This window comes from Tamandua tetradactyla, chromosome 3 (genome assembly GCF_023851605.1).
Source record: "Tamandua tetradactyla isolate mTamTet1 chromosome 3, mTamTet1.pri, whole genome shotgun sequence".
Classification (NCBI taxonomy): Eukaryota; Metazoa; Chordata; class Mammalia; order Pilosa; family Myrmecophagidae; genus Tamandua; species Tamandua tetradactyla.
In genome coordinates, this window is record NC_135329.1 from 129,809,800 (window position 1) to 130,807,871 (window position 998,072).

General features: G+C 36.1%; 4 protein-coding genes, 1 long non-coding RNA gene, 4 other non-coding genes and 7 pseudogenes across 40 annotated transcripts; 5 read left to right on the forward strand and 11 right to left on the reverse strand.

Moving 5' to 3' along the window:
• Nucleotides 1-25,986: 25,986 nt before the first annotated feature.
• BAZ2B (bromodomain adjacent to zinc finger domain 2B) lies at nucleotides 25,987-522,796 on the reverse strand. Of its 24 annotated transcripts, XM_077153942.1 has the most exons (41): nucleotides 522,665-522,796; nucleotides 521,114-521,302; nucleotides 401,046-401,402; nucleotides 325,083-325,125; nucleotides 232,695-237,915; nucleotides 202,314-202,460; nucleotides 153,866-154,054; nucleotides 147,511-147,678; nucleotides 146,789-146,982; nucleotides 141,348-141,545; nucleotides 140,659-141,054; nucleotides 135,547-136,147; nucleotides 132,979-133,272; nucleotides 131,726-131,786; nucleotides 130,792-130,900; nucleotides 130,417-130,518; nucleotides 121,298-121,508; nucleotides 107,302-107,394; nucleotides 107,127-107,188; nucleotides 103,451-103,516; nucleotides 101,588-101,653; nucleotides 100,417-100,461; nucleotides 100,084-100,116; nucleotides 98,782-98,847; nucleotides 78,303-78,443; nucleotides 75,584-75,838; nucleotides 73,442-73,656; nucleotides 71,814-71,888; nucleotides 70,780-71,023; nucleotides 58,730-58,792; nucleotides 57,671-57,815; nucleotides 46,062-46,717; nucleotides 45,341-45,614; nucleotides 45,012-45,167; nucleotides 44,467-44,627; nucleotides 39,672-39,982; nucleotides 39,149-39,284; nucleotides 36,737-36,883; nucleotides 31,390-31,655; nucleotides 30,990-31,133; nucleotides 25,988-27,592 (listed from the first exon to the last, which is right to left on the reverse strand). In XM_077153942.1, exons 6-41 carry the CDS (start codon nucleotides 202,456-202,458, stop codon nucleotides 27,439-27,441), a joined length of 6,642 nt encoding a protein of 2,213 aa, XP_077010057.1. In that variant the 5' UTR covers nucleotides 202,459-202,460; nucleotides 232,695-237,915; nucleotides 325,083-325,125; nucleotides 401,046-401,402; nucleotides 521,114-521,302; nucleotides 522,665-522,796; the 3' UTR covers nucleotides 25,988-27,438. The 24 variants fall into 24 exon arrangements, with proteins under 24 accessions (XP_077010068.1, XP_077010064.1, XP_077010075.1 ...); XM_077153953.1 differs by lacking the exon at nucleotides 232,695-237,915 and having other exon boundaries at nucleotides 25,987-27,592; nucleotides 202,365-202,460; XM_077153949.1 differs by lacking the exon at nucleotides 232,695-237,915 and having other exon boundaries at nucleotides 25,987-27,592; nucleotides 147,511-147,672.
• On the reverse strand, nucleotides 111,530-119,052 carry LOC143677661 (RNA-binding motif protein, X-linked 2 pseudogene; annotated as a pseudogene).
• On the forward strand, nucleotides 123,582-123,688 carry LOC143678370 (U6 spliceosomal RNA). The gene has a single exon (XR_013173183.1). It is a non-coding gene; the product is annotated as a U6 spliceosomal RNA (small nuclear RNA).
• LOC143677667 (ret finger protein-like 4A pseudogene) lies at nucleotides 187,653-202,307 on the reverse strand (annotated as a pseudogene).
• A 33-nt stretch (nucleotides 522,797-522,829) lies between the features above and the next one.
• MARCHF7 (membrane associated ring-CH-type finger 7) lies at nucleotides 522,830-591,930 on the forward strand. Of its 6 annotated transcripts, none has more exons than XM_077153973.1 (10): nucleotides 522,830-523,014; nucleotides 549,551-549,715; nucleotides 567,419-567,599; nucleotides 569,232-569,399; nucleotides 570,621-571,728; nucleotides 572,910-573,079; nucleotides 583,028-583,137; nucleotides 586,138-586,251; nucleotides 587,853-587,901; nucleotides 590,511-591,930. In XM_077153973.1, exons 2-10 carry the CDS (start codon nucleotides 549,563-549,565, stop codon nucleotides 590,567-590,569), a joined length of 2,112 nt encoding a protein of 703 aa, XP_077010088.1. In that variant the 5' UTR covers nucleotides 522,830-523,014; nucleotides 549,551-549,562; the 3' UTR covers nucleotides 590,570-591,930. The 6 variants fall into 6 exon arrangements, 4 of the variants coding, with proteins under 4 accessions (XP_077010088.1, XP_077010086.1, XP_077010085.1 ...); XM_077153970.1 differs by lacking the exon at nucleotides 522,830-523,014 and adding an exon at nucleotides 523,091-523,168; XM_077153969.1 differs by lacking the exon at nucleotides 522,830-523,014 and adding an exon at nucleotides 523,204-523,714.
• Nucleotides 533,126-533,232, reverse strand: LOC143678380 (U6 spliceosomal RNA). Its single transcript, XR_013173192.1, has one exon. It is a non-coding gene; the product is annotated as a U6 spliceosomal RNA (small nuclear RNA).
• Nucleotides 590,240-802,802, reverse strand: LY75 (lymphocyte antigen 75). 3 transcript variants are annotated; one of them, XM_077153968.1, is made up of 39 exons: nucleotides 802,602-802,802; nucleotides 795,856-796,227; nucleotides 789,725-789,895; nucleotides 787,526-787,690; nucleotides 770,991-771,101; nucleotides 769,980-770,120; nucleotides 767,237-767,428; nucleotides 766,207-766,364; nucleotides 763,947-764,057; nucleotides 763,314-763,402; nucleotides 762,998-763,167; nucleotides 760,718-760,917; nucleotides 759,074-759,216; nucleotides 748,982-749,063; nucleotides 748,475-748,540; nucleotides 745,837-745,951; nucleotides 742,191-742,226; nucleotides 741,585-741,760; nucleotides 740,845-740,912; nucleotides 740,483-740,562; nucleotides 739,821-739,960; nucleotides 736,296-736,401; nucleotides 735,916-736,076; nucleotides 722,664-722,793; nucleotides 721,120-721,346; nucleotides 717,220-717,385; nucleotides 714,632-714,799; nucleotides 713,086-713,202; nucleotides 710,019-710,213; nucleotides 695,986-696,212; nucleotides 686,653-686,821; nucleotides 683,984-684,139; nucleotides 679,839-679,961; nucleotides 677,991-678,158; nucleotides 621,793-621,903; nucleotides 615,094-615,210; nucleotides 613,401-613,574; nucleotides 611,929-611,955; nucleotides 590,240-594,419 (listed from the first exon to the last, which is right to left on the reverse strand). In XM_077153968.1, exons 1-39 carry the CDS (start codon nucleotides 802,693-802,695, stop codon nucleotides 594,217-594,219), a joined length of 5,625 nt encoding a protein of 1,874 aa, XP_077010083.1. In that variant the 5' UTR covers nucleotides 802,696-802,802; the 3' UTR covers nucleotides 590,240-594,216. The 3 variants fall into 3 exon arrangements, with proteins under 3 accessions (XP_077010083.1, XP_077010082.1, XP_077010081.1); XM_077153966.1 differs by lacking the exons at nucleotides 590,240-594,419; nucleotides 611,929-611,955; nucleotides 613,401-613,574; nucleotides 615,094-615,210; nucleotides 621,793-621,903 and adding an exon at nucleotides 659,589-662,006; XM_077153967.1 differs by lacking the exons at nucleotides 590,240-594,419; nucleotides 611,929-611,955; nucleotides 613,401-613,574; ... (1 more) ...; nucleotides 621,793-621,903; nucleotides 789,725-789,895 and adding an exon at nucleotides 659,588-662,006.
• Nucleotides 684,574-686,624, reverse strand: LOC143677668 (centrosomal protein of 57 kDa pseudogene; annotated as a pseudogene).
• On the forward strand, nucleotides 701,932-702,037 carry LOC143678459 (U6 spliceosomal RNA). The gene has a single exon (XR_013173268.1). It is a non-coding gene; the product is annotated as a U6 spliceosomal RNA (small nuclear RNA).
• On the reverse strand, nucleotides 791,062-795,839 carry LOC143677669 (tricarboxylate transport protein, mitochondrial pseudogene; annotated as a pseudogene).
• Nucleotides 802,803-803,170: 368 nt separating the features above from the next.
• On the forward strand, nucleotides 803,171-806,434 carry LOC143675763 (transmembrane protein 268 pseudogene; annotated as a pseudogene).
• A 28,851-nt stretch (nucleotides 806,435-835,285) lies between these two features.
• LOC143677670 (uncharacterized) lies at nucleotides 835,286-858,832 on the reverse strand. Its single transcript, XR_013172787.1, has 4 exons — nucleotides 853,990-858,832; nucleotides 850,932-850,991; nucleotides 849,395-849,512; nucleotides 835,286-835,446 (listed from the first exon to the last, which is right to left on the reverse strand). It is a non-coding gene; the product is annotated as an uncharacterized LOC143677670 (long non-coding RNA).
• On the forward strand, nucleotides 836,041-841,946 carry LOC143676789 (storkhead-box protein 1-like; annotated as a pseudogene).
• LOC143678598 (U2 spliceosomal RNA) lies at nucleotides 851,452-851,642 on the reverse strand. The gene has a single exon (XR_013173378.1). It is a non-coding gene; the product is annotated as a U2 spliceosomal RNA (small nuclear RNA).
• Nucleotides 858,833-858,863: 31 nt separating the features above from the next.
• PLA2R1 (phospholipase A2 receptor 1) lies at nucleotides 858,864-987,108 on the reverse strand. Of its 2 annotated transcripts, none has more exons than XM_077153975.1 (30): nucleotides 986,964-987,108; nucleotides 970,241-970,624; nucleotides 968,003-968,176; nucleotides 951,270-951,443; nucleotides 947,612-947,725; nucleotides 946,964-947,107; nucleotides 944,725-944,919; nucleotides 942,783-942,940; nucleotides 939,670-939,768; nucleotides 933,362-933,474; nucleotides 916,951-917,120; nucleotides 904,037-904,239; nucleotides 901,924-902,069; nucleotides 895,951-896,035; nucleotides 893,773-893,905; nucleotides 893,164-893,199; nucleotides 892,523-892,680; nucleotides 882,830-882,894; nucleotides 882,072-882,175; nucleotides 879,779-879,918; nucleotides 873,848-873,965; nucleotides 873,062-873,192; nucleotides 872,551-872,698; nucleotides 869,208-869,446; nucleotides 867,436-867,604; nucleotides 865,304-865,444; nucleotides 864,686-864,802; nucleotides 863,391-863,567; nucleotides 861,033-861,065; nucleotides 858,864-860,906 (listed from the first exon to the last, which is right to left on the reverse strand). In XM_077153975.1, the coding sequence occupies exons 1-30, from the start codon at nucleotides 987,064-987,066 to the stop codon at nucleotides 860,695-860,697; spliced, it is 4,383 nt and encodes a 1,460-aa protein (XP_077010090.1). In that variant the 5' UTR covers nucleotides 987,067-987,108; the 3' UTR covers nucleotides 858,864-860,694. The 2 variants fall into 2 exon arrangements, with proteins under 2 accessions (XP_077010090.1, XP_077010089.1); XM_077153974.1 differs by having other exon boundaries at nucleotides 944,725-944,922.
• Nucleotides 917,598-920,811, reverse strand: LOC143676790 (uracil phosphoribosyltransferase homolog pseudogene; annotated as a pseudogene).
• Nucleotides 987,109-998,072: the final 10,964 nt, after the last annotated feature.

A 998,072-nucleotide genomic window follows, 5' to 3' on the forward strand; every position in this document is an offset into this window, starting at 1 on the left:
CTGGCACCCCTTCTAAGATAAAAAAAATTTTTTAAACAAGTGCAGTACATTTATAGCATTACGTCCAGATGAAAATCAAAGATACAGCTAGCTTTTGTTTTTGATCCCTACAACTTTGAAATTTTCTTTAATGAGGAAATAAAAAAAATTAGCCTGAGGAAAGCAAAGTCATATATTTGTGGAGTAATAACCTGGAATGCTCAAATGTAAAGATGAAATTGAGCTCTTTGGAAGTAATTTATAGTGAAAATGCCTAAGGTAAAAGTGGGAGATCAAAATTCATTATTTTGATCTAATAATGGAGGAGAAAAGGCCCAAAAGGACGTTTTAGGGACATGAAAAAAATTGTAATATAGACCGAAAACTTCATATCAATGTTGGAACTTGATCACTGTATTTAAGGTTACATAAGTAAATGTCCTTATACTTAGGAAAGTGTATGAAAACAGTATGTGTTCAAGGAGCATGAAAATTGAAACATAGATTAGATATAGATAGTTGGATAGAGAGAATGACAGCAAATGAGGCAAAATGTTAAAATTGGTGGATCTGGCATGTTGGAGTTTGCTGTATTGATTTTGTATAATTTTTACAACTGTCCTGTTTGAGATTATTTCAAAATAAAATGTTTAATAAAAAAAAAAAACTCCCTCTAAGTGTTTGGTTTTTTTTTAAATGTTATCAGGTTCAGCATATATGAGCACTTTTTTGCATGTATATTATACTTCAGTTAGGAGTTGTTTGGGGGTGCAAGGGTAGGTCAGTGGTAGAATTCTCACCTGCCATGTGGGAGACCTGGGTTTGATTCCTGGCCCATGCACTTCCCCCATGACAAACAAACAAATGCAAAAACAGAACAAAAATTCAACAAATGGTGCTGCAATAACGAGATACCCACATGGAAAAGAATGAAATGTGACCCCGCCACACAGCATACCAAAAAAAAAAAAAAAAAAAAGTTGTTTAAAATATCCATGTAATGGCTCAGGGATTTTCTCATCTGATGCAATCCTTTCTACACATTTGCTATTTTCCACAGAGCCACCTCCGCATGGAGAACTGAGGATCTGGGAAGCTGAAATTCTATCTGGGAGCATGATGGGGTATCTTCTAAATTATGGAGCAATCTGAATTCCTAGTAAATAAACTTTGCACCCCCTAACTGGGCATCTTCCATTAAACTACACATAGTCTTAGTGTGCCAGTCAAGTCAGGAGAGTTAAACAGAGTTCTTTAAAAAGAGTTGGTTTCTCATATGGATAAAGGAAAGATTCAAGGATGGCCAAACAAAGAAATACAGGGTCAGAGTGAGGATGGCATACTGTGGGCACAGTGAGAGAACTGCGTGGCTGGAGAAAACGTACATGTGACTGAAAGTAAGAACACAGCAAAGAAACATGACAACGTGTTTGGAAGAAAATTTGCAGTTCCAGCTGTGCCTTTTTTTTTCTGTATGGTACAAGAAACACTTTTTTTGTTTATGGATTTTTAAATTCAAAGTTCCTGGAATTTTTCTTCTTTTTCTTATTTCTTTTGTCTCATTTTCTCAAATTTTTATTTGCAGATATTTTATTGTTTATTATTATGCTTTTCTTCAAGAGAATTCAAAGTGTTATAAATGCATTTTTGGTTCCAGATTCTGTGTTTTTTATGACATAAGAAAATATTACATTGTCTAACCAAATTCACTTAAAAATAGACCAACTTACAAAATTAACAAATTACCCTTTCAATTCACTGCCTGTTGTAGTCTAGGCTGCAATTGTTTGATGATCTCCATGTTTGCCATCGTATAACATCCTGCCAATTAATGGACTGAACAAAATTAGATCTCTTTTTAACCTAATTATGTGATATTAATATTTCTCCCTCTTTTCATTAATTACTTTCAAATGAGTTGACTAATTTTGATACAATTTGTTGTGACCCTAAAGGAAATCAAGATGGTCCTTTATTCTAATTTCTGTTTTTTAACTTGAAGAGACAAGGGCTATTGCCATATTTTTAAAAATATAATAAAATGTGATTTCTAATGTGGGAGATTGTATTTTTTCAAAAATAACTACAATAATGTTTCCCATCCTGCATGGTTTTCCAGAACCTTGCCACTCTCCCATCAAGAAGTATGGTTCATGTCCCTTCCTCTTCACCCTGGATAGGCCACTGTGACTGCCTCACCTAATAGAGTATACCCTATGGCTTCCAAGTCAAGGTCACAAAAGGTGATACAGCTCTTGGGTCACTCATCCTTGGGCCCCAGCCCCTCCAAGCCGTGAGGAAGCTCGGGCCACATACCGGGGCTCACGAGGAGAGGAACCAAGGCCTTCATTTCTCAAACCAGGCTGAGTTGCCAGCCAGAAGCCAGTGTCTTGAGAGAGAACCTTCTGGGAAGCAGATCCTCCAACTCTTTTCCTATCTATTAATAATAGATTATTAATAATAACCAAATTGCAGATGGTTGTTGTTTTAAGCCACTAAATTTTGGGGTGCTGGGTTATGTAGCAATTTACCACCAAAACGATTGGATAACTGCGAGAGAAATTTAACTGTTGTGACAGAAGGCTTGAATTGACATAGTTTAGAATTTCCTCATCACTCCTGTCTATTAATAATAGAGAATGTCATCACACAGCACAATATCTTTTTGCTTAATATAGGATATTTTAAACTCAAACTCGCTATAGTTATTTTAGACCCAAAATTCAAAACCTACTCTAGGGGGCAGTTATAATACAACCTAATTTGATTATTTTCATTTCAAGATAATATCACTTTGACTTTGGGGCAATTTCTACTTCAGCTTCTCCTCTTGAACACCATATTAATTTATTGGCCTCACCATCTATATGCATTCATCCAGATCAGAAAGTTAGGAATCACCCCTTTTTCCCTTAGGTCCAGTGAGTAACCCAGTCTAAATTCTATATTACTCTCAAATCAGCCCCCCCCCCCCTTTTCATTTCCACTGCTACTGCCCAAGTTCAGCCCTCCATCACTACTTCTCTAAACTGCTACAATAGCCACTGAACTGATTTTTCTATTCTCTGTTGTCCCCCCCACCCCATCCCATGCCCCCCAGTGGATCTAGCATATCCCATATTGCTGATGGAGTGATGTTATGAAAAATAAAACTAATCATGGGGTTTGCATCCTTCAACCCTTCAATTGTTGCTTATAGCTGGAATGGGAGTGTGGTATAGGGACAAAAGCATGCATTTGGGGTCTATGACCTAGACTCTGTCCTATTTATGAGGTCAAGAATCTTAGGGGAATTTTTGGTTGTTGTGGTTTACTTCTTTGTTTTAATAAATTTGAGTCTTGGGTTGCGTATCTGTAAAATGAGAATGAAAATACCTTGCAGAGCTGTTATGATAATTAGAGAGGATTCAAAAGCACTTTCCAAAGAGTGTTTCAAATCAGTTTTGTGGTGTGTTATAGATGTTGGATGAAAAAGAATTGTGATCAAGTAAATTTGGATATGCCAAGGTAAATAAAGTTAAACAGGTTTCTTTACTGAAAAACCCCATAGATTCTGCTTTGATAATGTCCTTAACGATCCTGTTATAGGGGCAACACTATATACAGTTTTTTCCAAACTTAATTTGATCCTGAGATCTATTTTTTCGTGAGCATCTCATAGGGTTCCATGGGACCCACTTTTGAGAACTTGTGTCCTTAAAACAAGTTCTCAATAAACTTGCTTTGCACAAATAGGAACTCAATAAATAGTAGCTGATTAAATTATAATCTCTCTAGCATGGTATAAAACCATTGTAATGCACACCTGTTGTTTTTTTGTGTAGAACATTCCTTTCTCTTCAGGTAACGGCAGCCAATTCTTCCTTTGGAGAACTGCCCCTTTCACATTTCATGTGGTCCTAGTAGGACAGTCAAAAATGCCCTTCCCCATTACACAACTTCCCAGAGTTAAGAATAGTCCAGAAATTTCTTCCCAGAATTTAAGTCTTTAAGTGATTGCACAAGATTTGAAGGTGATAGAAGTTGAATTATTCCTAAGGCAGGGCCTTAAAGACACTCAGCTCAAGTTCCTGCTGCTGAGATCTGGAGAACTGTCCCACTTCCTGACTTTCCCAAACCCAGTTTCTCAGCTTTTGGTTAAATTTGATTGAATTGGGAGCGCTACATTACATTCTTCACATGCATTCCTTCCCCCCCACCCCCTTAAGTCAGCCAGAACTCCTTCTGAATCTGATAGAGCTACTGGTGTTCTATTCCCCAACTATCTATTCAGCTTTGCCTACAGCCTCTTTCTCTTCGTATGTGTCATTATCCTAGCTGCCACAATTCTCTGAGTCTTTTGAACTCACCGTGACCATGTGCACCTTTACCTGGAATGACTTTTCTGTTCTTTTTAATTATTACAGTCCCAATCATTTTTCAAGACTAGGATCAATGGCCACCTCCTTTGGAAAGGACTCTTCCCTGACTCCATAATAAGTAGAACTTCCTTCTTGGTATCTCTAATACATGGAACCCTTGACATTGCAATGATTTTGACTACCTCTCTGTTTTCCTCCATGCCCCTGCCTAACAACCCATGAGTTCCTTGAGAGGAGGTACTTTGTCTTGGTTATTTCTGACTGGTATGATGTTTATTGAATTGAATAAAAGAACAAAAGCTCAGCCCTGACCAAGATGCAGTGAAAAAAAGAATGTAAGTTCAGGAGTTGGGAGGCCAGAGTTTTTTGTTGCAGTCTTTCAGCAACCCCTGCGAAATAAAAGACACAGACGCGGACACCTCCTGCGGAATGAGTCACACAGACACACACAGAAGACAGACAAGATGACTGCAGCCCCGAAGAGCTCCAGCTGCTTTATTTTATATCATTTCTCATAGCTTTTTTGCTGATTATTTTCAATCTAGCCTCCTGGATATCTGGGTAGCAAAAAGGGAACATTCCAAACTTCGTGTGTGAAAGTAGGAACAAAGCAAGTCTGTTTGCATACCTGTTCCTCCCCTTCTCCCCAGATAAGGCTCACAGCTAGGAGCTTGCTGTTTGCAGCAGACCTCCTCAAGGCCAATTTGAAGCCAGTCACTCCCAATAAATTCTGCAGGTTTTCTGTTAACCCTTTGGCTCCTACAGTTTTTGTTCCATTTCATTTCCTCTTCGTGAGCCTTTAAAATCTCTGGGTTCCAGTTTAACACCAATGTGTGATCTCCAAGCGTTTTTCTTTTTTTATATATAGTTCTAAATTTCTAATTCATAGTAACTATTTCTCACATATTTCAGGTCCTTTTTTCCAATTTTTGTATTGAACCCCCAGACTTCTTAAAGATAAATCTTCATAGCATGAAAGTTCATACTGCTACCTTTATGAACTCCATGGATTTATCCTAATAATTTTTCCAAATAGTTAAAATTAATTAACAAGACTATACTGTAAAATGGAGTTCATTATACTGCTGTACGTATAATATATATGATTCCATTCTTATTGCTTTAAGGCAGGGTATTTGAAATAATACTATGGAAGATTAACATAATGAAACAGATGTTATGACCTTACAGACCATTTTAATCAAATGGAAAACCACTACTATTTTAATCAAATAGCAGACAATGAGACAGTAGACAACCTGTGACTCAGACAAAAAATTTATAAAAAGGACGCTTAATAGCAAATATTTAGCATAAATATACCAATATGTCATCAGTCAATTTATGTATACAATGGCTTATGATTACACGTTTTGGTATGGCACTATTTAAGAAACATAAATGTTATGTTTGCACTAGGAACCCAAATATAAATAAGTGAACTTTACAATAATCTTGAAAGATGCTGCTCATATTTATAAGTGAGTAAGATGAGTATCTAGACACAAAAGGACAGATATTTTATGATTTTTCTTTTATGAAATAACTAAAATATGCAAATTCATAGAGACAAAGTAGATTAAAGGCTACTAGAAACAGCAGGAGGAACAATGGGGAGTCAGTGCATAATGGGAACTGTTTATTTTTGGGGTGATGTAAAAGTTTTGGTCCTAATGGTGGTGATGGTGGCACAGCAGTATGAATGTAATTAATATCACTGAACTGTATATTTGAAAGTGGTTAAAATGGAAAATTTTATGTTTGTATATCTGTTATCATAATAAATTTTTAAAAAAGAGATTACTGTCTAAAGTCATACAGAATCCCTTGTTAAGTTGCTTCTGACCGTGGGAATGTTATCAAGTTGATATGTCCCAGCTACATATAGTATATCTAAGGAGGCCAATAAATTGCATCTTTTTTCCCGATCTGAGTTCTATACCAATTTAGAGAGCTAAAGGAGACAAAAAATGGAGATAAAAATACCCCCTTTAATACTGGAAAGCTCTAGGCTGAAGACATGGGTGAGAGAGACAGAACAATAGGCTTCCTGATTCTGAACCTCAGAATTAAACCCATCACAAGAAATTACTGAAAAATTGCAGGCTCCTATTTGCAGGGCAGAGCTTTCGCTGGCCGGCTTTACTGCAGAGACCAAGTTGACCAGAACACATGGTCCTGTAGCCTGTTCCTGTAGCAGGTCGAAGAGAGAGGAGGGGGAAGTGAGCCTTATTTTCCTATTCTATTGCCCATTCTAAACCATGTCCAGCTTTGTTGTCCAAATATGCTCATGTGTGGTTCGGCAGTAAGGTTGAATGACAACATTAAGGCATTCTAACAACAAAGTGACCCAAAAGTGTATATAGTGTTTCTCATTATGCAATCCATAGGCGAAATTAAGTGCCAAAGGTTAAATCTCTTTGAAAATTAAAGTTCAAAGATTTTAAAGTCCAAAAGGATTTAAGTTAAATTAAATTCTCTTATCAAAGAAAAATGCCTAGAAATTTGTTTTTCTGACACATCTAGATTTTGTCTGATGGAGTCTTCCAAAGTGGCAGATATAAATCAGTGTTACTAGAATAGCCAAAAGCATTTATTCATCCCCACCGTGCCAGGCCAGACTCAAGGCCCACGATGTCAGGGAAATTTTTACCCCTGAATGGCTTGTACCAGAGTTGGGCTTAGAGAAAGGCCACATCTGAGCCACAAAGAGGCTTCCTGGAAGCAACTCTTAAGCCTCATTATGAGTGTTTTTAACTTTTCCCTACAGAAATAGGTTTCGTAAGAGCAAGCCTCAAAATCCAGGGCTTGGCCTATATTCTTGGGAGTCCTCAAATGACTGGGAGAGTACTGGGGTTCCCCAGGTGGGAGAGTTTAATATTAAGTGATGAAGGCCTTATTTCCTTACTGGACTTCAAGAGTTTAGGCTGTCTAAATGAGCTACCCAGAGAGGCTGATTTATATGTCACAGAAGATTTAGGTTCCAGACATAACAAACCTCTCTGCCCTTAATCTCATACAACAGCTGAAGGTCTAGAGTACATAGTATCATCTTTTACCCTGCATTCCAATTTACCTTGGACCTAGCTAGATTAGCTTTTTTAAAAACTCTCATTGAGGCCTGATCTGTTTCGGTTACTCTGCTATTATATATAGCTATGCTAACTTTCACATCTGCAGCACTCCATTTCTAGGAGCAAGGTGGCACAGAGCTACTCAAAGTTCCAGGGAAATACCAGCTGAAACATATAGCTCAGTGGCTTAGAATCCATAAATACATCCATAACTTCAGACCAAATATGGCTGCTATAAGGGTCCACAGTCCAGGCTCTCATTTTTATATAAGTATTTTCTGAGAGAGACTGTAACATATTTGTTCTTTTGTTTCTGGTCCATTCTGCACAGCCCATTGTCCCCAGTATTAATTCAGTCCGTCGGGTGCCCCCTCAACATCCCTCCTTCTTGTAGCTAAACCACATCCCATCATATAAATGTATCATTGTTCACAATTGTACTTCTCAGACACTGTATCCTTTGGCTCCCTCCATCTATTGGGCATCATGGACAATGTCCAAAATAAGCAAACCATGTATTACAGTATCTTCATTTGGTTGTACAATCAGCAGCACTCTCAATTTTAGACAATTTTCATTTGTCCATAATGTAAAGAACCAGCAAACATAATGTCACCAACTATTTAATCAAATCTAGCCCTGTGACTTGTTTCTCCCCACCAAGTGAGTTGCTCCTGGTAGTGCTGTGGTATGTTGATGTCTTCCTGTTAACAAGTCATTATAGAATCAATTTCAAAGTATGGTATGGGTTACAGTTTCACAATTTCCTTATGGCTGCTGTAAGACACTGGAGACTAAAAAGAAATATCAATATGATTCAGTAGTCATAGTCAATTGTTAAATCCTATCTTCTCTGGCACAATTCCTCCTTCTCCCAATCTTTAGGGATATTTGGGCAATGACCGTTATAAGTTCTTTTTTTTTTTTATTAATTAACGGAAAAAAAGAAATTAACCCAACATTTAGAAATCATACCATTCTACATATGCAATCAGTAATTCTTAACATCATCACATAGATGCATGATCATCGTTTTTTAGTATATTTGCATCGGTTTAGAAGAACTAGCAACACAACAGAAAAAGATATAGAATGTTAATATAGAGAAAAAAATAAAAGTAATAATAATAGTAAAAAAAAAAAACAAAAAACCTATAGCTCAGATGCAGCTTCATTCAGTGTTTTAACATGATTATTTTACAATTAGGTATTATTGTGCTGTCCATTTTTGAGTTTTTGTATCTAGTCCTGTTGCACAGTCTGTATCCCTTCAGCTCCAATTACCCATTATCTTACCCTGTTTCTAACTCCTACTGGTTTCTGTTACCAATGACATATTCCAAGTTTATTCTTGAATGTCGGTTCACATACAGTATTTGTCCTTTAGTTTTTGGCTAGACTCACTCAGCATAATGTTCTCTAGGTCCATTCATGTTATGACATGCTTCATAAGTTTATCCTGTCTTAAAGCTGCATAGTATTCCATTGTATGTATATACCACAGTTTGTTTAGCCACTTGTCTGTTGATGGACATTTTGGCTGTTTCCATCTCTTTGCAATTGTAAATAACGCTGCTATAAACATTGGTGGGCAAATATCCGTTTGTGTCTTTGCCCTTAAGTCCTTTGAGGAGGTACCTAGCAATGGTATTGCTTGGTCATATGGCAATTCTATATTCAGCTTTTTGAGGAACCGCCAAACTGCCTTCCACAGTGGTTGCACCATTTGACATTCCCACCAACAGTGGATAAGTGTGCCTCTTTCTCCGCATCCTGTCCAGCACTTGTCATTTTCTGTTTTGTTGATAATCGCCATTCTGGTGGGTGTGAGATGATATCTCATTGTGGTTTTGATTTGCATTTCTCTAATGGCCAGGGACATTGAGCATCTCTTCATGTGCCTTTTGGCCATTTGAATTTCCTCTTCTGATAGGTGTCTGTTCAAGTCTTTTTCCCATTTTGTAATTGGGTTGGCTGTCTTTTTGTTGTTGAGTTGAACAATCTCTTTATAAATTCTGGATACTAGACCTTTATCTGATATGTCATTTCCAAATATTGTCTCCCATTGTGTAGGCTGTCTTTCTACTTTCTTGATGAAGTTCTTTGATGCACAAAAGTGTTTAATTTTGAGGAGCTCTCATTTATTTATTTCCTTCTTCAGTGCTCTTGCTTTAAGTTTAAGGTCCATAAAACCGCCTCCAATTGTAAGTTTCATAAGATATCTCCCTACATTTTCCTCCAACTGTTTTATGGTCTTAGACCTAATGTTTAGATCTTTGATCCATTTTGAGTTAACTTTTGTGTAGGGTGTGAGATATGGGTCTTCTTTCATTCTTTTGCATATGGATATCCAGTTCTCTAGGCACCATTTATTGAAGAGACTGTTCTGTCCCAGGTGAGTTGGCTTGACTGCCTTATCAAAGATCAAATGTCCATAGATGAGAGGGTCTATATCTGAGCACTCTATTCGATTCCATTGGTCGATATATCTATCTTTATGCCAATACCATGCTGTTTTGACCACTGTGGCTTCATAATATGCCTTAACGTCAGGCAGCGCGAGACCTCCAGCTTCGTTTTTTTTTCCTCAAGATGTTTTTAGCAATTCGGGGCACCCTGCCCTTCCAGACAAATTTGCTTATTGGTTATTCTATTTCTGAAAAATAAGTTGTTGGGATTTTGATTGGTATTGCATTGAATCTGTAAATCAATTTAGGTAGGATTGACATCTTAATTATGTTTAGTCTTCCAATCCATGAACACGGTATGCCCTTCCATCTATTTAGGTCTTCTGTGATTTCTTTGAACAGTTTTTTGTAGTTTTCTTTGTATAGGTTTTTTGTCTCTTTAGTTAAATTTATTCCTAGGTATTTTATTCTTTTAGTTGCAATTGTAAATGGGATTCGTTTCTTGATTTCCCCCTCAGCTTGTTCATTACTAGTGTATAGAAATGCTACAGATTTTTGAATGTTGATCTTGTAACCTGCCACTTTGCTGTACTCATTTATTAGCTCTAGTAGTTTTGTTGTGGATTTTTCCGGGTTTTCGACGTATAGTATCATATCGTCTGCAAACAGTGATAGTTTTACTTCTTCCTTTCCAATTTTGATGCCTTGTATTTCTTTTTCTTGTCTAATTGCTCTGGCTAGAACCTCCAACCAAATGTTGAATAATAGTGGTGATAATGGACATCCTTGTCTTGTTCCTGATCTTAGGGGGAAAGTTTTCAATTTTTCCCCATTGAGGATGATATTAGCTGTGGGTTTTTCATATATTCCCTCTATCATTTTAAGGAAGTTCCCTTGTATTCCTATCTTTTGAAGTATTTTCAACAGGAAAGGATGTTGAATCTTGTCAAATGCCTTCTCTGCATCAATTGAGATGATCATGTGATTTTTCTGCTTTGATTTGTTGATATGGTGCATTACATTAATTGATTTTCTTATGTTGAACCATCCTTGCATACCTGGGATGAATCCTACTTGGTCATGATGTATAATTCTTTTAATGTGTTGTTGGATTCGATTTGCTAGAATTTTATTGAGGATTTTTGCATCTATATTCATTAGAGAGATTGGTCTGTAGTTTTCTTTTTTTGTAATATCTTTGCCTGGTTTTGGTATGAGGGTGATGTTGGCTTCATAGAATGAAGTAGGTAGCTTTGCCTCCACTTCGATTTTTTTGAAGAGTTTGAGGAGAGTTGGTACTAATTCTTTCTGGAATGTTTGGTAGAATTCACATGTGAAGCCGTCTGGTCCTGGACTTTTCTTTTTAGGAAGCTTTTGAATGACTGATTCAATTTCTTTACTTGTGATTGGTTTGTTGAGGTCATCTATGTCTTCTTGAGTCAAAGTTGGTTGTTCATACCTTTCCAGGAACCCGTCCATTTCCTCTAAATTGTTGTATTTATTAGCATAAAGTTGCTCATAGTATCCTGTTATTACCTCCTTTATTTCTGTGAGGTCAGCGGTTATGTCTCCTCTTCCATTTCTGATCTTATTTATTTGCGTCCTCTCTCTTCTTCTTTTTGTCAATCTTGCTAAGGGCCCATCAATCTTATTGATTTTCTCATAGTACCAACTTCTGGTCTTATTGATTTTCTCTATTGTTTTCATGTTTTCAATTTCATTTATTTCTGCTCTAATCTTTGTTATTTCTTTCCTTTTGATTGCTTTGGGATTAGTTTTCTGTTCTTTCTCCAGTTCTTCCAAGTGGGCAGTTAATTCCTGCATTTTTGCCCTTTCTTCTTTTCTGATAAAGGCATTTAGGGCAATAAATTTCCCTCTTAGCACTGCCTTTGCTGCGTCCCATAAGTTTTGATATGTTGTATTTTCATTTTCATTTGCCTCGAGGTATTTACTAATTTCTCTTGCAATTTCTTCCTTGACCCACTGGTTGTTTAAGAGTGTGTCGTTGAGCCTCCATGTATTTGTGAATTTTCTGGCACTCCGCCTATTATTGATTTCCAACTTCATTCCTTTATGATCCGAGGAAGTGTTGTGTATGATTTCAATCTTTTTAAATTTTTAAGACTTGCTTTGTGACCCAGCATATGGTCTATCTTTGAGAATGATCCATGAGCACTTGAGAAAAAGGTGTATCCTGCTGTTGTGGGATGTAATGTCCTATAAATGTCTGTTAAGTCTAGCTCATTTATAGTAATATTCAGATTCTCTATTTCTTTATGGATCCTCTGTCTAGATGTTCTGTCCATTGATGAGAGTGGGGAATTGAAGTCTCCAACTATTATGGTATTTGTGTCTATTTCCCTTTTTCAGTCTTTGCAGAGTATTCCTCACGTATTTTGGGGCATTCTGGTTCGGTGCGTAAATATTTATGATTGTTATGTCTTCTCATTTAATTGTTCCTTTTATTAGTAGATAGTGTCCTTCTTTGTCTCTTTTAACTGTTTTACATTTGAAGTCTAATTTGCTGGATATTAGTGTAGCCACTCCTGCTATTTTCTGGTTGTTATTTGCATGAAATATCTTTTCCCAACCTTTCACTTTCAACCTATGTTTATCTTTGGGTCTAAGATGTGTTTCCTGTAGACAGCATATAGAAGGATCCTGTTTTTTAATCCATTCTGCCAGTCTATGTCTTTTAATTGGGGAATTCACTCCATTAACATTTAGTGTTATTACTGTTTGGATAATATTTTCCTCTGCCATTTTGCCTTTCGTATTATATATATCATATCTGACTTTCCTTCTTTCTACACTCTTCTCCATACCTCTCTCTTCTGTCTTTTCGGTTCTGACTCTAGTGCTCCCTTTAGTATTTTCTTGCAGAGCTGGTCTCTTGGTCACAAATTCTCTCCGTGACTTTTTGTCTGAGAATGTTTTAATTTCTCCCTCATTTTTGAAGGACAATTTTGCTGGATATAGGAGTCTTGGTTGGCAGTTTTTCTCTTTTAGTAATTTAAATATATCATCCCACTGTCTTCTAGCTTCCATGGTTTCTGCTGAGAAATCTACACATAGTCTTATTGGGTTTCCCTTGTATGTGATGGATTGTTTTTCTCTTGCTGCTTTCAAGATCCTCTCTTTCTCTTTGACCTCTGCCATTCTAACTAGTAAGTGTCTTGGAGAACGCCTATTTGGGTCTAATCTCTTTGGGGTGTGCTGCACTTCTTGGATCTGTAATTTTAGGTCTTTCATAAGAGTTGGGAAATTTTCAGTGATAATTTCTTCCATTAGTTTTTCTCCTCCTTTTCCCTTCTCTTCTCCTTCTGGGACACCCACAACACGTATATTTGTGCGGTTGTATTGTCCTTGAGTTCCCTGATACCCTGTTCAAATTTTTCCATTCTTTTCCTGATAGTTTCTGTTTCTTTTTGAAATTCAGATGTTCCATCCTCCAAATCACTAATTCTATCTTCTGTCTCTTTGAATCTATCATTGTAGGTATCCATTGTTTTTTCCATCTTTTCTACTTTATCCTTCACTTCCATAAGTTCTGCGATTTGTTTTTTCAGTTTTTCTATTTCTTCTTTTTGTTCAGCCCATGTCTTCTTCATGTCCTCCCTCAATTTATCGATTTCGTTTTTGAAGAGGTTTTCCATTTCTGTTCATATATTCAGCATTAGTTGTCTGAGCTCCTGTATCTCATTTGAACTATTGGTTTTTTCCTTTGATTGGGTCATATTTTCAATTTTCTGAGCGTGATCCGTTATCTTCTGCTGGCGTCTGGGCATTTCGTCAGATTTCCCTGGGTGTTGGACCAAACAGGTTGAAAGATTTTTCTGTGAAATCTCTGGGTTTTGTTTTTCTTATCCTGCCCAGTAGGTGGCGTTCATGGCACACGTTTGTCTGCACGTCCCACCAGTAAAAGGTGTTGTGGGACCTTTAACTTTGGAAAACTCTCGTCGTGGGGGAGGTTCGCCAGCCGAAGCAGCTTGGAAGAGTGGCAGCCGGCCCGGGGGTCCGAACACGGGGAGGGTCGCCGGCCGCCGCAGCCCGGGAGAGCGCCCATCCAAATTTCCTAGTCAGCCCGGGGCGCCAAGCGTAGCGGGAGGGCGCCAGCTGCCGCCGCCCGGGAGAGTGCATCGTTCCCAGCCGGACCGGGGAGTCACATGTTTGGAATGGACCCCCCCCCCCGGTCACCGTTCTCCACGGCCTGGGGATTTCCAATCCAATTCTCTCAGTTGGTCCAGGGGGCTGCACGTGGTGGGGGCGCCAGCCTCCGCGGCTTGAGGGGACCGCCTGCCCAATTCTGCCAGCTGGCCCAGGAAGGAGGAGGGGAGGGACTCCGGCTGCTTGCCGCCCCACCTGGGGAAGCCGCTCCCGTCTGCGATCTCACCGGAGCCGGTTCTCCCAGCCAGTCAGCCGTTCCAGGATGGGGTACGCTGTCTTTTTGATCTCTGTCGTGGCTCCGGGAGCTGTTCTGTATCGTTTCTACTCCCCTAGTAGCTGTTCCGGAGGAGAAAAGGTGAGGATGGCAAGGGTGTCGAGGACGGTGGTGGAGGAGCCGGTGAAGGCGGAAGAGGGCACGGTGGTGGTTGGAGAGCCACTGGAGTAGGAGGAGAAAGGGAAGGAGAAGATGGCGGATGGAGCACCGCTGGAGCAGAAGGGGAAAGAGAAGGGCAAGATACGGCGGGAGCGCCGCTGGCGGAGAAAGAGGAAGAGGAGGGCTATATGGCGGCGGGAGCGCTGCCGGCAGAGAAAGAGGAAGAGGAGGGGCTAGATGGCGGCGGAACGCCGCCGGTGGAGAAAGAGGAAGAGGAGGGCTAGATGACGGCGGGAGCGCCGGCGGAGAAGGGGGAAGAGGAGGGCTAGATGGCCGCGGGAGCGCCGCCGGTGGAGAAAGAGGAAGAGGAGGGCTAGATGGCGGCGGGAGCACCAGTGGAGCCGTTGTAAGTTCTTCATGTTGAAAAGGGTTGTCATAATTTTGGAGTATGGAAGTGCAGTTGCTTTGGGGAGACTGGTAATTGGGTTTCAGGGCTTATATGGCACAGGAATGACTGGAGGTATTAGGTATCTGAAGAATAAATATAGTGAGTGAAACTTTTTTATGGAGTTTCAGATAGAACCCCGGGTATTCTTTAGGGTTAGCAGGAATACTATTGGTTGGGGCTTGGCATATCATGGTAATTAGCAATATATAGCTGAAGCTGGCCTAAGAGTCACCTCCAGAATAGCCTCTCAACCCTATTTGAACTCTTTCAGCCAGTGATACCTTATTTTGTTACAATTCTTTTCCCCCTTTTGGTCAGGCAGGCATTGTTGATCCCTTGGTGCCAGGGCCAGACTCATCCCTGGGAGTCATGTCCCACGTAGGCTGGGAGATTTACACCCCTGGTGTCATGTCCCACATAGTGGGGAAGGTAATAATTTTACTTGCAGAGTTGGGCTTAGAGAGAGAGGATTTGTGGAGTCACATCTGGTAATAGCTTTTTTGTGTGTGATGAAAAATAAACATTTTGGGTACAAATCCTTTTTAACAGATGTGTATTTGCCCTTTTAAAATCTGGGTTGTCTTTTTATTGTTGAGTTGTAGGAGTTCTTTATATATGCTGGATATTAAATCCTTATCAGATATATGGTTCCACATATTTTATCCCATTCTCTTTGGTTGTCTTTTCATTTGCTAATTTCCTTTGGTGCACAAAAGCTTTTAATTTTGATGAAGTCCAATTTGTTTATTTTTTTTACTGTTGTTTATGCTTTTTTTTGTAAAGTCTCAGAATCCATTGCTTAATACAAGGTCCTTAAGATAGTTCCCTAGGTAGTGCTTGACTCTTAATTCAAGTTTATGAAGCTGGATGGCAATGAATAAATTTCTTAGGTAAAATGAAGGTAAAATTCTTCATTTCTTAGGTAAAAGTTTTTTTCCTCTTTAAAATTGTCTGTATCCGGCTCTTTATACATGGAGCCCTCTGGAGGTTTGCAGAGTGTAGCCTGAATAGCACAAAGCACAAAGATCATTCAGCTGACACAAAACTCAAATAAAAATGGCTTACACAACAAAATAAATTTATTATCTCACCTGGCAAAATGTCCAGAGGTAGGATGATACCAAGATTAATTAATTTCATGGCTCATGTCATTGAGAAATCAAGTTTGTTCCATCTTTCCTCCTTGCCATCCTCAGTGTTAGCTTTTTCTCTGCATAGCTGAATGATGACTGCTGTAGCTCCAAGTATCATGGCCCCCCACAACTATGTCCAAAGACCATAAGAGATGTCCCTCTTGAACAGAAGTTCCTCTTTGGACTTCTCCAGAAGTCCTCCAGCAGATTTCATCTCACTGCCCAGAACTGCATCATAGGCTCATACTTTCAAGTAATCACTGCCAAGAAGGGAATCACCTTAGTGGGCTTACTAGTTGCCTTGGGGCTGAAAAGAGACAAGTTTTCCCTGAAGTATGGCAAACAAACTCCTAAAAAGAGGAAAGAAGGAACGGAGAAAGGGAATCCCGTACCACTGTCAATAGCGTAAACTGGTACAGTCACCTTGAGAGTAGTATGACGATAGAAAGTAAGTGTGCACATTTCTAACAACTTGGGGATTCTCCTCTATGTAGGGATCCTAGACAAACTCTTACCACAGTGTCCTAATTATCTATTGTGTAAAAGTTAACTTAGTAGCTTAAACAACAATAAACATTTATTATCACAGTTTCTGTGGGTTAGGAATTCAGGAGTCGCTGAGCTGGGTAGTTCTGGATTAGGGTCTCTAATGAAATTGCAGTCATCTGAAAATTTAGCTTGGACTTCCAAGATACCTCAATTATGCTGCAAGCTGGTGCTGGCTATAAGCTGTTTCATAGGGCTGTGCGAGTGTCCTCACAACATAGTGGCTGGCTTTACCCAGAGCAAGTGATCCAAGAGAATAAGGTGGAAGCAGCAAGTCTCTACGACCTAGTCTCGAAAATCACACACCATCACTCTACCATGTTACGGTGCTCATACACTCTAACCCTGGTATAGTGTGGGAACGGGTTATGCAAGGGCAGACAAAAATCACTGGGACCATCTAGGAGGCTAGTTTTTATACACACAGGTCCCTAAGAAGGTAGCATTCACTGTAGTACTACTTGCAGGGGCAGCAAATTGCAACCTAGGATTTTATTCCTAGGGAAACTTTTAATTAAAATGTGGTACATGCCTGTGGTAGAACACCTTGCAGCAATAAAAATAATGAACTAGGTTTACACATGCTTTTTTTTTTTAATTAAAAAGAAACATTTGGGGGTGCCAGGGTAGTTCAGTGGTAGAATTTTTGCCTGCCATGCGGAAACCCGGGTTCGATCCCTGGCCCATGCAGTTCCCAAACAAAGAAACCAATAAAAACAAACAAATTCAACAAACTGTGCTGCAACAATGGGATACTCACATGGAAAAAGAATGAAATGTGACCCTGCCACACAGCACACAAAAAACAAAAAAGGAACATTTATAGCACACTGAAACTGATACAATTAAAAAAAAAATACACTGTATGTATATATATTCATATTATTTATCTTTAAAGAAATATATTGCTAAATAAATATATGGGAAGTGGGGATTAGAAATATTAGAAGTGGTTGTGTATGGGGATAGGGGATTGGGAGAGGAGATGAGGGATGAAGTGAAAAATCATTAGAAAACAAAAGAGGGGCTTTGTAAGAACAATGTGGAGAGTGCGTCATGAATTAAAGAGAAAAATCACCTCAATTCTGTATAGTTGAGATTAAAAAAAAATTTCTTTTAAGTCTTAGAGATCTTGTTAAACCAAGATTCCTGGTGTGAAAGATGAGGATATAGTTGTATCCTTATGCTGTACTTTTTGAGTACAAGCGAAATTTCAGTTCTCTTAAAATACATAGCTTAGGACTTCCGGAGAAGATGGCGGCTTAGTAAGACGCGCGGATCTTAGTTTCTTCCCCAGGACAGCTACTAGGGGAGTAGAAACGATACAGAAAGCGCCCAAAGCCACAACAGAGATAAAAAAGACAGCGTACCCCATCCTGGAACGGCTGGCTGGCTGAGAGAAGCAGCTCAGGTGAGATCACCGAGGCGCGCGGGCCTCAGCGGGCGGGGCGGCAAGCGGCCGGAGTCACTCCCTTCCCCCTTCCCGGGCCGGCTGGGAGAATTGGAGAGACGGTCCCCTGAAACCGCGGCAGCTGGCGCCCAAACCACGCGCGGCCCCCCGGACCAACTGAGAGAATTGGATCGGAAATCCCCAGGCCACGGAGAACGGTGATGGGTGGGGGAGGCCCCTTCCAAACCCGTGACTCCCCGGGAACGTGCACTCTCCCGGGCGGGCTGCTGCCGCTGGCGCCCTCCCTCCACGCTTGTCGCCCCGGGCCGACTAGGAAATTCGGACGGGCTCTTTCCCGGGCTGCGGCAGCCAACAACCCTCCCTGCGTTCGGACCCCGGGCCAGCTCAAGCCGCTTCGGCAAGCGAACCTCCCGGACAGCGAGAGTTTTCCAAAGTTAAAGGTCCCACAGCACCTTTTACTGGTGGGACCCGCAGACAAACGTGTGCCACGAGCGCCACCTACTGGGCAGGATAAGAAAAACAGAACCCAGAGATTTCACAGAAAAATCTTCCAAACTTTTGGATCCAATACCCAGGGAAATCTGTCTAAATGCGCAGACGCCAACAGAAGATAACGGATCACGCTCAAATAATTGAAAATATGGCCCAGTCAAAGGAACAAACCAATAGTTCAAATGAGATACAGGAGCTGAGACAACTAATGCTGAATATATGAACAGAAATGGACAACCTCTTCAAAAACGAAATCGATAAATTGAGGGAGGACATGAAGAAGACATGGGCTGAACATAAAGAAGAAATAGAAAAACTGAAAAAACAAATCACAGAACTTATGGAAGTGAAGGATAAAGTAGAAAAGATAGAAAAAACAATGGAGACCTACAATGATGGATTCAAAGAGACAGAAGATAGAATTAGTGATTTGGAGGATGGAACATCTGAATTCCAAAACAAACAGAAACTATCGGGAAAAGAATGGAAAAATTTGAACAGGGTATCAGGGAACTCAAGGACAATATGAAGCGCAAAAATATACGTGTTGTGGGTGTCCCAGAAGGAGAAGAGAAGGGAAAAGGAGGAGAAAAACTAATGGAAGAAATTTTCACTGAAAATTTCCCAACTCTTATGAAAGACCTAAAATTACAGACCCAAGAAGTGCAGCACACCCCAAAGAGATTAGACCCAAATAGGCGTTCTCCAAGACACTTACTAGTTAGAATGGCAGAGGTCAAAGAGAAAGAGAGGATCTTGAAAGCAGCAAGAGAAAAACAATCCATCACATACAAGGGAAACCCAATAAGACTATGTGTAGATTTCTCAGTAGAAACCATGGAGGCTAGAAGACAGTGGGATGATATATTTAAATTACTAAAAGAGAAAAACTGCCAACCAAGACTCCTATATCCAGCAAAATTGTCCTTCAAAAATGAGGGAGAAATTAAAACATTCTCAGACAAAAAGTCACGGAGAGAATTTGTGACCAAGAGACCAGCTCTGCAAGAAATACTAAAAGGAGCACTAGAGTCAGATACAAAAAGACAGAAGAGAGGGGTATGGAGAAGAGTGTAGAAAGAAGGAAAGTCAGATATGATATATATAATACAAAAGGCAAAATGGCAGAGGAAAATATTATCCAAACAGTAATAACACTAAATGTTAATGGACTGAATTCCCCAATCAAAACACATAGAATGGCAGAATGGATTAAAAAACAGGATCCTTCTATATGCTGTCTACAGGAAACACATCTTAGACCCAAAGATAAACATAGGTTGAAAGTGAAAGGTTGGGAAAAGATATTTCATGCAAATAACAACCAGAAAATAGCAGGAGTGGCTATACTAATATCCAACAAGTTAGACTTCAAATGTAAAACAGTTAAAAGAGACAAAGAAGGACACTATCTACTAATAAAAGGAACAATTAAATGAGAAGACATAACAATCATAAATATTTACGCACCGAACCAGAATGCCCCAAAATACGTGAGGAATACACTGCAAACACTGAAAAGGGAAATAGACACAAATACCATAATAGTTGGAGACTTCAATTCCCCATTCTCATCAATGGACAGAACATCTAGACAGAGGATCCATAAAGAAATAGAGAATCTGAATATTACTATAAATGAGCTAGACTTAACAGACATTTATAGGACATTACATCCCACAACAGCAGGATACACCTTTTTCTCAAGTGCTCACGGATCATTCTCAAAGATAGACCATATGCTGGGTCACAAAGCAAGTCTTAACAAATTTAAAAAGATTGAAATCATACACAACACTTCCTCGGATCATAAAGGAATGAAGTTGGAAATCAATAATAGGCGGAATGCCAGAAAATTCACAAATACATGGAGGCTCAACAACACACTCTTAAACAACGAGTGGGTCAAAGAAGAAATTGCAAGAGAAATTAGTAAATACCTCGTGGCAAATGAAAATGAAAACACAACATTTCAAAACTTATGGGATGCAGCAAAGGCAGTGCTAAGAGGGAAATTTATTGCCCTAAATGCCTATATCAGAAAAGAAGAAAAGGCAAAAATGCAGGCATTAACTGTTCACTTGGAAGAACTGGAGAAAGAACAGCAAACTAATCCCAAAGCAAGCAAAAGGAAAGAAATAACAAAGATCAGAGCAGAAATAAATGAAATTGAAAATATGAAAACAGTAGAGAAAATCAATAAGACCAGAAGTTGGTTCTATGAGAAAATCAATAAGATTGATGGGCCCTTAGCAAGATTGACAAAAAGAAGAAGAGAGAGGATGCAAATAAATAAGATCAGAAATGGAAGAGGAGACATAACTACTGACCTCACAGAAATAAAGGAGGTAATAACAGGATACTATGAACAAATTTATGCTAATAAATACAACAATTTAGATGAAATGGACGGGTTCCTGGAAAAGAATGAACAACCAACTTTGACTCAAGAAGACATAGATGACCTCAACAAACCAATCACAAGTAAAGAAATTGAATCAGTCATTCAAAAGCTTCCTAAAAATAAAAGTCTAGGACCAGATGGCTTCACATGTGAATTCTACCAAACGTTCCAGACAGAATTAGTACCAATTCTCCTCAAACTCTTCAAAAAAATCGAAGTGGAGGGAAAACCGCCTAATTCATTCTATGAAGCCAACATCACCCTCATACCAAAACCAGGCAAAGATATTACAAAAAAAGAAAACTACAGACCAATCTCTCTAATGAATATAGATGCAAAAATCCTCAATAAAATTCTAGCAAATCGTATCCAACAACACATTAAAAGAATTATACATCATGACCAAGTAGGATTCATCCCAGGTATGCAAGGATGGTTCAACATAAGAAAATCAATTAACGTAATACACCATATCAACAAATCAAAGCAGAAAAATCACATGATCATCTCAATTGATGCAGAGAAGGCATTTGACAAGATTCAACATCCTTTCCTGTTGAAAACACTTCAAAAGATAGGAATACAAGGGAACTTCCTTAAAATGATAGAGGGAATATATGAAAAACCCACAGCTAATATCATCCTCAATGGGGAAAAACTGAAAACTTTCCCCCTAAGATCAGGAACAAGACAAGGATGTCCACTATCACCACTATTATTCAACATTGTGTTGGAGGTTCTAGCCAGAGCAATTAGACAAGAAAAAGAAATACAAGGAATCAAAATTGGAAAGGAAGAAGTAAAACTATCACTGTTTGCAGACGATATGATACTATACGTCGAAAACCCGGAAAAATCCACAACAAAACTACTAGAGCTAATAAATGAGTACAGCAAAGTAGCAGGTTACAAGATCAACATTCAAAAATCTGTAGCATTTCTATACACTAGTAATGAACAAGCTGAGGGGGAAATCAAGAAACGAATCCCATTTACAATTGCAACTAAAAGAATAAAATACCTAGGAATAAATTTAACTAAAGAGACAAAAAACACATATAAAGAAAACTACAAAAAACTGTTAAAAGAAATCACAGAAGACCTAAATAGATGGAAGGTCATACCGTGCTCATGGATTGGAAGACTAAATATAGTTAAGATGTCAATCCTACCTAAATTGATTTACAGATTCAATGCAATACCAATCAAAATCCCAACAACTTATTTTTCAGAAATAGAAAAACCAATAAGCAAATTTATCTGGAAGGGCAGGGTGCCCCGAATTGCTAAAAACATCTTGAGGAAAAAAACGAAGCTGGAGGTCTCGCGCTGCCTGACTTTAAGGCATATTATGAAGCCACAGTGGTCAAAACAGCATGGTATTGGCATAAAGATAGATATATCGACCAATGGAATCGAATAGAGTGCTCAGATATAGACCCTCTCATCTATGGACATTTGATCTTTGATAAGGCAGTCAAGCCAACTCACCTGGGACAGAGCAGTCTCTTCCATAAATGGTGCCTAGAGAACTGGATATCCATATGCAAAAGAATGAAAGAAGACCCATATCTCACACCCTACACAAAAGTTAACTCAAAATGGATCAAAGATCTAAACATTAGGTCTAAGACCATAAAACAGTTGGAGGAAAATGTAGGGAGATATCTTATGAAACTTACAACTGGAGGAGGTTTTATGAACCTTAAACCTAAAGCAAGAACACTGAAGAAGGAAATAAATAAATGGGAGCTCCTCAAAATTAAACACTTTTGTGCATCAAAGAACTTCATCAAGAAAGTAGAAAGACAGCCTACACAATGGGAGACAATATTTGGAAATGATATATCAGATAAAGGTCTAGTATCCAGAATTTATAAAGAGATTGTTCATCTCAACAACAAAAAGACGGCCAACCCAATTACAAAATGGGAAAAAGACTTGAACAGACACCTATCAGAAGAGGAAATACAAATGGCCAAAAGGCACATGAAGAGATGCTCAATGTCCCTGGCCATTAGAGAAATGCAAATCAAAACCACAATGAGATATCATCTCACACCCACCAGAATGGCGATTATCAACAAAACAGAAAATGACAAGTGCTGGAGAGGATGTGGAGAAAGAGGCACACTTATCCACTGTTGGTGGGAATGTCAAATGGTGCAACCACTGTGGAAGGCAGTTTGGCGGTTCCTCAAAAAGCTGAATATAGAATTGCCATACGACCCAGCAATACCATTGCTGGGAATATACTCAAAGGACTTAAGGGCAAAGACACAAACGGACATTTGCACACCAATGTTTATAGCAGCGTTATTTACAATTGCAAAGAGATGGAAACAGCCGAAATCTACATCAACAGAAGAGTGGCTAAACAAACTGTGGTATATACATACGATGGAATACTATGCAGCTTTAAGACGGGATAAACTTATGAAGCATGTAATAACATGGATGGACCTAGAGAACATTATGCTGAGTGAGTCTAGCCAAAAACTAAAGGACAAACACTGTAAGGTCCCACTGATGTGAACAGACATTCGAGAATAAATTTGGAATATGTCCTTGATATCAGAGTCCAGCAGGAGGTAGAAACAGGGTAAGATAATGGCCAATTGGAGTTGAAGGGATACAGACTGTGTAACAGGACTAGATACAAAAACTCAAAAATGGACAGCATAATAATACCTAATTGTAAAGTAATCAGGTTAAAACACTGAATGAAGCTGCATCTGAGCTATAGGTTTTTTGTTTTGTTTTGTTTTGTTTTGAGTTTACTATTATTACTTTTATTTTTTTCTCTATATTAACATTCTATATCTTTTTCGGTTATGTTGCTAGTTCTTCTAAACCAATGCAAATGTACTAAGAAATGATGATCATGCATCTATGTGATGATGTTAAGAATTACTGATTGCATATGTAGAATGGTATGATTTCTAAATGTTGGGTTAATTTCTTTTTTTCCATTAATTAAAAAAAAAAAAAAAGAGAACGGGTAATTGGAGCTGAAGGGATACAGACTGTACAACGGGACTGGATATAAAAACTCAGAAGTGGACAGCACAATAGTACCCAATTGTAATGCAATTATGTTAAAACACTGAATGAAGCTGCATGTGAGGTATAAGTTTTTTGGTTTTTTTTTTGTTTTTTTGTTTTTTTTTCTTTTCTTTCTATTAATGTTTTAATTCTTATTCTGTTGTCTTTTTATTTCTTTTTCTAAATCGATGCAAATGTACTAAGAAATGATGAATATGCAACTATGTGATGTTATTAAGAATTACTGATTGTACATGTAGATTGGAATGATTTCTAATTGTTTTGTTAATTCTTTTTTTAATTAATAAAAAAAATACATAGCTTATCTACTTGGAATAAAATTATTTTTTAAAGAATACCAACCTTTTCCATTTCTCAGCTAGAGCTATTTCAAATGCAAATAATCTTGAGAGAGTTAGCCTGCAAATTAAATTTGCAAGGAGCAGTAACTGATTGATCTTAGGTTTTCTTGTTGAGGGTGTATTTGATAGGAGAAGGCTAAAAGAACAAGGTTTCTAACCTCCTAAAAGAGTATGGGTGTATAGAGGGGATGGAAAAGAGAAGGAGCACAAAGGGGTGCACCAAGATACCCAAAATAGACTAGATCCTCACAAATTTGATTACAATTAGTTTTTTTTTTTTTACAATTAGTTTTTACAACAAATTTTATATGTGGAATATAACTTTTGAGTTTCAAATATACACATAAATAAGTTTTTACCCTGTTTAGTTTTCATTGTTGCTAACAACCCAGTAAATATTAATTTACTGTCTATATATTGTTTCAAACTGGGTTTTAACAGTAGTAGATTCTATTTGAATGGTATCCTTGGTTGGTCATTACTTGAGTGACAATCTAAATATTAAGTTGAGGGAAAGCTATTTTTTTTTTAAACAATTTGTAGAGGGTGGTGTCACGGTGGCTCAGTGGCAGAATTCTCACCTGCCATGCTAGAGACCCGGGTTTAATTCCCGGAATCTGCCCATGCAAAAAAAAAAATACAAAAAGTAGAGCAATTAGGACTAAAGGGAGAAGGTTCAGGTTAAAGCCTAATTTCTCATATAAGGAAAATATATGTTATGCATACTTGTAATTATGTGATAACAGAGTGTTGGATGATTTTTCTTTATGTTTGATGAAAACAATGCCAGCAGTTTTATTGAGAATACACCCACTGAGGATGCACCAGTCATTTTTATAAGAAATGATCCACATATATACAGTAGCAGTTTTGCTTAGTCCAACTGCAGCCCTTTTGGGATCTTGAATTCATGCCCACTACTTCTTGAGTAGCTACCCCTGCTGAGTATCAGTAAATGAAGATACTAGTTCAAAGTAGACAATTTTACTAGGGATAATTTATTTATTTTTAAGAGAATTATTGCTCTTAAAAAATTATTTGATTTGTGTGTGTGTGTGTGTGTGTGTAGTTATTCAGATATTTTATTTTTCATCTATGGGTCCCTGAGATACTAGCATATTATCAAGTCCCTTATATACCATCTACTAGAAATTAACATAAGTATTTAACATTCCTAAGGCAAAAAAGCAAAATCACAGAAGAATTCCTATGGAGCATCTGGCAGTTCTATTAACATAAAAACCAGGTAGTTTATTCCTAGTGCCCTTTGGTCCCTGCTCTACCTAGTAGTTTTAATGGGGCACCAGCCTCAAGGCATCACTGCAATATTTGGTTGACAGAAACTGACATATTTATGTAATTGCAGCTGGTTTCATACTAGTCTTCACACAAACAATCTAGGGATTTTTTAAAATACCCAGTGGCTTCAGAGCTTTTAAAGTTAGAAATATTTTCTTCAAAACTTTTTTGTCCTCCCTTTGCTATTATAAGCAGTGGATTTTATCTAGGGGCCATTTCTACTCAGCTATAACCTCCATGAAGGGAGGACCTGGATTTTATTTGCCAATCCCAGAGCCCAGCAAGGTGCCCAGCAAAGTGTCAAATATACTTCTTGAATGCTTGATTTGTATCTGGTGACTTGTTAGACTAATATATATGATCTAATTTTTATTAGCAACTGGGTTATCTATCTACCAAAAGAAACATATCTCATATCAAAACAAAACTTTAAAATGTATTTTAATATTTGCATATTAAAAATGTAAAATAAAAACCAAACAAGGAGGTCCAGAGATTTAAACCCTCTCTTCTCACCCAGCCCACTGCTCTTTCAACCACACTCTGCTGCTCCTCTTTTATGATTTTGTAAAAATAAAATTTAAATTAATTGTCTTTTTGGCAAGAATATATTTTTATATCCATTAAGAAAAACTAAAAACTTGTTTGTAAAAGTTTTTTATTGTATCCGTGCCACACAGAGTGAAAAATAACACTTCTAAAAAAAAGAATGCTACCTTTTCCACAACATCTTATTTTTAAATAAAACTTCAAGTACTCTTACATAGGTACAAAAAAAATTCTGATCTATTTGCCTCCAACAGGCCACCACAACACACAGTAGTTAAAACACAGTGGTTACAAATGTCTTTTAAATTTATTTCTGAGACAAGGCAAATGGGAGAGAAATGTTTCTATGAAAAAATACTGTGTGCGTGTAGGAAACTGTCACAATTTTATTCCACGTAGATACAAATGATTATACTTTAATTTAGGCCCTGGTAGCTTAAAATCATATAACAAAATAGAAAAATGGAAAACTAATATCCCCTACACCCTGTTTCAAAGGCAGGCACTACCAAGATTAAGGAGACGCCACAGTGTTGGTAGAGGATAATCACTGTACAAGCTATATAACTATAATTACCTCCAAACTAAAATAAAATGCTACAATCCCTCTAAGGCATAAACAATAATATCTGCAAACAATATATACACATAATACATATTTAAAACAAGACTTAATATAAACAATAATGAACAGTATATACAGGTCAATTTTTCTTCACTGTCTTTTGAAATACAATTTAACTACACAAGTGATGCAGCAACATATATATAAATGTACTTGTAACTCTACAGTAAAGTTTATTTTTAGTGCTTTTATAGCACATCAGTGTAAACAGTTTAACTTGGCTTTGTTTTATATTTTAAAACATTCCTTGTTGTATTTTCAAGATTTAAAGCAATTTTCTAGTTCTTCCTTTTCACAGAAAACGAAGATTCTGGATGTGGTTTAATCATAAATAATTCATAAAATTAAATACATTCACTAAAAAATAAACTACAAAGTAAAAAAATGAAAAATAGATATTTATTGAGAGGGAAAGGAAAACCATTTCCCATGTTAGAGCTCTGGTGTTGAATATTCAGTGCGATTTGATATATTTTAATTGCTATTGCACTATAACACCCTTTCCTTTGAAAATTCTTTGGGTGTGCTTCCCTGTTCTACCTAAATTAGCTGACAAATCACACAAACCAATAACCAAGGGCCTTGGTTGTTGTAGGAGTGAAGCCTTTAAAAGTGGTATTATTCTTCTGATATTTTTCTGACACTTACTCTAAGGGGAAAAAAAAAGTCATTATGTATGTGCCTTGCACGTTTATGTAAATACAGTTCACATTGCTGGTCTCATTTCCTTATTTAAAAGGAAAAAAAAAGATTACTATAACTTCAGCTCACTTTGAAAATATCTGTCCATTTTTTTTCAAAAAATTTCCTCATACTGTGGCCAGCTCTGCCAATATCAGAATCATCTTCATTAAAGGTTTCACAGTTGTCAAAAACAAGCCTGACATCTAGGGCAAAGGTTTCAAGGTTTGGATACCTAAAAGAAAACACATGATTAAAGATTGCTTTGTGATTGTGGATTATTTTTATAAATAAATGAAGAGGTAATAAAATGTAAAATAAAAAAACTGAAAGGAAAAAGAAAATATTAGGATAACTGCATTTAAACTGATATAAAATTTATGATATCCTTTTATAAATGGAACATTAACAAAAATTCCTTATGTTCTGCCACCATTTAAAGACAGATCTCTCTGAAGATCAAGACACATTTCAACCAGCTGACATTTTCTCTATAACCCATTTCCTATTTGACCTATATCACAATTCTCTGTGACAGGACTCTTTCCACTTGACTAGTCTATTAACTCCTCTGACCAACTGTATTACTTGTAGTTTCGTATTATTGCTTTGATATTTCAAATATATTATCAGCATTCAAAAATGTTTAGTTGCTGTAGAAATAAGGCAAATGCAGCCTATATACTATAAATAATATACTTGCCCTGAACTTTTACAATGACAAGCCAGGATATGCCATTCTGTTAAGTCTCCCCCATTCCCAATTTCTCTTCTCTCTCCAAATAAGATATTTTGCTCCAGCTTTGGTGCAGGATGATACAAAACAAGAGGAAAAAAAAATAAAAAGGAAAAAAAAAGGCAGATGCTATCCCTTCACCACAAATAAACTTATGAGAAAATTCCTTTTAGTAAGACAGCTGCTTCAGTATTTTTCTGGTAGTATAAGCCCAATTCTTTCTCTCTGTAGAACACAGAGAAGAAAACAGAAAGAAATGAATCCACCTAAACTTATTGGTAAGAGGGGAGTGGTCCATTTAAATTCAACGCAAGACAATTCAATACAGTTGAAAGACAGCTCTTAGAAATTAAAATTTTAAATTAATTCTAACTTATGATAAGCTGAATACTAAAAATTTACCCATTACAAGTCCCTGTGAAGTACTGACGCTCTAAGATCTTGTAAAAGTGGAATTCTAGTTCTTTAATTAAAAACCTTGTAGAACCTTTCCCTCTCTCCTTCTAATGTGTAATAATAAAGAAATAAAAGTTCTCTATCTGTAACAGGCTCACAAACAGTTGACTCAGTCCTTAGGTAACCTCATCCATTTTTCTGGACTTTAAGGGATGATTTTTTTAAACTGGGGTGAAATTCACAAAACAAAATTAACTGTGTTAAAGGGAACAATTCAGAGGCATTTAGTACATTCACAATGTTGTGCAACTGTCACATCTGTCTAGTTCCAAACATTTCACCACTTCCAAAGGAAACCCTGTATCCATTAAATAGTTACTTCCCAATTGCCCCCCCACCTCCGCCCACCCCAGACTGTGGCAATCACCAATCTGTCTCTGGATTTACCTCTTCTGGATATTTCATATAAATGGAATCATACAATATGGGTGGGGACCTTTTTTTTTTGGCTGTACAGACAATTTATTTATTTATTATTATAACCATGGGCCCACTTGGCCTGGGGAAGGGGGGGGGATGGGTAGGCCAGGGGGTCTGGGCCTAGCATGTACCCCCATGGGTGGGGACCTTTTTAATAAAATATTTTAAAGTTACTTAAAGGGATATTTCCTCTTCCGACTGCTCTTTAGTATTAGAAAAGGTTAATGATGAATGCTAGGGAGAACAGAATCCAGGAGAGAATTACAGGTAAAATAAGTATAATACCTGCATATATATCCTTCCTTTAAAGGACTGGGATTACTGCTGGAGCTCAGAAAGATTCATTAAAGCATACACATCTTCCCCTCTGTTCTATAAATTTCTAGTTTACAAATTTGAAATAATGTCTGTGAGTTCTGATCCCAACTCATTAATTTGGGTTAATCAAACAACCTAAAAGTTAAAAGAGCCCGAGTTCACTGGATTTTGCTTCCCACACAGCTGGCAAGATAAATAAGAGCACACAAAGCTGCTTTCCTATGCCTGCCTTTGCTGTGCCCCTATCTCCCCCTCTCACCAGAACTCATTCTCAATAGGGAGTTCAGTTTTGTAGCTCTTTTGGCAATTTGGTGTTAATTTCTAAGTCTGTTAGTCCTGGAGATTTTGAAGTTTAGGTTTATTCTCTATCCAGAAACTGGAGGATCATAGCAGATAAAGTCAAGAATTAAACACTAACAAAGTCTTCATGTGAATGTCTTTATACTGGCCATGGACATTACAAAGTCCATCATGTTGTTCTTCTAAACATCTGATTATTTTGATAGGTAGAAAAAACAGAAGAACTAGTCCACACATGGACGGCGCTTTTGCAGTTTGGTTCACATTAGAACCACGAGTTTTAATGGTTTAATTTTTTTTTTAATTTGGGAAGTTCTCTGTAATTTTTTTAAATTACTTTTTGTTGTGAAATGGTATCTATAAAATATAAACAAGACAATATCTTTAATGCATGTGAAGCTATTAAGCATCATAAAACACATACTCATAAAAAGATATTTTAAAATGTGTATTTTTGAATAAATCCATTATCATTCTATATTAAATTTAATACTCTCTAGTTCTTGCTAAATGATGGCTATCTAAATTTTTTTTTCCTAAAAGATTTAATATGGATACTTCTATAATTTTTTGAAAATAAAACAAAGTAGATATAACTCTTTGAAAGACTGATATTTCAGCCTCCAAGAAGTGATGATGATACCATCACAGCTTCTGGCTATTCACATGTGGATTGGCTTTGTGTGGGCTTGTTCTATACTCATTCATGTGGTTTTAAAGTGGGCTACTTAGTAGAAACAACAAAATTCCACTAAAGGCTGCTGCAGGAGTTTGTGTTGGTCTAACAAAGATCATTAACTATAACCAGGGAGTCATTTTACTCTTGGGATAGGATCACAAAGAGAATATAGTAGAAAGGAGAAAATACGTTTTCTTCTACTGTTAATACATGTATTTTCAGTATTCTCCTACAACTCAGAATAAAGCTTTCCATATTTAACATTTCCAGTGATCTTCTACAACTAGATTATGATAATCTGAAAGTACCATAGAGTCACTTTTTGTTAAATCCACATGAGATGGTGTCAATATTCCACTGATTCACAACATAGGCTTTTTATTTGGGGGCTCTAGCTTGCATGTTACTTTCTTTGAGAGCCTTCTCTGACATTTTTCCTTAATCTCCAGTCTGGGTTTGGGGCTTCAGTTTGGGCTTCATGTTGAGCTTCAGTTTGGGCTTCACGCAGGTTTATATTATAACTTAGCTTTTTAATTGCTTAAATAATTTTATTTTGTATTGTTTTTCAGACTATACTACTCTAACCAAATACCTACATGCAATTTTCCAAAGTCAGGGCCTCTATCTTTGCTGTTCTTTAACGTATCCTTAGCTCCCTAGAAAAGTGTCCACCACATATCAGGCATGCAATAAACATTTAATAAATTGAAATGATTTACTTACTGTCCACTATTTAGTTTCTCTCTAATGGTGGAAAAATCCATAGGCTTCTTAATAACTTTCTTATAACCAGGAACAAGTTTCAAGTTTACAGGAAGTAAAAAAGGCCATGCATCCTCATGAGTTTCCATCTCAGTCAGGATCATACTGAAGAAAATAATGGTTGAAATCAATATTTATGCTCTAGACTTATTTATAAATTTAGCTTTCTACTATAATCTTTCAGTTTAAGGCAATGCAAATTACTTTATTAAAAAAGAAAGTAATGCATTTGCTTATATCATAGATTTTACATATTTTCAGTTATGTGAATTGCCCAAGCATAACACAATGTGGTAAAAGGATCCTAAACAGGTAAAATGGAATGTTACGAATATATAGTTCTTGAAAACTGAGATAATACCTGCAAAGAGCAAGGTCCTTGGAGTCATCTCTTTTAGGTTTCTTTACAGAAGTAAAGCTTTCTTGTTTTAACAAGTTAATAGAAGTATTTTCTTCCATTTTTCTTTTTTTGAGGTCTTTGCTTCCTCTTTTTAATGAACTACTTGTAGATGCAGAGTCTTCATCTTCAGTATCACCCATCAAGGGTACTTTTTTGCCTTTCTTGGACTCATTAGACTTTTTTCCTTTGACATGAAATTTTTTGATTTTCAGAGTTTGACCACTTGCCTTTTAATGTAAAAAAAGTAAATGAAGGCACAAGAAAACAAATGTCTACAGAGCTCCTATTATTTTAAATTATGAAAGTATGACAGAACAAATAAAAGACATTATCTCTGATCTAGAAAGTTGCTGATTCTATTATTTTCAAGAAAATTCTGAATATTTTTCTCTCATAGTGTAAGGATAGACTCAAAGCATGAAAAAAATCTATTCATCTTAAGGATTCTTAAAACCTGAAGATGTTGATCCATCTTTGGTACTACAGAACTTAACAGCAGTTTCAGTCTATTCCTTTAGTCTAGGTCTCTAACCGAATGAACTTAAAGATTACCAAAGGACTCTCTTTTAGAACACAATGTAATTTTAAAGAGGTAAGCACAAACAAAACTAAAGTTGAAGAGACTTTAATAAAAAGCTAAGCCAAAACATGAAAGAGAGCTAATGAAATGTTAAATAGAGAAAAGTCATTTTTTAAAATAATCAGCTCTACTGGAAATTTATTTATTTATTTATTTTTTAAGACATCTGTTTTTGAGGAAAACAACATGGAAAGAAATGGCATGAGGAATATTATGGACCTGTGGCTAACTAGTTATGGAACTCTGGACAAATATCTGTGGACCACATTTTTTGATCAGTAAAATGCGAAAGATAAGACACACAACTGCAAATTTGAGAGTTGCTAGCTCTGAAATTACATTTAAAAAATTCAGTATGGCCTTATGTAATCAAATCATGACATTGCAAGCAGCACATTGATGAAACAATGAGGTTTCCCTCCTGCCCTCTGAATTTAGAAATAGAGAAATAAGTCAGTCTTCTGAGAGTTAAATGTTATCAATATCATAGGTTATAGAGAGATCTGTAAAATCACTGGTAGTATATGTTTTTGTTTTGATTCCCCAGAATTGTGCTAACCTTCTTTTGGAAAACTATTTCCCCCTTACTCAGACTGTCAAGAAATCCTAGATTGCATAGTCATATAACCAGTTCAGCAATAATGAATGTATTCTTGAAATGAATTTGACTGAAAACATTTCTTTGGAATATTTTAGACCAATTTCCTTGATGATTTCATAACGCTTTCAAGCAATATTTTAAAAAACTGTTCTTTTATTTAAACAATTGTAATTATCTAGTTCTCTATTGGCAGGATAGAAATATAATTAAGGAGATACATTAATTGACTAAAACAATAAGGTAAACTATATATTCAACACTGTCTCACATACCATGTAAGAAAATCACTATCTTTTGTAACTGACTAAAATAATTAAAATGTTTTACTAAGTCTCTTATCCATTAACAGTTACTAAATCTGATTATTTGTTTTCATATTACACTGAGAATATTGGAAGAAGACCATTTAATGAAGATTAAATAAAATTAGATTGACTAGTTCTATTTCATAAAATAAAAATAAAACTTCATAAATAATGGCCAAAAACATCTAGTTCCTATTTGAACTATAATAATATTAGGGATCATTTCTTAACAAATGAACAATCACTATAAGAAAATACGAAATTTAAATCACAGTGTCAAAAGAATCTTGCAATGTTGCAAAAAAGACAATGAAGTCTTTCTATCACTTTAATAAATAACATTTATTAGCCCGTCTCACTAGATAGTATATATGCCTTTACTTTAAAAACAAGCTTTTATTTACTATTACCCGATTACTTTTTTCTTGGGCAGAGAGCCAGTTTCTCTCCATCTTTTGAGAGCTCAAGTTCAAAAAAGAATTTCAGGGGTGGGCCACGGTGGCTCAGCAGGCAAGAATGCTTGCCTGCTACGCCAGAGGACCCGGGTTCGATTCCCGGTGCCTGCCCATGTGAAAAAAGTTAAAAAAAAAAAAAAAAAAAAAAAGAATTTCAGAGGGTCTTAAGCAGATCCTATCAGAGTATACATTTAAGGTTGTACTGCTATTATACATCAGAAACTGTGAGCTGGAAGCTAATGGGCTATAGAGACAGGTCCAGAATGTGCTATTTGGATCATATGGTGCTTGTAAAAATTATGAATTTGTTGCCAACATTTAAAATTTGGAAATACATACATAAATGTCCATAATCCTGACTTCCCTTGAAATATTGGAAGATCCAGTTATTTGACCCCACATTTCTATACAACAATGACTGCCTGGAGTTAAGTGATGACTGCCGCATTTAGACGGGGACTTGACTCTTCCATTTGTCACAATCCCCACCAGAGGGCTAATAAACTTTTTAATGTTATTTGCTTGCCTTTTGTAGGCACTGGAGTCTGAAATGCGTGATATGTGTTTGTATGTGTGTGTCTATGAATGTGCATAAATATGTATATACATACAAGTCTTTCGATTCTGTGATACATATATATATATAAATATATACACACAGACACACGGAATAAAAATATTTAGTCACAATGATCTCTATAGAAACAGCCATCTGAGAGCAAAATGTGTAGTATAAATAGCTGTAAATAACTATGAATTAACAGGAAGGATATTTGATATTTTAAAACCTTAATTTTCCCTAAAATATTAAGTTCAAATGTTAGAATATCATTGTTTTTTACTTTTATAAGAAATAGAACATCTATTTCACTACATTTAAACAAACCATAAAAAGCAGAGGCTTAGAAACTGTACATTCACATAGAAAGGTTCAGAGGAGATAACAGATCTTGTCTCTTGATTTACTGAAAACAAGACCATTTACAGACCTAGCAGGTGATAGCACAGCCCTTAAAACACTTATGTATTCAGAATTAATAAAATATTAAAGGAACTTTTTATAACTTAAAGGTAATGAAGTTAAAAGAAAATTTATGTGAAACCAGTGAAGATCATTGCTGGACTACATTTAGCTATATAAGACAAAAATGATCAAATAATGAGAAATTAAAAAGTGATCATTAGTAATTATGATCCCATGAGGGACCACTTGCTATTTTATAAAATCTATTCTAAAATATAATGAAGTATTAATATAAACAGTTCATAGAACCTTATCCTTTATAGAAATCTTACACATACATAATTGGTTTTGGCCTCATAAATCCCTGCCAAGCAGATACTTTTCCCATTTTACTTTGAGGCTAAGAAAAGCAACGTACTCCAATGTTTACACATCAGGGAGATCAGATAAACCATCAAAGAAAACTAAGAAGAAGCAAATACAGGAGGAAAATCATGTAAATAGAGTATCCTAAAAGCCAAATGAAAACAGTGTTTTAAGGAGGGAGTGTATAACTCTATAAATGTAACTGATAGGTCAGATGGGGTCTAAGAATGGATCAGTGGATTTAGCAATGTGGAGGTCAGTCGCTAAAAAGCAATTTTGGAGAAACTGTGGGTGTGAAATCTGATTGGAGTAAGTTTAAAAGAAAATGGGAGAAGAGAGAACGGGAGAAGAGCGATTGGAGAGACTCAGAACAGAAAACTTTCAAGGAATTTTTTGGTAAAGGGAAGGAGAAAACTGGAGGAAGTGAATCAAGGGAGAAGTGAAGCCAGAAGAGGATTATTGCTTATTTTTCTTAAGATGGTAAGTAGTAGCACGTCAGTAGACTGATGAAAAAAATCAGTGGAGAGAAACTGATGATGTAGGAAAAGAAAGAGTTGCTGGAGTAATGTTCCGGGCTGAGTGGGAATGGATTTGAGGCATAAGAGGAGGAACTGGTTTAGGAGTACTAGCAGTTCATGGGAAGAAGCAGTTCATTCAGGAAGGATGTCAGATTGGCACGATCTTCTGATATTTTCTTCTGATGGCTTTCATTTTCGGTGAAATAGGAGTAATGTTATCAGCTCAGAATAAAAATGGCGGGGTGGTAGTGGGGATGGATGGGGCAGCCTGGAGGTTTAATAAGATAGAGAAGGAATGATCCCCAGGCAGCATTATAGGCCCTCTTAAGGTTACATATCTTGAATTTAAAGGGATTGGGTGTTTTCTACAGTCAGATTCAGATACTCAGGCATAGGTGCTGTAGAAGACAGACTGGATTACCCAGAATTATAGTTTTACCAAGTGAAAGAGGCAAAGGTGCTAATGATTATGATAATGAGATACTGACACAGAATAGGCAAGGTTAGAAGGGAAGAGAGGACACAGTGTGGGAGGAGGCCAATGAAAAGGTATGAAGATAAATGAATTGAAGGTCCTGGTGAGATCAAAAGATGGTTGGAGCTGAAGTTCTAGAGGGAGTGAGCTGTAAAGAAAGGGGGCAGTGGACAGAGCAGATATCTGTAACTGAGATTAAGAGACCACACTGTTACAACAAAACAAAACAAAACAAAGAGATCACACTGAGGGAGGGACTGCCTAACAAAGGATCTGGCTCTCAATCCATGCTCAACCATTTAATTTTTTTACTCCTTACCTTCTACTGCTGATACCCATTTCTTTTGATTTTATCATATTGCTTCGCTCGTAATTAATTGGTATGAGAGGGCACAGGGTTCTATTGTCAATAGAAAATGACTTAAAATACATATGCTTAGTACATGACCCAGCAATTTCATTCCTAGGTATATACCCAAGAGAATTAAAAACATATGTAAATACAAAAACTTGTCCATACATGTTCATAGCAGCACTATTCATAATAGTTAAAAGGGAGAAACAATCCAAATGCCCATCACCAGATGAATGATTAACAAAATGTGGCTATCTATATAATGGAATATTATTTGGTCATAAAAAGGAAGAACTGATACATACTAAAACATGAATTAATCTTAAAAACATTATACTAAGTGAAAAAAAAGCCAGATAGAAAAGTTTAGATAATCTGATTCATTTATATAAAATGTCCAGAAAAGGCAAAATCAGATACAGAAAGTAGATTAATGGTTGCCAAGGGCTGAGGAGATGAAAATGAGGAATAACTGCTAATGGACATGAGAGTTCTTTTTGGGATGATGAAAATCTTCTAGAATTAAATAGTGATGAGGGTTGCACAAATTTGTGAATATACTAATAACCACTGAATAGTACCTTTTTGAAAAGTAAATTTTATGGTATATGAATTGCACAACCTCACCTCCTATAAAATTCTGAATTTGTATCTGGCAATTAAAAAGTTTTGGTTTATATCAGCCTTACCTTAGCAATGCAAGTTGGACAAAACCAATCCCCATCTGGTATGGTAGTAATCTTGGGTCTATGGCAATATGTATGACAGCCTTTGTCACAGCCATCACAAAGGAGGAGCAGTTCTTCATTATCTCCCTTTCGACAAATTTGGCAGTACTACAATACATGAAAAATCATTTAAAATTAACTCTCTGCTTTGAGAAATAGTTATTGGGATATTAATCTATATTAGTAATGAACATTCCGCTTGCTAACAAATATATAGTAGCCATACACATCTATGTATCTCTCATTACACAGATATGGACCACATGACGGGGTAAGCAATTCTATTGGGGTAAATGCACATTTCAGGTACACTGCAAAGAACAAAGCTAGAGGTTGAATGCCTGCACACACTTCAGAAGCATGTACACATTAACATGAAATAATTAACATGACATTAGAGCACAAAAAGCAATGAAGAGCTTTAGTACATGGTGTTATTTTAAAAATGTATTTCATCTTTTGATTGTCTTAGCATCCTCATGACATCCTGAGAAAGAAATAAGGGTTAGAGTCATTTTTAAAGAGCAAAATGAGGAAACTTGTATTAGTGTCAGAATTTTATATAATAATAATAAAAGATATTCATAGATTTTTTTTATTGAATCATTCATCTATTATTTTTATTGGTTTAGAAATGGACCCATACCAGGAAATTTGAAAGTCACAACAACTCGATATTAAATATGCACCACAAGTACATAAAATGCATCTACAAAATGATTTCTAAGGGGAAAAATATACAGTAAATTAAATGAAAGAATTTAAGAGATCCATGATTTATTTTCTGTTATTATCAATTCTTCTCTATTGAAAAACTTCTAAGACCATCAAGCTGTAATACAGAACTTCAAATTCTGCAAAGAGAAAATTTTTTTCATGCATATATACTCTGTATAACAATGTTAAAGAGAAAGAAGAAAAGTGAAAGAGACAAGTAAAAACTTTCAAGATGGCTTTAAAAAAGGATAAAAACATTTTTTTGACTTTTAGTTCAGATTTTCAGTCACAGTAGAAAATGTACTGCAATCAATATTTATAACATTAAAAACATTTAAACTGGAAATCATTTATATTGACATTTATTTATTTATATAATCTTAAAAACAAAAGAGCTTACTTGTTTAAACTTAATTTGTTTACTTTCAATGCAACATTAGATACTAGAGTCCACCAAATATTATTTGTCCAAGAAGAATTTAAAACTGGTTTTGATTATTTTTAAAAGGATAGTTTCTTTTAACTTGGTAAAGATGATTCCAGATGCAGAGAATAATGCCTTAACACTTGTAATAAATGTTACTCTGGATTGGGAAAAAAAAAACTAAATTTGAGCATTGTGAAAACTGCAGGTTCATTATTGTGTGGAAATTGTAGGAAGAAGTGAAAAACCATAGAAGAAATCACTTTTGTTTGTATAGAATGAATAAGGCTTAGAGTAGTCTAAGCATAGAGGTAAAAATGAAGGATAATTTATTTAAGGATCATTATTTTCTTGATGGTACAACTACTTTAAATAAAGGGATTTCACCCCAAGTAATTCATGAAAACAAATTTCAAATGTCTGAATTTTATGGTTATTCTGCAATTCAAAAGTAAATGTATAGTAACTGATAAAATCTGTATATCATAGATGCCTCTGTATATAATCTGATATATTTAAAATACTTGTATATGATTTTTTAAAATGTCTCTCTGGAAAATACATGAAACATAGCTTTTATTTTAAACAGATACCATTTTGGTGACTAGTACAAATAGGAACTCATGATGTGATAATTAATTGGATTTGTACCAAAAAGGTGAAAAAACAGTTTAAATTATCAGAACAGAGACTAAAGATCTAGTCTTCACGTCAATCACCTCCAGTGCCAAATACATGATACAAGTGTACAAGCTGAGAGCTCTCTGCTTATTTTGTATTTATTACTTAAAAATTTCTTAGCATTAAAAGAAATGGAAATTGATAGAGATACAAAAAACATTTTAGGTATGCAGTGAAGGTAGCAGGTAATGTTAGCAACTGGAATGTTTACCAGAGCAAAAGGGCCTTCAAAGTATTTAGATCCAGTTTGATCTGAATAGGTTAACAACAATTATGCTGATAAAATATAGGAAACAACTTCAGTTAGAGTTATAAGCATAGTCAAAGGAGGTAGAAATAAGATTTAAAAAATAAAAGACACCACATTTGGCAGGTTTCTTCAGAACACTCAAAATAAGGAGGAAAATGTCAAAATTATTTAAGAATTAGGCAAATTCTCAAAGTGTACATTATTTTGGCAATAAATAATATATAATTAAGAAAGATCTGTAGGTTGGAAAAAGCAGGACAAAGTAAATTAGTTATAGTATTTCTTAAATAAAAACACTTACAACTTTCATAATTGATTTTTCCCATGCTATTGATTTCTGTAATTGCTGAATGCACAGAGCTACCTGTGCAGCACTGCGAGCTTCTGTTAATGCCCTTCTCCATACCCTGAGCCCTGGAGCAATATCCTCTTCAATTCTGCATTGAAATATAGAAAAATTAAGTAGGTCATGTCCACATTTATGGTTACTGAATGTGAAACAATCATCAACACTGAAAGCCAAGCAATGACAAAAACATGTAACAGCCAGTAAGTATAAGGTTTAAGCAACTAAATTTGATGTAGTGCAGAGACTGTGGCTACGTGCCTCAAAGCTTAGTCACAACCAGGTAAATGTAAGCTCACTTTGCAGGATTATCAGCGCACATAACAACAAAAAAATGTTTTTACAAAGCATCATGCAAATAGCATGATCCATATGGATCACAGACATACAAGAAGATACATAGATAACAGGCAATAGAAAATAGGCTCCAATTAGCAAAGAAGCACAATAATTTTTTAAGTTAATCTCAATAACCTACCCGTCACCATCACCACTAATGGATGGTGCAGGAGCAGGGACAGTAACTGTGCCCACATTATCCAGTTTGATCTGAATGGTGGTACTTAAGGGGCTCTTCAGATACCTTCTTTCAATGTTCCGTTCCAAATCAGCCAGTCTGGTTACAGCTATATCTAGGGGGTTGTCATTCTTCCGTTCTAGTGCATGTGCACTGCTTTCATCTTCGCCAGTAAATTCTCCATCAAGATCCTTGCACAATTTAGAAAATGACTTATGTTCAAAATATACCAAGTCCTCCCTTTCTGATGCAGGCTCTGGACACATCCAACCCTACATATCAAGAGAATAGTGTTATTACAGTTTCCTCTCAAAATGCCTGATGGGTGAATTAGCTTCATTTAAAACACAGAAATTGACACCAGCAGTTCTCAAGGATCTGTATAGTAAGTTTTTACCTCATCTTTCCTAATGCTAGGCAGATACATGAACAAAAAATTAAAAGAAATAGTTGTAAGAAAAGTCTGCAAAAGACCTTTGATACTATGAAGGGTATAATACAAATTCTTAAGGATTTTAGAATAAATTATTAATTTTAATTATTAATTCCATGGGATTATTGAAGTGGGAGCCCCCTGGTAGCCACTAAACCTTATTCTTACTTTCCATTTTTATTCTTTCTGCTGCTTTTCTGTATAGGCCCTGGTATACCATTTTACTCTGGCTACAGAACTTTTGCATAAACAGTTACTTTTGTCCATATGGCTTTTTTTCCCCCTTGGTCCTCTTTATCTAGTTAACACCACAGGGAATTGCTCTCTGATATTCAGGAAATAAATCCCTCTTTAGTAGACTCACATAGGACTGTATATAACGCTCCATAGTCTTGGCATGGATGCAATTTTAGTGTGATTATTTGGTTAACACCCTTGTACCTCTAGATTCCATGAGGGCAGGGAACATGTCTGCCTTTACTCATTTTCTCTCCAGCATAGTAAAGGCAAATAGTTGGCACCCTACATATATACTGATTGAATAAATGAATGCTCTTGTAACTTAGCTTGCTTATACTGATCTTCTAGCTCAAATTCCTTCACAGATTCCCTATTGTTTAATGAAGTCCAAGATTTTTACCATGACATTCAAATATCTCAATCTATCTCTCTCTCTCTCATAGATTCTGCATATACATGTACATATATCTTACCTCTCCTAACATATGTCAAGCTTTCTAAGGGCAGGAACCATAGTTTAGTCAATTTTGTGATGAATACTATCTGATGTAGAATATGTACTTAGTAAGTGCTTATTAAATGAAAAACAGAGTGAATATCATCCTTTTTATTAAATCTCTTTAGAGATAATTATTTTATACACTTATATATTAGGATCATTTTACTCCCTTGAACTTAATAGAGCATTTATGTTTAGAAAAGGAGGGTAGAATTATGAGTAGTATGAATAAATGCATCAGGTACAAGTCACATCAAATGAACTTCATGCTTATATTTTGAAATGGACACTAAATTGCAAAGCCAAGTGAACTCTGTAAACATAGTATATCTTTACTTCTGAAATGTTAATTGACAACTCAAAAAAAAAAATGAGTCGTAGATTAGAGTTGGAGAAATCTATACGGTTGAAAACCGTATCCAGGGAATGGTGATTAACAGAGATTGTCAACTTGGGAAAGGTCCTAAGTGCCATTGTCCAAGGACTCCATATTTAGCTTGTCCTGTTAATACATTTATGAATAACTTGGTTGACAACTAGTAAATCTAAGAGAACACTTAAAAAGAGACATAAGAGCTGTCTTTAGAGGAGTTGAGAGGATGATTAGATTTTTTGTAAACTCTCAGGAATAAAACTAGGACTAGGGATTCAGATTTTCCTACAATACAAAAAAAAACTTCCAAATTATTAACAGTATTAAAAAAAACAGAAACAAAGGTACATAAATAGTCCTAGGCGACCTGCTTAATGCGTCTTCAATGGCTAAGTTCTCAGGTTAAACATAACTATTATCTTTTTAAGGGAAAAAAAGTATTAAATTCTTTATAGATAGTTAAAATAATTACTATTTTATTTTTCATCACTTGTATTTATAGACTCTTCTTCAAGACTAATATGATTGCAATTCAGTTCTTTAAATAATATAGAACAATTAGTAGGAAAATAATCTAACTTAGTTACTGAGAAAATAGCCAAGAACACGTTAGCAGCTATCATGTGTTAAGGTTAATACACCAAACTCTGAGTATGTCACTAGGAAAATGTCTCAGGTTCACATTTTGACTTCATACATACTTTAAAAAAGCTTGACAATATGTTTCCTAGTCTACAACCAATTAGAATTTATAACCACAAGTTGGCGGAAAATATGACTAGTAGAACCAATAAAATGTAAACAAGCAAGTATAAACAATTGACCATAAGAGAGGGAAAAGACAGACTATAGAAAGCAGGTGGAATAGTTTAGAAAGCAAAACATTTTAGGATCCTTTAGTGTAGGGGTATAACTTTATCACATCTCCTGAGGGATTAATTGCCTAATAATTGGTCTTCATACTGATGTTCCCATGCCATGAAAATAATATAAATTACATTCTTTATTTTCAAATTAACAAGGCAGTAAAATATGTAATATAAGAGACCCAACAAACATGTTAACAATTATGGCACTTCTTGCTAATTGTCACGGTTTGCCAACCCCCAATCAACATCATTCCTGTTAATCCTTAAGAACACCTAGAGCTCTATCTGAGATTTTACAAAAGTTTCATGCACTAAGTTTATTTCTCAGAAACGTAAAACATTTAGATAGTTCCTAGGCCAGATAAGTTCTGAAACCCAGAGGTGCGAGTCTCTCCAAGACCAGTTCCAACTCCCTATCCCCTACTGTCAACACCCCTTTTCAACATGAAAAAAGTTAGGATGGACATATCCAAATATCCTTAAAGATTGGGAAAAAGATCAAAGGAGAAGGAGAAGTTATAACAGAGAAGATAGGATTTAACAAATTAGTATGACAACTGAATCATTATATTGCTATTTCTTTTTAGTTTCCAGTGTCTTGGAGCAGCTAGAAAGAAAAACCTGAAATTGTGGAACTGTAACCCACACCAAACTTTGAAATCTGTTCTATAACTACTTGTTAAAATGTACTTTGAAATTCATTGCTTTTTTGTATACATGCTATATTTCACAATAAAAAATGTTTAAAAAATTATGCCACTAAATGGAGTATTTTTCATTTCTCCAGAAAATTAACTTATGTAGAAGAGTTCATTTGTTGAAGATGCCAGATAAATGAGGCATTTTATATTGTATTACAGTACCAGGAGGAAGACACATATAGTTTGCTAGCACAATAGGTTCAGTAAATGATACATTTTTCCTTCCCAAAGTTGGTAATTTGGTTTTTGGCAAGAAAAGGATACTTAAACTGCATTTTCGGAGTTCCTCAAAAGTTTCTAAATGCCAATATTAAACTAAATGTGAAATGAAATTTCAGTTATTAGATAAGATGGTATTATGTCATAAATTTCTCTTTCTGAATAAAAAATGAAATATCAAATCACATTACACGGGGAATAAATTTGCTAAACCTTTAAAGTTGTCCTTCCCTTTCAAGCTTATTTGTCACCCAACCATTTATTCTTAGAGATACCACAAGTATCAGTTAAGAAAATTTTTATTCCCATCTCTCTTTCCTTTCGCCTGTCCTCTGGAGGTCAATTCTGATCATTACCTATGACAGGGTAATTCTTGGTAGAAAAATAATAAAAACTTTACACATATATTTGGTGTGTGTGTGTGAATTTGTGGGTGAATCCTAATATAAAAGTTATTTGGATATATCTATATTGTTCTCCAAATTTAAACTATATGGAGTAAGTTTGACATCTAATGTGGTGTAATAGTTAAGTTCATGTGTCAATTTGGCTAGGTGTCCAGTTGTTTAATCAAGTAAGCACTGGCCTGATTGTTATTTTGTGGATTTAAATCATTAGTCAGTTGACTGCATCTATGGCTGATTACATCTACAACTGACTATGGGACTGCATTCAATATTAAGAAAAGTTTTATCTGGTTGAAGGCCTTAAAAGGTAGTCAGAAAGAAGAATTTCTGTCTCTACTTCAGTCAGCCAGCTTCTCCTGGGGAATTCACTGAAACCTTTTTTGGGTTCCCAATTTGTAGTCTGCCTTATGAAATTCGGACTAGGCAATGCCCATATGAGCCAGTTCCTATAATAAGTCTTATAATATTTACACACACACACACACACACACACACACACACACACACAGACACATACGTATGTCCTGTTGGTTCTGCTTCATTCTGTTTCAATCGAAAATCTGGACTAATATACATGGCTTGCACATAAGAAGTTTATGAGATACTACAGCTAGAGTTTGATGGGATTTGTACTATATTATTACACTTATCATGGGAAAAAACTATAGATTCTGTTTGTGGTAAAGGACTTTGTACCAGGCATACTATTTCTGAATATCATTAAAGAAACAATAAAGAACATTAAAAAAGTAAAAAGAACATAGACCCTGAAGCCTGACAGACTTTGTTTGAATTCACAGTTAGCCATTTACTATATGACCATGGACAGGTTACTTACTCTGAGCCTGGTTCTTTACCTGTGAAATGAGGGAAATTAATTCAGGAATGTTTTGAGAATTAAAAGAGATAAAATTTGTAAACATTTAGCACAATTACTGGCAAATAGTAGGTATGCAATAAATATTAGTTCCTTTTCATTATCCTAAAAACATATTTTATTCCAAGTCAATTTTACCTTCACTTGTAAACTTGCAGATGCAACTCTCCTTTCCAGATCTTCTACCTGTTGAAGAACACTCAAGTCCATTTCCATTGCTTGCTCTTCTACTGACCAGTTCTCCACAACATCTCGCGTTACTTGGTTTTCTTCATTTTCATTTAATTCAATAATAGCAACTATATTTGAAAATAAATTAATTTTTAAAATCTGATTTATTGTCCCCTCATGCTGATTTCTTCCTTATAAATATAATTTCAGGGGTGACATATACATATATATAGAATTTAACTCACACAAATGCATTTGACACATGCAGATAACTTCTTATTAAAAGTATGAATATTCTTTTTAAGAAATAAAAAACAATATGTCTGTGAGTACAAAAAACTGAAAAGAAACTAATAGCAATTTAAGAAATACAAATAGTTACTGTTGAGCAAAATAGGAAAAATGTCTATTAGTAATAACTTAATAAAGACATACTAAACTAAGTGTTAAACTAAAGGAATTAATCACCTTATAACTAAGCAAGAGAGCAGACAGCTTTTTTAGGTACATACCATCCTTATTCCTGATGCAGGCTTGAGTAATATAATCCAAGTGTTTCTGGATTTGTTTTTGTAATGCCTTTTCTCTTATTCCTCTGAGATGGAGCACTTTGAGCAAAGCTTTTAGGTCTTCTGGGTCAATAATTCTCCACCAACCAAACTGCATTTCTAAATCAAGATACATATGTTGATTTTTTACAGATGTGTGAACATGAAGTAATGGCATGATGCAAATCAAAAGACTTATTAACTATATATAAAATAATCAAAGACTCAGTTATAATGTAGAATCTATAATAATGAAATAAAGTGAGGAGCTTTAACCCTCTAAATGCACCTACCTTCTGGAATAGGTATTGGACTAGGAAAATCTACTGGTTTTGCTACTTCAACAGCTGCAGATTGAGTTGAAGAGACCTTTTCATTCTGTGGCACTGGAGATTCACTCTTACTTGAGGTAATATTGGGAGTCAAGAATGAATTGCCATTTCCTTCTGATAATCCCATCCCAGATCCTAGACTAGGTAAAGGTGTTGTAAATGGAATATTGGAAGTAAGCACACCTGTGGGCCACCCACAAAACTGAAGTCCCATCATAGAAACGCCACTTTTCATCTGTCAAAAACAAAACAAAACAAAACACAATATAAAAGCAAAATAACTAAGAAGTCTGGGAAAATGTTTAGCATTTGAAAATTTTCAAATTCTGGAAATACATTCATTTATTTATCACATTTACAGGAAAGCTAAATACAATACCAACAACAATGTTACACTCCATGTTCTTATTTGTGCCCCAAAGTCATTTTCTTTTTAGACGTTCTGTAACAGTAATAAGTTGAAAAAATAATTAAAGAAGCAAATGCTTAAGGCTTAGGCATAGACCAGAAATCACTAGTTCTGATAAAGCTTGATGATAGCAATTCTGACTCTTCTCAGTTTTCCAACTGTGTCAGGATTATTATTATAACTATTCAACTGATTCCACCTTGAAGGAAAATCTTTGTGGAGTCAAAGTTTAGACAAAGCAACATAAAAATGAATCAAACCTTCAGTACAAACCTGAAGAGGTGATAAAGCAAATGGATTTAGGCCAATAGGATTTTGAGCAGAAGATGATCCAAGAAGTGGGGCTGGGGTAGGTGACGGTGACTTAGATGGTGGCTGAGATGGAGGAGCCACTAAAGAAGCAGTTGACATATCAGCATGGGTAACTGAAGTATCATCACAAGGTGTTCTTGGCAAAAGGCTAAACCACTGTCTGTTCTTTTCAGTCAGTGTTTTTAACAACTGGTCACTGGGGAGAGGACTGTAGAATTTCCCTGGACCGCTCAAACCAGTATTAAACAGATTATTAGAATCTGTTTTCTCTACATTGCTTTGTATTGCTGTTGATTGAAGGCTGCCTAGTGAATGTTTTCCACTGTTTTGATAAGACAACGTGCAACCATTTGCACTGCCATTTGGTTTGGAGATCATAACATCTGACTCAGGAGGCATCTTAGCTACTTCTAAAAGTTTGCTTAATTTGGAAAAAGAGCCAGGTTTCTGAAGAAATAGGTTCGTGTTATCTTTTTCTTTACTATCTTCCTTTTGCTGACAATGATCTTTATTTAAACAGTGTAAAGTGTCCCCAGCAGTCTCAAACATTTCTTCTTTGACCTGGATGCTTTCTGCCTTTTTAAATTTTTCTTTTTCTTTTGCAATTTCTTCTAGTCCTACAAAATTGAAAAGCATTATGAAGATTAGTTACTCCAGAAGAAACCACTACAGTTTAATTATAATTTATAACTATTTCTCAAATTACATGCATAAGAACTTTAACTCTTCTAGATTAGCTAATAACATTTTTTCCTTTTTTATTAATTAGATCTTCTCTCGTTGAAAAATTAATGTGTATCACTAAAAAATTAAAATATAAAAGACATAAGTATTCAAAGCCTTACTGTACCACAAAAATTACTATTCATTTTTGTATAAGTTCTTTTAGGAGTTCTCTATGCACACACACATTTAAACCTATAAAATTAAAAAAGGGAATCTTCTCATATATATATTATTCTAACCTACATGCTTTTCTGAATAATACTACATGAACATTTTTACATTTCAATAAACAACTACATCATAAATTTTAATGGCTACAAAACAGGCAATGAAATGTATCTTCTCCTGTTTAATGGATATTTGTAGGGTCCAATTATTCACTATTATAAGCAATGATATAAATGATGAATGTCTTTGTTATTTATATCTTTGGACTTTTTTTTTCTGATTCACTTCTTCAGTGAATTTCTAGAAATAAACTTACTGAGTCCTGATATGTATTTTTCAGGGTTTTGAATTACTCTGTATGCTTGTTTGAAAGGATGTTATGTACCCTAGAAAAGCCATGTTTTAATCTTAATCGCATTTTGTAAAGGCAGCTATTTCTTCTAATCTCTATTCAGTATTGTATGGCTGAAACTTTAATTAGATTATCTCCCTGGAGATGTGACTCAATCAAGAGTGGCTGTTAAATTGGATTAGGTGGAGATGTGTCTCCACCCATTCCAGGCAGGTTTTTATTAGTTTATTGGAATCCTATAAAAAAAGGAAACATTTTGAAGAAAGCAAGAGATTCAGAGAGAGCAGAGAATGCTGTAGAACCAAGAAGCAGAGAGTCTACCAGCCAGTAACCTTTGGAGATGAAGAAGGAAAACGCCTCCTGGGAAGTTTCATGAAACAGGAAGCCAGGAGAGGAAGCTGGCAGATGACAACCTGTTTACCAAGTGCCTTCCCAGATGAGAGAGAAATCCTGATCATGTTCACTGTGTGCCTTTCCACTTGAGAGAGAAACCCTGAACTTCATCGGCCTTCTTGAACCAAGGTATCTTTCCCTGGATGCCTTAGATTGGACACTTCTATAGACTTGTTTTAACTGAGACATTTTCTTGGCCTTAGAACTGTAAACTTATAACTAATTAAATTCCCCTTTTACAAAGCATTCTGTTTCTGGTATATTTGCATTCTGGCAACTAGCAAACCAGAACACCTGTAAACTACCTTCTAGAAAGTCGAACCAATCTATACTCACACCAGAAGTATATAAGAATACCTATTTGCCTGCACCCTCAGCAAAACTGGATACTGTTAATAGCTTATTATTATTATTAACTATTAACAATAGTTAAAAAAAATAGTTTTTGACAGTATCTGGGAGTTGAAAATCTAGATTTGCATTTTCAGCTCATTAGTATGTCTGCTGAAATGTCTTTTCCTAGATTTAGTGGTATTTCTTCTTTGTGAACTTCTAATTCCTATGAACTATTACATAAATAGAATATTACTATTTGCTTTTCTGCAACTTAGAATAAAATCCACACCCCTAACCAAGGCCAGTGACACACTGTATGATCTGGTCCCTGAAAGCCTCAACACGCTTTACACATCCTAGGGTGCACTCAGTATATAGACTTCAACCCTCAGTATGCATACACTCTATTGCTTTTCCTAGGCCTGATCCATTTTATCTTCACTATTAGAGAAATTAATGCTTTCTACCTTTTTTAGATTGACCCATAAATACAGAGCAAGATGTGGAGTATAGCATTTGTCTCTTGGAGGGTTCATATCCTATGAACAATTATGAGGGCTTGGGAGATCCTGTGCACTCTTGCTTCTCTGCTTCCAAACTACCCCTTACAATATCATTGTTGTTCATAGCATCATACGTATCATTAGTACTTTGAATTACCATGCTTCTTGTACAACAGTTGGTACCCAAAAAAGTCTTAATCATCATGGCTTTTTTGAAGGGAGAGGCACAGAGTGAAAAAAATCCTCCTTGGAGTCAGTGGTAATTCACGGTTAGTCTTAGTAGCTGTGCTTAGGATGACAGAGGCCCTAGAGTAGTGCACTTAAGAGGGTGTTTGGTTATGATGAAGTTGCTTGAAATTCTGTTCTGTCCTTTCTTTTTAGCACCTTAGAAATCTTCAAGTGTTGGGGGGTAGGTGAACCAGAAGAGATGGCAGCCCCTTTAGAAGGGAAAGTAGGGCAAACTTCCACTTGTTTCTGTAAAAACATATGAGACAACCTCTGAATGTAAAGCCAGTTACTGAGACTGAGCAGAAAACACTGGCAGGAGGAAATTCAAAAGCATACAGTGCAAGAGCTTAGGTTCCATACATATCTTAGATATGTATAACCACATCTTTGGTTAAATTTGGGAAAATTTAAGCCATAATTTATTTGAATATTCTCTCTTCCCCTTCTGGGACTCCCACAGTGAGTATATGTTGGTTTGCTTGATGGTATCCTACAGGTTCCTCAGGCTCTGTTCACTTTTTTTTTTTTTTTTCCCTATATGGGTAGGCACTGGGAATCAAACCCGGGACTCTGACATGGCAGGTGAGAACTCTGCCTGCTGAGCCACCATGGCTCGCCTTCTGTTCACTTTTTAAAAATTCTTTCTTCCATCCACTCCCCAATGGTTTCAATTGTATTACCTTCAAGTTCACTGATTCTTTCTTCTGCCAGCTCCCATCTGTTACTGAACCCCTCTAGGAAGTTTTTAATTTCTTTTACTGTGATCTTCAATTCTGTTTGCTTCCTTTACATAATTTCCATCTCTCTATTAAAAATCTCTTTGTGCTCATCTATCATTTTCCTGAGTTCTTTTAGTTCGTTGTCCATATTTCCCTTTAGGTGTTTTTTTTTTTTTTTTTTTTTAAAGAGGTTCTCTTCAGGGTGACTCTTAGGCCTAATTTTAAGTAGGCTTAACCTACCCTTTGCGGGTTGTTTCATATGAACAAACCCCAAGATTGGGGGCTCAGCCTATTGCTTTGGTAGTCCCCACTGCTTGTGAGAATATCAAGAATTCTCCACTTGGGGAAGCTGAATTTTCCCCCTTAAGCTCTTTCATCATAATTAGTAACTTTTTTAGCCTTTGCCTGGAAAGTTCCAGGTCTGGTTCCCCTCACTGATGGTTGCTAATGTTTTAATTTTCTCCTTTGTTTGTTTTATCAACTTTATATTCTCTCCTCTTGTAGGAATTTTATTCAACAGCAAATTCATGTGTAGAAATTTCATTGTACAAATATATACACACAATATAACTGAACAAGACTGTGCCAGTATTACAATGAAAAATATTTTATGCTATATCCCCAAGTACTTTTTGAATATTGTGGATATACACACATAAAAATTTTTAAAGTAGCAAAAACAGATTCTATATAGCTAGCTACACACAATGTTAAAATATTTAAGGATATTTTTTCTGAAATTGAACTATTAAACTTTACCACTGGGGAAACTTCTGATACTGTGTCAAACATTAGGGATGCCCTAATCAATATGCCAAGCCCTTGATCTTCAAGCTTGCTTTTGTGAATCTTATATATGTAGCAGAGAAGCTTAGCCTACCTATAGGTATGCCCAAGAGTCACTTCTAGAAGACCTCTTTTGTTGCTCAGATGTGGCCTCTCTCTCTCTCTCTAAGCTTCTGCAAGTGAAACCACTGCCCTCCTCCCTACATGGGACATGACATCCAGGGATGAAAGTTTCCCTGGCAGCATGGGAGATGAGCCCTGGGATGAGCCTGGCCCTGGCACTGTGGGATCAACAATACCATATTGACCAAAAGAAGTGTAACAAATACGGTACCAGTGGTTGAAAGAGTTCAAATAGAGTTGAGAGGTTACACTGGAAGTCACTCTTATGCATGTTTCAGTTAGACATTGCTACCTATCATAAGTTGCCAAACCCCAACCAAAACTATTCCTGCCAATCCTAAAGAATATCTAGGGAATTATATAAGATTCTACAAAGGTTCCAAACACTAGGGTAACTCTCCAAAATCTATAACCTCCAGATGGGTCCCTGGACCAGATAAGTCCTGAAATGCAGAAGGGCCAACCCTTCCAGAACATCATCTAGTTCCACCCCTTATCTCATATTATTGGCAGCCTATTCCAACATGAAAAAGTTAAAATGGGCATAGCCCAAATACTCCTAAAGAAATGAGTATGAGTGCTGAATCATTCTAATGACAATTCTTTTAGCCTCCATTTACCATAGAGCAGCTAGAAATAAAAATCTAAAATTGTGGAATTGTAACTTATACAAAACTCTGAAATCTGTTCTACAACTAAATGCTGCAATGTACTTTGAAATTCATTGCTTTTGTATATATATAAAAGAGAAGGAAGAATATAACAGCAATGATAGGATTTTAAAAATGAGAATGACTGCTGAGTCATTATATTGATATTTCTGTTGGTCTCCAGTGTCTTGGAGCAGCTAGAAGAAAAAAGGAAAAATCATGGAACTGTAACTCATATAAAACTTTAAAATCTGTTCTATAACTACTTGCTAAGATGTACTTGAAATTTATTGCTTTTTTGTATACATGGTACATTTCACAATAAAAAATAATTTCAAAAAATTGCACTTTTAGGGACATTTAAAAAGTGATAAATATGATGAATGGAATAATGCATAGTTAATAGTGTATTAACTTTAATCACCCATTAATTTCATGGTAGTTCATCAGTTGGTACTTATTCATCCTTATCACTTGTCAGCCTTGCCTCTCAGATATAGTATTTGCTTATATTATACAATCACTTATATGCTCTCATTCTTTGTATTCATATATTTTGACTTTCCAATTAGATTGTGAATTCCTTGTGGATAAAGACAGATTAATTCTTTGGTATCATCATAGTACTTAGTACAAGGCACAATATGGGTGCATGTTAAACACCTGATGATTAAATAACGAGGTTTTAAAAATTCATTTTAACTACATTGTAAGATAAAGAGAAGGAATCTATACGGTTATTTATTTTATAATTTCTATAACCTTACAATAATATGCCAGCAGCATATCCATTAATGAATTAATAAAAAATCTTTATGAAAAAAATTATCTTAAAGTGAAAAATTACTATTCAATGACCATAAATAATAGTACAGATTCTAATTAATATTTATATAGCACTTATTAACTCTTCTAGAGCCATTATTTAACATAGTCCTAATTACAACCAAAGAATTTATACAGAGCTTACTAAAATCATTCTTTCATAGAGAGGAAAACGGGGGCCCAGAGAGGTTAAGTGGTAGGGCCTGAATGAAACTGAGGTCTAAGAACTCCAAATTCAATCAAAATTATTTTACCTAAGAGGCCTAAAAGAAAAGAAATAAATAGCTGTCTCTGTAAGCTATTTTTATAAACCTTATATAGACATTTAATTATTTACTAATAGTCTTAATTAATTAAATTATTGTATGTAGTGTACTATGCTAAACACTGCAGAGAATAAAAAGTAAGTATATTATGAGGATTACAAGATATATGGCTAAGCCAGTAATCAGAATAATATGAAGAAATAGTATGTTTATGTATGTGCTTAAATAATGGTATAATGACTTGATTTTCTAGGAGTTCATAGATAGAAAAAATTAGTACAACTTAAATAAGATGGGGAAGAGTTTATGAAAGAGCAAGGATTTGACACGGATTGAGAAAGATAGATGATATTTAGAGTGTTGAAGAAAAGATTGGTTAGTGTTATAGTGAATATGATTTGGCAAAGTATAGTATGCAAAGAAATGCATAGAGGAAGGGATAGCCATGTGTTGAGCAACAGTGAGTACACTGGTCTAGCTAAATTCATATTAGGGAACAATATAAAAATAGTTTGAAGTGAGATTTAAATATAGACTAAATGCCAGGTTACACTTAGATTTATTACATAATTTTATAGGTAACAGGGAGTCATTTAAGGCTTTTGAGTAGAGACATGATATGACAGAATTCAATGGGAGGAGTGATTGAATACAGAGAAATCAAGGTCAGTGATATATTGATAAAGATTTCAGTACAAAAAGTTGAAGTCTTAGATAACATCAAAGTTACATGCCCAGGTGGCTAAGAATGATGTGGCTCTTAATTAAAGTGAAGGATATTTAATTCGTCTGAGGTAGGGCTCATTATATCTAAAGCTTTTACGGAATTCTAATTATAGTTAAGGTAAAGGGACATTAGTCTGAATGCTTCTGATTTTACCTGCTCTTAAGCTTTACCAAGGCTCTACACCCCAAGTGACTTGCAATTTTACTTGTCATTTTTAACTAGATTTCTATACTTTATTTCATTCCAAAAAAGTTCTTCCTCTTGATTCCACTGATTCAGTTTAAAGCATCACAATTTTTCTGTTAGGATTAACTCATCAAATATATCTCTGATTCCCCTTCTTCTACACCTTACGTAATAATTTCTTATACCAATTCTACTTTTAAGGTATCTCTCACTCTTCTCATTTCCCCTGTTCGGGAAAATGATTTGGCAAAGTATAGTATGCATACTTCACTGTTCGTATCTGAGTTTAGGGGCTCCCTACTTTAAAAAAATATATTTTTACAGACAAATCTTCACACACATAGTCCATACATGGGATACAATCAATGGCTCTTATATCATTGATCATATCATCACATAGTTGTGTATTCATCATCATGATCATTTTCACAACATTTGCATCACTTCAGAAAAAGAAATAAAAAGAAAAAACTCATACCTCCCATACCCCTTATCCCTCCCTCTCATTGACTACTAGTATTTCCATGTACCCAATTTATTTTACCTTTTGTTCCCCCTATTATTAATTTATTTTTAATCCACATTTTTTTATTCATCTGTCCATACCCTGGATAAAAGGAGCAACAGACAGAAGGTTTACACAATCACAGAGTTACATTGTACAAGCTGTATCTTTATACAATCATCTTCAAAATCAAGGCTATTGGAACACAGCTCTACAGTTTCCGGTACTTCACTCCAGCCACTCCAATACACCTTAGACTAAAAAGGATATCTATATAATGCATAAGAAGAACCTCCAGGATAACCTCTTGACTCTGAAATCTCTCAGCCGCTGAAACTTTATTTTGTTTCATTTCTCTCTTCCCCTTTTTTGTCAAGAAGACTCCTTCAATCCTAAGATACCAGGTCCCAGCGAATCCTGGGATTTCTGTCCCAGGTTGCCAGAGAGATTTACACCCCTAGGAGGCATGTCCCATGCAGTGCGGGAGGGCAGTGAGCTCACCTGCTGAGCTGGCTTAGAAAAAGAGGCCACATCTGAGAAACAAAAGAGGTTCTCTGGGGTGACTCTTAGGAATAATTTTAAGTAGGCATAGCCTACCCTTTGCAGGAATAAATTTCATAGGGGTAAACCCCAAAATCAAGGGCTCAGCCTATTCATTTGGTGGTTTCCACTGCTTGTGAGAATATCAGAAATTCTCCAAATGGGGAAGTTGAATATTTCCTCCTTTCTCCCCAATCCTCCAAGGGATCTTTGCGAATACTTCTTTATTCACTGCCCAAATTACTCTGGGATATATTGGGGCATCACACTAATCTGGACAAACCAACAAAATCTCATGCCCTATTCAAGATTCCACATGCTTATGGTATTCCACTAAACTGACCATACAAGTTAAATTAGGTAATATGCTACCCAAAATACAAACTTTGCACCAAATAAACATCTCTCCCTTTGGTCTTGCATGGAAGTTGAAATTTTAAAGTATGGATGACATCATCCTTTACCCTATATTTTGATCTACCCCAGTCCTACCCAGATCACCTTCATTAATATTTCTAGTTGAAGTCTGATCCATTTTTCAGCTTCTTAAACAAGTCCTGTATGGGGTACTGCCAACTTTCATAATTTCAGAGTATTAAATCTGAGTCTCAGGTGTCCCACAAATACCCGAAGTTTCTGGGAACGGCCAGGTTATATACAAACAGCTCAGTATCTCAGAATTTAGAAGTCAACAGTTACAACCTCTGAACATATGTGACTGCAGTAAGAGTTTACAATCCAGGATGCTTTACAATAGGCCCTAATCTGATAACCTATGCTCTTGACTTCAGTTCACTGAGTTTTTATATTTTAGTTAGTCCATATGAGTGAGGTATGACAATGGTGTTTAGTTTGTGACGTTTCATCCACCATACACTCTTTAAGCTTCATTCATCTACTTGCAGACCTCACACTCCCTACTTTTTTTTTGACATGGGCAAGTTCCAGGAATTGAACGCAGGTCTCCGACATAGCAGGGGAGAATTCTACCACTGAGCCACTGTTGCACTGCCTGCTCCCTACTTTTAAACTGGACTACTTGGGATAGTCTCACAACTGATTTTTCCCCCTCTTCTTATTCCAATCCAATGTATACTTCACTCCCAAATTAGTTATTTTAGTATAGTTCCCTGGCCTAAATTTGTCTCTGTCCTCAAAGAGCTCAATCTACTGGTAGAAATAACTACAGTGTGACAATATGATAAAATGTTAAGCAGGTTATATAAGTTTCCTTCCTTCTAGAATTTGAGGCACTTTGTTTTTCTGTATGCTATATGGCAGGGGTCACATTTCATTCTTTTTTTCATGTGAGAATCTTGTTATTGCAGCACATTTGTTGAATTTTTGTTTGTTTCCTTTTTTTTAGCTTTCAAAGTTTTTTTACTAATTAAAAAAAATTACAAGAAAGAAACGTAAACATCCTCAATATATGCTCATTCATTCTACATATATAATCAGTAATTCACAATATCATCACATAGTTGCGTATTCATCATCATGATCATTTCCCAGAACATTAGCATCAATTCAGAAAAAGAAATAAAGACAACAGAAAAATAAAACAAAAACAGAAAAAAAAATTTTACATACCATACCCCTTACCCCTCCCTTTCATTGATCACTAGCACTTCGAACTGAATTTATTTTAACATTTGTTCCCCCCATTATTCATTTTTATTCCATATGTTCTACTCATCTCTTGACAAGGTAGATAAAAGGAGCATCAGACACAAGGCCCTCACAATCACACAGTCACATTGTGAAAGCTATATCATTATACAATCATCATCAAGAAACATGGCTACTGGAACACAGCTCTATATTTTCAGGCAGTTCCCTCCAGCCTCTCCTTTACATCTTGAATAACAAGTTGATATCTACTCAATGCGTAAGAATAACCTCCAGGATAACCTCTCGACTCTGTTTGGAATCTCACAGCCATTGACACTTTGTCTCACTTCACTCTTACCCCTTTTGGTCGAGAAGGTTTTCTCAATCCCTTGATGCTGGGTCTCAGCTCATTCTAGAGTTTTCCTCAATCCCTTGATGCTGAGTCTCAGCTCATTCTAGGATTTCTGTCCCACGTTGCCAGGAAGGTCCACACCCCTGGGAGTCATGTTCCACGTAGACAGGGGGAGAGTGGTGAGTTTGCTTGTTGTATTGGCTGATGACAGAGGCCACATCTGAGCAACAAAAGAGGTTCTCTTGGGGGTGACTCTTAGGCCTAATTTTAAATAGACTTGACCTATCCTTTGTGGGGTTAAGTTTCATGTGAACAAACTCCAAGACTAGGGGCTCAGCCTATAGCTTTGGTTGTCTGCACTGCTTGTGAGAATATCAATAATTCAATTTGGGGAGGTTGAATTTTCTCCTGTTCTCACCATTCCCCGAAGGGGAATGTCTCTCTCTTCTTGTTTGTTGGCTTGTTCGTGTTTTGGAAAGTGCACGGAACATTGTTTTTTTTTTGTATGCTGTATGGTGGGGGTCACATTTCATTCTTTTTCCATGTGAGTATCCTGCTATTGTAGCACCTTTTGTTGCATTTTCATTTGTTTTTTTGCTTGTTTGTTTGCTTTGGGAAGTGCATGGGCTGGGAATTGAACCCAGGTCTCCCCCTCATTGCAGGAGAGCATTTTATCATGGAACCACCCTTGCACCCCCAGAAATTTTTTTTTTTTTAACATTTCTTTTTTATTGTGAAATATAACCTATATTCAAAAAAGCAATAACTTTCGAAGTATATTGTAACAAGTAGTTATAGAACAGATTTCAGAGTGTGGTAGGGGCTACTGTGCCACAATTTCAGACTTTTCCTTTTAGCTACTCCTGAAGACTAAAAGAAATATTAATATAATGATTCAGTAGCCATACTCATTTGTTAAATTCTATCTTCTCTGTTACAACTCTACCTTCTCCTTTGATCCTTCTCCCAATCATTAGGGATATTTGGGCTATGCCCATTCTAACTTTTTCATGTTGGAAAGGTGTCCATAATATGGGATAGGGTTATGGAACTAGTTGATGTTCTTTGAGTAGCTGGACCCTCTGGGTTTCAGGACTTAGCTGGCCTAGGAACTAACTGGAGGTTGTAGGTTTCTGAAATGTAATTTTAGTTTATTACCTTTTGTAGAATCTCAGATAGAGCTCTAGGTATTCTTTACCGTTAACAGGAATGATTTTGGCTGGGGTTTGGCAAACCCTGGTAATTAGCAATACCTAGCTGAAACTTGCATAAAAGTAGCCTCCAGAATAGACTCTCGACTCTGTTTGAACTCTGTTAGTCACTGATATCTTGTTTTATTACATTTATTTTCCCCTTTTGGTCAGGAAAGCATTTTGATCCCATGGTGACAGGGCCAGGCTCATCCCTGGGAGTCATATCCCACATTGCCAGTGAGACCTTCACCTCTGGAATCTAGGTTTTATAATGCTCAGTCATCAAGCAGACTTAATTTTGAAAGCACAAAATATAATGAAGCCACAGTTCTTAAAAATATTGTTTCTTATATTATTTTGAAATAGATTTAAAGTTCTTACCTTCTCCACTCTCCACGCCTTCTACAAAAATCCCTCCACACTGGGGAAGAATCCAGTAGCGGCGTCTATAACGATCCTGGCCAAACATCATTGAACGTAAAGAATGTGAAGCATCAAAGAGCTTCCTTCTGTACTGACTTTGTTGCTGTTAAAAAATGATACACATACTTAGATTTTGGGTATTAAGAGCTTTAAAAATTAATCTATAAACAACTTTACATTTATTATGCCCTTCGAGCAGAAAAATTTCACTACTGGGAAAAGATAATATTACATGCCCAACTTACTACCAGTAACAATTATTTTAAGGATAACTGGAATATTTTTGTTGCTATAGATTAAAAGGATAAGTTTTACTGGGTATCTTATAGTAAAGCATGTCTTATACTTGATAATAAATAATAAAATATGTAATTGACCAGACCTGCATTTGTTTATTTTTACAGTTGTACTGTAAATCTAGGCAATATATGACTAAAATTTGGGATAACTGTGTAGAACCTAACATTGATAAAATACACAGGCATCTTATAATATTAAACTCATGATATTTTTTAAAAGTCTTTTTTAAGACTTTTTTTAAAATGGTCATCTGAAATTTCACTAATGCTACCATACTATAATTTTTAGTAAGTACATACATATATAGTTTATAAATCCAATGCAAATACATTTCATAAACTACAAATGCCACATGAAACATAAAATCCTGAAGCTATCACAATGAAACCAACAAATTTTCTTTAACTAATTCCAAGAAATAAAATAATGTATTTATTGAATACATTATATTTACATGAAGAGTTGAAGAACATAGTCCCTTTTTTCCAGAGGCTCTGATTAAGTTCAGTATCATGTTTTAAGAGGTAGGCTCTTAACTTTGTCATTAAATGTTTAGGTTTAATTGTGAGAATGTTTCTAGAGCTCCTCATTTTAATTACAAGAAGGTTGTTTTTAGTTAAGAACCAGAAAAATGAATCCCACAGAATGTGGTTTTTTTTAAATAGTGCAAAGAAAAAACAAAACAAAAATAAAACCCTTAATCAGAAAAGTGCTTACTTTACTCAGTTTCTCAATCTGTTTTTCTAGCTCTTCAACACTTGCAGCTTGGTCACCTTCATCCTATGCATAACAAAATAACAGTATCATATATCTGTTTTTAAGAATTATTTATTGAATCAGTTAGCACATATTTAATGAAATCCTCCTACATGCAAAGTACTAGGATAGACATTGTGGAAATACGTAAGTCAATTCCTGCTCTCTATAAACTAGTAATCTCGTACGGAGACATAAAACAAATACCAAATGGTAGGAAACTAAAAGGACCTCAAGAGAGTAAAAGGGCCATGGAGTTTAGAGGAGGATTAGATAACATACAGTAGGAATTTATAATGAAAAGAGGCTATATGAAGAAGTCATGTAATAATTAACTTCTTAAGATTGGTTAAAATTTTATCAAACAGAGTAAAGAGGGCAGGGCATTCCAGAAAGAGTTTGACTCTTATACTGATATGAAAAATGCATGAAGATGTAAGGTAGGAGATGAAAAAAGATGAGTTTAGTGCTAGATTGTAAGAAGCTATAAATGTCTGGCAATGGACAATATGACCCTTTGAGGGAGTTTAAACACAGAAACTGTTTTATAAATATTAATCCAACAATAGTTATAAGATAGCCTGTTGCAGGGAAGTACTACAATTGTTAATCCTAGCTAGTAGATTCTTTCAGTGATCCAAGATGGAGAGAAAAATACCAGCTTTATTAGGGTAAGAGACATAGAAATGGAAAAAAGGCAGATGGATGTATAAGATATTATATAGTTAGAACTGATAAGTGCTGGCAATTCATGGATATGGGGCAAGGGTGAGGAAGATGAAAGAGTAAATTATGATGTTAAGGTTTTAAGCCTGAGAGATGAGAAAAATACAGGTAGCATTAAGTGATGGAATCATTTTTAGAGTGAAGAATGTAAATTGTAATTTGAATACATTGAGCTTTCAGAATAAAACAAATTTCTACTATATATGGTACGAATCTCATAAATGAAAAGTTTGTATGTAATTATAAAAAATTTTAATTCCAGACTATGAAAACAGCTAAACTACTCCCAAGTTACACATCTTTCAGAGGAAGAGCATGAAGTAATAGAAAGTATGTGGACTTTTTTTTTTCTCAGCTGCACTATTTAATTTGGGAAAATTACTTAACTTTTCTAAGACTGTTTCTTTATATGTAAATTGATGATACCGTTATAACAAGGGATTATTGTGGGGACTAAATAAGAATAGATCTGAAACAACTAACAGAGTTGATGGCACATAACAGGTTACCTAATAAGGTTACTCTCCTTCCTTCTAAAAGCTGTTATTTAATAAGATAAGGATATACTTTAAATTTAAAATATAAGAACTTTTTTGTTGTTGTTGTTAGATAAACAGTAAAGTTTATAGGTTTTGTGACAAAGAAACACCATTCTTGCACTTGAGTCATAAAATAGTTCTCCCATATCAATGCTTCCACTTTCCCACTTTATTTTCTTATCTGTAAAACAGGGATTCAAAACAGCCCTACTTCTCTCCAAGGTTATTATGCTGAACAACATGAAAGGGCTTTACAAAATATAAAGTAGTATATAACACAAGGCATATCTTATCATCACTATTGAGTTTATAAAGTTCTACCATAACTAGACAAGTTCTGCTGTTCCTTTCTTTTTTCTTTTTAACATTTTTATCGTATAGTATGACATATATACAAAGCAAAGAAAAAAAAAAGCAATAGCATTCAAAGCACTCTTCAATAAGTAGTTATAGGACAAATTCCAGAGTTTCTCATGGGCTACCATATGATTCTCTCAGATTTTTTTCCTTCTAGCTGCTCCAGAATATAGGAGGTTAGAAGGGTAAAATATTTTGTCATCACAATAGACTTTTTTCCCTTTTTCTTTTTTGTGAAAAACGACACATATACAAAAAAGCAATAAATTTCAAGAACAGCACTACAATTAGTTTTAGAACATATTTCAGAGTTTGACATGGGTTACAATTCCACAATTTTAGGTTTTTACTTCTAGCTGCTCTAAGACACTGGAAACTAAAAGCGATATCAACTTAATGATTCAGCATTCATATTTATTTGTTAAATCCTATCTTCACTGTATAACTCCACCATCACCTTTGATCTTTCCATCCCTCTCTTTAGGGGTGTTTGGGCTATGGCAATTCTAAATTTTTCATATTGGAAGGGTCTGTCACTAATATGGGGTAGGGAAATGAACTATCTGATGTTCTGGAGAGGCTGGGCCCTCTGCATTTCAGTTCTTATTTGGACCAGGGACCCATCTGGAGGTTGTAGGTTTCTGGAAAGTTACTCTAGTGCATGGAACCCTTGTGGAATCTTATATATTGCCCTAGGTATTCTTTAGGATTGGCTAGAATGGTCCTGGTTGGGGTTTGGCAGGTCATGATAAGTAGCAAGGTCTAACTGAAGATTCTGTAAGAGCAACCTCCAGAGTAGCCTCTTGGCTATTTGAACTCTCTCTGCCACTGATACTTTATTAGTTACACTTCTTTTCCCCCTTTTGGTCAGGATGGAATTGTTGATTCCATGATGTCAGGGCTGGATTCATTCCTGAGAGTCATGTCCCATGTCACCAGGGAGACTTTCACCCCTGGATGGATGTCATGTACCACGTAGGGAGGATGGCAATGATTTCACTTGCAGAGTTGGACTTAGAAAAAAGGCCACATCTGAGCAACAACAGAAGTCCTCCAGAAGTAACTCTTAGACATGCCTATAGGTAGTCTAGCTTCTCCACTATCTATATAAGCTTCATAGAAGGAAGTCTCAGGATCAAGGCATGGCCAATTGATTTGGGTGTCCCTAAAGTTTGACACAGAATCAGGGGATTCCCTGATGGTAAGGTTTAATAGTTCCATATTCTTTCTCCCATCCCTCAAAGGACTTTGCCAACACTTTTTGAATCTCTGCTTAATATACTGTAGATGTATTCAGGCGTTACAATAATCTATACGGATTAAAGGACCTCTTTCTTATTCTGGGCTCCCTGTGCTTCAATTGTTCAAATGAGCTGTACAAATAGGTTGAATTAGATTATATACTACAGAAAATTTCAGTTCCGGACTAAATCTTTCTTCCTTTGGTCTCAAAGAGTATGTGTAATTCTAAAATAATAGACACTGTCTTCCTTACCCCTGTGTTCTGATTTACTTTAACTCCAACCTGATTGGCTTCATTCTTATCCCTAAATATCATGCTATATATATATAAAACAGCCCCTCGAAATCCAGAAATAATAATCACCACTCCAGACTTACTGTGTCTGCCCTGAAAGCTTACAATCTAGGTCCTTGTTTTTTCTTTTTTAGCATGGGCAGGCACCGGGAATCGAACCTGGGTCTCTGGTATGGCAGGTGAGAACTCTCCTTGCTGAGCCATCATGGCCAGCCCAAGAACTTGTTTTTAATGTTCATTTTCTATAAAACTTTTTAAAATGCCACACTGCCACAAACCGTTCATGAATGGAGATTTCTAGACAAATATGATGATCTAGCCAACTAACCAAATTTAGTGAAAGAAGATTAAAATAGTTTTATCATTATCTATCATTTATCTAAAATTTACAGGACCAACTTATGATGACAGTTAGGCATGTTATTTGTGCTAATGATAATGGAAATTCTATTTGGGATTAAAAGAAAACTTAAAAGGGAACAGACTCAACAAAACTTAAGTCTTGATTGTCAAATAGATATTTATATATCTATGATTCCCCAGTGATCTTTAAAAAAGCAGGGCAAATGTTTGATAATTGGCATATAGAGAAATGTAACACAATCAATAAATATTTTAAATAAGGCATTCAAATAGCCATGTACCTGCCCAAATTAACTGCCATTAAGACTATTCCTATGACAAAAAAACCCACAAAATGTCCAAGTTTATTTAAAGGAGTTTTGTGTGTCATTCCTTATTACTTTCAGAAATATGAAGGAACTTGGAAGACCAGAGAAAGGCAACAGCAACAAAACGAAGAACAGAACATATCCTTGACATGGTTCCCATTGTTTCCCAACCAAAAGAGAAGGCCATTATATGTTCTTTTATGTCAGGGTTTAACTGACCACATAACCCCTTAAATGCCAAGTGGTAAGATTAAAGCTCATGTAAGTCTTTACTGAGGGTATGATGAGTAAAAGAGGGAATCATCTTTGAGACAAAGAACCATGATTCAGTGAAGGCAATATCTTTTAAATGAAAGGGATCACAAGGGTCTTCATGGATAAAAACCCTGCAATTAATCCTTTAAGGAGTATACCTACTGACAATCTACCTAAAACTTAGTCAAGAGGCCAAATCTATTTTTTTAACTTTGTTTTATTGTATAGTATAACAAAGCAAAGAAATAAAAAAGCAATAGTTTTCAAAGCACTGTTCAAAAAGTGGTTACAAGATAGATTCCAGAGTTTGTCATGGGCTACCATATGATCCTCTCATATTTTTCCTTCTAGCTGCTCCAGAATATAGAAGGCTAGAGGGCTTAAATACTTTTTTATCATCACAATCGACTTTTTTTTTCTTTCTTTTCTGGTAAACGATAACATATATATACAAAAAAGCTATAAATTTCCAAGCACAGCACCACAATTAGTTGTAGAACATATTTCAGAATTTGACATGGATTATAATTTCACAGTTTTAGGTTTTTACCTTTACCTGATCTAAAATACTGGAGACTAAAAGAGATATCAATTTAATGATTCAGCATTCATATTCATTTGTTAAGTCCTATCTTCTATGTATAATTCCACCAGTGAGCTTTGATCTTTCCATACCTCTCTTTGGGGTCGTTTGGGCTATGGCAATTCTAAATTTTTAATACTGGAAGGGTCTGTCACTAATATAGGGTAGGAAAATCGAACTATCTGATGTTCTTGAGAGGCTGGGCTAGGTTTCAGTCAAACCTATTTTCTGAGGAATAATGTGCCTAACTTTGTCAATCAGGTTCATTAAATAGTCACAATTTTATTTATGTAAGAAATGTATACCAGTTCTGCATTATAAAGAATAATTCTCAAATTATTTAAAGGATGCATTAATTTGGCTCCATAGGTCCCAAACTGTCCTTTTATAAAATAAGTTTTTAAATAGTTCTCACAAATGAACAACATGGTATATAAATTTGGCAGGATTTTGAGCAATGATTTTGATCATATAATCTATTCAACTTTGTAATTCAGTACTATGACACATCTGCTGTAAGAACCATTAATAATCATTTTCAAATATCTATTTGTAAAGAATAAAATGTATGGTTTGTTAATTTTCTATGTGAAAAAAGCCAGGTAAAATAAATAATTTCTTTTAATAAATTCTAAATTAGTGGGATAAGTACCCAGTGGAATACACTGAAATCTCAATATAGGGCTGCTTTAAAACAATTTATAATATTAAATGCTAAAAAGGGATACTAATTCTATGAAAAGGTGATTAATATTCCTTAGAAAAGTTTAATTCCTGCTGTGGAAATACTTTTACTTGCCAAATGAAGCAAACTGCTTATAAATAGTATCTTTTGTTTGGAAAATTAATTTCTGATACCCAAATTACATACCTTCACATTATTCGTCACAGGATGAAAATGGAATCAAAAGTATAACATTCTGAAATAATTTATTTCTGCAGGGAATCTCACTGTAGTCTCCTTATCAGATTGGTACCCTTACAAGAAGTATAGTTCACACTAGTGATTTTTATCAATCTAGTGTACAATAAATACATCATTTGAGGGAGCTATATGAAAATATTTTGCATTAATGCTATTTTAACTTAATTGTGTAGTACATGATCTTACAAGTTATTCCATACTATTATCCAGATTTAGTCATAAATCTGGCTCAGTAACTTATCACTGGTCCTGACTAAATATTCTTCTTATACATTCTATCAATAAATTCAACCCTTTAAGGGGAAAACCCCGATTCTGTGTCAAACATTAGGGACGCCCTAATCAACATGCCAAGCCCCTGATCTTCAAGCTTGCTCTTGTGAATCTTATGAATATAGCAGAGAAGCTTAGCCTACCTCTAGGTATGCCTAAGAGTCACCTCTGGAGGACCTCTTTTGTTGCTCAAATGTGGCGTCTCTCTCTCTCTCTCTCTCTAAGCCCAACTCTGCAAGTGAAACCACTGTACTTCCCACTACATGGGATATGACATCCAGGGATGAAAGTTTCCTTGGCAACATAGGAAATGGGCCCAGGGATGAATCTGGTCCAGGTACCGTGGGATCAACAATGCCATCCTGACCAAAAGGGGGAAAAGAAGTGCTAACAAATATGGTATTAGTGGCTGAAAGAGTTCAAATAGAGTTGAGAGGCCACTCTGGAGGTCACTCTTATGCAAGCTTCAGTTACTGCTTGCTACCTATCATAACTTGCCAAACCCCAACCAAAACCATTCCTGCCAATCCTAAAGAATACCTAGGGTATAATATATACCTAGGGTACATAAGATATACAAAGGTTCCATACACTAGGGTAACTTTCCAGAAACCTACAACCTCCAGATGGGTCCCTGGACCAGATAAGTCCTGAAATGCAGAGGGGTCAGCCTTTCCAGAACATCAACTAGTTTAATTCCCCAACCCATATTATCAACAGTTCCTTCCAACACAAAAAAGTTAGAATGGGCATAGCCCAAATACTCCTAAAGAGTGGGAGAAAGATCAAAGGTGTTGGTGGAGTTATACACAGAAGGTCAGGTTTAACAAATGAGTATGAGTGCTGAACTAGTATACTGATATTTCTTTTAGCATCCAGTACCTCAGAGCAGCTAGAAATAAAAACCTAAAATTGTGGAATTGCAACCCATACAAAACTCTGAAATCTGTTCTACAACTAATTGTTGCAATGCACTTTTAAATTTCTTGCTTTTTTACACATAATTAATTTTGCACAAAAAAGAAAAAAAAAGAGGAGGAATATAATAGAGAAGATAGGATTTAACAAATGAATGAGCACTGAATGAATATATTCTATTTCTTTTGGTCTCCAGTGTCTTGGAGCAGTTAGAAGAAAAAATGAAAAAATCGTGGAACTGTGGCCCATACCAAACCTTAAAATCTGTTGTATAACTATGTATTAAAATGTTTTTGGAAACTTATAACTTTTTTGTATATATGCTATTTTTTTTCACAATAAAAAAAGTTAGGGGTGCCCGGATGGTTCAGCGATAGAATACTCACCTTCCATGAGGGACACACTGGGATTCAATTCCTGGACCATACATCCCCTGCCCCCCAAAAAAAGTAAAAAAAAAAAAAAAAAAAATTCAGCCCTCTAATCCTTCTTTCTTTATTTCTCTTGCAGCACTGAATTGGTTTAAGAAAGGGAAAGAGTTCTTGCTAGGTTTCCTTTGCTGAATACACCTAGCATTAAAGGCAGAAGGAATGGTTTGCTGTATACTCCTATTTTGAGTGCCATTCTGCAGTATTTCTAGCATTGTTTTCTGGTAGGAAAGTGAACTTCAACCTTTATCTCCCTTTTATACATGTCCATTTCCACGGCTTGTGGTAGCTGTTCCCTAAACACACACACACACACAACATATACATATGCATTCTTCTATGAACTTGACTTCTTCCCTTTAGCTTACTCAAGGCAAGTTCCTTTGCCTTGGTTGATTCCCCTCCAGTATCTTTGGGACCTTATACCATTACTTATTCTCTTTAATCTTCAGCTTCCCTCTCTCATTTATTGGATCTGTTCCTTCAACCAAAAACCATCCCAAGTCTTTGGCATCGGAAAAATTCTTGATTCTTTGTTCTCCTCTATTCTCCTTTCTTCTGGGACATAATGTTTCAAATAGTCATCTCTTTCTTCTTGAAACAGAAGTGAGAATACTTCCTGCTGTTCTCAATCTATTATAACCTGGCTTCTGCACTCACCTTTTCAATAAAACTGCACTCACTGGTTTAGGTAACTAATGACCTATGTTGCCAAATCCAATGAATATTCTCAGTCCTCTTCGTTCTAGACCCCCTGGTACTTTAACATTGTTTATCACCCTCTTGTTTTTGAAATGTACTGTTTTCTTAATTTGTTAATACTACTTGTGTAGAAAAGCATTGTGCTGGTTTGAAAGGATGTATGTCCCCTAAAAAAGCCATGTTTTAATCCTAGTCCCATTTTGTAAAGGCAGCCGTTTCTTCTAATCCCTATTCAGCATTGTATGTTTGAAACTGTAATTAAATCATCGCCCTGGAGATGTGATGTAATCAAGAGTGGTTGTTAAACTGAATTAGGTGACGACATGTCTCCACCCATTTGGGTGGGTCTTGATAAGTTTCTGGAGTCCTATAAAACAGGAAACATTTTGAAGAATAAAAGAGATTCAGAGAGAGCAGAGAATGCTGCAACACCACAGAGTCCACCAGCCAGCGACCTCTGGAGATCAAGAAGAAAAACGCCTCCAGGGGAGCTTCATGAAACAGGAAGCCAGGAGAGAAAGCTAGCAGATGATGCCATGTTCACCCTGTGACCTTCCAGCTGAGAGAGAAGCCCTGACTGTGTTTGCCATGTGCCTTCTCACTTGAAAAAGAAACCCTGAACTTCTTCGGCCTTCTTGAACCAATGTATCTTCCCCTGGATGGATGCCTTAGATTGGACATTTCTGTAGACTTATTTTAATTGGGACATTTTCTTGGCCTTAGAACTGTAAACTAGCAACTCATTAAATTCCCCCTTTTGAAAGCCATTCCGTTTCTGGTATATTGCATTCCAGCAGCTAGCAAACTAGAACAAGTGTTAACGCAGATTTAACATAGCAGGTCTGACTGCTACCCTTTGGAAGGCCTGCTTTTAAGATTGGCCTTAGGAACCTGGATTTCAGGAGGGTTGCCACCTTGACAAGATTGGCTCACTGAGCCAAAACTGTTTGTGTAAGCCATGTGGTTTATGCTGAACATCAGCTTTTCTTTTGAGTGTCTAGACTTTTGGTACATGCTATGCAGAGGTTGCCCCAATAAAACGTTGGGTGCAGAGTCTTCAATGAGTTTCCCTGTGGACAACATTTCACATGGCGTGCCACAAGTAATTGCTGGGGGAATTAAGCCCATTCTGTGTGACTCCACTGGGAGAGGACTCTTGGAAGTATGTGCTTGCTTTTTTCTGGACTTTACCCTATATATCTTTTCCTTTTGTTGATTTTTGTTTTGTATCCCTTTGCTGTAATAAATTATAGCCTTAAGTATGATTATATGCTGAGTCTTGTGAGTCATATAGCCAATCACAGAACTTGGGGTGGTCTTGGGGATCCCTGACCCACGACAGAAATCTCCTACCTCTCTGATTGTTCCTTCTTGAACAAGAAAGACTTGGACACTCCTGTGCAAACTCATCCACCCTCATGATTTTAAACTATCATCTATGTGCTAATAATTTCCAGATCTATATTTATGGTTAAGACTAAACTCTTCTTTGGATTTCAGTCACTTAAATCCGATTGACTGCTAAACTTCTGCACAGGCACCTCAAAGTCAACATGTCCAAAATAAACCTATCATTATTTCCTGTCTTCAAATATTTGTTTCCTACTCCCCATCACCCATTTACTCTGCTCCTCCCTAATTCTCTATCTTAGTTAATGTAAAAAACAATAGCATGTAGTCTCCTAAGTCAGAGAGTTAGGAATCAATCCTACTTTTGCACCAACCCACACAGTAAATTTATAAGTCCTGTCTATTCCTTCTCCTAAATATTGAATTCTTTCCTCCTTCTTCATCCAAACCACTGTTATTGTTTGACTCCTTATGTAACAACCTTAAGTATTACAATATCTCTTGACTGATCTACCCACTGATGATCTGTCCCTACTCAAATCTATTTCTATCTTCCTCAGACCTGCCAGAGTGAGCCTCCTAAAAATCAAGTCTGATATACCATCCCCTTTCTTCTCTTCTTCAATGGCTTCCTATCAACTGATAAGCATAAAGTGTTAAACATCACTGTTGGGTATGAGGCCCCCTAGTAGGACTAAATCACTTGCAATTCCCTTAAAACATGAGAGTTCATACCTCTGTGCCTTTGTGTATTTTGTTTCCTCTGCCTCAAACATTATTCCCTAGATATTTCCCTAGGTTAACATCTACCCAACCTGAAGCCTCAGCGAATGGGTTCAGAAAGTCTTTATGGGAGTTTTTGCCTTAGAAAGTCTAAATACCTTTCTTCTGCACCTGCCTAGAATACTGCAAAAATTTCTATCAAAACTGCTAACCCATTAATAAATTATATTTTCTATTTTCAAATCTTTCTCAGTGAGACTGGAAACTAAAAGGAGACTTTCAGTGCCTTATTCATCTTCATCAAAAGTACCTAGAATTATAATGGCTAAGAGATTTCAAACAGAGTCAAGAGGTTATCCAGGAGATTATTCTTATGCATTATAGGGTTACCCCACTTTAGTTTATGGTGTATTAGAGTGGCTAAAGGGAAGTACCTGAAACTGTTGAACTGTGTTCCAGTAGCCTTGATTCTTGAAGAAGACTGTATAACTATATAGCTTTTACAATGTGACCGTGTGATTGTGAAAACCTTGGGTCTAATGTTCTTTTATCCAGGGTATGGACACATGAATAAAAAAAAATAAGGATAAAAATAAATAAATAAGAGGGGGAGATAAAGGGTAAAAATTGGGCAGATTGAAATACTGTGAGTCAAGGAGAAGGAGGGGTAAGGGGTATGGGATGTGAGAGAGCTTTTTTTTTCTTCCTTTTTCCTGAGTGATGCAAGTGTCCTAAAAATGATCATGGAGAAGAATGCACAACTATGTGATGAAACTGTGAGCCACTGAAGTTGGATTTTATGTATGTGCATATATCTCAATAAAGATATTGAAAAAAAAAACTACAAATAGAAAAAAACCATAATGTAAGCCACATTTGGAATTAAAATTTTCTGGCAGTCACATTATAAAAGTAGTAAAAACATTTGTAAAAATATTTCATAGAATTAAATAAACACACATACAAATAAGTGCTTATAAAATGTAAAATCTACACAAGGTCCATGGATGATATCAATGTTAATTTCCTGGTTGTGATATTATCTTATAGTTTTGTAAGATGTGATATTATAGTATAGTTTTTTAAGGTGGGAGCAACTGGGTATACAGGCTCTCTCTGTATTTCTTACAACTGTACCTCAATCTACAATTCTCAAAATAAAATGTTTCTTACGTTTAAAAAAATGTAAATGGATTAAACTCTGAAATCAAAAGGCAGGGATTTGCAGAATGGATAAAAAAGTAAGACCCAACTATATGCTATCTACAGCATATAGAGACTCATTTCAAATCCAAAGACATGAGTATACTGAAAGTGAAAGGATGAAAAATATAAACCTGTAAGCAGTAACCAAAGAGAGTAGGGGTAGCTATATTAATATCAGATAAAATAGACTTTATGTAAAAAAAAAAACAACAAAAAACAGGTGCCTAGAATTGGAGACTGATAAGTGCTGTACGAGAAATACATCAGTTTCATTAAAGCTGACCACTTTTAAAAGCAAGCAGTGTTGTACAAACATAAGATAGTATGTTAATACAATGAAAAGGAGAACACCTGAAATTAAAAATTTACATAGTTCTCTGAAGAATTCTCAAGAAATTATACAGAAAGAAAAGAATAACTGCCCTATTAAATGTAAGTGGCTTCTATGTTTATACATTCTATTCAACATTAACTATTACAAAAATCTTTATGGGGGGAGTGAAATGGTAGTTCAGTGGTAGAATTCTCACCTGCCACGTGGGAGATCTAGGTTTGATTCCCAGTCTGTGCACTAAACACCCCTCTTCCCTGCCCCCCGCCCCCCCCCCAAAAAAAAAATCAGCAGATGGTGCTGCAATAAGGGAATATTCACTTGGAAAAAGAATGAAATGTGATCTTACCACACAGCATACAAAAAATAAAACCTTTAAAAGTGGCTATTAAAATGTTCATTTTTCAGATGAAAGAACAGAGGCAAGTAGTTGCCAAAATGAAATTGATTCTAAATTCTGCATTATTTTTTAATACGGTTTGATTACCTCATCTTCACACATATCAGTCTTTCTTCCTTTTTTGTCTTCTTTATCTTCTTCATCCTCATCATCTTCATCAGCTTGGTCATCACTATCATCATCATCATCATCATCATAATCACTCTCTCCTCCCTTCCTTCTTCGCTTGCGCCCTGGAGTGGGTGTGCCCAATGGATGTTGTTCTTCTCCAAGATCAGTGCCACCTGAAGTGTCTCTTCTGCCTGTTTTCTTAGCATGAATGATTCTGAGCCTTTAAAGATGACAAAAAATCATCGTTATGAAAGAAAATGTTTCCTTTTATACTTTTTAAAAAGAATATTAGAATTTTAACTAAAAATGCTGTGTTGTATTTCTCTCAGGATAAGCAATAAATGAATTACAATAAAAACTAGAATTAAGGAAATTTAAGAAATATATTTCCATAAATTATGGAATAAAGTAACTTTCAAGAGTTATTCTAGATATTTCTTTGGACTAGAACACAGTAAAAAATGAACTCTAGTACAAAAGATTAATTCTTACAATGGCCAAGTGGTAATTCCTAATCCCATACTATCAGAACGAGTATATTTCAATTTAAATTTTTGCAAAGAAACTATTCTTTCAACACAAAGGTTGAGTAATTTCAGCATTACATTTCCTGGCAGGAAACTAATTAAGTTTTAATGTTGAATAAGTTTCGATGTATACTTTCTTTGAAAGCAAACATTAATTAGAAAGTAATTAAGAAAAAGATAATAATTCCAAACAGAGTATCTTCATGACCAAAGCCACCTGATAAAAACAAAAATCATAAAAAAATGCTTGCTTGACTTCTTCCAAAGAAAAAAGATAAACTGACTTTCTTCCAAGCTTGAAGTCATATATGTTCAATCAATCTCATTATATCTTATATTCATTGCAAATTCTGGCCCTTAGCCTTATTAATTTCATATCCCATCTGAATTAAGCATTACCTTTTCTAATTCTTATATCAAATAAAGTTTACTTTCTTGCACAAGAATGAAAAAGTATATTAATTTTAATAAAACATAACTTACTTGCGTAGTTTACCTTCTACCACCCATTTATCTCTTCTCAAGTTTGACATATAATCAATGTTTTTGTCAATTTCACTGCCAATGCAAAAATACATTGAAAGACAGAACTCAATTTCACTTCAGTAAATTTGGTAAGTAAAAATAATATAACTGACATTGTATATGTGTGCATACACATATACCCATATACTTAGACATACATGTACATATATATATGTTGAAAAATTATTTCTTCAGTGGATACAACATTAGTAGTATTAGGAAATTCATTGTGGTTTATAGCTTAAAGCAAGAAAAGATCTACCCAACTGCCTCAGAATTATAGCACTTCCAACTTCTTTTTGCATATAACTAATATGTGATAATATCCAAAACCATAGCAGTAAATCAGAACTCATGTGGATATTTTTATAAATGCATCTATATATATATATGCATGAAATATATATCCAAGATGTATATAAATGTCTGAACAGGATGTTTCCCTCCTTCTAGGGTAAAATTATAATGCAGTCTTTACATTGAATTTATGTGTTGCTTTTTTAAAAAAATAAGTACTACTCAGCATTACCATTTGTATTATACTTATGTTTAATAAAATTATTCTTTCATGACATTAAAAAATTTAAATATCACACTTTGGCATGATTTCCAATGAACTGCAAAAACAAATGAAGGATAAAAATTTGATAGTAGGATGAAAATTCTGTAGACTGAAATACTGTGGGTTAATGAGAGGGAGCGGTAAAGGGTATGGGATGTATGAGTTCTTTTTTCTTCTTTTTATTTTCTTTTTTTTTGGAGTGATGCAAATGTTCTAAAAATGATCATGGTGAAGAATACACAACTATGTGATGATATTGTGAGCCACTGACTATATAATATGGTTGGACTGTATGTGTGTGGATATTTCTCAATAAAAATATTAAAAACAAATGAAAAACCATATTAACACAGTATCATAGCTAAGATATGTACAGAAAACATAAAATGCCCAGCAGTGATAGAAATCCATGGCCCTAAATATTTGGATGCATCCTTTTCCTAGAAAGAATAATAATATCTGTAAAATAATGAATTTCAAGAACAAGGTGAACATGAATTTATTTACCAAATCTTGAAATAGTGGAGTAGAGGACCAATTCTGAATCTTAAGTAAGTACTTTTAAAAAAAGTGCCAATTAACACATTGATATACCAATAATCTAAGATTGTGATAGAACAGTGTAAAATAAAAAGTGTCTTGATAATTTTATGAATGGTTCTAGGGAAAATCAGGGATTAATCTGTTCTCAAAAGTGGTTAAGGAAAGAAAAATTCTGAATTCTTGTGATGGTGCTAAATTCTGGTACCATATCAGGAAAAATAATAAAAATTTCTAGTATATAAAAATTAACAAAATTATTAATTATAAGGACTATATATGGTATGATCCAAATCTATTCTTTAAAAAAACTACAAATAATACATTAAAATATTAATAGTGGTCATTTATGAATAGTGAGATTAAGCGTAATTTTAATTTTCTGTTTATGTTAGTTTGTACCACCCACATATTCTAAGCAATTTGTATTACCTTTATGATTAGACAAATACAAATAGAAAAAAAGTTACCAGGGAAGACTTACCTCACCACACTCTTGCTGCATGCCAGTTCATTGATCAGGAAAGCCAGGACTGAAGCTTTTTGTGCTGGAGTGTGAGCTTGAAAAGCTTTGGTTTTCAGGCTTTGAGTAAGCTCAGTTTGTCCACAGTGGGCTTCCATAAATATCTGCAAAATCTCAGAAACATTGTCTCGATTCACACCAACATTCAGCAAATGCTCTCCAAGGGCTGTTTTGGCCTAGAAAATTTAACATTTTTATCAGTTTTGATCACAACCATTAATAACATAAAAATAACAAGATTAAAAAATACTGGCATTACATGGTCCAGATATTACTGACAATGGTTTTATTAAGCTTTTATTTATGAAGTGGAGATCAAAATAGGCAACAGATAATAGACAAGTATTCAACTACTATTATATTTCTGTTCCCTTTTCAAATTCTTGGTTAAAGGTCAGGCAAAGATAGAAGTAAGTATATTCATATGTAGTACAAGTTACAAATTATCTATAAGATCATCTCTCACTACAGAAACTATCCCAAGATCTTTCCTGGCTTTATCTAAATATTCTATCTGTAGTGGCACGGAGCGGGAGGTTCAAAAGCTCTATTATTGCTGTGTTTTCTGGTTTTATACATTTTATTGTCTGATACACTGAATGAATGGGGAGATGAAGGAAAAACTGACAGGTACATTTGGAAGCTTCTCTCTCTACAATATTATCTAGAACAAGGATGACTGAATGTGAATCTTAATTGGAATTAAGATAAATTTGAACCTGAGTATCCACAGAATATAATGTGTTATTCTGTAAGTAGGCTTTGATTAGTCTCAGTTATTCACACTGATTTAGAGAGAACAAAGTATAATTTCAGAAAGCACCCACAAGTTCTTAAAGCTTTATGAATTAATAATTCTCTAGTTTTGCTGAATACTACTTGGCTACTTGAGTATTTCCTCAAACCAATTTGGTATATTCTAAAGTCAGAGAAAAAAAAGAATAACTTGGGAATGGTTCACATTACTTAGGCATTATACATCAGTTTTTTCTTTTAATACTAAAACTTTAATTCTATCCAGGACATTTTAAACACTTACATGGCTTTTTCTTTATTCTTTTAACTTTTAAAATGGTATAATATAACATATATACAAAGCAAAGAAAGAAAAAAGTAACAGTTTTTAAAGCACTCTTCAACAAGTAGTTATAGGACAGATCTCAGAGTTTGTCATGGGCTACCATACCATCATAACAGATTTTTCCTTCTAGCTGCTCCAGAACATAGGAGGCTAGAAAGAATAAATATTTTTTATTATCACATTTGACTTTTTTTGTGTGAAAAAATAACACATATACAAAAAAAAGCAATAAATTATAAAGTACAGCACAACAATAAGTGGTAGAATAGATTTCAATTCCACAAATTTAGGTTCTTACTTCTAGCGGCTCTGAGATGCTGGAGATGAAAAGAAGTATCAATTTAATGATTCAGCAATCATATTCGTTTTGTTAAAACCTTACCTTCTCTATGTAACTTCACCATTATCTTTGATCTTTCTATCCCACTTTTTAGGGGTATTTGGGCTATGGCCATTTTAACTCTTTCACGTTGGAAGGGGATAAATAAAATGGGGTAGGGAGATGGGACTAGCTGATGTTCTGGAGAGGCTGGGCCCTCTAGGTTTCAGGACTTATATGGTCCAGGGAGCTATCTGGAGGTTGTAGGTTTCTGGAAAGTTACCCGAATGCATGGAACCTTTGTAGAATCTTATATATTGCCCTAGAATGTATTCCTTAGGATTGGCTGGAATGGTTTTGGTTGGGGTTTGGCAAGTTATGATAGGTAGCAATGTCTAACTGAAGCTTGCATTAGGGCAACCTCCAGAGTAGCCTCTTGACTCTGTATACTCTCAGCCACTGATACCTTATTTGTTACACTTCTGTTTCCCCATTGGTCAGTGAATACACCAAATGTTTGAGGTTTATACCAAGTATAAGATGAAGCAAATCAACATTTAACTTTACAAGACATTATGTGGAAAAAATTGGATCAGATTATACAATCTTCTGTTAAGATAGCTATCAATGCACTGACAGTAAGAACTATGGGCTTTTTTTCTAAAAAAAAAATAAACAAAACCTTTTTTTTTTTTTTTTTTACCTTACATCCTGTTATTAGACCTGGATCACATACAGCAGCTGACAGGAGTCTCACAAGCAAGTCTTGAACTTCACCCATGCTGTCCCCTATATTTAGCAATCCTTCTTGAAGAACACTCAGGTTTGGAACATCAGTATTCACATCAAAGCCCAAAACTTTACCAAAGTTTCGTAAGAACTGCACCACCATGAGACAGTCTGAAAACGTACTTCCAGAAATAACAAGTCCTGGAATACGAGGCAACTCTGGCAAAGGCTGGACATCAAATAAAATAAACATATAAATAAAATAATCAATTAAAAAAGCTTCAAAAACAATGTTTTTTGCATCTTATGAAATAAAATAAGTGGCTTTCTTTCTTTTATATTGTACCAGTGGCTTTCCTTCTGGATGGTAAACAAATTGGGGCATTTCTGCAACCTTTGTGGTCTTGAACACAAGTAAACACTCTATAAATTTTGGATGTATTAAAAATGAACTTAGATTTCTGCAAAAGAGAACACTAATTTTAACTAATATATATTGATAAAACAAGGATATTATAACTGAAGCAAAAATAAACATATATTTTGAAATAGACATTTCAAAGGTAGTTTACATGGACATACTGAAAAGGGAATGTGCACTGCTTTCTCCTAATGGTGAACACTAATTCACTATTCACACTGTTTGCTAGCACAGAAACTAACAGCATGTATCTGAGGGCTGTAGAGTTGGAGAGAATGGCAGCATCCGTGGATAAATGACTAGGTCCATATAACCAGAACCCATGACTCTGCAAACGAACCCAGTTCCAATGAAACCCACAGTCTTGGCTTCCCTATATCTAGTAAAATATCAGTACTGATTTTTAATCTTAAGGATTAGAAAGCTGCCTATGTTGCTATTTCTCAAATAAGTTTACATATTAACATTTTAATGACTAAACTATAGTATTAGTTTGTTATGGACATTTAAAAAATTCAATAAATAGGTTATCTAAAATTAAAATATTTTATCCATGGATAGGACACAACAAAACTACTTTAAATTTTAAATGGAAAAAAAAGTGACTATAAATATTTCTGTTATTCTGAATAGGTCCTTCTTCAAAAATGTCCTCAACCCTGTACTTACTGAAATAACTAACTAAAGCTTTTTTCAACTAATACTATTGTGGAAACACAGAACTATGGATAATACCTAATACCATACAAATTTCTTGTTACATTTGAAAACCAGTTAATTTTAAGTTTTTTTGCCTTGAACTACATCAAACACATGAATTTCTACATAATTCTAAGATAATTTATACAACAAACTACAAAATGTCTTAAAATGGACTTAAATACTTGATATAATGCACATTGAGAAGAAAAGATGCCAGAAAATAAATCTCATTTAGGATTTTTAAAAAACTTGTTCATTATGTGCTTTTTAAATATATTAACTACATATCTAGTCGGTGTATAGGAAATTTTAAATTTATAAATGACTAAAACCAGTAAGTATATTTTCATTTTTCTTTAAATCTACTGATGTTAAGTAAATAAATAGTATGTTTATATAATTCAGTCCTATTAGGGCATTAAAAGTTTGCTTTAAGCACTTTAGAAAAGGGACAATCATTATACCATGGATGAACATGGCCCAGATGAATATGGAATATCAGTAAATATGGATGCCTATGTAATATATTATACCAAGCATACTAATAATACATAATTGGGGCAGTATTATAGACATGAAATGCACCAGTAATGTATTTTTCTATAATTAAAACTTTTTTTTTTTTTTTTTAGGTACATGGTTCAGGAATCAAACCTGAGTCTCCTGCATGGAAGGCAAGCATTCAACCACTGCATCGTAGAAAAGTAACATCTTTTTAACTATAGTCAAAACATAATTGATTCTTACTCAAAAGCATATTTATTCAAGATCATGCCATTTGACAAAATTATTCTCATTTTTATGAATTTCTACTTTTATGTGTTTTAGCAATATTTCATGTCTGTGAAGCACCATGGGAAAGAAAACACACAAGAGGTACTTAAGTTGGACACAATTTCTTGACTTTCAGGATGATAAACTTTATGGGCACTGAAATCTAACAACTAGAGCTTGACTCCAATGAGCCACTTATAAGTTGTGTAATTTAGAACAAGTTCCTTTACCTTTTGTGTCTCAGTTTCTCATCTGTAAATGGGAATACTAACTCCACAGAATTGTGGCTATGGTCAAAATTAAATGAGATAATCCATATGAGGTACTTAGCATAGTGCCTGGCAAGGAGTATGCATGCTCAATAAAGGGTAGAGACTTCAAATACTGAAAGAGGTTATAGATTATAAATCACAATTAATTAAATATGTTTAAAGCATGGGGTGGACTGGAGTTAGATCTTTCAGTGATCGAAGGCCTGCGAAGGACCAAATGAAACATGGAACTCCTATCTGCTTCTATAATTCTTCTTTGTAAATTTCTGTAGTATTTTTATTTACATAAAAAGGGTTTGTCAGTGCTCCATTTATATATTAAGAACTGCTATTGTCAGTACAGGTACTCTAGAGAGGTTGGCTGGTGGCTATCCAGAAGAGGCAAACTGACTTAGATTTGGAAATCTGCTGCTTTAGTTTAAAATGAAAGATTTTCATAATGTCAGCTCTGGCAAAGACATCGGGGGGAACTAAGGAAAAATAAAAATTTTTTAATGAATTGATTTACATCATATATAAATTACCTTTTGGTCTGCCAAGCACATGTCTTCATTAGGCTTCTTTAGTTCCTTTGCCATTTCTAATTCTAATCTTCGTTGCTCTAGTTTACGTTCTTTATTTAATCTTTTCTCATCACGTTTTTCTTGCTTCAAGCGTTCTTTTTCCTTAAAAAGAAAACCATGTCCACATATTCTCATTAATCATTATGTGTGGGTGAAAACCTGAAGTTAAAATTTAAAAAGTGATCAAAGTGTTACTATTTCCATGAACAGAAGTACAGACTTTTCTCCTAGGAGGTTAGGAACAAACCTGGTAAATTATGTAGAAGCAATTACTTATCTTATTTTTAAGTATTTTTACCCTTTGAATTTCAAACTGATCTTATGACTTTATAAATGTAATACCAATATTAGATTCAACTTAGATTATTTCATTATTTGAAATTTATCAGACCTTTCCCAGGTTAATTTTTATTTTTATCTTTAAAATATTTTTTGTTTTTTTTTTTCCCCAAGGTTTATAACATGAAAATAAAATATTTATTAATAAAAGGAGGCATATAAAATGCACATAAGCAACTACATATTTATAAAATACTAATATTTACAGAAATTTTTTGGTGGTATCATGACAGAAGGCAGTTATAAAGCAGGAAAGTGGAAGCAACATGTTTGAATTTTGCAAAAGCACTTCTTTCAAAGGGAATTAGACAGCCTAATAGCTAATAGCAGACAGCAGCTGGGATGAAATAAAAATATTATTTACTACCATAAGCAACACTTAAGAGAATTTAAAATGAGTTTTAAGGGCAATTCCTAAAGCATTCAAAAACAGTTTTGGATAATGGCAACAATATGGAAATAACCATATTGTTATTATAGGAGACAGCATTCTGTCAGAAAAGAAAATTAGGGAATTTCTGTTTAAAAATCAGCACTATTATGTTATGGTCATTCAAATGTAATTCTTACTTATCTAAAGAAAATAACCGTAGAATTATCAGGTCATTCAAAGCTACTACTATTTCACACATCCTATACATTGCTAATGAGTTTATTTTTGTAAGGCCTAGCTAGATCTGATCATGTCTCTTCCTTGATTATATACCTTTCAATTTTTGTATCAAAATAAGGTTTAAGTCTTTATTTTGAAGTCAGGACTCTATTCTTTACCAATCTAATTTTTTTTTTTTAATATTAGGTTCTATATAGAGTTGGTCAAAGTATTTGCTATTCTCGATAAACATCTCGTTTCTGTACCTCCTATACTGATTAACTTCAATCAGGAAGATCATTATATAACTAAGTCCTCATCAAACAATACCACCTACTCCTTCTTACCAATTTCTCTTAGTTCTTATACCCTTTACTTAGAATTTGAATATAGCTTATTGCTTTCTGTACTATATTTGTTAATTTGGCTCAAATCCTACACTCATTCTATCCTAATTATATTGTCAATTTTTCAGGACAGGAAGCATAATTTTATTCTATCTCTCACAGTCCCCATGGTACCTTAAATTTGTAAGATGAATTCAACAACTGGTTGCATGAATCTGTTTACTATTATATCCACGTTGTATGTCAATTCATCTCTGGTATGAGGTAGGAGGTAAAACTAGAAAAACTCAGGATATAAGGAATAGTTTTGCCCCTTTTTATAATAGTAGCAGCCAGTGGGGATCAGGTTTCTTCTTTTTTTTTTTTCTTTTTTCCTTAAGTCTTAGGTGTGGTTGTGATAAGCTGGGGAAGACATTTGCAGAAGGGGAAAGTAGTAATGGTGGTGAGGTAGAGAGTTAACTGACTTCCTATCTTGTCTTGGTGGTGGGAGAAAAGAAAAGAAATATGGGTGGGAAAATACTGTATCAGAACACCTTGGTGTCTTCCTCACCCACTTGTCTTCATCTCCATTAACACTGGTAAGGTAGGAGGTATCAAAACATGAAGGAAGAGGAGATGAAGGATGATTTCCTAAAATCCTCTTCCACTTCTTCCATTTTTATTTTTCAGTGCAAGAATAGCCTATAGTTGAATGGTCAAGAGAATGAAAAGGGAAAGGAAAAAGGAAGCAAATCTTATCTTGGTGCTCTTTTCCCCATGCTAGCCATCTCTTTCTTGTAGCCATTCAATGGGATGGTAAGGATATAGAGAAACAAACTCCCTATCTGCCAGGGTTTTTATTAATTATTTTTATTTTTTCTTCATATTCTTTTTTTTAGTCCCTCCTTTTAAAATATATTCTTTCTATACATTTTATTAGTGTATAATTTTTCACTATTTTTCATTTGTGTAGTTTATATTTTTGTTTTATTGTTTATATATTTTCTATATTATTTGTATTATTCTAAATCACTTATTTTTATTTTTTTATTTTAAATGTTCTCTCCCTTTGGTGGGCACCAGTCTGACTTCATTCCTACTAGATCTTAGGGTGTCTCCTTTTGATTCTGGACCTACTACTGTTCAGGTGTGTTTTGTTGTTGTTGTTCTTGTTGTTTTTTAATATTTTTATTATATTCTTATTTTATTTTATTATCTTTCTTTTTGAAGGGGTGCATGGGCTGAGAGTCAACACTGGGTCTCCCATGTGGTGGGCAGCCATTCTGCCATTGGCTGCACATTGTCCGGGATGCACATGAAGTACCTGTGCATCCTGGCCAGGATTCTAATAGACACTTAAGTTGAACTGTATCCCTTATATGAGATCTGGACCATGATTTGACAGAAAATAACCAACAAACCATAAGGAAATCTTTAGCAAAAACCAAGTAAATACAAAACTTTAGAAGAGTGTAGGAAATCAACTTGCCAATCAAACATTTCATATCTGGCATCACAGAAGGAGAAGAGAAAAGGGTTGGGAAATTTAGTTGAAGATATAATTGGGGAAAACATCCCAACCCTTATAAAAGATATAAATATACAAATCAAAGGGGGCTAACAAACTCCAAATAGAATAAATCCAAACAGGCCTACTCCAAGACACACAAGAATCAAACTGTCAGGTGTTGAAGAGAAACAGAAAGTCCTGAAAGCAGCACGAGAAAAGCAATCTACTACATACAAGGGAAAACACATAAGATTGACTTCAAATTACTCAACAGACACCATGGAAACAAGAAGGTAGTGGTAATATATATTTAAGATCCTAAATGGGAAAGGCTTTCAGTCAAGAATTCTTTAATCAGTCAAGTAAGTTATCCTTCAAAACCAAGGTTTTGCAGACAACGAAAGATGGAGAGAACTAGTCAATGAGAGACCTTTCTATAAGAAATACTAAAGGGAGTCCTGTCAGCTGAAAAAAAAAAAAGATAGGAAAAGGAGGTCTGGAGGAGGGCACAGAATTGAAGAATATGAGTAATAGTAATTTAAAGGAAAAAAGAGAGAGAAGGAAATAACATACAGATATGACAAATAAAAGCTAAAGGACAAGATGGTGGAGTCAGGAACCACTTTTATAGTAATTACTTTGAATGTTAATGGACTAAACTCACCAATTAAGAGATAAAGACTGGCAGAATGGATTAAAAAACAAAATCCATCTATACGCTGTTAACAAGAGATGTATCTTAGACTCAAGGGCACAGTTAGACTGAAAGTGAAAGGACAGAAAAAATTCCTCTATGCAAGAAGAAACCAAAAGAAAGCAGGGGCAGCTGTACTGATATTAGACAAAAGAGACTTTAAATGTAAAGACACTACAAGAGATGAAGATGGGCACTACATGTTAATAAAAGGGACAATTCACCAAGAAAAAAATTACAATCATAAATGTGTATGCTCTCAATCAAGGAGCTCCAAAGCACATGAGACACACATTGGAAAAACTGAAGGGAGCTGTAGACATATCAACAGTAAGAGACTTTAATACACTACTCTTCACTATAGATAGAACAACCAGATGGTATTAAAAAGGAAACAGAGAACCTAAACAATGGGATAAATGAACTAGATCTAATAGACATATATAGATTATTACACTCCAAAACACCAGGATATACATTCTTCTTTGACTGTGCATGGAATGTTCTCCAGGATAGATCATGAGCTGGAACTCAAACTGAGTCTATATAAATTTAATAAGATTGAAATTATCCAAAGCACTTTCTCTGATAATAATGGAATAGAGCTGGAAATTAATAATCATCAAAGACCCACAGCTTTCACAAATACATGGAGATAAAACAACATACTCTTAAATTATCAGTAGGTCAAGAAAGAAATTGCTAGAGAAATTGGCAAATATCTGGAGACAAATTATAATGGGAATACAACATATCAAAACTTATGGATGTGGCAAAGGCACAATATTGCCCTAAATGCCTATATTAAAAAAGAAGGAGCAAACTTGAGGATTTAATTGCTCACCTGAAGAATCTGGAGAAAAAACAGCACACTAACCCCAAAGCAAATAAAAGAGAAACAATAAAGATTAAAGCAGAAATAAACAAACCAGAGAACAATAAAACAATAGAAAGAATCAACAAAACCAGAAGTTGCTTCTTTGAGAAAATCAATAAAACTGATGGACCCCTAGCTAGACTAACAAAGAAAAAAGGAGAGAGGACACAAACATCAGAAATGAGAGAGGGGTCGTTACCACAGATCATGAAGAAATGTTAAAAACCATCAAAGAATTGTATGAACAACTATATGCTGAGAAACTAAACAACTTAGATGAAATAGACAAATTCCTAGAAACATATGAATTACCTCTACTGACTCCAAGATGAAATACAAGAGCTCAACATATCAGTTACAAGTAAAGAGATTCAATTAGTCATTAAAAATCTCCCAACAAAGAAAAGCCCAGGACCAGACAGCTTTATAGGGGAATTTTATCAAACATTTCACAAATAAATAACACCAATCCTGCTCAAACTCTTCCAAAAAAATTGAGGAAAAATTTTATGAGTTTTTAAAACTCATTTTATGAAGCTAACATCACCCTAATACCAAACTCTGATAAAGGCAATACAAGAAAAGAAAACTACAGACCAATCTTCCTAATGAACACAGATTTGAAAATTCTTAACAAAACACTAGCAAATTGAATCCAACGCCACATTAAAAGAATTATACATCAAGACCAAGTGGGATTCACACCAGGAATGCAAGGGTGGTTCAACATAAGAAACTCAATTAATGTAACACAACACATTAACAAATCGAAAGGGAAAAAAATCACATGATCCTATCAGTTGATGCTGAAAAAGCATTTGACAAAATCCAGCATCATCTCCTGATAAAAACACTTCAAAAGTTAGGAATTAAAGGAAACTTGCTCAATATCATAAAGGGCATATGTGAAAAACCCATAGCCAGCATCATCCTTAATAGTGAGAAACTGAAAGCATTCACCCATGGTCACCACTATTATTCAACACTTCTATTTAGAAGTCTTAGCTGGAGCGATTAGAAAGGAGAAAGAAATAAAAGCATCGAAACAGGAAAGGAGGAAGTAAACTTTCATTATTTGCAGATGACATAATCTTATACTTAGGGAGCCCTGGGAAATCTACGACAAAGCTACTTGAGCTAATAAATTCAGCAAAGTGGTGTGATGTAAGATTAATGTACAAAAATCAGTAATATTTCTATACACAAGCAATGACCTATCTGATGTGACAATTAGGGAAAAAATTCCATTCAAAATAGCAACTGGAAGAATCAGGTATCTAGGAATAAGCCTAACCAGGGATGTCAAGGACTTATACACAGAAAATTACAAAAAATTGCTAAAAGAAATAAAAATGACCTAAATAGATGGAAAGACATTCCATGCTTATGGATAGGAAGGTTGAATGTCATTAAGATGTCAATTCTACCCAAACTGATCTACAGATTCAGTGCAATACGAATCAAAAACCCAACAAGACTTTTTTTGAAGACTTGGAAAAGCTGGTTATCAAATTTATATGGGAAGGGAAAGAGACTCTGAATAGATAAAGTTTTCCTAAAAAAGAAGAACAAAGGCCGATGCAATGGTGGCTCAGTGGCAGAATTCTCGCCTGCCATGCCAGAGACCCAGGTTCAATTCCGGGTGCCTGCCCATGTAAAAAGAAAAAAAAAAAAAAAACAATAAAAACAAAAACGAAGAGCAAAGTGGGAGGACTATCACTTCCTGACTTTAAAGCTTACTATAATGTCACAGTAGTCAAAATAGCATAGTACTGGCACAAAGATAGAATTGACCAATGGGATGGAATTGAGAGTGCAGAGATTGACCATCCAGATTTATGGACCTCTGATCTTCAACAAGGCCCTCAAATCCACTGAACTGGGACAAAATACTCTTTTCAATAAATGGGTATGGGAGAGCTGGATTTCGATAGCCAAAAGAATAAAAGAGGACCCCTACCTTACACCCTATTAATTCAAAATGGATTAAAGGCCTAAGTGTAAGAGCCAGTACCATAAAACTTCTATAAGAAAATGTTTTTTGGGGAAACATCTTCAAGATCTAGTAATAGGAGGTTGCTTCTAAAACTTTATACCTAAAGCACAAGCAGAGAAAGAAAAAGTAGACAAATGGGAACTCCTTATGATCAAGAGCTTCTGTGTCTCAAGGGACATTGTTAAAAAGGTGAAGAGGCAGTCAATTCAAAGGGAGAAAATATTTGGAAACCACACATCAGATAAAGGCTTGATATCCTGTGAACATAAAGAAATTATTCAGCTCAACAACAACAGAACAAACAACCCAATTATAAAATGGTCAGGGAATATGAATAGAAACTTTTCTGAAGAGCAAACACAGATGGCTAAAAAGTATATGAAGAGTTGTTCATTGGCTATAGGGGAGATGTAAATTAAGAGGACAATGAGATATCTCCTCACACCTATAAGAATGGCTGCTATTAAACAAACAGGAAACCACAAATGTTGGAGAGGATGTGGAGAAATTGGCACACTTATTCACTGTTGGTGGGAATGTATAATGGTTCAGCCGCTGTGGAAGTCAGTTTGGTGAGTTCCTAGAAAACTAAATATTGAGTGCCCTCAGACCTGGCAATACCAATACTCGGTGTATATACAGAAGAGCTGAGGGCAGTGACATGAACAGACATTTGCATACTGATATCCACAGAGGCACTATTCACAATAGCCAAGAGATGGAAACAATTCAAATGCCCATCAACAGATGAAGGGATAATCAAAAAGTGGCATATATGTGCAATGGAATATTATGCAGCAGTTAGATGAAATGAGGTCCGAAAACATATGACAACGTGGATGAACCTTGAGGACATAATGCTGAGTGAAATGTCAGATACAAAAGGACAAATACTGTATGATTTCATTATTATGACTCTGATAAAACCTCTAGCATTTTGGAGCAGCTAAAAGAAAAATCTGATATGAGAGAGTAGTAGCCCATGACAATCTCTGGGATCTGTTTTGTAGCTTCTTGTTGAAGTGTGCCTTGAAAATTATTGCTTTTTCCCTTCTTTGCTTTGTACATATACGTTATATTTTACAATAACAACAACAACAAAAACAGTAAAAAATATATATATAGGCAGCTATAGTAAATTAGAATTTATCTAATTTATCTAGATAAATTTAAAAATTTCAAATGTTAAATAATATAGGTCACTACTATAGCAAAATTGATCTTTTGTAATAACTTTCTACTTGATATCTTGAGAACATACAGTTTTGACAGTTAATCAAATAGTATTTAAGATAGCATTTAATATTTAGAATTTAAGAAACTCATATCTGTAGATTTTTTTTCTTCCTTGCTTTTTTTTGGTATGCTGTATGGTGGGATCACATTTCATTATTTTTCCATGAGTATCCCATTATTGCAGCATCATTTTGCTGAATTTTTATTTGTTCATTTGTTTGCTCTGCTTGTTTGTTTGTTTTTTTGAAAGTACATGGACTGGGAATCAGACCCGTGTCTCCTGGATGGCAGGCAAGAATTCTACCATTGAACTACCTTGTACCCCACATTACTTTAATTTTAAATTGGTTTATGAAATGTTGTAAAAACAGACTTTACAATGATTATTTAGATATTTTATTTAAATATGCCTATAGATAAACTAACTAAAATATCCATTTTAGGTGGTTAAGATTTTCATATGTTAATTGGAAAAACATCTGTACCTTTATATTTTCCTGAAATCAGGAAAATGTTTAGTAGCATAGCTCATTACCATAGCAACACTGATATATGTAATAAGTTTCTACTTGATATTTTGAGAACACTCTCAGTTTTGACAACTGACCAGATGGTATTTTAGTGGTTAATATTAAGAATTTAAGAAACTATACCTGAATTTGTATATTATTTTCTTATTGCCTTAATTTTTAAATTGGTTTATGAAACTTACTGTGCAAACACAGGTTTTACAATGATTATTTCAATACTTTATTTAAATGTGCCTATGGATAAGCTAACCAAGATATCCATTTTTTTATTAATTGAAGAAAAAAAAGAAATTAACACAACATTTAGAAATCATTCCATTCTACATATGCAATCAGTAATTCTTAATATCATCACATAGATGCATGATCATCATTTCTTAGTACATTTGCATAAATTTAGGAAAAGAACTAGCAAAACAACAGAAAAAGATATAGAATGTTAATATAGAGAAAAAAATAAAAATAATAATAATAGTAAAAAAAAAGGAAAAGAAAAAAATGACACAAACAAACAAACAAACAAAACCTATACCTCAGATGCAGCTTCATTCAGTGTTTTAACATGATTAATTTACAATTAGGTATTATTGTGCTGCCCATTTTTGAGTTTTTGTATCTAGTCCTGTTGCACAGTCTGTATCCCTTCAGCTCCAATTACACATTACCTTACCCTGTTTCTAACTCCTCCTGGTCTCTGTTACCAATGACATATTCCAAGTTTATTCTCGAATGTCGGTTCACATCAGTGGGACCATACAGTATTTGTCCTTTAGTTTTTGGCTAGACTCACTCAGCATAATGTTTTCTAGGCCCATCCATGTTATTACATGCTTCATAAGTTTATCCTGTCTTAAAGTTGCATAATATTCCATCGTATGTATATACCACAGTTTGTTTAGCCACTTGTCTGTTGATGGACATTTTGGCTGTTTCCATCTCTTTGCGATTGTAAATAACACTGCTATAAACATTGGTGTGCAAATGTCCGTTTGTGTCTTTGCCCTTAAGTCCTTTGAGTAGATACCTAGCAATGGTATTGCTGGGTCGTATGGCAATTCTATATTCAGTTTTTTGAGGAACCGCCAAACTGCCTTCCACAGTGGTTGCACCATTTGACATTCCCTCCAACAGTGGATAAGTGTGCCTCTTTCTCTGCATCCTGTCTAGCACTTGTCATTTTCTGTTTTGTTGATAATGGCCATTCTGGTGGGGGTGAGATGATATCTCATTGTGATTTTGATTTGCATTTCTCTAATGGCCAGGAACATTGAGCATCTCTTCATGTGCCTTTTGGCCATTTGTATTTCCTCTTCTGAGAGGTGTCTGTTCAAGTTTTTTTCCCATTTTGTAATTGGGTTGGCTGTCTTTTTGTTGTTGAGTTAAACAATCTCTTTATAAAGTCTGGATACTAGACCTTTATCTGATATGTCGTTTCCAAATATTGTCTCCCATTGTGTAGGCTGTCTTTCTACTTTCTTGATGAAGTTCTTTGATGCACAAAAGTGTTTAAATTTGAGGAGCTCCCATTTATTTCTTTCTTTCTTCAGTGCTCTTGCTTTAGGTTTAAGGTCCATAAAACCGCCTCCAATTGTAAGTTTCATAAGATATCTCCCTACATTTTCCTCTAACTGTTTTATGGTCTTAGACCTAATGTTTAGATCTTTGATACCTTTTGAATTAACTTTTGTATAGGGTGTGAGATACGGGTCTTCTTTCATTCTTTTGCATATGGATATCCAGTTTTCTAGGCACCATTTATTGAAGAGACTGTTCTGTCCCAGGTGAGTTGGCTTGACTGCCTTATCAAAGATCAAATGTCCACAGATGAGAGGGTCTATATCTGAGCACTCTATTCAATTCCATTGGTCGATATATCTATCTTTATGCCAATACCATGCTGTTTTGACCACTGTGGCTTCATAATATGCCTTAAAGTTCAGCAGCGTGAGAACTCCAGCTTCGTTTTTTTTCCTCAAGATACTTTTAGCATTTGGGGCATCCTGCCCTTCCAGATAAATTTGCTTATTGGTTTTTCTATTTCTGAAAAATAAGTTGTTGGGATTTTGATTTGTATTGCATTGAATCTGTAAATCAATTTAGGTAGGATTGACATCTTAACTATATTTAGTCTTCCAATCCATGAACATGGTACGCCCTTCCATCTATTTAGGTCTTCTGTGATTTCTTTTAACAGTTTTTTGTAGTTTTCTTTGTATAGGTTTTTTGTCTCTTTAGTTAAATTTATTTCTAGGTATTTTATTCTTTTAGTTGCAATTGTAAATGGGATTTGTTTCTTGATTTCCCCCTCAGCTTGTTCATTGCTAGTGTATAGAAATGCTACAGATTTTTGAATGCTGATCTTGTAACCTGCTACTGTGCTGTACTCATTTAATAGCTCTAGTAGTTTTGTTGTGGATTTTTCCGAGTTTTCGACGTATAGTATCATATCGTCTGCAAACAGTGATAGTTTTACTTCTTCCTTTCCAATTTTGATGCCTTGTATTTCTTTTTCTTGTCTAATTGCTCTGGCTAGAACCTCCAACACTATTTTAAATAATAGTGGTGATAACGGACATCCTTGTCTTGTTCCTGATCTTAGGGGGAAAGTTTTCAATTTTTCCCCATTGAGGATGATATTAGCTGTGGGTTTTTCATATATTCCCTCTATCATTTTAAGGAAGTTCCCTTGTATTCCTATCTTTTGAAGTGTTTTCAACAGGAAAGGATGTTGAATGTTGTCAAATGCCTTCTCTGCATCAATTGAGATGATCATGTGATTTTTCTGCTTTGATTTGTTGATATGGTGTATTACGTTAATTGATTTTCTTATGTTGAACCATCCTTGCATACCTGGGATGAATCCTACTTGGTCATGATGTATAATTCTTTTAATGTATTGTTGGATTCGATTTGCTAGAATTTTGTTGAGGATTTTTGCATCTATATTCATTAGAGAGATTGGTCTGTAGTTTTCTTTTTTTGTAATATCTTTGCCTGGTTTTGGTATGAGGGTGATGTTGGCTTCATAGAATGAATTAGGTAGCTTTCCCTCCACTTCGATTTTTTTGAAGAGTTTGAGGAGAGTTGGTACTAATTCTTTCTGGAATGTTTGGTAGAATTCAGATGTGAAGCCGTCTGGTCCTGGACTTTTCTTTATAGGAAGCTTTTGAATGACTGATTCAATTTCTTTACTTGTGATTGGTTTGTTGAGGTCATCTGTTTCTTCTTGAGTCAAAGTTGGTTGTTCATGCCTTTCCAGGAACCCGTCCATTTCATCTAAATTGTTGTATTTATTAGCATAAAGTTGTTCATAGTATCCTGTTATAACCTCCTTTATTTCTGTGACGTCAGTGGTTATGTCTCCTCTTCCATTTCTGATCTTATTTATTTGCGTCCTCTCTCTTCTTCTTTTTGTCAATCTTGCTAAGGGCCCATCAATCTTATTGATTTTCCCATAGAACCAACTTCTGGTCTTATTGATTTTCTCTATTGTTTTCATGTTTTCAATTTCATTTATTTCTGCTCTAATCTTTGTTATTTCTTTCCTTTTGCTTGCTTTGGGGTTAGTTTGCTGTTCTTTCTCCAGTTCTTCCAAGTAGACAGTTAATTCCTGCATTTTTGCCTTTTCTTCTTTTCTGATATAGGCATTTAGGGCAATAAATTTCCCTCTTAGCACTGCCTTTGCTGCGTCCCATAGGTTTTGATATGTTGTGTTTTCGTTTTCATTCGCCTCGAGATATTTACTAATTTCTCTTGCATTTCTTCCTTGACCCACTGGTTGTTTAGGAGTGTGCTGTTGAGCCTCCACGTATTTGTGAATTTTCTGGCACTCCGCCTATTATTGATTTCCAACTTCATTCCTTTATGATCCGAGAAAGTGTTGTGTATGATTTCAATCTTTTTAAATTTGTTAAGACTTGCTTTGTGACCCAGCATATAGTCTATCTTTGAGAATGATCCATGAGCACTTGAGAAAAAGGTGTATCCTGCTGTTGTGGGATTTAATGTCCTATAAATGTCTGTTAAGTCTAGCTCATTTATTGTAATATTCAAATTCTCTATTTCTTTATTGATCCTCTGTATAGGTGTTCTGTCCATTGCTGAGAGTGGTGAATTGAAGTCTCCAACTATTATGGTATATGTGTGTATTTCCCTTTTCAGTGTTTGCAGGGTATTCCTCACGTTTTTTGGGGCATTCTGATTTGCTGCATAAATATTTATGATTGTTATGTCTTCTCATTTAATTGTTCCTTTTATTAGTAGATAGTGTCCTTCTTTGTCTCTTTTAACTGTTTTACATTTGAAGTCTAATTTGTTGGATATTAGTATAGCTACTCCTGCTCTTTTCTGGTTGTTATTTGCATGAAATATCTTTTCCTAACCTTTCACTTTCAACCTGTGTTTATCTTTGGGTCTAAGATGTGTTTCCTGTAGACAGCATATAGAAGGATCCCGTTTTTTAATCCATTCTGCCAGTCTATGTCTTTTGATTGGGGAATTCAGTCCATTAACATTTAGTGTTATTACTGTTTGGATAATATTTTCCTCTACCATTTTGCCTTTTGTATTATATATATCATATCTGATTTTCCTTCTTTCTACACTCTTCCCACACCTCTCTCTTCTGTCTTTTTGTATCTGACTCCAGTGCTCCCTATAGTATTTCTTGCAGAGCTGGTCTCTTGGTCACAAATTCTCTCAGTGAGTTTTTGTCTGAAAATATTTTAATTTCTCCCTCATTTTTGAAGGACAGTTTTGCTGGATATAGAAGTCTTGGTGGCAGTTTTTCTGTTTTAGTAATTTAAATATATCTTCCCACTGTCTTCTAGCCTCCATGGTTTCTGCTGAGAAATCTACACATAGTCTTATTGGGTTTCCCTTGTATGTGATGGATTGCTTCTCTCTCGCTGCTTTCAAGATCCTCTCTTTCTCTTTGATCTCTGACGTTCTAACTAGTAAGTGTCTTGGGGAACGCCTATATGGTTCTAATCTCTTTGGGGTGCGCTGCACTTCTTGGATCTGTAATTTTAGGTCTTTCATAAGAGTTGGGAAATTTTCAGTGATAATTTCTTCCATTAGTTTTTCTCCTCCTTTTCCCTTGTCTTCTCCTCTGGGACACCCACAACACGTATATTTGTGTGCTTCATATTGTCATTCAGTTCCCTGATCCCCTGCTCAAAATTTTCCATTCTTTTCCCTATAGTTTCTGTTTCTTTTTGGAATTCAGATGTTCCACCCTCCAGTTCACTAATTGTAGCTTCTGTCTCTTTAAATCTATCATCGTAGGTATCCATTGTTCTTTCCATCTTTTCTACTTTGTCCTTCACTCCCATAAGTTCTGTGATTTGTTTTTTCAGACTTTCCATTTCTTCTTTTTGTTTATCCCTTGCCTTCTTCATGTCCTCCCTCAATTTATTGATTTGGTTTTTGAAGAGGTTTTCCATTTCTGTTCGTATATTCAGCATTAGTTGTCTCAGCTCCTGTATCTCATTTGAACTATTGGTTTGTTCCTTTGACTCGGCCATATCTTCAATTTTCCGGGCGGAATCCCTTATTTTCTGCTGGCGTCTGGGCATTTAATCAGATTTCCCTGGGTGTGGGACCCAGCAGGTTGAAAGATTTTTCTGTGAAATCTCTGGGCTCTGTTTTTCTTATCCTGCCCAGTAGGTGGCGCTCGTGGTGTTCGTCTGTCTGCGGGTCCCACCAGTAAGAGATGCTGTGGCTCCTTTAACTTTGGAAAACTCTCGCTGTGGGGGAGGGTCGCCAGCCGAAGTGGCTTGGGGGAGTGCCGTTTCGGGTCTCCTAGCCGGCCCAGGAATCCGCGCATGGGGGGGCGCCGCCCGCCGCAGCTTGGGGGAGTGCCGATCCGAATCTCCCAGCCGACCCGGGAATCCACAGGTGGGGAGGGTCGCCGGCCTCCGCGGCTTGGGGGAGTGCCAGTCCAAATCTCCCAGCTGGCCCGGGACTCCAAGAGTGGCAAGGGGCGCCGGCCGCCGCGGCTTGGGGGAGTGCCTATCCAAAGTTCCTAGCTGAACCGGGAAGCCATGTGTGTGGAAGGGACCCCGGTCGCTGGTCTCTGCGGCTTGGGGGACCTCCGATCCAATTCTCCCAGCTGGTCCGGGGGGCCGTGCGTGGGGGGGGCTCCAGCCGCTGTGGCTTGAGGAGACCGCCTGTCCAATTCTCCCAGCCAGCCCGGGAAGGAGGGAGGGAAGGACTCCGGCCGCCAGCCGCCCCGGCCCGTGAAGCGTGTGCCCCTCGGTGATCTCACTGCTGCGGATTCTCCCTGCTGGTTCAGCCGTTCCAGAATGGGGTACGCTGTCTTTTTGGTCTCTGTCGTGGCTCCGGGAGCTGTTCTGTACCGTTTCTATTTGTTTAGTAGCTGTTCTGGAGGAGGAACTACGACCCGCGTGTCTTAATAAGCCACCATCTTCTCAGGAAGTCGAGACTATAATTTTTACATTTCAAATAATGTGAAGATTAAATTTAAAAATGATTAAATTGTGAACACCTGTCTGAAGAACCCAAAAGATGCTTCTTATATTCTTTAACTATAAAGTAATCATATTTAAAGAGAATGAAACTTTCCAATTATCACAATTGCTTAAAACTCACTTAAGTACTCCATAAAAACTTCTATATTTTATATTTATATTTATATTTATATATATATTTATATTTATATTTTTAAACATTGTGTAAAATAGCTATAGCTATATAAATGTCTCTTAAATTCAAATAAAAATTGTTACTAATTCTTGAATCAGATAACAGAGATTTTAATACCTCTAAATTAAAACATTTACTTTATTGCATGACATTTTATTGAATAGTCCCTATAAACCATTATACATTTGTTTTTTGTGAGACAACTTAATTTTAAAATTAAAGTAGAGTACATTTTTATTTTATATCTCTAATTGAAAAATGGGTTTGTTGAAATAAAATGTACAATTCCACATGATATTTTTCACACAATAATGATTGATAAAAATATAGGATTATGAATATTCTCATCATTTGAATCTGGGGCTATGAAATTTGTCCAGCTTTCAAACTGCTTATTAGATAACTTTTGAAATTTGAACTAGTAACTTCCATCTTATGATTTTCTCTCCTAAGTGCTGACATAGTTATTCTATGAGAGGTGCATGTTTATTAACCTTTTGTAGTTTATTGACCCTTAGGGAGACATACGAAAGACTCTGTTGCTGATTACTATGGTTGTTAATTCAGTTAATAAGTGATTACATATTTGTAACTGATATAGTATGAAGTATTTATAGTTGAAACAGGAGATTTTGAGCTAAGTGCTACTTCCTCATGCTCCTCAAACCAACCTTAAGTTTCCAGTGCCTTAGTACCAATGAAAGAAAATGTACTTCATATTACTTCAGTTATACCTAGAATAAGCCATTTTGTTCATGAGGCTAAAGACTGTTCTTTCTCACTTTCTGAAAATAACTATTATGATATATAATAACAATACAAAATTCATATGATAATAATAATAATTGGATAATTTACTAAGTCTGAATTTTCTTACTACTGTATATATGTATATATATAGGAAGAACTACAGAAATTAGATGTTTAAATTACAGAAGCAATAGAAATTTTGGGTCTTTTTAAAAGATATATTATGAAATAACACTAAATCGAAAAGTAAGATCAGTGTAGTATACATAAAGAATCAGAAGAAAGGTGTTTGTGCTACCTCCTTTGATAAATGTGGGGAAGGTATCACGGAATAATTTCAGATGTCAAGAGATTTTTAATAAACAAGGTGACAGCAATTTCTTTTTTTTTTTTAATCTCCTTTTTCTTCAAATACTACTCACAACAGCTTCATTTTCATTTATCTACTCTGCTTCTTTTTTCTTCTCAATTTAATACTTAAAGATCTAAAGATATTAAAGATTAGAATCAAGGGTTATACATAAGCCAATTCAGAATTTTGTACTGGCCATGTGTGAGTTTTAAAGTTGAAAAGTTTGAAACTTTACTAAAGTTTGTTCTCTCAATAGTCATTAGATATTAGTAATTAATATGTTAGAAACTAACATATTTGGGTAATTAGGAGGTAACAGGAAACAGAACATGAAGCCAAGATATAGTAATTATCAACACTGCTCTAGCTACCTCTTGTGTATGGGAAGTAATAATGAGGCAATGGACAACTACATTCAGGAAGATTTTGTTAACAACCCACAGTGGTACAAGTTTATATAAAAAAATCTAGGTGAAAGTTTGGGTCTTCTGTTCAAAAAATAAGTGCAATATTTAGTTTAATTCTTTATACTGTTTAAATGTTTATACTGTTTAACTATGTAAATAATCTGATAAGTTATAAGCATTTTGAATATACCTTTCGTTTTTAACGCAGTATGAAATATTATGCTGGGCACACAGTAGCAGTTTAAAATATTAAAACAAAGCGTAACAAAACAAAACTTAGTTGATCACAGATCTATAAATATCATGCAATAGAGAAACATAATTTAAAGTCAGAATGGCGAAGTCACCCAGTCTGTGAGCGGTCCTATTCACAGGCCTATAGTTACCAAAGAATAATATTTTGAGCACTCGGCTTTACCTACAGGGATTCTGTCAAACATTCTGATAAAGGATTATTTATGACCTATGTTATTATACGGCTATTTAAAGCAACAGTTACTTGAATGATTGGCTTTAACAACAACAACAAAATAGCTAGAGTAAAATAAATAGAGCTCTCTATATAAAAAAGATAATTATTTTAAATATTAAATATCAGCTAAGACACATATACACAGTTTTGCTCTCAGGCCTAGTTAGTTTTTATACCTGAAAGAAGAGAAAATGTTGAATTTATTGTTTCTTCACTAGAGAAAATCTTTTACTTATATTTGAAGGAAGAACACTTGAGAAATCTACTTTTCTTTTAATTCTCAGAAAAACTAGCTATAAGTCCCTATCCATTCCTTATCTTAGCAGAGGCAAAAAGACATTTTGCTGATACATTTTGAAATGCTTATAAATTTATTAGGTACATCAATAAACAAATGATATCTTATTATTAAGAAACTCTTAACATTTGTCCACCTAGATTTTGGAACTGCTGTGAACCAGTGACTCATATTTTTACCTTCTAGTTTCCTCCTTTCTGAGTCAGAATGTCAACCGTTGTCATCCTATGCCTGTATGTTGGGTATGTTGGAAGCACATGACTTGTCTATTTAGTTTCACAGTTCATAAATGGGGAGGAGCCTCATCTATACCTGGACCTAATTTGGATGCTGAGATTTTGGACTTTGAGATAGTGCTATAAAGTGTTGAGACTCTTGGAAATGTTGTGAAGAGGTCAGTGTATTTTGCATGTGGAAATGATGGAAATGGAAATCATTGGGGAGAAGAAGGCTGACTGTGGTGGACAGATTTTAAGGTGGCCCATATGATCTCTACCCCATGATATTCATGTCTTTGTATAATGTCCTGTATTTTTTAACAACCATGTTGAGATAACTGGAATTGCATGAATTGCATATACACCTGTCAAATTACTTGATGTTTTCTCACTTATGTTCAAATTATTCTCAGTCATTCAGCAATATCTTTTAATTTATAAAATAGTGTCTTAACAAATCTTTTCCAGGATCTTTTATGGGTTTTTTTTTTTGCCATTACTCCTTTTATGAGTGGCTACTACTGGATAATGAAAAGCTATTACCTTTTTTGCGTTCCTTTCACAGATTTACTAGTACTCTTAGCAGACAGTCTTATTAATTCTAATAACTTTTTTAGAAGGTGATTCTATCTTGGGTTTTTTATGAACTCAGTAATATACTCAAAAGAGAGCTTTTTGCCTTTTTTTTTTATCAATGCATATATATCACTTAGTGGGCATCCCTGTCAAGTTCCTGATATGAGATGAAATGGTTTCAGCACCTTACCATTTAGAATAATATTTATTTTTGGTGTTTGTTAAGTGATATGAATTACATATACTTTCCTTCAGAACTTTTAAAATTAGAAGTAGGTGTTAAATTTTATTAACTATTTTCTAGTGTCTATTAATAGTGTCTATTGATAGATATCCAGATATTGGCCTACTTCAGTATTGAAATATTTTCTGCTTGATTACAAAGCATTATTTTCTTTTTTATTAGATTTTATTTAGAAAAATTTCACCTAATATAATATGCTCATAAATGAGATTAATATATAGTTATTTGTTTTGTTTCATACTATCCTTATCAGGAATTAAAGTCATGCTGCATTTATATTTTCTAAGACATCCTAAATTTTCAGTAACATTCATATTATTTGTTCTTTTGGGGCCATGGTTTTTTTTATCAATGGTTAACTTTATATTCACTTTTCCCGTTTTTATGATTATAATTGTGCTATCTAAGTTTTCCCTTTCTTCTTGGGTCAAATTTGATCTTCATATTCTGAGATGATACCATCCATTTTCTTTAGGATTTAAAATTTTTTGTACTTGTGCTGTTACTCAATGACCATTTTAGAAAAATTATGTATTGACATGCAGAATATTTCTTTAATTAATTTTACTTTTATTGCTTTTAAAAAATATTAAATAAAAATGATACAAAAACTTAATAAAGAAAATTAACAGATATAAAATAAATGGAAAAATTCTCCCTGTCTGCACCTGTACTCCTAAAATGTATATGCAAAAGTATCCACCATGAAGTTCCTCCTGTATTTTCAAGGAAAACATATTTATGTATAGAGCAGCAAATATATGGATATTCTTTTAAAATTTATACAAACAGTGTATATTATATGCATTGTTTTATGTCATACATTTTTTAGTTCACAGTTTATCTCGGAAATCTTTGTTTAATGGCATCAACAGATCAGTCCCATTCTTTTTAATGGCTACAAATGATTCCCTGCTCCTTTAGGGATCAACATTAGATTCTTTTTTTTTAAATTTTATATGTAACATTGTAATAATGATCCCTGTGAACATATATAAATATATTTTGGTGTATTTTCTTCATTTTTTAAATTTCACTTTTCTGAAACATTGTGCTCAATATATTTATAAATATATGCTACATACAGAAACACATATGAAATACATATGTATAATTTAAAAACTAATTATGATATGATGTAAACACATCAACCAAAACTCAAGTTAAGAACTCAGCAGCACCTTTGAAGCCCTCTGTGTACACTTCTTCCCAATTACGATCTCTTCCCTTACTCCAGAGAAAATGACATTTTTATAGTTACACTATCTATATATGTGTTCCTAAAAATATTGGTTAATTTTACTTCTTTTTGAAATTTATAATAATGGAATGAAATTGCAATTTTTTGCATTTAATTATTTGGCTCAATATTTATTTATGTGGTTTATCTATGTTGGTGCATGCTATCATTTATTCTTTTTCATTGCTGTAGTTTATTTTGTTATGTGAAGAACAAAATTTATTTATTCATTTTATTATTAACAGACATTTACTGTTTTGGGTTATTATTAATATGTTGCTATAAGCATATTCAAATATTCTCCTAATTCACATGTCCAAGAAACTTTTAAAAGCATAAACCAGGATTTCTCCACCTCGGTACTACTGACATTTGGATCAGATAATTCTTTGTTGTGGAGACTGTCCTATGCATTGTGGGATGTTTAGCAGCATGCCTGTGTTTACTCACTAGATGACAGTCACATCCTCTTAGTTATGAGAACCACACGTCTTCAGATATTGCCCAATGTCTCCTAAGGGACAAAATCACCTCTCCTTGAGGACCACTCATGAAGAGTTACAAAGTGTTTCATTGTAGAATATATGCATCTTCAGTTAAATAGTGCTGATAGCTTGAGACCAAAATATTCATATATAGGCCTCTCAACTTCTAGACCAAAAAGTGTCATTTTCACTAATTAGATGCTTGTGTCATTTGACAATCATACAACCTAGAGGTATACTCTCAGTTTGAGGGCAACGCACTCTAAAGTCCCTGGTTGGAGTGATTAGTGTTTCAATCAGGATTCATAAGTCTTGTCCAGGCAGCTATAATAGTTTTGTAAAACTTTTTTTACAGTAACAATTAGCTACTTTTATCCAAATCAATGCATTTATTTCATTAAAAAAAAGTGATTAAAACCTCAGTCAGTAGAATTAACACACATTGGAGCCCTTCTTACATTGTGTTATGTTCCAAAAGCACTCAATTACTATCTTTAATCTTTGGTTTGCTTATGAAAGCCAGTAAACCACGACAAATCCATGCTTGAAAAATTTATATTTAGAACAGCCAGTGCTTTAGGAAAAAAATAATTTATGGCAAGGTAATTTTTTTTCTAGAAACATACACTTACTTCTGCTTTTTTACGAGCTTCCATAGCTTTCATAAGCATCATATGCTGTCGCCTTCTCTCTCGTTCCTATTAGGCCAGATAAAATTAGGAAAATAACTCAACCACAGTTAACAGTTTGATTTTAAAATGGAAAAAAAAACACAACAACTTGGAATAGCATGTTTAGCATTTATAGACAAGTCACAGTAAAAACTAAATATAAGACAAGAATGGCCAGTCTGTGCATGTTTTAGTTCAGGTTTAGAAAGCAAATACAAGAACAATAAAAAGCAAAAAGGTAAAGCAATGAACATGGAGACAGTGTAAACAGAAGCATACAAGATTTACTTATGGTCAGTTGTGATGCTCCTTCAAAAGCTGGCAGAACAAAAAGCATAATGGTTGGCTAGAACAGGTCAGTTACCTTACATCTGCTATTAGAAAAACCACAAATACTTACTATAGCCAATTAAACTAAAGGCTGTGTTATTCTTAAATTTTTTATATTAGGCAGAAATTGATTTACAACCACTTTCACATCATGGTTTTAGAATTGGTTAATTTTATTTCAAATACCCAAATTATTTTGTAAATCCAATAAGTCAACAAAAAATTAGAAAGTTCCTTTTTTTGAAAATTTTATACCAATTTACTTAAGCTAGTTTTGGCTCATATACACACAACAATGAAATGGGATATTACTATTTACTGATGTCTGCCACTTGATGTGCTATTTAAAGCCACAAAAAGCCACACTATGGGCTAATTATTAAGTGGAACCTAAAAAGCACAGTAAGGAAATAAGGTAAGCACTAATTTGAAAGTCTCATTTTATTTTAAAGGAAAGTATCATATATTTATAATATCTAATCTTTTGTTTAATTATATTTGGTCTTCCCAAAAGGGGTAATTCTAAAATTATTTATAAAATTTGTCTATAAAACCAGAATCTATTTCATATTCTCTCATCAACCTAACTCAAAATTCCCATTGTAACCAATGGCAGTTTTGTATCTGGAATGAGGGGAGAATATGTGTCATAATTATATCTGTTTGTATAGTGATCCAACTTTCACTGTGACATCAGTAATGTAAATTTTTAGCAGCCTTATATTAAGCTTGCACAATTCAGTGAAAAATCTTTGGACATGTATCATACTTTCTTTAGAGACAGACAAGCAGATGTATGCAATGCACTGTGCTGTAAAGCCATGCAGCAGTATGTAATATGACAGCAGCCAGTGCTACACTTTATGCATTGCTATGACAACCATATCACAACCAAATCACAATGCGGTGTTAGATGTACAAAAATAAACATACCCATACCATATCTAGTCTATGCCTCTCCAACTCCTGGTAGAAAGAGTTGGCACAACATTATGAAACAGAAATCACAGTCATAAAACCAATTTATAACCCCCCCAAAAGACACCAATACCAAAGCAAGGTAATAAACTGTAAGATGAAAGAAAAACTCAAGTAGGAATCATATTAGATAATTTTAAGAATATATTTTGAAGATTTCCCCCAAATAGCTTTAAACAAAATTATAATATGTACATTTTAATGTATTTTATATATATATATATATATACATATATATATATATATATATATATATACATATATATATATATATATATATATACAGACCTGATGCTTTAGAAGAACAGCTTGCTGTCTTCTCATTTCTTTTTCCTTAAAAATAAGAAAGTTTCAATATATGATTTTTAGGAAAGATTACCTATCTAATCTTTAGGGAAAATCAGCTAGTTTATCAGAGCATATCAGATGCAAATAACACGTGTATTTTTTATCATTTTGATATATTATGGCCCAATCCCACAAATATGGTTAGAACTTTCTCCACACTGAAGATCAACTCTCAAATACACTCTATAATTAACAGCATCTATAACATTTCTAAACAATGCATATGAATGAGCATGACAAAACACTCTTATAGTTTGAGATATTCTGCCCACCTATAATTCAAGGCACCATCCTAAAGGAGTGGGGCTTAAGGCAACAAACAATTCTATTAATGTCACCAATTTCAATATTTTTATTATGGCAAACTATGGATGAAATTAATATTAAGGGTGGCCACAAAAGCAGTTAGTAGTCTAAAGAACAAAAAGAGTAGAAAATGTAACGAACAGTTCTCTGGCTTTATAAACAGGTGGGGGCTGTTTCCAGCACCAGTAGGATCACTCAGTAATCAGTTATCAAAAATAGTGGAAGATGGGGAGTAGAATGGGTGGGAAAGGGATACCTCTTACTCTTCATGCTAGGAAAACAAAACGAAAACAATTGTAAACACTTGAAGTTATAATAATTAACAATAACTAATATTATTGAAAAAGAATAGTTGTTTCTGTATGCTCTTCATTTTGAATAGTTAAAAAATTTGTTGGACATTAACAAAGAGAAAGTTAAAATGTAAGGGGAGAATCAAATTTGGGACTCTGTCTGAAACATAAACATAAACACACACAAAATAGTTTGGAAGGAGTGGGATCATTTAATCCGGCAAAACGATATACAGGTATTATGCAATAATTTGCATTTCTGATTTGATGCCTGCCATGTAAAGAGCTCAAAAAAGGCATCACATAATACTTGTATAATGAAATAAAAAATATTTACATACAATATACATACAAACAAAACCACACATTATACACATATTGTATCTGTGCTAAACAAATATTTAGATAATCATTTTGAGGAAAGCTATTTCTTTCATATATTTTGCTACTGACATAACAATCATATAGTTTTATTTTTGAAAATAAAATCTCTGGTTCTTGTCTAAACTAACCTTTATTCGTTTCTCGGCCTCCAATAATTTGGCATTTGCCGCTTCTTCCTTCTTTTTCTTTTTAGCCTGTGCATGCAAAACAGGTCTCAAAATCATGCAACATCACCACTACAACTTAAAAATAATCTCAGACTTGAAATAAAGCTACATGCCTCACAAGGTACAAAACAATAACATATATGTAGACAATTAACAGTATTTAAATACTGATTTTGTTTTCATTCATAAATCAGCATTAAGATATTCAAAAAATTCTTAAAATTCATTAAGACTGGCAGCTTCTTTTTTGCCTTTCCAAACGCTGTTAAGTCTGAAATAATTGAATATGTTGTTTCATATTAAAAGCTAATCACAGGAAAGACAAATTTAAGTCATTTATTGTTTTTTTTTCTGGTTTTTAAAAGTAAAACATGGTCACTGCAAAAAAATTTAGAAAATAGGAAAGATTTTAACTGATAAACTGAAATTAATCCAAGAATGAATCAATAACACATTTTAAAATGCATGTCTACTTTATTTGAAATTATTATTCTGATACTTGCAATTTGAGATAAAGAAATCCATTAGCCAGATGATTTAAAAGAAATTTATACAGCTGATTTCCGAAATCTCTTTAAATAGTGGTTAAATTCAAGTTTTTTAAAAAATAGAATGGAAACTTTTAATCTTTCATGTAGCACACTTTGTATCTATCAAATTTGAGCTTCAAAAACAAACAAAAACTCAATAAAATGAAAACAAACAAAAAAAAATGTGAGCTTCATAGTCTTGAACTCATTAACTACCTAGTAGTTTCATATTGGTTACTATCAGTTTACTTTACAGTTTGCTTTAAGCTAGAAATATTTTCAATTCTGGGGAGTGAAAAAATTAATTAAATTTAAATTTAATTTATTAATTAAATTTAATTAATTAATTAATTAAAATTAATTTGAAATGGTTAAAGGAATATATGTAGATTTCTAGAAGGAAAAATCTATAACAAAGAAAATCTCAGCTATCTGAAGCCCTCAGGGAATATATTATTCTATAAAGCAACAGAGTTGACTGAATGGTTGAGAGGTTATAACAATTTTAGACTTGAAAAGTTTATTTTCAGTATTTTGGATGGAAATAACTTTGAGACATATGACTGCTTGGACACAGTACATTAAACATAATTTGGCTTTACTTGATGACTTAGGGCAATTACTCTAAACATCAGGTATTTTACCGCACAGTTTGATAGAGTAATGCCTTTGGGTTATTAAGTGTCATAAATTGCTTGATTGCTATTCAACTAAAAGATTGTAGACTATTGCTAGGCTTTTAAGTTCCTGTATATGCTTACTGGAGTTTTTCTGTAATTTTCCTTGTTACCTGTCTTTTGGCTATTACTTTTGCTGTTGCCAATATGTTCTCTAGCCTTATTCACCACATCCTCACATATGTTGAAAGGCAAAGATCAGGTAACTGAGGAGGTTAAATTGTTTCTAAATTTTAAATTTTTCTGTCACTTGCATAAATGTTTTTAAATTAAAAGTAAATAACTGACTATAAGCTCTAATGACTTTTCTAAAAGTAAAGATCAGTTTTAGTACATGAACTAAATAAATGTCAACTATATTGGCTTCTCAGAGGTTTTCTTTTTCTTTTTTCTCTTTAATCTTTATTTTTCTGGTTTTTTTGCTGTCAGAATTAGATGAGCTTGCTAAATAAGATTTAGTTTGGTAAGGTCTTACTCTATGCATTATGTTTAAAGAGAATTTTTGATGGGAAAATTAATTTGGTTGAGTGAGAGAACATGTAGGCAGAATTTTTATTTTTACAGACTTTAAAATATAGTACTATATTACATAAATTATATTAAATGTAGAGTTCTACCTCTAGAATTTGCTGGGCTCGAAGTTCTTTTTCCATTCTGATTTGTTGTATTCTCTTAATTTTTTCCTGTAGGGAAAATTATATCATTTAAGATAATAAAATAAACTAAATAAAATAAAACTTTTCTAGGTGAAAAGTAGAATCAAATGAAAATATAAGTACAAAATTACCAAAGGTAGCCAATGCTGGATATAAAATGTGATTATTTTGTTTAATATCACATTTATTTTTATGTTTTAAATTAATATAATTTTATAAAATTTTTCCAAATAATTTATGAAGTGCAAATGCTAAATAAATATATATGGAAGCAAGGTAAACCATCTGATTGAATTAATATAGCTTGATGATCTTTACAAATATTTAGGATTGCAAGTAAGTGCAGGACAGCATAGCAGGAAACGTATGGTCTCAAAGTCAGAAAACCTAAGTCTAATCTAGGCTACTGTCATTTATTGCATGATCTTGAACAAAAAATAATTACTCTTCCATGAAATAGGGAAAGGTGCTTGTGTTTTCTTACTCTGTAAAGATCAAATAAAATCGTAATAGATTATTATTAATAATTTCTATTCTACAATTTCCTATTTCACATGCTGAATAGCATGATAATATGACATTGTTTCTAATTGCTACAATAAGCTCATTTCAGAAGTAACCTGTAACAATATTTAAAAATGGATTAAATACAACTTAGAATTTCAAGGAATTATTTGCATGACACAATTGGTGTTCACATTAACTAAATTGAAAGTGCTCGATATTGGTTATGTTTTAGAATTTGGTGATCACCTAAGTTTTGATAAGAATTTCACATTTTGATTAAAATATCTTGTATGCTATGTATTGTTCCAATGCCTGTTCTCCTTTTGTTGCATATAATGCTTTTGTGAGCTTCCAGAAAACTGCCTTGTGGACTGTTTGGTAATATTTTTGGCCTACTGGGTGGGAAAAATTATCCAGAAGATGAGAAACTATACTACTATTTTATTTTAGATCTAATGCTGATTTGAAAGCTATACATTAATATGCTTTATAAATGCATCACTTTTTTTATATACCGAAGTCATCAATTCTTGACAGGGTCTACTGCAGGAAAATGAGATTTTGGAAATTATTGTTCTGATGCTAGAAGACCTATGATTTTGCTGTTGGTGCTCCTATCTTGCTACTGAATATTAATTATACCTTTCCATTCATTGTTTTGCAACACAAAGAGACAGGTAGGGGATCTTGGGTTTCTTGTAAATTATACTCAGTCTGGAGCTTTGTCTTAATTGTTCAAGTGATTTATTTTGATATACATATATTTGTTCGTACTGTCTTTAGCATGTAGCAGAGATAAACATTATTTATAAATTATTGTAATATATGTTTGCCTTATAATATTAAGAACCCAATCACTGAATTAGGCACTTTACATAAAATATCTGGTTGACCATCATGACAGTCATAGGAGTGGAAATTATTTTCCTCAGTAAGAAAAAACGGAGGTTCCCAGAAAGTAAATATTTTCCCTGAAGCCAAATAATAAATACAGGGCCCTGGTCAGATTCCAATGCCTGTGTTCCTTTTACTGAATAGAATGCTTTTGCCAGCTTCCAGAAAACTGCCTTGTGGACTATTTGGCAGTATTTCTGGCCTATTGGGTAGGAAAAATTATCCAGATGATAAGAAGCTATGTTACTAATTTATTCTAGAACTAATGCAGATTTTAAATTATTAAACTATGAAACAGACATGTCAGTAGACGTATTTGCTTTTTATTGTTATTCACTTCATTGGCAATAAGAAATGAATCATATGGTATCCTGATACTTGCCTCAAATAACTATCCTGATAAATACCTAATTAGGACCAATGCATCTGCATTACTATTGCTAGAATCTTGGGATGCCAATGTCTTTTCTTTTTAAACTTTTTTATTGTATAGTATAACATATATACAAAACAAAGAAATAAAAAAGCAATCGTTTTTAAAGCACTCTTCAAAAAATGGTTACAGGATAGATTCCAGAGTTTGTCATGGCCTACCATACGATCCTCTCCGCCAATTCTTTTTCTTTTTTAGTGTACTAATACTTTTTATTTTATTTTTTTAACCTTCTATTTTGAGCTAATTGTAGACTAACAGAAAAGCCACAAAAATAGTAAAAGAGAATTCCCATATCCTCTATCCAGCTTTCCTTAAAGTTTTAAAATAACTATAGTGAAGTATCAAAAGCAGGAAGTCAACACTGATACCAAATAAATCCCATATACAGTTTCAAACTTAGCCAGTTCTTCCATAGTTGTCTTTTTAAAAAATTTTATTGGAGTAATATATACAACATAAAATTTCCCATTTAAACTACTTCAAGTATATAACACCATGGTGTTAATTACATTCACAATGTTATGCTACCATCATCACAATTACTAAAACTTTTCTATCACCCCAAATAGAAATTCTGAACTCATCAAGCATTAACTCCCCTCTCTCCATACTCCATGCTTTTCTGATGAATAGCAAAGACCATATGGGCTAGGTTGTGGCTACTTTAAGATTTTAGAGTCACAAAAGTGAATTTAAAGTACTAATGGGATCCAGTGGGACTCTATTCATTAGGGAAATGGGGTAAGCTATAAAAAAAGTGTAACAGAATCAACAGTATTTCATGAAGAAAAAATATGAACTTATTTTGAACATGTATTTGTAAATATGGTAAATACTTATAGCATGCACATTTATTAGCCTACATATTTTTAGGTAAATCTTATGGTATCTTTAGTAGTGAAGGAATTCAAGTTACAATGACCTACTTTTTAAAGTAGTGTGCCACAGAGTTTGGTCTTGTATGTGCACCCTTAAAAACCTGAGTACTTGCTTTGTGCCAGGTACCATGGTAAGTACTTGCCATTCATTATCTCATTTAATCCTCACATACTGCAGTTACTCTCTTTTACAACAGAGGAAATAGAGTCTCAGAGGTTAAGTCATTCACCTAAGATCACAAAATTATCAAGTGGCAGAGTTCATAATTAACAGCAGGTTGCCTGGCTACAAACTCTAAATTCTGAATCCCACCTCTATATCAATTTCCTCTAGTCCTACTGCTTCTGTCAATAATGGAAAGAACCTTAGAGATAATCCCATCAAATATTGTAGATATAAGATTGAACTCTGGATGTGTTAAAATAATTATTTTCTTCATTTTTTTTTTTTGTAATGCTATGTTTAAGTAATTCTGAAAGCATTCGGAAGCAATGAGGGTAAACCTTATTCTAAACAACTTGAATTTAACTTTTTATTAATATTTTACATGTTTTAGATCAGCAAAATTTTATTAAATGTAAACATGTATGCAATATCTTTTATTTACTGAAACATTCAAAAGTTTGAAAGATGTTAAAAATGTGAACTTGTACTCAAAATTTACTGATACATTAAAGGTACTTATACATATTTACTGTCTAGTAATTATTTCTTAAAAAACTCGGAAGCAGAAGACTTGATTAAAAAATGAGGTGAAGTTTTAACTGATGGAAAATGACAATTTTCTAAATAAGACACATAACATTAATGTGAAATATATTTAAGACATCAAAATGAAAATAATGTACATATACACATACACAAACAGATTCCCCAAATAAGGCCCATGTTTTAAAAATTAGTTCTAATGCATAAACATACCTGTTGTTTCATAATCTTTATCTGTTCTTTTTGCTTTCGCTTCTCCTCAGCAGCCATTATTGCTATGAGGAAAAACCAAAGCACAGATATCATCAGAAAAGGACTGAAAGAAGAAGCCTTTAAGAATTCCCCAATACTCTCTGTCCAAGTTTATGTAATCTTTTCAATCACCCACCTTGCTGTTTTTTAGCTTCTTTGGCAACCCGAGCCTGTTCTTGTTTTTGCAATTTTCTCAAAAGCTTTATTTGTGCTGCTTGCCTGGCTATTTCTGAAAAATACAACATTTCAAAGAATTTTACTAACATCTTCATATAATTGCTAAAAACATTAACTGTGTGAATTATGTTCACAAAGAATATTTGAGAAACTTGCCTAAGGTTAGCAGACACCAAGTAGGAAAGTGGTATGGCAGAAAATACCATGTTCATTTCCTCTAGAAATTGCCAAACTATTTCATCAAGTATTATCCCATATATAGAACTACATAAAAATGATGCTTCTTTTAATCCGTATCACAGAAGCTCATTTTAGTACATTATCTTTCCATGTTTCAAATAATCTCCATTTACGATGAATAAAGCCACACATGTAAGAATAACAATTTACCTGCAATCTTAAAAATAACAAAATACATAAAAAAGAGACTGTAATACAAAATTTAACAAATATGAAGCTCCCCTAAACTCTGTATTTTAATCACTCAGATACACAAATGGTCAAGTTCCTGAATCTACTGACAGTTTCATTTACAAAGGAGAGGGATTAAATCTCCTAATTAAAAAGAATACATAATAAATGTCAAATGGGTTTTAATGACAACCTAATTTTCCTCATTTTCAAGGACAGATGTATGAGACAGGGATAGATTGATATAATAAATGCCCCAATTCTTCATTCCTCCCCATATCATTTGTAACGAGATTCTGCAGCTCCTCTTATAAGAGGTGGAATATATTTCTCTGTCCTATGAGTCCGAGTTCAGCCATGTGATCTTATTTGGCCAATAGGCCAAATCAATTGTGATATAAGTAGAAGCTTGAAAAAGTGTTTGTACTCTTTCTACTTTTGCTCTTATGCCTTGCTAATATGGGCTAGACTGCCGAACACTGAGACACATGAAGTCAATCAACCTCACACATGTTCAGCAAACCCAGCCATGGTCAGCAGAGCTGCCTACTCTACCCACAGTTGATTGCATCTGCACAAGCGATTAACAATTAGTATTGTATGCCACTGAGGTTTTGTGGTTGTTTGTTACCCAGCATTATTCCAACAACAGATTATTGATATAGAAACTATGTAATGTCATTATTTTCTTCTGCTGGCAAACTTGGTCAGAGTACTTCTATGTACAAAGGTGGAGCATCACAATAACACTCATAAGATCATTTTAGAAAAATCACTTTTCAGTAGACACTATGTTAAAGTTTCTAGTAGATGAAGAGTTTTCAGGAACCTGCACATTATATTCATCAATAACAAATATGATAATACCTGAATCACTTGAGCTACTAACAATTTCTACAGTTTACTGAATGCAGGTACTATTGTGTAAATTCACATGATTTTGTTTAATCCTCACAATAACCTTATGATAGGCAATATTATGCCCAGCTTACAAATGAAATAACTGAGACTTGAATTAAGGATGGGTTTCAAGGCCAACATACAAATCCAGGTCTTTCTGACTTCATAGTCTACATGCTACTATCTCTAAAAACCTTCAAGAAAAATTTGAATACCTTGAGATTTTAGTTAAGGACTTAATGTTACGTATAACAGCTTAGGTGGTACTGATTACTATAGCTGGTTTTCTAACATGAAGACTTAAAAAAGGGAAGGAGAGGATATGTAAAAGGGTCTAATTTTATCTAGCAAACTTGAAATATTAATGAAAGATGAAATGAATGCTGATGCTAAAATAGATCTTCAATCTTACAATAATCTTCAAATCAGGAGGTTATAGGCCTTAACAAAAATTTCTGAGCCACATAAAAAGGATCTGCTCTTCACTAACTACTCTGGGAAATAAAAACCTATCAACTACTCGGCAGAGTCAGCAACCTTTGAAAATAGTAAGAATGCCATACTTATATTCGTTACTACCAGATAAATATACTTTTTCTTTAACAGTTAGGAATTGAAAGTTTTCACTGAACCTTGCTATAAAAGCCAGACTCTGCCTTAACATGTAAAGATGTGCTAATTAATAAAAAATAAAAATTGATGGTTCCCAGAAAATGTTACATAACTATGATCTTTTGCTCCAAACTAAACTGATGCTCTCTAATTTAAGTTTGGCTTTTTATAAGAAACTTCCAGAATATGGAATATGTAATGTCATTATTTTTTTCTGCTGGCAAACTAGGTCAGAGTATTTCTATGTACAAAGATGAACTATTGATGAATACAATGTGCAGGTTCCTGAAAACTCTTCATCTCCTAGAAACTTTAACATAGTATCTACTGAAAAGTGATGTATTCTAAAATGATTTTATGAGCGATATTGTGATGCTCCACCTTTGTACATAGAAGTACTCTGACCAAGTTTGCCAGCAGAAGAAAATAATGACATTACGTATTCTATATGTATAATATATATACAGGTGTTCATATAGGTATGTGTTTATCGGTCCTTTTCAAGTCCCAGACAAGTACAAAGTAATTTTAATTTTTAAACCTTATAGTTCAACTCATATCTTTTTCCTTTAGCAAGAAATGTATAATTTTGATTAATCACTATAATTTATATAATTTAAATTTTATATTATAAATAGTTAGAGAAGAGGATGTGAAAATAAAGAAAAAAATTTAGAGACAGTATAGAGAAAGAAGAATGAGAGCTCTAGGAAAATAGATTCAGGCTCTAAGGAGCAAACTGTTCTCAATATAATCTCAGTTATTTGCTTTATGGTCACTGAATAACGTTATCTGGTATAATTAACTTTGTTTTTTTAAATTGTGAAATATAACATATACACAAAAGAGCAATACATTTCTGAGTATTTTTTTTTTTTTTAACATGGGCAGGCACCGGGAATCGAACCCGGGTCCTCTGGCATGGCAGGCAAGTGTCCTTACCTGCTGAGCCACCGTGGCCTGCCCCATTTCTGACTATATTTTAACAAGTCAGTAAAAGTTCGGTATGGGTTACAGTTCCACGGTTTTCTTTTTTTTTCTAGTTGCTCCAAAACACTGGAGACCAAAAGAAATATCAATATAATGATTCAGCAGTCATACTCATTTGTTAAATTCTTTCTTCTCTATTATACTCGTCCTTTTTTTGTGTGTGTGAAAAATAGCATACATGTTATAATTAACTTTTGAAAGATTAATTTGCAAATTATCATTTATGGTTTAAGAAATTCCTTATCTGTTTTCACTGTCAAAAAATAAAGTTTATCTTTAAAAGTAAATTTATTTTCACATAGAATTATGGATATTTTAGACAGACTGTATTTCTTCAATTCTAAGATGCATTTTAAAAAACATTTTAACTTTTTTTTTTTTTATACATGGGCAGGCACCAGGAAATGAGCCCGGGTCTCCAACACACACAGCAGGCAAGAACTCTGCCACTGCGCCACCATTGCCGGTCCCATTTTAAGATTTTACCATCTCTAAAATCAGATTGCGCCTGACAACTGGCAGCATTTTTTTTTCTCAGTGGTATATCCTAAAATAATGGTGCATTGTACAAGCTATGCCATCAAGATTTTATGATGTATGAAGTAGGTGCTACTTGATATTTTAGAAAATTTGAGATATTAATGATGTTGGTCAATTAAAAAGCAGGTTTATAAAACTTTGTCAGATTCTTATCTGCATTGTCTGAGAAATTAGAATGCTTTCATTTCACAATGCTTGGATATACAATCAAAGCTCCTTTTAACCGTACTCTTCTGAATCTTTCTTCAAATTAAGTCCAGTCTTTCAGTCTAGTTAAGTCCTAGTAGTATATGATTATATATAATAGAAATTTCTAGAATCCCCTTAGATAACCCACTAAATTGTGCATATAGAAATAGAAGTCTTTTAAGAAAAAAAAAGGGTGTTAAATTGAAGCATTCTCACTTTCTTTTCTTGCCTAGAAAAACATGCATATTACACCCCATAAACTTGTAAATAATGATTATTTACTATAAAATGTTTAATATTTAGAAATATGTTGAGAAAGATCATATGAACACAATAATGTCAAAGATAAAATTTGCAAATTGTGAAACATTACAATAGAGAACTATGTAAAGGACTACAAATGATCTGAAATTTAGAGGAAAAATAAAAAATTTGGTAAAAGTTGCATAATTCTATTTTGTTAGAATAAAATATAATTAATTTTACAAATATAAAGTTGTTATTTTGCATACCAAATATTAATTATAATTGTATTAGACCTGCAAAATATGCACAAAGAGCTCATGTTTTAAGTGTCAGTTAATATAAAGCTCCCTTTTTTTCACTTTAAAATGATTTAATTTTATATTATGTGAATATCAACTTCATAAAAAATAAATACATCACAAGAAAAAAGAAGGAAAAACATATCAACCCCCCCAAGATGAAAGAAAAATGACATTTAAAAATTCAAGAAAGAAGGGCAGGGGGAGCTCACTGATCTTAAGCCACATCCTTTACTCTACAGTCCTTCCTGCTGACTGGAAAGATCTACAATGCTGGATTCAAAACATCTAGCACAAAAAACAAAACTCACTGGCATTTCCCCTTCTCTGGGACTCTCATTATAAATTACTCTGTTAAGTACAAGTTGTATTGACAGGGACAATGAACCGTGCAAAAAAATTTTGGACATTTGGAATGACTAATATTCAAGGGATTAAAAAATTCAGCCCCAAAATGTTACATGTAGAAGAAATACTAAAAGGATGACAAAATTTGACTGCATTTAAAGCTGTGGTTTATCTCCAATCTACTGAGCAGCTGAGCAGGTGGCAGCCTCAGTAATGCCTTCGGTCACTAAGATTAGAGAGCTCCTGGTCCCTTGAGTGCCTGGCCCTTTTATACCTATGGGATTTCTCTCGACTCCTACTTCTACTTCTATGACTGCGCCTTCCTGAACGACCACTGTGCTAACTAGAATGTGGGTCTGAGCTTCGATCTCTTTCCCTATCCCTGTACTTTTCCTCTCTTTCCTCCCTTCTGCTTGAGGTCTTGTATTCATGCCTGGGTTTCTCCTTCTTCGGCTCCCTCTTTAGGTCCTCTGCTCTATCATGGGAAATAATCCTGACCCTGGAGGATGTGGAGCAGTGCTTCCGCCCCTCTATGGACTCTGACTTCTGACTCTTCTCTGAGTTCTTGCTGCTGTGCTTTTTAGAGCAAGGGTCATCCTTCTCCTTTAACATCTTGCTTCTGGGTAGTAAGGAGGAGGACGGCTGTTCTGCCTGTGCCTCCCTGTCAGACTTCTCTTTGTCTTTCTTTTTTTTCTTCCTTTTTATATTTTTTGTGCTTTTTCGTGGGTTTCTCATCTTCAGAGCCCTCAGATGAGCATGGTGAGGGGGTATGAACCCCACAGCCCTTGTTCTGGAGCTCTCTGGTCACATTATCCACATCTTCTGAGTCCTTAGGAGCCCAATAGTTATACACATGATCTACTCGGATAGTTCTTCCTTTGATCTTGATCCCATTAAAATTGTCAACGACCAGAATCATGCTCCTCTGATCTTCATAGCAGAGAAAACAGAATCCTTTGGATTTCCCAGTCTTCTTGACTCACACAAGATTAATGTTAACAATCTCCCCATATTGTGAGAACACACAGATGATGTTCCCTTCAGTCAGTTCATAAGGAAGGCCTCCTAGGAAGATCCAGGTGCTGTCCTTGTACTCAGAGTGCCAGGACATGTTATCCCCCAACCCAAGTGGGACCTCCTGCTCATTCAGTTCTCTGATTAACTTCACCTTGGTTAAGGGGTTCATCTCTGTGGCTCAGAGCTTAAAGCCTGAGCATTAGCATCCGGGTGAGGCTGTGGGCTCCCTAACTTTTTTTAAAATTTTTTTTTATTAATTAAAAAAATTAACTAACACAACATTTAGAAATCATTCCATTCTACATATGCAATCAGTAATTCTTAATATCATCACATAGATGTATGGTCATCATTTCTTAGTACATTTGCATCGATTTAGAAAAAGAAATAGCAAGACAACAGAAAAAGAAATAAAATGATAATATAGAGAAAAAATAAAAAAACAAAATACAAAAAATATACATAAAAAACCAAAAAAAACTATATCTCAGATGCAGCTTCATTCAGTGTTTTAACATAATTACATTACAATTAGGTAGTATTGTGCTGTCCATTTCTGAGTTTTTGTATCCAGTCCTGTTGCACAGTCTGTATCCCTTCAGCTCCAATTACCCATTATCTTACCCTATTTCTAACTCCTGATGGTCTCTGTTACCAATGACATATTCCAAGTTTATTCTCTAATGTCAGTTCACATCAGTGGGACCATACAGTATTTCTCCTTTAGTTTTTGGCTAGTCTCACTCAGCATAATGTTCTCTAGGTCCATTCATGTTATGACATGCTTTATAAGTTTACTCTGTCTTAAAGCTGCATAATATTCCATCGTATGTATATACCACAGTTTGTTTAGCCACTCGTCTGTTGATGGACATTTTGGCTGTTTCCATCTCTTTGCAATTGTAAATAATGCTGCTATAAACATTGGTGTGCAAATGTCCGTTTGTGTCTTTGCCCTTAAGTCCTTTGAGTAGATACCTAGCAATGGTATTGCTGGGTCGTATGGCAATTCTATATTCAGTTTTTTAAGGAACCGCCAAACTGCCTTCCACAGTGGTTGCACCATGTGACATTCCCACCAACAGTGGATAAGTATGCTTCTTTCTCCGCATCCTGTCCATCACTTGTCATTTTCTGTTTTGTTGATAATGGCCATTCTGGTGGGGGTGAGCTGATATCTCATTGTGGTTTTGATTTGCATTTCTCTAATGGCCAGGGACATTGAGCATCTCTTCATGTGCCTTTTGGCCATTTGTATTTCCTCTTCTGGTAGGTGTCTGTTCAAGTCTTTTTCCCATTTTGTAATTGGGTTGGCTGTCTTTTTGTTGTTGAGTTGAACAATCTCTTTATAAATTCTGGATACTAGACCTTTATCTGATATGTCATTTCCAAATATTGTCTCCCATTGTGTAGGCTGTCTTTCTACTTTCTTGATGAAGTTCTTTGATGCACAAAAGTGTTTAATTTTGAGGAGCTCCTGTTTATTTCTTTCTTTCTTCAGTGCTCTTGCTTTAGGTTTAAGGTCCATAAAACCGCCTCCAATTGGAAGTTTCATAAGATATCTCCCTATATTTTCCTCTAACTGTTTTATGGTCTTAGACCTAATGCTTAGATCTTTGATCCATTTTGAGTTAACTTTTGTATAGGGTGTGAGATACGGGTCCTCTTTCATTCTTTTGCATATGGATATCCAGTTCTCTAGGCACAACTTATTGAAGAGACTGTTCTGTCCCAGGTGAATTGGCTTGACTGCCTTATCAAAGATCAAATGTCCGTAGATAAGAGGGTCTATATCTGAGCACTCTATTCGATTCCATTGGTCGATACATCTATCTTTTTTTTTTTATTAATTAACGGAAAAAAAGAAATTAACCCAACATTTAGAAATCATACCATTCTACATATGCAATCACTAATTCTTAACATCATCACATAGATGCATGATCATCATTTCTTAGTATATTTGCATTGGTTTAGAAGAACTAGCAACACAACAGAAAAAGATATAGAATGTTAATATAGAGAAAAGAAATAAAAGTAATAATAATAGTAAAAAACAAAACAAAACAACAAAAATACCCTATAGCTCAGATGCAGCTTCATTCAGTGTTTTAACATGATTACTTTACAATTAGGTATTATTGTGCTGTCCATTTTTGAGTTTTTTTATCTAGTCCTGTTGCAAGTCTGTATCCCTTCAGCTGCAATTACCCATTATCTTACCCTCGATATATCTATCTTTATGCCAGTACCATGCTGTTTTGACCACAGTGGCTTCATAATATGCCTTAAAGTCCGGCAGCGTGAGACCTGCAGCTTCGTTTTTTTTCCTCAAGATACTTTTAGCAATTCGGGGCACCCTGCCCTTCCAGATAAATTTGCTTACTGGTTTTTCTATTTCTGAAAAATAAGTTGTTGGGATTTTGATTGGTATTGCGTTGAATCTGTAAATCAATTTAGGTAGGATTGACATCTTAACTATATTTAGTCTTCCAATCCATGAACACGGTATGCCCTTCCATCTATTTAGGTCTTCTGTGATTTCTTTTAACAGTTTTTTGTTGTTTTCTTTGTATAGGTCTTTTGTCTCTTTAGTTAAATTTATTCCTAAGTATTTTATTCTTTCAGTTGCAATCGTAAATGGGATTCGTTTCTTGATTTCCCCCTCTGCTTGTTCATTGCTAGTGTATAGAAACACTACAGATTTTTGAATGTTGATATTGTAACCTGCTACTTTGCTGTACTCGTTTATTAGCTCTAATAGTTTTGCTGTGGATTTTTCTGGGTTTTTGACGTATAGTATCATATCATCTGTAAACAATGCGAGTTTTACTTCTTTCTCTCCAATTTTGATGCCTTGTATTTCTTTTTCTTGTCTAATTGCTCTGGCTAGAACCTCCAACACGATGTTGAATAACAGTGGTGATAATGGACATCCTTGTCTTGTTCCTGATCTTAGGGGGAACGTTTACAATTTTTCCCCATTGAGGATGATATTAGCTGTGGGTTTTTCATATATTCCCTCTATCATTTTAAGGAAGTTCCCTTGTATTCCTATCTTTTGAAGTGTTTTCAACAGGAAAGGATATTGAATCTTGTCAAATGCCTTCTCTGCATCAATTGAAATGATCATGTGATTTTTCTGCTTTGATTTGTTGATATGGTGTATGGCATTAATTGATTTTCTTATGTTGATCTATCCTTGCATACCTGGGATAAATCCTACTTGATCATGGTGTATAATTCTTTTAATGTGTTGCTGGATTTGATTTGCTAGAATTTTGTTGAGGATTTTTGCATCTATATTCATTAGAGAGATTGGTTTGTAGTTTTCTTTTTTTTGTAATATCTTTGCCTTGTTTTGGTATGAGGGTGATGTTGGCTTCATAGAATGAATTAGGTAGCTTTCCCTCCACTTCGATTTTTTTTGAAGAGTTTGAGCAGGGTTGGTACTAATTTTTTCTGAAATGTTTGGTAGAATTCACATGAGAAGCCGTCTGGTCCTCGACTTTTCTTTTTGGGAAGCTTTTGAATGACTGATTCAATTTCTTTACTTGTGATTAGTTTGTTGAGGTCATCTATTTCTTCTTGAGTCAAAGTTGGTTGTTCATGCCTTTCTAGGAACTTGTCCATTTCATCTAAATTGTTGTATTTATTAGCATAAGGTGTTTATAGTATCCTGTTATTACTCCTTTATTTCTGTGAGGTCAGTGGTTTGTCTCCTCTTTCATTTCTGATCCTATTTATTTGCATCCTATCTCTTCTTCTTTTTGTCAGTCTTGCTAATGGCCCATCAATCTTGTTGATTTTCTCATAGAACCAACTTCTGGTCTTACTGATTTTCTCTATTGTTTTCATGTTCTCAATTTCATTTATTTCTGCTCTAATCTTTGTTACTTCTTTTTCTTTTGCTTGCTTTGGGGTTAGTTTTCTATTCTTTCTCCAGTTCTTCCAAGTGGACAGTTAATTCCTAAATTTTTGCCCTTTCTTCTTTTTTGATATAGGCATTTAGGGCAATAAATTTCCCTATTAGCACTGCCTTTGCTGCGTCCCATAGGTTTTGATATGTTGTGTTTTCATTTTCATTCGCCTCGAGATATATACTAATTTCTCTTGTAATTCCTTCCTTGACCCACTGGTTGTTTAAGAGAGTGCTGTTGAGCCTCCACGTGTTTGTGAATTTTCTGGCACACTGCCTATTATTGATTTCCAACTTCATTCCTTTATGATCTGAGAAAGTGTTGTGTATGATTTCAATCTTTTTAAATTTGTTGAGACTTACTTTGTGACCCAGCATATGGTCTATCTTTGAGAATGATCCATGAGCACTTGAGAAAAAGGTGTATCCTGCTGTTGTGGGGTTTAATGTCCTATAAATGTCTGTTAAGTCTAGCTCATTTATTGTAATATTCAAATTCTCTGTTTCTTTATTGATCCTCTGTCTAGATGTTCTGTCCATTGATGAGAGTGGGGAATTGAAGTCTCCAACTATTATGGTAGATGTGTCTATTTCCCTTTTCAGTATTTGTAGTGTATTCCTCACGTATCTTGGGGCATTCTGATTTGGTGCATAAATATTTATGATTGTTATGTTTTCTTGTTTAATTGTTCCTTTTATTAGTAGATAGTATCCTTCTTTGTCTCTTTTAACTGTTTTACATTTGAAGTCTAATTTGTTGGATATTAGTATAGCTACTCCTGCTCTTTTCTGGTTGTTATTTGCATGAAATATCTTTTCCCAACCTTTCACTTTCAACCTATGTTTATCTTTGGGTCTAAGATGTGTTTCCTGTAGACAGCATATAGAAGGATCCTGTTTTTTAATCCATTCTGCCAGTCTATGTCTTTTGATTGGGGAATTCAGTCTATTAACATTTAGTGTTATTACTGTTTGGGTAATACTTTCCTCTACCATTCTGCCTTTTGTATTATATATATCATATCTAATTTTCCTTCTTTCTACACTCTTCTCCACACCTCTCTCTTCTGTCTTTTCATATCTGTCTCTAGTGCTCCCTTTAGTATTTCTTGCAGAGCTGGTCTCTTGGTCACAAATTCTCTCCGTGACTTTTTGTCTGAAAATGTTTTAATTTCTCCCTCATTTTTGAAAGACAATTTTGCTGGATATAGAATTCTTGGTTGGCAGTTTTTCTCTTTTAGTAATTTAAATATATCATCCCACTGTCTTCTTGCCTCCATGGTTTCTGCTGAGAAATCTACACATAGTCTTATTGGGTTTCCCTTGTATGTGATGGATTGTTTTTCTCTTGCTGCTTTCAAGATCCTCTCTTTCTCTTTGACCTCTGACATTCTGAGTAGTTAATGTCTTGGAGAACGCCTATTTGGATCTATTCTCTTTGGGGTGCGCTGTACTTCTTGGATCTGTAATTTTAGGTCTTTCATAAGAGTTGGGAAATTTTCAGTGATAATTTCTTCCATTAGTTTTTCTCCTCCTTTTCCCCTCTCTTCTCCTTCTGGGACACTCACAACATGTATATTTGTGCGCTTCGTGTTATCATTCAATTCCCTGAGCCCCTGCTCAAATTTTTCCATTCTTTTCCCTATAGTTTCTTTTTCTTTTTGGAATTTAGATGTTCCATCCTCCAGTTCACTAATTCTAAGCTCTGTCTCTTGAAATCTACCATTGTAGGTTTCCATTGTTTTTTTCATCTCTTCTACTGTATCTTTCATTCCCATAAGTTCTGTGATTTGTTTTTTCAGACTTTCCATTTCTTCTTTTTGTTCATCCCTTGCCTTCTTCATGTCCTCCCTCAATTTATTGATTTGGTTTTTGAAGAGGTTTTCCATTTCTCTTCGTATATTCAGCATTAGTTGTCTCAGCTCCTGTATCTCATTTGAACTATTGGTTTGTTCCCTTGACTGGGCCATATCTTCAATTTTCCTGGTGTGATTTGTTATTTTTGCTGGAGTCTGGACATTTAATCAGATTTCCCTGAGTGTGAGACCCAGCAGGTTGAAAGATTTTCCTGTGAAATCTCTGGGCTCTGCTGTTTTTATCCTGCCCAGTAGGTGGCGCTTGTCTATCTTCGGGTCCCACCAGCAAAAGATGTTGTGGCTCCTTTATTAATGCCACTATTGGTGTTTGGTTGGACCCAGTCCCTGCTATGGTCGGAAACTCCCTCCTCTCCCTCCCGGCAGCCGCCTGTGGGGGAGGGGCGCTGGTCGCCGGCCGCTGCCGCCCGGGGAACTCGCCGATCCGAGACTCGCCGCCGGACCGGGAAGCCTCCTGTTGGGGAGCGGCACTGGTCGCCAGCCGCCGTGGCCTGGCGAACTCGCCAATCCGAGACCCGCCGCTGGTCCGGGAAGCCGCCCGTGAAAGAGGGGCGCCAGCCGCCGCGGCTTGGGAAACTTGCCTCCGAGACTCTTAGCCGGTCCGGGAAGGAGGGAGCGAGAGGCGCCGGTCGCCAACCGCCACGGCCCGGGGAAGTGCGCGCCGCTTGGGGAGCTCACCGCAGCAGAGTCTCGCAGACAGTCCAGCCAGTCCAGAGTGGGGTACGCTGTGTGTCTGGTCCCTGCAGTGGCCCCGGGAGCTGTTCTGTACTGTTTCTGGTCACCTAGTATTTGCTCTGGAGGAGGAACCTAGGGGTTGGCACGATGGCGGCAGCAGCGGCGGCGGCAACCCAGCGCAGTCTGAGACCAACTGTCCCTTCCCCCTTGCCTTCCCTTGCCCGCCCCCTCCCTTACTTTTTGAAAAGAATGCTGACCTTCTCCACTATCATACACTCTTCAATGGTACTGTTTTATTGATAATACAAACTTTAATAATCCATCATTCATTTTTCTGTTTAAGCTCTATTAGTAACCATTCAGGGAAGAGGAAAGTCTTAAAAGAACCCAAATATAATAATATAAAAAATATCTAATATACTAAGACAGAGAAAAACTAAGCATATGTTATTGATGGAAGCATGAATTGTTGCAACCTTTCTGGAGACAAAATTTGTCTGATATCTATCAAAAATGAAAATACACATAGCCTTTTATTCAGAGATTCAACTTTTAGGATTTTTTACTATAGGCAGCAATATCTTTAGAAGGATGTGAAGATATGTGTAATATTTATTTATTGCAGCATTGTTTGTGATAGCAAAGATCAGGAAATAGCTTAAACAATCATCAAAAGATCAATTCAATGTATGGCATATATAGCATCACTTACTATACAGCCATTATACAGAATAAGGTCGATTTATAAGTGCTAATACAGAAAGATGTTCAAGATCAATTAAGTGTAAAAAAAAAGGAAGCTGAAGAGTATGTAAATATGGCCATTTATTTTAGAAATCAAAAGATACATGCGTGTATATGTGTGACTGTGTAAGTGTTAAATTTTCTGGGAAGATTAACAAAAAATTGTTATTAATAATTATGCCGGTGAGTGTCCTTTAACGTATTCTGTTCTATGATTTTACCATGGATATTTGTTTTGTAATAGAAACAAGTTAAAAACAAATTAATCAATATCATGACAGTGTTTACAGTAAATAGAAATAAGTCTTTTAGGCATTTCCTCCAGATTTGGGGCTTTATTTATAGGAATAGTAAAAGCCCATGAAAAGAAATAAAATCCTGGTAATCTTTTAAAATAATTTTTGATATATATTAAACCTTTATTTTACATTTTACAAATATGTTTACATATATGATTGCAAATATGACACCTATAGATATTTGATATATATTTAAAGAACCTTAAGAGGTTTACATTTGTAACTAGTAACTCAGATTACATGGCAGAACTATTTTATTATAGGCAGCTTTCTGTGTCAGCACAGCATGTGAACTTTTATCTTTATAATTTTGAATCATAGATACACTTGAGGTTATAAGCATTTTGAGCTTGATAAGTTATACTTTCTGGTGATATTAAAATACTTTTTAATTTAAATTTATTAGTTGGGCGTTTTGAAAATATACATAAGATACCCACACTACAGAAGAACCCAAACTAAAAGACTGGGGTTACTTACCAGTAATTGGAGTTCTCTGACTGAAAATTTACTCCATAGATCCACATATTTTGGAGTTATTCCCATGTCCCATCTCAAGGAATCGGGAGCTGTTAAAATGAGAATTTCCAGAAAGTTGGCACAACCTTAAGGCATGTGCCAAGTGCTGGTTGATTCCCTCTCTGTGCAAGCTTTAAAAGCTTAACACTCACTTTTGTAATTCTAAACATACAGGGCAGGATGTGTTTATGAGCATGGCTCTTGAAAGGAGAGTACCTAATCAAAGAACTCCAGTTACCAGTGAGACTCCTTATTTTCTCATTTTTATCCTAACACAAATATCTACTTAGAAATTGAAAGCAGTCAAAAGTGTAAGAAATACTTGCCTTAAAAAGTATGATTATTGTAATGTCAGATATATATCATTCCTTACCTTGAGCTTGCAGTTTCCTTAGCAATTTGGCATCTGTGTTATCTAGGAATTCAGCATTGCCAACATTTGGAGGTCGACCCTTCCGACGTCTCATCCTGGATTCCTCTCTTGCTCGCTGTCTATCTGGATTTGGTGGTCTTCCTCTACGACCTTCCATTGCCCTGATACGGGGAATGACATCCTCTTCTTTCAAAAGACACCACTGCATTCCCTTTTAATTAACATTTTATAGAAATAATATATTAAAAATAAAAGAAACACAAGAGATCAATATGCCATAAAATAACAAGTAAATTCACAGATATTTTGAAATTTATAAAGCAGTTATAAACTTTAGGAATTTTATTTTTAAAATTAAATTTAGATTTATGATTATTCATAGCCTTTAGCATATGTTTGGTGTTCTTATTTTAATGATTTCAAATTTAACCAAACTATATATATTTTTGTTTACATTGATCTATATTGAAAAATAAACACACAAATGAAATGAAAATGAACAATGACAGAATTTGATGATATTAAGGAATGTTTTAAAAGTGTGATAAGGATATTCTGGAAAATAAGAGTGCTCATCTTTCAGAGATATAAATTGAAACATTTACAGATAAAATGATAAGATGTATAAGATTTACTTCAAAAAATTATGGAAGGGGAAAAAGTATATGTAAAACAATATTGGCCATAATGATAATTACCAAAGCTGGTGATGGGCATATTATTGTGTACTTCTGTATATATCTGAGATTTCCTATCATTAACTTCCTAATGGAGGCACACACACAAACACAATGCTAGGATATAATAGGAATAATCCTGTTCAGTGGATAGATAAACTCTTAATCTGGTTTTCATCTATCCTATATGTGTCAATTAAAACAAGTATATTGTTACATTACCTTATTTTTAGTCCTAAGTAATATGTTCAGATACAGGAGAGGCCTCATTCTAAAATAATTGTTTTATAATTTCTAACTTTTTATTTTTTTTACATGGGGAGGCACCGGGAATTGACCTGCGTCTCGAGCATGGCAGGAAAAAACTCTGTCTGCTGAGCAACCGTGGTCTGCCCTCTAACATTTTTTTAAAGAGTTAAGTTCTTTAGTAAAGTTAAAGAATTTCTTTTTTTTTTGCATGGGCAGGCTCCGGGAATTAAACCCGGGTCTTTGGCATGGCAGGTGAGAACTCTTCCTGATGAGCCACCATGGCCCGCCCAAATAAATTTTTTTAAAACATGCTAAGATTTGAGTTAGAACTACTGGGTGCAATTTTGCAACTACTAACAAGCAAAACCTCTTGAGTTATGCCATATTCCTAATTTTGGACAAAGAGACTGAATATCTCAGTCAATGAATGGGTCATAAAAATACAAACACAACTCCTGCTCAACTAATGTATAATAGCTACATTGCCATGTTCCAAGCACTTTGTACTTTTTTCAGGCACTGTGAATAGTTTCTATACTTCAATCTTCACAATAGCTCTATCTCATCCAATGAGTTTCCTACATCACAATTGAAGGAGTTTAGGCTCAGTGAAGTCAAATAATTTGTCTGAGGTACAGAGACAGGAAGGAACACAGCTGTAATTCAAACCCAGGACTGTCTCCTTCTCAAACCTGTGCTCTTAATCACTACATGTACTTAATTGATGTTACAAAGATATCCTGATACTTGATAAATGACTGATCACAATATTCAGCCATGAGAGTACAACCAACTTTATGTCAAGGAAGGATTCAATCACTAAAAATCTAGTACACAATTACATATCTATAGGTTAACAATAGCTATATTAATATATTTTAGTAATTCTCATGATAAAATAATTTAAAAATTAATTCTGAGAAAAATGAGAATCTTTTGCCTACTGAAATTTCAAATGAAGTCAACAGGAGCAATAGTTGTAGCAAATGCATTTTTAGGCCATAAACTATTAAAAAGAAAGTTATCAAAACAATTTTATGTTTACAGCTTGGGAAGCTTTTGTTTAGTTTAGGTTTTCATTTTTCTATTATGCTCTTACACATCAAGGCAGCGTGCATTATTTAAATTGAAAAATATAAAAGTGACATTTGTAACACTTGGAGAAGACAGAGACTAATAAAAGAGTCTATAAATGAATTTGTATTCAGTTTTTAAAGTATCTTATTACTAATAACATCAATTTTTTATCAAGATTTAAAGGGTTTTATAAACATATCATCTTTTATGCAAATAAAATTTTTACAGAGTTATGTTATTGCTCTGCTAGTAAAATACACCTGTATCAAAAACGAATACAAGTGCTTGCTTCGGCGGCACATATACTAAAATTGGAACGATACAGAGAAGATTAGCATGGCCCCTGCGCAAGGATGACACGCAAATTCATGAAGCGTTCCATATTTAAAAAAAAACAAAAAAACAAAAACAAATACAATATGTTGGTGCCCAAAACTTATAGGCAGATAGTGATATTATCATTTAAATTTTTGGCCTTGGCATTTAGAAAGTAAATACTTTCTAAGGGAATTGTTTAACTGGGATTACATATAACATCTTCTGGCTCCTGGATTTTAGAAAATGAGATAGGGATATTTTAGGAAATCTGAGACTTAAAAGTTAGCTTCAATCCAATTCAGTGAGTAGCCAAAACAATTGTGGCTTTGAGAGAACTATGGGAAATAAAGTAAATGAGATTAGTAAAATTATACTGTGCAACTATAATATATTATAAAAGTAAAGTTTCTATTACTTAAATATTGTTGAGGCACCTATTCTGAGCAAGGTACACTAGAGTACCAACATTTTTAACAAGACCTCTAACTCAGGCTATTCCAAAGGACGTGATTCAAGGGCCAAAGTCTTGAGTAGTAATGATTTTGAAAAAAGAGTTTTGAGGATGGGCCAGGAAATTATTTCAATTGTCCACGTAAAAAATAAAGAGGGTCTAGATTAGAGTATAGGAAGTGAGCTTGAAAGGAAGATGAATGCATTGGCCTTTTGGAGATAGAAATGACTGGATGTGAAGACCACTCGAATGTGAAGGAGAGAAGCCTAAATGGAGACAAGAAAGGTGCATAAGGTATGGAGTAATCTCTAAGCAATATGGAAAAGGGAAACGGTAGCGAGGCTTTTTTCCTGAACAGATCAAAGCTGAGATACCAGATGGAGAAATACTTGAGAACTTTGGCAAATAAATGTATGGATCAGTGAACTGGCTTTTGGTAGACTGGTTTACCTCATTTATTTATACACTGTTTTCCACTCCAAAATAAATCACTTAGAAGCATATAAAATCAAATAAAATGGGAGCAACAAAAGAAAAAGAAATACAAACTAGAAGTAAAATGGAAGCAGGAATGAGGCATTAAGACCAAAACATGTTGCCGGTGAACCACAAATTGACTCTCGCTTTTACTGAGAGGTGGGAAACCCAATTAATTAGACAATTTAATGTCCACAGATAAGATGAAAGCAGAACAACTGTTGATAAGATGTCCAACTATACTTTGGGTGCTATTTATTAATAATAATAGAAATGTTGAAATAGGAATGTCATTAAAATTAAATTGCATAATAAATTAAATTGCATAAAATCTCATTTCTTTTTTAAATTTCTAAGTAAAGAAAATACAACTTAAAATTCATTTAAAATAGATTTTTCTTTAAAAGTCTTAACTCAGTGAATTGATCATTGATCCAAGTGATTTTTAGCTATATAAATTTCGGAAATTTAACCACAGCTTAAGTAATCAAAGTTGATTTTATACTACTTTTCTTGTTGAAATGTGCTTTAAAAATCCTTTACTTCCTAATAGATTACATAAAACTTTTAGAATCAATATCTAAAAGGGAAGAGATCCTAGAAACTCCTAATGGATATATTTCATATTAAAGATGAAAGAATTAAGGCATAGATAAGTAGGCCTCAGTTTTTCAAAGTAAGATGCTGACTTACCCTGACAGGAAACTAAGAAATAGAGCATTAGCAAAGCAAGGACATCAAATATTTTTCAAAGTACTCGATATTTTATATTTAAAGGAAAGTATAAAAGTCAGTATCATGAGAAAAATGAGAATTTTGTTTACTTCCTTATACCTATTTCACAGTTTAGTATTATGCCTGCTTTTAGTTACTGTATGGCACCAGAAGCAGTTAGGTAGAGGCTGATATACCATAAACTTTTCAGAATTGAGGATTCTTGTGGTCATGTTGCTTATTAATATTATATACTGGAGAGCACTTTAAAGATGTCAAAAGCAAAATCAGCTATCTTTCTAAGGGGACGGGGAGAAGAGGTGTCATCTATTGAAGACAGTTGAAAAAGATGTGATTTGGTACAACTGTTTCTACAATGCTGGCTATGCTTTCCTGTTATGTACAGTAGGCCACCCTCTTAAGAACTATGGCTTTCAATACCTCCTTAGCTCCGTACATGGATTTATACAGTTGACTTCCTTGTATAAGTTTTGCCTAACCAACAAAAATCCTACCTGGTAGATTAGTGACATAAATTTCCAGACTTCTATATTTCTGAAATTGATTCTCAAGTTCTCAGTGTCCATATGTGCTCACAGCTATGTTGCATTAGGTGTGACAGTTAACGGCAGAGTTGAATTAGAACCCTGGTTGTTGACTACCAATCTTTTCTTCACTTATTTGAGATAAAATTGTGTCATAGACTGACTGTTGCCTGCCTTATTGCCATGTCTCTTCCCCTACTCCTTATTAATAAAACCCTGACTTTAGCTAGGCAGCACTATGCCTAGTTTTTATTTTCTCCAGATAATAACCTTCTTTAAGCCAGTTAAAATAACTTCTGTTTTTTGTATTTTTCATTTTCTTTACTAACACTATTTTTTCCTCAAAGTCAAGACTTCATCTTCATTTCTGTAGTGAAATGTTTCATAATTATGGAAAATGCCTTTAGGGAGAATATATTTGGAAAAAAATGTCTGGTACATTAAGCATTTGCCACAAATAGCTATTGGATTAAAAGTGAGTAAGAAAAAACGCTCTTCCCAATAGATACTGTACACATTTTACTTTTCTCATGGCCTTTAAAAGATACAAAATTTCAAACAGAGAAAAGCAACATTTTTGAAGTCACTTTTTTTTTCAGAGTCACTTTTAACTTGTTCCTTCTTTGCATCTCTCCTTCTGCACATCTTTGCTTTTGTAGCCTAAATACAGCAGACATTCAATACTGTAAATATGTGGACCTCCTGGTTAAAAATAAGCTTAATTGTAATATTTATGCTTAAGTTTTCTGTTCTCTACAGTTAACAAAAAAAAAAAAAGTTTTCAAAGTAGATTATTAAATATTTCAAAATAATCTTTGTCATTCATTAATGATTTGTTTTGAAGCCTTCACATATTCCTAAGAAAAATGTGAATACTTTTTAGCTAAATGTCATATTTAGATAAACAGAAACAACGCTATTTGATATTTACCAAAATCTATCTAGCTCAACCTTATTTCCTATTATTCTGACAATAAAAAATGAAACAAGATGAAAATAATGATAAACATTAAGTCCTTTATAATGTGATGGAGCAGATGTCTGTAAGAAATCCATTTACCTTACACTGTTTTTTTTCAAGTGGTTTCACTGGCTAAAATAGCTAACAGAAATGCATTAGAAGGCAGCCAGACAGTACAACATGGCCCTATAAAGAGCATTACAGTTGGTTTTGTTCCATGCATTCTATCACTCCTAGAATCATGGTCTTTAAAGAAGCTGGTAAGAAGTGTTTGATATCTAATACCACTTGATGCTGAAAAGCAGCTGATACTACAAATGATCTCTTACAACGTTATGAACTGAAATCAAGTATGAATAAAAAGATAATTAAGGGCATTTTGGCATTTCTTTTGTCAACCCCATCTATTTACCCCAAGTAAGGGCTTTTCTTTTTTCTTTTTCTAAAGGTAATCACTAGATTGTTGTTTTTCTGTTAATGACTAATTACTTAAATTTCTATAAATATGAGCTCTCACACTTCTCAACTAATTGTACTATGAAAATTTGGTCAATATTTTCAATAATGTTTCCTATTATAAATAAAGGTATAATCACTATCTAATACTCAGAAATATCTTGGGTCAAGAAAGGATTAACCTTATAACACATAACCATGGTTCTCCACTGGTTTATCTTCTAGCAGAAATTATCTCCTTAATTTATTCTATAAAACATATAGCTTTGGGGGCAGGCAGTGGAAGCTCAGTGGCAGAGTTCTCACTTGCCATGCTAGAGACCCAGGTTCAATACCTGGTGCCTGCCCATGTTAAAAAAACAAAACAAAAAGAAAACCATATAGCTTTTGAATAGCACTATTGCAATTTTTGAAATTCTTTAAGTAAAATGAGAACTGATAGAATATTGGTTATTATTTGATGAGTTTTAAGAGAAAAAAGAAATATGATGGAGAAAATGTATTTTCTAGGACAAATGATTTATTAGGAGAGAGAATAAGAATATTAATGAATCGCAAATAAATATTATTTCATTTGCTATCAAACACCAAAAATAGGCATATTTAGCTTGGAAAAATGTAGATGTAACATTTAAAATCTTTATATATAATCCCCATGCGTTTGGAAAACTGAATATTTAGCTTTATTGGGTTATATAGGGTAGAAGCACTTATTTTTAAAGCATAGGAAATTGTTTTTCACATTAGGTTAAATAATATAAGCACATTTTAGAAAATTTGAAAAATGCAATAGGAAGTGGAAAGAAAAAAGATCCATTGTACCGCCGACAACATTAATTATTAAAATGTTGACATGTTTCCATCCAGTCTTTAAATATGCATAATTTTGTTTTATAATATATATAATCCATAATATCATTTATACAATTGGTATAAAAGCAGACATATTGTAAACACACAGAGCACCACTGAATGGTAACAGTATATTTTACATCTTTTTTAAAATCTAGACCAAATACAATTACAATCATAGATAATCTAACAAAAACACATCTTTGTTCATTTTCATAGAAAATATATAATAATAAACATTTCTAATTTAACTAACTTTCTACTTATTAATCATACAATATAGAGAAATGTATATGGCTATACAACTATATGCATTTCTAATTAATTAACTAAAACACTTTCTTGGATTACTTACCTTTAACTGTTGTTTACTAAAAGTATTCTGTAATGAATGCAGCGTACTAATTTTTTTAAACTGAGAAAAGTGCTCTCAAAATTGCTATTATTTCTTCCCTACCATTCTGCTGAAATATTGGCAGCTTAACATATTCTGGATTTAATACTTTGTCATATTTTCTTGATATGCATTTGGAAAAAATTGATTATGTTTAAAAAAAAGTGAATGGATGTCAAAGAATATTCTGCTCTGCCTAATGAGGCATTAAAGATTAAGTCTAATTATTACTGATACAAAACTACAAATCCTTTATATATTGAACAGCAATTAGCTTTCTTCTCAAGAGGAAAATTTACTGGACCTACAAAAATAAAGATACCTTTGGCATAAATAAGAGAAGTAAGAATCTCATAACATGAACCATCGCCTTCTAATGATCATAAGTTGTGTAACTAAAACTGATCCAGCATATGAGGAATGTGTAAAATAACACGGCAGTTCACTAAAATTCTGAGAATCTGCTCGGGGACCACTGCTGTCTGAGTAAGAAAATGTTTAAGTTTAAAACATAAAAATAAAAATCCTAGGATATATTTTCATAAAGAACTTAAACTTTAGATAAACACATTTTGGCAAAAAAACTAGCAATAAAAAGACAAGTAGATCAGAACATAACTTATTCCTTAAAAAGTTATGGACAATAATGGAAAAGAAGATCTTTGACGTATATGAATATTGTCAAGAAGCCTAAGGTTCTAGTTATGTGTCTGCCTTGCTGAAACTGTGTGACCTTGGGAAATTCTCTTAATTTTCTTAGCTCTCAGAATAAAATTCTTGCACAATGGGAAAACCTTTTCAATTTTTTTAACTATGAATTTAGAGGGTGTGATAGGATAGAAAAGCTGCCTATTCAGAAAATAAAATGTTAAGTACCAGGAAAAATTTCTTTCTGTGCATTATAACAAGCCACGGGGGAGACAAGTTCAATCAAGGAAAAAAAATCAACTTGAGTTGGCTGAGGTTTTAACATTTTTGAAACATTTTCATGTATACCATCTCATTTTAAATTTACCATAATCCTATGAGATGAAAAGTGCAATTACTATTGCTTATTTTTGGCAGGTAAAAAAAATTGAGGGAAAAAGGGCATTATTTTGTTGTTATTCAGAATCACGAAATTATTTTATGGATTGACAAGAATCGAGGTCTCCTCCTTTCTTAACTAGGACCCCTTTCGATGGAGCTGATAAAGTCAAAGGGAAAAATTAAGCTCATACAGCTGAATACAAAGTAAGAAACAAAGGGAAAACATTAAAGGAAACATAGGAAATGAGATCTCACTGGTTGGTTCTTTGTGTTAACTGGTGAGATTTTGTACTTAAGCTGCAAAGTTGAGTCCAAGGGGATCTGTAGTGGTATGTTCAGAAATGTGTATAATTATAGTGAAAAACTCAAATTTCTGCAAAAAGTGGAAATTTCACTTACCCAATTTTAAGAAATCCCCCCAAAGATTACCAAACTTGTGAAAATGCATTATGTAGCATGGCATAATCAAATGACCAAGATCCTTCCAACAATCTAAGGCAGATTTATAGTCTTTTGAACTGATTTATCATAACATGGCCTTCCTACTCATTTAAAAATTTTAAAATTTTCACTTTTCAGGGAACTAAAGTTTCCCCATATTTCACATGAACATGCCGATACTTTCATACCTGCATAAATTATGCAATTAATGATAGAATTAACAGGAAAAAATTATTTTTAAAAAGAAAAGAAAAAGAAATCTATTAGGTCAAAGCTCCTTGTTACTGTATGTAGCACAGTAAATTGAAGACTTAGCGTTTATCACAAAGTTATGTTTAGCTACATGAATTAACTAATAAAAGCTAACTTACAATTAAGTAAGCATTAACTAACAATGCTCCAGTGTAGTGAAATTTACTTCATTTAGGTTATGGTACTACTTTTTGGTTCAAAGACTGTACTTTTAAGAAGTAGATACCTGCGGTCCATCTCTGGCTTCATAGAAGTCACCCACTCTTATTTTTGCACTGAAGCTGAAATTGTCCCTTGAGATATCCATTATTCCATTTCTGCTGAGATACTGAAAAAATCACATATTTTTCCACTTCAGGTTTTAATAATTACAACCCAGCTTTGATTGTATAACTATCTTCAGGACACTAATGTTTTTCATATTCTATCAAGGGGTTATGTATGGATTTATAGCAGATCAATTTAGGTTAAAAATATAAATCCCATACAAAAGGATACTTTGTACCAAGGAACTTTATCTGAGGAAGGAGTGCACATTTTCATTTTCCATTCACATGCTTAATAGGTACCAAATATATGTTATTTGGTGAAAAGTGTATACCTTTATAACTTCGGGGTACTGTCTAAGTTTCTTTCCACATGGGGCATAATATGCTACTTCTCCTTGAAGGCGACCTCCAAAGTTTCTTATTCTTGTCTCTCTTTGCCAGCTACACATAACAGAAATGAAGATTATGACATAGTTGATTTGAAGAAAGTTTTTAAAAATTAAAAAATATTTAAGTATACACACTTTTAGAAAACATGAAAAATGCAAAGAAAACAAAAATAAGCCTCTAATTATACAACACAGAAATATTCATTATTAAAATTATTTATCTTTTTAGCTAGGTAACTCACTAAAAATAAATCAAAGACTCAATTTACAAATATTAAGCTCTATTATATATTTTTAAAATCATAACTGGTGTTGCTTTGGGTATTCAAAAATATTCAGTAATTTATCAATATATAGTATCAATATAACGTATCAATATATAATTTTTTACATCTGAAAAATTTTAAGTGAGGAAAGTAAAGTAAACCTGGCTTCCTGTTCTTTGGGACTCATGTACTTTCAATTCTAAACCTGTCAATTACAATTAAACCATTTTAGCCAAATTCTACTGAAGTCCCCCAGTTTTACCCAAACTGGCTTTCACTGTTCTTTAATTGTATCTTCACCAAAACTTCTGCACTCTTAACCGTATTTCTGCCCTTTGCCAAATGATTTGCTCTTGATTCTTTTTAGTAATATCCCCATCTGGCTGCATGATCCTATATTGGCTCTACAATACTTCTGCACAACAGTTAGCTTTTAATTTCAGTTTCCTGATGTATCAACAGTTTCACCCTTTGTGCAAACTCTTCTACTCTACTAAATATTATGCAGTTTGTGCACTTCTTTAAAGAGCAGAGAATTTGAAATGAAGCAAACATCAAACATGCATAAATACACGAGGGAAAAGCAAAAAGAGAAACGTTATTTTGCATACCCATATTCCAAAGGAATATGCAGTTCGCGCTCATCTGTTACTCTTCTTCTTTTGGAAATTCCTTCAAGAAAATTCAACCAATTAATATAAAAGATGAGTTTATAAAGATGAAAATTATTTTTGATAACTTAGAAATTTTTCTTAAAAACATTTTAATGACGGATTATTTAGTGTGTTTCAACATCTTGCACAATACTTATCAGATGGCTTTCAACAAAAGACTTTATATAAGGCAGAGGTTTTCTTTCCTTTTTTGGTGTGAATACAAAATAACTAGTCTTTTTCTTTAAGGAAAACAATCTAAGAAAAAATATATAGTTTTCTTCTCCTCATTTAGTTATTAAGGAAATGGCTAGAGAAGAGGGAAATAGTAGAGAGAAGTTTCAGAAAATCTGCTTAAAGTTGTCTTCTTTGAAAACAGGAGTTTCTAGATTCTGAAAATTTTCAACAGCTTGTTCATATACTTAAAAACAATTTAATGTAAAAGTTCACATAAAGCCATAGTAAAAAACACTACTGGTCTTTTAATTAATCTAAAGTACAAAAGATTAGGACTAGGATTATTTGTAAAATTTTTCATAGACAATGATCAAGTTTCACAAATGCAAACACTTATCTAACATTAGTAGGATATCATACTGTTTTCCAGCAAATGAAAGCAAACTAGATATTACCAAGGAGAGGGTGAAATAATGAAACAACTAATATAGTATTTTACTACACACATCTAAATTTTATTAGCTATTGAATGAGAATAGACATTCTCTGTTTTTGCAATATCTTTTGCAATATTAAATGCAGAAATTTTTAATGAAGATGTCTAAAAGTTTATAAAAGGGAAAATAGAAAAAGATATGGCACATTAATGGAATAATTATGTTATTCACTAATACAAATGATTTTGGATATACATTGGGCAGATATATACAATTGTTCCTAAACTAACCATGGAAACTCATTTTTATAAAACGCAAAAAAGTTCAACTGTTGATCAAATTCTATATTCAAGAAGCACATATTGAGCACAAAAGCAGGAAAGTCTTCAAAATCAAGACCTGCCATCATTCAGTTCTTAAATTGGAAGCAGAGAATAAACATGGTAATAGGTCATATCCTTTGAAATTATATGCTGACCTTTCTAAAATCCAACTATAACACTGTAACACTTGACTCTAATGAGATCATCTCCAGAACACAATATAAATATAAATTCTTGTTATGGTTTGTCTTTAATAATAATAAAATAAAAGTACCAGAGTGTGGACTTGAAGTAAGTGCAGAAGAAGGTGTGCCAAGAAAAGCAGGTGACTGGGATTCAGAGCATAAGGCAGCAGGAGCAGACCCTGGGGCCTTTGCTATATGGGGGTTACGAGGTGTTGAATGAGCTGTGAGACTGATGGAAGGATTTTTGATAGAGGAAGCTGCTTTATTCAGTTTCATTGATGTTTTCTCTCCTTCAGTATCACTATCTGATTCATCTTGGTCTTTATCATCATCATCCTCTTCTTCTGATCCTTCTGTATCTGATTCTGAATTACTATCTGATTCTGGGAAGTAAAAAAGAAGTATTTGTAAATTATAACTAGATAATCACAAACAGCTGGGCAGTTTTCATCTAAATGGAATGGTTCAGGAACCAGCATTTGTGACTGAGCACTAAAATCAGCAATTTTCCTCAAAAGTAGTAGTAAAAATTACAATTTTAAAAGTATTTGAGTACAATATATGTAGACTAAAAATCTTCAAAACTCTTCACTGAAAATATCACTTTTTCTCAATACTTTAATTATAAAATAGTTCTTCTCACATGACATTAGTCACAGGATGGGTTTTGCTTAATGGTTACAAAGTCACATTTAACTTAATAGAGGAAATAGAACCGATCACTCAAATTAAAAGTCCGCAGTGGTTTAAGAAATACACTAAGTCCAGTATGAGGCAGAGACATCTGGAACCACCATCATCCTTTCATCTGGCCTTTGAGGTGAAATAAACAATGTTCTGGGGGGAGATGTTTGGCTTTTTTTTTGCTGCAGTTTTTCTATTTACATGCAAGATCTCAAGTGTCTTACAGTTCATAAAAGACTAGGCTTACTGAAATTATTTGAGTAGGATAATTTACTGATTCATTTATTTAAGCGTGCTCTAACTATGTAGTCCTCTCATCTCCAAACCTTCTCCAATTTCATGCCAGAAGCCAAGCTTTTACTTCCGCAATGGAAGGGGAGAGCAATGATCAGAGGTAAGTGCCAAGCGGTTTAATAAATTATGCCTCTGTGAAAGTCTTAACCCTCAGAAGAGATAATATAAGGGCATCTTGGAGGGGAAAGGAGAGGTAGTATACTTCTTACTGATAGAATGAAAAGGACACCTGACTCCCAAAGGTTGGTTCATAGCAGTCTTGGACATGGAGGATGTTAGTTACTGTTGTGATAAATTAAAGCCTTTCCCCCTTTTTTTGGGCACAATGCCACTGGGACTTTGGGAGGGAGAACTGAGATGAAATATTCTGTCACTATGATGAGATGCAGATGTTAGATGAAAATTAATTTAACAAAAATAAAGTCATATTTCTTGTACATTTAAGTACTTGAGCTAAGATTCATATCACCAAACACATGATATATTAGGGAAGATTAAAGAATGTACAATTCTTCTAGGTATGTAAATTTTATTCCTGGGTTAACCTTGATAAGCAGAGGGCTGATACTTGGACTGTTTCCTAATGGTTCTAAGGACAACAGCTCTTGTGAAATTGTGTTTATGTGGATTCCATGTGCCTACAATGAGGTTCATCAAAAAAAAAAGTTTTTGAAACTTACCAATGTTGATATTCATTATATCCTGTAAAGCTGTGTTTATGGGAACCCTAGGGGAAAAAGTCTTTTCATGAAAAGATATTCTTGTCATGAGTGATTAGTTTGTTTTTATCTATAGACACTTTAAGTTGTATAACTGACTATATTTTCTTATTCACATTGGATGCTAGAAAATTTATGGTTGGATTTGTGGGAGCTCAAAAACAAATTCACAAACTTTTAATTTAGGAATTTATTCTTTGTATTTAAAATTTAAACTATTTTATATTCTATGCTCTCAGTCTTCTGTGGAATAAGAAGGTGAGGGAAGGGAAGAAGGAAGGAAAATAGTAAACACACACTTTAATGACCTGGATTTTTTAGTGTATTTCAACAACTTGAACATTATTTTTAAATGCCTTTCAACAAGAGTTAAATCATTTCATTCAAAAAAATAAATCAAAGGGTGGGCCACGGTAGCTCAGCAGGAAAAGTTCTTGCCTGCCATGACAAAGACCTGGGTTCATTTCCCGGTGTCTGCCCATGTAAAAAAAAAGAGAAATGAATCAAAATAAAATTGGGGAGTACCGAGATGCTGTTTAATAAGTTCTGTGTTACTGATAGGCTTGTAGGCCCTTCCTAACTTACTGTGAGTGCAATTTTGCCCTTTGTTAGAAATTTGTATCCATAATTTAACAATCAGCAGAGACTTAAAAAAACAAATGAGTGATCCTGAGTGAAATGAAAATTACGCAAGTTAATGAAATTATTTCTTAATTTATGAACGCTTTATATTCATTTTAAAGTTCATTATTTGTTTAATGTCAAATGAATAACAAAACAGAATTTCACTTGAGATTTCCAACTTTAAATACTCCTCCATTTTATCAGCTTTTTATAGAAATGCATATAGCTGTGTAAAATACAGTGGATAACAATTATTGTAAGTCTGTGAAATAAGAAATTCTTTACAATGTTTAGATCATTTAGAGAAATACCTTAAATTTTAAAATAGAAAATAACCTGATTGGCTGTCATCAGATTCATCATCTTCCTCATCTTCCTCATCTTCTTCCTCATCATCTTCCTCTTCATCCTCATTTGAATCTTCAGAATCTTTACTGCTAGGAATATCTGAATCTGTCCCTCTAAACTGTTCCACTAAGGATTTTACAGGATGAGGGTGGCTCTGTGTTTTTACTGTGTTTACATTATTGCTAACTGCTTTTTCCTTCCCTTGACTATGCAGTATGGGAGAGGGAGAGGGTATTACAGGCGTCTGATTGCCAGGAGTTCTTCTCCCACTTGCACTCAAATTTACAGGTGATGCAAAAGGGGTGTTATTTGCTGTAGTAATGTTTTCGTTAATTTTATTTTGCATTTTGGTAGTAAGTGCTAAAGGAGCTTCTTGAATGACACTTTGAATAACCCCATTTGGTTGGTGATTACCTAAAAGTGCATTTGTCAAGAATGGGTTAGGATGGTTATTTTCTAATGTTTGTTTTGGATGTGCTGGTGAACTAGAGGTTGCTTTTGGATTTGACAAAGCTGCAATAACCTTCTTCAGGCTCTTAGATGACTCCTGTTTCTTTAACTGTGCTGGGAATGTCTGTTTATATTGTTCCTGTTGAAACATAAATAAAAAAACCATCAATGCACCATAGCAACAAACATTGCTTTTACTTTGCTTCAGTATCTAAAAACAGCTGCTCATATAAAAATTTAAATCATGATATACAAATTCTCTAAAGGGAATAACATTCGTGACTAGTTAGTTGTTGAAACTCAGCTAACCCTAATATATTTAAAACTCAATTCATCTTTCCCCCTGAAAACATATATATGCTGTCCCTCTCTCTTTACTGTTACTCCCCTTCTCCTAATAATTCAAACCTGAAACTCTAAAAAGCATCTTTTATTTCATCTTTCTAAATCAGCTATATCATCATGTATTTTGGAGTCTTCCATTGAAATGTTGCTCAAATTTAAGCAATATCATAAGTCCTTCCACCCAATTCCTAATATATGCTATATATCAATGCTAATTTCAATATAACCTTGTGTTATTTATTATATTAGCTCCTTGGTTAAAATCCTTTAGTGCCTCCCCCATCACTGCCAACTTTATAAAGCCTAAACATTTTACTTTTTGATATTCACATTACTTACAATTAGGCACAAACATATCTTTCCAGTCAAACGAACTACCTGCCATGCCCTGTGCATATTATACTTTCAATACCTCCACATTTGGCTGTAACGATTTTCTCTTAATGAAATATCCTTCTCTATATATTTTAACCCAATGAAAATTCATTCTCCAAAACTTAACCCCTCCATGTTTGTCCCAGCCAAAAGCACTCTGTCTCTATTCTGTGAGTTCCTTTACCTCTTTATATTCCACCTTACAAACAAACATATAGTATAAGTTTGCATTTTTAATAAATACCTTATAGAAAGAAAAATGCCTTTTATTCATCTTTATGGTATTCCCCAAACTGAGGTTAGAGCCTTGAACTTGGTATTCAAAAAAAGCAATCATAGATTGCTTGATAAAATGATTTCTAGAGCAAGAGGAACAACAACCCAAATATTTCAAAATATTAAACTGGTTCGAGTGGTGGCTCAATATTCTGTGGGACCTACTGCAGCATGTCTTTAACATATTAACTTGGAAAGAGTATAATAAAACAATTTAGAAAAACCTAAAGTTTCTAGAAAAAAATTTTAAATGCCATTAGGCCATAAATTTACATCTGTAAATAAGAAACAAAAAGTTTTTTATTTATTAGTATTTCCTTGAAAACAATCAAATCATGACTTTCATTAAATTAGTGCAAACGAAATAAAATATAAAATAAACCAAAGTAGAATTATTAAAATACTTTTAAGTTAACAGAAGTAGAGTCAAGTTTCATAAGGAAAACTTCTGCAGCAAAAATGATTGCCTTGAAATTAAAATCAATGTTGCTGTCAGTATCAGACCTGGGCTCCTAACATTCAAGACACCAAAGATTTGTGGTGGGGATTTCACTAGTATTAATGCAGACGGAATGCCAAATAAAATTTCTTATTAAATATTTTTATACTGTTCAGCACCTTTGCTGTATTAGTATGTTAAGTTATTAAGATGATTCTATGTAAACAAAGACTGCCACATAATGTTTGTACCTAAGGGAATGCATTACAAAGAGAAAGGGCTTCATTAGTATTTACTCAGTGAATAAAATATGGAACTTACACTAAATCAATTCATTAACTTTTTTTATTTACTTTTAAAAAGAATTTCATAATAAAATTTTTATATAAAATACTTTAATATATACAAAATTAAAATTTTCAGCAGAAAAATTTTAATGTATTTTCATTTCTTAGAACATAACTATGTTACATAATCATTTGCACTCCTTTTATTACAGGTTGTAAATTATTCTTCTAAATGCATAGGACCAAAAGGACAAAGATAACAAAAATTTACTCCTTAGTTTTATACTTTAATTTTCTGTAATTTTTCCTTACTTTACAATACTGAAGAATCACCTCCCATATACTGAAATCTGAAGGTTTTCAAGAGTAATAAATTTTTTCATTGCCTTTTTTGATATTAAGACTGGCTGGTACATAAAAAGGGAAGAGGGAAAGAAAACTGAGATCTGTGTAGTGTCAAAACTTCTTGCTGCTTTAAGATATCCACTTGGAGGACAGAAATGGGAAATCAGGTTTAAAGCTCTGTCCTACCTCCAAGCTCTTGCTTTTGAAGCCCCCACCTGAGTTGTTACAGACCACAAAATTTCCTCTTGGTAAACTTGATAAAAGAAAATGGACATATGCCCACCCAGGAACACCAAAAACAAACAAACAAACAAACAAACAAAAATACCTACCAAATTCCACTCCTGATCTACATATCCAATTAATGAATACTGATTGAATCAACTGTACAATATAAGGGCAGTGAAGGATCCAATGACTAAATAACACCCACGGAAATCACAGACTAGTGAGGGAGGCAGATACACACGAAACAGGTAGTATAAACAAATGAGATTACAATAAGAAATAAAGCAAAATTCTATATGCCAGACATAAAGCTTGATAGCAATTGTAAAAGTATTTATAAAATACTCTCTAACTCGATAGTAGTTGATATATTCACTTAGAGCTGAGTCTAAGGAGGATATCTACTCACCTAAAATAGCTCCTATTAACTACCATCCCCATTTCAGAGAACTGGTATTATAATTTCTGAATATTTCCAATTAGCAGGAATACCAAATTTTTCATCTTAATCCATGGCTTTGAAATCAGAATGACCTTGGTTTAAATCCCTTCTGTGAGTTGGCAAGTGACTTAAACTCTCTGAGCCTTAGTTTCTTTACCTCACAAAGTTATATAAAGGTTAAATAAGATCATATGTATAAAAAGTTGAGCTTGGCTACATGTATTAACCAAATGTCAACAAATGACATTTATTGGACTGGGTAGTCATATAAAATTCCTTTAGAATTTTGAAAATATTAAGGAAACTTCTGTAATGCATATAACTCTAGATGTGGTTCTTTGTATTAACTTATCTTAAAATGGGGTATTTTGAAAAATTAAAATAATTCACAGAACATATTTCTTAATTGCTTATTTTGGAGAATCAATAATGTGATGCCAATAATAATGTCTCCTTATGTTTGAGCAGTGCTTTACAAGTTTTCATATACATGATATCATCATACAATTGGTCATTCAATTTAAATTAGTGGTTCCCAATACTGGTTGTACGTTTGAACCACATAGGAAATATCCAATACTATATCCAATGCTAAAGTTCCATCACAAGAGATTCTGATTTGTTCTGAGTTTTTTTTTTTTTTTTAAAGGGTTCCCACATATTTCTAACATAGAGTCAGGCTTGAGAACCATTCATTTAGATTCTCTAAAAAAAAGGCTGATTTGCTCTAGACATTTTTCTTTGACCTTTTTCTAAAATTCTTTGTAATAAAATAGGAGTAATGTCAAGTACATTGTAACTTTTTTAAGAAAGAAAGGCAGCTTATCATAGTGGTTAAGAGCAAAGTCTCTAGAATCACATTGCCTGGACTTGAATTCTATTTTCATCATTAACCAGTGGTGTGATCTGGGGAGAGTTGTTCAAGTTCTCCAAATCTCAGTTTCCTCGTCTGTAAATAGGGATAGTAATATTTGTAACACCCAGATATTAGTATTCAAAAAGAAAGTGCATGTTCAGCACTTAAATCAATGGCTGGCAAACAGTAAGCACTATAAGGAATATCTAATAATGAGGAGGTCTAATGATGGTACCTATAACCAAGAGATAGGATATTGTGTTCAAACATATTTTCCCACTCAAGTTGGTTTTAAATAAAAGGCAATGACCATTTAATTACTGTACTTCTACTGGCTATATGAATGAAGACTGTAATAATATAAAATCAATAGCAAGGAAACAAGGAATAAAATAATTCTCTTGAGAGTGATTCTGGATGTATAAGTAAAAGTTATTCAAATTATTTTCTATTTCATATAATTTATTACGTATGGCAAAGAAAATTCTTTTTTTTAATATATTTTTTAACATGGGTAGGCACCGGGAATCAAACCCGGGTCCTCTGGCATGGCAGGCAAGCGTTCCTGCCTGCTGAGCCACTGTTGCCTGCCCCAAAGAAAATTTTTTACAAAGGAATTTTATATTTACAATTTATAAATTATATGATTACAGAGGTAAATTACTCAATAGTTCATTTCTTTAAAGAAGAACAGATTGAGATCAGAAAGAAAAAGGCATTAAGTTAAAATATTAGCAAAGTCTGTTTTAATCAGATGATTTAATTTTCCTACTGCTAAATCATTAGACCCGGAAAAAAAATGACATGACCCTGTTGCTACAAATGTATTATTAAACATGTATATTAAATACATATATATATATATGTATATATATATACAATATACATGTATAAAATCAGAGAAATTTAGTTTTCAGATGTGAATGTTCCATTTCTGGTTATAGGAAAGTACAAAAATAAGGGCAAAATTTAATTTAAACCTGCATATTGAAGGACTATATAAAAGTTATAATTTTTTCTAATAATAAAATCCTTCTATAAATAATGTTTAACTCACCCGTTTGGATCGCAATTCACTGGTCAAAGGGCTAGATTCTTCAGAGGTATTTTTATTCCCTGCTTTAAGTACATCAGGCGAAGGAACTATGAGTTTCATGTAAGTTTCCTTTTTGGCTTGATTTACCAAAGATAAAGGTTTCACATTGGATACCAATCCCGTAGACTGTATTACACTGGTGTGTTTGTTCACAGATTCCTCCTTTGCCTGAGAGCTTTGGAAAATAAATGGAAGCTGCTGTGACAAAACCTGAGGCTGTTTCTGCTGGGATTGGAATGATGAGTGAGTCTGGGATTCAGACACAAGAGGTAATGGCTGGTGTATTCTTTTTTCCTTGGCTTTTTCCGTTGCTTTCTGTCCATCTGCTTTTGGGTCTGCAATACCATGTAATAGCACCTGTAAATAAAAATCAAATGGCAACTTTTTAACATCTGTAAAACAAAGAACATCAAATGGTAAAACTTGGAGAAAAGGGGGATTTTAAAAAGTGTTCCTTAGATACATAAACTCACTAAGTATAGACCAAATGCTCCATTAAAAATATTCCTCCATCTCCTATGTTTCTGGTGCAAAAATAATAAGTAAAGGTAATTAACTTAAAAATATCTATAAACTTTAGGAGTCAGGATAAAACAGTTAATTTTTATATATGAAAAATGTTTGGATCCTATCAATGAAACTATTTATACCTGGTTGTTACTTTTATGTTGTGCTTCACTCTCTGAATCAGAATCATCTTCACTTTCTTCATTACTTTGATCTTCTTCTTCATCTTCCTCTAGATCCTCAGAATCGCTACTACTAATGCCTTCACTTGAGGTGTCTGATGATGTGCCTGAATCACTATCACTGTTGCTAGAACTTTCCATAGCTTTCTTCCTTGGTTTCTAGATAAAGGCAAGATTTTTAACAAGATTTTATTTTTAGAAAGAACTTGAGTTTCTGTAAGAGGCATGCTATTTTAATTTTCAAATGATGTTTTCAATATTAAAATGTCATTTTAGGAAAATGTAAAAATTTTTCTAAAGTCCCATTTTAGGAAAAGGGAAAAAGCTATAAAAGTAATTTATGAACAAATTGGTCAAATTTACTTATCTGATAAGAATTCCCCAACAAGAAATGCAAGTTGTATTATATACAGCTTATTAGAAGGATCAATATAACACATACACTGAACTACCCACATGAGGACCATCCTTCAAAATAAATGGCATGTTTAAAAAGAGCAGCTTATAAAACAATAACTCCAATTTTGACAAGGGTTACACACATTGAACTTATATAGTTTTAGTCTTCCTTCTTTATTCAGATAGCAAGTCAATAGCCAAATATTTACCTAAAATGTGTTGAATATTCTTCTAATTACTGAGCTACAGTCAGTGTTTCAGACAGAGTCCTTGCCTTCAAGAAACTAAAATTCTAATGGTTGCAGGAAGAGGGATAGACAGATGAATGTAAAAGCAATAATTACATACAGTAGTAAGTACTAAGAAGAGGATAAAACATGTACTGAAAGAGTTTAAGGCCTGCTTTAATTAGGGTCAAGGAATTAGTTTTTTTTATAGTCATATCAGAAAAAAGAAAAATATAATAAAAGAAAGATTAATTTTGGGGAATTAAGATGTATAAAAGAGAAAATCCAAAGCTGGACAAATGGACATTAGATCACATAAAGGGGAAATTCTATGTTTAAAGAACAGAAAATAGGAGTGGATAAAAAGAGGAAAAATCATGGGATGAGTTATAACGAAGTGACTACATAACAATGAAAAAGCTAAAATTCTATAATAGCACAACTAAAAAGGAGAAATGTTGAAATGATAGACCAACAAAGTTTAAGTACAACTCAGGAGTTGTACTCAGGAGTTACTCAGGAGCATTTCAATACGTGTGGTTAGATAAAACAAAGATAACAATATAGAGAAAGCACCAGTGAATCATAAAATGATTCTCCATGATGATCCTATCAGAAATATAGTCTTTCATGGGAATGAAAGACAAAAATACTTGTCTAAAACAGGAATTCAAATTTAAGCCATAGTTATAGATTGTAAATCTACATTTTTTCTTTTGTATCTTCTGATGTTTAACTTAAACACACATGAATGAGAAGATAGATCCTCACTTCTGCTGTTATATTCTGCTTACAATGACTTTGCTAACTGCTCCAATGTTAGCCACTGTAATGCTTCCTTCACACTGAGGGTGTTAACACATCGTTAACACTCTTCGATAACCAGACTAATAGGTATCATCATTCTCTAAGCTATCTCCTTCCCTCATAGCAAACTGGAGAGGGATGAAGAACTCAACTGGAATACTGTGGGAATAGTAGGGATTAAGGGAAATAGCATTAATATAGTAATATTAAATCTATCATATTTTTAGCAGAGAAACAGCTGCTTCTTTGCAACCAAAATCTGTTGCTGGTTTATAAGCCTGTTTGGTGAGGGTTTAAAAATCCTAAGGCATCTAAAGTGAAGTTAGAACTTTTGGTTTTAGTAGGGGCTTAGAAAGGAAAGGAGTGATGGAGCTATAGTGATTCAGCAGAGAAAAACTATTTCAATACCCAAGTAAGCCATCTGTAGTTGTTTTATGTAAAGATGGTGTGAGAAATAGGGAATCTAGAGGTGCTGGTTCTAAAGCTTTAGAGTGTGTAAGATTCACTTGCAGTTGTTGAGATCAGCAGACTTCTAGGGCCCACTTCCAAACAGAGCACAGGGATCTGCATTAATAAGCAACTTACTATGATTCTGATGCAGATGGCAGGCAGATGTATTTTTTTTAAATTTATTTATTAATTAAGAGAAATAAAGAAACAAAATAAAACATAAATAATCAGTAATTCACAATATCATCACTTAGTTGCATATTCATCATTTCTTAGAACATTTGCATTAATTCAGAAAAAGAAATAAAAAGACAATAGAAAAAGAAATAAAACGAACACAGGAAAGAAAAAAAAAAAGATTATACCTACCATACCCCTTACCCCTCGCTTTCATTGATCTCTAGCATTTCAAACTAAATTTATTTTGGCATTTGTTCCCCCTATTATTTACTTTTATTCTATATGTTCTACTCCTTTGTTGACAAGGTAGATAAAAGGAGCATCAGACACAAGGTTTTCACAATCACACAGTCAAACTGTGAAAGCTATATCATTATACAATCATCCTCAAGAAACATGGCTACTGGAACACAGCTCTACATTTTCAGGCAGTTCCCTCCAGCCTCTCCATTACATCTTGAATAACAAGATAATATCTACTTGATGCATAAGAATAACCTCCAGGGTAACCTCTCGACTCTGTTTGGAATCTCTCAGTCATTGACACTCTGTCTCATTTCCCTCTTCCCCCTTTTGGTCAAGAAGGCTTTCTCAATCCCTTGATGCTAAGTCTCAGCTCATTCTAGGGTTTTTCCCAATCCCTTGATGCTAAGTCTCCGTTCATTCCAAGATCTCTGTCCCACGTTGCCAGGAAGGTCCACACCCCTGGGAGTCATGTCCCACGTAGAGAGGGGTAGGGTGGTGAGACTGCTCATTGTGTTGGCTGGAGAGAGAGGCCACATCTGAGCAACAAAAGAGCCTCTCTTGGGGGTGACTCTTAGGCCTAAATTTTAAGTAGACTTGACCTATCCTTTCTTGGGTTAAGTTTCATATGAACAAACCCCAAGACTGGGGGCTCAGCCTATAGCTTTGGTTGTCCACACAGGCAGATGTATTTTGAAAGTGTGCAGAGGGTCTGTTCTTTCATAAGGTAACAAACTTAATCCCCATTTTTAAAAAGGTAGAAGTGAACAGACATTAAGTAAGAGTATTAGAGAAAAGGGGAAAAGAAAACATAGGTTTGGATGAATTATCAAAAAGATCACCAATTTTATCTCCTTAGTCCCTATTTGTGTGTGTTTATGTGTGTATGTATAGTTCTTTTGTATCACACATAATTAGGGAGCATGACTCTTGTCACTTATTTAAAATATATAATTATTATTTATTATTAGATTTATCAAAAAATGATCAAAGAGCTTATTAATTCCCTCTTGTGCCAGTTCGAATCTGTTGTGTACCCCAGAAAAGCCAAGTTCTTTAATCCTCACTCAGTATTGCTGGGTGGGAGCTTTTAAATAGTTTCCATGGAGATATGACCCGCCCAATTGTGGATGGTAACTTTTGATTAGATGGTTTCCATGGAGATGTGTCTCCATCTATTCAAGGTAGGCTTATTGGAGCCCTTTAAGAGGGAACCATTTTGAAAAGAGCCACCAGAGCCACCAGAACCAACAGACCCAACAGAATGGACAGAGCCCTGGGGAAGCCGTTGAAGATTCCTGGAGAGAAAGCTAGCCAACGTCGCTGTGTGCCCTCCCAGCTGAGAGAGAAATCCCAAACTTCATCAGCCTTTCTTAAGTGAAGATTAACCTCTCATTCATGCCTTAACTTGGACAGTTTCACAGCCTTATAAGTGTAAATTTGCAACTTAATAAATTCCCCATTTTAAAAGCTGTTCTGGGTGGTATAACAGTGGCTCAGTGACAGAATTCTCGCCTGCCATACCAGAGACTTGGGTTCGATTACCAGAGCCGGCCCATGCCAAAGGAAAAAGAAAAAAAGCCGTTCTATTTCCAGTATATTGCATTCTGGCAGCTTTCAAACTAGAACCATCCAATTTGGGCAAGCTTATCAGAACCTTCTCCTTGAACTTTCATTTTACTGTATACTTCTTTCTTTCAATAACCAAACAAATACATGTTCAAGGCTACTATTTACCAGACATGGTTACTCAAGGCTCTTGGGATATAAGAATGTGAAAGACAGACACCAACTCTGTTCAAGTGGGAACAGGGAACAGAGAAGCAATAAACAAGATACATAAATGTTTTTAGTGATAAATGTCATAGATAAACCAGAATACTTGGATAGACAGTGTATGCTAGGCAGGGGGAGGTGATAGAGATCTAGAAGCAGTTGTCAGGTAAGACCTTTCTGAGCTGAGACATAAATGGACAAGACTAGTTATATAAACATATAAGAGCCTTTCAAGGCAGGGGGAACATCAAAGGCAAAAGCTGTGAGCTGAGATGAGTTTGGCATCTTCTAGGAATAGAAAAGTTAGCTAGAACAGCTGGAGCACAGGAAGCAAGTGAGAGAATAGCAGGAGATAAGACTGGGAAGATTGTCAGGGGTCAGATAATATAGGGTCTACAGGCCATAAGGATTTTAATACAAGTTGGATAGGAAGGCACTGGAGGGGAGTGATAACATGTGATATTTGAAAACCATAAAAAAATCAACTATGGTTTTAAAACATTGTTTTGGCTGCTGTGGAAAAGATAACTTACACAGCAGAGGAGCAGTAGTATTTTAGTTCTATGACCTACTTGCTGAAGATAAGTAACCTGGTTTGACCAGAGGTGATATCAAAATTAGTGGAGGAATATTTTTTCAAACTAAATGTGGAAAGTGCTAATGAACCAAATTTAAAAAGAAGCCCCTTCCTTTTGCAGTGTTTCTCTAGGACTCTCTTTGACATTGTGCCTACTGGAAAAGGAGAGAAATGTGAATTTAGAGCTGAGAAGCAATAAACGGATAACTTGCAACTGGGGATAGAGATGAAATAAAATTGGCCATGAGGTGATAACTGTTGAAGCAAAATAATGGGTACAGTGTATACATATGTTTGTTACACTATTCTGACTTCTTTCACATATTAAAAATTTTCCATAATAAAAAGTGTTTTTGTTTTCCGTTTTTTAAGCATGGGCTCTATAGTCAACACATCTGGCTTTAAGTCCCTTGCTCAGATACTTACTCGTTAACCATACAAATAGCACCTACCTCAATAGGAATACAGGGAGTATTGAAATAGATATTATATGCAAAGCAATTAGAGCCAAGCCGGTATATACTAAGTTCTCAATAAACTTTAGCTATTATTATTTGTATCATTTATATTGGTGCTGACAGTTTTAATTTTTCAAGATAACACAATATTAATACCACACCATAAAAATATACATCTGCAAAACTAGAAGTCGGTAATTCATAAGAAATTCATCCACAGACTCTGGTGATTTGACCTTATATTACACAGAGATACATATATTTATTCTTCATAGATTAATTTACCTTATCTTTGATTTTGTCAGCTCTAGCATCCAAAGGCTGGTTTTTGCTTTGTTCCTGATTACATCTTCGATTTCCTCCACCTGAGCTTATAGTTTTAGTTTGTCCAATGGAACTTGATGCAGTAGTGGGTAGTACAGATGTGCTGATACCAGATACAGATGGTGTACTGTTTCCATTTATTGATCCATTTACCCCTTTAAAAGAAACCATGTTTAGAAAGATAATTAAATGAAAATACTCCCCCAAACATTTATTCAAGTGAATTGAAAGATACTAATAAATAATCTAAAAGAATATCATTTTCAAATGATATTTGAATATCTAACAATATTTATCAATTTTAGAGATATTAATGATTATTTAAAAGAAAAATAGAGTACCAAGATATTAGTCGTAACTAAATTAATGCTTAATTACATACAAATATATTATATTTGGTTGCATACAGGGAGGTAAAGAGAAATAGAAGGAAAAGAAAATGAACTAGAAAGCCTGGGTTTAAATCCTAATGTCACATCTACATGTAAGGAGTGTTTCCTTGAATAATTTATTTACCCTTGGCTGTAAAATGAGACTACTATCTATCTCAAAGAGTTATTATAATAAGGCAAAATGAAAATACCTAGAACAATGCCATATAACAGTTACTAAACCTGATTTCTAATGAAGATAGTTCTTAGAATGGAAGATATGTAGTACTTCACTCATGTTCTCGTGGATACCTTTTTCAGGAACATTTCGATTACTTTTTCCTGAAGTCCTGGAATGGAATGATGAAGAGTCATGATTCTGGGCTGGAGGAGCAAACAGTGGTGGAATTCCCAGTAATGGTGGAAAGAGGGTTGCCCCTGTACGAGTATGAACATCTGTTGTTCGCCACCATTCTGCACCTCAAAACCAAACAAACAAAACAAACATATTTGCATTAAATTTGGAGTAAATATAACAATGTTGCCTATATTTTGTTCCTGAAAAAAGTATTGTACGTTCAGTCTTGGAAAAGAATTGCTGAATGCACAGCTCTGATCATCTTTGTAACTGAAAACAGCTGATTAAAACTTATATGCTCATTCTTCTTTTTGTTAGCACAGTACCCAAGGATCTTTACTAAGCAGCTTTCTAGAGTTCAAACTTTAAAGAACAAAGGTAGACAATGGGTTTAAGAATAAAACTGAAAACTTATAATATAAAATAACACATTGATGACTTACACCATATTTTTTTGCCAAATCAGTAAGGCTATCCTCATTTATTTAAAATCAAACTGCTCGAAAACCTATGTTTAGAATTTCTACAAAATACATATAATTTAAACGTGGCTCTGATAATTCAGATGATCTAAATAATAGTACAAAGACTACTGTAATGAAGTATACATCAAATGCATTTTTGGAAGAATACATTCCTTCTATAGTCAATAAAAATCCCAGAGATAGCAAAATCTGTGAATCTTTTATTTTTGCATAAGAAATGAAGTGCTCAAAGGTTTTAAAAAGTCAACGTTAAAACACAAGATATTTGTAAACTTTCTCCTTTCGAAGTTAACAAAGAAAGCCTGAATTTTGCTTATACTTCCTCTCATAAGTTACAGATAACAACTATTGCTTTATCAGTGTAAAATGACTTAATGGTAGCAAATTATCAAATGCAATTTAGATACCAGTGGCTCTTAATTAAATCATTTTTCAAAAGGAAATGAGCCAAATTTTATAGAATGCATTTTTCTAGGAAGGGTGCAGATTAAGAAGAGATTTGACTATTGAGCAGATGGAAATATTAGTGGTCAATGAGAGGGAGGGGTAAGGGGTAAGGTATATATGAGTTTTTTCTTTTTATTTCTTTTTCTGGAGTGATGCAAATGTTCTAAAAAATGATCATGGTAATGCATATATTACTATGTGATGATATTGTGAGCCACTGATTGTACACCATACATGGAATGTTTATATGTTAAGGATGTCCATGTGTGCGATAAAGACTGAGAGGGTATAATCTAGGAATGTCTAGAGTGTATAATGATAGTGACTAAATGTACAAATTTACAAACTGTTTTTGCATGAGGAAGAACATAGGAATGTCATTACTGCAAGGTGTTGAAAATTGATAGTAATTAATATTTTAAAATTTAAACTTATGTGTGAGACTAAAGCAAAAAATGTTTATTTGGTACAAAATTTATATTTCTACTAGTGCATTTCATAATATAACTTACGTGGACAGCTTAATTGAACACCATAAGTACATGTTACCTTGAGTAGGGCATGAGATTTTGTTGGTTTGTCCAGAGTGATGCCCCGATAAATCCCAGAGTGATTTGAACAGTGAATAAAAAAATATTTGTAAAGTCCCCTTTGGGGAATGGTGGGAAAGGGAGAAAATTCAACTTCCCCAAGTTGAATTCTTGATATTCTCACAAGCAGTGCAGACAACAAAAGCAATAGACTGAGCCTCCAGTCTTGGAGTTTGTTCAATATGAGATTTAACCCCACAAAGGATAGGTCAAGTCTACTTAAAATTAGGCCTAAGAGTCACCCCCCAAGAGAACCTCTTTTGTTGCCCAGATGTGGCCTCTCTCTCCAGACAACACAACAAGCAAACTCACTGCCTTCTCCCTGTCTATGAGGGACATGACCCTCAGGGGTGTGGACCTTCCTGGCAATGTGGGACAGAATTCCTAGAATGAGCTGAGACTCAGCATCAACGGATTGAGAAAACCTTCTCGACCAAAAGGGGGAAGAGCGAAATGAGACAAAATAAAGTGTCAATGGCTGAGAGATTCCAAACAGAGTTGAGAGGTTATTCTGGAGGTTATTCTTATGCATTAAATAGATATCACCTTGTTAACAAGTCAAGATGTAATGAAGAGGCTGGAGGGAACTGTCTGAAAATGTAGAGCTGTGTTCCAGTAGCCATGTTTCTTGAAGATGATTGTATAATGATATAGCTTTCACAATGTGACTAGGTGATTTTGAAAACCTTGTCTCTGATACTCCTTTTATCTACCTTATCAACAGATGAGTAAAACATATAGAATAAAAATAAATAACAGGGGGAACAAATGTTAAAATAAATTTAGATTGAAATGCTAGTGATCAATGAAAGGGAAGGGTAAGGGGTATGGTATGTATGAATTTCGTTGTTTTTTTATTTCTTTTTCTGAATTGATGCAAATGTTCTAAGAAATTATCATGATGATGAATACGCAACTACGTGATGATATTGTGAATTACTGATTAAATATGTAGAACAGAATGATCATAAGTTAAGAATGTTTGCGTTTGTTTGATTTTTAAAAAAAAAATTAAAAATTAATTTAAAAAAAGAATGTCCATGTTTGTATGTTGTTTTGGTTTGATTAAAAAAAAAAGAAGAGATTTGAAAATAATCAAAAGGACAGTCTTTTATTACCGCATCTAAACTCACAAATACAAACTGTCTTCAACTGGCTAACCCACTAGATTACCAAGTCAGTTATAATCTTTTAGGCCAACCACAAAGAAATTAGAGAAAATATAAAACAATACATATGGGTGAAAAAATGTTGTCAGCATATTGTATTATGTGATCTTTAAAGCTTTTCTAGGAATATCCTTCACTAAAAATAGGATTCTGGAAAGCGATGTGTACCTTCATTATCTAATGGCAAAATCTGTTTTGTTTTTTACATCAAAATGTGATTTTCCTTGAAAGATAGTTGTTATTCAGAAAGGACTTAAAACACAGTATAAGCAGAAAACTAGGAAAGCTATTCTGCAATGCGGAAGGTTTTTCTGATGAAATGATGCCAAAGTATATTCAGCGATATCTGAATGATGGAAACTGAACCAAGAATAACTACACAAAAGCTTCAATCTTTATTCACTGTTTAAATGAAAGAAGTGCATTTAGTTAGAAAGAAACTGTGCATTTTGACCTTGTATGAACAGAGTTAGAAACAACTGCTATTTATAGGTTTGAAAACTAGGCACTAAAAGTAACTGAGGTTTCCCAAAGATATCTGTATTATTTAACTTAGTCTGTAATTAAAGCATTATAATTGAATGTGTAGACTTTGTAAACAAACAACAAATCAGTAAGGTAATCAAATTATAATGATATTCAAATATTTTAGACAAAACCATATAAAAAACATAAAAATGTACCTTAGAAATTTCAGTGGTCAGTAAGCAGACAGTAGGGATTAGAAAAAAAATGTGTGTTATAAATAAGCTGATAACATAGAGGAAAATAAAGTAAATAAGAGCAATCAAATTAAAAGCTGATGAAAATGGGAGAGCTCACTGCACTGAAATTTTATAAATAATGAAATAATATAAAATATATGAAATATATGAAATAATATAATTTTTATTTAGTGATAACCTTTATCTTCCAAATTTAGGAAATAAAAATCAAAATGTAGTTACTAATAGATTCAATAAAATCAAATAAAATATTTTAAATTTAAGTTCATCAAATTTAACCTGTTGATTTTTATTTCATAAATAAAATATATAAAGTAAAGATTACATAAATCAGTAATGATAAACTTCTAAGTGTATTAAAAGGTACAGCATAGTAACAACATTAACCACATTCAACTAAGTCTACTATTTCAGAGGACACACTGAATCTTAATTAGAATCTAGAATATATAGAAGAATTAAAAATTTTTCATATTTGGTAGAGCCACATACTTCACAAAACTTAAGGGTAATATAAAAATATAATGGCCTAACCTTGTAAATATTTTTTAAAATTACCATGAAATTCTTTTTCAATACAAAATAGAAATAATTTTATTACACTAATGATCTACTACATTACTCTGCATCTATTGATTTCATCGCTTGAAAAGTGGAATTCTTTAGAACTCCATAAAATTTGAAAATAAATGACCTATTCCTCATTCAAAATTCCTAAAAGTGTCTTCCTTGTGTGTCCTCATCAATTTATTGGGTGAAGTTTGGCATTTTGGTTATCTTTCTGAATACAGCAAATTACAGAGATGTTATATTTAAGAGTTATCATGTCAAATCTACAATTTTAAGAAAATGAGTCCCCTAAATTCATACACATCTGTTTAATTAGCAAAAAGTATGCTCCTATGGGTGTGCTTTTATCACTAAAGACTCTCTTACAATTGTCTATCTTTCTAAAAACTAAGCATATTGCTTCTTGGGTACAGTGTTTTTGTTTTAGGTGACAAAAGTTTTGATAATGAATAGTGGTGATGGTAGTTCAACATTGTAAATATAATTAATGCCACTGAATTATACACTTAAAAATGGTTAAAATGGTAAATTTTATGATATATGCCACCACAATTAAGAATGAATTAAAAAAACTATAAGCAACATACAGACATGTACTATTGTCAGGTAATTTTTCAGCGCCTGGCTTACTGCACAGAACATAACAGATGCTCAAGGAACTTTGTACAATAAATGACTACATGAATGAATAGTTTGTGTAGGCTGGAGAAATTATTAAATTTCTTTTCATACAGTGGAAATACCAACATTATTGAAGTCAAAATGAGTAGTTTTTTACTCAGCCATAATTCTAGTACATAAGGTATTTATTTGCTTTAATAATATAGTAATTACACTTTGGATTAGAAATGCCCAAAAGCAAAATTATAATAAAATATGATAACCAGTAAAAAAAATTTAAGATACCAATAACTGTATTTCTATTACCTTATTTTATTTTTTATTCAGCAAATACAGTTGAACTCTCACCTTGCTAGGTAGCCATCCTAGATACTGACTAAAATAAATTCTTATTAATATATTTTTAAAACAAATATAGTTAAAACAAACTATAAAATAAAAATAGGTAAAAAGACTTGGGTTAGGACTTTAACTGATTTTGTACCCCCATTAGTCCTACCTACCACCCCCACTCTCAGATAACTGAATCAAAGGAATAACATGACTCATGAAGAGCACTTTGTATATACATTTAACCATTTGTCCTTAACTACTTATAGTTTAAACAAGTATGTGCTTCCATTTAAAGAAGCACTGAACAATTTGTTAACCATAAAAGTGGGCAAGAGAAAATAATGATGAGTTACCAATTTTAGACAAATTATGTGTGTCAGACACTGTATTCAGCACTGAAAGTGGGTTATCTCCTTTAATCTTCAAAAAAACCCTTTAAGGCAGATACCATTATTATTATCCTCCTTTTTCAGATGAGAAAACTGAGGCTGAGAGGTTAAATAACTTGTCCAAGGTCATACAGCTAAGAAATAGCAAACTCACATTTAAACTCAAGTCTATTTGTCTCTAGAATTATGATTTTAAATTTAAACTATTTTATACATACAAAAACATTAAAAAAACATATGAATCACTTACTAAAATTGACTAAAGTAAGATTAATCACTTGAAAACACACATTCCAGTTTAGACTCTCAAGGTAAATTGTGCCATGTTTGTCTAAGTTAATCTTTAACTGGTTTAAAAATTAAGTCAAATTAAATTTGGTTCTTACTGAACATCAGAATCCTCATAATCTATAGAAGTTTAGATAAAACTGGTCCTCCTTCCATGTAAGCAGTGCAAAAATTATACTTGTTTTGATTAAATATAGGAAAATATAGAAACTTAAGAGTCAAGGTTATCTTCCTTACAAAGCACAAAGAAACAAGAGACCAACATAATAGTGTACAAATGTTCATCATAAGAACTGGACTTAGTTCCCCACTGCAAGCTAAATACTTTTCAAAAAAATTAAAAAACTGAGAAGAAAATCATCAAGCTGTACATTTACAATATGTGTACTTTTTGCATATTATATTATACCTCAATAAAAATGTGAAAAATTTAGCTTAATTATTCCTTTTTGTGGCAGATGTCTATTTCTCTACACATCTGAACACCTAATTAACAACACTGCCATCTAGTATACATAGTGTGTTTTAGTTTTTTGCACATGATAAGTAGGGTTGAGACAATTCTTGCACAAGAGTCTTAATAAATCAGGCATTAGACTATTCTTTTTTGTTTACTTTAATAAACAAATTATTGCTTGAACATTTTCAAATTTTCCTCCTTTCCTTGAACACTGCTTGCAACAGATGTTTACCTGGAAAAGATGCTAGTTGGGGATGTGCGGCTAAGGCTGTGGGTGTACCAAGTGTCCCCAAACCACCAAATTCTGAATGCCCTGAGCTGGCTGAATGTAGACCAAAGACTGGGTGGCTGACCATTGGGAAGGCACTCGACACTGTGGACACGTTAAACGGTTGATCCCCAGCTGCTCTGAATAAATGTCCTGGGAGGGAAAAAAACACACTTAAAATTGTACTGTTAAAAACAAATGAGATGTATCTGATTTCAGTTTTCTAGTTAGTTAAAATTTATAATGCCTTATCTACCAAATTTTTATTTTACATTTTTCTTTTACATTTTGTTCTTCAAACCCTACAGAATAGGATAGTTCTAGAAAAAGAAAAGTATTCTAAAAATAACTGAAATGATAATTACTTCGAATTTGAGATTTGGGAATTGATGTTTTAAGTAAATAATTCTCACTAATTAAAATAGTTTGACCTGAGGAAGTAAAGTCAATTTACTGTTGACACATGTACATATAATATACTTTCAAAACTTTGAACTCATAATAAGGAAATACAAACTTTCTATTAATCTAGGGATGAAACCAATGAGATAGGACCAGAATCTGTCACCAAGTCATTACCTAAATTATCATATGCTCTAGGCAAAGTACTCGCTCCAAGTTCTGGTATGATGGAATCTGAGCTCTGCTTCTATGCAATACCTCTTAGGTAAAAGCTGATACCAAAATGTGATTATATTCTAGCCTAATAAAACAATATACAAGACAACAAAGATTCAATGAATTAGCTTACTGAAATATTTCTAAATGAATTTATGGGTGGCTATCGATGTAAAAATCATTTTTTTTTACTTTGATAGTAAGAATAAATTCAATTCAAATGGCTTTTAAATTTAAACTTTTACCCAAAAGAGATCTAGTGCCAAGTATCACAGTCACAGGTTAGAGAGCTATAATAGCAAAAACACAACATTTTTCAAACTTTGCAGGGGTGTGGTATAAATTCTTTTAATTCCTGGAAATCTTTCACTTCCAGGAAATAATTAAAGTTCTCTGGCTTGTTTCCATGAAAACAGAATATCAGACCTTACATATCAGAGGCAGGCTATCAACCAGGGTTAGTAAAAGGCTTCTGAAGATGAAATAAAATTGTGCCCTATACTAAAATCTGAAGGCTTCCTTCCTTATCTCTTGTTTATATCAGCCTTGATTGTGACTTGTAATTTAGTTCTCACACAATATATTTTTGAAGTAAATTTTAAAATGTAAGTAAAAATATATACTTTCTGTTATCATTTAGTTAACCAAATCTCTCTTCTTTGCTTTTTGATCACTGAGAACCAAGAGGTAGTCCTCCAAGAGGTCAGAGCACTCCCTCAGAGACAGATATAATCCCAGATATTTTACTGAAATAACCCTATATTCTCTAATAAAGTACAGAGATTGAGAGCAGTGCTCCTACTATATAACAAGGCGTTAACTAGAACTCATAGGGAAGATAGTCTCTTTATAAGAAAGGCCCAAGAAGAAGCTGAGGGAGGAAAACAAGGAAAAGGCACATATTTGGGTGTTCTAAGTCAGTCAGTTTTGTTTTTGTTCATCACACACTAAACAGAAAATTGGTGAATTTGACAATTATGCTTTATCAGAGTACCCGATTGTATTAGCACTTAAGTTGAATAAAAACAAACAGGTTAACAGTGGCTCAGTGGCAGAATTTTTGCCTGCCACGCCAGAGACCCGGGTTCAATTTCCGGAGCCTGTCCATGACAAAAAAACCCAACAAAAACAGGTTATGCTACTGAAAAGAAGGTTACTAAAATCACTATCTTTAAGACGGTGCTGTTTTTTTTTTTTTAAGGGGGTGGGAAGATGGCATATTCTTAGAAATCCAGCTAGTTTATTCAAATATGTTTAATCAACTACCTTATTTATAAACATACTATAATCAGCTACATTTCTTGCTATATCAATTTTCCTGATAACCATTCTGAACTGAATCTTTTAATCTGGGGGATGTTAACAGACATCCATCAATGATAGTTTACAAAGCAGTAACTCTTAAATTCTATTTGTCAACTATATATATATATGGGATAATGATTTAGCACAAAAAATTTTCAGGGTAGACAACTATTAAAAGTATATTAAAATACACAAAAATATTCTAAAAAATCTAAACAGATTGAAATTATAAAGGATTGAAAATTGATAGAAATACTACTACAACAGGTAATGAATTGGTAGTAACTGTTCTTCGATACATGGTTAAAACATGAATTTTACTGTGAAGAAGTAAATGTATTAAATGTTAGAGTCTCATGAACAGAAAACATGAGCAATAACTAAAAGAAGTTATCAACTTTGCCGCAATAATTAAAAACCAATCACTGGTGACTTCCGGAAAAGATGGCGGCTTAGTAAGACGCGCGGGTCTTAGTTCCTCCTCCAGAACAGCTACTAAAAAAATAGAAATGGTACAGAACAGCTCCCGGAGCCATGACAGACACCAAAAAGACAGCGTACCCCATTCTGGAACGGCTGAACAGGCAGGGAGAATCCGCTGCGGTGAGATCACCGAGGGGCGCGCGCTTCCCCGGACCGGGACGGTTGGCGGCCGGAGTTCCACCCTCCCTCCTTCCCGGGCCGGCTGGGAGAATTGGGCAGGCGGTCTCCTCAAGCCGCAGAGGCTGGCGCTCCCCCCCACACGCAGCACCTGGGACCGGCTGGGAGAATTGGATCGGAGGCCCCCCAAGCCTCGGAGACCGGTGACCAGGGTCCCTTCCACACACATGCCTTCCTGGTCTGGCTGGGAATGTTGGATAGGCACTCCCCCAAGCCACGGTGGCCGGTGCCCCCCCCGCCACGCTTGGAGTCCCGGGCCGGCTGGGAGATTTGGACCGGCACTCCCCCAAGCCGCAGAGGCCGGCGACCCTCCCCACGCGCGGATTCCCGGGCCGGCTGGGAGATTCGGATCGGCACTTCCCCAAGCCACGGCGGCCGGCGCCCCCTCCAACACGCGGATTCCCAGGCCGGCTGGGAGATTCGGATCGGCACTCCCCCAAACTGCTTTGGCTGGCGACCCTCCCCCACAGTGAGAGTTTTCCATAGTTAAAGGACCCACAGCACCTTTTACTGGTGGGACCCGCAGACAGACGAGCGCCACAAGCACCACCTACTGGGTAGGATAAGAAAAACAGAGACCAGAGATTTCACAGAAAAATCTTTGAACCTGCTGGGTACCACACCCAGGGAAATCTGATTAAATGCCCAGACGACAGCAGAAAATAACGGATCACACTCGGAAAATTGAAGATATAGCCAAGTCAAAGGAACAAACCAATAGTTCAAATGAGATACAGGAGCTGAGACAACTAATGCTGAATATACGAACAGAAATGGAAAACCTCTTCAAAAACCAAATCAATAAATTGAGGGAGGACATGAAGAAGGCAAAGGATGAACAAAAAGAAGAAATGGAAAGTCTGAAAAAACAAATCACAGAACTTATGGGAATGAAGGACAAAATAGAAAAGATGGAAAAACAATGGATACCTACAATGGTATATTTAAAGAGACAGAAGCTAGAATTAGTGAACTGGAGGATGGAACACCTGAATTCCAAAAAGAAACAGAAACTATAGGGAAAAGAATGGAAAAACTTGAGCAGGGGATCAGGGAACTGAATGACAATATGAAGCACACAAATATACGTGTTGTGGGTGTCCCAGAAGGAGAAGAGAAGGGAAAAGGAGGAGAAAAACTAATGGAAGAAATTATCACTGAAAATTTGCCAACTCTTATGAAAGACCTAAAATTAAAGATCCAAGAAGTACAGCGCACCCCAAAGAGAATAGACCCAAATAGGCGTTCTCCAAGACACTTACTAGTTAGAATGTCAGAGGTCAAAAAGAGAGGATCTTGAAAGCAGCAAGAGAAAAACAATTCATCACATACAAGGGAAGCCCAATAAGACTATGCGTAGATTTCTCAACAGAAACCATGGAGGCTAGAAGACAGTGGGATGATATATTTAAATTACTAAAAGAGAAAAACTGCCAACCAAGACTCCTATATTCAGCAAAATTGTCCTTCAAAAATGAGGGAGAAATTAAAACATTTTCAGAAAAAAAGTCATGGAGAGAATTTGTGACCAAGAGACCAGCTCTGCAAGAAATACTAAAGGGAGCACTAGAGTCAGATACAAAAAGACAGAAGAGAGAGGTATGGAGAAGAGTGTAGAAAGAAGGGAAATTAGATATGATATATATAATACAAAAGGCAAAATGGTAGAGGAAAATATTATCCAAACAGTAATAACACTAAATGTTAATGGACTGAATTCCCCAATCAAAAGACATAGACTGGCAGAATGGATTAAAAAACAGGATCCTTCTATATACTGTCTACAGGAAACACATCTTAGACCCAAAGATAAACATAGGTTGAAAGTGAAAGGTTAGGAAAAGATATTTCATGCAAATAACAACCAGAAAAGAGCAGGAGTAGCTATACTAATATCAAACAAATTAGACTTCAAATGTAAAACAGTTAAAAGAGACAAAGAAGGACACTATATACTAATAAAAGGAACAATTAAATAAGAAGACATAACAATCATAAATATTTATGCACCGAACCAGAATGCCCGAAAATATGTGAGGAATACACTGCAAACACTGAAAAGGGAAATACACACATATACCATAATAGTTGGAGACTTCAATTCCCCACTCTCATCAATGGACAGAACATCTAGACAGAGGATCAATAAAGAAATAGAGAATTTGAATATTACAATAAATGAGTTAGACTTAACAAACATTTATAGGACATTTCATCCCACAACAGCAGGATACACCTTTTTCTCAAGTGCTCATGGATCATTCTCAAAGACAGACCATATGCTGGGTCACAAAGCAAGTCTTAACAAACTTAAAAAGATTGAAATCATACACAACACTTTCTCGGATCATAAAGGAATAAAGTTGGAAATCAATAATAGGCAGAGTGCCAGAAAATTCACAAATATGTGGAGGCTCAACAACACACTCTTAAACAACGAGTGGGTCAAGGAAGAAATTGCAAGAGAAATTAGTAAATATCTCGAGGTGAATGAAAACGAAAACACAACATATCAAAACCTATGGGGCGCAGCAAAGGCAGTGCTAAGAGGGAAATTTATTGCCCTAAATGCCTATATCAGAAAAGAAGAAAAGGCAAAAATTCAGGAATTAACTGTCCACTTGGAAGAACTGGAGAAAGAACAGCAAACTAACCCCAAAGCAAGCAAAAGGAAAGAAATAACAAAGATTAGAGCAGAAATAAATGAAATTGAAAACATGAAAACAATAGAGAAAATCAGTAAGACCAGAAGTTGGTTCTATGAGAAAATAAATAAGATTATGGGCCCTTAGCAAGACTGACAAAAAGAAGAGAGAGGACGCAAATAAATAAGATCAAAAATGGAAGAGGAGACAAACCACTGACCTCACAGAAATAAAGGAGGTAATAACAGGATACTATAAATAACTTTACGCTAATAAATACAACAATTTAGAGGAAATGGACGGGTTCCTGGAAAGGCATGAACAACCAACTTTGACTCAAGAAGAAACAGATGACCTCAACAAACCAATCACAAGTAAAGAAATTGAATCAGTCATTGAAAAGCTTCCTAAAAAGAAAAGTCCAGGCCCAGACGGCTTCACATCTGAATTCTACCAAACATTCCAGAAAGAATTAGTACCAACTCTCCTCAAACTCTTCAAAAAAATTGAAGTGGAGGGAAAGCTACCTAATTCATTCTATGAAGCCAACATCACCCTCATACCAAAACCAGGCAAAGATATTACAAAAAAGAAAACTGCAGACCAATCTCTCTAATGAATATAGATGCAAAAATCCTCAATAAAATTCTAGCAAATCGAATCCAACAATACATTAAAAGAATTATACATCATGACCAAGTAGGATTCATCCCCGGTATGCAAGGATGGTTCAACATAAGAAAATCAATTAACGTAATACACCATATCAACAAATCAAAGTAGAAAAATCACATGATCATCTCAATTGATGCAGAGAAGGCATTTGACAAGATTCAACATCCTTTCCTGTTGAAAACACTTCAAAAGATAGGAATACAAGGGAACATCCTTAAAATGATAGAGGGAATATATGAAAAACCCACAGCTAATATCAACCTCAATGGGGAAAAATTGAAAACTTTCCCCCTAAGATCAGGAACAAGACAAGGATGTCCACTATCACCACTATTATTCAACATTGTGTTGGAGGTTCTAGCCAGAGCAATTAGACAAGAAAAAGAAATACAAGGCATCAAAATTGGAAAGGAAGAAGTAAAACTATCACTGTTTGCAGACGATATGTTACTATACGTTGAAAACCCGGAAAAATCCACAACAAAACTACTAGAGCTAATAAATGAGTACAGCAAAGTAGCAGGTTACAAGATCAACATTCAAAAATCTGTAGCATTTTTATACACGAGCAATGAACAAACTGAGGGGGAAATCAAGAAATGAATCCCATTTACAATTGCAACTAAAAGAATAAAATACCTAGGAATAAATTTAAAGAGACAAAAAACCTATAGAAAGAAAACTACAAAAAACTGTTAAAAGAAATCAAAGAAGACCTAAATAGATGGAAGGGCATATTGTGTTCATGGATTGGAAGAGTAAATATAGTTAAGATGTCAATCCTACCTAAATTGATTTACAGATTCAATGCAATACCAATCAAAATCCCAACAACTTATTTTACAGAAATATAAAAACCAATAAGCAAATTTATCTGGAAGGGCAGGGTTCCCCGAATAGCTAAAAGTATCTTGAGGAAAAAAAACGAAACTGGAGGTCTCACGCTGCCGGACTTTAAGGCATATTATGAAGCCACAGTGGTCAAAACAGCATGGTATTGGCATAAAGATAGATATATCAACCAATGGAATCGAATAGAGTGCTCAGATATAGACCCTCTCATCTGTGGACATTTGATCTTTGATAAGGCAGTCAAGCCAACTCACCTGGGACAGAACAGTTTCTTTAATAAATGGTGCCTAGAGAACTGGATATCCATATGCAAAAGAATGAAAGAGGACCTGTATCTCACACCCTATACAAAAGTTAACTCAAAATGGATCAAAGATCTAAACATTAGGTCTAGGACCAAAAAACAGTTAGAGGAAAATGTAGGGAGATATCTTATGAAACTTACAATTGGAGGCAATTTTATGGACCTTAAGCCTCAAGCAAGAGCACTGAAGAAAGAAAGAAATAAACGGGAGCTCCTCAAAATTAAACACTTTTGTGCATCAAAGAACTTCATCAAGAAAGTAGAAAGACAGCCTACACAATGGGAGACAATATTTGGAAACGACATATCAGATAAAGGTCTAGTATCCAGAATTTATAAAGAGATTGTTCAACTCAACAACAAAAAGATAGCCAACCCAATTACAAAATGGGAAAAAGACTTGAACAGACACCTCTCAGAAGAGGAAATATAAATGGCCAAAAGGCACATGAAGAGATGCTCAATGTCTCTGGCCATTAGAGAAATGCAAATCAAAACCACAATGAGATATCATCTCACACCCACCAGAATGGCCATTATCAACAAAACAGAAAATGACAAGTGCTGGAGAGGATGCGGAGAAAGAGGCACACTTATCCACTGTTGGTGGGAATGTCAAATGGTGCAACCACTGTGGAAGGCAGTTTGGCGGTTCCTCAAAAAACTGAATATAGAATTGCCATATGACCCAGCAATACCATTGCTAGGTATCTACTCAAATGACTTAAGGGCAAAGACACAAATGGACATTTGCACACCAATGTTTATAGCAGCATTATTTACAATTGCAAAGAGATGGAAACAGCCAAAATGTCCATCAACAGATGAGTGGCTAAACAAACTGTGGCGTATACCTACGATGGAATATTATGCAGCTTTAAGACAGACTAAACTTATGAAGCATGTAATAACATGGATGGACCTAGAGAACATTATGCTGAGTGAGTCTAGCCAAAAACTAAAGGACAAATACTGTATGGTCCCACTGATGTGAACCGACATTTGAGAATAAACTTGGAATATGTCATTGGTAACAAAGACCAGCAGGAGTTAGAAACAGGGTAAGATAATGGGTAATTGGAGCTGAAGGGATACAGACTGTGCAACAGGACTAGATACAAAAACTCGAAAATGGACAGCACAATAATACCTAATTGTAATATAATTATGTTAAAACACTGAATGAAGCTGCATCTGAAAAAAAAAAACAAAACCAATCAGTGGGCAATGGTGGCACAGTAGCAGAGTTCTCGCCTGCCATGCCCGAGACCAGGGTTCAATTTCTGGTGCCTTCCCATGCCAAACAAGCAAACAAACAAACAATTACACACAGTTAGATACTAAAAGACATTCATTTCTTTTAACTCTAAAAAGAGTCACAGTGAAATGCAATGGAGTAAAAAATTCGAACAAAATGTGGGCTTCATTCATAATAGATTTCAATGGGTAAAAAATGTATGGACCTATACACAGAGATAGCTAAATCTATGTCTGGTAACACTGAAGAGGTAGTAGTTCAAATCAATGCCACTTTACTTCATTTTCTCATTTTTTTAACTAAGATGTTTAGTTTTTTAAATAATTAAATAATTATTAAAATAGAGCATAGAAAGTGCCCAAGTGGCAACTGAATCTATATATGGCCTATTTCTTTTTGGTGAGGAAAGATTCATTTTTATATTCATTTAGAGAAGACTAGAACCACATTACAATGTTACTGATAACATGTCTTATGAAAAATACCCTCATTAAAGATTTTCTGCTATATATTGAAAAAGTTATGCTACAGAAGATAAATAATTTAATAACAAATTTAATACTTTTTCTTATATTTTGCCTTTCTAGCATAAATCTACAACTTGGTGATGTAAAAAGAAATATATCTTTCTCATTAACAGGTTCAGTAACAAAACATAAAATTTTAGTATTGTTTTAGTACTTTTTTTAAATGCAGATACTTATTTCATATAAAAAATTCCAGAATTATGATGTTCTTTATTCAATAATTTGAGTAATTCAAACATTTCCTGAACATACCTATTAAGTATCAGACGCTATGCTTAGTAACTGACATATAAATAAGACATAATTCCTGACCTCAAGGAACTTGTATTTCAAATAGTAAAAGACTATTTCAAATCACAACATAAAACAAGTTAGCTAATATTTCTTATTATAAATTGGTACTGCCATATACAGAACTCAATAATATATCCCAAGTACCTAGAACAAACTCAGGTACATTATCTATATATACAATAAATAATTGCTGATTGAATCAATTCACTGCATATTAGGGGCAGAAAAGGCAAATAAATAGGGCTGATTCCAAAGGCCATCAAACAGAACAGGAAGCAGTCTGGAATCTTCATTTAAACTTGTAAGTAAGTATGCTTCCTAATATTTTTTTGCCATACATTTTCATCAATTGCTGGTCCTGAATTTTTTTTTTTAATTTTTACTTTTGTATTATCTTTGGCTCTTTATTGTTCCTAGATTCCATTTAAGTCACATGTTCTATTTGATCACACAAAATTCTACTAACTACTAGATCTTAAACTCTTAAGATTCACCTGTAGCCACAACTGCCACACATCCATTTCTTTCTCATCAAGATCTTTGGTCTTTCTATTCTTTCCAATCTTCTACCACCCCAGTAGCCCCATTGATTTCTTTTCCTCTAGATCCCCCATCACCAATTCTTCTGTTAGTCTTGAAACCAAAGTCTTATACCGACAATACGTTTAGTTCCTCTTTACACTCCCACTCCACAAAATATTAAATATTTGTACCTAGCTAGCCCGAAGACTCCCCTCTACTTGATTTGTAACATCATCAAAGTTTTCCTAATTACTAGATTGAGCTAATATTTTCTCTATCCTTCTTATCCTTAATCTCTCTCTACAGATGTGGTATTATGGATTTTCTCTTCTGTATTAAAATCTATTTCAACCCTAGTCGTTAAACTTCCTGGATCTGTCTTCTTACTTATATCTCTCAATAATACTACTATGATTTCTTTACCAGATTTTCTATCTTTTCTAGATGTAGGCATTCCTAAAGATTTTGTCCAGCTATCTCTTTTTTACCTCTCTATGCTTTCCTCCCTCCATTATTTCCTAGTTTCTACTGCTTTAAATATTGCCTCTAAGAAAATGTGTTCTAAGTCAGATTTTTAGGAATTTGAGAGCAAAAACTTCATCTTAGTCATCTAGGTGGCCTCAATACCTAGCATAATCTTAAATACAATAAGTACTTAAAAAAATGTTTGACACCATTGCGGTTTTCGTCACATTATTTCTTCCACCTCAGAATTCCCAAACTCATATAATATAGCCTTCAATTTCTGTCTTTTATAATTTCAGCTATTTTTTTCAGTTAAAAAACCCTCTTTACTTTGAAATAATTTCAAATCTACAGAACAGTTGCAAAAATAACACAAAACTCATACAAAACTCTAATAAACCTCCCACCCAGCTATCCAGACTTACCTACTTTTAACATTTTACCTTTCCTTCCCTTCCGTTCCTTTTACTCCCCCTATCTATTTTGTAAACATAAGAGACTAACTTGCATATATCATGCTCCTTGAACATATAATACTGCCATGCATATTTCCTAAGAACAAAGATATTTTCTAATGTAATCTCATTAAATAGTTATCAAGTTAAATAAATTCAACATTGATATAAAGCATACAGTCTATATTCCATTTGTTATAAATGCCCAGTAATGTCCTTTTGGGTATTTTATTCTCCATTATTAGATCCTGTCCTAGATTATGTATTGCATGTATTTGTCATTGTCTTTTTAGTGTCTGTGATTAATTATCTGTGTCAACTTGTCTAAGTTATGGTGCCCAGTTCTTTGGTCAAGCAAGCACTGGCCTGATTGTTACTGAGAGGATATTTTGCAGATTTAAATCATTAATCAGTTGAAAGCATCTATGGCTGTTTATATCTACAATCAATAAAGCAGTTTGCCTTGAGCAATGAAAGAAGTTCAATTCAATCAGCTGATGACCTTAAAGGGAGAACTGATGATTTCTGCAGCCAGAAAGAAGAATTTCTGTTTTATTTCAGCTGGCTACCTTTTCCTGTGAGCTTCATCAAAACATTCATCAGAAGGAAAACATACAAAAAAAAAAAAATTCATCAGTTTCCAGTAAGTTCAGAAGTTGCAGTCTGCCTTACAGAATTCGGCTTCCCAATCTCACAGTTACATGAGCCAAATGTTATAATAAATCTCAGAATATCTACATATAGTTAGCTTTCTCTAGAGGACCTTAATACACATTTTGGTACTGAAAGTGTGGTGTTGCTATTGCAAATACCTAAAAATGTGGAAATGCTTTGGAATTGGGTAAGGGTAGAGAGTAGAATTGTGAGGGCTCAAAAATGATTGAGAGCTGTAGAGAAAGACTGTACTGTCTTAGAGAATACATAAAATGTTATGAATAGAATATTGGTGGAAATATGAATGTGGCATTGGAAGGAAATGGTGACTCATTGGAAATTGGAAGAAAGTCAATCACTGTTATAAAGTAGCAGTGAACTAGGTGAAAATTGCTTCTGATGTTGGATGGAAGGCAGAACTTGACAACAATGAACACACATATTGAGCTAAGATTTCTAAGCTAAGTGAAGTAAGATGCAGTCTTATTTTCCCTTTAAGCTTATAGTGAAATGAGAGTTTAAGGATGATTAAACTATTTAAGCTCAAGGAAACAAGCAGTTTGGAAAATTCGTGGCCTAAACAGATAGTGTGTTCTGAGACTAGGGCCAGAAGTGGCCGTATCAGGAACTCCCTGAGCCCTCAGGAAGTGAGTCTCTAGAAGATAGAATTCCATGTGAATATTTAACTGAACAACCGTTTACAGGGTGTGGCTCAATAGGGATCCAGTCAGCCATTTCAGTGGAAGTCAGGATTGGAAATGCAGCTATTCAGGATGGATCTATATAAAGTTCTATTGTTAGATGGTTTGGGCCACATGAACTGCACAAAAAACTGACAAGGTTTTTGCAAACTTTACCAGTATAGAATGAAGGCGGCAGAGAGGAAATGAAGGAAGAATGATTTCAGCAGCTGAACCATGGAAGCAAAGGTCTGGACTGAAAAGATCTCATCAAGCTAAAAGAACCAGCACACCACTGTATGTGGAAAATACCAGATGGCCTCTGCCATGGAAGAAATTTGAACATCTGCCCTGGTGCTGGGAGTGGGAAGGCCTGGCATCCTGTTTTTCAGGGCGAATACTGAGACACCAAAGTATGAAGATGGTGGGGCCAGTTCTCCAGTGGAGAAAGCACTGCTGCTATGCAAATATTTGCAAGGAGTGGGACTCTATCAGGCCTGAAGGACAAAACACAGGCAAACATCAAACCATAGATACTCTTTGAACGTGAACTCTAATGGAGTTTGCCCTGCTTTGGGTTTCAGATTTCTTTGGGACCTGTGACCTGTTTTCCTTCTGATTTCTCCTTTCTGGATGTTTATCCAATACCTATAGTCACCTCAATAATTTTTACTCTATAAAAACCATTGTTCAAAGCAAACTGTTATCAGTTGGCAAGGGCAACACTTGATAATAACTGCTATGGACAATTCCAAAATCTCTTCAGTTCTTTTTCTCTCCTTTTAAAAGGCTAGAATAACCAAAAGTCCTTCTTTAAACGATTAAAAATATAACACCTCACTTTTTTCTATTCCAGATGTAAAAGTCATTCACAATATTACTAAAAGCTGTTTGAGCAGTTAGAAGTTGATTTAATGACATCTATGTTGTGGATTTAATCTTCTTATATAGTTAGGGGTGCTGTTTTGATTACACCCTTGGTTCTACAGCCAGGATGTTGCCCTTAGGCCTCTCCAATTGTCTTATAAATTCAAGATACTGCTCACAAAGGGATGTCTGATTACAGACTGCTGATGGCTCAATGAATATAATAGCTACATTTAAAACAAAGTGTACTTTGTATTAATAACAAAGTCTAAAGATTATTTTCTTAAATAAAACAAAATACACTATAAATCAAGCAGATTCTACTACCCTTATGACAATAAAACAGCTATTTAGATGTTACAATACTCCACCCTTGCAGAGGTAAATTTTTACTATATCAGTTTACCTAAAGTCAGCAGATGATCCCAAATAAAAATCTCTGGATTAAAACTCTTAAATTTTACTAACAGAAAACATTTGCAAACTGTTAAATTTATATCATTAAGTTATAATATTGCTAGAAGACCACAATTATTTAAAATACATTAATATTCAAATGTAGCTCAAATATTATGAATGTAACTTTTAAGTAAAAATATGCACATTTTTCACAATGCAAATTAATATATATCTGCAATGCCTATGATTCCCAACTTACATTATAACACATTGAATATTTTTTAGCAGAGCTTTTCAAATTCCACTAGCCAATAAATATATAAGTGATTAAGGGAAGGACACGAAAAAGTGTCTCAGTGACACGGCACAGTAACTGCAAAGCTTTTATTAATATTAATGAACCTCATGGCATGACACAATAAGTTTTTTTTTCACAAGAGCAAAATGGGATAAATGCTAAACTGATGACCTGAACCAAAACTATCACTGTACAAAATCTTCTATTAATCAGAAAAAGTTAAAATAGCAAATTAAACTAAAATAATTATAAGGGATAAACAGGTTAAATAATCCAATCTTTTAAAAATCAAAGACACTGCTTACTATGGTAGAATTCCAATACATTGCTTTTTGCGTATGCTAAAAATATCTTTCATCTTTAAATATTACACAAACTTGTTGCAATATATCAAATTTTGACTCTAGTCTTTTAAAAATGAAAGCATAATTTTATGGCATTGCAAAACTAGCCTCGAGGAGGCTACATATGGCTTTTACATTTACATTCCATATATGGCTAATCATTGAAAATGGTAGTGCACCAAATAAAGGTCATATGAGTACTTTAATTAATGCTAGTAATAATTGAATACAATAAACAAAGTGAGCATCATCAAAATTACTGTAAATTAAAGAAATGCTCACATTAGTGGCTCACATATTAAAATTGTTGGATAGATTAATCTTTAAATATTTCGAGACTCAAAATTTACAAATTCTATAAATCTGAACTTTGATTGAGGAAAAAAACAGAAACAATTCTGTAGTTCATAGTTACAAAAATATTCCCCCCAAATAATGCTCATTTCATTTCTAAATCTTCACAATTTTTTCCAGTCAGTTAATCTTTACTTCTTAACATTTAAAGAGATGCATGGAATGGAAACAAATAGTTTTCAATTTAGTGGATACACTTGGCAGCACACTATTCAATACTGATCTCTGCCTACTTCATCAGATTTATCTGGTAATGTTGTCACTCTGGCCCACTATGTTTCAGCCTCACTGACCTTTCACTTCCTCAAACAAAAAAAATTCTTTCCCAGCTCAAGATCCCAAACATGCTATCACTCTGCTTGGGAGATCTTCATAGGATGGTTCTTTCTCATGTTTTTCTCAGTTTTATATGCCCTGAGAGGCATTAATCAGAGAAGTCTCTGATCATTGTATCTAGTTAATTGCTCCATTAATATCTACCCCAGTACCTATTCATTTTCTCCATAGCACTTTTTACAGTTTATAATTATACATTTGGTGGTGTTTTACTTATTTGTCTTTTCTTCTATGCTTAAAGGGCAGAGAGGATGCTTATTTATCTTGTTTTACCAACATATATCCATTCCGTGCCTGGTAAAAAATACATGTTCAAATAGCAATCTAAGTTTCCACTTCCAGAAACTAAAAAAAAGAAGTTCAAATCACACCTATAATAAATGAGAAGAAATAAAGATAAAGGCAGAGATTAATGAAATAAAACAATAAAACTGATAAACCTCTAGCCACTAAGAAAACAGGGAAAAGACATAAATTACAAATATCAATAATGAAAGAGAAGACATTGTTACACGTCCTACAAATATTAAAAAGACAACATAAAATATGGAAAAACTTTATGCCCATAAATTCAACAAGTTAGATAATACGGAAAAAATTCTTGAAAGACACTAAATACTAAAGCTCACTCAAGAAGAGAAAAACAATCTGAATTGTTCTATATCTATTTAAAAAGTTGAATGCTTAGTTCAAAGCCTTCCAACAAAACAAAACAACAAACAAACAAACAACAAAAAAAACCCACCAACAAAAAATAACACTTCAAGCCCAGATGATTTTACTGTGAATTCTATTTAGGGTAGAAACACCAATTTATACAAATTCTTCCAGAAAATATGAGGGGGCATGGAATTCCCAACTCATTTCCAGGCAACGACATAAAAGAACAGTACAGACCAATACCCCTCATGAACACAGATGAAAAAAATCCTTAACAAAATTTCAATAAGTCAAATCCAGCAATAATTTAAAGGGAAACTACATCATGAGCAAGTGGTATTAATCTCTGAAATGCAAGCTTAGTTTAACATTAAAATAATTAATTGATGTAATTATTAGTAAACTAGAAATGAAAACTATATTAGAAAATCAATATCGAAAAACTGTATGATTCTCAAGAGATAAAGAAAAAGCATGGGATAAAAATCCAATACGAATTCATTATAAAAACTCTTAGCAGGGCAGTGCAACGGTGGCTCAAGGGGCAGAATTCTCGCCTGCCATGCCAGAGACCCGGGTTCAATTTCCAGAGCCTGACAAAAACAAAAAAAATGAAACTAACAAACAAAAGCTCTTAGCTGAGGATGACCAGAAAAGGGACTTCCTCAATCTATAAAAGGTGTCCATGAAAATATACAACATCATACTTACTGGTGAAAGAATGGATGATTTTCCCCTATGATCAGGAATAAGGCAAGGCTGTCTGCTGTCATCACCTCTATTCAACATTATAATAAAGGTCCTAGCAATTCCACTAAAGTGAGGAAAAGAAATAGTACACAGATTGGAAAGGAAGATAAATAATCCAATTTAAAAATTGACAAAATATTTGAAGATATATATTCAAAGAAGAAACATGAAAGGCAAAAAAGCACAAGAAAATTTGCTCAATACTATCAGTCTTTTAAAAAAATACAAATTAAAACTAAAATGGGAAAAGAGGCTACAACCAATAAAATGGTTAAAATTAAAAAGACTGAGAACACTAAGATTTAGAAAGGATGTGGATCAAGTGGAACTCTCAGACATGGCTGGCGGGGGATACCAAATGTTACAACTACTTTGAAAAAATATCTGTCAATTTTTATAAAACTAAACATATACTTCACATATTATTTAGCAATCTCACTCCTAGATTTTTACCTAAGAGAAAAAGAAACAAAAGCTTGTTGTTCAAGTGTTCATAACTGTCCCAAACTGAAACAATAAATGTCTATCAAAAAGTAAATGGATAAACAAATGTAACATAGTCATACAATGAAACACTGCTCGATAATATAAAAGAATGAGCTACCGATAAACACAATACAGATAAACCTCAAAAGCATTATGCTAAGTGAAAAAAGCTAAGCACAAAAGAGTACATACATAATTAATACGAAATTCTAGAAAAGGCCAAACAATAATAATAGCAGATAAGGGATCTCAATGGGTGAAGATAGAAGACAGAAACTGACTTCAAAGAAGCATAAGGAAACTTTTTTTGGATTGAAAATTTTCTGTACCCTGGAAGTTAAATCCATATAAACATTTGTCAAACCTCACTGATGTGTACACTTAAAATGAGAAAATTTTATTGTACATAAATTATACCTAAGTATAAAAATGAAAAGAGGGGATGTATAATCAGCTTTAAATACTATGAGAAGAACAGATGAAAGCAAGGCAAGTATGGAAGTGGAGAGGCCAGTTAGGAGTCTAATGTAATCATTCAGGAGAGAAATTTTAGGGTGGTGGAGGTAATAGAGACAGAACGATAGATTCAAGCTTTATTTTGAAGGCAGAATCAATAGGACTGGGAAGTGTGTGTGTGTGTGTGTGTGTGTGTGTGTGTGTGTGTGTGAGAGAGAGAGAGAGAGAGAGAGAAATCTGGCATGAGCTACTTGATGAATACTGCATCATTTAGTGAAATGAAGAATGTAAAAGGAATAGGTCTGGAAGGGAAAATAAGAATTGGATTTTGAATATATTCAATTTGTTAAGCTTGAGAGGTCCATGAAACACGTCTGTAAAATACATATGCTCAGGAGTTAAGAAAGGAAGTTTAGACAGAATCTTCATTTAGGTTATATTTAAATAAGGAGACAATAATTAGAAGCCTCAGGGCTCTAACCTGGAAAATGCAATATTTATAAATAAAGGAATCAGGGATTAGAGGGGAGAGGAACTTAAGATGGCATAGCTAGAGAAATAAGAGAAAAACTGAGAGTATGGTATCTCAGAAACTAAGACCAAAGATTTTCAAGAAAAAGTGGTCAACCGTGTCATATTTTGTTGAAAAGCTAAGTGAAATAATGATAGAAAAGTGAGCACTGGAGTAGGTTGAGTTATGCATGAACTATAAGCAAAGAAAAAAGCATATGTGGATTTCACCTTTGAAAAATTTGGTTGTGAAGATAGGTAGAAATAGGACAATAACCAGAAGGGGTCGAAAGAAAGATTTTAGGTTTGTATTGTGTTCTTCTTTTTTATTTCATTTTGAAATAATTTCAAACAATCAGGAGGGTCATAAAAATACACAGACAACTCCAGCATACACCTACCACTGCAGATACCCAGATTCACCAATTTTGACATTTTGCCACATTTATTTTATCATTTTATTTATCTGTCATCCTGACTCTGTCTGCTTCTCAATCCACTTTCTGAACACTTGAATTAGTGATCTTTAAACAATTAATACCACCAGGTACATTTCCTAAGGTCAAAGATATTCATTCACATGACTCCTTGATCACCTTGTAAGTGCTGTTACCACGTCAAAGAAATTTAACAGTGATAAAATTTACAGTTTTTATTCCAATAATGTCCTTTTGTGTCTTTTCTCTTCCCTTGCTAGATCCCATCCAGGATCACATATTGCATTTAGTTACCACTGTCTTTTTCCTTTTGTTTCTTCCTTTTTTTCTTTTTTTTTTTGCATGGGCAGTCACAGGGAATCGAACCCAGATCTCTAGCATGGGAGGTGAGAACTCTGCCTCCTGAGCCACCATGGCCTGCCCTTCTTTCTCTTTTTTGTTTTTCTTTTACCATTGTCTTTTATCATTAATTTTTTTTTAATTTTATTTTATTAATCAAAAAAAAGAAAAGAAATTAACACAACATTTAGAAATCATTCCATTCTACACATGCACTCAGTAATTCTTAGTATCATCACATAGATGTATGATCATCATTTCTTAGTACATTTGCATCGATTTAGGAAAAGAACTAGCAAAACAGCAGAAAAAGATACAGAATGTTAGTATAGAGAAGAGAATTAAAATAATAATACTAATAAAAAATATATATATATAAAGGAAAAAGAAAAAAACAAAAACAAAAGATACAAACAAACAAACAAACAAAAAACTATATTTCAGGTGCAGCTTCATTCAGTGTTCCAACATAGTTACATTACACTTAGGTATTATTGTGCTGTCCATTTTTGAGTTTTTGTATCTAGTCCTGTTGCACAGTCTGTATCCCTTCAGCTCCAATTACCCATTATCTTACCCTGTTTCTAACTCCTGCTGGTCTCTGTTACCAATGATATATTCCAAGCTGATTCTCGAATGTCGGTTCACATCAGTGGGACCATACAGTATTTGTACTTTAGTTTTTGGCTAGACTCACTCAGCATAATGTTCTCTAGGCCCATCCATGTTATTACATGCTTCATAAGTTTAGTCTGTCTTAAAGCTGCATAATATTCCATCGTAGGTATACGCCACAGTTTGTTTAGCCACTCATCTGTTGATGGACATTTTGGCTGTTTCCATCTCTTTGCAATTGTAGATAATGCTGCTATAAACACTGGTGTGCAAATGTCCGTCTGTGTCTTTGCTCTTAAGTCCTTTGAGTAGATACCTAGCAGTGGTATTGCTGGGTCGTAATCCATTCTGTCAGTCTATGTCTTTTGAATGGGAAATTCAGTCCATTAACTTTTAGTGTTATTACTGTTTGGATAATATTTTCCTCTACCATTTTGTCTTTTTATTATATATATCATATCTGATTTTCCTTCTTTCTACACTTTACTCCATACCTCTCTCTTCTGTCTTTTCGTATCTGACTCTAGTGCTCCCTTTAGTATTTCTTGCAGAGCTGGTCTCTTGGTCACAAATTCTCTCAGTGACTTTTTGTCTATAAATGTTTTAATTTCTCCTTCATTTTTGAAGGACAATTTTGCTGGATATAGAAGTCTTGGTTGGCAGTTTTTCTCTTTTAGTAATTTAAATATATCATCCCACTGTCTTCTAGCTTCCATGGTTTCTGCTGAGAAATCTACACATAGTCTTATTGGGTTTCCCTTGTATGTGACAGATTGTTTTTCTCTTGCTGCTTTCAAGATCCTCTCTTTCTCTTTGACCTCTGACATTCTAACTAGTAAGTGTCTTGGAGAACGCCTATTTGGGTCTAATCTCTTTGGGGTGCGCTGCACTTCTTGGATCTGTAATTTTAAGTCTTTCATAAGAGTTCGGAAATTTTCAGTGATAATTTCTTCCATTAGTTTTTCTCCTCCTTTTCCCTTCTCTTCTCCTTCTGGGACACCCACAACACGTATATTTGTGCGCTTCATATTGTCATTCAGTTCCCTGATCCCCTGCTCAAGTTTTTCCATTCTTTTCCCTATAGTTTCTGTTTCTTTTTGGAATTCAGATGTTCCATCCTCCAGGTCACTAATTGTAGCTTCTGTCTCTTTAGACCTACCGTTGTAGGTATCCATTGTTTTTTCCATTTTTTCTTCTTTGTCCTTCACTCCCATAAGTTCTGTGATTTGTTTTTTCAGATTTTCTATTTCTTCTTTTTGTTCAGCCCATGTCTTCTTCATGTCCTCCCTCAATTTACTGATTTGGTTTTTGAAGAGTTTTTCCATTTCTGTTCGTATATTCAGCATTAGTTGTCTCAGCTCCTGTATCTCATTTGAACTATTGGTTTGTTCCTTTGACTGGGCCATACCTTCAATTTTCCGAGCGTCATCCATTATTTTCTGCTGGTGTCTGGGCATTTGATCAGATTTCCCTGGGTGTGGGACCCGGCTGGTTGAAAGGTTTTTCTGTGAAATCTCTGGGCTCTGTTTTTCTTTTCCTGCCCAGTAGGTGGCGCTCGTGGCACTCATCTGTCTGCGGGTCCCACCAGTAAAAGATGCTGTGGCTCCTTTAACTTGCCAATCCGAATCTCGCAGTCCGCCCGGGAAACCGCGCGTGGAGGGGGGGTCGCCAGCCGCCGTGGCTTGTGGGAGTGCCGGTCCAAATTGCCCAGCTGGCCCGAGACGCCAAGCGTGGCGGGAGGGCCCCGCTATCCAACGTTCCCAGTCAGACCGGGGAGCCACGTGCGTGGAGGGGACCCCAGTCGCCAGCCGCCCCGGCCGGGAAAACGCGTGCCCCTCGGGTATCTCACCGCAGTGGATTCTCCCTGCCCGTTCAGCCATTCCAGAATGGGGTACACTGTCTTTTTGGTCTCTGTCGTGGCTCCGGGGGCTGTTTCGTATTGTTTCTGTTTCTTTAGTTGCTGTTCTGGAGGAGGAACTAAGACCCGCACGTCTTACTAAGCCGCTATTTTCTCCGGAAGTCCACGTGGCCTTCTTTCTTCCTCTCCTACCATTGTCTTTTTAGTTGCTCTTCCTTCCCACTCTCTCCCAACCTCCATTCTTTCTTTTCTTCCTTCCTTCTTTTCTTTCTCTTTCTTTTTCATTCTTCCTTCCCTTTCCCTCTTTCCATCCCTCCTTCCTTCCCTTCTTTATTTCTTTGGAATGCATATACAATATAAACTTTCACACCCCTACCAAGTATAGCATTCAATGGCTTCATTCATATTCACCATATTACAGCAACCTCATCACCTTCCATTACTAAAACTTTCCCATCTCCCTAAACAGAAACCCTATACCCACTATGTACTAACTCCTTATTTCTTCTGCCCCCTAAAACCTGCAACCTTTGCTCTTAATTTCTGCATCAGTGAGTTTACATATGCTCTGATATTTTCTATGTAGCTACCATAGGGCATAAATTAAAAATCCTAAACCTACAAAAATTTTATCTGCTTTGATTCAAACTTAATTTTATTTTGGCATGGGCAGGCACCAGGAATCGAATCCTGGTCTCTGGCATGGCAGGCAAGAAATCTGCCACTGAGCCACCATCACACTGCCCTCAAACTTAATTTTGATAGTACTCATCAACTATATTCCTATATCCCTCCACCAGCCCCACCTTTAAAAAGAACTTGTCACAAATCACATGTTTATATATTATGAGTTCTAAACCACTGATTTCTCAGTATGTTTTATGCATTTCCCTCTTAGATCCTGTAGGAAGTGAAATGTGGAGGCAAAAGGAAAAAACAAAAACAAACCAAACAAACAAAAACACGATAGTACTGGCATTTATATTTACCCATGTTGTTACCCTCACTTTGTTTCCTCATGCAACTTTGGTCTATTTGTTACCTATTATCCTTTCCTTTCTACCTATAGAACTCTCTTTAGCATCTATTGTAGAGCTGGTCTAGTAGTGACAAACTTTCTTAGCTTTGATTTTTTATCTAGTAATGTCTTAATCTCTCCCTAATTTTTGAAAGACAGCTCTTCTGATATAGAATTCTTGGTTAGCAATTTTTTGCTTTCAGCACTTTAAATATATGATATCACTGCCTTCTTGGCTTCCATAGTTTTGGTAACAGATAAGCATTTAAATCTTAGTGAGGCTCCCTTGTACTGACTGACACACTATTTCTCTCTTGTGGCTTTCAGAATTCTCTTTTAACTTTGACATCTCATGGTCTCATTATAATATGCTGTTACCTAAGTCTATTTAGGTCTATACTACTGGGGCATGCTTTTCAGATGTGTATATTCATGTGTTTCGTTAAATTGGGCAAGTTTTCATCCATTATTTCTTTTACTATTCTCTTTGCCCATTTCTCTCTTTCTTTTCATTCTAGGACTCCCACGATGTGTATTCTGGTATACTTAATGGTGTCCCACAGGTCCCTAAGGCTCTTTTCACATGAGGCAAACACTGGAAGAACTAAAGGGAGAAATAGACACCTCTACAGTAATTGTTGGAGACTTAAATACACCACTTTCTTCAACAGACAGAACATCTAGACAGAAGATCAATAAGGAAACAGAGAACTTGAAGAATATGAAAAATGAACTAGATCTAACAGACATATATGGAATATTATATCCCAAAACAGCAGGATATAAATTATTTTCAAATGCACATCAATTGTTCAGTAGGACAGACCTCATGGCAGGTAAAAAAACAAGTCTCAAGAGATTTAGAAAGCCTGAAATTACACAAACTCTCCTTGCTGACAATAACGGAAGGAAGCTGGAAAAAAATAATAGGTAGATACCAGGAAAATCCACAAATATACGGAAGTGAAATAACACAATCTTAAATGATCACAGGATCAAAGAAAAAATTACAAGGGAAATCAGTAAATATATTGGGATGAAATAAAATGAGAAAATAACATAAAACTTTTGGAATGACAAGTTCTGGCTCTATGAGTAGGCCTACAAACTGCGTCGAAAGATCCAGGCAAGCAACAACTTCCTAACTGTAACTGAGAAATTGGGATTTAACAGATGATTTTGATTACTGAATTGCTGCATAAATATTCCTTCTTGCCTTCTGATATACTGGAATACACAGAGGGAAATATCTGAAATATCTAAATTGTAATCCAGCTGCCTTAATCTCTGATAATGATTGTATAGCCTTTATCTTCTGTTGCTGTGACTGCAAAAGCCTTCTGACCAACCTTCATTTGTACCCATTTGCTCTAGTGTGCTAGCTGCCGGAATGCAATATACCAGAAATGGAAAGGCTTTTAAAGAGGGGAATTTAATAAGTTGCTAGTTTACAGTTCTAAGGCCAAGATAATGTCCCAATTAAAGCAAGTCTATAGAAATGTCCAATCAAAGGTATCCAGGAAGAGATACCTTGGTTTAAGAAGGCCGATACAGTTCAGGGTCAACCTCTCATCTGAGAAGGCACATGGTGAACACAGTCATGGTTTCCCACTCAGCTGGAAAGGCACATGGCAGGCACATGGCGAGCACAGCATCATCTGCAAACTTTCTCTTGTGACTTCCTGTTTCACGGAGCTCCCTGGGAGACGTCTTCCATCTTTATCTCCAAAGCACTGGCTGATAGACTCTCTGCTTCACGGTGCTGCAGCATTCTCTATTTTCTCTGAATCTCCCATTCCCTAAAATGTTTCCTCTTTTATAGGACTTCAGAAACTAATCAAGACCCACCCAAATGGGTGGAGACACATCGTCACCTAATCCAGCTTAACAACCACTCTTGATTGGGTTACATCTCCAGGGAGATGACCTAATTACTGTTTCAAACATACAGTATTGAATATACTTTTCTGGTATATGGGGGAAAATCTGTCTTTTTTAGGGTCCAGAGGGTGGAATGTGCTGGTTTGAAAGGATGTATGGACCCCAGAAAAGCCATGTTTTAATCAAAATCCCATTTCACAAAGGCAGAATAATCCCTATTCAATACAGTATGTTTGAAACTGTAATCAGATCATCTCCATGGAGATGTGATTTAATCTAGAGTGGTTGTTAAACTGGATTAGGTGACGATGTGTCTCCACCTATTTGGGTGGGTCTTGTTAAGTTTCTGGAGTCCTATAAAAGAGGAAACATTTTGGAGAATGAAGGAGATTCAGAGAGAGCAGAGCAGAGCAGAACGACACAGCCATGAGAAACAAAGTCTACCAGTCAGCAACCTTTGGAGATGAAGAAGGAAAATGCCTCCTGGGGAGGTTCATGAAACAGGAAGCTAGGAGAAGAAGCTAGGAGATGATACTGTGTTTGCCATGTGCCCTTCCAGATGAGAGAAGAAGCCTGACCATGTTCACCATGTGCCTTTCCAGATGAGAAACTCTGTGTCCACCATGTGCCCTTCCACTTCAGAGAGAAACCATGAACTTCATCAGCCTTCTTGAACCAAGGTATCTTTCCCTGGATGGATATCTTTGATTGGATATTTCTATAGACTTGTTTTAATTGGGATATTTTCTCAGCCTTAGAACTATAAACTGGGAACTTATTAAATTCTCCTTTTTAAAAGCCATTATGTTTCCGGTATATTGGATTCTGGCAGCTGTCAAACTAGAACAGACATGGACAGTCCTAAGGCAAAATTTTCTCCATTTGCTCTGAACCTTTGAAAACTCATAACAAGTTATTTGCTGCCAGCATAGATAGGAGGAACAGTCATGGGATACATATAAGCATTTCCACAGGGAAGAAAGGACACAGGGGTCACCGGACCCATGCTGTTTTGAAAATCTGCAGGGCAAAGTCTAGTAGATTTCAAAGTTTGAGAATAATTTGTCTTTGGAGCTTTTGACAGTGGCAGTCCCACTCTTTCCAAGGGCCTATGCAGAGGCCTGCCTCTCTCCAAATGCAACCAGAGGGGACATTCAGGAGACCACCTTTTTCTCAGCTCCACCCTCTCCATGCATTGGGGTTGCACCTGGGCTCTCTGTCTTCTCTGGAGCACATGCTTAACCTCTCCATGTGGTGGCAACCAGGCCCTCCCCAAACCCCAAGGAATGTGCTACACCCTTTCCAAGGCCTAAGGCAGCATGACTCTTCCACTGCAATGAGGTGGAATGCCCATCCTCTGCCTTAGGGTCAAACTTACCCTCTCCACAGGCTTGGGTGGGTCCGCTCTCCTGGCCCGAGGCTTCTTAACTTCAGACCTCGGCCTCCACGGTTTTGCTTCTGAAGTTATTTTTCCTCCATGGTGTCCCTTCTCTGCAACACCCCCCCCCATCCAGACTGGCAGCAGCTCTGTTTATACAGGTCCTATAGCACTCTCATTGGATTTCCAGGCAGTAGCACTGGATCATGCCCATCATACATAAAGAATTTCCACAAATCCTTCCTGGGTAACTCCATGCCCAATCCTGGCCTTCTCTGAAATGGGTGAGTGGTTCCACATTTGGCAAGTCCTCCCGTGGGGCACTGTTCTCTGGGGTCTCCCTCCCAGGGAGCCCAGAATTCTCCAGAACATCAACTTCTGGTGTCTTTGTACCCAAGAGTTCAGTTCTCAGCTTATCTATTTCCTTTTGCATTTCACTATAAGCTGTGAAGAGAAATCAGGCTGCACTTTCTACATTTAATTTAGAGATCTCTTCTGCTAAATATTCAAGTTCATGGCTTTTAAAATCAGCCTTCCAGCCAAAGCCACTAGTCAATTTTGCCAGATTATCTGCTATTTTAAAACAAGGATCTCCTTTCTTCTAGTCTACAATAGCACACACCTCATTTCTGTCTAGAGCCTGGTCAGAGGTATCTTTAGAGTCCATGTTTCTACCAACAGTCTCTTCAAAGAATTCTAGGCCTTCTCCATCAGCCTTCTCACAACTCCTCCAGATTTTTTCCCTTATTCATTTAAAAAGCTATTTCAACAAGTTTGGTACTTGCAATTAGCAGCAGCACCCCACTCCCGCTTACCAAAATCTGTTCTAGTTTGCTAGCAGCTGGAATGCAATATACCAGAAACAGAATGGCTTTTAAAAAGGGGAATTTAATAAGTTGCTAGTTTACAGTTCTAAGGTCAAGATAATGTCCCAATTAAAACAAGTCTATAGAAATGTCCAATCAAAGGTACCCAGGAAGAGATACCTCGGTTCAAGAAGGCTGATGAAGTTCAGGGTCTCTCTCTCATCTGAGAAGGCATATGGTGAAAACAGTCATGGTCTCTCCCTCAGTTGGAAGAGCACAGGGTGGGAATATGTCAAGCACAGCATCATCTGCCAGCTTTCTCTCGGGGCTTCCTGTTTCATGAAGCTCCCTGGGAGGCATCTTCCTTCTTCATCTCCAAAGCACTGGCTGATGGACTCTCTGCTTCACGGTGCTGCAGCATTCTCTGTTCTCTCTGAATCTCCCATTCCCCAAAATGTTTCCTCTTTTATAGGAAAAACTAATCAAGACCCACCCAAATGGGTGGAGACATGTCGTCACCTAATCCAGCTTAACATCCACTCTTGATTGGGTTACATCTCCAGGGAGATTATCTAATTACAGTTTCAAACGTACAGTATTGACTAGGGATTATTCTGCCACTATGAAATGGGATTTTGATTAAAATATGGCTTTTCTAGGGTCCATACATCCTTTCAAACCAGCACACCATTTATCCACTTTTTCAACTTTAGAGTCTTGTAATCACTAGACAGCCCTTACCGTTTATTAATGAAGGGTCTTGGGTCATCAGTCCAAGACTGACCCGTCCCAAGTCCGAGACTGGATCTAACCAAAGTGGGCCCATCTGACATGTGCAGTAGTTTAGACTTTAACCTACAAGTTATCTATACCTGATTATAATACTAAAACTCACGCCCGTCATCATACTTCGACTGCCATTTTCTTACATACACTCTGTGATTAAGTGTGTAATCAATCTCTGCATGGTCAATAATTAGATCACCTCTAATTACATCAACAGGGGGCACTGTGCTCATTGTCTTAAACCCTGTCTATCTACTCTAATAAAACTATCAGAATTACTGCAGTTTGGGGAGACAGATTTGGGGCCGAAAGTTCATCTGTTCTTCTGCTACATGCCTAGTAAAACTTTTTCTCTCTTTCAAAGCCTGGTGTCTAAGTGCATTGCTGAAAAGAAGCCACTGCCTTTCTGTGACAACATAATGAAGAAGGGCTGTGAAAAATCCTCACGATGAGCCAAAGACATGCAGGAAGTCATGTTGAAGGGGATAAAGCCCTGGAATTCACCATACCAGAGTCAAGCTGCAATGGTTCCAGGATGGACACATACCTCCTGTTACCTGGAAAGCCACAAACATAGTAAACCCTTTTGATAATCCAGAAAATAATTATACTCATGAACCACAGGATGGCCTCAAATATTTACTTAAAGAGAAATATACCTACGACTCTGACTGTGAGAACCTTGTGTTTGATGCTCCTTATATCCAGGGTATGGACAGATGAGTAAAAAATATGGATAAAAATAAATCAAAACATAAATAATAAGGGGGGAAAAGAGCAAAATAAATTGGGTAGATGGAAACACTAGCGTTCAATGAGAGGGAGGGGTAAGGTGTATGGTATGTATGAGTTTTTTCTTTTTTCTTTTCTGGAGTGGTGCAAATGTTCTAGAAAATGATCATGGTAATGAACACACATGTAATGACATTGTGAGCGACTGATTGTGCACCATGTATAGAAAGTATGTGCATGAAGATTTTTCTCAATAAAAAAACAAAGAAACAAAAAAGAAACCTCCCTAGTGAAATTAGTTAAGATGTTCCTTGTTCTATTTTTCCACCACCTTACTGTGCCCTTTAGTAGCAACTGGAGAAAGTAATATCTTCTTAAAATGGACCCATTTGATTAAGGGAATTCATAATAACAGGGGTAAGGAAGACACTGTCCATATTTTAGAACTTCATCTAGTCTTTGAGACCACAGGAAGAGAGGTTTATTTCGTCCAGAATCTAAATTTTCTGTAGCACATAATCTAACTCAATCTCTCTGGAACGATCATTTAAACAATCCAAACAGGGAGCCCAGAAGAAGAATGAAGGCCATTAAACCTGTATAGCTTAATATAATGCCTGGCTACATCCCAGAATATATTAAACAGAAAATCAAAAAATATTGGCAAAGTCCTTTGAGGGATGGGAGAAAAATTCTGAAACTATTAAACTTTAGTACTGGGGAAACCACTGATAATATGTCAGACATTATGGACACCCAAACCAACAACCAAGCCTTGATCTTGACGCTTGCTTTTATGAAGCTTATTGTATTAGTTAGGGTTCTCCAGAGAAACAGAATCAACAGGAAATATTTGCAAATATAAAATTTTTAAAACTGTCTCATGAAACTGTGGGAATTTAGAATCCAAAATCTGTAGGTCAGGCTATTAAGCTGATGATTCTGATGGAGGGTCTGGATGAACTCCACAGAAGAGGCTCACCGGCTGAAGCAGGAAGAGAGCCTGTCCCTTCTGAATCCTCCTTAAAGGCTTCCAGTGAATAGATCAAGCATCACTCATTAAAGAAGACACTCCCCCTGGCTGATTACAAATGGAATCAGCTGTGAATGTAGCTGATGTGATCATGATCCAATTCTATGAAATGTCCTCATAGCAAAAGACAGGCCAGCACTTGTCCAACCAAAGAAACAGGTACCGCCACCTGGTCAAGTTGACACATGAACCTGACCATCACAGTCCATACCCTGTCAACTAAACGCATCACCTTAAACCATACCTAATTTCTAAATAGAAACAATAAAAGACACATTTTCTTTTTTGTCACCTAACAATACTCAACTGTTCTGCATATAACCAGAAACACACAAAATCTCTCCAGAATATGGTACAAGTCCCTGGGCAATATTCATTCTTAAAACTTGGTATCTTACAACTTAAATAGTATTAAATGAACAAAACAGCATTACAGTTCTCATTTCTGAAACTGATCACGTGGCTGTAGTTCATATTTATCACTACTTTCTTCCACTACCCATTCCATGTTTCCTTTACCTTCAGCAAGCATTTCAGCTGCTGTGGTTCTTTGCCTGGTGGGGTAACTCAAACCTTCATTCCTGAAGTTTCAGAGCCATTGGTAGTTCTGCCTGGATTGTGTTGTTGCAGTTTTCCATTGATTTTAATCACAGGGCATGGTAGTACTAAAAGATGCCCTAGGGGATCTATTATATTCCAAGAAAACTCTTCTTTACCTCCATTATGTAGTTGCAGTCTTACATTCCCCTGATAGTCAGGGTTAATCATCCCAGCCAGTAATGTAATCCCCTTTTTGGCTTGCTGATCCAGGGCCACAGTAGCCCAAAGTGACCAGGTGGCAATCTTAGATTCTAGTTCAATGGAATCACTGTTGTTTCTCCTGGTGGACGCACTCCCCATTTCAGAACTAAAACCTGGAGACTAGCAGAGCTCAGGGTCACAGAGACAGGAAGTAAAAATTTTCCTACTGGATCAATAGGGGTAATAGTGAATGGTGCTACTCCCATTTCCACCCCTTGGTTCCCGGACCCATGGATCCTGACTATGGGAGAAAGAGCACCATACAGTGGACGCTAATTCAGGGCATATACAGCTTCCTGGAGAACATTACCCCAGCCTTTCAAGGTATTGCCACCTAGTTGGCACCGTAATTGAGTTTTCAAAAGGCCATTCCACCGTTCTATCAATCCAGCTGCTTCTAGATGATGGGGAACGTGGTAAGACCAGAGAATTCCATGAGCAAGTGCCCATTCGCTGTGAAGTGTGTTTCTTGATCCGAAACAATGCTATGTGGAATAACATGATGACAAATAAGGCATTCTGTAAGCCCACAGATGGCAGTTTTGGAAGAAGCACTGCATGCAGGGAAAGCAAACCCATATCCAGAATATGTGTCTATTCCAGTTAGAACAAGTCGCTGCCCCTTCCATGAAGGGAGTGGGCCAACGTAATCAACCTGCCACTATGTAGCCACTGGTCACCGTGGGGAATGATGCCTCTTTGCTGCTGGCAGATTGGGCACCCAGCAGAGACTGTAGTCAGGTCAGCCTGGGTGAGTAGAAGTCCATGTTGCTGAGCCTATGCATAACCTCCATCCCTACCACCATGGCCACTTTGTTCATGAGCTCATTGGGCAATGGCAGGAGTTGCTGGGGAAAGAAGCTGACTGGTATCCACAGAACGGGTCATCTTATCCACTTGATTATTAAAACCTTCCTCTGCTGAAGTCACCCTATGGTGTGCATTCACATGGGACACAAATATTTTCATGTTTTTAACCCACTTGGAAAGGTCTATACACATACCTCTTCCCCAGGGCCCTCTGTCACCAATTTTCCAATTATGGTCTTTCCAAGTCTCTGACCATCCAGCCAAACCATTAGCAACAGTCCATAAATGCACTTCTGGCCAGTTTTCTTCCAAGCAAAATGAACAATCAGGTGCACTGCTCAAAGTTCTGCTCACTAGGAGGATTTCCCCTCACCATTGTCCTTCAAGAACACTCCAGAAAGGGGCTGGAATGCTGCAGCTGTCTACTTTGAACCAACTTTGCATACCTGGGATGAATCCTACTTTGTCATGATGTATAATTCTTTTAATGTGTTGTTGGATACGATTTGCTAGAATTTTATTGAGGATTTTTGCGTGTATATTCATTAGAGAGATTGGTCTGTAGTTTTCTTTTTTTGTAATATCTTTGCCTGGTTTTGGTATGAGGGTGATGTTGGCTTCATAGAATGAATTAGGTAGTTTTCCCTCCGCTTCGATTTTTTTGAAGAGTTTGAGGAGAGTTGGTACTAATTCTTTCTGGAATGTTTGATAGAATTCAGATGTGAAGCCGTCTGGTCCTGGACTTTTCTTTTTAGGAAGCTTTTGAATGACTGATTCAATTTCTTTACTTGTGATTGGTTTGTTGAGGTCATCTATGTCTTCTTGAGTCAAAGTTGGTTGTTCATGTCTTTCCAGGAACCTGTCTATTTCCTCTAAATTGTTGTATTTATTAGCGTAAAGTTGTTCATAGTATCCTGTTATTACCTCCTTTATTTCTGTGAGGTCAGTAGTTATGTCTCCTCTTCCATTTCTGATCTTATTTATTTGCATCCTCTCTCTTCTTCTTTTTGTCAATCTTGCTAAGGGCCCATCAATCTTATTATTTTCTCATAGAACCAACTTCTGGTCTTATTGATTTTCTCTATTGTTTTCAGTTTCATTTATTTCTGCTCTAATCTTTGTTATTTCTTTCCTTTTGCTTGCTTTGGGATTAGTTTGCTGTTCTTTCTCCAGTTCTTCCAAGTGGACAGTTAATTCCTGAATTTTTGCCTTTTCTTCTTTTCTGATATAGGCATTTAGGGCAATAAATTTCCCTCTTAGCACTGCCTTTGCTGCGTCCCATAAGTTTTGAGATGTTGTGCCTCGAGGTATTTGCTAATTTCTCTAGCAATTTCTTCTTTGACCCAGTCGTTGTTTAAGAGTGTGTTGTTGAGCCTCCACGTATTTGTGAATTTTCTGGCACTCCACCTATTATTGATTTCCAACTTCATTCCTTTATGATCCGAGAAAGTGTTGTGTATGATTTCAATCTTTTAAAATTTGTTAAGACTTGCTTCGTGACCCAGCATATGGTCTATCTTTGAGAATGATCTATGAGCACTTGAGAAAAAGGTGTATCCTGCTGTTGTGGGATGTAATGTCCTATAAATGTCTGTTAAGTCTAGTTCATTTATAGTAATATTCAGATTCTCTATTTCTTTATTGATCCTCTGTCTAGATGTTCTGTCCATTGATGAGAGTGGTGAATTGAAGTCTCCAACTATTATGGTATATGAGTCTATTTCCCTTTTCAGTGTTTGCAGTGTATTCCTCACGTATTTTGGGGCATTCTGGTTCGCTGCGTAAATATTTATGATTGTTATGTCTTCTTGTTTAATTGTTCCTTTTATTAGTATATAGTGTCCTTCTTTGTCTCTTTTAACTGTTTTACATTTGAAGTCTAATTTGTGGGATATTAGTATAGCCACTCCTGCTCTTTTCTGGTTGTTATTTGCATGAAATATCTTTTCCCAACCTTTCACTTTCAACCTATGTTTATCTTTGGGTCTAAGATGTGTTTCCTGTAGACAGCATATAGAAGGATCCTGTTTTTTAATCCATTCTGCCAGTCTATGTCTTTTGATTGGGGAATTCAGTCCATTAACATTTAGTGTTATTACTGTTTGGATAATATTTCCCTCTAACATTTTGCCTTTTGTATTATATATATCATATCTGATTTTCCTTCTTTCTACACTCTTCTCCACACCTCTCTCTTCTGTCTTTTTGTATCTGACTCTAGTGCTCCCTTTAGTATTTCTTGCAGAGCTGGTCTCTTGGTCACAAATTCTCTCCGTGACTTTTTGTCTGAGAATGTTTTAATTTCTCCCTCATTTTTGAAGGATAATTTTGCTGGATATAGGAGTCTTGGTTGGCAATTTTTCTCTTTTATTAATTTAAATATGCCATCCCACTGTCTTCTAGCTTCCATGGTTTCTGCTGAGAAATCTACACATAGTCTTATTGGGTTTCCCTTGTATGTGATGGATTGTTTTTCTCTTGCTGCTTTCAAGATCCTCTCTTTCTCCTTGACCTCTGACATTCTAACTAGTAAGTGTCTTGGAGAACGCCTATTTGGGTCTAATCTCTTTGGGGTGCGCTGCACTTCTTGGATCTGTAATTTTAAGTCTTTCATAAGAGTTGGGAAATTTTCAGTGATAATTTCTTCCATTAGTTTTTCTCCTCCTTTTCCCTTCTCTTCTCCTTCTGGGACACCCACAACACGTATATTTGTGCGGTTCATATTGTCCTTGAGTTCCCTGATACCCTGTTCAAATTTTTCCATTCTTTTCCCGATAGTTTCTGTTTCTTTTTGGAATTCAGATGTTCCATCCTCCAAATCACTAATTCTATCTTCTGTCTCTTTAAATCTATCATTGTAGGTATCCATTGTTTTTTCCATCTTTCCTACTTTATCCTTCACTTCCATAAGTTCTGTGATTTGTTTTTTCAGTTTTTCTATTTCTTCTTTTTGTTCAGCCCATGTCTTCTTCATGTCCTCCCTCAATTTCTCGATTTCCTTTTTGAAGAGGTTTTCCATTTCTGTTCGTATATTCAGCATTAGTTGTCTCAGCTCTTGTATCTCATTTGAACTATTGGTTTGTTCCTTTGACTGGGCCATATTCTCAATCTTCTGAGCGTGGACCGTTATCTCCTGCTGCTGGCGTCTGGGCATTTAGTCAGATTTCCCTGGGTGTCGGACCCAACAAGGTTGTAAGATTTTTCTGTGAAATCTCTGGGTTCTGTTTTTCTTATCCTGCCCAGTAGGTGGCGCTCATGGCACACGTTTGTCTCACATGTTTGGAAGGGATCCCCCCGGTCACCGTTCTCCGCGGCCTGGGGATTTCCGATCCAATTCTCTCAGTTGGTTCGGGGGGGCGCGCGTGGTGGGGGCGTCAGCCGCCGCGGCTTGAGGGGACCCTGTGGCTCCTTTATTAATTTCCCTATTGGTGTTTGGTTGGACCCAGTCCCTGCCACTGTCAGAAATTCCCTCCTCTCCCTGGAGGGGTGTCGGTTGCCAGCCGCAGCGGGCCCGGGGAATTCGCTACCGGACCAGGAAGCCGCCTGTGGGGGAGGGGCGTCGGTTGCAGGCCGCCGCGGCCTGGGGAGTTCGCCACCGGACCAGAAAGCCGCCCGCAGGGGAGGGCCACCGCAGCTTGGGTAGCCCTCTGATCCGAGACTCGTAGCCAGACCAGGAAACTGCCTGCAAAAGAGGGGCGCCGGCCGCCGCGGCTTGGAAAACTTGCCTCTCCGAGACTCTCAGCCGGCCCGGGAAGGAGGGAGGGAGGAACTCCGGCTGCCACAGCTGCCGCTGGTCGGGGGGTCGCGCACCGCTCGGGGATCTCACCGCAGCCGAGTCTCGCAGTCAGACTAGCCAGTCCAGACTGGGGTACGCTGTGTGTCCATTCCCTGCCGTGGCCCCGGGAGCTGTTCTGCACTGTGTCTGTTCACCTAGTAGTTGCTCTGGAGGAGGAACTAAGACGCACGTACCTTACTAAGCTGCCATCTTGGCCCCCCTCCTTATAAAAGGTTTTTAATGATCTGAGTAATCTGCCTAGATGACAAAGGTTCTATGTCTTATCAGACCAATATACTTACTGATATGTATATTGCCTATCTCTTTCCTTACTGTTTTAGACAATGCCTCCTCACTTTAAAAGAATTTGTCTTAAAATCATGTTAACTTCTCTATTTACCTTCAAACTTTTATCTCACCTTGATTAAATAAAGAACCGAAAGAAAAAAAAAATTAGGCCCGTTCATGTGCTGCTTCTATGAACTAACCTAACTGCTGGATTTGTAGTCAACTGCCTATCTCTAGTTTCTTTAGGTTGCCATGGTGGATATCTTCCTTACATGGAACAGATCAAATAAATCTCAAGTTACTAATAACAGATACAAGAGAAATTCACTGTGTTAAGCACCAATAATATTACCAGAGATGATCTTGTCACTGGCTACTAAACTTAATCCTGGCAGAACATTATCTTGTTTCCTCTGCCAAATCACTAGTGAAACGGTGCCATGTTATTCCTATAACTTAGATAAAAAAGGAAGAAACTTATTGAAAGAATGAAATCAGGCATGTTTGACTCTAGAATAAAATCATTTAGCCTATCCCAGGATATGGGAGACTGAGCCAGAAACTTTGTTTGGAACAGAAATATCATTCTCTGCTATATATCCCTTTCTTCATATGCAAAATAAGAGAGTTACCCCATGAAAAAATATGAACAAAACAACATTTTATTAGCTGGTGATTGATATAGAACTGACTGGAATTTGAGAACTGAAACATATTAAGTCACTCCTAACGGAACCCAATAGATCTGATAATCATGTAGCTGTAATATTTATCCCATTTATAAAAGTTAAAAATGTAATTGCAAAGTAAATGTATTAAATAATAGCTATCAAAGTATGACTACAGTAAATGTAGACATGGCTTAACAAAGCAGTATTAAAAAAGAGAATGGCCTTAGATATCCTCACCACCTCCCAAGAGGGAAATATGTGCCACCATAGTCAAACAGAATTCTGTACCTATATTTCTGATGAATCTGGTAACATCTCTTCTCTCCTAGATCACCTAAATGATCAAGGTCAAGCTATGACTACTTCAGTTGATAATTCTAATTTCCCTGATCTATTCAACTGTTTACCATCAGGAATAGTCATGGTTACAGGCTCTTCTTCAAACCGTGCTTTTAATCTTCCTGATCGCTATATCTATTCCTGTTCTAGTCAAATGCTATTTGCCTCTATGTACTCGAATCACAACTCAAACATGTATGAAACCCTTTTCATCTTCCAGAACTCCTGCCAAGAGCAATCTATTCTGCCCCAAAGGAAATCGAGAATATTTACAAGTAGCGAGTCAAAAATTGCATCAGACCAACCCCTAACTATGTCACCCCAATTTTCAGCAGGAGGTAGTCAGAAAGAATGATGGCAAAATCCCCAAGACTAGAAATAGATATTACTCAAAGGAGGAAACCATAACACTGACTTTTTAAATATAATCTTACCAAGATGCCACATTCTTCATGGAGAAAGCAACTGTGGACACTTTGATTTTGATTTCTCCTAGACTAAAAATTATGGGCCAATAAATTTCTGTTGTTAGGGTAACCCACTTTATGGTATCTTAGTGGTGGAGAAACTAAAACAACAATTATGTCGCAATTGTGATCCATTTAAATGTAGAAATTCTACATTTAAATATTTGTTGACTATCAAAATGGGTCCTTATATTCTTTAGGCCAAGGATCAATCATTCTGACTTGAATGGCACATTATTTGAGCTCATAAGTCAGCTTCAAATTATGGATAATGGGTGCCTGTACCTGTGCTCATTAGTACTAAGAGGATGGGGAACTTAGTCAGGAATATGGGAAGGAAACTGCTCCTCAATACAAAGTTAACATAATAAAATATTAAAATGTGCACAACAAAAGAGGACAAGCCAAAGAAACAAGAAATGATGGCCCATCAAAATGTGCCTTTCCAGATGAGAGAGGAACTCTGACAGTGTTCGCCATGTGCCTTCTCAAATGAGAGAGAAACTCTGAACTTCATCAGCCTTCTTGAACCAAGGTATCTTTCCTTAGATGCCTTTGATTGGATATTTCTATTGACTTGTTGTAATTGGGACTTTTTTTGGCCTTAGAACTGTAAACTAGCAATTTATTAAATTCCCCCTTTTAAATGCCATTTTGTTTCTGGCATTTTGCCTTGCGGCAGGTAGCAAACTAGAACACAGATAAACAGAATCTGAGAGAGTCAAAAAAACAGAAAGTTATTATGTTAACTTTGTATTGAGGAGCAGTTTCCTTCCCATATTCCTGACTAAGTTCCCCATCCTCTTAGCACTAATGAGCACTACAAGAAATACTAAAGAAAGTTCTGCAGCCTGAGAGGAAAATGCAGGAGAGAGAAGTTTGGGAGCGTGTAGAAGTGAAGATTATTAGTAAGGGTAAAAAAAAAGGGTAAAAGAGAGATGAAAATAAAATATGACACATAAAAACCAAAGGTTGAAATTAAGTACTGCCCATACAATAAAATCACTGAATGTTAATGGAATAAATTCTCCAAAAGACACACATATTGGTGGAACAGATAAAAAAGCATGACTCATTTATATGCTGTTACAAGGACAATAGTAAGTTGAAAAGAGATAGTTCACACAAACAGTAATTAAAAAAAGCTTGGGAAGGTATATTACTATGTGACAAAACAGACTTTAAATGCAAGACTCTAAGAAGAGACAAAGAAGGATGCTATATATTAATTAAAAAAATCCCCAAGTAGAAAGGACAATCAGAAATATTTATGCACCTAATCACTTCTTCCATTTCTAGAAGACCTCAGCAGAACAATTATAAGGAAAGAGATTCAGTAAGTCACCAAAACCTCCCAATTTAGAAAGCCCGGGACGAGATGTTTTCACAGGTGAATTCGAACAATCATTCCAAGAATTATTAATACAAATCCTGCTCAAACTCTTCAAAAGATTGAAGAGGAGGGAATGCTACCTAACTCACTCTATAAGGTCATTATCACCCTAAAACCAAAACCAAATAAAGATACTACAAGAAAAGAAAATTACAAGCAATTTCTCTTATGAATGCATATACAAAAATCCTCATTACAATACTTGAAAATCAGAATCAAACATTACATCAAAAGTTCAAATGTGTTTTATCCTAAGTATGCAAGGTGGGGTTCAACACAAGAAAATCAATTAATGTATTAAACTAAATTAACAAATGGAAGGATAAAACCACATGATCATCTTGATTGATGGAGCAAAGACATTTGACAAAATCAGTGTTTTTTTTTAAAACACTGATTTGACAAAATCAGTGTTTTATCAAGAAAGGATGAAACACTTTCTTGATAAAACACTTCAAAAGACAGGAATAAAAGGGAATTTCTCAACATGATAAAAGGCATATATGAAAAACCCACAGATAAGATCATACTCAATGATGGGAGACAGAAAGCATCCTATTTAAGAACTGGATCAAGACAAGGATGTCCATGGTCACCAACGTTATTCAACATTGTGCAAAAAGTTCTAGCTAGAGCAGTTAGGCAAGAAAAAGTGATAAAAAGCATACAAATTGGAAAGGAAGAAGTAAAACTTTCATTGTTTACAGATGACATTATCCTAGATGCAGAAATTCCTGAAAAATCTACAGGAAAGCTACTTGATCTAATAAGTTCAGGAAAGTTGTGGGATACAAGACTGACATGCAAAAATCAGTAGTGTTTCTATAAACTAATAATGAACACTCTGAGAAGGAAGTGAAGAAAAAAAATTCCATTTACAATAGCAACAAAACAAAAAGAATCAAACATCTAGGAATAAATTTAACCAAGGATGTAAAGGACCTTATTCAGAAAACTACAAAACACTGCTAAAAGAAATCAAAGATGACATAAATAAACAGGAGGATATTCTGTGCTTATGGACTGGAAGACTAAATATCATTAAGTTGTTAACTCTACCCAAACTGAATTACAGACTCAATGCAATACCAATAAAAATTCCAACTTTGCAGAAATGGAAAAACCAATCATCAAATTTAATTGGAAGGGTGAAAAGGGTCTGAATACTCAAAAGCATCTTGAAAAACAACAAAGAAGTTGGAGGACTCACACTTCCTGACTTTAAAGCACATTACAAAGATATGGTGCTCAAAACAGCATAGTAATGTAAAAAAGAGAAACGCTTACTAATGAATTTAATTGAGGGTTCAGAAATAGACCCTTACACATCTACAGTCAGTTAACTTTTGTTGCTGTCTTGGATTTATTGGTCTATTGTGGGTTGTGCTGGAGGAATGGGAAACTTGGAATCATTGTAGAACAGATACTCAAGAAACATTCATCATTATTTCTTGCATTTGAAGGAGAAAAGAATGGCCATAGTGGCTCAGAAGGAGAAATTCTGGTAAATATAAAGATATGTGACATTGCTTATGTCACAAAAAGTAATATGTACAATATCTATATCCAGCAAAATCCCAATTTCATATAATTGGGGGTTTACCAATCTTTGGTTTAGTGTTGGCAGAGATATATTTTCCGTTTCCGAAATTCAGTGTCCAGAATCCAAATTCTGAAGAAAATAAGGTCTTTCTTTCTCATTGAAAAGATTCTTTGCAAACGCCTAGATTCCATTCATTGTTTGTTCCCATGTTTACCTTCCAATAATGGTGGCCACAAGTGAACTGAAGGTAGCCCAGGACAGATTCCATAGCTCAGTCTCTCCACACGCTCTTCCCAGTTCTGATTGCTGTGTTAACATCACATGCGCCTCCAGTTATCAGAAATGATGAGGTAGTTATGGGCTGTGTCAACATCCAAGATCATGTCCACTTGCAATTTCAGCATCCTTAAGTTCGTCTGCAGAGTAGCTCTCAGGTGGGGAGACAGTTTCTTGATTTTGGAAATCAACTTTCCCAACAGACAATTTGTCCTAACATCATCCTTCTGAGAAACCAAAGAGAAGAAGGGACACAGAAAACTCTCCCCATGGGAGTCCTTCTGCAGGGAATTGATACAGTGGTAGAAGCATATGTATCCACATTTTAAGTACATGGGTTTTTCAAAATAGGCTTGACACACAAGACATCTGCTTGCTTCTTGAAAATGTTGTGCTATGTCTCCTGCTCTTGTACATGGCATTCTCTTCTGGACTCCAGCAGCATTCCAAGGTTCTTTTTTTTCAAATGCAATTTTAATGAGATATATGATACAGTCACATAACATAACCATCCAAACTGTACAATCAGTGGTTCACAGTTTCATCATATAACTGTGCATTCGTCATCACAATAGATTTTTTAAACATTTTCATTAAGTTCTGCATAGGATCTTGGTCATTTCACCCATTTCAGACTGGTGTATAATGTGTGCCTGGTCATGGAAGTCTCCCAAAAAGATGTTCCAGACAGTTCCTGGCTATTTACTAGCTTCCCTGGAAGACTACTTAAATTCCACAGTTCACTACACTGCCATCTTGCCCCGCCCCTCTCAGTTGATCTTTGACAAGGCTGCAAAGTCAACTCAACTAGGAGAGAATAGTGTCTTCAACAAATGCTGCTGGGAGAACTGGATATCCATATCCAAAGGAATTAAAGAGGAACTGTATCTCACACCCCAAACAAAAATTAACTCAAAAGACCTAAGTTTAAGATCCAGGACCATAAAATTCCTAGAATAAAATGTAGGGAAGCATCTTCAAGATCCTTTGGTAGGCAATGATTTCTTAGACTTTACACCCAAAGCACAAGCAATGAAAAAAAAGTTAGATAAATGGACTCTCCTAAAAATTAAATACTTTTGTGCTTCAAAGGACTTTGTAAAGAAAGTGAAACAGGCAGCCTATTCAATGGGAGAAAATACTTGGAAACCACATATTTGATAAGGGTTTACTATAAGAATATATAAAGTAACACTACAACCCAATGTTGAAAAAAAACAATTAAAAAGTAGGCAAGAGACTTGACTAGACATTTTTCCAAAGAGGAAATATAAATGGCTGAAAAGCACATGAAAGATGATTAACATCACTAGCTATTAGGGAAATGTAAATCTAAACAACAAGGAGATATTATCTGACACTTATCAGGATGTCCAGTATTAAAAAACAGAAAACTACAAGTGTTGGAGAGGGTCTGGAGAAATAGAAATACACATTGACTGCATTTGTGAACGTAAAATGTTGCAGCTGTTGTGGAAGAGAGTTTGATGGTTCCTCAGGAAGCTATGTATAGAATGACCGTATGACCCAGCAATTCCATGACTAGATATGTACCCTGAACAACTGAAAGCAGTAACACAAACAGATATTTTCATACCAGTGTTCATAGTGACATCATTTACAATTGCTAAAAGATAGAAGAAACCCAAGTTGCATGTATATTCATAATCAACTGCTGAATGGATAGACAAAATGTGGTATAAACATATGATGGAATACTATTCAGCCATAAAAAGGAAAGAATTTCTGATACATGCTATAACATGGATGAACTTTGCAGACATTATGTTGAGTGAAATAAGCCAGAAAAAAAAGACAAATATTGATTGATCTCACTGTTATGAAATAGTTAGAATATGCAAACACATACAGTTAGAATCTAGAATACAGGTTACCAGTGCCTGGGTTCAGGGCATGGAATGGGGATTTAAAGCTTAATTTGTATAAAATTTGCATTTGAATTGACATGTAAACGTTTAGAAATGGATGGTGGTAATGGTACCAAAACACTGCAAATGTGTACTCAACAGCACTGGACTATATATGTGAATGTGTTTTAAAGGGAAAATGTTAGGGGATATACAGACTAAGAGAACAAAAATTAAAAGATAAAACAGGATTGTATAACAGTGAATCCGAATGCAAATGATGAACTATAGTTAAGAGTACAAATATAAAAGTGTTCTTACAGAAATTACAACAAATGTACTATTCTAATGCAAGGTGTTTATAATAGGCTGATATATTTAATAAAAAATACAACCTAATGTAAACTATGGGATGTAGTTAATAGTACAAGTATAAAATTGTTTTATGAACTGCAACAAAATTATCACACTAATGGAAAGTGTCAATAATGGGGATGGGGAAGTAAATGGGAGTGCTGTATTTTTTTGCGCGATTTTTCTATAAACCTACAACTTCTATATTTAAAAAAATAAAAGAAAAAGAAAAAGAAAAAGAAACTATTGCGATGAATAATGGCCTGGGGCAAAGGATTACCTGTTTTAAAGACCAGAAAAGGGAGAAAGTCTTGCTATTGGGAAAGAGAGGGCATTCAAACTCCTGTAAACAGGGAAACAACACAGCAATCAACAAGCACAAGCCCAGGACAAGACACAGATTCAGAAAAGAGAAGGAGGACCCTGCACTTCGCATTTGACTTCAGTGGACTTTACTAATACAATGACTGACACAAAAATCTCTGGCATATTACCAGCTGGGTGAAAAATCAAGAAGCAGACATCTCAGAGAATAAATTACAAAGTTAACGTAATAAAATATTAAAATGTACACAACAAAAGGGGACAAGACAAAGAAACAGGAAATGGTGGCCCATCAAAATGAAGATGATAAAAATCCAGAATATACCAATGAAGAAGACCACACGGTAGGCATCCTGAACAAAGACTTTAAACATATGATCCTCAGTATGCTAAAGGGAAGAGGGAAAATACAGAGAAAGAACTAACAGTTATCAGGAAAACAATGAATAAGCAATATGAGAGAATCTTAGTAAAAATTGTAAAAAGGAACTATACAGCATTAGTGGAGTTGAAGATCACATTAACTAAAATGAAAAATTCCCAGGAAGATTTCAACGAGTTTGGAGACAGCAGAAGAAAGAATCAGTAAACTTAAAGACAAAATAATTGAAATGAGTCAGGTTGAGTAGCAGAAATAAAAAAAGTTATAAAAAGTGGAAATTGTCTAAGAGACCTCTGGGACATCATCAGGCATATCAATATACATATTATGGAACTGACAGAAGAAGAATAAAGAGAGAAAGGGCAGAAGGAATATTCACAGAAATAATGACCAAGGACCTCCCAAATGAGCAAAAGATGTGAATATGCACATCCAAGAAGGCCAGAGAAAAAGAAACAGGATAAACATGAAGAAAAACATGCTGTCATATACTGGTCAAACTGTCAAATTTAAAGGACAACTGCAAGAGAAAAGCAATGTATTATGTACATTGGAGTTCCAATTAGTTTGAGTGTCAAATTCGCATCAGAATCCATAGAGACAACAAGGCAGTGGTTGAAATACCTTAGTGCTTAAAGAAAACTGCCAATTAAGAATTTTGTACCTGGTGAGAGAGGTAATTTAAAAAACATGGAGAGGATTTAGACTTCCCAGATAAACAAAAGCTGAGGGAGTTCACTACCACTAAACCTGCCTTACAAGTACTGCTAAAGAGAATTCTAAGAATGAAAGAAAAGGACACTAGAGAGTGGTTCAAAGCAGAATAAGGAAATACATACCTCTGGTAAAATTAATCATTCATGTAATTATAAATGTGAGTTCTATTGTATTTCATGGTATGTAATTCCACCTCTTACCTTCTACAGGTACTAAAATGCAAATGTATAAAAAGGAATGATAAATCTATAGTTCTGAGCATACAATGTATAAAGAAATAATTGGTAACAAGGAAGAAAAAGGTGGGGGGATGGTGGGTTATAGGAAAGGGTAAGTGTATGCAATTCAAGTTAAGTTGATATCAAACTAAATTTTATTGTTATACATTGAGGATGGTAAATTGTAACCCCATGGTAATCAAAAGAAAAAATGTGAAAAACATATCAAGAAAGAAATGAGAAGACACTCAATGGTACAACACAAAAAATCTAATAAATATAAAAGTAGGCATTAACAGAAGAATTGAGGAACAAGAAAAGGTGTAAGATTTACAAAGATTAAAGAACAAAATAGTGGAAGAAAGTTGTACATTAAGTAAACTGTTTTTACTTCCGAACTGTTTTCTTCCAAAATAGTGGAAGAAAGTTGTACATTAAGTAAACATAACAGTAAAACTGTTATGAGGGTCAAAGAAGGTCATATTATACTGATAAGTGTCTAATTCAATAAAAAAAGTAACAATTATAAATATAGATGCACCTAACAGCAGAGTCCCAAAATAAATGTACCAAATACTGACAGTTTTGAAAAGAGATGTTGACAGGTCTACATTAATAGTAGACCACTTTCAATAATGAATAAAACATCTAGACAGAAGATCAACAAGGAAATAGAAGACTTAATGAAACTCTAAAGCAACTAAACCTAACAAACATAGATAGAATATTTTACCTAATAACAGAATATACACTCTTCTCCAGTGCGCATGGATAATATTCTCCAAGAGAAACCATACCTTATGTCAAAAAACAAGTCTCAGCAAATTAAAAAGTACTGAAATCATACCATGAATCTTCCCTGATCACAAAAGAACAAATCTAGAAAAAACAGCGAGAAAAACAGAAACTTCACAAATATGTACAAACTAAACAACATACATTTGGACCTCACTCTATGTAACCAGCATGTTCCAAGACCCTTCATGTAAATTTAGAATTGTGCATAATAGCAAACCCCATTAATAAATATTTTTATATAAATACATATCACACATTTTTGAAATAAATAAGGCAAATAAACAGTTCAGTTACAATAAGCAAGTGAACTAAATCATAGAAATGATTTTTAAAACTTTTAAGTCCTGCTCTCAAATCATATGCCCTTCAGGAGCCAGCACCATCCCAAAGTCTCTAACTACCTACCCTGGAAGATAAATGGGGGGCCAGGAAGGTGCCCGACATTGTGGGAATTGCTGCTTGGAGACCCTCACTGGGTTAGCATTCTGCACCAACCCTGGCCCTGCCCAGGCACCAGGTGTGCTGTCCCGACATTGCCGTGCTCCCTGACTTTATACAGGGTGTGCATAACAACAAGCCCCATTATTTAAAAAGCATTTCTTATACAAACATACATTACACATTTTTAAATAGAGGGCAAAGAAACTGTCTAGTAACAAGAAGTAAACAAAATTAATCATAGATATAATTTTTTTTTAATTTTAATGATCTCGTTCTGCCTTCATTTTTTTCGAGTTTGTATAAAATGAGGCCCTACTGTACTCTTAAATAACCAGTGGGTTAAAGATGAAACCATGAGAGAAATTGGGAAATATCTCGAAGCCTTTGAAAACTAAAATACTAAAATAACATACTAAAACTCATGGGATGCAGCACAGGCTGTGTTGAGAGGGACATTTAGCTCTAAATGTTCACCTCATAAAAGAACATAGATTTCAAATTAGAGAAATGCAAGAGCTAAAAAAAAAAAGAGTAAACGAAACCCAAAGCAAGCATAAAGAAGGAAATAACAAGGTTCAAGCAGAAATAAATGAAATAGAGAACAACAATAAAAATAGCAAGAATTAACAAAACCAAAAGTTGGTTGTATGAAAAGGTCAATAATATTGGCAAACCTTTAATCTAGACTGACAAAAAAAGAAAGAGAGGACATAAATTTAAAAATCAGAAATGAGAAGGGGGACATAATAATCAATCCTGCGGAAATAAGAACGATTATAAGAGAATACTATGAACAACTGTATACCAATAAATTAGAAAACCTAAATAAAATGAACAAATACTAGAAATGTACCAACTAACCTATGTATAACCAAGAGGAAACAGAAGAGCTCAACAAACCAATTACTAGTAAAGAGATTTAATCAGTAATCAAAAACCTCCCAACAAAGAAAACACATGGCTTCCAATGGGAATTTTACCAAACATTCCAAGAAGACTTAATACCAATCTTGCTCAAACTCTTTCACAAAATTGAAGAGAAGAGAATGCTCCATATTTCATTCTATGAGGCCAACATTAATCTCCTACCAAAGCCAGATGAAGACACCACAAGAAAAAAAAGTACAGACCAGTGATCTCTTATAAATGTAGATGCAATAATCCTTAACTAATTACTAGCAAATAAAATCCAACAGCACATTAAAAGAATCATATACCATGATTAAGTGAGCTTCATCCCTGGTATGCAAGGGTAGTTTAATATAAGAAAATCAATTAATGTAACACAGCACATTAACATAATGAAGGGAAAAAAACCACATGATCATCTCAATTGATGTAAAAAAGTAATTGGACAAAATCCAGCATCCTTTCTTGAAAATAACACTTAGAAAACCAGGACTAGAAGAAAATTTCCACAATATGATAAAGGACATACATGAAAAACCTACAGCAAACATTCTATTTAACGGTGAAAGACTAAAAGCTTTCCCTCTAAAATCAGGAACAAGACCAGATCTTCTTTGCAGAAATGGAAAAGCCAATCATAAAATTTATAATAAGGATAAGGGGTTCCATAGAGCCACAGTAATCTTGAGCAAGAAAAATGAAGTAGGAGGAATCATACTTTTGGATCTTGGAGCTTATTACAAATCAGCAGTAATCAAACAGTATGGTTTTGGCTCAAGGACAGATATATACATCAATGGAATCAAATTGAGAGCGCAGATATAAACCTTCATATTTAAGACCAACTGACTGTTGACAAAGGTGCCAAGTACCCTCAATTAGGAAAGATTAGCCTCTTTAACAAATGTAACTAGGAGAACTATAAGCCCATATGCAAAAGAATATGAGGTAAAGTTTTGAGGAACTTTACCTCAAAACATATACAGATATCAAGTCAAAATGGATCAAAGACCTAAGTATAAGAATCAAAACTATAAAACTCCTAAAATAAAACATAGAGAAGCATCTTCAGGATCTTGTGTTAGGCAACAGTTCCTTCAACTTTATACCCAAAGCACAAACAAAAGAAAAAATAGATAAATAGGACCTCATCAAAATTTAGAACTTTTGTGCCACAAAGGACTTTATTATGAAAGTAAAATGACAACATGCATAATGGGCAAAAAATATTAGCAAATCACATATCCTATAAGGTTTTAATATCCTGAAAATATAAGGAAATCCTTCAACATAACAACAAAAAAGACAAAATAACCTAACTAAAAAATGGGCAAAAGTGTTGAACAGATATTTCTCCAAAGAAGGTATACAAATGGCCAAGTACCATATGAAAAGATGATCAACATTATTATCCATCAGAGAAATGCAAATCAAAACCACAATGAGATACCATTTTGCACCCACTAAAATTACAACTATTTTTTTTAAATATGAAATTACAAATGTTGGAGAAGATGAAGAGAAATAGGAACACTCATTCATTGCTGGTGGCAATATAAAATGGTCCAATTACTGTGGAAGACAGTTTAGCAGTTCCTGAGAAAGTTAAGTACAGTATTATTATATGACCCAGGAATCCTACCTTCAAGGTATTGAAAGCAGGGGCATAAAGAGATATCTGCACACTGATCTTCATAGAGTCATTATTCATAAGTATCAAAAGATAGAAATAACCTATGCATCCACCAACTGATGAATGGAGAAACAAATTGTAGTATATAGATACAGTGGAGTATTATTTAGCCATAAAAAGGAATGAATTTATGATACATCCAGCAACATGAATAGATCTTGAAGACAGGTGGAGTGAAATAAACAAAATCAGACAAAATCAGAAAAAATATTGTATGATCTCACCGATACAAAATAATTAAAATAAGGAAAGTCGCAGACTCAGAATAGAGGTTGCCTGCGGACAGGGTAGGGATAGGGAATAGGGAATTAAGGCTTAAAAGTGCAGAGTTCTGCACTGGTTTAAATCTGTAATGTCCCCCAGAAATGCCTATGTTCTTTTAATCCAATCTTGTAGGTACAGACCTATTATTCGGTGGTGCCTTTTGACCCACCAAATTCAGGGTAGGTCTTAATTAATCATCTTTACTAGAGTCCTTTATGAGAGAATAAGAGGCAGAAACATTATGGAGAGCACTCAGAGATAGAACTGCCCCAGGAGGGAAGGCCACCCAGAAGCTCAGAGACATTTTGGAGAGAAGGGCCAAAAGACGTTACCAAGTGCCTTCCCATGAGTAACACCAGATCCTATCAACCCATCTTCAAAGTCAAGGTATCTTTCTCTGAAAGCCTTAATTTGGAAATTTTCATGGCCTCAGAACTGTACATTTGTAACCAAATAAATCCCCCTTTGTAAAAGCTGATCCATTTCTGGTATTCTGGAAACTTTAGCAAACCGGAATTAGTTCCTATGGTGAATGATAGAAATGTTTTCGTGATGATGGCAGTGCAATATTTTGAATGTAATTAATAGCATGGAAATATATATCCGAATGTGGGTAAAAGGGGAAATGTTAGGAAATGGTAACAATAAATGTTTTTTTAAAAGTCCATGAAACTTCACTACACAAACAGTGAACCCTAAGTTAAATCATGAACTATGTATAATAGTATAATGATAAAAATGTGCTTTTATAAATTGTAACAAATATACTACACCAAAGAAAGGTGTTAAAAGAGTGATAGATAGGAATAATGTATTTTATGCATGATTGTTCTGTAAGCCCACAATTTATCTAATAAAAAAATTTAAAAAGATTGCATATTATCCCATAGTTATTTTATAATCACTAATACTAGTTTAGAAAATTGTTCTATTGTATCATATTGATGTTTTTACAAAACAAAATAATTGAAAATATATAAATCTGATAATTTGCTAGGGTTATTTTAAGCACATATTTCATACTCATGCAGTTTGGTTATACAAAATTACAAATCTAATTTTGAAAAAATGAAATACTTGAGTTTTACTATTTATAAACACATGAAACGATACATAACGTTAAAAAATTAAGGTTCAAAGCTTCCTAATGACAAAGGAAGTTTACGTTTAAAAAAGGATGTGTTTTAGTAAACATGTCTAAAAAGGGCAAAGAGTGATTTTGAGGGGTAATTAAAAATACTTTCTACAACATGAATCAAAATTGACGATATTTTCACTTAGGAAGCATAGCTCTCTTTTTAGTACTATAAACTTTGTTCATGTCATCCTACAAGCCAGAGAAACTTGTTTTGTTCTGACTTTTCTAAACACTTTTCATCAAATAAATGATCCAACTTAACAAACATCTGTGTACTATGGTACTTACAGCTTCGAGACCACAATTTCAAATATTAGATAGCAAATTCAGGGTAAAGGACAGGTTTCTTATCTAACAACCAAGACACTTTATTTCTTAACTCTTTCATGGTCCTACTGTTTAAAGAAGACCTGATATTTATTAATTTATTAATTAAAATAGTCACACAAAATTGAGACATAAAAGTAGAACTCTCAAAAATAACTTCTAATAAGCATGGAATAATCAGTGCTACCCCAGTGTGCTGATAAAATCCAGAAGAAGCAGAGAGACCATATGTTTAAACTCATCATTCTTTAACAAGTAAACAAAGCAATGAGAACATTTTGTTATCATTCACTTAACACTTTGAATGCAAATTATGAAGAGGATATCTTTTAAAAATTCAGGTAATAAAGGATATTCACCACATGGGTTGATTGTAGAGCTGATGGAAGCAGCTCCAGTGGAAAGGCTACCTTTTGAAACAGCTGAAGCCACAGAAGGTGTAGAAGATGAAGTTGGTGTAGTAGAAGAGGCTGTTGAGGATGGTAACCGTTCTCCAGACTCCATATCTATAACAGGGTAAAAGAATGTTAATTCTCATTTTAATGGACTTATTTGAAGGAATAAACTATTTAATAAACCAATTATTTAGATATACTATTTTTTTTTTGTCATGGGCAGACTCCGGGAATCAAACCCAGGTCTCTGACATGGCAGACGAGAATTCTGCCACTGAGCCACCGCTGCACTGCCCTATACTATTTCAAAATATGAAATACAATTAGAAATATGTGTTCTTCAGAAAGGTAAAATACAGAAAAAATAAAAACTATAATTAAAAAATACCAGTTTATGAAATAAATTTAATGCTAAATATACCAAAGCTTTCCTAATAGACTTGCAGTGTTTTCTTTGTAAAAAAAAAAAAGTTAGTAGTGGGAAGATGGTAGGATAGGAAGATCCAGGAATCACTCCATCCCTGAAAACAACTATTGAACTGGCAGGATCTGTTTGAATCACCTATTTTGAAACTCTGGCATCTAGTGGAAAACTGTGGTGAAGCATCTGGAGAGGAGGTGAAGGAAAAGATTGGTAAACTGCAGAAAATATAAGTGATTTCCACCCTCTGTGCAGCCACTACCACATACTATCCCACAATTCTGTGGCAGGCAGCAAAGCTGAACCTCAACTGAAAGCAGAGGTTGCTGGTTTTTGCCAAAGCACAGATGGGGCAGGGTTGATAGAAAAAGAAAAAAAGGAAAACAAAACAAAACAAAAAACAGGTTTTTTATTGGATTTGAAAAGGTCTGGGCCCTGAAGGAAAGGAGGGAGATTTTTCTTTCATTTTTGTGACTGTGCTTCTATGGTTTGACTATTTTTTGGATATAACTGCAAGGCCTCTCCAGCTATAGCTGCCCCAGTCATAGGCACAATTGAGAATAAATGTTTGTCTGGAGCCTGTGCCTTCCCCAGGAGATAGGTGGGGCCAGCTCAGGTGGCATCCCTCCCTCAAGGAATTCAGACTCCAGGGTCTGGAAAAGTGAAGCAATTAAAGCCAGCCTACAATCTCTCCTCTGTCTCAACCAAGCCCCCAGAGGGGCGAGTCTGTTGAAGTTAAAGGTACCACATCATCTTATGCTGGTTGGACCTTCAAGCAAAAAAATGCCAAATACTGGGCAGCATAGGAAAAAGGCAGAGTCCAGAGACTTCATAGGAAAGCCTTTCAACCTGCTGGGTCTCACCCTCAGGGAAATCTGACTCAGGTGGCTGTTCCCTCGCGAGAGGAGGCCATTTTGATCTGGGAAAATCTGGCTGGGGTCTATAATACCTAAAGAGACACTCCTAAGGGGAGAAAAGGGCATCATACAGGCAGGGCAAGGAACAAGAAAACAAGAACTGAAAAATTCTGATCTGTTAAACAAAACCTAAACTAGAGGTACAGAATAAGCTGAATGGAATGTCAGAGAAGAGGTAGACAACAAAGTCATCCAGCAAGACAATCCTAGATTAAAAAAAAGAAACATCTCCAGAATAAACTTAATTAAAGTAATTAAATGCCTAGATGCCAGTAAAAAATAACCAATCATACTACAAAAATTGAAGATACGGCCCAGTCAAAGGAGTAAACCAATAATTCAAATGAGATACAGGAGTTGAAATAATTAATTCAGAATGTTCAAACAGACATGGAAAACCTCATCAAAAACCAAATTAATGAATTGAAGGAAGATATAAAGAAGGCAAGGAATGAACAGAAGGAAGAAATTGAAAGCCTAAAAAAAAACAAATCACAGAACTTATGGGAATGAAAGGCTCAGTAGAAGAGATGAAAAAAACAATGGAAACCTACAATGTAAGATTTCAAGAGGCAGAAGATAGGATTAGTGAACTGGAGGATGGAACATCTGAAATCTGACAAGCAAAAGAAAATATAGGGAAAAGAATGGAAAAATATGAGCAGGGAAATCAGGGAGCTGAATGACAACATGAAGTGCATGAATGTACATGTTGTGGGTATCCCAGAAGGAGAAGAGAAGGGAAAAGTAGGAGAAAAACTAATGGAGGAAATTATCACTGAAAAGTTCCCAACTCCTATGAAAGACCTAAAATTACAGATCCAAGAAGTGCAGTGTACCTCAAACAGAACTGATCCAAATACACGTACTCCAAGATACTTACTAATCAGAATGTCAAATGTCAAAGAGAAAGACAGAATCTTGAAAGCAGCAAGAGAAAAGCAATCCATCACATATAAAGGAAGCCCAATAAGACTATGCATAGATTTCTCAGCAGAAACCATGGAGTCAAGTAGACAGTGGGATGATATATTTAAATTACTAAAAGAGAAAAACTGCTAACCAAGAATTCTACATTCAGCAAAATTGTCCTTCAAAAATGAGGGAGAAATTAAAACATTTTCAGATGAAAAAATCACGGAGAGAATTTGTGACCAAGAGACTAGCTCTGCAAGAAATACTAAAGGGAGCACTGGAGACAGATGCAAAAAGTCAGGAGAGAGAGGTCTGGAGAAGAATATAGAAATGAAGACTATCAGTAAAGGTAAAAAGAAGAAAAATTAGATATGACATATAAAATCTGAAAGGCAAAATGGTGGAAGAAAGTACTGCCTGCACAGAAATAACATTAAATGTTAATGGATTAAACTCCCCAATCAAAAGACAGAGACTGGCAGAATGGATTAAAAAACAGGACCCACCTATATGCTGTGTACAGGAAATGCATCTTAGACTCAAAGGTAAATATAGGTTGAAAGTGAAAGGTTGGGAAAAAGATATTTCATGCAAATAACAATCAGAAAAGAGCAGGAGCAGCTATATTAATATCCAACAAATTAGACTTCAAGTATAAAACAGTTAAAAGAGTCAAAGAAGTACATTATGCATTTATAAAAGGAACATTTCAAAAGTAGACATAAAAATCATAAATATTTATGCACTGAGCCAGAATGCTGCAAATTATATGAGGCAGACATTGAATAGAGAAAGAGACACATCTACCATAATAGTTGGAGACTTCAATTCCCCACTCTCATCAATAGACAGAACATCTAGACAGAAGATCAAAAAAGAAACAGAGAATTTGAATAATACAATACATGAAGCTAGACTTAACAGACATTTATAGAACGTTACACCCCACAACAGCAGGATATACCATTTTCTGATGGAATATTATGCAACTTAAAGACACAATGAAGTCATGAAGCATGTAAGAATGTAGATGAGTCCTGAGAACATTATGCAGCGTGAAACTAGCCAGAAGCAAAAGTACAAATAGTGTATGGTTTCATTAATATGAACTAGCATTAATGCATGAACTTTGAGAGTTAAAGCTAAGAATACAGGTTATCAGGAGATAGCAAGAGGGTAGAGACTGGGTATTTGATGATAAAGGAATATGGAATGTTAAACTGCAATGATTTTAAAGATCCAGAAATGTACAGCATAATACTATCTGATGGTAGCATAATGTAAGTACACTGAATGAAGCTGAGTGTGAATATGGTTGAGGGAGGATTGTAGGGGCATATATGACACCAGAAGGAAAAACAGAGGATAAGGACTGTGATGATATAACTTAGCAATGCCTAGAATGAAAAATGATGGTGATTAAATGGTCAAATATAAGAATGTTTTTGCATGAGGGAGAATGAATGAAAACATTTCAAGATGTTGAAAAATGGGATAGTATACAGGGAAAAATCAATCCAGACCAACTAGATTCTATAGTTAACAGTAACATTATAATATGCTTCCGTTGAAAGTAACAAAGGCAATATATCAAAATTATATGTAAATAAATAAAGGAAATTGGGGAGGGGTATGGGATTCTTTGTGGAAGAAATGGAAATGTCCTCATATAGATTGTGGTGGTGAAGCCATGGCTATATGATCATACTGGGAACCATTGATTTTTTTACTTAGGTTGGATTTATGATGTGTGAATAAAACTGTTTTAAAATGAAAAAATAAATAAATAAAGTGTCAATGGCGGAGGGATGCCAAACAGAGTCGAGAGTTTATCCTGGAAGTTATTCTTATGCATTAAACAGATATCATCTTTTTAGTTAAGGTGTAATGGAGAGGCTGGAGAGAATTGCCTGAAAATGTAGAGCAGTGTTCCAGTAGCCATGTTTCTTGAAGATGATTCTATAATGATATAGCTTTCGCAATGTGACTGTGTGACTGTGAAAACCATGTGTCTGATGCTTCTTTTATCTACCTTATGTACAGATAAGTAAAACATATGGATTGTTAATAAGTACATAATTGGGGATCAAATTTTAAAATAAATTTAGTAGATTGAAATGCTAGTGATCAATGAAAGGGAGGGGTATGGGGTATAGTATGTATGATTTTTTTTCTGTTTTCTTTTTATTTCTTTTTCTGAATTGATGCAAATGTTCTAAGAAATGATCAGGATGATGAACACACAACTATGTGATGATGTGAATTATTGATTATATATGTAGAATGGAATGATCATATGGTAAGAATGTTTGCGTTTATATGTTGGTATGTTTAATAAACAAAATAAATTAAAATAGGGAAACATTTTGAACACAGCCACAAAACCACGAGAGTCCAAGCAGCCAGAGACCATTGAAGATGAAGAAGGAATATGTCTCTGGGGGAACTTCATGAAACAAGAAGCCTGGAGAGAAGCTAGCAGATGTTGCCATATTCACTGTGTGCTTTCCAGATAAGAGAGAAACCCATAACTGCATTGGTCTTTCTTGAGTGAAGATAACCCCTTCTTGGTGCCTTAATTTGGACATTTTTATAGGATTGGTTTAATTGGGTAATTTTCATGGCCTTAGAACTGTAAATTGCAACTTAATAAAATTCCTCTTTGAAGCCATTCTGTTTTTAGTATATCACATTCCGGAAACTAGCCAGACAAAGATTTGATATCCTGTATACACAAAGAAATCATACAACTCAACAACAAAAGAACACACAACCCAATTATAAAATGGGCTAGAGATATAAATAGGTATTTTTCCAAAGAGTAAATACAGATGGCTCAAAAGCACATGAAGAGATGTTCATTTTCACTGTTTATAAGGGAAATGCAGATCAAAATTACAATGAGATACCACCTTGCATCTATAAGAATGACTGCTATTAGAAAAACAGGAAACTATACATGTTGGAGAGGATGTTGAGAAATTGCAACACTCGTGCATTGCTGGTGGGAATGTATAATGGCACAGTCACTATGGAAGACTGTTTGGCAGCTCATTAGGAAACTAAATATTGAGTTGCCCTATGACCCAGCAATACTTGGTATATACCCAGAAGAGCTGAACAAAAGAGGTATCAATGTAATGATTCAGCATTCATATTCATTTGTTAAGTCCTATCTTCTATGTATAATTCCACCATCACCTTTGATCTTTCCATACCTCTCACTGGAGTTGTTTGGGCTATGGCAATTCTAAATTTTTTTATATTGGAAGGGTCTGTTACTAATATGGGGTAGGGAGATGGAACTAGCTGATGTTCTGGAGAGGATGGGCTAGGTTTCAGGACTTATCTGGACCAGGGACCCATTTGGAGGTTGAAGGTTTTTGCCAAGTTACTCTAGTGCGTCAAATCCTTGTGAAATCTTATAAATCTCCATAGGTGTTCTTTAGGATTGGTTGGAATGGTCCTGGTTGGGGGTTGCCAGGTTATGACGGGTAGCAAGGTCTACCTGAAGCATGCATAAGAGCAACTTCCAGAGGAGCCTCTCAACTCTATTTGAATTGAGTTGCTCTGCCACTGATACTTTATTAATTACACTTCTTTCCCCTCATTTGTTCAGGATGTAATTGTTGATCCCATGGTGCCAGGTCTGGATTCATCCCTGGGAGTCCTCTCCCACGTCACCAGGGAGCCTTTCACCCCTGGATGTCATGTCTATGGACTCTGTTTAAAAGGAAAGCATCAGCATTACCACAGCAATAGCAGAGGTAAACAATGTGGGGAGGGACGAGAGTTAAGAGGAGGTTTAGATTTCCTATTTGATGAGGTTGTATTTATTGGTTTTCTTTCTCTTGGGAACAATGAAATTATCTAAAATTGAGAGAGTTGATGGACTGTGGACTTTGGGCACCATACATGATGCCTTATGAACGCAGGTGGTAAAAGGATACACTGACTGAGAAGTAAATTGGTGAATTATGGTGCATACTTATGAATGAATGTTGTGCTGCTACAAAAAGGAATGAAGTCAAGAGGCAAGCAACAATGTGAATGAGGTGTGGGACATTTGGTGAGGTAAAATAAGTCAGAAACAAAAAAACAAAAATGATATGGCCTCCTCTAGAAAATGATTACAAGGAAATAGGGGCCTAGATTGTAAGCTTTTATAGTAGAGACATTTAGTTTGGATTGGTAATTATTATTTCTGGATTTCAAGAACCTGTTTTATATATATATATATATATAAACACACACACACACACACATATAATCTGATATTTAGAAATAAGAATGAAGTCTATCAGATTGGGATTAAAGTAATTCAGAACACAGGGTAAGGAAGACAATGTTTATATTTTAGAAACACACATACTCTTTGAGACCAAATGAAGAAAGCTTTCTTTGTTTTTCTTTGTTTCTTCTGGAACTGAAATTTTCTGTAGCACATAATCTAGCTCATTTGAACAACTGAAACACAGGGAGCCCAGAATAAGAAAGAAGTCCTTTAATCCTGTATAGCCTAATGTAATGCCTGGATACATCCTGGAGTATATTAAACAGATAATCAAAAAGTATTGGCACAGTCCCTTGAGGGATGGGAGAAAAAATATGGAAGTATTAAACTTTACTGCTACTGTGTCAAACTTTAGGAACACCCAAATCAATAGGCCATGCCCTTGATGTTGAGGCTTACTCTTGTGATGTTTATGTAGGTAGTGGAGAAGCTTAGCCTACCTATAAGTATGCCTAAGAGTTACTTCTAGAGGGCCTCTTTTGTTGCTTAGATGTGGCCTCACTCTCTCTTAAACCCAACTCTGCAAGTGAAATCGTTGCCTTTTCCCCTACATGGGATATAACAAACAGGGTTGAAAGTCTCCTTGGCGAAGTGGGAGATGACTCCCAGGGATGAATCTGGCCCTGGCACCATGGGATCAACAATTACATCCTGACCAAAAGGGGGAAAAGATGTGTAACTAATAAAGTATCAGTGGGAGAGAGGGTTCAAATAGAGTCGAGAGGCTACATTGGAGGGTGTTCTTACACAGACTTCAGTTAGACATTGCTACCTATCATAACCTGCCAAACCCCAACCAGGACCATTCCATCCAATCCTAAACAACATCTAGGGCAATATATAAGATTCCACAAGGGTCTTTGCACTAGCGTAACTTTCCTAAAACCTACAACCTCCAGATGAGTCCCTGGCCCCAATAAGTCTTAAAACCAAGAGGGTCTAGCCTCTCCAGAACATCAGCTAGTTCCATCTTCCTACCCCATATTACTGACAGACTCTTCCAAAATAAAAAATTTAGAATGGCCATAGCCCAAATAACCCTAAAGAGAGAGACAGAAAAATGAAAGATGATGGTGCAGTTATACAGAGAAAATAGGATTTAACAAATGAATATGACTGCTGAATCATTAAATTGATATCTCTTTTAGTCTCCGGTATCTTAGAGCACCCAGAAGTAAAATCCTGAAATTGTGTAATTTTAACCCACGCAATCTCTGAAATACGTTCTACAAATAACTGTGGTGCTGTACTTTGAAATTTATTGCCATATATGTTATTTTTCAAAAGAAAGAAAAAGTCGATTGTGGTGATAAAAAAATATTTAAGCCTTCTAGTCTCCTACGTTCCAGTGCAGCTAGAAGGAAAAATCTGAGAGGGTTGTATGCCCATGACAAACTCTGGGATCTGTCTTGTAACTACTTGTTGAAGAGTGCTTTGAAAACTATTGCTTTCTTATTTCTTTGCTTTGTATATATGTTACTATACAATAAAAAACTTAAAGAAAAAAGAAGACATTTCAAAGTTAAACAAAATTCAAATTTCTAGGGTTGTGGAAAATGGAGCAATGGTCTTAACTTTATATCTTTATTTAAAAAATAAAAACAGCTTATTATCTGTTTGCGTGTTTTATGAGCATGGCCAGAGGCTTTCTCTTGCCCAATCAGTAGCTTCAGTGGTCCCATGTGTATAGATTGTAGGAAAAGAAAGAAAGAAACATGGTGAGAAAAAAAAATGAAGGAGATCAGGACATTTATAGATAAGCAAAAGCTGAAAAGGTTGATTTTCCGAAGATCTGCTCTATTAGAAATGCTAAAGGTTCCCTTTTGGGCTGAAATAAAAGAACTGTAGACAGTAACATGAAGGCATAAGAAAAATAAATTACACTGGTAAAAGTAATTATATAGATAAATATGAAGTCCTATATTATTGTACTTTTGATACATAAGTGCTCTTTTCTCCATTATATGATTTAACAGGAAAATGTGTAAAACAATATTTTAAATCTATACCAACAGATGTACAGTTTATAAAGTGGTCACCTGAGCCAGTAACAATATAAAGGGGGCGGGACAGAGATATACAGGAATAGAGAGTTTCCTTATTACTGAAACTGGGTTGGTACTAGTCAAAATAGGTTGCTTCTAGTTTAAGACCATATATTTGATAAGGTTTTAATATCAGCAATATTTAAAGAATTTCTACAACCAATTCAACAATAAGACAATAAACCAATTAAAATACAAGTTAAGTATTTCAATAGGCTTCTTCCCAAAGAACACATCAAAATGGTCAATAAGCATATGAAAACATGCTCAACATCATTAGCCATTAAAGAAATAAAAATTAACGCTACAGTGAGATATCATTTCACACTCAGGATGGCTACTAGTAAAAAAAAAAGTAAAAATAAGTGATGGTTAGGATATAGAGAAATAGCAGCATTCATATATTGTTGGTGGGGATGTAAAATATGCAGCCACTGTGGAAAACAATTTGGCGATTCCTTAGATAATTAAACAGAATTACCATATGACCTAGGAATTCTATGCCTAGGTATATACCCAAAAGACTTGAAATCAGGGAATTGGCTAGGTATTTTAAACAAATGTTCATTGCAGCATTATTCAGAATATTCCACAGATGGAAGCAACTCAAGTGTCCAACAACAGATGAACTGATATACAAAACATAGTATATACATACAATGGAATATTATTATTTGGTTGTAAAAAAAAGTGTAGTATATGCCATATAGCATGAATTTTTAAAACAATGTACAGTAAAATAAGTCAGCTGCAAAAGGTAAAATACTGAATGATTTCTCTTATATAGATATTTAGAATAAGCAAATTCAGAGACAGAAAGCAGAATACTCATTTCAGGGGTCGAAGTAGGGGGAATGTGGTGGTTTGGGATAATGAAAATAACCTGGAAATAGTGGAGGAAGTTATCTGGCATTGTCAATGTACTTAATGTCAAAGAATGTCCACTTAAAATGGTTAAAATGATTTTTGTTATGTACATTTTACCACAATGAAAAATAAATTACTTATTTAAAAAGTTAATAGTGTTTTGAATATAATTTCACACAAATAAATGTTGCCACAACCTTAGGAAAATAAACATTAACATCTTATTTTTCCTAGACCACCTCACTGTCTATCACTTGCAATACCCAAATTATCTTAATGAAAAAAGAAAAGTATCACCACATTTGAATAGATTGCATCCCTGCCTTCTAAACTCAGACAGCAAATCGACTGTAGTTCTTAAGTATCACTGGTACAGTGAATCCCCCAAAAGGCAAATACATTCAGAGTTTTTACTGAAGTCTACCTTGAACTATGATCTCAAAATGGCCGACTGCGACACATTTATAATGACAAAATCATTTATAAAAATATTAATTTGCACAGGTGTTCTGCACACAATGCTGCATTGCTTTTATTGCAACAGTTTTTGCTGATCTTAAAACTTCAGACTATAAACTTATGCATTCACTGATCCCACAATTAAGCAAGGAAATTGTGCAATATGTAGTTGCTTTAAGGAGTCCACAATCTACAGAAAGAAAAAAAAAATACTGATCACCTTTGAATGACCTTATGATAAGTCACAAGTAAACATTCACTATTTAAATAATCTAACTAAACAGAGTTTTCTGAACAGAATATCTATATGGAATCTTGAAATATCTCTAGAACTTATGTAATTACCATACACTTTCTAAGAAATGTAGTTTGATTTCATTTAAAAACATATGTTTAAATGTTGATTGACTCTATAACGTATGTAGATGACTTTTCTCATAAGATAGATAAATATGGCAAAGGCAACATCAGGTTGACACTTGGAAACAGTAAGACCATTTCAATGAGCTTTCCAATCATCCAAAATTCAAAAACCTCTCTTCATATTTTGGTATTGCTGCCAACCACCTTCACAGATTATGATACTGTTATGATATGAATGTCCATATTCCTACAGTATTCACCATGGGGAACACGGTAAATGATGGGTGCCTGGAACTAATTTTTAAAGGGGAGATTTTTGGTCAAACCATTGTTAATGAGCTCTCAAAATGTGGCTGGCTGACAGCAAGGCCCATGGCTGTTACCTTTGTCTACAAACTCTTTTCACCAATAAGTCATTTCATAAATATAAAAACAAGCTGAACCTTTACTATGATAGAATTGATAGAAAAAGGTTATTTTTCTTTATACCTGGTAACCTCATTGTCTCAGAAAAATTCTTAAATGTATTATTTAAACGTATTAACATTATTTCAAAGAAAACAATGGACTTCTAAAAAAAATTTGCTTTTGTATTCCATAGCAAAAATCATCTGGTGACATAAATAAGCACTTTAGCTTATATCTGGCATATGATAATATGTAACAGTCATTTTTTAATATGATAATAAGCTAGAAGTCTAGATTTCTTTCTGTTGATAATAATTCATTTGGTACTAAAATAAGGAAAGCCCAGAAAGAAAAACAAGTAGCCCCATATACACTTTGCTTGTAGCTAGTAATATAAAATACATATATTTTTATATGTAGATATACACACACAACACACACACGCGCTTAGATGTTATATAATTCTTCTTTGGTGAATTTATTCTTAGAGTATCAGTAGGTAAGGCAATATATACAAGGTTGTTTATCACAACATTGTCTAAAAATAAAATCAAATTTAAACCTGCTAACAAGAAGTGGAACTAGAGTGTAGTATGAAGTTGAGGCCTTTTAGAGTTTCAATAAGGTGCAATTTTCTCTTTTAGTTTTGGTTCTTTTTGTTCATGTTAGTGGGTATTGGGAATTGTGGCTTAACTTTTAAAAACTTATGTTTATGTAGCCATTTTACTTCAAGGTGCTGCTGTGCACATTATTCATATATTTTAAATTCCAACTATTTTCCTCTAAAATACATATTTTTAGCCAGTATGAACTCTTAGAGTTGCTAAGTATTCTCCTTACACGTAAAGTACTGTTTTCCTTCATTAACCGTGATTTTGTTAGTTTATTTTCCAGATTTTACTAGGTATGTATTAGTTCTAGTAACCCAAAATTTAGTCAACTACTTCATGCTCATCTTATGCATTCCTTTTTTTATTTTGTAGAACTTCAACAAAGTTACTTTAGCCTTTGTTTTTCTTGAATGATTATCTTATACTTGATTTAAAAATGGGTTGGCTTCTCAAAAAAAACTTTAAGTATTATTGATTTTAAATTGCATTTACTATTGTCCCCACGCTAAAATGCAAGCTTAGTTCTGGAATGAGTCTTGGCAATTAACTTGAAATTTAAAACTGGGGAGGCCTCTCTCTAAGCCAACTCTGCAGGTGAACTTATTGCCTACCCCCTTATAGGGGGCATGACTCCCAGGGGTGTAAATCTCCCTGGCAATGTGGGACCTGATTCCCGGGGATGAGCCAGGACCTGACATCATGGGATTAAGAAAGCCTTCTTGACCAAAAGGGGTAAGAGAGAAATGAGACAAAATAAAGTTTCAAACAGACTTGAGAGGTTATCCTGGAAGTTATTCTTCCACATTACACAGATATCCCTTTTTAGTTTATGGTGTATTGGAATGGCTAGAGGGAAGTACCTGAAACTGCTGAGCTGTGTTCTAGTTGCCTTGCTTTGTGAAGATGACCATATAGCTGTATAACTTTTACAATGTGACTGTGTGATTATTAAAACCTTCTGTCTGATGCTCCTTTTATCCAGGCTATAGACAGATGATTAAAAAATAAGGATTAAATAAATAAATAAATAATAAGAGGGGGACAAGGAGTAAAAAAATGAAATACAGGTGGTCAATGGGAGGGAGAAGTAAGGAGTAAGGAATGTATGAGTTCTTTCTTTTCTCATCTTATTTCTTTTTCTGGAGTGATGCAAATGTTCTAAAAATGATCACAATATACTCACAATACTGTGAAGCTATCTCAATAAAATATTTTTTAAAAAAGGGTGAGGAGGCAATGAGTATCTTTGTAATTGTGGATAATTTACAAAACAACCACTGGTTCACCATATTGTAAGAACTATTCAAAGAATAAAGTTTAAAATATGCTCATACCAAAGTATGCTAAAATCAGTTGGTGAAAGTTTAAGGAGAAACAAGATATTTGCATTTTTTAGATCTCCTCCAAATATTTATTAATTAAAAGGGGAAAAAAACTTTATATGTGGATAAACCATATCACCTGTAATAAGACATACTGACATCATGTACCCTCTGATGGGCATACTGCCTCTGTGGTATTCTTCCCAATAAAGCATAATAACATCAGTTGAGATAATATCAGAGAAACACAAATTAAGAAGAAGATATTCAAATAACTGATTTAGTATCCATCAAAACTGTCAAGGTCATGAAAAAAAGAAACAACTGAGGAACTGCCAGATATTAGAGGACATTAAGGAGATATACTAGCTAAATGGAGTGTGGGATCCTGGATTAGAACCTGGAACAGAAAAAGGATATTAATAGAAAAACTGGTCAAATACTTGTAAGATCTTTGTTTAGATAAAAGTAATGTACCAATGCTAATTGTTTTGTTTTTTATTAGTTGCCAAGCTTTGACTGATTTTTTAAATTAATTTTTAAATTTTTAAAAAAATACCAAAAAACACCAGACAAATGCAAACATTCTTAACTTTTGATCATTCCACTCTACATATATAATCAGTAATTCACAATATCATCACATAGTTGCATATTCATTATTATGATTCTTTCTTGGAGCATTTACATCTATTCAGAAAAAGAAAACAGAAAAAAATTCATACATACCATATTCCTTACCCCTCCCTTTCATGATCACCAGCATTTCAATCTAAATTTATTTTAGCATTTGTTCCCCCTATTATTTAGTTTCATTCCATATGTTTTACTTGTCTGTTGATAAGGTAGATAAAAGGAGCATCAGACACAAGGTTTTCATAATCACACAGTCACACTGTGAAAGCTGTATCATTATACATTCATCTTCAAGAAACATGGCTACTGGAACACAACTCTACATTTTTAGGCACTTCCTCCAGCCTCTCTGTTACATCTTGACTAACAAGGTGATATCTATTTAATGCGTAAGAATAACCTCCAGGATAACCTCTCGACTCTGTTTGGAATCTCTCAGCCATTGACACTTTATTTTGTTTCATTTCACTCTTTCTTCCCTCTTTTAGTCGAGAAAGTTTCTCAATCCCTTGATGCTGAGTCTCAGTTCATTCTAGGATTTCTGTCCCACGCTGCCAGGAAGGTCCACACCCCTGGGTGTCATGTCCCACGTAGTCAGGGGGAGGGTGGTGAGTTTGCTTGTTGTGCTGGCTGGAGAAAGAGGCACATCTGAGCAACAAAAGAGGTTCTCTTGGGGGTGACTCTAAGGCCTAATTTTAAGTAGGCTTGGCCTATTCTTTGTGGGGGTAAGTTTCATATGAACAAACCCCGAGATTGGGGGCTCCGCCTGTAGCTTTGGTTGTCCGCAATTCTTGTGAGAATATCAAGAATTCAACTTGGAAAAGCTGAATTTTCCTCCTTTCTCACCATTCCCCGAAGGGGACTTTGCAAATACTTTTTTATTCACTGCTCAAATCACTCTGGGATTTATCAGGGCATAACTTTGGACAAACCAACAAAATCTCATATCCTACTCAAGCTTCCATGTACTCATAGTGTTCAATTAAACTGTCTAAATTAGTTATATTGGGAAATGCACTAGTCAAAATAAAAATTTTGAACCAAATAAACATTTTTTTGCTTTAGTCTCACACATAAGTAAAATTTTAAAATATTAATTACCATCTATTTTCCGCACCCTGCAGTAATGACATTCCTTTGTTCTTTCTCACGCAAAAAACATTTTTAAAATTTGTACATTTAGTCACTATCATTATACAGCTGTTTTGTTTTTAAATTTTTAAAATTGTATATTAGTTTATAATTACTATATATTTGAGGAGTTGTTTGCATTATACTAATTATACTAATTATAATTACTAACATTTTTGTAACTGCTTTCAAAGTATAAAATTATTTAAAAATAAAAAGGTATAATAAAATCTGGCACATAATAAGCACTCAAGAAATACATTTTCACTGGGGTTGCAGATTATAAACCAAAACCTTAAAGGAATGGATAGGATTAGATTGTGCTGGTGAGACATTTTGATGATAGATGCTATCTGGGTTCAAAAACTAAATCTGGAGCTTATTAGTTATGACCTTGAGTAAATTATGTAACATCTTCGAACTCTCAATTTTCTCATGAGTAATATGAAGATAATATATAGTTGGGAGAATTAAATGAGGTAATGCATGTAAAAGGCTAAGTACTTAGCATTTGATAATTATTAGATATTATTTTTAATGAATGAATCTCTGCATGTATAATTACCCATATGTACGTGTGGCAGTAAAAGACAACCTAAAGTAGTTTTAGATTACTCCTGTCAACATGAATATTTAAGAGTTATGTATATTTATAGGTTATGTATATGTTTGGCATGGAGCAAATTTTTTATCCAGACAGACTTTGTTTTAAGAATTAAAGCTGATGATATGGTGTTTTCCCTTAAAGTTTTCAATTTATGCTGGAATACAAATATGATGAAAAATTAATATATTAATTTTCAGTTGACAAATTAAATTACTTTATCATGAGATACTATTCATTTTTCAAGCACACTATGTTAAAAACAAATAGAAACTGACTTATTCAGATCATTTAAGAAAAATATTTTTCATTAGCATAAAATGTTTGGGTTTTCAAGAACCATCACTCCCAGATTTCTGTTTTGACCAGAATATACATTCTTATAATTGCACTCCTACAGCAGCCTCACATTCTGACCAACCTTATCCTGCAATTCCAAACCACCACCAATCAAGTGATTCTTTGTGGACAAAAACATCCCCAATACCACAAGATCAAAATGAAGACTATAATAACATGACTCCTCCACCCAAAGCACACCGACCTTTAGAAGGATATCAATTAGTAGGTACATGTATTGGCTTACAGTCATTCATAAGGTTATAATTTATATACAACTTCAGAATTCTTCATTTCTAAAGTTAACCAGGTAGGGTAAAGATGACCACAATTGAAAATTAACAAACCACACACTAAAAAAAAAAAAAAAAAAAAAAAAATCTGTTCATGTAAACAATGGCAGAAAATGATAAAGGGATGATCATTTATGATCATCAAATCACTGATTTATGATCAATTATTTATGATTCATTATAAATCTTTCCCAAAATCTAAAGCAACAGTTCTCAACCAGAGAGATTTTTAACACCTTTCGCCACTCTTCATCTACCCAGGGAATATGTGGCAATAACTGCAGACATTTTTTATTGTCACAATGAGAGAGCGCTGCTATAATTGAATGAGTAGAGGCCAGGAATGCTGCAATAACACACAGGAGAGAACCCTACAAAAGAGAATTACCTGGTCTAAAATGTTGATAGTGCCAAAGCTGAGAAACTCTGATCGAAAGTATCAAAAACTGTCTGGAATTCAATTAATCACAACTCTCTTTTAAGTAATTTAACATAACTATAATAAAATGATGATTCAAGCTGATTTTTGATAATGCAAAGCCACTGTAATAATACAAAATATGCAAGCATATCCTTTGTGGCAGCATACATCTAGAGTCTATCTGATATTTTACATTTTGTCCTAATTATTTAAAAACTGATTAATGATAGGCAGTTAACACATATCATAAGGCTCACTCAATATTGAGTATTATAAACTATACTGTATTTTATTAAGATGATATTTACCTATAACAATTCTGAAAACAGACAAAAATCAGAATTTATGAAAATACAGACCACAAAGAACTTTCTTCATGGTGATTTTATATAAGTACAAAAAGATCCAATGATCAGTTGTTAATAATAGTACTGTTTAAATTCATGCATTTTAAATGTTCTTTTCTGTGTAGCATATTGTTTATGAACACTGATAGCTGGCAGGTGTAAACCTGATCAGGTACAAACATGGAAAGGTAAGACATGTTGGCTAGAAATGTATAAATCAGCTCCCTGTGTTTCAGTTGCAAAAATACTTTTAACAATGACAACATAACTAAAGAATAGACTGAAGATTCAGAAAGTACATGTAAAAATAGAATTAGATATTTCTCCTGCAAGTAACTTTCTTAAAGAATACCTTTACTTGTGCTAAACATACTAAAAGTTCTCTTTTCCTTTTCCTTTTCAATGTAACCTCTAGGAAAATATAGTGTCAGGAGAATATCAGGAGATAATCATACGTGCTCCTTTTGATTTTGAGGGAACACTTACAGTAGGCTTTAGAAGTCCATTATTTTATAAGACTCCGACTTTCATACACCCATTTCTAAATGTAACTTACAGGCATTGGAATATTTAAACAAATAAACATTAAGAGATATTTAACGCTTAAATTGTACATTTTCTATTAGAGGTAATGGAATAGTTTTGGTAATGGATAGCAGAGATGGTAGCCCACATCGTGAATGTAATTAACAGCACTGAATTATAAATATTAGAATGTGGTTAAAAGGAAATTTTAGGTTGTATAATATATATTAGAATAAAAATTTAAAAAGCAAAACCAAAAACAGGACTGTACCACACAATGAACCCTAATGTAAACCATGGATTACAATAGGACAATTATAAACATGCACTTTCATCAATTATAACAAATAATATGATTTTGTACCACAATAATGCAAGTTGTTAATAATAGGGTTGCATATGGGAATGCTGTATTTTTACGCATTTTTTTTTGTAAACTTATGATTTCTCTAATAAAAAAAGACATTAAATAGCAAAGCAAAAACAAAAACCAAGCAACAAGCAAAAAATGTTCTATGAAGGGATTTTGAGAAATAGAAGCTAAATCAGACATATCTTTCTAGGTAGCAGATAAAATTGTTCTTTCAATATGTCAGTAAGAACATGATTCTATTTACAAGATTTGCTTATCTAACATTTTTTGAAACACAGTTATTTCAAGGTATTACATATAGTAATGTATATTGTGGTTTAATTTACGAATATATATAATGGACCCATTCCCTTTATGTCACTTGACACATTTCAATTTACCGCTGTAAACAGTAAAACAATTAATCACACTCCTAAACTGAAGCAGGCTGGTAATCAGGTGCTTAGCATGCAAGCCAGTGATCTGGAGCAAATTTTTCACGTCTCTAAACACTAGTTTCTTCATCTGGAAAATGATGAGATTGAATTAAACTAACTTTCAAATCTCTATCAGAGTTTTATAATCTTCATGGTTAAAAAACAAAACCAAGCCAAAAAAAAAAACAACACTTCCCGTTGCATTAAAATATTCAACAATTCCTCTATTTCTTTATTTCCCCTTCCATTGCCTAGTCCCAATCCAAAAGTATATGAAGCTAAAGTACAGACTTCTATTAAATATTTTTCTAAAGATTAAAAAATAAATTTTTTAATTCACTCATCTTATTTATACCCCAGAGGCCTAATGATGAGAAAATAATCAAACAGTAGAACACTGGCTTTCGTACTACTCAGTAAATAACCTAGTCAGGGAGTATTCTTTTTCATCCAAAAGATTAAGTATTCCTTTACTATGAAATAACTGTGGAGAAGGTGCTATCCTAAGACGTATGAAAAATTAAGTAAAATAATATTATGGGAAGATTTAAGCAACATTTAACAGGGATAGATGAACTAAACCCACAGGTATAGTCTACGAGAATTTAAATATTGACTAGATTTAGAAATGTCCAAAGGAATAAAAAGGTTAGAAGGATAAAAAGAGAGATAATGCATGGTTAACCAATTCATTCATCACAAATGCCAGAGCCCCAAGAATAAGCAAATAGACCTAAACCTTTGCTTAACTAAGAATCACAATTAAAATTAACTGGAATATCTAAGACATGTCTGGATATCAACTGATGTCTAAGAGACTGAGAAAATAAAGTCGGATAACAATCATCTCTGCGAGATAACCACACTCTCAGAAGCCCAAGAAACAAAGAAATTATGTACTACATGTTATGAACTAGAATAAAAATTCCCCTTCAGTGGGGAAAAGCAGAACTAGCATAGGGAAAAGTACATTCTTCTCGAAGAACAAAATGAGGACAAGAAATTGTAAATATAAATTCAAAAATGTTTTTCACGGCGGGCCACGGTGGTTCAGCAGGCAGAGTTCTTGCCTGCCATGCTGGAGACCTGGGTTCGATTCCCGATGCCCACCCTTGGAAAATAAAAAAATTTATCATTTTCCTTCTCAAAAATCCTCAATGCAATTTTTCCTAGCAATATATTCTCACATATGGTTAAAGATATATGTAAAGGATATTTATTGCAACAGTATAATTGCAAAATATTCTTAAAAATATAAATTTCCAGCAATTAAGAATTGTTAAATTGTAGAACATCCCTGTAATATATTCTCATGCCTTCATGCTCATAGAATATTCTGGAAAACTATTCAAGAATCTGGTCAGTGTGATTACTTTTAGGCAGAGGAACTGGAGAGTTGGAATATGACATGGGAGAATTGTTTTTCACTGTACATCTTTCGGTACTACTTGGTTTACCATGTGCTTTTACACAAATCAGTAAGAAAGAAAGGTTTTTAAGGTTTGTTATTATTAGCAATAACCATGTAAAATGCTTTTTAGAGTTGAAAAGTGGCTTCGAGTGTCTTGGAGTAGGGCAAAGATAAGAAGGTAGAGCCTATGGCTCTGGCCTATATGCCACCAGCTTCCACCAAAGTTCCTCTTTTCTCTTTTCTTTATATTGGGATTCTATTTGAGATTTTGTTTGAATGAAGGGGTCAAATGTTGAAAAAAAGGTTTGCAAAACACCAGTCTACAGAATATCTATCTCATCCCAGTTTTAAATAATATGGCCATCTTTCCAATCTTATATAGTGCAATTTCAAAATCTGAGCCTTCAACTTTACTAAGTAGGAAATATTTGCACTGTTCCCTGGCCTTTAAGTCATAATTTCAAGCCATTGCACAATGTATCAAAAAATTGAATCCCATTTTTTTCATTTAGGACATCTTCTTAATTCTGTACCCCAAATACCCATATACATTGGCACCTGGCACATTGAGGATGTCATCGACTTCAGGAGGTTTTAAATGATACATTTATTATCTATCATCCCCTTTTCTTCAATCTCTCCCTCAATGCCTACTTCTTTTTTTTCTACCTTCATTTGTTTCAAAGAGAAGAGCAAAAAGAATAGGAACAAATGAAGCAGTTATAGAATAGAATGTTTGGTTCAACAATAATAATTATGACTTTATAACACAGTTGAAAAATAATATTCTTTTCCCTACAAATCAAAAACCTACTTACTAGTGTTGTCCCATCCTTTCCTTCCTTCCTATTAAAAAGGAGGAGGTAGACTTCCAGCATTCTCTCAAATTTCTTATTGCTTTTTAACAGTCTGTCAGGGACCTTGCTCTATTGGCCATTCTTTCCTTTACTGCATCTCCCTTCAAACTGATTCTTCTCAGTTATCTCATCTTTAAATACAACAAAGAACTTTTCTTCAGCCAATCACCCCTATTTAACTACCTCATTTTTTTACTATTCTCATTTTCAACAAAGGTTTTTAAAATAAACTTGTCTACATATTTGGTTTCCAGTTTTCAACTTCCATTGACAATTTCACTCACTATAATCTGGCTGTCTAAATTTATTTCTATATAAAATGTCATTAGCATGACTTTTACTGCTGGGTCTCAGAACCATAACAGAGCATAAAAGTTAAGCAAATGAGGTTGTGGCCCTACCAGTAAGGAAGACAATGAAAAGAATACATAATTCAACCAGAAGATAAAAAGAATTTTTGATAAAAGTTGGCAGTAATCTGGTTGAGGGAATGCAAACACAAATCAGATGAAGAAGTTAGGTAAATGGTATCTTCTTTCCTCTTTTTAAAAATTTATTTTGAAATTTAATTATAGAATCAGAGAAATTTGGAGAAAAAATAGGAGCGATATCTCATGTACCATTCACTCAGCGTCCCACAAAGGTTAATGTTTTGCATAATTATAGTGCTATTCAAAACTAGGAAACTGACAACGGTACAATCCACCAGTTTACAAGCAATCTTGTATGTACCAGTTTACAAGCAATCTCGTATGTATATTTGTGCATTATTTGCCGTTTCATGGAGTTATAGCACGTGTGGCTTTTTTTTTTAATATCACATGCCCCTTACACCCCCCCATCATTTATTTATTTTTTGTCCTTACTTTTATACTCATTTGTCCATACACTAGATTAAAGGGGGTGTTTTCTTCTAGAGCAGGAGTCAGCAAACCATGTCCTTATTTTTATAAATAAAATGTTATTTATGTATTGTTTATGGCTGCTATTGTGCTGTTGTGCTATTGTGCAACAAAGATCATAAGGCCTATGAAGACTAAAAATTTACTATTGGACCCTTTAGGAGGAGGTTTGCCTTCCCTACTCTACTCTATAGAGTAGGCTACTGATAAAATCCCTAACTGATCTTGTATACAAGATCTACTTTATATTCTCAACAAAGATTATGCAGTGAAGATTAATCTCTGTTAAAAATATAAAGTAGGTGATGTCATTTCCCTGATTAAAACCCTTTAGTAATATTATAGATATATTTAAAAATATATATAATGATTGCTGAATTGTTAAATTCATATCTCTTTTAGTCTCCACTATCCTAGAACAGCTAGAAGTAAAAACCTAAAATTGTGGAATTGTAACCCATGTCAAACTGTGAAATATGTTCTACAACTAATTGTGGTGCTGTGCTTTGAAACTTACTGCTTTTTTGTATATGCGTCATTTTTCACAAAAAAAAGAACAAAAAAAGTCGATGGTGGTGATAAAAAAATAATAAAGCCTTCTAGCGTCCTAGCCTATGACAAACTCTGGGATCTGTCCTAACTACTTGTTGAAGAGTGCTTTGAAAACCATTGCTTTTTTATTTCTATCTTTATATGTATACTGTACAATAAAAACTTAAAAACATATATATAATCATGACAGGCTCAACACTGCTCCCCCTTCTACTTCTTTAGCCTCCTAGATACTATATGTCTTTGAAGAGCTCAAAATTTTCAGATGAATTTAACACATAAGTGGGGTATGAGTCAATACTATGATTGTTTTTCTTGACATTCTTATCAATAAGCTCTAAAAGATATAATTATGTGAAAAACTAGTTTGAAGGTTAGAATAAAGGATACTTAAATGCTGATCCTATTATTCACCTTTTTGAATTTCCATACATATACATATTTTAAATAATTTTATAGGAATTAAAAATACGTTCACTAAATTTTCAGTGAAACAAACTTAGTGAAATTGTCTAATTCTATGGCAGGCAAAATGAAAATTGATAATGGCCTAGATAAACTGAAAACTGTGGCAGGATTCCAAGGAATTAGTTCAAATTTGTATACAGAAGGACCAAAAGCACCAAAAACGCAAGACTGGGAAAATTCAATTAAAAAGAAAGGGTGTTTAAAAAAACTGAGGACATTTACAGAATATATATATCAGAAGTGAGTTAAGAACTTAACATAATTGTGAAAAAAATTGAGACTGTGTAAAATATGATCTAGTATCACTGATAGCATTATTACTGCTTATAATACTTACTACAACCAACACCATCAATATACTATTTGTTGAAAGCCTAGTACTTTAAACAAATAAGGTAGGAAGGAGATTCACTAATGTGAACAATTTAAAATGTGATCAAAAAGTTTTAAAAGAGAAAATGAAAACAAGTTTTTCAGGATAAAAATAAGAATGATGACAACTGTGGTCTTAGGAACATCTGGTTTAAAAAAACATCTAAAAGGCAGTCTCTGATTCAACCTTTTTTCACTTTCCTCTCAAATGCTTTTAAAGACCCAGAAAAAGAAAACTTAACAATATAAAAAACTTCAGAGAGTTGACAACCCATCAAAATAAAGAATTTCTACAAAATTATAACAAATAGTGAGTTGGTTAAATAAATTGAAATATTTATTCAAATGAATACCACATAATCGTCTAAAATCTAATTTTAAATTATTTTCTAATTTTCCATTTTCTAATACAAGAAACACAAGAAAACATTCATGGAATATACTAACTGCAAAAGACATGGCATATAATAAACACAGTATAATCTACTTTTGTAAACAAAAATATATATGAATATATACAAAGAGAAAAAGAACTAATGAAAGAAAATATCCAAAAATGTTAAAGGCTATCTAGTAGTGGAATTATGAGTGAATTTTACTTTGATTTATATTTCTGTGTCTCTTCCAATTCTACATATTAAAAGGTACTACACAAAAATTAAACATACACACTTTTATTTATTTAAAGGGAAGAAATAATCTGAAAATCTAAATTTGGCACAAGAAGAAATATTGATTACAAGGTGATCAACAATATAACCAACTATTCTACAAATGTAAAATCTATCTTTGAGGATACTTCAGTAAGTTAACTCACAATCATTTGTCCTTGATGGTTCAAAACAGATGAATTAGTCAGACTATGGAGTTCAATTTCCAGTTCCCATTAACCAGAAGAGTCATAAAATCACAAAGAGTGCAAAAAGAAATATTTTTTCAGTAGAGAACCACATTGGGAACCAGTATTAGTTGAGGCCAATATTAGTGTTACTGACCTAGACTAAGTGTTCACTAACCAAAAGGCAAGATTCTAGATCAAATTAAGTCATAAAGCCAATTTTCTCTCAGCTATACTTTTACCCTAATAATGGATGAATAGCCTACTGTATCATAGATAGATTTTTGGTTTTTGATTCCCAATATACAGCATAAATGAGTTGCTTATTATTGAATAAATAATTATGAACAAACTTAAAACAAATGGAAAAATAGAAACAAGATATAAACAAGAACCAATGAAGTTTTAGAACTGAAAAATACAATGACTGAAATAAAAAATTCATTAGATAGACTCAAAGCAGAATGGAGATAACAGAGATAAGGGTTAGTAAACTTAAAGATAGGTCAATAGAAATTATACAGTCTGAACGACAGAACATCGAAAAAACTTAAAACATTGAAAAAAAAAGCCTTAGGAACCAATGGGACAATAATAAAAGGTCTAATATTTGTGTTATTGGAGTCCTGGAAGAAGAGAAGGAGTGTAGTACTAAAACATTATTTGAAAAATATAATTGCTGAATGCTTCCTATTTGTGGTGAAAGGCATAAATTTGCAAATTCAAAAAGCTGCATAAACCCAAACCTGGATAAACTCAAAGAAAATTTATGTTCTATTTAGAAATGGACAATTTCCAACTAAGAATACCACTTTCACCAAATGAATTCAAGTTTTAAGGATTATCTCCTGGTAAAAACTAGAGAAAAAACAATGTATTTCCTGAAAATAAGTTTGAACTGTATTGTTTTCTTTCTTATTATTTCTTTTCTTTAAGGCAAATTTACTGAGATATATACTCACACACAATGCAAGCCATCTGAAGTATACAATCAATGGCTCACTCTGTATCATCACATAGTTCTACATACATCACCATGATCAATTTTAAAATATTCATTACTCCATAAAAGTTATAAAAATAAAAAATAAAACCAAATCCTGCCATGCCCCACACCTGACGCCTATTATTGACCTATAGCACTGGGGTGGTATATTTGTTCTGTTGATGAAAAAATATCAATATATTACTGTTAATCACAGTCCATAGTTTGCAATAGGTACTTTCCCCACCAAATCCCCTCTATTATTAACTTATTTGTTCTAGTTCATGAAAGAACTTTTTTATATTTGTAAAGTTAATCACAGTCACTCCAGCACAAGAGCCAAAATGTTATACAATCCCATGTTTTAACCTCCAACTTTCCTTCTAGTGACATTCATGACTCTAAATTTCCCCTTACCACTACTTTCACATAAATCCAATACCGTTAGTCATTCTCATAATAACATGCTACCATCACCTCCATCCATTTCCAAACATTTAAGTTCAATTTAGTTAAACATTCTGCATATATTATGCAATGTCTGCCCCTTCTTTAGCCTCATTCTATATTTTGGTAAGCTATATTCTATATTTTATGTCTGTGATAATACATAGTATGGTTAGTTCATATTAGTGAGATCATATAATACTGCTCCTTTCGTGTCTGACTTGTTTCACTTAATGTAATGTCCTGAAGGTTTATCCATATTGTTGTATGCTTCAGGACTTCATTTCTTCTTACTGCTGAATAATATTCTGCCATATGTAAATACCAGATTTTATTTATCCACTCATCTGTTGATGGACACTTGGGTTGTTTCCATCTTCTGGCAACTGTGAATAATGCTGCTATAAACATTGGTGTGCAAATGTTCATTCATGTCTCTATTTTCAGAATGTTTGGATATATAGAGACATGGGATTGCCAGGTTGTAAGGCAACTATGTACCTCACTTACTGAGGAACTGACAAACCATCTTCCAAATGGCTGTACCATTTTACATTCCCAACATCAGTGAATAAAGGCTCATAGTTCTCCACATCCTCTCTACAGTAGTTAGGTACAGGTGTCAAATTGGCCAGGTGATGGTGCCCAGCTGGTCTGTTGCTGAGGACTGAAATCATCAGCAAGTGAGTTTCATGTATGCCTGATTACATCTGATGTTGGCTAACGGGAGTGAGGCTTAATGGGAGGTATCAGAAGAAAAACAGCTCAATATAGTTTGGCACAACTCACCTGAGAGCTAAGAGCCAACACACACACGCAGACATTTGGAGATAGAGAAAGGAAATGCCTTGGGTAAAGCCATTTGAACCCAGAAGCCAGGAGGGAAGGACATCAGACGTCTCCATGTGTCCTCCCATGTGACAGAGCAAGCCAGAGGAAAGCCAGCTGCTTTTCCTCCAAAGAACAATAAACTTCTAACTAAATAAATCCCCTTTATAAAAGCCAGTCCATCTCTGGTATATTGCATTCTGGCAGCATCAGCAAATTAAAACATGCTCCAACACTTGTAGTTTGCTGTTTGTTTAACAGTGGCCATTCCATTGTGAGATAATATCTCATTTTGGTTTTGATTTGCCTCTCCCTAATAACTAATGAAAATGAACATCTTTTCATATACTTTTTTAACCATCTATATTGTGTCTTGAGAAAAATGTTAATTCATTTCTTTTGCCCATTTTTTAATTGGGTTGTTTGTCTTTTTTTATTGTTGAGTTGTAGGATTCTTTTATATTTTCTGGATATCAACCCCTTATAAGATATCTGGTTTACAAATCTTTTCTCCCATTGAATAGGCTCTCTTTCACTTTCTTCACAAGTCCTTTGAAGCACCAAAGTATTTAATTTTGAGGAGGTCCCATTTATCTTTTTTTTTCATTGTATGGGCTTTGGGTATAAAGTCTAAGAAACCATTGTCTATCACAAGATCTAGAAGATACCTCTGCACATGTTTTTCTAGAAATTTTATGATCCTAGACCTTATATTTAGGTCTTTGATCCATTTTGAGCTACTTTTTGTATAAGGTGTAAGATAGGGTCCTCTCTCATTATTTTTGTTATGGATATCCAGTTCTCCAACCCCACTTGTTGAAAAGACTGTTCTGTACCAGTTGAGTGGACTTAGCCTTGTAAAAAAGCAACTGAATATAGAACCAAGGGTCTATCTAACTCTCAATTTGATTCCACTGATTGATATGTTTATCTCTATGAAAGTACCAGGCTGGTTCTTTTTTTAAATTTTTTTTTTTTCCCAAAGAGAGAAAGAGTTATTGCTAGGTGCAAAATAGGAGATCAGATGGCCTATCACCCCCAAAATCTGTCTCCCTAAACTGCAGACATTCTGATAGTTTTAAAGTATTAAAGCATGGGCAGGTTTAGGATAATGAGCATAATGGCTCAAGATGATGTAATTAGAGGCGATCTAATTATTGAGTATGATTACATGCTTATTCACAGAATGTAAGAAAACAGTGGCCTTAATATGAAGATGGGTGTGATTTTTAATATTATAATGAGGTATAAGTGACTTACAGGTTAAAGTCTAAGCTTTAGTGCATGTTAGAAGGGCCTATTTTAGCTAATCCAGTTTAGGTTATCAAGCTAACTTTTCAGTTTAGGGTGGATTAGTTCTGGACTGACTCCAGGCCCTTCACTAATAAACACTGGGGGCTGTCTTTAGTGACCATCAGACTCTAAAGTTGAAAAACCAGATAAAATGGGTACAAGTGAAGGTTAGTCACAAGGTTTTTACAATCACACTTGCAAAAAATAAAGGCTATATAACCATTAACAGAGATCAAGGTAGCTGGATTACAGTTCATAGATATCAGGTGTTTCACTCTGTCTACTTTATTATACCCAAAAGTAGATGGAATATCTATATAATGATTCAGTAATCATAATCATCCCTTAAACCCTAACTTCTCAGGTTACAACACCTCCCTCTAATTTGATAATTCCCTCAATCTTGAGGGATATCTGGGCAGTGATGACTCTTCTAATTATTTCATGCTGAAAAGGGGCATCAATATTATGGGACAGAGGGATGACACTAGTTGTTGTTTTTAGAGAGACCAGTACTTCTGGGTTTCAGGGTTTATCTGGCATAGGAACAATTCAGAGGCTTTAAGTTTCTGAAAAACAAAATTAATAGTAAAACTTGTATAGAGTTCAAAATATCATTTAGGGTTTCCAGGAATGCTGTTGGTTGGGCTTGCCATACTATCACAGTTTGCAATTTCTTAGCCTCTGAAACTCTATTTTCTACTTATCCTCTTTTTGCTCAGCCAATCCCACAAGATTAAGGCCAGGCTCATCACTGTGAGTCAAGCCTCACTTTGTGATAGAGACTTAGACCCTGGAAGTCATGTTCAACATAGGGGTTAAGGTAGTAAGTTTACTTGCAGAGTTTGGTATCATGCTGTTTCTACTACTGTGGCATTATAGGTCTTTAAGGACAGAAAGCATGTGCGTCCCACTTCATTATTCTTCAAGGTGTCTTTTGACTATTCGAGGCACTTCACTATTCCAAATAAATTTGATAATCAGCTTTTCCATTTCAGCAAACTAGGCTGTTGGAATTTTGATTGGTATTACATTAAATCTGTAGGTCAATTTATGTAGAACTGATACCTTAATGATATTTAGCCTTCTAATCCATGAACAGGCAATGTCTTCCCACCTATTTAGATCTTCTTTCATTTGCTTTAGCAATGTTTTTTTTATCTGAATACAGGTCCTTTACATTGTTGGTTAGATTATGCTGAGATACCTGATGCTTTCAGTTGCTAATATTTAATGGAGTTTTTCTTGATTACCTCCTTGGTGGCTCATTACTAATGTATAAACACCATTGATTTTTGCACATTTATTGTTTATCCCGCCACTGTGTTGAATGTTTTTATTAGTTCTAGTTGCTTTGTCATGTTTTTCTGAATTTTCTAAATATAGAAACAAGTCATCAGCAAATAGTGAAAGTTTTATTTCTCTTTCTTTCCAATTTTGATATCTTTTATTTCTTTTTCTTGCCTAACTGCTCTAGCTAAGACTTCTACCACAATGTTGAATAACAATGGTGACAGTTAGCATCCTTGTCTTGTTCTAGATCTTAGAGGGAAAGCTTTCAGTCTATCAACATTGAGTATGATGGGTTAGCTGTGGGTTTTGCATATGGGCCCTTAGCTGTGTTACTGAAAATTAAGGAATAATTTATAGAGAAAGCAATTACTCAATAGATTTTGAAGAGAGAAAGGGAGTTCACCATGTATCACGGAAAAGCATTCCATGAAGTAGACACAAAAAGTACAAAGCCATGAACACTGGAAATAGAATAAAGGTTTTTGAGGAACTTCAAAATTTGGTAGTGTAAGCGGAGAGATATCGTGCTTCAGTGGTAAGCAGATAGATAAATAAATAAATAAATAAATAATCTACATTATAGGCTGAGGAGATCAGATAACTAGCTTCTGAGTTATGCTGAACTGTCGAAAGATTTTATATAGGCAGAGAGAAAAATGATTTTTACATTTGAGAAAGATTTCTTTGGGGACACTAGAAAATGGATCAAAGAGGATGAGAGGAGGGGAAGGAATGTTTGATCATTAAAGCTTGAACTATTCCATGGTCTAATACTGTTCAAATTTCCCAACTAAGTCTGTTTATTTTTATTATTTTGTTTCTTTTACTGTTTGTCTGAATCAGGATCTAAATAAGATTCAAACATTGTCTCATTTAATCAAAAGATTTTCCATCTTTCTTTCTCCTTTATTATAAGAAATCAGCAGGAAGTACATAATGTCTAGCTGTTTCTCTTTCTTTGAAGCATTTGCTGTCACTAACAATCAACTCATGGATCTAATAATTCATTAGAGGTATAAAAAAAGAGAAGATATTCTAATACTCCTTCTTTGTTTATTATCTGGAATACTTCTGTAAAGGAAAACTTCTCTAAATTGTGATGCCCTATAAATATATAAATCATATAGGAAAGTCAGATTAAATGATTGAGCTTTACTCATAGTATTCAAAATAATGAGAGCGTTCTCAAGCATACTCTAAAATTGATCAATTATGGTTTCTTTAAATACCATTATGTACTCATAAGTATCAAAACATTTGATGTATTTCAATATGTTGCAATTTTGGCCCTATTATTAATGTTCAAATTCATCCATATTTCACCTATGGGAACTTATCCAGGTTGACTCCTGAGTACACTAGATCTCGTTTATTATCAGGTGAGACAAAGATTACAGGCTCATCTTTTTATTTACTGCCTCAGACCTTAGATCAATCATTTCATGAAAGAATGCTGGTATTTTGAGTGGAAATTGGTATTTAAAAACCACAATCTGGGCTCTAGGGGTGCTTACTGCTACTAAACTTGTCCTATTTCTAGGTCTTCTCAGTAGCAGAGTTAAATTTTATTTAAAATTTCAAATAAAGTCATACCAATTCTTTAAATGCAAACTCAGAATGAGATTTTTACTGTACCTTATCAAGCTTTACATCTCTATTTCCTTTCTTTTAATTTGCTGAAAATCTCAGTTTTCAACACCTACAGCCCTTCACACAGAATTACTCATTTATGACCCATTACACAAACAACCTCAGAATTATGATACCAACTAACACAACAATATGGCTACTGAAAGAACAGTTATTTTCATTCTGAAGAAATGGTCCACTAGGAATGTATAATTCCTAGTCAAGTTATACTATTTCCAAGTCACTAGAAATAGTTTTTCCCTGTGTGCTTATACTTTCAACTAGAAACAAAATCAGATATATTCATTACATTTATTCTAATTTTTGATGATAGCATTTAATATTATTTTACACTATTTTATATGTAATATAAAATATATTTATGTAATATATAAAATATTTACATATTATTCCCAAGACAAATTTATAAAATAAGGCTTATTTAGAGAAGTATAGCTTATACACCTGAATCGTCCATTCTATTCTGATGGCAACTCTTTACAAGGATACCTTGGAGATATTGTGGATTAATTTCAGACCAACGCAATAAAGTGAATATCACCATAAAGCAAATCACATGAACTTTTTTGTTTGCAGCCATATAAAAGTTATGTTTATATTATACTGTAGTCTATTAAGTATGTAATAGCCTTATGTCTAAAAACATTCATACTTTATTAAAAAATACTTTATGGCCAAAAATTGCTAACCATCATTTGAGCCTTTAGCATATCATAATCTTTTCATTGATGGAGGGTCTTACCTCTGTGTTTATGTTTGCTGACTGATCAGGGTGGTGGTGGCTCAACAATGGAGTGACAATGGCAATTTCTTACAATAAGATGACAATGAAGTTTTCCATATTGATTGATTCTTCCTTTCACTAAAGATTTCTCTGTAGCATGTGATACTGCTTGAGAGCATTTTATCCACAGTAGAACTTCTTTCAAAATTGGAGTCAACTGTCTCAAACTCTGCTGCTACTTTATCAACTTAAGTAATATTCTAAATGGTTTCTTCTCATTTCAACAATGTTCACAATATCTTCACAAGGAGTAGATTCCATCTCAAGAAACCACTTTCTTTGCACAACCATAAGAAACAACTCTTCACATGTTAAAATATTATCCTGAGATTGTGGCTATTCAGTCACATCTTCAGGCTCCACATCTATCTTTAGTTCTCTTCATATTAATTACTATTAGATCTGTGGTTACTTCCTCCACTGAAAACTTGAACTCCTCAAAGTCACCCATGAGGGACGGAATCAAATCCTTCTGAAGTCTTTTAATGTTGATATTTTGACCTCCTCCCATGAATTACAAATGTTCTTAGTGACATCTAGAATGATGAATTCTAGTCAGGTTTTAAATTTACTTTGCCCAATCCATAAGAGGATTTACTATCTATAGCAGCTTTAGCTTTATGAAATGTATTTCTTCAATAGTAATACTTGAAACTCAAATTGATGCCTTGATCATGGGCTGCAGAAAGGATTTTGTGTTAGGAGGCATAAAAACAACATTAATCTTGTATGTCTCCAACAGAGTTCTTGGGTGACTAGGTGCATTGGCAATGAGCAGGAGCATTCTGAAAGGAATTTTTTTTTTCTGAATAGTAGGCTTTAACAGCAGGTTTTAAAATATCCAGTAAACCATACTGTAAATAGATCAGCTGTCATACTGGCTTTGTTGTTTCATTTATAAAGCACAGGCAGAACAGTTTTAGCATAATTCTTAAAGGCCCTAGGATTTTCAGAATGGTAAATAAGCACTGGCTTCAACTTAAATTCACCAGCTGCACTAACCACTAACAAGAGAGTCAGTCTATTCTTTGAAGCTTTGAAGCCACGCAATAACTTCTGAATAACTAGGTTAAGTCTTAGATGGCATCTGTTCTAGTTTGCTAGCTGCCAAAATGCGATATACCAGAAACAAAATGGCTTCTAAAAAGGGGAATTTAATAAGTTACTAGTTTACAGTTCTAAGGCTGAGCAAATGTCCCAGTTAAAACAAGGCTATAAAAATGTCCAATTTAAGGCATCCAGGGAAAGATACCTTGGTTCAAGAAGGCCGATGGCATTCAATATTTCTTTCTCAGCTGGAAGGGCACATGACAAACATGGCGGCACCTGCTGGCTTTCTCATGGTGCTACAAAAAAGGGACTCTCCAAAATGTTTCCTTTTTTAAAGGATTTCAGTAAGCAATTCCACCTTCAATGGGTGGAGACACACCTCCATGAAAACAATCAAAATGCTCCCACCCAGCAATACTGAATGAGGATTAAAGGGCATGGGTTTTCTGGGGTTCACCACAGATTCAAACCAGCACAGCATCTTCTCCCAAGAGAAGGTGGTTTCATCTACACTGAAAATCTGTTGTTTAGTGTAGTCATCTTCTTCAATTTTCTTAGCCAGATCTTCTGGAAAACTTGCTGTAGCTTCTGTATCAGCACTTGCTGCTTCACCTGCATTTTTATGTCATGGAAATGGCTTCTTTCCTTAGGCCTCATGAACCAAACTGGATTAGCTTCAAACTTTTCTTCTGTAGCTTCCTCTCAGCCTTCAAAGAAATGAGTATTCAGGTGCTGCTCTGGATTAGGCTTTGACTTAAGGAATGCTGTGCCTGGTTTGACCTTCTGTCCAAGCCACCAAAACTTCTTCATGTCGGCAATAAGACTGTTTCACTTTCTTTATTTCCAACTTCATTCCTTTATGATCCAAGAAAGTGTTCTGTATGATTTCAATCTTTTTAAATTATTGAGAGTTGCTTTGTGACCCAGCATATGGTCTATCCTTGAGAACGATCTATGAGCACTTGAGAAAAAGGTGTATCCTGCTGTTGCGGGGTATAATGTTCGATAAATGTCTGCTAAATCTACTTCGTTTATTGTATTATTCAAATTCTCTGTTTCTTTGTTGGTCCTCTGTCTAGAAGCTCTGTCCATTGATGAGAGTGGGGAATTAAAGTCTCCAACTATTATGGTAGATGTGTCTATTTCAGTGTTTTCAGTGTTTGCCTCATGTATTTTGGAGCACTCTGGCTTGGTGCATAAATATTTATGATTGTTATGCCTTCTTGTTGAACTGTTTCTTTTATTAATACATAGTGTCCTTCTAAATGCTTTACATTTGAAGTCTAATTTCTTGGATATCAGCATATGCTCTTTTCTGATTGTTATTTGTATGAAATATCTTTTGCCAACCTTTCAGTTTCAACCTGTTTTTCCTTGGATCTAAAATGCATTCACTCCTGTAGACAGCATATAGATGAGTCCTGCTTTTTAATCCATTTGCCAGTCTATGTCGTTTGATTGGGGAGTTTCATCCATTAGCATTTAATGTTATTACTATAAGGGAAGTACTTTCTTCTAGCCATTTTGCCTTCTGGATTTTATATATCATATCTAATTTTTCCTATTTTTACCGTTACTGATAGTCTTCATTTCTACACTCTTCTCCACACCTCTCTCTCCTGTCTTTTCCTATCTGTCTTTAGTATTCCCTTTAGTATTTCTTGCAGAGCCAGTCTCTTAGTTACAAATTCTCTCAGTGACTTTTTGTCTGAAAATGTTTTAATTTCCCCCTCATGTTTGAAGGACAATTTTGCTGTATATAGAATTTTTGGTTGGCAGTTTTTCTTTCAGAATCTTAAATATATCATACCACTTTTTTCTCGCCTCCATGGTTTCTGCTGAGAAAGCTACACATAGTCTTATTGGGCTTCCTTTTTTATGTGATGGATTGCTTTTCTCTCATAGCTTTCAAAATTCTCTCTTTCTCTTTGTTATGTGACATTCTGATTAGTAAATGTATTGGAGTACAACTGGTTGTATCTACTCAGTTTGGGGTATGCTGCACTTCTTGGACCTGTCTTTCATAAGAGCTGGGAAATTTTCAGTGATAATTTCCTCTATTAGTCCTTCTCCTCCTTTTCCCTTCTCTTCTCCTTCTGGGATACCCACAACACATATATTTGTGTGTTTCATATTGCCATTCAATTCCCTGAGTCCCTGTTCATATTTTTCCTATTCTTCTCCCTATATTTTCTTTTGCTTGTTGGATTTCACATGTCCTGTCCTCCAGTTCACTAATCTTATCTTCTGCCTCATGGAATCTAACATTGTAGGTTTCCATAGTTTTTTTCATCTCTTCTACTGTGCCTTTCATTCCCAAAATTTCTGTGATTTGTTTCTTCAGACATTTGATTTCTTCTTTTTGTTCATCCCTTGCCTTTTCTATATCCTCCCTCAATTTGTTGATTTGATTTTTGATGAGATTTTCCATGTCTGTTCAAACATCCTGAATTAATTATTTAACTCCTGTATCTCATATGAATTGTTCGTCTGTTCCTTTGACTGGGCCATATCTTCAATTTTCCTAGTATGATTCATTATATTTTGCTGGCATCTAGGTATTTAATTTCCTTAATTAGTTTATTCTGGAGATTTTCACTCTTTTACCTAGGATTTTCTTGCTGGATTACTTCGTTGTCTATCTGTTCTTTGACATTCAGTTCAGCTTATTAGATAGCATAGGTTTTGTTTAACAGATCAGAATTTTTCAGTTCTTGTTTCTTACCCTACCTGTATGGTGACTTTTTTTTTCACCCCTTAGAAGGGTCTACTTAGGTATTATAGACCCCAGTCAGATTTTGCCAGACCAAACTGGCCTCTTCTCAGGAGAAAAGAGTCACCTGCATCAATTTTCCCTGAGGATGAGACCCAGAAGGTTGAAAGACTTTTCTATGAAGCCTCCAGACTCTGTCTTTTTCCTATCCTGCCCAGTATGTGGCACTTGTTTGCTTGAGGTTCCCACCAGCAGCAAGTGATGTGGTGCCTTTAACCTCAGCAGATTCTCACTACTGGAGGTGTGGTTGAAACAGAGGAGAGGCTGTAGACTGGCTTTAACTGCTTCAGTTTTCCAGTCCCTGGGGTCTGAATTCCTTGAGGGAGGGATTCCATCTGAGCTGGGTCCCACCCCTCTTCTGGGGAAGGCATAGCCTCCAGGGAATTATCTCCTTTCACCTAACCAGCCTCTTTGTCTCTTAGACAAGCTTAGTTCCACCCTTGCTTGGGGCAGTTGGAGCCTGAGAAGCCAGGCTGTTGTAAAAAAAAAAAAAAAAAATCCTTTTCAGAGCAGGACCCCTGTTCCTTGGGTTTGTTAATCAAGAGCTTAAGCTGGTATGTTGCTCTATGTATCTCCACGTCCTATGTGCCTCCTCCTTTTCTTTTTAGGGTCCAGACCTTTTCAAGTATTTTGTGGACTCTGATCCAAAAAAAAAACCCTGTTTGTTTGTTTTTTTTCCCCATCAGCCCTGCCTCCTCTCCACAGGGGGAAAAACTATTAACTTTAGCTTTTATTCAAGGTTTAGCTGAGATGGGGACCTATTTTTAGTAGTCAGAATTTGTTAATTAATTCCACAGTTGGAGCGTGGTTGAGCTCAGCCCCTTCCTGTCAGTAAAGATTCTTTCCTTTCCCCTCTCGGAACCAGCCTGTGGGGGAGGGGGACTGGCATCCGCAGCTTGGGGAACTCAAGGTTCTGGGTGGCACTGCAGCTGGTCCAGCTTGTCCAGACTGGTGTACGCTGTGTGTCCGGTCACTGATGTGGCCTCAGCAGTTGTTCTGTACTGTTCCTGGCTATTTACTAGCTGCTCTGGAGGACAAACTAAATTCCACATCTCACTAAACTGCCATCTTGGATTCCCTCCTTCTGTTTCACTTCCTTATCATTTGTGTGTTTACCGGAGTAGCACTTTTCATTTTCTTCAATAACTTTTCCTTCATATTCTCAGCTTGGCAAACAGTTTGACAGAAGTGGCTTAGCTTTTGATATGCCTTTCTCACTAAGCTTAATCATTTCTAGGTTTTGATTTAGAATGAGAGAAATGCTACTCTTCTTCTCTTTTGAACATTTAAGAGGCCACTGTAGGGTTTTTAATTAGCTTAATTTCAATATTGTTGCATCTGAGAGAATAAGGAGGCCTGGGGAAAGGGAAAGAGATGGAGAACAGCTGGTTGGTGGAGCAGTCAGAACACACACATTTATCAATTAAAATTGCTGTCTTATATGGGTGTGGGTCACATCACCCTAAAACTAGTAAATAGTAACGTTAGAGATCACAAATCCCCATAACAGATACAATAATGAAAAAGTTTGAAATATTGTGAAATTATCAAAAAGTGACAGGGAGAAAGGAAGTAGGCACATGGTATTGGAAAAATGGTGCTGATAGACTTGCTCAACTCAGGCTTGTCACAAACCTTCAATTTGTAAAAAACAGTATCTTTGAAGCATAAAGCACAATAAAATGAGGTGTGCCTGTGTGTAACAGGTATGTGTGCGTGTGTGTATTCTCCATTGTTAGATATTAGTGTAGTGATTTTTCCACATTAATTCACTAAATGTTCTTCACAGTACAATTATTTTATATACACAACATATGATATTTGAAATTTAAAAGGAAAGACAATATTTTAAAATGATAGCTACATTGTAATCCTTTTTGTTAGAAATTCTGTCCTTTTAGATCACTGAGATTAAAGGTCAGGACTCTGGCACTAAAGACAGCAAGCAATTTTGATGAATCAAAGACCAGTATTTCAAAGGGAAAGTCTAAATCTGTGCTGCACAATATGGTGGCTATTAAGTAAATGCAGCTAATTAAAATTAAATAAAATTTAATTTTATTAAAAATTCAATTATATCTATATTTCAAGTGCTCAATAGCCATTAAAAATCATCATTTTAGAAAGTTCTATTATACAGTGCTGGTCTACAGATACTCTCTCCTCAGATATTGGCCTTCTGGCTAAATGAGGAAGCCTGTTTCATACTGAGAAACTAGTGCTGTTAAAACTATTACAAGATGAGTTGGCAGCTTTAGGGCAAACACTACCTTGTTAAAACTTGTTTTAGAAAGGTTGATAAGTAAGGAGTTCTATGAGACAGCAGTTACTGCCATGAAGAAATTGAGACTGTTACCATGCTGTCATGATTTTTTTCAGTTTTTTTTAACATTGCCAAAATATTAGGAAATATGATTAAAATCATACGGAGATTATTTAAGAGAGAAGTTTATTTATATACTATGCCCTTAGAAGCTTGCATTAGTCAATTAGAAGATAAACTCAATTAACTGTTATATCTTATATTACTTCACAAAGTTTTCCAACAAAGTGCTACTAGCACAAATCACAAGAGTTTCGACCTGATTTCAGTATGATAGGTCCAGTTATTATTGGCAGAAGAAGCCATATACATGTAGGTTTTCAATGTATTTAGAGAGGCAGAATTTAACAGAACTAAAAAAAAACAGGTGGAGTAGAATATGAGCAGGTACAGGGTATCTTTTGGATGAGTTTTTCCTGCCCCTCCACTGATGCTACTGACATTATTTTTATAGGTAGTATCTTTCAAAAGTTGAAAAAGAAGTTAAACTCTTGATACTCTACTGTTCTTTCTATTTTAATTTATATTAGAATTCTAGAAGAACCTACTATTCCAGTTAAAAAGGCAAGAATAAATAATTCTCAGGAAATATTGGCTTCCAACCCTACAAGTGGAATCCAGATTTTTTGTACACCATCAAGTGATGTGGGAGGAGCCATACAAAATTCTTAGAATTCCTCCAAAGATCAGAGGCATAGACTCCAAACTCTCCAGCCATGACAAATAAAAATGGGACATTAAATTAGCTGGACACCTCAGATATCACCTGAACATTAGGGTCTTTTTATTCTGCATATTCAGTTACAGAGGTGTAGATCAAAGTTTTTTCATCCAGATGCAACAAAATGACACCAATTATATAAAACTTAACCATCTGTGGACACGTCAAATGTTCAACTCTCCGAAAACATTTATTAAACCATGAAGCATGAAAGGTGTTTGAGATATAATGAATAAGTCAGTTAGGTTCAGGATCCTGCATTACGAGTTTAGAGTCTAGTAAGTTGAAGCAATGGTGCAAACCTGATCAAAACTGGATTAAATAGGTTCTCGTAGGAAACTGACCTAAGTGAGAGGACAGTGGTACCAGGTATCAATTCAGGGAACTGGGTGGTCTTGTGGGGGGCTGACAGTATAAATGAGAATTCAGAAAAGTTGGAAAATAATTTAGATATATAGAGTGGGAAGGTATTAAATGTATTTTTTATTTTGTACATGATTAGGGTTATTATATAGAAAAGCATACATATTTTTCATATTCAGGAAAATACAAAAAGCATTTAATGTGAAAAACTGCTTCTGAAAATAAATTACCATCCTAGAACCCCATTCCAAATAAAGATTGATAATTGTTTTATAATATACAGACCATAACATAATTTGGGGGGGGAGGGGCATAGGCTGGGTATTGAATCTGGGCCTCCTGCATAGTGGGTGAGCATTCTACCACTGAACCACCCATGCACCTTAATAATTTTAATTATTCTCTAATGATTACACCTATTATGTATCCACAATTGTGAATTTTAATATCTATAGGTATCACATGATAGCCTCTCATATTGTAGTAAAGTAGGAAAAACAGAAATGGGTGACCAAAATTATACACAAATTTTAGTAAAGGAAGAAATGTTGTTCAAAATATAATGCTACTTAATAAAAGCCATCCAACTTGGAAAGGAAGAAATAAAATTATCCTATTTGTAGATGACATGATCTTATATTTAGAAAATCCTGAACAATGTACAAGAAAGTTATTAGCACTAATAAATGAAATCAGTAAAGCGGTGTGATACAAGATAATATGCAAATGACAGTACTGTTTCCACTCAACAGCAAGGAACAATCCAAAACGGAAATCAAGAAAATAATTCTGTTTACAATAGCAACTTAAATAATAAAATATCTAGGAATAAATTTAACCAAAGTTGTATAGGGCATGTATGCAGAAAACCACAAATTATTGCTGAAATAAAGACCATTCCATATTCATAGTTTGGAAGACTTAATATTGTTAAAATGGCAATAATTCCCAAAGTAATTTACAGATTTAACTCAATTGTAATAAAAATTCCAGTCACCTTCTTTACAGAAATAGAAAATCTAATCATTAACTCATATGGAAGGACAAGAGACTTCAAATATATAAAACCAATTTGACAAAGTACAAAGTTGGAGGAGTCATACTTTCCAATTTCAAAATGTATAACAGACCTACAGTAATCAAAAGAGTGTGGTTCTGGCCCAAGGACAGATATATAGAACAATGAAATAGAATTGATAGTGCAGAAATAAACTTAGACACCCATAATCAGCTGAATTTTTAAAATTTTTTTCTTTTCAATTACTTCCAAACATACAGGACAATTGGGAAAATAACAGAAATCCCATACAGAGAACTCCAACATAATCCATTCCCCGTAGATCCAAGATCCACCAGTTTTAACATTTTGCCAAATTTCCTATGATTCGAAGGATCAATCCATCAATCTACAATCCGTCTATCTATCAATCTGTGTATTTATTTAGCAATACATTTCTTCAACACTTAAATGTATGTATCATGATCCTTGAACACTTAATACTGTTGGGTACATTTCATAAGAACAAGGACAGTCACTTATGTAATCTACCTTTTTTTTGGTATGCTGTATGGCTGGGTTACATTTCATTATTTTTCCATGTGAGTATCCCATTATTGCAGCACCATTTGCTGAATTTTTGTTTGTTTGTTTTGCTTGTTTGATTGTTTTTTGGGGGGAAGTGCATAGGCCAGGAATCAAACCAGGTCTGCCTCATGGCAGGCGAGAATTCTACCACTAAACTACCCTTGCATCCCTACGTAACCCTCTTAATGTCAGTTATCAAGTTCAAGAACGTTAACCTTGATATAAAGCTTGCAGTCTATTTTTTCTACATGTTCCAAAAACATCTTTTTGGGCCTCTTTTCCTCCCTTATTAGGTCCTATCCAAGATCATGTGTCACATATAAAGGTCTTTATCTCTTTAGTTGCTCATTCTTCTTTTTTTTTAATTGTGGGAAAATATGTACAACATAAGCTTTCCCATCTCATTCATTCCCAAACATACCTTCCAGTGGGAATACTCATATTTACATTGCTATAATACCTTCACTACCTTTGATTACTAAAATTTCGCCATCTCCTCAAACAGAATCTCATTATACATGAACTCTTCATATCCCCTCTTCTAAACTCCTGGCTAACTATACTCTAATTTCTACCTCTCTGAACTTGCATATTCTCCAATATTTTCTTCGTATTAGAATGTTGTTTAACATCCTAAAGGCATAAACAATCTCTTTCACTTAGATGCCAACTCAACTTATATAGTATACACAAACTATGTTACTATACCACTCCGTACCCCCACCTATAAATAGTGCTTGTCACAAATTGCATATGTATACCTTAAGAGTCTAAAACCACTGATATATCATTACATTTTATGCATTTAACATTTAGATCCTACAGAAAGTAAATAGTGGAGTTACAAACCAAAAATACAATAATGTTAGCATTTATATTTAGCCAAGTCATCACAATTACCAAAATTTATTTCTTCATGCAGCTTTGATCGATTGTCCTTTTCTTTCAACTTCTTATGCATCTCTTGTAGGGCCAATCAACAGGTGAAAAACTCCCTCAGCTTTTGTTTTTCTAGGATTCACTTAAAATTTCCCTCAGCTTTTTTTTTTTTTTTTTTGGCATGGGCAGGCACCAAGAATCAAACCTGGGTCTCTGAGTCTCCAGCATAGCAGGTGAGAATTAGGCCACTGAGCCACTGTTGCACTGCCCTCTCCCTGATTTTTGAATGGCAGTTTTGCCAGATATAGAATTCTTGGTTGGCAATTTTCTGCTTTAAGCACTTCAAATATGTCATCCCACTGCATTCTTGTCTCCATGGTTTCCAGTGAGAAACTGGGACTTAATTTTATTGGAATTCCCTTGTATATGATACGTTGCTTCTCTCTTGCAGATTTCAGAACCTGTGGCATTTGAAAGTTTGATGAAAATACATGATGGTCTGGGTCTATTTGGGTTTATCCGGTTTGGAGTTTGTTCAGCCCCTTGGATGTGTATACTCATGCCTTTTGCTAAATTTGAGAAGTTTTCAGCCATTATTTCTTTAAATATTCTCTGACCCTTCTTCTCCTTCTGGGGCTCCCATAATATGTATGTTGGCATGCTTGATGATGTTCCACAGATTCTTCAGGCTCTATTTACTTTTCTTTCTTCATTTTTCTTTCAGCTCCTCAGACTAGATGATTTCAATTGTGTTATACTCAAGTTCACTGACTCCTTCTCCTGTCAGCTCCAATCTGCTATTGTATTGCTAGGGGATTTTAAATTTCTGTTCCTGTGGTCTTCAGCTCTGTTTGGTTCTTTTTTATAATTTCTGTCTCTATAATGATATTCTCTATGTGGTCACCTATCACTTTCCTGATTTCCTTTAGTTCTTTGTCGATGTTTCTTTCCTTTAGCTTCTGAGCATATTTAGAACCATTTTTAAAAAGTCTTTAATGTGTCCCACATCTCATTGTTCTTCCCACTGATGGTTTCAAATGCTTTAATATTCTTCTTTGCCTGGGCCATCATTTTTTTGTGACTTGTATGTTTTGTAATCTTTTGTTGAAACCTGACATTTTGCTATTTTAACGTATTATTGCTAGAATTTAGAGTCTGAGGCATCTCTTTCTTAAGCTTATATCCAGCTAGCATTATGACAGAACTTTCTTTGAACGCCAGGAGCTAACAAAAAAAAAAAAAAAAGAGGAAGGAGGAAACAGTAAAAACTTTTCTCAGTCTTTGCTGATTGACCTGTGCAAGTGCTGTCATTTACAGCTTATCCACACAATGAGTTTAGAGAATAGCTCCAGGCAAAGTGTACAGGCTCCCTGATTCTTTCTGCACATATGTCCTCAGGAAGAAACGTGTGACCCTAGGAATTTTCCCACTTCTACTGATATGAATGTCTCCTCTTTTCCAAGAAAAACTTTCCTCTTGGTCCTAGATACTATCCTCTGTGCCCTACAGCAAACAATCCATTGCTCCAGGCAGTTCAACTTGACTGCTCTCCCACAGTGTTCTGTAGGAGAACTCTGTGAACTGCTTTATACATGCATGACAAATTCTGGGATAGTGAGTCCCTCAAGTCACTACCAGACAAACTGGGCCAGGCATATTTTGCTACCAGCATGTGCACAAGGGTTACCCAGGGTTACAATGCTCCCTCTGAAACTGGGACTAGGGATCCACAATCTGGTTTGGCAACCAGCTCTCTCATAATTGAGATTTTATTGGTTGTTTTGAAGAGCAGCACACAGGTGTTATGAACAACTTGTATATGATTTTTAACATACATATTTAACAACTAAATATCCATGTAGTCATAATTCTTTTCTAAAGTTATTCTTGTGACTTTCCAGCTTAAAATTCAGGCCAATTTTCCTTAAGAGGACATCAAGTATCAGTTTCTCCAAATGTTGATAACTTGTTGTAAGTCCTACTAATTCACAATTCAGTATCATACACACAACATATTCAAATTTCCAGTTTTTCATAACATGTAACAAAGTTATTAGGGAAACTGGAATATCATGACCAAAGATGTTACAGAGAACACTCAGAGACAACACAGAAGAATGGATTTCTCTAGGAAACAATTCTATTTAAAAACATGGGAATAGATGTAGCTTAAAATGTTTAACACATATCAAATACATGACTGTGCCTCCAAATCACCATTCAGTATGCCATATATAATAGAACATAATGATGTTTCACTTTTTCATGAAAGTGAAAAGTCCACCAGCAGAATGGGAGCAATATTTGGAAACCTGATAAAGGTTTAAACTCCAGAATATATAAAGAACTGTCATAAATCAAAAACAAAAAGATAAGCAACCATATAAAAGGTGGGCAAAGAACCTGAATAGACATTTTTGCAAAGAAGCCAATAAGCACATTAAAAGTTGCTAAACATCACAAGCAATTAGGGGAATGCAAATCAAAACTACAATGAAAGGGCAGGGAACAATGGCTCAATGGCAGAATTCTCACCTGCCATGCTGGAGACCCAGATTCTATTCCTCCTGCCTGCTCATGCCAAAAAAAAAAAAAAAAAAGAAAATACAATGAGATACCATCTCACTCTCATTAAGATGACTAATATTTAAAAGAAAAGAAGTGCTAGTGAGGATGCAGAGAAATAGAAACCTCAGTATAGTATTGGTGGGATTGAAAATGGTGCAGCTGCTATGGAAAAGAGTTTTGTGGTTTCTCTAAGAGTTAAACATAGAATTGCCATATGACCCAGCAATCCTACTTCTAGACATATCCCCAAAAAATGGAAAGCAAAGACTTAAGGAGATATGTGTCCATCAATATACATAGCAGCATTATTCACAAAAGTCAAAAGGTTGAAGTAATCTGAGAATCCATCAACAGATGAATGAATGAATAAAATGTGGCATATACATAAAAGGAAATACTGTTCAGCCATAAAAAAGAATGAAATTCTGATACATGCGAGTACATCAGTGAACCCTGATGACATCATGTTGAGTGAAATAAATCATACACAAAGGGATATATATTGTACAATTTCATCTATATGACATAAGTAGAATATGAAAATTCAGAGATGGGAAGTATGGAGTAGAGGTTAGCAGGGGTGGATAGACGGGTCATCACATGGGGAGGAGGGTGGAGGAGTTCATTCATAGTGATTACAAAGTTTCTATTTGGGGTGAACGCAAAACTCTGACAATGGACAATTGTAAGGGTACCACAACATTGTAAATGTGATTAATCCCACTCAATTGTATGCCTGGGAGTAGTTCAGATGATATATTTTATATTTTATGTATGCTTCCACAATTTAAAAAAAGAGAGAAACTGAGGACACATGACAAATAAATACAGTATCTGGTCCAAAACTGTATCTAAAGATGGAGGGTAAAATGCCAAAAAGGTCATCATTAAGACATATGAAAAAAAGTGTAATACTGATTGTAAAAAAAATAAATAAAAGTAATGCTACTAAAGTTTAAAAAATTAGAAATGTGAAAATTTTGATATAATTTCAAGGAAAATTAAGAATTTATTCCTTCTCTGTCTTCTATATTCAAATGGCTGGTCTGTTATTTAGGCACGTAACAACTTTTATCGCACACCTATTACAAACTCATACCCTAATAGTTAGAATATAAAGACGATTAACTCAGAGTCTTTGCTTTATAAAAAGTTCACCTTGTAATTTTCTCTTGATTTTTTTTTTAATTTCATACTATTCTCACCATTACTTCAACCAAATCTGGATTACTACATAAATTTTTATTTTTCTGATGAGTACAGACATATCTGTTCACTCTACTAAATTCAGAAAATTCTTTTTTTAAATGCAGTTAAAAAACTTAAAACTCAACCTCCTCACACACTGTATATAACATCTATGTCCTGAACGTGTGTTATTTAGGCTCTAAGGTATGGTATTGCTGTTTTTTCTCACCCTGAGATAAATGAAAAGTATTACCCAATCTCTCTTCATCTTTAGAATCAGATGAGGGAAAGAGTGGTAAGAAAGGACAGCTGGAGGCAAAGAGAGACAATGGACAAAGGATTTTGGAGAAAGGCAGCATCACTGATAAACATTTGCCTCAATGATGACAGTTTTCAGGAAAGTAAAGTTCGACCCATTACTCCCAACCAGGAAGTAAGAAGGCCCATGCCCCATTGTGCTTTGCCTGTGCTGCATTTATGTTCCCCCTACAGACATTCTAACTCAGGAGACAGAAACTGTTGTTAAGGGAATCCTATCCATTGTTTCTGATAACTTAACATGACACTCTTGTTAAAGCTGTGTGAATCAGACATGACTCAAGGAGACAATGGCCAGAAATCTATGATTTGTGTGAGCTGCTTGAAAAAGACATGAGGATCTAATCTGATGCTCTGACAAGAATTTTAATTACTAGAAACAGGGGTTGTTGTCACTGAGTTGAGAGTTCATAAAATCTGTGGGACTAAGTATATGAAGCTAAAGCAAAAGAAAAGTGGATTAGGAAAAGTGATGGAAGAGCAGAGCACAGAGAGAAGCTAAATAGCCCCAAGATGGAGAAGATGAGAATACAGTCAATTCCACTTTATTTTCCTTAGGTCTATTTGTTTGCTTTTAATATTCTCCAAGACTTCTCTGTAGTCTTCCAGTTACCTCTCCTTTTACTTGAGATGTCATGAATTCCTGCTCTTTGCAATCTAAATAGACTAGAAGAAAACTTCATATCAAATGTTAAACTCATTCTTGTCTTCATCAGTTCATGCTATTTACAGCATTAAGACATATTCTGATTTCCCTTCCAACAATCCAAAACTAAACTCCTTCAAATATACACCCAAAAGCCACTTTATCCATAAAGTTTTATCTAACTAATCTCAGGTCACAATTTCCCATCTTTGAATTACAGAGCAATTTAGCCTCTATCCAGGAAGATGTTGATTACATTGATTTTACTGCTCTATATTTTTTTTATTGTTTTATGAACTCACTGTATTCTTCAGCATCCACCCTGTACGTCTGTTGACATTTAGTTTCTAAATCAGTAAAATGTTATTAATTACACCTACTCAAAGAGTTGCTGGGTTTGGCCAGAATAGAGGGGAAAAAAAAATCTCATTTCTTTCAATGGGGAAACAGCTCATTAAAAGACAATCCTTCATATAGTCTGTATTTTAAAACTTCAACTTCTGAGTGAGACCAAAGGGAGAAATGTTTATTTGGTTCAAAATTTATATTTCGGATAGCATTACCTAATTTACCTAGTATAGTCAGTTTAGTTGAAAACCATAAGTATAAGAAATCTTGAATAGGGTGTGAAATTTTGTTGGTTTGTTGTCCAGGTTAGTACGAGGCCACAATACATCTCAGAGTAATATGGGCAGTGAATAAAGAAGTATTTGCAAAGTATTTGGGATGGAGGAGAAAGGAGGAAATATTCAACCTCTCCATGTGGAAAATTTCATTCTCGCAAGCAGTAGGGACAACCAAATCAATAGGCCAAGCCCTCAATCTTGGGGTTCACCCTATGAAACTTATTCCTGCAAAGGATAGCCTAAGCCTACTTAAAATTCAGCCTAAGAGTCACCCCCAGAGAACCTCTTTTGTTGCTCAGATGTGGCCTTTCTCTCTAAGCCAATTCGACAGATAAACTCAGTGCCCTCCTCCATAAGTGGGACATGACTCCCAGGGGTGCAAATCTCCCTGCAATGTGGAAAAGAACTCCTGAGATGGGCTGGGACCTGGCATCAAGAGATTGAGAAAGCCTTCTTGACAAAGGGGGAAGGGGAAGAGACAAATGAGGCAAAATAAAGTTTCAGTGCCTGAGAGATTTCAAACAGAGTTGAGAGATTATCCTGGAGGTTATTCTTATGCATTATATAGATATTCCTTTCTAGTCAATGGTGATTGGAGTGACTGGAAGGAAGTACCTGAAACTGTTGAGCTGTGTTTCAGTAGCCTTGATTCTTGAAGATGATTATATAAAGACATAGTTTTTACAATGTGACTGTGTGATTGTGGAGACCTTGTGCCTGATGCTCCTCTTATCTAGGGTATGGTCAGATGAGTAAAAAAAATATGGATAAAAAATTAAATAATAAGGGGAAAAGAGGTAAAATAAATTGGGTAGATGGAAATACTAGTGATCAATGATAGAGAGGGGTGAGGGGCATGGTATGTATGACTTTTTTCTTTTTATTTCTTTTTCCGGAGTGATACAAATGTTATAAAAAATGAATATGGTGATGAATACACAACTGTGTGATGATATTTTGAGTCACTGATTGTATACCATGTATGGAAAGTATATGTGTGAAGATTTGTCAATTAAAATATTTTTTTGAAAAAAAACACAATCCTATTTCTTAAGTTATATGTGAGGATAAATAAGTTAAAAATTTCAGGACCATTTTCAACTCCAAGCAGATTCCTTTCACAGTTAAACCTATACAGAAGCTTAAGTAATATATTAGGGTATCCCCGTTTGCCCTTCAAAAGAGTGTTATCTTTAGTTTAGCTTTAGATAGTATAATTTTAAGATTTGTTCTCAGATAACAATGAAATTCTGGGTTTTGTTTTTAGATAACCAAAAAAGTAAAACTGCTTTTTCCTGAGAAGTTAATAAATGTTGTATCTTTCATTACTCAAAAGATTGTGTTCAGACTATAACATCACTTTTTCAGCAATTTAGGGGACATTTTTTCTTTTTGACATTGATAATCTCCCAAATTCCACTAATAGCTACTCTAACTCCCTCCACTATTTTCTTTACTATAAAATTTGGCCAAATGATGCATTAACTTATCCTTTAAATATGACGAACTGTACTGAAATATTCAAATATTTACATAATATATCTAGTCTTAATTTGTAAGACTGGAAGGCCTTCTGTAACACTGCTCAGAGAATTTAACTGCCTGCCATCACAATACAAAGCCCTAAACATACATTTCAAACGTGGCTTATCATGACCTGCATTAAACACTCAAAAACATAATTTGATCAATACAGTGAGTGATATAATGAACATAAGTATGAGCCAGAAGTTTTTAAAGCAGTTCTGCAAAGTAAAACAAACTGCCGAGTCAATAATAAAATCATTCCAAAAAAAGAGTATTGGAATGATTAAAATGTTTTAAAGTAGACTTCATAAATAGCTCACTGATTTAAAAAATAAATGTAGTCTGATGCTGGAACCATATATACCTATTGGAACTACAAAACTAAACCTTAAACACACATCCAAATAAATACTACACTTCAAATGTTCTCAAGTTAAGGATATTTGGGTTCCTCAAAAGACTAAAAATAGAGTTAGCCATATGACCCAGCAATTCAATACTTCTAGGTATTAAAAATATATGTCCATTCAAAACGTGTATATGAGTGTTCACAGTTGCATTATTCATAATAGCCCCAAAGTGGAAACAACCCAAATATCCATCAACTGATGACTGGATAATTAAAATGTGGTATATCCACATAATGAAATATTACTTGGCAATAAAAAGGAATGAAGTACACTACATGCAACACATGGATGAACCCTGAAAACAAATGTTAAGTGTAAAAAGCCAGCCACAAAAGACCACAAGGGATTAAAATAATTTAATTTTACTATAAAACATTCTATTATTTATATAATTATATAAATAGATATATAAATATCTGTTCAGAGTAGGCAAATCTATAGCAATAGAAAGATTACTGGTTGCATAGTGCTGGGGTAGCTTGAGGGAAATTAGGAGTCTCTGTTAATAGGTATTAAGTTTCTTTTTGGGGTGATGAAAATGTTCTAATGGATTATAGTGATGGTTGCAGAACTCTGTGAATACAATGAAAACAACTGAAATGTATCCTCTAAATGGGTGAAATGTATGGCATGTGAATTACATCTCATTTATAAGCTGCTATAAAAAAGAATATTTGGATCTTTTATTGACAGATACTAGCTGATCTTGTGTATTTGCTATTCAAATTTTCAAGTCAGTATTCCTTATTCTAGACTCTATATCCAAGACTAAATGTGGCATGTCCCTAATATGACTTTTCATGTATTATATAATGAGATATTAAGATGGAACATTAGAAATCAAGCCCCTTGCAAAATATTTTATATATCTATATAAATTTATATATATTTATATAAATATATATATATATATAAAATTTTGCTAAAACTATATTAATTCAGTTTAGGGATGAACGCAGGAGTATCCAACATTATAAACTATGTAGTACTTAAATTTGTGCTTCTGCTTATTCTGCTTCCTAAATATCTTCATCCCCACTAACATCTTACCGCAATCCTGAATCAGCTCTTATTAGAAATACTGTAACAGCCTTCTAACAGATCTTTCTGCTTCTCTTTCCTCCAATCTTCCTCTCTACATAGCCAACAGGAGTCCTGTTGTTTTTTTAAACAGTAATCTTATTAACATAAAAATCTGATCTTCCTCTCCCCTACTTAACATTTTTTAGTCTCTCAATATCACATACATAATAAAATCTTAGGTCCTCTGTTTGGTATGAAAAGTTCTTCCTCATGGGGCCTCTGACTTTCTCTTTGGCCTCTTCTCTCATTCTATTCTCCTCATACACTAAGTGACCAAACATTTTATTAATTCCCCAATATATGACAGTGTCCCTTATATCTGCCATGTGTTTGATACATGATGTTCACCTCTCCTTCAAATATTCTTCTCTTTCTCCTTGTCAAACTCTGACATTGTCTAGGTGTCTTCTCTAGTTATAACCTCCTCTAGAGTGAGGAGGTTATTCTGACTCACTGAGGAATCCTTAGGTACTCCTTTCTCATTGCTCTTGTAATATTCCCTAAGTAAGCACTTATGATATTAAACTGCATAGCAATTTTTCTGTTTTGATATCTGGTTTCCTACTATACTGTGATATCCTGGAGAAGCAGAGACTATTGCTTATCATCTTTATATCCTTACAGCCTAGACTATAAGGGCCTAATAAAAGACAATGAAAATGCATGATAATCATTAAAATTTATATGAAACTTTATCATCTGTAAAAGTATGCATATAATATTCTAATTTTACCCTTACAACAAATCTTGAAGTAAGTAGGTCCAGGTATTATTATTATTTCAATTTGAAGATGAGGAATCCTGAGTTAATACTTATCACCTGATTGCCAGCTAATTTTTAAAAATGATGAAGAAACTTAAGAGTGAGAAAATCTATACTTACTTTTTATAATTTTTTTTCACATAGGAGTAACTTTGAAGTTACATAAATATAAAGTTTTCATAAATATGAATGTCAATATCTAAAGAATCCTATCAAATTTGTAGTTTCTGAAGTAGAAAAAATGGCCAGCCAGTCCTATATTTTTCCTTTAATCTATCATTCCAAACTCAACAACAAATATCAAGGACCTGTAAGAGGGTTAGCCACATACTTGCTAGTCATGATCCTAATTTTAAACCTATCCTCCAGTTTCTGATACTACTCTTCTTCTGTCACACCTATCAACTTTTCATTCTTCTTTATATGTCCATTTTTCTGATTTGATGATTACATTTATAGTTTCTGTGAAATGTTAGCTTGTCTAAATAACTAAAAGGTACCCTGTGCTAACTCTTATGTTTATAGATGCTTTGTTAAACACCCCACACATCCCCCTTAAAATTATAAAGTAGTCCTTATCCTTCTGTGCATGACATTCATATCTTCTATCAGTTAATCTAATCCTACTATTGTAATAGAAAAAATTTACTTCTTATGTTGAAGTAGTACTCATTTTGTTATAAATATGAATATCAACTTATTCAATAGGATGTTTTTTGATCTTCTATAATTTTGTATTTAGTTAGAAGCAACAATTTTCATCATTGCTTATGATTTCTTATCAATCTAAAAACTGGTTTTAAGTGATTGTAGAGCTTGTATGCAAATAGAATAAAATCATAAAAATAACATATATAATAACCAACCCCATCTTACATTCATATCCCAAATAAAACAGGAAAAGAAAAAAATGAAGAAAAGAGTACTGGGAGTAAGACAACATGGATTCTTAATAATTGATAAGCAAGGGGAATAATTAATAGTATTTGACACTGGGCAAGTTATTCAACATTTCTGAACCTCAATTTTTTCAACATACGTGGGACAAAGCTTTGTAAAAGACCTTAGCAATGCCTTTTGTTTGTTTGTTTCTCCAGCAGTTGAGTGCAGAATGTTCAAATGTCTTGTCATATCACCTTCTCCTTGAGGCCTTTCCCTGGCCACTCTATTTAAACTTTCAGCACTACACCACCAACTCCTCTTCTTAGCACTTACTGCTATCTAGCATACTATATATCACACTTATGTCTTTTTGCTTATTGTCTGTCTCCTCTACAAGACTGTTGACTACCATATCTTTTTTTTTTCCCCACAACAATGTTGCAAGAAGTCTAGAATAGTCCTGGCACATAGAAGATCCTCCATGAATACTTGTTGAATGAATGAATCCAGAGAATTCAAGAGGACTGACAAACTATGGACCTCATCAATTCCAAAAAATCATTAACCTAAAAAAGCAACTTCAAATATCTTTTCAATAAGTCACTACAAATTAATCAAGTAAATTGAGTACAATATACCAAAATGGATAAAATAAGATAAAAGGCTGCTGAAATAAGATGGAAGGAAGGATTAAGATGATTACAAGAATGAGAAGGCACCATGACAGGAAGGGAAGAAAACAGAATTTAACAACATTCTAAGGTTCTTAGAGCCAGGTAGGGAAAAACAATGATGGAGAACATTTTGCCCAAGTAACTGGATATATGTATAAAGAAAGGCTATATAAACTAGTATTGACAACCAAAGGCTTGAGAAAATAATTGGATTTACTGATAGTGGAGGTTTGAATAAGTACACTTGTAAATTGAGTGGGTAGTATATTGTACTCTCTATTCTGAAGCAATCGGGGTGGGAGGTAACTAGAGCAGTTTTGAGAACTCCCAGCCATCTTCTTGTCACTACAAGGACAGAAAAATCTCAACCAAACATCTCTTCCTTTCCAAAAGTCTTCTGTCCCTCCCCAGAAAACTCTCGTAAGGGCTAGCTGATAGGTCTGCTAGAACCAGAATATTTAAACCAAAGTTTAATATTAGGCATATGAAAACGGCCTCCCACACCCCTCCAAAAGAGGTTCTATAAGGACATGTGACTACCTGGGTAAAGGTTTTCTACACACTCATGAATTCCTTACCAGGTAACTAATTGTGGATCTAGCACCTCTTGGGGCTGTACCTTGCTCACTCATAGAGGGAACAAGGATGATGGGAAGGGAACTGGATAAAGTAATGGGACCTATTGCCTCAGATATGAGATTTGAATTGCAACATGCCATATTACACTAGTATAAATGAGTACACATCAAATTCAGTTTCAATATCATGTCTAAAGAATGAATAATGAAATGTATTAGAATAAACATTCTTCTTAGGCAAAAAAGAAGAAAAACTTCCAGAGAGGGAGGATGTAGACTTGTATTAGCTGCTTAGATAGAGGAATATCTCCTGGTACTTGTATAATAACTCCACAAAGAACTAGAAAGACCTGGTCCAGAAAAAAAACAAACTCCAGGAAGGACAATATTAACACTTAGACTGCAACTCAGAAAAGCTTAGAAAAGACAGTATGTATTTCAGAAACTGTGTATCTGCTACAAAATAGGGCCAACAAAGGAAACATTATTACCACAATGTCTTGCTCTCCTCTCACCATTTTTTAACACCCTGAAAACTTACCTTTTCTGTCCTTAGTTACTTGTGCAGAGCAGGATAAAACAGGGAAAGAATGGATCAAGTGAAGTCAAGTGAGAGACTTTATGAACTCAGATAAAACGACCTAAGAGGTAAGGGTCCAAAAATTAGCACTGCTGACAGGACTGATAAATAATACTTCACTCACATAAGCTCCTTGTTGAATATCAGCTGCAAAACTTTGCAGGATAAGCCAACAGAGAAATAGTACCTATCTTTACTAAGGTATATCAACTACAAATGATGAAAATTACAGATTCATGGGGCCCTCAAATACTAAAATGGTGGCAAGAAAAGAGGGCCTTCTGGAAGATGTCAGATCCCCATCAAAAAGTGGTTGAGTGGTAGCAAAGCAATCTCAGTGTTTCTAAAGATAAAAAATTGAGGTTCTCTATCTAAAATATAGCCCGATATATTGAAGAGAAGTCCAAAACTCAGAAAAATCTCTAAAGAACCCTGGAAAAAAATTGATTAGGCAAACAGTCAATAGCTGGCTCAGTAATGAAACTTAAACTTCAAATCACAACAAGAGAGTTAAGAGGTAAAAAAGAATTCTAGACGATCTTGGAAAAAGGTAGAAAGATGAAAAGGGTGACTTGGGAAGAGTAACAGAGATACTTAGCCAGTATCCTTATTTCCCAGGTGTCTAGTTTATCCATATTTGCTGTTATACTAGAAAAGGCCAGTGCTTTTACAGTAAGCCTAACCCACAAATATGCCTTGAACACTACGACATCCAGTCTAATGGGGTTACTGGTAACAAGATCAGAGATAGCATCCTGAAATGAATGATAGATGTGACAGACTTGGAGAATATGTCAGAGACACACTCAGATCCTAACTCTGACCCTATCATCTTAGTGGAACTGGGAAAGCATTCAAAGTAGATGGAAACATTACACCAAAAAAAGTAAAGATGCTTGAATTGGAATATTAACCTTCAAGTTTATGTGGATAGTTGTTTTTCTTTTCTTTTGGTATGCAAAGTGTAGAAGCATCACGATCTGGAATAGAACCTCAAGAAATGGCAATGAAGAAATAACCAGAAAGATGATGAAATTACGTCTACAAAGCATATAAATTAACTCCCAAGTTTTAGTTTAAAACTAAGACACAAAAAGGTGTCCCTTCCTAGAAAGAGGTGGTCTTCTATAAAGAACATTTTGTTTGAATTTCACATATATAGTTCCAGAAAATTCTACGACATTAAGTTTATATGAATTAGAGATTTTTTAGAAGTAAAAGTAATATTCAGCTCCTTACTTTCTTGCTAGCTCAGCAATGCTATGACAAAAACTTTGAAAATATTTTATCGAATTATTTACTTTGTTAATCAGTAGGCCATACGAGCTATTTAGTCCACCAAAATGGACTACTGTCTTTCTGATTTTCATGAAGTGGAAACACTCCCCAAATGATTACTCTAAGTTAGACTTTTTTATGATTTAAACATGTCATAATTCCTTCTTAGAAGTGGAAAGATTCACTTGGTTTACACAAATATTAAGGCAATTCACCTCCAAGGTTTAAAAGAAAAAAACTAGATTTCCATGAGCTATTCTGTGTCCATTTTCTCAAAATTGCTAGCTCTTTCAAAATCCCTATGTATCAAATATTCTTATGCACATCTCCTGATGAACTAATAAAGGAAGCTTTCACTTAATCATCCTTTTATTTCTAGAAATTACTTCTCTGATGTTCCTAAAAAATATTCTTATTGGATGGCCCATTATATCTTTTTTTTTCTATTCCTTAATGAATTCATAATTCATTATTGCTTATGTGCTTATGATATTCTATATCCTTTCTAGAGATATTTGTAATTAGGTAAAAAAGTTTCTATATAGCTATATTGCTTCCCATTTCCTGGTTCATATCATCTTATCAAGCCAGTGAAATTAACTGTTGACTCATTGATACCTCACTGATCCATGAAATGATAGGTAAACACTTTTTTTTTTTCGCATGGGCAGGCACCAGAAATCGAACCCAGGTCTCCAGCATGGGAGGTGAGAACTCTGCCTGCTGAGTCACCATGGTCTGCCCCCTAACTCACATTTTAAATATATACATATATTTTTAAATATTTTATTGAGATATTTTCATGTATCATTCAGTCCATCCAAAGTGTACAACCAATGGCTCACAATATCATCAGTTTTGTATTCATGATCATTTTTAGAATATCTGCATCACTCCAGAAAAAGAGAAAAAAACCATATATCCCATACCTTTTAATCCTCCCTCTCACTGATCACTAGTACTACAATCTACCCAATTTTTTTTACCCCTTATTCCCTCCACCATTATTTATTTATTTATTTTGTCCTAATTGCTTTACTCAACTGTGCATACACTGGATAAACAGAGCATCAGACACAAGATTTTCACAATCACACAATCACATTGTAAAAGTTATACAGTTATACAGTCGTCTTTAAGTATCAAGTTTACTGGCATATAGTTCAACAGTTTCAGGTACTTCCCTCTAGCCACTCCAATACACCACAAACTAAAAAGAGATATCCATATAATGCGTAAGAATAACCTCTAGGACAATCTGTTGACTCTGTTTGATATCTCACAGACAATGAAACTTTATTTTGTCTCATTTGTCTCTTCCCCGTTTTGATCAAAAATGCTTTCTCAATCCCAAGATGCCAGGTCCCAGTTCATCCTGGGAGTTCTGTCCCACATTGCCAGGGAGATATAGACCCCTTGGAGTCACGTCCCATTTGGGCGGGGGGAGGTGGGCAGTGAGTTCACCTGCTGAGTTGGCATAAAGAGAGAGGCCACATCTGAGCAACAAAAGATGTTCTCTGAGGGTGACTCTTGGGCATAATTATAAGTAGGTTTAAGGTTCTCCTTTGTGAGTAATTTTCATAGGGGCAATTTTCAAATCGAGGGTTCAGCCTATTGTATTGGTTATCTCAACAGCTTATGAGAATATCAAATTCCCCAGGTGGAGAAGTTTAATATTTCCTCCTTTTCCCCCCATCTTCCAAGGAGACTTTGTAAATAATTTTTATTTCTATACCCAAACTACTCTAAGACGTACTGGGGCATCACACTAACCTGTAGAAGCCAACAAGATCTCACTCCCTATTAACGATTTCATGTAATTATGATGTTTGTATAAACTGATCATACAAATTAAATTAGATAGTACACTACCAAAAGTATAAATTTTGTACCAAATAAACATCTCTTCCTATGCTCTCACACAGAACTAACTTTTAGTTCCAATATTTACACTTTTAAGGTTCATCTCAAAAACGCTAATGGAAATGTCTATAATCTTGTCACTCAGACTTATAAAATATAAAATGTTAGCATATATTGGCAAAATAAATATAAAATCACTAAAAATACTATGTTGGAAAAATTTTCCAATTAAAAATAATTATTTTACTTTTAATGTAAAAAATGCAGCTAAAAATAAATATCTTAGAAATAAGCAGAAATACAATAAATTACATCCATTAGTTGTGGGAACATCTTCTCCTATCATTTTACAATGAGTCCCTAGAGCTGAGAAATCTAAATTCAAAGACCATATCCTATAAAATATTAGAGCAAAATTGGGTTTACATACAATCAAAACACTTAATTATTTTTCTTTATATTCACTTTAAGAGGTGGCTCTTTACACATATACATGTTCTCACATACATGGTTTTGTTTCTTTTTTTTTTCTTTTAAGAAAAATATCTGGTATGTGCCTAGTCACACACTAAGACTCTGCCTAATCTCTTAAATATTTCATAGTATAAGAGAATTTGAGTCCTTCTTCAATGATTGCTTCAATGCTTATAGACCTTGTTCACGTCCCTTTTCCTTAAACGAGACTTCCCTGGTTATTCTAGTAATACCTCTCTTATTATTAATTCATAATATTTCACTTGTTCATATCACTCATATAGCAATCAATCTTATACTCCGTTTCACACTTGTGGTGTTTCCAAATTACTGTTACACATTTAGTGTTTGATTATGCTTTGTTTACTAAACTAGATTAGTTGCCTAAATTGTTAAATCAAGACCCACATTTAACAGATGTACCTTGTTTACCAAACTAGATTAGTAGTAGCTCAAATTGTCAAATCAGCCCTCTACCATCTTCAAATCACCAAAAAATAATACAATTTTATGGTTTCGCTAATACATTAAGTAAAATTTTCAACAACAAAGGCTAAGAGAAAGTATTCTGAGTAAAATTAATCAGAATACTCATTCCCTGGGCACTACAATTAATCCAGAATGTAAAAGACTTAGTTTAGTATAAGTATTGGAAAATAGGCAAAAAAAAAAGATACTTTTCAAAGTTTTCTGACTAGCCATTTTTCTTTGCTTCAACTGAATCTAAGACAAGACACTGTCAATATAAAAGATTAAAAAAAAGTAGGCAAGGGTAGAGCAACGGTGGTTCAGTGGCAGAGTTCTTGCCTGCTGTGCCAGACCCGTATACAATTCCTGGTGCCTGCCCATGCACAAAAAAAAAAAAAAGAAGAAGAAGAAGAAAAAATAGGCAAGAAGCATACCAACACTTAATGTGCACACTAATATTTTTTATAACTAAGTAGAATTATTCTGAAATATATATCTAACCCTAAAGATTATTAAAATATGAAACTGCAAAAATAATTTTGTTATGATATAAAGGGCATTTGGGGAACCAACCAAAATATATGTTTACTTTAAAAGTTCATGTAATGACTACAGTCACATTAAAATATATATACTTAAGAGAAGTCTTTAGGGTATGATAGTGAAATAGAAGGAAGATATCAGAGAAAGGAAAACAGAGGAAGAATAATTGCTTTCTTCCCTTGAAAAAACAGCACGAAAATTTGAGAAGTATATCAAAACAAACTTGGAATAAAGTCATATATTTATAGAATGCATTCTCCAAATATATTGCCCTATGTTAAATGGACCTTTTAGACTCAACAGCTATTTTAATCCTTATAAAGGTTAGTTTCGTTTTGTTTTTTAATCAGTATTTTTTTATATAGATAATGTTTTTGCAAAATATTTCTTTCCTAGAAAATGTATGAATGATTTGCTCTTCAGTGTATCTTTAAAAAACATATAATATGGACCAGAAAAGTCCTAAAATGCAGAGAGGCCAGCCTCTCCACAACATCAACTAGTTCCATTCCCTTATCCCATATTATCAACAGCCCTCCCAACATGAAAAAGTTAGATTGGGCATAGCCCAAATACCCCTAAAGAGAGGGAGGAAGACCAATGATGCTGATGGAGTTATACAGGAAGATAGGGTTTAACAAATGAATATGAATACTGAATCATTATATTGATATTTCTTTTAGTCTTCAGTATCTTAGAGCAGCTAGACGTAAAACCAGAACTTGTGGAATTATAACCCATTCCGAACTCTGAAATCTGTTCCACAACTGTTGTGATGTACTTCAAAATTTATTGCTTTTATATATATATATATGTTATTTTTCACAAAAAAGGGAAAAAAGTCTATTGTGATGATAAAAAAAAGAATATATCATGGATTATTGAACCATTCTCCTATTAAAGACATTTGAATCCAAAAAAGAAAAAAGAAAAAAACATATCAGCAAGTCACTAGCTCATAGATTAAATAACCTTTTGATCCAGAGGCACAAGATTTAAGTTTCTAAAATGTGACATCCAAAGTACATCTGTTTGAAAAAAATAAAAAATAAAAAAAACAAAGTACATCTGTTTGAAAGAAGTTCTATATTCTTATTCCCTCTTGAAGTAGAACATCTTATGTTCGCTTTATAATGAAAATACACACAGTTGTCTGAGAAACTATTGCTTTTATTAGGCAGTAACACCAGACTTAAGCAAATTCACTTCCCCAGAAAACAGCCAAAAAAGGGAAAGAAACAAAAAGATCTACAAACATATACAACACATGAGTTAAAATTCCTATTTTTTTATTTATCAGAAAACTTAATCTCTGAGGTTTTATAATTTACAAGTGATTTTAATAAGCTTGATGTTGTGATTTCCAAAGACACAGTATATTAGAAAGAGGGATGAAGATGACGATGACAGCAGCTGTAACTTTTTGAGCACTTATTAATAAGTATTTTATATGGGAATGGGGACCAGGGATGGAAGGAGTGCTTATAATGAATACTCTCCTAAAAATTGGGTAGGAATTTTGTAAAAAAAAGACCAACAAACGGCTTGATTTTATGATTAAGATTTACAAACTTTATGTTCAAAGATTTCACTGTATTACAATATAGAATGGTAGCTAATGTTCAAAGAAAAAACTCTTTGAGACCGTACACAAAAGTTTAAAAGTTTACAAAGTTAAAAAATGCATACACTTTCAAAATAAAATTTTAAAAATTTTGATGCTAAAAGGCATACGATTTAATGTAAAAAGGAGTATGGGTACTGGTATCTAAAAACTTGGTTTTAATTCATCACCTAATATATCAATTTCTTTAGGAAATTTTAACCTCCCTAGATGTAGTTTCCCCAAATGTAAAATAGGAGTACTACTTACCTTACAATACTAAAATGAGAACCAAATAATGTAGAAGCACCCAGTTGAACTACCATACTTGCTGACTATGGTAGCCACAGAAAAATTCTGAAAACGACTACAAAGAATAATTTGTTCTTTCAGATAAGCAACTTATTACTTTTTAAAATGCTATCACTTTTCACAAGATTAGATGTTACCCTGTAGTTAGTATACACATAAAGTCAATAATGCCAAGATTCATTTGCATATACGGTGAATGATCTCCAATCTTACCACAAACCACCTCTTTGCCTGGCTAAATCCAACTTATTCTTCAGTCTCAGTTTAGATAGCATTTCCTCTACACAAACTTCCCTAATCTTTCCCACGCTGCCTTCTCTTATTACTGCTTCCCAGCCTATTACTACCCCATTTTTCTTCAGCTATAGCCTCATTTCTTTATTTAAACTGTCTACGAATTAACTCTAACAGTTGTCTCCAATTCCTCTTTTCCCATTCTCTCTTAAACCCACTGCAAACAGACTAACAGCCTCTCCCCTTCTCTCCAAGTGGCCTTTTCATGGTTGTCAGTTTTAAATACAATGTGAATTCTAGGTCCTCATCTCACTCATTAGCGGTTCCAAATTATCAGTTAATCTCTCCTCCTTGAAACATGTTCTTTGCTTGGCTCCCAAGACAGTACACACGCTTGATTTATTCACCTTAGTGGTCATTCCTTCTCAGTATCCTTTGCTCATTCCTCATTTTCATGTTGAGGTCTCATTCCCTGGCCTTCTTCCTTATCTTCTGTTCCTTTGGTTTCCATCTAGTTTCATGACATCATAATTCTATCTCTAAATGCACATCTCCCAAATCTGTATCTCTACTCCAGATCTTTCTCTCTGGCCTGCACACTACATACCCATATCTCTATTTACCTTTTTTCTAGACATCTCAAAACTAACATATCCAAAACCAAAATCCTGATTCCCCACTCCCATCCCAAATCTACTTCAACTAAAAACCTTCTCTAACTCAATTCATGGAAACACCCCATTCTTAAACAGCTGCTCAGCCAAAAACTTTGGCATCATCTTGTCTCTTTTTCTCATATCCCACATCCCGTCTATCAGGAAATCATTTTGGTTGTACCTTAAACATATCCAGAATTGACTGCTACCTCCCTTATCTAAATCAGTACTTTCTCTCATTTAGATTACCTAAAAGCCTCAAGTGGTGGTCCATGACTCCCTTTACTCTATTCTCAAATGACAAGTGAAGGAATCCTTTAAAAATGTAAGCCAGATCTATTTAAAGCACTGCAACAACTCCTCAAAGTCCCTACAGTGGTTAACAATATCCTACAGGATCTGATAACACTCTTCCCCATTACCTCTGACAATACCTCCTCAGACTTTCCCCCTCCCCTTATTCTACTCCAAACACACTGGTCCCTATTCATTTTCCTGGAAATGCATCTGCCTCACACTCTCTGCCTGAAAGGTTCTTCCCAAGGATACCCACATAGCCTACCTCTTCAGTGGTTGCCCAAATATTACTTTCTCCATGAATCTTTCCCAGCCCCCATATCCATCATTACCCTATTCTTGTTATCATGCTGTACCTTTTCTTTTCTCAATACTTACCGCCTTCTAAAGTGCTATCTACTTATTTATTAAGATTATTATTTATTTCCACCTCCACTATAATGTTCCACAGGGTAGGAATCTTTCAAACTTTTACTTATTGAATATCCCATGTACCTAGAATGGTGCACAAAAAAATGCAAAATAAATGTATAAATAAAGGAATACAGTAGAATCCTCTCTCTTTTATGCTGTCTTTAGCATCCTGTGCTTATCTCTGCTTTATCAGTTATCATATTGTACAATAGTGGCCTATTAATTTTCTGCCTCTTCTACTAGAGTGGTAAGCTTCTTGGGACAAGGATGTAATCTGCTTCCCATTGTTATCCCAGGTACTCCCTTATAGTACTGACACTTAGTATAGGTATTCCTTAATATTCGATAAATTAATAAAAATAAAATAGTCTAAATCAAAATCGTAAGCATGTTATTAGCTCAAAAATATAAACATAATGGTTAAGGGCATGGCACTAAAGGCCGAGTTCTGAATTCTGGATTCTATTAATGTCTTTAGTTCTGGGTCTGGCATTAATTGGCTAAAGGCCCTTGGATCATGTTATCTAAATTCTCTATTATTTCTTCGTCAATAAAAATAAGGATCACAATGGTACCTGTATCTCACATAATTATGATGAATAGGAAATGGGATGTGAAGTAAAGCAATTAGCCAAGTGGCCTGCACATATTAAACACTCAATAAATTACAACTATTATTTATTGCCATAAATTAAAAGCACACTATCATAAGTTTTGTTTAGATAACTCGACTAAGATAGAATGTCTACTAAACATAGCCCTCAGAATCAACTTAAAATGTACCAATAATTTATATTAAAAATTACTGTGAGTTACCTAATCTTGTTAAGCATTTTGTAAAAAAAGATACCTTACGTCTCTCAACAAGAGTAGGATTCTATTTACATTATCCCAGAATATTTAAAAATATTTCTCGATATTAGGTTGTATAATCTTCTTCAGTAATGGCTTTGAATGTTTAATAATTTCTTAATATTTATGTTTACTTTTATATAGCCAAAATACCTAATGCTAGAGTTTAAAAACAAAACAACTTACCTACATTTATAGGCTTATAATATGTACACACATTCTCTCATCTACTCTGAATAATCTCATTTTCAGGAATAACTTTTGGTAAAAAGTTAAAGTTTATAAGTGTTTTTGGGACTCTTTACTAAATCACCTCTAAGCTTCCACTTTTCATTTTAGTCATATATTCCATAACATGTATAATCCTTTAATAATGTTATATAAAAATTGACCAAAACTAAGAGTTCTGAGCATTATTAAAAGGCCAATGTAATGCTGTTTATTTTAAAGCTATAAGAGTTTCTATTATTTCCATGTTTACTGCGACTCCTAAATGATTACCTAGTCATCTATCTAGATTCAGTTCTCCATTTTATAAAATACTTGTGAAATTCATTTTACTTGTAGTTTGTACTACCATTAAGAAATAAATAAGCATACACATTTTACTTAACACTCTTGTAGATTGCAGACAAGAAAACCAAGGTAAGCAGTTTAAATGCTTGTCCCAAGATCAGAGATGGAGTGACTACAAGCTTTAGGATTTAAACTAAGAAGCACATTACTTCCCTCTTATATTCAGAATATTTAACATTGTTTTTACATCACAAGGATCTCTTAACTAATTTAAGAACAATAATTTAATGAAATAATTAAAATTATTACCAACATACGAAAATACATACAAATAGAATTATGAGATTTATGAAAGCCTCAAATAACATTTGTGTTTATCCAAATAGTCTCTGAAAACATTAGTCTGATTTACTACATAAGCTATTTTTTTATTTTACTTAGAGTGCCAAGAGAGTGGCAATTTTTTTATAATTTACAATTTCAAGGAATTTTTAGAATAGCTAATTTCTTCAGCAAAATCTACAAATAAGTATATGAAATTTAGGATATCAAACAGAAGTACTTTTGCTTGATTTAGGAAGAAATACTTTTTCATTAAAAAGAAATCTCCAAACTTAAATCAGTAGTTTCTACTCTAATTGTAAACTTTTAACTTCAGGATATATTTAGAGTAGATATGAAAAGACAATGATAGACAGCAAAGAAAACACAAAATAGACTTTCATTTACAGGAGAAAAAGACATACAGTATAACATTAAAAGCTTACTGCGGAGAGTGGGTTTAATCAGGAAGTAGCCATTATCCTTTCGATTCAGAGCAGTGACAGCACTCCAAAACAAGCCGTGATATTTTCCATTTAAAAGGAATGAAAGAATACCTACTATTGTGTCCTAGGTTTGCTGACCTCAAAGGTCACCATATGTCTTTTGTAAAAAGCAACCATGAAAACATAATCCAAGTAAGCATTTACAATGCTCTATTTGTTGAAACACCTAAAATCTACCTAACACAACCTCTCTCTCTCTGTTACTCACAAAACATGGCTGTCTTATTCAGAGATTAGCAATTATTGTAATGAGATACTGTCGGAGAGGGTCAAATAGTACTTCCTGCAGTTTACACATCTTGATTTCCTGGTAAACAAACTGAAAGGCAGGTGGAGCACTTAGATCACCCGTAAACGTGAATGCTCACGTGACAAAACTAAATCAGGTAAAGCTGATGTCTCAAGTAATTGTTCATTCTTAATTTTACTTACATCAAAACAGACAATAAAGAGATTAACTCTGTTTTTCTATCTTTCTTTTTTAAGGAGGGATTATTCCTGACATGCAAAATCTCACAAATTATAATAAGGAATGCTTGAAAACTATCACTATTTTATCAGATTTTCAAAATTGCTTAGAGAAAATAATTTATAAAAAGAAGGCAATGATAATGATTAACAAATTAATAAGATGATTGTTCAAAAACCTGCTAAATATAAGAAGTCTTTAATTAAAATTTTACATGCAAATTGTAACTGCTTTGAGAAAGTAGACAAAAGAAGTTTAAGTTATAGTTATAAGAACATAATCAACATGTTTAGGCAAAGCATAAGTCTATTTCTATCAGGACAAGCTCCTGCAAAAGAAGACTAATTTAGAATTTATTTGGCAGTCTTCGAAAAAACTTTCAAATAATCACACGAATCCAAAAGTTCACATAACTTGAAACTATTTCCTGCATCATTTTAATCTTATATTTAAAAAATAAAACAAAACTTAAAATAGCCACTTATGAGCATTTAAAACTACATGATGTTACTGGTTTAAAAAGTTGCTGTTTTTTTTAAATCTTTAAAATTTTTAATTTAGTAGAATATAGTTTGATTTAAATTACTGTTATATGTGTATGTAACAAAAACAAAATCCACTCTGTCCAAATGATAAAAAATCACTACTTTAAACATATTTAACTGATTTTTAAAAACTTGCCAAGATTTGCCTTTATCTTAATTCTATATTTAGTAAAGTCATGCATCTATATCCTACCAATGTGAACACAGCATGCTTTAACTTTATGCGAAGAGCTCTTATCGAACCTTTTACAATATAATCATGTCAAGGCATTAAAATCATATTACTTAAATTACATCAACTTGCAAACTAAAAATATAATGCTATGAAATAAAAAAACAAAACAAAATGATAACAAAATCAATAACAACCAAAAGGACACCCAAGCAGATAAGGACTGTGTGAAAGGGCCAGAATCTCAGGTCTCATTATAAACACTTGAAATGTGCCATTTAAAAGGGATGTGTGTGTGTTTAGTATTGAACCACATTAACACATGTTGCTAACATCATTAATTATCATCCTAACCAGAATAACACTATGATATGGAGAGCAAATTTTCAGAAAACTACAACTAAGGAGTTAACAGTTCCAGCTGAACTTTTTGGTCAAATTAAATATTTCAAAAATGCTATAGTTACCTGTAATACAAAACACAGACATTATTTCCTTTATAAAAAAAAAAAAATCTTAGATAGTTCCATGCACTAGGGTAACTTTTCAGAAATCTACAACCACCAAATGGGTCCCTGGACCAGAAAAGTCCTGAAACCTAGAGGGGCCACCTCTACAGAACATCAGCTAGTTCCAACCCCCTACCCCATATTACTGACAACCCGTTACAATAAGAAAAAGTTAGAATGAGCATAGCCCAAATACTCCTATAGAGTGGGAGAGAGAGTAAAGGTATGGTGGAGTTATACAGAGAAGGTAAAGTTTAACAAATGAGTATGATTCCTGAATCATAATATTGATATTTCTTTTAGTTTCCAGTTTTAGAGCTAGAAGTAAAAACCTAAAATTGTGGAATTGTAACCCATACCAAACTCTGAAATCTGTTCTACAATTAACTGTTGCACTGTGCTTTGAAATTTATCGCTTTTTTGTATATATGTTATTTTTCATAAAAAAGGGAAAAAAAGTCAATTGTGATGATAAAAAACAATATATTCCTTCTAGCCTCCACTGTCCTAGAGTAGTCAGAAGAAAAAATCTGAGATGATGGAATGGTAGCCCATGACAAACTCTGGGATCTGTCCTGTAACTACTTGTTAAAGAGTGCTTTAAAAATTATTGTGTTTTACTTTCTTTGCTTTGTATATATGTTATATTGTACAATTTTAAAAATTAAAAAAATCTTGCATATCATTCCTATGAAACAGATTTCTTTGAATATGTAATTCATATATCAAAACAAAACAAAATTAAAATTAGAAAAAATTATTTTAAGTAATTCATATCTGTATTTCTCATAATGGGTTAAATTTAGAGGATGATGAACTGAAAACACTAAAAGGTTTAGAAAAATTTATTTTCTTTCATTCAAGGTAGCTTGTATCAACCGTCAGCAAGTTTGGGTATTAAGAGTTTACAAGTTAGTCAAAAGGTCACAGACAAAAACCAGCATAATAGATATAGCACTCTGTGAGTTAGAAAACAACTCTCTTCCTCGGTTAACAAATGAGGAAAAGGCAACTTTCTGTCCTCTAGGGTATATTTCAGCAGTACTTGTCCACTTGATGAGGGGACATTCTGCACAACTGGTGGCTCTGCATAGGTAAAAAGCTTAATAGAATTCCCCTGACCCCGGGGGCAATTTCAATAACCATAGAGGAAAGTAATCCTCTGTGACTTCAAAAGAACATGTGCAAAATGAAGTGGGGAGCCAGAAGGGTATAAGAGAGGGAAGACAGGCTCCTGTCTATCTGTGCTTGCCTTTTGCTGACAAAAAATAAGCTTTACATGTTATTTATAACCCATCTTTTCTCAAAATAATTTAAGGTGGCTTACAGAAAAATAAGCAGCAAAAACAAATTATTTCACAAAATACAAATTAATATGAATGAAGTAAAAATAAGACAGAGTGATAAAGATGAAGAACAGGTAAAGATGGAACACAGAAAATCCTATAAATTCTATTTTTAAAAGTTCCTTTTAATATTTTCGCAATGTAAGTCATATCAAAAACTTATTGAGAAGTTACCCAAAAACAGTCATCTAGATAAGGAAGCCTTCTGCAATCTAGCTATGTGGGCATTTAAATATGTACCAACAATCCCCAGATTTTTTTTGTTTTCGTTAAACCATACTCCGTTTCCTAAATTCACGTTCTTCTGCACAATGAGTACAAAAAAATGGACATGCAAGCAATAACTGTTGCTGTCGATCAGATAAAGGAGAAAACACTAGTAGGTGGTCCAGATACCTAAAAGGGACCTACTTCTCTTTTTAACTTAAAAAGTTACTCTCTTCTTCCTTGGTGATTTTTTGTTATTCTGATCTAAGTAAAAGCCTGGGAGCCCATTTTATGATGATTTTTATTCCTTCTTCTTTTGGTATTTCTAATAATGGTACGGAAAATTGACAGTCTCCTAGATTTCTGTCTTCACATCCTGTCTGCACAAATTAAGAAATGTTTACATTTTTTTAGAGCATTTACTTTTTATGTTATTGTTATATTAAAAAAGAAAGTAAAATCAATATAAAAGGAATTCCTTATATCCCATTTCACTAAACACGAAAATGCAAGGCCCAGAATATATCATATCTGGATTGGACACTACTAAAATTAAAAAATATGACAGTCTGATTTTCCAAGTGAGATAAATAGTAAATCTCTTACCTTCCAGATAATGTTTATGTTGTTCCCCATTGCTTTATCTAAAGTTTAGGTCTCATCATTTACAAGATGCTCCTTCCTTTCCCTGACCATTTTGGCCCATAAAACCTTCTTTCTCTACATAATATGGCACTAAATGACTCTTCAATTATTTTGGGGATATCCCATACTATATCTTGAAGTTCCTTGTTTTATATTACCTACTATGAATAATAAAATGTTTGACACATAGCACTGCATTTAAAAATTAATATAATGAATTAATAAACTGCTGCCCATATATGTAATAGCGCATATTGTTCAATATAGTCAATATATTTTTTAGGATTGCAAGATGTGCTCTAGAAGGCCAAATTTCACCATATAGTTAATTAATTTCTGCATGGTATACAGTCAATCCATATTTAATTAAACTTTGTGATTTTCTTCTCTCAAGCTTGTCAGAAGATTATTTCAGAGGTTAGGTCAACTTGAGAACTCTACCAAAAATTGAATAGATTTTGCAAATTATCAACAGACCCCAAAATAACTCAAATTAATTGATGTTTGTGTCCAGTAAGTTTGATCATTTCTGAGCTCACATCAATAACCAAAAGAGTCTGCAGCTTATTCTTATAACTATTAACTTTTCCTATGTGTACTTTCTGAAATTTGTTATTTCTGAATTTACTATTTTGTGAAAACTTGAATCTTAGTATAATAATCTCAGCATACACTCTTAACTATATCTTTTCTAACTGCTATTGTCAAAGTTACTGGCATTCAGATTTGGCATGTTATTTACAACTTGATTAACATACTTTCTTGCTATGAGAGAAACCACTCCTTACATTTAAAAATGTTAAAAGCATATAATTAAGTAGCATATCTTGTTAGATTAAATCAACCATGATTGAATTCTATTCATTTAAAAAGTTGTAGGATAATTAAAAAATAAGGCAGATATTAACTGCCTTAAATTGCTTACTTCAGAGAACAAAAATAGGTATGATATCCTTAATATAAATTGAAAGAGCTTTTGCAGAAACATAACAAAAGAATATAATTCAGTTTTCTTTCTTTTCCTTAAAACAAAAAAAGCCAAAGCAAGCTAGAAATGTATATATTTTCATTTACTGCAATATAAACACATAGAGAGTCTGTGAGAATACAATATTCATTTTGCTGCAGAAGAACAGACATTGCATAACAATGAGACTCACTAATGAAATCAACCATCAACCTAGAATACATATGTATTAAACCAAGACCTCAGTGTCATTTTCTTTTCGCATCGTGTGTTCTTTCATTCACTTTTCCTTGACCTTTTCAATATTTTTGCCCTTTAAATTTTGTAATTTTGATAAAGCAAAATCAAGACTATATAATATAGCATACTGCTTTTTATTCATCACATTTATTTTTAATGTAAATTTCAATTGTTCTGCTTCTATCTGCACTATTAATGTACCTTTTGGGGAAAAAAAATCAATGGATGCTCCATAGTAACAAAAGGAGGTTTATATCTATGGAAAATGGTTGGATCTGATAGGAAAAAAAAACTTATCAACAGGACATTAATTCCACATGGAAACTTTTATAGCAGCTTAGTGCTTGCTTACTTAATAAGAAAGAAGAAAATAACAAATACATTTTAAAGTCACTTTTGAAATAATAGCATTCCTCCGGCAACTTCCATTACTGACAATTATCAGATAAAATGATTAGGACAGATTCAATAACTATCAATATCAAAATTATTCCAGTATTTTGAAAGTTATAATTCCCACCACCACTACTAAATGCTTTATTATTCTGATCTATAAATGTTAATTCCAAATTACCACTTGTCAAGAAAAAGTAATTTGAGAATTTTCTTAAATATTTGATTTACTTATTATCATTTTCTATAAAAACATATAAGGAATGAAAATATTTGATATTAACATTTAAAGGAAAGCATCAAAGTTCCACAGAATCAATTTATATCTTTTGAGACTAAGCTATTTAACTACATAGCTATCTGTCTTATTGGTTGTCTTTTTACACAAATTACATTTTTAAATTACCTGTGCTACAGACAAAATTAACAGACTAACCTGCTGAGGTGCTACAGACAAAATTAACAGACTAACCTGCTGAGGTCCATAATTGCTACAAATTCATGTTAATAAAAACCTCTTAAAAAAAAAACAGTAATTACAACTACAGAAGCCAAAATGAAGAAATGCTACCTTTTTCCCCCTAATATCTTAATGTCAAAACTCAAAAAATATTCTGCAAAATAACAAAAGGCATTATGAATTAGTTCTGGAAGAAAAATAAACTGAATAGTAGATATTCTTTACTAAACTCATCTGAAAGTAGCCACTGACAGTACAATGTTTATCAAGTCTGACTGATTCAAAAATCTGAAAGGATGACTGTGAGAAAACAACCATTTAATCACAGCTCATCGTTAATGTGTACACAAAGTATTTCCCTAAAATCCAAAAATTTCTATTAAAATGACAAAATTTCGATGAGCAGTTTAAACAAATATCTAGGCCAATTCCAAAAACCAACTTTCACTACAGGGGAGGATATAATCCTAAAATGTGGTGATAGAGTTTGTAAAGTCATTTAGGTACTTGCCACTCAAAATTGCTCCAGAGACCAGAAACACTGATATTATTTGTTACAAATGCAGAATCTCAGGTCCCAGCCCAAACCTAATGAATCAAAATTTCCTTTTTTTAAAAAATTTCCATATGATTTTTATGGACACAAAGGTTTAGAAGCCCTGATCTAGAAAATTCCTCAGGGTACTGAACCCCATGTATGTACACCGATTTCAGCAACTCCTGATATTCTAACAATCTCAAAAGTCCATATTTAAAAAGGGAGCACTTGAAGAACAAACATTTTATTTGCTACAACCTAAGTCCATTACCTACTTTTGCTTAATTATCTGACGCCTCCCTTAAAAACAAACAAACAAACAAACAAAAAAACACTACTGATCTGAAATCACTAGTAACATAAGGAAGAAGAGGGCAGGAATAACATTTTTTTGTAAGTACTTGGAAAATACTAAATAAATGGATAAAAAGTAAACTATTTACACTCTATTAGCAATGACTTTAAAGTATTTCAGTAGAAGAGTCCTTTCTTCAAATAAAAGCTAGGGAAAAAGCCCATATTTTACAAAATAAATGAAGAACTGCTTCTTGGGGTTGGGGAGGCACCCAGCAGCTGCCAAGGATTTCAACAGAACCAACTCCTACGGTTCCTCAGTTTAGTGTGAAAGCACTGACTTAAGAAAAGGGAACTATTTAAAGGTCTAAAAATAAACTGCACAACTGTTATAACTCATCACAAAATAAATTTACCATTCTTCAAAACAAGTTATAAAGAATCCCTATATACTACTAACTCATTTTTAAGTTTAGCTTAATTTATACTAGTATTTTGAAGTAAAAACACTAGATTAAAATTACATAAGTTTTTTTTCTAATTCAAATTTATCTTTCCCCAGATAGTTTCAGTTAGTGACGTTGAGTTTAAGTAATATAATTTTATCTTCAATTAATTATTTTAATTAATAGTAGGCATACCATATACAAAGGATTATATTAAGCACTACAAGTATAATATACATGAGTGAACAATGTACTCATCACTTTGAAAGGGTAATAAGACAAATATACAGAACATATTACATGCTATAAGAGTGGTATAGATAAGAGTTCTTGGGTTCAATTCCGGGTGCCTGCCCATGCCAAAAAAAAAAAAAAGAGTGGTATAGGTAAAGTACTACAGGAGAAAATTATCTGAGGAGGTGAGAAAAGGCTTCATGAGAAGGCAACATCTGAAGTTGGCCTTGAAAATGTGTAGGATTTTGAAAGGCAAATACGGCTAGGAGGAGGAACTAGGACAGAAAACATAAATGACGGACTAGAAGCTGAAAAGCAGTGGCTGTATTTAGAGAACAGCTTGGGGTAGTTTGCCTCAATGACAAGTGTTAATCTACCTGAATGGTACCTAAATAATTGGCAAGACACCCAGTTCATACATTGGAAGATTTAACATTGTTAAAATGTCAATATCAGCCAAAATTCTCTACAAATTCAAGACAATTCCTACCAAAATTCCAATAGCCTTTTTTTCTGCAGAAATAGAAAAGCTGATTCTTAAATTAATATGGAATAAATTCCAAAAGTCAAAATAATCTTGAAAAATAAGAACAAAGTTGGAGAACTTAACTTCCTGATTTCAAAACATAATATGAAGCTACAGTCATCAAACAATGGGGTACTCCCATAAGGACAGACATATAGACCAAAGGAATAAAGTTAAGAGTTCAGAAATAAGCCCTCTATGGTCAATTGAATTTGATAAAGCACACTACACATTAAATAAGGAAAGAATAGTGTCTTAAACAAATGGTCCTGGAAAGCTGTATCAACATGCAAAAGAATATCATTAGACCACTACCTCACACCATACATAAAAATTAATGCAAAATATTTCAAGGACCTAGATACAAAAGATGAAACCATAGAGAAAATGTAGGTGAAAATCTTCATGATCTTGGATTTGGCAATGAGTTCCTAGATATAACACCCAAAGTTCTAGCAACAAAAGAAAAAATAGATAAACTGGACTTCATAAAAATTAAAAACTTTTGTACATCAAAGGACATTATCAGGAACACAAAAAGACAGCATATTGAATGGGAGAGAATAGTTTCAAATCATATACCTGATAAAGGTTTAATATCCAGAATACATAAAGAACTCCTCTGGCTCAACAACAAAAACAAACTCAATTTAACAATAAGTAAAGGACTTTGAATAAATATTTCTCAAAATAAGATTATAAAGGCCAGTAACTACATGAAAAGATGCTCAACAGCATCACTCATTAGGGAAATATAAATCAAAACCACAATGAGGTATTATTTCACACCACAAGGATGGCTATTATTAAAAAAAAAAACTGAAAATAGGTGTTGCTAAAAATGTAAAGAAAAGTGAACCTTTGTAAAATTTGGTAGTATATATAAACTGGTACAACCAATATAGAAAATAGTTTGCCAGTTTCTCAATAAGTTAAACACAGAATTGCTATAGGATCTGGAAGTCTCACTTCTAGGTATATACATCAAAGAAATAAAACCAAAAACTTGAAAAAATAGAATATCAATGTTCATAGCAGTGTTTTTTACAAAAGCCCAAAGATGGAAACAACCCAAGTGTCCACTAACAGATAAATGATGTTTTAAACAAGGAAGCAGAACTGATAGGAGTTATATATATGTGTGCGTGTGTGTGTGTGTGTGTGTGTGTGCACATATATATATATGTAATTATTATGTATATATGCAAATATTATGAGAATCTTATAGAAATTGGCTCATGTGACTGGGAGATGGCCAAATCTGAATTCCATAAGTTAAGCTGCAAGGTGGGAATACTGATGAAGGTTTTTGATGAATTCCTCAGGAGGAGCTGGCTGGCTGAAGTATGGACAGGGATTCTTTCTTCTGACTGCTGAAATCATCAGTTCTCCCTTTAAAGCCATCAACTGATTGGATGAGACTGCTGAATGCAGTCTCCTTAGTTGATTGTAGGGATAATCTGCCATAGTTGCTGTTGTAGTTTGCTAGCTGCTGGAATGCACTATACCAGAAACAGAATGCCTTTTAAAAAGGAGAATTTAATAAGTTGATAGTTTACAGTTCTAAGGTTGAGAAAATGTCCCAATTAAAACAAGTCTACAGAAATGTCCAATCTAAGGCATCCAGGAAAAGAAGGTTCAAGAAGGCCAATGAAGTTCAGGGTTTCTCTCTCAAGTGGAAGAAAGGGCACATGGCGAACACAGTCAGAGTGTCTCTCTCATCTAGAAGGGCACATGGCAAACACGGCATCATCTACTAGCTTCTTCTCCTGGCTTCCTGTTTCATGAAGCTCCCCAGGAAGCATTTTCCTTCTTCATCTTCAAAGGTCGCTAGCTGGTGGACTCTGCTTCTCATGGCTATGTAATTCTGCTCTGCTCTCTCTGAATCTCTCCAGCTTTCTCCAAAATGTTTCCTCTTTTATAGAACTCCAGAAACTAATCAAGACCCACCAAAATGGGTGGAGACATACCTCCACCTAATCCAGTTTAACAACTACTCTTGATTAAATCACATCTCCGGGGAGATGATCTAATTACAGTTTCAGACATATAACGCTGAATAGGGATTAGAAGAAATTGCTGCCTTTACAAAATGGGATTACGATTAAAACACAGTTTTTCTAGGGTACATGCATCATTTCAAACCAGCACAGTTGTATTCAGCTGACTGATGATTTAAATCCATAAAATATTCTCACAGTAACAACCAGGCTAGTCCTTCCTTGACCAAAAAACAACTGGACATTGTAACCTAGCTAACGGGACATATAACTTAATCATCACAAATGGATAAATGCAATGTGGTATATACATAAAACGGAATATTATTCAGCCACAAAAAATTAATTGCATTCTAATACATACTATAACATGGATGAACATTGAAATCACTATGTTGAGTGAAATAAACCAGACACAAAAGGCCTAGTATGATTCCATTTATACAAAATATCTAGAATAAGAAAAGTTATAGACAGAAAGTAGATCAGAGGTTAACAGAAGCTGAAGAGGGAGAGGAAGATGTGGAGTTCTGCTTAATAATTACAGAGTTTCTGTTTGGGGTCATAAAAGTATCCTGGTAACGGAGGGTGGTGATGACAGCACATTATGAATATAATTAATACCACTAAAATGTGCACTTATAGTGGTTAAAGAAATATATATAGTCTAATAAGAGCTCATTAAATATATATTGTCTGAACAAATCAATCCATCAATTAATTAATCTAGTTTTGCTGGTATATAGGACATGCTTAGAAAATAATGGGAGATAAAGCTGAAAAGGTAGCATAAGACTTTCTTGAGATAACTTTGAATGCCACATTAAGGTGAATGAATTTAATACTGTAAACCAGGCAAATGCCTTACTTTAAGAATATTAATCAAGCAAGTCTAAGTAGGATGGATTAGAGCAGGGAGAGATTTCCAATAAGGATACTGTAATATTCAGTCTTTGTAATAGCTGATGGAAGAGGTTGGGATATGAGGTAAGTTTGTGAGAGCAGAGTCAGAAATCAGGAGATAAATATGACAGCTATGAAGGTAGGATGAATCAAAGACCTTTGTCCTCTTGGTTTGTTAAAATAGAGCAAAAAGAAGGAAAAACTCTATTGTAACAGTAAAATCTACTAGATTTTATATAGATTCTATATAAAGGGGGTGGAAAGATTAAAAATTAAGGAAATTTCAAAGGCTGGCAAAAATGTAGACCAAATCTCCTTTTCACTGATGACATAAATTGGTATAATAACTCTAGAGAGAAATTAGAGGATTTAAAGTTGAAGCTGCATGTAGCCTATAACACAGCAATTCCACATCTACATATGTAACTCAGAAAACTTCTCATACATGTGTGTAAGGAGTCATGTACAAGAGTAAATTATATCACTATTTATAATAGAGAAATACTGGAAACATCTCAAATAGTCACCAACAAAAGAATGAATAAAAAGATTATGGTATGTTTATATAATCAAATAGTATACAGCAGTTTAAACAGAATGAATTAGAGTTACATATATTAACATGGATATACATATATATCTTTACTATGAAACAAATCAATTGAGAAAAGGGAAGGTTTTGTTTGTACTTCTGCTTATCTTTTATTTAGGATAGGGCAATCAATTCTTTTAGTTAACAATGAAATAAACCAGTTGAGAGGGAAAAAATGAAAATATCTTATGAAAGACCACCAAGGCAAGTAGAGGAAGCAGAAGAGGATAAAAATAAAAAGAATCCATAAAATATTAGGTTTAGTAAGGAGGCGAAACTCTTTTTTCTCAAAGGTGGGTGGGGAGGTAGAAGAAAAAAACAGAGTTTTTTTTTTTTTTAGTGCTTTTTAGTTGAAATAGATATACAAAAAAAGGAAAAAGCAATAATTATCAAAGTATATTCCAACAATAAGCTACAGAACAGATTTCATAGTTTGGTATGGGTTGCCATTCCACAGTTTCAAGTTTTTCCTTCTAGCTGTTCCAAAATACTGGAGGCTAAGAGAAATATCAATATGGTGATTCAGCAGTCATACTCATTTGTTAAATCCTATCTTCTTTCTTATAAGTCCTCCATCCCCTTTGATCCTTCTCCCACTCTATAAGGATCTTTGGGCTTTGCCCTTTCTAACTTACACATGTTGAAAAGGGGTGTCAATAATATAGGAAAGGGGAGATGGAATTAGTTGATATTTTTGGAAAGGCCAGCCCCTCTGGGTTTCAGGGCTTATCTAGCCTAGGAACCCTTTGTAGGTAATGGGTTTCAGGAAAGCAGACTTAGTGCATGAAACTTTTATAGAGTCTCAGTTAGAGCCCTAGATGTTCTTTAAGGTTAATGGGATGATGTTGGTTGGGGTTGGCAAACCGTGGCAATTAGCAATATCTAGCTGAAGCTTTTATAAGATAAGCCTCCAAAACAACCTCACAATTTGATGTGAACCCTCTCAGCCACTGCTACCTTGTTTTGTTACCTTTCTTTTCCCCTTTTTGGTCCAGAAGACACTATCAATCCCATTGTGCTAAACCCAGATTCATCCCTGGGAATCATGAGGATGGAGGTTTTTTGTTTGCTTAGTTTGTTTTTCACTTTTTATTTTGAAATAACTACAGATTCACAGTGAAAAAATAGGACAGAGAGGTTCCCTGTACCTAATAGTTGTATCTTATATAATGATAGTATAATACCAAACCCTGGAAACTGACATTGATAAAATGAGTGTGTACAATTCTATGTCATTTTATCACATGTGTAGATCTGTTTATCTAATTCTGCAATAAAGATACATAACTATTCCATCACCCAGGATCTCTCTCATTTTACCCTTTTATAAACCACCCAAATCCCTTTTCCCCACCACCCCTAACCCTGTGTGCCAGGTTGAAAGGATTATGTACCTAGAAAAGCCATGTTCTAATCCTCTTGTGGAGGCAGCTATTTCTTTTAATCCCTATTCAATACTATAAGTTGGAAACTTGATTAGACTATCTCCCCAGAGATGTGACTGACCCAATTGTGGGTATTAACCTTGGACTAGAGGGAGATGTGGCTCCACCCAGTCCAGGTGGGTCTTGATTAGTTTGCCGAATCCTTTAAAAGAGAAAGCATTTTGGAGAGCGAGAGAGAGAGAGAGAGCTGTGAGAGAGCCATGAGAACCATGAGAGCCCACGCAACCAGAGACCTTTATAGATGAAGAGGGAAAATGCCCCTGGGGGAGCTTCATGAAACAAGAAGCCTGGAGAGAAAGCTAGCAGACATCACCATGTTGCCATATGCCTTTTAAGTTGAAAAAGGAATCCTGAGCTTCATTGGTCTTTCTTGAGTGAAGGTAACTTCTTGTTGGTGACTTAAGTTGGACATTTCCATGGCCTTAGAACTGTAAACTAGCAACTTAATAAATTCCCTTTCTTAAAAGTCAATTCTGTTTCTGGTATATCACAATCTAGCAGCTAGCAAACTAGAACACCCTCGCAAGCACTAATGTGTTCTCCATCTCTATAATTCTGTTATTTTGAAAATGCTATAAAAATGGAATCCTACAACATATGACCTTTGAAGATCGGCTTTTTTCACTCACATAATGCCCTTGAGATCTTTCCAAGTTGTGATGCGCTACAGTGGTTCAAATATTTTTACTGCATGGTATGGATGCTCTGTACTGTGTATAACCATTCACCTATTATAAGACATTTTGGTAATTTCCAATTTGGGGCTATTACAAATAAAGCTGCTATGAACAATCATGAACAGCATTTTATATAGACATGGGTCGTCATTTTTCTGTAACAAATGTCCAGGAGTATAAGTTGCTGGTTCATATGGTAAATGTATATTCATTTTTGTAAAGAGTTTGTCAAACTATTTTCCAGACTGGCTGTACCATTTTTTCTTCCTATAATCAATTTTTGAAAGATTCATTTTCTTCATATCCTTACCAGCATCTGCTATTGTTGCTATTTTTTTTATTTTAGTATTCTGCAACGTAATCAAGGTAATTGATATCATTTTTTTTTTTTTTTGACATGGGCAGGCACCGGGAATCAAAGTGTTGATCTCATTTTTGCATTTCTTTGATGGCTAGTGATGCTGAACATCTTTTCATGTGCTCATTTGACATTTATATTTCCTCTTTGGTGAAATAGTTCTTCATGCCTTTTACCCATTTTGAAATTTGATTGTATTTCTACTGTTGAGTTTTGAGAGTTTTTATATAACCTAGGTATTAGTCCTTTCTTAGATATGAGGTTGGCAAATATTTTCTCCCAGTATGTAGCCTATATCTTCATCATCTGAACAGGGTCTTTTGAAGAGCAAATGTTTCTAATTTTGATGAAGCCCAATTTACTGATTTCTTCTTTTACGGATCATGCCTTTGATATCATGTATAATACTTTCTCTTAAGATCCTGCGTATTTCCTCCCATGTATCTTCTAAAAGATTTATAGTTTTTTAGTTTACATTTGAATATATGATCTAAACATGTTAAAATGGGGGAAAAAAAGGAAACTGATAGATCTTTTTATCAGAAGGCCTTCAACTCTTTTGTAAAGTTAATTTCAACATCTATTGAGCATCCACTTAAACTGCCAAGCATTTAAGGCAGGTTCAAGGTATAGGCTATTGAGAATGGAAAAAAACAAATACATATACATAGTTTTATTTCATTGTTTTAAGTATTTTGATAGAATTATACACTGAGTGACAGGCAAGTTTAGGAGTGAGACAATTAAATTAGCCAGAAAGGGCTAAAGAATGTTCTTGGAGGAGATCTAATGTGCTCTAAATCTTTAAGAATGGAGAAGTAGGCAAATAACAGGGGGAAAGCTTAGTCAGGTAGAGGTAACATCACTGACTAAAGGCAATAGGACTGTTAACCCATAGCCTGCTTTGAGGAAGTATAAATGGTTAAATTTAGAGAGCACTAAGTATGGGAGATTGAAGCAAAATTCTAGATTGTAGGCAACGGACAGACAGTAGAAAATTTCATCTGTGGTGCAAATGAAATTAAAAGTCATTTAAATTTGTCCTGTAATGAAAGGAAACTAGTAAAGGAATTTAAGGAGGTAAAGGGCATGGTTACATTTGAGATGTCAAATAAATCATCACTAAGGGGATTATGAATTTAGGCAGAGCAAGGCTAGAGGCAGAAACCAGTTAAGAGGTTACTGTGACAGCCCATTTGAGGCATGATGCAAACCTACTTTAAGATTTAAGCATTATGAATTTAAAAACAAAAATGGGTTTTAGGAACATTTAGGAAAAAAAATGTAGTCTTTACTGAAAAAGAGGTTAGGGAGAGGTGTTTGCTTAAGGGTAGTGGAGAAGTTATAATACAGAAATTATGGAAAATCCTTTTATTAATCTCTAGTAAACCTAGGATTGTCTAATATAGCACTTACCAGAGCATGAAAAACACTTTCCCATAAGAAAGATGGCCTTTGATAAAAGGGTCAAATAACTTGGAGATCACAACACATTCGGCACATTAAAAGATACTCAAAACATTCTGTTATTAAACAAAACAATATCTATTAATTTTTGTCATGGTTAGGGACAGGTGTCAACTTGGCCAAGTTGTGGTACCTGTTCATCTGATTGGGCAAGCGCTGGCCTGTCTGTCATGGTTAGGGGCAGGTGTCAACTTGGCCAAGTTGTGGTACCTGTTCATCTGATTGGGCAAGCACTGGCCTGTCTGTTGCAATGAGGACATTTCATAGGATTAGGTCATGATCACGTCAGCTACATCCACAGCTGATTCCATTTGTAATCAGCCAAAGGGGAGTGTCTTCTGCAATTAGTGATGCTAAATGCAATCATGGGAAGCTTTTTAAGGAGGACTCAGAGGAGACAGGTTCCATTCCTGCTTTGGCTGGTGAGCCTCTCCTGTGGAGTTCATCCAGGCCATCCACTGGAGTCATCGGCTTCGCAGCCTGCCCTGTGGATTTTGGACTCTGCGTTCCTACGGTCATGTGAGACACTTTCATAAATTTTATATTTGCAAGTGTTCCCTGTTGATTCTGTTTCTCTAGAGAACCCTAACTAATACAATTTTGTTCAATGTTAACCAGTTTTCCAAACTTATTTCCCATGGAACTGTTTTCTCAGGCAATACCCATTCCATACAACCAATGCTCTACCAAAACTACTTTGAGGACTGCTGATTTAGCAACCATGTAAGTCTTGGCTTGGATTCGAGCACATAATTTTTTGCTCTTCTCTTTAAAAATAAAAAGTTGGTGAGAATGCAAAACACTGTGGCCACCATGGGAAGCAGTATGGTGGCTCCTCAAAAAGTTCTATATAGAATTAGCATTTGACTCAGCAATTCCACTCCTGGGTTTATAATCAAAGAAATTAAAAACAGGGACTCAAACAGATACTTTTACATCAATGTTCATTATTCACAACAGTCAAAATATGGAAACAGTCCAAGTGTCTGGTAACAGATTAATGGATGAACAAAATGTGGTGCATACACACCATGAAATATTATCAGCCATAAAAAGAAATGAAGTTCTGATACATGCTACAGCATGTATGAACCTTGTAAACATTATGTTTAGTGAAATAAACAGACCATATAAAGTCAAATACTTTATTTCACTTATATGAAATATCTGGAAATATGAAATTCACAGAAACAAAAAAATAGATTAGAGGTTACAAAGAGATGGGGGTAAGGAAGAAGGGGGAATTTGTTATGTGGTGAATACAGAGTGTCTGGAAATTTGAAAAAAAAAAAGAGGTCATCAAACAGTGTATCTAAAAGGGATGGATTTTATTGTATGTATATTATATTTCCATAAACCTGGCTTAAATTTTTTTTCTTCTAAGATTTTGCTTTCAAAAATAAAAATATCTTAAATGTAGGCTTGCATCAAACCTCTCTGGCTTCATATATGACTTAAATCACTTTAGTCATGCTGGTTTCTTTATTATCCAGTAAGGAAACTAGACAGTAAGTTATGGTATCCAGGTGTTTGGTCAAAGAAGCACTGGCCTGATTGTTCCTGTGAAGATATTTTGTGGAATTAAAACATCAGTTAGTTGATTGCATCTATGGCTGATTACATCTATAATCAACTAAGGAGATTGCTTTCCACAATGAGAAGAGTCTCATCTAAGCAGCTGACAGCATTAAAGGGAGAATTTGTAATTTCAGCAGTCGAAAGGAATAATCTTCATCCCTATTTCAGTCAACTAGCTCCTCATAGGGAATTCATAAAAAAATCTCCATTGGAGTTCCCAGCTTGTGGCCTGCCCTATGGAATTTGGACTTGCCCATCCCCACATTTGTATGATTACTATACTACACAGTTATTATACTTATAGCATATACTACACTATACAATTACTATAATAAATTTCATAATCTTTACATTATTATGTGTGTGTGTGTGTATACATATATATGTATCGTCTGTTGGTTCTATTTCCCTTGAAAACCCTGATTCATATACATGTCAAGCACAATATCCCTCAGTGTTTTTGCATTTACTGCTTTCTTTGTCTGAAAAGTCTATGACCAGATACTTGCATTATTTGCCCCCTCAGTTCCTTAAGATCTCTGTTAAATTGTCATCTGATTAGAGAGGCTTTCATCAACCATCCTACAACAAATATCAACTCTACACTCCCGGCATTCATGACCCTTAATTTGTTTTATCTTTCTTCACTGGGATGGTTGCCATTTAACTTACTCAATATTAACTTGTTTATTGTATCTTTTGCCCTTAGAATGTTAGACTCATGAATGCAGTTATAGTCTGTTTTGTTCACTGCCTTATCCTCAGCACCAGCGTGTACTATGCACTCAATAATTGGTTGTTGAATAATCTGATGGTTATCACTTTAACTCTGAGTATATTTATTTCATATTAGATTAGATAAAAGGTAAAATAATTATGCACAACACAGTCATTGTTAGGAACAGTATTCTCTTTCATGATATTTCAATTAATATTTCTCATACTCACATTCTATATAAAATATTTGACCAGTATTATTCTGAAGAAAAATATCAAGATTTTGAAAGTTTTCAGTCTTAATCTTTCAAATTCTTTTTCTTAATAAAAAAGGTTTAAAGTCATTTAGTTGTATAATTTTATCTTTAGAAAATGCACAGACAGTAGTTTGGTATAATTGCTAAATTTCTCTTTACCTGCACCTCTTTAGGCACTGGCTTGCAAGACTACAAACTGAAGAACTGGAAGAGAGTCTAATGCAGCAATCTTGACCCCTTAAAGCAAAGGGTCATCTTCTTCAGCTATGAACATGATAACTTTCTACAACTTTAGCAACTGTCAAGTGCTTTAGTAGGTTTAAGGTGTGTAATGCTACTACTTTTAATTTTAGCCATGACTTACTACTCTTCAATATAGGTCAGCTCTCCAATGGAACACATTCTACATGACAATATACCCTCATGGAGACATATATTCTTCTAAAGAAATTCTCACTGATAAATGTAACAGTTTTGCAAAATATCTCAGAATACAATCTAAAAAACCCTTAAATATTTTAACGTGAATGCCATATTTCTAAAAATTTATGAAATTGTCCAAATAAGCCAACACAAATTATATATTCAAATTGGTTCTGATTTAAATAAAATATTTAATAAAAAATAAGAACATAGCCTACGCATGTACAAATTTATTACCCAGTTATAATTTCTCCATTCAACAAAAATTTTTCTATACAGCAGTCTAGTGGTAAAAGACTAAAATGAAAAACCTGAATTCTTCCCAATAAAAATATCTGCAATTGAATAGTAAATAAAAGTCCCCAATTATGCACTCATAATTGTTAGTTGCCAAGAATAAGAAGGGGAACTATGTGGTATTCTAAGTTTAATTTAAAGAGAGTAGTTACTTTTACCATCATAAATAAAGGTACTTTATATGTATAACAAGTGATAATCCACGAAACCTAACATTTTTCATTACCTAGCAAAGTGACTTTAGTTAAATCAGTCTCTGAGCCTTCATCTATTCATTTGTAAAATGAGAGGACTAGTCTGGGATTTTTAGCGTACTTTCTACCCTTAACATTCCATGATACAAAAACAGCATTTTTTTTTTAAATTAAACACTTGGAGTTTTTCAAACATTTGCAAACCAACTGAAAAATATTTGTAACCCAGAAATGTACATTCTCCCTAAACCTTCCTTCTTTAAAAAGTAGGTAATAAAACATATTTATGTTTCTTTATAATGTAACACCTCAATTTGTACTGAAATACGATGACTACTATTTATCTACTTTAGGTGAATAAAAGCTGAGGACAATTTATTAGAACATAGGAAAAACTCTTGAATCTAGAAGGTCACAGCCTCTGCTAAACTGCTAGTGAAACATCTATGATGCTCCAGAGCTGCCATTTTTCTTCCTTGACAAAGACTCCATCTGCCACTGAGTCATTTACAGCTTCCAAGTCAGAATATCAATGATTTTCAACCATTCTGCAGGCCTGCTTTCACCTTGGTATCACCTCTCTAATACATCTAAAGCAGATGATAGATATATTCCCAACTATGAGTATGCTTTATTCACCGGATAGATATTTAAGCTGCCCTCTAATCTACCATCATTTTTATTCATGCTGAACTGCAAAAGAATTTTAATGCGTATATATTTCCTATGACTCCTGTTGCTTTACTTACATGCTTTAAACCAATTACATTCAAAAAACTTTAAAACCTGATAAGACAATATTAGGTAGTTTTTGATAGTGGCTAAATACCTAAGATAATAGAACTATCCAAATCATATTTCTAATTAATACAATGTGCTATAATTTTTTAATAAAATCTTTTGTTTCCTTAGACACTGAAAACATTAAAAAAATAAAGACAGGGTGGTAAAATTCCTACTCTGGTAGTCTAATCAGTATTTTTAACATTGTAGATAAGTGAAAACCATTTAAGCAGCAATAAATAGACCCAGCTGATTTTATATTTTGTTTTTCTCCTAATACTTTTCCTTAGTAAAGCCTAAGAGATAGAAGCCAGCTTCCAAACAAGAACAACTAAAATGTTTCTTCCATAACTTTTAAATAAAAGCAGTATAATCTCTGGTCATCAATATCTCTACAAATGGAAACAATTACTTTATCTTAAATATTGCTTTTATCTGTTTAGTCTGGAGCTGTAAACGTCTTTTCTAAATTTTGAGATGCTGTGCTATATATGTATAATCTGATATTTCCCTGGAACTTTGGCTACCTGTGTGATACCTAAGACTCAGAATAATTCTGTAGCTCTGAAAGTCAGTATTGCTACATGCAACAACTGTTATAGAAATCAAATAAGACAGCAGGCTTTAGTTAGAGATTAAAAACAAAGCCAATCTGGTCAGGAATAAGGTAAATCAGAATACAGGGGTAAGGATGACACTGTCTTTATTTTAGAACTTCTATGAGACCAAAGGAAGATTGGTTTGTTTTGTCCAAAACCCAAACGTTTGGTAGTAAACAATCTAACTCAACCTGTCTGAACTGCTCATTTAAACAACCAAACACATGGAGCCCAGAATGGGAATAAGGGCTTGTGATTTTGTATAGCTTAATGTAATACCTGGAAACATTCCAGAGAATATTGGACAGATAATTTAAAAGTATTGGCAAAGTCCATCAAGGGATGGGGAAAAAAAATGTGGAACGTTTAAACTTTACCACTGGGGAAAGTCTTGATAATGCCTGAAACATCAGGGACCCCCAAGTTAATAGAGCAAGCCTTGATCTTGAGACTTGCTCTTCTGAAGCTTATTTCTGTAGGGAAGCAGCTAAGCCTACCAGTAGTTATGCCTAAGAATTAATTCCAGAAAACATCTTTTGTTGCTCAGATGTGGTCTCTTCCTCTATAAGCCCAACTATGCAAGGAAAATCATTACCTTCCCTCCTATGTGAAGTATGACATCCAGGAGTGAAAGCTTCCCTGGCATGTGGGACATGACTCCCAGAGATGAGCCTGGCACTGTCACCATGAAATTGACTATGCTTTCCTGACCAGAAGGGGGGAAAGAAATGTAACAAAATGAGATGTCAGTGGCTAAGAGAGTTCAAATAGAGTCAAGAGGCTATTGTGGAGCCTACTCTTACACAATCTTCTGCTAGATATTGTTAATTGCCATGGTTTGTCAAACTCCAACCAAAACCATTCCTGTCAACCCTAAAGAACACCTAGGGCTTTATGTGAAATTCTATAAAAGTTTCATGCACTAAGATTACTTTTCAGAAACCTACAACCTCCAGATGGTTCTTAGGCCGAGAAGTCCTGAAATCCATAGGGGCCAGCCTCTCCAAGAACATCAATTAGTTCTATCCCCCATCCCCTATTATTGTCACCCCTTTCCAACATGAAACAGTTAGAATGGGCATAGCCCAAACACCCCTTAAGATTGAGAGAAGGATCAAATGAGAAGGAGTTGTAACAGAGAAGTTAGGATTTACCAAATAAGTATGATTGCTTAATCATTATACTGATATATGTTTTAATCTCTATTGTCTTAGAGCAGCTAGAAGATAAAATCTGAAATTGTGGAACTGTAACTCAAAAAAAGGTCTGATATCTGTTCTATAACTATTTGTTATAATGCATTTCGAATTTCTTTGCTTTTTTTGCATATATATCATAATAAAAAATTTTTTTAAACATTACTTTTATTTGAAAGCAATTATTCCATACAAAATAAATAATGAAGAACTAAAGCCTATTATTTACAAAACATGAAGATGATTACAATGAAATTTAAAACAATATTTTGGCCTCAAGTGGGTGAAATAATATATGCACTCAAAAAAAAAGGAAAAAAGGACAAGGCACTTTAAGTTAAAGGAAATATTTTATATGCAAAGAATTCTGAATTAGAGGTTAGGATACTTAATTGGAATTACATCTCTGCCCTGAACCCTGATGTAAGTCATTTAACTCAAGATAATACACTTATTCAACTGTAAAACAGATTAGAATAAGAGATCTCTAAAGACTTTCTCCTCTACTAATCTAGGTGAAACCAGATTTTGCAAGAGGAAATCTGTTTTAGTAAATGTGGCCCCTGCTGAGGACTAAATGAGATTTGAGTTGGATTTTGGAGGATGTGCAATATTTGAATATACAGAGAATGGTAAGAAAAGAATCTTTCAGAAAAAGGGAAATACCATAAAGTTGAAAAAGAAATCATGATTTCAGTTATGTTAATGTGGCAATGTTATTCACAATGAGTTAGGAGAGGAGACATGATAATGGGGTTAGAAAAAATAATAGTAAACTAATATAGGCAATTAAGCATTACATGCATAGGGTGGTGTTTGCAAAGAAAATAAAACAATAGATACAAAAGATATTGAAGACAGATCACAGGAAATTTTAACTTTTGATTATAGGGAGTCAGAGGAAGGAGAGTAATTCAAAATGATGCAGGGTTTCACATCTTGATGTGGGAAATGGAGATACTACTAACAGAAATAGCCTGAAAGACAATCTTCTTACTACAACAGTATGAGAAAAAGAGAGAACACATTAAAAAGAAATTTCTGTCACCTAATTTTCAGAAAAAGAACAATGGAATAAGAATTAGGACCTGGGCTGGTCCAAGACAGCGGGTAGCTTAGTGAGGTGTAGAATTTAGTTTGCCCTCCAGAGCAGCTAGTAAATATCCAGGAACAATACAGAACAATTGCTGGGGCCACATCAGTGACCAGACACATAGCGTACACCAGTCTGGACAAGCAGGACCAGCTCTGATCCCACCCAGAACTGTGAGGCCCCCAAGCCAAGGAGGCTGGTGCCCCTTCCCCACAGGCTGGTTCCCAGAGGGGAAAGGAAAGAGACTTTACTAACAGCAAGGGACCGAGCTCAACCAAATGCCAATTGTGGAATTAATTAACAAATTCTGACTGCTAAAGATAGAGCCCCAGCTCAGCTGAACCTTGAGTAAAAGCTGAGGTTGTAGGTTTTTGCCCTGGTGCACAGGGGGCAGGGTTGATTGAAAATGAAAGCAAAAAACAGAGTTTTTTTAGGATCAGACAGCACAAAATACTTTAAAGTCTCTGGGCCCTGAAGGAAAGGAGGGGGCACAAAGGACCTAGAGATACACAGAGCAACATAACAACTTGAGCTCAATGGGAGGTACTGGGATTTTTTTCTTTCCTTTTTTTTTTTTGGCTGTGTTTCTACGGCTTGACTACTCTTTGGATACAACTGCAAGACTTCTCAGGCTCCATCTGCCCCAGGCAAAGGGCAGAATAAATCTTGTCTGAGAGAAAAAGAGGCTGGTCAGATGAAAGGAAGTAATTCCCCAGAGACTGAGCCTTCCACAGAAGAGGGGTGGGGCCCTGCTCAGGTGGAACCAATCCCTCAAGAAATTCAGACCCCAGGGTCTGTAAAAGTGAAGCAATTAAAGCCAGACTACAACCTCTCTCTATCTAAACCATGCCCCCAGACTGGAGAGTTGGCTGAAGTTAAATGTAGCAACAAATCACTTTATGCTGGTGTGACCTGCAGACAGACAAGCGCCACATACTGGGTAGGACTGGACATAGGATAGAAGAGTCATAGGAAAGTCTTTTAACCTGCTGGATCTCAGGGAAAAATGATGCAGGTGACACTTTCCTCCTGAGAGATGGCCAGTTTGGTCTGGGAAAATCTGACTGGGGTCTATAATGCCTAAGCAGACTCTTAAGGGGGAAAAAAAAGGCACCATATAGGCAGGGCAGGAAACAAGAAAACATGAACTAAAAATTCTGATCTATTAAACAAATCCTATGCTAAAGGTCTAGAATAAGCTGAACTGAATGTCAAAGAACAGATAGACAACAAAGTCATCCAGCAAGAAAAAATCCTAAGTAAAAAAAGCGAAAATAATCTCCAGAATAAACTAATCAAGGTAATTAAATGCCTAGACACCAGCAAAAAATAACATATCATACTAGGAAAATTGAAGATACAGCCCATACTATGAAAATTGATGATATGTTCTCAAAGGAACAAACCAACAATTCAAATGAGATGCAGGAGTTGAAACAATTAATTCAGAATGTTCGAACAGACATGGAAAACCTCACAAAAAATCAAATCAACGAAGTGAGGGAGACTATAAAGAAGGCAAGGAATGAACAGAAGGAAGAAACTGAAAGTCTAAAAAAAAAAAAAAACCACAGAATTTATAGGAATGAAAGGCATAGTAGAAGAGATGAAAAAAATAATGGAAACCTACAATGTCAAATTTCAAGAGGCAGAAGATAGGATTAGTGAACTGGAGGATGGAACATTGTGTTCTAGTGTGCTAGATGCCAGAATGCAATATACCAGAATCAGAATAGCTTTTAAAAAGGGGAATTTAATAAGTTGGTAGTTTACAGTTCTAAGGCTGAGAAAATGTCCCAAATAAAGCAAGTCTATAGGAATGTCCAATCTAAGGCATCCAGGAAAAGATACCTTGGTTCAAGAAGGGAAATGAAGTTCAGGGTTTCTTTCTCAAGTGAGAAGGCACATGTTGAACACGGTCAGGGTTCCTCTCTCAGCTGGAAGGGCACATGACAAGCACGGCATCATCTGCTAGCTTCTTCTTCTGGCTTCCTATTTCATGAAACTCCCCAGGAGGCATCTTCTTCATCTCCAAAGGTCACTGGCTGGTGAACTCTGCTTCTCGTGGCCATGTCATTCTGTTCTGCTCTCTCTGAATCTCCTTCATTCTCCAAAATATTTTCTCTTTTATAGGACTTCAGAAACTAATCAAGACCCACTTGAATGGGTGGAGACATGTCGTCACCTAATCCAGTTTAACAACCACTCTTGATTACATCGTATCTCCAGGGAGATGATCTAATTACAGTTTCAAATATACAATCCTGAATATGGAGTAGAAGAAATGCTGCCTTCACAAATTGAGATTAGGATTAAAACATGGCTTTTCTAGGGACACACATCCTTTCAAACCAGCACAATCTGAAATCCAACAAGCAAAAGAAAAGATAGGGAAAAGAATGGAAAAATATGAGCAGGGACTCAGGGAATTGAATGACAATAGGAAGTGTGCAAATATATGTGTTGTGGGTGTCCCAGAAGGTGAAGAGAAGGGAAAAGGAGGAGAAAAACTAATGGAGGAAATTGTCACTGTAAATTTCACAACTCTTATGAAAGACTTAAAATTACAGATCCAAGAGTGCAGCGTACCCCAAACAGAATAGATACAACCAGATGTATTCCAAGACACTTACTGATCAGAATGTCAGATGTCAAAGAGAAAGAGTGAATCTGGAAAGCAGCAAGAAAAAAGCAACCCACACATACAAGGGAGCCCAGTAAGACTATATGTATACTTCTCAGCAGAAGCCATGGGGCGAGAGGACAGTGGAATGGTATATTTAAGATACTAAAAGAGAAAAACTGCCAACCAAGAATTCTATATCCAGAAAACTGTCCTTCAAAAATGAGGGGGTGGGTGGGCCATGGTGGCTCAGCACGCAGAGTTCTCGCCTGCCATGCTGGAGACCCAGGATCGTTTTCCGGTGCCTGCCCATGTTAAAAAATAAAATGAGGGGGAAATTAAAACATTTTCAGACAAAAAAATCACTGACAATGTGTGACCAAGAGACTGGCCCTGCAAGAAAGACTAAAGGGAACACTAGAGACAAATAGGAAAAGACGGGAGAGAGAGGTGTGGTGAAGGGTATAGAAATGAAGACTATCAGTAAAGGTAAAAAGAAGAAAAATTAGATATGACATGTAAAATCCAAAAGACAAAATGGTAGAAGAAAATATTGCCCTTACAGTAATAACACTAAATGTTAATGGATTAAACTCCCCAATTAAATGACATAGATGGGTAGAATGGATTTAAAAACGGGACCATCTATTTGCTGACAACAGGACATGCATTTTAGATCCAAGGTTAAACAAAGGTTGAAAGTGAAAGGTTGGGAAAACATATTTTATGCAAATAACAATCAGAAAAGAGCAGGAGTAGCTATACTAATATCCACCAAATTAGACTTCAAATGTATAACAATTAAAAGAGACAAAAAAGGACACTATGTATTAATAAAAGGAACAATTCAACTAGAAGACATAATAATCATAAATATTCATGCACTGAGCCAAAGTGCTGAAAACACACAAGACAAACATTGAAAAGAGAAAAAAATACCTATTATAATAGCTGGAGACTACAATTCCCGCAATCATCAATGGACAGAACATCTAGACAGAGGACCAATAAAGAAACAGAGAACTTGAACAATACAATAAACAAAGTAGACTGAGGAGACATTTATAGAATATTAAACCCACACAGCAGGATACATGTTTTTCTCAAGTGTTCATGGATCATTCTCAAGGATAGACTATACTCTGGGTCACAGAGGAACTCTAAATAAATTTAAAAAGATTGAAATCATACAACACTTTCTTGGATCACAAAGGAATGAAGTTGGAAATCAGTAACAGGCAGAGGGCCAGAAAATTCACAAATATATGGAGGATCAACAATACACTCTTAAACAATCAGTGGGTCAAGGAAGAAATTACAAGAGAAATCAGTAAATGTCTCAGGCAAATGAAAATAAAAGCACAACATATCAAAATTTATAAGATGCAGCAAAGGAAGAGCTAAGAGGGAAATTTATTGCCCTAAATGACTATATCAAAAAAGAAGAGTAAAAATCAAGGAATTAACTGTTTACTTGGAAGAACTAGAGAAAGAACAGCAAAATAACCCCAAAGCAAGTAAAAGGAAAGAAATAATGAAGATTAAAGCAGAAATAAATGAAATTGAGAACATGAAAACAATCGAGAAAATCAACAAAGCCAGAAATTGGTTCTATGAGAAAATCAATAACACTGACAGACCCTTAAGGAGATTGACAGAAAGAAGAAGGGAGAGGATGCAAATAAATAAAATCAGAAATGGAAGAGGAGACATAACCACTGCCCCACAGAAATAAAGAAGGTAATGAGAGGATACTATGAACAACTTTATACTATTAAAATTAGACAATGTAGATGAAATGGACAACTTTCTAGAAATGCATGAACAACCAACATTGACTCGAGAAGAAATAGATGACCTCAACAAACCAATCACAAGTAAAGAAACTGAATTAGTCATTAAGAAGCTCCCAAAAAAGAAAAGTCCAGGACCAGATGGCTTCACATGTGAATTCTACCATACATTCAAGAAAGAATTAGTCCCAATCCTGCTCAAACTCTTAAAAAAACTGAAGAGGTGGGAAGGCTACCTAACTCATTCTATGAAGCCAACATCACCCTCATACCAAAGCCAGACAAACTACTACAAGAAAAGAAAGTTACAGACCAGTCTCTCTAATGAATATATGCAAGAATCCTCAATAAAATTCTTGCAAGTCGAATCCAGCACCACATTAAAAGCATTATATACCATGACCAAGTAGGAGTCATCTCAGGTATGCAAGGATGGCTCAACATATGAAAATCAATAAATACACCATATCAACAAATCAAAGTAGAAAAACCACATGATCATCTCGATTGATGCAGAAAAGGCATCTGACAAAATTCAACATCCTTTCTTGTTGAAAACATTTCAAAGGATAGGAATAGAAGGGAATTTCCCCAACATGATAAAGGGAATAAATGAAAAACCCACAGCTAACATCATCCTCAATGGGGAAAAACTGAAAAATTTCCCCCTTAAGATCAGGTACAAGAAAAGGATGTCCACTATCACCATTGTTATTCAACACTGTGTTGGAAGTTCTAGCCAGAGCAATTAGACAAGAAAAATACAAGGCATCAAAATTGGAAAGGAAGAAGTAAAACTGTCGCTGTTTGCAGATGATATGATACTATATGTAAAAACCCAAAAAAATCAACAGAGAAACTACTAGAGCTACTAAATGAGCACCACAAAGTGGCAGGTTACAAGATCAACACTAAAAAATCTGTAGTGTTTCTATACGCTAGTAATGAACAATCTGAGGGGGAAATCAAGAAAAGAATTCCATTTACAATTGCAACCAAAAGAATAAAATATTTAGGAATAAACTAAAGAGACAAAAGACCTATACAAAGAAAACTACAAGAAATTGCTAAAAGAAATCACAGAAGACCTCAATAAATGGAACGGCATTCTGTGTTCATGGACGGAAAACTAAATATTTCTTAATTAAGTTAAGATGTCAATTCTACCCAAATTGATTTGCAGATTCAATGCAATACCAATTAAAATCCCAAAAAACTTACTTTTCAGAAATAGAAAAACCAATAACTTAATTTATCTGGAAGGGTAGGGTGCCCTGAATAGCTAAAAATATCCTGAGAAAGAAAAATGAAGTTGGAGGTCTCATGCTATCTGAATTGAAGGCATATTAGAAAGCTACAGTGGTCAAAACAGCATGGTAGTGGCTTAAAGATAAATATACTGACCAATGGGAATTGAGTAGAGTGTTCAGATATAGACCTTCTCATCTATGGGCAATTGATCTTGATAAGGCGGTCAAGCCAACTCACCTGGGACAGAATAGTCTCTTCCATAAATGGTGCCTAGAGAACTGGATATCCATGTGCAAAAGAATGAAAGAGGATCCATACTCACACCCTATACAAAAATCAACTCAAAATGGATCAAAGACCGAAACATTAGATCTAAGACCATAAAACTGTTAGAAGAAAATGTAGGGAAATATCTTATAAATCTTATAATAGAAGGTGTTTTCCAAGATCTTACACCCAAAGCATGAGCATTGAAGAAAGAAAGAAATAAATGGGAACTCCTCAAAATTAAACACTTTTGCACATCAAAGAATTTTGTCAAGAAAGTAAGAAGCAGCCCACAAAATGGGAGTCAATATATGGAAACAATATATCAGAAAAGGGTCTAGTGTCCAGAATATATAAAGAGATTGTTCAACTCAACAACAAAAAAGACAGACAATCCAGTCACAAAATGGGCAAAAGATTTGACAGACACTTCTCAGAAGAGGAAAAAGAAATGGCCAAAAGGCACATGAAAAGATGCTCAACTTCCCTGGCTATTAGGGAAATGTAAATCAAAACCACAATGAGATATCATCTCACACCCACCAGAATGGCCGTTATCAATAAAACAGAAAATGAAAAGTACTGGAGAAGATGTGGAGAAAGAGGCACACTTAGCAACTTTTGGTGGCAATGTAAAATGTTACAACTACTGTCGAAGCAGTTTGGCGGTTCCTCAGGAAGCTAAGTCTAGAATTACCATACCATCCAGCAATACCATTGCTATATGTCTGTTCAGAGGACATGAGGGCAAGGACACAAACGGACATTTGCACACCAATGTTTATAGCAGCATTATTTACAGTTGCCAATAGATGGAATCAGCCCAAATCTCCATCAAGAGATGAGTAACAAAACAAGCTGTGGTACAGACATACGATGGAATATCACACAGCTGTAAGATAGAATAAAGTCATGAAGCATGTAACAACATGCATAAACCTTGAGGACATTATGCTGAGTGTAATTAGCCAAAAACAAAAGGATAAATACTGTATGGACACACTGATATGAACTAACATTAATGAATGAACTTGGATAACTTCAGTTAAGAACAGAGGCCAGCAAGAGATAGAAATAGGGTAGATACTGGGTAACTGGAGATGAAGGGATACAGATTGTGCAACAGGACTGATTGTAAAAATTCAGAAATGGATAGCATAGTACTTCCTAACTGTAGCACAAAAACGTTAGTACACCAAATGAAGCATTAAATAGATATCTTCTTTTTTATATTAAGGTGTATTAGGCTAGAGGAAAGTGCCTAAAACTGTAGAGTTGTATTCCAGTAGCCAGGTTTCTTAAAGATGATTGTATAATGATACAGCTTTCTCAATATGACTATGTGATTGTGAAAACCTTATGTCTGATGCTCCTTTTATCTGTGGTATGGACAGATGAGCAAAACAGATGGATTAAAAATAAATAAATGATAGGGGGAACAAATGTTAAAATTTAAAAATAGATATATTGGACAGATGGAAATACTAGTGGTCAATGAGAGGGAGGGGTAAGGAGCATGGCATGAATGAGTTTTTTCTTTTTATTTCATTTTCTGGAGTGATACAAATGTGCTAAAAAATGATCATGGTGATTAATACACAATTATATGATGACATTGTGAGCCACTGATTGCATACTATGTATGGAATGTTTGTATGTTAAGAATGGATGTGGCTTGTACGTTGTTGTATCAATAAAAATTTAAAAAAAGAATTAGGAATTGATCCTGGAGTCTCTGCCATTAATTGCCTCTGTAAAATGGAACATGTCACTTTGAGGTTTGGTTTTCCAAAATGAAAGCAGTGGACTTAAGATGATCTTAAAGACTTTTTCCAGTTTTATATATAACACATTATATTAATTTCCCCAGAATGTCGAGGTTTTAGTGGTTGGCAACCTTTGGGAACAGGCTCAATATAGACTGTTTAAAGATTTAACATTTTTTGTATATAGCAAAGGTCGACAAATACAAAATACTTTTCAGCCAAAATTAATTAAGAATGATTATTTTCATTTAACAGGTACAATCAACAACAGAACTACCACAAAACTAGAGTCAGACTCTTCAATTTCAGAATAAATGCTGTAATTTTGGTTTTCTATTAGAGATTAGTTGGCTATTCCTTAAATACCTTTAACATGAACTAGGGAAAACCCAAAGGACAAAACTTCTATGTTTAAGGAGCTCTTAAACATAGTCTTACTAGTGAGATTAAAATGAATGCATGTGAAACAATAAACAGTTGCCTTTTGATATAAAATGAACCACATACCAAGGAAATCATTATTTAAAATCATTTGTAAGGGGAGGTGAATCCTGAACTATAATCCAAAAGAAATTACGACCTTTAGTTAAAATAGAAAATATACTTGGAGTGTTTCCTTTACAAAACAGGGCATAATCAAATTAAAATTTTTAAAATATTTCATATTATTACTTTTGTGTAATGATTACTAATGATTTTGAGTGAAACCTATTTTTTCATGCCATGATTCATGTGTTTTCAGAGAGGTATACCAAAGAAATAAGGTAACACAAATTTGTTGTATAACTATGAATTACCATTTTAATCATATTCTGAAAAAAAACTGTATTTGAAAAATAATTTAAAAATTAAGTAACAATTTTAATTTTTGCATAAATTATATTTTAATTCAACAAACATACAAAAGGGGGAAAGCAACTTCCAGTAATTTAAGAAGCAATGTTGCTTTCTTTCTTCCATTAAATTAAGTATACTTATCCATAAATATTTAAAACAATTTACCAGAACTTATTATTCTTATTTTCTCAGTACTTAATAGTAACATTAGTATCAACTAAAGATATAATTTAATTGGCATGTGCTGCACATGTTTTAGGATAGTAAATTCTTATTCTCTGGGCAAAATATATCTGGGCTTATGGAATTTAACATCCAAGATAATGCTTTTTAATCAAAATACACCTATCCTATATTTTATTTGATGAGTATGACAGTTAATAATACACTTTCTCTATTTTTCTTAAGTTCAATATTCTATATTTGAAGAGTAAGATAATTAATAATAAACTTTATCTATTTTGCAAAGTCCAGTATTCAATATAAAAAATGACCAAACCCTGTCTAGTTTGCTAGTTTCTTCTCCTGGCTTCCTGTTTGATGAAGCTCCCCGGGACGCATTTTCCTTCTTCATCTCCAAAGGTCGCTGGCTGGTGGACTCTGCATCTCGTGGCTATGTCATTCTGCTCTGCTCTCTCTGAATCACATTCATTCTCCAAAATGTTTCCTCTTTTATAGGACTCCAGAAACTTATCAAGATCCACCCAAATGGATGAAGAGATGCCTCCAGCTAATTCAGTTTAAGAACCACTCCTGATTAAATCTCATCTCCAGGGAGATGAGCTGATTACAATCTCAAACATACAGTATTGAATAGGGATTATTTTGCCTCTACGAAATGGGATTTACATTAAAACATAGCTTTTCTAGGGGATATACATCCTTTCAAACCAGCACAGACCTCCTATCCCATTTTATCAATAGCACCTTCCAACATGGAAAAGTTAGAATGGGCATAGCCCAAATACCCCTAAAGTGTGGGAGAGAAATCAAAGTTGATGGTGAAGTTATACAGAGAAGGTAGGGTTTAACAAACGAGTATGATTGCCGAATCATTATACTGATATTTCTTTTAGTCTCTTGCATTTTAGAACAGCTAGAAATAAAAACCTAAAACTGTGGAATTGTAACCCATACCAAACTCTGAAATCTATTCTACAAGTAAGTGCTGAGATGTGATTTGAAATTTATTGCTTTTTTGTATGTATGTTATTTTTCAAAAAAAAAAAAAATTTTTTTTTTCTTTTAGCCTCCAATGTTTTGGAGCACCCAAAAGAAAAAATCTAAAATACTGGAATGGCAACTCATAAACTCTGAAATCTGTTCTGTAACTACTTTCAAAGTATACTTTGATAATCATTGCTTTTCATTCTTTTCTTTGTATACAATGTAATATTTAACAATAAAAAATGTTTTTTTTTGTACACCATGTCTGGAATGTATGTGCATGAAGATTTCTCAACAAAAATATTTAAAAAAATGTTTTTTTTACATGATTAGAGTACTGTACTTAAGATAAATAAAGTGGATCAGAAATGTTTAGTATGTTACCTATAGAAATCCAAGAACAACTTTAGATAATAATAATAATCCCAGCCCTCAACAGAGATATGAACAGTTTCCCTCCATTATTAATATTTAACTAGTTCTTTTTCTACTTCTCAAAGTGAAAACCACCTGAAGAAGTGTTCTGGATGTTAAATAAATTAAACCTCACCCAAAAGAACATATACTGTATGATTTTACTTAAATGGAATAACAAGGACAAATAAAAAAAAAGTAGATTACAGTTTACCAGAGGTGGTTATAGGGATAGTGAATGGGGAGTTAATGTTTACTGAGTACAGAATTTCTGTTTGGAGTGACAGAAAAATTTTGGTATTTGATGGTGATGGCAGTAGGACAATATTGTGAATGGAGCTAATACAGCTGAACTGTATACCTGAAAGTGATTAAAATGGGAAATTTCATGTTATGTATAAGTTACCACATAAAATTTTAAAAAAGCAAATGAGGACATAAGATAATAATTTCGGAAATTTACCTCAAGGTTTTCACCAGAACCCTGAACTACATTAACCCAAATAGAATAAATTCAAAAAGATCCACTCCAGACACATAATATAAGACCGTCAGATGCTGAAAGGAAGCAGGAAGTCCTAAAATCAGACTTCATCTAGAGATATGAATGAAGCTGATCTGGATAAGACTAAGGTAAATTAGAATAACAGGTAAAGTATGATAAGGCCCATATTTTTATACTTAAACCTCTGTGTGAGATCAAAGGGAAAGAGGTTTATTTGGTGTAAAATTTATATTTTTGGTTGCTCATTATCTAATTAAAGTTGTATGGTCAGTTAGCTTGAACACCATAATTACAGGGAATCATGAATACGGTGTAAGATCTTGTTGGTTAGTACAGGTTAGTGTGATACCCCGATGTACCCCAGAGTAATTTGGGCAGAGAATAAAAAGTATTAGCCAAGTCCTTTTGGGGGACTGGTGAGAAAGGAAGAAATATTAAACATCCCTGCTGCACAATTCCTGATATTCCCACCAGTAGTGGGGACAACTAATCCAATAGACTAAGCTCTCGATCTTGGGGCACTCCCCTATGAATCTTATTCCTGCAACGAGAGGCTAAGTCTACGGATAATTATGCCTAAGAGTCATTCCCAGAGAGTTTCTTTTGTTGCTCAGACGTGGCCTCTCTCTCTAAGCCAACTCAGCTGGTGAACTCACTGCCTTCCCCTCTACAAGGGCCATGACTCCCAGGGCTGGAAATCTCCCTGGAAACGTGAGATCTGACTCCCAGGGATGAGCCAGGACCCAGAATCATCAGAATATGATAGGCTTGTTGACCAAAAAGGGGAAGAGAGAAATGAGAAAAAATAAAGTCTCAGTGGCTGAGAGATTTCAGACAGAGTTGGGAGGTTATCCTGGGGGTTATTCTTACACATTATATAGATGTCCCTTTTTAGTTTATGGTGCATTGGAGTGGCTGGAGGGATGTACCTGAAAGTGTTGAGAACTGTGTTCCATAGCCTTCATTCTTTCTTTCTTTCTTTATTTTTTTCACATGGGCAGGCACCAGGAATCGAACCCAGGTCCTCTGGCATGGCAGGGAAGCATTCTTGCCTGCTGAGCCACCGTGGCCCACCCCATAGCCATCATTCTTGAAGATGATCATATAAATATATAGCTTTAACAATGTGAGTGTGTGATTGTGAAAAACTTGTGTCTGAAGCTCCTTTTATCCAGGGTATGGAAAGATGAGTAAAAATAATAATAATGATGATTAAAAACTAAATAAACAATAGGGGGAATAAAGGGTAAAAATTGGGTAGATTGAAATACTGTGGGTCAATGAGAGGGAGGGTAAGGGCTATAGGATTCAAGAATTCTTTTGGTTTCCCTTTTATTTCTTTTTCTGAGTGATACAAATGTTCTAAAAATGATCACAGTGATAAATACACAACTATGTGATGACATTGTTAGCCACTAATTGCATAGTAAGGCTGGACTGTACATGTGTTGGTATTTCTCAATACAAATATAAAAAAAGAGCTTACGGGATGTGGTAAAGGCAGAGCTGACAGGGAAATGTATTGCCCTAAATGCTTATATTAAAAAATAAGAAAGATAAAAAAAATGAGGTCTGCTCACCTAGAGAAAGTAGAGAAAGAACAGCAAACTACCCCTAAAGCAAACAGAAGAAGAGAAATAATAAAGGTTAGAGCAGAAATAAATGAATTGGATATATTATAAAGAGTATGTATATGAAAAACCCATAGCCAGCATCATATTCAATGTTGAGGGACTTCTCTCTAATATCAGGAATGAGACAAGAATATTCACTGTCACCACTATTATTCAACATTGTGCTAGAAGCTCTAACAGAGGAAATACGAATGCTACCTAAATCATTTTAGGAATCTAACATCACTCTAATGCCAAAACCAAATGATGATACTACAAAAAAGGAAAACTACAGGCCAATCTCCCTAATGAATATAGATGTAAAAACTCTCAACAAAAAGCTAGTGAATCAAACCCGATGGCATATTAAAAGAATTATGCATCATAACCAAGTGGGGTTTATTCTAGTTATGTTAAGAGTAGTTCAACCCAAGAAAATCAATCAATGTAACACAACATACTAACAAATCAAAAGTGAAAAATCATATGATAATTTCAATTTATACTGAAAAAGCATTCAAGAAAATTCAGCATCCTTTTATGACACAAACAGTTTAAAAGGTAGGAACTGAAGGAAACTTCCTCAATATGATAAAGGGTATACATACGAAAAACCCATAGCCAGCATCATATTCAATGTTGAGGGACTTCTCTCTAATATCAGGAATGAGACAAGACTATTTACTGTCACCACTATTATTCAACATTGTGCTAGAAGCTCTAAGCTAGAGCAATTAGGCAAGAGAAAGAAATAAAAGGCATTCAACTTGGAAACTAAGAAATAAAACTTACATTATTTGCAGATGACATGATCCTAATATTGGAAAATACCAAGAAATCTATGACAAAGCTACTTGAAGCAATAAATTCAGCAAAGTGGTGGATAACGGGAGTAATGGTTAAATATCAGAAATCTTTCTATACACTAGTAATGACCTAACCAAGGAGATGATTAAGAAAAAGCTTCATTCACAATAGCAACTAAAAGAACCAACTATCTAGGAATAAACTTAACCAGAGATTTAATGGACTTGTACCCAGAAAACTACAAGACACTGCTAAAAGAAATCAAAGAAGATTGAAATAAGTGGAAGGACATTCCCTGCTCACGGATAGGAAAGTTAAATGTAGTTAAGATGTCAGTTCTACCCAAATTGATTTGCTGATTAAATGCAATACCAATCAAATTTCAACAACCTACTTTGAAGACTTCAAAAAAGCAAGTTATCCAATTTATTTGGAAGGAAAAGGGCCCTTGAGTTACAAAAAGCATCCTAAAAAACAAGAATGAAGTGGGAAGACTTTCATTTCCCGACTTTAAAACATATTATAAAGCCACAGTGGTCAAAACAGCATGGTACTGGCACAAAAATAATCATATTGATCAATGAGATAGAATTGAGAGTTCAGAAATAGATACCCAGATCCATGCTCAATTTAGTTTTGATAAGGTCCCCAAATCCACCAAATTGGAACAGAATAGTCTCTTCAATAAATGGGTTGGGAGAACTGGATATCCATATCCAAAGGAATGAAAGAAAACCGCTACTTCACACCCTTTACAAAAATTCCTCAAAGTGGATTAAAGATCTAAATATAGGAGCCAGTACCATAAAACTCCTAGAAGAAAATATGGGGAAACATCTTCAAAACCTAAAACAGGAGGTGACATCTTAGACCTTACACCCAAAGCACAAGCAAGAAAAGAAACAATAGGTAAGTGGGAATGCTTCAAGAATGAATATTTTTGTGCTCCAAAGAACTTTGTTATAAAGGTAAAAAGACAGCCATTCCAATGGGAGAAAATATTTGGAAACCATATATCTGATAAGTGTTTGATATTCAGTACCAATAGTTCAACAATAAAAGGCAAACAACCCAATTATAAAATGGGCTATAAATATGAACAGACATATTTCTGAAAAAGAAATGCAAATTACTAAGAAGCATATGAGAAAATGTTCAACTTCAATAGCCATTAGGGAAATGCAAATCAAAACCACAATGAGACATCATCTCACAGCTACAAGAATGGTAGCTATTAAACAAATCAGGAAACCATAAATGTTGGCAAGGATGTGAGAAAACGCATCTTTTATTCACTGCTGGTGAGACTGTAAAATGGTACAGTCCTGTGGAAAACAATCTGGTGAGTCCTCAGAAAACTAAATAATGCGTCCCCTAAGACCAGGCAATTCTGCTATGCGGTATATAACTAGGAGATCTGAAAGCAGTGACATGAACAGACATTTGCAAATTGCTCACAGTGGAATTACTTCCAATTGCCCAAAGATGGAAACAATCCAGGTGTCTATCAACAGATGAATGGATAAACAAAATGTGGTAAATACATATGATGGAATATTATGCAGCAGTTAAGAAGGAATGAGATCCTGAAGCATGCAACAACATGGATGAAACTTGAAGACATAACACTGAGTGAAATAAGACAGACACAAAAGGAGAGATATTGGATAGTTTCACTAATATGACCCCCCTACAATATGTAAACTCAGAGTCTTAATATGGAAAACACAGGAGACCTGGAAATAGACAAAAGTTAAAGAATGGAGAGCAGTTACCTAATATGTACAGATTTATTAACAAGGTTGATCTTATATGTTAGGGAATACATAAAGGTGATGGTAGTTCATTCTTGGGAGTATAAGTAATAGTGCCTATTGAAGGTGAGCATGATTGAAAGCGATTACCTAAAGTCATGTATGTCAACAATTAACACCACAAATATGAATAAGTTCTTTCATAATCTACTTCAAATGTATGACACTTTGACAAAGAGTTAGCAATGAGTGATATATGGGAAAAATAACCTATTGCATGCTAAGGACTATACTAAACAGCAATACCTTACTAGTATCACACCAAGACTTTTATTTTCTTCTGTGTATATCTATTTTTTATTTTGGAGCAATGAAAATTACATAAAATTGAGTGAGGATCATTGTACAATGAAGTGAAGATACTGTGACATTGATTGTACACTTTGGATAGAACATATGGTACGTGAATATATGTCCCCAAAAATTGCAGTAAAAAATAAATAAACAAACAAATAAAAAGATAAAAGTGCAAGAGAAGATGTGGAGAGAGAGGTATACCTATTCAATGTTGGTAGGGGAGTAGAATGGTACAGCCCCTCCAGATGTTAATGTAGTGGAACTACGAGATGCTAAATATAGGGTCACCATAGGATTAGGCAGTCCCATTACTAGGAATATACTCAGCAGAACTGGTAGTAGGGACCTGAACAGACATTTGCACACTGATATGTATAGCAGCATTATTCACTATAGCCAATGGACAGAGGTGGCCAAAGGATCCATCGACTGGGGAGCAGAGGGGTAAGCTTTGATGTATACAGCTGCAGAAAGGAATGAAATCGTGAGTCAAAGAATGAGATGAATGAGCCTAGAGGACATTATGTTGAGCAAAATAAGCCAGAAACAAAAGTATAAATATTGTATGGTCTCCATTAGAAAATGCTTATAAGAAAAGTAGGACCTAGACTATAAGCTCTTACAGTAGTCAAATTTATTCCTGAGTTTTAAATGTTACTTCAAAATTCTGAGATGCTGTCCTTTTTGTTATAAGTTGGTAGTTCCCTGCATTTATAAGTACTGTGTGACACCTAAGACTCAGAGTTAGAGCTCTACAGCTCTGAAACTCAGCATTATACCGTACAGCAACTGTTAAATAAGATGAAAAAGAGAATCTAAATGAAGCTGATCTGGTTGGGACCAGGGTAAATCAGAATACAAGATAAAGGATGATACTGTGTATTTTAAAACTTCAAATTCTGTGTGAGACCAAAGAGATGCTTATTCTGTCCAAAATCTAAATTTTCTGTAGCACACTGATTTAATCAGCCTGGTCAATTTATTTAAACAACCTAAATGCAAGGAGCCTAGAATAGAGAATGAGATCTGATGATACTGTATAGCTTAATGTAATACCATGATACAGTCTAGAGTATTTTGGGCAGATAATTTTAAAAAGTATTTGCAAAATCCCTTGAGGCACTAGAGAAAAAACATGGAACTATTAAAACTAGGAAAACTCTCAAGCAGTGGGGACTCCCAATTTAACAGCCAAGCCCTTGATCTTGAGGCTGGCCCTCATGAAACTTAACTTCTGCAATAGTAAGCTAAGCCTACTTATAAACACACTGAAAAGTCATCCCCAAAGAACCTCTTTTGTTGCTCAGATGTGGCCTCTCTCCAAGCCAAACTCTGTAAATAAACTCATTAGCCTTCCTTCTACAAAGGACATGACTTTCAAGGATGTAATTCTTCTTGGTAATGTGGGACACGACTCCCAGGGATGAGCCTGGCCCTGGCATCATGGGATTGGCATCAAGAAGGCATTCTTGACCAAAAAGGGAAAAAGAAATGTAACAAGATAATGTCTCAGTGACTAAGAGACATCAAATAGAGTCAAGAGGTCATCCTGGAAGTTACTCCTATGCAAGCTTCAGCCAGATATTACAAATTGCCACAGTATGCCAAGACCCAACCAACAGTATTCCTGTTAACCCCAAGGAATACCCAGGGCTCTACAGAAGACTCTAGAAAAGTTTTATTTATTAAGTTTATTTTTCAGAAATTTCAAACCTCCAGATTATTCTTCTGTCAGATAAGCCCTGAAATTCAGAGGTACCAGTCTCTCTCAGAACATCAACCAAACTGCATTCCGCTATCCCATAATGTTGACACCCCTTTTCAACATGAAAAAGTAACAACGTTCATTGCCCAAATACTTCTGAAGATTGAGAGAATGATCAAATGAGAGGGAGGAGTTATAACAAAGAAGTTAGGATTTAACAAAGAATTATGACTACTAAATCATTATATAGATACTTCTTTTTACTTTCTAATATTTTAGAACAGCTAGAAGAAAACTCATGAAATTGTGGAACTGTAACCCATACTATACTTTGAAATTTGCTCTACAACTAATTGTTATACGGTACTTTGGAATTTATTACTTTACTGTACATATGTTATATTTCACAAAATGTTATTTTAAAAAACTAATCGGAAGCTTTGTGAACTTGTACAGGGCTTGACAACTGTGGATTATAATGTAGGGGGATCTGGATAAGTCATTTAACTAGGAAAATCCCTCAATATCTTTATGTTGAGGTTAAGTGAGCAAAGATAACTGCGGTATCACAATATTCAGTATGCTTCCATATGATACCTCTGCCCCTAACTGTGTCTGATTTTCCAGACAGAGTTAAAACATAAGTCCAGGGATCATATGTTTTATCCACTACAGTGGAAAAATCTTCAGTGTTCTGTTGGGTAAAAGAGCACTGCTATTCAACTATGTGAAGTGGAGGAGAGCTGACTTAAACAAACTTCATTAGGTCTTTGAATTTTGAACTGCAGCTGTACCTACCATAATCCCATGTCATCCTGTGGTGCCTCATTACAGAAATTTCTGTAAATGCTAATTTCTGTGTCTTTGGTGGTTTCAAAGATGTCTACTGGGTTTCTTCTCAGTTTTTCCCATTGTCACATGAGAATTTAGCTATTCAGTCATCTCAGTCTGCCACATCAGTTATTACTCATTTATTACTCTCCTGTTTTTTAGCTTCTGCTTGCCTAAAAATCCTTTTCTTTTCCTATTAGTGAGTTTCAGCAGTTAGAAGTAAATGTGGGGGGTAGAGGCAAGATGGCGGTTTAGTGAGCTGTGAAATTTAGTTTGTCCTCCAGAGTGGCTAGTAAATAGCCAAGAACAGTACTGTTCTAGTTTGCCAGCTGCCAGAATGCAATATACCAGAAATGGAATGGCTTTTAAAAGGGAGTATTTAACAAGTTGCTAGTTTCCAGTTCTAAGGCCAATAAAATGTCCCAATTAAAACAAGTCTATAGAAATGTCCAATCTAAGGCATCCAAGGAAAGATACCTTGATTCAAGAAGGCCAATGAAGTTCAGAGTTTCTCTCTCATCTAGAAAGGCACATGTCGAACACAGTATCATCTGCTAGTTTCCTCTCCAGCTCCCTGTGAGTTTTTATCCTTTGTCATCTCCAAAAGTTACTTCTGCTTCGTGGTTCTGCAGCATTCTCTGTTGTGGCTTTCTCGAGGCTCTGTTGTCCTTCTCTGCTCTCTCCAAACCTTCTGCTTTCTCCAAAATTCCCTCTTTTATAGGATACCAGTAAAGTAATCAAGACTCACCTAGAATGGGTGGAGACATATCTCCACCTAATCCAGCTTAACAACAACTCTTGATTGAGTCACATCTCCAGGGAGATAATCTAATTAAATTATTTCAAACATACAGTGCTGAATAGGAGTTAGAGGAAACAGCTGCCTTTACGAAATGGGATTAGGATTAAAACGTGGCTTTTCTAGAGTACATACATCCTTTCAAAATGGCACAGGTAGAGAACAACTGCTGGGGCTACATCAGCAATCAGACACACAGTATACACAAGCCTGGACAAGCTGGACCATCTGAGATCCCACACAGAACTGTACATCCCCAAGTCACGGAGGCTGGTGCCCCTCCCCCAGGGGCATGGCAGGCTGGTTCTCTGAGGGGAAAGGAAACTTTACTAGCAGCAAGAGTTTAGTTCAAGCAAACTCCACATGCAGAATTAACATATTGTGACTACTGAAAATAGGTCCCCAGTGCAGAGAAACCTGGAATAACCATTAAAAGTATTATGAGTTTTCACCCCAGCAGAAAGAGGGATGGGACTGAAGGGGAAAAAAATTTTTTTTTTAACCCTGAGGCTTTTTGTGTTGGACAGCACAAAATACTGCAAAAGGGTTAGACCTAGGGTTCTGGGAAGATGGCAGAATAGGATAGGTTGAGTTCACCCCTGCTCCAAGGAACAGGAAGGCAACTGAGACGGTGGTTCCAGGGTGTAAGTGACCTGGGAGGGTCTTCTACACCACATAGGGAGGCCATAGTTACAAAAGCGGGAGAAATGAGATGCAGAGAACTGGAGATCATCCAGCTAGTACAAACAGCCTAACATTCTCCTTTCCAAATAGAAGCCCAGAACGCTGAGGAGTACACAGACAGGGAGCACGGGACTAGGAATGCTCTACCTCTGTATTCCCCATGCCACACCTTGCTTCTGCGTGCCAAGGTCTTCCTGAGCTGTACCACATACCCATGACCCCTGTACCACACCTCTACAACTCCACGACATGTACCCCGGGCTCAAACGCACCAGTGTAGTGTCCCCAACCTGTACCTATAAACGGCACTGCAATGCGTCATCGCACTATTGCACCCCGCCCTGCACCCAACACCCCACATCCTGCTCCACATCCATCCTGCAAATGTAAAGCTTTAAACTACTAAAGGAAGTCAACTTACAAAGTAAACAAATCAAGATATTTACATGCCACAAAGACAACAGAAGATCACTAAGCATATCAAGATGCAGACAGATATAGCTCAGCCTAATGACCAAATTAAAACACCAGAGGAGACACAGACTTTGGAATAACTAGTCAAAGATGTTCATATGACTCTACTAAATAAAATGAATGGGATGGCTAATGATATAAAGGAGATCAAGAAGACACTAGGAGAGCATAAAGAGGACTTTGAAAGGATAAATAGAAAAATAGCAGATATCACAGAGATTAAAGATGCTGCAGACCTACAAAAAATACACTCAACACATGCAACAGCAGATTTGAAGAGGCAGAAGAAAGAATAAGCAAATTAGAGGACTGGATGACTGATTTCAAACACAAAACAGCAAATGGTAAAAAAGATGGAAAAATTTGAATTGGATCTCAGGGAAGTGATGGACAAAACAGAGCACACAAATATATGAATCAGTGGTGTCCCAGAAGGTGAAAAGAAGAGTAAAAGGCTAGGATATAATGGGGAAAATTTCCCGACCCTTATAAAGGACATGAATACATAAATCAAAGAATCCCAATGAACTCCAAATAGAATAAATCCATATAGGCCTTCCCCAAAGCACATAAAAATCAGTCTGTAAAATGCTGAAGAGAAGCAGAAAATCCTGAAAGTGGCAAAAGAAAAACAATCTACTACATACAAGGGGAATCAGATAAGACTGATTCAGACTACTCAACTGAAACTATGATATGGCAGTGATATGATATATTTAAGATCTTGAAAGACAAAGACTTTCAGCCAAGACTTCTGTACCCAAACTGTCCTTCAAAATTGAGGGAGAGATTAAAGTTTTCAAAGACAAACAAATCCTGAAAGAATTTGTCAAAAGAGACCAGCCCTACAAGAAATACCAAAGAGATTTCTATAAGAAAAGAAAAGCACAGGCCAATCTCCCTAATGAACACAGATGCCAAAATTCTCAACAAAATACTAGCAAGTTGAATCCAACAACAAATTAAAAGAATTATACACCACGACTAAGTGGGGTTTATACCAGGAATGCAAGGATGGTTCAACACAAGGAATTCAATGTAATACTTCACTTTAACAAATTGAAAAGGAAAAATCAGACGATCATCTCGATTGATGTGGAAAAAGCATTTGACAAAATTCAACATCCTTTTCTGATAAAAACACTTCAAAAGACAGGACAAAGATCACAAAATGATAAAGGGAATATAGGAAAAAACCATAGATAGCAGTGTACTAAATGGAGAGAGAGATTGAAATCTTTTCCCCTAAGATCAGGAATGAGCCAAGGATGCCATCTGTCATCACTATTAATCAACATTATACTAGAAGTTTTAGCTACAGCAATCAGAAAGACAAAGAAATAAAAGTGTTCAAATTGGAAAGGAAGAAGTGAAACTTTCATTATTTGTAGATGACATGATCCTATACTTGGAAAATCCTGAGAAATCTACAACAAAGTTACTTGAGCTAATAAATTCAGCAAAGTGGCAAGATATAAAATTAATGTACAAAAATCAGTCATGTTTCTATACACAAACAATGACCTAACTGAGGAGTCAGTTAAGGAAAGATTTCCTTTCAAAATAGCAACTAAAGAATTAATAGCTAGGAATGAACTTAACTAGGGATGTAAAGGACTTATACACAGAAAACTACATAAAGAAATCAAAGAAGATCTAAATAGGTGGAAAGGCATTCCCATTGATGGACAGGTAGGTTATATATAGCTAAGATGTCAATCCTACCCAAATTGATCTATAGAGCTAACACAGTACCAATCAAAATTCTAACAACCTACTTTGAATACTTGGAAAAGCTAGTTACCAAATTCATCTGGAAGGGAAAGAGACCTGGAATAGCCAAAAGCATCCTAAAAAATAAGAATGAAGTGGGAAGATTAACACTTCCTGATTTTAAAACTTATTATAAAGCCACAGTAGTCAAAACAGCATGGTACTGGCACAAAGATAGAAGTACCGACCAATAGAATAGAATTGAGCATGTACCAATAGACCACCAAATCTGCAGTCAATTGATTTTTGACAAGGCCCCCAAATCAACAGAATTGGGACAAAAAAGGAAATGAGATTATTAACCTCATGTGTACTCTTTCTCTCTCTCTCTTTTTCTCAGGGTGAAATAACAACTTAAAGACCATGCTCATGATGCCCAATCACTTTGGCATTCTATCCATGAGATATGCCTTTGTCAGAGGATTTTTATTGCATTACACACATGCAGTAGTGAATTGGAATCCAGAGGTTTGTAACCCTCCCACTTAGAGTAATGAGGAACACTATCTTCCTTTTCCTCTGGTTTTACAGTACAATGATTTCTTTTTTCTTACTGTTTATGGTTAACTGAAACTAAAATGTTGGTGATGAAATAAAATTGGAAAGTAAAAAAAAAGAAGTAAATGTGTATGTTCAATTTAACATCTTTACCAGAAGACTACTTGTCCTCTTTTTCAGGCTTATGCAATTTTTTTCTATGTAAAAAAAAAAATCATCTTTTGTAGGATGATAATTTAGGGAAAAATACTCTGTGCAATTACTTTAGAGGTCAATTATTATTATGTTAAGACTTGCTATTCCCACTTTAAATTTTGGGGATGCTGCTATTTTTCTTTTATTTCTTCTTTTTATACTCACTCTATGTATTAAATTTTTGCATAATACCATACTGTCTTTTTTTGGATTCAGTATTAAATGAACTGCTAAGGAGGAAATAGCCCCTTCTCCATCAATTGCTTCAATTCTGTTAGCGTATTTGTATCCTAAATTATGTTGTGCTGCTTTCATTTCTTTTTCATGTCATACCCTGGCATGAGTGTTCTTGACATTTGTTTCTAAGTTTGCACTTTTTCTTTAGGCATCTGCCTAGGCTTCGTGTTAATTCTCTGAGAGCCTTTCCCTTGCATTCTTAGTTAATAAACTTATAAACCACATTGTTTTCTCTATAGTCATGCTACCCATTCCAGTTGTAGTGGTATTAATTTCATATTACTCTGATATATCTCATTTGTGAGCATACTTGCTTAATGTGATAGGAAGCATTATGCATCTATACCAGGGATTTTGAGTGGAGGAAAGATCTGACTTCCAGATGAGGGCCATTAGAAGACGCTAACTCCAGTTCAGAGAGAAATTCATTCCCTTCTTTATAATTACATCACCACTCCCATTTCAAAAAGCAAACTGGACAAATTTAACATGAAGCATTCCTTCAAAACATTTCACTCTTTTTCTTCTTACCTCGTGAACACTTATAAAGATGGACAATAAAGATGAGAGAAAACAGGAGAAAAGCACAGCAATAGCAAAGAGCAACATGATACTTTTTGACCCTACACCTGGAGAAAGAAATTTAACTTTCTTATGTTTACTAACTCAGATACCACTTGTTTATTTCACTATTCAACTGGAAACCATAAATCCTTTCTCAAATTTTTTTACAGCATAGGCATTCCTGTTCAAATATTGATATCTGCCTTGTATTCTGCTTGAAAAAACAGGGTGGAAAATCTTCCAAGACTGATTATTTGAGGTGAGGACTTTCTCACTCCCAGGATTCATACCATCTTCTCTATATTTAAAAAACACTCTATACACACCTCTATTGTGGCATCTTCCGTATCTATAATGACCTGTTTGTGTGTTTGTTTTTTCAATGGACTAGAAATAAACCATGTGATTCAAAAAGAAAATGTAGTGTTTATTTAATTAATGAATAACTCTATCCATGAATTTTTCTTTAAGATGATGAAAACTCCTTAGCTATGTTTAGTAGGATCATGTCAACTTAGTGAAAAGACCAGTGGAATACTTCCAAAAATAGAAAGTCATCAAAAGCATAAAAAATTTCTAATGATGCTTTAAAGGCAACAATGCATTCAATATGGCCTCCCGCTTAAAAAAATTAGAATGAAAGTTAAATGTGGAACATTTTTTATATAAAACATGTCTGGGGTGGGGCTGTCAAAAATCAACCAAACAAACACATAAAAATCTTCCGTAGCTTATTGCTGCATTTTAAAGAAGATCTAACTACTTGTAATGATATATACCTACCTCTTTACCAGCTATTCATCCTCTACTACATAATGTTCCACAACCTCATTGACACTGTATATCCAGTATCTACACAATATAAGCATATAAGTCAGTGCTCCATAAATACTTGTTGAATGAATGAATAAGGGGCTGAATTTAAATACTGACTGACTGAATGAATGGCTCACAGTTCCTGCCTAGGAATGTTTTGTTACGTAGAATTTTTTAGAACAAACACCTTTTCATCTGACAGCTTACTTCAGGTAAACCTTACTGAGTATAAATACTATAACTAAGGCATAAAAAAAAATAAAAATAATTACATGAAAAAAAGATTAGCACTATAATAATTGTTTGGAGAATGCATCTCATAAAATCAACTCTGGACACTCACTAGCTCATTCTAGAATTTTTTTTTCCATTAATCCTGTTTCTGTCATTCAATCAGCTAGCAAATTTTATTGAATGCTATGTATTCTATTTATAAATACCCATGCTGAGGTCTCTTGAATACAAATTAGTTTTATATTTATTTAAGGGCATTATTATAGAAAGATCATGGTCTTTAGTTAAAGAGTGAATCCTAGTTACAACTATAATTATGTCAACTTGGGGCAATTAATATCATTAAGCCTAAGATAAATGATGCATGGATACTGTCTCGCACATAGCTGGCCTTATTAGTTCTCCCTTACAGGGCAGGAATTGGAGGGTAGAAGAAATCTTAAGAACAGATCAAATATATCTTTGTTCTGATAGTCGTTTTTCCACAGTGGGTTCACCTGTTACTGCGAAGCAATTGGTCACACAGAGGCTAACAAACAACATAAGCACAACTGCACTTGCAAAGGATAAAATCACACATCCTTTGAGCAAAATAGACATTCAGTAATCCTCTCCTGAACTAATAAAGTAATGAACCATTTCAGATCCCAAAAATTTCAAGCTTATAATTTCTTACACATTTCCTGGATTTGCATTTCTAAAAAGTAGGGCAGTACAGATGTTAGATCCAGATATTCTTGAATTATGATCCTTATTCGACCACTTAATTATTGTATGACCTTGGGCGAATTCCTTGACTTCTGTAAGTCTCAATTAAAATTGAGTTGCTGATAATTTAAAGAGACTTCAAACATTTTCCATTGCTCTTTGATAAAGGGGAAAAAAATCTTATCTTAGTAAGATTTTTTTAATATTATGTTCTCTATCCTCTGGTTGCTTATCTCAACAGCACAATAATCTCTGTTTTCTGTACACCAGCTACTTTGGCCTTCTATTCTTTCTCTCACAGTGCTATGATCCCTTCCACGACAGGTACTTTGCAAATGTTGTATGAGTTTGCACCATGGCAAAAAACAGCATTATAAGTTAGTAGGTAAGACCATAAGCTCAGTTTTAAACTTTTTGGGTCTGAATCCTGAACTTTATCGCTTAACACTCTTATGATCCTGGGCAAACTGCTTAAACTGCTTAGCCTCTCCATAGCACAATTTCCAGATCACCCGCCCGCCCCTCCCCCGCCCAAAGCGAGGCTAATAATACCTATCCCTCATGAAGCTGTTAGGAGGATAAAGAAAACAATAAATTCACAGAAAAGTGTCTGTAACATAATTAAGCACTCAAATGTTAACGAATACTCTGTCTCTTATTTTCCTTCACTTCCCCATCTTCTTCTAATACAATTTTACTAGTAGTAGTAGTATCATTATCAGTTTTAGAGAGGTTCTCGAAATGTTGAGTTTCTATTACTCTGAATTTCTGATACTTCCATCAAACACAGAATGTTGGAGAAAGTGCGGCACTTAGAAAAGTTCATTTTCGTTTGGAAAAGTATGGAATAGTAAAATAATGAAAAATTATTTTGCATGATAATACTGCACTAAATGATCTGTTATCTCTTTTAACAAAGGTACTGAATAAATAAAGAGATTGGGAATGTACTTTTTTCCTAAACTCAGCTCTGACAGAAATGCCTATGCTTCTGTGGTACAGACTCATGTTTTTATATAAACAGAGAGCCCAATAGCATTAACATAATCTTGAAAATTTTTTAGCAATAATTCCTTAATATCAAAGATTGAGTTAGGCAAATTTCTTTGATTTCCTTATCTTCAAATGATGTTTGTTTGAATCTGGATTCAAATAAGACCCATACAGTAGAAATGGCTGATAGATATCCAAGTTTCTTTTAATCTGAAACACCATCCTCTTCTAAACTTTTTTTCCCTTAATATTTTTATATGATGTACTAGATCTTTGCTTTGCAGAGTTTCCCACAGTTTAGACTTTCCTGATACACCCTTCTGGTGGCATTTAACATGTCCTTCTGTCTTTTTTATTCTTATAAATTATTGGTAGACTTGCTGATTTTCATGTTTTTCTCTTTTTTTGACTGGTCAGCTTCATGGTGGAACACATTTTAGCAAATATACAATATATTTCTTACATAAAATCGGGATGATAATGATAGTGCCTAACTCAAATTTCTGAGGATTAAAGAAGTTACTATAGGTCAAATGTTTAGATTAGTACCTGGCATATAGTAAGCTCTTCACAAATATTAGCTCTTATTATACACTGCATATGGAGAATCGATAAGATTTAGGTTCATATCAGATGTGAATTTTAAAGAGGTAGTTGAAGATAATTAATAATTCTTGCCTGGGGGGCTAGGTAGATGTTGGAATAACTTATCAATATAGGTAAATATAAAGAGGAAAATGTTTCCTGGAAATTGAAAGAAAATAATTTCAAGTTTGGACATGATAAATTACCTGTATGTGGAATATACAGATGTCACAGAGAAAGCTGGGAATAGAGGTTCTAAATTTAAAAGAGATGACTGGGGACTACAGATAAAGATCAAATGTTAAGAGGAAAGGGAGCTTAGTGAAGGTCACAGTTGTCAGAAAAGAGTACAAGGCCACCTAAATAATTAATAGGCATTGGGTAAAGAGAGGTAATAGTATTTCAAGAAAAGGAAATGTGTGAAAAAAGACATGCAGACAAAATAATCACTATGTGCTCTGACGAGAAACGAATTTCTGTGTTAGAAAGTAGAACTAAATAAAGTTATATAAATAGGACATGGCAAAATTTGAAGGACCTTGAAATTCAGGAATAGGTAGCCAAATTTAAGTAGAAAATAGGAAGATACTGAAGTTAGAAAAGAAATATATACTAAAGCAACTTATTCAAAAAATCTACCATAAAAGAATTAGAAAAGAAGAAAAGTGTTTGCTATACTACTCTAGAAGATTTTACTGTATGTTAGTTTTACTTCCATCTAATCTAAAGGGAAAACTACCTAGGCACTGTGCTTCAGATAATACTCCAATGGCAGGAGACAGTACCTTGCCAAATCCCTTCCATTCCCTTCTCCTGAGTGACATCTTCCTCGAGGGAATCAATGTTCTTGAACCATCCTAACTATGAAAAGCTACACTTTTACAATGGTATACTGTCTCATTCCCTGAAGTACATTGGTTATATCTCAATTCTGGCATGTCATAAAAACTTTTATGCCCTTACCACTCCCCTATAACAGTTTTTAGATAAAAGTAAAACAACTCGACTATCTAGTTAAAGTAAGCCATATAACATCGTAAGTGTTCAAAAATCTAGGGGAGATTTTGGAAAGAACCAAGAAAGCCCACACAGCCAGAGGCCTTTGGAGATACATAAAGAAAATGCCCCCAAGGAAGCTGTGAACAAGCCTGGAGAAAAGGCTAGCAGATGCCAGGTGCCTTTTCAGCTGAGAGAGAAACCTCGAATGTCATCAGCCTTCTTGAACCAAGGTATTTTTCCTTGGATGCCTTAGTTTGGACATTTCGATAGCCTTGCCTTAATTGGAACATTTTCATGGCCTTAGAGCTGTAAACTTGCAATTTAATATATTTCCCTTTTTAATAGCCATTCTGCTTCTGGTATAATGCATTCTCGAAGCTTTTACAAACTAAAACAGATTTTGGTACCAGAGAAGTGGGTGCTGCTGTGGTTTGCAAATACCAAACATGTTGGAATGGCTTTTTAAATGGATACTGTGAAGATTTTGGAAGAATTGCGAGGAGCTTGATAGAGAAGGCCTAGAGTGCTTTGAAAAAACTGTTGGTAGAAATGTGGACTCTAGAGATACCTCTGATGAGGCGTTAGACAGAAATGAGGACTGTGTCATTGCAAACTGGAAGGCAGGCAACCCTTATTTTTAAAAGGCAAATAATTTGAGCAAATTGAGTACTGTTGTTGGATGGGAGTTAAAATTTAAAGTTGACAACCCAGGATACTTAGCTGAGGAAATTTCCAAACTAAATGTGGAAAAAGCAGCCTGGCTTCTCCTTGCAGCTTATAATAAAATGCAACACACAATGACAAGCTGAGAACTAAACTCTTGGGTACAAAGAAATCAGAAACTGATGGTCTAGAAAATTCTGGGCTTTCAGAGAAGGAGACCCCAGAAAATGGTGCCCTATGTGAGGATTTACCAAAACACAGATGCAGTCAGCCATTTCAGAAAAAGCCAGCATTGGAGATGGAGTTATTCAGGAAGGGTCTGTGGAAAATTCTTTTGTAGGATGGGCATGATCCCAGCATACTGCACAGAAAACCGACAAGAGTTTGTGGGAGCTGTATAAACAGAACCACTGCCAGTTTGGACTAGAAGGGACAGAAAAGGGACAAACTGGAGGAAAATTAACTTGGAAACAGAACCATGGAAGCTAAGGTCAGAAGTAAAGAAACTTGGGCCAGGGAAGCAGACCCACTCATGTATTTGAAGAGGGTGAGTTTGCCCAGAAGGCAGATGGCAGGAGTTTCAGTGCCCCAGGCCTCAGAGAGGGTGGAGCACACTCACTGGGGATTGAGGAAGCCTGGCTGCCACCATATTGTTATGGAAGGGCTGAGCATGAGCCCTGGAGATAGCAGAGAGCCTGGGTATGGCTGATATGTGGAAAGGGTGGAGCCAAGAATAAGGTGGTATCCCCAAATTTCCCCCAAGGTTGCATTTGGAGAGAGCTGGACCAATGTGTAAGCCCTTAGGGGGAGACTGCTGCTTTCTAAAGCCCCGAGGATAACTTTGAAATCTAATAGAGTTGCCCTTCAGGTTTTCTGAACTGTTTGAGTCCATTGACCCATTTTCCTTCCAATATCCCCCTATGGAAATGGGACTATGTATTCAATGACGGTCTTCCCTTTGTATATTGGCAGCATATAACTGTTTCGAATTTTAAAGGTCCAGAGTGAGAGGAGAATTTTGCCTTGGGACAGACTATGCCTTTAGCTGACTCCGATGAGACTTGATACTGTTTCTGCTTTTGTACTGCATTTATATTACTACTGAAATGGTTTAAGGTTTTGTGATATTGTGATGGAGTGAATGCATTTTGCATTTGGAAAGAACATGTCTTTTCATGTTCTTTGAAAGAACATTTCAAAGGGTGGAATGTGGAGGTTTGAAGCTATTATGTACCCCAGAAAAGCAATGCCCTTTAATCCTCATTCAATATTGCTGGGTGAGATCTTTTTTTACTGTTTTCACCCAATTGTGGGTGGTAATTTGTGATTAGATGGTTTCCATGGAAATGTGTCTCCACCCATCCAAGGTGGACTGGCTAACTTTAAAGAGGGAGCCATTTTGGAAAAAGCTTGAGAGCTGAGAGAGTCTATACAGTCAGGGATATTTGGAGATGCAGAAGAGCACCCCCAGGGAATCGTCATAAAATGAGAAGGCAGGAGAGAAAGCTAGCAGATGTCACCATGCACCTTTCTAGCTGACAGAGGTGTTCTGGACCCATTGATCTTCCTTGAATCAAGGTACCTTTCCCTGGATGCCTTAGTTTGGCATTTTCATGGCCTTATAACTATAAACTTGCAACTTAATAAATCCCCCTTTTTAAAAGCCAGAAGGAAAAAATCCTAGGGGATATTTAATTTTAGAATAAGAATTTGTTAAGTCGTATGAATTCCAAATTATTAAATTATATATACCCTATATGTTTTTTATGCATTTATCCATGTTCAGTCTGACAGATCATAAACACATTAAGAGGCAAAATATCTGTTAATTCTCTTTATATCACATTTAATATGCCAGCATGGGCAAGTTTACACACAAGCTGTGACTAGGTGTAAGGCATTGTGACAGACTCTAAGGGAAATATCAAAATGAACAGAACATAATATATGGCTTTGCTAGACTGTGAGGATTTTGCAATTTAATAGGTGAGATAGGTGAACCCACAACTAATCATAAGACTGATAAGGGCACTATCACAATGTTTCTGAAACTTAAGTTATGTAATGACTCCTTAAATCACCTATGTGACTTAAATTAATTAAATTATTACAATACTGAAATATTTAGAAACATAAAACTATGAATAAGGAAAGTTTCACTTCCAAATCTTCTACAAATATAATACCAATACACATTTACAAATTATGCATGTAAAAGCTACAATTTCAAATTATTATGATATATGATGTTTGTGTTAAAATGTAATCATTGGGTGGTGCAATGGCAGCTCAGTGGCAGAATTCTCACCTGCCATGCTGGAGACCCGGGTTTGATTCCTGGAGCCTGCCCACACCAAGAAAAAATGTAATCATTGTACTCAATATGAATTTGATACTGTTAATTCCTCATTATTTTCCAGTTACATTTGTGGTTGGCTTGCCCATATTATAGTCAAGTGTGTTTTGAAATATTTTCTATTTCTACCATTTCTTCTTACTCAAACTACTACAAATCTTTGATTTGATTCACTCAGATATCATCTGTCCTTTACTTGCTACAGATGAATGGTTTGTATATCAAATCTAATTTTCTTCTTTTCTCATTAGAATGACATAAACACAGTCATAGCCCTGAAAGCACATGGTAGTAACTGGTTATACTACCAGTTGATCCGAGAATAACCTCATATTAATTTTTTATGTTAACATTGAAATTTTAAAATTCATAATGCAAACTCCCCCTCTCTTCTCAGAGAATATGACTTCACATTTGGGTCCAAAGACCCCAGTGTTAAAGAACACTGCTGTAACGGAAATAACAAATATCACAAAGGCAGTTATGTTGGGGAAATTAATTCCAACTGGGTAGTGGGGCAAGTTTGGAACTATAAGGTTAAATGGAGGTTGTAACATTTGAGGTGGTCTGTGACATTTGAGTTCAGTGTTAAGTATATAATTTTTCCAAAATTTCCTAGTCATAAGGCTGACACTGAGAATATAAAGCAACCAGAGGAGAAAAAAAAAGACAGGAATATTCAGTGGAGTGGTCAGGTAGAGAGATAAAATAAATGAATTTTATAAACAAATTGAGTGGGTTTTTTTTTTTTTTTTTTTTTGCAGGGAAATAAAATCAGAATAAAATGGGCAAGCACCAGACATGTTATTTACAAAATAAATGGCATACTTTGCAGGCAGAAAAGTTTACACATACTGTCTTACATTATGATGGGAAACATATCTATTGATGTGGTTTTTTAAAATACATCCAATTTGTATAATGCACTTGTATTAATTACACCATTTTGACACATATAATATGATAACTTAGGTACCCTTTTAATGTTATGTAACAAGAAATCTTCCACTTTTGTCAAAATCCCTTCTCGTGCTCATTTGAAGTGACGTATGCACCCTAGAAAAGCAATGTTTTAATCCTAATCCCATTTTGTAAAGGCAGCCGTTTCTTCTAATCCCTATTCAGTACTGAATGTTTGAAACTGTAATTAGATCATCTCCCTGGAGATGTGATTTAATCAAGAGTGGTTGTTAAACTGGATTAGCTGGAGGCGTGTATTCACCCATCTGGGTGGGTCTTGATTAATTTCTGAAGTCCTATAAAAGAGGAAACATTTTGGAGAAAGAGAGATTTCTGAGAGAGGAGAAAATAAAATAACCATGAGAAGCAGAGAGTCTACCAGCCAGTGATCTTTGGAGATGAAGAAGGAAAACACCTCCCGGGGAGCTTCATGAAAGGAAGCCAGGAGAGAAAGCTAGCAGATGACACTGTTTGCCATGTGCCTTTCCAGCTGAGAGAGAAACCCTGACCCTGTTCGCCATGTGCCTTCTTACTTGAGAGAGAGACCCTGAACTTCATCGGCCTTCTTGAATCAAGGTATCTTTCCCTGGATACCTTAGATAGGACATTTCTATAGACTTGTTTTAATTGGGGCATTTTCTCAGCCTTAGAACTGTAAACTAGCAACTTATTAAATTCCCCTTTTTAAAGGCCATTCCGTTTCTGATATATTGCATTCTGGCAGCTAACAAACTAAAACACTCCTACACAGTTTTGGTTTTTTATAGAATGAAACAATAATAATCTCACAATTCAGTCTATAATTCCTCTAAACAATTTTTACAAACTATATTTGTATTTTATCTTGGACTAGCATTTGTAGATGTATATCACAGCAGTATAGTGTACTGATGCTCTATGAGTATGAGTGGGAGAATGATTTACAAATGAAACTAAATTTTAAGGTACCTTAATTCCAAAAACATTTACCTAGTCTAGGTACTTGGCTCTGTGCTGAATACAATGAGAAAACATGAAGCCAAAGTAGAAAATTGTTTTGTTTTTTCACATGGGCAGTCACCGGCAATCGAACCCCGGTCTCTAGCATGGCAGGTGAGAACCCTGCCACTGAGCCACTGCTGCCAGCCTGAAAACTGTTTTTTGTTTATTTAAAACCCTCTCATGCTTATATAATTATTTCTAGGCTTTATTACTTTTTTACTGCTTTTTTTAAAAGCAGATTTATGAAAAAGCAGCTCATTTTGAATATTTGGTAATTAAGAACTAATCTTTGAACTAATTTGTGGTAAATTGCATTAAGTACCCCAACAAATATACTCTTAATGTTAATCCACAACCCTGTGGGTGTGAACCCATTGTAATTAGGCCATTAAGTGTAAAAAACCACAGTGGGTCTTAATCCAGATTACTGAAGGCCTTTAAAGAAGACTTAGAAGTTATTGAAGTGAGCAAGGAGAGGACATTGCTATGTGACTCGAGACAGAAATACAAGATATGAGCCCCATAGATTACCCCAGCAGCCAGCATCAGAATGCTGCAATCTTTGGGGAGAAAGCAAGCCTTGCTGATATCTTGACTTTGGACTTTTAGCCTCAAAATCGTGCGCCAAAAAAGTTCTGTTGTTTAGGTAACGTTTCCAGAACAAGTCTATTATGTATCTTCTCACCTTTAGCTTCCCACTTTTCTAACATGAAAAGTAGAGTTGTAGTCAGTTAAAACATATCTTTGGTAAAATATAATAACAGTGATCAACCCAGAAGTATAAGTTTACATAGGAATTTCCATATCGTATGCCAAAAATACATCTGAAAATATTATGCTTATGCCAATCGACATGAATGACTGCATAATATTGAATACTTTCATTTGCTAAAAAGTTTATTTGAATCTGTGCAGCATGGTGTCATTTATAGCTGCAGTTATTTAAAGGATACCATGAATGCTTTGGGCTCCATTAATGATAAAACAATGCAGCAGTAATGGACAGGGATTTATTGTATTCAAATATATATTTACTAATAGCAATGGAAAATGGCTCTGTATGAAGTAATTTAAATGGCTACCACATATTAATTTTGAAGATCTTGTTCAAAATATTCAGATTTTTCAAAACAATATTTAAGACATAGTTTATAAACTTTACTATATTAGATATTTTTACTTGAAAATTTACTATTTTCAGGGTGGGCCACAGTGGCTCAGCAGATGGAGTTCTTGCCTGCTATGCTGGAGACCTGGGTTCAATTCCCATGCCTGTCTATGCCAAAAAAAATAAAACAACTTAATATTTTTCAGATACATTTGTTGGCATACGATATGGAAATTCCTATGTAAACTTTTACTTCTGGATTGATTACTTTTATTACATCTTACCAAAGATATGTTTTAATTCACTACAACTCTACTTTTGATATTAGAAAAGTAGAAAACTAGAGGTCAGAAGATACATAATAGACCTGTTCTGGAAATGGTTGATTTTTTAAACGTTTCATATAATGACTTAAACTAACAGTTAGAACACCCTGGGAAAAACACTTGGCCTTTCTGAGTCTCAGTTTAGTCATCTGTAAAATGTAATATATGTCTTTTTAAATTGTTATAAAGCTTCAATAGAAAGCATCTAGCACATTAAAAAGCACTATTGTAGTTTGGAGGCTTTATGTACCACAAAAAGAATCGTGTTCTTTTAATCTATTCCTGTGGATGCAGACCTGTGATTAGGTTATTTCAATTGAGATGTGACCTACCTCATTCAAGGTAAATCTTAATCCTCTTACTGGAATCCTTTTGTAAGAGCACAAAAGAAGCTAAGAGATGAAATTAAGAGAAGCTCACAGTAAAAGCCCCAAAGAAGCTGAAAGGAAACCACTTAAGTCAGAAGCTCAAAGCAACAAAACCCGGAAGAGACGTACTAGCAGAGGTTGCCACGTGCCTTGCTATCTGACAGAGGAGGCCAAACTCGCCATTAGCTGGGCATTCTGAGAAGGTATTGTCCTGTTGATGCCTTATTCGGACAATTTTCATGATCAAGGAACCATAACCTTGTAAATTAATAAATCCCCATTGTAAAAGTCAACCCATTTCTGGTATATTGCATTTTGTCAGCTTTATGAAATCAAAACAAGCAGTGAATAAGTAAATATTGATTTGTCGTATCTTCTTTAACACTTGTGTCAAAACATATTTATTAAAAAAAATTAATGGGAATATTATCAACAATGTTAAAATGATTAATATTAAAAGAGCCCTTCACTAGGTGATTAGCACTCATCAAACACCTTGGTTTATAAATTCCTACAAGATCTGACCTTTAGGTTTATTTACTTACTTCTTAAATTTTACATTACAACAATATTGGACTAAGATTTTTCATGTCCTTGAACATATGCAAGTGTCTTCTTTCAAATATATGTGACAGTTTCTCTTTTGGGATTCTCTTCTAATTCCTACTTCAAAAATCTAACCTGAACGTGTTCCTCTTCCTTCCTGACCTTCTCTCCTAAATAGAATGAATCATTCCCTTTTTTATTCTTTGCCAAAAACTCAAACCATCAAAAGGGACAAGAAAGTTCAAACAAAATTAAAGACATTTTAACAACAACACAAACTTCGTCAAATTATTCTAGTGCATCAGGATTAGTTTGGCCTATTATTGACAGAAAGCTCCCAAACCAGTGGCTTAGACAAGAGAGAAGTTTATCTCTGTCACATAAAAGTAGTCTAGATACAGACAAACCAGAGTAGGCAGGGTGATTTGGTGAAGTTATTAGGAACACTATCTCAATGCTCTGCCCATTCTCAGTATGTGGTTTCTGCTCATAGTCCAATTATCATGTCTAAATTTCAGTCAGCAAGGAGGAAAGGGGGAGAAAGAGAAGGATACTTTCCTTTCTTTAAGGATACTTTCTACAAGTTGCACACACAAAGCTACATATATATCGCCTCATATATATATCCTTAAACTTTAAGACTGATTTTGTGTCCCCCTGATGTATATATAAAGGAGCAAACCATAAAGTTATATGAGTAAGATCAAAGAAAGATAACATTTTATTTAAATTTGATAACAATCCCATGAAATACATGTAATATATCATTTTGTAGTGGAAGATACTGAGTTTCAAAGATGCTGACTGTAGGTCACATGACTAGTGCTATATGACATCAGTACTGAATTCTATCCGGTTCTAAAACTGATACTATTTACTCTCTACCCTATTCTTATGGTTCTGTTATGGACATTCACATATTAAGATTCTTACTGCAATTTTAATATAAGAAAACTAAAAATACTAATTGGTTTAGTGCTTTCTGGAGTATTTGTGATTACCAGCAAATATTTGGTAACTATGATACAAAGACGTATTAAAATTTGCAAAATACAAGTGAAGACATCTTATCAGTAAAACAGGAATAAAAAAATTAAACATTATTAAACTACTAGGAAGGGAGACTCGCTTTCAATTAGGATGCTTAGGAAGGCCTCAGAGAGATTAATATATGTGCATGGAGGAACATAAGAGGGCAGGTTTGATTTCAACAGAATAAATAAAGAAAAAGCCTGAAAAGGAGGAGGAATATTCTAGGTAAAGGGAGTGGCATGAATTTAGATATAGAGCCAGAAATGTATATCAAGGTACAGTACAAAGTTTCCATTTAATAATGTGTAAGTTTTTGCTCTTAAATAACAGAATGTATGGCTGGGGAAGAGTTGATGTAGGACTGAGGAGGGATCTTGAATACCAAGTTTGAAAGTCTAGAATTAATCATGTAGGCAAATGGGAAATCACTGAACAATGGGAAGTAAAAGAATCAGAGCAATGTTTTAATAAGAATAATATGAGAATTATGTATAAGCTGCAGTGGAATTGATAATGGACAGGAAGAAGAGAAATCACAGTTTTGAGTCACAGTTTCGACCTATCTGTGGACTGTGACAAAGGAAAAACCAGAAATTCTCCTGACTTGTGAAAAACTTTAAGGGGAAAAAAAGTGTATAATTTTAATATATAAAAACTCATTAGAGATTCTGCTTTGAAACAATCTATTATATATATTATTTCCCTCTCTAACCACAATGTTCTACTTATTTAGCTCTTACTTTGTCATCTAATCACACCAATTTATCAAGTTCCTTGATCTCGCCAGACATTTTCTGGCAATGTCAGCTCTTTCCTGGCCTTACTTTGTTCTAGCCCTATCCATGGTCACTACCACTCTCAAACTGAATCACTGCTGAAATCTACCGTCTCTTCTTGATTCAAAAGGCTGGAGAAAGTCTCACAAGCCTGACATTATTACAAAGTAATGGTTTCTAATCCCAGCCATTTATGAACTTCTCATACTTAATGGATACTTCTTAGTCTTTAACTTATTTAACATCTGAGTATACTGAATACTATCTCTCTTCCTGAAATTATTGGATTTAGAATAGTTACAGTTAAATACTCTCTTAATATTACCTTAAAAATGCATTGTGAGAGTCAGCATTTTTTAATTCCTAAAAAACAACAATAAAAAAATACTTTTCCATACAATGGTAATTTTAACTTCCCTGACAGTAACGTACTGGATGCTAAACAGAAGGTTACTACAGAAATGTGTTCATATTTTGTGGTAAAATATTAAATTAGGGCAATAAAGTTCTGATTAAGAAAAAAACAAACAAGCAAAAAGCTACAAATCAGAAAAAGATAAAATGTTTCCTCAAGAATATGAATGAATATGCCATAAACATTAGGGTACTATATGATGATGATAAAACCTTTAAAAATACAATGAAAGTTCTCTCTAGTCTCTGGAAAATGTTAAAATTGACAATTGAAGCAGTTCTAAAATAAAATGTTAGAACATGAACAATAAAATCTACACACAGATTTCATATTTCTGGTCATTTACTGATTCGATATTTAACTAAGCAATGATATAATAGGATTAAAGAAACAAGTTCATAGAGCAAGAGTCACTGAATCAATAACAACTTAAGTTTTTTTCTGTGTAAGAAAATTTTTCAAAAACCCTATAAAATCAGATTTTACTAGAACTTTATAAGAATATGGATCAAAACTTTTAATCAAGTTTTTCTTTAGGTAATATATCATTTCCTTACATACAGTAGAAAGTGATACTTTAATATTGACTTTATTTATTCAAATTAAATAAAATTTAAGGGGAAAGGTATCAGTTACTTAGAACTATCTTTTTTCAAACCACTCTCCATATTTAAATGATTTATAAAGAGTCTTCCAAATATTAATGAAAAATTCAAGCAGGAAGCCTAATACCAAAATAGTCTTTAATAAAATAGTCTTTCTTTAATAACTCATTAAAGTCTCAGTTAATTTTATTTTTGTAATTTTTCCTAACATGGAGTGACTTTAAATTTTGTCATTTTTAGTAAAAACAAAAACTAAAAAAGGGTGCTGTTCAGAGTATAACTTTTACTGAAATGTTAATTAGGCATGTAATTTCAGTGTAAAGTAATTCTCATTTTAAATGTTTTTTAAGTGCTTTAAATTAATGTTTAAAAAATAAATAACTACAAGACTGATATGTTTCACTGAAAATTTAAGTATTCAACTGGTTGTTGAAATTATTTTTAATTCTATAAATTAATTTTCATTCTTAGAGAAAATGTAACATCCTTAAAGTCTTAATTATCATTTTTTTCTTACTGCGATGAATGTGGTCAATCTTGTGACATCACTGTTGAGAAACCTGCAATAGGAAAACAGAAATAGCAATCAGCTGAATCATGCTTGGTAAGTAATTTCAAAAATTAAAAAGTTTGTTGAGAATTTTCTTTCTTGATGCATACCGTCATATTTAAACCAATCTTAAGTTTTTAGAAAACATAATTGGCATGACACCAATAAACATAAAATACACTTGGTATTTATTTAAAGATCAATATTTAGTATGGTCTGGCAAGTTATGTTTTTCTTTATAATCAGAGACACCCCAGGGTTAACATATCAGAAAATAAACTATAGGACATTTGGTTTAGAAGTTTTATTCATTTTCAAATATTCACCAAGAAGAGAATCATGGTGTCTTAAATACAGTACAAACAAAAGACAGTCTGTTTATTGACAACACCTTTCTCTATAGGGATAGCAGCTCAGCTTAGAGTCAAAATGGGAGAAAGAGAAAGTATCTGATCTATTTAATATAGAAGAGATCGCCTCATCCTAATCCTTATGAATAATGACAGAACTACTAAAAATTGAAAATATCCCTGGAAAGAATCCAGTCTGAACTGTAAAACCAAGGGAGGTTATGTTAAACTATTTCCTGGATTATCTATGGTTTCAAGTTCTTATGCTTATATAATCTAAGCTTTTAGAAATTACTTTATTAACAAGTCATAATTTACAATGAGCTTCTTACATGTTAAGTGTTAAAAAGAACCACATTGTTAAAGTATTTTAAGGCTTATTATAGGCTTTCATGTGTTATTTCATCAAATCCTCATAACAGATTCCTTCAAAGAAGGAAAGAGATATCATTATACACTCTGCAAAAACAGAGTTCAAAAAAGTTACATAATTTGTTCAACCACACAGGACTGAGTTTTCTTTGGTTCTTTTATCTCATACCTTCCTTTCAATCTGTATTGACAACTCTACTTCCTCAATCAACCCTCAAGTCAAACACTTCTTACAGCTCTCCTATATTACCATTATAGACTCCCTACATCTAATCTTGACACAGTGCAAACAGGTCACATCACTACCTTATCTCACAACTGTCCAATGGCTTTCCCAATACTTAGAATAAATCTACCATATTTAAACCATGACCTATAAGGTCCTCCATCACCTGGTCCCTGGACTACATCTTAGGCTACTGTCTCTACTATGTTCCAGTCTCAATGGCCTTTTTGATATTCTCGAAACACATTAAACTTGTCCTACTTCAGGGCCTTGACATGTGCTGATCTCTTTGCCTGGAGCAAGTGTTCCCACTATCTTTATATGACTGGCCTTCTCACTTCATTCAAGTCTCATAACAAATGCCTTCTCATCAGAGGGGCCTTCCTTTATCACGGGAGACTGTTTGGCTTTAAGCTCCATTAGGAAAGAGACCTTGTCTATCTTGGTCACTTGAGCATAAGAACAGTACCTGGAACATAGAAACTTTTCAGTAAACAGTTGCTGAATAAATGAACAATTAATTATTGAGTTTCTATTGTACCTAGCACTGTGCCCAGGGTTACAGAGGATCCAAAGAGAAGTATAATACAACTCTTACTCTTACAATATTACCATCTGTTTAAGGAAAATATACAATACCAATTTGGTGTACATACCAAAACAACAACAACAACAACTAAACAAAAGATGGTAAGGCAGGGGATGGTGGGGAAGAGGGGGGTAGCAAATTCTAGGTGTGAGATAATGAGGATTTGAATTGCAAAGATGAGAAAATGTAGAGGAAATGAGAAACACAAGATATATTTTAAATGGAGAAACTTAGAGGACTTCATGCTAAATTAAGAATCAGGAACAAGGATAACAAAGAGTAAAAGATTACCTCAAATTCTGACTTACTAGAGCACATTGAAAGACATCTCCAGAAGTGGGGTAGGTTGACTATTGTTTTGAAAATTAATTAAGCCTATTATTATCACAGATATTCAAATGGAGATCCTTCCCACTTGCAGCCAGAAATTGTGATTTAAGATAGATAGTGTTTTGTTTGCTAAAGCTGTCAGAATGCAATACACCAGAGATGGATTGGCCTTTAATTAGGGGATTTATTTAAAACTTGTTTTAAACTATACATTTAAAATGTATAGTTCTTCAGAGAAATGGCATCTAGCTTTCATCTGAGGTTCTCTTTTACATGGGAAGGCACACGGCAATGTCTGCTGGACTTCTCTGCTGGTTTCTGAGTTCAAACAGCTTTCTCCAGGACTTCTCTGCTGTTGTCTGCATCTCCAAATGTCTAGAATGAGCTGTAAGTGCTGTGAGTTATGCTTGGGATGTGCTGTGCCAAGCTCCCTTCTGACCGCTCTCTTTTAAGCCTCCTGCTAATTTAATTAAATGTCACTCACTGTGGAAAGCACTCCTCTCAGTGGACTGCAGATGTAATCAGCCTTAGATGAATTTCATATGCTGATGATTTAAGTCCGTAGTGACAGCACAATGGGGCATCATCACCTGGCCGAACTGACTGAACCTAACTATGACAGATAGACAGACAGATAGATATATAGATAGGTATTGACTGATTTGAAAATTAGTCATATAAAAGTAGCATCCATGATTGTGGATGATGTTAAAATAAAATTTAGTAGATTGAAATGCTAGTGATCAATGAAAGGGGGGATAAGGGGTATGGTATATGAATTTTTTTCTGTTGTTTTTTATTTCTTTTTCTAACTTGATGCAAATGTTCTAAGAAATGATCATGATGATGACTATGCAACTATGTGATGATATTATGAATTACTGATTATATATGTAGAATGGAATGATCATATGCTAAGAATGTGTTTGTTGTTATATTTTTAAAAAATTAATTAAAAACAGAGGTTTTTAGGGAGGACAGTATTGAGCAGCTTTAAATGATGCAGAGGGGACCAAGGGAGATAAAATTGGAAACGCACTCTCTCCAAATAACCCACCCCACTCTGCCCCATCAAATCAGAACAGCAGGAGATGAAATACATTACTCTTTGTATCCAAAGATTTGCCTTCAAGGGATTACTGCCTAGTCATATGCTCTCAACTTTAATTGATACAAAAATACTCTGGTGACAAAAGCGACTACACTTTCTATAAAACCCTATAATTCAAAAAAAAAAATTCAGAAATCTGTAAACAGTCACATTCCAGTAATATTATAACAATAAAAAGACAAGTAAATATTCTGTTTTTATATTTTTTGGAAAAAAATACTAGATAATTAAGACTAAACATGTATTTTAAACATGCATTTTACTTAAAGTCCCTAAGTTTATGCTATAAAAAGCTAGTAAACGCATACATTTTACATGGTAGCAATTTTTACTCAACTTACTGGGTACTTGCACTTGTCTGAGGATAAAATACACTTGAAATTAAAATGACACTAGAAGTTAAAGCCAGACAAATCTTAAAGCTTCTCAAAAAAATCTTATGTCTTTCACAAGCCAAAAATAATTAATGTCATCTTAAAACTAGGAAATATTTAAAACTAGGAAATATATTCAAATTACACATAAAAAGTAATGTTACATTTTATGAAAACATAATTCAACTAATATACTGGGTATATGCTATTTCTCTACAAGTCACCATTTTAGTAAATGTATACAGAGAAGACCTCAAATATATTTCTCCTCAGAAAACATCTATCAATGTTAAATTGTGGAAAAAGTTTAATACATAATGTACAATTCAGAGTATCTTTCCAACAATTAGAATATATTAACTTTATTTTTCCTCTTACTCTGTCCCTAAAACACAGAAAGTCTTTCCTTACATAATCAATTTAACATGTGCAACTCAATTTTCACTTGACAACTCTACATAAGTTTCTGTATTTACAAAGTAAGGATAATGATTGCTACCTAGCTTACTGAAAAGATTCAAAGAGAAAAAATGAATAGAATACCTACCTGCTTTAACTCACCACACTCAATCTGAACAATGGAAATAGTCACTAAAATGTTTAATCATTCAATTATATACCAGTTTTATTTTTCCTACTCTATGTTCTTTCCTAAGGTGTGGTTACATAATAAAGAAAATTATTTCCAAAATTTACATATGAAAACAGATCTCATAAATCTTATTCTGTTTACAGGCTGTTTCAGTGTTCACTCCCGAATTACTGACTTGGAAAGTTAAAGATCATCTATATCACTCTCTTTGTAAAATACCAACTATACATATTTTGTGGTACACTTTTTAAGGTTAATAAAAACTTCATAAAAATTGGCCTCCAAAGTTGCTTCTACTATTGTCTAGCTATTCTGACCATTACTACTATTACTACTTTGTCTACTACTGCATCTTATTATTGTTATTATTTAAGGAGTACTAATTGGTAAAACAAAAATCAGCTGCCTTGAGGGTTCTTAAAGCAATATTTTTCTTGGGAGGAAGAAGGGTGGGTTGGTACCCGTAAATGAAAGGAAACCAAATACTGGGGAAACTGTGACAATGTGATTTTCCACTAATGGAATACTCAATCCAGAGCTGTGTCACTGAACTTTCTTCAATGATGGAAATGTTCACTAAGTTGTGCAATAGAATAGCTTATAGTCAATATGGCTATTGAGCATTATAAAATGGTTAGTGTGACTAAGAAGTTGACTTGAATTTTTTTAATTTTAATTATTTTGTATTTAAATAGCCCAAGGTAGTCATTAGTTATCATATTAGATGTAAAGTTATGCATTTCTAAAACCACAGCAGGATTGAATAACAAATGGTATGCCTATATATTTGAAAAGTTACTTTCTCTATTATTTAGAAATGAAATGAAAAACAAAATCAACTCTCTTTGGTAAGATATGTTCATTTTAATAAAACTGCTACAAATTTGGAAGAGGAGAATTTTTTTTTAATCTTCAAATAACTTTCAAGTTAACGTTTTGGGGAAATAAAAGTTTATTTTATCATCATGCTTAGAAAAGGAAATAGTCTCGGATTCTGAAGAATGGAGTTTTAAAACTCTTCAGGTTGCATCACTATTGCCAGGTATTTTTTAAATCGGTTTTACTTTGCTCAGCTTCATTTACTTATGTACTGTTATGACTAAAACCTTGATATAACATAGAAAAACAAACTGAAATTGATATTAACAGTTTAAATAGTCTTGATCATTGGGAATCTCTTTTGCTGTCAATTATTTACCTTTTCTTATTATGTCCTAAAAAGCAAAGATGAGCAAAGCTCATCTGTCTCTAAGACAGAGTTTGAACTAAGCATTTATTATATGGTATTTATGAGAGAAGCCTACCACCACACTGTAAAGTTGGCATATATATATAGAAGATATTATATAACATTAATAGATGTTTTGTTGATACCACATACAAACAAATTTGTCAGGTTAGAAATGCGACAAATCATTATACTTAATCTACATGCAAAAAAAAAAAAAGCTTTCAAGCGACACATCTAGTGATAGCAAATCATTTCTGACCTATACAAACAATAATTATGTTGGTAACCAGGTGTGCTAGATTGAAGATATTGTGTGGCCCAGAAAAGCCATGTTCTTTTTCCTAACCTAATTTTTGTAGGATAGGCCTGTCAATTAGGGTGCAAGCTTTGATTGGATTATTTCCGCATGGATATGGCTTTCAATTGGATGGTTACATGAAGAAGTGATGTACCCACAGTGGGTTAGCCTTTCTGATTAGATGGAGATGTCACTCTGCCCATTCAAGGTGGGTCTTGATTAATTCACTGGAGTTCTTTAAAAGAGGAAACCTTTTTGAGAAAGCTCACAGCCAATGCAGATGCTTGGAGAACATTTGCTTCAGAGCTGACAAAGTCATGGATGTCTGGAGATTCTTGGAGTGCTGACAGAGAGAGCAGATGCCTAGAAACAGGCAGAGCCCAGCAGACATCACCATGTGCCTTGCCATGAGTTGCTAAACAAGCCAGAAGACAGAAGAAGCCACAGGGACTGAGAGCCATTTTGAAACCAGTAGTCAGGAGAGGATGCAGATGCCAGTTATGTGCCCATGCACGTGACAGATATTGGCCTTCCTTTGGAGTCAAAGTATCTTTGTCTGGATGCCTTAGTTTGGGCATTTTTGTGGGCTTGGAAATGTAAACCTGTAACTTAATAAATCTCCCTTATAAAAGAGCCATTCCATTTCTGGTATATTGCATTCTGGCAGCATCAGCAAAGAAAAACAAAGTTAAAAGTTATTTTCTCATTCATCCAAGATAGAGAAAGGAAGGAAAATAGGCAGATGAATAGATATGGATTGTAATTCCAAGCAATGTTTTGGAGGATTCTACTCACTGAAAATTTCCTGTCCTTGGTTTAATCTGTAGACTAGGTAGGGTATCTAGTATGCATCCAATGTGCTTCATTCTTTAATGATCAGAGAGGCTGTGAAAGCATTAATTCCAATGATTCCTATCTTGCTGCTAAGACACACTGACATTAATAAAGGGGATAAAGCCTTTTTCCTTTAAAAGTGACAACTGACTGACCCCCTGAAATAAAGTATTCATATACTTGTGGAACTAAAAGAATCAGAGTCCTACAGATTCATCAGTCCAGAGCCATCAATTTTTATTTTGACTGTTTGCAAATGATGTGATCAAGAAAAGCAAGATCATCACTGCCAAGGTTCTACATACTGGCACAATTTAGCTTTGGAGACCCTACCAGGCTTTTCTGGAAGGATAATAACACCGTTAATATAATACCTACTGCTGGTAAATTTCACACGTGCTGTTAAAAGAAAGCAGAAAGCCCAGTATCTAGATGAGAGATATGCAGAAAGTTAGAAATTGATGATTCTGTGCCCTCCCATCAGAAATCTGAGAATAAAATAAATGACAGCTTCTCATTCTAAAAGCCCTAACTTTGCCATATCAAAATGTAAAACAAAGTAAGCATTCTTTACACAATTTTCCCCTCAAGATAGCTGCTGGGGACTTCCGGAGAAGATGGCGGCTTAGTAATACGCGCGGATCTTAGTTTCTCCTCCAGGACAGCTACTAGGGGAGTAGACACGACACAGAACAGCTCCCAAAGCCACGACAGAGATAAAAAAGACAGCGTACCCCATCCTGGAACGGCTGGCTGGCTGCGAGAACCCGCTCTGGTGAGATCGCCGAGGGGCGCGGGCTTCACTGGGCGGGGCGGCAAGCGGCCGGAGTCACTCCCTTCCCCCTTCCCGGGCCGGGCTGGGAGAATTAGACAGGCGGTCCCCTCAAACCGCGGCGGCTGGTGCCCACACCACACGCGGCCCCCCGGAGCAACTGAGAGACTCGGATCAGAAATCCCCAGGCCACGGAGAATGGTGACCGGGGGGGGGGGGGGCCCTTCCAAACCCGTGACTCCCCGGGAACGTGCACTCTCCCGGGCGGGCCGCTGCGGCTGGTGCCCTCCCGCTACGCTTGGCGCCCTGGGACGACTAGGAAATTCGGACGGGCGCTTTCCCGGGCTGCGGCGGCCAGCGACCCTCCCCACGTTCGGACCCCGGGCCGGCTGGCACTCTTCCAAGCCACTTCGGCTAGCGAACCTCCCGGACGGCAAGAGTTTTCCAAAGTTAAAGGACCCACAACACCTTTTACTGGTGGGACCCGCAGACAAACGTGTGCCACGAGCGCCACCTACTGGGCAGGATAAGAAAAACAGAACCTAGAGATTTCACAGAAAAATCTTACAACCTTGTTGGGTCCGACACCCAGGGAAATCTGACTAAATGCCCAGACGCCAGCAGCAGAAGATAACTGTCCACGCTCAGAAGATTGAGAATATGGCCCAGTCAAAGGAACAAACCAATAGTTCAAATGAGATACAAGAGCTGAGACAACTAATGCTGAATATACGAACAGAAATGGAAAACCTCTTCAAAAATGAAATCGATAAATTGAGGGAGGACATGAAGAGGACATGGGCTGAACATAGAGAAGAAATAGAAAAACTGAAAAAACAAATCACAGAACTTATGGAAGTGAAGGATAAAGTAGAAAAGATGGAAAAAACAATGGATACCTACAATGATAGATTTAAAGAGACAGAAGATAGAATTAGTGATTTGGAGAATGGAACATCTGAATTCCAAAAAGAAACAGAAACTATCGGGAAAAGAATGGAAAAATTTGAACAGGGTATCAGGGAACTCAAGGACAATATGAACCACACAAATATACGTGTTGTGGGTGTCCCAGAAGGAGAAGAGAAGGGAAAAGGAGGAGAAAAACTAATGGAAGAAATTATCACTGAAAATTTGCCAACTCTTATGAAAGACCTAAAATTACAGATCCAAGAAGTGCAGCGCACCCCAAAGAGATTAGACCCAAATAGGTGTTCTCCAAGACACTTACTAGTTAGAATGTCAGAGGTCAAAGAGAAAGAGAGGATCTTGAAAGCACCAAGAGAAAAACAATCCATCACATACAAGGGAAACCCAATAAGACTATGTGTAGATTTCTCAGCAGAAACCATGGAAGCTAGAAGACAGTGGGATGATATATTTAAATTACTAAAAGAGAAAACCTGCAAACCAAGACTCCTATATCCAGCAAAATTGTCCTTCAAAAATGAGGGAGAAATTAAAACATTCTCAGACAAAAAGTCACGGAGAGAATTTGTAACTAAGAGACCAGCTCTGTAAGAAATCTAAAGGGAGCACTAGAGTCAGATACAAAAAGACAGAAGAGAGAGGTGTGGAGAAGAGTGTAGAAAGAAGGAAAATCAGATATGATATATATAACACAAAAGGTAAAATGGTAGAGGAAAATATTATCCAAACAGTAATAACACTAAATGTTAATGAACTGAATTCCCCAATGAAAAGACATAGACTGGCAGAATGGATTAAAAAACAGGATCCTTCTATATGCTGTCTACAGGAAACACATCTTAGACCCAAAGATAAACATAGGTTGAAAGTGAAAGGTTGGGAAAAGATATTTCATGCAAATAACAACCAGAAAAGAGCAGGAGTGGCTACACTAATATGCAACAAATTAGACTTCAAATGTAAAACAGTTAAAAGAGACAAAGAAGGACACTATCTACTAATAAAAGGAACAATTAAACAAGAAGACATAACAATCATAAATATTTACGCACCGAACCAGAATGCCCCAAAATACGTGAGGAATACACCGCAAACACTGAAAAGGGAAATAGACTCATATACCATAATAGTTGGAGACTTCAATTCACCACTCTCATCAATGGACAGAACATCTAGACAGAGGATCAATAAAGAAATAGAGAATCTGAATATTACTATAAATGAGCTAGACTTAACAGACATTTATAGGACATTACATCCCACAACAGCAGGATACACCTTTTTCTCAAGTGCTCATAGATCATTCTCAAAGATAGACCATATGCTGGGTCACAAAGCAAGTCTTAACAAATTTAAAAAGATTGAAATCATACACAACACTTTCTCGAATCATAAAGGAATGAAGTTGGAAATCAATAATAGGCAGAGTGCCAGAAAATTCACAAATACGTGGAGGCTCAACAACACACTCTTAAACAACGACTGGGTCAAAGAAGAAATTGCTAGAGAAATTAGTAAATACCTCGAGGCGAATGAAAATGAAAACACAACATATCAAAACTTATGGGACACAGCAAAGGCAGTGCTAAGAGGGAAATTTATTGCCCTAAATGCCTATATCAGAAAAGAAGAAAAGGCAAAAATTCAGGAATTAACTGTCCACTTGGAAGAACTGGAGAAAGAACAGCAAACTAATCCCAAAGCAAGCAAAAGGAAAGAAATAACAAAGATTAGAGCAGAAATAAATGAAATTGAGAACATAAAAACAATAGAGAAAATCAATAAGACCAGAAGTTGGCTCTATGAGAAAATCAATAAGATTGATGGGCCCTTATCAAGATTGACAAAAAGAAGAAGAGAGAGGATGCAAATAAATAAGATCAGAAATGGAAGAGGAGACATAACTACTGACCTCACAGAAATAAAGGAGGTAATAACAGGATACAATGAACAACTTTACGCTAATAAATACAACAATTTAGATGAAATGGACGTGTTCCTAGAAAGGCATGAACAACCAACTTTGACTCAAGAAAAAATAGATGACCTCAACAAACCAATCACAAGTAAAGAAATTGAATTAGTCATTCAAAAGCTTCCTAAAAAGAAAAGTCCAGGACCAGATGGCGTCACATGTGAATTCTATCAAACATTCCAGAAAGAATTAGTACCAACTCTCCTCAAACTCTTCAAAAAAATCGAAGTGGAGGGAAAGCTACCTAATTCATTCTATGAAGCCAACATCACCCTCATACCAAAACCAGGCAAAGATATTACAAAAAAAGAAAACTACAGACCAATCTCTCTAATGAATATACACGCAAAAATCCTCAATAAGATTCTAGCAAATCGTATCCAACAACACATTAAAAGAATTATATATCATGACCAAGTAGGATTCATCCCAGGTATGCAAGGATGGTTCAGCATAAGAAAATCAATTAATGTCATACACCATGTCAACAAATCAAAGCAGAAAAATCACATGATCATCTCAATTGATGCAGAGAAGGCATTTGACAACATTCAAAATCCTTTCCTGTTGAAAACACTTCAAGAAATAGGAATACAAGGGAACTTCCTTAAAATGATAGAGAGAATATATGAAAAACCCACAGCTAATATCATCCTCAATGGGGAAAAATTGAAAACTTTCCCCCTAAGATCAGGAACAAGACAAGGATGTCCACTATCACCACTATTATTCAACATTGTGTTGGAGCTTCTAGACAGAGCAATTAGACAAGAAAAAGAAATACAAGGCATCAAAATTGGAAAGGAAGAAGTAAAACTATCACTGTTTGCAGACGATATGATACTACACGTCGAAAACCTGGAAAAATCCATAACAAAACTACTGGAGCTAATAAATGAGTACAGCAAAGTAGCAGGTTACAAGATCAACATTCAAAAATCTGTAGCATTTCTATACACTAGCAATGAACAAGCTGAGGGGGAAATCAAGAAACGAATCCCATTTACAATTGCAACTAAAAGAATAAAATACCTAGGAATAAATTTAACTAAAGAGACAAAAAACCTATATGAAGAAAACTACAAAAAACTGTTAAAAGAAATCACAGAAGACCTAAATAGATGGAAGGGCATACTGTGTTCATGGATTGGAAGACTAAATATAGTTACGATGTCAATCCTACCTAAATTGATTTACAGATTCAACGCAATACCAATCAAAATCCCAACAACTTATTTTTCAGAAATAGAAAAACCAATAAGCAAATTTATCTGGAAGGGCAGGGTTCCGCGAACTGGTAAAAACATCTTGAGGAAAAAAAATGAAGCTGGAGGTCTCGCGCTGTGTGACTTTAAGGCATATTATGAAGCCACAGTGGCCAAAACAGCATGGTATTGGCATAAAGATAGATATATCGACCAATGGAATTGAATAGAGTGCTCAATATAGACCCTCTCATCTATGGACATTTGATCTTTGATAAGGCAGTCAAGACAACTCACCTGGGACAGAACAGTCTCTTCAGTAAATGGTGCCTAGAGAACTGGATATCCATATGCAAAAGAATGAAAGAGGACCCATATCTCACACCCTATACAAAAGTTAATTCAAAATGGATCAAAGATCTAAACATTAGGTCTAAGACCATAAAACAGTTAGAGGAAAATATAGGGATGAAACTTACAATTGGAGGTGGTTTTATGGACCTTAAACCTAAAGCAAGAGCACTGAAGAAGGAAATAAATAAATGGGAGCTCCTCAAAATTAAACACTTTTGTGCATCAAAGAACTTCACCAAGAAAGTAGAAAGACAGCCTACACAATTGGAATCAATATTTGGAAATGACATATCAGATAAAGGTCTAGTATCCAGACTTTATAAAGAGATTGTTTAACTCAACAACAAAAAGACAGCCAATGCAATTACAAAATGGGAAAAAGACTTGAACAGACACCTCTCAGAAGAGGAAATACAAATGGCCAAAAGGCATATGAAGAGCTGCTCAATGTCCCTGGCCATTAGAGAAATGCAAATCAAAACCACAATGAGATATTATCTCACACCCACCAGAATGGCCATTATCAACAAAACAGAAAATCACAAGTGCTGGAGAGGATGCGGAGAAAGAGGCACACTTATCCACTGTTGGTGGGAATGTCAAATGGTGCAACCACTATGGAAGGCAGTTTGGCGGTTCCTTAAAAAGCTGAATATAGAATTGCCATATGACCCAGCAACACCATTGCTAGGTATCTACTCAGAACACTTAAGGGCAAAGACACAAACGGACCTTTGCACACCAATGTTTATAGCAGCATTATTTACAATTGGAAGGAGATGGAAACAGCCAAAATATCCATCAACGGAAGAGTGTCTAAACAAACTGTGGTATATACATACGATGGAATATTATGCAGTTCTAAGACAGAATAAACTTATGAAGCATGTAATAACATGGATGGACCTAGAGAACATTATGCTGAGGGAATCTAGCCAAAAACTAAAAGACAAATACTGTATGGTCCCACTGATGTGAACCGACATTCAAGAATAAACTTGGAATATGTCATTGGTAACAGAGTCAAGCAGGAGTTAGAAAGAGGGTAAGATAATGGGTAATTGGAGCTGAAGGGATACAGACTGTACAACAGGACTAGATACAAAAACTCAAAAATGGACAGCACAATAATACCTAATTGTAAAGTAATCATGTTAAAACACTGAATGAAGCTGCATCTGAGCTATAGGTTTTTGTTTTGGGTTTTTTTTTGGTTTTTTTGTTACTATTATTATTACTTTTATTTTTTTTCTCTATATTAACATTCTATATCTTTTTCTGTTGTGTTGCTACTTCTTCTAAACCGATGCAAATGTATTAAGAAATGATGATCCTGCATCTACGTGATGATGTTAAGAATTACTGATTGCATATGTAGAATAGTATGATTTCTAAATGTTGCGTTAATTTTTTTTCCGTTAATTAATAAAAAAAAAAAGATACTTTTAGCAATTCGGGGTATCTGCCCTTCCAGATAAATTTGCTTATTGGTTTTTCTATTTCTGAAAGTAAGTTGTTGGGATTTTGATTGGTATTGGGTTGAATCTGTAAATCAATTTAGGTAGAATTGACATTTTAACTACATTTAGTCTTCCAATCCATGAACATGGTATGGTCTTCCATCTATTTAGGTCTTCTGTGATTTCTTTTAACAGTTTCTTATAGTTTTATTTGTATAGGTCTTTTGTTGCTTTAGTTAAATTTATTCCTAAGTATTTTATTCTTTTTGTTGCAATTGTAAATGGAATTCGTTTCTTGATTTGCCCCTCAGCTTGTTCATTGCTAATATAGAAACACTACAGATTTTTGAATGCTGATCTTGTAACCTGCCACTTTGCTGTACTCATTTATTAGCTCTAGCAGTTTTGCTGTGGATTTTTCCGGGTTTTCGACATATCGTATCATATCATCTGCAAACAGTGATAGTTTTACTTCTTCCTTTCCAATTTTGATGCCTTGTATTTCTTTTTCTTGTCTAACTGCTCTGGCTAGAACCTCCAACACAATGTTGAATAATAGTGGTGATAGTGGACATCCTTGTCTTGTTCCTGATCTTAGGGGGAAAGTTTTCAATTTTTCCCCATTGAGTATGATATTAGCTGTGGCTTTTTCATATATTCCCTTTATCATTTTAAGGAAGCTCCCTTGTATTCCTATTCTTTGAAGTGTTTTCAAGAGGAAAGGATGTTGAATCTTGTCAAATGCCTTCTCTGCATGAACTGAGATGATCATGTGATTTTTCTGCTTTGATTTGTTGATATGGTGTATGACATTAATTGATTTTCTTATGTTGAACCATCCTTGCATACCTGGGATGAATCCTCCTTGGTCATGATGTATAATTCTTTTAATGTGTTGATGGATTCGATTTGCTGGAATTGTGTTAAGGATTTTTGCATCTACGTTCATTAGATTGGTCTGTAGTTTTCTTTTTTTGTAATATCTTTGCCTGGTTTTGGTATGAGGGTGATGTTGGCTTCATAGAATGAATTAGGTAGCTTTCCCTCCACTTCAATTTTTTTGAAGATTTTGAGCAGGGTCGGTACTAATTCTTTCTGGAATGTTTGGTAGAATTCACATGTGAAGCCATCTGGTCGGGGACTTTTCTTTTTGGGAAGCTTTTTAATGACCAATTCAATTGCTTTACTTGTGATTGGTTTTTTGTGGTCATCTATTTCTTCTTGAGTCAAAGTTGTTCATGCCTTTCTAGGAACTTGTCCATTTCATCTACACTGTTGTATTTATTAGCATAAAGTTGTTCGTAGTATCCTGTTATTACCTCTTTTATTTCTGTGAGGTCAGTGGTTATGTCTCCTCTTACATTTCTGATCTTATTTATTTGCGTCCTCTCTCTTCTTTTTGTCAATCTTGCTAAGGGCCCATCAATCTTGTTGATTTTCTCATAGAACCAACTTCTGGTCTTATTGATTTTCTCTATTGTTTTCATGTTCTCAATTGCATTTATTTCTGCTCTAATCTTTGTTATTTCTTTCATTTTGCTTATTTTGGGGTTAGTTTTCTATTCTTTCTCCAGTTCTACCAAGTGGACAGTTAATTGTCGAATTTTTGTCCTTTCTTCTTTTTTGATACAGTCATTTAGGGCAATAAATTTCCCTCTTAGCGCTGTCTTTGTTGCTGCATCCAATAGGTTTTGATATGTTGTGTTTTCATCTTCATTCGCCTCGAGATATTTACTAATTTCTTTTGCAATTTCTTCTTTGACCCAGTCGTTGTTTAAGAGTGTGTTGTTGAGCCTCCACGTATTTTTGAATTTTCTGGCACTCCGCCTATTACTGATTTCCAACTTCATTCCTTTATGATATGAGAAAGTGTTGTGTATGATTTCAATCTTTTTAAATTTGTTGAGACTTGCTTTGTGACCCAGCATATGTTCTATCTTTGAGAATGATCCATGATCACTTGAGAAAAAGGTGTATCCTGCTGTTGTGGGGTGTAATGTCCTATAAATGTCTGTTAAGTCTACCTCATTTATTGTAATATTCAAATTCTCTGTTTCTTTATTGATCCTCTGTCTAGATGTTCTGTCCATTGATGAGAGTGGGGAATTGAAGTCTCCAACTATTATGGTATATGTGTCTATTTCCCTTTTCAGTATTTGCAGTGCATGCTTCATGTATTTGGGGGCATTCTGGTTCAGTGCATAAATATTTATGATTGGTATGTCTTCTTTTGAATTGCTCCTTTTATTAGTAGATAGGATCCTTCTTCGTCTCTTTTAACTGTTTTACATTTGAAGTCTAATTTGTTGGATATTAGTATAGCCACTCCTGCTCTTTTCTGGTTGTTATTTGCATGAAATATCTTTTCCCAACCTTTCACTTTCAATCTATGTTTATCTTTGGGTCTAAGATGTGTTTTCTGTAGACAGCATATAGAAGGATCCTGTTTTTTAATCCATTCTGCCAGTCTATGTCTTTTGATTAGGGAGTACAGTCCATTAACATTTAGTGTTATTACTGTTTGGGTAGTACTTTCGTCTACCATTTTGCCTTTTGTATTTTGTATGTCATATCTAATTTTCCTTCTTTCTACACTCTTCTCCACACCTCTCTCTTCTGTCTTTTCGTATCTGTCTCTAGTGTTCCCTTTAGTATTTCTTGCAGAGCTGGTCTCTTGGTCACAAATTCTCTCCGTGACTTTTTGTCTGAAAATGTTTTAATTTCTCCCTCATTTTTGAAGGACAATTTTGCTTGATATAGAATTCTTGGTTGGCAGTTGTTCTCTTTTAGTAATTTAAATATATCATCCCACTGTCTTCTTGCCTCTATGGTTTCTGCTGACAAATCTACACATAGTCTTATTGGGTTTCCCTTGTATGTGATGGATTGCTTTTCTCTTGCTACTTTCAAGATCCTCTCTTTCTCTTCGACCTCTGACATTCTAACTAGTAAGTGTTTTGGAGAACGTCTATTTGGATCTATTCTCTTTGGGGTGCGCTGCACTTCTTGGATCTGCAATTTTAGGTCTTTCATAAGAGTTGGGAAATTTTCAGTGATAATTTCTTCCATTAGTTTTTCTCCTCCTTTTCCCTTCTCTTCTCCTTCTGGGACACCCACAACATGTATATTTGTGCGCTTCATATTATCATTCAATTCCCTGAGCCCCTGCTCATATTTTTCCATTTTTTTCCCTATAGTTTCTGTTTCTTTTTGGATTTCAGATGTTTCATCCTCCAGTTCACTAATTGTAACCTCTGTCTCTTGAAATCTACCATTGTTGGTTTCCATTGTTTTTTTCATCTCTTCTACTGTATCTTTCATTCCCATATGTTCTGTGATTTGTTTTTTCAGACTTTCCATTTCTTCTTTTTGTTCATTCCTTGCCTTCTTCATATCCTCCCTCAATTCATTGATTTGGTTTTTGATGAGGTTTTCCGTTTCTGTTCGTATATTCAAAATTAGTTGTCTTAGTTACTGTATCTCATTTGAACTATTGGTTTGTTCCTTTGACTGGGCCATTACTTCAGTCTTCCTGGTGTGATTAGTTTTTTTTTTTTTTTTTTGCTTGCGTCTGGACATTTAATTAACTTAATTAGTTTATTCTGGAGATTGCTTTCACTTATCTTACCTAGGGTTTTCTTGCTAGATGAGTTTGTTGTCTATCTGTTCTTTGACCTTCAGTTCAGCTTTTTCTGGGACTCTAGCTTAAGTTTTGTTTAACACAGGGTAATTTTTCAGTTCTTGTTTTCTTGTTTCTTGTCCTGCTTGTAAGGTGCCTTTTCCCTCCCCACCCTTAGGAGGGTCTACATAGGTATTACAGACTCCAACCGGGTTTTCCCGGACTAAGCTGGCCTCCTTTCAGGGGGAAGGAATCACCTGCGTCAGTTTTCCCTGAGGGTGAGACCCAGCAGGTTGAAAGACTTTCCTGTGGAGTTTCTGGGCTCTGTTTTTCTTATCCTGCCTAGTATGTGGCGCTTGTCTGCCTGCGGGTCCCACCAGCCAAAGATGTTGTGGCTCCTTTAACTTTGGAAGGCTCTCCCTGTTGGGGGCGTGGTGGAGACAGAGGAAAGGTTGTAGGCTGGTTTTAATGGCTTCAAATTGCAAAGCCCTGGGGTCTGAATTCCTTGAGAGAGGGATTCCACCTGAGTTACGTTTCACCCCTCCCGTGGGGGAGGTTCAGGCGGAAGACAGCCCTGAAAGCAGCCTGTTTCTGCGTATGCTTGGGGCCGTTGCAGCCTCTGTAATCTCGCCACTGAATCCAGAGGCAGCCAAGCCTTTGTAGAAACAGCCACAGAAGGCTCTGTTTTGTCCCCTTTCCTCTTTTTTGGTTAGCCCAATAGGTGACCTCTGCATTGACCAGTTTCGCCTGAGCTGGGGGCCTATTTTTAGTAGTCAGAATTTGTTTATTAATGACACTATTGGTGTTTGCTTGGACTCAGTCTCTGCTACTATTAGAGTTTCTTTCTTTTCCTTCTGGGAAGCCGCCTGTGGGAGAGCGGCGCCTGCCGCCGTGGCTTGGGAAACTGCACACAGCTTGGGAAACTGCACACGGCTTGTGGAAATGCGCGCGGCTTGGGGAACACACTGTTTTGGAGACTCACAGCCAGTCCAGCTGGTCTAGACTGGGGTACGCTGTGTGTCCGGTCACTGTCGTGGCTCCAGGAGCTGTTCTGTACTGTTTCTGGTTATTTAGTAGTTGCTCTGGAGGACTAACTAAAACGTGCACACATTACTAAGCCACCATGTTGGCCCCTCTGCTTTATTTTTATAACATTTAAAAAAATAAGTATGAATGAAAACTTGATCATTTTTAGCAGTTAATTTATCTGGGGAGATAAACTTTTTCACTGTATACCTTACTCCAAACAAGCTCAGTCAAAACATTAAGACACCAAAAATGTTCTATGATAAAATAATAAGCCTAATACACAGTGTCTGACACACAGCAGGTTTTCAGTACCCATCTGTTAAACTAAGTTGCACATCATTATCTGTACCTAATCTTTTTCTTAGAAGCAATAGTGTTATGTCAAAAATGAAGATTCTCATCTTTGGTTTGAAACTTGAAATGTTCTTAGTAAGAAATCACATTCACTTTAGAAGATGGACATTTTCATTCGGGTATTTTAACAGGATTTTACTATATAGAAAGGGGCAAAAGATACATAAAAAGTAAAGAAATATTTGATTTTTGAATCTTCTGCATATATCACCCTGAGGAGAGAGTGAATCCATCTTAATTGACTTCTTCATGTAATTTAGCAACCCAGGACAGTTCTTACCCTTTATTTCTCCTTGACTTCTTTCCATTTGTCAGGGAAAAAGCAACCTCCTCCAGAATCCTCATTCTAATCTCTGCCCTCTGCCCTCCAAACTGAATTCCAATATTTCCTACTCCTGGACAAATGAAGTAATTTTCTCTTCCCATAAGATGCTGTGCATACCTCTATCATTGAATATATTTTCACATAATTAGGATTTTCTTTTCACTCAGTTTGCTTCATCCAACTAGACTTCAAGCTCCTTAAGTGCAAGAATTATATCAGATATATAATAGATACACATTTATTTTGAATAAATGAATAAAAAGTGAACAAAAATTGAAGATATAAACCATTTATATTTATTCTATTTATTAATGTAAACTAGTCATGTTATGTCACTTCTTTAGAGCTTTGTTTTGCTATTCCTATCTATTCATTTATTTTCTATATAGACAATATTTGCTTTTCTGTTTTTAAGTTACTTAAATGAATGCACACCTTTTTACAGGAAGTATTGCTTTCCAAATTTAATAAAATCCTAAACTAATGTGCATTATCAAAAGCAAAAGCAAAAGCAAAAACCAAAAATCTCTGGTTCTCATTTATGAAAAAGAGGGAATTTAGCACAGATTTACTTTTATGACTCTCAAACTATTTATTACAAGCCACTTGAGAGTAACGACTGTATTTAATTAGAAAGTTCTTTTCCAGATATTACTGGAGTGATTGGGCCATGAAAAGTGCTCAGTAACTACCTGAAAGTAGAAAGAAAAGAACGTGATCAGAAATATCAGAAAGAGGATTGTCAAGTGAGAATCCAAGAGGGAAAGATTTTTCTAGAAAATTGGAAAAGCGTGTATGGGGGGAGAGGATACTGAATTTGGTTAAATGATGAGCAGTGATTTTCAAAAAAGCAATTTCAAATGAAAAATCATGAAGGATTAACAAGACTGCACAGGTGAACTTGTTGAGAGAAACTTAGCTATCAGGATGTAGAATAGCTGAAATAATCTTGAAAAAGAAGGAGAAAGTTGGAGGACTCACACTTCCTGATATCAAAACTTACTACAAAGCTACAACAATCAAGGCAGTGTGGCACCGGATTAGTGATAGACATTTACATGAATGGAATACTATTGAGTGTCCAGAAACAAACCCTCATATTTATGATTAAGTGATTTTTCAAAAAAAAAAGTGTTAACATAATTCAATGGGGGAGGTAAGTATTTTCAACAAATGATACTGGAACAACTGGATATCTGCATGCAAAAGATGAAGGTGGACATCTACCTCACAGCATATTAAAAAGTTAACTCAAAATGTCTTTTAGACATAAATTTAAGAGCTTTTAACACTCTAAAACTCTTAGAAGAAAATGTAAGCATAAATCTTTGTGACCTTGGATAAAAAATGATTTCTCAGGACATCAAAAGCACAAGCAACCAAAGGGAAATATTTACACTGGACTTCCTAATTAAAAACTTTTGTGCTTTGAAGGACACTAACAGGAAAGTAAACAACCTACAGACCAGAGAAGATATTCTTTACAATTCAATAATAAAAGATAAATAACCCTATTAAAAGTGGGCAAAGGATTTGAATAGATTTCTCCAAAGATATACAAATGGCCAGTAAGCACATGAAAAGATGTTCAATATCATTAGCCATCAGGGAAATATAAATTAAAAGCACCACTACATACCCACTACAATGGCTATAATAGAAAAAGATGGACAATAACAAGTGTTGGCTAAGGATGTAGAGAAATTGGAAATCATATACACTGCTGGTGGATTTGCAAAGTAGTCCAAAAACTTTAGAAAGTATTTTGGCATTTCCTCAAAATACTAAACATTGAGTTAACATGTGATCTAGCAATTCTTCTCTCAGGTATATACGAAAGAGAAATGAAAACATTTCTGTTCTAGTTTGCTAGCTACCAGAATACAATATATGAGAAACAGAATGGATTTTAAAAAGAGGAATTTAATAAGTTGCTAGTTTACAGTTCTAAAGCTGAGAAAATGTCCCAATTACAACAAGTCTATAGAAATGTCCAATCAAAGGCATCCAGGGAAAGATACCTTGGTTTAAAAAGGCTGATGAAGTTCAGGGCTTCTCTCTCAAGTGAGAAGGCACATGGCGAACACACTCAGAATTTCTCTCTCATCTGGAAAGGCACATGGTGAACACAGTCAGGGTTCCTCTCTCTCTGGAAGGGCACACAGCGGACGCAGCATCACCTGCTAGCTTATTCTCCTGGCTTCCTGTTTCATGAAGCTCCCCAAGAGACATTTTCCTTCTTCATCTCCAAAGGTCGCTGGCTGGTGGACTCTGCTTCTCATAGCTACGTCATTCTGTGGTGCTCTCTCTGAATCTCCTTCATTCTCCAAAATGTTTCCTCTTTTATAGGACTCCAGAAACTTCTCAAGACCCACTCAAATGGGTGGAAACATGTCATCACCTAATCCAGCTTAACAACCACTCTTGATTAAATCATGTCTCTGGGGAGATGATCTGATTACAGTTTCAAACACACCCTATTTAATAGGGATTATTCTACCTTTATGAAATGGGATTTTGATAAAAACATGGCTTTTCTAGGGTACGTATATCCTTTCAAACTAGCACAATTTGTTTACTCAAAATTCTGTAAATAATGGTTCATACTAGTCAAAAGATAGAAATAATCCAAATGTCCATCAACTGATGAATGGAAAAGTAAAATGTAGTATTATGCATGTAATGAAATATCAGTCAATCAGGAGAAAGAATGAAGTACTGATACATGATACAGTATGGCTAAACCTCGAAAATATTATGCTAAATGAAAGAAGCCAGTCATAAAAGACCACAAATTATATGGTTTCATTTATCTGAAATGTCCAAAATAGGCAAATCTACAAAGACACAAAGTAGATCAGTGACTGACAGAGGCTAGAGACTAGGGGAAGGGACAAATGGGGAAGACTGCTTAATGGATATGGGGTTTCTTTTTGGAGGGATGAAATGTACTAGTTTATTACAAAGAAGAAAAGCCTCATTTTATGAAGACAATATAATTTTGAAAGCAAAACCAAACCAATTTCAGTTGCAAAATTATTAATAAATAGGTAAATCAAATCCAGGAAAATATTAAAATACTATCAAGTAGGATTAAACCAGGGAATGCAAGAAAAGGGGTTTTATTTTTAAAAAGCAACTAAGGTTAATCACAATATTAATTAATAAAATATTATCATCTCAAAAATACTGAAATGTATTTAATATAATTTACTTTTTAGTTATAATTAAAAAGTCTTAGTCAAATTAAGAATAGTAGAAAAGCTCTTTAACATGAAAACATGTCAGTGATCATGAAAGAAAATTAAATTTAAGAAGTAGTCTCATTTGGGTCAGGCAAAAACAGAATATTTATTGTAACCACTTCTATTCATTATTGTTGCTGTGTTCCTACCAATGCAACAAGAAAAAGAAATAAAAAATAAGAACTATAAAAATTGGAAACAGAGAGACATTCTAGAAAACCACTAAGCAATAAGGAAGATTTTAGCAATATTAAAATGTAAATATAAATTCAATTTCAACTTCTATTAAGTCAGTACGAAAAAATATATAATTTCAACTTTCAATAATAGTCAATAAGAAAAATATGTAATGAAAAGGTTCCATGTACAATCCTTTTAAAATCACAGATAAAATTAAAACACATTATTCATTCATTCAACAAATATTTAATCAATGTCCTCTGTAGTACTGTTCCAAGCTCTCGAGATAATGCATCAATGAACAAAATGAATCTCTTTCCTCTTGGAATTTGCATTAAAATATAAGATGAATCAAGACCTTTTCAGTGAAAACGTGTGTTTTTAAAACATTTTATTAACTATTTAAAAATATATACTTTATTTTTTTATTAAAATAAAAATAAAGAGAGGAAAAAAACATTTAGGAAGATATGATATCATGAATATGACAGTTTTCCTAAAACTAATCTGTAATTTTATTGCAACTGTAATGAAAATCTCATGGAACTATACAAGCCAATTCTGAAAATCAAAGGGAAGGAACAAACTTGACAATTTTGCAGAAGATATTCAAAATTAAAACTTTCTTGATAGATATTAAAAACTTATAATAAATTTGTAGTAGTCATCACAGAATGGTATAGATTAAGGAGTATACAAATAGAAAAATACAAGATAGAGCTCAGATACAAATCTATGCATATTTGGAAGTGTTAGACATGGCATTAAAAATTATGGGGGAAAAGACATATTATGTCTGTTTTAACTAATTAACCATAAAACAAAAATGAAACTAGATCTGTATCTCATAATAAATATAAAAAAAATTCAGACCTAACCATAAAAAGCAAAACTTTAGAATTTAAACAAAAATCAAGGAGACAAACTTTATAACTTCAAGGTAGATGTGGCTAATTGTATTTTTCCTAAGAAGATGTAAAATTATCACCCATCTTACATGCTCTACCTACAATGTAATTTTGACCCTCCTTTCATCAAAATTTAGGGTCTATGTTTCCTCCCCTTCAATAGAAGCAGGCTTGGGATACCATGTGACTTCTGGGCGATACAATTTGCATCTAGTTTTCTTTGGGACTGTTTACTCTTGGAACTTAGCCACCAAATTTGGAAGACCAGGTCAGTCCACATGAAGATATCAAGTACAGGCATTCTGGTTGGTAGCCCAAGTGAAGTCCCAGTCCATAATTACCTTCAACCACAAGACATGAACAAAGATGCCTCCAGATTATTCCAGTCTGCAACTGTCAAGCCATCCCCAGTCCTGAAGTCACTGTATCAGAGACCCCAGATATTGTAGAGAAGAGAAAAGGCAACCCTGCTAAGCTCCATTTGATTTCATAATCCACAAAAATCATGAGAATTTAAGAAAAAATAAAAAAGTATCAAAATATGTCATTAAATTGTACAATTAAAAATGGTTTTAATCATTTACATGTACAATTAAAAATTTTAATCAGTACAAAAATCTGAGCCTTAAAAATGGTTAAAATAGAAATTTTATGATGTATGCTACTGAAATAAATTTTTATTAACAAAAAACTAATTAATTTAACTAAAGTAAAATTGAATAAACTTCTATACAATCAAAGATACTATAATCCAAGTGAGAAAACGAGGCATTAATTGAGAAAGACATCACTAATGTTTATGGCTGTCTAGAATATATGCAGAATAAGAAAAACACAAACAATCTAATTTTAAAAATAGGAGAACATGACCATGTATTTCAAAAAAGAAGAAACCTAAATAACTATTAAATGTAAGAAAACCGTTAAACCAAACAATCAGAAAAATACAAACAACAAAACAATCAGATACTTTCGTAACTGGTCAGAGGGCAAAAGTTAAAAGTTTGATACTAATTTTACTCAAGATTAGGAGAAACAGAATTTATATACACCTTTAATGAGAATGTATATCAGTACAATCATCTGAGACCACAATTTTTCAACAGCTAGTCATTTCAAGGTGCAAATCCAGTCCTATATAACCCTTCAATAATTCCCACAGATACACATTCTTAAGAAGATAAGTACAGTAATGACCCATTATACTGAAAAATTATAAACACCCTATACAGTGAAAAAAGCAAGTTGGAGAAAGAGGCATATATATGAAGTTTTAAAATATGTCAAGCAAAACTGTGTGCCATTGGTAGAGAGTCACAAGTGTGATACAAAAAAAGTACAAGCACTTTTAAAGGAGTGTTTGAAAGTTTGAAATTGATGATCCCATCAATTTCAGGATAGTGGTTGCTTCTGTAGAGAGGAAAATGGAACTGGTAAATTATATATGTGTGTGTGTGTGTGTGTATATATATATATATATATATGGATTAAAGTATACAGGTTTTAAAAAGGTAATTTTTAAATACATACAAAGAGTATCTGTATTCTCAAAGTACTGTCAGTATATCACACATAATCAAATTGTGAACAATGCCAGATCAGTGCCTTTCATGAAACTGATGGATAAATAAAATAAGATCAGTTATATCAGGACATTCTATATCTTGCACAGTAATTTTCATTAACATTCAATATTCGTGCAAAATTACCTCTAGCAAATGTTTGGTTTTAATGTTAAAAAATGCTGAAAATGTTTTTGCATCACTGAATTCAGGTTTCACTGGCTAACATCTCATGGATTAATGTGAATGATTTTTTTTGTGACAGCAGTGCTTTGTTTTTATTTTATCCTTTCAAAAATATCTTATTTTATTTTTCATCCCATTTTCTTCCTCATTGCTTTATAGTTTTAATTCTTCAGTAACTTTTTTGTCTTTTGCATTGTTTCCTCTTTATTATTTAGTTTTAATCTAGCTTTTCCCTCCAATATGCAAGCTTTATTTTATTTATATTATTACTATTTTAACTTTGGTCTACAATAACATAAAGGAAATATGGTAAATGAGTGACAAGTGTTGGGGAATACAAGCCATGACATATGAGCATAATAGATTAGAATTGTTGTTTCCATCCACTTCTATACTGAGTCCCTACAAAATCTGAGCCTTAATAAATTAGAAGGCATTCATCCAGGCTAAAACTCATTTCTACAATACTAATATACTAATACTGATATCATACTTCAACTGCTAGAAAAGTGCTACATTTGTACATTTTATACCATCCTTGTTTTTTTTGTCTTATCTAACCATTAGATTAACTCTATAGAGAGTATAATATACATCACAAGAAGGTGAGAGTCTACTTTCACAGAAGAGCTTAATTCCCTCGTTTATTTACAGAAAAGATGCTTCTCATAAAATCTTCTCATAGAACTTTCAAACTGTTTCCTGTAGTCACTTTATAGCATCCAACCTCAAATCTGTGCATAACTGTATGGACGTTTACAATTTATGAAGCTAATTTATATATATTTCCACATTAGTTTCTAACTATACATTAGTGAAGTACATAGAGTAAACATCACTGCAAAAAAGAAAACTAAAACTCATAGAGATTAAATGACTTACCCCAAATTCCATAATTAATGACAGACCACAGAGGGCTTAAATACCAACATGCCTCAACCTTAAACAACTGGAAGATTTCTTGGTCACATGACAGGAATAGGTGAAGGAAAATATAGAAAATGGTTTACAGTACCAAAACCAGTATTATATGACTAACTATCCTGGTAGATCTAAATCATCAACATTATTTCTATAATATCTTCTAGATAGCTTGTGGCACCAAAGGTACGAACCTTAGCACTTCATTTTTGTGCTGCTTTGAAACAAAGAACTAATGATTAATCCTTGAACATGTTCCACTTCTAAAATTTCAACCACACCAAAAGTATTGAATCAAATAATGATTTCAAAAGTTTTTTGATTTGGGTCAGTATGGAAGAACCAAGAAAAAAACAAATAGTAAATAATGTCATAATATATATTAGGTCTGACTCTTCCAAATGAACTCTACACCAAGTATTTAGCCTATGAAACTATAATTATAATCCCAAACCAAGAAAACAAAGGATAAATGTGTTAGGGACAATGAACAAATGCAGAATATACGCATGGAAAAAATTTTTCTTCCTATTGATCAAAAGCCTTCACTGTTTTGCAGAAGCACATCTGGGAGAATGAATATAGCCAGCTACTCCTCACTCAGTATATACCTCTGATGTAGTTTCCAAGGAGTGATTAGGGTTCTCTCTGATCATGGAATATAAATGGAGGGAAACTCCCTAAAGTTGGCATCATATAAGGAGAAGCACTATGGGAGAGATAGACACTAATCTTCTTAGAGTTATTTTCACAGCTACAGAATTATAGCAAGAGCAACTGCAATTATTCTAGGGGTGGGGCTATGGTGAGAGAAAATGGATAGGTGCACAATCACAGTAGATAGAAAGCTTTTAAGCAGTGGGGCAAATTTTCAAAACTACTTCCTTATCAGGTGGCCATGTCACTTTAAAGTTGGGGTTAAAAACAGAATTGGTGTGTGGCCTTGCACTTTCTCAAAGGAATAAGACAGTCGAAGAATATGGCTGGCCCTCATGCAATAGTTTCAAAAGGAAAAGAAAACTCCACAGAGACTAAAATCCTCTCAACTGATTCTGTTCCCTACCTAACCTTCTCAGGCTGCTGATTGAGAAACTGAATGATTAAATAAACCTATGATACCAAAGTTTTCAGGATATAAGTAGTATCCTAATAAACAGAGAAGGAAATAAAGAAGAATCCACCTGCATATGTTTAGGTACAAAATAGGTCTATATAAACTTTCCATTACATCAAAATAAGCTGTTCCGAAAAAAAAAGGAAACTGTGAAATTTCTATAATTAAAAGGTATACAATAAACAAAATATGTGAAAGATTAATGAAGAAAACATATTCCAGCAAACCAGAAATGAAAACTATTTTCTACTCCTGGGAAAACGTAAGAAGATTTTATCTCTGTGAAATAAGTTATAAAATGAAATAAAACAACAGAATGAATCAAAATTTGTGAATTTAAACACACTTGCAATCAGAACTCAAAGGTTTATATTATGAAATGCGACAAAAATGGTCAAAATATACCATTTTGAATTGGGAAATAAGTGAGCAAAGACAGGAGATGTGCTGTAAGAAAAACTAAAACTTAATATTACAGCCAGCAATTCAAGATACAGTATAAAGGAAAAAAAGAAAATGAAAAAAACAATTCTGAGTACAAAAGTGATCCTGTGAGTTTATTTAGTATGTTTAAAAAGCGGTATTTAAAAAAAAAAAAAAAACTTGAGGCAATAAATGCTTGCCATTTAAGCCAGAAAAAAAAGCAGTATTTCAAATTAGAGGGAAAAGGAAGGACTATTCAAAAAGTACTGTTGGGACAGTTGTCCAAGTACCTGGGAGAAAAAAATATTGGCGCCATAGCTCATGGATCCCAGATTTACAAAAGAAAATAGCAGCAGAAATGTTTTTATCACTTTGGCTCAGAAAACAAGCTCCATCTAGGCATAACATCAGTGTCAGAGACTACCAGTTATCTCCCCAGTATCCATTCTTTCCTTTTCTCTTGGTGACAGAAACTATCACCACTACTGCCCCAAAACAAAACATGAATTTTAGCTGGGCACATGGTCATCCAGTTGGAAATTACATTTTCCCATGCTTTCTTGTAGCCCTATAAATAAGTTCTGGACAACCTGACATGAACAAAAGTGATTTATGCCACTTCCTTATTACATTCTTTAAAATAGGCCTTTCTCTATTCCTGACAAGTGGCAGAAAGCAACAACTAGTTCAGCCACCTTGGGTCTACATGGTGAAGATGGGAGTGTCATGCCTGCTCCACTCCTCTCTGAACTGTCATGTATAATAGAAATACATTTTTTATCTTCTTTAAGCCACTGTATTTTTTATCCCTTTGTTAGGCAACTTAGCCTATATTCTAACACCAAAGCTATAAACTGTAGAGGAAAGAAATGTAAATATAGAAACATTTATAAATCGAATACCATGGGAAATTACATGTACAAAATTAAAAGGCAAACTGAAAAAAAGAATACTTGAACATAAGATCAAAAAATTCTTTCTTATGAACAACTAACAAAAAAAGACATATACCCCAAAGAAAAGTGGGCAAAATATATGGGCAGGCAATTTCAAAGAAACTATAAATGCTAAGGAAAACTGTGAGTACATTTTATCTATAATACTCAAATTAAAACAAATCTAAATAAAGACATAATTTTTCTTTTAATAGAGCAAGTCTTAAAACTGTGGGAAAGTGGAAACCCTCATATAGTTAATGAAAATATAAATTGGTACAATTTTTCTACAAGGAAATATAACATAACAGGTAAAATATAGTGTATTTACTCTTTGATCAAATAACTTAAATTCACCCTAAGGAAATAACCAGGCGCGCGTACAAACACACACACACACACACAAAATCCTCATAGCAATATCTGTAATAGTGAAAAACCAGAAATATAAATTTCCTAAAATAAGGGATTGGTTAAACAAATTGGAGCATATCTACAAAATAGAATATTCTGCCACTTTTAAAAATGAGGTAGGTTGATAATATTTGAGATGGAAAGATATTCATGGCATACAGTTGAGTAAAAAAACAGGTTTACAAAACAGAATGCATAGTAGGATCATTATGGATATATATGCACAGAAAAAAAGTAAAATAATTTATACTAAAATATTTAGTAATTATCTCTGGATGATGAGATTTCTGTATTACTGTAATTATTTTTTTAACAGAGTATAACATACAAAATTAGGGAAAAAAAGACTGTTTTCATTTACAAACAAAAACACAGAGGGGTGGAGAAGGCAGTATGTCAAAATATACAGAGAAATCATGTATTAAAAGAAAAATCTCCACTCAGAATTTAGTAAGGAATAATTACTGGTGACCCTCTTTATTAAGAACATTTCATCAGAGTGACGGGTGTAAAAAACAGACTGCAGCAAAATGCAACAGTAACAATTACTTTCAAGTCAACCTTCATTTCCACCCTCAATCCCATTCATACCAGCCAAATTATTATAACTTTCAACAGGATTTCAAGATTCAACAAGGCTATCATCCATGCCCACTGTTTATCTAGACATCAGACCATCTGTTGCAGTCAAAATTAACTATTCTTTTCTCTGTGGCCGTCCAGTACTTTGCATGTCTATTTAAAGTTTGCCTTATGGTTCTGGTTATTATTTATATGTAGACATATATTTATATTTTTACAATTCCCCATCAGTTATATGGTCTTTGATATGAAGCACAGTTATTCATCTCTGTGTTTCTGAGGATTCTAAACAACAGTATCTTTTTCATAAACCAGGCACTCAGTTGACTACCATTTCGGATTTCATTACAAAGATTGTATCTCATCAGTGTGATAAATCTAAACTTAACAAACTTAAGAACATGCCTGAATGTAGAGCTGTGTTCCAGTAGCCATGTTTCTTGAAGATGACTGGATAATGACACAGCTTTTGCAATGGGACTGTGTGATTGCAAAAATCTTGTGTCTGATGCTCCTTTTATCTACAGTATGGACAAATGAGTACAATATATGGGTTAAAAATAAATAAATAATAGGGGCACAAATGTTAAAATAGATTTAGTAGATTGAAATGCTAGTGATCAATGACAGGGAGTGGTAAGGGACATAGAAAAAAATAGGGGAAACAAAGGCTAAAATATATGGGTAGATGGAACTATAAGCAGTCAATGAGAGGGAGGGGTAAGGGGTATGGTATATATGAGGTAGGTTGATAACATTTGAGACGGAAAGATATTCATGGCATACAGTTGAGTAAAAAAACAGGTTTACAAAACAGAATGCATAGTAGGATCACTATGGATATATATGCACAGAAAAAAGTAAAATAATTTATACTAAATCAATTTCTGAATTGATGCAAATGTTCTAAGAAATGATCATGATGATGATATTGTGAGTTTTTGATTATATACCAAGAATGGAATGATCACGCGGTAAGAATGTTTGTGTTTGTATGTGGTTATGTCCAAAAAAAATTTAAAAATTAAAAAAACAAAAAAAAACCTTAAGAATAAATTTTAAATTTGAACTTCTAAATCAGGAACCAGAGGGTTTTCCTACAGCTATCAGTTCGTTTCTGGACAATTTTCACACAATCAACTTCTATGGATTGTCTAAACATTTTAGTATTTTGTGTATATACAAATATATATGTATTTTTTTTAACATGGGGGAGGCACCAGTCTCCAGTATTGAACCCAGGTCTCCAGTATGGCAGGCGAGAATTCTGCCACTGAGCCACCATCACACCACCCAGTATTTTGTATATTTTAAGTACCCAATCAACTGCATGCTTGACATGGCAATGAAGTTAAAAAACTAACCATTAGTAAATGATCACACATCAGTAAAAAATAACCATTAGTTCATGATTAGTAAATGAACTCTATGTAGTTTAGAGACTGTTAGCCTTTACCCTTAAAACTTGAGAATAAGTCAACCATACAAAGTTATCTTATTTGAACTTTATTATGTTTTATTCCAGACTCATTTTACAAAGCATTTGAACCAGCAGCACAGAACTTTATGAAAAAGTTCTAAATAAGCTTACTATATTTATAGGGAAAAATTACATATAGTCTTCCTTCTTGAAGATAGCCTGAACCAATACAGCTCTCGGTAGTATTATTCAACTATGAATCTTGGCAAATTGACAGACTTCTACCATTTTATTATTTCTATCCTATACTGTTATGTGAAAGCTTTGAATTAAATATCATCTGAATTCAGAGTCTAAAAAAATACATGTCTATGATTTGAGGCAATTATATTTACCTTTTCACCTGTATTTATAAATTCTGCATCAGCACTCCAGAAGCACTGGACCCAGGAAGAATACCAGTGTTTTTGTTCACTATATAAAGACTGATCACCATATAACATAAAGAAAATGTTGTAGGAAACAAATTCAAAACATTCAAAGAAGAGAAAATTGATAGGTCAAAAAGAGTTCAAATAAAACTGGCGAAAATATACACTGAATTTAATCCATCAGACATTACCCAGTGCCTAACATATTCCAATCACAGAATAGTGAGTTAAGGATACAAAGGTAAACAGCTTGAGGAATCTCTTAAATTGAAAAGGCTACATTGTTTCTCCATAAAATGGTTCCCAGGATGGAAAAAACAAACAAACAAACAACAGCAAACATTCAAATGATCCAAATGAAATAAGTAAAAGCACTGTTTAGGGTTGAACCACAACATCTGCCCCTAGTTAATTACTGAACTTTTCTGTGTCTAAGGTACTCAGCCCGTAAAATGAGGAAGGTGGACTCTACATCTCTCACTTCTAAAATTCAAAGAATCAAAACAGTCCTAACGGTCTCGAAACTGGAATAATCGGTCAAAGGCCCCAAAAAAGTAACTTTAAAATTTGTTTTTAAAGGATTATAAAATCTTCATAATGAGGCAGAGGCTGAGGAACTTAGAGGCAGAGGACTGGAGCCTAACGGGGAAGCGTGGACCCCACAGGAGTGAACGGACAGGGAGACGGGACTACAAAGTAAGTTAAACCGGGTTCTTTGAACGTGCTACCCTCATCAGCGCAGCCCCACGATCCGTGACTCACACCACACCCCATGCACCTGTACCCCGTCACCCACCCCCACTAACCTGGGCTCCAAGAGCCCCCGCCCCCACCAATCCCAGCATGCACATCCGCTCTACACCCCTACCCCAAGTGCAGTCCAACCCACCTTTCCTGCACCCCTCCCAAGCACTACCTCCCCATCCCTGCTCCCTGCAGGATGTCACCAATGCATAAAGGCTGCAGACGCATACCTTCATACCCAGACTACACCCCCACCCCACCCTGCCTACAGTGTCGCACAAATACACCACACACCCCCGGAGCTTTGCACATCAGTTTATGGCACTCTTAGACCCGCACATGTGCATGGACCCCAGTCACGTACTTCAGTTCTGGGAACTTAAGCATACAGATCTCCTAGACTCATGCATGCACATGTGGCCTCAGGCATGCTTCCCAGCTCTGAGAAAGCACTGAGTTGTGCAGCGGGGTCACATCTGCCCCCAGCCTAGGAAGACATAACCCTGACCTGCTGCCATAGCTCTGCACACGCACACCAAGGGCCCCACGCTAGACGAGTTATATCCTTCCTGGATGCTGGGTGCCCATGTTCACAAGCACCAGCGTAACATCTGCAAACTGCACCTTATATATGGCGCTGTAACGCATCAGCACACCTGTTCCACCTCGTACCATGCATGTTGTGACACATCCACCCTGCAAACACAAGGTTTTAGACTATTAAAGGAAATCAACTTCCAAAGTAAATCAATTAAGATATATACATGTGACAAAAACATCACTAAGCATATCACAATGCAGAAAGATGTAGCCCAGCCTAACGACCAAATAAAAACACCAGAGGAGACAAAGACGATGGAACAGCTAGTCAAACATGTTCATATAACTCTAAATAAAATAAGTGGGAAAAAGGAGATCAAGAAGACAGTAGAAGAGGACTTCCTGGAAGATGGCGGCTTAGTAAGACGCGCGGATCTTAGTTTCTTCTCCAGGACACCTACTAGGGGAGTAGAAACGATACAGAAAGCGCCCAAAGCCACAACAGAGATAAAAAAGACAGCGTACCCCATCCTGGAACGGCTGGCTGGCTGAGAGAAGCAGCTCGGGTGAGATCGCCGAGGCGCGCGGGCCTTACCGGGCGGGGTGGCAAGCAGCCGGAGTTACTCCCTTCCCCCTTCCCGGGCCGGCTGGGAGAATTGGAGAGGCGGTCCCCTGAAACAAAGACGGCTGGCGCCCACACCACGCGCAGCCCCCGGACCAACTGAGAGAATTGGATTGGAAACCCCCAGGCCGCGGAGAACGGTGACGGGTGGGGGAGGCCCCTTCCAAACCCGTGACTCCCGGGGAACATGCACTCTCTCGGGCGGGCCGCTGCCGCTGGCGCCCTCCCGCCACGCTTGTTGCCCAGGGCCGACTAGGAAATTCGGACGGGCTCTTTCCCTGGCTGCGGCGACCAGCAACCCTCCCTGCGTGCGGACCCCGGGCCGGCTCAAGCCGTTTCGGCTAGCGAACCCCCAGAACGGCGAGAGTTTTCCAAAGTTTAAGGTCCCACAGCACCTTTTACTGGTGGGACCCGCAGACAAACGTGTGCCACGAGCGCCACCTACTGGGCAGGATAAGAAAAACAGAACCCAGAGATTTCACAGAAAAATATTACAACCTTGCTGGGTCCAACACCAAGAGAAATCTGAATAAATGCCCAGACGCCAGCAGCAGAAGATAACTGTCCACGCTCAAAAGATTGAGAATATGGCTCAGTCAAAGGAACAAACCAATAGCTCAAATGAGACACAAGAGTTGAGACAACTAATGCTGAATATACGAACAGAAATGGAAAACCTCTTCAAAAATGAAATCGATAAATTGAGGGAGGACATGAAGAGGACATGGGCTGAACATAGAGAAGAAATAGAAAAACTGAAAAAACAAATCGCAGAACTTATGGAAGTGAAGGATAAAGTAGCAAACATAGAAAAAATAATGGATAGCTACAATGTGCTGTCCATTTTTGAGTTTTTGTATCTAGTCCTGTTGCACAGTCTGTATCCCTTCAGCTCCAATTACACATTATCTTACCCTGTTTCTAACTCCTGCTGGACTCTGTTACCAATGACAAATTCCAAGTTTATTCTCGAATGTCGGTTCACATCAGTGGGACCATACAGTATTTGTCCTTTAGTTTTTGGCTAGACTCACTCAGCATAATGTTCTCTAGGTCCATCCATGTTATTACATGCTTCATAAGTTTATCCTGTCTTAAAACTGCATAATATTCCATCGTATGTATATATCACAGTTTGTTTAGCCACTCTTCTGTTGATGGACATTTTGGCTGTTTCCATCTCTTTGCAACTGTAAATAACGCTGCTATAAACATTGGTGGACAAATGTCCGTTTGTGCCTTTGCCCTTAAGTCCTTTGAGTAGATACCCAGGAATGGTATTGCTGGGTCGTATGGCAATTCTATATTCAGCTTTTTGAGGAACTGCCAAACTGCCTTCCACAGTGGTTGCACCATTTAACATTCCCACCAACAGTGGATAAGTGTGCCTCTTTCTCCGCATCCTCTCCAGCACTTGTAATTTTCCGTTTTGTGGATAATGGCCATTCTGTTGGGTGTGAAATGATATCTCATTGTGGTTTTGATTTGTATTCCTCTAATGGCCAGGGACATTGAGCAGCTCTTCATGTGCCTTTTGGCCATTTGTATTTCCTCTTCTGGTAGGTGTCTGTTCAAGTCTTTTTCCCATTTTGTAATTGGGTTGGCCGTCTTTTTGTTGTTGAGTTGAACAATCTCTTTATAAATTCTGGATACTAGACCTTTATCTGATATGTCATTTCCAAATATTGTCTCCCATTGTGTAGGCTGTCTTTCTACTTTCTTGATGAAGTTCTTTGATGCACAAAAGTGTTTAATTTTGAGGAGCTCCCATTTATTTATTTCCTTCTTCAGTGCTCTTGCTTTAGGTTTAAGGTCCATAAATCCACCTCCAATTGTAAGTTTCATAAGATATCTCCCTACATTTTCCTCTAACTGTTTGATGGTCTTAGACCTAATGTTTAGATCTTTAATCCATTCTGAGTTAACTTTTGTATAGGGTGTGAGATATGGGTCTTCTTTCATTCTTTTGCATATGGATATCCAGTTCTCTAGGCACCATTTACTGAAGAGACTGTTCTGTCCCAGGTGAGTTGGCTTGACTGTCTTATCAAAGATCAAATGTCCATAGATGAGGGGATCTATATCTGAGCACTCTATTTGATTCCATTGGTCGATATATCTATCTTTATGCCAATACCATGCTGTTTTGACCACTGTGGCTTCATAATATGCCTGAAAGTCAGGCAGTGCGAGACCTCCAGCTTCATTTTTTTTCCTCAAGATGTTTTTAGCAATTCGGGGCACCCTGCCCTTCCAGATAAATTTGCTTATTGGTTTTTCTATTTCTGAAAAATAAGTTGTTGGGATTTTGATTGGTATTGCGTTGAATCTGTAAATCAATTTAGGTAGGATTGACATCGTAACTATATTTAGTCTTCCAATCCATGAACACAGTATGCCCTTCCATCCATTTAGGTCTTCTGTGATTTCTTTTAACAGTTTTTTGTAGTTTTCTTTATATAGGTTTTTTTTGTCTCTTTAGTTAAATTTATTCCTAGGTATTTTATTCTTTTAGTTGCAATTGTAAATGGGATTCGTTTCTTGATTTCCCCCTCAGCTTGTTCATTGCTAGTGTATAGAAATGCTACAGATTTTTGAATGTTGATCTTGTAACCTGCTACTTTGCTGTACTCATTTATTAGCTCTAGTAGATTTGTTGTGCATTTTTCCGGGTTTTCGACGTATAGTATCATATCGTCTGCAAACAGTGATAGTTTTACTTCTTCCTTTCCAATTTTGATGCCTTGTATTTCTTTTTCTTGTCTAATTGCTCTGGCTAGAACCTCCAACACAATGTTGAATAATAGTGGTGATAATGGACATCCTTGTCTTGTTCCTGATCTTAGGGGGAAAGTTTTCAATTTTTCCCCATTGAGGATGATATTAGCTGTGGGTTTTTCATATATTCCCTCTATCATTTTCAGGAAGTTCCCTTGTATTCCTATCTTTTGAAGTGTTTTCAACAGGAAAGGATGTTGAATCTTGTCAAATGCCTTCTCTGTATCAATTGAGATGATCATGTGATTTTTCTGCTTTGATTTGTTGATATGGTGTATTACCTTAATTGATTTTCTTATGCTGAACCATCCTTGCATACCTGGGATGAATCCTCCTTGGTCATGATGTATAATTCTTTTAATGTGTTGTTGGATTCGATTTACTAGAATTTTATTGAGGATTTTTGCATCTATATTCATTAGAGAGATTGGCCTGTAGTTTTCTTTTTTTGTAATATCTTTGCCTGGTTTTGGTATGAGGGTGATGTTGGCTTCATAGAATGAATTAGGTAGTTTTTCCTCCATTTCAATTTTTTTGAAGAGTTTGAGGAGAGTTGGTACTAATTCTTTCTGGAGTGTTTGATAGAATTCACATGTGAAGCCGTCTGGTCCTGGACTTTTCTTTTTAGGGAGCTTTTGAATGACTAATTCAATTTCTTTACTTGTGATTGGTTTGTTGAGGTCATCTATGTCTTCTTGAGTCAAAGTTGGTTGTTCATGTCTTTCCAGGAACCCGTCCATTTCATCTAAATTGTTGTATTTATTAGCGTAAAGTTGTTCATAGTATCCTGTTATTACCTCCTTTATTTCTGTGAGGTCAGTAGTTATGTCTCCTCTTCCATTTCTGATCTTATTTATTTGCATCCTCTCTCTTCTTTTTTTTATCAATCTTGTTAAGGGCCCATCAATCTTATTGATTTTCCTATAGAACCAACTTCTGGTCTTACTGATTTTCTCTATTGTTTTCATGTTCTCAATTTCATTTATTTCTGCTCTAATCTTTGTTATTTCTTCCCTTTTGCTTGCTGTGGGATTAGTTTGCTGTTCTTTCTCCAGTTCTTCCAAGTGGACAGTTAATGCCTGCATTTTTGCCTTTTCTTCTTTTCTGATACAGGCATTTAGGGCAATAAATTTCCCTATTAGCACTGCCTTTGCTGCATCCCATAAGTTTTGATATGTTGTGTTTTCATTTTCATTCGCCTCGAGGTATTTACTAATTTCTCTTGCAATTTCTTCTTTGACCCAGTCATTGTTTAAGAGTGTGTTGTTGAGCCTCCACGTATTTGTGAATTTTCTGGCACTCCGCCTGTTATTGATTTCCAACTTCATTCCTTTATGATCTGAGAAAGTGTTGTGTATGATTTCAATCTTTTTAAATTTGTTAAGACTTGCTTTGAGACCCAGCATATGGTCTATCTTTGAGAATGATCCATGAGCACTTGAGAAAAAGGTGTATCCTGCTGTTGTGGGATGTAATGTCCTATAAATGTCTGTTAAGTCTAGCTCATTTATAGTAATATTCAGATTCTCTATTTCTTTATTGATCCTCCGTCTAGATGTTCTGTCCATTGATGAGAGTGGTGAATTGAAGTCTCCAACTATTATGGTATATGAGTCTATTTCCCTTTTCAGTGTTTGCGGTGTATTCCTCACGTATTTTGGGGCATTCTGGTTCGTTGCGTAAATATTTATGATTGTTATGTCTTCTTGTTTAATTGTTCCTTTTATTAGTAGATAGTGTCCTTCTTTGTCTCTTTTAACTGTTTTACATTTGAAGTCTAATTTGTTGGATATTAGTATAGCCACTCCTGCTCTTTTCTGGTTGTTATTTGCATGAAATATCTTTTCCCAACCTTTCACTTTCAATCTATGTTTATCTTTGGGTCTAAGATGTGTTTCCTGTAGACAGCATATAGAAGGATCCTGTTTTTTAATCCATTCTGCCAGTCTATGTCTTTTGATTGGGGAATTCAGTTCATTAACATTTAGTGTTATTGCTGTTTGGATAATATTTTCCTCTACCATTTTGCCTTTTGTGTTATATATATCATATCTGACTTTCCTTCTTTCTACACTCTTCTCCACACCTCTCTCTTCTGTCTTTTTGTATCTGACTCTAGTGCTCCCTTTAGTATTTCTTGCAGAGCTGGTCTCTTGGTCACAAATTCTCTCAGTGACTTTTTGTCTGAGAATGTTTTAATTTCTCCCTCATTTTTGAAGGACAATTTTGCTGGATATAGGAGTCTTGGTTGGCAGTTTTTCTCTTTTAGTAATTTAAATATATCATCCCACTGTCTTCTAGCTTCCATGGTTTCTGCTGAGAAATCTACACATAGTCTTATTGGGTTTCCCTTGTATGTGATGGATTGTTTTTCTCTTGCTGCTTTCAAGATCCTCACTTTCTCTTTGACCTCTGACATTCTAACTAGTAAGTGTCTTGGAGAACGCCTATTTGTGTCTAATCTCTTTTGGGTGCGCGGCACTTCTTGGATCTGTAATTTTAGGTCTTTCATAAGAGTTGGGAAATTTTCAGTGATAATTTCTTCCATTAGTTTTTCTCCTCCTTTTCCCTTCTCTTCTCCTTCTGGGACACCCACAACACGTATAATTGTGCGGTTCATATTGTCCTTGAGTTCCCTGATACCGTGTTCAAATTTTTCCATTCTTCTCCCGACAGTTTCTGTTTCTTTCTGGAATTCAGATGTTCCATCCTCCAAATCACTAATTCTATCTTCTGTCTCTTTAAATCTATCATTGTAGGTATCCACTGTTTTTTCCATCTTTTCTACTTTATCCTTCACTTCCATAAGTTCTGTGATTTGTTTTTTCAGTTTTTCTATTTCTTCTTTTTGTTCAGCCCATGTCTTCTTCATGTCCTCCCTCAATTTATCGATTTCGTTTTTGAAGAGATTTTCCATTTCTGTTCGTATATTCAGCATTAGTTGTCTCAGCTCCTGTATCTCATTTGAACTATTGGTTTGTTCCTTTGACTGGGCCATATTTTCAATCTTCTGAGCGTGATCCGTTATCTTCTGCTGGCATCTGGGCATTTAGTCAGATTTCCCTGGGTGTTGGACCCAACAGGTTGGAAGTCTTTTCTGTGAAATCTCTGGGTTCTGTTTTTCTTATTCTTCCCAGTAGGTGGCGCTCGTGGCACACGTTTGTCTGCGGGTCCCACCAGTAAAAGGTGCTGTGGGTCCTTTAACTTTGGAAAACTCTCACCATGGGGGAGGTTTGCCAGCCGAAGCGGCTTGGAAGAGTGCCAGCTGGCCCGGGGGTCCGAACGCGGGGAGGGTCGCCGGCCGCCGCATCCCAGGAGAGCGCCTGTCCGAATTTCCTAGTCAGCCCAGGGCGCCAAGCGTGGTGGGAGGGTGCCAGCCGCCGCCACCCGGGAGAGTGCACCGATCCCAGTCGGACCGGGGAATCACGTGTTTGGAAGGGCCCCCCCGGTCACCGTTCTCTGCGGCCTGGGGATTTCTGATCCAATTATCTCAGTTGGTCCGGGGGGCCGTGCGTGGTGGCGGTGCCAGCCGCCGCGGCTTGAGGGGACCACCTGCCCAATTCTGCCAGCTGGCCCGGGAAGGAGGAGGGGAGGGACTCCGGCCGCTTGCCGCCCCGCCCGGGGAAGCTCGCACCCCTCTGCGATCTCACCGGAGTGGGTTGTCCCAGCCAGTCAGTTGTTCCAGGATGGGGTACGCTGTCTTTTTTATCTCTGTCGTGGCTCTGGGAGCTGTTCTGTATCGTTTCTACTCCCCTAGTAGCTGTTTTGGAGGAGGAAATGTGAGGATGGCAAGGCTGTCGAGGATGGTGGCGGAGGAGCCAGTGAAGGCGGAAGAGGGCATGGTGGTGGTTGGAGAGCCGCTGGAGTAGGAGGAGAAAGGGAAGGATAAGATGGTGGATGGAGCGCCGCCGGAGCAGAAGGGGAAAGAGAAGGGCATGATGGCGGCGGGAGTGCCGCCGGCGGAGAAAGAGGAAGAGGAGGGTTAGATGGTGGCGGGAGCACCAGCGGAGAAGGGGGAAGAGGAGGGCTAGATGGTGGCGGGAGCGCCGCCGGTGGAGAAAGAGGAAGAGGAGGGCTAGATGGTGGCAGGAGCGCTGGCGGAGAAGGGGGAAGAGGAGGGCTAGATGGCGGTGGGAGCGCCGCCGGCAGAGAAAGAGGAAGAGGAGTGAAATTAATATCATTTTAATACCAAAACCAGGTAAAGATGCTGTAAGAAAGGAAAACTACAGGCCAATCTCCCTAATAAATATAGATGCCAAAATTCTCAATAAAATATTAGCAAATCAAATCACATTAAAACAATCATACACCATGACCAAGTGGAGTTTATACCAGGAATGCAAAAATGGTTCAACATAGGAAAATCAATTAATGTATTACAGCACAATAACAAATCAAAAGGGAAAAATCACATGACCATATCGATAGATGCTGAAAAAGCATTCAACAAAATTCAGCATCCTTTCTGATAAAAACACTCCAAAAGATAGGAATCAAGGGTCATTACCTCAATATGATAAAGGGAATATATGAAAAAATAGAAAGCATCATACTCGATGGAGAAAGATTGAAAGCCTTTTTCCCCTAAGATCAGGTACAAGACAAGGATGTCCATTGTCACCATTACTATTCAACATTTTGCTAGAAGTTCTAGCTAGAGTAATCAGGTATGACAAAGAAATAAAAGGCATCCAAATTGGAAAGGAAGAAGTAATACTCTCATTATTTGCAAATGATATATAGATATTATACTTAGAAGATCCTGAGAAATGTTCAGCAAAGTTACTTCAGCTAATAAACTAATTCAGCAAGGTGGAGGGATACAAAATTAATGTACAAAAATCAATAACATTTCTACACGCAAACAATGACCTAGCTGAGGAATCAGTTAAGGAAAAAATTCCATTCAAAATAGCAACTAAAAGAATCAAATACTTAGGAATGAATTTAACTAGGGATGTAAAGGACTTGTACACAGAAAACTGCATAACATTGCTAAAAGAAATCAAAGGAGAATTAAATAGGTGGAAAGACATTCCCTGTTCATGGATAGGAAGGCTAAATATAGTTAAAGATGTCAATTCTCCCCAAATTGATACACAGATTCAACACAATACCAATCAAAATTGCAACAACCTACTTTGAAGATTTGGAAAAGCTACCAAATTCATTGGAAAGGGAAAGAGACCCAAATAGCTAAAAGCATCCTAAAAAAGCAGAACAAAGTGGGAGAATTAACACTCCCTGACTTTAAAACCTCTTATAAAGCCACAGAGGTCAAAACAGTATGGTACTGGCACAAAGACAGAAGCATTTTACCAATGGAATCAAATTGAGAGTGCAGAAAGTGCAGAAACAGACCACCAAATCTATGGTCAACTGATTTTTGACAAGGCTCCCAAATCTTCTAAACTGGGACAAAATGGTCTTTTCAATAATTGGACATGGAAGAACTGGATATCAATAGCCAAGAGAATCAATGAGGACCCCTATCTTATATCCTACACAAAAATTAACTCAGTGGATCAAACACCTAAATATAAGAACTAGTACCATAAACTTCTAGAAGAAAACGTAGGGAAACATCATCAAGACCTAGTAATAGGAGGTAAGCTTCCTAAACTTTATACCCAAAGCACAAGCAACAAAAGAAAAAACAGATAAATGGGAACTCTTCAAAATCAAACGCTTCTGCACCTCAAAAGACTTTGTCAAAAAGGTGAAGAGACAACCAACTCAATGGGAGAAACTATCCGGAAAGTACAGAGACAAAGGTTTGATTTCCTGTATATACATAGTAATCATACATCTCAACAACAAAAGAACAAACAATCCAATTATAAAATGGGCTAAAGACATGAATAGGAATTCTTCTGAAGAGCAAATACAGAAGGCTCAAAAAACACATGAATAGATGCTCATTTTCACTAGATATAAAGGAAATGCAGATCAAGACTACAATGAGATACCACCTCACACCTATAAGAATGGCTGCTATTAAACAAACAGGAAACTATAAATGTTGGAGAGGATGTGGAGATATTGGGACACTTACGGACTGCTGATGGGAATGTATAATGGTGCAGCCACTATGGAAGACTGTTTGGCAGTTCCTTAAGAAACTAAATATTAAGTTGCCCTATGACCCCAGCAACAGCACTACTTGGTATATACCCAGAAAGGCTGAAAGCAACGACACACACAGACATTTGTACATCGATGTTCATAGCAGCATTATTCACAATCGCCAGGAGATGGAAACAAACCAAATGCCCATCAACAGATAAGTGGATCAACAAAATGTGGTATATACATATAATGGAATATTATATAGCAGTAAGACAAAATGACATCCTGAAGCACAAGACAAGAGGGATGACCCTTAAGGACATAATGCTGAGTGAAATTAGCCATACACAAAAGGACAGATGCTGTATAATTCCACTTTCATGACCAGCATAAAGGTATAATCAGAGGAATATAATACAGAATATAGGGGACTTAGAGATACACAGAAGCTAGAGATGGGTGAACCGTTAGCTAATGAGCTTGAACTCCAATGTAAGGGAATAGATAAGAGTGAAGGTGATTGTCTAGTGGGTCTTGAAGTAATATTACCATATTGAAGATGAACAAGATTAAAAGGGGGTGTACAGACATATGTGTCCCACTGACTCACACTAGAAATATGAATGGAGTTCTTGTAAGAGTTACTTCAAAGATATGATTCTTGTATAAAAAGAATGATTAAGTCCAAGGTTCAGGGGTGTGCTGGTTTGAAAGGATGTATGTCCCCTAGAAAAGCCATGTTTTAATCAAAATCCCAGTTCATAAAGGCAGAATAATCCCTATTCAATACTGTATGTTTGAAACTGTAATTAGATCACCTCCCTGGAGATGTGATTTAATCAAGAGTGGTTGTTAAACTGGATTAGGTGACGACATGTCTCCACTCATTTGGGTGGGTTTTGATTAGTTTCTAAAGTCCTATAAAAGAGGAAACAGTTTGGAGAATGAGAGATTTCTGAAAGAGCAGAGAATGACATAGCCACGAGAAGCAGAGTACATCAACCAGCAACCTTTGGAGATGAAGAAGGAACATGCCTCCCAGGGAGCTTCATGAAACAGGAAGCTAGGAGAAGAAGCTAGCAGATAATGCCATATGCCATGCTCACCATGTGCCCTTCCAGATGAGAGAGGAACCCTGACCATTTTCAACATGTGCATTTCCAGATGACAGAGAAACTCTGACTGTGTTCGCCATGTGCCCTTCCACTTGAGAGAGAAACCCTCAACTTCATCTTTCCATGGATGCCTTTGATTGGACATTTCTATAGACTTGCTTTAACTGGGACATTTTCTTGGCCTTAGAACTGTAAAGTAGCAACTTATTAAATTCTCCCTTTTAAAAGCCATTCTGTTTCTGGTATATTGCATTCTGGCAGCTAGCAAACTAGAACAAGAGGGAAAACTGCTACTACATGCTATGAGCTATGTTCAAAAGGAAACCATCAGCACTACCACAGCAACAGAAGTAAATAATGGGGTGAAGGACAAGAGTTAAGATGAGGTTTAGATTTCCTAGTTGGTGAGAGTGTGTTTATTGATTTTCTGTCTCTAGGGAACAATGAAATTATCTAAAATTGAGAATGTTGATAGACTGTGGACTTTGGACCCTCTCTATGATGCCCAATGAATGCAGGTGGCTGAAAGATGCACTGACGGAGAAGTAGATTGGCAAATGATGGTGTATACTTATGAACGAAGGTTGTGCTCCTACAAAATGAAACAATGTCATGAGGCATACAAAGATGTGAATGAACATAGGGGACATTTGGTGAGACAAAATAAGCCAGGAACAAAAAATAACAATGGCAGGGTCACCTTTAGAAAATGCTTATAAAAAAACAGGGGTCTAGATTGCAAGCTTTATAACAGACACATTAAGTACGGAATGGTGACTATTCCTGGATTTTGAGAGGCTTTTTTTTATACATACATAACTTGATATTTAGAGATAAGAATGAAGCCACACAGGTTGGGGTTAAAGTAGTTCAGAGCATAAGCGTAAGGAAGACAATGTCTATATTTTAGAACCACACACATTCTTTGAGATCAATGGAGGAAAAGTTTATTTGGTCTGGAACTGAAATTTTTTGCAGCACATATTCTAATTTAACCTATCTGTACAGCTCATTTGAAGAACTGAAACACAGGAAGCACAGAATAAGAAAGAGGTCCTTTAATCCTGTAGAGATTATTGTAATGCCTGGATTTATCCTAGAGTATATTAAGTAGATAATCAAAAAGCATTGGCAAAGTCCCCTAAGGGATGGAAGAAAGAATATGGAACTATTAAACCTTACCATCAGGGAATCTCCTCATACTGTGTCAAACTTCAGGGACACCCAAATCAATAGGCCATGCCCTTGATCATGAGGCTTGCTCTTATGAAGCTTAAGTCATTAGCAGAGAAGCTTAGACTACTATCGGCATGCCTTAGAGTTATTTCTGGAGAACCTCTTTTGTTGCTCAGCTGTGACCTCACTCTAAGCTCAACTTTGCAAGTGAAAGCATTGCCCTCCACCCTACATGGGACATGATATCCAGGGGTAAAAGTCTCCCTGGCGATGTTGGAGAGGATTCCCAGGGATGAATCCAGTCCTGGGACCATGGGATCAACAATTCCATTCTCACAAAAAGTGGGAAAAGAAGGGTAATTAATAAAGAATCAGTGGCAGAGAGAGTTCAAATAAAGTCAAGAGGCTACTATCGAGATTGCTCTTATGCAACCTTCAGGTAGACTTTGCTACCTGTCATAACCTATCAACCCCTAACCAGGACCATTCCAGCCAATCCTAAAGAACACCTAGGGCAATATATAAGATTCCACAAGGGTTCCAGGCACTAGAGTAACTTGCCAGAAATCTACAACCTCCAGATGTGTCCCTGGTCCAGATAAGTCCTGAAACCTAACCCAGCCTCTCCAGAACATTAGATAGTTTCATCTCCCTATCCGATATTAGTGACAGACCCTTCCAATAGCAAAAATTTAGAATTACCAAGCTAAAGAGATGGATGGAAAGATTAAAGGTGATGGTGGAGTTACACAGAGAAGATATGATTTAACAAATGAATATGAGTGCTGAATCATTAAGTTGATACCTCTTTTAGTCTCCAGTATTTCAGAATTGCTAGAAGTAAAAACCTAAAATTGTGACATTGTAACATGTCAAACTGAAATATGTTTTACAATTAATTGTGGTCTGTGCTTTGAAATTTATAGCTTTTTTGTATATATGCTATTTTTCACAAAAAAAGGAGAAAAAGTAAATTGTGATGATAAAAAAAATATTTAAGCCCTCTACCCTCCTATATTCTGGAACAGCTAGAAGGAGAAATATGAGAGGATCATATGGTAGCCCATGACAAACTCTGGGATCTGGGATCTGTCCTGTAACTACTTGTTTTAGAGTGCTTTGAAATCTATTACTTTTTTATTTCTTTGCTTCATATATATGTTATATTATACAATAAAAAAAAAGTTTAAAAAGTTAAAAAAATATATTAGTGGTGTTTCTATACACCAGCAGTGAAAAACTGAAAAACCAAAATTAATGTATCAATTCCATTTATAAAGCAACTGAAAGAATAAAATATGTAGGAATAAATTGAACCAAGGATGTAACAGACTTTACACAGAAAACTATAAAACTTCACTGAAGAAATAAAAGAAGAGACCTAAATAAATGCAAGACATCCCATATTCATGGTTTGGAAGACTTAATATTATTAGGAGGTCAATACTATCCAAAATGATATATAGATTAAATTCCAACAAACTTCTTTGCAGAAATGAAAATGCAAATCATCAAATTCATATGCAAAGGCAAGGGGCCCTGAATAGCCAAAACCATAAGAAAAGGACAAATTTGGAGGACTTATACTTCCAATTTCTGAATTATTATATTAAAGTAATCAAAACTGTGCTTTACTGGCACAGGACAGAAATATAGATCAATGGAACAGAACTGAGAGTTCAAAACTATACCCTCACATGCATGGCCAAGTAATTTTTTACAAGGGTAATAAGTCATTGCAATGGGGAAAGAAATGTCTGTTCGACAAATGCTGTTGGGAAAACTGGTTACCTGTATGCAAAATAATTAAAGTGGACCACATTTCACATCACGTACAAAAATTAACTCAAAATACATCAAAGACTTATAAATAAGAACTAAATTTACAAAACTCTTAGATGAAAACGTGAAGAAATATCTTCAGTACATTGTATCAGACAAGTGTCTTAGCCTTTATACCAAAAGCACAGGTAACAAAATAAAAAATGGGACTTCACCAAAATCAAAAACTTTTATGCATCAAAGGACGTTATCAACAAAATAAAAAGACAAGCTAAAGAATGGGAGAAAATATTTTGAAACCATGCTCTCATTAAGAGTTTACTATCCAGACTACATAAAGAATGGCAACAACTCAACAACAAGAGAACCTAAAATGATCAAAAGTACATATACAAATAGCTAATAAGCATATGGAAAGATATTCAGCATCATTAGCCATTAGGGAAACGCAAATATAAACCACAATGAGAAACCACTTCACACCTGCTAGAATGGCTAGTATTAAACAAATAAACAAAAAACAAAAAAGAACTAGTGTTGGTAAGGATTAAGAAATAAGAACTCTGTTGACATTTTTGTTGTGAATGAAAAATTATACAGTTGCTATACAAAATAATTTGGTGGTTCTCAGAAAGTTAAATATAGAATTACCTAAATGATCCAATTCTATTTTTACGTATATACCATAAAAAATTGAAAACAGGGACTCAAGCACATATTTGTTCACCAACGTTCACAGCATTATTCACAATACCCAAAAGGAAGAGACAACACAGGTATCCATCAACAGATAATAAACAAAATGTGGTGTGTGTGTATATATATATATATATAATGGAATATTATTCAGCCTTAAAAAGGAATGAAGTTCTGATACATGCCACAACATGGATAAATCTTGAAGTCATCATATTGACTAAAAAGCCAGAAACAAAAGGATATTCTTTGACTTCATTTAAATGAAATAGGTAGAACATGGAAATTTATAGAGACAGAAAGTAGATTACGGGATGCCAGAGGCAGGGAAGAGGGTGAATGGGGAGTTAATGCTTAATGGATGCACAGTTTCTATTGAGGGGGATGGAAAAGTTTTGGTACTACATGTTAGTGATGGTAACATAATATTTTAAATATAATTAATTCCACTGAACTGTATATTTGAAAGAGGTACATGAGAAAGCTGATGTTTTTGTAACTGTTACCACAATAAAAAAAATAAAAGGAATCAAGCACTTAGATGCTATCTAAATCCAGGAAATTGAATTATTTTACCCACGGAGTATTATGGTGAAAGAAAAGTTGACCAATAACTGAGGCCTGGGATATGAGTGGGGAGGTATAGAGTAAGTAATAAGAACTGAGCCTGGGATAGGGGGGTGTGAGGGTGGGGGTGAAGAGAAACCAGCAAAGAAAGATAAATCAGAGAACTACACGGAAACCAGAATACGAAGTTTAGGATGCCAAATGAACGTTTCAAGGAGGATATGGTGATAAAACATACCAAATGCTGCTAGTTTTGTGAAAAAGATGAGAATTGAGTACCTGATCACTGGAATGAAAGCATGTAAGTGAGAACAATTTCAGTGTGGTTGATATAAAGCGATAGCATGACTGAAATCAGATCAAGAGAGAAGGTGATAATCCATAAAAGAGAAAATAATAATCTGGGAGAGAGATATGTTAGTAATCTGCAAGAGACAATAAGAAAACAGAGGTGTTTATTTCCATCTAATAAAACTCCAGGTTTAAAGTATGAGAAAGAGGTAGAGGAGTGTTATCAGTGTAGATATCTTAGAAATGGCGATATCTGAAAGTGTGGGAAATTCTAGACATATAGAACAAAGAAGTACAAAGGTAAAAGCCTAATAGCAATTATATATTTCTCTCCCTCTCAAGATAGTCAAGTATATAAACCAAAATGAAAAATGAATCCTGACAAATGTCAAATGCCTAATATTGGATTAGTTAGATTACTTGCAATCATTTAGAAAAGAGGTAGTTTCAGATATAGTGGAAGCTCCTTCATGCGATATATTTTAACAGTATGCTACACTGAGAAAGGGCCTACAATTCCTCTGAAAATAGTGACTGAGGTCTAAACAGGCTAGGTGCTCAAGGAAAGCAGTCAACTTTCCTGTACGCCATCACAGTTTTGCTTCATACTTGTATGCCTCTGAAGGGCCAATTGTTTTTGTTCTCAAACCTATTAAAACTTGTAATAATATTATTTAAATTTAATTATTATGTAAACTGATGAAAGGAGAGCAAATAGAAAAGGATTTCTCTAAAAAATAATGCTTCTAAAAATTTGATAAAAGCAGGCTATTTTTATACAATTACTGTTAAATTAGATGAAGGTGAGACAACTACTGGGGAAAACATATAATTTTATGAGGACTCTTGTACTCAGAAATCTTTGAAGTGTTTAAGTTCTTGCTCCACTTTAAAGAATCTGAAATGTGAGGAATGGAAGGGGAAACTGTGGTGTATACATAGAGCAGACTATTGAGTGGCTGCAAGAAGAAATGAAGTTCTAAGGCATATAACTAGGTGAATGAATCTTAAGGGTAGTATGTTGTCAGAAACAAAAAGACAAATATTATCATGCATCACTCATATGAACTAACTATTATACACAAACTTGGAGAATTGAAGTTGAGAGCATGGGTTATCAGGCTGGGGCCTATTGTAAAGCTTTCTACATTGTAAGCTCTTACAGGAGTCATATTTAGGAGTTGTATCTGTTACTTCTAAATTCTGAGATTCTGAACTATTTGTTTATAACCTGGTGGTTCCCTGAAACTTCGGATATTTATGTGACAACCAAGACTCAGAGTTAGAGCACTGAAGCTATGAAAGTCAGCATTATCCCATTTAGCAACTACTAAGAAAGCTGAAAAAGTGATCCGATTTCAACTAGAGATATGAATGAAGCTGATCTGGATAGGACTAAAATAAATAAGAATACTGGTAAAGGATGACATGGTCCACATTTTCAAAGTTTAACTTCTATGTGAGACCAATGGGAGAAGGGTTTATTTGGTGCAAAATTTATATTTTGGGTAGCACATTATCTAATTTAATTTGTATGATCAGTTTACTTGAACACCATAAATACATGGAATCTTGAATAGGGCATGAGATCTTGTGGCTTGTACAGGTTAGTGTGATGCCCTGATATATTCCAGAATAATTTGGGCAGAGAATAAAAAAGTATTTACAAAGTGTCCTTGGGGAACTGGGAAGAAAGGAAGAAAAATTAAACTTCCCCATTTGGAGAATTCTTGTTATTCTCACAAGCAGTGGGGACAACCAATTCAACAAACTGAGCCCTCAATCTTGGGGCTTGCCCCTGTGAAGCTCATTCCTGCAAAGGATAAGCTAAGCCTGTTTATAATTATGCCTAAGAGTCAACCCTAGAGAACCCCTTTTGCTGCTCAGATGTGGCCTCTTTCTTTAAACTAACTTAGCAGGTAAACTTACTGCCCTCCCCACTCACTACGTGGGACATGACTCCCAGGTGTTTAAATCTCCCTGGAAATCTGGGACCAGATTCTTAGGGATGAGCCGGGACCTGGCATCATCAGAATGAGACAGGCTTCTTGACCAAATATGGCAAGAAAGAAATGAGAAAAATAAAGTCTCAGTGGCTGAGAGATTTCAAACAGAGTTGGGAGGTTATCCTGGAGGTTATTCTTATGCATTATATAGAAATCCCTTTTTAGTTTATGGTATATTGGAGTGGCTAAAGGAAAATACCTGCAACTGCTGACCTGTGTTCCAGTAACCTTAATTCTTGGAGATGACTGTAAAACTATATAGCTTTTACAATGTGACTCTGTGATTGTGAAAACCTTGTGTCTGATGCTCCTTTTATCCAGGGTATGGGGAGATGAGCAAAAAAATAAATAAAGATAAAAATGAAATAATAGGGAAGGATAAAGGGTAAAAATTGGGTAGATTGAAATACTGGTAGTCAGTGAGAGGGAGGGGTTAAGAGGTATGGGATACATGAATTTTTCTTTTTACTTCTTTTTCTGAGTGATGCAAATGTTCTAAAAATGATCATGGTGATGAATACGCAACTATGTGATGATATTGCAAGTCAATGATTGTATAATATGGTTGGATTTGTATGTGTGTGACGATTTCTCAATAAAAATATTTTTAAAAAAAATCTGAAATGAAACTTGTAGATGGAGGGTGTGGTTTATGCCAGAAAGAAACAATGATTCCCAATTAAGAAAAGTACTGACCTAAACATCAATATATATGACAAGTGAATGAGAAAGTTTTAAGTTATTAAGTATTTAAATTTATATACATATGATTTCTAAATCTTTTTGATTAAATGAATGGCTACAAGCCCTAACTGCATTGGAAAAGTGTTTGTTCTATAAATTTTGCAAATTGCCATTAGAAGAGTTTTTTCTTTAGAGTTTTTTATTTTAGGTATCCATACTAGAAATACTCTAAAATGGATAACATACTTCTCTTCCTCTTTAAATACATCTTTTGTTGATACTCAGAATCATCTAACAAAATCAAGTAAATATTTCTTATGTATTGGTTTTATAGTTATAACATAGTAATGCCCTCATTAAATGAATAGGTCTTTCCTAAATAGCACCAGCCAGACTGCTTTAAAGTTTTTCAGTTTCCTCTCTTATTAGAAGACTTGCTCTGATCTGCTTGCTGCCTGAATGCTTAAAAATAATCTTTTCAACATCATTGGCCTAAATAAATGACTTTTTTCTTTACATGCCTAGTTATGCCATAATTTTGGAAACAGTCACCTTTAAATCACTAACAACTCTTTAAGGATACATTTAACATAAAAATTAAAATTTTAGTGTGCACAAGTGTTTCAGTAGTAGAACGTTCACCTTCCTTGAGGGAGACCCAGGTTCAATGTCCAGACAACTCTTTTGATTTTGCATTCCTGTAACTGGATAAATACAAAAAGAATAAAATTTTGACGATATCTTGTATACTACAACTATCTGCGAGATTTCCAAGAATGCCTTGGGAAAACCAATAAGGTCTGGATGTTCACCTTTTAAAAACAGACATGCTAGAAATAATGAGGTTTGTTTGATATGTTACCATGCTAAGAGTTGCATGGAAAAGGTGTCAAATCAAAAGAAACACTTAGGTCTCCCTAGGTTAATTTTGTATAGATAAAATGTTATTAAAATAAGCATTTCAGAAATTTTATGTTTTATGAGACGCCCCTGGAGAAAATAAGTGAGAATATTCTAAAGGACATATCATTGTACATTGTATGTTTACCTGCAGGAGAAATACTGATCAAACTCTTATGAAAGAAATACATACTGTGCCCCAATAGAGAAAGAGAATTTTATCTTTCTTCATTCTGAAATTATTAGAGTAAAGAGTAACAACAGCGATTATGTCTCTATTTTCTACAGACAGCTTTTATTTTACTCTGGTATTTCCCTGAATGCTCGGTTATAAGCTACAGAGCAGTTTGCCCTTTTATCAAAGAACAGTCTCAGAGCCTTTGATAAGTAAAGGAAAGGACTGTACTAGGGACTTCAAATGATTAACATTTCAAAGAATAGAATAATAGGTACAGGTTTCTAAGCTGACATTTTTCAGGAACTTTCAGACCACTAGTGCACTAAGTCAAGATTTCAAGGACCCTGTGTAGTCCAGAAGCAGACACTTTCATAACAGCAGACAGCCACCCTAAGCTCCAGAGAAAGAAGAAAAAAAAATCACATAAACTGAATAAACTGATGGAAATTTTATTTGATTATTTGATTCTAATATTGTTAATTCTCCTTCAATAGTCTCTTTTCTTTTTCCTTAAGCTATCTATAACCACAATTCAGTAAACTCTGCTTCTGTAAACCACAATGAAGCATTTAAGAACAATATCTGATTTTTACTGAGCCTCAAAATTCAGTAACTCCTTAGAATAAGAACTCCTTTATACCAGCATATAATTGGGTAAATTCATTGAGCAATCAAAGTTTTACTTAAAGCTCCATATTTGAGAACAATGTTCATTTAAACAGGCATGACAATCTACTTTTATGGAACTAATGTTGACTTTACTTACGGATCCAATGCCTACCAAATCCTTCCAGGAAAACTGGTCTGGCAGCTTGGGCCCAGTCTTACAGATATTAAATAAGGTCATCTCCTGGTATGCAAGGAACCTTAGGAAATTCAGGGCACCCTGAAAACATTCTCAGAGTGCTAGGGGCATCTGAGGGGCATTTCGTGTGAAGGTGAAAAGTGCCTTAAAATCTAAGTCATCTAAGGCATCCATTTATTTAATTCCTTCCAAATCCCATCAAGAAGGACAAAAAAGACCAAAACTAGTAAAGGAAATGACATCTTCAAAGAAACCAGGGAAAATACCAATATTATAAAAATATTCTGATTTTACACAAATATGCCCTGAGAGTGCAAGGTGCAGATTTTAGGAAATAAGTGAGAATATTTTTTTAGAAAATAAGTGAGAATATTCTAAGATGTCCCAACTTGCAGAATTGAGTTTTGGGAACCTGCTCATACACCAGACACATCAAAGGCTAGGTAGCTGAAAGAAACCTACCTTTTGACTTCATTATTTTAATTTTCCTCAATCTGTCATTAGGCACGAACAGGAGCCAACTTTGTAAGTGATGATCAAATATGACTAAGCAGGAATAAATAAACCCTGACCCACCACACAAAACTCATAAACCAAAGCATTTCCAGGCTTCCCCTACTGCCCACTCTATTGCCAGGTGTTACATATGCTTTCTGAACCTGGGGAAATGCAAAAATCAGGAGACTCACACATAGGCTCACAGAAAGTGTTCTACGGGAAAATGTATCCAAACCAGTATCTCCTATTGCCCAGTTAACCTTGCCTCTTACCCCAAATCAACATCTAAACCTTTCCAGCACAAATCATAAAACAACAATACACTTAGCCTTCTCCATTTACTGCTTATTATCTATCAAGAATTATCCATAAGACAAGGCCCTTATGCACTTTAAAAAGTTCAACCTTCTTTCCTGATTTTTGAAAAGACCTAATAAAATAGAAATGGATGGATACTTTGCTTAATATGATTTTTAAAAATACATATTACAAACCAAAAGCCAATATCATAAACAGTGATAAAGCATTAGAAGCATTTCCAAAGTCTGGAAAAAGGTAAGAGTAGCCAATGTTAACACCGTTCTTCAAGTACTAGCCAACTTAATTTTATACTTAACATAGAAAAGGAAAATAAATATTCAAATACTGGAAGCAAAGCAGCAAAATTTTCTATTTGTATATGAATTATATATCTGGAAAGCCCCAGAGAATCAAAGAAAAACATCAGAAACAGTAAGAAGATATTTGAGTACTTCAATCAACAGTATAAATTTCTTAACGATGTTTTTGGGAAAATGGAATAGTCTTTTGAGAAAAAAAATGTATATGTAATGGTGGGAATCCAGACTTCGTTTCTTTCACTTAAATAAATTCCAGCTATGATGAAGATTCAAATGTAAAAGTTCAAATGTAAAAATTAGAGATAAAGATAGTCTCAGACAAGGATGTCTTCCGTCATCACTATTATTCAACATTGTACTAGAAGTTTTAGGTAGAGCAATCAGGCAGGACAAAGAAATAAAAGGCATCCAAATTGGAAAGTAGGAAGTGCAACTATCACTATTTTCAGATGACATGATACTATACTTGGGAAATCCTGAGAAATTTACAACAAAGTTACTTGAGCTGATAAACAAATTCAGCAAGGTGGTGGGATATAAAATTAACGTGCAAAAATCAGTTAACGTTTCTATACACAAGCAATGATCTAACTGAGGAATCAGTTAAGGAAAAAATTCCATTTAAAATAGCAACTAAATGAATCAAGTACCTACGAATGAACTTAACTAGGGACATAAAGGACTTGTACACACAAAATTACATAACATTACTAAAAAAAATCAAAGAAGACCAGTTAAAGGACAATGAACGTGTTTGATTACAAGAAGGAATAAACAATGAGGAAGTTGTAGTTGTATATACACTTTATTATTGTCACAAAACAAGGCAAACGCATGAATATAAGATAAGAGAATTTATATTTTAAAGCTCTAAATTATATTCTCAGTGTCAATTTGGGCACCTAAAATGTAACAGAATTATATACTAAGCTGATTACCCTCTCTTACCAAGGAGCATTTATTTTCAGTATTTCAATATATCCAATAAGATAAATACGTCTAGAAAGATCCCTATTACAAGTGTTTGAAACAAAACAAAAGATTTACAAAATGTTTTAAACAGTTGACCTTTAGCTATCTAGTTCAACACTGCTTATAAAAGAGACAGTAAAGTATAAAACATGAAGATGTGATATGGATAAGTATTGTTGGGAAACTGGGCTTTAGCATGGGCATTAAATGACAGTATGGCTAGCAGAATGGAATGAGAAATAATTAAATTTCAAAAAATAAAATAAAAATGTGAGAAGTGGTAAGCAGGACATTTTTTACACTTAAAAATGAGAAGAAATTGGTAGGACCATGGTGGCTCAGCAGACAGAGTGTTGTTTGCCAGCCATACCGGAGACCCGGGTTTGATTCCTGGTGCCTACTCACGCAAAGCAAAAAAAGAAAAGAATAAGAAAAAAAAAATGTGAAGAAATTTGTTTTGAAAGATAATAAAGATTAAAAAGAAAAGTAAATATAGCAAATATAAGAAAAGGTGCAATACCATTAATACTTAACAGAATATATAAATAGCTTAAAATGTTCACTATAATCACAGAAAAACAAATAAGTTGCAATTCTTTTGCCAGTGGAACTGGCAAGAGCTAAAAATAATGAAATGCCCAAACCAACCAGGGTGTGATAAAATAGGTATAGCTATATCTTGCAATTCAATCAAAAGCAACTTTGGCAATACATATATTAAGAACTTTAATGTACATATTTACAGCCCTATCTCATAATGGTATTTCTGAGAATATGACCTATTAAAATAATGTGGACAACAACAGAAACTAGCACGCATGAAAATGTCCACCAAAGCATTATTTATAACAGGAAAAAAAGAGAGAGAGAGAAAGAAAACAGTCTACATGCACAACCATGTCCACTACCACCAGCACGCAGGAAAACTGGGACACAGGGAAGAATCAGAAGACCCTATGGGGAGGTGACGGGAAGAGTTTGCAGAAGGGGTATTAGAAAATAAGCAGGCTGCTACCTGGCAAAAAGAGAAGGAACACAAATTGCAGACAGTTTATGTACAAAAGTATAGGGTCAAGTACAGGGATCCATCACAAATTTGGTATGTCTTTAACACGTCTAGAACATGCTGCCTCCTATCTCCCAACAGCTTTCTGAAACGAGTATGGCAGTGATAAAAACACACAAACACATACAGGGCAATAAACACACATACATACGAAAAAGATTAGGCTAGCTCTGTGTGATTATTCTTCTTTGTATATTATGATATAACAGGAGGGAAGTAGAAGGACGCAAAAACACATAAAAGTTGGTCCGAAACTAAACTCACCAAGATGTTTAGATATATATTAAAAAGAACATCTAACCATTGGAAAATGGTAAGCCACAGTCAATCTCACTACTTCTAACTTTGTTTTCTGAAAAGGGGGAATAAGTGTTCAGCTATGTCAAATTATTATGATACTATGAAAGGGAATTAAATCTAAGGTAATATGATGTTCAATTTCCCCACAACTGATCACTCAAATTTCTTTAAATTACTATATCCCTCCTATTTATCCTTCTGCCCATTGACAGTGCTATTAGATTGGTCATTACTACCTATCTTTATTTAAATAGCTTCTACTTTTTATTTTTCCAAATCTTCTAAAACAACATTTTTACCATGTTATCTCTTGGCTTAACAAACTATCAGTTAACCTGGATTCCCCTTTCTAATTTTATCTATTACTATATTGAAACAAATTTTATTTAGGAAGGTTTCCTCCCATCTCCTCCTTTGTTCAAGATGCTGCTCGAAGCTAAAATTTCTTCTTCCTTCAAAGCCCAACTCAGGTACCATCTTTTTTAAATCTTTACATTCCAAACCATTTTGTAAAACATGTTGGAGATATTAATAGCTATACTTACATAAGCATATAAATTATTCTGAACCATGCTACCTTCATTAACAGAAAAGAATGATCTTTTGATGGAGGGGAAGAGGTTAGTATCTAGTAAGTAGGTTATATTAAAATACATTAACTATTACCTTTGACATAGTACCACACTAGAGACCAACAATGTCTCTCAGAAAATCCAACACAGTTAGTTCCAGCATTTTAAACAGAGGTCATTTACGAAAACAAATGGTCAGTGAATTTTCGAACAGAGTGTCATGTCCAAGCAATGGGGAAAAAAAAAGTTTCTTCAACAAAATGGCTTTGGCAAAACTGGATCTCTACACACAAAAGAACAGACCTCCAACAAACAAAAATGAACTCAAGACTTCCACGAAGATGGTGGAATAGGATAGATCAAGTTCCTCCCCTACTTTAAGAACAGCTAAAGAAGTGACAGGAAAGTAACCAGGACATTGATTCTAGGGTGCAAGTGACCAGAGAGGATATTATACACCACACAGGAAGGCCCCAGTTGAAAAAGCTGATTAATTAAGACAAAGAGGACCAAAGACCACCCAGCTAGTACAAAAAGCCTAACGTGCCCCTTTCCAAACGAAGCCCCTGATCCCTCAGGAGTGTATGACAAGATATGGGGACTAGAAAGTAAGCCAAAACATGATCCTTGAACTTGCTATACCCAACATGCGCCGACTCCTCACAATGACCTGCGACCTAACCTGCAACCCATGTACCCAAGCCCCACCCCCCTCAACAACCTGCGCACCTATACCCTATCACTCCGTACATCCACTTCTGGTGCCCAACCCCCTACCCTCAGGTCCTCACATGCACATCTGTGCCAACCCTGCCTGCCCTGCGCATGCACATACCTACACCTTACCACCCTGCCCTGCAAATACATGCACCCCAGCCCCAGCCCCACCTCCCACCCCAGGTGCATGCACACAGCTGTGCCCCACCCAACCCAACCCATAAATGCTGTAACCCCCACTCTAGGCCCCTGCACCTGTGCACACGTACCCGGTTTCCCTAGACCCCCATGACTTGCACAAGTATGACCTGCCCCACCTCTCCCACAACCCTATGCTCCACACCCCACACTACCAAGAACCAGCATAGTGCCCCGGTCCACACCTCGGCCTGCACCACAACCCATCACTGCACCACTATATCCCACCCCAAGCCCCATGTCTTGCTGTATGCCCATCATGCAAATACAGAACTTCAGATGACTGAAGGAAATCAACTTCCAAAGCAACTCTATCAAGATAATGACATGACTCATAGGCAACAGTAAATCACAAAGCATATGAAGATGCACCATATATAGCCCAGTCTAATGAACAAATTAAAGCACAAGAAAAGACACAAACTTTGGGACAACTAATCAAAGATGTTTAGACAACTCTACTAAACGAATTCAAGGGATTGGCTCATGGCACAAGGAGATCAATAAGACACTAAAAGAACATAAAGAAGAATTAGAAAGAATAAACCAAAAAAACAGCAGATATCATAGAGAGTAAAGATGCTATAGACCAAATAAAAAAATTTATCAGAGACACACAACGACAGATTTGAAGAGGCACAAGAAAGAACAAGTGAACTAGAGTACAGGACAATTGACTGTGAACACACAAAAGAACAAATGGCAAAAAAATATGGAAAAATTTTAACTGGATCTCAGGGAAATGAAGGACAAAATGAAGAACTCAAATATAAGAATTATTGGTGTCCCAGAAGAAGATAAGAGTAAAGACTAGGAAGATTATTGAGGAGATAATGGGGGGAAACTTCCCAAGCCTTATAAAAGAAACAAATATGAAAATCAAAGAAGCCCAACAAACCCCAAACAGAATAAAACTAAATAGGCCTACTCTAAGACACATAATAATCAGTCTGGCAAAAGCTAAAGAAAAGCAGAAAATCCTGAAAGCTCAAAGAGAAAAGCCATCTACTACATACAAGGGAAACCACATAAACTGAGTCCAGACTACTCAAAAGCACCATGAAAGCAAGATGGCAGTGGTGTGATATGCTGAGGACCCTGAAAGAGAAAGACTTCCAGCCAAAAATTCTGTACCCAGCCAAACTGTCCTTGAAAAGTGAGGGGGAGAGGGCAGTGCAATGGTGGCTCAGTGGCAGAATTCTTGCCTGCCATGCTGGAGATCCAGGCTCGATTTCCAGTGCCTGTCCATGAAAAAAAAAAAAAAAAAAAGAAAGTGACAGGGAGATTAAAGTCTTCATACAAACAAATGCTGAGAGAATTTGTCAGCAAAAAATCAGCCCTACAACACATACTAAAGGGTGGTCTCTCGGCTGAAAAAAAAGAGTCAGGAGAGGGAAATCTGGAGTAAGGCATAGAATTAAAGAGTACCAGTAAGGGTAACTTAAAGAATAAAAAGAGAAAGAGGGAAAATAATACATATATATATATATATATATGTATGACAAACAAAATCCAAAGGATAAGATGATAAATTCAAAAAATGTCCTTTCATTAATAACTTTGAATGTTAATGGACTAAACCCACCAATTGGCAGAATGAATTAAGAAACATGATCTATCTATATGCTGCTTACAAGAAACTCATCTTAGACCCAATGAGGCAAATGATGAAAGTGGAAGGACAGAAAAAATGTTCCACGGAAGTTGCAACCAAAAGAAAGCAGGAGTAGCGATACTAAAATCAGACAAAATAGACTTTAAATGTAAAGACATCATTAGAGACAAAGAAGGATACTATATATTAATAAAAGGGAAAATTCACCAAGAAGAAGGAACAATCATAAATGTTTATACTCCCAATTAAGAAACTCCAAAGTACTTGAGGCAAACATTGGTAAAACTGAAGGGAGTGATGTTTCAATAATAATACTGGGAGACTTCAATACACCACTCTCCTCTGTAGATAGAACAACCAGGCAGAGGATCAACAATGGAACAGAGAACTTAAACAATTTGATAAATGAATTAGGCCTAACAGACATATATAGGTCATTACATGCCAAAACATCAGGATATAATTCTTCTCTAATGCTCATGGAACGTTCTCCAGGATAGGGGCACAAAACACATAGTTATAAATTTAAAAAGACTGAAATTATTCAAAGCACTTTTTCTGACCAAAGTGGAATGAAGCTGGAACTCAATAACCACCTAAGAACTAGAACTTTCAAAAATACATGAAGATTAAATAACACACTCTTAAATAACCAGTGGGTTAAAGAAGAAATTGCTAGAGAAATCAGTTCACTATCTGGAGACAAATGAATACAGAGCATGACATATCAGAACTTATGGGATACAGCAAAGGCAGTGCTGAGACGGAAATTAATTGCCCTAAATGCCAATATTAAGAAAGAAGAAAGAGCAAAAATTAACTTAACTGCTCACCTGGAGGAACTAGAGAAAGAATAGCAAACTAACTCCAAAACAAACACAAGAAGACTAATAATAATGATTAAAGCTGAATTAAATGAGTTGGGGAACAAAAGAATAATAGAAACAATAAAACCAAAAGTTGTTTCTTTCAGAAAAATCAATAAAATCAATGGACTCTTAGCTAGGCTAACAAATAAACAAAATCAGAGATAAGAGATTTATTTCTTCATTACCATAGACCCTGAAGAAATTTTTTTAAAAATCATAAGAGGATACTATGAACAGCTACATGCCAACAAACTAGACAACTTTGATTGAACTGGACAAATTTCTAGGAACACATGAAAAATATACTGACTTGCGAAGAAATAGAAGATCTCAACAAACCAATCATAAGTAAAGAGATTCAATCAGTCATCAAAAATCTTTCTACAAAGAAAAGCCAGGGCCAGATGGCTTCACAAAGGAATTTTATCAAACATTGCAAAAAGAACTAACACCAATTCTGCCAAACTTTTAAAAAATATTGAGGAAAAAGGAACACTACCTACTCATTTTATGAAGTTAATACCACTCTATTACCAAAATCAGGTAAAGATGCTGTAAGAAAGGAAAACTATACACCAATCTCCTTAATGAATATAGATGCAAAATTTCTCAACAAAACACTAGCAAATCCAATCCAATGACACAGGTGGGCTATGGTGGCTCAGCAGGCAGAATTCTCGCCTGCCATGCTGGAGATTCGGGTTCAAGTCCCGGTGCCTGCCCATGCAAAAAAGAAAAAAGTAAATCCAATGACGCCTTAAAAGAATTATATGCCACAACAAAGCGTGGTTTATATCAGAAATGCGAGGGTGGCTCAACACAAGAAAATCAATTTAATACACACGTTAACAAATCAAAAGGGAAAAATCACACGATCATCTCAATTGTTATTGAAAAAGCACTGGACAAAATTCAACATCCATTTCTGATGAAAATACTTCAATAGGTAGGAACCAAAAGTAACTTCCTCAATATGATAAAGGCCATATATCAAAACCTATAGCTAGCATCATACTCAATGGTGAGAGACTGAAAGCCTTCCCCCTAAGATTGATAATGAGACAAGGATGCCATCTGTCACCACTATTAATCAACATTGTACTAGAAATTCTAGTTGGAGCAATCACACAAGAAAAAGAAATAAAAAGCATCCAAATTGGAAAGGAAGAAGTAAAACTTTCATTATTTGCAGATGACCTGATACTACATTTGAAAAATCCTGAGAACTCTATGAAAAGCTTCCTGAGCAAATAAACAAATTCAGCAAGGTGGCGGGATCATAAGATTAATGTGCAAAAATTAGCAATGTTTCTAAACAGAAGCAATGACATAATCGAGGAATCAATTAAAGAAAAAATGCCATTCAAAATAGCAACTAAAAGAATCAAGGACCTAAGAATAAACTTAACTAGGGATGTAAGGGACCTGTACACTGGAAACTACATAGTATTGCCAGAAGAAACCAAAGATCATTAAATAGGCAGAAAGACATTCCCTGCTCATGGATTGGAAGGTTAAATATAGTTGTCCTACCCAAATTGATCTAAAGATTCAACTCAATACCAATCAAAATTCCAACAAACTCCTTTGAAGACTTGGAAAAGTTAGTTACCAAATTCATTTGGAAGAGAAAAAGATCTTGAATACTAAAAATATCCTTAAAAAAAAAAAAAGGAACAAAGTGAGAAGATTAAAATTCCTGATTTCAAACTTTATGATAAAGCCACAGTGTTCAAAACAGCATGCTACTGGCACAAAGATAGAAGTATTGACCAAATGAATCTAATCAAGAGTATGGAAATAAACCACCAAATCTATGGTCAACTGGTCTTTGACAAGGCCCCCAAATCCACTGAGGGACAAAACAGTCTTTTTAATAAAAAATGGGAAGGGGAGAACTAGATATCAATAGACAAAAGTCTTTTTAATAAAAAATGGGCAAGGGAGAATTGGATATCAATAGACAAAAGAATGAAAGAGGACATTTACCTTACACCCTATACAAAAAATAATTCAAAGTGGGTCAAAGACCTAAATATAGAAACCAGTGCCATAAAACTCCTACAAGAAAATATAGGGAAATATCTTCAAGGCCTAGTAATAGGAGATAGCTTCCTAAACTATACACCCCAGAACAAGTAACAAAAGAAAAAAATAGATTAATGGGAACTCCTCAAAATCATCTGCTTTTGTGTCTCAAAAGCAGTTGCTTCAAAAGGTGCAGAGGCAGCCAACTCAATGGGAGAAAATACTTGGAAATCATATATCAGAGGAAGGTTGATATCCTCTATACATAAAAAAATTATACAACGCAACAATTAAAGAATAAACGAAGCAACTAAGAAATGGGCTAAAGATATGAATAGGTATTTTTTTGAAGAGCAAATACAGATGGCTAAAAAGCACATGAAGAGATGTTCATTTTCATTAGCTACAAGGGAAATGCAGATCAAAACCACAATGAGATACCATCTCACACCAATAAGAATGGCTGCCCCAAACAAACAGGAAACTAGAAACGTTGGAGAGATGTGGAGAAATTGGAACATTTATGCACTACTGGTGGGAATGTATAATGGTACAGTCAGTCTATTAGAAAACTAAATCTCGAGTTGCCCTATGACCTGGCAATACCACTACTCAGTATATACCCAGAAGAGCTGAAAGCAGTGACACAAACAGACATTTACACACCAATGTTCATAGCAGCATTATTCACAATCACCAAAAGATGGAAACAATCCAAGTTCCCATCAACAGATGAGTGGATTAACAAAATGCAGTATATACCTACGATGGAACAGTATGCAGCAGTAAGACAAAATTTGCCCTGAATCACATGACAAGATGTCATGTGACACCTTGAGCACATGATGCTGAGTGAAATAAGCCAGACACAAAAGGATAGATAATGTTTGATTTCACTTTTATGACCATGGTAAAGGCTTATAATACAGAATACAGGGGACCTACAGATACATGGAAGCTAGAGATGGGTAAGGTTAGCTAAAGAGGTTGAACTGGGCCACGGTGGCTCAGCAGGTAAGAATGCTTGACTGCCAAGCCCGAGGACCCGGGTTCGATTCCTGGTGCCTGCCCATGTTAAAAAAAAAAAAAAAAAATTTAAAGAGGTTGAACTTAAATGTAAGGGAGTGGATAGAAGTTAAGGCAGTTCATTAGTGGGTCTCTTAGTAATATTGCCACAATGAAGGTCAGCATGATTGAAAGGGGTTGTATAAAGCCATGTATCCTACCAATTAACACAATAGATATAAGTAAGTTCTTTCATGCACTACATCAAAGGTATGAATCTTGTACAAAGAGTTTATAATATCAGCGTATAGAAGGGAAACAACAAAAAAAGACAAAGAACCCAATTTAAAAATAGGTGAAGGACTTTGTGTTAGTTAGATTCAGTTGTCAACTTGGCCAGGTGAGCATACCTAGTTCTGTTCCTGCGGACACAAGCCAATGGTACCTGAACCTCATCTGTTGCTAATTACATCTGCAGTCGGCTAGGAGGCGTGTCTGCTGCAATGAGTGACTCTGACTTAATTGGCTGGTGCTTAAATGAGAGAGCGCAATGTAGCAAAGCTAAGCAGCTCGGCATTTCTCATCTCAGCACTTGCAGCTCAGCCCAGGCCTTTGGAGATGCAGGAAGAAGTCACCCCCGGGGAAAACTGTTGGAACCCAGGGGCCTGGAAAGAAGACCAGCAGAGACCATCCTGTGCTTTCCACATGAGAAAGAACCTCAGTGGAAAGTTAGCTGCCTTTCCTCTGAAGAACCAACAAAATAAATCCCCTTTTATTAAAAGCCAATCCGTCTCTGGTGTGTTGCATTCTGGCAGCTACCAAACCAAAACAGACTTTTTCCAAAGAACATACAGAAACAATCAATAAGCACATGGAAAGATGTTAACATTATCAGCCATTAAGGTAATGCAAATCAAAACTACAATGAGACACTACTTCACATCTACCAGAAGGGCTATTATTAAAATAATAATACCAAATGTTAACTAGGATATGGAGAAACTAGAACCCTCATGCATTGTTGGTAGGAATGTAAAAATGGATCATAACCATGGAAAAAGTTTGATGATTCCTCAAAAAGTTAAACACAAAATTACCAAATGACCCAGCAATTTCACTCTAGATATATACCAAAAGAACTGATAGCAGGGACTAAAAATGAATACTTGAACACCATGGTTCACAGCGAAAAGGTAGAAACAACTCAAGTGTCAACAAATGAATAAACAAAATGTAGTATACATACACAATGGATACCATTCAGCCTTAAAAAGGGATGATGTTCTGAAACATGCTACAATGTGGATGAACCCTGAAAACATTATACCAAGTGAAATAAGCAAGATACAAAAAGACAAAAATTGAATAGACACCTCTCAGAGGAGGAAATACAAATGGCCAAAAGACACATGAAGAGATGCTCAATGTCCCTGGCCATTAGAGAAATGCAAATCAAAACCACAATGAGATATCATCTCACACCCACCAGAACGGCCATTATCAACAAAACAGAAAATGACAAGTGCTGGAGAGGATGCGGTGAAAGAGGCACACTTATCCACTGTTGGTGGGAATGTCAAATGGTGCAACCACTGTGGAAAGCAGTTTGGCGGTTCCTCAAAAAGCTGAATATAGAATTGCCATACGACCCAGCAATACCATTGCTGGGAATCTACTCAAAGGAATTAAGGGCAAAAACTCAAACAGACATTTGCACACCAATGTTTATAGCAGCGTTATTTACAATTGCAAAGAGATGGAAACAGCCAAAATGTCCATCAACAGACGAGTGGCTAAACAAACTGTGGTATATACATACGATGGAATATTATGCAGCTTTAAGGCAGGATAAACTTATGAAGCATGTAATAACATGGATGGACCTAGAGAACATTATGCTGAGTGAGTCTAGCCAAAAACTAAAAGACAAATACTGTATGGTCCCAATGATGTGAATCAACACTCGAGAATAAACTTGGAATATGTCATTGGTAACAGAGTTCAGCAGGAGTTAGAAACAGGGTAAGATAATGGGTAACTGGAGCTGATGGAATACAGACTGTGCAATAGGACTAGATACAAAAACTCAAAAATGGACAGCACAATAATACCTAATTGTAAAGTAATCATGTTAAAATACTGAACGAAGCTGCATCCGAGCGATAGGTTCTTGTTCTGTTTTGTTTGTTTTGTTCTTATTATTATTACTTTTTTTTCTCTATATTAACATTCTATATTTTTTTCTGTTATACTGCTAGTTCTTCTAAACCGATGCAAATGTACTAAGAAACGATGATCATGCATCTATGTGATGATGTTAAGAATTACTGATTGCATATGTAGAATGGTATGATGTCTAAAAAAAAAAAAAAAAAAAAATGGTCAGCACAATACTGCCTAACTGTAATGTAATTATGTTGGAACGCTGAATGAAGCTGCATCTGATCTATAGTTTTTTTTTTTTTCTTTCTCTTATATATTTTTGTACTTTTTATTTTTATTTGTGTTTTCTCTGTGTTATCACTTTATTTCTTTTTCTGTTGTCGTGCTATTCCTTTCTCTAAATCGATGCATATGTACTGAGAAATGATGACCATACACCTATGTGATGATATTAAGAATTACTGATTGCATATGTAGAATGGATTGATTTCTAATGTTGTGTTAGTTAATTTTTTTTAATTAATAAAAAAAAGACAAAAATTGTCTGGTTCCACTCACTAAGCAAATTCATAGCTACAGAAAGTAGGTAAGAGGTTAGCAGAGGCTGGCACAAGGGGGAAATGAGGAATCATTGCTTAGTGAGTAGAGTTTCTGTTTGGGGTGATGAAAAGTTTTGGTAACGAATGGTGATGAAACATTTTAGATATAATTAATGCCACTGAATTGCACAATTAAAAATGGTAAATTTTGTTATATATATGTTACCACAATAAAAAAACAACAAAAATTAGGTGCCATTTATCTGGTTGAGATTGAGATGCCTATTGCTGGTCTGCATTACAAGTTATGATACAGAAAAAATATTATACAAAAAAATATTTATACTAAAACATAAGAGCTACACTTAGTGTAAGATGCTCAAAATGTGAGAATAATCAGGCTACAGACTATCAGACAGAACGGTAGATTCATGTACCAAGCCTGGAGCATAAGTTCATTGGGTGAATGATGGTTATTTAAACTGCTTTTTCTCCCCACCCACAACTTTTTTTTCCAACAGGAATAACTGAAATTCCCTAAGTTAAAATCACATATGATGAGACTTCATTGTATGTAAATCCTTTTCCCTAAATAAACTGTTCACTCCTTGAGCATGTGGGTCACATATCTTACTTCTGCATACCTTGAACTGTTTCTGTCATTTCTAGTTATTAGGAAATAGATGCTTGCTTTATTTCTGTTCTCAATTTAATGATTAATTTACATTAACTAATAACCTCTCTAATAAGTAATTGTTTGCAGGTAACAACGATACTAAGCATGAGAAATACATAAATGACTTTTAGCTATTCCCTCAGGTGACCACAGGATTATTTTTAGCTTATTTATGAAGTGCTAAGATTACAAATAGAGAAACAAACATGAATTTTTATACAGGTACATGTAATTAATTAAGTTGCTGCCTGCTAGACTTCAGCTGTAAAATAATAAATCCTACTTGTACAGAATAAAATATTTGTATTAAGTTGCAAAAACTGTCTTATTCCACAAAAGGTGTCTTTTATATTAAAATGAAAATGGTCAAATTCAAGGTATTATATCACAGAGTATTTCCTTCAAGAAAACTGTGTAAAAGTTTTCACAGTCTATTCAGATTTTTTCCCCATCTCCTGCATATGCCTTGATGCTACCCTTCCATTGCTTATATAGTACAAAAACATTTATGTGTTCTTTAAATCATTTCTTCTCTTTTTTAAGTTTTGGAAACTACACCTGTGAACAGGATTTCTAGAGGAGGAAGGAGAGAAAAGAGGGCTATTATCATAATGGCCAAAATATTACATATTATCTTCCTGGACCAACTGATTACTCTTTATATCACTCCTCTAAACCTTCAACTTTATTCATCAAATCACTCCAAAATTATTATAGATAAGAATTATTTCCTTAAAAACTGCTGAAAATATTAATGACAATGCAAAGGAACTTAATGCTAATATTCAGAATACTAGGGGGAAAATCTCTATAATTTCCAAGATGCTTTAATTACATAACAACACTGCTCAGCATAAGGAAGTGCAGAATTAATGTTTTAACAACCAGGTCATCATGTAAACCAGAAAAGATAGCAAGTATAGTTTCTTTCCGAATTCAGACACTAGGCAAACTTGTATTTCCACTTATTTCTCCCTTTGACCTCAAACATATACTCATACAAGATTAAGTTTTCTTCTTGCAAATAAATGTTCATACAATTATCTCAAATAAAATGAAACAAATTTCATTTAAATATGTTAGTGCAGCAATAAATTAGGAAGAACTACAGCTGCTAGCTCCAAGTTTCTGTGCTCACTGAAAATTATTGTCCTTGGCCAAAACATTATATAAAAGACCTTTTTGTACATTTGTTTCAAATTTTTAAAAATATTTCACTTACTATATTCTATTGTTAATAAAATGTTTATTTTTAGTGGAGTTTAGTACTGGTGTTATTAAGCAGGGATTCTGCTTCTCTCCAAGCCAACTCTGCAGGTGAATACAGGCCTTCCCCGCTACATGTGACATGACTCCCAGGGATATAAATTTCCCTAGAAATGTCCGACATGACTCCTGTGGATGAGCCTGGCCCTGGCATCACAGGATTGAGAAAGACTTCTTGAGCAAAAGGGGTAAGAGAAATGAAGTTTCAGTGGCTAAGAGATGTCAAACAGAGAGGAGAGGTTATTCTGGAGGTTATCCTTATGCCGCATAGAGACGTTTCTTTTTAGTTTTGGGTGTACTGGAGTAGCTAGAGGGATATACTTGCAACTGCTGAACTGTAATCCAATAGCTTTGAAACTTGAAGATGACTGTATAACTATATAGCTTTTAAGGTGTGACTGTGTGATTGTGGAAACCTTGTGACAGATACTCCCTTTATCCATTGTATGGACATATAAGTAATAGGATAGATAAACCTATTATTGTCAGTCCAGTCCATCTGGCTGTCTTTTCCATTCATTCAAAGGAACTAAGGAACTAAAAGTGTTTTTCTGGGTAGGAGCCATGAGTCCCCTTTGAACACAAAACAGAGGGAAAGGACAAGAAGGGACGTCTCCTCTACTCTCTGCTCAATCTTCTTAGGATGTATGATTAGGAATCAGGTTTCAAGAAAAGAATATTTACAAAAACACAGAAAAAGAACCAGGGAGAAGGGAGGGAATAGATCTAGTCAATCTCACACAAAACAAGATTTGAATGACTGACCAGAAGGGGCAGTTTTGTTGGTTTTAACCCGGCCTCCACAAACAAGTCTACCCTTGGAACAGATGATTTGAAACTGATTAATCACCTTCTCCAAAGGAAGCCAGCAGTTAATTTTAAGCAAAGGAGAAAGGGAATGTCTCTGATATTTTCTCTACCTATGGGGGGAAAACCAGTAGGGATGGCATGACCTTAAAAAGGTTGTAAAACCACTGCAGATATTCAATGGATCTAGTTTTTTTCAATAAGGGACGTATGCTGTTGTTCTTTTGCTGGATTCTTTCTTCTTGATCACTGAATATTCCAAGTTGACTCATTCCTCTTGGTCTAATTGGATGCGACCTAAAGCAAAAGCCTCTTCTAATTATTGCAACCACAAGTCATTTTTCTCCTAGAATGAGCTTTTTACAAACATATTCATAGCTCTCCAAGGACATGCTTGAAACAGCATTCAATATAAACTTATGAATGAAAGGAGCAGCTCCCTTTTCTCTGTTATTAATACTAGGACAATAAAAATGTATTAAAAACATGTAATTCTCCTGGTGTTGTACTTTTTTAATCAATTTATTTTTTAAGCAATCACTAAATTTTCTACTGTTTTGCTGGGTTACTAATATTTACAAAATTGAATTCATTCTTCTTTTTCATTAATATATTTACCTGTTTAAGCAATATAATTTTCTACTGTAATGAGAAACAACAAAAAAAATGGTAAACAAAATCCCAAACCCTCATTTTTGCCAAAACTTAAGAACTCTTTCCATTTGACCTTTCAAGTAGTTGGGGAGGTAGGGAAATCAATGTGATCTTGATTTTATTTTCTCTGCTTATGCGGTGATGAAATGCTAAAGAGCAAGGAAATAACTGAAAAGACAATGGGCAAAAGGGAGAGGAAAAAAGTACAGAATGTCTCACAGAATGACTAACGGAACCTCAAATAACAGCAAGTTGACTGCATGTATATATAGTTATGACCCTATGCAACTCAAAACTAAAACAATATATCATCTTTTAATAACCTTTGAATTTACTATTTAGGAAAAAATACAACCTACTATAAGCCAGATTAAATTTGGTTGCATATATTCTGTTATACTACCAATATATCCAGACATTTGTGAATCTAAGAAAGTGTAAAATGCACTCTCAGTACCGGTTCTCAGCCTTGAAGAGCTGAGAGCTACTTCATCATCCACTGAGGGGAAAAACTTATGCATGCACATGTGAACCCAAAACAGCATTTTTTTGTGGAAAAGCTCTGTATAATGGCATCAACGTAAACTGCTCAGGTATCTGCCTATTTTAACACACACAAATCAATGTATGGCTCCCTGTGTTTCCTACAAAGATAACTGAAATCACATTTAGCCTTTTCTCCTGCCATTCTTTATATTCAAAGCTTAGGATAGAGAGCTTTTCTCCTCTCTTCTTTTATTCACAAGTGGCAACCTGTAGTTAGACCAGCTTAATACATACCATTTAAATACCATAACAGTTTAGCTAAGCTTAACATTTCAGAAGTGACCCCAAAAGCAAGAGATTCTTCATTAGATTTCTCCCAAAAATTTAGGGTAACTTTACAGTTTCAGGGTGATTAACATTATTCTATTTCATAAGCTAGAAATCCTGACACTTTTCAACACATTAGAAGATACTGTTTTACATGCTATTTTGTTTTATTCCCTAAAATCATATATAACTATCAAAATATAATAAATAATATTTTTAATCAAAGATAATTCAGGTATTTATCTATGGGCAAAATCATAAAACATTTTCAAAAAATTACAACAGTCTAGAATCTAGATTTGGGGGGCGAAGATGAAATATATGACATATTATTGACCATTTACATTTGGTTCCTTCAAAGCTTCTTCATTTTATTTAGCATTTAGTTTAAACTAAATATTTAAAATTGAAGCTGTTCTATGTTGCAAGCACAGCTAAAATGAGGAGCTTCAGTAGCAGCAGATTCTAAATGTAGGTAGATCAATAATAATAATAATAATAATAATAATAATAATATATATATATATCCAATAAGCACAGGCTCCATGTGTGAATAGAATGGTTTATAATAGCTTGAAAATGACTATGTGCTTGCTGTAACCAGCTGTTCTTAAATTATGAATATGCAACCAATTCATGTTAAAGCCAAATCCTAGCACTATTTCTACAGAGAAATCCCAGTAGTTTTGCTTGTTCTACATGTTAGCTCTGTTAAGGATACAAATAGCAGTAAGCTTCTGAACAAATAGGACCAAACTATTGGCATTTCATGCAGTAGGTCCATTATCACAGCAGGAGATGTCAATCATTGGAACATTCCTATAACAGCTCAGGCAATATGACAATGATCTTGTAGGAGAAAAGAAAATCAAAATCTCTGCAGCATACTCAAAGTCCTTTTGACAACCTAATGCTTTCTTACTTCAGCCAATCAGATTGTCAGACCTCACCTGCTAGAAGATTTGCATCAAGCTTCAACCATTTAAAAACATCAATCATAAAAACAAAGACAGGACACTGAATTATACAGTATTAACCTCCAGGGTTTGCATACAAAGACCTTAGATTTATTTATGTCCCAGCAAGTTAAGAGCTTCAGCACACTGTTCTTTACACCAAACTGACTGCCAATTTGATGAACCTCTCTGCCCTCAGCAGGAGTGCACCATCTTTGATTAATGAGTGCATGCTTGTGGAAAAGTGTTAAGGAGAGAAAACAGACAATTATGTCTATACATAGTTGAAGTACAAATCCAATAGTTGTCCTCAAACTAAATGCTTCTTTTTCTTACACATATACAAATTCACATACAAAATCAGTAAAGGTTCTTACCTATATATTACCTTCATTATTATTCTATCTCTAATAATTGATTATATTCATTTGAATGAAAGGAATTTCAAAATCAAAGTACAAACCAAATATCATAAATGATAAAAAGTATTTCAAAAGCATTAACTTTATTTTTTAAAACAAATTGAAAACATCTTATCTTACATAGTTAAATATTAAATATGTGAAATAAAAAACTATATTTTTAGCTCATTGTTATAAAGCCTATAAATTTTTAAAACTCAATGTTTAAATTTTTTATTAATATCAGGAATATTAAATTCTTTATATCTCAAACTCCACTATAACTTGCTACAAATGAAAACCATTCAAATGGATTTGAAAACCATGTAAATTAATTTAATTTCCCTGCTTTTAGAAAAGATGTTGCCAAAATTTTATTACTCCACGTGTAATTGTAAGTGAACTTAATATATTACTACCTGTAATTTCAAAGTTAATATGGTCAACAGAAAAAGTTATGAATGAAGGTATGAACTTTTTTATAAATCTTGTTCAGAATTATATTCCTTTAAGAAAGCTACACCTACAAATTTCCATTTAAATTGTGGAATGATTATTTACACTATAATTAAAATTATATTATCTCTGAAATGGGATTAATCACTGAGATTCCATTAATAGTTTACATTTAATATCAACTAAATTTACCATAATTTGATTTATATGAATATCTGCCTTGACACAAATTTGTTATGAGTAAATATGTCTTAAAAATTGAATCACAGACTAAAGTAATGCTTGCTTGGTTTTTTAAAATAATTATACGGCTTTTATATAAAATGTGTTGAGAAAGCAAATTTATCTGCATATAAATCTTAGCTTTAGTCTCTGGGATATATAATCTATTTAAAAGGAAAGCATCTCTATAAACATGATCTCAGGAAATCTTAATTTGGAATCACTAAGAGGAATATTGTGTTTAACATTTGTTTATATCGTATGAAATGTCTAATGGGAATTAATCTAAGCAAATTATATACTCTCATCATTGATTTCACATTTTAAACATTTATTTTTTAAAAAGGCAAGCTTTTTCATTTTAAATGTTATCCTTTAGTGCTCTTTCAAGAACTGTTTAAATTTCTAATGTACTTTAATATTAAAAAACTTAAAAATAAATACTGGAACTATAAAAGATTTCTTCACTGAGAGCTAAACTATATTCTATCCTTAAATCCTATCATCCTGAAAACTTTCTTACACAAAGTTTTAAAAATGTTTTCTCTCTTAGGATTAGCTCTCTTCATTCTTTCTCTTTCCTCCCTCCTTTCCTTCTTCTCCCCCTAAATCACGCAAATAATCTGAAAAAGTAGAAAACACATAAGCACCAATGGGATGCTCTAACATTTCAGTAACAGTTTAGTAGTTAAAACCACCAATAAAAAGTTATTAGAGCAATAAAAAGATTTTCAATATTAAAATAATTAAATGACTACTTGTAACATATTTTAGATTATAGTCTGTGCTTTAATATTATTTTGGCCCTTTATCAAGGAAAATTAAATGCAAACTTCCAATTTTCTCAATAATTCTTTCTTTCTGCTTTTGGTTATTAAAATAATTCTACAACAAAAGTTTAAAGAAACAGTTAACAAAATGAGTCAATATTTATGAAATAAAGCACAGTATTTTTAAAACCTCATGGTATGAAATAAATTTTAAATAACAAAAAACCCCTTAAAATATCTAAATAGATAATTTAATTAATCCCTCAGAAAACCAAGTATATTAAAAAAAACACGAAACCTTGATGATTTAATTTCATTTAGGGATAAAAATTAACATATTACTTTATTAGTGCTAAGTCATATTTCTTCTTTTGGTAGTTTTAGCCAGGATACAACTCAGAAATGACAACTTAAAATCTCTTTGAGAAATATTTAAACCTAAAGTAATCAAGTTGCAACATACACTTTCACTAATTCAAGGAGATAAGACAGAAAACATGAACTTTCTTGCAACTGTGATATCCTACATCTTGTATAGTAACACAAAAGTAGCAACAAAGACATTAACAATTGCAGTTCAAGCTGAGAGTGACTGTTCTGTTTCAATTCAATGACACCACTAATGGCTTCTTAGCAGCTCCATGAAATCAACCAGCTGTCAAGTTGATGCATCAGAAGGAACAGTTATGCACTCCCATAAGAAAAAGCAACACATCAGGATGTTTGGCAAAACATCTGCTCCTCTACACTGCAGTTCTATAATAAATATGCAAACAAAGAAATGGGAGAAAGGGCAACAGAATTAAAATTCCAAGGTTTCCATTACAGTCTCATATGCATTTTAAATAAAAGACTTGTAAAAATAAAAACAAATTTCTGCCAAGTTGAATAAGTTATTTTAATTTTTTGAAAAAGCTAAATTTAATATTCAGATTCTTTTAGAAAGACAAAAACTACATTACAAACTTTACAATTTAAAATTGAGAGCAAACTATATTCATCACGTAAAATTGTCATTATCATGTTATGGACAAGATTCAAAAAGTGATGCTGGTCTAGCCTTGCTTCATTTAGTAAGTATTTAGTAAATACTAAATTCTAATAAATGTATTTCCAAGATGAACATTCTAAAAGTATTTTTTGTTAGTGTTTGAAGGAGTAAATGTTGCTATTAATGCAGCACCAGTTCAACATGAGAAAAGTAAAGACACCATTTTTCGTATTCTAAAATATGTACCTACTCCTATCACTCCACAATCATATGAATATAATATTAATTTCTCATAAATAACTTTTTAAAGCAAGACAATCTGATTTCCTAAAAAACCAAAAACATATTTGTCACTTCAAGCTTAAAATAATTTTACATTTAAGCACTCATTTCAACCATGTGTAAAATCTTACCTTTTTTCCTATCTGAAAAAATACAAGTGCTTTAATGCTGTCTAAATTATTATACAGCACCAACAATATGTATAATGTTTACAAGAGGTGTGAGACATCAAATGTACTTAACTACCATTTTCTTAAACTGCTTATCCTCTGTTGCTCGCCATTCATAATCTGCCAAATCTTCTAGTCCTTTGTTGCGTGTATAATTTAGAACCATCTGTTCTATGTGCTTTTAACTACTTAAACATTTTTCATCTACCTACAATTCACATAAATTGCAGACACTGAATCCAGTCTAGCTTTCTATACAGTACTTTACATAAAGCAAATTCTTAGATAAACAGCAAATAACAACCAAAGAAGACTGCTACAGATATAAAAACATATAGCACATACCACATAAGATTTTTGTGTTAGACAAACCCTTTTAATGCATTCAGAACTGTTTCTATTAGCTTTTTTGAGTTAATTGTAGTCAATGTTTTTCCCCAACCCAGAAGACAAAGAGAATGCAAATTAAATACAGACAGTTTCACGTCCTTGTTAGAAGAGATGTAAATATGCTCACTGGAAATAACTACAGGCAACAGAATTCCACTTTTCCATTCAATTTACAGTGCCTCTTATTTATATACTAGTCCGTGTATCATTAAGTTTGATCATGTGATCAGCAGAACTTTTTTGAGGTGTAAAAGTATTTTTGAGAAGCAAATTTAAAGAACACTGGTTTTTATTGTTTATATTTTCATAATGGCCGACAAAGAGCTTCTAGCAGAGGTTACAAAACATCTTTTCAAATTATTTCTGCCTTTTAAACACTAACTACATTTTCCCCAATCGTTTTGACTTAATATCTGCTGCTAAATTTTAAAAGTATTCAGTATCTCCAAATATTTTCAATAGTTAGCTATTTAAATAAACTTGGTTATACCTCTTCAAAGTGTAAAGTAATACGTAAAACTCAAAATATTTAATTGCAAAATGGGAGCCAGATAATCTAAAGTAGATATGAAAATTAACCAACCTGATAAAAGAAAAATCCACAGCAAAGAGTGAGGCAAATAATATAAGGAATAGACTGGTTAGAAAAAACATTTGAAGCCTTAAAGGAATAGAAAAAAGCTAGGTGAACACAAAATGCCACAAGGAAAGTTTATACCATTTTTTTGCACACAATTTCCCACCTGTTACCAAAACATAAAATGTAGACTGTAAGGATTCATTTTGAGAGCACAACAAATTAGTAACACAACTTGTCCTTAACATATAAGTTATACAGCCTTTTAAAATAGGAAAAATAATTAACCAAAAAAATACTTTTGGGAAAATTGCTCTGTAAAGTTTATATGACGTCACTGCCCCCCCCCCCCCCACATTCCCTAAACTTTGAGCCTTATGCAGACATACTTTTTGCCTTTCCAGAGATTCCTCCCTTCCTCAAAAATAAAAAAGAGAGACTTGGGAATAAAAAATGCCCAAGATGGCGAAACGCTTGTTGTTTAGAGGGCAAGGGAAAAAAAATGGAGGATATTGTAATATACACAAAGGGATAAATTTCAACTCGGCCAAGAACTGCAGCTGCTTCTCTCTTTAAAAGGAAGCAACACACAAAAGATAAATATAGAGGGAGAAAGAAAAGAAGAGAAAATTTCAAAGCAGCAAGGCCAGTTCTCACTCTTCAAAACACTTCCTTTTCCAACCCCCAATTCAGGGGTTCGTGGAACTACTTTAAGCCGCGAAAGAAAACGGAGGAAACGCCAAGATTAAAGAAGAGGAAAGCAAAAGAGTTGAGAACTAGAGGTTGTTCCCGGAGAACTGCTAGGAGATGAGAGACTGATTCACGGACGTTACTGTAGAAAAGGCAATGCTTCTCTAACGTTCTACGTGCTAAGAAAGATCTTCGCAGGTACCCAGGTCTTTTCCCGGTCCCACCTGGGCCCCACCTCTCCCCACTCCACCCCCATCTCAGCTCATTTTCTATAAACTCTGGAGCGCCAAGCTACACCCGGAGAGAGGCCCGAATTGGGGGGAGGGGAGGTGTTGGCAGGCGCAGCTAATCAGTTCGGGAGGCAAGAGGGGGCGGAGGCAAAAAAGGGCAGTAGGCGGACGGGGGGGTGGGGGGCTTATCTAGAAACTACCCCGGCGCCGAGGAGGGGGAGCCGCGGATATTCTGGGGGTAGGAATGGCAGTCGCAACAGTGCCGGAGGTTGTTTTTTAAGAAGCAGAGCTGTTGGCGGTGACCTGATCTAGTGATGCCGAAAAGGAGGAAGGAAAAGACGCGAAGCCAAGGAGGCCGAGAAGGGTGCCCGGCACAAAGGAGGCCGACTCGCGGCGGCAGCGCCAACCGGGGTCGGGGGAGGCGCGGCGGCCAGGCTGGGGAATATGGCCCGCGGTCCTACCACAGAAGTCCCGCACAGGCAGCCAGGAATAAAGTTTACGTTCTCCTGAGACCAGCAACCCCCCCTCCTCCACCCAGGACCGCACACCTCCACATCCTCCTCCCCCAAACTCCACTCGGGACCCTGAGAACCTCCTCAGCCTTCCAGCCTCACAACAAAGAGAGACACACCGACCGGCGGGGGTAAACAGCTACGGCAGGGCGGGCAGAACCAGCGCCGCGAGATGAACAACTCCGGAGTCTTCGTAGCTCGCTGGAGCGTAGTTTCTCCTATTCTGTTTCAATCGGCTGGTAAAAGACTTGGGATTTTCATCTTCACCCGCACCCCTGAGACCCGAGGATTTTAAACTCACCTTTACTTTCGAGCGGAGAGTTGCGGTAGATGGGGTTTGTGCCTTCCCCAGATGGTTGAAGGTTACGATTTTTGTTTTTGGAAACCCTACCACCTCCTTATTTCTATTATTTCTGCAAGAAAAGTATAGAGTTGGAGTGGAGGAGAGATCGGTGATCAGGAAAGCTTTTGACTCCCTCCTCCTCCGTCTTCCGCCTCTCTCGCTCTGATTAGTTCCTATCCAGCAGCAGATTGAAGCAGGAGATGATTCTTCTCAAGGTTTGTTCAGCGCTTCACTTCTAGGCGAAGGCTTCATGAACCAAGTGACGTCAACCAACAAGGCTTCTCTCTCTCCTCTCTCTCTTAACAATGAAAGTTGCTGTTAACAAGGGAAAAAAGAGAGAGAATTGTTTATACCATTTCAGTTCCAATAATAAATGACCTATCAGCTCCTAAAAGATCCAAGGGAGGGGTTTGCTTCTTCCTTCCAAGAATACTGTAGCTTTGAGTTTGTACTGTTCCTTGCCCCAGGAAAAAGTTAAGAAAGTTAAATGTTTTGCTTGGCATTTTAAAAAAGACGACAAAACATGATTGAAAACTATTAAAAAAAAACAAAAAACAAGAACCTTAAACTGGAAAATAGGGCACCTAGGTTAAACCATCTCCAAATAAACTTTCTGCCCGTAAACTCAGAATTTGGTTTAAGTCTACTATGCCAACTAAATTAATATGCCGAGAATTCGTCGATATTCGGCACTCAAAAAGCAGCACGCCAAGATGTTCCCGGAATAAAACGCTACTGCCCTTCCACGGTCAAACTGGCAATAATGTTTATGCATTGAATTAAAATTTAAATGAAGATCATTAAATTAGTAAATTGTTTTTAAGTTATATGTAAAAACTGTAAAATAATCTCGATAGTATTTTTTTTATTTCTGAGAGATTAAAAAAATACTGTGGGACTTGAACACTTACTTAAAAATCAAGCTAAGATTGGTAGCCCATTGCTCCAACTTTAAACCACACATACGCTATGCGATTTGTCTATCCCCAGAATCTCTTCCAACTTTGTTTTTTTAACCCTTCCACTTTTTTCCTCACTTCTCACTTCATGCAACCAAAGTTAACCCAACAGTAAACTATACCCTATTCCCTCCTCCTGCACCATTCCCACAAAATAGCTTGTAAAAATTAGTTTAAAAAAATCCATAACCTTATAACACTCTATCATCCAAGAAGATAGGTAGTTTTAAAAATAATTTCATTGAGGTACTTCTTCACTCAAACACATTAAATTCTCAAAGTTAATACAATTAAATATTACATGAATTAATTTTCACTATGACAAATGAAAAATGAAGCTAAAGAATAATTTGACGATATATGTAGATTTTATACATACTTATATGGATAAGTGTATCTTAAAAGATGCTATTGTTTTATGTTTCTTCTTCAGCCACTGGCTGTGATTTTAATTGTGCTGGAGGATCTTCATTAGTATTAACACATGGGGAGATTTCACAAAGCTGCTTCATTAGGGGGAAAAAAAAAGCCTGGCAGACTAGGTCCTTTTTGCATGCACTGAGAATGTCAGCCTACCTCGGTCATTTGTAACATAATAAGTGCAAGTACAATGATTGCAATGCAAGAGCACTGGGGGAAGGGCAGAAATACTGACTGTCTAATAGGGATATCTGAAAAGAAGGGTGCTCATTACATAGTAAAATATATGCTAAAAATTAGTGAAGATGATGTCTTAGGAGACTGATGCTAAATAAATTAATGTGCTGATATGTTTTTAATTATTATTTTTGTAATAGTTTACTTCATTCTCAGGATTCACATTGAGCAGTAAAGCTGTGCTAGCACTTATTGATTTTTTTTCCCTGCCACATTCCCGGAATACAGATTTTAATCATTTCACTACACCACACTCAGTAATTTCATTAAAAACTGGAACCTTCCATCCCCAGAAAAGCATTTAATTTCAATGACATACAATTTCTCTCTTAGCAGCAAACCATCTCTACAGTAAAAGCTGGCCTAAGGTTCAAATGCATAATTTAATCCTGAGTTTTCCATGCTCTGCATTACTTTGAAGCTATAATTTGAGTAACTACCTAATAACTGTAATAAGAACAATAATTTCCTTATAATATGTTATTAACTCATATTTAATTAACTCAGAGGCCAAGCTCTGTACATATTTAACTAGGTCAATAGGTCTCCAATCTTACAATTTACTAATAATGTATAAGAAGAAAAATGTAGAATAAAATATAAACATGAATGCTAGCTTTTAAGTGTTCCATACAGATAACACACAAAAAAGTTAACATAAAAGTTAACACTTTTCTCCATAAAAGTGGTCATTACTTAAATAAATAGCATTTTTAAGTACTTGTAAGTAAACAGTGGAACTCACTGATATTTATATAAATTAAGTATTTTAATGTTAATGTTTTAAACAATCCATTACTCATACTTTGCCTGGTGACACTATGAGCTGTTTCAGTTTTAATAAGATCTTTTAAAATATTTGTCTTGAAATAAAGTTGTCGTACATAATCTGAATAGTAAAAAATATTTACTTTCCTTAAATATTTAAAACAATATCTGACAAAGCATTGGTTCTAATACTATTCTAATACTGTTCTGAAATACTTTTGGGTTTGGAGATGGAACATTAGTTTTCCAAACAATGGGTATCATAGGGACATGCAATTTACGCTGCCTGATTTTTAAGAAAGAAACCTTTGAGAGAAAAATTTACAATAAAATTCATTAATTTAAATTGTGGAAATATGCCTAACAATGGGGAAAAAAAAAACCTTTAATCACTTTAAAGTGATTAAATACTATGTAATAAACTCATTTTAAAATTTCACATCATTACCCCTTAGTGATTTAGAACCATGGTTTAATTTTTTTTTATTTTTTTAAATAGTATATATATATAAAATTTCAAATTTAAGCCATATACAACACAAAGTTTTCTTTTCCTTGATTGTAGATGAAGTAACTTAGAACAAAATAAGCCTTAATATTATCCAAAAGTTGGAATAAGAAATATTCTTCACATAGCAGTAGTGAAGAATATAGTTTTCATGCCTCTTTATAACATTTTTATAAAATATTTTTATCATCACAGCTCTTTATATAGTTTATGACATATACAAAGATGAAATAGTTAGAAATTAATACTTCAGATAGTTTGCAAATGAAGAACTCATATAGCTGATATCTATAAAATGAATTTCTGCATTACAAAAACAATAAATGCTTTACTTTTAATATTAAAATATATAAAATAATATGGAGTTATTTGGTAATTCAGATATGTTAATTATCTTATTTAATCTACTTTTAAATTGATTTTTAAAAATAATATATTAAAATTTGACAACTGGATTCCTCCAAGTATTTTATACCTTTTTAATATGAAGAAATTTAAAAAAAATTTTTAATATGACTCCCTCCCTTTTTTTCAAGTTATCACATTTAATGGTTTCAGAGATTACAGCATAACCATAGAGTTGAGGGAAAAACAAGAGAAAATAATTATTATAGTTTTAAAATAATTTGGCTCCTATAGTACTCAGTCTTCTATCCTAGGTCATCTTCTGAATTAGTACTTCATTGTGTACAGAATTGTGAAAGAATTTAATGATCAAGTAGACTTTTTTTTGCCAATTTTACTGTAATTAATTTAGAAATCCTAAATTTTTCTATAAAACAGCATCTATTTTTAGAACCAAGACAGAACTTCGAAAATAGATAGGTAGATATCAATGTAGAGATAAGACAGAGAGACACCTAATTACAACTATGTAATTATACATGGATATGGGTATTATACATGGATCTTCAGAGAGGTAAGGAATTACTAAGTACAGAGAACAAAGTCAGGTAGACTGATTACAGAAAGCAAAATGAACAAGAGATCTCAATAGCAGAACATGCTGGCCACTCTTATGTCTTCTATTTCAAACAGAACAGACTAATGAAGCTTTATTTTTATTCACTGAACAAAAACTTAAGGGCTGTGCACTGTACTAGAGGCTAGAAAAACATGAAAAGCCATGTTTTTTCCACCCATCCTGGATGATGCTGAAAAGTGAAATTCCTGGGAGATGAGACGCACGTAAATCACATTATAAAGATAAAGTTATATGAGAGTAAAAAGGATGGGGTAACTAATTCTGAATGGATGATTAAAATCAGCATTATCAAAAAGATACATTTGAATTGCATATTGAAAGCTGAGAGTTAACCAATCAACTAAAAGGAATGGTGGATTGTTTCAAAGTGCAGAAAACCATAAGCATAAATACATAGAACTACTAGGTCTGGTGTCAATCTACTACTGAGAAATGCAGTATAATAGAAATAGTCAATGTGAGGTGTGGAATGGCAGGGCTGAAGGCCAGAAAAGGAGGCTGGGATCTCAGAATAAAAGGCCTAATATGCCAACGTAATGTGGTTGAACTTAGCAAAGAACTGACAACATCAACCTGTTTTGAAGGAACAGTCACTGAAGGGAGTGTGCGTGATGGACAGCAGTATGAGGAGCTTATATCAATCAACTGAGACACTGCTGCAACAATCCATGAGAAAGATGGTGAAGGTCACTGGAGTTTGAGATTTGGAGACAGATGTTCTTGAAGTAAAATTTGGATTTGGTGATTAACAGAAAATAGAAAAAGTTAAGGGAGAGGAAGGAATAAAGCGTTCAAGATTTCTAGCTTAGTAACTGAGTAATGGTGTAGTCATTAACTAAGGTCCAGAAAACATAAAGGAAAATAAATCTTGAAGGTAGTCTTCAAGTATAACTTCAATTAGAGACTATTTTCTCTTAAATGTGATTATCAGAATCAATTGAAGAATTTTATCAAAATGTACATACCCAGACCAAATGCCAAGAGATATACTAGGTCTGCAGTAGGGCCAAGTATTTTTTTTCTTTAAAAAAAAAAATTCTGCAGATGCTTCTGATATACATCCCTGATTAAGAGCACTGCTTATAAGCACAAGTTGATTGGAAAGTTCATTTAGAGAAACAAGAAAAGGGAAGAAAACCCTGAAAAAGAAGAACAGTGACGAAGGGGAAACATATCACATTACAATGTGTTATAAAGACTTTCTAATTTAATAGTCAGTATTGGCACACAGGAATACAAAGACCAAAAGAACACAATAAAAAAAATTGAGAAACTGACCCAGATACATATGGAAATCTAGTTTAGATAAAGGTTCAATCTCAAAGCAGTGAGAAAGAGATAACCTCTAATAAGCATTGTTAGAATAACTGGATAAACATAAAGAAAAAAAATAAGTCAAATCTGTTTCAAGAATAAATTTCAAAGATATCAGATATTTAAATATTTTTAAAAATGAACCATGCAAATACCAGGAGATAGCATGGGTAAATTCCTCTATATTTGGAGAGTAAGGGAAAACTTCCCACAATGATCAAATCCAGATGCAATCAACTAAAATACTGACAAATCTGATTACATAAAGATTAAAAAAAACTTTTATAGGGGAAAAAAGAAAATAAAAAATAACATGCAAAGTAAAATAATAAAATGACAAACTGAAAAATCTTTGCATTAACATTTGCAGAAATATAAAGGCAATTTAATAATTCTAATATATAAAGTTTTTAAAAAGAGAATTAAAAACCTCAACAACTTGATAGCAAAATTAAAAGAAAAGTAAATATTCCTTAAATAAAAACATGTTCAATCTTGCTCATAAGGAAAATGCAAATTAAGAATCACTGATAAACTATGTGTCACCCTTCACATTGGCAAAAATCCTATAGTTTCACAACACAGTCTGTTGGTGAGGCTCTTCTAGGGTAAAGGGTTACTCATAAAAATTGCTTGTTGGAGTGCAAAATAGCCAAACCCCCAAAAGGGAGAATTTGGCAGTATCTAGCTAAGTCACACATGTATTTATTTATTTTCCTTTCAATTTTTTTATTGAGATATAATCATATAAAGTATACATTCAGTGGTTCACAGCATCATCATAAAGCTGTGTATTCATCATTACAATAGATTTTTTTAACTTTCCTTTTTATTCTTAGTCATCTGTCCATATACTAGATAAAGGGAGTGTCAGTCACAAGGTTTTCACACTCACATGTACACACCTTAAAAGCTCTATAGTTAATCGATTATTTTCAAGAATCAAGGCTATTGGATTGTAGTTCAACAGTTTCAGGCATTTCCCTCTAGCTACTCTAATATACCAATAACTGAAAAGAGGTATCTAGATATTACACTAGAGTAACCTTCAGAAAGAGAGAGAGAGAGAGAGAGAGAGAGAGAGAGAGAGAGAGAGAGAGAGAGAGAGAGACCGACCATATCTGAGCAACAAAAGAGTTCTCTACAGATGACTCTTAGGCATAATCATAAGTAGGCTTAGATTCTCCTTTGCAGGAATAAGGCAATCTCCAAGATTGAGGGCCTGTCCCATCAAATTGACAGTCCCAATGCTTGTGAGAATATCAAGTATTCCGCAGGTATGGAAGTTTAAAATTTCCACATTTGCCTCCAGTCCCTCAAGGGGGCTTTGCAAATACTTTTAGATCTTCTGTCCAGCTTACTCTGGGATGTATTGGGGCATCACACTAACTTTACAAACCAACAAGATCTCACTCTCTATTCATGGTTCCATGTAATTATGGTGTTTGAATAAGCTGACCATAGAAGTTAAATTAGATAGTGTGCTGATGAAAATACACATTTTGCACCAAATTAACATCCTTTCCTTTGGTCTCACACAGAAGTTGAAGTTTTAAGATAGTCAATATCATCCTTTACCCTTTAGTCTGATTTACCTTAGTCCTACCCAGATCAGCTTCATTGTATCTCTAATTGAAGTCTGATAATTTTTCAGTGTTTATAACAGTTGCTGTATGAGGTAATCCTGTCTTTCATAGCTACACAACTCTAGCTCTGTGTCTCAGGTGTCACACAAATACTCAAAGTTCCATGGAATGACCAGTTATATGTATTTATTTTTTAACTACCATATCCCACTTCTAAGAATGTGACCAACACTGACAAAAATATGGAAATATATATATACTTAATATATATACATAATATATTTAATATATATATATATACAGGAAGCCATTCATTAAAGCAGTGTTTCTTATGGCAACAGTCTGGAAATAACCCAAATGTCCATGATATAAAATTACTAGAATTAATTATGGTATACCCACACAGTGAAGTACTAATCAACATGGAAAAATGGAATGAAGAATGTATTAAATATGTAGTATTTTGAAGTGATCTCCAGTATATGTGAAATGAAAAAGACAAGGGGAGAAAAGCTACCATTTATCTATATATTTACCTATTTTTTTTAAATGAAAGGATAGATCAAAACCTTAGAAAACATGGTAATCTATAAGTAGAAAGGGGACAGGGTAGTAAAGATGGGAATAGAAGGTAGGTTTCTCATAAAACTTGTTTTGTACTTGTGATTAAGGAACTATGTAAAACAATTTATAAAATTAAACAACAAAAACAAAATTAAACTTTAAAAGGCAATCTCCCAAAAAAAGAAATATATGGAAGTAATTGTATATGGATTTGGTGCAATAACTACACACAGAGGAACTTATTCCAAGTAACTTTAAAACAAATAATCTAACAATACATCCCTCATTAGAGTAACCTGAGAAAAACACATCAAAGCACAACAACCAAACAGCCACTTAAATTGTTATTAGTAACCAAATATTTGTGGGTTGTTGTTATATTTGTGTATCTGTTGTTTTTCTAATATTGTTGCATGTGTAGTTGGAGAACAAGAAAATGAATAATTAAGTTGGTGTTTTGGGAAAAATGATTTTTGTTGTGGGCCGAAAAAGTAAAAGATGTAAAAATCAAAGGGTTTCATAAACACTCTGTGATCCTGAAATTGAACTGTAAATACTAAAATGAACTCACTACAAATTTTATATTTAAAAATATATATTGAGATGCACAGGTGGTTCAGTGGTAGAATGATCGCCTTCCACGCAGGAGACCTGGGTTTGATTCCCGGACCATACACCACCCCCCGCCAAAAAAAAACTAAATTTATTAGCTCTGCTCCCAGTAAATGTCTTAGAGAAAGAGACCACTAGAGTAGTAAGAAAGCACAAACCCTTAAAACCCACATTATGGTTTCTAAAAACCATTTTCCCCTGAAAAGAATTCTTGAAGAAACAGCTGACTCCAAGTTTGGAACAGGAAATATTAAAATGCCTAGAACACTCTGTTATACTATAAAGCACAGAAACTATCAAAGATTATTGGAGTTCTGTCAAAAGAACTTGGGAGCCAACGTAAAGGCTCCAACTTGAAAGGGCTATCAGTGGCCAAAGATGCGACTTTTGCACATCACTAGTAATAATTACAGAAGTCTGATCATCAAAATGGAAAAGTGAGCCACTCCAGGACCCTGTCCTTATGCAGAAGCTGTAAACAACAAACAAAAGCTGGTAGAATTTTCTTTCTCACAGCTCCAGAAAACAGCTAAGGGGCTGCTGTAACAGGGCAAGCACAGATTTAAAAAAAAAAAAAAAAAAAAAAAAAGGAACTTAAAAGTGGTTGGAAGGGGGTGCAAGAGTAGTTCAGTGGTAGAATTCCTGCCCAGCTTTGATTCTTGGCCCGTGCACTTCTCAAAAAAAGAAACAAGTAAAACAAACAAAAATTCAACAAATGTTGCTGCTGGTGAATGTTGTCTATTCTTTCTTTTTCCAGGCTCTGCCTGTTCTTACATTTTTTATTAATTGTTATAGCTCATATTGTTAGATATCACAGCAGGGATAACTTCTTTTTACCATCTTTAAACAAAAAATGTTAATTGAAAACATGGTTAATTGAAAGGGTAATTTTTTTAGATGACAATGACATGCAAACAAAACTTACAATTTAGAGGGATTTTTAATCTTTAAAACCTAAAGTCCTTTACTATATGGTTTGATTACATCTTAACTATGTCCTTTCTTTCATTCAGTCACTTATTTATTCCAGAAATACTGATTGAGAAATGTTATAAGTTCTAGGTATGATTCTAGGTGCTACACAGATGAAGTAGTTGAGGGTGAGAGGGAGGGAAACTTGTCATCATAGAGCTTACTTTCTAGTGAGAAAAGAGAGACACTAGTCAAAGAATCAAGCGAATATATAGTATATTTAAGAGTCAGAATCTCATATAACATCCTAAGTATTCTTTAGGGTTGGTAGGAATGGTTTTGGTTGGGGTTTGGCAAACTAAGATAGGTAGCAATGTCTAGCTGAAGCTTACCTAAGAGTAGCCTCCAGAATAGCCTCTTGACTCTATTTGAACTCTCTGAGCCACTGATACCTTATTTGTTACACTTTTCCCCCCCTTTTGGTCAGGATGGCATTGTTGATCCCACGGTGCCAGGGCCAGGCTCATCCCTGGGAATCATATCCCATGTTGCAGGGAGACTTTCACCCCTGGATGTCATGTCCCACATAGTGGGGAGGGTAATGATTTCACCTGCAGAGTTGGGCTTAGAGAGGGAAAGGCCACATCTGAGCAACAAAAGAGGTCCTCTGGAAGTAACTCTTAAGCATAACTGTAAGTAGGCTAAGCTTCTCCACTACATAAATAAGTGTCACAAGAGCAAGCCTAGATCAAGGGATTGGCCTACTGACTTGGGAGTCCTTAACGTTTGGGATAGTATCAGGGGTTTGCCCAGTGGTAAAGTTTAATAGTTCCATATTTTTTCTCCCATCCCCCAAGAGACTCTTTTTTTTTTTTATTATCTGCTTAACATACTCTGGGATGTATCCATGCATTACATTAAGATATACAGGGTTACAGCCCATTCTGGGCTCCCTGTGTTTGGATTTTTTTAATGATCTATCCAGATAGGTTGAGTTAGATTATGTGCTACAGAAAATTTAGGTTCTAGAAAAAATAAACCTTTCTTCCTTTGGTCTCAAAGAGTAGGTGAAGTTCTAAAATACAGAAATGTCTTCCTTACCCCTGTATTCTGAATTACCTTAATCCTAACCTGATCAGTTTCATTCTTATCTCTAAATATCAGGTTATACATATATAGCACAACTTCTCAAAATCTAGAAATAACAATGATCACTCCAGACTAAATGTGACTGCTATAAGAGCTGGTAAGGTAATATTTGAGTAAAAACCTTAAAAAAAAAAAAAAGAGGAAAGAAGGATGCAGCCATACAAGGAAAGAGCTGTCTAGGAAGAGGAAGAAGTACAAAGGCCCTGCACAGAGGCATGCTTGTTTGTTCAAGGAACACAAATACACTGATATAGTCAAGAAGAACACCAAGACACGAGGTCAGAAAGAAAAGATGGTGCCATATAATGTGAAGTCTTTTAGGTCTTCATAAAGACTTTGAATTTTTAACCTGAGTAGGAAACTATTAGATGATTCTGAGCTGAGACATGACATGATCGGACTTAACTTTGAAAAAAATCTATCTTCAGATTAAGATTAGACTACAGCACATAAAAATTTAACTCAAAATGTATCACCAACCTTAATATAAGAGCTAAAACTATAAAACTCTTAGAAGAAAATATAGGGAAGTCTCTTCAGGACCACATTTTAGGTAAGAGATTTTTAGATTTTACACCAAAAGCACACACACACACACACACACACACACACAAAGGAAAAACATAAATTAGACATGATCAAAATTTAGAACTTTTGTGCATTAAAGGACTTCATTATGAGAGGAAAAAGACAACCTACAGAATTGGAGAAAATATTTGGATATAATATATCTGAAAGGACTTAATATCAGGAACATGCAAGAACTTCTATAACACAACAACAAAAAGACAAACAACCTAATTAAAAAGTGGCAGAGGTTTGAACAGCATTTCTCCAAAAAATATAAACAATGGCCTAACTGAAAAGATGCTCAACATCATTAGTCACTCGAGAAATGCAAATAAAACCATAAGATAGCACCTTTCACCCACTAGATTACTAGAACGGCTATTAATTTTAAAAATAGAGAATAACAAATGCTGATTAAAAGGCAGAAAATTAGGAACCTAAAAGTACATTGTTGGTGGGATTGAAAAATGCTGCATTTCCTATGAAAAACAGTTTGACAGGTCCTCATAAAGTTAAACAAAGAACTACCATAGGACTTGACATTCAATTTCTACATATATACTTAAAAGAATTGTAAGCAGATTTGAACCTATATTTGTAACCAATGTTCATAGCTGTATTAGTCACAATAGCCAAAAGATGGAGACAACCTGAGCATACGTCAACTGATAAATAAACAAAATGTGGTAATATAAATACACAATGAGATATTATTCAGTCATAAAAAGGAATGAAGTTCTGATAGATGATAACATATGGATGACTTGAAGACATCAAGTTGATTAAAATAAGCCAGAAACAAAGGGACAGATATTCTACATTTGCACTTATATGAAATAGATAGAACATGCAAATTCATAGAGGCAAAAAGTAAAGTTTATCAAGGCCAGGGAGGAGGAAGAAAGGGGGATTAATGCATGATGAGTATAGGGCTTTTGTTTTGCGTGAAAGAAAAGTTCTGATAACTGATGCTGATGAGAGAATGCAACATTGTGAATATGATTAATCCTACTGACGTGCATGCTTGAGAGTGGCTGAGATGGGAAATTTTAATTATATATATGTTTTCACAATTAAAAAAAAACACTGACTAAAGAGATAAGGACAATTAAATTCAATACATGGCACTGCACTGGAGGAAAAAAGGCCAAAGAGGAACTTATTGGCATATATGAAAATAATGGAAAATGGACTATAAGTTTTATACATAAAATTTCTTGAGATTGCGTAAGTGAATCGACTTGTTCTTAGAAAAGGTACATGGAAAATTGAAAACTTCAAGAAGCACAATACATATAATCTGCTGTCAAAAGTTGAGAAGGAATAGATGATGAAAGATAGATTGATAGAAAGGAAGAAGATAGACATGTATAGAATAATATGGCAAATGTGGCAAAATGGTAAAAATAGGTAGATATGAGTATCTAGGTGTGGAATCTGTTGGAGTTCTTTATATAGGTTTTATTTTACTAATTTTTAATTTTTTTAAAATACCAAACATATTAGTTAGGGTTCTCTAGAGAAACAGAATCAACAGGGAACACTTGCAAATATAAAATTTATGAAAGTGTCTCATGTGACCGTAGGAACGCAGAGTCCAAAATCCACAGGGCAAGCTGCGAAGCCGATGACTCCGATGGATGGTCTAGATGAACTCCACAGGAGAGGCTCACCAGCCAAAGCAGGAATGGAACCTGTCTCCTCTGAGTCCTCCTTAAAAGGCTTCCTATGATTGCATTTAGCATCACTAATTGCAGAAGACACTCCAGCTTGGCTGATTACAAATGGAATCAGCTGTGGATGTAGCTGATGTGATCATGACCTAATCCTATGAAATGTCCTCATTGCAACAGACAGGCCAGCGCTTGCCCAATCAGATGAACAGGTACCACAACTTGGCCAAGTTGACACCTGTCCCTAACCATGAAACCAAACAACACCAAACGCAAACATTCTTAACTTTTGATCATTCTGTTCTACATATATAATCAGTAATTCACAATAGCATCACATAGTTGCGTATTCATCATCATGATCATTTTTTGAAACATTTGCAGAAAAAGAAATAAAAAGAAAAAAGAAAAATATTCATGCATACCCTACCCCTTACCCCTCCCTTTCCTTGATCATAGCATTTCAATCTAAATTTATTTTAACATCTGTTCCCCCTATTATTCATTTATATTCCATATGTTTTACTCGTCTGTTGACAGGGTAGATAAAAGCAGCATCAGACACAAGGTTTTCACAATCACACAGTCACATAGTGGAAGCTATATCATTATACAATCATTTTCAAGAAACATGGTGAGTGGAACACAGCCCTATGTTTTCAGGCAGTTTCCTCCAGCCTCTCCATTACACCTTAACTAACAAGGTGATATCTACTTAATGCGTAAGAATAACATCCAGGATAACCTCTCGACTCTGTTTGGAATCTCTCAGCCATTGACACTTTATTTTGTCTCATTTCATTCTTCCCCGTTTTGGTCAAGAAGGTTTTCTCAATCCCTTGATGCTGAGTCTCAGCTCATTCTATAATTTCTGTCTCACCTTACCAGGAAGATCCACACCCCTGGGGGTCACATCCCACAAAGAAAGGGGGAGGGTGGTGAGTTTGCTTGTTGTGTTGGCTGGAGAGAGAGGCCCCATCTGAGCAAAAAGAGAGGTTCTCTTGGGGGTGACTCTCAGGCCTAATTTTAAGTAGGCCTGACCTATCCTTTCTGGGGTTAAGTTTCATCTGAACGAACACGAAGATTGGGACTCAGCCTATAGCTTTGATTGTCCGCATGGCTTGTGAGAACATCAAGGATTCAATTTGGGGAAGTTGAATTTTCCCCTTTCTCACCATTTCCCAAAAGGGACTTTGCAAATACTTTTCCACTCACTGATCAAATCACTCTGGGATTCATTGGGGCATCACTCTGGACAAACCAACAAAATAGCATGTCCTACTCAAGGTTCCAAGGAATTATGGTGTTCAGTTAAGCAATCTACATAAGTTATATCAGGAAATGCACTAGTCAAAATATAAATTTTGTACCAAATAAACATGTTTTGCTTTAGTCTCACACATAAGTTAAAATTTTAAAATATTAATTACCATCTATTTTCAGCACCCTGCAGTAATGACATTTCTTTGTTCTAAATCATGCAAAAACATTTTTTCACTTTGTATGTTTAGTCACTATCATTATACACTCTAGGCATTCCTAGATTATACCATCTCATTCTTTATTGTCTATCTTTCTTTCTGATTTCATTTGTGCCCCCAGTCCTCCTCCCTCTATCAGTGTCACATTCAGCTACATTCAGTGTTTTAACATAATTGTATTACAGTTAAGTAGTATTGTGCTGTCCACTTCTGAGTTTCTACATTGAGTCCTGTTGCACAATCTGTATCTTTTCAGCTCCAGTTATCCAATATCTTACCCTATTTCTATTTCCTGATGGTCTCTGTTACCATTGAAATTCTCCAAGTTTATTCACTAATGTCGGTTCATATCAGTGAGACCATACAGTATTTGTCTGTTTGTTTCTGGCTAATCTCACTCAGCATAATGTCCTTCAGGGCCATCCATGTTGTTACATACTTCATAATTTTATTCTGTCTCACAGCTGCATAATATTCCATCATATGCATATACCACAGCTTGTTTAGCCACTCTTCTGTTAAAGGATATTTTGGTGGTTTCCATCTCTTCGCAATTGTAAATAATGCTGTTGTAAATATTGGTGCGCAAATGTCCATTTGTGTCCTTGTCCTTGTGTCCTCTGAGTAGATACCTAGCAATGGTGTTGCTGGGTCATATGGCAAATCTATATTTAGCTTCTTGAAGAACTGACAAACTGCCTTTCACAGTGGTTGTACCATTTGACGTTCCCATCAACAGTGGATAAGTGTGCCTCTTTCTCCACATCCTCTCCAGCACTTGTCATTTTCTGTTTTACTGATAATGGCCATTCTGGCGGTGTGAGATGATATCTCATTGTGGTTTTGATTTGCATTTCTCTAATAGCCAGGGACATTGAGCATCTCTTCATGTGCCTTTTGGCCATTTGTATTTTCTCTTCTGAGAAGTGTCTATTTAAGTCTTTTTCCCATTTTGTAATTGGGTTGGCTATCTTTTGGTTGTTGAGTTGAACAATCTCTTTATAAATTCTGGATACTAGACCTTTATCTGATATGTCATTTCCAAATATTATCTCCCATTGTGTAGGCTGTCTTTTTACTTTCTTGACAAGTTCTTTGAGGCTCAAAAATGTTTAATTTTGAGGAATTCCCATTTATTTATTTATTTCTTCAATGCTCTTGCTTTGGGTGTGAGGTCTAGGAGAAACTGCCTCCTGTTATTAGATTTATAAGATATTTTCCAACATTTTCTTCTAACAGTTTTATGGTCTTACATCTAACGTTTAGGTCTTTGATCCATTTTGAGTTAATTTTTGCATAGGGTGTGAGATATGGGTCCTCTTTCATTCTTTTGCATATGGGTATCCAGTTCTCTAGGTATCATTTATTGAAGAGACTGTTCTGTCCCAGATGAGTTGGCTTGACTACCTATTAAAGATCAATTGTCCATAGATGAAAGAGTCTATATCTGAACACTCTAATCTATTCCATCGATCAGTGTATCTATCTTGCCAATAACATGCTGTTTTGATCACTGTAGCTTCATAATGAGGCTTAAAGTCAGGTAGTATGAGAACTCCAACTTCATTTTTTTTCTCAGGATATTTTTAGCTATTCAGGGCACCCGGCCCTTCCAGATAAATTTGCTTATTGGTTTTGTATTTATGAAAAGTAAGTTTTTGGGATTTTAATTAGTATTGCATTGACTCTGTAGATCACTTTTGGTAAACCTGACATCTTAACTATATTTAGTCTTCTAATCCATGAACACGGTATGCCCATCCATCTGTTTAGGTCTTCTGTGATTTCTTTTAACAGTTCCTTGTAGTTTTCTTTGTATAGGTCTTTTGTCTCTTTAGTTAAATTCATTTTTAATATTTTATTCTTTTGGTTGCAATTGTAAATGGAATTATTTTCTTGATTTCCCCCTCAGATTGTTCATTACTAGTGTATAGAAACACTACATATTTCTGAGTGTTGATCTTGTAACCTGCCACTTTGCTGTACTCATTTATTAGCTCTAGTAGTTTTGCTGTGGATTTGGGGGGTTTTCGACATATTGTATCATATCATCTGCAAACAGTGAGAGTTTTATTTCTTCCTGTCTAATTCTGATGCCTTGTATTTCTTTATCTTGTCTAATTGCTCTGGCTAGAACTTCCAACACAATGTTGAACAGCAGTGGTGATAGTGGACATCCTTGTCTTGTTCCTGATCTTAGGGGGAAAGTTTTTAGTTTTTCCCCATTAAGGATGATATTAGCTGTGGGTTTTTCATATATTTCCTTTATCATTTTAAGTAAGTTCCCTTGTATTCCTGTCCTTTGAAGAGTTTTCAGCAGTAAAGGATGTTGAATTTTGTCAAATGCCTTCTCTGCATCAATCGAGATGATCATGTGGTTTTTCTGCTTTGATTTGTTGATATGGTGTATTACATTAATTGATTTTCTTATGTTGAACCATCCTTGCATACCTGGGATGAATCCTACTTGGTCATGATGTATAATTCTTTTAATGTGTTGCTGGATTCAATTTACTAGAATTTTATTGAGGATTTTTGCATCTATATTAATTAGAGAGATTTGTCTGTAGTCTTCTTTTCTTGTAATATCTTTGTCTGGCTTTGGTATAAGGGTGATGTTGGATACTGTATTAGTGAGGTTCTCTAGAGAAACAGAATCAACAGGGAACACTTGCAAATATAAAATTTATAAAAGTGTCTCATGTGACCACAGGAACGCAGAGTCCAAAATCCAAAGGGCAGGCTGCAAAGTCGACGACTCCGATGGATGGCCTGGATGAACTCCACAGGAGAGGCTCACCAGCCAAAGCAGGAATGGAACCTGTCTCCTCTGAGTCCTCCTTAAAAGGCTTCCCATGATTAGATTTAGCATCACTAATTGCAGAAGACACTCCCCTTAGGCGGATTACAAATGGAATCAGCTGTGGATGCAGCTGACGTGATCATGACCTAATCCTATGAAATGTCTTCATTGCAACAGACAGGCCAGCGCTTGCCCAATCAGATAAACAGGTACCATAACTTGGCCAAGTTGACACGTGTCCCTAGCCATTACAGTTCACCCCTTGTCAACTTGGCACCTATATATATATCACCTTAAACCATACCTAATTTCCAAATGAAAACAAATAAGCACACATTTTTTTCTTTTACCTAACAATACTCAACTGTCCTGCATATAACTGGAAACACATTAAATCTCTCCAGAATAGGGTGCACATCCTTGGGCAACATTCATTCTTAAACTTGATATCTTACAACTTAAATAGTATAACATGAACAAAACAGCATTACAGTCCTTGTTTCTGTTACTGATCACGTGGCCGAAGTTCATATTTATCACTACCTTCTTCCACTACACATTCCATGTTCCCTTTACCCTGAGCAAGCACTTCAGCTGGCCATGGTTCTTTGCCTGGTGGGGTGACCCAAACCTTCATTCCTGAAGTTTCAGAGCTATTAGTAGTCCTGCCTGGATTGTGTTGTTGCAGTTTTCCATTGATTTTAATCACAGGGCAAGGTAGTACTAATAGACGTCCTAGGCCTTTTCATCTATGGACATTTGATCTTTGATAAGGCAGTCAAGTCAATTCACTTGGGACAGAACAGTCTCTTCAATAAATGGTGCCTAGAGAACTGGATATCCATATGCAAAAGAATGAAAGAGGACCCATATCTCACACCCTATACAAAAGCTAACTCAAAATGGATCAAAGATCTAAACATTAGGTCTAAGACCATAAAACAGTTAGAGGAAAATGTAGGGAGATATCTTATGAAACTTACAATTGGAGGCGGTTTTATGAACCTTAAACCTAAAGCAAGAGCACTGAAGAAAGAAAGAAAGAAATGGGAGCTCCTCAAAATTAAACACTTTTGTGCATCAAAGAACTTCATCAAGAAAGTAGAAAGACAGCCTACACAATGGGAGACAATATTTGGAAACGACATATCAGATAAATGTCTAGTATCCAGAATTTATAAAGAGATGGTTCAACTCAACAACAAAAAGACAGCCAACCCAATTACAAAATGGGAAAAAGACTTGAACAGACACCTCTCAGAAGAGGAAATACAAATGGCCAAAAGGCACATGAAGAGATGCTCAATGTCCCTGGCCATTAGAGAAATGCAAATCAAAACCACAATGAGATATCATCTCACACCCACCAGAATGGCCATTATCAACAAAACAAAAAATGACAAGTGCTGAAGAGGATGTGGAGAAAGAGACACACTTATCCACTGTTGGTGGGAATGTCAAATGGTGCAACCACTGTGGAAGGTAGTTTGGCGGTTCCTCAAAAAACTGAATATAGAATTGCCATACAACCCAGCAATACCATTGCTAGGTATCTACTCAAAGGACTTAAGGGCAAAGACACAAACAGACATTTGCACACCAATGTTTATAGCAGCGTTATTTACAATTGCAAAGAGATGGAAACAGCCAAAATGTCCATCAACAGACGAGTGGCTAAACAAACTGTGGTATATACATACGATGGAATATTATGCAGCTTTAAGACAGAATAAACTTATGAAGCATGTAATAACATGGATGGATCTACAGAACATTATGCTGAGTGAGTCTAGCCAAAAACTAAAGGACAAATACTGTATGGTCCCACTGATGTGAACCGACATTCGAGAATAAACTTGGAATATGTCATTGGTAACAGAGTCCAGCAGGAGTTAGAAACAGGGTAAGATAATGGGTAATTGGAGCTGAAGGGATACAGACTGTGCAACAGGACTAGATGCAAAAACTCGAAAATGGACAGCACAATACTACCTAATTGTAATGTAATTATGTAAAAACACTGAATGAAGCTGCATCTGAGCTATAGTTTTTTTGTTTGTTTGTTTTTTTATATATATTTTTTGTATTTCTTTCTCTATATTATCATTTTATTTCTTTTTCTGTTGTCTTGCTATTTCTTTTTCTAAATCGATGCAAATGTACTAAGAAATGATGATCATACTTCTATGTGATGATATTAAGAATTACTGATTGCATATGTAGAATGGAATGATTTCTAAATATTGTGTTAGTTAATTTTTTTAAATTAATAATAAATAAATAAATAAATAAATAAATAAATAAATAAATAAATAAATAAAGAGACGCCCTAGGGGATCTCTTATATTCCAAGAAAACTCTTCTTTACCTCCATTATGTAGTTGCAGTCCTACTTCCCTCTGATAGTCAGGGTCAATTACCCCAGACAATAATGTAATCCCCTTCTTGGCTTGTTGATCCAGAGGCATAAGTAGCCCAAAGTGACCAGGTGGCAATCTTAACTTCCAGTTCAGTGGTATCACTGTTGTTTCTTCTGGAGGAAGCACACCCCGTTTTGGAAATAAAACCTGTAGACCAGCAGAACTCAGGGTAGCAGGGACAGGAAGCAAAAATTTTCCTAGTGGATCACTAGGGGTAATAGTGAGTGGTACCACGCCCATTTCCACCCCTTGGTTCCTGCACCCATGGTTCCTGGCTATGGGAGAAACAGCACCATATATCAGACGCTGATTCAGAGCATACACAGCTTCCTGGAGAACATTACCCCAGCCTTTCAAGTTTTTGCCACCTACTTGGCACTGTAATTGAGTTCTCAAAAGGCCATTCCACCGTTCTATCAATCCAGCTGCTTCTGGATGATGGGGAACATGGTAGGACCAGAGAATTCCATGAGCATGTGCCCATTCCCGCACTTCATTTGCTGTGAAGTGCGTTCCTTGATCCGAAGCAATGCTATGTGGAATACCATGACGATGGATAAGACATTCTGTAAGCCCACGGATGGTAGTTTTGGCAGAAGCAGTGCGTGCAGGGAAAGCAAACCCATATCCAGAGTATGTGTCTATTCCAGTTAGAACAAATTGCTGCACCTTCCATGAAGCGAGTGTTCCAATGTAATCAACCTGCTACCATGTAGCTGGCCGGTCACCTCAGGGAATGGTGCCATATCGGGGGCTGAGTGTGGGTCTCTGCTGCTGGCAGATTGGGCACTCAGCAGTGGTTGTAGCCAGTTCAGCCTTGGTGAGTGGAAGTCCATGTTACTAAGCCCATGCATAACCTCCATCCCTACCACCATGACCACTTTGTTCATGAACCCATTGGGCAATAACAGGAGTTGCTGGGGAAAGAGGATGACTGGTATCCACAGAACGGGTCATCTTATCAACTTGATTATTAAAATCTTCCTCTGCTGAAGTCACCCTCTGGTGTGCATTCACACGGGACACAAATATCTTCATGTTTTAAGCCCACTCGGAAAGGTCTATCCCCATACTTCTTCCCCAAAACCTCTTTGTCACCAATTTTCCAATTATGTTCTTTCCAAGTCCCTGATCATCCAGCCAAACCATTAGCAAGTCAGTATACAAATGCACCTCTGGCCAGTTTTCCTTCCAAGCAAAATGAACAACCAGGGGCACTGCTTGAAGTTCTGCCCACTCGGAGGATTTCCCCTCACCACTGTCCTTCAAGGACACCCCAGAAAGGGGTTGTAATGCTGCAGCTGTCCACTTTCGGGTGGTACCTGCATATCGTGCTGAATCATCTGTAAACCAGGCCTGAGTCTTCTCTTCCTCAGTCAATTCAGTGTAAGGAACTCCCCAAGAGGCCATAGCTCTGGTCTGGGAAAGAGAAGGTAATGCGGCAGGAGTGGCAACCATGGGCATTTGTGCCACTTCTTCATGTAACTTACTTGTGCCTTGAGAACCTGCTCTGGCTCTATCTCGTATATACCATTTCCATTTTACAATAGAGTGCTGCTGTGCACGCCCAACTTTATGGCTTGGTGGGTCAGACAACACCCAACTCATGATAGGCAACTCAGGACTCATGATAACTTGGTGGCCCATGGTTAAGCGTTCAGTCTCTACTAAGGCCCAGTAGCAGGCCAAAACCTGTTTCTCTAAAGGAGAGTAGTTATCTGCAGCAGATGGTAAGGCTTTGCTCAAAAATCCTAAGGGTCTGGGTTGTGATTCTCCTATAGGGGCCTGCCAAAGGCTCCACACAGCATCTCTATTTACCACTGACACTTCCAGCACCATTGGATCTGCTGGATCATACGGCCCAAGTGGCAGAGCAGCTTGTACAGCAGCTGCAGTTGGAGTTACCACCTGTTTGAGTTTACAATAACCCACTGTCATTCTCCAAGACCCATCTGTTTTCTGCACAGGCCAAATAGGAGAGTTGAATGGTGATGTGGTGGAAATCACCACCCCTGCATCTTTCAAGTCCTTAAGAGTGGCGGTAATCTCTGCAATACCCCCAGGAATACAGTATTGCTTCTGATTTACTATTTTGCTTGGTAGGGGCAGTTCTAGTGGCTTCCACTTGGCCTTTCCCACCATAATAGCCCTCACTGCACGAGTTAGAGAACCAACGTGGGGATTCTGACAGTTGCTCAGTATGTCTATGCCAATTATACATTCTGGAACTGGGGAAATAACTACAGGATGGGTCGGGGGCCCACTGGACCCACTATGAGACAGACCTGAGCTAAAACTCCAGTGATAACCTGGCCTCCATAAGCCCCCCTCTGACTGGTGGTCCAGAGTGATGTTTTGGGTCCCCTGGAATTAATGTCACTTCTGAACCAGTGTCTAATAACCCCCAAAATATCTGATCATTTCCTTTTCCCCAATGCACAGTTACCCTGGTAAAAGGCCGTTGGTCTCCTTGGGGAAGACTTAGAGGAAGATTAACAGTATAAATTTATGGCAGTGTAACAGGTTTCTTCCCCATAGGGACCTGGCCTCCCCTTCATTCAAGGGGCTCAGGGTCTGTAAACTGTTTCAAGTCTGGAAATTGATTAAGGGGCCGAGACTCTGTGTTTTTGTAATTCAGGTTAGACTTCTGTTCCCTTGACCTAGAACTCTTTTGTTTATACAGCTCCAACAAGAATTTAGTAGACTGCTCTTCAATTGTATTTCTAGGTACCCCATGATTTACTAGCCAATGCCACAAATCTCTGCGTGTCATATAATTTTGACGCCTCCTTTGAGTTTGCTGTCTAGTATAAAAGCCACGTCTACCCTGTCTTTGGTGATTAAGTGCTGCCACCTGGCTTCTGCCAACTCGGGATCCTGTCAGCCCCATTGTGTTTAAGGATTCCAGCTCAGTGACAGCAGTTCCTACAGTAATATCTGACCTACAGAGAAGTGCAACCACAGAGCTCTTGAGGGATGATGGTGCTAGTCTCACAAATTTATTTCTCACTCTTCTGGTAAAAGGTGCATCCTCTGGACATTCCTAGGGTGTAAGAGCAGGGTTTGCATGATAAATCCACTCTAACATTCCAATCTCTCTAAGCCTCTGGATCCCCTCATCTACATTATACCAGGGCAGTTCTGGCATTTCAACCTAATGTTGGCCACCTTTTGATCCATGTTTCAACCAACCACCCAAACAAGCTGTTAACACCTTTTCTAACCGCTTGAGCTATAACATTGAATGCAGAATCTCTGCTTAGTGGGCCCATATCAATAAATTCAGCCTGATCCAGCCTTATATTCCTCCCACCATTATCCCACACTCTTAAAATCCATTGCCACACATATTCCCCTGATTTCTGTCGATATAAATTGGAAAACTCACACAGTTCTTTTCGAGTATAGCGTACCTCCTCATGTGTGATACTTTGTACCTCACCTTTAGGGGCCTGTTGGGACTTGAGTCTAGTTATAGGTCTAGAAGAAATGAGGGGTGGTGGGGGTGGGTCATGAAAAGAATTAGAAATATCTTCCAAGCCATTTGTTTAAGGGCCTTCATTTGCAGTTTCATCTGGTGAAACAGGATTAATCACTCTAGGGCTAATCCCTTCAGGAGGAGGTTGGGTGGCCAATTCCTCAAAGCAGGCTGGAGTTGGGGCAGCTATGTCCTCAAGGCAGACTATTACAGGGTTATCTAGAGAAGACTCAGCATGGCCTAGGGTTTCAACCTCGCCCCCAACATCATTATCAATCCATATGTCACCATCCCATTTTTCAGGGTTCCACTCCTTTCCAATCAATGCCCTTAGTTTAACGGCAGACACCATGCAAGACTGAGATTTCAGTTTACGTTATAAAGTTGCTACTCTAACAATAAGATTCTCAGTCTGATTTTTAGAGATCTCAAGTCTACAGCTACAGGAAATAAGATTTTCCTTCAGGATACACATAGAAACGTCTACATCTTTCAGACGGTGCTTAAGCTTCTCATTTGAAGCCTTAAGCCCATCCCTTTTACCCCTTATGTAAACAGTGTATCTAACAACAACCAACCAACATCTCTGTAACTCTTATTTCTACAAAACTCTGTAAAGGTGTCAAAAACATTATCCCCCAGAGTCTGGCTTCGTACAAGCGAAGCATTAGGAAAATCCAATGATGATATTTTGACTATCTCCTTTGCCAACTCACTCCATGGATTGGGAGTGTCATTCTGATTATGGGAATCAGAGTCCTTAGTGTCTCTGAGTCCAGTCAGAGTAGAAATCGATTCATAAAAACCCATTTTAAAGATTCTGTTTCTTAAGAAGCACTCCTGGTACCAAGATGTATTAGTTAGGGTTCTCTAGATAAACAGAATCAACAGGGAACACTTGCAAATATAAAATTTATAAAAGTGTCTCACGTGACCACAGGAACGCAGAGTCCAAAATCCACAGCGCAGGCTGCAAAGCCGACGACTCCGATGGATGGCCTGGATGAACGCCACAGGAGAGGCTCACCAGCCAAAGCAGGAATGGAACCTGTCTCCTCTGAGTCCTCCTTAAAAGGCTTCCCATGATTAAACATCACTAAATGCAGAAGACACTCCCCTTTGGCAGATTACAAATGGAATCAGCTGTGGATGCAGCTGACGTGATCATGACCTAATCCTATGAAATGTCTTCATTGCAACAGACAGGCCAGCACTTGCCCAATCAGATAAACAGGTACCACAACTTGGCCAAGTTGACACGCGTCCCCAACCATGACAGATACGTAGAATGAGTTAGGTAGCTTTCCCTCCTCTTCAATTTTTTTGAAGAATTTGAGCAGGATTGGAACTAATTCTTTCTGGAATGTTTGTGAATTCACATGTGAAGCCATCTGGTCCCGGACTTTAATTTTGGGGAGCTTAGAGACTGATTCAATATCTTTACTTGTGATTGGTTTCTTGAGGTCGTCTATTTCTTCTCACGTCAAAGTTGGTTGTTCATGCCTTTCTAGAAATTTGTCCATTTCATCTACATTGTCATATTTATTAGCATAAAGTTATTCATAGTATCCTGTCATTACTTCCTTCATATCTGTGGGGTCAGTGGTTATGTCTCCTCTTCCATTTCTAATCTTATTTATTTCCATCCTCTCTTTTCTTCTTTTGTCAGTCTTACTAAGGGTTCATCAATTATTGATTTTTTTCATAGAGCCATTTTTTGGTTTTGTTGATTTTCCCAATTGTTTTAATGTTCTCAATTTCATTTATTTCTGCTCTAATCTTCATTATTTCTTTCCTTTTGCTTGCTTTGGGGTTAGTTTGCTGTTCTTTCTCTACTTCTTCCAAGTGGACAGCTAATTCCTTGATTTCTGCCTTTCTTCTTTTTTGATATAGGCATTTAGGGCAATAAATTTCTACTACGTTTGCTGCATTCCATAAGTTTTGATATGTTGTGTTTTCATTTTCATTTGCCTCAAGATATTTACTAATTTCTCTTGTAATAGCTTCCTTGACCCACTGGTTGTTTAAGAGTGTGTTGTTGAGCCTCCACATATTTGTGAATTTTCTGGCACTCTGGCTATTATTGACTTCCAACTTCATTTCTTTATGATCTGAGGAAGTGTTTTGTATGATTTCAATCTCTTTAAATTTATGGAGACTTGCTTTGTGACCCAGCATAGGGTCTATTCTTGAGAATGATCCATGAGGACTTGAGAAAAGGATGTATCCTGCTGTTGTGTGGTGTAATGTTCTATAAATGTCTGTTAAGTCTAGCTCATTTATTGTATTATTTGAATTCTCTGTTTCTTTATTGATCCTCTGTCTAGATGTTCTGTCCGTTGATGAGAGTGTGGAATTGAAACCTCCAACTATTATGGTAGATGTGTGTATTTCTCTTTTCAGTGTTATCAGTGTCGGCCTCATGTATTTTGGATCATTCTGGCTCAGTGCATACATATTTATGATTGTTATGTCTTCTTGTTGAATTGTTCCTTTTATTAATACATAGTGTCCTTCTTTTTCTCTTTTAACTGTTTTACATTTGCATTCTAATTTGCTGGTTATTAGTATAGCTACTCTTGCTCTTTTCTGGTTGTTGTTTGCATGAAATATCTTTTCCCAACTTTTCACTTTCAACCTATGTTTATCCTTGGGTCTAAGAAGTGTTTCCTTTAGACAGCATATAGATGGGTCTTATTTTTTAATCCATTCTGCCCGTCTATGTCTTTTGATTGGGGAGCTTAATCCATTAACATTTAGTGTTATTACTGCATGGGAAGTACTTTCTTCTACCATTTTCTTTTTATTTGTCATATCTAGTTTCTTCTTTTTACCTTAACTGATAGTCTTCCTTTCTACACTCTTCTCCAAACTTCTCTCTCCTGAGTTTTCGCATCTGCCTCTGGTGCTCCCTTTAGCAGTTCTTGCAGACTCGGTCTCTTGGTGACAAATTCTCTCAGTGACTTTTTGTCTGAAAATGTTTAATTTCTCCCCTCATTTTTGAAGGACAATTTTTCCAGGTATAGAATTCTTGGGTGGCAGTTTTTCTCTTTTAGTAATTTAAATATATCATCCCACTGTCTTCTCACCTCCATGGGTTCTGCTGAGAAATCTATGCATAGTCTTATTGGGCTTCCCTTGTGTGTGATGGATTGCTTTTCTCTTGCTGCTTTCAAGATTCTGTCTTTCTCTTTGACATCTGACATTCTGCTTAGTAAATGTCTTTGAGTACGTGTATTTGGATCTATTCTCTCTGGGGTATGCTGCACTTCTTGGATCTCTAATTTTAAGTCTTTCATAAGAGGTGGGAACTTTTCAGTGATAATTTCTTCCATTAGTTTTTCTACTCCTTATCCCTTCTCTTCTCCTTCTGGGACAGCCACAACATTTATATTTTTGCACTTCATATTGTCATTCAATTTCCTCAATGTTTTTCCTTTTTTTCCCTATATTTTCTTTTGCTGGTTGGATTTCAGATGTTTCATCCTGCAGTTCACTAATCCTATCTTCTGCCTCTCAAAATCTAACATTGTAGGTTTCCATTGTTTTTTTCATCTCTTCTACTGTGCCTTTCATTCCCATAAGTTCTATGATTTGTTTTTTCAGACTTTCAATTTCATCTTTACGTTCATTCCTTGCCTTCTATATATCCTCCCTCAATTCATTGATCTAATTTTTGATTAGGTTTTCCATGTCTGTTTGTATATTCTGAATTAATTGTTTTAACTTCTGTATCTCATTTGAATTGTTGGTTTGTTCCTTTGACTGGGCCATGTCTTCAATTTTCCGAGTCTGATTTGTTATTTTTTGCTCCCGTCTAGGCATTTAATTACCTTAATTAGTTTATTCTGGAGATTGTTTTCACTTTTTTTTACCTAGGGTTTTCTTGTTGGATTAATTGGTTGTCTGTATGCTCTTTGACATTCAGTTCTGCTTTTTCTGGACCACTAGCTTAGGTTTTGTTTACAGAGGAGAATTTTTCAGTTCTTATTTTCTTGTTTCTTGTCCTATCTGTATGGTGCCTTTCTCCCTCCACCCTTAGAAGGGTCTAATTAGGTATTATAGACCCCAGCTGGATTTTCCCAGATCAAACTGGCCTCCTGTCTGGAGGAAACAGTCACCTGTGTTAGTTTTCCCTGAGGGTGAGACCCAGCAGGTTGAAAGACTTTCCTGTGAAGTTTCTGGACTCTGTTTTTCTTATCCTGTTCAGTATGTTTTGCTTGTTTGCTTGCAGGTCCCACGAGCACAAGATGATGTGGTACATTTAACTTTGGCCGACTCTCCCTGCTGGTGGCCTGGTGGAGACAGGAGAGGTTGTAGGCTGGTTTTAATGTCTTCTAATCTGAAGCCCTCGGATCTGAATTCCTTCAGGGAGGGATTCCACCTGAGTTTGGCCTCACCCCTCCCCTGGGGAAGGCACAAGCTCGTTTCTGCCCCTGCCTGGGGCAGTTGCAGCCTGAGAAGCCCTGGGGCTATATGCAAAGGCAGTCAAGCCTTTGTAGAAACACAGCCACTAAAACCTCTGCTTTCTTTTTTTTTCTTTTTCTGTCAGCCCTGCCCCCTTGGCACCGGGGCAAAAACCAGCGACCTCTGCTTTGACCAGGTTCACCTGAGCTGGGAGACTATTTTTAGTAGTCAGAATTTGTGAAAAAATTCCACACTTGAAGCTTAGTTGCGCTTAGCCCCTGTTGTTGGTCAAGTCCCTTTCCTTTCCCCTCAGGGAAGCAACCTGGGGGGAAGGAGTGCCAGCTGCCACAGCTTGGGGAACTCATGGTTTCAGGGGTGCTCAGAGCCGGTCCAGCGAGTCCAGACTGGGGTACCCTGTGTGCCTGGTCACTGACATAGCCCCAGGAGCTGTTCTGTACTGTTCCTGGTTAGTTAGCTGTTCTGGAGGACAACTAAATCTGACACCTTGCTAACCTGCCATCTTGGCACCTCTCAAATATTTTTCTATCTCTATATAGGTTTTACATCATTTTTGCAATTATCCTGTAAGTTTGAAATTATTTCAAAATAAGAAAATCGCGACAAAGACAATATAAAGAATAGACTGCAACAGAACAAGGGTGGGACTTGGGAGACCACGGAGCAGGGTATGGAATAAGGCAGACAAGAGATAATGATAGCTTAGAAATAAATGGATGGGAGTGATGGAAGTAGAAGAAAATGATCAGATTCAGGTAGGGCTAATGGATCTCTTGATGGATTGTATATCGTCTGTAAAAGAAAGAGAGGAACACATAATGACCCCACAGTTTTTTCCTCAGGAATTAGAAAACTGGAGTTAGCATTTACTTACACAGGGAAAAACAGAGAAAGAACCACTTAGGGTGGGGAAGCGGAAATCTTCTGGAAATAGATTGGATTGGACATGTTTAGTTAAAAATGCCAATTAAACACCTAAGTAGAGATGTTACATGTAAAGAGAGGTATATAAGTGTGGGAAAAGGTCCAACCTGAAGACAGAAACTTGGGAACTTTTTATTTATAACATTTAAATCCACAAAATGGCTGAGACTACAAAAAATGAGTGCAGACAGATCAAGCCCTGGTTTGTTCTAATATTTTGATGTTGGAAATATGAGGAAAATTTTGGAAAGGAAAATGAGAAGGTCCAGCCAGTGAAGTGAGTGAAAAATCAAGAGTAATATTTTAGAAATTAAGTGAAAAATATTTTCAGGGATGTGCTGATGAATTATGTCAACTGTCAATAACCTGAGTAAAATGAAGATCCAAAAACTAATCATTGGATTTAGCAACACAGAGATCACATCTGTTCTGGTGAAATGATTGAAGTGGTTGGAGAGAGTTTAAAAATACTATCATCTTTCCCTTGGTTGGAGTATGTCTTCATAAATTTTTTTTTTTATTAATTAACGGAAAAAAGAAAAAAGATATTAACCCAATATTTAGAAATCATACCATTCTACATATGCAATCAGTAATTCTTAACATCATCACATAGATGCATGATCATCGTTTCTTAGTACATTGGCATCGGTTTAGAAGAACTAGCAACACAACAGAAAAAGATATAGAATGTTAATATAGAGAAAAAAAGTGATAATAATAGTAAAAACAAAACAAAAAAACAACCAGACAAAAACAAACAAAAAAACAAAACAACAACAACAACAAAAAAAACCTATAGCTCAGATGCAGCTTCATTCAGTGTTTTAACATGATTACTTTACAATTAGGTATTATTGTGCTGTCCATTTTTGAGTTTTTGTATCTAGTCCTGCTGCACAGTCTGTATCATTGTGGTTTTGATTTGCATTTCTCTAATGGCCAGGGACATTGAGCATCTCTTCATGTGCCTTTTGGCCATTTGTATTTCCTCTTCTGAGAGGTGTCTGTTCAAGTCTTTTTCCCATTTTGTAATTGGGTTGGCTGTCTTTTTGTTGTTGAGTTGAACCATCTCTTTATAAATTCTGGATACTAGACATTTATCTGATATGTCGTTTCCAAATATTGTCTCCCATTGTGTAGGCTGTCTTTCTACTTTCTTGATGAAGTTCTTTGATGCACAAAAGTGTTTAATTTTGAGGAGCTCCCATTTCTTTCTTTCTTTCTTCAGTGCTCTTGCTTTAGGTTTAAGGTTCATAAAACCGCCTCCAATTGTAAGTTTCATAAGATATCTCCCTACATTTTCCTCTAACTGTTTTATGGTCTTAGACCTAATGTTTAGATCTTTGATCCATTTTGAGTTAGCTTTTGTATAGGGTGTGAGATATGGGTCCTCTTTCATTCTTTTGCATATGGATATCCAGTTCTCTAGGCACCATTTATTGAAGAGACTGTTCTGCCCCAGGTGAGTTGGCTTGACTGCCTTATCAAAGATCAAATGTCCATAGATGAGAGGGTCTATATCTGAGCACTCTATTCGATTCCATTGGTTGATATATCTATCTTTACGCCAATACCATGCTGTTTTGACCACTGTGGCTTCATAATATGCCTTAAAGTCAGGCAGTGCGAGACCTCCAGCTTCGTTTTTTTTCCTCAAGATGTTTTTAGCAATTCCGGGCACCCTGCCCTTCCAGATAAACATAAAAATTTTTTGTATACAGGTGTGAGAAAGATATATTTTCTGAATCCTAAAAAATTTGAGAATATTCATGTTTCTTTCATATATGAGAAATAATTCAGTTGAGCACAAAATTCTTTAGAATACCCCTCCAAATTATAAATATGTTACTCCACTGTCTTCTAGAGTTTACTGTTAACAAATTAAAAATCAGGCCATCTAATTTTTCTCTCCTTATGAGTAACATGATTCTTCCGTCTGAGTATCTATTCTTTTTATTACATTCCAAACATGTTACTAGATGGCCTTTCTAAAAATTATGCATTCTGTCATTCATTTGCTAATTTAACAAACATTTATTTAGTGACAATTATGTATCATGCATGGTATCAGAATCCAGTATCTTTATGCCTACAAGTAAGTTTTATTTTTATAATTTTTATAGTGATAACATACATACAACTTAGCATTCCCGTTTTAATCAATATAATTACATCACCACCATTCATAAGCAAAAGTTTTCTAACATCCCAAGTCGAAACTCTGTACCTGCTAAGAATAAAGTTCCCATTCCTCCTACCCTCACTCCTGCTAACCTATAATCTACTTTCTGTCTCTATGAATCTGCATATTCTAGTTATTTCATATAAGTGAAATCATATAATATTTATTCTTTTGTGTCTGGCTTATTTTACTCAATATGATACCTTCAAGGTCAATCCATGTAGTAGCATATATCAGAAGTTCATTCCTTTGTACAGCTGAATAATATTTCATTTTAGTATATACTATACTTTAAAAATCCATTTATCTGATAATGGGTGCTTGTGTTGCTTTTGAATGAAACAACACACTTGTAAACAACCTATGGGTCTAAGAAGAAATCACAAGGAAAATTAAAAATTTCTTAGAGACAAATAAAAATAAAAACACAACATTCCACAACTTATGCAATAAAGCAAAGGCAGTGCTCAGTGGAAAATTATACCTGTAAACACCTACATTTTTTTTAAAAAATAGAAAGATCTCAAATCAATAAAACACTTTCTGACCTTTAGGAACAAGAAAAATAGAGAACAAAACCCAGAGTTAGCAGAAGGAAGGCAATAAAAGAGCAGGATAAATGAAACAGAGAACAGAAAAACAATAGAGAGAATCAATGAAACCCAAACTTTGTTCACTGAGGAGATCAATACAATTTAAAAACATTTAGCTAAACTGACAAAGAAAAAAGAGGAAAGATGCAAATAATTAAATGAGACATGAAATAGGAGATATTATTACTAACCTTACAGAAATAAAGATTATAAAAGAATACCATAAATAATCATATATCAACTGATTCAATAATCTAGATGAAATGGACAATTCCTAGAAACAGACAAATTACCAAAAAGAAAGAAATAATTTCAACAGACCCATAACAATGAAAAAGATCAAATCAGTAAGCAAAAACCTCCCAACAAATAAATGTCCAGAACCAGATTGTTTTACTGGTAATTTCTATTAAACATTTAAAGAATTAACAACAATTATTCTTAAACTCCTAATAAAAATGCTGAAGAGGAGACAACAATTTCTAACTCATGTTATAAGGCCAGCATTTGTCTGAAATCGAAGTCAGATGAAGATAACACAACAAAAGAAAATTACACACCAATATCTCTCATGACTAGATATGCAAAAACCCTCGTCAAAATACTAGAAAAATGAAATCCAGTAGTATATTAAAGGATTATATACCTCAATCAGGAGGAACTTATCCCAGGATTGCAAGAGTAGTGCAACATAAGAAAATCAATCAACATGATACAACACATTAACAGAATGAAAGAGGGAAAAACAAATAATTATCTCAATGAATGCAGAAAAAGACACAAAACCTAACACACTTTCTTGACAAACATATTCAGAAAATTTGAAATGTGTGGGAACTTCCTTAACATAATGAAGGTCATATATGAAACCTCATAGTTAATATCTTACCCGATAGTAAAAGTCTAAAGGCTTCCCTCTTGAGGTCAGGAACAAGACAAGGATGCCTGCTCTCACTGATGCTATTCAACATTGTACTAGAAGTTCTAGTAGAATGGTTATGGAAGAAAAAGGAATAAAAGGCTTCTGCATTAGAAACTAAGAAGTAAAACTATCTTTTCACACCTGACATGATCACATACATAGAAAATCCCAAAGCATCCAAAGAAAGCTACTAGAGCTAAAACACAGATTCAGCAAAGCTGTGGGATACAAGGTCAACATGCAAAGATCAGTTTTCCATTCCATAGTAATGAACAATCCAAGAAGGAAGTCAAGAATACAGCTGTATTTATTATAGCATCTGAAAGAATATCTAGGGATAAATTTAACCAAGGTTGTAAAAGGCTTGTACACTAAAAACTACAAAATATAGCTGAAAGAAATTAAAGAAGACCTAAATAATGAAGACTTAATATTAAGATGACAGTACTGCCCAACATGATCTACACATTCAATGCAATCCCAATCAAATTTCCAGCAGCCTACTTTACAGAAATGGAGAAGCTAACCATCAAATTAATATGGAATGGAATGGGGCCCTGAAGAGTCAAAACAACTTTGACAAAGAACAGAGTTGGAGAATTCTACTTCCTGATTTCACAACTTACTAGAAAGCTACACTAATTACAGTGTCATACTGTAATACATACAGTATCATTGAACATCAAGTGATAAACCTTGTATCTACAACCAAATGATTTTCAATAAAGGTGGCAAGTCCATTCAATGCAGAAAGGAGTGTCTCTTCAACAAATTGTGCTGGAAAAACTGGATATCCATATGTAAAAGAATGAAATTGGACCCCTATCTCACACCATATTCAAAAGTAAAGTAGATGAATGACATAAATGTAAGAACTCAAACCATAAAACTTCAAAGATAACACAGGGAAAAATCTAAACGACTTTGGATTTGGTGATGGATTCTTAAGTCTGACACCAAAAGCATGAGCAACAAAAGAAAAAAAAAAATAGATAAATTAGTGGAGTTGTTAGGCTCACATATCAAGTTGGCCAGGTGATGGTGTCGAGTTGTGTGGTTAAGCAAGTACTGCCCTGATTGTTAGTGTGAGTTCATTTCATGGACTCAAATCATCATTAAGTTGATAGCATCTATGGTTGATTACATCAACAATCAACTGAGTAGACTGCCTTCAACAATGAGAAATGTCTCATACAATCAGTTGAAAGCTATGAAAGGAGAAGTGGTCACTTCAGCAGGCAGGAGACAGAATTTCTGTCTCTATCTCAGTCAGTCACTTTCCCTGGAGAATTCATCAAAAACCTTCAGAGTTCCCAGTATGTATCCTGGCCTGTGGAATTTGGACTTGTGTATCTTCAGTCACGTGAAACAAGTTTTATTAAAATCTCATAATATTTACAGATATCTCCTGTCAGTTTTGTTTCCCTAAAGAACGCTGACTAATACACCTGGGTGTATTATGTCTTTCGGTTATGAACGGTGGTGATGTAAGCATAAATTTTGTGTATTAAAGGACATTATGAAGCAAGTAAAAATCAGTTACAGAATGGGAGAAAGTATTTGGCAATCACAGATCAGATAAGGATTTCATACATAAAGAACTTATACAACTCAACAACAAAAAGACAAAACCTAATTTTTAAAATGGGCAAATGACAAAGAAATTTTTCCAAAGAAGACAGAGAAATCATCAATAAGTATCCTACTGTGATTTCATCTTGTAATTCACTGTTACTGATGCAACATTATCAGTAACAGTGAAATACAAGATGAAATCATAATAGGATACCATTTCACACCCACTACAATGAATATTTTTTAAAAAACAATAAACAAGTGTTGGCTCAGATGTGGAAAAATTAGAACACTTGTGCATTGCTGGTGGGAATGAAAAATGGTGTAGCCACTGTGGAAAACAAAATGGCAGTTGCTCAGAAAGTTAAACATAGAATTGCCACACAACCCAGCAATTACATACTTAAGAATATAAGCCAAAGAACTGAAAGAAGGTACTCAAAAGCATGAAGGTGAACCACAAGGAATAAATAGTTCAATGACCCAAGGCTAATAGCACTAGAGCTGTTACTGACCTTTGGTTAGTTATAGAAACCAGAAGGAGGCAATAGTATAGGGAAGGCCGTCTTCAGTGTAGAAAGGTAGCCTGAAATGTCCTAACAGAAAGGGAGACAGAGAAACAAATATCCTGTTCATTCTCTCCTCAGTTCCACCGATCTTCTTCCACCTCATTCGTGGAAAATGACTATGTGTTGGAAGGTATGTGAACCTATATAATCTACACAATTCAGGTCCAAGGGTAAACAAGCAAAGTGGACTAAGGAGAAGGATGAATTTGGAGAGACAAATGTAATATAGCCATAATAGTGTTCTATCAAAACAAAATAAATCAGAACCAAAGGGATAATCTCTGCCTTTCTTCTGAAGTCCAGTACATTTATGGTAATTATTGATTTGGTTCAATATACAGCTCCCATTTTGCTACTTGTTTTCTACATGTTCTTTATATTCCTCTGCTACTACTTTAGAGTCTATCATGTTAAACAATTTTTTCACTGTAAAATTTTAATTTATATGTGGAATAATTTTTTTAATTTTTTAAGGTTCTTTATAATCAATGTTTTAGAGATTATTTAATTTATTAATTTATTAAATAATTTATTAATAATAAATTATTTAATATATTACAATTTACTTTATGTTAATACTGACAATTCTGATATAGAGAATCTGCTCCAATATGGCAGTAAAAAGGATTGAAGTTATGATACATGCTACAACACTCATGAACCCTGAAGTCATCACATATGTTCAGAGAAATTAGCTAGACACAAAAGGACAAATACAATATGTGCCTGTTTGAAACTATTTTGTACCCCAGGAAAGCCATGTTTTAATCCTGATCCAGTCTGGTGGGGCCAGACCTCTTGTTCAGGGTGCAAACTTTGATTGGATTATTTCCATGGAGATGTAACGTGCCCAGTTGTGGTGTGACCTTTTGGTTAGATGGAGATGTGGCTCCACCCATTCAAGATGAGTCTTGATTAGTTTACTAGAGTCCTTTAAAAGGGGAAGCATTTTGGAGAAACCTCAGGCACAGATGCTTGGAGAACAGCTGCTTCAGAGCTGATAAGAGACATGGATGTTTTGAGATGCGTGGAGTGCCAACAGAGGGAGCATATGCCTAGATATGGGCAGTGCCCAGCACACGTCACCACGTGCCTTCCTATGAGATACTAAGCAACTCAGAACCCGGAGTTGTATCCCAGAGTAGCTAAGTGAAGGCCCACAGATGCTTAGAGAAGAAACCACTGGCAAGAAGAGTTGAAAGGACCAGTAGACACCAGCCATGTGCCTTCCCTTCTGACAGACACTGATTGGCCTTTCTTGAGTCAAGGTTATCTTTAACTACATGCCTTAGTTTGAACGTTTTTCTGGCCTTAACAACTGTAAATTTGTAACATATTTAATTTCCTTTTTAAAAGCCATTCCATCTCTGGCACATTGCATTTTGGGAGCATTTAGCAAATCAAAACATTTATGATTCAACTAATTTGAAATATCTAGAGTAAGCAAATTAGAGAGGGAAATTAGAGGCTACCAGGGATTGGGGGAGGGGATATTGTGATGATATTGCTTAAAAGGTAGAGCTTTTGTTTGAGGCCATGAAAAAGTCTTGGTAATGGATGTTGGTGATGTTAGCACAACACTGTCAATGTAATTAATAGCACTGAAGTATACACCTCAAAATGATTTAAATAGGAAATATACCTCAAAGTAACTAAAATAGGAAATTTATGTTATATATATATATGTTAGCATAATTTAAAATGACAGGCAAATTTTTAAAAGATACCTTTTTTTTCATTTAGATGGAAAAGGATAAAAAAATAATTCTTACTGCTGTTGAAGGTGTGGGAAAACATTGCTAATGGCAGTGTAAACTTTCTGATATAACCATACATCAAAAATCTCAAAATAATCTTATCAGTTTCATTTTATTCATTAATTTTTCATTCATTCTTTCATCTATTCTAAGTAATTGTTTACAAATCACCTACTGTGTGCTAGGTTCAGTTCTAGGTTATACAGATCCTAGAATGAATAACACAGACACTCATAGAGCTTTTGCTTTAATGGAAGATATATCCATAAGAACAAACTAACAATGAAAAAAGTGGTGGCTAACAGATGTCAACTGGTAGCTGGCCTGGCCCTTAGAACTAGGCTATGGTATTTTCAACTTCACAGAAATAATTTCACAAAACACCAAAATCAGACTATATTACTCTGTGACTGTGGCAGAACAAGACAAATACAAGAATACTGGACAAGCCACAAAATTACCAAACACCCCCCTCTCCTCTCTGCTACTTCTTCACTAGTTACAGATTTAGCCCTATTCAGTGCCTGTCACCTAGTAGATCAGGTGCTCACAATCTTTTTCTGCAAAAGCTAAATAGTGACTATTTTAGGCTTGGAAGCCATACAGTCTCTGGCCCAACTACTTAACTCTGCCATAGTATAGCAAAAGCAGCCATAAGGAAAATATAAACAAATGGACATTGCCATGTTACTTATTGGCATATAGTTTATGTATAATAAACTGCAGTTATTTAAAGTGTACATTTGTTAAATTTTGCTATATTTAAAACACCAGTGAAAATATCACTACCATCAAGATTTCAAATATCTCTATCACTTTCAAAAATTTCTTCATGGCCCTCTGCAACTCATACTCCACAATTATCTGCAGGAATCCACTAATCCACTATCACTCTAGGTTAGTTTTCATTTTCTAGAATTTTTGATAAATGGAGTAATACAGTATAAACTCTTTTGATCTGGTTTCTTCCACACAAGATAATGATTTTGGGATTCAACCTTGTTTTGTATGTATTAGCAATTTATTCCTTTTTAAAGATCATAGTGTCTCATTGCACGGATGTATATTTTGTTTCTCCATTAAATGGCTGATGGGTATTTGGGTTGTTTACTGTTTTTGGTGCTTATGAATAAAGCTACCATAAATGTAAGGCTTTGTGTGGGTATATGTTTCATTTCTCTTGGGCAAATACCTAGAATTTAAATGGCTAAAAAATATAGCAGGTATATGTTGACTTTTTTTAAAAAAACAAATTTTTGATACCATTAACATTCAAATACTATGCGATTCACCCATTTAAAGTATACCAATCAATAGCTTTTTAGCATATTCACAAAATTCTGCAGCCATCACCTCAATTTTCATCACTCCCAAAAGAAACATATCTGTTAGCAATGACTTTCCATTTTGCGACTGCTTCCACAAGCCTAGTCAACCACTTATCTACTTTTTGTTCTTTATAGATTTATCTATTCTGAACAATTCATATAAATGGAATTATATAATATATGGTCTTTTATGTTTGGCTTCTTTCACTTGGCATAATGTTTTCAAGGGTCATGTAAGTTATACCATATATCAATACTTCATTCCTTTTTTATGATAGACTAATACTCTAGTGTAAGATATACCACAGTTTGTTTACCTAGTCATTAGCTAGTAGACATTTTGCCAATTAAGAATAATACTCCTAGATATATTCACATGCAATTTTTTGTGTAGATGTATGTTTTCATTTCTATTGGGTATATACTTAGTTGTAGATTGAAGGGTTTTATTGTAACTACATTTAACCTTTTAAGGAAATGCTAAATAGTTTTCAGAAGCAACTGTACCATTTTATATTTCTGTATTTCTCCAACTCTTCACCAACACTTATTTTTAAATGGCACTGAGTTACCATTAACATGCAGTAACCTGCACATATCTAAAGTATACTATTTGATAATTTGGGGCATATGTATATTCTTGTGAAACCATTACTACACTCAAGACAGAGAAATGAACGTTTGAGTACAAGAATTTGTTAGAGTAATTGTTCCTTATTCTTTTGGATAAATCCCTAGCATTGGAATTGCTATGCCACATGGTAAATTCCTTAAGTATCAGAGGAATTGTTAAACTGTTTTCCACAGAGGCTACACTTTACTTTCCCACCAGCAACAGGAAGGTTCCAATTTCTTTATATCCTCATCAATGCTTACTATTTGCTTCTAAAAGAAAAAGTTATAGCCATCCAAGTGGGTGTGTAGTGGCATATCAGTGTGATTTTCATTTATATATTTCTAATGACTATTGATTTGGAGCATATTTTCATGTGCTTTTGTCCATTTGTATATTTCTATGGGGAAATGTCTATCCAAGTACTTTGCCCGTTTTCAAAATAGGGTGTTTGTCCATTTATTATGGAGTTGTAAGAATTATTCATTTATTCTGGATACTAGATCCTATGAGATATATTTAATTATGTCTCTTTTATTATAGTCATCACAGGGGGTGTGAAGTTGTACCTCATTGTGATTTTGATTTACATTTCCATGATGGTTAAGCATCTTTTCCTGAGATTACTGGACATTTGTGTATCTTCTTTGGTGAAATGGTTATCCAAATCTTTAGTTCATTGTTTTATTTTGTTGATTTGTCTTTGTACTATTGAGTTGCAAGAATTCTTTATATGTTTGAAATACAAGTCTCTTGTCAGACATATGATCTGCAAATACTTTCTCTCCTTCGGGGTTTTGTCACATTTTCTTTCTGGTGTTCTTTGAAGCACAAAAGGTTTAAAATTTGATGAAGTCCATTTTATTTTTTCTCTTCCTGCTAACTTTTAAGAAACTGCCACTATTTTCAAAAGTGGTTGTCCCATCTTATATGTCTATCAGCAATATACAAGAGTTCTAGTTGCTACATATCCTCATCAACATTTAGTATTGACATCTTTAGAATTTTAACAATTTTAAAGGGTGTGTAAAGGAGTCTCATTTTGGTTCTCATTTGCTTTACCTGTTGGCTAGTTATAAGAGCATATTTTGGGCTTATTTACTCATTTACCTATTTTTTATGATGTGTTTTGTACAAAATTTTTGCCCATTTTTAAAATGGATCATTTGTCTTATTGTAACAGTTATAGTCAGGGAGCAAGTCCTTGGATATTGCAAATATATCACATGCATGCATTACTTTTTCATTTTCCTATTTCTGTTTTCCATGAGAAGCTTTTAAATTTTATGAAAATTTAAATTTTGATGAAATTTTGATGAAAAACAATTAAATTTTTTTAAAAATTTTATGTTTGTGCTTTAAATCCAGATTTATTTTAAATCTCTGCAAGGTTATGCCTTTTTTCCTGAACTTTTGCTCCTTTAGGTTTTAGATTTTAGTCCCTGATTCATCTTGAGTTAATTTTTGTTCATTTTTGCCTATGGGCACCCAGTTGTACCAAAAACATTTATTAAAATGATTGTTCTTTCCCTCATTGAATTACCTTGGTACCCTTGGAGAAAACTAATTAATCATATATATCCAGGTCTATTTTAAAGTTCTATTCTATTCCATTCATCCTTAGGTTTTTATCATTTCACAATAACAATTGGTCTTTATTACAGTAACTTTATTCTTCGTCCTCAAATTTTGTTTTTCTTTTTAAATATTGCTTTGCCTAATCTTGTTTTTTCTTTTTTCTTTTTGTAATCAGTTTGTCTTGCTCTACTAAAAAAAGTGAGCTGGAGTTTTTTTTTTGAGATTGTGTCGATTCTACTGGTTAATTTGGGGAGAAGTGATATCTGAATAATATTGAGTGTTCTAAACCATGCACATGGTTTATCTCTCTATTAATTTAGGTTGGGTTTAAATTTTCTCATCATTGTTTTATGTTTACGGGATAGAAGTTTTAAACATAATTTGTTATATTTATTGCAAAATATTGTTTTTTTTTCATGTAATTACAAATGGAACTTTTTAATTTAAATTTCCAATTGTTTACTAACAGCATATAAAGATAGAACTGATTTTTGCATCTATACCTTATATCCTATAACAATATTAAATTCACCCATTTATTATAGTAATTGATTTGTGGACTCCTTGAATTTTTCTAGCTAAAAAGTCTTATCCTCTGAAAAGAGGGAAAGTTTTACATTTTTCTTTATATCTTTTATTAATTTTTTTCTTCATGCAATGGATAGGACATTTGGTACAATGTAAAACAGACATGAAAGTGGGCATCCTTCCCTTGTTTCCAATTCTTAGGGGGAAAATATTCAGTCTTATATCACTAAGTATGATGTTAAGGGAAGGTTTTTAATAGATGTCCCTTACTGAATTAAGAAATTGCCTACTATTTTTAGTTTACTGAGATTTATCATGAATATGTGTTGAATTTTGTCAACTACTTTTATTGCACCATTTCAAGTGATATGTGATTTTATCCTTTATTCTGTTAATACAATGAATTAAAAAAGAGTTTTCAATTTTGAACCAATCCTGAAATAAACATACAATCCTGAAATAAACATACATCATTGCACTCCTGAAATAAACATACATCACGCATGGTCATGATGTATTATCTTTTTTATATATTAATTTAATATGCTAATATTTTTTAAAGGATGTTTGCATTTATGTAAAATGGATGTTAGGTTGGGGTATTGGCCAGGAAATATCCTCCTCTATTTCCTAAAAAAAAATTTTTCTTCTTCCATATTTGATAGAATTTACCAGTGAAACCAGCTTCATCCTGAGTTTTCTGTCAGTTTTTTTTATAGCAAATTCAATTACATTAATAAATTTTAAAATTTTGAGATTTTCTGCTTGTGTCAGCTATGATAGGCTTTTTTTTCCCTCCATATGGGCAGTACCCGGAAACAAACCCGGGTCTCTTGCATGGCAGGCAATAACTCTGTCTGCTGAGCCATGGTGGCCCTGTAATAGGCTTTTTAAAAAAGTAATTTATCAGTGGTGCCAAAGTTGGTGATTTAATGGCATTTAAGTTCTTCATAATATTCTCTTATTATCTTTTAATGTCCATAGGATCATTTATTTTATTGGTGGGTTCTATTCTTTCTCTTTTTTCTTGATCACTTCACACAGAGATGTCAATATTCTCTTTTTAAAATCCCAGCTTTTTGTATTTTGTATTTTCATAGGTAAGTCATTGTTACTGATTTTCATTTAATTCCACTGTGGTCAGAGAACATACTTTCTATAAGTTCATTCCTTTAAAATTTGCTAATTTGCCCAGATTTTCACCTGAATTTGGAAATACACCATGTGTACATGAACATTACATGCATTTAGCAGATGTTGGTTACAGTGTTCTATAAGTGTAGATAAGATCAAGGCAGTTCATAGTGTTGTCCAAATCTTCTTTGCTCTTTTTCCCCCCTTTGTACTGTCAAATAATGAGAAAGGAATGTTGAAATCTCCTATTATGGTTGTGGAAATATATCTTTCCTCAAAATAAATATTTTTGTTTCATGTATTTTTAAGCTGTTATTAAATGCATAAAAATTTATAATTATGTCTTTCTGATGAAACATCTCATTTATCATTATGAAAATCCATCTTTTTTTTTATAATACCCTCTGTCTTGACAGCTATTTATTTGACATTTATTGGATGCTAATATACCCACACCACGCTTCTTATGCATATAACTCACCTGATAAACTCCCTTTTTCTTCACTTTGTCAATCGCTGCCTATTAACTGGAGTGTTTAGAAATTTAATATTTAATATACTTATTGTTATCATTGGATTTCATTCAATCATTTTACACTTTTTTGTTTATCCCTCAAGTGTTTTTACTGTTGTTGATGTTGCTGGTTTTCCTTTCCTGTCTTTCTTAAAAGATATTTTTAGTGTTCCATTTTAATATTTCTACTGGCTCTTGAACTATACCTCTACATATATATATTTTTTTAGTGCTTGCTCTAAGGACTATAATATAAACTTCTAATCTTCCATTTTATCCAGAATACTGTAACTCTTGAAAAATACAGATACACTGCGAGCATACAGGACCCTATGACCACCTCCCTCCCCATACACACATCAAGCTTTGTTATAGGTTTTATGAATTTTTATGTTTTATATATTTTACACTAGTTTCATGCAGTTGTTTTATAGTAGCTTACAGTTTTATGTATTACATCTGCATACAGTGAAAATGTATAATGTACAATGTTATACCTTTTGCTTTAACATCCATACATCTTTTTGAAGAACTTAAGAGGATAAAAATAGTTCTTTATTTTTATACAGATATTTACAGTATCTGATGCTTTTCATTTGCTGCTGAAGAGCCAAAATTTCCCCAAATCATTTCCTTTCTACTTGAAGAAATTCCATTAGCATTTCTTGTTATTCATGTCTGGTGGAGACAAATTTCTCCTAGTTTTTCTTTTGTAAAATTGCATTAATTTTGCCAAAATTCCTGAAGGATATTTTCAGTGGACACAGAAATTTGCATTAATGTGCTGGTTTGGAACTGTTATGTACCCCAGAAAAGCCATGTTCTTGGGGGGAAGATTTATTGTTGGGCGGGACCTTTTGATTAGGTTGTTTCAATGGAGATGTGACCCCACACATATAAAGTGGGTCTTAATCTGCTACTGAGCCCTTTCAGAGGGGGAGAATTTGGAGAAAGCACAGATGGTTGGAAACAGAAAAATGCCCCAAGAAATGCTAAGCTAAGAGGTGAAATCCAGCGTTTGCTCTGGAGAAGCTATGAGAGGACCCACAGAAGCTTAGAGAGAGAAAAACGCCCCTGAAATGCTAAGAGAAGACCCACAGGACACAGAGACACACAGAGAAAGGCATCTCAGAAGCTGAAAGCACTGAACTCAAAGTAAGGACCAGGAGACGCCAGCCATTGTCTTCCTATTTGAGAGAGATGTTCCATATGCTGGCAGTCTTTCTTCGAAGTCCAGGTATCATCTTGTTGACACCTCAATGTGGGCATTTTCATGGCCTTAGAACTGTACATCTGTAATCTAATAAATCCCCTTTGTAAAAGCCAATTCATTTCTAGTCTATTGCATTCCAGGAGCTTTAGCAAACCAAAATAACTGATTTTTCCATCAGTTTTAAAGATGATTTATACTGTCTTCTGGCCTCTACTGTTTCTGATGAAAAATTTACTGTCATTTGAATCACTTTCCTCTGTCTGCTTTCAAGATTTTCTCTTTATCTTAGGGTTTCAGATTGTGATGTGTCAACATTGTTTTCCTACAATTGCCCTCATGGTTCTAAATTGTACCTCCACATACCTTACCTCTTGATTTTCTGTCATGCCTAATACGTTAGACTTCTAAATCTGACCCTTCTTTACTATCTACTTTCTTCATTCATAAGCTGTCCATGTTGGAATGGTCAGATTTTCTGATTTATAATTAAATGATTTATAATTCAACTGAGCATCAAAGCACCTTAGCTATACTTTCAGGCTCCCAAAGGATTAGTCCAAATGATAAAATGAATGAAATAGAAATACACATTTGAACAGAAAACAATTAGTAGCTGTAGCATGCACCAAAAACAAACTTCTTCTAGAAGGCATAACTTCAAATCCTTTTTGAAGTGAATCCAAATAAATGTTACTTTTTGAATGAGTTCAAAGATAGAAGTATCAAGTTTAAAAAGAAAAGAATAGACCACATAAGATACTTATAATTTAAGGGGTGATTTCATGATTTAGACAAAAGATACAATTGTCCAGTCAGTGAACATGTACTCTCTCTGCTCAGGGATACTCCGTATATCAGGCGAACTAGCAGAAAAAGAGAGTTCACTAAATAATCCCACATATTTATGAGACTAAAATCAAACACTGTTGATGCTTATGCTAATGGCCTTTAAGACCTGGGAGGCATGTTACATTATTTTCCCTTAATGGCCACTCTCATGGATATATAGTTTCTAATTATATCCAATAAATTCCTTGTTTAAAATAACTAATCCTAATAGTAAATTATATTGTTCAATTACTCTTAGAATGGTTCTCTTGGGAACTGCCAGGAACACAACCATTGTTATAGCTCAGAGTGAGCTGAAAAATTTTTGCCTTATTTTCACTGCAGCAACCCTTTGCATCTTGTTTTTCATTTTGTCTATCTTGTTATAATACACATTACTATTTCATTTTCCATAAATACACAACCTAAACTTTTATGATTCAATAATAGTTCTCTAGTGGCAAGAAAACAGTAATAAGTTCACTTAAAAATACAAAATTAGTATTCACAGTATACACTTCAAAAATATTGAAGACGTCATTTCCCAGACCATACACCCCCTCCCAAAAAAAAATATTGAAGAGGAACAGTGTGCTCAGTCATCCCATGGATCTGTCTCTTGATTCAACAATGGATAAAACCGACACAAGGACTATCAATCCTTCAGCCTCAGACCACCCTACAACTTATTCTCCAGTTGTAACCTCCAGGACCATCTTCTTGGTCATTCTCTGCTTCCAGGACGAGCTAACACCATTTTTTGTGGTTAGCTCCTTGTTGTGAATCACCATGAACTCCCAAGTCTATCAAAATTACTCTGCTGAAGTGGAGACCTCTATCAGCCACCTTGTCAACCTGTATCTGTGGGCTTCTTACACCTACCTTTCTCTGGCCTTCTATTTTGACCATGACAATGTGGCTCTGAAGGGCATGGACCACTTTTGTGAGTTGGTAAGAGGCTCTCCTGAAGATACAAAACCAGCTGAGCCCTCTTCCAGGACATGCAGAGCCATCCCAAAATTAATGTTATCCCCTGGATAACAGGGAAGCCAACGTACCCTGGAGAAGAACTTGAAACAGGCCCTTTTAGATCTGCCTGCCCTTGGTTCCACCAACACAGACCCTCATTTCTGTGACTTCCTAGAGGGCTAGTTTTCAGATGAGGAAGTGAAATTCATCTAGATGCTGGGCAATCACCTGATCATCTTCAACAGGCTGGCTGGCCTGCAGACAGGGCTGGGTGAAAATATCATCAAAAGGCTCATCCTCAGGCACAACTAGAAGCTTCAAAAACCCAGAATCCTTTGGTGAGGGTTGGGGGAGAGGGTAGGGGTCTGTATTCCCCTGGCATCCAGGCTTCTGTCTGAGCACTTCATCAGCCAAGAGGCATATTTTCAACCAACGACATTGCAGCCCTCTAACAAACCATGAACTAAGTGTAAACAAAGTTTTTACAGAAAAAAAAAAATACTAAAGAAGATATGGTATAACAACTGTGAATATATTTACTGGTTATAACTTAGCTAATTTTATATTATTCTACCAGATAAATACAAAACTTATAACATCTAATCACCAGTCTCAATGGTTCTCATCCTATAAACTCTACAATGGCTGTCAATCATTAATCTACTTTATTTTTCCTATAAATCTCTCTTCCTAAGTGGGAAAAATAAACATGAAAAGACCAAAAGACAGAATTGTATAGTTTTCATTAAAATATATAAGATATAGAAAATAGACAACATTTTATCCATTACAATATCTTGTACAGAATCATCATAAAAATACACAGATGCTAGAGATATTACTTAAGCAGAGTGAAGGCTTTGGCAAGGATAACAGCACTTACTTTACTCTTTGGAGAAAAGAGGGTGTTATAACTTCCTGACTTCTCCTGTCAGGAGAATCAGAGAAATGCTATTCAGCTAACCTTGGATAAGTATACAACTTACTCCTAACCTATTTCAGGTAGTTTATTAGGAAGCAGGTGTGTTGTATGTAAAATCCTGGGATTTCCTGACCATTTATCTAGAATGAGGCCCCAGGCTTCCTTGAAGGTTCCCTCAATATACCAGCAACCACACTTGTATTTGAGATTCCTACCTCATTGAGAATGGAACGATCTAAGGACCACAGTCACAAAATTATTTCTCCATTGTCCATTTCTAGATTCTTGATGAGTGATCATTAAAACAGTAAGCATAAGATACATTCATTTGTATGTTTTATAATTGGATATCAATTGACTGATTCACATAGATAAGCATGACTTCACGAAAGACAGTTTATTTGTTCCTTCTGAGCATCATCATAGACTTACAGATTTTCAGATACAACTGGTTCAAATTATTATAGTCAAGGTCATCTTTTTCATGTGTAAATTGTCAAAGTTTGGCTAGTAAGAGCTCTCTGAAGTTTGCATAATTGACAGAATTCCAGAAATCCTGAAAATCTGCTTGCTTTCTCATTACAATATGTTCTAGACAACTCATATTTTCTCCTAATGCAAACATAAAATCAGCTGTTCTCCAAAGAATTCTGGCCCATTTTAGTGGACAATACTATTGGAGACTGACAAATACCAAGATGCTAAAACTCAGAGGGTGCTTCTTTCCTCCATGAAATGAGGATTGTAAATTTAGTATTTTAGTCCCTTAAGTATACAAATCATGCTATTCTTTTAGATACTGATTTAGAAGATACTGTCTTCTAAATTTTATTGGTTTATTTTATAAAAGCAGTTACAGAAAAATCATGCAGAAAGTGGAGTTCTCATATAACACCATCTCACATGCACAGTTGTCCCTATTATTAACATTTTGTTTTAGCTTGGTATCTTTTGTTGCAGTTAATGAAATATTATTATTATATTTGTACTATTAACTATAGCCCATAATTTACACTGAGGTACATATTTTGTGTTGTACAGTTCTATGATTTTCCTTTTTCCTGGTAACATAAACAACCTAAAATTTCCATTTTATCCACTTTCGAATGCACAATTAGATAGTGTTTATTATATGCACAAATTGTGCCTTCATTACCATCATCCATTGCCAAAACTTTTCTGTCAACCAAAACAGAAACTACAACCCCCAGTAACCTGGAGTCTAGTTTCTGATTTTATGAATTTACATACTTAGCTTATTTCACATAAGTGAGATCATACAATATTTGTACTTTTGTACCTGATGTACTTCAACATTATGTCTTCAAGGTTCATCTGTGTTGTAGCATGCATCTGAACTTTCCTTTCTACAGCAAAATACTATTTCACTGTATATACAGTATGCCACATTTTGTTTATCAGTTCATCTGCTGACAGGCATTTGGGCTTCCATTATTGGCAGTTGTGAATAATGCAGTTATAAATACCAGTGAGCAAATAACTGTATATTTCTGTACTACCTACTAATTTGAAAAATACCAATTTAGCTTCAATAACATACATGTTCTGTAGTCCTATCTCCCTGTTTCCCCTTTTTATATTGTTTTTGTCCCACTTTACAACCTTATATTTTACATATCCATTATCAGGAAATATGTCATTTTCTTATTCAATTTTATTCTGATTTTTACAGGAATTAGAGTAGAGATGTATATTGAGTATTCAGTACTACTGGGTTTTGCATTTATTGTTTTTGCTACCTTTAATGATCAACACTTCTTCACAATACTCTAAGCTACTCTCTTCTGTCTTTTCCTTTCAACCTGTAGAACTTCTTTTAGTAATTCTTCTAGGGCAGACCTTTTCTTACAGCAGCTCAGGTAAAACCCCCCAAGACTTTTTTTATTTTTTTTACTGTGAGTCTTTTCTATCTCTGGTTTCTTCCCTGTTAGAGTATCTTGCCCTGGGAAGCCAGATGATTCATTCAAAAAAGTGGGTCACTCCAGAAAAGTCTGCTTTGGGCCTAGGTGATACAGCCAACAGAAACTAGATTAAGGGCATAACTGTTCTTGCCAGCAGTTCTACTGTAGTTTTATTTTTGTTTTTACCCTCTGGGGCCTTTTGTGTCAGCTCCCTTCAACAGCTTATGTTCTGCCCTGGGTCTCTGCAGACTTGGGTCCCTTTGTCTGTATATATGTGAGGTTCTGACTCGCTACAAGTACCTCTGTGGTCTCTATTTGCAGTGGGAGATACCTGGACCACAATCTCTAAGCCATTCCCAAGCTTCCCAGGACTAAGTGAGGGGAGAAGAAGGGGAACAAAAACAGACCAGCAGGTCTAAGATAGAAATTTTCCTACTTGATACTTTTCTTTTTCTTCCATCAGCATTTCTAGAGTCCTTCTTCATTCTTCACTGTCTTCCAGAGTTCTAAGCCAGCAAACTATTAGGTTCTGCATTTACCATTTAAGTAAAGTTACCTTTACTGAAGATCTCTATTTCTTTACACAATTCCAAGCTACACTGTCCTGGTTTTTTTCTTTCAACCTTTAGAATTCCCTCTGGAAATTCTTCTAGGGCAGTTCTTTTGTCGATGAACTCTCTCCGTTTCTGTTTCTGTGAATACATTTAAATGTCCTCATTTTTAAAGGACATTTTTGCAGGATATTTTTGGGCTGAAATAATTTTGGGCTGAAAGTTTTTCTCTTTCAGTATCTTAAAGACCACTTTTTCCTTATGTCTATGGTTTCTGATAAGAAATCATCCCTTATGCTTATTGAGTATCTGTTGCAAGCAATAAATCACTTTTCTCATGCTGCTTTCAAAATTCTGTCTTTACAAGATAAACTTATGAACCATGTAATAACATGGATGGACCTAGAGAATATTATGCTGAGTGAATCCAGCCAAAAACTAAAGGACAAATACTGTATGGTCCCACTGATGTGAACGGACATTCGAGAATAAACTTGGAATATGTCATTGGTAACAGAGTTCAGCAGGAGTTAGAAACAGGGTAAGACAATGGGTAATTGAAGCTGAAGGGATACAGACTGTGCAACAGGACTAGATACAAAAACTCAAAAATGGACAGCACAATAATACCTAATTGTAAAGTAATCATGTTAAAACACTGAATGAAGCTGCATCTGAGCTATAGGTTTTTGTTTTGTTTTGTGTTGTTTTGTTTTGATTTTACTATTATTACTTTTATTTTTTTCTCTATATTAACATTCTATATCTTTTTCGGTTATGTTGCTAGTTCTTCTAAACCAATGCAGATGTACTAAGAAATGATGATCATGCATCTATGTGATGATGTTAAGAATTAATGATTGCATGTGTAGAATGGTATGATCTCTAAATGTTGGGTTAATTTCTTTTTTTCCGTTAATTAAAAAAAAAAAAAAAAAAAAAGAGAAGGGATAATTGGAGATGAAGGGATACAGACTGTACAACGGGACTGGATATAAAAACTCAGAAATGGACAGCACAATACTACCCAATTGTAATGCAATTATGTTAAAACACTGAATGAAGCTGCATGTGAGGTATAGGTTTTTTGTTTTTGTTTTTTTTGTTTTTTTTCTTTCTATTATTGTTTTAATTGTTATTCTGTTGTCTTTTTATTTCTTTTTCTAAATCGATGCAAATGTACTAAGAAATGATGAATATGCAACTATGTGATGTTATTAAGAATTACTGATTGTACATGTAGATTAGAATGATTTCTAATTGTTTTGTTAATTCTTTTTTTAATTAATAAAAAAAAAATTCTGTCTTTATCTTTGGCATTTGAAATTCTGATTAGTATGTGCTTGGAGTAGCTCTATTAGGGTTTATACTTTTTGGAGTACATTGTGCTTCGTGGACATTTTTTTTTTTCTGGAAGATATGGACATGTATTTTGGTTTTCATAAGAGTTGGGAAATTTTTTGGCCATTATTTCATCAACTATTCCTTCTGCTCCTTTTTCTTTCTGGAATTTCCATAATGCATATGTTTATATACTTTATGCTGTCACTCAAGTCCCTTGGGCAATGTTTTTTTTTTTCTTTTTTTATCTCTCTGTTCTTCTGATCGTAGAATTTCAATTGTCCTGTCTTCTAGTTCACTGACTCTTAACTCTGCCTGTTAAAATCAACTGCTGTTTGACCTAGTATACTCTTAGCCACCATTATTATGTCTTTCATCCGATAATTTCTGTTATGTACCTTAGAAACTTGATAATTCTTAATTTTGCTCCCACACGCTTCTTAATATCCTTTAGCTGTATAGCCACCATCAGCTTATATGTATCCATAGTTTCCTTCATCTCCTTGAATGGACTTAGTTATAAATATGTTCACTCAACAAAAATTTACTGAGCACCTACTTTATACCAGGGACAGTGGTTGTGTTTGGGTAGTACAAATATGCTTTCCCCCCATTATTTATTTATTTTTTAGCCTTATTTTTCTTTACTTACCTGTCTATACCGTGGATAAAAGGAGCATCAGACATGAGTTTTCACAATCTCACACAAAAAAGCTATATAGTTATATGTTCTTCTTCAAGAATTAAGGCTAAAGTTCCCTTGGGGAGAAAGGAGAAAATATTCAACTTCCCCATTTGGAGAATTTCTGATATTCTCACAAGCAGTGGAGACAACCAAATTGATAGGCTGGGCCCTCTATCTTGGGATTTGCCCCTATGAAACTTATATCTGCAAAGGATAGACTAAGCCTACTTAAAATTAGGCCTAAGAGTCACCCTCAGAGAACCTCTTTTGTGCCCAGATGTGGCTCTCTCTTTAAGCCAATGCAGCAAGTGAACTCACTGCCCTACCCTACTATATGGGACATAACTGCCAGGGGTATAAATCTCCCTGGCAATCTGGGACAGAGATCCCAGAATGAACCAGGATCTGGCATCAAGGAATTGAGAAAACCTTTTGACCAAAAGGCAGAAAAGAGAAATGAGATAAAATAAAGTCTCAGTGGATGAGAGATTTCAAACAAAGTTGAAAGTTAATCCAGGAGGTTATTCTTACACATCATATAGATGCCCTTTTTTAGTTAATGGTGTACGGGAGTGGCTAGAGGGAAGTACCTGAAACTGTAGAGCTGTGTTCCAGTAACCTTGTTTCTTAAAGATGATTATATAATGATACAGCTTTTACAATGTGACAGTGTGATTGTGAAAAACTTGTGTCTGGATGCTCCTTTTATCTAGGGTATGGAAAGATGAGTAAAAACTACGGATAAAAAATAGACAAACAATAGGAGGGACAAAGGTTAAAATAAATTGAGTAGATGAAAATACTAGTGGTCAATGAGAGGGAGGGGTAAGGGGTATGGAATGTATGAGTTTTTTCTTTTTTCTTTCTTTTTCTGGAGTGATACAAATGTTCTTAAAAACGATCATGGTGGTAAATACACAACTAGGTGATGATAACGTGAGCCATTGATTTCACACCAGGTATGAGATGTCTGTATGTTAAGGATGTATGTTAGGGAGGAGGAGCTGAGATGGTGGCTCAGTGAGGTGTAGGATTTGGTTCCTGTCCTCCAGAGCAGCTAGTAAATAGCCAGAAACAGTACAGAACAACTGCTGGGGCCATATTAGTGACCGGACACACAGCGTACCCCAGTCTGGACAAGCTGGACTGGCTGCAATTCCGCTCAGAACTGTGAGCAAATTCCTCAAGCCATGGCAGCTGGCACCCCTCCCCAACAGGGCTGCTTCCCAGAGGGGAAAGGAAAGAGAGTTCATTAGCAGCAGGGGCTGATTGCAACCACGCTCCAATTGTGGAGTTAACATATTCTGACTACTAAAAATAGACCCACAGCTCAGCTGAACCTGGAGTAAAAGCTGAAGGTGCTGGGTTTTGTCCCCATGCAGAGGGGGCAGGGCTGATGGAAAAAGAAAAAATAAAAACAAATCACCAAGGTTTCTTGGATTGGAAAGCACAAAATACTTGAAAGAGTCTAGGCCCTGAAGGAAGGGAGGGGGCACATAAGACCTGGAGATGCACAAAGCAACAAACCAACTTAAGCTCTTGATTGGCAAACCTGAGGGAAGGGGCCTTGCTCTGAAAAGGATTTTTTTTTTCCATTTTTTTTTTTGTGGCTATATTTCAATGGCTTGACTGCTGCTTGGATTCAGCTGCAGGACTTCTCAGGCTCCAACTGCCCCAGGCATGGGCAGAATTAAACTTGTTTGAGAGTTTATCAGGAGGCTGTGCCTTCCCCAGAGAGAGGTAGGGCCCAGCTCAGGTGGAATCCGTCCCTCAAGGAATGCAGACCCCATGGTTTGGAAAACTGAAGCGATTAAAGCCAGCCTATAACCTCCTTCAACCATGCCCCAATAAGGGAGAGTCTTCTGAAGATAAAGGTACCACTTCACTTTATGCTGGTGGGACCTGCAAGCACACAAGCACCATATACTAGGCAAGATAGAAAAAACAGAGTCCAGAGGCTTGATAATAAAGTCTTTCAACCTGCTGGGTCTCACCCTCAGGGAAAACTGATGCAGGTGACTCTTTCCTCCAGAGAGGAGGCCAGTTTGGTCAGGGAAAATCTGACTGGGGTCTATAATACCTAAGTAGACCCTCCTAAGGGGTAAAAAAGACACCATACAGGCAGGGCAAGAAACCAGAAAACAAGAACTGAAAAATTCTGATCTGTTAAACAAAACTTAAGCCAGAGGTCTAGAATAAGTTGAACTGAACATCAAAGAACAGATAGACAACAAAGTCATCCAGAAAGAAAATCCTACATAAAAAAAAGTGAAAAAATCTCCAGAATAAGCTAATTAAGGAAATTAAATGCCTAGACGCCAATAAAAAATAATGAATCATACTAGGAAAACTGAAGATAAGACCCAGTAAAAGGAACAAACCAACAATTCAAATGAGATACATGAGTTGAAACAATTAATTCAGAATGTTCAAACAGACATGGAAACATCAAAAATCAAATTAATGAACTGAGGGAGGATATAAAAAAGGCAAGGAATGAACAGAAGGAATAAATCGAAAGTCTGAGAAAACAAATCACAGAATTTTGGGAATAACAGGCACAGTAGAAGAGATGAAAAAAAAAACAATGGAAACCTACAATGTCAGATTTCAAGAGGCAGAAGATAGGATTAGTGAACTGAAGGACAGGACACCTGAAATCTAATAAGCAAAAGAAAGTATGGGGAAAAGAATGGAAAAATATGAGCAGGGACTCAGGGAACTGACTGACAACATAGAGCACATGAATATATGTGCTTGGGTGTCCCAGAAGGAGAAGAGGAGGGAAAGGAGAAGAAAAACTAATGGAGGAAATTATCAATAAAAATTCCCCAACACTTACGAAAAACTTAAAACTACAGATCCAAGAAGTGCAGCATTCCCCAAACAGAATAGAAGCAAACAGACATACTCCAAGACACTTACTAAACAGAATGTCAGAGGTCAAACAGAAAGAGAGAATCTTGAATGCAGCAAGAGAAAAGCAATTCATCACATACAAGGGAAGCCCAATAAGACTATGTGTAGTCAAGGAGAGAATACTGAAAGTTGTAAGATAAAAGCAATGTGCAAGGTACAAGCGGGTCCTATTAGATTGAGTGCTGATTTCTCATCAGAAACCTGGAGGCAGTAAGCAAGTGTTGAAGGAAAACAACTTCCAGCCAAGAATCTTATATCTGGCAAGACTTTCTTTAAAAACAGGCAGTGAGATTAGACCTTCTCAGATAAACAAAAGGTGAGGTAGATCATCATCAGTAGACCTTTCCAGCAAGCAATGCTAAAAGAATTTATTTACACTGAAAGGAGAGGACATTAGAAAGTACCTAAGGGAAATGCTAATCAAGAAAGGGAAATGCAGATCAAGGCTACAATGAGATACCACCACACATCTATAAGAATGTCTATTATTAAACAGGAAACTACAAATGTTGGAGAGGATGTGGAGAAATTGGGACACATGTACTGCTGGCTGGAATGTATAATGCTACAGCTGCTATGGAAGACAGTCTGGCGCTTCCTCAAAACATTAAATATCGAGTTGCCCTGTGACCCAGCAATACTACTACTCGATATATACCCAGAAAAGCTGAAAGCAGTGACACAAACAGAGATTTTAACACCAATGTTCATAGCAGCACCATTCACAATCACCAAAAGATGGAAACAATCTAAGTGCCCATCAACAGATGCGTGGATTAACAAAATGTGATATATACATACGATGGAATATTATGCAGCAGTAAGACAAAATGACATCCTGAAGCACATGACAAGATGGATGAGCCTTGAGGAATAGTGCTGAGTGGAATAAGCCAGATGCAAAAGATAGATACTGTATGATGCTACTTTTACGACCACAGTAAAGGTAAAATCACGACCTATAATACATAATATAGAGGACCTAGAGATACACAGAAGCTTAAGATGGGTGAACAGTTAGCTAATGAGGTTGAACTTAATTACAAGGGAATAGATAGAAGTGAAGGTGGTTCACTATTGGGTCTATAAGTAATATTTCCATATTGAAGATGAACATGATTGAAAAGGGTTGTATGGACTCATGCGTCCTACAGATTAACACTACAAATATAAATAAATTCTTGCATGAAGTACATCAAAGGTATCGATCTTGTACATAGAGTGCATAATTTCGGGGTTTAGGGGGAAAAATGCTATTCATGCTATGGGCTATGTTTAACAGGAAAATATCAACAGTACTGCAGCAATACCAGGGGTACATAATGGGGGAGGGACAAGAGTTAGGGGAGGTTTGGATTTTCTATTTGGTGAGGATGTGTTTATTGGTTATCTCTCTTTTGGGAACAATGAAACTATCTAAAATTGATGGACTACTGACTTTGAACATTATACATGAGGCCCAGTAGATGTAGGTAACTGAAAGATGCACTGTCTGAGAAGTAGACTAGCAAACAACGGTGTATACATATGATTGAATATTGTGCTGCTATAAAAAGGAATGAAGTTGTGAGGTATATAATAATATAAGTAAACCTGTGGGACATTTGGTGAGGGAAAATAAGATAAAAACAAAAGAGCAAATACTGCATGATCCCACTTAGAAACACATATAAGAAAACTAGGGCCTAGATTGTAAGCTCTCATAGCAGTCACATTTAGTCCAGAGAGGTAATGTTATTTTTGGATTTTGAGAGGATATTTTACTTATGTATAACTTTGTTCTTAGAACAAAGCCAACCAGGTTGGGATTAAGGGAATTCAGAATACAGGGGTAAGGAAGACATTGTCTATATTCTAAACTTCACCTATTCTTTGGAACCAAAGGAAGAAAAGTTTATTTTGTCCAGAACCTAAATTTTCTATAGCACATAATCTAACTCAATCTGACTGGATGGATCATTTAAACAATCCAAACACAGGGAGCCCAGAATAAGAATGAGAGTCCTTAATCTCGGAGCGCTTAATGTAATGCCTGGATATATCCCTGAGTATATTAAGCAGATAATCAAAAAGTACTGGCAAAGTCCATTGAGGGATAGAAGAAAAAACCATAAAACTATTAAACTTTACCACAGGGGAAACTCTGAGTATACCCAAATCAATATGCCATGCCCTTGACCTAGAGGCTTGCTCTTGCAAAGCTTATGTATGTAGCAGAGAAGCTTAGCCTACTTATAGGTATGCCTTAGAGTTACCGCCAGAGGACCTCTTATGTTACTCAGATATGACTTTTCTCTCTATAAACCCAACTTGGCAAATAAAATCATTACCCCCTAGCTCCTACATGGGACATGACATCCAGGGGTGAAAGTCTCCCTGGGGGCGTGGGAGATGACTCCCAGGGATGAGCCTGGCCCTGGTACCATGGGATCAACAATGCCATCCTGACAAAAAAGGGGAAAAGAAATGCAACAAATAAGATATCAGTGGCTGAAAAGAGATCAAATAGAGTTAAGAGGCTACTCTGGAGGTCACTCTTACACAAGCTTCAGTTAGACATTGTTACTATTATAACTTGGCAAATCCCAACCAAAACCATTCCTGCCAATACTAAAGAATACTTTAGGGCATTATATAAGATTCTAAAAGGTTCCATGCACTAGGATAATTTTTCAGAAACCTACAACCTCCCAATAGGTTCCTGGACCAGATAAGTCTGAAATACAGAGAGGCCAGCCTTTCCAGAACATCAACTAGTTCCATACTCGCATTCCATAGTATCGACAGCTCCTTCCAACATGAAAAAGTTATAAAGGGCATAGCCCAAATACCCGTAAAGAGTGGGACAAAGATCAAAGGTGATGGTGGAGTTATACAGAGAAGGAGAAGGTAGAAATGAGATGGCATTAAATACAGTACAACACAAAAAGGAAAATAAATATAAAAGTAGGCTTTAATGGAAGTAAGGGGCAAAAGAGAGAGAGAGAGAGAGAGAGAGAGAGAGAGAGAGAGAGAGAGAGAGAGAGAGAGAGAGAGAGAGAGAGCGCGTGCGCGCGCACGCCGAGCATGAGTGCTGAATCAGCATATTGATATTTCTTTTAGTCTCCTGTACCTTAGAGCAGCTACAAATAAAAACCTAAAATTGTGGAATTGTAAGCCATACCAAACTCTGAAATATGTTCTACAACTAATTGTTGCAAAGTACTATGAAATTTATTGCTTTTAAGCATATATGTTATTTTTCACAAGGAAGAAAAAAAAGAGAAGGAAGAGTATAACAGAGAAGATAGTATTTAACAAATGAGTATGACTGCTGAATTATTATATTGCTATCTCTTTTGGTCTACAGTGACTTGGAGTAGCTAGAAGAAAAAATGAAAAATCATGGAACTATAACCCATGCCAAACTTTAAAATCTGTTCTATAAGTACTTGTTAAAATGTATTTGGAAATGTATTGCTTTTTTGTATATATGTTCTACTTCACAATAGAAAAAGAAAAAAATAAAAGAAGGCTTGCAGTAAAGGTAAGCATCCAGGAAAATATAAATGTAATATAACTGCATTATAATTGTATTTTATTTACAATACTGTACTGTATTGTATTTTATATGTAACTCCACTTCTTACTTCCTACAGGTGCTAAAATGCAAAAGCATAAAAAGTAATGATAAATCTAAGTTTCTAGACATATAATGTACAAAGATCTAAGTAGTAACAAGTACAAAACATTGGTGTGGGGGACAGGGGTACATGAAAATAAATGCACATGCTACTGAAATTAATTTGGTATCAAACAAAATTTCATCATTATATATTAAGGATGTAAAATTTTAACCCTATGGTAACATGGAAAACAGATGAAAAAATATCCAGATAGAAATGAGAGGGCATTAAATATAGTATAACACAAAAAAGGAAATAAATATAAATGCAGGCTTTAATGGAAGTAAGGGACAAAAAATGTATAATACTGATGAAGGCTAAATAGAAAACGGCAGAATAAAGTCCAGTATAATCAGTAGTGAGTTTAAATGCAAATAGATAAAAAAAGCATGACCCAACTATATGCTTTCTGCAAGAAACCCACATTAAAATCTAGGATACAAGTAGGCTAAGGGTGAAAGTATGGAAAAAATATACTATTCAAGTAGTACCCAAAAGAGAGCTGGAGAGGCTCTACTAATATTGGATAATTTAGACTTTAAGTCAAAAACAGTTACAAGGGTCAAAGATGGTCATTATATATTTATAAAGGGGAAAATTCCACAGGAAGATGTAACAATTATAAATATATATGCACCTAATAGCAGAGCCCCAAAATATGTGAAGCAAATACAGAGTTGATGGGAGAACCTGATGGTTCATGTTAATGATAGGAGACTTTACATCCTCACTGTCAATAATGGATAGACTATCGAGTCAGAAGGTCAATAATGAAGTACAGGACTCGAACAACACATTAAAAAATTAGACCTAACAGACATTTATAGAATACTACAGACAATGAAAAGAGAATACACATGCTTCTCAAGTATACTTAGATCCTTCTCCAGGACAGAGCATATACTAGGTCACAAAATAAATCTCAATACATTAAAAAAAAAATTGACTCATACAATTTATATTCTCTGACCACACCACAATGAAGCTAGAATTCAGTAACAGAGATAGAAATAGAAAATCTACCAATATGTAGAAATTGAGCAACATACTCTTAAACAATCAATGGGTTAAAGAGGAAATGAAAAGCAAAATTAGGAAATATTGGAGATACATGAAAATGAAAATACAACATATCAAAACTTATGGAATGCAGTGAAGGCAGTTCTGAGAGGGAAATTTATAACTCTAAATGCTTACATGAAAAAGAAGACTTCAAATCAGAGAGCTTAACGTCAAAATGGAAAGAACTAAAAAGAGAAGAGCAAAGTAAACCCAAAGTAAGCAGAAGGAAGTAAATAACAATGGTCAGAGTGGTGATAAATGAAATAGAAATTTTTTTAAAAATAGAGAAAACAAACAACACTAGAAGTTAGTTCTTTGAAAAGTTTAACAAAATTGACAAACATTTAGCTAGACTGGCAAAGAAAAAAGAGAGAACAGATACAATAACAAAAATCAAAAATGAAAAGAGGGGCATTACTAGTGACCCCAGTGAAATTGAAAGACAATAAGAGAATACTATGAACAACCAGATGCCAATAAATTAGATAACCTAAATGAAACAGAAAAATTCTTAGAAGCACACTCATTACCCACATTGATTCAAGAAGAAAGAGAAGAGCTCAACAAACCAATTGCTAGCAGACAGAACCAGTCATCACAAACCTCCCAACAAAAAAAAGCCTAGAACTAAATGGCTTCACAGAGGAATACTACCAAACATTCCAAGAAGATTTAACTCCAGTTCTGCTCAAACTCTTACATAAAATTGAAGACGAGGGAACCCTCCCTAACTCATTCTATGAGGCCAACATCACCCTAATACTAAAGCCATATAACTGGATAAGAAGAAAAGAAAGCAACAGAACAATATCTCATATTAATGCAAAAATCCTCAAAAAATACTAGCAAACCAAATTGAACAGCATATTAAAAGTGATCAAGTAGGATTTATCCCTGGTATGCAAGGTTGGTTCAATATAAGAAGATCAATTAATATAACACATACATTAATAAAATGAAGGAAAAAGCATGATTATCTCAATTGATGCAGAAAAGACATTCGATATAATATAGCACCCTTTCTTGATAAAACACTTAGAAAATTAGAAATAGAAGGAAACTTCCTCAAAATGATTAAAGACATATAGGTAAAGTCCATAATAAGCATTCTATTTAATGGTGAAAGACTAAAAGCTTTCCCTCCAAGATCTGGAACAAGATAAGGATGATCACTGTCACCATTGTTATCCAAGATTGTGCTGCAAATTTGTACCAGAGCAAACAGGCAAGAAAAAGAAATAAAAGGCATCCAAATGGTAAAGGAAGAAGTAAAACTTTCCCTATTTGTTGATGATATGATACCATATAGAGAAAATCTTGAAAAATTCACAACAAAGCTGCTAGAACTAATAAATCAATTCAGCAAAGTGCCAGGGTACAAGACCAACACCAAAAAATCAGTATTTCTAAGCATAAACAATGAACAATCAGAAAATGAAATGAATAAAATATTCCATTCACAATTATGCAACTAAAATGGAGAAATATCTAGGTATAAATCTAACCAAAGATGTAAAGGACTTGTACATATAAAACTACAAAACACTGTTAAAAGAAATCAAAGAATACTTAAATAAATGGGAGATATTCCACGTTCATGGATTGGAAGACTAAATATCATTAACGCTGTCAATACTGTGCACAGCACTTTATAGATTCAATGCAATCCCAATCAACATTCTAACAACTTTCTTTGCAGAAATGGAAAAGCCAATCAACAAATTTATATAAGGGTAAGGGGTCCCAAATAGGTAAACCCACTTGAAAAAGAAGAATGAAATTGGAACATTCATACTTTCAATCCTTAAAACGTATTACAAAGCCATAATAATCAAAAGATCATGGTACTGACACAAGGACAGACAGAGAGACAAGTGGAATGCAATCGGACTTCAGAAATCAACCTTCACACTTACAGCCAATTAACTTTTGAAATGGTGACATCTACTAAATTGGAGAAGAATAGTATCTTGAACAAATAGTGCCAGTAAAACTAGATCTCCATTTCCAAAACAAAGAAGGAGGACCCCTACTTCATACCATTTACAAAATCAGTTTTAAAAGGGATCAAAGACCTATACATAAGAGCTAGAGCTATCAACCTTCTGGAAGAAAATGCAGGGAAGCATCTTTAAGACCCTGTGTTAGACAAAGATTTCTTAGACTTTACATTCAAAACATAAACAACAAAAGAAAAAATGATAAACAGGGCCTCAACAATATGAGAAACTTTTGTTCATCCAAGGAATTTATCATGAAAGTAAAATAACCTACAAAATTAAGAGATAATATTTGGAAACTTCTTATTGAATACAGCATTAATAACGATAATATACAAAGAAATCCTTCAATTTAACAAAAAGACAAACAACCCAATGAAACTATGGGCAAAAGACTTAAACAGACATCTCTCCAAAGATATACAAATGGTGACAAAGCACATGAAAAGATGTGCAACATCATTAGTCATCAGTGTATCTCAAAACCACTACAAGAGAACACTTCACACCCATTAGAATGACTGGTATTAAAAAATGGAAAATAATAGCTGCAGAAGAGGATGAGAAAAACAGGAACAATCATCTATTCCTGGTGGCAAAGTAAATGATGTAGCTGCTTTGGCAGTTTCACAGAAAGCTAAGTATAGAAATATTATATGACCTGGTACTTCCACTAGTAGGTATATAGCCAAAAGAACTAAAAGTAGGAACTCACACAGATATTTGCACACTGATGTTCATAGTGGTATTGTTCACAATTGTCAAAAACAGAAGCAACCCAAGTGTTCATCAACCAATGAAAGGATAAATAATTTATGGTATATACATACAATGGAATATTATTCACCCATAAAAGGGAATGAACAGCACTAATGAACCTGAAGACTATCATGTTGAGTGAAATAAGCCAGACACAAAAGGATAGTGTATGATCTCAGATGTATGATTTGAAACAATTAGAATAAACAAACACATACAGTCAGAATCTAGAATATAGGTTACCAGGGGTCAGGGTAGGAATAGGGAATGAGAAGTTAAGGCTAAAATGTATAGGGTTCTTTCAAAAAATTATCCTCTGTTAAATAAAACCTAAGCTAGAGGTCCAGAAAAAGCTGAACTGAATGCCAAAGAACAGATAGACAACAAATTCATCCAGCAAGAAAACCCTAGGTAAGAGAAGTGAAAGCAATCTCCAGAATAAACTAACTAAGGTAATTAAATGTCTAGACACCAGCAAAAAAATAACAAATCACACTAGGAAAATTGAAGATATGGCCCAGTCAAAGGAACAAACCAACAGTTCAAATGAGATGCAAGAGTTAAAACAATTAACTCAGAATATACGAACAGACATGGAAAACCTCATCAAAAAACCAAATCAATGAATTGAGGGAGGATATGAAGAAGGCAAGGAATGAACAAAAAGAAGAAATGGAAAGTCTGAAAAAACAAATCACAGAACTTATGGGAATGAAAGGCACAGTAGAAGAGATGAAAAAAAACAATGGAAACCTACAATGTTAGATTTTGAGAGACAGAGGATAGGATTAGTGAACTGGAAGACGGAACATCTGAAATCCGACAAGAAACAGAAACTATAAGGAAAAAATGGAAAAATATGAGCAGGGACTCAGGGAATTGAATGATAATATGAAGTGCACAAATATACATTTGTGGGTGTCCCAGAAGGAGAAGAGAAGGGAAAAGGAGGAGAAAAACTAATGGAGGAAATTATCACGGAAAATTTCCCAACTCTTATGAAAGACCTAAAATTACAGATCCAAGAAGTGCAGCATACCCCAAAGAGAATAGAAGAAACAGACATACTTCAGGACACTTACTAATAAGAATGTCAGAGGTCAAAGAGAAAGACAGAATCTTAAAAGCAGCAAGAGAAAAGCAATCCACTAATACAAGGGAAGGCCAGTAAGACTATGCGTAGATTTCTCAGCAGAAATCACAGAGGCAAGAAGACAGTGGGATGATATATTTAAATTACTAAAAGAGAAAAACTGCCAACCAAGAATTCTATACCCAGCAAAATTGTCCTTCAGAAATGAAGGAGAAATTAAAACACTTTCAGACAAAAAAATCACTGAGAGAATTTGTGAACGAGAGACCAGCTCTGCAAGAAATACTAAAGGGAAATATCTTATAAATCATATAATTGGAGGTGGATTTATAGACCTTACACCCAAAGTGAGAGCACTCAAGAAATAAATAAATAAATGGGAACTCCTCAAAATTAAACACTTTTGTACATCAAAGAACTTGTCAAGAAAGTAAAAAGATAGCCTATACAATGGGAGACAATATTTAGAAATGATATATCAGATAAAGGTTTAGTATCCAGAATTTATAGAGATTGTTCAACTCAAAACAAGAAGACAGGCAATCCAATTACAAAATGGGAAAAAGACTTGAACAGACCCTTCTCAGAAGAGGAAATACAAATGGCGAAAAGGCACATGAAGAGATGCTCAACATCCCTGGCCATTAGAGAAATGCAAATCCAAACCACAATGAGATATCATCTCACACCCACCAGAATGGCCATTATCAACAAAACAGAAAATGACAACTGCTGGAGAGGATGTGGAGAAAGAGGCACACTTATTCACTGTTGGTGGGATTGTCAAATGGTGCAATCGCTGTGGAAGGCACTTTTGTGGAAGGCACTTTGGCAGTTCCTCAAAAAGCTGAATATAGAATTGCCATATGACCCAGCAATACCATTGCTAGGTATCTACTCAAAGGACAGAAGGGCAAAGACACAAACAGACATTTGCACATCAATGTTTATAGCAGCATTATTTGCAATTGCAAAGAGATGGAAACAGCCAAAATGTCCATCAACAGACGAGTGGCTAAACAAACTGTGGTATATACATACGGTGGAATATTATGCAGCTTTAAGACAGAATAAACTTATGAAGTATGTAACAACATGGATGAACCTTGAGAACATTATGCTGAGTGAGAGCAGCCAAAAACAAAAGGACAAATACTGTATGGTCTCACTGATATGAACTGACATTGGTGAATAAACTTGGAATATTTTGTTGATAACAGAGACCATCAGGAGATAGAAATAGAGTAAGATATTGGGTAATTGGAGCTGAAGTAATACAGACTGTGCAACAGGACTGAATACAAAACCTCAGAAATGGACAGCACAATATTACCTAACTGTAATATAATTATGCTCAAACACTGAATGAAGCTGCATGTGAGAATGATGGAGGAGGGCTGGGGACATAAATGAAATCAGAAAGAAAGACAGATGTTAAAGACTGAGCTGGTATAATCTAGGAATGCCTGGAGTGTATAATAGTGACTAAATGTACAAATTTTAAAAATGTTTTTGCATGAGGAAGAACAAAGGAATGTCATTATTGCAGGGTGCTGAAAATAGATGGTAATTAATATTTTAAAATTTCACCTTATGTAAGACTAAGGCAAAAAGTGTTTATTTTTTACAAAATTTATATTTTGACTAGTGCATTTCCTAATATAACTTACGTAAATAGTTTGATTGAACACCATAAGTACTTGGAATCTTGTTGGTTTGTACAGAGTGATGCCCTGATGAATCCCAGAGTGATTCAATCAGTGAGTGGAAAAGTATTTGCAAAGCCCCGTTCAGAGAATGGTGAGAACGGGGAGAAATTCAACTTCCCCAAGTTGAATTCTTGATATTCTCACAAGCAGTGTGGACAAACAAAGCTACAGGCTGAGCCCCCAGTCTTGGGGTTTGTTCATATGAAATTTAACCCCAAAAAGGATAGGTCAAGTCTACTTAAAATTTAGGCCTAAGAGTCACCCCCAAGAGAGGCTCTTTTGTTGCTCAGATGTGGCCTCTCTCTCCAGCCAACACAACAATCAATTTTACCACCCTTCCCCTGTCTACGTGGGACATGACGCCCAGGGGTGTGGACCTTCCTGGCAACGTGGGACAGAAATCCTGGAATGAGCTGAGACTCAACATCAAGGGACTAAGAAAAACCCTAGAATAAGCTGAGACTTAGCATCAAGGGATTGAGAAAACCTTCTCGACCAAAAGGGGGAAGAGTGAAATGAGACAAAGTGTCAATGGCTGAAAGAGTCCAAACAGAGTTGAGAGGTTATCCTGGAGGTTATCTTACGCATTAAGTAGATATCACCTTGTTATTCAAGATGTAATGGAGAGGCTGGAGGGAACTGCCTGAAAATGTAGAGCTGTGTTCCCGTAGCCATGTTTCTTGAGGATGAATGAATAATGATATAGCTTTCACAATGTGACTGTGTGATTGTGAAAACCTTGTGTCTGATCTTCCTTTTATCTACCTTGTCAACAAATGAGTAGAACATATGGAATAAAAATAAATACGGGGAACAAATGCTAAAATAAATTTAGTTTGAAATGCTAGTGATCAATGAAAGTGAGGGGTAAGGAGTATGGTAGGTATAATCTTTTTTTTCTTTTCTGTTTTCATTTTATTTCTTTTTCTATTGTCTTTTTATTTCTTTCTCTGAATGGATGCAAATGTTCTAAGAAATGATGAATATGCAACTAAGTAATGATATTGTGAATTACTGATTATATATGTTAATGTGTTAGCTGGTTTAATTTTTTTAATTAATAAATAAATTTTTTAAATGTATATGGTTCTTATTTGGAATGATTGAAATGTTTTGATAATTGATGATGGTAAGGAAGCACATTGTGGAACACAATTACCAGCACTGTTCTATATAAGAACATGATTTAAAGGGGAAATATTAGATTGTATGTTAACAGAATAAATTCTTTTTTAAAATTCATAGAACTACTCTACACAAACATTGAGTCCTAAGTTAAAGTATGGACTTGAGTTAGCGGTACAATCGTAAAAATGAGGTATCATCAATGTGACAAATGTTCTACATCAACTACAGGATATTTAGTGGTGGGTACTATATAGGAGTCCTGTATTGTATGCATGATTGTCTCATAAACCAATAAATTTTCTAAAAAAAATTGGCAAAAGATATGAATAGACATTTCCTCAAACTATTTAAAAATAATAAGCAATGAAATGATGCTCAATATCATCAGCCATTAAGGAAATGCAAATAAAACCAATGAAATACTATTTCACATGCACTAAGATGGCTAAACTAAAAAGACAGTTAATAAGAAGTGTTGATGAGAATGAGAAAATGGAACCCTCATCCATTTCTGATGGGAATTGGCTGCTTTGGAAAATAACAGACAGCCTCTGAAAATGTCAAAGATAGAATTACCTTGTAAGCCAGAAATCCCACTCCTATTTTTATACCCATAAGAAATGAAAATATGTTCACATAAACAACTTGTGCATAAATGTTCATAGATGGAGTATTCATGATAGCCAAAAAGTGGAACCAACTTGAATATTCATCAAATAATGAACATTATCTGTTCACAAAATGTGAGAATTATCCATACAGTGGGAAATTATTTGGCAATGCAAAGGAATGTGAGTACTAATATATGCTACAATATTGATGAACCTTGAAAATCTCATACTAAGCAAAAGAGACTAAAATTCATAAAATATCAAATCTAATACTGTTCCATTTATGTGAAATGTTTACAATAGGCAAGTCCATAGGAAGAGATATAGATTAATGATTGCCTGAGACTGGGGTGATCGTGGGGAGTACTGCAAATAGAGAATGACTCCTAATGTTATCCCATGGTATTAAAAATGTTCCAAAATTATGTGGTAGTAATGGTTGTACAACTCTGTGAATATACTAAAAACCATCAAATCTTAAGCTTTCAGTAGTTCAACTGTAAGCTATGTGAACCACATTTCAATAAAGTTATAAAAATGTAAAACCTGAATTTAAAAATGAGAAAACAATAGGCCAAATCTAATATGAAGGAAATACTATAAAATAATTTGCATGCACACACCAAGAAAGGTCCCTTTTAAGACTAAAAAGGTTAATAAGCAAGTCTTCCAGAGTTTAAAAAGACTAAAACACGACAATTAATGGAGTGTGTGTTCCTACAAAAGAAAATGAACTAATATAAATAACAATTGGGGGAAAACTGACAAAATGTGACAGAAGACTGAATATTAGTCAATACTATTGTATCAATGTTAAATTTCCTGACTTTCGTGATTGTATTGTATTTACATAAGAAAATATTTTTTCTAAGATGACACACACTGAAGTAAAGGTAAGGGGTCATAATGCCTCGAACTATCCTTAGACAGTTCATCAAAAACAACAACAACAACAACAATTACGTATATAAAGAAAAAGAAAACAAATGTGAAAAATTGTTAATATTTATAAATTTAGGTGAAGAGTATGAAAGAAAAATTTTTCTATAACATTGGAAACATTTTTCAAAGTAAAAACTTGGGTTTTTTGTTTACTTCTACAATTTTATCAATGTTTGAATGTCAGGATTAGAAAAGCTCTACACACTACTAGACAATAAAGGAATTCATCCATTTTTTTCTTCTAATGCATGTATGATTCATTTGTACATTTCTATTTACTGATTAATTTGGAATTTATTGTGATGTATTTTGTGAGGAACATTTTATTTTTATCTTTTCTTACATCTACCTTGTCTACCCCAAAAGTATCTGTTTAAAAAGTCCTTCTATTCCCCACTAATTTCAAATGCTGACTTTTTACAAATACTCTTTAGATCTACTTAAGGATTTTCTATAGTGTTTCACTGAGCTGGAACTATACTGTCTCAATTATAAAGGCATTATGAGATACTTTAGTATCTAGTAAGCTAGCCTCCCTCCTTCATTGTACTTCGTTTTCAGGTATTTATACCTACTTTTGATCTTTTTGTGTTCTACCTAATAAACTTTATAATCTACCTTTCCAGCACAAAAAAAATTAAAAACCCAGATATTATTTGTATTGGGGTTTAAATTTCAACATAGAAATTAACTTACTTAGAAGTGATCTTCTGATGAAAGTTAAATACCTAAAAATATGTTTTTCACTGACTTAAGTGTTCTTTTGAATCTTTACGGGCATTTTATGTGGTTTTAGACATTTATAGATCTTAAGATTATGCCTAGCCTTTTAAAAAAACTTTTTTATTGAATAGTATAACATACATACAAAGCAAAGAAATAAAAAAGCAATAGTTTTCAAAGCACTCTTCAACAAGTAATTACAGGACAGATCTCAGAGTTTCTCATGGACTACCATACAATCCTCTCAGATTTTTCCTTCTAGCTGCTCCAGAATACAGGAGGCTAGAAGGCTTAAATATTTTTTTATCATCACAATCATCCTTTTTCTTTCTTTTTCTGTGAAAAATAACACATATACAAAAAAAAGCAATAAATTTCAAAGCACAGCACCACAATTAGTTGTAGAGCATATTTTAGAGTTTGACATGGTTTACAATTCCACAATTCTAGGTTTTTACTTGTAATTGCTCTAAGATACTGGAGACTGAAAGACATATTAATTTAATGATTCAGCAATCATATTCATTTGTTAAATCCTATCTTATCTGTATAATTCTACCATCATGTTTGATCTTTCTTTCCATCCCTCTCTTTAGGGGTGTTTGGGCTATGGCCATTCTAACTTTTTCATGTTGGAAGGGTCTGTCACTAATATGGGGTAGGGAGATGGAAATATCTGATGTTCTGGAGAGGCAGGGCCTTCTAGGTTTCAGGACTTATCTGGTCCAGGGACCATTTGGAGGTCGTAGGTTTCTGGAAAATTATGCTAGTGCATGAAACCCTTGAGGAATCTTATTTATTGCCCTAGGTGTTCTTTAGGATTGGCTGGAATGGTCCTGGTTGGGTTTTGGCAAGTAATGATAGGTAGCAATGTCTAACTGAAGCTTGCATAAGATGTGTATTAGTTAGGGTTCTCTAGAGAAATAGAATCAACAGGGAACACTTGCAAATATAAAATTTATGAAAGTGTCTCATGTGACCGTAGGAACACAGAGTCCAAAATCCACAGGGCAGGCTGCGAAGCCGATGACTCCAGTGGATGGCCTGGATGAACTCCACAGGAGAGGCTCACCAGCCAAAGCAGGAATGCAACCTGTCTCCTCTGAGTCCTCCTTAAAAGGCTTCCCATGATTGCATTTAGCATCACTAATTGCAGAAGACACTCCCCTTTGGCTGATTACAAATGGAATCAGCTGTGGATGTAGCTAACGTGATCATGACCTAATCCTATGAAATGTCCTCATTGCAAGAGACAGGCCAGCGCTTGCCCAATCAGATGAACAGGTACCACAACTTGGCCAAGTTGACACCTGTCCCTAACCATGACAATATGTCTATGTTTTTTTTTTTTTTTTGCTTTAAGTTCATTTTGGTATAGAAAACTTGAACTTCTCTTCCATTATATCTTCAAATCAGTGATTTCTGTGTTTATGTGAAGGTGTCAATTTTTTTTTTCTTGCACAGGTAGGCACCTGGAAGTGAACTTGGGTCTCCGGCATGGCAGGCGAGAACTCTGCCTGTTGAGCCACCATGGCCTGCCTGAAGGTGTTAATTTTGTTTGTTGATTTTATAATTTATTATTTCTTAAATATCTTTAATTGTTAACTAGTTTCTCCATTAATGCTTTTGGTTTGAGAAGATATAATATGATACCATTTGCAAAAAAAAATGATTTTATGACTTTTCCAATTTTTATGCCTATAAATTTATTCTCATCTAAAACTACCATAGTAATTAGGAATATCCTCATCTTTTCTTGGCTTTTAAGCAAAAGTTCAAAAGTTTCCTCCATTAAGAAAGAACTTTAAAACAAGAAAGTAGATGAATAAAAAAATCTAATATATATATATTTATATTTACATTTACATTTATGTATGTCCCCTGATTTTTGTTCTCAGGTAAAGCACAGTATTATAATAAAGAATTGTGAGCACTCTTCTTCGTGAAAAAATTTAGGCAACCCTAAGAATCAATAATATATTTAATAAACTTAATAATATTAGTAACTTGGTTCTTTGTTATATGCTTCATAGCTATCTGTGTGTCTGTATATTTGCACATAATACTGTTCAGTGTATATTTTATATCTCCTAAATGACAAATATTTTTCATACAGGTAGAAAAATTAAATATACAATCAAATTAAAATTGAGTCATTCAATTACAAGACGTGTCACTTACTTGAAAATGGTTACATTTAGTTAACTAAGATATAAACATAAATATGTCACAGTCTCTGACCACTATTTCCAAACTTGTATTTACCTAAGAATTTCAAAGATATGTAATAAGTTTTAATTTATTCTATTTATACTAAAAATGGCCTGGCTTTCCTTGTTGGATAAATCATTTAAATTATAAACAATACACGCAAATAATTTTAGCTGAGTCAAAACAGTGTGGCTAAATCACAGAACAATTAAAAACCTAAGACTCCTGAAAGGAAAAAAACCTGCCTTTATTGGATATAAGTCCTTAACTGTACTAAAAGGTAATCTTAAATAGTAATAATGAGGTATAAATATCAAATATTGTATAATTATCAATAACCATATGCATTAGCCAGAAGTTTAAAAATACACAGCTATACAAGATAAGAAAATTCCCAAGAAATAAGAAGAGAATTTGAACTCCCAAATGAATAAATACTATCCTACACAAGGCTTTCATTTTAAAGAGATGAGAAAAAGGTTTCCCTAATACTTTTTCTTAATACTCTGTAAGAGACTGTTTGACAGCATGACAATATTTTGTTACAAGGCAATTCTTTAAAGACATTCTAAATATTTTGTGTAGCTAGGCTTTTGCTAACACTATGTAGAGGACTAAATGCCATGAAAGTAACATAATTTTTTAAATTATCTAAAATTATCTTTAAAATTATCTATACTTTTCATAGTATATTAAAAGATGGAAAAAACAAAAAGTTACAATGTATCAATGTTATTAAATTGTACTTCTAATTTTATATCTATCATTAACATATATCAGGACAAAATAAACAATAAAACAAAAAATATCACATCCTATGATAATGCAGCCAGTCATTCAAAGAAATTATGGTATTACAATATGCTATTTAAATCCAAATATCCTTATTCTTAATTCACAAGCTTAATTTTTTTCAAATCAAGGTTAATAAAACATTTAAAATGGTAAGAATAAACACTTTTATAGATTTGTACTTTGTTTTCTCTCCTCTTATGGAGGAGTTACAATTAAGGCTGTATCAAGTTACTTCAGAGCATAAGTGAAATAATAAACGCTGTATTGTTTACATCCCCACCTAGTGGTCTTAAGTTTCTGTTCTGTATAGTATTCATAAAATGAATACTGAAATGTGAAAAATAAAAAAAAAGAATTAGGAAAATTTAAAATTAACAGAAATTATACAACTAGGAGGGATATTAGATTATCCAGTCTCATGCTGTTCCAACTAGGGTATACAATGGTATGTGAGGAACTACGGTAGGACACCAGAGAAACATGGAACATTTTCCTGGAGCACCAATTTTACTTAAAATGTTAAGTAATTTAAAACATTCTTGTATTAAAGCAAGAACATATTCTAGAGGAAAGTGCTTATTAAGAATATTTCAGATGGAGACACACAAGAGCTCAAACTTCTCATTATGTAGTAAAAGGACCTGACATCCAGAGCAACGAAATTACTTGCTCAATTTCATTCACCAGACAGTGGAAGAGCAACATAAAAAACGTACTATTTTATACCCATTTCATTACAAAATACAAATCAACTTCCTGAGCCACTAAATAATAACCCCAAATGACAAATTGCTATATACTATCTTTTCTTTGTATATAATTTCTGAGATTTTAAAATTTTAATTCCCAGAATTATTCTCTCACTTCAAATCATAGCACATTTATGACCTAAAGCTAGCTCAAAGTAGTATTCTACATTCATTTCTAAAATTTGTTTTAAATTATTCGATAATTCCTGAGCCCGCTATGCCAAAAAAAAAAAAAAAATTATGCAATAAGATTGCAGTTTGGAGTGTGAGTAAGTATTTCTATGAATTTTAACACACGTATAGATTCATGTAACTACCACCATAATCAAGATAGAGAAGATTTCTATCACACTCCAAAATTCCCTCATATTATCCCTTCACAGCTAATACTTTCACAATCCTTAACTGCTGGGAACCACTCCTGTATTCTATCAATATATTTTATCTTGTCAAGAAAATCTTTTAGATGGAATCATACAGAATGTAACCTTTGAGAATGGCTTCTTCTATCTAAAATGAGCCCTTTGAGAATCATTGAAGCTGTTTCATGTAGCAGCAGTTCATTCCTTTTTATTGCTGAGTACTAGTCCATTGTATAAATGCATCATAGTATGTTTATACACTTCATGTTGAAGAACAATTGAGTTGTTTCCAGTTGTGAGTGTGGCTGTGAAGAGAGCTGCCATAAATATTCATGTCTGGCTTAGGAGACTATCTTTCCTTAAATTGCAGTGCCTATAAAAAATTACTTCAGCCTTGCACATGTGTGATTTTTCACAAGGTACACCAAGAATGACTACTGGATACTTCTGGACAGTCATTGGTATTAGTTCAAAATCCAAAGTATACAAAGAAAAGGAGCATAAAGTTGAAAGAAGGATAAGGAAGAATTTAATGAGGAGGTAAGGAAGAAATGGAAGGTTACAGCCTGTTAGGAAATCATAAGTATCTTCTTTGTCATGCATTTTATGAAGCTACTACTTCTCTTGGTTGTGTTTCCTGCACTTAGTTTATAACAAGCCTGTGCTTTTATGTCTTCATACTACTAATTGTTAGATGTCATGGTTAGATTCTGCCAAGTGCAAGTACATACTCGGAAATCATTTCATATGTTTCCAAAACATAAAAAGATTAGGTACTTCCTTTTATTAGAGAATTTGTGGGTTTTACAGAATAATCAGTGTTAAAAACTGTTCCCATATATTACTTCACATTAACATCCTGCATTAGTGTGATTATTTGTTACAACTGAAAAAATGCACATTTTTATAAATGTACTATTAACCATAGTCCAAGTTAACTTAGGGTTCACAGCTTGTGTTATGCAATTCCATGGATTTTTTCTTAACTTTCATTCAAGTACTATATATGCAACCTAACATTTCCCATTTTCACATTATTCAGATGAACATTTCAACGCTTTTAAATACGTTCCCAATATTGTGCTTTTGTTACCACTATCATTACAAAACATTTGGACTGTTTCAAAAAGAAACTCGTACATTTTAAACCTTAACTCTCTATTCCCTATCCTCATCCCACTCACTGGTAAACTATATTCTAGATTCAGATTCTATGAGGCCGCTTATTCTAATTGTTTCAAATCAGTGATATCATACAATATTTGCCCATTTGGGTCTGGCTTATTTCACTTAACATGATGTCTTCAACATTCATCCATAAGTTACATGTTCTTATACATTCCTTTCTACAACTGAATGATATTTGATTGTACGTACATACCAAATTTTATTTATCCATTCATCAACTGATAGATGCTTGGGATGCTTCCATTTTTGGCAATTTTGAATAATGCTACTATGAACATTGAAGAGAAAATATCTGTTTGAGTCCCTGCTTTCAATTCTTTTGGCAACATACCTAGAAGTGGAATTACCAGGTCATACAGTGTATTAGTCAGGGTTCTCTGGAGAAACAGAACCAACAAGAGAGACCTGTAAGTATGAAATTTATAAAGGTGTCTCATACAACCGTGGGAATGCAAAAGTCCAAAATCCATAGGGCAGGCTACGAAGATGGCAACTCTGATGAAGGGTCTGGATGAACTCCACAGGAAAGGCTCCCTGACAGGAGTGAAAAACTCTCTCTTCTACCTTAAAAGTCTTTGGCTGATTAGATTATCTTGTAGGTGGGAGACACACCTTAGTTGAGACACACCTAAATTGATTACAACCTTAGTTGTAATCAGCCACAGATGCAATCAACTGATTCAATACACAAGTCTTCTGGTTTATCAAACAGCCACGAAATATCGTTGCAGCCACAGTCAGGCCAGTGCTTGCCTGACCAGACAACTGGACATCATCACTTGGCCAAGTTGACACCAGAACCTAACCATCACAGTCTACCCCTTGTCAATTTGGCAGCTATACATATCATCCTAAAACATGCTTAATTTCTAAATAGAACACAATAACAGATACATGTTTTGCCTAACAATACTCAACTGTCATGTGTACAACCAGAAACAAACTACATCGCACCAGCATAGGTTGCAAGTCTTCAGGTAACATTCACTCTTAAACTTCATATCCTACGACTTAACTACTATACCGTGAGCAATACAATTTACATCATATGATAAGAAGAAAACAAGGTATTTGCTTATATACAAACGCAAACATACTCATAACAAAACAGGGAGGAAATATTCATACAATCACAGTCCTTGTTTCTGTAACTGATCATGTGGTCACAGTTCATATTCATCACTCCCTTCATATTCATAACTATCTTCACCTCTTACCCACTTCATGTTCCCTTTACCCTCAGCAAGCATTTCAGCTGGCTGTGGTTCTTTGCCAGGTGGGGTGACCCAAACCTTCATTCCTGAAGTTTCTGGGCCATTTGTAGTCCTGCCTGGATTGAGTTGCCGCAGTTTTCCACTGACTTTAATCACAAGGCATGGTAGTACTAAGAGATGTCCTAAGGGCTCTCTTGTGTTCCAGGAAAACTCTACTTTACGTCCATTGAGTAGATGCAGTCCTATTTCCCCTTGATAGTCAGGCTCAGTCACCCATACAAAACAGCAATCCTCTTTCATGCCTGTTGATCCAATGATACAAGAAGCCCAAAATGACTAGGTAGAAGTCTTAGCTTCCAGCTCAACAAAATCAATGTTGTATCTCTTGGTAAGAGCACTTCTCCTTTGGGAATTAAGACCTACAGAACAGTGGAGCTCAAGGTTTCAGGGATAGTAAGCAAAAACTTTCCTAGTAGATCACTAGGAGTGATAGTGAGTGGTGCCACTCCCATTTCCACCCCTTGATTCCTGGACATGTGAATCCTGGCTATGGGAGAAACAGCACCATACAGTGGACACTGATTCAGAGCATACACAGACTCCAGGAGAACACTGCCCCACCCTGCAAGGTACTGCTACCTTGTAGGCACCGTAATTGGGTCTTCAAAAGGCCATTCCACCATTCTATCAACCCAGCTGCCTCTGGATGATGGGGAACACACTAAGACCAAAGAGTTCCATGAGCATGTGCCCATTACTGCACTTAATTTGCTGTGAAGTGGTTTCCCTGATCAAAAGCAATACTATGTGGAATACCATGACGGTAGATAAGGCATTCCATAGGTCCACAGATGGTAATTTTTGTGGAAGCATTTCATGCATGGAAGGCAAACCCATATCTGGTGTATGTGTCTACTCCAGTTAGAACAAATTGCTGCCCCCACCATAATGGAAATGGTCCAATGTAATCAAGCTGCTAGCAGGTAGCAGGCTGATCACCTCAGGGAATGGTGTCATATCGGGACTGAGTGTGGGTCTCTGCTGCTGGCAGATTGGGCACTCAAACATTGGTCGTAGTGAGGTCAGCCTTGGTGAGTGGAAGTTCTTGTTGCTGAGCCCATGACCACTTTGTTTATGAGCCCACTGGGCAATGGCAGGAGTGGCTAACAGAAGAAAATGACTTGTAGCCACAGGATAGGCCATTTAATCCACTTGATTAGTAAAACCTTCTTCTACTGAAGTCACCCTCTGGTGAGCATTCACATGGGACACAAATATATTCATATTCTTTGTCCCCTCAGAAAGGTCTATCCACATATGTCTTCCCCAGAATTCTTTGTCACTAATTTTCCAATCATGCTCCTTGCAAGTTCCCGACTATGTAGCCAAACCATTATTAACAGCCTATGAGTAAGTATACAAATGCACTTCTGGCCAGTTCTCCTTCCAGGCAAAATGAACAACCAGGTACACTGTTCAAAGTTTCATCCACTGGGAGGCGTTCCCCTCACCACTGTCCTTTAAGGACATCCCAGAAAGAGCTTATAGTGCTGTAGCATCCACTTCCAGGTGGTGCCTGCATATACAGAACCATCTGTAAACCAGGCCTGAGTTTCCTCTTCCAGAGTCAACTGACTGTAAGGAACTCCCCAAGAGGCCATAGTTCTAGTATGGGAAAGAGAAGGTAATGTGGCAGGAGTGGGGGCCATGGGCATTTGGACCACTTCCTCATATAACTTATTTCTGTCTTCAGACCTGCTAGAGCCCTATCTCTTAAATATCATTCCATTTTATGATGGAGTGCTGCTATACCCATCCAACTTTATGGTTTGGTGGGTCAGACAACATCCAGTTTATGACAGGCAACTCAGATCTCATGGTAACTTGGTAGCCCATGGCTAAGTATTCAGTCTCCACTAAGGCCCAGTAACAGCTAAAAAGCTGTTGCTCCAAAGAACAGTAGTTACCTGCAATGGATGGTAAGGCTTTGCTCCAAATTCTAAGGGTCTGTGTTGTGATTCTTTTATAGGGGCCTGCCAAAGACTCCAGACAGCATCCCTATTTGCCACTGGCACTTCCAGCACTTTGGATCTGCTGGGTTAAATGGCCCAAGTGCCAGAGCAGCTTGCACAATAGCCTGGACATGTCACAGAGCCTCCTCTTGTTCTGGTCTCCACTCAAAACTAGCAGCTTCTCTGGTCACCAGTAAATGGGCCAGAGTAGCATACCTAAAGGAGGAATATGTTGTCTCCAAAATACTAGGTATTGTACCTCATTTTTTGGTTGTAGGAGGAACCAGATGCAACAGCATATCCTTCACCTTATATGGGATGTCTTGAACATGTCCCACACCACTGGACACCTAGAAATTTCACTGAGGTGGAAGCCCCTGTATTTTTGTTGGATTTATCTCCCAACCACTGACACACAAATGCCTTACCAATAACTCTAGAGTAGTCACTACATTTTGCTCACCAGGTACAATCAACATGATATCATCAACATAATGAACCAGTATGATGTCTTGTGCGAGGGAGAAATTATCAAAGTCCCTGTGGATATGACTGTGACATAGGACTAGACAGCTGATATATCCCTGAGGCAGAATAGTGAAGGTATACTGCTGGCCTTTCCAGCTGAATGCAAATTGTTTCCTTACTAACAGCTACTGAGAAAAAAAAGCACTTGCCAGATCAATAGCTGCAAACCGGGTACCAGGTGATGTGTTCATTTGTTCAAGCAATGATACCATATCTGGAGCAGCAGGTGCAATTGAACTCACTACCTGGTTAAGTTTACAATAATGCACTGTCACTCTGCAAGATCCATCTGTTTTCTGCACAGGTCCAATAGGAGAGTTAAATGGGGATTTGGTGGGGATCATCCCCCTCTGCATCCTTCAAGTCCTTAAGAGTAGCCCTCATCTCTGCAATCCCTCCAGGAAGCTGGTATTGCTTCTGAGTCACTATTTTGCTAGAAAGGTATAGTTCTAGTGGCTTCCACTTGGGCTTTTCTACCATAATAGCCCTTACTCCATGAGTCAGAGAACCAATATGGGGATTCTGTCAGCTGCTGAGTATGTCAATTGCAATTATGCATGCTGCAACTGGGGGAATGACCACAGAATGGATCCAGGGACCCACTGGACCCACTGTGAGACAGACCTGAGGTAAATCTCCATCAATCTCCTGACCTCCCTAAGTCCCTTCTCTGACTGATGGACCAGAGTGATGTTTTGGGTCTCCTGGAATTAGTGTCACTACTGACCCAGTATCTAATAATTCTTGAAATATCTGATCATTTCCTTTTCCCCAATACAGTCATGCTAGTTAAAGGCTGTGGCTCTCCTTAGGGAAGGCTGGGAGGAAGGTTAACAGTGTAAATTTTGGACAGTGTAAAAGGGTCCTTCCCCATGGGTACCTGGCCCTCCCCTCATTCAATGGGTTCTAGGTCTGTAAACGGTCTCAAGCCTGGGAACTGATTAAGGGGCTGTAACTCTCTGTTTTTGTAATTTAAGTTAGAATTCTGTTCACTTGACCTAGAATTCTTCCGCTCATAGAGCTCAAACAAGAATTTAGTAGACCGCCCATCTATTTTTCTTCTAGGTACCCCATGATTTACTAAGCAACAACACAAATATCTGTGGGTCAGATTATTTCGACTGCTGCTTTGAGTTTGCTGTTCATTATGGTAGTCATGCCCACATTGTCTAGGTGATTGTCATCAATGGCTTCTGCTAACTCTGGATCTGATCATCCCCATTCTATTTAAGGATTCCAGCTCAGTGACAGCAGTTCTCACAGTAATATCTGACCTTCAGAGAAAAGCAACTACAGAGCTGTTCAGGGATGATGGAGCCAGTCTCATGAATTTATTTCTCAAGGTTCTGGTGAAAGTGGGTCCTCTGGACATTCCTGGGGTGTGTGAGCAGGTCTTCCATGATAAATCTACTCTAACATTCCACTGTCTCTAAGCCTCTTGAGACCCTCATCTACATTATACTTGAGAAGTTTTGGCATTTCGACCTCAGGTTCTGTCGGCCACCTTTTGATCCATGTTTCAGCCAACCATCCAAAGAAACTGTTAATACCCTTTCTAACCCCTCAGGCTACAACATGGAATGCAGAATTTCTGCTTAGAGGATCCATGTCAATAAATTCAGCTTGATCCAACTTTATATTCCTTCCACCATTATCCCACATCTTTAATATCCATTCCCACACACATTCACCTGCCTACTATAGATTGGAAAACTAATGCAGTTCTTTTACCATACTTCCTAATGGGTAAGACTTTGTACCTCACCTTTCAGAGCCTATCACTCCGTACAGAAGACTGAGGACTGTTTTCCCAGGGGAGGTGCTTACAGAGATAGCAGGCACTGAAGGGTTAATATCATTAGGTGGAGGTTGGATTCAGAATTCTCTGAGGAGACTGGAGGCAGGGATGCTGTTTCCTCAAGGTAGGCTAGAGGTCAGGATGCTTTTTCCTTATGGCAGTCCATTACAGGTCTATCTAGCAAAGGCTCAGCAGATTCCAGGTATCCCATCTCCCCAGCACCATTATTATCAAGCTATTTATCACTATCCCATGTTTCAGAATCCCATTCTTTTCCAATCAAAGCCCTTACAATAACAGCAGATACCTGCAAGGTTGAGATTTTAATTTATGCTGTAAATCTGCTATTTGCACAATGAGACTTTGTATCTGGTTTTCAGAGATCTCAAGTCTGCGATCACAGGAAATAAGATTTTCTTTCAAGGCACACATGAAACTTTTACATCATTCATATGGCACTTAAGGTGCAAATTTGAATTCTTTAGCTCATCCCTTTCCCTCATCACTGTAACCAGTGTAAACAACAACCAGCCAACATCATTATGCCTCTTAATACACATAAAACTCTATAAAGCTGTCATAAACATTCTCACACAGTTACTCGCCTGGTATAAGCATACAATTAGCAGATCTAATGGTGATATTTTGACTACCTCTTTTGCCAGGTCATATCATGGACTGTCAGTGCCATCTTGATTGTTAGAAACAAAGTTATTAATGCCTCTGAGTCTAGTTAGAGTAGAAAGCCAACTGTAAAAAAACATTTTTAAGATTCTGATTTTCAAGAATCACTCTACAGATCTCTCCTGTGGGTTCTGTTTCTGTAGAAAACCCTGACTGGCACAACTTGGAACTGGGAGTGATTTCCATTTCTCCCTCTTTTATTGATTTCTAGCTCATTGTTGTTTGGAAAAGTTACAGCATACGATTGCAATATTTTTAATTTATTGAGATTTGTTTATGAGTTAAGAAATGGTCTATCCTGGAAAACGATTCACAAGCATTCAAAAAGAGTATGTATGGCGGGCCGCGGTGGCTCAGCGGGCAAAGTGCTTGCCTGCTATGCCGGAGGACCTCGGTTCGATTCCCGGCCCCAGCCCATGTACCAAAAACGGAGAAACAGAATACAATAAAAACAAGAAAATGTTTAAAAGATGTTTCCCTTTCTTCCTTCCTTCCTTCCTTCTATCCTTCCTTCCTTCTCTCTGTCTTTCCTTTAAAAAAAAAAAAAAAAAAAAAAAAGAGTATGTACTCTCTCTTGGATGAAGTTTTCTATATATGTCTGTTAAGTCTGGTGGTTTAGTATATAGTTCATGTCTCATATTTTCTGACTGATCACCTATATAGATGTTCTATTTTTTATTGAATGTGATTAATACACATTCAATACTATTAATGTAGAACCTTCAATTTCTTCCTTTAAATCTATCAGTATTGATTTATATCCCTGGGGTCTCTGCTTCCAGCTGCATATAAGTTTATATTTGTTACATCTTCTAGTAGAATTGACCCTTTTTCAGTATGTATGATCATCTTTGTCCATCATAACTTTGTTTGACTTAAAGTCAAATTTTCTCTGATATTAGTATTTTGGTTATTATTTACATGGTATACTTTTTACATTCTTTTACTTAAGTCTTTGAATTTAAGATAAGTCTCCTGAAATATAGTTGGGTCATGCTTTTTTGACCTATCTTGCCAACCTCTGTCTTTTGTCTTAAGAGTTTAATCCATTTACATATAAAGTCACTACTGATGATGCAGGATTTTCTTTTCTCATTTTTCTATCAGTCTTTGAAAGTCTTATGCATTTTGTCTCTCAATTCTTCCATTCACACTAACTTTTAGATTTATTTGATTTTTTCAGTTTTGCCACATAGAGTGCCTGTTCATTTCTATCTAGATATATTTTCAACAATCCTAAACAGGATAAACACAATAGATCAATACTGTGGCATATTACAATCAAACTGTCAAATGCCAAAGAGAAAGAAAGGAATCTGAAAGTTGCAAGAGGGAAGCAATGTGTCACATATGAGGGAATCTCAATAAGATTAAGTTTCAATTTCTCATCAGAAACTATGGAGGCAAGAAGGCAGTGAGATGACATATTTAAAGTTCTGAAAGCAAAAAACTGTCAACCAAGAATTCTATATCCAGTCATATCTGTCTTCCCAAATTAAGAAGAGATTAAGACATTACCAGATAAAAGCTGAAGGACTTCATCACTACTAAACTGGCTCTATGAGAGATGCTAAGACAGATGGCAAAGTTTAAAGGAAAGAACATTAGACATTAGATCAAAGTTTTATGAGGAATTGAAGATACCCAGAGAGGGGAATGACCTGAGCAAATATAAACACCAATACTATTGTATTTTTTTCATTCTTAACTCCACTTTTTACTTTCTACAGGATCTAAAGGGCAAATTCATAAAACATAATGAGAAATCAGTGGTTTGGGACACACATAAACATGTAAGTTATGACAAGAACTACATAAAACAGGGGAGATAGGGTACTATGGAAACAATTTTTATATACTGTTGAAGCTTAGTTGATATCAAAGCAAACAAGATTATAACAGATCTAGGAAGTTAAATTTAAGCCCGTGGTAACTACAAAGAAAATACACAAATTCACAGAGCCAGAAATTAGAGTACAGTATGCCAGGAGTGGAGCAAGGGGAATAGGGAGTTAATGAATAATGGGTGTAGGTTTTATTTTGGGGAGCTGGAAAGTGTTAGTAGTGGAAGGTGGTGCGCATGTCACAACATTCTGAATGTGATTAATTCCATTGAAAGGTAAGCCTGGGAATGGTTGAGATGATAAGGTTTCTTTTGCATATATGTTCCCACAGTTAAAAAAAAAAAAAGGCAACTAAAGAGACAATGATAAATATAATACATGATCTTGGATAGGATCTAGCAAGGTAGGAGAAAAGGTACAAAGGTACATCATTGGGACATAGGGGAAAATGGAATACAGACTGTATCAAATAATTCCTGAACTTGATAAATGCACTTAAAGTGGTTACATAAGTAAATACCCATTTCCTTAGTAAATGTACATGGCTAATTAAGTGTTTTTGGAGCATAATGTATACAACCTACACTCAAGTGTTCAGAAAACAGAATTATACTGGGGGTGGAAGAGAGAGGTAGAAAGGAAGCAAATCATATGGAAAATGTGGCAAAATGTTAAAATTGGTAGATCTGAGTATCTGGGGAGTTAAGGGCATGGTGGAGTTCTCTTTAAGGAATTTGTATTATTTTTATAATTGCCCTATAAGTTTGAAAGTATTTCAAGATAAAAAGCCAAAAATAAATACATAAGCACATTGTGAAAAAAACACAACACTTTTTAGTAGTTCTTCCTGTAGACCTCCCTTGCTAAAGTCTTCCTTTTTAATTTTCTTATGCGGTTTTGGCTTAATGAATCAAAATTCTGAATGGATCTCCCCAGGTAACATTATTATTTATAATAGTTGCCTTCTTAGTCAATATTATACTTTTGACAAATGTATAGACTTTCATGAACTCTTCGAGACATCAAATAGCATCTGTAATTTTGTTTCTCAGGGAAAATATGTTCTAAACTAAACATTATTTTTAAACATTCAATTTTTTCAGGATATATTCACATACCATATAATCACCCAAAGTGTGCAATCAATGGTTCACAGTATCATCATGTAGTTGGACATCCATCAACACAATCAAGTTTTGAACACTTTCATTACTCCAAAAATACAATTAAGAATAAAAATAAAAATGAAAAAAAGAACACCCACAAACAGCCCATTGCCCCTGTTCCCCCCTATTATTCACTTATTTATTGTCCTTATTTTAAAAAAAAACTGTCCATACACTGGACAAATGGAGAGTCAGCCACAAGGTTTTCACAATCACATTGTCACAATGTAAAAGCTGTATAGTTATACAATTGTCTTCAAGGCTACTAGAACACACTTCAACTGTTTTTGATATTTCCTTCTAGCGATTCGAACACACTAAAAACTAAAAAGGCATATCTATATAATGCATAAGAATAACTTCCAGAATGACCATTCAACTGTTTTTGAAATCTCAGCCACTGAAACTTTGTTTTTTTCTTTTGGTTAAGAAGCTGTCTCAGCCCCATGATGCTGGGTCCAGGCTCATCTCGGGAAGTCATCTCCCATGTTATCAGGGAGATTTACATCATTGGGAATCATGCCTCACGTGGGGGGAGGGCACTGAGTTTACTGGGAAGTTGGCTCTCTTATTGAATTTACCCCTTATTGACATTTAGCTTTGGTATATTGTCTTTGTTACACTTACTGGAAACATATTACAGTGTTACTGTTAACTAAAGGTTCTAGTTGGTATTGATTGTATTTTTTCCATATACCATCCCATTTTCAGTGCCTTGCACTGTCAGCATTCATTTGTTTTCCCTCATGTAAAAGCATTCTTATATTTGTACATTTAATCACTATCATTAACCACTCTAAGTTTCACCAAGTTACAGGGTCCCAGTCTTTCTCATCTATCTTTCTTCTGGTGTCATACATGACCCTAGCCTTCCTCTTCCAACCATACTCACACTCAGCTTTGTTTAGTGTCCTTACAATATTTTGCTACCCTCAGACAGTATTGTCCTATCCATTTCTAGATCTTTACAATCAATCCTGTTGGACATTCTGTACTTCTCCAGCATCAAATTCCCTATCTCTACATTCTTTCTAACTTCTGAAAACCTATGTTTTCAACTTCAACTCTCAAAGCTTGCTCATTAATGTTAGTTCATATTAGTGAGACGATACAGTATTGGTTCTTTTATTTCTGGCTAATTTTTACTAATATGTCTTTTTTCCCCTACTTTTTATCCTTACTTACAGTTTTCATTTTGACACTCTTCTCCAGACTTCTCTCTCCTGTCTTTTCCTATCTGCCTAACGTGCTCTCTTCAGTTCTTTGGGTAGAGCAGATCTTTTGTTTAGAAAGTCTCTGAACATCTGTCTGAAAGTATTTTAAACTCTTCCTCATTTTTGAAAGAAAACTTTGCTAGATACAGTATTCTTGGGTGGCAGTTTTTTTCTTTCAATATCTTAAATGTATCATCCCAACACCTTCTTGCCACCATGGCTTGTGCTGAGAAAAACACATATAATCTTATCAACCTTCCATTGTATGTGATGGATTGATTTTTCCTTGCTGCTTTCAGAATTCTCTCTGCCTTTGATATTTGACAATTTGATTAGTAAATGTTTTGGAGTCAGCATATTTGGATCTATTATGTTTGGAGTATGCTGCACTTCTTGGCTATGTAATTTTTTCTTGTGCAAGCAATGGGAAATTTTCAGTGAACATTTCTTCCATTATTCTTTCTGCCTTTTCCCCCTTCTCTTCTACTTCTGGACACCTATAATATGTATATTCATGTGCTTCATATTATCATTCAATTCCTTGAGACTCTGCTCATATTTTTCCACTTTTTCCCTACGTGTTCTTTTGTGTGTAGTATCTTAGATGTCCTGCACTCTAGTTCACTAATCTTTTCTTCTGTCTCTTCAAATCTGCTGTTATAATGTCTACATTTTGTTTTTCATCTCTTCTATTGGGTATTTCATTCCCAAAAGTTCTGTCATCTGTTTGTTCATGCTTTCAAGTTCTTCTGTATAGTCACCCCATGCCTTTTTTTTTTTGTACAAATAAACATATTTTTATTTAGTCTCACACATAAGGTTAAATTTTAAAATATTAATTACCATCTATTTTCAGCACCCTGTAGTAATGACATTCCTTTGTTCTTCCTCATGCAAAAAGATTTTTTAAATTCGTACATTTAGTTACTATCATACACTCAAGGCATTCCTAGATTATACCATCTGTCTTTATCGTCTCTCTTTCTTTCTGATTTCATTTGTGCCACCAGCCCTCCTCCCTCTATCAATCTCAAAGTCAGCTACATTCAGTGTATTAACATAATTGTATTACAGTTAGGTAGTATTGTGCTGTCCATTTCTGAGATTTTACATTCAGTTCTGTTGCACAATCTGTATCCCTTCAGTTCCAATTACCCAATATCTTACCCTATTTCTACCTCCTGATGGTCTCTGTTACCAATGAAATTCTCCAAATTTATTCACTAATAGAGTCAGTTCATATCAGTGTGACCATATAGAATTTGTTCTTTTGTTTCTGGCTAATCTAATTCAGCATAACATCCTTAAGGTCCATTCATGTTGTTACACACTCCATAACTTTATTCTTACAACTGCATAATATTCCATCATGTGTATATATCACAGTTTGTTTAGCCACTCTACTGTTGAAGGATGTTTTGGCTGTTTCCATTTCTTTGCAATTTTACATAATGCTGCTGTAAGCATTGGTGTGCAAATGTCTGTTTGGGTCCCTTGCCCTCATGTACTCTGAGTAGATACCTAGGAATGGTATTACTAGGTTATATGGCAATTCTATATTCAGCTCTTTGAGGAACCATCTAAACTGCCATCCACAGCAGTGGTACCATTTGACGTTCCCAGCAACAGTGGATAAGTGTGCCTCTTTCTCCGCATCCTCTCCAGCACTTGTCATTTTCTGTTTTGTTGATAATGGCCATTCTGGCGGTGTGAGATGATATCTCATTGTGGTTTTGATTTGCATTTCTCTAATAGCCAGGGACGTTGAGCATCTCTTCATGTGCCTTTTGGCCATTTGTATTTCCTCTTCTGAGAAGTGTCTGTTCAAGTCTTTAGCTCATTTTGTAACTGGATTGGCTGTCTTTTTGTTGTTGAGTTGAACAATCTCTTTATAAGTTCTGGATACTAGACCTTTATCTGATATATCGTTTCCAAAAAGTGTTTCCCATTGTGTAGGCTGTCTTTTTATTTTCTTGACAAGTTCTTTGAGGTGCAAAAGCATTTAATTTTGAGGAGTTCCCATTTCTTTCTTTCTTTCTTTCTTCAATGTGCTTGCTTTGGGTGTAAGGTCTAGGAAACTGCCTACTGTTATAAGATTTATAAGATATTTCCCGACATTTTCTTCTAACAGTTTTATGGTCTTAGATCTAATGTTTAGGTCTTTGGTCCATTTTGAGTTAATTTTTGTATAGGGTGTGAGATACGGGTCCTCTTTCATTCTTTTGCATATGGGTATCCAGTTCTCTACGTACCTTTTATGAAGAGACTGTTCTGTCTCAGGTGAGTTGGCTTGACTGCTTTATCAAAGATCAATTGTTCACAGATGAGAGGGTCTATATCCAAACACTCTATTCTATTCCATTGATCAGTGTATCTATCCTTATGCCAGTACCATGCTGTTTTGATCACTGTAGCTTCATAATATGCCTTAAAGTCAGGTAGCATGAGAACTTCAACTTCATTTTTTTTTCTCAGGATACTTTTAGCTATTCGGGGCACCTGGCCCTTCCACATAAATTTGTTATTGGTTTTTCTATTTCTGAAAAGTAAGTTTTTGGGATTTTAATTGGTATTGCATTGAATCTGTAGATCAATTTAGGTAGAACTGACATCTTATCTGTATTTAGTCGTCCAATCCATGAACACTTCCAATCCATGAACAGATGCCTTTCCATCTATTTAGGTCTTCTGTGATTTCTTTTAACAGTTCCTTGTAGTTTTCTTTGTATAGGTCTTTTGTCTTTTTAGTTGAATTTATTTCTAAATATTTTATTCTTTTGATTGCGATTGTAAATGGAATTATTTTCTTGATTTCCCCTCAGACTGTTCATCACTAGCGTATAGAAACACTACAGATTTCTGAGTGTTGATCTTGTAACCTGCCACTTTGCTGTACTCATTATTAGCTCTAGTGGTTTTGCTGTGGAATTTTGGGGGGTTTTGACATATAGTATCATATCATCTGCAAACAGAGAGAGTTTCACTTCTTCCTGTCCAATTCTGATGCCTTTATTTCTTTTCCTTGTCTAATTGCTCTGGCTAGAACTTCCAACACAATGTTGAATAACAGTGGAGATAGTGTACATCCATGTCTTGTTCCTGATCTTAGGGGGAAAGTTTTCAGTTTTTCCCCATTGAAGATGATGTTAGTTGTGGGTTTTTCATATATTTCCTTTATCATTTTGAGGAAGTTCCCTTGTATTCCTATCCTTTGAAGTGTTTTCAACAGGAAAAGATGTTGAATTTTGTCAAATGCCTTCTCTGAATCAATCGAGATGATCATGTGGTTTTTCTGCTTTGATTTGTTGATATGGTGTATTACATTAATTGATTTTCTTATGTTGAACCATTCTTGCATACCTGGGAAGAATCCCACTTGGCCATGTTTATAATTATTTTAATGTGTTGTTGGATTGGATTTGCTAGAATTTTGTTGAGGATTTTTGCATCTATATTCATTAGAGAGATTGGTCTGTAGTTTTCTTTTTTTGTAATATCTTTGCCTGGTTTTGGTATGAAGGTGATGTTAGCTTCATAGAATGTATTAGGTAGCTTTTCCTCCACTTCAATTTTTTCGAAGAGTTTGAGAAGGATTGGTACTAATTCTTTCTGGAATGTTTGGTAGAATTCACATGTGAAGTCATCTGGTCTGGGACTTTTCTTTTGAGAAGCTTTTGAATGACTGATTCAATTGCTTTACTTGTGATTGGTTTGTTGAGGTCATCTATTTCATATGGAGTCAAAGTTGGTTGTTTATGTCTTTCTAGGAAGTTGTCCATTTCATCTACATTGTGTATTTATTGGCATAAAGTTGTTCACAGTATCCTGTTATTACCTCCTTTATTTCTGTGGGGTCAGTGGTTATGTCTCCTCTTCCATTTCTGATCTTATTTATTTGCGTCCTCTCTCTTTTTCTTTTTGTCAATCTTGCTAAGGGCCCATTAATATTATTGATTTTCTCATAGAACCAACTTCTGGTTTTATTGATTTTCTCAATTGTTTTCATGTTCTCAATTTCATCTCTAATCTTTGTTATTTTTTTCCTTTTGCTTGCTTTGGGGTTAGTTTGCCGTTCTTTCTCCAGTTCTTCGAAGTGGACAGTTAATTCCCAAATTTTTGCCCTTTCTTCTTTTTTGATATAGGCATTTAGGGCAATAAATTTCCCTCTTAGCACTACCTTTGCTGCATCCCATAAGTTTTGATATGTTGTGTTTTCATTTTCATTTGCCTTGAGATATTTACTGATTTCTCTTGTAATTTCTTCCTTGACCCAGTGGTTGTTTAAGAGTGTGTTGTTGAGCCTCCGCATATTTGTGAATTTTCTGGTGCTTTGCCTATTATTGATTTCCAACTTCATTCCTTTATGATCTGAGAAAGTGTTGTGTATGGTTTCAATCTTTTTAAATTTGTTGAGACTTGCTTTGTGACCCAGCATATGGTCTATCTTTGAGAATGATCCATGAGCACTTGAGAAAAAGGTTTATCCTCCTGTTGTGGGGTGTAATGTCCTATAAATGTCTGTTAAGTCTAGCTCATTTATTGTAATATTCAAATCCTCTGTTTCTTTATTGATCCTCTGTCTAGATGTTCTGTCCACTGATGAGAGTGGGGAATTGAAGTTTTCAAGTATTATGGTAGATGTGTCTATTTTCCTTTTTAGTGTTTGCCTCATGTATTTTGGGTCATTCTGGCTCAGTGCATAAATATTTATGATTGTTTTTTCTTCATGTTGAATTGTTCCTTTTATTAGTACACAGTATTCTTCTTTGTCTCTTTTAACTGTTTTACATTTGAAGTCGAATTTGTTGGATATTCGTATAGCTACTCCTGCTCTTTTCTGGTTGTTATTTGCATGAAATATCTTTTCCCAACCTTTCACTTTCAACCTATGTTTATCTTTGAGTCTAAGATGTGTTTCCTGTAGACAGCATATAGAAGGATCCTGTTTTTTATCCATTCTGCCAGTCCATGTCTTTTGATTGGGGAGTTCAATCCATTAACATTTACTGTTATTACTGTTTGGGTAGTACTTTCCTCTACCATTTTGCCTTTTGTATTTTATATGTCATATCTAATTTTCCTTCTTTCTACACTCTTCTCCACACCTCTCTCTTCTTTTTGTATCTGTCTCTAGTGCTCCCTTTAGTATTTCTTGCACAGCTGGTCTCTTGGTCACAAATTCTCTCAGTGACTTTTTGTCTGAAAATGTTTTAATTTTTCCCTCATTTCTGAAGGACAGTTTTGCTGGGTATAGAATTCTTGGTTGGCAGTTTTTCTCTTTTAGTAATTTAAATATATCATCCCACTGTCTTCTTGCCTCCATGGTGTCTGCTGAGAAATCTACACATAGTCTTACTGGATTTCCCTTGTATGTGATGGGTTGCTTTTCTCTTGCTGCTTTCAAGATCCTCTCTTTCTCTTTGACCTCTGACATTCTGACTAGTAAGTGTCTTGGAGAATGTCTATTTGGATCTATTCTCTTTGGGGTACGCTGTACTTCTTGGATATGTAATTTTAGGTCTTTCATATGAGTTGGGAAATTTTCAGTGATAATTTCCTCCATTGGTTTTTCTCCTCCTTTTCCCTTCTCCTCTCCTTCCGGGACACCCACAACACATATATTTGTGCCCTTCATATTATCATTCAGTTCACTGAGTCCCTGCTCATATTTTTCCATTTTTTTCCTTATAGCTTCTGTTTCTTGTTGGATTTCAGAGGTTCCGTCTTCAGTTCACTAATCCTAACCTCTGTCTCTTGAAATCTACCATTGTAGGTTTCCATTGTTTTTTCATCTCTTCTACTGTATCTTTCATCCCCATAAGTTCTGTGATTTGTTTTTTTAGACTTTCCATTTCTACTTTTTGTTCATTCCTTGCCTTCTTCATATCCTCCCTCAATTCATTGATTTGGGTTTTAATGAGGTTTTCCATGTTTGTTCATATATTGATTTAGTTGTTTCAGCTCTTGTATCTCATTTGAACTACTGGTTTGTTCGACTGGGCCATATCTTCAATTTTCCTAGTGTGATTTGTTATTTTTTCTGGCGTCTCGACATTTAATTACCTTAATTAGTTTATTCTGGAGATTGCTTTCACTTATCTTACCTAGGGTTTTCTTGCTAGATGAATTTGTTGTCTATCTGTTCTTTGACCTTCAGTTCAGCTTTTTCCGGACATCTAGCTTAGGTTTTGTTTAACAGAGGAGAATTTTTCAGTTCTTGTTTTCTTGTTTCTTGTCCTGCTTGTCAGGTGCCTTTTCCTTCCCCACCCTTAGGAGGGTCTACGTAGGTATTAAAGACTCCAGTCGGGTTTTCCCAGACTAAACTGGCTTCCTATCAGGGGGAATGAGTCACCTGCCTCAGTTTTCCCTGAGGGTGAGACCCAGCAGGTTAAAAGACTTTCCTGTGACGTCTCTGGGTTCTGTTTTTCTTCTCCTGCCCAGTATGTGGCGTGTCTGCCTGCGGGTCGCACCAGCAAAAGATGATGCAGCACTTTTAACTTCGGAAGACTCTCCCTGCTGGGGGCATGGTGGAGATAGAGGAGAGGTTGTAGGCTGGTTTTAATGGCTAGAAATTGCCAAGACCTGGGTTCTGAATTTCTTGAGAGAGGGATTCCACCTGAGTTGGGCTTCTCCCCTCCCCTGGGGAAGGCACAGTTGGGAGACAGCCCTGAAAGCAGCCCGTTTCTGCCTATGCCTGGGGCAGTTGCAGTCCGAGAAGTCCAGCCCCTGAATCCAGAGACTGCCAGGTCTCCGTAGAAGCACAGCCACTAAAACCTCTGTTTTCTCCCCTTTCCTCTTTCTCCGTGAGCGCAATGAGCGAACTCCACCTTGATCAGGTTTAGAGTCTCTTTCCTTTCCTGCTGGGAAGCTGCCTGTGGGGGAGCGGCCGTCGGCCGCCGGCCGCTGCGTCTTGGGGAACTCACAGTTTTGGGGAGGCTTGCAGCCGGTCCAGCTGGTCCAGACTGGGATACACTGTGTGTCCGGTCACTGATGCGGCTCCGAGAGCTGTTCTGTACTGTTTCTGGTTATTCAGTAGTTGTTCTGAAGGACGAACTAAAGTGCACACATTGCTAAGTCACCATCTTGGCCTGGATCTGTAATTTTAAGTCTTTCATAAGGGTTGGGAACTTTTCAGTGATAATTTCCTCTGTTAGTTTTTCTTCTCCTTTTCCCTTCTCTTCTCCTTCCGGGACACCCACAACATGTATATTTGTGCACTTCATGTTATCATTCAGTTCCCTGAGTCCCTGCTCATATTTTTCCATTTTTCCCTATATTTTCTTTTGCTCGTCGGATTTCTGACATTCCATTCTCCAGTTCACTAATCCTGTGTTCTGCCTCTCAAAATCTAACATTGTAGGTTTCCATTGTTTTTTTATCTCTTCTTTTGTACCTTTCATTTCCATAAGTTCTGTGATTTGTTTTTTCAGACCTTCAATTTCTTCTTTTTGTTCATTCCTTGCCTTCTTTATATCCTCCCTCAATTCATTGATTTGGTTTTTGATGAGGTTTTCCGTATCTGTACGTACATTCTGAATTAACTGTTTCAACGCCTGTATCTCATTTAAATTGTTGGTTTGCTCCTCTGACTGGGCCATATCTTCAATTTTCCTAGTGTGATTTGTTATTTTTTGCTGGTGTCTAGGCATTTAATTACCTTAATTAGTTCATTCTAGAGATTGTTTTTACTTTTTTTACCTAGGGTTTTCTTGCTGGATGAATTGGTTGTCTGTCTGTTCTTTGACATTCAGCTCACTTTTTCTGGACCACTAGCTTAGGTTTTCTTTAACAGAGGAGAATTTTTCAGTTCTTGTTTTCTTGTTTCTTGCCCTGTCTGTATGGTGCGTTTTTCCCTCCACCCTTAGAAGGGTCTACTTAGACCCTGGCTGGATTTTCCCAAACCAAACTTGCCTCCTGTCAGGAGGAAAGAGTCACCAGTGTCAGTTTTCCTAGAGGGTAAGACCCACCATGTTGAAAGACTTTCCTGCGAAGTCTCTGGGCTCTGATTTACTTATCCTGCCCTGTATGTGGCACTTGTCTGCCTGCAGGTCCCAGTAGCATAAGACAATGCAGTACCTTTAACTTTGGCAGACTCTCCCTGCTGGTGGCACGGTGGAGACAGAGGAGAGGTTGTAGCCTGGCTTTAATGGCTTCAAATTACCAAGCCCTGGGGTCTGAATTCCTTGAGGGATTCCACCTGAGTTGGGCCTCACCCCTCCCCTGGGGAAGGCACAAGCTCCAGACAAGTTCTCAAACAAGCTTGTTTCTGCCTACGCCTGGGGCAGTTGCAGCCTGAGAAGTCCTGCCATTTTATCCAAAGGCAATCAAGCCTTTGTAGAAACACAGCCACAAAAACCTTTGTCTTTTTTTTTCCTTTTTCCCATCAGCCCTGCCTCCTTGATACTGTTCCAAAAATCAGCGACCTCTGCTTTGACCATATTCACCTGAGCTGGGGGCCTATTTTTAGTAGTCAGAATTTGTGAATTAATTCCACACTTGAAGCTTAGTGGTTAAGTCCCTTTCCTTTCCCCTCTGGGAAGCAGCCCACAGGGTAGGGGCGCCAGCCACCACGGTTTGGGGAACTCGCGGCTCGGGTGGGTTCGCAGCCAGTCCAGCTAGTCCAGACTGGGGTACACTGTATGTCCAGTCACTGATGTGGCCCCAGGAGTTGTTCTGTGCTGTTTCTGGTTATTTAGTAGCTGTTCTGGAGGACGAACTAAATCCCACACCTTGCTAAGCTGCCATCTTGGCCATCCCTATGTCTTTTTTATATCCTTAATCTCTTTTGAAGTATCTTCCCTCAACTCGTTGATTTGATTTTTGAGTTGAATTAGCATACTTGATTGGAAATCTTTAATTCATTTTTTAAACTACTATATATCCTTTTAATTGTTAGTTTCTTCCTTTGACTGGGCTTTATCTTCATTTCTCCTAGTATCACTTGTATTTTTTTGCTGATGTCTAGGCATCTGATTTCCTTGTTTATTTTATCTGGAGGTGTTTTTCATTCTTTTACCTGGTGTTTTTTGTTGGTTGGCTTTGATCTCTATCTGTTTGTTATGGTCAGGTTCATGTGTCAACTTGGCCAGGTGGTGGTGCCCGTTTGTCTGGTTGGGCAAGTGCTGGCCTGTCTGTTAGTATGAGGACATTTCATAGAATTAAATCATCATCACTTCAGCTGCATCCTTAGCTGATTGTATTTGTAATCAGTTAAGGGGAGTGTCTTCTGCAATGAGTGATGCTTAATCTAATCACTGGAAGGCTTTTAAGGAGGATTCAGAAGAGACAGACTCTCTTCCTGCTTCGGCCAGCAAGCTTCTCCTCAAGTTTGTCTAGACCCCTCATCAGAGTTGTCAGCTTCACAGCCTGCTCTATGGATTTTGGTCTCTACAGTCCTCAAAAGTTATGTGAGACAATTTTAATAAATTTCATATCTATGGATATTTCATGCTGACTTTGTTTCTCTGGAGAACCCTAGCTAATACACTGTTATTTGGCCTTTAGTTCACCCTATTTTAGACTTCTAGCATAGCTTCTGTTTAACCAGTCGGTTTTTCAGCTCTTGTTTTTCTGGTTCTTGCCCTGCCTGTATGGAAACTTATTTTTTTGAGGAGGAGGAGGATCTCCCCAGATATGATTGACCCTAGTAAGATTTTCCATAACAAAGCAGGGCCTGGTGTCAGGAGGAGGGTGTAATCAGTATCAAATTTCCCTGATGTTCTAATTAGTAAGCTGCTGGAATGCAATATCAGAAACAGAATGGCTTTTAAAAGGGGGAGTTTATTAAATTGCATCTTTATCAAGGCTATGAAAATGTCCAAATGAAGGCATCAAGGGAAAGATACTTAACTGCAAAGAAAGGGCCAATGAAGTTCAGGGCTTTTTTCTTAGCTGGGTGGGCACATCTGCTAACTTTCTGTCCCTATTTCATAAGGCTTCCCCAGGAGCATTTTTCTTCTGCTCCATTGGTCTCTGGCTGCATGGGCTCTGCTGTTTCTGCTAGATCTAAAACTTTTTCTGAATGGTTCCCTCTTAAAGGGCTATAGTAAGCAACACCATCTTGAATGGGTAGAGATACATCTCCATAGAAACCATTTAATCAAAAGTTACCATTCACAACTGGATGGGTCACATCTCCCTGTAAACAATCAAAAGGTCCCTCTCAGCAATACTGACTGAGGATTAAAGGACATGGCTTTTCTGGGGTACGTAATAACTACAAACTGGCACAGGTTGTGTGGCTTTTCTGCAGAGCCTCTAGACATGTGGTTTTCCTATTCTGCCCAACAGGTGAACCTGTCAGCCCACAGCTACCCCCTGGCTTAAAGTGGTGTCGAGCCTTTAATTTTCAGCCTGTTAGGGGCATGGTTGAGAAAGATGCTGAATAGAAGGCAAACTTAAGATGTCTGATTCCCACACTCTGGGTTCTGAATTCTCTGAAGGAGGGCTGCCACTTGATCTGACTCCCACCCCCTTTTTCTCAGTCCAGAGCTGACAACTGAAAATGCCTGAGGCTCTCTCTAATGAGCTACTTAGAATATTTTAAAGAAAAAGAGAAAAAGAAGAAGAAAAGTAAAGAGGAAAAAAAAATCCCTTTTCTGAGTCAGTCCCCTGCCTTCAAGGTTTGCTAGTTGTTCTAGTTTGCTAGCTGCCAGAATGCAACACACCAGAGATGGATCAGCTTTTAATAAAAGGGGATTTATTTTGTTTAGAGGAAAGGCAGCTAACTTTCAACTGAAGTTCTTTCTTACTTGGGAAGGCACAGGATGATATCTGCTGGCCTTTTCTCCAGGCCTCTGGGTTCCAACAACTTTCCCCGGGGTGATTTCTTTCTGTACCTCCAAAGGTCTGGGCTGAGCTGCAAGTGCTGAGATGAGATATGCTGAGCTGCTTGGGCTGTGCGACGTTGTGCTCTCTCATTTAAGAAGTAGCCAATTAAGTCAAACATCATTCACTGAAGTAGGCACACCTCCTAGCCGACTGCAGATGTAATCAGCTACAGATGAGGTTCATGTACCATTGGCTCATTTCCACAGCAACAGAACTAGGTGCCTTCACCTGGCCAAGTTGAGAACTGAATCTAACTACCACACCAGTCAATGTCCTTTGCGAGTATTCTGAGCTTGGCCAACTCCAAAGCAACCATTTCTTTTTGTTCCTTTATTTTTTTCCATTAGCCATATCACCTCTGTACCAAGAGAGACCTCAGGACTACTTTTCTGCTTTCTCTGGGTTTATCTGTGCACAGAGGTTGTATTCAGTAGTCCAGATTTGTTAACTAAAACTACAGTTCAAGCTTGGTTGAGCTACCTTCCTTTGTTCCTAGTAGACAGGGCTACTTTTTCTGAGGTGGAACTGTCTCCAAGAACCTGTTGTTCCAATGGGGGAGGGTTACTTGCCTCTGGAGTTTGGGAGCTTTACTTACAGTTCTGTGTTGTGATCTCGGCCCTTCCACCCATTCCAGACTATTGTATGATGTGTGTCTGGTTGTGGATGACCTCCAAACAGTTGTTCCAGACAGTTCCCTTCTATTTACTGGCTGCTCTAAGGGACTAACTAAGTTGTATACCTTCCTATACCACAATATTACCCTGCCTCAAAACATTCTTTTAAAGTTATGTTTATTGAGGTATAAATTACCTAATGGTAAATTCACACTTTTTAGTGTACTGTTCTACAAGTTAGGACAAATCCATATACTTGGATAACCACCACTGTAGCCAAGATATAGAACAGTTCCATCACTTCAAAATATTCCATTATTATTTTTCTTGTTGCTATAACAAATTACCAGAAACTCAGTGGCTTACGACAACACAAATTTAGAATTCTGTACTACAGAAGTTAAAAATGAGTCAAATAGGGCTGAAATCAAGGTACTGACGGGGCTAGTTACTTCTGCTGGCTTCAGAGGAGGATTCTTTCCTGCATATTTCCTGGAATTCCTTGACTCCTGGCTGCCTCACTCCAATCCCTGCTTTGTTGTCACATCAAAACCTTCTCTGCTACTGAGCCTGTTGATTATACTTAGGGCTTACTCAGATTATCCAGGATAATCCCCCAATCTCAAGACCTTTAATTCAGTTATATCTGCAAAGTTCTTTTGGCTATATATGGTAAGATTCACACGTTCAGAAGATTACAATATGGACATCTCTGGTGAGCCATTTTCCAACCTAAAACAGTAGTCAAGCCCTTCCTCAGCTGGCCACAAGCAAATACTGATTAGCTAGTTTTCTCTTTATAGGATTACCATTTCCAAAATGCATATAAATTGAATCATTACCATATGCAGCATTTTAAATCTGGTTTCTCTCACTAAGTATAATGTATTTGAGGTTATCCATATCACTGTATTGCTCAGAACTAATCCATTGCAAGGATGAACCACATTTTGTTTATCCAGTTACTAGTTGAAGGGATATCTGCACTATTTCCAGTTTTTGATAAGTACAAATAAAGTTGTTACAAACATTCATATACAATTTTTGTGTGTGTGAATATAACATTTTCATTTCTCTTTGGTAAGTACTTAGGATTGCTGGGTTGTTAGGTAAGTGAATGTTTAACCTTCTAAGAAACTGCCAAGCTTTTTTACAAAGTGACTGCACACTCTACATGTTTTCTGAAACAAATAATTACGTACTACATAAACAAATAAAAAGTGTTAGCAAAGAGAAGGATTTAGTAAAGAAAAAAATGGAAGGAATAGTTTTTGGTTAGACAACATTGTTTATCATATTGGTATTATGGAATCACCATAGACAAAGACAAAGAGTTAAAAATATTAAAGCATATTTAAGAGATATGACATAGTTCTAAAGGCTCTGATGTATATCTAATAGAAATTCTAGACAAATGTAGGGAATGGTAAAGAAGCAGTACTGAATTGTTAGTAGCTGAGAATTTTTGAGGACTGAGGAAATACATAAATCTTCTGATGGTTAATGCAGTCTTAATATCAAGAATAATAAATAAAAGCATACCCACAACATTACAATGAAAATGGGGACACCAAAAATCAAAGGAAAATCTTAAAAGTTACCAGAAAGAATAACAGATTAGCTAAAAGAATGAAAATAAAGACTGACAGCAGACATTTCATCAACAAAAACAGAAGCCAGAACATAATAAAGTAATAGAAATCCATAATACCTTATCTAAAGTATTGGAATCAGAAGTATGTCAGAATTCAGATTTATGCAAGGGGTTGGGGTGGGGCTGGGGTCTTAGAAAGTTAATGTGCTACATATGCTATATTTTACATGGCATCTCCAACAACAGATTTAGTCAGCTCCCCAGAAGAAGGCATAAAAAGCAGGGTGAAATACGTGTCCCACTGATAAACATTAGAAATATGGATTCTCGCAAGAACTACTTCAAAGATATGATTCTTGAATAAAGAGTGTTTAAGTCCAGGGTACGGGGGAAAACTGCTATTGCATGCTATGAGCTATGTTCAAAAGAAAACCATCAGTAGTATCACAGCAACAGCAGAAGTAAATAATTGTGGGAAGGATAAGAGTTAAGAAGAGGTTTAGATTTTCTATTTGGTGAGGGAGTGTTTATTGATTTTCTTTCTCTTGGGAACAATGAAATTATCTAAAATTGAGAATGCTGATGGACTGTGGACTTTGGGCCCTCTACATGATGCCTGATTGAAGGATGCACTGACAGAGAAGTAGAGTGGTGAATGATGGTGTATACTTATGAACGAAGGTTATGCTGCTACAAAAAGGAACAAAGTTGTGAGGCATGCAATGATGTGAATGCACATGCGGGACATTTGATAAGACAAAATAAGCCAGAAACAAAAGAACAAGAATGGTATGGTCACCTTCAGAAAATCCTTATAATAAAACAGGAGCCTAGACTGTAAGCTTTTAGAGGAGATATTTTAAGTTCAGAGTGGTGGGATTATTATTTCTGGATTTTGAGAGGCTGTTTTATATATATAACCTGATATTTAGAGATAAGAATGAAGCTGAACAGGTTGGGGTTAAAGTAATTTAAACATGGGGGTAAGGAAAACAGTGTCTATATTTTAGAACCACACATACTCTTTGAGACCAATGGAAAAAAGTTTTATTTGATATGGAACTGAAATTTTCTGTAGTGCATAATCTAATTCAATCTATCTGTATCGCTCATTTGAACAACCGAAACAAAGGGAGCACAGAATAAGAAAGAGGTCCTTTAATCCTGTATAGATTATTGCAATGCCTGCATATATCCTAGAGTATATTAAGCAGATAATCAAAAAAGTATTGACAAAGTCCCCTGAGGAATGGGAGAAAAATATGGAACTATTAAACCTTATCCTCAGGGAATCCTCTCACACTGTGTCAAACTTTAGGGACACCCAAATCAATAGGCCATGCTCCTGATCATGAGGCTTACTCTTGTGAAGCTTATGTAGGCAGCAGAGAAGCTTAGGCTACCTTTACTCATGACTAAGAGTTACTTCTGGAGGACCTCTTTGTTACTCAGATGTGTCCTCAGTCTTTCTAAGCCCAACTCTGCAAGTGAAATCATTGCCCTCCCCCATGTGGAACATGACATCCAGGGGTGAAAGTTTCCCTGGTGATGAGGGAGACGATTCCCAGGAATGAATCCAGACCTGACACCATGGGATCAACAATTCCATCCTGACCAAAGGGGGAAAAGAAGTGTAATTAATAAAGTATCAGTGACAGACAGAGTTCAAATAGAGCAGACAGGCTACTCTGGAGGTTGCTCTTATGCAAGCTTCTGTTAGACTTTGCTACCTATCACAACCTGCCAATCCCCAACTAGGACCATTCCAGCCAATCCTGAAGAATACCTAGGACAATATATAAGATTCCACAAGGGTTTATTTTAGCAACTTTCCAGAAATCTACAATATCCAGATGGGTCCCCGATCTAGCTAAGTCCTGAAACCTAGCTCAGCCTCTCCAGAACATCAGATAGTTCCATCTCCTACCCCATATTAGTGACAGACCCTTTCAATATGAGAAACTGAGAATTGCCATTGCCCAAACACCCCTAAAGAGAGGGATGTTAAGATCAAAGGTGATGTTGGAGTTAAACAGAGAAGATAGGATTTAACAAATGAATATGAATGCCAAATCATTAAATTGATATCTCTTTTAGTCTCCAGTGTCTTAGAACAGTGAGAAGTAAAAACCTAAAATTGTGGAACTGTAACCCATGTCAAACTCTGAAATATGTTCTACAACTAATTGTGGTGCTGTACTTGGAAATTTATAGCTTTTTTGTATATATGCTATTTTTCACAAAAAAAAGAGGGGAAAAAGTTGATTATAATGCTAAAAAAAATTTAAGCCATCTAGCCTCCTATATTCTGGAGCAGCTTGAAGGAAAAATCTGAGAGGATCACATGACAGCCCATGACAAACTCTGGAATCTGTTCTGTAGCTACTTGTTGAAGAGTGCTTTGAAAACTATTGCTTTTTTATTTCTTTGCTTTGAATATATGTTATACAATAAAAAAAAAAAAAACAGGCTGATAGGAAATCTATAGGCTCTAGTGGCTCCCACAGAGATATGGAAGAGATACGGACATCATGGTAGAAAAGATCTGGAAGAATTATACGAACTTTGTCTGGAAACTGCCAATTAGCTCACCACCACTGCTTTGTAAAATTCTCAAAACAAGTTTCACTGAACTATTTACAAAACAACAACAAAAAACAAAACAGTATAAAGAAATTCATCTTTCTAGACCTTTTCAGCCCCAAATCCTCATCCCCCCACCCTCCTTCCTCTGTCTTACTCCCCCAAAGGTAAAAACTTCTGGTCTTTGTTCATAAGAAACTTAACCCCACAGGGGATAGGTCAAGCCTACTTAAAATTAAGCCTAAGAGTCACCCCCAAGAAAACCTCTTTTGTTGCTCAGATGTGGCCTCTCTCTCCAGCCAACACAGCAAGCAGACTCACCACCCTCCCCCTGTCTACGTGGGACATGACTACCAGGGGTGTGGATCTTCCTGGCAGTGTGGGACAGAAATCCCAGAATGAGCTGAGATTCAGCATCAAGGGATTGAGAAAAACTCTAGAATGAGCTGAGACCCAGCATCAAGGGATTGAGAAAACCTTCTCGACCAAAAGGGGGAAGAGTGAAATGAGACAGTGTCAATGGCTAAGAGATTCCAAACAGAGTCGAGAGGTTATCCTGGAGGTTATTCTTATGCATTAAGTAGATATCACCTTGTTATCCAAGATGTAATGGAGAGGCTGGAGGGAACTGCCTGAAAATGTAGAGCTGTGTTCAGGTAGCCATGTTTCTTGATGAAGATTGTATAATGATAAAGCTTTCACAATGTGACTGTGTGATTGTGAAAACCTTGTGTCTGATGCTCCTTTTATTTACCTTGTCAACAGATGAGAGGAACATATGGAATAAAAATAAATAATAGGAGGAACAAATGTTAAAATAGATTTAGTTTGAAATGCTAGTGATCAATGAAAGGGATCAGTAAGGGGTATGGCATGTAAAATTTTTTTTTTCTGTTTGTTATATTTTTCTGTTGCCTTTTTATTTCTTTTTCTGAATTGATGTTAATGTTCTGGAAAATGATCATGATGATGAATATGCAACTATGTGATGATATTGTGAATTGCTGAGTGTATGTGTTGGAAATGTTTGTGTTTCTTATAATTTTTTTTAATTAATAAAAAATTAAAAAAAAAAACTTTTGGTCTACATTTATGGCCATATTTTTAAAACATTTTTTTGATCCAGACACATATATAGAAATGTGTTTATATAAAAACCCAGAAATTGGTTATATTTTACTCTTTCTCACAAACATAAACACTTAAAGTAAATGTTTCAGTAAACAGTAATTACAATTATTATTTGTCCAAATCTCTGATATATTCTATTCTATTTATCCAGAAAAAGGCTGGTTGTGATCTACTATGTTGATTCAATGAAACATCAATAGATAGCACCCTGAAGTTTGACAGTGATCTAGAAATTTTCTATGCATAAATAAGCATGTATATCTATACTTTTATTAAAAAATAGGATCATATTATAAAAACTGTACCTTTATTACATTGTTCCTTTATTCATATTTTTTTACATTGTTTGTTAATATATTCTTAGTGTCAGCTTGGCTGTAATATTGTTTGTCACTTTCCTTATTGATTTTTACATTCTGGAAGAGCTAATTTATTTCCTAAAATGAGTTTAAGATACAGAACAGAACCATTTGCTTTAGTAGTAATCTTTTTATATGTCATAGATCAAAGAGGTATTTTTAAAACCTACCCTTAGGAAATGCGACAATTTTATATAAAGAATTTCCTGTCAAACAGGCCAAGCTGTCCATATCATGCTTATTCCCTAAAGTAGAACTTCAGGGTGGGGTATCATTACTTGAAAGAGTCATAGGTAATGTCCAGATCGCCTTTCTTTATGTCTCTGTTATGCCCTTTTATGTATGCATGTTGAACTGGATTGGTTACTTATTACTTTTGTTGTGTAAAGTTTTATTAATTTAATCATAGACCTCTATGCTTTTAATTATAAGGAGAGGGAAATATGACAATATATTTCCACCCTACATAAAAAGTTGCAAATAAAATACACAAAAACATTCTATTGAGGTTGTGATAATTTTAATTAATAATTTCCAGATATAATATGAAATTTAAATACTTATCTAGAAAGAATAAGCATCTATGAATTTAAAAAGGTAATTTTTCATAGTTGACCTAATAGTTTAACTCAAGTAGACCACTTAATAATAACAAATGGGATATGCATCTCACAAATAATTGCTGTTAATATTTTTTAACTTTTTACCTTGAAATAATTTCAGACTTCAATAAAAGTTGCAAAATAGTATAAACCACTCAGCCCCAAGATCTTGGTTTCTAAATATCATTCTCCAATAAAAGGAACCAGGGAAACTTGGAGAAATTCCTGATTCTACAGTCAAGACAGGGAAAATACAACATAAGGCAGCAGCATCTTGTAGAACCAAAAAGCAAGGAAGTGTTCAAAAAGGAAAAGGAAGGGGACATGTCTACAGACAATCAGAGGGGCAAAATAAATAATGTCGTACAGGATTATAACTCAAAGTATAAAATAAATATTTAAGAGCCCATATTGATATAAATAAATGAGATGGACGGGTGACAAATAAAAAATAGATAGATGATAGATAGACAGACAGATGAAGAAGAGTCAAATCTTCCAAGAGAATAATCCAAAGAAGTCAAATCTTCGAAGAGAATAATTCAAATAAAAGATGTAAAAAATCCACCCTTGAGGAAGTGAAGCTTAACGTCTCCTGTCCCCGTCTTTGATGGTGGGTTGAACTTAGTGACTCTCCTCCAAACAACAGAGTATCTCCTGTCCCCGTCTTTGATGGTGGGTCGGACTTAGTGATTCTCCTCCAAACAATAGAGTAGGAAACCTGGCAAGACACTATTTAAGCTTCCTATCACGAGGGATACCATGTAGATAGCATCTACACTCTTATATGATGTGATGAGAAGGGAACTTAACCTCTGTGGTATTCTTTCCAAAAACTCATAATCATAGCCTAATCATGAGATATACATAAGACAAACCAAAACTGAGGGACAATCTACAAAATATTCCTCCATACTCCTCAAAACTGCCAAAGTCATGAAAAACAAAGACTGAGAAACTGTCATAAACCAGAAGAGTGTGAAGAGATATGACAACTAAATGTGATGCAGTACTCTGGATTGGATCCTAGAGCAGAAAATAGACATTACAGGAAAAATTGATGAAATCTGAATAATGTGGAGTTTAGGTAATCTTAATGTACCAATGTTGGTAGCTTAGTTTTGACATATGAGCCACAGTCATTTAAGGCAAAAACATTAGGGGAAATTGAAATTGGGTGAAGGATGTACTATAACTCACAGTACTATCTTTGCAATTTTTCTGTGATTCTTAAATTATTCCAAAATTAAAAGTTTATTTTAAAAAAAAGCACAAAGAATTTCCATATACATTTTACTCAGATTCCCCCAATTTAACATATTCCATGTTTATTTTATCATTCTCTCTCTTCTGGTATATGCAGATTTTTTATAAATTATGTGATAATAAATTGCAGGCATCATCCCCCTTTACTCCTAAATATTTGTGTATATTTCCTTTTAAAAAATATATTTATCAAAATAAGTTAATTACCATTCACACCTTACTATCCAATCTACAGACCTTCAAAAGTGCCACTAATGCGCTTAACAACAAAAACAGAATGAAATTAAATAAAAGCAAAAATTGTTTTTGTCCTGGCCAATCCAATACAGGATCATACATCGTATTTAACTGTCATATCTTTTTTTAAAATTATTATTTGTAATGAGCTCCTAAGTCTTTGTTTTTCATGACCCTGACTTAACATTTTCCAGGTATTCATTTTATGAAATGTTGCTCAATTTTGTCTGACTGAGTTTTTCTTCATGTTTAGATTTAGATTACACACTTTCAGCAGGAATACTACATACTGAGTAGAGCACAATATCAGTTGTACTCAACTCAGTGTATCATATAAGGATGCATGATACCTGTTCGCCCCCTTTCTCAAATTGTTAGCTTGGACAACTTAGCAAAGATGGTATTTGCCAGGTTTTTCCATCGTAACCTTGCTTTTTGTTTTTCCATTTGTGATTAATAAATATCTTGTGGGAGATATTTTGCATCATTAAAAATATCACCTTTGTAACCATTTTTCACCCATTAAATGCAGGATCCATTGATTTTTGTCTGCAACAATCCCTGGTTATTCTTGGATGTTTGTTTTCCATATGAATTCTATGTCAACTTGTCTAGATCCATAAAAAAGCTTGTTCATATTTTTATTAAAGTTATGTTAAAATTATAAATTAGGCAGAATTATCTTTTCATTGGTATAAATTTAATTGCATTTCTTTCAGAGAATTTTAAATTTTTTTGTCAAGTAATTTCTGTATATTTCTAGCTCAATTTATTTCTAAGTATTTTTCTTTGTTATTTAATCAGAGGTTGCCCTACCACTACTTCCTCTAACTTGTGATTGTTTCGGTATATATTGATTTCTGAATACTAATTTTATAACCTGCTACATTACTGAATTCTTCTATTGTTTAAGTTTTATTATTAGTTTTCTAGGGCTGGAGTTGACAAAAATTTCTTGTAAAATGTCAGATAAACATTTCAACTTTGTAGGTCATACAGTTTCTTTCAAAATATTCTATTCTGTTTTAGCACAAAAGCAGTTATACACAATACATGAACAAATGAATGTACCCAAATTTAGCTCAGAAGATAGTTCACTGACCCCTGTCTGCTCTAAGGCATTCCTAATACACTGTCACGTCATCTGGAAAACAGATAGTTTTACTTTTTTTCCAATTGTTATGCCTCTACTGAGTTCTCTGTATTGGCAAATTGTACTGGTTAACTGTATTATTGGCAAACACCTCCAGTATTAAGTTGAACAGTAGAAGCAGTAGTGGATATCCATGCCTTGGTTCCTGATTGTAGTGCAAATGCCTCTAGTGTTTCCCTTTAAGTGAGATGATGGCTTTAGGACTATGATAAATATATTTTATCATGCAAAGAAAATATCCATCAACTCCTATTTTCTTGTGTGTTTTTATTAGGAAAGAGAGCTGATTTTTGCTGATAGTCATTTCAGTAGCTATGGAAGTAATAATATGATTTTTCTTCCTAGATCTATCAATACAGTGAATTATATTAATGGATTTCCTAATAGTAAATCAACTTTGTGTCCTTAAAATAAATCCTATATGGTAATGGTGTATTATTTTCTTTATTTGGTTTTGGAATTTGTTAGCTAATATTTGTATTAATATTCATAATTGATATTGATATATAATGTTATTTGTTTTCTGTAAAGTCTTTTGGAATTTGTATTATTCACTTTCAATGCTGTGGAACAAGTTATGGAGCATGAACACTATCTGGCCTTTGAATGTTTCAGAGACTACCCTGGTGGAACTGGGTACCACCTCTGGGACTGGTGCTTTTCTATGAAAAATTAATATCCTTCTCTACTTCTATAGAAACCAGTCTATTTCAAATGTGGGCCAATACTGATAAACTATATTTTCCTAGAAAATTATCCTTTTCATCTAGGTTTTAAATTTATTTGTGAGAAGTTTACAAAGTAGGTTCTTATAACATTTTTGAAAATTGAGATATAATTCATAGCATTAAAATTTGCCATTTAACATGGACAATTATTATATTTATATTATCTATATTTATATTTATATTATAATCACAAGGTTTTAAAACCAAACCACTATTCAATTCCAGTACTTTCATTACTCCAAAAAGAAACCCCATATTGATTAGCAGCCACTCTCAATTCTCCCTTCCCCCTCACCCTTGTAACCTCTAGTCTACTTTCTATCTCCATGGATTTGCCTAATGTGGACATTTCACATAAACAATCATACTGTTCTAGTTTTGCTAGCTGCAGGAATGCAATATACCAGAAACAGAATGGCTTTTAAAAAGGGGAATTTAATAAGTTGCTAGTTTACTGTTCTAAGGCCGATAAAATGACCCAATTAAACAAGTTTATAGAAATGTCCAATCACAGGCATCTAAGGAAAAACACCTTAATTAAAGAAGGCCAATGAGGTTCAGGGTCTCTCTCTCAAGTGAGAAGGCACATGGCGAGCACAGCATCATCTGCTAGCTTTCTCTCCTGGCTTCTGGTTCCATGAAGCTCCCCAGGAGGTGTTTTCCTGCTTCATCTCTAAAGGTCACTGGCTTGTGGACTCTCTGCTTCGTGGTGCTGCAGCATTCTCTGCTCTCTCCAAATCTCCTTCATTCTCCAAAATGTTTCCTCTTTTATAGGACTCCAGAAACTTATTAAGACCCATCCAAATGGGCAGAGACATGTTGTCATTAATCCAGCTTAAGAACCACTCTTGATTAAGTCACATCTCCAGGGAGATGATCTGATTACAGTTTCAAACATACAGTATTGAATAGGGATTATTCTGCCTTTATGAAATGGGATTTTGATTAAAACATGGCTTTTCTAGGGTCCATACATCCTTTCAAACCAGCACACATACAATATGTGGCCTTTTGTGTCTGGCATCTTTTATTCAGGCTAATGTTTTCAAGGTTCATCCATTTTGTAGTATGTATCAGTACTTCATTTCTTTCTATGGCTAAATAGTGTTCCATTATATGAATGTACCACAGTTTGTTTATCCATTCATCAGTTTATGGACAGTTGAGTTGTTTCCACTTTTGGCTATTATGGATAATGGTGCTATGAACATTCAGGTGCAACATTTTATGTAGACGTATGTTTTTCATTTCTAATGGGTATACACCAAGTTGTAGAACCATGGGTTTTTTGATAACTCAATGTTTAATCTTTTGAAGAATGGCCAAAATGTTCTGCAAAAACAGCTTAACAAATTTACATTCCCAGCAGCAATGTCTGAAGATTTTAATTTCTTCATACCTTCACCAGCATTTCCTATTGTCAGTTCTTTTAATTATAACACCATGGTAGGTGTTAAAAGATAACTCATGATTTTGATTTGCATTTCCCCAATGACTTATGATGTGAGGTGAATTTTCATGTGTTTTGGGGCCATTTGTGTCTCTTGTTTGGAAAAAAAATGTCTCTTTAAGTTACATACTCATTTTAAAATTAGGTTGCCTTTTTATTTTTGAGTTATAAGAGCTCTTTATGTATTCTGAATATAAGTCCCTTCTCAGTTACATGATTTGCAAACGTTGTCTCATTCTGTGGGTTGTTTTTTCACTTTCCTAATGTATCCTTTGAAATACAAGGTTTTTAATATTCATGAAGTCTATTATTTCTTTTGTGGCTTATACTTAGGTTAGTATAATATCTAACAAACTATTTCTTAATCCACACATGAAGATTTACTCCTGTGTTTTCTTCTAAGAGTTTTATAATTTTAATTATTATATTTAGATTTTTATCTGAGTTAACTTTTATGTATGGTGTGGGATAGTGTTCCAACTTCATTCTTTGCCTATCATATCCATTTATCCCAGCATCATTTGTTGAAAGGACTCTTCTTTCCCTCACTAATTGCTTTAGAAGCTTTGTCAAAAATTGACCATAAATGTAAGGGTTTATTTCTGAACTCTTACTGTATTTCATTGATCTATAAGTTTATCTTCATGCTAACACCACAGAATCTTGATTTTTTTATAGCTTTTAGTAAGCTTTGAAATCAGGAGGCATGAGTCCTCCAAATTTGCTGTTTTTTTCAAGATAGTTTTGGCAATTCTGGGTCCCTCGAATTTCTATAGGAATATTAGGACCTACTTGTTAATTTTTGGAGAAAAAAACACTGATAATATATCATCAGAGGTGAGAGTGGTACTAAAAAAAAATGCCAGGTGTTTTTTTTTTTAATAGGAATTGTGCTGAATCTGTAGCTCACACTGAATTAAGCCTTCCAATTAATGAACATGGGATATCTTTCCACTTATTTACGTTTCTTTTAATTTCTTTCAGTGATATTGTTTTGTTTTTAATGTGCAAGTCCTGCACTTCTGCTAAATTTATTCCTAAATATTTTATGATTTTGATGCTATTTTTTTTTTTTTTTTTTTTTTTTTTTAAAGAGAGAGGGAGGAAGGGAAGGAAAGACAGAGAAGGAAGGAAGGATGGAAAGAAGGAAGAAAGGGAAACATCTTGTTTTTATTATATTTTGTTTGTTTGTCTGTTGTTCCACATGGGCTGGGGCCGGGAATCGAACCGGGGTCCTCCGGCATAGCAGGCAAGCACTCTTGCCCGCTGAGCCACCGCGGCCCGCCCTTGATGCTATTTTAAGTTGATTTATTTTAATTTCATTTCTACATTGTTCATTGCTAGTATATTGAAAAACAATTGATTTTTTTAATATATTGATCTTGAATCTGGCAACCTTATCCTACTGGCTTATTACATAATAGTTTTGTTGAGTGTTCTTTAGGATATTCTATATATAAGATCATGTCATCTGCAAATAGAGACAGATTTTACTTATTTTCCAATCCAAATACCTTTTATTTCCTTTTCTTTTTCTTTATGTTTGTTTGTTTTTGTGTGTAACTGATCTGGCTAGGACCCTACACTAATACTGAATAGAAGTGGTGAGAATAGACATCCTTGGTTTGGTTTTTACCTTAGGAGGCACCATGATGTTTTAAATTATGCTGTCTCAAAGGTTATTTTCCTTTTGCTATTTCTAATTTGCTACATTTATGCTTTCTGCTTTATTTTTCTTTATTAGATTAGCAAGTAATCTGTCTATTTCAACTTTTAAAGACCAGAATTTTGATTTATTAAGTCATCAATTGTTATTTCATTCTCTACTTTATTTACATTTCGTTTTAAATTCAATTTCTTCTTTCTGTTCCTATTTGGTTTAGTCTGTTGCTCTCTAGCTAGTTTTTTTAAACATTTTTTTTATTGTAAAATATAGCATATGTACAAAGCAAAGAAAGAAAAAAGCAATAATTTTCCAAGTACACTTCAACAAGTTGTTACAGAACAGATCCCAGAGTTTGTTACTGGCTACCATTTCACCATCTCAGATTTTTCCCTCTAGCTGTTCCAAAACACTGTTTCAAAACACTGGAGGATAGAAGGAATATTAATATAGTGATTCAACAGTCATACTCATTGTTAAATCCCATTTTTTCTGTTATATTTCCTCTTTCTCTTCACTCCTCTTACCAGTCTTTAGGGGTCTTTGGGCAATGCCTGTTCTAATTGTTTTATGTTGAGAAGGGTATCCTAAAGGAGAGGGGGATGAAATTAATGATAATCTTGGAGAGGATGGTCCCTCTGAGTTTCAGGATTTATCTGATCTAGGAACCTTCCAGGAATTATATGTTTTAAGTAGGAAAAACTAGTGCATGAAACTTTTTATACAGTCTCCGTTCAAGCCCTACGTGTTCTTAAGAGTCAACAGGAATGATGTTGGTTGGGCTTTAACAAACTTTGGCAATTAGCACTATCTAACTAGAGCAAAGTGAGGAACCCCCAAAGAAAAAGAGGCTGAAGGCAATGAAGCCCAGGAGCAAGCAGATGCCAGCCACCTGATTACCCAGCTGACAGAGGTATTAGATGCCTTAGTTTGGACATTTTTATAGGCTTAGAACTATAAAGTTGTAACCTTAGCATATTTGTTCTTTTGTTTCTGGAGCATTTTGCCCAAGGTTTATTCCGTTTGTTGTGTGCCTCTCAACAGCCTTCCCTTTTGTAGCTGCACCATATTTCATTATATAAATTTATCATTATTTGCCATTGTGCTTCTCATTGTATCTTTTGGCTCCATCCATCTATTGGGCATCATGATAATGTCCAAAATAAACAAACCATGTCTTACAGTATCCTTGCTTATTTGTAGAATCAGCAGCACTCTCAATTTCAGCGTCCATAATGACAAAGAATGGGAAAACACAATGTCACCAATTATCAAATCAAAACTACCCCTTATCACTTGTCTCTCTGCCCCAATTAGTTGCCCCTGATACTGCTGTGGTACTGCTGCTGTCTTCCTGTTAACTTTTGGCCATGGCACATATTTTCAGTTTTCCACCTATATCCTTCTATTAAGTCTTTGTCCACTATTGAACCATTGAAATGGTTCATGTGAGAACTTATTTATAATTGTAAATTTAATCATTGGGATACATACACTACACATTCCCTTTCAATCACATTCACCTTCAATATGGCAATATTACTTATAACCTGATAATTAGTTACCATCACTTCTATTCGTTCTCTTGAATTTAGAGTCAACCTCTTTGGGTAGCCTTTCTGCCATCTCTAGCTTTTGTGTACCTCTAGGTCTACTATATTCTACAGTGTAACCTCTGAGATTACCTTTATCAGAATGACAACGGCAAAATCATACAGTATCTCCTTTTGTGTCTGACTTTTTTCACTCAGCATTATGTCCTCAAGGTTCATCCATATTGTCATATGCTTCAATACTTCATTTCACCTTACTGCTGCATAATATTCTATCATCTGTATATACCACATTTTGCTTATCCATTCATCTGTTGATGGGCACTTGGATTGTACAATGTTTAATAAGAGTTGTGACAGAGAGCATCCTGTTTCATTCCCAATCTTAGGGGGAAGGCTTTCAGATTCTCACCATGAGGTATGATTCTGGCTGTGGGTTTTTTATATATGTTGTTTATCATACTGGGGAAGTTACCTTCGATTCCTACCTTTTGAAGTGTTTTCATCAGAAAAGATTGCTGAATTTTGTCAAATGCTTTTTCAGCATCAATCAAGATGATCATGTGATTTTTTTCCCATTTGATTTGTTAACGTGCTGTATTATGTTGATTGATTTTCTTGTGTTGAAGCACCCTTGCATTGCTGGTATAAACCCCACTTGGTCATGTTGTATAATTCTTTTAATGTATCACTGGATTCAATTTGCTAGTATTTTGTTAAGAATTTTTGCACTCTCTGTCTAGTTTTAATTTTTACTGATAACGATGTTTAGGTCTATGAATTTTTCCTCAGATCACTGTTTTATATGTATCTCATAGTCTCTGATGTACTGTTTTATTTTTTTAAGAAGTTCTATAATTTTAGTTTGTATTTTCCCCCTCTTATTTCAAAATTAATAGATGGCTTATAAGTTTTTAGTTAGGAGTGCCTTTTTTGTTTTTGACTTTAATAATTTCTGGTTGTATAACATTGTGATCAGAGTATTGTTTGTAGTATTTCTATTTTATGGAATTTACTGATGATTTCCTAAGGATGTAATATATTTTTGATGTATGAAAGTTCTACTTGTGCTTAAAACTGTTTATTCTCTATTATCAGAGTGTAAAGTCCAGCGTATAAGATTTATACGGTTCAATATATATGGTTTATCATATTGATATTTGATCTGTCTTGTACCGTGAGAAGTGTGTTCAAGTCTTCTATCATTAGTGTTTTTACCTAAACCTCCTTGCATTTCTTGTATGCATTATAAAGGTAGTGGCTGAGTTATTTTTTGCATATATAGCCATGAGAGTTTTCTTTTCACTATGAACTGTGGCTTTTAAAATTTTAAATGTTGTCAATTGTCTCATTTCATGCTTTTTGGCTTGTATTATATTTTGTTTGATAATCAGAATTGCATCTTCTTAGTGTTTCCATTTCCTGATATACCTTTCCCATGCTTTTATTTTTAGCCATTCTGAATTACTTTATTTTCAGTGTATCTCTTGCATAAATTAATTCTTCACTTGTGAGCTAAAATGAAAACCACTTTCTTTTAGTAAGTGAGATAAGTCCATTCACATTTTTGATATGGCTGATATATTTGGTCTCAACTGTCATTATTTCAAAAAATTATACATATTATATTTTAATTAAATATTATATATACATAATTACATATATAATATTTAATTAAAATTTTTTGGCATTTAGGAAGGTTTGCATATTTCTTCTAGTTTATCTTTATACTTATATTCTTTTAAATGCCTTTAATTTCTTCTTTTCTTTTTTTTAATTTCTTATTTTCTTTTTGACCATTTTACTATCTGGTTTGCGTGTAGAATAGTCATGAACTCATTCTGCTTTCTTCTTCACTTCTCTCTTGTATTCCCATTTTGTTGTTGCCTTATTTCTATTTCGTTAAGAACATTTAACCCATAACACATTATCATTCCATTTAAAACACCACCTTTATTTTAGTCTAAAATCTATAATTAAATATATTTAATGTTTATCATCATCTTGTTGATGAAGTTCTCCAAGCCATATATAAATATATCTTTGATATTGAAAGACAGCTTGGTACCGTATAATTCAGCTTTGTTTATGAAATGATTTTGTCCTTTTTTTATTTCTTTACTGACTTCAACAATTTCTGTTTCGTGTCTTCTTGTTACTTGTCAACTTTTCTTTATAGCTTTTGGATTTGTCATTTAAGGCATTTTTTCATATTCTCAAATTTTTCCTCAGTATATTTAATTCAATTTCAATTTGTAGTATTAATTTTTTCTTCTACTTCATCATTGGATTTTTTTTTTTATGTGTAGGATTTTCATCAACCGAATTCTTTAGATCTTTACTTTAGGTGTTCTTTTTATATTTGTTGTGTATAATTCAAGTGGCTACATCTGCATTTCTGTTAACAAGTCTGGCTGTTTGGGGCAGTTTACATGATTCTTAATTTAAGAGATGCTCAGCTTTTAGTATAGTAACTATAACTATAAATTACAATGCCAGATAGTGGAAGGAGATATGTCCCTCACTAAAAAAATATATTCTTTTGTGCTGCAGGATCCTAAATTTCCCCCTTCCTGCTTTTTTTCCTTATCTTTCCTGTTTTCTTTCTGCAGATCCCTTCCCTCTTTATCCTACTCACTCTCAAAGAGTTACATCTCCAAAACTGCCTCCTTGAATCCTATTTAAAATTTAAGTCCCTTGCCTATAGACTGTTGTGATCTATCAGGACTCTTTTATGATATTTTCAAATTTTGGGAGGAATTTTTTTGGCAGTAATTTTAGATCAATCTTAAGCCTGCCACTAGCTCCCCTCTTTTCCTGTATAATTTTTCCCAGACCATCCTTGTTCTATACCAAGGCTTATGGCAGGGGCTTGAAAGATGACATTATAATTTGATATTTATTTTTCTATTTACAGATAACTTGAAGTTTGAACCTTCGTGTTACAGTTATGACACAGGTTAGGTGTAGTTTCATTTGTTTTTCCTTATTGTTTTTGGAGGATATGCAGGGAGATTCAGATTTATGCAATTGCCATTACTTCAGCTACCTAGTAATTCTCTTAAAAATTATATAAACCTTTTGTTTGTTTTCCTGAATGAAAGATTGTTGAATCTGGGTATGTCTACTCTAGTACTATAGCAAAGATAATGCTAAAAGGCAACAAGCAACTGTCTAATCTTTACTGATTCAATGGTTAATATAGCATAAGATGAATTCTTATAAAACATACTGTACTCCTGCTGTGACATTCTAACAGTTCATAAATCATGTAGTTATCTAATCAGTGATGATAATAGTAGCAGGAAATGTTTAATAAAATACCAAATAATGTGAAAATCTTCTATGTAAAAAAGAATAGTAGCTACTTTTGTTTGGGGTTCTCTCTCCATTAAGAAATTTATTTTTCTTTAAATAGTCATGTTAATAAATTAGTTTATGTTACTGTTTCTATGAGAGAGTATCTGATTTACAGTCTACCAATTTTGGCTTCTTTTTTTTAGCTTTGCCAAATGTTATTGCACTGATAATTTTTTTAATATGTAAGAGTTAATTACCGGGAATTTGGAACTATTCAGTTTCTATCTGCTACATACAACATGAATTTAAGCAAATAACTTTGTCTCTCTGGCCTTTTTTCATATGAATTATATAATTAATAACATAATACCTATCATAAAAAGAGAAGTTTTGAAAATTTTAATTATTCAAATGCTTTCAAATAGTGGAATGATGACTCCATGTAAATTACTAATAATTGTAATTTTGTCTAGTACATTAGTATACTAACCACCAATGCCAGAGCACGCATAGTTGTATCTTACAAAAGTAAGAATATCTCCAACAATCTACTCTTTCTCAATATAAAAAATATTTCATTAAAAGCTACTGCAATTTCATGTTGGACATGAAATACATCTCATACATAGGACTGTTTAGCCCTTTCTATCAAATACTGTTTGTCACATAGTATTGCAAATAGTCTACTTTTCTTTCTCAATATAAAAATATTTTATTACTAACTACTGCTACTAATCAGAAATTTAGCCCCTATCATATTTTTATATAACAGCTGTCTTTTAATAATGTCTTATATTTCAATATGATAGAGTTGAGTTTTAAAAATCCTCTGAATGTTTTCTTTCAAAATAATACCTTGAATTAATGATTTATTTCTCAATAGTTCTGAGTCAAAATCTTTCTATTCATTTTACATTTTTATCTAAAGTACTGATGATGAATTGAAAATTTCTAATCGTCATGAACACTTCTTACAAAATAAAATAGTATTTTTTTTATTGAAGATTTCTCAGCAACAAAGCAATTTTTACTAAATCAGTCCAAAACATATAGTGCAAATGAGTTACTATCAGGTAATTACCAGTTAACTTTATTAAACAACCTAAAAGAAAAAAAAAACTTTTTTGGCCCAGTCTTTCAATATTTATTGAGTGCCAACAGCATGCAAGGACTGCCCTCTGGTTATCCCAGCTATTAAAAGTGACATGTAGTGCAGAGCAAGGAATACAGTCTGAAGCCAGATATACTCAGTATCTTCAGAGGAGCTGATAACATACAATTTAGGAACAGGCTCAAGTCTCCCTTGTGAAATTATGCTTGTTCTTTTATTGGAAGTTTTTAATCATATAGTGAATCAATATTTAAGTGAGGCCATGCATATCCACACCCTTAAAATAGCCATTGATTAGAGACAAACCCCGAGTTTTCAAGTTTTAGTCTTTACAGAAATTATAGTAAATTTCAGTGGATATATGTCCTTTAGTATTTTGCCTCAGCACTTTATTCAGTCAGCCCACATGCTGTTTCTCATTTTTTTCTACCCATCTGAATCCTACTTCCCCTTTTGGGTCTAGTTTTAACGTCACATCCCCAAAGCTTACAATGCATTCAATCAACTTGGAATTCCTAGAACCTTATTTATCTATACTACTCCATAGACTACTCCATATATAGAACATTTCAAAATGTATTTATCTTAGCTACTTATATCAAAAGTAGTAGCCAAGGATCCAGGACATTAATTTGATGGTAGTACAAATCTCCTTGCCAGTAGATAAAGTCAAACATTTAAAGATCCTTACATACATGTCATTATAAGGATCTTACATGTTTAATTTATAAATTTTTCAAAACTTAAAAATGCCAAGTAAATGACAAGGTGGTCATCTTCAGATTTTTCTCTCGAGTCTAAATGTATTAAGATGTAACTACTTTTTCTCATTACAAGTATAAATCACTTAGATCAAGTAATTATTTTAATAAAACTTTCAAAGTGCTTAAAACAAGGTAGCTATTTTAATACACTTAAAAATGTCAATGAAAAATATTCTGAATGCATGTGTTTTAATTATGAAACCATATACAGCAAAAAATGTAAGCAGGAAGTTTGCACATTTGCGTTTTATCACTTACATTAAATTTAAATTTACTTTATTTATAAATTTATTTTAAACATTCACAAACATAACAAATCCTAGACAGCCTGCTGTTATTTTTGGATAAATGTTCTTTTAAAAAGCCTTTGAGAATTTCACATTAATACTATATTTATTTCATATCTGTAACATCTATGGATATTTGAATGAAGCATAGGATGTTTTATATATGTAACTGAAAGAGTTTTTTCTTTTGTATTTTAAACATTAGGTTTAATAAATATACAGCTCTACCAAGAAGAGAAGCAATGCTGCATATGAAAAATTTAATCTATAATAATGGCTCCTTTAAAGATATTTAGAATATGAACTATTTCTTCCATTTACTCATTCAATGCCTTTAACAAAATGGGTATCTGTAAAAATCTAAAAAGTCATTTTTTTCCCTCTAAAATTACAGGTAGAGGCCATAGCTCAATGTGTTGATATTCAGACATTTAGAATATGAAATAAATACTTGACTCATTTTTGTTTCATTTTACTTGCTATTAAGCCCAACTATTTATTTGTAGATAACAGTTTCTACCCCACTCATTATTTAAATAATGAAATCTGACAATTCAAAGATACTATCTGCTTCCCTAACACCAGATTTGCAATTTACAAAATAATTATAAAATAGGAAATTATAATTGTAAATTCCATTTAACAGAATATCAGTATATTAATGGACAGGATGAATAATTTCTCAATCTCAAAAACTGGAACAGTTTTATTTTTCATATAAAAATTACAAGTAAAATTTACAGTAACTTTTCAGTTATGTAAATTTTGATGGTTTAATTAAATATGTGATATGCTAATCATGCCTAGCATTAGAGCAAAATTAACTAGCAAACACTTTTTTAACTTTTTATTTTAAGATAATTTAAAACTTACAGGACAGTTACAGAAATAATACAAAACCCATCCAGAGAACTCCAACATAATCTCCACCCAAATACCCAGATGTACCAACATTTCACATCTGCCACATTTGTTGTATCATTCCTTCTACCTATCTATCCATCCATTTATTTATCCATCCATGTCTATCAATCTGTTTATCATTCTGTAAATATCATGCTCCTACAACACAATACTTCCATGAATATTTTTTAAGAAAAAGTATATCTATGTGTATAACCACTTTAAATATAGCTATCAAGTTAAAAAAAAGTCAACATTTCATAAAAAGCTTGTAGTCTATATTCCAATTTTTTTATGCCCCACTAATGTCCTTTTGGACATTTTCTCCATCAATATTAGATCTACTGCAAGATCATGTATTGCCTATAATTGTCCTTATCTCTTTAGTATCTTTTTTTTTTTCTTTTTAAATTGTGGGACCAAATTATAACATGAACTTTCCCATCTTAACCACTAGGCAAAGCATACAACCTAGTGGGTGTAAAAACATTCACAATGTTGAACCACTCACACCATCATTCATTATTAGAACTTTAATCACCCCAACCAGCAACTCTGTACCCGTTAAACAATAACTCCCCGTTCCCTCTCCTTCCACCCCTTGGTAACCTCTAATCTACTTTCTGTAACTATGAATATGCTTAATCTAGATATCCTATATAAGTAGAATCATACAATATTTGTGCTTTTGTGTCTAACTTATTTCAGCCGGAATAATGTTGTCAAAGTTTGTCCATGTTGTACCATGTATCAGCATTTCATTCCTTTTTATACTTGAATATTACAATATATTCCATTTTATGTATATACCATATTTGTTTATATATGCATAATATCCCATTGTATGTATATATCATATTTGTTTATCCATTCATCTGTTGATGGACATTTGGATTCCATCTAACTTTTCGCTATTGTGAATACCACTGCTATGAACACTGGTGTGAAAATACCTGTTCAAGTACTTGCTTTCAATTCTTTTGGGTATATATCTAGGAGGGGAATTGCTAGGTCATATAAGTCTTTATATATTCTGGATATTAAAGCCTTATTGGACATATAATTTCCAAATGTTTCTCTCATTCTGCAAGCTGTCTTTTTACCTTTTTAAATAATGTCCTTTGATGCACAAAAGTTTAAAAATTTTATGTAGCCCAATTTATTCTTTTATTTTGTTGCTTATGATTCCAGTATCATATCTAAGAATCCATTACCAAATACAAGTCATGAGGACTTTTCTACATTTTCTTCTAAGAATTTTAAGCTTTTAGGTCTTATTTTTGGGTCATTGATCCATTTTGAATTAATTTTTGAATATGGTGTGAGGTAGGGATCCATTTTCATTCTTTTACATGTGGATATCCAGTTTCCCTAGGACCATCTGTCGAAGAGACTTTTCTCTCTCCATTGAGAGGCCTTGACACCTTTGAGAAAAATCTGTTGTCCATATATGTCTGGGTTCATTTCTGGATTCCTACTTCTATTCCATTAATCTACATGTCCATCCTTCTGCCAATACCGCACAGTTTGATTACTGTAACTTTGCAATAAGTTTTGATATCAGGAAGTTGAAATACTCCAACTGTGTTCTTATTTTTGAAGCCTGTTTTGTCTACAATGATTATTTTAATAGTTGCATCTATATTTTAAAATCTATTTTATTTTCTGTTCTTCGTTCTTCATCGACCTTACATTCACAATTTTTGTTGGTTTCTTTTCCACTCTACATTCTTTTCCTGCATAAAATATGTTAATATTGTAAAGGTATTCTGTGTCAATTCTGCTCTGTGACCTTAAATTCCACACTTGGTTCTACTAGCCAGAAAAACGAGTCTTCTAAAAAGAGCGCAAAAGCTTCTATTCAATGTTTGATAATTCTTTTCTCCCACTTTGGATGATATGGAAGCAAAGTACTGCAACATTTTTAGTTTTTTTCTACACATTTTTCTTTTAATAAAGGGAATGAATGCTAATAGTCTCTATGTGGCTATCTTCCAAGAACAGATGAGACAAGACAAAACAATAACAGTTTTTATTTCTGGACATTATCAAGCAGATTTATTACAATTTAACTTTAAAATTTTTTACTCATGCTTTTTTAGAGACAAGTTTTTACCTGTCCAATCAATAATGGTTTTCTAAAGTAAAGCCTATAGTAAAAACAATCATGTCAATATATTTATAAAGATGTTAAGACTTACAAGAGCAAATATTCATCAAAATTTCATGGTTTCATTCATGTATTGGAACCCTAGTATGCAAACACATGCTCAAAACTTTTAATTCAAGTAACTATTTCAAATAAAGTTTGTAAGCTAAAAAACACCTTAATAAATGGACTTAAAAACAATAAAATGACCCACTTTCCCAAGAAAAGCCTTGCCACACAGTTAGGCAAAATTAACTCTATGCAAAGAAACAAAAGAAATACTGAATTCATAACCTCTAAAATCTGAATTACAATATAATTTTTACAAGTGAAATATAATATTACAATACAATTTTTAAATCTCTGCTTTTAGCTTGGAAAAGAACAATATTCAAACAAAACCAAAATCAACTATAAACAATCTGTTTATGTGCTATGCTAAAGTTAAGAATCACAAACATATAAATTTAAGCCTAGTATTTGCAAATATGTCACCATTCTCATGCCATTCATGATAACATAATAGAGAAAAATGCAGGATTTCTTCTATACTGTCCATCGTATAAATGGCATACTTGCTGCTCAAAGTGGCTAAATCTCCATGGTGAGAAAATTAGACTGGACTCTGGGATAGGAAACAAGGTTATTTGGAAAACCAATTAAGAACTGTGAGAGTGTATATATGTATAGTTTTTTAAGAAAAATATTATATGCACAAGCATAGGTGAGGTGTTTTTAAATAACTGAAGTCTATTAAATGGCTTCAGCAAACTGCTGAGAACAGGGAAAAAGAATAATGAAAGTAATAAATTAAGATAATTTCTAGGCAGGTTGGGACTATAATGAGCCTTTGTAACGCAAAGCTAGTTAAGTGTATTGGGTGATTTTGGAGGAAATGAGAGTTACCATTCCTTATTAATTGAATAGGTACATGACAGAATAGTACTAACACATGAAAACTATTCAAAAGAGAGCAAAGTACTATTTAGTTTTCTGAACCAGTATAAAAATTTTAGAAATAAATCCTGCATAAAGCAGAAAATTCAATATATGGTAAAAGTGATCCTTCGAATCAGAGAAAAGGATGGATTATTTAACAAACGTTGCTGGGGAAACTAGCTATCCATGCAGAAGAAAATAAAATGAATCCTATTATCTCATTCCACATAAAAAGAAATCTGCAATTAATTAAACAATCTGGAAAATTTAGGATACTACATGATACAATTCAGTAATTTTAATCTGAGTAGAAAACCCAACAGCTATAAAGGAAATCACAGATTTTAGCATATAAACCTACACATGGCAAAAGACACTAGATGCAAAATTCACAGACAGCAAAGTTAAAAAAAATCATTCCAAGACAGAGAATAGTGCTAACATCTATTACAAACTGAAAAGAAAGGATAATGATTTAGGAAAATTGGCAAAGGATAAGAATACGTATTCAGAGAAGAGGTTCTGTTAAATGAATAAAATAAGATGAAGATTCATGTTTAAATTTGCACTTATTTTATAAAATAAATGGGTTAAAGCCCTCTACATTTGTATGGTTCTTTTATGATTGTGTGACCATGCAGGAAAAAATGTGGAAGGATATATGCTAGTTAGTTAACACTGGTTGTAAGAGTGTCTACAAAGTAGATGGAAGCAGGTGAGCCAAATTAAAGAGAACTAGAGAGGGGAAAAAAGGAAAGAAAAAGGCTTGACTAAAATAGCCAGTATGTATGATGTACTCACATCACATTTATACATCTCCCATAGCCCCAACCCTCTTCCTTTGAGGCCCATACATTTCTATAACATTGTATACATATGTGTACACGGAAAACAAATTTAGGATAAAAAGCAGTCAAACTTGCCAAAGCAAATGCCCAGAGAATTATATCAGTGTTTGGATTCCCTTCTGCTTCCAGTCTCGTAAAATACAGTGTGAACTAGCCATGGAGATCAAATACCATCCTCAATTACTGTCATTCTAAACTCCTTCTATTTTTTTGGTGTTTGGGTTGTTATAGGAATGGATATCAGTTTAACATGGTTTTATGGTTAAAACCAGGGGTCAGCAAACTGTCTTTTGTAAAGACACAGAGAGTAAACATTTTAGGCTTTGTGAAACGTATTTTCTCTGTCACAAGTATACAACTCTGCTGCTGTAGTGTGAAAGCATAGACTATGATAGTTAACTTTTCATGTGTTAACTTGGCTAGGCTCTAGTACCTAGTTGTTTAATTAAACATGAATACAATAGGGTGTGTGTGTGTGTGTGTGTGTGTGTGTATAAATCCTTTGGGTTCTATTTCTTTGGAAAACCCTGACTAAAACATATATAATAAATGCCAATAAAACTATTTACAAAATAAGGTGGTAGACCTATGTACTATAGTTTTTCATCCCCTGGTTTAATCAATAATAAAAGATACCTGCTTTTATTAAGCCCTCTTCATGTTTCATGCAGTGTGGAAAGTGCTTCATATATGGATTAAAAGTGTCCTATAATTGGGAAGTGTTCCCAGCCAGGCCAGATATTCTGGAGCAACTAGGAGCAGGAATGATCTTCCTAAAACCAGTATCTCCACCATACAATTAAGTATAAGATAGAGAATTGGCCTCTCAGAGAGTATTTTGAAAAGGTAATCTCTTCAGGTGTTTTTATACCCTTTTAACAATTGGCTTTTGGTGTGAAATTAGTTGCTACTAATTCATCAAGTCAACAACAGAATGTCTTGGATGCAGTTTATGAAATGTGGTGCCTTTTTAATAAACTTGATATGGAGAAAGTAAAATTTACAAAGGCACTAAATCAAGGGTTTATTATTTATGGAATGAAAGGGATTCCTTACATTAAATTGAAAACAGAAACTTTACGTATTGCATCCCTTAGAAGAAAAGGTCCTTAATTTACAGACTGAGGTCTACCTACAACTTTAAACAACACATCAAGTTGGTTAATAACACCTGGTCCCAACTCCAGGGATTATTAAGGTTCCTATTTGAGAAGAAATTGACATCTCTTGTTTTCAATTCAGGGATCTCCTGTTCTTGTTTCCCTGTTACTCAGAAGTATAAGAAATAACCTACATGTAAAGTGACTTGATTTACAAAAAGCAAATAAAAGCACATCTTTTCAAGAGTGCACCAATTATGCAAATTGAAAAATATCTATATCGTCATTGCTTTTTAGAAGTTTAGGTTGGGATGATAAAAAGGACAAACAGGAACTGTGGAATTCAAAATCTGAAAGAATTCTATGCTATCAAGGTGTTCGAAGAAATACTTAAAAATAAGAATAAAGTGCTGTTATGACGATGGTCAGATGACAGACAAGTTTATAAAGTAGAAGGGGAAAGTAATAGTAAATAAGACCTAACTTAAGAAGCCAAATTAAAAAATTAAAGCTAATATGAGTGGTATGAGTAAGTGAAGAACAAAGATATTTACAGAAAGATATATCCGCATCAGTTGAAACAATAAAACGTTTAGCAGAGAAAGGTCCAGTGGGGGAACTCTGTGGATAAAAGGCAACCAGGGAATCCAGATTGGAACAGTTCTGATTCCAAATACTTTCCCTTCAAATCATTTTGTTCTAATTTTTAGTTCAGAAAGTATGGTTACTATTGTACCTATTTTTAACCACAACTGCTAGTAAAATGTCTTTAATAAAGCAAAATCTCAGTACCTATTCTTGATAATGATAATTACCTGGAAACTCCAATCAGAGAAAATATAAGTAAAAAAAATAAACTAATCATTCCTAAAGAATAAAAACACACTTATTAGTGGTCCTCATCTATTACTAGCATGAATAAGAAATGAGATTTTGAAAGCTCTAGCATATGAAAAAAGTACCACACTCACCTCTGATGATATATCTCATCAGTGCTGGGTTGGGATGAAGCCACAATCTGCCAAAATCTTAACCATCCTTGCCGGGTTTGGGGGTTCTGTAGAGAATTTACAACTATTGGGTCTGACTGCCATAGCTCAGGAAAATGGTGCAGTCATTCCTCATAGCGCAGAATAAACTTGAGAAGATGTTTAAGGGACCTATGATATATTAAGCCCAGAAAGAGTAAATATTAGCAGTGGTTTGGATATGGAATGTAATAACTAACAATTATAGAATGCTTACTATATTCCAGGAACTGAGATAGTCTCTCACTTAATCCTTTCAACAATCCTATGGGGGCATAGGCATTATTATTTTCCACATTTTACTAGGTTTAGCAAGGTTAAGGAGTTACTTAATTCCTTAAGTAGAGAGCAGGGCTGGGATTTGAACCTATGCAGCTGGTCCTTCAGGGTATGTATACCCACAGTTACAATGCTACAGGCACATTTAAACTGGCTAGAAAAATTTTTTTCTAAAAAGGGCAAATTAATTCCCTCAAATGTAATCTATGCTCACTTTATTCTATACCGGATGCTTTATCTTTATTTCATACTTAAACAGTTAGACTATGTTAAATTTAAATAATAACATTTAAATCTTTAAAATGTTCAATAGGGAACACCCTTTAAGACATAGTAACATAGGGAGGATAGTGGTACTCCATTCCCTTCAGATGAAATGACAAATACATCCAAACCTCATATTCCACTTACTGGAATTATTTGTAAACACTGGATTTTTAAAAACAACTTAATAAAAACGCCCCTTTCAAAAATCAAGTGCCCCCCCAAAAAACGTCTTCAGTATGCCTCCAAGTTTCAACAAATGGTTTTTAACGTTAAAGAACTTTTATATTTATGATACATTATTTAAAAATACATTATATGATTTAAATCCACAGCAATAGATTTTTTCCTCTAACCTATCTCTTTTAGCTGTTAGAACTCATTTACATCTTAATTTGCCACATTTACAGTTTTTTCAAGTTTACTCTAATAACCAGACCATTTCCCTCACAATTTCCCTCCCTTTTTCTAAATGGGGGAATTTTTACTGCAAAGATCTGTAGCTACCCTGTCAATGGTTAATATCAAGATTTAAAAATACAGGATTTTAAAAGTACACCAATACCAAGAGTTAATTTCCACAAGGAACGAATAACCACACAGAAATCGGACCCGACTCTTACGATGGGAGGGCTTACAATCAGATCAAACAGAACCGCAGGGAGTCAAGGAGGAAGGAGAGGAGGTCAGGAAAGGCAGTGCTTGAGTCAATTCAATAAACATTCGGGGAGGGGGGGCGAGGCGATATTTCGCGTTGTGGGCCCAACAGGTTTGCCAAAGACGGCAGGAGCCTGTGGGACCCAAGAGCCGCGGAGCAGTGGGGTTTGAGTCAGAGTCCCTGCCTAGGCGGAGACCGCTAACTAGGGCCGGGCCTCCACTGCCCGCTCCCAGCGGCCGCAGACTCTCTGGTCCAGCCGCCAGCTCACCGGCCGACCAGCCGTAGCCGCTTACCCGTGGCGCCTCGCTGCCTCCCCCGGGGCAGCCCTTCAACGGTTGCCGCAGTCAGAGCACCACCCCGCGGCAGGGTACGTCAAGCCCGCCCCACAGCTCTCGTACACCCGAGCGCCACCACTCTCGCGAGAAGCCGGCGAGGTTCGCGAAGAGAGGGGAGGAGGGAAAGGGAGGGGCACTTAACGGCGGCGGCTGGTTCTGCGCCGGATTCGGGAGAGGTTGGACGCCATTGTGCTTCACTGCAGATTACTGTTCTCTGCTGCCAGAGGCCTACGACTTCGAGGAGGAAGGCGCGGAAGTGGTCGCTGCGAGGGGAACGCGTCCTGTTCGGTGCCAGCTTGGGAGCAGGGGTAATGATCTGTGGAACACTGACTTCTTCGTACGGGGGAGGTGGTTCGAGTTCTGGCTGCGGGTGGAGGAGGGGAGGAAACGAAGTGCGGGCCTGGGGTTGCGGGGACTTCCTCCTCGCGAGATGGGGTGGAGGAGTTTGGTCGGGAATCGCCGGTACGAAGAGGGGCCAGGCGCAAGCCTCCTTTCCCTGTGGCCTTTCAACCTGTGCTAGTGTTTGTGGCCGGTTGAGAGGCCAGATAGTGCGTTCTTCTTTTGGGCGTGTGGTGGGCGAGGGGAAAGGGCTTCGGCCGGACTTGGACTGGAGCGGCCTCCTTTTCCGCCAGAATGAGGGTTCTGCTGGCCGGTAGTATCACCAGTGAGGTATTTGGTGAGGGCAGTGTTGAAAGAGGGGAGGGCTGGAGTTCTGCCAACCCAGCCTGGAATTGTAGCGACTTGGTCGGCCACTTAGATTCAAGATTTGCTTGTTAATAGCGCGAGTTCTTAAATATATGGCATTTTGTGAGTTGTTTTTGCATTGCGTAAATCATGTGTTCTTCAGATTGAAATAGATGATGACATATAGGAAAAACTACCTGTTGGCGTAAGAAATAAAAATATCGACGGCACAGTACTAGAATACGCCCTCATTTTGATAAAATGCGGAAAGATGAACGTGCACACACAAAATGCTACGATTAATAGTTTTACCTACCTATATATGTAAGTATTAGTATGTGGGGACTATGTCTTTCTAGGTAATAAATTTGTCAGGACTGGTGTCCTTTGGCACTGTTGTAACTTTCAGTTAAGAATTAGTGTGCCATAGGAAATTGAGTTTAGTTATTTTTTCTTTCGATTTTTGGTCGAACTTTATGGTATTTTTTCTTTATTTTTCATTAGAGAAGTTGTAAGTTTGTAGAAAAATCGTTAATTAAATACAGTTGTCCCATATAACCCCTTTAACACACAGTTTTCCTGTTGACAACTTTGCGTTAGTATGGTACCTTTGTTCTAAATGATGAAAGAATATTATTATAATTCTATTATTAGCTATATAATCCGTAGTTTACATTAGGATTCACTGTATTGTATAGATTTTTTTAAAGATTTTTTAGTAACATATACAGCCTAAATTTAGCACTTTTAACCACATTCATTTATCATTAATTTGAATGTGGTAATTATTAATGTTGATTACTTTACAATGAGGTGCTATCATCACCACCATGCATCACCAAAACTTTTCTGTCATCCCAAACAGAGACTCTGTATCTAGTGAGCATTAACTATCTATTCCCTGTCCCTACCCTGTCCACTGGTAATGTGTATTCTACTTTCTTACTGAATTTGCTTATTATAATTATTTCATATGGATGAGCTTAAACCATATTTGTCTTTTTGTGCCTGGCTTATAATCACTCAAGGTTCTTCCAAGGTGAGGCATGCTTTAGAAATTATTCCCTTTTATGGCTGAGTAAAATTCCGTTGTATGTATATACCACACTTTGTTTATCCATCCAAGTTGGACACTTGGGTTGATTCCATTTTTCAGCAATTGTGAATAACGTTACTGTGAATATCAGTGTGCAAACAAACCTGTATGAGTCCCTGCATTCAATTCTGCATATATACCTAGTAGCAATTGCTGGCTGATATTATAATTCTATATTTAGCTTTCTGAGGAACTGCCAAACTGCATTCCAGGGTGGCTGCACCATTTTACATTCCCACGAGCAACAAATGATTGTTCCTGTTTCTCCATATACCTTCACAACACTTATTTTTCCAGATTTTTAGTGGTATTCGTTCTAGAGGGTGTGAAATGGTATCTCGTGCTCTGATTTGCATTTTCCTGATGGCTAAGGATATTGAGCATCTTTTCATGTAATTTTTTGGCCATTTGCATATCTTCTTTGGAGAAATGTTTACTAAAGTTTTTTGCCCATTTTTAATTGGATTCACTTTTTGTTGCTTATGTGTAACTTTTTAAAATATATTCTTTATATTTAACCTTTACTGGATATGTGGTTTCCAAATACTTTCACCCATTCTGTAGGTTGACTTGTTACTTTCATAATGAAGTCCTTTGCACAAAGGTTTTTTATTTTGATGAGGTCTTGTTTACTTATTATTTTCTTCTCTTTTTTTGTGCTTTGGTGTAAAGTCTAAGAAAACATTATCTAACACAAAGTCCTAAAGATGGTTCCTAACACTTTGTTCTAGGAATTGTATAGTCCTGCTTCTTATATTTAGTTCTTGATCCATTTTAAGTTAATTTTTTAATATTGTGTGAGGTAGGTCCACCTTTATTCTTTTGCATATGGATATCCAGTTCTCCCAGCACCGTTTGTTCAAGAGAGTGTTTAGATTTGTTGTTATTTTAAATCTCTTCTTATTCCCATCTGTTCGTTCCTGTCCAGAGCTAAGAGATAAGGTTAAGGATGAATTTCTGATTTAGAAATCAAATAAGGTACTGCTATTAAGAAAGCAGACACATAGTATAAGCAAATTTTTTCTTAAGATTACAAAAAAAATTATTTCAGAAATGGGGTCAGTATTTCACTATTCATCTCTACATCTTTTTTGAGAAACAGCAGTGAAATAGAGTTAGTAGCACTGGAGTCAAGATTTGAGTTTGAGTATGAATGTGGCCATGATTATTTAATCTCTTCAAATTACCTCAGGAATATAGCAATTAATTACTAGAGTTAAGATGACAATTAAATGAGATGGTATATGAAATGGTCAATGCTGGGGGTATAAAATAGGCGAAGAGTAAATTTTTAATGAATATGAACAAATGGAGTTGATTGGTTTTATTGCACTTGTTCATATTCATTCATACATCTTGGTCAGAATAACCTTAACCTTAAAATTTTTTTCTGCCCCACAGACTGCTATCTGCCCCTTACTAATAACATATTTATAAGTTCTATATTACGTATACATTTTAGATAAGAACTTTTTACGACTTCTTTTCCCTAAATTATAACACAAATTGTTCTTTATTGTTTTCCAAAGTTGCTTGTTAGGTCACTTGTCTTAAACAGGTACAAGAGATTTCTTCTTTCTGCCACACTGGCAAGAGGACTCATTTCCCCTAATAAAGCACGAAGATGCCTCTCTCTCTCTCTCTCTCTCTCTCTCTCTATGTGTGTATATATATATATCTATATATCTATATATCTGTATCCCTAGTAAAGCACAAAGATGCCTATCTATTTATCTATCACATGGAGATTTCAAATAATCAAAAATTTTTAAACTTCTTGGTGGCTCCCATGCAGCCAATTTCTAATCACCTCTCTGTCCACCTCATATAGCTCTCCATTGGGTCTATGTTTAGAAATTGTCCGCATTTTAATACAATATTTAGGGAAATGACTTTAATAGTACAAAATCTATCAAATAATGTAAATATTTATTGATAATTTCTTGTGTTTGACTACTGAATTATAGCTTCACGTTGTGAGAATGAGCTTGACAAAGCATCTGCCCTCCACAACTCAATGTGGTTATCATACTACTATATAAACAGTTACTGCCCTTACTCTACTTTATGTTTATAGTAGTATTGTGGTAGCACAAAGGAAGGATGCTTACTCCTGAGGGGAAGTTTCACAGGAAATACTGATTGAACTGAGATGTGAAGGTGACTAGGAGTTTGATAGGATAACTGTAAAGTCATGATATGGTTTGTTTTAGGAATGGACAGTTTGTTCCTCAGAAGGCAAATTGAATAAGCCTGACATGAAAGACCTTCTGTAGTTAGAGAGCTAATGCTTTATGCTGTGGGGTATGGAGAGGTATTGTGTCTCTACACCAAATAAAAATGGTTTTTAGATTATCTTTTGCCAGTAATTCCTTTTGTTAACCTCAGATAATTGTCAGTAACAGTGGGAAGTGCATGTCAGTGCAGAATCCTGTATCAAATCTCACTTTTAACTAACAAACTTAAGAAGTAATGAAATTTTTAACTTTTAAATAACTGAATAAATAACTGGTAGTATTAGATTTATTACAATTTAAAATGAATGAGATTTTTAGTTCCTGCTCAAGTCTGCTGGAGTTCACAAAAGCAGGGTTTTATTACAGTGAAATAATTTTTCTTATTGATTACTTTACAAAATTTCTGTCTTTACTACAGTTACTAGTCATAAGATGAGCTCCAAAAGGGGAGATGAAAAATTATTTTATAATTGAGATTTAGTTTTCATTGATCATAATTTTTAACTTTTCTTTCCTGACCTGAACTCATATTGTCAAAGCTGGTTTTTCTTGCTCTCAGATAAATTTCTCTGTCGTTCTACTGGTTAGACTAGATAAGTTGGAACACATGGTTTCAGAATCACCTCCTCTCCACCCACTTTTGTCAACAGTTTAATAGAGGGCAAGTTTTGACCCTGAAAAATTAGTTACCTCTTCCCATTATTATCATTGCACTTTAGGGCACTGTGTTTTTTCACCCTCCAGAAAGAACCCTAAATGGTTTCCACTTACTGAAGATTGAATTTGACACAGATTAAATTTACTTCTAGAACAGATTATCTCTTAAAATGCCGTAGTGTAGATATAATCTTAACGAATTTTGTCATGGAAATGTTAAACATTTTTCTTGTTTTGTGTTAAGACTTGGGTATATCTTTGTATTTTGAATATTTATGTGCCAGCTCAGAAGCAAGAGGCATTTTTTTAAAGGGCCTCCAAAATCCTGTGTTTTCAAACTGGTTTCATTTGATTACCCTTAGCTTCTATGTCTCCATGTTCACCTGGATCATAGGCTCTCACATTAAGAAAAATAACTATGTTAGTATTTCTGTAAGACTTCTGGCTATTGAAATACAAATATATTTTGTGTTATAACTCTGGCCTGCATGCCATGAATTTATAGTAAGGTGCATTTGGTAAGACAGTAATTGCAGCCCCCCCTCTTAAATGATACTTAGAGACTAATTCTAAGTTAAACCCATTTTGGAATCAGGCATTTCTTGCGTATACCAGGAGCATAATGTAATGGTATGATAATCATAGATAAATAAAAGTTGGGATAAATTATGATGTGATCTTTGCCATAGAACAAACCACCTTATGACTTAATAGATTAAACCAACTCTTTGTTATCTTTCATGGTTCTGTGTGTTTGCTGGGCAATTCTTTTAGAAATTATTCCTGGGTTCACTAATCCAGCATTAAGATGGAGGATTTTGCAGATTGGGGAAGGTTTAAGATGGCTTCAGTCATAAATCTTGCAGTTGGTATTAGTTGATATCTGGGCTTTGCTCCATGTGTAGTCTTTTATGACATAGAAGCAGCATCCCAAGACAGTGAGAATGGAAGCTGTTAGACCTCTAAAGCCTCACAAGTCATGTAATGTCATTGACATTTTCTTAGTCAAAAGTCAGTTCCAGAAGGTCAGCCCAGCTTCCAGAGGTGAGGAAATAAAGACTGTCTTCGTGGGCAGACCAGCAAAGTCACATTGCAAAAGGACGTGCATACTAGGTTGAGAAGAAATTATATTTTGTAAGTTACAACAGGTTATTTAGACCATCTTAAGGTTAGGTGTCATTAAAAATGTCTTGATTGGTATTTGCTTTAAAATAATATAGGGGACAGTAAAATACACAACACAAAATTGCTCAAATGTTAGTGATTATTGAAGCTTGTTGACTGGTACATGGTGGTTCATTATTATCTCTACTTTTGTGTATGCTTGAAAATTTCTATAGTGAAAATTTTTTTTGGCATGTACATATAATCTAAATTCTAGTCTTTACTAGAATAGTACGTTATTATTATTTAGTTATTTAGTACTTCCTTTTTGGTTTATAGATACTAAGGAGTATGGAACAGAACAGTGCTACTGTAATTTAGAAGGGGAGTTATTTTCCTTAGGAACTCTGTATTTTTTTAATGGAAGTTATAAAAATGGGTTTTTCTCTTGTCTCCTTTTCATTTGCAAGTGTTTCACTTAATTTTGAAAGTAAAACAAGTCTATTAAAGAAATTTTGGAAAACTAAATGTAAAGAAGAAAAACTCTCCAATAATCCCTGTCATAGATGTACAATAAAATGTTAATAATGTTTAATAATGACTATCTCTTTTTATGCAGGATAGAAAGCAAAAGGGAAGAGCAGAAATGCTAGGAAAGCCCCAACTGAAATGAGTATCATGCATATCTATCTAAATGACCTTTAATATGGTAAAAAAAAAACTTCAAATAATAATTTAAAATATTAACTCTCTGATAGTATTGCTTAATAATAACTAGTATTTGCTGAACGCTTACTTGTGCCAGCAGAGCTCTCAGCATACCTGTGATGTGGGTGCTTTTATCCCCATTTTGTAGGTAAGGAAATTAAGCCTTAAAGTAAGCCTGGAGTCACACAAATAAGGGGCAGACATCGAAGCTTTCACCTTAACTTGCATATTTCTGCAGATAGTTAGAAATTTGCTCATATGCTAAAAGTTAGGCAGTGTTCCTCAAATACTTCATTTATTTCGTGTCTAGTCTCAGTCTTCATTTTTTTGGAGAAATTACCTTTAAATGAATACATTAAAACACAGTAAAGTCAGGTGTGGGAAGACATTTGTTAATACGGGCAGAAGTCTTTTATTGGGCTCATTGTCTGCTTTGGCACTACTATTGAACTCTTGACACTTCTCTGAATAAAATGGATATGGTAGTAGTGGGACGGTAATTTGTAGAGTGATTTTAATTGTGAAGTCCCTTTATAATGAAAATCAAAGAACCTGGAGGTTGTTCTTATGCATTAAATAGATATCACCTTTTTAGTTAAGGCATAACAGAGAGGCTGGAGGAAACTGCCTGAAAATGTAGAGCTGTTTTCCACTAGCCATGTTTCTTGAAGATGGCTGTATAATGATACAACTTTCGCAATGTGACTGTGTGATTGTGAAAACCTTGTCTGATGCTTCTTTTATCTACCTTATGGACAGATGAGTAAAACATCAATTAAAAATAAATAAATTATAGGGGGAACAAATGTTAAAGTAAATTTAGTAGATTGAAATTCTAGTGATCAATGAAAGGGAGGGGTAAGGGGTATGGTATGTATGATTTTTTTTTCTGTTTTCTTTTTCTTTTTCTAAATTGATGCAGATACTCTAAGAAATGATCATGATGATGAATTATGTGATGAAAAAAGAATGTTCATATTGTATGTCGATTAGTTTTATTAATAAAAATTTAAAAAAAAAGAAAAAGGAAAACTTGGGTATTGTACTGCTGTTTCCCTGATACTAGGAATTCTCACCTTTCCCAATTTGGTAAACTAAAAGTCCAAACCCTTGTGCTCAGAAAACTTTATTCATTTATTTTTAAAGCATTTTTATTGAGATATATTCATATACCATACAATCCATCCAAAGTGTAAATCAGGGCTTTTAGTATATTCATAGACTTGTGCATTCATCACCACAGTTAATTTTAAAACATTTTCATTACCCCAAAAAGAAAAACCCCGATACCCCTTACCTCTCAGTCCTCTCTCTTTCCCTGCCTTACGTAACCACTATTCTATTTCTGTCTCTCTATTTTTTTTTATGATTTCATTTTTTGTAGTTAGAATCATATATGTAGTACTTTGTGTCTGGCTTCTTTGATGTATTAATTTTCTATTAGAGATTATTATTATTTTTTATAAGGTTTAAAGAAAAGTCATATAAAAGATAATGATGTTCCTGTATACCCCTATAATATGACATTTTGTATCAGTGCAATATCTTTGTTAAAGTTTATGAAAGAATGTTAAAGTAATGCTATTAACTACAATTCATAGTTTATAGTAGGTGAATTTCTTCCCCGTATGCCACTCTGTTATTACCACCTTGTATTAGTTTCATACATTTGTTATAGTTCAAGTGAGATCATTCTTAATACTTGTACTATTAACATCAGTCCATCATCCACAAGAGTGTTCCCTGTGTTATGCAGTTCAGTGTTTTATCTTCTTTCATTCCAGTAATATACCATACCCAAAACTTCCCCTTTCAATCATATTCATATACATTGTTCAGCGCTGTTAACTTACACTTAGAATAATGTGATACCATCATCACCATCTATTTCCAAATGTTTATAATCAACCTAAACAAATTCTGAACAAATTAAGCATTAGCTCCTCATTCTGTACCCCCAGTCTATCCTCTGGTAACCCATATTGTAGATTCTGACTCTATGAGTTTGCTTATTATAATTACTTCATATCAGTGAGATCATAAAATATTTTTCCTTTTGTGCCTGGCTTATTTCACTTGGCTTAATGTCTTTAAGGTTCATCTATGTTGTCACATTTATCAGAACTTCGTTCCTTATTGCAGTTGGATAATATTTCATTGTATGTATAAACCACATTGTGTTTATCCATTCATCAGTTGATGGCTACTTGAGTTGACTTCCATCTTTTGGTAATTGTGAATGATGCTGCTGTGAATATGTACAAATACCTGTCCTAGTCCCTGCTGTCAGTTCTTGGTTATATATCTAGTATCAGGATTGCTGGGTGATTTGGTAATTCTATACTTAGCTTCCTGAGGAAATGCCACACTGCTTGCATTCCCACCAGCAATGAATGAGTGTTCCTATTTCTCCACATCCTCTCCAACACTTGTAGTTTTCTGTTTTATTAATAGTAGCCATTGTAGTGGGTGTGAAATAATATTTCGTTGTGGTCTTGGTTTGCATTTCCCTAATAGCTAGTGATATTGAGCATCTTTTCATCTCCTTTTTAGCCATTTTTATACCCTGTTTGGAGAAAGATCTATTAAAGTGTTGGGATTGTTTTTTTTTTTTTTAGAGGGGAAGAGGTTGTTTGTCTTTTTATTGTTGAGTATAGGGTTTCTTTATATATTCAGGATAGTAAATAAGATTTCTTTATATTAAACCCTTATTATATATGTGATTCCCAAATATTTTCCCATTAGGTAGGTTGTCTTCCATTTTTGTGACAAAGTCTTTTTGATGCCTAGAACTTTTTAATTTCAGTGAGGTCCCATTTATATTTTCTTTTATTGCTTGTCCTTTGGGTGTAAAGTGTAAGAAACCCCTGCCTACCACACGATCTTTTCCTACATTTTTTTCCAGCAGTGGTACAGTCCTTGTTCTTATATGTAGGTCTTTGGTCCATTTTGAGTTAATTTTTGTATATGGTATGAGATAAGGGCCCCTCTCATTCTTTGTTATATGAATAACCAGTTCTCCCAGCACCATTTGTTGAAGAGACTGTTCTTTACCAATTGAGTGGACTTGATGGCCTTGTCAAAAAATCAGTTGACCATAGGTGTGAGGGTCTGATTCTGAACTCTGAATTCTATTCTGTTGTTCAATATGTCTGTCCTTATGCCAGTACTGTGCTGTTTTGACAACTGTTGCTTTGTAATATACTTTAAAGTCAGGATGTGAATGTCTTCCAATTTTATTATTCTTTTTCAAGATGGTTTTCAGGGCCCTTTACCCTTCCAAATAAATTTGATACTGGCTTTTCCAAAATCCCAAAGTAAGCTGTTGGGATTTTGATTGGGATTGTGTTGAATCAGTAAATTAATTTGGGTATAATTGATATGTTAAAAAATGTTTAGTCTTCGAGTTCATGAATACGGAATATCCTTCCATTTATTTAGGTGGTTTTTTTTGAGCAATGTTTTGTAGTTTTCTGCACACAAGTCCCTTAGATCCTTGTTTACGTATTTTCCTATATATTTGATTCTTTTAGTTGGTATTATAAATGGATTTTTCCCCCTCACTTTAACTCTGTAGAAACACTACTGATTTTTTTCACGTTGATTTTGTATCCCTCCACTTTGTTGAACTTGTTTATTATCTCTAGTAGTTGGTGATAGATTTTTTGGGATTTGCTATGTATAGGTGCATGTCATCTGCAAATAAAGAAAGTTATCCTTTTTCCTTTCCCATTTAGATGCCTTTTATTTCTTTCTCTTGCCTGATTTCTGTGGCTAGAATTTCTGTCACAACATAGAATAACAGTGCTGACAGTGGGAATCCTTGTCTTGTTCCAGTCTTAGAGGGTATGCTTTCAGTCCTTCACCATTTAGTGTGATGTTAAAATGTGAGATTTGTGTATATGCCTTTTTTTCTTTTTTTTTTTTAATCTAAAAAAAATGAAACGTTTCACAAATTTGCGTGTCATCCTTGCGCAGGGGCCATGCTAATCTGCTCTGTATCATTCCAATTTTAGTATATGTGCTGCTAAAGCTAGCACTATGCGTTTTATAATTTGAGGAAGTTTCCTTCTATTCCTGTTTTTTGAAGTGCTTTTGGATGTTGAATTTTGTCAAATACCTTTTTTGTGTCAATCAAGACAATTGTTATTCCCCCCTTTGATTTGTTAATGTAGTGGATTACGTTAATTGATATGCTTATATTGAACCACTCCTACATACCTGGGATAAAACCCGTTTGATCATGGTGTGTAATTGTTTTAGGTTGTAGTGTACTGTTCAGTTCGATTAGCAAATATTTTGGTAAGGATTTTTGCATCTGTATTCATAAGAGAAATTGGTCTAATTTTCCTGTAATATTTTTATCTGCCTCAGGTATTAGTGTGATGTTGGCTGTATAAATGAGTTAGGCAGTGTTCCCGCTTCAGTTTTTTTTTTTTTTTTTTGCAAGAGTTTGAGCAGCATTGGTATTAATTCTTGGAAAGAATAGTAGAATTCACCTGTGGTCCTGGGCTTTTCTTTGTTGGAGACTTTAAGAAAAGAACAAAAGTTTTATTCATACACCATGCAATCCATCCTAATTGCAATCAGTGGCTCTTGATATAATCACAAATTTATGCATTCACCACTTCAGTGAATATGAGAACATTCTCATTTCTTCTGAAGAAAAAAATCCCGTACCCCATATATCCCCCTATTATTGACATTTAGATTCAGTATTGTGCCTTAGTTGGTTAATGAAAGAATATTACAATGTTACTGTTAACTGTAGCCCTTAGTTTACATTAATAGTAGTTTTTCCCATAAACACCCTATTATTAACCTTGTAGTGGTGTACATTTGTTCTAGTACATGTAAGAACTCCTCTTTATTTATACAGTTAACCCCCATCATTGCCTACTCGGCGTTTTGCTAAGTTATACAGTCCCAGTTTTATCCTCTAGCTTTCCTTCTGGTGACATAAACGACTTTAACCTTCTTTCAACCTTGCTCACACTCTGCTTTGTTAATTATACTTACAGTATTGTCCTACCATCACAGTGTTGTGCTGTTCATTTCTGAACCTTTATAGTGAACTTTCTGAACATTCTGTACTCCTTAATCGATTGCCCAGTCTCTGCCCACTTTATATCCTGATAAACCTGTGCTCTCAGATTTAAATCTCAGAGTTTGCTCATTATGGTTAGTTCCTATTAGTGAAACCATATAATATTTGTCCTTTTGTTTCTGGCTTATTTTACCCAATGTAACATCTCTGGGATCACTCACATCATTGCATACCTCACTTCATTCCTTTCTGCAGCCGCATGATATTCCATTGTGTGTGTGTGTATATAATATACATATATATACATACACATACACCACAGTTCGCTCTTCCACTCATCAGTTAGTGGACACTTGGGTCACTTCTGTCTATTGGCATTTGTGAAAAATGCTGCAATAAACATAGTTGTGCACATAGAAGAAATTGCAAGAGAAATCAGCGAATATCTCACTGTCTCTTTGTGTCCTTTCAGTTCTTCCATATTAGCTTCTCGTAGAACTGCCACACTACCCTCCGGAGGGGCTGCACAATTGTCCTTTCCTACCAACAGTGAATAGATTTACTTCTTTCTCCGTATCTTCTCTAGCACTTGTAGTTTTTTTCTGTTTGTTCTTTTTTTTTAAATAGCTGTATTCACACACCATACAACCTATCCAAAGTGTACAACCATTGGCTTCTGGTGTATGCATTCACCGCCACATCTATATGAGAACATTTCCATTTCTCCTGAAAAGAATTTTGGGAGAGCTTTGATGATTGAATCAGTCTCTTTACTTGTAATTGATCTTTTGAGGTCTTCCATTTCCTCTAGAGTTGTTTCTAAGAATTTGTCCATCGAATCTAAATTGTCTTCGTTGGCATACAATTGTTCATGGTATCCTCTTATGATCCTTTTCATTTCTTTGGTATCTGGCAGTAACCTCCCTCTCTTCTCTGATTTTATTTATTTGTATCTTCTCTCTTTTTTCCTTTGTCAGTCTAGCTAATAGTTTGTCAATTTTATTGCTCTTCTCAAAGAACCAACTGTTTTGTTGATTCTTTTTTTTAATTCTTGATTTATGCTCTAATATTTGTTGTTTCTTTCCTTCTGCTTGTTTTGGGATTAGTTTGCTGTTCTTTTTCTAATTCCTTCAGATAAACAGTATGATCCTTGATTTTAGCTCTTTTTTAATGTTTCTCTCTCAACACAGCCTTCGTTGTATCCCATAAGATTTGATATGTTTGTTCTCATCGAGATACTTGCTGATTTCTCCTGCAATTTCTTCTTTGACCCACAAGTTGTTTAAAGAATGTATTGCTTGACCTCCATATATTCATGAATTTTCCTGTTCTCTTCCAATTACTGATTTCCAGCTTCCTTCTGTTATAGTCAAAGAAAGTGCTTTGTATAATTTCAGTGTTTTTAAATGTATTGAGACTTGTTTTACAACCCAACATTTGGTCTATCCTGGAGAACTATCTATATGCACTTGAGAAGAATGTATATCCTGCTGTTTTGGGGTACAGTGTTCTGTATATACCTCTTAGGTCTAGTTCATTTATCATATTACTGAAGTTTTCTGTTTCCTTATTGGTCCTCTGTCTAGATGTTTTATCTGTTGATAAGAGTGGTATATTGAAGTCTCCATCTAATATTGTAGAGATATCTCTTTCTCTCTTCAGTCTTGCCAGTGTTTTCCCTCATGTATTTTGGGGCACCATGGTTAGCTGCATAAATATGTATGATTATTATTTTCTCTTGCAGATCATCCTTTTAATAACATAATGACTTTAATTATCTTTTAAAAGAGATTTGCATTTAAAGTCTGTTTCGTCTGATATTAGAATAGCTACCTCAGCTCTTTTTACTATTTGCAAGGAATATCATTTTCAGACCTTTCCCTTTCAACCTATTTGTGTCTTTGGGTCTAAGGTGAGTCTCCTGTAAACAGCATATATGTTATGCTTTTTTTTTTTTTTTTTTTGTATGTATTCTATCATTCTGTGTCTTGTGGGGACTTTAATCCATTAACATTCCAGGTTGTAACAGTGAAGGCTGTAAATAGTTCAGCCATTTTATCCTTTGGCTTTTATGTCATATCTATTTCTTTTGTTTCTCTTTTTACCCTTTTAATTGCCCTTACTGATAATCTTCATTTCTTCAAGCCACTCTCTAAGCCACTCTCTACTGTCTTTTCCTTTCAGCCTGCAAAATTTCCGTTAGTGTTTCTTGTGGAGCAGTTCTCTTATTGGTTTTCCCGCAGTTTCTATTTATGTGTGAACATTTTAAGCACATCCCCACTTTTGAAGAACAGTTTTGCCATATAAGGAATTATTGGCTGCAGTTTCTCTCTTTCATTACCTTAGATATTTCATACCACTGCCATGAAAAACCCATGGTTTCTCATGAAAAAATTAACTATTCTTACTGTGGTTCCCTTGTATATGATGAATGGTTTTCTCTTGCTGTTTTGAGGGTTGTCTCTTTTTTCTTTTTGTTATTTGACCTTCTGATTAGTATATATCTCAGGGTAGGTCTATTAGGATTTAACCTGTTTGAAGTACATTCCTCTTCTTGGACGTAAATATTTAATGTCTTTCCGAAGAGTTGGGAAATTTTTGGCCATTATTTCCTCATGTATTCTTTCTGCCCCTTTACTCTTCTCTTCCTTCTGGGATACCCATATTGCATATGTTTGCATGCTTCATGCCCTCATTTAAATCCCTGAAACCTTGCTCGGTTTTTTCTATTCCTTTCTCAATCTGTTCTTGTGTCTGTAAGATTTTGATTCTCCTGTCTTCCTGTTCACTGATATTATGCCTTTTCAAATCTGCTGTTGTGTGCCTTGGGTGTATTTTTAATCTCTCCTATTGTGCCTTCCATCTCCATAATTCTTGGTATGTTTCTTTCTATACTTTAATATTCTTTTCTATGCTCACACATTGTCTTATCTTTTATCTTTTTAGTCGAATTTTCCTACATCTCCTTGAATTGATTTAAGAGATTTGTTTGAACATCTTTGGTTAGTTCCAAATTTTGTGTCTCCTCTGAAGTATTTATTTGTTCCTTTAGGCCATGTCTTCTGTCTTAAAATAGCTTGTAATTTCTTGCTGATGTCTAGATATCTGATTATCTTGATGAGTTTATTTTGTCTGGGGTTTTAAAGTTGATTGGCTTTGTGTTAAGGCTCTTTGATGCTTGGTTCAATTTATTCCAGATCTTTATAACAGCCTGTGTTTAACTCATCAGATTTTTTCAGCTTTTATTCATCTGCTTCTAGCCCTGTATATGTGGTACAGTATTTAAGCTTCCTTTCCTCTGTTTATTTTCTGGGAATCTTGTTCTGGTTTTTTTTTTCTGGTTTTTTACTGTCCTTTGCTTGATACCAGTTGATTTTGCCTGCAGGGCAAATTCTGTGAGGAGGACTATCCTGGAGAGTACTTTTCCCAAGTCAGTATTTTCCAGCCAAAACAGGGTCAAGGTTCCATGAAGGGAGTATAGACCATCTGCAAAGTGCCCTGGGTAGGGATCAGAAGGACGCCAAAGCCTCTTTGGTGACTCCCCAAGGCTGTGTTTTAGTGGCTTGCCTAGCAATTCAGCCGTTCAGCTAATTGTTCCCTGCAACCCAGAGGAAGCACTTTGCCTTTAAATAACCACTCCCCCCTCCCCCCCCATCCGGGGCAAGTTTGAAACAGTTGCTCCCACTGGCTTTTTCCAGATCAGGTTGAAATAGAAGTTCAGAGTCAGGACCCAGCTATCTAGATTCCCAAATTTGTCAGTCAAAAACTGAGATCAGTGGTTGGCCATGACCACCCCTGTTCTAGTTTGCTAGCTGCTGGAATGCAATATACCAGAAACAAATGACTTTTAAAAAGGGGAATTTAATAAGTTGCTAGTTTACAGCTCTAAGGTCAAGAAAATGTCCCAGTTAAACAAGTCTATAGAAATGTCCAATCACAGGCATCCAGGGAAAGATACCTTGATACAAGAAGGCTGATGAAGTTCAGAGTTTCTGTCTCAAGTGAGAAGGCACACGGCGAACATGGTCAGGGTTTCTCTCTTGGCTGGAAGGGCATAATGGCAAACACGGTGTCATCTGCTAGCTTTCTCTCCTGGTTTCTGGTTTCATGAAGTTCCCCAGGAGGCGTTTTCCTTTTTCATCTCCGAAGCGCTGGCTAGTGGACTCTGCTTTGTGGTGTTACAGCATTCTCTGCTCTCTCTCTGAATCTCCTTCATTCTCCAAGATGTTTCCTCTTTTATAGAACTTCAGAAACTAATCAGGACCCACCCAAATGTGTGGAGACAGATTTCCCCCAATCCAGCTTTACAGCTACTCTTGATTGGGTTACATCTCCAGGGAGATGATCTGATTACAGATTCAAACATACAGTATTGAATAGGGATTATTCTGCCTTTACGAAATGGGATTTAGATTAAAACATGGCTTTTCTTGGGGATTTACATCCTTTTAAACCAGCACACCCCTATTCTTGGGAAAGAGGATTTTTTCCCCCAATTTTATTGAAATAGATTCACACACTACACCAGCTATCCAAAGTATACTGTCACTGACTCATAGTATTATCATATAGTTGTGTTTACACCCCATGATTGATTTTAGAACATTTTCATTATTACAGAACAGAAATAATAATAATAAAAATAAAACCCGAATCTTTCTTACCCCTGATCCCCTGCTCCATTGTTGACCCGTAGTTTTGGTATTAGTATATTTGTTACTGTTGATAAAAGAATATTAGAATATTAGTTACCTGTAGTCCATAATTCTGTAATAGCGTTTTTTCCTCCATTTAACCCTGTTATTTTTTTTTACATTTATAGTGGTTTGTAGAATAACTTACATGATATAAAATGACTGTGAATCAGATTCACCTACTGTGTGTTACTTCTTTTAATCTCAAGAGTAAGCTACCATCACCTCTGTCCATTCCCAAACATTTAAATTCAACCTTGTTAGCAATTTTGTACTTATTAGATAACCACTTCCCCTTCTCTAGCTTCTTTCTAGGTACACTATATCCTTTTTTTATTGACAAAACATAATAACATATAGACACGAGCATTTCTTAACATATGAACATTCCATTCTTGATATATAATCAGTGACTTGCTATATCATCACAGTTATATATTCATCACCATGATCATTTCTTAGAACATTTGCATCACTTCTGAAAAATAAAAAAGAAAAAACTCTTACATTAGGTACCCTGTAGTCTACATTTTTTTCTCCATGCATGTCTTTATTATAATACTCATCTAGCAATGGACAGGATGAAGAGCGTCTCAGTCAATAAGATTTTTCCAGTCACAGAATCTCAAGATAAAAGCTATATTGTTATACAGTGATTATCAAAAATCATGGGTAATAGATTGCAGTTCAACAATTTCAGGGTTTTCCTTCTGTCTGTTCTAATTCTTTATAATGATTCAGTACTGTTAACCATTTGTTAGATCCTAACTTCTCTGTTACAACTCCTACCGCTCATTTGATCGATCTCTCAATCTTCAGAGGTATTTGGGCAATGATCATTCTAACTTCTTCATGCTGAAAAGGGGTGTCAGCATTATGGGATAGAGGAATGGGACTGTTTATTTTGAAAAGACTAGGTTTCAGGGCTTATCTGGGAAAGCAACCCTGTAGATTTTAAGTTTCTGGAAGAATAAATTTAATAGTAAAACTTCTATAGAGTCTTATATCGAGTCCAGGGTATTCTTTAGAATTTTCTGGTATACAGTTGCCTGGGCCTTCGTATAACTGGCAATTTGCATTATCTGCCTGAAGCTTGTATTAGAGTAACCTCTGGAGTAACCTTTCAACTCTATTTGAAATCTCTTAGCCACTGAAACCTTACTTTGTTTCATTTCTTTTCCTCCTTTTGGTCAGGAAGGCATTGTCAAATCCCACAGTGCCAGGATCAAGCTCATCCCTGGGAGTCATGTCCCACATTGCCTAGGAGACTTACACCCCTGAAAATGTCTCATGTGGGGGGCAGGGTAGAGAGTTTATTTCCAAAGTTTGGCTTAGAGAGGCCACATCTGAGCAACAAAAGAGGTTCTCTGGGGGTGACTCTTAGGCATAATTATAGGAAGGCTTAGCTTCACCATTACAGAAATAAGTTTCATAAGGGCTTACCTCAAGATTGAGGATTTAGCTCGTTAGATTGGGAGTCTCTAAGGTTTGTGAGAATGTCAGGAATTTCCCATCTGGGGGCATATTCTTTTTTTCTCCAGTCCCTCAAGGGACATTGCAAATACTTTTTTTTTGTTTTCTGTCCCAAATACTCTGGAATGTATCAGGTATTAAATTAAACTATACAGAGTAACAAGATCTCATTAATAACAGAATAACAAAATCCACGTTATATAGGATGTTTAGATAACTTGACAGGTTAAATTAGATAGTATGCTACAGAAAATTTTAATTTTGGACAAAATAAGCATCTCTTCCTTTGGTCTCTCACAGAAGTTGAAGATATAAAATACAACTAGATGGGCGAGCCACTATGGCTCAGTGGCAGAGTTCTCACCTGCCATCCTGGAGACCTGGGTTTGATTGCCAGTGCCTGCCCATGTAATAAAATAAATAAATAAATAAACCAGAAACAAAATACAGCTAGTATCATCCTTTACTCTGTATTCTGATTTACCTTAGCCCTAACCAGATTATCTTCATCCATATCTCTAACTGAAGTCTGGTCTCTTTTTCACCTTCTTTAACAATTGCTATATGGAGTAATGCTGACATTCAGAGCTACAGAACTCTGAGTCTTAGTTGCCACACAGATACCCAAATTTCAGGTTATCTGAGCACAGCATCTCAATTTAGAAGTTACTATTAAAACTTGAGAATAAATGAGACTACTCTAAGATCTTACAGTCTAGTCCCTACTTTTATTATAAGCATTTTCTAAATGAGACCATGCAATATTTGTCCTTTTGTTTCTGACTTACTTTCTCAACATCATGTTCTCTGGGTTCATCTTGTTGCATGCCTTATGACATTCCTTTCAGCTGTCACACCATATTCCGTCATCTGTGTGTATACATCACAGATCACCCTTCTGCTCATCAGTTGATGGGCTCTTCAGCTACCTCCATCCAGTGCTCTTCAGAAAGGGGAAGAGCTTTTTAAATTCTTTTCTGCCATCAGTGAGCTAGCCAGGGACTGGACCCCAGCCCACTGCAAGAGTGGGAAATGGGTGCCAGCAGCCAGTGTGCAGAGAGCAGCTCACTCTTCTTTACTGTTATTTGTCCCTTCCTCTGTTCTTCTGTGAATGTTGTACAGTGTTCTTCTGGCCTCCCCAGCTTTACAGTTACTGCCTGCTTAATTAGTGTTTTGGTGGAAGGAATGTCTTGGAGCTCCCTACTCTGCCATCTTCCCCAGAAGTCAGTATGATTTTTTTGGAAAGCTTTACTCTTGGGTAGGGTCATAGGTAGAACTCCTTTGTTCCAAATGTTTTTTTTCCACATAACCTGATATTTTCTAGTTTACTTTTTCATAGTGCCCCATATTCTGCCAATTAAAGATAATTAGCAGGAGGTGGAAGGGGTTAAGGCTGATCAGATAGAATGTAAGATATAAATAGAAGGCAAGAAGAAGAAAGTATATGTGTATGTAAAAAAGTAAATACATCGGTATAAGCTACGGAAAATCTTTTATCAGGCCAGACTGCTCTTCTGTGTTTTCAGAACTTTATTTTCAGTATTCTAGACCTCCTCTGAACAATTCAGATTCCTCATTCTTAAAAACATCTCTTTTCTGTGTGCATCTTTGTTCCTCACTCCCAACTCCCTGCCAAAAAGAGATAAACCTTTGTTTTCCATCAGTGATCTGAATAATTTCCTCCTAGTTTATTAGCTAAGTTCTTTTCTGCTTGAGAAGTATTTGTTAGATCTACCTTCTGTTCATTTCCACTACACTGAGCCATAACTTATTTGTCTTGGAGCCACTGTGCCTCTCCTTATAATTTATCCTTGATACTGGGTTTAGTTTTAGTCTGTTTGTTTTGGTTTTAGCTGATCCTGTTTCAAGATCTTTAGTAACTCTAGACCTGTAGCTTATAGCAGAAGTTTGTACCCCCTGGTTTCATAAAAGTAGTAAAATTAGTTTTGAGTTACTTTCAGTATTTTAAAAGGCACAACAAGTTTTATATGACTCCATTATCAAGGTAGACAAAACTAGGTAGTTTTGTTATAGTATTATTGTTTCATCTTTGAAAACTGTGATTTCTTTTGTCGGTAACATAATTTCTGGGGTCCTTGGAAAGAAAAATAGTATGCAAGTCACTTGTAGTTAAGAGCTTCAAAGCCATTGCCTTATTAAAGTTCATCGTATGCCTAGCAGAGGACACAACTATCTTTACAATCTGAACATAACAAACTTTCTGCATTTACTTCCTGTGTAATCTTTTCTGTTCCTCTGGTTCTGTTTCTCTTCCTCTCTTCTCTTCTATCCCCTCAATCCCACCCTCACACTCGTTATTTTCTTGTTCTTAAATATTCTTTAATATCTCTGCCTTCTTCTTTTTCTCTTGTCAGTCGTCAAGGACTAACTCAAATATTAGCTCCCTGATATTTTTACTTTATTGAACTTTTACACTTCTGAAGTTGAAATATTTACATCACAAAATAAGTTTATGTGAAAATGGTATTTCTATATAGATATAAAGCAAATGTGGCTAAACAGTAACTGTTGAATGTAGGGTGGCCAAATGGGTATCAGCTTTACTATCTCGCAGTTTTTCTCTACTTAAATATTTTTATAACAAAAAAAGGGGAAAGTGTTCCATTGCAGTTTAGGATATAGAATGCCACAAAATAGCATCATCCCCATCCTAACAATCATAAGGTTTTGCTGGTTCACATTACTTTCTACATTCAAAACAAGTTCTGATAGAACAGAAGGTATGGCCTCACATGGCTGTCAGTGCCTCCGCTTAGTCTTAGATTTGCTGGTATGGGACGTGAGCACAGAATTCCAGTGGACCCATGCATGGAAGTTTATCAAAGCAACTATGTTAGGTGTTTTATGAAATGCACATAGTTATCATGGGTGCGTTATACAAATTGAGTGGTAAGGCATGATGAACATGCATGTGTTGCCTCTGCTCACGAGGCTCATGCTCCAGTATCCTATCTGAGTTCACTTAAAAGTTCAAAGATAAAATTGTAAGAATTTTATGACAGCAACTGTGGAGCTTTTCACCAAGCACCAGGTCAAATATTGCTGCCTTAGTCGCACACATGAAGCAGACCCTGGTGGTAAGTTAATTACCTTATTACCAAACACAGAAAAAGAAAGTGACTTTCCAAAAGAATCAAATCTAAATTTAATGAAACACTATATAATGATGGGAGCAAACTAAGGCTATTATAATGAATTTTTTTTGTACTTTCAAGTCTTGGTCAAAAGCATTAAGCTTCAAGTACCTTTTTTCCTGCTAGTCTATTGTTGCTTTTATCTTTTCCTTTATAGCATTTACAATTTTTAAAATTATGTTGTTAATTGTGTAGTTTGTTTCTCACTACAGCGTTTTTGAGGGCAGGTTGTATCTCTTGTGTCTATTGTTGTCTCCCCAAACTCACTCCCTTATTTAGTGTGTTGTCTAGCATTCATAGAAAGCATTCAAAAAACTGTTGAAAGAATGAATGAGTTTTTAAACATATTGCATAGACTCTTTGAAAATGGTCTAGTAGAAGTTTTTCAAGGCCTGTAAGTGTATATTTTTTGTGCCTTTGACCTACAAGTTATGCAACCAAATTAGATAAGTTTTCATGTAATACCTACATTGTTAAAATTCAATCAGTTTATGTAGAGGAGTTGCCAAAAATAGTTTCATATGGGATAGATTTTATTCCTCATAGGACTCCACCTCTTTGCCTCCTCCCATGAGGTTTGCTTTGAACAGATTTCCTACTAGGTTAGTTTCTTTTCATTTTGCAAGAAATAATTGAATAGAAATATATTCAAAGTAAAGTGTGAGAGAGATTATTACTGTTAACCAACTGTACATTTTGTCTCTGTTGAAAATCTCAAATCACAGATATACGCCCTTGTTTAGTATTTTCATGGCGGCCTTCATAACAGATCTAGTCTTGTTAAATCATTTATGGACGTTTTGCATGTCCTTGCTTATCCACCACTATTCTTTCTCCTATTGTATGTCATCTTTAAATTTCCATTATAAAATTCATATCTTCGTTTTCTTATTAATGGGAAATTATTCATGGACATAACACATAAGTACTTAGCTTACAAAAACTGATAGAAAAGTCAATTGACTATGCTTTATTATTCAAATCGGGCTATTTTTAAGAAGTATAGGCTAATTATCCTGTGATAATTATTATGAATTAGGACTTTCCTGGCCATAAACTCAAGATATTTTGGGCTAACTGTTTATAGCCATCCTGCTTCTAAGGAAAACAGCTTTCCTTGCCACACCCTTCATCCCATTCCCTAAGTCCCACTCTCCAGAGGCTACTCTTAGTTTTGTGACTATTTCTTCTAGGATTTACCTTATTTCTAAATGGTTTAATTATACTGTTATTTGATGATTTTTCAGTGTCATTTGTATTTGTTTTTTACCTACCATTGTCCTTTCCCTACTCATCGCCACCCCAAGGCATATTTGTAGAGAAATTATGGATTGCTCTATGACAGTCTGTTTATATTATGTCCACATTATTGTTAGAATTCATCCATAGAAAGCCATGCCTCCTTTATTGCATAACAACTCTTTTTCCAGAGTTTGAAAAATCTATTTTAATTGCCTTGTGTTCTATGCACTCAAAATTTTTCTTTCAATTTTATCATCTCTGCCACATACCAATGAAATGCTGTTTCCCTGTGATCCTTCCCCCCCCCCCCCCCTTTAGAACTTTCCTCTCTGTCTGTGGTCCCACTTTAGTCTGCATAGGTTGTTCTTCCTGGACCTTCCTTTGTAACTGTTTACTGGGTTCGGTGTCTTCCTCTTTTCATACCTTGTGTTCTCAGTTGTCTAGGTCATAATCCTCATTAGTTTCCTAAGGTTTTGCTTTTTTGTTTTTTAATTTTTTTGGAAACCTTGCATGTCTGAAATTGTGCCCTGCTCTGTGTACACCTTACACTTAGTTACTAGATCAGAGTTGAAGGCTAAACATTTGTTTTTCCTCTGTACTATAGACACTGCTTCATTGTCTTATTTCTTATTGGTTTTTGATGTTGTTGGTAAGAAGCCATTCTGATTTCTTTCCCCTTGTATGTGAACTGTTTTTCCACTCTGGAAACTTGTAGTATCGTTACCTTTATTTCCAGTGTTCTGAAATTTCAAAATGGTGTATTTTACTTGGGGTTGGTCTTTTCTTGTTAATCTCACTGAGTACACTTGTGCCTTTTCAATCTGGAAATTTGTTTCCTTTGGTTTTACAATGGTTCCTTTATTTCTTTGGTAATTTCTTTTCCATTTTTTTCTTCTCTTTTTATAACCATAGTCAAATGATAGGTCTCTTGGACACTACTGTCACTATTAAATTTCCTAGTTCTTTTTGTTCTGCTCTTTCTCCCAGTTATTAGGCTGAATTTATTTCAGTATGGATCACATTTTGAATTTCCACAAGCTCAATATGAGAGTTGGGTTGCTTTCTCAAGCATCCTTTTCTTATTTTATGAACGAATATTTTTAAGTCCCTTTAAGGATAGTAATTATAGCCCCTCTGCATCATCTCTAGGTTCCTTTTGCTTTTGTTGGTTTTGGTCTTTCTTTCACATTGGAGGCCTTCCTTGGATACTTGGTGTTTGTCTGTTAGAGGGAAGCATTACAAAAGCTGACTAGAAACTCTTGGTGCCTGGTGGGCTTTGCTGGTCAAGTAGCAAGCTAATTTTTTACTTGGGTCCATTCCATATGTTAATGTTCAGAAGTCTTGTCGTTGGTGGTGTTTGGTGATCCAAAAGAAGAATCCTGTAATCTACTAACAGCGTTGTAGAAGTAAGACCAGGAAAGAGTCTTTACGTCTCAGTGTTGAATATTTAGATTTTTTTTATTATTCCTTATACCTGCCTTCCCAAACCCTGCCTAGAGATGATTGTATATTTAAGGGGGTAAATTTACCTGTGAAGTAGATTAAACTGGAAGATTTAACTGGAAGTTCTTATTCTCCAGAAAAATAAATGTCCTTTCCTTGAAATGGAGGGAAGGGGCAAATTTGGGGTTCTGCTTTTCCAATATAGATTTTAATTCCACAAGTGTCTTTTCAACCCCAATCATCTTATCTTTTTACTTTGTATCTCCAGTTTTTTAATATATACTCTATGCATTTGGCTATAGGCTAAATAAATGCTTTGTTTCCTGTTTCCAAGTATCTAGGGTACAGTTTCATCCTGTGCTTCTGTCCTCTAAATTATGCTACCTCTCACTCCTTTGTATTTTCCAAATATACATTGAAATCTCTTGCCTTCTAAGGTCTCCTTTCCTGTTATCTTCATAGTTAAAGCTTTGATTCATTCACTGTCATTTTATTGGAATTTTGGAAAGAGAAGGCCAAATAGATATGTAAGGACAATATCTTATTTAACTGGAAGTTGAAAGCATACTTCTTTTGAGCTTCCTTTGATTTAATCAATCATATTGCATAGTATGACTTTGTTACTCTGGCTCATGAGCTGTGTATTCTTGTGTGTATGGTTTTAGTTGATAATTTGTTCTGTTATTTAACTTTTATGTTTATTTTTATTCCGTGTACTACAATATAGACCATTTATTTTGGTGTTAATTTGCTCTGTTCGTCTTCTTTCTTTTCATTACTTGGCACCGTGTTTTTCCTATACTGAGATTATTTTGTAGTAACTTTAAGGTAGAAAGATGTACTTAATCCAAAACTGAGTTGATAAATTAATGAGGGTGCATGCTGAAAAATTAAATATTTTAGTTTGATTTCTTAAATATGAATATGTTAATAAAGCAAATATATACCCAGTCCAAACTTCACATTGTATAACTGAGCTGCATCTATTTGGATTTGCCAGAATTATAGTCCCCTACCAGCACAATAAGGGAGTAAATAATTTAGAATTTTGACTTTGAAATTGAGCAACTGTGGGAGAAGTTGAAGAGATTGTTGTGATAGTTATTCTTTTTAAGAAAAAAGAATTTACTCTTTGCCCCTTTCTTGTATGCTCTTTTTACTCCGATGATGACCAAGAACATCTGAGGTATCCGTAGGCATCATTCTAATCCTTTTCCTTATGGAAAAAAAAATTTTTTTTTTCAATTTGTAAAAGTAATGTCCACATAGTAGTGCTATTTGTACTAGCCAAAAACTGGAGTCTATTGTCCATCCAAAGTAGAATTGGAAAATGAATTGTGTTCATTCGTACAGTAGAATACTACATAAACAAATTAGAGTAACTTTAATTGTATATGCCAAACCTGGATGAATCTAACAAATATAGTGTTGAGCAAATCGCATTTATGTATCATTAAAGATCAGGGTACTTAGTAGCTTCTTTTGGCAGGGGCTGGGGAATACTTAGTGAAGAAAACAGAAACTATTAAATACATAAAGGGGGAAGACATTCAATTTCAAATTTTATATAAACCAAATTTAGCATTCTGGTTAATTTGCTTCTAAGTTTCTTCCTTTCTTTCTCCGTTTTTTTTGTTGTTGTTGTTGTTGTTGTTTATTTTACATAATTAGAAACATACTATGTACATTACAGGTTGACCTTTTCACTTAAAATACTGTGATTTTATTATTATAAAAGTCTTTAAAAACATTTTAGGAAACACTTCATAGTTATGTGACCAACTTCATAGTTATGTGACCATGCATAAATGACTTAACCTTTTAGTGCCAGTTTCTTATCTATAAATAATATAGTACCAACCTCAGAGGATTGTTTTGGGGGTTAAATAAAATAATAAACAGAAGCCTCCTGTTCTAGGTTGCTAGCTGCCAGAATGCAATATACCAGAAACGGAATGGCTTTTAGAAAGAGGAATTTAATGAGTTGTTAGTTTACAGTTCTAAGGCCAAGAAAATGTCTCAGTTAAAACAAGTCTATAGAAATGTCCAATCAAAGACATCCAGGAAATGATAGCTTAGTTCAAGAAGGCTGATGAAGTTCAGGTTTTCTCTCTCATGTGAGAAGGCACCTGGTGAACCACAGTCACGCTTTCTCTCAGCTGGAAGGGCACATGGTGAGCACAGCGTCATCTACCAACTTTCTCTCCTGGCTTCCTGTTTCATGAAGCTCCCCGGGAGGTGTTTTCTTCTTTGTCTCCAAAGGTCGCTGGCTCATGGACTCTCTGCTTTGTGGTGCTGCAGCATTCTCTGCTCTCTCTCAATCTCTCACTTTCTCCAAATTGTTTCCTCTTTTATAGGACTTCAGAAATTTATCAAGACCCACCCAAATGGGTGGAGACATGTCGTCACTTAATCCAGCATAACAACCATTCTTGATTAAATCACATCTCCAGGGAGATGATCTAATCACAGATTCAAGCATGCAGTATTGAATAGGGATTATTCTGCCTTTACAAAATGGGATTTTGATTAAAACATGGCTTTTCTAGGGGACATACATCTTTTCAAACCAGCACACCTATCCCCAGGCCTGGCATATAATGCTGAGTAAATAACAACTGTTGCTATTATTGTTATAATTAAGAGGTCCTATATGAGTAGAAAATAAAAGAAATATGCATTCATTCATTCTTGTATTGCATTTCAACTTGTGGCTTTTAAGTACCTATTATATTCCAGGCAATGGTAATAAGATACTCAAAATGGTCCTGCCCTAAAGATATGGGTAAACAAATTAAAGTATAAAGTGGTATGATGTCTTAATAAAAGTGTATATGAAGTGAAAGCACTTAGAGAAAGATGCCCAGGAGTTGGATGGGAATGTGTAGACTTACCAGGCACATAGAAAGGCCTGTAAGAACACGTGTTGTTTTGGGATATGCAAATAGAACATTATAGCCAATACTCAGGATATGACATTGGACACTAAATAGTAGGTAAGAATAGCAAGAGTGTTAATGATAAATTCTATATGGAATCAGAATTGAGTTAGGGAAAAGAGCTTTGGAAACACTGTACCTCAAAGTTCCTCATCCCCCAGTTTTGCATGAAGCCAGTTTTGCATGAAGCAAAAAGTGTTTGCTTCATTTTGTGGAGCTCTTTCTGCATTGTAGAAGAGAGATGTTTAATAGTTTCACTATTTACCATGCCGTGTTTAATTATTGATTTTAGTCAATGGTTAAATATTAAGAATGGAAGATTTGCATGTAACCACAGGCAATTAATCAAAATTTGCATTTCACAGGAAACCAAAAGAATGGAGTCAAAACCTTCAAGGATTCCAAGAAGAATTTCTGTCCAACCTTCCAGCTCTATAAGTGCTAGGGTGGTATCTGGAAGCAGAGGCAGTAGTTTAAATGATACCTATCAGCCAAGAGACTCTTCATTTAGAATGGATTCTGAATATCAGGTAACATCTTAATTTGAAATATATATCCATAGCCTCTTTTTCAATTTCAGAATTATGGATAAGGGATGGTGGCCTATTATATAAAATCATGATACTTTCCAAAGGCTTGAAAACCTTTGTACTTAAAAATGTAAACATAATTTAAATATGTATTTGACTAAACTAGTCATTGTGAGTGATTTTGTCAAAGGACCAAAGACAAGAGCCTTTTTCTCTGACATTACACCATTATCTGACTATTCTCTGCTTGTCCAGCAGTAATGGCATAATAATTAAGGTTTTTCCTTGAGAATGAAACTTCTAAATATTTTACTTCTAATGATGGGTGATTATTAATTCACAGACTTGCTTTTATGAAGATGTTCTTTTAAATGAATTTTTAATTTTTATTGCTAATCATGAGTTTGCACTGGTTCATCCCTTTACTATTATGTAGCTAATTTTACTTAGGTTCAACAGATGTTGGTTGGTTGGTTTTTAAAATGGCTTGTCAATGTTCTAACACAATGGTTGTAATATAAAACGGGATAAATCTCTTGAGTACGTGTTTTGTAAGTGTAATGAAATTCATCTGTGTCTTTCTAATTTAAATTCATTGCATTATTGTTGAATAGCTGATTAAATAATGTGATTGGCAGAATTCTGATACTGACTGAAACTTTAAAGAACCCTCTAATGAAAATTAGTATATATTTTAATTTCTATTTCTCTAAGTAGTTATATATCATGTAATCTACTATATAGTAAAGTCTCATTTAAAAAGATTCCTGTGTAGTAATGAGCATTTTATAAATATGCAGAAGTTAAAGTATAAATAGAACTTCTCTACAATTCCCATATCTACTACCCACTTACTCATTGACTTAGTGTGAACTTTTTACTTGGTGTTATTTAAATGTTAATTTATCTATTATTTTTTTTATTCTGTTGCTAGATAAGTGTATACTCGCCTAAGGTACAGAAGACTAGTTTTGCATTCTTTGAAATGTGGCAGGTTAAAAGTTTGTGATTTATAAAGGGCAAAAAATTGTTTCTTATTGTCTTTATAAATTTGTATACCGATCTTTGTCTAATTTCTCATGTAGCTTATTAGTGAGGAATACAAACTCTGAAGCCAGACTCTACATACTGCCTGTATTGAAATTTTGTTCCACCACTTAACTAGCTACTTGAACCTGGGGAAGTCATTAACCTCTTTGTTTCTTAGTTTCCATACTACTCAATTCATAGGGTATGTACGAGTTCAGTGAATTAACATACTGAATGAAAATAATGTCTCTCATTTGGTAAGCAATGTATGAATGTTAGCTGTTGCAGCATTTGTTTTTACTTTTATTGTTATAGTAATTATTATAGTAATTTCTTAGGTACTAAACACTTGCATGAATTTAGAAAATTTATATTCATTATAAAATACAACTATTTTATAAATAAAATGACTATTTCAAACTTTTCAGCTTGTTTTTTTGTGTGTCAGACTAGTCCAAAAATCCCATTTTTTCATTGTGAAAATAAATACATACAAGTGTTTAAAAACTTTAAATATTTTAATACCTATGAAATGGCCATACCTAAAAGGTGGTAGTAGCACCCATAGGTGTTGAATTCATTCTGTTCCAAAGTTTTTAATATATTTAAATATGAAAGTAAATTTTAAAATTACTTCAAACATCTAAAGTCCAAATGAAACAATTTTTATCCTTAGTTTTTATTGATTCTTAATATTATTATCAGTTTTGTAAAGTTAGAGGATTTTCTTCATACTTTCCTGCTACTATAAATTGCAGTCTTTTTTTAATGTGTTAACAGAAACAATTCCAGTTATAAATGAGCTTTTCTTAACTGCTTTGCTATGTAGTTTTGATTTAGACCCTAAAATTCCTGTTCTATAGCATGTACATTTCATTAATAGTTGAGCTGCTTTGATTTGAAATTGCATCATCTGTGATTGATTTAAAGAAAATCTGCTTTATGAATAGCCTTAAAAGAGATAAATAGTTTATCATTTTGATTTCTCATAATGGAACCTACTTTTCTGCCCTCATTTTTGTCTTTTCATCTTATTGGTTCACAGATTAAAATACCCTCATTCCCATTTCCTATAAAATTGCTGAAGTAAGCTCAGTTACAACTTAGAATCATGGAATTTTAAATTGGAGTGGTTAAAAGCATGAGTTCTGAAGTCAAATTGCCTAAGCTAAAGTCTTTGCTCATCTGTTTAACAGATATATGATTTTAAGCAATGTCATTTATTTCTTTTACTCATCTGTAAAATGGTGATGATAATCTTCCTCATATGGTTATAATTAGTTGAAAAAAATAGTACCTGTGAAGCACTTAGAACAACAGTGCATGGGATGTAGTAAGAGTTCAGATGTTACCAATTATGATTATTGTTACTGCTACTGATATTATTTCCTGGATTTACATTGATCTGAAAAGGTAATTACTGTCCTTAGGGTATTGTATAATATGTTAAGAATATATTAAGTTACATGTTGATATAGTTTTATTTACCGATCTTGAGATTATTTGCAAAATATGTATTTAATGAAGGAAAGTGACCTTTAAATATTGGAGGTACCACTAGAAAGCGGAAGGTTTCTCACAGTTGTCAGCAATGTAATATTCTTTTTTCTTAACTGAAGCACTTAATAAAGCCAAAGCCTGGAAAAGGAGGGACCAAGGTTAGGTAGGGCATGGTAGATCAATTTGTGTTATGTATTAACTAATAGGGAAACACCTTATATTTATATCCTACTTGACATTTTATAAAACATCTTTCACTTTTAATTTTAGTTAAGTGAGATAGATATTTGCATCATTTCATAGATGAAGAATTGGAAATCTGGAAAGATTATTTGCTGTAGGTTACGTGGTAAGTATGTAATGTGCATGAGTTTAAGAATCTGGGACTTCTGGATAGCATTATATTGGGGAAATTGTAGGTTCTGTATTCCAATTGACTTCTCATAAGTTTCTTTTGGTTCTCAGCCATTTGTAAGCTGAGGCTGTGTGTTACTAATCTTACTGGTATTTTTCTGTGACTCCGTCTTTGAATTTCTGTTAAAATTTGAATTGTTGAAAACTATTATAATCTTACCTCTCTGGTAACAGTAAGGAGAATTTTAGATATTTTGGAAATTCAATTCCTGTAATATTTGTTGTTAAAGGTAAAATTTTGGGATTTTTCTAGGAATATGTTTCTTACCTATGTATATATTTCTGTAACTTAGTTATGGCACTCACTGCATTTTCACTTTTTGCTTGTTGAATGGTTATTTTTAAAATGAAAACTACATAAAACAGGACGGTTTTTTTTATGAGGTTCTAGATGCTTTTACAAGTTAATTGACACCTTTTCCTAATTTGTAGATCCCTCTTATAGAGCTCAGTGTGATTTCTTGTAAGAATTAAAGGAACCAGTGGTCTTTAATTTTTCTTTTTTCATCTGCCTACTTCCAAAAAAATGCATACATATTATCCACACACATACAATTATTTAAGAAAATAAAATTAGTTTTAAAATGAAATAAAGAAAAATACAGATAAAATACTGAAAGTGGGTCAAGGTTGTAACATTGATAGGCACTACATACAACCTTACACCACTTTGACGTTTAAACTTGGAACTCTTTTGCTTTGGTTTTCAGGAAATTCAGTTACACAGTCAACTCAATAATGTGTTTATAAGGAAAAGAAACAGCAATTTCTCAAAGGAAGCAAAGCTGGCAATTAAATATAAAAAGGCTCTTGAATGATGTTTACGTCTTCGTTAGTATACCTAGTATAAGTGTGTACTATCGCAGTGGAGACAAAGGACATCATACCAACAAAGCACACAGTGAAAGCAGTTATGGAAAGGGACAGCAGAGTCATCCAAATACTCACTTTACTAGTCTTTTTTGACTCAGGTCTTAGGCCTAAAGTGTCTTGAGGGATAAATGGACTCCATGTCCTTCCATCTTGCATAAATTCAAGGTTTTCTTTTCTGGATTTCTCATAAAGTTGGGCAAGGATTGATCTGTATCTTTTTTTTATGAAAACTGAGGAAACTGTCTAGACTGAGTGGAGAAACTACACTCGCATCAGATGGATACTCACCATTATATGAACAATTAAAACAACAGTGAAAGATTTCTAAGTCATTGCTTAAGACTAAGGTCATTTTGATCTGGAAAATTTTCCAATCATGATTTATCTATCATTAACCATCAAGGCATTGATTCATGGAAATGAGAGCCAAGGAAAAGAATGACGATCTGGGCTTCTTCCACTACTGTGCGTTTACATGATATTCTGTAAGCATTGGCCAGTTGACATAGATTGCATTGGCAGAAATTAAAGTTCTGTTTTACTGCCCTGTTTTAAGAACATTTGTTTTGGGACAGGAAATTTAGTGAAAAAGAAAGAGAGCTCCATGAACCTTGAATGGAAATGTAATAACTCTCCATTCACTACTTAGTTTCATATGAGTGCTCGTAATCTGAAAGTTTATTGGGAATAAAAGTAGACTGATAAAACTTAAAACTTACCAAAATTGTGTTCCTTATTTGTGACACGAAAATACGAAGTGATTTTGTTTCTCTTCTATTTCTTTTAATTGTGCATTAAATTTGGGCAATCCTAAGTACAGCGTGGTGGACCTAAATCATTCTTACTGGTTACTCACTTTTTTCTTTTACACTTTTTTATTTTTAAAGAGAAAATGAGTTTTAATGACTTACATTTTTAATTGTCTCAGACAATCCATATTTAGCACATAATTGTGATTGATTAACAGATGGAAAAAATTATTACTGCATGATATATTGCAAACATCTCAGGGACTTCAGCCATCATTTCCATGCACACAGGGACTCCAAGAAAATAAAAGATAATTTTCTTTTCACTAGCAAAATGTTAGAAATTCCTATAGCAGTTGTACCTAGTGATTTTCTTAAAACTAGCAATTTTTTTAATGTAAAAAATATTAATTTTTATTTGTAATCATTATCAGGTTTAAGAAATGCAAATAAAAATTTAGAGAATAAAAACAGATGAAACAAAATAGAAAACAAATGGAACAACAAAATTTTTAGAATAGACATGTCCCACAAGATTGCAGAATATAGGATCAATTACGTAAAAATCAATTCTATTTTTCTATATTGGTGATAGATAATCAAAAAATTGAATTAATGAACAATTCCATTTACAATAGCATCAAAAAGAATAATATGCTTAAGAATAAATTTAACAAAGGGAAATGTAAGACTTGTTCTTTCATTGCTGAAAGAAATTTGACCTCTAAATGGAAAGATGCAGTTTTCCTAAACCAGGTGACTTATATAATATTGTTAGATTTTGAAATAGTCCCTGCAATTCATGATAAAATGCCTGCAACCAAGAAGAGTCAAAACAATCTAAAATAAAAACCAAATTGAAGGATTCTTGACTTTAGAACTTAATACAGTACTACAGTATCCATTACAGGTTATCCACATGCAAAAGAATGAAATTGAACTTCTGCCTCACGCATACATGTCTGCCTCATGCATACATGAAAATTAACATAAGAATGCATTAATAGACCTAAAAAAATAAGTGTTAAAAACTATACAACTCTTAGAAGAAAACCTAGACTTAAATCTTTGTGCGGTTAGACAACAGTTTCTTAGAGAAAGAACAAATGACAAAAGTAGAAGATAAATTGTACTCCAACAAAAATTAAAACTTTTGTACTTCAAAGAATACTATCAAGAAAGTAAAAAGACAACCACAAAATGTATGAAATTATTTGCAAATCCTATCTGAAAGGGAACTTGTTGCAGAATATGTAAAGACAACCAAACTGAAACTGGTCACAGAACTTTTATCCAAAGTCCAAAACAGACATTTTTCAAAAAATATATACATATGGCCAATAAGCACGTGCAAAGATGTTCAACATCATTAGCCAGCAGGAAAATGCAAATCAAAACCATGATAAGATACTACTTCATACCCATAGACATGGCTATTTTAAAATAAGGAAAATAACAAGTTGTTAGGGTGTGGAGAAACTGGAACTTTTGTGCATAGTTGGAAATATAAAATGCTGCATCCATTGTAGGAAACAGTTTGGTGGTTCCTCCAAAACAAAGTTAAACTTAGAATACCATGCTACTTGGCATTCCTCCTCTAGGGATATAACCCAAAGAATAAAAAACAGGGGTTCTTTTAACAGATACTTGTACACTGATGTTCATAGCAGCATTATTCACAGCAGCCCAGAGATGGAAACAACCCAAGTATCCTTTGACAAATGAACATATAAACAAATTAGAGTGTTTGTGTATACATACACACCCACACATACAAACACACAATGGAATATTATTCAGCCTTGAAGAGGAATGCAATTTTAATACAGGTTTCAGCATGAACCTTTAAAGCATTATGTTGAATGAAATTAGCCAAAAGGGTAAATATTCTATGATTCCATTTATATAAGATCTCTAGGATAAGCAAATTCATTGTGACAGAAAGTAGGTAAGAGGCCTATTGCTTAATAGGTATAGCATTTCTGTTTGGGATGATGAAAAAGTCTTGTGAATATGGTTGATGGTACTACAGCGTGAATGTCATTAATATCACTGAAGTATACATTTAATCATGGATAAAATAGGAAATTTTGTGTTCTGTAACTGCATTTTTTTTTTTAAAAAAGGCAAAGGATTTGAACAGACTTTTCTTCCAGAGAAGACATACAAATGGCCAGTAAACACACGAAAGATGCTTAGAATCATAAGTCATTAGAGAAAAAGCAAATCAAAACTATAATGAAAATGATTGGAATTGTACATTTTTTTGTGTTATATATATATGTATGTTAATGCAATAAAAAAATCTACAATGGCATAGCACTTTATACCCACTAGAACTGCTAAAGTAAAGACAATGGCAAAGTATTAGGATGTGAAGAAATTGAAACCCTATACATTCCTTATGGATATAAAGTGATATGGCCGCTTTGGGAAACAGTTTTCATTTCCTTAAAAAGTTAAACATGGAATGACTATATGACCAATGAATTATATTCATAGAGAATTAAAAACATGTTCACACAAAAAAATTGTACATAAATGTACATTATTCATAGTGTTCAAAAAGTTGAAACAACTTAAGTAGCCATCAACTAATAATAGATAAACAAAATGTGGTATATCCAGACAGTGGAATATTATTTGACAATAAAATGAAAAGTACTGATGCATTCTGCAGCATGGTTGAGTCTTTAAAGCATTTTGCTAATTATAAGAAGCCAGTCTCAAAAGACTACATGATTTCATTAATATGAAATGTCTAGAATATGTAGATCTTTTTTTACACTTGAATATCAATTTTTTTATTTTTTAAATTTATTTTTTATTTATGATACATAACCACATACAAACAAGCATTCTTATCATATGATCATTCGTTCTTGTTATATAATCAGTAACTCACACTATCATCACATAGTTATATATTCGTCATCAAGATCATTTCTTAAAACACTGCATCAATTCAGAAAAAGCAATAAAAAGAAAACAAAAAAATTCATACATATCATACCCCTTACTCTCCCCTTCACCAATCGTCAGCATTTCAGTCTACTAAATTTATTTTAATATTTGTTCCCCCTATTATTTATTTATTTTTAATCTGTATGTTTTACTTCTCCGTAAGGTAGACAAAAGGAGCATCAGACACAAGGCTCTCACAACCACACAGTCACACTGCGACAGCCATAGCATCATACAATTACCTTCAAGAAACATGGCCACTGTAGCACAGCTCCACTTTTTTTTTTTTTTTTAAATACATGGGCAGGCACCGTGAATTGAACCCAGCAGGTCCTCTGACATGGCAGGCAAGCATTCTTACCTGCTGAGCCACTGTGGCCCGCCCACAGCTCCACATTTTCAGGCAGTCCCTTCCAGCCTCTCCATGAGATCTATTTAATGCATAAGAATAACCTCCAGAATAACCTCTACTCTGTTTGGAATCTCTCAGCCATTGACACTTTATTTTGTCTCATTTCGCTTTTCCCCCTTTTGGTCGAGAAGATTTTCTCAATCCCTTGATGCTGAGTTCCAGCTCACTCTAGGATTTCTGTCTCACGTTGCCAGGAAGGTTCACACCCCTGGGAGTCGTGTCCCACATAGAGAGGGGCAGGGCAGTGAGTTTGCTTGCTGTGTTGGCCAGAGAGAGAGAGGCCACATCTGAGCAGCAGAAAAGGTTCTTTTGGGGGTAACTCTTAGGCCTAATTTTAAGTAGCCTTAGCCTATCCTTTGCCAGGATTACGTTTCATATGAACAAACCCCAAGATTGAAGGCTCAGCCTATTGCTTTGGCTGTCCCCATTGCTTGTGAGAGTATCAAGGATTCTCCACTTGGGGAAGTTGAATTATCCCCCTTTCTCACCATTCCCCCGAGGGGACACTTCAGATACTTCACTGGGATTTATCAAGGCATTACTCTGGACAGACCTTCAAAATCGCATGCCCTATGCAAGGTTCCAAGTACTATGGTGTTGGATTAAGCTGTCCATATAAGTTATATTAGAAAATGCACTAATCAAAATATAAATTTTGTACCAAATAAATACTTTTTGCTTGTCTCACACATACGTTAAACTTTTTAAATGTTAATTACCATCTATTTTCAACATCCTGCATTATTGACATGCCTTTGTTCTTTCTCATGCAGAAACATTTTTAAATTTGCACATTTAGTCACTATTATTATACACTCTAGGCATTCCTAGGTTATACCATCTCAGTCTTTATTGTCTATCTTTCCTTCTGATTTTATTTGTGCCTCCAGGCCTCCTCCCTCCATCGTTCTCACATACAGCTTCATTTAGTGTTCTAACATTATTGTATAGAATATGTAAATCTTGAGAGCAGATTAGTGGGGGGAGGGGGAGTTACTTAAATGGGTACAGGCTTTTTTCCAGGAATGAGGAAAATGTCCTAAAATTAGATTGTGTAATGGTTGCATAACTCTGCATATGCTAAATACCACTGTGTTTTATACATTAAATGGATGCCTTGTATGGTATGTGAATTATATCTCAGTAAATCTCTTACGAAAAAGGTACACAAACAATACGGCAAATAAAAGTAATCACTTAAGCATCTATTATGTGCAAGGCAGGTATACTTTGAAGATAGAATTTTCTGAAATCAGGTGGCGTACAGTTTTTTTTTTTTATAGTTTTTTTTATTAATTAAAAAAAGAATTAACAAAACAATTAGAAATCATTCCATTCTACATGTACAATCAGTAATTCTTAATAACATCACATAGTTGCATATTCATCATTTCTTAGTACATTTGCATCGATTTAGAAAAAGAAATAAAAAGACAACAGAATAAGAATTAAAACATTAATAGAAAGAAAAAAAAAAAACCCTATACCTCACATGCAGCTTCATTCAGTGTTTTAACATAATTGCATTACAATTGGGTAGTATTGTGCTGTCCATTTCTGAGTTTTTATATCCAGTCCCGTTATACAGTCTGTATCCCTTCAGCTCCAATTACCCCTTCTCTCTCTTTTTTTTTTTAATTAACGGAAAAAAGGAAATTAACCCAACATTTAGAAATCATACCATTCTACATATGCAATCAGTAATTCTTAACATCATCACATAGATGCATGATCATCAATTCTTAGTACATTTGCATTGGTTTAGAAGAACTAGCAACATAACCGAAAAAGATATAGAATGTTAATATAGCGACAAAAATAAAAGTAATAATAGTAAAGTCAAAACAAAACAAAACAAAACAAAAACCAATAGCTCAGATGCAGCTTCATTCAGTGTTTTAACAAGATTACTTTACAATTAGGTATTATTGTGCTGTCCATTTTTGAGTTTTTGTATCTAGTCCTGTTGCACAGTCTGTATCCCTTCAACTCCAATTGCCCATTATCTTACCCTGCTGGACTCTGTTACCAATGACATATTCCAAATTTATTCTCGAATGTCTGTTCACATCAGTGGGACCATACAGTATTTGTCCTTTAGTTTTTGGCTAGACTCACTCAGCATAATGTTCTCTAGGTCCATCCATGTTATTACATGCTCCATAAGTTTATCCTGTCTTAAAGCTGCATAGTATTCCATCGTATGTATATACCACAGTTTGTTTAGCCACTCTTCTGTTGATGGAGATTTCGGCTGTTTCCATCTCTTTGCAATTGTAAATAACGCTGCTATAAACATTGGTGTGCAAATATCCGTTTGTGTCTTTGCCCTTAAGTCCTTTGAGTAGATTCCCAGCAATGGTATTGCTGGGTCGTATGGCAATTCTATATTCAGCTATTCGATTCCATTGGTCGTTATATCTATCTTTATGCCAATACCATGCTGTTTTGACCCCTGTGGCTTCATAATATGCCTTAAAGTCCGGCATCGCTAGACCTCCAGCTTCGTTTTTTTTCCTCAAGATGTTTTTAGCAATTCGGGGCACCCTGCCCTTCCAGATAAATTTGCTTATTGGTTTTTCTATTTCTGAAAAATAAGTTGTTGGGATTTTGATTGGTATTGCATTGAATCTGTAAATCAATTTAGGTAGGATTGACATCTTAACTATATTTAGTCTTCCAATCCATGAACACGGTATGCCCTTCCATCTATTTAGGTCTTCTGTGATTTCTTTTAGCAGTTTTTTGTAGTTTTCTTTATATAGGTTTTTTGTCTCTTTAGTTAAATTTATTCCTAGGTATTTATTCTTTTAGTTGCAATTGTAAATGGGATTCGTTTCTTGATTTCACCCTCAGCTTGTTCATTACTAGTGTATAGAAATGCTACAGATTTTTGAATGTTGATCTTGTAACCTGCTACTTTGCTGTACTCCTTTATTAGCTCTAGTAGTTTCGTTGTGGATTTTTCCGGGTTTTTGACGTATAGTATCATATCGTCTGCAAACAGTGATAGTTTTACTTCTTCCTTTCCAATTTTGATGCCTTGTATTTCTTTTTCTTGTCTAATTGCTCTGGCTAGAACCTCCAACACAATGTTGAATAATAGTGGTGATAGTGGACATCCTTGTCTTGTTCCTGATCTTAGGGGGAAAGTTTTCAATTTTTCCCCATTGAGGATGATATTAGCTGTGGGTTTTTCATATATTCCCTCTATCATTTTAAGAAAGTTCCCTTGTATTCCTATCTTTTGAAGTGTTTTCAACAGGAAAGGATGTTGAATCTTGTCAAATGCCTTCTCTGCATCAATTGAGATGATCATGTGATTTTTCTGCTTTGATTTGTTGATATGGTGTATTACATTAATTGATTTTCTTAAGTTGAACCATCCTTGCATACCTGGTATGAATCCTACTTGGTCATGATGTATAATTCTTTTAATGTGTTGTTGGATACGATTTGCTAGAATTTTATTGAGGATTTTTGCATCTATATTCATTAGAGAGATTGGTCTGTAGTTTTCTTTTTTTGTAATATCTTTGCCTGGTTTTGGTATGAGGGTGATGGTGGCTTCATAGAATGAATTAGGTAGTTTTCCCTCCGCTTTGATTTTTTTGAAGAGTTTGAGGAGAATTGGTACTAATTCTTTCTGGAACGTTTGGTAGAATTCACATGTGAAGCCATCTGGTCCTGGACGTTTCTTTTTTAGGAAGCTTTTGAATGACTAATTCAATTTCTTTACTTGTGATTGGTTTGTTGAGGTCATCTATGTCTTCTTGAGTCAAAGTTGGTTGTTCATGTCTTTCCAGGAACCCATCCATTCATCTAAATTGTTGTATTTATTAGTGTAAAGTTGTTCATAGTATCCTGTTATTACCTCCTTTATTTCTGTGAGGTCAGTAGTTATGTCTCCTCTTCCATTTCTGATCTTATTTATTTGCATCCTCTCTCTTCTTCTTTTTGTCAATCTTGATAAGGGCCCATCAATCTTATTGATTTTCTCATAGAACCAACTTCTGGTCTTATTGATTTTCTCTATTGTTTTCATGTTTTCAATTTCATTTATTTCTGCTCTGATCTTTGTTATTTCTTTCCTTTTGCTTGCTTTGGTATTAATTTGCTGTTCTTTCTCCAGTTCTTCCAAGTGAACAGTTAATTCCTGCATTTTTGCCTTTTCTTCTTTTCTGATATAGACATTTAGGGCAATAAATTTTCCTCTTAGCACTGCCTTTACTGCATCCCATAAGTTTTGATATGTTGTGTTTTCATTTTCATTTGCCTCGAAATATTTACTAATTTCTCTTGCAATTTCTTCTTTGACCCACCTGTTGTTTAAGAGTGTGTTGTTGAGCCTCCACATATTTGTGAATTTTCTGGCACTCCACCTATTATTGAATTCCAACTTCATTCCTTTATGATCCGAGAAAGTGTTGTGTATGATTTCAATCTTTTTAAATTTGTTAAGACTTGCTTTGTGACCCAGCATATGGTCTATCTTTGAGAATGGTCCATGAGCACTTGAGAAAAAGGTGTATCCTGCTGTTGTGGGATGTAATGTCCTATAAATGTCTGTTAAGTCTAGCTCATTTATAGTAATATTCAGATTCTCTATTTCTTTATTGATCCTCTGTCTAGATGTTCTGTCCATTGATGAGAGTGGGGAATTGAAGTCTCCAACTATTATGGTATTTGTGTCTATTTCCTTTTTCAGTGTTTGCAGTGTATTCCTCACGTATTTTGGGGCATTCTGGTTCGGTGCGTAAATATTTATGATTGTTATGTCTTCTTGTTTAATTGTTCCTTTTATTAGTATTATAGTGTCCTTCTTTGTCTCTTTTAACTGTTTTACATTTGAAGTCTAACTTGTTGGATATTAGTATAGCCACTCCTGCTCTTTTCTGGTTGTTATTTGCATGAAATGTCTTTTCCCAACCTTTCACTTTCAACCTATGTTTTTCTTTGGGTCTAAGATGTGTTTCCTGTAGACAGCATATAGAAGGATCCTGTTTTTTAATCCATTCTGCCAGTCTATGTCTTTTGATTGGGGAATTCAGTCCATTAACATTTAGTGTTATTATTGTTTGGATAATATTTTCCTCTACCATTTTGCCTTTTGTATTATATATATCATATCTGACTTTCCTTCTTTCTACACTCTTCTCCATACCTCTCTCTTCTGTCTTTTCGGTTCTGACTCTAGTGCTCCTTTTAGTATTTCTTGCAGAGCTGGTCTCTTGGTCACACATTCTCTCAGTGACTTTTTGTCTGAGAATGTTTTAATTTCTCCCTCATTTTTGAAGGACAATTTTGCTGGATATAGGAGTCTTGGTTGGCAGTTTTTCTCTTTTAGTAATTTAAATATATCATCCCACTGTCTTCTAGCCTTCATGGTTTCTGCTGAGAAATCTACACATAGTCTTATTGGGTTTCCCTTGTATGTGATGGATTGTTTTTCTCTTGCTGCTTTCAAGATCCTCTCTTTCTCTTTGACCTCTGACATTCTAACTAGTAAGTGTCTTGGAGAACGCCTATTTGGGTCTAATCTCTTTGGGGTGCGCTGCACTTCTTGGATCTGTAATTTTAGGTCTTTCATAAGAGTTGGGAAATTTTCAGTGAAAATTTCTTCCATTAGTTTTTCTCCTCCTTTTCCCTTCTCTTCTCCTTCTGGGACACCCACAACACGTATATTTGTGCGGTTCATATTGTCCTTGAGTTCCCTGATACCCTGTTCAGATTTTCCCATTCTTTTCCCGATAGTTTCTGTTTGTTTTTGGAATTCAGATGTTCCATCCTCCAAATCACTAATTCTATCTTCTGTCTCTTTGAATCTATCATTGTAGGTATCCATTGTTTTTTCTATCTTTTCTACTTTGTCCTTCACTTCCATAAGTTCTGTGATTTGTTTTTTCAGTTTTTCTATTTCTTCTTTATGTTCAGCCCATGTCTTCTTCATGTCCTCCCTCAATTTATCAATTTCGTTTTTGAAGAGGTTTTCCATTTCTGTTCGTATATTCAGCATTAGTTGTCTCAGCTCCTGTATCTCATTTGAACTATTGGTTTGTTCCTTTGACTGGGCCATATTTTCAATTATTTGAGCATGATCCGTTATCTTCTATTGGCGTCTGCGCATTTAGACAGATTTCCCTGGGTATTAGATCCAAAAGTTAGGAAGATTTTTCTGTGAAATCTCTGGGTTCTGTTTTTCTTATCCTGCCCAGTCGGTGGCGCTCGTGGCACACGTTTGTCTGCGGGTACCACCAGTAAAAGGTGCTGTGGGACCTTTAACTTTGGAAAACTCTCGCTGTCCGGGAGGTTCGCTAGCCGAAGCAGCTTCGAAGAGTTCTAGCCGGCCCGGGGACCGAACGCAGGGAGGGTTGCTGGCCACCGCAGCCCGGGAAAGCGCCCGTCCGAATTTCCTAGTCGGCCCGGGCGACAAGCGTGGCGGGAGGGCGGCAGCGGCCCGCCCGGGAGAGTGCACGTTCCCCGGGAGTCACGGGTTTGGAAGGGGCCTCCCCCGCCCGTCACCGTTCTCCCCAGCCTGGGGATTTCCGATCCAATTCTCTCAGTTTGTCCGGGGGGGCCACGGTTTCAGGGGACCGCCTCTCCAATTCTCCCAGCCGGCCCGGGAAGTGGGAAGGGAGTTACTCCGGCCCGGGAAGGGGGAAGGGAGCGCCACCCGCGCGCCTCCGCAATCTCACCCAAGCGGCTTCTCTCAGCCAGCCAGCTGTTCCAGGATGGGGTACGCTGTCTTTTTTATCTCTGTTGTGGCTTTGGGCGCTGTTCTGTATCGTTTCTACTCCCCTAGTAGCTGTCCTGGAGAAGAAACTAAGATCCACGCGTCTTACTAAGCCACCATCTTCTCCGGAAGTCGGCGTCCAGTTTTTGTTGACAGAAAAAATATTGTTAAAATATCGTTAATCTATTCTTAAAATGAACCAGTACTTTGATTATTAGAAAAATTCTGAGGGGAGAAAACTGATTGTTTCAGATTAAGTTATTTGAATGGGAGACAGGATTAGATTTGTATAAGGAAGGTTTGATTCTTAAATTAGCACAAAAACTGATTATAATTTTTTTTTCTCCTTTCCATATACTGATATTAATATTTTTCTGTTTTGGGATGATATGTGGTTTACATAGACCATGTTTTTTTTGTTTGTTTGTTTACATAGGCTCCGTTTTGAGTTGGGACTTGTGAAAATTGTTTCCTGAAAGTGAATGTGGTTTTAAGCCATTGGGACTTCAAAGTTCAAGTATCTAAAAAGAAATTTATCACCTTCTCTAAATCTGCTCCTCTGTAGTCCGTATTTTTTATAAATGACAACTGTTTATCTAGTAGCCAATGCCAGAAAACTGTGTAGTGATTTTAGGCTCTTCATTTCTCATATCGTCTCTAAATCTGATGTTTCTTTTTGCCTGGGCAGGCACTGGGAATTGAACCCAGGTCTCTAGCGTGGCAGGCTAGAACTCTGCCAGCTGAGCCACCGTGGCCTGCCCCTGATGTATTTTTATCTTCTGTTTCTTCTACTTTTGTTGCATGGATTTAATTCTTGCCATCCCGATAGCTTCATAATTGGTTTTCCTAATTTCTGTCCATTCTCCCCATTTCATGTTCTACACTGCAATAAGAATCTTTCTAAGAAAAGTGGTACATATGATGATGGTATTCCCTTCTTTGTTGGTTCCCATACCATGTTTGGAGAGTGCTATTCAATTAGTTTCTCTTTTCCATGCAGAAAGAGAGGAATGAGGATAAGTTAGTGAGTTTGTACACAAATTTATTCAATTTAAAGAACTGTTGAGATTATATCCTTCAAGTTTTGAGGGTATGAAATGCTCTTTTTAAAATTGAGGGTCAAATTGGGAGGTATTTACTATTTCAGCTGTCCTACTTATCGAAATAAAAGTGGCAAATCTAAGTTTGGTCCCCGATTTTAATTTTTTCATCTCTGAAATCCAAAGGTCTTTGGTAGGGTTTACCTAAGGGTTGAGGTCCTTAATACCCTGATAATACAGTTAAGATGGTTAGCCTCTGATAAACTTAATGACTTTCATATCTTGTGCTAACTCCAGTTCATTTTAGGGGGTGCTATGGAATACTAGGTGCAGAAAGTTTCTGAAGGTAAATTTGCCCTAAACTGAAGAGTACCATATTCAATTAGCAAAATGTTATCTGGGCAAAGGATGGGTGAAATGCTCTTTATTTCATCCTGATCTAGCCTTTCCTGCTTTTCCAGCTTTGTCTCTTCTGCTTTTCCATGTATATATATGCAAGGTTTGTTCTTCAGAGGTAACATGAACTAAGGCAGTTCCCTGAATGCATGCAGAATGCTTCCATAATTGAAGCGTAATAGAAGATCAAGTAAGTAGTAATGCCTTAGAAGAATTCACATGCTGGAATGCTGTATACATCTTTTCTTATTGACCATCTGTACTGTCCATGTTCATTTGCCTTCCCAAAAACTCCACCTGCCACCTCTAAATCCTTTCCTGGCTCCCTCAAATATATTAGATTTTCTTTAATCTTTCAACATGCTTCCTAATATATTGCTTGTTTATATTAAAATTATCTGCTGGTTTTCTATCTGTGCTCTTTAAATTTTTAAAGGAGTATATATTTGAGCACTCATGAATTTTAAATTTATATATAGTTTGTGACCCATCATACATTCATTTTAATTTTCTTTTGTCAGTCAAAATGAGACTTAAAAGAACTTTCTAAAATTTCAATAAACTGCACTGTTTATCACATAGTTTACTTATATGCTAACATGGCTGGAAAATATATGTATTTTTTCATTCCCTAAAAACATTATTTTATTTTAGGAGACCTTACAGTATCCGAGAAGTTTAGAGATTACATGCAAAATGAGTCTTTCTTAGTCCGTCTTAATTTGTGTGTGCATGTGTGTATCCAGTTAAGAACTTTGCAATGAAGAAAAATTCTTATAATGTAAAAGGAAAATTTCATTAATTGTGGTTAAAATATTCTTGTTATTTAAACCTATGTTTTAAGAGACAAGTTCTTTTCCTACTTTTCTCTGCTTTTATATTAAGTAAACTACTTACCAAGGAATTCCCTAAGTAAACTACTTAAGGAATTAGGGAAAACTAAAATAATTTGAACAGTGTGGATGATTTGTGTCAAGGGTAGTTTTGTTTTGTGACCATATCTTTACATGCTAAAAGAGAATAGCATAAACTGTTTTTTTTAAATTGCTTTAGTTGTTTCTTGCTTCACTGATAAAAAATTCTATATGTCAAAAGTTTCTTTTTTAATAGACCACTTACAGTGTTGTATGACTATTTCTGAGAATGTGCATTAGAATGAGGGCAATTTTTTTTTTTTATTACTTGAGAACTCTCAGTTCATATAACAGTGTGTTCACCAAATATTTGTATGCTAGAATCTTTCTTAATGTTATGTCCACCTCTAAGAAGAGGAAACAAGTTTCTCAGAAGGTTGAAATATTTAACCAAGAAAACAGAATGATTATAAAATTTTAGCCTTTCAATTGGTTATATAAGGTTGAAGAAGACTTATTCTAACCTATATTGTTAGTCTAGCAAAATACAATAACGGTATATAGTAAAAGGCCAAGTGGGAGCAAAAATTAGGAAAAATGTACATAGCAGAAAAATTGGTCCGTGTAAAAAACGCAGTGGTCCTTGGGAATTTATTAGAGCAGTGTAGATTAAATTTAAAATTTCATGTGAGCATTTTGTGCTTCTTTTGATTAAAAGAATTTTTTTTTTATCTTGCAGTCTACATCAGCATCTGCATCACCGTTTCAGTCTACGTGGTATAGTGAATCTGAGATAACTCAGGGAGCACGCTCAAGATCACAAAACCAGCAACGGGATCATGATTCAAAAAGGCCTAAACTTTCCTGTACAAACTGTACACCTACCTCAGCTGGGAGAAACAGTGTAAATGCAGTATCAGGTAAGAATTAAATGTGTGTAAGATAGATACACACACACCTTCTCCCCAATAAGTAGTCTAGTTATTCTTAGATTTAGGAATTAGCAATTGGAATACATGTACAACAGTGGGTCACAAATGTAGTTGAGCATCCAAAACTTTGTTAGTGCTGAAATTGAAATTAACTCTTCGTGTTGGGGTTTTGTTCTAAATTTGGTACACAGATGCTAACCATGGGGTATTAGCGGATTTTAATTAACTAGAGTAGCTTGGGTATGTGATAACCAAATTGGTAAAAAAGACATGTCTTCTGGTTGTTATAAGAGACGATTTTTTTTCTTTATTATTAGGAAAACTAAATCTAGTATATGTTAAAAAATGTCCTAAGAGTGTCTTTTTTAATGATAAATATTGTGTTATATGATATTTACTTTCATAAAATGTGGAAGCTCTTCATTAATAAAATTGATGACGATATTCTGGTATTAAGTCTTTACATGGAATTAGAAACTCATGATTCTAACCCTCCAACTAACTGTTCTGTGTCATTGAACAAGTTATTTTACCACCCTGGAATTTAGATGATTTATCCATAAGCTTCGTAACTGATATTTTGAACTCACAGACACACATTTGTTACAAAAATTGAAAAGATCTTTTGGTGAGAGGGCAAAAAGCTCTGTCCTCACTAACATTCCTCTTCAAATAAAATGCTAGCCAATGACTGAAATAGTGTTTAAGGGAGACAAAACTTGTGATAACACGATGGGAGATAAAAGACTTGGAGTGATTATGTATGACCACTTTAATTAGCATTAAATGATTGCTTTCTGCTTTGATAGGCAGGATCACCATGGTAAAAACACTGCCCATTTGAAGGTTATCAAGAGTAGATTGACGGGTAGAGCAGACTTGTACTAACTTTGTAAATAAACACCACAGTTTCAGAATATTTTTGTTCTCTTCTGTCTGCTATGTGAAGGTATAGCCTATCAACTGAGCCATTTCCCTTTCTAAGACAATTTATTACAAAAGAAAGGATGAGCCAAAATTTCAGGGTAAATAATGAGGGGCAAAAAGGTTTGACATTTTTAAATTTACTTTTAAATGAAATCATAACTAACAAAATTTATAATTGCTGCAGTGCATTAATTCTTTGAATAAAAAATGAAACAGATGTGGTGAAGGATAAAATATTCCTGTTAAAATTGAATTATAGCCTGCAAAAGAGCATCTTCCATTTCAAAATGGCTTTGATTTTGATTTTGTCAGTTTTCCAACATCACCCTTTATTGGCTTTATATCACATTCCTTGTCTTTAACAAGATTTGCATTTTCGGTGTGTAATCATTTTATATCATGTTTACATTGCATAGTCAGTTGTTATGGTAAGTAACTGAAATATAGACAGTAGATGTTAGTAGATCACAGTGTTCAGAATAGAAGATTGTTTTTGAGTAGGAAATAATTTCTCTGTGTGGTTAGTTCATTAGTGAATAATTTTATGTTTTGCTGAATTTTGCTTCTGATTGCAACTATTTAGCTTTGGAGAGTCCCATAATAAATAACAGTAGCCTTCCTCTGTATTACTGAAGATTTGTTGTCATCAGAAACCTTGAATACTTTCTCTGAATTAAAACTTATTCATTTAAGATTCCTCTTGGAGACATAGTCAAGTTCCCAGATCTTCATCAGTGGTACTTGGATCATTTGGAACTGAATTAATGAGAGAGAGGAGAGATTTGGAGAGGAGAGCAGATTCCCCCATTAGTAATCTTACGGATTATAGTCACCGAAGTGGTGATTACACAACTTCATCATGTATGTATAAATTATGTAATGTACAGTTTGTCTAACGTTATATTTTCCTGTTTATCTATGTTAATTGAAATAGCACAGTGCAAAAGAATAAATGAAATGACTTGTCTCCTTATGAAGATTTCAAACTGGTTTACTGTTTCCTATTATCTTATTTCTTTTCTTTTAACAAATACATAAACAATTTAAAATAAAACAGATGTACATGTCCTGTTTGTCTTTAAAATTTTTTACTTGCATTTTTCCTTTCAAGAATGTCATTCATAAGTATGCTAAGTAATTTTTGAATACGCTTATAATTTGACCTTATGTAGCTTAATAAGTAACTACTTCGAGTAAAATTTCGACATACTTGAAAAAGCATTTTAAGGCATAATTTGGATTTACTTCAGTGTGACATGAATGTGATTTTTTTTCAAGTTAACATAAAGATCCATACTATATTTCTATCAGTGTACAGAGCCTTAAACTTGTCAGAAATGAATACCATAAAAATATATCCTAGGTAGCTGAATATAAAAGTGAAAATGAAGTTGACAGATATAGCAGGTGAAAATGGAGACTGATATGGATAAAAGGAAGTACATTTTATTTTTACAGGCTTAGGTTATTTTGAATAATTGAGGAAACACTTTATTTATGACAAATAAACATCATAAATAGCATCTAGGTTTGGGACTGTTTACATGAGAAAATACAAATAGCTGCTAACTAGTTAATCTTTCTTCAGACTCCAGTCTACTTCTACACTGTATATATGAATGGGATTTTGCTGTGGTGTACTTTAAAAAATCAGATGCCAGGAACTTATTCCTAGGGAGTAAAATCTCCCTAGGAAGATTTTACTTCTATTCATTATATTATTTGGCCCACTTAAATTTCTTATCACTTTAGACAACCTACCAGAATATTTTCTGATTAATTCTATTTTACCGTCATCAAGTTGGAAGATTTATATTTCATAATTGTAGATCCTCTTATGGGCTATGATAAATTTTCTTTTGAATTTCCAATGTTCTCTTTACACAAGCAGTACTGGATTTTAAGTCAAAATAGAGAGAGAAGTAGAATTGTAATTTATAGTTAAGCTGTGTAATTATAATATAGCCATATTCAATTTGAAATCAATGCTTTATTTTGGAAGTAATTCATTAATAATAAATGTAAATTTAATATTCAAATTATTTCTTGTAATTGGTTATCTTTGCTTCCTTTCAAAAATAGATGTTCAAGATAGAGTTCCTTCTTCATATTCACAGGGAGCAAGACCAAAAGAGAACTCAGTGAGCAGTTTACAATTGAATACATCACCCACTAACCACCAGTTGCCTTCTGAATATCAGTCTATACCATATTCTAGGGACTCTAGCAGAAATTCTTTTAGATCAAACTTTCGTTCAAGAGAATTGGAATCTCCCCAAAACACTACACCGCCTGGATTTTCCCATATTTCAAATAGAGATGAAACCCCAACCATAAGCAATTCAGAAAGGGTTGGTTCATCTCAAAGATCATTTCAAGAATCTGTTGAAAATGAAGGACGGCGAACAACGAGGAGATTGCTGTCGCGTATAGCTTCTAGTATGTCATCTACTTTTTTTTCACGAAGATCCAGTCAGGATTCCTTGAATACAAGATCATTGAGTTCTGAAAATTCTTACATTTCTCCAAGAATCTTGACAGGTTCACAGTCTCGTAGTAATGCAACATCAACTTCTGAAGTTTCAGATAATAGGGCATCTGAAACTTCTCAAGGATTTCGATTTCTTAGGAGAAGATGGGGTTTGTCATCTCTTGGCCAGAATCATAGCTCTGAGTCAGATTCAGAAAATGTTAACCAAGAATCTGAAGGTAGAAATACAGGGCCATGGTTATCTTCCTCACTTAGAAATAGATGCACACCTTTGTTTTCTAGAAGGAGGCGAGAGGGAAGAGATGAATCTTCGAGGATACCTACCTCTGATATACCATCTAGAGCGCAACATATACTTAGAAGAGAATCTAATGAAGTGGTTCACCTTGAAGCACAGAATGATTCCCTTGGGGCTGCCACCAACAGACCACAAGCATCTGCAGCATCAAACAGTGCCACTACACGTGGTTCCTCATCAGATTCGGCTCACAGTGGAAGAAATACAGGAATAAATGGGATTCTTCCTGGTTCCTTATTCCGATTTGCAGTTCCCCCAGCACTTGGAAATAATTTGAGTGACAATGTCATGATCACTGTAGATATTATTCCTTCAGGTTGGAATTCATCTGATGGGAAAAGTGATAAAACTAAAAGTACACCATCAAGAGATCCAGAAAGACTTCAGAAAATCAAAGAGAGGTAAGTTTGTATACCTGTCTTAAGCCTATGAAGCAAGAGCAGACTACAGAACTCTTTCTAAAATACCTTCTCATAATGTTGATATATGAAATTTCTTCCCTTAAAATTTACATTCAGTAAGATGTTAGGGTCTCTTAAATAAATGCTGAGGTCATGTCTCTGGTAAAGCCTGGACATGAAGTCAGCTAATAATTGTATAAACAGAGGAATAAAATACACAACTCTTTTTTGCTAAGTTCATTTAAGAATCTGTACAAAACAGGTTGTATTTCAGGAACAGTTGAGCATTCAGTATCATCAGTTTACTGATAACCTCTTTAATACTAGCAATGGATTCAATAGACTATTAAGGCAATAGAGATTTTAAAGAAGAATTACTTTGCTTCTTATGTAACTTTCTGTGTTTAAATTAAACAGTGCATGGTGGCCTGTTAAATAAGAGACATAGGTTAACAAAAACTGTCTCATGTTCTAAAAGCTTACCTTTATATGAATTAGGATGATTTAATAGATTGTTTGGGGTAAGAGAAAATAATGCAAAAAACTAATCATTTCAAACATGTGGAATTAGCATTCTGATAACATGTACATGAAAATTCACAAATCATTATCTGTTTATTTCATTGAAATTGCCCTAAAAGTTCTTGAAAGTGAGGAACAAATATAAGTACATTAGCCTTATACTTTTGGGACCTGAAGTAGCCTCAGATCCTGCAGACATTAAAATCTCATGAATTATTGTAAAGTGATAGTGAAAAATCTGGAACCTAAACTGTGATGCCATGGACAAGATGTCTTAAATCATTTGAAGATAAATAATAGGATTGTCTTTTCTTTTACCTTTAAAATATTTACTATGGGTTTTTTTGTTTGTTTTGTATTTTTCGCATGGGCAGGCTCCAGGAATTGAACCTGGGTCTCTGGCGTGGCAGGCAAGAATTCTGCCACGGAGCCACCGTTGTACCACCCTGCTATACTTTTTATTTTTGTGAACTTTTCAATAGTGGTTGCTGCTATTTATTTATTACTAATTTTGTTGTTGTTTGCTTTTTTCCCACCCCAAGAGAGCATGAGTAGACATAACAGAAAAAGAGGTTCTGTTTGGGATTTTGTATGATTGGAAATAACCATTCAGGATGAGCTATGATAGCTCTGTATTGGAAATATGTCTTCTTTTCCAGCCTTCTTCTAGAGGACTCTGAAGAAGAAGAAGGTGACTTGTGTAGAATTTGTCAAATGGCAGCTGCATCATCATCTAATTTGCTAATAGAGCCTTGCAAATGCACAGGAAGTTTGCAGTATGTTCACCAAGAATGTATGAAAAAGTGGTTACAGGCCAAAATAAACTCTGGTAAGTTTTACCTTTTTGTGAATTTTATTTTATTTTCAGAATTTTTCCAAAAGATGCATACATGCATTTTCTTTAACAATTTTGTGATTATAATTTATTAATTTGAGTTAAAACCCTTCATCAAAACTCTATTATTTTTGAAGTCTCAGCAAAATTTTACCAAGAGTGCTAATGTCTTGCTTCATAAACTTACTTTAACCGACAAACTGCTTACTTCTTCACACATAAATAATTCTAATTTGTGATCATTGGTGAGCTTTGTATCATGCAAGAACCTTTTACATCATTAAAGAAATGTGCTTTACCAGCTGTGTGATCTTGAGAAAGATTTCTTGTTTCAAGTGTTGTAGACTGTTTTATCAAACTAGGATAATAGGGTTGCTGTAGGAATTCATTTTTTCATTGAGTGCTTCTTATGAGCCAGGCACAGTTCTAGAGGTACAAAGTGATGAACAAGACAGAGGCAGTTCTCCTGCCCTTTGGGTGCTTTGGGTATTTAGGGAATGCCTTGCTGAGGTGATGACATTTAAACTGAGAGCTGAATAATAAGTTCACCATTCCAGAATGAGAAGAACATTCTAACAGGGAACAGCTGTTAATACTGTAGCTAATACACTGTGGTACACTGAGGCTGGAATAACTTAGGTGTGTTTGCAGAACTGAATGATGTATAGTGTGGCTGGAATATAATTACTGGGTGAAGGAAAAATCAAAGAGGTTGGCAGAGGCCAGCTTGTCCAAGGCTGAAGTATGCAGCTTAGATTTTCAGTTAATTCTGATGGGAGGCAACTAAAGAGCTGGGTAGTAATATGAACTGACTTCTATTTTGGCTGCTTTGTGAAGGATGGATTTTAGGGGGTTAAGGGTGGAAGCTGAGAGAGCAACCAGGAGTCTGTTTTGCATTTCTAAAAGATGGTTATAGCTAGGATGCAGGGATAATTGTGGGTGGTGCTAGAATGGGAGAAATGGGCGGGTTCTGATAAGTTTTGGAGCTAGATTTTGAAAGACTTGCTGATAAGTTGGATGTCTTAGAGTAAGGGAGAAAGAATAATTAAAGAAACTCTTATTTTTGGCTTGAGCAACTAGGTCAGTGGTACAGCTGTTTACTGAATTAAGGAAAACTGGGAATGGTACAAGTTTTGTTCTGTTTGACATGTTATATTTGAACTGTTTATTAGATAAACATATGAAAATATCAGGTAGACAGCTAAAAACAACAAGCCTGATTTATGATTCAGAGTTATAGTTTTGGGAATCATGAGCACATAAATAAGTTTTGAAACTTTGGGACTGATGTTTTATGATTCAGAGTTACAGTTTTGGGAATCATGAGCACATAAATAAGTTTTGAAACTTTGGGATTAAATAAGGTCACCCAGGGAAACAGCAGATACCAAAGAAATAGGCCCAGGACAGAGCCCTGGAACCCCCAAATGTTTAGTGAAAGCAGAGGAGGAAATTTGAAGAGCTACCTATGCTCAGTTGAGAGGAAACCTAAGAAGAAAGTGTTTCAAGGAGGGTATGATCAACCCTGTCCGGTATTGCTAAAAGGTTAAGTAAAATAAGAGCATAGATACTGCTATTGGATTTGACAGCATGGATGTCCTCGGTGGCTTCAGTCTCAGTGCAGTGGCGGGGTTTTAAGCCTTATTAAACTGGATTGAGTAGAGAAAAGAAGATAAGAAAGGTGAGATGGTAGCATAGACCTCTTAAGGTTTAGTGTTGAGGAGATTGGAGAAAGTGGGCAGGAATTTGGAGGGTTATTTGGGGTCATCGGAAGTGTTTTTTGTGTTTTAACAAGAGATCCAAAAGAACAAAATTGATGTAAAGGGGAGAGAAAAGAGATGGGATCCAGAGAACAAGATGAGTAGTTGGCTTTTGATAGAAGGAATACTTCATATACAGAAGGCTATTGTGGATATGGTCGATCAGTTTGCAGTCTTGCTGAGAGGATGCATGAAATCCTATATAATTGCTTCCCTTTTCTTAGTAAAGTGAGGTAAGGTGTTCAGCGGATTAGGGGATAGGTGGAGAAAATAACATACTAGTGAAGTTATAATAGGATTTTCAGACAGTATTAGTGTCCACAAAATCTGTGACCATGGATTAGAAGTTTAATGGGGTTGGAACCTTTGCCAGATAAATATGATGGAAGGCATAAATGTGGTGATCATGGAACTTAAAATCAGAAGGGGAATAAGGTCTGTGAGGTCTTCAGGGAATTGATAGTGAAAAGGTGATGAGAGCCAGGGTCTTTGTGTCTCATTAACATTGGAAAGAGTTCTAGAGTAGGTTATCTGAAATGATCAAAAACTGTAGGTACACAGGGAAGAGAGGATGCTTAAAATATAAATTGAGAGATAGTGTAGAACTTCTAGGTCAAGGGTATGAATACCTTAGAGTGCGTGGCTAAGGCAGGAAAAATAACAGAAGGATGTTGAGAAAGTAAGAATCCAAAGTGAATGACCTATGTGGATGTTTAAATAGCCATGAAGTGAGTTGGTAAAGAAGACAGAAAAGTGCTAAAAGTCATTAATGAATTAAGGAAGACTTCAGTGTTCAGAAACAGCAATGAAGGCAGAAAGGGTATCTGCCCCTACTTCTTGGTCTTGAGGTACCAAGGGTTTGTGAAAATGGCTACAGAAGTAGTATCTGTGAGGGAGCACTGTGGTTCAGACATGAAGTTCAAGGGATCATTTAAAAAGGAGGTTCATTATTTGAGGAATTAACTTATGTTAGATCAGGAACACTAGAGGGCATAGTGGAAATAGCTAGTAGATTGAGAAAGTTCAGAATTACGTCAGATTAATAAATGTACATAATTGTGTGAGATTGAAGATTTGATAACAATTGGTGACATAGGTAAAAAGGTTGTTTGGGGCTTATGATGGGATTAATTTTAATGATCTGTTAGAGAAAGACGGGTAACCCATTCAAGCTAAATAGTGTGAAACTCCTGGGAAACAGTTTTCTTCTACAGCTCCCAGTGGGATGATAGTCAAGAAGCGAATGGTGAACAGTTGCCCCCTTTGTTTAGGGTAGAGGAGCTTGTCTTTTTAAGCTTTCTTGAGTGGCCCTGGGTAGGCCATCTCACCTATGACAGCCTCTTTTTTCTCTTGGCTATGGCTGTGTGGTGCTTAGCATGCTTCTTGACATTTAGTAAGTGCCCTAAAACGAAGAACTAACTAGACTCACCTTCTGATAAACTGGTATTTGTAGTGTTAACGTTGGATAGTCAAGGAATTAGATACTATAGGTGTACCTCGTTTTGCACTTTGCAAATAGTGCATTTTTTACGAATTGAAGATTTGTGGCAACCCTGCATCAAGCAAATCTGTTGACATGTCTTTGTGTCACATTTTGGCACTTTTTATTATTATTATATTTGTTATGGTGATCAATGATCTTTGATATTACTGTTGTAATTGTTTTGGGATGTCACTAACTCTGCCCATATAAGACAGTGAACTTTATTGATAAATGTGTGTTCTGGCTGCTCTGCCAACCAGCTGTTCCCCTGTCCTGCCCCCCATCTCTCCCTCTCCTTAGGCCTCCCTGTACCTGAGATACAAAATTATTGAAATTAGGGCAATTAATAACTCTACACTGACCTCTGAAGTTTCAAGTGATAGGAAGGGTTGCATATCTCTCATTTGAAATCAAAAGGTAAAAATGATTGGCCTAGTGAGAAAGGGATGTTGGAAGCCGAGATAGACTGAAAGCTAGGCCCCTCAAGACAGCCAGGTTGTGAATGCAAAGGAAAAATTCTTAAAGGAAATTAAAAGTGTTTCTCCATGAGCACATGAACGATAAGAAAGAAAAACAACTTTATTGCTGATATGGAGAAAGTTTTAGTGCTCTGGGTAGAAGAGCAGCCAGTCTCAACATCCACTAAACCAAAGCCTAATCCAGAGCAGCGTCCTGGCTTCAATTCCGTGACGGCTGAGAGAGGTGAAGAAGTTGCAGAGAAGTTTGAAGGTAGCTCAGGTTGGTTCATGAGGTTTAAGGAAAAAAACCAACTCTATAACATAAAAGTGGAAGGTGAAGCAGCAAGTGCTGATATAAGAAGATGCAACAAGTTATCCAGAAGATCTAGCTAAGATAATTGATGAAGGTAGTTTCACTAAACACAAATTTTCACTATAGATGAAACAGCCTTCTTTTGGAAGAAGAGACCATCTAGGACTTTGTTGGCTAGAGAGGAGAAGTCACTGTCTGACTTCAAAGGACAGACTGACTCTCTTGATGTGGGCTAGTCCCAACTGGTGACTTTTAAATTGAAGCCTGTTTTAATTTGCCATTCTGAAAATCCTAGGGTCCTTAAGAATTGTGCTAAATCTATTCTGCCTGTACTCTATAAAAGAAAACAACAAAGCTGGAATGATAGCACATATATTTACAATATGATTTACTGGATATTTTAAGCCAACTGTTGAGACCTACTGTGCAGGAAAAAAAAAAGATTTCTTTCAATCTGTTACCGCTCATTGACAATGCAACTGGTCATCCAAGAGCTCTGATGAAGATGTACAACAAGATGAATGTTTTCATGCCTGCTAACATGATACCCATTCTGCAGCCCATGTCATTTCAACTTTCAAGTCTTACTATTGAAGAAATACATTTCATAAGACTATAGCTACCATAGACAGTGATTCCTCTGATGGATCTGGGCAGAGTAGAATGAAAACCTGGAAAGGATTCACCATTCTGGACACCATTAAGACCATTCTGGGTTAAAGAAAACATTTGTAACTCATGGGAGGAAGTCAGAATATCAGCATTAACAGGAATTCGGAAGAAATTGATTCCAACTCTAATGGGTGACTAGGGGTTCTACATTTCAGTGGAGGAAATATCTGCAAGTATGGTGGAAAAATAATTAGAACTGAAGCCTGAAGATGTGACTGAATTGCTCCAATCTCTTACACTAACAGATGAGTTGTTTCTTATGGACAAGCAAAGCATGTGGTTTTCTGGGATAGAGTCTACTCCTGGTGAAGATGCAATGAATGTTGTTGAAATGATAACAGAGGATTTAGAATATTACTTAAGTTGATAAGGCAGCAGCAGAATTTTGAGAGGATTGACTCCAATTTTGAAAGAAGTTCTGTAGGTAAAATGCTCTCAAACAGCAACACATGCTACAGAGAAATCTTTGGTGAAAGAAAGTAAAGTGTCAATTCATGGTGGTTTATTGTTTCCTGATTTTAAGAAATTGCCAGTTACCGCACCCCTTCAGCAACCACCACCTTGATGAGTCAGCAGCCATCAAAATGGAGGTAAGATTCTCCACCAGCCAGAAGACGGAAAGCTCAGATGATAGCATATTTTAGCAATAAAGTTTTTAACTTAAGTTTGTACATTGTTTTCATAGACAAAATGTTATTGTATGCTTAATAGACTACAGTATAGTATCAACATAACTTTTATATGCGCTGGGAAATTTATGTGACTCACTGTATTGCAATGGTCTGGAACTGAACCCATAGTATCTCTTGTGATATGCCTGGTTCAATGAATTTTTTAAGAACGTTGGCTTTGGAGTTAGACAAGCCTAGATTTGAATATTGGTCCGATACTTAATTAAGCTATAGGACCTTGAGCAGGTTGTTTAACATTGGTTCTCAGTCCTGGCTGCTGATTAAAACCACTCATGGAATTTAAAAATCCAGATGCGTCAGACACCCTCCTGAAGATTCTTATGTAGCTCTGGGGTTGGGCCTCAGTTTCATCATGAATAAAATTGAGTAATAGGGTTATTGTAAGGGTCACATGTGACAGTGTTTCTAAATAGTTTTGCACAATATCAAGCACAGGTAAGTACTCAATTAAATGGGAGTTATTTTTATAAGATTATAATAGTTACTTGGTTTGATGTAATCAATTGAGTATATAGATCTCAAAACTGAGCCTCCTGGTGAGTTTTCAGAACCTTCTTCATACTTACCTAAAAACGCCTTCTGGTAGAATTTGCATTCTGGTCAAAATTAATTTAACCATTTACTAGCAGCTACTAAATATGAATTGCTAAACTGCGTGATATACAGTGATGACTAAAACACACGTAGTACAAGTATAGGCAGATACACTCAGAGCCTTTCGAATGAGTTGGGGTGTAATGGAAAGTGCCCTGGATTAAGGAATGTAGGAATAAGTGGATTGCTCCCAGCTTCTGTGGCCTTTTTGAATGACTAGGTAAGTCACTTACTCTATGCAAGAGAAAAATGAAGCCAAGAAATGTACTAAATGATATTTTATGATCATTCTATTTTTCCTGCTTCTGAAAATAGTTTTAGTAAGTTTTTAATAAGATAAAGCCTTTTAAATGTCTTTCACATCCTTTATATTCTCTATCAGATCATAATATACATTATTAGTTGTGGTACTTTATTAATTTTTCTAAAAGTAAGAAAATATTCCAATTTTGTTGTTGTTGTTGTTGTTTGCATAGGCAAGCACTGGGAATCGAACCCAGGTCTCCAGCATGGCAGGCAAGAACTCTGCCTATTGCGCTACCGTGGCCCACCCCCAATATTTTTTAATTCCAACATCTTCATGTATGCTAAATTCCTAAAAATAAAAAGCTAAGAAATCTGGCTTTTATTTATATATTTGAAATATAGTGAAAAACCTTATGTAATTTGGCTATGTACAACACATTTTGAGATAATTATAAGCCCATACTTCCTCACATTAGCACTCATCAGTTATTTTCTAAATAAACACATAAATTACTACTGCTGACTTGGGCTTTATGTCAGATTTTACTTTTTACAAAATTGTTACTAAATAGCACTAGTTCTATGAGTCTATGAGCTCCTTGAAAACAGACATACTACTTTTTTTCTGAATCTCCAGATCCTCTGGTTTTGCTAGGCACATAACAAGCATTAAACAAACGTTGGTTGAATTGAATTTAGACCTCTGTTACTCTGTTATTCAGACTCTGTTACTCTGATTTTTAGAACGTTTTTCAATTTGAATCGCTATCTCGAAAGAAACACAGGAAAGAAAAGGGGGAGGTGGCTAACTGTTCAGTTAGACAAGACTACTCCCTACTAAATTGGAGCTAGAAGTTTAGGAGTATCCAGATATTGAGTACATATGGGGCAGAAGGAGTTATTTTGATATGGACAGACATATTCCTTAGACCCACAGAGGTCTTCGGTATGTTGTTACATCATAGATGCTGGCCTAGGTATATGTAACTAGTTCGAGATTGTGCATGATTAAACATACTGTTTTCATGACATTATGCCACAGTACTCAGGAAGAAGTAGAAAGTATAGGTGGCATTCTATTACTTCACCTACCCATAATCAAAGAGGTGTGAATGATGAATGTCTTGGAAGAAAGAAACAACAGATCCTGAAATAATAATTTGGAGCAAACCCCCTCCTCTCCTGGCACCTCAAGAGCAGACAAGGGTTTTGTATCTGAGGCCTAAAAGTTTATTGCCTAAGATGATGAATGCCAACATGATGCCATGATGCTGAAAACGAAGGAAAAAACACAACTTGTTTATTAATCGAGTGTTGGAACTACAACACACACTTGAAGATCTCTTGGCAAGAGTAGATGCAGTTAAGGAAGAAAATCTGAAGCTAAAATCAGAAAACCAGTTCTTGGACAATATATAGAAAATCTCATTTCAGCTCCAAGTGTTTTTCATACAACTGACACAGAAAGCAAAAGAAAGTAAGGGGTTGCTATCCATTCTGGTTTATGGAATTGCTGCTGAAGTTTTCTTTAAAATTTGAAAAGATTTCAAAAATGACAGTACCTTAGTGGTTTCATCAAACATGTATGAAGATAATGGCAGATCTAGGCAAAATTAAGAGTGCTACAAGCATAACTTGGAGACATCTGTGAGTTTGTGTACTATCTTAGTTTGTGTATTTATTGTAGAGACTTTAGAATTGCCTATATTTATGAAAACTTGAAAATGAGTGTTTTATCAAATGTTTGATTTATAAGTTGAGTACTGTCTTTTATTATAGGCTTAGTAAAAGATGATACAAGAGGTGGTGCAAGGGTAGTTCAGTGGTAAAATTCCTGCCTGCCTTGAAGAAGACCCAGGTTTGATTCCTGGTCCATGCACTTCCCAAAAACAAACAAAAATTCAACAAGTGGTGCTGCAATAACATTGTTATTTCGCATGAAAACATAATGGAATATCAATCAGCCATGTGGCATACAAAAAAAGAAAAGAAAAATGATACAAGAAAATAACTACCATGTTGTAAAAAAGTGGCCAAAACCATGTACAGAATGCAGTCCATCGTCTTTTTTTTTTTTTTCTGCTGAAATTTTGTAATTTGAGATAAGCTTAATAGCAGACATTTTGACAAAACCAAAATAAGGGACCACACAAAATCATTCAGTATAGGACATGTGTATATACAGGACATCTGGCAGCACTGTCTTGGAGTGTTGACCTTCTCCATGACATTCCCCTGACCCAGAGAAGCCTTCTCTAACACTGTTAGAGAAGGCTGCTTGTGTGCCCCCTGGATGACCACCACCATGCCCTGGGGCCCTCAGAGGCAGAGAACGTACCTCCTGTTTTCTGTAATTTCTGGACCTGGGGTGAATGTTATTGGTGCCAATGCCTGCCTATCATTTTGTGCCTCTTTGCCATTTGCTTTTCCTACCTATTTCCCTTCCCCTAAGGAAAAATAGTTGGTTCCACATTTGTAAAAGTAATTTTAATAATTAATCATTTTTGAAAATAGTCTTAACTCATTATTGAATTTAACCAAACAAAGGTAGGTGGTTTCTCAGCTAGAGTCTGTCATGTGTTATATTTCGTAGCAAGGTAGAACTGGTCGTTTCCTCTTTGCTAAATTGAAAACAGGCTATAAAAATAATGATAGTTCTTTGAAGCTGAATTTTCAAATTGGGAAGATTGTTGTTCAAAACTTCCCCTTCTGTACAAAATGACCTAGTTGGTTTTGGAAAAGATGAGGTGTGTGTGTGTGTGTGTTTAAATTAGAAAATCTCAGGAAACATAGAAATAGATTAGGAAAAGTACATGATAAACAGTAACCAAACTACAAATGTTTTCACTCCAGATTTACATCATCCCTGGTTATAGATTAGGTGTTTTGGGGGATAGGTATGAAAATGGATTGTCTGACTAACCTTATGTAAGTCACATCTGGAAGAAAACAGTTACAAAGAGTTTGCTCTCTTAAGTTTATTTATGGTGCCCAGAAGATCAAGTTTGCAAAAACCCTTAAAGAGTATTATTAGTATCAGAATCATGAATAAAATGGAAAGTTTTACATATAAATTGGTTGATAATCTTTCTCAGTATTTTATCTCACTAGTTCTTGAATTTTCTGTAAATCCAACTACTTGATTTGAAGAGTTTTGGGCATCCTTTTACTAAAGAGTTTATAAAGATACAGTTCTAGGTTCCATTTGGTAAGGGAATTTATGAGAAGTAATGTTGAAATGCTAGTTATAGTAGGAAAAGAGGTCCACTAGTATAGTTGGTGGTTTTAGATTTGGGCCACTTTTGATCATTAAATAATAATATGTTTGTATTGGTACAAGTAAAATTCAGTAAATGACTTTAGCTGTTTGAATATATGATAGTCATACTGCAAGCATTTTACATTCCTTTTGTGGGATTTATAAATTTACAAACATTTGAAAATTATGTTTGGATTTCTGTTTTGCTGTTTAATAAAAAGCTATTTCAGGGAGAAAAAAGAAATACGTGGAGACTTAATGCCATAGTAGGAGGAGGAACTGGCATGCATAGTATGTGTTAAGGATTGCTTATTTTAGGAGACAGTGCTAGTTCATGGCAGTAATGCTATCTTGGTTTTTTTAATCAGTAAGATTTTCTATATTCTGAGCTTAAAACTTATGAGGATAAACTGTTTTGTGAAGACCTAGTAGAATAAGCTTCACTTGTAATTTGCTTTTTATCAGGTTCTTCGTTAGAGGCTGTAACCACCTGTGAACTCTGTAAAGAAAAGTTGCAACTTAACTTGGAGGATTTTGATATTCATGAACTACATAGAGCTCATGCAAATGAACAAGTTAGTATATTTTGCCTAATTTGGTAAGTGTCTATTCTGTGCTTAAAGGACAACTCTTGGAGAAAAGGTTAAATCATGGTCAGAAATCCTCCATTAAAATAATAGTAATGATAGTAATCTTAACATAATTATCTGTTGTAACTACGGACAGTGTGAGAATTTCTCTTTATTCTTCTTTTAAATTTTTCTAAGTGGAGGTCAAATAATCAAGGTAGATATTCTGACTAAATCTGAATTTAATAATAGCTTGGAGAAATTGTCCCAAAATAGGCATGCCAACCTTATTTCCTCAGAGCTGCCTCAGTTCTGAATGCTTCTCAGTGCTGGAAGATGACTGAACCACTAAACCCTGGATCAATGTATTTTTTATGTAGGAATAATTTTTTATATAGTTTTCTCTGCCTGCCTGACTCATGTTCTCTCTACTATCCTGTTTCCCTTCATCTTCCCCATTCCTACCCTATGCTTCATAAAAAATGTTGAACAACTGTACCTATGAAATTACCGTTATTCCAAGTTCCCATTGCTTGTATTTGTTTCCCTGCAGTCTAGCAATTATTTTTAAAATTTTTGTTTATTAATTAAAAAAAATTACAGAAACACAAACATTCCCAATATGTGATCATTCCATTCTACATATATAGTCAGTAATTCACAATATCATCACATAGCTGCAGATTCATCATCCTGATCATTTCTTAGAACATTTGCATCAATTCAGAAAAAGAAATCTAGCCATTATTTATAAAATGAATAATGTTGAGATTTCCTTATGATAATAGTGAATTTTCAAATGTTTTCCTCTCAAGTCTCAGATATTTATTATATGTATTGGTGACTCCCTCCACCCTAGGAGTTGGTTTGAGCATTGACGTTTTCTGTTGTGGTAGCATATATATATATAAGACAAAATTTGCCATTTTAACCATTTCTCAGTCTACAGTTTTGTGCTACCTTCATGAGCATCTATATTACCAAAACTTTTTCATCATCCCAAACATTGCTGGTTTTTATTTCTGGGAGGTATAAAAATGATTTAATGTTTGTTAGAAAGAAGCACTCAGTGTTTTCTCTTTTTCCCCTACCAGTGGAAAATTGTAGAAAAGAAGATTTTGAAGGATATTATTAGGGGGGGCTATAGAGTCAAATTATCCAAGTGTTGTTAGCATATTTAAATTTTAAAAAGTTACAGTGAAGAGTATGCGTGGAATAATTAAGAAATACTTTTTAATTGAAGGGGTTGTAGATACCCTTTACTTTTTTTGTTTGTTTTTAATGGGGTGAAATTCACATAACATAAAATGAACCATTTTAAAAGAACAGTACAGTGACATTTAGTACATTCATGGTGTTTTACAACCACCAATTCTATTTCAAAAACATTTTTATCACCCAGAAGAAAACCCATTACTCATTAAGAAGTTACTCCCTGTACTCCCCTTCTTTCCACCACTGACAGTCACCGATCTATTCTATCTCTATGGATTTACCTATTCTCAGTATTTCATATAAATGAAATCATATAATATATGACCTTTTATGGATACACTTACTTTTAAAATGCGAAAGTAATGAATACCCTTTGAAAATCTGATAAAAGCTATGGATCCTACTTAAAATAGATACATCAACACAAATTCTGTATTTAATTTTATTTAGAAATCCCTTGAAGATAATCCTTAGATCTTTAGTATTAAGAGTCATTGATCTATTTTATTAAGAGCATGAAACAATAGACTGTTCGTGTAGGCAGAGCTGCAACTTTAATACCAATTATTGTTTTTAAATTGCCCCAAAAAAAGGTCACTTATCTTCACTTCCCAAGGCATCTCTGTGGACAGCTGCTTATTGGTATTTTAAAGAGTGAGGGAAATTGTAGGGAATGTATTTTTTTCTTTTCAAATGAGTAGGTTTCAAAAGCATTGTTTTCTCCTGCCTTTCTTCCTTCTCTAGATGTTCCATTTGGTCCTCTAAAAATGTTTTTTTGTTTTTTCAGTTTAACCAGGAATGATTTTATAGTCCTTGAAGCACTTTAATGATCACAATTTTAAATAATTTAGAAGTGTCAAGAAATATTAGGTGGTGGAGTCACTGAAAAAAAATAAATAAATAACAGTGACACCCCTAGTTAAGCTTCCTGGCTTTAATTTCTTCTGTGTGAATCATGAATTCTAATGGCCTGACAACTGACATCATTTAAGTGATTGAATTAATACCTGTTTATTTTTAATGAATTACTTTCAGATTGTTTAAATATTCAGTAGAACCAGTTGCTGAAGTCGATAATAAAAAGGTATAATACTTAAGATGAGTTAATTACCCTGCAAAAGTGCAACATACACGTAGATAGTTCTTGCTATGTAAAAATCACAGGATTTTTTAAATGACACTCTATTCATGATTTGTATTCATAGCTTCAAAACAACACAGCAATTTTGATCAAAAATTCTGTTTTTAGAAACTACAGACTTTTATGTGAATTAGAGGAACAGTTATTTTATCACCTTTATTTATATTTGTATTTACATGTATTTAAATGCACCAGTATTCAAGTTAATTGTATTACGCAAATACTTGAGATATCAAAGTAGGTTTTAGTTACAGTCCTGTATTGATTTAGCAATAAATAAAATATTTGTAAGGTCATTTGCATAATGAAATCTCTTATGAGCATTATAAAAAAAGAAACAGCATTTATTCTACCACCAAATAATTTAAAATCCTATTTTTTTCATACATCACTATATAAAAGGAGACTACTTGGAAATAACGAGTATGTTTCACACTTATTTGTACTCCTATTGCAGTAGTAGAATTTTAATGAAATGATGAAGGGTAGCTTTTTAATTTCTCGTGTCAATAGATGGCACAGTACCCCTTACTAGGAACCAGGTATGAGTATATTTCCTCTATGTTATCATTATACTGTAGATATTAATGTTGATTCTACTCATTTTTCTTTCTCCATATTTTTCCTTTTCTCTTGTTTGCCTATCAAAGGCTGAATATGAATTTATCAGCTGTGGTCTCTACTTAGTTGTGCTCCTGCACTTGTGTGAACAAAGCTTTTCTGATATGATGGGGAATACAAATGAACCAAGCACACGTGTCCGAGTAAGTAATATTGGAGTGGGGAAAGGGAAGTTGTGATGCAGCAGCTGTTTCTGCCTTGAAAAGCAGATAGTTTTATATGTTCATATCCTGTTTCCTTTAGGGATCTCTCTAAAATGTTTTTTTAAAAATAAAGATATTGTAGATTTAGTAGAAATTGCTGTCTTCCTTACTTCTGAGCAGCCCAAGTTTTCTTCTGAAGATGTTTTAGAGAATGAAAAAGTAATTTTCTAGCTCTTGAAGTTAATTGGAAAATATTTCAGTGGGAAATAGAAGCAGTATTGGAAACACTGAGAAAAACAATTTTTAAATGAAGAATAAATAAAACCTCAGTATTATAGTTTAGAAAACCTGAAATTTAACACCAAAAGCTGAAAGTGTATAGGAAATTAACTTTATGTTTTTTGTTAATAACCTGTAAAGGATTACCAGTGTATGTAGCTTCCATATTACAAAATAAGTTTCCATATCACAAAAAACTAAAGGTATGGGCTATTTGATGTTTAATATGTATGTTATTAGCCTTGATATGCCATTTTGGCTAGATGTTTGTTAGGTTTTTATAATTAACTGGCACTGTTTGCCCCAGTGTGCCAGAGGAAACCTTAGCCATTTTGTATAGTGGACATTAGAGTTTATATATGTCATTATTGTAGCATTGTGAATACTTCTTATTTAGAAATGTTCAACAAATATATTCTTCAAACTGACTTTTATATAAATGTTCACATTGGCTATATAAATTTAGTAGCATTGATGGTGATGTAATGTTTTTATTTTGGAAATCATCAAATAACTATAATTCAAATGCATACTACATTTATACTACATATAAATTGGTAAAACTATTTTCTGCACTTTATCATCATGTGGACATTATTTTGGTGAACCAGCTGACAAATTACTTTATTATCATATAAGAAAAAAGAAAATGGATTCTCAAAGGCTCTCAGAATTTGACCAATGATTTCTTGACTTCTAAGTATTTAGAAATCATGAGTTCCTAATTTTAGCTAAAGCCAAAAAAGATTTAAAAGCAGAGACAAAAAAAATTTCTTACCTATTCAGAATAAATAAACATTTAAAAGCATATAATAAGTTCTTTTAAATTTGTGCCTCTATAAAAGGTACAGACATGATACTGTTGAAATGGAGGTCATTCTTTGTATAAAATTGAATGTGATAATTCTAGAGCTATCAAGTTTAGGCAGGAAAAAAGATTGAATTTGGTTGTTTATGGTTTTTTTTTTTTGTCTGACCACTGAAATTGAATTCATGTGGATCCAGATGGCAGAGATTTTTTTTCTCTGTTTTATAATTTTTTGAAGTGATATATTACACAAGAAGACAAAATACCATGGGGTAAAACTATTTTATTGTATCTGCTCCCAGTTTCAAGAAATGTATTTTATGTAATGAATAATGATTATATAAAGCTTTTTTTTTTTTAATACCCTTACACTTACAATTTTTTGTGTGGGGAGAAAGATGCCTGTTTAAAGACTTTAAGTGATGTTTGACTTTTAAAATAGAAATGAATCTCCTATACTTTAGATCCATTTGCAACATTTAAACTACTGTATTTCTTTCTGCATTGTTTCTAGTTTATTAACCTTGCAAGAACGCTTCAGGCACATATGGAAGATCTCGAAAGTAGGTGGAATTTCCCCTTCCCAGACTTGTTAAATTTACTTTTGCAAATCAAATCCACAGAGCAAAATGTGGAAATATATAAAGTATATACTCTTTCTATGGAGTTAGAGCTTTATTAAAGGTTGAATAGAAGCAAAATGATTGATTTGGGAAATCTGGGTTGGGCAACTGACATTAGTTTTTTTAAGATATTTATTTTAAGGTAAGAAAAGCATGCAATTTTTACCAAATCTTTTTATGTTGCTGTGAATGTTAATTTACTTTTGTTTCAAATAAATTCATTTTTTATCACCTTAATGTTAGTACTTGTGATCAAAAAGAAGAAATAAGTTTAACTGCTAATCAAAACATACTTCTTAATTTGTTTCTCTCTTTTTGATAAGAAATTTTCTCATTATTCTGCTTTGTTAGATAATAAAGATTTCCCTTGGGATTATGTATGATTCTGGGAACACAGGAGAAAGAGTCCTGGTTCTGAGTTCGTAACAGAAGTTATAGTGTTTTGTGTTGTTTTTTTTTTGGTTTTGGTTTTGGTTTTTTGTTTGTTTTGGTCTTTTTGCTTTGTTCAGGTCCCCATGGACTTTACACAGGCTGCCACCTCAGCCAGCAGCTCCAATCTCTTAAAATTGGGTTCCGGTATTAGTACTCTCCATGGGCTCCTATGCAAAGGACTTTAATGCCCAAATCTTTTCAGGCATTACCCTCTTCTCAGGGTTCTTCAACCTCCAGGGTGCTTCATACTATGTGGGCACAGGTATTGATGGCTCTGGAACACTTCCTGGGAATCCAAGATTACCCCATCCATCCTCTACCAACTTTACGTTTTCACCTGAAGCACCAGGCTCCCCATGATCAGACAGACCTCAGTGTTTTTAAATATGCATTTTCCACATGATTTCTCTAATTTTTATATTTGCCTTCACAATCAGTACTTGGAGTGTTATCTATGGTGTGCATAACATTTTTAACTTTAGAAAAAGTGCAGCATCTTTTGAAATAGAGTTGATGAGGACTTAATACTCATAAGCTTTTAATTCCTTGAATTATGTAAAACACGGAATTTTGCCATTAAGGCTAAAGCATTTAAGTTTTAAAGGGATTTGAGGTACAAAACACAATTTAAGTTTTAGATTAGTATTTGCAAATGATGTATAAATGAGTTAGTGGGAATTCCTTTGGTGTAATTTATTTTTACCTTTATACGTCCTTAATACAGATCTCTTATATTGGTTAATATAAAGGTCTTTTTAAATTTTAGCTTATACTTTATAGGATGATGAAAGTAACTTGATGAGAGTACATTTTTCCTAGATTCATCATATCTTTTAAAAGCTAACATTCTTATTTAGGATTTAGCTTCCTACAGTGCCTACTCTCAACTTAGGGAAATACACTCATCCGAGAGTAAATGGTAGGAAAAAGATTCCAACTGAATTTTCCCTCCCATCGAATTACCATATAAAAAACATGAGAAGATCCCTGAAAAGCTGTTTATTGTATTTTTTAGTTCAGTGTTTTTCCCACATACCCCATCATACATTTAACCATAGGGTTTATCTGATCCATGAGCCTAGTATATGTTTGTATTATTTTATTTAAAGAAGATTTAAGAATTCCACAGGATAAATGAATAGACTTTGAAAATATGGAGAACTGAGTTACCATTTGTAGATTTACTTGTAATTTTGCTTAATTTTCTTGTGTTTTGCTTTAAGTTGGTTCCATTTGCTGGGTGCTCTTAAATTTTCCAGTATTAATATAAGAAGGATGTATAGGGGATATGGTTATTAGTTTTTTATTTTGGTAAACTTGCATTTCTTTTACATGTAAATGTTTTATGAAATAAATAATTTTATGCTTAATTATGTCTTTCCTAAAGACATTCTTTCTATTAACTCTCAAGAGCTACTAATGCTGATTCTTTAAGTTGAGGTCATAAATGTTGCTTGAAGTTGAAGTCATAAATGTTGCATAAGTGATCAGTTTCTGACAGTGCAGATAAGTAAATAGGGGATAATCTTAACCTAAAAATTTTTTTAACTGACTCCAATTTTAATTAAGATTCTGTCTATATGAAACTATTACTAAATAAAGCCTATTTTCAAATTTTATAGACATAACATTGGTTTGAATTGCAAGAATGCCCGTAATCTCTTCTGTGTACATTTTTTTTCCATTTTCATCAGATATGTCAAACACACAGTGGTAAATAAGTCAAATTCTTCTCAGGTGTGTGAGAGCACGTGCCTTAAATTGACTTTTTCTGGCATATATATCATTAGCTTCTATGGACACAAATTGATTTCAGCAACTTTTTAAAAGACACCCTTGAACCACATTTTTAAGCATTTTCATTTTTATAAAGATTGTATATTATATACCATTACAAAAATTATATACCATTACAAAAAGATTGTGGAGATGAGGGTATTGTGGGTTAGCATCACCCACAGTGAAACCACTGTAACACCATCATGATAAGTTATCACTTTATTTATACTAAATTGGGATTTTTATTTTAAAGTCATTGCTGTTCTGGCTTCATATTTACATCTCCCATTCTCATCCCCCTTGAAATCATTCTTGATCATCCTGTTTTCTTTCAACAGCTTCAGAGGATGATTCCGAAGAAGATGGAGACCATAACAGAACATTTGATATTGCCTAACTTCATATAAGAAAAATGGATTATCTGTGAACATGTGTTTATTAAAACTGGCAAATAAGTATCAGTTATGTGGGGGAATGTCTACTGAATACATTGATGATCCATATATAATGAATATATATATACAAATGTATGCATGTATATATATATTCGTTCTCAAGTGTTACTGAATAAAATTCTACTGGACCTATTAACATGGCCAGTGAATCTGATGTTTATAAACTGGTAATCAAAAGTATTTTTCTTGGGCGGGCCACGGTGGCTCAGCAGGTAAAAGTGCTTGCCTGCCATGCCCGAGGACCTGGGTTTGTTTCCCGGTGCCTGCCCATGTTAAAAAAAAAAAAAAAAAAGTATTTTTCTTTTAGGTGATTGGCAAGTGTTACCCTTGTTTTAAATGTCTAAGCAATGTCCACCACCAACCCTCTGTGTCCTGATTACTGTAGTCATATTTATAAAAACAACAAAAAAGTTTGCATTTTACTCTTTTGCTGATGAAAAAAGTGGGACAAAGTATGCTTTCAAAATAAAATGCCAGACAGCATCTGATTATTTTTCCTTTGAAAATGCTTTAAGTTGCAGTATCATTTTGATAATTATTGGCTTCCAGTGTTTAAAAAAGATGAATGGGGAGAAGGTTCTGAAGAACATTACATTAGGTTTCCAAATTTATTTTGAATTCTGAATTCACTAGCAATAAAATCTAATTTTAAAACCATATATAAATATAAAATGAATATAAATGGTGGATGACTTTTGTATTAATTTGCAAAATCAGATTATATATTTGATAGACTGTAGGCTATAGATATTCCTTTTAGGAATATTACAGGTATAAATTCTTTCAGAGTTGCCAGCAAAATGCCATTTGGATAAAAAAAAGTATTGCAATCTCACATTAATGAAATATATTTTTAAACCCCATATTGCAGGTTTAAAACACTGGTTTTCAATGTGTTTTTTAGTGTTGTCACTTTGTAGATAAATAAGATATAAATAACCTGTTTCAATCCTGGTCATTTTGAACTCTTTCTGGATAATTCTGAGCATTTATTTGATGACTTAATATTTTTCCACTACCGTTGGAGAACAAATGAACATTAACCTACTCACCATGAATAGGTTTACATTGTGGTCATGATTTGTGTATATTTGTATTTTTCTTCTATGAGAACCCTTAGGATATACTAGAACACCTTCAGGTGGTTTCAGGTTGAAGTCTATGTCATGATGATAAACTACTTTTTCAAATCCTAAATTGAAACTATGTATTACAACAACAAATATGAATGAACAGGTTGCCAACTCTTAGTTTGTTGGTCTTATGTAAAACTTTGGCTCAAAATAAAGTGCATACTGATTGATTTATGTTAGTTTGAAATGTTTCCTTTTAAACTGGTGTTCAAAAAAGACTTCAAACTGGATAGCCAAAGACTTCATTAAAATTTCAAATTTTCATTTCATGCAAAAATACTGATGTTTTTAAACATATCTGCTGCTTACCTCTTTCCTGTTATCCTTGCGTTGCCTTATTTAAAATACAAAATTGAAGAATGCCATTTTAACATCAATTGTGTAGCACCTTAGGAATGCTTTGAAACATTTATACATTTAATCGACTTCATTGTCCTCCTCCAAATCTTTAACTTCTAATTAAATGGTTAGAAAACATTCAATTGCACATTTTCATTATAGTTTTCTTATATTAAATGCTGAATGACAGTCACACAGAGACAATGACTTGAACCTTATAGTATTATAATTCCTTAGTACCACTTAGTATTTAAATATTATCTTTAGATTCTGATTTACAGTGTAAATGTGACATTCAAAGAAGGAATGAGGGAAGAGTCTTTCATTAGTTACTAATTTTAAACATCGAACAAAAACAGAAAACATTTCTTAGCACAGTGATGAAAATTCTGAAGATGGCATAATGTTCTAGATAATTTCTCAACATATGAACTATATTATCATTTTTTAGAACTAAGATATGAAAGAAATTTCTGTATTCTGAATGTAAGCAAGCCTAGCCTCCCTATGTTTGTGTTAATACAGTCTGAAGTGATCAGATATTTGTTGACCACTGAATGGATGCAAGGGCATATTATAGATATTCTAATACATAAAATTAAGATGTAACTTTTCATCACCAGGGACCTCTAGACAGGTTTTTAAAAATGAAAAACTAAGTTTATTAAAACAGCTGTTCTTGAATGCTGTTTTTGCCATTAGGTAGAAATAGTCAAAATGTACAGGTAAGAAAATTAATTTTATGGGAGTTGAACAGAGTAGATTTTTGGAGTAGCACTGTTCAGTAAAACATGGCAGTAGTGCAAGGTTTCTGTCCTCTGCACTGTCCTCTGTTCCAGTATGGTAGCCCTAATCACATGTGAATATTGAGCAGTTGAATTGTGACTAGTGTAATTGAGGAAATGAATATTAAATTATGTTTTACTTGGGTAGTGACTAATGTATTTGGCACTGTAGGTTCTAGAGTTGATCTGAGAAAGGTTTAGAAAGTGGTAAGATGGGTCTTAGTGCTTGAAGGGCTGGTAAAATTTGGAGAGGAAAAACAGAAAGGCATTATAGACTGATGTTCAATATTACTATACTGGTGATAGCCTGTCGATGATAATAACACATCTCAATCCTCCATAAAATCAGAAAAATTTCAAGCTCTTAAAGAGCAAAAGAGCATACTTGTGTTTCTTGTGCATGTAATATGGCTAGTGTAACACTTGCTTTTTTTGTGCTATAGAGCAACACAGTATGGTCATCTGTTATCACTTCGTTGTTATACAGTCTTCATTAACAGTAGTGCCGTTAATTGGGTGAGGGGCTGTGTTTGATTGACAGTGGCAAGTGGAAGATGGGACAAGCCAGGATTTTGTTACAGTTGGTCAAGTTAGAGAGATGATTGTGGATCTCCTATAAGAAAATTTGTTATTCTCCATAAATAAAAATGAGGTTGAGTATGAGAGAAAAATTAACTTTCCTTCACTTTAAAATTTATAAATATTGTATATGTTATTTTCTCTGCAGCCTGTTTTGTAACATTACTTTTTAGCTGTAAAGTGCTAAAGAATATCACTTGTTTCATCTTTCTTCTGTTTTCATTTTTTACCCCCAAAATCACCTTTCACCTTTATCTTAAAATGTACGATGAATATGCTGAAAGCTTAAGAGCATCATTACTACAGTAATGCCTAGTGATTTTCTTCAGTCTTTGCTGATTCAGTTTTATAAGCTTATAAATGGTTGGGAAGCATGAGATTCCTTGGATATAAAAAGTTATGGTGTCAGCAAGAAATTCCTTAAAGAGACACTGTAAGTGTCTCATTGCCAGTCTTTCATGTCTTCCTGGACACTGCTTTTCTTTGTCCTCAAATTTATAAAACTTTACTGAAATTTTAATAATTTATAAACAGTGCTAGGTAATTTTGTGGTCCAAAATGGTGTATCTAAAATTAATGAGAGTTTTTAGAATGAAAGTGATGAATTTATCTCAGAGTAATTGCATGCGAAGAAAACAATGTTACTGAAATAAGGAAATACAGTATAAAAATTATAATTTTCAATTTTAAGTTTCATAGTAAAATCTTGCACATGAATCATACTTTGCATGCTAATCTGAGAATAACAAAAATTTAGTCAAACTGAGCAGCATATTCATTTTCTTCTGCAACTACCAAGACACAGTCGTCATTATAAGGTGATTGAGGTGCAGTCGAAAAAACTGTGGTGAAGCCGGAATCTGAATTTCTTTTGTACAGGAACCAAAGCATTGCTCCCAAAACTGTCAAAATTACTGTGATAGTGATCACCAAAGCTGATATTAAAATGTGATTGTCTGAAAAAGAAAAGACAACATATGGGAGAATAAGGCTACACACGTTGTAAGTATTGCAGTTTGGGGAGCACAACCCTAGTTTATAAATATTTCTCTATTGAGATATTTTCACACGGATGAGAAAAACACATTGGATTTATACATTAACTACTGTTAATAATTATATTTCTTAGTTTATAAAACAGACTTCAAAACTTCAAGTAAATTTCTCAATTCTTTCCTGTTCCCTTGCACTTAGAATGCCCATTACCCTTAGCAAGGATACCCCACAAATCTGTTGCTATTCCTTACCATCTTACCTATTCAAAATTCTGTTATCTTTTCATAAGAATTTAGATTACAAATCCAGGAAATTTAAATTAAGGAATCCTGTATAGAAGTTAGAAGAAAAACTTTTTTTTTTTAAGAGAGGTAGGTTAATACAAAACACGCAGAAAATACAAAGGTCCCGAAGGTCCCCTGTTATTAACACCTTGCATTAGTGTGGTACATTGATGAAAGGATCTTATAATTATTATAATGCATTGTTCACACTAGGGTTCATCATGTATTAAACAGTCCTCTGGTTTCCCCCCATCACCCTAAACAGAAATCCTATACTAATTAAGCATTAACTTGCCATTCCCTACTCCCACCCCTGATAACGTGTTTTATAGTTTCTGACTCTTTAATTTGCTTATTGTAATTATTTTATATCATTAAGGCCATACGGTATTTGTCCTTTTGGGTCTAGCTTACTTTACTCAACATGTCATCTGGGTTCATCCTTGTCACATATATCAGAACTTCATTGATTTTTTAGGGTTCAATAGTACTCCACTGTATGAATATACCACATATTCATTCTTTGATTGATGTACACTTAAGTTGCTTTCATCTTTGGGCAGTTGTGAATACTGTCACTGAACATAAGTGTCCGTGTATCTATTCGAGTCCCCACTTTAAATCTTTTGGATATATACCTAGAAGTTGGGTTTCCAGGTCATGTGGAAATTCTCTACTTAAAAGTTTTAAGGAACCACCCAACTGTCTTCCACAGTGGGTGCACCATTTTGCATTCCTACCAAACAACAAATGTTCTTTTTTCTCCACATCCTTTCCAACACTGGACTTTTTCCATTTGTTTAATAATGGATAGCGATTCCAGTGGATATGGAAGAGATCTCTTGGTTTTAATTTGCATTTCCCTAATGGGTACTGTTGAGTATCTTTTGATGAGTTTTTTGCCCAGTTATATGTGTTCTTTGAAGAACTGTTCATGTCTTTTGCCCATTTTGTAATTATGTGGTTTGTCTTTTGGTTGTTGAGTTGGATGGCTACTTTATATATACTCTGGATATTAAATCCTTAGCGTAAATATGGTCTCCAAATATTTTTTACTTTTCATTATGAAGTCTTTCACTATGCAAAAGTATTTAATTTTGATGAAGTACCATGTATCCTTTTTTATACTTTTGTTGCTTGTGCTTTGTGTCTAAAGTTTAATAAACCCATGATTAACACAAGGTCCTGAAGATGCTTCCCTATGTTTTTTTCTGAGTTTTAGACTTCTGGTTGTTACATTTAGGTCGTTGTTCCACTTTGAGTTTTTTTGTTTGTTTTATGGTGTGAATAAGGGGTCCTCCTTCTGTCTACATTAAGTGGACTTCGTAACCTGTCAAAAACCAGTTGGCCATAGATTGATGGGAGTTTATTTCTAAACTCAGTTCAATTCCATAGTTCTGTTGCATTGGACCTTGTGCCCCTAGCATACTGTTTTGATTATTATAGCTTTCCAATATGTTGGAAAGCATTAATCCTCCAACTTCATTCTTATTTATCAAGATGGTTTTGGCTATTCAAGCACCTACTTTACCCTTTCAAATATATTTGGTCGTTGGCTTTTCTCTTTCTACAAAGAACGCTGTTGAAACTTGGATTGGGTTTGTACTGAATCTGAATCACAAAATTGGCAAAACAAAATTTAACAAATTTTACTCTTCTAGTACATGAATACAGAATATTCTTTTTTATTAGGTCTTTATTTCTTTTAGCAATGTTTTGTATTGCTAAAAAAATTCTGTACCCATTATCTGCTCCTCATTCTATCTCCTGGTAACCTGTATTCTAGATTCTAACATCTTTTACTTAAATTTTTCCCAAGATACTTGATTTTTTTAATTGACATTGTAATGGGATTTTTTTTTACTTTCTCTTCAGATTTATTGTTACTGTATATAAATATTGATTTTTTGCATGTTGATCTTATGCTCTGCAACATTGGTGAATTGATTTGTTAGCTCCAGGAGCTTTGTTGTGGGTTTTTCAGAGTTTATATATATATATATAGGATCATATCATCTGAAATAAAAAATGAACTTTTACTTCTGCCTTTCTAAGCTGAATGTCTTTTCTTTTTCTTGCGTAATTTTTTCTGGCTAGACCTTCCAGTACAATGTTGAGTAACAGGGTGACTATAAGCAAGGATCTTTCTTTGAGAAGAAGCTTTCAGTCTTTCACAATTGAAGATAATGTTAATGGTGGATTTTTCATGTATACCCTTAATGGGGAAGTTTTCTTTTATTCCAAGTTTTCAGAAGGGGTGCTGGATTTTGTTAAATTGTGTTTTATGTGACAAACAGTTAGATTTATTGAGTTTTTAATGTTAAACAACCCTTGTATACCTGGGATAAACCCCACATGATCAGAGTTTATAATCCCTTTCATTTGCCATTGGATTCATATTGCTAGCATTTTATTGAGAATTTTTTTATTAACTTTTAAAACTATGTAATATATATACAAGGCAGAGAAAGAAGAAAGCAATACGTTTCGAAGTGCTTTTCAACAAGTAGTTACAGGACAGATCCCAGAGTTTGTCATGCTACCATACCATCATCTTAAGATTTTTCCTTCTTGCTGCTCCAGAACATTGGAGGCTAGAAGGAATAAATATTTTTTTATCATCACAAATGACTTTTTTTCTTTTTTGTGAAAAATAATATATATACAAAAAAGCAATAAATTTCAAACAATTAAGTTTTAGAACAGATTTCAGGGTTTGGTATGGGTTACAATTCTACAACTGTAATTTTACAATTTTACTTCTAGCTGCTCTAAGACACTGGAGATTAAAAGGTACATCAATGTAATGATTCAGCAAGCATACTAGTTTGTTAAACCCTATCTTCTCTGTATAACTCCACCATCACCTTTTATCTTTTTCCTGCTCTTTAGAGGTATTTGGGATATGCCCATTCTAACTTTTTCATGTTGGCAAGGCTGTCATTAATAAGGGGGTAGGCAGATGGAACTAGCTGATTTTGTGGAGAGGCTGGCCCCTCTGCATTTCAGGACTTACCTGGTCCAGGGACTAATCTGGAGGTTGTAGGTTTCTGGAAAGTTACCCTAGTGCATGGAACACCTTAGGTGTTCTTTAGGATTGGCTGGAATGGTTTTGTTGGGGGTTGGCAAGTTATGATAGGTAGCAATGTCTTACTGAAGTTTGCATAAGAGCAACCTCCAGAGTAGCCTCTCCACTGTTACTTGAACTCTGTCAGCGACTGATACCTTATTTGTTATATTTCTTTTCCTTTTCGTCAGGATGGCATTGTTGATCCCATGGTGCCAGGGTCTGACTTATCTCTGGGAATCATCTCCCACACTGCTAGGGAGACTTTACAAAACCCTGGATGTCATGTCCGACATAGGGGAGAGGGCAGTGATTTCACTTAGAGAGTTGGGCTTAGAGAGGGAGAGGTCTTCCAGAAGTAACTATTAGGCATCTTATAGGTAGGCTAAGCTTCACAAGAGTAAGCATCAAGATCAAGGGCGTGACAAATTGATTTCAGTGTTTTTATGTCTGACACAAGTATCGGGGGTTCCCCAGTGGTAAAGTTTAATAGTTCCATTATTTTCTCTCCCATCTCTTTACTGAGTATTTTTACATCTGTAATTTTATTGTGGTATGTTTATCTGTGGCCTTGTAACCAGGGTGATACTGACCTTTTTAAATAGTGAGGACATGGTCCTTCCTCTTTGATTTGTTGGAATGGGGAGGGCACGTTTGGTGTGTGTTCTTATTGAAATATTTAATCAAATTCATTGCTGAAACTATACTCAAACACAAAACTTAACATATCTAATACTGTTTAGCCCCCCTATTTTTGGCCCATAGCATTGATGTGCTACCTGTGTTTCTATTAATGAAAGAATATTAAACCATCATATTAAGTATGCTAAGTATGGTCCACACTGCACAATAGATATATTTTTCCCATATACCACTCTATTTTTAACTCCTAAACAGCAACATACATTCATTCTAGTTCATGAAGGAACATTTTTTTAATTTGTACTATTAAGCAAAAATCGTCTACCACAAGGGCGGGCCGCGGTGGCTCAGCGGGCAAGAGTGCTTGCCTGCCATGCCGGAGGACCCCGGTTCGATTCCCGGCCCCAGCCCATGTAAAAAACAAACAAACAAACAAAATATAATAAAATAAGAAAATGTTTCCCTTTCTTCCTCCCTTCCTTCCTTCCATCCTTCCTTCCTTCTCTGTCTTTCTTTCAAAAAAAAAAAAAAAAAAAAAATCGTCTACCACAAGATTCACTGCTACACAATCTTGTTTTATCCTCTAGCTTTACATCTCAAATACTCGACTTTGAACCTCCCCTTTCAACTATAGTCACACATATTTCAGTGCTGTTAATTACACTCAACCATATTTTTGCAAACATCACTGCAGTCTGTTCCCAAACATTAAAATTTAACATAGTTAAAAATTCTGTACCTGTTAACTATCTTCTCATTCTATCTCCTGGTAACCTACACTCTAGACTCTGACTCTGGGTTCACTTACAATTAGCTCATATTAGTGACATTGTACAATATTCATCCTTTTCGGGGTAGGGAGGTGCAGTGCATGGGCTGGGAATTAGTATGTGTCCTTTTGCATCTGACTTCAGTCAACCTAATATCCTCAGAGTTCAACTATGTTGTTTCATGTTTCAGGAGATCATTCCTCATTTCTGCTGAATATTCCATCATATGTATATACCACATTTTCTTGATCCATTCATCGGTTGGTGGACACTTGGTTGCTTTCATCTTACGGCAATTATAAATAGTACCACTATGACCATCGCTGTGCAAATGTCCCTGCTTTCAGTTCTTCTGAATATATATCTAGTACTGGGATTGCAAGATCACATTGGCCTGCACAGTCTACATGCCCACCAGCAGTGAATACATGTTATTTCTCCATATCATCTCCAATATTTGGAGCTTTCTGTATTTTTTAATAATGGCCATTCTACTAGGTGTGAAATGATAGCTCATGGTTTGGCATACTTTTCCACGACAGCCTGTGATCTTTATCATCTTTCACGCTTTTTTGAGCCAATTATATTTTCTCTTTGGAAAAAATGTCTATTCAATTCTTTTCTCGATTTTTAAATTGGGTTGTCTTTTTATTGGTGAGTTGTGGGATTTCTTTATATATTCTGGATATTAAACCTTTATTGGATATGTGGTTTCCAAATATTTTCTCTCATTTATAGGCTGACTTTACACCATTTTGACAAAATCCTTTGGTGCACAAAAGTATTCAGTTTTGTGGAGGTAGCATTTATCTTTTTTCTTTTGTGTCAATTCTAGAAACCTTTGCCATATGACAAGATCTTGAAGATACTTCCTTACATTTCCTTCTATGAGTTTTGTAGTTCTTTCTTTTATAATTAGGTCTGTGATCCATTTTGAGTTAGTTATTTAAGGTGTGAGATAGGGATCCTGTTCCATTCTTTTGAATATGGATATCCGGTTCTCCCAGCACCATTTGTTGAAGAGACTTCTTTCCTAGTAGAATGGACTTGGCTGTCTAGTCAAAAATAAATTGACCATAAATGTGTGGGTTATTTCTGAACTCTCATTTCAGTTCCATTGATTAATATTTCTGTCTTTATGCCAGTACCAAGCTATTCTGACCACTGCAGCTTTGTATTAGACTGTGAATTCAGGCACTGTGAGTTCTCAAACTTCATTCAGGGCCATTCCAGAAAAACAATTATGATTGGCTCTTCTGTTTTTGTTCGTTTGAATATTGATTGGGATTGTGTTAAATTTGTAAATCAGTTTGGATGGAAGTGACATCTTAATGACTTTAGCCTTCCAATCCATGAACATGCAGCGTCCTTCCATTTATTTAGGTCTTCCTTGATTTCTTTTAGCAATGTTTTGTACAACTCCTTTACATCCTTGGTTAAGTTTATTATATTAATATATTTTTTGTTTTATAATATTATTATAACTATATAATATAGTTATGTAATAATATAATTACTATATTATATTCCTAGATTTGGTTCTCTCAGCTGCTATTGTAAATGGAATTTTTTTCTTGATTTCTTCCTCAGACTGCTCATTACTGGGGCATAGAAACAGCATTGATTTTTACATGTTAATCTTGTATCCAGCCATTTTGCTGATCCCGTTTATTGGCTAAGGCAGCCTGTACAGTTTTTTTTTTTGGGGGGGGGGGTGGATTTTTTAAATACAGGATCATTTCAAATGCCAATAGTGAAAGTTTCACTTCTTGCTTTCCTATCTGGATGCCTTTTATTTCTTTTTCTTGTTTCACTGCTCTTACTAGAACTTCTGACACAATATTGAGTAGCAGTGGGCTTCCTTGTCTTGTTCCTGATCTTAAAGGGAAAGGTTTCAATCTTCCAATGTTGAGTACAGTGTTGGCTGTGGATTTTTCACATCTAGCCTTTATTACCCTAAGTCGTCTTCTACTCCCACCTTTCGAGATGTTTTTATCTTTTAAGGATGCTGGATTTTGTCACATACCTTTTCTGCATCATTCGAGGTGATCTTGTGGTTTTTTTTTTCCCCCCTTGAATTTGTTAATGTGTATTACATTGATTTTTCTTGATTTGAACCACCCTTGTATATCTGGAATCAAACCCACTTGATCATGTTGCATGAGTTTTTAAATGTGCTACTTATTAGATTTTCAGGTATTCTGCTGAGAATTTTTCCATCTATATTCATTAGAGGAATTGGTCTGTAGTTTTCTTTTCTTGTAGTATCTTTGTCTGGCTTCGGTATTTGGATGATGTTAGCGTCATAGAATAAATTATGTAGTGTTCCCTCCTCTTCAGTTTTTTGAAAGAGTTTCGGCAGAAATGCTGTTCTTCCTAGAATGATTGGTAGATAGAATTCACCTATGAAGCCATCTGTCATGGGCTTTTCTTTATAGGGAAGTTTTTGATGACTATTATATCTGTTTACTTACGATTGACTTGTTGAGGTCTTCTGTTTCTTCTGTAGAGGGTGTAGGTTGTTTTTGTGTTTTTAGGAAGTTGCCATTTCACCTGAATTTTCAAATTTATTGGTATAAAAACATTTGTGGTATCCTCTTTTATCTTTTTTATTTCTGTGGAGTTTGTACTATTGTTCCCCTCTCATTTCTCTAACTTTATTTGTATCTTCTTTTTTCTTTGTCAGTTCAGCTGTGTTTGTCAATTTTATTGATCCTCTCAAACAGCCAACTTGTTTTGCTGAGTCTGTCTTGTTTTTTGTTGTTGCTGGTCAATTTCATTTATTTCTGCCCTGCTCTTTCTTTCCTTCTTGCTATGGAATTAGTGTTCTTTTTCTAGTTCCTTCAGGTGTGCAATTAGGTCTTTGATTTTAGCTCTTTTTTCTTTTTAATTTAGGACTATAAATTCCCTCTCAAAATGTTCTTCACTGTATCCCGTATGTTTGGGTTTTGGTTTTGTAATCTTTCAAATGGCACAAATCTGGGGGGACCCACTGGAACCATATCTATATGTTTTCCAAGTTTGGAATTGGAAAGAGCCACCTCCTGTCAATTCTGATTTATGTTTCACACCATCATCTATTATCTTATTTTTAACATTTTTTTATTGTGCAAACAAGAAATACAAAAAAAGCAATAATTTTAAAGCACACCGCAACAATAAGTTATAGAACAAATTTCATATCTTGCCTCTTGATAAGAGTTGTCTATTGAAGTCTCCAACTGTTATTGTTGAGAGGTCTATTTTGCCATTGTTTGCCTCAGGTATTCTGGACACCATAGTTAGGTGCATAAATATTTGTGATAGTTATTTCATCTTGGTGAATGGCCCCTTAACTGTGTTTGGTTTTTTGTCTCTAATGACATTTTTGTATTTAAAGTCTAATTTTGCCCAGTATTAGTATATAGCTACCTCAGTCCTTTTTTGGTTACTGTTTGTGTGGAATTACTGTTTCTGTCAAATACCTTCTGTTTTCACAGGAACTGGCAGTGCTGTGGTGCCATTATTTCCACCCACCTTAGAGGTAGAGGGGACAGAGGACTAAAAAATAACTTATCTTTTGTAGGATCATGGGGAATAGGATGCCAGAATGCACCAAGCGAAATACCTTCTAACCTTTCACTTTCAGCATACTTGTATCTTTATGATTAAGGTGAATTTCTTGTAGATTGCATATAGATAGGTCACATTTTTTAATCCATTCTGCCAGTGTCTCTTGATTGGCGGATTTAAGACAGTACTTACTTTAACCATTTTATCCTTTGGGTTTTATATGTCATGTCTTATTGTTGTCCTTTTTTTTAAAAAAAAAAATCTTTTCAGTTACCCTTACTCTTCTTCATTTCTACTCTCTCCACACCTGTCTCTCCCATCTCTTCTTTTCAGCCTGCAGGTTTGTTTAATATTTTTTATAGGGCAGTACTCTTGTTAACAAACTGTCTTAGTTTCTGTTTCCCTGTGAATATTCTTAACTCACTCTCTTGGTTTTTTGTTGTGTTTTGTATGCTGTATGGTAGGGATCACATTTCACTCTTTTTTCATGTAAGTATTCCAACCATTTGTTGGATTTTTTTGGGGGGGGAGGAGTGCATGCACATTCGGGAATTGAACCCGGGTCACCCGCATGGCTACCGCTGAACTACCGTTCCACCCCTTCTCTCATTTTGAAGGACATTTTTGCCAGTAAAAGAATTTTTAGCTGGCTGTTATTCTTAAGTAAATCATAGTATTGCCTTATTGCCTCTATGGTTTCTGATGAGAAATAGGCACTTAGATTATTGTAGTTCCCTGGTAAGTGATGGATTGCTTTTTTTTTTTTTTTTTTTTGGCTACTTTTCAGAATTTTCCTTTGGTAGTTGACATTCTGATTAGAATGACTCAAAATGGGTTTACTAGGGTTTTTTTCTGTTTGGGGTATGTTGGGCTTCTTGGATTTACATCTTCTTATCTTTTGTAAGGGTTGGGAAATTTTCAGCCATTATTTTCTCAAATGATCTTGGTACTTTTCCCTTCTCCTTCTGGGATGCCATGATGCATATGTTTGTGCACTTCGTAATGTCAGTCATTTCCCTGAAACCCTGCTCAACTTTTTCCAGTCTTTTCTCTTGTCTGCACAAGTTCGGATCCTCTCTTCTGCCTATTCCAATCTGTTGCATATCTCTAAATTATTTTAAATTCATCTATTAAGTCATTTCCATAAAATCTTATTTTTCTTTGTATGGTATCAAATTCTTTTTCTTCCCCAGTGTCTTCTTGATATCCTTTATCTCTTTAACCATCCTGTTGAATTTGTTTAGATTCGTTTGAATATCTTTGTTTAGTTTCAAATTTTATACCTTCTTCAATTTCTTAATATGTGCATTTGGTTTGGCTATGTCTTTGTGTTTCTTAGTAAATCTTGTAATTTGGGGCTGGTATAAGATTATTCTGAATATTGGTTTCCCTCTTGTTTAAAATTTTGTTGTTAATTGGATTTGTTGTTAATTGTGTTAAAGCCCTTCCTTGGCACTTGGTTTCTATTTCCCATTGAGTACAGAGCCAGAGTCCCACAAAGTGGGTGTAGACCAGTTCCAAAGAGCCCTGGGGAGGGTCAGGAAAGCAACTTCCCAAGATTATGCTTTCCCAGCCTTCACAGCATATGGCACATTTTGGCATTCTATTCCCCATGATCCTACAAAAGATAAGTTATTTTTTAGTCCTATGTCCCCTCTACCTCTGAGGTGGGTGGAAATAATGGCACCACAGCATTGCCAGTTCCTGTCCAGAAAGGACCAAGGCTCTGGGACCCCAAAATCCAATTTCACCAACCAGCAGTTGGATGAGAACTGCCCCATCTCCCTGTTTCTGGGTGGGATGGCTTCTCTGACTCTTCCAGTCTGCAGCAGCTAACCAGGCAGGACCCAAGCCGAAGCAAAGCTGTGGCCTCAGAGTTGGAGGGGTAGGCACCAGGAGCCACAGCTGAGCTGAGTTATTCACCAGTTTCTCTGTTTCTTCCAGCTCTTCTGAATATGTTTTAGTAGTCCTTTCCTGGTCTCCTGAGCTGCTTTGGAGTGTTTCTCCCTTCCTCTGGTTGTTTTTGGTATTGGGGTGAGGTCTGCCTCTCCTAATTACACTTCTTCCTGATTTGAGATCTTTTTAAATGAAACAGCTATAAACTACCACAACCTTTGTTGTGGTGCCGTAAGTTTAGGTATGTTGTGTTTTAATTTCCATTCAACTCAAGATATTTCCTAGTTTACCTTATATCTTCTTTGACCTGTTGGTTGTTTCATAGTACCTACTTTAATTTCACATGTTGGTGAATTTTCCAATTTATTCCACTTAAAGATTTCTAGCCTCATTCCATTGTGGTTGGAGAAAATACATTGGTTGATTTCAGTGTTTTTTAATATAATTAAACTTTCTGTGGCTTAATATAGTCTGTACTAGAGAATGATCCATGTGTACTAGAAAAGAATGTCGATTATGGTGCTATTGGGTAGTGTGTTCTCTATTTGGTCCATACCGTCACCTAGGTCATTATGTACTTATGTACTTAGTGATATTCTGTCTGGATATTTATCCATTATCAAAAGTGGTGTTTTGAAATCTGCTATTAGTGTAGAGCTGGCTATTTCTCCCTTCAAATCTCTCAATATTTGTTTTATATATTTTGGGGCTCTGCTTTTAGGTGCATATATATTTATAATTGTTATACCTTCCTCTTGAATTGGCACCATTAATCAGTATTTTATGACTACCTCTACCCATTGTATCAGCTTTTTACTTAAAGTATTTTTTCTGTTGTTAGTATAGTTACTGCAGCTTTCTCTTGGTTACGTTTTTCCATGGTATATTTTTTCCATCCTTTAACTTCAGTTTTCTTATGTGTCAAAATATAAGGCAAGTCTCTTGTGAAAACCATATAGTTGCATCCTGCATTTTATCCTTTCTGCCAGTGTTTGCTTTTTGACTGTAGAGTTTAACCCATTTATATTTAAAATAACTACTGATAAGGAGGACTTTATATTGCCATGTTGCTATTTGGTTTCTGTAAATCTTAAATGTTTTTTTTGACCTACATTTCTTCCATTACTGCCTACTTTCATATTTATTTGGTTCTTTGTATTGTATCATTTTGAATCCCTTCACATTTCTCTCTGTATTTTTCATATATTTTCTCTGTGGTTACCCTGGAGCATGAATTTAATATCCTAAATGTATAACAATCTCATTTGATTTGATCTCAACTTCACTTCAATGACATATACATATACTGTTACTTTACCTTTCTGTCCCCCTACCTTTTTGTTGTACTTGTTAACAGATTTTATCTTTAAGTATTACATATCCTAAACTATAGATTTGTCATTACTTTTTATGCATTTGAATTTTAAGGCCTATTAAAAAGTAAAACTGAAGTGACATACCAAAAAAATACAATAGTACTGGCACTTATAATTACCCATTTGGCCATGTTTACCAGAGGTCTTTATTTCTTATTTCCACATTAACCCACTGTCCTTTATTTTCCATTTGAAGGATTTCCTTTAGTATTGTTTTTAGGGTAGGTCTAGTGATACTAAACTTATTCACCTTCTTTTTTGGGATAGTTTATATTTCATACCTCATTTTTCATCACTAGATAATTTGTTTCACTGCCATGTTACCTCTGTTTTTTTGTTTGTTTGTTTGTTTTTTTGCTTGAAATCTGCAGTTAATCTTACTGGGACTCACTTGCACATAACATGTTGCTTTTCTCTATTCAGAACTCTCTCCTTTTCCTTTGACAACTGTGTGTCTAGGCATGGTTCTCTTTTAATTTACTTCCTTGCAATTCTCTGGTGTTCTTGAATGTGTGTATTTTTGTCCTTTAGTCATTACCCTTTAGAAGTTTTCTGCCAGTATCTCTTTGATTATTCCTTGTCCCCTTCTCCTTGGACTCCCATAATGTGAATATTGTTATGCTTGATGATATCCCACAGGTCTGTTAAGGCTGTATTTTTTTTTTTTGGTGATGGTGTATAATTCTTTTTTCTCTCCTGTCTGGACAACTTTTTTTCTTTTCTTTTTTTTTTCATATGAAAACAGATTTTATTAGGAAAGAAATTAAAAGAAAGTAACTGAAAGTAATTAAAAAAGCTTTCAAAAATAAGGCATAGTTGGGTGCATGGGTGGCTCAGTGGTAGAATGCACATCTTTCATATGGGAGACCTGGGTTCGATTCCCGGACCATGCACCCCACCCCCTCTCCAAAGATTAGGTATAGTTACATCACCAGATAAGATGGCTCCAAAACCTGAAGAGATGTGTTGGGAAGTCTCAGAAGCAGCATTCCAAGTCTCATTAGTAAAAATCTACAACAATCTTTGAAACAGCATTCAGAGCCTCCTTAGTAAAAGTCTACAACGAAGCATTCTTTCCCTGGATAAAGATTCTGATGAGATGCTCTCTTTTTTTCTTAAGTTTCTCCTCTCTCTCTATCTGCTTGCATGCAGTTTTTTATGATATCTTTTCACAATAGTGGCTGAATTCCAATTAGCTTATGTTACCAGGCCCAGTTTGGTCCTCTGGGAAATGACCAGGGATGGAGAGGAGCAGGAGCTTCCTGGAACCTAGATATCTTTTATCAAAGTGCACCTCCTTCTTTGAACAACTTCTTGTGTCTGATTTCTGAGATCATTGATACTTTTTTCTGCCAGCTCCAATCATCTGTTGAAATCCTTCAGGCAATTTTTCCTCACTCTTTTTTTGTGGTCTCCAACTCCAATAATTCTGTTTGGTTCCTTTTTAAAATTTCTCTTATTGAGACTCTTACAATGTCTGTTCATTGTTTTCTTGATATTCTGTAGTTCTCTCTCTCCGTGTTTTACTTTATCTCTGACACATAGAGAGTCATTTTTAAAAAGTCTTTGCTAGTTATGTCTACAGGCTGTTTCTCTTCCTTCATGGTTTCTAGATTTTCTTCTTCCTTAGGATGGATCATCATTTTCTATTTCTTTGTGTATATGTGTGTGTCTTATAAAGTGTTAATTCCATGCTTCAGTCCCTGAGCTGTCTGTTCTTAGGTTTCTCTCCAGTTGGTTATGTGCCTGAGACTTACTTGAAGGCCACGAGCTAACAAAAACAGAAGAACCAACACTAAATGCACCTTCCACAGTTTTTGCAAAGTATCTCTGCTTTAGATGGTTGTCTCCTTCAGAGTTAGGCCTCCTGTTGAATAGATCACTTTGCATCATTGTGAAGTGCAGCATCCTCTCTGTCTTTTAAGAGGCTGTGTCTTAGCCTGGGCTCATTACTGGCTCTGGCCTTAGGTATTCTCCTGGTTTAGAGGAATCTGAATGTCCCTTCTACTCCCTATGGATTAGAGTTTCAGCCCCTTCATGATGCTTGTTCTAGTTTGCTAGCTGCCAGAATGCAATATACCAGAAACAGAATGGCTTTTAAAGGGGGGAATTTAATAAGTTGCTAATTTACAGTTGTAAGGCCGAGAAAATGTCCCAATTAAAACAAGTCTATAGAAATGTCCAATCCAAGGTATCCAGGGAAAGATACCTTGGTTCAAGAAGGCTGATGAAATTCAGGGTTTCTCTCTCAAGTGGAAGGGCACATGGTGAACACAGCGTCATCTGCTAGCTTCTTCTCCTGGCTTCCTCTTTCATGAAGCTCCCCGGGAGGTATTGTCCTTCATCTCTGAAGGTTGCTGGCTGGTGGGCTCTGCTTCTCGTGACCATGTCGTTCTGCTCTGCTCTCTGAATCTCCCATTCTCCAAAATGTTTCCTCTTTTATAGGACTTCAGAAACTATATTGAGACCCACCCAAATGGGTGGAGACATGTCACCTAATCCAGTTTAATCACTCTTGACTAAATCACATCATCCAGGGATATGATATGATTACAGTTTCAAACATACAGTATTGAATAGGGATTATTCTACCTTTATGAAATGGGATTTTGATTAAAACATGCTTTTCTAGGGTCCATACATCCTTTCAAATGTTCTATCGTATGACTGAACGATGTTAGTCTTTTGCCCAGGCCACTTTGCTGTGTTTCTTACACTGCTTTAGCTGTCTCCATCTGCTGCTGCCTTAAGGACAAGTTTTGGATGGATGAACCTGAGACAAGTTTCCTGGTTCAGTCTTTGAAGTACCCTGATGGATTGGCACAATAAGTATAAGTATCCCAGAATGTGCATCGGGGTTGTACCACGCACCCTCCAGAACTGGGCCAATGGCCCAGAATGGTAGCACAGGCTGGCTCCACACCACACTAGAGTGAGAGTAACTAGGGCACCACGAGCTTCACCTACCAGTATTAATGTTGTGTTTTGAGTCAGTTGATACTCACTCAGTTACTGCAACACTTTATAAACTATTTTCCAGAGTTTTGTGGAAGATAACTCTGTCAGTTTTTTTCTGTGGGGAAATACCCTATGCCACCACTTTGGTGACTGGAACTGACATTCAAAAAATTTTACTATGCTGTGCTTAGAAGAAGCCAGTCATTAAGCTAACAGTTTTATTAAACTTTACACAACCTACTTTTAGCTTAATAAATATCCTTAGAACCAATATGAGCACACTGTTTTCAGTGTATTAATGAATGTACTATAACATTCATAATGCAGAGTTTATGTTCAACTTTAGAAGAGCAGAAACATAAAACAACAGAAAATTAAGAGGCCATTTATCCTAAGAACTGGACAGCATCCAAGATCAATGGGGCACAGTCAGTGATTGTATATACCATTAGTATTTTCACATAATGTGGCTAAGCTTCCTCCAGAGCTTTTAGCTGGCTAGTTGCATTCTACTAAAAGTGTAAGAGAAAGCTAATCTTAAGGCAACTGACTACTACTGTAGTAATACAGTATATATGTATGTCTTATACCTGGAGATGTATACATTCTACATTAGAAAACCTGTTATTCTACTACATTAATGAGTTGAGGGAGAATATCCAGTGCTACTTTACAGTAAGCAAATAAATGTTATTCTTTTTATATCAAATCTTTTTTATTTCAAAAACCAAAATTTCTTAGCTAGGAAGAAATCTTATTCAATCTAATAAAAGGAAATTAAGGAATCCTATAGTAGACATAGTGAAACATAAGAACTTTCCTGTCATTTTTCAAACGCATGCAATCTGTTTTCTCAACCCTTCTGCTAAAACTGCGGTAACTGTGGTTATCAATGACCTCTATTTGCCTAAATCTATAAATGCACATTTTAATTTTTGTATCTGTTACAACTTGCTTGTTAACCACCCAATGTTGAAACTTTCTCCTCACTTGGCTTTTATTGCTCTCCTTTGCTTGTACCCATCTCTTTCCAACCCTGCCAATCAGTCAGCTCTCCTTGGATGTACATGACTTTACCACTTTAAAACTATATAAAACCTTTTGTTAGACTCTATAATCACAGGTAAATTAATTTGAGTGTCTATGGTATATACTTAATCTTCATTACAGTTCCTAGGTTTTAATTCCTTTTTAATGTTAAGAAACTGGGGCCTAAGGTTTAAATGCCCAATTTCAATTTCTGAAATAATTCAGACCATTCACCTTGGTTTATGCTGATCATTCCCTTGGGTAGCCTTTAACTTCTGTTGCAAATCAAATACATTTTGTATGACAGCCTTTCAAACTTCCTTCAAATCTTTGTTATGCTGAAATCATTTTTTCTGGAGGTCTTCTCTGGCCAACATCATTATCAGGGAAATGAAATCAAAACCACAAGATTGCTACACACCCAACAGATTTGTTAAAATGAAAAAAGATTGATGATAACATCATGGGGAATGTGGAGCAAAAGGAACTTGCATACATTGTTAGTGGGAATGTACATGGTTCAACAACTTTGAAAAACTATGGTAGTTTCTAATGAACTTAAACACAGCTTACTCTTTGACGCAGCAATTCTCACTCTTTGGGATATTTCCAAGATAAATGAGAACAGGTCCAAAAGGAAGATGTGTATAAGAATATTCACAGACAACTCTATTGAGATTAGTCCCAATCTGGAAACAATCCAACTATCCATCAACAATGGGATGCAAAAATAAACTGGTATTTTTTTTAAATAAAATACTTTGTAGCAATAGAAAAAAGTGCCGTGAGTACATGCAAAACTATGTATGAAGCTAAAAACATTGAGTCAAAGAAGCCAGACATTAAAAAATAAATATTGTAGGATTATATTTATGTAACGTTCAAAAACTGGCAACCCTAATTTATGGTGAGAAGTTACTGCCTCTCAGATGCGTGGTGGAGAGGCAGCCATTTTTTGGAAAGAGGCATGACAAAACTTTCTGGAATGATGGAAATTCATCATGCTGTACATTTAAGATTTCTGCATTTTACTCTTACACTTCAGAAATAATGTGGATAAAATAAAATACTACCCAGTTGGCAAAAATCCAAAATTTTTGTATCAGACAGTGATACATTGCTCCCAAGAATGAAAAGTGGTAACTCCAGAAAACTCAACGTTATAGATTCATTTTAGATCTAGCAATTACATTTCATGGAATGCGTTCTACAGATAAACATGCGTTAGTAAAAAATGATTCACTTCTGTACTGTTTATAATAGCAAATGTCTGGAAACAGATAGGGTCCAGAGCGGATCAAATAACTATTTATTCATTATATATACACAATAGGTGAGAATGTAGTTGTAAAAAAATAAGATTAATAGGTCAGGATATAGAAAGATCTCTAGAACATATTGTCAGTAAATATATTCTAATAAGACATACCTGAATTTGCTTATGTTAGCAAGTGGTAAATTCAAAAGACATTAAATAAGAAACATGAAAATACTGCCCAGAAAGGGGAAAAGTACAATAAGGTGGATGCTGAACAGGATGATGTGAGAGACTTAGTTGTTTGCCTAACAGAATTTTGATTTTGAAACGAATATATATTCCTTTAAAAATGCATTTAGTAAGCTCTTAAAAGGACAGATGCTGAAGTGCAAGTTTTTTTAACATAAGATGCAAAGTCACTTCCAGCAAGTACATTAATAGAAGTTAATGAGAAATTATGATCTGGTTAAAAAAAATTCATATACAATATACAGTATCACATTCAAAATGTCAAGTCCTATTACTAAGCTAATAGATCTTTCTATATTTTTATAAATAGTTCTTTATGTTATATAATTAATTTTAAAAGATAATCTTAAACTTGTAGGGGAAGTTTTAAGCAAAGACCATTACATACCTGATAAATATTTCTTGTGATATGGGACTGAAATACAAAAGAAAGTAAAAATTAAAATTGAGCACACTCGATTCTAAGTTTGATTTTAAACACTTTCAAAGTAGCTAAACATGAACACTTTACTAGCTTAAATACTGTCCAAAATTCTATGGCTTGGTCTCTTATCTGTTTTTAACTTAAGTTTCTTAAAAAAAAAAAAAAAAATGTAGAGGCCTGACAGTGCATCAGCTTGCCTGGAAGGAAACAAATAAGGGAACGGGGTAAAAAGACAAGGATGAGGTGAGGGAAATAAGAGGATTCTGGTTGGAGAATCTGTAAAAAGCAGTAAAATTAAGGTATACAACTGTGACCTACCTCCTTTAATATGAATTTGCTCCCTGTTTCTGATGTTTTGAAATTATAGTTTAATTTAAAAACTGGTATAAAGAATAATGCCCTAAGATGGAGTACATGAAAATAACCAATTAAAAAAAAAACAAATATTGGAAATAGAATGCTACTGCAGTGGAGGAGGTACAGGGGTGGAGGGCTGTGTGTAAAGAACGGAAATAACCTCAGCCAGATGCATTTTGGCTTGCAGTTGAAGTAGAAGACGACAATGCTAAGGATACAAAGCGATGAAATAGTGTTTCAAGCATCCCAAATTATAGTTTGAAATTTAAGTTTCTTCAATGAGAAAACATTTACTTTTTAATATTTAGGAGAACAAACTTTGTCCAGTGTTTAACAATAAAATAAGTATATTGTGCACCAGGGTAATTCTGTTCATTAAAAAGCATTCTAAGAAAACTAGATTTTTTTTATTAATTAAAAAAATTAACAACAAACAAAAATATTAACATATCCTTCCATTCTACATATATAATCAGTAATTCTTAATATCACATAGTTGCATATTCATCAAGAAAATTAGATTTTAATACAGAATAAATTATAAACAGTATTTTTTTCTATATTTGCTTAAAACAAATATTGCACAGAATCTAGTTCCTTGTAAAGTAACCTTATCATGAGAATTCTGGATTTTTGCATGATTTTTTTTTTTTTTTTTTTGGTTTGTTTTTCGCATGGGCAGGCACTGGGAATCAAACCCGGGTCTCCAGCACGGCAGGCGAGAACTCTGCCTGCTGAGCCACCGTGGCCCGCCCTGCATGATTATTTTTAACCACTTACAGTTCTTCAGTCAAATCACATGTAGAGGCATTATGGTAATTCTTTTAGACAAAAGAAACTTGACATCTTTCAAATAAGTAGACAGAATACAATTATGTCTATTGCACATGATCTGGCCCTACCTCTTGAGATGTGAGAGAATTCTATATATGACTTCAAATATACTGGGGGGCACACCATCCTAAAATACTCTGAAGTCATATTTCTTCTACTTAAGGAGCCATACTAATCTCAAAATTAATCTGGAAACTAGCCTTTCTCCACCATTAGAATTGAAAAAGGCCTTCAATCATACTTACTAGCTACTTTGCAAAGGGTTCCTTCCACAGAAGAAACTTCACAATTTCCTTTTTTCCATTCACCTGTCTTCATATGCAGAAAAGCACAGGTGTCGACTAGATTCTCACCATCTTCTTGGTCTGTCCACTTATCAAATGTCATATTTGACTTATCAAACCACTTGAAACTTTCATCTGTTGGAATATTTTCAACATTATGACAGTAAAAGTGTGTTAAAAGAAAACCAGAGTACACCAGTGTTCACAGTACCATCATTCACAATAGCCAAAAGGTGGAAGCAACCCAAATGTCCATCAGCAGATGAATGGATTAACAAAATGTGATCTATACATAAAATGGAAAATTAGCCTTCAAAGGAAGCTCTGTTACGTGCCACTACACGAATGAACACTGAAAACATTACATCAAGTGAAATAAGTCAGACACCAAGGGGCAGATACTATATAATTCGATTCATATGAAACAGCTAAAATAAGCAAACTCAGAAAATACAGGTTACCGGGGTGGGAGGACTTGGGGAATGGAGAATTAATACATAGTAAGTGTTAAGGTTTCTGTTGAGGGTAATGGAAAAGTTCTGGTAATGCACGATGGTGAGGGTAGCACAACTTTGAATTTGAATGATCCCACTGAGTCGTAGGCTTGGGAATGGATGAGATGGCCAAGTATGTTATTAGAGTTTAAAAAAAAACAAGAGCTAAACACTGACAATTAAGTGAAATACATTATCCTAGATGGGATCTAATATTGGAAGAGAAGGCTCAAAAGGACATTTCTGGGACATAGAAACAACTGGAATACAGATTGTAAGCTTTATATCAATGTTACTTTTAATAATATAGTTACGTAAGTGAATAAATACCCTTATTCTTAAGAAACGTATATGGAAGTATGTGTTCAAAGAGCATGATATGTACAGTCTACTCGAATGTTCAGAAAGTGCATAAACAGATAAGGTAAATGTGCTAAAATATTAAAATTGGTGGATCTGAGTGTCTGGGGGAGGGGGCGATATGTGTTGGAGTTCTCCATATGAGTTTTGTATTTTTGCCACTCGTGTAAGTTTGATTTTCTTTCAAAATAAAGAGTTTAAAAGAAAAAAAAGCTAAAGGGGTCTAGGGTTAAAGTAGGAAGTTACTAAGTTATGGCCTAAACTTTTGGTTGTAGGATATAAATTAGGAGGAATTGATCCTTTGTACAGGCAAATAATCACGTTATTAAAGAATTCTGAAAATCCCATTTTTGTAAACAGTATATACATATGAAATATATTTTCATGGGAAAAGGCAAGAAAAACAGTTATACTATAGTAACCTTATTTTGAAAATCTTTACATATGTATTTTTCTACAGTAATAAAAATATCTACATACTAAAACCTTAATAGGTCAATCTATCCTTATTCTATTAATTTCTGACACTAATACTAATTTTTATGACCATGCCATTAAAAAAAATACTGAACCTAGAACAGATTTTAATCCAGATAAGAATCAACTGTGGCTCTCATATGAAACACAGTGCGCTATTCAAGGAAAAGAGGTGTCGCAAGTCCTGGATACATAATAAAAACATATTTCGAAGCTATGGGAAATGTCAACTTCAAAGAAATGAGGAATCTTAAAAGCCATCGGATTTACTAACATTAAGGAATGAAAAAAAAATGCTATCCCACAAAGGAAGTATCACTTACCATCTGTGTCATAAAACATGCCTAGTAGGATATCACCTGGGCCTTTCCATTGCTTTTTCAAAGTATCTAGTATAAAAGCATTTTCTTCTTCAGTATGTATGCTTATCATGTCTGCTCCTGAAAGCATTTTAGGGAGAAAAAAGTTAGCATGTTCCAGAATCTATGAAACATCACATTAAATATATAAATATGCATTATTATAAGATGTATTACACTTAAACATCTTTTCAAAGAAACCTTTTAGAAACCCATACAACTTAAAGGGGAAAAGAAAGCTATCAGGTCAAGTATCTCACCTAAAACCTATTGTTAAAGAGGGAAGTTACAAACTGGGCAGATTAAAGCTCTCAAAAGTAAAAAAGAAAACACCCCAATAGGAAAAAAAAAAAATTGAGTAAGAATTTTTAAAAGGTAATTCACTCTCACAAAAGGAAATATGATGCAAGAAATATGTGAAAATGCATTCTCACAAGTAAAGAAAATAAGCAGATGTACAGATTAACAGTGCTGGCCTTGGGTGTAGGAAAATAGGAACTCAAACAGCTAGTAGGAATAAAATTAGCACAGCCTTTTTGGAGGGCATTTTAAAAGATGTAATCAAAGCCTTAAAAAAAAAATACATAATCTTTGACTCAACAATCCTTAGCAATTTATCCTAAAATAACCATTGGCTGCTGCTCACACAAGTAGGTACAATCATTTATATTAGTCACTAATTGTAATTAGTGATTTAATTGTAACCTAATTAAATTTATGATACTGATAGACTGGAAATAATTTAACTGCTCAATATTAGATTAAATCATTTGTGGTATATGATAGAATAATGTTATTTTCTACTAATTATTAGAAAATATGCATTCTATACTGCCATGGAAAGACTTTTTTTTTAGAGAAAATTCAATGTATATTAGTTTGCCTAGCATGATACCATTTTTGTTAAAAAAAAAAAACAAAACGGAACAAAACAGATAAATACTTTCTAGAATATACTTGCAGGGGAAAAAAACATCCAGGCTAGCTACCAAAAATGCTAAGGATCATAATCTTAGGGTGAGGTAATTTATGTTAATTTTTGTTTTATTTAAAAAATATTTACATATTCTTTTCTAAGTTTTCTGTATGGTTATGCATTAATTATGTAAATAGAGACTTTTAAAAGGAAACATATATAAGATTGACCTTTAAAATACTTTATAATACTCATAGTACTTCAAGGTCAGGATTCAGCAAGGTTCTATCTCTGAGTCAGTTACCCTTTTTTAAAAAAATCTGATAGTTTCCTTATCAGTTCTAGCTGCTATGACCTCCTTTCTATTAAATGTCAAATAGACTTTTAATCTATTTTACATTAGTACTTGTGAAATGTGACTAAAATGCCACTCTGGAAAGATCCTCAAGGGAAATATTGAACTAGGTTATAGTCTAGGATTAAGTATTCAAAGATGATTTTCTCATCCTTTTCTCAGATTTTGTGACAGCCAATGGAACGTTGATTTTTTTTAATTGTAACCTAATTAAATACTGTATAAACTTAAATTATGTCAGACAAATAAGACAAACTTTCATTTTCTTTATGATAAGTACCTGAAAAAATGCATGTGCTTAGGCAAATTTTTCTAGGCTGCAATACCTTTGACACACCTGATGACATGTAATTTGGTCCTTAAATTCATCTTTTGCATAGTGACAGCTCATCACAAAAGACTAAAAATATTTTTGTTCTATTTTAATGGGTAGTGTATAAATTACCCATTATAACATTATAAAATAATAAAAGTTCCAGGCTCACCATTATTTTCTTAAGTGAATAACAGTATCAAAAATAGAGGGTAATGAAAGAAAAAAAAATAGATAAATAGGACCTCCTCAATATTAGGAAAATTTGTGCTTTAAGGGACTTTGTCAAGAAATTAAAAAGGCAGCCTTGGAAACCACATGTATCCAATAAGAGTTTCTATCCAGAATATATAAAGAAATTCTACAACTCAACAATAAAAAGACAACACAATTAAGAAATGGACAAAAGATTTGAATAGACATTTTTCAAAAGAGGAAATACAAATGGCCAAAACGCACATGAAAAGATGCTGGACGTCACTAACTATCAGGGAAAGGTAAATCAAAGCCACAATGAGGTATTTCACATCTATTAGAATGGCTATTATTTAAAAAACCCAAAATACTGAAGTGTTGGAGAGGATGTGGAGAAATAGGAAAACTCATTCACTGCCATTGGAAATGTAAAATAGCGCAGCATCTGTCAAAGACTGCTTGGTGGTGCCTCAGGAAGCTAAGTATAGAGCTGTTATATGATCTGGCAATCCCACTTCGAGGTTTATACCTAGAAGAACCTAAAGCAGGGATGCAGACAGAAATTTGCACACTGATGTTCATAGTGGCATAATTCACAACTGCCTAAAGATGGAAGCAGTCCAGCATCCATCAACCCACACAGATGAATGGATAAACAAAATGTGGTATGTAGATAGGATGGAATATCATTCAACTGTAAAAATCAATGAAGTCCTGATGCATGTGATAACGTGGATGAAACTTGAGGACATTGTACTGAGTGATGTAAGCCAAACACAAAAAGACAAATACAGTATGATCTCACTAATATAAACTAATTGATCAAGAGTTAGAATCTAGAATATAGGTTACCAAGAGATGGAATGAGGGTAGAGAATGAGGAGCCGATGCTAATTTGTGTAGAATTTTTTATCATCAATCGACTTTTCCTTTTTTGTGAAAAATAATATGCAAAAAAAGCAATAAATTTCAAAGCACATAGCAAAAACAATAAAAGCAATAAATTTCAAAGCACATAGCAATAATTAGTTGTGGAACGGATTTCAGAGTTTGGTATGAGTTACAATTCTACAATTTTAGGTTTTTACTTCTAGCTGCTCTAAGATACTGGAAACAAAAAATATATATCAAAATAATTCAGTAATCTTTCTAGTTTGTTAAATCCTACCTTTTCTGTATAACTCTACCATCACTTTTGATCTTTCTTTCACTCTTTAGGGATATTTGGGCTATGCCCATTCTAACTTTTTCATGTTGGAAGGGCTGTCGATAATATGAGATAGGGGAATGGAACTAGTTGAAGTTCTGGAGAGGCTGGCCTCTCTTCATTTCTTACTTATCTGGTCCAGAGACCCATCTGGAGGTTGTAGGTTTGTGCAGAATAATAAGGTTGACTGTAAAGGTTTGGAAATGGATAGAGGTGATAAATTATTCTAATTACCAGCACTGAATTATGTGTGTGTGTGTGTGGTTAAATATGTTATTAGAAGGAAAGCTAAAGGATAAAACATAGGACTGTATAACACAGTGAACTCTGCTGTGGACAATGGCTGTGGTTAATAGTACAAATATAAGGATGTTCTTTCATGAACTAGAACAAATGTACATTACTGTTACGAAGTGATAATAACAGGATGGTATATGGGAAAAATACCTAATGCAAATTATGAAGTATAGTTAACTACCTTTTTAATATTCTCTCATCAGTTGTAACAAAATAAATTATAACACCAATGCCAAGTATCAATAATAGGGGGTATGAGGAATACTGTGTATTTTTTGGAGTAATGAAAATGTTCTAAAATTGATTGTGGTGATGAACACACAATTCTGATTTAACGAGAGCCACTGATTACACACTTTGGACAGACTGGATGGTGTATGATTATATCGCAGTATAATTGCTTAAAAAAGTAATTTACAATCAGAGAAATGTAAAAACTGATTAGATTTTAAGAAACGTTTTTAGGTATGAAATGGTATTATGTTTATGTTTTAAGAAAAAGTCCATACCTTTTAGAAATACATAATGAAATATTTACAGAAGATATACTAAGGTAGAGGCTTTGCTTCAAAATAATCTCAGAGAGAAGTAAAATAGATGAAACAAGACTGACCACAAATTGTTGATTGTTTAAGCTGGGTCCTGAGTAAACAGAGGTTCATTATATTAGTTTCTCTTCTTTTATGTATACTTACAATTTGCTTAATTGAAAGTTAAAAAAAACAAGAGATATGAAATATACCTCAAAATATACCTCACTGAAAAGAAGTAGAGGAGAGGAAGAGGACTTTAAGAAAATGGTAACACTAAAAACAAGGAGAGCGGGTGCACGGGTAGTTCAGTGGTTAGAACGCCCGCCTTTCATGTGGGAGACCCGGATTCGATTCCTGGACCGTGTACCCAGAAAAAAAAACACCAGAACAAAAAGACAAAGAGAGAGCCAACCATGAATGCAGCAGGAGACAGGCCAAATCTGATGGACATTTTACATCACGTCTTATCATTGGTTCTTGTACCTCCTTTCAAAATAGTTCATAGTAAATCCTAAAAACAAGCTTTTAGGGTTTTAGTAGTTAAAAATAATTTTTTCAAGAAGTGCTAATTCCACTCACTTCATTTCGATGTTTTTTACTTACTTAAATAAATGTGTTTTTTTAATGTGGTGAATCATGCTAGCTGTTGATTTTTCTATATAACCATAAATTAATGCAATATTGAATTAAGGGAGACTTTTACTGTCTTAAGTATAAACTTAACATTCTGATTGGGGGAGGGGAAGGCTGGTTTTTAAAATGGATAAACGGGTGAAATATGAGGCATAAATAAATGGCAATTTGGACTCATGAAAAATAAAAGAAAGTTAGCTTAAAAGCACTGGGAATAATTATAAATATAGTTCTCTGCACCAATAAAGTAAGAAATCACTTTTTTATATACCCCTAAAGGTAGGTTTTAGATATGATTTTGCAAATCCTAATGCACATATTCCAGTATTCTTTATGCTTTTTCTTCTTGATGGTAGAGAAAACTGAATTTTTATCAACCTACTCTTCTAAACCAAAACACTTTCTTAACCCCAAATAAGTAAAAGTTAGTTACTCCTAACTAAGCTAATTTTCTGATTCCTCAATGAAAAGGATATTTGTAGAGTGGAAGCAAATTTATAGGATTTTCAAATAAATGGTAGAGTTATAAGAAATGTATGGGAAACTTTTAAAAATCAAATCAACAAGTCCAGTTGTATTTGTAAAACTTTCACTGGAGAATAAAAATCAGATTTTCTTTAAACAAGACAAATTTTATAGACAAATTTGTATAGAACAATTAAAAATTCCTAACTGGCTCCCCTGCTTGGACAAGTGACATTAACAGACTTTGAAACAAAACTCATGCCACAAAGTTGTTGGGTGTTTTAAACTTTTGTTTTGCTTTGCTTGCTACAGAAAAATAACAGATAAAGCTATCTACAATTGAATTGTAGAAGAAGTCAGTCAAAACATATTAATCATTTCTCTGTATAGTAAAGTTACTTAACTGAATGAATACTTGTAATAGATATTAAAGCTGGACAATGAACTTTGATTGGTCATACAAGCTAGTTAAGATTACAGTCAGCATGGTGATCAGCCTCCAGGATAATTTCTATTATTGCAATCTGTGGTTTTGTCTTAGTATACAATATACAAATTAGTTAAAAAAGAGAGAGAAAACAGTTGCAGGGGAAACCCCATTTTAAAAATCTTGTAAGACCACTAACTTGCTATTATTCTGTTTCATTAAAATGAAACTATTTTGGCATGTTGAAAATTCTGTCTTGTTTTCAGAGAGCCAATATTCAAAAGTCTAGCAAGTAAGAATTTTTCAAACAGATATATTGAGTACTTACAATGTGGTGCTCAGGATTAAAAATTTTATTTACATTTATTCCTCTTGTAACAAAAAATATGATTTCAATGTAAGGTATCACTAATATAATCTTACATTCTTCCAAAATGTTGTATTAGTGATTTTGTCAGAATTTATGAGTAGATGTTTTTAAGTAAAAAGTATTTCTGAATGCTGGAGTGATGTGAATATGCCAAAGACAGAACTTGATGAAGTGATGAAGAGATTTTAGATTTCACATAGTTACTTAAAAAAAAAAAAAAAACTTTCAAGAATCAAGAACTCTTGTATTATCAGCCTAGATATTTCAGTTGACAAAGATGTTTGCGCTGACAGCCACAGTAACCATTAGAGGCTTAACAGGCAAATCACCAAATATATAAAAAAAAGCCCCCAAGCACATCTTTTTCAAAAATGACATCTTTTATATAAAATATTCCACAACATGAAATTGTATTTCCCAGAAAACTCTGTGTGTATGCTCTAGGCAAATGGCCTTTTTCTCATTTTTAATTCGTACCACATTTTCACTTCATGATCCCACATAATCTGGCTTTGCATGATTGAAACAGCACTTTCAGGGTAGAATAACAAAGTGAGGAAGAATTCTGGTCTGAAAATCAGACCCTAGTCTGAATCCTAGTCTTGTCAGTTATTACCTGTATGACCTTGAACAAATAACTGAATTTTCTTAATAAAAAAAGGACTACCTATAGGTTTATGATAATTAAGCCAGATAAACTATAGGATGTGATCAGCGTAGTGCCTGGCACATTGTTCACACTCATTAAATGTCACTTAAGTTGCTAAGAGTCTGTCTTCTCTTGTTAAGAAGTAGAATCTAATGACTCCCTTCCAACTCAAAGATTAATGTACCTCCAGTTCCACTGCTGGTGAATTCTGTGTTACACAATAAAAGTTAAAGTCCCAATTTTTTAAGAAACTGGTGAACAATGTTTACAAATTTGTGAAAAACAAAAACAATAAGCACCTACCATGGTCAGTACACTGATTTCTAACATCTTCTATACTTTCTACTTTGATGGCTTCTTGTAGAAAAATGTAACAGCTGTCTTGGAACTGAATCCAGGTGGATGAAGGACAGTCTATATAGTAAAAGAGAAACAATGTTAAATAACTCGAACATAACAAGTAAATCACTGAAAATTACAATATTAACTATTAAATGTTCACACACAAAAAAGGCAAATTCCCTTGGTAATTTAGAAACAAAGCTCTTAATCTTTGTTAAAATATAAAAAATCAACCAGTAAAATAGGAATTTGTTTGTCCCTATTATACAAGTGGGAAAAAGAAACATGTCAATGATTCTCCTGACTTGGCAGAGTAAAATTACAAGTATTTAAGTTGTTCAGGAATTCAGACAACGGAAATTACAGTATCATCATGGCATGGCAACAGACTATCAAGGAAAACATCTCATTAGAACACATGCTTCACTTTGAAAATTTTCTTCATAGTATATGGTAACCATTTTGAAAGAGTTAAGAGTTTTATGAGATCCCTTCAAATTGTACTTCCAAGAACATATTTTTATCAACAGAAAACAAGTTGCTAGATTATAAATATTCACAAAAATTTTCATATTGCACAGGAGAGCAAGACTGAAGTTTTCTGCATGTTCTTAATTTAACATCTCATCAAAGCATATTCTTTCAACAAATTTTATGAAAAAGAACCCTATCTCTTCTTATAGTGCTGTAAGGTAGAAGAGCTTCTCCATCTTCCTGGTCTTTCTTTTGTTCATTATGAGGAAAAGCATTTTTAAGTTTAAACTTTCAGTACTATAAGCAAAAGTAAGCCTCTAAGAGCTTAATTTTACTAGCCAAACTAGATAAGGTAAAATCAGTTTAGTTAATCCCAGGGAAGCAAAGCACACAGCATTAAACTTCCTCACTCTCTTAGGTTTATATAGCTAAAATCTTAATGACTTAGAATTACCATAAATTCTGAATTTGCGCTCCAGAACAATTCTAAAGAAATTAAATCTTATTTTCAAGCTTTGTATGTATTACAATTTTAATATAAACAAACAAGCTCCACTACAAAGATAAAACTTTACAGTCAATTAACTATTTCAACACTAAATTTACTTAACTCAGAATATGGCAGAGACTACTGGTTGTCCCTATTACTCTGTCCACTGCTTCTTTTGCACAGCATAGAATACATGGCCACCATGCTAGACTTTTGGATTAAATATGAGCAGAAGTGAAATGTGCAGTTTACAGGTCTTAAACAAGAAGGAATATGCTCCCCTGCACATATTTCCCATTTTCCAGTGGCTAAAATTAAAATGTGGTAGTTAGCCATCTTCTGACCAATGGATACATTCTAGGAATGGCAAAGTAGTAAAACATAAGTAGCCTACGTGGAACCATCATATCATTCCTGGAATATTCTCACTCAGATTATAATTTGAGAAAAGCAGACTTCCATCTTGTTAAACCATTGCTAATTTAGATCACTGTTTCAGCAGCTGGCTCAATCTATTTAAGATTATTCTAGTGTGTGAAATAAGAAGTTTCCTTGCCTCATTTAATACTTAAACCATCCAAATTGCACTGGGATGAAAATAGTTTATTTTTTCTGCAAGGTTTTTTTCCCCCTGCTTTTTAGAGGCATTTGCATTATACTAACTACTTTGGCTTTAACTCTGGCAGCAAGCTAGAACACTAGAACTATGAAAGCTTAAAGGTGGTTGTATAGGAATGTTTTGGCAACAAACTAAGTAAAAAAGTCTGGGTATGTGCATTATGATCCCAAGATTTAAAAAGCAAGGAAGGGAAAAGTGACATCATCAACATAGTGACATAAGATATTTACCAAAAGCCTCTCCCCAGAGATTCAGTGAAAAAAAGGACAAAATTCACTTGATCAGAACTCTGGTGGAAGATAAAGACTAGAGAAAGATCTCACAAACACTGAAGAAAGCAAAATATCAAGTAGGAAACGTCCACCCCAGACTGGCCAGTACTCTTCCCTTCCCCTCACTCATTCAAACGCAGGTTGGGAATTACCCAGAGGCAGTGGCCAGGATCCACTGGGGACACAGACTAAAAAATGTCTCACAGTAGTGAGACAGAGCCCCACCTATATCCAGACACAGAGACCCAGGTCCATATGGACCTATGGCAGGCCTCTGGCTACTGGCGAGTGCAGAATACAAAAGGGCAAGGAGGAGCTTCCAAAATGGAGGATTAGGGAGGGAACAGCAGAATCTACTGCATTCCCCAAAGCAGCAAGTAGCCAGGCAGAAACTGTTCAAGTCAACTGTTTGGGTCCCAGGAGAAAGAGGAGGGCATTTCAAGGCCCAGGTCAGTGTAGGATGAAGGGACTGAAAAAATATGGGCAGAGACTGTAAGTCCATCTGTAGCTCCTGGTACCCATCTCCCACCCTTGAGGGAAGCAGTAGCAGTAGGCTGATCCTTGCCTGGAGGCAGCTGTAGGCTCAAGTGGCTGCAAAAATCCTACCCCCAACTACAGAGGGAAACACAGTCCAACACTGAACCAGATTTTGACTGGGGAAGCAAGAACACAGGAATCCTGCTGTTTCAGCCCTGCCCAGACAGAAACAACTGGCCTCCAAAAGTTAAACACCTTCTGAGAATGAATAACTTCAGAGTCCTAGTTTCTGAGCAGTATGGAAAGTGCAAAGTGTTAGGCACAGTGTCCTTAAGGAATCCACATGAGACAGTGAGTCAAAGCTTAACAGGTTTATTGAAGAGAGAGACAGCAGGGAGAAAGCAGGCAGGTGGGAGCCAATGAAACCTGCTAGCAAAAGTAAAGAAAAATGGCTCCCTCTCTTTGTTCTGGGAGCTGTGTTTTAAAGGGAGAGTGACGCCAGGAGGGGAGGATGCCCACTAGGTGGTGTGTTGTCCCTTGATTGGATGGGGGCTTGCTGACTTAGGGTATGATAGATTGCTGAGGTACTGATGCACTATTGTCCTTTGATGTGCAGCTACATGTATCAGGCAGAGTGAGGCACTGGTAGGGGAGGGTGTTATTAGCAGAGACAGATTGTGACTGTATTTCTTGTTATCTGGGATGTCTTCATTCGTCTGGAGGATATAACACTAGCAAGTATGGCGATTGGGGGCTGTTCTAGTTTGCTAGTTGCCGGAATGCAACACACCAGAGACGGATTGGCTTTTAATAAAACGGGATTTATTTGGTTAATTCTTCAGAGGAAAGGCAACTAACTTTCATCTGAGGTTCTTTCTTACGTGGGAAGGCTCAGGGTGATCTCTGCTGGCCTTCTCTCCAGGCCTCTGGGTTCCAACAACTTTCCCCGGGGTGCTTCCTTTCTGCGTCTCCAAAGGCCTGGGCTGAGCTGCAAGTGCCGAGATGAGGTATGCTGAGCTGCTTGGGCTGTGCTACATTGAGCTCGCTCATTTAAGCACCAGCCAATTAGGTCAAACATCATTCATTGCAGCAGCATGCCTCCTAACCAACTGCAGATGTAATCAGCAACAGATGAGGTTCATGTACCATTGGCTCCTGTCCACAGGAACAGAACTAGGTGCCTTCACCTGGCCAAGTTGACAATGAATCTAACTACTACAGGGCCTTAGGGGGCTCTGCATCAAGAGTTCCTCTTGCTCTTAGAATTCTTTTTCTGAGACCTAACATGGAGAAAAAAAAGTGGGGCTTTTCAGAGCCTCTTCAGACCCCATGCCAAGCCCATCAGAACTGGTCTGCAACCCCTGTATAGGTACCTGGCCCTGTTTTGGCTGGGAAATAAAATCCAGCTGTCAAAGCAGTGACCAAACACAAATCCAGCAAAAACTAAATCCTAGAAAAGAGTCAAACCAACCTTCACCTTCAGAATAGACCCACCAAGATTAGATGCCCAGGTATCAGTAAAAAATCATAACACACACTAAAATACAGAAGGATATGGCCCAGTCAAAGGTACAAATTAAAAACAGGAGATGCATAATCTGGAACAAATAGTCAAAGGTGTTCAAACAAATCTAAATCAATTCAAAGAGATAAAGGAAAATATTCATAAAGAAGACACTAGGAGGGCATAAAGAAGAATTTTTAAAAATACATAGAAAATTAACAGACAATATAGAAATAAAAGATGCTACAGATGCAATTTAAAATATGCTAGAGCATACAACAGCAGGTTTGAAGAGGGAGAAAAAGGATGACTGAACTAGAAGACAGAGCAACTGAAATCAAACAGACAAAAGAATAGAGGGAAAAAAAGGAAAAATTTGAGAAGTGATTAACAATACAAAGCACACAAACATATGCATCATGGGTGTCACAGAAGTAGAAGAGAAGGAAAAAGGATCAACATACTGCAAACAGAAATCCAAATAGGCCCTCTCCAAGACACATACTAATCAGGCTGTCAAATGCTAAAGAGAAGGAGAAAATTCCAAGAGCAGCAAGAGAAAAGGGATTCACCACATACAAAGGAAGCCAAATAAGACTAAGTGCTGATTTCTCATCAGACACCATGGAGATGAAAAGGTAGTGGATGATATATTTGAGAAACTGAAAGAGAAAAGTTGCCAGCCAAGAATTCTCCATGAAGCAAAGCTGTCCTTCAAAAATGGAAAGTTTAAAATATTTATAGATAAACAGAAATTGAGAGAGTTTCTTAACAAGAGACATGCCCTACAAGAACTACTAAAGGGAGACCTGCAGGCTGAAAAGAAAAGATCAAAAAGGGAGTCCTAGAGGAATGTATCAATGAAGAGTTTTAGTAAGGGTAACTACAACGTAAGAAGAGAGAAAAAAATAGATCTGACAAATAAAAACCAAAGGATAAAATGGTTGAAGTACTGCCTTTACAGTAATACTAATGAATACTGATGGATTAAACTCCCCAATCAAAAGATATAAATTTGCAGAATGGATTTAAAAATATATATGGGTGGGCCATGGTGGCTCAGTAGGCAGAGTTCCTGCCTGCCACGCCAGAGACCCGGGTTCGATTCCTGGTGCCTGCCCATGCAAGAAAAAAAAAATACATATATATACGATCCATCTGTATGCTATTTACAAGAAATTCATTTTAGACCCAAAGATAGAAATATGATGAAAGTGAAAAGATGGAAAAAAACATTCCACATAAGCAGTAAACTCCCCCCCCCAAAAAAAACACAACTGGGGTAGCTATAGTTATATCACACAAAACAGACATTAAATGAAAAAATGTTAAAGAAGGACACTATATATTAATAAAGGGATATTCACCAAGAAGAAATATTCAAATATTTATGCACCTAATCAAGGTGCCCAAAAGTACATAAGGCAGACAGTGGCAAAATTGAAAGGAGTAATAGATGTCTCTACAATTACAGTAGGAGACTTCAACATGCCACTCTTTTCAATAGACAGAACATCAAAACAGAGGATCAATAGGGAAACAGAAAACCTAAATAACACGGCAGATTAACTAGACCTAACAGATATTTATAGAACAGTGTACCCCAAAACAGTAGGATATACATTCTTCTCAAGTGCTCATGGATCTTTCTCCAGGATAGACTATTTGCTGGGGCACAAAACAGGTCTTAAAAATTTTAAACAGATTGAAATTATACAAAGTACCTTCTCTGATCATAATGGAATGAAGCCAGAAATCACTAACAACCGGAGAACTAGAAACTTCACAGATACATGGAGGTTAAATAACATACTCCTAAACAATTAGTGGATCAAAGAAGAAATTGCAAGAGAAATCAGTAAATATCTTGAGATGAATGTAAACAAGAACACAGCATACTTACGGAATGCAGTGAAAGCAGTGCTGAGAGAGAAATTTATTGCCCTAAACACCTACAATGAAAAAAGAGGAAAGAGCTAAAATCAAAGACCTAACTAAATTAGAGAAACTAAAGAAAGAACAGCAAACTAATCTGAAAGCAAGCTAAGGAAAGAAATTATAAAATTTGTAGTGGAAATATATAAATTAGAGAATTTAAAAAAACAATAGAGAGAAGTTCTTTAAGATCAATAAAATCAACAAACTCTTAGGCAAGACTGCCAGAGACAAAAAAAAAAGGGCAGATGAAAATAAAATCAGAAATGACAGAAGGGTCATTGTCCATGGACCCCAACCAAACAAAAAAGATCATTTGAATATACTATGAACAGCTATATACCAAAGACTAGACAACTTAGATGAAACGGACAACTTCCTAGAAACACACAAACAACCCACACTTGTCTATTAAAGAAATAGAAGATTTCAACAAACCAATCACAGCTAAAGAGACTGAATCAGTCATCAAAAATCTCCCAACCAAGAAAATCCTAGGACCAGATGGTTTCATATCTGGTGAATTTTATGAAAAAGAATTAATTCCATTCCTGATCATACTTTTCCAAAAAACTGAAGAATAGGGAACACTGCATAACCCATGCAATGAAGCCAACATCACTCTAATACCAAAGACTGATAAAGATATTACAAAAGAAAACTACAGGCCAATCTCTCTAATGAATATAGATGCAAAAACACTCAACAAAATACTTGCAAATGGAATACAAAAGCACATTAAAAGAATCATACGCCATGACCACGTGGGTTTGATTCCAGGTGTGCAAGAGTGGTACAAGAAAATCAATTAAAATAATTTAGCACAATAATAAATCAAAGGGAAAACCCCATATGGTCATCTCAGCTGTCACAGAAAAGGCATTTGACAAAATTCAACATCCTTTCTTGATAAAAACACTTTGAAAGATAGGAATAGAAGGAAACTTTTACACACACACTAGGAATAGAAGGAAACTTTTACAACACACTAAAGGGCGTATATGAAAACACGTAGCTATCGTTATATTCAATGGTGAAAAACTGAAAGCTTTTCCATTAAGACTGGGAACAAGACAAGGATGCCCACTGTCACCACTGTTACTTAACATTGTGCTAGAAGTTCTAGTTAGAGCAATTAGGCAAGAAAAAGCAATAAAAGGCATCCAAATAGGAAAGTAAGATGTAATACTTTTACCATTTGTAGATGACATGATCCTACATTTAGAAAATCCCCCAAAAAACCATGACACAGCTTTCTTGAGCTAACAAATGAGATCAGCAAAGTGGTGGAGGTACAAGATCAACACACAAAAATCAATGGCACTTCTATACACTAATAACAAGCTATCTGAAGAGGCAATAAAAAAATTTCCATTTACAATAACAACAAAAAGAGACTGCCTTCACTTTTTTTTTTTTTTACATGGGCAGGCACCGGCAATCAAATCCAGGTCTCCAGCATGGCAGGTGAAAACTCTGCCTGCTGAGCCACCGTGGCCCACCCAGCCTTCACTTTTGAAGAATATTTTTGTGAATAGAGAATTCTAGAGTGGCAACTTATTTTTCAGTACTTTAAGATGTAATTTCACTGTTTTGGTGGCCATCATTTCTGCTGAGAAATCAGTTGTCAGTGTCACTGTTGCTTTTTTGAAGGTAATGTGTTCGCCCCTTTTGTTTTGAAGACTTTCTCGTCTTTGGCTTTTGGCCTGGAGTTTTTTTTTTTTTTAATCCTGCTAAGATTTCAATACATTTCTTGAATCTGTGGCTGACTGTCATTTATAAACATTTGGAAAGTAATTATCATTTCAAATACTGTTTCTACTCTATTCTCTTTCTCCTCCCTTTTTGGGACTCAGATTATGTATATACGTTAGACTTTTAACCGTGTCCCATATATTCCGTTTATTTTTTTCTATATTTTAATACTTTTGGCCCTCTATACTATGATCTTCTTTCTGGTTCTTTAATCTCCTCTTCAGTTATAACAAATCTGCTGTTAAATCCATCTACTGAGTTCATAATATCAGTTATTTTTCAGTTATGTGTTAATATTTTTGGAGATTCCAGGTCTGGCACATTTCTCAATATTGTCTGTTTTCTTGAACTATACTCAGTTATTTTAAAGTCCATTTCTGACAACTCGAGGGTTTGGTCATCTTTTTGTTTCCCCTACCCCACCCTCACCTTGGGGCCTGTTTCTTGTTATACCCTAGCAATTTTATCTAATACCAGACATCATGTAGGAATGTATAAGAAAAAATTGTAGAGGGTCTGGATGCTGTTGTTTCCCTCCAGAAAGAATTTTGTTAGGCAGCTAAAAGAGCAAAGATCACCTCAATCCAATCAAGGATTGAGTTGACTTGAGGACATTTTCCAGTCTTTGGTTGGCCCAATATCCACAGATCCCAGTTCAAAGCCTGGATACTAACTAAAGCTCCACCTCCTAGTAAGTTAAAGCTCTAAGTTTTGTCTTCTTAATACCACACGACTGCCCAAAACTCTTCTTTTTAGCTGCTTAAGATTTCAGCAACTCCCCTGAGAGGGAAAGTAGCACACAGAACATTGGGCTCATCTCAATGAATTACCTTAGCAGCTCTGTAATACCTATAAATATAATTATTTTAGAATTTTATCCAAATGTTCCAGTTTTTCTTCGTGGGGTTGTTAGTCTGTGACAAGCTACTCCATCATAGCCAGAAACAGAATTCCCTCTTTTACAGTTTTGAACAAATTTTCAGCAATTCGCCATCCATCTATCCATCATCCATCCAACATACATATATGTCAGCCATTTTGCTTAGTGTGAATGGTGAAAGAGAAAAGGGGATATAAATGTGGGAGAGTCAGACATATATATATATATATATATATATATATAAAACATATTAAGAAGGTATGATAGCTAAGATGCTATGAGACTACAGAAAAGAGTAAATACTTTGTGGAATAAGGGAACATTTCAAAAAAGAAACAATGCTCAAGCTACATCTCAAAAGATAAGTAGTAGTTTGTAACACAGAAAAGAAAAAAACACAATTCCAGGCAAAGGTAACACCATAAAAACCACAGGGACAGGCACCTAGTGAGGATATTCATTAAGAAATACTCATTGAGTGAATGAAATAGGATGTAAGGCGAGTCCCCTTTCCACCTTCCCTCCCCCTGCCAGAGAATGCTATATGTAATAAACATAATAGAGAAAATAAGCAGTCCTTTCTAGAATAAACTTGAATTAAAAGTCACAAGGACAGCTACTCTGAATTACAGGCTTTGATTATTCTTTTTTCTTCTTTTTTTGTCCTCCTAATTTCTTCTGGTTCCTTTTGTTCCTTTCTTGAGCCTTACGGAATTGTTAAAAATTGAAATGGAAACATACTTCATTACCTCCTGTAATGACACCTGTTACACTTTTATCAGCCACTGAAAGTTCTTGAATCAACCAGTTTGAAAAGTGCACTCTTGTATTATTTTTAGTCAAAGCTACAGATAGTATTTTATCTGATGGCAAATAACTCAAGAACATAAAATGAATAATTTTTAAAATACTGTTTATATGGAATAAAGCATGTCTAATAAGTACACAAAAATATAATCGACACCCACGTCAAGTATACAAATTATTTCCCCATACACTTGTAGTTTTTAAGCTTTATAAATTACAGTGCACTCTGATCTGTAAAACATCTACTGATTAAAGTTTATTCTTATTTCAGTGGTAGCTCATCTGTCATTTTTCTATGAAGTGTCCAACTCTGAATTTCTACAGGATTTTCTACTACACTATGTGTGAGAGGCCTTTTCTAGTTACAAGAACTAAACACATGTTTAGGTTGCCCCAGATGACAGAGATTTATTGTAAGGGTACATGAGGTAGTAAGAAATCTGAGGATACTATCTCAGCAAATAGTCAGGCATCTTCGAGTTCTTATACCAGGTCTTCTCTTGGGCTACTGCCCGGTCAGTCTTTGGTTTAGAGAATTAGCCCTATTTCAGTTAGTTGTAGCTAGGATTGTGAGCATCGCATGGCTGGCACCATGGGGACCTGTGCATAAGAACCATATAGTCATTGTTCTTGGGAAAGGGGTGGTACTAACCCTTTCCTGGCCTACTTACATTCATATGGCACTCATGCTGTATACTGTAGTTACCTGATACTTAACCTATTTTCCCAACTGTACTGTCAACTGCATAAGAGCAGAGACCATTTTTTAAATCTAGCTGTGCCCCCAATAATAACATAGTATCCTGCACATAATACAGGGCAGCATGCATAGACATGGAGCAGTACACAGTTCTGGGTATGCTGTGAGATTATAGAAAAGAGTACATACGTTGTGGAATAAGGGAAAAAGAAAAGAAAAATTTGGCTCTGATTATATGATAAAAATATGTTATTTAACATTACTGTGCCCCAGTTTCCTTATTTGTAAAATGGGGATGATTACAGTACTTATCTCTGGGGGCTGTTGTAAGGAAATTGTTCTAAGAGTAGGGGATTCACAGTGAACAAAAAGGAAAAAAAAACCCTGCTCTCCTGAGACTTATAGTCTAGTCAAGGCAAACATAAAATCAAGATAAATAAGTAAAATAACAGATAGTATATTAGGGGTCTAATGCTGTGTAAAATATTATCTCCCAAATTAACAGCTAAAAACAAGAAGCATTAATATTTCACACAGTTTCTCTGGGTCAGGAATTTAGAAGCACTTTAGCTGGGTGAATCTGGCTTGAGGTCTCCCACAAAGCTGCAGTCAAGATTCCAGCCAGGGCTGTAGCCATCTGGGGCTGGAGTATCAACCTCCAAGAAGGCTGACTCATGGATGGTGATCAGGTGCTGACTGTGGACAGGAGGCCTCAGTTCCTCACCTTGGGGACTTCTCTACAGGGCAGTTTGAGGGTCCTTATGACATGGTAAGTGGCTTCCTCCAGGGCAAGTGAATCCAGCAAGTGCAAGGTGCAAGTACAGTGCCTTTTATAACTATAACCCAGAGTTGGAGTCACATTCCACTGTTTCTGCAATCTCTATTTGTTATATAGGTCAGCTCTATTCAATGTGGGAATGAATACCAATAGGCAAGAATCATTGGGGGCCACCTTGAAGGCTGGCAATCACAGATGGTGATAAGTAGTAAGAAGAAAAATTAACAGAGAGAAGCAAGATCCCAAGTGTGAGGGTAGGGGTTAAGGGTGCAATTTTAGAACGTGACTAGGGAAAATTGAGCTATAAGGGTGACATGAAGATTGAAGGAGCTGACGGAACAAGCCATGTGGATATGTGGGTCAGACAAAGGGAAAAGCAATTACAAAAGCCCTGAAATAGGAGTGACTATGATGATGATAATTATAACTCCAGCTACTCAAACACTATTTTGAATAATTAAACAATGTGTGATACAACAAACAAAACAAAGCAAAAAAAAAAAAAAAAAAGAGCTACATATAGAAAAATAGAAAACAGACTATTAACTCACTTCTCCCAAAACTTTCAACTGCCTTCTCTTCAGGCTAATTTCAGCCCTGGTAGTAATTCCAGTCACTCCAGCACCGAACCCTCTTTTTGTGCTATGGGTCACAGTGTGTGCTGCAGAAATAACCTTTAAGCACACCTCAAAACATCTTTGACTTTGAAAAGAACAGTATTCAAATACAAGCTGGCTAACTGAGTTGTTGAGGTCCATGATCTTCACGAGCAGAACTAAGGTGTTTTTCAATGCTAAACATCTCTGTAATAATCCTATTATAATTAAAAACCCGCCTACAAACCTCTCAGCAAAGTGCTCTTCTATTATTTCTGTCTTTGCAGCAGTCCTGAAGGATAGGTTGTTATTAAATATGCACCTAAACGACTCTATGGATTTTATAATTTTCTAATTCTCTCTATGGATTTAATAGGTACAGAACTTAGGCGCCTCATGAAAAATCTAAAAGCTGGAATTTAACATAACTCTAAAGTTTCCATATAGATCCCCTGCCTAAAATTACCATGTATTGAAGGAATAAGTGGCCCAGTGGCAGAATTCTTGCCTGCCATGCCGGAGACCCCAGGTTCAGAGCCTCAGGAACTTTTTGCATTATCAGCCAATTCTAATAAACTTTCTGTTCCCTTATAATTGTATTGTTGTTGGTTATCAACCAGGCACAGCATAAGAAGTAGTGATCCACAGGACATAATTGTTCTACATGTTAAACAAAAATCAAATTATATTGTTCTTTTTCCTTATCAATAATAAGATTTTTCTCCTCTGCCATTAAGATGAGTCTGCAGTCACTTACTTCCAAAGGGCAACTGGGGCACAGAGAAATGAAAGGAGCTGTTTAATATGTTTAGGTAGGTGAAAGAGTGGTATGCCAACTCCCTGATTAATCTTGAGGGTCCGTCGCTTAGTCTGGGCTGAATGATCTCCCCAAATCCCAAGGAAATTCAGCCTTTATGACACTTTAGCCCCTGTCCATATCACCAATCCCATCCAAACCTAGCTTATAAGGTACCCACTCTCATATTCTCCCTCCCTCCCCTCCTCAGAAGATATTTATTCACAGTAGTGAGGTGTCAGTGATAATCTGCATTCTTTTTGCTCTGCATCACTGGGTCCATTTTCTTATAGATTCAGTTTCCATATTTGCCTCCAAAACCTAAAAAACTCACAAAAGGAATGAAATACTTGATGTGTACAATGAAGAACTATGGCAGACAACTCTGCCATAATGCACAAACAGAAAAATTTTAAAAGCTTCTGGGCTATTAAATGTGAAGTCCTGTAATAATACCTAATTGTAAAAACACTTTTTTCTCATTGGAAGAAAAACTTTATTAACATTTTAAGATTTAAAAAAATATTCCATAAATTTATCTCAGATAAATTCTGAGATAGTTTCCCCTGAAACATAACCATGCATTCCATGATGTTCTGAAAAAGTCACCTCAATACACTGGAATGATTTCATGCTTTGAAATCAGCTATGAGATGAGTTCATGGCAGACATAAAATAGAATGAAAGAAATGCAACCTAATTATCCCCTTTACTTTTCAAATCGTTCACCTGAATGTTTTCATTCTTACAAACTAGATTAAAGTGTAGAGACACAAATGAAAACAAAACAAAAGCCAAAGACATTTAAGCCCCTGCTGTCATGGAGCATCCTTCTGGTAAGGGGAGCTGGAAGAAGACAAATGAATGAACAAGATATATTTAGGTATTATAAAGGACTTTGAAGAAGATAAAACATGGGAATGGGTCAGAAAATGTAGGCTGGAAGAGGCCCATTTTCAGTAGGGTTAAGGGAAGGCCTCTCTGAATGCTGACGGTAGAGGCACCATGTCAAGATTTGGGAGAAGGCAGTGTTAGCAGAAGGATCAGCAAATGAGTGTGAGGTTAGTGTGGATGAACTAAGTGAATGACAGGAAGGATGTAAGAGATGAGGTCAGGAAGGAAGGCAAGGGCACCTCTTCTAGAGCTTGTAGCTTATGACAATTCAAAATTAGTAATGTAGGGTGGTGCAACGGTGGCTCAGCAGGCAGATTTCTCACCTGCCATGCCGGAGCCCCGGGTTCAATTCCCGGTGCCTGCCCATGCAAAAAAAAAAAAAAAAAAAGGAAAATTAGTAACAGAGATTCTAATCTATGTGATGACCACACAATGAAGGCTTACTCTCAAGATGCCTATATGCACTCATTCCATGCCACCCATAGAAAATTGCTGAGCCAATAAACATATACTTACCATCTACTAATGCACAGAGCACCATTTCAAAATGTATACCAGAAAACCTTCAAAAGGTATACCAGAAAACCAGTACTCAGGAATTTAAAGAATGTTTTGTTCACTGTAATTTCCAAGAAAGTAACTAAGAACAACATGAGATCACTGTATTACTCGGGGTTTTCCAGGGAAACAAAGCTGACAGAATATATAAATAATGTAAATGTAAATATTAGATTTATTGTAGGAAGTGGCTCATGTGACCATGAGGTTTGGCAAGTCTAAATTCTGTGGGGCAGGTTGAAAAGTTAAGAACTCTGATAAAGGTTTCAATGAATTCCTCAGGAGAAGCTGACTGGATGAAGTAAAGATAGAAATTCTTTCTGATTGCTCTAATCATCAGTTCTCCCTTTAAGGCTCTAACTGATTGGATGAAACTTCTCTCATCGCAGAGGGCAATCTACTTTGTTGATTCTATCAACAATCAAATCTGGTTTAAATCCACAAAGCATCCTCACAGTAACAATCAGGCCATTGCCTGACCCAACAACGGGACATTATAACCAGACCAAATTGATATATGAACTTAACCACCACAGTCCACCCCTTGTCACTCTAGCACCCATACACATCTCCTTATCCACATTTAACTTCTAAATAAAAACAATAACAATTACACTTTTGCCTCACATAATTCAACTGTCCTATATGCAACTGGAAATGCATTAACTATATAGTAGAGGGTGCAAATCCTTGGGTAATATTCACTCTTAAACTTGATATCCTGTAACTTAAATACTATGGCATAAAATTAATACAACTTATGTTACATGATAAATGAATAAGATAGGAAAGAAAACAAAGATATTTGCTTTATGCATATATATAAACATTCATAACAAAAAAAGGAAGAAATACTGATAATCATTATAGTCTTCATTTCTATAACTGGTCATAGCTCATAATTATAACTACCTTCTTCCACTACCCATTTCATATTACCTTTACCCTCAGCAAGCAATTCAGATGGTTGTGGTTCTTGGCCTGGTGAGGTGACCCAAACCTGCATTCCTGAAAGTTCTGGGCCATTAGTAGCCCTGCCTGCATTGGGTGGTTACAGTTTTCCATTGTCTGTATCACAAGACACTGGAGTACTAAGAGACACCCTAAGAGCTGTCCTGTATTCCAGGCATATTCTTCTTTACCTACATTGTTTAGTAGCAATTCTGTTTTCCCTTGATAACCATGATTAGTCACTCCAGATAGTACATGTAACTCCCTTCTTCACCTGATGATTTGGCGGCATAAGGAGCCTATAATTCCAGTTCAATGGAATCATTGTTCTGTCTTCTGGTGGAAGCACTTCTGATTCTGAAACTAAAACCTGCAGATCAGCAGAGCATAACGTCACAGGGCAGGAAGCAAAAATTTTTCTAGTGGATCACTAGGGGTATTAGTGAATGGTGCCACTCCTGTTTCCACCCCCTTGATTCCTGGACCTGTGAATTCCAGCTATGGAGGAAACAGAATCATAAAGTGGGCACTGATTTGGAACATATTCAGCTTCCTGGAGAACAATGTCCCAGCCCTGCTGGGTACTGCCACTCAGTAGTCACTATAATTGAGTCTTCAGAAGGCCATTCCACTGTTCTATCAATCCAGCTGCTTCAGTATGATGTGGAGCTTGATAAGACTAGTGAATTCCATGAGCATACACCAATTCCCACATTTCATGTGCTGTGAACTGTGTTTCTTGATCTGAAGCAATGCTGTGTAGAATGCCATAATGGTAGATAAGGCATTTTGTAAGTCCACAGATGGTAGTGTGGAAGAAGTGTTACATGCAAGGAAGGCAAATTCAAATCAGAGATGTGCCTATTCTAGTAAAATAAAATGCTGCCCCTTACATGATAGAAATGGTCAATGTAATAAACCTGCCATCACATAGCATGCTGAAAACCTCAGGGAATGGTGTCATAGCAGGTACTGAGCATTGGTCTCTGCTGCTGGCAGATTGGGCACTCAGCAGTGGCTGTAGCCAAGTCAGCATTGGTGAGTGGAAGTCCATGTTGCTAAGCCCATGCATAAGCTCCATCCCTAACACCATGAGCTACTAGGCAACGACAGGAATGACTGGGGAAAGAAGCTAACTGGTATCCTGAGAATAGGTCCTCCTATCCACTTGATTATTAAAATTCTCCTCTGCTGAAGTCACCCTCTGGTGATCATTCACATGGGATACAAATATTTTCAGGCTTTTCACTCGTTCACCCATGCCAATCTCCCAGCTCTCTGTTACCAATTTTCCAATCATGTTCCTTCCAAGACCTGGATCATCCAAACAAATCACTGGCTACAGTCCATGCATCACTGCTTTAAGTTCTGCTCATGGGAGGATTTCCCTTCACCATCATCCTTCAGGGATATACCAGAAAGAGGATATAGTGCTGCAGCTGTCCACTTTCAAGTGGTACCTATATATCTCACAGAAGTATCTTAAATACTTGAGTTTTCTCTTTCTCAGTCAACTGATCATAAGTAATTCCCCATAAGGCCATAGCTGTGGGCTGGAAAGAGAAGGTAATACAGCAGGAGTGGAAGCCAGGGGCATTTGGGCCACAACCTCTTGCAACTTACTTGTGCCTTCAGGGACTGCTCAAGCCTGTTCTCGTATATACCACTTTCTTCTAATGAAGGGATGTTTCTGTGCATGTCCAACTTTATGGCTTAGTGGGTTAAACAACACCCAGTTGATGATAGGCAATTCAGGTCTCATGGTGGCCCATGGTTAAGAGTATGATCTCTGGTAAGGCCCCAGTAGCAGACCAAAAGCTGTTTCTCAAAGGGAGAACAGTTAGCTGCAGAGGATGGCAGGGCTTTGTTTCAAAATCTTAAGGGACTGTCCTATATGAATCTGCCAGAGCCTCCAAACAGTATCTCCGTTTGCCACTGAAACTTCTAACACCATTAGATCTGCTAGATCACATGGTCCAAGTGTCAGAGCCTCTTCTTATTCCATTCTCCACTCCAGTGTAATTCAGTAAATAGGCCAGAATAGCACACGCAAATGAGGAATAAACTGCCTCCAAAATCCAAAGAGGCCACCTAGGCACTGGACCTATTTTTTGGTTGGAAGAGAGATCAGATGAAACAGTTTATTTTTCAGCTTAGGAGGGATATCTCAACATGCCCCACACCACTGGACACCTAGAGATTTCACTAAAGGGGAAGGCCCCTGAATTTTTGTTGGATTTTTCTCCCACCCTCTGACATGCAAATGCCCTACAAATAAGTCTAGAGTAGTTGCTACTTCTTGATTGGTAGGTCTAATTAACACAATGTCATCAATATAATGGACCAGTGTGATGTGGTATGGAAAGAAAAGGTGATAAAGGTCCCTAAGGACTAGATTACAACACAGGGCTAGAGAGTTGATACACTTGTGAGGTAGGAGAGTGAAGGCACATTGCTGGCCTTGCCAGCTGAAAGCACATTGTTTCTGTTCACTTTTACTAACAGGTATCCAGAGAAAAGCATCTGCCATATCAACAGCTGCATACCAGGTACCAGGGGATGTGTTGATTTGCTCAAGTAATAATGCCACATCTGGAATTGTACCTGCAATTGGAGTTACCACCTGCTTAAATTTAAGATAATCTACTATCATCCTTGTGATGGTTAGGTTCTGGTGTCAACTTGGCCAAGTGATGATGCCCAGTTGTCCGGTCGGGCAAGCACTGGCCTGACGATCGTTGCATGGATGTTTTGTGGCTGGGTGATAAACCAGAAGGCTGGTGTATTTAATAATCAGTCAACTGACTGCATCTGTAGCTGATCACATCTGTGATCAATTAAGGCATATAGCCCACCAACAAGATAATCCAATAAACTGAAGACTTTTAAGGAAGAAGAGAGACTTTTTCACTGCTTCTTCAGCCAGCAAGCCTCTCCAGTGGAGTTCATCCAGACCCTTCACTGGAGATGCCAGCTTTGCAGACTGCCCTGCAGATTTTGGACTCTTCCATTCCCAGTTATATGAGACACCTTTATAAATCTCATATCTACAGATATCTCCTGTTAGTTCTGTTTCTCTAGAGAACCCTGACTAATATAATCCTGCAACTCTTTTCTGCACAGTCCAAATAGGACAGCTGAATGGGGATGTAGTGGGAATCACCACCTTTGCATCCTTCAAGCCAGTGACAGTGGCAGTAATCCCTGCAGTACAGGATTCCTGCAATCCAGGAATGCAGTATTGCTTTTGATTTACTATTCTGCTAGTTAGAGGCGTTTCTAGTGGCTTTCACTTGGCCTTTCCTAGTATAATAGTCTATACTCCATAAGTGAGGACTCCAGTGTAGGGTTTCTGCAAGTTGCTGTGTATGTTTATTCTAATTTTGCATCCTGGAACTAGGGAAATAACCCCATAAAGGGTTTTGGGAACTTACTGGATCTACTGTAGGACAGACCTAAACAAAAATTCCACCATCAGCTGTCCTCCATAAACCCATACTCTGATTGGTAGACCACAGTAGCATTTTCCCAATGCACAATCACCCTGATAAAAGGCCATTATGTCCCTTTGTGGACAGCTGGGAAGATTAACAACATAAATATTGGGCATGTGGCAGGGTCCTTTCTCAACGGGACCCAGCCTTCCCTTCATTCAAGGAAGGTTTGTAAACTGTCTCAGATTGGGACTGGATTGAGGGGCCATGACTCTCTGTTTTTGTGATTCAATAAAGACTTTTACTCACTTGACCAGAAATCATCTGGTTATAGAGCTGAAGTAAGAATTTAGTAGACTCCCAACTGTTTCACTTTAGATACTTCATGATCAACTATCCAATGCCACAGGTCTCTGAGTCACATTATTCTGACTACTGCTTTGACTCTGCTGTCCATTTGGTAGCCACACCCACTTTGTCTTTGGTGATTAAGTACTGCCAGTTGCCTCCTACCAACATAGGATCTAATCATCCCTACTGTGTTTAATAATCCAATTTAGTAGCAGCAGTTTCCATATTAATATCTGACCTAAAGAGAAGAACAACCAAAGAGCTCTTCAGGGGATGATGAAACTTCTCTTACAAATTTATTCCTCATAATCTTAGTAAATGGTGTGATCTCTGGACATTCCTGGGTTGGGGGAGCACATCTTACATGAAAAATTCACTCTAATATTCCGATCTCTCTAAGCTTTTGGATCCCTTCATCTACATTATACCAGGGCAGTTCTGGCATTTAAACGTCAGGTAATACAGGCCATCTTTTGGTCCATGCTTCAGCCAAGCACCTGAACAAACTGTTAATGCTCATTCTAACCACCCCCCCTTAAGCTACAACACTGAATCCAGAATTTCTGCTAAGTGGGCCCATACCAATAAATTCAGCCTGAGTCAACTTTATGTTCCTTCCATGCTATCCCACACCCTTAATATCTATTTCCACACATATTTCTCAGAATTCCGTCTATATAAATTGTAAAAATCATGTAAGTCTTTTGGAATGTAACACACTTCCTTATAGACACAGTGTGTACCTCAGTACAATCGTAGATCTGGATGAAAAGAAGGCTGGTGGGGGTGGGTCTTTTCAGCGTTTTTTGCAAGCTAACGCCTCAGGGCATTCCATTAGTTTCATCTGGTGAAATAGGGTTAATCTCTCCAGGTGGAGGTGTGAGGGTATTTTCCTCAGCGGGAGCAGTTACAGGTTTACCAGGCACAAATGGGTTTAATTTCTTTAGCTGGAGGTGGAATGGCTGATTTCTCAGGGCATTACAGGTTTATCTGGCAAAAAGACTCAGCAGAATCTAGGGTTTCAAAAGCCCTACTTTCTTCATTACCAGCCTACTAAGTACCCATTCCAATTTTCATGATTCCATTTTTCCTCCATCAATATCCTCAGTCTAATAGCAGACATTCTGCACAGTTGGGAATTCGATTTATGGTGTAATTCAACCACTCACACAATGAGAGTCTGGGTCTGATTTTCAGAACTCTCAAGTATGTAGCCATAAGAAATAAATGTGTTTTTTTTTCAGAGCATGCATAGAAACTTTCATATGGTACTTGAGCTGGGAATTTGAAGACTTGAGCTCATCCTTTTCTTTAACAACTGTATCCACTGTATTTAGGCACAACTAGTCAACATCAGTATACTTTTTACCTCTACAAAACTCTGTTGAGGTGTCAAATACACTGTCACTCAGAGCCTTGCCTCCTATAAGCATTTAAGTAGCAGTCTCCAATGGTGATATTTTGCATATTTCTATTGCTTATTTATTCCATGGACTATAAGTGCCATCTTGATCATTGGAAATAGAGTCGTTAGTGGCTTTTAATCTAATCAGATTAGAAAGTCAGTTCCAAAACCCCAGAACCAACTCAGAAATTTCATCTTTAAGATTCTGTTTCTCAAGAACTCTCAGTACCAAAATCTGTATTAGTCAGGGTTCCTCAGGGAAACAGAACTCACAGGATAGGTTTTGAAGGTTTTGATGAATTCCCCAGGAAAAGCTGGCTGTCTAAAGTAGGTCAAAATTCTTCTTTCTCATTGTTGAAATCATGAGTTTTCCCTTTAAGGCCTTCAAGTGATTGGGTGAGACTTCTTTCATTGCCAAAGGCAAAATTAACTTTGTTGATTTTAAATGTAATCAAACATAGATCCCAAAAAAAAAAAAAAGACTAGTGATTTAAGTCTAGAAATACCCTCACAGTAACAATCAGGCCAGTGCTTGCCAGATACAAACACTGCAAACCATAACGTAGCCAAGCTGACACAGGAACTTAACTATTACAATCACTTTCACTAATAAACTCCAAAATAACGGAGAACAGTAACAATGACTTCAGTTTCAACGTTAAATTTATACTTTCTTTATGCAATATCATAGGAATTTTTATATTCTGATCTTGTCATTCAGCTAATTCAGTGATAACCTTGAAATTCAAATTCTAAGCCAAATTCGACTCCCTATCTGTTAAGTATTATGAAGTATTAAGATGAAAAATATACACAACAGTTTTTTAGCCTGTAATGTGAATGTGCTCAGCACATTCCAAACACATAAAACAGCCCTTATGTTTTCTAGTTTATTTTGTATGAAGAGAACAAAGGGAAGGAAACAAAGATTTATCATGCCCAAAATAGTCTATAAACATGTTTCTTTCATTTAAGTTAATCTCCAATTTACTGAGGTGCAGATAAGTTGGTTAACTTGAGCAAAAGGTCACACAGTTTCTACATTACTACAAAGTTCATGCTCCTTCCAAATTAATCCTTAAAACCTCCTGGGAGAAGCTATTTAATTAATAAATTACTTTATTCAACAAGCACTTCTAAAGCTCTTGAAAAACCCATCTGTCCATTCTGGACTTATTAAAGGAAAAACAAGAAAGATTTCAAAAAACAGCTTGACCCCTGTTGCTAGTCAAAACAGCTTCTAGGTTTTTCAAAACCTAAAAACTGAGAACTGTGCCAAGATGGAGTCTTAGCAAGGTGTGGGATTTAGTTCCTCCTCCAGAACAGCTACTAACTAACCAGGAACAGTACAGAACAGCTCCTGGGGCCATGTCAGTGACCAGACACACAGCATACCCAGTCTGGACCAGCTGGACCAGATGTGAGCCACACCAGAACCGTGAGTTCCCCAAGGTGTGGTGATTGGTGCCCCTCCACCAAAGGCTGTTTGCAAGAGGAGAAAGGAAAGGGAGTTTAACAGCAGCAGGGGCTGAGCGCAACTAATCTTCAAGTGTGGGATTAATTCACAAATTCTGACTACTAAAAATAGGCCCCCAGCTCAAAGGCATAGGTCCCTGAGCTGATTTTTACCCTGGTGCCAAGGGGGCAGGGCTGACGGAAAAGGAAAAAAAAAGTAACAGTGGTTTTTGTGGCTGTGTTTCTACAAAGGATTGACTGCCTTTACATACAGCAGCAGGGCTTCTCAGGCTGCAATTGCCCCAGGCATAGGCAGAAACAAGCTTGTTTGAGAGCTTGTCTGGAGCCTGTGCCTTCCCCAGGGGAGGGGTGAGGCCCAACTCAGGTGGAATCCCTCCCTCAAGGAATTCAGACCCCAGGCCTTGGTAATTGGAAGCCATTAAAACCAGCCTACAACCTCTCCTCTGTCTCCACCATGCCAGCAGCAGGGAGAGTCTGCCAAAGTTAAAGGTACCGCATTATCTTATGCTGGTGGGACCTGAAGGCAGAGAAGTATCACATACTGGGCAGGATAAGAAAAACAAAGTCCAGAAACTTCACAGGAAAGTCTTTCAACCTGCTAGGTGTCACCCTCAGGGAAAACTGATGCTGGTGACTCTTTCCTCCTGACAGGAGGCCAATTTGGTCTGGGAAAATCTGGATGGGGTCTATAATACCTAAGCAGACCCTCCTATGGGTGGAGGGAAAAAAGCACTATACAGGCAGGACAGGAAACAAGAAAACAAGAACTGAAAAATTCTCCTCTATTAAACAAAACCTAAGCTAGTGGTCCAGAAAAAGGTGAACTGAATGTCAAAGAACAGACAGACAACAAATTCATCCAGCAAGAAAACCCTAGGTAAAAGAAGTGAAAACAATCTCTAGAATAAACTAATTAAGGTAATTAAATGCCTAGACACCAGCAAAAAATAACAAATCACACTATGAAAATTGAAGATATGGCCCAGTCAAAGGAGCAAACCAACAATTTAAATGAGATATGGAAGTTGAAATAATTAATTCAGAATGTATGAACAGACATGGAAAACCTTATCAAAAATCAAATCAATGAATTGAAGGAGGATATAAAGAAGGCAAGGAATGAACAAAAAGAAGATATCAAAAGTCTGAGAAAACAAATCACAGAACTTATGGGAATGAAAGGCACAGTAAAAGAGACGAAAAAAACAATGGAAATCTACAATGGTAGATTTCGAAGGCAGAAATAGGATTAGTGCACCAGAGGACAGAACATATGAAATCTGACAAGCAAAAGAAAATATAGGGAAAAAATGGAAAAATATGAGCAGGGACTCAGGGAATTGAATGACAATATGAAGCACACGAATATCCTTGTTGTGGGTATCCCAGAAGGACAAGAGAAGGGAAGAGGAGGAGAAAAATTAATGGAGGAAATTACCACTGAAAATTTCCCAACTCTTATGAAAGACTTAAAATTACAGATCCAAGAAGTGAAGCGTACCCCAAAGATAATAGATCCAAATAGACGTACTCCAAGACACTAATCAGAATGTCAGAGGTGAAAGAGAAAGAGAGAATCTTGAAAGCAGCAAGAGAAAAGCAATTCATCACAGACAACGGAAGCCCAATAAGACTATTGTAGATTTCTCAGCAGAAGCCATGGAGGCAAGAAGACAGTGAGATGATATATTAAAATTAATAAAAGAGAAAAACTGCCAGCCAAGAATTATATATCCAGCAAAATTGTCCTTTGAAAATGAGGGAGAAATTACAACAACTTTAGACAAAAAATCACCCAGAGAATTTGTGACCAAGAGACGGGCTCAACAAGAAATACTAAAGGGAGCACTAGAGGCAGATACAAAAAGACAGGAGAAAGAAGTGTGGAGAACAGTGTAGAAAGGAAGACTATCAGTAAAGGTAAAAAGAAGAAAAATTAGGTGACATATAAAATCCAAAAGACAAAATGGTAGAAGAAAGTACTACCTGTACAGTAATAATACTAAATGTTAATGGATTAAACTCTCCTATCAAAAGACAGAGACTGGCAGAATGGATTAAAAAACAGGACCCATCTATATGCTGTCTACAGGAAACACATCTTAGACCTAAAGATAAACATAGGATGAAAGTGAAAGGTAGGGAAAAGATATTTCATGCAAATAACAATCAGAAAAGAGCAGGAGTAGCAATACTAATATCAAACAAATTAGACTCCAAATGTAAAACAATTAAAAGAGACAAAGAAGGACACTAGGTATTAATAAAAGGAACAATTCAAAAAGAAGACATAACAATCATAAATATTTATGCACCAAGCCAGAATGCTCCAAAATACATGAGGCAAACACTGAAAAGAGAAATAGACACATCTACCATAATAGTTGGAGACTTCAATTCCACACTCTCATCAACAGACACAACAGAGGATCAATAAAGAAACAGAGAATTTGAATAATACAATAAATGAGCTAGACTTCACAGACATTTATAGAACATTACACCCTACAACACCAGGATACATCTTTTTCTCAAGTGCACATGGATCATTCTTAAGGATAGACCATATGCTGGGTCACAAAGCAAGTCTCAATAAATTTAAAAAGACTGAAATCATACAAAACACTTTGTCAGATCATAAAGGAATGAAGTTGGAAATCAATACTAGGCAGAGTGCCAGAAAATTCACAAATATATGGAGGCTCAACAACACACTCTTAAACAACCAGTGGGTCAAGGAAGAAATTACAAGAGAAATCAGTAAATATCTTGAGGCAAATGAAAATGAAAAGACAACATATCCAAACTTATGGGATGCAGCAAAGGCAGTGCTAAGAGGGAAATTTATTGCCTTAAATGCCTATATTAAAAAAGAAGTAAGGGCAAAAATCGAGGAATTAACTGTCCACTTGAAAGAAAGAACAGCAAACTAACCCCAAAGCAAGCAAAAGGAATGAAATAATGAAGATTAGAGCATAAATAAATGAAATTGAGAACATTAAAACAATTGGGAAAATCAACAAAACTAGAAGCTGGTTCTATGAGAAAATCAGTAAGACTGATGGACCCTTAGCAAGACTGATAAAAAGAAGAAGAGAGAGGATGCAAATAAATAAGATCAGAAATGGAAGAGGAGACATAACCACTGACCCCACAGAAATAAAGGAAGTAATGACAGGATACTATGAACAACTTTGTGCTAATAAATATGACAATGTAGATGAGATGGACAACTTTCTAGAAAGGCATGAACAACCAACTTTGATGTGAGAAGAAATAGATGACCTCAACAAAAAAATCACAAGTACAGAAATTGAATCAGCCATTAAGAAGCCCCCCAAAAATTAAAGTCCAGGACCAGATGGCTTCACATGTGAATTCTACCAAATATTCCAGAAAGAATTAGTACCAATCCTACTCAAACTCTTCAAAAAAATTGAAGAGGAGGGAAAGTTACCTAACTCATTCTACAAAGCTAGCATCACCCTCATACCAAAGCCAGACAAAGATATTACAAAAAAAGGAAACTACAGACCAATCTCTCTAATGAATACAGATGCAAAGATTCTCAACCAAATTCTAGCAAATCGAATCCAGCAACACATTAAAAGAATTATACATCATGACCAATTAAGATTCACCCCAGGTATGCAAGGATGGTTCAACATAAGAAAATCAATTAAAGTAATACACCATATCAACAAATCAAACCAGAAAAACCACATGATCATCACGATTGATGCAGAAAAGGCATCTAACAAAATTCAACATCCTTTCCTGTTGAAAACACTTCAAAGGATAGGAATAGAAGGAAACTTCCTCAAAATGATAAAGGGAATATATGGAAAAAACACAGCTAATACTATCCTCAATGGGGAAAAACTGAAAACTTTCGCCCTTAGATCAGGAACAAGACAAGGATGTCCATTATCACCACTGTTATTCAACATTATGTTGGAAGTCCTAGCCAGAGCAATTAGACAAGAAAAAGAAAAACAAGGCATCAAAATTGGAAAGGAAGAAGTAAAACTCTTACTGTTTGCAGATGATATGATACTGTATGTTGAAACCCTGAAAAATCCACAGCAAAACTACTAGAGCTAATAAATGAGTACAGCAAAGTGGCGGGTTACAAGACCAACACTAAAAAATCTGTAGTGTTTCTATACACTAGTAATGAACAATCTGAGTGGGAAATCAAGAAAATAATTCCATTTACAATTGCAACCAAAAGAATAAAATATTTAGGAATAAATTTGACTAAAGAGATAAAAAACCTATACAAAGAAAACTACAAGAAATTGTTAAAAGAAATCACAGAAGAGCTAAATAGATGGAAGGGCATACCATGTTCATGGATTGGAGTTAAGATATCAATTCTACCTAAATTGATTTACAGATTCAATGCAATACCACTTAAAATCCCAAACCTTACTTTTCAGAAATAGAAAAACCAATAACCAAATTTATCTGGAAGGGCAGGGTGCCCTGAATAGCTAAAAGTATCTGAGGAAAAAAAAATGAAGTCAGAGGTCTCACGCTACCTGAGTTTAAGGCGTATTATGAAGCTACAGTGGTCAAAACAGCATGGTACTGGCATAAAGATAGATATACTGACCAACAGCATCAAACAGAGTGTTCAGATATACACCCTCTCATCTATGGACAATTGATCTTTGATAAGGCAGTCAAGCCAACTCACCTGGGACAGAACAGTCTCTTCAATAAATGGTGCCTAGAGAACTGGATATCCATATGCCAAAGAATGAAAGAGGACCCATATCTCACACCCTATACAAAAATTAACTCAAAATGGATCAAAGACCTAAACATTAGATCTAAGACCATAAAACTGTTAGAAGAAAATGTAGGAAAATATCTTATAAATCTTATAACAGGAGGTGGTTTTCTAAACCTTACATTCAAAGCAAGAGCATTGAAGAAAGAAATAAATAAATGGGAACTTTTCAAAATTAAACACTTTTGTGCATCAATGAACTTTGTCAAGAAAGTAAAAAGACAGCCTACACAATGGGAAACAACATTTGGAAATGATATATCAGATAAAGGTCTAGTATCCAGAATTTATAAAGAGATTGTTCAACTCAATAACAAAACGACAGCCAACCCAATTACAAAATGGGCAAAAGACTTGAACAGACATGTCTCAGAAGAGGAAATACACATGGCCAAAAGGCACACAAAGGGATGCTCAGCTTCCCTGGCTATTAGAGAAATGCAAATCAAAACCACAAATGAGATATCATCTCACACCCATCAGAATGGCCATTATCAATAAAACAGAAAAGGACAAGTGCTGGAGAGGATGTGGAGAAAGAGGCACACTTATCCACTGTTGGTGGGAATGTCAAATGGTACAACCGCTGTGGAAGGCAGTTTGGCGGGTCCTCAAAAAGCTAAATAAAGAACTGCCATATGACCTGGCAATACCATTGCTAGATATCTACTCAGAGGACACGAGGGCAAGGACACAATGGACATTTGCACACCAATGTTTATAGCAGCATTATTTACAATTGCCAAGAGATGGAAACAGCCAAAATGTCCATCAACAGACAAGTGGCTAAACAAACTGTGGTATATACATACAATGGAATATTATGCAGCTGTAAGACAGAATAAAGTTATGAAGTATGTAACAACATGGATGGACCTGAAGGACATTATGCTGAGTGAGATTAGCCAGAAATAAAAGGACAAATACTGTATGGTCTTACTGATATGAACTGACATTAGTGAATAAACTTGGAGAATTTCAATGGTAACAGAGACCATCAGGAGATAGAAATTGAGTAAGATATTGGGTAATTGGAGCTGAAGGGATATAGACTGTGCAACAGGACTGAACATAAAAACTCAGAAATGGACAGCACAATATTACCTAACTGTAATGTAATTATGTTAAAACACTGAATGAAGTTGAATGTGAGAATGATAGAGGGAGGAGGGCTGGAGGCACAAATGAAATCAGAAAGAAAGATAGATGATAAAGACTGAGATGGTATAATCTAGGAATGCCTAGAGTGTATAATGATAGTGACTAAATGTACAAATTTAAAAAATGTTTTTGCATGATGAAGAACAAAGGAATGTCATTACTGCAAGGTGCTGAAAATAGATGGTAATTAATATTTTAAAATTTTAACTTATGTGTGAGACTAAAGCAAAAAAATGTTTATTTGGTCCAAAATTTATATTTTGACTAGTGCATTTCCTAATATAACTTATGTAACAGCTTAAGTGAACACCGTAAGTACACAGAACCTTGAGTAGGACATGAGATTTTATTGGTTTGTCCAGAGTGATGCCCTGATAAATTCCAGAGTGATTTGAACATGAATAAAAAAGTATTTGCAGAGTCCCCTTTGGGGAATGGTGAGAACTAGGAGAAATTCAACTTCCCCAAGTTGAATTCTTCATATTCTCACAATAGTACGGACAACCAAAGCGATAGGCTGAGCCCCCAATCTCTGGGTTTGTTCATATGAAACTTAACCCCACAAAGGATAGGTCAAGCCTACTGAAAATTAGGCCTAAGAATCACCCCCAAGAGAACCTCTTCTGTGGCTCTGATGTGGCCTCTCTCTCTCCAGCCAACACAGCAAGCAAACTCACCACCCTCCCCCTGTCTACATGGGACATGACTCCCAGGGGTGTGGACCTTCCTGGCAACATGGGACAGAAATCCTACAATGAGCTGAGAGTCAGCATCAAGGGATTGAGAAAACCTACTCGACCAAAAGGGGGAAGAGTGAAATGAGACGAAATAAAGTGTCAATGGCTGAGAGATTCTAAACAGAGTCGAGAGGTTATCCTGGAGGTTATTCTTACACATTAAATAGATATCACCTTGTTAGTCAAGATGTAACCGAGAGGCTGGAGGGAACTGCATGAAAATGTAGAGCTGTGTTCCAGCAGCCATGTTTCTTGAAGATGATTGTATAATGACATAGCTTTCACAATCTGACTGTGTGATTGTGAAAACCTTTTGTCTGATGCTCCTTTTATCTACCTTATCCACAGATGAGTAAAATATATGGAATAAAAATAAATAATAGGGGGAACAAATGTTAAAATAAATTTAGATTGAAATGCTAGTGATCAATGAAAGGGAGGAGTATGGGGTATGGTATGTATGAATTTTTTTCTGTCTTCTTTTTATTTCTTTTTCTGAATAGATGCAAATGTTCCAAGAAATGATCATGATGATGAATATGCAACTCTGTAATGACACTGTGAATTACTGATTATATAGTTAGAACAGAATGATCAAAAGTTAAGAATGTTTGCATTTGTTTGGTGTTTTTTGGTATTTAAAAAAATTTTTTAATTAATAAAAAAAAAGAAAACAAACCCTAAAAACTGAGTTTTTTGTTAAAACTTTGACAAATATTTTTTCCCCAGCCTAAAGTATAAAGATATTTCAAGGTGAAAGGTGGCTTTAGAGGAGTTTAGATGTTCATGTCTTGTGCAACAAAGGGCTCACACAGTCCACCACTCTTAGCGTCCTAAGGCTGCCATAATAAAGTCCCACAAACAGATGGCTGAAAACAACAGAAATTTATTGGTTTATGGTTCTCAAGACAAGAAGTCCGAAATCGAGGTGCTGGCAGTATGCTTCCTATGAGTTCTACAATGAAGAATTTCTTCCATGCCTCTATCCTGGCTTCTGGTCGTGGCTTGCCAGCCATCCATGGCATTCTCCCCTCTTTTTATCTGTCTCTCTGTCCAAAATCTTCTGTTCTTATAAGGACCCCAGTTATACTGGCCCATCTTACTCCAGTATGGCCTCATTTTAACTCTCCTAATTCCATCTGTCATATTTTGGGGTTCTAAGAATTAGGACTTCAATGTATCTTTTCAGGAGACACAATTCTATCAGTATCACAAGCCTTCACTTTAGAATATTTAATCCTGGCTTGTCTTAGACAAAATTAATGTGCTCAATCTGAACAGGTGTGAAAACCCACACACCTTGTCTTTGCTCCTCCAGGAGACACCAAAAGACACAACTGGTAACAAATGCTAGTCCACAAAAAATCTTTCTGGACAGGAGCTTTGAATTTGTCTGCAAGTTTTGAGCTCTGTACTCTGCTGCTGCTTCCAACACTAAGATCCTTTAAGCTATCTCTGCCTGTTAGCGAGCTTCAAGCAAAAACATTACAAAATGGCAGTGAAATTCAGAAAAAGAAAATCTCTTGCATAGTCATCTTATTCAGATCCACACAAGTGTTCACTTAGTTCTTGTGTATTTTGTCCTTTAATTCTTGGAACAGTTGAATCAATAATATTTTTGGATGGAAGGTTAACCCAGAGTTTTCACATCAATACATTTTTGACATGCTTGTATGGAAGACTTTTTAAAAAATTTAAATAAACCATATATCCAATATAACTGTGTTTTCCTCGAGTCATTTGGAAATCTCTAATCACATGCAATTTATCAGATGTCCCTTTCAAAGCTGAAAATCACACAGTTCCTGGCATCCAAAGTTCCCCTGTTCACCTCCCTCTTCGATCCAGGGTTTGTTTGGCTAGCCTGTTTTCCTGTTTTAACAGCTTGAACGCCATCCAAATGGACAAACAACGCTAGGGGCAAGCGAGGGCCTACTTCCCTCCCCACCACTCCCTACCCCCGCTGCGCAAGGGCTGGGGAAATCTCGGCAGCCTACTGCCGGCTTCTCATTTTAACTCCGCATGATGGCCCGAAACTGTGCCCGCCTTGGGGCTCTTTAAGTGTCTCTGGTGTTCTGTCAATTGCTCCCGTTTGGGGGTCCCTCCCGGCTGAGTGGGTCTGGGCTGAGACTGAGACAGCACAGAAGGGAATGCGAGCCCGGTTAACCTAGGGCCCTCCCCTCCCCGGGGGCGCTCCCTTGGAACGCACTAGATGCGCGGAGTTGGCTTGGATGAGGGCTGACCAGACGCCACGGCCCAAGTGGTGCGAGGGGTGAGCGTGCAGGTGAGGGTGAGACGCCAGGCCGAGGATCCCTTCACTCCCGGGACCCCATCGGGCAGGAGAGGGGGCCAAGAATCTCCGCAGGAGTCCCGGGTCCCAGGTCAAGTTGGGGACGACGCAGGGGAGCATCTTACCCGCGGCGGTCACGACGGCGAGATCCAGCAGCGATAGCAAGAGGGTGAGCAGCGCGGACTCGGACATGACTGCGAGTGCAAGCGCCCAGCCTGTCAGACGGCAGGAAGGAGACGGGGGTGGGGGGCGGTGCTTCTCGGAAGTGCGGAGCTCGGGTCCCGAGCCCTCCCACGGCGGAGACCGGCGGGGAGGAGTGCGGAACCTCTGGTTCCCAAACATTGCCAAGATCCGGTCTTCCGAGGTTCCTTCCGTAGAAGGGCTCGGCTCGTTGCCTTCCGGAACGTCTCTCTTTTTAAACTTTGCATTTGCATGGAAGTAATCTTAGATTTCCAAAAATGTTGCACAAATAGCACAAAAAATTTCCGCAATTCTTGAGCCAGCTTCCTTAAATATTAACATCTTATATAACCCGCGTACGATGGTCAAAACCAGGAAATTAACAACGATCTAATACTATTAACTAATCTACAGCATTTATCATATTTTATCAAGTGTCGCTCTAATGACCTTTTTTCTGTTCCGAGCCAGAATCAGACATTTCATTGCGAAAGCATTTCCCCTGGAATTCTTTGTCTTTCACAATCTTAACACATTGGAAGAGTACTGGAAGAGTACTGGCCACTTGTTTTATAGAATGTCCCTCCCTCAGTTTGTGTTTGTCTGATGTTTCCTCTTGATTGGATTCAAGTTATGCCTTTTTGGCATAAGTACCACAGAAGTGATGCGCCCTTCTGGGGGAGGGGGGGCAATGTCAATATGTCTCATCACTGGTGATGTGAATTTTGATCACTGAATAATATGGTGGTGTCTGCCAGATTTCTCCTTTGGTAATAATGGCTGGAAACTTCCTTTTAAAAGGGTCCTCCCAGTGAATTAGATCCTTCAGACAACTTTTTCCTGTCACCAGCTCCAGAATTAAGAGTCTTTAAACTTTGTCTCCCAACCAGTTATTTGACCCTTGAGGGCATGTGGCACCAGAAGACGGAGTGAGTCCACAAATCAAGTCCAAGCAAGGCTGCTTGTTTAAGCCCTGATGGAGCTTCATGTCACTGGTGAAAGATTCCTTTAAAATCTAGTCTAACTTTCCAAAGCTAGTTCCAAATTCATCTGGAAGGGAAAGAGACACCTAATAGTTAAAAGCATCCTAAAAAAAAAAAAGAAGAAGAACAAGGTGGGAGGATTAACACGTCCTGATTTTAAAACTTATAAAGCTACAGTGGTCAAAACAGCTTGGTACTGCCACAAAGATAGAAGTATTGACTAATGGAATCAAAATGAGAGTGCAGAAATAAACCACCAAATCTATGGTCAAGTGATCTATGACAAGGCCCCCAAATCCACTGAACTGGAGCAAAGCAGTCTTTTCAATAAATGGGCATGGGAGAACTGGATATCAATCGCCAGAAGAATGAAAGATGACCCTTACCTTACTCCTATACAAAACTTAACTCAAGGTGGATCAAACACCTACATATAAGAACTAGTACCATAAAGCTCCTAGAAGAAAATGTAGGAAAACGTCTTCAAGGAAGCTTCCTAAACTTTACACCCAAAGCACAAGCAAAAAAAAGAAAAAATAGATAAATTGGAACTCCTCAAAATCAAATGCTTCCGAACCTCAAAAGACTTTGTCAAAAAGGTGAAGAGGTAGCTAACTCAATGGGAGAAAATATTTGGAAATCACACATCATATAAAGTTCGATATCCTGTATACATAAAGAAATCATACAACTCAACAACGAAAGAACAAACAATCCAATTTTAAAATGGGCTAAAGACATGAAGAGCCATTTTTCTGAAGAGTAAATATAAATGGCTAAAAAGCACATGAAGGCATGCACATTTTCATTAGCTATAAAGCAGATCAAGACTACAATGAGATAACACCTCACATCTATTAGATTCCTCCTATTTATAGTTTCCTGCTATTAAATAAACAGGAAACTACAAATGTTGGAGAGAATGTGAAGAAAGTGGGACACTTATCCACATTTTGGCATTACTTAGGAAACTAAATATTGAGTTGTCCTATGACTTGGCAATACCACTATTCAGTATATACACACAGAAGAGCTGAAAGTAGTGACACAAACATTTGCACACCGATGTTCATAGCAGCGTCACTCACAATCATCAAAAGATGGAAACAATACCAGTGTCCATCAATAGACGAGTGGATTAACAAACTGTGATATATACATCTGATGGAATATTAAGCAGCAGTAAGACGAAATCTCATCCTGAAGCACATGACAAGATGGATGAGCCTTCAAGACATAATGTTGAGTGAAATAAGCCAGACACAAAAGGATAGATACTGTATGACTCCACTTTTATGACTTCAGTAAAGGTAAAGTCAGAAGCTTATAATAAAGAATATAGGGGACTCAGTGATACAAGAAATCTACAGATGGGTGAATGGTTAGCTAATGAGGTTGAACTTAAATCTAAAGGAATAGAGAAAAGTGAAGGTGGTTCACTAGTGGGTCTATAAGTAATATTACCATATTGAAGTTGAACATAATTGAAACTGATTAACACCAAGTTCCTGCTTGAACTATCACTGCAAAGGTATGAATCTTGTACAAAGAGTGTATAAGTTTGGTGTATAAGAGGAAAACTGCTATTGTGTGCTATGGGCTATGTTTACCAGGAAAATATCAACAGTACCACAGCAACGCCAGGGGTAAATAATGGGGGGAGGGACTAAAGTTAAGGGGAGGTTGGGATTTTCTATTTGGTGATGGTGTGTTTATTGGTTATTTTTCTCTTGGGAACAATGAAATTATCTAAAATTGAGAGTGTTGATGGACTGTTGACTTTCGACGTTATTCATGATGCTCAGTGAATGGAGGACGCACTGAGAAGTACATTGGCGAGCAATGGTGTATACATATTGTGCTGGTTTGAAAGGATGTATGTCCCCTAGAAAAGCCATGTTTTAATCAAAATCCCATTTCATAAAGGTAGATTAATCCTTATTCAACACTGTATGCTTGAAACTGTAATCAGATCATCTCCCTGGATTAGGTGATAACATGTCTCCACCCATTTGTGTGGGTCTTAATTGGTTTACTGGAGTCCTATAAAAGAGGAAACATTTTGGAGAATGAGAGCTTCAGAGAGAGCAGTGTAGAATGACATAGCCACGAGAAGCAGAGTCCACCAGCCAGCAACCTTTGGAGATGAAGAAGGACAACGCCTCCTGGGAAGCTTCTTGAAGCAGGAAGCCAGGAGAAGAATCTAGCAGATGACGCCATGTTCGCCATGTGCCCTTCCAGCCAAGAGAGAAACCGTGACTGTGTTTACCATGTGCCTTCTCACTTGAGAGAGAAACCCTGAACTTCATCGGCCTTCTTGAACCAAGGTATCTTTCCCTGGATAGATGCCTTTGATTGGACATTTCTATAGACTTGTTTTAATTGGGACATTTTCTCAGCCTTAGAATTGTAAACCAGCAATTTATTAAATTCTCCTTTTTAAAAGCCATTCTGTTTCTGGTATATTGCATTCTGGCAGCTAGCAAACTAGAACACATCTGATCGAATATTGTGCTGCTATAAAAAGGAACGAAGTTGTGAGGCATACAACATTGTGAATGAACCTGGGGAATATGTGGTGAAGCAAAATAAGCAAGAAACATAAGAGCAAATACTGTATGATCTCATTTAGAGAATACTTTTAAGAAAACAGGGGCCTAGATTGTAAGCTCTTATAGCAGTCACATATAGTCTGGAGCAGTAAATGTTAGTTCTGGTTTTTGAGAGGCTGTTTTATATATGAATAACCTGGTATTTCGAGATAAGAATGAGGCCAATAAGGTTGGGATTAAGGTAATTCAGAATATAGGAGTAAGGTAGACATTGTCTATATTTTAGAATCTCATCTACTCTTTGAGACCAAAAGAAGAAAGGCTTATTTTGTCCAGAACTTAAATTTTCTGTGGCACATAGATCTAACTCAACCAGTCTGGATAGATCATTTAAACAATCCAAACACAGTTAATCCAGAATAAGAATGAGGGCCCTTAATCCTGTGTCTTAATGCAATGCCTGGGTAAATCCCAGTGTACATTAAGCAGATAATCAAAAAGTATTGGCAAAATCCTTTGAGGGACAGGAGAAAAAATATGGAACTATTAAACTTTACCACAGGAGAAACCCCTGATACTGTCAATCATTGAATACACCCATATCAATAGGCCAAGCCCTTGACCTTGAGGCTTGCTCTTGTGAAGCTTATGTATGTAGCACAGAAGCTTAGCCTACCCATAGGTATGCCTAAGAGTTACTTCTGGAAGACCTCTTTTGTTACTCAGATGTGGCCTCACTCTCTCTAAGCCCAATTCTACGAATGAAATCAGTGCCCTCCCTCCTAATGGGACATAACATTCAAAGGTGAAAGTCTCCCTGGCATTGCGGAAGATGATGCTCAGGGATGAGCCTGGGCCCGGAACTGTGCAATCAACAATGCCATCCTGACCAAGAGGAGGAAAAGAAGTGTAACAAATAAGATATCAGTGACTGAAAGAGTTCAGACAGAGTCAAGAGGCTACTCTGGAGGCCACTCTTATGCAAACTTTAGTTAGACACTGCTACCTATCATAGCTTGCCAAATCCCAACCAAAACCATTCCAGCCAATCCTAAAGAACTCCTAGGGCATTGTATAAGATTCTACAAAGGTTGCATGCACTAGGGTAACTTTCCAGAAACCTACAACCTCCAGATGAGTCCCTGGGTGAGATAAGTCCTAAAATGCAGAGGGGCCAGCCTCTCCAGAACATCAACTAGTTCCATCCCCCAAATCCCATATTATCGACAGCCCCTTCCAACATGAAAAAGTTAGAATGGGCATAGCCCAAATAACCCTAAAGAGTGGGAGAAAGATCAAAGGTGTTGGTGGAGTCATAAGAGAAGGTCACATTTAACAAATAAGTATGACTCTTGAATCATTATATTGATATTTCTTTTAGTCTTTAGTATCTTCAAGCTGTTGGAGGTAAAAGCCAAAATTGTGGAATTGTAACCAATGCCAAACTCCGAAATTTGCTCTACAACTAATTGTTGCAATGAGCTTTGAAATTTGTTGTTTTGCATATGTTATTTTTCACAAAAAAGAAAAAAAAATCAATTGTGATGATAAAAGTTTTGTTTTAATTATTTCTGAAATATTATTTACTTCGTGGATCCTCAAAACTCTTTTATTAAAGATGTGCTTTTTTTTTAGTAAAACAAACAAACAAAAAAAACTAACAAGTTCCTCAAAATAAATGAGGTCTTCAGCATTTCCTGTAAGTTACAGACTCTCAGAGAACAACTTTACCCCTCATGCAATACTGATGTCTGAAAATAGGTGATTACTTATTGGAAAATGAGAATCATATGATAAAATTGTTTTCTTTTCCACCTTGAACAATCTAATAAAACGTAATAATCTTGAAAAAAAAATCTAGTCTAACTTTCCAAGCCCAGTTACCACTGCTTTTCCATCAGACACTCCATATCTCTCTTCTCTGCATTGTCAAATTCTCTTTCACCATTGGCTTTTGGAATTTTTGTTTCCCCTCTCAGTTTTCAAATCTGTAAACCTCCTTTCCCTCCCCTTGCAAAATACTCTTTCTCAACCCTCCATCCTCCTCTTGCTATGGCCCAATCTCTCTCCTTTCCATCCACACCATACTTCTCAAAATCTCATAAATCTTATTTCCCAATTGTTCCTTTGCTCTTTGGCCCACACCCATCTAGGTTTTGGCTCTATCACTATGCTGCATTTCTGTTGGCTAAGATTAGCAATGTTTTTTTTTAATTCCTGTAGTCAAGTTTTTATCTGACTTTGCCTCTCTGTTGTTTAGCAGTTGGAGTGATATTGAGTTGATCCTACATTGTATTAAAATGTTATTAGGCCAGGGAACTGTATTGGGTTGAATAGTGACCCCCAGAATTCATGTCCACCTGGATCACCAGAATGTAACCTTATATGGAAATAGGGTCTTTGCAGATCCAATTGTTTACATCAATATGAGGTTATACTAGATTAAGGTGGGCCTTGAATCCACTGGTTTCCTTAGAAGGAGAGGGAAATTTGGATACAGAGACAGAGACACATAGAGATGACAGCCATATGAAAATCAGGCAGAGATTGGAGTTATGTTGCCACAATCCAAGGAAGACCTGGGACAACCAGAAGCTGGAAAAAGCAAACAAGGATCCCCCCTTAGAGGCTTCACAGGGAACACAGCACTGCCAACACCTCAATTTTGGACTTCAGGCCTCCAGAACTCTGAGAGAATAAGTTTCTCTTGTTTTTTAAGCTGCCCAGTTTGTGATATGTTATGACAGCCACAGGAAATTAATACAGGAACCAAGACCTTAAGACTTCTCATTACTGATCATCTCTCTATATTAAGGTCCTGTGCTCAACCCTGCTGCACACCCTTTGGCCTGAGATAATTAAACCTAGAGAATTCAGAGCAAACTGAGTATAAATCCTCCTCTGTGTATTTCAGCTCCCTAAGCTCAGGAATGTGGAGAATGGGGTGAAGGGAAATGGCTGATGAGGGAGACTAGGGAAGAAGTTGGTATAAATAACCCAGGGAGGAAAACAGGATAGAAACCTGAAGTAAGACAAATGGCAAAAGAGAGCGTCTATTTTGTGAGAAGTCTGAGGTAATATTGACTGAATTGTTGGAGTAGGGAGGTGAGAAGGATTTGAGGATGACATCCTGGGTTTCTGGCTTGGGAAGCAAGGTATATGGTATCTTCATACTAACTATGCTAGCTTGAAATTGTTGTGTACTCCAGAAAAGCCATGTTCTTTAATCCTCATTCAATATTGTCAGGTGGGATAATTTTGAGTACGTTATTTCCATGGATATATGAGCCACCTAGTTGTGGGTGGGACCTGTTGATTAGGTGGTTTCCATGGAGATGTGTCTCTACCCATTCAAGGTGGGTCACTTACTGGAGTCCTTTAAGAGGGAATCATTTTGGAAAAAGCTTCGGACCTGACACAGTCAGAGACTTACACCTCTAGGGAAGCATTTTGAGACCAGAAGCCAAAGGACCAGCAGATGCCAGCCACATGCCTTCTCAGCTGACAGAGGTGTTCCAGATGTCATCAGTCTTCCTTGAGTCAAGGTATCTTTTCTTGGATGCCTTAGTTTGGACATTTTTTATGGCCTTAGAACTGTAAACTTGTAACTTAATAAATTCCCTTTATAAAAGCCAATCCATTTTCTGGTATATTGCATTTCTGGTAGCATTAACAAATTAAAACACTAACTGAAAGAGAATATAACAAGAACTAGTTCTGGGAACGTATAGGAAGTTTCTAATGTTCTGTTTGTAATTATCTCAGTCTCAGGAAAATAGAGAAATACATGTTATACTAAAGTTAAGGCACAGACATAGTAAGAATGTTTTAATTTAGAATTAATTTAGAATGTTTTAATTTAATGTGGGGAATTAGAGATAACTTTGTACAGATCATGGAGTCCATTCATTAAAAAAGATGTTTTTATTGTGACAACTTGGTAAAATTAGTCTTCTTGAGCGAGATAAAATTGTTGAACTAATACAATTAGGTATTTGCTTCCCCAAGGGTGTTTTAGGATTAAATGAATCTTAGATAAAGAAACCCAAACATCTGACTTTCCTAGTAAAAATTCATCAGTAGAATGAGAATTGGGGGTTATCAACACTAAACAGCTATTTACAGGGGAGAGGTTCTAGATAATGAAAATATCTTGCTCTAGGATCCATCTAGAGATGGGAGCATGCCGGAGGATTATTGGTATAACTTGTATATTTGTTCCCTGTACCTGATCATTAGGTCTGTTTACTAGCCTTTTTAGGTGCCTGCTGTTGAGAGATCAATTCTGTTAAGATCACATAGGGGGGTGATGGTGAGTTAGGGAGGACTGGAACAGGTTGCCTTTGATTCTTCTGAGGTATCTGGAACAGGCAGAAATAGGGAAGTGGAGAAAACAGATAGTTCTGGACATGTTGAGAATGACTTTTAGGTGTAGTTTGTCCAGTGGGTAGTTAGAAATATGGACCTAGAACTATATGTTTGAACTATCAGCTTAAAAATGGTTGTTGAATGCCTTGGGGTGGACATCTCCTAAGGGGAGCACAAAGAAGGGGCAATAAGTAGAATATGGATAGGATGTCTCCTGATCCTAAGCAAGAGGTATCTATATCAAGTATTCAGGAATGAAGGAGTGGTTATAGTTATTCTTTTAAAAATGCACATAAAATCTCTTTGGACACTTCCGTTTACATTTGTCAGATGACATAATAAGGCTGAATCTAGAGATTTTTTTTTCCAACAAGATCAATGCCAACACTTTTACTTGAATAAAACAACTTAATTATGACATCATACTGTATACATCTTTACTTTTCTCATTAATTTGGTTTAGTTATTTGAATAGGATCTCAACTATTACATTGAACAGATCACATGACAAGAGATCTAATCTGAGAAGTTAAAAAAATATTTCAGGACAACTGAAAATTTTATTAAAACTGTCTTAGAAAATTTACAACTTTGTCATTATATAAACACTCTAAACTTTAAAACAAATCTATGAATTCTATACAAAAATATTCTAGAGTACAAATATAAATTAAACAATGAATAAAATATTCACCATGTCCAGCAGATGCTATTATTAAGAATATATTCTAGGTGGTAAAATTTAAAGGGATAACCACAAAATAGTGTTTCCTTAATCATTCATAATATAAAACATTTTAGCAGTAATTACAACAAGGTTTAGAGTTTCATTGTAAAATCTACAGTTTTGCAAATGTAAATTACATAAACAATTTACTTCACTGACCCCTTTCTACTTTAGCTCATATTAAAGAGGCAAAAAATTTATTAAAAAAAAACACCCTGACAAAATTTGACATGACACATGAAATAAACAATTTGTAAAAGCTTCAAAAAGTGCTAACCTAGTTGATTCCCTTTGAAAAAGATACACTCAAATTTAGTATTTAGGAAAAGACAAAAGCACAGTTACAGAAAAACAGTACCTAATCAATCTAAAAATAATGTTTCCACATTTTGAAAACATTAAGTACTAAATATTTTTAAAAAGATCAGTTTTTTAAAGACCAGTGTTTCATGAATAATTTTGAACAAAAAAATCATTTGCATTCAAATGTCTTGGTATGGAATATCTCCTGAATATCATAAGTGGCATTTCTCCAAGAGGCATCGTTTTGCTATGCAAAAGACAAAAAGCGTGTCCTATTGTTTAAATAATTTTTCTCAAATGCTAAAATGAATATTTTAAACCAATGCTGATAATAGTTGTTTTTTTTACCTTGAGGTACTAACTGCATTTGGCAGGATGTTCTTAAAAATGAAAAGTTAAATACTTGTGACCTAGCACAGTAATAAGTCAATTTTAATTTTCTAAGAAGTTATATTAAAATGCCATTAAAATATATACTTCGTATTTACCAACCACATTCTTACAGAGAAAATGCACATCAAACTTACTGAACTACAATTTGTCCTTTGATTCCAGTTTTAGTTTCTCTCCACTCTATTAAGTAGATTTACAGACATCGCATTTAACTGTTGATACTAGCATAAATAACTGAAAAAAGTACTTAAGACTTCTACTTTGGAACACAGTAAATACTGACATTGGGACATTTTTAAATGGCTCATTTTTCAGAACACATTAGTGCAAATTAGCACATTTTTAAAAGAATTTAGTCATGGAAAGAAGGAAGCATAATCTCATCTTCATTCACTCCTTGTTCATACCGAACTGAAGCGAAGCCTTCCCAGTGCAAACGGTTCCTTTGGAAGAGGCACCAAATCAGTCCAGCGATGAGAGCTAAGACACTTAGTACTGCAAATGTGATAGCTATTCCTCTGTAATCGAGGCCTGGCATAGGTAGAGAAAATACACAAGTGATCATTATTATTCAGTTTACACATTAGGCTGTGTGTCATAAACATAAACCCTATACATGAAACAAATAAGTACCTGATTATTTCATAGCATTGACACAGAATTTAAACTCGTCATAAAACATTTAAGTGCTTTCTTTTCAAATTTAACAGTTTTCCTTTTTATTCTAATCTTCTTCATTGCGATAAGAATATTCTTCTAAATAAATCAAAGCACTTCATTATTCTCACTTTCCCTTTCCAATCACTTTTTTGGAACATCACTTCCAGTACATTACCCTATTTTGATAGCAAATTGATACAAGTTGCTATTTTCATATCTGACTTACCAATGGCAATAAAGTGTTTGCTTTTAAAATGATTATGGCATCTAGGATCATCTCATTTAAGTCCTAGATCTTCAGTTGTGTGTACTGTCTCAGGACTCTTCTTCATCTCTACATGTTTCTAGGATGGCTCATTCTGTCCCATGGGTTTAAATACTACCCCTATTCTAATGACCCTCACCTCTGATCTCTCTCTCATTTGTCTGACTGCATACTAGAACTCTCCATATAGATACTTCATCTCCATTTAGACAGCTCAAGGTGGCCAAAAAGAACCTTTGATTTATACCACTCAAACCCTGCTTCCACCCCATCCCCCACCTCCAAAATCTTGTTTTCCATTCCACGCAAAATAGAACAAGAACTCTTGTCTCTTGCTTCAAAGCCCTACATGTCGGACATCTGCCATTCTCCTGGTTCTTCCTTGAGCTCCCTGCAAGCTGATCTTGCCTTAGGGTCTTTGCTCCAGCTGGGACCTCTGTCTGGAATGCCTCTTCCCCTGGTCTTCACCTGTGAACCTTTCAAGTCTCAGCTTCAATGTCTCCTGATCTTCCCTGATAGCCTATTCTCCAGTGGCCTCCACCTAGTTTCGGGCACATCACTCTTCAATTTTCTGCCTCACATTATAACTATCTGATATTTTTCTTTCTTTTTAAAATTTACTTGCTTAGACGTATTATGTCTCTCTCCACTAAATTTTAAGCTCTGTGAGAACAGACACCCTATCTGTCTTGGTCATTAGTTTATTCCAGCACATGGAACAGGTAATGACATATAGTAGACATGCTAAATATCTGCTTAATCAGCACATGAATATAGAGATACTGATCACCTAGAACTGGGGTTTTATCTTTAATATTTGTACACCAAAATGAAACTTTTTTTACTCAGCAATTCCACCTGTAAGGAATTTTATTCTATGGCAAATCCACTTGTAGAAATTTCATTGTACAAATATACACACAATATGACTGAACAAGGCTAACTGTGTCTATAGTACAATGAGAAATATTTCACTCTATACCCTTAAGTACCTTTTGAATATTGAGAATATATTACATAAAGAAAAAAATTTTTAAAGGAGCAAAAACACACTCTAAAAGCTACACACTTAATATTAAAATATTTACTGATACATTTTCTGTAATTGAACTCTCCTCTAACAGCAATTTATATGGAACAAACACATAGAGGAATATTTTAATTGGAGTGGATGGGAACACCTCTTCTTAAACCCAACTCATGAAAAGCAAAAGTAGGAATCATTTTTTGGCAAACCTAAGTCCAGAATCCAGAAATTCCCATTTATACTCAAGAAAACAGGGAGCATTGAGGATGGTTGGGACACAGCACAGCAATCACTGGGATACAAGTCAATTTAGCCATGGGCTTTCAGTCATTTGCTGTTTATTAAAACATTGCACTTCCAAAAGAGTGAAGATGGTGTGTTCAAAGAAGATCACTTCTTCCCCATTTTTCATTAACTTCTTATTCCTCTTCACACATTCAGGGTAAAACATATTATCTTCTGTGGCTGGGGATGGGAAAGTGCAAGAGCTGGTAACAGGAAGAGAGAGATCAACCTCTTGGAAATGTTAGGTATCCAGGCCTACCCTGCAGGGAACTGCAGGTGAACTCAGCTCTTTATGTCTGCAGGGAGATCTCCCCCATGGACCATACACCACCTGACACAGGAGCTTGAAGCAAAAAGGTCTCAACAGAAGTAGCAATGGGACATGAATGCACAGTCCTAGGGTAAGTTGCCTTTGCAGCGATTCTTGACCATGATGCCGATATTGCCTTCTGAGCTGAAGCTATTACTTCAAAGGCATTAGTCATGTCATCTCTCTCTCTTCTTTTATAACACTTCTGATTCTTTGCAGCCTTGGTTGCTATCTTGAATTTCTTCGAATGACTGCATTTTGTCCTATGGTGTGTCAGGAATATCCTGTGCATACTCAGGGTAAGCATGTTACTGGAGCCTCAGATAAGCCTCTATTTTCTGGCCATAGGTACTCAATTTAAAATGTTGGTACCACTTCTGCAGTGTCCCAATGTACCTTATTAACCGGAGGCAAGATGGTTGGCAAGGGAAGCACTGGTACTTTACAGGTAGGTTTTGAGCAAGCTTTGAATTGTTCATTCTTTTGAAGAAGATTATCCTTTTTCCTAGACTTCTTTTTTTTAATGCAGTATTATTTAGATATATTATATATTTACATACCATATAATCATTCAAATTGTACAATCAGTGGTTCACAGTGTCATCATATAGCTGTGCATTCATTATCACAATAGATTTTTGAACATTTTCATTACTCAAACAATAAAAATAAAAGTGGAAAAGAACACCCAAAACATCCTATAGCCCCCTTTCCTCTCTATTATTTATTTATTTTTTGTCTTTTTTTTTCTCAGTCATCTGTCCGTATGCTGGAGAAAGGAAGCGTCAGCCACAAAGTTTTCACAATCACACGGTTACACTTTAAAAGCTCTATAGTTATTCAATCATCTTCAAGAGTCAAGGCTACTGGATTATAGTTTAACAGTTTCAGGTATTTCCATCTACCTACTCAAATACACCAAAATCTGAAAGGGATATGTATACATTGCATAAGAATAACCTCCAGAATGACTTCTCGGCTCTTATCTGAAATCTCTCAGCCACTGAAACTTTATTTCATTTCTCTTCCCCCTTTTGGTCAAGAAGTCTTTCTCATGCTCACAATGCCAGGGCCAGGCTCATCCATGTTGACAAGGAGAGTTACAACTCTGGGAGCCAGGTCCCGTGTAGTGGGGAGGGCAGCTAAATTACCTGTGGAGCTGGCTTGGAGAGAGAGGCCACATCTGAGCAACAAAAGAGGTTTTCTGGGGGTGACCCTTATACATAATTAAAAGCAGATTTATCTTCTCCTTTGCAGGAAAAAGTTTCATAAGGACAAGCCCCAAGATTGAGGGCCCAGCCCATCAAATTGGCAGTCCCCAATGACTGCAAGAACAACAGGTCCCCAGGTGGGGATGTTTATTATTTTCACCTTTTCCATCAGCCCCTCAAGGAGGCTTTGCAAATACTTTTTAATCTTCTGACCAGACTACTCTGGGATGTATAAGGGCATCACAACAACCTGTACAAACCTTGCATTCGAGGTTCCATGCAATTATGGTGTTAGAATAAGATGACCATAAAGTTAGATTGGGTAGAAAGCTAACAGAAATATAAATTTTGCACCAACTAAAAATCTCTTCCTTTTGTCTCACACAAAGGTTGAAGTTTTAAAATATAGTCAATATCTTCCTTTACCCTTTAGTCTTCTTTACCTTAGCCCTACCCAGAGTAGCTTCATTCATATCTCTAATTGAAGTCTGATCACTTTTTTTTCAGTATTTTTAACAGTTGCTGTATGGGGTAATGCTGACTTTCACAGCAGCAGAACTCTAGCTCTGAGTCTCAGGTGTTACACAGATATCCAAAGTTCCAGGAACCGTATATAACCATGTTATATATAGAGAGTTCAGCATCTCAGAATTTAGAAATAACAGTTACAACTCCAGAATATACTTGACTGCTGTAAGAGCTTACAATCTAGGAATCTTTACAATAGGCCTTCACCTGATAACCTATGATCTCAACTTCAATTCTCAGAGTTTGCACATTATAGTTAATCCATACGAGTGAGATGTAATAATATTTATCTTCACATTTCTGGCTTATTTCATTTAACATACTGTCTTCAAGGTTCATTCACCTAGTTGCATGCCTCACAACTTCATTCCTTCTTGCAGCTGCTCAGTAGTCCATTGTGTGTATACGACAGTTCCCTCTTCCATTCTTCAGTCAATTGTACCCTTAGGTCACCTCCATCCATTGCAAATCTCAAATATTGCCACCATAAATGCCAGTGTGCAAATTGTCCATTCCTGTCCCCTCTCTTAGTTCCTTCAAGTATACACCTAACTAAGGGGTTGCAGGATTATATGGCAACCCCATCCTTAAACTCCTGTGTAACCACCACACTGCCCTCCAGAGGGACTGCAGCTCTCTACTTCCCTACCAACGGTGAATAGGTACATCTCTCTCTCCACATTTTCTCCATCACTTGTATCTCTCTTTTCATTTATAAACAGTTTTATTCACATATCATACAATTCAACCTAAGTAAAAAATCAATGGTTCCCAGTATAATCACATAGCCATGCTTTACCACAATCTGTATGAGGACATTTCCATTTCTTCCACAAAGATATCCCTCTCCCATGTCCCCTGTTCAATAACATTTAGCTTTGGCATACTGCCTTCGTTACAGTCAGTGGAAGCATATTAAAATGTTACTGTTAATTATAGGCCCAAGTGTACATTAATTATATTTTTTCCTGTATAACCATGCCATTTTTAACACCTTGCAATGCTGATATTCATTAATCCTCCCTCATGCAAAAACGTTCTTATATTTGTACATTTAATCACCATCATTGTTCACTCTAGGTATCACTAAGTCATATCATCCCAGTCATTATCCTCTCTTTTGTTTTGGTGTCATACATGCCCCCAGTTGTCCTTCCTCAATGATAATCACACTCCAGTTTCACTCAGTGTACTTACAATACTGTGCTACCACCAGGTAGTATTGTGCTATCCATCTCTGGGTCTTTACATTCAATCCTGTTGAACATTCTGTACTTCTTCAGCATAAAATGCCCAATTTCTACCGTCTTTCTATCTCCTGATAACCTGTGTTCTCAACTTTAACTCTCAAAGTTCACTCATTAACGTTAGCTCATATTAGTGAGACATTCCAGTATTTGTTCATTTGTTTCTGGCTAATTTCACTCAGTATAATTTCCTCAAGGTTCATTCATGTTGTTACATGCTTATTCTGTCTTACTGCTGCATAATATTCCATCATATGTATATAGCACTGTTTGTTTAGCCACTTGTCCTTTGATGGACATTTGGGCTCTTTCCACCTCTTGGTAATCATGAATAAAGATGCCTTAAACATCAGTGTGCAAATGTCCATTTGTGTCCTTGCCTTCATTTCCTCCAAATATATACATAGTAATGGGATTGCTGGATCATATGGCAATTCTATAACTAGCTTTGTGAGGAACCACCAAATTGCCTTTGAGAGTGGTTGCACCATTCTACATTCCCACCAATAGCGGATAGGTGTGCCTCATTCTCCACATCCTCTCCAGTACTGGTCATTTTCTGTTTTTTGATAATCGCCATTCTAGTAGGTATGAGATGATATCTCATTGCAGTTTTGATTTGCATTTCCCTAATAGCCAAAGACCTTGTCATCTTTTCATATGTTTTTGAGCCATTTGTATTTCTTCTTCGGAAAAGTATCTTTCCATATCTTTTGCCCATTTTTAAAGAGATCCTTTACATATTCTGAAATGTGGTTCCCAAATATTGTCTCCTATTGCATAGGCTGCCTTTTCACTTTCCTAACAAAGTTCTCTGATACACAAAAGTGTTTATTGTTTGTGCTTTGGATGTCAGGTCAAAGAAATCAATACTATTATAAGAACTTTAGGATATTTCCCTACATTTTCTTATAAACATATTATGGTCTTAGCGCTAATATTTAGATCTTTGATCCATTTTGAGTTAATTTTTGTATAATGTGAGATGGGGTCCTCTTTCAGTCTTTTGTATATGGATATGCAGTTCTCCAAGCACCATTTGTTGAAGAGGTTGCTCTCTTCCAGTTCAGTTGACTTGACCACCTTGTCAAAGATCAATTGGCTGTAGATGTGAGAGTCCACCTCTGAACACTCAATTCAATTCCACTGGTCAGTATACCTACCTGTATGCCAGTACCATGCTGTTTGACCACTGTAGCTTTGTAATATGCTTTAAAGACAAGTAATGCGAGACTTCCCACTTCATGTTTCTTTCTCAAGATGTTTTGAGATATTCGGGGTACCCAACTCTTCTAAATTAATTATTGGTTTTACTATTTCTGTAAAATAAGTTGTTGGGATTTTAATTCATATTGCATTGAATCTATAAATCAATTTGGGTAGACTAGACATCTTAACTATATTTATATTTAGTTTTCCAATCCCTGATCACATTGTGTCCTTCCATTTATTTAGGTCTTTCTTGATTTGTTTAAGCAAAGTGTTGTAGTTTTCTTGGTTAAATTTATTCCTAAATATTTTATTCTTTTGGTTGCTACTGTAAATGGAAGTTTTTTCTTGATTACCTCCTCAGATTGTTCATTGCTGGGATATAGAAACACAACTGGTATTTGCATTTTGATCTTGTATCCTGCCACTTTGCTGTACTCGTTTATTAGCTCTAGTAGTGTTCTAGTTTGCTAGTTGCCAGAATGCAATATACCAAAAATACAACGGGTTTTAAAAAGAGGAATTTAGTAATTGCTAGTTTACAGTTCTAAGGCTGAGAAAATGTCCCAATTAAAGCAAGTCTATAGAAATGTCCCATCAAAGGTATCCAGGGAAAGATACCTTGGTTCAAGAAGGCCGATGAAGTTCAGGGTTTCTCTTTCAAATGGAAGGGCATATGGCAAACATGGCATCATCCGCTAGCTTCCTCTCCTGGCTTCCTGTTTCATGAAGCTCCCCGGGAGGCATTTTTCTTCTTCATTTCCAAAGGTCGCTGGCCAGTGGACTCTGCTTCTTGTGGCTCTGTCATTCTGCTCTGCTCTCTCTGAATCTCTCGTTCTCCAAAATGTTTCCTCTTTTATAGGACTTCAGAAATTAATCAAGACCCACCCAAATGGGTGGAGACATGCCTCTACCTAATCCATTTTAACAACCACTCTTGATTAAATCACATCTCCAGGGAGATTATCTAATTACAGTTTCAAACATACAGTACTGAATAGGGATTAGAATAAATGGCTGTCTTTACAAAGTGGGATTAGGATTAAAACATGGCTTTTCTAGGGTACATACATCATTTCAAACCAGCACAAGTAGATTTTTCAGGATTTTCTAAATACAGGACTCATCTCCAAACAGTGAAAGTTTTACTTCTTCCATTCCAATTTGGATGTCTTTTATTTCTTTTTCTTTCCTAACTGCTTTGGCTAGAACTTCCAGCAGGATGTTGAATAACAGTGTTGACAATGAACATCTTTGTCTTGTTCCGGATTCTTGGTGAGAAAGTTTTCAGTCTTTCCCTACTGAGTATGAGAGTAGCTGTGGGTTTTTCATATATTCCCTTTATCATGTTGAACAAGTTCCCTTCTACTCCTATTCTTTGAAGTGTTTTCATCATGAAAGGATGATAAATTTTGTCAAATTGATTTTCTGCATCAATTGAGATGATCATGTGATTTTTTTCTCTTTAACTTACTGATGTGGTGTATTACATTAATTGATTTTCTTGTATTGAACCAGCCTTGCACACCTGGGATAAAACCCACTTGATCATGGTATATAATTCTTTTAATGTACTGTTGGGTTCAATTTGCAAGTATTTAGTTGAGGATTTTTGCATCCATATGCATTAAACAGACTGGTCTGTAATTTTCTTTTCTTGTAGCATCTTTCCCTGGCTTTGGTATTAGCATGCTGATGACTTCATAGAATAAGTTAGGTAGCTTTCCCTCCTCTTCTGTTTTCTTGAGGAGTTTGAGCAGGATTGATACTAATTCTTTCTTGAATATTTGTAGAATTCACATCTAAAACCATCTGTCCTGGACTTTGTTTTTTGGAAGTTTTCGAAGACAGATTCAATCTCTTTACTTGTGAGTGGTTTATTGAGTTCTTCTATTTCTTCCTAAGACAAAGTTGGTTGTTCATGTTTACCTAGGAAGTTGTCAATGTTGTCCACGTTGTCTAGTTTGTTACCATATAGTTGTTCATCATACCCTCTTTTCATTACCACCTTTATTTCTACGGGGTCAGTTATATACTCCCTCCAACTGCTGATTTTATTTATTTTTCAACCTCTCTCCTTGTTTCTTTGTCAGTCTAGCTAAGGGTCCACTTATTTTATTGATTTTCTGAAAGAACCAACTTCTGGTTTTATTGATTCTTTCTATTGTCTTCATGTTCTCAATCTCATTTATTTCTGCCCTAATGTTTGTTATTTCTTTCCTTTTTTTGCTTTGGGATACGTTTTCTGTTCTTTCTCTAGTTCTTCCAAATGAACAGTTAATTCCTAGATTTTTGCTCTTTCATCTTTTTTTTTTTTTAAGTAGGCATTTACGGCAATAAATTTCCCTATTACCACTGCCTTTGCTGAAACCTATAAATTTTGATATGTTCTGTTTTCATTTTCATTTGTCTCGAGATATTTACTGATTTCTCTTGCAATTTCTTCCTTGACCCATTGGTTGATTAACAGTGTGTTGTTTAGCCTCCAAATATTTGTGAATTTTCTGGTCCTCTGCCTGTTATTTTTTCCAATTTCATTCCATTATAATTCAACGAAGTGTTTTATATAATTTCAATATTCTTAAATTTACTGAGACTTGCCTTGTGTTCCAACACTTGGTCTACCCTGGAGAATGATCCATAAGCACTTGAGAAGAAGATGTATCCTGCTGTTGTTGGGTGCAATGTTCTGTAAATGTTTAAGTCTGGTTTTTTAATCATAATATGCAAGATCTCTGTTTCTTTATTGATCCTCTGTCTATAGATATTTTATTCATTTATGAGTGTGGGGTATTGCAATTTCCAATTACCATGTAGAAGTGTCTGCTTCTCCCTTCAGTGTTGACAGTGTTTGCCTTATGTGTTTTGGGGCAGTCTGGATTGGTGTACAGATATATATGATTGTCATGTGTCTTTCTGTCCCTTTTATTAGTACACAGTGTCTTTCTTTGTCCCTTTTAATTGTGTTACATTTGAAGTCTATTTTGTCCAATATTAGCATAGCTATCCTCACTCTGTTCTGATTGTTGTTTGCATGCAATATCTTTTTCCAACCTTTTACTTTCAACCAGTTTTTGTTCTTGGGTATTAGTTGAGTTTCTTGTAGTGTAGACAGCATGTAGATGGATCCTTGTTCTTTTATCCATTATGCCAATCTATGTCTTTTGACCAGGGAGTTTAATACATTAACATTGTTTTATAGTTTAACTTTTTCATTGTATAATATAACATCTATACAAAGCAAAGAAAAAAAGCAATAGTTTTCAAAGCGCATAGCACTCTATAACGAGTAGTTATAGGATAGATCCCCGAGTTTGTCATGGGCTACCATACCATCAGCTCAGATTTTCCCTTCTAGCTGCTCCAGAATATAGGAGGCTAGAAGGAATAAATAAATATTTTTTATTATCACAATTGATTTTTTTTCTTTTTTGTAAAAAATAACATATACACAAAAAGCAATAAATTTCAAAGAACAGCACAACAATTAGTTGTAGAACAGATTTCAGAGTTTGGTATGTGTAAGTGAAATCATTACCCCCCCACCCCACATAGCACATGGCATCTAGGGGTGAAAGTCTCCCTGGAGGTGTAGGAGATGACTGCCATAGGTGAATTCCTGGCTCCGTGGGATCAACAATTCCATCCTGACCAAAAAGGGGAAAAAAAAGTATAACTAATAAAGTATCGGTGGCTGAGAGAGTTCAAATAGAGTTGAGAGGCTACTCTGGAGGCCACTCTTAACGCAAGCTTCAGTTAGACATTGCTACCTATCATAGCATAGATATGTTAAAAACACTTGCCAAATCCCAACCAAAACCATTCCAGCCAATCCTAAAGAACATCTAGAGCAATATATAAGATTCTCCAAAGGTTCCATGCACTAGGATAACTTTCCAGAAACCTACAACATCCAGATGGGCCCTGAGACCTGATAAGTCTTGAAACCTAGAGGGCCCAGCCTCTCCAGAAATCAGCTAGTTGCATCTCCCTACCCCATATTACTGACAGCCCCTTCCAAAATGAAAAAGTTAGAATGACCATCGCCCAAATATCCCTAAAGAATGAGATAGAAAGATTAAAGGTGATGGTGGAGTTATATAGAGAAAGTAGAGTTTAACAAATGAATATGATTACAAAATCATTATATTGATATTTCTTTTCATCTCCAGTATCTTAGACCAGCTAGAAGTAAAATCATAAAATTGTGGAATTGTAACCCATACCCTTTATCATTTTGAGGAAGTTACCTTTGATTCCTATCTTTTGAAGTGTTTTTATCAAAAAAAGATGTTAAATTTTGTCTAATGCTTTTTCAGCATCAATTGAGATGATCATGTGATTTTTCCTTTTTAATCTCTTAATATGCTTTATTAAATTAATTGGTTTTCTTGCGTTGAACCATGCTTCAATTCCTTGTATAAAACCCACTTCATCACAAAGTATAATTGTTTTAATGTGTTGTTGGATTTGATTAGCTAGTATTTTGTTGAGAATGTTGGCATCTGTGTTCATCAGGGAGATTGGCCGATAGTTTTCCTTTCTTGTAACATCTTCACCCGGTTTTGGTATTAAAATGATGTTAGTTTCATAAAATGAGTTAGGCAGTGTTCTTTTTGTCTCAATCTTTTGAAAAAGTTTGAGTAGGACTGGTTTTAGTTCTTTTCAGAGTGTTTTATAAAATTTCCCTGTGAAGCCATTTGGCCCTGGGCTTTTCTTTGTAGGAAGATTTTTGATGAATGATTGAACCTCTTTACTTGTGTCTGGTTTGTTGAGATCTTCTATTTCTTCCTGAGTCAGTGTGGCTTGCTTGTGTGTTTTCAGGAGTTTGTTCATTTCATATAAGTTGTCTAGTTTGTTGGCATATAATTGTTCATAGTATTGTCTTATGATTTCTTTTTTTCTCCAGGGTCTGTGGTAATGCATCCCTTCTCATTTCTGATTTTGTTTATTTGCATCCTCTCTCCCTTTTTTCTTTGCCAGTCTTGCTAGTGGCCCATCAACTTAATTGATTTTCTCAAACAACCAACTTTTGGTTTTATTGATTCTTTCTATTGTGCTTTTGTTCTCCCATTCATTTAACGCTGCTTTAATCTTTGATATTTCTCTTTTTCTACTTACTTTCAGATTAGTTTGCTGCTCTTTCTCAGGTTCCTCCAGGTGAGCAGTTAAGTCCTCAATTTTTGCTCTTTCTTATTTATTAATATAGGTATTTAGGGCAATAGCCTTCCCTCTCAGCACAGCCTTTGCAGCATTCCATAAGTTCAAATATGTTGTATTTTCATTTTCATTCGTCTCCAGATAGCTACTGATTTCTTCAGAGTATGTAATCTCCACATATTTGTGAAACTTCTCATTCTTTGGTGCTTATTGATTTCCAGCTTCATTCCATTGTAATCAGAGAAAGTGCTTTCAATAATTTCCGTGTTTTTAAATTTATCAAGACCTTTTCTTTTGCCCCAGCATTTGATCTATCCTGGAGAATGTTCCATGAGCTTTAGAGAACAGGTGTTCTGAGGTGTAATGACCTATATATGTCTGTTATGTCTAATTCATTTATCAAGTTGTTTAACTTCTCTATTTCCTTGTTAATCTTCTGTCTGGTTGTTCTATCTATAGAGAAGAGTGGTGTACTGAAGTATTCTACTATTATTTTTGGAACACCTATCGCTCCCTTAGTTTTGCCAACGTCCCCTTGACCGGCAGCATAAACATTTATGATTGTTATTTCTTCTTGGTGAATTGTCCCTTTTATTCATATACAGTGTCCTTTGTCTTTTATGATGTCTTTACATTTAAAGTCTATTTTATCTGATATTAGTATAGCTACTCCTGCTTTCTTTTGATTACAACTTGTGTGGAACATCTTTTTCCATCTTTTCACTTTCAATCTATTTGTATCCTTGTGTCTAAGATGAGTCTCTTGCAAGCAGCATCTAGCTGGATTATATCTTTTAATCCATTCTGCCAATCTGTATCTTTTAACTGGTAAATTTAGTCTGTTAACATTCAAAGTTATTACTGAAAAAAACGTTCTTGAATCACCATCTTATATTTGGATTTTATTTGTCAGATCTAAATATTCTTTTCCCTCTTTCTCTTTTTATCCTTTAAGTTACCCTTACTGGTACTCTTCAATTCTGTGCCCTCCTCCAGACCTCTCTCTCTTGTCTTTTTATTCAACTGGCAGAACTCCCTTTAATATTTCTTGTAGGGCCAGTGTGCTGGTTTGAAATGATGTATGTACCCTAGAAAAGCCATGTTTTAATCCTAATCCCATTTTGTAAAGGCACCTGCTTCTTCTAATCCCTATTCAGCACTGTGCATTTGAAAATGTAATTAGATAATCTCCGTGGAGATGAGATTTAATCAAGAGTGGCAGTTAAGCTGGATTAGCTGGAGGCATGTCTCCATCCATTTGGGTGAGTCTTGATTAGTTTTTGAAGTCCTATAAAAGAGGAAACATTTTGGAGAAAGAAGAGATTTGGAGAGAATAGAGAATGCTGCAGCACCACAAAGCAGAGAGTCCACAGACAGTGACCTTTGGAGATGAAGAAGGAAAACGCCTCCCGGGGAGCTTCATGAAATAAGAAGCCAGGAGAGAAAGCTAGAAGATGATGCCATGCTCACCATGTACCCTTCTAGTTGAGAGAGAAACTGTGACTGTGTTCACCATGTGCCTTCTCATTGAGAGAGAAACCCTGAACTTCATCGGCCTTCTTGAACCAAGGTATCTTTCCCTGGATGCCTTTGATTGGACATTTCTATTGACTTGTTCTGATTGGGACATTTTCTCAGCCTTAGAACTGTAAACTAGCAACTTATTAAATTCCCCTTTTTAAAAAGCCATTCTGTTTCTGGTATATTGCATTCTGGCAGCTAGCAAACTAGAACAGCCAGTCTCTTGTTGACAAATTATTTCAGGTATTGTTTGTGAAAATTTTAATCTCTCCCTCAGTTTTTAAGGACAATTTGGCTGGATACAGAATTCTTTAGCTGGAATTCTTTCTCTTTCAGGATCTTAAATATATCATACCACTGCCTTCTCACCTCCACAGTGCCAGTTGAGTAGTCTGAACTTCAGTCTTATGTGTTTACCCTTGTTTGTACTAGACTGTTTTTCTCTTGCTGCTTTCAGACTTCCTGTTTCTCTTCAACATTTGAAGACTGATTAGTATGTGTCTTGGGGAAGGCCTACTTGGATTTATTCTATTTGGAGTTCGTTGAGTTTCTTTGACTTGCACATTTATACCTTTTATAAGAGTTGGGAAGTTTTCTCCCATTATATCCCCAACTAATCTTCCTAGCCCTTTACTCCTCTCTTCTCTTCTGGGACACCAATGATTCTTATATTTGTGCACTTTGTTTTGTCCATCATTTGCTTGAGATCCAATTCAATTTTTTCCATCTTTTTGCTATTTGCTATTTTGAGTGTTCAAAATCAGTTGTCCTGTCTGCTAGTTTGCTTATTCTTTCTTCTGCCTCTTCAAATCTGCTGTTGTGTGTCTCTAGTATGTTTTTTATTTGCATCTTTAATTTCTATGATATCTGCTATTTTTCTATTTTTTCTTTATTCCTCCTTATGCTCTTCTAGCATCTTCTTGATGGTATCATGTCATTAGCCATCCCATTGATTTTATTTAGTAGAGTTACATGAACATCTTTGATTAGTTGTTCCGAAGTCTGTGTCTCCTCTGGTGTTTTAATTTGATCATTAGGCTGGGCTATATCTGCATCATGTTATGGGAGATGGGTTGGGCTGGGGCAGGTATGCAGTGCTTATGCACATAAGCAGTTGGAGGTGTCGGGGGGCTTGGAGTGTGGGGAGGGTGGGGTACGTGTGATAGAGTTCAGGTGTGTGAGGTGTGGGGTGAGTCACAGGTTATGGGACTGAGCTGGTGAGGGTTGCACGTTCAAGGAACGTGGTTTGGCTTAATTCCTTCTCCCTGTATCCTTGTCTGTGCACTTCTGAGGACTCTGGGCTTCCATGTTAGGTTGTTTGCACCAGCCGAAAGGTCTCCAGTTTTCTACTTCTCAATTCCTCAGCTTTTGCAACCAGGGCTGCCCTATGTGATGCAGAAGACTCTTCCAGGTCACTTACACCCTAAAAATCACCATCTTAGTCACCCTCCCATCCTTTCTCTAGCTGTTCTTTGGAGCAAGGTTGAACTTATCTATCCTATTCCACCATCTTCCCAGAACTCTTGTCAACATTTAATGTTATCACTGTAAAGGCTGTATTTTTTTCAGCCTTTTTTTCTTTTATATTTTATCTGTCATATCTTATTTATCTCTCTTTTAACCCTATTAGTAAGGCTTCCTGCTAATCTTCATTTCTACACTTTTCTCCAAACCTCTCTCCTGTCTTTTCCTATCTGCCTGTAGTGCTCCCTTTGGTATTTCTTGTAGAGCAGGTCTCTTATTCATGAACTCTCTCAGTGTCTGTTTATCTGTGAATATTTTAAACTCTCCCTCATTTTTGAAGGACAGTTTTGCCAGATATAGAATTCTTGGTTGGCAGTTTTTCTCTTTCAGCATCTTAAATATATCATCCTACTGCCTTCTTGCCTCCATGGTTTCTGCTGAGAGGTCCACACTCGCACTCAGTAAACTTCCCATGCATGTGATGTATCACTTTTCTCTTGCTGCTTTCAGAATTCTGTCTTTGACCTTTGACAATCCAATTAGTAAGGGTCTTAGTATAGGTCTGTTTGAATCTATTCTGTTTAGGATAAGCTGCACTTCTTGGGCCTGTAGTTTTATGGCTTTCATAAGAGTTGGGGAATTTTCAGTGAATATTTTCTCCATTTTTTTTTGCCCCTTTTCCCTTCTCTACTCCTTCTGGGACATCCATAATTCATGTGCTTCATGTTGTTATTCAATTCCCTGAGACCCTGCTCATACTTTTCCATATCTGTTCTTTTGTGTGTAGAATTTCAGATGTCCTGCCTTCTAGTTCACTAATCCCTTCTTCTGCCTCTTCAACTCTGCTGTAGTATGTCTCCATTTTGTTTCTGTTGTGCCTTTCATTTCCATAAATTCTTCCATTTATTTTTCAAGCTTTCAAGTTCTTATGAAAGAAGACACTCTGTGTCTTCTTTATATCCTTCATGTCTTTTTCAGGAATGGGGGATGGGTGCTGGGAACTGCACAGAGCAAACAACTGAGTTCTTTACCACAGTTTTTCAGTCTCTTACTCTTGCTCTTCCATAGATGCTGTACAGTGACCCCTGGCCTCTGGAGCCCAAAAAACTTATTTTACACAATTCTTCCCTGTCCACTAGCTGTTTAGGAGAAGAGAAGAGCCCTGAAGCATCCTACTGTGCCATCCTCCTGGAAGTTTCATCCTTGCATTGTTTTTAAGTTAATCATGAGTTTCATGGAAATGGAAGAAAACCAACTGTAGAAAAAGCCCTTTAATCCTTTACATTTTCAACCACAGAATGAAATACATCTTAAAAACATTTCCAAAGAATTGCCTCCCTAATACTCTGTCTGCTTCTATTTTTTTTAGGAAAGAATTAAACTTAAGTTGAGACTGGTGATTAATTTCATCTGGGAGCCCTAGACATCTTGTGCATTTACTTTCTCTTGTAATCAAATGACTATTTTTCTGGGGAAAGTATCTCTATTACTTAGTAAAGATTTTTGGATATACATTAAGAATTAAATACTTCTGGACCAAACACAAAACTCTGCATGTAACCGAATTGTACATGTGTTTCCTGACCTTTTCTGCAAAAAATTTCTGTAAGGACAGGCTACATACTTACCCAGAGGAACTTTGCAGACAACTCTTCCATAACCATGTGAACATTCAACTTTTTTCCAAGTTTCATCTGAAGCTAACAAAATGCTACATTTTCCACCATCACTCCTACTTTTATTTTCCCATTTGACAAATGTCACTACTGATCCATCCAACCAACTCCAAGACGGATCTAAAGAAAGAAATTACATAAATACAATTTAATTAATTGAATGCAACTGCGATTATTACCCCTGAATCATTAAGTTAAGGAGTTACATGGCTCATATGACTCATTTACTTAGAATTGTGCTATCCAACGTTAGAGCCACCAGTCACACGTGGCTATTTAAAATTAAATTCATTAAAACTGAAAACAATTTAAAAATCAGTCCTTCAGCTGTGCTACTCACATTTCAAGTGCTCAATAGCCACATATGGCAAGGAACTACTATATTGAACAGTGCAGATATAGAACATTTCTATCATTACAGCACTGATACAAGGTATTTTAATTAAAGTTCAGAATGCTTACATATATATTATGTGAAGGATGGATTTCCAAAGACCCACCCGGTCCCCAGAATAAAAACTCCTATCATTAAAGATGTGATAGTAGAGAAGGCAGGTTTGGGGGGGTTACCCCTATGACCAATTTTTGTTTTTTTCAGCTGAGGAGGCACCACCTTGTAGAGATAATATAAATACAATTTAAAATTCATTCAGATGGCCAACTCTGAATCCACTCACTTTTTGACATGCATGTGATATTCTAGAATTTACATTTATTTCAATTATTCAAAATTTAACTTTGCAAAAAATGTGAGACAAGTTTCTTATTCATTTATAGGGTTTGTGATCTTAATTGATTTTTTTTTTTTTTTTTTTTTTGGCATGGACAGGCACAGGAATTGAGCCTGGGTCTCTGGCATGGCAGGCAAGAACTCTGCCTGCTGAGCCACTGTGGCCCACCCTGATTCTTTATCAATTTCAAGTTCACTCAACCCTGCAGCTGTTGTTCCTTATTGAAGAATTCTTCCAATTTTTTAAAAGCAAAGAAATTTAAAAAAGCAATACTTTTCAAAGCACTCTTCAACAAGTAGTTACAGGACAGATCCCAGAATTTGTCCTGGGCTATCATACAATCCTCTCATATTTTTTCTTCTAGCTGCTCCAGAATATAGGAGGCTAGAGGGCTTAAATAATTTTTTATCATCACAATTGACATTTTTTCCTTCTTTTTTTGTGAAAACTAGCATATATACAAAAAAAAAGCTATAAATTTCAAAGCACAGCAACACAATTAATTATAGAACATATTTCAGAGTTTGACATGGGTTACAATTTCACATCCCCAAATTCATTTTGAAACAACTGTACAAATTTACTAGTTTGAAAAAAATCAATATTAAGACTTAATTTTTATTTAGAGCAAAAATTTTCAAAAAGGGAAGGGAACAACCATGAGATAACTTTCTGAATACAGACTTATAAGCTATAAACCCATGGGGTGATAGATACCAGAACTCTTAGGAGAAGTAATCATGGGTTCCTTGTGGGGACCCAGGGGACACAGACATTGTTATAGGAGTAAAGATATCTTGATATTGGAGTCTTAGGAATAAGCCTCCAGAACAATTTTAATTGATTTAACCTGGTTTTATTTTATTAATTATTTCCATCATTATTAATAAGTTACTCACTTATTCACTCAGAATTTATAAGCCTCCAGAACAGTTAGAAGATCTAGTCTATTCATCAATGAGAAACATTAGAATTAGCTACTTCTTGACATTCTTTAGTGAGGCTGACTTGATATTTAGCCCAAATTAGAACTCTCTTTGCACACTGTACATACAAGTACATCACTTACTGGCAGAATGTTGAGATAATCCAAGCCAAATTCTCATGGTAATATTATTATTTTCCCTAATCAGTCTGCTCACAAATTTATTCTCATCTTCATTCTCGATGGTAACAATAGTTGCAGAGTGATCTATTGAATGAAAATAACCCCCAAAGAAATTACTCTGTGCAAATTAGGGAAATATTTTTTTCTTAATTAGTTATTTATTCAAAAAAATCTATCATGATCAAGATCATTGAGAAATTTAAGCTTTATCCAGAAAAAAAAATGAAACTGATATTTATGCCAGTATTTTAAAAGTACAATGTAAATAGCTTCCCCCCAAAAGTCAGAAATATTTCTAGATTAAAAGTTTGAATGGATAAATGACAGAAATGAGAGAAATGGCAGAAGCTTCAGAACTGACAGAAACTTCACAGCAGAGCTGACACAGATGCAGATGCGCAGAGAACAGAGACACAGATATGTGGAGATGCTTGGAGCCCAGCAGACACTGCCATGAGATGTTAAGAAACCCTATCATGGTCAGGTTCATGTGTCAACTTGGCCAGGTGGTGGTGCCCAGTTGTCTAGTTGGGCAAGCGCTGGTTTGTCTGTTGCTATAAGGACATTTCATGGACTTAAATCATGACCATGCTGGCAGCATCCACAGCTGACTGCATTTGGAATCAGCTAAGGGGAGTGTCTTCTGCAATGAGTGATGCTTAATCTAATGACCAGAAAGCTTTTAAGGAAGACCCAGAAGAGACAATCATTATTCCTGCTTCAGCCAGTGAGCTCTCTTGAGAGTTCATTGAGGACCTTCATTGGAGCTGTCAGCTTGTGGCCTGCCCTAGACCTTGGACTCATATCCCCATGATTGTCCAGCCAGTCTTTCCTGAGAGTTCGTTAAGAACCTTGATTAGAGCTGCCAGCTCATAGCCTGGCCTACAGACCTTAGACTCTACATCCCCATGGTTGCGTAAGACATTTTTATAAATATATTTACAGATATCTCCTGCTGATTCTGTTTCTCTAGAGAACCCTAGCTAATACAAACCCAGAACCTGGAGAAAGCCAAGGGAAGCCAAGAGAAGAAAGTTAGCCTTGGAGAAGTAAAGTAAGGAACCTCCACAGGAACAGAAGCGGAAAGCAACAGAGCCCAGGAGCAAGGGACCAGCAGATGCCAGCCGTGTGACTTCACAGCTGACTGAAGTGTTCCTGATCCATCGGCCTTTCCTGAGTGACAGTACTCCAATATCTACTAGCCAATGACACACGTCTCGGTGAGTCAGAATATTTCGATTGCTGCTTTGAGTCTGCTGTCCATTATGGTGGCCACACCTACCTTGTCTATGGTGATTAACTGTCGCCACATGGCCTCTGCCAAATTGTGATCCAAATATCCCCATGTGTTTAAGGATTCTAGCTCAACGGCAGCACTTCCTATAGTAATATCTGAAGTACAGAGAAAGGTGACTACAGAGCTCTTCAGGGATGATGGAGCTAGTCTCATGAATTTATCTCTCAAGGTTCTGGTGAAATATGTGTCCTCTGGACATTCCTGGGGTGGGTGAGCAGGCCTTCCATGACAAATACACTCTAACATTCCCATCCTCTAAACCTCTGGATCCCCTCATCTACATTATACCACAGCAGTTCTGGCCTTTCAACCTTAGATAATGTCAGCCACCTTTTGACCCATGTTTCAGTCAACCATTCAAATAAACTATAAATGCCCTTTCTAGCCCCTCGAGCAACAACTTTGAACGCAGAATCTCAACTTACTGGGCCCATATCAATAAATTCAGCTTGATCCACTTAAAAAAAAAAAAAAAGAAAGAAATTGGCATGGAAAAAATTTGTTTCTTCAAAATATTTATCTAGCAATAGTTTTTTATCTTAGGACTTCCCAACAAGTGAGAACTTTGTATATGAGCAGCTAGTCATAATAAGTACAGAATGTGACGGTAGAAATACCTGTTCAGCATTCTCTCATTAACAACCATTTTTGTATAATTCAGCTTTAAAATAGGTGTGGGATATTGGGAAATAATTAGCCCTCCTTTTAATATTATTTTACACATAAGTGTACTTGGTCATTCCCATTGTCACTCCTAAATATAAGATGGAACTGAATATTGAGTGAGTGTCCTGGGATTTAATAGATAGCCCTAAATCCACAGACAAAATAGTATTATCACCAGCATCAGGGAAGGAATTAGAAAGAAAATAATGATTAGAATTGGAAATTAATCCTAAGTAGAATTAAATAGTCTTCAATAGCAACAGGCCTATGCATACCTGAGCAAAACCATTTCTTTTTGGGTGGAGATATTTTAAGCAAGTGCTTTACATGTTACTTTGTTTTATATAACACAGCCCTGTTGAAGAAGGTATTGCCACTGTTTGACAGACAAGGAAACTGAGGCTCATGGAGGTTAAGTAAACTGGACATGTTTACACAATAAACCAGGCATAGAATTAGAAAGTCAATCTCAATTTCCCTAATAGTAAGAATAGTTTTAAATGTTCACTATGTGTAGGGCACTGTGCTACATTTGCATTCATGATCTCATTTCACTGATTCCTACAACCCAAACTTTATCCAAATTTTGAAGTCAGTGCTTTTTTTTTCAGTAATAAATAAAAAATATGTATCTCCTTTATTTGCAATATCATAGTCAACAGAATTTCTGATCTAAAATTTTGTACTGATATGGGGAGAGGTCAGAGGTCTGCATTACCAAGTTTCTTACTATCAGAATTATATTAATATACAATTATATAAAATGTCTTTAAAAAGTTAAAGGCATCACACATGTCAGAAGCTGTTTGTTATATTAATACTATCTGATACAATTCTCCACAATTTTACAGCACTTTGGTTATCTGGTTTAGGAAATATTAAATTTCTCACGTAGTATACTTTCTGACCATTTTTTTCCGTTTAGCAATAGACAGGTGTCTAAGGACAAACAAATTTCCAATGTTGAAATTTTGAATTCAATTTCAATCAATTTCTCATTTTAGTATGTACTACATTCAAGAGAACATGCTCAAACTAAGATGTGTGAAAGCCAACGACTATATTTACCTGTTATGGAGGCTTGCCAGCCTGCATAGCTCACAATAAAAAAGTATAAAATTCCTAACGATAGCTACTCTTCTGGACACAATGATGACATGTACAGTATCAATTACAGATTCATTAAATTCAGTTCTTTTTTTTTCTTAACTGAATATAAAGTCAACTACTCTAAATATAAATAAATGTTCAATTAAGGCTGAAGTTTTAATCCTTTCATTTGTATTAAGTGCTATTTTTATTCTCCCCATTCAGTTGGAAAAAAGAGAAACAATTATGTAACTTCCATAAGGTCACTCAGGTAGTAACTCTCAGAGCTGAGACTTAACCCAGGTCTGTCTTCTTCCAAGGCTTCCTATTTCCCTCTTCAGAAGGAAGAGGCTTCTGCCTTACAGAACATACATATAGCACACAATATCCTAGTTTTAATTCTTTTTGTTTTTTGAATCAAGTTTCCATCATGTAATTGAGGTGAGTAGGAGATTTTTTTTCAGTCAGTCAAGTATCTCTATAATAGTTGGTAAAATAAATTAGATAAATGACATCTGTACGGCTAAATTGCTGCCCAGGAAGCAGGGAAAACAATCTGGTCTTTGAAACATTCTAGGTGGTCTCCCTAGAAGTCACTTTGCAGTTTAACTACAAGCTAAATTTATCACGGGAGAGAGTCAATCATTGCTACTCTTTCTAAAAAAGCTAAATTCACAAGCAAAAAGTCCGGTTCCATACTATTTAATCAACTTAATAAAAATTTTACCTCTTGGCACCTTCATTGTACATAACCAGCTATATTTAAAACTGTTCCAATTTGTTCATTAGTATTTTTACATAATAGTTCACTCTGCTTCTCCCTACTTTTATTGTCATGTACTTATTCTTACATTTATAATTTTTAATGGCAATTATTCACTGGAGCTCATATATCATAAAATAATGAACTATTTCATCACTACTGAACACTTACGTTATAAGTTGTGAGTGCTTTAAAAATACCTAAAATATATATTATTTCAAGTTAATTCATTAACAAAAATTTCCAAGCACAGAATTATTGAGTCAAAAAAGCCAGTGAATTTTAACTTACCGAGTTCTGAACACAACTGTATGGCCTCCGAGAAACTGTGCAATGCTTGGTCAAACGTGTAACAGTGATCCTGGTACTGGATCCACTGTGGCCCATTCCCTTTTGCTGCTGGACATCTTGATGAGTATGTATAAGGGGACTGCGACTGCACTTTAGCTATAAAAATGTGAGACACAGCTGTAAAAATGCAGAGAAAAAGGGAGTGCCTTTTCCTAATCTCATTAAACATTCCTACTTGAAACTATTGTTCCAGTGAGTAAGAAGCTTTTCATTTAAAACACATTAGAGAAAGCCAGAGCCCATACTCTAAGAGGATACACTTTAACTTTTTAGAATACCATTCTTTAAACACAGAAGATAAAGGAAAGCACTTCACCTGCTAAGAAGGATTTAGACTAAAGTAAAAATATCAGGAAAGATAGAATAGGGAAAGGAACAAAAAACAAAATGGTCAGGCCTATTACTACTCTGCAATGATCATTTAAATGATTGCTTTCCTTGGGTTCATTTTGATTTTGATAATTTAAATCTAATTTTACCTAGCCATAAAAAGAACTATTTTTTGTTAATCACACTAAAAAATTGGCAATTTGTTTACCAAATACAATATATCAGCATGACAATATTTGTCTCCAACAAAGAAGGCGAGTAGTAGGTCTGGGCTTTCAGCCCTTAAAAATCTAATTTCCACTGAAATAGTTTAATGTTTAGTTCTGCTGCATTCAACAAGAAACCCATGTCATTACATGCCACAAGGGGCAGATTAAACTTTGCTCCCTTTAACACCTGTTATTAATTCCAAAAGAGGAGAATATGAGATCTGGAAAACAAATTGTCAACTTCCGTTGGTAAGATACAGATGATCTGAATCAAATAGTTGACCTGGCACCATTCAGTAATCCCTACCCAAACTAATGCATTGAAATGAACTCTGTTTCTTCATGTCCTTCAATAACTGAAGGCTCTTTGTGCTTTTTATCTCCAGATCTCAGTTTGGTAGAGGCTTTATTTGTGGTCCCTATGATTCTAAAAGAATGACTACTGTTGTTTCCTTCTTCAAGAGTTTTTTTTTTTTTATGGCTTTTAATTCCTTCTTCTGCTTCTCCAGCTTCTCTTTTGCCAGGTAGGCTTGATACTTTTGAACTCAGTTATCTGAGTGTTTCTTGCCTCTAGTCTTCCCACTAAGAACACCTGTTTGAGTTCTAAATCTTCCTTAAATGGTTGGTGCTAGCTGCTCTGATCAAAACTCCATTGCCCAAATTCATCTGTAAAATCTGTTAGACTTCTGACAACTCTTCATTAAAGCAGCTGATAAAGGGAAGTGTTACCAGCAATGTCTTTCTTTTACTACCTTATGAAGATAGTTGCTCTGCCAAAGGATTGCTGTTGTCTACTCCACCACTGTATGAGGTATAACGGTTGCATAAGGCTTAACTAATGCAAAACATGTTGAACATTGACTATCAAAGCATGGCCAAAATTGGTGGAATTTTCTGGTGGCTTTCATTTTTTTTCATTCTTCTCACACTGGGAAAACATGAAGATGCCTTCCCTTCAAAGATGAGTCCATTCATTTCTAGTCCAGTCTGCACCTGTACTGCCTTCTTGCATACATTCCCTTTTTCCTGTACTTCAAGGAGTTTTGCTGCCACTCTTGAATTTTTTCTTCCTAAAAGGGCCTGCATTGTGGCAAGTTTGTTATACTCCAGTTCAAGAACATCCAATTTTTCCAGTTGGCTCTGAACTTACGTTAGATCATGCTGTCATTCTCTATCATCAATAAAGTCTTCTTTAAAATAGATATAATCTCCATTTCTGCATGTTTTATATTTATGTATTCCCATTATATTTCTAAAAAATTACATTTATCTTTTGCACCTAACAACTGAGATGTCAGTTCTTGATTATGCCTTTTTTTTCTCATTCTTTGCACCATTCTCCTTTTCTTGCATTCTTTTCACCCAGTACTTTCTTGTAGTCGCTAGACAAGATTTTTATACTTTCTTCCACCTGAATCTATTCAAGTTCTAAGCACTGAATCTTCCCTTGGAGATCTTAAGAGCAGAAAACATAGCAATCACCGAGGACTAGAGCCTTCAGAGACTAATGCCACCTCTGTCTTTCTGCCTGCCCAGCAGGTCTTGCAGTTCTGGGTTAGTCTGGATCCTTGGTCTCTTCCTCAAGCTCCACCTACCAAGGGACAAACCCTAGCCCAGCCTCTGATGGAAGGGGCTGTTTTCTTGCATTTTAAAGCTCATATAACTTGGAAAATGCTTGGTTACAAAAAGTTAAACATACTCATTTAGTACAGAGGCTCTCAGAACCTCTACTATGATAAATCACATGAGGTATTTCCCAATACATGCTATGGAACCCTTTTTTTTAAAGAGCATCTCAACCTTGGAAAAACATTGCAAAATGAAAACAGAATTAACAAATTCTAGAGTGAAACTCACCTAGTGATAAGATAACTGAAAGTCTCTGGAAGCAAATTCCCTGGATGGATATATCATACTTATTTCTACTCACAAAGCATCAAAATTATTTTAAGAGGATTTATGGGTAAATCTTATTTTAAATCTGTAAAAATTCATTTGACTATTGCATCAAGTGCATAAAACAAATGTCATATTCCAGGAAATACATAATTGTTAAAAACCATGTCTTACATTTTGTAGGTTTATAACAAATAGCACCATCCTTAACAGAGTTGCATTTTTCATGTTTCCAAACTCCTTTTGGACCCAAGACTAAACAATTTCCAGGAGATTTCTGGCCCTTCCATGGGATGTGGTCAAATGCACTGCCATCAGACCATTCAAAACTTGATTCACTTCCCTGTTTCAAAAAAAAATAGAAATAACCTGAATCTAGATGTATGACTTAATAAAGAACAATATCCATACTTTTAGAATATTGGAATGGAGTGTTAACTTTTTACTTACAAGTGTGCAGATTCTCATATTGTAGGTCTGGACTTTTTGTAAAATCAGGGATTTACTTTTGATAAATATGTTTGGGGACATTTGCTCTCCACAATCTAAGCGGGACTTGAAACTCAGGGAGAGAATTATTATACTCTGTCTCTAGATTTTATTTTAAGGATGAGTTTATATAACACCTGAAATTAAATTGTGTGCAAATGGTTTCCATTTTTCACAATTATAGGTTTATAATACCACGCCTTCATATTTATCATTTTATAGGCTTTTTATAGCCTGACGTTTTATAGGCTTGTAGTTTATTTCTCTGGCTAAGTTTTTCAAATTATAGAGAAAATCAAGCAGCAAAAGGGTGGAAAAGGAAAACACTTCCCAAGAAACTCAAATAGGAAGACTATATTTTATTTTTCCTGGAATCTAAATCCTAACGTATCATCCTTTCTCTTTTATATTCCCCAAGTTGTTCTAAAGATGATTTCAAATAGGCCTACAACTCTAATCTCAATATGTATTTTTTTGTGCAGATGTTATTAAAGGTACATATATATGCAAATTAACGAGATTCAAATAGTGGCACAGAAGAAGTATTTATTAGCAGGTTAATCTCAAATAGTGCTAAGGGAAATTTCTAAGGGAAATGTAGGAATACAATATTCATTTATTAGTCCTAACATGTTGGAATTTTACTAGGCACTATATATATTTTTGGCTAATCTTCACCACAATCCTTAGATTTTACAGATGAGGAAATAAGCTTATAAAGATTAAATAACTTGTTCATGGTCACCCAACATGTAAATATCACTAGCAGTGGAACTCAGGTTTTCCTGATTCTATGCTATTCTGATCTCACAGCTTTCTAATTGGTCTGCCCCAACCATATTACAGAGGTATTTTTGAGGTACTAATTCACAAAGCCATTGGGATGGCCTGGAAGTGTCTTGGTCAGCTGCAGTCCAGGCCATTTACCTAATATGCTCCACAAATATAATTTTCCTTATTATTTTTATATTGTGAGAAGGTAAGATAGCTCTGTGCTATGCAATTTAAGTTCCAGGACTTAATTTGATATGATATTCTGAATTACTATTTTATGTTCAAATTTCCAAACCTGGAGTTAAAAGATTGGAAAATTTCTGGGAAACAAAATAAGAAACAATACCAAAATAAACCCATAATGTATGAACCTCACTTAATCTTTGCTTCTACTTTAAGCATTTAAAAAGCACTGAGAGATGAGGGCCAAGATGGCGGCTTAGTTGAGGGCCAAGATGGCAGCTTAGCAATGTGCACGTTTTAGTTTGTCCTCCAGAACAACTACTAAATAACCAGAAACAGTACAGAACAGCTCCTGGAGCCATGATAGTGACCAGACACACAGCGTACCCCAGTCTGGACCAGCTGGACCGGCTGCGAGTCTCTGGAACCGTGAGTTCTGGAAGCCGCGGTGGCCGGCGCCGAGCACCCCTCCCCCACAGGTGGCTTTCCGGAGGGAAAGGAAAGAGACTCTAACAGCAGCAGGGACTGAGTCCAACCAAACATCAATTGTGGCATTAATAAACAAATTCTGACTACTAAAAATAGGCCCCCAGCTCAGGCGAAACTGGTCAAGGCGGAGGTCGCTTATTGGGCTAACTGAAAAAGAGGAAAAGGGACAAAACAGGTTTTTGTGGCTGTTTCTACAGAGGCTTGGTTGCCTCTGGATTCAGCGGTGGGACTACTCGGGCTGCAACTGCCCAAGGAATAGGCAAAAACAGGCTGCTTTCAGGGCTATCTCCCACGTATGCCTTCCCCAGGGGAGGGGTGAAGCCCAACTTAGGTGGAATCCCTCTCTCAAGGAATTCAGATCCCAGGGCTTGGCAATTTCAAGCCATTAAAACCAGCCTACAACCTCTCCTCTGTATCCACCACGCCCCCAGCAGGGAGAGCCTTCCAAAGTTAAAGGAGCCACAACATCTTTTGCTGGTGGGACCCGCAGACAGACAAGCGCCACATACTGGGCAGGATAAGAAAAACAGAGCCCAGAGACTTCACAGAAAAGTCTTTCAACCTGCTGGGTCTCACCCTCAGAGAAAACTGATGCAGGTGACTCCTTCCCCCTGATAGGAGGCCAGTTTAGTCCAAGAAAACACAGCTGGAGTCTGTAATACCTATGTACACCCTCCTAAGGGTGGGGAGAGAAAAGGCACCTTACAAGCAGGGCAAGAAACAAGAAAACAAGAACTGAAAAATTACCCTCTGTTAAACAAAACTTAAGCTAGAGGTCCAGAAAAAGCTGAACTGAAGGTCAAAGAACAGATAGACAAAAAACACATCTAGCAAGAAAACCTTTGGTAACATAAGTGAAAGCAATCTCCAGGATAAACTAATTAAGGTAATTAAATGTCTAGATGCCAGCAAAAAATAACAAATCACACCAGGAAAATCGAAGCTATGGCCCAGTCAAAGGAACAAACCAATAGTTCAAATGAGATACAGGAGCTGAAACAACTAATTCAGAATATACAAACAGAAATGGAAAACCTCATCAAAAACCAAATCAATGAATTGAGGGAGGACATAAAGAAGGCAAGGAATGAACAAAAAGAAGAAATGGAAAGTCTGAAAAAACAAATCACAGAACTTATGGGAATAAAAGATACAGTAGAAGAGATGAAAAAAATAATGGAAACCTACAATGGTAGATTTCAAGAGACAGAGGTTAGGATTAGTGAACTGGAGGATGGAACATCTGAAATCCAAAAAGAAACAGAAACTGTAGGGAAAAAATGGAAAAATATGAGCAGGGATTCAGGGAATTGAATGATGATATGAAACGTACAAATATACGTGTTGTGGGTGTCCCCAAAGGAGAAGAGAAGGGAAAAGGAGGAGAAAAACTAATGGAAGAAGTTATCACTGAAAATTTCCCAACTCTTATGAAAGACCTAAAATTAAAGATCCAAGAAGTGCAGCACACCCCAGAGAATAGATCCAAATAGACGTTCTCCAAGACACTTAGTAGTCAGAATGTCAGAGGTCAAAGAGAAAGAGAGGATCTTGAAAGCAGCAAGAGAAAATCAATCCATCACATACAAGGGAAACCCAATAAGCCTATGTGTAGATTTCTCAGCAGAAACCATGGAGGCGAGAAGACAGTGGGATGATATATTTAAATTACTAAAAGAGAAAAATTTCTAACCAAGAATTCTATACCCAGCAAAAATTGTCCTTCAAAAATGAGGGAGAAATTAAAACATTTTTAGAAAAAAAAATCACTGAGAGAATTTGTGAGCAAGAGGACAGCTCTGCAAGAAATACTAAAGGGAGCACTAGAGACAGATCTGAAAAGACAGAAGAGAGAGGTGTGGAGAAGAGTGTAGAAAAAAGCAAAATTAGATATGACATGCAAAATACAAAAGACAAAATGGTAGAGGAAAGTACTACCCAAACATTAATAACACTAAATGTTAATGGATTGAACTCCCCAATCAAAAGACATAGACTTGTAGAATGGATTAAAAAACAGGATCCTTTTATATGCTGTCTACAGGAAACATATCTTAGACCCAAAGATAAACATAGGTTGAAAGTGAAAGGTTGGGAAAAGATATTTCATGCAAATAACAACCAGAAAAGAGCAGGAGTAGCTATACTAATATCCAACAAATTAGACTTCAAATGTAAAACAGTTAAGAGAGACAAAGAGGATACCATGTACTAATAAAAGGAACAATTCAACATGAAGATATAACAATCATAAATATTTACGCACCGAACCAGAATGCCCCAAAATACATGAGGCAAACACTGCAAACACTGAAAAGGGAAATAGACACATCTACCATAATACTTGGAGACTTCAATTCCCCACTCTCATCAATGGACAGAACATCTAGACAGAGGATCAATAAAGAAACAGAGAATTTGAATATTACAATAAAGGAGCTAGACTTAACAGACATTTATAGGACATTACACCCCACAACAGCAGGATACACCTTTTTCTCAAGTGCTCATGGATCATTCTCAAAGATAGACCATATGCTGGGTCACAAAGCAAGTCTTAACAAATTTAAAAAGATTGACAACATACACAACACTTTCTCAGATCATAAAGGAATGAAGTTGGAAATCAATAACAGGCAGAGTGCCAGAAAATTCACAAATATGTGGAGGCTCAACAACACACTCTTAAACAACCAGTGGGTCAAGGAAGAAATTACAAGAGAAATCAGTAAATATCTCGAGGCGAATGAAAATGAAAACACAACATATCAAAACTTATGGGATGCAGCAAAGGCAGTGCTAAGAAGGAAATTTATTGCCCTAAATGCCTATATCAAAAAAAGAAGAAAGGGCAAAAATTCGGGAATTAACTGTCCACTTGGAAGAACTGGAGAAAGAACAGCAAACTAACCCCAAAGCAAGCAAAAGGAAAGAAATAACAAAGATTAGAGCAGAAATAAATGAAATTGAGAACATGAAAACAATAGAGAAAATCAATGAGACCAGAAGTTGGTTCTATGGGAAAATCAATAAGATTGATGGGCCCTTAGCAAGATTGACAAAAAGAAGAAGAGAGAGGATGCAAATAAATAAGATCAGAAATGAAAGAGGAGACATAACCACTGACCTCACAGAAATAAAGGAGGTAATAACAGGATACTATGAACAACTTTATGCTAATAAATACAACAATGTAGATGAAATGGACAAGTTCCTAGAAAGGCATGAACAACCAACTTTGACTCAAGAAGAAATAGATGACCTCAACAAACCAATCACAAGTAAAGAAATTGAATCAGTCATTCAAAAGCTTCCCAAAAAGAAAAGTCCAGGACCAGACGGCTTCACATGTGAATTCTACCAAACATTCCAGAAAAAATTAGTACCAACCCTGCTCAAACTCTTCAAAAAAACTGAAGTGGAGGGAAAGCTACCTAATTCATTCTATGAAGCCAACATCACCCTCATACCAAAACCAGGCAAAGATATTACAAAAAAAGAAAACTACAGACCAATCTCTCGAATGAATATAGATGCAAAAATCCTCAGCAAAATTCTAGCAAATCGAATCCAGCAACACATTAAAAGAATTATACATCATGACCAAGTAGGATTCATCCCAGGTATGCAAGGATGGTTCAACATAAGAAAATCAATTAATGTAATACACCATATCAACAAATCAAAGCAGAAAAATCACATGATCATCTCAATTGATGCAGAGAAGGCATTTGACAAGATTCAACATCCTTTCCTGTTGAAAACACTTCAAAAGATAGGAATACAAGGGAACTTCCTTAAAATGATAGAGGGAATATATGAAAAACCCACAGCTAATATCATCCTCAATGGGGAAAAATTGAAAACTTTCCCCCTCAGATCAGGAACAAGACAAGGATGTCCACTATCACCACTGTTATTCAAAATCGTGTTGGAAGTTCTAGCCAGAGCAATTAGGCAAGAAAAAGAAATACAAGGCATCGAAATTGGAAAGGAAGAAGTAAAACTATCACTGTTTGCAGATGATATGATACTATACGTCGAAAACCCTGAAAAATCCACAGCAAAACTACCCGAGCTAATAAACAAGTACAGCAAAGTGGCAGGTTACAAGATCAACATTCAAAAATCTGTAGTGTTTCTATACACTAGTAATGAACAAGCTGAGGGGGAAATCAAGAAACAAATTCCATTTACAATTGCAACTAAAAGAATAAAATACTTAGGAATAAATTTAACTAAAGAGACAAAAGACCTATACAAAGAAAACTACAAGAAACTGTTAAAAGAAATCACAGAAGACCTAATAGATGGAAGAGCATACCATGTTCATGAATTGGAAGACTAAATGTACTTAAGATGTCATTTCTACCTAAATTTATTTACAGATTCAACCCAATACCAATCAAAATCCCAACAACTTAGTTTTCAGAAATAGAAACACCAATAAGCAAATTTATCTGGAAGGGCAGGGTGCCCCGAATTGCTAAAAGTATCTTGAGGAAAAAAAACTAAGCTGGAGGTCTCACACTGCCTGACTTTAAGGCATATGATGAAGCCACAGTGGTCAAAACAGCATGGTACTGGCATAAAGATAGATATATTGACCAATGGAATCGAATAGAGTGTTCAGATATAGACCCTCTCCTCTATGGACATTTGATCTTTGATAAGGCAGTGAAGCCAACTCACCTGGGACAGAACAGTCTCTTCAATAAATGGTGCCTAGAGAACTGGATATCTATATGCAAAAGAATGAAAGAGGACCCGTATCTCACACCCTATACAAAAGTTAACTCAAAATGGATCAAAGATCTAAACATTAGGTCTAAGACCATAAAACAGTTAGAGGAAAATGTAGGGAGATATCTTATGAATCTTATAATTGGAGGCGGTTTTATGGACCTTACACCTAAAGCAAGAGCACTGAAGAAATAAATAAATAAATGGGAGCTCCTCAAAATTAAACACTTTTGTGCATCAAAGAACTTCATCAAGAAAGTAAAAAGACAGCCTACACAATGGGAGACAATATTTGGAAATGACATATCAGATAAAGGCCTAGTATCCAGAATTTATACAGAGATTGTTCAACTCAACAACAAAAATACAGCCAATCCAATTACAGAATGGGAAAAAGACTTGAACAGACACTTCTCAGAAGAGGAAATACAAATGGCCAAAAGGCACATGAAGAGATGCTCAATGTCCCTGGCCATTAGAGAAATGCAAATCAAAACCACAAATGAGATATCATCTTACACCCACCAGAATGGCCATTATCAACAAAACAGAAAATGACAAGTGCTGGACAGGATGCAGAGAAAGAGGCACACTTATCCATTGTTGGTGGGAATGTCAAATGGTGCAACCACTGTGGAAGGCAGTTTGGCGGTTCCTCAAAAAGCTGAATATAGAATTGCCATATGACCCAGCAATATCATTGCTAGGTATCTACTCAGAGGACACGAGGGCAAGGACACAAATGGACATTTGCACACCAATGTTTATAGCAGCGTTATTTACAATTGCAAGGAGATGGAAACAGCCAAAATGTCCATCAACAGAGAGTGGCTAACAAACTGTGGTATATACATACGATGGAATATTATACAGCTCTAAGACAGAATAAACTTATGAAGTATGTAACAACATGGATGGACCTTGAGAACATTATGCTGAGTGAGACTAGCCAAAAACTAAAGGACAAATACTGTATGGTCTCACTGATATGAACTGACATTAGTGAATAAACTTGGAATATGTCGTTGGTAACAGAGACCATCAGGAGATAGAAATAGGGTAAGATATTGGGTAATTGGAGCTGAAGGGATACAAACTGTGCAACAGGACTGGATACAAAAACTCAGAAATGGACAGCACAATACTACCTAACTGTAATGTAATTATGTTAAAACACTGAATGAAGTTGCATGTGAGAATGATAGAGGGAGGAGGGCTGGGGACATAAATGAAATCAGAAAGAAAGATAGATGTTAAAGATCGAGATGGTATAATCTAGGAATGCCTAGAGTGTATAATAATAGTGAAATGTACAATGTACAAATTTTAAAAATGTTTTGGTATGAGGAAGAACAAAGGAATGTCATTATTGCAGGGTGCTGAAAATAGATGATAACTAATACTTTAAAATGTCACCTTATGTGTGAGACTAAAGCAAAAAATGTTTATTTGTTACAAAATTTAGATTTTGACTAGAGCATTTCCTAATATAACTCATGTAGATAGTTTGATTGAATGTCATAAGTACTTGGAATCTCAGGTAGCACATGAGATTTTGTTGGTTTGTCCAGAGTGATCCCCCGATGAATCCCAGAATGATTTGATCAGTGACTGGAAAAGTATTTGCAAGCCCCCTTCGGGGAATGGTGAGAGTGGGGAGAAATTCAACTTTCCCAAGTTGAATTCTTGATACCCTCACAAGCAGTGTGGACAACAAAAGCTATAGGTTGAACCCCCAGTCTTGGGGTTTGTTCATATGAAACTTAACCCCACAAAGGCTAGGTCAAGTCTACTTAAAATTTAGGCCTAAGAATCACTCCCAAGAGAGCCTCTTTTGTTGCTCAGATGTGGACCCTCTCTCCAGCCTACACGACAAGCACCGTTTCACCACCCTCCCCCTCTCTGCGTGGGACATGACTCCCAGGGGTGTGGACCTTCCTGGCAACGTGGGACAGACATCCTGGAATGAGCTGAGACTCAGCATCAAGGGACTGAGAAAAACCCTAGAATGAGCTGAGAATTAACATCAAGGCTTTGAGAGAAACTTCTCAACCAAAAAGGGGAAGAGTAAAATGAGGCAAAGTGTCAATGGCTGAGAGATTCCAAACAGAGTCGAGAGGTTATCCTGGAAGTTATTCTTACGCATTAAGTAGATATCACCTTGTTGTTCAAGATGTAGTGGAGAGGCTGAAGTGAAATGCCTGAAAATGTAGAGCTGTGTTCCAGTAGCCATGTTTCTTGATGATGATTGAACAATGATATAGCTTTCACAATGAGACTTTGTGAATGAGAAAACCTTATGTCTGATGCTCCTTTTAGCTACTATATCAACAGAGGAGTAGAACATATGGAATAAAAATAAATAATAGGGGGAACAAATGTTAAAATAAATTCAGTTTGAAATAGTGGTAAATGAAAGCGAGGGGTAAGGGGTATGGTATGTATAGTCTTTTTTTTCTCTATTATCATTTTATTTCTTTTTCTGTTGTCTTTTTATTTCTTTTTCTAAATCGATGCAAATGTACTAAGAAATGATGAATATGCAACTATGTGATGATATTAAGAATTACTGATTGTATATGTAGAATGGAATGATATCTAAATGTTTTGTTTGTTAATTTTTTTAATTAATAAAAAAGTCTTTAAAAAATTCATTAATCATTAGAATTAGTATGTTGAAATGGGTTCTGAGCTTATGAATTGAAATATTTGTATACTTTTATATAAATTTTATATAAATTTAATTTGAATTTAAAAAAAAAAGCACTGAGAGAACATGATCATTTGGGTTACAAATTCATATACAAAACAGTACAAGGTAATACTTACATCATGACTTGAGAGCCCAACCCATAGAGGAAAGCCGTCACGTTTTACGATGTCTTCCAGAAAGAGCTGTCCATTCAGGTCATGAACACTTGCTAAATTACCTCCACTTTGAGTACACATGTTTAATGCTTCATACCATATTACCTTATTTTGAATAATGTTATAAATACCATCTTCATATGGAATAAACTGCGGCAGAGTAGTATTATATTCTTCCTTGTAGTCGACTAGAAGGTTAAATAAAAGTCACTGATTAAATTTAAATGATTTAATATGCATTTTGGGAAAGATTGCAATGCAATCATTTCAAAAGCTAAATAAAACTGAACTTCTTATTAATAAGGGAGGCCAAAAGTATACTATATTTTTATTATTGCTACTACACATTAAATAGGCTCTTAAATAATTACAGTTGGCTACCTGGTTAAAAAAGTTATAGTCTTTTATTTTATAAACTCGTACATTATTTGAAGACAAAAAAAAACACCTGAAATTATGAGAAAAAGTGAGACTGTCCAGAGGATAGATTCACCTAAATTAGGAAAGCCAGGAAATTTGCTTGATAAACCAGTTCTAGAGGGTTAAGTGAGGTTAGAATTAAAAATAAATAAGGGGGCAGGCCACGGTGGCTCAGCAGGTAAGAGTGCTTGCCTGCCATGCCCAAGGACCCGGGTTCGATTCCCGGTGCCTGCCCATGTAAATAATAATAATAATAAAGAAAGAAAGAAAGAAATAAGTACATTCAGGGGTGAAAGTCTCCCTGGCAATGTGGGATTGACAATGCTATCCTGACCAAAGGAGGTAAAAGAGGTGTAACAAATAAGGTATCAGTGGCTGAGAGAGTTCAAACAGTCGAGAGGCTTCTCTGGAAGCTACTCTTATGCAAGCTTCAGCTAGACATTGCTACCTATGATAGGGTAGCAATGTCTACCTATTTGGTTGGGGTTTGGCAAACCCTAAAGAGCACTTAGCGTGTTGTATAAGAGTCTACAAAGGTTCTATGCACTAAGATTACTTTCCAAAAACATACAACCTCCAGATGGGTCCCTGGACCAGTTAAGTCCTGAAATGCAGAGGGGCCAGCCTCTCCAGAACATCAAGTAGTTCCATCCTCCTATTCCATATTATCAACAGACCCTTCCAACATGAAAATGTTAGAATGGGCATAGCACAAATACCCCTAAAGAATGGGAGATAAAAGGTGATGGTGGAGTTGTAAGAAAAGGTAGTGTTTAACAAATGAGTATAACTGCTGAATCATTTTATTGCCATTTCTTTTAGTCTCCAGTGTAGTAGAAAAAGCTGGTAGTAAAAATCTAAAATTGTGGAATTATGACCCATACCAAACTCTGAAATCTGTTCCACAACTAATCATTGCAGTGTGCTTTGAAATTTATTGCTTTTTTGTATACATTATTTTTCACAAAAAAAGAAAAAAAAAGTCGATTGTGATGATAAATGCACAGCTATATGATGATGCTGTGAACCACTGTACACTTTGGATGATTACATTGTATGTGAATACATAATATATATCAATAAAACTGCATTAAAAAAAACAAGACTGTCAACAGAAGCTTCCCATTAAGAGTATATTTCTTGTACAGCACTATACTGTGTGGGAAGAAAAAAAAAGAAAACGAAGCAAGATGGCCTGATAACAGGGGCATGACTCCCTTTCAGCCTGGTCCAGGTATTATGGGATCAACAATGCCTTCTGGACCAAAAAAGGAATGTAACAAAATAAGGTGTCAGTGGCTAAAAGAGTTCAAATAGAGTCAAGAGGCTATTCTGGAGGCTACTCTTATGCAAGCTTCAGCTAGATATTGCCAATTACCATGGTTTGCCATACCCCAATTAATTTCATTGTTGTTAACCCTAAAGACTACCTAGGGCCCTAACTGAGACTCTACAAAAGTTTCATGCGTTAAGTTTATTTTCCTGAAACCTATAACTTCCAGAGGATTTTAAAGTCGGATAAATCCTGAAACCCAAAGGGGCCAGCCTCTCTAAAAATATCAACTAATTCCATCCCCCTATCCCATATTCTTGACACTCCTTTTCAACAAGAAAAAGTTTGAATTATTTCTATGTTGTGACAAATACCCCTAAAGACTGGGAATAGAATCAAAGGAGGAGTCTGTGCCAGTTTGAAAGGATTATGTGCCCTGGAAGAGCCATGTTTTAATACTGATCATCTTGTGGAGGCAGCCATTTCTTTTAATCCCTATTCAGCACTGTGGGTTGGAAACTTGCTTAGATTATCTCCATGGAGATGTGGCACACCCAGTCATGGGTATTAACTTTTGATTAGAGGGAGATGTGACTCCACCCATTCCAGGTGGATCTTATTAGTTTACTGGAATCCTTTAAAAAGGGGAACCATTTTGGAAAGAGCAAAAGAACTACGAGAGCCCATGTAGCCAGAGACCTTTGGAGATGAAGAAGGAAAACACCCCTGGGGGAGCTTCATGAAATAAGAAGCCTGAATAGAAAGCTAGCAGACATTGTCATGTTCACCATTTGCCTTTCCAGTTGAGAGAGAAACTCTGAATGTCATCAGCCTTCTTGAACCAAGGAATCTTTCCCTGGAGGCCTTTTCACAGCTTTAGAATTGTAAACTTTCAACTTAATAAATTTCCCTTTTTAAAAGCCAATCTGTTTCTGGTATATTGCATTCCAGCAGCTAGCAAACTAGAACAGAAGCATCATAACATAAAAGATAGGGTTTAACAAACAAGGATGAATGCTGAATCACTGTAACATTTCCTTTACCTTCCAGTGTTTTGGAGTAGCTAGAAGGAAAAATGTGAAAATGTAGAATGGTAACTGTGCTGGTTTGAAAGGATGTATGTACCCTAGAAAAGCCAAGTTTTAATCCTAATTCCATTTGTAAAGGCATCTGTTTCTTCTAATCCCTATTCAGCATTATATGTTTGAAACTGTAATTAGATCATCTCCCTGGAGATGTGATTTAATCAAGAGTGGTTGTTAAACTGGATTAGGTGGAGGCATGTTTCCACCCATTTGGGTGGGTCTTGATTAGTTTACTGGAATCCTATAAAAGAGGAAACATTTTGGAGAAAGCGGAAGATTCGGAGAGAGCAGAACGACATAGCCACAAGAAGCAGAGAATCCATCAACCAGAGCCTTTGGAAGTGAAGAAGGAAAACATCTCCCAGGAAGCTTCATGAAGGGAAGCCAGGAGAGAAAGCTAGCAGATGATGCTGTGTTCACCATGTGCCCTCCAGCCGAGAGAGTAAACCATGACCCTGTTCACCAGGTGCTTTCTCACCTGAGAGAGAAACCCTGAACTTCATTGGCCTTCTTGAACCAAGGTATTCTTCCCTGGATGCCTTAGATTGGACATTTCTATGGACTTGTTTTAACTGGGACATTTTCTCAGCCTTAGAATTGTAAACTAGCTACTTATTAAATTCCCCTTTTTAAAAGCCATTCCATTTCTGGTATATTACATTCTGGCAGCTAGCAAACTAGAACAGTAATCCATACTAAACTTTGAAATCTATTCTATAGCTACTTGTAAAAATATACTTTGGAAATTATTGTTTTCTTTGTATATATGTTATATTTCACAATAAAAAATGTTTAAAAAAAGAAATAAGATGCAAGTCTTCTTGACTGGAAGAAAACATATAAGTACAGGTATGAGGATAGACATTCACTGTATATGGGACAAATAAGAGATTGACCTGGGAAAAAGATGGTTACTAAGTGAGAGGCAGGGCAAGATGGTGGCATAGTAAGGTGTGGAATTTAATTCTTCTTCCAGTATAGCTAGTACATAGCAAGTAACAGTACAGAACAAATACTGGGGGAACACCAGTGACTGACACACAGTGTATACCAGTCTGGACCAGGTGGAATGGCTGAGATCCTACAAAGAACTGTAGGTAACCCAAGCTGCGGAGGTCAGCACCCCTTCCCATGGGCTGGGCAGGCTGATTCCCCAAGGGAAAAGGAAATAGACTTTACTAGTAGCAAGGGCTTAGCTCAACCAAGCTCCAATTGAGGAATTAACAAATTCTGACTACTGAAAACAGGCCCCCAGCACAGATAAACCCAGAATAAGCACTAAAGGAACTCAGAGGTTTTGCCCCAGCAGAAAGGGGGAGGGGCTGACAGGGAAAAAAAAGAGGCTTTTTGAGTTGGACAACACAAAATGCTGGAAAAGGCTCGACCCCAAGAAAAGGGCATATAGAGCCTGGAGAAACACAGACCCATGGACCAACTCAAGCTCTGTTTGACAAACCAGAGGAGTGGGGGTCCAGCTCTGAAAAGGCATTTTTGCTTTTTTTTTTGACTCTTTAACAACTTATTAGATGGAACTAGAAACACTCTCAGGCTCCAGCACTTCCCCAAGCAAGGTTGGAATGAAGTGTGCCTGAGACACAAAGTAAGTCAGGTAAAAGGGGTTAATTCTCTTAAGGCATATCTTCCCCAAGAAAAGGGGGGCTATAGCCCAGCTCAAATGGAATCCTTCCTTCAAGGAATTCAGGCCCCAGGGACTGGCAAACAGAAGCAATCAAAGCCATCCTACTACCTCACCTCTGTCTCAACCACACTTGTGGCAGGGAGAATTTGTTGAAATTAAAAGTACTCCATGACTTTAAGCTTGTGGGAAGTCACAGGCAGACAAATGTCACATGCTGGGCAGGATAGGAAAAACAGAGAGCCTACAGGCTTCATAGAAAAGTCTGACAACCTGCTGGGTCTCACCCTCAGCGAAACTGATGCTGTCTACTCTTTCCCCCTGAGACATGGGCATGACTGGTCTGGGAAAATCTGACTGGGGTCTATAATATCTAAGGAGAATCACCTCAAAAAAAAAAAATAAAAATAAAGGCTCCATATAGGAGGTTAAGAAGCAGAAAAACAAGAACTGAAAGATTTGATCAGTTAAACAGAACCTATGCTACAGGTCTAGAATAAGTTGATCTGATTGCCAAAGAACAGATAGAGAACAAATCCATCCAGCAAGAAAACCCTATGAAAAAGAGTGAAAACAACCTCCAGAATAATCTGATTAAGGAAATCAAATGCATAGATGTCAGCAAAAAATAATGAGTCATACTAGGAAAATCAAAGATATGGCCTAGTCAAAGGAACTAACCAACATTTCAAATGAGATACAGGAGTTGAAAAAACCAACTCAGGGTATTTGGATAGACATACAAAATCTCATCAAAACTCAAATCAACTAGTTGAGGGAGGATATAAAGAAGACAAAAAGAACTTGAAAGTTCGAAAAAACAAATCACAGAACTTATGGTAATGAAAGGCATAATAGAAGACATAAAAAAAACCAATGAAAACCTACAACAATAGATTTGAAGAGGCAGAAAGAAGAAAGGATTAGTGAACTAGATGATGGGACATCTGAAATCTGACATGCAAAAGAAAATATAGGGAAAAGAATGGAAACTATAAGCAGGGTCTCAGGGAATTGAATGGACAACATGAGACGCACAAATATACATGTTGTGGGTGTCCCAGAAGAAAAGAAGGGAAAACGTCCCATCTCTTATGAAAGACATAAAATTACAGATCCAAGGAGTGCAGTGTACCCCAGATAGAATAGATCCAAACAGACATACTTTAGACACTTGCTAATCAGAATGTCAGGTGTCAAAGAGAAAGAGAGTATTCTGAAAACAGCAAGAGAAAAGCAATCCATTATATACAAGGAAAATGCAATAACACTATGTGAGGATTTCTCAGTAGGAACCATGGAAGCAAGAAGGCAGTGGTATGATATATTTAAGATTGTAAAAGAGAAAAACTGCCAACCAAGATTTCTATACTGGGCAAAGTTGTCCTTCAAAATATGAGGGGCAGTTTAAAATATTTTTAGACCAACAATCACTGAGAGAATTTGTGACTAAGAGACCAGCTCTGTAAGAAACAACTAAAGGGAGCACTACAGTGCTCGCTTCGGCAGCACATATATAAAATCGGAACGATACAGAGACGATTAGCATGGCAACTGCATAAGGATGACATGCAAATTCATGAAGCATTCCATATTTTAAAAAATTAAAAATAAATAAATAAATAAAAAATAAAGGGAACACTACAGGCAGATAGGAAAAGGCAGGAGAAAGAAGTCTAGAGAAGAGTGTAGAAATGAAGACTATCAATAAAAATTAGATATGGCATATAAAATCCAAAAGACAGAATAGCAGAAGAAACTACTACCTTCACAGTAATAACATTTAAATGTTAATGGATTAAACTCTCCAGTCAAAAGACACAGACTGTCAGGATGGATTAAAAAACAGGACCCATCTATATGTTATCTACAGGAGACTCATTTTAAACCCAAGGACAAAAAGAGGTTAAATGTGAAAGATTGGGAAAAGATATTTCATGCAAACAATGATGAGAAAAGAACAGAGGTAGCTAAATTAATATCTGATAAATTAAACTTCAAATGTGAAACAATTAAAAGAGACAAAGAAGGACACTATGTATTAATAAAAGGAACAATTCAACAAGAAAACATAACAATCATAAATATTTATGCACTGAGCCAGAGTGCTCCAAAATACATGAGGCAAAAACTGACAACACTGAAGGGAGAAATTGACACCTCTACCATAATAGTTGGAGATTTCAATTTCCTGCTCACATCAATGGGTAGAACACCTAGACAGAGGATCAATAAGGAAGCAGAGATTCTGAATAATATGATAAATGAACTGGACTTAACAGGCATTTACATAACATTACAATCCACAAGAGCAGGATACACATTTTTCTCAAGTGCTCATGGATCATTCTCCAGGATAGACCATATACTGGGTTAAAAAGCAAGTCTCAATAAGTTAAAAAAGATTGAAATCATGCAAAACACTTTCTAAGATCATAATGGAATGAAGTTGGAAATCAATAACAGGCAGGGGGCCAGAAAATTCACAAACACATGAAGGGTAAACAACATACTCTTAAACAACCAGTGGGTCAAGAAAGAACTTATAAGACAAATCAGTAAATATCTAGAGGCAAATGTAAATGGAAACAGAACAAATCAAAATTTATGGGACACAGAAAAGGCAGTACAGAGAGGGAAATTTATTGCCTTAAATGCCTATATTAAAAAAGAAGAAAGAGCAAAAATCAAGGAATTAACTGTTTACTTGGAAGACCTAGAGAAAGAACAGCAAGTTAACCCCAAAGCAAACAAAAGGAAAGAGATAACTAAGATTAAAGCAGAATAAATGAAACAGAATTAGAAAACAATCAAGAAAGTCAATAAGACCAGAAGTTGGTTCTTTGAGAAAATCAATAAAATTGATGGACCTTGTGATGCTTAGTTCCTGGTGTCACCTTGGCCAAATGATTATGCCAAGTTGTCTGGCTATGCAAGCACTGGCCTGACCATTGTTACAAGGATATCTCCTAGCTAGTTGATCAAATTATCAGTCAGCTGACTGCTTCCGTGCTGACTAGATCTGTGATCAACTAAAATGTGTCTCCCCCAACAAGATAATCCAATCTTGTTGGATTTTTAAGGAAGGCTTTTAAGGAAGAAGAGAGATTCTTTCACTGCTTCTTCAATCAGCAAGCCTCTCCTGTGGAGTTCATCCAGACCCTTCATCTGAGCTGGAAGCTTTACAGTCTGCTGTACAGATTTTGCCCTATTTTATTACCATGACTCTGTGAGACACTTTTATAAATCTCATATTTACAAGTCTCCAGGTCTCTCCTGTTGGTTCTGTTTCTCTAGAGAACCCTGACTAACAGAGACCCTTAACTAGGTTGACAAAAGAGAGAGAGAGAGAGAGGATGCAAATAAATAAATCAGAAATGGAAGAGGAGACATAACAACTGACCCCACAGAAATACAGGAGGTAATGAGAGGATACTATCAGCAACTATATGCTAACAAACTAGACAACATAGATGAAATGGACAACTTCCTAGAAAGGCATGAGCAACCAACATTGAATCGAGATGAAATCGATGACCTCAAGAAACCAATTACAAGTAAAAAGATTGAATCAGTCTTTAAAAACTCCCCAAAATGAAAGTCCAGGACCAGATGACTTCACATGTGAATTCTACCAAGCATTCAAGAGGGAATTAATACCAATCTGCTCAAGATCTTCAAAAAAATTGAAGATAAGGGAAAGCTACCTACCTCATTCTTTGAAGCTAACATCACCCTAATATCAAAGCCAGACAAAGTTACTACATGAAAAAAAAATTAAAGACCAATCACTTTAATGAATATGTATGCAAAAATCCTCAACAAAATACTTGCAAATAGAATCCAACAGCGCATTAAAAGAATTATACACCATAATGAAGTGGAATTTATTCCAGGTATACAAGGCTAGTTCAACATAAGAAAATCAATTAATATAATCCACCATATCAACAAGTCAAAGTGGAAAAATCACATATCATTTTGATTGATGCACAAAAGGCATATGACAAAATTCAACATCCTTTCTTGATGAAAACACTTCAAAGAATAGAAATAGAAGGGAACTTCCTCAACATGATAAAGGGAATATATGAAAAACCCACAACTAACATCATTCTCAATGGGGAAAGACTGAAAGTTTTCCATCTAAGATCAGGTACAAGACAAGGATGTCCACTGTCACCACTGTTATTCAACATTGTACTGGAAGTTCTAGCTGGAGCAATTAGACAAGAAAAAGAAATAAAAGGCATCCAAATTGGAAAGGAAGAAGTAGAACTCTGTTTGTAGATGAAATGAAACTACATGTTGAAAATCTCATTGAACTAATAAATGAATGCAGCAAAGTGGCAGAGCACACGGTCAACACCCCAAAATTATTAGTGGTACACTAGTGATAAGCAATTTGAGGAAGTAATCAAGAAAAAATTCCATTTACAATAGAAACCAAAAGAATCAAATTTTTAGGACTAAATTTAACTAAGGACACAAAATATCTATATACGGAAAACTATAAGAATTTGCTAAAAGAAATAATGGATGACTGAAATAAATGGAAGGGCATAACATGCTCATGGATTGGAAGACTAAATATAGTTAAGATGCCAATTCTACCAAAACTGATTCACAGATTCAAATGAAATACCAATTAAAATCTCAACAACTTACTTTGCAGAAACAGAAAAACCAATAACCAAATTTATTTAGAAGGGAAGGGTGCCCCGAATAGCTAAAAATATCTTGAAAAAGAAAAATGAAGGGGAGGGTCTCACACTATCTGACTTTAAAGCATATTACAAAGTTACAGTGGTCAAAACAGCATGGTATTGATAGAAAACAGATATATGACCAATGGAATCAAATGGAGTGTTCAGAAATAAACCCTCTCATCTAAGGCCAAGTGATCTTTGATAAGGCAGTCAAGCCAATCCACCTGGGACAGAGCAGCCTCTTCAATAAATGGTGTTTGGAGTACAGGATATCCAGTGCAAAAAAATGAACAAGGACCATATCTCACACCCTATTCAAAAATTAACTCAAAATGGATCAACAACCTAGACATTAGAGCTAAGATCATAAAACTTTTTGAAGAAAATGTAGGGGGAAATGTCTTATAAATCTTGAAATAGGAGGCAGTTTCCTAGACCTTATACCAAAAGCACAAGCATTGAAAAGAGAAAGAAAAGAGAGAGAGAGAGAGAAAATAAATAAAAAGAAATAGATAAACACTTTTGTGCACCAAAGAACTTTGTCAGGAAAATAAAATGGCAGCCTACACAATGGGAGGCAATATTTGGAAACCACATACAGGTAAGTGTTTAGTATCCAGAATATATATTTTTAAGAGATACTTCAAGTCAATAACAAAAAGAAAAACAACCCAATTAAAAAATGGGCAAAAGACATGAACAGACACTTCCCAAAAGAGGAAATACAAATAGCAAAAAGGTACAGGAAAAGATGCTCAACTTGACAGGCTATGAGGGAAATACAAACCAAAACCACAATGAGATATAATTTGGCATAGGCTAGAATGACCATTAAAAAAAAAAAAAAAAAAACCACAGTACGACAAGCGCTAGAGAGGATGTGGAGAAAGAGGCACATTTGTCCATTGTTGGTGGGAATATAAAATGGTACAACCACTGGAATGCAGTTTGGCAGTTCCTCAGGAAGTCAAGTATAGAATTGCCATATGATCCAGCAATCCCATTACTAGGTATATATTCAGAGGAATTGAAGGCAATGACTAAAATGAACATTTACACACTGATGTTTATAGCAGCGTTATTAATGATTTCCAAGAAATTGGAAACAGCCCAAATGTCTATCAAAGGACAAGTGACTAAACAAGCTGTGGTATACACATACGAAGCAATATTAATCAGCTGTAATACAGTCATGAAGCATATATCAACATGGATGAACCTTGAGGACATTATGTTGAGTGAAATTAGCAAGAAACAAAAGGACAAATGATCTTTTTCATGGTCTCACTAATATGAACTAACATTAATGAGTGAACTTTGAGAGCTGAAGTGAAGAAAACAGGTTATCAGGAGATAAAAAGGGTAGAGATTGGGTATTTGGTGCTAAAAGAATATAGATTGTGCAACAGGATTGAATGTAAAAAATTCAGAAATGGATAGCACAATACTACCTGATTGTAACATGAATTTCACTGAAGGAAGTTGAATGTAAGTATGATTGAGAGGGAAAGGCTGGGGGCAAGCATGAAACCAGAAGGAAAGTTCTGAGACGGTATAATTTAGGAATGCCTAGAGCGGACAATGATTGTGATTAAATGTACAAATAAAAAAAAGGGAGAACAAATGGATGTCAACATTGCAGGGTACTGAAAATATTTGGTAGATGGGAAAAAGTACAATCAATGCGAGTGAGGGTCTGTAATCAACAGTAACATTGTAATATGCTTCCACTGAATGTAAAAAAGGCATTAGGCTAAAACTACATGTCAACAGGAGGGGGGCATGGGGGAGTGGTGTGGATTCTTTGTGAAAGAAGAGGAAATGTCTTTATATAGAGTATGTTGGCAAAGGCATATCTATTTACTTAGGTTGGACTAAATGCACGAATAAAACTGTTTAAAAATGAGCAGAAAGGAACGAGGGCTAGAGAAAATGCTGAGAAAGACACGTATCTATCCACTGTTGGTAGGGAAACTGAGAGGTGCGGCCCTTGGATGGCAGTGTGGTGTTCCACAAGGGATCATATGGAGTTGCCATATGATCCTGAAACCCCAGTTGCTCGGTATATACCTGGTGGATCTGAGTGTGGGGACAGGAGTGGACATGTGCACCCTGGTATTTATGGCAGCAGTGTTCCTGATTCCCAATGGATGGAGGTGGCCTAACGGCACAGTGACTGAGGCAAGAAAGGGGGAACTGTGGTGTATACATACAACAGACTACTGAGTGGCCACAAGAAGGAATAAAGTTGTAAGACATGCGACTAGGTGAATGAACCTTAAGGACTCTATGTTGAATGAAACATCAGAAATAAAAAGACAAATATTATCATGCATCATTCATATGAATGACCTATAATACAAAAACTTGGTGAACTGAAGTTGAGAGCATGGGATATCAGGGTGGGGCCTATTGTCAAGGGTCCTAGATTGTAAACCCTTACAGCAATCACATATATTCAGGAGTTGTAACTGTTATTTCTAAATTCTGAGATCCTGAGCTATTTGTATAAAACCTGGTCCTTCCCAGAAACTTTGGGTACTTATGGGACACCTGAGACTCACAGTTAGAACTCTGATGCTAAGAAACTCAGCACCACCCCATACCGGAACTGTTTAAAAAGCTGAAAAAGGGAGACTTCGACTAGAGATGTGAATGGAACTGATCTGGATAGGACTGGGGTACATCAAAATACAGGGTAAAGGATAATATTGTCCATATTTTAAAACTTCAACTTGTGTGTGAAACCAAAGGGAGAGATGTTTAGTTGGTGCAAAATTTATACTTTGGGTAGCACATTATCTAATTTACTTTGTATGACCAGTTTAGTTGAACACCATAAGTAGATGGAATCTTCAGTAGGTACTGAGATCTTGTTGGTTTGTTCAGGTTAGTGTGATGCCCTAATATATCCCAGAGTGACTCACTCGGGCAGTGAATAAAGTCCCCTTGGGGGGCTGGGGAGGAAGGAGGAAATACTCAGTTTTCCCATTTGGAGAATTCCTGATATTCTCACGAGCAGTGGGGACAACCAAATCAATATGTTGAACCCTCCATCTTGGGGTTTGTCTCTATGAAACTTATTTCTGCAAAGGATAGGCTACGCCTACTTAAAATTAGGCCCAAGAGTCACCCCTAGAGAACTTCTTTTGTTGCTCAGATGTGGCCTCTCTCTCTAAGCCAACTTGGCAGGTGAACTCACCGCTCACTCCCCTACATGCGACAAACTCCCAGGGGTATAAATCTCCCTGGAAACATAGGACAGAATTCCCGGGATGAGCCAGGACCTGGCATAATGAGATTGAGAAAGGCTTCTTGACCAAAACAGGGAAGAGAGATATGAGACAAAATAAAGTTTCTCGACTGAGAAATTTCAGTCGAGAGGTTAACCTGAAAGTTATTCTTATGCATTATACAGATACCCCTTTTTAGTTTATGGTGTATTGGAGTGGCTGGAGAGAAGCACCTGAAACTGCTGAGCTATGTTTCAGTAGCCTTGATTCTTGAAGATGATTATATAACAATATAGCTTTTACAATGCAACTGTGATTGTGAAAACCTTGCGTCTAATGCTCCTTTTATCCAGAGTAGGACAAACGAGTAAAAAAAATTGGTACAAAATAAATAAATAATATGTGGGATAAGGGGTAAAATAAATTGGATAGATTGAAATACTAGTGGTCAATGAGAGGGAAGTGTAAGGGGTATGGGATGTATGAGTTTTTTCTTTTTTCTTTTTCTGGAGTGATGCAAATATTTAAAAATGATCATGGTGATGAATATACAACTATATGATGACATCGTGAGCCACTGATGGTACACATTTATGGACTGTATGTGTGTGAAGATTTGTCAATAAAACCATTTTTAATGCAATCAAAGAAAATTTTTTTAAAAAAGGGGGTTACTAAGCAAGAGAGGGAGGCAGAAATGGGAACTGGGAGAAGGCTTAGAAATTTATAACAAAGAATGGCTTTTAAAAAGTCACAAAGGCTTGCATGGACTCAAAAGCACTGATAATAGGGAGTCCCTGGAGATTGCTGATGAAAATGGTGCTTCAGGAAGTTATTCTGACAGTGCAATGAAGGGAGAAGAGCAGCCAGGATGCAACTGCATTAGGCTCCATACTAATGGAGGGCTTAAAGCAAGCAGCATTAACAACAGTCTTTAAGCTGTGAAGAGTTTAAACCAACATGCATTTAAAAGTAGATTTATTTTTAGTGATAGAAAAATAGACAGATGAATGGATACACAGAATGATACAGGAAATGTGCCAAAATATTAAAAGTTGGTGGATGTGGGTATCTGGCAAGGGGTATGTTGGTGTTCTCTGTATGGGGTTTGTATTACTTTTACAACTGTTCTGTAATTTGAAATTATTTCAAAATGAAACATTTTTTAAAAAACAGGAAAAAGATATATTTAAGGAATCAGGTACGTTGAGATACATTCATCTTTAGAATGGAATAGTAAAATTCTACCTACATACACTTTCTTATATATATGAAATCCTACTCATCCTTCAGGGATCAACCAAATCTCATTTCCTTAAGTCATTTCTTAGTTAATCCTGTTTTCAATGATTTCTTTTGACTCCCAAACAAATTTAAGTTTGGACCAAAGAAACCAAGTCTAACCTACATAAAACAGTAATAAAGAATTTAATGCTTCTGCCCATCTACATTTTACGACTTGAGACCATGATACCCACAGATCTGCCTCTTCCTCACCTCCACATCCTCCACAGCACCTGGTACAGGACCAAATATGGAGGGGGCACTGAGAAACTATAACTGCATGATTGCCACCCGTGGAGCTCTAGGCCTTATATCCTTTCTCCTGGAATGGAAATCCTATATCTGCATACTTACCCATTTCAATTTTACAAGCAAGAATGCTCTGCTGATGAAAATAAATTGTTTCTTTAGTAGTAGTAAAGGTTTGAATATCCCAGAAACCATCAGTACTCAAACCAGCAAAAAAATTGACGTTTTTTATAGTTGGTCTTCCTGCTCGCCAGTTTGTGTATGACAGCATGGTCTTATCAGACCACATAAGAGAATCATCTATAAAAGAAACATTTTTACTATGCTTAGAGATTAAATCAAGACCTGAATTAGTTATGACATTAACATTTCAAACTTGACTAATTTTCTTTCATATGTCCTACCTAAAAGGCTGTATGACTATATATACCCCTTTAAAATAGTTTCTGATTAGAACAGTAAATCATGCTTGTTAATTTGGAAAATGCAAAGTAGAACACAAACAAAAATTAAAATTTACCTATAGTTCCACCACTCTGCAATAATTTACCATTTTGCTATTTCTAATCCAATATTCATTTCTCCTACACATGTTCAATTGCAATGGAAGTATACAGGGCTACTTTATAAAAATTCTTCTCTGGACCTAAGGTTACACAATTTGTAGATTTATGGCCAAGTGAATTTTGACAAGGGCACCAAGACAATTCAGTGGAGAAAGAGTAGTCTTTTCAACAAGTGGTGCTGGAACAAAAGGATATCCACATGTAAAACAGTGAAGTTGGAACATTTCCTTTCACCATATTCAACATTACCTCAAAAGAGATTATGCTAACCTAAATGTAAGCGCTAAACCTAGAAAGGCTTTAGAAGAAAACATAGAAGTAAGTCTTCATGACTTTGGATTAGGCGAAGATTTAGATACAAATAAATAGGTAAAAAGTATTTTTACCTACAGATACGTGTAGTCCTTGTTATTTTCACTTTCACTGATTACCATATCCCAAGACATTACACCTAAACATCAATGATACACTAGAAATACTGCACATGGGATTTGGTTCTTGCTTAAACCGCCTCATGTCTTCCCTTCTCTTCACACTTTAAAGTTATCAATTTTCTGACCATATGATGTGCAGTGGTATATTTCTAAAGTTGCTATAAAAAGGGTCACTTTTCCACTTGGCTTGAGGTGCCTCTCAGTTGACATATAGTAGCTTCTATTAGTAATCTCTATTTGTGGTCCCACTGCTGAAAAGTCTGAATTTTTTAAAAAACAAAAATCTTTATATAGATGGTATACATGATTACTTTATAAGTATATTGAAGTGACTAAAACCAGTGACCTATGGATGTAAATAATGTTAGTAAGAACTCGATTTAAACCAGATCTGCTGTTTGTGTGAAACATCTCTTTATAATGTCCTTCAGATGCCTGTAGATTTTAGTAGAAACTTTGTTACTTTTACATTACATAAAAGGAGTTAAGGAGATCTATAAATGCTTTTTCAGAATACAGAATACATTTTCAAGATTCCTTTTACTTATTTTGTAACTAACAAATATAATAGCATATGCAGAAGTCACTTCCCTCCAAAATAGTCAGTTGTTTTTGATAATATAGATAAAAAGTAATCAGAGGGCACAATTCACATCTCTAATAGATCCTGTGTATGGCCTCCATTGCTCAGCCCAGGACCACTGTGCTCTCACACTTTCAGGTAAAGCCTGGTAACCTTCCACCTAGTTGCTCCCTGTTGTTTTTTCTCCTCCATTCCTAAATTTAAAGTTACTCAAATGTCATTAGAGAAGAATTTGGACCAAGTTCTGCATCCTCAATCTAAGTCTTACCTATTGCTTGATAGTTTAATTTCCATTAACTTTTAACAAGTCACAAATATTTAAGGAAAACCTTCACAATCCTAAGAAGGAGACATGTTAGCAAAGGAGAAGGCTATTTATAAATGGTCAGATTTAAGTAATTTCACTTTTCCCATCCCTGCCTCTACTTACCATTAAACTGTGTCCCTTATTAAAACATGTTTAGTGCTTCTGATGTTTTATGCACAGTCTGATTTTTTTTATACACAGTCTGATTTTTTTCTAATGTCAAAACTTTTTAATTTTCAGCATATCTGTAATTGCCAGGGAAGTCATGGACATGCTCGGTGGGCATCTCCCAGCCCTCATGTAACTCCCCTCCTTTTCCCCTCTTGCTTGTTTGCATGCAGATGTTTCAAGATGTTTCCATTTCATGGCCCAGGGGAGAAGTTAGATATATGGAACAGCCAATGGGATGGCTTGACTGTACCTTGAATCCGAAACCGGGAACAAACAGCTCCAACTGCTTGTCAAAGTGGGAACTCTGCACAAAGGTTGCTTTTTTCTCAGTTGCAAGGCCCTCTTCCATTGGGGTGTATAAATACCTAGATCTCAGGTAGCTCAAGGTCCTTCATTTCTGGCATGTAGCAAGGTGCACAAAGCCACTGTCCATTGACTCTGACTGGAGCAGCCACAATGGGACTACTTCCCTGCTCTTCTGGACCCTTTGTACTGTATTAGTAATAAGGTGGTCATTTTTTGAGACTCTTGGTTGTGCCTGAGCCTGCGTTCCCACAATGCACCATGTAGCAAGGCACTCCATACCAACGGAGCATCTTCCTAAAGTGATCTTATTTCCCCTATTATTAGTCTGTGTTTTGAAAGTTTTCCTAGCAATCATATCTTAGATTCATGATGTTTAGTCCAAGCTCTAAACAGTTTATCTCATTGTCTGACTATGTATTTAACAAACCCAAAGGTCTAACATTAGATGTGCAATTCTGTTCTTGCTCATCCCACATACTTAGTAGAGATATAAAGTAAGTATTGGAAATTTGTATGGGAGGGCAGTCATTTTTAGTTAGTCTTGAGTTTCTAGGAGGAAGAATGGAGAAAGGAAATTATCTCCCACAACCTAACTCTGACCTTGCTGGTAAAAGTGTATTAATGGCAGAGTAGAAACACAAATAGTGCTTTGGTATTTATATTAAGTTGTGCTAAGTACAGAATTATACATTCATATGTTGATAAGCATATACTTGGAAGAACTATACTCTTGGAGGTTGATATATAAATAGTTACAATGAAATCTGAATATAAATAGAGAAAAATCAAAAGATTTACAACTTACTTTCATAAGTTATTCCTAACAAGACCCATGAAGCCATATAATTGAAGTACAGAAGTTGTTCAAGAACAAAGTTATTCTCTTTTTCATCTCGAATACTCAGAATACGTGATTTTGGATCTGTTAAAAAATAGTAATAATTTTAATAATTACTTATCCTGAACATTTAATCTTGTTTGTTTTAGAAAATTTTATTTTCCTCAGTTTAGTATATTCCATATCTTAAACAATAGTGGAAAATTAGAAGGACCTGCAAATTAAAACTATCTCTTTGTTCTAAAGAATAGGGTAAGAAGCCTTCAAACATTTTCAAAAGTTTGTTTTTAATTGCAGTAAAACATATGTAACATAAAAATCATTTTAAGATGACAATTCTTTGATGTTAAATACAATGACAATATTGTGTAACTTTTATCACTGTCTATTTCCAGACTATTTTCATTATCCTAAGCCAAACCTCATACTCATTTAGTAATAATCCCCCTTCCACACCCTGCAACCTCTGATAACAACTATTCTGCTTTCTATCTCTATGAATTTGTTTATTCTAAGTATTTCATACAAAAGAAATTATACAATATTTGCTAAATTTGGTCTTAAGAGTAAAGTAGAGAAACTAATAGCTGAGTAGAGAAGTTAAAACATTGAGTCACTTCACTTTCTCTCATTTAAATCTCATTTTTAGTTGGTACAAATTCACCCATATTAATGATCCACTGTCAAAGACTATTCTGTAGTAAGCAAAACTTCTTAGATGGCCTAAAAGACAGACTTTCTTTTCCTTAGAAATCACTCTTACAATACGATTAAAAAGTTGAATAAAAATTTCTCAACGTGTCCTCCTGAGGAAGTTAATAAGGGGGATCCTTAGAAAAAGGTTCTATGGATAAAAAGTTTGCATAACATTGATTTAAACAAGGTTAAGCTATTTCATGTAAATATTTTTGAAAGTGTTTAGTTATGTTAACATGCATTTGATAATGTCCAACAGGAGGTCACAGTGTGCAACCTTTCCCAACCTCATTCTTTTTCTTGGGTTCCTTCTTGCTGAACATTTCTCAAGCCTAGTGTTCTACAGAGCACACCTGAGAGGATAATGGTTTGACATCTGCCAGAGAAATTTGCCACAAAGTTCACAGTTCCACTGTGCAGAAGTCACAATTCCTCAGGAGGTCTCATAGGAAATATCTGAAGAGTCTTGAAGGCAGAAAGTGTGAAATGTGTTATTTCTTTTAAACATAGCTGCTTTTTTTGTTTGACTTATCTAAGCTTTTGATGGCTCAAGCTAAGCTATTTTCACTTTACCCATGTGGTAGCTGATTTAGCTCCAATTCTTTGCTCTCTATAGTGTCAAAGTGTTTCTTTCCTTTTTAATCAAAACCCCATTTTGTTTACACCCAAAACCATATACTAATTCTCTCACAAATGGGTAAAGCAAGAGGTTTTTCCTTGAGTCCAGTTACTAGTGCTAATTAGAAATATTTATAATCCTCTAATGTGAGATTTAAAAAAATAAGAATGATGTAATATATAAGTGTAGTATACTTACTCAGTTTCTCACATCCAGAATAAACTTCATCTTGTGTTACTGTCATAGGCCTATTCTTTGCTATCATGAAATTATAGCAACAGTTCTGAAACGGTATCCATGGAGTATTTAAAACAGGAGATGGACATTTAACACTGTCAACTGGTTTGACATCTTTTTCAGTTTCATCTAGGAAAACAGTTAATGGCAAGAATTTTCATTTTAGATATAGATATTAAATATTGTTCATAGTTATTAGCTTTGATTTGTAGGCAATATTCAGGAAGCTAAAATAATGGCCCATTGATGCTCGTTCTCTGTTTATAGTATGCTATAGTAATAACAATTACAACTTTGAGAATTTATTCTCAAGCTACTGGTTCCTGACATCTTCACTAATTTTATTTTATTGAGAGGTAAAATTCACATAGCATTAATCTTAACCATTTAAATATACACAATTCAGTGACATTTAGTTCATTCATAGCATTATTCAACCACCACTACTATCTAGTTCCAGACATTTTCATTACCCCAAAAGCAAACCCATGTCCAATAAGCAGTCACTCCCCATTCTTCTCCCTTTCCCCCACCCCCAGCCTGGCTAGCACTTATCCACTTTTCTGTGTCTATGGATTTGCCATTCTGGATATTTCATATAAATAGAATCATACAATATAATATGTGACCTTTTTGTGTCTGGCTTCTTCCACTCAGCACAATGTTTTTGAGGTTCAACCATGTTGTAGAATATATCAGTACTTCACTTCTTTTTATGATAGAATAACATTCCATTGTGCAGATATACCACATTTGTTTATCCACTCATCAATAGGTTATTTCCACCTTTTGGCTATTGTGAAAAATGTTGCTATGAATATTTGTGTACAATTATGAGTGTGAATACCTGTTTTCAATCCTTCAGGGTCTACACCTAGGGGTGGAAATGTTGGGTCATGTGGTATGCTTAACTTTACAAGGAACCACCAAACAGTTCTCCACAGCAGTTGCTCCATTTTACATTTCCATCAACAATATATGTGAATTCTAGTTTCTTTATATCCTTACCAGCACTTGTTATTTTCCTCTTTTTTTAATTTATTAAATCCATCCTAATGGGTGTTAAGTGGTATTTCATTCCGATTTTGATTTGCATTTCCTAAATGATTAATGATGCTGAGCATCTTTTCATGTGCTTATTGGACATTTGTATATCTTCTTTGGAGAAATGTCTATTGAAGTCATCTGCCCATTTTTTAATGTCAATGCTATTTTATTTTAAAATATTTTTATTGACAAGTCTTCACATGCACACAGTTCATACATGTTGTACAATCAATGGCTCACAGTATCATCATGTAGTTGTATATACATCACCATGATCATTTTAGAATATGTGCATCACTCCAGAAAAATAAATAAAAAGAAATAAGAAAAAACTCATACATCCCAAAACCCTTACCCCTCCCTCTCATTGCTCACTAGTATTACAGTCTATCCAATTTATTTTACCCCTTATCCCACCTATTATTTATTTATTTTTATCCATATTTTTTTACTCATCTGTCCACACCCTGGATAAAAGGAACATCAGACACAAGGTTTTTACAATCACACAGTCACACTGTAAAAGCTGTATCATTTTATAATCATCTTCAAGAATCAAGGAACATAGCTCAACAGTTTCAGATGATTCCCTCCAGCTACTCCAAATACACCACAAACTAAAAAGCATTTGCTTATTTTTAAATTGAGTTGTCACCTTATCTAATTTTAAAGGAACACTTCAATGAAATATATGATATTTTAAATAAATTACTCCTTTAACCAAAGCAAACAGTCATGTTTGCTAAAATCTGGCATCTAGAAAATTTGACTGTTTCTGTTTCAGTAACAAAAAGGCTGTGCATTCAAAAGGATGTAAGTATAGATGTGTTTTATTCAAAATGAATCAAACTGATTTAATATGTAGGAGAGACCATTTGATATTTCCCTCATTTCACGGTTCCCTTTCTCTGTGAAGAAATGTCTTCCTCCTACCACACATCCACAAATGTAGGCCCCTGGCTACTGTAAAACCACCTTCACTGATTGGGCTAGGAATTATATGCCTAACTCAAAATAAATCCATCAGATTCTCTATCTAAGAATTTGAAAACTGGAATTTAAAGACAATCAATTCATCTCCAGTAATGGCTATAACTGAAAGCTGCAGGGCTACCACATTCTACCATGAAAAGGGGAAGCAGAAGGTATATAAAGAAAAGAGAATTATAAAGGAATTCCCAAAAGTATAAATTTTTTGTAAGAATATAAATACAAACTATGTTTATGATGAGGCCAAGGACTTAAGACTAAATTGTTAATTACCATTGTCAGTTGACAAAAAAATAAAGATAAAGCATATCTAAAATAACAAAATTAATGGCAAAGTATTTAATATATAATATTCTATTGGAATTCAAATTTTATGTTTTGTTTTTTAGAAAGGACATGATCATAATTTTTGCATAATTCCAAAATCAGATTTTATAGGACCACACCCTAAAAATCCTACTATTCATGAGACTGATAGAAATTAAAAATTAAAATATTTGAAATTAGCATACTTCCTGAATAGTAGCAAATAGCTCCGGGTTGATTATCATTGCAGTCAGATGTTTTCCAGAATCCATCAGTGTCTAGAATCACACAGTCTTCAAGCTGAGCATTATTTTCAGCCCAGCGACTAAAGTGAAGGCGTTTTCCATCTGACCAACCAAAGTTGAGTTCATCCTATAAGGAGAAAAGCGCATTCCAAGTAGCAATACTTCAAATTATTACCCTTATATTACTTTCACCCTCACATTCAGTTTAATGACTGATTCTATTCTATTTTGCATAAGCTTATACAGTATTTACTATATACCAGGAACTGTTCTAAGTGCTTTACAAACATTAAGTTTATTTAGACCACATAATAACCACACGAGATAGTAGTAGTAGCTATCTCATATGGTTGGATTTAAGATTTACAAATGAGGAAACCAAAGCTATGTAACTTTGGCAAAGACACATAGGATATAAATTGCAATTCTGGGATTCTAATTAGGCAGTGAAGCCCTTGAGTCCATGGTCATAATTATTATGCTACGCTACTTCCTACACACACAGAGAAGCGCTGGTTGTTGAAAATCAGAAAGCTAAAATGTAGTAAGGACCTCAATCACTGATTAAATATTAGACAACATAGTGTAGTGGAAAGAACAGGGGCTTTGGAACCAAGCACAGTTGAGTTTGAATCCTGGATCAGCCACTTTGTTTTTGACTTGTGAGTTTTTATCTTTCCAAGTTTCCATCCCCTTATGTATTAAATGGGTGTGACTCCCTTGGATAGAATTAATGAGATAAAAAGTGTAAAATGAGTAACTGAGTGATGGGTGGCACACAGGAAGTGCTACATAAATGTTAGTTCCCTACCTCAACCCCTCAGGCTTGGTGGATTTCACTTTTCTCATTGTTCACACTTATCTCTGGGGAGAAGTTTAATAATTCACTATGTTCTGTTGTGCTTTACACATCTGTGAACATCTGTCTTTATATCCTGACAAGTGCTCTGACATCCCACCTATCCTGAGACAGACTTTACAGAGTAGCTAGAGAAGTCCAAGGGATGGCTTGCATAGGCTGGTCTGGGCTCCCCACAGTGATGCTAGAGGATGACTCTGACCCACTGAGTTAAGCTTTCCTAAGGTCCAAGGCTATTTCGAATCACTGGCTTGTTTGGAATATTGAGCAAAGGTCACAGTCTCCTTAGTGAACCACAAACAGCAAACATGGCTAAGCCTCAACACAACCAGCTGCTTCATTTTGAATGGCCCTTGACCAGAGTTTCAATTGTAATCTTGTGGCCAGTTAATCCCAAAACCACTATAGATTCAAATGTGGGATCCTTTGGCTATGTGACATTGACCAGGCTTTCATCAGTACTGCCCTGGATCCCTTCTGCTTTGCTGTGGTCCCCACCAACCCCCCTTTATTCCATCTTTTATTCCATCTAGGATAAATCACTGCATACCATCTGCCTCTTCATTAAATACTAAATCTCTTTATTAATACTATAAATACCTCCTTACTAAATTCTTGACCTTAACTGACCTAATTAAAATCTGGCTTTTCCAAGGGAATAACTTCCTTTCAGCGCCCACAAGGGGAGTCTGTTTGTTCTTCCATTCCTCAGATACCACAGGACTATGAGAATGGGGGTAGCAGGTTAGCAATTTCCTTTGAGGTTATGTCCTTTTTATCGCTGTAAACTTCCAGATACATTGGCTCTCTGTGACACTGGCTGAGGACTCGGGTCTCTTGCTTCTCCCTGACATTCATTAAGAAGATGCTCCAGGTCTTGCTCTGTCCTTCTGTTCCTATCTTTGACTTAGGGACGTCTCTGTTCATGTGGATGACTCACCCAGTTCCCAGGCCTTCTTGACTTCCTCGATTTCTACACACTTTCACTTCTATATACTTGAGTGGCCCATTGTAATTGCTACACCCTGCACTTTATATAACCCAGAACTGCTGCATCTCAGCACTGTAAATAGGCTTTAGTTCAGGCCATCATTTCCTGCATGAATTTCTACACGAAACTGTTCTGTCTCTAGACTGCTCACTCTTTCACCTACCCTCTGCCCAGCATAACTTTTAAGTAAAAATCTGATTATACCTACCCTGTTTAAAGTCTTTCATCTGAGGTATCTGAGGAATGGAAGAACAAACAGACTCCCCTTGTGGGCGCTGAAAGAAAACAATACCTTCCCATTGTTTTCCACATAAAGTTTTATTTATTTATATCCTGTCTTCTTTCAAAGATTTAAGACAACTTATGAAAGTACATAATATACAGAATATCTTAAAATCAAGACAAAAAGGAAAAAGAGAAGCATGGGTGAAGATCAAAAATAGGATAAGAAATCAGATTGAAACCATTAAGGGGGGGGAGTTGCAAAACGGTGTGATCCCAATTTTGCCTTAAAAACTAAGTCTGTGTATACAGAAAAATAACTTGAAAGACATATGCCAAAATATTAAACCATATTTACGTCTAAGTATTGAGATGATAGGTGAGTTTACCTCTCCTTTAATTTCCTATACTTCGCACATTTTTTATGGTGACAATATTACTTTGTTTCAAAAAGATTTAAGGTGATTGGAACTAGGAAATGTAACAATACCAAACTCACAATAAAATAACAGTGATATGTTTCACAAAATACCAGATACCGAAGAGAAACTAAGTAAAGCAATGCTGTGAAGGAGTTGATACTGCCAGGACTGGGCTAACAGCATCCTTTTCATCTGACTTGATTTGGGGGTAAAATTTAGAATATCCAAAGCCTCGGAGACAATACTCTTCAAGTAATTCCTAAATAGTTCTTTTAATTGAAATTCTGCAAAATGTAGTAGTAATAAATTCAGAGTCTGTCAAAGGTAATGTTTACTTCTGGGTCTATTTGAAGTTTTGTCATCAGTTCTCCAGTTTAGTTCTGGATTTGTGCTAGGACTCAATTGTCTCCAATCACGTTTTTTTCCATGCAACATTAAAACCATCTTGATACACTGAGGGTTATCCTAAACGATATATAACTTAGATTTGCTTCATAATGAAATAGACTCTTCTCTCTTACTCTGCCAATTACCCACCCTCTGAGATTGAATTAGGAATACTGGTCTAGGTGACACTTATCTAACTATATAAACAGTACCCCACATGAGTACATAATGTGTGCAGTCTTTTATGGTAGCCCACTATCTCACCCTTCAATATGTCTCAATTGAGCAGAGTATCAAATTATCACATGGAAGGTTGAGAACAGTTAAAAAAAAAAAAAGCTTACAATGCCTAAAGCGGTATTGAGCAATACTATATCAAAAACATTCCCAATTTATTCATAGCCAAAGCTGTATAAACGTTGCTGTTCGTACTACATGTATCTAGTTTAGTGTTGGAAATTAATAAGAGACTAGCATCTTTGCTGGACTATGAAATAAATAAGTACCTGAGACAAGTATAAAGGATCAAGGTTTGAGAAATAGGGAAACACTATTCTAATCCCTTTTCAGAGTGATTTAATTTCACTCTGCTGATTCTGAAAGGGATGAAAAGTACTCTTCAACACCATCCACAGTCTCCCGCATTCCCAATTCACCGAATTTCTTACATTTCCTTTTCCTCTTGCCTTTTCATTGGCTGCAGAGATATGGCAGCTCCTGATCCCAGCTTAAAATTTGATTAGAATATATCAAATCCCTACATCCACTAGAGCCTTCTCCTCATTTGAAAAATAAAGTATCAGATCTTTTAATAGTGGAAAGATAATGACTACTAAAAACCACCTAAGAACGAAGTCCATTCACAGGAGTAAGATTTCAAGATCTTCAGTTTCTTTTAGTCTCGTAAGGGAGATGCTATACACATTTTTAAAAGGTCACATTTCATTGCCCTATCCCAGCAGGTGAGACGGAAAACTTACATCTTGACTGGAGAGTCCAATCCATAGAGAAGAGTTATGAAGGACAGCCTGCACAGTGAGGAACGCCTGCTGGTGAGGGTCCGTGATGCTCACCAGGTGCATGCCACCTTTTTGACACTCCTTTAGAGCATCGTACCAGGTCAGTCTCTTTGCGATTATTTTGTACAGATTATTTAAATACTTTACAGTTTCTGAAGTGTTCTGCAATGTTTGTCCGCCTCCAACTTCTGTGGGTAAACAACAACAAAAACCTTCACTCTGCAAGTCATGGGACATTTGTGCAAATTTCTCTCAATACTAACTGATTATCTATCTATTTATTTTAGATGTTGGGTGAAAGAGCTAGTATATATAGCTTATATGGATCTAAAATTAAAAGAAAAGTTCTGTTAATTGATCTGATTTGGGAAGGAGAACTCTGTAAATAAAAGAAGTAATCTGTAATTAGATTACCATTCCAGGTTAGTGCCAAATACTTCCTTTGTTTGAACTGCTTCAGCAAGGGAAGTTATCAGGTGTCCTCCTAAAAAGCTTACATCAAGGAGAGCTAGCATGAAAAAAACGTATATATATATATGTTTATATATATATATATATATATGTTTATATATATATACGTATATATATATATATATGAATAACTGATTTACAGTATTTATCTGAATAGACAATTATTAAAAACTATGGGACAAATGAGTAAAACTTAATTTAGCAAAAAGTTCTTCAGAAGTACATGGGTTATATATTTAAGGCTCTCATTGCATAATACAAGGTTTTTTTTTAACATCATTTGTTAAAATCTCATTGTAATCAATGAGAAATAATTTAATACCTTAAAATAGCTTTCTGAGATAGAAATGATTCCTACTTTTAAGCGTATATATCTTACTTTTATTTGGAATATAGAAAGGCATAGACATTGATTCATTTATAGTGTTTCGCATCCTTTATTTTTTAGTGCTAAATTTAACAATGAATGCTTACTCTGGACTAAATTAAAAAATATAATGTCCCATCTTGCTTCCCTTGGAAGAAATTAGAAAAATTCTGAAGTAGAAAAGAAAACAAAAATCAACAATAACTTGAGGATACAAGGGTAGTTTAGTGGTAGAATTCTCACCTGCCCTGCGGGAGACCGGGGTTTGATTCCCAGCCCAGGCACTTCCCAAACAAACAAGCAAAACGAACAAAGAAAAAATAACAAACAACAAAAATTCAACAGATGGTGTTGCAATAGGGGGATACTCACATAGAAAAAGAATGAAATGTGACTTCTACTACACAGCATACAAAAAAAAGAGGAAAAATCAACAATAACTTATTGTCAACAGATAACTACTACCGACATTTTCCAAGAGATACTTAATTTTGACATTTAAGCATGGTAATGGTACTTGAAAAAAATCACATTTCATTTGGGATAATCTGACCTGCTGGAAGACATATTATAATTAATATGCATTTATTTAAAATATTCTTCTGAAAAAATACTGTATATATTTAACAGTATCAAATACCATAATTATCTACATCATAATCTATACCTGAATATTTTTGACAGAGAGACAGAGTATGGTGTTCACTGCAGGAAGTAAAATTCCATGTTCCAGTAAAAGGTGACTTTTGAAGGTTGAGCATTAGAGCACAATGGTAGTTGGACTCTTCATCTAAAATCTGAACAAAAAAAAAGGCATCACACAAGCAATCATAAAACTAACAGCCTGAAGATTCTCTCAAGAGAACTTTAGATTTCAGAGTAGATTTTCACCTATGGAAAAAATTCTATGAAGGAGCTGAAATTGCTAGGAAAATCTTGAAAGACTCTCAAAGCATGGGAAAGACAATTAACTTTAGAAATTACAAAATAAACATCAATACATACATCCTCAAACATAAAGAAAAAGTTAGAAATAGGGAAAAAAACCACAATTATGGTTATATTCAAAACTTTGCTACCAGTATTGACAGTTCAAGTAAGCAGAAAAGTATTGATCATTAATTCAACTCTATTAGAAGTATATAAGCCTTTTATAATGATAAACTGTATATGATACAACACAGAATACACCCTAAAGCTTTGATCCTATACTAGTCACAAAGAAAATCTCTATACATTAAAAAATATATCTAAATATCATTCTCTGACCACTAATCAATAGTACTAGAAAAAAATTATTCAATGTATACTGTCTGTATGCATTTCTGTATGTCTGAATTTTATCAACCTTAGAAAAACAAGAAGAGTAATCTTAAAAATAAGAATAGGAACTACAGATTTAAAAATATGTTAAAAATAAATATTGAACCAAAAATGAAAGAAAACAACTACAGGGAAAATATAAATGAAGAATATCAAAACAAGCAGTATAGGTGAAAACTTTAATAAAGGTATTCCCTATTTTAATAAAAAACTGAATCAAGAATTCAAAATAGGACATCAGAATTGAACAAAAACAGAACCCCAAGAAAAACAGGAAAAAGATTAAAAACAAAAGCAATTATAATGAAAAAGGAAAATATACAAGTGTATCAGTAAATATATCTTAAGCAATAGGAGTGCAGGGTGGAGAAGGAGGAGAAAACCAGTGATATACACCAGTTTATACAATTCTATAAAAGAGAAAACACAATCAAAATAGGAGTTATGTAAATAACATAAGGTATGGAAATTTATAAAGATTATACCATAGTAACTCTACTGTAACACATTTGAAAATATAAATGAAATAGATAACTTTCTAGAAAAGATCCAAGTTAATATAACTGCCATAAAGAGAAGTAGAAACACCAAAATGCAGTAATGATTTTGGAGGAATTTGAAAACAAATAATAATAGCTAATTTTTCTTATTATGTGCCAGGAGCTTTAAATAAATTATCCCATGTAATCCTCCCACATTTGACCCTATGAGATAGGTCCAACAGTACTAGCCGCTTACAGCTGAGAAAGTAAGATGTAAAAAAAGTTAACAAGCTTCCAAAGGCATAGGAAATGGCTGAACTGGACTTCAAACTCAGGCAGTCTGACTTTAGAGTCTGGGCCATCAACTACTAAACCAAATCCCTTTATTATTAAAGAATGATCTCTGAAAAGGGTGTTAATGTCACATGGTTTTGTAGGTAGTTCCCTTAAACTTTCAAGGAAACATAATTCTTAGGCTGAGTAATAAGTTTCAGGCCAAAGAAAAAATTGAAAGCAACCCAGTTCATCTTATGGACCCAACAGAACCAGGAAAAAATATATAGCATAAAAAGTTAACTCAATGAACACTGAAGAAACACTTCCCAAACAAATTCTAATAAATCTAATTGCATAGAAAAGTAAAATAATAATCTATTTTGAGCAACTAGATTTTATGACAAGAATATAAAGAAGTCTAACATATTCTATTAATATATTATACCACATATCAAATGCCTAATGGGGAAAACTATATGACAAATTCAACTGGTGCCAGAAATAAATTTTATAAAATCCAACCCTTTTTACTGATTAAAAATTCTAAATGAGCTAGTTATGGAATGATATATCTTAAACCATGCTACAAAATCATAATTTACAATGAAAGACTGCAGAACAGCCCTGTTCAAATCCACATCAAGCTTACAATAGTGTCCCTCATCTTGGTATCTGGCATAGTTCTGGAAGCACGAACAGAAAAAAAAGGGGTAATTCCTAGAGAGGAAGAATACTGTTATTTATAGACTTATGATTATCTAATTAGGAACCCTCCAAAAATCTAGTGAAAAACTTTAGGAACAAGAGTTTTCAGTTAGACAGATGTCTATGAAATGAACATAAGAAAATAAATAATAGTTTTCCCATACACCAGTTTAAAAATGAAGGAAAAACTGCCATTCTCAGTAGCAATAAAAAAAGAGACAGAACTATAAAATTTCACTGAGGGATTTAAAGGAAGACTTGAATAAATGAAGAAATATACTATACCAAATTTCTAAATCAAGCAAGCAATAAAAAGATGTTAATGCTCCCCCAAATTTAAACAAATTTCCATCAGGAATTTTTATTTAATTGGTGTGGTTGGAAATTGGCTAAATAATTCTAAGATTAGTCTGGAAGAATAGTCTAGAAGAGCTAAAAATATTTTTTAAAGTCATAAAATAAAAGACAACTAATCCTATTATATTATTAAAATATGGCAAAATTATAATATTTAAATCAGTGTGGTAGCTATATAAAAAAATATATACACACACACACACACATATATATATATATATATGCACACACTTAATGTATGATAAAGGAGGCATCCTACATCACTCTTTACAAATGCAAGTATATGTATTTAAATGATACTAGGTTAATTTGTCTTGGATTAAGGAAAAGCAATTAAGTATTCATTGACAAAATATACTATATATCACAGATACACTATGCTGTCAGGGTAGAAAAAAGGCAGTCCACAGAACAAAACAAAGAAATTACAGACATATTACTAACTTTTACATGATGAAAGACTTTCTAACTGAAAAATAATAAAGAGAAAAAAAGGAATTAAACAGATTTGAACACATTAAAAAAAATCAAAACTTATCTCTATAATATTTTTTGTATTCAGACTTAAAAAACCTAGGAAAATATTTGCAATAATCTCAAGAAATAAAAAGTCAGCACATTTAACATTCACACACATAAAATCAAAAGAAATACATGAAGACATAAATTGGCCGGGAATAAACAATCACATTTAATATACAAATTATTGAACTTGTATAAGTTTGTTTTCATTGGGACTCAGAAAAATATAAATGAAAATAAAATCTCATTTAAGGTATTAAATTAGCATGAATTTTTCAAAAGAAAAAGCTCATTAGAGGCAATGTAATAGTTTAAGAACACTGGCTCTGCATACTCTTGGAACCTACCTTTAAATTCCAACTCTGCATGCACTGTCTGCATGGTCAGCCAAGTTACGTGGCTCTATATTTGTTTCTACATTTCTAAGATAGGGTATGGGTAATGTAACTATTTCACATCAACTGTGCAGATTAAATGAAATGATGCATGTGATACTTTAACAGAGTGCCCAGCACATATTTAATGCTTAATAAATATTAGAAATTATTTAAGTGCTTGTGAGGCTAGAAAGGCAATTACAATACACTAATGACAAGAATATGAACACATACAACCTTTCTGGGAAGCAATTTGATAACCAGAGCTTTAAAATTACTTTTATTTTTTGATATAGCCATATGACTTCCAAAACCAGGAGGTTACCTGAAATTTAAGCAAAGATTTATGCACAAAGAAGTTCATTTATGATAGTGCAAAAATGAAACAACATGAACATCCAGTATTGGTTAGGTAAGTGATATGGTATCTATCAAGAAATATTGTGCAACCATTAAAATGCTGCTCAAGGAGATCTTTTAACAGCATAAGAAACTACTTACAGTGTAATACCAAGTGGGAAAAGAAGAATACCATAATATATATATACATACTATGATCTCCTTTATATCAAGAAAACAAGGTATTGGAAAAGCCCTAGATGAAAAAATTCTGAAAATATTCATAGATTCCCTAGATCAGGGTTCAAATAGGGTTTGAGACTCAATAGGTCATGAAATCAATTAGGTGGATCTTGGCTAACATTTGTGATAATGAAATAGGACAGAGGAGAGGGGAAAGGAAAAGAGAAGAGAGGTGGGCAGGGAAGGGAAAACATCAGTGTGCACAATCTGTAAGGGTAACTTATTTCCTGAAAACTCTTCTTTCAATTCTGCATTAAATCTGTATCTATGTACTGGATGATGATTTAGATGTATTATTTACAATGATCATGGTAAAAATTTGAAAATCACTGTCCTTAGTATAAATGGTACTGGAATTGATATTTTCCTATTAGGTTACTCTTCTATAACTTCCAAATTTTCCATAATAAAATATTTATACATTGGTGAAAAATACAATGCAAATCTTCCCATTTTAACCATTTTTGTGTGTACAACTCAGTGACAGTAATTACACTGGCAATATTGTGCCCCATCATTATCTATTAAAACTTTTTCATGATCCCAGACAGAAACTCTGTGCCCAATAAGAAATAACACATCTCTGCATTCTCCAGACCCCATCCAGGCCCTGGTAACCTGTAATCTATTTTCGGTCTCCATTAAATTGTGTATTCTAAGTCTTTAAGGTAAGTGGAATCATACAACATTTGTTCTTTTGTGTCTGGTTTTGTTCATGCAACATGACACCTGTGGCTGCCCAGGGGTCGGGACATCCCCCTCCCTCCTCCCCTGCTCCAGCTCCAGGGTAAAGTGTGGAGCTTGAGTACACGGCAGTCCTCATGACCCAAATACAGACTTTTAAGGTCACAGAGCCTAATCACTGTTGGTAATCAACTTACACCAGACTCAGCTGAGGCTTCTTTGTGGCCTGGTCTCACAAGTTTCTGCTATATAAGGCACTCCCCTTCCTCTTGTATTTTCGTGGACCAACCCGCCGCTATCGGGAAAAGAGTCATCTCCTTATTTTAAGTCCCAAGTTAAACTCATGGGGAACTTTTTGCCTGATGTGTTCTTCGGTTGTGGGCTTGAGCTGGGCTGGAACAATGCCTTCATGTGTATAATACTGCTAGGAATTTTGGTATACAAAACCTGTTGTATCCCTGTTTTCAATTCTTCGGAAGTAGGATTGCTAGGTCATATGGGAATTCAAAGTTTAACTTTCTGAGGAACTGCCAAGCTGTTTTCTATAGTAGCTGCACCATTTTACATCCCCACCAACAATGTATGAGGGTTCCTACTTCTCCATGTCCTTGCCAACACTTTTTATATTCTGTTTTTTAAATAATGGCTATCTTAGTGAGTGTGAAGTAGTATCTCGTTGTAGTTTTGATTCATAATTAACATCTTTTCATGTGCTTATTCACCATCTGAATATATTCTTTGCAGAAATGTCTATTCAAGTCTTTTGTCCATTGGGTTGTCTTTTTGTAGTTGAGTTGTAGGAGTTCTTTGTACATCTAGATATTACACACTTACCAGAGATATGATTTGCAAGTATTTTCTCCCATTTTACTTTCTTGATAACGTCTTTGATGCACCAAAGTTTTTAATTTTGATGAAACCCAATTTATCTATTTTTTCTTTTGTTGCTTATGCTTTTTTTTTTATTAATTAACGGAAAAAAAGAAATTAACCCAACATTTAGAAATCATACCATTCTACATATGCAATCAGCAATTCTTAACATCATCACATAGATGCATGATCATCGTTTCTTAGTACATTTGCATCGGTTTAGAAGAACTACCAACACAACAGAAAAAGATACAGAACGTTAATATAGAGAAAAAAATAAAAGTAATAATAAGAGTAAAAAAAAAAAAAAACCCTATAGCTCAGATGCAGCTTCATTCAGTGTTTTAACATGATTACTTTACACTTAGGTATTATTGTGCTGTCCAGTTTTGAGTTTTTGTATCTAGTCCTGTTGCACAGTCTGTATCCCTTCAACTCCAATTGTCCATTATCTTACCCTGTTTCTACCTCCTGCTGGACTCTGTTACCAATGACATATTCCAAATTTATTCTCAAATGTCTGTTCACATCAGTGGGACCATACAGTATTTGTCCTTTAATTTTTGGCTAGACTCACCCAGTATAATGTTCTCTAGGTCCATCCATGTTATTACATGCTTCATAAGTTTATCCTGTCTTAAAGTTGATAATATTCCATCGTATGTATATACCACAGTTTGTTTAGCCACTCGTCTGTTGATGGACATTTTGGCTGTTTCCATCTCTTTGCAATTGTAAATAACGCTGCTATAAACATTGGTGTGCAAATGTCCGTTTGTGTCTTTGCCCTTAAGTCCTTTGAGTAGATACCCAGCAATGGTATTGCTGGGTCGTATGGCAATTCTATATTCAGCTTTTTGAGGAACCACCAAACTGCCTTCCACAGTGGTTGCACCATTTGACATTCTCACCAAAAGTGGATAAGTTTGCCTCTTTCTCCACATCCTCTCCAGCACTTGTCATTTTCTGTTTTGTTGATAATGGCCATTCTGGTGGGTGTGAGATGATATCTCATTGTGGTTTTGATTTGCATTTCTCTAATGGCCAGGGACATTGAGCATCTCTTCATGTGCCTTTTGGCCATTTGTATTTCCTCTTCTGAGAGGTGTCTGTTCAAGTCGTTTTCCCATTTTGTAATTGGGTTGGCTGTCTTTTTGTTCTTGAGTTGAACAATCTCTTTATAAATTCTGGATACTAGACCTTTATCTGATATGGCATTTCCAAATATTGTCTCCCATTGTGTAGGCTGTCTTTCTACTTTCTTGATGAAGTTCTTTGATGCACAAAAGTGTTTAATTTTGAGGAGCTCCCATTTATTTATTTCCTTCTTCAGTGCTCTTGCTTTAGGTTGAAGGTCCATAAAACCGCCTCCAATTGTAAGTTTCATAAGATATCTCCCTACATTTTCCTCTAACTGTTTTATGGTCTTAGACCTAATGTTTAGATCTTTGATCCATTTTGAGTTAACTTTTGTATAGGGTATGAGATGTGGGTCTTCTTTCATTCTTTTGCATATGGATATCCAGTTCTCTAGGCACCATTTATTGAAGAGACTGTTCTGTCCCAGGTGAATTGGCTTGACTGCCTTATCAAAGATCAAATGTCCATAGATGAGAGGGTCTATATCTGAGCACTCTATTCGATTCCATTGGTCGATATATCTATCTTTATGCCAATACCATGCTGTTTTGACCACTGTGGCTTCATAATATGCCTTAAAGTCAGGCAGTGCAAGACCTCCAGCTTCGTTTTTTTTCCTCAAGATGTTTTTAGCAATTCGGGGCACCCTGCCCTTCCAGATAAATTTGCTTATTGGTTTTTCTATTTCTGAAAAATAAGTTGTTGGGATTTTGATTGATATTGCATTGAATCTGTAAATCAATTTAGGTAGGATTGACATCTTAACTATATTTAGTCTTCCAATCCATGAACACGGTATGCCCTTCCATCTATTTAGGTCTTCTGTGATTTCTTTTAACAATTTTTTGTAGTTTTCTTTATATAGGTTTTTTGTCTCTTTAGTTAAATTTATTCCTAGGTATTTTATTCTTTTAGTTGCAATTGTAAATGGGATTCGTTTCTTGATTTCCCCCTCAGCTTGTTCATTACTAGTGTATAGAAACACTACAGATTTTTGAATGTTGATCTTGTAACCTGCTACTTTGCTGTACTCGTTTATTAGCTCTAGTAGTTTTGTTGTGGATTTTTCCGGGTTTTCGACGTATAGTATCATATTGTCTGCAAACAGTGATAGTTTTACTTCTTCCTTTCCAATTTTGATGCCTTGTGTATCTTTTTCTTGTCTAATTGCTCTGGCTAGAAGCTCCAACACAATGTTGAATAATAGTGGTGATAGTGGACATCCTTGTCTTGTTCCTGATCTTAGGGGGAAAGTTTTCAATTTTTCCCCATTGAGGATGATATTAGCTGTGGGTTTTTCATATATTCCCTCTATCATTTTAAGGAAGTTCCCTTGTATTCCTATCTTTTGAAGTGTTTTCAACAGGAAAGGATGTTGAATCTTGCCAAATGCCTTCTCTGCATCAATTGAGATGATCATGTGATTTTTCTGCTTTGATTTGTTGATATGGTGTATTACATTAATTGATTTTATGTTGAACCATCCTTGCATACCTGGGATGAATCCTACCTGGTCATGATGTATAATTCTTTTAATGTGTTGTTGGATTCGATTTGCTAGAATTTTGTTGAGGATTTTTGCATCTATATTCATTAGAGAGATTGGTCTGTAGTTTTCTTTTTTTGTAATATCTTTGCCTGGTTTTGGTATGAGGGTGATGTTGGCTTCATAGAATGAATTAGGTAGTTTTCCCTCTGCTTCAGTTTTTTTGAAGAGTTTGAGGAGAGTTGGTACTAATTCTTTCTGGAATGTTTGATAGAATTCACATGTGAAGCCGTCTGGTCCTGGACTTTTCTTTTTAGGAAGCTTTTGAATGACTGATTCAATTTCTTTACTTGTGATTGGTTTGTTGAGGTCATCTATTTCTTCTTGAGTCAAAGTTGGTTGTTCATGTCTTTCCAGGAACCCATCCATTTCATCTAAATTGTTGTATTTATTAGCGTAAAGTTGTTCATAGTATCCTGTTATTACCTCCTTTATTTCTGTGAGGTCAGTAGTTATGTCTCCTCTTCCATTTCTGATCTTATTTATTTGCATCCTCTCTCTTCTTCTTTTTGTCAGTCTTGCTAAGGGCCCATCAATCTTTTTGATTTTCTCATAGAACCAACTTCTGGTCTTATTGATTTTCTCTGTTGTTTTCATGTTTTCGATTTCATTTATTTCTGCTCTAATCTTTGTTATTTCTTTCCTTTTGCTTGCTGTGGGATTAGTTTGCTGTTCTTTCTCCAGTTCTTCCAAGTGGAAAGTTAAGTCCTGCATTTTTGCCTTTTCTTCTTTTCTGATATAGGCATTTAGAGCAATAAATTTCCCTCTTAGCACTGCCTTTGCTGCGTCCCATAAGTTTTGATATGTTGTGCTTTCATTTTCATTTGCCTCGAGGTATTTACTAATTTCTCTTGCAATTTCTTCTTTGACCCACTCGTTGTTTAAGACTGTGTTGTTGAGCCTCCACGTATTTGTGAATTTTCTGGCACTCCACCTATTATTGAATTCCAACTTCATTCCTTTATGATCTGAGAAAGTGTTGTGTATGATTTCAATCTTTTTAAATTTGTTAAGACTTGCTTTCTGACCCAGCATATGGTCTATCTTTGAGAATGATCCATGAGCACTTGAGAAAAAGGTGTATCCTGCTGTTGTGGGATGTAATGTCCTATAAATGTCTGTTAAGTCTAGCTCATTTATAGTAATATTCAGATTCTCTATTTCTTTATTGATCCTCTGTCTAGATGTTCTGTCCATTGATGAGAGTGGTGAATTGAAGTTTCCAACTATTATGGTATATGTGTCTATTTCCCTTTTCAGTGTTTGCAGTGTATTCCTCATGTATTTTGGGGCATTCTGGTTCGGTGCGTAAATATTTATGATTGTTATGTCTTCTTGTTTAATTGTTCCTTTTATTAGTATATAGTGTCCTTCTTTATCTCTTTTAACTGTTTTATATTTGAAGTCTAATTTGTTGGATATTAGTATAGCCACTCCTGCTCTTTTCTGGTTGTTATTTGCATGAAATATTTTTTCCCAACCTTTCACTTTCAACCTATGTTTATCTTTGGGTCTAAGATGTGTTTCCTGTAGACAGCATATAGAAGGATCCTGTTTTTTAATCCATTCTGCCAGTCTATGTCTTTTGATTGGGGAATTCAGTCCATTAACATTTAGTGTTATTACTGTTTGGATAATATTTTCCTCTAACATTTTGGCTTTTGTATTATATATATCATATCTGACTTTCCTTCTTTCTACACTCTTTTCCATACCTCTCTCTTCTGTCTTTTCAGATCTGTCTCTAGTGCTCCCTTTAGTATTTCTTGCAGAGCTGGTCTCTTGGTCACAAATTCTCTCAGTGACTTTTTGTCTGAGAATGTTTTAATTTCTCCCTCATTTTTGAAGGACAATTTTGCTGGATATAGGAGTCTTGGTTGGCAGTATTTCTCTTTTAGTAATTTAAATATATCATCCCACTGTCTTCTAGCTTCCATGGTTTCTGCTGAGAAATCTACACATAGTCTTATTGGGTTTCCCTTGTATGTGATGGATTGTTTTTCTCTTGCTGCTTTCAAGATCCTCTCTTTCTCTTTGACCTCTGACATTCTAGCTAGTAAGTGTCTTGGAGAACGCCTATTTGGGTCTAATCTCTTTGGGGTGCACTGCACTTCTTGGATCTGTAATTTTAGGTCTTTCATAAGAGTTGGGAAATTTTCAGTGATAATTTCTTCCATTAGTTTTTCTCCTCCTTTTCCCTTCTCTTCTCCTTCTGGGACACCCACAACACGTATATTTGTGCGGTTCATATTGTCCTTGAGTTTCCTGATACCCTGTTCAAATTTTCCCATTCTTTTCCCGATAGTTTCTGTTTTGGAATTCAGATGTGCCATCCTCCAAATCACTAATTCTATCTTCTGTCTATTTAAATCTATCATTGTAGGTATCCATTGTTTTTTCCATCTTTTCTACTTTATCCTTCACTTCCATAAGTTCTGTGATTTGTTTTTTCAGTTTTTCTATTTCTTCTTTTTGTTCAGCCCATGTCTTCTTCATGTCCTCCCTCAATTTATCGATTTCGTTTTTGAAGAGGTTTTCCATTTCTGTTCGTATACTCAGCATTAGTTGTCTCAGCTCCTGTATCTCATTTGAACTAGTGGTTTGTTCCTTTGACTGGGCCATATTTTCAATTTTCTGAGTGTGGTCCGTTATCTTCTGCTGGTGTCTGGGCATTTAGTCAGATTTCCCTGGGTGTTGGAACCAACAGGTTGAAAGATTTTTCTGTGAAATCTCTGGGTTCTGTTTTTCTTATCCTGCCCAGTAGGTGGCACTCGTGGCACACATTTGTCTGTGGGTCCCACCAGTAAAAGGTGCTGTGGGTCCTTTAACTTTGGAAAACTCTCGTCGTGGGGGAGGTTTGCCAGCCGAAGCGACTTGGAAGAGTGCTAGCCGACCTGGGGGTTCGAACGCAGGGAGGGTCGCCGGCCGCCGCAGCCTGGGAGAGCGCCTGTCCGAATTTCCTAGTCAGCCCGGGGCGCCAAGCGTGGCGGGAGGGCGCCAGCTGCCGCGGCCCGGGAGAATGCACCGTTCCCAGCCGGACCGGGGAGTCACGTGTTTGGAAGGGACCCCCCCGGTCACCGTTCTCCGCGGCCTGGGGATTTCCAATCCAATTCTCTCAGTTGGTCTGGGGGCCGTGCGTGGTGGGGGCGCCAGCCGCCGCGGCTTGAGGGGACCACCTGCCCAATTTTGCCAGCTGGCCCGGGAAGGAGGAGGGGAGGGACTCCAGCCTCTTGCTGCCCCGCCCGGGGAAGCCCACGCCCCTCAGCGATCTCACCGGAGCGGGTTCTCTCAGCCAGTCAGCCGTTCCAGGATGGGGTACGCTGTCTTTTTGATCTCTGTCATGGCTCCGGGAGCTATTCTGTATCGTTTCTACTCCCCTAGTAGCTGTTCTGGAGGAGAAAAGTGAGGATGGCAAGGCTGTCGAGGACGGTGGCAGAGGAGCTGGTGAAGGTGGAAGAGGGCATGGTGGTGGTTGGAGAGCCGCTGGAGGAGGAGGAGAAAGGGAAGGATAAGATGGCGGATGGAGTGCCGCCAGAGCAGAAGGGGAAAGAGAAGGGCAAGATGGCAGCGGGAGCGCCGGCGGATAAAGAGGAAGAGGAGGGCTAGGTGGTGGCGGGAGTGCCGGCGGAGAAGGGGGAAGAGGAGGGCTAGATGGCGGCGGGAGCGCCGCCGGCGGAGAAAGAGGAAGAGGAGGGCTAGATGGCGGCGGGAGCACTGCCGGCGGAGAAAGAGGAAGCAGAGGGCTAGATGGTGGCAGGAGCTCCAGCGGAGAAAGGGGAAGAGGAGAGCTAGATGGCGGCGGGAGCGCCGGTGGAGAAAGGGGAAGAGGAGGGCTAGATGGTGGAGGGAGTGCCGCCGGCAGAGAAAGAGGAAGAGGAGGGCTAGATGGCGGCGGGAGTGCCACTGGCGGAGAAAGAGCTGCTTATGCTTTTTTGTGTCACATTTAAGAATCCATACAGACTGAAGATCCCTCCCACATGCTAACTTCTAAGAATTTTATGCTTTTAGCTCTTATATTTAGATCATCAATCCATTCTGAATTAATTTTTATATATGGTATGATGCAGGGGAGACAATAATTATTTTGGTATTTACATTGTACATAGTTACACATGATTCAGACTTTCCTTTGCCACAAACATCTAACCATCTTCAGAAAGTTACACTGCATCAAGAACATCAATTGGTTATTGACTAGGGCATGTTTTTGGAATTTGAATTTTATGTTAATTTTTAACCTCTGCCTTTTGTACATAAAGTATTTTTGCACCCAGCAAGTAGTAACAACAGAAGCAAAGGGCAGCAGTGCCATGCTGTCAGGATGCCTTACTGTCAACATAATGCCCTCTTCCCTTTTAGTAGCTCTTAGGGAAAAATCAACCAATCACCAACTTAGTAGCTCTTAGGGGAAAATCAACCAATCAACCAATCACCAATGTTGTAGTTTTTGTTCTAAGAGACTTTAGGCTGAGAACCCAAAGTCCAAAATGTTAAGTAAAACATTTAATTTTGCTTCTATCTACAAATCACTATTAGATAATTTTACAGGTTGAAAAATGAATGCTATGGAATCTGATACAACCATAAAAAACTAGGGTATCCAACTAAAGGCTGGAAAAGTCCCTGTTGTTGTGGCTGCTGCTGCTGTTCCTCCTCCTCTTTCTCCTCCTCTTCTTCTTCTTCCTCATTTTTGGTTAACAGCTTTTTCAGATATAATTCACATACAATACAATTCGGCCATTTAAAATATACAACCCAATGGTTTCTAGCATATACACAGAGTTATGCAATCATTGCCCTAATCAATTTTAAAACATTTTCAGCATAACAAAAAGAAACCCCATACCCTTTAGCCATCACAACCCAATGTTTCCATTCTCCTTGTCCCTGGCAGACCCTAATCTATTTTCTATCTCTAAGATTAGCCTGATCTGGACGTTTCATATAAATGGAATCATACAATAAACGCTGTTCTTAAACCAGTAACTTATGGAAGACTTGGATATTTCATATTTCACAGAACTATACAGATTGTTGATTAAAAAAACTTACATCTACTGGTATTCTCAGCCTCCACCTAAGCAATAATGGGTGAAAGTTACTATATGTCAGCTCTCTGTTATCCATCCATTTGTTTATTCTTTCATAGGCAGTCCAGCGCAAACCAATCCATAAAGGAGTTTCCATATCAGGAAGCAAGGATGTAATAAAATCTGTTAGAAAGAAAATGTTTAAGCCTCTGACTTACTCAAATTAAAGATATACCAAAATTGTCAATGGATAATTCTTGCTTATTCAACTATCAGAAGAGTCTGTAAGTAAAACTGCTTTTTACTCCCAGTGTAGTAAGATTATTTTATATGTTAATTTCCCACAGCCTCCACAACTAAGTTGGCCCCAAGATAAGAATGTTTCCGAAACAGATCTACTACCTTGTTCACTCTGGCTCAGCACTGAAGGAAGGGTGCCACCATAGGCATGACAAGTCTCGCTTGCTTGAGAAAATGTAACAGAGCTGGGTTTGATCTTTAGAAAACACTGCAAACAAAGGACACATACGAATCATAACTAACACAGGAAGTAAAAGCTTCATCTTTTAGCGGGCTACATTTTCAGTCTGTAAGATAAAGAAATTTACAAACTAGTACCATTAGAATGTAGGTTTATACTTTCAATTTAAACTGAAGAGTGGTATACAAATTTATGTTTTGTAAATATCCTCTTTGTTGAATCTTACTATCTGCTAAAAAGTTTGCATTATCATTATCTCATTTAATTCTCACAATAAATGGGAAAACTGAGCCACAGGGAAGTGAAGCTAAATTTACCAAGAAGTAAAATAGCTATTCAGAAGTAAGATCAGCATTTTTATTCAGTTCTTTCTCACTTCAAAGTCTATGCTCTTAATTATAACAAAAAAAAACACACATTTTTAAAAACTGTGAAATATATATACCAAAAAAAGCAATAAATTTCAAAGCACATTGTAACCAGTAGTTATAGAACTGATTTCAGAGTTTGTTTACAGTTCTACAGTTTTAGATTTTTCCTTTTACCTGCTCCAAGACGCTGGAGACTAAAAGAAGTATCGATATAATGAATCAGCAGTCATACTGATTCGTTAAATCCTTTTTCTCTGTTATAGCTCCTCCTTCTCCTGTGATCATTCTCCCAATCTTTAGGGGTATTTGGACTATGCCCATTCTAACTTTTTCTTGTTGGAAAGGGCTGTTAATACTATGGGACAGGAAGATAGAATTAGCTGATGTTCTGAAGAGGCTGTCCCATTTGGGTTCAAGATTTAACTGGTCCAGGAACCAATCTGGAGGTTGTAGGTTTCTGGTAAGTAATTGTAGTGCATGGAACTTTTGCAGAATCTCAAACAGAGCCCTAGATGTTCTTTAGGGTTGGCAAACCAAGGTAAATATCAGTATCTAGCTGCAGCTTGCATGAGAGATGAGAGTAGCCTCCAGAATAGCCTCAACTTTGAACTCTCTCAGCCACTGATACTTTATTTTGTTACAATTCTTCTCCCCAATCTGGTCAGGCAGGCATTATTGATCCCAACCTGCCAGGCCCAGGCTCATCCCTGGGATTTATATCCCACGTTGCCAGGGAGACTTTCACTCCTGAATGTCATATCCCACGTAGGGGGTAATGATTTTACTTGCACAGTTGGGCTTGGAGAGAGGGAGAGAGAGGCCACATCTGAGCAACAAAAGAAGTCCTCTGGAAGTAACTCTCAGGCATAACTATAGGAAGCCTTAGCTTCTCTGCTACATAAATAAGCTTCACGAGAGCAAGCCTCAAGATCAGAAGTTGACATGGTAGTTGCATAAGTGCCCTTGCATCCCCACTCTGGCAGTTGCATTACTGCTATAACTCGCCTTTAAAAAAACATAAGCTCTCTGGCATTTTCCATATATCTCATCACATGTGTACACGGACAAAGGATCTTCTTTTTTTTTTTTTTGCATGGGCATGCACTAGGAATTGAACCTCATCTCCAACATGGCAGGTGAGAATTCTGTCTGCGAGCCACCATGGCCTGCCCAGGATTTTCTTTTTATGTGGAATTTCAACCTATATCTCTGTCTACCCACAAATTGAACTGAAACTTGCACCCTGGTTTACCTATCCTCCCGTGTCAACACAGCCCCCAATAACCAAGGCCTGCCAATCCCCTTACTAGCCTCTCCATCAATGGACTTCTGAGTCTTGGAATCAATGATTGCAAAAACCCTCATGGTTTATCATGACTGTCACCCTACTAATAACTCTTCTGCTCTTAATATCCACAGGAACCTACATCACACAAGCTCTAGTGCATTTTATTCAGTCTGTGGTCCACAATGTCACCCAAAGCCACATAAAAAACATTCTTCTGTTACAAGAAATTCATTATCAGCCTCTCCTCCTTGTAAAATTCCTCCCCTCACCTCAATACGAGGAAAGAAAAAAACCACACCCCCCCATGTCATCAACCTCTAACATCAGGAAGCAGCCAGAATGAACAAGGCTTACTCTCCCCCCCTGACCTAACCCATTTTTTCTTTTTTTGTATGTATAACCAAATGTTGGAACGATAGGCTTGGACCCTGAACAAGGGGCAGGAATAACAGAAGCATCCCCAGTGGCACCCAGGCAATATCGAAACAACTGTTTCATCCACGTCCCAGTCTGCACACCCTCCCCCCCCCCCGCGACCGGGGCTAATGGCTCAAGGTCCTTTCACGCCACTTATCTCCCTAGTCAATGAGCCAAGCCCTTGATATATATATATATATATATATATATATATATATATATTTTGTCTGTTTTATCACAGATGAAGGAATTTATTCAGGCACCGGCATGTTTGGGGTCTGAAGTCAGACTTTAGCCCACACGGGAAGGATAAGGGAGGATCTTTTATATCTGAGGTTCTGGGTGGGGAGATAAGTGGTGTAAAAGGACCTTGAGCCATTAGCTCACCTCAATATGAGGCTATTATTATTATTATAGACTTCTCAATAGATTGTGAAAGTGATCACTGCTTGCCCACCTACAACTTATTCTCCACTTTTCCCTTCCTAATAGAATCTTTGTATTATCAGGTATGGAAATGTGCCTAGCTCTAAAACATTTCTCAGCCTCCTTACGGATAGGGGTGACCAATGAGATGTAAGTAAAGTAACTGGAGGGGGCTTCTAGGAAAGAGCCTTAGAGAAAGCACCTGAACTTGGAAATGGAAGCCCTATGTCATGGATGGCAGAGCAGAAAGACAAAAGAAGCCTGGTTTTGAGGACTTCATGGGTCTCCATACCAGCCTCACCCTGTTTACCTTCAGACTTCTTTTATGTGAATGAATAAAGATTTTAACATACTATAGAAGCCTCTGCTTTTTGTAGCTAAATGCAGGTCCATCCAGACATATGCATCTATCAGGGTTATAAATCTCAAAAAAGGAGATACAGAATGCAGCGTTTTCTAATTTATTTAATCATAAACCCCCCTTTGGAGGCAAAATCAATACATTTTGTAGCATATGTCCATTCCCTGAAGAGTAGGCTTGGGAAATGCTGATCTAATTTGATTAGCAGATGCTTTCCTTGGGGGGGGGGGGGGGGGTTGGATGAGGGGAATACATCAGCCACAAATTATACCAGTTCCCTCAATGCCACAGAAATAATCCTGACTATTCAATGAATTACTACTGTTTGACAGATAAACACCAACAATTTAAGTATTAGACAGAATAGAAACATTCATTGTACTTTGAAAGACCTATAGTCATGACTAATTTGAGACTTAACTTTTAATACCACCCATAGTTTCTGGCAAGGTCAGATGGGATAATTTAAATATTCAAGAGGCCATCTAAGTGAAATTATCTGATGATTTACCATTCTGTCATCAGTTACACAACCTTCATGAAGGTCATCATTATTTACACAATGTAGCAATTCTCTTTTTACCTTATTCTGAAAAGGAATCCAATCCCCAGAACATTGTACTTTAGCTGCAGATTCTGGACTATATTTCTCTAATGAAGATACATTATATTTTTCACAGATGAAGGGCAATTTGATATTACAGTCTTCTGGCTTATTTAAGTCTGAGAAAAAAATGCAAGATTACTGTGGTAAGAATTTTTCATTTGACATATTTTAAAGACAACCCAGTAGAAAAGAAAGCTGCTTTAAACGGATTTTTTTCCAAATGGCTAAAATGTATTCACTTTCTTCTCTAGCTATTTTTGTTTTCTACTATTATTCATATCAGTCTGTCATACCAGTATTGTCTATAAAAACGTACACATTCAGTTTAACTATACCATTCAAAGAGTGATAAGAGGAAGAAGGAAGACAAGTGAAGGGAAAGCTAATGAGGGGGAAAGAATTTTAACTGCTGCCTGTAATATTTGCAAGATTCATTTCTGTGTTTATCAAGACAAAATACCCGAGTGAAATGCAACTTCATTAGGTTTGGAATTTGAGCTATAGTCATTAACAATAAATCAGAATAAGATGAATCTACCAAACACACAATCAAAAGGAAAACAAGATTTAAGCTGGAGGTTGAATCTGAAGTTCACATATTATATAATCAACATTAAAAGATTCAGAATCAACTTTACCTCTTAACCAAGTCTTGGCAGACATGTACAAGCATTCCCTTCCAAATGTCATAGGAAAGCGGTGCCATGGATGTCGTGAGCTGAAAGAAATTGAGATTTGACAACTTACGATGTAACCAGATGTTCCATCCTGATTTTTACTGTCAGTGACTGTAATTCAAAATTTAATGCCAACGCCATTCTATACTGCTTTTTTTCTTGACAATAGCATGCAAGAGGATTTGGTTTCTCCATTTAAGCACTTCATGGATTAATGTTTGAAACTAGTTAATCATTCATAAATAGTAATCTAGTTAGTGTCAGAGAATCTGGGACTACTTCTTTTAAATTGCAATTTCACAAAGGCAGCTTCAATAACCTACTACATATAATGATGCTCTGCCGCATCCGCAGTAGTTCTCACCCACCACTTCTGTTCATCGCCAGATATCTGAAAAGCAAACCAAACATCCATCCTTCTATGTACTGAGTTTTCTATGAGAGTTTTGATTTAAATGCCCAGTTCCACAGTAATCCCAAACCACTACAATTTCCAGACATTCCATGACACTGGTCTCTAAATTACATGAACCAACTTTTCAACAGAAAGTAGTCTGAAAAGTCTTTATATATTCACAGGATATTTTGGATGCTGAAAATATGGTTGCTATAATTATGGACAAACATTAATTGAACCAATATATTAATAGAACATACATTAGTATCTTATTGAAACAAATTATGCTTTTAAATATATAAATTATTTTTCCTCAAAAAAGTCATTTTTCGAAGTTAGTATTAATAGAAGCAAATTCAAATTAACTCTAAAGTTGATTTTTAGTAAAAAAAACTATGGGACAAGCAATTAGGCTTATTTATATTATCTACTGGTGTTCATCTTATAAGTGGACATTTATTATTAATTGTCAATATTTTAAAAGATTAAGCAATTTTATATAACATTTTCAACATGAAACAATGAATGTGCAGTTAGTTGTTAGGCAAATCTTACTTCAGAAGAACATTTAACTTTTTAAGATTTTGGCAATATTTTTAAAACATTTTTTAATAGAATGAATATAAAAATAAGAAAAATATTTAAAATGCAATTCTTTTAAATTACATTTGCTATTTTGTTTTTGATGGCTCTTAGTCCTGCAAAAGATGTTAAAGTAGCAAGGAAACTGTGATTGCTAGCACAGTACAAGACAGCTTCTTCATAGTTTAAGTGAGGATCAGCAACAAACCAATATTCACTCCCTTCAATTATAACTGGAGGTCCATGAATTCCAACACGCTCTAAAGAAGAAGTATACCAGAGTTATACAAAGCAAACCAAACTGTCCCCTGTAATTAGCAAGAAGACTGGCTCTTTCTGGCCATGCAGTGTTTACTGCAGGGAATTAAGTTTTCCTGAACCATGGACTCTGCCACCCTCCTGTACTCCAGAGAAAAGGGGGAAATCCAGCTCATCCCATACCCACCTAGAGATATTTTATCTCACTTGAAGATGTGACAGAGAAAAAGCTGGCATATCAGCCTGGGCTTTAATAAATTACTATATATGTCATCAAAAAGGTCAAAGTAGGGCGGGCCATGGTGGCTCAGCAGGCAGATTTCTCGCCTGCCATGCCAGCGACCTGGGTTTGATTCCCAGTGCTTGCCCATGCAAAAAAAAAAAAAAAAAAGTCAAAGTAGCTTTGGCTAAATTTCAGTTTTCTTAACTTACCTGGATTGTACCAGTCTGGAGTTTTGAGAGTGCGGCCTGTATAAGGAGGAAAGCAAATGAGTTAAGTTTAATATCTAATTACAAATCATGGCATACTAAAAGTATGGTTTTAACGTAGCTCAGGAAATCTTGCAGTATTGCTGGTTTATCTCCATCTGGACAGACCAGTTTCATGTAACTATCAATTCAGTTTTAATTTTGTGGGGCCCATGGTAAAGCTATTTTAGTGGCAATAAAAAGGGTAGATCTTTTAAACATTAATAAAATATTACTAGGAGTCCTCTACCTTGTACCATGGAAATAAAAAAGGGAAAGTTCTCTCTACCTTAATGAATTTATTTTTCAGCATAAATAAATGGAGAAAATACAACTAATAACTAGCATATTTAAATAAGTGATGATATTTTATATATTATATAGAAGCACTGAGGAATATGCACCAAGATCATCAAAGTGGGATGAGGTTATTCGGGAACCACTTCTATATCTAATGGAATTGGAGTTCTCTATAACTGTGTTGGTAGAGTTTTGTTGTCTCCCAAGATTCCTTGGAAATAATGTATAATAATCCAGTTTTGAACCTTTTAAGAAAGTGAGAGAGAAAAGTGAGTACAATAATCCAGTTTTATAGCTTTTAAGAAAGTGAGTGGTGGGAAGATAATAAAAATTAATTCAGGCTTCTGCATGGAAACAAAGGAAATATATGTTACATAGAAGTTATGGACTTTGAGGTTGGGCAGTGAGTGTCAAATGCCCTCAAACACTTCACAGCTGTGGAACTGGGGATCAGTTGCTTAGCTCCATGACCTTCAATTTTCTACTATATAAAAATGACACTCTCCTATCTAATTCACAAAGATAGTGTGAAGATCACACAAGATCACCCATGAGGAAGCACCCAGCACGGTACCAGGCTCAGAGAAGTTCCTCATGGGATGCTAGTTTTTTTCCTCTCCCTCTTCAACCTGGCTTTAGGTCAAACTGGTTGCAAGCAGAATATATAATTTGATTACTCTTAGAAGTTACAGTGTCAAATCCCAGTTCTCAGATTTGCTTTGGTTTTGGGGCCTAATGCATTGGAAGTCCCAATTAAGGGGACTGCCCATACATATTCCAACTTTGGTTTCTTCTCTCTGAGGCAGTTCTCTGTGCACTAGATAATTTCCATCAATAATACCATAAGTCAGTTAAAGATATGCATAGTTTCTTGTCAATCTTATCAAGGACTTCTGATTATTTGCATGTTGGGGAAAGCTGTGCCTAACTTTTTAATTTCTTTAAATTAAGCAATTATATTGAGAAAAGCAGAATGCAAGATGTTATTTATACAAGATTACAAGAATGTATGTGTGTACCAAAAAATACAATGAAAATAGTTGTTTGGGTAGTTGTATGAACGGCAATTTTTCTTAAAAAAAATTTATGAGCCTTATGTTTTAGTTTTTCAATAAAAAAAGAAAATTTAAAAATTATTTAGAACACACATATATCATAGTGGTTATGGCAACTTAAAAACTTTAGGTTGCCAAATATTTCTTTTAGAGAAGAGAGGTGTGATTAGAAACAGTTGGGGAAAACGAACTAGGGTATCCTTTAATCAAGTGGAAAAGCAATTAATGTATATAATTAATTGGACAATGTCTCTGGTTTGAAGCATTAGTGGTGACGCTCACATTCCCCTCTGGGGTCTACTAGCACGCCACAGAGATGTTTCACTGCTTCCTCCAAAGTGGACCCTCAGTAGTAACTGCTCCTACTGCCTCAGTCTGAGAGGTAAAACAGCTCAAAGGTTTTCACAAGAACAACTTTTAAAATGGCAAACAAGAAACCACAGGAAGCATCACAAAGAGCATGTGACTTTATTTTTATTTTAAGCAAAATAGGATTAACTAATTTAGCAAATACAATAGATTAACAAGACAGTTCTTCTAAATAATCATTTCCCTCCCACACACATGCCCTGAAACAAAATAAAAAACTAAAGAACTTCTTTGTGTCAGCCTATTCTCAATCATTTGAAGCAATCAGAATTCCAGGTTCTAAATGTTATGTTAACTGCCTTTTCCACTTGCTTAAAGGATACCCTAATTAATTTTCTTTTGTCCCTCATTCAGGATTAATCAAACAATCAGGAATAATTTAGGAATGGCTTCTAGCAACAAACACACATAACATATACACATGCACATACATACACATCCCTTTTATTAGTCACTCACTAGTTTCCTTTTGAGAAAGAGACTTGCCAGTTACTGTACTTGATGTCACGTCTAAAGCTCTTTTAAAAGCAATATGGTGGCCTTTTTTCTTTTTTTTAGGAAAAAGTACAATCTTCTAACAGGCAATTCCATGTAACCTTTGGGTTCTTTGAGAACTTGTGTTCAATGATATGTTTACATTTAGTTCAGAAACTCATTTCAGAACTTTCTGTGCATTTACCACTAATTAATGGACTAATTAATACATCCAATATGTCTGCTTAAAAAATAATTTGGCAGTTAAAATCTTTTGAACATTTTCCTTAGTAAAAAGCTAAGTAAAAAGATATTTATTCTTCCCTATCTTCTTCTTGTCATCAAAACACTCTGCTATCAAACTAATTGGTTTCCTGCATTTGAATTAGGTAAAGTATTAGCAGTTTGGGATTTTCTGAAAATTTCTTCTCAGTTTTGCAAGGACCTGACAAAATTTGATTTCTTGGTTCTTCCCTCATTTATCTCAACCTTAACTTCATTAAAAAAATTTTTATTTTAAAGTACTTTCAAACTTACAAGAGAGTTACAAAAATAATACAACGCTGCTAGTGATCAATGAAAGGGGTAAGGGATATGGCATGCATGAATTTTTTTCTATTTTCTTTTTATTTCATTTTCTGAATTGATGCAGGTGTTCTAAGAAATGATCATGATGACAAAAATACAACTTGTCTATTATGTTGAATAAAAAAAAAATACAAACCCTTTACAGAGAACTCCAACATACCCCTACACTTACACCCTGATACCCAGATCCACCAATTTTAACACTTTGCCACATTTGCTTATCATTCTGTCTATCTGTTTTCTGAACACTCGAGTGTAGGTGGTATATCTCATGCTCCTTGAGGACTTAAAACGGCCATGTATATTTCCTAAGAACAAGGATATTCCCTTATGTAACCACCTTAAGTACAGTAATCAGGCTCAAGAAATTTAACATTGATATAAAGCTAAAAGTCTATATTCCCAATTTTTCCGTATGCTTCACTAATGTCCACGAAACAGCCTAACTTCATTTTATCCTTTATTTCTTGTCAAAACAAAAATTAAAAGGATTTTTTCTGGCACACCTCCCCTTTACTTGAAATGATCTTTTATTCCAAAATTTAATCTGCCTAAATGAGCCTTAAATTTTCATCTTCTATTCAAATTCTTCCATGATCAAAGAGGAAGGCATTACCTAATTTTAACAAGTCAGCCTTCTACCAGGAGTGAGAGTCAGATGGGGGTGAATGTGGGGTGGGGTGAGGGAGTAAGAATATTTATTGCATCTTTATATGCTTTCTTTAATTATAAATACACCCTAAGATGCTTTCTTAGGTGCCTTTTGGTTCAGTATCCACAAAGCTAACATAAGAAGGTTATGAAAAGGAGTAACTCCCATTTACCTTTTGGAATCTGGCACACCCATTCAAGTTTTGTATCACAAGCAAAAGGCCTCAAATAAATTAATTCTCTGCCATCATGGAAATGCCATCCTCTTCTCCATGGCCTACGATTGACCTAAAAGTAGAAAAAGATTGCAGAATATTTTGAAGTTTATGAGGTCCTTATGAAATACTGAATTGTAAGCCCTATGGTCTTCATCTAAATGCTCTACCACCTAAGATATTTGTCTAATGAATGAACACATGAATAAATGGAGTGTGTAAACAGTAACAGCCTTCAAAGAGGCTGATAAAGGGAATATATCATAAAGGCATGTTTATGTTCCAAATGCAAATTCTTTTCTCTTTTTTTTTTGCTGGCATAAAATTGTATGATCTTTTATCTTTAAATCTGGAAGAAGACCAAGCTAGAAAAGGATATTCAAGTTGCATGGTTTCTAAACACCAGCCCATGATCTGAGCAGATCTGTGAAAAGTGGTATAAAAGAAGTCTGTCATCAGGGGCCCAGATTCCTTCTCTGGTGTTCTGCCATTTCTAGAGGGCTGAAGCCCTCCACAGCGTCCAAATCCCAGCTAGCAGCTGGGGGAGGATGGAGAGGAGAGAAGAGGATGGCAGGCTGGGAGTAGCTCCCATCATTTTGGACTATTTTCCCTTACAGTAAAGATTCTGGTGGGTACAGGGGCAACTGACATAAGATTCTTCTTACAGAACATTGCCCTGGCTGGGCTTGTTCCTGATGCAGGTGAATGAGAGAATCTTTCATTTATTTTCTAGGTGGATTTTCAAATCTCTTCATATACCGAAAATTTAATTACACAGAACATAGTTTATTGTATCCATGTCCTTCATACGCCTGGGAAATTTCATAAGCTTCTCTGGAGTTTAAACCTTTTCATGTGTTAATATGGGAGTTCCATAACATCATACTACAACACAGTTTACTACAAGAATTGTTACTTTGGGGAAAATAGTGCCTTCTGATGACTTTCTCAGTTCTTATTTATTTCAATCTTTCTATAACATTTATGGTCAATGACCTTCTTCTCGAGTCTCTTTATTGAGCTTACATAACAAAGATACTATCTAGACTTCATCCTCATCTTTCATTTTATGTCGTGGCAATTCCTGCAAATCTGCTTTTTGGCTCTTTTGCTTTTTTTGTTATTTATTTATGTATTTTTTCTTTTGTATGCTGTATGGCAGAGGTTACATTTCATTCTTTTTCCATGTGAGTATCCCCTTATTGCAGCACCATTTGTTGAATTTTTATTTTTCGTCTGGTTGGTTGGTATTTCATTTCTTTGTTTGTTTGGGGAAGAGCATGGGCCAGGAATTGAACCCAAGTCTCCCACGTGGTAGGCAGAAATGCTACCACTGAACTACCCTTGCACCCCCCATGTTGTTGTTTTTGGTTTTTAGTTTTAATATATATTTTTCCTTCAACACCTGAAAGGTTTCAATTTACTGTATGCTATTTCTTACCAATAGCTTGGATTAGAAATATCTAAAGTAAAATGGACCGTTTTTTCCAAAAATCGGTACTCTTCCTGATTCTTTCTACAATGCCTAATCACACAGCATAGTAAGAGTCTTTAGACCCAGACATATGTGGATTTAAATTCAGTTCTATAATTATGTAAACTTGGGTAAGTTACTCAAAGCTTAAATTGCTTTCTCTGTAAGATAAAAATGGTAACCGTACTCACCTCACACTTAAGTTTTGAGTGGAATAATGTATATCTCATGTTTAGTGCAATGGTTAGCTCATAAAGTAGTCAAAAAGTGTTAACTGCTGCTCTCACCATTATATCATCATGACTCTGCCACAACACCCCTGTTCTTGCATAAAACTTCTACTTTCCCTGTCATAGCTCTTACCCAATGGTATTGTAATTTCTTATTTACTTATCTTTATCTCCTACTGGCCTGTAAATTCTGGGAAGACAGGGACAGTGTTGTATATACTTTGTTGTTGTCTCCCTCAGTCCCTGACAGACTGTTTGGACATACTGCTTTTGGAGTGAATGAATAAATGTATTCTGCAAATGAAAATGCCTAACTTCCAATCCTATCTGGTACATCTTGACAGCAATCTCAAGATTAATCTTTCACATACTCTCCTTAGTTCATGTCACCCTCTCTAATCAAAAACCAAAAGTACAAATTCCTTTGCTTAGCACCAATCTTAGTCTTCTACCACAACACCAATTAAAACTTTTTAACTTGTATTCTGTCCTCCTCACTGCCTTATCCTGTCCACTCCCACTCCCACCTTTTCCTCATCAGAAAGCTTCACTCTATTCCACCTTTTACAAACCCCACCCTCCTTCTTAACCCCAGTTCAAGTCCCACCTCTTTCTGGAAACAGGCCATAGTGAGCACTTCCTGTTCTTCAGTTTCATTAGCCCTCTTCTGCCCACTCATTTGAAACTCATTTTCTAGATTTATTTTTTAGCTTCCCAAACAGATTGTGAGTTAAGTTGCTTGAGGGCTGAGCCATGGGTACTCCTTCCTATCTTTCATAGCAGCCATCACATGTTCCAAATACAGAAGGCACTCCATGGATCTGTTGCCTGACTGAGCATGATGCCAGTTTTTTTATTTTTTTAATATGTAGATTTCCCCTATTATACTGACCTTGATAGCAGCACAGTCTCTAATGTCATAATCCTGCTGAAACTCATTTGTCATTATAGTAGACACCTGAAAAAGCAAAAGAAACTTAAGAATTTAAAGCTGATGCAAACATCTGCAATTTAGCTGTGTTAGGCAGTGTTAATAATTCAAAGTGTCTACATGCTACAGAAGGAAAACTTTTTCATCTCTTTTTTAAAATCAGGATGCTAAATCAAGAGAGGTCTTAGAAAATCACTTGTAATCTTAACCAAAGAGGGCCACTACAGTTTTTTGATTTTTGTTTTTTGACTACATATAAATTAAATGAGTTAAAAAAAATTAAAAATGAGATTAGTAACTTGTTTCTACCCCACTTTATATAACTGAGTCTATTTCCGTTTCAATAAAGATTCACCTACATAATTTTCATGGCCTTACAGTATATGGATGTATTATTTAACAATCAACTTACTTGTTATTGAAACAAACACTTCTTCCAAATTACCGAAAATAAGAGTTTTAACTTACTGGTGTACTGTCACTCCATTGCCAGGATCCTTGTAAATCTGGGCTCCTTTTATTCAAACCTATCCACAGCCAACGCTCGTCACTATGTAAAAAGGAAGCATTAAAAAATGTGAGCATAAACATTTGACAAAAATATTTAGCATTCACATGTCTAAAGTGCTTAAGACATGTAAGTTTATTCGGGAGATCTTATCACTAGCTAAAAAGCAGTTTCAAGTCATATAAGACAGACTTCTGAAATGAAACTGAATCTTTAATATGGTACAGCACTAAAAAAAAGTACCATCCTTTTAAAAACAAAATTTAAGTTCTCTTCTTCATATGAAAGGCAAGGCAAACATTACTCTGCTTTGAATTTTAAGGAAAAAAAGAAAACACTGATTATTCCAAAACTTTTACCACAGTGCCTTAGTTTTAGACAATGTTTTCTGACATGAACAAGCACAACAACAGTATTTCTCAAAGCATTAGTTTATAACACCGTCAATTCTCTAAAATATAGAACGAAACATTGGTTATTTTCATTAAACACAATAAAAAAGATCAACTTCTACTGCCTATTAAGTTTAAAGTAAATATGTATTTGAGTATTTTCTAAGTGCCAAACTCCATGAGTTATACTAGAGAAACATAATTAAGCAATCCCTTCAGTAATCATACTTAATCACTTAAAAGTATTAAGACTTTTATGTATAAAGCCTTGCACTAAGAGTAGTGGGTGGTGCAGAGATGTATAAGACCCTCAAATGGAATATAAGCTAGTTAGGGAGACAAGATATATATGGACAAAAAAACATGTGAGAATATTTTTGAAAATAGTATGCTATTTTTAGAGAAGTTTTAGATCTATCCAATAACAAATTGGGTAAGAACAGTTTTAAAGCATATCAAATGACTTGTGTAAGCTTTAAGTACTACAAAAGATCAAAGAAAAGAGCAGTCACTGGACTGCAGGAAGTTAGGAAACATTTTGTGACTAGGCAGAACAAAATGACAGTCTTCAGAGGGTGGATGATGATGTTTTCTAGCCACAATTTAAATGCTTACAGTGTGCCGGTATTCAGAATGGCTGAGAGGAGAAAGGCTAGGCATTTCAAGGGAGAAGAACATATATACAAAACATATGGAGACAGGAATGTACATTATAAGTGGTCCCTTCTTCTCAAATAAATTTATACTCTAGGCAGGGAGATATTTCCAGTATTAATAGAAATGATGAAACTATTAAAATTTTTCTCCCCCACTTGAAAATTTTTTCTAAAATTTACTTTTTAGCCTTACTAAGCAAACCACTTTCTACATAATTTAACCTTCTAATGGCACATGATCTATATTATCAACAAATTTGTATTCATGTGTATATATACACACACAACATACACACGTACATGATACAGATATATACATGTAATACACTATAAATATAATATAATTTATGCCTGGTACAGTATCCAAAACTAAAGCCAACCCCAACTTTCAAGCTCAGTTGAATACATGGAATGTACAGCTTCAAAACCTACTGGGAAATATACTAAGTCTTGCATTTTTACAAAATTTACTAGTGAATTAACGACTGGAGCAACCTTAATTTTAAGCAAATTTCTCACCTTCTAATAAACAATTGTTTTTCTTTATCACTCTCCTTTGTACAATATCCCCTCTATTTTAATATTAATAAATACCTTTCCATCTTTTTAACCTCAGACTTTTCAACTTTTGTAATAGAATATAAGGACTGCCCCCTTTTGGGATTTATTGTTATACTGTTTTCTATCATAGAGAAAGAGCAATTGCAGAATTAAAATAAATCCAATGGAGACAAGTCCATTTTTAATTTAGCAGCACTAAGAGGAATTTACAATTTGTGTATTCAGCTTATCAGAGCTATCTAAACCAGCTTCCAACTTTATCATACTATCATTTTGTGTTTCCCTAAAGTAAGCATTAGATATTTTATCTTCCTCACACAATCAACAGTACAACCAAGAAAATGATCAAAGATCATTAGTCACCTTCATGAAACTAGAGTCATCTCCCACTGGCAGCATCCTCAGAGGCTAATTCTCAAGCTCCTGTCCAATCAGCCCTCTCTCAGTCACTGGCTCCACCTTCCCCCACTTAGAAACTTCTCTGCTTTCAAATTCATTTATAGTTCTTTTGCTGCATCTCTGAGAGCAGTTTCCCAGAGAACAGAGTTTGACCAATTGTCCAAAATTTCCAATCTCCACTAGCTGCTGAAATTGAACTTCATTTTAACAGAAATTTTAGTTTTCAGTTTCCATTTTAAGGGATTCACTCGTGAGTCATAAATATAGAAAACAGTAGCTACTTGTGTTTTTTGTGGGAAGAGAGGGAAACTATTTCTTGAATCATAACTTGATTCTGCTTTAACCTGGTTTAGTTATAAGTAGATAAAGGGAAAAAGAAATTGGAAAGTGCATTAATCACTGCACACTTGTAACACGGATTTCAGAAATGTGAAAAAAATATTCACCTGATCATAACTGTGGAATCAAACCAAACTGAGATTCTCTCTCTATATATATACATTTCTTTTACTTCAAGCACTGAGTGTGTGGTTTTAAAGCTACTAGGTTAAAAAGACAATGCTAAAAGGTTAATATGTGTATTTGTGTTAAAATTCCTACTCTCAGTAGAATTTCCTGCTCTACCTGTTTTCTAAGGAAAACAGTATCTCAGCCATAACCCCCAATAAATACAATGTAATGGGGGTGTTTATTCTGCAAAGCCTTAGATTTATATCTAAATCTATTCATGCCGTATCACAGGAGGCAGTGTACACAGCAGCAATGGTACTGCAAACAAGATTTTCTTCTCTAATCCCTGAATATTTTTATGGTACAATGGCTTTTCCTATTGGGTTGCCATTAAGTGTTGCAATTAATGAATTGGTGCTCCATAAATCCCCCCATTGAAATACAAATAGAGTTTAGATCTAGAGAAGTAGAGCAGTAATCTGACTTAATTCCTTGGCATGCAATACACAAATTGGGCAATGGACATCTTGCTGAGAAAGGTCAATTCCTATAATGAAAGTAAGACTTTCAAGGAGTAAGCGTTAGAATCATTTCCCAATAAAAGTAGGTTTGCTTCTTTCCTTCTCTTCAAGAAATGATTACAATGTTGGTTTTAGAATATGTTCTCTTTTTAAGTACAGCACAGGAAAATAGTCTCTTTATTAATAGAGCAAACACTTATTAAGCAGACACCACAATTCAAGGCATTGTGTCAGCTACAGGGATAAGAGGGGGAAAAATATGGTCCCTACGAGCAAAGAGATGATGAAAATTAGTTTTTTCTTGTGCATTTCTGTTTTCTAAATTAACATGCATTACTTTTGTGCTTAGAAAACAATTATGCATAATACATTTTGTGGAAAATCAATCTTGTAAAAACTATATATATATATATAGTATTGGATGAAAATGGAAAGTACTTACACTTAATGTTAATTATGTTTATAACTGGGAGCTGAGATTTGAGGTGATTTTATTTTTTTCATTACACTTTCTTATTTTTTCCAAATATTTATGTAATGAACTTGTATTGATTTTTAATTGAGGGGAGGATACCTTTAGCTAATGTGATCAGAAACCAAGAAACAATCCAAGAAAGGCTCTTGACCTCTCAAACTTCAGTTTAGTTATCTAGTATACTCCATCCTGTATACAGAGACTCTAAATGATCACATTCATATATGAAATATATGATATTTCAACATTTTCCATTAACTGATTCCCACAAATACCTACAACCTCATTGCTTCATACTTTCCATGGCTCCCTGTTCCAGTGGAGATTATTAACCACTTGATTGGTGGTATTCAGAACTTAGAGTTCTTGTGTTATGTACTTCCCTTAAAAATACTTTTACCAAATCAATATGATACTGTGTGTCAAGCTTGAGATCTAGGGGCCAGTAAGTTGCCCTGCCTGAAATTCACATCACAGGAATGATCAGCTCCAGGTCAGAGAGCCCATTCTCCAGAGATGGCCCCCACGAGGACTTCCATGAGCCAAAGCTACACCCGAGGCTTGGTGATAAGCAGAAAGAATGTCAGAAATGGGTCTGTGTCAGTGAAATTAGAGCTTGTTAACGAGCATGATGTTAGAAATGGGTTCTCAGTGAAATTTAAATTAACCAATATATGAAGATTAGTTAAAATATTTAGAGACATTCACTACCCTTGTTGCTGGCATATTAGAATCTAGTGAGGCCAGAAGCCTGTACCTTTAGAAATAGCATCTGGGATAGAGCCTGAACAGTCCCATGTCCAGTCACTGGGTCAGGCAATTGTGACGGCCTGATGCCAAGCACAGTGGGAAAAGAATTCTACCTCAGGAATACTAAGACGTCCACCACAAGTGAATCTTCTGTGCAAGATAATGATTAGAACGTTTAAAAGGACAGACTGCTGGGACACTGCCTAGCTCACAACACAAGCTGTATGAAACATTTTTGTGCCTGCTTACCTGTGTGTGAAAGGATTTGGTCTGAGTTTCGCATTCATCATAACCTACTCTCAAGGTTGTGGGGGAGTAGCTAACAGAAACTCATCTCAAAAAGAACCTAAGAATCAGTATGTCCAAACTGGCTTAGATCAGTCTGCAATGAACTTCTGTATATTAATTTCTAATGCCAGGCAAACTCTAGAATACATGTCTTTCTACAATAGGTGCTTAAAAACGAATACTTATGGAATACAGACATTGTATTTCACATTAAATTCCCAATACACCGTAGTGAAATTTTACTTTCTTTAATGAGAAAAACACAATGGTGGGCACAGTAAACAAATCTGTTAAATACAGAAATTTGGGGAAAATATTTTTTAAATCACTTAAAATCTGATCTCCCAGATAACTACTATTACCCTTTTTTGGAATATTTTTGTAATCTACCTTTTTTATGTAAACGGTATATTTTTGCTCTTTTTAATAACTTGCCTTTTCCCCAGTTAAGGTACTATAAACATGGTATAGTCTTTTTTTTTTAATTTTTATCTTAATGCTCAGCAGATAAATTCCAAAGATCAGTAACAGTGATAAGAGAGATCATTACCTTTTTCTGATTTTCAAGGAAATGCATTTAATAGTTCATCCTTAAGTGAGGCTATTGGTTTGAACTATTCTTCTATTCTTTTTTTTTACAAAGATGTAAATATTAAACATATTAACTAGACATATTTTATATTTATATATTAAGCAAAAAATGACACTGAATTTTATCAGAAGCATTTTCAACACCTACTAGGATGACCACATGATATTTGACTTGGTCTACAGAATTCCTGGTATTGACCCAACCCTGTGTTCTGAGAAGAAACCCTGCATGCTGGTTGGAATCTATGGTGGATCCCAGAAAAGCCATGTCCTTTAATCCTTATTCAGTATTGCTGGGTGGGAGCATTCTGATTGTTCCCATGAGATGTGACCCACCCAATTGTGGGTGGTAACTTTTGATTAGATGATTTCCATGGAGGTGTGTCTCCACCCATTGAAGGTGGAGTTGTTTACTGGAATCCTTTTAAAAGAAGAAACATTTTGGAGAGAATCCTTTTTTGTAGGGCCACGAGAAAGCCAGCAGATGCTGCCATGCTCGCCATGTGCCCTTCCAGCTGAGAGAGAAACACTGAACTTCATTGGCCTTCTTGAACCAAGGTATCTTTCCCTAGATGCCTTAGATTGGACATTTTCTCAGCCTTAGAACTGTAAACTAGCAACTTTTAAATTCTCCTTTTTAAAAGTCATTCTGTTTCTGGTATATTGCATTCCGGCAGCTAGCAAATTAGAACACTCTGAATGGTCAAGGCTTATTATTTTGAGGTACTATAGGGGTTAAGAAAGCGGGCTGTGGAAAAAGATGGCTTCGGTTAAAAAACTGTAACCTTTACTTACTAACAGTACAACTTTGGGCTGGCTATTTTATTTGTCTGTGCCTCTGTCTCCTCAACTGAATAACATGGGGAGAATAATAGAACCTACTTCATAGGCTGTTGTGAGGATTAATAGATGGGAAACACTCAGGACATTACCAGGCATATAAAAAGTACTATATGTGTTTGTTATTGTATCATGCTTTTCACTTCTACTCATGAGATTGGTCTATAATCCTTCTTTGCGTTATCAATGTCAGGCTTTGATATCAGGATTAGACTAGTTTGTAAAAGAAACCAGATTCTTACATTAGTTTTTATGTAATGGAACTACTGAAATACATGGTAATGCTCTCTTTAAGATTTGAAGGAATTCATATATAGTTCCATGTAGTACCATCTCATTCTCAGAAGAAAGTGCCAACTTTTTCCATTTCTTCCATGATTATTGGATTATTGAGCTTCTATTCATCAAATCAATTGTATTCTAATTATTTTTTCTATAAATTATTCAATAATTTCATGTTATATTGGCATAGGATTATAACACAGTATTCTCACCAAATAATAAACTTTTCCATAAAATGGGTTTTGTTAGCCTTACTTAGGCTTCATTTTATACATATTTTCTTTTTTTTTTATACATATTTTCTTTTATTCCAAATTCAATGATCAGTTGATTTTTCTATTTTCTTGTTTTATTTCCAGAGATCTAGCTCTTGGATTTATTTGTCATTTCTACTACTTTTCTATTTTCTAATTCATAATTTTCACCTTTATCTTTATTAAATTTTTCGTATGGTTTCTTTGGATTTGTTTTGACATTTGTTCTTACTTTTATGCTTATCTTCATTCTTTTTGCTTAACAACTAAAGCCCTTGAAGTTATTAATGTACCTTAAAGTTGAGCTTTGACTATATTTCACGAATTTCAGAATGAGTGCTATGATCACCTATACAATTCTGAGTATTTGTCACAAGATTTATTTAAAATATTTAATTTATAAGTGGGTAGGGTTTTATTTCACTTCTTATGTAACCTGCACAATTTCACCTTTTTTGGTATCTGAGGTTTTCTTTTTAGCCTAACGGATTAACTATCATAAGCAATCCAGGCAATGAGCTTAAAAAGAAAGTATGTATCACCTTTGCAATCTGAAACAAAGAGATATCTATTACTTCAACCTTAATTACACCATTCAGATATTCTATATTATTTATTTATGTTTTGCCTCTTTCATTTGCCAATGACCAAGACAGCTTTAGATCTCCCACTACTGTTATTCATTGTAAAATTTCACTCAAATAATTAATATTTTTGCTTTATATATTTTGATTCTATTTTATTTCAGTACATTATTGTTCTTGACTGTTATAGCTTCATTGTAGACTATACCTTTAATCAGTAAGAAACAGATCTCTTTTTCCTACGTAATTCATTTTTTACTTCTAATATTGAGACTCTTCTGTCCATATTTGCATAATGTATGTTTACCCATTCTTTTAACTGTAACATTTTAGTTGTTTTAAGTTAGTGTTTATTAACTAAGATGCTATATGGGATAAGCACATGATATACGGAAGTGAAGCGGGTCAAGGAATAATAAATTAGAGACCATGGCAAATTGGAGAGTGATGTCCCATCTCAGTGAGCCACTTGCTTCTCAGTACTAACTTATTGCTGCAATAAATGTTGCCAGTTGTTTTAATTTTTAAAGACATGTTAAAAATATGGATTTTTATTGAAATGTCTCAAGCATGAAGCTCTTTTTAGCCCCTTCTGCCCAGAAAAAAGGACACGAAACGCTCTGAGCTGGATAGATACTGCCTGGCAAACGCTATTTTAGGTGTCCTTCAACTGTATATAGTTGGATTTTATTACTAAACCAATTTGTGAGACTTGGGCTTAATCATAATTGATAAAGGATAAATTAGTTTTTTTGGCATGTCCTGGAATTCATCCTTCATTATATAATTCCATTTTTATATTTTCATATCTTACAATTATTTAGACTTGGGACTATGATTTTATGTTATATTCTTCCTTCCAATTATTTTATAATAAACAACCAATTCATGTGTTCTTGATTTTTTATTCATCTCTCAGTGGAATATATCTTAGAAATTTTGTTTTCAAGAAGGGAACATACGTGGTGTACGTCAATTACTATCTTCACAAATGAAAAGCGACTTAACTGGGAACAAAAAAATATTATATTGTAAATATTTCCCACCTCAGAACTCTTTAGATGTCAGATCTTAAATGCCTTCTTACATTTAATGTCCTAGAGAATAATGCTAGTCAGATTTTTCTTTGTTTTTTATTTGTAACCTGTTTTATTTTTGCTGCTTATCTTTGAGGTTTTTATTGCCTGAGTCAAAATGACCGGGTGTAAGTCTCCCTGGTAGAATGGAATCTGACTCCCTGGGATGAGTCAGGACCCAGAATTATGGGATTGAGAAAGCCTTCTTGACCAAAAGGGAAAAGACAAAAAACAGACAAAATAAAGTCTCAGTGGCTGAGTGATTTCAAACAGAGCCGAGAGGTTATCCTGGAGGTTATTCTAAAGCATTATATAGATGTTCCTTTTTAATTTATGAGGTTTCGGAGTGGCTAGAGGTAAGTACCTGAAACTGTTGAGCTGTGTCCTAGTAGCCTTGATTCTTGAAGAAGACTGTATAGCTATACGGTTTTTATAATATGATTGTGTCATTGTGAAGACCTTGTGTCTGGTGCTCGTTTTATCCAGGTTATAGACAGATGAATAATAATTTTTAAAAAGGATAAAAAAACAAATAAATAATAGGGGGAGGATAAAGGGTAAAATTCGGGTGGATTGATGTTGTGGGTCACTGAGAGGAGGGGTAAGGGGTGTGGGATATATGAGTTCTTTTTCTTCTTTTTCTGGAGTAATACAAATGTTCTAAAACTGATCACGGTGAAGAATACACAACTATGCAATGATATTGTGAGCCGCTGATTGGACCATATATGTGTGCATATTTTTCTATAAAGGTTTTTGAAAAAAAATGACTGGGTGATTCATTGGAAAAATGCTCACCTGCCATGAGGAAACCCAGGTTCAATTCCCAGCCCATGCATCCTCCCCCCACCAAAAAAAAAAGAAAAAAAAAAAAGACTGGGAAAGAATTCGCAAGGACATATCCACATGGTGACTTCTTTTCTGTAATCTTGGCTAGTATATTCTGAATCTCTGACTTACAGAGTTGGGTCTTCTTTTCAGTTCAGAAAAGTGAGGGGGGAGTAAATTGTGGACTCGAAGCCCCTAGGACCTATGATTGTCCTCAAAGCTTGGAGAAAATTTTCCCCCCTAATAGCACCATTCGGCTCATATTTTCCACACTGTCGTTAAGGACATAACAAAAGCCACCCAGGGGACCTCCTTCAACCCTGACATGAAAATTGCAAAGGCTTATTGATTTTGTCTCTGTAACATCTCTAATCACTGCTCAGTTTTCCCACTCTTACTGCTGCTTCCTCAGTGTAGGTTTCCATCAGGGGAGTGTTCTAATTAGTTGCGTCTACCCACTGCCTCTCCTCAACCCATTCTATAATATTTTTTGTCATTTATGTGTCTGAATCACAAGTTTAATTTCTCTCACCCATGATATGTGCATGTGTGTATGTGTGAGGGAGGGGGGGAGGGGGAGAGAGAAAGCTGATGGACCTAAAATCCAACTCCTTACCTGATAAGCAAGGAGATCTGATTTCATATCCACATTCCATTTTCTAGCTAAAAAGCATGACTCATTCCTCCCTGACCATTACTATACATTCTGGTCTCAGGTACCTTTGCATACAGTGTTTCTCCTGGCCTCCTTCTACCATCTTATTTTTCAAAATTTTACCTACATTCTGAGAATTAGCCCTTCCAGAAACACTTCCCCCTTTCTACGAATTCCCATACCCTTTCTTCCTTATTATGGCCCTAACAATATTTTACCGGGTTCTAGATTTTTTGCCATACTACTCATTTCCCGACTACTGGACTTGATTATGCAAAGGGTGGGGACTATGCTTCACTCATCCTTCAGTCCGTCAGAGTCTTGTACACAGTATACCATGCTGAACAACTACTGAGCATTGAGTGACCTTTTAGATAATAAGAAATACCAATTCTGAATACTTAGAGGATATCAAATTTAACACAGAAGCTCTCATTCTAAAAATATTACCTGAACTGGTCCATGAAAAAGTGAAGAAATTCCTTTATTTCGGCCATATGGCTGAAGCTAGCAAGGTGTGCTCCAAGTGCTTGGCAAAATCTTTCAGCTTCTTCCCAGTTCCTCTTTCTCACAACTCTTTCTATATGAAATAGCTTAACAAAATATAATTTTAATTTATTTTCTGGTTCAATCATAAAGTATTCACAATTTTAAAGTCAAGTATAGTCAAATGTGCGGACCCCAGGACAGACTCATATAGGTGAAAATCAGACACAGGTAAACACACATACACTGTGACATAAGCAGGTCCTGCTGAAAGTGTCAATTAAAGGCCATCATGGGGGCCAGTTAACTAGTTTGAGATGGGATGGCCTTCCTCAGTCAGGAACTGCTCCAATAAGATACCATAGTTTTCCTGCATTCCTAGGATTTTGAAAGATAAAATGAACCAGTAGGTAAGGCTGTAAAGGATACATATTAATGCTCTGGGAGTAGCCTACTGCAAAGAACCATGCTAACAGTATTATTTTGAACTTAAGATGCTGAGACCTATACCAGAACAGGCCTATTTTGTGATAAAGAAGAACCAAAGGCAGTGTGTGTTGTACAAACACTTAAAATAGGTGGTAAAACAAAACTTGCCACTATAGACTGCTTCTTTGGTTTGTGATGACTAGCTGTCGGCAAAAAGAACTTTTATTTCAAAAGAAGAGGAGATGACACCATAGTAGACTGAATTATTGGTCCCAATTCTTCACCTCCCTATAATATAATTACACATTTTTGTCCTAGCTACCTGGTGGGTGGAGTATACTTCTATGTATCTTGACTTGGGGCTTGGCCATGTGACCTTTGATGAAAGCGGTATTAGTAGATATGAAGTGAACATAGGCATAAAATATGCTTAAGGGGTTGCGCTTGCCTTTTCGGGCTCCAGTAATTTACCATGAAAAGAACAAGCCCAGGTAGCTGCTGTCCCTTCAGCCTGAGCCTCAGACGGAAGGGCAGCAAACCCCAGCTCATAGCTTGGAGCCCAGCCTGCCCCAAGTCAATTAGCTGACTTAGATGTGTGTAAATGTGAGGACAAATGTTTGTTATTATAAGCCACTGAATATTTGGACAGTATGTTATGGTTTGTTTGTAGGACTGCTTGACTGCTACAGACCCTAAAATAAATTTTTAACATTATAAGAAGTGATGGGACTCCTAACTTGAGAGCAAGAATTAGAGAACTATGAAAATCATAAGCAGAGTATCATCCAGGCATGCCACCCACCCAACTGCCCAGGAAAAGAGCCAATAGGGAAAGAGCTGGTTCTGGTTCTGGCCCTGCTCTTTGGGCTAGGATGCATGACTGATAGTAGAGATTAGGGGATGGTGCCCTGCCAGGGACTCTGTGCTCCCCAAACACTTTTAAAAAATATATGTTTTTACTGAGAAATCTTCACATGCATACAGTTCATACATGGCATATAGTCAATGGCTTACAATTTCATCACATATCCCCAAACACTTTTAACCCGTTACGTATGTCTCCCCACACACAGATACACAGATAAGGGCACAGACAGATACAAGGTCTTGTACAAGGGCACAGATGAGGACAGAGCAAAGATGATTTCATTGAAACATTTGATGAGAATGTGACTTTACCTTATAACAAGAAAAGCCTGAGGGGAAACTATGCCACCCATCAGGACAGGGGTCATCAGGCTTGGGGTCTACTTCCTCAGGCTCAACAGGTCCGCTTATTTTCTTACAAATTGAAAGTGCTTTGAAGTTTCTGCAGTCTTTCACCTCCCACTTTCCAAGGGACTTTCCAGTAGACATAGCCACACACCCACCCGGAGAGGCTGGGATTGAATCAAAAGTTTAATTAAAAATTAAATTTCTAAATTAAAGGCCAAGCATTTCCTAGTATCTCTATTCTTTATTTGAGTCAAGGTAGAGAGAAAGAACAGCAAAGAAAATGGAAGAAAGAGAAGATAGAAATGTGTTGTTCATAATAATAATAATAATAATGTGTAATATACAGATGTGTTTACTACTTGTGAGGTACTGCTGTAAGAAGATTCAATTAATTAATCCTCATGACAAACCTATAGGGTAGATTCTATTGTTATACCTGAAGTACAGTGAGAAGTAACTTTTTCAAGGTCACATTGTTAGTAAGTGGTTCAGTCAGGATTTGAAGCCACACAATCTGCTTTTCAGAGTTGTGCCCTAAACCACCAGGGTGCTCAAGATAGCTTAAGTGGTTCAAATTAGCTTTATATACTTTGTGTAGTTTTTAAGCAATTTAGTAAAGCTCAAAACAAAACGCTCCTAGATTTAGATCCAAAGTAAGGACTAGTACAATAAAGGTAGAAGGCGGTATGTAGTAACCTGCATTTGTTTATTATTTACTTTATGTCAGATATAACCTCATTTATTCATAACCCCCACTTTGAAAGATAGTTTGTATTATGAGCTCTATTTTCCAGATGAAGAGTAAGTGACTTGCTCACTATCATAGTTAGTGAGTGCTGGAGTTAGGATTTGAACCCAGATTTTTCCTGGCAAAAGGGCCATGTTCCCTTTTCCATTGCACCACATTGCCTACCTTAGGAGGAAGATAAGAATAATCACATACATTGGCAAGTAATGAGGACAACTTTCCCACCAAATAGAGAAGCCATTTGGTCTCATGTCTCTTAAATATAGCCAGAAAAAGGAACAGGGAAGCAGGAAAGAAAATACTGTGCTATTGCTTCTCTGTTCTGTACACTGCTACCCATGGTTTGCCCAGGATAGACCAAGCTGATCAAACTTGGCAGCAATAACAGTAAAGTGAACTTAACAGTAGCCTTTCTGGCTATGGGACTGAAAGAACAGTCATTGTAGCCACTTTCTGAGTACCTATCCAACCACGGGGGCTCATCCATGAAAAAGATGACATTTACTCTGATTAAGATGTTCAAGTAAAATCACTTTAAACACATATAAAATAGAATATTTCTAAGATGAGATTTAACCAGGAAGAGCTTTTATAGCCTCCATCTCTTCTGTAAGCAAAAAACTGATTGTTATCAAGACCACTTATATTTATGGTGATGACCATGTAACACAAGTTTTGTGGGACAGTCCCTATTTCAAATATTGTGTTTGATTATAATCTCACATCTCTTTTCATATTAGGAAATACGATCTTCATGATCACTTCAGACAAGCACAAGAAAATACAAATAATTCAAAAGTGAGATGAGTGGAATGCTTTGTGATTGCTCTCTTACATAAAGCCAAAATCCTTTTTTAAAAAGCACTGGTCTGGAATTCAGGAAATCTGGGTTCTACTAATTCAATACCTAAATGACCTTTGTCTAGTAAATCACCTTTCTAAACCTATTTGTAAGCCAATTCTGAACTCCAAGATCATGGATCTGTTTAATAGACTTCTGAGGTCCCTTCTGGTTCAAATGTTCTATGATTCGTAATACTATTTACATTCAGTTCTTTAAGCTGGTTGGAGAAAAATTAACTTTCAGAATAAAAACTACCTACAATATATTGCCTCCTATTTATTCTCATTGAGAACAAAAATATAAACACATTCCATTTGGGGGAGAGAAGTTAAGATGCAGAAAGATGAAAAAATGTAACATACTTCACAATGAAACTTTTAGATTCATTTGAGACTTACAAAAGGGAAAACTCACAATTATGGTTCCATGCTATCAGATGGGTTTCTGATAACTGATTTTTCTAACATCTTGTATTGGGTTATTCCCAATAAAGACAGAGCCACTGCTTGTATTTCTGGTTTCATAGACAGAATCTAATCCTGAAGATCATCTGTTCTCTCACATTTCAAAGGCAGGTGAAGAACACATCTGGGAGGGATGCTGTATTTCACAAGTCACTGGATTCTACTACTTCAAATGCTAAGGTACTCACCTGGCTCAAGAAAATTCCAGTTGGAAAAGGTTAGAGCCCGCTTTGTTCCACTGCTGCTTGCCCAGCTATACTCTCCACGTGAATCTACATCTCTCAGACCAGTCCAGAAATATTTTTTTAGATTTTTATCATACTTTTTAATCATATCATTCAGGTATTCTTGCTCAAATCTACAAAGGAACAGTCAAATTATCACTTGTTTTACAATGATTGAATTAACATACAAATTGCCGATGAACCTTTTTCTTAATAAGATTCTATGACAAAGGAACCCAGAGTTAAAAGTTTACTAGTACAAGTCTGCCAGTGGTCACACCTGCTAGTAATAGTTAGATTGCAGTTGGTTCCAAATGGGACATCATCCTTGTAAATCTTGTAACAGGTTTCTCCATGTCTCTTCCAGCCCTAAACCAGAGGAGAAATATCATCACATTATGTACCAAACTTGATGATAACCCTTGGACAAGGAAGGTTCTGCTACACTGACTACATCTTACAACTTGTGTAACTTCAGGATCTAGCTAGAGAATTCATACATGCAATGAGAATGGGATGCAATTCCATAGGTACCTTCCCCAAGACTGTGTGCCTGTGTTAGACAGAAGCTGTGTCTTGGTTCTCTTTATACTAATGCTTGCCTCCTCATAACAGGCTGTTGGTTGAATTATTTTTGAACAAGAACAAGGGGAGAAAGTAAACATATCAACATTTAGGATAGTAATCATGTACATTTTTACAGTTCTTCATAATAACTCCTTATAACTTTTTTTTGCCTGCAAGAACTTCCATATGCTATGGCTCACTGCCCTCTGGTCTGCTCTAGTGTAAATGAAATGAAGCTGATAGTTTAATCTATTTTCCAAGTCTGAATTGCTTAAATTTCAACTACCATCTCTAAACAAGATGGAGCAATATCGCTTAGGAAAATTTATACAGGATTTTAACATACCTCATCTGGAGGACACATCTTATCAGATCTTGTATCATTCATTTTTTCTCCATTTTTCTTACATACATACTTAAGTTTCTTTTCACATGATTGGACTTTCCACTGACCTAGCTTTTAAAAAACAGAAAATATATTTGTTCACAAAACAAATCATTTGCCTTATACTTAGAACTGAATCATGGTTTATTTTAAATCAAGACAATTTCTTCTCACAAAACCATGAAAGAGTGAGAAAGAGAGAGAGAACATGAATGAATACAAATGAATAATTAACACTCATGTAAAATGTTAACCAATATGCCTGCAAGCTTGTTATCTCAGTATTAACTCAGGATCAAGAAGAATCTCATGTTCTTATAAGAGTGACTATAAAACTATCAAAAGACAAAAAAAAAAAAAAATCAGTAGAAAAACTGAAGAGAAAAGAACTTAGCCCACAAACAGCTGCCAGCTTTCTAGTCTCTTCCATATGACATGGCCAAAGTTTGTTCACAGGTTAAAGCTATTCTCCAAGATTTCTAAAATCAAAAGTCTACCTCAGCCTATACTTCAAAGTTCTCTCTTTCAAATATGCTACTTGACATTAATTTTGCTTACTTAACTAAATCACTCTGCTCTCTTCAAATAAAATATTTAAAAAAATTTTTTTATTGTGGATGTATATTAAATATATATAATGTAATTTGTGCTTTCCATAATGTTGTGCTTTTCTCACCTCAATTACAAAGACTTTTTCATCACCCAGAACAGAAATCCTCTATCCATTTAGCTATAACTATCCTTTTCCTATAATTCCTCCTGCCCTTGGTAACCTGTAATCTTCTTACCGTCTCTAAGGCTTTGCTTATTCTAGTCATTTCACTCAATATTTGTTCTTTTGGTTCTGGCTTATTTCACTTAGTATAACGTATTCAAGGGTCACCCATGTTAGAGCATGTATCAGAGCTTGATTCCTTTTTATGGGTGAATTATATCCCATTGTATGGATACATCACATTTTGTTTATTCATTTATCTGTCAGTGGACCCTTGGTTGTTTCTACATTTTGGTAATTGTGAATAATACTGCTATAAACATTAGTGTACAAATTACCTGTTTGAGTTCCTCATTTCAATTCTTTTGGGTATATACCTAGAAGTGGGACTGCCAGTTAGTATGGTAATTCTATGTTAAAGATTTTTGAAGAAATGCCAAACTGCTTTCTAAAGCAGCTGTACCATTTTACATTCCCACCAGCAGTGTACAAATATTCCAATTTCTCTGCATCCTGGTCAACACTTATTATTTTCCATTTTTAAAAATAACAGCTACTCTAGTAGGTGTGAAGTGGTATTTCACTGTGGGTTTGCATTTGCATTTCCTTAATGACCAATGATGTTAAACATCTTTTTATATCCTTATTGACCATTTGTATCTCTTTTTTAGAGAAATATCTATTCAAATCTCTTAAAATTCAATTTTAACATGTGAACTGTGATAAGGGTAAGTTTTGAATTCTGGAATTTGGTCTAGGTATGCCATCAACTCATTTTGCCCATGGGACCTCATTTCCATTTCTGACACTCTTCTAAATACACCTTCACTGTTGAAACACTTCTTAATGCACATACCATTTATCGCTTCTACTTAAGTCTCTGTAGAAGTTTGTGTGACAGAGTCAACCTCCTAAACAATTAATAATCCATGAGAAAGTGACACAATAAAAAACATAAGAGGAATATAGGCCCTTTCTGCTCAAGATATAGCCTATTTTGGACTTTCAACCATAGAATGTTCAATAAATATCAGGCATCCTACAGAGCTAAGGTGGACTCTGAAGAAAATTACACTTAATTTCTTAATAAAAATATTTTTTCACCACTCAAAGTAGGATAAATGCAAAGTAATCTGAATGTGAATTCCGAAGATGGGATTTTTCAAGTTAAATTGCGGTTACATGAAAACATCACACTGATGGCAGGAAGTAGATGGAGATCCTGTTCCTGAAAGAAAGCAAGTTATTAGAACTTATCTAGAAAAGATTGTGAGTTCTGAAGAGTTTCTCTGGATCTGGTTCAGGTCAGAGCATATGCTCCCAAATAGGAAGTAGATAACTTATATAGGAATTGCTTTAATTTACCTTTTTCAGTAGCTATAAGAAAGACAATCTACAGGGCTCTCTTCCTTTTGAATATCTTATATACAAATATTTCAAGGTAATTTTAACATTATTATAAGGTCTAACAATAAAAACATAAGTAAACCACAAAAGGTTTCCTACCTTTCCTAAATAGTAAACACAGTTGGGGGTCTTATTGTATGGAATCTTTGGCTCATTCTCATCCCAAAATGTTAGAGTAACTTCAGTACCATCTGACCACTGAAATAAAGTTGGCCTATATATGTTCTTAAGACCTGTCCATATTTCTTCTTTGGCATCTAAAAGAAAAATGTTTGTTTGGTTTTACTAAATTGCATGCTTCAAAATGTACATTGTTACTGATTTTTACATTATGATATGGGATTTTAAGGGCCTTAATGATTTTCTTGATTAACCCATTAAAATGTTGATAAGGCAGGTTGGGTAATGAAGGCTTTTCAGTCACTTACACAGGTATAGTATACAGGGAGAGTGCTACTATGGGTGTTTCTGATATTGGGTTTAGATGAACTTTGCTTCATGGAAATTAACAAAATTGTACAAATACAACCATAGATGCTCCAATTAGAATGGAAATATTGTCCACGACAGCCCTGAACAACTATGCTGCTGTCATGGGCAAAGCAATTACAATGCTGGCATGAGAACACATTCTATTAGCTATTATTGTTAGTAGTGAATCCTAGGGACAAGAGCATAATACTGACAGTCTGGAGTATTTCTGTTCACCACATTTTAGCTTCCAAATAATTTAAAAAGCAAATAATCATTACTTAAATTTTCTGAACAACCTAAATAGAATTTGGTTTATAAGAAGAAGAGATTATTCAAACTATAGTTGTACTGTCGAATTGGTAGCCATTAGCTACATGTGGCTATTTAAATTTAAATTAAATTAATTAAAATTGATAAAGTAACAACTGAATTCCTCAGTTGCCCTAGCTACATTTCAAGTGCTCAAAAGCCACTTGTGGCTAGTGTCTGCTGTGGAGCACAGATAATAGAATATTTCCATTATCACGGAAATTTCTATAGGTCAGCGCTGAGCTGTAGGACTGAATGGTAAACTTTTCATTCCACTAAGAGTATGAAAATAGGGCTACCTCAAATTGTTTCAAACCTCTCAAATAGAATATTGTTAAAAACTTACCCCCATTATGAAGTTTTGTAACAACTACCTCCACATCTGCTAAAGAATGAATGCTGATAAGGTCACTGCTAAGGACTTTGCATTTCATATGTGCCTCATCCCAGGAATCATGTTCATTTACCAGCAGATAGCAAAATCCATTATTTGGCAGCCAGCCTTTATCACAGCGGGTATCTGAATAGGTCCAAACATCTGGGGGTAAAAGCAGCTATTTATATTCCAGTAAAGATACATCTATTTTGAATCAATAACATTGCAAATTCTTCTTTCTTGAATTGCAAAGGCTTCTGGACAACTGGGGATTATGGTATCAGTAGTACAGTGACATGAATTTATGTGATGCCTAATGCATACATAGCATCATAAGAATTACTGCTGGGAGTCAGATAATAATGGGTTTTAACTAATGTGATAAACATGTGCTGCATGGCCAGGCACAGACTGGCTAAGGGGGGGCGGATGGGGGGTAGCAGACAAAATCAAGGGAGGGATTCCCCTCTGTCCTAGCAAACAAAAGAAGAGCATAGAATAAGCCAGTTGTTGGCAAATCTCCTGGGTATGGGATTTGCTAGGGTCCCCTCCAGTCTCTCCCTCTGAGAAGATAATAATGAGGTTAAGCCTCTTAGCAAGAGGATGTACATCAATGCCACCTGCTGAACAAAGGACAGTCAGAGATTTGAGGAACAGAATTAGACATTTATACACTCAACACCCAAGATTTGGCATCAACTATGGGAGGGGGCAAAGGGCATCTCTGCACCTCTTCTTTCCTTCCTTCTGCTAGTTCTATAGTCCTCAGGGAATTGTTGAGTCTTTCTTTTGATCGTGATAAATCTCACTCAAATGAAGTCAAGAAAAATCAGAAAAAGCACATGGTATGAAGCCATACAAAAGACAACTACCCCTCAAAAAAAAACTGGACAGCGGTTCTGTTTCTCAGACTTTACAAATTCTGAAGCATTTGGATTGTCTGCTGTAAGAAAACATAGCACCTTAAAAATGTGAACAGCTTATGTTTTTTCCTAAAGCATAAAATGTATGTTCAGCCAGTCTCTCACATTTGCAAGATAATTCAATTAATTTCAAGGTTCTGAAAAAGCACTCATTATCATTCTACAATTATGACAGAAGGAACAGTGGGGAAAAATCATTCATAATAAAACAATCACTTTTGTATTGTAGTCTTTGTTCCTATGAACACATTATTTTTTACAAGATTAAAATTATAAGTAGGTATATCATTTTGTTCTGTTCTTTGTACTTGAGACGTATATTCCTGCTGGCACAATTATTTTAATAACTGCATAGTATTCAATCATGTGGAAACATCATGATTTACTTAGCTGCTACTGTGAGAAATGTACGTAATCTATCATGAGTCACCACAGTTTATTTTCATTTGTTCTATTTTTTCTACTATGCCTTTTCTTGTATGGTTAAACTTGGTTTGAATTAACTTGGGAGATAAATGTCATTTTCCCCCATTATTTTAAAACATTCTTCTATATCCTTTCTTTATTATTATTATTTTATTTTATTTTTTTACATGGGCAGGTGCTGGGAATCAAACCCGGGTCCTCTGGCATGGCAGGTGAGCATTCTTGCTTGCTGAGCCACCGTGGCCCGCCCTCTTTATTTATTATTTTATCTGCTTATTTTTTCCCCTTAAAAATGTAGCTTTGGGCAGGCCATGGTGGCTCAGCAGGCAAGAATGCTTGCCTGCCATGCCAGAGGTCCTGGGTTCAATTCCCAGTGCCTGCCCACATTAAAAAAAAAAAAAAAAAATGTAGCCTTATGCTCCTTTTAGAATGACAAGACATTTTATGCTTTATTTCCTTCCTCCCACAGTTTCTCAAAGCAAGAAGTATTAAAACCTCCTTTTTTTCTTGCTGGTTTTGAGTGCTGGTTTTCCTCATTCAGTGAAGATTTAATTAAACAACAGGTTATGTGCTTAGTAGCTGGTTAGTCCTCATCTCAACTTTCAAAGACTGCTCAGACTTCTCTACTCCTCAAAAACTTCAGCTGTTCTTTTATCTCTCTCATCCCCAAACTCCCTAGAAAATTCCCCCTTCCTTGTACACATTTTGTCTTTTCTGCATCTGCCTTTTCCATTTGATTTTTAAATTCAAAGTCCTAAAAAAACAGCCTGGCAGAGGACAACCGAGCAGGTGCTGTAGGGCAAGGGTTGAGAAACCCGAATACATGCCTATGTGCATAATTTTTTATTTATTACACAAGCATGCAATGCATACAACCTCTCTAGAGTTCTGACTGGAGTGTGCATCTGAATCACCTGGAGGGCTTCTTAAAACACAGATTTCTGGGTCCTACCTCCAGAGTTTCTGAATCAGAAAGTCTGGAATAGGTTCTGAGAACTTGCATTTCAAACAGCTTTCCAGGTGATGTAATGCTCCCGGTCTGGGAACCACACTGTGAGAACCACTGCTCTGCATACAAACAGAAAATAAAAGCCACCTGTGAACAGAAATACTTGCTGTCTAGAATGCCTCTGCCTTCTTATGGACATATACATATTTTTACTTGACATTCTTCACTGCCTCAACCAAGCATTCTTCACACACAGTTGCTAATACCTAAACACACAGGATCAAAACCAAATACTTTTCTGCACTTGAGAGTATCAGGTGAAGGAAACGAGGAGATAGATAACCGAAATGAAACTATTTGACTTTACAAAACTGTGATTTTAAGACCTGTTTATATGAGGAAGGAGGAAAGATACCTGTTAACTCCACTGTATCATGTAATGGTTTCTTGCAGACATAGGGCAGTTGAGCTTCGCAGGAAAAAATCTGCCAGAGACCAGAGTTGGCATCCATTCTCACACAGCTTGATCCCCCTATGGTAGGTGAACTAGGAATATCTTAAATGGCAAAATTTTCAAAGAGTTAAGAGAATAAGGTTAGGACCAGGTGGTGGAACAGGTAAAGACATTTTGAGTTTACTTAGAAAAAATAATTTGTATTCTTAATTTTCTTTTATGGGAAGCCATAATAAATTAAACCATTTAACTAAATTGAAATGAATACACTGCAGTGAACAATTTTGTACTTAAATGTGTCTGACTTCCAAAATATAAGATCTAGAGGGAAAAAACTCTGATATCTTGTAATTAATTTTAAAAACCAAAAACAAACCTCTGTGTCATATGTCAGGAGCTCTTCATCCGCTACTCTGTACAACAAGAATACTAATTATTGCCCTGCAATGCCTCCAAGGCCTTGAATTTAAGATTAAATTATCTTTATTCCATTTACTAAAATAATACAGTATTAATTTTCCAGTAAGGAAATACAGTTAACTAAAATGACCAGTTGGTATTTTACTGTAAGTAATCTGTTTTCCCTGTATGTACATAGAATTACCTTTCTACTAAGTTAACTTTCAGTTTCTATTTTTCAAAAGGTACCCAACCCTTCTTTTCGGGGAAAAAAACATTCAGCTCACTAGGGTTGTGCTGTTTGCTTGGGGCTTGTTCTGCTCTTACTTGAAAAATGAAGGATTGCTTTAAAGGCCAAGGACAAATGCTCAGTTGTCCATGGTATGGTTCAACTTGGCCATAATAATACCATAACAAAGAGTGGCTTAGGAAAAAAACTTCTTTTGAGCAATAACTATAGAAAGGATTGTCAAGATTTGAAACTTTCATTAACTCTCAGTAAGTGGGAAGGCTTTTTTTTTTTTTAAAGTTTTGCTCTGCACATAGTGGGAGCAGAGGAGAAGGAGCAATTACCTGAATCCCAGTTGAGAAAATTCAGTGGCTTGTGGTCTGACCATTCCCAGCCTCTAGCAGAGTACAGCTGATTTAAGCCAATCCAGAAAACTCTAGCAATGCCTTCTTTTTCTGTAAGAATTAAATAGTTTTTAAAGTCCAATATTACCTACATTATTGTCTAAGTCAGACATTAGTTTTTCCTAATAGCAAAAAATATCTGAAGGCCCTAAGTATAAAACAGAATCACTGTAGAAGGACGTCTATTCAACAAAGGTAGGTGAGGCTGATTGATAGACAACAAAACTTCAGATTATTGAGAAGGCCAAAAGTTCATCAGTTAATTCATTTCTGCTTTTTTTCTTCTCCGATGCACAAAGTTTCCCATTAGCTTGCCTAATTTCCTTTCATCTCAAGTTAGAACAAAATCTTCTCAGAGCAGCTTTTCACTAGCTACTTCCAACTTCCTGTATTGACACAGAAGACTTATCAAGAGCAGCTTTCAACATACTTCTGATTTTGAAGATCTTACTGTATTTCAGAGTGACAGTTTAAATTATTCAGCACATACTATCTGCCAGGTACTATGAATATAAAAACCAAAAAGACAAAGTCCCTGCCCTCACAGGGATTTCAATCTAGTAGAAGAGAGATATGGATCCCCCAAATTTTAAAGTGTCTCAGGTACATATTAGAAATATGTACAGGAGCTGATTCTTACACAATGGAATATATGAATTTAGGGTCCAAAGGAAACCTATAGGCTGGAGTTAGTTTAACTATAAACCTATAGCTGGAATGGGAGAAACACACACATACACAGGCTAGAGTAAAGACTGTATCATTCAAATTTATCATTATTATTTTTATCTTTGTTAAAATACAGAGAGGAAAGCAGAGAGCTAGAAATAATTTAAACAGTGAGAACAAATACTGATATTCCACTCAATGTGCATATATCCACAAGCAATGGATACAATTATACTTGTGTGGTCCATGTATATTTGAAAAAGAATGTAAAGAATGAGTATAAGGATTTTCTCACCACTGTCACAGAAGTGAACAAAATTCAGGAAACTAGCAAGACCTTATCAACATCATAGAGGAAGAAATTAAGATTCAATCGATTTAATAGAATTCCATCTCCAAACAGCAGACCATTAGGCGTATCTGATAGGTTTTGCTTGAGATCTGAAGCTCCAAACAATGCAGGAAAAGGTTAAAGCTATAAGTAGGAAAGGAGGTCTGAATAAAGCTTTAGTCAAAAGACATAGTGATAGACCAGCAGATTTTAATGATGCAAAAAATACAAGGGCTCTGGAACTATATATTTATGTTGATACTCAAATCACAATTGTTACTTCTTAGCCGTGTGACACTGGTATGCTATTTGTAAGTATCAATTTCTTTATTTGTAAAATGAGGATGAAATACTTATCTCATGATGCTGTGTTGATGATTAAATTATTTATCTGGAGAAATCAGGGTCTGGCTCATAGTTAATATTTATCGAGTACTTATTATAATAAAACAGGTGATAGGATTTGTCTGAAGACCTTAAGTTAGAGTTTTTTGCAAAAAGAAAAAAACGCCCGATGAGACCATTTCCATCCTCAAAGAACTTATAGTCTGGGCGGGCCACGGTGGCTCAGCAGGCAAGAATGCTTGCCTGCCATGCCCGAGGACCCAGGTTCGATTCCAGGTGCCTGCCCATGTAAAAAAAAAAAAAAAAAAAAAAGAACTTATAGTCTTACAAGAGGTGAATGCCAGCACATGTTTGATACAATTATTCTCAACCCAGACTACTCTGTTCAAATTTTGGCTCTGTTATTTATTTGCAAATGATCTTGGACGAGTTATATTTCCTCTCTGTGCCTCACATTCTTCATCTGCAAAACAAGCATAATAATACTAGCTACCTCAAAGCATTGTTAGATGACGTCAAATGAGATAATATAGAAAAGCATTTAGTACTCTGCCTGGAACAGTAACATCAACAACATCATATAGTACTTTTTTTTTCCATTTAGTGAACACCATCAGGACCTCAGTAACTTGGGTTTCTTAATTTTTAAAAATAATATAAAAACCTTCCACATATAAACTTTCTAATAAAAGATGTGCAATATTCTGACAGAAAAAGTTACAGAACTTTACTGAGTACATGAAAGTAGTCTTAAATAAATGGAAAGATACTATTATGAGTGGAAAGACTTAATAATGTAGAAATATCAATGCTACCTTAATCTATAATTCAATATAATTCTAATCAAAATCCCAATAGGGTTTTTCACAGAAATTAATCAGGTGATCCTTAAATGCATACAGAAGAATAAATGGCTTAAAAAAAAAAAAAGAGCCAAGATAATTCAGAAAAAAAACCCAGAAGATTTGCTCTACCAGAGAGCAAAATTTACTGTGTAAAATCAAAGTAATTAAAATGGTATGGAATAGGCACAGGGACAGATAAATAGACCAACAAAGAACCTCAAAATAGATCCTCATATGAGAGTTTAGAGGTGGCTTTGCAAATCAGAGGGGAAAATGGGAAATAAATAGTGCTGGGTCAACATTATTTGGGTGGAGAAAGATAAATTCGATCCCTACCTCATGCTAGCTTTATAATTACATTCCAGATGGATTAAAGATGTAAATATGAAAACAAATTTTATAAACTTTTAGAAGAAAACATAGAAGATTATCTTTGTCATATTAGGGTTAAGGAAGTGTGCCGGTTTGAAAATATTATGTATCTTAGAAAAGCTTGTTTTAATCCTAATTCAATTTTATGGGGACAGCCATTTCTTTTAATCCTAATTCAATACTGTGGGGCAGAAATGTTTGATTAGATGTGACACATCTAATTGTGGGTGTGACCTTTTAATTAGATGGAACTGTGACTCCACCCATTCCAGATGGGTCTTGATTAGTTTATTAGAATTCTTTAAAAGAGGAAACACTTTGAAGAGAGCCAGAGCCTTTCTTGAGGGAAGGTAATCTCTTATTGGTGACTTAATTTAGATATTCTCTCGTCCTTAGAACTGTAAACTGGTTATACTTATTAAATTCCCTTTCTACAAGTCATTCCATTTCTGGTATATTGCATTCCGGCAGCTTAACAAACTATTACAGATTTTGGTACCAGAGAAGTGGGGTGCTTTGCTTTGCAAATACCAAACATGTTGGGATGGCTTTTTAAAATGGATAAGGAGAATATTCTGGAAGAGTTGTGAGGATCCTGATAAAGAATGCCTAGAAGAGACTATTGGTGGAAATTTGGCCTCTAAGGATACTTCTAATAAGGCTTTAGACAGAAATGATGAATGTGTCATTGCAAACTGGAAGGAAGGCATTCTTTGTGGATGGAAGGCAGAATTTGAGAATGATGAACTTGGATATTTAGCAGAAGAAATTTCCAAACTAAATGTGGAAAATGCAGTCTGGCTGCTCTTTGAAGCTTAAAGTAAAATGCAAGAGGAACAAGATAAGCTGAGAATTGATGGTCTGGAAAATCCTGACCTTCCATAAAGGGAGACCCCAGAGAATAGTGTCCCACATGAGGATTTATCCAAACATGGAAGCAGTCAGCCATTATAGGACAAGCGAGGATTTGAGATGGAGTTATCCAGAAAAGATCTGTGGAAAGTCCTATGGCCTGATGAATATGATCCCAGTATACTGCGTAGAAAACTAACAAGAGTGTTGTGGGATCTGTATAAACGGAATCACTGCCAATCTGAACTAAAAAGGACAGAAAAGGAACAAATTAAAGGGAAAATGGCTTCAGAGGCAGAACCATGGAAGCTAAGGTCTGAAGACAGGAAATGTTGGGCCAGGAGAGCAGACCCACCCATACAAATGGAGAGGGTGAGTATGCCCCGAAGGCAGAAGGCGGGCCTTCTGTCTAGATATTCTGGAAAAGTTATGCTGCCCAAGGCATCAGAGAAGGTGGAGCATATAACCTGGGGCTGGGGGGAGTCTGGCTGCCATCCCATTGTTTTGGAGTGGTTGAACATGCTCTCCAGAGAAGGCAGAGATCACGGGTGCAGCCCTAATGTATGGAGGGTGGAGCCAAGAAAAAGGTGGTCCCCCCAATGAACCCCAGTGTTACAACACACCCCAGCGTTACAACGCACCCCAGCATTTGGAGAGAGCAAGGCTACTGCACAGGCCTTTGGAAGGGTGGGACTGCTGCTTTCTAAAGCCCTAAGGATAATTGACTCTCAGACTCTGAAATCCAGTGATGTTTACCCTGAAAGGTTTTCACAACTGTTTGGGTCTAGTGACTCCTCTTTACCTTTAGATTTCTCCTTTTGGCAATAGAAATACATATCCTATGACTGTCCCTCTGTATACTGACAGCAGATAATTTGTCCTGAATTTCACAGGTTCAGAGCTAGAAGAAAATGTTTGCCTTAGAAGATACCATGCCTGTAACAGACTTTTATGAGATTTTGTACTGGCTTTAACTTTGTATGGTATTTGTATTGTTACTGAAAGAGTTTAAGGCTTTTGTGATACTATGATGGAGTGAATGTATTTTAAATATGGAAAAAAACGTGCCTTTTTGAGTTCCAGAGGGTGGAATGAGCTGGTTTGAAAGTATAATATAGCCCAGAAAAGCCATGTTTTAATCCTGATTCAATTTTGTGGGGGCAGCCATTTCTTTTAATCCTAATTCATACTGTAGGGCAGAAACTTTTGATTAGAATATTTCCATACAGATGTGACATACTTAATTGTGAGTATGACCTTTTAATTAGATGGAGATGTGACTCCACCCATTCTAGATGGATCTTGATTAGTTTACTGGAATCCTTTAAAAGAGGAAGCATTTTGGAGAGAGTCTGAGCCGACAGAGAGATGTTTGGAGATACTTGGAGCTCAACAGATACTGCCATGTGCCTTACCATGAGATGTTAAGCAAGTTGGAATCTGGAGAGAGCCAAGAAAAGCCAAGAGATGACAGTGAGCCCTAAAGAAGCAAAGTAAGGGACCCCATAAGAACAGAGGGTGAAAGTAGTGGAGCCCAGGAGCAAGGGACCATAGATGCCAGCCACGTGCCTTCCCAGCTGACAGAGGTGTTCTGTATGGCATTGGCCTTTCTTGAGGGAAGGTAACCTCTTATTGGTGCCTTAACTCGGACATTCTCTCGGCTTTCAAACTGTAAACTTGTAACTTATTAAATTCGGTTTTTACAAGTTGTTCTATTTCTGATATATTGCAATCTGGCAGGTTAAAAAACTAATACAGGAAGAATTTGCTGAATAATATAAATAAGCACAAACATTAAGGGCAAGACTGATAAATTTTTATGATAAGAGGAACCAAAAATAAAGTGAAAAGACCAAAGGCTTGGAAATGATATTTATAATCCTATGAAAAAAAGATTACTATCCAGAAAATATAAAGAATTATGACAAATCAATAAAAGAAAGGCAAACAACTCAATATAAAAATGGACAAATGATATGAGCAAGTAAATCACCATGGGGAAACCTGAGTTCCTAATAAGATTAAGAAAAGATTCAAAACCATGTTGAGAAAATGTTCCTCCCAAAGTGGTGATGTAGGGAGTTCTATGATTTAGTCTGTCCTTCACGGCAGCTAGTAAATAGCCAGGAATTGTCTGAAACAACTGTTGGGGGGCTCTGGACACCAGAAGCATATTATGCACTGGCTAGGAATGAGTGGAAGAAAAAAAACTTTAAGTTGCTGTAAAGAGCTATGAGTAAATCCTTCCATGTTATAGAGGCCGGTACCCATCCCCCACTGGCACAGCAGGCTGACTCAGGCGGGAAATAGAAGCCCTCTCTCCTAGGATCAGAGGGAGAGATATTTGGCCAGACACCAAATGCAACTTTTGAATAGGATATTCGGACTGCTGGATGCCAGCCTTGAGCACAGAAAAATTTGCAACTCACCGAAAAAAAGAAAGAAATGGGCAGATTCTATTTCAACCCTGCTCCCAGGAGCAGCAGGGAGGAAGCAGAGCAGGGCAGAAAGGGAGACACAGAGGATTCTCAAGATTGCAGAAGTCAGTTCGCTGAAGGACAGCTCTGCCCCAAGAAAAGGGGGAGAAAGGGCTGGCTCTTTCTTAATCAGCAAACTTGGGATGCTGATTCAAACTCTGAGGACAGCAACATTTTTTAAGCAGCCCATTAAAGAAAATATCTGGCAGCCTCCACTTCAGCCCTGCCCCAGGCACAGGCAGAAGCAGGGTTGACTGAGAGGCATAGTAACCTCTCAGGCTGTGAAGACAGGATGCTGAAGGGCAGGTCTTCCCCAAGAAAAGTGAGGAAGGAAGTCCCAGACCAGATAGCAGCTATTATTTAGAGAGTTTGGACCCTGGTGGCTAGGATACCAGCAACAATTTCAACCCACAAAAATTGGTGGGCAGCCTCTATCTCACCCATGCACCAGCAGGGGTGGAGGTGGGGCTGCTTGAGAGACCTTGTGACTTCACCAGCCTTTGGAGAACAGGGTGTTGAAAGGCAGCTCTTCCCCAATATGGTGGGGACAGGGATGGGGTGGTGTCTGTTATTTAGAGAATTCAGATCCCAGGGGCTGGGATAACAGCAACAGTTTCAGCCCACAAAAAGCAAGGCACAGACCCTGTCTCAACCACATCCCCAGTAGAGGAAGTGTCAGCTGAGAATTTAAAGGCACTGTACTGCCTTAGGACTCTGGGGAGTAGTGGACTGAAGAGCACCATCTGCTGGACAGGACAAGAAAGGCACAGAATCAGGAAACTTCACAGAAAAGAAGTCCTCCCTGGGGAACCCTGGTACTGATCTACACCCCTTTCATTAGTCCTGAACCTGTTCTTTCTGGGAAAAACTGACTGGAATAGGTTCTCTCAGGGGGACCCTCCTCCCAGAATTAGCCCTCCAGGTAAAAGTAGCTAGAGGTAACAAAAGGAGTGTTAAAAACATATACAGGCAAATAAAAATGAAAAAACAACAACAAATAGAACAGGTTAACATTCTCAGAGGAGGAAGAGGAAAGAGAAAGCTTTTTCCTGGGGATGAAACAATTGCACAAAGAGAGCAATCTCAAAAATCATACCATATACGTAGGGCAAAAATCAGATCAATAAGAAAAATTCTGATAATTAAATATAAGCTACTCAGAGTTATAGAATAAGTTGAGCCCAAGTGTCAAAGAAGAACTATAGCATAAAGCCAAGCAACAAGAAAACCCTAGGCAAGAGAGATAAACAATCTCCAAAAAAAAAAGCTAATTAAGAAATCAGATGCTTAGACACTCAGACACTAGCAAAAAATAGTAAGTCACATTAAGAAACACAAAGACATAGCCCAGTCAAAGGAACAAACTAAAACTTCATATGAGATATGGGAGTTGAAACAACAAATTAAGGATGTTCAAACAAATCTAAATCAATTCAATGAGATGAAGGAAAATGTGGCAAAAGAGATGAAGGACATAAAGAAGACACTGGGTGAGCATAAAGAAGAACTTGGAAGCATGCAAAAAATAAACAAACAGAACCTACATGAATGAATGACACAACAGAAGAGATAAAAAATACACTGGAGACAGACATACAACAGCAGATTTGAAGAGGCAGAAGAAAGGACCTATGGGATAAGACATTCAAAATCTTACAGACAAAAGTCAGATAGGGAAAAGAATGAGGAAATGAAAGCAGGGTCTCGGGGAGTTGAATGATAGCATGAAGCATGCAAATATATGCAACATGGGCATTCCAGAAAGAAAGGAGAAGGGAAAAGGGTCAGAAAGAACATATGAAGAATTAAGGGTAAAAAATTTCCCAACACTTATGAAAGATATCAATAGACAGGTTCCAAGAAGTGCAATGTACCCAAACTGAATAAATCAGAATAGACCTACCCCAAGACACTTATTAACCAAACTATCAAATGCTAAAGACAAAGAGAAAATTCTAAAAGCAGCAACAGAAAAGCAATTCATCACATACACAGCTTTCCTTATATGTATGTAAATAATCTTTACATTTTTCTGTAAAAATCTTTACCGATTTCTCACCAGATACCACGTAGGCAAGAAGGCAGTGACATAATATATTTAAGAATACCGAAAGAAGAAAACTGCTAGCTGAGGATTCTATATCCAGCAAAACTGTCCTTCAAAAATGAGGGAGAGTTTAAAATATCCACAGGTAAACGGAAGCTGAGAAAGTTCTTTAACAAAAGACTTGCCCTAAAAGAAATACTAGAGAGAGTTCTATAGACTGACAGGAGAGAGAGAGGTTTAGGGAAGTGTGTAAAAATGAAGAATATCATCAAGGGTAATCAAAAGGGTAAAAAGAGAGAAAAAATTAAGATATTATATTAAAAAGCCAAAGGAGAAAATGGTTAAAGTATTGCCTTTACTGTAGTAACATTTAATATTTATGTGTTAAACTCCCTAACCAAAAGAAACAGACTGTGGAATGGATAACAAAACATGATCCATCTACATGCCATCTACAAGTGACTCACTTTAGACCCTAGGACAAAAATAGGCTGAAAGTGAAAGGTTAGAAAAGGAAATTCCATACAAACATCTACAAAAAAAGAGCAGAGATAGTATATTAATTGGACAAATTAGACTTTAAATGGAAAAAAATTGCTAAAATAGACAAATAAGAACACGATATATTAACAAAATGGGCAATTCTCAGAGATGAAATAACAGTCATAAGTATTTATGCACATAAGCAGGGTGCTCTGAAATAAATGAGGCAAACACTGGCAACACTGAAGGGAGAAACAGATATCTCTACAATAATGGTTGGAGACTTCAATACACCACTCTGATCAATCGATAGATAATCACAGGATCAATAAAGGACACAGAGATCTTAAATAATACGATAAATTAATTAGACTTAACAGACATTTACAGGACACTGCACCCCACAACAACAGGATATACATTCTTTTTAAGTACTTATGGATCATTCTATAGCACAGACAACATATGGGGTCACAAACCAAATCTGAATACATTTAAAAAGACTGAAATTATACAAAGCACTTTCTCTGATAATAATGGAAGTAAGCTGGAAATCATTAACATGTGGAGGACTGGAAAATTCACAAATTTATGGAGGCTAAACAACACACTCTTAAGCAACCAGTGACTCAAGGAAAAAATTACAACAGAAATCATAAATATCTCAAGGCAAATAAAAATGAGAACACAGCATATCAAAACTACATACTAATAAAAGGAACAATTCACCTAGATATTGTACCAAACATTGTGGACATCCAAATCAACAGGCCAAGCCCTTGATCTTGAGGCTTGCTTTTGTGAAGCTTATGTGTATAGCAGAGAAGCTTAACCTACCTATAGGTATGCCTAAGAGTCACCTCTGGAAGACCTCTTTTGTTGCTCAGATGTGGCTTCTCTCTCTAAGACCAGCTCTGCAAGTGAAATCATTGCCCTCCTCCCTACATGGGAAATGACATCCAGGGGTTAAAGTCTCCCTGGTAGTGTGGGAGATGACTACGAAGGATGAGTTTGGCCCTGGCACCATGGGATCAACAATGCCATCCTGACCAAAAGGGGGAAAAGAAGTGTAACAAGTAAGGTATCAGTGGCTGAGAGAGTTCAAATAGAGTTGAAAGGCTACTCTGGAGGTCACTCTTAACGCATGCTTCAGTTAGACATTGCTACCTACCATAACTTGCCAAACCCCAATTAAAACCATTCCTGCCAATCCTAAATAACACCTAGGGCATTATATAAGATTCTACAAAGGTTCCATGCACTAGGGTTCCAGAAACCTACAACCTCCAGATGGGTCCCTGGACCAGAAAAGTCCTGAAATGCAGAGGGTCCAACCTCTCTAGAACATCAACTAGTTCCATCTACCTGTTCCACATTATCAACAGCCCCTTCCAACATGAAAAAGTTAGAATGGGCATAGCCCAAATACCCCCAAAGAGTGGAAGAAAGATCAAGTGTGATGGTGGAGTTATACAGAGAAGGTAGGGTTTAACAAATGAGTATGATTGTTGAATCATTATACTGATATTTCTTTTAGTCTCCATTATCTTAGAGCAGCTACAAGTAAAAAAAATATAATCCGTACCAAACTCTGCAATATGTTCTACAACTAATTGTTGTGATATGCTTTGAAATTTCTTTTTTGTATATATGTTATTTTTCACAAAAAAAGAAAAATATTTATATTTCTTCTAGCCGCCAGTGCTTTGGAGCAGCTAGAAGAAAATATCTGAAATAGTGGAATGGTAACCCAATACAAACTCTGAAATCTGTTCTGTATCTACTTATTGAAGTATATTTTGAAAATCATTGCTTTTTTCCTTCTTTTCTTTGTATATATGTTAAACCTAACAATTTAAAAAAAAATCAAGAAGAAGGCATCCAAATTGGGAAGGAAGAAGTAAAACTTTCACTGTTTGCAGATGACATGATCCTTTATATAGAAAACCCTGAAAAACCTATAACAAAGCTACTACACTTAAAAAAATGAATTCAGCAAAATGGCAGGGTACAAGATCAACACGCAAAAATCAGTAATGTTCTGCTAGCAGTCATTTCCTAGTCTCTGCTGGGAGCAGCAGGTAAATCAAATTTTGGGCCTTCGATGAACCAATAAACTCAATCAAGTGCTCCCTGAGTACAGAGCTGGCCTGGCTGTTCCCCTACAATGGTATATCTGTGGCTCAGGACAACTGCTATGCCTCTTCCAGGCTCTGTGGAATTCAGTGTATTGATACTGGTTACTTTGGTTTCAAGGCCTACTTCACTGTTTCTGAAAAAGGCACTGTCTGGAGTCCTTCAGGATCAGACTGGCTTGGGACCACAGTCACAGGAGTTATCTCCAGAAAGCTCATTGCAGCCATATTGCCTGATATGGCACTGAACCCAATAAATGTCAAGTGAACTGTTCAGCATAGATTCCCTATACATAAAGCAAATCTGATGCCATATCAAGAAAGTTCTTAAGGCCAGGATTATTCTTCTGCTTCATTTGGAGCCCCTGATCCTCCCAAGGTTCAAACTTTTGCCGAAATTCTCAACCATCACTACTTGCTCTTTCAAGACACAGATTTGGGTTCATTCTATGATCTGCTCCACAGAGAACCAGTGCTGCATATGCAAGAGGGAGAGGGTTACCCTCAGCTCTGCCTGGACAGGCTGCAGCTGGAGGCTATTCATAAGGTTCACTACAGCCCAAACCTGGTCTCCTATGGTTGGCTGGTATCTGGAGGGGCAATCAGGACTGGTTTGGATCCATTTTATCCATGGAATCACCTCTTTACTGGGCCACCATTTGCAGTTTGAAAGCTATGCCCACTTCAGCACGATGTTCCAACCATCCTCGACACCTAAAGGGCCTGGCTTCCCTCCAACAGGTCATCACTTTCTGCCTAGTCCCTAATCTTGGTCCACACAGGCCCCTTAGAATAAAGCTGGCCAAGAAGAAATAGTCCTGTGCACAGACCCACAGGATTCAGGGCATTCATGGACAGTAATGCTGCTTAGGCCTGGACCTTTTCATCTTGTCTCCCCAGGACTCCTTAGATCCCTCTCCTTCCACAGACTTTGATGCGGGCAGAGGGGCTTTCCCTCCACGAACCCTCAAGGCTTCTCAGCCTAAAACCATGGCTCATGAGAAACACTCAGGCCTGACCTTAGCCTGGGAGTCAAATTGCTCATATTGAGCATACTGTCAAATGGGTAAAGCCAAATAAAGGTATGGGGTGTTTTGAAATCACATGCAAGTGGGTGTTCGGAAAACTGGAAAGGGTACCTGCATGAAGGCTCCTGTCTGACTATATTCCAGGATCCAGAGTATTTATTGCCTTCCCACATTTTGCCTTTATAGTAACTGACACAACTTTGTGAGGAGTGATATTTATTGGGCTGAAGCTCACTTACAGTATTTCTTTAACTGAGGAACACTACAAATACCCTACCAATAGGACAGTGACTCAGATCTTACTTGCTCCTGCATATGAAATATTCCCCGTTAGTGGTCATCTGACCCTACTTGATTACTCCTAGACAATCATGTTTTAAAAGATCTTCTTTATATCAAGTAAAAGGGTACAGTCTATAAATTTTATCCATGGGTGTTAGGAAATCTACTCATTCTTTCCTGTGCTTGTCCTTTTAAGTATTTAATGATACCTATCATGTATTTACCAAGTGTTTTCTAGATTAAATATCTTCCGTTACTTTAAAAAAAAAAAAAGTAGAATTTCTACACGAGCAAATAACAACCTGAAGAAGAACTCAAGAAAACAAAATTCCATTTACAATAGCAATGAAGATGAATCAAATATCTAGGAATAAACCTAACCAAAGATTAAAGGACCTGTACACAAAAAAACTACAGAATATTGCAAAAATAAATCAAAGAAGACCTAAATAGACAGAAGGACATACCATGTTCTTGAATTGGAAGACTCAATAAAGTTTAGATTTCAATTCTATCCAAACCGATTTACAGATTCAATGCAATACTGTTCTAGTTTGCTAGCTGTCGGAATGCAATATACCAGAAATGGAATAGCTTTTAAAAGGGGGATTTAATAAGTTGCTTGTGTACAGTTGTAAGGCTGAGAAAATGTCCCAATTAAAACAAGTCTATAGAAATGTCCAATCACAGGCATCCAAGGAAAGATACCTTGATTCAAGAAGACCGATGAAGTTCAGGATTTCTCTCTCAAGTGGAAGGGCACATGGCAAACACAGTCAGAGTTTCTCATCTGGAAGGGCACATGGCAAACACAGCATCACCTGCTAGTTTCTTCTCCTGGCTTCCTGCTTCATGAAGCAACCCAGGAGGCATTTTCCTCTTCATCTCCAAAGGTTTCTGGCTGATGGACTCTTTTTCTTGTGGCTATGTCATTCTGCTCTGCGCTCTCTGAATTGCTCTCATTCTCCAAAATGTTTCCTCTTTTACAGGACTTCATAAACTAATCAAGACCCACCCAATGGGTGGAAACACACCTCCAGCTAATCCAGTTTAACAACTACTCTGATTAAATCACAGCTCCAGGGAGATTATCTAATTATAGTTTCAAACATACAAAACTGAACAGGGATTAAAAGAAATGGCTGCCTTTACAAAATGGGATTAGGATTAAAACATGGCTTTTCTAGGGCACATACATCATTTCAAACCAGCACAAATACCAATCAAAATACAAACAGTTTACTTCTAGAAATTAAAAAACCAATAATCATATTTATTTGGAAGGACAAGGTGCCCCAAATAGCTAAAAACATCTTGAGAAAGAAAAATGAAGTTGGAGGTCTCATACTTCCTGAACCTTAAAGCATAAAATAGCACGGTACTGACATAAGGACAGATATACTGACCAATGGAATTGAATTGAGAGTTCAGAAATAGACCCTCACAGAAATAGACCCTCACAAATCAATGGCCAATTGGTTTTTGACAAGGGGGCCAAGTCCACTCAACTGGGACAGAAAAGCCTCTTCAACAAACGGTACTGGGAAAACTGGATATCCATATCCGAAAGAATGGATAATCTATCTCACACCCTGTTAAAAATTTACCGCAAAATGGATAACAACTTGAATATTAGAGCTAGACCAGAAAACTCCTAGAAGAAAATGCAGGGAAATATCTTAAAGATCTTGCAGTAGGAGGTGGTTCCTTAGACCCTACACCAAAAGCATGGGCAATGAAAGACGAAATAGACAAATGGGGTTTCCACAAAATCCAATAGTTTCTTTGGTTTCAAAAGTCTTTATCAAGAAAGTGAAAGCCACAGCCTACTAAGTGGGAGAAAATATTTGGAAACCATATATCCGATAAGGGTTAAATATCCAGAATATATAAAGAAATCCTATAACTCAACAACAAAAAGACAAACGATGCAATTAAAAAGTGTGCCAAAGACATCGACAGACACTTTTCTAAAGAGGAAATACAAATGGCTAAAAAGCACATGAAAAGATGATCAATTTCACTAGCTATTAGGGAAATGTAAATCAAAAGAACAATGAGATACCAATCACTTCACAACTACTAGAATGGCCATTATGAAAAAAAAAAACCCAGAAAACTACATTCCTGGAAAATACTTATTCACTGTTGGTGGGAATACAGAATGGTGCAGCCACTAAGAAAGCTGGTGATTCCTCAGCTAAGTATAGCCTTGCTATATGATTTGCCAATCCTGTTACTAGGTACATACTCAAATGAACTTAGAGCAGGGACAAAATAGACATTTGTACACCGTTGTTTACAGTGGCATTATTCACAATTGCCGATAGATGAAAATAGCCCAAATGTCCATCAACTGATAAGTGGATAAATATACTGTGGTATATACATACGATAGAATATTACACAGCTATAAGAAGGAATAAAGTCGTGATGCATGCCACAACATGGATGAACCATGAAGACATTATGTTGAGCGAAATAAGCCATAAACAAAAGGCTTATTTTTTGTTTAAATATCATATAGTTTCACTAATATGAAATAATTATAATGAGCAAACTTCGGAAGTTCAATTCAAGAGCACAGGTTGTCAGAAGATAAGAAGGTAGAGACTAGGTAAATGAATGCTTTAGGAGTACAAAATGTTTAATAATGTTGATTATAAATGTTCATACTGTGTGACTGTAGCACAATACTATAAGTGTAGTTAACAATGCTAAGTGTGAGTATGACTGAAAGAGGAAGGTTAGGGTTGTATATGTCACCAGAAAGAAAGCTAGAGGAAAAACTCTGGGTCTGTATAACCTAGCGAAACCTAGAGTAGTCAATGAAGATGGCTAATTGTACAAATATAAGAAAGTTTTTACATGAACTAGAACAAATGTACCTCACTATTACAAGGATGGATTTTATTGTGTATGAATAAAACTGTGAAAAAACTCACACTGAATAAGGGAATACAAAACACAAATGAAATACTATTGCATATCCATTGTATTGGCCAATTAAAAAGTCTGATGACACCAAGTGCTAGAGGAGGTGTAAACTGATACAACCACTTTGGAAAGCAATGTGGAATTTTTTACTAGAAGGAAAGATGTGCACCCTATGACTCAGCAATCCCTAGTCTCTAGAAAATCTCCCACACATCTACACAATGAAGCATGCTTAAGGATTTTCTTGCAGAAGTGTTTGTAATAACAAAAGATGTAAATAACCCGTCTCTCAATAGCAGAATGGATAAACTGTGGATTATTCATACATTAATAATATACAACCAACACACTTAAAATGGATAAAGTTATATATAGATGAATAAGATAGTATTTCTATCTGTGGTAGGTAGATTCAGTTGTCAACTTGGCCAGGTGAAGGCACCTAGTTCTGTTACTGTGGACATGGGCCAATGGTACATGAACCTCATCTGTTGCTCATTACATCTGCAGTCGGCTAGGAGGCATGCCTGCTGCAATGGATGATGTTTGACTTAACTGGCTGGTGCTTAAATGAGAGAGTGCAACGTAGCACAGCCCAAGCAGCTCGGCATGCTTCATTCTCAGCATTCACAGCTCAGTCCAGACCTTTGGAGATGCAGAAAGTTGTTGGAACCCAGAGGCCTGGAGAGAAGGCCAGCAGAGATCACCCTGTGCCTTCCCACATAAGAAAGAATCTTAGATGAAAGTTAGCTGCCTTTCCTCTGAAGAACTAACAAAATAAATCCCCTTTTATTAAAAGCCAATCCATCTCTGGTGTGTTGCATTCCGGCAGCTAGCAAACTAGAACACTATCATTTCAATAATGTATAACAATAACATAATGAATATAATAACATAATATAGTATACATATAAATGTATATATGTTATAAAAGCATTCCAGAATGCTACACATCCATCAGAGTGATGGTTACTTTGAGAGCGGGGCATGGGATTTTACTCTTCTAACATTTTATGTCTTTAAAGAAAGAAAGAAAGAGAGAGAGGGAGATCTAGAGCAATATGACAAAACGTTAGTCAGGGTGGTGGTTTATGCAGGTCTCTTTAACGTTATTTTTCATTCTTATCTGTATATTTTAAATGCTCATAATAAAAAATTTTAAATTACCATCACCATCATGTTTCAAATCCATCTATCCACTCGGCATCCATGTCCTAATACCTACTTTAAGATTTTCTTTAAAACCTTCCATGTCCCTGTCAGGATTATACTCCCTCACATGAGGTTCTTTCCTAAGGCCATCTTTATTCAGCCATCTCCTCCACCTTCTTGGAGTTCACTACTTTTCAATGTTCGAAAAGTTTAGTATTGACTTCCTTTTCAAATCCTTTCACTTAGAATTAGGGTAGCAAATTAATCCTGGGGCCCTACCCCATTTTCTGAACATGAATCTCTCTTTAATTTCCCTCACAAAATATATTAAAAATCATGGAACATGATTATACCAATGGAATATAATTACATTTACTGATTCTGCTTGTACATTTCAGTGTTCAAGTTTAATTCCAAATAGAACATAGAAAATAACACACAAAACAACACACCTGGATATGAAAACAGAAGAAAGCACTTTTACAATTTCAACACTTTACCACAAGTAAGTCAAACCTACCTTTAAGATAAGTTAATTCAGCAACGTGGTTGATGCTCAGTAAGTCAGCTCCTTGATTTTGACATGAAATATAAGCTTCTTTCCAAGACAGTGCTGCCTGGGTATTAAATTGGTAGCAATTTCCAATCTGCTCATTCTTTTCCCAATTATCTTCACAGCCATTTTCTGGTGATAAAAAGATACATTAGTGATTATAAAGTAATGGCATAATATTTTCTATTACCAGAAGGCTCACAGTTTGTATACTCTTAGAGTCTGCCAAAATTAAGGCTAACTCTGAACCAGATGATATTTCAATCCTTTGGTTACACAATGAAATTTAAGTCACAGGACACCAAAGGACTAAAATTGGTTAAAGGCTTCCACTCTCCCTATTCCCCCCATCAATTATAATGCCATGTTTTATCCCATGCCTCTGCCTGTCCTCTCCCTGAAGGTAGGAGCCTTCAACTGTTCACACAGTGCCATACCCTTGAGCTGATGGAAAACAAGCTCACTTGAAGATGGTAGCAAATTGCACAGGGCCTGCAGCAAAACAAAATCACATGTGCATATATGGGCACAGATATTCTACTTAAATGGCCAAATTTAGAGCCCAAGTGACTACCTTATTTGAGAAACTGAGTCCAAGTTTCTCTTCAATATGATACTAGAAATATATCTTCATATATTATGATATAGAATTAATATTATATAATTCAGATTATATGCATTATATATGTATATGAATTATGCATATATTATATATCCTATATAATTATATAAAATGTACATACTGTAAACTCCAACAAATATATGAATATATATATATATTTTTTCACACAGAAAACCTTCAAGCTATTTCCTTGAAAGAGGTATTTAGGTCTTGATATAGTGGTTCAAAAATATACTCAGAGCTTTCCTTGTACTCCCTACAAGAGGGAGAACCAACACAGACTATGTTACGCAAGTCCCAGGCTCCACTTTGGGGTTTTCCAAAGGGTTTCGTGTAACTCAGTCACATATCACATTTTGGACTCATGGACCTGCAAGGTGGAAGGGCCATTTATTTCATAAATGGGAACAAAGATCTAGAGGTATTGGCTTCTCAATGAGGCAAGGCAGTGTGGCTGTATGGGGAAAGGACAAACTGGGTTCAATTCCCGGCTAGATTTATTAGCTGTGTGACCTTAGGCAAGTTACTTAATCCCTCTGTGTCTGACTTTCCTCATCTGTAAATGGGGATAAATAGTAGCAACCACCTTAGAGAGTTGTCATAAGGCTTGAATGAATTGATGTATGTTGAATATTTAAGTACCTGACACCTGGCAGAGCCTTACAAGTATTAACTGTCATTACTTCAGTCTTTTTCCTTTCCTCTTTGCTATAGATTCTCTCAACCTAGGGCCCTTTAAAAAATATTGCTTGATGATGAATATGCAACTATATGATGATATTGTGAATTACTGATTATATATGTAGAGCGGAATAATCAAAAGTTAAAAAAAAATTTCTTGAATACCTGTCACTTGTAAGGTATTGCAATGCCCTGTAATCCTTACCTGACTGGCCAGAAAAATGTCTTGATTGTACACCAAAATGCAGCATCTACTTTGGTCTCTCCTCTCTCTCTCAACAACAAACTCTTTAGCACAGCCTGAATAGTTTGCTTCAAATAAGAAGCAACCGAGTGTTCTGACCAACATATAGAAATGGCAGAGGGAACCATGTCACCAATTTTGAGAGGGCTGGTGGTATCTGTCTCCTCTCTTTCCAACATACTTTTCTCCGCCATTCTAAAATCTTTCTTCGAACTTAATGAAACTTAAGTTTCATTCTCCATGAAACTTAAGAGGTTTACTCACCTTCTCTTCATTCTTCAGTTCACTAGAATCCAGGTTTTACTACCACTGTCTTCTGGAACTGATCTATTAAAGGTCAGTAACAATTTCTTAACTGCTAATTTATTTTACCCTTTCTCTCCCTGAGGTATGTGTGCTCACCTACCTCCTCCTTTGTCCTCCGTGACATCATTCCATCTTGATTTTCTTTCTGACCTACTTATGAAAGCAAACGCAGTGACCTGCAAATGTACTCTTTATTTACTATAGCAGTTCTCACGGTTATTCTTGTGTCATCTTGGACTCTTCCTTTTCCCTTTGCTTCATATAAACTATATCCTTTTCTTTCCATATGTAAAGTTAACCAGCCCACACATACCTGGTTTTAAGCAGATGCCCCACTTTTGATCGTATTCATAATCTAAGGTAGTTGCACACCATGGCTCACTATGATTCTCATCAAGAAGACACTCATGATGCCATTTCCCATCACTTAAGAATGGAAATTCACAAGGTCTCCCATAGGAGTTCCCATCTCTGGTATATATTTCTGTGGGTTGGGAAGAAAGTAGACGAAAGGAGAGTTAAAAACTGGATAGCTAGTTTCTAAAACAGTTTTAAGAAAAGACTGTTGTTTTTACTTATGAGAATACAGTATATGGGTAGGTTGTATAATGCACTAATTAAGAGCATGGTTGCTGACTGCTCAAGTCTGGACTTGAATCCTGGACGCCTCAGGAACAACTGTGTGACTATGGGCAAGCAAGATGACCTCATTAGCCTTTGTTCCTGCATTTGCAAATTGAGGATAATAGTGTTTACTTATAGAGTTGCTGTGAGGATTCAATGAAATAATCCATGTAAAAGTTTCACTTATTGTGGTGTGATTAGGAGCTAAAAGATCCTGGCTTGATCAAGTAAGGACCCACTGACGCCACCATGGGTGGAGAGTACTATTCAAGAAAGGGTACCCTGCTTGGGATTAAATTTACAATCTATTTTCTATTTTTTTCAATAAGAGTGGGGCCAGAAAAATACCTTGGAATCACTGAAGGTGGGTGTGAGTTAGAGATCTAACACCTGTGGAGTTAGAGATGGACAGTTAGCCCCATTGTTCACAGAGTGGCAGTAGAATTAAGACAGGTGTTCGTCTGTTAGGTCTTTTTTGTGACAGGATCTGGATTATCCTGTCTCGGAAGGATGATTCTGAGAGTGCAGGTGCCACCCCATCTGGGGCAGAGAGAGGGCTCAAGGGCCACTAAAGGCCAGTGGTAGGAGAAGCAGAGGGCACATGGGCCCTGGAATGCAGTGAGGTAGCAGAAGCAGCTGTGGTAGGCCAGGACAGGGTGCCCCCTCCACCCAGGGTGAAAGACACCAGGCTGGGACTGGGCCATGGAGAGGTACAGGATAGTATCACATAACATGAAACAATGACATATGGCCTTTGGCAAGAATGTGGGACATGTGGGCAGGACTCATAGGGACACAGAATCACAGCAGACCAGATACAGAGACACTATGATGGAGTCATACACAGACCACATGGACTGATAGCCCCTATAGTCACAGGAGCAGATGCAGGCTGCAGGGTGCGAGAGGGGCCTTTTCATACAACTGTCCTGGAATAAGTCTCCTGGAATAGGAGACAAGGAGACCAACTGGTCCAAAGGCCTGGGGAGTGGGGGTCTGCCCTAAACCTTCATGCTCAGTCATCTTTCACACTTTGTTGGACAGCTTCACATCATAGATGAGGAATACGATGGTCCAGGCAGACACGGCCCAGGTGAGGACCAGCGTCCTTGTAGTCCTTGTAGCCTTGACCACCTCATTCCTCAGGACCTGCAGGCTGCAGTCCAACATGTTCTGGTATTTGTGGAACTGCAGGCCCTGCATCCGAGTCCTGATCACACTCAGCAGTGTTCCCCAGTATGTTGGTGGCACCAGCGATCAGCAGGTTCATGGGCTTGTCCCCTCAGTACTAGTTGTGCAGGAAGGTCTTGAGGAAGAAGTGGATGGCCTGGTTGGAGCCCTGCTTAAGCAGTGGCCATGAAGCCCTAGTATGTCCCCTTCAGCCCTTGTTCCCGTACAATCTCCCCGACCTCACGGAAGCAGCCGCTGCACTTGGACTTAGCAGAGGTCTGGTTGCGGATGAACTCCACCTTGATATTCTCCATTGAGCACATGACTACCTTAGCCTTGCCACCTTGTCATCCAGGCCGCACACCAGCCTGTGCATGCTGCCCAGCTTTGCCTGGGTGTCCTGCATTTGGTTGCTGAGAAACTCCAACATGCCAAAGCTGGTGGAGGCCTCGGGGATGGAGCCGTAGAGCAGGCTGAGGCCCCTGACGCCAGGGCTGCTGACCATCTGCTGCACACAGTCGGTGATGCCCCAGTATGCTACGGGCTCGATTGCGTCTTTTTGTACTCGACAACAAACATGAAACAGATCTCGATGACACCCACCAGCCGCTTGCAGGAGAGTGGAGTCCTGAGACTCCAGGCCCCATGTGCCCCATCGGATGCTGTGTGCAGAACCACACGTTCCACCCACCCATCCCGGAAGTGTAAGACTTAGATTTGAGGATTTGAGAGGAAGAGATGCTAGACCTCTGAATGGATTCCTGGAGAGAGAAAGGAACTGGCAATTTGAGTTATGAAAGAAGAATCGGTGTCAACTGGGCAGTCATGGGACTAGCTGGTGGCTGATGAGGTAGCAGGTTTAGCATTTCCTTTCAGTAATTTTCCTTGGTACAAGAAAGGAACTGAAAAATTATCCCAACCTCAGATATACCTGGAAACTCTGGAGGAAGTGTACAATATTTAGGCTGATAACAGTTCCCTTGGAATGGTGTTTTTGTAGAACAGCTAATTCTGCTGTCACACTTTTCTATAGCCTCAATTTGTTTACAACCCTGGCAGTTACCAGATCAAATAATGTCTATTAGGTAAAACACAATAATGAGATCTCATCATCCTTTACCAGATCATTAGAGTCCCTCAAAATATCTCATAGATTTGCTTTAAAGTGTGCTTAAGACAGTATTTGATTCCACATCCTCTATTATTCTCAAGTCTTCATGCAAATGAAGTATGAGACTTAATTTAACAATTTTGAACGTATGAATACTCCAGATGCTTTTATTTGCAAACAATCTTTTAAGGAGCACCAGTTTTGTTTTTATAGGACATATAAATGGTTTTGAGCAGGATAATTCTGTTAAAGGGTATGTCGATCTTATAGTTTATAAGGATTCTGCTTGTTACTTATGTTTTATTTTTAGCCATAACAAAAGCTCCCAATAATTCATGACCAGTTACAAAACTCAAAGGACAGTTCCTTAGCACAATAACTATTACTTGTACAATCTCAGGGATTTTTCTAAAACCTTTTCTTCCTATAACAGAGTGCTATCTTATACATTTCTTCCATTTGCACCCTGATATAACCTATGAGATGAGTAAAGTTAAGTATGACACTTGTTTGTAAAATCCCGATATTGCAGAGAAGTTAAATGAAAAGTTCAGTCATTCAGCTATAAGTGACCAGGATGAAAACAGACTCTCTGATTAGAGTCCCTGACATACAAGGATGGCTTATGGCACTAATGGCTGCCTTCTTGGATTTCAAGTCACATGTCATAGATCAAAGCTGGGCTTCAGTTAAAAGCTCTCCCATTCATAATGTGCTTTGAAGAGTGATAACCACACAACAGCCACAAGAGCAGCAGATAAATTATGCTAACTATTCACTAAGAATTTTATTCCCATACATTCTTTGCTGTCCCTGAATCCCTTAAATCCCATGGGTTTTCCTAACAAGGCAAGACTATCCTGAGAAGAATCTTTTCTGAGTGCACCATTTCATGGCAAGAGCAACCTTAAAACAACAGCTTATTCTACAAAGGAGAACATTTGAGAGATGAGGCACTTATATGGAAAACTAACAAATAATTTCTTCAGTAATCTTCAGACAAAATAATTTCAGTGGTTGGCAAAGAGGTTGGCAAGCTTCTAAAAGTTGCCTCCAAGATTCAAAAATTTCTACAGCCATCCCTCCAATAAAAGTCAATCTATCTGCATCATTTACCAAATACCCAAAATGTGAGGACTGCTAATGAGGTCAAAATATCTTAATGATATAAAATGCATATCTACTAGTCAAATGCTCTTCACTTGTAAAGTTTATACAACTGAAATTTTCTCAGATGAGTAAGACTTAAACAGGATAGGGAATAGGAGGCAAGCCAGGAAACAATGACAAATAAATGCTCTTATATTAAAAGTTAAAATCTCTATAATACAAAAGCCCAGGGAAAAGTAATGATTCTATATTTGGGGGAAGGAATCCTGGTTTGGAGCCCTAGCTTGCTTATAATAAGCTGGGTAACTTTGGACTTGCTTTGTTGGGACTCAGTTATCTTATCTTTCTTATCTCTACACAGTTAGACAAGAAGGGGGCAGGGACACAGGGACTAATATCAGGAATCTGAGAGAGCAGTCCCAGAGAAAGTCCCTAACTTAAGATAAGTCCCTAACCTAATAACAGGAAGGGATATAGGTAAATTTTTAAAACATACACTATCAGAACTTAATATCTGATCAAATTTGGATGGCAGCAGAGGAAAGAAGAAACGCTCTGGGGTGGCCTGCAGATTTCTGATAGGTATGCCCGGGATGATACCAATTGGTAGTAGATGGAACAGAGGAGAGGGGGCAGGTTTGGCCCTGTCCTCTGAGCATATAAAACCTGAAGTATGTCTTGACTAGTCAGAACTGTGTATGCCTTTTTTGAATTTTGTGTTCCAAATATTGTATTTGTAAGGTCAAGAAACACTGTATGCACCTTAGCTGTTTTTCCTAGTGGTCCTGTTTAGCTCTCTCCAGGCTGGTGCCTTGGGAGGGTTGTTAACCTTTCCCATGACAATGATTATGCTGGCAGCCTTGGGAAGCCCATGGACCCTCTTCTCAGAAGCATGTTATTAATGCATAGAATAAACATATGGGATTAAAATAAAGCCAGTTATATTGAAATGCAGACACTTTGGGGACTGAGGGAGTTTGAGAAGATTAAAACTATACCCCTCCAAAGAATTGGGGGGCAGGAGACTGAAAGAACTCTGCCAAGAAAATTATCCTTTCTGATGCCTGAACAAATATGCCAAAACAAGATAAATCCAGTTCAAAAGGCATTTTGTTGTTTGCTTCCATGGCTTCCCAAACTGAAGAAAGGCTTTTAGAGCACAAAACTTAAAATTGCCATTAGATGGCATTTGCTTTTTAAGTTTAGGAGGAAGCTGGCTAGAAGAAACCAAATTGTTCAATTCCTCAAGGGTGGGGAATTGGAGACAAGGAAAACACCCCTTTTAATTCTCTAATCTTTTCCCATAACAGTATAAATTAACATTCTCAGAAACAGATCCATCTTCACTAGTGACTGCAAAGAGGCTTCACCAGGAGAAAAACATATGCAGGTAATAGGAGGGATGGAAGAGAAGATGCCATCTTGAGTCACAGACTAAATTTAGCTTAAATGAGCTTTATGAAAAGAGGAAAACTTTTGCAAAGGTATGTAATTTATAAAGAAGGGCAAGGGTAAGGCAATACTAAGAGACAAGAAAAGATAATTGATGTAATTTAGAGCAATATGATGAAAAAGAGATGTTTAGGTGACTGCTAGTTACATTTAGTGGTTTAAAAAATAAATCTACTTATTCTTTTTAAACAGGGAAAATTGTTGTAATCAGATCCCTAGACTCGGAGTAAAGTTTGTGATCAGTTACCCTGAAGGTAATATTCATATATTTATTTTTGGAAGCAACTGAAAAAAAGTCCACTGCTAAATGGCTGACAAAAAGATAAATATCACAGTATAGTAGTCAAGACAAAAATAAAAATAAACGGATGAGGCTCTTAAAATTTTTCTGTTACATCAAAATATCTAGGCAAGAAAAATACGTTTTTTTTCTTTTTTCTTCTTCTTCCTCCTCTTCTTTTTACTTACTTACTTAGAATAAGTTAGAATAGGTTCTACTTTATTAGAGAACTTGCCTTTTTTTTTGCATGGGCAGGCACCAAGAATTGAACCTGGGTCTCTGGCATGGCAGGCGAGAAGTCTGCCTGCTGGGCCACTGTAACCCGCCCTAGAGCACTTGCTTTTTATACTGTATGAAGGATTTCCTGTTAATCTAACATTTTCTTCCGTCTGGAGTTCAGAATAGACTCATAGGAAGTACATCAGTTCAGTTATCAGACAGACTTCAAATCACAAGTTTACCTCAAAATATGACTTTGGCAAGGTATTTAAACTCTCCTAGCTCTACTTACAAAAGGGGCAAATGCTACCAATGTCAGAGTTGAATGTAGCTTAAAGTAACTGCCCAGATCCTGAATTGAATGCTAGCTCACTTTCTTTACCAGTATATAACTTTATTTTTACTCAGTTGTTCATGTTCAATGCCTCATTTAACAAGAATAACGCCAAGTGACTCAAAGTCCCTCCCCAATACTCACCATGGTAAGGCTGGTCACAAAGGTTTTCCCCTGAGCCTCCTTTCTTCCAGACATCAGATGAATTTGTACTTGCTATTGCATATCCTCCCTTGAGAGCCAACCTGTACTGTGCAGCGCCATACAGAGAGTCACCATCACATTTCCACCACAGCATGGCCTTGGAGTCACAGCTGAACATTCTCAAGGAATCCACAGATTTGGTGATATCCAGGCCAAGGCACTTCTGGGATCGCAAATGAAAGAGCCGATGCTGGGATACCCACTTCCATAACATGTCCTCAGTGTCCTGACAGTCCTTTGCTACTATCCAGTCATTCAGCGGCACTATGCACTTGCCCATGTTTTCATTGGCGATGGTGAATGGATCATTACCTGGGTCAACACAGAGAGTCAAGAAGACATTTCATGATTCTGAACTGCATGGCCAGTAGGCTGTCATCTTTGCTTTCTGATAAGAGTTGGAGAGCTCACACCTTTAGTGCTTTATAAATGTAATGGGCTATACAAAAGTAGGAGGACAGTGGTAGCCTGAGCATGGGCTCTGGAGCCAAACCATGGGGTTCAAATTATGTCTCTGCTACCTGCTAGCCATGTGACCAGAGCAAGTTATTTAACATCTTTGTGCCTCAGTTTCCTCACATGTAAAACAGAGAAAATAATAGCACCTACTTCATACAGCTGATGAGAGGATTAAATGAGCTAATACATGTAAAGTACTTAGAAAAATTCCATGAGGGAATTTTTCCATTTTTAATGAGCTAAAGAAGCCCCTTAGTTTTCATATTCTTTAGACAGTTGCTCTATGGTCACTGAAAAACATGAGCCTATTTGGGACCACAATTCTCTCTTGCTTACATGTTAGCTTCTATGGCAGGATAAATTATTACTGATGAATTTAAATTCTGTTCTCACTCTATGTTCCCCTCCTTCTGGTCTTGTCACATAGCCTGACCTCTGTGTTCCTCTGTCTCAGGGGAAGTTAGTATGGCAAATAGGAGAATCTGCTTAAAGTCACCTTCCCCATCCCTTCTACCTCTGTATCTCCTACAGACTTTTGTGGATGGCCGAGTTCATCGAGGTGTCTCAGTGGAGATGGACAGCTTTCTGAGGCAAGAAGTAGAAGAGTGGAATAAAGAGATGAAAAAAAGGGAGATCTGGGGTTCTGAGGGGAAGGAGGACCTGTGGCCAGAACTCTCTTAGTGCCCTCAGGAAGGCGACAGGACTTGGACAGTATCAGGTAGATCACAGATTCAGATTCAATAGCCAGATGGGTTCAGACAATGGAAGACTCAGAAGTCACCAGCATGACTAGTGAGAGATCCCTGAATGTTTACTGAAGATCCCTGGCACATTTGCATGAGCTTGAGGACCCCCAGTAATGACAGAAATTGAAATTCTGAAAGCCAACGTAGTGGAATGGGAACTCAGAATCAAATCAAATTTAAATTAAGATGTCATTTCTTGCAATGTTGAATTCTTACGGGGCAAAATTTATAACCAATTCCACAGGCTACAATTAATTGAACAATCTGGTTAGTTCTTTTGCAAAAAAAAAAATTTAAGCATTATAGTACAGAACATCACGTCGATGACAGTAAAATTGGTATATTTTAGGCAAGCTTAAATAATCGCTACCTATGAACCACTGAGTTCAACAGAAGGACCTGTAAAATTTTGGTTCCCAAAAGGCCGTATCATTTTGATAACGGCTTCACAATCACTGGTTTATTTTTAATATTTTTATTAAGAAATATCCATATATGTACAGTCCAACCATATTATATAATCAACGACTCACAATATCATCACATAGTTGTATATTGTTCACCGTGATCATTTTTAGAACATTTGCATCACTCCAGAAAAAGAAATAAAAAGGAATAAAATAAGAACTCATACCTACCTACCCCTCCTTCTCAATAACCCACAGTATTTCAGTACCCAAATTTTATCCTTTATCTCCTTCTATTACTTATTTTTTACCCTCTTATTTTTTTTACTCTGGATAAAAGAAGCATGAGACACAAGGTCTTCACAATCACACACACATTGTTAAAGCTATATAGCTATACAGTCCTCTTCAAGAATCCAGGCTACTGGAACACAGTTCCATAGTTTCAGGTACTTCCCTCCAGTCACTCCAATGCACCATAAACTAAAAAGGGATATCTATATAATGCACAAGAATAACCTCTAGGATAATTTCCGAACTCTGAAATCTCTCAGCTACTGAGACTTTATTTAGTCTCTTTCCTCTCTTCCCCCTTTTGGTCAAGAAGGCTTTCTTATTTCTACGATGTTGGGTCCCAGCTCATGCCCAGGAGTCATGTCCCACATTGCCAGGGAGAGTCACACCCCTGGAAGTCATGTCCCATGTAGGGGTAGGAGTGCAGTGAGTTCACCTGCCATCTTGGCTTAAAAGAGAGAGGCCACATCTGAGCAACAAAAGAAGTTCTCTGGGGGTGACTCTTAGGCATAATCATCAGTAGGCTTAGCCTCTCCTTTGCAGGAATAAGCTTCATAGAGGTGAGCCCCAAGATTGTGGGCTCAGCCTAGTGAATTGATTGTCCCCACTGCTTGCGAGACTATCAGGAATTCCCCAGATGGGGAAGTTTAATATTTCCTTCTTTCTCCCCAGCCCTGCAAGGGGACTTTGCAAATGCTTCTTTATTCACTGCCCAAATTACGGGGATCACACTAACCTGGACAGACCAACAAAATCTCATGCCCTATTCAAGATTCTATGTAATTATGGTGTTCAAGTAAACTGACCATACAAGTTAAATTAGATAACGTGCTACCTAAAATACAAAATTTTGCACCAAATAAACATCTCTCCTTCTGATTTTACACAGAGAATGAAGTTTGAAAATATGTGCCGTATCATCCTTTACCTAGTATTCCTATTTACCTTAGTCCTATCCAGATCAGCTTCATTCATTTCTCCAGATGAAGTCTGATCATTTTTTGAGGTTTTTAAACAGTTGCTGAATGGAATAATGCTGATTTTTACAGCTTCAGTGCTCTAACTCTGAGTCTCAGGAGTCACATAAATACCTGAAGTTTCAAGGAATGACCAGGTTATATACAAATAGCTCATATCTCAGAACTTAGAAATATCTGTTACAATTCCTGAATGTATGTGACTGCTGTACGAGCTTACAATCTAGGACCCTTTACAGTAGGCCCCAACTTAATAACCCATGCTTTTGACTTCAGTTCTCTGAGTTTGTAAATTCTAGTTAGTCCATATGAGTGAGGCATGATATATTTGTCTTTTTGTTTCTGCCATTTCATTCAACATACTGTCTTTAAGGTTCATTCATATAGTTGCATGCCTCATAGCTTCATCCCTTCGCAGCTGCTCAGTAGTTCCTTGTATGCAAACACCACAGTTCCCTCTTCCATTCCTCAGCTGCTATACTCTTAGGCCACCTCCATCCATTTCGAATCAGGAATTCTGCTGCCATAAATACAGAAACTCCTGGTTTGTAGTAACACAATGCCTTTTCTAGTCATAACTCATGGGCTTTCAAGCTAAATATTCTTACTTGAGGGACTGGTGACTAGAGGGAATTTCACCATTGAAATATTTATAAACTTAAGTCCATTTGCAGTTTAGACTTTGATTGGAATTTTTTGCTTTTATTAACAGTAGCAGCAACAGAAACTACAAGAGGGGGAAAAAACCTTTTAAAGCAAAGTGTTATTTCTGCTTTCAGATCTGTATTTTAAAATATCACATAGGGTGACAGCTAGGTATGTATGTCATCTCTCACCCATTCCTCTTTGACATCACTTCTGTTAATCTCTTAGTGATGAAATAGGTAGAACAAGCAGCCAAAAATTGTACCATCTTACAAGCTTACCACTCACATTTTTTCTAGTGCCCTTCTCTCACATTCTGTACCCATTCGGGTCCCTATTCACACCTTTCCCCAACTATTCTCTCCCATCAGTTCAGAATAAAATCTTCTTCTAACACATCTGAATAGTTCATTGCCTTAGTCTAAATTTGTATTTGAACCAATTATGTAATATCAATGTTTGATACTTATAGGGTGGTCACTTAGAACAGTTTTAATTGATATAAATTAAGGCAACTATTATTCATCTATATGCATAATGTATGTATAAGCATTCATACATAACACACAAGCTGGGGAGAGTGTGTCCTCTCTCATAATGGTTCCCCATATCCTTCCTTGCCCTTTGCAGGAGTCGTTCAGTCCACCTCATCTTGTGACTCTACTTATAGAGTAGGGTCACAAAATGAAAGAGCGGGAAGGGGAACTAAGAAAATGTGAAATAATTCCTTATTTAGAAAACTTGTATAAGGATATAAAACTATTTTAGAAACATCGTGTACTTTGAAAAGGTAATTACAGAATAATTTTTGAAATTTAGATTATTTATTGATAGCGATGCCTGTTATTTTTACAGCCTAATACTGATCCTACGTGGTTTTTAATTTTTAACTCCAAATACAATATTGAAACAAATCTAAAAGGCAGAGTTTGATGGACAAAGCCTCATAACCCTAGCAGCCCTTTTTATATGTTTCATTTTACATAGACATATCAATGGTGTTTAGAGGAAAGGGCTAAGTAGCATTATAAATTGAAAGTAAATTTTTAGTATTTCTATATCCATCAAAGGAAAGCTGTTTCTCTCAGGATTTTCTTATAATCTGGTCACCAAATAACTCCTTTCTGATAAGCCCTAAGCCAAAGAACTTTTTGCACATCCCAAAGAAAAGCTAGGTAGTGACATTTTAAAACCACAAACACATGGAGAGTGAAATGGCAACAGGATGAAGATTGTAGGATTTACCCTTTAGGAGAAGCTGCCATAGTTCACACTACCAGTAAACATTTTGTGGAATTTCTACTGCGCGTGCAGTGCATAGGTTCAGTAGGAGAGAATCATAAGTCGGGGTTCACTAGTTCAAAATAAGACCCTGATATGACAGTGGGGTCTGTGATAGCCCACTAGGAATCAGAAACTCATGGAATATAGACTGGATGGTGTAGGTTGAGGAGACCCTCAGGAGTCCCTGAAAGACTAGTTTACTTCAAGCTGTTAGGTCTCCAAGGAGGTAAACTAAGCCATTGGCATCTCCCCAAGCTCACAGAAGCTTTCCTCAGCATTTGGGCAACTTAGACCATGCACTGACGCCCAGACGCTTAACCGTGATGAGGTGCACGCCATCACCCGCATCAGGAAGCTGACGCGAGAGCTGACAGCCAAACAAGCCATCAAAACAGGTGGGGTTTCAGAATTCCAGTGCTTCCCCGAATAGGGTTACAAGTTTGTTCTGAGGGCAAGAGGAGCTGATCAGAGCAGCAGGAAAACAAGTACCTGTGGACATCTAGTTCAGCAAAAACAAAGCTAAGCGGGTATTCTTGGCAGAGATCACAAAAATAAAAGAAAACTTGAGTGCTGGGGTGGGGGGGGGGGGGGGGGACAAAACAGACAGGACTAAAGCAAATGTAGATGCAATCCAAGAGGTTAGCGATTGAAAGGTTAGTGTGCTTTGACTGTAGTTGCTGCAGTGAAACCTTTCTTGGGGGATGGTGGGGCAGGCAGAATAGAATTCTCATTCTGTATTATTTAATGGATCTTTTGGTAGTTTGCAACACTAAAGAAGAATGAGGAGGTGTGAATCAGATCAGTGTCCCACTACAGGGTCCTTGACGTAGACAGGGTGATGCCTCTCACACTCTGAGAAACCTCTTCCCCTCACTCTCTGAAGAAAGTCTATATCAGTAACTTAGTTTAGCTGCAATGAAAATTAGAAAACAAGCAACTTAAAGATTCTGAAAAATTCCCTGATCATATTTCACTTCCTCATACGGACGATAAAAGAAACTGGGGGTGGGGGATGGCCCATTCTTTGCTCATTATGTAGCATGACAAGAAACAAAGTCCTTCACACACCTCTTGCCAGAGCAAAAACAGAAAGTAAAAGCAAACTCTGGACACTGCCAAAGGGGATGGCTGGGTGGCACTACCATGAACATCAGTGAAGGGCATTTGGTTGGCTTGGACAGTGAGAGGCAGGAGGTCCCCAGACAAGCGACCTCACTTCAGCGCGGGGCCATCGGCCTCGGGTGATCTTTTGGAGCTGAGAAACCAATTAGCAGGAAGGGTCGCTGCTCTGGGGGAAGGGGGGTGGATGGGGTGGGTATCGTAACAGTCAATGTTGCTTTCAGAGAAGATGGCTTCACCTGACTTCCTTTTTTGACGCGCACAGGGGGCGCAGTGAGGTCACGGAAGCATTACCCATTCTTGGGGTTGTAGGTAGAAGCCCCTCTAGACACAAGGTCACCAAGGCGACCAAAGGGTGAAGGAGGGGAGGAAAAGGGCAAGACGGTGGGGTGATGGGGAGCCTCATACTCCAGGGAAGCAACCTTTAAAGAGTATAGACGACGAGTAAGGGGAAGAGAACCCACCCAGAAAAGACCCAGTGCTCCTGCCCTACCGTGGACCTCCGGTCCCTATCACCAGAAAGGCCTTACTCTTCACTCCCCACCGCGCCCTCCTCCCGCCCCCCGAGGGCAACGGAGAGCCATCTCTGCCAGATCTCCCCTTCCGCTCGCTGGTCCGACTCCAGACCCCCGGGAAAAGCCGACTTGACCTGACGCTGGAGCGGAGCCCTGACCCCGCCGAGAAAGTCGGCAGACTTGGAAGCCTCGAGGCCGCCGCCGTCAGTAGAGCTGTGGGGCGGACGCGCCCGCGGTTACCTGCGCTGCCCGAGGGCTCCGCAAGCCCGAAGCACCGGAGCAGCAGCACTAGGAGCCCCGCCGCGCGGCTGGAGCTCGCCCGGCGCGTCCTCATCCTGAATTGGCCCACGCCGTCCGACTAGGTGCTGGGGAGCAGGCAACACCCAGCACTCCCGGTGTGCGCAGCGGTCCCGCCAGTGCCTCTGCTCTTGGCCTCACGGGGTACCCTGGCCCCGCCCCGCCGCCCTCGACCAATCAGGTCTGCGTTTCCTAGGTCCAGGGGCGGGGGCAGGGCGGGTGTGGCACCTCTAAGTTGGGGCGGGCGGCGGACTGGGAGGGAGCGCTGGGCATCTGTAGGGCGAGGGTGCGCGTGGAGGTGGGAAGTGCTCGCCAGGGAAAAAGCGCACGGTGCCGCGTAGCCCCCCGGGTTCGGAGGTCCTGACCTGGACCCCTTTATCAGCAAAGTTGGGTGACGCGGCACTTGCTGGTCTTGGCACCACCCTGAGGGTGGATTCGGTCAGTTTAGGACGTTGCCGCCTGCCCAGCGCGCCGCGGTCAGGGAACACTTCTGTGTTGTCCGAAATGGGAAAATGAGGGCCAGTGGTATAGCGGCTGCGGCCAAGCCAAAGAATTCAGTCGTCCCTGGCAACATCTTGAGTATTTTGATAGTGCCAACAAAGGTGGGGTAATGGCAGACTGCAGTTCGACCCACACTTGTTAAAGCAGGTGTTATCCAAGGTACCGTACAAATGCTTCCGAGGATGGTTTAGGCTGTCTAATCATTTAACCTTTGCAAATAAGATCTTTTCTTAATAATTAATCATCATCATCTAGCAGAAATGTGTAAGCCTGCAGCCAGTTACAGAAATTGTGAGAGCCCAAATTATCTTCTCCCTGTGGACAGCACCGTTGTCATGAAGAGGGCCTCTTATGAATTAAGCTGCCTAGATGTGGTCATATATTATTAAACTGTATTTACTGAGCACATGATCTATACTGGGGCTGGCCTCCACCCCTGCCTTCCAAAAGTGAATGCTTCCACCAGGAAAATGAGCATCTGTGTTGCCCTTTCTGATTCCAACTGCCAAGGTCCCCTGACAGCTCCCAAACCCACTCTAGCTCTGTCCTGTCAGTTCAGTAGATATGTTGAACCCTGATCATGGCAGGAATGGGGCACCTCCTGGGATAAGAAAATAAGAAAGACAACATTCCTGCCCTTTCAAATTTACCAACTACTGGAAGAGACTGAGGTGACTTCGGTAACTCAGGGCAGATGAAGTTACTGTAATGAAGGCCCAAATTGAGTGCTTCTGGAAGAGGATACTCAGCGCTTCAAGGGAGGCCTTGGAAAATAAGTAGGAATCTGACGAGACTCAGCTAGTAGGAGAGGAATAGTGACAGGAGGCAGGACAACGGAAACCAGGGTCAGAAGATGGTCCAGAGTCCAGTGTGGCTGCCCTGTAGGTGTTTGTGTGTGTTGTGTGTGTGTGTGTGTGTTGAAAGTGAATTTGGTGCAGCCTAAGTGTAAATAAAAAATGAAAAGTGAGTTGTGGCTATTTTGTGAAGGGCCTTGAATATGATATTAAAGAATTTGGACTTTATTCTCTAAGGAATGGACAATGGAAAGTTCTGAGTAAGAGAACTTCTGCTCCCCTCTGCATCTGTAGCAGCTTGTCTTCTTCCTTTCTCCCAACTGGGAGACCAGAGGAGTATGAACCCCCCAAATTGTATGCAACTGTATGAATCCACAGGCTTTCATGAGAGTCTAAAACAAGCCTATGGTACAAAAAAAACTGCGTCTAGGACAAACCAAGTCTCTCCTCAATCTGACCCTCCTATGTAACTTCTTGGTTCAGCCTGTCAGAACCTGTTTTGCCTTTTCCTGTCTCTGCCTGTATTCATTTAAATACCTCTTGCTGCAATTCTTTCTGTAGATATCTGTGAACTGATACCCCACTTAGATTATAGATCCTCAATAAATATTTCCTGTCCATGATGACAATAGAAAGCAGTGTAGCCTTCAGGTATCAACTCGAAAGTCTCTTCCTCAAAGAAATCTTCTTGTCCCTGCAATCTAGGTTAGCTTCCTCTGTGATAGGTTCTCAAGGCATCCCACACTTCTTTACAGCCCTTAATACAGTGGGATTAAATAATTGTGTGTTCTTATTTGGTTAATGTCTATCTTCCTCACACAGCTGCAGGTTCCATGAAGGCTGTATGTCTACTTTATTCACTTCTATATTTCCTGTACTTGGCACATGATTTGCTGGATGAATGAATAAATGAATATATGGTAAGTACCTTATAAATGGGGTAGGAAACAGGAGGTCTAGGTATTTAAAAGAGGGGGAAATCAGCTAGGGTGGGAGGGAGATCTTCAGGCAATGGTCTGGATCTACTCGGATGATAACATTCAATAGATGGAAGCAATGGAGAGGATTAGAGGAGGCATTAGTGTGATCAAAATAATAAACATGGGCCTGGTGGCAGCGCCCCAAACCTACCCCAGGCTTCACAGAGGGGCTGTGGCAGTCCCCAGCCTTCCACGTCACCCCCCCCCCCCCAACTGGGCAGCGACAGCAGGTGATGACAGTGACCACGTGGGAGGGCAAACAAGGCTGAGCAGGCTATTCCACAGTCAAATGCAGTTCTGAAAAGGAGAAATAGCCATCCAGCTTGTTCTCTGCCAAGGCCTGTGAATCACAGATATGCCCTGGTGGGGCAGCCACTCTTTGCCCACCTCCTAGCTAGTTTGGAGTGCCCTGTGGAGCTGGGTGAAGAGCTCCACAATGGCCAGGTCTTCACAGTTGTTCAGATTGACAATACCAGTGCACCTAACTCATTCGACCTGGGAGCTGTAGACCTGGGGCATTCATGTTCTGGCAGACCAGTATAGAGCTTGGCCATTGTTGGAGAAGCCACACGTGTCCCTGCATGCTTCCCAGCCTATATAAGCCTGTGCACTTCCTGAATAAAGCAGATGCCATCCATTTTCCTCTGAGGGTTGTCTCCTGAGTCGTGTGCTGTATGTCTGTGTTTGTGTAAGTGACTCAGTACGGCCGCTTACCCCCAGCCATCAGCTAACCGGCCACCAACAAGACAACAGGCCATAAGTGCCCTCTTGGAGCCCCAACTGAGAAGACACATCATCTTACAATTTGAGGCTTGTGCAACTGGCCTTTGCTATGGTTTTCTATGTGGTAGTGTGAGCCAGTATCTACACTACCAGCTGGATCTTTGTACTGGGGAATCACTGGCAGGCATGCTGCTTGTGACCCTGGCCATGGCAACTCTCACCCTAACCCTGGTGCTTATCTTTGAGAGACACCAGAGGAAGGCCAAGGCCAACACCAACACAGATCTAAGGCTGGCAGCTGCCAACGAAGCCCTCCTATGACAGCGGTAACAGATATGGTGAAAGGCTGCCAGAGTATGATCCAGCTCTGGTTTGTCTACTTTGACCTGGAGAATTGTCTGAAGTTTTGTCTGACCGTTTTCAAGAAATGAAGACTAGCCAAGAGTTCTAGCTGAGAAGCAGTCATGGAGATCGGGTGAACTCTGGGAGGGCGAAAGGGCCTGAGAATCTGGTAGGGGAAGCTCCTCTCCTGCCCAGCAGTCCTTATCCCAAGAAGAGGCCACTCATGCAAACTGAGCTTTGCCAGCTGGTCCTTGATGCCAAGCCAGAGGAAATGGCCCAGCATCTGTTGGCAGTGTTTGGTGGCTACTACATTCGACTCTTGGTGACCTCCCAGCCTCCCCAGGCAATAGGGACACAACACATGGATTCTGCGAATATTTCTTATCCCTGCCAGTTCATAGAAGCCCATTTTCTGGGCCTGTTGCTGGTCAGGTGACTCTAAGGACAAAATTACTCATCTTTCTCCAAAACAGAAGGTGAGAAGCAGGGGAGGGCCTAGGTGCCCCAGATGGCTGATGGTGAGCCCTAGGTGAAGAGAGTAGCATCTGGAAGCACCTCAGATGGTGTCAGTTGTGTCAGCCATGGAGTGGCCTGCTCAAGCCCAGGACCCTGCACAGAAATGTCTGGTTGACATCCCAGGCTGACAAATGGTCTTTTCAGAAGCTGATGGTTGCCGAGCTGATTTCACCTCAAGCCACCATCTGTGCTTAGATCCATGAATGTGGGTGGAAGGGGAGGTCTCTACTCCCTTTCATTGACTGGAAAGTCCAGGAGATGTGACAGTGGCCAGTCTGGGGAGCTCAGTTGTCCAAAGCTTGGTCTCAGATTATTCTCCCAGTCCCAACCTTTTCATGTCAGATGGGGAAACCACTCTCTCTGGTATTGCCACAGACTTCTAAAATTGTGACTGCCTTTCCGCAATCTGAAGGAAAGATATGGATTCTTAGAATTTCTTCCATTTTTCTTCCTAAAATTTTAAGCAAAACAGGGCACCTGTGGTCATGGTTTGCTAATACACAAGCTTGCAGGAGACAGAAAAATAAACAAATGACAGATGACTGTTAATGGGAATATTTGGAAAAGAATGCTCCTGTTTGTTTTGAGAGCTTGTCTTGTTCAAAGACATGGATGCTTGTGGTCATGATTTTATGGTGCAATCTTAGAGCAACTGTCAGTATTGGCTGACAGTAACACTGGATAGAATGAACATGGAATGATGTGTAATCAGTCACTCGTGGAGTTCTGTGAAGAGTTCATAGGCTTCCAGGTATACTGTTTCTGATCAGTTGGAGGACCCATTGCTCCATAGGCCGCAGGCCCAAGTCCAAAAGCCCTGGCCTGGCACTTAAGGGTTCCCTAGCCTCCAAGACCTGACTTTCACCTGCCATTTTGGGCTTCATTTCCCACAAAACCCTTCCATTAACTAAAACTTGCTTGCTACCTGTTGGACTCCTATGCATGCTTCAAAGCCCAGCTTTACTCACCCCTGTTCCAGGAAGACTTCCAACATAACAAGCCTACTGTTCTCTCCCTCCTGAAGATTCTTGATGTACATGATGCCTGTACAAATATTTTATGTGGTTCTAATTGCCTGTGCACATGCCTGCATTTCTAGCTAGACTATGAGTTTCCCAAAGTCAAAGTCTGCATCTTATACTTTTTGTTCATGGCCTGGAACTGCTAAGAAAAAGGAAACTCCTATGGGTTAATTGCTGTGCAGCTTTCACAGTCTCCTGTCCAGACTTAGTTGAATGATGAGGTTGGCACAGTCCTGGTTTCTGGTCCTGAATCTGCAACTTGCTAGTGTGTAACTTTTATCAAGTTTCCTTTGCCAGGCCTGTTTACTTATCTGTAAAATGGTGGAGGATCGGATTCTGAAAGTTCTGGGAATTTCCAGGTTGGTGGCTCCCCCCTGACTCCTGGCTTGTCTGTCTGTGACACCTCTCTACAGCCCCAGTTGGCTGAGGAGTCCAAGGTAGAACACTGGGCCCTCTGGCAGGAGACCTGGATTCTTATTCTAGGTCTGCCTTACTTCCTAACTATATGACCTTGACCAGGTCACTTAAGCTCTCCGAGAGTGTATTAGTTGGTATAAACTGCTGGAATGTGATATACCAGAAACAGAAAGCCTTTTAAAAAGAGGAATTTATAAGTTACAAGTTTACAGTTCTAAATTAGTGAAAGTGTCCAAATTAAGGCACCAATAAGAGGTTGGTTACCTTCATTCAAGAAAGGCCGATAGGTGAGGAGTACCTCTGTCAGCTGGGTAGTCACATGGCTGGCATCTGCTGGTCCCTTACTCCTGGGGCTCTGTTGCTTTCAGTCTCTTTCCAGGTGAGGGTTCCTCACTTTGCTTCTCTGGGGCTGGCTTTCATCTCTTGGCTTCCCTTGGCTCTCTCCGGGTTCTGGCTTGCTTAACATCTCATGGTGACGTCTGCTGGGTTCCAAGCATCTCCAAATATCTGTGTCTGTATTCTCGGAAGCATCTAAATCTGCTCTGTAGGCTCTGAGGATTCTGTCATTTCTGACTCTCTCAAAAAAATTTCATCTTTTAAAGGATTCCAGTAAACTAATTAAGGCCCACCTGGAAGTGGGTGGAGCTAATCTCCATCTAATCAAAGGCCACACCCACAATTGAGCACACCACATCTCCATGGAGATAATCTAATCAGAAGTTTCAGACTACAGAAATGAATCGGGATTAAAAGAAATGGCTGCTTCTGGGCGGGTCTCGGTGGCTCAGCAGGCAGAGTTCTTGCCTGCCATGCTGGAGACCCGGGTTTGATTCCTGGTGCCTGCCCATGCGAAAAAAAAAAAAAAGAAATGGCTGCTTCCACAAGTTTGGATCAGAATTATAGCATGGCTTTTCTGAGGTACATAATACTTTCAAACCATTGACAGAGAGTAAGTTTTCTCCTTTATAAAATGGATGGGTGACATGGCATGGAAGAAATGGGTCTGACTATTCACTTTCTCGGTGCCAAAGAAGAAAGATAACAGTCCCCAAAATGGCTATTTTAGGTATTTATCTTTAGCTGTTTTTGCTAAATGAGAATTATTCATAAAACCAATCACTGCCTTTCCAACCTGATAAAGAGGAAATGGAAATGTTGGCTGAGAAGGTGATCACCATATTTATCATCCAATCATAAAACCCTAATCAGTATAAGAATAAAGAATAAAATTTTTTAAATGACAAGAACAAAAACAAACAAAATATCTACCACCTTCTGATGGCATCCATTGTGGTAAGCACTTCGCTGTAATTTCTTAGGTAGTATTCATCTTATGAAGTAGATACTATTATTTTTTTGAAGTAGATACTATTATTACTAATATTTTATAGGTGCAGAAACTGAGACACAGACTGGACCTGTAACTCCATCAAGGTTGGTAGCTGGTAAGTGAAGATACCAAGAAGGTAATCTAGCTCTAAAATTTGCATGAGTGAGTAAGACTGTTAGTATTAGTTTATTTCTAATTACAACTGGGAATATGAGCTTTTACAGCCTCTAAAGTCATCCTTTTAATTATAAAATGTATTGTACCTAAAAAGGAGTAGCCATGTGTTCTAATAGGCCCCTTCCTGATCATACTTACCTTACTCCCTATAATGGACTGAATTTTGTCCCCACAAAAAGTTCATGTCCTAACCCCTGGTCTCATAAATGTGATTCTATTTGGAAATAGGATCTTTGAAGATGTTATTAGTTATGATGAGGCCAAACCAGATTATGGTAAGCCCTAGCCCAGTGTGACTGGTATCCTTATAAGGAAGGACATTTGGACACAGAAAAGACAACTGTGTGAAAGAGGTAAAGACTGAGTAATGCCATAACCACAGAATGCCATGCTTTGCCAGCAAGCCCCCACCAAAACCCTACAGAATTCAGTGGACGTATAACCCTGCTGATCCCTTGATTTTTGGACCACTAGCCTCCAGAACGATAAGACAAAAAAGTTTTGTTGTTTTAAGCCATTCAGTGTGTGGTGCTTTGTTACAGTAGCTCTAGAAAACTAATTTTCCCTCTCACAGAAGTAACCACTCCTCTGAATTATTTATCATTCCCATTCTTTTCTCTATAGTTTTACCATATATGTGATCCATTCTTTAAACACTATATGTAGTTTTGTATAGTTTTGAATTTTATATAAATGGATTAATTTCAAGAATGTTTTGGGCTGCTTGTCTTGTTTGCTCAAAATCATGTTTGTGCGATTCACCCATGTTGGTGTGTATAGCTGTGGTTCATTCATTTTTACATATACCATTCCATTATAAAAATAAAACACACTTTAGTTCTTATTGGCAGATATTTGGGTAGTTTCTCTTTTTTTTTCTTGCTGTCCTTAACAATGTTTTTGTGAACATTTTTAATCATGTTTCCTGGTATACATTACTAGGATTTCTTGAAAGTATATTCCTACAAGTAGAGTTCTTGAGCATAGGGTATATTCATCCTCAACATCATTAGACACCAGTGTGCTTTCCAAACTCCACTCCACCAGCATGTACAAGCAGTCCCAAGGCTGCACATCTTTAGCAACACTTGGTATTTTCAGATTTTTAATTTTTTTGTGGGGAGTAAATAGTATCTTGTGGCCAAAAACTGCATTTCTCTGACTACTAATGAGATTGAACATATTTTCCTATGTTTATTGCTCATTTGTATTTCCTTTTCCAATTCACATACAGGTTATTTGCCTATTTTTTCTTGGATCGATTTCCTCCCCTACTCTGCTTTGAATCCTGGGGAGTACCCTACAAACTGTGTTTCCCAGGCTTTCTTGCCCAATGTCTGCTAGTTAGGTTCAGACAGTGGGAGTCCCTGACAGGAGATGGACATTTAGAAGTGGGGAGAACACATGGTAGTTCTCTCCTTTTTTCTCCGCCCTCCCTGATTTAATTAATCAGCAAGTAACCTGCGTGCTGGTTTGAATCTATTAGGTACCCAAGAAAAGCCATGTTTTAATCCTGATCCAATCCTGTAGAAACAGCCATTTCTTTGAATTCTGGTTCAATACAGTAGGTTAGAAACTTATGATAAGATTATCCCCACAGAGATGTGACACCAATTGTGGGTGTGACCTTTTGATTAGATGAAGATGTGACTCCACCTATACCAGTTGGGTCTTAATCAGCTTATTAGAGTTTTTCAAAGGGGAAACATTTTACAGAAACCTCAGAAATGGCAGACAGAAACTTCAGAGCAGAACTGACACAGATGCTGACACTTGGAAAACAGATACACAGATGTTTGGAGATGCCAGGAGCCCAGCAGACATCACCATGAGATGTTAAGCAAGCCAGAACCTGAAGAGAGCCAAGGAAAGCCAAAAGATGAAATCCAGCCCCAGAGAGGCAAAGTGAGGGACTCCACAGGAACAGAGGCTGAAAGCAATGGCGCCTAGGAGCAAGGGACCAGCAGATGCCAGCCATGTGACTTCCCTGCTGACAGAGGTGTTTTAGACTTATCGACCTTCCTTGAATAAAGTTATCTTTCCCTGGATGCCTTAGTTTGGACATTTGTACAGGCTTAGAACTGTAAACTTTCAACTTATTAAATTCCCTTCATAAAAGCAGCTCCATTTCTGGTATATTGCATTCTGGCAGCTTACAAACTAATACACCCTGGTATGTCTCCAACTCCTTTTAGGTAGTCTCTTCTCCAAGGTTGTGGCTCCCACAGGGCAGCCCTGGCTCATGACACTCATAATACCATCTCTTCCCTGTCCCTAAGGCTCTGTGGGTGGTAATAGCTTCTTGTAGTTTTACTCTCTGGGTAACCTCATCTGCACTTGATTTTTGCTCTTCTAACACCTCTAATACTAGTTAGTTCCCTATATTAAATTTCTTCTATTAAACTTTCCAGCATGGGTTTTGTTCTCCTGACTGGACCTTGATTCAGACTGATTTAGCATACAAAAGAATTGTATCTAGAGACAGCATCCAAAATGAAAGAAACTGTATTCATATTCATTAGTTTTCAAAGCTGAGTAAGATGTAGACAAGAAAAACCACAAATGGAGCATATGCAACTGCATGAAGTGGCATAAAGAAAAGCCAGTCTGGGATGCCTTTAAACTCAGTTATGATGATGCCCACAGATAGTCCCAGGTGAAGTAAGCATGACCCTGGAGGCCCAGGCAATGGCTTTGTCTAAAAATAAATTTTAAATAATTCCCAACACACTGTGATAATAAAGATCTGCATCCATTCTTGATCATAACTAAACTCATGAGGACTACAATCACAGATGTAGACCCCAAAGGGCAAATAAAGATATTCCACGTAAACAGTAACTAAAAGAGAACTGAGGTAGCTATACTAATATCAGAGAAAATAGATTTTAAGCCTAAAACAGTTATAAGAGAAAAGATAATATATACTGATAAAAGGGTCAATTCATCAAGACAAGCAACGCTGTAAACCAGCTAGACATATCAGACATCTAAAGAACATTCTACCCAACAAGAGCAGAATGCATATTCTTCTCTGGCACCCATGAACATTCTCCAGCATAGAGCAGATATTAGTCCATAAGACAAGTTGTAGTTTGATAAAAACAAGCAACTCATTTTGTTAGAATAAACTGAATTTCCTCCAAAGACTTTAAAATATAGAATTCTCAAATAAGGATATGCTCTACCTGGATGTCTACAGAGCACTGACATGAGGGACTGGACAAGAAATGGATATGGTTGATTTGTTCACTTAATAAGTTTAGTTCACATTTAGACATCAACGAGCTGTTTAATTACAGAGCTTATAGAATTCTTGGAATCCATTCCCTGTCCACCCCACACATTCACACATGAGGAAACTGAGGTACAGAGGGTTCTGTAGCCATTGCGGATATGAGAAGCTTAGACAAATCTGATGTAAACCACTCAAAATGATGGGGAATGTGATGATATTGTGAATTGCTGAGTGCATGTATTGGGAATGTTTGTGTTTCTTGTAATTTTTTTAATTAATAAAAAATTAAAACACATCAATTGAAAAGAAAAAAAAATTATGGGGAAACACAAAAATACCAATGATAACAACGTAGGGCTATATACGTGCTTTTGGAAGTGGGAAGAAGTAAAATTTGGGGGTAAGATGATATAAGAGTCAATCACAGATCAACGAAATGCTGGTATGGGTAGGAGTGTGTTGCGAGGATAAGTAATATGTTTTGGGTAGGAGTGTTATATCTCAAGCATAGTGGGAACTCCTTAGGAAAGATTATCTCTGATGAACATACTTTGGAGAATAAGGAAATGATTTGTGTGTGCATCTAATTATCCAAATACAGAAATGTGATAAAGGAATGAGTTTTGACTTAGGTTAAGACACTCATTCACTATGTTTTAGGAAAGAGGAACAAATTGGGGTGATGTGTTTGCCTTTTGTTTGTATAATTAGAGGCTCATTCCTCAGGATTACTGAGACTAGTGGCTGAGACTGTTCCAGGAAAACAACAATTAAGATGATAAATAACTAAAGCCCAGTAGTCTTTTCCCCTCAGGGAAACTGGTCAGGCTTACACTTAAGAACAATTCTTTCCCTGACTTCAGGAGAAGTTGAGGTCAGAGGTTCTACCTTTGGAAATGAGAGTGTGATGTGACCATCCCCCAAAGCCGATTTATATACTGAGGACAAAGTTCATGAATACCTAACCTATTAGTTAAGAGTAAGGTTAACAATGCTGACATTGATTTGTAGAAACATTTATGAAGTGTAATACTGAGAGTTCTATTAAACGTTCACTTAGAAGTATGGCATCATGACATTACTGTCTTTACCAATCTTACGTTTTTTGGGGGGTGGGCAAGCATGGACTAGGAATCGAACCCAGTTGCCTGCATGGAAGGCGAGCATTCTACCACTGAACCACTTGTGCACTCTCAATCTTACTTTTTATTCTCCTTTTATCAACTCACTAGCCCCCAAGGCAGATGGTCCTTTTCCTCTTCAGGCCCCAGTTCCATTTCCCGATGAGCATACTCCAGGGACCAGAATGTGCCTCTTCCTTTGCTGATAGGTTCAAGGCCACCTCATCTTTTCCTCATCCTTGGAGGAACAGCCAGCCCCTTTCATTAACTCCTTCTGTGTTTCCAAACACATTTCTCCTTTTTCTAGTAATCTCTCCCTCTCCAGGAATCAGAGGAATAGAGACCTTGAGCTTATTTTACATTTATAAGTCACTTTTTATTATAGAGTTTTAAAAATTGCATCAAAAATAAAAGCAATAGTGTCATGAACTCACTCTTCCCATCATCTACCTTAAGCAGTTATTGATACCTGGCCATTCTTATTTCAACTCTACCTTCACCCACTTTTCATTCACAGATTGTTTTGAAGCAAATCTCAGACATCAAATATTTTATTTGTAAATCTGACATATGCGTTTCTAAAATATAAGTTCTCATAAAAAAACATAGGCACTATGTATTATCTTACCTAAAAATATTTCTTTAAAATTGTCAACTATCTCAACAGTGTATTTTTGCTTTGTTTTTACAGCTTGTTTGAACCAGAATTCAAATAAAGTTTTTACACTGAGACCATTAATTCTCTATTTTAATCAATTTTTTCCCCTTTCACTCCTACCTGATGGCTTCTCTGGCTTACAAACATTGGTCATCTTTTAGGATCTGGCTCAAATGCTTCCTTTCTAATAAGCATTCCCTACTTAATTAGCCTCTTCCTCCTTGCTCCCTCTTTTGGACTGCCATATATCATGTTCTCCCTTTGTTTGTACTGCCTTATATCATAGCCTCACTTCTCTGTTCACATGCCTGCCTCCCCTGAAGGCTTCATGAGCCCTTATTGACATGAGCACTTATTTATCTTCATAGGCTCAGTAACTACCTAAGTGCTGACATAATAGATGTCTAACAGATATGCGAGAAATGGAAACACGATTCTTTTTTGAGGATCATTTCAGTTGGAAAGAGACACTAGGAAGTAATAATCCAAGGATGGATTGAAATAAAAATGTATTTTTTAAAATCACGTCTTAGTTTTTGAAGAAACTTTGTGGAGGAATACAGTAAGTGACATTTTCATCAGCACTGTTAGTTGACGATTTTTATTGAAGTGATATTTCAAACAGGGCTTTTGAGCAGGAGAGGAATAATGGTGGATTATCAAAGAAAACATCTAGGAATTTGCTCAGTAAACCTGATAATAAAAATATTAGAATGGCTAACATTTATCAATATGCCGGGTCCTGCACAAAATATATTACACACATTATCTTATTTATAACAGTCCCTTGAGGCAGGTTTTATTAACTCTTCTTTACAGATGAGGAAAATGAGACTCAAGAGAGATTTAAAATTTTCCTGAAGTCTACATGGTCAGCAAATGGCAGTGCTAAGACTCAAAGTCAGGTAAAAGCCACTGCTAAGCTTTTGTTCTCTGCTGTCAATGACACTTATGTTCAGGGCAACTGAGTACCCAAGCACAGAAGTGTTTCTAGAATATATATCTAGGAAGAAAATTGTTGGATATTAAGGTGTGTGCATGTTCAAATTGACTAGATGTTGCTGATTCTCACCAGAGTTGCATGAATTTCTTGTTGGCATTGGTTGCAGATCCTGTTTATTATTGCCTGTTGAGTTTCTTCCTCTGTAAGTTGATTTTTTTTTGCGCACAGTTACTTTTATTTTTTACTGGTTTGTCTTTTTCTTATCAGTTGATGGGAGTGCTTTATATATTCTGGGTACTAAAGCTTTATTAGTTATATTTATTATAAATATCCTTCTCCAAAGTTGATGCCTTTTATCTTTATTTTATTATATAGCCATTTTAAGCACTACTCTGGTCAATTATATAATATTTCCCTTTATGATTAGTGCTTTGCAGTTTCATTTAGAAATCTTTTACCTACTTAAGGATCATAAAATTATTCTCCTATATTTTCTTGAAAACATTATAATGTTTTCCTTTATATATTTAGCTCTTTAATCTACCTGATATACATTAGGATATATGGTGAGAATTAAAAATCTATTTTTACTTTTTCTATATTTAAGTTATTATCCCAACATTATCAATTGGTATTGATTCTGCTTATCTTTCCTCTTCAAAATTATCTTGGCTATTTCTACCCTTTTGCTCTTCCATATGAACCTTATAATCAGCTTTTCAAGTTGCACAAAAAGAAAATCTGTTTGGTTTTTCATTGAAACTGCATTTAATTTAAGGAATAATTTGGAGGAAGATAACACCTTTATGATGCTGGTCTGTCCCTCCTTCTTTATTCAAGTCTTTTTCTGTGTCCATATGAATGATACATATGGAATTTGTACATGTTTTGGTAGTTGTTTGGTCTCCATCAAAGGTTTCTGATTGGAAAGAGTAAAATGATCAGTGCTCTGTTTTGATAATATTGTTCTGAAAGTGACAGCATTTGATTTCAAGACTGGAGGTAGAGAACTCTATCAGGACATGTTCAAAGGCTAGGAGAACAGTAGTGTAAGCATGATATGTAGTGGCAGAAGTGGTAATGGAGATGAGATGGATGTGAGAGACTTTTCAGGAGCTAAATAGTTACTTCCTTCTTTACAAAAAAGACCCAATCGATCTTCCTGTTTCTCTTCTCAAAGACAAATAAATGAAAAACTCTGAAAGAGAAAGAGATGACTTTCACCACTGGTGGTGAAAAATGGTAATCACGGGGCTAAGTCTGTGGAGCATGCTATCCCTGACTCTTCTTGTAGAAATCTTATCCCTCCCTCAAGACTAGCTCAAATAGACTTCTTCCACTAGCCAACCCTGAGTCCATCAGCAAGGAGGATGCTTGGCATCTTTGCCTCTGTATTACAATTCTGTACATGCTTATCATCCACATGGAACAATTACTTTTCTTAAAGTAGTTTTATTGACTTACCATATATTCACATACCATAGCATCCATTCAAAGCGTACAAGCAATGGCTTTTAGTATAGCCAGAGTTGTGCATTCATCACCACAATCAATTTTACATTTTCATTCCTCCAAAAAAAAAAAACCCCATACTCCTTAACAGTCACCTCTCAATCCCTCTATCCTTCCCCAACTCTTCATAACCACTAGTCTAATTCCGTCTCTTTGGATTTATTTATATTTACATTTTATATAGTACTTTGATTTCTATCACTTTGCATAATGTTTTTTAATTATTATTTTTTAATTAGAGAAGATGTAGGTTTATATAAAAGTCATGTAAAAAATACAACATTCCATATACTCCCCTATTGATGACACTTTGCCCTGATGCAGTACCTTAGGTACGATAGATGAAAGAATATTAAAATATTACTACCTATGGTCCACAGTTTGCACTGTGGTACTTACCACTGTGCAAGTACACTGTGTGTACTTTTTCTAACATACCACCCTTTTATTAACACCTTGTAATAGTGATGTACATTTGTTCTAGTTCGTAAAAGAACATTCTTATATTTGTGCTATTAACCACAGCCATCGTCCACAACAGAGTTCACTGTGTTATACGATCTCATGTTTTATCTTGTAGCTTTCCTTCTAGTAACATATTCAACCACATTCACACACAGGGTTCAGCACTGTTATTACACTCACAATAATGTGCTACCATCCCCACAATCCATTTCCAAACATATACAATCAACCTAATTAGAAATTCTACACAAATTAAGCATCAGCTGCCCATTCTTTATCCCCATTCTAGCTCCAGGTAACATATAGTCTACATTCTAACTCTGAGTTTGCTTATTATAATTAGTTCATATCAGTGAGATCATACCATATTTGTCCCTTTGTGTCTAGCTTATGTCACTCAACATAATGTCCTGAAGTTTCATCCATGTTGCATGGATCAAGACTTCATTCCTTCTTATAGCTGAATATTATTCATTTGTATGTATATAATACATTTTCTTTACCCATTTATGTCCACTGATGGACACTTTGGTTGCTTCCATCTTTTAGGAGTTTGAATAATGCCACTATGAACATTGGTGTGAAAGTGTCTGTTTGCATCCGTGCCTTCAGTTTTTCTGGGTATGTACCTAGAAACAGGATTTAAGGGTCATATCGCCATTCTATATTTAGCTTCTTGAGGAACCTGTCTTCCACAGTGGCTGCACCATTTTACATTCCCACCAGCAGTGAATTCCACATGAGATCGTATAACACAGTGAACTCTGCTGTGGACGATGGCTGTGGTTAATAGCACAATATATAAGAATTTTATGGTTCTGGTTCTTATGCTTAGGTCTTTGAGCCATTTAAAGTTAATTTTTGTATAAGGTGTGAGATGGCTGTCCTCTTTTATTCTTTTGGATATGGAAATCCAGTTCTCCCAGCCCCATTTGTTAAAGAAACTGTTCTGTCCCAATTGAGTGGACTTGGCAGCCTTGTAAAAAAACAATTGACTGTTGATGTGGGGTCTACTTCTGAACTCTCAATGATTCCGTTGATCACGATGTCTGTCTTTATACCAATAACATGCTGTTTTGATCACTGTAGCATTATGCTATGCTTTACAGTCAGGAAGTGTGAAGTCCTCCAATTTTGTTCTTCTTGTCTCAAGATGTTTTTGGTTTTGGGGGGTCCATTTCCCTTCCAAATAAATATGAAAATTGGCTTTTCCGTTTCTGAAAAGTAAGTTGTTGGGATTTTGATTGGGATTGCATTGAAACTGTAAAGCAATTTGGGAAAAACTGACATCTTAACTATATTTAGTCTTCCAATCCATGAATGAAGACTGTCTTTCCATTTATTTAGATCTTCTTTGATTTCTTTTAGTGATGTTTTGTAGTTTTCTGTGTACAAGTTCTTTCCATCCTTAGTTAAATTTATTCCTAGATATTTGATTCTTCTTAGTCGCTTTTATAAATGGAATTTTTTCTTGATCTCCTACTTAGATTGCTCATTACTAGTGTACAGAAACAATACCATTTTTTTGCTTATTGCTCTTGTATCCTGCCACTTTGCTTAACTCCTTTATTAGTTCTAGTAACTTTGCTGTAGATTTTTCAGGACTTTTTATAATTAGGATCATGTCATCTGCAAGCAGTGAAAGCTTTACTTCTTTTCCAATTTGGATGCCTTTTATTTAGTTTTCTTGGCTAACTGCTCCAGTTAGAACTTCTAGCATTATGCTGAATATCAGTGGTGACAGAGGGCATCCTTGTCTTGTTCCTGATCTTAGAGAGAAAGTATTCAGTCTTTCACCAGTGAGTAGGATGTTAGCTATGGATTTTTCAAATATGCCCTTTGTCATGTTGAGGAAGTTTCCTTCTTTCTTATCTTTTGAAGTGTTTTTATCAAGAAAGGATGTTGGATTTTGTCAAATGCCTTTTCTGCATCAATTGGGATGATCAAGTGAATTTTTACCTTTTATTTGTTAATGTGATACATTACATTAATTGATTTTCTTGTACTGAACCAGGCTTGCACAACTGGGATAAAACCCCCTTGATCATGGTCTATAATTCTTTTAATATACTGTTGGATTCGATTTATAAGTATTTTGTTGAGGATTTTTAATTCTATATTCATAACAGAATTTAGTCTGTAATTTTCTTTTCTTATAATCTCTTTATCTGGCTTAGGTATTAGGGTGATCTTGGTTTTACAGAATAAGTAAGATGAGTCAGATGACATTCCCTTATCCTCAATTTTTTGGAAGGGTTTGATGAAAATTGGTTTTAATTCTTCTTGGAATGATTGGTAGAATTCACCTGTGATGCCATCTGGTCTTGGACTTCATTGTTGTATTGTTGTTTTTATTTTTTGCAGGTGCAGGCATCAGGAATTGAACCCAGGTCTCCGACATGGCAGGCAAGAATTCTGCCCCTGAGCCACTGTCACACTGCCTTGGACTTCTTTTTGTTGGGAGCTTTTTGATGACTGATCCAATCTCTTTTCTTGTAAGTGGTCTGTTGTGGTCTTCTATTTCTTTTAGAGTAATTTGTTTCTAGGAATTTGTCCATTTCATCTAAGTTGTCTAATTTGTTGGCATATAGTTTTTCATAGTATCCTTTTATGATCATTTTTATTTATGTGATGTCAGTGGTAATGCCCCTCCTCTAATTTCTAATTTTATTAATTTGCATCTTTCATTGTTTTTTTCTCTGTTAGTCTAGCTAAGGGTTTGTCAGTTTTATTGGTCTTTTCAAAGATTCAAGTTTTTGTTTTGTTGATTCACTCTACTGGTTTTTTATTCTCAATTTCATTTATTTCTGCTCTAATCGTTGTTACTTCTTTCCTTCTGCTTGCTTCAGGTTAGTTTGCTGTTCCTTTTTATTTACTTGAGGTGTTCAGTTAGGTCATTAATTTTAGCTCTTTCTTCCTTTTTAATGTAAGCATTTAGGGCTATGTATTTCCCTTTCAGCACTTCCTTCACTGTATCCTATAAGTTTTTATACATTGTGTTATAATATTCATTCATCTTGATATATTTATTGATTTCCCTTACAATTTATTTTGACCCAGTGTAACTTAGCTTCCATATATTTCTGGATTTTCCACTTCTCTATTATTGATTTCCAGCTTCATTTCACTGTGGTCAAAGGTGATGTTTTGTATTTTAATCTTTCTAAATTTATTGGGACTTGTTTTGTGACCCAACGTGTGTTCTATCCTGGAGAATTATCCATGTGTACTTGAGAAGAATGTATTTCCTGCTGCTTTGGGTTGCAATGTTCTGTATATGTTTGTTAGGTCTAGTATTTCTGGTAGGGTAGGTCTCTTGTTGATAAACTCTCCAGTTTTTGTTTACCTGTGAATGTTTTAACTCTCTTACTGTGATGGTTTGAAAGGATTTATGTATCCATGGTAAAGCCACACTTAATCCTAATCCATTCTTGTGGTGGCAGCCAGTTCTTCTAATCCCCCTTCAGCACTGTAGTTTGGAAACTTGATTAGATTATCTCATGGAGATGTGACCCCACCCAGTCCAGGTGGGTCTTGAATCCTTTAAAAGAAGAAGCATTTTGGAGAGAGAGACAGAGCCATGACAGAGTCATGAGAGACCCACAAGAGATGAGAGAGTCCATGCAACCATGAAGTTGAAGAAGGAAAATGCCCATGGGGGAGCTTCATGGACCATGAAGCCTGGAGAGAAAGCTAGCAGACATTTTCACATTTGCCATGTGCCTTTCCAGTTGACAGAGAAACCTTGAACCTTACTGGCCTTTCTTGAGTGAAGGTAACCTCTTGTTGGTCCCTTAATTTGGACATTTTTATAGAATGACTTTAATTTGGACATTTTCTCAACCTTAGAACTGTAAACTAGCAAACTTATTAAATTCCCCTTTGTAGAAGCCATTCCATTTCTGTTATATTGCATTCCAGCAGCTAGCAAACTAGAACACCTATATTATTGAAGAACAGTTTTGCTAGATAAATAATTTGGGGCTGGAGGTTGTTTTTCTCTTTTAGTACCTTAAATATCATACCACTGCTTTTTCGCCTCCGTGGTTTCTGATGAGAAATCAGACCATAATCTTATTGCAGTGCCCTTCTTGGATGTGATGAATCACTTTTCTCTTGATGCTTTCAAGATTCTCTATCTTTGGAATTTGACATTCTGGTTAGTATGTCTCTCAGAGTTTGTCTATTAGGATTTATTCTCTTTGAAGTGTGTTATTCTTCATGAACATATATGTCTTTCAAAGGAGTTGGAAGCTTTCAGCCATGATTTCCTCAAATATTCTTTCTGCCCCTTTTCCCTTCTCTCCTCCTTCTGAGATACTAATTGCACATGTGTTTGTGTGCTTCATGCTGTCATTCAGTTCCTTGAGGTCTTGCTCATTTTTTTCTATTCTTTTCTCTATTGGTGTTCCGTCTGTAAGATTTTGATTATCCTGTCTTCTAGTTTGCTGATTCTTTCTTCTGCCTATTCAAATCTGCTGTTGTCTGTCTCTAGTGTATTTTTAATTTCTTTTGTTGTGGCTTTCATCCCCATAAGTTATGCTGTGATTCTTTTCAAATTCTTTCTTTTATTTATTTATTTTTTATTTTTTTACATGGGCAGGCACTGGGAATCAAATCTGGGTCCTCTGGCATGGCAGGCAAGCATTCTTGCCTGCTGAGCCAGCGTGGCCCACCCTCAAATTCTTTTTCATGCTCACCCTGGATCGTCTTAATATTCTTTATTTCCTTAGCCACATTTTCCTTCATCTCCCTAAATTGATTTAGGAAATTCATTTAAATATCTTTGATTAGTTATTCCAAATTCTATCTCCTCTAAAGTTTTAGTTCCTTTGAATGAGCCATATCTTCCTGTTTCTGAGTCTGTTCTGTAATTTTTTGCTGATGTTTGGGTATCTGATTATCTCGATAGCTTATATTGAAGATCAGTTTGTCTGTCTTGCCTAGGGCTTTATTGTTGTTTGGGTTTGTGTTAGGTTCTTCTTTGACATTTAGTTCAACTTATTCTAGTCCTTTAGAATTGCCCATGTTTAACTGTTCAGATTTATTCAGTTGTTCTTCATCTGATTCTTGCCCTGGGTATGTGGTATAATTTTTAGGATTGCAGTATCTGTGAAATTGTTTCACTTCCAGGAGAAAGCTTCCTTTCTTCTGTTCCTTCACTGGGAATCTTGATGTGTTCTGTTTCTTTTTGTTTTGCCTCTCTCATTTTTTTTTTTTTTTTTTTAGTCTACTTTCTTTGCCTCTAGAAAACACATTCTTGGAGGAGGCTCACCCCAGAAAGGACTTTCCCAAGTCAATAATTCCCTCCAAAACAGGACCAAGGACCCACAAAGGGGGCCGAGACCAGTTCCAAAGAGCCCTGGGAGAAGGTCAGGAAAGACACCAAAAAGACTTTTTGATGCCTCCCCAAAGCTGCACTTTCCTAGCCTGCCCAGAAGATGGTGCTTTTCAGTAAATTGTCCCCTGCAGCCCTAAGGAGGCCCTGCATCTTTAAACTTCCCCCATCTTCACTCCTGTCAGGCATGGGTTTGAAACAATGGCGACAGCAATCCCTGTCCAGGGTGGGTTAAAACAGAAGTTAGAGCTGTGATCAAGCAATCTAAATTTGCCAGTCAAAAGCTGTGATCAGCACTCAGCTGTGCTCTCACTGTTCTTGGGGAGGAGGGCTTCCACATCCCTCTCCATCCACAGGACCAGACACAGGGCAGCTTGCCTCAAGAGTGGGGGATGGGCACCAGCAGCTGCTGCAGAGTGATTTACTCACAGTTTTTAACTCAGTTTCTCAATCTCTTTGTCCCACTCTTCCCTGGATGCTGTACAGTGCTCCCCTAGCTTCTGTAATCCCAGAACAATTTTTTCAGACAGTTTCTGCTTGTTCACTGGTTGTTTTTGGTGAAGCAGTGAGTCCTGGAGCTCCCTACTCTACTATCTTCCCCCATACAATCCCCACAGTTACTTTTAATGGAAGAAAAGAATACTGTCAGGCAACAATGGATAATAACTAAAAAATAAAAAGTAAAACCTTCACTTGTTCCCTAAAGGACACTTTTTTTTTCTTTATCACTTTCTTTTGGGGATAATTTGGACCATTGTGCTATTTGAGTTCACCACAAATGAATCTTTATGAATCTTTCCCCCCTCAATTCTTTCAAAGGCTGCTCCTGTTTTGTGACTTCATCCATTGTTTGACTGTGCTATAGTGGAACTATTATATGACATCTGTGTGTGAGTCAAGAAAAGTAGCTATTGAATGCTAAGTGTTCCTTTGTGTTTTAATATTCTTACAGTAAAATAATTTAATCTATAAATCACCTACTAAGTTACTCCTTGCAATTTACAGAATGAAAGATAAAATACATAATTCAAGAATTAAAAAACATAATAAAGCCATTAAAAAGGTGAACCCTTACCACCTTGTAACTAGTTATAATATCCCATGGGTGGTCAGACTTTCCCTGTGAGTGAGTTAATGAAAAACTGAAGAGATATTGCTACGGTTCTTTTTTTTTTTTTTTTTTTTTTTTACATGTGTAGGCACCAAGAATCGATCCCAGGTCTCTGGCATGGCAGGCTAGAATTCTGCCTGCTGAGCCACCATTGTCCACTGACTATTAAGGTTCTTAAATGCAGTTCATCCTCACGTTGTGCTTAGTGAGAAGAATTGATTTCCAAAGTCTTTGAATGTGCATTTATGAGTGCATGCACATGTACTTGCGTGTTATGGGTGTGTTTCCCCACTGATGCTATACTCCCCAGGTTTGTTTCTTTTATCTTTGTCTTTCATATTTTAAGGTACTGCTACCTGATTGCAAATGGCATGCTGTCATTTCCACACTAGGTACAGAAAGCATTTTAGCTTCTTCAATTTGGCATACACACTTCGCAATTGTTGCCTTCACCTGTTTTCATCTTACCATGTTATGGCCAGCAGACAGCACCCAAATGAACCAAATGAATGTGATTGTTTTCAGGACAGAACTCTGGATCTTAGCTTTTGTGTCTCATGCTCAGAGAGACTGCCATGGCCCATGGCCAGAGTCCTTGATGAAGGGTATTGTATTGTCAGGATTCTGTAGAGAAACAGAACTAACAGGAGATATCTGTAAATATGAGATTTACATAAGGATGCAAGAGTTCAAAGTCTATAGGGCAGGCCAAAAGGGTGGCAACTCTGATGAAGGCCCTCAACGAACTCCACAGGAGAAGCCAGCTGGCTAGCTGAAGAAATGAAAATTCTCTCTTACTCATCAGAAGCCTCCAACTGATTGGATTAATTTTTTGTTACAAAAGACACACCCCTAGTTGATCACAATATAATCTGCCACAGATGTAATCAACTGACTAATGATTTAACAAACCAGCCTGAACCTAACCAGCACAGGTATCCACAGCCTATGTTGTTCTCTTCTCTATGACCCTGCAGCCCTGGTCACATCAAAGATGGGCACTTGCCTCAAAGACTGCTGTATCAAAGTTGCTTAGCAAACTATGAAATGGCCTTTTCTGAGGTGAGTTCTCCCAAAATCAGGCCCTAAGATGACTTTTATGACAGTGATATGTTAGAAAGTGATTCCCAGGAAAAACTGGTAATAAAGTGGAGATGGAGAGCAGGGAAAGGAAATTAAGCCAAACAAGGGTGGAATATCAAGCAAGCACCACAGAGGTAACTTTGTCTCAATTCTGTAGGAGAAGACTAGAGACAGAGTGAGCAGCACCAAAGATAACCCCATCAGGAGTGAGGGGCCTGGGGTACTTATACTCCCATACTTGTCAATCTTTGGCATAGGGCCATTACTGAGAGTGGGAGTTGTGTATAAATTCCCCAAAACTGCCTTTTCTCTGTGCACGCAGAAAAAAGCTGGCCATGTGTTCTAGTTTGCAAGCTGCTGGAATGCAATATCCCAGAAACAGAACAGTTTTAAAAAAGGGGAATTTATTAAGTTGCAAGTTTATAGTTTTAAGGCCATAAAAATATCCAAATTAAGGCACCAATAAGAGGTTACCTTCACTCAAGAAAGGCCGATGAAGTTCAGGGTTTCTCTCTCAGCTGGAAGGGCACATGGTGATATCTGCTAGCTTTCTCTCCCAGCTTCTTGTTTCATGAAGCTCCCTGAGGGCATTTTCCTTCTTCATCTGCCATGATCTCTGGTAGCCTGGGCTGGCTTTTTCCAAAATGGTTCCCTCTTAAAGGGCTCCAGTAAGCAACCTCACTTTGAATGGGTGGAGACACATTTCCATGGAAACTACCTAATCAAAAGTTACCACCCACAATTGGGTGGGTCACATCTCCATGGAGACAATCAGAAAGGGCCCACCCCACAATACTGAATGAGGATTAAAGGGCATAGCTTTTCTGGGGTATTTAAGATTCAAACCGGCTGTTCTAGTTTGCTAGCAGCCGGAATGCAACACACCAGAGACGGATTGGCTTTTAATAAAAGGGGATTTATTTTGTTGGTTCTTCAGAGGAAAGGCAGCTAACTTTCCACTGAGGTTCTTTCTTATGTGGAAGGCACAGGATGGTCTCTGCTGGTCTTCTCTCCAGGCCCCTGGGTTCCAACAACTTTCCCCGGGGTGATTTCTTTCTCCATCTCCAAGGGCCCGGGCTGAGCTGCAAGTGCTGAGATGAGGAATGCCAAGCTGCTAGACTGTGCTACATTGCGTTCTCTCATTTAAGCACAAGCCAATTAAGTTAAACGTCACTCATTGCAGCAGACATGCCTCCTAGCCGACTGCGGATGTAATTAGCAACAGATGAGATTCACCTACCATTGGCTCATGTCCACAGCAACAGAACTAGGTGCTTTCACCTGGCCAAGTTGACAACTGAATCTAACTACCACACCGGCACACCATATAACAAAGAGATGAAGGTGCTGGCTATTGGAGTGCAAGCCTACAAGAACTGTGCACATTAATATAGCACAGAGGGATCCGGGCAGAGCACTGACCTTGGGTTCCACAGGTCCAGTGGGAGAGGTTACTTGCAGGGACCACTGTAATTAATAGAACTAATCAGGTCCTTTCTCTTAGTGATCCTGGGTATGAGATTCACAGAGAGCAAGAATTATTCATGAAGCAGCATGATCCAGGAACAAGAAGCAGAGGAGATTAAAAAGAATAGAAGCAAAAGTGTAGAGAATTCATATTCTTTGTGTGGGTAGGTGTGCTGTGGTAAAGGGAACCTACAAATAAAATCCAGGGAGTTTGCCTTGCTGTCACAAGATTCTTGAGGTCATCATGCAGTTTAGATGCCATCATTTTTTTCTATTTTCTCTGAAAAACCATTGCATATACCACTTAGGTACCCTTTGGGGACCTTGGCTATGGAGAAACTCCACCCTAATTTAGAGACATCTGTGGAAATGTTCCTAAGACTGGGCTACAACATGGAGTCAGCAACATGAGGAGACAACATGAATAGAGTCTTGGATCAAATTTAATGTTCCTGAAGTAACGGGGGAATATATCTCTCACATGATCTTTAGTGTTTTAGGGTACAAACTCTGTCAGTGGAGAACAGAACTTGGGAAGGCATGAGGAAAATTCGTCTAAAAGTACATGATCCTTCTTATTGTGGGAAGAAGTTCAACTTCCCTTACCAGCCAACACCTTTACAACATACACACACATGGACATACACTCAAATCCCAGTCATACTGACTTTATTTCACTTTCTTTTTACCTTATCCATTCTCTCACCTCCAGCTATTTCTCCATTTTCTATATCTGGAACACTCCATCTTCTTCCTATCTGACATACAATTTCACTTCCTCAGAAACACTTTTCTTGACTTCTGTAAGTCTCAGTTAAGTGTTCCTCTTACGGGCTCCCATCGCACCCTTTATTTCCCCATAATAGCACTTCTCACATTGTATTATAATTATATATTTGCTTTATGGTATCTACCAATATCCAATAAGCTCACCATTGTGACTTCAGGGTTTGCTCTAATGCCTGGCATGTAGTAGACCTTCAGTACATATTTACTGAATGGGGAGTGGGTTTTCCTAGGATCTTAGAGTACAATAGATACTAAAAAATTATTTGATGAATACAGGAATGCTCCATGACTTTTTCTCTTAATCTTTCCGCCTCAGTTTCACTGGTCCACCCTGGGCTTTCAAGTGGATTTGACACTGTCAAGATCATTCCCCGTTGCTAGGGACATGGTACTCTCTCCACTTCCCTTGAATAAGTTATAGAAATATCCCTTTTTTCCTTAGGAAGACAGAGTTTGAATTTTAAAACAGAAATGATGCTAAAAAGGAAATGAAAACAACAATAACCACAGGAAACATGGTTAAAAATTTGGGCTGTGGGCCATGGCATCATGAGACTGGCCTGGGGAGTGTTAGGAGTTTGTTCCAAAGAAAGTGTAGGGAAACCTCCAGTCTAGTCTGGAAGGCAAGGAGCATTTGCAGTGAAAATCCAAGTGACAGGGATTTGTGGTCCTGGAGGCAGAATAAGGTTGAGGAGGTAGAACCAAATTTAGCTACCAGGTATTAGGAGAGAAGACGCTGAACATATGGCATGCTCAAAGTGGGTAACTCAAGGGGAGCTCAATGGACTAGTTTCAGAAGCATGGACAGGATTTCAGAAATTGTGCAGTAGTTGGGAGATAACAATGTCAGGTTGCTTTATTACCCTAAGGCCTGAAAGTCAGCGGGAGGAAGTGATGGCTGGACCTTGACAGTTTGGTTGTATGGACACAGCTGTGGTCTTCTTTAGACAGTCAAAGCCAAACTCAGCAACCAAATAGGGAGGGAGTTGTGGTAAATACACTGGGTCCTGACTTCCCTCTCCTTCATCCTGCTGGGGTCAAATTTGAGATACTAGGGAAGGGAGCCTGTTTGATGTGATCTATAGAGGTCAGCTTCTGTGGGGCACAGAGCAGGGTAGAGCAGGAGAAAGGTGATTGGGAGGGGTAAAGATGTCTAGTCCAATACAGGAGCAAACAGAAGAACCAAAGCCAAATGGGAACCAAGCCAGGAGCCAGCAGAGGACAACATGACTCCCAGAAGGAAAACTGGGCAGCACATATATTTTGGTTATTTCCACACTTCTGTATGGTACTCAGCCATGGTTTTGCCTGGTTTCATGGTGGCTGTGGAAGATGCTTGCTCCTTATTCAGGCCTGCACTACCTGTGATGTACTAGTACCTGGATCCCAGGAAAAATGATGCTTCCATGGCTGACTCTAAGAATTTCCCTCCTGGATTTCAGATTCCCTTGTCTTAAATTTGTTGAGACAGCCCTCAGTATCTGAGCTGAGGAAAGCCTTTCAATAGAAAAGGCTGTGATCCATTTGGTTTATTTGGTTGCCATCTTGGTGAAATTCAGCTTCTATGTCCATTGTTCTAAGCTGGGATTTTGGCCTAGAGTCAGACATCCATGCCACCTTGATGGCAGGTGCTATCTTTCCTTGCAGACATAGAAACAAGCTCTTAGTCTTCCTTTTTTAAAATGAATGTTTTAAAATCTGATTATAAAATATATGTTTATTATAGAAAATTTGGGAAATGTATACATTTATAAAGAAGTAAAATTAATGCATTATTCTACCATCAAAGGCAACCGGGGTTAACATTTTGCTATATATCCCCCAAGTACTCTATTCTAGGCACTTCTATTATATCTCCCAGATATTAGCTCTTTGTTGTCATATGTTCTTCAGCTTGATGAGATCACCTTGTCCTAAGTAAAAATTAACTTGAATCCCATTTTATTCATGATGACTGATCCTGTCTATCTCCTACCGTCTTTGAAGAGTCTTGGCTGGCTTTGATGTTTTGTTTAGTCACATCTGACTTCCGTTCCCTGATTCCACTGACCTCTTCATCTCACTTACTTTTCACCCCCTATGAGTGAGCTCTTCCTTCAGCTTCATGACAAAGCAAAATGGAACACAATACCCTTACTCTGATTTCCCTCAAACCAGCATTGCCATTTGACTTGGGCACGTTGGATGGGCCTCAAGCATCAGAAGTGACCTCTCCTCTGACAAAGCTTTTCTTCAATGTCCCAAGAATATGCCCTCCTGGAACCCATATCTCTTCTTTTAGTTCACACTCCATGTACTTCAGACCTGAGAATTCCCTACCCTAAGAGCCCTGAGTTTACTTCCAGGCCCTGTGCAACCTCTTCACCTGTTCCCACTTCTCAAACAAAATGGACAAGATATGGTCCTGTCTTCAAATAGCTCCAAGCCTAATGGAAAGTGAGCTATATGAAGAAGCAATTATAATTTTATAGGATTCAGAGAAATGACAGAGACAAGATAAAGCTAGGATGGTGGCTTATAAGGTGGCCTTTAAGAAGGAGTGTAGATAAGTAACTGAAGATTTCCTGGGCCATGGTGTAGCCTTTTGACACATGGAGGCTGGAGGTTGCCAGATGGGAATGGGGTGAATGGCCTTCTAGTGATGGGAACTGCATTTGCTGTGTCATGAAGACACGCAACAGTATGGTGAATTTGGGACCTGTGAGTGGCTACCCAGGAATGGAACAAGGCTTCTGTAGCATGATGTGTGTAGCTTACTCTCAAAGGTTTAGGAATAGATAGATAGATGGAAGGAAGGAAGGAGGGAGGGAGGGAAGGCAGGCAGGCAGGCAGGCAGGCACGAAGGAAGGAAGGAAGGAAGGAAATATTGCAAAATGTTAAAAGTTGGTAAATCTGAGTATCTGGGTAGGGAGCATATGGGAGTTCTCTGTATGGGTTTTAGATTATTTTTACTTGAACAGTATGCTCGGAGGACCATGAACCACTGAAAGGTTTTAGGGGAAAAAAAAAGATACAATCAGATTTACATTTTAAAAAGACTGGCAGGTGTAGATGAATTTAAAGTTGATTAGAGTAGAAGAGCTCTTAGGAAAATCCAGGCAAGAGATGAGCTAAATGTTGGCTAATATAATAACAATAGAGACAGAGTTGAGATGAGAGATAAGGGAGATGTTATAAGGAAATAGAATATAATGCACTGCTATTGAAAGATTAGAGATATAATTGTTACTTATGGTACAATTAGACTCTCATAGTTATTCTAAGGAAATTTCCCATTTTGGTGGCTATCAATCTATGTAGATTCTTTACATTTCTCTTCAAATTGTGTACTGTGTTCATGGGTTTTGCTGCACTTTCCTACCAAATTTGTTTCCATTTAAATTGTAAATATTGGAAGAAGAGAATGAGGTCAGCAGTCCCTCAATGGCCATTGTAGCTTAACCTGTATTTGTAACAGTTTATGTCCCTGAAAGGTATCAGTGTGGCTAATTTAGGAATACAGTCAAGATAACAATGGAAAATTCTGGAGTTTTAAAGGAAAAGTAATGGTAATGATAGTATAAAAGGATATAAGTTAATATATGTTATGAATTGCTCTACTAGAACATCAGTACTACATGGAAAGTCATTTCATATTTAAACTAATAAGTGCATATTTAAATTGTGCATATCCCTTGCAGTCATTTCATGGCTAATCAATTCAGTTTGAAATCATTTGCCAAATAGTAATTGGATTTTTTCTAACAGCCAGATACTTAAATTACTAGATACCAAATTATAGGATTAAAGAAATCAATTCAGCAACCCAGGTAATTATCTGCTTAAAACAATATTGTGTTGAGTCCTGACACATACCCCCAATAACTGATGTCTTTGTTTTGGACCATTCTGATGATCTTGGTAACTCTAGCTTAATAAACTAATGATGCAAATTATTTTTTTCATGTTAATTTTACAATGTAGGAGGAGCTATTGCCCTTTAACATAACATTATTTTCTGTGTCAGCCAGGGCCTAAATTAGATCAGTAACAGTAAGGAAGGAGAACAGGCAACACATTCTAGAGCTATTAGGTGGGCGTAATACTCTTGAGTGGAAAATGGGAATTGAAAGGATGAATTTCAGGCTTCGAAGTGGGCAACTACAAATGATGCCCACTTTTTTAAGACTGGCATTCTTAAAAATTGAGTTTTTAAATAATATATACTCTAATGCCTCCCAGTGTAAGGTTAGTTGGTGAGGACAGTAACTGGGTATAAACAGCTATACTTCCAGATAACCAGGTAGCTTGTCTATAGGTGAGAGCAGAAAGAAAGGGCCTTAAAAAAAAAAAAAAAAAAAAAAGAAGGTGGGTGAGAATTGGGAATTCTTATTTGATGAAAGGAATGAGGCAGGAAATCGAGATAATTTTAGGGAATTAGGCAAGGAGAGTTGATAGCTGATAACAAAATCCTTGAGGTTCTAGAATGCAGGTGGAAAGTTTGGCTTTCAACAGGTTTGGCCTTGCCACTATGGGCAGGAAAATGGTAATATTGGAAACAGGTACAAATAAGTATGTGGATTTTATGTGGGGAAGAGGAAAGGAGAATGTGGGAAATTCCAAGTTTGTGGTATATATTTTCTTTGTGGCATAGGAGGCAAGGCTATTGCTTAGAGAATAAGAGAGTGTGTGGGTGGGAAGGAGCTGAAGAAGTAGTCAGAGGTGATAGAAGTATTATTAATCTTTAAACGTAACTGTGGGGGTGAGAGCTGTAGCTCACTTGGGGCCTGTTAGAGGCTATAAACTACTGTAACACCCATCTGCATAGTGTATGATTTTTCTTCCCCCAGTGGTGCCTGGTAGCTTGCACCTAAGAACCAAACTGTTGGATGGGCACAATGCTGGGATTTTACACCATGTTGAGAAGCAATGGTGAGAAGACAAGGAGGCAAGGGAGTTGAAGATTTTGAGAAAGTTGAAGGATACTGATAGACTGGAAGAAAATTGAAGTATTATAGTCTTGGAAATTCCAGTGAGGTAAGTGGTTTGACAGATGTAGTGGGAGGGTAAAAGAGTTGAAAGAGAGAAGACAGAGCAGGCATTTTAGACTTCAGCTGGGGAAGGATAATATTCCATGCTTCCTCACGGTCTTTCTAAACCCTCCACCCATATGGCAGGACTGGAAGTTTGAAAGCTACATTTCCCAGACTCCCTTGCCAATAGACTTCCAGGTTAGAATCCTCCAATGAGACACAAGTTAGAAGAGGAGAAGCATTTTTCTCTAGCTGCAGCAATAGGCAAGTGCATGAGCATCAGCAGATGGCAGAGATCTAGGCAGATGCACCCAAAATGTCTAGGCATCTGCCTGAGAATCACCTACTTTGGTATAGACAGCTGAGATCATCAGTAGAAGTTTCTGCAATCCAGGCATTTCTAAATTTCTTGAATTCTAACAACAGAAGCTCCCCTGACCTTTGCCTCCTTGACCTTCCAGGGACTGTGTAAAGTTTCTAATTTTCCTGATGAAATCCCTTTCTACTTGAAATAACTTAAGGGATTTATTTTTTCCTAACATAACCTTGACTAATCACTGGCCCTCAATTCTTGAATTAAGATGGGATTATGAGTTTTTCCATGATCACATCTTTTATTAGTCAGGATTCTTAAACCACGCTGAAAGGGACCTTCCTGAGTACTCTTAAAGTCTAACACTGCAGTCAAACTAGAAGGGATTAAACATTGGATTCACAGCCCATAATTTAAAAGGGCTCCACCTTCCAACAATGGGACCTGTAACCAAACCGGAGACCTACAATTAAAATTTACTAGAACAAAAAGTAGGTAGCTTCACGAAGTGAACCACTTCCATTCAAGATTACAGAACAGATCCCATAAACCCCTATGTTCCCATCATATTCCTTATCATATTATTCTTCGCAATTATTGTTGCATTTCTATTGTTTCCAGATTTCTTTTGCAAAGCTTTTCCATTTTACTTAGAAAATTCTACCACCAAAAAAGGTTGAACTCTTCTTACTTGTCTCTTTTCCTTCTTACCATGGCCTGGAAAGACAGTGCTAACATTAATTTTTCCCAGGCCATTACAAAAGGAGAGAATCTAACTGATTGTTGGATCTGTCATCCCAAACCATGATCTATACCTGATGCCAGAGAGCCAATTGTTTTACCTGTAATTAATCACTCAAATCCCAAATACCACCTTTAAAAATAGCACTCATCCTCATCTCTCTCCTCTGATATTATCCAGTCAGGATCGCTACCACAGGAGATCATTTCTCCTGCCTCACGTGTATACAGATATCAGAAAAACCCTCATTTATACCCTATTACAAAGATAGCAGTATAGCCATTAGCTGTCCCCCTTCTTCTCCATATCCCTGGGCAACCCGGCAAGACGCAATGAAAATGGCAAACTCCCACTACAATGAAAATGGCAAACGGCTCACTCAGATGTCCAGAGGCATCCCTGAGATGACCTTGACATTTCTAGGGGTGGGCTGCACCCCTTCAAGGTTTATTTTTCTTCGTGAAAGAAATAAAACCTCTACTGGTTGGGCCCCTTCCTGCATAGGTCTTTGGAGAGTGACAGGGCAATGCACCTTTGGATGCCTTCTTGTTCCCTTAGAAATTCATAACGAATCTGAAACTGTACACTGTGCCACCTACTTTATTTACTTTCCTGAGCCAAACACTAATTAGCTGGGTATGTTGAAGAAGCTTTTTCCTTAGACTCTTAGCCCCTTAGTTAGGAATTAACACCAATGAGAACATGATTGGTAATTTATAACAATAGGAAAAATTTCTAATTCCACTGCAAAGGCTATTGCTGCTTAACAAAAATCTTAAGATACTTTAGCTAAAGTTATTTTAAATACTAGAATAATGCTTGACTACTTGCTGACTGAGGAAGGAGGAGTTTATGCTGTCATCAATACCACCTGCTGTACTTCGTTAAACACTTCTGGGGAAGTTGAAACCTAGTTACACGAAGAAGTCAAACAAACCACATGACTCAAACAAGTAAGTCTTTCCTTGAGATCGTCTTTTGATCTCTTTAATTTCAGTTTGGGTCCTGGAATCCTTGGCTCAGACACATACTCTAAACACTGGGCATTTTACTACTCATAGTAATCATAATAGTCTCCCAGATACACTGTATCCTCTCAAAAGTTTTAAATGGTTGCACCCAGCCATCTCACCAAAGAGTTCCCGTCTGCATAGAACAGAAGCAGGAAAGAAAAACCTGGCCAACTCCTCAGCATCTGTAACCTAGAGTTAATCACCTATGAGAGCCACCTAGAGCCAGCACATGGTAACTGAGAGTAGTGCTAATACTTAAGTTTTGATCTCAGCCCTCCACTTGGCTCACGGCCAGATCAAAGGGATTGATAAATAAAATGTAGTAAGCCCAATAAGGAGGACCCGTGCTAAGTCCCAAATCAGCAAAACCAAAATCTAAGTAAATTTCTATTCCCTGTAAATGCTTGCTTGCCCAGAAAACAGAATTTAAATCAGCCTGTCAGCTCTTGCCAACTCCCAGTTAACTTTCTCGTTGCTAAGCAACTGCTTGCACTAACCATATTAGTAAATGTGGTCTGCATTAACTAATGAAAATTTCCTACCAGTGTGCTCCCTTTTTCTGTCTATAAAAGCCCATTGCGGGCGGGCCGCGGTGGCTCAGCGGGCAAGAGTGCTTGCCTGCCGTGCCGGAGGACCCTGGTTCGATTCCCGGCCCCAGCCCATGTAAAAAAAACAAACAAACAAACAAACAAAATATAATAAAACAAGAAAATGTTTAAAAATGTTTCCCTTTCTTCCTCCCTTCCTTCCTTCCATCCTTCCTTCCTTCTCTGTCTTTCCTTCCCTTCCTCCCTCTCTCTTAAAAAAAAAAAAAAAAAAAAAGCCCATTGCTCTCTTTGTTCAGCAGAATTCCTCTTCACCTCATGAACTGATTCAATAAAACTCTCTGAGATCTAACTAAATTTTACTCAAGTTTTTATTTTAACACTGGGAAGCTTCAAAACTGATAAATCTTCACTCACTTTTTTTTTTTTTTTTTTGGTGGACCACAGTTTATACCTTTTGTTTTCATCTGGCAAATCCTCCAAATGCTCACCATCCCCATTGTCTACTTACCCTTTAAGATCTAGCTTTTCCCATGGAACCTTCCCAGCTGGAAGTGTCGGCTTCCTGTCCTGATCTCTCATAGCAACTTGTCTCTTGTTTGGATCTTATGAAATTCTAATTTGTTTCATCAATATCTGCAGTTAAAATATTAAAGTTATTGCATATTTAAGACTGAATTAGCATTAGAGGTCATCTAATCTAACACTGGCTCATCAGTTCATTGAAGGCATGATCTGTCCTGTCCATATTTGTATAGGCCACAGTACCCAGCATAATACTTGCTTATGGTGGACACTTCAACAATATTAGTTAAATGAATGAAAGGAAACACAGCAGGATCGCTCCTCACCACTTCCAGTCCTCCAGCCAGCTGTTCCACTACCATTCCCAGTGCCTCCTTGATCCTGACACCTTCTACATCCTCCAGGATCTTATTTCACTTTATTTACTGTAATTTTTAATTTCTCTCTTTATAGATTTCTACTCACTGGACTGAAATATGCTCAAATGTCTTCTGTCCTAAAGCAACCTTCTTCTATCTTTCTTTCCACCTCTACACTTTAAAAAATGAATAGTCTTGAGGGACTTCTGGGAAGATGGCAGACTAGGACAGGCTGGTTCCCTGCTCCATGGAACAACTAGTGAAGTGACAGAGAAAGGGCTAGGACAGTAGTTCCAGGGTGTGAATGACCAGAGAGGGTCTTCTACTCTGTACAGGGAAGTCCTGGATGAAAAAGTTGAGGAATTGGGATGCAAAGAATGAGGTGACTGGGTTCTGTCATGATGCCACTGGGGATAAGAGGCTGAGCCCAGGAAAGTGTCTGCCCCTGCAGTTAGCTCGGGAGATCAGCCCCTCACCTCCACAGCCTGGAACCCCTTGCAGAACCAAGAAGCCAGCAAACTTGCTTTCGCTGCTCATTGAGCTAGTGCACAGAGCTGACTGCTCCCCTTTCCATACAGCAGCTAGGAGTCTTCAGGAGTGCATGGACAGGGAGGTGGGGACAAGGAAACAAGCCATGCTGCACTCCATGCCACCATGTCCTGCACTCTGTGCTCCTCATCTCTGTTATCTGCCCTGTAACCTGTGCCCCTGTGCCATGCCCCAGCACCCTGCACCCAGCCCTGTGCTGCATCGCACCCCAGTGCCCCGGCACCATGCCCCGCACCCCAGCACCATGGGCACTCGTGCCCCTCACACCCATGCCCCCATACCCTGTGCCTCTACCCCACAGCCTGTCTCCCTACATCATTCCCTATGCCTTATGCCATGCCTTAGCCGGCAGGCATTTCCAACGTGACTGTGGACAGGAACAGCTGAAATACCTAGTCCACGGCCTAAGATCAAAGTAAGCAGGAGTCTGGGGGCCACCAATGCCATCAGGCCCACAAGCAGAGTCTCCAGTGAAGTGCATTCCTCATACCTCCCATCCCCAGGAGTGGCGGCTTTCAGACTGCACAGGGACCAGGAGACCTGGCTGGCATTGCAGCAGGTCTCTGTCCAGCTTAGCCTGCTGTCACGGTTGGGGAAAGGTGGGCCTGAGCAGAAAAGGAGGCTCCAGAGTGCTATCTACTGGGAAGAAATGGAAAGTGCAGTCTGGAAAACTGCCTATCTATCTGGCTTCAAACAGATCCTCAAGTAGAGCTGCATCTTTGCATGAGGTCTATGCCTTGGTTTGGTGGGGAATTACTGACAAACCAAGTAGAAAAGGAGACCTTCAGTGCAAACCCAAGCAAATACAAAACCTCAGATGACTGAGGGAAATCAACTGTCAAAGTAACCCTATCAAGATAATCAAATGGTTAGAAGCCAACTGAAAATCACAAAGCATATGAAAATGCAGGTAGATATGGCTCAGCCAAATGACCAAATTAAGACACTGGAGGAGACCCAGACTTGGAAACAACTAGTCAAAGATGTTCATACAAATCCCCTAAATAAATTCAATGGATTGACTAATGACATAAAGGATATTGAGAAGATACTAGAAGAGCATAAAGAAGAATTTGAAAGAATATCATAGAGATGAAAGATAGTGTAGGCCAAATTTAAAATATACTAGTGATAAATAACAGCAGATTTGAAGGGCAGAAGAAAGAATAAGTGAAGTAGAGGACAGAACAAATGAATTTGAATGCAAAATGAACACATGGCAAAAATGATGAAGACATTTGAATTGGATGTCAGGGAAATGATGGACAAGACAAAGTACAGAAATATAAGAATCATCGGTGTCCCAGAAGGAGAGGAGAAGGATAAAGGGCTAGAAGGTTAGTTGAAGAGATAATGGTGGAAAACTTCCCAACCCTTATAAAAGACATAAATATGCAAATCAGAGAATCCTAGTAAACCACAAATAGAATAAATCCAAATAGGTCTACTCCAAGACATATACTAATCAGTCTGTCAAATGCTGAAGAGAAGGAGAAAGTCCTGAAAGTGGCAAGAGAAAAGTGATTCAACATATACAAGGGAAACAACAAAAGGCTGAGTTTGAACTACTCAATGGGCACCATGGAGGTGAAAAGACAATGGTATGATATATTTAAGATCCTGAAAGAGAAAGACTTCAAGCCAAGAATTCATTAGCCAGCTAAGCTGTCCTTCAAAAGTGAGAGAGAGATTAAAATTTTCACAGACAGACAAAGGCTGAGAGAATTTGTTAGCAAGAGACTGGCCCTACATGAAATACTAAGGGAATTCTGTCAGATGAGGGAAAAAAAAAAAAAAAAACCCACAGGAGAGGGCAGTCTGGCAGAGAGCACAGAATTGAAGAGTATCAGTAAGGGTAACTTAAAGGAAAAAGAGAAAGAGGGAAAGGAATACATAGATCTGACAAATAAAAACCAAAGTAGAAGATGGTAGATTCAAGTAATGCCTTTATAGTAATAACTTTTAATGTTAATCTCAATTAAAAGACACAGATTGGGGTGACTGGTGCATACCACCTCACGGCTGGCCTTCCAGGGCTGGCTGTAGCACAGGGTGCTGCTGGTACATGCACCTCAGCCCCTGCCAGCCTGCAGGTGCTGCGTGATGCCTGGTGGCACTGGGTGCTACATATGCAGTGCAACTTTTGCATCAGGGCGGTGGATTTTTTTTTCTTTCTCAAGGTTTGCAGTCTCTCTTTTTTTTTTTTAAACTCTTTTATTGAATAGTATAACATATATACAAAGCAAAGAAATAAAAAAGCAATAGTTTTCAAAGTACTCTTCACAAAGTACTTACAGGATAGATCCCAGAGTTTGTCATGGGCTACTGTATGAGCCTCTCATATTTTTCTTTCTGGCTGCTCCAGAATATAGGAGGCTAGAGAGCTTAAATATTTTTTATCATCACAATAGACTTTTTTCCTTCTTTTTTTTTATGAACAATAACATATATACACAAAAAAGCTATAAATTTCCAAGCACAGTACCACAATTAGTTATAGAACATATTTCAGACTTTAACATGGGTTACAATTTCACAATTGTAGGTTTTCACTTCTAGCTGCTCTAAAATACTGGAGTCTAAAAGAGATATCAATTTAATGATTCAGCGTTCATATTTATTTGCTAAGTCCTATCTTCTATGTATAATTCCACCATCACCTTTGATCTTTCCGTACCTCTCATTGGGGTTGTTTGGCCTATGGCAAATCCAAATTTTTCATATTGGAAGGGTCTGTCACTGTCATGGGGTAGGGAGATGGAACTATCTGATGTTCTGGAGAGGCAGGGCTAGATTTCAGGACTTATTTGGACCAGGGACCCATCTGGAGGTTGTAGGTTTCTGGAAAGTTACTCTAGTGCCTGGAATCTTATAAATTAGGGTGGTGGATTTTGATTCCTATTGGAATACAGGTTGAAAATTTACATGGAAGGAAGTTTTTCTGTGTTGGTACAGCCTTTGCCAGAATCCTTTGCTCTTAAACTCTCCATCATTCAACTCCCCAACCCCAATAAAGGGAATAAGGTGATGTCTTTCCAGTGCAAATGAATCCAATAGATCAATCTCAATTTATACCTTTATCTGAAGTTCTTTGCTGTCTATACTTGACATGAATGCAGCTCAGATTGCTATAACACAGGAATCACTATTGGAGCATTTGGTGAAACACTAGCCAGGCATTGCAATTTCATCTGAAGATATTCTCTATACTACTTTGGGAATTCCAATTAAAGAAAGGAAGATTTATCACACTGGAAAAGGATACTTCATAGTTACTCCTCAGACTTATTTTATTACAAATACACCCAAGAAAATAAGAAAGTCCTATCAGACAAAAGCCTTCAATGTCAAATGCCATTACATATTTGGTGAGCATGGAGAACTGTGAAGTGATAGCAAAAAAAAAAAAAAAAAAAGAAATGCTGCCCCATTTCCCACTATCAGTCTTGCTGGTGTTTAACTGATGTGTACACTCAGGCTGTACAAGAACCAGCAGCAGATGTGACCAGAAAGGGCCAGAAAAATCTTAGGAATCCAATACCTGAGGAAAATCGTGTTGTGATAGCATCAAACCTTTACTGTACACAAAAGACCGAGAAAAAGCCAAAAGAAACACACCATATCCTGCCATCACAAGTCCCCTTTTTTTTGTTTCTTCTGGCGCAGTATATCTAGAAAGGAGAAGCCCAAAACAGAACACAGCAGTTTCTCTGCCCAGTTCACACCTGAAGAATGGTCTGTCTGAGATGAAGATAACTTGGACAGTATCCCTCAAGACATTAACATGAGATAATCAAATGAACTAACTATTCTGACTGTTGACAACTTAATATCAAACATACTGTCCTAATACAAAAAATATGAAGAACAGAAAATATAATAGGCAGGACACGTCCACTGATATGCTAACAGCTGGGCACAAATATCCTTTAAAAGAGGGAGTTAAGAAAAGACCCTCTGCAAAGCCTCACAGGCAGAGTCATTCTCACAGGGAGTCAGGGAAGTGAGCTAAACCAGGAAGCATTAGACAAAAGAAACATCCTAATCTCCTGGCTGCCCAGCCCACCCCCAGATTTAAAAGCCCAAATGAAACAGTAGATCAGAAACCACTTGGTGAGGAGAATCCAACAGTGCTAGGTTAATCCAACAGTGCTAGGTTCCCGTTTGAGTTACAAAAAGTGAATCAGCAGTCCTTGGTGACTTTTTCTCACCAAGGGAGCCCAAAAGGGAAGAGCAGTCAGAAGACTGGTGACTGAAACCCAGTCAGATTGAAACAAAGGAAAGGACTTTCCAAAGGTCAAGGTCTTTAGATTCTAAAGACTAAACGACATAATAATAAACTGAATTAGTCAATTTTTATAAAAAAAACTCTACTGTCAAACCTATCAGTGATGATTTCAGGGATCACCTCTCAAATTACCCTCCATACATTGTTTTGCAAATTGACAGTAAAATGCTGTTCTTTTAAGGGAAGTATGTTGTGATACAATGTATATGGTGAAGAAAATAAGGTCATTGCTGAAGTCTTGAGGGAAAGTCATTCTGACTTTGACAAATTCGGGAAAACAAAAGAAACACAGCATATCCTGCCATCACAAGTTCCCTCCCCTTTAGGTCAGCCTCCCTCTGCTGGCAGGTTAGATGATAAAACACTATACCTGTTTCAAAATCTTGGCCTTCTGGACTACCAAGTTGGTATAAACCAAGATTTGAGGCAACCTGAGAGGCAAAACACAGACTCAGAACAACAACTAATGAGAAAGTCATCTGTCCAGGATGCAGAAACTGCGAGTCTAGTAAATTAAAGTCTTTCTGACAATGATCAAGCTTTGTATCCGAATGAAGTGGAATATAATAATGGTGCCTGCTGTTCATTGTTTCTAGAGGATGATGACTTTTCTGAGAATGATAACTTATGTCAAATGCTGCCTGGCTACAGTCAGTATTCCTTTACAGGTGGAAGCAAGTGGAATAAATTAGGAAAACAAAAGGTGACTGGAAGATCTATGACTGAGTACAACAGCAAAATACATAGGTGCGAGTATCCAATTCTTAAAGGAAATGAATGTTACAAACCCACTGGATTGCTCACCAATCCAGGGGAAAGCCAGAAACCTAATCTCTCTGCTGAAAGCTGTGGCTTCAATTCAGGGACCCAGCTCAGTTTTAATTATGAAGAGGAACCCAGAGTTGATGAATGTGTACAGATTTCAGCACCTGCTGATAGAAATATATTTGATTACCATAGCACAAGGAAAGCCACTTCTGAGGTTGAGAACCTACAAGAGTCAGTTGGTGACACAGAAAAGAAATTGGCCATCTGGAGTAAGAGTCTCCAGAGTCAGGAAATGCAAAAACACTTCAAACAAAATTTAGAACTTTTTAACACTTCACATATGCCAATGCTGTCTCAGAATATCCAACATAAACACAGTCATGTGGAAGGAACAGAAAATTATAGCATGGGAGGAGACAGTGGGATAGATTCTCCATGGACACAGAGTCTGGCATCTAATAATTCAGACATTTCTGATGGACTGAAAAGAACACAGAATTTTCCAGCAGAACTCTGAAGATGCAAAGAGCTGTCAAACACGCACATGTAATTCCTTCCTACAACTAACTCTAGTTATAAATGTTTATTTTTCTTTTGGAAACAATTTTTTTGTAAAAATGTACAGCATTATCATAGATTCGTTTTAACCAACCAAATATATGAGCCCTCCAAAATATATATGCTGTTAGCTTGATTATGTATTTGTTCTAGTTACTGGCTTTTCCCCCTTTTTCATGCTTTAAAGCTTTTTTTTTTCTTGGTATACAAAATTTTAAAGAATATATCGTTTGTTTGCAATAAAAAGAAACATGTGGTCATTGTTTTCCCAATAAAACATAATTGACTTGAACAAAAAAGATACAGATTGGCAGAATGAATTAGAAACTTGATCCATCCATATGCTGCTTACAATAGACATCTTAGAGCCAAGGATACAAATAGATTGAAAGTAAAAGGATGGAAAAAGATGTTCCATGCAAGCTGTAATCAAAAGAAAGCAGGAGTAGCTATACTTTGTCTGATATATTTATCAGATATATATATCAGACAAAATAGATTTTAAATGTAAAGACATCATAAGAGACAAAGACGGGCACTACATATTAATAAAAGGGACAATTCACCAAGAAGAAATAGCAATCATAAATGTTTATATGTCCAATCAAGGAGCTCCTCGAGGAAAATATTGGCAAAGCTGAAGGGAACAACAGATGTTTCAAAAATAAAAGTGGGAGACTTCCAAATACCACTCTCCTGTGGTATAGACAGAACAGACAGAGGATCAACGATAAAATAGAAAACTTAAACAATTTGATAACAGACATATACAGATCATTACACCCCAAAACACCAGGATATACATTCTTCTCTAATGCCCATGGAACGTTCTCTAATGCCCAGGATAGATCATAGGCTGGCACAAACCAGGGCTTTATACATTTAAAAATATTGAAATTATTCAAAGCACTTTCTCTGATCAAAATGGAATGAAGCTGGAAATCAATAACCACCAAAGAACCAGAACCTTCACAAATATATGGAGATTAAAAAATGCGCTCTTAAACAATCAGTGGGTCAAAGAAGAAATTGCTAGAGAAATTGGTAAATATCTGAAGACAAATGAAAATGAGAATACAACATATCAGAACTTACGGGATGTGGCAAAGGGAGTGCTGAGAGGGAAATTTATTAACCTAAATGCCTATATTAAAAAACAGGAAAGACAAACACGAATGAACCTTGAGGACATAATGCTGAGTGAAATAAGCCAGACACAAAAGAGCAGATACTGTATGATTTCACTATTATGACCTTGTAAAGGTAAAGTCAGTCTTACAATGTAGAATATAGGGGACGTAGAGATACACAGAAGCTAGAGATGGGTGAACTGTTAGCTAATGAGGTTGAACTGAAATGTAAGGGAATAGATAGAAATGAAGGCAGTCCATTAGTGGGTCTATAACTAATATTGCCATATTGAAGGTGAACATGATTGCAAGGGGCTGTATAGAGCCATGTATCTCACAAATTACTACTACAAATATAGATTCTTGCATGAAGTACTTCAAAGGAATGAATCTTATACAAAAAAACCCAGCAATCTAGAAAACTATTTCCTTTGAATTAAAGGGGTGGCAAAAACAAAACAAAACCAAAAACAGGTACAGATTTGTGTTGTATTTTGTGTTATATTTGTGTTTTATTTTTGTGTTGCATGGACAATTCATTGAGATCCTGTGTTTTGTTAAAAGTGATATATGGTTATCAGGATTCCATTTCCTGTCTGGCCTGATGTATATTATTACTCCTGTGGTGTTGAACACATCTGTGGCAATAAGGACTCGGGCAATAAAAAGTAGACAACTTCCATTTCTGCAACTCCCTGATATCTGATTTTCAAACAAACCAAAATGGTCCTTTTGTATCTCCCTTTTCTCCTAATTCACATATACTCCTCTATATCAGCAATTAATTTTCCCAGCTCCTCTCACACTTACACCTGCTAGAAATAATTGTGCTAACTCTTATTTTCCTAATACGTCTGTTTTAAAAATAATCTCTTAGGATCCAACATGTTTTCATAGTGTTGCAGTGATAATGGGTATCTTACAGGTTGCCCCCTGTTCAAATTATGTGATGGGAACAATGATTCTAGATTTTGGATGGGGGAGGGTGTATGTAAAAAATTATTATGATTTATAGCAACTGCAGAGATGTCAGTATAAATACAATTTCAGCTCTTCTGTGTAAATAATCTTCTGTGAACATTGTTTTTATTGTTGACACTTCTCAGCAGGTTTCTAAGACACACTTAAAATTCAATCTGTTTGATTGAGAGTTTTTGACTCTGGCTGCGTAAAAAAATTTTTTAGAAGGCCTAGAATCAAAGCCATGAAAAAAAGAATTAAAAGAGCTGTGGGGGGAAAATGATTTTTTTTCTTTAACCTTGGAGGCTTCATATTTCTTTTTTTGAGAGATTTTGTTCAGGAAGAGACTGTAGTATTATGATCTGATTGACAATGATCTCAGTTTCTCCAAACACTAGCTGAAAGTTTAGGGCAAATTCTTGACCTTCTCTGGCCCTCTGTTTCTCATTATAAGATGAGAATGATAACCATGTCACCTTCTTATTTCCCAGTACCAGTTACTTTCCCTTTTTCAAGATATGATTGACATTTTTAGAAACGGGTATTTTAGTGCATGTCTCTCCCTTGGGCTGTAGAGTGGTTTTGTGTACAATGAACACTCACAAAATGTCCATAGTTTCTCTGTCCCCAAACCCTCTTGATTTGATGTGACTTTTGGTGGGGGAAGGGAACGAAGGAGAACTGTAGAGGCTTTGGAAGCGTCACTCTATGAATTCATACTTCTGCTTCAGCATAATGTTGGTATTTGATCAAACATAAAAAGCTTCAAGCTTTTTAATGTCCTGCTGACACCAGTATCAACAAAGCATTGAAGCAGAAGCTTTCTGGCAACTGATTACAGGGAGATTTTATTTCACTGGTTTTAAGTCTAAGTATACCATTTAGTGGATCTTTCTCAAGGATAAGCTACATCATGCATTATAAATCAAATTCAAGAGCTTTAATAAGGTACCCTTGATAATTTGGTAATATATTATCACTACATTTTGGAAAGGCAATAAATGACTGCTTTTTATAGTGTAATTTAAAATAATAATATGGACCACAGTTGTGTTCAGTCATGAAAACATAATTTAACAGTTTGGGCTTGCAATAACCTTTTTTTTTTCTCTTAACAGTGTCTACTCTTATTTTAGCTGAAGAATGGCTTCCTTGGGAATGATTTACTGTGCTTGCTCTTGGAGTCTAGTACAGCTGAACATGTGTTTAATTGGAATTTTATGTTGTTGTCTTGGAAAACCTTCCCACAAAAATGAAATTGAAGGCTGGGGAATAAAGACTGCTAAATATTTAGCCAATCCAATACCAAAACCATGGCTCATTCTTGCAAGCTTGCTGTTCAGTAGGGGCCTAGAAGGGAGTGGGTGGCTCACTTGCAATGGTAACTGAAGGGAGTTTAATGGCAGGACTATTTATAAAGATGGGGGAAAGGTAAGGGGAGAAACAAGAGACAGTGAAGCTCTCAGGAACTCAAAGCTGCAGCCCAGGCTGGAAAGGGCAGCAAGTCTGCTGTTCCTGGACCTGTAGGATTCTGCAGCTGTGGGAGAGGGGGCACAGGGCAGGTGCTAAGGCCTCAGTGGAAGAATATGGCCACAGCTAAGCAGCAGCAAGGCAAAGAGGGAGCCAGGGCTGCTATGACAAATACTGCACAGTGGGTTGGCTTACACAACAAATGCTTATTTTCTCATGATTTTGAAGGCTACAAGTACAAAATCAAGATGATGGCAAAGTTGTGCTTTTCTCCTCTCTGGCTTCTGACTTCTAGGATGCTTCTATTTCTGGCTTCTGGGTTCTTCTGCTCAGTTGTCTGAATTTCCTTTCTTTATAAAACCTTCAGGTCATACACATGAAGGCCCTAAGGCCCACCCTCATTCAGACTGACCACAACTACATAGGATCTACTGGATCCTTTTCACAAATGAGTGTGCACCCTAACTAATCACAATGTTTTCAAAGTTCCTATTTACAACTGGGTTCAACTCACAGGAACTCAATTGAGACTTGAACATTTCTTTTATGGGGTAGGTGATTCCGTCTCCAACACAGGAAGGGTTAAAATCTCCAACCTTTCTTTCCCCCACCTTTAGATATTCTTTTTGGAGCCTCCCATTGGGCTGGACTCAACCAAAGCTACAGGGCATGAAAGTCCAAGAGATATAGTCTGAGGCTCAGAACAGGGTGCAGTGTGGCTTGGAGGGAATATCCAGCCATATATAAGACCAGGAGTGAAGATGGTAACAGACTTTGCAACTATATTTGATACCTATTTGACCAATTATAATAAAAATGATGGTTCCCATTTTTGGTTGATTACTAATAAGAAAGGCTCTTTCAAAGCTGCTGTTTTTCCTGGGATTCTGGAACTTTTAGAGTTTTTTTCTTTAATATCTTTAATCGGGTTGGAATGTGACTTAGTAGCTTCAAACTGCATTGCTATCCAGGAACACACAACAAAACAGAAACAGCCCAATTCCTGTTCTTATCCAGGACTGTAGGAGGAAATCTTGCCATTCATAGGCTCTATCATTAAAAAGCAAATGAGTAATGTTTCAGTTTGCTAAAGCTGCTGGAATGCAATATACCAGAAATGGGTTGGCTTTTATAAAGGGGATTTATTAAGGTAACACGTTTACAGTTCCAAGACCATAAAAATGTATCCAAAGAGAGATGCCTTGAGTCAAGAAAGGCCTATGGTGACTGGAACACTATGTCAGGTGGGAAGATAGGTGGCTGGTGTCTGCTGGTCCTTTGGCTTCTGGTTTCAAACAGCTCACTTGGGGGCATTTTCTTTTTGCATCTCTAAATGTCTTTGTGTTGGCTCTGAGCTTTTTCCAAAATGATCCCCTCTTAAAGGACTCCAGTAAACAGGTTAAGACCCATCTTGAGTGTACAGAGACACGTCTCCTAACCAGAAGTCCCCACCCACAATTGGTTGTCACATCTCCATGGAAACAACTTAATCAAAAAGATCCTGCCTGAACAATAAGCCTACCCCCACAAGATTGGACTAGGGAAAAAGAACTTGGGTTTTCTGGGGCACAAAAACCAGCACAGATAACTTGGCTTTTAACTGTTTGTTAGGTATTCTTTATAGTTTCTTTGGGGTTCCTGGTTCTCCCTCCCCAACTCCTTCCTTCAATGCCTCACTTTCAGAGCTCTCTTTGGAGCTCCTTCCTAGCTCCACAGACCTGCTTGGATTCCCAAACATAATTTCCCCTCTCTCTCACCTACTGGGGTGTCTGAATTAGCTGAGAAGCCCGTTTTCCCTTCCTTGACTTTATGGCCCCATAGCATGGCCTTTTCCCTCATCATGCCTCCACTCCTCTGAACCACCACATTTCTTGGGATGCTCTGGGCTCAGTTGTACTGCAGGCAAAACAGACCACCAGGAGAGCTCTGAACTGGGAATCATAAGATTAGATACTGGTTCCAACTTTGTCACAAATTAGCCATGTATTACAGGTAAAAATCAGAGAATATTTTTAAGCCTTGCTTTTGTCCCCAGTAAAACGAGGCACTTAGAATAGATCTGTGATCCCTCAAATATTAACCTGAAATAAGTAGAATGAGAGCCAGTGGAAGTGGCCTAGTTGTCTTCACAGGAAAAAGAGAGTAATTAGAGATGGGCTGGAGCTTGAAGATTGCAGTATGCCCCATGACCTGGTTCCTCAGTTTTAAGTCACAGAAACTCTTGTCGGAGACTAGGGCTAATCAGGGGCTTGTCAGGCCTTGACTCACTAATTAAGCACTGAAAACAGCTGATACAGATGACTGGCATGTCCATTTCTGGTTGTTCTGCCTTCTAAGTAAGCACTGTACACTTGTTCTGCAATGACTGTGCCAGGACAAATCACATGGGTCTAAACCACCTTTCTAACGAGACTGCTCACACCTGCACACCTCCCATAGAAATATTCCGGAGCCACTGCTGCCCCAAACAAACAAAATCATACACATTTCTGAGGTTGACAGCACAATGCCAATTAATTAATTTACAATTAGAAATTGAAGATAGGAATACTGGAAGTTAGCACCTTCTCTCAAGCCACATGGGAAATTTAATGATGATCATGAGCCATTTCCTTTATCTTGTGTGATCACGCTCCTCAGGGCCTAATATATGCAAAGTCTGGGAGATCAGACATTCTCTCCATCCTAGGCCACCCTACACCGAGGCACCAAATCCTAGCCAGAAATTTTTGGTGAGTTTGGAAATGGAACAAAGTGAGATGGACTAGTAATGCATCATCTCAGCACAGGAAACCCTTGGAGCCCTAAAATCCTTTGGCTGTGCCTCTACAGGAGCTAACAAAGTCTTCCATGATATGTTTCTCTAGAAAATGGATTTCCTTCCCCAGCTCCTGCTTGCTTTCTTTTCTCAGATATGCTTAATCAAACTGTCTAGCCTCGTGGACTGGGGAGCTATTCCCTATTTTTTTCTCTTTTAGTTGACTTGTTTAGTATGCTCAGTTCCATTCTGTTTACATTTCAGTGTTAAATTCTTATTTCCAAGTGTTTGGAGTATGCCGTCAAATGGTTAACAGTTGAAGAAAAGGCATAAGATTTAACCGCCCTGCTGGACCCGCCAACCCTGTGTTAAATCTACTGCTCTCGTGGGGCAAGGCTGAGGCTGCCACCAGTTCCCTCATCTGCTTAAGCCAAGTTGGCTGGGTTTGTCCCGAAATCCATTTACACTAGTTATATTAGTTATTGCAGTTTTATAGTTTAAGTAAATTACAAAGACATAAAATATGAGTAGGAGAGAAGAAGCATTATATGAAAACTAAACTAAAAGTTTTGTAAAGACTCAGTAAGGCGAGTAGCTAAAAATACTGTTGTCAAGCAAGTACCGAGCAATACATTTATAAATAATGGGGAAAATTATTAAAATTTAGGATTTTGCTCTCAGATTGGTTCATAACTATCTTTCAACTTTCCACTAAAGGCCCTGAAATGAGATGGTCAACAAAACCTTGTAGATACGCACAAGATCAACAGGAAAACATTTTTAAATGAAAAGCACTGTTCCTATACCAAAAATTTTATGGATAAATATATATTTATCTGTTCTAATATAAAATAAAATGTTTAACTAAGTAATCTATCAATTTTTATGATTCCTTGCATTAACTGAGTTTTTGGATTTCCTGAGTAGAGGTCCCACTTGAGTCATCAAGAGTGCTTCAAATGCAATCTAGGTAATAGTAATAACAATAATATAATTATGATGGCTATTAGCCATGAAACTGCATTTTAAAATAAACAATTACACGTTAGTTTATTATTAAAGTGTAACAGTAAATTAGCTTATCAATATGCAATTATAGATTGTCTTCCAAAGCAATGCATAAATAAGTAAGCTTTCTTGCTCAGTATATATCTTTTATTCCTAACCTGCCCTTGGGAAATGTAAGTTACAGAATGAACCCAAAGAGTTTCTACTGTACCAATTTCACCAAGCTCTCTAATCCTTCCTAGGTCCAGGAGGCATTGCTTCATTCAGAGGTGCCCTTTGTTAGAAAGGGTGTGGAGAGACAGGTTTTCCTTTGCAGCTTAAGGTGTCATCTGGAATAAAACAGATGGAGTAAAACAATGTCTTTTCTGATCAGGGGAGCCCTTGTTTAAGAACTCTATGTGCCTATGGGTTAAGTAAATACTACATTTATTAAGGCATGTTTAGTCTTGAGTTGAACAGGTTACTCATTAGCCTCCTGTGTTAGTCAGGGTTCCCTAGAGAAACAGAAACCAACAGGAGAGCGCTATAAATATGAGCTTTATAAAGGTGTCTCATGCAACCATGGGAATGGAAGAGTCCAAAATCCATAGGGCAGGCTGTGAAGCTGGCAGCTCCAATGAAGGGTCTGGGTGAAATCCTCAGGAGAGGCTCACTGGCTGAAGAAGCAGTCTCTCCTCTTCCTTAAAAACCTTCAACTGATTGGATACGCCTTAGTTGATCACAGATGTAATCAGCCACAGATGCCATCAGTTGACTGATAACTTAATTTACCAGCCTTCCAGTTTAACAACCAGCCATGAATTATCTTTGCAGCCATGGTCAGGCCAGTGCTTGCCTGATCAAACAACTGGGCATAATCATTTGGCCAAGTTGACACCAGAACCTCACCATCAAACCTCCCAGAAGTGTGTTTTGAATAGGGGACCCCAAAGCCCTTGGTGACACACTGAAGTAAAACTTCCTGTTATGTCCCAACCCCTCCCTACTTTCGTTGAATTTTATCTTGTTCTGTCTTGTCCCCCTTTCCCCAGTCAAGGTCTACAGGGGCAAGAGCCCTGCCGATTCCTACATCTGTGGCATTTCCATCTCCTATGAAGCTCTAACTTCCAAGAAGATAAAGGCAAGCTTAAATAACTTCCTGGGGACATAATCTCATAAACTGGGATTCAAGGAGCTCAAGTTAATTCAAACCACGGTGTGGAAACACTAATAAAATCACAATTTCAGGATTGGGGGAGGGACAAGAAAATACATAAAAATAGTCCTTTAATAACTTTCCATATTATAGTAAAAATATATTTATATGTAAAATATACAATGCTTGAATCTAATATAAATAAGAAAGAGTTCATGGGGAAAATGGAAAAGGATATTTTATACTATTTTTAAAAATTGATTTCCATTATTAAGTAGAAGCATAGGAAATAAATTAAAAATAGTGCAGATAAGGATAAAGTCTTCTATTAAGCAAAAAAAAAAAATGGTATTGCCGCTCATAATTATAAGAAATGCATGATAATATTTTAAATGAGTTAACGTTGGTCCATCATGCTCACTTCATGGTGTGAAGAAAACAGCACTTGAATCATTTTTTTCCTTAATTTATTCTAAATTACAGCAAAATGCTCTGCAAGAACCAAGTGCTTGTGTTAATTAACTCTGAGTAAAGAAGGTCATAGAGCTCATTTTGTGGTTTTAGTATAGATTTTCTTCCTCAATTAGGATTCTTCATTAGGCATTATAAGTACCTTAGGAGTTTCACTCTTTTATCCAGCATTTCACATTGAACAGTACTTGTTGATTCTTCTCTAAAAAAAATTAAAATGCAAGAATAATAATGGCATTGATTTATGAAATGAAACATATCACATATTTACAAATATATCTAAAATATCTACATTTTCTCTAAGCCCGAATATTATAGCTGAATTTTTAAAATTGTATAAGCTATTGTACTTCAAATTTCACAACAGAAAGAATGAATAGATCTGATTTTTCAGTCATTTCATACTGAATTGTAACTATTGAAGATAAAATTCTAAATGCAGGAAATTCATATAGTAGTCCAAGATGCCAAAAGTTTCACCGGACTTTAGAGAGCTATCACTAGCTAAAAATTTCTAAACATTTAGAAATTCAATATTTTAAAAATAGATAAAACTTTTAAATGTTTATTTCTAATGTTCAATTATAAAAGCTTTATTTTTTTTAATGTAAGATGTTCTTTTTTTTTTTTTTTAACTTTTTATACATTTCTTGTTCCCCCGAGGGGGGTGCACCGTTCCTGGAAGTACTGCAATATCAGGTCGATGCGTGGAGTGGACAGAGCAAGCTCCTATTCCATCTCCTAATTCCAAAAATTCATTTAATATATTGTCCTCGGATAGAGGACGTATCAGATATTAAACTGATAAGAACAGATACTACACTTGATCTTAGCCAAAAGGCTGAGAAGCGATGTGTAAGATGTTCTTTATGCCGAAAAATTTTGAGAGCCACAGTAATTTTTAAAAATGTTTTTTTATTGTGAAATAGAACATGTATATAAAGAAAAGAAAGAAAAAACAATAATTTTCAAAGTACAATTCAACAAGTAATTACCTAACAGATTTCAGAGTTTGTTGTGTTATCATTCCATTGTTTCAGATTTTTCCTACTAGCTGTCCAAAATACTGGAGGCTAGAAGAAATATCAATGTAGTAATTCAGTAGTCATACATGTTTGTTAAATCCTATTTTCTCTGTTATAACTCCTCCTTCTCCTTTGATCTTTCTCCTAATCTATAGGGAGCTTTAGGCAATGCCTATTTTGACATTTTCATGTTGAGAAGGGGTGTCAAATTAGAGGATGGGGGATGTAAGGAGCTGATATTCTTGGAGAGGCTGGTCCCTCTGGGTTTCAGGATTTATCTGGCCTGGGAACCCTCTGGAAATTATGGGTCTCAGGAAAGCAAATTTAGTGCATGAAATTTTTAAGGAGTCTCAGTTTTTAAGCTTTAACAGGAGTGATATTGGTTGGGATTTAGCAAAACACGACAATTAGCACTATCTAACTGAAGCTTGCATGAAAGTAGCTTCCAGAATAGCCTCTTGATTCTATTTGATCTCTTTTAGCCACTGATGCCTTATTTTATTATGCTTCTTTGCCTCCTTTTGGTCCAGAAAGCGTTGTTGATCCATGCTTCCAGAAACAGACTCATTCCTGGGAGTTACACCTCATGTTGTCAGCACTGAATGCCACGTCTCACATAGGGGAGAGTTTAATGATTTTCCTTGCAGAGTTCAGCTTAGAGAGAGAAAGGCCACATCTGAGCCACAAAAGAGGTTTCATGGAGTCAGCTCTTAGGCCTTGTTATAGGTAGTCTTAGGTTCCCCACTACAGAAATAAATTTCACAAGGGCAAGCCCCCAAATCAAGAGCTTGACCTATTTTTCTGGGGAGTCCCCAATGCTTAAGAGAGTCCCTGAGGTTTCCCTATTGGGAAGTTTAAAAGTTCCACTTTCTTTTTCCTTTGGACCCTCAAGGAACTTCACCGCTACTTTTAAATTATCAGCCCATGGTCTGAGACGTATCTGGGTATGACATTAAGACATACAGAATTTCGAGGCCTTCTTCCCATTCTGGACTCCAGCAGTTTAGGCTGTTCAAATGAGCAATCCAGACAGGTTGATTTAGATTGTGTTATAGAAAACTTAGGTTCTAGACATAAGACAGTTATAGTAATTTTGAGAGCCATGTTAATATAAGATGTGATGAAATAGATTTTAAACTGAAATCTTTGCATAAGCTTAATATTTGAATGCCATGTTGTGATCAATAATCCTTATTTGCTTTTTCAAATCTTCTCTAGTAAAAACTAGAAATCAATATAAACAAGTTAGCTTTAAATTGATTTGGCTAATATATATATATATATATATATATATATATATTTTTTTTTTTTTTTTTTTAACATGGGCAGGCACCGGGAAACGAACCCGGGTCCTCGGGCATGGCAGGCAAGCATTCTTACCTGCTGAGCCACCGTGGCCTGCCCAATTTGGTTAATATTAATGACAGACACTTCCAATATGAAAAATTTAGAATGCCATAGCCCAAACACCCCTAAAGAGAGGGATGGAAAGATCAAAGGAGATGGCGGAGTTATACAGAGAAGATAGAATTTAACAAATGAATATGAATGCTGAGTCTATTAAATTGGTATCTCTCTTAGTTTCCAGTATCTTAGAGCAGCTAGAAGTAAAAACCTAAAATTATGGAATTGTAACCCATGTAATACTCTGAAATATGTTCTACAACTAATTGTGGTGCTGTGCTTTTTTTGAAATTTATTGCTTTTTTGTATATTTGTTATTCTTCACCAAAAAAAGAAGGAAAAAAGTTGATTGTGATGATAAAAAATATTTAAGCCTTCTAGCCTATATTCTGGAGCAGCTAGAAGGAAAAATCTGAGAGGATCATATGGTAGCCCATGACAAACTCTGGGATCTGTCCTGTAACCACTTGTTGAAGAGTGATTTGAAACTATTCCTTTTTTATGTCTTTGCTTTGTATATATGTTATACTATACAATAACAAAATTAAAAAAAAAACTGATTTGGCTAAAGCCAAAGAATAAATGTCATTTTATTATATATGTCATTTCTGTGAATGTCTTTTATCTCAGGATTCAAAAGTAAGGTGTATATAAATTTGGTCCATCTTCTGCTCATTATTGGCCCAAGACTAAAAACTTGTTCTCTAATTCAAAAAGAGACCAAATGCAGCCAATTAATCTACTGTTTCCTATTTAATACACATCACTTACCCTGCCAAGCCTCTTCTTCTACCTCTGGCAGAATTAATCACCACCGCTTCGCCTTAGTTTGCCAGGGCTGCCATAACGCATATCACAGACTGTTGGCTTAAATCATGAGACCTTCATAGGCTAGAAGTCCAAAATCCAGGTGTCAGCGGATCGTGCTTTCCCCAAAGTCTGTGTTCTGGTCATGCCTTGCCAGCAATCCATAATCCAATCTTTACCTCCATCTTTTTTCTTCTGTCTCTTGCTCCTGTGTCCAAATTTCCTCCATTTTTAAGGTCTCTAGTCATATTGGATTAGAGCCACCTTGAATCAGTTTAGCTTCATCTTAGTTGATAACATCTTCAAAGATCTTACTTACAAGTGTGTCCACAGCCACAGACTAGGGGCTAGGACTTCAGTATGTTTTTGTGGGGACATGGTTCAACCATAACACCCTTTATTTTAATTCCGTTCCTCCTGTTATTTTATGTGCAACGTTGTATTGCACTTATTATTTACAAGTCTCTCTCCCCTCCAGACTGAGTTTGTGAGGCAGAGGTAGGCTTTTAATCATATGTTCATCCTCAGAGCCTTTGACACGTGCAGGGTCTCAAAACACATTTATTGATCAGAATTGTTTATTGATACACTTTAAGTACTGCCCATAAATATAATAATGCTTGCTAAGATGTGTCAAAGAATGTAGACTTCCCATTTAAAGAAATCAGAGGTGGGCAAACAATGTCTAAAAGGCCAGATAGTAAATATCTCAGGCTTTGTGGCCCATAGGGTCTCTGACACAACTACTCAACTCTACCACTGTAGTACAAAAGTAGACATGGGTGATATATAAAAGGATGATGGTGGCTGTATTCCAATAACTTCATTTACAAAAACAGGCAGCAGGCTGGATTTGGCCCACATGCCTTAGTTTGCCAATCCTTGTCATAAATCGTTGTTCTGAGAGGTGGAGAGAGAATAGACATAAAACCATGTATAGCAATAATCACTTTAGTCAAAGGTTTTTATAAATGTTGGCAATAAGAATTACACTAAGTACAATATTTAAAAATATCTGCCAATTTTTGTTTCTGAGAAACAAAGACAGAAACTAAGCTATTTTTCCCCCTTTTGTGCCCTGTCTGCCATTAAGACTAAGCATGAGAATAGGGGATAAGCAGGACTGTGAGAATTAGAGGAAGTATGGAAAAAACAGGAAGGAAATGTGGAAAAAAAAAAAAGAGCATGGAGGAAAGAAAACAGATAGAAATAAATGTGAATACAGAAGTAATACAGCAAGACATGTAAGCACCTAGTCCCAGATCCCAGTGGGGTGGGTATTAGGCAGGTTCAAGAAAAACTGGGGTGGTTTTTTTTTTGCCATTTTTTTTCAATTTTTGGGACAAGAAAGAAAGAGCATTTTAGAGCCCTTAAACTTTTTTGTTCATATACTCCCTAAAAAATTTTGAAAAACTATATCTCCCCTCACACATAAGTTGACATGTAAAATTTTTTACAATTAGGACACGCTTTACAACAGATAATAAATATTGGCATTTTATTTCATTCCTTTAATCATAGAAATGTTTAGATTTTAATTTTGAAATCCTTTTAGATGCATGGAAAATTTCCAACAAAGAATTCCCATACCCCCTTTACCCAGCTTCTTCTAATGGAACAACTCACAAACCAACATCTAATCTAAGTACAATCATCAAAACTAAGAAATTAATACAATACTATAAACTACAGACTTTATTCAATTTCATTTTTTCCCCCATACTGTCCTTTTTCAGTTTCAGGATCTGATCCAGGATATCACTCTGTATTTAGTTGTCTCATCTCCTTAGTCTTCTCCAATCTGGGACTGTTCCTTAATCTTTTCTTGTCTTTTATGATGTGGACACTTTTGAAGAGTACTAGCCAATTATTTTGTAGAATGTGCCTGAATGTCTCTGATGTTTTCTCGTGGCTGGATTTAGATAATGTTTTATTGCGAGGGAAACCAAAGAAGTCACGTACCCTTCCCAGGGGATCATGTCAGGGTATATATGACGACCATATTGCTTATTACTGGTTATGTTAACCTTGATTGCTTGGCTAAGGTGGTGTTCACCCAGTTCCTCCACTGTCAAGTTACCATTTTCCCTTTGTAATTAATAGCTTGAGGGAGATAGTTTAAGAGTACAGAAATATCCAGTTTCTCCTCAAATTTTCACTCATTAATTTTAGCATCCATCTGTGGATCTTGCCTGGAGCCGTTATTTCTGTTGTTTTTGCCTAATAGCGATTTTCTGTTTCTCTCATTCCTTCTAAATGTATTATAATCAGAATTCTGTCTCCTTCTAGTCCCTAAGGGCATTCTTCCCCTAACCTATTACAACTAAAACAGAAACCTTGTTTACATAAACAAATAGATGGGAATGAAAGGAGGTTTGTCGCAGTGATAACATATTATTAGGAATTGTCCTACTAATTTGCCAAAAATCACAGTGATCCTATTCCAAAAATTATTTTTCATCAGTTGATACAACTCTTATTACCTCTTTCAGTTTCGCTTAAAGCAAAGATTTAGAAAACCTTGCCTTGCAAATGATTTGTTACCCAGTCATTACAGTGATTCACTTTCTCAATTTCTTAGAAATACACTTATAAGGCTTCACCAAGGTGGGCCATGGTGGCTCAGCAGGCAGAGTTCTCACCTGCCATGCCGGAGACCTGGATTTGATTCCTGGTGCCTGCCCAGGCCAAAAAAAAAAAAGGTAAAGCCTTTTCAAATGACTATTAGTAATGCCTGCTACTCTTTCACTTACAGGCACTGTTTTATCTGACATGCAAAGTAACTTTGGGAAAAAATAAATATTTTAAATTTCATTACACATTTTTCATGCCATTTTTCTATCATAATGCTTTTATCTTACTACATGTTTAAATGTGCTTTAATCAGAACATTAGAGTTGCTAATTTAGTTAATACAATTAATGAAAAATGTTCACCATCAAACTTAACTTGTAAAGTCAATTTTCATCATCAAACGAATAAGCCAAATTAGACTTAATGCTCAGAGAAGGTCTGATTTTATTTTTCAGGTCAAAAAACCATTTTAATACTCATCCTCACAACTCACTTAGAAATTTAAGATAATGCACAGAGTCTTGCCATGAGCTTATCACCTGGATAGAGTAAGACATAGGGTCTTTATCAATATCTGGACTCACATTGCTTTGAATTCCAGGCTTTCCCTCCAGAAAATACATTTCTTGATAATAATCAGAAGTTGGAAAGAAAATGAGGTACACAGATCATAACACCTAAGGACTTTGACAGCAGATGACCCCAGAGTCCCCAGAAATCCCTACCATCTGCAGTAGTCACCATGAAACAAATCTAGGACTGCTGTGAGTCCTGTTACCGCCTTTCCCCCTTGTATTAGTCAGGGTTCTCTAGGAAAACAGAACCAACAGGACATATGTATGAAATGTAAATGTAATGTAACTATGATGAGATTTATTATAGGAATTGGCTCACGAAATTGTGGGAATGGGCAGGTCCAAATTCCATAGGGCAGGCTGCAAGCTCCAATGAAGGTTTTCAATGAATTCCCCAGGAGAAGCTGGCTGGCTGAAGTAGAGATGGAAATTCTCACTTCTGACTGCTAAAATCATCATTTCTCCTTTTAAGGCCTTCAGCTGATCAAATGAGACTTCTCTCATTGCTGAAGGCAGTCTCCTCAGTTGATTGTAGATGTAATCAGCCACAGATGCAATAAACTTACTGATGATCTAAATCCACAAAATATCCTCACAGTAACAATTGGTTCAGACCTTGCTTGACAACAACTGGATACCACAACTGAGCCAAATTGACACATAAACTTCAATCACACCACTAAATACCACGAGGACCCAGAAAAGTTCTCATTTACCCAACTGTCATTTAGGAGGAAATTCCAAAAGATTGAATGTTTATCTAAAGAGATTATTTCTTCCACCCTTCAGAGGTAGTAGAACTTTCAATAGGAGAAACAGTTAAACTGAAAAGAGCCTTTTGGAATTGTATGAGCCTGAGATATCTTTAATTGGAAAGTATACTACCCAGGGTTCATAAAGACAGTTAAGTGAGCTACAGAAAATAACTGACTTTTTTGGGGGGTGGGGGGAAGGATGATGCTCATTAGTGATATGGAAGAGAGTTTGTGACCCTGCCACTTTTTTCACGTTATAGCTATGAAGCCTAGTTCAGATTAAAAACAGACATGGGAAAAAATTTTTAAAGCACACATATATGAATAAAGCAGAATATTTCAGTGCTTTTTATGTCTGAAATTTCAGTAAAGGGAAGAAATGCACGACAGAGTCCCAGGAGATGTGCCTCAATACAAAATATCAAAGTATGGGTCGGTGGCAAGCAATGCAGTTTCGTCTGCAAAACCGCTTTCCCAATGACATACTTTGTCAGATCGTTACGTGTGACTATTCCACTTCAATATACTTTGACTGGAAAGCTAATTGATAAGCACTTTTCCCCAAGTCCTCTGAAAGGAATGGATCTTTAACTTCACTTGACAGATTTTAAATTGGGCGTTTATACCATCTGGTTAGTTTGAACCAATTATTCTTTTGAGTCGTAAGTGTGAAACTGCCACAAATTTTTTTAAAAAATCAAGTCCTGAGACTTCAAAAAATTATGGGAAGTATCCCATATGGACACCACACAGCAGTAGCAATCAGCTGCTTTCGGAAGCCGTATTAACTGTTTCAGGCCACACAGACTCTGTACTTAGGACATGCTCTTCAAAGTGTATCTCTAACATTGGTGTTCCATTTCGAAATTCATTCATACTTTCTCCAGGAGCTCCCCCTTGTGACTAGTGGCCTCCAGTTTGAAGCAGTTTCTAACAAACGTAAATTCATCTCTGGAAGGCCTTGAGATTCTCTGATTTCTCTCTATCACAGGACCTTGCTTAATTTTTCTAACCACTTGGCATTTTCTATTTATGCATTTCTTTACTAGTTTACTGCCAGTTTTCCCTCCCTAGAATATAAGCATCATAAAAACAGGGACCTTACTGCCTAGCTCATCCAGCATCCCATCTCTAGAATAGCACCTGTTTCTTAATAGGCCCTCAATAAACATTTATGGAATGAACCAACTTTTGAATACTGATTATGGAACCGCTTTTCTTTATAAGAAATTAATGAAAGAACGTTGATGACTTTTATTTATGGACAGTGTCAATGCTTTTTAATCATGCTTTACCAACTCCACCAACTGGTATACCACAAAAGGCGATGGTTCCCAGAAACCTTAGCTTACTACAGCTCATTTATATGGCTGAGATCTTTAGATGACTACGGGAGAGTAATTTAGTTAGGACTTGGCTGCATACCATCTACTCTAGTTCCACTGAGACTGTAATTCGGATCTTCAATAAAGTCATGACTCCTTTAAAGTCATGTCATGATTTATACCTCCTAGTTGTTGGGAGTTTTATATGTTATTTTACACCTTTAGATTTTAACAAAATCCATGAGTTTTTAAAGGTACTAAAATCTTAGTTCCTTTAACTTCATCTAAACGTATTTTTAAATATCAAATTTAGCTATCATGTAGTAATTGAAACACTCAACACTTAGGTTTGTTGAATAGATTGAAAGAATTTAAAATTTTATCATTAATATCACTGTATGCTCATATATATATCTATATATGGTACTTTTCAATCCATAAAGAAGAAATCTTGTTCTGAACTACTTTATATTCTAATTTATGTTGTATTTTGCGTACACCATTTTAGGGTTTTTTTTTCTTAATCATCCTCATTTTAAAACAAATTAGCAAGAGAAAAGGTATTATCAGGGTTTTAGGCCACATTTTAATTAGCTCAAAAGGTTGCTCACAAAAGTGCTCTGCTAACCAAGATCTTTACTATTTAAAGAAAGATAATTTTTCTTCTCCTTAAGTTTGAGAAGTCAGACCTAATAAAATGAATGTCACCCTATATATTAATTTAGAGCCTAGAACTTGTGAGATTTCAACATAGAAATAACTATTTTACAAACCCTGTTGTTAAAAATGAATTAAAAACTGAGTTAAAAACAAACAGATAAGAAACCTCTCAGATACCTTTTCTTTTCCTCTCATATTCAGGTGTATGTTTTAAATTCTTGGTTTTCTTTTTTTTTCTTTCTTTCTCTCTCAATGAAACAGACATGAGTAAATCTCTGAACAGGTACCAGATTAGTTAAAGAAATCTCAAATAAATTTCAGTAGAAATATATTAATGCAAAAACTATTATTCACATTGGTTTGAGAGTTTTGCAATGAGGAGATTCTTTTAATAGTTCTTGTCTTTCTGAATAATAATCACTATGTAATTTACCCTTTTTAAGAACAGATCACAAATGATCATTGTGACGAATACACAGCTATGTGATGATATTGTGAGTCACTGATTGTACACTGTATATGGAATGTTTATATGTTAAGATTTATCAGTACAAATATTTTTTAAAAAAGAATAGCTCACAATTTGGAGAAATGAATAAAAGAAAACTCACCTGATTTGGTTACAATTCAAAACTAGTAATCACATTAAGAATAATTAAAATAGTGATACAATTTGCAAAATAGTGACATCTGGTTTTTAGAAGGGGGATAACTGCGGAGGCCCCCCTCATGGAATTTTTCACTCATCCTCAAGATCTCAAGCCTCAAATGATTTCACCATTACTGATCGTTCTCAAGATCAGAAATGAGAATATTTTCTTCTAAATTTACTGTACTGAAGTTGGTTGTAGAATTATAAGGATTCCCAAATCCTGCAAGTCTTCTGAAGAAACCTCTGTTCTGCTTGTATATGCAGAAGGAAAGTGTGGAAATTGTCAGAATTACTATCAGTGTCAGTGTTACTGCAAGAGGTACAATGCTGTGACTTGGTCCTGAAAGTAGATGAGAAAAGGACAGCTTCAGTAATGATGAAGTAAGATAAAATACTGCCATAAAGTTACTTTCTATTTTATTATTTCTAAGAAAAATAAAAATATTCTCTACTGTTCCAAACTTACCTTCTCCTGGATGCTCCTTTACAATGTGAATATCTAAAATCAAGTACAAAAAAACAAAACACTGAGGTGAAGTTTTTCTCTTAATTCAGCCTAACTATTTATAGCAGGTGTCAGTAAACCATGGCCCGATGGACCAAATTTGACTGGCTGTTGTTATAAATAATGTTTTAGTGGAACAGCCATCCTCATTCGTTTACCCTCATTCATTTATTGTCTATGGCTGCTCTTGAGCTACAATAGCAGTAGTTGTGACAGAAACCAACTGATCCCCAAAACCTAAATCATTTACTCTCTGGCTCTTTACAAGAAAAGTTTGCCCACCCGAGTTATAATAATGATTATTATTGCTCACAAATACATGCACTGCATTTTTTTCTTTGTTTGTTTTTAAGCTGGAGCGTCTCCCTCCAGTCTCAGCACTGAGCTAAGACTATAGATAAGAGTAATATATAGTGCCTGCCCCCAAGTAACTCACAGTTTCATTGGGATCAGATATGGAGTTGGTTCAGAAATGACAAGTTCCCTGCCTCTATGCAAGGATTTTTATATCACATTTTCTCACCTTTGTGAGCTCAAGAATCTTTGGAAGTGAAAAAGATTTCCCTCATACAAGAAGTGAGAGGGTTCCTGTTTTAGGACTTTCTACTGTAAAAATGGATCTCAAGTAGAATCTATCTCAGCATTTCAACTCTGCTATTTTTGATCTAGGTAAAAATTCAAAGAAAGATGTAGAGAATGATCCAGAAAGACCAGCAGGTGGATTTGTGATTGGAGAAGTATCTTGGTACATTACTTAAGCTCATTCATTCTTTCATAGGCTTAAAAGAAATAGCAACATGGTTACCAAGAGAAAACCCACATTAAAAAAAATTGTTTTATTATTAAAAAAAGTTTTATAATTTGCATAATAATGATTAAAAATGATTTTATGTGTTTAGATACCTCCTTAAGAAGGACTGTTAAGAGTATTTTCAGGATAGAGGCAGTGCATAGGTGTAGAAGGAAGACTAAAGAGTTTGAAAATTTGAAGTTGGTGCTTCATGTGGCCTCACTTTGGACAAGTATTTTCCATATCTGTAAAAGGGGGGTACTTTATCTGCTCCATTACCTTGGAAAATTGCTGGGCAGTACAAATAAGGTGCCATAAGTACTGTAGGAAGCTTTAAAGCATTGCACAATCATGAGGTATTTCTGACTTGATTTTGATGCTTAAATCACTTGGGCAGGCTATTTATTAGGCTTAGTAAACAGTTGGCACTCATGCTATTGGGCTTCATATATCAGTGTCCACACAGACGCGTTTCTTCTTCTTCATTCCCAGTATCTCATCAGCCACCAAGCTTGCTTATTCTCTTTTCAGAGTATTTCTCATTTCTATTCCTTTGCTCTTCCTGGTTCTAAGACTTAAATTGCAACTGCCTCCCTTTATATCTGGATGAGTATAACTCCATTCCAGGCTGTTTGCAAATAGAGCCCATAGGGGTTCCCTGTCTTCACCACCACGAAATTCAGCTCTCTGGCCTCACATATAACCTGTGGCTACATCCTAAATTACTGTTCAATTTTATTCCCATCATCCCCTAATGTGAGCCTTCTGCTCCAATATAAGCTCATTCTCAATGGCTAACTATGGTCAAATTGGGTCTTATGTCCATAATGCTCTTTTCCTTTGTTCCCGCTCCTTAAACTGCCTTCATTCTTTGAGATCCAAAGTCTCGCCTCCTCTCTAAAGCCTTTTCCAGAAGAAGAAATCTCCCTTTCTTTATACCACTGTCATCCAGAAAGTGTTATTATTGTTATAGTCACTGTTTCACTGTAAATGATCCTCATTACTGTGCTTAGAAATCTCTGTAATTATTTGCATATGATTATTTTTGTTTTGATTTCTAAAATTATTTTATCATAACAAGCTATTTAACCTAAGATAAAGTTAAAATATGACATATGACTTACCATAGAGATTCACATCTATTTGTTCACAACAAAAATATCCAGGCTTATATTATATTTCCTGGGACCAAAGATGAATCTTAAAACTTCATATAGCAGTCACCAGAATGAAAGTTGGCTTATACTTTTAGCTATATGGAATTGAGGTTACCTGCTTTTTGCCTGCTGGGTTAACAGGCTGGGTGACACAAGAAAGCCATATAGTCTTCATGTTGCTTTACAATGATTTTTTTCCTTCATATCAGAGGATGGAATGTGCTGAAGCTTTCTCTGGCTTGTTGGATGCAGAATAAGACGATAACGTCATAATCTAACTGAACACCCTCTGCATGCTTAGATTTTAAAACCTTTAAATGCTAAAGAGGTAGGTTAGCTTTAGGATAAAATCAAAATGAAGAATCTACCCACCTGCTTCCATTTTACATATAAATCCTTTTTTTTCTTGACACGGGGTTAACTGCCACACTCCTTCGGGGATCTTCAGGGCAGCACACAGGTGGGGTTTGAACTGGTCTGTCTCTGCCTCCCGAATGCCCCAGTTTGCTTGGTCTGTGGGAGTCCCATCAAACCACCTCATGGTTTCATCTGTGGAAACACTGCTGACTCATTATGAATTATATGTATGCTTATCAGATACACTAAGACTGGAATCAACCATAAAAAGTAGCACCTAGATTGAATGAGACTCTCCCCTTATCTGATGCTTTCAGCTAAGTAAATAACATCATGTACTCAACATCAGAAGGCAGATTATTATTAAAGATGACTTGTTGCTAATCTTCTATGGGTTTTAGGTATATTGTTTCATTTAGATTATCCTGTTTCTGAATGTAACCATTTAAATGTAAAAATATGTCATATCATTATAATCAATATAAAGAAATCATTTAATAAACCAATCAATATAAAGAAAAATCCTTATAAGTTCTACTATCTATATAATTACAAAATGGCACATTTTTCTTAAGGAATTTCACAGTGACTTTCTTTCAATAGCAAGTTGGCGGTGGGTATCCTGAGGGGTGGGGTGCTGGAAAAGGTCCACCCCGCATGTAAGCAATCATTCCATATGTACGCAGGCAGAATTTTCAGTCTGTTTTTTATTATCAGTGTATATTGCCAATTCTAAACTATGCCAGCGACAATATACTCCCCCTTGGTGGGGAGGGGCACCTACCTGCCCACTTTGGTACACACAACTGCACCAAGGTCTCCATACCAAATAACCATCAATTACAGAAAGAACACCATGGTCTCCTTTTACTTACAAAACTCAGGTGTTTATGAATAACGAACAACAATTGTAATATCACTGAAGCATGTTTTTAAAACTCTATTATGCTTTCATAATACATAGGGATCTGGGGTATTTTCAAGTAAACATGGTTTTGCTATGCTGTGACTAAGTCTGTGAACACAAAGCTTGAGACAAGCATCTTTACACTATGAAGGTAAGTATAAGATAAACTTGTGTTGTTCGGTGGTTTTCATTTTAAGCATTCTGGGATTATTTCAGAGAACTGGAGGGTATAGAAAAGAGTTAGCAATGTCATTTTGGAAGAAAGGGCTCTAACATTCATGTGATTATTTCACAGCAAATGTTGTACCAAAGGAGTTTTCTGGTTCAGAGATGCCATTATCATCTGCCTTAACAACCGTGTTTTTATTTATGCCCTCTCCTTTTCGCTACCCAAATCACTTACTGTTGCTGTCAAACAGAGCATTCAACCAAACCATTTGGACAGAAGAACCAAAAGCAAAAAGCTCTTCTAGAAGAAATGTATTTTCAGCCTCATCCTTGATTGTTAAAAGATTAGATCCTATAAGATAGATAAACAGCAAATGAACAAATAATTGTGTTTACACATAAACAATATTTTTAAAATATCTCCTTATACAACAATCTGCAAAGCCTAGGCTTTGAAAATTGAATTTTTCATTGTAAATAAATGATTCTGATTTAAAGGTTTAAAGTAAAACCACACTTATTAAGAGATACAAGCTTGCACTGAAGATATTAAAAGCATACAATATTCATTTTAGGGAACATTTAAAATTCATAATTCAAATGTATTTAAAAGGAACATTTCCTTGGGAAAGTGCAGTATTCTGAGACATCATCTTAGGTTTTCAAATGCCACATTGAACATTAAGTTTCATATATTAACTGGCCCCAAACAAGCAAATTCATTAGTATTTATTTTTCCATTGTTTTCGTTGCTGCTAAAGCCACGAAATAATCAGACAAAGAAAACCACATTGTTTTCAGAAATTTCAAAAAGGAGCACACTGAAAGCATTTACCATCATAAAAATAATTACCTTCCTTTTTGCAAAATTTATGAGCCGCCTCAAAACTCATACTGTCTAGAACTGTAGAAAAACTGTAGCAATTATTTTTAAATTTTATCCAGGGGATAGATGTTTCTGAGCACAACTTTTGATGTTCTAGTGGTCTTGTTTCTGTGGACAAAAATCAGTTCTGATTTTAGGATGGTGACTGGGTTCATTTATTACACTAAACATTGCATTGCATCCTATGGAAGAGCTGGTAAATAATATGTAATGAGATTTTCATGGCAATACTCTGAAAGACTGGGTTTAATGTAAATGATTATAAAACTAGGCCTGGTTTATAGCATTCTGGCAGAAATCATCATTCCCTAAACATAACAGGATACATTCATGCACAGCTTCACAGGCTTAGTTTGGGCGCTGGCTGGGTAAAGGTGGCTCTTTCATGTTTCCAATTAGTATCCTAAAGGTTGGAACAACTGGAGTGAGTGATTCATCGAAATACCAGCAGTTGAATGATGCTGACAAAAGGGACTTCCAAATGCATAAAAGGTATTGCATGAGTGCTGAGCATCACAGGTTTAAAAAATCCTTATCTGCTATTAAACCTGTGAAAGTCAATAATGCACTCAAGAAAGAATCGTAATATAACATAATGTATCATAAATGAGGTGCCTTCCGGTGGACGTGGGGGTGGGTCTTTGCTTCAGAGAATAAGGTGGCGTGAGAAACATCCACGGCACATCCCTGCTCTGCCATGTACCAGGGATGTGGTCATGGGCGTGCTGACTCACCCCCTACACTTTGGTTTCTTCATCTGTGAAAGGGAGTGAGCAATAATACCTATCTTACAAGTTGTATAGTTTAAATGAATTAGTGCCTGACACTTTAGAAGCACTCAATAAATGCATTGTTATGGAAAAGGGAAGAAGGGCAACTTTTATAGTGTTTTAGAAGCAGAATTAGCTTTTCCAATACATATGGCTATCATTTATTTTTTATCCTTGTTTTGATTTAAGGTTACATAATGTGTAGGCTATTGATTTATAATATGCAGAATGTAAGTACAGGCATACCTCAAAGATAGTGTAGGTTTCAGTTACAGACACTTTGCTAAGGTGAATATCACAAAAAAGGAGTAACACGGATATTTTGGTTTCCCAGTGCATAAAAAAGTTATGCTTACACTACACTGGAGTCTATTAAGAGTGCAATAGCAATATGTATAAAAAAAAACAATGTACATACTTAAATTAAAATGTGACCCAGAAACACAAAGTGAGCACCTGCTGTTGGAAAAGTGGTGCACACAGACTTGCTTGACGCAGGGTTGCCACAAATTTTCAATTTGTAAAAAATGTGATATCTCCAAAGCGCAATAAAGTGTAAAATATTTACAGGCAATAGAATGAGTTATGCCTGTAAATGCATGCACTTTTACTAACTGAGAGATTTAAAGGAAGAACAGCTTGTGTTAAGGAATACTATGTACACCATAACAATCAAGGGAGAGGTGCCCTAGTGTAAGGGGATAAAAGTCACATCAGAGTGTGAGGAAATGCAGCTTCTGCTCCTGGTGCTGCTCAGGGACAGCTATGAGATCCTCAGGAAGCTATTTATATGTTGGACCTTTCTGAGTTTCACCTTTAGAATAAAGGGGATATGCATGGCCCTTTCCACATGCTCCTAACCTACCTATCCAACCTGATTTCCCACCTCTCCCTTATCCATAACCTTCAATACAAGCAAATCTCAACACCAGCTCTGCTTTAAATGTGCTGAGTCCTTTCTTTCTTCCATGCCTTTGCCCAAGCCTTTTCTGCTTAGAATGTCTCTCTACAGTCCATCATTGCCTGCTTACATGCCAAACACTCTGCACAGCATCTCCACTGTCATTTTTTAAGAAGCCTTTCTCCATTTCCCCAAATGGATATGATAGGCTCGTTTTTTCTCTAACCCACACAATACCTGCTGCCTCTGTCATATCATTTGGTAACCCTGCCTGGCATAACAGTTGTTTGTCTCAAATCACTGACTGGTCCAGAGGTTTCTTGAGGGCAGAGACTTCTTACTACTCATCCTCATGATCCCTACTTAGCACAGTGACATGCACATAGTAGGTGCACAGTATTTCTTGAGTTACATGGAACTGAACCCACCAGTGGCGACATGACAAACGGCTCCTTGTAGAAAGGATTCGCAGGCAGTGCTGCTCCAGTGTCCACTGGTGTTGGCAAAAACACAGTCACCCAGGAAGGACGACTCTTCATCTTTCCAAAAAGTGAAAGAGGATTTGGTGCCATCTGACCAGTCAAAATGAAGACCGTTCTGTGGAGGGAAATTGAGCCATCATTTCCTTGCTAAGACTGCTGGTGGTACCACGCAGTACGGTCTGAGCATCCACAGCTCACAGATTTAACATTCCATACCTCTTTCAGGGGGTCCAGGACAACTTGCGGAGACAGCCTGACAAAAAGGAATATCTGCTACAAGCAATTTCTTTTTCAGTGTTTGGGAATTCTTGGCCCCTGCTACCCTAATTTCCCAATAAGTAATTAGAATGAATTTGGATCTTTACTTGCTCTTTACATCAAAATAAATTTCAGATTGATCCAAGTTTAAACATAACATTGAAAATACAAAAGTGTTACAGAAAACTTAGCTAAATTTTTTATGCACTTGATGTGGGGAAAATTTTGCCAAGTCTGACACAAAATCCAGAGGTTATAAAGCAAAACTGGCTACATAAAGTTACAACATATATAAATATAATAAAGTAAAAGTAAATAGAACCTAGGGATAATTTACTTAAAGAATTCTCACAGATCCGTAGGAAAAAGACAAAAACAAAAACAAATTAAAAAAACACAGAAAATGTACAAAGCACTCAACTAGCCAATTCACAATTAAATGTCTGATGAACATATAAAAATGTTTGCTCATACTAATAAAGAACATGTGTTAAAAAACATGAAATACTATTTTTCATCTCTACTCCTGGTAAAGATTAAAATTTTATGGATATTCAGCCTTGGTGAGGAGAGGGCAAACCAGGTGTTACTATACATTGTTGTTGGCATGTAAATTGGTGCAAGCTTTTGGAGGGCAATTTGGCATCACTTGCTAAAATTTGAAGTGCAGTCAGCAATTTCACTTCTGGGGATTTGTCCCACTTGTACAAGGATATTTGTTGTGTGTTGTTTGTAACTGTGGAACAATAAGAAGAACACAGAAGTCCAGTCACAGGGGAATTATTTAATAAATTATGGAACATCTTTATATGTTGCTGTCACAAAGAATGTGTTAGACTTTTATGTGCTCATATGGAAATTTATAAAAACTACAAAACCTTACTTTCTAAGTAAGAGGAAAAAAATCCTGTGTGCTAACTTTCAAGGGGTACTGAATTAATTAACAACCAAATTTCTAGGCAGGAAGCAGGTTTCATTTTTCTTGGGGATGCCTGCCTAAAATGCAGCAAATTACCCAAATTTAGGTGCTTCAGTTTAAGATGTATTCCACTGTACCCATGAGACAGCATTCTGTGAAACTAAGAAATCCTCTGAGAAACTCTGAAGGGCACTGATTTCCAGAATTTAGTCAAGTGGGTGTTGCTCAAAAGGTGTGTGTCCTGGGCAGGCTACGATGGCTCAGCAGGCAGAGTTCTCGCCTGCCATGCTGGAGACCTGGGTTCAATTCCCGATGCCTGCCCATGCAACAACAAAAAAAGATGTACGTCCTTATTTCATAGCTGTAGGCTGTTCATGATGTGGCTCAGCAGCAATATAAACCATTTATTTAAACATCACATCTATTATTATTTTTTTAACTGGAAAATTTTTCTGAGCTACTATCAGTAGCCATAAAACTAAGGGGGAAAATGTGAAAGTTAATTATACAAGAATGTTCCCAAGGGATTTAGGGCACCTACATCTGTGGTGAAGAGTCCAATCCAGTGGGCATGTCCTAGACGGTTGAGGATAACAGTGAGGAAGGACTGCTGATACTGGTCTGTAATGCTGACCAGTTCTGCTCCATGCATCAGGCAGGCTTTGACTGCTGTATACCAAGTCATATTGGCATTAATTATTTTGTAAGTTCTGTTTCCATAATCTAAGGTATTGGGGATTGGATACATATCAGATGCATTTACATCAGGTCCAGAAGTATCTAGAACAAGAAGCAGAACAATCATCTGCAGCATCTAGATGAGAAAGGGAGGAGGAGGCAAAGCTAAGCGGGGAGCCCTGTCACCACGATCCATGATGTCATGAACACCAGAGCATATTTCTTCCCAGAACTGACCATGTCAAAATGAAGACATTACTTAAAAGTGGGGGTAATGCTAAAGAATTAGAACGCTTAGAAAATTCAATGAACGGGTTTCTTCAAAATTATATACACATTGAAACATTTCTGCAAGATTTCCCATTTTTGAAGATTCTTGTCAAAGTCACCATGTTTTGGTAAGTGTCTTCATCAGGTTTCACTGTACTAGCTGTACTCAGCCCAACGCATACTAATCTAGCAGAAGTTAATACTTCATACCAATTATGTTGTTCCAAATGCAAGTGCATATTCTCAGATTCATCACTTGATTTAACTTCTGAGACTGCATGGTAATCACCATCATCTTTAATGTTTACATGTACAAATTCTAAGAATTTTTAAAAACCAAGTTTAGAAATGCTCAGAAATACACAGAGTTCTTATAGACAGTTACTATGTATTAAAATGCAGGGCTTTCACTGGTGTTTGTGTGTTCATGAGTGGTTGTGTTTCACATACAGATGCCTCCTGTTTAATATGGGCTTCTGCCCTTTGTCCTATATTATCTTATGCACTAGGATATAGTACATTTAGAAAACCTAAGAAACAAAAATGAAGTAAGAGTTTCAGAACTTTCTGACCCAGAGTAATTTAGGTTCCTCTCTGTACACTGGTCTTATTACCTTTGGGGTTGGAATGTTCCATGTGTATGGGCTAGAAGACCTGGGACTCGAACCCAGTCCTGATGTTAACTAGCTAAGAGAGCTTGGGAAAATTAATCTCCTGAAACCTGGTCTATAAGCGATTAGTAAAAATTACTCTATTTAAGAGGGATGTGGGTAGAATTCAACGAGGTAATTATTACACTGGACAGAGATTATAGTACCTGGGACACAACAGACACTCAATAAATTTTGGTGCTTGTTCTTTTCTCCTTCTCTTGTCACATTTTCCCCAATAAAACGGCAAAGTTGGGATCTGACTTTTACCTGAAAATGTCACCTCAGTATAGCCGTACATGCTGTAAAACTAAAATGAAGTTAATCTATTTATGAACTAAATTGTGGTAACTGGATCACACAGTAATTATCAGATTACTCATGGCTAGAAGTCTGTTTGCCAGCCTTCATACCAAGTCTAAGTTTTATACAGAATACCAATATATTACCAAAGTAGCTATTTTGAAATAACAATTAGTAAAATTAAAGTTACTAAAATTCTTTGTATATGTGACCCAAATGTCAATTTGACTGTTTTGCCCTACTGAATTATACATCTGTATTTTCACATATATGGATTTCTCCTTATGTAACTAGTTTCATCCAGTTAAAATATATAAGTGATTTTAAGCAACCTGCTTTTGTCACCCATTACACTGCAAAAGAGAGATCTTATTGGAAGCTGTGGTCAAAATTTGGGGACTTAGCTTTTCCCTCATTTTTCTTTTTATTCAGATTTCTTCATGCTTCTGACAGGTAAGAGATTTTAAGGTTTGAGCTTAATGTAAACACATATTTCCCCGGCAGACAGAGAAAAGGAGTAGAATTTGGGCTTTCATTTGTAAGCCTCAAGAATTTGTGTAGTTGAGTAATAAATTTTTTTGCAAATAAAATAACTATAATTTGTTGAACAGGGGCCAGAAACTATGCTAAGGGTAGTATATACATAAAGTCTGTGAGATAGCTATTGCCCCATTTTACAGATGAGGAAATTAAGGTTTAGAGATAGTAAGTAGCGTGTCTGACAACTTATTTACAGAGATAGGGTGGGAACCAACATCCACCTGACCCCTGTGCCTAGGATCTCAATCATCACCACCCTATACTGTCTCCAAGAGAAGATACACATTGTTAGTCCCTAAAATATCAGAGAGAAGCTGGTCAGAGAATAAATTTCAAGAAAAACTTAACATTAAGGTAGTAGAACAGAGTCATGGTACTTAACTGAGAAACCTTGAATGTGTTATCGATTTTTCTTAAATCTCAAGTTCCTGATCTGTAAAATGGGGAGGCTTTTACCTACTTCATAGACTTATCATGAGGATTTTATAGCATAATGATTTATAAAGCCAAGGCCCATTGTTAGTACACCCTCAGCATCTAACTACATGGTATAATGGCGCTATTTCTTTCACTGCAAGGTTCTGCTGTTTACATATACTTTTGCTATAGCTGATCCAGTGTCTTCTTTCAGTTCCTGACTGCTATTATGTTTAAGAGATAACTAATTTTGAACTAGGAAACCAAGCTTTCCTAGAACTGTTTTACTGAATCATTAAAGAGATCACATGCGTGTAACACTAAGAAGTACAATTCATCTTCCAAATAAGCACATTTATGCTAGGCTGCTCAGAGTTCCACAGCTCCAGACACAAACTGTGGCTTCCTAGGGTGGCATGGTAGAGAGAAACCTAGTGCCCAGTAAAAGCACAATAGCTACTAGCTGTTGTTGCTGTTGTTATTGTTTTAATTTGTATTACTGAGGTCCCTGCATGGCTCACTGACCCCAAAGGCTAATTATAGTAGTATGACTTTGGTATTTCATACCAGAAGCCCTTGGGGTTTTGACTATCAGATTTAGAAACATCATTGCATGCCATATTTAGCCAAAGAAACCATTTTTAGAGTTCCAAAAAAGGAGTAAGCATGAGTTGGTTTATTTCCCTGAATGTTCTCCAATATTTTCCCAATGTCTTTTTTATTGCCTGAACAGACACATAATCTCAGAACAAAGCAAAAAAGTCATATTTAAAAATGACTACAATGGATGTATATACTCAGTCACTACTCAAGAGGCCTCTGCAATCCTTAGAACTTGCTCAAGGGCATAATCCTGGGGTAGTGGAGGATTAAATTAAATTAAATGACTAAATATATACAAAGTTCAAAGAATAAGTGACTGGCACTGTTAGCTATGACCCTGTCAGCTATCCATCAGTGTAACACAAATACGGAAGGAAGAATGAACCATGGAAAAGAAAGGAATAAAAAGTAAATCTTTCTTACCCTGCATTTTTTCACAAACAAAGCCATAACCTTCTTTTCCACAGTCTTCAAAATACCATTTTCCAGTGAAATGAAAATTGGGATTACTTGACAGCAAGGCACAGAGAGGAATATGTTTTTGAACTTCTGTGGTGTTATGACTTGGAATCTGGAAAAGAATCATATATATATAAAACATATAACATATATATATGTTATCAAAAAAAGGGGCTTTGAAATTTTTATTCAGGACACAATTTTTTTATTTAAACACAATTACTACTTGTTTATTTGCATCTTTGAGCTTGTTCACACATTATTACATAACCCAGAAAGTAAATAATTATCATGATGAGTAATTATAATTATGGAATATATAAAATTATATTATTAGGAATTAATATATTAATAATGTCCTTATACAGATTTATGCCTATTAAAGATAGGAAATAAAAAATAAGATTTAGTAAACAAGTCTGGAATAGAATCTCTTGCCAAGATGATTTCTAAATATATAAAGCTTAAAACTTACATTTACTATATCAAACGGAGACCAGTTAGAATATACTACAGGCTTTCCATTTAGCCATTTTTCATAATCATCATTTTGTAACCCTATCCATACATTAGTGGTCTGGCCAAAAAGATTCATGGTAATGAAAGCTGAAAAATAGGAAAACATTACCAAATTTAATACTACATAAACGATTTCAGTAATCAACCGAATTATGTTTATAACTATAATTATATATAAATGACAGGAAAAATTACAAATCAACTGTTGGAATTTATTTCATCCTCATTAAGGTAATGCAGTTTCTTTCACTTTTATTTCAGTTCATGTTGATAGATATTAGTTGGCTAAGTCTGGGATTTCATCCTATCATTTACAAAGCAATTTCCAATGTTCATTCAATACCTTTCTAACAAGAAGAAGATTTATATAGAGTATATCAAATTAAAAAATGTATAAATAAATCTCAAGGGATCTAAAAAACTATTTTATGAAAATATAATAGACTATGCCTCATATTATTTTAGTCATTTAGAAGTACAGGCCATAAACATGTTCTTATTCTTTCTATACTAGTGAGACAAAGCGCTCCAAAAAATCAGCAGTTTACCCAGCCATGCAATATACTAACTTTTATAGTTGTCATTATATAAAACCTTATAGATCAAACTGAAAGGTTATGTGCCATCAGCAATAGAATGCTTTAAATGTTGATTTGGAAATGTTCATTTTTTTTTTTGAATATTAAAAAAATACGTGAATAAAAATGGCTATTTTGGCCTGGTCGAACATTGAGCACGCTACCTTGCTCCACCTCACTTTCAATGGCAACCAGTGTCCCGCCTTCTTCAACACAGAAACCTTGAGCAGATGTCCAGTTCCTCCAATGGCTTGGATCTTTGGGGATTTTCACCAAGAGGCACTATCAAAAAATGTCAAAACAAAGGGTTCATTTCTGCATTTTCCTAAAGGAATTTATAATTTCCCAAAGAGAATATCAGGGTCAGCCTTGAAAATTCTGTATAGTTTTCTTGGGCAAAAATAAAGCATTTTCCCTTCACCTGTTCCAAAAGTGTTCAAGTGAAATGAAGTGGAACACTTTCAGGGTGTCTATGACTTGCATGCATTTGCATCTGGCAAGAACAGAAAAAATGATGTGTGCTAACTGTGGGATTTCAGAACAATGGCTTTTGCTCAATGAAGAAAAGTATTCCCCCTAAACGAGCAAGCCTGATTGCAAAGTTTACGGTGGGAGATTTAATCTAAAAAACACCCTGGAGTGGAAATTAGCAGCATGGGTCAATTTCAGTTACAAATATGCTTCCTCACTTTAAGTGGAAGAGGAATATTGGGAAATCAAACCACATCAGGTATTTAAATTTTCTGAATACTTGGAATCAGACATGTGGGCAATATGTCAATTAGAAAGAAGCAGAAAAGGAAAAAGGAGCCCAGTAGGAAGAGAAGCTAGCAAAGGCAGGGCCAAGGAAACAAGGGAAAAGGAGAAACAAAAGGCTGTGGGATTTGGCAATGAGATTTGATTGTTACTCATGAGAGACTCCTGTCTGTGGTGTGGCAGAGGTTTCTTTGTTACAGGGTGATAAATGGAACAGTGCCTGCTTGGTAAGACTGGCTGAGTTGAAGGAAACATGCCCCACCCCCCTGGCCCCATAAAGCTCAGTTAAATTTAAACATATTGATAGAACCAGATAGAGTCAGAGGAGAGGGAGAGACAGAAAAGAAACCGACTATAATGGATCAAAGTTCCATTCGGGAGGGGCTTTATGCAAGGGATATGTCCACGTAGAATTTGCTTGGTACTTCTCATTCATGTTCAATCGTCTCACCAATGAACATAGACAACCCAGGTCATTGACAGATCATATCCCAAGATCTTGCCACTGAGAAAAACCCTAGCAACAGGATAATTCTAGGCTAGAGTAGGAAATCTACATTTCACAGAGAGTCTCTACCCATCCTTCTTTGGAATAACTTGGTATAATTGCTAGATTTATCAATCCTTCACCCATTCCCCACCATTGTAGATTCCTTAAAGGCACAGAGATTAAGTCTTACTCCCCTTTGAATATCACACCAGAGACTTTTCAGTAAACATTTAAGGAATAAAATAAAATGCCAAAAGGCCCTGAAACAGTTATAAATGATTTTCATTTCCAGGCCTTGTTGAATTAGCCCAGTAGCTTTCAACCAGGGAAGATTTTGCCTCTAGGGCATACATGGTAATGTCTGGAAATATTTTTGGTTGTCACAACTTGGAGGTTGGTGGGGAGGTGGGGAGGGGGATGCTCTAGGCAGCTAGTGGATAGAGTCCAGGTATGCTACTATATAGCCTACAATGCAAAAGATATTTTCACACGACAAAGAGTGATCTGGTCCTAAATGTCAATAGTGCTGATTCTTTTTAAAACTCAGTCCCAATCATTCACTGTTTGGTTTAAAATCCTCCAAGGATTTCCCATTGTTCTTAGAATAAAAACCAGAAATCCTGATCTAGCCTGAACTTGAGTTACCAACTAAGAGAAGAAATCCATTCTTCTGGCCCTTTTTACCCTACATGTTTCACAAAGAAAGTGAATTGGGTTTAATGGAGTTTAATTTTATAAGAACTATGCTTTTATCTATTTCTTTTCATTTTGCCTCTTTCCTCTAATTACAAATTCCAAAGAGTGGCACATACTAATTATTAGGAAGTCTTATCATTTAATGTGACTTCACCTTTGTTCAGACGGTCACACAAATGAACCATTCACAAATACCAATGAACTTTGTGGGTTGTTAGCTCAATCAATCTCTCAGAAAACACACAAATACACCCTCCACCGCACACCTCACACAGTGGTTGCCTCGACCACAATTTACCAGCTTGACTGTGGGAGTGTGGTCTCTCATTACCACTACTTCATTGTTTCTAAAAATGTAACATATTTACTAACACCTTTGGAAATGATGTCACTGATAATTAAAGCCGAGCAGCAAGATGAAGTACAGCATCCTTAATTTTAAACTGTTTATTTACTTACTAATTTGCAAAATGTGATCAAGTTTAAGGCATCTCCAACTAATACTGTGAATTAAGGAGGTTCCACTGCATTCCAAACAAGTTTTTGATTATGTAATTTTTTTTTTTTTTTTGTCTCACGGTCATTTTCAGCTCAACATTTGAAAATAGAATTAATGAACTCCTCAAACTTGGTCATCCCACTGTGTTCCTATTGATAGTGAATGGCACAGTCACCCATTCTTCTGTAGAAGTTTGAAACCTGGCGGTCATCCTCACCCCACCCTCCAACTCTATCACCCCTACAACTCTTCCAACTGGGCATCGCATTTCTCAAGTGCTCCCACTGTCTCTACCACCATCTCAGCCCAAGCTACTTGTCTCTTGCTCGGTCTGTGGCAATAACTTCTTAAGTCCTCTTACTTTTCTCACTCTTGCCCTCTTACAAACTGTCCTTGGCACTGCAGCCTGAGTGACTCTCTTCACAATTCAGTTCTGATCATGTCACTCTTGAGTTCAAACCCTTCAGGGATTTCCCATTGCTCTTAGAATAAAATATAACACGGCCCTTCTGTTTCTCTTGTCTTACCCCCCACCACTCTAGTTCTCTATGCTTCCTTTAGTTTCTTAAATATGACCACCACCACCAGGCCCAGCCATTGTACATTTTTATAGAACTGAGTAACTTTCCTACACCGCATGCTTCGCAATTTTAAATTACACAGTTATTTTCCTGATGGATGCATTAATGTTTGTTACCTCTTTAGTCTGAATGGCCCAAATGAGAAGGAATTTGTATCAGTTTTTTCTCATCATTGAATTTCCAATATTCAACACAGTTAAATGAAACAATGAACAAAGTGCTAAGAATGTGAATAAATTCCAAAAAAAAGGAAGAGAGTATTTTTGAAGGGAAAACTATGTTATATATGAAATCATATATTCATATATATTGGTTAATTGGTTAATCTCAAACTAGATGGTGCAAAGTAGTCATTAGCACTCAGCCAAAGTCCTTGAATAAAAAGTTGTAAATAGAAGCACAAGAGTCCATCTAACACGTTCTCGCCCGCCATGCCGGAGACCTGGGTTCAATTCCTGTTGTTTGCCCATGTGAAAAAAAAAAAGTTCATCTAACACACTCAAAAAGAATAATTAAATGTTCTTGCCACATCTCTGCTGTGATAAGTAACAGAAAAATCACTCTTTCTGGGGTTTTCTCTTCCTAGCCAAGCTTTTTAACACTGTCACAGGGAGAAAGTGATTTATGAGTTACCAGAAAAGATGCTTGACTTCAGGATTGTTTTTTTGGTGGAAATAACCAATAAATTTAGTCCTAAAAAGTCAACAAACAAGAAGTAAAGTTTAATGAGATATAACATGGAGACTCATTCAGAAATATCATTGTTATCTCACCATTTTCCTTCTGTAGCTTTATCTGCTAAACAGGAAAAACCATCCCTATTGGACTTTCCACTCCTTTCAGCTATCAATTCTCTTATTACAAAGTTTTCTAGTAATCTGATAAACACACCTGTTCCAAGCTGTGGATAACAGACCAGGCAATGTGTCATTTATCTTTCCTTGAAAAAAAAAAAAAGTGCTGCACCAAAGGAGTGAGACCATACTGGTAAATGTACAGGGAAAGGTGGGGAGACCCACATGGAACTCTGAAACTGTACCCTCAGTACTTTTCTTTTTTGAGGCGGGGGGTGGGTGGGGAGGGTGGTGCATGGCCTGGGAATTAAACCTGGGTCTCCCACATGGAAGGGAAGCATTCTACCACCGAACCACCCATGTACCCCTTTGGTCCCTTTTAAAAGCTCATCAGGTAATTCTAAATATGGGGTCAAGGTTGAAACCACTGGTTGAGCTGTTAGTGACAAAGTATTTTTTCTTCTAATTCTTGGCTGCATGAGAGCGTTTTGGCATGCTTCACACCTGGTTTTGGAAAACTCTAAAGTGTGTGCTTTACTCATGCCCCTTTATGTTCCTTTCAGAGAAAGCACTCACTTAGAATTCTGCCCTGGGTTTGCTCCACAGGGTTCCCTGAAACTGCCACCCACCCCATATCCCCTGTGCTTACACAGGAGAAAGCATGGATGGCGCTGAGATTTGTGTATAAAAAAGTCTGGGGAAGGACTGAACAAAAAGCAGTGATTGTGGTTCTAAGAATCATTCCTCTAATGTCTGGGATATGAAATGCCATCAATCTCCTTAAAACATCCCCTTTTGTACATGGGAGGAACCAGAGTTAGTAACTAGAAGAGTTGTGCTCCAGCCTTTGGGCTGCTCCAGCATGCACCTGCCCCGACAGCTGAGAAAAACTAATTCGCCAAAGGTTTTGATGAATGACTTAATAATCCTTAGTGTCTTACTGATGATACTAGCTACCGGTTTCTCATACTGAAATACATAAATTATTTACAACTGGTAGAAAGACTTTATGGTTTGAGAAAATAGGAAGCAGATAGAAAGGATCAACTATTTAAAAACAGAGGATATCAATACTATATTAAAATTTTCCAAAACTATATGATACTAGGAAATGTCTCATGGTGCCACTAGATTGATCATATCACTAGGCTAAGTTAGAATGGCAATATGTAGTTGGCAGCTGAAGGGGAAAACAAGGCCACCAGACTCGGGTCAGAAAACCTGAATTTAATTCATGACCTGACACTTCACTTGCTGTAAAGCATCAGAAAAGTCACACAACTTTATTGGGTCTCAGTCTTCTCATACCTAAGATGGGGATAATAATACCATGTATTTTTTAAAAAGTAATAGAATTTTATATATACATATGAAATTACAGAGCAAAATTAGTGCTGAAATATCCAGTGGGTGATCAATAAATATGTATTAAAGTCAAATGGCCCCATTTCCCACCATAACTATGGGGGCAAAATCACAAAGAACATAAGTGAACTGCTTTACTGAAAACTGGCTGTCCACAAGGGAAGGACAATTTCATATTAGCATACGAAATGATGGTGCAGTTTGGGTTTTTTAATTTTTGAAAGAACAAAGAGTTAAGCAATTATAATTTGGGTTGAATTTTAATTGCTTCTAAGGCCTAAAATTATTTTATTATAAAACAGAGCGAGCAGAGGAAAGGTCTAGGCCTTAAATTGAAGGCAGTATCAGAAATAATGCAATATTTAGAATATCCCACTAACTTTTTTTTTTTTTAATTCAATTCTGCATGGGAGCACCAGCTTCATGAGGCTCAAGATGACACTGACTTAAATAAGTTATCTGTCAGTCAATTCACATTGTGGGCAGAGTTCCACACTGGCTCCAAGCAAGGTAGAAACAAAGGAAAGACGATAAGAGTCTGGGCCCCTTGGGAATTTCCAGCTCGTTTGGGAGTAGGGTCTAGACACATAGATGTGTGTGCACACATACACACACACACACACACACACATCGCACCTAATGAAAAATTGGTGCCGCAAATGACTGTCCTACTAGTAAACACTGGGTCTACAGATGTCAAGAGGTGGTGCCAAGGCTATTTTATTCCAAGAGGTTTGTTCCTAAATTGAAAATTTCTCAAAGCTCTTGAAAGTTGCGTCAAAAAAAAAGGGGGGGGGGGGGCCAGGTCTTATGGAAAACTCATGGTTTATACCAGCCACTCCCATTTTTTCTTATTTTCCAAAATTAACACCCACAAAAGTGAAATAAAGGAAACTTTTTAAAAACCAACTTACCTTATAGTTAAAATAAAGCCATCCTTTGGGGCATGTTCCATGCTGTTTCGTTGTATCTTTTTCTTTCTCTATGATCCCAAACTTCTTTCGTTTACAAATACTAGGCATAGAAGCTGAACATTGTTTACTATCCCAGAGCCCTGGAGGAGAAAATAGTTCAGACACGGCATGGAAAAAATGTCAACTCTGCAGGCATCGTCTTTTCTCACGATTTCCATCATCACTCTGGTTTATCATAACTTATGTTTTTAAACCGAAGAACTGAACTAGACTACTGATTACAGAGTTCTCTAATGATAACACCTAAATGGAAAATAAATGATTAATAATTCCATTTCAAGAATGAAGAAATTTTGCAAGTGCACAAATATCTAACTAAAATACTGCAGTTGATATCATAAAACTGATTAAATACTTTTTTAGAGTTGGGTAATGAAAGAACACTTCATAGAATAATATTTTTGTTTAAAATTATTCTGCTTCATTATGAATAGAGAAAAAAGATTCTAAAACAATAAATGATCACTTTTACTGTGAATTCTTTAGAACATGTAGAAAATTTAAACTCAGGAAGTTCTAAGGAAGTAGCACTTCTCAACACTGACCCTTAAATAAAACAGACACATACATAGACATGCCCTCAGGAAAATATATCCCAGAGTCCTTAGTCTGCTGGAAATTTTTTTTTTTTTAATTTAGAGGAGCTATATTTTCAGAGTGAGGGTTACACAATGTATTTCATTAGCATTCAAGTTATAAATTCCAGAACAGGACAAGAATGTATGCAAATTGCAAGGGCAGGTTGGTTTATCAGTATTAGGAATATAATCCAAAAGGATATTGGCATTTTAGAATAGGAGCTGGAATGCTATTTTTAGACCAGATTAACCGCTGTTCTCCAAGACTCACAAAACAACCCTTTCTATGGGCTATTGTGACACCTGCTGGTAAAAGCAAGCTAATTAACCATATAGCTTTTCCTTTCCTAACATCTGTAGAGGTCCTTGTATCTAGGATTGTTTTCCCTGTTTAGCCCTCTCCTGACTCAGGGCACAAGGTTAGTTAGAATCTGTTAGGGTCAAAGATATCATTACCTTTAAAAATATATAAGGAGAAAACCAGAGAATAAAAGATTAAACTATTCTAAAGTGAGCAATTCATGGCATTTAGAACAGTCACAATGTTGTACAACTACCACCTCTATCTAATTCCAAAACATTTTCATCACCAAAATAAAACCCTATACTTATTAAGCAGTTCCCCCCATTCCTCTCTCCTCCCTAGTCTCTTGCAACCACCAATCTCACTTCCGTTTCTACGGATTTACTGATTCTGGATATTTCATATAAATGAAATCATGCAGTATAGAACCTCTGTGTCTAGCTTCTTTCTCTTAGTATAATGCTTTCAAAGTTCATCCACGCTTATATCATTACTTCACTCCTTTTTATGGTTGAATAATAATCCATTGCACATATATATCACATTTTGCTTATCTATTCATCTATTGATGGGCATTTGGGTTGCTTCCACTTTTGGCTATTGTGAATAGTGCTGTTATAAACATTTGTGTACAAGGATTTATTTGAGTATCAGTTTTAATTCTAGTGGGTATATACCTAAAAATAGGATTAGTGGTTCATATGGTGATTCTACAGTCAACATTCTGAGGGATAACCACATTCATCATGACCTTTCCCTGGCTAGGAGAGGGGTGGGTACGAGTGGACAAAGATGCAATCAGAACACCACCATGTGATGAACTGAATTAATAATAACCACAGTCTTCAACACAAATGTGCCTCCAAATCCAATCTGCAAACAGTCGTTCTAAGGAAACAACAATTAATACCAGGCATTACAAAAAATGCTGAATTAAATGAAAGTTTTTATTAAAAAACTGGATGTAATTGCAAGCAGTCGAAGTTCTGGACAACTATAATCTAGAGACTAGGGATAGATTAAAAAATAGGTCTATATTAAAATTCCCTAGAGAAAAGCATTAAGTTTATCTCTGAACAATTTCAACGGGCTCATATGTGGTGCTGTTTTGGTTCATGAGGAAGGACTTATCCAGCCGTAAATTATTTTTCAAACTTTGAATTCACAGATTGAACTGAAGGAATGGCCATCCTTAAGCCTGAAGACTGATGAAACTGAACACATTCAAATGAAAAGGAAAATAACCAAGCAAAAAACTTCTTACTGAACTAATGCGATGAAAATGAGACTTCAAGCGTCCTGAAAATTATTAGTTGGCATACAAAACAGAAAAAGGGATAAAGAAAGTAACCTGTTATGGATGAGATGAAGCCACACCTCTGGCTCTTATTATTCCCATATCTTTCTCTTCCTTTGTCCCAATTTTGGTATATTAATGGGGTGCCATCTTGCCAGCTGTAGGAAAATTAAACAATTTAAAGTCTTCTCTCATCCTGCATATTCAACCTCCAATACCATTCTTGGACTTCTGAGGTGTGGCTCAAAGGCATAATATTTTATTAAATTTAAAAAGACACTCATTGGGGGAAAGATCAAAGGTGATGGTGGAGTTATACAGAGAAGTAGGGTTTAACAAATGAGTATGATTGCTGAATCATTATATTGATATTTCTTTTAGTCTCTAGAATCTTAGAACAGCTAGAAATAAAAGCCTAAAGTTGTGGAATTGTAACCCACACCAAACTCTATCATCTGTTCTACAACTAATTGCTGCAATGTGCTTTGAAATTTATTGCATTTTGTATGTATGTTATTTTTCACAAAAATGAAAAAAAAAGTTGATTGTGATGATAAATGCACAGCTACATGATGACACTGTGAAGCACTGATTGTATACTTTGGATGATTACATGGTATGTGAATATATAATATATATCAATAAAAATAAATAATTTAAAAAAGACATTTGGTTAGGGAAATGAAAATTTTTAAGTTAAAGATAATGTTTGAAGGCAAATTCAATAAATTGATTGTCTAAGATCTAGTTCCATCATTCTGAAAATAAAACCTGTTGAACAAAATTAAATGCAAATTCATCTAGTTTCATACCGAAATTCATCATTGGCTCTTTCTTCTCGAAGACCAATCCACCAATTTACACCATACTTTGATAGCTAGTTAAGAAAAGAAAGAAGGAAACAAACAAACAAATGTCAGCATTGATTCTACTTGTTTTCCCTTTTCACTATTAAGATTCATGGGCTTGCTGTTAATAGCTTCCTATTCTTCCATATTTTACCCAATTATCTAAAAAGGACTATACAAAGGCTGAGAGTGTTGAGAAAACCTGAAACTTCATTATTCTAAATTATTCCCTTCTCATTATCAAGGAAAATTGTGATAGAAAATTGAAAATAATTTTAGTTTTAGCTAACATGCGGTATCCTGCTTACGTATCTATGTATTTAGAAGTATTTTCTGTCTCTAGTATAGAAATTTAAAAAGCAATATTGTAAAGGAAAATAGAAGATGGATTCCTTTTTTGACTAAAAACTTAGTGGTTTACCCTCTCAGTGATTTACAGAAATTCAACTCATATATATCTATTTGATAAGCAATTCAAGGCATAAAGATATCAGTAGCATAACAATTTTGAATTTTAGGCATTAGTCTGATTGTTAAGCTTTTCATTTTTCTGACTGTTAAGCTTTTAAACGGAGTATTATCACCCTCCTCATTTAAACAGAGATAATATAGAACAAAAGGATATTACACAATTCCCAGTGTTCAACAACTAGAAAATTATCCTTTAATGTTTTATTCATTTTACACTATTATTACTCACATGGATCTAAGAATAATCAAGTACAAAATTGAAACACCATACATATAAACAAATGCGTACACACACAAACATACGCATTATTCGACTTATGACCCAGGAAATTGAAATTCTTTCTTTAACTATAAAAGAGAAAGAGGCAGTTAGGATTACTCTAAAATCTTCAGATCAGAATACTTTATGGTGTGTGGGGTTTGTATGTATGTGTTGAAATGTTAAAAAATTTTATATGACCAAAACCTGTTAATTTGAAAGCATTATATATTTAAATTTGCACTCTCATTTCTTATATAAAAACTTGAGGAATAAATTTGAAAATATATTTTCCATGTTAATTTTAGGTCACCATCAAACAGAACCTAACAGTTCTCTAGCATTCTAATTTGTAAACGGTTATTTTTGTTCCTTAAACAGTGTGGCTGCCTGCCACATCAGCGATTTGAGAATAATGCAAAATGGAGCAACTGTAATTTTAGATCCCTGAGGTGTTATTTTATGGACGTGTTCTTACATGCTGAATCTAGATTCACATTGTCAGACTTTGGAAAGGGTCCACTGAGACTGGCTGTGAGCTCAGTGGGGGAACCACAACAATTTCGTTCAATCTAAAGAGGTCTCGTGTGCAACAATAATGGAAATCATGGCTCGACTGTTCACTGCCCCAATTAAGGACCTCAAAGGGAAATTATAACTACTGCATATTAAGTGGTATATTTACTACCACCTCAATTACTGGACGGTAATCCTCTGCAGGACACATCACATCCTGCTGTGATATGGGAAGGAACTTACAGGACTTCAGAGAAGATACCCAAAATGAAAAATCCAGTGTTTAAAGTGATGTTTTAAATTTTAGTTTAGGCATAAAACCACAAACAATAGAAGACTTATCAAAATGTTTTGTATGTAAGTAAATATCATCAATTTTATGTCAACTATGTTTGGTTACATAGTAATAGCCATTAGAGATAGGATCACATAGAAACAACAGTTGCCAAAGAGGAATAAGATACGGTAGCAGCTAATTATTAATCCACTATGTGAGACCTAATCTTATAACTGGATGAGCTAGAAAAAGAACAAAGCCCAAAGTGAGCAGAAGGAAGGAAAAATGAAGATTAGTGCAGAGATTAATGAAATAGAGAATAAAAAAACAAAACAGAGAATCAACGAAACCAAAGGTTGGTTCTTTTAAAAGATCAATAAAATCAACATTAACTAGACTAAAAAAGAAAAAAGAGAGAGAGGATGCAAATAACCAAAATAAAAAATGAAAGGGGGCATATGAGCACAGACCACACAGACACAAAAAGGATTATAAGAGGATACTATGAACAACTGTATGCCAACAAAGTAGATAAGATAGATGATATGGACAAGCTCCGATAAACACACAAACTACCTACACTAACTGAAGAAGAAATAAAAATTCCAAAAAGGTCAATAACAAGTAGAAAGCTTGAATCAATAATCAAAAACCTCCAATCAAAGAAAAACCCAGGACCAGATGGCTTCACAGGGAAATTTTACTAAACATCCCAAGAAGAACTAGCATCAGTCCTGTTCAACCCTTTCAAGAAACTGAAGGGGAGGAAACACTTCCTTACTTATTCTATGTGGCCAACATCACTCTCATACCAAAGCCAGATGAAGATACCATATGAAGAATTACAGACCAACACCCTTTATGAATATAAATGCAAAAATCCTCAACAAATAGTAGCAAACTGAATTTAACAGCACATTAATAGAATCATACACCCCAATCAAGTAGGATTTATCCCAAGTATGCAAGCATAGTTCAACATAAGGAAATCAATTGATATAATATACCACATTAAGAAAAGGAAGAAACCACATGGTTATCTCAATTGATGCAGAGAAAGTATTTGGCAAAATCTAGCATCTCCTCTTTTTTTTTTTTGCAAAAATTGACTTTATTTCTCCCTAAGCCAGCAACAATGATTTTTCAAAAATGTAAAGAAAAGAACAGATATGCAAATCTTATATTCAACCAAGGGCTTGTATCTAATCTATATAAAGAACTCCTATAACACAACAGTAAGACAACCCAAACCAAAACCGGCCATTTTCAACCCTAAAGAACACCTAGTGCTTTATCTAAGATTCTACAAAGGTTTCATGCACTATCATTACTTTCCAGAAACCTACAACCTCCAGATGTGTTCCTAGACCAGATAAGTCCTGAAACCCAGAGGGACCAGTCTCTCCAGAATATCAACTAGTTCTATCCTTCTATCCCATATTATCAACATCCATTTCCAACATGAAAAAGTTAGAATGGGCATAGCACAAATGCCCCTAAAATTTGGGAGAAAGATCAGAGGAAAAAAGTGGAGTTATAACAGAGAAGATAAGTTTCAACAAATGAATATGATTGCTGAATCATTTTATTGCTATTTCTTTTAATCTCCAGTGTCTTGGAGCAGCTAGAAGGAAAAACCTAAAATTGTGAAACTGTAACCCGTACCAAACTCTGAAACCAGTTCTGAAACCAATTGTTACAGTGTGCTTTGAAATTTTTTTTAACTTATTTTATTGTATAAATAATGTATATAGAAAACAAAGAAAGAAGAAAGCAGTACTTTTCAAAATACTCTTCAACGATCAGTTACAGGACAGATCCCAGAGTTTGTCATGGGCTACCTTACCATCCTCTTTAATTTTTCCTTCTAGCTGCCCCAGAATATAGGAGGTTAGAAGGAATAAATATATATTTTTTATCATTGATAGACTTTTTTCTTTTTTGTGATAAATATCATATATACAAAAAAGCAATAAATTTCAAAGCACAGCACAACAATTAGCTGTGAACATACTTCAGAGTTGGTATGGGTTATAATTCCACAATTTTAGGTTTTTACTTCTAGCTGCTCTAAGATACCGGAAACTAAAAGAAATATCAATTTAATGAATCAGCAATCATATTTGCTTATTAAACTCTACCTTCTCTGTATAACACCACTATCACCTTTGATCTTTCTATCCCACTCTTTAGGGGTATTTGGACTATGGCCATTATAACTTTTTCACGTTGGAAGGGGCTGTCAATAATATGGGGTAGGGAGATAGAACTAGCTAATGTTCTGGAGAGGCTGACACCTTTAAGTTTCAGGGCTTATCTGGTCTAGAAATCCATTTGGAGGGTGACGATTTCTAGAAAATTTCCCTAGTATATGAAGCCTTTGTAGAATCTTATATACTGCCTAGGTGTTCTTTAGGATTGGCTGGAACAGTCCTGGTTGGGGTTTGGCAAGTTATGATAGGTAGCAACGCCTAACTGACATTTGCATAAGAGTGACTCCCAGAGTGTGCTTTGAAATGTATTGTTTTTTGCATCTATGTTATTTTTCACAATAAAAAAGAGTAAAAGAATAAATAAATAAAATATAATAGCAAAAAAAAAATCCTGGGATATTTTAGTACACAAGATATGCAGCATCCCTTCTTAATAAAAACACTTAAAAAGACAGGAATAGAAGGAAACTTTCTCAACATGATAAAGGGCACATATGAAAAACCCAAAACTAATGTCATATTCAATAGTGAAAGACTGAAAGCTTTCCCTCTAAGATAAGGAACAAGATAAAGATGCCAATTGTTACCACTGCTATAAAATTATTATAAAACTATAGTAATCAGAACAGCACAGTGTTGGGACGAAGACAGACATATAGACCACTGGAATCAAACTCAGAGTTCAGAAATAAACCCTCACATCTATGGACAATTCATTTTTGACAAAGGTGTCAAAATGAATTCCCACATTTATGGAATGGGAAAACAATACTTTCTTCAACAAATGGTACTGGAAAAATTAGATGTCCATACAGAAAAGAGCAAAGTTGGACCACTACCTCACACCATATATATTAATTCAAAATGGATCAATGACTTAAATGAAAGAACTAAATCTATGAAACTCCTAGAAGAAAACACAGGGAAGCATGTTAGGACCTTGGATAGGCAATGGTTTCTTAGACTACACCAAAAGTGTGAGCAACAAAAGAAAAAAAGATAAAAAAGGGACTTCAATGAAATTTAAAACCTTTGTGCACCACAGGACTACATCATGAAAGTTAAAAGACAACCTACAGAATGGGGGAAATATTTGGAAACCACATATTTGTTAAGAATTTAATATCCAGAATATATAAGGAAATCCTTTAACTTAACAACAAAAATACAAACAATACAATTAAACATTGGGCAAAAGACTTGAATAGACATTTCTCTAAAGATAATATACAAATGGCCAGAAAGCACATGAAAATGTGCTCAATATCATTAGCCATTAGGGAAATCCAAGTCAAAACATGAGATTTCACTAGTATGGCTACTGTTAAAAAAAGAAAAGAAAACAAGTGTTGGAAAGGATGTGGAAAAATAGGAACTTTCATTCACTGTTGATGGGAATGTAAAATGGTACAGCCCACTGCAGAAAATAGTTTGATAGTTCCTCAGAAAGATAAATATAGGGCTATCACATAACCTGGCAACTCCATTTCTATGCATATACCCAAAAGAATTGAAAGAAGGGACTCAAAGAAATATTTGCGCACTAACTTTTTTATAGCAGCATTATTCACAATTGCCAAAAGATAGAAGCAACCCAAGCATCTATTATTAGATGAATATATAAACAAAATATGGAATACTCCTACAATGGAATGTTATTCAGCCCTAAAAAGGAATGAAATTCCAATACATGTGATGTTGGTATTGAATCATATTCCCCACAAAAGATATGTTCCACTTGTGGTTCTGCAGATGCAAACTCAGTTGAAAGTAGGACCTTTGAAGTTTTTATTAGTTAAGATGTGTCTGAACTGAATAGGATTTGCCTTGATCTAATATGGCTGAAGTCCTTATAAGCAAAGAAATTGGACATGAGAAGCAGCTACGGAGAAGTCAATGGAGCCTAGTAGAGAAAGGAGAAGATCTGCCATGTGCACTGCCACGTGATGGAAAAACAGAGGGTCAAGGATTGAGGGCAACCAGCCTCAGAATGCCACATTCTTTGGAGAGAAAGCATCAACTTTTTGATGCCTCAATGTTAGACTTCTCCTAGTCTCAAAACTCTCAACCAATAAAGTCCTGTTGTTTAAGTTAATCCATTATACGGTATTTTAGAAACTAATAAATATAAGAACATGGATGAGGATATGTCCTTGAGGACAGCAGGTTGAGTAAAAGAAGCCAGACACAAAAGGACAAATATTGTCTTATCTCTCTGATATGAAAAAATCAGAATAAACAAAATTCACCAAGTCAGAAACTAGAACACATGTTACCAGGGGCTGGAGTTGGGGTAGGGAATGGGGAGCTAATGCTTAATTGGGATAGAGTTTCTATTCACAGTGATGTAAAAGTTTTTGTAATGGATGGTGGTGATGGTAGCACAACATTGTGAATATAATTAACACACCTGAATTATATTTTCAAATGTGGTTAAAAGGGGGACATTTTCAGTTGTATATATGTTACTAAAGCAAAAATCTTAAAACACCTACTACTGTGCATTACAGTGAACACTAATGCAAACTATGAACTGTAATTAATAGTTTAATTATAATAACATTGGTTTTTTTGTAACAAAGTTATCACACTTATGCAACCGTGTGTATTTGGGGGAGGTATATGTGAAGTCTGTATTTTCTGCACGGTTTTGTATAATCCTTCAATTTCTTTTAAAACAGAACAGCGAGTGGTGTGACCTCTATATTTCAGTTCCTCACTGTGGAATAAAATAACTTCTCTTGGATGGTCAATCTATTAGGGTGTTCTTAGATATGGAATTTCTTACTTCTGAAATGTAAAGGATCACCCTAAATACCACCACCATGAAAAAAGGGCTCAACACAGGCACGAAGTATGCAGAAATGAGAACTCCCTTAAAAATTTAAGCTTGTTATGACTATAGTTTTTCTTCTTTCTAAATTGATACCATTTCCACTTGGCTCCCTCCCATGCCCTTCTCTTAGCCTCCAGACCCTATATGCTCCCAATAATCTTCTTGGTGACACAGAGGAGTGTTAGAACAGTCAGCAGCTCACTCATAGTATGGGGGTTTCTGTAGTAACATGGTCAAAGGCTGTTATGATGGCCATTAGTTTTATGTGCCAACATGGCCAGACTAGTTGAATAATTAGTACACAATTAGTTAATCAAATATTAATCTAGATATTGTTGTGCAGGTATTTTGCAGATGTGGTTAACATCTACAATCAGTTGAATTTATTATTTTATTAATTTTTAAATTTTTTAAAAATATAACAACAAACACAAACATTCTTACCATATGATCATTCCATTCTACATATATAATCAGTAATTCACATCATCACATAGTTATATATTCATCATCACAATCATTTCTTAGAACATTTGTATCAATTCAGAAAAAGAAATAAAAAGAAAACAGAAAAAAAATCATACATACCATACTCCTTACCCCTCCCTTTCAGTGATCACTAGCATTCCAATCTACTAAATTTATTTTAACATTTGTTCCCTCATTATTTATTTTTAATCCGTATGTTTTACTTGTCCAATCAGTTGAATTTAAGTAAAAGAGATTATCCTCCACATTGTTGGTGGGCCTCATCCCATCAGTTTAAATCTGTAAGAGCCAAAACTGAGGCTTCCCTGAGGAAGAACTTCTGCCTCAAGACTATAACAATGGCTCCTGGTTGCCCTAGGGACTTGGGATTTGCCAGTACCCACGATCATGTAAGCCACTTTCTTGAAATAAATCTCTTGAGATTATATATACAATCTCTATCTCCTACTGGTTTTGTTTCTAGGGAATGCTGAGTGATACTGCTGGGTAGCAATTTTGCCACTAAGGACACCACAAGGTTTTTCTGATTTGAGATGATGGTTCTCAAGTCTGGATCATGGCCCTGGCTATGAGTTCTCAACTTACCCTCCGCAGTTTTACTAGTCCCTTCTATCAGAGGTATTAACTGAGCCAGCCTCACTGATTTCCCCAAAGATTAGGCTAGGAAAGTGAATTAAGGGAAAAGTGAGGAAAGAAGACCTGCAGAGCTAACCTCTGTTGGAAAGATCTAAGAAGCCTCTCATTGTTCATGTCCGAGGCAGACTGGGAGCCATCTTTTGGCAAGGGATTTTAGGTAAGGCATTTTAAATGAGGATGCTGAATTTTTATATATGCCCCCAATAAAGCTATTCTGTGGCCAAAGTGCAACTCCATACAGGGTCTTAGAAGGACCTTGTAATCAGATGTCATGGATTCACTTCCAAATTCCACTTTTCAATGATTGTATATCCAAGTTGTATATCTGCTTCAGAGTCTCGGCTTCCTCATCTATAAAATGTGACTAATAATTGACTTCCCACAGAAGGCTCTTGAGAAGATTAAATGTGATTAAACATTAAGTACTTAGCACAGAGCCTTACGGTAAGTATTGGCCAAATGCCAGCTCTTATTGGGATATACTCTTTGTGACTGTCAACAGATTGGTTTTCAGCCATTCACCTGATGTCTGGTTATTGACATCTGGGGCTAGGAGTTCAGTGTCTTGCTAAAGAAACAAATGCATTTTCCAAAGGCATGATATGTTACTTGTTGATATTAAAGTTTTGGGTTCAGTATTCCACTCATAAAAGAGAAAGATACCAAAATAGAGCACAGACAGACGGTGGGGACTTCCTGGCTATGGTGGTTGGTCTGCTACTGACTCTGTGGGATTGTAGGGCTGTCACTTAACTTCCGTTTTACCACTTTCCCATCATAACAGGAGGGCAATTCGTCCCCATCTGTTGGGCCTCATAGGCTATGTGTGCATTAAACAGGATTAGAGACAGTGAAGCTAAAGAGCTGTGAGGGAAGATATTCTTAAAAGTCTAGTTTGCTCTATACAGGGATTCATTTTAACAGTCAATTTACAAAGATATGAAAAGATGAAAAGCTATTACGTAGATCATGAAATATGGCTACATTACAAAAAAAAGCTTTATCTTGCTTTCAAAGGTTCCAGAGAGAAGGCTGAAGAGAGGTGTTACCTCCTTGATGTCACTAGGGTAACTTGCACACATTTCCTTTTTCTACTTTCTACAGTGTAACTTCAAGTTCTGTTAAAAACAGAGATTGTATCACGTCCATTTTTGTGTTTTTAACAAATATCATAGAGCCTGGGACATATCTGATACTAAGTAAATGCTTGTTGAAAGAAAATATATTATATACCCTGCAACCTATTTATTATTTAACAGGTTTTCCATTTCCTTTCTATTAGCTTAGTTTCTCAAACAGTTAAGTTTAGTCTTTATCTCAAATTGAAATGGAAAAACCACTGCTTACCATTTTCAGAGTAGGGAGTCTTTATAAACTTAAAAATATTATATATTTTTAAGTAGAATTTGAAACTTTAAAACTGCCATGCCCCACCCTTACCCCCAGGTACTCCCTGTTCTTCATTTGGGCTTCACTGTTCCCCCACGGAATTTATCCAATTATCTTCTTTTATTATATTATGAAATTCTATTTATTTATTCTGATTATGGTCTTTCTTCCCACACTAAGCCCCCCAAGGACAAGAATTTTGGTCTGGTTTTTATTCATGGGTAGAGTCCCAGGCACTATTAGAGTAGGTTCTCAATAAACATATGTTAAATATATTTTTACATATTTATATGATTGAATAAACTACACAAAAACAATATAATTCTATTACACACCATTGTTGCTAATAAATAATTAACAGGAGTGAAATTACTAGCCAATATAATAAACCTATATTTCCATTACTTTCTCTTAATCTCTATAGCAGGAAGAAAACAATTTCCCAAAATCTAAGGCTTTTAATGACAGTTAAATAAATGTCTAAAGTCAGAGTTAAAAAGAAAAAAAGTCCCCCAAGGACAGAAGAAGGAGCTAAGTTCCGATTTTTTCATGGTTAATTGTATATGAGTACCGCTTTAATTTTGCTGTGGATGAATTCTTGTTCATGGGCAGAATGAATTGTGAGAAGATTACTGCGCAGCCAACCACAGACAAACTCTAAGGAAGACCATTCCGAAGGATAGGTATGAAAAAGGTACTCTGCATCCTGATAAAAGAGCCAAGGTTCATCTGAAATAAAAATAAACAATGCAAATGATGTAAATACGAAGACTTCAATAAAGTATGCTATGACTGTAAATTGTAATTTGGTGACTCAGCATTTAAAAATAGGTGTGTGTATATGTGTGTATGTGTGTGTGCACAAATAACACATAATTTGTTTATTTTCCTTGGTCTACTTCATAAATAAAACCTTTCACTAGTATTCAAAGGTCAGAGATAGATACATATTTTAAAATCATGTGTCACGAAAATAGGTTTAGGCTATGATAGTATCTTCAGTCATATTTAACATCTATTATTTCCTGATGTACAATAAGAAATACTTGTTATAATAAGAAAATTCTACTGCTTGTTATTATTTCATCAATCGGAATAAATTAGTTTTGGATTAATAGAAGAAAAGAGGCTCCACTGGAGGAATGTAAAATATAGTAATGCTGTGTAATGATACATAGCGAGAAACTCAAGAACTGCCAGGAAAGTTCTTACCGTGCTGGTACCATGGTGGAATCTTGGGTTTCACATCTGCAAAGTGAAAGGAAACCACCTTCACTGACCTTTCTCTGCTGAGGCATTATCACTCAATTATTTCAGCTCTAAAAATGTTTTGTACTTCACTTTTTAAAAAAATCATTTTAAACAGGTAAAATGTGCTGTTCGGTACATATGGTTAGTTTTCATGCTTGAAGAGGAGCTCTAACGAGACCTCTAATTAAAGAAGGAAGAGGCTTGCTGAGGACCCTCGGGGTGTTAGACACGGTGCTAGGTGCTTCACGTGGGCATTTTGCACGTAATTCTGTTCACTTTGAATGTCAAAGTGACATTTCTTTCAAACTGTCCTTTCAAAATAAAATATTCCGCCATATAAGTAGAATACCTTTTTTCTCAGTTAACCAACTTAGCATATTGCATGTCATCTTTTCTCATTTCCCTACATTACATTCTTTTCTAAGGTAGTACAATTTGGTTCATCATTCAGGTTGTCAGTATTTTGGTCCAGCGTGCTTAAATTTTAGATCTCTGTAACTCTTCACTTGGGAAACTGCTACAGAATAGTAGAAGGCGAACACACAATAGAGATCTTATTAATATTTTTACCTCTCGGAATTTTGCATATCCACTCACGTCTGGAACCACAGTGCAAGGGCAGCAACGTTTTGTTTGCTTTATATACAGCACAGTTTCTTGCATCTTCTCCAAAATAAGTACTGTCTAAAAATGAAGAGACAACCTGCAGCAGATGAAGTTCATTATTCTTTAATGATGAGCTCTCAAAAAAGAGTTTCAAAAGATTTTTTTTAAAAAGGATAGTCATTATAGATTTTTGGAGGGAGCTTCAGAAATATCTGGATATTATTCCAGTTAAAGGTTGCGTCACATTTGTAAAGCAAGCTAGCCAAACGTCAGCATTTTTTCTGAAATATGTTTTTTTCTTAAAAAGAAGGAGCCTGTTCCTTTTCCCAGAAGGAACAAGTCAGATGCAAGCATTGTGCTGAACTTGCACTGTTTTCTAAGTGGCAGAATTTATCTAGCCCTAGGATCTTGGGTAAACTTCTCAGCGGCTCAGGGAAGGATCAGATCTGGGAATTAATTTAGATGTAGATTCTTTTGCAGACACACTACACTTTCAGTCTCGAATCAATTCTAAGTCAAAGATAACTTCAATCTGGAAAATATCCAACACCTTCTATGAATGGTCATTTAATAGTGGTATTAAATATTTGCAATCTTTCCAACCATTAAATGACTACCTAACAGAGGAGTGGATAGATCACAAATAAAAATGGAATAACATTTTGGAAAAAAAGAGGAAACTTTGTAGCTATTTATACTCCTTCATAAACATGTACAAAGTCACACAAGAATTTGCCTAAATTAAAGATATATGACCTCAGAGTAAGAGTACAGTCTGAGCTTTAATTCATTTTGTGCAGTGGGAAGTAGTCAGGAACTAAGACAGCTGTTTCATGGTTTTATCTTATATATTCTGAACCAAAATCTCTATTTCCTGTCCTGTTATTAATAAATTTGTTTTACAAAACATGAATCATTCTCAAACTCTATGTACCATATTTCATTTATACAAGGCCATATTGATGTGAACCACCCATTGTGTCATGTGGTGTGGCTGCTATATATGGGGCAGGTTGACCCTGTTATGTCCCCCAATTCATAAGCCTCAGTTTCTTCATCAGCAAAATAGGTAGATGGGGCTGATAACCTCTAAGATCTCTTCTGGCTCTGATTCTAAAACTCTTTTTAAGGAATACAGTACTGGATGGAAAAGTTAATTTTGTTTTCTTTAAAACTAGAATGTAATTATTTTTCCACAAATCCCTTCTTTAACCACAAATCTGAACACTGTAGCAGAACTAAAGACCTTTTTCTCCGTTGGTCATTGAAGGATTAAATGAGATATTATAGTAAATTAAGTAGCTGTTATTAAATACTCACTGCAGGCTATTACTAGTCTCCCCCTTCATAGGTAAAATGGGATAATTGGAGTTTGTATGTGCCCTAGGATGGATTCCATTTTTAAAAACATTTTTAATTATGAAATATGGATTCCATTTTAACATGGGAAACTACTTCAGTTTTTGTCCCCTATAATCTTGAAGAAAATGTAGGAACACCTCATTGTACCTAAAAAAAACATACATCAGTGAGTTCTTTCCCTCACAGAGGTTTGCTAGTGTAAGACCGAAGGGAAAGAAAGTCTCTTTTTCTTCTGGAACAGCTTGCTTTGGCTGAGAAGGAAGTGATATTTCTAAGGTTGTCATTTCTGTCCTTTTAGAGTGAGATAAATTGAAAATGCTTCTCCAAAATAGTCTCTTTTTCACTGCTCTGTGGGCAAGGGCAATATCTTATAGTCCCATGCTCACATAAGTAGGCGCTATCCAGGAGACAGAGGATAGTAGTGTAAAGGAAACCAGGTATTATTTTAAAAAGTAGTTGCTTCTCTGCCTGAAAGACTCTTTATGTGGAAAGTTCATCTGGGGTCCTTTCATAGATTTTAATTACTTTTCAAGATGAGATTCTAGTGATGGCCTCAGAACTAACGGCTAGCAAAGCCTTCTTAGGACCATGCTGGAATAACTCCTCTGGTTCTAAGGTTTGATGCAGTTTTGATTTGGGCCAGGGTCATGGGAGACAGCCATTATTCCCAGGTTCCTAATTCATTCTCAGTAATTCCACTGCACTGGCTTGGTTCACCAAGTGGTGCCAGGACCACCTATTTTGAATTCATCTCCTTTTCTCCAGTTTGGAAAGACTTACAGGAGTCCCATCAGCCCACTCCCAAGAGCCGGAGCTCCGTGGGTTTCTTTTATTGAATCCAATCCAGAACTGCCTTTCTTCCGTACTGTGAAGAGAAGCAGAAAAAGGTTGCTTTTCCCATAGAATTCACAACTTTATGTAAAAGGTGCAAAATATATTTCAAAGTATTTATGTATGCAGGGACTAGCTGATGCTCCTGGCAGGACAGATCAAGTCAATCAACATTTACTGAACATTTCCTATATGCAAAACCCTGTGCTTGGAAATGAATTGATAGAAGATTCGCCCCACACCTTATTTCTCTTGGTTTGTGTGGCGAGCCTATTGGTGATGCGCAACTGGGGAAAAATCAGCCCACACTATAGCATGAGTTTCTCATTAGAAATGAAAGTATCTTTCAATCACGAAAAGAAAATAAGAGTGCAAACTCATAAGACATTTTGGAACATCTCTTTACTAAAGGACTTCTTATTACTTTTACTTTATATAGATTTAATTTTTTGCTAGTTTGTCAAAAGTTCATGGGTTCTCTGAAAGTTAATCACCACCACCCGCATTTAATGAAAGAATCAAAACAGGCTTGGATATATTTTTTCAGATCCTAACATAATTCCACATCAAATAGTCTGAGCTGTAGTAGAATAACTTCAGCATTTACCACTGGTTTAGACTTGCCAAGAAGCTCCACAGAGAATCATATTCCCTCTTTATTAGACAAAGTACAAATATGTCAAACCACAGAGAATTCAATAAATCAAGTAATAAAGCCTAATTGTACATCTCACTAAGATAATTTTCTGAGAATAAGTTTGAAGAATCAAAGATTTAAAAGATTCAGAAATCATGAATGATACTTTATTTTCTTTAGTGTAGAAAGCAAACCCATTCCAAAGGATCTATTTTCAGATATTTAAGCTACTCTACCAGATTAATAAAAATTAAAGTAAAATGCAACCTATAAAATCAGAGAGATCACTGGTGCGGGCTAGTCACTATGCGATGGGTCTTAGATTTCTAAGGTTACAGTAAAGTGAGAATGGCCATCTTAAATCAGACACATTAATCTCAATGGCATAGGTTGAAAACCCATGTCACTCTCCTGCACTAAAATTTTTTACTATTTTCCTCACTAAACTCAAAAGTTCTGCATTTCTCTTGCTATATACAAGAGAATTGCTCTCACGAGATGAATTGGTATTAATTCTCTCACCAGTTCCCTTAAATTGTATAATTTTTAAATAAACACATATATGGGAGAGAGAGAAAGAGAGAGAGAGAGAATATGAATATATGTATGGGCCTGGTTAATTAAATTTAAATAGAAAAACAGTGCCATATAAAGGAGGAAGAAACATACATGCTAACTATGGGAATTGGTATATTTGCTACAATCATCAGATTTGACTGAACCCCTAAGTAGCCCTGGCAGAAAGCAAAATACACATTATATAGCGTTTGTTATTAGATGCTAAAGATCAATAATTTAATAGATGCTCGACACCAAATCTACAAGAAATTTCAAGCGTAAGAACTCATGTAAAAAGAAATGTTATTTGATTTTTACAGCAAACCGCTTCTTACACATGGTTGTTTCATATAAGTGCTCTCATTAAAATCCAAGGGCAGAATAGGCAAGCATGTTTTGTGAGGGGCTAAAGAGATGAAGCAAAGTTACAACTCTGAACAATGAAGGTTGTTATGTATCCCTTACATCTGTGGCCCCAAGCGTGGCCAATGATCCAATTAAGCAGGGAGCATCTTAAAATTTTTTCAGCCTTGGAGAGTCTGATTCATTGACTTGGGTGAGAAGAGATCCTTGTCTTAAAAGGTGTCCAAAGGGAGTCTGATGATCAGCCAGTTTCGAGAGCCCAGGCCTCAGGTCACCATTTCCTATAAGGATCAGCAGCTCTGGGCGGTGTTAGGAAGTATTCTCAAAAAGCAGATTTTGTGGTCAAAGACAGTGCTGCTTCCTTAGACTTACCAAGACTGTTCTTTCTTTTAACGAGCTTCCAGCCTTACTGCTCACATGCCCCCCCCCCCCCCCAAACCTGACGACCCTGAAACCAATCTTGCAGCTGTATAACTGCAGAGAAAAATAACTCGGACTGCTGGGAAAAAAACAAAAAACAGAAAAGAAAGACAACTTCAAACCCTAACTATTCTAAATATCAACTTGACCCAAATTCCCCTCCCTTTTCCCACTCACCCCAGCCCTTATGCTATCCAGACACTTGAGAGGCTCCTAACTAACTGTGCAGCTCCTGTCTCCTCCTCTCTCCCAGCCCTTACAGACCTCAGGCAGCCTAATCACCACAAACCAAAACTATTCTGAACCAGATGGTCCTGATCACGACCTTGGTAAATACCTCACCCATAGACCTGACTGTCCTAATTGCAACCTTGGCAATGACTTGCTTACCCCAGTGATCATCTTTACTCTCTTCCAGCATACTACTTCCAATGCACTCCAAACCCTTAAGAGCTGGCTGTCCCTTGTCGGGATAAAGTTGAGTTCTGCTCTCTCTCCCCTGCTCTAGCAGCCCCTGAATAAAGTCATCCTTGTCCTTTATTCTATGATGCAGTTGTTTCATTGACAAGTCTTTAAATTGCTAATGTATATGTCAAATATTCAAGACTGGGCAGTGTTTTGCAAAGTTTTTTGACCCCCAAATCCTTTTTTTCCTTCAACAGAACATTCAGTGAGACATCATTGAGAGATATTATCAACACTCACACCTTTAAGGTCATTTTTTGTAGATAGTGGAGATCAATCAGTTGATAGGTGTTACATAGTAATTTTCCTATGGGGTGTCTCACAAGGAAGGCCAGTGTTTTCCTGAAAAATTAGTTCTGGATTTGCTCTGGAATTCAGGCAAGTACATCTTGAGACTCCACTGAGACTCCTGCTTGGAGCAGGGGACCTGGTATTACATTTATTTTCATTAAATAAATGTGTGGGTTCATGGAGACATGCCCTTCTTAGCTAGGACATCCTTAGAGGCAGGGACTTTCCCCAGCCAGCTATGTATGTAACAGCACCTCTTCCAAAGAAGATACTCGCAAAATGTTAGCTAACTAATAAGACCATTATAGAGAAAGGGGTTGGAATGGAGAGGAGAAACTCATTAAATGGAGCCATGATGGTTGTGCTGGTTTGCTAGCTGCTGGAAGGCAACACACCAGAGACGGATTGGCTTTTAATAAATGGGGATTTATTTTGTTGGTTCTTCAGAGGAAAGGCAGCTAACTTTCCACTGAGGTTCTTTCTTACGTGGAAGGCACAAGATGGTCTCTGCTGGTCTTCTCTCCAGGCCCCTGGGTTCCAACAACTTTCCCCAGGGTGACTTCCTTCTGCATTTCCAAAGGCCTGGGCTGAGCTGCAAGTGCTGAGATGAGGAATGCCGAGCTGTTGAGCTGTGCTACGTTGCAATCTCTCATTTAAGCACCAGCCAATTAAGTCAAAGGTCACTCATTGCAGCAGACACGTCTCCTAGCCAACTGCAGATGTAATTAGCAACAGATGAGGTTCACGTACCATTGGCTTGTGTCCGCAGCAATAAGACTAGGTATGCTCACCTGGCCAAGTTGACAACTGAAACTAACTAACACATGTCCACCCCTTGTCAACTTGGCAACTTCAAGCATCACCTTAGACAGGTGCAAAAAATTCTCTTCTTGCTGTGGACCTGTGAATCTCAAAACAAGTTGTCTAATGCCAAGATGCAAAGGAGGATCCTCACAGGATACAGATTTTCATTTCCATAGGGAGAAATTGGAAGAAACACAGATGTAAAACCTGCAGGGCAAGCACCATGGAATTTCAAAGTCTGAAAGTCATTCATCCTTCGGCTTAGAAAGTGGCAGTCCCACCCTTTCTGAGGGCCCATGTAGTGGCCCGCCTCTTTCCAAATCAACCTCGGGGAACACTGAGGAGACCACCTCTGGGCTCCACTCTCTCCAGGCATCAGGGCCACCCCTGGGCTCTCTGCCAATTCTGGGGCACACGCTCAACCCCTCCACATGGTGGCAGCCAGGCTCTCCTAGTCCCCCAAGGAGCGAGCTCTACCTTCTCCAAGGCCTGAGGCTACACAACTCTTCCACTGCAACAGATGAGAGGCTCATCCTCACCCTTCAGGGTAAACGCACCCTCTCCATGTATACAGGTGGGTTCACTCTCCTGGCCGAGGTTTCTTGGCTTCAGACCCAAGCGTCCATGGTTCTCACTCTGCAAACTCCAGTCTCTCCCTTTTGTGTCCTCCTTTGTCAAGATTGGCAGTGGTTCCATTTACACCAACAGTCCCTTCATGCACTCCAGGTCTTCTCCATCATTCTCTTCACAATTCCTCCAAAATCTTCCCCTTAGCCATCCAAAACACCATTCACACATATCTGGCTTTTGCAAACCGCAGCAGCACCCCACTCTCTGGTACCAAATCTGTTCTAGTTTGCTAGCTGCTGGAATGCAATATACCAGAAGTGGAATGGCTTTTAAAAAGGGGAATTTAATGAGTTGCTAGTTTACAGATCTAAGGCCGAGAAAATGTCCCAATTAAAACAAGTTTATAGAAATGTCCAATCAAAGGCATCCAGGGAAAGATACCTTGGTTCAAGAAGGCCGATGACGTTCAGGGTCTCTCTCTCAAGTGAGACGGCACATGGCGAACACAGTCAGGGCTTCTCTCTTAGCTGGAAGGGCACATGGCAAATACAGTGTCATCTGCTAGCTTTCTCTCCTGGCTTCCTATTTCATGAAGCTCCCCGGAAAGCGTTTTCCTTCTTCATCTCCAAAGGTCACTGGCTGGTGGACTCTCTGCTTCGTGGTGCTGCAGCATTCTCTGCCCTCTCTGAGTCTCTCTGAATCTCTCATTCTCCAAAATGTTTCCTCTTTTATAGGACTTCAGAAACTAATCAAGACCCACTCAAATGGGTGGAGACATGTCATCCCCTCATCCAGTTTAACAACCACTCTTAACTAAATCACATCAACCAGGGAGATGATCTCATTACAGTTTCAAATATACAGTATTGAATAGGGATTATTCTACCTTTAAGAAATGGGATTTATATCAAAACATGGCTTTTCTTAGGGGGCATACTTCCTTTCAAACCAGCACATTGGCCATCTACAAATTTTTGAAAATAGAGTTGACTTGATCTATCTACATTGCTCTGGGTCCAAACTCAGGGGAGGCACACTGCTGACCTCATAGAAAGCTGATTTTTGAAACCAGCTTCCAACAATGGAATGGGCTTTCTCCATTAAGGAGAAACTGGAATGAATTATGCAGACAATGAATGACCAGGGGGATGTGGTTGGGTGGGAGGAATTCCTGCATTGGGTGGGAGGTAGCACAAGACCTCTTAGGTTTCTTCCAGTTTAAACTGACTTTCTAACTTCATGGAAGTCAAGATTCTGTAAACTTCCAAGATGGATGTAGATAAGTGAAACCCTGTTTCTTCAAATGTAAAATTGGGGGGGGGGGTGTAGATTACAATTTTTTAAAAAGTCAGCGGGATTCTTTTTTTCCACATGAAATCTTACATGGAACCCTATGAAGCGCTGCTGGCTGTAGCTGCTCTGGTAAAGCCAGTGAGTGAGGAACTTGGCCATTTACTGCTCTTGGGGTTCCAGGATCCTTGAGCTCCTCAGATAATACTTTGAAAACCACTGGACTAGATAATTTCTGAGGCTGGCAGAAAAGCTCTACCATTCTGATCTGAGGCACACAGAAAAGATTTTAAATATCAAAACAATCGTCACTTTGTTCTTTGTTTTAGGGAATGAGAACTTGGTAAACTATAACTATATAGCTATATATGTTTTTTTCTTTCAGAACTAGTGGCTAGTTGGCTTTAGGATTTAAAGAAGTTCCTGTGATTTTTAAACAAGCCTTTGGGATTCTCTCTCCTAAGAAACCATTATTGGGAGACTGAAACCTCAACTATAAATTTTCAAAATTAACAGGTATTTACCGATTAAATTTTGAATGTAAAAGCTCATTCACAAAATCCTCTTCCTCAATATGGGCAAAGCTTGCAAGATGAGCTCCAAATTCTTCACAAAATGCTTCAGCTTCTCTCCATGTTCTTTTCATCAGAACTTTTTCAATATGAAATACCTGTGTAGTAAAAAAGAGAAAGAAGGAAATTAAGTCATGGATTAGGTGAGCCTATTTAAATCTGGAAAGGAAAATAAAAGTAATATAATTGTTGCCATTATGATGTTCGAAAAGCATGATACAGAAGGAAGTAATAACATTTATTGAACAAGAATGCACCATCATCATAAAACTATTATTTCTATCCTCATAACAAATTCATGTGGAGGGTATAAGCTCGGTTTTATAAATGAGCTCTTTGAGGATTTTATTTTTTCTTCTGTTTCTTATGGTTGGAATCCATACCTCAATAACTGCCTGTGAAGGGATGAGGAAATTCAAGTTCAGGAACATTAAGAATCTAAGGTCACACATACATAACGACTCTGGCTTCATCTCATAATGAAGGCAGAGCTAGGATTAGACCTGGGCTTCATGCTTACAGAGCCCATGCATTTCCATCCCACCATATTGCTTTTGGCAAATGATGGCCTGATGATCACCAACTTGGATGACACATTGGTAAGAAATGAGAAATGAGACGTGGGACCTAGGGCAGGTATATTTTTAGATTCCTTGGATCTTAGCTGAAATGGTAGGGGTGGTGGTTCAGCTGTGCCTAAATTCTCTCATCTATCTCTCAGCTGTCCTCACAGTGGCAGGAAGAAGTCAGTTGAATGTAGTGTCTGCTTTTGGCTCTATTTAAGATCAGGAGGGATGGATCAAAGACTCTGAGTTCCCGATCCTGGATACCTGCATCCAGGATGTCTGCATCCAGTTATTTTTAACTGCCCGACACCAAGTCTGAGCCTCTAATGCCAGGCAAGTGGCTTGCCTGCCAACCTTTCCCAGGTTCTGATTTGCTGAGACCAGAATGAATAGTTTTCTGAGTCCTGGGAACCACAGCACAGCCTTTTCATCTTTTAAATTATATGTTAAAATTCACCTCCTCTGGGAACATTTTCCAGAACCACTCTACATGCATAAATCATACTACCCATGCCCATCCAACACACCATGAATTGATATAAGAAGGTGATAAAGGAGAAAATTCATTGATGAGGAGTTCCAGGATGAGGGATTTACTTCAACTCTGTCAAATAATTATCATCTTGGGCAAATCAGTTCACCTCACTGGCCTCATATCTAAGGTTTAACTTATTACCCTACAGGGTCATTTCTGGGCTCATTATTCTATGAACTTAATATAGGATTATTCATATAAATATTAAGATTGAGTACATACTCATCTGCTTCATGCCATCTATTAGATGGCAACATCTCTGGAGATAGAGACTTTGCATCCCACACTGTGAGTGGAATATTTCTGCCCAGTTGCAGTAGAGCTTTGTTCTAGGGTTTGTGGAATCTATTAGTTAAAGGAACCAAGATAAAACCATCAAAGAAAAATATCATATTCCAAAGAATGTATTTCTGACATGAAGGCTGCAGGAATTGATTTAAACCTAGGGTTTTGAGGTTGATTTGCAAATGGACTTAGGAGATAATACACATCTTTCTCTCTATATATATCTCAACAATATGTAAACTCATCTGTAGCTATATATTAACTGTGTATATTAATTTGTTTGATATTCAGGTATCTGGAAAGATACAAAAGCCATCCTTGAACAGCAGAATAGTATTTGTTAATTTGTTGACAAATGGTATGGAACTATGCCACTTTAATACTCAGGGAGTGTCTGCCTTGTTCTTTTGGCATTTGCTTGGCAATGAGAAAAATCTTGATTGGTGCCAAGATATCAGGCCTAATGAAGAGGGCTTCAACATTACATGGGACATGTCAATATTTTGACTTACAAATTATTTTGGAATATAAGTGAAAGAATACAGTCAACAAATGTTAACTAAGCACTGACTATGTACTGGGCAATGTTCTGTATACCAGAATAAAGAAAGGTTGAACACATGAATCAGATTTAAATTATGTTGATCCTGTTGAGAATGCATATGTAACCTTACATCACCTTGAAGCAACTGGCCAGACTGGGCTTTGACTCCCAGCCCAAAAAGCAGGGGTGAAAGGGCCATCTCTCCTCATGCTCGTTTTTTTCTTGAATTTTGATTGGCTGCTTACACAGGGACATCGCCTTAAAGTTCCTACAGTCCTTCACTTCCCAGCGACCAGATGGACTCCTTCCTCGCATGGCAACACAGCCACCATTGTAGCCTAAAAGCGGAAATCAAACACTTTTATACCAGATGACTGAAATTTTCTGTGCTAAAAACCCCAGCTGTTTGGATGTTGAATAATTGACATCTCATTATGAAGCATCCAGGATGCCTATTGTCACCAACATTTTTCAACTCTGTACTGGAAGTTCTAGCCAGACCAATTAGCTGAGAAAAAGAAATAAAAGGAAACCAAGTTGAAAATGAAGAAGTAAAACTTTCCCAATTTGCATATGACATAATCCTATATGTAGAAAATCCTGTAGAATCCACAACAAAGCTCCTAGATATAATACATGAATTCAGCAAAATAGTGGGGTACAAGATCAACACCCCAAAAACAGCAGTTTCTATACTAGTAATGAACAATTTGAAGAAAAATATAAAAAATCCATTTGCAATAGCAACTAAGAAGAATCAAATATTTAGGAATAAATCTAACCAAAATGTAAAGGACTTGTAAATGGGAAACTAAAAATATTGCTAAAAGAAATCAAAAAAGATCTAAATAAATGGAAGGAAATCTCCTGTTCATGGATTGGAAGACTAACTATTAAGAGATCAATTCTACCCAAATCTATTTACAAATTCAAATAATCCCAATCAAAATTCCAACAGCCTTCTTTGAAAAACTGGAACAGCCAATCATCAAATTTATATGGAAAGCTAAAGTCATCTTGAAAAAGAAGAATGAAGTTGAAGGACTCATACGTCATGATCTTGAAACTTATAACAAAGCCACAGTAATCAAACTAGGATGGTACTGGCATAAGGTCAGACATATAGACCAATGGAATTGAAATGAGGGCTCAGATATCAACCCTCACATTTAAGGCCAACTGATTATTGACAAGGGTGCCAAGTACACTCAATTGGAAAGATAAGTCTCTGCAGCAAATGGTGCTGGGAAAATAGGACATCCATATGCAAAAGAGTGAAGGTGGACCTTTACCTCTTACCATGTACAAAAATCTACTCAAAATGGGTCAAAGAACTAAATATAAGAAATAACTATAAAACTAGAAGAAAACATAGGAAGCGTATTTACGACCTTGAGTTATGCAACAGTTTGTTAGACATCACACCAAAAGCACAAGCAACAAAAGAAAAAAAATTGATAAATGGGACCTCATCCAAATTAAAAACTTTTGTGTATCAAAGGACTTTATCATGAAAGTAAAACAACCAGCTATCCAATGATAAAAATATTTGGAAATCACATATTTGATAAGGATATAATATCCAGAACACATAAACAAAAAACACTTATTTAATGTTGGTAGGATTTAAAGTGGGGCAGCTGCTACGGAAGACAGTTTCTAATAAAGTTAAGTATGACATTACCATAAGACACGGGTATTGTACTTCTAGGAAAATACACAAAAGAGTTGAAACATGGACTTGAGCAGATATTCGAACACTGATGTCCACAATGGCATTATTCATAACTGCCAAAAGAGGAAAGCAATCTAAGTGTCTATCAATCGGTGAATGGATAAACAAATGTCTTATACACACACTATGAAATGTTATTCAGTCATGAAAAGAAATGAAATTCTGTTACATATGGCAAAATGGATGAAACTTGAAGACATCATGTTGGGTGAAATAAACCAGAAAAATATTGTATGATCTCACTGATATGAAGTAATCAGAATAAGCAATGTCATAGAGTCAGAAACTAGAATATAAGTTAGCAGGAGATGGATGGAGTAAGGGAATGGGGAGTTCATGCTGAAATTTTACAGAGCTTCTATTTGGGATGATGGAAAGGTTTTGGTAATGGATGGTGATGATGACAGCACAACACTCTGAAAGAAATTAACATCACTGAAATATATATTTCATTGTGCTTTCAAGGGAAAATTTTAGGTCGTATATATGTTACTAGAATAAATTTTTTCTAAAGGTCCAAAGGGCTATAAATACAGTGAACCATTTTGTAAATGATGGACTATAGTTAACAGCATAATTATAAAAATGTTCTTTTTTAACGAATGTACAACTTTAATGAAGGTGTTAATAATAGGGTGGTATATTGGGAACTCTGTATTTTATGCATAATTTTTCTGTAAACCAACAACTTCTCTCATTAAAATAGACATGCTCAAAATTTTGTGAGAAGATTTCAGAAGAGGTGATAAAGGCTGGGATGTCAGTGAATGAATGTATCAGGGGAATTGATATTTGGGCTGAATTTTGAAAGATACAGGAGAAATGTGTTTTCAAGGGATGCTTACAAAAAAAAAGCAAGTGATTATAGAGAAGTCTAAAGACTTTGGATGATTCTAGACCTAAAGGCACTTTTAAAACTGTAGATACTTGGTACTAGACATTTATGTTACTTAACTTCTCTTCACAACTCATAGCTTCGATTTTTTTAATACATGTGTAACTGGTATTGTCCTTTCCAGCCATGTTTTGGTTTGAAAAACTACAGGGAGGGAAAATGAAGAGTGGGAGGGAGAATATTGAAGACATTAAAGAGCCTTTATTGAAGGAATGGAAATGAGTTCGAAGAATGAAGAGAAAGAATAAGGGAACTGAAGAACGGAGGTTCGTCTTCAATAAGCCTGGATACATACCAAGTATCAGGCTCCAGGCATCACAAACAGCAAGACAGTTCCTACATGCAAGACTCTAACAGTCCTGTGTATGCACTGTGCATCCTGATATATCAGAGAACCACAGAGGGGAAAATGATTGTGTTGTAAAGAGGAAACTAACAGCTAAATATGACTCTTATAGAGGGGAAGTGGAGGCCATTAGATGGACGCATTGTAAGGGCTAAGTGGTGTTAAAGATGGCAAGTTGTGGGGAGCACAAGGGGGAGAGATTATATAATGCACTGTCCCTTCCATGTATGGTAGTTTGCAGGTCTAATGAGGGTAATTTTGGAATGCAGTTCACAATCTAGCTGGGGCATGAACAATTTGGGAGATGCTGCATGCTCAGGGCAATGAAACTTTAACTTCATTAGACTGTGGAAATCCATATGGAAGCTCAAAATGTAATGTATTTTTGGAGTTCCTCTACTTCAAAGAGGAAGGAGAACATGCAACCCAGCCTGATTCTTCAATTCTTCCTTTCCCAGCAGCTCCTGAGGGATATGAGTGGTAGCTCCAGGCGCTGCCAAACAAGGTAGAAAATCTATGGAAAGAATTTCTGACTTAGAGCCTGAAGTCTGGGGTGCTGTCCCAGTGTAAATTATACAGTAACTCAGAACATGAGCAGGTTAATCAATCATAAGCCTTGTATAATTTATGGGGGTAATATTTCTTTTTCTTCATGTATGTTTTCATGAGGCTCAAACGAGATGATATAGTGAAAATCACTCTGTGAGATATAAAGGGCTAAAATCACCCCCACCATGTTATTGTGGCCCTTTTCAATACAAAATGTGGGATTTTGTGGCATGGTTCTTTCTGCACGTTTAAAGAATTTTTAAAAAGTTTGAATCAGCAAGTTTAAAATGTAATATACTTTTTTTTGTTGTTGGTCTTGCACTTTGTTTCACTTTCCTACATCAGATAATGATTAACTAGCCTTGATTTTAGATGCTATAGATATTCAACTCATCTTCATTAGTGAAGAAGGAGATGTTTACAAGCTGCTATGAAGATGAAAAGTGCTGCAGGGGCGTTATTGGTATTAATAAAGTGGTTAACTTAATGGAACATTTGACCCAAATTTTATAGTTTCAGCCCCCAAATAAGCAGTAAAGTGGTGTAATAAAGTGAGGCTTGGCTAAGGGAGATATAAACCAAATTTATAATCCTGTATTTCAGCAAAGCCAAGTAATAAGGGTGGGGGTGTAGAAAACAGTGAAGATGATAATTTTTTCTCTCAGAGAAATTGTTCTCAGACTTGATAATTACCTTCCCATTAGAGAAGAAAAACTATCACCCAATTCTTGAGTGGGGAATCTCACATTTAAACTGATTCTCTTTACCTGCCTTAGCTTCCTGGACACTCCATCAAACATGAATGGGGAAAATTATTGATCAATTTAAAAATTCCAATTCACTATTCTATTCTCTCCCACTTGATAAAGCTATATAACCACATGTTATGGGTTAAATTGTATTCCCCAAATAGATATGTTGAAGTCCTAACAGCTGGTAGCTCAGGATGTAACCTAATTTGGAAATACGGTCATTACAGATATAATCAGTTAAGATGAGGTCAGAAAGGAGTAGGGTGGACCCTTACTCCATTATGAATGATGCCCTCATAAGAAGAGGAGAGGAGAGGTGGAGACACACAGAGGAGAAGGCCAAGTGGGGACAGAGGCAGAGACTACTGTTTTGCAGTTACGAGCCATGGAACACATAGGATTGCCCGGCCGTGACCAGAAGCTGGGAAGAGGCAAGGCGGGATTCTCCCCTGGAGCCATCAGAGAGATTATGGCCAACTGACACCTTGATTTAGGACTTCTAGCCTCCAGGATTGGGAGAGAATAAATGTCTGTGGTTTTAAACCATCAAGTTTGTGGTAACTTGATACAACCTTCAGGAATTAACGAAACATGTAAAATGAACTGAGCCAGGAAAGCATTCTCCTTATACCTCTCTGGCCAAATACATGAAAACAAACCAACCCTATTTGTGGCCTCAGGGCAGGGAGGAATAGTAGCTGTAGCTTCTGTGTCTATAGACACATTTTTTTTTAACTTTTTTTTTATTGTATAGTATAACTTATATACAAAGCAAAGAAATAAAAAAGCAATAATTTTCAAAGCACTCTTCAAAAAGTGGTTACAGGATAGACCCCAGAGTTTGTCATGGGCTGCCATACGATCCTCTCATATTTTCTCTTCTAGCTGCTCTAGAATATAGAAGGCTAGAGGGGTTAAATACTTTTTTAGCATCACAATCGACCTTTTTTCCTTCTTTTTTTGTGAACTATAACATATATACAAAAAAACTATAACATATACAAATTTCCAAGCACAGAACCACAATTGGTTGTAGAACATATTTCAGACTTTGATATGGGTTACAATTTCACAATTTTAGATTTTTACTTCTAGCTGCTCTAAAATACTGGCGACTGAAAAGATATCAATTTAATGATTCAGCATTCATATTCATTTAAGTCCTATCTTCTATGTATAAACCTCCATCATCTTTGATCTTTCCATACCTCTCATTGGGGTTGTTTTTTGATATTGGAAGGGTCTGTCACTGATATGGGGTAGGGAAATGGAAGTATCTGATGTTCTGGAGAGGCTGGGCTAGGTTTCAGGACTTAACTGGACCAGGGACCTATCTGGAGGTTGTAGGTTTCTGGCAAGTTACTCTAGTGCCTGGAACCCTTGTGGAATCTTATAAATTGCCCTAGGTGTTCTTTAGGATTGGCTGGAATAGTCCTGGTTGGGGGTCGGCAGGTTCTGATCGGTAGCAAAGTCTACCTGAAGCTTGCACGAGAGTAACCACTAGAGTAGTTGCTCAACTATATTTGAACTCTCTCTGCCACTGATACTTTATTAATTACACTTCTTCTCCCTCATTTTGTCAGGATGTAATTGTTATCCCATGGTGCGAGGTCTGAATTCATCCCTGGGAGTCCTCTCCCACATCATCAGGGAGACTTTCACCCCTGGATGTCATGTCCCATGTAGGGAGGAGGGCAGTGATTTCACTTTTTCTATCTGCAAAATGTAGGTATTAATATCAACCCATAAGGTTGCTGTGGTTTTTTTGTAATTAAGTAGGGGGGAAACCATATGGAATGTCTAGCCTACTGCCTGGCAGATACACAGCATTCTGTGAAAACTCAGACCTTCCCGAACTGTATAGGTTGACTGTTCCTGGTGGAGATGGAGGCTGGGAGAAAGGGAACGTGGATGGCAAAGGGGACTTAAGGATTTGAAAAGTTTGTTGCAAGGAACAGACAGACTCAAGTAAAATAAAATGAGTGTCTATACAGTGTCTATATATTAGAACAACACATACTCTTTGAAACCAATGGAAGAAAGGTTTATTTGATCTGGAACTGAAATTTTCTGTAGTATATAATCTAATGCTGTGGAGTTGGCCTATATGAGTGAGATGTTTCTTCTGCAGTAGTGTATAAATACAAAACTTTCCTCTCACAGCTGAGTTATGAATGGATGCAAAGTAGCAATCTCAAAGGGTGTATTGCACCTTTTCCCCAAAACAAACACTGGTGAAACTTTAATATAACTTGGGGAAGATTTTTTGAAGGTCTCAACAAGTAAGAACTGACCTATTTTCTTTTGCCATAGAGCAGCTTTCATTTATATTTAATTTTTAATCTAATTTCAAAGAACATTTTAATTTCTATGTACTCGCTTCTCCCTGAATGAGAAACGCCCGACTGATCATCTTTCCCTCTTGTCAATGGCAATGGTCAATACAGATCAAAACGGCTTTTCTGGATCCACTTGAATATTTTACTCCGTTCAAATGACCAAGTGCCACATATTCTCTTTGTTGTTGTTGCCATTTTTAATAAGTATGGCAGAATTTTTCAATATTTAGAGAATGGTAAATTGGAATTTTGGCAAGAAACAAAGGAAGTACAGGTTTAAGGCAGGTTAAGCAAAAACCTCATAGTCCTGAATTTGAAGTATCAGTTTGAACTCAAAAGATGTATTTCATCACACAAACACACACACACACACACACACACACACACACACACACACACAGATTTCTTAGCTCTGTGTACTAAAATGGCTTAGAAGCAATAACAAACTCATGAGAAATTTCTACTCCTATGCCCAGATTGTGATCTTGAAATAATACCATTTTATTTTCCATTAAAAGGACCCAGAATTCCTTGATGAAATAGATGTTTTCTAAATCTAAAGTAGGAAATGTACATCTTCTCATATAAGATAGCAAGAAGGTCAAAGACTACTAAAAGTCATATCAAAAGGACTTAGGAGGTAATCCTTAAGGAGATATCATTGACCAAAGATGTGGCAATTTGAGTACCAAAAAGGATAATAATTATAAGGATTGAAACACATCAAATACATTTAAATTCTTATTTCATAATAATACTAAAAAACAAAGCAAAGCAAAACTTATTTGGTCACTGTTGGAGGATGCTAATGAATTAATCATCATTTTGAGAACTAGTAAATAATTAAACATTTATTCCATCCTTCCTATAAAATGGTACCACAGGGTAAGAAAAAATTGATTGAGAGGAATTATCTCTTTATAGAACTATCCCAGCTAATTAATTAAGAAACCCTTAATGAATCAATGGATCTAGGCATCATCAATAGCTATATCACAAAGAAGAAGAAATTGGTCATTACGTGCCTCCAGTTAAACACACCACTATTTTTTGAAATAAAACAAACCTGAATTTGATCAAGTCTCTAATGCTAACTTAAAAAAAAATTTTATTTAAAAACTTGTAGGTTTATAGAACAGTCATACAGGATTCCCATCTGTAATTCTAATTTTTAAAAATTAAAAATGTTAATTTTCTGGAAAATAAAGATGATAGAGTAACATTAAACAATATAATGGAAAAAGCTTAAATTGTAGGAAACTCTACAGGACAAAAAACCCATTTTCATCAACAAATGAATTTTGAGAAAAATAAAAGGCAGGGTGGGTCAGGAGAGAGGGGAAACCTGCAGATTAAGAGACTGAAACAGTTATCAACAAATTACAATGTGAGACTCTTATCTGGATCCAGACTTAAACAAACTATAAAACTCATTACAAAGTATTTACGAGTCATTTACAAATTCGAGCATTAACTGAAGATTTGATGATATCGTGGATATGGTTAATTATTTTTAGGTGTAATCACTGCATTATATCCATGTTTTTGTAAAAAGGAGTCAATCTTTTAGAGATATACACAGAAATATTTAAGAATTAATTAATATGATATCTGGGATTTCCTATGAAATAATATGGGGGGAGTGGGTAGGAGTACAGATGAAATAAAATTGGCCATGAGTTGATAACTGATGAATCTGGATGATGAGTACATGGTCGTTCACTGTACTATTCAGTCAATAAAACACAAAGTTGAAAAATTGGCAGAACTATGATTCTATCACAGAAAGAATATTATGCTGATATGACTTGGCTGAGTTTATAAGAAGCTGCAGAATTTCTGTTCAGTGGTCAATTTATTTAGTCCGTCTGGGCTGGATTAAGATTCTGACATGGGGACCAAGCTAATGGATTCTTTTGTGACAGGCAGGAAAGAAAATGTGATTTAGGGTGGCATTTCTACAAACTGCAATCTAGAAAAAACGGGGGGGGGGGACAGGGGCTTTATATTACTATTTTCTTCACAGAAGGTTTACATTTTCATCTTATTCAGAGACAATTTACTCAATGTCAATCAGCATGAGCAGCCAAACTGAGCATCACAGCATTATTTTTGCTTCAGAGAAAGAGACAAAGAATAGTGCCTCTCAAATAAATCACAGCAGAAACATATGAATGACAAGGAGCTCTGCTTCAATTTCAAATTTTAGACATCCAAATATGCCTCAAGGAAGGTAACATTAGAAACTAAGGATTTTGTCTACTCTGAATGTATTAATTTATTTTGACAGATAAAGACATACCTAACAAATTCCAAGGTATATTAAAAATGTTACCTGAGCTTTTATTTTTTGGAGTAAATGTGTGATATGTAACCATCACTCTTTGCATTTTAATATTCATAGATTTGCAGAATGAGAGGGTTGTTCTTTTGAGTGAACTGTGATTTTTTTGTTTGTTTGTTTAGAGCTATGCAAAATCACCAGTTTCTATAAAAGAATTCTAAACTGGTGCTTAAACACAGCAATATAATCCATCTTTATTTCATCTTCCATACATCTTAAAAACAAACAATTAAAAAAACTACATATTCAATTGACAGAACATTAACTTTCTTTGATCTCCCCTCTCTTTTTTCCTTTAACTCAAGAAGTCTATTTTTGTTTGTTTTTTACACACAAAACCAACTTATAAAAAGTGCATGTGGCAAACATTGGCAAAGCTAGATAGAGCAATAGATGTTTCAAGAATAAAAGTGGGAGACTTTAGAACACCACTCTCCTCTATAGATAGATCAGGTAAGATTAACAAGGAAATAGAGAACTTAAACAATTTGATAAATGAATTAGTGTAATGTAATACAATATATTAACAAATAAAAGGGGAAAACTCACATGATTACCTCGATCGATGCTGAAAAAACATTTGCTAAAATTTAGCATCCTTTTCTGATGAAAACATTTCAAATGGAAGGAATCAAAGAAAACTTCCTCAATACAATAAAGGGCATATATGAAAAACCCACAGCCAGCATCATACACAATGGTGAGAGACTGAAAGTCTTTCCCCTGAGATCAAGAACAAGACAAGGATACCCACTGTCACCACTGTTTTTCAAAATTGTGCTAGAAGTTCTAACCAGAGCAATTAGGCAAGAAAAGGAAATAAAACGCATTCAAATCAGAAAGGAAGAAGTAAAACTCTCATTATCTGCTGATGACATGATCCTATACTCAGAAAATCCTGAGAAATCTATGACCAACCTACTTGAGCTTGAGTTGTTTATACAAGTTCAGCAAAGTGGTGGGATACAAGATTAATACGCAGAAATCAGCAGTGTTTCTATACACAAGTAATGACCTAAACAAGGAAGCAATTAAGAAAAAATTCCATTCACAATAGCAAATAAAAGAATCAAGTATTTAGGAATAAACTTCACCAGGGATATAAAGGACCTTTACACAGAAAACTACAAAACACTGCTAAGAGAAATCAGAGAAGATCTAAATAGGTAAAAAGACATTCTGTGTTCACAAATGGGAAGGTAAAATGTTTTTAAGAATTATGGACTAATTTCTCCCATGAACGAAGGCTGCAAAAACCATACACCATATATTAATGCTTTATTACTAAAAGTATGATCTATGGACCAGCAGCATAGACACACATGGGAGCTTTATTTTAATGCAGAATCTTGGACTCCTATCCCAGATCTACTGAATCACAATTCAAATTTTTATCAAGCTCTTCAGGAAATTCCCATGCACACTATAGTTTGTGAAACATTGCACTAGCAAAATAAATCCATAGATGGATTAAAAGCACACATCATAACTAAGTTCATGTCAGTAATGCAAAGCTGATCAACTATTATAAAGTAATTCAACATATTGACAGAATAAAGGAGAAAACCACAGGACCATCTCAATAGATTCAGAAAGTGTTGAATAAAATTCAACATCTATTAATGATTAAAAAATAGAACTCTAAGCACATTAGGAACAAAAGGATAAATGATGGTCTTGTATGAATACTCTCTCTTCCATTACTCTGATTTGTTTTTTTCTCTATATCTTGGTCAATACCACACTACTTGAATTACCATGGTGCTTTGGTAGAGAATTAGAAAGAATAGAATTTAGTTTATGTTAATTGTAGTATTTCAATTCAGTGGCAAAAGTGTAGACTTGCCCATTTTTGGTGTTGAAACAACTGGTCATTATTTGGAAAAATTAAAGTCTTACACCTCCTGGGACATACATAAAAATAAAATTCTAGCCGGATGTAAGATATACCTTTAAAAAACAAAACAGTAAAAGTACTAGAAGAAAATATAAGACTACGTTTTAAAATAATCTTCGTTGAGAAAGGCCTTCAGAAAATACGAAGATTAAAAAACCCTCAAAGCTAAAATGAAAAATATAAACATATTTTACTACAAAAGAGTTTAAACATTTTTGTGACAAAATATACCAAAAGCAAAGTCAAAGTCAAATAGTAGACATGGAGATTTTGTTTTTAGAATATAACAAAACTTTGACAAATTAATAAGAAAATAGAAAGTGACCAAAGTTATGACAGGCAATCGAAGGGAAACCAAACACAATATAAATATGAAAAGATGCTCAATCTCATTACTAAACAGAAAAATATAAATTAAAACAATGAAATATTTTCTTATTCAATCAAACTGGCAAAAATGAGAAACACTGTTATGTTCAGTTTTGAAAAAAAATTATGGGAAAACTGGCACTCTCATATTTTAAGTGGGGATATAGACTGATAATGCCATCGTGGTATTACAAGTTCTATGCATAAAGATATTTACATAGATATTTTTCACTGCAACGTTTTTGTAGCAGAAAATAAAGTGAATTTAACCTAATATCTCTCAATAATGTCAACGAAAAGCAAATTATGAATTCTACAGCATGGAATTTCATGCAGTTATTTAAAATGTTGACTAACAGATACTGCTATGGAAAGCTCTCCATAACAAATTATTAAATGAAACAAGCAACTAACAGAAATATCAATTCCATTCAATTCCATTTCTAATAAAACAGTATACATATTTACATATATATATGCACACATATATGTCTATGTAAATACACATATCATGCATATGCATATATGTATATGCATAGAAAACACCAAACTGTTACTAGTGCTTATCTCTGAGGGCTGATACTGGGGAGGCAGAGAGCAAGGCGAAATGGAGGATATCCACATTTCATTCAGTGTACTTCCTTATAGAGTATCCAACCCAAGAAAATTTATTAAACTATTATCCAAACCAAGAAAATTTAAAAAGTAGAAATGGGTAAAATTAATTATACTAGGACAAGAGATAAACACGGGAATTGTTTTGGAAAAATAGGGGCATATGATCACTTTACCCATAGTGAGAACATTTGTTTAATGTTAAAAACTAGTGACATTTTCCCAACCTCTTTTGTCTAGTGTTGGAATTAGCAAACCCTCTTTGGCTAGAATTTTATAACATGACTTGTGTGGCCTCTTTTGCATTTAAATGTGAGACCACTTTGTACTCCCTGTCCTGTGGCTTAGCAAACACTATCTTTACCTCTGAGGAGAGAGGTGATCAATTTGCACAAAGAGCCCAGGTCTTTCCGGGAGGGAAGGGCCTGAGGTCCCTATCCCATTTTCTCTAGCTACAAACTTAGAAGTCACCAATTGCAGTCTACTGGGGGTAGCACCGACAGAGAGCCATAGGCAAGAAGGGAGACCAAGGTACCGAAACTGGAACTACCCTGAGGGGAGTGGGGTGGAGGCTAGTGACCTAATCTCAAGGCAGGGCCTAAAGGTCATCCACGGACTTGGATCTCGTGCAGGTTGTGGCCGGAACCATTAGGTTCTCTGGAGTATCATGCTTTGGGATTCAGAGCTGAGCAGATGAGCATGAACTAACAGAGGTGTAACTCTGGAGCCCTGGGTAAGGTATCACCGAAATCAAGTAATAGGTTGGTGGACTAACTAGATGGGCCCCTATGTGTGCACTGCTTTTCTCCAAGGTACTTTTAAGGACAACTGACCATTATGGACTGAGAGCAGCCCTGGGATCCTTGCACAATGGCAGGGGGTGGGAGCTGTAGGTGTGTCTGGGGGGTAGAAAAGGCCTAAGAGAAGAGAAACTGGACTTCCTGTTAAAAAGGGCATGTGGGGTCTTGAGTGTTGAACTTACATCTTGAACAAGTCAAATGGTTCATATGGGTTACACCTTTAAAAATGACCAACCAATCATATTATACCCTCTGCAAACCTGCTGTGATCTTTTTAGTCAATTTAGGTATTAAGAAAACATTAAGGAAGAATCTCAGGAGATGGACCAGGAGATGCAAGGAATTTTAGACCAAGAAAACAAGAGTAAGAAGTGGTGGAGAGCTGGTGTTGGAGTGAACTGTACTCACGGGGCTGCTGTGGGTTCCAGTGTGTGTACCGCACCAGCTCAGACTTTGGCCCTGCTGTCTTCCAGGTGTATTCTCCTGTATCATTCTGGTCTTGGAGAGCTATCCAAAAATAACTGTCCTTCTCTTTGCCCACACTACTGATCAAGCTGGTAATAAAAGCCTGTTCAAACCTATGAGGGAAGTAGAAAATAGTAAGTTTCAGGACAATTGAAAAAAAGTCTCAAAGCTTAATAAGGTGCACAGAATGGTACCAGACTAAGAACTGCTTATTAACTATTTAGAATGCATAATAGAAAAATACCTGAAGTCCCAGACCAATGTTTATTATTACTCATAAATGCCAATGTCAGTGTGATTACCGGAAATACATGAGTGAGGAGAACTGGGCTCTGATTGGCAAGGCTTAATTATTTGAAGGAATCAAGCCCAGCTCCAATTACGGAGTGTAAGAAGTGATGTCCACAGAGCCAGCAATACTCTTCTTCGAGTAATATGTGCCCTATTTTGTAATTAGGTCACACAAAATGACATTATGTGCCTGAGGTGGGGGGCTGGCAGGTGGAGGGGGTGGGTGGGAGGATATTTTGCTTTTCTGAATTGGCATCTACCAACAGAGTTAATATTCATCCATCACCCATACTTGCTGTGGCAGACTGAAGTGTGTAACCCCAAAAATATATGTTCTTAATCACATTCCTGTGCATACGAACTCACTGTAAATAGTACCTTTTAAAGATTCTACTTTTCAGTTAAGGTGTGGCTAACTGAATCAGGTTAGGTCTGAACCCACATTACTAGAGGCCTTATAAAGAGAAGAAACCAGAATCTGGGAGTCAGAGAAAGTTTCCGGGAGGGGCAGAAACAGAAGTTAGTGAAAACCACAAGAGTACAGGTGCAAGGAGAGAAAGATTGCCATGTGAAGGGAAACAGAGAAGTAAGCAAGGAACACCAAAGGATTTGGCAAGCAAGTGCCAGAATGTGATGGACTTCGGAGAGAAAGCATTGCCTTGATGATGCCTTAATTTTGGACTTCCTGCCTTCCAAACTGTGAGCCAAAAGATTCCTGTTGCTAAGCCAACCCACTATGTATCTCCCATAGCTGCCTGGCAAACTGAATTACTCGCCTTGTGAAAAGGAATGGATATCCAAATAGCAATTTTGGTGTCTCCCTATTTTGTATTCACAGACATAAGGAATCCTTGCTTTATTCAAATGTGCATTTTTTTTTTCCCACTGTTAAAATGTTTTAATTTCAATGTAAAATAAGATTGGGGTTTTACAGGCAGGTTTCAGAACACAAATATTGGTTTCTAAAACTGTTTCTCTCTCTTTCAGAAGTTTAAATGTGAACACATATAAATCTCAGGAATTTTTCTTAAAGCATAGTTTTTTTTTTTGTTTTTTTTTTTTTTACCATTTTAATACATCTACAGTTGACAAATCTGCAAAATAACTAATTTCCAAACCAAGGGTTTCTGTAGTCAAAACATCCAAATAAAAATCAGGATTTACGCATTGGCCACAAACCCCAACAGAAACCACCCTGTTCTCCAAATCTCAAAAAGGAAAAAAAAAAGCACCAATTCCTTTCTAGAGGATTGATGACATTACAGTACTCAGCTCTCCCTTGTCAACATCCTGACATTCCTGGTTCAGTGTGTGTGAGCTGATGAAGAAAATGTCCCATCATCTTCTTCACTACAGCATCACTTGGCAAGGCACATATCAACAATGCACTGTTTGAGAAATGAGCCAAGAAAAACATCATGGCTAGACTTGAAGAGTTAACATTCTGGGTCTGTCAACTGAAATAACGGAAATATAAAACTCTGAGAAGAATTTTTTGCTTCTCTCCAAGTTACCAGCATGTACAGTACTGGGAAGGTAAAGAGTAGAGGAAAGTAACAACAGCCACAGGAACATAACCTCCTAGAGTTAAAAGCACACTAAACAAAATGCAAACTGTAGTGGGCCAAAAAATGGACTCTCATTTAGGTTATATTTGTGACTGCAAGCAACCTCTAAACTGATCAGTTTACAGATTAAGGAACAATTCCAGTGTACAGAGGGTCCAGCTATTTGCATAAGCACATTATTAAAATTTCTATTTTCTCTAGGAGTTGTGTATGCCTCATTGAATTTGGTGTCAACAATTAAGGAAATAACCAAAGTAAGCCTCAAATATTTCCTTTTTACTACACCCACTCCCCAAATTAAAAAGCATCTCTAACATAATTTTCTCTGTCATTCTTCAGACAAATTAGTAAAACAAGTAGAAACTCAAAACATAACTGTAATAGTAAACAAAGTAATTCATTTTCCTTCAATAACTTAGTCTGTTCCAGAGTATTTCTGTCCAAAATATGCAGGTGCAACAGGATGAATTTCAGTAGTTAAAACTGTGATCTCTGGAAACTCTTGAATGATTGATTTGGCACCATGAAGAGAGAAGAACAGACTGAGTAGGATAATAACATTAGGTTGAACTCCATGTTCTCTAAGAACCTTTACGGCTTCAATTGCAGTATTTCTTACGCCGCTCCTCATTATGCTGACCCTGCAATTTCCCTTCTCAGATTTCACTCCTTCATACTTGTACCCTGTTGGAGTGGTCACCGTGCATTCTTTACATGGCAGCTGATTCAATCCCTCTTCTACAAGTCTGATCAAACGATCCACGGGAAGCATGAAGTCCCCTCCACTGGCTGTCTCATCCCGGATGACGGTCTGCAGCTCCCGGATGTGACCATTCACAGGAAGCAGCTTAAACTGCTCCCCTATTTGCCTGGAGATTTCACAGTCCCCTAAGAGGGTGTCACTGGCGGATGTGTCATAGTTGTCACTGACACCGCTACCACTTCTGCTCTCTCAAATGTGTATTTTTATAGCAGATAAATAACAAAAAAAATCCTAGGAAGTAGTCTAAGGATGTAGAACCACTAATATTTTCTCCAAACAGCTGAACGAATTAGGGCTCAGTTATTGGTGCCAATGTTCCCTCCCCAACATGAATGAAGCAAAAGCAGAACCCAGAAAACTATATGCTCCCATATGAATACCTAAGAAGAAAAATTAACTACCATTGAAATTTCAAGCTAAGTTTGAAACTATCTTGAAAAATTTGTTTTCAAAACATATAAAGTTTAGAAGAAACAAATCATGAACAATGATGACCCAAGCCAGATGTGCTGCGTCACTGGGAAAGGAGAGGCCTGATGAAATTGCCCAGGATACCTAAGGAGAGAGCAAATTAGGCTTTTAAAATCCAATATTGGGATTTTTTTCATTCCCTTGCAGCCTTAGCTTGCTAAGGGAAACATAAGAAATGGATCAATCAAGAACAGAGGAGTCTCAAAGGTAACAAGGAAAGAAAAGAGAAAAGAGAAAAAAATGAAGTAAATTTTGCAACTGTCTTATGAATACAGGACCATTACTAGCAACGTTTAGTGACCTTAAGTATCTGGAGTTCTCACCGTTTCAGAGCATAAAGAGTTCAGTCACGCTTTAATATGTATTTCCTGCAGATACTCTCAATAATCTCAATAGCATATATTTGAAATTAGAAACATTCTTCACTAACCAGATTGCAGTGGGTGGCAGAACCTCACATAAATGTGCTTCAAAAGGAAGGTATATAGAACAAAATGCTGTCTAGATGCTGTTGAAATTTTCCTTTCACTTCCTTTGGTTCCTGCACTCACAACCTGTGCTGTTTTCCCCTCGTCCAGCTGGGCATCGTCATCGTCCTCACCTGGTGCCTGAAACAAAAGCCTTAGGAGGCAGGGAGGCACGGCCCCACAGGTGCCACAGCCAGGCTGCTACTCACCGCACTGGTTTTCCCCTTACCTTCTGATACAGCATTATCAGCCAATGGAAGAAAATAATATTGTCTGTGACCCTGGCCTCTGGCATCACTGTTCGTGTCAACAGTCTGCCTTTTTCCTCTATTGGTTTTAGCTTTATTCAGCCCACTTTGATTTGCTGTTTTATCTCCATTTATCATTGCTTAAAACAACTGAAAGCTGCTTTAGAATTGGCAAGTACATCTTTTAATAATCATACACTAAATCCCGAAACCTTCCAAATGAAAACAGGATTCCCTCTAGCTTACTCAGTCCGGTTTAGAAAATGGTGTTGTTAGTAAGGAAAGTCAGTATATGTGCCTTTCTTCTAACCCATATGTTTTTAAGAAAATTAACTCTGGATAATAGTATGTGATATCTTGAGTGACTGTTTCCAACAGAAACAGACAAAGAAATACGGAAACATTTTATATTTTTTACCACTCACTGTCTGGTTTTAAACATTACAAGGATTATGAAAACTCTGGCTTATAAAAATACAGGACATGCCTTTTCAAAGTCTTTTCTAACCTTGTGTTCTAGATTTATTTACTTGAGAATATTCCAGAGTTGTAGACTATTGAGCCCTTTGGTTTCACTGAGTTTGTTTAATTTAAATGTTATGATTTAAGGAATAAAAAAATAACCGTATGTACATGTTTTTATATTATTATTTGAACCAAACAGCATGTTTATCGCCAAGGAATTCAGTAAAATAAGAGTTGTTATTCTTTCAAAAAACAAAGTACAAAATACTTTGCTGTGTGTACCTGTTTATAAAATCAAATTTCATAGAGGAGTAATAAAGGAAGAAACTAATTTTTCCAATCAGTTCTTTAAAAAGTTAAGAAATCAAAAATGTCTTTTCAGTGTAAACAAGCAAATTGTATTGTGAACTTTCATCATTATTATAAGTAAAGGAACTGGTGCTCATTATGCTAAATATTTCATTTTAATTAGAAAAGACAATTTGAAAATGTCTTTGAGATACCTGACCAAATTTTTCCATTTCAGAATAAACATTTCGTATTTCAAAAAATTCAGGTGTAAACAAGGAGGTACTGCATATTTAAATGTTTAATTAAATATTATATTTCTTCATAAGTTTTAGCCAGTAGCATATGTAGCTGAAAAAAAAGCATTTCTTGCTTGTGAATAATACAATACCTAGCAGACAGCAGTATTATAATGATTTTCTTTGATTACTTAAAACAAAAGATTGAAAAAAGGTAATGCAAAGTTTGGAAGTAATTTCACTGGAGAGCTATTTCAATAAGAAAAATGGTAGTAGCCTTTGTACATAAGGAAGTTGGAGATTCAGTTGGGAGGAAAACAGCTTTAAACCGAGAAACCACAACTGAATATCTCCCAAGAATATGACTGTTAACATTTTTATGTCATTTTCAAATAACTGACTTTTTTGCTGAACTAGTATAAAAATGATCAATTTCTTTCTCATTCTGGTACATAAACAACGGGAGTAGAATGTTAGTAGTTTTAAAATGTGAGACCCATATCATGAACATTATTGCAAAAAGCTTCTGGTGGCATGCCTCAAGAATCGGAAATGTTAAAACAGTTTTTGGGTATTGTTTCTTGCAAAATATTAGAAGAAAAATATAGATTCAGAAAGTGTACTTAATATATACAACTGAAATGAAACCAGAAAAGCGAATTCTAAACTGTTAACTGCAGTTAACTCTGGGGAGGTGAGTGGGATTAGTTGGGCAGAGGAAGGAGGAGTGGAGGTGAAAGGACACTTTCAGATTTTATTCTATATTCTTCTCACTTGTTCGAATTTGGACCAGTGAAAATGCTTATTGTGAAATTTTAGACAGAATAACAAAAATGTGAAAGTTAACTGCACAAGGGTTTGAGGTATGTGGTAGTTGCAAAGAAAATGGCAAAGCTATAAAAATGCATGAAAATAACATGCACTTAAACCTAAAAGAAAATGAGATAGAGCAGGATTTCTCATTTTACAAAATCAAATGTCATTTTGACTGTTTTGTGTCAAATATTCCATGGCCGGCTGATTCAAGCTTTAGATATAGACACATTTAGACAATCATCCATGCTAACTTTGAAACTCAAATTTTGCATTCATGCTCTGATTGTAAGCAAAGAGGTTTGCCTGCAACAATTAGGCAAGTAAGTAGAATTTTGCTATTCAACAATAAAAGTTTGTTTTCCTCCTCTGTATTCCAGAAAGTGTTAAAAGTCCTAGACCAGGAGCAGTTGCTCACTAAGAAAAGAAACTTCATTTGTAGCAGGTGGTTGTAATTTTGCCCATCAAATCTGTGCTCCATCTTGCAGAAGAGTGGAAAATCAATTAGCAGCGACAAACTTGGGTACTGCTGAGTGACAGGAGTGTCTTAGCTCAAACAAGAAATCAGTAATGGAAGAAAATGGTTACCAAGGCTGTTGGTGGACACTCAAGGATCTGAAGAGACTTCCGTCTACTGCCCAACCTTTTCAGACAAAAGATGCTGTTGAAAATATTCAAATACTTTTGTTTTTAAACATGTACTGTCACTCGAGGAGCAGTGGAGTGCTGACCCTCATTTCTTACCTGATGGCGTCTAAGTGAGGAAAAACTAAGAGCCGGGGGCCTCCCTTTCCTTATCTCTCAAATCCCATGTTGGAGTCATGTTTGCAGAGTAATACACATAGTGTTAAGTGACTCAGAGGGATGCCTGCTTAGGTCTCACAGGTAGTGCCCGAGGTCGTAGCTAGGAACTGCGCAGCATGGTAACCTGCAAAGGAAACCCACGCAGGCCTGGGAGGTCGAGGATGGGATGAAAAGTCCTAGCTCTGCTTTAAAGTTAGTCCACCATTAATATCAGCTATTGAATACAGTTTATCAAAGAATAAATTTAAAGTATTTACCGCACACTCTTGCAGCCAGTATTGCGGGCAATGAAACACAGCAGTTTTTTTTTCAGACACATGCTATCATTTGTATGAGGCCCCCAAAGGGTTCCTAGACAATGAAACATTTTAGCACTAACAGATTCCTGCCTTGCCTTAGGTCACTTTGCCACTATGGACTGTCTATAATTTTACTTTACTCTGAACTAATTCATTTATTGTGCTAATCCATATTCTTCACTTATTACACGTGTGTATATTCTATCTCTTTCACTGCTAGACTGCAAAGGCGACCAGGACAATTACACGATGCCTTTTATTTCTTTTGTACAGTGCTTAATACAGAGACTCTTAATAAATTGGTATTTAACAAATAATTTTCTAATACACTCTTTTTTTAATTAATAAAACCAATCAACATACAATGCGAACATTCTTAACGTATGAACATTCCATATTTGATGTGCAATCAATGGCTCATGATATCATCACATAGTTGTATATTCATCACCATGACCATTTCTCAGACTATTTACATCATTCCAGAAAAAGAAATAAAAAGAAAAAAGAAAAAACTCATACATACCATACCCCTTACCACTCCCTCTTATTGATCACTAGTATTTCCCTCCACCCAATTTATTTTAACATGTGTTCCCCTTATTATTTATTTATTTTAATCCATATTTTTACTCATCTGTCCATAGCATAGATAAAAGGAGCATCAGACACAAGGTTTTCACAATCACACAATCACTACTGATTGTGATTGTATCATTCATTTCAATACTGAAAGCTGTATCATTATACAATCAATCATCTTCAAGAAACATCGCTACTGGAACACAGCTCTACAATTTCAGACACTTCCCTCTAGCTTCTCTAATACACCTTGAACTAAAAAGGGGATATCTATATAATGCACAAGAATAACCTCCAGGATAAACTCTTGACTATGTTTGAAATCTCTCAGCCACTGACACCTTATTTTGTCTCATTTCTTTCTTCTCCCTTTTGGTCGAGAAGGTTTTCTCAATCTCTTCATGCTGAGTCCCAGCTCATTCTAGGATTTCTGTCCCACGTTGCCAGGGAGGTTTACACTGCCGGGAGTCATGTCCCATATAGAGAGGGGGAGGGCCGTGAGTTTGCTTGCCATGTTGGCTGAGAGAAAGGCCACATCTGGGCAACAAAAGAGGTTCTCTGGGGGTGACTCTTTGGCCTAATTTTGAGTAGGCTTAGCCTATCCTTTGCAGGGGTAAGTTTCATATCAACAAACCCCAAGATTGAGAGTTCGGCCTATTGATTTTGTTGTCCTCACTGCTTGCAAGAACATTAGGCCTTCTCCAAATGGGAAGTTGAATTTTCCCTCTTTCTCACTGTTCCCTCAAGGGGACTTTGCAAATATTTTTTTATTCACTTTTCAAATCACTTTGGGTTTATCAGGGCATCACTCTGGACAAACCCACAAAATCTCATGCCTTACTCAAGGTTCATGCACTTGTGGTGTTCAAATAAACTGGCCACATAACTTATATTAGGAAATGCACTAGTCAAAATATGTTTTGTACCAAATAAGCACTTTTTGCTTTAGTCTCACTCATAAGTTAAAAGTTTTAAAATATGTATTACCATCTGTTTTCAACACCCTGCAATATTGACATTCCTTTGTTCTTTCTCATGCAAAAAACATTTTTTTAATTTGTACACTTACTCACTAACATTGTATACTCTAGGCATTCCTAGATTATACCATCTCAGTCTTTGTTGTCTTTCTTTCCTTCTGGTTTCATTTGTGCTCCCAGGCCTCCTCCCTCTATCATTCTCACATTCAGCTTCATTCAGTGTACTAATATTATTGTACTACAGTTAGGTAGTATTGTGCTATCCATTTCTGAATTTTTTAAATCAGTCCTGTTGCACAATCTGTATCCCTTCAGTTCCAATGATCTAATATCTACCCAATTTCTATCTCCTGATGACATCTGTTCTTAACTGAAATTCTCCAAGTTCATTCACCAATGTTAGCTCAATATCAGTGAGACCACACAGTATTTGTCCTTTTGTTTTTGGATAATCTCACTCAGCATAATGTCCTCAAGGTCCATCCATGTTGTTACATACTTCATAACTTTATTCTGTCTTATAGCTGCATAATATTCCATTATATGTATATACCACAGCTTGTTTAGCCACTCATCTGTTGATGGACATTTGGGCTGTTTTCATCTCTTGGCAATTGTAAATAATGCTGCTATAAATACTGGTATACAAATGTCCGTTTGTGTCCTTGCCCTCATGTCTTCTGAGTAGATACCTAGTAATGGTATTGCTGGATCATATGGCAATTCTATACTTAGCTTCCTGAGGAACCACCAAACTGCCTTACATGGTGGTTGTACCATTTGATATTCCCACCAACAGTGGATAAGTTTGCCTCTTTCTCCACATCCTCTCCAGCACTTGTTATTTTCTGTTTTATTGATAATGGCCATTCTGGTGGGTGTGAGATGATATCTCATTGTGGTTTCGATTTGCATTTCCCTAATAGCCAGGGAAGTTGAGCATATTTTCATGTGCCTTTTGGGCATCTGTATTCTCTCTTCTGAGAAGTGTCTGTTCATGTCTTTTGCCCATTTTGTAATTAGGTTGTTAGCCTTTTTGTTATTGAGTTGAACAATCTCTTTATATATTCTCGACTCTAGACCCTTATCTGATATATCATTTCCAATTGGTTCCCATTGTGTAGGATGTCTTTTTACTTTTTTTGACAAAGTTCTTTGATGCACAAAAGCGTTTAATTTTGAGGAGTTTCCATTCATCTATTTCTGTCTTCAATGCTTGTGCTTTGGGTGTAAGATCACAGGAAACTGCCTCCTATTATAAGATTTATAAGATATTTCCCTACATTTGCTTCCAAAAGTTTTATGGTCTTAGATCTAACATTTAGGTCTTTGATCCATTTTGAGTTAATTTTTGTACAGGCTGTGAGACATGAGTCCTCTTTCATTCTTTTGCATTGTGGATATCCAGTTCTTTAGGCACCATTTATTGAAAATACTGTTCTGTCCCAGGTGACTTGGTTTGACTGCCTTATCAAAGATCAATTGTCCATAGATGAGAGGGTCTATATCTGAATGCTCTATTATATTCCATTAGTCAGTATATCTATCTTTATGCTAGCACCATGGTGTTTTGACCACTGTAGCTTTGTAATACACCTTAAAGTCAGGTAGTGTGAGACCTCCAACTTCATTTTTCTTTCTCAGGATATTTTTAGCTATTTGGGGCACTCTACCCTTCCAGATAAATTTGGTTATTGGTTTTTCTATTTCTGAAAAGTAAATTTTTGGGATTTTAATTGATATTACATTGAATCTATAAATCAATTTAGGTAGAATTGATATCTTAATTATATTTAGTCTTCCAATCCATGAACATGGTATGCCCTTCCATTTATTTAGGTCTTTGATTTCTTTTAGCAATTTCTTGTAGTTTTCTTTGTACAGATCTTCTGTATCCTTAGTATATTTATTGCTAAATATCTTATTCCTTTGGGTGCAATTGTAAATGGAATTTTTTTCTTGATTTCCTCCTCAGATTGTTCATTACTAGTGTATAGAAACACTACATATTTTTTAGTGTTGCTCTTGTAACCTGCCACTTTGCTGTACTCATTTATTAGCTCTAGTAATTTTGCTGTGGATTTTTCGGGGTTTTTTGACATATAGTATCATATCACCTGCTAACAGTGAGAGTTTTACTTCTTTCTTTCCAATTTTGATGCCTTGTATTTCTTTTCCTTGTCTAATTGCTCTGGCTAGAACGTTCAACACAGTGTTGAATAACAATGGTGATAGTAGACATCCTTGTCTTGTTCCTGATCTTAGGGGGAAAGTTTTCAGTTTTTCCCCATTGAGGATGATGCCAGCTATGGGTTTTTCATATATTCCCTTTATCATGTTGAGGAAGTTACCATCTATTCCTATCCTTTGAAGTGTTTTCAACAAGAAAGGATGTTGAATTTTGTCAGAAGCCTTTTCTGCATCAATCAAGATCATCATTTCCTGCTTTGATTTGTTGATATGGTGTATTATATTAATTGATTTTCTTATGTTGAACCATCCTTGCATATCTGGGATGAATCCTACTTGGTCATGGTGTATAATTCTTTTAATGTGCTGCTGGATTCGATTTGAAAGAATTTTGTTGAGGATTTTTGCATCTATATTCAGTAGAGAGATTGGTCTGTAGTTTTCTTTTGTAATATCTTTGTCTGGCTTTGGTATGAGGGTGATGTTGGCTTTATAGAATGAGTTAGGTAACCTTCCCTCCTCTTCAAGTTTTTTGAAGAGTTTGAGCAGGATTGGTACTAATTCTTTCTTGAACATTTGGTAGAATTCACCTGTGATGCCATCTGGTCCTGGACTTTTCTTTTTGGGGAGTTTCTTAATGACTGATTCAATTTCTTTACTTGTGATTGGTTTGTTGAGATTGACTATTTCTTCTCGAGTCAATGTTGGTTGTTCATGCTTTTTTGGGAAGTTGTCCATTTCATCTATATTTTCTAGTTTATTAGCATAAAATTGTTCATAATATCATCTCATTACCTTCTTTATTTCTGTAGGGTCAGTGGTTATGTCTCCTCTCTATTTCTGATTTTATTTATTTGTGTTCTCTCTCTTCTTCTTTTTGCCTACCTTGCTAAGGGCCCATCCATCTTATTGATTTTCTCATAGAACCAACTTCTGGTTTTGTTGATTTTCTTGATTGTTTCCATGTTCTCAATTTCATTTATTTCTGCTCTAATCTTTTATATTTCTTTCATTTTGCTTGCTTTGGGGTTAGTTTGCTGTTCTTTCTCTTGTTCTTCCAAGTGAACAGTTAATTTCTAGATTTTTGGTCTTTCTTCTTTTTTGATATAGGCATTTAGGGCAATAAATTTCCCTCTTAGCACTGCCTTTGTTGCATCCCATGAATTTTGATTATGTTGTGTTTTCATTTTCATTTGCCTTGAGATGTTTGCTGATTTCTCTTGTAATTTCTTCCTTGACCCACTGGCTGTTTAAGAGTGTGTTGTTGCGCCTCCATATATATTTGTTAATTTTCTGGCACTCTGCCTATTATTGATTTCCAACTTCATTCCCTTATGATCTGAGAAAGTGTCTTGTATGATTCCAGTTTTTTTTAATTTATTGAGACTTGCTTTGTGACCCAGCATATGGTCTATCCTTGAGAATGATCCATGAACACTTGAGAAAAAGATGTATCCTGCTGTTGTGGGGTGTAATGTTCTATAAATGTCTGTTAAGACTAGCTCATTTATTGTAATATTCAAATTCTCTGTTTCTTTATTGATCCTCTGCCTAGATGTTCTGTTCATTGATGACAGTGGAGAATCGAAGTCTCCAACTATTATGGTAGACATGTCTACTTTTCTTTTAAGTGTTTTAAGTGTTTGCCTCATGTATTTTGGAGCATTCTGGCTCGGTGCATAAATATTTATGATTGTTATGTCTTCCTTTTATTAATACATAGTGTCCCTCTTTGTCTCTTTTATTTGTTCTACATTTGAAGTGTAATTTGTCAGATATCAGTATAGCTACTCCTGTTTCTTTTCTGATTGTTGTTTGCATGAAGTATCTTTTCCCAACCTTTCACTTTCAACCTATGTTTATTCTTGGGCCTAAGATGTGTCTCCTGTAGACAGCATATAGATGCATCCTGTTTTTCAATCCATTCTGCCAGTCTATGTCTTTGATTGGGGACTTTAGTCCGTTAACTTTTAGTGTTATTACTGTAAGGGCAGTATTTTCTTCTACCATTTTTCTTTTGGATTTTATATGCCATATCTAATGTTTCTTCTTTTTACACTTACCAATAGTCTTCATTTCTACATTCTTCTCCACACCTCTCTCTCCTGTCTTTTCCTATCTGTCTCTAGTGCTCCCTTTAGTATAACTTGCAAAGCGGGACTCTTGGTCACAAATTCACTCTGTGATTTTTTTGTCTGAAAATGTTTTAATCTCCCCCTCATTTTTGAAGGACAATTTTGCTGGCTATAGAATTCTTGGTTGGCAGTTTTTCTCTTTTAGTAACTTAAATATATCATGCCACTCTCTTCTCGCCTCAATGGTTTCTGCTGAGATTGGGCTTTCCTTCTATGTAATGGATTGCTTTTCTCTTGCTGCTTTCAATATTCTCTCTTTTTCTTTGACATCTGACATTCTGATTAGTACATGTCTTGGACTATGTCTATTTGGATCTATTCTGTTTGGGGTATGCTGCACTTCTTGGATCTGCAATTTTAAGTCTTCATAAGAGTTCGGAAATTTTCAGTGATCATTTCCCCCATTAGTTTTTCTCCTCATTTTCTCTTCTCTTCTCCTTCTGGGACACCCAAGCATGTGTATTCTTGTGCTTCATGTTGTCATTCAATTCCCTGAGTCCCTGCTCATAATTTTCCATTCTTTTCCCTATATTTTCTTTTGCTTGTTGGATTTCAGGTGTCCCATCCTCCAATTCACTAATCATATCTTCTGCCTCTTGAAATCTAACATTGTAGGTTTCCATTGTTTTTTCATCTCTTCTACTATGCCTTTCATTCCCATAAATTCTATGATTTATTTTTTCAGACTTTCAATTTCTCGTTTTTGTTTGTCTCTTGCCTTCTTTATATCTTCCCTCAATTCATTGATTTGATTTTTGATGAGGTTTTCCCCATCTGTTTGAACATTCTGAATTAATTGTTTCAACTCCTGTATCTTATTTGAATTATTGGTTTGTTCCTTTGACTGGGCCATATCTTCAATTTTCCTAGTATGATTCATTAATTTTGCTGGCGTCTAGACATTTAATTTCTTTAATTCGTTTATTCTGGGGATTGTTTTTGCTTTTTTTACCTGGGATTTTCTTGCTAGATGACTTTGTTGTCTATCTGTTCTTTAACATTTAGTTCAGCTTATTCTAGATCTCTAGCATAGGTTTTGTTTAACAGATCAGAATTTTTCAGTTCTTGTTTCTTGTCCTGCCAGTATGGTGCCTTTTTTCCTCCCTTAGGAGAGTCTACTTAGGTATTATAGACCCAAGTTAGAATTTTCCAGAACAGACTGGCCTCTTCTCAGGAGGAAAGAGTTACCTGTGTCAGTTTTTCCTGAGGGTGAAACCCAGTAGGTTGAAAGGCTGTCCTATGAAGCCTCTAGACTCTGTGTTTTTCCTATCCTGCTCAGTATGTGTTGCTTGTCTGCCTGTGGGCACTACCAGCATAATGTGGTGTGGTACCTTTAACTTCAGAAGACTCTCCCTGCTGGGGGTGTTATTGAGACAGAGGAGAGGTTGTAGGCTGGCTTTAATCGCTTCAGTTTTCCAGACCCTGGAGTCTGAATTCCTTGAGGGAGGGATTCCACCTGAGCTGGGCCCCACCCTTCTCCTGGGGAAGGCACAGCCTCCAGAGAAGCTCTCAGATAAGCTTAATTCTGCCCTTGCCTGGGGCAGTTGGAGCCTGAGAAACCTTGCAGGTATATCCAAAAAGCAGTCAAGCCATAGAAACACAGCCACAAAAAAGAAAAGAAAAAAAAAATCCTCCTTTTCAGAACAGGACCCCTGTTCTTCAGGTTTGACAATCAAGAGCTTAAGTCTGTACATTGCTCTGTGTATCTCCAGATCCTATGTGCCCCCTCCTTTCCTTCAGAGCCCAGACCCTTTCAAGTATTTTGTCCTGTCTGATCCAAAAATCCTCCATTTTTTTGTTTTTATTTTTCTGTCAGCCCTGCCCCCTCTGCTCTGGGGCAAAACCCAGCAACCTCAGCTTTTACTCGAGGTTTAGCTGAGCTGGGGGCCTATTTTTACAGTCAGAATTTGTTAATTAATTCCACAATTGGAGGGTGGTTGAGCTCAGCCCCTGCTGCTCGTAAGGTCTCTTTCCTTTCCCCTCTGGGAAGCAGTTGTGGAGGAGGGGCGCTGGACTCCATGACTTGGGGAACTCACAGTTCTGGGGGGGGGCTTGCAGCTGGTCCAGACTGGGGTCCGCTGTGTCACTGACATGGTCCCAGTAGTTGTTCTGTACTGTTTCTGGCTATTTACTAGCTGTTCTGGAGGACGAACTAAATCCCACACCTCAGTAAGCCGCCATCTTGGCTCCTTCCTCAAGCCTTTTGTTTCTAATACACTCTTGACTACTGATTTTTGGGTGGTCAGATAATATATGAAAAGTAATTAACACAGAGCTATGTATGTGACAGGCATTCAATGAATAATAAACAACAACAACAAAGAAAAGAATAGGGCATAAAAAAGGTGAAACAGACATTTTCTTCAATGAAAAACATACATTAGAATTAACAAAAAGGCATAGATTCTTTGGTCAGGCTCCTGAATGAGGTGCAATGCTGACTCACTGGGGACATCCAACGCAAGGAGTTTTTCTGGGTGGGCTGCCAAGTTGCCTGGGTGCTGTACCCAAGAAGGAGAAAGGGAGAAATAAAGAAATGCTGATATGCACAAAGGTAGTACTATGTCCTGAAGGAAGGGCCTCTGGGACATAAAATACTTCACCAGGTGATTTATTCTTCCAAGTGCTGTCCATCCATTCCTCTTTCTCTGTGAGTGCATGTGTGTATGTGACATACACATGTACATTCCTGTGCACGATTTGAAGGAAAGACTAGGAAAGGGGCAGGCAGGTAGGAAGGTAAGGGGAGGAAGGAAACACTGGCAGCTGTGAATGCTGACCTCCCATGTGGGCAGAGCACAGAACACACAGGAATTCCTCCCACAGATTGACTTACATGAAAAGGGTCTCTAGTAAAATCATGGCCCTAGTTGCTCTGTTATTCAATGCATATATTTAAATCAACAGCCTAGACAAAAAAGCAAAGTGCTTGCTTTGAACATGTAGCTTCCCATGGAACCACTGAAAAGCTCTATTCTGCTTCTGTTTTTAGCTCTGAGCCATCTCCTAACCCTCACTGTGCTCCTCGCCTCCTACTGCTGGGTTCCAGCATTGGTAGTAACCCTAAGGTCACCTCTGTTGGTAGGATTTTTTCTATCACACCCCTGTAGCAGGCTGGGAATTGTATGAGGTGTAAAAGGGCACAGCTTCTCTCTCAGCATCAGGAAGACACCTGTGCAAGAAAAGTCTAAATCTACACAAATAGACCTAAGAAGCACTGACTACTCTCCATTTGAATTCTCTCCTCATTTTAGTTACACCTCTCTTTTTGCGGGGAAGGGGGGGTGGTGCATGGACCGAGAATCCAGCCCGGGTCTTCCACGTGGCAGGCGAGTGTTCTACCACTGAACCACCTGTGCACTCTATATTGCCTTTTGTTCTAAAACAAACACCACACCCCCCCCCCCACACAACTCACACACTTTACATGAAAATAAAATGCTTAATTGTTAAAAAACATTTCTTCTCCATTACAAACAGTTAGAAGATAAAATCTAAGCACAAGTGAATATATTAACAATGTTAGATGATTAATAAATCTTTGTAGAAAGTAAAAATCTTAAATTTGTTACTCAAAAATCAATTTGACAATAACATTGTATGATTCAAATTCATCTCAATAAATAATTTAATACTCTAATGTACCACAAGATTTTGATTTTGACAAGTTACTGATTATAGATAGATCTTATCATCCTGAATCTTCATATCAAAGCACAGTCAAGTTTCTGTTAAAAAGTTCCTATTTTACCTGTTTGTAATAGTTACAAGTTCAGGAGGACAGTAATAACCACTGGAGGCATCGTTAAAACTTCGAAGAATTGGGTCAATTTTGTAGCAGAATCCAGTATGTCTCTCCCATCCCTTAAGAAAGGCAAAAGGAAATTAACAACAAAAACCGACTCAGCTAAAAAAGCAAAATATCTTTTTTGCACACTGTCACTGACCACTTAGGTAACTTTCTTCTCTAACCCATTCAAAACTTGGACTTTTGTTTTGATAACTTCATATTTATTCTATCTGGTAAAGCCATTAGCTACAGATACTTCTACATTTATTTAAACCTAGTGAAAGCAAATGAAAATAAAGGGGGACCACCCTAGAATGCTCTCTCTCACTGTCTCTCTCATATACACATACACATATGCACATGTATACACACACAGACTTCAAACTTACAGAATTTCATACAAATGGCTCACACAGGAGGGTAGAAATGAAGAACATTGGCTCTGGAGTCCAAATCCTGGATTTGAGTACTGTTAGACTGCGTGTTTGACACTATATGACCTTATTTAACCTCACAACATCTAGGTTTCCTCATCTGTAAAATGGGGACATACTATTATCTATGGGGTTGTTCTGAGAATCTAAGGGCAACAACCCAGGCAGAGACCTTAGAATAGAGTTGGGGACTCAGTGGTGAACAAAGAGGACATCTGGCTAATATTGCATCTAGATACTACTGTATATTTTTTACAGCTGTCTCTCACTGGTTATTTCATGTTATCCCACTGAGATCCACTGAGGATAGGGATGGGGATAAAATCATGAACTAGTGGATCAGCTGGGCTTGGAGGACCTGATTCTGGTATAATTCAGAATAGTCTTGGCTGGATCACCATGCTTCCAAATAGAGAATGGCCAAAACATATTTATTTTGTAAAGATTATTTTTAAATTAACTGTCTGGCCTTTTGTCTAAGAAAAAAGCAAGCTTTGGCACTCAGACAAAATGACAAGCTTGAATGGAGAGTGGTCCTATTACTCAAAATCATATGGAACAGTAGACATGTATTCATTGATCTTCTATATTTCAACTGAGTTATTTTCATTTTTTCTTTTGATATTATTTAATGATATCACTTATATCTACTTTTACTCATTCATCAGTTTTAAAATACTCCTCACTTTGTGTCCTGTCTATGCTTGCCTGCTTTTGATCATATATAAAATGATTTATACTATATTTCTTGGAAAAGATCTTGGACTTGTGCAAATTAAAATAAAAAACCTTTTTCTAGAAATTGGCTATTTCAGTTCAAAACATATTAAATGAGGGTGGATTGTAGGTGCTCATGCATGCAATCAACAGAGGTCTCACACTGTGAACTCACTCCCTTTACTTCTACACCCTACCTTCTCTGGGTGAAGCAACTGACAGCTTGAGTCATGGTGGGTGACGCTGGGTGGGGTCAGGGAGGTAAAGTGGCTCTTATATCTGGAAGGACAGGTTGACAATTGGACCTTTCTGAAAAACTATTCCCTTTTCATTAGTGGTATTTAGATCACAGACTGCTTAGCAAAACAAAAATTCAAAGAACTGAACAGGCCTAAGAACAGGGGGGGTAGACAGAGATATGGCTCACTAATAACCAGAAAAAGTAAGACTCTTTACTATAAGCCTTTGTTCATACATCCATACAATGAAAGTGGGAAGAAACATCAAATATATTGATTAACATGCTTTGTACACTAGGTGCCATTTCACTTTTAAGTGAAGTGATGATGATGGCAATACTGAAGCAATTGCTCATATTGTCTAATCCCAAAAAATGACTCAGAGGGGGAAAAAATCTCTTTTTTATTGGCTGGGAAATTATCAAGACTCATTCTGTAAGTAGATTTTGCATGTGCAGACTATTTAGAGAATTGCATTGAAGCAAATGGCTAAAAGAAAGGAATCTTTCAAAACCATATTGATAGACTGATGCATATTGCAGTTAGTGGGAATTTTACCATAATGCTAGCACTGTCTCTGAACTCAGGAGAGAGTTTAAATACTGTAATGCTGGACTGAAAAGGGAAATAGTAAACAGAGGTTTGAACACAGCATCAGTCCTGCTTCTGCTGTGTTAAGAAGTTAACTGTCCCTTAAACAAAAATAAAACATTCATTTGCTTTGAAAGACACAAAAAGATAAAAATAATTTCAGTATTTCTGATCAGAGATTAGGTAAGTGATCAGCTATAACAAATTCGGAAATTGTAATCATGAGATACAATGTTTGGTGATATGAGCTATAGTATGCATATTGTACAGCTAGCTTATAAAGAGCAGCATACATGTTTACACATTGATTGACGAATAAAAGGCTGTTTCTGGGAAGATGGGTTATGGTTTAGTTGGAACATAAATAACTGGCTTAGATGAGAAAATAACTAATTGGTACAGAATTTCTATTTGGGGCAATGAGCAAGTTTTGGAAATGAATGGCGGTGTTGGAACAACAACATTGCGAATGTAATTAATACCACCATTGAATTATCTATTTGGATGTGGTTAAAATGGTAAATTTTAGGTTGTACATATGCTACTAGAATAAAGTTAAAAAAAAAAAAAAACCATACGACTGTATAACACAGCGAGTGATAATAAACTATGGACTATGGTTTATAGTACAATTATAATAATTTTTACTCATTAATTGTATCAAAGGTACCACACTATTGCAAAATGTGAATAATGGGGGCATTCTATATTTTCTGCATGATTTTTCTATAAGCCAATAATTTTTCTAAGAAATAAAAAAGAAAAACAGAGCAGCTGCATAAAAACCAGGTTTGGAGGGATTGTAGGAAAATGGTGGAGTTCGGAGCTCCAGGACTCAATCCTTCCACCAAAATATTATTAAACAGGCAGGAACTGTCTGAAACAACTCTTTTGAAATTTTACAGGCCAGAAAAACACTGTACAGCATGCAGGGAAGAGCGGGAGAAAGAGGCAGATAAATTATGGTAAAGAACAGTAAATCGCTCTCTCCACAGGGCAGCTCTGGGTGCCCACCTCCCACTCTCATGGTAGGACACCATGGGGTCCAGCCCCTGCCTAGCTCACTGATGATAGTAAGGGATGTAAAAATCCTTTTCCCCAAGACCAGCGCTGGGCATGCATGATCACTGATGATAGCTTTGAATTAGTGAATTCAGATCACTGGGGATCCAGCTCTGAGGGAAGCTGTTGTTTCAATCTTCCCTGGACAAAAGCACTGTCAGCCACTATTTCAACTCTATCCAGACAGGAATGGTGTTAGTGGAGACTTAAAGTAGCTGTACTTCCTTGGGGCTATGGGGACTATTAAAGGGCTATATTTGCTGAGTAGGCCAAGAAAGTTTAGCTTTGGGGAGCTGCTGGAAAGTTCTTTGGAGCCCAGGGCACTTCGGATACTGACTGCGCCTCCTTTTTTCCTGCTTTTTCTGGAGTGATACAAATGTTCTAAAAATGATCATAGTGAAGAACAGACAACAAAGTGATGATATTGTGAGCCACTGATTATATAATATGGTTGGCCTTCATGTGTGTGGATATTTCTAAATAAAAATATATATTTTAAAAATAATGTTAAGTCTACCAAAAACAATATACAGGTTCAGTGCAATCCCAATGAAAATTCCAACAACTCTTCTTGCAGAAATGGAAATGCAATCATAAAATTTATATGGAAGGGTAATGGGCCCTAAATATAGCCATCTTTAAAAATAGAATGGAGTTGGAGGACCCACACTTCTTGATCTTAAAATTTATTATAAAGTCACAGTAATCCAAACAGCATGGTACTGGCACAAGAACAGGCCTAAAGATCAATGGAATCCAATGGAGAGTTCAGAAATTAAACTTTACATTTATGGCCAACTGATTTATGACAAGGGGGCAAAAACCACTCAATTGGGAAAGAATAGTCTCTTTAACAAGTGGTGCTGAGAAAACTGTATCTACACTTGCAAAAAAAAAAGGACCCCTACCTCATATCATATATAAAAATCAACTCAAAATGGATCAAAGTCATAAATATAAAATCTAGAACTATCAAACTCTTAGAAGAAAGCATAGGGAAGCATCTTAAGGACCTTGTATTAGGCAACAATTTCTTAGATTTTACACCTCAAGCACAAGCAGCAAAGGAAAAAATAGACAAATGGGGCCTCATCAAAATTAAAAGCTTTTGGTCCTCAAATGAGTTTATCATGAATGTAAAACTACAACCTACACAATAGGAGGAAATATTTGGAAATTACATATCCAATAAAGGTTTAATATCAGAATATATAAAGAAGCCTTCACCCTAATCACAAAAAGACAAATACCCCAACTTTAAAATGGGCAATGACTTGAATAGACATCTCGCCAGAGAAGATACACAAATGGCCAGGAAGCACATGAAAAGATGCCATTAGCCATCAGGGAAATGCAAATAAAAACCACAATGAGATGTCATTTCACACCCATTAAAATGGCTGCTATAAAAAATAATAATAACAATAATAAGCGTTGGAGATGAGATGAAGAAATAGGAACACTCATTCATTGTTGGTAGCAATGTCAAATGGTGCAGCTGTTCTGGAAGACTGTTTGGTGGTTTCTCAGAAAACGAAGTATAGAAATACTGTATGAACCAGCAATCCCACTACTTGGTATGTAGCCAAAAGAACTGAAAGCAGGGACTTGAACAGATATTTCCACACTGATAATTGTGGCATTATTTACAATTACCAATACGGAAGAAATCCACACGTCCATCAACAGATGAATGGATAAATAAAATGTGGTATACAAATACAATGGAATATTACTCAGCCGTAAGAAGAAATGAAATCCTAATACATGTGACAACATGGGTGAACCTTGAAGATATCATGAATGAGTGAAATAAGGCAGCATAAAAGGACAAATACTGTATGACCTCACTGATTTGAAACAATTAGAATAAGCAAATTCATAGACTCAAAATCTAGAGCACAGTTTACCAGGGGATAGGGTGGAGATAGAGAATGAGAGGTGGCGGCTTAAAATGTTCAGAGTTCCTATCTGGAATGATTTGATAATGGATGGTGATGATGGCAGCACAACATTATGTATTCAATTAACAGCACTGAAATACATACCCAAATGTGATTAAAAATGGAGATGTTAGGTGGTACATATGACAACTATAAAAACTTTTTTAAAAAGGAGCCATGGAACTAGATTACACAAACAGCAAACTCTAAGTTAAACTATGGACTTTAATTAATAGTACAACTATAAAAATGTGTATCATCAGTTTTAACAAATATTTCACACCAATGCAAGGTGTTGGTCACAGCGTGGTATAAGGGAATCCTGTATTTAATGCATGATTGTTTTATAAACTTACATCTACTCTAATAAAAACAAACAAAAAAAAGCAGGTTGGGAACTTTTTGAAATTCATACAGCATAAGCATTTCCAATGTTTTAAATTCAGATTCTTGAGTATGTGTATGTGAGAGAGACAGTGAGCACGAATGCGAGTGCACATGTGCTGAGGACACTGAGAGATAGATTTTATCTGATTTTACTGCAGGATATTGAATGTATTTCAGGAAATTTACAATAGACAACAATTTTATACCTAAATTTAAATGTCAAGTATTAAGTATTTTATTACTTCCAGTACTTAAAATACCTTATTATTTAAAATACTAAACAAAAAAATTTTATTACCCTTCTCCCAAATAATAAATACAGTGCAAAAAATGAATATCTCTATATTACTGTATTCTATTCAAATGTTGAAGTCTAAGAAAAGTGAAAAGGAAGACCAGGCTCTGGATACAGAAGTTCACTCTCTGATTCAAAAGAATGGAATAGTTTTCACTCTGACATCACACTTGTAAAATACAAAAACCATAATACAAAAACCACATGTGAAACAGGGTATTGTTTGTACAGATGGTATAAAAAGAACATTTAAAATTTTTATCTCAAAAGAAAAGTAAATCTGAGGTCCATATGGCTGCTTAGATAATGATCCATAAAAGTAGCTTTCCCAGAGCCGTAAATCCTTCCTGTGACTCCAGCTGATGATTGTATGGTTGGTTAGAAGTAACTCATACAGACTAGAAAAGGAGGGAGAGAGGAAGGGAAGATGGCAAAGGGTGACAGGGAGTGAGGGAGGGAAGAGAAGGGAGAGAAAAGGGAGGGAGAAGTGAGGGTGGGGGAAGAACAGAAAGGGAGAGGATTCACTTTAAACTGACGGTTGGTCAATTATTCTAGGTATGAAAAGTCCCTGAGCATAAATTGCAATGTTACAAGCACTCACCTCCTGACAGCCAGACCCAGTGTCAGAAAGGACATGGCCTGGTTTTTTACAGACGTAAAAAAGTGTTTCTTCACAATTTTTAACTTTCCAGTATCCCTCCTAAGGGGGAAAATGTTACATGATCAATGAACACACTCCATTATTGATGGGTGATACCAATTATGAACAAAAACATTATGAATAAATATATAATTAAAAATAAATGTTTCAAGATGGAGTAATGTCTCCTGACCCTGTGCTGCCGGGGAAAGGGCAGCTGCTCCGTCTCTAAGAGTGGCGGCTCCCGCGCTCTCTCCAAGGTCTGCGATTCTGGACCGGATGAGAGAAGGGGAGGAGCAAACTGTCATCTCCTGATTGACTGCTGGGTCAATCAGCCTGGCAATTTTCACATGTTACCTCAACGTTCCTGTGAGGTTAGCATTATCAGTCCCACTTTAAAGATTAGGTTTAAAATCTTGCAGAAGGCCTGCTAGTCAGTAAAAATCGGAGCAAGGATATATACCAAAGTCAGCCTGCCTTTCCATTAAGTTGTTCTCAATTTTTCTCTGAAAATGATGGAATGGACCAATGGACGTAAACCTTTAGTGGGATCAGAATCTCCTGGAGGGGTTACTACGACACAGACTACGGGGCCCCGGGATGAGGGTTCCGCATTCAGCAGGGCTGGTGGGACTTGAGATTTGTGTGTCTAACGTGTTTTCAGGGGACGTCGGCGCTGCTGCTCCCGCCCACCGAGCGAGAATGCCGCTTCCTCTCTTCACTCACTTCAAAGTGTTAAATTTATCAACAGATACTGGGGAAACGCCTGACAGCTACCACAAATCACCTGAGAGAACGTTTCCGTAGCTGACGTCCATGCCCAACCCCCAGCATCCTCCTTCCTCACTAATTCTCGAAAGCCCCACCCTATTTCCTCTTCAGATGACAGGAAGAGACCTTCACATCTTCTTCTAGTTCTACCAAAGGCTGCTCTCTGGTCCTTCATCAATAACAAGGCACAATTACTGCTCACATATGAAAAGTGTATCCTCCGAAAGGATTTTTTATTTTATCAAAAATCATGACCTTAGCTAAAACTCAGATTCCAGGTGGCATATCAGGCATCCAGGATATTAGGGGAATATGGAGCTCTCCCATTACCTTCAGAAACATACTATGCAGGGGGCTGACACCTTCATCTACCAGAGCAGCCCTGCATCCTTCTCCCATGGAGTTCCCCAGCAGACCATTCCGTTTATAGGATAGTGTCAGTATACTGCAGTTGCCTGATAACTGTTGGATGGATGGATAGATGAATGAATAAATGAAGTCGTTTCCTAGGCTCTCACATTCAAATCTAGATGTCGACCATGATTAAGCAACTTGTTGATTATAATAATTATACTCATATTAAGTTCTACTTCATAGAAATAAATGTCACTTTTTGAGTATATACTTTTTATAGAACTATGAGCTGCCAAAAAAGGGGCCCACAAAATGTCATATTTAGAGCAGCATTCTCCTGACACATTCAGTAATATTCATCTTTCCTCATTCTTTTAAAAATAATTTCACTGTCCAAATGTTGGCTCTTGTTCTGTAAACATGTAAGTGAAGTACCCACAACTGCAGGTAAGAGAGGAGAATGTCAATGGGAAATGAAGGTCAACCTAATTATATCAAAACTAATACAGCATCAGAGAGTGTAGTATACACTGTGGTGGATTTCAGCAGAGCCAAACTCAAGAGGGACATCCAGAGGGCCATCAGTTCTCTCTCCTGAAACATGACTCTGAGATAGGTCTTTTTCTTAAAAGATAAAATAAGGAAATATGCCATTAAACAAAAACTGCTTTTTAGGAAACAAAAACCCCAAAAGCTATGGGGGCGCGGGCAGAGGTGCGAGGGGTGCATGGTCCAGGAATCAAACTCACGTCTGCCACATGGAAGATGAGCATTCTACCACGGAACCACCCGTATACCCCACTGAACCACCCATGCACCCCAGAAACTTGATGTTTGGATGGCACAATCACTTTGCCGAGCTACTTAAATAACACTTAATAAACTGCTCCTAAGGGGAACATGACATGGTGTCCTGTTGATTAGAAAAAGTGAGGATCCCTGCCAAGTAGCTAGACCCTGCTAAGTTCAGGGAGGCCGTCATGGTTCCACAGCTATTTGATCAAAGAGGTTAAGTCTGCTTTAAACATATAATAAATGCTTCACATGGTTTGGGATTAAACTAATTCTATGTAATCAGATGCTTTATATAAATGAGAGCCTGGGACAAAGGGATAATTATGATGTGAAGGTCACTTAGACTGTCACATTCTTGTAAGGAGAAGAGAAAGATTTTCCACTGATTTTCAAAGAGGTTGAACTGTTGAAATCCTTTTATGTTAATAAGGCAAGGGAGCATAAGAACCATCACTCCCCAGAGTAATTGTCCAAAACTCAGTTCTGTCCCCTCAACTTCTCCATGGTTGTCAATGGCTCCACCCAGTTCCTCAAGCCAAAAACTTCAACCCCTACATCTCATTTAACAAAACATCCTGTCCCCTAAAGGATCTTTGGATCTGCCTAGTTTCTGTGCTTCTATTTTATTCCTCTCCCAGCCCTTCTCTATATAGCAGCTACAGTTACTTTTTACAGTGTAGAGCAGATCACACTACCCATCTCCTTAATAGTGGTTCTGACACACCACGGTCTATGAGCTTGGTGCTTTTGCATTCCTCTTGCCCATCTCCTACTGCCTCCCCATCATTCATACTCTTAGGCCACACAGGTCTACTTTTTGGTTAACAGTCATGGCAAGCCTTGATCTACCACTGGGCCTTTGCACTTGCTGCCCCTCTGCCTGGAAAGCTTTTCTCCCTGCTCTTCAAGAGGCTAGATCCTTCTCTTAAAGTCCCAGCTTAAATGCCACCTCTCTGGAGAAGTCTTCTGTGACCATCCTGCCCAAAGTAGGAGCCCCATCCTAAATCTGTCACCATCATGTCAACTGTTTCCTCAGAGCAATCATCACAATTCTAATTACCCTGATCTTTCTGTGTGTACCAGTTTACTGACTAGGCCAGGTGCCCTCCGTACAAACCCAGCAGAGTGAGTGTTGAACAAATGAATGAACTTACAGACTGTTCTGCTGAGACACATAGCTGGCTTCTATTTGGAAAAATTTGGGGCTCAAGTTTGTGCCAATTAGTAAAGGTAACTGAGGAGCCATTAAACCATTCAAAGGAAACTGGAATTTTAGTGCTGCTCAAACCAATCCATGTTTCTGATGCATTTTCTGTAAGAGATAAATGTAAATTACTTACAGGAACCCTATGACCTACAAATGAGATAATGTACTGAAACTATTACCAAAATACATCACCGTGAATGTGATTTCTTTATTTCTTCATGTGATGGAACCTGTTTAAATCTCAATTTGAAGAACCTGCTTAAACTTTTTTTCTCCCTAATAATGTTCTGATCTGTGTGATACATACAGGCCCTGTGAGTGAGGCAGAGTGAGAACTGAAACCAAAGCAAGGACAAAGCTGAAAGAAGTCAGATTCCTGAGACTAATTAGTTCCTGCTACTGTTACATAAAGCGGATCTGAAAAGTCTGGTTTTACTTCTGACCAGAGAATAGGAAAAATAGGAAGGTCCATTGAACTAGGAAAAGTACTTTCTTTTGTAAACTCTAATGACCGTCTAGATATAAGACATATTTCTTCTTGTCTTTTTTTTTTCCCTTGCCATGGTAAAAACAGAGCAGAAGTTCAGAGAGGCATTCAAATGGGAGCAATGGAGTTGCTTAAAAAGTAAATAAAGCTTAACAGCCTAAACACGATTGAAAAGACCTTGAGAGAGATGTGGCTGAGGGAGAAGTTAAAGCCCCCCTGTTAAAATAGAGGCTGTCACAGGATTATTTTAATCCAAAATACAAAAGATGATAAGTTACCGAGAAGGATTTTCATTTTCACTCCAAACTAAAACTTAACATTGGGAAGGTATCAGAGTATGGAGATTTTTTTTTTTTAATTTGCTCTAAATTATTGAGTTCAAAGTTTTCCAGCATAATTCTATGTCAAGTACATAATACTAGTAGGAGAAAGTCTGCTGTGATGGACTAAAGTTGCATGGATGCCTAGGAGCTTGGAACTCCTAAGCACTGCAGGCAGCTTGAAAACCACTGCACCAAATGATCTATGTTCATTAGTTAAAGTTACTTCAATCCAATTATTTGTCCAGGGAATTCCCTTTATTACTTGGATTACATAAGCACAGCACATTACTGCTATCTAGTGGCCATAATGCTATATTATTCGTTCAGGGATTTTATTAGACATATCAAAAAATAACCTTGGTCCTCTTTTAAAACTTTAAAACCATCTGTGCTGGTTTTGAGCTATATATACCCCAGAAAAGGCCAAATGCTTTTAATCCATCCCTGTGGGGCAGACCTATTGTAGGTGAGACCTTCTGGTTCAATTGGGATGTGACCCAACCCATGCAAGGTGGTTCTTAACCCTGCACTGGAGCCCTTTATGAGAGCTCACACAGAGAAAAGTCCCGGAGATACCAAGAAAGGACCCACAGGAGCTGAGAGAGAAAGCCACCGAAACCAGAAGCTAAACCCAGGAAAGAAGGACCAGCAGAATCTGGGCATGTGCCTCCCACGTGACAGAGGAACCCCAGATGCCAGCGGCCCTTCCTCAGAGAAGGTATCTTCCTCTTGATGCCTTAATTTGGGCATTTCCATGGCCTTAGAACGGCAAATTTGTAAACTAGTAATTCTCCATTGAAAATGCCAACCCACATCTAGTATATTGCATTCCGGAAGGTTTAGCTAATTGAAACACAATCTAATATATCTGGACTATGTGATGATGTTAAAAGGTTTCTGAACATGTATTTTGTAAAAATCCAATGCCTTTTCACTCATGGTTATTATTTTAGAAACTTCAGGTGTAGATGCCATAAATCATCACTTTTAAATAGCTTAAATTTCTTTTCAAACTGCACTGATTCAAAGTTAGTACATTATATTTCATACTTCTTAAATCAAAGGCAGTTGGCACTCACCATTTCCAAGGAGAGACACTAGAAACTCCACTTCTGCTAACGAAGCTATATCTATTAATGTACTGTTATCAGACTGGCAAGAGCACACAGCCTCACTCCATGTCTTTTCTTCTTTCTGAAGTTTGTAGCAATTACGATTGTATGGATTCCAGCCAGGCTCACATTGGGTAGCATAATATTTCCAAACATCCTTTTCTTCTTAAACCAATAAAACAATGTCATTTTTCACGATTATTTTAACATTACTCATTACCCTTAATAATAAATTGCTATCAATTTATGATTACTTTAAACATTTTAAATACAGAAACATATGACACAATGAGGTACAAATAAATCAGAGAATCTTAAATCTTCAGAGTTGAGAAAGATCTGATCTAATCTCAACACTTCATTTTCTAGATGAGATATCGAAGAACCGAAGGGGTAGGGAGACTTGCCAAAGGTCATACAATCAAAGCATCAGGACTAGATACAACATTTAATGTTAGAGTTGTCCATTTTTTAAATCTTTTTAAACTGAAAAAGAAGTATAAGGGAGCACAATTTAAATGATATTCCAAGGATTTGGTATGCAGTTTGCAAGTGAGGTAGATATTTATGCTTAGCTGAAAAGAGCCTGACATTCTGACACTTCCTCTAAAGCAGGAATGACAGTTAGGTTTCACCCTAAGGGTCACCCTGAGTGCCTGGTTACTGTCACTCTGGGTTGGGATGGTTGGGGTCATAATTGACTTAGAGGAAAACAGTGCCATAGTGCTTTGGACATTAGAGGGGAAGGCGGTGGTGTGCATGACAAGTTTTTACTCTCCTTGTCCAGGAGCTTGTAATAGCATTTTTCCTATTTTATCAAACCACAATTGATTGCCTTTCTTAAGTAATAATTTAGTTAGATATAATTTCATTGCTATTTTGGAACTCAAGATAGATTCTTCAAAAACTGCTTCTAGGACTCACAATGATTAGAATCACAGTCAAGGGATGTTAGAATATGTACTCCAGTGATTTTTTTCAACTTAAAAAGAAATAGTCATGGAACTCTTTTTTAAAAATGGAACCTTAAACTTCCTTTTAAAGGTAAGATAAAAAGAATAAAGAGGGACTCCTCTGAATGCAGCAAGGCAGGGCCAAGCAAGAAACCCGGGGATCTTAGGAACATAGTTTGAAAACCCTGGACTAGATCATCAAAAGAATTTGCTAAATTTGAAGGGACAGGAAATAATCCAAATAAGCCTAGTTTAGATCATTCCATTTCTGGTCAGAAGACCAGAAGGCTAATTGAAGTCAGATCACAATGAACAGATCAGAAGAATAAACAAAAGAAAATACATAAGACAGAAGGAAAGAAAAGTAGCAGGTAGGAGTGCAGGAGGGGATAAGAAAAACAGGAATAAGGAAGAAACAGTAAAAGGAGGAGGATGAAAGGAAGAAGGGAGAGAGAAAAGAATGATAGTCTGTAGCAATTTCAGCAAAACTTTGAAATAATGATATAATCTCTACATATAAAATAACAAGATCCCCCCGCCTACAATACTCCTAGGCTTAGTTATTTAAAAGAAAATGGAAGCTGAAACCTAACTTACAGGGACAATGTTGAAAAATGATAATTCACCTTATCATTTTAAATCTAGAGTTGTTTCTAATTATGTTTATAATGATTCTTTTGAAAATGGTTCTGTTTTTAATCTTAACTTTCTGAGTTATGAAATTTAATTCCCACAGAAACTAAAAAGAAGTAATAGATCTTAAATAGGAAATAATTTGACTTCAGGTACTACATTATAATTAGGAATTATTTAAGTTTTAATTACACCTAAAGTTTTGTATGTTATGCAGGGTGGGGGTGGGGAAATGTTATTAATAAGAGATAATGTGGTAGAAAATTAATTAATTTAATAAAAATACTTTCTGATTTACTTAATTTCTAGAGAAACCAAAATTAGAATAGAAAAGGGAACATTTCTTATTTTTCTGAAGCATAATGACTAAGAATGCACATTTTTAAAAATGTTTATATGTCCAGGTTATTTTGTTTAGTGTTTAGTAAAAACCTAATTACATTTGTTGAATTCATGGAAACTATAGGAAAAGAGATAATACCAAGTTACAAATTTTTACAACTATAAACTGGGCTTAGATAAATTCAAAGTATGAATTACTAGCAAAAAAAAAAACAGAGGAACTTGAATATAATGAAAGGACGACTAAACAATGGGTAAGAACAACTTAAAGCACTTACCAACTACTTCAAGTTCAGTGTGGTTTAAATATTTTTTACATATATAAGGCAAGGTAGACTCACAATCCCGACTCCTCCAGGCATTTGGCATGAATGAGTTAAATGTTCCACAGTAATGTTCAACAAATGGCTCAAAGTTGATGTCTGAAAATGCAATATTAGAAGTTAATGCACTTAGCTTAATATATGTTGAAATGTAGTTTTAGCATCAAGGGGACAGCTCTCATTAGACATATATAGTAAATCCTATAAAACCTTATATTATACCTCTGGTTTAACAGTTAATGAAATGATTTCCCAAAGATCACAGAAGAGCCTGTTTTAAGCTTATAATATTTTTGAAACTATTCTTGAAATTCCATATTTTGAATAACAATTGAAATATTTTTGCAATTTTTAAAACAGCTGACTGGACTCTAGGCTCTGACCCCAATCTTTCTGCAACCTTGCTTAAATAGTTCACCTTCTCGGCCTCCACGTCTACCTTACTGTTTGGAAAAGCTGGCTTTCTAGGAATTGAATCAAGCTTAGAAAGTGTTTCTACGCCAGTTTGAAAACAGCATGTCATATACACACAGGGGAAACGCTGCTGTTTAAGGCTGTGGGATGATGCCACATGTTGAAGGTTACATAAGACACTCCAGGTACCTGGCTTCCAGTTCAGGTAGTTGAGCGGTGTTCCATCTGACCACTGCCAGCCAGCATCTTCATCCAGCTGATTCAGACCTATCCACACCTCCACGGCTTCCCTGCTTAAGTGCTCTGAAATGAAGAGAATTGAGGAGTTTCTTAAAAAGATTCAATGTCATGCTTCTTTTTTGTGTTTTCATATTCCTGGAACAGAGAGTCACAAATTAACCCCAGTCAATGACAGGAAAGAATTTAGGTGTTGCCAAGTTGCACCTTGCTGTTTCAGTGTAACAAAGCAAGCCTCCATCTTCTTGGGGAACAAGTCTCCCAAAGGCTTACTTACAGAAGTTCTTTAGCTGTGAAATGCTTAATCTAAGCATCCAGAAATATTGGCTTTTGGCGACTGCCAATTTAAAAGGATGAATGGTTACAAGATTGAGGCCATCTTATCGTGTGAGTTCATGCACTTAAAGATTATACAGGGTGGAGGAAGACGTTTTGAGGGCCACTCCCAGAAAGTGCCTCTCTCTCCTCCCTCCAACGCATGCCTCATGGTCTCAGTTTGCAGGCTTGGGTACCCTGTACCCTGATACCACTTCAGGGCCTGAGGAAGGGATTGGAAGAAATGCTGTTCAATCTGTATAATGGGGATCTGCCTGTGTAAATATTATTTTTTGTACTTTTCAAACATTTTTGAAAATTTTCATAGCTACAAATTTTTAAATATTAAAGAAGCTTTTTCTTAGGGAAAGGAGGAAGAGAGCAGGTAAAGTGTCATTGGTGAAAGGAGGTAAGTCTTCAAAGTTAAGAAGCTATGCTAATGACTCCTGAATCATTATATTGATATTTCTTTTAGTCTCCAGTGTCTTGGAGCAGCCAGAAGGAAAAACCTAAAATTGTGGAACTGTAACCCATTCCAAGCTCTGAAATCTGTTCTATAGCTAATTGTGGTGTGCTTTGAAATTTATTTCAATTTATAATTTGAAATTTATTATATGTTATTTTTCACAATAAAATAATTTTTTTTTTTTAAAAAAAGAGGCTATGCTAAAGCAGGCAGGGGGGTTGCTGCCTGGTGTGAGATTCAGCAGGAGTTATCTGGCCAAGGAGCAGAATGATCCAGAGAGGCGGGTAGCAGGTTGGAAATGAAGGCAGTAGCTCCTCTGTGATTGCCTAACCCACTTAAAAGGCAAGACAAAAAAGTTCTTTATACTTTTGAGACTCCAGAAAGCACCAAACAGAAACAATATAATATACTTGGGCATCATCCTTTCAAGTTTCTGTGACCTTAACATGAAGTCCCATCCTAATGTCCATTTGATGACTTTTGATAGCATTATATGATTAAATCATTTAACAGGTATTGTAATGAGGACTTTGGAGGTGGAATGTAAGATAGATTGACAAAACAGGGAGAAATTTCCACATTTAATATCAGGGTAAATTATATGTTACATATTTATTTTTAGATAATCCAACTAAAATATTTAAATATTAATTATTCTTATTTTAGAATTATTCTGAATACCCATGTGAATTTGTTTTAACAATACACACAAAAATATGTACTTAAAGATACGAAAAAGTCTATTTAGTTTTACAATTAGAGGGTGCTTCTTTTTTAAGGTGGTCCTCAATACTGTAATAACAAACTGAAACCTAAATTCTTTTGCATATTTCTCGACATTCATTTCAGCTTCGATAATTTCTTATATCATGTTTAATATTCCCCGTCATCTTTTATCAGAGCAAAATTTTAAATTTAAGGTGGGATAAAAAGCTATTAGCAAGAAACCTGACACTATCTTCTTCCTTAAAAAATACCTAGGTTAGAACAGATTTCTGCCTTTGTGAATAGATTTCTGCATCCGTAAACAATCCTAAAAGACTAATTAAAGAACTGAGATCTTTAAATCAAAGTCTCTAACATTTCTTAGTTTTATTAGTCATTAAGACAATCTGATGTGTAAGCCCATATCTGCTTGTTAGAAATCCTGACAGTTAAGACAGATAATACTTACGATTCATAAGTGGTGTGCATACACAAATGATATAAAAGCTATTACAGGCTAATAATGCTTTTGGAAATTGATATTTTCCTGCAATGACTTGCTCAAATCAATCCAATGATAATTCTCCACTTTTACACAGCTTTGGGGGAAAGCACATGCACACCTTGCTCATGTACTTGTCACAATCCTTCTCAAAGGTACTCACAATTTTTAAAAGCCTTAAAATGTGCTTAGACATGTGGATTCCAAATGGAAATCCACTTATGCAAACTTAATAGAAATAATAATAATAGAGGTATGTGCAGGGATGGTTTATAATAGCAAAAAATAAAAAGACAATGAAATACATTTTAAAATATATCTAATAGAATAGATTAGATAAATTACTGCCAACCTGCAAAACTATGTACTCATTAAAAATGAGGATGCAGATCAATATTTATAGACATGGGCAGATGTTCATTACACGTGGTTAAGCAAAATAAGCAGATACCAAACCACGTGTATAGTTGTTGTTAAGTAGCTGACACACGTTGAATGCTTGACATGTGTGCCAGCTACATTTCTAAGACATCTACTGCATTATAACATGAAATGCACACCGCCAAGAGGTAGCACTGTGATTATATCCATTTGGTAGAAGGGGAAATGGAGGCACAGAGAGGTTACGTCATGTGCTTGGGTAACTCTGCTGTAACTGGTAGAGGTAGGATTCAAACCCAGGCAGGGTGGCTCTGTGGTCCCTGCTCTTCACCACTGTGTAACAGTTGCCTCATGTCTTTATTCAATACCATTTGTTTTAGATACTACATACACACATCTCCATTTACAAGTTACAGAAAACATGGTTATCTCTAAGCTGCAGAACTATAGGAGATTTTTCTTTCTGTATACCTGAACCTTAAAAAATTATTCTAGAATAAACAGGTACTTGTGCAATGAAATTTGAAAAAAAAAATGGGTGTCAGAAACTTTTTTTTTTTTTTTTGGGTGTCAGAAACTTTTAATAAAAGTTACTAATTTTGTGGCACTTTTAAGTGTCTCCAAAAATTTTTAAAAAGCTGGATGTTCACACATACAAAGAAGTTTAATCTCTAAGGGAGAAGGAAGAATAGAGTTTAAGTGATAAGTGAAACACAAATCAAGCTCATTAGCACAACTCTTTGAGATATTATTGTCCTGTACTATTAGTTAATGTGTCTGTTTTTGCTTTTCCAACTAAACTTTAAGTGTTTTGGCATCCACCAGAAGGCCTACTATGTACCTCACATAATGAATGCTAGATAAAATTCTTTTTAATGCATGCATTAGTAAACTATTGTTTATGAATGGAAATCGAATGGTTAAGATCTCCACAAGAATAAAGACTTGTGCTTCAGTTTAGAAGTCTCCCTGATCCACTTGCTACAGCTGCAAATTCTAAGGGGTCCTTGCTGTTGCTGTAATTTCTCTTCTCCAAGGAGGAAAAAATGAGGAAGATGTGACTGTGCACCAAAAGGAATGGCCCAGGGCTCATGCTGTAATTCTGTGTATGATTTTGGATCATACAGAAAAATATTTTTTAAGGAACTTTGTTTCCAGTATATATTTTTGCACATATGGACACAGTTGTTAACAAGTCATATTAAATTGTATTAAAATCAGTGCGTCATTCACCTACTTACGCCTTATAAAATTTTCTTCAGTTTCATCTGCAATACTTAGTAAAGTGCCTCCTTGCATCTGACATGAAGAATGCGCTTCAGTCCAAGAGAGAAATGAAAGCAGGTTGAACTGGTAGCAAATGTGCAACTTCTGGTCCTTCTCCCAGACAGCATCACAACCTACCTCTGCAGAATCTGGAGATAAAGTCCATTAAAAACATTCACTAAAGTCTTATTTTATCTATACAGAAATTTATTTATAAGATGAATATGAATGGAATGATCCCAACTTGCAACCTCTAACTTTAATGCCTTACCTATTCTTGATTAGGTCTCTATGATGAAGTCTATATAGCTATTCCATTAACAAACATGATTAAATTCTCAAGATTTACCTAAGGAAAATCAACAAATTATCAATAAAGAGGCTCAGGTCCTTTCCCAGGTAAATATCAGAGACCGAATTTTCAAGAGAAGGAAATAGAAGTGAAGTTTTTGTGAAAATAACATCTGAGTTCCTTAGGAAGCAGGCATTTAGAACATGACACTGAGAGCTGTGTGAATTTAAATGTTTTCTTGAGATATGACTGATTGCAAATATTTTAAAAGGCATCCAAAATGCAAGATGGAATAGTAGAGATACAGCAGAAATATGAGTCTATAATTAGCACAAATTCCAAATAAATATTGAAAAACAGGAACAATGACATTGACTTTAAGAAAGGAAGTTATTTCAGCCAAGAGGAAGAGAAACAAAATCCACTTGTAAGGCACTGGCCAAGGATCAAAGAGGTCATTTATGAGGTGGGTCCAAGATGGCAGCTTAGTGAAGTGTGGAATTTAGTCTGTCCTGCAGATCAGCTAGTAAATAGCCAGGAACAGTACAGAACAACTGCTGGGGCCACACTAGTGACCGGACACACAGCGTACACCAGACTGGACAAGCTGGACCAGCTGCGATCCCACCCAGAACCGTGAGTCCCCCATGCCACGAGGCTGGTGCCCCTCCCCCACAGGCTGGTTCCATAGGGGAAAGGAAAGAGACTTTACTAACAGCAAGGGGCTGAATGCAACCAAGCTCCAATTGTGGAATTAATTAACAAATTCTAAGTACTAAAGATAGACCCCAGCTTAGATGAATCTTGAATAAAAGCTGAAGTTGCTGGTTTTTCCCCCAGTGCAGAGGGGGCAGGGCTTATGGAAAAAGAAACCAAAACACAGGTTTTCATTGATGAGACAGCACAGAATACTTGAAAGGGTCTGGGCCCTGAAGGAAAGGAGGGGGCACATGGAGATTCGTAGCGCAACATACTAACTTAAGCTCTTGATTGGCAAGCCCAAGGAATAGGGGTCCTGCTCTGAAAAGGATTTTTTTTTTCTTTTCTTTTTTGTGGCTGTGTTTCTACAGCTTGACTACTGTTTGGATACAACTGCAAGGTTTCTCAGGCTCCAACTGCCCCAGGCAAGGGCGGAATTAAGCCTGTCTGAGAGACAAAGAGGCTGGTCAGGGGGAAGGAAATAATTCCCTGCAGGCTGTAACTTTCCCAGGAGAGGAATGGGGCCCAGCTCAGGTGAAATCCCTCCCTCAAGGGGTCTTGTAAATTGAAGTGATTAAAGCCAACCTATAACCTCTCCTCTGTCTAAACCAGGCCCCGAGCAGGGAGAGTATGAGGAAGTTAAAGGTGCTGCATCACTTTATGCTGGTGGAACCTGCAGGCAGACAAAGCCATATACCAGCAGCTTAGGAAAAACACAGAGTCTAGAGGCTTCATAGGAAAGTCTTTCAACCTGCTGGGTCTCACCCTCAGGGAAAACTGATGCAGGTGACTCTCTCCTCCTGAAAGGAGGCCAATCTGGTCTGGGAAAATCTGATTGGGGTCTATAATACCTAAGCAGACCCTTTTAAAGAAAAAAAAAGGCACCATACAGGCAAGGAAAGAAACAAGAACTGAAAAATCAGTTACACAAAACCTACACTATAGGTCTAGAATAAGCTGAACTGAATGTCAAAGAACAGACAGAGAACAAAGTCATCTAACAAGAAAATCCTAGATTAAAAAAGTGAAAACAATCTCCAGAATAAACTAATTAAAGAATTTAAATGTCTAGACACCAGCAAAAAATAACGAATCATACTAGGATAATTGAAGATATGACCCAGTCAAAGAAACAAACCAACAATTCAAATGAGATACAGGAGCTGAAACAATTAATTCAGGATGTTTGAACAGACACAGAAAATATCATCAAAAATCAAATCAATGAATTGAGGGAGGATATAAAGAAGGCAAGGGATGGATAAAAAGAAGAAATCGAAAGTCTGAAAAGACAAATCAGAGAATTTATGAAAATGAAAGACACAGTAGAAGAGATAAAAAAAAAAAAGAAAGCACAAGAAAATACAGGGGAAAGAATGGAAAAATATGAGCAGGGATTCAGGGAATTCAATGACAACATGAAGCACACGAATATACATGTTGTGGGTGTCCCAGAAGGAGACAAGAAGTGAAAATGAGGAGAAAAATGAATGGAGGAAATTATCACTGAAAATTTCTCAACTCTTATGGAAGACTTAAAATTACAGATCCAAGAAGTGCAGCATACCCCAAACAGAATAGATCAAAATAGATATACTCAGGATGTCAGATGCCAAAGAAAAAGAAGAGAGAATATTGAAAGCAGCAAGAGAAAACCCATCACATACAAGGGAAGCCCAATAAGACTATGCACAGATTTTGCAGCGGAAACCATGGAGGCGAAAAGAAGGTATTTATATATTTAGATACTAAAAGAGAAACTGCCAAACAAGAATTCTATATCCAGCAAAACTGTCTTTCAAAAATGAAGGGGAAATTAAAGCATTTTCAGAAAAAAAAATCACTGAGAGGATTTGTGACCAAGAGACTGGCTTTGCAAGGAATACTAAAGGGAGCACTAGAGATAGATATAAGAAGACAGGAGAGAGAGGTGTAGAGAAGAGTGTAGAAGTGAAGACTATCTGTAAAGGTAAAAAGATGAAAAATGACATATGACATGTAAAATCCGAAAGGCAAAATGGTAGAAGAAAGTACTGCCCTTACAGTAATAACACTAAATGTTAATGGATTACACTCCCCAATCAAAAGACATAGACTGGCAGAATGGATTTAAAAACAGGACCCATCTAGATGCTGTCTACAGGAGATGCATTTTAGACCCAAGGACAAACATAGGTTGAAAGTGAAAGGATGGGAAAAGATACTTCATGCAAGCAACAATCAGAAAAGAAACAGGAGTAGCTATACTAATATCTAACGAATTAGACTTCAAATGTAAAACAATTAAAAGAGACAAAGAAGGACACTATGTATTAATAAAAGGAACAATTCAACAAGAAGGCATAACAATCATAAATATTCATGCACCGAGCCAGAGTGCTCCAAAATACATGAGGCAAACACTTAAAACACTGAAAAGAGAAATAGACGCATCTATCATAATAGTTGAAGACTTCAATTCCCCACTCTCATCTAGACAGAGGATCAATAAAGAAACAGAGAATTTGAATAATACAATAAATGAGCTAGACTTAACATTTATAAAGGACATAAAGGACAGAACATCTAGACAGAGGATCAATAAAGAAACAGAGAATTTGAATATTACAATAAATGAGCTAGACTTAACAACATTTATAGAACATTACACCCCACAACAGCAGGATACACCTTTTTCTCAAGTGTTCATGGATCATTCTCAAGGATAGACCATATGCTGGGTCACAAAGCAAGTCTCAATAAATTTAAAAAAACTGAAATCGTACAAAACACTTTCTTAGATCATAAGGGAATGAAGTTAGGAATCAATAATAGCCAGAATGCCAGAAAATTAAAAAATATATGGAGGCTCAACAACACACTCTTAAACAACCAGGGGGTCAAGGAAGAAATTACAAGAGAAATCAGTAAATATCGCAAGGCAAATGAAAATGAAAACACAACATATCAAAATTTATGGGATGCAGCAAAGGCAGTGTGAAGAGGGAAATTTATTTCCCTAAATGCCTATATTAAAAAAGAAAAGGGTAGGCCACAGTGGCTCAGCAGGCAGAATTCTTGCCTGCCATACTGGAGACCTACGTTTGATTCCCGGTGCCTGCCCATGCAAAATAATAATAATAATAAAAATAAAAAAATAATAAAATTAAATAAAAGAGCAAAAATCGAGGAATTAACTGTTCACTTGGAAGAACTAGAGAAAGAACAGCAAACTAACCCCAAAGCAAGCAAAATGAAAAAAATAATGAAGATTAGAGCAGAAATAAATGAAATTGAGAATATGAAAACAATCGAGAAAATCAACAAAACCAGAAGTTGGTTCTATGAGAAAATCAATAAGATTGATGGACCCTTAGCAAGTTGACAAAAAGAAGAGAGAGAACACAAATTAAAAAAATCAGAAATGGAAGAGGAGGCATAACCACCGACCCCATAGAAATAAAGGAGGTAATGAGAGGATACTATGAACAACTTTATGCTAATAAACTAGACAATGTAGATGAAATGGACAACTTCCTAGAAAGGCATGAACAACTAACATTGACTCAAGAAGAAATAGACGACCTCAACAAACCAGTCACAAGTAAAGAAATTGAATTAGTCATTAAGAAGCTCCCAAAATAGAAAAGCCCAGGACCAGATGGCTTCACATGTGAATTGTTCCAAACATTCAAGAAAGAATTAGTACCAATCCTGCTCTCTTAAAAAAACTTGAAGAGGAGGGAAAGCTACCTAACACATTCTATGAAGTCAACATCACCCTCATACCAAAGCCAGGCAAAGATGCTAAGAGAAAAGAAAATTACAGACCAATCTCTATAATAAATATAGATGCAAAAATACTCAACAAAATTCTTGCAAATTGAATCCAATACAACATTAAAAGAATTATATACCATGATCAAGTAGGATTCATTCCAGATATTGCAAGGACAGTTCAACATAAGAAAATCAAGTAATGTAATACACCATATCAACAAATCAAAGCAGAGAAACCATATGATCTTGATTGATGCAGAAAAGTATTTGCAAAATTCCCTTGAGGGAATGGTGAGAAAGAGGGAAAATTCAACTTCCCCATTCGGAGAAGGCCTGATATTCTCACAAGCAGTGAGGACAACAAAATCAATAGGCCAAACCGTCAATCTTGGGGTTTGTTTATGTGAAACTTATCCCAGCAAAGGATAGGCTGAGCCTACTTAAAATTAGGCCTAAAAGTGACCCCCAGAGAACCTCCTTTGTTGCTCAGATGTGGCCTATTGCTCAGTCAACATGACAAGCAAACTCACCACCCTCCCCCTCTCTATATGGGACATGACTTCCAGGGGTATAAACCTCCCTGGAAATGTGGGACAGAAATCCTAGAATGAGCTAAACTCAACATCAACGGATTGAGAAAGTCTTCTTGACCATAAGGGGGAAGAGAGAAATGAAACAAAATAAAGTTTCAGTGGCTGAGAGATTTCAAACAGAGTCGAGAGGTTATCCTGGAGATTATTCTTAAGCATTTTATAGATATCCCCTTTTTAGTTTAAGGTATATTAGAGAGGCTAGAGGGAAGTGCCTGAAACTGGAGAGCTGTGTTCCAGCAGCCATATTTCTTGAAGATGACTGTATGATGGTATAGCTTTCTCAATGTGACTGTGTGATTGTGAAAACCTTGTGTCTGATGCTTCTTTTATCTACAGTATGGACAGATGAGTTAAACACATGGATTAAAAATAAATAAATAATAGGGGGAACAAATGTTAAAATTAAAAAACGTATATATTGGAAAAAAAGTAACAGCTTAAAGGAAAAATATTGCATTGTGGGAATTAAGACAAATATGAAAATAAAATGCATGTTAAATATAAAGCCACATTCCTGCCAATCCTAAAGAATACCTAGGGCATTATATAAGATTCTACAAAGGTTCCATGCACTAGAGTAACTTTCCAGAAACCTACAACCTTCAGATGGGTCCCTGGACCAGGAAAGTCCTGAAATGCAGAGGGGTCAGCCTTTCCAAAATATCATTAGTTCCATCCCTGTATCCCATATGATCGACAGCCCCTTCCAACATGAAAGAGTTAGAAAGAGCATAGCCCAAAGACCCTTAAAGAGTGGGAGAAAGATCAAAGGTGATGATGGAGTTATACAGAGAAGATATTGTTTAACAAATGAGAATGAGTGCTAAATCATTATACTGATATTTAGTTTAGCCTCCAGTGCCTTAGAGCGGCTAGAAGGAAAAATCTAAAATTGGGGAATTGTAACCCATACAAACTCTGTAATCTGTTCTACAACTAATTATTGTGATGTACTTTGAAATTTATTGCTTTTATGTACATGTTATTTAAAGAGAAGGAGGAGTATAATAGAGAAGAAAGGATTTAACAAATGAATATGACTGCTGAATCACTATATTGACATTTCTTTTGGTTTCCAGTGTCTTGGAGCAGCTAGGTGAAAAAAAGAAAAATCGTGAAACTGTAACTCATACCAAAATGGAAAATCTATTCTATAGCTACTTGTTAAGATGTACATGGAAGTTTATTGCTTTTTTGTATATATGTTATATTTCACAATAAAAAAAACATTAAAAAATAATAATAAATATAAAGACACAAATAGGTTAAAAGTAAAAGGGCATAAAGCATGTCAGGCACGGAGGAGTGATAGGAATCAGGGCAGTGATGTCAGTGTTGGACCAAGCAAACTCCAAATCAGGAAGACTGCCAGGTCTGATTGAGGAAGGAGACGGAAGCCTCAGCTCCACTGACCACGTGACTTGGGAGGACACCCCACCCCACAAGCACACACAGGGCCTGTACTAGGATGGCTCACGCTAGGCCCTCAGGTAGGACTCCATACATTTAAAAGGACTGAACTGATACAAAGAGTTCCTTGATGGCAAGAGAATTAGAAATGTAAAACAAAAATATATCTGGAATAAAACTTTTAAGGAAATATATTAGAAAAAAATTGTTTTCACTTGTTACCCCAAAAGACTTCAAAGAATATGAACTACAGTATAAAATAATTTGTTTTTTTCCCTTACATAAAAAAAGCATGTCTATTAGTGCTTCTTTTCCTAGAGCTAGCAATGATACTGGACCGAAAACATCTTTACTGGTATTTTCTATGGAAATCCTGTTCGCATGCATATGCTATGATTTGGTTACAGGCTAACATTTGCACTTTCTGCAGCTCAACTAGACAATCAGTGGAATTTTACTTATTTCATAAATAAACATTTTTGTATATATTTTTTAAAAAAGAGTAAATTTATAAAATATGAAATTTGGATCTGAAATCTGAAGTTTATTGAAATAACAGAAAATGAAGACACAGTTTGGGTGCTTTGGGTAAAATTTAAAATCAAAACCCATGTTGCACTGAGCAGCCACAATGACCTGAAATCAAACTCACCCAAAGGATTTTAAAATGTAGCATATGTAAACCATATTATAGTATGAGTGCAGTTGATGGGCAGGCAATCTGCTAAAATTTAGTACATTCTTTCCCAAAATGTGGCGCATGGAATATTAATACCTTCAAGATACTTCTTAAGGAAATCTAGGGTATATGGCATATTATAGCCCCCTTTGGGAAATTCACAATATATTTTAGCATCTGAGAAGTTCTAAGTAAAGAAACATGCTTAATTTTAAAGAAAAATACTTAATTTTAATTCAGTATATTTAAAACTTACTGACAATGAAATATTCTCTATGTGGAAAGGAGAGGGAGGGAGCAGGGTTCCCCAGAGGGAGAAACTGAGCTATGATGTGAGGTTCTTGATCTCTAGACCAACCTTATGTGGAGTTCCCCAACTGGGATGGTCTTTCAGAATTACCCTTAGGGTGAGAGGGCTGGGCCTTGTATCCCTGCCTTGACCAGTCTTGGTCCTTTCTTGGGACTCCTCAGCCAAGGCAGTCCTTGAAGAAGGTTGACAGCTGAGAGATGTCTGTTGGCAGCTGTCCCAGAGTGGCATTTTCATTCCATCTATTACCATGCATTCTTCAATTAAGATCTGTGGAGTGGCACAGCCTACCTCAAGGAGCAGAGAGACCAACTCTTAGCAAAAGGGAGAATTTGGTCAACTGAAGTGTCCTCCAAACCTTCTTCTAACATGTATTTAACATGCATTTTTTCTCATAAAACTTACATGGTACCCTTGGATGATGTGCCAAAGTTTGTTTTCATGTCTGGTTGAAACATGCTTTCCCCAATTAACTAGAAAAATTGTTAAACTGCAATATTGTCTATAGAACTTACTGATTGATATGAAAGATCCCAGATTGAAGGACAGCAGAAGACCAGGCTATCACCAAGTCAAACTGTGAACAAAAGGAAGAGAAAGGAAGGGAAAAGAGCATCTTACCCTGGCGGCTGAAATTTCCCCTTTAAGATTCAGTTCACAGGGACTGTCTTCCTGTTAAAAGACATCCTGAGATGGGCAATACATTAAGCATTATCCAATATTAGTTCAGCCGTGTTCATCCTGTATAATCGCTGAGATAATAAAGGGTGAGAATTTACAAATTCTGAATCAATAGATCTGGGGTGGGATTGGGGATCATGCATTATAAACATCTTTCTGATTCTAAATGCAGATGGTCCGGAAGCACACAATGGGAAACACTGGCTTAAAGGAAAAGATCCAAAGCACTTTCCAGAGAGGGCAGATCTGAGTACCCCTTGGCTACAAGAAGATATTATTAGGATGTCAGAAGGTAAGTACTGGGCAAGAGGGGGGTCAATCCTGGGAACAGGTTACCTGCTTCTCATCTCCTACTATGGGGAAGCATTTGACAAGTCCTAATTATAAGCCTCTAGGCTATAGCTAAATACATGTTAGAAGAAGGTTTGGAGGACACTTCAATTGACCAAATTCTCCCTTTTGCTAAGAGTTGGTCTCTCTGCTCCTTGAGGTAGGCTGTGCCACTCCACAGATCTTATTTGAAGAATGCATGGTAATAGATGGAATGAAAATGCCACTCTGGGACAGCTGCCAACAGACATCTCTCAGCTGTCAACCTTCTTCAAGGACTGCCTTGGCTGAGGAGTCCCAAGAAAGGACCAAGACTGGTCAAGGCAGGGATACAAGGCCCAGCCCTCTCACCCTAAGGGTAATTCTGAAAGACCATCCCAGTTGGGGAACTCCACATAAGGTTGGTCTAGAGATCAAGAACCTCACATCATAGCTCAGTTTCTCCCTCTGGGGAACCCTGCTCCCTCTCTCTCCTTTCCACATGTATTAATTCCCAGAACATTCCCCAATAAACCACCTGCACCAGAGACTGCTCCCTGGGAAACTACCTGACATCCGTCCTGGCCTGGGGTATGAGAGCTTATTTACTCTTAGTTCACTTGTTTCTTCATAAAAAATCCCCCTTTCCAAAACACTGAAAATATGAAATAAGAGACCAATGTCTCAGGTTTGTTTAATTATTCTTGAAAAATTCGAATCTATATATCTATAGAATGCTATTGCTATATTCCTTTGCATCTTTGACAGTCTTTACATTATAGTCTTTCCTCTCACTTCAGTATAATTTCCTTGAAGAAGTGATTGTATCAAATGTATCTTTGAATCTCCTATGACTTCATGAAAGATTATCAAAATCTTTTATTGTAAATAAGTCATTCTTTTCCCCCCCAAAGTCCACGTCTCTCAATGACAGAGATGTGCTCATGTCAGAACTGATTCTTTGATGGACTGTGACTTGATCTAGCCATCCCTGTTTCTCTATTCATGTGGTTTGTTTTTATTCCCTACGGACACAGCTTTGCAGTATTCTCAGGTGTACTGTTTCTTTTTCAGTTTTTAATTTTAGGAAATTCTTTTTTCAATGAATTCTTATACTATCAGAGCAGGCACTGGACTCCAACCTGCAAAGTCACTATTTTTCTCTCTATTTGGTCTTTCATATACTCAGCAAATAGTTATTGAATGTCTGTTCCTTGCAAAGAGCTGCTAGTACAGCTTATGTAAAAGGGCTGCCACATCAAATCAGGAACACCCTTTCTCCCTTATCCCCCTGATCTCTCCTTTACCAGATTCTGCTGAGTCTATCCCCAAAACGGATCGTCAGTGCATCCATTTTTCTCCAGCTCCTTTGCCATCACCTAACCCAAGGCACATTATTCCTGGCCCAGACTATTATAGCCCTGCTGTATTCCTGGCTCTCTGGCTCCCTTCCAAGCCATTCTCAAGACAGGTCCCAAGAAATCTTTAAGAAAACTTTAAATCACTATTACTCCCCTGCTTAAAACCTTTTAATGACTCTCTTTTACAACTAGAATTAGGTAAATCCTTAAAATGGTCTACAACCCCCTCCCCCCAAAATCATCCAGCCCCTGAATGGTATGACCCCTGTCTACCTTGCTAGAGTTTCTTATTATACTGTCACTCGCTCACTTGTACCTTTGACACACTGCCTTTCCCAGATACCAATAACCTCTTTCCCTCCTCAAAGCCTCCAGATACCTGGCCAGTGGCATACTTAAGGGTGGGAGAGTCAACCTGGACAGATGGGAGGATTTTATAATTTGACATTGTTTAGAATTGCCAGTGCATGGTGATATAAAAAGCAGACTGACTTTCAGTTGTATTTTTTTTTGTTTAACTCTATTCAAACAAAATACCCCTTTACCACCTGCACCCAGCATTGTCCACTCCCACCCCCTCACTTGCCCCATCTCCTTGTTATACCATTGCACCAGGCAGCTCTAAAAGGCTATCTCATCCCCCTACTTTTCATCTTGATAATTCCTACCCATCTTTTAGAGTTGAGTTTAAATATCACTTCCTCAGGAAAACCTTTCCTGGCTCCCAAATACAAATTCAGTTCCTCATTTATAAAATTGTTTCTTTTTAATAGCACCTACTAAAAATCATAATTATACATGGATGAACCTTGAAAACATTAGGCTTAGTGAAATAAGCAAGGCACATAAGGACAAATATTATGTGATGTCACTTAAATGAGATATCTAGGATCAGCAAATTTGCAGAGATAGGAAGTAGATTAGAGGTTTGCATAGGTTAGGGTGAGCTAGGAAGAAGAAATTTTTGCTTGGGGGATATAGAGTGTTTGTTAAATTAAGAAAGAAAGAAAGAAAAGAAAGTTACCCAGGAAATCACAGCATCTAAAATAAGGGGTTAAATAAAGAAATTAAGAGGAAGTAGATATTTATGATTCCTTGTTATTAAAATATTCAAAAAGTCTCCTACTGTGATAGAAGAGTCAAGAAGACAACTTACACAAGTTAGCCCAATGCCTGGCATATTACAGATAATAATAAATGGTGAATGAAGGAAGGAATGAGTAAAATAGCCAAAGAAGCTTTGCTGTGGTCCAAAGAAAGAGGGAGGAGGAGGAGAAAAAGGAGAGGAAGAAGGCAGAGGAGGAAGAGAAGATTTTTACTACTTTAGAAGAGAATATATGTATCTTGTGTTTACTCTAATGAACATCTGAATTAACAAAAATTGATATTTGCTTCTTTGTATGAACATATGACATTTGTGTGTATATTTGAGTATGTGTATGAGTGGCTGTCTAATGCTAAGGATTAGAAGGTGATGCCTCTGCTATTGATCACTATAAGGATATTTGTAACATGTCTTTGGCACCAGAATACTTTTCAGAGTTGACATGGAATTGTCCACAGCCAATATTTACATAGATGGGGGTGTCATTAACTGGCTTCCCTGGGTCTTTCGCCCTCTCATCCATCCCCCATTTTGCATTTGAATTTCTATATGCATATTTGATCATAGAACTCTGCTGCCTGAAAACCTATAATGATTTACCATTATTCTTACGTAAGATATTTTTAAGGAAGGTTGCTTTTTGGTGAGGCATTGATGAGCACCTTGTGTTTTAGTATTTCTGTTTGTTAGGGGCTGGGATGAGAATGGTGACAGTGAAGTCAGAAAGGTAGAATAGATTACAGAGAGCTGTGGGTAGTCGCCTGGCTTAGGGGCCTACAGTCCTCATTCTACACCATGTAGGGATTCACTCAGCAGCAGGGATTTGAATGGGGACTCATGCACAGGCTGAGCTGGGTTAGACTGCCAGGAAAGTGGGTCTGCTGATAAACAAGGTACCAAGACTAGATGCAGGTGATAAGTCTTTGCAAGCTCAGTCATTGCCCCAAATCCCTGGTTATTGCTGATACTTCCTCTGCAGCCCCATCTTCACCTTTCAGTCAAGGGGCAGATTACAAATTCGACTCTGTAATCTCATCAAGCATATCCAGACTACTAAATCTAGGGTAAGGCAGCCCTTTCAGTTAAGAAGCAACACTGACATCTCCAGAGAGGTCCCTAAGCTAAGTATCCCATCACCACTAACAGCTCTTTTTAAAACCTACTATAATAAAACTTTTTACTTATTATGGCTCTTTGAAAGCAAAACTATGTGTAGAAAGCTGAGTGTATATAGAAATGTTCATTTTTCTGGGATGAGAACTTACAGAAGTCTTCTAATTATTGATTGGGATGTGAGGCCTAGAAGTTTGAGAAGTACCCAGGAGATTCTCTGTTAGAGAGCTTTCTTGCCCCACAGCCTCCTGAGTTGTTCTTTTTGCTCAAAGCAGGATGGACATGAAGTGCTCCCTTTTTGTCAGTCATAGGAAGGGGAGGGCTTTCTAAGGGACCAAGTAGAGCCTCAGAGTAGCTCCCTTAGAGACCCCGGCAGTGTGAATATGGAGCTAAAAGCTGCCTCTAGGCCCAGGACTCCCCCTGCCACTCATTCAGAATTTTGTTTTCATCCACCCTTAGGCTTTAGGAAAACAAAAAAAATGTAATTTAATATTACAGAAAGACCTTGATTTTGTAATAAATGTGCAAAGGGAAAAATTATAATTATATATTGATTTGGGAATTATACTTGAATGTGAACCTCATTAAGTCAGCCACCATGATTTTCATCTTCATATTTCAGTGACATCCTAGCAGCCAGCAGAGTGGTGGTACATAGTTGGTGTCAAGTACACATCTGTTGAATGAATGAATGAATAGATTGTGGAGACAGAGGTAAGACTATAGTGCACTGAGAAAAGAAAGCATGGTAAGGAGGTGTAGGCAATTCTTTTGAAAAGTCTGGGGTAAGAGAGGTAGGTATTTGCAGAAGGCAGAAGTGGGGATGAAGTTGTGTTATTTTTAAGATGAGAGAGACTTGAACAAGTGTAACTGTTAATTGGAAGGTTACAGTAGAGTGGGGGAGTGATTCTCAAACCTCAGCATGATTCAGAATCACCTAGAAGGCTTGTTAAAATACAGATTGCTGAGCTATACCTCTAGAACTTTGGACATAGTGGTCTGAGTTATGGCAATAATTTCACTTCTTGTAAGTTTATAGGGAATGGAGATGTTAGGACCACACTTGGAGAACCACTGAGTTACAGGATGGAGAAAACTGGATGGGATGGGCTCTAGAGCCCAGCTGGGGAGACCTATCCTAGAGGGGGGAACCATCTTATCATTTAAGGAGGGATGAAAGATGGATGCAGATCCAGGTTGCTTAAAGTTTAGGAAGAAGAAGTTGTTAAGACACCCCCACTCCATCTGATGGAGTCTACTTTTTCTGTAAGGCAGAAATTGAGATCAACTGATGAGAATGGAGAGAAGCTAATGGAGAGCAGGGTTAGAAGTTAGAGAAGAATTGAGAGGCTGGTAAGGTCTTTGTGGAGAGTAGGAGAACAACATTATAAGAAAGACATAATAGCATTGCTGATCAATGCTGAGGGCTCAAATGAGCTTAGCAATCATTCATTTATATGCGTACAAATCTTTGCATAACTTTATGGCATTAAGGTTACTCATAAAAATAAATCAACCTTTCAAGGACTATCAGTTCACTCTGGATATTGATATCCAAAAATACCTAAATGTTTCTGAGTCACCAGCATTGGCTGCAGTAAGGCAACTAGCCAAGAAAGACCTAGCATGGCCCAGAACTCACTGTTAACAAACCCAGAGAGAATCCTACATAGCATCCTTATTCCTGATAATCTACAGAGACAAATGTCTTCTAGCATTCCTCACTGCTAATGTGTTCGCGTATGTGTTTACTAGAATTAAAAATAGATTTTTCTCACTTACAATAACTTTTTTTTAAAAAGGCAGCATGATTTTACAATACAATACCAGGAACTTTCCATGTAAGATGAGATACAGATTCCAAAGCTTTAATTTATTCCCCTAATTCTGTCCTTCCACTTGCTGACCCATGGAAAGAGATATCAGCTTGCTCAGATCTCAGCCCCTGATACATCACTTTGAGTTATGTTGACCACTAGAAATCAAAAGTCATAAGAAAGGAGGAACACTGAAACTGCAATTTAGCACTGTACCAATAAACATGCTCTCTGCTGGTAAAGGTCAGGAGAGCTGGAATCTGGCAGGCTGTCAAGGAGAGGAAGCTTCTGAGCCGTAGGAAGCTGAATAAATAGTCTGGGGAGCAAAAAGCCATGAGCACCGGAAAACCCAGGCTTTCACCAGGGAAACCATCCTTGTCTTAAAGTAACAGAGCATGGTTACAGGACTTTTAGAATACCAAGGAGAAAGTTTAAGTTTTAAAAAATTACCCGACAAAAAAAAAAAAAAATCCTAATAATAGGGCCACATGAAATACATGTTAATTTTATTGGTATTGCTTCATTTATTTACTTATTGTTTGGTTCATCTATTTTTAATAACGACATCTATTGGAGGCGGAAATGGACAGAGAAGGTGATGCACATGATATGATATCTGATTCAGGGATCTAAGGAATGTAGGGATTATATGCATTACATACTTACATACCTACATTCAGATTCATGATGATGGCATAGTTGTTAAATATTGAGATGTTTTACTGCTGGTTGGTGGATAGCCTCTGTCTGAGGTCCTTGAGTGTCCTCATGCCACCCCAGCCTCCTCTGAAAAAAGCCCACTTCCTCATGTTCCCGCAACTAAAAGTTTAATGCTAGCATTTGTTCTCTGGGAATACCCTCCATGACCAAGGCCTCCACTTAAATCAGTCATTACTCCATACTATACTGATTGTTGAATGTTTCTAATATCATCCCATAATAGATAAAAAATACATAGGATGAGCTGCGAATTATGAATTATCTGATCAAGGATTACCTGCATCAAGATCACCTGGGGTACTTGCCAAAAGTGTAGATGCTTGGATCCCACACACACTAGACCCACGCATCTGTGGGAAAATGACCAGGATATATGTTATTCACTATCTCCCAAGGGGATCCTAAAGCATCATATAAAATAGAGTCTGCATTTTCTGGCATAGAGTAAATCAGTCTTGGCTTCCATCTAAGTGCCAAGTTCTTTAGAAGAAGGGTCCTTTCAAGGACCTATACCCTTGGCATTCACCACTGTACATAGCTTAGTGCTTGCTGACTAATTGGAAATAAAGAGGAGGGACCACTGATTCAGAAATGGGTGCTGAAAGGATGAATGAGGCTTGACGAAGATGATGATGATAAGGATGATAATGCCTAATATTTGTGAGTGCTCACCATTTGCCAGGCACTATATGTTCTTTACATACATCCTAATGACCCTAATTTGGACTGTTTTTTATCTGTTTTATGGCTAAGGAAACTGAGACTAAGAGAGATGGAGGGACTCTCCCCAAATCTCACTGTTGGGAGAATACAGGTCTCTGATCTAGGTCTGTCTGAATTCAAAGCCTATTCTCTTTCTTGTCCACTAAACTGTATTGATGCTTAGATTTTTAAAAAATTACAGATAATTTATATAGCAGATGCTTGAGAGTTGACCTCTTCCATTTCCTTCTGTTCCAAATTTATTTGTTGCATTTTATATACAGATAGAGGGGAGGTAGGTATGGAAGATCGGAAGAATGTAAAAACTATACTCTGACTTACAAAGCAAGATGAGGGAAACAATACAGACAGTAGAAGTTATATGTGTATATATATATATGATACGTATATATACATACACATATATACATATACATACCTTCCACACATACAATATATATATATATATATATATATATTTCCCCAGTACTTAGGAACCACTGGAAATGTTTTAATTATATTAAAATAAAATAATAAAATCACTAGCTGAAAAAAAGGCTGGAACACCGAAGCTGACACTGGTCCTAGAAAATTAAGAAGAGAAAAAGATTTTGAGAGGGTAGCTTAAAAACAAGTAATAAAGCAAGGGAATCAAGACAAAAACGCATGTCAAGAAATAAAGAAAACAATGATTTCAGAACGATCACCACAGGGCCAGTTGATACCTGGATTTGACAATGGGCATGAGACACAGTCTAGACATGGAAAAATTAAGGCCTCTCATAAGGGAAGTGGATTGAAAGGATAACTGGGTTTTGTATGCATTTGGGGTTGTTTTGAAGTATACTGTCGAGAAGTGGAGATTAATGAGATCACGGAGTATTATAACTTGATTCCGGTTAAGGCTTCCTTATTCACTGAGCTAAATTAAGAATGGCTAATTAACATTTTTTGAACCTAAGGAAAAAAGGAACATACATCAGAATTGTCTTTTCAAGGCAAAAACAATCACAAAATCAAAATCTGTATTAATAGAATCAGAGTGCTTATTCAGACTTCAGTGTATCAATCCTGGTACTTTACTTTAGATTCAGATAACTTTCTAATCATCCTTGATCGAGTCATTCATGACATATGGAGAAGACTAGATTTTATTCTTACTGGGATCTGGGCAAAATCCCCACTTCTCATCCCTTTCGTATCGGCTCGTCGTGGCACACCACAGCAAGTCACCTTCCCGACCTTCCCGAGTACACTCATGGTGCCACCGGTGATTATACTGGAAAGGAAACATACATGGCATCCCGTGGGCATTCCCTTTAATTGTATGCAAATCTGGGAGAAAGAAAATTAAAAAGTTAAATAAGTATTATACCAGTTTTATCTTTGGAAAATTTAAATAGTTGATGCATTTTTTTTTTTATTGACTGAAAACCTACTATGGGCAAGGCACTTGCTATTATCACGGTGAATCCTCTGGGATCTCACTCTCTAGTGCATGTCAAAGCGCTAGGCTAAGCGCTGGGTTCAGAAGAAATGCTGATAAATCGTTGGATTATTTATGGATCTACTGGTTTATTTACTATAGGTGTTTTACTATAGTAGCATATCTATTTTCAAATGGATGAGAAGTAAAATTTTAATGAAGAGTTCACTTTAAAATATCTTCTGGTGGCCAAATACATCAGCCAGAAGCAGCTAAACCTCAACAGTTTCATAGGCATTTGTTAAATTCATTCATTCAACAAATACTATTTGAGCATTTGCTGTGCCCAGCTCTGGGGATATAATAGTGAACAAGCAGACAAAAGTTCCCGTTCATGTGGAGCTTTAATTCCAGAGGGAAGAGAGAAAGAAAAAGAAAACATACAAATAACAAATAATATAAACTCAAGTAGTGGTAGGTGGCATGAAAAAAAAACAAACTAGGGTAAGAAGATGAGAGTGACCATGGGGTGGGGGGGGTGGCGCTTTTCGATAGGGTGGAGAAGGAATGATTCTCTGAACAAGAATTGAGTGAAGTGGGGGTTTGAGTCTAAGGAAAGGAGGTGGAACAGCAAGGGTGGGGGTGGGGGAACAAAGGAGGAAGAGCAAGAGGCCCGAAGGCAAGTGGAATCAGGAAAGTACTGGAGCTTCAGCTCACATAGGGCCATCTCCATCAAGTTATGGACCTGGCTTTTACTGAGGGTGATGGGAAGTCACTGGCAGATTCTGCACAGGAGCTGATCAGATTTCCACTTTTAAAGACTCATTGGGGCTGCTGTTAGGAAAACAATCTGGAGAGGGACAGAGTTAAGCAGGACTAGCTGGAAGGCATCTATGGTAGTGTAGGAGAGAGATGATGATGCAGAGGTGCGTCCTGTCTGCTGTCTCAGAGTACTAGAATAGTTGGTCATCTTAGGTCTTAAGTAGGAAACAACAAAACTTTTCATGCTTTGATTGGGGCTTTCTATGATGGGGAGGATCAGGGCCATCCTGGGGTGGGATAGTTGACTATAGAGATTCCTACCACTTTCCCACGATTGTCAGGGCACTGAGCTCACACCGTGTCACCAGTCCTAGTGGTTAGGGATGTCGCTGCTTAGGAACTACAACCATTTTAGGACACATGCGTTTGTTTCAATCCTGTTCCTTCTACTCAAATTTATATATTGCCTAGAGTCTTCTGCTATGTATGAGCATATGGCACAAAACTTAACATAAAGCAAACTATCTAGTTCTTCTTTAGAATTGTAGCTCACTCAGAGTGCTGGTTTGCATCATTTGCTTTATTGTAGTGCATCCCCCAAACATCTTGCTCTTGGCACTGCCTCCTTTTACTCATTCCTTGTAGGTACAGGAAAAAGTTCAGCCTTGAACCATAGGAGTTCCTTGTTTGGCCTCCTAAGACTAGCTGCAGCGTTCTTAGGTCATGCTTTTATTATGCTCCTGGATGCTAGTCGGGAGTCAGGAGACACCGAGGTGCCCTGAAAATATGCTGCCACAAATGAGGGTGAGCTTCTACAAGAAGGGGAAACAGATACGGGTAGGTTACTATATCCATTCTGACAAAAGACTTCACTTCAAACATCTTTTTCTTCCACCTTCCTTTCCTCTGTCCCTCCTGTTCTCCCGTTCTTCTCCTTTCCACTGGTTCTCAAAGTTATTTAAATGTTTTCCCCTTAATACCTTTAAATTCTGAGAAACCTGCTATTGGAATTTAGCAAGCCCATTCCTACACTTCAATAATCCTTTTACAATAAGCAAGTATGAAACAGAAATGGATTTAGCAGAAGTCTCCTGATATTCCACGCATTGTGCTCCTCTTTCATATCATATGTTTTACAAATCTTCAGTCATGGGAAAACTTCCTAAATATACCATTTCAATGAGTACTTGGATTTAAATTAATTTTTTTACCTTTATGCAGATTTTCACAAATACTCCTCTCTCCTGACATATAAGGAATCCACTTATGAAGATACTTCCATGAGGCCACCACGGTGTGGTTTTGCTTCACCTGGACCACGTACTTCAGTGGGCCTGTGAGCACATTCCTGTGACAGCGCCACCTCAAGGAAACAAGGATGGAATCACAGTCATATAGGCTTAATGGCTGCTCTGGATTCGATAAGTTCAGACCCAGGCACCCACTGCCTCCTATGTTAAAGAGGCGGTGGTTTGAAACCCATTTCCACAGCATATGCTTGTTGAGTTGTTTGCAGTTCTCCAGAGTAAGCCCAGATTTGCCTGCTTGAATGCATGTCTTGAGACTCTCACTTTGCATAATGAATATTCCTTTATCTGAAACAGAAAAATAAAAGATGTATCAACTATTAATATGTAATTAATTAGTGGCATGGAGATTGCATGTCTAAGTGGGATGTATCACAGCTGCCAGCTTTTTTAGGCAAATATAGTTGGGTAGGGTCCACCTGAAGGGCTTTAATTGTATAAAACAGAGGAGCTTCTTGGGACGCATAAATAAACTTAGCGGTGCTCATGAGAGACCATTGCTGAGCTAAGACCCCCGTGGCCATACAGAAATAAGGGCTGCCTATTAGTACACTCAGTGTGGTACTGAGAGAGAAGGAGCTCGCTACAATTGAATGGCATGGGGGTTGGTAATAACACTCAGGGCTAGAGGGATGGGAAACTGCATTTTTTCAGACAAGGGCCCAAACATGACAAATATGGCAGCTTGAGTCAAGAACCACTGAAATGAACATCTTTATCCTTAGAGTTCCTGTGGGAAACCAAAAGGATATTAAGTGGTATGTTGCTTTGTGTTCTGACACAAGATGCGATGCTACTGAGGAAAAAAAAAGTTTCTCTATATTTACTTTCTGTTGTAGAACCTTCAGAGGTAGAAAAGTGTGACGTTCTACTATGGGGATAGAGTTAGCAGGAGCAGACTTGCTGGGTGGGGCTGGCAGCAGGGGTGGGTGCCCAGGACACTTGAGGACCCCATACCAAGATACAGGAGAGGTACAAGAACACCATGATGGTGGCAGAAGCCACAGAGGCCACATGGAAATGTGGAAAAAGAGGGCACTTGGTGAACACTCCTCAGCCTTCATCACTTAGAGCCAGAAGAAGGGATTTTGTCAATTACCCTGTGAAAAAGCTGGTAGGGTCTAGCCAGGGAATACATGCTAGCTCACTGCCCCTGATCCAACTTCACCTCAAGGTGCCAGCTTAGAAGGCACCTAGTATACAACTGGGAACTTACTTTCTCATAGGTTTTTGAGAGATGTACGCATAGAGTATGCCAAGTACTTCAAAGAAATTCAGCAAATGCTTCATGCTGATTGAATTTCTTTGACAGTCCTGCTTGGGTCCTGGTTGCTGAGGTTACCTCTGTTCAGAATGTCTAGTTAGAACTTCTTTGTTCTCCCATCAGGTAGACCTCCCTCTTATATTTGCTTTCCTGTCTATTCTTTAAAAATCTGAAGCAATGTTTTCAGGTTCCCTGAAGATGGCTGAAGTTTAGGATGAGTTGTGTGCCAGGGGCATGACAGGGAGAAACAGAGGCTTTCTAGAGCTCTGGAACAATGAGCCACCTCACGTACCTGTGCATGGGAACAATGCTTAATTTTGGTAAAAATTCTTTTGGTGTCTCCAAAGTTAATCAGGTTGAGGAGAACTGATTTACAGTTACCAAAATCACTTAAGACAGTTAGAAAAGACTTTCAATGTATTAATGAAAGCTACAGCCCATTTAACAATTTGTAACGTTACTCATAGCCATGTACTTGAGGAACTGAATTAGTTGTCAACAACTTGCTTTGATCACCATACATCAGAGAAAAAGAGAAGGGAGAGTAGGAGGAATGAATGGTTTTAGGGAGACTTCATTTAGATCAAGAAATTTGTTTTCCTAATGAAAGCCATGTCTGTATGGGTATTAGTAATTATCATTCAAAATCAAATCCACCTCTCACTGATGCAATGTGGTATCTGATAATTAACCTTCTCTCCAACTCCCCTTTTCACCTCTTCATGCCTGGGTAAAATGTTAACCTTAATTTCTGGTGTAACTTACCAACTACTTTCCAACTAGTCCAGAGTTCGATTAGATTTTCAATAAAGGATAATTATTTTACTATAATGGTTCTGTAGTTCAGCTTCTACCCAATATATGTATGTTCAAATATGTCTGGTTCTTTAATTTACTGACTATACCTCAGCCTTCTTGGCCTCAGTTTAAACACCTGAGATAGGCTAATGGTTAAGACATCTGGAATCAGACAGACCTAATGTCCCAATTGCCACAGACCGGTTGTGCAACTTTGGGTAGATTTTTTAATCTCTGTGAGCCTCATTTTTGCCTCTGTGAACCAGGAATAAGTACAGAACCAACCGCATAAATGTTAAAAGCGTTATGTTAAATAAGCCTCGCAAAACACACAGCACAGTATCTCAGCCTGGGAAGATCTTGGAAAATGTCAGTTATTGTTATTGTTATCACTATGGTTCATGAATTCAGTCTGTACATTCTGTTATAGATCTGAGTGCTAATTGGGGTATGCCCCAAAGATGGGTCTCTTCTTCAGTTATCAGCACTAATGCAGAGTTTTTGCTGTTGTTTCTAAATGAGCCTGAAATATCATACTAGCACCTTTTACAGAGGAAAGATAGACTTCAAACAACGAGATTAAAACACCATTGTCTTATGTTTTCAAATGCACGTGCAATTATGATTATGAGACTTTACCTGTTGATCTTCCACCCTACCTACCTATAAAGTTGATACTGCTGCTTTCTTACAGGAACGGAAAATGACATGATGTTGACAGGCAGTGTGTGGCTGGGCTGCTCAGTGGTTTGTGAGTATGTGGACATAAAAATTGTACCTCACCAAAATATGGGGCTCATGAGAAACATTTCAAATTTACATATTATTAAGTATTAAGAGAAAATGAGTGACAGAATCAGAACCTCTGTAATCAGGCCAGTGATCATAAAAATGCCTTTAGGAAGCAGATAATATTAAGCTTAAACTTATTCCTAGGTGTCTTGATTTGGGGGCACTATTTCATTTCCATTCCCAGATGCTTTTAGAATGCAGCTTTGTAAAATTTCTTCAGAATGGATTATTAAAAAGTAGCTGTGCCTTACCAATAACAGTAAACATCCTACTGTAAAAACAATACTATCTTATTTTAGGTTCCATGCACTAGGGTAACTTTCCAGAAACCTAAAACCTCCAGATGGGTCGCTGGACCAGAAAAGTCTTGAAGCCTAGAGGGCCCAGCCTCTCCAGAACATCAGCTAGTTCCATCTCCCTTCCCCATATTATTGACAGCCCCTTCCAACATGAAAATGTAAGGTTGGGCATAGTCCAAATACCCCTAAAGAGTGGGAGAGGGATCATAGGTGATGGTGGAGTTATACAGAGAAGGTGGGGTTTAATAAACAAATATGATTGCTGAATCATTAAATTGATATTTATTTTAGTCTCCAGTATCTTAGAGCAGTTAGAAGTAAAAACCTAAAATTGTGGAATTGTAACCCATACCAAACTCTGAAATCTGTTCTACAACTAAGTGTTGCGCTGTGCTTTGAAAGGTACTGCTTTTTTGTATATACTGTGCTTTGAAATGTCTTTCTTTTTTGTATACACATTGTTTTTCACCAAAAAAAGGAAAAAAATTGATTGTCATAATAAAAAAATATTTATTCCTTCTAGTCGCCTATGCCCTGGAGCAGCTAGAAGGAAAAATCCGAGAGGATCATATGTTAGCCTATGACAAACTCTGGGATCTATCCTGTAACCACTTTTTGAAGAGTGCTTTGAAAACGATTGCTTTTTTCTTCCTTTGCTTTGTATATGTTATATTATATAATAAAAACGTTAAAAAACAACAATACTATCTTATTTTAAACTAAAAAATCACTCAAGCCCATTTTCCCACTAAGTCACAATAGAATCCGATCCCAGTACCATTCATCTCCATAGATTCATGCAAGAGAAAACAAACGTTTTCAAATAGACGATGAGGAGTCCCATATAGGTATCAATACCTGATGGTTTAAATATGCACATCTGATTGTCTGTAACAAAAATATAATGTGAAAATAAGCCACCAATTTTTAGTATCTATAGTTGTCAGATTCCAAAAAGGATGAAAATCAGAAGTGGGAGGAATCAAGATTGATTACATATGTCCACGGCATCAGTCTGCTTGAACACTGATTAAGTGATTAATGAAGTCCTGCCAGAATTACTCAAAATCTTTGCAGGAGAATGTTTTCATGGCTCCCTTCATAATTATAAGTTTAGGAAGAGAAAAATATTGATTTAATAGAAGAAATTTATAAGCTAGTTTCCATCCTTTTATTCAAAAAATTAATATTTTTTTATTTTATAATAAAATTGGAAGACAGTGGATATACCTTTTGTTTCTGAATTTCTTTTAGGAGTTCATTTCAGACTCACCCATTAGCCCACAGGATAACATGTACTTTCCTAAGGAGTAGAAGGAGAACGTTTCCTTGATCAGCTATTGAATTTAAGCTTAAGATTTTCCTTTTATGACTATATGTGGAATATTACTTCATTCATTCATTCACTCAGCCAGCATCACTGGCTGCTAGTTACATGCTAGGTACTGTGCAGGAGGTGACAGAGAGAGAGAAGTTATTGGCCTAACTCTCTTTCCCTTGAACCGTGTCTATTTATTTTGGAACCATGGGCATTCATCTAGCTAATGAAAAAAAGGGAGTTCTGTCTGTTTCAAAGAAAACATCATAAATGCACATAAGCCTTTAAAAACTAGTGACATAAAACAAGAAAAAGAAAATAGTTTAAGATACTCAAGTGGATGTTCAACTGATATTATCTGTGGGGTGGTCAGGATTCCTCAGTGTCATCAGACTTTTCTGAGGGAGGAAATGTGTGTACATGCACGTATCTGCCCATTTTCCAGAGAAGGGACAGCAGAACAATCCTAGGAGGAACACGAAGGCAGCAGAAGAGATTACTGATACTTAATCTTCAAACTGGATTGTTTTAGGAGGAAAGTTTTATACCCGTGTACTCAGTGAGGACCATATTAGGTCTAGATCTAGATTATTTACATATATCCATTTATAATCTAGAAAGAAGTAAATGAACCACTGTAGATTGTTGCTGAGTACATTGAAGTGGGAGACCTGCAATTCTAACAATAAACATTAACTGAGTACCAAATATGGCACATTGTTAGGAACCCTGCAGATACCAGGATACATATGTCATAGTGCTTGCTCACAAGTTGCTGAGGTTCTCCCTGGAAGTTGCTGGAATGTACAGAAATAACTATAGTATAATGTCAAAAAAAATACATTCATATATATGTGTGTGTGTGTGTGTGTGTGTGTGTGTGTGTGTGTGTGTGTGTTTGCATGGGCAGGCACTGGGAATCGAACCCGGGTCTCCAGCATGGCAGGCGAGAACTCTGCCTGTTAGGCCCACCCTCAAAAAATATTTTGACATAAGAGTATAAACTCAATGGGGTGGAAACCCGGTGGCAGAAGGGATCAGTTTGGCCCAGAAGATCAGAGACATCTCTTTATATAAAATTTTCACTCAACAAACATGTATTAGGGAACTAATATTTGTCACATGGGGATTCACTGGTGAATCACACAGGCATGGATGCCTGTCCTCATGAAAGGGTGTTGAAGATGGTGGAGGAGGTGCATCTATCTACAGACAGAGCCATAGACAGAGAGAGCATCACCAACACTCAGAAGTGATCGCAATAATCAGCTCTCGGGTGATGAAGGCCTCCATAAAACCATTTGATGGTGGTAAAATATGAAGTGGGAAAGTGGTGATCATTTTATGGAGGAACTTGAATTTCATTTAAAAATTCTTCAGAAGAAAGAGAGTTTTGGAGGTCAGAGAAGGCATGACTCAGGTTGCAGTGTGAAAGATGAATTGGGGTAGGGAAGCATTCAATGAAAACATTTATTAAGCATCTACTACATGCCCACCTCTGTTTTAGGTGCCAAGAATATAGCTGTAAAGGCAAATGACCAAGTTCCTGCCTGGGAGTTCTCTTTCAGGTAGGAGTGCATGGGTGGACCTGGAGAACAATCTGGAGACAATTCCTATGTTCCAGCAGGGAAGACTAAAGGTGCTGATGAGAAAGGAAAAGAGGGAATGGTCTCAACTCCAATCACCAGAGAGAAATTTCAAAGAAGAACTCGAAGGACTTGGTAACTGATGGAACATGAAGATTTTAGAAAAGGTAGGTGAAATGACTTGCTTCTGGCTTTAGAGGGTTGATCACTGACACATGCTTGCCAATCCCCACTATGGCATGAGGCCATGAGGTTAGACTATTACAGTCTGATCCAGCTGCTTGAACAGTGCCACCAGAAGTAACCATAGGAAGTTCCTCCTGAAGTCCTCCCCTTTGACTTTAAGCGTCACTTCTGGTCACCTCCATCCTCTTTCCAGTGTCCCCTACTGCTTCTACATACCTCTTAGCTCAAGGAAAGCTAATGTGGCTGAAGGTGTTTTAAGATAAAGTTTAAAGTGTTAAACCTTGGTGAGATTTCTGCACTATTAGCAGAAAAACTTGAAAGAAACAATGACACAACAATTCCTAAAGAAATTCTTTTTTATAGTAGCATTTTAGACAATAGAAGAGCTTTCTGGTGTTCAATAAGTTACACCATGATGGCAGCCATCTAATCCAACTACTCACATAGTCTCTGCTTCTCCATGTGAGGGGAACTGGAAGGATAAGTTTAAACATATGGTTCACATCAAGCATAATGTTTACGATGAGCCATTAGGAAACTACAGCTCACCAATCCAATGTCAATCTCCTACTGATGTGCCCTGGGCTTGAAGCCTCTCCTACTCCCTCCACCCACACAGCCGCCTTGGGTTCATGCACTTCCTGCCCTGCATCATCTACTGACTCTGCCCACCTTCATGCCGTCCTGACAGAATTTCTGGTTTGGGAGGGAAGGGGTTCACAAGGTAGCAGGGAGGGCATCTCTCCCCTTCAATCAGGCTCAAGGTGAGTGGAATCTAGACTTCTGTCCTGAGATGTATCACCTTATTTCGGCTACACACATTTGGGCCTATCTGTGGCTGTCCCATCCAGGGAATATGGATTTAGATCTGATTGTGTTGCTTAGATGACTTGGTAGCAGGAAGGGATATTATAAGCTGCTGTATCAAGTCCTGCTCATGGTTGAGTGACACCAAAAATCTGGGCTCTTAGTATGACTTTTCAAACCAATCAGCAAGCAGTATGTGCATAGTATTTGAAAGAATAAAACCACAGAACACAGTGAAAGGCATTTCTGTCCTTCCTACCCATCTCTGCACCAATATTAGCATTTTATCCCAAACCATTTGAGATTTAGTGTATGTCTCTCAATAATCTGACTGACTGCATCTAACAGGCTTCCTGTCAATTGCTTTCTATCAATTAACTAAACAGTTACCTGAGCACATTTTCAAAATTTCCTCACCCTGTTTCCGAATTTCCTTCTCTTTCTCTGCCCTACCATTGTCCCTGATTCTGAGTGCCTTTATTTTCCTGCCCTTCCGAGCCTAATGATAACCATCTCCACAGGTCCATGGGACCCATTTTGCTGAATCTTTTTACACGTTCATTTTCTACCCCTTGTTCATTTCCTTTTCTGCCTAATCTCCCCAAATTGCTGATCCAAGTTCTAGGAAATGAACAATATTCTTTTTCACGTGGGAAAAATGAAATCCAGCTTAAATAGCTCCCCGGCCTCCAGTTTTGTGAGGAATCAAATTGCCTTCCGAGGTAGGTCAACACTTTCAGACTGTCCTTGCCTCTCTCTGCCGATTCTTGTTCCTTCCAGCAGCCTTCACTCTCTGTCCTCCTCATTTGGCAATGGGCTGACCCTCACAGTAAATCTTATCTTGTTTAATGGTAAGGGACTCTCTTCTGAGGTTCTTTGCCATATCTCTGTATCTCATCCATGAATTTTTTTAACTGAGTTGAAAACAGTTTTCTTTCTTTTAGCTTTTAGATTATTCCTCTCTCCCATTATTTTACCTTTTTTAAGTTGAAAGTACCTAACAGACACTGCTTATGTTGAAACCATTATTCACAGAGCTCTTTTATCACTGCATGCACCGTATTGAAAATACACCATCTCAGTCACCTGGGAATCTTGTTACAAAGAGCAAGTTATGACAAGATCTAATAAGACACAGATGATGGGTTGAGAACATTGTTAAAATTCCCTCACAAATTCCTTGCTCTTTAAAGCCCTGGGAGAAATGATTCAAAGTCTGTGTCAACAAAACAAACAAAAACAGAAAACAATTTCACCCACAGTCAAAATAACTTTGGAAATGATGTGACATTATTGAAAGCAAAAGTATTTACACTGAGCTATCCATCTTAACTGCTTTGAGAATATGCCCACTTATAAAATATGACATTTACTTAAGTGGGAGGTACATATTTAAAAAAATACTTTTAATATATTGTTAGTCTCCATCCATCTTATTCAGGGCTGGCTACATAATTTGCAGGGCACAGGGCAAGGCAAAATGGCTGGGCCAGAAATGTCAATCCCCTTCCCATGGGCTGGTTGTGTCCCACAGTGGAAAGGAGACACCCCCAAAGGAGTGCAACCTCCCTGCCTGTTGTAGCTGGCACCTGGATTGGGGACAGGTCCCCACCGAGTCCCCCCTGAGCTTGCAGTGCTGCTGCCAGCCCCAGTGGAGATGGCCCCACCTAGAGGACCCACCCATGGGGGTCGGCCCCCAGGCCCCGGGCCTTCCCCTCCACCCAGACATGATCCAGTTACCATGGTGAGTGCAGGGCAGTGGGTTGGGGGCTGCTGAGAACCCCATGTGGGAGGCAGGGAGGTGACTGGAGGCTGGAGTCTGCCTGACCTGCGGTTCCATTGCCCCATGGGGCTTCACACTGAGAACACAAATTCAAAGATAACATTATTAAGAATTTCAAGACAATGACTGCAGAGCATCACATCGCAAGCATGAGGCCCTTCTGGGCAGGGAACCCGGGTGCCTGCATGAGTTGCAGGCCCATGAAGATGGGTAGCTATTCTAATTTGAATGAGGCTAACACTGTTGAAAAAGAAGACTTTGGCCAACAAAAGAGCACCTCTTTTAGGGTAGAACTACCTGAGGCTAGAAGAGTATTTGCCTTGGTTTCCTCACTTTAATAATAGTGCTAGTCTCAATGGATCCTCACAGGATTAATTAGTCAGTAGAATCACTTTATAAATGTTAAGAAGAGTAAAAGTAAATCTTAACTTTGAACATGGATGGTGCAGAACAGCACCCAAGCAGCAAAATAAGACAACAAAGGTATAGTTCAACGATTACTTTGAATTTCCCATTAATATTTTCATAACTGAAAAGGAAAGTTCTCAAGAACAGAATGCCAAAAGCTGTAAACAGTTAAACTTTTTTTATTAGCATATTTCTTTGGAATTGTTGTATGCTGGAAAGCATCATAAATTAAAAAGCACACGGCCACACACGAAAGCAGAAACCTTTTGTCTGTTTTGTTAACTCTGTATCACCGAATCCAGTTTATAGAAATTCTAATAATATTCCTTATTAAATTCTAATAATATTCACTTTTCTTAAGTGGCTTTTTGTAAAATATTTTGTCCTAAATGATTCATCAAAGTATTTATAAGGTGCTCTTTTGTTTGCTTCTTTTATGAACTACATATTTTTTCACTTTGACCAAGGCAAAATACAATTTATGTTCTTAGCTATATATCTCCCAAAAGGATTTCAAGGATAATTTTTGAAGGAAATAGAGTGAAGGGTCTATAAAAGGCAAAATACATCACTTTGATAGATCCTACGGGGATTCACTGTACAGGGATGAGCTCAGAAGAGGCAAAGCAAAGAAACCATTTCTTCAGAAGACCTGATATAAGTAAGCAAATTTTTAAGCTAAGGAAGGGGGAACTGAGAGGGATGAGTAGGCAATCTTGTAGGTCAACGTTCCAGACATTGGCTTGAGACCTGTGGTATCAGTTACTGCAACAATCAACAATAAGAAAAGAGGTAAGAAGATTAATGAGAAAGAGTAAAAAGGACTAGGAAAACTGGAAATCTATGCCAATTCACAAAGGCTCATGAGAAATGGAGGCATTCAGAGAAGATGGGAGGAGAGAGGTCAGAAGTAGAAGAGATGCTGAGAGATGCTGGGCTGAGAGGGAGAAAGGGAGTCCAGACGCTTGGAGTGATTCATGGCCAGGAAGGGCAGTGAAACCAATATCTGATCAGGCTTTTATTTAAATCCCAACTCTCCTGATTAGGAGAATGGTTCATCGACCAGGGCTGCATGAATTGCTTAGAACTGCAAAGAAACCAATTAGCTTTGCACATTTCTGTTTTGTGAAAATATGCACTCCCACATGTAGAAGTATGGGCTTGGGAAGGGAGGAGCTGCAGAGCAGAGGCTGCCCCCAGTTCCTCCCCTCCACAAAATCATACTGCATGCTGCCTACAGAATAGAGCAAGCTATTTCACCCTTATTCATCTATAAATAAAACATAGGTATGCATTAATATTACCCACCTCACTGGGCTGTGGTGATGATTAAATGTGGTGATATGAGTCAAACGGCACACAAGCATCAGATGCTTTTACAAGCCAAAGAGAGGGGCAATTTTACTTTTGTATCAAAAATGGAAGCATGGGGAAAACCTCAAGGCCACATGGTTCATCCCCTTTGCTGCTTCCATGAGATACCTATTATAAACAAACCTCTTTCAGAAACCCCTCCATGTGGCACTCTCACTTCCTGTCCTCATCACCGGAGTTCTCCACCCTGAGCCTCTCTCTCCCACATTCACCAGGGCCTGGACATCAGCAGGCTCCCTGATGTCCTTCACATCCCAAGACTTTTGCTTCCATGTAGATGACTCAATACTCTGGCTCAGTGTTTCTACAGGTCATGACCCATCATTGGGTCATGAAATCCATTTAGTGTATCATGATCAGCATTACAAAATAAAACACAACTGAATACAATTGAAAAATAGCAACACACCCATTGAATTATATCCCCCAAAAGATATGCTGAAGTCCTAACCCCTGGTACCTGTGAACGTGATCTTATTTGAAAATAGGGTCTTTGCAGATGTAATCAAGTCAAGATGAAGGTGGGTCTAAATCCAATGATTAGTGTCCTTATAATGGAAGATTTAGAGATGTGAACACAGGGAACACAATGGAGGAAAGTTATATGAAGATGGAGGCAGAGATTGGAGTTATGCTGCAACAAACAAAGGAATGCCAAGGATTGCTGAGAACCACCAGAAGCTAGGAGAGATGCACTAGATGGATTCTCCCCCAGAGCCCCTACAAGGAACCAACCCTCCCATCACCTTGGTCTTGGACTTCTAGCCTCTAAAATGTGAGAGAGTAAATTGTTTTATGCCACTTAGTTTGTGGTACTTTGTTACAGCAGCCCTAAGATACTAATATCACATGAGGTAAAATTGTATTTTTTTAAATAAAAGGTTTGTTTCAGTTATACAGTGGATCATGATCTAAAATGTATTTCTTATTGAGGTTCACTGTCAAAAAGTTCTAAATTCTTTTAACTGCTCTGGCTCTAGCACTGCTGTGGACTTTCAATTCCTGACCCTCTTGGCTCTGAGGACCTTCTTTCACCTGTTCACTCCACTTTCCTAACTCCTCCTACAACCACACCTTGGATCTCACCACTGCTGAGAATGGATCCACCTCCCAGATTTGAAATTCTCATTGTATAGTTCTACCCCTTCCATTCTGCCACCTCTCATCTCCTAATTTCCACTGTCTATTATTTTTTATGTTCTTCTTTTTTAAACCCTATGTACTTGATCTAAACTTTTGTATCCTTGATATTTCCACTGGGACTGACTTAGCTGAGATCATCAGTATCTTTCCTCCTGGGCTACTGCTTTAGTCTTCTAGACTGTCTCCTTGCCACCTGCACAACTTCAGAATTACCCTTTGCAAGTCCCATCCTGATCATGGATTCCTAAGTGTAAAAGTGTAATGTTCCCCCTTTGCACAAACCACTCTGTAGCAGCCACCAATTCACCTGACTGGCATTTTTTCCTAGCAGAACACCTCCAGCCTAACACTTCACTGCCTCATTCTCTTCTGCTTCCAAATACAGAGCTGTCACTGCTTCTTGCCCTGCCCATGACCCTGCTCTGGGGACCTCCCCATTCACAGTCCCCAGAGTGGCAGCATCCCAGTGCACAAAATGGTCCGACCTGTCCCTGCCTATCCCCCATTCCTGCCATGGAAAATTAGCCAGGGCAAGGCCTCCGATTCGAGGACAAAGCACATGGACTGGCCAGATTGCTGAGACTAGGGTGACCAGATTCCTCTTCCAGGTAGCACAGAGCTATTTCCAGGAAGCTGTGGGAGCTACAGATGAAAAATCCTAAATTTGAAGCAGAGGAAAGCAGTTAACAGAAAGGAGAACCAAGAAGGGACTAACCACCACGAAAGAGAGAAAGAGAAGTGGCTGCTTATTCTAACAGCCAGTTCCTGGTTCCCAGGGGGCCCTAGTTCTCAAGGAGACCTGTTCTTGGATCACCATGATTCCAGGTACTCTTACAACCAGCCCCATGTTGACCTGAGTGATATTCAGGGGCCCTCTTTCCTTGCATCCCAAAGAGCCCAGAGTAGAACTTTCAGCTCACTGAACTTCTGTTGCCCAACCCGAGATTCTCTGCCTTTGCACAGATTCTATGCTTTGTCTGGAATGCTTTATCTCCTCTTTCCCTTAAGGCAATTACCTGAAGATTATTTCTTAGTATAACTGCACTTTATGAGTTATGAGACTCACTTTATGAGTCTCCAATTCCCCAGTCAGTCCCTCCTCTTCATCCCTTTGGCACTTGGCTCATTCTGTTATCATAACACCCACCACATTGCTTTGCAATTCTTTCTGTTTCTGTTTCTGTCACTGCACTTTTAGCTTTTGGAGGGTAGTATCATATCTTACTCAGGTTTTTTATCTCCCTAATCTTGGAAGGATTCAGCAGATTCTTTTGGTCCCCTACCCACATGCCCTACCCTGGAGGACATTCACTCTGTACCTCTCTGCCTGAGGGGCTCCGGGCAGACCAGAGCACAAGAGACTAATGTTCCAAAATGACCCTCAACTAATGAGGGATGGACGTTGGTGAATAAATACCCCAGCCACCTGCCCCCTTCTGAAGTACGTTCTGCATGGTCCTTCAGAGGTCCCTTGTAAGTTGAGCCCTCACCGCTGACCGTGGCTCTCTTCTCCATCTTGTCTCGGTTCTTCACTCCCTCAGCACCTTTCTGTGATCACCTCCCAAATAAACCACATGCCCCCAAATACACGTCGCAGGGCTTCCTTCTACACAAAGCCAAACCAAGACAGGAACATGAAGCACAGAGTGCTCAAAAGAGAGGAAATGAACAGTTGAGGCCTTTAGCCACCCTTCCCCATCCCTTTCATATCCCAGGCTATCAAAAGAAGCCCATTTTCACTCTCTTCACTCTTGATGGGTCTCCGTGGTCAAGACCTTTTACCTCCCTGCTCATCAACACCCCATTTTCCTTGGTCACTGGTCATTCACAGGCACCCATCCCACCAAGCCCAAGGAGAGGTACCGGGAGCGCTGAGTGCTACAGGACAATAATCTTCTACTATGCTGGCGGGGGCCATTTCATATTTAAAATTTTCAGTCTTCAATGTAGCTTCAAAGTCATTACCTGCCTCTAATTCGTTTCCTTTAGCATCTTCCACAAGACTATGCTCACCTTTCACCAAGATGCCACACTTACTTCATTCTTACCCCTGTTCTCCCAGTATCTGGGCTACTTAATGACAAATGACTGAAAAATCAGCACGACACCATCCATCTGCCTTCCAAGGGATGTTCATAACACATATTAAATCCATCAATAGTACACATCAAGCAATCCAGATGATAAATGCGAGTCAATGTGAATCAGTATTACAGTGAGCACTGTGGTAAACTGAGGCATCCATAAATATGGCTAACTACATGGTGCACTACCTCAGCAACCACAACCAAAAATGGACGGTTGGAGTAGACAATGTCTCTGGTCCTTTCCAACTCTAAAATTAAGCTTTCCATCTTTGTATGGACAAGAAAAACTTTGATCTACCTCAAAACCCAGGTAGATCTATTTCCTCAGCAATAATTTTTCCAGGATCTGGGAACTCCCTATATTGTCTGTTTCCAACAATATATAATCTTAATTAAACATAATGTAAGTCTCATTTTTGGTGATGAGCACATTCTTATACCCTACTCTCAATGAGTTCCTATTTGTTACACTTACCAAACCCTCTAAAAATATATGCATTAAGGTTTGAAGCTAGGAATAAAAAGCATTTTGAAGGGGGTGGTGTGACAGTGGCTCAGTGGCAGAATTCTTGCCTGCCATTCTGGAGATCCGGGTTCGGTTCCCAGTACCTGCCCATACAAAAGAAAAAGCATTCTGAAGAAAACATCCTGTATGATGTAGTCTCTTGGACATGACTAGTTCTGATATATTTAATTTGACATGTTATCCAGTTTTGTGACTTGGGATATATCTGCATTCCTCTAACTAATACACAAAAGGTCAATGAGTTAAAATTACTAAGAAAAATAACAGATTTCCACAGCTTGCCACCTGAGGCAAATATTTAAAACAAAAACAAAACCTAAAGTAATCTACAAAATGAGACTGGTAATTAATTCACCACTGTTTATCATGATTTTCCTTTTAATAGCAATATAATTATGTTGATGAAGATGACAGCCTTACAGAAGTTTGGCCTTTTCCAGCTTCCTAAGAATGTTTGTTAAATTTCTAAAGTTCAAAAATCAAATCTAAACTTTTCCTGTTGTGTTTGAAGAAAACCATGAGATTTAGAAGCATACAGGTAATAGGTCCATTGCTAAAGTACACTGGTCCATATTCAAAGCTGTACCAAGAGATCAGAAGTGTTTGAAATTCCTTTATGTGGTATCACGTCTGTTTACCTATGTTCATGGACAACAGTAAATTACTAGTTAACCTTTTAGAATTTTAATTGTTTATGATCTCATTTATGACCCCCTCAGTTTGCAAATTGTCATGTAGAGGATACAAGTGGTTGCAGATGGTTTAATTTCAGAGTGTCACCGAGAAGGCACTGATTAGAAACTATCTTAGGCCAGCATTTGAGTCTGCTACACATGGAAAGGGATTAACCAGTCAGAGCTAACCCTGGCTCTGAGGATCAGCAGCACAGACCCTCTCAGGAGCTTCGTTCCAGCTTCTGTCCTAGGGGCTGCTGCCCTGTTCTAGATACCTTGTGATCAGGCAAAACCCACATTTTAAACCGTTAGCCGGAACGGACTACGCATTCTGGATGAGAAGTGGCATCCACAGGGTCAACTTTTACTTAACTGACCAACAGGGCACCAAGAAATGGAAGAGCCTCTCCGGCCTCTGGCCGCTTTAGTGTAAGAACGGCCCTATTGCTCAGTGTGTCGGCACTAAGGCCTCCTAGGTGTTCCACAGAATGCAGCCCAGGACTGCCTCAAAAACAAGGGCTAATATGTTGAGAAGGAAAAACAAAACAAAACAAAAGGAATGCAGACATTATCCATAACTTGTTTAAGCCCTTGTCTCTACCCTCAAAGGCAGGAAAGGAAGGCTACCTGGAGACTGCTACTCGTTTATTTACTTTCCTGCTACCTCCCTCCTCTCTCCACATATGGGTCTCTGCATTTGGACTCTGACTTCTCTGCTTCAGAGATGGCCTATACCAGTATGCAGCAAGGTGGGCCCCTGGGGATAGAAACCTCTCCTCCTTTCTCTTTTTGCCCCTTTTGTGTCTTAATGCGTAGTGCGTGCTCAATAAATGTTTGCTGAATTGGCCCGCGCGCGCGCGTGCGTGTGTGTGTGTGTGTGTGTGTGTGTGTGTGTGTGTGTGCGCGCGCACGCGCGCGCGCGCGTATGTGTGGAAAGAGAGCGCGATTGGTTCCAGGTCACACAGCTCATCCGGGACAGAGGGACTGCTCTAACCCACCTCCTCGGAGACGCTTTAACCGAGATAAAATTTTCTTTCCCAATGGGCGCAGGCGAGAGGCCTGCCTGGGGCAACTTCTCAGGCGGCGGCGCACTCCCAGCGGCGCTTGCTTTGGGAGGGGACGAAATGTAAAGTGTCCTTGCCATCATTTGCCCGAGAGGTGCCCCTCCCAAATAAACAACTCTCTTGGAAAGTTTACATTTGGAAAATTCTCCTACGGTCCTATCCCTGGCCTGTCCCGGATGCCCGGTACTTCGGGACGAGTCAAGTTGCTTAAGAGCGCAGGTCCCGCCCCTCTCTGCGCCCTTCACAGACGCAGCAAGGATGCGGGGCAGCGGGAAGCGGGTGCGGGGCCCACCCGGCTGCAGGAATGCCCCATCGCCAGGGCTTTCTCAGGACTGCAGAGACGCGGACTCTACACAAACCCGGCAGCCCTCGCCGGCCCTCCGCTTCGCCGCTCCTTCCACTCCCTCGACCACCAGCCCATCCCCGACGTGCAGATCTCGCCCTCCACTCCCCACCCCCAGCCCGAGAGCACTCACCCTGCCACTCAAGGACCCCCTCCCAGCCCGAGGGGCACTCACCCTGCCACTCGAGGACCTGCTCCCGGGAGAGCTCTGCGGGCGCGCCCTCGCCAGAGCCCCGCCACGGCGCTAGCAGTAGCAGCAGCGGCAGTAGCGGCGGCATCGCTAACCACTGGGCTCGCCGCGCGTCTCTCCTCGCGCCCACTCGGGCTGTGCGGCGAGCAGAGCTCCCTACCCCGGAGGTGGAACGCAGCTCTTCGGCGCTCCGCCCCTGCCGGCAGCCCCACCACCCCCGCGCCTTGGCACCCCACTCCCCCGTGCCTGTCGCAACAGCGTGCGGACACTAGGGAGCTCTGGGTTGGGAGACGGAAAAGTCGCAGAGTTTTCCCCTGCCCTACCCACTCCAGCTTGGGGGTAGGAGGAGGAACACGTGGGCCATCTGCCCATCCCAGAAATTCCTGCCTTTAGGGTGGAGAGAGAGAAGGGGTGAGACATCCGCAGTACGTTCCTCTCGCCTTCAGCTCCGCTCTCGCCTTCCCGAGCGAGGCTAAATAGGAGTAGGGATTGAGAGTTGGGAGTCCCCGGGCAGTAGGTCTGACCCCTGGGTTTGCAAATTACCCAGATTCTGGTAAACACTGCGGGTTTGGCAAGAGACAGCTTAAAATAAACCGAGCTCCTCCGTGAGCCCACTCCCTCCGGTGACTCTTTGGACCTCTCCGCTGGAATGTGGAGCACTGGACACCCCTAAATGCTGGGCCCAGGTCGCCATCCTCGGCACTCCGGAGTAACTGCGAGGCCTCTCGGTTGTTGAGTCCATTTACATTTCAAAAGACCCGCCCCCATCTCCTTTGATGTCCCTAACTCAGTGAAATACCGAGGGGGAGGAGGCGGACATTATTCCACTTTACAGCTGAGAACCACACCACCCCCAGAAAGACGGAGTAATTTACTCAACGTTACTCCTGAATTTAATAAAAGTTACTCCCTTAACTAGTAATTAGGAAAACACTGACTGGAATGCAGTCGTAACTTTAGTCCAAGTAACCAGCAGAACACCGGAAGCATTTAATATTCAGAAGAGGCTAATATAAGACCTTTCCTAAATAGGACTGTGTCATTAGCTATTAAAACATAGGAGTAGGGAAGAAAACAAAATGGAAACTTTAATAAGAGAAAAGGTGGTAGGATCTTGGAGGAATTGCCTTTCTCAGCTACCTGTCAGTCAATAGCAAGCCAACATTTTTGAATAACACTGTCAGCCTGACTCCCCTGAAGAAAGAGCCCGGGAGGTGATCTGAGGCAGGGAGGAAGATTGAAGGTCAGAATGAAACAGGGAGGAAGAGAAAGCAATTGCCTTGGCTTTGGCGGAGGCAACAGGTGCTTAGTATTGCAGAAACCTCAGAAAGCTTCAGAACAATCTGCCCTAGTAACAAAAGGGAAAAACCATTTATCTTTAAGCTCCAGACCCAGTTGGTTAAGGGGATCTTACAGTTATTAACTTCTCTGCACACTTCCGTAACAGTGGCAAGCTTCAGGCATGGTCCTACGTCTTGGCATACAAGAAGCCCCCAGCTCAGGAAGTGACAGGTGCATGACATCACCAGAGATGAGGTGCTGTCAGCTTGTCACAGAGGGAACCTGGGGGAAGCCTGTGCAGAGCTAGCTGGAGTAAGAGGCGGAGTTGAGGGGATGTGAATATGCACACAGCCCAGTGCATGAACTGAGTCTATAGGACAGCATTATTTGTACAAGTCAGCATCCTTCTCTGGAAACATGCAGAAAAGAAAAGGAAAAAAAAAATACCAGTTAAAGTGAACAATGCTTATGTGGGAGAGAGTGAGGAGGTGTGCCTGCTGAGGCAAAGGGCATTTACTGGGACACACTGGCAGATGTCGGTCAGGTCATTGGGCTACCTCCCACTGGCTGTGAGGCCTGGAGGAGTCATTCACCTGCTCTGGGCTTCAGTTTTATCCAGTGTATTTAAAATAACAACAAAAACAAAACACAAAAATCCTTCCCTGGCCAAGCAAATGATGTTCTGAAGTGGCAGAGCTATGAATATGAGTAGGAGAAAGAGAGGTGGGGGGAAAAAGCTGAACTTCATCTTCAGAGCAATTAGTGTAACGCAGGGAGGTGGTGACAACTTCCTGGCCTATTGACTCTGTATTTTCTATTCAGCAGTTAGAAAATCCAGGACAGAGTTAGTTTTTCATCTCCTCCTGAAGCACTGCGGCCTTGAGTTGAAAATGTGTGGTAAAGGGCTTTTTGCCCTTTGAGAAAATTGCACACACCTCAGCCTTGTTTGTGTTTCAGATTTGTGAGGGAGTAATGGTTGAAAGTTATGCCACTTACTAGAACATTAGCCTCACTTGCCTTCTTTGCAAAATGGAGATAACAGTATTTGCTTCATCGTATTATGTCAAATGAGATGATGTATGCCAAGTGCTTAGCACAGAGTCCAGCAAGTTGTAAATGTTCACTGACGGGAGCTGTGTGTGCGGGGAGGAGGTGAGGTCGCAGGCAAGAGCAAAACAGGCAGGAGGCAAGTACTTAGGTCTCAGGACTCCAGTCAGGAAAGAGGAGGTGGGGGTAGGGAGATAAGACTCTGCACCTGCCAACCTTTGTGTATCTTTTTTATTGTTCATATTTAAAATTTTGAATTAGAATTTACTACTTATTTATATCTTTCACTTGAATGTGAATTCCTTGAACACAGACTGCATTTTACTTACGTTTGAAACTCCAGGGTAGAATAGTTCCTGGCACTTAGCAATCTCTCAAAAGTGTCTGTTGAATGGGTAAAGAAGGAAGGAAAGAAGTGAGAAAGGAAAGAAGGAGTTTGAAAGAAATACAGTATTTGGAGTCATTTGAAACTTGAGAAAAATATTAGAAACATAAATTGGGTTGAATAAAACAGTAAAAAAAAAACGTGATTTAAAACTCACTTAAGGGGTTTTGGTTAAGGTCAAAATTAAATATTTTTTGAGCACTGTATGAATCAGGGTCTCAGTAAGAAAGGATGAGATCCTGATTGATAGAGAAGATTTAATGAAGGGACTTTTGGTGAAAGTATGGGCAGGGGAAGGAAGCCAAAACAGAATGGTGAAGCACTTAGTTTCTGACAAGAGCTGGAAGCTGTCATTTCCACACCTGGGCCTGAAGAAACGAAGGAGAGAGCAGTTATGGAAATCTAATGACAGCTGTACCATGGGACAGGGGACATCAGACAGGACAGGAGAAGAGCAACCACTACCAAACTTTGGCCTAACAGGAAAGAAGCTGAGAGAATAAATGTCCTGGTGTTTCTTTCCTCCTACCTTCTCATTTCCTCTCACTGGCTGAACCCAGCAGGAAGTCAGAAGGCAGAGAGGTTCAAAAAGTCAGCTTCCTAGAACACAGGGCAGGATAAAGAGGCAAAATCCAACATAAGCATCTTTGATCAATCTTTGTACTGGTACAGATAATACAACAAAGAACAGGGCCAAATGAGTCCTTGTCCACAATCACAAAGTTTAGAGTCTAATGGAAGAAACAAACAGGTAAACAACAATTATAATAGAGTGCAATATATGTCATGATGCGGTGTCATGTCTGAAGTTCTGCAAGTACTTAGTAGGGCCACCTAGTCAGGACTCAAAAAACGTCCAAGGAAAAGTGACATCCAAGATGGTACCTCAAAGATTTAGCTGATATAGAAAGATACTGTTAAGAGAATGAAAAGACAAGCCACTGCCTAGGATAAAATGTTTGAAACTCATGTATCTGATAAAGAGTTTGTATCCAGGAAGTATAAAAAACTCTCAAAACCCAATAATAAGAAAACAAACAACCCAATTAAAAACTGTGCAAAAGGGCGGGCCAAGGTGGCTCAGCAGGCAAGGATGTTTGCCTGCCATGCCAGAGGGCCCAGGTTCGGTTCCTGGTGCCTGCCCATGTAAAAAAATAAAAAACTGTGCGAAAGATTAAACGGACATTTTACCAAAGAAGATAACTTGGATAGTAATTGACCACGTGAAAAGATTTTCAACATAATTAAACATTAGAGAAATGCAAATCTAAAACCACAATAGGATACCACTACTCAACTATTACCATGACTAATATTAAAAAGACTAACCATACCAAGTGTTGATGATGCGGAAGAACTGGAATCACACATACTGCTAATGTGAATGTGAAATGGTGCAACCATTTGGGAAAACAGTTTGGTAATTTCTTAAAATGTTAAAATATATGATCCAGCCATTCCATCTCTAGGTATTTATTCAAGAAAAATGAAATTATATGTCCATATAAGGACTTGTTAGCAGCTTTATCCATTATAACCCCAAACCATAAACAACCCAAATGCCCATCATCAGGTAAATGGTAAAATATATTGTGAATATACATACAATAAAATATTCCTCAGCAATAAGATAGATTACTGATGCATGCACAACATGGCTGTATTTCAGAATAATTATGTCCAGTGAAAGAAGCTATACAAAAAGTGTGCATATCGTATGGTTCTCGATATGCAAAATTTTGGAAAATGCGAACTAAACTATAGTGGCAGAAAGTATATTAGTGATTGCCTGGACATGGGGGTGAGGAATTAATGGGGAGGATGAATTTAGCTGAGCCAAGAAGGAATAGACATATATATGTTCTAGGTAGAGGAACCAAGAGTGTGGATGTCAGATGCTTGAGGTACTAAAAGCAGGTTAGTAGCAGAGAAATTGAGTATTGAGGTGAGAGTTTCTGGGAGGTGGGAGTTTCTGGGAGTGAGGTTAATAATAAAGCTGGGACTAGACCCAAAATAATGTTAAGAACTTTATGCTAGATGCAACAGAAAACCACTGGGGATTTTTCTTGTGACCAGATTTATGCTTTCCTTCTAAAATGAACATTCCTGCTGCAGATGGAGAATGAATCGGCAGCAAGCAATTCATAAGGGTTAAGAGGCTGCTGCGGGGTCTGGATAAAGAGACGATGGTTATCTGGACTAGAAAGAAGACAGAAAGATATATCTCACATCTTGTGAGATATTTAAGTAGAAGAATCCTTAAGAGCGTTTCGGTTTATCGGGGAAAGGAGAGGTAGTTATCAAGAATAATACCCCCATTTCTCACATGGCTAACCTGGTAGGTGCCATACACTGAGAGACAGGTTTGGGGTGGGGAGGGCAGGAAAGAAGAAGATTCCAGTTTGGGATATGTTGAGATTTGTGGGACATCCAGGTAGAGCTATCTAGGGGTCAGTTTCATGTATAGTTATCAAGGTCAGAAATAGGCTAGGAGCATAGGTTTAGGGGTAATCTGCTGTTGATACTTAAAGCCATGGGAGTAGATGTGATTGCCTAAGGAATGCTGATTGAAACAGAAGAGGAGAGGCCTGCACAGAACTGCAGGGAACAACAGCATTTAAGGGAAACTAGAGAAGCAACTGAGAAGGAATCAGAGAGGTAGGAGAAGGCCAGGAGTGTCTGGGGTTCTAAAAACCAGGGGAAGAGTTTCAAAGAGAGGATCATCAACAACTTCGTATGCTCTAGAGAGGTCAAAGGATTTAAGAACAGAAATGTGTACACTAGATTTAGAGACAAATCCTTGAGGAAAATGCTTTTAATGGTCAAAGGCAATAGATACATTGGTGGCTTGAGGATGACATGAAGTGGAGATAGCACGTGTAGACAATTCTTTCTTGGTTGTGAGGAGAAGTAGAAATGGCCGAATAGGTAGGATATATGTGTTTGGGATTGAGGAAGACTGTTATTATTGTTATCATTATGTTGTTTTTTTAGAGGAGACTTGAGCAGGTCTGAAAGATGATGGGAAGGTTCCAGCAGAAATGGAATAGTTAAAAACACTATGGAAAATTCATAGAGGGAGTCCCTGAGAAGGCAGAAGTTTCCAGAACAAAGCTAAAGGGGTTTTCTTTAAAAGGGAAGATGATGCCTCTCTTGATAGGAGGAGTGAAGGAGGTAGTAGTTGTACATACAGTTAAGAAAGAAAGTTGAGTGGCAGAGTTCAGAGAGTTCTCTTATCTGCTAATTTCTAGTTTTACCATAATGTAGCAGGAAGTTCACTTGCTAGAAATAAGGGAAGAGCTAGACTTGGGGAGAGGGAGAGCTGCTGGGGAAATACAGCCAGAAATCTGGGAATCACTGGGGCCCAGATGTGCTTGGGAACCATGAATCTACATGGGCCATGTATTTTTTTTAACTATGTTAAAACTATGTTTAACTATGTCAGGTGAAGGTGGACATTGGGCTTCACTCAGTTTGGTTGTTACCTGATGATGATGATGATGCATACAAGGGAATTGAAGGTATTGGCAAGAAAGAGGTGATGACCACGGTGGGATCTTACAGGTGGACAAGGTATGGCAGGCACGGAAGGCTTTGGGGGCAGACTGCCAGTCTCCAGTCCTGGCTTTGTCATTCCCTGGTGTGTGCGACCTTAGGCAAATTACCTTAGCTGCCTCATCTGCCAAATTGGGATAATAATAATAATACCAACATCATAGCTTGTTGTAGAGATTAAATGAGTTAATTCCTAAAAAAGCCCTCAGAAACAGAGACTGAGACATAGTAAATACTCACCAAAGGCCATTTTTATTATTAATTAGAACAAGTTGAAATGATTTCAGGGGCAAATAAGAAATGATTTCGGGGGCAAATAAAGAATGAGTACTTATTTGGTTTCTTGCTGGGTGGAAATAAAAGCCATATGATACTGCCTTTCTTCTTAACAACCGCCATTCACGGTGAGATTCATAGGAGCCAGGTTCTCTGTAATTTATGTTCTTGGTGTCTTGGTGAAGAGGACAGACTGCCCGGGATTGCTGTTCTGTGACCAAGTCATCATACCTCACCTAGCCTCAGTTTCCTTCTGTCAAATGACATATTAAGAGGATATTCTCTGTGACATAATAAATGTAAATGACTTGTAACCTGGAAAATAGTGAGTGCTCATAAAATGGAACCATTATTATTAGATAATCCCCACAACATTTACACTATGAGGAGGTATAATTATAGCTATTATATACTGATAAGGACACTGAGAGAGGCTAAGTGACTTATTACTAACGCCCTACCCTGAGCTACCCATTAACTTCATGCAGTAAGCTATCTCATTAAGAGGTACCATAGATAAAAGCTAATATTGGTTTAAATAAGCATGAATTTTCTAACCTATTTAATAAATATACTTAACAGCTTCCCCAAACCACTTATTAAATACTTCTGGATGTGTTCAAAATAGTATTTATGTTGTGATTTAGCAGCACCATGGTATTTTAACTAGTAACGCCCTAAGCAGAAGGAGTACTAAGAGGTGGACAAGTGAAAATTCATTAGGCTAAGGGCCAATTTTGGTAGTGAATCAATGAACTATTTCTTTTACCTTAGTCCAGGCAGCAATTTCTGTCAATTCAATTCAATTAATGACTTTCCCAGTGTGTGGAACTTAGCCAGAAAGAAAGTTCCATTCATTCGTGAGTGTCAGTTGAACCTCTATTCTGATCAGGTCTGCTCAGGGTGTCTTTTCCTTCAGCCCCTGTCCATGAGCCTAGCCCAATTTCCACATGCTTGTGCCTTGTCCTTCTGCTTCTTGGCATGCATCCTTGTTGAGGACCTGCCGAGGAAGCAGGCAAAGGATCACACATCCTTCGAAGAAAAAGGAAGGATGAATTCTCCAGAAGGATGTCTGTCAGCAGCATTTGCTTCCTGGCCAAGTAGTGCTCAGCCCTCACTTTGTCCAGAGTCACCTGAGGAGCTTTTTAAAACCACCAATACTCAAGCCCCCATTCCCAGAGATTTTGATTCAAATGGTCTAGGTGGGGCCCAGGTTTCTGTAATTGTTTTAGAGCTCCCTAGGTGATTCTAATGTGCAACTAAGGTTGAGAAGTGTTGGTTTGTACTCGGAACCCATGGTGGATTCTGAATACAGAATGGCAGGAAGTAGTATTTGGGACATGAAAAGGAAGTGAACTCACCAATAAATCTCTTAGTTGGGGGAGAGGAGGCTGGTTTCAGAAACACTCCTAGAGTGTTTCAGTTACTCTCGGAGACCCCTTTTGGGAACCAGAGCTACTGAAGGGTTTTCTCAGGCACTGCATCTCAGTTCATCAAACTGTGGGCTCTCTAGAAGTGCATTAATATTTATGTAACTCTTCTAACCATTTTCTAGTACTTTGGATATTCTTTTCCATTTACTATTCAGAAAAGTATGTGAGATAGTTTTTGTAATCATCTGTGTTATTTTTAAATAAAAACAAGAACAAAATACAGGTGCTAGCAGCTTTTGACTTCATCCTAGATACCTTTGAATCAAGGCAGGGTCTGGGGGTGCATTCACATCTTTTTTTTTGAGTATCAATTTTTTTTATTAATTAAAAAATTTTTTAAACATAACAACATACACAAATATTTTTACCATATGATCATTCCATTCTACATATATAATCAGTAATTCACAATATCATCACATAGTTGTATATTGAACATCATGATCATTTCTTAAAACATTTGTACCAATTCAGAAACAGAAATAAAAGAAAACAGAAAAAAAATCATACATACCATACCCCTTACCCCTCCCTTTCGTTGATCACTAGCATTTCAATCTACTAAGTTTATTTTAACACTTGTTTCCCCTATTATTTATTTATTTATTTATATTAATTTTTTAATTTTTTAAGAAATAGAACAACAAACTCAAACATTCTTAATTTATTATCATTCCATTCTACATATATAATCAGTAATTCACAATGTCATCACATAGTTGCATACTCATCATCATGATCATTTCTTAGAACATTTAAGCATTCACATCTTGAAGGATTAAGTAAGGAGAAAAGGAGGCAGACAGCAGAGCAGAATGGGTACATTAAAAATCTTTCTTTTATTATGTCTAAACCTTGGTCAAATTACTTAATCTTGCTGAGTTTCCTCCTCTAATGTACAGGACAATAAAAACCTGTCTTGCAAGATTATCGTAAGATGAGAAATAATGTGGTCAAAATATGAGACACAAGCAAGTCCTCCAGCACTGTTAGCTGTGGCCATTCTGTTGGGGGTGGGGAAGGGGGTTGGAGAATGCTCCTAATGCATCTGGGACAAGCAGTCTATGCTGGCTTCATACCTGACTTACCCTGCTAGTTCGTGGATCTGAGACTTTTTATTTTTTTATTCCTAAACCATTCAAAATACTAAGGTTCGGGGTACAGGAGATAATGTAAATTAGTCAAGAGATAAACAAGGCGGTGGAAAAAACCTTGCAGACAAAGGGCTGCACCTACACTTCTCAGGTGAAACTAGTTAAATATTAAAGTTCAATATAGCTTCTGAGAAGAGGGTCTGCAAAGCTAAGTGAATAACTAAGAAATTGGAAAATTCATTTATATTATTAGCTCTCCTAGAAATCATCCAAGGCATGAATGCTACTTTTCTTTTCCACAGCATAACTTTTTTCTAGGTGAAAGCAGAAATTACACTGCTGTCAAATGTATGGATTTTATAAAAGGGGAAAATCTGAGGGTTATGTGACCAGGGATCCATGAGTAGAACTTAATATTTTCCTGCATTATGTTTATGCATCAATATATAGTTTTGTTCCATCATAATGACTTTATTTACACTTCATTATTAGAAAAAAGCCCTATTAAAATAGGGCCAGAAACCTCAACTTCTGAATCCAGAATCTATGGATTGAATAGAAATTTTAATATGGTCCTAAAGCATAATTTTGAAATCTGGTGAATCACAAAATTATATAAGCACTTTGTTATAGTTTTTCTAAGGCATAGTTGATGAACAATAAATAGCACAAATTTTAAGTGTACAATTTGAGAATTTTTGACATACTTACACCCCATTATGATGGTGAAGTTCATGTGTCAATTTGGTCAGGTTATGATAGTCCAGTTGCTTGGCCAAGCAAGCACTGGACTGATTGTTACTATGAGAATATTTTGGGGATTTAAATAACCAGCCAGTTGATTACATCTATGACTGATTACATCTACACTCAACAAAGAAGATTACCTTCAATAATGTGAAAAGTGTCATCCAATCAGTTGAAAGACTTGAAGGGAAAACTGATGACTTCAGCAGTGAATCAGAAGAATTTCTATCTCTACTTTGGCCAGCCAGCTTCTCCTGGGGAATTCATCTAAACCATCATCAGAGTTCCTAACTTGCAGCCTGCTCCATAGGCCATGTCAGCAAATTCCTATCATAAATCTCACAATATTTGCACACAAACACACATATCCTGGTGTTTCTGTTTCCATGGAGAATCCTGAAGAATGGTAATAAAACCATTACCATAATTAAAATAGTGAATATATCCAATATCCTTACAAATTTTTATGTGTTCCTTGTTAAACTCTTCCTCCAGCCCCTTCCCACCCCAGCCCCCCACCCAACTACTGAGTTGCTTTCTCTCACTATAGATTAATTTGCATTTTTTAGAATTTAATATAAGTGAAATCATACTGAATTTAGCCTTTTTTGTCTATCTTCTTACACTCAGCATGATTATTATGAGATTCAGCCATGTTGTTGTATGGATCAATAGTTCAATCCTTTTTACTGCTGAATAGTATTCTACTGTATGGTATACCACCCACTGTTTATCCATTCACCTGTTGGCTGTCATTTGAGTTGTTTTCAGTTTTGGATTATTATGAATAAAGCTGCTATGAACATCCAAGTGCAAATCCTTCCATGGGCCTATACTTTCATTTCTCGTGGGTAATTATCTGGGGTGGAACGGCTGGGCCATATGGTCATTATATGTTAACTTTTAAGAAGCTGCCCAACTGTTTTCCACAGTAGTTGTACCATTTTGCATTCCCATCAATAGTTTATAAGAGTTTAGATCGTGCATATTCTTATCAACACTTAGTATATGGTTAGTCTTTTTAATTTTAGCCATTTCAAAAATGTGTACAGTGGTATCTCATTATGGTTTAAGTGTTCATTTCTCCAATGACTAATGGAGTTGAAAATCTTTCAAGTATTTATTTGTTGTCTATATATCTTCTTTGGTGAAGTGTTTGTTCAAATATTTAGCCAATTTTTTATTATTGAGTTTTGAGTGTTCTTTATATATTCTAGATACAAGTCCTTTATGAGATATATAATTTGCAAAATTTCCTCCTAGTCTGTGGCTTATT

Excerpts from the sequence above, each read along its gene's own strand:
- BAZ2B (XM_077153943.1), bottom strand. The coding sequence starts at position 202,458 with ATGGAGTCTGGAGAACGGTTACCATCCTCAACAGCCTCTTCTACTACA. Across the intron at positions 121,509-130,416 it reads AAGCCAGAGATGGACCGCAG|GGAATGCAGTGGTGTCTTTT; the intron begins GTATCTACTTCT and ends GTTAATTAAAAG. Across the intron at positions 75,839-78,302 it reads TGTGCTTGGCAGACCAAAAG|CCTTTGCCAGAGTTGCCTCG; the intron begins GTAATTTATATA and ends TTTGATGTCCAG.
- MARCHF7 (XM_077153973.1), top strand. The coding sequence starts at position 549,563 with ATGGAGTCAAAACCTTCAAGGATTCCAAGAAGAATTTCTGTCCAACCT. Across the intron at positions 549,716-567,418 it reads GAATGGATTCTGAATATCAG|TCTACATCAGCATCTGCATC; the intron begins GTAACATCTTAA and ends TTTATCTTGCAG. Across the intron at positions 587,902-590,510 it reads ACATATGGAAGATCTCGAAA|CTTCAGAGGATGATTCCGAA; the intron begins GTAGGTGGAATT and ends TTCTTTCAACAG.
- LY75 (XM_077153968.1), bottom strand. The coding sequence starts at position 802,695 with ATGAGGACGCGCCGGGCGAGCTCCAGCCGCGCGGCGGGGCTCCTAGTG. Across the intron at positions 740,913-741,584 it reads TCAAAAACAAAATAGCAAAT|ATATCTGGCGATGAACAGAA; the intron begins GTAATTTAAAAG and ends TTTGCTTTTCAG. Across the intron at positions 696,213-710,018 it reads TGCTTGTAAAATTGAAATGG|TCGACTACAAGGAAGAATAT; the intron begins GTAAGTATGCAG and ends TTAACCTTCTAG.
- PLA2R1 (XM_077153974.1), bottom strand. The coding sequence starts at position 987,066 with ATGCCGCCGCTACTGCCGCTGCTGCTACTGCTAGCGCCGTGGCGGGGC. Across the intron at positions 968,177-970,240 it reads TTGTGAAAATCTGCATAAAG|ATTTGCATACAATTAAAGGG; the intron begins GTAAAAAAATTA and ends TCTTTCTCCCAG. Across the intron at positions 904,240-916,950 it reads CTGGAACCCACAGCAGCCCC|GCTACAATGGTGGCTGTGTT; the intron begins GTGAGTACAGTT and ends TTCCGCTTTTAG.